The 968,612-nt window shown below is 42.9% G+C and overlaps 2 protein-coding genes and 1 pseudogene across 10 annotated transcripts; 1 reads left to right on the forward strand and 2 right to left on the reverse strand.

Moving 5' to 3' along the window:
• Window positions 1-54,960: 54,960 nt before the first annotated feature.
• HMBOX1 (homeobox containing 1) lies at window positions 54,961-489,759 on the reverse strand. Of its 6 annotated transcripts, none has more exons than XM_029596166.1 (11): window positions 489,518-489,759; window positions 363,376-363,524; window positions 334,128-334,287; window positions 307,906-308,382; window positions 262,472-262,557; window positions 237,292-237,402; window positions 168,004-168,157; window positions 110,651-110,733; window positions 83,263-83,358; window positions 65,382-65,470; window positions 54,961-58,223 (listed from the first exon to the last, which is right to left on the reverse strand). In XM_029596166.1, exons 3-11 carry the CDS (start codon window positions 334,268-334,270, stop codon window positions 58,086-58,088), a joined length of 1,377 nt encoding a protein of 458 aa, XP_029452026.1. In that variant the 5' UTR covers window positions 334,271-334,287; window positions 363,376-363,524; window positions 489,518-489,759; the 3' UTR covers window positions 54,961-58,085. The 6 variants fall into 6 exon arrangements, with proteins under 6 accessions (XP_029452026.1, XP_029452025.1, XP_029452022.1 ...); XM_029596165.1 differs by having other exon boundaries at window positions 54,962-58,223; window positions 65,382-65,473; XM_029596162.1 differs by having other exon boundaries at window positions 54,962-58,223; window positions 65,382-65,476.
• LOC115088455 lies at window positions 177,731-179,003 on the reverse strand (annotated as a pseudogene).
• INTS9 (integrator complex subunit 9) lies at window positions 486,901-909,990 on the forward strand. Of its 4 annotated transcripts, none has more exons than XM_029596158.1 (17): window positions 486,901-486,939; window positions 538,247-538,374; window positions 545,466-545,526; window positions 608,103-608,165; window positions 628,786-628,925; window positions 629,759-629,845; window positions 647,397-647,517; window positions 684,388-684,522; window positions 699,964-700,075; window positions 714,516-714,696; window positions 729,622-729,682; window positions 787,317-787,488; window positions 813,661-813,785; window positions 844,961-845,128; window positions 875,973-876,071; window positions 905,735-905,872; window positions 908,808-909,990. In XM_029596158.1, exons 1-17 carry the CDS (start codon window positions 486,916-486,918, stop codon window positions 908,982-908,984), a joined length of 1,992 nt encoding a protein of 663 aa, XP_029452018.1. In that variant the 5' UTR covers window positions 486,901-486,915; the 3' UTR covers window positions 908,985-909,990. The 4 variants fall into 4 exon arrangements, with proteins under 4 accessions (XP_029452018.1, XP_029452019.1, XP_029452020.1 ...); XM_029596159.1 differs by lacking the exon at window positions 486,901-486,939 and adding an exon at window positions 489,903-490,048; XM_029596160.1 differs by lacking the exon at window positions 486,901-486,939 and adding an exon at window positions 490,165-490,302.
• Window positions 909,991-968,612: the final 58,622 nt, after the last annotated feature.

Raw genomic sequence — 968,612 nt, forward strand, 5'->3', positions numbered from 1 at the left:
TTATGTGCTTAGTTAATATAAACGGTCACAATGTGTTGCGTCCGTCGCTGCTCGATGCCCTCACTCCGTCCTCCTTACCACTGTGGCGACTCCCTCTGGGCCTGATGGACGGGTTGCTGCCGCGGCTTCATCTTGCTGTCTTCCTCCGGCGTCCCCAGAGCGGCATGATGCTGTGGATCCGCCATGTTCCTGATGATGTAGGGCGCGCACGCCCCCCAAATGATGTAACAGCGAGGGCATGAACCTCGGGGGCGTCCCCCTGAACTGACGTCATCCGCTTCCAATATAAAAGGTCTCAGAAATTGCTAATGGATGGAGTTAGCAAGGGTTTTGCTACCCAAGCTACTCTGCCTCTTCGGACTTACCAGGGGTACCCCGCTCCTCGGGGGCCTCGCTCTCTTTTCTCTATTTCAGATTGCCGATGGGAACCGGTACTCGCTCCTCAAGGGCCCATGTTCCTGAACACTCTGAAGATTCTCTACTGCCTGGAAGCTATCACAGATACAGACAATTGTGAGTTACCATTGCTCTCTCAAAGCTTTCCCTGGAACCAGGTACTCGCTCCTCGAGGACCTAACCCTTTCCAGCTATTGAGCTTTCTAAAGACCTTATGTGAGATCTGTCATCCAGTTCTGGCTATGAACATAAGAACATGCCATACTGGGTCAGACCAAGGGTCCATCGAGCCCAGCATCCTGTTTCCAACAGTGGCCAATCCAGGCCATAAGAACCTGAACACAGCATACCTGTCTACTCACTATCTATAGTTTCTCTACAGCTCAGCAACCCTCGGATTACGGTTCCAGTACCTGAGGGACTTCAGCCCTGCTGGGCATAGCAGCTCACTACTGCCACCTCTGGTGGTTCTACTAACCTGTCTAATAAAAGAATTATCTGTGTCTGTCTCCATACTCAAGCCTAGCCGGTGGTCCCTCTCAGGATATCCTTCTGGGGGCGCAGTCATCTGCCATCGGCCCAAGGATTCACCTATCTACATTCCTCTACAGCTGAGTTTCCTCTCCAAGCACTCCGCTGGTAACAGATGGCTACTCCTTTCCTACCAGGAGTCTTCAGCAACAGATTCATTAAGAATTTGTTACTACTCCCTCCACAGGAGCTGAGCATATCACTTTACTACTTCTCCTTCCACAGGAGCAGATTCCTACAGATTGCCAACTCCGTACGGAAATTCATAACAGCTTGCTAACTCCTTCTCCTTCAGGAGCTAGTACACAACAGATTGCTGCTCCTAGCTCTAACACAGAGCTTTCCTAACAAGATTGCTAACTCCTCCCCTTCATAGGAGTTTAACCATAACAGATTGCTAGCTCCTCCCTCCAGGGGAGCTCGTACATAACAGATTGCTAACTCCTCCCCTCTCAGGAATCGAAGCATAAGAGATTGCTAACTCCCTAGCAGATCTCTAACACAATGGTGTTTCTTATATTAACTGTGCATATTGTCTTGTTAGCATATTTGTCACATGGACACTAGATGACATACCTAGGAAACAAAGGCTGACAAGTGGTGCTAAAACGTAATTTAATGGTAGAATTCAATGCAGAGACAAACAGCATGTCTGAATGCATAGAAAATGAACAAACTGATCATGTCCTATAAGATCCTGTGGCCAGAAACATCTGATAATGCACAATATCTAGCCCTAAGATACACTGTTTATTCACGCTTGTGGGTATCTTCATGGTAAAAAAAAAAAAAAAAGATGCTGGGTCATCACTGTGGCTTGTACTTGAAAATCAGAGTAGAACAAATTCAGTGAAGCATAAAAAAATTGACTAACAGGCAAGATTTCTTTCAGATATCGAGGATGAGCACTATCAGACCGTAACAAACTGTTACAATCTATAGGTTTTCTGAAAAGAGATGTCTTAAAGCCCTCTGATGTCTTGGTAATTAACAAGTCCAGAAAAGAAATGCTGTAAATTTTAAACTAGGATCTAATCGATTCAACCATGCAAGAAAAGCTTGGTACCCTTTCCATTAAAAAAAATAAAAAAATCTATGAAGCATTTCAAAATGATCAACTGTTTCATGAATGGATGGCTAAGTCTGGTGTGAGTCTTTTGATGTGCAGGTTGCATAGTGACTTACTGATACCCTATCACTCAAATATTTCACGATTTTATTTAAGCTGGGGTTTGAAATGTAAGTATAGTAGAAGTGCTATAGGGACTTTCTTTGTACCCTAGCTCTTCTTTCTATGTGAATAATACAATTATGAGATAGTGGTGGTTCACTGTTGCAGTGGTATCACTTGACAACTCCAAATACAAATAAATTATATTCAAATTCTGGTGTAACCTCAGTAATATCAATACAAGCTCTCCTGTGTCAGAAATGTTTTGAAGTAATACAAGACCCTGCAAAAAAGGCACTTAGATCCAACTCCCAAAACCTACAGCACCATCCCTACCTATGAAAAAGCAGCAATGCAAATATTATACCAAGCCCTAGAACACCAATACACCACCTATTAGGAAAACAGAACAAGCCAAACTGCTACAGATCCCTATACAGGAACTACATGGTAGCGCAATCCCTCAACTCAGTCACACATACAGAATACAAATAAACCATCACCTAATAAAGTATTATAAATTAGAGAAATATGCAGACAAAATTGAAAAGGAAACCTGAAACACCAGAGTCTGTAAGTAGTGAAATACTTAAGAAAAATCAGAAATGCATTTCCTCCTGTACTGAGCAAAATGCAAAGCTATAAGAAATGCGTTCCCAAAGTTGACATGTTCCGCTTTCTAAAAATAGACTTTTTTTTTTTTTTTTGCAACATTTTAATTTCTTATCTGGTTGTTCCCAGTCTGTTTCCACTTCCTTTTGTCAGTCTTCTCCTAAATCCTTTTCCAGGACCCCATTTCCATTTTCTGTTTCTTCTCTCTCCCTGTCTTCTTCCCTTTCTCCATTACATCTATCTCTGACATTGATCTTTCTGTTTCATATTTTTCTTCATTTCTTTTGTATGCTTCTATTCATTCTTAACTAGATTTACTCTTTCTCCCACTTCCAGTCCTCAAATTCCCTCTTTTTCACCTAACCAATCTGCTAGCTTTCCATATTCCATTCTCACCTCCCCAGTCCTCCTATTCCCCTCCCCCATCTCACTCATTCCCCCCTATTTCACCTCAGTGTTTCAACCACTATCTAACTTCCTGTTTCTACCCTCTGTACTCATCCCCCCTCTCTGGTTCTCATCTATCTTCCTCTACCTCTTGTCCTTCCCTGTCACTTATCTCCTCCCCTGTCTCTAGTTCCTTTTTTCTGTCTAAGAACATAAGAAATGCCATACTGGGTCAGACCAAGGGTCCATCAAGTCCAGTATCCTGTTTCCAGCAGTGGCCAATCCAAGTCACATGTACCTGGCAAGCACCCAAACATTAGATAAATCACAAGCTACTATTGCTTATTAATTACCGTAATAGCAGTTTATGGATTTAACCTCTAGGAACTTATCCAAACCTTTTTTAAACCCAGTTACACTAACTGCTGAAACCACATCCCCTGGCAATGAATTCCAGAGTTTAACTATGCACTGAGTGCAAAATAATTTTCTTTGATTTGTTTTAAATGAGCTACTTGCTAACTTCATGGAGTGCCCCCTAGTCTTTCTATTATCTGAGAGAATAAATAACTGATTTACATTAACATCTTCAAGTCCATTCATGATTTTGTAGAATTCTATCATGTCCTCCCTCAGTCGTCTCATCTCCAAACTGAACAGCCCTAACCTTTTTAGCCTTTCTTCATAGGGCAGCTGTTCCATGCTCCATATCATTTTGGTCGCCCTTCTCTGCACTTTTTCCAGTGCAGCTATATCCTTTTTGAGATGCAGTGAACCGAATTGCATACAGCATTCAATGTGCAGTCTCACCATGGAGCAATACAGAGGCATTATGACATCCTCAATTTTATTTTCCATTCCATTCCTAATAATTCCTAACATTCTGTTTGCTTTTTTGATCGCCACAGAACACTGGGCTGACGATTTCAATGTATTATCCACTATGACGCCTAGATCTCTTTCCTGGGTGGTAACTCCTATGATAGAATCTAACATTGTGTAACTACAGCAAAGGTTATTTTTCCCTATATGCATCACTTTGCTCTTATCCATGTTAAACTTCATTTGCCATTTGGAAGCCCAATCTTCCAGTCTTACAACGTCTTCCTGCAATTCATCACAATCTGCTTGAGATTTAACTACTCTGCATAATTTTATGTCATCCGCAAATTTGATCACCTCACTTGTCGTACCCTTTTCCAAAAGCACTGGTCCAAGTACAGATCCCTGAGGCACTCCACTGTTTACATTTTTCCACTGTGAAAATTAACCATTTAATCCTACTCTCTGTTTCCTGTCTTTTAACTAGCTTGCAATCTACAAAAGGATGTCGCCTCCTATCCCATGACTTTTTAGTTTTCTTAGAAGCCTCTCATGGGGGACTTTGTCGAATGCCTTCTGGAAATCCAAATATACCACATCTACTGGTTCATCTTTCTCCACATGTTTAGTCACCCCTTCAAAAAAATGTAGGAGATCTGTGAGGCAAGTCTTCCCTTGGGTAAATCCATGTTGGCTGTGTTCCTTCAAACCATGTCTATCTAAATATTTTGTGATTTTATTCTTGATAGCAGTTTCCATGATTTTTCCCAGCACTAAAGTCAGGCTCACCGGTCTATAGTTTCCGGGATCACCCCTGGACCCCTTTTTAAATATAGGGGTTACATTGGCAATCTTCAGGTACATCGGATAATTTTAATGATAGGTTACAAATTTTTACTAATAGTTCTGAAATGTCATTTTTTAGTTCTTTCAGAACCCTGGGGTGTATACCATTCAGTCCAGGTGATTTACTACTCTTCAGTTTGTCACTCAGGCCTACCACATCTTCCAGGTTCACCGTGATTTGGTTCAGATGATCAGAATCATCACTCATGAAAACCTTCTCCGGAATGGGTATCTCTCCAACAATTGCCTGGTTCAGATCTTATCTAAGTAACAGATTTTTTCAGGTACAGATGAAAAACGTAAGGTCAGAGAAAATAAGTCTACAAACAGGAGTACCACAGGGATCAGCTCTGTCCGCGACACTCTTTAATATTTACCTACTACTGCTGTGCCACCTACTGGCAGGCCTGGGAATCATACACTACATATATGCTGATGACATTCAATTAATTCTACCGTCGAAGATACAATCAAAAAAACATTAAACCTAGCAAACATGTACCTAGACATAATTAAACAACTACTAAACCAAATGGAACTAGTTATTAACATAAAAAACCTGAATTCCTACATTTAGAACAAAAAAACATTGAGACTATTCAAAGTCCAATTATACTAAAAAATAATCAGAAAGTTGAATTAGCGGAGAAAGTACAGAACCTTGGTGTAATAATTGACACAGAACTCAGCTTTAAACAACACATATCACTAAAAATAAATAAGGATATGCTAAACTTATGGTCCTTAGAAGGCTAAAACCTTTACTAACACCAACAAACTTTTGAACAGTTCTACAAGCACTAATATTCGCAAGTACTGATTACTGCAATGCACTGTTTTTGGGATTACCAAATACAACAATAAGACCTCTTCAAATTTATAGAACTCTGCCGCAAGAATACTTACTGGTAAAAGAAAAAGAGATCACATTACTGAAACACTAGCATAATTACACTGGCTACCCATAGAACAAAGGGTACAATATAAAACACTATGCACAATACACAAATTAATTAATGACGAAAAAGCTGAATGGCTGAACACAGCGCTGCATGTTCATGTTCCACAGAGAAATCTTAGATCGGCCAATAAAGCCCTCTTCTGTCCCTTCCATTAGGACAGCAAGGCTGACTCAAGTTAGAGAGCGGGCACTATCCTTAGCAGGACCATTACTATGGAACACCATGCCCCTCGAAATCAGATTACAGAGAAATTTCAAACTTTTTAAAAAAAGTTTAAAAACCTGGCTTTTCAAACAAGCGTTTTATAGAGAGAACAAAGAATTGGATAACTAAATAAAGCAGACAGCAGAACATCAACACACAGTCCGTAATTAAAAGTTGTGTATATTTTATTTTATTTTGTTATTTTATAACCTCAAAGTTAGTATTAGATAAAATACACAGTGAAAATACTATACATGTAAGTTAATCTATTACACGTATAAAAGGACATGATTTATGACATTTATCAAGTAATCTTTTATTTTGAAACTATGTAACCGAAACCTTATGGCACCTTGATAGAAAGTATTACACAACATTGATATTGCTTAACGTGCCTAGCTGTGAACCGTTGTGATGGTATATAACTTAACGACGGCTCAGAAAAGATTTTAAATAAATAAATACATAAATACTCTTCAGTAAACACTGAAGCAAAGAAATCGTTTAATCTTTCTGCGATGGCCTTATCTTCTCTAAGAGCCCCTTTAACCCCTTGATCATCCAATGGTCCAACCAACTCCTTTGCAGTCTTTCTGCTTCGGATATATTTTAAAAAGTTTTTATTGTGAGTTTTTGCCTCTATGGACAACTTATTTTCACATTTTCTCTTAGCCTGTCTTATCAATGTCTTACATTACCTTGCAAATGCTTATGCTTTATCGTATTTTCTTCTGTTGGATCCTTCTTCCAATTTTTGAAAGAAGATCTTTTGGCTAAAATAGCCTCTTTTACCTCACCTTTTAACCATGCCAGCAATTGTTTTGCCTTCCATCCACCTTTCTTACAGGCCAATACAGTAAAGTGCAGCCGTGGTTAACCTGCTTCTAACCCCCGGTTACCCTGCTTCTAACCCGCGTTAGCCCAACCTGCGATTCACTATCTCCTTTAACCCATCCTTACCGCCTCTTTAACACAATGGGTAACTGTTTCTGCCCGCGGCATGTATAAGAGATGTAAATGATCGGATTAGCTATTCCCTCCCATACAGTAACGCGTGCCCCGATTTTCGCTTTTTAAACCTGCACTTTTCCCGCGCGTTTAACCTGCTAACTTACCGCATACCCTTACCCCTGCATTAGAGGCAGGGGTAAGGGTAGGCGACAAACTTTCCCCCAGCCTCCGCTCACCTGCCCTGGCCGCGTCCATGGGTGACGGTCTCCGGGGCAGCCCCAGTCCTCTCAAATTGATGGGCCAATCCCCCCGAGCTCTCCGGAGCTGCAACCCAGCTCTGCCCCAGTCTTGCAAAAAAAAAGTTTCCTTTCTTCTTGCCGGCGGGCGCATTCTTCGAGGCGGGGGGAGTCGGCGGGTGCACATTTACCGAGGCAGAGGGAGCCGGCGGGCGTGCAATCGTCAAGGCGGCGGGAGCCAGTGGGCGTGCATTCTTCGAGGTGGTGGGAGCCGGCGGGCGCGCATTCGTCGAGGCGGCGGGAGCTGGCGGGCGCGCATTCTTCAAGGTGGTGGGAGCCGGCGGGCGTGCATTTAGCAAGGCGGAGGGAGCCGGCGGGCGCATATTCTACGAGGTGGCAGGAGCCGGCAGGCGCGCATTCACCGAGGCGGAGGGAGCCGGCGGGGGCGCATTCTTCAAGGCGGAGGGAGCCGGCGGGCGCGCATTCTTCGAGGTGGTGGGAGCCGGCGGGCGCGCATTCACAGAGGCGGAGGGAGCCGGTGGCGAAAGCGGCCTCAAACAGCCCCCGCCGGCGGTGAATGAATGCACGTTTGTGCAATTCGGGCGCTCAAGGCGTGATGTCATGAACGCCGACGTCACACGCCGTGACACCAAACGTCGTGACGTCACGCCTTGAGCGCCCGAATTGCACAGGCGTGCATTCATTCACCGCCGGTGGGGGCTGTTGGAGGCCACTTTCGCCGCCGGCTCCCTCCGCCTCAGTGAATGTGTGTCCGCCGGCTCCCGCCACCTCGAAGAATGCGGTAGCTCCTTACTGTATGCGGTAACTAACTAACTCCTTACTGAATGCGGTAACTAACGCGGTAGCTCCTTACTGTATCGGACCGTTAATGCATGGAATACATCTGGTCTGTGCTTCTAGGATGGTATTTTTTTTTAACAATCTCCACGCCTGCTGCATACTTTTTACCTTTGTAGTTGCACCTTTCAGTTTTTTTTCTATTTTTCTCATTTTATCAAAGTTTCCCTTTTGAAAGTTTAGTGCTAGAGCTGTGGATTTACATACTGTCCCTTTTCCAGTCATTAATTCAAATTTGATCATATTATGATCACTATTGCCAAGTGGCCCCGCCGCTGCTACCTCTCTCACTAAATCCTGTGCTCCACTGAGAATTAGATCTAAGATTTCTCCCTTACACAGCCTCCTATTCCCTCTTTCAACTCCTCCATTTTCACCTTCTCTCACCCCATTCAAAGATCTCTTCCTCTGTCTCCCACCCTCTCCACAGCCCCATGTCCAAATCACTTCCCAGATCTTTTAATCCTTCAGGCTATCCCCCACCTTTCTGCACACTGTCACATCCCACAGCCTAACACAACCCTACTCATAGTCTCAACTCAATCACCTAGTCCCTACTGTGTTCCTAATCTCTAAGACCCTGTGTAATCTTAGTTCCCACTCTCCCACCCAAGCCCCAAGTCCACACACACACACCTTGCATAATACCCAGCCAATCTCTGAGTCTGTGCTCTTATTCTCTCCCACCCAATCTGAGTCAACATCTGAGTCCCTGCTCTCTCCGATCACTATATCCCATTATCCACCCTCCTGCATCCTCTCCCCTTTCCCCTGTCTCTGCCCCCCACCTGCTTCCTTCCTCACTATCTATCTCCCCAACTTCTCCACTTCCCCAGCAACTGACCCTGCCTCTCTTCCTCCTTCCAGTATCTGCCCCTATTCTTCAAACCCCCACAGCATCTCTACTTGCCTCCCCATCTCCCCCACAGCATCTCTGCCTCTCCCCTCTCTCTACGTCATCTTATCCACTCCACTCTTCCAATGTCTTTTCCCCTCCTGGTGTATGCCATCTGCTTCCTGTCTCTCTGCCCTCCTTCAGACTAGTTAAGCAACCAGAGCCTTTCCTTTGCTCCCTACCACTCCACCACCTCATTCAAAGCTTCCAGCACTGCAAGCTTGTTAGCTATCTGTGGGCCAGAAAATCCTATTGCTGATCCTGCAAGATCAGCAACAGGAAGTGCTGGCCCACAAATATCAAACATGGCCGCAGTGCTGGCAGCAGCTGCAGCTTGAAGGAGGAGGTAGAGCCAAAGGGATAGACTGAAGCTTGAAGGAGGAGGTAGAGCCAAAGGGATAGATTCCTGCTGCTCCTCCTGCTTGGGGGATTTCTTTGGCTGGAGGAAACTGGGGTTCCTGCCAGCTATGCTCTTCTGCCCCATGGCTCCAGCTCCTCCTCCAAAAATGTGTGCTCTAGCTGGCATGGCAAGTATCTTTAAAAATGTTTGGGTGGGGGTTTAGGAGGTGCGTTTGCCATCCTTTATCACCCCATGTTAACATGTATCATTCGAAAGGGGGCTATTACTCCTATTGCTAGGGCTTTTTATATTTGTTTCATTGGCAGAATAAGAATGACCATTAAATACTGATGAAATAAATCTGCAGGAGCAACAGAGCACAGATTTGGAACATTAATCAACCTCAGGTTCTTACTTTTTAAGCTGATTTTCCAGATTATCTAATTATTGCTGCAAAGTCACACGATCCTTTCATAAAGAGAGACACATTTTCTGTAAACCAGAAATATTTTTTTGCACAGTTACCATCCTTTCCAGTGTCTGTTATTAGCTTATCCTTTATCTTTCCATAGCCTTCAAACTACCTCAATACAATGAAAAGGCTGGCAGTATTGCTCATTCACCCAATCATATGCTACTTCAATGGCTTGCTGCTCTTGGGCTTGAAGGGGTAGTTTTAACATGGTTCAAGTCTCTTCTGTCAAATCACCCCTATCATGGTAGTTAGGGATCCAAATTTTATGAGCCTAGACTACTGCTTTTTGGAATCTCCCAGGGCTCAGTTTTAGTGTCCATACTGTTCAATGTATATTTGCCCCAACCACACACACACAGCAGCAGTGATTCAAGATCCTGGCTATAGCTGCTTTCTATATATATATATATAGATGCCATCAAAGTTGCATCTTAGGTAGCGCCCCCCCAATTGCACTGAGGAATTAGGAAAATTTAATCAGTGTTTAAACCAGATTTCTCATAGGCTTCTTACCCATAAATTAAAGATGAACTTCCCAAAATTGAAAGCATTATTGGTAAACGGGAGGAACAATTCTCTCAAAGTCACTCAGCAAAAGGTAGATATCAATATTGTGCCTAGCGATGTAGTTACAACATTAGGAATTAGAAATGATTCAAGTCTGTCAAATCAAATGACCACTTTGTTTAAATCTTTTTAAGAATAATAAATACAAATAACTGTGTGCAATTGTTTCTGTTAAACAAAAATATAATGCCAACAAAAAGATTTTACATTAAATCCCAATCCTCTCCTCTGCCCGCCCATCCACCCAACCCTATTACAACCAACAAATATCTATTGTTTACATAATCCTATTAGGTGAAAGGGAGATAAGACCCTGGTTTAAATTGACAGTTAAACTGTATGCCTTTGGAGGCAAGGCAAATGACCACACTTTCTTGTGATAAATTGCAGGAGGACCTTGTGAGAATGGAAAATTGGGCATCCAAATGGCAGATGAAATTTATTGTGGATAAGTGCAAGTGATGCATATAGGGAAAAATAACCCATGTGTTACGAGCGCGCGCGGGCGCGGTCGTCTCGAGCTGGTGGTGAGCCCTTGGGCCACGGCGAAAGCTAGGGAGGAGCCCCAGCCACACCGTGGGAGGTGAGCTGGGCAGGCATGGTGAGCCAGGCGGGTACAGAAGCAGGGAGTCCGACCCTCAGCCAGACCTGCACGCCCATGGTAGCCAACACGGGGAAGTTGACTGATGAACGGTCCTCCGACTGTTCCCGGCCCTTTCGGACCTGCCGCAGGGAACGGCAATGGGCAGCAGGCCGGACAGAGGCGAGGGCAGACAGAGTCCTTTACACTGAAGACGTCAGACGGGGGCTGAAGCAGACATCCAAGACAGGCTGAAGCAAGACGTTGGAGACATCAGGGCAAAGGCTGAAGCAGACATTGTAGACAAGGCAGGTGCAGACATCGTAGACAAGACTGGAAGGAAACATGGCACTGTCCATCAGGGCGCCCTACTCAGCCCACCAGTGGGACTGAGTCGCGGACCACCCCGTCCCAGACGCGCCCTACACAGCCCAGGAAGGCTGGTTGCGGACCACGCTGAGGAAAGGAGGGTGCAGGGAAGACAAAGCGGAAGATCCAGGCGAGCAGGGACTCCGATGCTGGGATACTGACATCCGAAGCCCCTTCGGCTGGCAGGCAGGGAAGCTCCAGAGCCCGGGGGACGAATCCCTCCTGTTGGCCACTCCAGGGCCCAACAGGACAGAAGGCTCAGGAACCAGACGAGGACATAGGGCAGAACAACCGGAACTGGAACAGGACATCAGGAACACATCAAGGCAGACATCAGGAACACATCAGGTAGTGGATATCCGGACCGAGACAGGACAAGGAGCCATCAATACATGGAGGACCTGGATCGGCAAGGTTACAGGCGACTGTAATGCACAATCTGCAGGCCCGTTGCAAATGACAAGGAAGTCCTTATATACTGGAGGTTGTAGGCAACTCCCTAGTAGGAGCTTGCCAGGACTGCCCACCGCTGGCCCTATAAGTGGTGTAGAGAGCTGCGGGCCGGCCCCTAGGAGAAGGGTGTCGCCAAACAGGAAGTCCAAACACAGAGGCATGCAAGCCACAGGCAGGCCACAGGAACAGCTAGGCCTCTCAGGCCCTGGAGCAAGTCCCAGAGAAACACAGGCGAGGTCCTGGCTTCGGAGCGGCCTCCGGTGGAAGGTGAGAGACCACCTGTAGCGCAGCAACAGGGGGGATCGTAACACCATGCTATAGTTACACGATGTTAGGTTCCATATTAGGAGTTACCACCCAGGAAAGAGATCTAGGCGTCATGGTGGATAATACATTGAAATCGTCAGCTCAGTATACTGCGGCAGTCAAAAAAGCTAACATAATGTTAGGAATTATTAGGAAGGGAATGGTGAATAAAATGGAAAATGCCATAATGCCCTGTATTGCTCCATGGTGAGACCCCACCTTGAATACTGTGTACCATTCTGGTCGCCGCATTTCAAAAAAGATATAGTTGTGATGGAGAAGGTACAGAAAAAGGTGACCAAAATGATAAAGGGGATGGAACAACTCCCCTAGGAGGGAAAGACTAAAGAGGTTAGGACTGTTCATCTTGAAGAAAAGATGGCTGATGGGGGATATGATAGAGGTGTTTAAAATCATCACAGGTCTAGAACAGTTAAATGTGAATCGGTTACTTACTCTTTTGGATAATATTTATTTATTTATTTATTTATTTAACACTTTTCTATACCGACCTACATGAAAAATTTCATATCAGATCGGTTTACATGTAACAAAGGGTATAATTTTAAACAAGAACAATTCACTAGAAGCGGAAGTTACATATAACAAGGGTAGATAACTTGGGGGCTAGGCTAGTCAGAGGTAAAGGACAGTGTAACTGAAGAGAACTGGAAAAGGCAATGAAACAAAAGAAACGGCGGCTTAATTATAATGTCTAAACATGGCGGGGCGTTAGCCGGTAAAGCAGAGTCCTGTCCGGTTGACAATTAATGGCTTAGAAAGTTAGGGGAAGGCCTGGAGGCCTAATAGAAGGACTAGGGGGCACTCTGAAGTTAGCATGTAGCACATTTAAAACTAATCGGAGAAAGTTCTTTTTCACTCAATGCACAATTAAACTCTGGAATTTGTTGCCAGAGGATGTGTTTAGTGCAGTTAGTGTAGCTGGGTTTATAAAAGGTTTGGACAAGTTCTTGGACAAGTCCATTACCTGCTATTAATCAAGTTGACTTAGAAAATAGCCGCTGCTATTACTAGCATCAGTAGCATGGGATAGACTTAGGGGGTCATTTTTAAAAGCGATTGCACGTGAAAAGTCCCTTTTTGCATGCGATCACTAAATGGGAGCGGAGTCGGCCCCAGAAGAGGAGGAGTCAGGGAGGCACAGGGGCCGACTCTTCGAAGACGTCGCTGACTGCGAAAAGGTAAGGGCCCTTTTTGCTGTCAGTTTCACACCCAATAGCACCACCTTTTATGATGGCGCTACTGGGTGCGAAAGCCGGCAGCGATTGCACCTCGGAGATGCGATCGCTGCCGGCTTTCGCAGGCCCGCCCCCCACTTCACCACCCCGCCCCCATTATCGCTGGATTTACTAAGGTCTAGTTTTTGGGTACTTGCGAGGTACTTTTGGCCTAGATTGGCCACTGATGGAACAGGATGCTGGGCTTGATGGACCCTTGGTCTGACCCAGTATGGCAAGTTCTTATGTTCTTAACTTTTTCCTAAATGCAGATGACATACAATTCTACATCCCTTTCAACAAAATATTTGAAAAAACTGCATTGTCTGTCAACATACATGAAGGACAAACAACATAAACTTTCTCAACTGAAATTAACTCTAAACCCTAAAAAATCAGAAATTGCATGGTTAAAGAGAGATAACACAATAATTAAACCACCAACCCTACACCTAGAAAATATTAATATTACTCCCTCAGATCAAGTACGAGACCTGGGATTGCAGATCAATGAGAGCTTCACTATGAAAAATCACATAAGCAAACTAATCAAAACAAGATATGCCAAGCTGAGAATATTACATCTGTGAAACCCACTGCTAACAACACAGGCCTTCCTCACTGTCTTACAATCACTAATATTCTCGAACCTGGACCACCGCAACTCCCTATTAATAGGCCTACCACCAGGTCTTCTAAAACCACTACAGTTACTTCAAAATGCCTCTGCTAGACTCTTATTAGGAACAAGAAAATTCAAACGCATCACCCCCTCGCTAATAGCACTGCACTGGTTTTCCATGCAATCCAGAATTCATTATAAAGTATTAATGTTAATCTCTAATATCATCAACAATATTAACCCATGTTTAGTAGGAGTGACACTTCAACTCCACACACCACAGAGATCCCTAAGATCACAAAACAAAAGACTTCTAATAGTTCCTTCTTCTCGAAACCAACACCTAATGCAAATAAGAGACCATATGTTTTCCATAGCAGGCCCAAAGTTGTGGAACTCTCTACCAGAATCCCTACGTCGGATAACAGAAAAAGAGAGTTTCAAGAAAGAACTGAAAATGTAGCTCTTTAGAAAAGCATACAACGAAACATAAAAATACCATTATGCTGATAATATCAACGTCAATACTGAAGATAATGTTAGTGCATGCAAATCTATCTCATGCATATTCATTGTGAATATCCTGAAAACTATGTCTATGTGTAGCTCTTGAGGACTGGAGTTGGCCACCCCTGCCATAGAAACAAAAGCTGATAACTTTTTCAAGTGCACCAAAAGCAAAACGCCTGTGAGAGAGTCAGTTGGATCATTTGAGACAACAGAGTGTGGAAGGTTTAAGGCACAGCCCCACATATTCCTGCAGCAGCTCAGGTGTAGATTCAGCAGCAAAATTTTGAAAATTCTAAAGCATGCTGTCAAACATTTCCATTTTTTATTTTATATTATAAAAATAAAATAGTGTAACCCCTCTCTTGGTTTTGGAGCACCTCATTGAAGAGTAGAGATGTGCTTTGGATAAAAATTTCGTGTCTGGCTTCATTGCGGGGGCCCCCCACGAGAATTTCATTTTTCCCGTGGTTCGGGGGGTTTTGTTGGGGGGGGGGAACCTGATTTTCGGGTTAGTGCGCACTAACTCAAAAATGAATTTTTTCTGAAATTTCAGAAAAAAATTCAATCATTTTTTGGTTCTCCTGAACCATTCCGAATTAGGCAATTTCGTTGACATTGCCTGATTCGGGAAAAACGATTGCACATCCCTACTGAAGAGTCCCAGGGTCATAGCGTCACTCTACGATCTCAATCATCTCTCACACATTTGATTTGTAACCCTGGGGGGCCAGGATCACAGACTGGGAGGGAGAAGAATCCCTGGGGCCCTCTTGTGCTGTGGTGAGGAACTCAGGGTCTTGTACACTCACTCTCCTTGACACAGCTTGGTATTCACAGAAGTAGCACTCGCTGGCTAGAATCCCTCTCAATAAGGCAGCATGGAGGCAGAGATGGTGTTCAACAAAATTAAACTTTATTGAAGCTTAAAAAATAGGATCTAGGCCAGTATGGCAAAAATCATAAAGAGTATTATATAAATCATAACGAGAAAAACATCCTTCTCTTCCTTCTGGATCAGTGTCCATGAACCCTTCCCTGTAGAGGGGAGGGAGATTTTCTTCTTCTTCCATCATAAGCTGGTGGGGAAAATGGTCTCAAAAAATCCCCACTCTCTTTTCATGGACTGAAAAAAAAATTCCAAACTCTTAAAAAAAATACTGGTCTCCAAATCAGTCCTTAAGCTAATTGCAACCCACTATTAACTGGTCGTGGGACAACCACCAACTCGTCCAGCTGGCACCCACTTCTTTATAGTTGTAGGAAGTAACTAATCCAAAAACAAAGACTCCAAAATCATCTCACAAAAACTCTTAAATCCAAAACAGCCAACCCTCACCCCATCTGGTCAGTCCACCTGGGGTATGGCAAAAGACCTTTCGCACATGCTCACACATCCTTATCTGTGAGCCTAAAGCCCATCCCGTAAGAAGGATGGCTGAAACTAGGGGGTGGACCCCAAAATACAAGAAAAACCCTGGAGGTTTCCAACCTTGCTTGTGTCTGTATAATTCTTCTTTTTATTGAGTGAGGAAAAGAAATCTCAAATATTATTACAAGAAGGAGATGTTGGGGATAGGGAGAGGATAAAGGGAAGGTGAGAGAACCAGGGATGGGGAGAAGAAGGAAGGAGGAATGGGAGCTGAGGAAAAATGAGGACTGGGCATGGGGGGAGGAAGGGGAGAGACAACTGGGGAATGGGAGATGGAGGAATATCAGGAATCTTGACTGAGGGAAAAAAGCAGGGAGGATATGGGATTGAGGAAGGGGAGGAGGGAGTAGGACTGGAAGAGGTGTGGGGGTAGGTTCTAAGATACAGGGAAAAAGGTGAGGTAAGAAAGAAGGTTCCAGGATCTGGGGATAGAATTCGAGATCAAGGAAGAGAGGATCTGAATTGCAGTTAGAGGGGGTGGGTTAGAAAGGAGGAGGTAGATGTCCCTACCATGCTCTGATCTTGCTCCCCTTTGCATTCCCTCTTACCTCCCACCCATCTGGCATACATACATATACCCCTGTACCAATCCCTTCTCTCTTACACACAAACACTGGCCATTTTCTCCCTCTCTCTCTCTCTCTTACACACAGACATGGCCCCCAGCTGATCCTCTCTCATTCCCAGACTCTCTCTTCATCCAACCCCAGAGATGCCCCATGCATCACCTCCTAATCTCCCCAAAATGATCCTCCTTGGCTTTGTCTGCACCAGATCACCCCCTCCCCTCCTCTCCCTGAATAAGTCACTCTTTTTTGCTCTGCTCTGTCTGCTCTAGGCTTACCCCTCCACTCCAGTTCCTTGAATTCTGGTTGCAAGAGAGGGGCTGGATCAGGAAGTACAGCGCTGTTCTCTCCTGCATGAGATTCAACAAAATTAGAAGGCAGTAAATCTTCAACCAGCCTGCTGCCTCCAGATTTTTGCCACTGTAGCCACAGACCTAGAGTGCCTATTGACAAATCCAGGCCTGCAGGGATGTGGTCTCCAGAACTGGACACAATATTCCAGATGAATTCTCACTAATAACTTAAGTTACAACTCCCTTTCTCTCTGAAGATACCTTTCTCTATGCATAGTAGCATTCTACTGTCGCTCCCCACAGCATTGTTATATTATTTGGTTTCCTTGAGGTTGTCCAATATGATAGTCCGTACTTCAGCCCAATCACCTATTGCTCCCTTGAGTTTCTGAATTCCAGATGACTTCCTGTAATTATTGCAGGGGCATATCTGAATGACCCATAGCAAGCAAGAGTTCTCATATCATTGCTTATTTTTCCAAGAGATAAAAAGAAAACTATTGATTCTCAATGCTCCAAAAGAGTATTTGTTAGCCTTTGGCCAAAGACGTTCTTTTTGAAATTTTAAATTAAATGAAAATAGCATGATGATGTTCTGCTGCCCAACAAACACGATGAAAGCAACAGCCAATAAAATACTTTCATCACCTTGTTAAAAACCCTGTTTTGTAAAATATTCTCATGGAAGGTAATCTTGCCATCGGTGTTAACAATAGCAGATGGGCCACATTTTCTAGTTTTCCTTTTCATTCCTTCAAGAACCATGCTACAGGTATTTCATTGACAAATTTTAAATATCTCAGACGTAGTTCCTGTGAAATGTAAAAAATATATATATTTGGCCGCAGCATTTCCTGGTTCGGGTGAGAGCCCAGCTGATTGAAAGTGTTCTAATCTTGCCTACCAATCCTGGGGCAGTACTGAGGACGCCGCGACGTGGAGGAGGAGCCGGGTAGGCTAATAAAATCAAGCCTACGCCGGCGGGACACTGCCGCAGCATTTCCTGGTTCGGGTGAGAGCCCAGCTGATTGAAAGTGTTCTAATCTTGCCTACCAATCCTGGGGCAGTACTGAGGACGCCACGACGTGGAGGAGGAGCCGGGTAGGCTAATAAAATCAAGCCTACGCCGGCGGGACACTGCTGCAGCATTTCCTGGTTCGGGTGAGAGCCCAGCTGATTGAAAGTGTTCTAATCTTGCCTACCAATCCTGGGGCAGTACTGAGGACGCCGCGACGTGGAGGAGGAGCCGGGTAGACTAATAAAATCAAGCCTACGCCGGCGGGACACTGCCGCAGCATTTCCTGGTTCGGGTGAGAGCCCAGCTGATTGAAAGTGTTCTAATCTTGCCTACCAATCCTGGGGCAGTACTGAGGACGCCGCGACGTGGAGGAGGAGCCGGGTAGGCTAATAAAATCAAGCCTACGCCGGTGTGACGCCGCCGGCGCGACGTCTAAGCCACGCGCGTACAAGGTGCGCGCGACTTTGCCCGGCTTAGCCCGGTTTGGAGCGGTTTGGAGCCATAAATCTTGTCCGTGAAGCGGTCGGATTGAGAGCGAAAGGAACAAACAGTGAGTAAATTTGATGTTAACTTGGAGACATTGATAAGACTCTCTGCAATTTAGAATATTAATCCCTCATACAGCCATGCCTCATACCAAGAGGAAGGCGAGAATGAGAGAGACGTCCTCGGTAACAACGTCCGGTAATATGTTTCAGTCTACAATTACAGATTGTTTCCATAGCAATCCCACCCAAGCACCCGGAAGGGCCGCTAGTAGCCCAACTCAGGAGCAGGAGTTGGACAACGTGGCATTCGAGACATCTTTAACCCCGGGTGGCCCAGAGAAAAAAATCGGCCCCTCCTACTGCAGAAACCGAAGTGGACTTAAATGTTTCTTACCAGGATTCCTCCTTTCAGGAAGGACCAGTGAATATAACTGAGAACTCAAGGGTTATGATTGATCATAACTCAAAGGAAATTAAGGACACTTCGTTGGGTAATGCAGAAGGGAAAGGAGGGCTATTACAACAGATAGGAGAAAGTGATGTCCAACTATGTTTTGACAGTAGTGAAAAGGTTTCTCTTATTGCACCAAAAAAGTTCTCGATGGAGGAATTAGGAACTATGATGATTAAAATGCAAATATCTATTAATAAATTAGCAAACACAGTACAGGATGCCCTGAAACAAAATAACCAAGTGCAAGATAAAGTAGACCAATTGGAGAAATGTGTTAATACAATGGATAAAAAAGTGGGGGAAATTCAAAAGATTCAGGTAAATTTAATTAAGTCAGAAGAAGATCATGAAAATAAAATTGAGATGTTAGAAAATCAGTTGAAAAAGTATAACCTTAGATTATTGAACTTCCCAAAAAGTCACCTGATTACACCTTTGGATTTATTCCATAGTTACTTGAAAAATATCTTGAAATACTCAGAGGTAAACTTTCCTAAATTAAGTAAATTGTACTATTTACCACAAACAGAGGGAGGGGGCAATACAAATAATGGAGAAATCCTAGAGGAATTAAATTTAACTGAATTCCTGGAAAAATCCTTTGAGTCTAAAATCAGCTCTACTGCCATATTGTTAGTTCAATTTGTGTCACAAACAGATAGAGATGCAGTGTTAAAATTGCATTTTAAACATCAAAAATCCATTTTTTATGGGCAAGCTATAAGGATATTTCCGGACATCGCACGCTCCACCCAATTAAGACGGAAAAGGTTTATAGAAATGAGATCTGAAGTATTATCAAGGGGGGCACAGTTCCAATTAAGGTATCCTTGTAGATGTTTAATAAAGCATTTGAATAATAGATTCATCTTCACAAATCCTGAACAACTGCGAACATACTTGCACACACACCCTAAGGAAGCTGTGTAATAGGGGGAAAAAGAGATATATGGTGGGATAAATAACATCAAGTATATTTCTTAAGTTTTTTTTTTTCCTTAAAAATGCTCCTGATTTTTGTGTTTGAAACCCCTTTGTTCTCATGATTTCATTACCTATTGATTTCTTTTAAAGAGATAAATAAGGAAATTGTTCTTGGAATAATATACCTTGTATAATGATTATGTTATCATATATTTGTTTAAAAATGTGAAATTTCAATAAAAAAAAAAAAATATATATATATATATATATATATCTTTTTATGTATTTCTACTAAATAAGAATCCTCTTGCTACCCTCTAGGCCTGATTTTAAAGAGCATTTATGTGCTTAAAACTGGGTTTTACATGTGTAAGTGGGTTTGGCTTTTGAAAATTGCTACAATATATGCCATTGAATTTTCAATAGGTTTTGGTTTTGAAAATTGCTGTAATAGTATGTTGCATTTACATGCGCAACTCCTTTGAAAATTCACTTGGTATGCATAAAGTGGAAACTGAACATTTGTGAGTACACAGGAACGGTAGCTTTCAAAGGGGCACGTGGGGGTCACGTTGACGTATGTGTGTCGGTGCACGCCCAGGGACGCGGCAATTTTATAACATACGTGCATATGTTATAAAATAGCCTGGGTGCGCATATGCATGTTGCCCCATTTTGCAACTGGGCATGCACAGTCGTGCACATTGGGGTATAAAGCGCACGAGTGGGGGAATTTTATAACCGGCGCATGTCCACGCCATGACCAATTTCACCATTTTGTCTACCAGTTTGCCCAGTAGAGCTAGGTCCTGCAAACTCTCCTGGTTTAATAGTCTGCATCCTTCCCCAGTTACCCCAGACCCTTTAAACTCTTCAGGGATGGCTGTTTTTTTTTCTTTTTCCAACTTATACCTCCTCCACAATAGAAGTAAAGTTACATGGCACTAGACATGGGCGTGCATCCAAGTGTGTAAATATTTGCATGCACATCTCTTGGCTCTGCCACACCACGCCCCTTTTTGAATGGGAGTTGGATATTCGAGCCTCGGAAGATGCCCGTGCACATAGTCAGCTTTTAAAATCCGCTGGGCGCATACATGTCCTACATGGATGCCCATCTCCTGATTTCTGCGTCTGCTGACCTTTTAAAATTCACCTTACCGTTTGCTGTGGGTACTGACTCCGGGGAGTCTATTTGCTGGTCAGAGAGCACCAAATATGACTAACGAAAATTGCACTCCATGATTGACTCTCAACATTGCACACATTTTAATAAAGTGAATTTTGACAGCGCCTGTATACTTTATATTGGTCAAAATAACACAATATACAGGACTGTCTTTAAGAAATTAATTTAAAATGTAATACAGAAAAAAGCTATTACTTAAAGATGCAGAATTTTAAATTTTGAGCAGAATTTCTCTTGAAGTTCACTGTAAGAGTCTCCCTTCCACTCACTCTCTCTTCTCTCCTCACACTTTGCCCTCTCAGGCCCCAACTCCTGCACCTGCCAGTATCTCTCCCCTCCCCCTCTAGGCCCATCCCTCCCACTCTATCTCCATTCCCAGAGTCTGACCCCTCTCTCAGTACTGCCCCTCACACAGTCTCCCTCTGTCCCTCTCTCACACACACAGACTCCCTCTCTCTAGTGCACATACACCCCCCCTCATACAGGCTCTCACACACACACACATTTATTTTATCTATTTATTTATACCTTTTTATACCGACCTTCATGAAAAATATCATATCAAATCGGTTTACAAGGAACAGTGTGATAAAACCTTAACATAAACAAGTTGCAGGAAAATTACAATAAAACAGGGGTAATGGGGCTAAGGAGTAAAAGATGCTAGAAGCAGAAGGAGTAACTCAGTAACAATAACGGTGCAGTAACAGTGACTTTGAAGCTTGTCTAGTTACAGGACTAATATCCGTGACCTACATACACTCATTCAGACTCTCTCTCGCACACACATCCCCTCATACAAGGTCCCTCTCTCTCTTGCATACACACCCACACGGGCTCACTTTCTTTCTCACGCATACACCCTCACACAGGCTACCAATGTCTTGCTCTCTCTCTCACACCCCTTCACACAAACTCTCTGTCACATATACACAATCCCTTCACACAAGCTCCCTCGCTCACAAACAAATAAGCACCCTCACATTCACACAATCCCTTTTTCACACACACACACACACCAGCTCCCAATCTCTCACACATATACACACTTCTTCACAATCTTCTCACATAGGCTCCCTTTCTCTGGCACCCACACTCAGGCACCCTCACACATGCTCTCTCTCACCTCTCACCTGGTTCGCAGTCTTACACACACACACACACACACACACACCCTTCTACATGCACTCACTCTCACGGGGCGTGCTCCATTTTTGCCTTCATCTTCACTGCAAATGGAATGAGCTCTGCTTGCGGCATGCTGGGGCCTCCTCCATCTTCAGCAATTCTGTACAGAAAATGGCATTCTGCGCAGGGGGGATGTTCTGCATAAATTCTGTGCTCTGCATTAGTGCAAAATTTTCCCCAGGACTAGCCTTCCTTATAACTTGTACACTTGTTTAGTATCTGCTATAACAAGGCTTGTGCCATTTAAACACAAAAATATTCTCCTGTTTTGCAGGATTCCCTCTTTTTTGTTGTTTACATTCCTGATCTCTACCAGGAAAGTCTGCCCGTCAGAATAGGGTAGTCAGCTTTCCTTTAAAATAGTATCTCTTAGGATGCTTTAACCAGTTTTTTTGGGCATGTCTCTCCTAGCAGAGGTTTTCTGCCTTTCATTCAAAACTTCTTTGTATTTTACATTTTTAAAGCATTTTTGCTTTTTTTTTTTTTTAATTTATTTATAAACATTTTAAATACATCAAGGATTTTAAACAACTTGATTCATACAGTTTTCCATTACAGTATTTAACAGTACAATCCCATAATTTCCAAAATTCCATCAAGTATATCTCCTTAAAATTACACAATATCTATTATTATGGAATAATAGACAATTCTTTAACTCATATCACCTGTCCTTCAAGCCCACTATAATAGGAATCAAAAAAATAAACCAAATTCCTAATAATTAATTATGCAAGAATATCTTTTACCAACTATGTGGGATACTTCTTTTTTATAGGAGATCTTTCGTTTAACCCTCAAATAAAGAACACTATATTTAAGGTCCTGGAGTAGATGCGAATTTTAATTTAGATTTACTTTCAATAAATTGAACTAGTTGATTAGATTGAGTAAATATATAAGTTTGACCCTCAGCTTTTATGATACACTTACATGGGTACTTCAAAATGAAATACGGTACATACACATCTGTAGAACCAGTGTTTTTAATACCAAAAATTGTTTCCTACGTTTCTGTCATTGGTGTTAAATCAGGAAAAATCTGCACTCTACAACCCAAAAAATATTTTAATCTATTAGAGAAGTATTTTTTAAAAATCCAATCCCTATCGGATTCAAGCATAAATGATACAATTAATATTGCTGGTTCAGCTAGTTTATCCTCTGAAATTTCCAATATATCAGAAATATTTATATCATTCATGGATTTAGGTTGTCTTTGTTGTAATTCTTGAACCTGCATATTATTACTATTACTTTACTATTAAAGTTTTTTTTAATGGGGGTAAAAAGAATATTTTTTATATTATAGGCAAGGTTGGTTCTGATATAGACAAATTCTCCATCAGATACCTCCTCCACAATTGAATTGGAGTCATTGTGGGTACTTTCGGGAAATTTACACATCGAATATTTTTTGATCTAGTCTGATTTTCAAGCATTTCTATCTTTAATTGAAGTATCTGGTTCTCTTTTATCAAATCTGATTGCAGATCTCTAACCCTACCAGATTCTACTTTGATCTTAGTTAATTCATTCTTCATATCTCTATTATCCAATTCTAACATTTCAAGAGTCTTTTTGACATCATTAACCATTTTAACCATAATAGCCAGTTGAATTCCCATATTATCATTTACTTCATTAATTGCTTCCCATATATATTCCATTGAGAATGCTTGTGGTCTAACCAAAGATTTTAAATGAGAATACCCAACACCTTCTCGCATCTCACCAGGACTCTTATCTAATGTTCTATTGGGGGTTTGATCGGTTCCCAAAGTGTCTTTTTCAGCTGTAGGTTCTTCATGCTGTACTTCCTACCTCACAGCCGACCCCTTCGGTCAAACTCTCTTCCCCTGGATTCAGCATATACCTTACAGCGGGGTTTACCGGTGGAGTTCTTTCTCCTGGGGAGAGTTCAGGAGCACTTGAGGGCTCTTCTTCTCCCCTCTTGTTGCTCAGCGAACTCTCCATCCCCTTATCTATCCCACAACGAGCATGTGCATCCATTGGACCCACTGTAAAGGTTGGCTCAGATGCCTCTCAGGCCTGGCGCTCCCTAACCCTCCTTTTACGCACGGCTTTGTTTTGAAAATTTGTACCAACTAGTGATGATGGACTACCGAAAATAATAAGGTACCTATCTTTATTTTTTTATTTTAAATATAAGGTCTTGAGTGATATAATCCTCCTCAGTGCTCCCAGGATTAAGAGGAGCCCAAAACTTTGATCAACTAAGCACATAGGCAATAAGTGAAACTGTCTGGTATGCCTTACTCTGCACATAAAAGGAGGGCTAGGGAGCATTTTTGCCTTCTGATCAGATTTGCTAGTGAACTGGGGCTGATATCCTAGTGTCTTTCATTTGTTTCAAAACTGTGCATCTGTAATGCTTTACATCCTATTCCTTGTTTGACCAAGAGGCACTTGTGATCTATAATGCAGAAGAAATAGCTACAAGATGGAAAAAATGAAGATGCGAAATCATTAAAAAATGATATTTGGAAATTATTTTTGCACCAGTTCTAAAATGGGACAGGAGCAATGTTACACTCTGCAGTTTTTTTTCCAAGCAGCTTAAATTGAGAAAAATAGAAGCTTAGGGATGAATTTTAAGAGTTGCTCATTTTAAAAAGTCCTATATATGTGAGTATCTGGACTGAGCGCGAGCAGCTCATATTTTAAAACAGCCCAATTATGCACTTATATGTGCGTGCGTAAGCAACACAGCATGGGGAAAAAAGAGACAGGGTCGGGGTATGTCAGGGGCATTCCTGGGCAGGGTCAATATTTATGTGTATAAATCCATATTTTAAATCTGGTGGCCGCAGCATGCAGCAGGCTGTTAGTTGCATATATTTACTTCCACCCTTCATGAGGTGCAAGTCTGCATAAATCTCTTTGTAGGCCTAAAATGACTGGGTGAGAGGTCTGGGTAAACTAAGGGGAGTGCAAGGTAAAGAACCAGAGTAGACTGAATGACCTTGAGATAACCTGGACAAATTAGTAGAGATGAGCTTCGTTTTTTTCTACAGGGTTGTTTTTTGAGTCGGACTCTTCAGGGTAAAGTTCGTTTTTCCTCGGTTAGTTTTTTGGAAAAATGAACAAAAACCTAAATGGGGAAAAACGAAACAGGCCCAAAAAACGACGCGGGAAAATGAAGCTCAAAAAACCCACCCCAAGCATTAAAATTTACTATAATACATTAAATACAACCCCCCCCCCCCAACCATCCCGATCCCTCCCCAAGACTTACTAACATCTCTGTCATGCACCAAAATCTGGACATGCATGTACAAGTCAGGTTCACATGTACCCATCGAATTTTAGAAGCTGCCCAGATGTGCCCACTGAGCACACATCTGACTTGATTTTAAAAAGTAGCATGGTCTTTCCATTTCGGGGCCTGGCCAAGAGATGTGTGTTGTAAATTCTTGCCAATCCCGGCATGCACCCAGGTCCAATGTCACATAATTTTATTATGGTGTAACTTATAAAATAAAATAAATTATCCATTTCTGCAAAGTTTAAATGTTATGGGGTAACTGGGAGAGTGCAGGCTATCAAACCAGAGGGGTTTGGAGGACCTAGCTGTTAACTGGGCGAACTGGTGGATGAACTGGTAATCTGGCAATGGCATGGATGCACTTCCATTATAAAATACTCTTACACAGCAGAATCGAGATTTGCGTGCCTAGGCACGTGCTCACTTAAAGTTGGGTGCACATGTGTGCGTGGGCCAGGCTATTTTATAACAAGTGCAAGTTATAAAATGGCCGCATATCTGGGCGCGTGCTGATGTACTTGTGCCAAAGTGCGCCAATTTGAAAGTTACCATCCTTGATTTTAACCCATGTAGCCATTAGAAGTGAAGGAATCTATTGGTTTTCATATAAGGCATGAATCTACTTTGAGAGACCAGCCCGTGTCTCTTGCATAAAGGGGAGATGTGGGTCAGAAGATCTCAAATCAGTTATTGTGATTCATCAGTTTTTATCGTTTTTCTAGCATTTTTCATTTCAATGTGGCATATACATTCAGCTGTGAGATTTGGAATTAGCCCCAATATGATTTGCTCTGTCATCAGAGTGGGGATGATTTTGTTATTTTCATGGAGAGAAATATTTCATGCTTATGACTGTATGGGAGGCTGAGAAGAGAGAATTAACTAGTTGAGCATTGCTGACAATGGAGGAAAAGAAAATTGGGTTCAACTTAACAAAAAGGTTATTGGAGTACACACCAGTAGTGCTGTTGTATCCATTTCATTTGTGGTTCTTCTACAGAAAAACAGTCATGTCTGGGTAAAAGCGGCAGGAGTATCATAAAATTGTGTAAGTAGTAACATGAAATTTTATTTCTCCTAAAGTTTTAAAATTATTGTATTTTCCGGTCTATGTCGTTTTTTTTCAACGATTTCAGATTTATACACTGGTGCGACCTATCTATTGTCACATTCTCTCTCACGCACCAGTAACTGTGTCGCCATCTCAGAACGCCTACTTTAACATGCTGACTTCCCTGGCAATCTGATCTCTCCCTCACAGCATCGTCGTTATCACTCAACACTATTTCATAAGGCTTTGTAACAGCGCCAAAACAGGCAGTAAACTTGTCACTTCATCGGAGCACTTACTCCGCGCAAGAGCCAGTCAAATTCTCACAACCAGCAGTTTCCAGCTACCGGCTCCTCCTTCGAGAGACGATTAACACACAATGCTGTGGTGATGTTACAAGTGCACCTTTGTATAAGATGCCACTTATCTACCAATTTTTCATTACAAGAGCAGAATATAGAGGAGTGCGACCTATACACCAGAAAATAAGGTATTTTTCAATCTCTTATATGTTTACTGTACTACTTTTCTTTCTTTCCTTCTTTCTTTCAGTCTTCTTCCATGGGCAGTTTCACATGATATGAATATGCTCTAGTTAGCTCGTGGTAACAGCCCATGTTAATGACACGCAAATAAATATTACATTAATTTACTAATATTAAAGTTAGTATGTTAGGTTTTTGTGATAATGTCCTTCTAACTACACCTCAATGAGATGTAATTAAATATTTTTGTGTTAATGGGTCAGCGTTCACTCATGTTTAGTGCATGTTATTTTTCTATGTGCTAATAAATAATGACCTGTTTTGCATAGTTTCCCATCTTATTACCTCAGCACAGATTTTAGAATTAAAAATTCTTGCAAGCTAATTAGCATATGCTATAAGAACTCTTAGCGTACACAATCTAGTTCTGGTGTGTTAACAGTGCTGTTAATGCTTCTGAAAGCATCAAGACACTTTAGTACAGTGGCATTCACATCCAGCTTTTGAGGGTAGCCAATAGGTCAGGTTGAGAGAATTTTGCATATGTATGAGAGAATTTTGCATGTAATGGAGGCAGTGTGTATGAAAATCTATCTCATGCATATTCATTGTGGATATCTTGAAAACCAGGCCTGTCTGTGACTCTCAAGGATTGGAGTTGGCCTCTTTGTGTCTTTATCGTCGTACTCCAAACCGCTTTCCCTCTCTGTATGGGAGATCCAACCCTTAACTAATACAACAAAGCCATGAGACTGCATCCCTCAAGCAAAGAATCAACAGAGAAATTTGGAAAGAAAGAGGCCTAAACAATCTAATCGAATTTCCCAAAAAATCAACAATATAATAAATCCTATAAAAGAATTATGGCAAATCTGTCTTTGTTCAGTTATACATTTTTATTTTCTAATAGGTACAATACTAAAATAAACACAAATTAAAAAAAAAGTTTTATTAAAACAAAACTGTACAAAAAAGCAGTATACTACATTTTAATTACAGAACAGTCTACTGTCCAAAAGGCACTAATCCAGAATAGGAGATACAATGATACAGGACTCATTTTAACTATTTTTTTTAATCAATACAATAGAGCACTTGTTTCTCTGCCCAGTCACATATGGAAACAAGGACTTTGCTACAGTCATTACACATTGTTATAAATATGAGCCCTACATAGAAAGGTGCAGTAACACTCTCCCTGTGGCAGGACACAGTGAATCAGATTGAAAAGTAGCCATTAGTTAGATGGGGGGGACAGCTATTCTGAGCTAGCCCATGGAAGAACTTATTAGGTACTCATGGTTACAGGGGGAACCATTTATTTCTCCACCGGTCTACCTAGATTAGTTTTATGACATCATCTGAATCAAACTTGCTAACTTCAGAAAACAGGACTATCATCACTCTGAAACACAGAACAAAATGGTTATGAAATGAGTTAAATTAAGAATGAGCAAAACTGGATGCAATTTACTAGCTCTTAAAACATAGTTTCCCAGCAAAACATCAGTCCACCCATAAAGCAATGTTGACTTCTTCTAGCTAGTGTGTAGACAGTTTTCTTCTGAACCTTAATTTAATTGTTCTTCTTCCTGAAAACTAGTGCTAATAACAGACTGCAGCAAAGGTCACTGGCTAATCTGTTTAATATTCTTAAGTATAGTTTCTTAGTTGGTTTTAAAACTTTTCGTTTTATCTTGTCTGGTCTCGCAAGGAGCTGGCAGGCAATGAGATGTCATGCGTTTTGTGTGTCAGTAAATATTTTATGGATTAATAAATGACAAGCCCATTTTGAGTGAAAAAGAGAAAAAAACTAACAGTATAAATTAAAAGCGTGCAAGTCTATCAGGAGTTATAGGGAAATTATCAACCATAATGTAAAATGACATTTCTCTAAAATGAAATTACCTACATTTAACTTACATTTGGTCTACATTTAAGTAATCTATAGTTCACCAGGCCCTAGAAATGCAAGTCTTTTAAGGTTATGTGTAAACATTCTTGGATGGAGAAAAGATTAGTGCAGGAACATATAACAGACGCCTCACAGTTCTGTGTTTGCATCTTACTTCTGATCTGTGCCACACCTATCATTCTACTCCTGGGTCAAGCTAGAGCAGACATTAACAATGATGGCCTTTAATGTTGTGGATGCTCAGGACCATGTCGAGGCCAAGGAACTCATTTCACGTTCTGCAGAGCATGAATTCAGTCTGCTGGAATATAGGTCAGGCAAACAAAAGAGAATTTAACTACTGCAAAATCAATTGTGTTTTTTCATTTAATTAAACATCATTCTATTATTAAAAAATACAAAACAAAAAACAACTCAATTCACCCCATCTTCATCAGGCCTGAAAAATGATGATGTTAATGATGAGAAATTAAAAAAAACAAACAATAACGTAGTTAGCAGTTAAAACTAGCTAAATCTTTGTAGAGCCAGCTCTTTTTTTTTCTGATATAGTTCATTCTTGGAGACAGATTAATGTTACAAGTTTTGAAAACTCTTCAGGTTAATAATGATAGCTGTGGCTAAGTAAGGAGCATCGGTGTTGATCATTATCAGAACACCATGAAGACATCAGAGCACACAAATATACCACAAAAAGCAGGGACCTAGAGAAGGAGAGCTATAAAAACAGGGGCAATAAGATCATCATGAAAGCTGGACCCCTTTTATTTAAAACTAAGCATAAAATATACAAAACAGTATTGGGACAAAAAAAACGAAGGGCAACATGGCTAGGACCTAAAGAAGAATCAATAAAGTACGTAATAGTTAATTTGATATTTTGAGGAATCTGACTCTGCTGCTTTCAAACATGAATTTGTCTTTCACTAATCATTTCTGGAAAAGAAAGGCAAATTGCATATTAAAGAGGGACACTGTGAGTAAATCTTTTCCGAGGATTATACACTCTGCAGCTGAAATGTTTCGACTGGCATTTTTTTCACTTGCTGTACTGAACTTTAGTCCTATATTTTGCAATTAGTCTTTCCTTATTTACTATCTACATGGCCAGACCCAGAATGTTCCTCAGAATTAAAGCCACTGAATGTATTGTGGGCAAGGTAAAATGTTTGTGTGCCAACATGCAAAAGTGTGTTGTGGTTTTTTTTTTTTTAATCAAGAAAATTTTATTTGGTAAGAGAGGACCATATTTTTTTCTTTGTTTCTCAAATTTCTGTTGAAATTACAAAAACTGAAGCATGTTGTAAAATTCTGGCACTGAACTACTTCCAGGTCAATAATTACACAGAGTTTCCAAAGCCATCGGAGGTGAAATGAAATCATGTAATCTTCTACAAGCAAGATCGGGACATCTTGCTAAGTGGGTCACTTTCAAAGTTTTGCTGTGTAATCCCTGGAAGCTCATCTGTTCTCTATGTTGTAGAGCTGAGATGCATTGTGTCCCTAGCCTTCTCCATGCCATCTACATCAGACACCATACCTAACTGGCCTGGGGCTCATAATGAATATGTATGAGACAGATTTGCATACAACAGAGAACCTCTTCATGCAAATCACACTCATGCATAGTTGTGGTGGTTATTCTGAAAACCAAACCGGTAAAGTGTGCCTCTAGTACTGAGTTGAGAACTACTGATTGATGTAAAGTATCCTGAGCGTGTTCCTCCCATTACACCTACTTTAGACACCACAGCAAAACTAGGATTCACTGACAGGTGACACTCCTCATAGCTTTTATGCTAGAATGAGTCTCTGCAGTTTCACCTATGCTGCCAGACTAAATTCTTATCATTGAGAGATTCTACTCTTGTCCTGGTTCTCTCCCTCCCAAGGCAATAACATTTGCTCTGGCAGGGTAAAAGGAACTGCTAGTGAGAATGCCTAGACTGTAATGAAACCCAATGATGATGATGAGCAAAGTTTGGCATGATGGAGGAAAGGTTGTCTACCCATGTCTCCCTCCACGTCCTCTCCAATTCCCATATAGCTAGGAAGACACCCATGAATGGAGAAATGTATGGTGAACACGCCTTCATGTCTGGTGGTAAAAGGATCTGCAGACCCATATAAACTGTAGCCTGTGGATAGGGAGAGAGATACTGCAGCTTGAAGAACAGTGTCATATACATAGAAGACAAGAGACAAGTAGCTGGATCTTAACAAAAATAAGTAACAAAGAAATATGATTAAAAAAAATCTTTTCTCACGTCATTCTATACTACATCCTCCTTCTGCTTAGCAGAAAATTGTACGTACACAAAAATACAAATACACAGTTTTGTAGAACAGTCTGATTTTAATATATTTATATATATTTATATTTATACGAGTGGCAGGTTAGTTTATTATATAGAGCTTTTTGCACTTTTGGCTCATATGCAACAAGGCTTATAAATTCAGCTTTAGCTTTCATTCATGTTTTTTTTTTTTAATATATATATATATATTTTTATAGCTTTTTAACAATTGTTTTCGCATTTAAAAGCAACATCCGATTTGTGAAAAGAGGAATTGTGGTGGTTATGGGCAGGATTAGGTCAAGAGGTTCTTTTTCTTGAGAATATACATTCCAGTATGGTTGAGTGAGAGGAGATTCTGTACATTTTACTATGAGGATGCCATGTTTACCCCTTGAGGTAGACTGAATCCCTACGAAAAGACTGAGACACAGGTGCAGGTTCCACCAGGGGGTACATAGCATGATAGATGAGGGGGACCGAGTGGGAGCTGAAGGGCTGTCAAATTCCTTTTGCAGAATGTAGTTGCAGCCCAAATCGCATAAAACAGGCAGAAAGGAAGTATTTGGCATCCGACGGACACTATCGCTTTAGCTGCGACCCCCTTGCCGGTGATCGCAGCACAAGCGCTGGCCATTCAAGTCACTGAGAAAAAGTCCATCGTTTGTAGGTGTCATAAATGAACAGGGACCTTCATTTTCATTTTTTACTTTATTCATCCCATGAATTTATAATAATGAACAAAAATGGGAGAACAATCAGTGGGGAAAAATGACTAATCTTTTTCCACTGATTTTCTCCCATTGTTGTTTGTTGTAATAAATTCCTAGGGAAAATAAAAATAAAAACTGAAAATGAAGGTCACTATAAATGAAAGAGGCACATAGTTCTGAAATGAAAACTTGAGTGTCTTTAGCTTGCTTGCACTTAGCTTCTGTTTGCACATTCTAAACCAGATACATTAAAAAAGAAAATACGAGCTTTTTCTTGAAATCTTTACTTCATTTGCTAATTTAATAAATTCTAGACAGTTCAGATCTAATACCTACAAGTAAATATAAATGTAGTAGAAGGGGCAATGAAAACTGTATCTTCTCTGTACTGCACACTATTTCAAAAGTATATGTAGCAAACAGTCACACTTGTTCTCACTCAATTTCAAATGTTGCTTCTAAGTTTTGTAGAGATTCCTTAATCTGCTATTCTATAACTGCTTAATCCCCAGGGTGTCTGTTTATCTCCTTTTCATGCTGGGAAGAATTTTTTTCTAGATATTTTCACCCTAAGAGCATTCTGACACTGCTTTTTTGCCTGTAGACTGTCACATTTTCCAGCTACATGAAATTTTATGTTTTAAAAAATAAAATTTAAAAGATGGGATTTATGATTATAAATACTGGAGTCCATGAAAACATTGCAAGAGAAGACCCTGAGTTGTGTATGAATGTCCCTTTGTAGTCCTGTTTTTGAAGTTGGTGAATTAGGGAGTACTGCTGTGGTTTTTTTTTTCCTACTCAATGTGGATGACATCATCTGTGATGCTACTCTGACTATGGCTATGCGCACTGGAGCAGGGGATTTGCAAGGAAGATGTTTAAAGAATTTCAATACTAGTTTTAAAAGTACAGTTTGTAAATGATACTTTGTACATTGCCACTTGCTATATGAAACATTAATACGGTACATGGTGGGAATGCTGTTCTTTAACATTTATTGTTCATCATTTACTGAAAAACTGTAGCTTACGATAAAATCTGTTAAATAGAAAGGCTAACCTGCAATTTCTGTTTTATAATATGTGGTCAAAATCTTCACTTAGGTGCAGTGAAGTGTTTCACAAGTTCACATAACAAGGGTAAAGCACATCCTCCATATAGAATGCTTAAGTGACATCTGAAATTCTTTAATCAGCTTCCCTCAAAGCTGGCTGACTGGCCAGACTGTCACCGAGGAGGCCTGTGCACACTGGGTGTGACTGGTCTGAGCAGTGAGTTATATCACCAGTGCCACTCTGGTCAGTGTAACTGCACCATGAGAAAAGAGGAAGCCATTTAAGAGTTACCAAACTATGTACAAAGAGCTCATAGCACGGCTAATGATGAGCACTTTACAACTGCTATTGCAGGGCAGTACATAGGAAGTCAAGCTTTCCATCAATGTTTTGTTTTCATTAACTAAATCGATCCACAATAATATCACCTCATTAATTGAAAACATTTTTTTCATATATATATTAAACTTCACAGGTCATAAAAACAGTTCTCATGCCATCTTTATGCTATTTCTAAAAAGACAAAAAATTTTTTGGATGGAGTGGAACGTTTCATACTTTCTTATGTTTCCAATACCAATCCTCAGGTAATGGAAATTCAACTTTTAATCATCAATGATCCACCACCAACCTATTTGCATCTATATTTTATGCTTGCAAAAATCAAATAGCTGGGTCCACATTAAACTTATTGAAAAATAAAATCTCTCATTTAACTTTTTGTCTTCAAGGGATCAATCACTCATAATATATTCAAGCTGAATGGTAAAGCCATTCAGACTGGTCTGAAACGTGGCCCCATTGGGTGTTTGGTAACATTGGTGATTCACGTCGTTAATGGATAGATGAAATATCTCTTAAGTTGATTTCAGCGCTTTACCGTTCAGCTTGAATATATTATGAGTGAATGATTCCTTGAAGACAAAAAGTTAAATGGGAGATTTTTTTTCAGTAAGTTTAATGTGGACACAGTTATTTGATTTTTACATGCATAAAATATAGATACACAGAGGTTGGTGGTGGATTGTTGATGATTAAAAGTTGAATTTCCATTACCTGAGGATTGGTATTGGAAACATAAGAAAGTATGAAACGTTCCACTCCATCCAAAAAAAATTTGTCTTTTTAGAAATAGCATAAACATGGCATGAGAACTGTTTTTATGACCTGTGAAGTTTAATATATATATATATACATAAAATTTAATTAATGAGGTGATATTATTGTGGAACGATTTAGTACAGTGTGGATCCTTCAATAGGATTTGTGCGGTATTTTTTATTTTCATTAACAGCATTTTTTTTTTGCCCCTTCTTGTTTTTCATCATTGTATATATTAATACAGAAGCAAATCATTTGCTGTACATTCATCGTACTGGCAGTTATTCTTGCTAGTTTTTGTAGTCCAATAAAAAAACCCAACATGGACTACTGAAAAACAAAGCATGGCGATTTGGATTGTAAGGACCTCACTAGCTGCATACAGTTGTACTTTCTTGCTGTTTCATTTATTTTAGCTAGTAACCTGTTTAATGGATGTACTTATCTGAGCAAAAGCAGCTTTCTAAAGACAGAAACGTGAAATGTTCCGATAACATTGTAGGCCTGACTAAACAATTTGATCAACCAGCACTGCGTCATGTAGATAACGGAATTCTGAAACTACACACTAGGAATTCGACTCACCTGGAAAAAAGAGATGAGTAATGAAAACTATTTTTAAAGTTCATCGTTTAATTAAAATCACTAAAAATAAAGAGTCAATGTACAGAAGTTCCCATCTCTTTAGAAATCTAAAAGTCTCTTGCCCTGGTTTCGGTATTGCATGAGATTTCGGGTCTTCCATTAGTCATGCTAAAGGATGAGACCACTGAAGTTTATGGAAGTGAATGACATTGGGTGACCCTAAAACGAGTGTGTCCGCGTCCCCACTGAACCCAGGATGACTTGAGAGGTAGGAGGAGCCCTAGATTTAAGGTCAGAGATGCAGAAAGACCCACTCTCTTCTGCCTCACCCCCAGTTCAAAATAAGTAACAAATAAGGCCTTAATTGAACAGTTAGAGATTCCTAGCAACTCCCTCCAGAAAACATAACATTAGCTGTGTGTCCGAGGAAGAAAAACTGGAACTTTACTCTTTTATCTTGGAATGGGAAGAGAGGTCAAGTCTTTATTTTCAGCTCGCTTCACAGTTCCATTACTTGCTTAGGCACTTCTTTTTTTTATTGATATTAAAATATACAAATAAAATTAAATATTCCACCTTAGTTTTCATATCTGGGAATAACCAAGGGGGCCAATGGGGACAGAGCCAAGGCAATTTTTCAATGAAAATGTTTCTTCCAGTGGGCACAAATAGCTTACATTTGACTTCTGATTTTCCCTCTAAAGATGTATCACTGGGACATCTCTTTTTTTTTATTATACAAATCCTATGTTATCTTAAAAAAATAAAGCCTCTGAAACACAGCACAACAAAACAGCAACCTCAAAACACGGCTAACTCAAAGATTAGGCGCATAACCCTTCTCGTTCTAAATTAACAAATACAAAATGTTGCATGTGATCACATAAATTATGATGCTTTTATTTAACTCTCTCCTCCTCTTGTCTATTTTCAGAATTTGCTGACAGCGGAATTTAGGAGAGAATGGAGGCCTATTCCTTAAAGCAATCTCTAAAGCCAGAACTAGCTTCATTCACCTGCAAAATCAGAAAGCACCAGAAAATGACCCATGCTCTTTTGCAGGAATAAGGTTACCAACTATGTCATTGGAAGAGAGTAAGACAGTCCTGGATTTACCCTCATTGAATCTTTGGACTTGTAGTCTTGCTTTTCATTAAAAAAAGAAAGAAGTAAAAGAAATGAATATAGAATGGTACAAAACCAAGACTATCCCCAGCCTGTCAAAATGACATGGGGCCAAGCTGGCAATTCAATTCACAAATCACACCTATCGGAATAAATTAAAATTCTCAAAGAATACAATCCTTCATATGAAAGATACTGTAAAACATGCGCTTCATATACCAAGCAATGAAAAGCATAAATATTTAAAATCTAGAGTACTGTGAGATTATTCACTGAAAATAATTATTAGTACACCTAGACTTCCAGCATAATTTCTGTATGGTGCAAACAATGGGCCACAGTGACTACATACTGTATGGCCTTGAGCTCTGATGATGTAGAAAAGAGATGTACCTTCAGGTCAGAATGCTGAAAATGACATCTACATTCGGATACGATTAGAAGCTTAATGGGGGCTCAGACATCTACGTAGTGTTACATTCAGCTAGGGACCTTTGTTTTCAGTTTTTATTTTATTTTTTTTCCTGGGAATTTATCAATGTTTATTACAACAAGAACACAAATGGGAGAAATAAGTGGAAAAAATTATTTGTCATTTTTGTGGATGAATATAATTTTTGTTCTTGTTGCAATAAACACTGATATATTCCCAGGGGAGATAAAACCTGAAAACAAAGGTCCTTACATACAGCTTATTTCTGATGTGAAACCTGTAGAACTGTCAATTCATAGACCCTGATTTTAGGGATAAGTCTTATTCTCTAGCCAGCTGGATATCAGCAAGTAACATGCAATATTGTACACAGATTGGTCATTAGTTAGATATTCTGATATTCTATCTACTGAGATCTCCCCTCCCTACCCTGCTCACCAATATAGTTAGGCTACTGTTCAGTGGCTGGACAATCTGTATATGGTGGTCATATTTCCATAGCCTAGACACTGGTTAGCTTCCAAAGTAAGGTGCATTTATGAGGAACAATGTTTGAGTCTGATACGCCTTTGTATGAGACAAGTAACAAATACTGAAACAGTAATATCACCCCAATCAATGCAGCCCTAAACTAAGGCACAGCAGCCTAATAATCCCAGAATGCACCTCTCTCTTGGTAGCCAGAAGTCATTGCACTGATTATGATCTATACCATGAAAAGATTATAAACCTTCAAGCCTTTTCTTCAGAGTAATCATCTTCCTTTGAATGTGAAACTGATAATCTACTGTTCCCTTAACTGGTTTAATATGTGTTTCTCACCTCGCCAGACCTCTGCTCAGCTTCTCAGATCTCTACAGAGCTGGTCCCAAGGCATACAATGCTAACAGAGGCAATGTTTCTCCTGTCGCCTTACAGATGCTATCAGAAAGTCATTACAGGCAATTCTAAGGAAAAAGGAAATGAAAATATTCCTCTTGAGATGTATCATGTGGGTTTTTCCTTTATCACATTAGAGATGTGATTGGACAAAGAAAGTGTTCAATCACACTTGCTTGATTTGTACTTGTTTTCTCCAAATGTGTGGGTATTTGCAACCCCAAACTAATAATCTTGGCATGCACATGGAAAAATACTCAGTTTAGCTCAATGTTTTTAATACAGTTAAACATTCCATTTATGATCTATGGATTAACTAAATTTCACTCCACTGACGGGCTGACAACCATGTCTTTTCCCTTTTCCCTTTATACCTTTCAAAATAATAGATCACATCACATCTCTTCTTCCCCAAACCATTTTCTGCCAGCGATTGATGGCAAACTGATTGAATATAGATAGAAGGACTGGATTAGTCAGTCTCCAGTGGGCATTAGTTTACAGTAGAAACCCGCAGCCTGCAGAGGTTGCAAAGCTGGGTGCCAGCAAGGAGAGGATCTCATGGACAAAAGGGGCCAGATTTTCTTCTTCTGACAGAGAAAGTACCCTTAGCAGAGGATAGTCTTCATATAAGTGCCCAAGCATACCATTAGGTGCATTGGACTTCTCCCTTTACCTTTGCTCTGTGTTTCCCCCTCCATAATGAAAAAAGACAGGCATGACTACATATTGGGAAAACCACAGAAGTGACCATATCACATTAAGGAGCTCCATAATCCCTTTGAAAAATAAAGAAAAGAAAATGGGGGCTCTTCAGAATACCTATATAGTCTTTGGTAAAATAAAGGAAAAGTTTTATATTTTTTAATGTAGAAATTAGCACAAGCAAACAAGTTGGAGGTGATACCTTTTTATTGGACTAACAATACATCTGTCATTTGCTTCTGAGAGCTAGTTACAGATATATTGAGTTAGTTTAATAAAATGACATCACTTTCACCGAGTTTGTGGACCCCTTATTTCTCTGTATGCAAACAGACTAGCACAGTCTGTTTGGCTTGTGGCATCAAGTTTCTTTGTAACTTGCGTGGCAGGAAATGGTCTGGTACAGCACAAAGTCCTTTTTCCACTAGTAGCACTAGTACTTCAATGGCTTTGGTCTTAATAATTCTATGGAATTAGAATACAGAATGCATCAGCGCATCTGACCAATCATTTGGGATCAATGCCATAAAGTCAGTAGCTCACGAGAAAACCTCTCAGTGGCTGATAAAACAGGCCACAATAGCAAATTAAGAGCTAATTTAGATGTAAAAGGATGTTAAAATCATCATACCAGGCATAAACAGGGCACATGATATACTTACTGTACCTTAATGTAACTCGTCTTCACCTACCTATGAAAAAGCGCGAGCTAAATCCACAACAGTGAATTTTAAGACCTGCGTGCGGGAACACATGTGCCACAAGTTTGCTGGCTCACGCACATGGACGCGGTGATTTTTTAACCTATGCGCATATGTGCGTGCTTGTTATAAAATCAGCTATACGCATGTACATGTGCACACAAATGCCACTTCAATTGCGCAAGTGTGTGTGTGTGTGTGTGTGTGTGTGGTTTAGTAGATACGCCTCCCTGCCTGACACAATTACCTGTTTCCCCAGTTTGTTCCCAGTTTGACCCAGTAAAGGAGAGGACTTCCTAAACTCCCTAGCTAACTTGCCTCCTTTTACCCTCGACCCTTAAAACTCTGCTGTCTAGCCTAGTCTTTTTTGTTTTATGACTTAGTTTTTGGGTACTTGCCAGGTTCTTGTGGCCTGGATTGGCCACTGTTGGAAACAGGATGCTGGGCTTGATGGACCCTTGGTCTGACCCAGTTATGGCATGTTCTTATGTTCTCATGATAGGGATCCCGGTGCTCGCTGGTGTGCATAAATTCTTAATGCGCTAGTTTTGTTCATATTTCCTGGAACATCCATGCCCTGCCCTGCCCATATCACACCCACACTCTACCCCTTTTATGAAAAAAATGTTATTCGCATACCGGGAGATATGCGCGTGCCCCAGGCCTCTTAAAATCCACGCGACACATGCTGGGCTGATACACGTGTGTATCTCCTGGCTTTGGCGCACATAGGGTTTTTAAAATTCACCCTATAATGAATAAATACATACATACATAATGGCTGTCCTTTAGAGGCAGAGATCATTCATGCCAATTAATGGAATTATTTTATTTCGTTCTCATGTTCCCTAAGCAGTCTTCTTGCTCATCCCTACATGGTCTTAGCTGGGTGGCACAATAATCCTTAGTTAGCTCCCAAGGCTGGACGAGGAGGCTCCTTTAAGGGACCCCCTCAGCATTCCTGTTTAGCTGGCAGGGGCCACTATTTTTGGGGCAGCCACCTTCCCTCTCTCCCTGGGCCTGAGTAACTCTACCACCATGGTGTGTCCAGGTTCAACGTCTCCTATCAGGCAGGGAATCCAAACTGGGATCCCTTGCACTGCAGAGTGCAATGACCTGAGCCACAAGGCTGGCCAAAGGAAGAAATATATGAAATAGCCATTTCCGATAGTTCAGCTTTACCTAATGACATTCATAATCCACATATTAATAGATAAGAAGCCCTGACTCATACCTCTGAAGGTAAAACTCAGCCGCTTCTCAGACATTTTGTAACACAGTTCAATTCTGTGAAAGATTAAGTTCTATCAAAAATCTTTTACTTCTCTAAGGTTCACAGATTTTCCTTCTGCTGCTTTTTAATGTGTCCCAATTGACTATGCATCACCATCTGAGAAATAAAACAATTGTTCATTGTTTTCTTTTTCAGATTTTCTTTGTTGGTTTTCTCCTGCTGATGAGTGATGCAAGATTTGTGATTTGTACTGAATTTTATTTACTTTCATTTATACAGTCTTATATTTCGCTACCTCCAATCAATTGTTCAGTGCTTTTTGGAATGATATTATTATTAAGGATTACCTCATGTCAACAACATGACTTACCTGCAGAACTTGAAAACAATAAAAAGATGCATTATTAAAAAAAAAAAAAAAAAAATAGCTTGTATGCCCAATTAAATTTAAAATAAAAACTGGAATGGCTAAAATGAGAAAAGTCTTAAAATATTCATTAATCAAGAGTGGAGGGCTAGCCATAACTAATTTATGGTGTTTCCACTTATGAGTTATGGAAACCACTATCCTCCCTCCTAATAAGATCAGCGAGAAGAAAATCTTTACCTGGCCAACCATTATAGATTCTTAACACATATAATTCCTCACATTCTAACCTCATTCTCGTGTGACAGCAATAATCAAACAAAGTTTGCACAGGAAATTGCAATTGATAGTAAGTGGAATCTTTTTATTTTAATCACCAAGTAAATCTACCTTGTGCCTAATGGGTTTGGGGAAAATATGCAAAATAAACTCACAATCAGATTGAAAACAAGTGAACCCAATTTTTGGTGAGAGAACCTCTGACAGAACGTGTTCTAGTATTTATAGATGATACCTTTTCTCATCCTTGTACCATTCATGGTTAAGCATGGGGACTGTTGTAAAATACTGTGGTTCACTGGAAGGAGTTACCGTGGTGAAATAAAAAAAACTTATAATGCAACACTTGACCAAGTAAAGGTTTATGTGCACTTTGGTGTATACAGCAGATGTATTAGTGCATCTTTGCTCCTGTGCAATACTAAGCATAATATTAAGCAATAATTGCTAAGTATGTGCCTCCTGGACGTCACAAAGCTCTCCACCATACAAAGAAGAGAGCCCAGGGCAGTCTCTCTGTGGCTGCTTATACTTGCTTAGTTTACTGGTTACAATCACTTTATTTTCCTGCACATTCTGCCACTACTACATAATGAAAAGAGAATGCAAGGCTTGGGATATGTTTTTTCTGCAGTTGATATCTTGTGATAATGTAATGCATTAGAATAGATAATGATTACTATTGTCTAGTAATGTCTCCAGAAAGGTGTCCTGAATCTCATATTCCATGCACAATGTTAGCTAGGTGACCGGCTGGGTAGGAAGCACTTGGATTAGTAAGTCTAGCAGATAATGAGCTCCTCCTGTTTCCAAGGTGGCTTTTATCATCCATGGGACACTTTAAAATGTTCCTCCATTGACCTTCATTTTGAAAATATAGAACTTTTGGGTGATTAGTCTTTGACTTTCTAGTAATGACAGCTTATTTAATTCTAAATATCATGCTTTTTACATACTCCATTTCTGAGAGTAAAAACAGCATACAAAGCTCAGGACGTGTGCGCTTCTGAACAGATGCGATCTGATGTGTCTGATTTTCTTGGAGAGCAACTAGCATTGTGGGTAGGAAAGCAGTGGATGGATGTGATGTTAGGTAGGACTAGTCTCTCAGCCAAGAAGTTTCTTTGCAGTTTAGGAGTTCTTTTTGATTAAGTTATTTGCATGGAAAAACACATGTTCAACTTATCTACTATGGTCAATCAAGCAATTTGCACTTTTCTTGCTAAACTGGACTTAACCATGATATTTTATATTTTTTTGTTAAACAAAAATTATCATTTTTAAACCGTAATATCACAAAAAGGTCAATGTAGATGATAGTCCAGACAATGATTTTTTTCTCACCTCATTTAATATAATAGCATATTGGTGGGTCTCCCTGCTAAATGAATTCAGAAACTCCGATTTATTCAGAACATTGTTGCTAGGATTCTTTCTGAGAGTAATCATAGAGAACATGTCACTCTGATTTTGTTTAATCTACGCAGGTTCCCCATCCTCCCCTGAGGGCCGCAACCCAATCGGATTTCCACAATGAATATGCATGAGACCTATGTGCATGCACTGCCTCCACTGTATGCAAACAGATCTCATGCATATTCATTGTGGAAATCCCAAAAACCTGATTAGTTTGTGGTCCTCGAGGACTGAGTTTGGGGGCACCTGCTCTGGCGTATCCAGTTTGAAAAAACCCTGGTGCTAGCTTTTAAAGTTCTCCATTTACCATTTGAATGGTACACCCTACTATCAGTTTCATCTTGTACCATATTCTCCTTCCAGGCAGCTTTGGTCTTTATAGCTGCCTTTCTGACAGGTCCTTTTTTTGTGGAAAAACTGTCTGGTATCTATTCGATAGACAATGTACTTTGATTCTGAAAGCCGTTTTGATTTCCGCAGAGTCTAGGCACACTATTGATAATGGCCAGTTCCACAAAATTACCAAGAGCTGGCTATTCAGACAAGCTTTCAGCATATAGTCAGGTACTCTAGCCCTAAGCTTTCAGACTAGCCTTTTGCATTTGGGATAAAAGCTGTATCTGTTTAGGAGATCTAATGTTTTGGGTCTCTGTGTGTCTGTATAATTTGGATATAGTTATGTTGGCTGCTTTCAGCTTGTATTCTGCTATTCGGTTTAATGATGTTTTATTGTGTATGCCTAGTAGTTGACTGGCTCGTGTTTCATTTTAACATTATACCATGCTTAGTTCTGTTAAAGCATGGTATTTAATAAAATAAAATATGCTGTTACACTGCATAACTGCACCAGTTCTGGAAAGAACATACCGTGTATGTCATGCTCCATTTGCACTGGGCACTAAGTGTATAAAAAAATAATTCTCAGTCAGAAAACTGGAAACAAAAGGAGCTTAGGGCGATTGAGTGTCCTAGACAATTTTAAGCGCTTTGAAAAACATATTTCTTTAAACAAGCTTTTGCTTGATGTAAATTTAAGCTTGTTTTACCGATTTTAGAAGCTCTTATTAAGAATTAATTCATGAAGTTTTAGCTTGGATTTGATTTTACTTGTTCTTTTATTTTCTTTAATTATTTTCGATTTTAAATAGTCTGTCTAGTTATTACCTTTTCAGTTTGTTAATGCATATTAATGCTGTCATTTTAATAATGTATCTCATTGTGTATTTTGATTTTGTGAGCTGCTGTGGGCCCTGGTAATAGCAGCATACAAATGCAAATAAATAAAGTGGCAGTGGAACAGCAGGCACAGGTCTAACTTTTCCAAAGGTACATTCATCATCAGAGGGACAATACAAAGTGGTAGAACCACCAGAATGGCTGAACTAAGAGAAGTGATCTAACACGTGATAAACTTCCTTACAAAGTAAATGGTATAATCCCCTAAATTCATGCAAGTAATAAAGAGGTCATCAACTGACCATCTACAATTAGTAAACTCAAGGTCTGATATACTAAGGCTTTTCTCCCATTCTGTACCTATGGGAAAAATACTTAGTAAAAGATCGCCCTCAACTCAGAAACAGGGGACCGCCTGCTGCTACAAAAGCACCCTTGCTGAACACTAGTTTCACCATGTACTAACAATCTTTTTCCCATTTTGTGTTATGGGAAAAATGCTCATTACAAAATCCCCAAATTAGAACTGACATTTTTTCAAGCTGTAATTGACATGTAGTATAAGGCAACAGTATGTAATCATGCAATAAAAATCACTTACATTATATTTTCCATATTTAAGTATTTCATATTCGTTTTCATCATCTAACTTAGCTGCCATGATAAGACCACTTGATCAACTAGCATTGACATCAGTGCTACTCAAGGAAAAAGCAAGCATTGGAGGACCTGTGCTTGTCAAGGACAATTCTCCTGCTTGATAACTTGCTACATCAGCTAATTATATTTCAGAGAAGCCAGTCACTCAGAACAACCCTTGGTTTGATTGTGCATCACTATTCTACACAACCTTTAGAAATGGTTACAATTTGCAATGGTTAAGATCATAAGATGCCAGAGTTTCAGCAAGATTTAGATGCTGACAATGGAGCTCCAAGTAGTTCTCCTTTTCATTTATGCATTGTCCATGATTAAACACATATGATAGGAAGAGGAATTAAAGTGGCCTGCTAGCTAAGAACATGATGCTAGGGATAGTTGGAGAAAGAAAGCTGTTACACAATGTAAACCATGGAAAAACATGAGGCGCAGCATTTCTGTCCTGTTTTCTGTTTGGTGCACTTTTTGGGCTTTTTAAAACTAATTAAAGGTGAACAGAACATGCAGGTGCATATTGTTTCTAGATTGTTTCAAATAAAATTCATATTCCTGTTGGCATTACTTTGAGGGGGTAATTTTCTCAGGGTCTTCTGCAGGTTAAACAGTGTTTTTTGCTCAGAGCTGGCCTTTTAAAAAACTGCCCACCTGATATGCGGGTGAACTTGGGCACATATGACATTTTCACATGGAAGTTTACCTAGACTGTGTGGAGGTGTTCTTGGGGGCAGAACAGAGGACATGTGCACATAGGGCCAGATTTTCAAAGCCTATTTTAAAAAGGCCTGGTGATGCACATAAAGCCCCGGGATGCATCTAAGTCCTGGGACTTCGGGAAAGGGGCAGGGAGGGAATGGGGCAGGGCGGGGTGGAGCTAGAGGTCCCCGGCACAGCGGCCATTTGCCCCAAGGCAAGCGCAAATGGTAAGTTAAAGAAATGAGGGGGGTTAGAATAGGGCTAGGGGGTGGGAAGGTTAGGGGAAGGGGTAGGAATCTGCCAGATTCTGGATGCCAGGGTTATCAGGAGATGCCTGTACTATTTGGTGGACTGGAAAGGGTATGACAAAATGCCCAAAATGTCCATGCAAAAGAACTGGTGACCATATTTTACTAGCAACACCCAGAAAAGCCAAGATTGAGAGCCCCAGGAAGGGCTACTGGAAGGGAGGGGATATTGTGTCAGAGCCAGCAGGGATTGAAGCTTTGGCACCAAGGGTTCACGACCAGTGAATCTTGCATTGGAGCCACAGGGACTCTGAATCAGCAGGAATGCTTTAGTAAATATCAAGTGAAACAAAATTAGGGAGACCCATCTCCAGAGGTATATATGGCCCAAATAGACAGCTGTATATAAGGAACTCCAGCCTGCCACACCTTTGCTGGTCCAACAGTCAATACAGATTTTTCTCTGTATTAACCTGTTGTCTGGCCATGTGCCTGTATTCCAGATTTCTGGTACCAGGGATGTGAATCGTGTCCTCGATCGTCTTAACGATCGATTTCGGCTGGGAGGGGGAGGGAATCGTATTGTTGCCGTTTGGGGGGGTAAAATATCGTGAAAAATCGTTAAAAATCGTTAAAAATCGTTAAAAATCGAAAAATCGAAAAACCGGCACATTAAAACCCCCTAAAACCCACCCCCGACCCTTTAAATTAAATCCCCCACCCTCCCGAACCCCCCCCCAAATAACTTAAATAACCTGCGGGTCCAGCGGCGGTCCGGAACGGCAGCGGTCCGGAACGGGCTCCTGCTCCTGAATCTTGTCGTCTTCAGCCGGCGCCATTTTCCAAAATGGCGCCGAAAAATGGCGGCGGCCATAGACGAAAAAGATTGGACGGCAGGAGGTCCTTCCGGACCCCCGCTGGACTTTTGGCAAGTCTCGTGGGGGTCAGGAGGCCCCCCACAAGCTGGCCAAAAGTTCCTGGAGGTCCAGCGGGGGTCAGGGAGCGATTTCCCGCCGCGAATCGTTTTCGTACGGAAAATGGCGCCGGCAGGAGATCGACTGCAGGAGGTCGTTCAGCGAGGCGCCGGAACCCTCGCTGAACGACCTCCTGCAGTCGATCTCCTGCCGGCGCCATTTTCCGTACGAAAACGATTCGCGGCGGGAAATCGCTCCCTGACCCCCGCTGGACCTCCAGGAACTTTTGGCCAGCTTGTGGGGGGCCTCCTGACCCCCACGAGACTTGCCAAAAGTCCAGCGGGGGTCCGGAAGGACCTCCTGCCGTCCAATCTTTTTCGTCTATGGCCGCCGCCATTTTTCGGCGCCATTTTGGAAAATGGCGCCGGCTGAAGACGACAAGATTCAGGAGCAGGAGCCCGTTCCGGACCGCTGCCGTTCCGGACCGCCGCTGGACCCGCAGGTTATTTAAGTTATTGGGGGGGGGTTCGGGAGGGTGGGGGATTTAATTTAAAGGGTCGGGGGTGGGTTTTAGGGGGTTTTAGTGTGCCGGCTCACGATTCTAACGATTTATAACGATAAATCGTTAGAATCTGTATTGTATTGTGTTCCATAACGGTTTAAGACGATATTAAAATTATCGGACGATAATTTTAATCGTCCTAAAACGATTCACATCCCTATCTGGTACATGCTCCAGTTTTGGCCTTTGGCTACACTCCTGCTTTTGGCTTCAGTTTGGCCTTTGACTATGCTTCTGCTTCCTGCTCCGGTCCTGCTCTTCAGTCCATCTTGGTTTCTGCTTTAAATTGGAAGTCCTGGCAGCTGCCTGCACCCAAGGGCTCAACCAGTGGGTGCAGGCAGCTGTTTTAGGTACACCCACCCACCTAGCCTCCCAGGTATGCCCTGCCTAGCCATCTGGCCTTTCTCATCCCTAGTAGAGCAGGCCATGATACTTTTCCTTCAGTAGTCTCCATCAGTTTTCCTTCCACCAAGGTAAAGCTAACTGACCTGCAGTTTCCAACTTCTTCTCTTGTTTCCACTTTTATGATGAGGGTCCACATCCACTCCTCTCTAGTCCTGTGGAACCACATCCATCTCCAAAAATGTAATGTACAGGTCTTTCATTGGACGCAACCAAACCTCTCTGAACTCCTTTAGTATCCTAGAATGCATCCCATCCAGCTCCATGGTTTTGTCTACTTTCAGTTTTGCTAGTTGAACACAAATACTCATTTTAGTACATGGTGTCATTATCTATCCTGCTCTCGTATGTACCTTTGGAACTATCAGTGGTCCTTCTCTAACCTCTTTTTCAGTAAAAATTGAACAGAAATATTTATTTAGTATTTCTGCTTTTCCTCATCTTTCTCCATACATTGCATTTTATCATTTTTCAATCTTACAATACCGCCTCTGGCCTTCCTTCTTTTAGATATACCTGAAAAAGTCTTGTTGATTCGCTTTATTTCTTTTTTAATTCCATTTGCACTCTGGCATTCTGAACGTCTTTTCTTACTTCTTTCTGCTTTATCAGATATTCTTTCCTTTTGTGATCCTTTCCTTTGTACTTTTTGAATGCTAATGTTTTGCCCTTGTTTTTTCTGCTACCTCTATGGAAAACCATACCGGTTTTCTCTTTCACTTGCTTTTATTAACTTTCCTGATATAAAGATGTGTTATAGCTCCTTTTAGTTTAGCCCACTTTTCTTCCACTTCAACCACCTCCCTCCACCCTGCCAGTGCCTCCTTAAGGTACTTTTCTGTTGTTTAATGCATGGGGTCAGTACTTTTGAAATTCAGGACCTTTAGCTTTTTATGACTCTTCTCCACCTGCTTTGATGTATCAAACTATACCATCTAATAGTTACTGTTGTTAAGGTGGGCACCAACCCGGACATTAGAGACACTGTCTCCATTTGTAAGTACCAGATCCAATATCATCTTTATTTATTTATTTATTTAAAGTCTCTTCTATACCGATAGCCGTTCGCACATCGTATCGGTTTACATAAAACAAATAACTTATCTTCTTCCCTCATGGGTTCCATCATCATTTGTCTGAGGAGAACCTCTTAAACTGAGTCTAGGATCTCTCTAATCCTAACCAAGGAGCTGATTCACTAAGGGTCTTTACCCATAGACATAAAATGGAAGAAAAGTCTTAATGAATTTGGCCCCAAGTCTGCTGATGGGATAGTCCAATTCATAGCTGGCAGGTTAAAATCTCCAACCAACAGCAGTATCCCTTTTTTTCTACCTTTTGGATGTCTTCAGTCAGATCTCTTTCTAGGTCCTCCACCTGATGATAGGGCTTTAGTGATGCAGTTATATACTTATATAAGTAAATAGGTAGAATAAGACATTTTTCATAATACTGGAGAGTTCTTACATTGGTTGGCTAAGAAAATCTTGAAAACTATACCTATAACTCATTTCAAAGCATCTATGCAATTTTACATGTGTGGCTGCTTTACAATCTTTCATAAATGGTAATTTGGGATTGTATGTGTGAGAATTAAAGGGTAATAGTTAATTTAGTAATGAAACTGGTTCAATGCCCTCTGTTTTATAATTATGATGTCACAAGCATATGAGAATTAGTGAACAGCAATGTACAGAGAGACAGCAAAGTATGCTGAGCAATAATAGACAGAGAACAAATAACCAGTGAACAACGATATTAGAATCTCACAAATATCTTGAAAAAGGATCCTAATCATCTTTTATCTTCCTTCATTACATTTTTTAAATGACAGCTAGTCCCTCTGTGTCTTGTTCATACAAATATATAAGTAGTAGTAATGCTCATGCTATAGTTATAAAAGAAAATATTAAGTTCTTATTCTTGAATTTCTTCAAGCTGTCTCATTGCATACTCTCCCATACTTCTGAAAGCAGCCATGTTGGAAACTACATTCAACCAGTTTATATTGACTATTTCATCATAGACTACAAGAACCAATCAGATCCCATTCCATGTGAGGTGATTTGTAACATTGTTCTGATCATGGCTACCGCCAGTGATTTTGTAGAAGAGTCAGTTTAAAATAATGAATGAGCAGGATTTTTTTTTTTTTACAACTGACATATACTGTGTATACTTTCAAACAGTAAAAAGAAAGTATAGATTTGTAAATTATCATACACAGAATTTTAGTAAAATTATTTATCATTCTACACGAACATTAAAAAATACTTCCTTAAATGTTTTATTATTTATGTAATATGACATGTTCCATCATTCTAACTTTCAGTGTAGTAACACTGGTTCTGGTGTATTTATGTGGATAGCTGCACTAAAATAAATTACATATAAGATAGAGTTATTGCTTCCTCCATTCACAGTAAGAGCAACAAGTGCAGTTCTATGTAAACAAATTAAAATTGGCTGCTTCTTCAAATTGTGCAAAGGTTAACCTCTGCCCTCCACCCAAAACCCTTGCTTAGTCAATAAAAAGCCAATCCTTCATTGCTGGCTTTCCCAAATGCAGTTTCCTTGGCCCATAATGATGCAACTTGCAAATTCACACACACTTGAGCAATGTGAGAAGGATTCTGCATTAGTAATCTATGACAGGGAAGGCATTAACTTGAAACTGAAATCAATAAATGAAAGACAAAACCAAACTCTGCCTGTATACTGCATCTTCAATATCACAGAGCCAAAGATGGCACTTGTAAAGTCTCCAGGAAGCCCAGATACTATAATTTTCTGATTTTTTTGGGGGGGGGGGAGGGAAGAGAGAAGATCTGGTGCTGATGTAATTAGGATTAGTCATGAAACTAAAGCACTGAGATCTCAACCCTTGTGTAAATTTCCATTACATTCAGTTGCCTAAATGCCTCTCCTGCATCCATGGTTCACTGGGGTTAAGGAACATGGAAAGGGTAATGTAACGGAATGTATGTATAAACTAAAAGCAATGCAATTACGAGGTTAAAGCAAGCTCCAATCTGCTGATTTTAAACTGCATTTCTCTGGACTTTTCCTCACAGGTTCAGGTTCAAAGCATTTTTTAGAAGGGGACTGAAGGAATTTGCAGGGTGTAGGATTTTATAGTTAGGAGGCAGGGGCAAGGCACCAGAACAATGCTGGGAAGTGCGCAGGATGCTTGACCACTCATATGTTTACCGGGAGTTCATAGGGTCCCATGATATCTCTCAATCTCCTTATCAGTTCTCTCTCTGTCCTCTTTCACTTTCCTTCGCTGCCATTCGTTTTTCTCTTTCATTTCACCCTCTTTCACCAATTATTTTCTCTCACTCCTCCTACACTTCCAGTTGCTACCCATGCCACTGAATATCCCTGCAAAGTTAGCCAGATACGTTTATCTGGCAAACTTTGCTAGCCAGACAGTGGCTCAATGTGAACCTCTACGTTGATACCTGAGGCAATGGGTGGTGAGGTGACTTGCCCAAGGTCAGAGGGAGGAACAATTGGAGAAGTGGGATTTGGACCTTGGCTTCCCTGGTTCTCAGCCCACTATTCTAGCCATCAGGCCACTCCTCTTTTTTCTTTCTGCCAGCTTTGTCACTCATCCAAGTCCATAGTCTTTCTCCTTTTGTTCTCTTTCTGTTATGATTGTGACTCTAGTCTCTGATTATGGGCGCCTTATCTTTCCACATTTCTTTCTCCTAACTCCCATCATTCTCACCTGTTTGTATCCATCCCATTCACCCTCTCTGCCTTTCCTTCTGATTTCCTCTTCACCCTTATTACCTGCTCTTCTCTCTGGCAATCTCCAGTCTATACTAGACAGCTGATGGCAGAGCCAGAAAGTCAAAGTGATACTTAGTTCTTATCTTCTTCCTTCTCCCTTCCTGCTATTTTCTGTTATCAGATTAGTCCAAGACCTGGCTTTCTTTTATTCCCAAATAAGTTTGGAGAGTGGGGAAAACAAAAACTACAATGAGCAATTTTTCTCCCTCCTCCAAAAAGTATTTAGTACATTTTAGATGTGCTAAAACTTATCAATTACCCATATTATTTAAACAAAAGTTAGATATACAGTATATGAATTAAAAACTTGTAAAAGTAGCATAATTCAGTATCTAAACTGAAAGTACAATTTGTCTACCTTTGTTTTTCCTCATTTGGTCTCTCCTCTGCTTTCATCTTGTCTGACTTCTACCGACTCCATTTGCTGGTTCTCCTTTTCATCTTTCCTTATATATTTCTCCTTTCTCCATCTTTCATATCATCCCTCCATCTTCTGCCTGTCCATCATTCTTCCTCCACCTTCCTCTCTCAATCTTGAATTTTCTCATACTCTTTCATCTCTTTACTCCGTCTCCTCAGCACTTCATATTCCACTCTTCCACTGCTCATCCCCCCCACCCATCCTTCTTGCTGCTACTTCTCAGGATCTCACCTTCCATCTCTCCTCTCCATCACACTCTTCTTCCATCTTCACCACTCTTTCCCTTTTTTCCCTTCAAACCCCTTCACTGCCTTTTCTCTTCCCACTAGCACCTCCAGCTCCTTCCTCTTCCTTTCCCTTACAGTTTTTCAAGTCCCATTCTCCTCATTAAGCTGTGCCAGCAGGACAGGCAGAGTAACAGCAGTACAGTGCATATGGCAACTGCTGAAGCGCAGAGACAGAAAATGAGCATGTGCTCACAGTCCCTGCAGCTGTTCCTCTTCCTACTCCATGGTATGTGCTTGTCTTCTAAACACGAACGGCAGGATGAAATATGGGCGCACAGGGACGGTGGATGCGTGCTCACTCATTATTTCTCTCTGCCTCAGCAGCCTCCCCCTGCCTGCTCCTGCTCGTCTTCCTTTAGCTGTGCTGCTGCACTCTTTCTCTCTCTGTCCTGCTCCTATAGCCTATTGGGAAGAAAAGAGAGGTGAGAATGCAGATGCAGAATGGAGGGGGTCAGGAAATGATTGGAGGACTTAGCCCCTATCCAAAAGGGCACAGCTCTTTAAAAGTGGGGCATTTATGGATAAAGATTAAAAAAAAAAAAAAAAGAGTGCTATGCTAATGACCAAACACAACCTATAGTTTTCAATCAGAATGCTGCAAAAGCACAGAAAACAAGGGCTGCAACAGAGCTGAAGGACAAGACCCTCAGCAGGCGACTGAAAATAAGCCCAAGAAAAGTAAGTGCACACATAGGGATAGATTTTCAAATTCATCTGGCACCTAACTGACAGGCCGATACAGTAAAGCGCGGCCGCGATTACCCCATTTCTAACCCGCTTTGTACCCACAATTTGGCCGCGTAAGTCCAACCCGCGAGTCACTATCCCTTTTAACCCATCCTTACCGCTTCTTTAAATCAACGGGTAACCCTTTCCGCCCGCGGCATGTATATGATATGTAAACGATCGGATTAGCTATTCCCTCCCATACAATAACGTGCGCCCCGATTATCGCTTTTTTAACCTGCAGTTTTGCCGCATGTTTAACCTGCTAATTTACCGCCTACCCTTACCCCTGCATTAGTGTGGAGCGTCAGGCAAGCCGAGACGAAATTTCATGGGCAAACTTTCCCCCAGCCCCCACTCACCTGCCCTGGCTGCGTTCATGGGTGCCGATCTCCCGCACTGATACCTCCGGAGCAGCCCCAGTCCTCTCTCCCCTCCTCCCGGGGACAGCCGGCGGCGAGAGCAGCTTCAGCAGCCCGGGGCGGATCGGGCGCTCCCCATGGCTCCCAGGATTCCTATTCTCTAAAAGGTAATGAGCGCATGCCGTGACCTCAGATGTCGCACGCCATGTCCTGAGCGCCCGGCTGGACGTCCGAGGTCACAGTGTGCGCTCATTACCTTTTAGAGAATAGGAATCCTGGGAGCCACGGGGAGCGCCCAATCCGCCCCGGGCTGCTGAAGCCGCTCTCGCTGCCGGCTGTCCCTGGGAGGAGGGGAGAGAGGACTGGGGCTGCTCCGGAGCTGTCAGCATGGGAGATCGGCACCCATGGACGCGGCCAGGGCAGGTGAGCGGGGGCTGGGGGAAAGTTTGCCCGATTCACTTTGGTCTTGTCCCGGGGAGTGAGGGGGTCAGGCAGCCCTTCTCCTGTATCCACTTCCTGGTACCTGTCATTTCAAATGTCATTTGAAATGACAGGTACCAGCGCACCCAGGATACTGTATAGGCGCTGTATAGCGCCTATACAGTAAAATGGATTGCGCTTAATGGACGCTTCTTGGACTCACTTTGGACATGGCTTGCATTTGCATGCCATTTAAATACTGTATCGAGCGGTATGTCATCCGAACTGTGCGTGCGGCAAACGCGGGTACGCCCGGCACTGCTGCACTCTTTCTACCGCGTCCTTACTGTATCGGCCTGTCAGTAGGTAGTAGGCTGGAATGGCTCCTGTATAAAGCTATTGCTACAGAGCTGTTAAGTCTAGCTGCCTGTGTTTACTAGACCGCTAGGTTTAACCACTTAACTTCTAGTCGATTCTGGGCACGTGGTTAGGGCAAGGGTACTGATGTAGCTGGTAAGCCATTATTTTTAGTGCCAGCTGGCTATTTTTTGGTACTTGTGTGCTGACCAAATTGCGACTGAAAATTTTGCTCCAAGATAACAAATTGGGTCATTCATCAAAATGCATTAAGGCTTTAACGTATGCGATAATCATGTTACTGCATGGTGCAAATGCAAATTTTTTGAAGGGGCGGGACTGGGGAGGGGTTTGGGTGGGATTAATTAAAATAAGGGGCAATATCGCATGGTTTTAACGCTGGAAATAACTACACCTTTTTTCCTGGCATTAAGCTGTGCGATATGCCCGAAACGACCATAATGCAATTTGCATTAAAGATTGCAAATTGCATTTTGGCGCTTGGGAGGGGGGAGGGGGGGGAGAGAGAGAGCGCATCTCTGGGGAGGCCTTCACCAATATTCAATATTGTTCCAACAAGCTAGGGCAAGAGAACATAGTAGAAATCTCAACTTTGTGATACTTTCCTCAATCCAAATGACGTCAAGTCTTCACCAAGGTGTACTGTGCTGTTTGTACATCTCACTCTGCATGTAAAACTGGCCCCTAAACCCTAAAGCACCACCAGCACCTCACCTCGAGCTATTAGCTGGCCCTCCTATAGAGATATAAATAGTTGACTACTATGATGGCCTTATAAATAGGCTCTCTGGCTCAGTGCAGTAATTCTAAAATTACCATATATATGCCCCCTTTTTCTTACCACGGGTGTTATCCATGCGTTATCATTGTATCTTGATGAATCTAGGGGCAAACATAGCTGGCTGTCTTGGTCACTGAACGGTTCTTTGAAAAATCAACTCAATAGCAAGACCGTTGCTGTCAGTAGCCAAGGATCAGTCAGTGCACCCATCTACCTAGCTGTTCATGCCCATGGCGCGACCATCACCCTACTCAATTTCTGGTCATTACCCTTACCTCTCTCTTCAGCATGCTTCAGTCCTGTCATGGTTTTGTTTTACTATCACCACTGCTGGTAGACTATTCCATGCATTCACCACCCTCTCAGCAAGAAAGTATTTCCTTACATTTTTTCTAGATTTCCCTTGCTCCAGTGACCTTTTCTCCTGGAGTTTCTTTTGCTTTTTGTATCTTATGGAAATCTGCTATATACTTATGGGAAAAGGATGGAGTTCATTGCTTATCCTATCGAATGCACTTCAGCAGCTAGCTCTGCACGAATAATTAATGTGGACCCATACAGCATAAAGAGACCTATGTACCAAGACTCACGTAAACATTTTTCTAGGATGAGTGTGCTAAAAAATTTTGCAGTTAATTTACAGAGTTATGCAGGGTTTGCGCATGTAAAATGACCATATACATGCATAAGTAGCATAGATGTGCATATATACTATTTTATAAAGCTTGAGAGTACATGCATATTTGCAGTGCTGTGCATAAATGTGAATAAGGGTAATAAAAAGCCAGTCTGGGGGCATTCTAGGGTAGGGCTTATCAGCACGTGCGACAGTTGCTATTTTGTAAGCAGTATATGTGCACACATTGCCGAACTTGTCCGCACACTTTTACGCCCGATAATTGACTTGCGCAATTGAAATTGCACTTGCCTTTTAGTTGTAATTTTTGGCTGGGAGGTCTGGATGATTGTTGGGTTTTAGACCGAAGTGCTGAAGGGTCAAAATGAACTGGTGAAGGGCTGGGTGAACTGGCGGAGGTATTGACAAACTAGTGATTCTAAGTATGCGCGCAAGTATTTTCAGAAGCAGAGCTTGCGCATGCTTTCTAAAATACCTGCCTCCAGGTTTAATTCTGGATTATTATGGGTGCACTGTTATAATTATCGTGTGTGTAAAATATATATGCACAAGTTTATAAACAGGGAAGAACAAATGTGTGCGTTACAAATATCAGCGTATACTGAAGCTTACTTCCTTTCAAGGCAGAAATACATGGTAGTTATAAACTGTGCAGCTCCCACCACACATTTTATATAACACTAGCATAAATCTCTGCAGGCATGCTTGCGTGTGCAAATGGTGTATCACGGACAGTTTTGAAAGTTGGGCTCTTTATGTGCATATTAAAACAGCATTTAATGGGCAATAAATTTTGGACACGTGAAAAAATAGTATCCATAGCTTGTGAATACTATTAGGGCCTGATTTTAAAAAGCATTTACACGCTTAAAATTGGGTTTTACATGTGTAAATGCACTTTATGCATGTAAGTGGGTTTTTGTAAATTGTTACAATATATGTCATTGAACTGTCCATAGGATATTCACAAGGAAGTGCACTTTATGCACATTAATGGCTTTTTAAAATTGCTACGATAGTATGTTACGTTTATATGTGTAACTTCTTTTAAAATTACCTCCTTTGTGTGCATGCTACAAAAACTGTAGCTTCAATATGCTAATAGTGTTTGTGTGCTAAATAGCATGAGGCCGCAACAAAATAGGGAGTACATGCTAAACTGAGCAACGGAGCCCTCTTGCTCATGGCTCAGCCCTTTTGCTTTAAAGATTTATAAACTTAAGTCTGGCACATGGGGCTTGTTGTCAGTGCTGATGGCAGGAACAAGAGAAAATATGGATCCCAAAGAGGAGGCAAAAGGAGATTTCTAGGAAAGGAAAAACCAGACCACCCAAGCACACAACCTCTAATTTCTGCAGGCCAGCCATAGCACATCTATTACATTCCTGCCAGGGAGGAAAATCTGCTAATTTTGTATTGGAAGGAGATCATCATCTGATCATTCCGCTTCTATGAGCACTCTGTAGTGTCACACTGACAGCTGTTCAAGCTGAAGCCTCAGAATGCCTGTACTTGGCGTTGGACAGGATAACCACAGCAATGACAGAAATGGCCTTCTCCATATACCAGCAAAGAAAGTTCAGGTGAAGCTACTCTCTCCATCTTATATAGCGTCTGCTCTGTCAACACCGTGCAGGAGCAGCTATCTCAGAGGGCCATGGACCAGAGATGCTCACCCCCTTCTAGTTCCCATTCATTGCCTTCTATGAGGGACTTACAGCTCTAATTTCTGCATCCTCATCTCTGCTGCAGTACTGTCTACAGATTGTTTGTACCATTTGAGGCTATGCAAGACAGAGAATATATGCAGTGCAAAGTTTAGAACAATTATGGTGTCTGATTGGACTGTATGGGATGGGTCTTTATTTGCAAAAGTTACAACACTGTGCTCTACACACCATAGAGTGTACAACAATGCTTGGTAAACACTGGTGAACCTTGAGTTTGAAAATACATGTCCTTGTCTAAATAAATATGTATGTTGGTGTCTTCTCTCTGGCCTTCTCTTCTTTCTCTCTCTCTTTTACTCTTTCCCTCTTCTGTCTCTCACCATCCTCTACTCCACCCCTGACATAATATTTGCTCCTCTAACAGCCCTATGTCCTCCATCAGTAACTCCTAATGCATCCTGTTAGCTGAGCCCTTGAAATAGCATGCATGCTAAAAAGTTAATCCTTGGTCTGAGGCAGGTATTAACTTTTAAGCCTTCGTTGAAAATGTGCTAAATAGCACATAGAGGAGAGCACACACCCGCTAATGCCTCAAGTTTGTTTGACAATCCTTCATTCACATGTGCCTAAGTGCTAACTTTAGCACAGGCAAGCTAATGTCTATTTTGACCAGCTTAATGTGTACACTAAAGTCTTCACGTATAGCACACTATTTTGCATGCATGCTAAACAACCTTAGCAGCATGCTGAACTTTATTATATAGGCCCCTATGTCTGAAGAATGCCACATCATACTTGTTCTCATCAGTATACTATAGGATAATGTGATCACATGCTGACTCTATTATGGAACAAGCTTATTTGTTGCTTTTCTACTTAGAGGGGCCTAACTAACAGAAGTATTTGAACAAATGAGATTTAGCTTACTCCCATGAGGTTACTCCATGACTTAGAGGCCATATTGTCACAATGGACAGGTTGAAAATCACTTGTTTTTATACCCATTCAATTATTATACAGTCAAAATACATTTTAAGACTGAAGAAGATTCTTTCAGTAGCCGACATATCTGGATAACGTCTTCCTATTATCTGATGATGTCACAACTGCAAAAATCATCCATATTCTCTTACAGTTACTTTCTCATTACACAATTATACTAAAATATTCTTGCTTTACAAACTTCTAGTAACCATATGGATTCCAGCTCTAACATTGCTTGCAGTAGTACAGCAGTAAACCTCAGCATAGCTTGAAGAGGACAGAATTAAATGAATCCTCAAAACATACTTGCCCCATGCCTCTTGCAATGGATGCAGAGATCATCCTGTCTTATGTTAATCATTTGGTGCAATACTGGTACAGGAAATTATAAACTACTTACACTAGACAGAATTTACCTATGTCAGGAAGAATCCAGTCTGGATCCACTGATAACTTAATTCACTCATTCTCTTGTGACTTTAACATAGACTTTGCGGGCCCCCTGTATTTTAGTGTATTATGGTGGGGGCTCAGAGGAAGCAGAAATATGCAATATCTCTTCTATTGTAGCCATTTCATCAGTCCCTAGTGAGCAGGGACTATTAAGTGTGGCAAATCATGCATAGTGGTTTTTACAAAGCAGATATAGACCCTGCAACTCATACTTCATCTGACAGCTCCTACTGCTCAGACTAGGCGTCCATCATGGTCCCAGAGACAGAAAGCAATATATTAACCTCCAAGTTCCTCTTGTAGGAAGAAAGGATATTTCTGTTAGTGATCTTAATATTAGTCTAAATTTGAGAACTATTTCTGTCCTTAGATTCTCACCATACAGCACCCAGAATTAAAAGCATATCTAGTCACAAAGTGACCACGAGGCACAGCTTACTGAGACTGGAGATCAGAGTTATCAGGCAGGAAGTAAGCACCTTGGGGAAGGTCTAGTGTTCTTTCAACTCTCAGGTGACAACAGCAATATGGTGTCCATCAACCATGTGCCACTACCTCAGCTTGCATCCTTTTGAGTCTTGCAGAAGGAAAAGACATTGAAAGGGTGAATAGTGTTGTACATACTGTTTATGGATACACTGTCATTTTAATGGTGCCTGAGGCTTGTAATTGAGAGCTGTCTAAAATACCTGGAAGCACTTTTTTTTATTCTTGGAATGCGAAGATGGAGCAGCAAGATTTTCTCGCCACTGGAGCTGGAAAGGGGAGCTTGGCTGGCTGATAGGTGATTATTAATAGGATTTAATACTGAGAGAGTATATGCAAAGGCTGAGGGCACCATGCCATCTTCACAGAACACGACCCTAACAGCTAACTGACGTACAAGAAACTGCAAAGTTATACTGTAAGAGGAACACATATTAAGGACCAAGGAAAGTCTGCTAAGGTGCTACGTCTAAATCTAAGTTACTTCTTGATTGACACTTCCCCTTCATGTGCATCAGTCATCATCTAGAGCCTCTGTTTTGATCTCATTGGCTCCTTGCCGGGCCAGTGCCAAGATGGTGTGGTTGACGGCTGCCATTTCCACAGCTAGTGAGATAGGGTCTTGATGGTCACTATGACTAGTGCTGTCATCCTATGCATGCGGGAATAAAAAAAAAAAGAAATACTGTTAATTCATTGTTAAATGTACATTCAGTAACATAACTGTAGCTGTTCACAGGCAACAAACACATTGCATAGACACATTGGCTAATAACCTGGAAAAAATGTGTTGAGAAATGGGTAGAGTTGCAAAGCCAACCAATCACTCAGAATACACATATCTCTTCCAGATTCAAGAAGTTCATTAATGATAGGTAAGCAGGTCTTCATCTTTTTATCTCTAAGTTGAAAGTATAAGGTTGTGCTGCTTTAGACCTAAAGGGTTCGATATTCAGCCGTATCCAGATAACTTACAAGGGTTAAGTGGCATGGCCATGCTGTTGAATATCTGTGCACAAATTGCTACTTAGCCAGATAATTTATCTCCGGCTAAGTTAGACCAGCTCTATGACTGGTCTAATTTATCCAATTAACTTAACCAGATAAGAGAGAATATTGCTATTTATCCTGTTATGTTAACCCATTGCCCGCCCACTTTTTATGCAGCTAAAAAGTAGTCGAATAAGTCCCATTTATCTGGCTTTCAAGCACTGAACACGCTTTGAATTCTTCACCCTGAAAATGCAAATTTTTTCCATTAGAAATGTTTATAGTCCCAAGAGCTTTCTTCTCTTTATGATAACAGAGAAGAGATCGGAAACTACAGATTGGTTTGTTTTAACTTGATGGTTAGAAAAAGACTCTACTGAAGATAAAAATAGTGAAGTATCTAGAATCCAGCAGGTCAAAGAATAAAATGCAGCATGGATTACCAGAGGGAGATTATGTCAAACAAATCTGATTGATTTATTTGACTGGGTGACTAGAAAATTAGATCAAGGGCATGTGTAGGATGCTATATACCTGGATTTCAGCAAAACTTTGGATATTACCCAGTATAGCACTCATAAATAAACTGAGTAGCATAGGGCCCCAAGGTAACATAGTAAATAACGGCAGATAAAAACCAAAAAGGTCCATCCAATCTGCCCAGCAAGGTGGTGGACTGTATTAGAATCTGGTTAAATGATAGACAACAGAAGGTAATGGTAAAAAGAATTCACTCTGAGTAAAGAGAGCCACCACAAATTGTAAAGGACATGGAACTCTCCCTTATGAACAAGCCTAAACAGGTTAGGAGACTAGAGGGGTTTATAGAGATTTATAAAATTACGAGTAGGGTGTAACAGTAAATAGGGAATGGTTATTTACTTTTCAAACAGTATTAAGACTAGGGAGATACTCCTTGAAACTAACATAGCAGATTTAAACAAGTCAGAGAAAGCATATTTTTTTCACTCAATGCCCAATCAAGCTGTGGAATTTGTTGCTGGAGGATTTGGTCAAAGCAACTAGTGAGGAAAAATCCATAAAAAGCTATTAACCAGGTGACTCAGGGAAACCTTTTCTTAGTAGTAAGCAACAAGAAATTGGATTTACCTTTTGGGATTGGCCAGTGTTGGAGACAGGATACTGGACTCAATGGACCTTTGGTTTGACACAGCATGGTGGTACTTATGTACTAAATAGAGATGATGAGTAGTGTGCCACCAGAATCTTTCCTAAGGCTAGTTCTATTCAACACCTTTGTCAGTAATATCACATGAGGATTAGGAGGAAAATGCTGCCCTTTGCCAGATGAAACTAAGATTTGCCACCGAAGTAGTAAATTGCATGAAAAGTAATCTAAGAAAGCTCGAGGCGTGTTATAAAGCTTGGCAATTAAGATGCAGTGTAAAAACATGCATAGTCATACATTTGAGGTGCAGGAATCCAATGGAGCAGTATGTGATAGGGAGTGACAAGCTGATATGTACCGATTATGAGAAAGAACTTGGGATGATAGTGTTGCTTGAAACAGTGAAATAAGGCAGTGGTCAGTGCCAGAGGAAAGCTAGGGTACATAGAGAGAAGCATAACCAGCGGTAAAAAAAGAAGTGTCTGTACAGGTCATTGGTGGAACCACAACTAGAAGATTGTGTCCAATTCAGGTGACCATTCCTCTGAAAGGATATAGAGAAGTTGGAGGCGGTCCAGAAAAAGGCAACTAGTATGGCGTTAGGTCTGCAACAAAAGTCATATGACATGAAACTTAGCAATCAAAACATGTATTCCCTAGACTAGAGGAAAGGAGAAACAGGGAGCATATGATTGAGACATTAAAATACCTCAAAAGTATAAACAGTGACCTTTGTTTTCAGATTTTATTTTTTTCCCCGAGAATTTATCAGTGTTTTTTATAATGAATAAAAAAATGGAGAAAATCAGTTGAAAACATGACTCATGGTAAGAGGCTCCAGGGAGTAAACTAAGGAACAAAATCTGAAAAAATGTTTTCATAGAAAGAGTGGAAGATGCATGGAATGGGCTCCCAGAGGAGGTGAATGAGGCAAAAATAGTAACAGAATTCAAAAAAGCATGGGGTAAGCATAAAGATCCCATCATAGCAAAGATGATGGTAAAGAAGCACTGGAAAAACCCGCCCAGAGTGGAGGATACAATCCAAAAAGGCAGTGGTACGACTGTACTAAGTTTCCAAGAAGCACTGGGGTAACCTGCATGGAGTGGCAACTACAACCCCAAACAGCAGTGGTATGATCTTGTTAAGCTTCCAGAAAGGAATTTGGGTAGCCTATATAACGTGGTGATTATAATCCTAGCACAGTGTTTCCCAACCTTTCCACCATGGCTACAGTATAGGCGGTGCCACGAAAAGAGCCCGACAAAAAGGAGTCGAGGGGCAGCTGCAGCCTTCATTTTCTTTCCCTCCTGGTTGCAGGATGTCTTCCCACCAGCAGGCGAGGGTGATTGGAGAGCAGTATTTATCGGTTGCTATTGTCCATACAGTCTACCCAGCAAGGTATTTAGTGCTGTAACCGTTGCTCCATGCAGGTCACCGCCATATCTTTCTGTTTAGGGTAGTAACTGCCGCTCCATGCAGGTTACCAACATGCAGAAATGTTACACCTAAAGTTACCACAGGTTACACCGTTTCTTCATTTCTGTACTCTGTGCTTATCCAATGTCCTATTGAATTCTGCAACCGTTCTTGTTGTCTTTCACTATCTCTTCTGGGAGGGCATTCCATGCATCCACCACACTTTGTTAAAAAATATTTCCTAACTGGCCAGAAAACCAATGCGATACAAGGTTATATAAGAACCTGTGATTTCTTAGGAACTTCTCGGAAACACGGCCTACTTGGTGGGCATCTTTGGCTGAAAAACAAATTAAAGTTCAAAGAAGAAGTCTCTTAAGAAATATGACTTTAGTGAAGAAAGAAAGAAACAAGCAGGCTAAGGAGGTAATTTTCAAAGGAGTCACATATGTAAATGTAACATACTATCATAGTAATTTTCAAAAGCCATTTACTCAAGTAAAGTGCACTTACACAAGTAAATCCTATGGACAATTCAATGGCATATATTGTAGCAATTTTCAAAAAGCCTACTTACAAAGGTAGAGTGCATTTACATGTGTAAAACCCAATTTTAAGCACATAAATGCTTTTGAAAATCAGGCCCTAAGGGTCTAGCTGAATGTGAAGCAGCAAATTAGAAGGCCTGCTACAACTGATGTGCAGTGGTTGAAATAGCAACAAGAAAAAACAAGAAACCCTGAAAGTAGAGAAAATGCCTTACTAGAACACTAAGAAGGAAAAACATCTTAGTAAACTATTGTTGCAAAGGGCAAACTATAAATTTTTTTAAATAAATAAAGAAAAACTAGAAAAGCTGAGCAAAATTGTAGCATGGTACAAAAAAAAAATCATGAAAAAATAGTAAAGGTCCATAGAGATGCTTCTACTCAGATACAGATGAATTTTCAAAGGAGTTACATGCGTAAATGTAAACTTACTGTCATAGCAATTTTCAAAAGCCACATACACAAGTAAATATTATGGACATTCAATTGCATATATTATAGCAATTTTCAAAAGCCCACTTACACAGGCAAAGTGCATTTACATGTGTAAAACCCATTTTTAAGGGCGGAAATACTTTTGAAAATCAGGCCCATAATGTACAAAATTCAAATTATGTGATAGCTGGCTGTGATGTTTCTTCCCAAGCATCCTCAGAAGGATTCTGTGTAAAGCTCTTCAGACATTACTCTTACAACATGGGCCGGTGCTAGCTTTTTGCTGCCCTATGCGAATAATTACTGTGCTCTTCTCCCCTCATTCATTCATTGTCTTGTCCCAAACTCGCCAAAAAAAAAATAATCCCAGCTCCCTCCGGTGACACAAGCTTTAAAAACCTGCCCCCCCCCCCCCCCCCCCCAAAATCCATGGCTGGTGCAAGGGTATTAGGTGCCCTAGGCAAACCTTATAGCCTTCCACAACACCTCTCCCCCCAGTCCGCTCCACATGCATTTATAATAAAATTTTACATGAAAAATATCTAAGAACAGTAATCTGAGTTACATAGAAACATAGAAATGACGGCAGTGATAAAAATATCACTTACATTATATTTACCTGCACTTCTGAGACGCCAACCAGAAATCCCTGCCAAAACACACTTGGAACCCATATGATATGAGGTCTATTGTAAAGTGTGTTGTGTGTAGGCTTGACCCTCTGAAAGCCCTAAAACACTAATATACTACACCTATTAGGAAAATGCCTCACCTCAGTCACACATGCGGAATATAAACAAACCCTCACCAAATACAGAATAGAGCAACCATAAGCAGAAATAGAAATGTGCAGACAAAATCTGAACTGGAAACCACAAGAAGTCAGCAACAATGAAAAAACAGAACCATATCCATTCCTCAAATATCAAACAAAATCAAGAAATAAAATAAATACATAATCATAATAGTAAAAACATACTAATATTATTCAAAAACAACTGATGAACAAAAGATCAAATAATTAAAAACTCATATACAAGTTTTTTTTAAAAGTCCCAAACACCAGTAAAATATTTCAAAACAGCAGACACATCAAATAGCACCCGAAAAATAAAACTGAAAAGGTTTTTAAAAATTCTCGCTCTCCATACCTGGGAACTTTTGATTTCCAGTCACCCTGAGATTGTCATGGATTAGTGGAAGTAGGATGCAAAAACCTTTTCCTTTCTTTCTTATACAATAATCACAAAAACTAGAAGCAACCACCTCTCAAATTACTCACTAAATAAGCACAAAACGAGAGGGAAATAGAATCCAATCCAAATATCCACAAATAATAAAAAGAAACAATTTTTGTATTTGTACAATATACACACACACAAGCTTACATACACATATGTTCCCTCTTAGACAACCCCCCAGGCATCTCCAGCTCTTCTTTGGTTGAATCTGCCAGCAGCTTCTGGCACTCCTCTTCATTTCAACTGCCGGCAGGTTGGGATCCACCTGAAGCCCCATTCTCTCTCTCTCACACACACACACAAACTCACTCACTCACTCACATAACCGAGACAGCTCCCATTCTCTCCCTCTCTCACATACACACACCAAGAAACTCCCATTCTCTCTCATACACACAATCCAGACAAGCTCCCATTCACACCCTCACACCCCAGGCAGGCTCCCAATCTCTTACACACACACCCTGTCCAACCCAGGAAGGCTCCCATGCATACACACACACACACACACACACACACCCATCCCAGGCAGGTTCCTATTCACATAAAAAGACACACACACATCCCAGGCAGGTTCCCATTCACACACACACACACACACACACACACATATACACCCATCCCAGGCAGGCACCCATTAACACACACACACATGCATCCCAGACAGCCAGGCTCCCATTCACACACATGCACGCACACATGTAACCCAGGCAGGCCCCCATTCATACACCCACCCATCCTAGGCAGACTCCCATTTACATATCCACTCATCTCAGGCAGGTTCCCATTCACACACACATACACCCATCACAGGCAGCCTCCCATTCACTCACACATACATGCAACCTAGACAGTCAAGGTCCGCTGCTCTTGCTGCCAGCCTGTACTTTGGGGAAAGCAGTCATTCTGCAGCTCCTCCTACATGCTGGCCTCATGGTAATTCAACACTCGTGATGCTATCACTTTCTGTATTCTCATCTCACAATGGGGTCAGCACTTGATGAGGAATTGAAGGAAGGACTTCATCTTCTGCTCTGGCCTCCTGCTTCTTCCGCTGTCGGTGGGATGGGGTCTATCGGCAGCTGCATGGACTTCCTGCTTCTTCCACCACTGATAGGATGGAGTCCACCAGTGGCTGTACAGGCCTCCTGCTTCTTTTACCGCCAGTAGGATCAAGTCAGCCAGTGGTAGCATAGGCCTCTCCCTGCTCCCGACATTGCCCTCTCTGGGTGTGCAACCCTGTGCAATTGCACGGTTTGCACACCTGGTGGCATCTGGCCTGCTCATAACACACATGACACTGGTCAAAACACCCACATATGTACTTCTATTAAGGCCACTTGTGGTCGGAAAATCATTATGGTCAGCCTCCAGCATTTCCTCTTTCTATCTCATATCCTCTCCTATACACAAGATGAATAATACAGCAAACACCTCTGGCTGAGAACAGCATACATCTCCCTCAAGAGATGCTTCCATTGTGAATTTGTGGGTCCTCTTTCTTTTCCACAAGGCTGTGTGTACAGATGCCGCTGTAGAAACTTGCAGGATTAAAATGAAACACTTTTAAAACTAAGAAGGGTGAAGCAAGGAATGCTTTCTCTCATATTTGTTTCCAATTTTTCAAGTGAAATAGACTTAAAGCCACAGGTGTTGATTTCAAAAGTGCTTATCTAACTTTACTTAGTAAATAGGAAGACAGATTTGTTTTAGATGTGCAGGTGAAAACTTGAATGCAAACATCAAATCTGATCAATCGGCTCTGCTCCTCTATCCATGCATCCTAATTACAGATTGTTGTGTATGCAACTTTCAACATGACTAAACATGTAATTGCAAGTTTTTGAAAATATAGCCAAATATGTATAGTTATTTTAATGTCCTGGAGACAGACTCTAAATATACATAACTAGTATAAACATACTGTATATGCATATCCATGTGCAGTACCAAAACAGTTACTGGGATTCCCTTGATATGGTGGATTGTGGATCAAGTTATTACATGTGCTCCCATCATCGATCATATAGAGTAGCTCTGATGCTTACCTGTTCAGAGTAATCATTTCCATCAACATCATCACTATTAGAATGACCCCCTGGACTCTGTACATCTATTCCATGACTCTCCAGGATTGCTGCTTCTTCGAAAAAAGCAAAGAGGTCCCTAAATTATCTGATAGAGTAATGGAAAGGTTCCTAATCTGTACAAAAATCCATTGACAACAGGACAGTTTAAAAAAACTTCTGAATTGTACCTCACTTAAATTGTCTTATCTTTTGTTTTGAAATGTAGATACATCGCTAACATTTTCACTTTATTTACTTACAGCTCTCTGGATATTCAGTAATATTTGGATTCTGTGTTTGACAGTTGTCTACCTAGTGTTGGGTGCCGAATGCCATCTTATTATAGCATGTCAATTTTCCAATATTACATGACAGATACACATTAAGTCACTAGGCTCTCTGACTTAAGTAAAAAAACCAAAACAAAACAAAACTGAGAAACCTCAGTCTAGAACAAATGAGCAATTTGATTTGTTCAGAAATGGTGAGAATGCCATTGAAATGAACAGGGATGCTAATGGCTGCTATTTCAATAACAAATATTCAGGAAAAAGCCGCAACTTATGGAGAATGGCTTCATTCTAAGATGCATGTGCATGAATTTGTGGAGAAATGCTCCCTGTTCCACATGCAGGTCCCCAGAGGCAGGCAGAGCTCCGGAGTCTCAATGCGTGGATGAGATGATGGAGCAGGAAAGAAGGATTCAGTTTTGTAAGGAAATGGCCATTCTTTTAGGGAAGGAGGGAGACTTTTCGAAAAGGACGGGATCCACCTTAACCAGAGTGGAACCAGGCTGTTGGCGCTAACTTTTAAAAAGGAAACAGAGCAGCTTTTAAACTAGAACAAGGGAGAAAGCCGACAGTCACTCAGAGCGCATGGTTCAGAGGAAGGTATCTTCGAAGGATACTAATGAAACAGGGAGTTAGGGCATCCCAACAGAGAGATTCCAATAAAAGAAAAAGTTGTCTATGGTGCCTATAAGTAAACAATCACCTGAGCTAAAGGATTCCACATTATCCCTATCAACTGAAAAGCAGGTTGTTAATACAAACAAAAGACACAGTTTGAAATGTCTGTATGCCAATGCCAGAAGTCTAAGAAGTAAGATGTGAGAGTTAGAGTATATAGCAGTGAATGATGAGTTAGACATAATTGGCATCTCAAAGACTTGGTGGAAGGAGGATAACTAATAAGACAGTGCTATATCAGGGTACAAATTATATCGCAATGATAGGGAGTATCAACTTGGTGAGGGTGTAGCACTTTATGTCCGGGAGGGCATAGAGTTCAACAGGATAAAGATCATATAAGAGACTAAATGCACAGTAGAATTTATATGGGTAGAAATTCCATATGTGTTGGGTAAGAGTAAAGAGATAAGAGTATATTACTGTCCATCTGGCTAAAATGAGACAGACTGGCTAAGAGAAATCAGGAAAGCTAACTAATTTGGCAGATCAGTAATAATGGGAGATTTCAATTACCCCAATATTGACTAGGTAAATGTAACATCAGGATATGCTAGATACATAAAGTTCCTGGATGGAATAAATGACTGCTTTATGGAGCAATTGGTTCAGGAGCAGATGAGAGAGGGAGCTATTTTAGACTTAATTCTTAGTGGAACGCAGGATTTGGTGAGAAAGGTAATGGTGGTGGGGCCACTTTGTTGGAGCTTCCGTCGGCCTCGAGCTCGGGACACTCAAGGCTTGGCAACCGAGGGCTCTCCAGCATGGAACAAGGAGAATGTGTGCCCTTGCGGTGAAGACAGTCCAAGTCTGGGAATCAGGAACCTTGAATCCTCCGCCAACCTGCACGCCCATGAGACCACCAACGCAATGGTGGTCTCTGAATGGTTCTCCAACCATTCCAAGCCCTTTTGGACCTGAAACAGAGTGTAGCAGAGGCTGCAGGCTAGACAGAGGTCACGGTGGAAGGAGATCATAGGCATTGGAGCTTGGAGTGAAGACTGGAACTTGGAGTGAAGACTGGAGCTTGGAGTGAAGACTGGAGCTTGGGACGAAGACAGGAAACAAGAGGGATGAGCAAGACTCTCAGGCGCCATACACAGCTCGTGGGGCTGGTCACGGACCACACAGTCCCTTTCGCACCCTACACAGCCGGATGGCTGGTCGCAGACCATGAGGAGACTGGGACAGGCTCAGGAAGTCTCATAGTGCAGGTTAGTGGAAACCCCTCGGATCCTCCGGAGTCGGGACTTGGGAAAGAAGATAAAACCTTGGAGCTTGGAAATTCAGAGTAAAAGCAGGAAATCTCCGGAGGTACGGGTCCCACCACACCTGGAGCATTAGGACCGGGAACATGACGGAACTTGGGACATCAGGACATTGAGGAACATCAGGACATCATCAGGACATCAAGGAACATCAGGACATCATCAGGACATCAAGGAGAGCATCAACCTGATGCAGCAGGAAAGGATCCTGTAGCAAGGACCTGCTCTCCAGGTGATGCATTGTCCTTTCGCACCGAGGATATCTCCCCAAGGCCTACTGCCCAGGAGGGAAGGGTTAGGTCGGCTGTCATAGTTGGTGATTCAATTATTAGCAATGTAGACAGCTGGGTGGCTGGTGGGCATGAGGCTCGCCTGGTAACATGCCTACCTGGTGCGAAGGTGGCGGACTTCACGCGTCACCTAGATAGGATTTTAGACAGTGCTGGGGAGAAGCCGGCTGTCATGGTACATGTGGGCACCAACGACATAGGAAAATGTGGGAGGGAGGTTCTGGAAGCCAAATTTAGACTCTTAGGTAGAAAGCTTAAATCCAGAACCTCCAGGGTAGCATTCTCTGAAATGCTCCCTGTTCCATGCACAGGTCACCAGAGGCAGGCAGAGCTCTGGAGTCTCAATGCATGGATGAGATGATGGTGCAAAGAAGAGGGATTCTGTTTTGTTAGGAAATGGGGAACCTATTGGGGAAGGGGGGAGTCTCTTCCGAAGGGATGGGCTCCTCCTTAACCAGGGTGGAACCAGACTGCTGGTGCTAACTTTTAAAAAGGAGATAGAGCAGCTTTTAAACTAGAACAAAGGGGAAAGCTGACAGTCGCTCAGCAGGGCATGGTTCGGAGAGAGGTATCTTCAAAGGATACTAATGATGCATTAGAATTAGGGCATCCCAACAGTAACGTTCCAATTATAAGAAAAGTAGTCCAAGTGCCTATAACTAAAAACTCAGCTGAGCTAAAAAATTCTAACTTATCCCTATCAATTAAAAAGCAGAATGAAAATACAAACAAAAAACAAACTTTGAAATGTTTGTATGCTAACACCAGAAGTCTAAGAAGTAAAATGGGAGAATTAGAATGTATAGCAGTGAATGATGACATAGACTTAATTGACATCTCAGAGACATGATGGAAGGAGGACAACCAATGGGACAGTGCTATACCGGGGTACAAATTATATCGCAATGACAGAGAGGAGCACCCGGGAGGCGGTGTGGCGCTCTATGTCCAGGATGGCACAGAGTCCAACAGGATAAACATCCTGCATGAGACTAAATGCACAATTGAATCTTTATGGGTAGAAATCCCTTGTGTGTTGGGGAAGACTATAGTGATAGGAGTATACCTGGTCAAGATGGTGAGACTGATAGTGAAATGCTAAGAGAAATTAGGGAAGCTAAACAAATTGGTAGTGCGGTAATAATGGGAGACTTCAATTACCCCAATATTGACTGGGTAAACGTATCATTGGTACATGCTAGAGATATAAAGTTCCTGGATGGAATAAATGACATTTTTATGGAGCAATTGGTCCAGGAACCGACAAGAGAGGGAGCAATTTTAGAACTAATTCTCAGTGGAGGACAAGATTTGGTGAGAGAGGTAATGGTGGTGGGGCCGCTTGGCAATAGTGATCATAATATGATCAAATTTGAATTAATGACTGGAAGGGGGACAGTAAGCAAATCCACAGCTCTCGTGCTAAACTTTCAAAAGGGAAACTGATAAAATGAGAAAAATTGTAAGAAAAAAACTGAAAGGAGCAGCTACAAAGGTTAAAAGTGTGCAAGAGGCATGGTCATTGTTAAAAAATACCATCCTAGAAGTACAGTCCAGATGTATTCCACACATTAAAAAAGGTAGAAAGAAGGCAAAACGATTACCGGCATGGTTAAAAGGGGAGGTGAAAGAAGCTATTTTAGCTAAAAGATCTTCATTCAAAAATTGGAAGAAGGATCCAACAGAAGAAAATAGGATAATGCAAAAGCGTTGGCAAGTTAAATGTAAGACATTGATAAGACAGGCTAAGAGAGAATTTGAAAAGAAGTTGGCCGTAGAGGCAAAAATTCACAATAAAAATTTTTTAAAATATATCCGAAGCAGAAAGCCTGTGAGGGAGTCAGTTGGACCGTTAGATGATTGAGGGGTTAAAGGGGCACTTAGAGAAGATAAGGCCATCGTGGAAAGATTAAATGATTTCTTTGCTTCGGTGTTTACTAAAGAGTATGTTGGGGAGATACCCGTTCCGGGGAAGGTTTTCATGGGTAATGAGATGGACTGAACCAAATCACGGTGAACCTAGAAGATGTGGTAGGCCTGATTGATAAACTAAAGAGTAGTAAATCACCTGGACCGGATGGTGTATACACCCCAGGGTTCTAAAGGAACTCAAAAATGAAATTTCAGACCTATTAGTAAAAATTTGTAACCTATCATTAAAATCATCCATTGTACCCGAAGACTGGAGGATAGCTAATGTAATCCCAATATTTAAAAAGGGATCCAGGGGCGATCCGGGAAACTACAAACCAGTTAGCCTGACTTCAGTGCCAGGAAAAATAGTGGAAAGTGTTCTAAGCATCAAAATCACAGAACATATAGAAAAACATGGTTTAATGGAACATAGTCAGCATGGCTTTACCCAAGGCAAGTCTTGCCTCACAAATCTGCTTCACTTTTTTGAAGGAGTTAATAAACATGTGCATAAAGGTGAACCAGTAGATGTAGTGTACTTGGATTTTCAGAAGGCGTTTGTTAAAGTTCCTCATGAGAGGCTTCTAGGAAAAGTAAAAAGTCTTGGTATAGGTGGCGATGTCCCTTCGTGGATTACAAACTGGCTAAAAGACAGGAAACAGAAAGTAGGATTAAAAGGACAATTTTCTCAGTGGAAGGGAGTGGGCAGTGGAGTGCCTCAGGGATCTGTATTGGGACCCTTACTTTTCAATATATTTATAAATGATCTGGAAAGAAATACGACGAGTGAGGTAATAAAATTTGCAGATGATACAAAATTGTTCAGAGTAGTTAAATCACAAGCAGATTGTGATAAATTGCAGGAAGACCTTGTGAGACTGGAAAACTGGGCATCCAAATGGCAGATGAAATTTAATGTGGATAAGTGCAAGGTGATGCATATAGGGAAAAATAACCCATGCTATAGTTACACAATGTTAGGTTCCATATTAGGTGCTACTACCCAAGAAAGAGATCTTAAATCTAATTAATAAGACTGTTACAATGTTATATAAATTTCCATGTTTAATGGTATTATGATTACTATGTTATAAAAATAATTTTTCTGAGTTACCCGACATCAAAAAAGCAAATAAATAAATAAAATAAATCTAGGCGTCATAGTGGATAACACATTGAAATCGTCGGTTCAGTGTGCTGCAGCAGTCAAAAAAGAAAACAGAATGTTGGGAATTATTAGGAAGGGAATGGTGAATAAAACGGAAAATGTCATAATGCCTCTGTATCGCTCCATGGTGAGACCCCACCTTGAATTCTGTGTACAATTCTGGTCGCCGCATCTCAAAAAAGATATAATTGCGATGCAGAAGGTACAGAGAAGGGCGACCAAAATGATAAGGGGAATGGAACAGGTCCCCTATGAGGAAAGACTAAAGAGGTTAGGACTTTTCAGCTTGGAGAAGAGATGACTGAGGGGGGATATGATAGAGGTGTTCATGAGAGGTCTAGAACAGGTAGATCTGAATTGGTTATTTAGTCTTTCAGATAATAGAAAGACTAGGGGGCACTCCATGAAGTTAGCATGTGGCACATTTAAAACTAATCGGAGAAAGTTCTTCTTCACTCAATGCAAAATTAAACTCTGGAATTTGTTACCAGAAGATGTGGTTAATTCAGTTAGTTTAGCTGTATTTAAAAAAGGACTGGATAAGTTCTTGGAGAAGAAATCCATTACCTGCTATTAATTAAGTTGACTTAGAAAATAGCCATTGCTATTACTAGCAACAGCAACATGAAATAGGCTTAGTTTTTGGGTACTTGCCAGGTTCTTTTGGCTTGGATTGGCCACTGTTAGAAACAGGATGCTGGGCTTGATGGACCCTTGGTTTGTAAAGACGGTATAGAAATATTTTTAAATAAATAAATAAATAAATCAGGACATCAAGGAACATCAGGACAGAGACCAGGAAGATAAACGAAGATCCATGGAAGAATATCAAGATGCCAGGAAGGAGCTGAAAACAAGAGGTCCTTGGGAGGACTAGCCCAGGAGAACTAGCTCCTTGCCGAAGCAAGGACTGACTGATGGAGAAGCCCTTTTATAGGGCAGGAAGCAGGCAACTCCCTGGGAGGAGTTCAGATGGGCCACACCTGGCTGGCCCTTTAAATGAAGGAAGAAGCCACGGGCCTACCCCTTAGGAAGGAAGGGGCAGGACCTTGGACAGCAGCCATGCTTGCCGCTGCAACGCTGAGCCGGAGAGAGGAAGTTGGGCCTCAGGGCAAGCCCCAAAGAGGAAGCAGCGTCATCCAGGCCGCAAGAGGGCTCTGGGAGTGGTTCCTCTGCCGCAGGAAACATCACGGATGTGGCCTCCATGCCGCAGGAATAGATGGCAGCATCAGCGGCTCCCAGGCCACGAAGGAAGGCCTGGGAGCCGGCAAGATGGTAGCTGGGCTGCAAGGTCCCGGCGTCGGCGGCTCCTGCCACGGGCAGGAGAAGGCAGGCTGCCACCTTACTGGGCCACGGGACGGCAGTGACAACAGTGGTCCCGCCGGGGAGGTAAGAGGTGGCTCGTGGCTCCGGCCACAGGCCGCATCGCAACACACTTGACAACAGTGATCATAATTTGATCAAATTTGAACTAATGACTTGAAGGGGGACAATATGTTAATCTACAGTTCTAACACTAAATTTTCAAAAGGGAAATTGATAAAATGAGGAAAATAGTTAGAAAAAAACTGAAAGGTTCAGCTGCAAAGGTTAAAAGTGGACATTGTTTAAAAATACCATCTTAGAATTGCAGTACAGATGTAGTCCATGCATTAACAAAAGGTGGAAGGAAGGCCAAAATTTTACTGGCATGGTTAAAAGGTGTGGTGAAAGAGGCTATTTTAGCCAAAAAAAATAATCCTTCAAAAATTGGAAGACGGATCCATCTGAAGAAATAGGAAAAAGCATAAGCATTGTCAAGTTAAGTGTAAAACATTGATAAAGACAATTTAAGAGAGAATTTGAAATTAAGTTGGCCATAGAGGCAAAAGCTCATAATAAAAACTTTTAAAATATATTCATAGCAGGAAACCTGCGAGGGAGTCAGCTGGATCATTGGATGACTGAGGGGGTTAAAGGGGCTCTTAGAGAAAATAAGGCCATTGCAGAAAGATTAAATTAATTCTTTGCTTCTGTGTTTTCTAATGAGGATGTTGGGGAGATACCAGTTCTGGAGATGGTTTTCAAGGGTAATAAGTCAAATGAACTGACCCAAATCACGGTGAACCTGGAAGATGCAATAGGCCAGATTGACAAACTAAAGAATAGCAAATCACCTGGACCGGATGGTGATCACCCCAGTGTTCTGAAGGAACTAAAAAATGAAATTTCAGTCCTAAGTCCTATTAGTTAAAATTTGTAACCTATTATTAAAATAATCTATTGTACCTGAAGACTGGATGGTGACTAATGTAACCCCAATATTTAAAAAGGGCTCCAGGGGTGATCCAGGAAACTAGAGACTGATGAGCCTGACTTCAGTGCTGGGAAAAACAGTGGAAACGATTCTAAAGATCAAAATCACAGAGCATACAGAAAGACATGGTTTAATGGAATACAGTCAGCATGGATTTACCTAAGGGAAGTCTTGCCTCACAAATCTGCTTCATTTCTTTGAAGGGGTTAATAAACATGTGGATAAAGGTATACTGGTAGATATAGTATATCTGAATTTTCAGAAGGTGTTTGGCAAAGTCCCTCATTAGAGGCTTCTAAGAAAACGAAAAAGTCATAGTATAGGAGGCGATGTCCTTTCATGGATTACAAACTGGTTAAAAGACAGGAAACAGAGTAAGATTAAATGGTCAATTTTCTCAGTGGAAAAAGTAAACAGTGGAGTGCCTCAGGGATCTGTACTTGGACTGGTGCTTTTCAATATATTTATAAATGATCTGAAAAGGGATACAACAAGTGATATAATCAAATGTGCAGATGAAACAAAATTATTCAAAATAGTTAAATCACATGTGGATTGTGATAAATTGCAGGAGGACCTTACAAGACTGGAAGACTGGGCATCCAAATGGCAGATTAAATTTAATGTGGACAAGTGCCAGGTGATGCTATAGGGAAAAATAATCCATGCTGTAGTTACATGATAAGTTCTATATTAGGAGCTACCACCCAGGAAAAGATCTAGGCATTATAATGGATAATATATTGAAATCGTTGACTCAGTGTGCTGTGGCAGTCAAAAAAGCAAACAGAATGTAAGGAATTATTAGGAAGGGAATGGTGAATAAAACGTAAAATGTCATAATGCTCCATAGTAAGACCGCACCTTAAGTACTGTATAGAATTCTGGTTGCTGCAATGAAAAGTCTAATAAGAGGAGTTGATTTGTATAGTGAAGTCTCTGCTAGCTGCATATCAACTCCTTTTCATTGCTTATAAGGACTAAAATTCTTTAGTGATGTCAATTTTACAATGAATACCTCTGAATGTGTCTGTAACACAACCACCACCGTCTAACTTCAACCCATCTCCCGAAAACCCACCCTGATTCAAAGTGCCCCTCTACAGTGGTACCTATATATAGAGTGTCAGACTGACCCTATACAGAGGCATTCTCTCTCTCTCTCTCTCTCTCTTTAGGACTCCTGCACCTCATGAGGACTTGTAGCAAAGTTACAGAGGTAACATGTGTGCATCAGTCTTGGCCCTGCCCCTGGAACACCTATGCCCCGCCCCTTTTTCTGGATGCATGTATATGTGTCCTTTCCAGATTCTTTAAAATTCACATTGCTTGTGTGCGGTCCACATATGCACTTATGTGGCCTTTTTTGCATGAGCAACACTTAAAATCTACCTCTTAGGGAATAGCCACTGCTATTACTGGCATTAGTAGCCTGGGATCTACTTAATATGTGGGTTCTTGCCAGGTAATTGTAACCTGGATTGGTCACTGTTGGAAATAGGATGCTGGGCTTGATAGACTCTTGGTCTGACCCAGTAAGGCAACTTCATATGTTCTTATGAACTTAGGGGAAATGGAACATAAAATGCTGGGCTGGAAAAGAAAAAAAAGATAGTTGTAATAATGCGCAAAATTTTAAATTGCCTTGTAGTCTGACTGCCAGGTAATTTTCTTGCTCACATACTGTCAACTAGCTCACAATCACCAGAGGCAGAGATTGTTATTTATTTCAGCATTCATTTGGCACCCTAACCCAGGTGACTTACAAGAGCAAGTGGACCACACAAAAAATGTGCAGGCTTACAGCAATAAGTAGCAAAAAAAAAAGAAAGAGAGCTTATTCTGTAAATATTGGACAGCAATCTTGAAAAAATGTTAAGTTTAATTTTAAAGGTGAACAGTGAGGGGAAGATAAATATCTGGGGTAATTCGTTTGATATGTGTGGCTCGGGAACAGAATATGTTTGTTTGATACCTGGAGGATATCTGATTGACTCAGGGGATGGAGAGAATTATAGGAACAGAGGCAACGACAGGGGTAAAGCAGACAGACAGGAAGCAGCAAGGCCATGAACAGTTTTATGTGCAAGGACATGAATTTTGAAAAGACAGAAAAATCTGACTGGAAGCCAGTGCAGATCAGAGGAAAGGAGGTATACCTTGAGAGTGATATGGTAATTAGAAGCCATGACAGCTAAACCAGCCAGTAAGTTCTTATAGTAGTCTTGGCCAGTGGTATACAGGGTTTGTAATATGCACTTTGCTGTAATGTACCCTGATGTAGCATGCTATATAAATGCCATAAACAATTATGTACAATAAGAATCAAAATTAAGGGGGACCAGATTTTGCATATAAACTAATTATTGTTTTAGATGCTTTTTTATTTTTATTGAATATTTTTTGTAATTTTGCACTTTTTATAATTTTATGCTTCTTTTAAGTTTAATTTCTATTTATGTTTGTTTTTTTTATTTAGTTATGTAAACCGTTTTGATTAAACTCTGTTTGTAAAGACGGTATACAAACACTTTTAAATAAAATAAATATTCTTTAGCTGATAACAGAGTGAAGAACAATGTTTAACAATCTGAACAAAGAAAGGAAGGGTGGAGATCCTAGCTAGAAGACCAGTCCTGCAGATTCCCAGGTTACTTGTTCAAACCAAGCTACTCTAACATTGACACTAGATGTAGCTGTGGTTTTATCGGCTGATGCAATGTGACTTGAACCTTACATGTTCTGCAAAACATTTACATTATTACAAATCTTGGCGGTAAGTCATGGATGCAGAGGGCTGGGTGTTGAATTAAGTATGGAAACTTGTATGCTCACCTACCCAACATACTAGAACACCAATGAAAATTACGACAAAACTTGATTTGGATAAGCAGAGATATTCTATAAGCAGACAGGTTTCAGTGGCTGGCAGCTGGGATATTTGCTTAAAAGTATAGACTACAATGACTGGGCAAGACTGGATGGTTAATTGGTCTCTCTGCTGTCAACTCTTGCATATAAACTATGTACTATAAGAACATATGAAATGCCATACTGGGTCAGACCAGAGGTCCATCAAACCCAGCATCCTGTCTCTCACAGTGGCCAATCCAGATCACAAGTTCCCAGCAGGATCCCAAAGAACAGATCCAGTCCTTCTTGCTTATAACCAGGGATAAGAAGTGGATTTCCATGTTTGCATGGCTAATAATGGTTAACAGACTTTTCTTCTGGGAACTTGTCCAAGACCTGTTTGAACCCAGCTATGCTGCTTTCACCATATCCTCTGGTAACAAATTTCATATTTTAAATCAAAGATGACACCCAAGTTTCTAGTGGAATCCAAGAAATGGAGAGTTGTGGAATAGATAGAAATAAGACACAAGGGACAAGAGAGAGTACCATGATTTTTCACGAAGAATATAAATTCTGTTTTAGATACATTCAGGAAGAGAAAGTGTGAATGCATCCAGAATGATATAGCCAATGGGTGTGATGACAAGGAGGATGATGCATCAGAATGGAGATGAAGATTGTGTATCAGTGAAGCAAAAACATCCTTATGAGGCCACAGAGATGGAAAATAACAAAGGCCATAAGATAAAGCCTTGAGGGCCATTGAAAGTAAGAAGGGAATAGTCTGAATAAGAGTTGTTGAAAAGATAAGAGGAAGACCAATTCAGTGACAATTAAAAGACTTATTGAGGAAAATAGGATGATCCACCATGTTAAATGCCATAGAAAGGTTGAGAAGAATCAAAACAGAAGAAACAATGGTCAGGCATGATCTAAGGAGATTCCTAAGAGATGTAATAGCACAGATTCAGTTGAATGAAAAGGACAAAAGGCAGAATGAAAAGGATTGTATTCCACGGGAGAAGACAAAGTCCAAGAGAGGATGGTATAAAGCACATTTTAGGGCTTTAGAGCCTAGGGAAGTTGATAAATAGGGTACCAATGTGCAAACAAAGGAAGATCAAGAGAAGACATCATCAGTAAAGTATAAATAGAAACTGCTTTGAGGTTGGCAGAAAGACTCCAGAATAAAGACAGAATAAAAAGGAAGCATTACTTTGGTGATCTGCGGACTGCTCCTGTGGACTGCCGCATTCACCTCCCCGGCTGGGCCCTTCCTTCCTGCTCCCAACACGCTGCCGGTGCTCTGTATGGTGGGCTGCTGTGCTCTGATGCGGCGAGACACTGCCGACTCCTTGCGTGGTAGGATGACACCAACCCAGCTGACGCACACCTCCTCCTCAGGTATATACGCGCCAGACCTCATCCACTTTAAAGGGCCAGTGGCGGGAAAAACCCTGTTGCGCCAAATGATGACATCACATGCCAAGCCCAAAAAAGGGCTTGCTTGCTCTTTCCCAAACCACCTCAGCAACAGGTCCCATTACTCCTGAGTAGAGCATGTTGCTTCCAGCATGCCTGTCTTCATCCAGCTTGTCCCCAGTTTGTTTTCATTCTTCGTCAGCTTGTTTCCAGCCTTGCCTCTGTCTGTTTTTGTCCTTGCCTTCCTACCTATCCATTGTCTCCTCCCTCTGTCAGACCTTTGGCTTTACCATTACCTGGACCTTGGATACCACTGATCATTGCTTGCCTCTCACCATTGCCTAGACCTTTGATTCAAATGACTGCTGCCTGCCCCAGCCATTGCTTAGACCTCGCATATTCCTAACTACTGCCTGCCTACCCTAGCCGACCACGGACATACCCTTCTGCCGTCTGCAGAGACCCCCACCTAAATCCTGATGGCCCCAGCACCCAAAGGCTCAACCTGAGGGAAACGAGGGATGGTATAGGTGAAGATCCTGACGGGTCTCTGCCTCGTCTGGGTCCGCCTGCCGATGGAGGGAACCTGCAGGGCTCCTCCCTGCAAGTACAGTCAATCCTGCCTTGGCCCAAGGGTCCACAGCTACAACAGGAAGAAGGAGAACTAGATTAGTGAAGAGAATATACATGGAAAGGGAATCATTGAGTAATATAGTGGGTTTAGAAACTTAGAACAGCTTAGTTTATTCATTTTTGGAGGGTAAAGTTGGTTAGCTTTTGGCTAGGTGAATTATACCCACTAGAGGACTCAAGTTAGAATGTGGGTAGGTGAATTGTACTCAGTTGGAGAGTCAAGGGAACCCAAAGAAATGGAGGCATGAATATGAACAATGTTATTAAAAAACTAATGATGAAAGAAAGTAGAGAACAGAATACATGAGACTGGAGGAAGAGGATGTGGAGTAAGTTAAATGTTCAACAACTAGTGAGGATTAGAAATGGTCTGAAAGATAAGAGTAGAATGATAGTTATATTTATCAGCTGAGAGAGCAGAGAGGAAAGCGAAGTATTGACTGCTGAAGTTAATGAGATCAGCTGTATTGTGGGATTTCCTCCACTGCAACTTGACTTGCCACAGCAGATGGTATTGGGCAGGCAGGTAGCCAGAAAGATAAAGCTGAAGGAAAAACAACCAAAGTTTAGATGGTAATAAAGAACAGGACAAAGAAAAAAAGCCAGAAAGTGATGGGACCAGAGTAGAGGTATCACTATTGAATAAAAGGGGAAGGAACAGTTTGGAGAACAGATTTTGAGAATAACTTTTACTGAGATCATGTACTCTGTGATACAGCTAATGGCAGGGGAATAGAGGTACAAGGGGTGGCCAACACTGGTCCTTGAGAGTCACAAACAAGCCAGGTTTTCAAGCTATTCACAATGAATATGCATGAGATAGTTTTCCATACAATGGAGGCAGTGCATGCAAATCAATTTCATGCATACTCATTGTGGATAGCCTGAAAACCTGACCTGTTTATGGTTCTCAAGGACTGGAAGTGGCCACCCCTGGTTTAGCGGGATCAAGATTGTAAAGAAAATGAATTAGTGGTAAGGCAGTAGAGCAAAGCAGATAGAAGGGAAACAGAGCAAGATTAGAAGAAAACCAGATGAACCTCAATGTGGAGCAGAAGACAAGAAAGTACATAGAATGCTAGGAATTATAAGGAAATGAATGGAGAATAAAACAGAGAATATCACAATACCTCTATATCACTCCATGATGTGACCATACCTTGAGTATTGTGTGCAGTTCTGGCCACTGCATCTCAAAAAAGATATAGCAGAATTAGAAAAGGTAGAGAGAAGGAAGTCCAAAATGATAAAAGGGATGGAATGATTCACCTATGAGGAAAGGCTAAAGAGATTAGGGTTCTTCACTTGGAGAAGAGGCGGCTGAGGGAAGACATGATAGAGATCTATAAAATAATGAGTGGAGTGGAATGGGTAAATGCAAATTGGTTGTTTACTCTTTCAAAAAGTACAAAGACTAGGGGACATTCAATGAAGTTACTAGGTGATATATTTAAGACAAATAGGAGAAAATTATTTTTTATTCAATGCATTATTAAACTCTGGAATTCGTTGCCAGAATATGTGATGAAACCTGTTAGCGTAGCTGGATTTAAAAATGGTTTGTACAAGTTCCTAGAAGAAAAGTCCATAAACCATTATTAGGAGTTGTAGGAATCCATTGCTTATCCCTGGGATAAGCAGCATGGAATCTATCTACCCTTTGAGATCCTGCCAGAAATTTGTGTCCTGGATCGGCCACTGTTAGAAACAGGATACTGTGCTTGATAGACCTTTGGTTTGACTCAGAATGGCAAATCTTATGTTCTTAAGCTGATGTTTATGTTGTGGGAACGCGGGTAGTGGACCCATCTCTGGTGATTTCGTGTACACTTGGGCCACGATGCAGCCACAGAGGAGCTCCGGAAAGCGCCGAGGCAGGTGAAGAATATCCAAGTGTAGGCTGGTAGTGCTGGAACCTTGGCCACACCTGAACCTGTACGCAGCAGAGAGCCCCAAACAACGCAATGTTGGTCTCGAGAGTAGTCCTCCAACTACTCCAAGCCCTTTCGGACCTACCGCATGGAGCAGCACCTGCGACAGGGCGGACAGTGGTTGAAGGATGAAGACATCAAACGAAGACTTGAAGTGAGACAAGACTCTGGATACGTGGAGTGGAACAACACTCAGGATACATGGAGTGAGACGAGACTCTGGACACGTAGAGAGAGATGATTCTGGATATGTGGAGTGAAATGAGACTCTGATCACGTAGAGAAAGAAACTCAGGTAGGCAATGAGTTGCTTGAAGAGTACTGAGTCAGTACTGCACATCATGCGCCTTACACAACCTAGCTGGACTGATCCCGGACCACGCAGGTGGTTTGCCCTACACAGCCAGGTAGGCTGGCCGTGGACCACGCTAGTGGTTCCCCACACAAGTTGCTTGCAAAACGCTGAGTCGGTACTGCACATCACACACCCTACTCAGCCAATGAAGACAGGTCACGGACCATGTTAGTGGTTCCCCACACAGGAAGAAAAAAAAGATGAAGTGAAGACTAATGAAGCCTGAACCGAGTGTGCCCTGCACAGCCAATCAAGGCCAGACAGGGACTGCACGGAACGGAACGGGGAATAGAGTTCATTCATGGAGTATGAGCAAGTTGAAGACTCCAAGGATCCAGACAGGGCCCATGACTTGAGGGAACGCCTCGGCGAAGAAGATAAAAGCTGGAACCTCTTGGAGAGTTGCATTGCCATGAAGAAGGAAGGTCATCTGGAAAAAGGAGACATCTAGATGTGAAGACATCTGACAGACGAACATCAGGAACATCTGGAACACAGAAGCTGATGAGACAAGAGACCAGGAGAAGATGAAGACACAGTATCCCACATAGAACGAAGTGCCTTGAGAAGCTGGATTACAGAGAAGTCCTAAGGAGGACTGGCTGCTTGCAAAGGCAAGGTAGAAGAGAAGCCAGGCCCTTTTTATAGGGCTGAAGAGGAGACTCCCTCAATGACATCAGCGGTGCACCACTCCCTCGCTGTCTCTTTAAGAAGGGAGAAGAGGAGCAGCTTCGCCTTTTAGGAGAAGGGGCAGGACCTTGGACAGCATCCATGCTGCAACACTGTGAGGAAGCAGGAGGAAGAGCAGGAACTAGGTCTCAGGCAGGCCCCGAGATAGTAGGCGGCTTCCCTGCCGCAGAAGGTACCCCGAGCACAGGGCCAGGTGGGTGATAGAAAACTACAACAGAGAAGGTAAAGGTCAAGGAGATCTGTGGCACATGTTATTCAAGAATGAATAGGGAGAAGGAATTGGAAAATTGAAAGTGAAATAGAACCAAGCAATGGGAAAGAGGAGACCCACATTCACAACCCAATGAGTAGGGGTTGTAGAAAAACAGTGAAACAAAATGGAAAAGACTAAAGAAAAGACTGGCAGGAGTGGTGGTGGTTTGAGAAGGAATCCAGGATTCGATAACAGCCATCAATAAAAGGTAGTGAGAATTGACGACATCCATAGAAACATTCGTTTTTGAGATCTAAAATGCGATCCCTGAAATGGTGAACTTTATTTTTGGTTTTGAGTTACAGATGCTATTTAGTGATTAAAAATTGATAAAAATAAGCTTAATAAGGCATAATACTGCTTTAGGTTCGGTAGGCTATATGGTTTCCTCATTTGCTCTTTTTCTTAGATATTGTTTCATTTTTATCCTGAAAAATATTTTTAGAATAGGTGTGGGGGAAACTCCAGTCCTCAAGAGTTGCAAATTGCTCGAATTTTCAATATGTTCCCAATAAAAATGCAGAAAATAGATTTGCATACACAGTGCCTCAATTATATGCAAATCTATCTCATGCATATTTATTAAGGAGGTAATTTTTTAAAGGTTTTATGCATGTAATTGCACTTTACAAGTTCAATATTCAAAAGTCATTTAGACGGATAACTGAACTTATCCAAACTGAAAAGTTATTTGTCTAAATGGCTACCCTTATATATTCAAAGCTGTATGCAGCTAAATTCTTGATGCATAATGATTTATGTGGCTAGAATTTAGCTGCATACATCAGGGGCATTCCAGGGCTGGGCAGGAAGCGTATCTGGGCGGAGCAGAGTTAGCCGCATAAGTTAGGTACTTAACTCCGATATTTGGAGTTAGATGCTTAACTTAATGCGGCTAACTCTGGTCGTGCCGTAAAGCTGTCCTTACGTAGGCTGGATATAATTATCTGGCTAACTTTAAGTTATCCCCATTAAGTCAGAGAGCTATATCCGGCCACTTAACTAGCCGCTCCGTGGCTGAATATCAACCCCTACGTGTGTAAATGGACTTTGGCAAATTGCTACAATAAATGCCACTTTTACATGCATAACTCCATTGAAAATTCACTCCTTAGTTGTCCTGAAAACTCAACTGGTTTGCAGCCCTTGAGGACTGGAGGTTCCCCTTTCTTCTTTAAAGTATGCACCATTTATTCCTACTATACTCTATATTTTTGCAAATCACATTTCCTGAATACACTCTGAACATGTGCCAATATAATGCTTGCATGCTGTTCTAATAAGAATCACTGTAGTTTTACTGAGATTTACTTACATTCAAAATGTATCTAAAACTATTTCATAGTACTGCAGTTTTAAGATGTGGTGTACGAAATGCCTAGCTTGAATTAAAATCCAAGCATAGACCTCACTTTCAATTTTTTTCTGTAGCTTATTCACTGACAAAATGTTTTGGCCACAATAAGATCCAACATCCCATCAATGTCTGCTGAACATTATCATTTAAGTCCAGTACTTTCTGGAAATGCCAAAGAGAAATCAGGGTTAGAGTAAAAGGAATGAATGAGCCTTAAGGGATGCAGTCCTAGAAGTCTAATTCACACCCAGTGCTCAGGCAAGACAAGGATCAGTACTCACTGGAAGCAGGGGTGTGGGGCTTGAAACTGGGACTGAATCAAAATTCTTTTACAACATGTAGTTAGGTTTGCAACAACTGCATCCCTTCAATACTTCTTTAAAAACATAACATGGAACCAGGTCTTGTAGATGAATTTTCAGATAACATAACATGAAAACACATTTGCTGATACATTACCGATGTTAGCTCTTCTCTTGATCTCCTTTCTTCTGTTGGCAAACCAATTATACACTTTCAGAGAGGTAACTCGCTCAAGGTCAGACAGTTTTTTGCCTATGAAAATATTCAAGAAATCAAAAACAATGATTGTCTGCCATTTGCTGTTTTTTTTTTTAATTTTACTTAAGAGCATTAAACTTGCTTGAAATGCATGCATTTGAACCAAAGAAGTTTGAAGGAATATAATTAAAATATTCCCTACATCTGCCCACTCCTACGTCAACTTTCCAAGAACCTCCCAAATTGAATTGCATTTAAAATTATGCAGGAATGGCATACAAAGAGTATTCCAAAAGTTTCTTCTGTTTGAAAAAGTATCTTTACGAGATTTCATAGACAAGAAGAATTAACATACATACGTCCTAGACTAGAAATGAATACTGGCTAGCTAGCCTTGATAGCTACTTATATCAACCTACAAATTGCACTTGTAATTTTTCATTGTGCTCCTAAGAGGTATTTGATTAGACTGAAATTTCTTCTGACTGGCTGCAGGTTAGGAACATTAAACGCTCCCCACCCCAATTATTTATTTATTTATTTATTTATTTATTTATTTAAAGCTTTTTTTATACCGGCATTCATGATAAAATCACATCATACTGGTTTACAGGAAACAGGGGAGTGATAACATTGAACGAAAAACTGGTGTTTATAGGTAGATATAGAAAGTTACAATAAAACAAGGGAAATTTGAACTTGGGTAAGAAGAAGAGTAGCTGGAATAATTTAGGCAATAAGAATGAACAGAATAAATTAACTTATTTACAAAGTGTTACAATTATCATGGATTCCATTGTCTCTCTAACTGAATCCTCATTGCTGAAAATTGCTCTAGTTTGGATTCTAAAGTAGATTTTAAAAGTTTTATTTTTCTAAAGCATTGGTATTCCCCATGCCTGGAGCTATGTTTTGTTACCTGTAAACCGAGGTGATGTTCCCAACGTATCCCGGTATATAAAAATACTTAAATACATAATTACAATTATAGCCCTATCCTAAAAATCTATTGTTTTGAAATGAAAATGACTGGTCGCAAATTTGGAGTGCAGCTTACAGAATATTGATTTTTTTCATAAGAAAATGGAGTTTGTGAACAAGATACTTTGCTATACCCATATATGTCTTCTCCTGTTTTCTGGATTCTGGTCATCACAGCTAATAAATATGTGGTTACATGCATCAATCAGCTGTTTGAAAACTGCCCAAGTTCAATGCAGCAAAATGTATATGCCCTGCTTGACAATGACCCAGGAGACTGTCCTGGGTCATGTTTTGGTGAAGGAAGGAAAAGTACACATGTACATTGCATTTTCAAACAAAATTCTACCAGAACAGAAAGGTGTGAAGGCCACGCATAACTTTATAACCACTGTGGTATTAGAGGTTTGGGAACCTGTCTGCTTCTGTGCACCTTGTTCCCCCTTCCCCACACCTATTGGGACTGGCAATGCTACAGTCAGTTCTTGCTATTACCTCCTATACCTTCATAAGCTGATTAGTTCAGAAAAGACCATGTGCTTTATCCACAGAATTAGACTTTCATTTGTCAGACTTTGCAGGATTAGCATTTAGAAGAAAATAAACAGTACATTTCTTTAAAGTCCTTACTACTTAGCATCAGTTTATACTAAATAAAGTTCTGCATCATTAACAGATTGAAATGTGCCAGAAACCTTAGCCTACTTAGAGTGTTAATAAAGGTAACTAGCTGGCTAGCTCCACCCAACTTTAGGAGATTCCCTTCTGTTTACCTCTAAAGCAGTCTCTGACTGGAGTTCTCTAGGACTGTCTTGAGGGAAAGATCTTGCTTCCTTGGTCCTGGTATTGGTTGGACTTAAAAGGTGTCTCTCAGTTCTGGGGCTGTCTTTGGCTTCGCGGCAGGTGGAAAATATCAGGCAGGGCTTTCCTCTCTCCAGTCTCCCTGGACTCCCATGATCCTCTAACTCTTCGACACAGGGAGAGGCTGGGTTGATGCTTCTGTGTCATCAGATGTTGCCTGTCTTTTCTTGTTTGCCCTTTCTTATAACAATCAGCTGATGAATATGCAAAAGGTTCATGCATAATCATGCAGTGAGTGGATGGTGTCGTCTCTGCATTTCAGATCGCTGGCCTCCCCCTTTTCCAATAGGAGGGAGTCACTGCTCCTGCTGTGTGGTGACTCTGGACCGGGTCTAGTCACATCTTGACCAGCACGGTCTTGTCATGTCAGCAACCCTCTTCAATTGATTGCTGCCCCCAACTCTCCCATTGGGGGTCACTGCTCCTATCTCATGCTGTCCTTGGATAGGTTGTTTTTCTGCTCTGGGGGATTAAATTGTTTTTGAGTTTCTGACCTGGCTGTCCTGGGGCTGCTTACTTTTTATTTAGAAAGAAGCATATAGTCCTCAAATTGACAAGCTGATCTGTTAATTTGGGTAGCACTGCTGTTCAAGTCAAAGTTCTTATTTTGATTTTCTCTGCTGAGACAGTGTTTCCTTGTTGGAACATACATGTCAGCATCCATCTTTTAAAGTCTGTGTTCCTCTGAGGTCAGTATTCACAGAAAGTATAATTCATATTTTGTTGTATACAGTGTAGAACATCTGGTATCTCTCTTATACCACAGCAATTTTCAAAGCGAATGTACATATGTACTTTTACTTTAAAAACTGGCACAGAGCCTGAAGGTAAAAAGTATGAGCAGTCTTTGTTCCAGTGTGAATAGTATGAAAATTTCTCCCTTACAGGCAAATTTTAAAATGAGCGTGAATGTGTCCATACACACACGAATAGAGATACACTGGAATTTTAAATCATACATGCACTTGTGCGCATATGATTTACAATACACTTACCATACTTTAGTATACACATAATTTTAAGAGGTTACTTGAGCAAACCTACTTCACGTATCTTCCATAGGACTTTGCCCATTTTAATGCATGTACATAAACGAATTTTAAAGCAGGCTCGCGTGAGGGACATTCCCAGTTTTTCCAATTAGTTCCACCAGTTTGCCTAGTCAATATCAGGGTCTTCCAGACCCCCTCAGGTTCTTCATGCGCTCCAGTTGACCCATACCCTTCACCTTGTCCTGTAAGTCCTAAAATGCAATATCTACAGACTTCCTCTTCATCAGGAATAGCAGTAATATTATGTGGATAACAAGCCGCTGCATGCTGTGGCCTTCGGTTTTAAAATACGGAGTTACACATGCAACAGTTGGTCCTGCCCCAGAACACCCATGCTCCGCCCCTTTTCCGCCCCTTATATTTTGCATGCAAACAGATGTACATGCGAGTAAATTGTGGCTTTTAAAATCTGCGTTACTTATGCACAGCCCACACATGCATGTTTGTAGGCAGTTTTGCACAAGCAATGTTTTTAAAATTGACCTCTCTATGTTTTGACTGTTAGAATAGTAATAATTAAACATGTTTTTTTGACTTCAGCCACCAAGGTGAATCATTGAAGCATTTAGAATGTTTATGAACTCAACAGTCTTTCACTCTTTTTTTTTTTGACAGTTGAAATTTGTTGAATTATTATTAGGAGATAACCCTTATATTATTTTGTGTTATTAGATGGTTCTGGGTGTACCTATTTTTCACCCCTGTTTTTTTGTAACAATAGTAGCAAAGTCTAACAACCCCAGTTAAATTTGGAAATACATGCTTCCCGTTCTGCAAAGGCCATATTACCATTTTCCAAAATCTCTCCTGAAGTCACCCTCTGGATGCTTGTGTTTATCTTTTGGATATATCTGTGTAAGTAGCACATACTTCTGACGCCGAGGATAAAAGCGCGCCAAGGACCCGGAAGCGGACGTGCCCTCCTGCCTCCCGAACCACCAGAGGCTTAATCAAACCATTTTTACCTGTTTTTTTCTCTCCCGTTGCCTCCCTTGCTGTTTTTCTCTATTTTTACAGGTCCAGCAGTGCTCTCGCGGCCTCCCCGGCATCCGACCCGCGCTCCTCCCCCTCGGTGACGCAGCTGACATCACCGGGGGACGCCGAGGATAAAAGCGCACCAAGGACACGGCAGGCGGCACGCGCCAGTGGCGCACACCGAAGGGGCGCACCAAAGGGGCATGCCCTTTTGTAAGCCCCTTCGTACAGCCCCTCACACAGCCCACAAGATTCAAAAATGGACAAAAACCAACTTCCAACCAGCATCAGAACAATAACAACGAACTCAAATGATACATCAAACATCCAAACGTGCACAGGATACGGTAAATATGCAATTGACTCTAAAAGGCTGCAACACAATAAACTGCACAACAAAAAAGCAACTAGCAAGACAACCACAAGGAACCTAATTCCATTGAAAGATACATCCAGTACGAAATTTAAAAGCCTTATACTAATCTCATTTATGCTTGTGAACGCACAATCAGTGTCAAAAAAATTTCCCATCATCACAGATTTGATATATGACAATAAACCTAACTTCATAGCAATAACCGAGTCTTGGTTAAAAAAAACAGATACAGTGTTAAAGAATCAAATACCCAACAGAAACTATGAGGTTTTCTCAATCCCTAGAACTAATAAGAGAGGAGGGGGATTATTATTAATTATCGAAAAAGTATTTAAAACTAAGTTACTCTCAATAACAACACCAACAAATCATGAAATTGCCCTGTTTGACACTAACCAGTTTCAAATATGCCTAGTTTACTGCCCCCCCAGTCTCCTTGATCTTAACATCTCCCCATTAATAGAATTCTTCACAACCCATCTCAACTCCTCTAAGCCCACCATAATACTAGGGGATTTTAACCTCCACATGGATGCTCACCCTCTCTCCAGCACCTGCCAAACACTAATTGACGTAATGACTGCACTCTGTTTTACTCTCCTCACAGATAAACCAACTCACAAAGCTGGACATTCTTTAGATCTGACCTTCATTAACAGTAACCTCCTTGAAAACATTAAAACGGAATACACACAAATCCCTTGGTCAGACCACTTCCTTATTAATTCACAGATGAAGCACATAGGACCTATACAGAAACAGATCATGGACCCAGATAAATTTACATACCGCCCCCCGTTCAACACTGAAATACTTAAAGATAAATTAAATAAAGAATTAATGCACATAAATTGCTCAAATAGTCTAAACGCTACAACAGACTGGTTAAACAGAACAAACACATTAGCTAATGAATTAAACCCTCTAAAAACAGCCCACATTAAAGAACCAAAGCTGAATAACCCATGGTACAGTGAACAAATTAAAGTAGTAAAACGATCCCTTAGAAAAAAAGAAAAAGAATGGAAAAACCACAAAACAAATGATAACCTAACAAAATATCGAAAACAACTCGCATATTACAAAAAAACAATTTTAGACGCTAAAAATAAATACTATAGTTCAAAAATCGAAAAATTTGCAAATAACGCCAGAACCCTGTTTAACATAATGAAAAACCTAGCCAACGACAATACAAACAATCAACCAACCTTACAAGTAAACCAATGCAAATAAGTTGCCCAATTCTTTAGTGACAAAATTGTGAACCTAAAAAAAAAAAAATCCCCAATGCAACAAAACAAGAAATTAAGATGCCCACGAGAGAAATAAATAAATGGTCAGAATTTGAGAAGATATCACAACACGAAGTTGAAAAAATGATAAATCAAATTAACCCAGCTACCCACATAATCGATACCATACCTATTATAGAATTAAAAAAACTTGCCAGTACTGTTGCACCAACACTTTCAAACATCATAAACTTATCACTAAATGAAGGAGTAATGCCAGATCCATTGAAAGGAGCTATAATCAAACCTATCATTAAGAAAAAGAACCTTGACCCCCTTAATCTGAACAACTATAGACCTGTCTCCAACCTACCTTTTATTGCCAAGCTCTTTGAAAAAACAGTACAAAAACAATTGTCAAACCACCTTGAACTTAACAACATATTATAGCCAGCCCAACATGGATTCCGCAAACTCTACTACTAGCCCTATCTGATACTATCCTAAGAGGATTTGACACAGGAACACATTACATTCTGGTTCTATTAGATCTCTCCGCAGCCTTTGACACTGTAAATCACAAAATACTAATCACTCGACTGAAAGAAATTGGACTCAATAACAAAACTTTAAACTGGTTTGAATCATATCTAAACAACAGATACTTCCAAGCACAAATCAAAAATTCACTTTCAGACAAAATTAAACTAACAACAGGTGTCCCACAAGGATCAGCCCTGTCCGCAACACTCTTCAACATTTACCTACTGCCAATCTGTCATCTTCTAGCAGGACTAGGAATCACATATTACCTATATGCAGACGATATCCAACTACTGTTACCCATAGTTAACTCCATCGAGGAAACAATGCAACTAGCCAACATGTACCTTGAAATAATAAAACAGCTCCTAAATCAGATGGAATTAGTAATAAACATAGACAAAACTGAATACTTACACCTCGAACGAAAAAACACTCACCCAACACAAACTACAATCAAAATTAAAAATATGCAAGACGTGGAACTAGCAAGAAAAGTACGGAATCTTGGGGTTATAGTGGACCCTGAGCTATGCATGAAACAGCACATCTCTCAGAAAATAAAAGAAGGATATGGTAAACTAATGACTCTTAGAAGACTGAAACCCCTCTTAACACTAAACAACTTTCGCACAATCCTAAAGGCACTGATATTCGCAAGCACAGACTATTGTAATGCACTATTACTTGGGCTACCACAATCTACACTTAGGCCGCTGCAAATACTACAAAACTCCGCCGCAAGAATTTTAACTGGAAAAAAAAGAAGGGACCACATAACTGGAACACTCGCCGAACTACATTGGCTCCCAATAGAACAAAGAATACAATACAAAGTTCTATGTATAATCCATAAGCTAATACTTGAGGAAAAACCCGACTGGCTTAACACAGCTCTGCGCGTACACGTCCCTCACAGAAACCTAAGATCTGCAAATAAGGCTCTACTTACTGTCCCCTCAGTCAAAACAGCACGGCTCACTCAAGTTAGGGAAAGAGCACTGTCACTGGCTGGCCCCGTAATATGGAACACCATGCCCCTCGAATTAAGGCTCCAGAGAAATCTGAAAATCTTCAAATCTAACCTGAAAACCTGGCTCTATAAACAAGCCTTCGATAAAGACAAAGTGAAGGAGAAAAACAATTGATTAAGTTGGACGCACCGAACAAACTCATAGTAATGTTAATCTTATACCGTTGAGAAACTGTCATACCAAATTGATTAGCTCACTTAAACTTTTAGCTTATTGCACTATATTGTTACCGAACTATGTCGGCACATACTCAAGTTGTAATCTATACCACTCATAATTGTTATCGTGCCTATATGTAAACCGTTGTGATGGTTCTCCAACTTAACGACGGTATAGAAGAGTTTTTAAATAAATAAATAAAAATAAACATTACACTCCGATTTACTTAGATCTCAAATAGTCTAAATGGTTACCTAACCACTATGAAAGCTTTCAACTTTTAACAACTCAGAAATGAAATGAGAAAAGGCATACATTTAACAATTTTATGTATTCAAGTTGCAGGCTGAACAGTTATAATATATTTGGGCTAGTTCCTTAAATAATGATCAGGGATAGTATTCTCTGGCATGTAACAGCACCAGTAATAAACAAATACCTCACTGAAAGTTCATTTTATAATCTAATTTACAAGGAGGAGAAGGAAGAGAGGATAGGATTCATGACCACTGCACAACAGTGACACCTTTGTGTGGGATTCATGATGTACATGCACTGAGTTCTAAATGGAGCCACAGTAAACGCAAGAAGACACTTTTTCTGTACATCTAGATTGGATATAGTAACAATAGAAGTAATGTGCATCCTCTTGGTGACTCTTTTGCTCTGCTCTTGTATATTTTGATTTTCTTTTCCAATTGGTTTCAGTTCTATTGGTAAATGTGGATTTACGTGCGTAGAGGGGGTTATGTGCACTGGGCCTATTTTATAAAGGCCCGGCGATGCGCGTAAAGCCCTGGGATGCGTCTAAGTCCCGGGGCTTTAAAAAAGGGGCGGTCCGGGGTGGAGCCAGAGGCCTCCGGCACAACGGCCATTTGCTGCTGTGTCAGAGGATCGCGTGCTGGCAGGCTGCCGGTGCGCACAACTTGCGCCTGCCCGGAGGCAGGCACAAAAGGTAAGATAGAGGTCGGAGCGGCCTGAGAGGGAACAAGTGAAGTCTGAGGCCATCGGTGCGCGCAGGGTGCACAATTGTGCACCCCCTTATGCGTGCCGACCCCCAATTTTATAACATGGGCGCACCTGCACGCGCATGTTATAAAATTGGGTGTCCATGTGTGCGTGGACATGTACGCCCGCTGGCTTCTTTGAAAATCTACCCCTAAAGAATTAGATGTAAGTGAACCAATATAAAGGGACTCTTATTCATGAAGATTTATACTGAAACAAACCAGATTGTTAACCCTGAATAGAAAAATGGTCACCTTCAGAGGCTGAGAAACCAGGCACAAATTTGTGCTGCAGGGAGCATGATTGCCTGAGGTCCCAAGGGATCCCAAAAACTTAGTCCACACAAAACTTGATGTTTCAAACAAGAAAAAATAACTTATTAAAGAATCCACTTTTTAAGTTCAGCAGAAAGCCAAGAAATAAAGTGTGCAAACATTCCACAATTCAAGAAAAATAAAGTACAGCTTTTCAGACAATTCAGCAGATCAAAACTTGTTACCAACTTTCTCATGACATTTGAGTACAGTTATACTAAAGGTTTTTCTCTCTCAGGTTCCCACTAAGCCCTTTTTCCTTTCTTTAGGCCCAATGAACAGAAACATTTCCTCTTCAAACACTACTGACTAGAGATGTGAATCGGAACCGGAATTGGTTCGGATTCCGGTTCCAATTCACATGTGGTTTTTTTTTCATCGGGCCCGATCGCGGTTTTGTTTATCGGCTGCGCCCGAGCCGATAAACAAAAAACCCACCCCGACCCTTTAAAACTAATCCCTTTGCTTCCCCCACCCTCCCGCCCCCCAAAAACATTTTACAGGTACCTGGTGGTCCAGTGGGGGACCCGGGAGTGATCTCCCGCTCTCGGGCCGACGGCTGCCACTAATAAAAATGGCGCCGATGGCCTTTGCCCTTACCATGTGACAGGGCATCCGTGCCATTGGCCGGCCCCTGTCACATGGGGGGAGCACTGGATGGCCGGCGCCATTTTTAAAGATGGCGCCGGCCATCCAGTGCTCCCTCCCTGTTTTTGGGGGGGGTCGGGAGGGTGGGGGAAGCAAAGGGATTAGTTTTAAAGGGTCGGGGTGGGTTTAGGGGTTATTTTTGTGTGCCGTTTTTCCCGCCCTCCCCCAAAACGATAAGAGAACCCCCACGATCAATGGGATAATTCAGCCCCTGATTTCTGACGATTTTGAAAATATCGACAATATTTTCAATCGTCCGAAGCCCGATTCACATCCCTACTACTGACTTCAGACTTCCCTGGAACGGATCTCCTGGATTAAGAATTTCAGTCTTTCCAGACGGTCTTTAGCTCTTGTCAAAGAGAGTCACGTCTCTCTCCAGTGAATCGAATATCATCACACTCTAGCCCTAAACTTCTCAGAACCAGATTCAGGTCCTAACACTTCCGAAATTCTCTGAATAACTCCTGCTTGTGACTCATAAAGCCATCTTTATCTGTTAAACTTATAACCCATCCCCTTTGGGCAAAAGACCCGCCTTTCACTCACATCTCCCTCACACCCCCTCGCACTTCCTATTACTGTAAAATTCCCAATAATAAAGAATAGCACCATATTGAGAAAAATGACAGGCAGGGTTGACCTTAAGAGGGAGTGGGGCCCAGGGCAAATCAAATGCACTGGGGTTCTGGAACAGTGGCTGACAGGAAATTATAGTGTTAGGGATGGGGCTATCAGGGTAGTGAGGGGCCCCCATTGTGTGGGTCCAAGGAGTTTGCCTTTATTCACCCCCCCACTTAAAGACAGCCCTGCTAACAGGTGTTACAGTTGGAGGCCAAATCATTCACAATCATATAGTGACTAGTTACCTCTGCTTCACCAAAAACTAAACTTATAATCGACTAGTATCAATGCTAAAGGCACCCTTCTCACCAACACCATTTATCATCATTCAGAGATTTCAGTTTTACAAATGAAAACAAACAAAGAGCTGAGGTGCTTAATTGAGAATTGCAATTTTGGTGATTTTCTAAATGATATGCTGCGTTTATCTGGCTTGTGGGTTAAGGATGAGGCCCTGCAGCATCTGTTCCTAGCTGAGCCCAATTTGACTTTTGCCAGCATGCATGAAAAGACTTTAGCTATGCAGACTGTGTCATTATAACACCAAAGAAATCTGCATTGTAGCAACCAATGGCATGTTATACATTTCAATCAGGGAGAAGGTTGCCACCTACACAAACACAACAGCAAGGTAAACATCTATTTCAGATCCTATCTAGGGTGAGGAGACTGGCACAATCATTTCACATGAATATTCAAGGACCCAGAGGACCAGATGTACTACATTTTTGTATTGATGGGAAATATGCTCAGAATGGTCACTACTGCAAGAATACTGGCCATATTATGTGTGTCTGCAGTGGAAAGGCTAAACCTGAGAAGGAAAGAAACTCTGGTGAGATTTCTCAAGCTGTGACATCTAGAAAAACAGAGGCTGCATTAGACATGTAGGTAAAGAAAAAGCTGCTTACCTGTAATAGATGTTCTCTCAGGACAGCAGGATCCAGTTCTTACAGGTGGGTGATGTCATCTGAGGAGCCTAGGATGGTGCACTGATCACATTGCTTTTAGAATTTTCATCATGCTCTACTGAGATCCCCACCAGACCAAGTAAGTAGGGACCAAGGGAGGGATCCTGGTCCTGGCATTTTTCCAGGGGGGTGGGGGAGGGAGGCTTAGTTTTCATTTTTTGGCTGTTTTGGGGTTTGTTTGTTTTTTAATTTCTTGATTTTTTTTTTTCACACAAATCAAATAAATCAAGCAATCTACGAATGGAAATTCATGGGGAAAAAACCTCCCAAAAATGAATCGAATAACAAAAACACATTTTTTTTTCTCTGCACATCCCTAATGGATAATCCCTAGCCTCAGGTTACCTTTAACAAAAAGAGGTAAATACAGTAACCAAAACAGTGCCAATGAGCAAGATGTTTTGTGGCAACTGGCCTTTTTTGCATTTTTATTTAATTTTTTTTTTTTTTTAAGGACAACCTGGAATAATAAAATTAGGCCCTAAGGGAGATGAAGTAGAATTCTAAACCTCAAAAAGAACCTTCAGGACAAAGTCAGTGAATCCCAACAGCAATGGGATGTAAATGTGTGGACAGAACTCCACATTGCAGGCTTGCACATCTCTACAATGGAAGCTAATCTCAGGTGGGCTACTGACCGTGCCACAGCTCTAACACAATGTGCCTTGATATGCCCTTCTAGAGTCAAGCCTGCCTGTGAATACCAGAGAACATGCAATCTGCTATTCAGTTAGAAAATGTGCATTTAGTAATGGCAATGGTAGCTCTATTTGGGTGAAAAGAAACAAAAAAGCTGTGTGAGCTTACTATGAACTTTAGTCCATTACAAATGGATGGCCAAGGTTTTTTTGGAATCCAAACTATGCAGGACTTGTGCACCTTTGTGGACAAAAAAGGCATCAAGACATGGCATCAAGACATGACTTTTCAGGCAGGCCTACCTTGATGCCAGTCAAACCTAGACCTTCTCCCCCTACCACTCAGAATTCGTCCGCCCCCTTGTTCTCATGCTTTATGATTATGATTTTTTTCCTTTAACTGCTCATGTGGTATACCGTATCCGATGTACTCCGCCACCTTTGATGTAATTTAAAGATATTATGTAAATAATTTCCCTATGCTATTATGGTTGTTCCTATCTTCTTTTACTTCTGCCCTTTTACTCTTTATCCCTTTTCTCCTTCCCACTCCCTCTCCCCCCCTTTTTTCTCACCTGCTCCCACTCCCCGCTCCTCGTTCATAGTAATTCCTCCTTTCGTGAGTTAATTGTAAACCGGTGTGATGTGTCTCACGAACATCGGTATATTAAAAGTTCTTAAATAAATAAATAAACGTGATGTCAGAAAGAATTTTGGCAGGATGAAAGACTGGTTAAGATAAAAGTCAGATACTATCTTACGCAGGAACTTGGGCAGCATGCACAGAACAATCTCACTGTGGAAAATCTTTGTACAGGGTGAATAAGTGACTAGGGCCTGGAACTCACTCTGCGTGCTGAAGTGACCATCATCAAAAATACGATCTTTCAGGTGAGGAACTTCAACTCACATGATCCCAGTGATTCAAAGTGAGCTTTCATCAGCTAGGTCAATACCACTCTGAGTTCCCAAGACACAGCAGGAGGCTTGATGGAAGGCTTCAATAGATGCAAACCCTACATGAATATGACTACTAAAGGCTATATAATTTACTTTCTACATGGTGTGATAAGTGCCAGTTGCACTGAGGTGATCACTAATAGGATTAATCTTGAGACTGGACTCCGACATATGTAGAAGATATTAAAGCAGTTTTTGTATGGAACAGTAGAAAGGATCTATAGTCTTTGCCTTACACCAGAAGACAAACCTTCTCCACTTAAAATCATAAGGCCTTCTAGTGGAATCTTTCCTAGAAGCCAGGACAAAAGATACATCCTCAAGCAGATTCAAGGAGTAAAATGGAAAACTGCTTGTGTGGAAGCAGAGGAGAAGAAAAGGGGGCTCAGATGTCAGGAGGTGGAGAGATTAGGAGTCTGATGATATACTGTCCTGGTAGGATTTTTATTTGCTTGACAGTCAGGGGCCAATCAGTTTCTAGAAAGCTGGCAAAGGATGGGTTAATGTGCACAAGCAGTGTTCTGCAGTGTGAAGTCAGATTAGCTTAGAATTGTATTTTTAACTGTTTAAAATGCCATGTTATGCTAAGCCACAAAGACTCTAACTAGAAGCAAGTTGTAAAGTATGTACCTATGACTGGAAATAAAGCATGTGAACCAGTAAGCAAATATTCTACCTCGTCTCCGGTTGGGCAAGAGATCCTGTATTCCTTCCCCGAACAACTGACTCAGGAAGACCATCCTGGGACATACATCAACAATTAATTGTTGATGCTACTGATGCACAGACTATCATAAATTATTTGGGCTAATTCAGAGTTAAATAATTTCCGTTTGAAATCTGTTGCACCAGGAATTTTCTAGCACTTACTGGAAATTGCTTTCTGGAATTTCAGGTGTTGCACCATATTTCAGTGATGTCCTGATCATGGGACCTCTGAGGATATATTATCTGAGCACTTTAGAAAAGCTCTGACCTGTTATGAGGCATCCAGTACACGAAAACAAGGACAAATGTGAGATAGTAGCTACAAGTGTCACCTTCTTGGATTATTGCATTGATTAATCAGATATCCCCCCCAACAGAAGACACGTTAAAGGTGATCCATTATACTCCTGATCCAGTATCCAAACAGCAATTCCAGGAACTGATGAACTCACCGGCATACACAGGCTTTTGTGGATGTTAAGTAATTACTAACATCTGACTTCGTGCTTGTCTATTATGAAGAAGAAAGACCAGTAATACTTGCCTGAGATACATCATTCTGTTGTAACAGAGCTGTTCTCAGTCATGTTTTGCCAGATGGGAAGGAAGAACCTGTTGCTTATTACTCAAAAACCTTGCCATTTACTGAGTGGAGCTATATTCAAATTGAAAAAGATATTCTCACTTTCATTGCTGGAGTAAAACACAATTATATCTTTAGACATGTTTTTGACATTCATACTGAGCACAAGCGACTTCTGGATTGTTCTCTAAAAATTAAACCGCAGTCTCAGTCAAGTCACCTTGAATTCAGCAATGCAGTGTCAAACATACTTTCCTATATGCTAGGTAAGTCCACCACAAATGCTGATGCCTTATACTATTCCTCCTCCACTGGAAGTTTTAATATTGCAATCGTTTTCAGAATTGCCTCTTCAAGCTGACCAGATTGCAAAACTGACTGCCAAAACCCTACAATGAACCGTGTTCTGAATTCGAGTAGAGCAGATGGTCAGCTGGGAAACTGTTCAAAGAGTTCAGGTGATATGTAAACTATCAACATGAACTGTCTACTAAAAAAAGGGTGGCTTTGTTGGGAAAAACACTGGTTATTTTCTTAAAAAGTAATTTTAGCTACTGTATGTTACATATAGCGTATCCAGGAATTGTGTGAATTAAGCACTAGCCAGAAGTTATGTCTGGTGACCCAGAATTCCTACTAACAGAGAAACAATTGTAAATGAATGCAGTGTGTGCTGAACTACTCAACCCAACCCACTCAAGGCATTAACATTTCTATGGGTGGTTACCAAGGAGTCATGGTCCAGATTTCATATTGATTTTGCTGATCCATTTTAGGGGAAGAACTTGGACTTCTACTCAAAATGGCTTAAAGTGAACTTAGTCTCATCGTAAATATCTGTTGTAAGAATCACTGCTCCTTAACAGCTTTTTGCAACTCATAGGATACCGGATGTCATTGCTGTTGATAACGGAATTGCTTTTACCTCTGAAAAATGCAAAAGTTACTTAATTTGGGCTGTCACCACTGCTTCTCAACATCGTCAAGCAAATGGATAGGATGAAAGAGTGGAACAGATGGCCAAAGATGCCTTTAGAAGGATAAGCCAAGCTGTTTATAGGATGTCGTCTTAAGACTTGCTTTGACTGTCTTAATCCAGACCTATTTGAGGATTTACAGCAAAAGCAAGAAAAGGCTCTGGACTCTAACTTATCAGCATCATCATTCTTGTGATCTTGTACTTCTGAAAATCTCAATTTTGCAAGGAAATATGGAGCTGATTCAGAGTGGATTCCTGCTACAGTTACTAAGGTCATATGATCCATTTCCTATAGGGTGTGAATCAAATGTAAGACAATGTCAAATTCTACTGCTTACCAGCAGTGTTGTCCTTTACTAAAGATGGCAGCAGTGATCTCAACTACCCTGTTTGCCAACAGTAGGTATCAGAGACCTCCTTCAGACCCTGCCCCAGTAGAAACAGAGTAAGTAGGTATATTTAGGAAGGTTGCCACTCCCCAACTGGAGTAGATTTGAATCTGAATAAAAAGTTCTCTGCCCATGTGATGTGGGAGAAAGAGACAGGATTCCAGAAGCTGTAGTTCTCAGGGTATCCATTTCTCCACAGAGTGGTGCCATTGGGCCTTATCTGTCCACAGGAAAGTTTTGACGAGGAGCAGAGAGAAACTGTTCCTGTCCAAGGTAGGTGGCTGAGACCCAGGGATGGGGTAATGCCATGTCTCACTGGGAGGAAAGAGTCTAGGAGTCCAGGAGAAGGGAGAGCCTAGAATTCCAGTGTGTGAAGAAAAGAAGAGGTTCAGGGAGGAGAGGTAAAGGAAAATATCTTGCCCCTACCTGAGAGAGTACTGATGAAACCAACCCAGTTACTCCAAAAATCACCACACTGACCCCCATGTTATTTAAAAATAAAAAGTGTGTACTGGTATTAATGAACAAGTAAAAACAAAGTCCAAAAACTGGTACACCAATTATTAATGCAATATAAGTCCAAAATTCAGTACCAAACATAAAATCCACCCCTCTTTTACAGGTCAACTCCTTGAGACAAGGAATCTTCCTCCCCTGGGTCTGTACCCAGTATCTGTTTGGTAGAACAGAATAACCTCTTTCCTTCTACAGCTTCTGTCACTTAGTTGATCTTCTGGCTGAACTCTATTGTCTATTGTCAGACTTCTCCTCTGCCAGGTAGTCTACTTTTCCAAGAACTTCTCAAGGAGTTGACCTGTAAAAGAGGGGTGGATTTTATGTTTGGTACCGAATTTTGGACTTATATTGCATTAATAATTGGTGTACCAGTTTTTGGACTTTGTTTTTACTTGTTCATTAATACCAGTACACACTTTTTATTTTTAAATAACATGGGGGTCAGTGTGGTGATTTTTGGAGTAACTGGGTTGGTGAACAGAAGAGTCCCAGCATGAGAAAACCCCAAGGGCCTTGAAGACGGTAATCTTATCTCCGCTGAATGGGAACCCTGGGAAGTCATGGGGCTGTGCCTGGTCTATGAGCATCCTAGTAAGTCCCTAGTTCCTGAGAACTGACTGAAACAGGAGTTACACAAAGATGGACAAGCCTGGCATTGCCATGCTGAATAGTTACAAAGATATTCATCCACATTGCCTGACCAAGCCACACAGCAACCGGCACTGGGTGCAGCACAAGGAATGCACTGAAGGCACCAGCCCCCAAGAACAAGGAGGTAGGAGAGAGCTGCCAGCGCCAAGGACCCTGTCCTGCCCCTAGCCCGCCCATTACATGCCTACCAGCACACAAAAACCGTGGCAGTGACGCCAAAGGCGAAGGGAAGGAAGGCCCGACCGAGCTGCACAGAAACCGGCGCTAGTGGCTCCCCCCCCCGGAGCAAGAAGGTAGGAGAGAGCCGCTGGCACCGAGAAGCCTGTCCTACTCCTAGCCTGACCACTGCCCGCCTACTGGAATACAAAAACTGCAGCAGCAACGCTGAAGATGGAGAGAAAGAAGGCCAGACCGAGCCACACAGCAATAAGCACTGGGGGCAGCACAAGGGATGTGCTGAAGACGCCCCCTCCCCCACGGAACAAGGAGGTAGGAGAGAGCCACCGGCACTGAGGAGCCTCTCTCACCCCTAGTCTATCCACTGCCCGCCTACGGCACACAAAAACCGTGGCAGTCATGCTGAAGGCGCTTGTACCATGAGGCACGTGCACGAAGGAGCACAACAAAGGAGCTTGCCCCTTTGTGCGCCCCTTCATGCATGCCCGAAGTGCATAAATTAATTGATCCCTGGATTGCAAACTATAATCATGGAACAGACGTGTATAATTGAGCCCATACTAGGATGGGGCCTGAAAGGAGATCTAAGGAGTGCCACAAGTAAGAAGCAAAGAAGGATCACAAACTCAGTTTCTCCAATGATAAGTACCATTGCTTCCACTATTTCATCCTGATTATATTTACTCTACTTCTTTTAAATGCTCAGTCTATGTAAAAAAATATATCCCCTTGATTAATGACCTGCTAGAAGATTTACAGCCCACTATTTTCTACTTCTCTGTAACCTGGTTGACTGACAAAGATAATGTACTCCTAAACCATATTTTCCACCCTAATTACGAGATATTTCACTTTCCTAGACATTTATTTATTTATTTGGGCATTTTATATACTGGCGTTCCAAATGAAGATCACAACGGTTTACAATATCAGCATTCATATTTTTGGTCAACAATTATATACAGTGTGTTCACATTTACATTCTAAGTTAAAACCACAGTAAATATATAAACAAAAAGGTGGGGGTTTATTAATAATCTGTAAAAACAAAATTTAAGCTAGTACCCTGCAAAGTAGAGATAAATCCACTTTATGAAGTGGCAATTTTAAAATCCCCTCAGCTAAACTTAGGTCTGGTCTACCGTCCTCCAGGTTTACTTAAAAAAGACTGCTCACTGCTGATTGAATTATTCGCTAAAGTGTTTCCATCACCAGAATCTACATTAATTGTAGGAGACTTTAACCTCCAAGTAGACAAAACACTGAGAACTGTAGCTTGTGAAATACTTTTAGAAGAAATGGAAGCCCTGGGATGGTCACAATTTGTCTTGAAAGCCACTCAAAGCAGGACACACTCTAGACCTAATATTCGTAATACAAGTAATCGCCTAATCAATACTACACAAACGATAATGCTCTGGTCTCATCACCAATTAATAAAAGCAGAAATAGCCATCAAATCCATAATACAGAAAATAAGCATACTTCTACCTTCAGGAAAAAGAAAGAGATGGAAGTACTTGCTGAAGATATAGAAAATAAGCTCCATGAAATAAATCAAACCAACTCCACATCGGCATTTGACTCCTAGGATAAGATAGTCAATGACATAGCTGAAAACCTTAGCCCTGTCCAGATAAAAACTATTAACAAAGAAAGGAATAACTCTAAACATAAGAAGCTCTGGTACAATGATTAATTAAGAAGCACTACAAGCATCCTTAGAAAATTAGAGAAACGCCCATCTACTGAATCCCTAGGAAAATATAAATCTTTCCTAACAAAATAGTGTACACTAACCAATAAAGCACAAAAAAAAAAAAAAGAGTTCTACGCTAAACAGATTCACGGACTTACATTCAATTCTAAACTGCTCTTTGAGGTTATTAAACATTTAATTAAAGACCCGACATCCTCGATCTTGAGAAACTACAACCTCACAAACACCTCTTGCAATGAATATGCCACAGTATTCTTAGACAAAATCGATAAATTGAAAAAACAATCCCCTATCTGTTCTCCAACAAAAGCACCCGAAGACCCAAAGGGCATGGTTAAGTGGTCAATATTCAACAGAGTATCAACACTGGACATTTAGTCAAATCATTGCTAAAATTAAACCTGTGACTCATCAACGTGACCCAATTCTAGCCAATTCCTTGAAACAAGTATACCAAGTTATCACTCTAACAATCACCACCTTAATTAATCATTCACTATCAGAAGGAATCGTATCACATGGATTAAAACAAGTGGGAATAAAGTCAATCCTAAAAAATAAGACTGGTAGAATGGATAATTGGGACAACTATTATCCAATAGCCAACTTGCCGTTTCTAGCAAACGTTCTTGAGAAAGCAGTGTATCCAAACTTGTAAATCACCTCGAAGATCAAAATATTCTCTTCCAAAATCAATTTGGATTTAGGAATCATCATTCATCTGAGACATTACTCTTCTCATTAATGGACTCGGTTTTACGAGGGCTTCATGCTGATGAATCTTATTGTCTAATGCTAATTGACTTAACAGCCGCCTTTGATACGGTGGACCATAACTTGTTATGCCATCAGATGAGAAGCATTGGGATTGATGACAGAGTTCTCAGTTGATTCGCCTCATTTCTTTCTAACAGAACATTCCAAGTCAAACTGGGCAACCACATATCTGATACTTTCCAGCGTGAAAAAGGTGTCCCTTAAGGCTCAGCCCTCTCAGCAACACAACTCAACATTTACATGCTCCCACTGTGTAAATTACTGATGAATCTAGGTAGAACCTTCTTCTTGTATGCTGACGACATACAGTTTTGCATCTCTCTCTCCAGATCATTTGAAAATACAACTACGATACTCTCTACCTACATGAAAGCAATAGAACAAGAATTATTCCAACTTAAACGGACACTAAACCCTAAAACGACTGAAATCATTTGGCTGAGAAGAAACACATCGATAATTAAATCACCTGCCCTAGACCTGGGTAATCTTTTGAGGATTTCCGTACTGTATTAAAAACTCTAATCTTCTCAGATCTTGACTACTGTAACTTCTTACTACTAGGTCTTCCAGCAAATCACCTAAAACCACTACAGCTATTACAAAATGCTGCAGCAAGACTATTACTAGTATCTAGGAAATATGATTACATTACACTCTTGCTGATGTCACTGCACTGGTTGCCAATACAATCCAGAATCTACTATAAAGTACTAACAATAATATTCAACATCATTCATTCCAATAACACAGCTTATTAGGGAAGATATTACAATCTTACAATCCTCAGCGAACACTAAGATCTCAAAATAAAGGACTATTGATTATTCCCACAATATGGAGCACACATCTGACGCAAATTAGAGATTGTGTGTTTTCCACAGCAGGACCAAAGCTCTGGAATTCTTTGCTGAGACATTAGGATTTTACCAGATAGAAAGAGATTTAAATGTGAATTAAAAACATGGCTATTAAAAAATGCATCTAATTTAACTTAAAAACATCAGAACATTCAGAGCCAAAAAGACAAGAAGGACAAAAGATAATAATCGAATCATGAAGAATAAATATTCAAGAGAATGAAAGATTCTCATAACAACCCACTGACTAAGATGTGAAAACTATCATTTTAATTACCCGTTCACTTTGCCATATGTACAAGATCAATTGCTAATATGTACTAGAATATTTCACTTGATTTATATTAATGCCTGCCTGTGATTACCACTTCTATAACCAATCTTTGTTTGTTTGTTGATTATGAATGTCACTTTGTAAACTGTTATGATTTATACATGGAACAAAGGTATATAAAATTAGTGATGTGCAATCGTTTTTGCCGAATTGGACTATTTCAAAGAAATAGTCCAATTCGGCATGGGTCGGAGGATCCGAATCCTGAGACGGATTTTCCCCAAACTAAGATGGCGCGGGCTGTCCATTGCTCCTACCATGTGACAGGGGCCGAACAATGGCACGGTAGCCCCTGTCACATGGTAAGGGCAAAGGGCCACTGGCGCCATTTTGTTTACTGGCTGCCGACGGCCCGAGAGCGGGAGATCGTTCCCAGGACCCTCGCTGGACCACCATGGATTTTAGGCAAATTTTGGGTGGGGTCCGGAGGGTGGGGGGGTTGTAAATAACAAAATTTTAAGGGTTGGGTGTTTTGTTTTGTTTTTCGGCAACAATTGCCGAGGAAAAAAAAAAACGACCCAATGGAAAACAAAGTTTTCCACGGGTTGGCTGACCCGTAGCCCGACCCGGGATAAAAAAACGAAGCACATCTCTATATAAAATATCTAAATAAATAAATAAACTGAAGAAAACCTTCAGAGACAACTTATTGGGAGCCAACAACCTTTAATTCAATTATTCCTTCAGTTCCATGTGCCCAGGATTATGCTGAATCTCCTGCTGCAAAGGATCAGACTATCTTGATAAAGAGTCAGAATGAAACACTGGTGTAAGCACTTTTCTCTCCACCAAGCAGTGTAGAGTGACTACAGTACAGAAGAATGCCCCCAAGTGAATGACCCATTGCATCAGCAAAGGGGAAGGGTCTATAGGGGGCATTTAGGCCTTTCTTTCCAGCTGCTTAAGCTTCCAAGTTTTACCATCCCTGTTGAATGTAACTTTGATTCTTCTGTTTATGCACTTATTTAAATTATGTATTTTCTGTTACAATCCCCTTGTTCGATGTAAACCGACCTGATATGGTATTTAACCATGAAGGTCGGTATAGAAAAATACTAAATAAATAAATAAATTTAACAATTAAAGCAATGTGAATTCTTTTGGTGGCTCTCTTGCTGTACTTTTCAATATGGCAATACTTGCTGGTAATTTAACTATTTTCAGTTCTGTTGTTACAAGTGTGTGTAGCATGGACTGATTGTTGCTGATGAAATAAAGCGTTGTGAGATACCAATGTCTGCTTCTTGACAAAACACAATCTCAGCACAATACCCAACAACTTTCTCACTTAACAAGTAAAAACAGAGAAAATGAATACTTGAGAAATTATGGAGGTCAGTATACTGTCCTTATGGTTATACTTCAGATAACAGAGTCAAAACAAGGGGAACAATTATTTGTTATAAAGTAAGAGCAGCCAATATGAGAAACTTTCATATGAATACTTTAGTATTGTTTTGACTCTGTAATTAGCTTGTGGGGTAACCACTGACTCTCCTTTCTGTTTGGTGATGTTATACTTCAGATACTGAAGAGACGCATTACCGGCAAGCCGGCCAGCTGTATAAAACATCAACTTTCGGCCCCCGAAGATGGCATAGCCGAAACACGGATCCTGTGTCCGGCATTTTCCATCTAAGCCTCACATGATGAGCATGGCGTTTCTTCACATCACAGAAAGCTATGTTTAAAACAGTGATAACTCACTTGAATTTATGAAATTGCAATTGGGACTTTAAAATTATTGAGACTGCCTAATGTGCTTGAGATTTCTCTTTGGTATTTTGAACTCTTTCACTAAGCAATTTATCAAAAAACACTCAAGACCTATGATTATATTATTTGGCGCATGACTATCAATGCGAACTAGCATATTATATGCCCATGTATGAGGTCTATTTAATGAGAAAAACATTTTCTCACTATTGGTGTTCTTTATCTATCCCATAATTTTTGTGGTTGAACAGATATTTTTTATCACTCACATACTTCGGATAAGACATGAGCCCTCCAACTCCTGGATATAACTAATGTTTACTGCTGATATAATGGAACATTGGCATATTATCTTAAAATATAACTTCATCAATTTAGTAACTTCCATTTTTGTCTGTGAAATTAATTATAACCTTGGGTTTAAAGAGCTTTGGATAATAATCATATGAACCCAAATCTTTTTTATTCCCTCCTATTTTTTTCTGCTCTTTTTTGGGCTTTCAGCTTAAACAGAATTGGACCTAACTGAGTGGAAGCACCATGAACCTTCACTCACAGCTACCTGGGGTCTCTTCCATTCTGTTCCTTCCAAAGGGCTAGGAATGTTGCATGGGCCTTATGGCCTTTCTTTGTCAATATGTTTAATGTTTCTATATTAATGCTGAGAAGCAGTAACTGAATCTGGGAATGGAAAATGGATCTCCTGTATAACAGTGCACAGTTGTGCCTCAAATAACACTAATCTCAAAATTCAGATCACTTCAACTGGGATCTTGCCCACCAACAATTAGCACACATGTAATTGATAATTACTACCGTATTTATAAAACAGTGCCTACAAAAATCAATGATTTTTGACTATAACTCCAATAATGTTGTTGTAATGCTTTCTGTTTTATCTTTATGCATGAATATTATGTAGAAAATAGTATGTATGTTGTTGTCTGTATGTGTGGTAACAATTTACTATGAGACTCTCAATTTTACAAACTTGAAATTATCCAATTAGCCGAACATTTTTTTCTATCTCCTCAGCTGTTCTAAAAATCCTGAGAGCAAGTTTCAAAGCAATGGGCAAACAGTATTGCTCTTTCATAAATCGTTTTTCTTTTTAAAGCTTCCCTCTTTGTGTGGCTAAAAGTCCTCACATTGTCACATTTTCACATCTATGCACACACCTTTCAAGCAAACTTCTACTTGCACCAAAAGATCGTGCATACTTTGCAAGCACAGCAATTTTCAAAGTAATAATCCTTACATAATTTCTCTTTGGAAACTGGTACAAAGACTGGGTAAAAAATGTTTCCATATTTTGCACCAATGTGGATAGTTTGAATATTGCTTCCTATATGTTCAAGGAGAACCTCAATGAGTTACACAGTCTAGCAATATCATCTGTATTATTACTACCCGGTTACGTGGGTAAACTAAAGCACACAGAGAGAAAGCCAGAGACATTCTTTTGTTTAAAGCAGCCACCTATAATCAGTGTAGACCTGTGATTATTCAGTTTTAAAGCCCAGAATGGGTGACCCAGACTTTCAGCCTTTCAAGGCACATAAAATGACTACTAATTGTAACCTGATAATACTAATGTCTATAAAGTGGTTTGAAGAAGGTGATATATAAGAACAAAGAAGTCAATATTCCAAAGCCATTTAGACTGATATCTTACAAGGTATCCGTCTAAATGGCAAGTTTTGCCAATTTCAGCTGCGTATCTGGTTAAATTATAGCCGGATAAGTCATTATTGGGCTGTAATTTAGCCAGCTAAAAAAGAGGCGTTCCAGGGCATGACTAAGGGGGTCATTTATCAAAGTGCTATATGGCGTTTTCGCATGCAAAAAATGCCTTTAATGCATGCAAATGCACCATAACGCATGGTGCGATGCAAATGAGAAAAAGGGGAGGATATTGGGGTGCAAATGCCATTTTATATCTCGATGGGAGGCCCACCTAGTAATTCAAGGTGAGGTTTAGGTATTAGTGTAGGGGTTAGGGGCCACTTTGACATTCAAAGTGAGATGCATGAACAGAACAGTGCTCTCTTGTGAAGATTTGATGACCTTCAGAGTGAAGAAACTCCCCAAAGATGAGATTTGTTCAATGTTCTCTCCACCTAGCTTGTTGTTACCCAGGTAGAGAGTCCATCACAAGAGACCACTGTTCTGTTCGTACGTCTCACGTTGAATGTGAAAGTGGCCCCTAACTCCCTACACTAATACCTAAACCTACCTCGAGTTACTAGGTGGGCCTCCCATTGAGATATAACTACCTATTTAGTGTGATGGCATTATGGCTAGTCTCTCCTTTCTCTCCAGATCTAAGTTAGCCAACTTTGAGGAATTTCAGTTCTATCCTTAGCCATGCTAAGGAGACATTGAGAGACAAACAGCATGGGAGTTAAATGCTGTTTATTGACACATCTCAGCACTATTGCACAATTTCCTTCCAAAATTGCCTTATGCATGCAAAGCAGCTTATGCATAGGCAATCCTAAGTTAATAAAATAGCATGGCTGACTTAGAAAAAAGTCAGCCCCATTATTTTATTGTATTTGAGGGAGCTGTAGTTATTTTTCAAAGGGAGCATCGGACTCCATCACAGGTCCCCAGTGGTTACACAGGAAAATTAAAGGGCCTAAGGCCCAAAAATTCATACCCCCACAATCCTGCAAAAATCCTTGTGGGTGTCTTTGGAGAACCTCACTGCCTTCTGAAGCGCCCCAAAATAAAAAAAATAGAATGAGTCCAACCACACGGAAACGACCCATTCCCTTCCCTACCCTCTCCCCCTATATCAGGGGTCGGGAACCTATGGCTCGCGAGCCAGATGTGGCTCTTTTGATGGCTGCATCTGGCTTGCAGACAAATCTTTAATAAAAAAGTAAAAATCTAACAAAACCCCCCACCCTCCTGATGCCCCCCAAGACCTCCAAAATTAATTTTCTACAACCCTCCTGACCCCCCAAGACCTGCCAAAAGTCCCTGGTGGTCCAGCGGGGGTCCAGGAGCGGTCAGGAGCGATCTCCTGGACTTGGACTGTCGGCTTCCAGTAGTCAAAATGGCACCGACAGCCCTTTGCCCTCACTATGTCACTGGGGTCGACCAATGGCGGTGGTAGCACCTGTGACATAGTAAGGGCAAAGGGCCGTTGGCTGCCAGTAATCAAAATGGCGTCAACGGCCCTTTGCCCTTACTATGTCACAGGGGCTACCGCCACCATTGGTCGACCCCAGTGACATAGTGAGGGCAAAGGGCCGTCGGCGCCATTTTGACTACTGGCAGCTGACAGCCCAAGTCCAGGAGATCACTCCCGGACCGCTCCTGGACCCCCGCTGGACCACCAGGGACTTTTGGCAGGTCTGGGGGGGTCAGGAGGGTGGGGGGTTGTAGTAAATTAATTTTGGAGGTCTTGGGGGGCGTCAGGAGGGTGGGGGTTTTTGTTAGATTTTTACTTTTTTATTAAAGATTTGTCTGCGAGCCCTGGACCCCCACTGGACCACCAGGGACTTTTGGCAGGTCTTGGGGGGGTCAGGAGAGTAGGGGGTTGTAGTAAATTAATTTGGTAGGTCTTGGGGGGGTCAGGAGGGTGGGGGGTTGTAGTTAGTATTGCTCTCACGGAATTACATTTTAAAATATGTGGCATTCATGGCTCTCTCAGCCAAAAAGGTTCCCGGCCCCTGCCCTATATGATAAAAATGCTCCCTTAGTCAAACTACCTCCCCTCCTGGACTATCCTTCCCACCTCCAAATAAAGTTAAAACCCTGGTAGCCAGGGGGTGCACTAGGCTCCCAGTAAACCACAGTGACCTATTATTGAGATACGAGGGATCAGAAGTAGGGTCCAGAAACCTCCTCCCAGATCACCAGGGAATTTTTTTTTGGGTTGGGGAGGAGGGAAATCTTAGACACAAGGGATTTAACTTTATTTGGAAGAGGAAAGGGTTGGGCTGGGGTGACTATGGGGCATTTTTGTCATTTAAGGGGAGGGGGTGGGGAAGGGAGCGAGCCACTGCTGCACAGTTGGACTCTATTTTTCTATTTCGGGGGACAGTGCCACCTCAGAAGGTGATAGATGTTAAGCAGGGGTTTACAAAGACATCTGGGTGATTTTTATTTAGGACTGGGAGACTGCAAATTTTTGGACCTCGGGCCCTTTGAAGCCATGGTGGCCCTGGCCAAATTGGGCCACCATCGCATGGGAAGGTCCTGTACTATGGCATGATTTTTTTTGCTGCATGTTTGTGCCGCAATAAAAAAAAAATTGCACCATGGAACTGCCATGACAGTTTGTCGGGGAAGGGCCAAATGTCGCAGGGACCTCCTCCCCATGATATTTAGTCCCTCCAAAGAAAAAATATCAAGGCTTTGTAAATCTACCCCTAAGTTAGCTGGCTAATGTTAGGCCAACTTCAAAGCAGGTCTAAAGTTATCGGGGCTTCTAGGGCTGGATAATTTCTATTTATCCGGATATCGTCAAAAGATATACAGGTAAGTAGCACTGTTTTTTAAATTTAAAAAAAACAACAACATTTTAAAAGGGCTTGTGGTCCGATCCCCTCCTCTTCCTACAAAATTATATATGTCCTTTTCTCCAACCCAGTGCTCGAGGTTCAGATCCCTCTTCCCCTATTCTTTTTAAAAAATAAAAATTGAGTCGTCCCCCCCTCAATGATCCACCCACCCGCAGTCCCTATCTGTTGCTATGCCCTTCTGGACCATCTCTCCATACCGTATAATCCTCACCGGGAGAGAGGTATACAGTTACCAGCTCCTGGAGCTTCCAGCGCTAGAAAGGGTAGTTTATGCTTCCCGTGCAGCCTCTTGACAGAGCAGCGCTGGAAGTGCCGGGAGCAGGGAACTGTGTACCTCGATCTCGGCAGAGGATTATAAAGTATCAGGGGTGCCCAGGAGAAGAGAGACAGGAAGTGGGTTTCCACTTGTAAAGTAACTTGTGCAAGGAGATATGAACAGTCAATGCAGGACTCTGAACCCTGGAATTCAGGACTTGAAGTCCTCAGTTTTAAGCAGTTCATACCACCTTCCTGCTATGCAGTCAGTATTATACTGATTGAGCAACTTGTAATCAGATTACTTTTCCAGAAAGTAGTCCCCTAAGTAAATAATTGCATTATTTGTCAAATCGATTACATTTAAGCAATTTCCCTAATTTTTCTTTTTTAATCTAATACTGCTAAGCACCGTGGAACAGCGGGGGGTAATTATTTCACCTTAGGCTGTAGAAGAATATTTCACTACAACAATGTTTAAAGAAAAAACCCAAACAAACAAAAATCTCTATTACAAAACATCTTTAACTATGAACTCATTGTGTCTGATAATAGGTTAATGTATGTTATGGAAGGTATCTCTGATTGTATTACTGCTACCCCTCGTAACATTGGGTTAACTGAAATTTTCCCCTAATTTTACAATCCTGCAATTTTCTCACCCAAACTTACAAGAGGAAACACTCATACAATAAGAGATGTCTTCCACCAAGTGTAACAAATTACATTTTTACAAGCTGTGTCACTAGATTACGCTGTCTTACCTGGTTTTTGAATAACAGCATTGCAAGCATTTGCAATCTCTTCTCTCTTTGCCTCATCAGGATACTGATTCTCATTGAAATAACTGAAAAAAAAAGGGCATCCGAGAATCAGACATTTTATTGGAAGAAACACCCAACCTCAGCAACTTCCACTCAAATGTACTCTTCCTACAGTGCTAGGAAGAGAAGTCAGAGGTGCAGTAAATTTCGTTAATGAGTACCCCGGACAGTGTTCTGAAGCTTAAGAAATGCTGTGAAAGCAAACACATATATTTTGCTTTCAACATAAAAGTGTGGAATTTCTAAACCTTGCTTTCCCGTAAATTACCACTACATCTGAAAATATTTCTTCATCAAAAAGGTGGTGGATGCAAATCAATGGCACCAGTAGCCCCTGTCCCAAGATAGAGGCAAAGGGCGGCTGGAGCCATTTTGACTGATAGCAGCCACCTGCCCAGGAGCAGGAAGTCGGGCCCGGCACCCGCCCTCGCCAAACCACCAGGGCAATATTGGTGAATCTGTTGGGGGGGGGGGGGAGGGGGTCAGGAGAGTGAGCTAGGGTTTTCAGTTGGTGGGGAGGGGCTCAATATTGTACTAAAAGAGAAGGGTTGTGGTGGGTTTGGGGATTGTTTTTTTGTTTGGTTTTTTGGGCAGTTAAAAAACAGTAGGAAAAACAATGCAAAATATTGTATTTTTTCCTATCATTTTTTTTGAAAATCGAAATGAAAAAAATAGGAAATATCGTTTGTATTTCTTATTTTGTTTTAAACTAATGCTTACCCCTACACTCTGGTTTTGGTGGTAGTGCAGAACATTACAATGCTTGATGTAAGACGTGTGTGTGTGTGTGTGTGTGTGGGTGTGGGTATGGAGGGTGTGGTAGAAAAGGGAGGGAAAGATGTGTAGAGGGAGTAGCTGGGTGTTGGAATAAGAACAGAATCAAGTCTGCTCATCTACCCGGCATGGTAGGGAACCAAGGAGGAAAAATCCAAACAGACTGAAAAGGAGTGAAAGCCTACCAGCGGTTAGGCTTCTAGGGCTGACAATTAGGATACATGCTTGCAGTGCAGACATGAATAAGTGAGCAGACTGGATGGGTCTTTCTCTGTTGTCACATGCTGTTACTACTTATGCTGCTATGAGTTTGGTTTCAGAAGATGAGGAGCCATCAGACTACACTGCAGTGTCATCAAGGACAGTTAAACCTGCCTTTCTGCAGAAATAGACAAACACAAATGTACATATAAAGTGCCCACGGCAGGACTCATGGTGCTGAATACTTCTTCTACATATTTGTATTGTATAAATTCTGGGACGATAACTTTCAAATGGGTGCGTGGGCACACATGTACTTTGGCACACGCCCGGAGATGCAGCAATTGTATGCCATATGCATGTATGTTATAAAATTGCTGCGTCTCTGGACGTGTGCAGAAGTGCATGTATGTTATAAAATAGCCTAAGCTATTTTATAACATACATGCACTTCAGCACATAAACCTGTGCAAAGGAGGTTTGAGCTGCACAAATGGGGGAATTTTAGAACAGGCGTGCATCCATGATTTTGTATGCATTATAATATTTGTGAATCCATTCACAGCCGAGCCTACTAGTCTGAAGCCAATCTGTACAGTTTATAAACCATTATGTCTCTTGAAAGATGGACCCATGGATTGAATCATTCCCTAAGTGCTTTTCTGTTGCATGTTGAATAGCACTAAAACTGGTAAGTTCTATTTTTATTTTCTTCTGCCATATTCCTATGAAAAATCAGAAGTAGAGAAGAACCCCAGAAGTACTTCTGTTTCTAGCATCCTGTTCACACCATCTTCCCATGACACTGTTCACAGTGAGAAATAAGACAAACAGCTACCCTTGAGTTGGAACAAAAGAAACTTAAAGAAAGCCTAGGGGAAAATCCTACAGGGAAACTAGCATGAGAAATCACAACACCAAAATGAATTATGTTATCTTCCTAGCATCTTCAGACAAAGAATAGACATTTCACATTTCCAGCAAAAAAGAATGATCTCACTTTAAAAGAATGACAGAAGAGGATGAGAAATGAAAACAAAAAAATCATTTGGATGAGATGGAAATCCATAAATTGGTATAGGTAAAGAATGCCAGAAAATGCAATGAAATTTTAATATACAGCAAACATTTCCTGGTGGTCTCATTCTTTTTTATTTTTTAATTATCAAGACAACACAACAGTTGTAAAATTATAAAACATTACACAACAGTTGTAAAACATAATTGTATTTATTTATTTCAAAAATGTATATTCTTCTCTTATCCAAAATTAAGGGCAGATGACATTATAACATTTATAATAAAATGTGATAAAAAACAAGAACATTAAGAATAATTAACATCAAATCTCAAACATAAATATTAACAAAAATCATAAATACATAAAAAACATAAATGGCCAAATTTTAAAACAGCCACATGCATAAAAAATGAGGGTTATGCACATGGCCGGGTCCCTTTAAAAATGCGCGCAGCGCACACATGGCCCAGCCACGTGCGTAACCCCCGTTACGCAGAGAAGTGCTGGGCCCAGAGAAAGGGGTGGTCTGGGGAGGGGAGGGGATGGAGGCAGCTGGTACAGCGGCCATTTGCTGCTGTGCTGGGGAGCAATAAAAAATTGGGGTTAGACAGGATAGGGATGGGGGGCGAGGAGGAAAGGAGAGGGGAGGAGGAAGGTCAGTTAGGTGGGTTGAAAAGTTCCCTCCCAATCTTAATTGGAGCGGACTGGGAGGGAACTGGGAGAGGCCTGATCTCGTCACTGCGCAGAAGCTGCATAATTTCTCCCCCCCTTGTGCACGCTGGCCGCACATACGTACTCAGATTATAAAATCCAGCGCGCATGTGCGCGTGGCCCATAAGAAAATAAGAAATTGCCATGCTGGGTCAGATCAAGGGTCCATCAAGCACAGCATCCTGTTTCCAACAGAGGCCAAACCAGCCCACAAGAACCTGGCAATTACCCAAACACTAAGAAGATCCCATGCTACTGATGCAATTAATAGCAGTGGCTATTCCCTAAGTAAACTTGATTAATAGCCGTTAATGGACTTTTCCTCCAAGAACTTATCTAAACCTTTTTTGAACCCAGCTACACTAACTGCTCTAACCACATCCTCTGGCAACAAATTCCAGAGCTTTATTGTGCGTTGAGTGAAAAAGAATTTTCTCAGATTAGCCTTAAATGTTCTACTTCCTAACTTCATGGAATGCCCCCTAGTCCTTCTATTATTCGAAAGTGTAAATAACTGATTCACATCTACTAGTTCAAGACTTCTCATCATCTGAAAGACCTCTATCATATCCCCCCTCAGCTGTCTCTTCTCCAAGCTGATCAGCCCTAACCTCTTCAGCCTTTCCTCATAGGGGAGCCGATTCGTCCCCTTTATCATTTTGGTAGCCCTTCTCTGTACCTTCTCCATCGCAATTATATCTTTTTTGAGATGCGGCGACCAGAATTGTACACAGTATTCAAGGTGCGGTCTCACCATGGAGCGATACAGAGGCATTATGACATTTTCCGTTTTATTAACCATTCTCTTCCTAATAATTCCCAACATTCTGTTTGCTTTTTTGACTGCTGCAGCACACTGAGCCGACGATTTTATTATCCACTATGATGCCTAGATATTTTTCCTGGGTGGTAGCTCCTAATATGGAACCTAACATCGTGTAACTATAGCAAGGGTTATTTTTCCCTATATGCAACACCTTGCACTTATCCACATTAAATTTCATCTGCCTTTTGAATGCCCAATCTGCCAGTCTTGCAAGGTCCTCCTGTAATGTATTACAATCCGCTTGAGATTTAACTACACACGTTAGAAAATCGGCGCATCCATGTGTGCATGCCGGGAAGCGCGTGCACATGGACGCGCCTGCGCAGAATGGAAAATCTACCCCAAACTGCATAAAAATAGAGGTCCATATTCAGCTGCTATGTGGTTCAGCTAGTTAGCCAGTTAAACTTATCCAGCTAACTTATCCTAAATATTCAGCAGTATAGTGTTTAATCAGTTGGCAATACACAAAAGACATTGCCTCTTATCCCATTACTCTCATGGGGGATTTTATTTAATATTTAAAATCTTTATAGCCCACCGTTCCATAGTTTGGAGCCCTCTGAAAATCTAAATACACTACCATCACCGGCTCATCAAAAAACTGATGAGATCAGTGGTAAAATAATGACTTGTCATTGTTTGGGGTAAATAGCATTTTTATTGTTGTAATAAACACCTATAAATTCTTGGAAAGTATAAAATAAAAACTGAATACAAAGGTCCCTAATAATCACATATGTAATCAATATTAAGTAAAAAAAAAAAAAAAAGGAAATATTTACTATGCCATTCATGCACAATATCTTCCCCAAATTGATTTAAGCACGTCTCCTCCACAAATCAAATAAATCAGAGGTTCTTATCCCTTCAAATTAAAGTATCCAAGCAGAAAACTGCTGGAGACAAAGAAGGGTATAATTTAATGGGGCTAAAGAAGAAATGAATTTATGTGATATTTTGTGAAATTTGCACATCTTAGATCAAATGCTTAACATATGTGCTATAATAGGGTGCTTTCTACAAATTTGCTTAACCCTGGGAGAATTCAGGCAAGACCAGAACATAGCTGCGAGGCTATATTTTCTAGCAAAATAACTCAATACTGACCCAAGACAAGCTGAGAAAGCAACTCCCTCCCATGTCCTCACTATGGAAAGGGAGGTCACTCTGGATTTGCGGAGGCCTGACACTTTGGTGCAGTTGCAGTTGGTTTGTTCTGAACAAGACAGAAGCAATCGCTTCAGGGCCCTTAAGGAATAGGACTCATGGTCACTCAAAAGACCACTCCTCAACGCAAAAGTTTGTGTTGCAACAAATAGAAAGTCGGTATTTTTTTTAGATCAAAGTCCTGGATTTCATAAATACAGACGTTGTTAAAATGGGGAAGTCCCCTGAGGAGGAGCTATAAAAGAAAAAAAAAAAAAAGAAAGGTAGGTGAAAGGGTTTAGGGGGTGGGGAGGAGAGGGGAAGAGGGAGGAAGTATGGGTGGGGGGGTAGGGAAGTTCCCTCCCAGCTCACTCCTTAATTGGAGCGGACTGGGAGGGAACTCTGGGAGGCCTAATCGCATCGCTGCGCATAATCTTTCAAAATTGGGCCCCCACTGCTTGCTCCGCCCACACATATACACACGGCCATGGGATTTTATAACATGCGTGTGCCAGCGCACGCATTTTATAAAACTGGTGCATCCATGTGTGCACACTGGGAAGCACGCGCACATGGACCGCGTGCACCTTTTAAAATCTACCCCAAAGGCAACAAATTTGTATGTAAGAAAAGTAAAGGTAAGAGGAAAAGGAAACCGATATAGTTCTCTAAGGAGGTAGCTGAAAAAATAAAGGCAAAAAGATCAGCATTCAAAAACTACAAAGGAACTTAAGAGGAACACAGGAAAGGATATCTGGTGAAGTTGAAAGTGACAATGGAAGAAATCAGGATAGGAAACGTTCAAATGGAAAACCAAAAAGTTAAAGTGAGGTGAGAAAATGTTTTCAGATATATCACAGTAAAGAGGAAAGCCAGACGTAGTTGATTGTACAGCAGATTGGAGTAAAATTATATTAGCTTTGTGGATTGAGCATCTATTTTTATATGAGGAGCCTTTAGACCATATAAAGGACTTTGGGCCGGATTTTCAAAAGGTTACGCGCATAACTGGTCTTACGCACGCTGGGCCTATTTTCCAGGGCTGAAGTATGGTAAGTTTTACAACAACAACAAAAAAAAGAAAAAGGTAGGAGGGAAAGGGCGAAGGAGGTAGGGGAAGGGAAGGGAAGGTGGAGTGGGGGGTAGGGAAGTTCCCTCCTAGGCCGCTCCGATTTCGGAGCGGCCTAGGAGGAACGGAGGAAGGCAGCGCGGCTCAGTGCGGGCTCAGCACGCGCAAGGTGCACAATTGTGCACCCCCTTGCGCGTGCCGAGCCCCTATTTTATAACATGCACGCGCATGTTATAAAATCAGGCATACATGTGTGCACGCTGGGTAGTGCGCGCAGATGTATGCACGCACATACCTTTTAAAATCTACCCCTTTGTGTTTCATGTTTGTGCTTTGTAGTAATTTCTTTGAAGGGTTTTCCACATTCTGATGGATATTGTGTTTTCTCTGTCCTTTGATTTCATGAATTTTTGTATGTTTTTGTTTATATGATTAATACATTTATTAAAATTGAGAGTTATAGGTTGGAAGTATATTTAAGGTATGTATTTTGTATATGGGTCTGAAAACACATCACTTTGTTTTGGGATAAATTTATTTTGTAGACTAAAACTGAACTACACCGATCTATAACAGAGAAAAAATATAGGGGCCAAACTCGTGGGATTACCGTAGTTAAGAATAACAGCATATCTTCATCATCCAGAGATATCTTATGCAGAAGCATGTCAATATCCATTGCAAAGTTGGAATGATGTCCAAACCCCAGTTTACCTACTGATTCTGTTGTTGTCCTTATAAATCACTTTAGATTGGGCTTCTATAGAGGGAAATTTTTAAAGCTCTTTTAGTCAAATAAATTGGTCTATTTGAAAGTTGCCCTTCTTAGGCCAACTCCTCAGTCAACATGGATTTTCCCAAGGGAAGACGTGCCTAACAAATCTGCTTCATTTTTTTGAAGGGGTTAAGAAACATGTGGATAAAGGTGAACCGGTAGATGTAGTGTATTTGGATTTTCAGAAGGCATTTGACAAAGTCCCTCATGAGAGGCTTCAAAGAAAACTAAAAAGTCATGGGATAGGAGGCGATGCCCTTTTGTGGATTACAAACTGGTTAAAAGACAGGAAACAGAGAGAAGGATTAATTGGTCAATTTTCTCAGTGGAAAAGGGTAAACAGTGGAGTGCCTCAGGGATCTGTATTTGAACCGGTGCTTTTCAATATATATATAAATGATCTGGAAAGGAATACGACGAGTGAGGTTATCAAATTTGTGGATGATACAAAATTATTCAGAGTAGTTAAATCACAAGTGGATTGTGATACATTACAGGAGGACCTTGCAAGACTGGAAGATTGGGCATCCAAATGGCAGATGAAATTTAATGTGGACAAGTGCAAGGTGTTGCATATAGGGAAAAATAACCCTTGCTGTAATTACACAATGTTAGGTTCCATATTAGGAGCAACCACCCAGGAAAAAGATCTAGGCATCATAATGGATAATACTTTAAAATCATCGGTTCAGTGTGCTGCAGCAGTCAAAAAAGCAAACAGAATGTTAGGAATTATTAGGAAAGGAATGGTTAATAAAATGGAAAATGTCATAATGCCTCTATATCGCTTCATGGTGAGACCACACCTTGAATACTGTGTACAATTCTGGTCGCCGCATCTCAAAAAAGATATAGTTGCGATGGAGAAGATACAGAGAAGGGCAACCAAAATAATAAAGGGGATGGAACAGCTCCCCTATGAGGAAAGGCTGAAGAGGTTAGGGCTGTTCAGCTTGGAGAAGAGACGGCTGAGGGGGGATATGATAGAGGTCTTTAAGATCATGAGAGGTCTTGAACGAGTAGATGTGAATCGGTTATTTACACTTTCGGATAATAGAAGGACTAGGGGGCATTCCATGAAGTTTGCAAGTAACACATTTAAGACTAATAGGAGAAAATTCTTTTTCACTCAATACACAATAAAGCTCTGGAATTTGTTGCCAGAGGATGTGGTTAGTGCAGTTAGTGTAGCTGGGTTCAAAAAAGGGTTGGATAAGTTCTTGGAGAAGAAGTCCATTAACTGCTATTAATCAAGTTTACTTAGGGAATAGCCACTGCTATTAATTGAATCAGTTGCATGCGATCTTCTTGGTGTTTGGGTAATTGCCAGGTTCTTGTGGCCTGGTTTGGCCTCTGTTGGAAGCAGGATGCTGGGCTTGATGGACCCTTGGTCTGACCCAGCATGGCAATTTCTTATGTTCTTATGTATGGGCTAATAGACAGAAAAATCTGGGAATAACTAGTATACAATCGAAATGCAAGAATTAGCTAGTTATATTCAGAATCTTTGCTGCTAGAAATCAGTGTAATTACTTTGTATTAAATTTTAACTGTTAAAATTTATTTTGCCTTTATTAATCTTAATTCAATTTTTTTACTTTAGGTTAGGTTACAAAAAGGCACTCCTGGGGATATGTTTAGGGTGGTGGAACAAATATCGCATATACTTTGACAGTTTTAACTGTATGCACACAGTTTTGCCTCCAGTTGGCTGGGCACACAAACAGCATGTGTACAGTAGGCAGTCACTTTGCATGAACATACCTTAAGGTAGAACATTTTCAGAGAGAAGCTGCCCAAGTACTTTCCTTTTGAAAATTAGTTAGAAGCTACAGCCATTCAAACTGCACGTGCACACTTGCAACTATGCAGGATATTCAGAATTACCTTCTTAATATTTGCACTGCAGAATCTCGGATGCCAGAGACAACTACAATATTTATACACTTTTTGTGAATGTCATTCTGTCTCTTGACATTTAGCTCAGAGGCAATATAAAATACCGTGTACTACTGAAGACCCTTTTTCCATATGAAGTTTGCTTCAAATTATATTATTGTCAGTGGTGCTGTTTTTCACTTGAGTTTCTATTGGAGATTATAATAACCAATTTAAGTGACTATGTATGGCATTTCAAAAAATTATGAGTTTGTGTCATTCTGGCCCAAATCAGAAGGCAAACCAAGGGCACTGCACATTGTTCATAAAACAGGTACTTGCCAAATCAGCCGGCACAAGGTGCATTAAACACAGATTGTTCTTTCTCTTGCCCAGAAAATCTCTTAAGTATAAGTAGATAGCACTTGCCAATTTTCCTTTGATTATTGGTATAGCTCAGCTCTCTGTCTCTGGCTTGGTTTCACTATTGATTGCAGCTATTCAGACACTACGAAATAGCAAGGTTTCAGTATACCGTGTATTAAAAGGCAAGGCCAAACAGTAATACCATCCTCTGGGCATACACTCTTATATCTAAGTAATGGATAAGACTAATTTGGAAAGATATAAATGATATAAAGTAGTACTTAGTTGTTTTATTGCCTGCAGTCATATCCTTTCCCAAGTACTAGTCTGGCATCAGAAAAGGATGTTCCCATCTGTGAGGAGAACTGAAACCAGCATATCCAAGATCTAATAAATTGTATATGATCTTAAACTAAAATAGCATAGATTGTTAGACTGGATCTTTAGTTATCCTAAAATCTTCCATGCAGCAAACTTGAAACTAGAACAGAGGCAGGCAGCTCCAGTCATGGAGTGCCACAAACACCGTCTGGTTTGCAGGAGATCCACAATGAATATGCATGAGGCATATTTGCATATACTGCTTCCTTTGTATGCAAATTCATTGTGAATGTCCTGAAAACCAGACCTGTTTGTGGCAGACCAGGACCGGAGTTGCCTACTCCTGATCTAGCAGTTCGTTAATGTCTCTTGCTTTTTTCCAATAGGGGCTATGGAGTTTATTGAAGTGACACATTAAACCTCCCAGAGACCAAGGGTATGCAGTCTTTGTACTGGAATGCCAGTGCCTTTCTGTATTGTTTGCCATCCAGTTTCAAGACTGAACAGCTTAGCTGAACCCTTACCTGAACAGCTCAAGAGATGCCCAAACAATTCAAATTAATAGAGCCTCCAGAGGATTTTTAGCATATGATAAAGCACTTTAGCTTATCAACCAATCCAATCAGTCATCTGAACATTGCTAATTCTCTAAGTAAAACACACTGCTAAGGATAATAATTACAGCAGAACACTGGGGAAGCCATACAGACATTCTGACACCAGCTGACTCTCAAGAGAGATTACTGAAGTGTCAGCTGCCTATTTCACTCTGCCATCATTGAAAAGATCAAAAAATGACTGTAAGAAATCAGAAAATAATTGATTAAAAGTAAAATTATACATCACCATTTATCTTAACTTATACCCTTGCCGTGTCAATGAAACAGCAGCAGTGACAATAGCGAAGTCCCTTAATATAATAAATATATATTAACAGCAGCATATATAATATAATAAATATATATTAACAGCAGCAGTGACAATAGCGAAGTCCCTTAATAAACCTCTTCAGATGGTTCAAAACACGGCAGCTAGAATATTGACAAACACAAGGAGAAGAGATGACATATCCCCAATTCTCAAAGACCTACATTGGCTGCCAATTCACTATAGAATCATATATAAGGCCATCACCTTGATCTACAAAGCTATCCATCAACACTCTCCGCTTAACCTACAAATCCCATTCCGAAAACATACCTCCTCAAGACCCATCAGAGAGTCCTATAGAGAATCTCTACAGGTACCACATCCCAAAACCTCTCAGCATATAATTTTCACAGACAGAGCATTCTCCACAGCAGGACCACCTCTATGGAACTCCATTCCACCGGATCTGCGACAGGAACCCTGCCTTCCAACATTCAGGAAAAGACACAAAACGTGGCTATTTAAGAAAGCCTTCCCAGGCTATTTAAGAAAGCCTTCCCCAACTGAACCTTTAACTCACCATTAACCGACTCTTCAGACCTTACCTTAACATGATAAACTTTATCTTTGCTAAACTCCATTATTTATTTATTTTTAGCTTTTATATACCGATCTTCTTGCATTGGATACAAATCAAATTACAAATTACAAATCATTACTCAGTAAATACCATAAATTTGTTCTCTCTGTTAATGAACTATCGACTTTTCACTGCTCCCAGTTGTGTATTTCCCTGTTTTATTGTAACTGCAACGTTTTTCGTTCCGCACCGGTTAGTGTTCTTATTGTATCTTCTTTTTACACCTCCTTTGTTAATTGTAAACTGCATGATGTGATATCCTTCGCGAATGCCGGTATAGAAAAACACAAAATAAATAAATAAAATAAATAAATATTTTTTTTGGAGTATTTTATATAAAAAGGACTTTTGGCTATCAGAGGGATCCAACTTCTAGAGCAGTAATACTCAAGGCAGAGCCTGCAGTGTTCTGCAGCAGCTCAGGGCTAAATTCTGTGGAAAATGTTCATGTATGTGCATAAAATGTACATTATTTGATATGTAGAACTATTTTACAATTTAACAATTAAGAAATTTTCCATTATTTCTGATATGTCTCGATATTTCATGCTCTTTTGTTTTGTTTCATTCTTTTTCTCCATTCTAGTTTTTACCTCTTATATTTATATTTTATTTATTTTCCCTCTTTCTTCTGTCTTTTCTTTTCCTCTAAAGCTGGTTTGCCTGCCTCTATCCATTTACTATTCCTTTCTCTCTTCTTCCCAAACTCTGAAGTGGTGCATACACTAGAAACTCAGAAGACTTTACGGGACCAGGACTTGGCCTGGTTCACCTTAAATACCCAGATAGGGTATTTCCCAGAGGAGGGAGTGGTATTTCCCAGAGGAGGAGAATAAAAACCTAGACTCAGGAAGCAGGGCCAGTGCAAGAGTATTAGGCGCCGTAGGCAAGCCTTCTGCCTTGCCACCCCCCCCAGGCGCGTTGTTCCCCCCATCCCGTTGCGCCACCCTGCCCCCCGTTCTTGGCCCTGGCTCCTACCGCATTCACGCCCGCCGAGTGTATGCTTCTTTGGGCCGCGAGCAGGATGGGTACTGTTTGCGGCCTGCTGAATCTCTATTCCTCTGTCGCAAGTGGGATAGGCTCTGCTCGCGGCCCCACATGGCTGCTCTTTGGCGCCCCCTAAGTGTCAGTGCCCAAGGTAACCGCCTAGTTCGTCTAATAGGACACGCTGGCCCTGTCAGGAAGGCACAAAGGGCCCAGAAGGGGAGAAGGAAGCTCTAGGAACTATGCTAGAATCCTGTATGTTTGAATGCTTGAATTATGATGTAATACTGCTGAGGTAAGTAAGCTTTTTACTGTCTTTCTATTTATGTGAAGAATAAAAGTGCTTTTCTGTTGAACAATGGAGTCCAGCTGGTTTTCTACCCTCTGGCACCCCTCCATGAAGCCAAAAACTGCCCCACAATATCACAGATTCCCTTCTTCTTCTTCTCTAACTTATATGTTCCTCTCTTGCAGATATTACTCCCATCAGTCTTTCATTATTCTCTCTCCAAGTTCCACTCCCCACCTTTGCTCTCATGAAGACTCTCCACTCAATCCCTCATTCCTTCCACCCTTTATAATAATGTCACCCTCACCCCTTCAACCTCTTATCCTTCCTGCTTCTCCCAACCTTATCCCACCAAACTCTCATCTGGTTCTTTCCCTCCTCCCCTTCTCTCTTGCCTCCTTTTCCTTATTCCATCCCCATCCTCTCTTTCCCTTTCTCCCCTTCCTCCTCTTTTTACCCCCTTTCCCTCCCTCATCATCTTTCTCTCTCTTCTCCTTTTTCTCCTCATCCTCTCCAATGTTCTTTCTCTACCACCCTGCCCCCCCCCCCCCCAATCCTTTCTGTCTACTTCCATGCCAATCTTCTCCCTCAGCTGGCAGAACAATGCCACCCCTGCCTCCTCATGCCAGTCTAGCGATTCCAACTACAAACTACATAGTTTTCTAAATGATTCAAATTGTGAATCTGGCCCAGGCGGCAGAGGTAATATGAAGCATCACATTCCTCTTCCTATTGGAACAACAACGGGGGTGAGAAAGGGTGGATCAAGAGAGACTCTTAGCATGCACACTCTCAGTTCTGCAACTTGGCTCCTTCCTTCATGGCTTGGTGATTTCCTGCGATTCTGCAGGGATTATGAAATCCTGCAGCAAGAGTCAGATTACATTGCATTGCTGCAGAATTGAGAGAAACCAAGGCCTGTAAATTTAAGGCTGGAGAGACACATGCAAGGCTCAGTGCTCTCAGCATAACTTGTTTACATCACAGAATTTCTGAAATACCACAGAACAGAATGCAGCTAAAACCAATATTCTAAGGCAGAAAGACGAGAACAATTAAAGTGGCTCTTTGAGATGTAGCTAGTTACTAAAATGACTTACTGCATGACAAAACGGACTAGTTAATGATTTATTTAGCTTTGTAAGGTAAAATTTAGTTAAGGAATTATTAGCTTTGTAAGCATTACAATCTGAAATGTTTATTTCTGGTTGATCTCTACAGGTTCTCAATGGATACCATTATTTCTAATACAGGGGTGTCCAAGTCCAGACCTTGAGAGCCGCTTACCAGTCAGGTTTTCAGGAAAACTCAAATGAATATGCATGAGATAGAATTTGCATACAATTGGAAATATTCATGCAAATTTATCTCATGCATATTGTGATGGAACTTACATTCCATCTAGAGAAAGCAGAGAGAATTATACCTCCCAGAATGCAAAGGGAAGGGACAAGACTTCCTCTGACAGGCTCAGCTAGAACAGTAAGTGGGGAGGAGCTGAGGGATATGTGGACAGACAGACTAGGTGAAAGAAGTAGAAGCCGAGTATCTCGGGAGACACAAGAAGGGAAAAACATATGGCCAGGAACAAAAAACTGCCATGGGGGGATTGTGAGATGGGTCCTCTCTGGTGCTTAAAGCAGTTTAGTGAACTACAAAGAGAAGCTGATCGCAAGCCCAACTGTGATCTGCAAGTGGCAGCAGCATTAGGTTAGCATAGAGAGAATGCGCGAGTGCAAGCTCACAGGCCCTGCAGCAGCTCCAATCCTACAGAAACTCATGCAATGGCATGACTGCTGCAGGACCTGTGATTGCGTGTTGGCTTGCAGGTTCTACATAGCTTTCCACTACTAATGCTGCTGCTTCTGATACCTAAAGAGCTCTTCCATTTGAGGCTCTTGTGACCCCAGCTAAAGGATTTATGACACCATTTGGGATCCTGACCCAGTATGGGAAGTCCTGGCTTACAGCCTTGCATGACTCCCTTCCTCACATACAATTAAAAATGATGCAATTATAATAAATTTTATATCGAAATCAACATTCAAAGTACAGTCTTCTGAGGTAAAAAAAAATATGACTTACAGCATATATATTATATTTACACTCACTGTTATGGTGCCGGACAGAAAATCCTGCAAACAAGAAACATAGAACCCATATGATATTAGGCCTATTGTAATATGTGTTGGGTGTGGACTTGGCTAACAGAAAGCCATGAGTAAAGTGAATTAAAATTACAATATAGTAAACCTGCCATACCAAAACAGCACTAACTGCCAGCATGCAAACTGTAAAAACCCTACCTAAGACATTACAAATATTATACCAGGCCCTAAACACCAATACAACTATTAGGCAAACATAAGAAGTCAGGCTGCTATAGATCCCTAGGTAGAAACTAAAGGCTAGCAGAATACCTCATCTTGATCACACGTGTAGAACATAGACAAACCCTCACCAAATACAGAAAAAAGACACCATAAAATGTAAATAGAAACATGCAGCTGGAAACTGCAACAAGCCAGACTCTGCATATAGTACAAGAATGGAAAAACAGAAACATCACCACTTCTCACAAAAACAAACAATCAAACATCTCAACAGTAAAACCATATTTCAATATACTTCATAAAAATTTCAATATGGCTCATAAATATTTCAAAAGAGCTGATGAATAGAATAGCATCCAATAATTAATAACTCATTATCACACACCAATAATTCAAAACAGCAGACATATCAAATAAATATTTAAACAAATAGGGGTAAAAAATATCCCTGCTCTTTTGATTTCCTGTCATCCTTAGATTGTTATGGATTAGTGGAAAAAAGGAAGGGTATACAATTTATCCTCTCTCTCAAACACACACACACTCCTTCATACAAACCTTCCTTCTCTCTCTCTCTCACAACCAACTCATGCATGTTCACTCCCATGCACACTCCATCTTTTTCTGCGCTTACATACTCACAAGACCTCTCTTGCATGCTAACTCATTCACACATGCAAACAAATTCTGGCCCTCACACACACTCCTAGCTCTCCCACACTCACTAACTCGCTCTCCCACACACACACGCTCTCCCACACACACATGCTCTCTCCCCAAGACACAGACTCTCTCACTCATTGATGCTCTCTCCCTCACACAAAGGCTCTCTCACTTACTGGCACTCTCCCGCCCCCCCAGGCTGTCTCACATTCACAGGCTCTCCCCCTAAACACACACATGAGCTCTCTCACACTCACTGGCCTCTGCTTCAGCACACCAGAGCTATAGCAGGGCAAATGAGACTTATGAGCAAGTGAAAAAGTGAGTCCGCACCCTGAACACAAACATACAACACCACAAGCTGGGAGACTGTTAAATGCAAGGGGCTTTGTAAACCTACAATACTAAAACAGCATTAACTACCAGCACTCAACTAATAACAACCCTAGCTATGAAAGACAACACTGCAAAATATTACACTAGGTCCTTTAAGACCAATACACCTTCTATTAGGAAAACAGAAAAGCCAAGCTACTACAGATCCTTATACAGAAACAAGCTAGCAGAATCCTTCACCTTGGTCATACATGCAGAATACAGAGACTATCTCAAATACAGAATAAAGAGTGCAGACAAATTCTGAACTGGAAACCGCAATAAGCAAGACTCTGTATGGAGTGCAACAATGGAAAACGGATATATCACCATTCATCATAAAACAAACAAAATCAAGAAATATAAAACATCAATTATAATAGTAAAACTATACTAATAAAAAGAATAAATATGTCAAATAGCTGATGTATAAAACATCCAATAATTAAAAATATTTCAAAACAGCAGACACATCAAAGAACAACCAATAATTGAAATTAATACGCATTTTTAAAAAAACACGTTTTCCATATCTGGGAACTTGATTTTTTGATGCCCCGATATTGTCATGGATTAACATGAGGAGAGTAGGGAGTTGTTGAACACAAACTTTCTCCTCTCTCTCTCTCCCATGTTCAATATCATGTAAGCACATACTTGATCTTTGCCATGCTCAATCTCACACACATGCAAACACACACACACATACACTCCCTCTCTGCTGTGCTTAATCTCACACACTCATGCGTGCACTCTCTGCCCTCATTGTATTAACTGTCCCAACAAGACTCTTACAGGTAAAATTTTCAAAAGGAGTTTTGCATGTAAATGTAACATACTAGTGTAGCAATTTTCAAAAGCATTTACCAGCGTTTAGTGCATTTAGCATGGGTAAAACCTATTGACAATTCAATGGCATATATTAGAGGCAATTTTCAAAAGTCCACTTACATCGGTAAAGTGCATTTACAAGTGTAAAACCCAACTTAAGCATGTGAATGCTTTTGAAAATCAGGTGCTTAGTCTAATGACGTCTTTGTCACTTAAATGTTTTATGCAGTTAGGAGCAGATTTTAGTAGAAGCGCGCGGGCGTAGATTTGTTCGCACAACCCGGCACGAACAAATCTATGCCCGATTTTATAACATGCGCGCACAGCCGCCCGCATGTTATAAAATCCAGGGTCGGCACGTGCAAGGGGGTGCACAATTGTGCAACTTGTGTGCGCCGAGCCGCGCAGCCTTCCTCCGTTCCCTCCCACCTTCCCCTCCCTTCCCCTATCTAACCCACCCCCAGCCCTACCTAAATCCCCCCCACCTTTGTTTTATATTCTACGCCTGCCTCCAGGCAGGCATAGCTTGCACGCACTGGCTAAGTGCCGGCACAAGAACCCCCGGCACAGACGCTGTGCCGGAGGCCTCAGTCCCGCCACCGCCCCAGGACCACCCACGCCCTGCCCCTTTTTGCAAGACCCGGGACATACGCGTGTCACGGGGCTTGCGCGCGCCGCCGAGCCTATGCAAGATAGGCTCGGGGCAGGCAGGGGCAGGTTTTGGGGGGTTATGCGCGTAACTCTTTTAAAATCTGCCCCATATTGTATGAGCAATGCAACAGGTCTTTAGAGGGTGTTTCTGGGACAATGTTCCTAAATTAGTTAGCAAATATAAGCATGTTATACCAATTTTGAAAGTGTACTTAAGCTTGAAAATAATTCCTCCAGATCTACCCACACACATTTATACCTGCTAAAATATGTGCATAATCTTTTCTTAAAAATGTACACGTATACTTTCTGAAATCCAAAAGAATGTACAAAAAAATCCAAACCCCCTCCACAACCCAGGCCCCAGGAACTCCTCCCAGCCTCTACTTAGTCAAAGTGAACTTACACACTTACATGACATATGCAGATAAGTTTACCCACATATCAGGCAGGCAGTTTCTTAAAAGGTCATGTCTGCATGTAAAATGCTGTTTTGCACACAGAATTCCATTTGAAAGTTACCCTCCTTAAGAGTAAACCAGCCTACGGTAGCCAACTTGTGCCTATGAAAAGTGGGATATGTTGAAGCACTTCAATACTATGCTAGGCAAAATGATAATTAATTATTTGTTGTATATTGCTCTGTTCAAATTCTTGGACTTGAAAAATGAAGTATATAAATGAAAGCAAATCTCAACCAATTTTACCCCAATCTCAGGGTCCATATTAGTCAGGTTCCAGAAGGATCCGCTAGTTTTGGCTCCTGGCCTAGGACTGTTGCTGCGATTGCTGAGTGGAGTTGGGTGAGAGAAAAAAAAACACGGGTAGCTGTGAAGGAAGACAGCTTCATGGTGATCATCTCCAACAAAGGCTAATTCCGATTGAGCTGGAAGCTTGGCACCCCATATCTATTGGGACTGATGAGATTATAACATATCATGTGCTACTTAAACAGCATGTTGAAAGAGTTAGCTTCAGAGAACGCATTCCCTCCCCCACCCAAGCCTTCATCTTCAAATGAATGATCTATGTTCACTAGTATGACCATCAAAGATGAAACAGGAAGAAATTGCTGGGCCAAAAAATAATCCCAAGAAAGTCTGCTAGTACAATTTTGAAACAGGGTATGTTTTGTCCAAGGATTAAATTTCCAAAAACTTTAAGAAGGAAAAAAAACTAGAAATAAATATGCCTAAAAGTACAAAATTTAAAACCAGGCAAAAGTTTCATGGCTGTTTTTGCTTGTTAACTATGAGCCCGATATTCAGTGTTACTTATCAAATAAATAGCAATTTATCCAGCTCAGTGGCAGTCGCTATATAGACAGCTAAATGTATTCAGCTACATTCAGCGGCTGCCATTTAGCGGATAAGTCACTAATGGGCCGATACAGTAAAAATTGCGGGAGAGCGGGCAAGCGCCCGCTCTCCCGGCGCGCACAGGCCACTCTCCTGTACGCGCGATTCAGTAAGTTAATTTATTTAAATTAGGGCCTGCGGTAAAAAGAGGAGCTAGGGACACTAGCGCATCCCTAGCACCTCTTTTTGGACAGGAGCGGCGGCTGTCAGCGGGTTTGACAGCCGACGCTCAATTTTGCCGGAGGGTGCTTTTCTGTGCACTTCCCTGGCGCCGGCAGAACTTAGCACCTACCTTTGGGTAGGCGCTAATTTCTTAAAGTAAAATGTGCGGCTTGGCTGCACATTTTACTTACTGTATCGCATGGGAATGACTAATAGGGCCATCAACATGCATTTGCATGTTGCGGGCGCTATTAGTCTCGGGGGGGGGGGGGGGGGGGGGTTGGACGCACGTTTTCGACGTGCTATTACCCCTTACTGAATAAGAGGTAAAGCTAGAGCGTCGAAAACGCACGTCCAAATGCCGGTTAACTGCCAAATGCCGGTTAACTGTATCGGCCTGTACTGTAGTTAGCTCGATATCTAGTGGGTGGGCAGTGAGCGGCGCTACTTATCTGATTAACTTAGCCGGATAAGCAGAAATATTCATACTTAATATGCTAAGTAAACCGGATAAGTCAGACCTGCCATACAGCAGGTCTAACTTAGCTGGATATAATTTATTTTATTTTGAATATCTACCTCACTATAATTAAATATAATTATTTTCTGTTTCACTGTTTCATTTAAGTTTTATTTTCCAGTCAAACTGATATGCTAAGAATTATATGCCATCTTATGCCCTATTTATAGCTTCTGTAATTATTTACTGGATTGAAGTGCCACAAATACCAAAATAATATGAAGGATAATGATGTCAAGTGAAAAGGGGCCAAAAATAAGACTGAAGATTTTATTCCCTGATTTCTTGTATTGTTGTGATCTGTGAGTACAAATCAAACCCTGCCTACAGATGGATAGCCAGATTATGGGAGGAATTTGCAAATAAAGATTTGTTAGCTTAATCTCAAACATCAATTACACATAACTTTAGCTCAAACCCACTGAGAATGCAGTCGTTTGCTTACATTATCGCAGCAATTTTGAGTAGCCTGTACGTTCAAACTATGTTTTTTAGCATGCATACTTTGTAAGTACATTGTTAGCTCAGTTTTGTAGTTCATACTTTACTCCAGCAATTTTTATAGGCAGAGTAGGGGGGGGAAAGATTGCATGTGTACTTCTGAAAATGAAATGTGCATGTGCTGTTTTCCTCTCCTGACCTAAACACCCCCCGGGCAACGCTACCTTGCAATCCAGCTAAAAGTTCATGCACCGTGGGGGCAGCAAGATGGCAGACCAGTTCTGACACATTTTAGAGAATGTTTTGCCCATCTATATTACCTGCATTACTTCCACTGTTGACAATGGTGAAAAGAAAGGGGAAAACTAAGTTTTTCCTTGTGAAGCTGGGCTAGCATCAACTTTTGGAGCAATGGGACAGTTTGTCCTTTGTGGAACCTTGGCATATGAAGCCTCCAGTGCATTGCCATTGGGAGAAGGGGTAAGATTGGGTGAGTTGCCATCCTCCCAGGTGATGGATACTTCGTTGAGCCTGGAAGAAAGTAGAGTCCTATCCTGGCAGGCCACAAGGATAGCTGGAGAGGCATTAGGGTGGGCGCATATGGATGACATCAGTGTGGCCAGAGGAATGGGTGACCTGGATGGTTGAGAGGAGGTTCCCTCAGTTGGAAGCGATGGCATTCAAGGAATTTCCTCTTGTGTTCCTCTGAGTTGGGGTTTGGTTACAATGGATGGACAGCAGACTGGACCATCGAAAGATTTATCACAATTCAATCATCACTATGTTTTTCCTTGAAGAAGCTTAAGGTATTTATTCTTGAATATATATGGATGGCTATTGAAGGACTTGGTAGTATTTCATTTGGTCAAAAATCTTTTATTATTAAATCAAGATTTATCTATGGATGTGAAGATACAAGTACAGGAGGTGCAAATGGTACAATGACAAGAAAGACTGGAGGTATGGGAATCCATTATTACTAAACTTCAGTCTGATTATGAAATTAAGGATAATACTGTGGCCATAGTAAATTAGAAAATCTTGAGAATATTGCAAAGCGAAGGAATTTGCATCTGATCAACTTTCCTAAAGTAGAGAAAATGTCTCCAACTGAGATATTTAAGAAACGGATTTTGGAAGTACTAAAAATACCATCTAATGCTTTACCACGTATTTCTAAGGCATTTTATTTACCATCAGTCAAGTGTGAAACTAAATCAGAGGACAAACTAGAACTTTTCCCTAAGTTCTCCTTAGTCTTGATTCTGCCAGCCCCCGCCTCACCGTGCCACCCTCCCGATGCCCCCCTTGTGGTCCAGCGGAGGGCCCGTGAGCAATCTGCCGCTCCCAGAGCTTCAGCTTCCACTAAGCAAAATGGCGCCGGTAACCCCTGTCACATATTAGGGGGCTAAAGGCCACCGGCACCATTTTGGTTAGTGGCAGCCGAGGCCCCGGGAGCGACAGATCACTCCCGGGCCCCCACCTGGACCACCAGGTATTTTGTAAGTTTTCTTTTGTGGGGGGAGGAGGAGTCGGGGCTGTGGCTGGGGGCGGCGCAAGGCTGAAGGTGCCTAGGGCGCCCAATCCCCTTGCACCGGCCCTGGGTTTGAAGGGTCGTGGCTAATAGGATAAAGGGGGGGCTATCTATCTAGGGGGATTAAGAAGTCCTATCCTTTGTGCGGGTGAACTTGGAATGAACTGTGGAAACAGGTATTTGCGTTGGTGCACGTGCCTAGCAAAATCCCCCCACTAAAGTGGTAGAGACGGCATTTCCACACATAAGTGCGTGTTCATATAAAATTGTGCGTATATGTACACGTGTTCTGCTGATTTTACAACATATGTTCATATACGCACATATGGTATAAAATGTCCGTGTCCTTTGGCGCAAGTTGGCATATGCGTGTACTTGTACGCCCGTGTGGCTGTTTGAAAGTTATCATCTTTGCCTTTAGATCTCTAGTAAGGATGAGATGCCAAGTTTGTCAGGTCTGCGTTCCTTTTTCTTTTCTTTTTGATATATTTTTCTGATCTAGTTTCTGATCTATGGATGTGGGTTTATTCGCTTCATATATAGCGAATTTTGTTATATGGATGATACAGCACGAACAATTGTTGTAATTAACTTTTTGCTTTATTTTCTAAATTACATCTTTTTCTTTAACAAGTATATTCTTAGGTTCTATTTTTTGCAATTATAGATAAAAAGCTTTAAAAAACGTTCATTAGCTATGGTATTCTGCATATACTTTTAGCCAGGCTAAGGAGAGCAGACAGATAACTTTACTCGGGTATATGACTTTTAATATTGTCCTCCTCCTTGATTGTTTTACATTTTCTGTTTCATATTTACAGCTATAACAAAATGATCAACGGTTCAAAACAGTGGAAATGCTATCTCAATGCGATTATACTGAAGATGGACACAGCAGATGTCACTAATGAGAGTCATTCATAAAAACCATACTGGCATAATGTTAGGTTACATCAAATGTAGAAAAGTCAGAAATGCAAATTTTAATCTGCTTTCATAGTTAGGTTACTATTATCTAGCACAGCATATAATCCTGGGAAAATGCAACTATCCTGCTTCTTTAAATAACTAGTTTCCAGAAAAAAATCACAGATCTGAGCCAAAATGTAACAGCTATTTTCAATCTATTGCCCGAAACCTGATCCTAAAAACTAATATGTCTGGGTAGGAAATCCATGACGCAGTTGCATTAGAAGAACATTACAGAAAGCACACACAATTAACAAAACCGTTGCCTTCAAGCATCCCCAGCCAGCCCAGCACAGACACATACCCCATTGATGGTATTAGAGGCACATTTGTGCAAACATTCTGTACCTTCAACCCATGATCTAATTAATGCACATTCATTTCCAGGGAATGGCACCAAATTAAGAGCGATAATTTAATTCTCTGTTATAATATTTCATTCAGTAAACCTACAGATTTCCTCAAGGAATTCAGCGAGTTTGGGAAAATGCTCTTAGCTAACAGAGCATGGTGAGGTCATACAATGATTTGACATTCTGTGAACCAGGAATCTTGCTAGTGTGGGATCACTTGATTAAATTAAGCTGCACTTCATTGACAGGGTAACTGGCAGAGCAATTATTCTGTAAAGCACCGCATGCTACAGTATATATGCTGTGGGTTTTTAATGAGCCTTTTTATCCACAAAGTTATAGTGCAGGATGGGATACATCATGCTAAATCTGATCTAAAAATGGACAGTACTTGTATATTGAAAGTGTATGAATACAAGCCAATGTCATTAGTTTGATCTGATGTTCTCTAGACTGTTACTTCAGCCTCACTAATTCAGCATGCAATCAATTCCTTTGGATGACAGTTATGCATATTGTACGGAATACCAGATTACAAGTATAGAGAGTGATAGCTCTGAAAACTAAAGCTTTTGATATTTCCATGATGTTATCCAAACTTGCCTGAAGGAAGCCTAAGTGTCTACCCTCTTCCCCACTATACAACCAGGTAGTCATACATTTTCAGGAGTGCATCTAAATCTTCAATATTGCAGCTGAACTTAGAGTGACTTTTCAAATGTCATGGTACATCCAAACTTTTTGCTGAAAATGCAGATTTTAGTTCTGTAAGTAGAGGAATAGCCTAGAGGTTAGAATGAGGGGAGCCAGTATTCAAATACCTCTGACTCTCGCTGTGATCTTGGGCAAGTCACTTCACCTTCTATTGCCTCAGGTGCCATGAGCCTTCATTCACTGCTACCCCGGGATTTTTCCCTTATATTTAACAGACCCGCCCTCCCAGTGTTCTTAGTTTGGTCATTGAAGCACTGATCCTGAGGCTGGGAGCCATGCCCCAAGGCTTCTTTAGTAAACCCTTCATCATAGGCTCCAAATCCAGCTACCAAGTGTCACTTTTAGAAAAGACCAGGACTCCTTCCCCCCAGGGGCTGTGAATGCTGCCTCCTTAGCATTCCCAGCCCCTGCAAACCTGGGGTATGGAAGGCCTGATCTGGCAATCAAATCAGGTACTCTCAGGGGTGGATTTTAAAAGGGTTATGTGCGTAATATAAGCTCGTAACCCTTTTAAACCCCTCCTACGCGCACCGAGCCTATTTTGCATATGCTCGGATACGCACGCAAGCCCCGGGGCTTGAAAAAGGGGTGGGGCGTGGGCGGTTCAGGGTGGGGTGGAGCGTGGCCAGAGGCCTCCGAAGGCCTGCTAGGCCGGGGGATCGCGTGCTGGCACTCGGCCGGCCCCTTCAACCTACGCCTGCCCAGAGGCAGGCGCAACTTAAATAATAAAGGTAGGGGGGATTTAGGTAGGGCTGGGGGGCGGGTTAGATAGGGGAAGGGAGGTGAAGGTGGGGGGGGCGGGGCGGAAGGAAAGTTCCCTCCGAGGCCGCTCCGATTTTGGAGCGGCATTGGAGGGAACGGGGAAAGCCATCGGGGCTCCCCTAGGGTTCGGCGCGCGCAAGGTGCACAAGTGTGCACCCCCTTGTGCGTGCCGACCCTGGATTTTATAACATGCGTGCGGCTGCGTGCGCATGTTATAAAATCGGGTGTAGATTTGTGCGTGCCGGGTTGCGCGCACAAATCTATGCCTGCGCATAGGTTTGAAAATCTGGCCCTCAGTATGGCAGAATGCAGCACTGCCATTAAGCAACTGGGTTGATCCATGAGGCCAATTTTATTGTTTCCATTTTTTGGTATACCATGGTTGTCAATACATACAAGAATATCCAAATTCTCTCAGAGCATCCCTTTAATAACTACAAAATCTTGCCACGTTATGAAGACATTAGTATTGATAAACTAAGCAGACATCATCTGGAAATTACAGAGCAAACATGATATACAGGACTTTCTGGTATGGAAGGCCCGATCTGGCAATCAAATCAGGTACTCTCAGGGGTGGATTTTAAAAGGGTTATGTGTGTAATATAAGCTCGTAACCCTTTTAAACCCCTCCTGCGCGCACCAAGCCTATTTTGCATATGCTCGGATATGCACGCAAGCCCCGGGGCTTGAAAAAGGGGCAGGGCGTGGGCGGTCCAGAGGCCTCCGAAGGCCTGCTAGGCCGGGGGATCGCGCGCTGGCACTCGGCCGGCCCGCTCAAGCTATGCCTGCCTGGAGGCAGGCGCAACTTAAATAATAAAGGTAGGGGGGATTTAGGTAGGGCTGGGGGGCAGGTTAGATAGGGGAAGGGAGGTGAAGGTGGTGGGGGGGGGAGGAAAGTTCCCTCTGAGGCCGCTCCGATTTCGAAGCGGCCTCGGAGGGAACGGGGAAAGCCATCGGGGCTCCCCTAGGGTTTGGCGCGCGCAAGGTGCACAAGTGTGCACCCCTTGTGCGTGCCGACCCTGGATTTTATAACATGCGTGCGGCTACGTGCGCAGGTTATAAAACCAGGCGTAGATTTGTGTGTGCCAGGTTGCGCGCACAAATCTACGCCTGCGCATAGGTTCGAAAATCTGGCCCTCAGTATGGCAGAATGCAGCACTGCCATTAAGCAACTGGGTTGATCCAAGAGGCCAATTTTATTGTTTCCATTTTTTGGTATACCATGGTTGTCAATACATACAAGAATATCCAAATTCTCTCAGAACATCCCTTTGATAACTACAAAATCTTGCCACATTATGAAGACATTAGTATTGAAAAACTAAGCAGACATAACCTGGAAATTACAGAGCAAACATGATATACAGGACTTTCTGGTATGCATAGGCTGTGTGTTAACCGAGGGAACTGAACGGGTGGCAGACGTACTGTGTATCTGGAAAATGAAGTAACACAGGGAAAACTTGATTTGCATTAGAGAGGGCAATGGAAGTGATGCATTATTTTTTGGGTAGGAGGTAGCAGAAATGGGAGATTTCTAAGGTCTCTTAATATTTATTACTGCAATTTAACGATATATGTCTTCCAAAAGTTTTCATTTGAGAACCACTTCTAATGTATGAAATGGTTCACAATACCACAAAATAAAATCAACTGAAAAATCAGTGTGGTACCTTTCAAAGTTTTAAGGTTATAATTGTGACATAGGTTGAAAATCAAATGCAAAATAGAAGCCTTTTTGCCCTGCTTTATATATCAGATTTTTCTTGCTAAGTCACTGCAGTTGGGAGTTTATTCCACATCCCAATTGCAAGCATTACAGGACCTACTGAAGTTCCAGAGCATAGTTTGGGAATCCCTGCTCACTTTAATATATGCTTTCTTAACCAGGAAAACTGTCTCACCCTTGTATTCTTTATCTTCGTCTGTACATGTAAATCACCGAGTCTCCAATTTATTTTCTGCAAGAGAATGAATATAATCTTCTTCAGGATCTCCAAATGTTTAATTATTCACAGTCACTTCATCTTTGCTGGATAGACAAATCCAAACCTTGCTTTCAAATTTCTTAGTTGTTCGCTTCCCTTATCTTCCTTTTCTGTGCTGTGACTTTATTTAAATCCACGAGATTCAACATTTTCTTTTATTTCCTTATTGCAGGTACCTTGACTTTTTTCAGGATTTCCAATAACTGAATGTATCTCTAGATACAATTCACTATTGGTTGTGGGTATTTTTTGTTTCTGATATTATGGGAAAGCAGTCTATTCGCTCTTTCAGTCTCAAAGTCTTTCATAAGCTGAATTTCCAGAGGTTTTGGCAAAAATGTCACTAAACAGTTCACAAGAGGAGGAGTGGCCTAATGGTTAGAGCAATGGGCTGAGAATCCACTGACACTCCTTATGACTTTGGGCAAGTCACTTTGCTCTCCATTGCCTCAGGTATCAACTTAGATTGTTAAATCTTTTCTGGAGCAGGGTCCTACCTACTGCACTTGAATCAGAACTTGCTTTGTGCACAGCCTCTGGAAAGATAATAAAAAATCTATTCCTTCTAAATTCCTCAGATTGTTTCTCCAACTCCTATTATTTCCTATTCAGTTCAGCAATGACTTTGATCTTGCCTTGTGGCAGTGTCACAATATTTTTTTTAACAAGGAAATCCTTTCCTCCAATTCATCCACTCTCTTTTGAAAAAAAGAAAATTGGGCTGTAGGGGGAACTACTTCTGTTTTAATTTATTTTGTTGCATCATGATTCTGTGTCATTAATGCCTTTAGGGATTGGGGCTCCCTTCATTATTATGGTAAAAGAAATGTTAATTTCAGCTTCCTTGCCAGCAGCCATTTTCTGAGATGAAGGAAGTCCAGATTGGACCTTTTGACTCTGTCATACTGCAAAGACTCCATGTACATTGTCCAGTTTACTACTAGCAATGACAGTTATCTTTTAGGATAAGTATATGGAAGAGACAGCAATTTTATGTGCACTATTTGCTTATTTTTGGTTTGTTCCCCAGACAAGAGATCTTCCACATAGCCATTCAGCAGCAAGCTTGTGGGCAACAGGTGAGGGAAAAATAGAATAATGTCTGAGTATAAACAGTGTCCCACAAAAATCAACCCAATCGTACCACTGGTAAAACTATCAACATTTACTAGTTAACGCCAAGTATTGTATGTAGGCCTCTCACTCACAGGGTCTGCATAATGTAACAGACTCCTAATTAGGTACAAGGCCACCTTACTTTAATTATAATATTTTTGTTGGAATTTTTCATTTTTTTGCACATTAAAACTGCCCCATATCAGTTCTTCAATAATCTTCTTGATTTTCATATGCTATACTCCAAAAATACGGGAGAAACAATAGCTACTTATCTCGCCAATTTTGGTTAGTCACCCGACACGCGCGTGTTTCGAACCAACAGGTTCTGCTTCAGGGGAATTTTCTTCCGTATCCAGTCTCAGAGGCAAACTTCTGAGCTTCCATTCCGCGCATATGAGGCTTGCATCTCTCTTTTCTTGGCTCGATTACCACGAATTTTAAATATTGCCGCGGCTCACTTACGCCGCGTCCCTCTTTGAAAGGCACACCAACTCGAGTGATCCTATTATAGCCTAGACCGGAACCTGCGTCATCCCAACCAGTTTCCTTCCACGTCCGGTCTTCTCCTTTGGTTATTTACTTTTGAGATATGCAAACTATGCGAAAGTCACGGCTGTTAGCATTCAATATACCACGGAGTTAAAAGGCAAGTCACCATATTCTTTCTCATATTCTTTTTTTATTTTTTTATTTATTAATTAATGTTCGCTGCTATTGCTGTCTCGACCAAACGGCGTTCTCTATCACGTCCGCTACAGCGTCACTAGGCACTTAATCACATGATCTGCCTCCCATCCACTTCAGCGTCCCTAGCAACTTGATCATTTGATCTCCATCATGTCTGTTTCAACGTACACTGACAAACACTTCCAAACGTGTATTAACAAATTCTTCATCCATTCAAGCATCGTCCGAGGTTTGCTTTCTTTAGGGGGCAAAATATAAGAGACATGGTGGTCAAGTCCACTTTTACGTCTGTAAGTGTGCCCAAATTGTCAGGTGGTCACCATGAGTGCGGACACTGCGATATGTGTGCCCTGACAGTTACAGGTGACCAGTGGCAAGTACCAAATTCAGGAAAGGTTCTAAGATTGACCGGACTCACAAATTGTGAATCAGAGAAAGTCATTTATGTCATCCTCTGTCCATGCGATCTTCTGTATATTGGGCGGACCAAACGAAAGATCAGAACCAGGCTCATAGAGCACAGAAGCTGCATTAGGACTGAGAAGGTTACAGCACCTCTAGTACAACACTGCATTACCTGCCAACATAAGTTTACAGATCTGAAATGGCTGATTCTGGAACAAGTGCAGAGTGGCCCGCGTGGCGGTGACATTCAAATGCGTCTCAACATGCGGGAGCAGTTCTGGATCTATTGGCTGAACACAATGGACCCACAAGGTCTAAATGAAAAAATAAACTGGTATTCCTTGATCTAGAAATCCCCTGTGGATCTTGGGAGTTACGGTCAACTACAGTATCGGAGGTGACAATGATCACTGTCTCCCGATATGAAAGGTGGTGAGAGTTCGCCTGAGTACAGAGCGGAGCTTTTTCGAAGAAAGGGAACTCCGTGAGGAAACATTTAACTGAACAAAAATCTTTCCACGATGCTTGAATGGATGAAGAATTTGTTAATACACGTTTGGAAGTGTTTGTCAGTGTACGTTGAAACAGACATGATGGAGATCAAATGATCAAGTTGCTAGGGACGCTGAAGTGGATGGGAGGCAGATCATGTGATTAAGTGCCTAGTGACGCTGTAGCGGACGTGATAGAGAACGCCGTTTGGTCGAGACAGCAATAGCAGCGAACATTAATTAATAAATAAAAAAATAAAAAAAGAATATGAGAAAGAATATGGTGACTTGCCTTTTAACTCCGTGGTATATTGAATGCTAACAGCCGTGACTTTCGCATAGTTTGCATATCTCAAAAGTAAATAACCAAAGGAGAAGACCGGACGTGGAAGGAAAACTGGTTGGGATGACGCAGGTTCCGGTCTAGGCTATAATAGGATCACTCGAGTTGGTGTGCCTTTCAAAGAGGGACGCGGCGTAAGTGAGCCGCGGCAATATTTAAAATTCGTGGTAATCGAGCCAAGAAAAGAGAGATGCAAGCCTCATATGCGCGGAATGGAAGCTCAGAAGTTTGCCTCTGAGACTGGATACGGAAGAAAATTCCCCTGAAGCAGAACCTGTTGGTTCGAAACACGCGCGTGTCGGGTGACTAACCAAAATTGGCGAGATAAGTAGCTATTGTTTCTCCCGTATTTTTGGAGTATAGCATATGAAAATCAAGAAGATTATTGAAGAAACTGATATGGGGCAGTTTTTAATGTGCAAAAAAATGAAAAATTCCAACAAAAATATTATAATTAAAGTAAGGTGGCCTTGTACCTAATTAGGAGTCTGTTACATTATGCAGACCCTGTGAGTGAGAGGCCTACATACAATACTTGGCGTTAACTAGTAAATGTTGATAGTTTTACCAGTGGTACGATTGGGTTGATTTTTGTGGGACACATTGTAGGTACCCTGGAGTACAGTTGTGAACGGGTAGAAGGTTGTGATGAGTATAAACAGTGCCAGAGTAAATGTAAAACATTGATAAGGTTGGCCAGAAAGGACTTTGAGAAGAAGCTCACTAGGGAGGTGAGAAATAATAATAAACATTTTTTTTCAGTATATCAAAAGAGACCAGAGAGGAAGGCAGGCGGCTGTCTGGATGTCCAAGGGATTAATGGAATTATCAAAGATAAAGCTATAGTAGAAAAGCTGAATGATTTCTTTGTCTTGGTCTTAACCTGGGATGATGTTGGGGAGCTTCTCAAATCAGAGGCCTTCTTGAGGAATGATGCCTCTGAAGTGTTAAAAGACATTACTGTGGAGTGGGAAGAAGTAATAAGAATTATAGATAGACCAAACAGTAACAAAACTCCAAGGTTGGATGGAATCCACCCCAGAGTTTGAAAAGAACTAAAACTAGAAATTGCAGACACACTTACACAAATTTGAAATTTGTCACTAACAATGGCTGCTGTACCAGAGGACTGGAAAAGTGACCAATGTGACTCCAATTTTTAAGAAGAGCTCCAGGGGAGAACTAGGAAATTATAGACCTATAAGCCTGACATCACTACCAGGTAAGATATAGCGGCGACTCGAAAAGGCCCACAGAATTTCGGTGCTAGTCGTCTGGACGGGATTCGTAGCTGTAGATTTCTGGTGCTAAGCCAGACACGGTCTCCTGGAAGGAAGATGGGTGCTGGCTGACGATGCCTATCTGCCCACTTCTTAGCGGACAGGGCGGCCTTACGGATCTTTTCCTGGGTAGAGATCCACAAGGAACGAAGCTGGCAAGCAGAAAGTTGCACTGCCGGGAGTGCACTAGGTTCAGGCGTAGGTAAGGGCGGACGAAGTTGCTTCCCATAAACAACGAGGAACGGCGAACTTCCAGTAGCAGCATGCGTGTGATTATTATACAAGAACTCCGCCCACGGGAGTAGCTTGGCCCAATTATCTTGACGTTCGTTCACAAAGGCACGAAGGAAAGTCTTCAAAGTTCGATTGGTTCGTTCTGTTTGCCTATTACTTTGAGGATGGAACGCTGACGAAAGACTAAGTTGCACATTGAAGCGTTTGCATAAGGCTTTCCCAATAACAAGCTGTAAACTGGGATCCTCGATTGGAGACTATATCCTGCGGGAGACCATGAAGTCTAAAGATATGCGGGGCGAACAGGCCGGCCAGGTCAGGTGCAGAAGGTAGCTTAGGCAAAGGGACAAAATGCGCCATCTTGGAAAATCGGTCCACGGTTACCCAAATAACCGAATTACCTCCTGAAGCAGGAAAGTCCAAGATGAAATCGGTGGAGGTGTGTGTCCACGGCTCCACCGGGATGGGCAAAGGTTGCAACAGGCCCCTAGGCTTCCGATGGGCGGCTTTTGAACAGCACAATAGGGCATGAGCCCACAAAAGCTTGGACATCCTGTCTCACCGTTGGCCACCAGTAGAAACGGTTTAACAAATCTGAAGTCCCTTTCCACCCCGCATGACCCCCCGTGAGGGAGTCATGGGCCCAAGTGAGAACTGCTCTCCAAGAGCGACGTGGAACGACGGTCTTCCCCTGGGAGGACACTGAGGTTGCAGCTAGACTTATTTTCTCAGGGTCCAAGATATATTGGGGTGTATCAGGAGTCTCTTCAACCTCAGAAGAGTGCGAGAGTGCGTCAGCTCGAATGTTCTTCGAGCCGGGTTGGAGGTGTAACGTAAAGTCAAACCGGTCAAAAAACAGCGACCACCGGGCTTGTCCTGGATTCAGGCGTTGGGCTTGCTTAAAAAATGCTAGGTTCTTGTGATCGGTGTAAATCGTAACTGGATGGTTGGCTCCTTCCAACCACTGTCTCCATTCCTCCAGGGCAAGTTTCACGGCTAGCAACTCTTTGTCCCCAACACAGTAGTTGCTCTCTGCTGGGGAGAATTTCCTTGAGAAATATGAACAGGGCAACAGCTGTCCGGAATCAGAGTACTGACTCAGTACGGCCCCCACGGCCACATTGGAGGCATCAACTTCCACCACGAAGGGCCGGCTGGGATCTGGATGGCGAAGGCAAGTGTCCAACAAGAAGGCTTCTTTAAGGGCCTCAAAAGCTTGACAGGCAGAAGCAGGCCAATCCACCGCGTTAGCCCCCTTTCGGGTGAGGGCAGTTAACGGTGCCACAATACGAGAGTAATTGGGAATAAAGTGACGGTAGAAATTAGAAAAGCCGAGGAAGCGTTGCAACGCTTTAAGACCCCTTAGCCGGGGCCAATTCTTAATAGCTGCCACTTTCTCAGGATCCATTCGAAAGCCAGCTGCAGAGACTATGTAGCCTAGGAACGGCAGGGACATCTTCTCAAAGCTACATTTTTCCAGCTTCGCGTACAGACCATGCTCCCTAAGTATCTGAAGCACTTGTCGGACATGCTGACAGTGCAACGACAGATCCTGGGAGTAGATTAACACATCATCGAGGTAGACAATTACGCAGGTGTTCAGAAGGTCCCGCAACACCTCATTCATCAGGTGCTGGAATACCACCAGGGCATTACATAAGCCAAAAGTCATCACGAGTTACTCGTAATGCCCATCTCGGGTATTAAACGCGGTTTCCACTCATCTCCGGGACGGATTCTGACTAAATTGTATGCTCCTCGCAGGTCCACTTTGTGAAAATCTTCGCTCCTTGAAGCCGATCAAGGAGCTCCGGGATTAATGGGAGCGGATAGCGGTCTCGCTTGGTAATAGAGTTTAGGCCTCGATAGCCTATGCACGGCCTCAGTGAGCCGTCTTTCTTGCTGACAAAAAAGAAACCCGCCGCTGCGGGCGACTTGGACGGGCGGATAAAGCCCTTGGCCAGATTCTCCGCTATGTACTCGGACATGGCCCGAGTCTCAGGTATGGATAAGGGGTAAACTCTTCCTCGAGGGGGCATAGTACCCGGTAGTAAGTCTATAGCACAATCATACGGATGAGGCTGCAGAAGAATCTCTGCCTTGGTCTTGGAGAAAACATCCGTAAAATCTTCATAAGGTGCCGGAGGCACCACAGCAGAGTGCATCAAGGGAAGTATGGGAGTCTTAGGCACTTTCATACAATTAGCTAGGCAGAAAGGACTCCATTTGACAATCTGTAGTGTATCCCACTGAATCGTGGTCGAGTGTTTCTGTAACCACAGCAACCCTAGCACCACAGGGTGGACAGCCTTCTCCAACGCTAGGAAGGCTATCTCCTCCGAATGGATTGCCCCGGGTCAGACAGTAATGGGTGCTGTGGACATCTGGACAGGTCCTGGAAGAAGCGTCCCCCGGATAGAAGTAATTCATAATGGGACCACCCGTCTATGCGTAGGGATTCGCAACTGGGAGACTAGGTCCTGCAGGATGAAATTACCTCCGGCTCCGGAATCCAGGAACGCCATCGTCTCAAAGGAGCCTTCGGGATATTCCAAGGTAACAGGGACAGTACATTGAGGAGCTATAGTACAACCTAGGAGGAGCTCCTCCCGACCTCCTAGGCTGGCGTTTTCCGCACACTCCTGGCAGCGTGCCAAAAAGTGGCCCTTCTGGCCACAATACAGGCACAACCTCAATGAATGCTGACGTTGCCTTTCTTCAGCAGAGAGCGAGGCCCGTCCCAGCTGCATAGGTTTGCAGTTGGGAGCGTCTGGATGAGAACTCTTGGGCGAGGGTACAGGTTTCGGCCCACGAGCCGGACTATGGTGAGAGGAGCGTTGCTCCTTGGCCCATTGTTGTAGGCGGCGGTCAATGCGAGCAGCCATCTCGATCAAGGCGTTGAGGTCCTCCGGCAGATCTCAAGCAGCAATTTCATCCTTAATGCGTCCGGAGAGGCCTTCCAGGAAGATGGCCTTAAGACTACCATCTTGCCAACCTACTTCTTGGGCTAAAGTCTGAAACTCCATTGCATAAACTGCCAAGGAGTGAGCCCCCTGACGAAGCTGCAGCAGGTCAGACGTAGCCGTGGCTACTCGGGCGGGCTCATCAAAGGCCTGGCGAAAGTTTGTGATGAACAGTTGTAAGTTCGGTAGCGAAGAATCATTGTTTTCCCAGAGGGGAGAAGCCCCATCAAGCTTTCCCATCAAGCAGGGACAGGATATATGCCACTTTCACCGCATCTGAGGGGAACTGCCGAGGCAACAAGGAGAACCGTACAAAACATTGGTTCAAGAAGCCGCGGCAGGTCCTTAAATCTCCAGCGTAACGAGAGGGTGCGGGCAGCTGGGTCACTGACGAGTCCTGGGTCTCGAGTCCTGGTTCTGGGGTAGATGAGGCCCTGGCATCCAACTGGGCCGACAAATCCCCTACCGAACTGGTAAGGACCTCGAGGTACTGTTGTTGATACTGCAGCTGCTGGTCCAACCCCGGCTGGTCCAAGGGAACAGGTGCATCCGCCGAGTCCATGGCCTTGCAATCTGTTATGGGAGTCTCTGTTTAGTGGACCCTTGGGCCAACCTGCTGGAGACTGGGAAAGGTGGTCAATGTCTCTAGTGAATAGCAGGCCGGGAGGCAGATGTTCAGGCAGGACGTAGATGCTCTTCACCCTGGAAGCTGGTACTCCCCCGGGAGGAGCCCGTAGGAGCCCGACCGCTGGGACTTAGGCAGATTGTGGATCAGGACAGGTAACTGGAACCAGACTAAGACAGTAGCAATACTGTAAGTGGGTTCGGGTTCTGGAACCAGGCAGGAACAGTAGTAGGCAAGCTGGGACTGTAGCAAGCAGGCAGGGACCAGGCAGGTACTGTAGCAGGCAGGCAGGAACCAAGCAGGTACTGTAGCAGGCAGGCAAGAACCAGGCAGGTACTGTAGCAGGCAGGCAGGAACCAGGCAGGTACTGTAGCAGGTAGGCAGGAACCAGGCAGGTACTGTAGCAGGAACGGGGCGACGAAGCGAAGCGAGTCACTCCGGGGCACAGCGCAACAGGAAACCGGGAGGCTAACCCGTTGCAAGGCAAAGACTGGATGGCCGCGGCCGGCTTATCAAGGCCGCGGCGTCTGACGTCAGAAGTTGGGCGGAGTCACCACTGGCGGGAAACGGCCTAGAAAAGTGCCCAAGTGGCGCGCGCACCTAGGAGCGGGGCGTCCATGGGAGGGCTCGCAGCGGTGCAGCCCCAGCGGGGACGCCGCCAACAAGGCCGCAAACCAGGCCTCTGAAAGCGGGAGCAGGTCCGGGAAAAGGGCCTGGCTGCGGTGCTCGCGGCCAGAACCGCAACATTTATTTAGATTTTTTATATTCTGCTTTTTCACTTTTTCAGCACTTCATAGCAGATTACATTCAGGTACTCTAGGTATTCCCCTATCCCCAGAGGGCTTACAATCTAAATTTGTACCTGAGGCAATAGAGGGTAAAGTGCTTGCCCAAGGTCACAAGGAGCAACAGTGGGACTTGAGCTCTGGAATTTGTTGCCAGATGATGTGGTTAGTACAGTTAGTGTAGCTGGGTTCAAAAAAGGTTTGGATAAGTTCTTGGAAGAGAAGTCCATTAATTGCTATTAATCAAGTTGACTTAAAAGAATAGCTACTGCTATTATTGGCATCAGTAGCATGGGATCTACTTAGTGTTTGGTTATTTGCCAGGTGCTTATAGCCTGGATTGGCCACTGTTGGAAACAGGATGCTGGACTTGATGGACCCTTGGTCTAACCCAGTATGGTACTTTCTTATGTTCTTATGAGGTCTGGAAGATCTTGAGCCCAGCCAAAGCCTCCTACAATTCATATATCAAAGAAATGCTTTGAGTCCTTTAAAGAATTTTGAACACCTCAAAGCAAAAGAGGATTGCATTGACAGGATCTGACTGCCAGTGGATCTTTTTATAGACCTTGGGATTAGAGCTGAACAACTTTCTCAATCAGCTAAACTGGAGACTTTCCTGCTGGACCAAATAACCTGAAATAATATCCTTGAAGAGATATTTTTAGCCATGTTGTGGCTATCAGCCAAGTAGCAGTATTGGGCATCATGGCAGTTGGTTACAGATATCTTTAATCTGCAGGAGGTTTTGTGCTATAACATCTGAGAGAAAAATTAAAATGAGATTGAAAGAAATGTGAAAAAACCCCCCAATTAAAATATTGAAGAAGAAATAGAAAATAGTTGCTTGAAGTTGTTCATGCAGCTTGACTGAAAAGGCTAAGAAACTGGTGGAGCAGTTATCATGACTAAACTTTGACAAAGAAGAAAATGAGGAGGGTAATATTCAGTAGGCCGTCAGTGGACAAGTTATCCGGCTAAAGTTAGCTGGTTAACTGTGTTCCGTATGTACAGCAGGATAAATGTCCTGATGAATATATTTGTCTAAAATTATCGGGCTATGATCCAGGGTTTAAAAATGGGCCCAACAAGCAGGTACTGGGTGGGTGGGAGGGCTTCAGAGGCAGGATGGCCATGTGGTGGGGAGGGCGCGAGGAAGTTGTTCTTTGTTAAGTTTTTACCAAGGAGGGAAGAGATGAGGGCTGGTGGGCCCATTCACATAATATCTGTTTTATTTTTTTTCTTTTACAGTGGTATCAGGGGGTTCCTGGTTAGTGGGGGAGGTTGTATCATTTGTGGTGCTGGGGTGGGAATTGAGCCGGGAGGTCCATGATTACGTTTCCTTTTTTCTCAGAATTGCCACTTAAATGGAGATCCTTTGAAGATATCCGGTTAAGTGGCAGGTTATCTGGACAAACAAGGCTGGAAACTTTAGACTTCCTCCGATGTAGGTCTAAACTTATAAAGCTAACTGAGCCAGTTATAGTTGAAAATCAGCTAAGTTAGCCAAATAACTTTGCCACTGCCTGGAACAACCCTGGAACACCTCTTTTTTATCTGGCTAAATTATAGCTGGATAATCACTTATCCAGGTGTAATTTGGCCGGATAAGTGTCTGAATAACTCTAAACTTGTCATTTAGATGGATAACTTGTGAGTTATCCATCTAAATGGCTTTTTTATTATTGCCTCAACAATTTTAAATAAGGACAATGGTTTCACTGTACAAAATTACCAAACTCTGCATGACAAAGACAAAAGGCATAGTAACTGTGAAGATAAGAACTGTGGTTAAAGGAGGAGCTCCTTCTCCAATAAGTGGCAAAAGAGAAAATTGAGGATACATCCTAGACATGGAAAAATTTGTGAAAATTCTAGAACTAGGGAAAAGTTCTGATCAAGTATGCAATAATTCATGCAACCTACGAGTGTACTCTATTCAACATGCTTAACTTTGAATAAAGTAAATATTTTGAGAAATCTTTAATTATTTATTTAAAAGTCATTTGTTTACCGCCATTCCAAGAATCATGGCGGTTTACACATAGACATCATAAAACAACATAACACACAAACACACAACATAACACGCAAACACACAAACATCATTGCATTACATAACAACCTGACAAACCAGTGACCTCAGTACACATGGGACTATAGCAATATTCTATCTGTAAGCTGCTCTATCTTGTTAGTATATACTAAAAAAAAATGAAAAGTAATTCCCTTCTGAAAACATTTAGGGGCCATGCAATAAGCATTTTCCCCACAGACACAAAAAAAAATCCTAGTGATTTATGTGAAATGAAATGGTGGTCATAGTTCAACTCCTAGTAGATACATGTCTATCTCACTAAAACTGCAATTATAATTGGGATATTCTATTATCTTGGTTGGCAATCTCAACAAAAAAATAATAATAAAGAGACAGAGTGGAAAGAGAATTATCTTTAACAATCAACAGATAGTCTATTCAGGTGCTGTACCCTTGCTGTCTACATAGGACAAACATGTCAATCCCTAAGGAAAAGAAGAAATTGACATAAATCTGCTATTATATATGGTAATATTCAGAAACCAGTAGGAGACTAATTCAACCTTCCTTAATATTCTCTATATGACTTTAAGGTTGCTAAAACTCCTTCAAAGAAACTTAAAAGGGACATTTATTATTTTTATTTATTTTATTTTAAATCTTTTCTATTCCGTCGTTAAGGTGGGTACCATCACAACGGTTTACAGTAAGACACATAAAAATAATGATACTAAAATCTGTCAGTTTACACAGGTGCCATAAGGTTCGGTAACATAGTTTGTGATCAATGTTAATTGTTAGATGTGATAAATCATGTCCAGGTCTCACTATATCAGTTTTGAGTACAAAACTAGTTTTATAATTGTAACTTATCTTTTAGTGATGAGCTATCTATTAAAAACTACAAACTTAGTGATTACTGCAGTGTGTGTGGGTGTTCAATTGTTCGTAACTTGCACTACCCTGGTTTCTATTCTCCCTTCTCTTTTTGAAAAGCTTGCTTAAAGAGCCAGGTTTTTAAATTTTTTCTAAAGGCTTTGCTGTCTCTTTGTAATCTTAACTCCAAGGGCATGGAGTTCCATAGTATGGGTCCTGCCAAGGATAACACCCTTTCTCTTACTTGTGTTAGTCTTGCTGTTTTGACTGATGGAATAGTTAGGAGTGCTTTGTTGGCTGACCTTAGGTTTCTGTTAGGGATGTGTACGCGAAGGGCTGTGTTTAGCCAGTCTGCGTTTTCGCTATGTATTAATTTATGTATGGTGCAAAGTATGTGAAACTAATTGAAACTCATCAAAAAACCTAACACCATCACCCTAGGTCTGAACAGAGACAATGGATTCAAGGCACATTGGGGTGGATTTTCAAAGGGTTACGCGCGTAAACCCGAGAATCTGCTCCTGCGAGCACCGAGTCTATTTTGCATAGGCCTGGCAATGCGCACAAGCCCGGGGATGCGCGTATGTCCCGGGGCTTGAAAAAGGGGGCGGGGCAGGGTGGTCCAGGGGCTGGAGCCTCCAGGCACAGCGGCCATTTGCTGCTGTGCCCAGGATCGTGGGCCGGCCGTTGGCCGGGGCACACAACCTACGCCTGCCCGGAGACAGGCGCAACTCGGAGGGAATGGAGGAAGGCTGCGCGGCTCGGCGCGCACAAGTTGCAGAACTGTGCACCCCCTTGCACGCGCCGACCCTGAATTTTATAACATGCGCGTGCATGTTATAAAATCGGGCGTAGATTTGTGCGCGCCGGGTTGCACGTACAAATCTACGCCCGTGCGTAACTCTTAATATCCGGCCTATTATGAATATCTATGAACTTAACTGTTCTCAAATCATTCTTTTCAGTTTGCTGGACTATGATGCTATTAAAACTCTTTCCACACCCTGCCCTGCCTAACTCAGTGCTTTCTCTTTTTTCTGTATCCTTCCCCTCCCCTATCTTCATATATTTTATCCACCTCCTGTACTACTTTTCATGCATCTGAGGAAGTGGACTTTGTGCTACACCAGACTAGCATGGCTATCCCTCTGAAGATTTTTCCCACATGACTGATTAATGTGGAAGTCGGATACCACCACTGGAAAGAGTTTGAAATGTGTTCAGCACCATCCTGTTCTGATGCAATTTTGCATAAGGTAGAAAAGTAGCCAATACCAAAACTGCTATCTTTCAGGTCAGATACTTGACTTCACAAGAGTTGAAAGTCTTGAAGGAAGCTTTCATCAGCTAAGTGAAAACCACATTGAAGTCCCATGTTATTGCAGGGGGCTTAAAATGAAGGAAGCCCTGCATAACCTGATAACTAAGGCTGAGCAGAAATCAAGTTCAGTTTTACAAATCAATGGCATGTGTCAACTGTAAAATGTTGAACCTTAATGAAGTTGAATGTATTCAAGCAGTTTTTATGTGGGATAGAAGAGGGTCTAAAGATGCAGCCTCAACCAGAAGACAATCCTCCACATAACTTTCTGGTAGATTCCTTCCACAAAGTCAGAAACACTAGAGACAATTGCTTTGAAATCCTAAAGCTAGTAATTGCTACCCTCTCAACATCCAGGCTGTGAGAGCTAGACACTGAATGTTGAGATGAAATAACAAGCCTTGGTTGTATATAATGAGCTTGGGGAGGATCCTATCTCAATGAGTTCCTTGATAGACTTTTCCAGGAAGAAAGAGAACCATACATGTGTTGACCAATACAACAATATGAGAATCATATATCTTCAATCATTTTTTAGTTTTACTGAGGTCTTGGTTACCAAAAATATGGAAGAACATGCAGAAAATCTGTCTTTCAATGAAAGAGAGGATGTCTGTTACTGTCTTTAGTGTGGCTCTAAGCCTCACTGAGGTCGGAGAAAGCAGGATGTAGTCCTCACATATGGGTGACGTCACTGGATGGAGCCCTATCGCGGAAAACATTCTGTCAAAGTTTCTAGAAACTTTTAACTGGCATACTGAGTCCACTGAGCATGCCCAGCATGCCATGATTCCTCAAGCCACAGGGGTCTCCCTTCAGTCTCGTTTGTAGCAATAAGCTTTAGCCAAAAAATAAAATAATAAAACATTTCGGACCCAACTCCGCGGAGTGGCAGGTGGGTTTCATGAGGACTACATCTTGGTGTCCTGGGATACCACCTATTACAGGTAAGCAATTTTGCTTTATCCCAGGACAAGCAGGATGATAGTCCTCACATATGGGTGATTAGCAAGCCACAGGCTGAGTTATCTTTGTGTTGGACCAACAGCGAACAACTTGTGCAACGGGCACAACTGGTGTACTGTTGGAAAAATGAGGCAGCCTGAAATCACAGCAGGTTGGATGTGGAAAGAGTTAGGATTATACTGGAAACAAGTTATTTACGACAGATTGTCCAAAGGCTGAATCTTGTCGTCCTTCCTTGTCCAAGCAGTAATGGGCTGCAAATGTGTGAAGAGAGCTCCATGTTGCAGCCTTGCATATGTCAGTAATCGGTACGGAACAATAGTGTGTTACTGAGGTTGCCATTGCTCTGAGTGCGCCTTTACTCGTCCCTGGAGAGAAAGGCCTGCTTTTTCATAGCAGAAGTCTATACAATCTGCTAGCCAGTTAGAGAGTGTTTATTTGCCCACTGCCACACCTGATTTGTTTTTCTCAAAAGAAACAAAGAGCTGGGTGGATTTCCTATGGACTCTAGTGCGGTCTAGATAATACGCTAGCGCGTGTTTACAGTCCAAGGTCTGTAGAACTCTTTCACCTTGGTAAGAGTGAGGTCTTGGAAAAAATGTGGGCAAATGTATAGACTGATTCAAGTGAAAATCCGTAACCACCTTGGGAAGGAATTTAGGGTGAGTACGGAGTACCACTCGGTCATGTAGGAACCTGGTATAGGGTGAGTATGTTACAAGTGCTTGTAACTCACTAACTATTCTAGCAGATGTAATAGCCACTAGGAAGAGAACTTTCCATGTAAGCAATTTAACATCGCAGGAATCAGTGGGCTCAAAGGGAGAACGCATGAGCCTTGTTAGGACTATATTAAGGTCCCATGCTGTGACCGGTGGCCGTAATGAGGGTTTAAGCTGAATTAAACCTCTCAGAAATCTACTGACAAGGGGTTGCGGTGATATCGGTGCATCCCCTACTCCTTTATGGTAAGCTGAAATAGCACTCAAGTGCATCTTTATTGACGAAGTCTGGAGACCAGAGCCTGAAAGATGCCAGAGATAGTCTAATAAAGATGATGTGGGGCAGGAAAAGGGATCAATACTTTTCTGTGTGCACCACGTGGTGAATCTTTTCCATTTACAATGATAGGATTTTTGTGTGGAAGGCTTTCATGAAGCTACAAGCACTTGAGAGACATTAGTTGAAAGATTGAGTGGTTGCAGGATCAAGCTTTCAACATCCAGGCTGTGAGGGATAAGGTTTGAAGGTTTGAAGGTTGGGATGGCGCAACCTGCCCTGATCCTGAGTTATGAGAGTTGGAGCTGTGCCCAGGCGAATTGGTTCCTTGATCGAGAGGTTGAGGAATATGGAAAACCATACTTGTCGAGGGCAATATGGAGCTATGAGTATCACTGACCCTTTGTCCTGTTATAGCTTCACTAGAGTTTTGGTTATTAGCGGTATTGGGGGATACGCGTATAGAAGACCTGAATTCCAGGGACGAGCAAAGGCGTCCTTGGCTAACTATGATTTAGCTCGGATGCAAAGAGGTCCACTGCTGGTTGACCCCAACGTTGAAATATCCTGGACGCTACTAAAGGATCCAGGGATCACTCGTGAGGTTGGAACTGATGACTGAGGCGATCTGCAACTACGTTGTGAATGCCCGCCAGATAAGTGGCCCGGAGAAACATGGAATGTGTCAGGGCCTAGTCCCAAATTGTGCGGCTTCTTGGCAAAGGAGATAAGAACCCGTGCCTCCTTGTTTGTTCAGGTACCACATGGCAACTGTGTTGTCTGTTTGTATTAACACAGTCGTGTGTGAGAGGCAGTCCTTGAACACATAGAGAGCATAACGTATAGCTCGGAGCTCCAAGAAGTTGATTTGGAAAGTTGCTTCAAGTTTTGTCCAAGTACCTTGATTCTGAAGTCCTTCTGTATGTGCTCCCCAATCCAAGGTGGATGCATCTGTAGTTAAAGTTACTTGTGGAACTGGTTGCTGGAAAGGTAAGCCTTTGAGAAAATTGTTCATGTTTGACCACCAGAGGAGAGAAGAACGAAACTGGTGGGATATTTAAATTGGAGATGACAGTGGTTGAATGGCTTGGAGCCACTGAGATTTCAATGTCCATTGGGTTATTCTCATGGTTAATCTGGCCATAGGAGTGACATGAACTGTAGAAGCCATGTGGCCGAGCAGAGTAGGCTGTCACTGTTCGCTTTGTGCGCAGAGAGGTCGCTAAAGTGGACAGAGTCTCTGTGCCGTCTTTTGGAAGGAAGGCCCTGGATACAGTGGTGTTCAAGTCTGCTCCGATGAACTGCAGAAGGCGAGATGGTAGAAGATGGGATTTTTGGTAGTTTACTAGAAATCCCAATGAGTGAAGCAGATTGATTCTGCGTTTGAGTGAGTTGAGATCTCCTTGTCTTGATTGGCTTTTGATGAGCCAGTCGTCGAGATAAGGGAATACGCGTATGCTTTCCTTGTGTAGATGGGCCGCAGCCACTGCTAGGCACTTTGTGAATACTCGGGGTGCTGAGGCAAGTCCGAATGGCAGTACTTGGTACTGAAAGTGTTGAGGATCCACCAGGAAACGCAGGAACTTGCAATGAGGGGGAAATATTGGAATGTGAGTGTAAGCATCTTGAAGATCCAGAGAACAGAACCAATCTTCTGTTTACATAAGAACATAAGAAATTGCCATGCTGGGTCAGATCAAGGGTCCATCAAGCCCTGCATCCTGTTTCCAACAGAGGCCAAACCAGGCCACAAGAACCTGGCAATTACCCAAACACTAAGAAGATCCCAAGCTACTGATGCAATTAATAGCAGTGGCTATTGTTGCGATCCCCCCTGCTGCTGCGCTGCAGGAGGTCTCTTACCTTCCTCCAGAGGCCGCTCTGAAGCCTGGGCCTCGCCTGCGCATCATCCAGGACTTGCTCCAGGGCCTGAGAGGCCTAGCCGTGCCTGTGGCTTGCATGCCTCAGCGTTTGGACTTCCTGTTGGGCGACGCCCTTCCCTAGGGACTGGCCCGCAGCTCTCTACCCTAGTTATAGGACCAGTGGTGGGCGGTCCTGGCAAGCTCCTCCCAGGGAGTTGCCTTCTACCTCCAGTATTTAAGGACTTTCTGTTCACTGTGTCTTGGCCTTGGATCTGAGCATTACAGTCGCCTGTAACCTAGCCGATCCAGGTCCTCCATGTTTGATGGCGCCTTGTCCTGTCTCTGCTTGCTGTTCCTGATGTCCAGTGTCTCTGCCTTGATGTCTGTCTCTGACCCTGCCTAGATGTTTGTTCCTGTGCCTGCCAGCCGTAAGGGCTTCGGATGTGAGTTTCCCAGCATCGGAGTCCTGCTCGCCTGGGTCTTCCCCGCGCCCTCCTTCTCAGCGTGGTCCGCGACCAGCCTCTCAGGGCTGTGTAGGGCGCGTCTGGGACAGGGTGGTCCGCGACTCAGTCCCACGGGTGGGCTGAGTAGGGCGCCCTGATGGACAGTGCAATGTTCCCGTCCAGCCTTGTCTACAGTGTCTGCTTCAGCCCGTACCCTGATGTCTTCCTCTGCCAGCCGAGGGGGCTTCGGATGTGAGTATCCCAGCATCGGAGTTCCTACTCGCCTGGATCCTTCTAGTGTCTCGCTTCAGCCCTTGTCCTGATGTCTCCGTCTGCTTCAGCCTGCTTCTGCCCTGTCTGATGTTGTCTGTTTAAGGACTCTGTCTGCCCTCGCCTCTGTCCGGCCTGCTGCCCATTGTCGTTCCCTGCGGCAGGTCCGAAAGGGCCGGGAACAGTCGGAGGACCGTTCATTAGTCAACTTCCCCGTGTTGGCTACCATGGGCATGCAGGTCCGGCTGAGGGCCGGACTTCCTGCTTCTGTTCCTGCCTGCCTGGCTCACCATGTCTGCTCAGCTCACCTCCCACGGTGTGGCCTTGGGCTCCTCCTGGGGTCCTACCGTGGCCCAAGGGCTCACCACCCGCCCGAGACGACCGCGCCCGCGCGCGCTCGTAACAGAATCCAAGGCCATGAGCTCGGTGGGCTGTGCTCGTGATGGACTTGTCTAGTTCCAGGATTTTTTCTTTTGTCTGCTTTCGTCTCACGACCTGCTGGAGGCGCCAGCTGTTTGGGTTCCCACGACCTGCAGGAGGCGCCTGCGCCCAAACCATCGTTTCCTTGTTCCCAGGATGGAGTTCCACGACCTGCAGGAGGCGCCTGCGCTCCTCCTGATGTTGCTGTAGTTTCTGCCCGCCCTCCCCCCCTCTTGTTCTTGCTCTTGCTTCTGCTTGCTTTTGCCTGTTTCTGCTTGCTTCTGCCGTGGGTGTGCTCGTTTCTGCTGTGTGCCTGGGTGTGCTCGTTTCTGCTGTGTGCCTGGGTGTGCTCGTTTCTGCTGTGTGCCTGGGTGTGCTCATTTCTGCTGTGTGCCTGGGTGTGCTCGTGTGTGCGGCGTGCGTGCTCGTCTGTGCTGTGTGCTGCGTGGGTGCTTGTCTGTGCTGTTGGCCCTGTGTTGCTCGTCTGTGCTGTTGGCCCTGTGTTGCTCGTCTGTGCTGTTGGTCCTGTGTTGCTCGTTTGTGCTGTTTCCCGTTTGTTGTCTGTTTGCCCTGTGTTGCTCGTTTGTGCTGTTTTCCCTGTGTTGCTCGTTTGTGCTGTTTTCCCGCTTGTTGTTTCCTGCTTGTGGGTTCCCGTCCTCCTCGTTCCCGCGTTGTTTCCCCTGCTTCCTGTCTCTCGCCCTTCGCTCTTTCTCCCTTCGCTCTCTCGCTTTCCGCTCTTTCCCTCTCTGCTCTTTCGCTCCTGGGACCCTTCGCTCTCCGCTCCCTTGCTCTCTGCTCCTTCGCTCTCCGCTCCCTTGCTCTCTGCTCCTTCGCTCTCCGTTCCCTTGCTCTCTGCTCCTTCGCTCTCCGTTCCCTTGCTCTCTGCTCCTTCGCTCTCCGTTCCCTTGCTCGCTGCTCCTTCGCTCTCCGCTCCCTTGCTCGCTGCTCTCTCGCTCTCTGCTCCCTTGCTCTCCGCTCCCTCGCTCTCCGTTCCCTTGCTCCCTCTTTTGTTTTTGTGTGTGTCGGTCGCGCGGTCTCCGTTCGCTCGGTCGCTGCTCGCGCGGTCTCCGTTCGCTCGGTCGCTGCTCGCGCGGTCTCCGTTCGCTCGGTCGCTGCTCGCGCGGTCTCCGTTCGCTCGGTCGCTGCTCGCGCGGTCTCCGTTCGTTCGGTCACTGCTCCCGCGGTCTCCGTTCGTTCAGTCTCTTGTTCCCTCGGTCCCGTGTTCACGTCGTCTCTTGTTCCCTCGGTCTCGTGTTCGCGTGGTCCCGTGTTTCCTTGGGTTTGGTTGGTCTCTCGTCGTGTTGGTTGCTTGCTTGCTTGCTTGGGGTGTGTGGTTGTTTGGTTGCTTGTTTGCTTGGGGTGTGTGGTTGTTGTTTGGTTGCCTGCTTGCTTGGGGTGTGTGGTTGTTTGCTTTTCTTGCTTGGCTTTTGTTTTTGGTCCCTCTGTGAGGGGGGGGATTCTTTGAGGGGGGGGGGGTACTGTTGCGATCCCCCCTGCTGCTGCGCTGCAGGAGGTCTCTTACCTTCCTCCAGAGGCCGCTCTGAAGCCTGGGCCTCGCCTGCGCATCATCCAGGACTTGCTCCAGGGCCTGAGAGGCCTAGCCGTGCCTGTGGCTTGCATGCCTCAGCGTTTGGACTTCCTGTTGGGCGACGCCCTTCCCTAGGGGCTGGCCCGCAGCTCTCTACCCTAGTTATAGGACCAGCGGTGGGCGGTCCTGACAAGCTCCTCCCAGGGAGTTGCCTTCTACCTCCAGTATTTAAGGACTTTCTGTTCACTGTGTCTTGGCCTTGGATCTGAGCATTACAGTCGCCTGTAACCTAGCCGATCCAGGTCCTCCATGTTTGATGGCGCCTTGTCCTGTCTCTGCTTGCTGTTCCTGATATCCAGTGTCTCTGCCTTGATGTCTGTCTCTGACCCTGCCTAGATGTTTGTTCCTGTGCCTGCCAGCCGTAAGGGCTTCGGATGTGAGTTTCCCAGCATCGGAGTCCTGCTCGCCTGGGTCTTCCCCGCGCCCTCCTTCTCAGCGTGGTCCGCGACCAGCCTCTCAGGGCTGTGTAGGGCGCGTCTAGGACAGGGTGGTCCGCGACTCAGTCCCACGGGTGGGCTGAGTAGGGCGCCCTGATGGACAGTGCAATGTTCCCGTCCAGCCTTGTCTACAGTGTCTGCTTCAGCCCGTACCCTGATGTCTTCCTCTGCCAGCCGAGGGGGCTTCGGATGTGAGTATCCCAGCATCGGCGTTCCTACTCGCCTGGATCCTTCTAGTGTCTTGCTTCAGCCCTTGTCCTGATGTCTCCGTCTGCTTCAGCCTGCTTCTGCCCTGTCTGATGTTGTCTGTTTAAGGACTCTGTCTGCCCTCGCCTCTGTCCGGCCTGCTGCCCATCGCTGTTCCCTGCGGCAGGTCCGAAAGGGCCGGGAACAGTCGGAGGACCGTTCATTAGTCAACTTCCCCGTGTTGGCTACCATGGGCATGCAGGTCCGGCTGAGGGCCGGACTTCCTGCTTCTGTTCCTGCCTGCCTGGCTCACCATGCCTGCTCAGCTCACCTCCCACGGTGTGGCCTTGGGCTCCTCCTGGGGTCCTACCGTGGCCCAAGGGCTCACCACCCGCCCGAGACGACCGCGCCCGCGCGCGCTTGTAACAGCTATTCCCTAAGTAAACTTGATTAATAGCCGTTAATGGACTTCTCCTCCAAGAACTTATCCAATCCTTTTTTGAACCCAGTTACACTAACTGCACTAACCACATTCTCTGGCAACAAATTCCAGAGCTTTATTGTGCGTTGAGTGAAAAAGAATTTTCTCCGATTAGTCTTAAATGTGTTACTTGCTAACTTCATTGAATGCCCCCTAGTCCTTCTATTATTCGAAAGTGTAAATAACCGATTTACATCTACTCATTCAAGACCTCTCATGATCTTAAAGACCTCTATCATATTCCCCCTCAGCCGTCTCTTCTCCTGGTACTGTGAGAAATTCTAGATGGTAACCTTGAGATATAATGGATAGTACCCACTGATCTGAGGTGATGTGCAACCAATTGGGATGAAAAAAGGAAATCCAACCTCCCACTAGTAGATTTGGGGTTGGGCTGGTGGAGTGGCTGCTGTCCTCTGGCAGGTTTTCAAAATCCCAATGCAGGGCCTGTCTGAGGAGGAGGTTGAGGCCTAGAAGCCCTTGGCTGTCTAGATCGACCTCTCTGGGCTGGTCTTGATGCCCTACCACGGGGTGCTGGGGGATAGTATCTCCATGGTCTGTAGTAGGGTTTCCTGGTGTCTTTCCTGGCTGTTCGTCACGCAGAAGATGGTGTCTCTGCTGGAACAGAGGAGAGTTGGCATAGAGTCTCAGAATGTTCTTTCAGCTGTGTCAGAGCATCCTGCACTTTCTCTCCCAAAAGGATGTCTCCAGTACAAGGGAGATCTGCCAATTTCTCTTGAATTTCTGATCTGAGGTCAGAGGCCTTCAAGCCAGGCCTATCTTCAAGCACTAGTTCCCGTTGCAGCCATTCTGGACGATGTTTCGAAGCTGTCATAGATGTTATTAAAGAAATCCTGGTATTGTTGAGGAAGTGACTCAGACAATTCCTGTATTTGCTTCCATAAATTGTGCTGGTATTGAGTCATATATAACTGATATGATGCAATTCTGGAAACCAGCATGGATCCTTGGAACATTTTCCGGCCAAGAGTATCTAAGAATTTTTGTTTCTTTCCAGGAGGCCTAGACGAGTGTGGGTGGATTCTTTTTTACTTCTTTTGGGCTGACTCCACCACTACAGACTGGTGTGGAAGCTGAGGTTTCTGGAATCCTGGTATATGTTGAACCAGGTAAGTGGCATCAGTCCGCTTATTTACTGGTGGAATGGTACAAGGGTGTTCCCATAGTCTGTGCTGGAGATCCACAAGTACTTCATGCACAGGTATTGCAAGAACTTCCTTAGAAGGATCTACAAATTGTAAAACCTCTAGAGTTTTTTTCTCATGTCCTCTTCTGCCACCAGCTGGAAAGGGATGGTATCTGCCATCTCTTTTACAAAATTTAAAAAAGAAAGGTCCTCTGGAGGTGATTTTCTCCTCTCCACCAGAGGGGATAGATCCGATAAAATATCGTCCAATGAAGTATCGGTGTCTCCCTCATCCCCAGTGTCTGAGGAAGGACATCGTGGAGGAGTGGAGTGAGGATGGAATGGTGGCATTGAAGGCATTGACGGTATCGATGGAGGAATCGATGGAGAAAAAGGGAGTCTCGGATGTGAAATCCCTGACAGTCCTGGTATTGGCTCAGGAATTGGCAAACCCTTCGAGGCATCGTCTTCCCTGGGATTGGGAATTGGAGTCATTGAAATGGCACCAATAAGGGCATCGAGCTTGGCGAGTATCGGTGCAAATAGTGATAGGACCGGTGTCGGCATCGGTGCACGCATCGGTGCCTGTGATGGTAACGGTACCGGTGATGGTATTGGTGCCAGTATCGGTATCGATGGTTGAATATCTCGCAGAGCTTCTTTAACTGCCTGGCGGATGAAACCATCCAGTTCCTCCCTTATAGCTGGTGAGGTCAGAACAGCTATAGGGGGTGGCAGAGAAGGTGGAACCGGCTCTTCCACAGATCCCTGTGGTGGCACAGTACCTGGCACTGGTGTCGGTGGGGATCGCCTGGGAGTGATGGGCATCGAGGGTATTGATGACTCTTCTATTTCAGGTCTTTTCGGAGGCGGCTCGATGGGCATCAATGGTGCTCCAGGCATCGATCTGAGATTGGGGTTCGAAGCTCTCCAATGACAGTGCCGATGTTTTTCACGATGCTTGGTGCCTTTTTTCTCGAGCACTGAAGTGGATTTTATGGATGGCAGAGATGGAGTCAGAGATGATCGGTCACCACTTCCATTGGGACGACGTCTTGTTTTAAGTACTAACTTTTTAGCCGCTCCAGCAGGAGATGACTGTGTTGATGTTGACATCAATGGAAGTAACTGAAGATGGAAGAGATGTTCCATCTTCTCCAAATGGGCCCGTCTGCCTTTGGCCGTCATTTCGACACACTGTGGACATGTCGATATGTTGTGTCCCTTGCCCAAGCACAAAACACATTCGACATGCGGGTCCATAATGGACATGGTGCGAGGACAATTCAGGCATTTTTAAAACCCGGTTGCCATTTTGAAGGCTGGACAGCCATCGACGGCCTTCTGACTAGAAAAATGAGAAAAACGGTATCGACCAGAGAAAATGTGATTACTCACCGAACGGTGAGACCCTATGAAGGGGATAAATTTGAAAAACTTTTAAACTTTTTCCGCTGAGGAAAATAATGTGTGAAAACTATCACACAGGGCTCCTTCACCTCGAGGCTAATAGCAGCGCGGAAAAAAGAAGACTGAAGGGAGACCCCTGTGGCTCGAGGAAGCATGCTCAGTGGACTAAGTATGCCAGCCAAAAGTTTCTAGAAACTTTGACAGAACGTTTTCCGCGATAGGGCTCCGTCCAGTGACGTCATCAATATGTGAGGACTATCATCCTGCTTGTCCTGGGATAACACAGGAAATCTCTCAACCAAAATGGCATTTTTCCACTTCCATCAACTCCAGCACCTCCACCCACTGCTTGACAATTCAGCTTTCATTATGATTATTTGGGCCACTTATCTCTCACCTGTAACTCTCTGTATGCAGTAATCCCTAATACTCTATACCACCCCTTGCAGCTCATACAGAATGCTCCTGCTCATATGATAAAGGTCATATGATAAAGGTACACAAGTTTGATCAAAAAACCCCAGTCTTGAAAAGTCTGCATTGGTCACTAATACTATATTGCACTAAATCCAAGATCCTGACCTATAAATCCCTCAAAGACGTAACTCCAACCTGCCTCAGCAGCTCGATCACCCCCTATATACCTTCTTACTCACTCTGGTTACTGTCTCAAAGCTAACTTGTGATCCCCTCAGGGCTGGTGCTTCCATTAGGTGAACTTTGCGGTTGCCTAGAGTGCCACTTCTGTTGGTGTTGGGGTGGGTGGGGGGGGGGGGGGGGCAGCAAAATCATGGGAAAAAGTCCAAGGATGCCAGTGAAATCTATGCCACTGGCAGCCAAAGAGCATGGGAGGAGGCCTGGAGCTGCCAACAGAGTCTACCCATCAGTGGCCAGAAAGTGCAGGAGCCGAAGGCTTGTTTTTATAAGAAGATGATAGGAATTATAATGCTAAATTAATTGGTCGGATGGGCAGACTAGAAAGGCCGTATGGCCTTTTTCTGCCATCATGTTTCTATGTTTAATACTCTTGCATCAGCCCTGGATCCCCTTATCAAGAACTATGTGCCTCATGAATACCAGAAAGAGAACTTTTTCAGGCTCTGCCTCAACCCTATGGAACTCCCTCTCACATTAGGCTTGACTCTGACCTGCTGACCTTCAGAATATTGGTAAAACATGGTTGTTTGAGGCAACAAGTCCTACCCACTAACTCCGAACTCCTGCTAAAGCCAATACACAGTCACCTAGTCATTTGTACCATTATTGACCTGCTGAATATTTCCTGAGGGATCTTGAATTTAAATGCTAATGAACTATCTCTTGTATGCTCCATTGTATTTTACTTTTTCTTAACTGTCTGAACTATGCTGATACTTGTTTTTGAATGACCCATTGAATTTGACTTTAGCCTGTCTGTAACTCACTTTACATAAGAACATAAGAACATGCCATACTGGGTCAGACCAAGGGTCCATCAAGCCCAGCATCCTGTTTCCAACAGTGGCCAATCCAGGCCATAAGAACTTGGCAAGTACCCAAAAACAAAGTCTATTCCATGTTACCGTTGCTAGTAATAGCAGTGGCTATTTTCTAAGTCAACTCAATTAATAGCAGGTAATGGACTTCTCCAAGAATTTATCCAATCCTTTTTTAAACACAGCTATATTAACTGCACTAACCACATCCTCTGGCAACAAATTCCAGAGTTTAATTGTGCGTTGAGTGAAAAAGAACTTTCTCTGATTAGTTTTAAATGTCTTGGTGGAAAAGTGTGTTACAAATAAAACGATGATGATGATGATGATGATAAACTTTAGGAAGGACAAAATAATACTTAGGGAAACCATAATGAACACTTCTTTTTTTGAGGTATATGTTTAAGTCACTCAGGAATATGATGGGTCTGATTCCTCAGACTTTTGGGGAACCTGAAAGTACCTGGAATAAAGTTTCAGCCTTCTTTCCTATAGTATTTAATATGTATTAATTATTTGAAAGTTTTTTTATTCCACTTATAGAAGTCCTGTAGAACACGTTCGATTAGATGAGCCTGTAAGAGCGAGAACATTTCCAACCTCAATAGATTCTGCTGGCATGCAGGCCTTAATGTTCTTTTGGAGGACAAACTGAGATGGTTCCTCAAAAAGTATAATCTGGAGCTGTCTTTGACTATTTTGAGGACCCTGCTGTTTGAAGGTACCAGGGATAAATGGTTTGCAAATTAAAACTTAAACCTTCTCCCATAGTGTATGAGCTGGAAGACTGACCATTTCTTCTAGATCTAGTCAAAATCCTGCCCAGCATCCATGGAGAAGTTACTGTGAGTAGATCATTTCATGTGTCCATGAGTGTTCAGGTGCCAAATGCCTGTCTCTTTGAAGAATAAATTGACAGCCTCTGTGAATAATCAGTTCAGCTCTAAATATAACATCTCAAGAGACATGACGGAGGTTGATGTCACAGAAGTCTGGGCATCCACATAAGCCATGCAGAAGAACTCCTTGAAGTCCAAAGTTTTCCCTTGGAAAATTGGTGCCTAATAGGCTTGGAATATGAGGCAGGTTGATCTTACAGAAGCAGCAGTTTTGGAGCATGAGACATTTCTACAATATCCAAATTCTTAAAGTTATGTACCAATGGTGTACCGAGATGTCTTGAGACTTAATATTTACCCTTTTAACCTTGCATGTTGAATTCCTCAAGTCCTGTGAGAGTGACTCAAGAAGGGGTAGTGGAATTTATTTCTATCTGGGGTCTGTGTTTGGATCAAAGAATCAAAGTTGTTGAGGGCCACTTCATAATAACATAGTAAACAGTTGTAGAAACAACTATCCTTCCCACACAGTCTACCCAGTTATTCTGTCCACACTGCTACAGCTACATCCTAGCTGCCAATAACAGAGTATGGCCAACTGCACAATTTCTCCTTACCAGAACAGACTCTTTTGACTTCTCCTTTGTATTCCACCATCTTGGCTAGAACAGGATACAAGATCTCCACTTAGTTTCCTCCAGCACCCAACTTTCCCATGCCTAATTACAGTCTACACAGGTTAGAACTTCTCAGCTTGGAAAAGAAATGGCTGAGACGGGACACAATAGAAGTTTATAAAATCATACATGGGGTGGAACAGGTACATAAACAATGGTTATTTACCCTTTCAAATAATACTAAAGCAAGGGAAACTCCATAAAACTAAGAACCAGCAGATTTAAACAAAATTGTAGAAAGCACTTTTTCAATCAACTCACAATCAAGCTGTGGAATCTGTTGCCAGAAGATGTGATCAAGGCAACTAGCATAGTGGGGTTAAAAGAGGGTTGGACAAGTTCCTGGAGGAAAAGTCCATAAAACATTATTAGCCAGGTGGATTAGGGAAAGCCATTGCTATCCCTGGGAATAAGAAATAGACCTAATTTTAGGAATCTGCTTGGTACTGTGATCCAGACTGGCCACTGTTGGAGACATGATGTTGGGCTAAATGTATCCTGGTCTATCTTATGTTATTTATTTATTGCAAAAAATCAGACTGGAGAAAAGCTGCAATACACTCTCGCAAATATAGAGAAAAAACGATGTACTGCCAAAGTCTTTAGGGTTGTCCTTTAAACAAATCCATAATCAAAGTCTTAAAATCTATTAGAAGTCATAAGATCTATTCTTCAAAGAAATAGACATCCACACAAATGTCTTTCATAACCAGGAGTTTAGTAATATATAGAACAGTGTCAGCATACAGAACAGGAAGTCTCCCGACACAGTCCGTGTTTCATCATGTGGCTGCATGGGAAGGGACAGCACAAACACAAATATGAATTCTTCAAATTCCCATATATTCCATGGGACACAAAACTCCATACAATGGAAAATCAAACAATAAAATAATCTGTAATAATCTAAATAGCCAGCAGTACCAGTGTTGCCAGTGCCCAAATATCAGGCCTCCTAGGTCCCCTGCACAGCCTGCTAGACAGACCTGGTTACTTGAGTGCCTGTATCTGGTTATGACTTCTAGTTATAGAAACTGCAGCCTACCATATAGACAGACCCAGGTGCTAGTTTGATTCTACCACTACTACTGAGCCTCCTAGTCCCCTGCATTTGTGATAATAAACAAGCATGGGCGTAACTTGCTTGATGCAGCGGTTACTACATGTAACCAGCAAGCCTGATACTATACTTCTGATGCAACTCCAGCATTGCTCTCTGCTTCAACAGCACGGGGTGGAGGGAAATTGGACTCAAACAGTAAACAACAAGAGCCCTGACCTTGGCAGTCTGGGAAACTGATAAGTAATGGAGCTTGCTGGGCAGACTGGATAGGCCGTTTGGTCCTTTTCTGCCATCATTTCTATTTCAATGTTATAGTCTGCCAGAAAGACCCAGCTATGTGAGCATTTGCATTTCTGCTAGGATTTCTAGTCATTACAGAAAATATAGCCTGCCAGACAGACACAGCTACTAGTCGATTCTACCACTGCAACCTGCAGAAAAACCCAGCCAAGTAGTTTCCTATGTTTTCACTAGGACTTTTAATATTTCATATTAACTGTTTTGCCATACATTCTGGCAAACCCAACACTCATTGTTGAATCAGGAGTATATGGCATTATGAACCCTTAAACATGTGCCGCTAGGTCACGCTTTCTGCTGCCTCCACTTTTAGCAACTAAAGTTTCTCTGTGCTTATCACATGCCTCCTTTGTTGCAATGGGATGGAAGGAAGCACTAGGGGGTGCTCCCCATTGCGGGACAAGGTGTGTGTGCCCTTGCGGTGAGACGGGTCCTCGTCTGGGATGCAGTGGAAACCAAGCCCCTGCCGACCTGCGCAGCCTCAATGAGACCAACCATGCAAGGTTAGCCTCTGAGTAGTCCTCCGACCACTCCAAGCCCTTTCGGACCTTCCGCTGGGTAACAGCAGAGGCGGCAGGCCAGACATGAGGCAGAGGTGGTTGAGGACTTGAAATGTGGATGCTGATGAAGACAGATACAGATGAAGATCAGACTGGGCTCAGATGAAGATCAGACTCAGATGAAGTTCAGACTCAGACGAAGTGAGGATGAGACAAGTTAAAATCAGGATAAAACTCAAGATGGAGAAGACTCCGGATAAGGCTCTAACACCTACAGCCGTGGAGGAGGCTGTAGTGGCCAGACCGGCCCTCAGGCTATCCACTGGAGCACTGCCCGCTGGAGGCTAGGTGTAGCCGGAGTCCAGAACATCGAACAAATGATTAGAGACTAGCCTCCATGGCGAAGATCCAGGACATCTGGGACGGACTCTCCAGACCCTCAGTGAAGGGCAGCCAGGACGGACGAAGCGGATGTCCAGAAGACTCCAGACCCAGGAGGTGACGGAAAGGAACAAAGGGATTCTTGGCTCCGAAGATGGAGAAGACCCACCAGCGCCCTACACACCCCAGTGGGGGTGGTCGCGAACCACTGGGCTGCAGCGTACCCTACCAACCTAGCCGGGCTGGTCGCAGACCACACTAGGATGGATCAAGTGAAGCCTTAGACATCTAGACAGGACAGACATCAGGACATCAAGACTGGACCAAGGAACATCAGGACTAGGACAATGGAGACATCAGGACAGACGAGACATCAGCAGAGACCAAGACAGATGACGATAAGGAATCCCATGAAGATACAGGAAGCCAAGCAGGAGTAGAAGACGAGGAGTCCTGGAGAAGACCTGGCTCCTTGCGAAGCAACACTGGAATGCCAAGCAGGAGCAGAAGGCAGGAAGTCCTAGAGAGAACTTGCTCCTTGCGAAGGCGAAGTTGGAATGGCAACTGAGCCCTTAAGTAGGGCTGGACAGGAAAGACCCATGAGATGGGGCCAGAGGGACCACTCCCTCGCTGGCCCTTTAAAGCACTGAAGGAGGCGCGGCCCCATGCCTAAGGAGGAAGCAGGAAGAGGAAGTGCAGGACCACGGACAGCGGCCATGTTGACCACGCTGAGAAGAGGAGCCAGATTAGGCCGCAGGAAGGCTTGACGTGGGAGGCGACGTTCGAGCCATGAAGAGGCCTCTGGGAGCGGCTCCTGCCGCAGAGGTGGCGGATTCGGAGCGGCCTCCAGGCAGTGACCAGACCCAGGGACTTGGCGGCTCCCTGCTGCTATGGAGGAGGCTGAAAAGTGGCTCCTGCTGCAGAAGGGCCTGCACAAGTGGCTCCTGCTGTGAGGGACCACGTAGGCGGCCTCCGGGCCACCTGGAGAGATGGGGACCTCAGCGGCTGCGGTCTCCTGACTGCGGGAAACCCTGGCACGGCTCCTGCAGTGCCGGCAAGATGGCAGCAACCGGGCTGCGGAGGTAAGAGGCTGCCCATAGCTCCAGCTGTGGGCAGCATCATAACATCCTTAAACTCCATTTCTGTTTTAGCTGTCACCATCCACCTTGGGATGATGTTCCACACTTCCACCATCCTTTCCATGAAAAATATTTCCTGATGTTGCTCTTCAGTCTACTGCTTTGGAACCTCAAATCATGACTCCTTGTTCTAGAATTTCCTTTCCCTTGAAACAAGTTTGCTTCTTCCCACAAAACTTACTCACCGACATGACCAGAATCATCTCCCCAGGCCTTTATCTAGGCCAGTTTTAAACTGGACTTTTTTGCACTTGGCAGATATGCCCAGGACCTGTCCTGTTGAGCCTGAAACACTTGTGATAAAGATCTTGGCACAGACACTGTAAGTAGAAATGTCATGGATTTTGCTCATATTTTTATTGTATTCCTCATGGGATCCACAAAGTACACCATCTGGGAGCATTTTTTCACCTGTTGAAGGCACTGACTGCCTCTCAGTCATGGTTCAGAAAATAATCAACTTGAAATTGAAAGAAATATCCAGAGAGGAAAAAGGCTAAATCTGAAAAGAAACAATGAGACTGGGCTGCAAATATTGAATGCGAGTCAGCAGAAACAAAGCTGCAATTGTGTATCAAAAAAGAAGAACAAATTTAAAAGATCACAAATGACTTAAATAATGATTTTATTGAGAAAAACAATGAAAAGGAAAAACTCTAAAACAGCATCTAGCAAAATGCTGTTCTTCTCAGATCGCTGAAGAGCAGCACATCAAGTGGAGTAAAGCAAGACTCCCAAACATGCTCACAGCTTTTTTAGAAAGTTCTAGATGAGTCTGCCAATCAATGCATGCGACAAGACAATGTAACCCATCTGTGGATCATTATCTGCTTGCTATCAGAGAACTTAAGGTTCCAGTGATTTCCATCTTGCATGCTACAAAATTCACTAGAAAATATAAATAATAAACAAGAACTCTTTTAGTTCATCACATGTTCAGACAATGCATAGGTGGCTTTTGGAACTCATTGTCACAGGACACTGTGAAGGCAAATAGTATAACTGGATTTAAAAGTGGATTAGATAAAGTTTTATAAGATAGATCAATCATAGATTTAAAACAAAGATGTCATCCTGGATTATATATGGCCATAAACCATGAATGCTGGAAATGATGAGTATGACATGAGATAGCAACTCCACACATGCCCTATTTCTTACACACTTCCTGTAAATACCTGCTGCTTTCCCCTGCCAGGGACAAGATATTGGGTTAGATGGACCTTTGGTCTAACCCAGTAGTTAGAGCAGCTGGCTGAGAACCAGGGAAACCAGGCTTCAAATTCTGCTGATGCTTCTTATGATGTTGGGCACATCACTTCACTCTCCTCCCTTGCCTTAGGTATAAACTTAGGGCTTGATTTACTAAGGTTTTTCTCCCATTCTACATCTATATGAAAAAGATTTTGTAAATGAAGCCCTTAAATTATAAGCCCTCCAAGGACAGGAAAATGCTTACTGTAATGTGCCTTGACTCACCAATGAAACGATGTGCACTAAATCTAAAAAAGTAAATACTGCCAAGGTAAAAACCTTAAGACATTATTGGGGCAATTTTCAAACTGTCTGCGCTGGGACAAAGACTGCACTTATTTCATACTGATTCTCAAAGTGAAAGTGCATGCAGACTTTCACGGTGTAAATTGCCATAGATACCAAGTACTCGCCATTGCATGCACCTGCTTTTTGTGCAGGTGGCATTTTACTGGAAAAGTGCACGCAAAGATTTCAAAATGCAATCTTCGTACGGACTTTTCCTCCCCCAACCTAAATGCGCCCCTGGGGACATCCTTTTTGCTGAACCGAGGGTGGGCAATTTTCAACAGTCAATCTATACAGGTAAAATGCTTTTTACTCACGTAAAGTGCTTTGATAATTGTCCCCTGAGTTACAAAAAGCAGCGTTTAAACAATACCATCATTTTCTGGTGAGTAACACTTGTCCCTGATGCATAAAGTCTAATCAAAGTCACATCCACGTGCCTTTAGTGCATAACATTCAAAGAACTGTACCTTTCCATCACAGCAAGACACTCTTTTCTCCACGTGAACCGACTACCCCGCCGTAATCTAAACGTCCCTGAAGTAGCACTAACAGGAGGAGGAGTTTGTCTCCATTCTGAGTCTTCTACTGGTATGGGGGCAGGCCTCATACTCAGCGTAGCCCCTAAAAATAAAAACAAGAAACATTGTGTGACCAGATGGACTGAAACGTTTGCTCACTTCTGCTCTTCCAGCCTGCTAGAACGAAACAGAGCAAAGAATTGCACAAAGTCTGCAAGTGCCTTTGCTTGATAATTTCAAAAGCGTGAATCTTTTTCTTAAGATTGTAACTTCCTGCACGGCAAGAAGGGAAAAAAGTTCCACCCAAAAAAATTGTGCATGCCACATTTTCTGGAAAAGCTATTGTAGGACTTTTGCCCAAAAGTGCTAAATTTTAAACCTGTGGAAAAAAGGAAATGAGATTTTGATTAGGTATACGAGATGTGATTGTAGCATAGGCTAGTACAATAGTTAGGGCAGTCAAAAATATTTGATAAAAGGCAAGCTCTGTGATCCTTAAGCCAAGGGTTGTTTAGGATGTGTTAAATATTGAATTTTCATTAAAAAATTGTAATGGGTGTTATGCGATAGAGCAAAATAAAAGGGTTTGTTGCAGGTGGATTTCCTATTTTTCTCTAAGTGTAAAACAGTTGTTAAACTATCGCAGCAAGTTGTGTGACTGGGATAGTGCTCGGTCTGTACTTCTATCAGCCTGAACCAGGAGTAAACATTGTGGATTGATATTCAACAGTCATTTAGATGGCTAACTGAAAAGTTATCCATCTAAATGGCTACCCAGCTATATTCAAAGCCATATGCGGCTAAATTCTAGCCACATAATTACTTATGAGGGTAGAATTTAGCCACATAAGTCAGGGGCGTTCCAGGGGCAGAAGGGAGGCATTTACGGGTGGTGGCGAGTTATCCCCACTTAACTTATGGAGCTAACTCTGGTTCCACTGCAGGACTGTCCTAAAGTTGGCCAAATATACTTATCTGGTTAACTTTACAATAGCAGGGGATATTCAGCGGCATGCCGCGCTGTTGAATGTCCCTGTTAAATTAGCTGGACAACTATATCCAGCTAACTTAGGCCTGGATTCATCATGCTTCACAGAATGATTCTGATGAATCCTGCGAAAACGGGGGGGGGGGGGGGGGGCGGCTTGTGAAAGCCTACAGCTTTCGCACCACGGCGGTGCACCGGCTGCCAGCTTTCGAGCCGAATAGCAGCACCGTGAAAGGTGGTGCTATTCGGCGCGCTACTGCCAGCGATAATGTTAGTAACATTATCGCCGGCAGCAAAGACACCACCGACTCTGCCCCCTCCCCGCCCCACCTCCTCCCCTCCCTGCCTCCTCCCCTCCCCTCCTCCTAATTTGCATGATATTGCATGCGATAAGCCCTTAGAAAATAACCCCCTTAACTTGCTGCTCTGTGGCTGAATATCAGCCCCTTTGTGTTTGAGGGTTGCCAGAGGCAAATAAAGTTATGTATTTGGGAGAATAAATGTTTGTGAGTAAAATATAGGGCATTAATGGAACATCTATAGTAACTCTTCCATCTGTTTTGTAATTAACATTTTCTTTTTTTGTCAAAAATATCTCTTTTTATGAAAGTTACTATTCTGGATATTTTTTCAGATATTCACCCTCCAGAAGCCAAACATATTTTGGGTGAATTGAGTCCACACTGATTAGATTTAAGAAAATGGTTCTGGTAAGAAACAATAATACCATGAGCAATAAAAATTATTTGATTTTATGCAGTATCTTACACCTGAAGAGGATGCCAAATTGTTTTACAATCATTATTGAAACAGATACCATTACCATTAGAAAGGACACTTTTTCAATAGATGTCAGTGTTTCAATTCTGTATGACAGTTTCTGGATAAGAAAAAATGGGGTCGATAAAAAAATATTATCCAGCTAAAACCAGGGAAATAATGAGTTTTGGCCAAACACAGTGAGTATTTATTAAAGAGAGGAGATGGAAACTAGGGGCTAGATATCTAAAAGGCTTAGAGATATACACGTTGAACATATATAGTCATGTGAAATGGCTACACACCACAAAATTTAGCTCCTTGTTCCATTCTTAATTGGAACAGGTTAGCATAAAGAAGAAAGAAATCATGACTCTCGGTCTCAGGAAATAGCCAGAGGATATTCTGGCTCTATGCCTCCTGGAGCTGATGCAGTTACGTAGTTTAGAAATTAAATTAAATTTAAAAAAAAGTTAATACTTTGCAGATTTAGTCATACAGACTCAAAGATCCTGTATGAAAAACTGAAATGTGATTTAGGATTCCAAAGTAGCTTGAATAAATGTCCTTCCTAAGCTGGTAAGTCAACCTAGAACAACCTCTCTTTTGAACCAAGAGATGACGTGATCATTCCTAGTTTATATTTGAGTATTTCTAAGCCAGAATCAACTACAAATGTATAATGTGTTTCTATTACATAAAAGAGCTGTCCCTTATCAAGAGAAAAACCTTTTGAGCTTGGCATTCAGTTGATCACTTGCAATGAAAACTGCTGGTCAAATCAGGTTTTATGTTTACCATTGACTACATGACCACACTGCTGGCTGCTAATCACTTAGCTCGGGTAACCCATATGTTCTTTACTGATTCTATGTAGGATGTGTGTACATGTATGGACATAAAGAATCAAGATTTGCATGTAATATTCACATATGAGGCCACTACCAACTTTTGCAATTTCAAGTACAGGATACCCACAAAACTAATATCTTTAGATGTTGTAATAATTGTGCATTGCTTGTTTGTACAGTGACCCATTATTGACAGACTAGATTCTCAGACAGGCAGGCAGTTTGCTGTTGCAAGATTGTACTGGAATGTTGTACATTTGGTGTATTTAAGCTGTGCTCTACTACACCCTGAACACCTGTAGCAATATGGTCTGTTATAAAAATGTAAAATGTTTATTACATTATCTATGCTATACTAGCAATAGATATTACATTATCTATGCTGTACTATGCAATTTATTTGATGATATAAGATGCTTCAAGTCTCTTTTGAGAATAGGCAACATAAAAATGCAATTAATTAATATATACACACATACACACACTCTGAAATATTTCCAATATCACAGGAAGCAACTGCTTCAATCATTTACAGCGGAATTCAAAATATTGTGCAAACATTTATTTTTCTAAGAATGCATGTCTAATGACTCAATGGTGGACCTAAAAGGATTTGTTCTCCATAGTATTCCTTAAAGTGTCCTTTTTTTAAATTTAATTTTTTAAATGCAAACTTCAAGAAAAACCTGAAGGAAAACAAAGAATTACATAAAAGAAATTAAAAGAATATACCAATAACCAAACTCATCAGTAATCCAAAGAGGAAAAAATTAACAATTATAACCTGAATACAGTCCACAATAAATGGAGATGAATATTACAATCCAAGAAGATAATATAGATACAATGAATTATAACTGAGAGAAGCTATCATATTAATCCATATTCATCCAAGCACATCCAAGATGTTAATAAAGGCAAAGAAGCTCGAGATGAAGACTGGCCATGTTGTACTTATTTACTACTCAAAAAGAGAGTCAATTGGGATGGCTCAATAAAAATAAAAGTAACATCTTTGTATTTAACATAGCATTTACAAGGAAAATGAAAGAAACGCGTGCCTAATTGTAACACCCTAAGCCTCATCTGCAAGAACTGTTTTCATTTTCTCTAACTATGGCTACATCAGGAAAAATCATGACCTTAAGTTGAAGATGTTTTCATTTTGATGTCTAAAACAACAGCTTTCAACAACTAGTTTTGATCATGATTGAGTGCTAATGATACTATGCAGGTTTAGCTAACGCTTTAACCAATGCTTCCAACAAAGCAGTAATATCTAAACTATCCTCAGAAATTAAAGACATTTTGTGCTGGGGAACCTCAATCTCTTTCCTCTTATATAGAGGGAGATGATAATCCCTGGTGAAACCGACTGCTTCGGGACCTTCAACATCTCCAATATATCTCACTAGCCAACACCATAAGCGATTTAGGAAAATTTAGGCAGCAAAGATTATGGTTCCACACAGTTTTCAATATTCTCCAACTTGGATAACAAGTATATTCTTAAAAATGGACTCTTGCCTTGCTCCCATTTGATCCATGTATTTCAGAGGCCTCTTTGAAACTTTTAAGGACCTTCAATCTATTTCCCTTATCCAAATTTTTCTTTAGCACCGGGGCTCCTTGGGCAGTAACAATCTTGCCATGGCCCTCTATAGCATCCCATATTGTTTCAAGAGTAATCACAGGGAGTCTTACCTAACAGAAATTAGTTTGGAACTCCTGGGTAACTTTGGGGATAGATAAAGATACGTGCATACCAAAAAAAGTCTCCTCAGGTCCTACACCAGCCTCTCTCCTCTTCTTGTTTCATTCACTAGGGACCCTAGTGCTGTCTTCACTCATTGCCATAGCAAACGGCTCTCCTGTATTCCTTGCACATGAAGGTAACCCACTGACTTTATGTATTTATTCATGTGCTTTTAGTATGCTGTATTATTAATGTGCTATTAATAATACAGCATACTAAATAAAGTTAACTATAACCAAGTTAATCATATGTGTGAGAGACCACTCCAGTAACCCTCTGGAGGTTGGATCCACAGCTAGATCCTTGGAGTTGTTTTAAACTCTGGGCTTCATGAAACACTTGAATTAAGAGGCGACAATAGCACAATCCCTCTCCCCCACTGAACTCCTCAGCAACTCCCCTACACACAGCAATGATGGTTGAACCACGAAAGAGTCTACTGAGCCCATTGTCAATGGGGAGGTCAGGTTCACAGGGTGAGTCACTGGCCTTCCTTTCCTCTTACTGATCACCTTATAAAAGTTAAAGGCAAAAAGTGAAGAAAATGAGAAGAAAAAAGCAAAAGCCTTCAGGAGTTCAAATGCAATGCATACTGCTCACTTGCCATCTTGAAAATCCCCCAAGTTTCATAAAGAGAAATGATTAAGTTTGCTGAAGCAATTTCAACTGAACCCAGAAACTTGTAGGATTCAATTTCAGGTTATAAAAAGAACAGTAGTCCGCCTTCCAAATGACATGTCCAACACAATGTGCAAGAGATTAAAGTTCAAACTTCCTGCTAATTGGGCAAGGCTAGTTAATACTTGTTGCATAGATGATACACTGATGCACAGAGGGCCAGTAACTTTCAAACTGGTGCGCATGCGCACATTTGAACACATACGTCGGCCCACGCCAAGGAACGCGGCCATTTCATAATATGCGTGCATGTAATAAAATAGTCTGGCTGCAGGCACATGTGCACCAAATTTTAAGTGGGCGCAAGCATATGTGCCCAAATCTCACTTCTACCGCGTAAACTAGAGGATTTTCAAAGGGGCATGCGCTGACGTTATTCCCAGTTTTGCCAGTTCATCTCCAGTTTGCCCAGTTAAAGAGATAAGTCCTACAAACCCCCCCCTAGTTTAATAGTCTTCTCTCCCCCCAGTTAGTCCTAACCCTTAAAACCTCGCAGATCTGCCTAGTTTTCTTTAATTTTTAACTTACATGTCATCCATAGCAGAAGTAACGTTACATGGCAGGGGCCCTCGGCGCACACCCGGTTGAGTAAGTATTTGTATGCATATCTCAGGTTCATGCTCCGAAATGCCCATGCCCCACCCAGACCATGTGCACGCCCTGCCCTTTTCTAAAATCTTCGCAGATGAGTGTACTGCGGGAGATACGCACATATCTTGGCAGCGTTTAAAATCTGCTCAGTGCGCGTGAGCCTTGGCTTATTTGGACATCCCCTAATCACTGCATGTGCTGGGCTTTTAAAATTCACTTCTAAGATAGGACAGACTACTTACACATTTTGGGTCAACCGCAACTGTATAGACAATATGGGGTAGATTTTATAATTTTGCGCGAGCGCGTACTTTTGTTCGCTCACCAGGCACGAACAAACGTACGCTGGATTTTATAAGATACGCATGTAGCCGCGCGTGTCTTATAAAATCCGGGGTTGGTGCGCGCAAGGGGGTGCACATTTGTGCAACCTGCGCGCGCCGAGCCCAGCGCGCGCTGCCTGTTCCCTCCGAGGCCGCTCCGATTTCGGAGCGGCCTCGGAGGGAACTTTCCTTCGCCCTCCCCCCACCTTCCCCCCCCCTTACCTTTGTTGGCAGATTTACGCCTGCTGAAAGCAGACGTAAATCTGCGCGTGCCAGCGGGCTGCTGGCGTGCCATCACCTGACCCGAGAGCTGGTCCGGAGGCCTCGACCACGCCCCCGGGCCTGCCCCCGAAATGCCGCATCACGCCCCCGAAATGCTGCATCATTTTCGGAACGCCCCCGACACGCCCCTTTTACGAAGCCCCGGGACTTACGCGCGTCCTGGGGCTCTGCGCGTGCCGGCGGCCTATGCAAAATAGGCGCGCGAGGGCCCTGCGCTGTAAATCCAGCCGGATTTACATCTGGATGAAGGACGTCGGGATGCCAGGACATCTGGGACTCAGAACAGGCGGACCTCTGGACGTCAGGACATCGAGACATTGGAGCATCAGGGACATCTAAGAATAGACGAGGGATCCCGAGGCTTGTGGAAGGAAAGCCTGAGATTGGAACATACCACGAGGAAGGTAGACGACAGGGGAGACCTGGACGTTGAACGAAGACATCACAAAGAAGACATCACGAAGAGAGACGACTTGAAGAGGAAGTCTTCTGGACAGGAGCTTGAAGATAACCATGTTGGAACAGTGGAACTCCGAGGATGGAAGCTGGAACTCCGAAGAGGAACTCTCTGGAGTGTGTTGATCCATTGGAAGGCACTGAAGGAATGAAGCAGCGCCTTTTTATAGGGCAGGAGCAGGAAGAGCCCTGAAGACGTAATCTGGGAGGGCTGAAGATCAACTTTCTGCACTGTACCTTAAAATAGAAAGAAGAGCCGCATGGCCAGCTCCTAGAGGGAGCCCTGGGAGCACAGGGGGCAGAGCCAAAGTCTGCAGCAGCATCGGAGATGAAGAAGGAAGGCAGGAGGCGGCTCCTGCTGCTGAAGAGGAGCAGCGCTGGGGCTGGACCAGCCCCGAGGAAGAGGAGACGGCATTGGCGGCTCCCTGCCATGAAGAGGAGTCGGCGGCTGTACTCGGGCTGCAGTGGAGGGGAATCCTCGTGAGGGGTTTCCCCAAAGCGGAGGAGCTCCGGCGGCGGCACAGGCCACGAAGAGACGGAGATTCCAGGCAGGGGGGATTCCCCTGAAGACGGACATCGGAGGAGCGGCTCCAACCACGCAGGAGGCCCTGTAGCGCAGCAGGCAGGCCGTGAAGGAAGGAGGCAATGTGGCTCGGTAGCAGACCGGCCTGCAGAAGGAAAGGGAAGGCCCTGTCCGTGGGCTGGGGCGCAACAATCAAAATACTTAACCAGGGATATTAATGTGTTTAAAATTGCACTCCTGCATACTCACTATGGGGACTATTTTAATTGGCTTGCATTGTCTGCAATGTACACAGGGAAGAGGCATTGTAGAGGGTGGAGTCTGAGCAGGGTTGGTATTTATGCGCATACTTTTTTATTTTAAAAAGTATGCATATAAATTCTCTTGGCAAAACTAAGCATTCTATATTGTGTAATTATGTATGCTTAGTTTTGCCAGGATAATTTTCAATGCAGACTTGTGTGCGTAAGTCTGCTTTGAAAAGCGATGTAATTTATGTCAATATTTGCCAGCTAACTTATGGGAGATGTTACAGAATTGCCCCTTTTAGGACTAATTTAAGTTTTCCAACTATTTAAATTTATATGTTTATTCTGTTTAAATTGATGCTGTATTTCATTATAAAATGGGAAGAGAAAGTATGCACTTTCCTGCAATACAAATTTATGCATGTACTGAAATATATATGCAAGAAAAAGGGCCTTGGAATTACTGTGGATGTAAATGTTTTAAATAAATACAGATGAAAAAGAACCCTCTTTTAGACAGAAACTCGTGTAATAGTTAGCCACTACTGGCAAAATAATGCGGGGGTAATCTTTGATTAAAAGATGAACTCAAATGAACGACTATAAGATAAGTCAGTTTTTATTTGCACAAAAAAATTTGAAAAAATTCTTCATTTTCACTTTACACAATGTAGCCCATGATTAAATATAAGGCAATGAATGCATTATTTAGCTGGTAGCGCCTATTATGATTGGCTAAATGTCATATGAGTTTCTGTCTGAAAGAGTTTAACATCTGTATTACATTATTTTCCCTCACTTGTAGGACACAGCAATAATTATTGTTGGTGCTACTATTTAAATAAACACATACATTAAAGTCCTCAGCTAAGTATGAGATGGTGGTCAAAAAAGCAAATAGAATGTTTGGAATGATCTGAAAAGGAATGGAGAGTAAAATGGGAAATATCTTTATTTATTTAAAAATATTTATTGCCTGCCTCTCCATAGTTCTGTATTGATTATCTATGGTTTGAATGCACCTTGCATGCAGTTCTGGTCACTTCATATCAAAAAAGATATAGCGGAACTAGAATAGGTATAGAGGAGAGAGACAAAAATGATAAAGGGAATGGAACGGCTGCCCTATGATGAAAGGATACACAGGTTAGGGTTCTTCTGCTTGGAAAAGAAACAACTGAAAGGGGACATGATAGAAGTTAATAAAATCATGAGTGGGGTGGAATGGGTAAATAAAGGACATTTATTTATCCTTTCAAAAAGTACTAAAACAAGAGGACACTCCATGAAACTAACAACAAGAAGATTTAAAACAAATCGTAGACAGTACTTTTTCTACAGTCAAGCTGTGGAATCTGTTGCCAGAGAATGTGGTCAAGGCGACTAGCCTAGCGGGGTTTAAAAAAGATTTGCTTCAGTTCCGTTATTAGCCAGGTAGACTAAAGAAAGCTATTGGTATCCCTGGGAGTGAGTAACAGGAAATCAACCTATTTTATGGGAGCTGCCAGGTATTTATATTCCGCACTGGCCACTGTTGGAGATATGATGCTGGGTTCAATGGACCAGTGTGGCATTTCTTATATTCTCATTTATAAAATACTAGCATAAATCTCCAAGCACCCGTATGCGTGTGAACAGTTTTAAAAGTTGAGCTCACAAAATGTAGTCAGATGGGGGGGGGGGGGATGCTGAAATATTGGGTTTTGTCCAAGCAACTTGAAAAGTTATTTGAATAAAGTCTTTGAATATTAACCTCATTATTTTTTAAAGTTAGTCACACAAGCTCTACATATTCCTAAAACATATATCCTAATAATATAAAACTGAATGTATATGTATATTTATTTAGGAATGCCATTCTAAAACTATCATGGTTCCTTTTCTATAGACCTATTTATGTGGTAGAGATTTTCTGCTCAGAAAATGCAGTTCTTCACTAAAACTTTGCTTGCCAAGAAGCACTGCTCTTATTTTCCTTCCCCTCGCATGTTTACATGGTTTAAAGCTATAATCCCACATATTTGCTGCAGTGCTCAGTGGCAGACAGCCCAAATTTGCATTGCTGACAAGGGAAGAAGGGATCACTACAACAGACACCATTCTATCTGACTTTCCTACCACTGGCAGGATCAGACTGGGATTAAGTATCAGGCCTGGCATTTTTCCTTATACTCACTGAGTCTGTGATTTATAAAGTATTGATAGAGGAAGAGGAAATGTGTTAGTTTGCAACTGCAAAGTGTGGTTGATGGTAGAAAGAGACATTTATGGAAGGACCGGGTTGCAGGGCAGCCTGTGCATTGAGGGGTTGCTGAGGAATACAGATGCCTGCTGCATACTTATACTGAGGAGCTAACTGTATAGTTGGTAAAACTGCTGCAGCAGCAGCTGGGTGCTGTTCCATTGTCTGTGTGAATGTATTGGCAATATTTTGTGGGGCCTGGGAGGAAGTTGGTCTTATGGTTCAAAAGGTGGATGCTTTGTTTGCTGCTGGGCGGCTTGCCAAGGGCATATTCTGGAATGGATACCCTGAGTAGTCCAGCAGGGTCTTGGTTGGAGCTGAGTGAGCTACTTAGTGAGACAGTATGCTGCACAGTTCTAGTTCTGTGGGATAGCTGTCATGAAGTAACGAGAGGGTGTGCTAGTTAATGACGGTTGATCACAGGATTGGGTACAGCTCTCACACTTGCCATTCTCTGCATACACTGGTTTGAGAGATGCGGCTGGTGCTCCTCTTTGTGTTGAGCTGGAGATACATACAATGGCTTGGTGGCCACAATTGTAATGCTCATTTCCGTGATGGCTTTGGAGGTTTCATCAGGGGATGAGAAACATACAAATACAAATCCTATACTATGGGCCACTTTCCATCTTTGCCTTTGCACTTGTGACTGTATCACAGAGTGAAAACTCTTAACTGTTGCTCATTATGAATATCATCATCAAGATTTTTGACATGCAGGTATATACCCTGGTATTTGGTGCTGCTGTCTACTTCATTTGTTAAAAATGTATGCTTCAGCTCATCAAACATAAACCTGATTTCTGTTGAGTTCCTTTCCACTCATCTCATCTACAGCTTTTTCAGCATCTTCACATCAGTGAAAGCTGGCAAAGCCAAAGCCTTTGTCTGTCCACCTTTTTCATTCATAACTTTCACATTTAAGACAGGTCCATATTTGCCACAGACTTTCTTAAATCTTATCATCCATGTCTTCTTCAAAATTCTTTCTGTAAACACTGCTGAATTCTTTTGCCCAAGCTCCAAGTTCTGCTTCACGTTTTTTACATGATTTAAATCTATCAACAAATACTTTGTGGTCAATAAGAGGCATACCATTCATTTTCTCAATAGCTCATTTTGCAACTTCCTGAGTCTCATAATGAACAAAACCATAGCCCTTTGATCCATTTTCACCACACACCACCTTATAAGAAAAGATATTTCCTAAGGTAGAAAACCATAGGGGATAATATTCAGTCACTGGCTGCATTGCAAAATTAGCCAGATAAATTTATTTGGCTAAGTTTGGAGGGATATTCAGTGCTGAAATTGCACCATTCAATATAGTCAGCTATCTTAAAGATAGCCGGATAAGTTTATCCAGTTACCTTTATGCCTACTCTATGGAACAACCAGAGCGAGCTGAATAAGTTACCTGGCTACCTCTGAATCTATGAGTTAGCCGGTTAACTTAGCCGGCTAACTTCACCCCACCAGGTACGTGCCAAGAACACACCTATATAATCCAGCTAAATTTTAGATGAATAATAAGTTATCCAGCTAAATTTCAGCCAGATAAGTGGGGGAAATATTGAAAAGTCAGCATGTATCCTGATAGCTTGTGAGTTATCCTAACATACCTGAATGGAGAGAATGGGCCTAGCTGAGCTGAACTTCTCGTACAGCATGGCCTCAGTCATATCTGGGTGCTGATCCCCAACGTATAGTGACAAGATCAAGTAGCTGGGAGTGCTGGGGTTCATCTTCCACAGAAGTCTGGATGGCTCAGGCTTCATGGAGGAGGTAGGACATAGCTGTGCTGCGGGCTTGCACGCCTTGGTTGGCCAGAGATGGCAATAGCAGCAATCACAGCTTTTTTGATTCATTCAAGCCCTCATCCATGATGTTATCTCCACCCAGCTTTGATTCCCTGGGATTGACAGCTTTGTTACACTGACTTTTGCTGGGGTGATTTATTTATTTATTTATTTATTTATTTATTTATTTTCTGTTTTAATTTTTTTTTTTGTTAGTTTCCTGTCAGTAGAGATTTTTCCCTAATTAAAAGTTCAAAAACGGGAAGATCAAAATAAAGACTCTTTTATGAGGATTTTTTAAAAAGAATTTTGGAATTTTTAAATATTAAAAAAAAAAAAAAGTGTGCCAATGCCAGGCTTCAGAGCACACACTCACACATACAGCACTGACACTAATTGCCAGGGAATTAGGGGAACTTCTTTTCCTTTTTTTAATTACCAGTTTCCTCCTGCTTCTTTGTACTTGTGGCTCAATCATATCCTGGGCTGGAATCTGGTGCCATGAGCCTTCATTCACAACCATCTGGGAATTTTCCCCCTATTTTATGTCCCCTCTCAACACATGTAGTCTGTACCCACTCTTTCTAAAACCCTGCAATCATGGATCCTGTATCTAGCCGCTAGGAGTCACACTTAAGCAATGACTATGTTTTTCTACCCCCAGTGATATAAACGCCACCTCCACAGCATTCCCAGCAACGACCAACATGGGAAGTAGAAGACCCAACACAGGGATCAAATCAGGGACTTTTCATTGAGTTACCAGGCTGACCCACATCTCTCCTATCTGATTCAGCCATACCTATCTCCCTGTCTCTGACATCTTTTTTAATCTTATTCTCTCTGTTCTGTTATTCAGCTGTCTCTCTATTATGAACTCTTTACCTTTTTCTCTCCTATCATCTGTATTTCTCACCTCATCGTCCCCTTCATTTCAGCCTTCCCTCTCCCCTCTTTAACACCTTCTCTTCCTTCCGGACCTCCATATCCACCTCTGGAGTTCCATCTCTTTTAATCTGGGCTTCCTAAACCTGTTTCAGTGACTCCACAGCCAATCAGGTTTCCAGGATATCCACAATGAATATGCAGGAAATAAATGTGCGCACATCAGAGACCCAATATATGCAAATTTATCTCAAGCATATTCACTGTGGATATCCTGAAAACTCAACTGGATGCAACAGCTCTAGGACAGGTTTCGGAAGCTGTACTCTATAAAGAAACAGCATGGTATTATTTGGAATAGTAAAATCACAGAGGTTCCTATCCTCAAGGCTGTCTTCTATCTGTATAGCTTTCTAAAGCGGGGAGAAAAAGACCCTACTGGTTGATGATTTAAAAGAGATCCTAAATAATCAAAATACTAATAGCAAACTCAAGTTTCTAGCACACGTACGATTGTTCTAAAAATATGATTGTGGTATCAAGTTAAAGCACAGGACACAACTTTTCCCACTCTAGCTGTCTCTTACCTCCTTTCTTTTTTCCAACCCTCCTCTCCTCATTTTTTATCCCTTCCCCTTCCAAACTCTTACAACTATAGTCTTTCCCTTCCCCTCTCTCAATCTTCCATCCCTCCTCCTTCTCCTGCATGATCAAATCACTGACCCTTCCCCTTCAGACACTCTCTTCTTCCCCTGCACCAACAATCCTCAGACTCTATAGTGCTGACAACTGTTGGGGATGGAACAGAGAGAGGCGTGGGTGAGTGACAGCCAGCAATGTGTCTAAGGGTGAGCATAACAAATAAGTATTATGGTGACAAGAGTGGGTGTGGTGGAAGAGACCAGTGTGGCATCATAGTGGCCGGGAAGGGGGGATGGTGGCAATGGAAGAGAACACAGTACAGCAGCCAGAGCAGGGGTGGAAGAGAAAAAGAGGTGTGGTGGTACGCCGGGGATGGGAGACGCAGGAAATCAGTAAGGGAGGGTACACGGTTGTGGCTGAGTGGATGGAGACAGAATCTAGCAGCTTGGGGTAGACCGTCACTGTAGATGAGGCATCTAGCACTAGTAGACAGCAACAAGTCCCCTGGTTTCCTGGGATTCCATAAGCAGTGGCAAAGTCTTCTGCAACTGCCATGGCATTCAGGAAACTAAAAGCTTTGGCAGTATTCAGAAGCATCAGTAGTCCATCGTTGCTGAAAGTTATTACACAAGAGCTTGCCTTTAAAATCTCACTGACTAAAACACTGATTAGCTAAAAAGAAATTTAACCATTGGATCAAATAATCAACTGAATGGTGTAAATACATTAACTAACTGTGCTTGGGTTGCTATACTTAATCACTACAAACACATTCTTGTTAATTTTGAGCTGGGTAACCAAAGAAGAATGGAGGACCTGGTTGGAAAACAGAGCACCTATATTTTGGAGAGGGCAGACACAAAAATCAGTTTCAAAATAGAATGGAAAATACTTGTGCAAAATAGGAATTGGAGAATACACATTTTCACACCAGGCTCACTGCACTATAGTGCATTGGGCATATATCCATAGCAGCAATAACAGTGTCTTCCATAACAAAACAGGCCAGCTCATATTTGCTGGCCACTTGTATTCTTGCTCCTAACATAAGTGAGATGTCAACCTACTTTTCTATTTCAAGAGTAGCATAAAGAAAAGGAAAGCTTGATCGACATAGTGCCTGAGCCAGTTTTTAACCTGAAACTTGGGCTGCTATATGCACAGTTAACTTTAAAGGCTGATAAAGATGATCCTGCCCTTAAGTACATGCATGTATTTGACCTTTCTTCAGCACTTCCCACAGACTGATTTGGCTCTTAGTTCTATGTCTGCAGACCCTGTTATTGTGGTTTGTGCCCCTCACCTCAGCACCTGCTGCTTGGATATTCTTTCATTCATCAGTTGCTTGGTATCCACTGCCACCGAATGCTGTTATCACACAGTGGAATTCTGCACTGTGATTAAAAGGCAAGGGATAAATATTGCCACTTTTAAATGCTTCCCTTTTGTTTTTTTTTATGAGAAAGGTAAAGGGTATCAAAAGTCACTTTTACAAAGTACAGAAGCTAGAATTGTGCTAGGGGCCAACTGACCACATACAACCAATCTTAAATCAACTACACTGGCTCCTGGTCGAATACAAAACTCTTTGCTTTGTTCAGGTGTTTAAACAACATGGCTTCTTAGTAACTCTTCCAGTTTAGCTCTCCTACACTCCCACAAAAGAACTTCATTCCTCCCAAATGGCCCTACTTTCCCCTTCCCCTCTTGGCTTCCACCAGATTAACTTGCACCAGATTTTGCATATTCAGCTGATGTGCTCCAAAACTAAGGAACAAAATACCACTGTCTCTATGCCTTGAGATATTTTACCTTACCTTCAGGAAAAGAATTAAGGCTGGCCAGGGACAGAAGAGGCAGAGTAAATGATCTGAGGGAGTGGCATAAAATGGCTACCCTGCAGATCGCAGGCTAATTCTCTTTTTGCACTGGGTAACATTCTATCTCTGTGTGCTCAAACGTAAACTGTAGGTTATTCATAGTACCCACTGGAATTAGAATGGACAATGCTCTTCACATAGATCATGCTATCAGCTTCTTCACAGAGTTGTAGTGAATTACATGAGGAGGTCAATATTCAAAGCGTGCTCAGTGCTATTTAGCTGATTAAGTGTAACTTATGTGGTTAAGTAGCAGCTGCTGAATATGTGCCTATGTTCAGCGGCCTTCACTTAGCTGCACAAGTCACTTATACAGCTGAAAAGTTAGCCACATAACTTGTGGGCGTGTAGTGAGTGGAGCGGGGCGGAGCCACATAAGTTTTGCGGCTAAGTTAGAGGTGCCATAGAGCAGGTTTAAACGTAGCCGGGTATAACTTCTATGGCTAAGCACAGATATATACACATATATTCAGTGGCTTAGCCGTGCTGCTGAATACACCGTACCTTATAACTTAGCCAGATAAATTATTATCCGGCAAAGTGATTTAAATGGCCAGGTTTCAATATTGACTTTGAGATGTTTAAGTGCCAATTGAGTGTGCAAGTGGTTGGAACGCCACCAGGGCTCTTCGACCACGCAGGTCTAGATGTCAGGCTTTGATGATAGGCAGCAATAATGTCAGCACTTCAGTTCTGGCACCACGCTGGTATTCTTTTCCCTTCCATGACCAATCGGGAAATTTTGAAGCCATCTGCTCTGGGACAAAGATGGCATGTATATGCTTTCCTCCTGGGCTTTGCACCAATTCTCAAGCAAAAGAATGAGTGTATGTATGGTCACTTGCATTTGTTTTTTACTTGAAAATTATTTGTGAAGATCAGAAAATACAATTGAAATGCATACTCCCCCCTCCAAAACCTGCTTTTGGGAATGCCTTTTCTCACTGGGGCCAATGCAATACAGTGTGCTCAGCCGAGCGCATTCTATAACCCGCAGTCGGACGCGGGTTAAATAGGCGCTAATCCACCCCTAATGCAATAGGGGGATTAGCGCCTATTTAGCGCTATCTCATTCACTCCGCGTCCAACGTGGAGTAAATGAGATAGCGCTCATCACATGCAAATGCATGTGAATGAGGCTATTACTCATTCACTCCAATGCAAAAAAATAAATGTGCGTCTCAGACACACATTTATTGCTCAGCCAGGAGCAGGCGTTAATAGCTGAGCGCATTGAAAAAAGTTCAGCCGGCCGCATTGAAGATCGATGCCAATATGCTCGGCGTCGGTTTTCATAACCGGACAGGTGCCTTATGAAAACTGACCCCGATAAACTTGGTGTCAGTTTTCATAACCGGTGGACTGCAGTTAGGAAAACGATGCCAAGTTCATAACCGGCAGACTGCCGGTAACCGCGGGGTCGCATTAGCAAGGAGGCACTAAGGTTGCGCAAGCGACCCTAGTGCCTCCTTGCTAGCGCGACCCCCTAATTTGTTTATAGCATGAAGCTCTCCTTGCGGGCGCCATGCACACATTAAAAAAGTGGGTGCTGAAAAGTCAGCGCCCACTTTCCGAGTTTATTATAGCATCGGCCCCACTGTGGGTAAAAGTTCATGCATTTATAGATAATCATGTGGCCTTTTAAGCTATACTGAGGGCAATTTTCAGCCAGCTGGTTTATGTGGGTAAACGCTTTCCACTCATGGAAATCATGTTGAAAACGTTTTACCCATGGAAATGGGGTCTTTCATAATTGTCCAACCTATGTGTGGGTAACATTCAAGCATAGTTGCCCTAGGCATGTAATTTTGTCTACAGGGAGAGGAAACGTACTTGGAGATAGGGTTGGGAAAGGGCTTGCAAGTACGTGCATTCATTTACATTTTTTAAACTATGCACAGAATTGTACACTGACAAAATGTTCACACAGAAAAGGAAGCCGTGCTTTTCTCTTAGGCAATTTTGAAAGGGAAAGTTTGCTTTGAAAACTGGTGCAAAAGTCCACTAGTAAAATGTGCCAGGGTCTCTGCATTTCTGTGGACAGTCTGAACATTGCCATCTCTATGGTGTAATTGGAGGTACATCCCATTACTCAGACTAAAGGGTTCTTGTGGCCTGGTTTTTGCCTCTGTTGGAAACAGGATGCTGGGCTTGATGGACCCTTGGTCTGACCCAGCATGGCAATTTCTTATGTTCTTATGAAGGGAAAGAGAAAGCCGGTGTAGGCAGAACTTGGGGTGGGGGAGGGGATAACTACACCTCCCAGAGAGCCTCAGGGCTGAGGAAAAAGGAAGTTGTGCAAGACCAGGAACCAGGTGAGGGAGCTACCAGATATACAAAGCTGGTGGAGAAACCAAATGGAGGAGGGCAGAATGGAGAAAGAAGGAGGGGAAGTTGCTGGCATCTAACAGCAGAGAAAGTCCCCAACAAATTGCAGCGGGCGGCTTAGGAAAAGCTGAAATCCTTGATATTGAAATGTGAGTAAATCAGCTTTTGAGTTTCCTACAAAGAGGGAGGTGGAAATCTTTCCCAGATAAAGAGAAGTAACCGGATTGGGGGCAGGGCAGCCAGTTTTGAACTGTCATGCTGTGAGGTACTTGTGCTGAGGACGAAGCTGAGCTGCCATGCAGAGAGGTACTTGTGCTGAGGAAAAAACAGCCAGCACTGAACTTCCTTACATTAAATACTGGTTTTGGGGACAAGCCAGCCAGCACCAAACTCCTTTATATTGAAGTACTTGGGCTGGGGGCAAACTAGACGGCAGAGAATGGCTGTCTACAAGTTATAGTACTAGACGGGAGAACAAGAGCTAATCCAGACTCAGTTGTGCTTCTAGCCCTATTCCAGCTCTGCAGGTCATAGCATCCTGCAGAAGGAACTGGCCTGGGGAACTTCAAGCAGCAGAATTCTAACCGGGGGGAGCCACATAAATTTGAATGAAATTATGAACATATTTTATACCAGTTTTCAAAGGGAGACTATGTGCATCCTTTCCTTTGAAAAGTACTCCACCAAAACTACCTGTACACAATTGCACCTGCTAACTCGTATGCATTTTTTTGGAGAAAATTTCCAGAAATACTTTTGAAATGCAAAAGGATGTGTAAGAGCAAGCCTCTTCTTGATCTTGCCCCTGGGAATGCCTCTGCTCACTCAGGTTAAATCTATGCACAAATAGACTATACATATGAAAGTTTGCCTACATACTGGGCGGGCAGTTTTATAACAGGTCATTCCCATGGGTACAGTACCATTTTAACTTCCGAAATGCCTTTGAAAATTACCCCTTCTATGTGCAGAATCTCTTCTATGCCTCAACTCAATTTACTCACTCCAAGCTCTGCAGCACCTCAGCCCATCTGGAAAGAACATTAGGAGAACAGCAGATGTGCCTCACCATTACAGAGCCAACACAATAAACTGAGCCATGTGGTCCAGGTAATTCAGGATATTTCAACACTGCCTTTCTCCTCCCAGTTGGGGTGGAGAAGGGAAACTTGTGAGGCAGACAAAAATGGTGAAACAGAAGGCTGAGAAACAGAGGCGGAGGAGGAGGATGAAGAAAAGGGAAGATCCTTGGGGACTTCAGGTTATTCCTTGCAAAAGAATTCATACCATCGCATGACCTCACTGTGTCCGTATCTCACTAGCAGAGGTCTAGGTTGGAAACACATTGAAACAGAAGGATTTCTGTTTCCATTCCTAATAATGAGAAAATACCAAATAAGAAAATACTAATAAAGTGCTAACACTCATCTTCAGCATAATCAATGATAGTAAATCCTGCTTATTAGGCATAACTCTCCAACAATACACACCACAACGAACACTTAGATCACAAAACAAAGGACTATATAATCTGTTCCTTCACCATGGAACACTCATCTAGTGCAAATGAGAGATCGAATGTCCTCTATAGCGGGCCCCAAGTTATGGAACTCTCTACCTGAGGAGTTACACCTCACCACAGAAAGAAAGAGCCTCAAATGCGATCTGAAAACGTGGCTCTTCAAAAGAATATGATCTATTATAAAATGTACAATGGTAATTAATTACAAAAAAATGGACTGATGAACAATTGTCAGTTCATTAAGAAACTTAAAGAGTGTTATGACTTCTCACTGACTACCTCAAGAAGATTCCCTAAATGGAACTAATTTATCGTGAATTAATTAACAATATGGCTAACGTGTTTTGATGTTATGTTAACTTATAATGCAAATGTCACATATCTGATGCTGTGCGGACCTATAGTGTGAATGTCACATAACCTGATGTTATGTGGACCTTTTTAATGAGAATGTTGCTTTTGTAAACCGTTGTGATCTTATTTTGGAACGACTGTATATAAAATGCTTAAATAAATAAATAAATAAAATACTAGCAAAGACAAATAGGAGACTTTAATCCTATCAATAATATTTGCACTTAGAAAAGGGTAAATTCATAACAGCTTTCACAGGGTTGAAATTTGTGTGTACAAAGCACATGCAGACTTCAGCCCCGATTATCAAAGAAGACTTATGTGCAATTGTGCATAAGATCTGAAAATGCAATTGACACGCATACTTCCCTCTCCATCCCCAACCTAAAACCTGCCTTTGGGAATGCCTTCTCTCATTGGGGGCTGATGCAATAAATTTGCATAGAAAGCGGGCGCTGAACAGTCAGCGCCTGCATTCTTAATGTCCCCCAGGCGCCATCTAGGGGGGCGCCATGCAATATTTAAATTAGAGGGTCGCGAACCCAATCGGCGTCGGCAGTCCACCGGTTAGGAAAAACCGACGCCGAGTTTATTGGCGGTTTCCATTAATGCCGCACAGCCAGGGGGTTCAGGAAACAGATGCTTGTCATTCGAGCATCTGTTTCCTGCACCCGACTGCCAGTGTTTTTTTTTTCTATTCTTTAAATTTGTTTGTTTTTCCAGTTTTTTCTGTTTTTCTGTACTGGTTTAAGAAGCGCTAGATGTGCGCCCTAGACGCACATTTTTTTTTTTTGTGCATCTGGAGTGAATGCTAATAGCCTCAATCACATGCATTTGCATGTGATTAGCACTATTAGACCTACTCCATGTCGGACATGCGTTAAATAAGCGCTAATCCCCTTATTGCATTGGTGCTAATGAATCCCCTTATCCAACCTGCGTCTGACTGCTGGTTATACAGTGCGCTCAGCTGAGCATACTGTATTGCATCAGCCCCATTATGGGTAAAAGTTAATGCATTTATAGATAATCATGTGGCTTTCTTAGCTACACTGAGGGAAATTTCGTCAGATGATTTATTTGGGTAAAGGCTTTCCACTCATGGACATCACGTTGAAAACAATGTTTTTATCCATGGAAATGGTGTCATTCATAATTGCACAGGCCATTACATCTGTAGACAAGAGGTGTAGATGTCCATACGAACATTTATTGCAGACTTTCGAAAAATCAAAATGTGTATCTAAATGATTTTCCCACCCCATCCCAGGAAATCCTTTTTCTAGTATGTGTAAAGCGACATAAATTACCAGAATCACGTTGGATGCTCTACAAAGGATTACAGTGTTGGCAAGGTTGAACTTTGAAATATAAAAGTCAAAGATAGATGCATTATTAATAGTCACCCTTTACAGACTAATATTTGAAAAAGGTGGGTTCGGGGAGCCAGGCAGGAAGGGAGGGCTTTGGGTGGTAAAGTAGATTGATGTTGCTTATTATTGTAAAATTGCCATATGATGTGTCAGTAAAAATAGTCAATAAAAATATTATATAAAAAAAATACATATGAACTTGCTTTCGCATGTACTTTTACATGTTCAACCTCTGGAGTAATTTTCAAAAGCCCTTTTACATATGTGAATGCCCCCGACTTAAGTGTATAAGTTACCCCCAATACGTCTCAATGGTCTTAGGACCAAATTAAAATACATTTTATTATCATTATCAGGATGTCTTGAAATGTTTGTTATTCAAACAAGCATACAATGAAGAACAGATAATGTTAAGCTGTTTTATTTTGACTTTAGCTTATTTGCTGGTTTTAATCTGGTTTTTACTTATGTTATGTTTTGCCTGTGTGTAAGATTTTGTTATGTATGTTTTTATCTGTTGGAATGTTTATTTGTAAATATATGTTATGCATGGGGAGAATAATTTTAAATGAATTGCATAAGAGCCCATATTCACATGCTCTCGGGAAATTCATGCACATGAATTTTATGTCATGTGCACGCAAGAGTATGCATAATATAAAATAAGCGTAACTTTTACATACACGTTGCACGAGAATTGTTGTGTACATTTGCGCATGGTTTCCTGTTTGAGCACAAATTTGCACATAAACCATAAACATGCAACATATGACTTCTGATTCTTCCAGGGAGGGTTTATTCAGCCATATGGACACCAGTAAGGCAGTCCAACTTCATCACTATAGATGTCGCCCACCTGGCATCCCTGGTGGTGGAGCATGAGAGGGAGCTCTTGCTCATCCTTAGGCAGAGGAGGAACCTGAGGGTCATGAAGGTCTGCAGTGGGGCTTTAACCACTGGGCATCATACCCACATGGGGGTAAGTAGATAGCAGGTAGTAGGGGTGGGGGCTGGTTAGTGAGTGCATGGAGGATCACTGGGGGGGGGGGCCCTAATGGTATAGGGAAGGTGTGAGAGCAGGTTAGGGTGTGCATGAGGGGCTCTAGGGGTGTGACAATGTGGGTGGACGCTGGTTAGGTTGTGCACGGAGGATCAGTGGGGGCTCTAGTGGAGTAGGGATGGTGGTGGTGCAGGTTAGGGTGTGCAAGGGGGGCTCTAGGGGTATAACATTGTGGGAGGGGCTGTTAGGATATGCATGGAGGATCACGGGGGGGGGCTCTAGTGATGTGGGGATGGTGGTGGGGGCAGCTTAGGGTATGCATAGGGATCACTAGGGGACTCCAGGTGTGTGACAATCGGGTATGGCAGGTTAGGGTGTGTATGCAGGGCTCTAGGGGTGTGTCAATGTGGGTGGGAGCTGGTTAGGAAGTGCATGAGGGAGTCACAGGGGGGGGGGGGGGTTTAGGGGTATGGTGATGGGGACGGGGTAGGAAAGGGTGTGTATGGGAGTCCATTAGGTGGGCTCTAGATATGTGACGATGTTGGTGAGGGATGGTTAGGGTAGGCATGAGGGGTCACTAGGGGGGACTACAGAGGGAGTGGTGATGGGAGTAGTGATGGGAGTGGGGGTGGGGGCAGGAAAGGATGTGCATGAGAGCCAATAGGAAGGGTTCTAGTGATAGCAATAGGGAAGGGGCAGGTTAGGGTGTGCATGGGGGTCACTAGGTGGGTTCTAGGGGTGTGACAATGTGGGTGGGGCAGGTTAGGGTATGCATGAGGGGTCACTAGGGGGGCTCTAGGGAAAAACTCTAGTGATGGCAATGGGGTGGACAGGTTAGGGTGTGCATGTGGGTCACTAGATGGGCTCTAGGAGGTGTGGTGATGAGGTGGGGTCGAAAAGGGTGTACATGGGTCACTAGGAAGGGCTCTAACTGGAGTGGTGATTGGGTGGGGCAGATTAGGGTGTGCATGGGGGTTACTAGGGTTGTGGCGATGTGGGTGGGAGCTGGTTAGGGTGTGTATGGGGGTCACTAGGGAGGGCTCTAGGGGTGTGATTGGTTAGGGTGTGCGTGGGGGGTCACTAGGGGAAGCCACAGTGTGACCTGGGCAAGAGAAAATAGGTAGGTATGGATACAGTAACAGATGTACATTTTCAATAGCATGATCAATGTACATTTCTTGCCAATGTTATATAATGCAAGAGTGAAATCATAGGCAAGGATAACTGCTAATGACTTAAACCAACATTCAAAATTAAAGATGTAATTATGAGCTAGAACTTCTTCTTCTAATAACAGAGTAAATCTTAGTTCTTCTTTCCGAAGGGAGAGATTTGACCCTATCCTACGGTTCTTGTTATTTCCCAAATCTGTGTGCTCTTTGAAAAGGGATATTGCCACTGGCTGGACTGCCCAGCTTGCTCCCTCAAGAAAAAGGGTACATGGCAGAGCCTTCTCTTTTCAAGACTAGAACAATTTTTGTTGTAAAAACTGGAAAATCTAGAAGAATGGAAATCCACCAATGCCACTTTAATGAACATTCATATATAATTATTTCTTGAAGCAAGTGACTCAATAAGTTTGCATCATTCTACTGGCTTAATTTCATTCATAAATCTTCAAAAAAGGGGGTAATAATTTTTTTTGTGTTTTCTGAACCAGTTCATATTTTTATCTTTTTTATATGTAAATGTTATATTGGTTATAATTAGAGTCGTACTGATATATAAATCTTTCCATTTTTCTAAATTATATATATTGTGTTTTTGTTATGTGAGTTGTTGAAGTTTAACAGACGTTTGTCTTTTTTTTTTGTTTTTACTTTGGGTTTTTTCACACCATTTTATTTCTTTCTTTTCCACTATCTCAATGCCAAAACCACAACTTAACAGCTATTGCTGGAAGGGAGGGGTGCCCCCATTTTAATGACAGGTTACAAATTTTACCTAATAGGTCTGAAATTTCATTTTTGAGTTCCTTCAGAACCCTCAGATGCAACCCATCTGGTCCAGTTGACTTGCTACTCTTTAGTTTGTCAATCTGGCCTACTTCATCTTCCAGGTCCACAGTGATTTGGTTCAGTTCATCTGACTCATCACCCTTGAAAACCATCTCCAGAACCGGTATCTCCCCAACATCCTCATTAGTAAACACAGAAGCAAAGAATTCATTTAGTCTTTCTGCAATGGCCTTATCTTCCCTAAGAGCCCCTTTAACCCCTTGGTCATCTAACGGTCCAACCGACTCCCTCACAGGTTTCTTGCTATGGATATATTTTTTAAAGTTTTTATTATGACACCTTCAGTTCAAATTCTTTCTTAGCCTGCCTTATCAATGTTTTATACTTAACTTGATAATGCTTATGCTTTTTCCTATTTTCTTCAGATGGATCCTTCTTCAAATTTTTTTTTGTTAAAATAGCCTCTTTCACTTCACCTTTTAACCATGCTGGTAATCATTTTGCCTTCCTTCCACTTTTCTTAATGCATGGAATACATCTAGACTGTGCTTCTGGGGTAATTAAAATCTCCCATTATTATTGCAAGGCCAAATTGGTTAGCTTCCCTGATTTCTTTTAGCATTTCATCATCTGTCTGACCATTTTGGCCAGGTGGAAGGTAGTATACGCCTATCACTATATTCTTACTCAGCACACATGGGATTTCTAGATTCTGAGCATTTAGTCTCTTTTATGATCTTTATCCTGTTGGCCTCTATACCCTACCTAACTCACAAGGAGCAAACTACGATCCTAATTATGAACCTATCAATCACAAACAAAAGGAATCGGCTTCTACATCAAAATCTTTCACCATCCGAACCTTAAATTGTAGTTTCAAATTGTTAAGATGAAAAACGGGATCGCATCAGCAAGCCTTTTGACGACGTGCCTGGTGTTACCAAGCCGTCCGGTCTTATCTATCATTTGCGACCCGTTCGAGCGTTGGTAAAGAAATGACTGAAGGAGACTTGATTCCCGTATAACTTCTGTGAGATTATAACTTCTGTGAGATATATGACTCCTGAAGAAGCAGCTACGCTGCGAAACACGGCCGCTGTGGGTCACGGATATAATACCAATGAGACTCTATTCAGGGCTATTTGAGCACTTTGACAGATTTGAGAGATTTGAAGTAAGAACAGTTTCTAAACAGTTTCCATCAAACGGGTCGCAAATGATAGATAAGACCGGACGGCTTGGTAACACCAGGCACGTCGTCAAAAGGCTTGCTGATGCGATCCCGTTTTTCATCTTAACAATTTGAAACTACAATTTAAGGTTCGGATGGTGAAAGATTTTGATGTAGAAGCCGATTCCTTTTGTTTGTGATTGATGGCCTCTACACCCTCCCAGACATAAAGTGGTACTTCCTGTTGCTCTGAGATTACATAGGCAATGCTTAAAACTAAGCAGCCCTAGGAAAATGTTAACATGTATGGTCAAATGTTTATAACAGGCAAGGGGCTGTGCCACTTAATATACAAACTTTCTAATATTTAAGTAACTGAATATTAACGCATGTAACTTACAGCGACACTAGTTAATGAATGACTGGTGAGACATCAGCTAGATTAATATTTAATTATCTAATCCTATTCAATAATGCAACAACTGCTTATTTATGAATGATTTCCTATACAATACTACATGCAGTCATAGGAAAAACAACATAATAGGAAAATTGGTTCTTACCTGCTAATTTTCGTTCCTGTAATACCACAGATCAGTCCAGATCAGTGGGTTATGCACTCCCACCAGCAGATGGAGGCATAGAAAAAAACTTTGAGTCACTGCTATAAATACCACTAGTGCCACCTGCAGCTCCTCAGTATTGGTAGATCCCCAAGCAAAAAACCACTGGAACCAACTTCAAACTACTTAAACAACTATTCAGCCCCGAATAAGGCGAACATCAACAAACAGGAGGGTTGGATTCCCCTAAAGTAGGAAACCCAACCCCGGATCTTCGTTAATATTGGCAACAAAACTATTTCCTTCAGAATTCTTCAATACAGTAGTTAACTCAGAGGTCAGCCCATCTTTCGGCAGTCACGTCTGGGGGGGGCCTCTGGACTGATCTGTGGTATTACAGGAACGAAAATTAGCAGGTAAGAACCAATTTTCCTGTCCTGAACATACCCAGATCAGTCCAGACCAGTGGGATGTGCCAAAGCCACCCTACTGTGGGAGGGATCCCGAAAGACCCGCTCTTAGAACCCGTTCCCTGAAATTGGATTCCTCCGGTGCCCTTATGTCCAACCGGTAATGCTTGGAAAAGGTATGCAGAGAGGACCAGACTGCGGCTCTAGCAGCCAGATGTCCAAAATGGATTTCTTTATTGAAAGATAACACGAGTATGTAAAAAGTGCCCAACTCTGGCCGAGTTTCGCCCTCTTACAAAGGAGCTACATCAGGGGCTACAACATACAAATAACATTGTAAGAGGGCGAAACTCGGCCAGAGTTGGGCACTTTTTACATACTCATGTTACCTTTCAATAAAGAAATCCATTTTGGACATCTGGCTGCTAATCCTGTTCTGTTGCCCTCACGGCTTTGTTAGACAGCCTTCCTTGCTGTTTCTTCAGTCCCAGACTGCGGCTCTACAGATCTCTTGAGGAGAAACCAGCTGGCACTCCACCCAGGAGGCTGCCTGTGCCTGCGTGGAATGAGCTTTCAAACCATCCAGAACGGAGCGGCCATTGCTAATGTAAGCCAAACCTATGGTCTCTTTTAGCAACAGAGACAGAGTGGCCTTGGGTGCCTTGTCCCCCCGCTTAGGACCACCAAACAGGACAAACAAATGATCTGACTTCCGAAAAGGATTGGTGACCTTCAAATAACGCAGGAGGATTCAGCGAACATCCAATAAATGCAGGTCTCTATCCGTCGCCGAATCGTGAGACCAGTCCAGGAAGCCAGGGAGCTCTACCGACTGAGTAACATGAAACACCGACACCACCTTCAGCAGAAAGGGTGGCACCGTGCGCAAGGACACTCTATCCACCGAAATCCATAAAAACGGGTCCCGGCAGGACAGGGCCTGCAATTCCGAAATGCACCGCGCCGAATAGATCACCACTAAAAAGACCGTTTTCCGTGTCAGGTCCTTGACCGAAGCCTGCCCCACTGGCTCAAAGAGTGGTACACATAAAGCCCGCAGGACGAGGTTCAGGTTCCTCTCTGGGCACAGTTTCTGAACAGGCGGCCTCAAATGCTTTACCCCTTTGAGGAAGCGAACCACATCCGAGTGGCAAGCCAGGGATTTGCCGTCTATTCGTCCCCTGAAGCACCCCAGAGCTGAAACTTGAACCCAGATGGAGTTGTATGCTAGGCCCTTGGAAAGTCCCTGCTGCAGAAAAGCCAGAAAGTGGGGAACAGATGCCAACCCTGGCCCAACTCCTTGTTGCGGACACCAGGACTCAAACACCCTCCAAACTTGCACGTAAGCCATGGAAGTGGAAGGCCGCCTGGCCTGCAGCAAAGTGGCAATCTCTGCCTCTGAATACCCCTTCAGTCATAGGCATCGCCTCTCAAAAGCCAGGCTGCAAGAGAGAAGCGATCCTCCCAATCCGAAAAGATGGGTACCCGACTCAACAGATCCGGCAAATGCACCAGCCGCAAGGGACCATCCGTGGCTAGTAGTATCAGATCCGCGAACCAAGGGCACCAAGGCCACTCCGGAGCCACCAGCACCACCTGACCTGGGTGCTGTTTGTTACGACTGTCGCTGCCCGACATCTCCACTCCGCCCTCCTTACCTCTCTGGCGACTCCTCCTGCGGTTGACGGATGTTTGCCTGCCACGGCATCTGCCTGCTGTCCTCTCCGGCGTCCCCGGTCCGGCTTGGGCGCTGCCTCCTGCCATGCTGTCCAGTTGCCTTAGGGCGCGTGCGCCGCGCGGCCCTGCTTCAAGTAACTTCTTTGGCGCGAACCTCAGGGGCGTCCCCCTGTGATGACGTCACGCATCCCGGATACAAATAGCCTACGCGATTGCTAGCCGTCGAGTTAGCAAAGGTTTCCTAACGGATGGGATTTGCTCTCCGTACCTAGCTACTCTGCCTCCACATTGGACTACTCAATTTGGGGTACCCACTCCTTGGGGGCCTCTCTCTCTCCTCTCTTTCAGGTCGCTGTCTGGAACCGGTACTCGCTCCTCGAGGGCCCATGTTCCTGGACTCACTATCTGGACTTCTCTTCTGCCTGAAAGACACCGCTGCCTATACCATCTGTGAGTTACCATCTACTTCTCTCAGAGCTGTTCCTTGGAACCAGGTACTCGCTCCTCGAGGGCTTGCCTTTACTTCAGCTCCTGTGCTCCATACTGAGAGACCGCTGTGTGAGTACTATACCAATGAGGCTCTATTCCTGAACCCTGCATATATTGCCTGTACTCACGATCTCAGTTTCTTTTCACTACAGCACAGCCATTGTCGGATCTCTCTTCCAGAGCCTGAGGGACTACAAGTCCAGCCGGGCTACATTCCTACTCACTACCGCCACCTCTGGTGGTTCCTCAATACTGTTTAATAAAAGATCTAACTGTGTGTGTGTCCTAAAGCTGAGCCTGACCTGTGGCCCCTCACGGGACTTCCCAACGTGGGCGTGGTCAGCAGCCACAGAGTCCAGGGTTCCACCCAAAATCCTTACAAACAATAACACTGTTCCACTCGTCTGAGAACTCAACCTATGAGAAGCCATGGAGGGAAAGCGTACAATAGGATCCCCAAAAGCCATTTGGACACCAGTATGTCGAGACCCACGGACCCCAATTCCTTCCGTTGACTGAAAAATCGTGATGTCCTCTAGTTGAGTTGGGTCGCCATGAGGTCCAACTGGGGAGTTCCCCATTGGGCACAAATGAGGTTCCACGCCTCTCCGGACAGCTCCCACTCTCCTGGGTCCAGCTGTTCTCTGCTTAGAAAGTCCACTTGGACATTGTCGACACCTGCCACGTGCGAGGAAGCGATGCCCTCCAAATGGCGCTCGGCCCAGTTGAGGAGGAGATGGGCTTCCCAGGCTTCGGCTGGGCTCTTGGTTCCTCCCTGACGGTTGAGGTACGCCACTGTGGTGGCGTTGTCCAAAAACACGCAAACCTACCGCCCCTGTACCAGATCCAGGAAAACCCCCAAGGCCCTGCGGACTGCCCTAGTCTCCAGATGGTTGATGGACCAAAGGCGTTCCAATTCCAACCATATGCCTTGTGCCGCTCTGCCTACTGCATCCCAGCCTCGCAGGCTTGCGTCCGTGGAAACCACCACCCAGTCCGGGCTTTCGAGGGAGATTCCTTTCTGCAGAGGTCAGGGCAGGTGCACCTGATATTGCTCCGTCACTGGACTCCATCGGGACAGGAGAGCCCGCTGCAATGGTTTCCTGAGAGCAAAGGCCCATGGGACGAGCTCTAGCGTCGAAGCCATGGATCCCAGAACCTGCACATAGTCCCAGGCCATTGGAGTCCATGGCCCCCAAAAACTGGTCACCTGCTGTTATAGTTTGTGCCTTCAGTCCTCCGTTAAAAACACCCAGCCCAGGTGAGTGTCGAAGCGAGCCCCCAGATATTCCAGGACCTGGGAGGGAATCAAGTGACTCTTGGGAAGGTTGATCACCCAGCCCAACGACTGTAGCATGTGAGTCACATGAAGATCAGTCCGACTTTGCCCAGAGGAGCCAGTCGGCTAGGTACGGGTGCACCAACACCCCTGCCTGCCTGAGGGCTGCCGCCACGACTATCATAACCTTGGTGAAGGTGCGAGGTGCTGATGCTAGACCGAAGGGGAGCACACGAAACTAGAAATGCTGCCCCAGGATCGAGAACCGCAGATGATCGCTCCGAATTGGGATATGGCGGGAAGCCTCTGCTAGGTCCAGGGAGGTGAGGAACTCTCCCTTGCACACCGCCGCAATCACTGTGCGCAGGGTTTCCATATGAAAGCGCGGTACCTTCAGACTCCGGTTCACTTGCTGGAGATCCAGGAAGGGGCGAAAGGTTCCTTCTATCATTGGCACCACAAAGTACATGGAGTACCGACCGGCTCCCTGTTCTGCCCCTGGAACTGGAACAATGGCCTGCAGGCTTAACAGACAGCGTAGCATGTCCTCCACTGTGGCATGCTTGTTTCAGGAATAACAGCGCGACACCAGGAAGGCGTCCCTGGGAGGGTGTGAAAATTCTAAGGCGTAGCCTACGCAGATCACCCGGAGAACCCACTGGTCAGTCGTGATCCTTGCCCACTCCTCGTAAAACTGGGATAGCCATCTTCAAGGAGTGGGTGATCCTGATTTCATTGTGAAGATTTTCCACCCCCAGAGCCCTGGCCGGCACCTCCCCTTGCTGCTCAGTTGGCTCCCCAAAAGGACTGTTGTCACCCCGAGAAAGGTCTGGATCTATAGGAAGAGGAGGAACCCCCCTTCCCGACTTGAATCTCCTGGAGTCTCTAATCCGGCTCCTTGGGGCAAATGCTTTCCGGAAGGGCTTTCTATCTTCCAGGAGCTATTGCCTTTGGACTCTCCCAGCGACTTCACCAGCTGGTCCAGGTCTTTGTCAAACAGGAGCTTTCCCCTGAAGGGGAGATTGCACAAGCAAGCTTTAGAAGAAGAGTCAGCTGACCAATTCCGAAGCCACAGCAAGCGTCGGGCTGCCACCGCAGAGACCATGGAACACGCCGATGTTCGTACCAGGTCATACAGGGCATCTGCCGTGTATACCACCCCCACCTCCAGGCGAGCCGCCTGCGCCTGGGACATGATCCCCGTGGAGGCCAGGTCCTGTGGCTGCTGGATCCAACCCAGGCAAGTGTGCTGCATCATACTGGCACAGACTCCCACTCTGAGGCTCAAAGCCGAAACTTCAAAAAGGTGCTTCAGGAGGATCTCCAATTTGCAGTCCTGAGCATCCTTCAGAGCGGCCGACCCTGCCACTGGAATGGTAGTTTTCTTAGTAACTGCTGCTACTGCAGCGTCCACCTTGGGGTTCCGTAAGGGCTCCAAATGCTCTTCAGACAGCGGGTACAGCTTGGCCATGGCCCATCCCACCTTGAGACCGGCCTCTGGGACATCCCACTCCCTGCTGATAAGCTTCTGAATTTTCTTCGGAATTTGGAAAGCCGAGGGAGGTCCTCGCAGCCCATCCAGGACTGGGTTGACCCCTTCGCTGTCTGAATTCTCCTGTGACAGTTTGAACCCCAGGTCCTCCAGCACCTGGGGAATAAGGGGATGCAATTCCTCCTGCTTGAACAGCCGGACCACCTGAGGGTCATCACCTCTCCCCCCCCCCCCCCCCAGAAGCGTCCGGTAACAACGGATCGTCCCTGTCTGCATCTGGGTCCGGATCGGGGTCAGTGTTACCCTGGGGCATGGCTAAATCCCCCAACAGGGGTTCCCGTATCTCCACGGCTCCCTAGTGCCTGAGGGCCTGGAGAAGGTAGAACCTGTGACTTCAGACGCTTGGCAGAGCCTCCAGCGCTATCCTGAGACCTCTTCCTTGCAGGCTTCCTGGCCAGGAAGGCTTCATGCATTAGTAGCACAAACTCCAGGGAGAAACCTCCGGGTCCCACATCATCGCTACTGGAATCCGAAGTTGTATCCTTCGGGTCTCCCTGGCCCAGTTCTACCACTGATGGGGAAAGCGGGGGGGGGGGGGGGGGGGGGGGGGGGACGACGACGACGGGAGAACGGACTTCCTGAGCTTCATTCCCCTGGGTATCCATCGACCCCGCGGGTTTACCTTTCGTTCCCGATCGTCCCCCAGGCACGCGCTTAGGCTTTCTGGGCTTCTGGCCCTTGGCAGATGCCCCCCTCCCCCCTGCAGCATATGAGGCACAGAGAGAGTGAGCATCCAACTCTAAAACCAGGCCACAGGCCACAGGCCCTACAGACCTCCACCAGGGCACTTTCAGACATGGCAGTCCTTCCCCCAGCTCCCCTGGAGTCCCAGAAGGAAGAAAATCGGTTGGGCTGAGCACTCGCACGGGACCCGTGAAAAAACAAAATGGCGCCCATGCCAAAAACAGCCCAGGCTCAGTGCTCCGCGGAGGAGGAAGGAAGCAGTTGAAAATGACTGAAAACCTCAGATTTGAATGCCCAGGCCCTCAGGACGCCTGCCCTGAGGCCAAAAATGCCCAGGAGCTGCTTCCCCGACCCGAGGAGGCTCCCCCCCCCCCCCCCAGCTGAGCACTGCCTGAAATGGCAAGCCTCAGAGAAAAGCCCCTGCAGAGAAAAAAACTGAAGGCAAAAATCCTTTTTTTTTTAACTCTTTAAGTAACAAAAAAATTTCCCACAGGGGTACTTTCCTTTTGGAGGCACTGGAAGAGGGCTTCGGGGCGTGGAGGGAACCAGTCCCCTAGCTATCCAACTCCCCGGAATCCATGGGCTCTACAGCCCTGCTCCACCCAAAGGATGGCCCATGATCGGAACCTCACACCTTGGGGAGCCCTGCTAAAACTTAGTCCAGAGCTGCAGGATGCACGACCACCATCTGCTGGAGACAGAGAAATACTGAGGAGCTGCAGGTGGCACTAGTGGTATTTATAGCAGTGCCTCGAAGTTTTTTTTCTCTGCCTCCATCTGCTGGTGAGAGTGCATAACTCACTGGTCTGGACTGATCTGGGTATGTTCAGGAACCTGTTATTTCACCACTGTGGCATGACAGTTATGCTAAACTAGAAGTATTTCCTCTGAATATACAGTGAAATAAATTACTGTATAGTCCAAATCTTTAAAATGCCAGTGATACCATTTTAAAATGTGATGCACTAAAACATTATGAGCTCATATGTTGTGATGACTCATTTGCCCTAAGAGTCTGGTGTCAAATTGCCAGCAATTGTGCCTTAGGTTGTCTGATATGTCTTCTAGGCTTGAATCATAATGCAGCAAACACTGTGTGATATTCTGTCATTTTATAATAACTGGGGCAGCCTGGACACCCAGGGCTCCCATCCACCTCTTTTCCTCCCTTATCCAAACCATAACTACAACACAGAATGTAAAAATCGTCATATATATTGTAGTGCCAATCATTTTTTTGGGATTCACCATAATAATAACACAGAATGTAAATAACACTTTACATGCTGAGTTGGATGCAAATGGCTGCAACCATTTATTAGAAGCCCTAATAGGGAAATCTAATTGGAGTTCTGAGTCCTGCATGCCTACCTACACTTTCCCTTAGGGGCAGGTGCCAATAGCGACATTCTTGCTAGCCCGCGGGATTTAAATATTCTGCAGGCCGGCCCCCCACAGTGACGTCAACACATGGCCCCCACTCGATGAGTCTGATGGCCCGGCGTTGAGTCACTTCCAGATTAACTAATCACCCTCAGCGCCAGGCCAATCGGGCAAGGCCTCCTCGTTCCAACGTGATGCAGGACCAGCCACATTGATCCCCAGGAGCCCTCGCGCTGGCATGATGCCTGCTCCATGATGGACGCCATCCCAGACCATGCTGAGGTAAGTATGGGAATTAGGGGTGGGGTGGCCGTCTAGCTGGGTGCATGCTATTAGTAGCACCTGCGCATCCTTGCTGAGGGCCACCCATTAGTCATTTTATGGGCGTCCAATCAGTAATTCATATACTAATTGTCTGATCTTCTTTGTTTTCCTGTGAAGAGAAGTCAGGGGGAGATTAACCTATTCTGCAATCATTTATATTATAAAGCTTTGGGGACAATTCTACTTATTGGAGTACTAGAATGAGTGATGCACAGCCACCTCTTATTTTGTGTATAGTGTGTTCTTGTATAGAGGAACAGCAACTGGATCATTCTAGTCACAGGGAAAATTATTTCTTTCTACACAAATGTTTATTATTGGAGAGAATATTTTTCAAAGGCATTTATCCAATTAAATTGCCCGCCTCTGCCTAGCTAAAAGCAAAGGCTGCCTTCCACAGCATACAAACTTTTGTCTAGATTGAGGGGCAGCATTGCTAGGAATGGGGTGAGAGTCTATTAGGCAAACTGCATGTGTAGATTTGATTTTCAAATCTACAAGTGAAATTTTGCAGGAAATATTTGCCTGCACACAAGGCAGGTGCAAAGTGTATAGGTATTTTTGACTCAAAGCCCTTGTAGACAATTTTCAAAAATTCTCTTTTTGGGAGCAATTTTGAATAGCCCACCCAGCTACCTGGACCTTTTTGACAATTGTCTACAAGGTCCACGCAGCTGGGCGGGCTGTTGAAAACTGCTCCCAAAAAGAGAACTATAAAGTACTCACTCGCATCATTCAGGGTTATAGGAGCTTTATTATACAAAACTGTTTTATTGTCTGTAGCATAAAGGTTTCTGGGAAGCTTTAAGTTATTGATTAGTTCATCTTGCAGTCTTCTTATCTAAACTCATCCATAGTAACACCAAAGCTGCCAAGTCATCCAGTTTCTGAAGCAAGCCTTTAAGTCAGTCTTGGTTTTTTTTTTAACTTTCCCTCTTGATGCTGTTTCATAGCTGTAGTGTAATTTCAAAAGGAAGAAATAAGACTACATATACCACAATGCAATGGTTCCAAATTAAAAAACTCGCACTGGTGAAAAGCTTTCTGCCAGAAAACTGGGTCACATGGCAGCTTCTGTGAAGCAACGCTGCTAACCTGTAACAGGGGTGTTCTGAAAACAAGGGAACCACCAGTTACACAGATGATGTCCTCATTACCCGGCATGATCAGACCACTTTCCAGAGCTTTCTAAGAAATGTTTATAGAAACACAGGCATGTGTAGCAATTCCCACAGTCCCACATCCCTGCAGAGGGCCTCAGTTCAATTTTAAAGCTGAGAAAGCTCAACTCCCGAAGGGGACGATGGAGGAAGGGTGTGACTGTCGAATGATTCCCCTGTCTTCAGAGAACATCCGTTTCAGGTAAGCAACTTTCCTTTTTTGAAGACTAGCAAAAATCACCAGGAACAAAATGGGTCTCACTAGCTAAAGGTAGTCTTCAACAAAACAAAAGGGAAACAACTTCACCAGCAGGGCAATAAACTCTTTTTGGTGGGGTTAACTCCCTTTTGTTCTTTGCTGAATTATAAAAATGGGCCCTAGGGAAGTTGAGGTTAGGCTCTAACCCTCAGAGACTCTGGAGGATAGAGCTGTTGAGGACGGAGACTATACCTAGACTGTAATGAGATATAAATATGTACACTAAATTCAGTGTTGCAGCCATGAATATCTATTCTATTGCAGTCAGCCTTAGATGAACTACTGATGCAGTCATGGCCATGATGATATGGGCTTTGGCATGATCTTCTAAGGCCCCAATAGCTTGGGCAACTGAATGATATGCAATCTGATATCAAAGTAGATAAAGTAATCTTTGACACAGCTTGTTAAGGCAAAAAGAAAAAAAAAGCTGAGTGGACCTCTAAGGTCTTTAGTTCTTTCCAGATGTAAGGCAAAAGCTCTTTTACAATCCAAAATGTGCAAAGCTTGTTCACCTTTATTAGATCGTGGACTCAGAAAAAAGTTGGCATGACTATTGACTGACTAAGGTGAAAGTCCATAATGACAGTATAAGTGCCATGTTGGGTCAGACCAACGAATCATTGAGCCTAGCATCCTGTCTCTAACAGTGGCTAGTCTGGGCCACTTGGAAGTACCTGGCAGATCTTCCCTGTTGCTCATTTCCAGAAATAAAAGGTAGTGAATCTCAGATCTGTCTGGCTAGTAACTGTTAATGGACCTGTCTTCCAGAAACTTGCCCAAGCCTTTTTAAAACCCAGCTATACAATTGACCTTGGCCATATATTCCGAAACATATGTAACAACTTAATTGTGAGTTTACTGAAAAAATACTTAAATTTGTTTTTAATCTGCTACCGGTTAGTTTCACGAAGTGAGCCTGTGAAGGAGTAAACAGACAGCTCCCCCAGACGACCTTAAGGGATCGGGCACACCAGTCTTGCCCAGTCCTCCTTAAGATTAAGACCCACTGGGAATCCTGGGTGAAGGAAGGAGCCCTTCACCAGAGTATAAGACCTCAGGGCCTAGAAGGGTTAAGTGGGATCTGGGGAAGAAAGAAAGTCCCACTGTATGAGAAGCCCTGCTAAGTTTAAGGTTTGAGAGTGATAACTATTAAGACTTGCTAGCTTTATGTGTGGAACTTGCTTGAAGTCAAGGTGAGCTGTTTACAGTGATTGCTTTATTTTGCACTATTCTTTGTTATTTGTATGATACCTAAAGCCAACATGAGTTGCCTGCCTTGTTTTGTTTGACTGTGTACTGCACTTTCCTTTGTTTTCACTGTAAATAAACTGCACTTAAGGACAGCCAGAGTCTGCCTCCTGTTTTCCTCTGGCTGTACCCAAGCTGCTACTGCTCTAGTTACTACAGTCCCCTATTTCTACTACTATTTGAAAGGGTAAATAACTGTTCCCTATTAACTTGCTCCTTTCTATCATATCATCTCTTTTATTCAAGCCAAAGAGCCCTAACCTGTTTCCTTTTCTTTATAAGGAAGCCATTCCACCCTTTGTCATTTTTTTGCCCTTTTCTGTACCTTTTTTTAGTTCTGCATATATCTTTTCTGAGGTGAGGTACCAGAACTGCACACAATACTCAAGGTGTGGTTGCACTATAGATATACTCAGAGGAATTATAATATTTTCAATTTTATCCTCTATTCCTTGCCAAAATTCTAAATATTCTCTTTACTTTTTAACAACTGATGCACACTAAGCTAAGGATTTCAATGACTGCCCACAATGACTCCACAGTTTTTTTTTTTTCTGAGTGGTAGCTTCTCATATGGAATCTAGCATTGTGTTTATATAGTTGGGATTATTTTCCCTGAATGCATCACTTTGCACTTGTCTATATTTATCAGCCATTTAGATGCCAGTTTCCAGTCTTGCAATGTCCTCCTGCAATTCCTCACTGTCTGCTAATATTTTAAATACTTTGAAAAGTTGTGAATAATCACCTCACTTATTTCTCCCTCTTCCAGATCATTCATGAAGAAGTTAAACATCCTAGGTCCCAGTACAGATCCTTGAAGTACTCCATTATTTACCTCTCTCCATCGGAAAAACGCTCTATTTAGTTATATTTCTTGTTTCCTATCCTTTAATCAGTTGCCAATCCACATTAGGGTGTTCTATTCTATCCCATGTCTCTGAAACTTCCTGAGAAGTCTCTCCTGTGGGACTTTATTAAATGTCTTCTGGAAATCCAGATACACCATATTAACAGGCTCACCCTTACACATATACTTATTTATTCCTTAAAAGATTTCTAATAGCTTAGTAAAGCATGACTTCTCTTGTCTTAATCCATGCTGGCTCTTCCTCAAAAAGCTATGTTTATCCATATGCCTAATAACTATATTCTTAACAACAGCTTCTACCATTTTACCCAGCATCAATGTCAGGCTCACTGATCTGTAATTTCCTGGTTTACTCCTGGAACCATTAAAAAAAAAATGAAGTTGCATTTCCAAGGTCATATCTGGTCCTCAGGTACTTGGCAGATTTGAATGATAGGTTACATATTACCATAGCAGGTCTACATCTTTGTATTTGAGTTCCTTTAGAATTCTGTAGGCGAGTACCATCATGTCCTGGAGTTTTGCTACTATTTAGTTTGCCAATTTGCTCTAATACCTCTTCCAGATTAACAGTGATTTGTTTGTTTCTCTGAATCATCACTTACAAAGAATAGTTCCGGTGTCAATGTCTCCTTAATCTCTATAGTGAACACCAAAGCAAAAGATTAATTCGTTTTTCTGCTATGGTCTCTGTGAGTGCTGCTTTTACACCCAGTCATCTAATGGTCCAGCTGACTCCCTTAAAGGTTTCTTGTATATAATATGGTTGAAAAAAACTTTTATTATAATTTTTGCCTCTTTGGCAAGTCTCTTATCAAATTCTCTCTTAGCCTGCCTTATTACTGTTTTACATCTAATTTATCAGTGCTTGTGCTTTTTTCTATTTTTTAAAAGATGCTTTTTTGGATTGCTTTTTTTGCAGCACCATTTAGTCATGCTGGAAGACATTTGGATCTCTTTCACCATTTTTTAACTTATGAAATACAAGCCTCATATAACTTTATGCAGAAATTTAGTATATGTGCATAGTTCTAGCCTATCATGATAAAATTCAGCATACGGTAGATAGGTTACTATGGCCTGAATCTTACTGGCTCTGTGGACTGAAGTAACTGCCACCAAAAATCAATCTTGCAGGTCAGGTATTTTAACCCAAAAGAGGCTAGAGGTGCAAAAGAGACTTTCATCAGCTGTGTTAAACCATGTTGAGTTCCAAAAATACTGCGGGTTGGCTGATAGGAGGCTTGAAGGGAAGGGTTATACAGAAATAAATCTACTTTCTACATCTGATGGTGCACACCATTTGCACTGAGATGTACCCAAAAGACTTTGATTTGAGTCTAGACTCTGAGAAATGTACAGAGCTGGTGCTTCCATTAGGCAAAAAATAGGCAGCTGCCTACACTGCCAAGATTTTGGGGGTGGCAAAATCCTGCCACTGTGAGATCCAGTGGGGTGCTAAACCAGAACCATTACTGCTCAAGAAGGGAGTGTAGTCCTGGAGACCTTACTGTGGGGTAGGAGGGAGTATTGGGCTGAACTGCTGCCAATAGATAAATTGGTGGGGGGGGGGGGCGGGGAGTGTAAATAACCAAAGGTTTGCCTAGAGTGACAAATAGGTTTGCACTGACCCTGGAAATGTAAAAGATATTCAAGTAGTTTTTGTAGGGGGATAGGAAAAAGAATCTATGGCCTTGCTGCCACATCAGAGAGTAAACCTTCTCCACTTGCAATACTTTCACTTTCTAGGTCAGGGCTTTTCAGTTGGTGTACTGTGATAAAGTCTTTGACATGACTATCCCTCTCACGTGATTCACAGATCAGCTGTTTGAACCACATGGTGCTCCAGAGATCCACAAAGTCCTGTGTGATTTAAATTGCTGACTGTACTGTGAACTATGCTGGAGGGAGAGGTGCTTGCAGCAAGAATTAGGTTAAAAGTGCCAGATAATTGGTACCTCTCTCCTGCTAACTGGGGCTGGGCTACAGAGAAAGAAAGAGATAGATGCTTAGGTAGGCAAAATGAAAAGGTCTGAAGCTTTGGGGGTGAGGAAATAGCAGGGATTCTAGGGTTTGGGGGCACTGGAGACTTGGGAGAGCAGGGATTTGGGATTTGAATGGACAGTGGAAACTAAGTGTTTGGGTTGGGACTCAGGCTGGGAAAGGAGGGATGTATTAGATGGACTAGAAGGAATGAGTGAGCAGTGTGAGACAAGGTGCAGAAGTATGGGGAGAGGTTAAGAGGTATGAAGGATCCGAAGGGCTGTGGAGGGATGAGAGATTTAGGAATGTGACAGATCCATAATGGAAGTGGAAATGGGGGACTGAGGAGATGAAAAAGACAAAAGTAAGGGGCTGGAGGAAGAGGCTGGAGGCAGGGTAGAAGCAGAAAGAGACAGACAAAAGTAGAGCAGGGATCAGGAGGGGGTGATAGACAAAGGATAAATAAGGAGGAAAGAGTGAGATACAAAGTGGGAAATGAGAGCTGAGAATGAGATGAAAAGTAGGTAGATGAAAGATGAAAAGGAGTGTGAGCACTAGAGAGTGGGAGGTGGGAGGGGTAAAGCTAGCTATGAGTGAATAGAGAGATAACGAGGAGAGAAATACAGAAAAAAAAGATTAATATTTCCCTTTTAATCTATGGGAGAGGTGAAGAAGACAAAAGGGGAGAGAATAAATAGAAACAGAAAAGGAGATCCTTGAAAAAGATTTAGGAGAAAACTGACTAGAGGACAGTGGAAGAGATAAACAGAGACCATAACAATTCTAAAAAATAAAATCTCCAAAGTTGGAAAAAACGTACGTGGAGTTTAGTGATTAGAATATATCAACTCTGGGTATGTGCATCATTTTTATCTTTGTAAGTTTCTGTTTTTCCCTTGTTGCACTGCATACAGAGTCTGGCTTTTTGTGGTATCCAGTTCAGATTTTGTCTGCAAATTTCTATTTATAATGTAATGTTTCTTTATTCTGTATTTAGTGAGGTCAGCTTGTGTTCTGCATAAGTGATAGATGCTAGGTATTCTGCTAGCGTATATTTTCTGTATAGGGATCTATAGCAGCCTGGTTTGTTTTGTTTTCCTAATAAGAGGTAAATTGGTGTTTTAGGACATTTTTATTTATTTATTTTATTTATTTAGTAACTTTTATATACCGACGAACGTTGGGAACATCTCGTCGGTTTACATATAACAGAACTGAGCAACAGGCTTTACAATTTTTGCGTAATTAGATAATTAAATAAGGAACATTCAGAGCATACAAATAACAGATTAGATTATATAAGTAAAATTATAAAAGTGTGATACATGAAAGAGGTTATCTAAGTGTGATACATGAAAGAGGTTATCTAAAAGGGGGTGGGGAGGGGGAGATTCTGATATATAGGGGTGGGGAGGGGGAGATTCTGATATATAGGGGGGTATCCACAATTAAAGGAGGTATATATACATGTGATTGGGAACAAATTTTTTATATATAAGTTTTTTATATACAATATGTAGTCCTGATAAATTCACTTTATGGGGGGTGAGGGGGAAGAGGTAGTTTAGAGTAGAGGGAGGGGGTGAAAAGGAGGTGGAAAATAGGTGGGGGGAGAGGGAGGGGGAGAGGTTAGGAGTTGTAGGGGGTGGGGTTAGAGTGGTTGTGTGAATATAAGGGGTAGAAGTAATTGAGGAGCTAGGATTGGAGACCCAGGTCTGCGGGGGGGAGGGGGGTGAGAGTGAATGTGTGGACATAGTGTAATATTTATAGTGTGGCCTTTTCATAAGTAGGATTTTTACTGTTTGAGTGAGGGCAGTTAAGACTATTTTGGTATGGGAGGTTTACAATATTATAACTGCAATTCAATACATGGTTTTCCCAGGGTCAAACCCACACCCAATATACTTTACTCACAGGCCTAATAGCCTATGGATTCCAAGTGTCTCTTTTTATTTTTTTTTGCAGGGTTTCTGGTTGGCACTACAGCAATGCATGTAAATATATTGGGGTAGATTTTAAAAGGGTGTGTGCGGGCGTACATCTGCGCGCGCTACCCAGCATGCACACATGTACGTTCAATTTTATAACTTGCGTGTGCAAATTATAAAATCAGGCATCGGCACGTGCAAGGGGGTGCACAATTGTGCACTTTGTGTGCGCAGAGCCTGCGCCGAGCTGCGCTGCCTTCCCCGTTCCCTTCCCCTACCTCCCCCACCCTTTACCCCCTACCGTTTTCTTTTTTTTTCTTTTCATTCCAAAACTTACTTCAACCCTGGGGCTGAAGTAAGTTGCGTGCGCCAGCCAACTGCTGGTGCGCGATCCCTGGCATAGCGGCAAATGGGCGCTGTGCCTGGAGCCTCTGACCCTGCCCCTGCCTCCGGACCACCAAACCCCGGGACTTACACGTGTCCCGGGGCTTTACGCACGTCCCCCGGGCCTTTTGAAAATAGGCCCGGCGCACTTTACTCTTTGAAAATCCGGCCCATTATATATATTTTTATCCCAGAAAGTCCTTTCTCATGTAAAATCTGCTATTGTAAGTGCTTAATTGTAAATTGTGTGTGGGAAGGGTGCAACCAGGGAGAAGGTGGGTGGAAGGCTGTAAGGTTCTCCTAGGGTGCCTAATACCCATACACTGGCCTCTAGGGAAGAATAGAAGGTATGACTGGTTGGAAGATGACCGTGAAAGATGAAGGAGGTTTTGGGGGTGAGGAATTTCAAGAGAGGAAGAAAGTATGCAGCTGTTGAGGGGAAGGACAAGAGGCCAGACAGCTGGAGATGGTAAAAGGAGTAACTCAGTAAGGGGGAGATGGAGGACTGAGAAGGGGCAATCGAGGGGAGAGTTGGAGGAAGTGTAGGATTGGGACAGAGAACGGGAGGGAGAGAAGGGGGATGAAATCTAGATGAGTGAATAGAGAGGCAGAGTTAAAGAGAATGAAGAAAAGGGAAAGATCAATATTAGACAGAGGTGTAGGAGAGGAAATGAAGAAGTCAGGAGGAAAGTGATGAAACAGAAAATGAACAGGAGGCTAAGTAAAGGAGTTAGACCAAAAGGAGGAAAGCAGTATAAAGATATAAGGACCAAAGTAATTATAAAAATAAAAGTCCAGTCAGCAAGGGTAGAAAAAAGCATTTTATATTCAGTTCAGTGAATGGAATATGTCGACTTTGGGAATGTGCAGCTCAATTCCTGTTCCCTTGCTCAATATAGAACCACTTTAACTAAGTATAGAACAAAAATTAATACTGCCAAACGAGATTTTTATGCCACCAAAATCCATAAATTTCAATTTAATCCAAAGGTGCTTTTTTCTTATGTTTCTGAATTGATTAACACTCAGAGACACTCTAATGCCACAGGCAAGGGTAATGATAGAGCAAATGAATTCGCTAAGTACTTTCATGAAATTTTTTTAAAATGAATTAGTAATTTAGTCAGTCCAAACCCCTTACAAATCTCTCTTCCGATTAATCTGTATGCCAAATGGTCAGCCTTTGATACAGTATCTTCATTAGAAATTAGTAATCTATTAAAAAAGATGAATCCAGCAGCCCATCCATCTGATCCAATACCTATAAAATCATTCCAATTAGTTCCTGATATTATATCAGTCCCATTGGCCAAAATTATAAATTCATCTCTGGAGGAAGGGAGATTTCCTGATCAATTAAAATGTGCCGTTGTTAAACCTATTTTAAAAAATGCCCAATTAGATATGGATGATTTAGCAAACTATTGACCCATCTCTACACTTCCGTTCTTAGCTAAATTGATTGAGAAAGTGGTCAATAAACAATTGATGGAGCATTTAGAAACTAATCAGCTTTTATATCCAGCCCAATTCGGATTTCGGAAATTCTGCAATACAGAAATATTATTGTCTTCACTCACTGATATTGTATTGAGGGGTTTAGATAATGGGTGTTGGGTTTGGGGCATATTGTGGACTCTTGGTCGAAGTGGCAATGACTCCTCCCATGGGGAGGGGCCCCGTGGGGAACCACAACAATTGGCTAGACTCTTAGTAAGCAGACACTGAGGAAAGAAAGCTTTATTATACTGCTGTTGAACAGTTAAATCTTGCCCAAGGAACGGACAGTACTGTAGTCCAGCGATAACACAGTAAGCTCAGACAGTCTCTGTAGATGGTCCAGTAGTGTTCTGCAGCGCGGGATAAGCCGTGAACCTGAAGGGTGGAATGAGGAGAGTTGGAGCGTAGTGATACTCACAGAGTAGCAGTGCTGATAACTTCTTTTGGTAGTTCAAGAGGAAAGGGACCCGAGGTCCGAGGTGCAAGATACCCTGAGCAGACTAGGCCCTCGAGGAGCGAGTAACTAGGAGAGTCGAGGGTTCCTGAAAGAAAGCAGATAGGACCCCCGAGGAGCAGGTGTCCTTAAGGTTAGCAGATTAACCCTGGAGAGCGAGTAGAGCAAGAGGCCCCTGAAGAGCAGGTACCCAGAGCTTCCGTGGGAGCGAGATACCCTGGAGGGTAGTGAGAAATCCAAGCGAGCAGTTTAGAAGCGGTCAGAGTAGCAAAACCGAAGTCCTTGCTAACTCGTTGAATTGGAGAGGAGCGGAGGTTTAAAGACCTTCAGGAAGAAGCATGGCGGACGGGGACGCCCATGCTGGCTTGGAGACGCCGAATGTTTTGGCAGCCATCCTTCCAAGGCAGGAGGAAAAGGGTAGAAGAGAGGTGAGGCAGAGCGGTTGCAGCCGTCTGCGACCAACAGACGCAACAACAGGAAATGTTATTTTTTTATTTTGTTAGATATTTCTTCAGCGTTTGACACAATAAATCAAGAAACTATGTTAAAAAGACTAGAAGAAATTGGCATCGCTGATACCATTCTGGATTGGTTCAGATCTTATCTGTCAAATAGATCTTATAAAGTGAAATTAGATTGCATAGAATCAGAAATAGTTTCCCTCGATTCGGGAGTACCTCAAGGGTCATCATTGTCACCTACTCTTTTTAATATATATATGGCCCTTCTATGTAAGTTTCTTACAGGACTTGGCCTTGTACATTTCATATATGCTGATGTACAAATTCTGCTCCCAGTAGAAAGTTCGTTTGATTCCACCTTAAAAGAGTGGGAAGTTTATTTTGAATCTATTCAGCAATTGCTGAAGCATATGTTTTTATCACTGAACCAATCCAAAACTGAAATTTTAGTAATTTCTAACTTGAGTGCATTGCAGAAACGAAATTATTAAACACATCTCACAATATTAGTTATGAGGTAAGAGTCCTGGGTTTTGTTTTAGATATAGAATTTTACTTTAAGTAGTTTATTAGCAAAACTGTAAAGGATGGATTTTATAAACTACAGATTTAAAAAAAATTAGTCGTTATTGCACGGAAATGATTTTAGGACGGTTTTGCAAGCCCTGTTGTTTTCAAAATTAGATTATTGTAACGCCCTATTGCTGGGCCTTCCTGTTTCTACAATTCATCCGCTGCAGCTCTTGCAAAATGCCGCCGCTCGGCTTTTAACTGGAAGTAAGAAGCAGGATCATATTACGCCCATTTTAAAAGAACTTTATTGGCTTCAAATCTTCTATAGGATCCAGTTTAAATGTTTATCTTTAATCCATAAATCACTGTACGGAGAAAAAACAGAATGGTTAAACTCTGTTTTGCACATCCATACACCCCAACGCAATCTACACTTGGCAGGTAAAGCTTTATTAACTATACCATCCCCTAAAATGGCATGCTTAAATTCAGTCTGTGACCAAGCACCGTCATTGGCAGGTCCAAACATTTGGAATGGTTTACCAACAGATTTAAGACTAGAATCTCAACCTAACACATTTTAAGAAAAAACTGAAGACCTGGCTCTTTGAGCAGGCCTTTGCAAGCTGAAGTCAACCCCTCTTCCCTCCCCATTCTTTCCGGTAAAGTTTTAGATGTGTTTAATTAAATTTTACTGTAGTAACATATAGTTAAATTTATAGTTTCTAGTGATTATATGTTATTTGCTATAGTTTTAGGATTTTAGATATGTTGTATTTAAATTGTTTTATGCTGTTTATGTTTATTATAAGATGTAAACCGATATGATATTATTTGAATACCGGTATAAAAAATAAATAAATAAAATAAATATCATCTTTTATTTTGCACACTACATAAGGAAATGTATTTCTGTTTTTATTTCTCTGGTGCTGCATGGCATGCAGAGTCTCGCTTCTTGGGGTTTTCAATTCAGTTTTTGAATGAAGGCTTATGGCGCCAGGATCCGTGTACTGATTCTAATTGAGCTGGAAGCCCATAGGAGCAGGAGGAAACTGGTGGGTCAAAATAATAAAGAAAATGAAAGCCCCATTTAACAGAGTGTCCTGGTTTGTGGAGTCATGTGTTGTGTTCAGGTTGAGGGCCACCCTGTTTTGCTTGGCCATAGGTGCCAAATAGCCTGGCTACCACTCTAAAGAGAAGGGCAACAAAAAGGATAAAGGAGATGGTAAAGCTTCTTATGGAGAAAGGCTAAATGGATTTATGGCTCTTTAACTTAGAGAAGAGATGACTGAGAGAGTAAATGATTGAGATTTATAAAATCATGAGTAGGATGGAACTGGTAAATAGGGACCAGCTATTTACTTTTGCAAACACTAGGACTAGAGGACACTCCATGAAATTAACATCCAGCAAATTTAAAACAAATCGTAGGAATTCAACACACGATTAAGCTATAGAATCTGTTGCCGGAAGATGCGATAATGGCAATTAACATAGTGTGTTTAAAAAGAGGATTCGACAAGTTCTTGGAGGAAAACTCCATAATCAGTATTAGACAGGTAGACTTGGGAAAGTCAGCGCTTATCCCTGGTAGTGAAATATAAGAAATAGAGGGGATGTGACAAGTACTTGTGACCCGGACTGGTCACTGTGGGAGACAGAATGCTGGGCTCCAATGACCTTGTTATGTTCTTAACAGCACCAGGACGTATTCCATCCCACTGTCAAAACCTCCTCTAAAGACATCAAGAGTTGACAGCAAGAAAGCTTCAGTGCTAAAAAAAACCAAAAAAAAAAACACCAACCTCCTGAATTGATCAAGTATTCCATATTCAGCAGGGAAGTTGTTTAACTGCTTACCTTTCTTTAGTTGGTTACCTTTGCAAGAAAAGGCAGTGAGGAAATTGGTCTGTAGGTTTTTAGGTCCAATGGTTCCAAAGATGACTTTTTCAACATTGAGCGTACAGATGCCTGATTAAGCTCCAGAGGTAGACAACCCTTAAATAGTGAAAAATTCACTGTCTTAGCTAATGAGCACCAATCTAATTTCTGAGGATTTTTAAAACAGCTGTTGGGCAAAGATTCAAAGGACAGGAGGATGAATACATACTACCACTGATCTGGGAAAATCCCCTCAGAAACTAGTGCTAATTGATCCCATCATGGACTTTGCTCAGGGAGAGGATTTATGCCTTTGCTGCGATTGTTCCGGAATCTCAAACAAATCTTCTCAAATTTTTCTGAGAAATAATCAGCGACTTCCTCACAGCGTGATGACTCAGAGGCAATATTGCTCTTCCCAGAGTCGGTAATAAGCTGCCTTGTCAAATAAGAACATAAGAACATGCCATACTGGGTCAGACCAAGGGTCCATCAAGCCCAGCATCCTGTTCCCAACAGTGGCCAATCCAGGCCAAAAGAACCTGGCAAGTACCCAAAAACTAAGTCTATTCCATGTTACCCTTGCCAGTAATAGCGGTGGTTATTATTTAAGTCAACTTAATTAATAGCAGGTAATGGACTTCTCCTCCAAGAACTTATCCAATCCTTTTTTAACCATACTAGTTCTAGTGTGCACTAAGCACACTAGGACTATTTCCTGCTCTTTGAATTCTACATGTAAAATAGTCTAATTTTGCCTTGTTTGTCTTAGACCCATAGATCCTCAAAAGCATCTGGTATTTTTCAAATGAACACTGATCATGGAGTTTGCACCATACTCATTCAGCCTGCCACAACAGACACTTTATCTGAGTCAGAAAGGATGTGAACCAAGAGGCAGAATACAAACTGTGCAACCAAATTCTTTGCATTGATGCAAGTTCATCCACTATTTCCTAAACAGTCTGAGACTATAAACTTATTACAGATGTCAGATCAGATGGGTTAAAACTCTCTAAATTTGGGCCTAACTGGGGGGTGGGGGTGTCATTTACTAAACCACAATATTTTATCACAGGAGGAGCAAAATATTGTGAGGAGTCATTCCTATGATATTTCACACACACCCCCCCCCCTGCGAGAAAGAATATCGTAGGGAAAGTGCAAAAACATGTGACGGTGACTGCCTTTGCATGGGGCTGCTACCTGCTAAAAGGTCAAACAGTGGAACTAATCTGGCCCTGGGGCTGAAGTAAGTTGCGCATGCCGACCAACTATCAGCACGAGATCCCGGGCCCAGCAGCTGTGTGGAGGCCTCTGGCCCCACCCCTCCCCTAGCTTGATGGACTCTCTACCTGGGTAAGATCAAGCTAGGTTGAGAGAACATTGCATAAATCTCATCTTTGGGTGAGTTTCCTCACTCCGAAGTTCATCAAATCTTCACAAGAGAGCACTGTTCTGTTCATACGTCTCACTTTTGAATGTCAAAGTGGCCCCTAACCATAAGAACATAAGAAATTGCCATGCTGGGTCAGACCAAGAGTCCATCAAGCCCAGCATCCTGTTTCCAACAGAGGCCAAACCATGCCACAAGAATCTGGCAATTACCCAAACACTAAGAAGATCCCATGCCACTGATGCAATTAATAGCAGTGGCTATCCCTAAGCAAATTTGATTAATACCCGTTAATGAACTTCTCCTCCAAGAACTTATCCAAACCTTCTTTGAACCCAGCTACACTAAATGAACTAACCACATCCTATGGCAACAAATTCCAGAGCTTTATTGTGTGTTGAGTGAAAAAGAATTTTCTCCGATTAGTCTTAAATGTGCTACTTCCTAACTTCATGAAATGCCCCCTACTACTTCTATTATTCGAAAGTATAAATAACCGATTCACATCTACCCGTTCAAGACCTCTCATGATCTTAAAGACCTCTATCATATCCCCCCTCAGCTGTCTCTTCTCCAAGCTGAACAGCCCTCACCTCTTCAGCCTTTCCTCATAGGGGAGCTGTTCCATCCCCTTTATCATTTTGGTTGCCCTTCTCTTTACCTTCTCCATCGCAACTATATCTTTTTTGAAATGCGGCGACCAGAATTGTACACAGTATTCCAGGTGCGGTCTCACCATGGAGCGATATAGAGGCATTATGACATTTTCCGTTTTATTAACCATTCCCTTCCTAATAATTCCTAACATTCTGTTTGCTTTTTTGACTGCTGCAGTTCACTGAGCTGACGATTTTAAAGTATTATCCACTATGATGCCTAGATCTTTTTCCTGGATGGTAGCTCCTAATATGGAACCTAACATCGTGTAACTACAGCAAGGGTTATTTTTCCCTATATGCAACACCTTGCATTTGTCCACATTAAATTTCATCTGCCATTTGGATGCCCAATCTTCCAGTCTTGCAAGGTCCTCCTGTAATGTATCACAATCCGCTTGTGATTTAACTACTCTAAATAATTTTGTATCAACCGCAAATTTGATAACCTCACTCATCGTATTCCTTTCCAGATCATTTATATATATAATATATATACACTAATACCTAAACCTCACCTCGAGTTACTAGGTGGGCCTCCCATAGAGATATAACTACCTATCTAGTGTGAGGGCATGATGGATAGTCAGTATCTCTCTCTCTCTCTCCATCCAGTGGTTGTAGGAGGCCCCCAACAGCTATGCTGGCACTTATCGCAAAGTGCGAAAAAGTTATCGCAATTTAGGTATTAGCGCAAATTGCGATAAACTGCATATTACCATAAAACACACCTCTCTTCCTTTCGTATGCGATATTTTGTACATTTTGATAAATCCAGGCCTTAGATTGTAAGCCCTCTGGGGATAGGGAAATACCTATAGTACCTGAATGTAATCCACTTTGAAGCGCTGGAAAAAGTGTGAAAAATGGAATATAAAAAATCTAAAAAAAAAAAATAAATTATATATATACTGATGACATACAGCTAGGGTAGATGAGGTCTTGCCTTTGTTAAGATTCTGCAGGATTCCTGATACAATTAAAAGTTGGCTTTTTAACAATGGATTCTATTTAAATGTTCCAATCATGTGAGTGGGTAGGAAAACCCCAACAAAAGGAGTAATGACAGTTGGTTAGGATGGGATTTTGCTTCCATTATTTAACTAAATATGGAATTTGAATGTGATTACAGATTCACAGTTAACATTTATGTTTTATATTTGGCAGATAGTTAAAGTCTATTTATTTATTTGTCAGGATTTCTATACCGTCGTTTAGACAAGCCATCACAACGGTTTACAAAGTTTAATACATAAGTTAAGGCCTCATAGGTATTTCTTGGAACCTGATTTATTTAGGACACTCTGTCAGGCTTGGTGTTAAGTAATTTGGACTACTGTAGCAGTCTGTTGGTAGCTCTTCTGCAATATTACTTTGTGTCATACAGTTAGTTCAACATGCCATGGCAAGATTGATCAGTGATCTTAAGAAAACAGTCATTTCACCAATATTGCGTATGTTACACTGGCCACCAGTAATATGAAGGATATTGGCTATAATCCATAAATGATGCACTTAGGGAATGATTGTATTTTAGCTGATTAAGTTGCACTGGTATGAGTCGTCTCACACCTTATGGTCTTCAGGTACAAACTTATGGAATTGCCAGTAGTCAGTAGGAACAGATTGCAGGTTATATCTGCCTGGGTATTCTATTTTATTGGTCCTAAATTATGGAATGAGCTGCCACCAGATTTAACAGGCGAGAGGGATATAAAGCTGTTTAAGAAAGGGGTGATGTTTTATAGAATCTGCACTGGACACAGAATGAAAGATGCAGAATATAAGAATCTTTAACATAAGAATCAGCTTCAGGGCTCAGTGTACATAGTAGCCTGTATGGCCAAAGAGATATAAATCGTTTAACCTCACCAGAAAGCATCTTTTTGGGAAAGCTTGACATTGAGACTTTCTGTGTCCAGACAACACCCATGATGATTTAAAAATTTCAACAACCAGTCTTAGGAGTCCAGTTGAATTTATGATCTTGGCTGATTTCTATGACCAGACAGGTCGGATTATACAACACCAAGATAAGTGTTTATTTAACATTTTCCTTTCTCCCGGAAGAAGGCTTTTGCTGAAACATCATTGTAATTGAAGATTGAAGGGTGGCCAATGTGACGCCAATCTTTAAAAAGTGCACCAGGAATGATACAGGAAACTATAGACCAGTGAGACTGAATTCAGTGCCAGAAAAAAATCATAGAAACTATTCTAAAGAACAAAATCACAGAACAATCCAGTGAGGGTGCTGAGAGGAGAGGATCACCTTGCTGGTGGTTGAAAAGAATCAGTAAGTAGAGATGTGAATCGGAACCGGAATCGGTTCGGATTCCGATTCACATGTGGGTTTTTTTCCATCGGGCCCGATCGCGGTTTTGTTTATCGGCTGCACCCCAGCCGATAAACAAAAAACCCACCCCGACCCTTTAAAGCTAACCCCTTAGCTTCCCCCACCCTCCCGACCCCCCCCAAAAACTTTTTACAGGTACCTGGTGGTCCAGTGGGGGTCCTGGGAGCAATCTCCCGCTCTGGGCCATCCTCCCGCTCCTGGGCCGTCGGCTGCCACTAATCAAAATGGCGCCGATGGCCCTTTGCCCTTACCATGTGACAGGGTATCCATGCCATTGGCCGGATCCTGTCACATGGTAGGAGCACTGGATGGCTGGCACCATCTTGTGCTCCTACCATGTGACAGGGGCTGACCAATAGCACCGGTAGCCCCTGTGACATAGTAAGGGCAAAGGCTATCGGCGCCATTTTGAATACTGGCAGCCGACGGTCCGAGTGCAGGAGGGTCGCTCCCGGACCCCCGCTGGACTTTTGGCAAGTCTTGTGGGAGGTCAGGAGGGTCCCCCAAGACTTGCCAAAAGCCCCTGGTGGTCCAGCAGGGGTCCGGGAGCGACCTCCTGCACTCGGACCGTTGGCTGCCAGTATTCAAAATGGCGCCGATAGCCTTTGCCCTTACTATGTCACAGGGGCTACCGGTGCCATTGGTCAGCCCCTGTCACATGGTAGGAGCACAAGATGGCACCGGCCATCCAGTGCTCCTACCATGTGACAGGATCCGGCCAATGGCACGGATACCCTGTCACATGGTAAGGGCAAAGGGCCATCAGCGCCATTTTGATTAGCGGCAGCGATGGCCTGAGAGCGGGAGATCGCTCCCCGCACCCCCACTGGACCACCAGGTAATTTTAAAATGGTTTTGGGGGGTTCGGGAGGGTGGGGAAGCAAAGGGGTCATTTTTAAAGGGTTGGTAGGTTTTTTTTTTATCGGGCCATCGGCGCCATTTTATTAGTGGCAGCCAAAATGGCGCCGATGGCCCGAGAGCAGGAGATCGGTCCTGGGGCTTCCACTGGACCACCAGGTACTCGTAAAAAGTTTTGGGGGGGTTCGGGAGGATGGGGGAAGGTAAGGGTTTTAGTTTTAAGGGGTCGGGGTGGGTTTAGGGGTTGTTTTTGTGTGCTGGTTTTCCTGCGTTCCCCCCAAATAACTCCCGTTAGTGGACACTAACCCATTAACGATTTTTCATGATAAATCGGGGGAATTTCTATTGTATCGCGCACTCTAACGATTTTTGACGATTTAAAAAATATCGGACGATTTACGTCCCTATCAGTAAGTACTGCATGGGGAAATTTTAGAACTTAAAAGTATTGGGGAGAAGTAAACTATTAGGGGCGGATTTTAAGAGCCCTGCTCGCGTACATCCGCCCGGATTTACGCGAGCAGGGCCCTGCGAGCCGGTGCGCCTATTTTACATAGGCCTACTGGCGAGCGCAGAGCCCCGGGACTCGTGTAAGTCCCGGGGTTTTCCGAGGGGGGCATGTCGGAGGCGTGTCGGGGGGCGGGCACGATCCGCGGACGTAGCGTTTCGGGGGCGGGTCCGGGGGCGTGGTTACGGCCCGGAGCGGTCCGGGGGCGTGGCCACGCCCTCCGGACCCGCCCCCAGGTTGCGTCCCGGCGCGCTAGCGGCCCGCTGGCACGCGGGGATTTACGTCTCCCTCCGGGAGGCGTAAATCCCCCGACAAAGGTAAGGGGGGGTTTAGACAGGGCCGGGGGGGTGGGTTAGGTAGGGGAAGGGAGGGGAAGGTGAGGGGAGGGCAAAAGAAAGTTCCCTCCGAGGCCGCTCCGATTTCGGAGCGGCCTCGGAGGGAACAGAGGTAGGCTGCGTGGCTCAGCGCGCGCTGGCTATACGGAATCAGTAGCCTTGCGCGCGCCGATCCAGGATTTTAGCGGCTACGCGCGTATCTACTACAATCCAGCGTACTTTTGTTTGCGCCTGATGTGCCAACAAAAGTACGCCAAATTGCGCTGTTTGAAAATCTACCGGTTAGGGTATATTCTTTAATGTGTTTGTGTGTCTGTATTAAATACCAAGTCAGAAGGCAGGCAAAAAAACAGGAATTTTGTGTGTTTGTCTTTCCTTCCCACCCACCCCTAGCTCATCCTTTATTTATAGGCAGGTGACACTTTCACAGTAAAAAAAAAAAAAAAAAATGTATCAGCTTTTTAACTTAAATTCAGAAATCCCCACACCTTATCAAGAGTTTAATCATTAAGAACATAAGAAATTGCCATGCTGGGTCAGACCAAGGGTCCATCAAGCCCAGCATCCTGTTTCCAACAGAGGCCAAACCAGGCCACAAGAACCTGGCAATTACCCAAACACTAAGAAGATCCCATGCTACCTCTATCATATCCCCCCTCAGCCATCTCGTCTCCAAGCTGAACAGCCCTAACCTCTTCAGTCTTTCCTCATAGGGGAGCTGTTCCATTCCCTTTATCATTCTGGTTGCCCTTCTCTGTACCTTCTCCATCACAACTATATCTTTTTTGAGATGTGGCGACCAGAATTGTACACAGTATTCAAGGTGCGGTCTTGCCATGGAGCGATATAGAGGCATTATGACATTTTCCGTTTTATTAACCATTCCCTTCCTAATAATTCCTAACATTCTGTAGGTCACTACCAGATAAATAGTGAATATACTAAATTTAAAGGACCCTAATTGTACGCATTCCTAATACCATAGCAAACAAAACTTGATTAGGAACTGAACAAATTAAAGATGAAGGCAGCAGTCCAGCAGCAAGAGGGGGGGCCTCCCAGTCTTTTGCATCAAGTCTCACATGTATGATTTTTTAATCTGCCGGTGAGAAGTTGTATGTGTGCATCCGGTGCAAAGATCTCCTGTCTCTCAGAGAATGAGTCAGATCTCTAGAGGCTAGAGTGGCAGACCTGGAGGAGCTGAGGTAGACAGAGAGGAAGATAGATGAGACCATCAGGGACATAGTAGTCAAGTCTAAACTCCAGTCTGACAGCCCTGGTGTTGCCTTGGAGAAAGGTCTCCTGAGGACAGCATCAACCTGGTACAGCAGGAAATGATCCTGTAGCAATGACCTGCTCTCCAGGTGGTGCATTGTCCTCAGGAGAGAAGGGTTAGATCTGCTGTCATAGTTGATGATTTGATTATTAGGAATGTAGACAGTTGGGTGGCTGGTGGACATGAGGATCGGGTGGCGGACCTCACGTGTTACCTAGATAGGATTTATTTATTTATTTATTAGGTTTTTATACACCGACATTCGTACGAAACATCACGCCGGTTTACAATTAACAATTAAAGATGGAGAAATTACAATGAACAGGGAGGGGGGAAGGGGGAGAAGGCTAGAAAGAGAAGGAAGGAGAGGAAAGAGTGAAAGTAGAGAGCTACGAAGGAAAAATGAGAGGAACAATTAAATGGAAAGAAACTGAGCATAACCTTGAAATGTGACTACAAAAAAACATCACAGGATAAGTAAATGCAATCTTACACTATATACAATCTTATGAAGTAGCATTTAAGACATTGCTGGTGAAGTAGGATTTAAGACATTGCTGGTGAAGAGCCGGCTGTTGTGATACATGTGGGCCCCAACAACTTAGGAAAATGTGGGAGGGAGGTTCTGGAAGCCAAATCTTGGCTCTTAGGTAGAAAGCTGAAATCCAGAATCTCCAGGGTAGCATTCTCTAAATGCGCAAGTCCCCAGAAGCAGGCAGAGCTCCGGAGTCTCAATGCATGGATGAGACAATGGTGCAAGGAAGAGGGATTCAGTTTTGTAAGGAACTGGGGAACCTTTTGGGGAAGAAGGAGTCCTTTCCAAAGGGATGTGGTCCACCTTAACTAGGGTGGAACCAGGCTGCCGGCGCTAACCTTTAAAAAGGAGAGAGCATTTTTTAAACTAAATCAAAGGGGAAATCTGACAATCGCTCAGCAGCACATGGATCGGAGGGAGGTATTTTCAAAGGATACTAATGAAGCATTAGAGTTAGGATATCCCAACAGAGAGGTTCCAATAATAGGAAAAGTAGTCCAAGTGCCTATAATTAAAGACTCACCTAAACTAAAATATTCCAATTTATCCCTGTCAACTGAAAAGCAGAATGTTAATACAAAAAATTAACGCAATTTGAAATGTTTGTATGCTAATGATAGAAGTCTAAGAAGTAAGATGGGAATATTAGAATGTATAGCAGTTAAAAATGAGAGACTTAATTGGCATCTCAGAGATATGGTAGAAAGAGGATAACAATTGGATAGTGCTATACCAGGGTACAAATTATATCGCAATGATAGAGAGGAGCAACTTGGTGGCAGGGTGATGCTTTATGTCCAGGATGGCATAGAGTCCAACAGGATAAAGATCCTGCAAGAGACTAAATGCACAATCAAATCTTTATGGGTAGAAATCCCTTGTATTTTGGGGAAGAGTATAGCGATAGGAGTATACTACCATCCCCGTGGCCAAAATGATGAGACAGACAGTGAAATACTAAGAGAAATTAGGGAAGCTGACCAAATTGGTAGTGCAGTAATAATGGGAGATTTCAATTACCCCAGTATTGATTGGGTAAGTGAAACATCAGCACATGCTAGAGAAACAAATTTCCTGGATGGAATAAATGACAGTTTATGGAGCAATTGGTTCAGGACCAATGAGAGAGGGAGCAATTTCAGATATAATTCTTAGTGGCGCGCAGGGTATGGTGAGAGAGGTAACAGTGTTGGGGCCACTAGGCAATAGTGATCATAATATATCAAATTTAAATTAATGACTGGAAGGGGGATACTAAGTAAATCTATGGCTCTAGCACTAAACTTTCAAAAGGAAAACCTTGATAAAATGAGAAAAATAGTTAAAAAACCTGAAAGGTACAGCTACAAAGGTTAAGAGCATACAACAGGCATGGACATTGTTTAAAAAATACCATCTTAGAAGCACAATCCAGATGTATTCCATGCATTAAGAAAGGTGGAAGGAAGGTCAAAAGATTGCCAGCATGGCTAAAAAGTTAGGTGAAAGAGGCTATTTTAGCCAAAAGATCTTCATTCAAAAATTGGAAGAAGGATCGATCAGAAGAAAATAGGATTAAGCATTGGCAAGTTAAATGTAAGGACCCACAAAGCAGGACGGTAAGCGGTCTAGAAAAGCAACGAATGTGAAAAAACAAAACAAAACCGTATCACTGAATGGGAAAATTTTACTCTCTTTTTGAAGAGATCTTTAAAGGAATAGCCACTGGCTCATCCTACAAGTGATTAAACAAGATACAACCCTTAACCATAGAGTTGCTTGGATATGTATCCACAATTTACTCATAATCAAGAGCCCCTGACGCAGCCATAAAAGGCGAAACTTTGGCCAGAGTCGGGCTGATCATATCCAATTGAATAAAATTATTTTCCAAGGCTACGGTCTTGTGGTGTTTTTTCACATTCAAGTTAAATGTAAGACATTGATAAGACATGTTAAGAGAGAATTTGAAAAGAAGTTGGTCATAGAGGAAAAAACTAATAATAAAAGCTTTTAAAAATATATCCGAAGCAGAAAGCTTGCGAGGGAGTCAGTTGAACTGTTAGATGATCGAGAGGTTAAGGGGGCACTTAGGGAAGATAAGGCCATTGTGGAAAGACTAAACATATTCTTTGCTTCTGTGTTTACTGAAGAGTATGTTGGGAAGATACCCATTCCAAAAATGGTTTTCAAGGGTGACGATTCAGATGAACTGAACCAAATCACGGTGAACCTGGAAGATGTGGCATTCCAGATTGACAAATTGAAGAGTAGTAAAATCACCTGGACCAGATGGTATACAACCCAGGGTTCTCAAAGAACTAAAAAATGAAATTTCATACCTATTTCAAATAATTTGTAACCTATGATTAAAATCATCCATTGTACCTGAAGACTGGAAGGTAGCCAATGCTACCCTGATATTTAAAAAGGGCTCCAGAGGTGATCTGGGAAAATAAAGACCGGTAAACCTGACTTCAGTGCCAGAAAAATCAGGGAAACTGTTATAAAGAATAAAATCACAAAACATTTAGATAGACATGGTTTAATGGGACACTGCAAGCATGGATTTTCCCAAGGGAAGTCTTGCCTCACAAATCTCCCATATTTTTTTGAAGGGTGAATACACATTTGGACAAAGGTGAACCAGTAGATGTGGTGTATTTGGATTTTCAGAAGGCATTTGACAAAGTCCCGCATGAGAGGCTTCTAAGAAAACTAAAAAGTCATGGGATAGGAGGTGATGTTCTTTTGTGGATTGCAAGTTGGTTAAAAGACAGGAAACAGAGAATAGGATTAAATGGTCAGTTTTCACAGTGGAAAAAGGTAACAGTGGAGTGCCTCAGGGATCTGTACTTGGACCGGTGCTTTTTAATATATTTATAAATGATCTGGAAAGGGGTATAAACAAGTGAGGAGATCAAATCTTTCTAAATCTTGCCAACTCCTTCTAAATACATTATCTGCAATCGGCCTAAAACAAATAGTTAAAACATCAACTCAAAAATCAGGTCATACTTTAGACCTTATATTCATAAATAACATGATTGAAATCATAAAGCCTTCATCAACAACAAATCTCCCTTGGTCTGATCATAACCTCATTGAGACTAAATTTTGCTTAAACTCTTTACAACTTGAACATCTTAATCAAACTAAATATATTGAGTTTAACAAACTATGCTCCAGTGATGAACTAATTGAAATCATGCCTAAATATTTAAAATCCATAAATAAATCAGACATCAACTCTGCTGTTAACTCTTGGCTCTCTATTACTTCAGAAATAGCAAAAAACAAATGCCCAATTATCAAAAAAAATAATCAAACACCCAAACACAAATCACCATGGTACACTCAAGTACTTCAAAAAAATACTTAGATCGGCAGAAAAAAAATGAAGAAAAACCCTAACAAATCAATTAAAAGACAGATACAAAACTATTTTTTACATATATAAATCAGATATTAATAAAGCTAAAAAAGATTTCTATGCTGAAAAAATACACAAGTATCAATTCAATCCTAGAAAGCTTTTACATATTGTCACGATCACGCCCCTCCGCTCAGCACTGTGTGTGGGCTTTGCTGGGCTTCAGGAATCCCTCTCTGCTCATATACTACTGTCTGTCCACTCGCACAGCTCCTGCACCGCTGCTATGGACTCCTTCCAATCTCTAGTCAGAGTGCCAGGCCTAGTCCTGGCACTCCCAAACAGTACACAGAAAAAGGTCTTTATCACAAAAGGGTTTAATGTGATCCTGTAGCCTCACCGGCTGCAGTCCTGTAATAATGCCTAGTTGTCTTTTCAAGCCCCAAGCCTAACCACTTAGGTTCTCTTTAACAAGCCCAGAGTTAAACAGCTTTTAAAACCACAATTCCCTTCCAACCTTTCTCATACATCCATTTACCAACACAGGATTTACCATCCCCCAACCTCCTGGTTATTCCACCTCCATAGAGGAACAGCTGGAGCTTTCCTCTCCCCAGCTTACCTCCATCTCCTTCTCCCTGACTCTGAGGCGCCGGGCTTTTGTGGCCAGCTCCACCACGGCGGCATGCCCTCTTCCTCAGCTTCCATGGACTCTGCTGAGTCATAGGGATCAGTCCCTATTTCCTCCACCTGTTCCTGCTCCCTTTCCAGCCAGGGTTCAGGTGCTGGTTCAGGGAACCTGGGAAGTGTAGTCTTTCTCATCTTCACCTGGGCCCCCTGCTCTCTGGCTCTGGTATTACCTGCCGCCTTATGGTGTCTTGTCAGTTCCTGCTCTCGGCAGTGCTGCACTACATCACAATATATTAAAGAACTCACACAAAAAGGCAAACCTCCTTTGCCCAAAACTCAAAAACTTATCTCATGTGATGACTTTGCGACCTTTTTTAGAGAAAAAATACTCAACCTTACCACGAATATACCAAAAATTAAAGAAAATACCATATCCATTACAATCAAACCAAATTCAAATTGGTTTTTTTTTTATACTATAGCTTCCACTGAAGTTCAAAACATCATTCAAAAAATGAATCCGGCCTCTCACCCAATTGATGCTATCCCAACTAAACTACCGTATTTTTTGCTCCATAAGACGCACTTTTTTTCCCCCAAAAGTGGGGGGGAAATGTATGTGCGTCTTATGGAGCGAATATAAAAAAAACTAAAAATCTAACAACCGCCCCCCCCCCCCCCCAAGACCTGCCAAAAGTCCCTGGTGGTCCAGCGGGGGTCCAGGAGCGATCTCCTGGGCTTGGGCTGTTGGCTGCCAGTAAACAAAATGGCGCCGACGGCTCTTTGCCCTTACTATGTCACTGGGGCCGACCAATGGCAGCGGTAGCCCCTGTGACATAGTAAGGGCAAAGGGCCATCGGCTGCCAGTTCTCAAAATGGCACCGACGGCCCTTTGCCCATACTATGTCACAGGGGCTACCGCTGCCATTGGTTGGCCCCAGTGATATAGTAATGGCAAAGAGCCGTCGGCGCCATTTTGATTACTGGCAGCCGACAGCCCAAGCCTAGAAGATCGCTCCCGGACCGCTCCTGGACCCCCACTGGACCACCAGGGACTTTTGGCAGGTCTTGGGGGGGTCAGGAGGGTGGGGGGTTGTAGTAAATTAAGTTGGCAGGTCTTGGGGGGGGAGGTTTAGTTAATATAAAGGGTTGGGATGGTTTTGGGGTTTTTTGGGGGGGGGTTCCCAGAGAAAGATAAACGTTTTCTGATCTGGGGAGTGGACCAAAATGGCCCTCCCCAGACCTGAAAACAAAATGGGGAGAAAAAAAATGTTATGCACTCCCCTAATTTGCTCCATAATATGCACAGACGCTAGGGGACAGAGCCGGTTTAGCACAATTTTTTTTTTTTTAATTTTTCCCCTCTGAATCCTAGGTGCGTCTTATGGTCAGGTGCGTCTTATGGAGCGAAAAATACGGTACTTAAATTAGTCTCCAACATTATTGCTAAGCCAATTGCAGATATTATAAATCTTTCCCTAAATGAAGGCATTTTCCCTGACAAATTAAAATGTGCAGTGATTAAACCTACTCTCAAATCTCATCTTGACCAATCTAACATTGCCAACTTTACACCTATATCCAATCTCCCCTTCATAGCCAAAATATTAGAAAAATCTGTTAATCAGGAACTCAAAGAACTCCTTGAAAAACATAAAATACTTTTTCCAGCTCAGCATGGTTTCAGAAGTACTCTCAGCACAGAAACCCTATTAATATCTCTCTCTAATTTAATCCTAAAAGGATAGGACAATGAACCAAAATTCATCCTTATTCTCCTTGATATTTCTGCTGCCTTTGACTCTGTAAACCATAATATTCTTCTGAAAAGACTAGAGGAAATCAGTTTATGTGATACCACTATCAACTGGTTCACATCATACCTATGCAATAGATTGTACATAGTCAAAACTAATTACAAGGAATCCAAACTAATTCCTCTTCCACATGGAGTCCCTCAAGGTTCTTCATTATCTTCAACACTTTTTAATATATATTTACTCCCACTGTGTAAATTCTATCTGATCTTAAATTATCATATTACATTTATGCAGATGATGTTCAAATTATTCTCCTGATAAATAACAACATTCTAATACTCTTAACCTTTGGAGCACCCCTACCTCACTACAATCCAACATCTATTAATACAATTGGCCCTCACTCTTAATCACAATAAAACAAAAATTCTCTATATATGTAATAAATCCTCACCTTTAATTGACCTCCATCTTAATAACTATATAACTAACAAAAAAATTCTACTCAACGTAAGACATCTAGGAGTCAATTTAGACTTAGAACTATGTTTTAAGCAACATATAAATAATATCAAAAAAGAAGGCTTCTACAAGCTTCAAATATTAAAAAGGATTTAACCTCTCCTTCATCACCATGATTATCGCATTGTCTTGCAAACCCTTTTATTTTCTAAATTAGATTATTGTAATGCAGTTCTTCTTGGATTACCTGCTTCCACCATTGCACCGCTTCAACTCTTACAAAATGCTGCGGCAAAGTTACTCAGCAACCTCAAAAGATAAGCACATTACTCCAGTTCTAAAAGACCTACACTGGTTGCCAATATTTTATAGAATTCAATACAAGGCCTTATTTCTTATTCATCAAACTTTGTATAATAACAAGACAAATTAGATGGATACAACATTTTTCCTCCAAGTTTCAAAAAGAAATTTACGTTCCACAAACACTGGTCTCCTTGAAGCTCCCTCTCCAAAACTGTCCCGTCTCCCTTCAACAAGACAACGTGCCTTCTCAATAGCCGGACCATTCTTATGGAATACCCTTCCAACTGATCTGAGACTTCAATCATCCTCACAAACTTTTAAAAAGAATCTAAAATCATGGCTTTTTCAAAAAGCATTTATAACATGATAAGAAGAATTAACACCTAATTCTAACTTATCTCTCTTTTTATTTCTCCTTCTCTGTTTTATTATTTTGTTTTACTTTCTAGTACAATGTAACCTCTCTAATTTTAGTTATATGTAAACCAATGTGATGACTTTAGTTGAATGTTGGTATATAAAAAACAAATAAGAACATAAGAAAATGCCATACTGGGTCAGACCAAGGGTCCATCAAGCCCAGCATCCTGTTTCCAACAGTGGCCAATCCAGGCCGCAAGAACCTGGATTGGCAATACATTTGCAGATGACAAAAAATTATGCAGCATAGTTAAATCTCAAGCAGATAGTGAGGAATCTCAAGCAGATAGTGAGGAATTGTAATTCTTAACTAATTCGCTATTGATTTATATTATGTATTTGTTCTTAATAGTTCTTAAATGATTTATTTTATGTACACTTTAATTTCTTTTGTCTGTAAAGCCTGTTGCTAATTTATTGTTTAATGTAAACCGAGGTGATGTATTTTTTTACGTACCACGGTATATAAAAATCACTAAATAAAAAAAAAAAAAAAAATTGCAGGAGGACCTTGCAAGACTGGAAGATTGGGCTTCCAAATGGCAGATGAAATTTAATGTGGACAAGTGCAAAGTGATGCATATAGGGAAAAATAACCCTTGCTATAGTTACATAATGTTAGGTTCTATCTTAGGAGTTACTGCCCAGGAAAGAGATCTAGGTGTCATAGTAGATAATACATTGAAATAGCCCAGTTGCTGTGGCAATCAAAAAAGCAAACAATGTTAGGAATTAAGAAGGGACTGGAATATAAAAATGAGGATGTCATAATGCCTCTAATTGCTAGATGTTGAGACTACACCTTGAATAGTGTGTGCATTTCTGGTCACCGCATCTCAAGAAGTATATAGCTGCACTGGAGAAAGTGCAGAGAAGGGCGACCAAAATGATAAAGGGGATGGAACAGCTCCCCTATGAGGAAAAGCTAAAGAGGTTAGGGCTGTTCAGCTTCAAGAAGAGACGACTGAGGGGGGATATGATAGAAGTCTACAAAACCATGAAAGGACTTGAACAAGTTAACGTAAATCGGTAATTTACTCTGACAGATAATAGAAGGACCAGGGGGCACTCCACTCATTTAAAACAAATCAAAGAAAATTCTTTTTCACTCAGCGCATAGTTAAGTTCTGGAATTAATTGCCCGAGGATGTGGTTACAGCAGTTAATGTAACTGGATTTAAAAAGGTTTGGATAAATTCCTAGAGGATAAATCCATAAACTGCTATGTTGGTAATAAGCAATAGTAGTTTGTGATCTATCTAATGTTTGGGTACTTTCCAGGTACTAGTGATTTGAATTGGCCACTGTTAGAAACAGGATACTAGGCTTGATGGACCCTTGGTCTGACTAACAGGCCGATACAGTACAGTGCGCTCCGACGGAGCGCACTGTTAACCCTCGATTGGACGCGTGTTTTTGACGCGCTAGTATTACCCCTTATTCAGTAAGGGGCCGAAAACGCGCGTCCAATCCCCCGAACCTAATAGCACCCGCAACATGCAAATGCATGTTGATGGCCCTATTAGGTATTCCCGTGCAATTCAGAAAGGAAAATGTGCAGCCAAGCCGCACATTTTACTTTCAGAAATTAGCGCCTACCCAAAAGTAGGCGCTAATTTCTTCGGGCACCCTCCAACTTAATATCATGGCGATATTAAGTCGGAGGTCCCGAAAGTTACCAAAAGTAAAAAAAAAATAAAAATTTGAAGTCGGCCCGTGGCTCGAAAACCGGACGCTCAATTTTGCCGGCGTCCGGTTTTCAAACCCGTGGCTGTCAGCTGGCTCAAGAACCGATGCCGGCAAAATTGAGCGTCGACTGTCAAACCCGCTGACAGCTGCCGTCCCGGTCCAAAAGAAGGCGCTAGGGACGTGCTAGTGTCCCTAGCGCCTCCTTTTACCTGTTTTTACCGCTGGGCCTAATTTGCATACTGAATCGCACGCACAGGAGAGTGACCTGTGCGCGCACTGGGAGAGCAGGCCGCGGACTTTACTGTATCGGCCCGATAGTAAGGCATATCTTATGTTCATGATCTTGCCACTCATTGCTTCATCTCTTTGGTTCACAGATACCACCCTGCATTGTCTTTATGCTCTGCCTCTCGAAACCTCCTTGAGGTACCATCGTTGAAGCTGATTAAATTTTCTAAGTTAAGAAACAGGATAATCTGCATGTCCATATCAGTACTTTGGAATGAGTTGCCAGAGATGATCAGGATACAGACTGACCTGCATTGTTTAGGAAGCTTTTAAAGACTCATTTGTTTCTCCTTGCTTTTAACACTTAGCTCTTAGGCAGCCTGCAGCATTTTAACAGGCTGCTTATGTACTGGTATGCGCTATAAATGTTTTGCTTATTGTGTTGTAATATGTGGCACTTGCTTTTGTCTATGTTTTATACACGCTGTTCTTGTTGTTTCTTTAGGATTATTATGTGTGTTATGATGTAATCCACTGAGATTTTTGAATCGGCGGAATAGAAATGTTTTAAATAAATATAAATAAATAAATATTAGGATTACCACTCAGGAAAAGGATTTGGACATCATCAAGGACAGCTCAATGTGTGGTGGCAATCTAAAAAGCAAATCCTCAGGACAATGTGCGAAGGAGGACAAAAAAGCAAACAAAATGTTAGGAAATATTAGAAAAGGAACATAAAATAAAACTAAGAATGTCATAATACCTCTGTATCACTCCAAGGTGATACCTAGAGTACTGTGTGCAATTCTAGTCACCGCATCTCAAAAAAGATATAGTTGAACTGGCAAAGGTAAAGAGAATGGCAACCAAAATTATAAAAGGAATGGAATGGCTCCCCTATGAGGGAAGGCTACAGAGGTTAGGGCTGTTCAGATTGGAGAAGAGACGGCTGAGAAGGGATATAATAGAAGTGTTTAAAATCATGACTTTTCCCCCTTAGAAATATGAAACTCCAAGGGAGAAGACTCAGGAACAATGTCAGGAAATATTTCTTCATGGTGAGGGTAGTGGATGCATGGAATGTCCTCCAGAGGAGGTGGTGAAGACAAGAACAATGATGGGATATAAAAGGACGTGGGACAAACACAGGAGATCCCTACTGGTTAGAGAATGAAAATGAAGAAATGGGGTAACTTTTCTATTACACCTAAAGTTTTCATTTCTGTATGGAGACCATTTTGATCTTTAGCTGTCGTCATTCATTATGTTACTATGAGTGGAATAGAATGGGTAAATATGAATCAGTTATTTATTTCAAAAAATATAAAGTTAGTAAGTAGCATATTTAAAATTAAGCTCTGGAATTAATTGCTGGAGGATGTGGTAAACGCAGTTAATGTAGCTGAGTTTAAAAAAGATTTGGACAAGTTCTTGGAGATGAAGTCCATAAACTGTTATTAATCAGATAGAACTGGAAAAAGCCACTACTTATCACTGGGCATTAGCAGCAGGGGATCTATCTACTGTTTGGGATCCTACCAGGTACTTGTGACCTGGATTGACTGACCACTGTTGGAAACAGGTTTTGGGCTTGATGGACACTCAGGGGCAGATTTTCAAAGGGTTACACACGTAACCCCCAAAAAGCTGCCCCAAGCTGTCTCTGCACGCGTCGAGCCTAACTTGCTCGGCGCGCGCAAGCCCTGGGACAAGTGTATGTCCCGGGGCTTGCAAAAAGGGGCGGGGCATGGGCAGTCTGGGGGTGGGGGCGTGGCCTGAGCCTCCAGGCACAGTGGCCATTTGCCGCTGTGCCCGGGATCGCGGGCCGGCCATAGGCCAGCGAACTTAAGTCACGCCTGCCTAGAGGCAGGCGTAACTTCTTCAACAAAGGTAAGGGGGGGTTCTAGGTAGGGCTGGGGGGCGGGTTAGGTAGGGGAAGGGGGGGGAAGGTGCGGGGGGCAGAGGAAATGGAGGCAGGCTGCGCGGCTCGGTGCGCGCAAGTTGCACAATTGTGCACCTCCTTGCGCACGCCGACCCTGGATTTTATAACATGTGTGCGGCTGCGTGTGCATGTTATAAAATCTGGCGTAGATATGTTCGCGCTGGGTTGCGTGAACAAATCTGCGCCCACGCACGCAGGTTTTAAAATCTGCCCCTCAGTCTGACAGGGTATGGCAATTCTTATCATTGATGTTGGGGTTTTGATTAAGGCTTTTTTGGCCTAACTGATTATCTTTGTACATATTCTTTTTGACGTGTGTTGTACATATTGAATTGCTGTCACAAAAAAATGCTTTCTGGTGAGGTTAAATGATTGATATCTCTTGGGTAATACAGGCTGCTATGTATGCCAAGCCCCAAAGCTATTTCTTATATTTCTCACTTTTATGACTTAGATGTTTCTCTGTGTGGTGCTTTGCAAAGTGTTTAAAATTGAGATTTTGTTATCCTTATTTTATTTTGTTGTTAACTACACTTGTCTGCCAGTGTGTTTTCCAGGAACCGCTTTCTCCGTTGAACTGTTGCTTTGTTTAGATCAGGAAAAATCATGATTGTTTTCCTCTCAAACTTCAATGGTGCTCTCAGGCAAGCTCTTTGCAGGATTTCCAAGGTCTGAGGCTAGTGAAGCACTGTCAGAACAAAAGGCCTGGGAAACTTTGTATCTCTGGGCAGTGATGAAGGAGTGCGATGAGCTCTCTGAATTTTAAATGGTGCAGCAAGCTATAAGCTTAAAATTTTAATAAGAAAGATTGTGGAAAACCCACAGAATCAGTGCCCTCTGCACATTCCAGAGCCCCAAGGAGCCAAAGAGTATTCTTTCTGTTCCTGCTGTTTAAATCTTCAAATGTGTGCTCTAAAATTGCATTTTTTTAACCTGCCACTGTAAAGTAGAAATCTGCTTTGTGGCCGCCACTGCTTTATTTTCTAGCACTTCCATTTTCTGTTCTAAGACCAGTATCTTCTCTTTAACGCCCACGAGGTCTTGCTGAGTTGCTTACACTGTAGCAGTTTTTTTTTTCACCATCTCTTTAACCTGAAAAATCTCAGACAGCAAAGTATCTAGAGAGATATCACCATCCTTAGTGGCTGCCATCTTGATCAGAAAGGGAAGACCAGTCTGAGTATTTAGTTCCATGCTGCGGTGAGAAAGAGAAGTCCAACTTGAATGGTCATAGGTGTCTTGTGACAGTCCAATAGATTAAAAAATGTACAGTAAAAGCAGGAAATGTAAGGAGTTCATAAAAAGATTTCGCAAGCTGGTTTATGCTGCCATTTTGTCAGATGCTTACCAGCACCCCTCTGCCAGAATGTTTTCCAAGTCTACCAGATAAGTGGACCTTAGATTTGTCACCAGTGAGCTGTCCCAATCTCACATTGGCTGAGAAGCAGCATTTGTACATTTGAAAATACAATTTATGTGCACAATTTCCTAATACCACCCAAAACACACTCCTGAGAATGCTGCCTCTTAATCTGGCTAATAGCATGTGTGCTATGGAATCCAGTGCATACTTTTAGCCGGATTAAGGATGGGCAACTTTCAGACAACCTTTTTACTCATGTAAATATCTTTTGAACATTGTCCTCCATATAAGAAGAAGCCTCCAAGAACTTGTCCAAATCTTTTTTAAACCCAGCTACATTAACTGCTTTTACCACATCCTCCAGCAATTAATTCCAGACCATTGTAGTAATTGCCTTGGATAGAATGCAGAAGTCACCTCCATGCACAGCTGATGTGAGTGTTGGAACATAGTCTCCAAGATCCTCTGACTCATAGAAGCCATGCATCAAAGGAGTTCAAGTATTTCTTTGCCTTTACACAATTCTCGATGCTGTATCCCCTTGGCTTTGTGCTCAAGTAAGGTTGCCGTTGTCTCAGAAATCTCTTTCTGCTTTTGTGCTGAAGGGTTTGATGCCTCCTTCTACATTTCTGTGCCACTTATGGACAGACTGGCTCCATGGTGCATCTGCTTTGCTTCCAGTTCGGTGAACCCAATCTTCAATTCTTCAAGTCTTCTTCAGTTATTACTTATCTTGGATGACATCACTGTCCTTACCTTCTGGTGATGCTATGAGATGGACATCTTCTACCTGCATTTGGGGAAAACTTGAAGCCATTGGTCGTCTGATGAAATATGCTCCAAAAAAATTGATGGGGCACAATCAAAGGAGGACATTTTTACACAGGAGAGAACCCATTAAGAAAAAATTGCTATCAGGAGATCTGTGGGGGCAATGGTCTAAATTAGGCCTTCTGACAGAGATCAATGAATAAAATACTAAAGTGCCAATAAAAGCTGGCAAGGGAACTAGAAGGAATACAAATATGTTTTCTGAGGCACACTGTGAAGAAAATATGAACAGAAGTAAAAACAAAAATGATACCATTAATGGCTAAGATGGTAACATTCAAATGAACGTGCGTGTGCCCATATGCATGCCAATGTGGGAGCGAGCACACATACACTTACATTTTATATCTGCGCAGTTTATAAAATACGCCCCGGTGTGCATATGTGCTCCTAATTTTAAGCATTTACACGTTTTTTTTCCTTAGGAATTGTCAGCTTTTACATGCACAAGTGAGGTAATTTTATAACATGCGCACGTGAAGGAAATGACCAGTTTAATCAGTTTGCCCAATTTATCTCTAGGTCATGAAAACCTCCCTGGTTATTTAGCCTGCACTCCCCTCAGTTTACCCTAACCCTTCACCCAGTCAGGCTATAAAGAGAGTTATTCTTACATCTGAAAAATAGCAGAAGTAAATGGGCACAGATAACAGCTGGACATGCACCGCTTATTCAGATTATAAAATAGCAATTTATTTACGCACGTGTTAGTCCCGCTCCAAAATGCTCTTGCCCTGTCCCTATCCCACCCCTTTTTAAGCGTGCGATCTGTTCACGCATCAGCATTTGAGCGTGTATGTGCAAGGTTTATAAAACAGGATGGACACACATAAGCGCTGTTTTTGTGCCGCATGTGCTGATTTTGGCACATGCATCTCTTTTAAATTTCACCTTAAATTAGCAGGGGAATGCTGATCTGAGGGGGGTGGAAAAGTGTCTGTACTACCACATGGAAAAGGACTGCAGCATGCTGAGTGAATGTGAGAAATGCTGCATATGCCCAAGCATTTTTCCTAGAAAGCTCTGGAAAGAAGTCCGATCGGCACCAAGTAACAATGATGTCACTTATCTGTGTGACTGCTGATTCTGCTCATTTTCACCCAACTCTTGTACTAGAAGCTGCAGCACCTATGTGTTTGAAATTTCTGCACTAATGCCAGCAAATGTGATATGAGCTCAAAAAACATAATGAAAGGACACATTTAATTTTAAAGGGAAGGTCATGTTTCTGACAAGATAAGATAATAACAGCCTAATTCACCTTGCTGTTGTAACAACAATTTTTTTTTTCACATGCAGGATATAGTTGTTTGTTTATATCGAAAGTCACTTTATACAGTCTAAACAAACGGCTGGCTGGCAGCATGCCTGTTTAAGCTCCCACACATTTATGGGGCCAAATGTTAAAATGATCATGATTTTAGCCCATTATAAGCCCTTTTGGGGATAACAGGAGGGCAGTGAAAAACAAGCTAACAACTTTAACACCTACTGCAAAAATGTAGCCATCAGAAGTTTAAAAAATAATATATATATAGGGGGAGAGAGAGAGCGAGACAGACTTTTTCAGTGCTGCTTTAAGCCAAGCACTTGGTTTTGTAACTGCTTGCATGCTGCCCAAGTGCACTGAATCATGATTAATTATGATGCAGTGCTTCATGGCAGCATGGGAGCTTAAACAATATGTTGACAGGCAACAGTTTATGCCACTGTACTGGCAAAGAGCATACATCATTTGATTTTATTATGTACATTCGGTATCACTATAATTATTCATGTTGAAACTGTCAAAGTTCTTTCTTTCAAAACAATGTTTTAACTTTAAATATCTCAACTGTTTGAAGAGAACCACCTTCAACTCGGGCTATAACTATTTGTTATGGATGGCAACAGCATCAATGATATGCAATCAACATAAGTACTTTCCATGTTTCAAGATTTATGTCAGTCCTTAAATTCGATTGGCAAAGACACTTTTATTTGTTTAGTTTTTACTACTGATGATAGACCTGTCCTACATCAACATAAGCCCACTGAAATAGCAACATTTTACTTTTTTTCCTATAGCACGATGTTTATTTACAGTTCAAAGATAGCAACATGAGCAAACTTTTAGCTAAAAAACTTCCAATTACAAATGAAAGACAGACTGCAGTCTCAAAGGGTTGATAATAAAGTGAGGTATGATGAGTCATAAGACATCATCAATGGCTCTTGCCATGTTAATTGGATTGATTACAAAATCTAATATACAGTTTTGAAAATGGAAAGTAAATACAATGTATTTATCTAGTTTTCCATTTTTGCTTTACAAGAAATGCATGACTGTAGTAGCAGAAGCAGAGTAATATTCTCCTTCAAGGGCAAGGAAAGGAAGAGTAAGGACGGAGAAGCATCTTTCAAAGGTCTGGAAAAGGGGAACTTGGTAGAAGGGTTAGAAAAGAGAGAAGTCGGAGGTTAAATAGAAAAGACCAGAGAAGGGAAAAGAAAGGAGAACAGAAACTTTCTTCAAATGTAAACAATCAACAAAGTCTCCTCAACAAAGACTTCAACAAGGCCGTAATCACATCTTGGGTTTCTGTCAACTTTCTCAAACCAATAAACCTTCAGTTTGGTAGTTCATATGTTGCCACAGCTCTTGACTATGACTGCAGCCTGATCACAGCTATTAGGGATATATTATGCCTTAAATCATTAATTTAATTATTTTTACCAGGGTTTGTCTTCTCGAGCTGGTACCATCTGTAAAATGCTCTTTTCTTTTGCTCACTCAAGTCTGACCCCTGCTGCAACAGCCAATGGGAAATCCGGCTCTGACTGATACCTACAGGAAACAAAACAAGAGTTTGTAAAATCATGCACAGGAACTCTACTGAAAATTTTAAAAAAGACTAAGTAGTAGAAATGCCCAGTGCGCATAAATTCCGGTTTTTATGCACTTGGCCGGGCTTTGTGTGTGCCGGGTGAATTTTCCAAGAGGCCCAGCCATGCGCGAAAAGTGGAGTTGCTTATCTGTAACAGGTGTTCTCCCAGGACAGTAGGATGTTAATCCTTACATATGAGTGACATCATCAGATGGAGCCCTGTCACGGAACACTTTTGTCAAAGTTTCTAGAACTTTGACTGGCCCACTCAGCATGCCCAGCATGGCACTAACCCTGTAGCCCCCAGGGGTCCCCCTTCAGTCTCGTTTGTAGCAAAAGTATGAGCGAAAAATAAAATAAGAAAACATAAGCGAACCCAACTCTGTGGGGTGGTGGGTGGGTTTCGTGAGAACTGACATCCTGCTGTCCTGGGAGAACACCTGTTACAGATAAGCAACTCCGCTTTCTCCCAGGACAAGCAGGATGGTAATCCTCACATATGGGTGAATAGCGAGCTACAGGCTGCCTCAGAAGAATCCAGGCAAGCAGCACCCAATGTGTGCAACAAGCACAACTGGGGCGCTGTTAGCAACAATGAGGCAGACTGAATTTCACAACGGATCGTGGTAAATGAGTTGGGTTTGTTATACTGAGTATAAAATGTTAAGAACAGAGAGGCCAGAGGCAGAGTACTGTTGTTCGGCCTTGTACATGTAATAGTAGGTTGCGAAGGGTGGAGAGAACTCCACCCCGCAGGTGTGCAGATGTTGGCAGTCGGTAATGAACAGAAGAGTGTTACTGACTTTGCTATGGTAATGACAAAATGCCTTCATTCGTCTCTGAAGTGGAAGGTTTGCTTGCTGATGGCAAAATGTAACACATGGTGCAGAGTAATGAAGATGGGTTGCACATCCTGTACAAAGAGTTGGGTAAAGTTTTGATAGAATGCGGAGTGTGCATATAAATGTAAGTGCACTCCCATAGTCCAAGATATATAAAGTTGAGTACTCAAGTGAGTGTACCAACCTGGAAGCGTATGGATGGAGTTAGATGGAATCAGTTACCTTCGAGGAAGGAATGTAGGTGAGTGTGGAAAAAAACCATGTCATGGCATAACGTTGCGTAGAGTGAGTTGACACGAAAGGTCGTAACTCACCGATTCTGTGAATAAATAGAATGGTTACAAGGAACAATAAGGTTCTTTGTAAGTAATTTAGTCTGCAGGAACGTAGTGTAAGCATGATAGTTTAGTGCTATACCATGACTGTTGCATAGGAGGTGGATCCTTGGGCTGAGGTGGGGTTGATGCAACCCGTAGGAGAAGGCCTACGGGTCCCCACCGTCAGCAGGCGGAGTGGGCTGAAGCTGGAGGCCACTGGAGCTTCACCTATACCAGCCCATGTTCCCCTCGGGTTGAGCCTTTGGATGCCAGGGCCGGCAGGACTTAGGCGGGCCTCAAGGTTAAGTATAGGTAGTAGATGGTTCAGCCCAGAGGCAGCAGCCAGCAGATGGCATAGTCCTATCCTGGACAGGATATGGAAAAGGAACTCAAGCACCAAGGAACAAGAAGGAACTGAAGGTGCCTGAACAAAGAGAGGCTGAAGCCTTAATAGTCCGTGTCCCAGAGGATAGGGACAGAGGCGTCACTGTCAAGCTAGAATGGAAGCTGGCGGCATTTGGAAGGTGTAGCAAGCAACGTGGAACTCTGGACTCAAGAAGTCTGAGGTGAAGTCATTCGTAGCAATGGTCAAGGCACGGAGAAGGCAGGCGTGGTCAGACGTAGCAATGATCAAGGCACTGAGAAGGCAGGCGTGTTCAGACATAGCAATGGTCAATGCACGGAGAAGGCAGGCGTGGTTAGACGTAGCAATGATCAAGGCAAGGAGAAGGCAGGCGTAATCAGATGTAGCAATGATCAAGGCATGGAGAAGGCAGGCGTGGTCAGGCGTAGCAGTGGTCAAGGAAAGGAGAAGGCAGGCAAGGTCAGGCATAGCAGTGGTCAGGCTTGGAGAAGGCAGGCAAGGTCAGGCGTAGCAGTGGTCCGGCTTGGAGAAGGCAGGCAAGGTCAGACGTAGTGATGGTCAGAACCAGGAAGTCAATCAGCACACAGATGAGACGAACATGGAACAGGAACCAGGAACTTGGAAAAACAGGAACACGAAGCAATGCTCACGGAGAAGCAACGAGTACGAGGAAACCTGGAGGAGACCAAGGAGACCTGTTGCAAAGGCAACGCTTCAGTGCTGGGCCTGAGCATTTAAGCGCTGAGGAAACTAACATCAGCGGTTCCCGCCGCGGGCCCTTTAAAGGTTTCACTGGTGTGCATGTGCGCACCTAGGGAGAGGCGCAGTGCTACTGGCGGTGTCTCTCCACGAACTCCGTGGAGAGGCCCGACTGATGGAGGCATCCTGGCTGGAGGTCCCGGGAAGCGGAGCAGAGCCAGAGGTACTGGCGGAAGTCTGAGGTCAGGCTTGGCGGCCCACCGCCGCCAGCAATGAGGAACTGGAGCCCAAAGCTTGTATAGAGAAGTGAGAGGGCCGCACCGTGGGGCTGCTGCGGGCGGTGAGCGTAACAATGACCTGTGGCCATAGAAGAAGCTGAAGCTGAGATACACTTATTATAATCAACTCACCGAGGGTGGAACTATTATGGGGCATCCCTTATATTTATATATATTTTTTAAATATAGGAAAAAATAGCATTGAAGTGAATGCGAGTTCACGAGATGCTATAATAGCATAATAGGTGCTATGTGGACATGAAGGGTTTAAATTCCTCGGTGTGTAGCACATGGTAAACTCTTCCATTAAGAATTCATTATTGAAGGCTGCCTTGAAGCTACAAGGACTTGAGAGACGACAGTAGAGGGATGGAAAGTCAACTTGCTGTTGGCTAAATAGTCCATGATTATCATGGAGCTTTTGTCCTGGTGTAACTTCACGAGAGTCTTGCTATGAGTAGTGTTTGGGAGCATGCGTATAGCAGACCTATGTGTCAGGGAAAGATGAAGGCAACCATGGAAGGTTCTCTTCAGTCCCTGTGCAGGGAGCAGAAGCATCCATTCTGCAATTTAGGGTAGACGCAAGAACCGATGGTTAGTTGACGGTATCGGTGTGGAATTCTGCTTGCAACAATGGGATCTCAGTATCACTTGTTATACTGTGCATGCCAGAAGTGGTGCACAGCACAATGAAGTGCCATATGGTGCAGGCTCAAATATATGTAGTCTTCTGGCGAAACTGCGTTGTGCATTCACTCATTGGAATGGAACGTGGTGGTCTACGAGAATGAAGACATTGTGCTAGAGAGGTTGGACAGTGTGAGTGCACAATTGTTAGGGATACCTGTTTGGCTACTTGTGAAGCCTAGATCAGCTCTCTAAGAGGAGAGATGAGTAGGTGATATCGCATGGGATCATTGGTAGGTGATTAAAAATCCCAGAGAGTATAGGAGTCGTATAATGAGTTAACAGATTCAAAGTGCCATGGCTGGACTGGCTGTTATAGGATGGTTGTCCAGATATAAAACCTGGAATAGACTCTGAGGAGTAGTGGAGCAGCCACTACTGGCTAAGCTCTTTAGGAACAGTAGCGAGTACATGAATGGGCTCATATTTATGAAAGTCCAGAGAGTAGATCTGTTCTCAATGAATAGCATAGGAAGCCCGGTGCCTAAGGATATCAACATATACCTTTTATTTACAAGGAGATGTGTATAGGGCACTGAAGTGCAGAAGAAGTCGGCATCTGACTGTCTTTTTTTTTATTTTAATTTTGTAAATACGTGGAGCAGAACCTTTTCCCTTGCTGGCTCAGGGAACTGGTATATGGTTCTGAGACACCAAAGGTACAGTGCTCACTGCTTCACACTGAAAAGGTAGAATTTTTAGTTTCCTATGGAATTCAAGTGAGAAATGGAATTGCTCTCTGGAAGAATTTAGAATGTAGCCTAAGGAGCAGCCTGTGAAGCTGGCTGCACTCTAGTGTCCTTACTTGATGTGTAGTTCCCCTCTGAGCAGGTCTAGCTCCTCAAGTACGGGACGCAGGGGGATAATACCTGCGTGATCTGTAAAATTGTTTTCTGAAGTTCCCTCATGTTCCCCTACAGGCTTTGGAGGGAACATCTGGGGAAACAGAGGGCAATTGACGCAGGGTCTCATGATAGTCTTTTAATTGGGCCACTGCGACTTGAATCTTGTCCCTGAACAGGTTGTCTCCTGTACAGGGAAGATCTGCAAGTTTATCTTGTACTTCTGGGCATGGGTCTGAAGCTTTAAGCCAGGCCCAGCGTCTAGCACTGATGCCTGCTGCTGAGACTCTAGATGCTGTTTCAAATGAGTCATAAGCAGCTCTGATCTCGTGCTTGCCTGCTTCTAGTCCTTTCTGTAGGATGGAAGTTAGGGACTCTTGTTGTTGTTGTGGTAAAGTTTCAGCAATTTCTTGCACCTTTTTCCACAGATTTCTGTTGTATTGGGTCATATACAGTTGATATGCTGCTATTCGTGCTATCAACATTGACCCCTGAAAGACTCTGCGTCTCAATGCTTTCTAGTTCTTACCAGCTTTTTTCTGGGCCGACTCTACCACTACAGAGTGGTGGGGTAGATGACTTTTCTGAAAGCCTGGGGCTTATTGCACCAGGTACGTCGCATCAGCCTTCCTGTTGACTGGTGGTACAGTACCTGGGTGGTCCCAGAGTCGGTGTAAAAGATCCAGAAGTACTTCATGTACTGGTATCGCCATTATTTCCTTTGGAGGATCCACAAATTGCAGAACCTCCAACATTTGGTGGCGAGTATCTGCCTCTGTAACTAATGGAAAAGGAATAGTTTCTGAAATCTCCTTGACAAAACTGGCAAAGCAGAGGTCTTCTGGAGGAGTGAATGTCGTCTCTCTTCCGGGGGTGAGGGCTCTGAGAGCAATTCCTCGGAAGTATGTGAAGAGTCATCGGAGGATTCATCTTTCCAAGGATTATAGGGGGTTTCCCCTTCTCCTTGTAGATCTGCTGAAGGAGGAAGTACGTTGAATCCAAGAGGACGGGAAGACCTCGATGGATGGCAGAATGGCTTCGATGGAACCTGTGTTGGCATCGATGGAACCGATGTTGGCATGGATGGCATCGAAGAAAATGAGATACGTTTAGGCCTTGATATCCCCAATGGTCCTGGTGTGGGTTCCGGCATCGGTGGCTCCCTTGGAGGGATTTGGCTGGGAACCATCTCATCTTCCTCTGAGGAACCCAGTATAGGAATTGGGACCTGCGGACACCTTCATGGATGACTCAGTACCAACGTATCGGATGGCATAGGATGAGTTGATACAGCACCGATGAGCGTATCTAGGCGCTCGAAAAGTGGTGCAAACATCGAGGGCGCCAAGTCCAGTGTCTGTATGGGGGCTGGCACCGATGGCGAATGGAAGCCTCGAAGGGCTTTTAGCACTGCCTCTTGGACTATTTCGACAAATTCCCCTTTGAGGCTGGCATAGATTGCAATGTGCCTGGGGTTGGAGGCAGGCTAGGCATTACTGTTGCCTCCATAGGGGTCTGTGGAGGCTCAGTACCAAGCACCGATATTGGTGGGGAATGCCTCGGGGACCTAGGTCCAGAGGAGGATGGGAGCTCCTCTCCCTGGGTCTTCTTCGCAGGTGGTTCGATGGCCATCGGTGCCGCTTCGGGATCGGTGCCGGCACCGGTCAGAGACTAATGTCTGTGTCGGTGTTTTCCCTCGATGCTCGGTCTGGTCTTTCTCCGGCGCCGAGGATGATGAAGCCGATGTCCTCGAGGGCGTCAGTGACGGACGGTCACCCGCTCCGCGATGCTGTTGGCTATGCATTTCTGAAGCCTATGAAACCTTTATAGTCGGCAGCACCCGAGTTGGAGATGATGGAGCAGCGCGCTTTGAATCAAAGAGCTGCGCCATTTTCTCCAATCGAGCACGGCATCCCTTAGGGGTCATCTGTGCACAGCATGGGCACTGATGGACCTCGTGTGAGGACCCCAAGCACAAAACACAAATTTCTTGCGGGTCCAATATGGATATGGTCCTTGGACATTCGGGGCATTTTCTAAATCCCGTCACCACTACAAAAATTGGCGCGTATGCGGTCGATGGTGGTCAGGCACCAGAAGAAATGCCGCCGGGAATCGACCGCAAACAAGGGGAATACACTTACCGAGCGCCTGAGGGACGGATCGCAATGGGGGACCCCGGTGAGGACACTTATTCTGAAGATAAACTTCAAAAGTTCCGTGGAAAAGTTGTGAGAAAAGTTCTCACAGAGCTCCTAAACCGCGAGGCAACTGCTACGTGGAAAAAAAGAGAGTAAGGGGACACCTGGTGGTTACAGGGTTAGTGCCATGCTGGGCATGCTCAGTGGGCCAGTCAAAGTTCTAGAAACTTTGACAAAAGTGTTCCGTGACAAGGCTCCATCTGATGATGTCACCCATATGTGAGGACTACCATCCTGCTTGTCCTGGGAGAAAGGCTGGTACGCGCTCAAATGCTGGGCTTCTTGTAAGGGTCGGGTCAGCGCCATTGTTCGCTGTCCTGGCTGCTGGCATGCATAACTTACTTCAGCTTGGGAGCTGAAGTAAGTTATAAAAAAAAGAAGAAAAAAAAAAAAAGGTAAGGTTTAGGGGGAGAGGAGGAGAGGGGAAGGGAGGTTAGGTAGGGAAGTTCCCTCTCACTCTGCTCCTTAATTGGAATGGACTGGGAGGGAACTGAGGAAGGCCAGGATGCGTCCCCGCGTGGAAATTGCATAAATAACCCCCCTTGTGTGCGCTGCCTGCACATCTGTGCGTGGATTATAAAATCCGGCACACATGTGTTCGCGGCCCACGGATTTTATAACATGTGTGCACGCCGGGAAGCGCATGGACGTGCACACATAGGTTTAAAAATCTACCCCAATGTTTTTAGAGGCATGGAACAAACCATAAGACATACAGGGACATTAACTTTCAAACTGGTGCACAGGTGCACTTTGGCATTTATGCCAACACACTCCCAGATACGCGGCCATTTTATAACTTGTGCACATGTTATAAAATAGACTGGCCACGCGCACATGTGCACACAATTTTAAATGCACATGCGCCTAGGTGCGTAAACCAGGTTTCTACCACTCAAGTCAGGGTATTTTAAAACGGCATGTGTCCATGCCATGACCAGTTTGCCCAGCATTGAGCTACATCCTCCACACATCCCTGGTTTAATAGCCTACACTCCCCCGAGTTACCCCAGACCTTTTAAACCCCTATGAAATGGCTGTTTTTTTGTTTGTTTGTTTGTTTGTTTAACTTTATGGTTCTTTAATGATAATAATATATTGTACCTTTTAAAAATACAAAAATACAGTTTTTAAATTAAAGCGATTGCTGGATATCATATGAAGTTAACTGATAAACTATTAAATCTTAGGGCTTATAAGTTTATTTGTTCCTAGTAATAGCTGTATACTATCTGGTTGATTTTAAAAGCCCTATACGCACCAAAGCTGGGAGATATGGATGTGACTCGGCCCGGCGCTTGCTGCGTGGATTTTAAAAACTACACAAGTACGTGTGTATCTCCTGTAAGCGCACAAAAATTTTTTTCATAAAAGGGATGGGGCCTGGGCGTGGTCTGGGTGGGCCAAGTCTGTACCAAGAAGTCTGCGCGTTATGTCTTTACACGCAGAAGCATGTGCCAGGGACCCTACCTCGTAACTTTACCTCTGCTATGAACAGCGTGTAAGTTGTGAAATAAATAAAATTAGGATAGTCAGTGGGGTTTTAAGGGTTGGGGTTAATAGGGTTAAAGAAAGGCAAGTTAGCTAGAAAGTTTAAGAAGTCCTCTCATTTACTGGGGTGAACTGGGAACGAACTGGGGAAACAGTTAGGGGTGATTTTAAAAGAAGCGCGCACGGCCTATGTGCGCTTGTGTTACCCGGCGCGGGCACATATACGCCCGATTTTATAACATGCACATGCATGTTATAAAATCTGGGGTCGGCGCACGCAAGGGGATGCACAATTGTGCATCTTGTGCGTACTGAGCCGCGCTGCCTTCCTCCATTCCCTTCCCCCTAACCTGACCTTCCCACCCCTTCCCCTAAACTTCTCCTCCCCAGCCCTACTCTAATCCCCCCCAAAATGCTTATCTTACCTTTTGCGCCTGCCTCTGGGCAGACGCAAGTTGCACGCGCCGGCTGCCTGCCAGCACATGATTCTCCAACAGAGCAGCAATGGCCGCTCTGTCAGAGGCCTCTGGCCCCGCCCCCACCACGCCCACACCTCACCCCTTTTCGCAAGCCCCGGGACTTGCACGCATCCCGGGGCTTGACACGCGTCGCCGGGCCTTTTGAAAATAGACCAGGCGAGCGCAGGACCGGTTACGCGCGTAATCTTTAAAAATCAGGCCCTTAATTGAATCGGTGCGTGTATCTACTAAAATTCCCCATACACACGCATCAATATAAAGTTATGCACACATGTATGCGCGTATAGCCAATTTTATAACACGCACATATACGCGCGTATGTTATAAAATCGCTGCATCCATGTGCATAAGCCTCTGTGTTGCAAAATATCCGTTACCAGCACTTCTTTAACCTATACTATACTACACAATAAAAAGCATAGTTATCATGAAATAATTGTCCCCCTGTGAAGTGAAGATATGCAGCAAAGCTCTTGCCAGAATAATTAACTCAAGACAAACAGTAAACACACCCATGGAGTTGGCTCTCTCCTTGCTTTTATTTGAGAAAAGAAAAATAAATCAGTATTTTGGAGCAAATTGCCGAAGTTGGCAGCCTCAGACTAATAACTAGCAGTGGGAGCCGAGCACTGCCTAGTTTAAATTAGCCTAAGCTCTCAAAATCCAGCCAAGTTTTAATAAAATCAATCACATTTACGCGGCTGTTAGCAGTTCTGCTTATTTGCAAATAATGAAAAGGAAACAAAGAAACAGATAATTAAAAAAAGCACCTTAAAAAAAATGGACAGCCACTTTGATGAAAAGGCAGTTAGTTATGGAATGGGACGTACTGTGAACATCTTGCCTACTGACAGTGGCTTACCCTGAACATACTGCATCAGATGTATCAAGGCTCATGATCAACTGTTTGGAATAATCTAGTGCAAGAGCAAACTTTTGGCTGATAGATGAATTTCCCATCATGTACAGTCAACTGAACGTCCATACACTACCAACACAATACTGGGCTGTTGTTTGCAGAAAATATGGGGAGGGGGGGGCGGGTAGTAGAAACAAAAAGCCCTTATATGGAGGCCTGTAGAGGGCAACAGAACTCCATTCAAAGGCTTTACAGTGTATAAAGGCATCTGCTGCCTAAAAATCGTACCCACCATGCATTTCATCATGTTTCAAAAGTGCAGAGGGCAAGTAGCGATACCTATTCATGTCGCTAAAAAAATGCTCAGTACTGCTTTGAAAGTTTGCTTTAAGTTTAATTGTAGTTGCTTGGAGCAACTATATTCGAAACAAGTGTCACAAACTGCCTCACATAAAATGGTATCGACTGGTCCTTGCTGTATGCATCATGCCATTTATTACATTATAACCAATATGAAACCAATCAAATTTAGAATACATGAGGTCATTGGTGACACTGTTGTAAACAAGGCTACTCATAGGTAAGAAGGTCAAACTATTTAAAGAAAAGAAAACCTCATAAAAGTAATATTTTTTAAACCATTAGCGGGTGTCTATTACTACATCCCATGTGTATGTTCTCAAATACTGGAGAATACATAGTGAACAGTGGATTCTTTGTATGAGCCCAAACCCCATATTGTTCTTTTTCAGCACATGCCAGGAATAACTTGGCTTTCTTCTGATATGATTCCATGCTTTGGTCCATTCTGATAAAAGGATTAACATGCTCAGTGGTACAGCAGACAGACATTTGTATTTTGAATCACAGAAAACTATTTAGCAGGGTAGTTCATGGGTGCTATAATAATATTCTGTAATAAGATAACAGATGCAGTCAAATCAGCTGGGAATTAGGGAACTTTATTTTATTTTGAAATTTGTTCTATATTTTTATGAATTGTAGTTAAAGCAAATTTGCTTACCATAAACGGTGTTTTCCGTAGATAGCAGAGTGAATTAACCATGCTGATTGGGTGCGACGTCCTCTGGCGGCGTGCGGCTAGGAGCCTTCTTCTATAGTAGAGTTTTGTAGTCTGCTCACATGCGGATGTTGCCGGTGATTACCTCAGTCGTCACTGTCATTAGCCTTCAGTTGGTATCAAAGATCTTGGACTACGTCCGTCTAAAGCATCTAGAGACTGCCAGGGAGGTAGGCGGATTCACATGGCTAATTCACTCTGCTATCAATGGAAAACACTGTTTATGGTAAGCAAACTTGCTTTTTTCCGTCGATAAGCGAGTGAATTAGCCATGCTGATTGGGGAGTCTCAAGCTGAGGGTTGCTGCTTTCCATGAGGAAGATTTGTGCAGACTATCAAACCAGTACACCTGTTACCATTATATGCAACCCGGTCACCTAAGTGGCAGGCTCTAGTTTATTTCCTACTGTCATTAACACTGCTCTTCTCACTGAACTGTATGACTCAGAGACCTTGTCTAGACAATAATGAGATGTACAGATGTGAATTGAGAATCACATTGCAGCCCTACAGATGTCAGCTTTAGGTACGGCCTTTAGATGTGCCAGAAAGGCTGTGGTCGCTTTTATTTGGTGTGCTTTTACTTTCCCAGCCAGAGGCGTGGAAGTTGTGATATGGCAGTGATGATACAGTCCGTCAACCAATTCGCTAAGGTCCTTTTGGAAACTGCCACTCCCATCCTGATGGGGTTAAAGGAAATTAATAACTGCTGGGATTTCCTGTGGCCCTATGTTCTTGTAGTATGCAAGGGCCCACTTGCAATCTAATGTATATAGTCTTTCCCCTTTCATTTTTATGGTGTTTTGGGAAGTACATCAGTAGGGAGATGTATGCATTCAAATGAAAGGCTGATACCACCTTTTGGTATAAATTTTGGGTCTGGACATAACTCCTTGTCATGGAAGAATTGTAGATATGGTGAGAACTGGACCAGGGCCTGTAGCTCACTAGTTCATCTTGTTGATGTGATTGGTACCAGGAATAATACTTTCCAAGTTAGAAACTTCAGCCCCGATGTCGCTAGGGATTCGAAGGGGCTGGTCATGAGAACAGTCAGTACCACATTACTGTCCCACGGAATTGCGGTTTTTTGTACCATTGGACGCATGAGCAGGAGGCCCTTCATGAAGTGAGACACTAACGGGAGTGTAGAAATGGATTGTTCATGTACTTGATGGTGATAAGCAACAACTGCACTTAGATGCACTCTCTATAGACCTGCCTGGGACAGATGATAAAGGTAGTTGAGTAGGAGTTTCGAAAAGCATTTGAACTGGTCAATAGATTGCATATGACACCAATGGAGATAAAGGGACCACTTGAAGGAGTAATTGCGGCGAGGGAACAGTTTCCTTGAGGATAGGAGAACTTCTTGAATCAGGCTCGGAAGGTGCAATCATTCTAAGACTTGGTGCTCAATTTCCATGCTGTGAGGTGGAGTGATGAGAGTAGGGGGTGTAGTAGAATTCCTTCCTCTTATGTCATGAGGATCAGTTGGCATCCAGTGCCCCGGGCAGTTGCACTGACAGTTGTACTAGATATGAGTACCATGGTTGCCTCGGCCACACTGGAGCTATGAAGATCATCTCCACCTGGTCTTAGATGCACTTCTGCATTGTTCGTGTTAAGTGGAATTGGTGGGAATGCGTAGAGTAGACTGGTTGACCACGAGAAGAGAAATGCATCTAATGATTCTCTGTTCGGACTGGGAAGTAGAGAACAAAATCTTTCCAGTTTCGTATTGTACTGAGTCGCAAAGTAGTCTATATAAGGTACGCCCCAATGAACGAAGATGCTGTCGGCTATGGATTGGTTCAGGGCCCACTTGTGAGGGTGAAATACTCTGCTGAGTTTGTCTGCTTGTACATTCGCTATTCCAGACACATATGTAGCTTGTAATGAGATGGCTTGTTCTGTTGCCCCTTCTCATATCAGAGTTGCTTCCATGCAGAGGCTCAATGAACCGGATCCGCATGGCTTGTTTATGTAAAACATGGCTACTTGGTTGTCTGTGTGGACCATGACCATCTTCTCTGTCAGGATATGTTCAAATGCTACTAAGGCACTGTGAATTGCTCTGAGCTCCAGGAGATTGACCTGATATGAGGTTTCTATGGTTGATCACAACCCCTTTGTTTGATAGTGAAGGAGGTGCGCCTCCCAGCCTGTGGTGAAGGTTTCCGTGGTGAGAATTAGCTGGTGAGGAGGCGGTCACAGAGGTGCTCCCTCTGTTAGGGTTTTTGGTTTCAGCCACCACATTATGTCTCTTTTCATTGAAGTTGTGACTATTTTTTGACAGAGAGAACCCTTGAGTCCATTGCCTTTTTAGACCCCACTGCAGCCTACTCATATGCTGCAGGGTTACCACATGGAAAGCTGCTGCCATATGGCCTAACAGTTTTAACAGTATATGGATTGTTGTCCTGGTTTTGCTTTTTAGGTGTAATATCAGAAGTCGCAGGCGTTTGACTCTATCCTCGGGAAGAAACGCTCTCTCCCGAAAGGAGTCTATCCTTGCTCCTATAAATTGCAGGATTTGTGTTGGCTGGAGGACAGACTTCTCGTAATTGATGAGGAAACCTAGGTCTTCTCAAAGGTGCCTTTGAAGATCCGATGGACTGGGTGAAGCAATCAGCCAGCTGCCAGGTACGGGAAGATTCACAACCCCTTGTGATGAAGATGCGCCAAAGCCACTGCCAAATACTTTGGGGTAGATTTTCAGAGGGTTACGAGCGTACGTTATGCGCGTAACCCCTGAAAACCTACCCCAAACCCCCCCTGCGTGCGCCGAGCCTATCTTACATAGGCTTCTGGCAAGCGCAAAGCCCCGGGATGCGCGTAAGTCCCGGGGCTTTCCTGGGGGGGGGGCGTCGGGGAGCGTGACGTGGCCGGCGCGTCATTCAGGGGCGTTCCGGGGCATGGCCGTGGCCTCCAGACCAGTCCCCGGACCGGAACATGGCGAGCGGCAGCCGGCCCAGCGCATGCAAAGTTACGCCTGCCTCGAGCAGGCGTAACTTGTTTAACAAAGGTAGGGGGGTGTAGATAGGGCCGGGGGGGTGGGTTAGGTAGGGGAAGGCCAAAAGAAAGTTCTCTCCAAGGCCGCTCCGATTTCGGAGCGGCCTCGGAGGGAACAGAGGCAGGCTGCGCAGCTCGGCAGGTGCAGGCCACCGATTTTGGGCAGCCTTGCACGCGCTGACCCCGGATTTTAATGGCTACGTGCGTATCTATTGAAATCCCGCATACTCTTGTTCGCGCCTGGTACACGAACAAAAGTACGCGTGTGCACAAATTTATAAAATCTACCCCTTCGGGAAGACTCTCACGGCAGCAGAGAGTCCAAAGGAAAGTACCTTGTTGGTAATGTGCATGGTCTATTTGGAAGCATAGGTAGCACCAGCATGAGTGGTGGATTGGGATATAAGCATATGCATCCTTCAGACTGAGCGAGTACATCCAATCGCCCCGCTGTATGAAAGGCAAAATGGCCTTCAGCATTGTCATCTTGAATTTCTCCTTTTGTGTTTTGTTGCATGGATGGAGATCTAGTATCGGATGCAGATCTCCCGTGTGTTTGGGGATGAGGAAGTATTGGCAGTAGGACCCCTTGTTGTTGTGGGAAGGTGGAATGCTCTGAATCACTTTCTACGCCAATAACGTTTTTGCTTCCTGCTTCAAGAGGGGAATTTGTTCTAGGTGACTAGTTGAGGCAACTGAGGGGAGCCTTGAACTGTAAGTGGTAACCCTGTTGGATTATTTTTAAAATCCAACGGTTGGAAGTTATCTTGGTCCAAGCTGAAAGGTAGTTTGTGACTCTGCCCCCAACTAACGTTGGTGGTTCTGGCTCGGATATCTTCAAAAATCCTGCTGGTTTTTTGGGGTTTTCTGTTGGAGAGATTTTTGAGGCCTACAATCTCACTGACGTCTTCTTTGCACTGCTTACGGAGGTTGTGGGCCAGGTTGTTGGTAATTGGGAGTCCTATAATGGGTATACTGCCTGTAGGGCTTCCACTGGCAGATAGGTCTTTTGCAGTGTATAAACTGATGTTTATATGTGGTGGGCTGGTCCGCCTGTACAGTGAGGGACTGCACTGCCATGTTCTGTTCTTTGATTTGTCCTACTGTTTCATGGAGCTTGTCCCCAAACAGATTATCTCCCAAGCATGGGAGATCCACTAGTTTTTCATGTATGTCCTCCCTAATTGAGCTTGCTCACAACCAAGCTGTTCTACGAGCAGCTATTATGAATGCAGAGGTACTTTCAAAGGTTTCATAAACCGAGCAAAGGAGATGACGTATTCCTTCCTTTAGATCTTGTAGCGGTTGAGGTGTGATTTGCTCACTCGTGTCGGAGTGACAAAGGGTTTGAGCTGTTGCAAATATTCATACACATATTGTACCATATAAAACTGATGTTGTTGAATGCGTAAGGTAAGCATTGAACTCTGAAATACTTTCTTTGCAAAGTCATCTAGGATCTTATTATTTTCACCTGGGGGGGAATTCACATGAAGCTTTGACTGTTTTGCTCTCTTCATGGCCAGCTCAACCACTACCAAAGAACATAGGAAGTGAACTGGGCCACAACACTGAGATTTTTTTGAGGTGAAATTTTAAATCCAGCTTCCTGGCCACCAGCAGGTTAGAGTGAGGGAACTCCCACAATTTGAGGAGGGCTGAATCCAACACCAAGTGTGGTGGCAGGGCTGCCAGTTCAGAAAGGAGGTCTAAAACTTTTAAGATTCTGAAAACTTCTTTACAGGGGTGTGGGATTTTCTGGATCTCCACATTCAGCATAGTTCCCATTTTTTCCAAGAACTTTGAATACATGAGGTCCTCTAGGGGAGATGTATACTCCAGAGGGACCTCCGGTTTATCAGATGGGAGACCCGTAGAAGAGGTTTGAGACAATGGTGGAGATTGATAAACAAGGGAGGGAGTCTACTCTGTCCAGTTATTCTCCCCGGCTCCCTGGACTTTCCTCCCTTGGTTTATGGGAGTCCCATCTTTGTTCCTCTCTGTATCTCTCAGTTGGAGGTATCTGAAACACTGGAGGACTGGCATTCAGGTAGCAGGTTGAGAAGAAGCCTGACAGTATGGCTGAAATTTGTTGGATTGCTTCTGTGGAGCTAAGTCTCAGAGTAGGCTGCCTCACCAAATCAGATGGTGATGTAGGACACTGCTTTTTATGAGGCTGTGGGACTGATATGGCTTCCCGGTATATATCTGAGACTGGAGAATGAAGGGGCCTGATGTTCAAAGGCTCTTCAACAACCCTCATATTCCTGCAGTACAATGGCTCCTGAAGGTGGGGCTCTTCATGTTTCTGTTTGGACAATCAAGATAAGTCTGAGTAGACATGGGGGTCATGCTGAGAAGTCACTGATGAGACAATGGAAGGGGACTTCACCTGTGGGGACCATGGTCTGGGTGTGAACATCTGGAGGATAGGTCCAACATCCACTGGCAATCCTCTTGGGGACTCCCTAGGCTGTTCCCTAACTCCCCAATAGTCCCTGGACCTTTGATAGTTCCCGGATTGTTGAGCAGGCAACTGTAGTTCTTGGGTGGCCTGCGTGGAATCTCCTTTGAAGGCTTAAGAAACCTCAAGTGTATCATTTGTAGTAGCTTTGTCCTGCGTGGAGCCTCCATTTGGCTTGCATCTGTGCTGTGTAGCGTAGTCTGTGACTTCTCTTCATCATGAGGTGTGGGCGCACCTGCATTGTGCTTTTGTGCTCTATTTGCCTGCCTCTTTGCATCATGGGATAATGCCAATGCATCGTGGGACTACGCAGGTGCTTCGCGGGACAGTGCAGGTGCTTTGTGTTGGGGCGCATCATGCGTGGATGCATTGACCGCTCGATTAGTTGGCTTTGGCTTGGGGTGTCCCTTTTACTCCTGCGTCAGTTTGCTTTGTGTTGATGCCGCTGATCTGGACTTTGACGTTGTCTGTGTCAATGAAACACTGCCCTTAATTTTTTGGGGCCTGGCTTCGGACGCCTTCGGTTGTTTGTGTTTCTTCGAATGGCCCGATACTGTTGGGTCCTCTGATGAGGCCCTCTTCCAGACGTCCCTTTGCTGTGTCTTCGGGCCTGGTGATGACTGGGTTGAGTGCCTTGGGGAGGGCACATAGCTACCCGATGGTGAAGAACCCGCCTCTTCCCTCTTCTTTTTTCTGCCCTCTGCCTCTGGGCCTGAGGAGGCATGTGGCTACAAACCCTGTACACGGCCTGGTCGTGATCTGGGCCCAGACATAGAAAGCAATAATTATACCCATCCATCGCAGACATAATGTTCCCACGGGAGCAGTACTTGAATCCTGGGGTTTTTTTCAACATCCTTTTCTTTTTTGAAGTTTCAACTGCGGGGAGAAGATTCGTGTCTGCTTGAGACGCGGAAAAAACGCAACTGAAGGCTAACAACTGTGATGACTGAGGTAACTGCACAGGAACATTTGTGCATGGGCAGACCGCAAAGTTCTGCTATAGGAGAAGGTTCCGAGTCACGCACCGCCGGAGAACGTCGCACCCAATCAGCATGGCTAATTCACTTGCTTATCAATGGAAAAGACATAGGGGTAGATTTTAAAAGAAGCGCGATCAGCCTACTTTTGCTTGCGCATCAGACTCAAGCAAAAGTACGCTGGATTTTAGTAGATACGCGCGGAGCCGCGCGTATCCACTAAAATCCTGGATCGGCACGCGCAAGGCTATCGATTTTGTATAGCCTGCGCGCGCCGAGCCGCGCTGCCTCCCCCCGTTCCCTCCAAGGCCGCTCCGAAATCGGAGCGGCCTCGGAGGGAACTTTCCTTTGCCCTCCCCTCACCTTACCCTCCCTTCCCCTACCTAACCCACCCACCCGGCCCTGTCTATACCCCCCCCTTACCTTTGTCGGGGGATTTACGCCTCCCGGAGGGAGACGTAAATCCCCGCGCGCCAGCGGGCCTGCTGCGCACCGGGCCGCGACCTGGGGGCGGGTACGGAGGGCGCGGCCACGCCCCCGGGCCGTAGCCACGCCCCGTACCCGCCCCCAAAACGCTGCCGACACGCCCCCGCAACGCCGCGCGCTCCGGCCCCGCCCCCCGACACGCCCCCCTCCGAGAACCCCGGGACGTACGCGAGTCCCGGGGCTCTGCGCGCGCCGGGAGGCCTATGTAAAATAGGCTTCCCGGCGCGCAGGGCCCTGCTCGCGTAAATCCGCCCGGTTTTGGGCGGATTTACGCGAGCAGGGCTCTGAAAATCCGCCCCATAGATTTGAATTGTGTTTTCATATTGTATTTTTGGTGTATCACTTTTAGATGTATTGCTGTTTGACTTTATTCTCATGTTTTGTTAACTGCTTTGAATTGGACTATGTATAAGAAAGGCAGTATACAAATAAAACAGGAACTATTCTTGAAGGCAATTTTCAAAGGCAAGATGCTTTGTCTGAAAATTACACTCAAATGCGATTAAAATGCAGATTCCATTGCATGTGTTCCTGCGGGTATGTTTAGGTCCAGGAAGAAAAACCATTGGGTATATATTCCATTTTCAAAAGCAGATAAGGTATTTTGTCTCCTCCAACCCTCCCCCCACCACTTGCACAAAGAGCAGGTGCAAAGTAGGTGCTTTCAATGTGCATATTTTGCACTTTTTGATTTTCAAACAAAAACAACACGGGTAAGTTCTCTTTGAGAATCTACATGAAATGCACGTGTTAAAAGTGCCTTCCCAATTTATAAAAATATGGGCTACTTGAAAACTGCTCCCCTTGTGTAAGAACATCTTTACAAAAATGTGGGAGTGCCAGAATTATTGACATCAAGCCTGCAGGCAGAGACCATAAGAACATAAGAAAATGCCATACTGGGTCAGACCAAGGGTCCATCAAGCCCAGCATCCTGTTTCCAACAGTGGCCAATCCAGGCCATAAGAACCTGGCAAGTCCCCAAACACTAAGTCTATTCCATGTAACCATTGCTAATGGCAGTGGCTATTCTCTAAGTGAACTTAATAGCAGGTAAGGGACTTCTCCTCCAAGAACTTATCCAATCCTTTTTTAAACACAGCTATACTAACTGCACTAACCACCCTCATATAAAATAAGAGATATTATCAAGCGCATGCATTAACTTGTAGGAGGAGGGGAACATTCTTCACTTTAGAAGGTTTGGAATCACTGATGAAACTAAGCAAATCTATGCACATGCACAGTTTGTAGTTTTGCTATTTTAGGAATTACCACTTTGCAAAAAAAATGCTGCTTCTGAAAGGAAATCCATATTTTGTACCAAATTATTTGACGTAACTGGGGGGATGGGGAACTATATTTGAAAAAACATCATTATTTGCTCAGTTTCTAACTTGTTCTTTTCTTCCTAAGTATCTTCAGATACTATACTTAAAATGTGTGGACATCAGCCCCAAAATAGTAAAGAACCTCTTCCCCTCCCCACTGCAGAAAAGAAACCTCTGCAAATTGTTTATAGTCACTGGAAAAAAATATATTTTCAGTGCAGTTCTTAAATATAAACTAGAAATATGCTTTTCCAGATAATACTTTAATCTGAGACAAGGCTAAATAAATTGCTATTGTGCTGCAATTGTACTCCTGTATTATTAGTATAATCACAACAACATAGTAGATGACGGCACATAAAGACCAATTGGCCCACCCAATTTACCTGGTTGTTCCCATCTATCTTGTTCTATCTAAATATATATAGCCCAACTGATAGGAGTCCAAGCACGACCACCTGCAGGACATTGCTCCATGTCTTTGTTCTCTTCTGATGTGCAAAACCCTTGTTTCAAAACAGCCATATTACATTCTTTTTCCTACTGATAATACATCTATTTATGCACCCAAATGTACTATTAACTTTCCCTATTGCTTTATTACACTTATGGGCAACCTTCAGGACATCTGAAATGACTACTTTTAGGTCTCTTTCCTCTTTAACAGTTGCCAGTTCTTATTCTCCTAATATATAAGTGGTTAATAGATATTTATGCATAATATGTATGTTTACATTTTTTGTGCACTGAAGCACATCTTCAAAATCCTTGATGCTTTCACATTCCCTTTCATTTTGCCACCTCTACCAGTGAATTCACCCTGTATCATCTGCAAACAAGCATATTTCCAACCCCCAATTCTCTCAGCAATGTCCTTGATAAATTTATTGAAAAGGATTGGCTCTATCACCAAGCCCTGAGTTACCCCACTAGTCACTTTATCCTCATCAGAATGGACTCCAATGATTACCACACTCTAGAGGGTGATACCAAAGAGGATCACTCTTCTGGGTGTGATTGGAAGCATTTGGTGTTAGTATTTTGGTCCACATGGTGGATTTTTAGCTCTGTGGCAAGCTTTGGAATTTATTAATGGTAGGGATAGTTACTGAGAGTTTTGCCATGGCATATGTTAATTTTATTATATTATTGTGTTGGTTTGGGTACAAATGCAATATTTTCATGTTTATTATTACAGTTTGTATTGTAGTGCGGCCTGTCCCCACTCCTGATTGGGGATGGATCAGTTCATAATAGGAAATTTATGAGTGTTGATATTTATATATGGAGAGAATGTTATATTTTTTAGTTACTCTCTTACTGGGTCATTCATCAAACTGCAATGTGCCGGTATCGTGGCGGTACAATGCAAATTAGGGGAAGGGGAGGAGTATGGGTGGGGTTTGGGCGGAGTTATGTCCCACAGCGCTGAGGGAAATAACTACACCTTTTCCCTTGGCGCTATGGGTGCGAAACTGTGCGGTCCGGCCACAACCACAGCAGGTGAAAATGCACCACTGCAATGCGGTTGGCTGCACAATTTCGACACTCCTTTTTTTCGCATGGCTCATCATTCTGCTAGAATGATGAATCTAGGTCTATGTTAGAGTGGAGGATGTAGTCAACTCTATTAGAGATTTTGTAGGTGTTTTATTATGCTATTTGATGCATTTTTTTGTGCGATTGATTTATTATGTTATACTGATTATACTTTTTGAAACACTGTAAACCACTTTTGTCCACTTGTCGGGGAAGCATGCGGTATAAAAGCCTGAAATAGAAACAAAAAATAGAAACAGCATGGAAATAAACAACCTCAACATTTGGTAAACTGAAAAGGTATTGAGAGCATTTGAAACAGAGATTCATAGAATATGATAGCAAATAAGAATCGAAAGACTCGTCTAGTCTGCCTAGTTTCATTCTTGGCACAGTTCGTCAGGTCTGTGGATTTCCCCGCAACTCTTTGCAACTAAGGATCTTCTGTGTTTATTCCAGGCTTTCTTTGGATTAAAGCATTTTGTTACATTTGTATGTGTTGCCTTTTTGGCTGATATCTTTTGTCAATTACAAGTAACATCCCTGGGAGCCAAGATGGCAGCATGACCTGGACATGCTGAGGCTGCTCTTTTACTTTCTGTTACTTTGTTCATTTTTTCCTCAGAATAATGCCAACCAAAGGGAAGGGTAAAGAACGTGTTCTTTCCCTCCGAGATAGTGTGCTCTCTTAGACAACAGTCCATTACACCGTTCGTATCCAGGAGTTTTGGAGGACTGGAGATGTCAAGCGAGGGAGCGCCTGAATCACCTGGTGAAGGAATATCTTTGAGTTCCCTTGATCTCTGACCCCACCGTCTGAGCGACATGCTGATTCAAATGGGCTGTGTATGGCGTCTGAAGATGAGGTCATAAGCGTTCTTGCGCTGGGGAAAGGCCATGTCATGTTGGTGTTTAGTGGAATAACTGCTCCCCTGGAGGAGTTGAAGCATGACTCGAAGGGAGTAGTATCTCAGCCTTCGTCTTTTGAAACAACAATGAAGGTTTGTGCATTTCTTCTGCCCTTACATCTGCTTTGTTCCAGAGGGAAACTACTGTGACTCCTTTCATTTCTGTAGCCAGGACAATGTTAGATTCTTTGTTGGACTTACTGTATAGTCAAGGGAATCTAATAACTGATTGCTCCTTAAAAATTGCTCCTTTGTCTCAAAAGCTTGATGTTAATTTTCAGAATTGTGGGGAACAGTTAAATGAACATGGCAACAGAATTGTTCAATTGGAAAGTGAGGTTCAGAGCCTCTGGCCCCAAAATGCTACAATGATACAAAATCAGGGATCCCTTTCCAGGCATATCGAATATTTGGAAAATCATGAGAGGCATCTTAATTTGCGTTTGCTTAACTTTCCTAGGATGGTTGGTGAGTCTTTGACATTTAGAAAATACCTTATTGAAATTTTACACACACTGGAAGAGGCTATTCATGCACTTAATAAAGTGCATTTTCTTCAGACTACTCCGCGGCAGCCTTAGAACTCTCCTGCTTCTTTTGAAATGTTTAACTTGACAAATTTTCTTGAAAGTTCTTTTGTGTAAATTTCCGAGTATTTAGCCTTACTTGTTAGTTTTGTTTCAGAATTTAAGCAATGTTATGAAGCTATACTTTTGAAATATTGTTAATTTTCTAGGGCAGGCTGTGAGAATATTTTCTGATTTAGCCAGGGCCACCCAGGAAAGAAGGAAGGGTTTTCTTGGTATGAGATCAGAGGCTTTAGCACTGGGGGTTTCCTTTTTTATTAAGTTACCCCCACAAGTGTGTCATCAAGTACAATCGAGATTGCTATGGTTTTTTTTGCCCAGAACAGTTATGTTCTGTTTTTAGATTCCATGAATGTGACTACTGAATGCTAGCTTGAGGCATCTGGAGACTTATAGTAGTTTAATATGCAGGAATTATATCATGCTGTTCATGGTTTCTTTAAAATTTTTCTGGATTTCTCGTTATTTCTGTTGGCTCCCCTTGTTATTTTGGGAGGAGAGCATTTGTATTTTACTTTGTTATATATTAGATTTCATATTTTTGGTTTCTTTATTATACCTCTAAGCATATTTCTACAAAGTTTTATTTTGTAATTTTGTAATCTGTAAACTTAATATTAAATTGAAAAAAAAAAAAGGTAACATCTGCAAAGAATTCAATTCTCCATGAGCAACAAAGCTGCTAAAACTCTACATTAGGGATATGTATAAGGAAATTAGACACTGGTGAGCCTAGACTGTCAGCATACAGAGCCTCTGACTCGGCTCAGGAAGACTTTGTAGTTTGGAAATAATTTTGTTAACTTTGTATACAAGTTAACCAGCAAATATGTGCATAAGTTACAGCAATATTTAAAGCAGACATACACACAAGTCTTTTTTGAAAATTATGCCGGCAAAACTACATGCACACGCTTACACCTGCTGTTTGGTGCATGTAGTTTTAGTTTTGCTACTGGGTTTCCTTCTCCAAGTTCCCTGTCTGGGTAGTCTAGGACTTACTCAAGTCCTAGTTTTTCATTTTTAGATTATGAACTTTTGTGTTTTATGGTGCCTCATGCTGCTAAAGTTCAAATGAAACCTGAGGTTTGTTAAAAGGAACTAAAACAAACTTCTGAAACACTAGGAAAAAAACAAAAATATGAAAAGAAACTCATTCTTTGCTTTATTCCCTTGTGCTCGAGATTCTTACGATTATATTTAACTGTGTGTTGGTCTCACATTAAAGAAAATGATGTGAGTACAGTAGAAAAATATTCAAGATAGAAGTTCCATGAGTGAAGCAATTTAACTGTATGTACAGTTCATTTCCCTGCTAATCTCTAGCTATGGCTGTCTATGTAATAAGTTATAATTGCTTGAGGACTTTCCCTCCATATTATTAACTGGTACACTACACAAGGTATCGCCCCCAAAGGCAAAGCTTCTCTGTAACCAGCATACTTCATACAGTCATACAGACTGAAACACAGCATACAGGGATCAATTTCCAAAAAGAAGCCAGATGCTTAAAATTGATACCTTTGAAAAATGAATAGGACTGAATTCCTGAATTTAGGCTCCTAAAAGGTTGGCGGAGACAAGGGACGAAAGTTAGGCATCTAACTTATATGCCTAATTATAGAGAAATAAATATCAGTCCTCAATTTAGGGACCTCAGTATTAGATGCCCAAGGATTCAGTGAATATTCAGGCAGAAACATCACCAAACTTTAAATGGCTAAACATACAGTGCTTAGGTCAGGCGCTCAGCTTTCTTTGACTACTGGCCTCCAAACATGTAAGCTGTGAATGCAGTGTATGATTATCTTTTCCTGCTCAACCTTTGGCAGTTTTCAGGTCTTTCCAAGCATCTCCCATAAGCAGTCCAAAAAGCTGCAGTGACCCAGAATGGCCAAGAGAGTGGGCTGCAGTTTCATAAAGAGCTACTTTTTTTTGTCCCATAGTTTCCTACTGCTTTGTTTGGGTTTCCATTTTCAATCAGAACCAACCTCAACTAGGCCACAAACCATGACCCTTCATTCATAACTACCAAGAGTTTCTCCCCTATTTTATAACACCCACCTAGTACTGCCATTGCAGCTACAGTACCTGGCCCCACAGACTGCAATTTCCTTCAAAATCTGGTTTGTAAGCACTCTGAGATTGGCCACTAGGTGCTGCTATTGAGCAATGGCTGTGAGATCCCCCCTCCCCGGGCTATGAATGCTGCTTCTGCGGCATCCCCAATCCTGACTGGCTCTGAGGAGAAGAAGCTGGACTTGCAGCACTGCCATCGACTCACCCGGTCAGCCCTAAAATGCTATATCTAATGCTGCTCTCTGCTCAGTAATTGAATCTTCCCACACAAATACTATGGGCTTTCATGGGGTCTCCAGGTTCTAGAGCACCTCTTCAGTACTTCTACTCCCTGGAAAAGGAGCCTAAGTTGGGATTCACATTCAGCTCTCTAGTTTTGTAGTTCAGACTGTTAACCACTTGCCCTGCAAGTCTGCTTTTGCAATAGGCATTAATACCTATAAATGCACTTATATTCTGCTTTAGTGATCTCTGGTTGCTTAAATGTTTAGCAAGTTGTAGTGATGAAATAGTAGTGAAAGGTTTCCAGCATCTGAAAGCCATTTGGTGACCTAGGTGACAAGCAGGCACAATGGCTGCATTGCTAACCACCAACTCAACTAGCACTCATGTTAGCAGCCTCAGCAGAGACATCAAGGATTGACTGTGCCCTGCCACTCAGAGATGGACTCTCCAGAATGTGGCTCAAGTGCACTTGCATTGCTAATTTCCACAGAATACTTACTACTCATGTCATGAAACAGCAGACTCCAGTTCCTAGTGCTGTTACATGGTGCTGTTCACAAGCACTAATGCCACTGAGAAATATTTTTAAAAAAGGAAACAAATTAGCCTTTAAATATACTTTCTTCTTCTTCTCACCCATTTTTCTGTTAATTGCAGTCCTATTTTTTTCCTACTGCATGTCACATTTGGTGATTTTGAGCACAACCCTCACCCTAAAACCGTGGAGATGACCCGTAATTTGAAGCATATAGTTAAGATTCATACTAAAAATTACCAGGTCTAACTTTAAATTGCTGTGCTCCTCCATCTTCAGGGCTAGGGGTGATATTTAGCATGAGTCATTCAGCTTCTCCAACAAGCAAGGCTGCAGAGCACTATACATGGGTTAGTGGTAACCAGGGAAAGTTCAAATGGCAAGAATGTAAATTCAAGAACTGAATTAAATCCTGTTTTGTAAATAAAAGCAGTAAAAAGCCAGAACTTTGTTCTGGTTTCAGTGCCATGAATGAAAAAAAAATGCAGAAGCAGAGAAAAAAAATATGCTAGCACAAGCTAGAGGGGGAAAAAAACCCCCCTGATTCACCAGGGAAGTTCCATGATGTGCGGGACAATGGGTCTTAAATCAAAGGCATACATTATCATGACTAAGCTGATGGATCTGCACTGCAATGCAGAAAGGCAAGCAATATTCATTGAAACATCTGCACCGGCTCACAGAGACTAGGCAGCTCTCCCTAAACAAGGAAGAAGCCGGGAAAGAATGACTTCTCTTACCTGTTACCTGTGCAACAACTGCTTGGGAAATCCTCCGGTTTGCAAGGAACGCTTTTATTTCTTCTTTAATGACAGTGCTGTCCCTCCTACACAAAACAAAACAAAGGCAGACAAAAGGATGCTGAAACAGTTGACAGTATATTTTATTCACTTTACTTCTTTAAAATTTGTGATATGGGAGATATTGGCTCTAGCATTTTTTATTTTGAGTTTAAATATAGTTTATTTTATAGCGTTTAATTATCATAGTGAACACTATTATTTTTTTTCAATAGCAGGGATTGTGTAAAGTGCAGTCATGTTACAATGCAAGTGTTCCATTACCTACAATACCTGAATGAAATCTGCTTTCAAGAGCCAAAAAGTGGAATACAAAGAAATCAGTAATTAAATAAATAAGCTCTAAATTAGCCAAAGACAACTTAAACAAACATTTGTATTTATTTATTTCAAATTCTTATAAACGTAAAGTGAATTAATCATACTGAGCAGTGAACATAACAAATATAAAAACATAATAAAATATACATATATCTCCCCACTCTTCCCTATACTAGTATAGTGGAGGGTGTGAAAGGAGGCCTGTGGTCAGAGCACAGGATTGAACATCAAGAGGCTTCTGCAATCAAATCCCTGCTCTGTCACTAGCAGTTGGGGCATGTTTGTTTATTTCTCTGCATCCAGCTGTGACTATAATTAACACAACTTCAAGACACAGCAGGGAGAGCTATACCAGGCCAGGTTAACCTGTCCCAGGTAAACAGTGAGAGCACAGGCATGGAGGTGTTGTAACATTCAGATTAAGGCACTCCAGGTTGTGCTTTCTGCTATCCTACCCTGAAAAACGTAGGAGGAAGTTTTCATGAGAGAGAGGGAGATGTCAACCTTCCACTGCAATGCATTAGATGGAAAGGGATTTTCAAGAGGGAGATGGCAGACAAATGTTAATATTAGTGGCCCAAAAGGAGGATATCCCCTTCTTTAGAGGACAACTGGCAACACACTGCTCAAGATCAATGTTTCATAACTAGCGGTACCCGGCCACGCGTTGCAGTGGCAGAGTCAGGATCTTTACCCTCCCTCCCCCTTCCCCTTGCTCATTTACCTCAGTCACTCATCCTCCTCCCCCTTGGTCACTCACCCCCCCTTCCTTCCCCTGTCCCCACTCCAACTCTCTCCCCTCACACTCACCTCTCCCCTCATTCTCCCTCCCCTGACACTCACCTCCCCCCTCATTCTCCCTCCCCTCACTGTTACCTCCCCCCACCTACTGCCTACCCCACCTACTGCCTACCCTTCAGATCAGAAAACCTTTGTCTTTCTATTTCTGTGGGAACCCCCCCCCTCCCCAAAAAAACCCCCCAATCCCAACCCTTTAAATCAAATAATAACCCCCCACCCTCCTGCCCCCTCCCAAGACCTGGGAAATTAAAATTGTTGGTGCTACATGTGGTCTGTCCCTGGGCGTCTGTGCGCGTTATGTAGCCAAATAGGGGAGTGCCTAACCAAATTTGCACTTCCAAATTTGTTTTGTGGTCTGGGGAGGGCTATTTTGGTGCGTTCCCGAGATCGTGCAAGTTTAGTGTATGTATTTGTGTGTGAACCTCCCCCTTCCCCCAAAAAAGAACCGTATGAGAAAAGTTCTCTTAAACTAACCACCCCACACTCTTCTGCCCCTCCCCCAGAGTTGCTGAATGAATGAAACCTGCCCCCCCTCGTGACCCCTCCCCAAGATGTTCGCAATAAATTCATTACCAACCCACACCCTCCAGACCCCCCGAGACCTGATAAAAATGTCTGTCGGTGGAGCGGGCGTTCAGGAGCGGTCCAGGAGCGATGTATTGGCATTGGTCCGTCGGCTGCGAGCACTGAAACGGGTTCCGACGGCCCTTTGCCCTTACTATGTCAGTGGGGTGGAGCAATGGCAGTGGTAGGTCCTCTGACATAGTAAGGGCAAAGGTCTGCCAGCTGCCAGTCCTGAAAATGGCGCCGGGGGACCCTCGCCTTTACTATGTCACATGGGCTACTGCTGCCATTGGTGTCCCCGAGTGGCATAGTAAGGGGAAGGGCCATCGGCGCCATGTTGAGTGCTGGCAGCCGACGGCCGTAGTGCAGGAGATGTGTCCTGGACCGGTCCTGGCCCCCCGCTGCAGCCTCCCGGACTTCTGTCAGGTTTTGTGTGTGTTGTGAGGGCCTGGGAAGTAAATAAATTTGGCATGAGTGTGGGGGGTGTGAGGAGAGTGGTTTTGTGTGTGTTGGGAGGCTGTGGGAAGTAAATCAATTTGGCATGTGTGTGGGGGGCATGAGGCGGGTGGTGGGTGTATTTTATCTGTAAAGGAAATAGTTATCTTCCAGCGAAAAAAGTGGCGTGAATGTGTTAAAATGGAAGTGAACGTGGACCTGGACTGGCAAAATGATTAGTGTAGCGTGTGTTAGTGTAAGGTGTAACAGATGGCGCTTACATCCAGCAGATGTCGCTGTTCTCTCGAAAAAATGTTTAAACTTATTTTACCTGTCACATGTGTGACATATCTGTAATGAAAGTACAGAAGAACCTTAATGTATGCGAAATGAAGGTTGTGTCCAAATTTGAAAGCAATCGGTTCAGTGGTTTCTGAGATTAGCGATTTTGTCCAAACTATTTAACACTTTTATTTATATAGAAGATTGTTTCAGTCAACAGCCGTGACTTTCTTTGTCTCATGATGTATTGTGTTCTCTTTTCATTATGCCTAGACTTCTGTTGTGCTTCTCTTTTTATAACTGGTTAAAAAAAAAAGCACTATATAAATTTGCAATAAATATATATATTTTCCATGTGATTCTTTGTTCAAGTTCAGAGCTTTAGCAGTATTGGTCCTAGAGACAACAAAGATTCTTTGCAGGTTGTGAAAGCTTTTATTGGACCAACATAAGAACTAATTCGAGATGTTGCTATATATATGAGCTTCAGACACCTGAGTAAGGGACCTATGATTTTGAAAGCTCAAGCACTACAACAAAAAAGGATGAAACAATCTACAATGATCCCAGTCTGATGAAAGTGAAAGGATTTTCATTGCTCCCAACAGGATGCGCATGGTGACAATGTACTTACTTCCAAAGTAGAAAGTCCTGCAAGGACGTCCCTTTCCACTACATCCTCGCTTTCTCTCTTCATTCCTAACCAAACCAACAGCAGAGTTGGGTGATCTAGTCACCTCTTACTGGGGCTGGCAGAAGCATGAAGACTATGGTGTGCATCCAATTCTTAGTGGTGGGCTTGTGTCCCACTGTTCCCTCACATGATCCTCTCCCCCACCTGTGTACCTTCCTTTGGAACGCCACTTCACCCCTTGTGGATCTTCTCTTCCCCCGTCTTTTTTCCTGACATCTTTTCTCTTTAGCTCACAGAAGGAGAGCTGTGTTTTATACCACAACAGCCTCTTCTGCCGGTTGGGTTCATACTTATGGTTTGAACGCAGTGCTCTCAGGGCTCCACATGGTTCCAACCATGAGATCAAAGCCAGCAAAAAAGAAGGCAGGTGCTGCATGAAGCACCACTCACCTCCTGCTGACCAGGGAGGGATAGGAGGAAGACAATAGGAGATGGAAAAGAATGGAGGTTGGGAGGTGGGATAGAGGAATGGCATCAAAACGTGAGGGGAATGCCTTCAAGCCTTCTTATGTCCTACTTTTAAATGTTTCATGAACTACTTAGTGTGTCCTCTCTCTTAATTTGGGAACCTGTATCACATAGCATCTGTCACTTTAATCGCTGCTCAGTCTCTTTTTGTCTAAGAGCAAATGTAAGCTCTGAGCCATGCGCTTATGATGGTCTCTTTCTTGCCCTTTGGGTGAGATGAAAAACCTGAACAATATGCGGGGGGAAACACCCTACCACCCACTCCCATTGAGGACATGAAAATGTAATTACTGTGGCAAATGCAGGAGGATAAACCTATTAAAAAAATAATAAATCTGAGTGACTATAAAGCATTTTGATATATATATACACAGTGGCTTGCAAAAGTATTCAACCCCTTAAAAAGTAAGCAGATTTGTGTGGATTACAAATGACACTTACACAGATTGCTCCAGACACAGAGGTCCATATTCAGTAGGCCGGATAGTGGACAAGTTATCCGGCTAAAGTTAGCCGGATAACTTGTCCCACTGAATATACCAGCCTAAAGTTATCTGGGTACATATAGCCCAATAATAAAATTCCCTAACCGGCAATGTTTGAATATAGCCAATTAAGTTTCCATCTTATCCAGCCTTGTGTGGCTGGATAACTTTCTACTTAACCAGATATCACCACCAAGGAGCAATCCCTTCCCCTCACCCTGGTCACAACCTTTACCGGTTTCATAAAAAAATATTGTGATGGGAACCCTCCCCTGAACTTCTTCCCCCCAGCAAACACTAAACAGGTTCAACCCTCCCCATCTTAACCATATATCTTCAAAGATATCTGGTTAAGATGGGGAGGGTTGTGACCAGGGTGAGGGGAAGGGATTGCGCCTTGGTGGTGGTGCGGAGGGGTGCTAGGCCCGCCAGGGCAATTTATGTATGAGAGGTGGTGGTGGTTGGGGGGGGCGGGGGGGGGGAAGACTCACAATCTGGCCTTGGGCCCTTTGATTTCTTTTTTTTTCGGTGACGGTGACTGTTACTTAACTGGAAGCAGATTTTAAGTTATCCAGGTATCCTAGCCTAATGTACCCAATATTTGGCTAGGTTTTTGTACCTGAGGCAATGTAGGGTAAAGTGACTTGCCCAAGGTCACAAGGAGCGACAGCAGGACTCGAACTCTGGTCTCCTGGTTCATAGTCCACTGCTCTAACCACTAGGCTATTCCTCCTCCCCCCTTAATTATTGTATTTGTTTGTTTATTAATTTATATAGCAATACTTATATTCTGCAGCTCTAAACAATATTCACTGTGGATTACAAAAAAATATTCACAGTCTTCAATAAAACAAACAATAGTACAGGATCACAGCTCAAAAATTAAAAGATAATTCTTCAATTGTTTTCTAAAAAACTTCACCTCCGACATACTACGTACTTCCAAGGCATAGCATTCCAGAGTGCTGGAGCCACCTGATGCCCAACACTATTCGTGTTTTGAAAGCTTTCCTTCCTCAGGGGCTCAAGCGACAAAATATTGTAATGGGCCTATGTGTCTTGCTTATGATAGCCGACTTTTTTATCAATTTCATCAAACAACTACTGGAGCATTTCCCAACCAACCCAACCCTTCAATTTTAGTTAATTACAAACCCCTCCCCTCTTGCCCCCCCAAAAAACTTGCCTAAAGTCCCTGGTGGTCCAGTGGGGGTCTTGGTAGCGATCTCCCGCTCTCGGGACCCCCACTGGACCACCAGGGACTTTAGGCAAGTTTTGGGGGAGGGGGGGGGTTGTAATTAACTAAATTTGAAGGGTTGGGTGGGTTTTTTTTTTTTTTTTTTTTAAATAAATGTGCCCCTCCCCCCCCACGCTAACCCAAACAACAAATTTTCCCCGAAGTTCGGGGAAAATCCATCTCGGTATTTGGGTCCTCCAACCCATGCCGAATTGGACTATTTCTTTAAAATTTTCCAATTCGGCAAAAACGATTGCACATCCCTACTATATACGCATATATGCACGTATGTTATAATGTGGTCATGTCCTTTGGCGCGAGCCGGCAGTTTCAAAGTTACAGTCATAGCATTTTGAATTTTGGGCAAAAAGCTGCATTTAAGCTCTATTTTTGTCTCATCTGACCATAAAACCTTACCCCACATTTTAGCTGGGTCACTCCAGAAGTGCTTTCATGTGGTTTTTCTTCAGTAATGGCTTCTTTCTAGCCACCCTCCCATGCAGGCCAGTTGTATGCAGAGCTCTTGATATGGTTGACTGGGGCATCTCCATGCCAGACTCAGCCACTGAACTCTGTAGCTCCTCTCTGTCACTTCACTCACAAGTCTCCTTGCTCTATTGCTGAGTTTTGAGGGACGGCCTTGACTAGGCAACAACCAACAAGGACTAAATTGCACAGGCTGGGTAAACAAATAAGCGTGGGAGTAGCTTGCCTATTGCGGCGGTTACTACCCCTAACTAATTAAACTTGATACTTCACTTTGATGCAGATCCTGCACTGCTCTCTACATCAATGGCGGGGGTGGATGGAAATTAGAACCATAAAATTACCAATAAGGGCCCTGAAATCAGTGGTCAGAGTAACAGATAAGTATGAGAAAAATAAGTGTGAAAGCTTGCTGGGCAGACTGGAATGGCCGTTTGGTCTTCTTCTGCCGTCATTTCTATGTTTCTATGGGTGGTATTGATGCAGCTTCCATTTCTTCACAATTGATCCAGCACTGCTCACAGGGATATCCAAGCACTTGGATATTATTTTGTAGCCTTTTCCTATCTTGTGCATGTCTATAATTTAACCTTTAATTTCCTTAAAATGCTCTTTGGTCTTCATTTTCACATGTTTTCTTCAGATTCACAGTCTGACCAATGGTACTAGAATTAGGGGCTCTTTTATCCAGAAAAGCTGACCTTTTTAATGATTGACAGATAGAGGCCAATTGTAAGCCAGTTGTTGGGGGCAATATCTTTCTTCTGTGTAAACTTGGAGCTTCTACAGCACAGGGGTTGAATAGTTATGCAAGCAGCAGTTATCAGTTTTTATTTTATTTTACAAAAAATGCAGAGAAATAATGAATTGTGACTTTGAACATTTACTTTAAGAGTATACTGGTCTGCAATAAACATACTGTCTGGAACAATCTGTGTTAAGTGTAATTTGTAATCCACACAAATCTGCTGACACTTTAAGGGGTGAAAAAGTTTTGCAAACCACTGTATGTACATAATGTGTGCGAAGACTCTAAAATACTTTATATACATTTGCACTAGTGGGAGAGGAAGGGAGAAAAGAGATGGTACAAAAGAAACCCTCCGTATGATTTTATGAGATCACGTCTCAGCCTTTTGGCTAAGATCAAAGATAAAATCTGAGCCGTGAGCGAAGGACAGTCCCTTTTGGCCTTTTAACTGAGATTGAGAACCTGTAGAATATGCTCTGCTACTTGAGCCTGCTGGGGGATGGGGGAAAGGGCAGAAAGCCTGTTTGAACCCTGGCCAAACAGGGTGGATTAAAACTACCTGTAAAAAAAAATAAAATAAAATATGTATGTGTCATACTAAGAGCCAGAAATACCATAAAGCATCTTAGCAGCAGACACTTCTCTTAATGAGTCTCATATTTGATCAAAAGTGTCATGAGAGAGGATGGATGAGTTTTGTTCTATGAAGCTCGCAGAAGGTGTATGAGTACCATATGGCAGGTACAAAGTTTCATTACTGAAGGGATGAATAAATCTTTCATACGCATGTGATAAAACTGAAGCCATAAAATAAAGAGCCACAGAGAAAATAAAGCATAAGAGCAGGCTTGCAAGAATAGTAGGTGTGCATTGCATAGTTATCATTAACTTTCCCCCCACACACACACAGAAATCAAACGGCCGGAAGAAGCATTGCAATGCAAAACACCCCACAGGGGTAGGGCAGCCTGCACGCAGTCCCATGATAATTTAGACAATCAGAATAAAGAAAACATTTTCCCTTTAGCTAAAATTCTTACATAACTAATCATCTTTCATTTGTGTAAACAACAAATATGTAGAGGTCTATATTCAGTGGGCTGGTGGGCAGGAAAGGTACCCGGGTAACCTTACCGGATATTCAATGGCTCTTAACTAGATAAATCTGCTGCTAATGTTACTCAGGTAACTTTAGGGCAGCTATTTTTTTCAACCAGGCTTGCCCGGATAAACATAGCAGGGTGGTGCTGAATATCAGCATGCACTGGCTAAAATTCTGTCATGCCCTGGATTGCTCCCACATCCTCTTTTTATCCAGCTACATTATGGGCCTGATTTTAAAAAGCATTTACTAGAGTAAAACTGGGTTTTACTCCTTTTGGACATTACCCCCTATGTCAGGGGATAAAAAGTTACCCAGATAAAATTTAGCCAGTGAGTGGGGGAAATTTTCACATCTCAGGTTTGGTCTGGGTACCTTGACAAACCCTTTGAATATCATCCTCTTACTTTTCTTTTTAAAAATCCACTTCCTCATATCTCTTCTTGGATGACTGTATGGGGAAATCTAATCCCTAAGGATTATAGGAAGGCTTTTTCCCAAAACTGCTCATTAGCCAGAAGAAGTCAAGTCCAGGAGCACATGCTTGTCTTTTTTTAATCTTCTCTTCACCGGGTACCCAAACACTTTATCAGGTGCCCACTCCCACCCGCCCTATGAAATGCACACCCATGTTTCTGGTATTGTAGTGAACAGCACTGCTGTCAATTCACAACACAGCCCTTCTTTTATAAGGAGGTCATGCTCATGAAAATTTCTAGATTACACACTACTGGGAATTGGTTCAATTAGGACTTACCTCCTAATTGGCTTTCCTCAAGTCCTGACAGATTCTCCCTCCCACCAGCAGATGGGGGCAGAGTGTGAAAGCTTCCTCTCTGACATCACTACCATAAAGGCTGGCCCAGCAGAGGGGAAATCAGTAGTCTTTTGCCAAAGCGTGGCTTGTGGCTTGTATTCTTATATCCCCTCTTTTTTTATTTATTTAAGGAGACTTATCAGCTCGTTACCCGGCCTGCTCCTTTGTCTGTCTTGTCTGCCTCAGGGTAGCATTTTTTCTGGTTTTATAGGACGCTGGTTCCCTACTTTCTTCAGTAAGGGATCCAGGACATATCCAAAATGAAAGAAAATGGTAAGTGGAGAACAGCCTGCCTTCACATTCAGCTGTGCTCCCTTGTTCATTATATTTTTTATTTATTTGCTTTTATATATCGACATTCGTGGGTACATCATGCCAGTTTACAACATAACTGAAAGGTTACTTATCAAACTCTGTTCCTTTATTCACATGCCTGTTTATTCTTTTCTTTTGGGCGGGATCTAGACTGGTCTGTCAGGACTCGAGGAAAGCCAATTAGTAGGTAAGACCTAATTGAGCCTTCCTCTTTGTCCTTCCAGACCAGTAACCTATGGGATGTACCTAAGCTGTACTTACCCTGGGTGGAATCCCTAGTGCTGCTTCCAAGACCCCAATACTAAAACTAATTTCCTCACTTTCTTGAAGGTATAATCTATAGTGTTTTGTAAAAGTGTGGACAGATGACCACATGGCCACCCTGCAAATATCCCTAGGTGTAACTACTCTGTATTTTGCCAAAGACACGGCATGTGCTCTCGTGGAATGCGCCCTTAGCCCTTCTGGCACTAGTTTGGTTCTTCATTAATCCATCTCGCGATTGAGGCTTTCAACACTGCCTGGCATTTTCTGGATCCTGTGAACAAGATAAATTGTCTGACTTCCTAAAGTCATTGTTCACTTCCAGGTACTTTAAGAGGCACCTGCAAACATCTAAGAACCTCAAATCTTTGCATTACCCTACACATTCCGCTTTCCTAAATCCAGGAAGAAAGATGGGCTGATTGAGTTGAAATTCCGACACCACTTTGGGTAGAAAGGTGGGTACCGGTCTGATTGTCACTTTTTCCTTTGAAAAGGATAAGTACAGATCTCTGCAGGACAGTGCTTTCAATTCTGAGATTCTTCTGGCCAAACACAGGGCCACTAACATCACTGCCTTTAGTATTAGGTCTTTCAAGGAAACCTCCCTGATGGGCTGAAAAGGCGCTTCAGGTCCCTCGGCGGTACTACGACTTTCCGATGAGGTCTCACATGCTTTGATCCCCTGAGAAAGTGTACCATATACGTATTAGCAGCCTCCAATATTCCTCTGCATGGCCCTCTGAAACACACATTGAGGGTGTAACTTGCACCCTCAATGTGTTAGCCGTTAGCCCTTTGTCTAGTCCTTTCTATGGAAACAGCAGGATTAAAGCAATCTCTGCATTCATCAGGGCCAACCCTCTACTTTTACACCAGGCTTCAAAAACTGTCCAAATGTGACTATATGTGAAGGAGGTGGACTTCTTTCTGGCCTTTAGTAGGATCGCGATTACTTGGGCTGAGTACCCTCTTCTGTTAAGCCTTCTCTTTCAATAGCCAGGCCAGAAGAGAGAGTTTTCTTGAATTTGCCATTATTATTGGCCCCTACTTGAGGAGTGCTGCTATCCTTTTGAATGAGATCAGATTTGCCTTCTTCAATCTTATCAGATCTGCGTACCAGGGACGTCTTGGCCAGTCTGGCACTACCAGGACCATCCAGCCTGGGTGTTGAGAAATCTTTCTGACCACCTTGACTATCTTCGGCCAGGGGGAGAAAATGTATGACATCTGATTTGCTGGCCAGGGCTGGGATAAGTGCGTCCACTCCCCTGCATCCCTGTTCTTTTCTTTGGCTGAAGAACCAACTAGCCTTGGTATTCTTTTTTGTTGCCATTAAATCCCACTGTGGGGAGCCCCATGCACCCATTATGAGCACAAACGCCAGCTCCGACAGCTCCCATTCTCCAGGGTCTAGCTTCCGTCGACTGAGGAAATTTGCTTCAAATTGTCCACTCCTGCTATGTGCACTGCAAAGAGATCCAAGAAGTGCCTCTCTGCTATCTCCATGATGAGTTGTGCCTCTCTTGCTAGGGCTGTGCTCTTTGTGCCCTGCTGCTTGTTCACATAGGCCACTGCTGTGGCGTTGTCCGAGCAGACCTGGACCGCTTTTTTCCCTAACTGAGATTGAAAATGCCTAGGACCAATCTGATTGCTCTTAACTCTAATACATTTGTGGAACTTAGAACCATTTGGTGTGGCTAGGACCCCCGAGCAGTTTGGTCCTGAGTGCGTGTGCTCCCCACCTCTGACTCACGTCTGTGGTTACTTTTGCCCACTGTGGGGAATCCAGAGGGGCTCCTCCGGAAAGGTGGTTCGAGTCTAGCCACTACCTCAGACTCTGCCTGTTTTGATATGTCAGTGGCAGGCTTGTCATACTGCTGACTTTGTGGAGACCAGTCATACAATAGTGTACCTGAAAAGGGTGCATGTGCTCTCTCGCCCTTGGCACTACTCTGATTACCACTTCCATGGAGCCCAGGACTTGTGGATACATCCACCCACATGGGAGTGGGGCTTGTGACAGCACCTGCACTTGCTCCTGCAACTTCCCTATCCTTCTGTCTGTTAGATACACTCTCCGTAACTTGGTGTTAAAAAATACCCCTAAGTACACTAGTGTCTGAGACAACTGAAATTGCCTCTTTGCCCTCTTCATCATCCAGCCCAATTTCTCCAGGACATGAAATGTTCTTTCTGTGACCTGTTGGCCTTCCTGCACGGAGTCTGCTCTTATTAGCCAGTTGTCCAGCTAAGGGTGCACTTTGATCCCCTTCCTTCCTTAAAAAGGCTGCCACTACTACCATCACCTTTGTAAAGATCCTTGGTGCCATAACCAATCCAAAGGGGATTGCCCTGAACTGGTAATGTTGACATGCTGTCTCGAAGAGTAATTAACATTGGAAATCTCTCCTGATGGGAATGTGAAAATTATGCTTCTGACAGATCTAAGGCTGCCAGGAATTCCCCTGTCCTTACGGTCACCTTTACTGTAGCCATTGCATGTGGAAATGGGGAACTACCAAGGCCCTGTTTACTTGCTTTAGGTCCAGCATGAGCTGAAAGCTTCCTACCTTCTTTGGTACTAGGAATAAATGGAGTATACCTCCATGCCTTCATGACCGGGCAGGTACCGAGGATAATAGCTTGCGGCTGAACTAACCTGTCTAATGTCTGCATTATCGTGCCTCCCCTGCTTGCCTTGTATGGAGAGGAAACAAAGAAATCTTCTAAGGGGAAACTTAATTCTGAGGGATATCCTTTGCTTATTATGTCCAGGACCCACTGGTCCTTTGTTATTTTGACCCACTCCTGATAAAAGATCTGTAATGTGCCCTCATTATGTGGTTTGTTTTTTTAATTTTTAATTTTAAATTTTCAAAACTTATAACAAACGTTATGTGTATATACTGAGACATGATTATAAAGAATCACAATAATAGTAATATTCATTTTACACTGTAACAGAAAAATCCTCATACAATTCATATATCAGTATTATTACTTAAGAATAACTGAGAGGTCTTAGCAGATAATTGAGCGATACAAAGTATTTAAGAAGGTTTATAACATTCTTAATTAAAAAAAAAAAAAAAAAAAAGAAGAACATCAGAGTCGCAACAAAATCTCATAATTGCTCTCATCCATTTGCTACATTTGGGGGGTGACTATCCAGGAATGCCTGTAAAGCAGGAATCTCAGTAAAAATATACTTATGTTCTTTATACAATATTTCACATTTACATGGGTAGCGTAGGAAAAACTTAGCCTCCCTAGCTAGAGTTTCAGATTTTAATCTAAGAAATTCTTGTCTTCTTAATTCAGTCACCCTTGCCAGGTCAGGATACATCCAAATTTGTTGCCCATGGAATTTTTTTTCTCTATTTCGAAGAAATAAACGTAGTATCTCTTTCCGATGGGAAAATAAATTAAACAAATAAAGTTGCCCTTGTCGGAATCTCAGTTTCAATAGTGGTTTCTAATACTTCTGAGATATTCATGGATTGCTCTGGTGGAGTATCTCCTGTACGTGTTCTTTGTGTTATGTAATATATTTTTGCCAAAGCCGGAATTGATTGACTTGGGATTTTCAAAATATGTAATAAATACTCCTTAAACATTTCTCTAGGAGGCATAATTTTTAAATATGGAAAATTTAGTATCCTTAAGTTAGAGTATTTTAAACTATTCTCCATAAATTCCATTTTCCTCGAATTAGACATCTCTATATTAACTATATTTTTTGAGAAGATTCTATTTTTCCCAATCTTTCATTATGAACTACTAGTTTTTCATTATAATGGGAAACAGCTTTTTCTAAATCTAAAACTTTCTGTTGAGAGTCTGTACTAATATTCGTCAACTTTACAATTGCTGTCTCAAGGGATTTAATCGCCGCCCAGAGAATATCCATGGTTACTTCAGAAGTCTTTTCTGGTATAATAACATTCATTTCAGGCATATCCTCCCTTCCACCCCCTGTGGCTTGGTTCCCCATTCCCACTCCTACATTTATTACAGTTCTCAAAGGAGGAGATTTCTCTTCAAACAGAGAGTCCCCAAAAATATCTTTTGAAGAAATTGGTGGAGATGGGGTATTGGGAGTACCAGGGCTCAAAGAGATGACTTCAGCCTGTAGTACAGATTCTTGCTCTGGAACCGATTCTACTGCAGCCATATCCCCTGGAAATACATTCGTTGCTGCCACAAAAAAAGAAGATATCTGAGGTTGGGTTGGGCCGGGTAAAGGAGATGAAGACATAATCTCCCTCACCTGAGCCTTCCGCTTAAAGTTAGGCATAGAAAGTCAACTAATATTCTTCCTCCTTGTGTTCACTCTGTATTTCAAAACTAATACCTTTCAGATTGAAGGCAGAGAGCAGCTCAAAGAAAGATAACTTACAGCACTCTTCACTCACTAAAGTAAATCCAATTATCATCCAAGAATAACAAGTTTTAAGAGATAGTTCAGACAAAGCCAGCTCCCCTTTGGCGCGCGCAGCTTCGGCAGCATGCCAGCGTCGACTGCGAGCCGCAGGGGAGCCGGTTTTGAATCTACTGGTCCCTCCCCTCGATGACATCAGCGGCGCGACAGGAACAGGGGCGGTCCTCTCACCCATAGCGGTGGCACGGACACAGGGAAACTTGCAAAGCAGGTAAATATTTAGGGCTGGAATCCTCCTAACCCCGGACAGTTCTCGATCCTCACTCTTACCTCCCTCATTATGTGGTTTTGATGATAAGGGGGTCTTGGGGGTTCCCTTCCTTTGGAAATCTTCTATTCCCCCAAAGGGCTGAAATCTGCCTGGGATCCTGACTAGATGAGAGATCTGGCCTCTACCGCCCTTCTAGCTGTACACTCCCTAGGCCACTGTCTTCAGTTGCCTCCCCTTGCAAAGCCTCTAGGCTTTTCTTCCGGTAACCTATGAGGCCTCAATTCTCCCCAGTCTTTGACCACCTTCTCTAGGTCTTCTCCAAACAGGAGGCTCTCCTTAAAGAGTAGCTTTTCTAACCTGGTCCTGGATACTGAATCTGCCGCCCAATTCTTTAGCCATAAAAGTCGTCTAGCCATGACCTCTGTTGCTATTAACTTCGCTGAAACTCTAATAAGGTCATATACAGTAACTCCTACAAACTCCGCTGATTCCACTAGGGCCGGTCCCACCCTATCCTCCAAGGGTTCTGCATCTTTGAGACCCTGGATCTCTTGTTGAGACCAGATTAGAAGGGCCCTGGCTACATAACCTCCACAAATAGCTGCCTAGAAGGCCGGAGATGAAGCTCAAAACCTCTTTTTAATAACGTTTCCACTTTCCTGTCCTGAGGTCTTTCAGGGCTGCTCCATTTTGTACTGGTATAGTAGTTTGTTTGTTTTTTTGCTATTGCTAAGATCACTGCATCTACTCTAGGCAGACCTAAAAGCCTATCCTTATTCTGCTAATCTATTATTTATAGCTTTTAAGCCTAGACTCTGGGATCTCCCATTCTGCTGACAGCATATCCTGGATTGCTGAATAGATGGGAAAAGCTTTACAATGTTTCCTAATCCTTGTCAGAATGGGATTTCCCTTCATTCTAGCTTTGGGCATTTCCACTTTTCAGAGTTAGGACCTGACAATTTTTAATTAGGGCCCCCAGCTCATCTGCCCTAAACAAATGCACAGCTGAGTCCCTAGCCTCCGTTTCTTCCTCACCTAAAGTCTCTTCCTGGGAAGAGCCCCCGTCTTCCTCTTCAACCCCCTCCCCCCCAGGGGTTCTAACTCGGGTTTCCAATCTTCTCAGCCAGAAAGTGGCTTGGGCTTTTCACCTGAAGAAGTAGCCTTATTATTCTGCTTAAGTTTTATCTGGAGATGGGCTTGCTGCATAGCCAAGATGGAGTCCAAGGGAAACTCAGACTCCTCAAAGTTTTTGCTTATATATTTATTTGATTTATATTCCGCTTTTTTGGCACATCAAAATGGATTACATTCAGGCACTGCAGGCATCTCCCTATGCCCAGAGGGCCCAAAATCTAAGCCCGCACCTGAGGCAATGGAAGGCAAAGTGACCTGCCCAAAGTCACAAGGAGTGGCAGTGAAATTTGAACCCAAGTTTCCCTGGTTTGTAGCCCGCTGTTCTAACCACTAGGCTACTGCTTTTTGCCGTCACAACTGTGGCAGAAAGAGCCAGTGATGCTAGGGATCTGCTGGGCCCTACTCCTGGCGCACTTCCTCCCCTTGTCCATACCTGGGGTAGACAGCAATGGTGCGGGTCAGGCTGCTTCTCCACCTTTTTTTTTTTTTTATTTACAGTTAGGCGACTTCGTTGGGAAACCAGAAGACCAAAACAACCGTTTGCCATGGGGAAAGAAGACCAGACCTACAGAGACTGTCATCCCGGCCCAGGCTCCTAGGGAAAGCGACCTTAGGGAAGGCTGTTGCCCTAGGGCCTTTCTTACACTGCTGGACCAGCGACATCTGTGCTCTGTCCCATCTGCTGGAGGCAGAGACTACTGACTTCCCCTCTGCTGGGCCAGCCTTTATGGTAGTAATGTCAGAGGGGAAAGCTTTTGCACTCTGCCCCCATCTGCTGGTAGGAGGACAAACCCCACAGGCTACTAGTTTGGCCTTTAACTACTCCAAAGAATACAGAAAAGGCAGCAATAATCCATCGTTTCCCATGCTGTATTACCAATGTCTTCAGAAATTAGTGTGGCCCCCATGCCATTTAGGAGGCAATTTTGAGTAGCTGATGAAAAGTTTGACTTGGCGCTCTACTGGCAACAGCTGTGCCAAAGAAAAGACTGCAACTGGCTCAGTAGGATCAAAGAGACACAAAACAACATTCTTAAAAACCTAGCTAGGGCAAATGTTTTGGGGGAATTTTGGCAGAAAGTCAGGAAAAGGAGAGAAGAAATATTCTTCAGAAGCCCTGGGGGCCCACAGTTCTCAGGAGATAAGTTTGATGATCCTGGCAGACAAAAGCAAACTTCAGGGAGCCATGGGATTGCTGTTGCTATTGCTGTGAAAGGCTTTTGCCTTTCCAGAAAATTCTGGAAAAATTATTTCCATTCATTGTCAACAACAATCAAGTGACCCAGAGGTATGATTTGATGAATTGTTTGTCTTCAAAAATAGGAAAGAAATATTGAAAAAGAACAAAGAAATTATTCTCAAAAAAACCCCAAGAAATATTTTATATTATTAAATTAAATTTTCAAAAAAGATTTTTTAAACAATACAACACACATTGAAATATAAATAATAAGGGTAATTTTTTAACAGTCCACGCAAGTATGCTTTGAAAATGAACAGTGCCACATGTAACTTTGCATGGCATAGGCACGCACATTTACACCTGCTTTAGAAGAGGTATAAATACCACGTGAACATTTACGTGCATGCTTTCAAAAATGAAAAAGTGTGTATATGTAAATGATTTCCCCCTCCCCCAACTCCGCCTCTGGGAACGCCTCTTTGCAGTTCATGTACTTTTACATGTAAATCCCCCAGAGTAATTTTTATAAGGCCCTTTTATGCATGTAAATGTTTTGATAATTACCTCCAATCCATGCATTTGTATACATGATAATCCATATTCCTGACCAATATATACATTTCTCAGTACAGTATGTTCCCCCTTCTCTGCTCCTCCCCATCCAAACTCTTTCCAGCCTCTGCTAACCCACATACCTTTTATAATTTGTTAGGTTTTTTCATAAATTTAGATCTTTACCGAAAAGGTTTTATCTATAACATAGATGCAATATCTTATTCTACTAAACATTACTTGAAAGATTTTCAATATATTTTATGTATGGTTTATGTAAATGTATAGAAATATGCTGCAGAATCATGACAAAACCTCCCCTTCAGCTGCTACAATAAAATAGGAATGTCAATCTAACTATGGTATTCCCTGGGAACATTTGAGGTGTGATCACCTTGAGATTGCTGTTAATTAGCTGGGGTGGAGAAGGAGCGGGATGATATCTGGATGTGGAAATATTGCATATCTGTTTTCCCTATTCCACACTTTCTCTTTCTTCCCCTCACCCACTACTATCACTTTCTCCCTTCCAGGGGTAAAGCTAGCATTCTTCCCCTTTCTCTCTCCCTAAGCCCAGCATTCTTTTTGCCCCCACCCCCCTATAAGTCAGTTCCTTGATTTGTGCTCCCTCACAGTAGCCTCAGTTGAATGAGTTCCAAGTCCTGGAATCACAGCTGCATGAGTTGTGTCTATTGAAGCTCTTCCATTTTCTCCCCACATGCTGCCACAATGTGTACTCCAGGCTCACCTCTCTCCTCCTGCTCCCTGCAGGCATATTGAGGAAGGGGAGTATCAGGAGTTATAAACAAAGAAGCCCAGAGTATTTTTTAGTGTTTCCCTGGAGACTGGTAATTGATGCAAATTCCTTGTCTATGGGTAAAATCTAGTGAGTTCCCAGGTATGGGTATTCCTAATCTATCTATATGCTGTTTTTGAAAACTTCTTACTTTGTATAGTGTGGTATAGTAGGCCTCCAGCTACTCCCATTAGCCCTCATGGGTAGACATCCAAATTGGCTTCATCTCTCAATCCTTTGCCAAATTTAAATATTTCACCTGTAGAATTCTATAACGAAACATATTGACCTGTCTGATTTTGGGACCAGGACTACTGGACTGGCTCATTTGTTCTTTGATTCCAAAATAATCCTTAGGATTACTGGACTAGCCCATTTGTTCCTTGATTCCAAAATAATCATTAGGCCTGAACTTCTTTGTCAATCTTCAAATCCCTTGCCTCCAGAGCCTAATAGGGTCATTGCTGCACCTTCTTTCTAGGATGCGAATATGGGTGATCAGCCTGGTTCTTTCTGGTGATACTGAAAAGACATCTGAAAACTGCCTCACCAGCTGCCTGATTTCAGCTCTCTGGTTCTCTGCCAGTCCCTCTCCGATCCCCAATGGCTCATCCCTGTCCATGCTAGTCACCAAGAGGTTCTACTTTGTTTTCATTGGAAATCACAAGTAAAGCTTCCCTCTCCTTTCAGGGGTTGATTGGATTCACTTGGCACATGTGTTTCTTTCACTAGAGTCCAGCCTGACATTCTTGATAATCCATCACACTCGTACTGGGCCAGAAGTTTATTCTGGCTGGTTGGAAGAAGGACCAAGACCTGGTCACTTGATTGGAAATTATCTTAATCAAGTCTCCCTGTCATAGTAATGGGCCTGACATCCTTGGGCTTTCTTCAAATTCTTCTATGATTACTATGTGGCTACCTGAAATTTTCAGCATACTTAAGCACATACTTGATGGTGCTTGCCGGTGTTGTGTTCATTTCATACCACTGCTCTTTGACTACATCTGTGATCCACCTGAGGCAGTTCCCAAACACTAACTTAAACACAATTGGAGAGAAGCCCATTGAGGCCTAGGGCACCTCTCTTATGACAAATAGAAGAAGGGGCACAAAATTATCTGAGGTGCAGGGATAAACTTCCACAACATCCCCTTTTAATGTCTGGTTGAATTGTTCAGTCAAGCTATGAGGCTGGAGATAGTATATGGAAGTCCAGATGGACCAATTCTCCAAGGGTTGGCACAGCTCCTGCAGCAACCAGAACATGAAAATTGTCCCCTGGTTCATCTACATCTCTTGTGTAATAGTGCCTATAGGAATATTTTTAGCAACTCAGTTAACTGGAGCGTCCATGACAAACACAGGCACTGGTAGGCCTATTGCCAGGCTGACCAGCCAATGGGCAGTCTGCGAGAGGGAGAGAGTCCCCCCCTCCAAAGCTCCAGTTGGCCATAGGAGAGCCTAGAAGGAAAGTCTCCTCTGATTCTCCAATGACACAGCTAGTGTCCCCTATCTGATGATGCGCCAGCAAACTAGCAGCCATGCAATAGACTGCAGTTCATATTGCTGAGGTAGTGCAGCATCAGCATGGTGTTCTGTTGCTCTGTCCCCTGCCAAGGTGTGCTGGCCCTCTTGTCTGGTGCACTGGGAAGCGGTTTAGCTTACCTGCCTATTCCAATGGCTCTGGGCACCACCCATGGATACATAGTGGCATAGTCTATCATCACCAACAAATAACTGCAGCCAGTACCCATTTTATCTAAAGGCCTCACCAGGACAACCCCTACCCAGCTAAATGAGGACTCCACTATGGAGAGGGATGATACTAGGACTCCTCTAGATGGGGTGATACTCATGGCAATGGATATGATACAAGGGGGCCATCATGTGTCACATGGGGCATGTCAGGCAATAGTCTCTTGCTTAACAGTATATAACAAGACCAAAAGAACCTAGTCAGTAGTCAGGCTAGAGTACTGCCTCTACTAATAGGGCCCCCAAACATGGTATTGTGGATCATTTCCAATAGATCTTTCTGGTACTTCTGAGGGATGAGAAGCTGGCAGAAAACCTCTCCTATAAGAGGCCAGTTGGGTGACTGGTATAATAAATTATATTTTAACTTGAAAATACAGGTAAAAAAGGCTTTTAATCCTTGATTTCGGTTTTCTCACATCACACAGTTAAACAAATCATGCTAACATGGGGTCTTTGCACTGGGAAGCCCAGAAATTGCTCCTCAGAATTGGAAAAACTGGACCCTTGCATTTTACTTCCCTTCTGGCTAAGTGCCCCATCAAGTCTTCTCAACCAACCTACCTGTGAGGATTTCTTGTCCTTTTGGTGTAGACTGCCAAATCCAGGATCCAATTTTCCCAAGGGGGTTCCAGCTGAGTTGTTCCTTCTGACACCTGAGCTTAGATCATCACCAATAAAAACTCTTCCCCTATTATTCCTGAGAAATTGAGCCAATCTCTCTCTAAAACCACAGGGTAAAGGAGACCAAGGCAACATCCACAATTTGATATCACATGCAGCTCTTAATGTTATCAGCAGCTTTGCACTGAGTTACCTATTTACAACTCTGTGTATATACCTGATAAATACTGCCATTTTGATAGTTCAGTACTGAGACTCCATGAGGGAAAGACAAATAAGTATCTACCCTCAACTGGAGTTGACTAGTGCCAGAATCTCCATGCCTTGTCAGTTACCTGCACTACTATATCCTAAGCCATTTAGCATGGGGACTGCATCCTGCCACATCTGACAGGGGAGCAGTCCTTAAATGGACATTCCCATGTCCATTCCCCATTTGATCACAAGTGAAAAAAAGTATCTTGGAGGCCAGTAGTGGTTCACTGTCATGCAGAGTTTCCCTGATTTGATCCCTGAACTGGGTCTTCCACTCTCCAGGTCGGCTAAGGATGGAAATGAAACAGAGGCAGCATTCATAGCACTCCCCCTCCCCCACTCCCCGGAGAGCGACGTTGTGGTCATTGTTCAAAGGTGGTATCTAGTAGAAGGATTCAAGTTCAATGATTGCAGAATTCTAGAAGGAACCTTGATGCATATAGCCCCTAGCTGAAGACTGTTGCAGCAATGACAGGACTAACAAGAGTAGGTAGATGCTGCCCTAGAAACTTGATGTCTTGCTTTGTGCTTCTAGACAGCCAGTTTACCTTTTGTTCCAGCTCCAGATACTAGTTCTTTAACTTCCAAACATTTATTGAAACAATGAATAAAACAAATTACTCACTGAGATGAAAGGGAGTAAAGTGTAACTGCACAGGTTTCAGGAGCTATAACAGCTGTGAAGAGGTTTTCTGATGCTGTAGTTGAGTTTATATGAAGTCAAACTACAACTGATAGAAACTTGAATTCAACTGGTATGAGAGAATGAGTCACTAAGGAGATTTGTGAGCAAAGGAATTAATAGGAGCTGCAAGCTTGCCAAGAGTCTTTCCCTAATTGAAAAATTCCTATAGGAAAAACCTGTCCCAGGCTGCCTTGGGCCAAAGAACCAATAGAAAGGGAGGAAACACACAGAGAAAGGAAAGGCAGGACAGAACAAGACCAATTAGGAAGCTGAAAACATTCAAACAGTTGCTAACAATGACCAAGCAGGATAAAAGAATTTTATCCTAAGCCAAATAATATCACAACATAAAACAGGATGGCAGTATAACAAAGAAAACATATAAATACACTGAGGCTAATATTCAGTAGGCCGTTTAGATTTAGCCGGATACCTTGTCCTAAATATTGAGGGAGGGTAAACATCCTGCTGAATATACTTACTTAAAGTTATCCGGCCTCAGCCTCCCCCCCCCCCCGCCCCTTATACATAAATGGCCCCCAAAACAGCAATGATCCCTATCCCACCCTGCCACAACCTTTGTCTGGTTTCATACAAAAATCGGAACCCCAGATTTAACACCCCCCCATCAAAAAATACAGTGGTTCCCCACATACTCCACCCCCACCATCAAACAATAAACTGGCTCACCCTGGACTCCCTCTAGACACCCTCTGTCTGCCCCCCCCCCCCCACCCAGTTGCCAAAATTGATCCCTGCTGGGAGCAAGGGTCTTATTCACCCATTCCCGGCAACTCCAGCGTTGCTTCTCATCAACAGTGTTGGAAGCGTAAGAACTGCCATGCTAGGTCCATCAATTCCAGCATCCAGTCTCTGACAGTGGCCAATCTAGGTCAAAAGTACCTGAAAGAACCCATAAAGTAGATCTCTTTCTTCTTTTTTGCTCCCAGGGATAGTAATAACTTTCCTTAGTCTACCTGACTAATGCTGTTTTAGGGACTTTTTCTCCCTGAACCTGTCCAAGCCTTTTTTAAACCCCACTGTACTTGTCGCCTTGACCACGTCCACTGGCAAAGAATTCCATAGCTTGACTGTGTCCCAAGTGAACAAGTACTTTCTATGATTTGTTTGGAATCTGCTGCTTTCATGCGTAAGCCCTAGTTTTAGTATTATTTGAAAGAGTAAATTGTTCTTTTATTTATCCATTCCACCCCATTCATGACTTTATAAACTTCTATCATGTCCCCACTTAAGCTTCTCTTTTCCAAGCTGAGGAGTCCTGGCCTGCATATCCTCTCATCATAGGAGAGATGTTCCATCCCCTTTATCATTTTTGTCACTATCCTCTGCACCTTTTCTAGTTTCGCTATTTTGTTGAGATGGAGTGACTAGAACTGCACACAATACTCCAGATGAGGCCGCATCATGGTTCAATACAGAGGCAATATGATATTTTCCATCTTAAACTCCATTCCTGACCAGATCATTCCTAATATTCTGTTTGCTTTTTTGACCTCTGCTGCATACTGAGCCAAGGAATTCAACGCATTGTCCACAAGGTCTCCAAGGTCCTTTTCCTAGGTAGTGAATCACAATACAGAACCCATCATTTTCCTGTAGTTGGAAATATTTTTCCCTATGTACATCACTCTGCACTTTTCCACATTAAATTACATCTGCCATTCAGTTGCTCAGTCTCCTAGTCTCACAAGGTCCTTCTGCAGTTCCTTACAATCTGCTATCATTTATCAAATTTGAATAATTTTGTGTCATCTGCAAATCTGATTACTCCTCTGTCATTCCCTTTTACAGATCATTTATGAATATATGCCTTGGTCCATCACTGGGCTGGTAACAGATCCTTCGGCAGTGGGGTATGGCTGCTGTGTAATCCACAATGATTAAATCAGGGAACTGACTGGTCCCAATGTTTCTAATTTTTTTTTTGCTATAATGCCATCCTGTTTTTGCTTGTTTTCTTCTTTTATGTTTTTCAATTATTATATAGTATTATCTATTCTGATATATGTTCTAGCCCTTTTTGGTTTCAAAGTTATTTATGCTTTAGTTTTCTACATAAAGATTGTCTAATGTCATATTTTCTCCTTTAAGTGCTCATGAAAATTATTTCTTTATGCTCTTTTTTTTCATTCCTTGCTGTGTGTCTCTATATGCTACAATTCTTGGTTCTTATTGGCTTATGGTATTCTCTTTTGTGATTGGTGGCTGCAAACATGTGATAACTGGATGCATGTTTTGAAGGATTAAATGTCCCACTTTTACCTGGCATCCTCTAAAGACTGTATGTAAGTTCTCTTTTTATTCTATGTTGATATATTGATGTCGTACTCCCTTTTGTCCCTCCCTAGAGATTATGTTGTTATGCTATTATTTATTCAGTTTATTTTTGCTTTGTTACCAGATGGCTGTCACCTCTTTGAAACAGCATTTGCAAAACACGGCTTATGTTGTGGATAATGAACTTTTTCTTTTTACATGATTTAGAAGTGACTTGCCTTTATGGACTGTGATACATTCATTAAACTGATCTGAAATTATCTATGGCTTTTTGCCTCTATGTTTTTGGGACACTTTAATTTGATATCCCTTCTATTTGTGGACTATCCCTAGAGGGTTGGATTTTTGTTTCTCCACTATCTCTTTTCCAACTTATCTTTTGATATCTAACATGTTCAAGCTCTCTCAGGCAGCATCACTGGGATTGTAAGTATTAATGGGAGAGTAACAGGAAAAATGAACAAGAGTTGTGATTACCTGGCAATGATTCTGCTCAGAGGTTTAATGTTCTTGACAATTACAAACTGGGTTTGACTATTATGGTAATGGATTCACTCTGAAAAGGAAGGAAGGAGTTCAAATTTCGTATACGGAGGGGTGATAAACACTCAGTCTATAGTCTTTTCATTCTAGGGAAAGTGGCCATACTTACGTGGCGGGACAAGGAAACCACTAACCACTTTCACAAGACTGTATGTCACTGAGGTCTCATTAAGATACAAGGGATAGAGTGTTAATAGCACCATTCCAATGTGAAGTCCAACTACCTGCACCTCTGATATAATGCATCATACCATGAGAGCACGATTTTCAGGACAGCAATGGCTGGGCAACAGCTGGCCTCATAATTATGTTTTGTTCAGCCAGCTGTTCACCTTTAGTGGGGGCTGGGGATAGAGAGCGAAAATCTTTAAGACAGAATCTTATTTAGGATACAAGATCTGCCTTCTAGAAACATACACACAGAAGACCAGGAGCCTAAGCTATGCATCAAACTCAAGGCCCCCCCCTCCTTGGCAGCACACAGAACAAACTGCCAAGCCATCAAAATGTGCGTTACTGCTTATGTGTATGGAAACAGAAAATGGCAAAATCTACTTAAACACTAAAGAAAAACTGAATCAAAATATATTCTCCAACTCGGTTAACTAATCTCCAAATACACCATGGTCATCCTTATCTTCTATCGTTTACCTGTGTGAATTTTAATAACCTTTCCTTTCTCTTCCTTCTCAGCCAAGTTCTTATCACCCTGTTATATGTAACTGCCTTTTCAACACCATTGTTATAGTTATGTTTACTATGCACCCCTGTTTTATGTGAACCAGCACGATGTGACTGCTGTCTCGAATGCCGGTATATAAAAATCTGAAATAAATAAATAAATAAAATAAATATTGAGTGCAGAAATAGAATGGAAAAACCGTTTATGGGTACAGGATTTAAAAAACTCAACAAAACGTCCATTACATTATATATAGATTATCAAAAACCTGAACTCATTCAGAAATACATTTGCCCACAGACACAGAGAGGGTAAGTTTCAAACAGCTTACACAGGCTAAACTCTGTAGGTACTTTTTACCCGCAGACTTTAGCACGAATTTTCAAAAGTCAATTTATGCATAGAAATCCACTTTGAAAATTTGAAGGTGTGAATAGAACCAGTGCTGACCTGCTCCAGAGCAGGTGCATCTATGTGTGTAGATTTATCTGCATGCTTTCAAAAACATGCACATAAATCATATGCCCCAACTCCGCCCCGAAACATCTCTTTGTAATGGGCATAAAATTATATACAAACTAGCTTTTGCGCAAACATTCTCATGCACAGTCCCCCAGGTAATTTTTAAAGGCCATCTATGCAATAAAACCATGTAAATGGCTTTGAATATTGCTCCCAAAATGGTAAAATTGCTGTAGCACATCAGGTCCTGAGGGTTTTTAATTTTTCCCGCATACACATATATGTCTGCAGATATACACCAGAACCCCACCACCTATCTCCCAACATATATAAAAGGGTCAACAAAGTGATCTTCATAAGAACATTAGACATGCCAAAGTGGGTTACACCAAGGATCCATCAAGCCCAACATCCGGATCTCTAGGAAGGACCAAAGTATAAATTCATGCTTTGTTGCTCACTCTCAGGGCTAAGTGGTGGCTTTCCCCAAGTCTATCTGGCTAATAATTGTTTATGGATTTATTTTTTCCAGGCACTTGTTCAAACACATTTTAAACCCAGCTATGCAAGATGCCTTGACCACATCCTCCAGCAATAAACTACAAAGCTTATTTGTGCACTGAGTTAAAAAATACTTTCTCCAATTTGCTTTAAATCCATATTTGATACAGTCAACCACAATATATTAATAGAACGCCTGATTGATATTGGCATTTCTGGTACTGCACTCCACTGGTTTCAATCTTACCTGTGCGATAGACAATATAGTGTTCAAATTGGAAACTGCATATCTAAACCAACCAATCTTATACAAGGTGTACCACAAGGCTCCTCCCTTTCCTCTACACTTTTCAATATATACCTCCTCCCCCTCTGCCATCTCCTTTCAAAGCTAGGCCTTCCGCATTTTAGATATGCGGATGATGTTCAGATCCTCATACCTGTAATTGACACATTACACAAAGCTATTGAGACCTAGAAATCCGCTCTCGCTGACATCAGCACCCTGCTATCAAACAACTTCCTCGCACTCAACACTGCTAAAACAGAGCTCCTCCTTATCTCACCACACAACATTACCCCTACTCCCGCCTCTAACATCACATTTCCTCAACACGTACGTAGCCTTGGCATCACCCTTGATGGTCATTTTAACCTCAAAAAATTCATCAATGCTACATTAAAAGACTGTTTCTTCAAATTGCACACCTTAAAAAAACTTAAACCCCTACTACACCTTAATGACTTTTGCACAATATTCCAAGTCATCAACCTATCGAAAGTTGATTACTGTAATGCATTGCTCCTGGGTTTACCCAAAAGTGCAATCCAACCTCTTCAATTGCTCCAAAATGCTGCCGCTCGTATCCTCACTAATACCCACAAAAACTACCACATTACCCCCGTCCTCAAGCATTTGCATTGGCTACCCATTGCATCACAAATCATATACAAATCCCTCACTCTCATCCACAAATATATATATAGAAACATAGAAATGAAGGCAGAAGAAGACCAATCGGCCCATCCAGTCTGCCCAGCAAGCTTCACACTTCTTTCCTTTCATACTTATCTGTTTCTCTTGGCTCTTAGCAACCCTTGGTTCTATTTCCCTTTCACCCCCACCATTAATGCAGAGAGCAGTGATGGAGCTGCATCCAAGTGAAATATCAAGCTTGAATAGTTAGGGGTAGTAACCGACGCAACAAGCAAGCTACACCCATACTTATTTGTTTACCCAGACTATGTTATTCAGCCCTTATTGGTTGTTTTTCTTCTCCCCTGCCGTTGAAGCAGAGAGCTATGCTGGATATGCGTGAAGTATTAGTTTTTCTTCTCCCCTGCCGTTGAAGCAGAGAGCTATGCTGGATATGCGTGAAGTATCAGTTTTTCTTCTCCCTTGCTGTTGAAGCAGAGAGCTATGCTGGATAAGCGTGAACTATTAGTTTTACTTCTCCCCTGCCATTGAAGCAGAGAGCTATGCTGGATATGCATTGAAAATGAAGTATGCATTGAAAGCCACATTAACTAACAACAAATATTGAATAAGCCTAATAATTGGTAATACCTATAGCCTATGAACTCTCCGTTAATTTTACATACTCTTACCCACCCCTGGTTTGTTTTTTTTTTGTTTGTTTGTTTTTTAATTTGGAGATGGCAGCCCTCCATCCTTCCACTCCGTGAAGGTGGAACACTAACCACTAACCACTGGCCACTGGCATCCCGCTCCGTGAATGCCTCTGTGGCTACTGCCACTCCGTGCAGTGTTTTGCTGCCTCATCTTTATACACATCCTCTAGACCTGATGGATCCACAATGTTTATCCCACGCCCCTTTGAAGTCCTTCACAGTTTTGGACTTCACCACTTCCTCCGGAAGGGCATTCCAGGCATCCACCACTTTCTCCGTGAAGAAATACTTCCTGACATTGGTTCTTAGTCTTCCTCCCTGTAGCCTCAGCTCGTGACCTCTGGTTCTGCTGATTTTTTTCTGACGGAAAAGGTTTGTCGTTGTCTTTGGATCGTTAAAGTTTTTCAAGTATCTGAAGGTCTGACTCATATCACCCCTACTCCTCCTTTCCTCCAGGGTGTACATATTTAGATTCTTCAATCTCTCCTCGTATGACATCTGATGAAGACCCTCCACCTTTCTGGTCGCCCTTCTCTGGACCGCCTCCATCTTGTCTCTGTCTCTTTGTAGATACGGTCTCCAAAACTGAACACAGTACTCCAGGTGAGGCCTCACCAAGGACCTGTACAAGGGGATAATCACTTCCCTTTTCTTACTCGATATTCCTCTCTCTATGCAGCCCAGCATTCTTCTGGCTTTTGCTATCGCCTTGTCGCATTGTTTCGCAGACTTCATATCATTAGACACTATAACCCCTAGGTCTCTCTCCTGCTCCGTGCACATCAGTCTTCCCCCCCCCCCCCCCCCCCCACCATCGAATACAGTTCATTCGGATTTCCACTCCCCATATGCATGACTTTGCACTTCTTGGCATTGAATCTTGGCATTGAAGATATGGCAGCTGAGATTCAATGCCAAGAAGACAAGAGAAGAGCGACCAGAAAGGTGGAGGATCTTCATCGGATGTCATACGAGGAGAGATTGATTGTCTTCACAACCAAAATATGCACTGGTTTAGAGAACATCTCACTTTTCGTACCCCTGCCAGACCTACTAGAAACCAATATCTAGCAACTATACACACACCTTCACCCAAACTCACAAAGCTATGTTCCACAAAGACCATGCATTTTCCATAGCTGGTCCTGCCCTATGGAATAATCTACCATCTTCTCTCCGCCAAGAATCATGCCCAAATAAATTCAAGCAGAGCCTCAAGCAGGCTTACACCTGACTGTACACTTCCACCACATTTATCTCCAGGCAATGTTTACACCGCTCTTCACCCACCAATTCCCCAGCCTCGCCCCCTGCACCCCGCCCCCCTTAATGTATTGCTCTCTCCACATGAATACCATTACTTACCCCCTCCTTTTTTTCTATGCCTCTTTCTTCACCCCCTTACACTTGCTTCCCATGTTGTATTCGTCCTGCATAGACATCGCAACATTAATCTCCTTTGTAAGTGAATAGAAATTTGTATGTCAATTGTAACCTAATTTGTAATTCATCCTTGCTAAAATTTGATTCTTAATTGTATGTTTCCTGTAGCCTTCAGATACTTTATCCTCTTCATTGTAATCAATCCTCCAAGTTCACTTTCCAGTGTCTCCCCCCCCTCTATCTAGCTTTTATGCCCCACCCCCCAATTCTTTCAGTTACATCTGTGAGTTCCTTGTTCATTGTAAAGCCTGTTGCTGCTTTTTGTTTCTTGTTAACCGATGAGATGTTCACAATGACCACCGGTATATAAAAACAGTTAAGTTAAATAAATAAATATTCTTTCAGTCGTCTCTTCTTCAAGGTGAAGAGCCCTAACCTGTTTCGCCTTTCTTCATAAGGAAGCCATTCCAACCTATTTTTCATTTTTGTTGCTATTTTCTGTGCATTTACTAGTTCTGTTATATCATTTTTTAGATGGGACGACCAGCAATGAATGCAGTTCTCAAGATGAGGTCAACAATGCTACAGATCTATACAGAGGTATTATGATATTCTTAATTTTGTTCTACATTTTTTTCCATTTGGTGAACCTTTCTGAAGTACTAAACAGGAAAACAGTAATACATTTCTGCCAATAAAGGACAGTTGACAATCTAAGAAATGCTGTGCTGGGTCAGACCAATGGACCATCAAGCCCAGCATCTTGCCTCCAGCAGTGGCCAGGCCAGGTCGTTTGTAAGTACCCAGAAAATTCCAATATGAAAGTTTGTTTCATGTTGTTCTCAAGAATTAAGATGTAGAGAAACTGAAGGCTATCTGGCAAATAATTATTTATGTACCTGTTAACCACGCCTGATTTTATAACATGTGTGCGCAGCTGCACGCACGTTATAAAATCCGGGGTTGGCGCGCGCAAGGGGGTGCACACTTGTGTGCGCCCCCAGTGTTTTCAGTCAATGCACAATTAAGCTGTAGAACTTGTTGCCAGAGAATGTGGTTAACAGGTACATAAATAATTATTTGCCAGATAGCCTTCAGTTTCTCTACATCTTAATTCTTGAGAACAACATGAAACAAACTTTCATATTGGAATTTTCTGGGTACTTACAAACGACCTGGCCTGGCCACTGCTGGAGGCAAGATGCTGGGCTTGATGGGCTTCCTTATGAAGAAAGGCATGCACCGAGCCCTAGGGGAGCCCCAATGACTTTCCCTGTTCCCTCCGAAATCGGAGCAGCCTAACCCGCCCCCCAGCCCTACCTCAAACCCCTCCCCTAACCTTTGTTGTGCAAGTTGCGCCTGCCTCTGGGCAGATGTACGCTGCGCATGCTGGCAGACTGCCGGCGCACGAACCCCCTGGCCTAGAGGCCCTATGAAGGCCTCTGGCCATGCCCCCGCCCTGCCCCTTTTTTCTAGCCCCAGGACATATGCACATCCTGGGGCTTGTGCACGTCGCCGGGCTTATTCAAAATAGGCTCGGCGCGCGTAACCCGCCTGTGCGCGTAAATCCAGCTGGATTTACGCGCGTAGAGCTTTTAAAATCTGCCCCAACATGTGCAACAGGCACAACAACTGGGGTGCTGTTGGCAAGGATGAGGCTGCCTGAAATTCACAGCAGGTCAAGGTAGGACGAGTTGGGTTTCTATCATTATTTGTTAATTGGAACAGCAGTGAGTCACTCAGGACAACTAACTGTAGTGTAAATCTCCAAAGGGATTGTTTTGCACTAATTTACCTTAGAAGCACAATATATATTGCAAGAGAAGAGCTCAATAACCCACAATCCAGTGGGAGCACTGAGAGGAGAGGATAACCTTGCTGGTGGCTGAAAGGAATCAGTAAGTTTTTGCTTGGGACATTTTCTTTTTTAAAAATATTGGGGCAAAGTTAACTATTTGGGAATATTATTTAGTGTGTTTGTGCTTTTAATAGTCAGTAAGGCAGCGAATAAACAGAAGTTAGACTGTTTGTATTTTTAAATAGTCAGTCAGTAAGGTAGCTAGTAAGCAGTAGTTAGTGTGTTTATTTTTAATAGTCTGTAAGGCAGCTAGTAAGCAGAAGTTAAGAGTGTTTGTATATTAAAAACAAAAAAAACCTTGGAAAGGTGTTGAGGTAGTGTGATTTGGTTTGATTAGGTACCAACATTTATTAATCAAGAGAGCAGTGAGTCACTCTGGCTGACTAACTGAAGTTAGACTGTTTGTATAGTGAGACTGAGGGAGTCGAGGGCCCCTTGTCTGGACTGGTTTTTTATGAGCCAGTCATCCAGATATGGAAAGACATGTACGCCCTTGCAGCATAAATGTGCAGCCACTACTGCCAGGCAGTTCATGAACACTCGGGGCGCCGAGGCAAGGCCGAATGGCAGTACTCTATATTGATTATGCCTGTGACCTACCACAAATCGCAGGTACTTGTGATGAGGAGGGAAGATTGCAATATGGGCATATGTGTCCTGAAGGTCCAGAGAGCAGAGCCAAACCCTTTGATATAGCAGAGGTAGCATGGTGCCTAGGGACATCATCCTGAACCGTTCCTTGTAAAGAAAAGTGTTTAAGGCCGGAGGCCGCAGGTATTTTTTTGGAATTAGGAAATACCTGGAGTAGAATCCTTTCCCCTGCTGGGTCAAGGGAACCGGTTGTACGGCTATGGCATATAGAAGGTTTGAGAGTTCTGACTCGAGAAGTGTTGTGTGATCATCCCGGCTCCACGCTAGACTGAGTGGGGAGTCCGGGGGTATAATTTAAAAATTTAAATGGTAGCCATGGGTTATGATGGACAGTACCCACTGGTCCGTGGTAATTGGGTGCCAATTGGTTGCAAAGTAACAAAGGCGGCCTCCCACTGGGATCAAGGGGAGATGGCTGCTTCTCTCTGGAAAGGAGTCAAAATCCAGTAGCAGGACCAGCTTGTGGAGCTGACTGTGCTCTAGGTGTCCTCGCTTGGCGTGCATGTCCTCTCTGAGCTGGACGAGCTGGACGAGCACAGGACGCGGGAGGATACCTACGCGGTCTATAAAATTGATTCCTGGTGTCCCTGCGCATAGCCCTGTGGGCTACGGAGGGGTGCCTCTGAGGTGAAAGTTGACACAGGGTCTCATGATGGTCCTTTAACTGGGCTACTTCGTGTTTGATCTTATCCCCGAATAGGTATTCTCCCATAAAGGGGAGATCTACAAGTTTGTCCTGTACCTTCGGGAGTAAGTCTGAGGCCTTGAGCCAGGCCCAACACCTAGCACTAATGCCCGCTGCTAAGACTCTGGATGCTGTCTCAAAAGAGTCATAAGCAGCTCTGACCTTGTGTTTACCTGGTTCCAATCCTTTCTGTAGGATGGCGGTCAAGGTCTCTTGCTGTTTTTGAGGTAAGGTCTCTGCAAATTCCTGGACTTGTTATATCGGGGCATGTATAATTGATATGCTGCTATTCGCGCTATCAACATGGACCCTTGAAAGACTCTACGTCCTAACGGATCTAATACCTTCTGTTCCTTACCAGAAGGAGCAGAGGAGTGTGGACGGGATCTTTTAGCCTTCTTTTGGGATGATTCCACCACTAAAGAATGGTGGGGCAATTGGCTCTTTTGAAAGCCTGGGGCTTGTTGAACCAGGTACGTAGCATCTGTCTTTCTGTTGACTAGAGGTACAGTACCTGGATGGTCCTACAAGCGGTGTAAGAGGTCAAGCAGTACTTCATGTACTGATATCGCCATTACCTCTTGTTACGCCCGTCGGTCGCAGACAGCTGCGACCGCTGTTGCTCACCTCTTGCTTGACTAAACTGACTCCTCTGGGTCGACCTGCGGCCTCCGCCAGCTATCGCCAGCCTACACGCCCTGGTTCCCGGGCCCCCCTGGACAGCGTGGACGCTGCCAACCATCATTTTGCCCTTGGAGTCCCTTAGGCGCGCATGCATGCTACCTGGCCAGTCTTATGAATGTCATGGCGGGAACCTCAGGGGCATCCCCCTCGGATGATGTCATTCTTCAAGGACTCTTAAGCCAGCTGGCCCTGCCTACCTATGACTTGGCAATGAGTTACCCCATTGCTGAATCCGCTTCGCTCGCTACAGTCGCTTGTTCCAGCTCCTGCTTCCGTGGCGTGAGACATTCCGGGTACCCGCTCCTCGGGGGCCCTTCCTGTCTCTCGCTATCTGCTCCTCGGAGGGCCCTCCGCCTTGGACTTCTGCCTGCTCCATTCCCCGGGGCCTTCTCTGGAACTTCCACTCTGCTAAAGTGAGAACCCCGCCTCTGTGGACCATTGCTACTGAGGAAACTTCTTCAGTGTACCCTGCTCTGCGGACCATTGCTACTGAGGAACCCTCATCGGTGTACCCTGCTCTGTGGACCCTTGCTGTACCATCGCTACTGAGGACCCTCATCGGTGTACCCTGCTCTGTGGACCCTTGCCGTACCATTGCTACTGAGGACCCTCATCGGTGTACCCTGCTCTGCGGACCCTTGCTGTACCATCGTTACTGAGGACCCTCATCGGTGTACCCCGCTCTCCAGACCATTGCCGTATCATCACTACAGAGGACTTCTCCATGGGTATACCCCACTTCACAGACCCTGGGGCTCCTCAGCGCCTGTGTATCTTTTGCCACACTCCCCCCTCTGTGGGCAGTGTCACTCTACTTCTCTAATAAAGTTTCAAGGACTCTCAAGCTAGTACTAACGTCAGCTCCCTGCGCTGACGTTCTGTGACTCCACCACCTGGGGTCACTCTCCCTAGCTTCCTCTGCCTCTCATCTCTCTCTCTCCAGCACCTGTTGCTCTATGCACCTTACAGCCGAGACCTCGCCTCCCGACGGTGAGGCTCACGGGGCTCCTCCCCGTGGGCGGTACCATCTCTCACCTTGGCCCAGGGGCCCACATACCCACAAAATCCTAACACCTCTTTTGGAGCATCCACAAATTGTAAGACCTCCAGCATCTTGTGGTGAGCGTCTTCCTCTGTCACCAAAGGAAATGGGATAGTTCAAATATCTCCTTGACAAAGCTGGCAAAGGAGAGGTCTTCAGGAGGAGATTGACGCCTTTCTTCCGGGGGTGAAGGCTCTGAGAGCAATTCTTCCGATGAGGAATGGTCCAAGGATGCATCCTCCCATGGATCACAGGGAGTTTCTTCCTCACCTGCTGGTAATTCTCAGGAAGAAAGGATACCAGAGCCTAGCGTGCGAGAAGGCATCGATAGATATTGAGGTGGCATCGAGGGATGCGGCACTGGAATTGAAGGAGTCAGTGCTGGCCTCAAGGGCACCGAAGCGGATGAGGTATACTTAGGCACCGACAGCCCTGATGGCCCTGGAACGGGCTCCGGCATCAGTGGATCTCATGCCGGGATCAGGTAGGAAGTCCCTTCTTCCTCCGAGGAACCCGGTATGAGAATCGGGACCTGCGGAAGCCTCAATGGTCAATTTGGTGCCAGCATGTCCGATGGCACGGGTTGAGTCAGCAGGGCACCGATGAGGATGTCCAGGCGCTCGAGGAGCGGCGCGAACTTCGAGGGTGCCAGTTCTGGTGCCAGTATGGGGGCCGGCGCCGGTGGTGACTTAAAACCCTGAAGGGCATTGAGCACTGCCTCTTGGACCAATTTGTCCAATTCCTCCCTGAAGGCTGGCATTGTTAGCACTGCGCCTGGGGTTGGAGGCAGGCTAGGCGTTACTGGATGCTCCATAGCTATCTGTGGAGGCTCAGTACCCGGCACCGATATCGGTGGAGAACACCTAGGGGTCCCAGATCCAAAGGAGTATGGGGGCTTCTTTCCCTGGGCCCTCTTCGCAGCCGGCTCAGTGGGAATCGATGCCACTGTGGTGTCGGTGCCAGCACCAGGCGGGGATGCACGTCGGTGCTGGTGACGATGCTTCCCTTGGTGCTCGGTCTGGTCCTTCTCCAGCACTGAGGACGATGACGCCGATGCCTTCCAGGGTGTCGGTGATAGATGGTTACCCGCTCCGCGATGTCCTGGCGAGGCGTCTCCAAGGTCGATGGACCCTCTCCAGTTGGAGCTACTTGAGCTGGAGTCGATGGAGCAGAGCGTTTCGACGCAAACAAATGCTCCTTCTTGTCCAGTTGAGCGCGCTGGCCTTTGGGGGTCATTTGTGTGCATCTGGGGCATTGACGGACATTGTGCGAGGGGCCTAAGCACAAAACACAAACATTATGCGGGTCTGTTATGGACATGGTCCTCGGACATTCGGGGCATTTCCTAAACCCGGTCGCCATGCTGAAAAATGGCGAGCACGCAGTTGGTGACCGTCGGGCACCGAGGTGGTAAGCCGCTGGGATTTGACCACAAAGTACGGGAAAAACACTTACCGAGCGTCGGAGGGAAAGGAGTGTGATGGGGGACCCCGGTGAGGGATTTTTTAAGAAGTTAAACTTCAAATGTTTCTGTGAGGAAAGTTGTGAGAAATTTCTCACAGAGCTCCTAAACTGCGAGGTAACTGATGTGTGGAAAAAAAAGAGACTGAAGGGGAACCCTGGTGGCTACAGGGTTAGTGGCATGCTGGGCATGCTCAGTGTGCCAGTCAAAGTTCTAAAACCTTTGACAAAAGTATTCCGTGTCAGGGCTCAATCTGATGATGTCACCCATATGTGAGGACTACCATCCTGCTTGTCCTGGGAGAACTATAACTTTCCACCAGAAGTACCCCAATGCTAATTTTTAGCCAGGTAAGCTTAGGGAACACTATCTCTTACTTCCCGAAATTGAGACTGAACAACAAAGAATGCATCTCCCATTAGGATCTACTAGTACTTCTTCCAAATGATCTAAACTGGCCACTGTCGGAGATAGGATGCTGGGCTTGATGAATCACTAGTCTGACCCAGTATGGCATTTCTTGCGTTCTTATGTAGTGGTCTTAAACTACTTAAAACTACACTGGCTATGACAAAGTCAACTGCTAAGTTAAGAATAAGCTGAAATCCTACACTCCATTAGTTAGGAATAAAGTGAACAAAAATCAAATTCAAGGGTAAAATACACTATACTTTCACTTCCTGTGAACAAGCAGATCATTAATATGTGGTTGCAAGTTTGTGAGTTACCCAGTTCATTTTCAAAAGGCCCGGCGGTGCGCGTAAAGCCCCGGGACGAGTGTAAGTCCCGGGGCTTTACAAAAGTGGCGGGGTGGTCCGCGAGCGAGGCCAGAGGCCTCTCCATGGCTGCTGGGCCGGCACGCGCAACTTACTTCAGCCCCAGGACTGAAGTAAGTTTTAAACAAAAGAAAGCATCAAAGGTAGGGGGGGAAAGGGCGGGGGCTGTAGGGGAAGAGAAGGTGGGGTGGGGGTTAAGGAAGTTCCCTCCGAGGGAATAGGGGAAGGCAGCGGGGCTTGGATAGGGCTTGGTGCGCACCAAGTCCATATTTTATAACATGCGCACATGTAGGCTGCGCGCGTATGTTTTAAAATCCGGCCAGAGAGCCTAACTTTCAAAACTATTTGTGGTACTAGATTTACGCATGGAAGTGGATACACCGAGGTTTATCTTAGCATTCTTTTCCAATGCTCACATCTCTCTTCCCTTTTCAAGCTTGGGGATTTTTTAGTGGCGTTAGTTAGACCAACAGTTTAGATGAAGACATTCAATTTGTCCCATTTTCAAGCTTGAAAAGAGAAGAGGGATGTGAGCGTTGGAAAGAAGTACCCCCTGAGGCAGATGGACGATCGAAACATGATGTCGTTTTGGGGTTAGATCAGACTGTGAATGACAAGATAACTAGAGTTATTGTGTGAAGCTTACTTTGAAAAAGAAAAAGAAAGAAAATAGGACATATTGCTTTGAAAAAGTGGGACTTTGTGATAATTTAAATATAAAAGTTGATTTAAAAAATTGAAATAAAGAAAAGTGGACTTTCAGCTTTAAAGGGCTTTTACAATTTTATAAGCCCATTGAGTGTTGGTCCTACAAAAAATCTGGTAAGTAAAGAAGCTAATTTCACAAAGTGTGTTATATTGGAATCTGTTTTGAAATATATAACCAGCTGGCCAATTGTTCTACTTGATGAGTATTGGACTGTAAGGGTCTCTGGAATATGGTGTAGGGGGCTTTTTGCAGTGTAAATTTGAAAAGCCAATCTACAGATGTTATTTTCCATTCCCGCTTAAACACGCACTCCCCCCCCCCCAGGAACACCTTCCCTAAATGCGACTAAATGTCCATGCGAGGTGCATGGTTTTAGATGGAGGGCAATTTTCAGAAAGCCTGGCACGGGTACATCTTGATACTCAATTATTTCTTTAATGGGTGTTTTCATTGTTAATTAAGTCTGGGTACTACAAGTCAGGCCGTCTCAAATGAATGAGACCATTATTAGAATATGAGGACTTTTGTACAGTAGTCCAGACTTTAATTTTCTTGAAAACCGATTACTGCAATGCATTATTGATTGGATTGCCTGCTAGTATTTTGAGATCATTACAGCTGCTTCAAAATACAGCTGCTTACATTCTTACTGCTAGTAAACATTATGATCTTATTACACCCATATTAATATCCCTTCATTGGTAACCTATTCAATATAGCATCCAATATAAGATACTGGTTCTAATTTACAATATTACAGCTTGTAAAGGTACACTCTGGATTTGGGCCGCCCTACATTTACATGTACCTAAAAGAACCCTCAGATCCTTAAATAAAGGTTTATTAAGTGTACCCTTAATGCATTCTGCACATTTGACTGAGGGTCAAGAGAGAGCAGTTTCAGTCGCTGGCTTTAAACTGTGGAACTCTATGCCTGAGAATTTACGGATGTCTAAAGATTTAAAAACTTTTTAAAAAGATTTAAAAACCTGGCTGCTTAAGTTAGCTTTTGGCAACAAATAATGCATCGCTTCAAGACATGTTTTCAACATTCAACATGTATTTGATGCTAAATAGCATCTCTCTTTGTGTAAATCGCAGATATTAAAATATATATCATATAATCAATTTAAATTTGTAATTACAGAATGTGCATTTTGTATGTCATGCATACTATGAATGTTTTTAATTTGTAAACTGCTCAGATTTAAACTAGGAAGGACGGTATATAAATACCCACAAATAAATAAATAGATACATCGCTATTTACCCACATAAATAGCTTTGAAATTTGTCCTTTAACTGCACATTGGGAGCTTATGGGATTTCTTTCTTTGTAAACTTGTAGCTATAACCAGGCTAACTTCAGTAGGATTTATTGCTAAGGACATATTGGTAGGTTAGACAATAATATTTAATTAAGAAAACAATTACATTAAATACATATACTTGGAAATGTAACAGCAGAGTTGTAATTACTTTTCTAATTAAAAAAGAAACGTGAAATATCAAACCCATTTACAGAGCTGTGGAAGAAGTGTATTTGATTGGACATCTAAGTAAACCTGTCCAGCTGTCCTGTGATATGCTCTCAAAGTGGCTGAACTTCTTATTAAACTAAATGAAAATATCAGTTAATCAAATTGCTATGCACTTTCAGCAGCACAACTCATCCCATCAAAAAGCAGCCGACTCAATGAGATCAAACCAAATTTTCAGCCAATCTGAACTTAAAATATACACACAAACCTGCCCTAAGGAAAAAATGTAGGTGCTGTGGAACCATGATAAGGGTTTTCTGGCACACACATTACTGCTTACTGCTTTAAAATTGTTCCACACCTCTTAATAACAACTTGTTTGTTAGATCATTTTGAAAAATTTAAAAGTATTTAAAAGTATTTGTATGGCATCAGTGCCTCTGTTGTATTGGTTTCAGAATCTGATCTTACATGTTTTTTCTTTGTCCAAGATAAAATAGTCATGTATTCATGACCAGATCACATATAGCACTTTCTATTCCTTGAGCCTCTGTGACAACATCTGGGATTTTGTGTTTTAATTTAATTGCATTTTTGGCCCAGCAGTTTCCTCCTGTTCCTTTTGGGCTTCCAGCTAAATTACAGATTGCTTTTTTTTGGGTGATGTCAGTATTATATCCCCTAGGTTTATAACCTTCCCTAGTCCAGTCATTGCAGTGACAGTCCTTGGCCAAAAGCTGCAGACTGTGATTCACTCCAGAACCTGGTACACATGAACCCTAAGTTCAGCCAGCAGGTGTCAGCATTGAGCAATGGCTGGGACTTCCTACTCACCCCTACCAAGAGGTGTGACTGCTACTACCTTTGTAGCACCCCCAGCTGTCCCAGGAAATGAAAGCCAGGCCCAGAAATCAAAGCAGGATATTCCACATGGAATGCATGCAGGATATTTTTGAGAGAAAAATAAGAAAGCAGAATGAAATTCATGCCTATTTGGAAGTCAAGACAATGTAAAGCAGTGATGTTCCTTAAAAGTTTACACACTTCTGGGCCTGATTCATCACAGATTTTTTGCCACAGAATGCGTGCAAGGCCTTGATCACTGAGACCCTTCTTCCAAATGTAAACCTGGGGCATGCTATGCTGCAGCAAATTTTGGACACATCCTCCACCATGCACAGGCTGGGAGGGGAAAACAGCACGCATTCAGGACATTTTTACATGCACATATACTAGGTCACTGCCCTTGGCTGCCCGCACAGGCGCTTTCAGTACACAGACTTTGTGATTATTTTCAAAGCAAAACTATCCGGCTATCTTGACTATCAGCAAGAAAAATGCAAGCTAAAGGCATCCGAATGCTTTGCAACTATAAGGGCTGTTTAGAAATTGCCTCCTAAAAGGTGGAGGGTTCCTTTTTCATCAGGTGTCATTATGCAAAAGTTGTTTTTACCAGCAACAAAGTAAATAAAATAAAAAAGACACACACCACACCATCACAGTTTTCATCGTTTAAAAAAAAAAGTGTGTTTTATTTTTTCTTTTAGCTTGTTGTTTAGTTATGGAAAAAAGAAATTGTTTAAAATTCTGCTTTGTTTTTGAATATTAAATGAAGCAGATCAATTCAAAATGTGATTGGATCGCTTCTGGTATTTTGACAACAATTTCTTTCTTCTTTTTTTTTAAATAGAACGGGCCACCTGCAAAGCTTGATCACTCCACTTCTGCATCCACTTTTAGCATGCAGACATATTGTACGCCTACAGGAACAACACGTGCCAAAAACTGGCTTTATTTAGTGCATGCTAAGGGACACCATGTGGACAACGGCAGAGCATCTGTCCCGCACCAACAGCGGAGCTTCCTGTTTGAAGAGACAGCTCCTGGAAGGTGGGGGGTGCCTAGATATGAATCCCACCTCCACCATTAACACTGCTGCTGTGAGCAGGGACACAACCTCCCTGGGCTCAAAATTTAACACTGGAAGCTCCTCTTGGCAGCAGAGTGCAGCTGTCTCATTTGCCTTGTCAAATAAAAATATGAAACTGCATAAACAGCCCACTACAAATAATGCATCTGATTATAAAACTATGGATTAAGAATAGAAAAAGATAAAATAAATTTCAACAAAAACATTATTAAAGCATCATTAGGCATTGGTTCCCTTTCTTCTTCCAGGTCAGCATTTTGGCATCCAGTTAGGATTAGGTACAGATGCTTGCAAGGACTCTACACTAGAACCTATCACATTTCATTCAATGCTGGGTTCAAGGAATGCAATTTCAGTATTAGACACAGGGACGGTAACTTTTAAACAGGCACGTGGGCGCACATGTGCGTGCGTTTGCTGGCTCGCACCCTGGGACGCGGCTATTTAATAATATATGTGCACATATTATAAAATAGGCTGAGGGCATGCACATTTATTTATTTATTTTGAACTTTTTTATACCGACATTCATGTAAAAAATACATATCACATCGGTTTACAATGAAACAGATTATTGGAGAAAAACATTACATAGAACAGGGGTTACATGTTACATGTACATTGTTACATTACATGTAACAGGGGTTACATCGAACTGCACATATCCGTGCAATTTAAGTGGGTGCTTGCCTATGCATGCAAATGACACTTCTGCCAAGTAAGTGGGGAGATTTTAAAAGCCTTGTGCACCAACGCCATTGGCCATTTTCCCAGTTCATTTCCAGTTTGCCCAGTTAAGGGATAGGTCTTCCAAACCCCCCAGGTTTAATAGCTTCCCTTCTTCTCTGTTAGCTCTGATCCTTTAAACCCTGCTGACATGCCTAGATTTTTTTATTTTATTATTTACACGCCATCCATAGCAGAAGTAAAGTTAAACGGCACAGGACCTCAGTGTGCGCTTATGCGTGTAAGTATTTGTACACTGATTTTAATATGAAATCCAGGAATACCCATGCCCCGCCCAGACCGTATCCATGCCCACCCCTTTTTTTGGAAAAAAATATTGTGTGCACAGCGAGAGATACCTGCGTATCCAGGTGGCTTTTAAAATTTTTTTTTACCTTTTCCTTTATTCCAAAACCCATGGCCTACGTGAAATGTGTTAACACAATAGACTGGGTAAAGCCTATGCGTGTTTCTGAATGGGCATTTCCTGGTGGCAGTGCGGAATGAGTCACATTGCCTTTTAACTTTTCCAATACGCAAATAATGTTGGCCCTTTTGTATGAAATGCTAAAATGTGTGCTGGCTTCCTTTGCTTTGCTAACACGCTAGCAAAAATAATTGCTCAGTGATCAACAAACTAGTGCTGGGTAAGTCTGCTGAAAGGCACTCATCTCTACCATCATCATGCCATAATACAAAGTGCACGTGTTGACTGAAAAAAGGGACATTAGGAGCCAGAAAATCTGTATCTGCTAAGTAGACTGTCCAAGATGAGGTACTTCTGTACCCAGAATATCTCCATTCAGCCAGGAGGCTGGTATTCAAACATCATTAACTGCCTCAGTTAAGGTGCCTTTTCACTACTGATCATAAGCTCCTAAGTTTGGGGCTGAAAATAGGCAACCTTAAATGGAGGCTCCTAAATTTAGGCCAATTATTATTGTTTCCCCTAAATTAGGCACTCGGCACTTGAAAGCATCTCAGAGGGGTACATATTCAGTCACTGTCCGGATACCAAATTTAGCCCTGTAAACTTATCTGGTTAACTCTGGAGATGTAGTCAATAGTGCAGCTGCACTAGTGAATATAGTCGACTAACTTTATCTGGCTAAGTTTAGGCCAGGTCTTTGGCATGACCAGACTTAGCCGGATAAGTTATCCGGCTAAAACTTAATATCGGAGTTAGCCGGATAACTTATCTGGTTAACGTAACTCCTCCCCAAAATGCCCCTAAGTTATCCAGCTAAATTTAATAATAAGATATCCATGTAAAATTTAGCCAATAGTTGGATAACTAGTGAGTTATAGGGCTAAATGCTTTTGAATATGGATGTCTGAGTCCCTAACTTCATTTCCCCTACTTGGCTACACTCCTGAGCATGCGCACTTTTTGAGTACTAAATTTAGGGGCCAAGTAAAAATAGTACCCTAAACTTAGAAACCTCAGCAGGGGAGAATTTCTTTTAGGAAGATCTAGGCACCAAGGGCCGGATTTTAAGACGTACGCGCGGGTGTACATTTGTGCACTCAACCCGGCTCGCACAAATGTATGCCCAATTTCATAACATGCACACACGGCCGCGTGCATGTTATAAAATCCAGGGTCGGCACGCGCAAGGGGGTGAATACTAGTGCACCTTGCATGCGCCGAACCCTAGGGGAGCCCCGATGGCTTTCCCCTTTCCCTCCCCCCCCCCACCTTCCCCTCCTTCCCCTTCCTAACCTGCCCCCCAGCCCTACCTAAACCCCCCCTAACCTGTGTTTTACAAGTTGCGCCTGCCTCTGGGCAGGCGTAGGTTGTGCGCGCCGGCCAAGTGGCCCTACTGAGGCCTCTGGTCCTGCCCCCACACTGCCCATTCCCACCCCCTTTTTCAACCCCAGGGACATACACGCATCCCGGGGCTTTGCGCGTGTTGCTGGGCCTATGCAAAATAGGCTCGGCATGCGTAGGGCTTTTAAAATCTTTCCCCTAAAGTTAGACATCTTTATCTTTGCATACTGGCCTCAGTCTCCAAATAAGACGTTTAAATCAGCAGTCCTAATAAATCTTTTTATTTTTTTAAGATACTTCACTTGACATTTGAAACATCATAAAAATAGTGTTTAAATGTTTTTGAAACCCCTCCTATTTAGCCACCCCTATCATTAGAGATCTAGGAAAAATGATATTCTTGTTCCATGTTCACAACTTTCTCATCTCTTGTTACTTCATCACTCTGCAATCTTCGCCCACATATTGCCCCTGAATAGGTCCCTGGTTAGACCTCACTGGGAATATCGTGTACAATGCTGGAGATCGCACCTTCAAAAGGATATAAACTGGTTGGAGTCAGTGCTGTTGTGTCTGTCGGTTCCCGACGCCCTCTCTCCGCCCTCCTTACCTCTTTGGCACCTCCCTCTTCGTCCGCAGGAAAATTGGCTACCGCGGTGTCTTTCTGCCGAGGTCCTCCGGCGTCCCCAGCCTGACTAGACACTGCAACCCACCATGTTTCCTGGAGGCCTAGGGGCGTGCGCGTGGCGCGGCCCCGACTGAAGTACCGGTGATGGCGCGAACCTCGGGGGGGTGTCTCCCTAAGATGATGTCACCCGCGACGGATATATAAGGTTTTAGAATTTGCTAACAGATTGAGTTAGCAAGGGTTACTCTACCTAAGCTACTCTGCCTCCTCGGACTTACTAGGGGTACCCGCTCCTCGGGGCCTCGCTCTCTCCTTTGTTTTTCAGGTGACAGTCTGGAACCGGTACTCGCTCCTCGAGGGCCCTCGTTCCCAGACTTACTCGGTACTCTCTTCTGCCTGGAAGTCATCACTGCCAACTACATCAGTGAGTTACCATCACTCTCTCAAAGCTTTCCCTGGAACCAGGTACTCGCTCCTCGAGGGCCTATACATTCTAGCTCCTGGGCTTCTATGAGACATTGTATGAGTGTTTCTATCTGGTTCAGTACATGAACTCTGCATACCCTGCCTACTCACTATATTTCAGTTTCTCTACAGCTCAGCCTCCAGGGATTGTTGTTCCAGTATCTGAGGGACTACAGCCCAGCCGGGCTTACCAGCTCACTACTGTCACCTCTGCTGGTTCAGTATACTGTCCAATAAAAGAACTAGTGTGTGTCTGTCTCCATACTCTGAGCCTGACCGGTGGTCCCTCTCAGGATCTTCTCCCGGGGGTGTGGTCATCTGTCACTGGTCCAATGATCCACCCACAATTCTCCTAAATAACAACAGATTTCTAATCCCAAGCAGACAGTTAACTCCGAACTGAACAAGTGCAGAGGGTGGCTACTAAACTGGTCAGCAGTTTTCATTCTAAAGCATATGGTGGTAGACTTAAAGATAGAAATATGTATGCCCTAGCAAAAAGGTGGGATGGGGAGATATGATAGAGACATATAAATATCTCAAATGTTTCCATGCACAGAAGGCAAGCCTCTTTCAACAGAAAGGAGACTCTAGAAAAAGGGGTCATGGGATGAGGATGAAAGGGAATAGACTCAGGAGTAACTTAGAAAATATTTTTTTACAGAGAGGGTAGTAGATGAATGGAACAGCCTCCCAGTGGAGGTGCTGGAAACAAAAACAATATCTAAATTACAGAAAGCTTGGGATACATAGAGGGGATTCTCTGAGGGAGTGATGGAAATTGAAAAGCTAAATTAGTTGGGCGGATAGGCAGACTAGATAGGCCATATGGTCTTTTTCTGCCAACACATTCCTCTGTTTCTATTCCCAAAACAACATTTTTTTCTTCTCTCAGCAGTGGAGGGGTAGCCTAGTGGTTACACAGACATGCTGAGAACCAGGAAAGCCAGGATTCAAAATATGCTGATGTTCCTTATGACTTTGGGCAAGTCACTTCATCCTCTGTTGCCTCAGGTACAAACTTAAGGCCCTATTTACAAAGAGGTCAATATTCAGACTCAGTCCAGATAGCAAACTTAGCCGGATAAACTCATCCAGCTAACTTTGGAGGCATATTCAGTAGTGCAGCCTTGCAATTGAATATAGCCGAATATCATAAGTAGTTAGCCTGCTAACTATAGCTGGTTAACTTTAGGACAGCTCTTTGACCCAACCAGACTTAGCCAGCTAAGCTAGCCACCCGACTCTGAATATCGGAGTTAGCCGGTTAACTTAGCTGGCTAACTCAACTCCTCCCAGTTATGCCCCTGGAACACCCCCAACTTATCCAGCTAGATTCTAGCTGTCTAAATTATTAGCTGGCTAGAATTTAGCCAAATAAAGTCTGACAGGTAAGCCGTCTAAAATGGCTTTTGAATATTGACCTCTAAGCCTTTTTCCCTTAGACACAGAATGGGGGAAAAATTTTAGTAAATAAGTCCCTTAGATTGTAAGCCCTCTGGGAACAGTGAAATACACACTGTACCAGTCTTGAGCTAAAATTAAATAAGTAAATAAATAATTATTTTTGGCTCTCTCATCTTCCTCTCCCAGTTCTCAACATTGTTGAGCACCCTTCCCTTCTGATTCTCTTGCTCTCCTAGCATATTCTCCCTTGCTTTTCTCTCCTTGCCAGTTTCCCCTCCCAGTCCAACCTCCTCCTTTCTAGCTCCCCTCAAGTTAGAAGCTGTGAAGTGAAAGCAGCAGAGCAGGATGATACTGGCAGCAGAGGCAGAAAAATGGTTGTGCTCATGGTTTTTTAGATGACTCTGCCTTCTAGCAGATCTGACTCCGATAGAATGAGCACAGTGCTTTTATCATGTTGTATTGCTTGCATTTGTATTCTGGGGTGAACTGTGTAAAATGTTTTGCCTGCGGATAGAGCCCTGGTCCCTACTTATTGGTTTAGTTGCAGCAGTGCTGCTCCCCTTCATGGCCTTGCATCCTGCCAGCACTTCTCCTCCAGGTAGACCCAGAGACCCACACTTCAACCACAACCCTATCAGCAGTGCTCCCACTGTTGACTCCACCAGCATCATCTCCCATCCATGATCCCTAGAAGAGGAAATTAAGTGATTCCTCGCATCACTGTCCTCTGCTGTATAGAGAACCCAATTTTCCTGTACATAGCAGAAGCTACCAGCAAGGAGAAATGTTGTCTTGCTATTGATGCAATTTTGCACTGCAAAATTGAGCTTTGCCTTATTTGTTTGTGATGTGATGCTGGGAAAATAACTCTTATGCTGCGTCACATGATTTTCTGGACACATGAACTCACAAGCTGTTGCCCTTCACTAACCTCATCAATACTTCCACTTTGTCATCTACGTCCAGGTCCTCTTCCGATGCCTCAAAACTGTATGACCTCTGACCGATGCTGTTTGCGTGATAGCGAGTGGGTGACACCTTGCCATTAGATGTTGGCAACCTCTCATTACTCTCCCTCCCATTTTGATTGGTAGTGCAAGGCTGTGGGGAGGTGTCACAACTGTTGCTTGGCGAGGGGGACATGCCACAATGCTGGGTCTGTGTAGAAGCCGTAACAGTTGAGGACGTTGCAGGGACATTGTTGCTACTATTGCCATAGGAACTACCTCCATAGCTAGACCTTCTCCCAAACTTATCATTGTGCTCTTGATCAAGTCTGTCCAAGGTCTCCAAAGCATGGAGTATTTCATGTTTGGTCATTCCAGTACGTCGCAGGCGCTGGAGTAGGTCTATCTGTTCTATGGTAAATCTAGGTTCATCTGTATAGTGAGACATGGCTTCCAGGAAACTAAAAGATAAAAAAACAGAAGGTAGTTAGCAAGAAAGATAAAATGCTTCTTTTCAACATATGACATATGAAAGCAAAAAGACACAATAAGCTGTGCAAGCATGAAGCCAAGACATCCAAGAGAGCAAATATTCTAATTATATGTTCTTCAATTTTTTGGCATTCTGAAATAGCCAAAATAGAAAGGAACAGGTTTAACAATTATAATAATAGTATTTATTTATTTATTTATTTATTTATTTATTTATTTAAAAATGTTTCTATACTGCTTTTCCTAACAAGGTTTAGTGTAAACAGTGTACAAAAGATACAAAACATAAAAATAAGTAAAATAACATAATTACAAAATTACACAAATCTTGTAATAAATCCTTGTGTAGTGTCTTGGTTCAAAGCATCTTCAAAACACAGTAGAATTATTATTACCCAATTATAATTGTTACTCAGTTAGTCTACCTTGGAAGGAAGAATGGCCAAGTCAACCATGCTCAAGTTTGAACCTCTCAACTTCAAGTGCACCTAGATATTACAAGCATATCCCATTACCCACCCCATCCCCAGTCTCCTGTGGTTCAATGGTAAAAGCCACAAGATTAGCATGTCACCACAAAATAAACTAGCCCCTGTAAAATACACAAACCAGCTGGCTTCCCACCACAGAATCACTTAACTTGTCACTGATATTGTGCAGAACACAGCTGTTCCCTCCCTTCTGTGCTGCCAGCAGTAATGCTGTGTTGCAAACTGTCTGACTCTCTCTCATTCAGTCGGATTCCCAAAAGTGGAAAAGAAAACCAATCAGCACAGCTGGGAAGGACTTCAAAATAAGGGAGCAGCAACCCAAACTAAAAGACTCTCTAACCCTGAGCACATTGCTGGTATTACTGGCCAGAAAAGAGAACTGCAAACTGTCATTGGGTCTGCAGAAGAAGATTTGCAAAACTGAGTGTTGTTTTATACTTAATGGGGCAGATTTTCAAAGGGGTGCGCCCAGGGACTTTTGGCCAGCTTGGGGGGGCCTCCTGACATCGGGTGACAGGAACCAAAATGGCGCCGGCGCTACCTTTGCCCTGTCATATGGTAAGGGCAAAGGGCCACCGGCGCCATTTCTATTAACGCAGCCGTGGCCCGAGAGCGGGAGATCGCGCCGGGACCCCCCCCCCCACTGGACCCCAGGTAATTTAAAACATTTTGGGGGGGTTCGGGAGGGTGGGGGATTTGTTTTAAAGGGTCGGGGTGGGTTTTAGGGTTGTTTTGGTGTGCCGGTTTTCCCGCCCTCCCCCGATTTACGATTTTTAAACAAAAAAAACCATGACTATCAGATTTCCCTCCCCCCCCCAGCCAAAATCGATCGTTAAGACGATCGATCACACGATTCACATCCCTACTCAGTTTTACTCGTTTCAGTTCTTTGTTATAATACAAACTTGTATTGTGATAATTTTATAACATGCGCGCACATATGCACACTTGTTATAACATAGCCTAGGCATGCGTACCCGTGCGCCTAATTTTAAGCTTGTGCATGCCCAAGTCGGTTTACGGACGTACAAACATGCATCCAATCAAGGACCAGTTTCCCCAGTTCGTTCACCAGTTTGCCCAGTGTTTTGCTAGGTCCTCCTAACCCCCCTGGTTCTTTATTTTCCCCTCCCCCCCCCCCCCCCAGTTACCGGGACTTGTGTGTACCTGTTATCGCCTTATAAAATCAGGTGGACATGTGCAAGTGCCAGATGTGCGCCCATCCCCTGATTTTGGCACACATCCAGTTTTTAAAATTCACCTTAATATGTGGCCACACCATTGATCTATAGAGAAGCATCATGATATTCTCCATTTTATTCTCCATTCCTTTCTGAATAATTTCTAACATTCTATTTTCTTTTCTTTTTTTTTTTGAATGCTACCACATATTGAGCTGAGGATTTCAATGTATTGTTCCCAATAACTCCAAGATCCTTTTCCTGGGTGGTGACACCTAATATGGAGTTCAGCATTGCATATCTATAGTTAGGATTTTTTTCCCTACATGCATCACTTTGTACTTGTCCATGTTAAATTTCATCTGCCATTCAGATGCCCAGTCTCCTAGTGTCCTTCTGTGGTTACAGTCTGCTTGTGATTTAACAACTGAATAATTATGTATCTGCAAATTTGATCACCTCACTCATTACTCCCTTTATCAGATCATTTATGATCATGTTAAACAGAACATATCGCAGTACAGATCTCTGGGGCACTCCATTATTTACCTTTGTCCACTGGAAAAACTAATCATTCAGTCCTACTCTGTTTCCTGTCTTAACCAGTTACAAACTTACCATAGGAATATAGGACATCAGTTCCTACCCTATGACTTTTTATTTTCCTGAGGCTTTCTCATATATTGGATTTTGTCGAATGCCTTTTGAAATTTTCAGGCACACTATATCAACTGGTTCCACTCCAATTGGTCATGTCTATCCATATGGCCAGTAATTTTGACTTTAAGAATATCAGCTGGGGGGCGCTGTTCGCCACGAGACAAGATGGCTGCATAATTCTCGCGCTCCCGAGGCCACCCCACTTTTTCACCCGAAACTAGTGGCTTTATTCAACGCTACACGAACTAAAACGCTCTATCTGTACAGACGAAGGCTAACTGATGAACCCCCCAAAAAAAAAGCGAGCTGCAAAAGTTCTCTTTTACGAGGATGGCAGTGGACTCCAGGAAGGTAGGAGTCGAGCTCACTGAAAGCGAGACGGGAGAGGGAGACGGGGCGGACGATGATGCACCGATATTGTCCCCTCAACAACTTGTAGAGCCTACGCCCGCCACGGCAGATGTTCTCACCAAAAGCCAAATGCGGGAATGGTTCATGGACCTGCGATCGGAAATTAAAAATAATAAAAAAGAGCTACTGGCCTCATTTGCGGAGTTACGTGATGATTTCTTAACCCTGGGCCGCAGAGTCGACGAATTGGACGTTCGCATGGAAGGACAGGAGGCTCACCTTAAAGATTTAGTTATCGCTAAAAATGAAACCGACCTTGAGCTAGCTTCGATCGCCGACAAACTAGAAGATTTAGAAAATAGGTCTCGGCGCCACAATATTCGCCTGCAGGGGATTCCGGAAACAGCAGCATTCGAGAACAGCTTGACTACAGCTCAAGATTTTTGTGAATTTCTGCGAGGGCAGATTAGTGCCGAGCTCGACCTCAGTGCTCCGGGGGAGGCCGGCGCCATTTTAATTGAGCGCGCTCATAGGTCTCTGGGAGCCCGGAGAGATGGCAAGCCCAGAGACATAATCCTGAACTTTCAGAGCTACAAGCAAAAAGAATATATTCTCAGTATTGCTCGTAAGAAAAAAATTTGGGACTGGCAAAATCTATCGGTGTCGGTATATCAGGACCTCGCTACGAGCACGCTGCAGAAACGTTACGAGCTACGTGCGGTGACAATGGCACTACAACAAGCGAGTGTTAAATATCGGTGGAATTTCCCCTTTGCACTCACTTTTCAGAGAGAGGGAAAGACTTACCGCGTCAAATCGATCTCTGAGGCGGCGGCTGCATTGAAGGAAGCGGGTGTTCCGGCGGAGCTCCCTGAGCAGCCTAGAGAGCTTAAAAAAACGCGGTTCAGTAAGGCTCCACAATGGCAGAGAGTCGAACGACCCAGAAGGAAAGCGGTGCACAAGAGCGGCAAGGGGCCAGATAATCTCTCTGATCAAGGCTGAACCAAGAGAACAGGAGCTTTTTGAGAAGTTTAATCAAGTCTACGTTTATTTTCCGCCATTTATGGACAGATGGGGTCTGAGCGGAGTGGTGCGGTTTTTCACCACATGAGTGGTTTATGATTTCTGTTCTTATGAGGTGTTGAGTTGAGCAGTAATGCCAAATACTAGTTTGCAGATCTTTGGGTCTGAACTGAGTTTCGGGTTATCTTAATGTTTTGCCATAATTCTGTTTGAAATGGGGGTGGGGAGGGAGGGGGAAGAAATAGCTACTTGCTCACAGTGGCGAGTTCCCTCACTAGGGGATCCGCAGATCTTGATCTATGGATCATGCTGATATCCTGGGGACTTTTCTCCTTGCAGACTACACCATGCTTTGCTAATACGTCTATTCCCTTATTATTCTGTTATAGTGTCTGTATCCTTCACATTTTTTCCTCATTTAGGGGCAGTGATATCGCTATCGAGATAATGGAGCTCATGCATACTTGTTATCTAGCATCTTTTCTGCTTAGCCTATAACCATGTCTATTCGAATAGCCACGTTTAATGTTAAAGGTCTCAATATGTATAGAAAACGATATCTTTTGCAAAAGGACCTTAAGAGATTGAAAATTCATATTATATTTTTACAGGAAACACACATACGAAAAAGGCATGAGCGGTTGATTAATTTTAAGGATTTCCCTCATGTTTTTTTAGCGGCAGCAGGGAAGAATCATAAGTATACAGGCTCAGGTATCTTAATTTCCTCGGAGATCTTGTTTGATCAGATGGAACTTATTACTGATGTGGGGGGTAGATTTGTATTTCTTAAAATTAAGGTGGGCCATAATATCTATACTCTTATCTCCATGTATGCCCCAACAACCAATCCAGCCGATCTTTTGCCCACAATTCAAGGTCTGATCACTACACATGGTGAGGGGAATATTATTTGGGGAGGGGACTTTAATTTCACCCTATCACCAGATTTGGATAACTCACAAGTGCGTGGCTCTGGTCCTTCAGCTTCAAGTCAGAGGGCCAGAAATCTGCTGCGGGAAATAATGAAGGAGGACAGCCTGGTGGACCTATGGCGCCATAATAGCCCAAAATCTAGAACTTATACATATTATTCCAAACCACACAATTCCTATTCCCGAATAGATTTCTTCTTGGTAGACAAATGCTTAGTCACAAAGACTGACAAGTGTGAGGTGGAGCCCATCACATGGTCTGACCATGGGATGGTTTGGTTTGATCTGCATGTCTAAAGTGGATCGGGGGGGCAGTTTTTTTGGAGAATGAATGTCTCTCTGCTGAAGCAAAAACCGTTTGTTCAGCAGCTAACCCAGCAGCTAACTGAGTATTTTCAGCTGAATGTTAACTCAGACGTAACCAGGTGCAGCTTATGGGAATGCTCGAAGGCGGTAGCCAGAGGTATTTGCATAGCCAAGGCATCTGCTGATAAAAAGGTGAGGGAACACAAATTTCAGCAACTACAGGGGGACATTAGTCGCTTGGCGGAGCAACATTTTCAAACGCAATCACCCAAAGTGTATAAACAACTAAATGAGGCCCGGTACCAACTAGACACCTTGCATGACAAACAATTAGCTTTTAATTTAGAGAGGATGCATCAGACGTTTTACGAGGGTAGTAATAAAGCAGGCAAGCTACTAGCACGGCAAATGAAGGCCCGTGTGGCCCGAAGTATCATTACCAAGATAAAAAACAAAGAGGGTCAGATTACCAGAAATCCTACTGAAATTAGGCAATGCTTCACAGATTTCTATGCGGCACTGTACAGGAGTAGTCCTCACATTCAGAACGGGGAAATAACTACCTACCTGAATGACATCACTCTCCCAACACGGAGTTCTACGCAGCATCAGGCTCTGGATTCACCCGTAACTAGTGCAGAAATACAGTGGGTGATCAAATCTCTTAAAAACGGGAAATCCCCGGGGTTGGACGGGTTCCCGGGGGAATATTACAAATCACTGACGGATTGCTTGAGCCCACATCTTACAGATTTTTTAATCATCTGCGCGAAGGAGGCAACCTGCGGGTTCAATCCAATACAGCAGGCATAACAGTGCTACCTAAACCAGGTCGGGACCCCAGCGTGTGCGGATCTTATAGACCAATATCCCTAATTAATCAAGATTTGAAAATTTTGGCTAGACTTTTAGCCCTGAGGTTAAATAAATATCTCCCGGATCTCATTCATTCGGACCAGGTGGGATTTGTTCCCCACCGGATGGCAGCCGATAACGTGAGGAAAATATTAGACCTAATATGGTGGGCAAAGAAGGAGAAAATACCGGCAGCCCTGTTGTCCATTGATGCAGAAAAGGCTTTCGACATGGTCCATTGGCCTTTCTTATTCCAAACAATGTCGAAAATGAACTTCGGGCCTTTCTTTATGAATTGGGTGTCCCAGTTGTATAATGCCCCACAAGCAGCGGTTAAGGTCAATGGAGGGTATGGCGACAGGTTTGATATCCAGAGGGGTACACGTCAGGGATGTCCATTGTCGCCTCTACTTTTTGCTATTTTTCTAGAGCCTTTTGCCACCAGGATTCGGAGATCCCCTGATGTACTGGGAATCCCCTTGGGAGATAATGACTTTAAACTCTCACTTTTTGCTGACGACATAATGTTTACTCTGTCGTACCCAACGAGCTCTTTAAAAGCAGTGGAGTCTGAACTACTTCACTTTAGTGGGGTGTCAGGCTTTAAGGTTAATTTAGAAAAGTCGGAGCTGTTAAATATCAATCTAACCTCTGAAGACAGACAGCAAATAGCAGACAAGTTCTCTTTCCGCTGGGCAAAGAGGTCTTTGAAATATCTAGGAATTTATATCAATAATAAATTGGAGGACCTCTTTGCACTCAACTACACCCCTCTGACCAAGGCCGTAGACAGAGTCCTAGATAAATGGCACAAGGGAACTTACTCATGGTTGGGAAGGATAGCTATCATTAAAATGAATGTCCTGCCTCGATATTTGTACCTTTTCACTACATTGCCCATTTTGCTTTCTAACACGTACCTACGCAAGACACAACGGAAACTGTTCCAATTCATTTGGCACAAGAGGCCCCCTAGAGTGGCACGGCGAACTCTTTACCAGCCCAGAAAACAGGGTGGGCTAGGGGTACCAGATTTACATGCCTATTATGTAGCTGCCCAACTGAAGGCGGTCCTTGATATGCATAAGGTTATTCACGCTAAACAGTGGGTTCAAGCGGGCCAAGTTATGTTAGGCCAGATGCCCATGGCAGCCCTTCCCTGGCAACCAAGGACTACGTGGTATTCTGTTATTTGTATCCCTTGGTCTCTAGAAACCACATTGGCGGTTTGGGATCGACACAGAGGGAAGGTGGTAGGGAATCATCAATATTACTACCAATCGCACATAGCCCATAATCGGCATTTTGAGATTGGTCACCAATCAAAAATTTTTCAAATCTGGCGCCAACAGGGGATTTTTACTCTAGGCCATTTGTTTCAAGGAGGGGACATTATGTCAATGGCGCAATTTATGGATACTTATCATCTGCAGGCCACTAACTTTCTGCCTTATGCCCAAATTAGACACTTCCTGGTAGATTTACGTATTAAGCAGCGACTGCGACCCACTAGATCATTGTTTGAGAACATGTGCATTAAAGCTGACTATGTGTCTAAGGAGGTGTCTAAGATATACTCGTTACTCACGGCCGAGGAGGATTTCCTCCCTCCTCATTTAATCAAGTGGGAAAAGGACCTGGGCATCCAGATGTCCACTAAGCTCTGTAATCAGATATTTCACACTGCTAGTAAATGCTCTGTGTCCGCCCGTTTGCAGGAACACAGCTATAAAATGCTATATCGTTGGCAGCTAGACCCGGTGAAGTTACATGCCATTTACCACGCTGTGTCACCCTTATGTTGGAGACAGTGTGGAGACTCTGGCTCATATCTCCATATTTGGTGGGAATGTAAGTTGATAAGACCTCTTTGGCACGAGGTGAATCGGTGGATGTCTCAATTGTTTGACAGGTCGATTTTACTGACACCGCTAACTGCCTTATTGAGTGTGCCCATTGACTCTCTTCGCAGAGCACAACAACAATTGAGTATACATATATTGATAGCTACACGTACCTCTATTGCACAACATTGGAAGTCTAGTAGGGTGCCTACACTCGCTGAGATTTATGTGAAATTGCAGAAGCACAGAAGGTTGGATTATTTAACAGCCTTACAGCATGATCTCGTAGATAAACATTCCAAGGTGTGGAAACCCCTAAAGCCTCCAGCCAGCGCGTAGTAATGAGCAATTGCCCTTACTGGTGTATATACCTGAGCTTTTACTAGTGGGCGCGCTGCGTTGGATTGTATGAGTCTTGTATCGCTGTATTTGGCTACCTAATCGCACACAGTCCAGGTGCTTTAGTCCTATGTGTTATTTCCCAAGGGACACCTGATGAGTGGCTTTAATTGTCGGGATACTACCCGTTCCTGGTCTTGGCTCTACTATGGACCACCTTGCAGAATGCTTTCACGGCATCTGGACTTTCGGACATGCAAATGGATTCATAGGAGGGACTGTATTATTGAATAACTATGCATGTGGTATATTGTCTGAGGAGAAGGGGGGGGGGAGAGAACCCATACATCTAACAGCACTACGACATGTATGCATATACAATATTTCTGTATAACGTGAATCAGTATGATTTGGCTAGCACTTCTGTGGTATCTGCTGCTTAGTCTTGTACTGATGTTGACTGTTTCCTGTTAATGTCGGATGTTGTGTTCACTGAAAACTAATAAAGTTTAAATGAGAAAAAAAAAAAAAAAAAAAAGAATATCAGCTACCAGTTTTTAAGGCACACATATCAGATTTACCATCTATAATTTCCCAGATCAGAGCTATTTCTTAAAATTGGCGTTACATTGGCCACATTTTAGTCTTCAGATACTATTCTTAGTGGAATTCTGCAGAAAAAAATTAAAGTTTCTTCATACAATATTTAAAAATTCTGCAAACTTTGGGGGTAATTTTCTAAACCCTTATGGCGTGGGTTAGGGCCCTAACGCACGCGATAAGGCCATATCACATGCGAAAAGGGCCTTTTCACATGAGATATGATGCAAATTAGGGGGAGGAGAGGAGTCGGGGCGGGGAGGGGCAGAGTTGGCGATGTTTTCACTGCCGGCGATAATGTTACTAACATTATCGCCGGCAGTAGCGCGCCAAATAACTACACCTTTTATGGTGTTCCTATTCGGTGCGAAAGCCGGCAGTTGGCGCACCGCAGTGGTGCGAAGGCTGCAGGCTTTCGCAGGCCCCCCCTTCACCCCCCCCCCCCCCCCGTTTTCGCAGGATTCACTATTCTGCAAAATGGATTCACCATTCTGTGAAAGAATGGTGAATCCAGGCCTTTATTAGTTTAAATAATACAATCTAATAGGTAGATTTTAAAAGGGCCGCCTGTGTGCCCATAAACGTACGGATCTTGCCATGAGCAAAGATATGCGTTATTTTATAAAGTATATACATAGCTTTTAAAATATTTTTCATGCGTGTATGTCTGCAGCTTTTACAGACATATCTTACCCGCAAGAGAGCACCTCTTTATAAGACTCAGCCTGACACACAATATATGGACCATTGTAAGGGGGTACACTTTGATTCGGGGTGAATTTTCGGGAGGTGGTTTTATTTATTTATTTAAAAGGGGTTGAGGAAAAGGGGAGGTGGTGTTACAGAAACATTCAGGGGCATTCATTGTAAAATTGACATCATTAAAGAATTTTAGACCTTATAAGTGATGAAAAGGAGTTTATTTGTACAATGCAGCTAGCAAAGAGTGCAGTGTACAAATCAACTCCAGCCAGCTCCACCTGTAGGTCCCCACCGTTGGCAGGCAGCGCTGGCTAGAGCAGAGGCCCAATTGGAGCTTCACCAATACCAGCCTTCTTTCTCCTTAGGTTGACCCTCGGGTACTGGGGCCAGCTGGACTTAGGCGCAGGCCTCTGTGGAGGTGAAGATCCATTGCATAGGAGATGTTGCAGGCCAGCACAGAGAAGAAGCGGAGTTCGTATGAACAGTGGTTGGGACAGGCAGCAGGCAATGGAGACTGTGGTCAATGGCGGGCAGAGTTCACTCAGTGTCGCAGTTCAGGCAATGTTCTGGGCAGGCAGAGTTCGAGCAGAAACAGTAAACAAGCAGTGGACAGAGGCAGGTGGACGTCAAGTAGCATCGAAGTCCAATCCAAGTCAAGCCAGAAGTCCAATCCGAAGTCAAAGCCAGGTGTCCAATCCATGGAGGCAAAGAACGAAGAGGAGGAGAGAAGATGAGAAACCATAGGAGCAAGATGAGATGCTGAAGACAGATGAGGGGAAGAGTGACCACAAAGACAAGAACTCAGAAGACAAACCAGACTGCCAAGGAACTGGGGACAGGACACACAGTGGAGCAAGAACCAGGAATCAGGAAGAGAGGATCAGGAACCAGGAATCAGAAATGCAGAGGTAAAGCACTTCTCCAATGGATTCAACCTATTGCAGAGGCAATGGAGAAGCATTCAGGCAGGCTTTAAATACTGGCAGCTCTGTGGTGTCATCAGGTGGTGCCTCGTGGGAATTCCTTTCTTGGGCCCTTTAAATTTGCACAGGTCTGGCCTGCACGCACATAAGGGATTCCCTGGTGTGTGGTAGCGGTGGCCTGGCGGTAGCATTATCCTACCCATGCTGCAGCAGGATGGAGTGTCAAAGCCGGGGAGGGCAGCCGTGTCATTGAAGGAACGTCCCTAGAGGCCTAGGCTGTGGGTAAGAGCAGTGGTCCATGGGACAGATAAGTAGCTCTATTTGAAACGTATCTATCTATCTTACTTATCCGGATAAGTAGCGATTTTAAGACTTATCTGGCTAAATAGGGGCTTTGCTGCGACTTAGCCAGATAAATTGGAACTTGTCTGGATATATGATGCTACTTAGCTGGATAAATCTAAATTTATCCGGATAAGTAGCGTGAACTGCTAGACTCGTGTATTTTTATGTCTAACTTTAAAAATATACGTATGGAAATTTTACTTGCATAATTTACATGCATTTACTCCCATAAATCAGGTTTTATGTGTGTAAGTCAGGAGATTTTCTAAAGTACACAGCAATGAAATTACCAGTTTTACCAATTAGTCTAAGAGTTCACCCAGTGCATCTGCAGGTTATCGAGACATTCTGGGCTCTTCAGCCTCAACTCACCCCATTTCACCCAGACCCCCATCCAGTGAGTATTTCAGTTTTAAGATGTTTCCGATCACTTACTCCAGATACAGAGCAGGTGGAAATATACGCAAGTAAGCTGTCAAATCTACATGCGTAAATTGCTTATAAAATAGTAACTTACATGTGTAAATACTGGCCCTGCCCTGGAATGCCCCAGCCTGCTTTTTTTTTACACATGCAAATTTACTCACTGACTCTTATTTACATGTGTATTTTGAGGTTTATAAAATTGCATATACACAAATATATGCTATTTACACACATACATGCTGATCTTTATGCATACAACTTTTGAAAATTCATCTTTAATGTTTTACATAAAACTTGCCAGTCCTTAAGCTCTTTCCTATTTTCCTCAGCTTGATCAGCTTTCCATTTTCTGAAAGATGACCTTTTAGCTTTAACTGCTTCTTTCACCTTACCATTTTACCATGCTGGCAGTCATTTGTTTTTCGTTGACCTTTTTAATCTATGGAATATATTTTTTCTAGGCTTCCAGGATGGTATTTTAAAACATTGTCCATGCCTCATTCAAACTTTTAACCTTTGCAACTACTTCTTTTAGTTTTTTCTATTTTCCTCATTTTATTGTAGTCTCCCTTTTAAAAGTTCAATGCTTCTGTGATAGTTTTACCTTATGTACTCCCTCCAATGATTATTTCAAATATGACTGCATTATGATCACTATTGATAAGCGGCCCCACCAAAGTAACCCCTTCTGTATTTCATTGAGAACTAATTCTAAAATAGCTCCCGCTCTCATTAGTTTCATGACCAGTACCTCCATGTAGCGGACATTTATGGCACCATTTACTTCCTTAGTATGCCCTGATGAGACATTGACCCAATCAATACTAGTGTAATTAAAATCTCTCATTATTACCAAATTACCAATTATAAAAACATAACGTAAGGACATAAGATTTGCCATACTGGGTCAGATGACAGGTCCATCAACTCCAGTATCCTGTTTCCAACAGTGACCAATACAGGTCACAAGTACCTGGCACAATCCTGAACGTTTGATAGATTCCATGCTGCTTATCCCAAGGATAAACAGTGGATTTCTCCAAGTCCACCTTAATAATGGTTTATTAACTTTTCTTCCAGGAATTAGTCCAAACCTTTTCTAAACCCAGGTACATTAACAACTTTTACCACATCATACAGCAATAAATTCCATTGTTTAATTATACATTGCGTAAAAAAAATAAATGTCTCCTATTTGTCTTAAATGTATTACCTAGTAACTTCACTGCATGTCCCCTAGTCTTTGTACTTTTTGAAAGAGTACCACTGATTCGCATTTAACCATTCCACTCCACTCATTTTTTTTATAGACCTCTATTATATCTCCCCTCAGCTGTCTTTTCTCCAAGATGAACAGCCTTTCCTCATATGGGAATGATCATTCCATCCCCTTTATCATTTTGGTCACCCTTCTCTGTACCTTATCTAATTCCACTATATCTTTTTTGAGATGCGGTGACTAGAATTGCACATAATAGTCAAGGTGTGGTCTTATCATGGAGCGATACAGAGGCATTATGATACCCACTATTTTATTCTCCATTCCTTTCCTAATTATTTTTAGCATTCTATTTGCTTTCTTGGCCGCTGCAGCACACTGCAATTTTCAACATATCCATGATGATGCCTAGATACTTTTCTCAGATGGTGACTCCCAATGTGAAACCTTGTATTGTGCAGCAATAATTTGGGTTGCCTCTCCCTACATGCATCACGCTGCACTTGTCCACATTAAATGTCATCTGCCATTGGATGCCCAGTCTCCCAGTCTCACAAGGTTCTCTTATGATTTCTCATAATCCTCTTGTGATTTAACAACGTTGAATAATTTTGTATCATCAGCAAATTTGTTCAACTGACTTGTTCCCATCTCTAAGTCATTTATAAATGTATTTCAAAAGCAGTGATCCCAGTACAGATCCTTGAGATACTCCACTATTCTCCTTTCTCAATTGAGAAAATTGACCATTTAGCCCTTCTCTGTTTTCTATCTTTTAACCAGTTCTCAATCCACAATAGACCATTTCCTCCTATCTCGCTACTTTTTAATTTCCTCAAGAATTTCTCATGAGGGACTTTGTCAAACGCTTACTGAAAGTTCAGATACACTATGATGGTAACTTTGAAACAAGCATGCACATATACGGGCAAGAGCATACATATACTTGAATTTTATAGTCCGTGCAAGTGCACGCACATTATTTAAAATATGCCTAGTGCCACATGTGTGCTAATTTTAAGCAGTTACATGTGGAAAAGTTATTTGCATATTTTCCTTAAGACTTGTCAGCTGTTATACACGCAAGTGAGCAGAATTTTAAAACATTTACATGTGAACGACATTAGCAGTTTTACCAATTTGTATACCTGTTTGCTCAGTCTATTTCTATGTCATTCAGACCCCTCTGATTCTTCAGCCTGTACTCCCCCCCAGTTTACATAGACCCCTCACCCAGTCATTTTTTCACTTTTATGTTTACAATCACTTACACCTGATATTGAGCTTAAGTAAATGTACGCAGGTAAAAGACTGATGCATGTCACTAACAGGTTTGAAAATAGCAACTTATGCACATATATGTTGGCCCCTCCCCAGAATGCCCTTGCCCTGCCTCTGATCTGCTCCCTTTACTCATAGTCCCTTTGCTACATATATAAGTATCGGGTTTTAAAATATGGTTTACTCACGTGTTCTTTTACGCACATACATGGTCTGTTTTTTGTGCACATAGCTTTTTTAAATCTACTTCTATATCAACTGGCTCACCTTCATCCACATGCTTATTTATGCCTTAAAAAAATGTAGCAGATTGGTAAGGCAAGACTTCTCTTGGCTAAATCCATGTTGGTCATAGTTTAATGAGACAAAACCACATGTTCAGTAATTTTATTCTTTATAATAGTTTCAACCATTTTCCCCAGCACTGGCATCAGGCTCACTGGTCTACAGTTTCCTGGATCGCCCTGGACCCCTTTTTAAAAACTATTTTTATAAATTTTATTTGCCTTTTTAATTTCTGTTCGCATTTCACTATCTGATTCTTCATCCTGGCCACATGGATGGTAATATACACCCATGTACATGCCATCAAATTTTTAAGAAACAACTAAAAACTTGGCTCTTCCGACAAGCCTTCCCGGAATCTCAAGAACACTCGGGCACCGGTCAAAGGACATAAAAGTCTTCTATGGGACCCATGATCATTCTCACTTCCCTTAGGACCCGCTCACTACCCTTAGGACCCGCTTACGCCAGATTAAGACAATCAATATGTTACGAAAGATACCCTAGCAGATACTCTAGTTCATGTCACGCCCACTAACATAGTTCGCTGCTCCTTGTAGTTTTTTCTACTTTATTTTTACTTTATTTTATTTTATTGTTTACTTATTTGTTACGCCTATTAACGATGTTCAATGATTCATTTATCTCTATTTAATATTTAAGTTCTATAGTTCAGACACCTAGTTTAATGTAACGCCTCAACCGCGACTGTTTTTGTTATATTGGAAACCGATTTGATTTGATATTGTATCAAGAATGTCGGTATATAAAAATTCTAAATAAATAAATATCTATACGCTTCCCTATCAACACATACATTTCTATTCATAAAGAAGGTAATTTTCAAAAGATTTTATACATACAGATTGACTTTATGCATGTAAATGGGCTTTTGAAAACTGCTATGATATATGCTACTGTTACATGCATATCTCATTTGAAAATTCACTCCAAAGATTCTACAGGACTTTTATCCTGGATAACTCTATGCCATCCTTAACATATAGTGCCACCCCTACTAGATCTACCCTGTCTTGCTGATGTAATTTGTACCTTGCTATCATAGTATCCCATTGGTTACTTTACTTCATCCAGGTCTCTGACATACCTATTAGGTTTATATCCTCATTAACAGGGTCATTTATCAAATAGCATTATGGCGTTTTCGCATGCGTTAAGCACCTTTAACGCATGCGAAAACCCCTTAACGCTTATGAAAATGCCTTTTAACGCATGTGATAGCACCATAACGTATGGTGCGATGCAAATCAGAAAAAGAGGAGGAGTTAGGGGTGGGAGTGGGCTGGGTTCACTGTTTTGTGAAGCCCTATTGCACGGCTTTAACACCGATTTTAGCTATACCTTTTTCAGTAGCATTAAACTGTGCGATAGGTTGTGTTAAGGCTTTAATACATGTTACGATGTATTCTCAAATGCTGGTTTTAGTACTTTTGAAGCACAGCTATCGAGAGAGAGAGAGAGAGAGACAGACTAGCCATAATGCCCTCATACTAGATAGGTATTTATATCTCTATCTGAGGCCCACCTAGTAATGCAAGGTGAGGTTTAGGTATTAGTGTAGTGGTTAGGGGCCACTTTGACATTCAAAGTGAGATGTACGAACAGAACAGTGCTGTCTTGTGAAGATTTGATGACCTTCGGAGTGAGGAAACTCACTCAAAGATGAGATTTGTGCAGTGTTCTCTCAACCTAGCTTGATGGACTCTCTACCTGGGTAACATCAAGCTAGGTTGAGAGAACACTGCACAAATCTCATCTTTGAGTGAGTTTCCTCACTCCGAAGGTCATCAAATCTTCACAAGAGAGCACTGTTCTGTTCTTGCGTCTCAGTTTGAATGTCAAAGTGGCCCCTAACCACTACATTAGTACCTAAACCTCACCTCGAGTTACTAGGTGGGCCTCCCATAGAGATATAAATACCTATCTAGTGTGTGAGGGCATTATGACTAGTGTCTCTCTCTCTCTCCATGGGTATTAGCACAAATTGCAATAAACTGCCTATTACCATAAAACACACCTTTTCTATCACATGTGATATTTAGTGCATTTTGATAAATCCAGGCCTAAGTGCCTTATATTTTAATCCTCCAATCTTATTTTTAAGCTTCTGGCATTCTCATACATATGATTTTATTATATTTTTTATTGTTAACTTTATTACAACCTGTTTATTAGCAGTTGATACAGGTAATTTGAAATCCTTCATATTTGCTTATTTAATTTCTCCTGGACTACTTCAGCCTTTACTACACCCTCACAATTGTGATAATCTAACTTCCCTGTTATGCTAATATTCTTAGAAGATACCTCTTTTGAAACTATGCAGTCTTGAGCGAATGTCAGCATTCCCCCATGATCTAGATTAAAAGTTGATCTATTTCTTTTCTAAATGTTAGTGCCAGTAACAGAGTTTCTAATCCTTATTGATACACCCCTGTGGGATACCCTCACTCCATTTCCTAGGCTTTAAGGCTTCCTCACTCCCAAGGAGTGATGCATGAATATCCAATGCTTGAATCTTTCTCCTGCACATCTTTTCTCCTCTGGATTCTTTGAAAACCTGTATCTTAGCACCTGATAGGCAGCTCTCTTTTCTCCTTTCTACATTGCTGGATACCTCTGAACAAGCACCTGACACTCATTTCTCATTCCTCCTTGAAGAGTTATGTTCACACACACAACTCAGATAAGGATCTTCTTTCCCCCCACAGAAAGACAAACAGGGCAATGCAATACTGATACACTAAAAACGTGCGCCCAAACTGGATGCACTTTTTTTTTTTTAACAAACGCACAACCACCTCTCCTGGGTGCTTGATGTAATAGACAAATGAGCCAACGCTCTAAAAAGGATGCACTAGGGATAAACTGTACGTCCCCTAGTACATCCATGGCATTGAGTGCCCAGGAGACGTGGCTGTGCACAGGTTAGGAAACTGGATGCTCGATTTTATAAGCGTCCATTTTCCTAACCTGTGCACAGACACGGGTTAGGAAAACTGGACCTCATAAATTGCGCGTCTCTTTTCCTAACCTGACTGCTTTAAAGATCTTTTCTCTTTTTTTTTTTTTTTTTGCTGCTTCTGTGGTTCCTCCTGCTTAGTATCACAATAATATGAATTCGGAGGTACCACTGAACAGCACAGAAAATCAGTATTTTCTGCTTTTCTGTGCATGGCTTGGGACACCTCAAACATTAACGCCAGCTCCGGTGTTAATTTTTGAGTGTAAAAACATGTGCATCCAGCGTGCGGTAACTTTTTACATTGGGCATACTACAACTTCAACATGCATTTATATGTGATGAGTACTATTAGCTTTGCCTTGGCTTGGACGTGCTAATTCTGGTATTGCATCGGGATTAAGTTTAGCACGCCCAAAACACGTGTTCAGCGGCGCACTGACCCTTAGCACCCGATATCGCATTGGCCTGATAGGGTGAGAAGTTTACTCTTTTAGAGCAGGGATATTCCGTACCCACTACTGAATTCCTCAGAACAGCAAGGTATAGCAAAATATCAGAAGCACCACTGTGTGGCCCTCTATACTCACTAAAGAATTCTGAAGACACACCTGGGACAGAAAGTAGGCTGTCATACTTCCCCAAAGTCCTGAAGAAAGCTGAGACTGGACTTTCTTTCTTTCTGCTCTAAACTCTCTGACCAGTACAGGGGCATAGGGTGACTGCTGAAGTTGGTGGTGCATCAGAAACTTATCTACCGCCATGTGACCAACTCTCTGAGCTGCTTCCCCAGTCTGACATCATCAATAAAGACTAGGCTCAAAATGTCTCCTTTGATATGCTAACGTGTGCAACATTAAGCCGGCCTTTGATGTTGATGTCAAGCTGTGGGAGGTAGTTCAGAGCCCAGAGCAGGAGCAGAGCTTTACTTTATCAGTAACTGATGCCAGCAGTTAAGAACAGCTCATAGAAATCTGCTGCCTGAGCTGAGGGATAGGATAGGATGAGATGCCTGCCACCACCCCTGCTAAGGTACCCTAAAGGGATACACCCTCCAAGAGACAGTCCACAGCAACTCACCTCAGTAACAGCCACACAAACACCTTTCACTGCCAGAAATTTTTTAAAGTAACACCTGAGACTGGTATGGATTAGCGGAGAGGAGGTGGAGGGGAGCAGGGAACATAAAAACTTTCTCCTCACTTACATACACACACAAAACCCTTCTACCCTCTCTTCTTCTTACTCCTCTCTTCCACTTCCCTCTCAGTCACTCAGCCCTCCCCTTCCCTCTCAGTCATTCATCCCTCCCTGCCACTCACCCCTTCCTTCTCAGTGACTCAACCCCTCCTTCCCACTCACCACCATGCGGGGGAGGGCTGGGAACCCCTTTAGCACTGCTGCGCAGGGCCAATGCTAGCTTTTTTGCTGTCCTATGTGAACAATTACTGTGCTGGCCCCTTCTCATTCTGATTTTGTTTTTTTTTAATATTTAATTTGTATTCTTTTTCTAATCAGGGTCAGTGCAAGGGAATTACTCACTCTCCATATACCTGGGAACTTTTGACTTCCGGTCACCCTGAAATTTTCATGCATTAATGGGATAGGAAGGGAGGTGCACAAACTTTCTCCTCTCTCTCATACACACATGTTCATTCTCATGCTCACACAGACATATATAAATGCTCTTTCAAAATTCACACACACTCTCTCTCTCTCTCAGGCACACACACACACACACACATACACGCTGGCTCCCTTTCTCTCAGGCACACATACACATTCTGGCTCCTTTTCTCATAGGCACACACAGACACACTGGCTCCCTCTCTCTCAGGCATACACACACACACGAGCTCCTTTCTCAGGCACACATACACTCATGGGCTCCCTCTCTTTCAAGCACACACATATGCTGGCTCTTTCCCTCCCTTAGGCATGCATGCATCACACACACACACACACATGCTCACTGGCTCCCTCTGTCAGGCACGCATACACTCATTGTGTCATGCTATCTCAAGCCCACACACCCTCACACAGTTTCCTTCTCTCTCTTGTACACACACTGACATACCCTCACACAAGCTCCATCTCTCTCTTGCAAATGCACACTCACATAGCCTCCTTCTCTCTCTTACACACCCACACCACTTCACACCGGCTCCCTCTCTTATACACAAACATGCATCCTCACAAATTCCCTCTCTCACAAACACCCTCACTGAGGCTTCAAATCACAGACACACAATCACAGGGCATCCATCGTCTTTAGCCATGAGAGGGATGGACTTTGACCATGGCTACCAGGGCCTCAATTATTTTCAGCCGTGAGTGGGATGCGCCTCTTTCCACTTCAGCTGTGAGTGGGATGGGCTCTGCTCGTGGCCAATAGGGCCTTCAAAGTCTTCAGCTGCAAGCGGGATGGGCTCCGCTCATGGCCACCGAAGCCTCCATAATCTTCAGCTGAAAGCAGTCTGGGCTCCACTCGCGGCTCATCTGGCATCTCTAAATTCTGTGCATGGCACACCTTTTTCTAAAGTTGGTGGTGCCTGTGCACCACTGTGACTATGGATGCCTCGCCCCTGGCCCAGAATATTCTCAGGCTTTTCTGACCAAACCTAGGATGGCATTATTGTGGCCATTCCTAGAGGAGAATGCCATAGCAAATGGCTCAGTCCACTCACTGCCCTGACAATCTCAGTATATCCTCTGCTGTAGCCCTTTACATTTATAAGACAATATTAAGCATGTGATCCACCACCTCAGCAAGCACAGAGCAACAGAACATCCTCATGGCCTGCCTACATCCCAAACACTATCTACCACAAGTAATACCCCCTTATATTCGGACAAAACACCCTCTCAGTCCTCATACAAAACGTACTCCCACATGCAAGCACTCCCACTTCTTACCTCTAAGCCGAGCTAAACAAAACCAACAATTGAATAAGCAGTTCATAACTTTCATTGCTGTCTCTCCAACCCCTCCTTCCCCCTACACACACACACACACACACACACACACACACACACAGAATTCCTGCAAGAATTGTTTCAATCCCTAGGCCCAACACAGTGGATGGCAACAGCCTCATAGGAATATAGCAAAGATGGCAGATAAAGACCAAATGGTCCATCCAGCATGCTAGGCGAGTGGCTTGTGGTAGTAACTGCCACTCTGTGCAGGTTACCCCCATGCATTCTGTTAAGGGTAATAGCTGCTGTGATATGCAGATTGCTTCCATGCAGAAATGTTGCAGCTAAAGTTAACATAGGTTACCCCTTTTCTTCATTACCAATCTCAAGCCTTTAGGCATCAGCAGTGTTTATCCCATGCTCTTTTAAATTAATTTACTATTCACCATCTCTTTCGGGAGGGCATTCCAGGCATCCACCACCCTCTCCGTGAAGATAATATCATATTTATTTATTTATTTATTTATTTATTTATTTGTTGGTTTTTATATACCGCCGCTCATCAGAGATATCACGTCGGTGTACAGAGAACGAAAAAATACGCAAAAGAAATTGCTCATCCATACATTTTTGACCAAAAACATGAAATATACAGGGGATCCAAGAGCTTAGAATCCCCTATAAAATCATCTTTACCCCATTACAAAACATACATAGCCCATGACCTGTCTGTATTCCCAGTAATGGTCATGACACTTGCTTTATAACTGTTTAAGAAAACAAAGTCTGTCTACACATTTAAAAACAAACTGCAAAAACACAATTGTTTAAAAATATGTAAGACTACAAACTCTCAGAAAATACTAATGAGCTTAAAGAGGAGAAACAGAAATACTGCAAACAAAAGGAGCCCCCTTAACTTCCCAATCTGTTCTGAAAAACATATAGAAAGGAGACGTTGTTCTATCCTATTTTTCCCCCACCTTACCTCAACCGCCTCCTCATTGCAGATTTAACTTTTGCAGTGAATTGACAGCACTGCTGCTACAAGCTTTGGTCAAAATAATATTTAACATTTTTCTGCTGAAACAGAACTGATGGTTATTGAATATTCTTTGATTTATTGCTACACATAACCCTTATTTTGTTCTTGTGCACTTAGGACAATTACCAGAGAGTCTATTAGTCACACTGAAATAATATTTATTGGTACTAGTAATTTAGAATACAGTTTAGCATACGTAAGATTGATTATAGTGCAAACAAGCAAATACAGATAGAGTATCCTTTACTGCCTGATCCGGGAGCTGTAGCAGAACCTGGACAAACAGTCCTTACTTCTGCTGTCAGCATGTCACCATGCGGTGGAATTCGATGCCCGGGGAAGCAGGTTAGGTGGATGGTTAAGACCCAGTTATTTCAACAAGCTTTCTAATAGCTTATTATTTGTTCTGATTATTAGGTACTCTGTTATACACCAGGAAGGTAATTTTCAAAGCCATTTCCATGAATAAAACAGTGCTTTAACCACTGAAATAGGCATTTACAAAATTGCCCACCTGATATGCAGGTAGAATTATGCACACAGGGCCTATATATGAGCACACTTTTCCCCACAGCAACAAGAGGCATTCTTGTAAGCAGAGGCTGGTATTTGGAATTATGTGCATATGTCTGCATTTTCAAACGTATGCACCTATTTTTCCCCAAAGAACCTAGGCGTACACATTAGCAGCTGTAAATGATTGTGGGTAGTTTTGGAGGAATCATTTTGAAAGGGAAAGTATGCACCTGCTTCCTCCTTGCATACATTTTTCCACTTGCCCCACAACTGCCATTTACATGTCCAGTCTCCTCGTCTCACAAGGTCCTTCTAGAGTTCCTCACAATCCGCTGCTGTTTTAACGATGGAAAACAATTTTGAGTCATCTGCATATCTGGTCACCTCATTTGTTGTTCCTTTCTCCAAATCATTTATAAATATGCTAACTAGCACAGGCCTCAGTACAGATCCCCGAGTACCACAAATGACTTTTCTCTATTTGGAAAATTAACCGTTTAGTCTTCAGTATCCTGTCCTTTTATCCATTTACCAATCCACAGTTGGACACTGCCTCTGATCCCAGAACTTCCCAATTTCCTGAGGAGACTTTCAGAAGGGATTTTGTCAAATGCATTCTAAAAATCTAAATATGCTATATCAACCAGACCACCTTTGTCTGCATGTTTATTTATACCTTCAAAAAAAATCTAGTGAACGGGTAAGCCAAGACTTTCCTTTGCGAAAACCATGTTGACTCTCCCCCATTAAATCATGTCTATCGATGTGATCAATAACTTTGTTTTTAACAACTTCCAACATTTTTCTCATTGTATCTACTCTCTAGCTCTGCACCCAATATCTCCAAAAGCTATTTCTAGACTGTTGCTCCTGAGAGGCTCTCTCTTTAGGTCACACCCTGGATCTTTTATTTTAAAGATCTGATTCCCCTTCCTTTTGTAATTATAATAACTTGGTATGTACTAAGGTTCCATGATCAGATCACTTTTTAATAAGTCTTCAGACAGTTATGCCAATGCTTGAAGTCCCTGCCCACTTATCTTCAGTGAGAATGCTGAAACGGAAACAGTTTGAGATTGAGAAACTATGTGACACCTGGATCCCTGATTTTAAAACGAGTATTATGACTGATGCTGCTAGTGCGGTCTGTAACTGGGATCAGTTTTCTCACTGCTTTAAATACATTTGCTTCAGCCAGAGAATCGTGTTAGGGCATTATCGCGGGTATTAGGGCCCTAACGCCTGCGAATACGCTATAACGCCAGCGTTATTTTTTGCATCTCGCGATGTGAATGAATATTTTGAAAATCTATTCAAAGGGGAGGGGTTTATGAAAATGAGGGGTGTTTAACATTGCATGCAATAGTGTTACGCAAGTTATCGTATGTTTTAACGCCGGAAATAACTACATTTTTTTCCTGGCATTAAGCTGTGTGATATGTCCGAAACGGGAGAGGGGGAGGGAAGAGGGGAGAGGGGAAAGGAGTGGAGTGAAGTAGAGAAAGACAGAGCGCATCCGGGGTGGCACACATATTAGGCAACTATTTATACCACTGTAGGAAGATCAACTAGTAACTCGAGGTGAGGTTTTGGTGGTTTTCTAGGGTTTGAGGGCCAGTTTTACATGCATAGTCAGAGGAAAAAACAGCACAGCACACATCAGTGAAGATTTGATGTGATTTGGAGTGAGGAAAGGTACACACTAATTTCTTATGTTCTTACAAAGATGAGATTTCTACAATGTACTCTTGCCCTAGCTTGATAGCACCTAAGTAGAGAGTGCATCAAGCTAGGTCGAGAGTACAATGTACAAATCTCATCTTTGTGTTCCTTTCATCACTCCAAATCACATCAAATCTTCACTGATGCGTGCTGTGCAGTTCGTACATCTGACTAAGCATGTAAAACTGCCCCCCAAAACCTAGCCCACCACCAAAACCTCACCCCGAGTTACTAGTTGCCCCTCTTTCAGTGATAAAAATAGTCTACTTATATGAGAGCCTTATAAAGAGTCCCTGTCTCTCTCTCCCTAACTATGACCTTTTTTTTTTTTTTATCATGGGTGCTATTTTTTGCAATTTTATAGCAAAATGATGAATCTAGGCTTAACTTAGCTTGTAAATATATGAATAAGTTATACCAATATTCAAAGTGAGCTTATACATATAAGTTCATTTTGAAAATGATGGCACCAAATTTACCTGGATACAATTACACCTCTGATTGTGTGGGTAGACATTTTTCGAAAGAATTTACACGCATAAGGGTCGATTTTAAAAGGAGCCCGCATGCGGTTCCCTACGCACTCATGGATGCGCCGATTTTATAACGTGTGTGCAAGAAGCGGACTGGGAGGGAAATTTCATATCCCTAACCCTCCTTTTCCTACCTCTTGCCCTCTCCACCCCGACCCCTAAATCTATCCTGGATATCATTTTTTTTTGTTTTCAACTTACTTCATGCCTCGAGTTGATGTAAGTTGCGCGTGCCGGACAGCTGCCGGCGTGCGAGTCATCGGGACAGCGTAAAATGGCGCTGTCACGGCTCACCCCCTCCCCCACCCAGACCCCGCCCCCACCTGCCCTTTTGCAGGGCCCAGCACTTCGGCGCATAACAGGGATTACGAGTGTGGCTGGGCCTGTTTTTAAAAAAGGGCAAGATGCGCGCAAGGCCCAGCTATACGCATAACTCCTGTTTTTTATGTGTGTGGCCCTTTTAAAATCGGGCCGATACTTGCATAAATTTGCATTTTAAAAAGTAAGTGCAAACCCCAATCCTGTACCTGGGAACATTTCCATTCAGCCTGGGTAAACTTACATGCATAAATGACATAACCATATAAACATATCAGCATATCGGGAAGGCAATTTTACAATAGGCCATGTCCACAGTAAAAGTACTGTTTTACCTGCAAAATGCCTTTGAAAATTACCCTCCCCTATGGTTATGCATTAATGTCATTTTAATTGCTTTTTCCCCTAAAACATTCATTTATATACGGTATTTGCTTTGTTTCTCCATCTGTCTGTGTACATATTACCTCCTGAACCATTCAACCTACAGCAATCATATTTTCAGGATAGGTTTATCTCCATAAAAGCTATGCGCATAACTCCAAAGTAACTTATATCCATTAAAATTATCAATCTAGCCCACAACAGAAAAAAATGAATATTTAAAAAAGAAAAAAAAACTAAAGGAAAAATGAATCAGAGAATCAACCTTTGCATCCAACAGAATTTCTCAAATTGGTCTGTAAAATTGGAATTTCTGCATATTGAGGCTAAGAACTTCTTATTCATGAAAGCTCTTACATAATCTATATCAGTTTCATTCTGGACTGGGACTGCATCCTGAGGTAGAACTGAGACTACAGGTGTGCAAGGCCTGAGACTATTCAGCCCCTGTAGCCCTCCCACTCCCCAGATATTAAACAGCAGGCATTAGGTATGGGGCCCTCTGAGATTGAAAAGTGGGAATAGGGGAAACACTACACCTTCTGGCCTGGCACAGATTTGTCCCACTGGTGCTCCCAATGAACGTGACGTCATGTTAGAAAGATGGTGGAGACAAGGCTACAGCAGCAGCATAGGGCTCCCCCCTCCCCTCCCCCCCAAGTTGTAACTAGCACCCCTTAAGGATGGTCCTGCTCAGGGATGGTGTTAGGACTGGATTTAAAACAGCTTATAGCATGTTTTTCCATCGCAGTTTTGTTTAGTAAAAGAAAAGAAAATGCTCATAGAAATTGCTCTGCAATTCTTTTCTTATTCATTTGCTTGCTTCTGGTCATGGACAGAAACTTTAGTTTAACCTTTGCACTTCCAAAAGCAATATTTATCGCACAAACACAATTCACAGTCTAACTTATCAGTTTAAACAGAATTAGAAATCATGCCCGAAAAGTTTATTTAAGATTATTTTATACTTGGGAAACATTAATTTTAGTGAGAAAGTAAATCTCTATTGTTCTCCATTTTAATCCTATCCCTGCCAACTCTCCCAAATAAAGAGATGCTCTATTTCCCCCCACAAATGATATAGCTATGCCAATAAAAGCCTTAATCTTTTGGCTACATCCAGAGAATAATGTATTGAAATTTTACCATACCTAGTTTGGAAAATCAAATTTTATCTGCTACAATTTATTGTTCATTGTAAGCGAACGACACAGCCATATTTTACCCCAGAAGCCTAATCTTATTTCAGCTGCTATGGGTCGAAAAGTAGCTGGGAGGAAGATGCAGCCTAATTTACCAATGTTTTTTCATAGGCACAGAACGGGAGAAAACTTATGATAGCTCAGGCCTTATACCACTGAAATTATATTTAGTATGTCAGACAGAGATAAATGGGTACTCTAAATCTAAAACTGGCATATCTTTTGCCCATAATTAAAATCTCTTGTTCAAGAGCTTTCAGATGTTGGCATGCATGTTTTCATGTCATGCATTTTATGTGCTTACATCATGAAAACAGAAGACTTACAGAACTGAGCTATGGAGCAGGGCTCTGACACTCAGGTTTTGATGTTTCCCATTGTTATCAGTCACAGCCAATAGGACCTGTTCCAGATCAACAGCCAACGCCATGCCAAGGCAGCAATGCCATGAGGAGACTTTGAGGTCCATAAAAGCCGTAATTCCTCCTAAACATAGAAGTGAAAAAATATTTTTCCCCCGAAGGCTTAGGTGGGGTACAGGATATTTGAGTTTAATATAATTAATGTCATGGTTCTTGGTTAGTGCTCCATTTTAACATTTTTACTGCAAAGAGTGTTGGTCAACTTGTTTGATCAATGGAATCTTCCAGGTATATTTGCAATAACATTTTCAAACTACAATAACTCCTGTTTACTTCAATTATTTCTAGGCAAACTAAATGAGAATTTCAGGAATGGATAAGCCATTTTTCTCCAACAAAGTGTTCTTATTCATTAACCCTCTTAAACTGAAGAAAAGGTGTGGAATGAGAATAGTAGTAGTAATCCAATTCAAGGAGGTTTATATGAGAACTAAATTTTTGCAGGGGAACAACTGTCACTCATTCCTGAAGCCCTTATTTTGTCCCTTTTCAGAAAATGTAACTTGTGGCAAGATAAATTATTGCAATGATAGTATTTCATAGTCAAGTCACAGATGGCCATGACAAATATCTATGACCCATTCCCTACATTCTCAATAAATACAATTTCTAAATAATAAGCAATCCCAGCACAACTTATATTTTATGGAACTAGATTAAATTCTGTTTCTAGGGAAGGGTGGTATGACATTTCCTCAGAATTTCTTACTCATAGTCCCTCTGACCTGGAACATTATTGAGAAATGCTGAAATTCAAGGAGATTCATCAACTGAAAGCCTTTGCACAAAAATCTTGTATTACTTCCTAAAACTAACAATTGTCTCATTTCAAAAATATAGCTACAGGGTCTGGCCTGGTAGCGGAGTGGCAAATGCACACTGCCATGAAGAAGACCTGGGTTCAAGTCCTGCGTTATGAGGCATGTGGGGAGGAAGTCTCCATCATCACTCAATGCTGACATTTAGTGGCCAAACGTAGGAGTGACTTTTCAAAGGAGTTATATGCATAAAAGTAGCATATATCATAGCAATTTTTAAAAGCCTATTTATGCATGTAAATTCTATTGAAAATTACCTCCTTATGATCCACTGTGATCTGGTTCTGGAGGGAGCTGTGGTTTGAGGCCCATGGACAAGATTTGTTACTATGATATCTGAGCAGCGTTGGGTGGATGATTTAAAAAGAGGGGGAAAAAAATCAATGGGTAGTTGTGAATAAAGTCTCATGGCACCACAGTCCAATAGAGGCTATTTCAGATTGATCAAGAAGCCCAAAAGGATCAGGAAGAAACTGCTAGGCCAAAATTTGGATGGCTTATTGTTCAGTTGCATTTTTAATCAGAAAAAGCAGAGTAATAGATGTTCTCTGAGGACAGCAGGCTGTCTCAGTCCTTAGACATGGGTGATATTACAGAAAAAAGTCAAAATAGTCCTTAGACATGGGTGATATTACAGAAACTACAAAGTCAAAATAGGGAATAGAGAATCCAAATCTAACAACCTATCCAGAGACGTTCCCCAAGGCTCTTCACTCTCTTCCACACTCTTTAACATCTACCTTCTCCCCCACTGCCAATTCCTCTCCGATCTTGGTCTCACCCACTTCATTTATGCGGACAACGTCCAAATACTCATCCCCATCACTAATTCATTATCCAACTCTCTCAAAACCTGGGAAAATGCTTTCTCCGCAATCAATTATCTCCTTTCTAACCTCCACCTCGCACTCAATAACATCCAAGACTGAACTCCTCATCATCTTGCCCCAACATAACTCTACTACCATCTCCGATATAAATGCTCACCCCAACTCAACAGCCATATCGCAACATGTACGTGACCTCGGAGTCACCATAGACAGTCATCTAAACCTCAAAAAATTTATCAGCTCAATCCTGAAAGAGTGTTTTTTCAAACTAAACACTCTCAAAAAACTAAGACCCCTTTTATACTCTAATGATTTCCGCATGGTGCTTCAAGCCACTATATTCACCAAACTTGATTACTGCAACGCCCTACTATTAGGCCTCCGCAAGGCTTCCATCAAACCACTCCAAATGCTCCAAAACTCTGCAACTAGAATCCTTACCATCACTCGCAAGAGAGACCACATTACACCAATCCTCAGAGACCTCCACTGGCTCCCGATCTCCTTCAGAATAAATAAATAATAAATATTATCCGATGGAGCCTGGCACAGAAATTTGACTTCAAAGTTTCTAGAACTTTAGACTGTGCCTCACTGTGCCTCACTAAGCATGCCCATGCATGCTAACATACCACAGGTTCACAGGGGAGCCCCTTCAGTTTTGTAACTTAGCAATTTAAACTGAAGCCAACTCCAAGAGGAGACAGGCAGGTTTCGTGAGGATGGACATCTTGTTGTCCTTGGAGTATACCTGTTACAGGTAAGCAACTCTGCTTTCTCTGAAGACAAACAGGATGGCAGTGCTCACACATGGCTAACTCCTAGCTACAGACTACCCTGAATGAAAAAAGGGGAACAACAACAAGTGCCAATGGGAACAACAACATTTTTATTGGCAACAAGCCTTTTTTCCATTTTATACTCATCCTATGAGGGACAACCTGGAGAAAAAATAATAAGCCCTAGGAGGGACTGGCGTTGGGTTCTACACCTCAAACAAATTCCGCAGGACATACTGGTCAAACCTAGTAGCATGTTGGCCATCCTTATTGAAACAGTAGCAAGATGTGTATGTGTGGAGAGAACTCCATGTCGCAGTCTTGTAGATCTCCTCCATAGGGACTGATTGCAGGTGATCCATCAATGTTGCCACAGCTTGCACAGAGTAAGATTTGACATGGCCCACCAGATTTAGGTCTCCCTGGGCATAACAGAAGGAGAAGCAATCTGCTAGCCAATTAGATAAAATCTGCTTGGCAACAGCTATCCCCAATATTTGTGTTTCAAAGAAAAAAAACGCTAGGTGGACTTTCTATGGGCTTCGGTCTGCTCCAGGCAGAAGGCCAAGACTGTCTTGCAGTCTAAACTGTGTAGCTGTTGTTTATCTTGGTGGACATGTGGTCTGAGAAAGAATGTTGGAAGGATGATTGACTAGTTAAGATGGAATTCTGACAATACGTCATGCAAGAACTTATGATGGGTGCACAGGATCCTACCCTATTATGATGAAATCTGATACAAGGTTCTGGGAAAAGAACCTGTCTGTACTGACTTATTCAATATTTCCAGACCATCGGGGCTTTCACCACCCTGCCTCCTTAGTGAGAGAAACTGCCTTGGTTCCAGTATTACTTTCCCATTAGCTAATCTGTCATCAGGCATCCTTCCACTCAAGAAAGCATTGCTAGTCCATTTTTTGAAAAAAAGGGAATTAAGGTGCCCAGGGAAAGCATCTTGAACTTTTCTCTCTTGATGAACTTATTCAAGGCTGTTATGACTAGGATGGAATGGAGTCCCCTTGTTTTCTTTGGCATCAGGAAATACTTAAGAGTAAAATCCCTCTACCCCCACCTGTGGTTTAGAGGTTTGTATAACTGCTATTGAACCTCTTTCTTTAACTAACAGGCCGATACAGTACAGTGCGCTCCAACAGAGCGCACGGTTATCCTACTCTTGGACGCGCGTTTTCCCTTACCCCTTATTCAGTAAGGGGAGGAAAACGCGCATCCAACCCGCGGCACCTAATAGCGCCCTCAACAAGCAAATGCATGTTGATGGCCCTATTAGGTATGCGTGCGGGATACAGAAAGTAAAATGTGAAGCCAAGCCGCACATTTTACTTTCAGAAATTAGCGCCTACCAAAAGGTAGGCGCTAATTTCTTCTGGCACCAGGAAAGTGCACAGAAAAGCAGTAAAAACTGCTTTTCTGTGCACCCTCCGACTTAATATCATGGCAATATTAAGTCGGAGGTCCCAAAGAGTAAAAAAAAAAAAAAAAAAATTGAATTCGGCCCGCGGATGTCGGGCCGAAAACCGGACGCTCAATTTTGCCGGCGTCCGGTTTCCGAGCCCGTGGCTGTCAGCGGGCTCAAGAACCGACGCCGGCAAAATTGAGCGTCGGCTGTCAAACCCGCTGACAGCTGCCGCTCCGGGCTAAAAGGAGGCGCTAGGGATGTGCTAGTGTCCCTAGCGCCTCCTTTTGCCCATTTTTACCGCCGGGCCCAATTTAAATACAGAATTGCGCGCGCCGGCGAGTGGCCCGCTCTCCCGTGGACTTTACTGTATCGGCCTGTAAGTGAGGCTCTTTTTCCTTCTCCCTGGGAGTCCTACTCCCTAAAATCCTTGAACCCTAGACTAGGTTGGGGCTTCTCCTTTCTTGGTTATAAAGGATACCTCAACCTTATTTTGGTTGAGGTATCCTTTATAATCTGTTCTACTCGGGCTAGTCCTGAAGTGGTCCCAAAGTGCCTCAAATTGTGGGCAGTCCTGTCTTATTACCACTGGATATGGGGATTGAAGCAATATTCTGACCTCTATACAGGCCTGTCCTGCAGTTGTTGTCAGTACCACCTGATCAGTGGGGTACTGTTGTTGATCTCCATGTTCACATGCAAGGGTTGACTTTCTCTTATGGCTAGCTCCTATTTGTCTACTTGGTTCCTTGCTGCACCCCTGAATTTATTAAATCTTGGGTGGAGACTTCATTTAACTCAAGTGGGACCATGACATATGCCAGTCTCAGGTGTGGACCATCCACCAGGTTACAGCTTTACAGGTTCACAAAGATACTGACCCAAACCCGTTCCTCCATTTCATTCTTGAGGTGAGAGTTGCCCTTGCTAATATGCTTATTCATTTCACATTCAACTATGCTCACCTTCCCTTGGTTGATTGTAGTCTCTTTTGCTCTGCTCTGGTAGGGGACACTCCCATTCCAGATCTCCCAGTCATAGACATTCTTTATCTGTATGGTCTGTAGTCTTACAATAGGAACATTCCTGAAGTGCTTCTTTCACTTTGCCCTCATTGCTATTTCCCTGGTTCCTTGAACATTTTCGCTATCATAGGGGCAACAGTGTTTTCTATGTGCATTTCCCACACAGAGGGCCAAAAGGAAAAGGACCTGGGCAATCACCACTCACATGGAAAAGAACCTCCTTGATCCCTTCCTTTTCTCATTTCCGGAGTTGTCACTTCTTTAAAGGTTCTCTCTGTTTAATATACACTACAGCCTCTAAGGCTGGTATACCAGGCCAACATCTATGGCCTCACCTCCAAACTACCAACAGTCTTTGGCAAATGGCCTCACCTGCCACATATGATACAAATTGAGGAGCCTTATTGGCTTTCCTCTGAATTTCAAGGTGGGTTCTTACTGTCCAGAAGATAGTTCCTGAGTTCCTCTATTCTCTTTATCAGGATCAGATGTCTGGATGGGGTATCCCTCTATTCTTGGTCACACTCCAGGAAACCCTATTGCAGCTGGGCTTGATGGAAGGCATTAGCCAACTCTATGGCCAAGTCCAGAATAAACTTGTTTGTTTATTTATTTATTTATACTTACTTATATCTCACCGACGTCAATAGCTCTAGACAGCTTACAAAGTTACATACACAAAATAATAGATGCACAACAAAACAGAGTGATTACCACTCAAAGTCTGAATTACATTAAAAATGGGACCTTCTCAGTGTGTCAATTATAAGCATGGATGGATGTTAGCTCTCTATAAATTGTTCAAGCACAATTAAGTCTGCCACTTCTTGGCCTGATTTCATATTAGGCTGTAGCTATTTCCACTCAAGGTTCTTGAGATGACAGGAAAGATTCCTGGGGTTTTCTCCAAAGCGGAGGATCCCTTTCCAGAACAACAGTCAATATGTTTCTGGGTTACACCCAACCCTTTTGAGTATAGCTGCCTTGATGCATCCAGGTTTGCAGACTGATATGCCATTTGGCTGAGGCTGGTCAACAGGTTTCCCAGATATATGGGCTAGTCAGCCTCAGGCCATCCAACAAGTCAAGTGGTCCACTCAAAGTTCCCTAGAAAAGCTTCTGGATCTTCCAGTCCTAACTTTGGTATTATGGGAGTTATTGTGATATGCTGTTCGGCAATAACTTGAAAAGCTTCTATAAATGACATATGTTGCTTGGCTTCACCCTCCTGCTGTGCAATCAAGGTTGCTTTTAGGGGGCACAACATCTCTAGGAAGTACTATTTTTCTATCCCCTGGTGCTGTATAATGGTCTGAAATTGTAGATATTTATCTTTTTTAACATGTATTAATTGTTTGTCACAATGGCCTAAGCGATGTACATATTGTGACATACATATTTCAATGTATAAAACAGACAAACTTACTTCACAATAAATAAATACATGCAGCCAGCTCTCATATTATAAATAGGCTTGCCTGTACAAAACTCTGGCACACAGGGGCATTGCTGGAATCTGCTAGACATGCAGGACCGAAAAATAAGGGAAGCATAATCAAACTTGATGGTGGCAGCGGCATTGATGCCCAGTGAGCACTGACAAGATGCCAACTCGGTGCCAAGATGAGAACAGAAACTCTAAAAAAAAAAAAAAAAAAAACCACACAAAAACTAAGGAAATTACCGGGTTAGAAGAAAATTCCTCGGGGCCCTGCGATGAACAATCCTGTTTCAAAACACTGCAGCAGAGGCCGAAGCAGTACAATGAGGTAGATTTTTGTGGCAAATAAGATTTTTAGATAAATAAACCATTACCGGAGGCTCTGTGGAAAACGAGACTGAAGGGCCACATGGCCACGTAGTATATTAGCATGCCCATGCATGTTCAGTGAGACACACTCAAAGATCTAGACACTTTGAAGTCAAATTTCTGTGCCAGGCTTCATCGGATGTTGTCACCCATGTGTGAGGATTACCATCATGCTTGCCCTTAGAGAAAGAATGGCAAGCCCCAGTCCACGCACGTCATGGCTGTCTAGAATACAATGCCTTTTTTTTCTGAAAAGTTAGCACTATTTTCTGAAACTAGAGTAAATGAAGTATAATGAAATGTATAACACAGCTTTTTCATATAACTTTAAGCAGGTGCTTAAGCTGAGCTCCCAAGCAAAACCAGCTTGCTGGGCCTTCTGTGTTTGAATGGAATAAATGATAGCTTTATGGAGCAATTGGTTCAAGAACAGACGAGAGAGGGAGCAATTTTAGATCTAATTCTCAGTGGAGCACAGGATTTAGTGAGAGAGGTAAGGGTGGTGGGGCCGCTTGGCAATAGTGATCATAATATGATCAAATTTGAATTAATGACTGGAAGAGGAACAGTATGCAAATCCATGGCTCTCGTGCTAAACTTTCAAAAGGGAAACTTTGATAAAATGAGAAAAATTGTTAGGAAAAAACTGAAAGGAGCAGCTACAAAAGTAAAAAGTGTGCAAGAGGCGTGGTCATTGTTAAAAAATACCATTCTAGAAGCACAGTCTCGATGTATTCCACACACTAAGAAAGATGGAAAGAAGGCAAAACGATTACCAGCATGGTTAAAAGGGGAGGTGAAAGAAACTATTTTAGCCAAAAGATCTTCATTCAAAAATTGGAAGAAGGATCCAACAGAAGAAAATAGGATAATGCATAAACATTGGCAAGTTAAATGTAAGACATTGATAAGACAGGCTAAGAGAGAATTTGAAAAGAAGTTTGCCGTAGAGGTAAAAACTCACAGTAAAAACTTTTTAAAATATATCCAAAGCAGAAAGCCTGTGAGGGAGTCAGTTGGACCATTAGATGATCGAGGGGCTAAAGGGGCACTTAGAGAAGATAAGGCCTTCGCGGAAAGATTAAATGATTTCTTTGCTTCGGTGTTTACTGAAGAGGATGTTGGGGAGGTACCCGTACTGGAGAAGGTTTTCATAGGTAATGATTCAGATGGACTGAATCAAATCACGGTGAACCTAGAAGATGTGGTAGGCCTGATTGATAAACTGAAGAGTAGTAAATCACCTGGACCGGATGGTATACACCCCAGAGTTCTGAAGGTACTAAAAAATGAAATTTCAGACCTATTAGTAAAAATTTGTAACCTATCATTGTACCTGAAGACTAGAGGATAGCTAATGTAACCCCAATATTTAAAAAGGGCTCCAGGGGCGATCCGGGAAACTACAGACCGGTTAGCCTGACTTCAGTGCCAGGAAAATAGTGGAAAGTGTTCTAAACGTCAAAATCACAGAACATATAGAAAGACATGGTTTAATGGAACAAAGTCAGCATGGCTTTACCCAAGGCAAGTCTTGCCTCACAAAACTGCTTCACTTTTTTGAAGGAGTTAATAAACATGTGGATAAAGGTGAACCGGTAGATGTAGTATACTTGGATTTTCAGAAGGCATTTGACAAAGTTCCTAATGAGAGGCTTCTAGGAAAAGTAAAAGTCATGGGATAGGTGGCGATGGCCTTTCGTGGATTGCAAACTGGCTAAAAGACAGGAAACAGAGAGTAGGATTAAATGGACAATTTTCTCAGTGGAAGGGAGTGGGCAGTGGAGTGCCTCAGGGATCTGTATTGGGACCCTTACTTTTCAATATATTTATAAATGATCTGGAAAGAAATACGATGAGTGAGATAACCAAATTTGCAGATGATACAAAATTGTTCTGAGTAGTTAAATCACAAGCAGATTGTGATAAATTGCAGGAAGACCTTGTGAGACTGGAAAATTGGGCATCAAAATGGCAGATGAAATTTAATGTGGATAAGTGCAAGGAGATGCATATAGGGAAAAATAACCCATGCTATAGTTACACAATGTTAGGTTCCATATTAGGTGCTACCACCCAAGAAAGAGATTTAGGCATCATAGTGGATAACACATTGAAATTGTCGGTTCAGTGTGCTGCTGCAGTCAAAAAAGCAAACAGAATGTTCGGAATTATTAGAAAGGGAATGGTGAATAAAAAGGAAAATGACATAATGCCTCTGTATCGCTTCATGGTGAGACCGCACCTTGAATACTGTGTACAATTCTGGTCACCGCATCTCAAAAAAGATATAATTGCGAAGGAGAAGGTACAGAGAAGGGCTACCAAAATGATAAGGGGAATGGAACAGCTCCCCTATGAGGAAAGACTAAAGAGGTTAGAACTTTTTAGCTTGGAGAAGAGACGGCTGAGGGGGGATATGATAGAGGTGTTTAAAATCATGAGAGGTCTAGAACGGGTAGATGTGAATCGGTTATTTACTCTTTTGGATAATAGAAATACTAGGGGGCACTCCATGAAGTTAGCATGTGGCACATTTCAAACTAATCGGAGAAAGTTCTATTTTACTCAGCTCACAATTAAACTCTGGAATTTGTTGCCAGAGGATGTGGTTAGTGCAGTTAGTATAGCTGTGTTTAAAAAAGGATTGGATAAGTTCTTGGAGGAGAAGTCCAATACCTGCTATTAATTAAGCTGACTTAGAAAATAGCCACTGCTATTATTAGCAATGGTAACATGGAATAGACTTAGTTTTTGGGTACTTGCCGGGTTCTTGCCTGGATTGGCCACTGTTGGAAACAGGATGCTGGGTTTGATGGACCCTTGGTCTGACCCAGTTTGGCATGTTCTTATGTTCTTATGAAATGATTTTAGAAAAAAAGATCTGCTGGGTGAGGGGTTGTGAAAGGAGAGTCCTCAGTACCCCTTTTCCCCCACCTCCTTCAACAGAATGCACACTATCAGTTTCTTTCCAAACTTGACAGAGAAACACTGGCACTGACAGCCCAAATCTTACTTGGGCACATGTTGATTTCCTTTACACCTGCTGCTCAAGGCTGGGTCTGGGAGCCTCTTTGCCTCTTGTGTCAGATAAGTCTGGTGCTTCTTCTTCTCCTATACGGTAATGCTGAGTGGGACCAGGTTTGGTACTCTCACTGCTTTTTCTCATTTTCCCTTTTCTCTCTCCCCAGCTCACTATGTTCTATCTCTTTACTTTTTCTCACTTTCCCCTTCCCCTTTTTGCTCTCTAGTCTTCCTTATTCCCTCTGTTCACACTATCCCTTTTCCTTACTTTGATCTCCCCTTTCTCTTTCCACTATCCCTTCCTTTGTTCTCTGTATCCCTTCCACCCTTTTACTCCCCATTCTTCTCATGTAGTGTAGCACCAGCAGCACAGCACGAAAGAACATAAGAACATATTGGGTCAGAACAAGGGTCCATCAAGTCCAGTATCCTATTTCCAACAGTGGCCAAGCCAGGATCCCAAGAGGTAGATAGATTCTAAGCTTCTTAACCCAATAATAGGCAGTGGATTACTGCAACTCTATCTTAATAATTGTTAATGGACTTTTCCTCCAGGAAATTGTCCAAAACATTTTTAAAATGAAGCTATACTAATAGCTTTTACCACATCCTCTGACAACGAATTCCAGAGCTTAATTATGAGTTGAGTAAAAAAAAATATTTTCTCTTATAAGTAACTTCATTGTGTGTGTCCCCTGGTCTTTTGTATTTTTCGAAAGAGTAAGCAACTGATTAACATTTACTTGATCCATTCCACTCATTATTTTATAGACCTCTATCATATCTTCCCTCAGCCGTCTCTTCTCCAAGCTGAAGAGTCCTAACCTCTTTAGCCTTTCTTCATAGGGAAATTGTTCCATCCCCTTTATCATCTTGGTCACCCTTCTCTGTATCTTTTCTAATTCTGTTATATCTTTCTTGAGATGTGGTGACTAGAACGGAACAAAATACTCAAGATGAGGTCGCACTATGGTGCGATGCAGAGGCATTATGATATTCTCTGATTTTTTTCTCCATTTCTTTCCTAATAATCCCTAGCATTCTATTTGCTTTCTTGGCTGCTGCTGCACACTGAGCAGAAGATTTCAATGTATTGTCAACGATGACACCTAGATCCTTTTCCTGAGGGGTGACTCCTAACGTGGAACCTTGCATTTTGTAGCTATAATTCGGGTTACTCTTCCCTAAGTGCATCATTTTTTCTCTTCTTTACATTAAATTTTATTTGCCATTTGCATGTCCAGTCTCCTGGTTTTGCAGTGTCCTCTTGCAATTTCTCACAATGCTCTTATGATTTGACAAATTTGAATAATTGTGTGTCATCAGCAAATCTGATCACCTCATTTGTTGTTCCCATTTCCAGGTCATTTATAAATATATTAAAAGCATCAGTCCCAGAACAGATCCCTGGGGCACTCCACTATTCACCTTTTTTCCATTGGGAAAATTTACCATTTAGCCCTACTCTCTGTTTTCTATCTTTTAACCAGTTGGCAATCCAGAACAGGACACTGCCACCTATCCCATGATTTTCTAATTTCCTAAGAAGTCTCTCATGAGGGACTTTCTAAAATGCTTTCAGGAAATCCAGATACATTATATCAACTGGCTTACCTTTCAAGTCCAGATAAAAAACATATTATCAGAAAAATTTAAACTTGAAACAGGAGTACCTCAGGGTTCAGCACTGTCTGCTACACTCTTTAACATATATATGCTACCCTTATATCATCTGCTGGCAGGCCGGGATAATACATTACATTTACGCAGACGACATTCAATTAATTCTACCAATAGACGACACAATTGAGAAAACATTAAGTCTAGCTAACATGTACCTAGACATAATTAAACAACTACTAAACCAAATGGAACTGGTTATCAACATTGACAAAACTGAATTCCTTCACCTTGAGAGAAAACATACTGAAATCATTCAAACACCGATAACCCTAAGAAATAACCAAAAAATTGAGCTAACCGAAAAAGTAAGGAATCTGGGAGTAATAATGGACCCAGAAATCAACCTGAAGCAACATATATCTATAAAAGTAAGAGAAGGCTATGCAAAACTTATGGTCCTCAGAAGATTGAAACTATTACTCACACCTGCCCACTTCAGAACAGTATTGCAAACACTTATCTTTTCCAGCACTGACTACTACAATGCACTCTTACTAGGAGTCCCAAGCACATCGATAAGACCACTCCAGATACTTCAAAATACTGCAGCCAGAATACTGACGGGAAAAAAGAGGAGGGACCATATAACCAAAACTTTAGCAGACTTACATTGGTTACCTATCGAATACAGGATAAAATACAAGGCCTTATGCACCATACACAAACTAATATATGATAAAGAAGCAGACTGGCTAAACACAGCCTTACGAGTACATCTTCCACAAAAAAACCTCCGCTCAGCAAACAAAGCACTACTAACAATCCCTTCAGTAAAGTCAGCAAAATTAACCCAAGTGAGAGAAAGGGCTTTATCATTGGCTGGGCCCATACTATGGAACACGATGCCCCCTGAACTCAGATTACAGAATAATCTCAAAACTTTTAAGAAAAATTTAAAAACATGGCTCTTTAAAAAAGCCTTCACTAAAGAGTGTGGAGGGTAGAGAATGAAAGTACAGGGTAATGCAGATGAGAATGAATTTACTCAATCCTACATTTAAGAAGTAATATCTCAAAGAGATAGTAACTCAATAATATACCTGGACTTGACCAACATTACTCAAATAATGATTTTATTTATGAAATTGTAACCGAACTTTATTGGCATCTTTTAGAATGTATGATATCCTACATTTACTTACCTTAGTCTATGTGCCTATTTGTAAACCATTGCGATGGTATATAACTTAGCGACAGTATAGAAAAGTTTTTAAATAAATAAATAAAATAAAATATTTATTTCTCAAAAATATGTAGCACATTTTTGAGACGACTTCCCTTGGCTAAATCCAGGTTGGCTTCGTTCCATTAAACTATGCTTATCTATAGGTTCATGAATTTTGTTCCTTATTATAGTTTCTATCATTTTGCCTGGCTCAGACGTCAGACTTACTGGTCTGTAATTTCCTGAATCACCCCCTTGATCCCGTTTTAAAAATTGGCATTATAATTAGCAATCCTCCAGTCTTCAGATACCATAGATGATGTTATTTCCAATAGCAGGTCTGCAATTTCATTTCTCAGTTCTTCCAGCACTCTGGGATGTATACCATCTGGTCCAGGTGATTTGCTACTCTTTAGTTTGTCAATATCTTCCTCAGTGAATACTGACGCAAAGAATTAATTTAGTCTCACTGCTATGGATTTATCATCCCTAAGTGCTCCTTTTACCCCTTAATCATCTAATGGTCCAAATGACTCCCTCGCAGGCTTTTTACTTTGAATGTACCTGAAAAAATTATTATTATGAGTTTTTGCTTACACAGCAAGCTTCTTTTCAAATTCTTTCTTTGCCTTCCTTATCAATGCTCTGCAACTGACTTGCCAGTGCTTATGCTGTTCCCTGTTTTCTTCATTTGGATCCCTTTTTCTTTTCTTGAAAGATGTTCCTTTAGATATTATAGTCTCTTTCACCTCACCTTTCAACCATGCTGGTAGTTATTTAGCTTTCTTTCCACCTTTTCTAATGTATTGGATACATCTGTTCTGTGCTTCCAAGATGGTATTTTTGAATAACATCCATGCCTGAGCTAAACCCTTAATTTTTGCAGTTGCTCTTTTCAGTTTTTTCCTAACCATTTTCCTCATTTTATCATAGACACTTTTTTGAAAGTTAAATGCCGTCATAGTAGATTTCTTTTTTGTGCTCCCTCCAGTTAAGTCAAATTTTATAATGTTGTGATCATTTTGCCAAGTTGCTCCAACACTGTTACCTCTCACACCAAATCCTATGTTCCACTAAGGACTAGGTCTAAAATAGCTTTGCCTATTGTTGGTTCTTGTACCAGCTGCTCCATGAAGCAGTCATATCTTTCATCCAGGAACTTTACTTCTCTAGAATGTCCTGATGTAACATTCACCCAGTCTATACTGGGGTAAATGAAATCACCCATCATAACTGTGCTGCTGATTTTGTTAGCTTCCCTAATTCTTTTAGCATTTCGTTATCTGTTAGTTCATTCTGGCCAAGTGGACGATAATACATTCCCATTACTATTTTATTCCTTTTTCCACCTGGAAATTTTATCCATAAAGATTCAACATTGCATTTTGTTTCCTGCAGAACCTTTATTCTGCTTCACTCAATGCTCTCTTTAAAATATAGTGCCACCCCTTTATCAATTTGAGCCATCCTATTATCATTTAGATATAATTTGTACCCTGGTATCACAGTGTCTCATTGGTTATCCTTCTTCCACCAGGTCTCTGAAATGCCAATTATATCTACATCCAGTGCTATACACTCTAACTCTCCCATCTTATTTTTTAGACTTGTAGCATTTGTATAAATAATTTCAAAGTTTGTTTCTTGTTTGTGAAAGGACCAACAGCCTCTGCAGCACATGAATAGGGTCATTGCTACTGGGTTTGCAAACCATGCATTTGTATGGGGTAGCACACCCAGGAGGGCAGCAGCTACAATGGAAGGGGGCCCAGCAACCGGAGCAGCAAGAGGCCTATGCAGTCGCTGGTGGATCCCATCCCACTGGCAATGGAAGATTGCAGAGGCCCATGTGGCCGCCGGTGGACCCCATCCCACTGCTGTCGGAAGAATGGAAAGGCCCATATGACCACCAGTGGCAAAAGAAGGAAACGGGAGCTCATTATGTGGTACCTCCTTGTGTGCAGGCCGGCCCCATGGTACTCAACACTAGCGGTGCTAGCACTTTCTGTATGCTCATCTCACAATGCACAAGATGAGTATACAGAAAGTGCTAGCACCATGAGTGTTGAGTCCGTGGGGGTGGCCTGCACATGAGGAGGAGCTGCAGGAAGGATTCTTACAGCTTTGCAAAGAATCCTGCTCTCCCTCAAGGAATGAAGCACCGGGTGGCAGTATCAGCAGGAAGAGAGAACCGTGAACCCTGCCTGATAGAGGTTGTGTACGTGTGTGAATGGAAGCCTGCCTGGGGGGAATGGGTGTGTATGTGTTTGTGAATGGGAACCTACCCGGGGGGGGGGGGGGGGTTGTTTGTGTGTGTGTTTGTGTGAATGGGAACCTGCCTAGGATGAATAGTTGTACATTGGAGCCTGCTTGGGATAGTTGAGTGAGTTGGTTGGGAATGAAAGCATTCCTGTGATGGATGGATAGGTGGGTGGGTGGGTTAGTTGGTTGTTTGTCATTGGGAGCCTGCCTGGGATGGCGAATTGGGTTGGTCATGAATAACAGCCTGCCTGGGATGGATGGATAGGTTGGTGGGTAGATTAGTTGGTTGGTTATAAATGGGAACTTGCCTTGGATGGATGAGCGAATGGGAGCCTGCCTGAGGTGGGAGCATGGCTGGGTGTGAATGGGAGCCTGTCTGCGGGGGGGGGGGGATGGGTGTGAATGAGAGCCTGTCTTGGGAGGGGATTTGTGTAAAACTTTTGCCACCCCCACACTAATGCACAACAAGCTCAAAGTGACTGGAAATCAAAAACGTTTTCAGGTATGGGCAGCAGGGTATTTGTAAAAGCCTTTTACAGTATTTTTCCTTTCTTGTTTTAATTATTGGGTGTTTGATGTGTCTGCTATTTCAAAATATTTTATTGCTGTTTGGAAATTTTTAAAACTTTTTGTGTGAGTTCTTAATTATGGATGTTATTCTATTTATCATCTTTTTGGCAATATTCTTTTTATTTGTATGGTTTATTATGATTGATTTATACTTCTTGATTTCATTGTTTGATTTATGAGGACTGATGATGTTTCTGTTTTCCATTGCTTCAAAATATACAGAGTCTCGCTTGTTGGAGTTTCCAGTTCAGTTTCTGTCTACACATTTCTATTTATATTTTATGGTCCCCCTATTCTGTAATTGGTGAAGGTCTGTCTGTATTCTGTATGTGTAAGTGAGGTGAGGCATTCTGCTAGCATGTATAGTTTCTATGTAGGAATTTAGAGCAGACTGGTTTGTTCTGCTTTCCTAATAGAAGTTGTTTTAGGGCCTGGTGTAATATTTGCTTTTTCATAGATAGGGTTGTTCCTGTTTAAGACTTGCAGTAAATACTGTTTTGGTATGGGATTTTTACTATATTGTTGACATTCAGTTTACTGAAGGCTGGTCCAAGGGCCAAACCCACACCTAAGATGTGTTACGATAGGCCTAGAACAATATGGGTTCCAAGTGTCTTTTTTTGCAGGGTTTTCTGATTGGCACCACAGCAGTGCATGATTTTCTGTACAACAAACTGGTAGCAGCTATAAGGCCCAGCCAGCATCAATTGTATGTACTGGTAGGTGGGGAAGGAGCACTCTGAGATCTTTCCTTCACAAATTAGAAATTTTGGACCTGTGGAAGGGGTAAAATAGTTTGGGGAGTGTGTTAAGTTTCATAGTTTCAATTTCTGGAAGGAGCAAGGCTTTTTTTGGCAGTGAAAGAGAGCTTTGGACAAAGCATGTGTGTTGGTTATTGGGGAAAACAACAAACATTTTGTGTTAAAAAAACAGAATGGTGGGGGAAGGGAGGGCAGGGAAGCACATCAATTATTCGCACAGGGCAACAAAAATGCTAGCACCGACCCTGCACATGGACACAGGATAAGGTTGCAAGGGGTTTATTTTGAAATGTAAACAAATAGCTTGTGCCTTACAGCACTGCAGGTAATAGAAAGATATACTCCATGACAAAGGAAAAGGCTTGCATCTAATTCAAAAGGCACAGAACAGGTGATTCCTTCAGTGACAGTACAAACATAGTTTGAGTCAAGACTTTACAATACAATTCAGTAGAGATTTAACATTTCACATAAGCAAGAACTCAAGGTTGGTATGGCCACTGTGCCATCTAAATGCTGGGAAAACCTATGAGGAGTCCCAGCACTCCTTTTGAGTTCCCTAAGGACTAATCCGGATCCTCATGGGCAGAGCCCAATGGCAGGCTATCTTAAGGTGAATGTGCCTCTCTCTAAGCCAGAGTTTCCTAAACAGTGGGTCGGGACCCCAAATGGGGCCACAAAACCTTCATCTGAGGTCACAAGCCCCTCAAATGGCAGTGCTCTTCAGGGCCCAGAAACAGCAACATTAATAGTGGAAGGGAGCACAGGATCTGCAAACCAGCATGTAGACACAGGCCCTGCCCTTGCATGCATTTCTGTGGTAACAAGAAGCCCTGCATGAGGAGGGACCGGGGCAATGCAAAGCCTGTGAGTTTGAACTGGCTCATAGGCCCCTTGCCAAGGTTTATTACTAATGCTTAGGACCCGACAGGAGGAGAGGAAAAGGTTGAGTGTGCATGGGTCAGTGAAAATTGCCATGGTTCCTCTCACCTTACCCAGCACTGAAGTTATCCAAGAGAAAAATGTTGCCCCTTTCATCAACCTGCTCTCTCTTCTCACCAGTTTTTATTCACCTTTGGTCCAGGGCCCAATGAAAAATGCTGTTGGCCTTGGCTCAAGGGGATGTTTAGAGAAAGGGCTATTTGAGAGGGAGCAGATGCAGGAGGAGCTTGAGGGTTGGATTAGCTGATGAGGGATTTGCTATGGAGGCTGAGAGGAGGAAAGAGCTCGATGATGTAAGAAAGGGTCAGTTGCTGAGGCAGAGGTAGATTAAGGGGGGGTCTGCTGGAGGATAGGAGGTTAAGAGAGAAAGTCCTCTGGAGGGTGATGGTTGAAAGAGAGAGGATCATCTAAAGAGAATGGAGGTTGAGGGAGAGGATCAGCTGGAGTGTGGTGAAGTTGAGAATGATTATTAGAGAGGGACTACAGCCCAGCTAATTTGTTTTGGTCATCTTCTGGGGATCATATGAATTTTGAAGTGCTAAAATGGAGTCACATTGGTTAAAAGGTTGGGAAGCCCTGCTCTAAGCCTTCCCATAGCTCAGTACACAGCACACCGTCCCCGGTCCAAGACCAGAAAATACAACTTTTCCCCTGACAGAGCAGCCACAGGAGTAAGCAGTAAACGCTTTCCCTCATACTCTTGTTCCTGTCTTTTTCTGCACCCTATTGGTTAGTGCTTTTGTGCAGATGGCCAATATGCTGCAGGAACAGAAGTACAGGAGAAAAAAGCACTTCCTCCTGAAACTGCTTTCTTGGGCTGTGCGACTAATGCCATGACAATGTGAGCTTTATAGTAGCAGTGGGATCTGGAGAAGACAGGAACTCTCCCATTGAACTGGAGCAAGACCTACAAATCTGGAGACTTCCAGTCGGACCTGGAGTGTTCCAAGTTATCAGCAGTATATCAATGGAGAAGGCTGATCACACTGACCCTGGTTCAAACCCCAAAGTAGTTGGTTGAACTGTTTAGTTGGTATTTCTGTCATTACCCTTGACCTATAGCAAATATACTATACTCCCTGATACACCTGTTCAAGGGAGGCAAAGGACTGGACCCCTTCAACTTCATCTTTACAAGTTAAACACTTGAAAAGCAGTGAGATATGCAGCCCATTACATTACTGAACTTCTGAGGAAAAGCGTTTCTCTCTCCATGTTCACTAACTATAAGAATTATTAAATATGATGCCCCATGATTTCCTATCCACCGTATCCTGAAAAAAGATATAGTCACCTAGTTTCCTCCTAGTGGTCTGGATTCCTTTTTCTCTTTGTCCTATTTATTCTCTTTTTTTGTATTTTTATCCTTCTAATATCATAATTTAGTCTCATTTGTAATCTAATCTTTCCTCTGTCAATACTACCCTCTTCCTCTTTTTCTATTCTTGTAAATGTAATTTGCCTTGTCTTGCATGTTCTCCTCTGATTCTTTCAGCTTTTTTCTCCCCTCCCAAAATTCTTGCCCCTAGTCCTGTCTCTCTCATCATCTTTCTTCCACTTTATACATCTTTCCTTATTCTTCATTTCTCTGCTTCCTGGTTTGTTTGGTTTTTTTTTTTTTATTTCTTTCTTGTTCTTACCTTTCCCTAACCCTTACAAACAACCATGCCGCTCCAAATTCCCTCCCTGTGACCATACACCCCACTTCATTTCTTTCTCTTACCCTGCATCCTGCTTCTTTCCCAGCCAGGACTCTCAACAGGAAGGTTGGTAATCACATTTTACTATCTGGCATGAACTGTGCCCTCAGCTTTTTGGGGGATAGTCTGGGGCTGTAAGAGTGTGAAAGCAGCAGTACAAGGAACCTTGGCAACAAGAAAAAGCAGCATGGAGGTGAATGAAAGGCCTTGAGTATCTGCTCAAGAGTCAAACATTTCAGTCCAGACAAATTTTACTAAAATAACAGGCACTCAATGTCCCCCATTCTCCCTCTTTTGGCAATCGACCACTTAAAATGTACTTCATTTTTTCACATTTTAAGAAGTTTATTGCCAAAAGCAGATATACAAAAGCTGCCATGTACTTTTGAATGAGCAAATATTATCTCTGATTTTTTTCCAGAAATTCACCTTTTTTTTTTTTTTTGCATAATTATTGCAATTTTCAAAAGATGTGTGGAAATGCTCTTTTGAAAACCACTACTTTTACACACACAACTCCTTTGAAATTTCATTGAATTTTCAAAATGTTTTATGCATGTAAATGGGATTTTGAAAATTGCTGTTACTTTTACATGCATAAATGCTTTTTAAAATTACTTCCTTAAAGAACTGAAAATAGAAAACATATTTTGGAAACCTATCACAATTCAAATGATATCAAGCTTGCTGCACAGGAGGATAATGACTGAATCAGCAGGTAAATTACCCACCTACCCACTCCTCTGGTGATAATGATATCTCATATTTAAGATTTCCTTTCAAGTTCTGTACAGCAGGCCACTCCTCAACTTCTCTATAAATGATTTTGCAACAGAATTTTTTTACTAATCACATTACATAGTTTTTCCACATTTAGTCAGCATTAACTGTTTCTTTTCTTCCCCCTTTTCATCAAAAGTTTCTTGCTCTGCAAAATGTTTCAGGAGGGCTTGAAAAGTAATTTCCTTATTGCTAGAGTTACAGATTTATTCTAGAGATGCGTATAAATTTAAACAACCCTCTTTCATGACTGCATCTGGGGTGCTGTCATCCTTCATCCTGTTATTGTTTTTTGGGTTTTTTTCACAGTATGGGCTAACATTTTCTTCCCCCATTTTAGTAATATTATAAAACAGTCTGAGGACTGGAGGGGAGCAAATGTAATGCCAGTTTTCAAAAAGGGCTCCAAAGGTGACCCTAGTAACTACAGACCGGCGAGTCTGACATCAGGTAAAATGGTGGAAGCTAGTGCTAAGAACAAAATTACCTGTCAGCAGGTAATGGAAAGCGCCAGCACAGATTTAGCAAAAGGAACTTTTGCCTGACCCAGCATAGCATATCTATGTTTTTATGTAACCTGTACAGTAAGACCTGAATATCCATTGATTTCAATAAACCTACCAGCTCACCAGCACTATTTCCCTTAACTCTTACTGTGGCACACAAGTTTCTATGCTTACACATTTATAGATGCATTCGGAGCCGTCATTAGGCTATAGCAGAGCCTTAGTGAAGCAGGGTCTGCTGGTGTATTCTTTTTGCTCTTTCTCCCCCATCTGGTTCGCTCTCTTGCTTATAGTTGTTCTCTCTCCTGCTCTCTGCTTTTGGGCTTACTGTACAAATACTACAGTTATCAATAACAAGCCGATGGTACAGTGCGAGAGGCCACATGGATAGGCAGGAAGTACTTCTCTCCCATGTTGCTGGTCCAGTTTCCTCACACAGTCTACTGATTGGAGCACTCATACCATCAGCCAATAAGCAATGGGAGGAGGCAGGCGCAGAAGAAGCATAGGAGAGAAGATTTTTTTCTCTGCCTCTGCATAGGCACTCTCTGTCTTGCCAAGCTGGTGGCATTCAATGCTTCACTTCTCCTAAGAACATAAGACATAAGAACATAAGAAAATGCCATACTGGGTCAGACCAAGGGTCCATCAAGCCCAGCATCCTGTTTCCAACAGTGGCCAATCCAGGCCATAAGAACCTGGCAAGTACCCAAAAACTAAGTCTATTCCATGTAACCATTGCTAATGGCAGTGGCTATTCTCTAAGTGAACTTAATAGCAGGTAATGGACGGCTAGAGGTGGGTGAAACAGAAAATTTGATAGGTGAACAGAATCAAGCCAAGGAGTCTGGGGCATGTCTCTAACAGCCAAACATGAACTGATCCAAATTCATTAGTGCAGAAAATATAGCAGGTCATCCTTGCCAAAATTAAAATAAACCATTTTTCAATCTTTGTGTGTCTGTGACTTGATTTTTCATCTATTCCTGGGTGGTTCTTTTGCTTTTTTTCTATTCAAGTTCCATTTCTCTCACTTCATTCCTTTTCTTTTCCCGACTGTTCTAATTTTCCTATTTTACTTTGTGTTAGCTTTTTATTTGATGCTCTCTCTTGTTCCTTCACTTCTGTAGGACTCTATCCACTACCTGTTACTCCATCTTTTTACCTCTCTCACGTCCCTCTCTGCCCACTTTTCCTTTCTTCTCCTCTTTCCCCCACAAGCTGCTTCCTTTTCTCTCCTCTTATTCCCTCTCAAGCTTCCTTCCCACTACTCTCCCAAAGCACTAGCCTAAAGTCAGCTGTGACTATCTTCTAACTGTTGCTATCTTTCTTTTTTTAAATAAAGCTACTTAAACATGGGAAAACTCTAGAACGACGTAGTTAGTGCCATGCCCTTTGACCTGCAATGGATGACAACTGTACAATAAGGGGTAGATTTTATAAATTTGCGCAAGCGCGAACAAAAGTACGCTGGATTTTATAAGATACGCGCGTAGCCGTGCATATCTTATAAAATCCGGGGTCGACGCGCGCAAGGGGGCGCACATTTGTGCAACTTGCGCGTGCCGAGTCCGGCGCGCGTTGCCTGTTCCCTCCGAGGCCGCTCCGAAATCAGAGCAGCCTCGGAGGGAACTTTCCTTCGTCCTCCCCCCACCTTCCCCTCCCTTCCCCTCCCTTCCCCTACCTAACCCACCCCCCAAGCCCTATCTAAACCCCCACTACCTTTGTTGCCAGATTTACCCGGCTTTCAGCAGGCATAAATCTGTGAGCACCAGCGGGCTGCTTGCGCGCCATCATCCGACCCGGGGGCTGGTCCGGAGGCCTCGACCAAGCCCCCGGGCTGGCCCCTCAGTCCCGCCCTGAACCGCCCCCTGACCCCAGTCCCGCCCCCGGACACACCCCCTCCCCGCCCCTTTTACGAAGCCCCGGGACTTATGCGCGTCCCGAGGCTGTGTTCAGAGTAGTTAAATCACAAGCAGATTGTGATAAATTGCAGGAAGACCTTGTGAGACTGGAAAATTGGGCAACCAAATGGCAGATGAAATTTAATGTGGATAAGTGCAAGGTGATGCATATAGGGAAAAATAACCCATGCTATAATTACACAATGTTGGGTTCCATATTAGGTGCTACAACCCAAGAAAGAGATCTAGGCGTCATAGTGGAAAACACATTGAAATCGTCAGTTCAGTGTGCTGCGGCAGTCAAAAAAGCAAACAGAATGTTGGGGAATTATTAGAAAGGGAATGGTGAATAAAATGGAAAATGTCATAATGCCTCTGTATCGCTCCATGGTGAGACCGCACCTTGAATACTGTGTACAATTCTGGTCGCCACATCTCAAAAAAGATATAATTGCGATGGAGAAGGTACAGAGAAGGGCTACCAAAATGATAAGGGGAATGGAACAGCTCCCCTATGAGGAAAGACTAAAGAGGTTAGGACTTTTCAGCTTGGAGAAGAGACGGCTGAGGGGGGATATGATAGAGTTGTTTAAAATTATGAGAGGTCTAGAACGGGTAGATGTGAATCGGTTATTTACTCTTTCGGATAGTAGAAAGACTAGGGGGCACTCCATGTAGTTAGCATGGGGCACATTTAAAACTAATCAGAGAAAGTTCTTTTTTACTCAACGCACAATTAAACTCTGGAATTTGTTGCCAGAGGATGTGGTTAGTGCAGTTAGTATAGCGGTGTTTAAAAACGGATTGGATAAGTTCTTGGAGGAGAAGTCCATTACCTGCTATTAAGTTCACTTAGAGAATAGCCACTGCCGTTAGCAATGGTAACATGGAATAGACTTAGTTTTTGGGTACTTGCCAGGTTCTTATGGCCTGGAGTGGCCACTGTTGAAAACAGGATGCTGGGCTTGATGGACCCTTGGTCTGACCCAGTATGGCATTTTCTTATGTTCTAACCTTTCAGTAAGGGCTGGTACAATATTATGTTTTAGATAAGACCCTGATTGATTTTTAATGAGAAAGTGTCTTGTGCCTAAAAATCAGGGGTTGAGTGGGTGGGAAAGACAGACACTAGAATTAACTATCTCTGGCTTGCTTATTACTTCAGACACACACAAACTCTAAAGAATATATCCCTTAATTTCACCTTTCACCAAACTTTTATAAGCCCAAAAATTTCTGAAAACTATACTTACCAATCCTCTTAAACCACGGTTAAATTAATTTTCACTCAGTCAAAGGAAGGATTTGAGATTCGCGCGCCATATGGCGCGCGCTTCCGGTCCTCCTCTACTGCAAACCATGCGGGGCCTCTGGAAGCTGGGGTGTGGAAATCAATCCCTGGATCGCTTGCGATGACCTCTGGACTCTTCTCCCGGGGAATGCTGGGAGCAGTATGCAGCTGAGCCTTCCAGTCCTCCTCTACTGAAAACCGTGCGGGGCCTCTGGAAGCTGGGGTGTGGAAATCAATCCCTGGATCGCTTGCGGTGACCTCTGGACTCCTCTCCCGGGGGATGCAGGGAGCAGTATGCAGCTGAGCCTTCCGGTCCTCCTCTACTGCAAACCGTGCGGGGCCTCTGGAAGCTGGGGCGTGGAAGTCAATCCCTGAATCGCTTGCAGTGACCTCTGGACTCCTCTTCCGGGGGATGCTGGGAGCAGTATGCAGATGAGCCTTCCGGTCCTCCTCTACTGCAAACCGTGCGGGGCCTCTGGAAGCTGGGGCGTGGAAGTCAATCCCTGGATCGCTTGCAGTGACCTCTGGACTCATCTCCCGGGGGATGCTGGGAGCAGTATGCAGATGAGCCTTCCGGTCCTCCTCTACTGAAAACCGTGCGGGGCCTCTGGAAGCTGGGCGTGGAAATCAATCCCTGGATCGCTTGCGGTGACCTCTGGACTCCTCTCCCGGGGGATGCAGGGAGCAGTATGCAGCTGAGCCTTCCGGTCCTCCTCTACTGCAAACCGTGCGGGGCCTCTGGAAGCTGGGGCGTGGAAGTCAATCCCTGGATCGCTTGCAGTGACCTCTGGACTCCTCTCCCGGGGGATGCTGGGAGCAGTATGCAGATGAGCCTTCCGGTCCTCCTCTACTGCAAACCGTGTGGGGGCCTCTGGAAGCTGGGGCGTGGAAGTCAATCCCTGAATCGCTTGCGGTGACCTCTGGACTCCTCTCCCGGAGGATGCTGGGAGCAGTATGCAAATGAGCCTTCCGGTCCTCCTCTACTCACTTATATTTGTTTCTACATTTTATAATATGTAATATGTAATAGTAATCTATGCAATATAATCTGCAGTTCACCCTTTTGTTTCGCCCCTCCCATTACTGTTCAATGTTCAATTTTGTGCCCTGTTCATTGTTCTCTGTAAAGCGTGTTAGCTGCATTTTATGTTCTCTGTGAACCGATGAGATGTTCCCAACGTGCATCAGTATATAAAAGCCTTTAAATAAATAAATAAATAAAATAGGATAAAGCATAAGCGCTGGCAAGTTAAATGTAAGTCATGGATAAGACAGGCAAAGAATGAATTTGAAAAGATGTTGGCTGTAGAGGCAAAACCTCACAGTAAAAACTTAATATATCTGAAGCAGAAAGCCTGTGAGGACATCAGTTGGCCGTTGGATGATCGAGGGGTTAAAGGGGCACTTAGAGAAGATAAGGCCATCATGGAAAAATTAAATAATTTCTTTGCTTCAGTGTTTACTGAAGAGAATGTTGCGGAGATACCCATTCCGAAGAAGATTTTCATGGTTAATGATTCAGATGGACTGAACCAAATCACAGTGAACCTAGAAGATGTGGTAGGCCTGATTGACAAACTGAAGAGTAGTAAATCACCTGGACTGGATGGTATATACCCCAAGGTTCTGAAGGAACTCAAAAATGAAATTTCAGATCTATTAGTTAAAATTTGTAACCTATCATTAAAATCATTCACTGTACCTGAAGACTGGAGAGCGACTAATATAACCCCATTATTTAAAAAGGGCTCCAGGGGCAATCCGGGAAATTACAGACCAGTTAGCCTGACTTCAGTGCCAGGAAAAATAGTGGAAGGTGTTCTAAAGATCAAAATTACATAGTATATAGAAAGATATGTTTTAATGGAACGAAGTCAGCATGGCTTTACTCAAGGCAAGTCTTGCCTCACAAATCTTCTTCATTTTTTTTGAAGGGGTTAATAAACATGTTGATAAGGGTTAACTGGTAGATGCAGTGTATTTGGATTTTCAAAAGGCATTTGACAAAGTTCCTCATAAGAGGCTTCTAAGAAAAGAAAAAAGTCATGGGAAAGGTGGCGATGTCCTTTTGTGGATTACAAACTGGACAGGAAACAGAGATTAGGATTAAATGGGCAATTTTCTCAGTGGAAAAGGGTAAACAATGAAGTACCTCAAGGATCTGTATTAGGACCCGTGCTTTTCAATATATTTATAAATGATCTGGAAAGGAATACGAGTGAAGTAATCATATCTGCAGATGATACAAAATTATTCAGAGTAGTTTAATCACAAGCAGATTGTGATAAACTGCAGGAGGATCTTGTGAGACTGGAAAATTGGGAAGCCAAATGGCAGATGAAATTTAATCTGGATAAGTGCAAAGTGATGCATATAAGGAAATATAACCCATGCTATAGTTACACAATGTTAGGTTCCATATTAGGAGCTACCACCCAGGAAAGAGATCTAGGTGTCATAGTGGATAATACATTGAAATCATTGGCTCAGTGTGCTGTGGCAGTCAAAAAAGCAAACAGAATGTTAGGAATTATTAGGAAGGGAATGGTGAATAAAATGGAAAATGTCATAATGCCTCTGTATCAGTCCATGGTAAGACCGCACCTTGAAAACTTGTACAATTCTGGTCGCCGCATCTCAAAAAAGATATAGCTGCAATGGAGAAAGTACAGAGAAGGGTGACCAAAATGATAAAGGGGATGGAACAGCCCCCCTGTGAGGAAAGACTAAAAAAGTTAGGGCTGTTCAGCTTGGAGAAGAGACGGCTGAGGGTGGATATGATAGATGTCTTTAAAATCATGAGAGGACTAGAATGGGTAAATGTGACTCGGTTATTTATTCTTTTGGATAATAGAAGGACTAGAGGGCACTCCATGATGTTAGTTTGTAGTACATTTAAAACTAATTGGAGAAAGTTCTTTTTCACTCGACGCACAATTAAACTCTGGAATTTGTTGCCAGGGGATGTGGTTAGTGCAATTAGTTTAAGTGGTTTTAAAAAAGGTTGGGATAAGTTCTTGGAGGAAAAGTCCACAACCTGCTATTAATCAAGGTGACTTAGAAAATAGCCACTGCTATTACTAGCATCAGTAGCATGGTTTATACTTAGTTTTTGGGTACTTGCCAGGTACTTGTAGCCTGGATTCGCCACTGTTGGAAACAGGATGCTGGGTTTGATGGACCCTTGGTCTGACCCAGTATGTCAATTTCTTATGTTCTTATGATTAAGATGACTAGTATAGTGGGGTTTATAACAGGGTTGGATAAGTTCCTGGAGGAAAAGTCCATACAACATTAGTAGACTAAAAAGGCTATTGCTATCCCTGGAGTGAGCAACAGGAATTAGATCTACTTTATGCGATCTACCAGGTAGTTACGACTTGTATTGGCCACATCTTGGAGACAGTATGCTAGGCTTGGTGGACCTTTATCTGAGCCAGCATGGCAAGTCTTATGTTCAGAATCAGAGGGCATCTTCACAGAGGACATATGAGCATTTTCTTCTCTGTGTGTTTATATAGAACATGGCCACTTGGTTATGGATTAAGATTCTATATCCTGAGAACAGGTGAGAGAAAGCCCTTACTGCATAACAAACGGTACATAGGTTGAGAAGGGTGATTTGCAGATGGCTCTCTACTAGAGATCTACATCGCACCAGTGTATACTCCTCAATTCCTGGTGGAGGGATCGGTAGACAGGGTACTTGATGCGCTGGGATGTGGAATGAGAGAACTACATTTAGAACCTCTTGGTTCATTCACACTGAAGGATGTTAACTTGGGAGTTACAGATATTTGGTGGGCTAGTGGCTGAGAAAAAGGATCCCATTGATATCAGAGCGCCGACTGAAGACCCGCATGTGCAGAGAAGCCAGAGGAACCACATCCACTGCTGCAGCCATGGGGCTGAGAAGAAAGAGAACCAATCTTGCTAGCTCCCAGTCCTGCTGTAGTAGGGGCCTTACCAGGCCCAACAATACTCAGTTCTTTTAATAGGGAGCAACACTCTATCTTGAAACAAGTCTATCAATGCCCCTATAAATTAAATCTTTTGAAACAGGACCAGATTGCTTTTGTAAAAAATCACCAGAAACCCCAGGGACTGGAGAAGCTGGATGGTTATCATAAGGGACTCCATAGGGAAGGATCCATCACTAACCATTTGTCCAGGTAAGAGAAAACAGACTCTCTGCCAATGCTGATACAGCCATGGCTGCTAGACACTTCATGAATGCTCTCAGGGCAACAGAGAGATCAAAAAGGAGCACTTTGGACTGGTAGTGCACTTCCTTCTCCACAAACCTGAGGAACCTCCAATGACCAGGGTGACTGGATATTTGCGCATAAGTGTGTTTCAGATCCAGAGCGCACATTGAATCCCTCAGTTGAATGAAGGGAAGGATAGTCTTGAAACTACTCCAAGCCAAAACAGACTGGTACCATTCTCCATCTCTCCCCTTGCCCCCTCCTTGGTATGGCTTACTGTTAAATGAAGGCCTCCTCCTCTTCCTCTCTCCTCACCTGGACCTTAATCCCTTAGTCATCCCCTGTCTGGCACCAAGATCATGGTATGCTGTGATCCCAAGTGCTTCCAATGTTGCTCAAACAGCAATGTTGTAAGCATAAACTACTAGTACTGTTCTCAGAGATTCTTCTGATAGCTATGCTAGTACCGTACACGCTTCTAATGTTGCTGAGAAATATTGAAAGTGCTTCGAATCGCAGTGTACTGCAGTCCCGGTGCTAGACTGGGATTAACTATACAGCTGGATGGATGGAAGAATTAGGATTGGGAAGTGAGGAGAGGAGGGGTCCTTCATTTAAGAGTAAGCATTACTGGGGAGGGGTGAATGCCAGTGCCAACCCATGAAACTGATTTTCCAGTTTATCTGGCTAACTTTAGCCGGATAAATGATCTGTCCTATAGTTTTTTCAATATTGGCGTCGATGTTTACATAAAATATTATTTCTGTGCATAAACGTTGTCCTCAAATTATGCTCCTAAAAGTTATGTGCACTAAACAAGTTAGGAGCATAAGTTGATTCATAAAAGTTGTGTACGCAAAACATACATCATGTTTTATATACACAAAAACTGTCCAGGTTCAGTTCCATAGACTAACACTAGACACAGAAACTTTATTCCATTTCTGACTAGGAGTTAAATTTCCAGCATTAAGAAAATATGACTTAAGCACCTCTCTGCACTGGGGAGTAATAGCTAATGCCTTGATTAACTTGATTTGCATGGAGGAGTGCTAATCCATGTGCATATTTTACTTAGGGTTGCATGTACGTCTTTGTATATATGACTCCTTGCTACATTGGGACAGTACAATTCTATGCACAAAAATTTGCCCAGAACTGTACAGTGATGTGCACACAGCCTAGGGCACCTTATTGCACTGGGATCTTTATAAGGCTAATGAATGTGAAACTGTTCCTCAGGCAATGTGCTTAATTTTACTGTTTTATTTTTATAGCCTGGGATAAGGGGAAGGTTGAATGCTACTATCTGTTTTGCTTCTTGTTTTTTCGTGTACATGTTTAACAACTTGCAATACTTGTGAAAGGTGACACGTTGACAAGCTTGAAACTGACATCCTTTACTGGCACAATAGGTAGAGGATGTGTAGAAAAGTGAGCTTTCTCCAGTTCACTGCTAATCTGCCTCAACTTTGTTTTGGAGGGGTGAAAGGGGAAAACATGTAACATGCTCGTTCAGTCCTAGATCTCTCCACTGAGACTGCCAATTGGTGGCAGCTAGGACGCTAGGTTTAGCAATGTGAATACCTGGCTAATGGGAGTGGGCCTAAATCCGCGAATTGTTTCACACACACCAAGAGAGGCATCAGATGCCAGAAACAACAATCAGTCCTTACTGACCTGAGCCAGATTCACATTCGGAGAAGCAAAAGCTGTGTATCCCTGCGTCAAATCACTGAGCTGTTCCCCAAGCTGAAGTCATCCGATTCTGTCCAAAAATGGAATAAAAAACGGAAATTCCATGGCCAGACCACGGGTTTTCAGGTATGCTGAGGAAAAACAGGAAAAAAAGAAGACATATGGAAAAACCATTCTAAAACCAGGGGTTTGTTCAAATTATTGGGAAGCTTGAATAGTGTAGTGGATCACAACCATTTTCTGTTTGGACCCATTTAAAAGCTATGACAAGGCTCGACTTCAATCTTCTGGGTCACATTTAGATACAAACTTGTCAAACATTATACCAGAAGAGCAGAGCAGGTTAAACTTGTACATCATTCATGTTTTTCCAGAGAAGAACAATGGGGATATTAGCATACAGCCCTCTCAGAATATCTGTTCTACTTACAGTAATGCCATTTCAGGAACTGCTGTTAATCTTTGGCTCTTTCAACCTCAGAACAAAGGCCACACTAGCACACCCTGAAGACCACTGAACCAGCTGTAAATGCATTATTTATCAATACTCTGTAAAATCCATGACTAACCTAGTAAATTAGTAACTAAAAAAACAAACTTGGTAAACAGTTTTCCAGAAATGAAATAAAATTGTTGTAAAATTGTTTCCAAGATGCTGCTGCGTTTATTAGCACTATACAGAAATTATAGGTGACTCTTCCCATAGCTGCCACGCTCCATTGCTTTAAAGGACAATTCTGTATACAAAAGGAACATTTCATTTTTATGTTACTGCTTTGTATGTTTTGAATTCTTTAAAACAAACTGAGCTCCACCAATGGAAAGGGAATACAAGCTGGGAGTAGGGATGGCCCCACAGTTCAGGCTGTCGTGTTGTGCCCTGTGGAGTAGCAGCAGACACGAAAGTAGCCCTGGTTTCTGCTGGGGCCTACTGGAAATAGGCACTCAGGTCTACAGAGAGGGAAGCTGGCAGCTGAACTTAAAGAGCAGTACTGAGGGACTGCCTTAGAAGAGATCTCCCTCAAGCCCTTAGGGCTATTAAGGATTCCCAGTGCTTCCAGGGCAAGTCATCTGGGCTGGAGGATTTAGAAAGCATAAAAAGGGGAAAAACGGGTGTTCTCCAGGCAGTGTCTTTACTGCCTCCATTTTACCTGCTTGCTTTGGGTAGAATAGAAATGGGTATAGCAATTTCAGAGGGAATGTGTTTAGTAAGAATTTTTAAAAGCATTTACATGCAGAAAACATGGTTGTGTGGGCTTATGGGCTTTTCAGAATTGCTGGGGGGGAGGGGGGAGGGGCAGAGGGGTTGTGTGCATAAAAGTACATGTGTAAGCGATTTCATGTGTACTTTTACATGCACAGCATGGGGGGGGGAGTTGGGATGAGGGATAGCAGTTACATGCCTACTTTTGAAGTTCAAATGTACAGTATGTGCATAAATCTACCTGCACACATTTACCTCTGCTGAATAGCAGATATATATATATGTGAAGGTCTGCTGGATAGCAGATATATATACGTATAGGTCTGTGTAGTTTTGGATAAAACCTGTGCGTACTTTGTACATGTAAACTATCCCTCCGAGGACTGCTGAAAATTACACAGCCCAAGTGTAGGTAATTTTTAGAACTGCCTAATCTAAACTACAGGAAACATGTGGAAGCTTTGCTATTTTCTGCAGCTTTTTTGATAAGGATCACAGACTGCTATTTTTACTTAACTATGAGTTAGGACAAAGCAAGCTGCTGGAAGAGCCACTGTGGGGTAGGTAGGACAGAAAAATTAGGAGTACAGATGGTGGTATGTTCTGGCTTGGATGGTTATATGCTTGGTTGTATACCACTTTTATGGATGTATGGGGGTTGGTAAGATCAGGGGTAGCCCACTCCAGTCCTCAAGAGCCACAGATAATTCTGATTTCCAAAATGAATATGCATGAGAGAGATTTGCATACACTCCACTGCAAGCAAATCTCTCTCATGCATATTCATTGTGGATATCCTGAAAACCAGACCTGTTTGTGACTCTTGAGGACCAGCTTTGGCCGTGATTTCATACTTGGGTTCCCTGGATATACCATTTTTATGTTTTGGAATATAATTTGTTTTATATTATATATTCTTGCCCCAGTCCTCCAGGAAGTGGGGAGTTATAAATATAAATAAATCTAAGGGAATTTCAGGGCACTTTAGCATAACATAATTTCATGTAGGGATACAATTAGTTAATCCATTACCTTTTCGTTCTATTTTATATAGGGAGTATGTTATAGAAGAACCAAATGTGTTTTCGGTTTGCTGCTTTATCTACTCAATAGCCCATGTATTTGGGTAATCAGATCTGGGTTCACTCAGTCATGGTTCTGAGAAACAGAGTTGCCATTGCATACCATAGACTTGTGATCCTACCTTGACCTGTTTTAAACAACTTTGAGATGTCAAGTACCCTTGCCTGAGATGATTTTACTGGTTTGCTTTAAGCAGTTGTTCCTTCACATGAACTAGCTGGAACATAGTGTGTCATCTTAACCCTTGGTGCCAACACGGCAGCATGAAAACTGCTAAAAAAAATTTCAAAATAATACAAAAGTCCAATTTTATCATTTACATCGGGTGAGTGTTCTAGTGTGTCTGGTGCATGATGAGGAAAGCCATCTATTAAACTATCATAGAACGTAATCCCCAGGAATGTCAGCTGGCACCCTCATCCCTGCTAGCTGACAGGAAATATTTTAAAAACAGCAGCTCAACCTGCTTCCTGCTTCTATTTTAAGACATCTAAGTAGGCCAGGTGGTGCTGGCTACCTCCAACCAAGATCCTTAAATAACAGCAATACATAATTAATCTTCAATTGTCTATACTGATTTTCCATTTCCAGTTACAAGAAATGAAAAACAATCTAGTATAATGGATTCCTCTTGTATTCAGGCATCCATGCCCTCGGAGCATTAAAAATACACATGCACCCAAAATATAGGTATATAGTGGCATGTATTACCAATTATTTAAAAAGTGCTGGGCAGCTGAAGAAATGGCTGGGAAAAATATACGAGAAGCAGTAGCAGGTATACAGGGCAGAAAGAACTACTGAAACTGCTGCTGTTTTCCTGCATTAAACCAAAATATGGATACCAACTAAATATAACATAACACCTGATGCTTGCTCTTATGTAATTCAATAACTCCATTATATAGATCCTTTCTCAATTTTGACTCCCCATTATTTCATTTATTTTATTAAAGGTATTACTAGCTTAGCAAAAAAAGACACTGAGTTCCAGAAAATTCTTAATATATAACCAAATTGATACATATAACATGTAAACATTATTACCAACCTATGACAAGTTTCCATAATCTAAAACAGATTGAGGCTGACACAACATTAGTTATCCGGATAAGTAGCAATTTATCCGGCTAAGTGATGGCCGCTGAATATCCGATTACATTCAGCGGCCGCCACTTAGCTGGATAAGTCACTGGATACCCAATGGGTGGGCACTAGAAAGATTGGGGTGGCACTACTTATCTGGCTAATTTAGGGGGTCATTTTCTATCCCTATCGCACGCGAAAAGGGACTTTTCGCGTGTGATAGTTAGATAGGGGCAGCGCTGGGACCGGAAGAGGAGTAGTCGGGGCGGATGCCGCGGAAACTTCGCTGGTGGCGATAAGGTAAGACCCGTTATCGCCGCCAGGAGCGCGCCAAATAGCGCCACCTTTCATGCTGGCGCTATTGGGTGCCTGCCTTGTACTCCTGGGGGAATTCTGCGTAACTACAGGGCACAGAATTCCTCTCCTGCACAGAATTTTCTTTTTTTTGCAGAGAATTTTAAGATGCTCTGGAATTCTCCACATCTTTGTTTGCTTCATCTTCTTTTTTTTTTTTTTTTAATAATTGAAATGTTCTATTGAGGCACTGTTGAGGCAGCAGCAATAGAAAATGGAGTCACAATCCAAACTCAAAAACACAATCAAAAATGAAAAATATTTTAAGAGAAAGACTGGGAACATATCTGTGTGGTTGCTCAGGTGATGAAAGTCTGAGGGGCTCACAAGGCAGCATATGTGCCCCTCGCATGCTCAGCAAGACGTTACTGAGCTCTGAGAGCTGGAACCATGTCAGCGCCAATGGATAACGTAACCCATGCATTATGGCTGATTTGTTCCTGCTTGCTGACTGAGAAGTCCCGAGTACAGGACCCACGCACTACATACTCCAGGTTCAGCCCCACAGACTGACACTAATTCCAGACACTTTAATCCACCACTGACCAGGAGAAAAATTTCCAGCATAAAAAAAAACAAAACTTAAAAGCTTACACACCTCTCTGCACTGGGGAATAATAGCTAATGCCTTGATTAATATGAGATTTGCATGGAGGCAAGCTAATTTTTGGCCACAAATTTTACTCATGCACATTTGTTGTTCACTAAGCTCCATGCTACCTCGGGAGTACTTGTGCACAAAAATATGCACAAAACCATGCATTGACCTGTACGCACAGCCATATGCACCTTATTACAATGGCCTTTAAGTAATGAGGAAGTGAGAGTAAAGCTGGAGATCAAGTAAGATCTGTGATACTGCAACAGGAAGGGAAAAAGAAGCAGACTAGACAAGCCTCACAGTCTTTATCTGACATCATATTCGGTGTCTCAATGGACCACTCAGACATGCAGTGTCAAATCTCATTCACTGCTGGTGTGACCTGACTCAGTAACTTGCAGCTGGGCAATTAAATCCCCTGATCTACATCTTGCTGTATACATTTCCAGTACTCCTCTTCCAAAGCACTACTATTTTCTAGCATTCCTAAAATACTTCCTTGCCCAGTTCTTATCTTTTTTGATTGTATACCCAAATCTTTTTGCACTAGTCTGCAACATAAGCTGTATGTTTTTGGTTTTTTTTAGGACCATGTCCTCTGTTTTTAAAAATCTCTCTCCTAAAGTCTAAGCTTCATTTTTGTGTGGTGTATTCTTATTTTTCATCTATTAGTCTGAAACCTGCAAGGAGTCCTGATAAGGAACAACACGATAGCACCTTAATTTTCTTAAAAGTCATGACAGGAGTGTTTAGGCAGAAAGAGCTTTCACAAACCCGTAAATATCACTATCTTCTCAGAAAAGAGAAAAGAATAGAGCAGAATTAAAAATAAGGAACAATGATTTTGTTTAACTGCCAACTGCTTTAAATAATTATTTTATTGCCACTGTTACGAATTGTAGCTCGGTGCCATCTTGCAGAACAGTTCTATCATGTCTCCCTGGTACTAGGTGGACTGAGCACAGTAAATATGAAAGATTCACTGGCAGCTTTAAAGCAGTTTGACAGAAGAGACTGGGCTGGCTCGGTGCCATGAGGAAGTGCCCAGTCTGATCCCAGAGTCGAGTTGTCCGCTCCTTGAATCAGCTAGGGCTGGGAATGCTGCAAAGGCAGTATTCACACCCTCAGGGTGGCAGAGTCTCTAGCTATGTCAATGTTCAAAAACTCCTAGTGGACAGATTTAGGGGCCATGCGTGCAGGATTCTGGAGGGAGCTCTGGTACATGGACTTGCAAAGGGATATAGAACAGAGGGAAAAATCCCTGGGTAGTTGCAAGTTACAGTTTTATGGTGCCGAGATCCCAGCACTGATTCCACTTGAGATAGAGACTCAAAGGAGCAGGAGGAAACTACAGAATCAAATAAACTCAGTAAAGATTAAATTAAAAAAATGCAGATATTAAAAAATTACAATTATGTGAGCTGTTCTTTAAGCTAGAAGCAGCCCCAGGACACCTCAATGCTTTTGAAAAGCAGTGAGATACCAAAGTATCTCAGTACCAATCATGCATGCCCCTTCTCCAACTGACACATGCCATGCTTCCCATCTACCCAGGTCACTCTTTTAATTTGATTTAAAAGTACATCTTGTAAAGAAATAAGAACATGTTTCCAGAAATAGAACAAAAATGTTCACTTTCCACTCTTACACATAAAGAAGAAAAAAAGAAATCAGTATCAAGGGTCACTTTTTTTTTTTTTTGACCTGCTCAGTTGAGTAAGTTTCTGGAAGATCATGAGGTTCCTAGTTTAGCTGGGGCGCATCCTTAGAAGCGTTTGGATCTCATATTGTAATAGAACTCATGCCTATACAGTGCCTTGCAAAAAAAAAGTCTTCACTCCATTTCACTTTCTGCTGTCTAAAAAATACAAATCAAAATGCATTAAAGAAGGAGTTTGTTTCACTGATCTACACAGTATACTCTATTTTTATTTATTTATTTATAATACTTCTCTGCCTATATTAACAAAATGCTAAGTGGAGTACAAACATATAAAACAATAGCAGTAAAATAAAACATCATCATCATAAAACATCTTTAAAAATCAACCTTAAAAGCTTCTTTAAACAGGATCACTTAATTTTTTCGGAAGACCCTAAGGTTAGAAATAGCCAGAAGTGTTTTCCATAATATGGGTCCAATTGATGAAATAGATCTATTACAAATTTCATGTAAATGCATTATCATTATGTATCTCATGCAAGCATTTAGAGGCAGATCTCAGGTCCCTTGTCGTGGGGCTGATGTAATACTGTGCGCAGGTCCCTTGTCATGGGGCTGATGTAATTCTGTGCACAGCGGTTAGCGCTCAGTTTAACATGTGATTGGACGTGCATTTTGGATGTGCATCCATAACCCCCGATGCAAAATGGGGATAAGTGCATCCAAAACGTGTGTCCAAATTACCGCACAGCTAATAGTGCTCATCCTATGTAAATTCCATGTAGATGAGGCTATTAGCTAATCCCCACGATGCAAAAAATTTCCCACACGGCCAATGCGCACACTGCAACATGGCAGATTTTATGCCAGCCCCAAAGGTATGCCATGCTCAAGGGTGCATTTAAAAAAAAATGAAAAATCCTTTCTGTGATTCCTCCTAATAGTTTCATAGCAATACAAAGTAGGAGGATTCAATAAAGCGGATTTAGTTAAAAAAAAAAAAGTAAGTTTTTGGAAAAAAAAAATTTCTGGACATCCAATAGACACACACAGGCTACACGGTCCAGGCCTTGTATCTTGTGCGTGTCTATGCCGGAGAAAATGGATGCTCATAGATTGAGCATCTGTTTTCCCAACCTGCTTGACAGCGACCTCTCCTGTGCGCCTGATGCAGAGGAGCTGCTAGGGTCGCACACATTTTCCCTAGTGCCTCCTTCTTTGCGGACCCCTAATTTAAATATTGGATCCTGCGCCCAGGAGAGGTGGCTGGGCGTGTGTTAGGAAAACGGGCGCTCAACCCCTAGCGCCTGTTTTCTGCACACAGTTATTGCATTGGCCCCAATGACTGTACAGAAATATTACAAAATTAATTCCTGTAGGAATTCAACTCCACCCCACCCCCCACCAATGCACACAGAAAATATTAATTCCATAAGTATTCACACCCTTTGTCATTATCTTTGGTTCAAAAAATTGCCTTAACAAGGCCCATAATAAGTTAAACAGAGCCCACCTGTGTCCCTTCACAGTAACTGAGAAGATAAAGATATGAATACTCTTGTAAGAAGAATCAAGCTGCTTCTCTTGAATGAAGTTAATTTGTAGCAATGGTCAAAACACGCTGAACATGAAGCTGCCAATCCAGGATAACTTTATTAAAAAGTTACAGATTGTGGAAAGGCTATAAGAACAATTTAATGTGTTTGAATATATCCCTTGGGGCACTGTAAGATTTATCATTGTAAAGCAAAAACAATTTGGCACCACCAAGACCCTTACTCGATCAGGCCATGCTTCCAAAGTCAGTAGCCAAACAGCACTGCTGCAGAAGGTCACTATGGGGCTTAAGGTTACTTTAAAAGAACTACAGAGATTTCTGGTTGAGACTGGAGTAAATAAGCTTAACAATTTCAAAAGTATGCTGCAAACATGCCAGGTATGGAATGGTAGGGGTGTGCATTCGGTCCCTACGTATTGGCAATCCGCAACGGATGTGGCCATATTCGTTGTATTCATGGGGAAGCGAAACATATCGCGATTCCCTGTGAATACACGAATCTTCGCCAAATTATTTGGCCGCCTAAACAAACCCTCCACCCTCCTGACCCCCCCCCCCCAAGACTTACTCTCTGGTGGTTCAGCGGGGGATCTGGGAGCCATCCACTGCACTCACACCCTCGGTGCTGGTTTCAAAATGGCGCCAATAGCCTTTGACCTACTATGTCACAGGGTTTACCGGTGCCATTGGTCAGCCCCTGTCACATGGCCATCGGCGCCATCTTGTGCTCTTACCATGTGACAGGGACTGACCAATGGCACCGGTAGCCCCTGTGACATAGTATGGGCAAAGGCTATCGGCACCATTTTGATTACTGGCAGCCGACGGTCCGAGTGCAGGAGGTCACTCCCGGACCCCCGCTGGACCACCAGGGACTTTTGGCAAGTCTTGGGGGACCCTCCTGACCCCCACAAGACTTGCCAAAAGTCCAGCGGGGGTCCGGGAGTGACCTCCTGCACTCCGGCCGTCGGATGCATGCCGGATTTTAATGTCTGCATGCGCATGTGCGGGCAGGTGGCCTGCTCCACATGCGCGGGGGGGGGGGGGGGTGGATGTTAGAATAATATGCGTGGCGACACGAGTAGGGCCTCCCTAGTTCCAATAAAGGACTGGAAGGGAACTTTCTTACCTCTAACCCTCTCCTTCCTCCCTCTTCCCCTCTCCTCACCAACCTCTAAATTAACCCTACCTATCCCCATTTTTTTAATTTTTGTATTTACTGCTCCTCTGGAGCAGAAGTAAAGTCCGTGCGCTGGCCGACTGCCGGCGCGCGCTTCTTCGGGAGAGCATCTAATGGCGCTGTCCCAGTCCGCCGTCCTGCCCCGCCCAGACCCCATCACCGGCCTGTCCTTTTCAGCAGGTCCGGCACTTGTGCATGTATCGACAGTTACCCACGTGGCCAGGCCCATTCTAAAATGTGCGTGGCTCACGCAAGGCCCAGCTATGTGCGTAACCCCCGATTTTTACGCACGCGGGTCTTTTAAAATGTGGGCGATTATATCTGGAACAAGCCAATCAGCTCATATAATTCCAGTTCTCAAAGAGCTGCACTGGCTTCCCATGGCTCAGAGAGTAAAATTCAAGATCGTTGTGATAGTATTCAAATTGTTGAATACTGAAAATTCTTGTACTTTGGCCAAATCATTAAATTATTGTACCCCGAACCAAACATTGAGATTGCAAGATGCAAAATTATTAGGGGTACCACCACTGTGGGACTATAAACCTCAATCCACATGAGCTCATGCTTTTTCATTTGCAGCCCCCTTGTTATGGAATGCATTACCCAGACAGCGCAGATTATTCAGGATATAACATTTTTCAGGAAGTGAAGGCACAATATTTCAATGATGTTTTTAAGACTTAATGTATGTCTGTTTTATGGATATGTTTTGTATTTTTACTGTTTTGTTTCATGTCATTATGAATGTAATTATGTAATCCTTGCTGCTCATAATGTGGAGATAGCGATATATAAGAATTGCCAAATAAAAATAAATAAATATTTTGCCCTGTATTCACCTAGCAGTTTGCATCTTTGGGGTCCTCCCCCCTACCATATCCCCACCTTTTTGTGGGTGGTTGTTTAGGATTATAAATTTCCCCCTGAGCATGTGATCTTGGTCATTGTCTCTCCCCAAGAGGAATGATCAAGAGAAGTCTGTCTGCTCCCTGGTACAGGATGCCCAAGGAGAGTGGAGACATTTGGGTGTGGAAGAGTATTGGAGCTTTGGAAGATTTTCAAGTTTTGAACCAGTTTCCTGGAAGAAGGCAAACCCCCAGGATCTTGAAGGGCAGGGTTCTGGATCTTTTACCTTTGTGACCAGTCAACAGTAGAGGTCGGAGATTGTGGGGGTTTTTTGAGACTTTGACATTTTTGTAGAGACTCTTGGAATTCTTTATTTTGGAAAAATCTGTTTTTGAACAGGGGATTGCCACCTTTTCAGCCTTTGTTTCATGCTGGAACTTGACAGAGGTTATCCCAACCTCCAAGGGAAAGGATTTCTAGAGCTGGACACTAGTTCAGTTGGGAGAAGGATAACTAGGTGATTTACCAGGGACAAAGAGACTATTCCTTTTTTTTATTATGCTTTTTCGGATTCTGTTCCTAATTTTTTCCATTCTGGCCTGGATTCTTATTTTCAAACATTAAGCAAATGTTCTTTTAACACCATTCTGGGATTCCATGGTTATTTGCTACCTGAACCCCACCTGAGAATCCCATTGACCAGGTGAGTGTGATTTTGACGACTGTATCCACGACTGCACCAGGAGCTCAGGAAGGTTAATTCCCTTAACACCACACACACACACATTGGATGAACCCCAGTGACTCCAGGAGCTCTTGTGAAGCATGCGTGAAAAAAGGAGAGGCTCAGGACATAGAAGGACTGCCTGGGGAACAGTGCGACTCTATAAAATCACTGCACGCACCCCATGAAGGAGGGGGTTACAGGATGCTTTGCAGCAGTGGGCACAGATAGGCTTATGAAGCTTGAGGGAAACAACAGATGGGGCAAAGTACAGGCAGGTCCTGAAGAAAAATCTATTCCAGTCTGCCTTAGACCTGGGACTGGGGACAAGATTTACCTCTCTGCAGTACAATGATCCTAAGTACAAAGCAAAAGCAACAAGGAAGGGGCTTAAGAAGACAATGAACGACCTTGAATGGCCCAGGGAACACCCAGACCTGAATCCAAAAGAAAATGTGCAGCAAGGCTTGAAGACTGCAGTCCACAGTGGATCCCCAGCCATCTTGAAAGAGCTTGAGCTCTTCTGCCAAGAAGAATGGATAAAAATTGCATCATCCCACTGTGTAAAGTCGGTAAATCAGACAGTCATAGCTGTTATTGCTGCAAAAAGGGGCTTCCACCAAGTACTGTGCAATGACATATAATTATGTCATTTCGTTTACTTGAATTTGTTTACTCTAGTTTTCCCTTTGTTAAACTGTAAACCGATCCGATATGGTTATTTACTATGAAGGTCGGTATAAAAAACTGTTAAATAAAATAAATAAATAATTAAGACTTTTGGATTTTGTAATGTTAATAACTTCTGGAAAATTTCTTTCACAATGAAAATGTACAGTATGTTGTGTATATAAGTAAAAAGCTCCTACTGCAATGCATTTTGATATGTGTATTTTAGAAAGCATAATGTAAAAAACTTACAAGGGTGTGAAGACTTTTATAAGGCACTGTATGTACTGACTAATGCTCAGCCAGGTTTACTATTGTTGATTGCCTAAACAAAACTAGGTACCTGTTTTTTAATTTATTATTTCTCTTCCACTCTCCCCTCCCCCCACACCTCTTTATTTCTTTGTTTGGGAGTTGTATAACATGCCCAGGTGACTTTTGACAGTTTGAACCAGACCTGACTTTAGCGCACGGAATCTATAGACTTGTTCTGGTTTCCTGCCCAGAGGATCTGCAGCACTTCTAGAAACTCTCCTCCATCTTAATCCTCCCCATAAGCTTCTTCCTGTTTAGTCATTTTCCAAACTACAGGAAGAAGCCCATGGCTACAAGTAGGGAAATTCAGTGGCAGATCGTACCAAACTTTTAGAATACACACACACACACACACACACACATATATATATATATATATATATATATATATATATATTTCTAAAAGCTTGGTACGATTTGCCACTATATTATATATATAGTGGCAGATTTGCTTAGATAAATTCTCCAGTGGTAAAGACCATACTCCTCACTCAGATCTCATCCAATTTAAGGGAATGTGTGGCACTGCTGCTTTTTTCTTACTAAGATCTTTCTTTTTTAATTTCTGCAAAATTATTTTCTTATTTTAAAGTTAAATGATTAATCACTTCCTTTCAAAACCCTCCCATGGTACGTACATTGATTTTTGAGTGTTCCTTTAATTATGAAAGTTAATAGATCTGATTTTTAAAAAGGGCCATCAACTGTTCTAGTATATCTCCAATCTAGAATAAAGACAAAGCCAACTGCATAGAAAAAACTATTAACATGGTAGCTAAAAAGGGAATCATACTATAATGGTTAAAACTGCAGGCTCCAACTTTTGAAGTATGATTAGAGAAAATGCTAGAAATAGAAGATGTGTTGTACCTGTTGGTATAAGAAATAATGGAAATAGTTAAGGGTCATTGGATCGATGACCTCATTGTTCTTGTGGGTGGCTACTATCCTGTAATGTTATGGATTGTTTTTCTAATTTTGAGTATCTGTGTAAATGGTTGTTATTCCGGTGGCTCAATAAAAAGAATTAAAAAAAAAAAAAGAAATACAAGATATGGAGAGAACTACATAGAAACATAGAAATGACGGCAGAAGAAGACCAAACGGCCCATCCAGTCTGCCCAGAAAGCTTCACACTTTTTTTTTATTCTCATACTTATCTGTTTATCTTGGCTCTTAGTAACCTTTTGGTTCTATTTCCCTTCCACCCACACCATTAATGTAGAGAGCAGTATTGGAACTGCATCTAAGTAATTGTAACGAACCTGTTATTTGAACCCTGTACATAGCCTCTCCTATAGTGATTTTTATCCCCCTCTCCTAACGTAAGCTACCCCTAGTTGAAGTTTTCCAGTTAAAGTATTTGGTTTATTGATATATTCTTGTTGACTGTTCTTACTGTTCATTGTAAAGGCCATGCCTATTTTATACTTTGGTTATAAGTTATATGTAAACCGATGCGATGTGCAAACGGATGTCGGTATATAAAATCATTAAAAATAAATAAATAAATAAAATAAATAAGTGAAATATCTAGCTTAATTAGTTAGGGGTAGTAACCGCCGCAATAAGCAAGCTACACCCATGCTTATTTGTTTACCCAGACTATGTAATTCAGTCCTTGTTGGTTGTTCTCTTTATATAGATCCACTAATCTTCATTCCCCCTGCCGTTGAAGCAGAGAGCTATGCTGGATATGCGTGAAGTATCGGTTTTTCTCCCCTGCCGTGAAGCAGAGATCTATGCTGGATATGCGTGAAGTATCGGTCTTTCTCCCCTGCCGTTGAAGCAGAGAGCTATGCTGGATATGCGTGAAGTATCGGTCTTTCTCCCCTGCCTGGCCTATTTTGACTTCTGCTTAGCTACACTAAACCTGTGTGATGAATTTATGTGTTATGACTTTGATGGAAATTGTGAACCCTGAGCCAGAGCGTCCCAAATGCAGGTACTGGAACAGAAGATCCCAATATGGAGCGGATTTAACAACGCGAGAACTCCTTGCTAACGCGTCTTAGCAGTGGGCCGGTCAGCTTAAGTATACCAGCGGGTTCACGTCATCAGGAGGGGACGACCTCGAGGTTCCCACCATGATGTAAACAAAAGAAGGCCCTGCGCGTGCGCGCCTAGGTGATTCCGGAAGTAAGATGGCGGTTGGCAGCCTCCACGCCGTCCTGGGGACGCTGGGGAGGTCAGCGTTGGTTGGCGGAAGTCACCACTCTTCCAATGATTGACGGTGCAGGGAAAAAAAGAGGTGAGCATGAAAGGTCGCAGCTGTCTGCGACCAACGGGCACAACATTATGGAAGGTAATCATACACGCTAGAATCTCTGTACTCCACTGGGGAGGAATGTTTCTGTAAAAGTGTCATTGATTCATTGTAAAGTTGTCACATGAGCTCCAATACTCATAATCATTATTTATAACATAGAAACATAGAAATATAGAAACATAGAACATGACAGCAGATAAAGACCACACGGGTTATCCAATCTACCCCTCCACATCGCCTGCTTAATTTTATAGTCTTTTTTACTTTTGGATTTAATTCACATCTTTTCACTGATAGCTCAAGGCGAGTTACATTCAATCTACAGTAGGTATTTCCCTGTCCCCAGAGGACTTACAATCTAAGGGTCCTATTTACTGAGCATTCTCCCCATACAGACAAAATGGAAGAAAATCTTTAGTAAATAAGCCTCTAAGGGCCAGATTCATTAAGGCTTTTCTCCCATTTTGTGTCTATAGGAAAAACCCTTAGTGAATCAAGTACTAAGTTTGTACCTGAGGTAATGTAAGATTAAATGAAATGCCCAAGATCACAAGGATGAAAGTAGGATTTTAACCCTTACTTCCCTGGTTCTCAGCCTGCTACTCCAACCACTAGGCTACTTCTCCACTCCCTCAGAGATCCATGATTTCTGATACTGTCCTTATCTCCACCACATCCACAGTAAGTTTACTCCATGCATCTACCACCCTTTCTGTAAATAAATATTTGTTAGATTATTCCTGAGTCTATCCCCTTTCATCTTCATATCATAACCCCTCGTTCCAAAGCCAGTTGAGAGGACTGCCTTTTGTGCATGTATTCCTTGGTGGCATTTAAATGGCTCTTTCATATTTCCCTTTACTCTCCTTTCCTCCAAGATATACATGTTTAGATCTTTAAGTCTGTTCTCATATGTTTTATGATGAAGACCATTGACCATATTAGTAGTTGCCCTCTTGGCCACCTCTATTTGGTTTATATCCCTTTGAAAATATGGTCTCTAGAATTGTACACAGTACTCCAAATGAGGTCTCACCAGAGACATACATGGGCAATATCACCTTTTTAATACTGGTGATTCCTCTCCCTATGCATGCAAGCATTCTTCTGGCTTTTGACTTTGCCTTCTCTACCTGTTTGGCCACCTTAAAATCAACAAATATGATCACTCCTAGATCCCATGTCTATTTTGTGTACAGAACCTTAACCTACTGTACTGTTCCCTTGGGGTTTTGCAATTCAAATGCATAACCTTACAATTTTTATCATTAAATCTTAACTGCCAAACTGTAGACTATTCCTCAAGCTTCACAAGATTTCCACCGCAGGTTTTGCATACCTTCCAGAGCGTCTTCACTGTTGCAGATTTTGGTATCATCTATAACAAGGGAAACCCTTCCTGATAGTCCTTTGGTAATATTACTAAAGAAAACGAAGAGAAACAGATGAAGGACATATTCCTGAGGCACTTCATTGGTAACCACTCTTTCCTTGGAGTGAACTCAGTTTCTCACTACCCTTTGTCACCTCCCACTCAACTCATTTCTAACCCGGTCAGTCACTTTAAGGCCCATACCTAGGGTACTCAGTTTGTTCATAAGTTGTCTATGTGAAAATGTGTCAAAGACCTTGCTGAAATCCAATTACACTATACCTAGCACTGTCCCCTGATCTAACTCTCTGGTCACCCAGTCAAAGAAATTAATTAGATTCATCTGATAAAAGCTACCTGTGCCTTGGATCCTGTAATCCACTAGATTCCAGAAACAGCACTATCTTCTGTTTTAGCAGCAATTCTATTAATTTATTCACCACCAAGGTCACTTTATAGTTTTCAGGTTCCTTGTTTTCATTTTTGTGAAAAGCAACCATCTCTACCTGTCTCCAGTCCTTTGTAACCATTCCCAGCTCTAAAGAAGTGTTGAAAAGGTCATCCAGCAGAGCTGACAGAACCTCTCTAATAAATAATTATTGTTATTTATTTAATATACTGCACTTCCATTTTCAAAATCACCACTCTCGGATGTAGCCCATCATTTAAAAAAGGGGTTTCTCCCATTTACAGTCTATGGGAAAATACTTTTATAAGCCAGGTGCAGTGGGAGGAAACGAGACCTTCAGGTTAACAGTTTGGGCCAACTTTCCCATTTCCAGCTAATATCAGCTCAGTTTGTTGGTTTCAAGCATTTGAACATGTGCTGTTTATCGCACAAAGAAGATTAAATATAATGCTCAAGGACCTTAACTTTCAAACAGGCGTGCAGGTGTACATGTCCACGTGTTTGCTGGCACATGCACATGGATGTGGCTATTTTATAACATATACAAGTATGTGCGCGTATGTTATAAAACAGGCTGAGCGCGTGTGCATGTGCCCGCAAACCCTGCTTCCACAGCATAAGTTGGAGGATTTTAAAAGGGGTGTGCATCCACGCCATTGCTAGTTTCACCCAAGCAAGGGATAGCACTTCCAAACCACCCTATCTTAATAGCTTTTTTCCTGTTAACCCAGAACTTTAAAACCCTGCCTCATGCCTATATTTTTTTGTTTTATGACTTACATGCCATCTATAGCAGAAGTAAAGTTATGCGGAAGGAGACACCAGCGCGCTGGTTTCATTGAGAAATCCAGGAACACCCATGCCCCACTCCTTTTCTGGAACTTTTCATTTGTGTGCACAGCGGGAGAAATGTGCGCACCTGGGCAGCTTTTAAAATCCGCTCGGTGCACATCAGCCCAACATATTTGCATTTCTCCTGGTTATGGCACACGTCGGGCACTTAAATTCACCTTACAATGTCTTCTTTATGAAATTAGGATAGAAGGTTGGCTAATCACATCGTGACACACAGACACATAGAATAAATACAGAGCTTTACATTACAGTACAGCAGCTGACCATATAGAAAAGGGATTTTAACCAGTAGAGTGCGCAGCAACGAACTGAAGCCACACAGTACGCATGCACAAATAATCCAAGAGCACATGTTTTACATTGTGACATCTTAAAAAAAGCTTACACTATATACAACATCAACTTTACAGCACTATGGCAAAGCAGAAAGAGTAACTCATGAACTTTGCCCAGCTCACGTTATCCATTCAGGCCACTTGTCTGTTAATAGCAGAAAGAATGAGATACACCAGGCTCTCTTTCACATTCTAGGACCAATAGCAAGAAAACAACCTCCATGCAATTTAATATACATATGGAAATCATGGTCATAAATATAAGCTAAACAGTAATGAACAGTTCTTCCTCTGGCTTCTAATGCTGCAGTGGCAGTTTCCATTTACCAATGAATGAGCCTTCATAGCAATTTCTTTTTCAGATATTAAAAATCTCATTGTCTGAGTGCCAAGGACAAATGGATGCATGAGGCGCTGGAGCATCACTCTGCATGCGACTCATCTGACATCCTATTTTTTCTCATTCTAGTCCTGAGTTGCTAATATGCTCTTGGTAACCACTTCAGTTTTCCTTCATCTCTTGCTGTGTGTAATTAGATGTTTGGAGGTACAGCTCACCTCGGGCGTGAACTATTATTGGCTGCGAGGAGGAAGTTTCTGAGTAAGGCTAACAATTACTGAACTTGCTGTTTTTTTGGGCGAAAGAGCTGTTATTTAGAATGTACTGGACTTTTTCTGTTTGTTCATACAGACAGAAGCTTTAGAGAACAGGAACAATAATTTATGCCTGTCTGTAATGGCAATGCACATTGGCCTATTTTCACTTTTTCTAATTAAAGGCTAATAGCTTTTTTTTTTTTTTTACTGTGTTTGGAATCATAAAATAATAAATTTGAATTTATATATTCTGGTCAGGAATGTAAAATGCTTTACAATCACAGTAATCCACAACTTTATTATTACCCACAATCACAACTGGGTAAACTGAGGCGGGACAGACAACATGACTTTGCCCAAGGTCAAACACAGTCAGTGTCTAGATCAAGACTGAAACCAAAGCATATGTGATTTCTAGTTCTGAGTACTAGCCGTTGGCCTACTACTTCTACTTATTTTTAATGTAAAATAAGAGATATAAATGATACTGTTGCTTTATAATTAATGGATTGCGAGACAACAAAAGTGTTGCATTATGAACCATTCTATTATAATTTGCTTGCTGTAACTAACAGTGAGAATTATGTTGGAGACAAGTCTTCTATGTCTTATAACCAAGATTTGTTATAAGAGAGTTTGTTATAAAGAGGAATCACAGTCACTATGAAATAACTGCAGTGATCACTTGTAAAATTCAAAAACCTTAGAGCTATTTCTAGAGATGCTCCTTGACACTAGGTATTGCTATAGAAGAAGTACTGTGTCTTAAATATCTGATTGCATGATGGCTTCACCGTGAGTTATAATATGGCAGCAAGGGCAGGCACAGACTTTCCTGGGCCTCACGGCATATTTTATAATTAGGCCTTTAGGGGTGAATTTTCAAAGCCTTATGCAGGGTTTGTGTGTGTAAAATCAGCATATATGCTTGCAAGCAGCCTTTGTGCAGGCCAAGCAAATTGTCAGTAAGTCACAGGTATGCACATACTTCTGCTGCCACGTGGAAAAGTATACATAAAGAAAGAGGGTGTTCCAGGGCAGGATTAGACACGACACATGCACTCATATATTTTATGTGCATACATCATCAAACATGCATGCATGCTTTTACATCTGCTAATAAAGTTGTAGAAATTAACGGGGGATTTAAAAGAGGTTTGGGTAAGTTCCTGGAGGAAAAGTTCATAAAACATTATTAGCCAGGTAGATTAAGAAAGGCATTGGCTATCCCTGGGAGTGAGGAACAGGAAATAGATCTACTTTGTGCGATCTGCCAGGTACTTGTGACCTGGTCTAGTCGCTGTCAGACAGGATGCTGGGCTCGATGGAGCTTGGCCTGACCCAACATGGCATTTATGTTTTTGTGTACTGTATATATTTTTTTATGATATGTATGATAATTGAAATGAAGCACAGGTCTATGTGGCTATATCACACTGTGAGTTCGGAGCCTAGTTGAGCTGCTCTGACACTGCACCAACCCCTTGGTTATCTCTACCTTGAGTGTGTTGATTGGAGTCAGATTTTGTGTGTGCATGGAGGTGGAGGACTGGCTTGCGGACTTTAAGAGGGTAATTTTTGATAGTGTGCATAACTCAGCACATGCCTGCATAAGTAGGTATGCCCAAAGTTATGCCTAGATTTTACAAACTGTGCAGACAAAACTGTACATTCTTTAAAATATTTCATACATCACTGCCCAGAAAATATGCACACATGTTTCAGAATATGAAATTGTTTAATGCAGTGATCTGCATAGTTTCTACACCTATTTTATAAAAGTACATGCCTGCATTTTATTATTTATTTATTTATTTTATTTTTTTGTTTTTATATACCGAGGTTCCTGTATAATATACATATCACCCCGGTTTACAAGGAAATAAAACTAACGCCTCGCAGGACGAATTACATTGAAACAAATAACATTGAAACATATAACTTTGAAACAGATAACAGGTAAAGAAGAGGGGCATAACGGGGGATAGGGGAGATTACATAGAATGACATGTATTAGGCATGTCCAATTTAATTGTGATAAAATTGCCCAGAAACCTATGTACAGAAACCTATGTACAGGGGGGGATGGTGGTTCAAGGTCTATCCTTTGGAAGAATACAGGAGATGTATTCTTCCGACTCTTAGATGTTCGGGAATGCTTGTGCGAAAAGCCAAGTCTTTAGCTTCTTTTTAAACGTGATGTGGCAAGGTTCAAGACGAAGATCCGGTGGGAGCGAATTCCAGAGTGTGGGACCCGCTGTGGATAGTGCGCTTTTCCTCAGGGAGGTTTTCGCTGGCTGGGTTACAAGCATGTTCTTATACGCATTTCTCGTCGGTCTCTTGGAGATGTGTAGCTGGAGTTGAAAAGTTAAGTTGAGAGGAGAGATGTTATGTAGGGCCTTGTGTATCATCATGATGCTTTTAAAGTGAATCCTGTATTTAATCGGTAACCAATGAAGGTGCTGGAGGATGGGGGTGATATGATCCCTTTTTTTGGTGTTTGTGAGAATTCTTGCCGTAGCATTAAGGACCATCTGGAGTGGTTTGGTGGTGCTAGCGGGAAGGCCCAGAAGGAGTGAGTTGCAGTAGTCTAGTTTCGGGAGTATGATGGATTGTAGAACCAGGCGGAAGTCTCTGTAGAGTAGTAGTGGTTTTAATTTCTTTATTACTTGCAATTTAGAGAAGCATTCTTTTGTGGTGTTGTTAACGAATTTGTTGAAGCTGAGTCTGTTATCTAGGAGTACACCCAGGTCTCTTACTTGTGTTGAAGTAAGGTCTTTGGAGGTGGCAGGGGATTGGCTGGCTGGTAGGGTGATGGGTGGGATATAATTTTCAGGAGCTATAATGAGGATTTCAGTTTTGTTTGTGTTTAGAACCAGGTTGAGGCTGTCGAGTAGGTTGTTGATTTCTGAGAGACATTTATTCCAGTATGACATGGTTTTGTGTAGGGATTATGCGCATAATGGGCCAGATTTTAAAAAGGTTACGCGCGCCAGGCCTATTTTCAAATGGCCCGGCGACGCACGTAACGTTCCGGGACGCGTGTAAGTCTCGGGGCTTTACTAAAGGGGCAGTCCGGGGGCGGGGCATGGGTGGGGCCAGAGGCATCCGACAGAGTGGCCATGGTACGATAAGAATTTGGTGGGGGTTAGAGTAGGGCTAGGGGGGAGAAAGGTTAGGGGAAGGGGTGGGAAGTTTAGGTTAGGGGGAATGGAGGAAGGCAGCGAGGCTCGGTGCGCACAAGGTGCACAACTGTGCACCCCCTTGTGTGCGCCGATTCCTGATTTTATAACATGTGCACACCAAGGAGCGGGTACCAAGGGCGTCCTTAGCTGGAACAAGCTGACCCCGAAAGGTAAAACAGGAGCGTAGCAAGGTGTTACGGTCCCGGGCCGTGCCCCGGGACCTCCTCTTTCCTCGTGGACAGCCCGGGCCGCTGGAAGCCTCCTTCGGCCGTCTAGGTCCAACCTGGCTCCTGCTGCAGCTCTCCCTTCGCAAAGGAGACACTGCCGACTCGACGCGCTTGGCCCTACCCCCTAGGCACGCGCGGGAGCTCGAACTTTTAAAGAGGCCAGCGCAGGAAGAGGGAAGACAGCCCTCGGATGACGTCAGATGCTGCAGGGTATTTAAACCCTGCAGCTTGGCCTAAACTTCGCCTTGCAACAAGGTTCACTCTGTTAGAGTTTCTAGTTGCTGCACCTGGGATCCCTGATCGTCTTCAGCTTCAGACTTCTGGCTTCCGACCCTGCTTCGTCCACTGACTCCGGCTTCAGCTTCTGTCCCTGGCTTTGTCTTCGGCATCTGACTCCCGGCTTCCGACCTTGGCTCGTTCCTGGACTCCGGCTTCAGCCCTCTCCTCTTCCTCAGGTATCCTGTTCTTCACTCGCCTGGAGGTTTCGCCTAAGTCCCAGCGGCTCGGATCCTCATGGGCTCCTCCCGGGGGGGCCGCGGGCTTCCAAAGGTGAAGTCTCTTCAGACCTCCTGGGCTCAGCCGCTTCGCTGGACTACCTCTTCGGGCTTCTTTTCTGGTCCTCGGTCGCAGAGGATTGCACCTAAGTCCAGGAGGCCTGGATCCCTACAGGCTCCTCCTGGGGGGACCTCGGGCTTCCAGTGGTGAAGCCTTCTCAGGACAACCTCTTCAGCGCTGCCTCCCAGCTGCAACATCCACTGTGGGCTTCCCACAGTGCAATACCATCTGTCTCAGCCAGCCCAAGGGTCCACATTCCTAACACAAGGCTCCCGAGGAGCGGGTACCTGGGTCGTCCAAAGTAGAGTACAGAGTGAAGGCGTCTGTAACCTGAGCGAAATCAGCAGGAATGAATCCTTGCTAACTCGTAGCTGGAATGGAATTTGGAGTTTAAATACCCGGAGGTAGTGACATCATGCAGAGGGGATGCCCCCGAGGTTCCTGCCATGACATACGTAAAAGGAGGGCCAGCGCGCGCGTGTGTGCCCTAGGTGATCCCAGAAGGAAAATGGCAAACGCAATCGCCCTTGTTTGTCCGGGGACGCTGGAGCGGTCGGCGTGTGGAAGCAGAGGCAGCCATCTTGCCAACTGGAACGGAGAAAGGCAGAAAAGAGGCGAGACAGAGAAACCGCAGCAGTCTGCAGCTGACGGGCACAACAGTACCCCCCTTCTTAGGGCCCCTCCCAGAGGGTTTAGGCTTCCTAGGATGTGCTTGATGAAGGCGTCAAATCAAGTCTTTGTCAAGAACGTTGACAGTAGGTTCCCAGGAATTCTCTTCTGGTCCGTATCCTTCCCACGAGATTAAGTACTCCCGGTGTTTACCTCTCTTGCGCACGTCAAGGACATCGTGGACTAGATAAGCAATATCTTCTTCAGCATCTAGAGGTGCTGGCTCAGGAGTCTTGGTCAAGAATTCAGAAAGCATAAGTGGTTTCAAGAGTGCCACATGGAAGGCACTGTGAATCTTCATGGAGGAAGGTAATTTCAGTCTGTAAGTTAATGCTCCCAAGCGTCGGAGAATAGCAAAGGGTCTGACGTAATGTGACGCAAAGCATGCAGAGGGTAGTTTAAGGCGAAGGTACTTAGTGCTGAGCCAGACTTTGTCACCTGGGTGGAACTGAGGTGCCTCTCGGTGATGAGCATCATAGGTCTTTTTAGCTCTCTGCCCCACTTCAAGTAAGAGGTCCTTGGTCTGTCTCCAGAGTTGTTGCAGCTCTTTTGCCATGGTTTAAGCAGCTGGTGAAGCTACGGACAGAGGCAATGGTAGTGGAGGTAGCGGTTGATGACCATAGACAATCTGGAATGGAGTTGATCCAGTGGTGGAAGCAGGATGGGAGTTCAAGGCAAATTCAGCCCAGGGAAGTAAATCTGCCCAGTCGCTTTGCCTTGAGTTCACATAAGAACGTAGGAATTGTTTGAGTGTCCGATTCATTCTCTCGGTCTGGCCGTTGGATTGCGGGTGATAGGCCGAGGTAAGATCCAACGAGATGTCAAATTTCTGACACAGTGCCTTTCAGAATTTTGCAGTGAACTGCACACCCCTATCTGACAGGATGTGCCTTGGCATGCCGTGAAGGCGGAAGATGTGTTTCACGAACAACTTGGCTAGTTCCGCAGCTGACGGTAACCCTGGTAGTGCCACGAAGTGGGCCATCTTCGAGAAGCGATCGACAGTTACCCAAATCGTGTTATTCCTGTTGGAAGGTGGTAAGTCTACCACGAAGTTGGTTGTGATATGTGTCCAACGTTCTTCAGGCACTGGTAAGGATTGAAGGAGACCCCAGGGACATCCGGCCAGGGGTTTTTGCGCAGGTAGCACATGAGGCTACGTAAGCTTGTACATCTGCCTTCATCGGGGGCCAGCAATAGAAGCGCTGAAGCATGGCTAGCATGCGGGCTTGGCCAGGGTGACCGGCCAATCGAGAATCATGTGCCCACCTTAATAGCTTTTTCCTCATAACTCGAGCCACCACAGTCTTACCGGCTGGCACCACATGGGTGGTGGCCAAGACCACCTTCTCAGGGCTGATGATGTGGCGAGATTCGTCAGGCACATCTTCTGGTAGAAAGGAACGCAAGAGGGCATCTGCCTGGACATTCTTCTCTACAGGACGGTATTTGAGCAGAAAATCAAATCGGTTAAAGAACAATGACCACCTGGCTTGTTGATGATTAAATCGCTGTGCATGCCATAGATATTCCAGATTTTTGTGATCTGTATACACCGTTATTTGGTGTTGGGCCCCTTCCAACCATGGATGCCACTCCTCAAAGGCCAGTTTAATAGCTAACAGCTCTTTATCTCCAATTCCATAGTTTCTCTCGGCTGGAGAAAAACTTTGAGAGAAGAATGAGCATGGATGAAGGGTGTTGGTATTGCTGTTCTGGTTTAACTCGGCTCCCATGCCGACATCGGAGGAGTCGACTTCAACGATGAATGGGTGATAAGGATCGGGATGGCGAAAACAAGGTTTTTTTTAAGAAGGCCGCTTTGAGAGTCTGAAAGGCTGTCACAGCCTCAGGAGACCATTTAGAAGGGTTAGCACCTTTTCTAGTCATGGCAGTGAGTGGAGCAGTTAAGGTGGAGTAATGCTTGATAAATGTACGGTAGTAGTTTGTGAAGCCGAGAAAACAGCATAGTGCCTTTAATGCAGTGGGTTGAGGCCAGTCTTGGATGCTTTTGGTTTTTTGTGGGTCCATTTGAAACCCTTCTTTGGAAACAATATAACCAAGGAAAGGCACAGATTCTTGGTGAAAGGCATACTTCTCAAGCTTTGCGTAAAGGTGGTTGTCACGTAATCTTTGTAGTACCTTGACCACATCTGCCTGATGCATCTGAATGTCCCTAGAGAAGATTAAGATGTTATCTAAATATACCACCACGTAATAGTACAGCAGGTCTCGCAGAATTTCATTCATCATATTTTGAAATACCGCTGGTGCATTGCACAAGCCGAAAGGCATGACTAAGTATTCGAAATGTCCATCATGGGTATTAAAGGCGGTTTTCCATTCTTCCCCGTGACGGATTCTGACCAGGTTGAAGGCCCCTTTTAGATCTAGTTTGGTAAAGACTTTGGCCCCCTGGAGTCTGTCAAACAGCTCTGAAATCAGCGGTAAAGGGTAACGATCCTTGATGGAAATTTCATTGAGACCCCTGTAATCAAATCAAGGGTGAAGGGATCCATCCTTCTTGCCAACAAAAAAAAAAAATCCTGTACCAGCAGGTGACTTTGAGGGTCTGATAAACCTCTTTTGTAGGTTCTCTTGGATATAGGCCGACATGGCCTCAGTCTCAGATAATGAGAGGGGGGTACACCCTTCCCTTAGGAAGTTCTGAGTTAGGCTTCAATTTAATTGCACAGTCAAAGGTTCTATGTGGTGGTAGGATGTCTGCCGCTTGTTTGGAGAAGACGTCCTGAAACAATGCATATTGAGGCGGAAGACCAGGTAGAGATGGTATAGCAGACATACATGGTAAGGGTGTAACTTTCTTTAGGCATCGGTCAAGACAGCCAGAACCCCACTGCGAAAGTTCCATTGTAGTCCAGTTGAACTGAGGAGTGTGTTCTTGTAACCAGGGTAGGCCAAGTACAACGGGGTGAATGGCTTTGTCGAGGACCAAGAAGGAGATATTCTCAGAGTGGAGTGCCCCAGTGCGTAAGCATACAGGCTGTGTAACAAGAGAGACATCCCCAGGTAGAGTCTCGCAATGTTTTGACGATAGCAGCAAAGGAGTAGCTGTAGGCGTAGTAGGAATTCGTAGATGTTCCACAAGTCTTTTCAGAATAAAATTTCCGCCAGCACCGGAATCCACGAGTGCTAGTGTCTGGAACTCGAGACTTCCTGAGATGAGAGAGATGGGGAGAGATAGTGAGAAGAGGGTGTAGTTAGACCTAGGAAGCGTCCTCCAGTGGATCCTAGGTCTGCATGTTTCCCGGACAGATGGGGCAAGTCTGTACAGAATGGCCTGATTGCCCACAGTACATGCAGAGGCCCATACATTTATGGTAGCGTCTCTCTTTAGAGGTTAAGTGGCTGCGGCCTAGCTGCATTGGCTCATCCTCTTCACTGGGCACAGAAGGTTGGGTAGATGCCGTATGGACAGTTAAAGGGCGGATACCTCCAGAGGTATGTTTCTTGGAACTCTTCAATTCTTGAGTCCGGACACGGAGTCGGTGATCCACTCCTCCAGCTAGATCAATAAGGGCCTCTAGGGTATCTGGTAAATCACGAGCTGTGAGTTCATCCTTTATACAGGAGTTGAGACCCTCCAGAAATATGGCACGTGCGTAAGCATCCCAGGTCCCAGTGAAGTTCTGAGGATAATGTTTTAAATTCAATAACATAGTCCGGTAGGGGTCTATTCCCCTGTTGAAGGTGTAAAAGTGTACACCCTGTGATAGTCTGGCGTGCTGGGTCATTAAACACTAACTTGAAAAGGGTCAGAAACCCAGATAGGTCGCTCAAGACTGGGTCGTTGCATTCCCAGAGGTGTGAAGCCCAGGCCAGGGCTCTTCCTTCTAGTAAAAACAGAATGTACGTTGTCTTGGACACAGTGGAAGGAAAGTATTTAGATTGTAATGAAAAGTGCATGCAGCACTGGTTGAGGAAGCCCCTACACATCTGGGCATCACCAGAGAAGCGTGTAGGGGCAGCTAATGGCACAGTGGTTTGATCCTTACTCACTTGAGAAGAAGCATTCCTCTCTGGAACAGGATGAGTGCTCAGTCTGGCATTCAACTGATTGAAGGCGGTGGTTAATATCTCCAGGGACATCTGTTGTTCGTTGAGCTGCTGGGCCAGGCCAGGAATGGCCTGCAAGGCTGAGAGCTGAGCCGGGTCCATGGAGTTAGCAATCTGTTATGTTTTGGTGGTGTTGTGGGCCCTTGGTCGTAGCAAGAGATGGAACCTCCCACAGGGAGGAGCCCTGTGGGGACTTGTTGCAATAGGCTGGCTCTAATGGTACACACACAGAAGTCAAGAGAGTCTTTATTATACAGCCGATGATGGAAATAACCCAAGGAGCAGGCAGAGTGCCTCTGCACAGAGGAGGGTGGTCCCAGAAGGGTGGTCTCACTGATACTCCGCAGTGTGACCTGCGAAGATGAACACTCACCAAAAGACTGTAGATCCGATAGTGGTCCGCAGAGCGGGGTACGCCGTGAATACACACTGTAGATGGCAGGCCTGTAAGGTTAATCCGGTAGTGGTCCACAGAGCAGGGTACGCCGTGAATCCACACTGTAGAAGGGTGAGAGAGAGAGAGAAGCTGGAAAGCTGGGGTACTCACTCTGTAGAGATAGGCTGATGAAGATAGGGACCTCCGAGGAGCGGCGGCCCAGGACGAGGCAAGGCCCCAGAGGAGCGGGTACCAATGGCGTCCTTAGCTGGAACAAGCTAACCCCGAAGGGTAAAACAGGAACGTAGCAAGGCCCCCAAGGAGCGGGTACCTGAGTCGTCCAAAGTAGAGTACAGAGCGAAGGCGCCTGTAACCTGAGCAAAATCAGCAGGAACGAATCCTTGCTAACTTACAGCTGGAATGGAATTTGGAGTTTAAATACCCGGAGGTAGTGATGTCATGCGGAGGGGATGCCGCGAGGTTCCCGCCATGACGTACGTAAAAGGAGGGCCAGCGTGCGTGCCCTAGGTGATCCCAGAAGGAAAATGGCGAATGCAATCGCCCTTGTTGTTCCAGGGATGCCAGAGCGGTCGGCGTGTGGAAGCGGAGGCAGCCATCTTGCCAACTGGAATGGAAAAAGGCAGAAAAGAGGTGAGACAGAGTGGCCGCAGCAGTTTGCGGCCGACGGGCGCAACAAATACTTGTGCACGTACTTCCATCAGTTGACCTAGACCTCCACTGTCTGACCTAGGCTCTCCACCAGCTCACCCATACCCTCCACTACATGTGCCAGACCTTCCTGCCCAAAACCTGAAGACAAAAGAGAAGTCAGATCTATGCTAGTCGCCTTGATTATATCCTCTGGGAACAGATTCTACAGCTTGATAGTGTGTCGAGCAAAAAAGTACTTTCTATGATTTGTTTTAAATCTGCTGGTTGTTGAAGCATAAGATTTCTGGATGTCTAGACAGCAGCCTTGCTGGTTTTGGTGGCTGGCGGGATCATCATCAAGCTTGGTGCTAACACATGGCAGGGTAGTTGGGTGTGAGACTTGCAAGAACCAAAAGAGGAAAATGACAAAAATTGACTTGAATAAACTGCAATTTTTTTTAAAATAGATCTAACTTCTACAATTGAGAGCTTGACATATATCATTTGAATATGACAGAAATAGCCAGGCAGACTGGATGCAGTGCCAGCTCTAGGCTGTGTGGTAAATTTTAGGATTCCCAGCTTGAAATCCTTAGTTAGGTTATGCTAACTACCGTTATAAGGATTGAGACTGAGCTTTTAGGCCTAGCTAGAAACAGCAAAAGGCAGAAGTACTGAAAATGACATAGCTACAGCATACTAAGAATTATATATTTATATTTTCTTTAGTAGACAAGCATAACCATATATGGAGATATTTAGAGTTGTTTATTCCAAAAAGCTAACTGTAATAAGTTAGAAAAAAACATAAGCTTATGCATAGGAATTAGTGACATTGAATTAGGTATAAGTTCTTGGAATGTAATGAATATTGAAAAAATATTGTACATATTCATTTGTTGATTTGTCCAGTACTTGTTATTAATGTCTTAAGATCATTTATAAGATGTGAAATGTTACTGCGCAACTCAGAGCTCTCATATCTTTGGTTGCTGCTGGTGGCTCATTTTATCTGTGTGTGCATGATCAGATAATAAAATAAGGAAGTAAGCTAATTGCCTTCTCTTTCTTTAGTGATTACAAATTTTTCTTTAAAGCTTTTAAACTGGAATAGACAGAAGTGTACAAAGCCAGGACACCTGCTAAGTCCCACTAATTTTCCACAACAGGACCGCTGTATAAAAACTGAAATTGGCAATCCCTCTCCCCTTTGGTGGTGGCAGCTCCAGCAATGTGCTCCTCCTTTTGGTAGTGGCGGTGGCTTCAACACAGCATCCCCCTTTTTCTCTCTCCATCTCTCCCTATTTCCGTACCCTTTGCCCAGTGCCAATATCCCTCTAAATCCCCTCTCTCTTACCCCCACCTATATGATGTAGAAGGGTGACGAGGGGAAGGGGCGCCAGCATGGTGCTTGGTGCCATGTGTGGCCACACAGGTTGCACACCCTAAAAGCCAGCCCTGACTGGATGGGCCAATCAGTCCTTTTCATTTACTATCAGGCCGATACAGGCAGGTTAACAGTGCATTGGAGCGCACTGTTAACCTGCCCTTGGACGCGCGTTTTCCCTTACCCCTTATTCAGTAAGGGGAGGAAAACGCGCGTCCAACCCGCGGCACCTAATAGCGCCCTCAACTCTCAAATGCATGTTGATGGCCCTATTAGGTATGCCCGCGCGATACAGTAAGTAAAATGTGCAGCCAAGCCGCACATTTTACTTTAAGAAATTAGCGCCTACCCAAAGGTAGGCGCTAGTTTCTGCCGGCACCGGGAAAGTGTACAGAAAAGCAGTAAAAACTGCTTTTCTGTGCACCCTCCGACTTAATATCATGGCGATATTAAGTCGGAGGTCCCGAAGTGTAAAAAAAGTAAAAAAAATAAATAAATTTTTAAATGGGCCGGCGGCTGTCGGGCCGAAAACCAGACGCTCAGTTTTGCCGGCGTCCGGTTTCCGAGCCCGTGGCTATTAGCAGGCTCAAGAACCAACGCCGGCAAAATTGAGCGTCGGCTGTTAAACCCGCTGACAGCTGCCGCTCCTGGCTAAAAGGAGGCGCTAGGGACGCGCTAGTGTCCCTAGCGCTTCCTTTTGCCTGTTTCTACCGCACCACCTAATTTGCATACTGAATTGCGCGCACCGGCAAGTGGCCGGTGCGCGCACTGGGAGAGCGGGCGTTCATCCGCTCTCCTGCATCGGCCTGTTTGTTAGGATGAGGAAAAACATGATTAAATACTACTTTGTTAAGGCTGGTGGATGCCTGGAATGGCCTTCCAGCAGAGACAATGGAGGTCAGTACTATAATAGGATTTAAACATGCTTAGGAACAAATTTGAGAGGTTAACTAAAAATCATTTTTTGGGGGGCAGGAGGGGGGAAGGCTGGTGTTGGTTTGAGCACAGGAATTTTTATAATCATCTGCCAAAAGCAGCAAACCAGAAAGGAAGGCAACTAAGCAGACTGGGTGGGCCACTTGGTCCTCATCTTCCATCATCAATTGTGTTATTATGTCTCTTGTGTATCCACCTTCTTCTACCTCCCCATCTCTCACCTCTGTTGCCCCCTTCAAGCTTTTCATTTCTCCCTTTCAAAACGTCTCCATCCTAATTCTCAACCTCATTGCTGTCGCCTATCTGTCCATCTCCAAACTTTTTCCCATTTCCTCTCAGCCCTCCGTCAGCCTCTCATTCCCTCCTTTGCTACTCATCTCCATTCTTTCACCCATGCCATTCTGTTTCTTTCCTGTCTTGTCCCTAGTCTTGTTCTCTCTTTCTCCTGTCTCATTTACCAAAATCCTTTTGCCAAGGCCTATCTTGTTTGACTATCCTTTGTTGCCTTTGTACATATGTTCTCTGATTTGTTTCTCATTAGAAATTAAGAACATAAGATATGCCATTCTGGGTCAGACCAATGGTCCATCAAACCCAGCATCCTGTTTTCAACAGTGGACAAACCAAGTCACAAGTACCTAGCAAGTACCCAAAATATTAAATAGATCTCAAGCTACTATTGCTTATTATTGATTTATTAATTTTTCCTCTAGGAAATTATCCAAACCTTTTCTAAACCCAGTTACACTAGCTGCTGTAACCACCTACTCTGACAATGAATTCCAGAGCTTAACTATGTGCTAAGTGAAAAAGAATTTTCTTCGATTTGTTTTAAATGAGCTACTTGCTAACTTCATGGAATGCCCCCTAGTCCCTCTATTATCTGAAATACAATAATACAATAATATCCGATTTACAATAAACTGTTCAAGTCCTTTCATGATTTTGTAGGCCTCTATCATATCCCCCCTCAGTCAACTCTTCTCCAAACTGAACAGCTCTAAATTCTTTAGCCATTCCTCATAGGGGAGCTGTTCTATGCCCCTTATTTTGGTTGCCTTTCTCCAGTGCAACTATATCATTTTTGAGATGTGATGACCAGCAATGCATACAGTATTCAACGTGCGGTCTCACCATGGAGCGATACAGAGGCATTAAGACACCCAACGTTTTATTTGCCATTCCCTTCCAAATAATTCCTAACATTCTGTTTGCTCTTTTGACCGCCATGGCACACTGAGTCGATAATTTCAATGATTTATCTATTATGAAGCCTAGATCTCTTTCCTGGGTGGTAACTCCTACGATCAAACCTAACATTGTGTAACTACTGCAAGGGTTATTTTTCCCTATATGCATCACCTTGCACTTGGCAACATTATATTTTATCTGCCATTTGGAAAACCAATCTTCCAGTCTCAAAAATTCTTCCTGCAATTTATCACAATCCGCTTGAGGTCTAACTACTTTGCATAATTCTGTCTCATCTTCAAATTTGATCTCCTCACTTGTCGTACCCCATTCCAGATCATTTATAAAAATATTAAAAAGCACCAGTCCAAGTAGCACTAGCAGCCTGGTTCCACCCTGGTTAAGGTGGAGCCCATCCCTTCGGAAAAGACTCCCCCTTCCCCAAAAGGTTCCCCGGTTCTTTACAAAACCGAATCCCTCTTCCTTGCACCATTTTTTCATTCGTGCACTGAGACTCTGGAGCTCTGCCTATCTCTGGGGACCTGCGCGTGGAACAGAGAGCATTTCAGAGAATGCTACCCTGGAGGTTCTGGATTTCAGCTTGCTACCGAAGAGCCTAAATTTGGCTTCCAGATCCTCCCTCCCAGACTTCCTCTCCTCTCCTAATCCTTGCCTTCTCCTGCACTCTCCTCTTCTTCTTCTCCCTCCATGCCTTTTCCTACCGCTTATTCCCTTTCCATATCTTCTCGTGACCTTCTCTCTCAATCTCTCACCTCACCTACCATCCCTTTCCCTGCTCTCTCCTCATCCTACATTTCATCCCCTGCCCACTTCCTATCTGTCCTGGTTCCCCTTTATTCCTTTTCTAGCCCCTGTCCATTTTTCCTCTCTCACTCACTCATTCCAGTTCTTCTCCTGCAGGCTCCAATATCAGTTCTCCTGCTCAATCACTAGTTTAGGGAGGTCTCTGCTGGCAATGTGTGTAACTAATCCAGCTGGAGGGCCCTACCTGTCCATATCTCAACACTCCCCTTCTCCACCCTTGGGAGGACAGTGCTGGACTGTACATTGTGGCTCTTTTCCCATAGCCTATGATTTGCAGAGTTGATTTTCTCAGGTTCATACCCCATAGCAAACTGCGGTGTTTGCTATCCTGCAATGTCTACTACTGTATGTCCAATGTTTTTACATTAATACTTCTAAATGGAATAATAATACCAAAGTATGGAAAGTTCATTTAATCTATATCATTATTCATTTGATTTTCTTAACTAAAGTTAGAAAGATTTGTCCTAGCTTTTTAAATGATTTGAAAATTGTGAGGTCCTCCAGTGGTGATTTCCTCCTCTCTTCCAGTGGGGATGGGTCCGATAATATATATATATATAAGAATCAGTGTCACCCTCATCCCAGGTGTCAGATAAGGGACGCCGTGGAGGAGTGGAGTGAGGAATGAAAAGTAGCATCAAAAGCATCGATGGTTTCAACGGCGGCATCGATGGTGGAAGTGATGGAACTGATGGAGAAATGGGGAGCCTCGGATGCAAAATCCCCAACGGCCCTGGTATTGGCTCAGGCATCGGTGAGGTTCCCAAGGCATCATCTTCCCTGGGATTGGGAATCGGCGTCTTCATTCCCGATGGCAATGGTGGCATCGGGAGGGCACCGATGAGGGCATCGAGCTTAGTGAGTATCGGTGCGAAGAATGAGAGATCCGGCATCAGCATAGGTGCAGGTATTGATGCCGGTGATGGTATCGATATCGGTGGAGGCATTGGCATCGATGGCTGCTGGTCTCGCAGAGCGTCTTTTACTGCCTGGTGGATGAACCCGTCCAGTTCCTCCCCTATAGTTAGTGCGCACTAACCCGAAAATGAATTTTTTCCAAAATTTCAGGAAAAACTATTGCATATCCCTAATACATATTCATTGTGGATATCCTGAAAACCCGACTGGCTGTGGAATCCCCAGGACAGATTTGGGAAGCCCTGCTCTAAAAACAGGGTGCTTTTCTGTGACACTTTCAGCCTCTGCTAACATGAGCAGCGAGACACACACAGCTGCTCCATACACAGAAAGTATACATTGCTAACCATGGAGCCATTAAGCCAAACCTAGTACTCTTATTGAGAATTTCATCAAACTTGACACATTTAGCACTGGTGGAAACCCCACAGAATTATCCCTTAGTTCAGTACTTAGTGCTAGAATGTCCACAGCACTAACCCGAAAATTGGGGCCCCCGAAAGAAAAACCCCAAACTGTGGGAAAAATTAAATTCCCGTGGGGAGGGCTCCGAAACGAAGCCCGACATAATATACCAACCCGAAGGACATCTCTAATATGTATGAGATGAGTTTGCATATAATGGAGACTCAGTACATGCAAATTCATCTTATGCATATTCATTGTGGATATCCTGAAATCCCAACTAGCTGTGAGGTCCCTAGGACAGGTTTGGGAAGCCCTGTTTTAGATGATAAGTACAAGCAGCAGTGCAGATTGGCTGACTTAGAAACATGGCATACATAGCAAAAGTCTACCTGCCCTTTTCATCACTTGGATTTATGTAAACAATATAGTCAAAGAAGAATCAGGGAGCAAAGGGATGAAGGAAGAAATTACAAAAGAAGTTTAAATTTAATCTCAGAAGTACAAAACAACTTGATATTCAAGCACAATGTACCTGCATCTTAGATATTGACCCCCTTCAAACCTTTGGCAATGATGCAGCTTCCCTGGTTGGGATATCTTTATGGCACTGTACACACACGCACTGGCAGTAAAACTAACTTGCAATAAAAATAAATGTATCAACGCTAAAATTTTCACAATGAGTTTCTTTTCCTAGGCTCCCTCTTGACCTATGATAACTCAATGAGTCCCATTAGAAAGTAGGTCATAGAGCACATCAGCAAGGCACCACAAATACCGGGAAGTTGTTTCTGGCACACGTTACTCTAAAAATGCTGGCAGCAGTAACTTTCCTTTTCCTGCAAGTATTTTTTTTTTCCTGGGAAAAAGTACACAGTACTTCACAGTTTAAATGCACTACAACACAACTGGCATTCTGTTTGGTCAAGTTAAAATGCGCTTCATCTAATGCTTTTTCATCTAAATGTCTTGGTTCTTGGGCAGCTACCAACAGGGATCCTAAACACTACTACTATTCAGGGCTGGTCGATAATGGCTAAAGTGATGCCCCCCTCTCCCCAAGGAAAACTGGAAAGGAGAGGGGAGCAGCTAGCCATATCCATTTCAAGTCAAGCAATAAGTAAAATTAGGCATTCATGTAATACTAAATCATTTTAATTAGAGTGGTCTAGTACTTAGAGCAAAAGACTGAGAACCAGGAAAATCAGGTTTCAAATCCCACTTCCCCCACTGACACCCCTTGTGACTTTGGGCAAGTCACTTAGGGGCGGATTTTAAAACGAGCGCGAACAGCCTACTTTTGTTTGCGCTCCAGGCGCAAACAAAAGTAAGTTGGATTTTAGTAGATACGCGTGGAGCCGTGTGTATCCACTAAAATCCTGGATCGGCGCGCGCAAGGCTATGAATTTTGTATAGCCGGCGCGCGCCGAGCCGCGCAGCCTACCCCATTCCCTCCAAGGCCGCTCCGAAATCGGAGCGGCCTCGGAGGGAACTTTCCTTTGCCCTCCCCTCACCTTCCCCTCCCTTCCCCTACCTAACCCACCCGCCCGGCCCTGTCTAAACCCCCCCTTACCTTTGTCGGGGGATTTACGCCTCCCAGAGGGAGGCGTAAATCCCCGCGCGCCAGCGGGCCTCCTGCGCGCCGGGCCGCGACCTGGGGGCGGGTACGGAGGGCGTGGCCACGCCCCCGGGCCGTAGCCACGCCCCCGTACCCGCCCCCAAAATGCTGCCGACACGCCCCCGAAACGCCACGACGACCGGGCCCGCCCCCGACACGCCCCCCTCCGAGAACCCCGGGACTTACGCGAGTCCCGGGGCTCTGCGCGCGCCGGGAGGCCTATGTAAAATAGGCTTCCCGGCGCGCAGGGCCCTGCTCGCGTAAATCCGCCCGGTTTTGGATGGATTTACGCGAGCAGGGCTCTGAAAATCCGCCCCTTTATCTCTTGTTGCTTCAGATACCCACCTTAGATTGTAAGCTCTTTTGAGAAAGAATTTATTGTGTCTGAACTCTATAAAAAATATGCTCAAAGCCACCTTGAGCACTATTTAGAACGGAGGGCTAAAAATAAAAAAAATTAAATTAAATTAAATCTGGTTTGAAAAAAGATTTTTTCACTTACATTTAATATGATGGATGGACCTGCCTGTTCCTGATCGTCCATCTGGATTAAAAGATGAAGAACTGCTCCCATATCTGTCACTTTCACCCTTTCTCAAGTGCTCACACACACACCCAATTCCCCTTGCTCACTTTCTCTCTCTCCCCCTTGCTCATTCTTTCAAACTCCTTGGCTCCCCTTGCTAACCCCATACCAATTGCTCAATCTAAAACTCCGGCCCCCTTGCTCACCCCTTACTGATCGCTCTAACATGCCCCAGCAAATCCTTGTCTCCTTTCCAGATCCCCCCCTCTTCATTTACACACCCACAAACTCCTCTTGGTCACTTACTCACCATCAAACCTCCATTGCTAACTCCAACACCCCCAGCCTCTCTTTCTGTCTCTCATCCTTCCAGACTCCATGGTCACTCTCCCTCTTTCCCCATTCATTTCCCCTTGATATCTATCAACTTCTTCAGCAGGAGGAGACAGCGGCAATGCTTCTTACCTGTGACTGTCTGCTTTTTTTTCTGCTGGCTACACGTGATGTATGACCCTGAACAGGCTCCATATTCTAGTGCAGTAGTATTCACTTCCAGTCCTCCAGAGTTAGGTTTTCAGGATATCCCTAATGAATAGGCATGTGATAGATTTGCATTCATACTCCCTCAATTGAATACAAATCCATCTCATGCATATTTATTAGGGGTATGCTGAAGATCTGACCCCATTTGTGGTCCTCAAGGACTAGAAGTGAATACCTCTGATCTAGTGAGACCTATTGGCCCTGCACAGATCAAATTTCAAAATGAGCTAGCAGAAGAGGAAGCAGGCAGATAAGAAGTGCTGCCAGTTAGGGAGTAGGAGTGTGTAATTAGAATTGCTAACTGGCTCCAGATTCACCTAAAAGGGTTGATCCAGTTCTGGATTAACCCATTGCAAGCAGAGACTTGTTCTGATTTCCCTATTGCAAATGAAAAGTAAAACTACAAGTCTCTGCATACAATGGGGTAAACACTGGATTGGATCAGTCCTGCTGGACAAATCTGGATTCAGTTGGCAACTCTAGTCATTATAAAGTGGAAGCTTTGCCACATTGAAAGATCACATCTGGGATCTCAGAGAAAAGGCTGCTGGCAGCAGCCTGCAACCACCCGCAGATCTGCAACACAGCAGAGATTAAGGATGTGGGTGGGGCAGGCACCACCTCATGTACGGCATCCTGTATGGCAGCATAGGTCATACATACCAAGTAGTTGGCCCTGCTACTAGTGCTGCTACCACTCCTATTAATTAGAAAGCGCTACACGATCTATGCAGCACAGTATAGACATACATAAGAGCGCTTCATGGAGCTTACAATCTAGTCAAGACACAGACGAGATAAATAGAAGATGCAGAATGCAAAAAATGGGAGCAGTAGACAATTTTTGGAATAGTTTGCCTTGGAGCAAAAGGATAGGAGAGAGCTAGCATCAGAGCTGTAGCCAGGCAAGTTGGCACCTATGGCCAAAGTCCCTGGTTTCCTGCAGATTTTTCAAGATTCTGTGGCAAGAGTTAGCAAAATCTGTGGCAGATTTTTCAAAATTGTACAGCAATTCTGTAGAAAATGTGTGTAATTTTGCATATATTTATCCTTGATGAAATATCAAAGTTCAAAGACTGGTACATGGTGCTGCAATTAGCACTTTCTTCTTTAAAGTTTACCCAAGGCCTTGTTCACTTGGTTCCCTAAACTATAATGGCATTGGCTGTTTAGAATTGCTTTATAACCTACTTCTGTGATAGTTTGAGGACCTAGGTTACCATTCCTCCTCCTCTCTATCAAGTTTTCAGGTTTGGGAGGAAGATATCCAATTAAGCAAGAGGTCAGCAGAATGCAAATAAAAATTCAGATGCATTGAGTTTCTCTGTCTCTACCATAATCCCTGCAAAAGCAAGGAGAGCAACTGTACATACAGAAATACTTAACTTTCTTCAACTACAAAGCCAAGAGCCTCAAAAAAACCACACTCAAATGTTCTGCTCTTGTAATTATCTAATCTAAATATTTGCTCCATTTTATTCTATATTTTATAAATTCTGTGGTGTGAAACAGCAGCAGGGTGACTATCACCGCTGTAGAGCTACTGATAGGGTGAAGTGTTGCCCTTTTCTGAAATTTAGAGAACAAATTTAATTATATTTCAGAAACCAAGGGATCCATTTTCAGCCGCTTTGCGGCTTGGTTAGTTATCTGGATAACGTTACCTGGCTAACTAGCAGGGTATATTCAGTGGTGGAGTTGCACCACTGAATATACCTGGCTATTTTAAAGACAGCCAGATAAGTTTATCCAGCTATCTTTAGGACAGGTCTGTGGCCTGACCAGAGTTAGCCAGATAAGGTATCTGGCTAATGCTGAATATCGACGTTAGCCGGATAACTTATCTGGCTAACACTGTTCCACCCTGGAACACCCATTTATCTGGCTAAATTCTAGACAAATAACTAGTTATCCAGCCAGAATTTAGGCGGATAAGTGGCTGAATATGCCAGTTTTTCCATTTAGATGGATAACTTAAGATATCCGTCAAAATGGCTTTTGAATATGGCCATCCAAAAGTTTTAGCCACATTCTTTAATTAGTAAATTATTAATAGTTTTACCTCTTATGGCCATGCACATAGCTTGCATTAAATAATGTGGGTGCTCTGATGGTGATTTGGTGCATGTTTGTAACTGGCAGAGATGGGACTAAATATTTAATTGCCATTAGCGACACTATTTGGGATCAACAGTTTTCTTTTTTTCTGTCTTCTGTTGGATCTTCGATATTAATGGGGTTGTAGATTGGTGAAGTTCAACATAGCTGAAATTAGGGCCAGACCTATGGTCCAATGATAGTGATAACTACTATTATGCAGCTAATACAGGTTATCTGAGTCTTTGTTCCTCAGATCAGTCGGGGCTGGTTAATAAGAACTGGGAGAGAGGATGTTGTAAGCTCCAGGTGGGCAATGATAAATACCCATGACTCAGAGTTCTGCTGAACTGTTGCTTTAAACTATCTTCGTTAAGACTTTGTAAAGAACATATAACAGGTATAGAAACCAACCTTTAATCCAAAATACAACCCCCCCCCCCCCTTCCTTACTCTAGGTACTGAGTCAGTCAGAACTGACAATGTACAAATCAATAAAGTACAAATATATCATACTTGCACTTACTCACACCATCTAATATGAACCTTTTGTTGCAGGTGTAATGACCCTTTGGGATCATTACGATGAGGCCCTAGTCTTGAACCCTGTGAGCTATGATAGAAAAGGTAGTGGAAAGAGGGGGGGGGGGGTCTCCATTTCTGAACAGCTCCTCCACTGACTATGCTGGAATGTCCAGGCCCCCTGCTGCCTATAAAAGCAGGCTGCAGCAATTCTAGGTGTGGCATTTTGGTTAAGACTTAGAGAGAGTAGGAGTGATTTTCTTCAGTTGTTCCGCTGCTTGTGAACTGGGTTACACAGCTGGGCCAATTCTGGGCACTGGTGGGAAGGGGATCGGTGCCTGTCTGGTGCTGGTTCTACACTTTGATTGAGACTTTTGGATGTTTTTGACCATTTGAGTATTTCTTCTGTGAGAACCCTGGTTTTGAATAGTCTTCCGGCGAGGGAGGAAATTGGCAAGGCGACGGTGGAAATCTGCGAGAAGGGCGACGAAGGAGGAAATCTGCGAGGTGAGGGAGGAAATCTGTGGGAAGGAGGAATTCTGCGCAAATTCTGCATTCCGCAGTAGTGCAGAATTCCCCCAGGAGTAAGATATCATTTTGGACACTCAATCTGAGCCTCCAGAGTCTTGTGGCACTCATATCCTTTGAAGTAAATGGAGATCTGTTACCTCCCCCCAGGGCAACATCCTGAGAGTCACTCCAGCCATTTTGGGCCTTAGAGGATTAGTCCTCCCCTCCCCATTGGAAAAAGAACCTTGTCCCGGGGTCACTTGACTGTGTCAGAGTGGGAGAAAGTTAAAGGATTGGCCCCAGGACCCTCAATTGTCCCTGCCCTCCTGGCCCCTAAAATGGAGAGGGGGTTACACAAGTAATTAGTCAATCAATATAGGCACTCCAAATCTTAGAGAATTTCCTGACAAAAGTACTGGGCTTGGTAAACAGGGTTTGATACTCTAAACACAAAAGAGTAACCATCTCAGCTTTCCACATGGATATAGTATGAGATTCCCTGACTAACCACTTTAACATTATTCATCTTTTAGCAATCAAGCAAAATAATTTATAAACAAAAAAAAAACTATGTTTACTGCAGCGAGAGAGCTGAGAATACCAGACTTAAAGGCACAATAAGAAGAAAAAAGAATTTGGTGAAAAATCCTTAACTGTAGTTCTCTTACTAGTACATATTCTATAAGTAAGAGAACTACAAGTAAACATGGTATTCTCAGTGATATTTATACTAATATCTTTGCTCCAGGAATCAACCAAGGAGTGTAGTGTAGTGTAGGAATGGAGTGATAAATGACCCAGTAAGTTAGCTGTTTTATGGCTTTTTGAAAATTTACAGGCCGATTCAGTAAACTGTGCGGGAGAGCCGGCGCTCCGAGACGAGCACCCGCTCTCCCAATGCGCGCCCAGGTATTTACTTTGCTTATACAGATGCATAGGGATGGTAACTTTAAAATGAGAGCATGGGCGCCCATATACTGTAATTTTAAATTGTGCATGCAGTTGTGTGTGTATGATTTTAAATATGCCTACCACACATATGTGTGCTCCTAATTTAAAGCAGTTACTCAAGCAAATGTATTTTGCGTATCTTTCTTAGGACTTTGTTGACTTTAACATGCGCAGGCAAGCAGATTTTAAAACATGCTCACGTGAAGGACATTCCCAGTTTTACCAATTAGTCTTCTAGTCTGTCCAGTCTATCTCGAGGTCATCCAGAGCCCTCTGGTTCTTCCGCCTGCACTCCCCCCAGTTGACCCTGATTCTTCACCCAATCAGAGACTGATGCAGACTTACACCTCATCAAGAGCAGAAGTAAACATATGCAGCTAACAGGCTGCCACGTGCTGCGGCTGCTGGATTTAAAACACAGATTTACGAGTGTAAATTTTGGCCCCACACTGGAATACCCCTGACACACCCCAACTCCACCCTTTTTTTTTTTTTTAACTCATGCCCACACATATACATGCATAATTTGCTTTTAAAATACGAGTCACTTGCTCTCAGCCCACATGCTCACATATATGGGCCTTTTAACTTGAGCAATTCCTTTAAAATTCACCCCAAGCGTTGAAAGGGACCAGACATATACCTGTAAGCGTTAAACTGGAATGTCAACCTAATGAAACTTCTAAATCTGTAAATAAGTCATGTAGTCTTTGTTCGTAAAACCCATATGTGAAAAACAGAATTGAAGAAGTTGATTACACTTAAGAGCAATAAAATCTTGAAAAACAGTGAACTCCTTCTTCACTAACTTTTGACATACACTCTAATAACTCCCAGGAAGAAATTATGGATTCCCAAGCAAGTGTATGTAAAAGGAAACATTCCAGGGTAAATCAGTGATCTTATAGAAACACAGAGACATAGATTATGATGGCAGAAAAGGACCAAACAGTCCATCCAGTCTGCCCAGCAAGCCTATGGTAGCATTTGTCGCGCCATACATATAGGTCACCCCCATCTTTAGTTTCCCAAACCATCAAAGTTAGGGCCCTTGGTTGCTGTATGAGTCCAATTCCCCGTTAGCACATGCCGTTGAAGCGGAGAGCAATGTTGGAGTTGCATCAACAGTATCAGGCTATTGGTCAAGGGTAATAACAGCTGCATCAGCAAGTTACTTGTTTACTCAGACCGTAAAATTCAAAGTCCTTGTTGGCTGATGTCTGAAACTAACTCCCTTTTTCCTCTTTTCCCCCTGCCATTAAAGCAGAGAGCAATAATGCAGTTGCATCAACAGTATGAAGGCTTATTGATTTAGGGTAGTAACTGCCACACCAGCAAGTTACCCTCATGCGCTCTTTTCTTCATTTCCATCCTCTAGCCTTTAAGGATCCACAGTGTTTATCCCATGCCCTTTGAAATCTTTCACAGTTTTTGCCTTCACCACCTTCTCTAGAAGGACATTCCAGGCATCCACCACTGTCTCCATGAAGAAATATTTCCTGATTTTGGTTCTGAGTCATCCTCCCTGGAGTTTTATTACATGACCCCTAGTTCTACTGATTTCTTTCCAATGGAAAAGGTTTGTTGATTGTGCATCATAAAAACCTTTCAGGTATCTGAAGGTCTGAATTATATCCCCTCTGCACCTCCACTCCTCCAGGATATACATATTTAGATCCTTAAACCTCTCCTCATAAATCATTTGATGGAGACCCCCCGCCATTTTTGTCGCCCTTCTCTGGACTGCTTCTATTCTGTCTCTGTCTTTTTTGAAATACGGTCTCAAATACTTAACACAATACTCCAAGCGAGGCCTCACCAAGTACCCATACAAGGGGATTATCACCTCCTTTTTCTTACTGGTTACTCCTCTCTCTATGCATTCCAGCATTCTTCTGGCTTTAGCTATCACCTTGTCATATTGCTTCACCGTCTTTAGATCTCTAGCCATTATCACCCCAAGGTCCCTCTCTTGCTCCGTGCACAACAGCCCTCCCCCCCCCATCACATATGCTCTTTTGGATTACCACATTCCAGATGCATGACTCTGCACTTTTTGGCATTGAATCCCAGCTGCCACATCTTAGACCACTCTTCCAGCTTCCTTAAAGCATGTCTCATTCTCTCTACTCCTTCCGGCATGTCCACTCTGTTGCAGATCTTAGTAACATCCACAAATAGACAAACTTTACCTTCTACCCTTTTTGCAATGTGGCTCACAAAGATATTGAACAGGACTGGCCCAACACAAATCCTTATGGCCCTCTGCTTAACACTTCTCTCTTCAGAGTAGGTTCTGTTTACCATTACATTCTGTTTTTTGTCAACCAGTTTGTAATCAACTCCACCACCTTGGCGCTCACGCCTAAGCTTTTCATTTTATTCACAAGCCTCCTATGCAGGACCATATCAAAAGCTTTGCTGAAATCCAAGTAGATCACATCATCAAGGGCTCTTCCTCGATCCAATTCTTTAGTCACCCAATCAAAAAAATCAATTAGATTTGTCTGACAGGACCTTCCCCTGGTGAATCCATGCTGCCTGGGGTCCAGCAATTTTCCTGACTGTAGATAGTTCACTATTCTTTCCTTCAGCAAAGTCTCCATTAACTTTTCCACCACCAAGGTGAGGTTAACTGGCTTTTAGTTTCCAGCCTCCTCTCTGTTCCCACTCTTGTGAAGCAGGACCACCACCTCTCTTCTTCAATCTTGTGGCATCCAGAGATCTATTGACTAGGTCCTTCAGCGGACCCTCCAGTACATCCCTGATCTCCCTCATTATCCTGGGATGTACCTTATCTGGCTCCATGGCCTTGCCCACTTTCAGTTTTCCTAGCTCTTCCCATGCATTCTCTTCTGTAAATGGAGTTTCGTCTACTCCACTCTCATCCACAGTCTTGTTAACTAGCGACACTTCTTCTCCAGGGTCTTCTTTAGTGAAACCAAACTGAAGTATTTGTTTAATATTTCAGCCATTACTTTGACTCTCTCCTCATATTAATCATTGTCACATTTCAATTTCACTATACCACTTTTTCTTTCTCTGATGTATCTTAAAAATGTTTTGTCACTTCTCTTTACTTCTTTGGCAAATCTTTCTTCTGCCTGACATTTTGCTTTCTTGATTTCTTTCTTCGTCTCCCTGAGTTTCACCAGATATTCTTCCCTGTGTAACTCTTTTTGGGATCCTTTATATTTCTTGAATGCTGTTCTTTTTGCTTTCATTTTATCAGCCACCTCCTTTGAGAACCAGATCAGTTTCTTATTTCTCTTGCTTTTGTTTACTTTTCTAATGTATAGATTTGTTGCCTTTGTAATTGCTCTTTTTAGTTTGGTCCACTGTTGTTCCACCTCTCTCATTTTCTCCCAGTCTTTTAGTTCTATCTCCGGGTACATCCCCATTTTGACAAAGTCTGTATTTTTGAAATTCAAAACTGGGGTCTATATGTAATTTCTCTGTATCCTATTTGCGATATTCAAACCATACCGTTTGATGATCACTGGTGCTGAGGTGGGCACCCAATCCAACATTAGAGACATTATCCCCGTTAGTGAGCACTAAGTCGAATATAACTTCCTCCTTTGTGGGTTCCATTACCATATGTTTGAACAGAGCTACTTGCAGCGCATCCACTATCTCTCTACTTCTGGAAGTTTCCACAGAAGGAATTCTCCAGTCTACATCCAGCAGATTAAAATCTCCAACAATCAACACTTCTCCCTTCTTTCCTACCTTTTGGATGTCTTCGACCAGATCTCTGTCTAGTTCTTCAGTTTGAGTCAGAGGCCTATAAACCACTCCAGTAAAAATGGATGTACCATCATCTTTTTTTAGGATGGCCCATAATGCTTCTTCTCTACCCCACCTTCCTTGCAGTTCAGTTGCTTGGATATTGTTTTTGACGTAAAGAGTTACTTCTCCCCCTTTTCTGTCCTCTCTGTCCTTCCTTAACAAGTGATAGCCCGGTATGGCTGTATCCCAATCATGAGAATCCGTAACAGTAACAATGTTAAAGTCCGCCTCCACCATTAGGGCCCACAGGTCTGGGATTTTATTGCCCAAGCTACGAGCATTAGTAGTCATAGTTTTCCAATTTGTTTCCCTTGATTTGTTGCAATTCCTAGACACCTTTTCTGCTTTTTTGAGCCGATTGATTTTATTTTCTCCTCCGCTTTCTGTATTGCTTGGGGGTGACATGTTAATTTCGTTGGCCATCTCCTGCCACCCCCATTCTTTAGTTTAAATGTCTGTTAATACAGGATCTGATTTCTCACTTAGCATCCCCCTTCCTGCTACAGACAAATGTAGGCCATCCTTACCATATAGCTTTTTATTGCTCCATACACGACCCCAGCCTCCAATGTATCCAAAACCACTTTCTGTACACCAGGTTTTGAGCCAGGAATTGAAGTTATCTATATGAACAGGTAATACTTCCAAAAAGGCAATAGTCTTTGCAGTGTGTCTTATGTTTCCTAGATTTTGGAAATCTTTTTGTACTTCATGGATACCATTTCTATTGAGGTCATTGGTCCTCAGATGCATGATAACACCGATATCAAAATTCCTACTTTCCTCTTCAATGACTTGGACTATCTGGTTTGCATTTCTACTTGCTGAGAAACCTAGAAGGCATTTAACTGTTGTGTCACCATTAAAATGTGCTCCCAAATTGGTTCCTCTGATGATTGAGTTTTCCAGCAGAAACAGCTTTCTTTTATGACATCTGATTCTATTGAAGGGCCTCTAGGTGCATTGGGTAACTTCACTTTTAGAAATCCCTTCAAACTCTATTGCCCAGGTTTCTTCATTCTCCAATGGAGAAAACGCATTATGTAGGAGTAACAGGCCTTATTCTGCTAGTTCCCACTGTCATCCAATTGTTCCTGGGTTTTTGAATCTTGGATGTCTTACATCTCATGGGAGTGGGGGTTGATGCACAGGATTTTGTAAAGTTGGGGAAGTGGGTGTCTATTGGTCACAAGACTTGTTTTACCAAAGCTCACTGTAATCCATTTTTTCCTGGGTTTCTGAGGCCTCTGTGGGAGATGGGTAAGAGATACTGGATGGTTCAAGGAAGGGGAGGTTAATTGAAACCTGGAGAATGTCTCCCTTAGATGAATCAGCTCCATTTTAATTGCAGACAGTTGAAAGCAAAAGGAACAAAATTTGCTTCTCCAAATGATAGGTCTTGGGACATAAGCACCACAATTGTTGCATTGAATAAGAGACATTTTGTTAAATTATCACTAATTCCTTAAAATAATCTAGATAAGGTAAGGTAAAATTAAGGATCTAGCAAAGATTTCTAATAGTTATTTGAAGTATAAACTAAAAGTATTAGTGTTAATCGGTAAAGATTAATAGGTAGACCATGAATACCAATTTTTATAAGTAATATGATAGTTTAAGATATTATCTGAGCTGTAAGGAACTACTATGTAATGGGAGATGAGGAAAGTGAAACTAATTATCTAGGTATCCAGGAAATACTATATAAGAAAAGTAAACACAGGTGTGGGTGGGAATTAAACAGTTGAGGTGACTAAACGGTTAAACTAATTTAGACTTTTAATCTTAGCTGAAGCAGAACTCAGGTAAATGGTCAGTGTCTCAGCAGGTCAACATGTGCTTAGAAATTCTTTCTCTAACTAGATTTTGTTGTGCGCCCCATCCGCACCCGGCCCTGCTCACTTCGCTAGCTCCTCTGCAAGTCACGGGTTGGCCTCCCCAGCGGCAGTCGCAAGCTCCTCCAGGCCTCAGCATCCACTGCCCGGCCTCTTGTAGGGCCAGGACCTAGCTCTGCAGCGTGCCATGATTGAACATGATATAAGGAAGTCCCTGCCTGCACTTCTGTGCCTTGGCAATCGGGTCGGCACTGCATGTGTACTAGTTTGCCTCCGCGTTCACAGTCTTGTTCCAGCGTCCTACTGTTCCAGCATCCTACTGTTCCAGCCTTGTCCAGCGTCCTTCTGTTCCAGCGTCTGTCTGTCCTGTCTCCCCAGGTAGTACCCTCGGACTGTCTCTCTGGTACTGACCTCAGCCTTCTCCTTGACCATTCTGTTCGCTGCTTGGATCCTGACCTCTGCCTGCCTTGTGACCTTGTCTGACCCCTGGAACCTGACCCCTGTTTCGTTGACTACTCCTCGGACTGATCCTCGGATTCTGACCCCTGCTGCCATTGACCACGTCTCCTGATTTTGGCTCTGTCCCTTGCCTTGTCATTGCCTACGCTGTACTGGCCTTCCTTGCTTCTCCAGACCTACAGCCTAGTGTACCACCACACTCCCTTGCTGTTCATGGGCATGCCTCTCAACCACCTCTCCGGGAGACCCTGTGAGGCCCACCTAAGTCCAAGTGGCCCAGGTCCCTACAGGCTCCACCCGGGGGGACCACGGGCTTTCAGTGGTGAAGCTCATCCAAGCCTCTGTCTCTTTCTTTGCTCTGCCCCCTGGGGGTAGGTGCTTCCTGGTCCCTACTAGGGAGCCGTTCTCCACTGCTCCAGGACAAGGGTCCACCTCCAAGCACAACAGGTTGCCAAGGTCCTGGGCTCGGTGGAGTCTCCCACCTCCAGGGCCCTAACGGGTTTGGCCGCCACAGTCCAAGAACATCGCAGGGCTTTGGAATCACTAGCCTCTTCAGTGGAAGAGCTTTGTTCCCAGCTGTGAGATACTGCTCTGGCCAATCCTGTGGGCCTATCGGCCTCTATGCTACCCAAAGCATCGTTGGTGCTCCCTGTACCTCCTCGATACAACGGGGACTCACGCTCCTGTTGTGGCTTCCTCAATCAGTGCTTCATGCAATTCGCACTGCAACCCTCCTTGTTCCTGAAGGAAACCACTAAAGTGACCTTCATCACCGGGCTCCACCCGGGGGGACCGCGGGCTTTCAGTGGTGAAGCTCAACCAAGCCTCTGTCTCCTTCTGTGCTCCACCCGCTGGGGGCAGGTGCTTCCTGGTCCCTACCAGGGAGCCATTCTCCACTGCTCCAGGACAAGGGTCCACCTCCAAGCGCAACAGATTTTAGATACCTCCAGCTGTGCAATAGTTTCAAACCTTCCCCAAATATCTAGTTGATACTAGTTTTCTGGGTAACTCACTGAACTAACAGACTTGGACTTTAAAATACTAATTAGCAAATATATTTCTATCTAGAAAGCAAGTTTAAAATTCCAGCAACAACTAAGAGAATAGATAGCAGAGAAAAACAGTCTATTAGAGCTTTTTTGTTGTTGTTGTTTTTTATCTTAAATCAATCAGCCACACATACAGATTGCAACACAGCAGAAAACTACAATTTTTATTAAAAATAAAAGCACCAATCCAGCCACACACAAGAACAGTTTCAAACCAACAGTGAGAAAAGCAATATATCTTGGGGGAAAAAAAAGAAAAAAAGATTAATTTAGACTTTTAATCTTAGCTGAAGCAGAACTCAGGTAAAATGGTCAGACTCTTAGCCAGATCTACATGTGCTTAGAAATTTTGCCTCTAACTAGATTCTAGAATTCTTCCTAAGAAACCTCCAAGCATACTATGCTGCATTCACAGTCTGGGAGGAAGCTAAGTGATCCAGCAGATCCTCCCTTTATAATGGAGGACATATTTTAAATCCAAAGGAGCTGCCAAACTTTGTTCCATATTTAAAGCAGAATAGATCTTTTTATCCCGTAACCAGCCTCCTAAAGATCTCAGCAGACAGGCAGTGTTATATATTTTATAGTTTGGAAAGACAAAACCTTCTTCCTTCTTAGGTATCATCAATTTCTCTATTGTTAATATAGCTTTCTTACTTTGCCATAGAAAACAGGAGCATATTTTCAATACTACTCTAATAACCTTCAGTAGTATTAATGGGATTATTTGCATCATATAAAGTAACTTAGATAATAGGATCATGTATGTTTTTGTTCTCTGCATTTATTTACCATTTGAATTACTTCTTTGTTTTATCTACAATTTGGTTTTTTGTTCTCTGTATTTCCTCTTATCAGTTCATTGTAAGCCGGCATGATGTGCCTTACGAATATCGGCATAGAAAAGCCTTTTAAATAAATAAATAAAAATAGGATCATCTTAAGAATGATTCTTCCTGTCAAAGAGAGTGGGAATTGCGTCCAACTTTCTAATTTAGATTTAAATTCCTGCACAATGGATGGAATATTTAGTGCATTCCATTTACTAAGATCCCTATGTATCCACAAACCCAGATGTTTAAGTGAGTCACCCTCCCATTTTAAAAGGAAATTATTCCAGCTTCCCTTCTATTTGTGAGATCAAGTGTTTCAGATTTCTCCAAGTTTAACTTGTAGCTAGAAAAGCTATTATACACCTGAAAAATATCCAAAATCACTGGCACATTGGTTTTAGCATCCAGGACAAATAGAAGAATATCATTGGCAAAAAGCATTGCTTAACTAGATGGAAGGATCAAGCCATCTCCCATCTTCTTCATTGCCATGTCTAATCTCAACACTAAGGGTTCCAAGGTGAGAATAACATGATAGGGGACAACTCTGTCTAGTGCCTTTGGATAACTTAAAAGGTTCAGATAAAGTACTATTCACCCAAACTCTAGCCTCAGGGTTTGATTAAAGAATCTTAACATAGTCATAGATAGGGCCATAAAATCCTTATCTCTGCACCATTTCCATCAAAAAAGGCCAGGAAACCCTACTGGAGGTGGAAAGGAGGCTGGAAATAATGAGTTACGTCCTGGTTTAGGAAGACTACTATATTAGCAGTTTTCATAGCTGCAGGCATTTCATCTAGTTTTATCATTGCCTCATATACCACCTTAAGGCTCTCCAAATTAGAATATTTGAGAGACAATCAAGCCATCAGGTAACAGAGAATTAAAATTCTGAAGTTCTGAAATGACAACTGTAACATCCTGCAGTGATATGGAGCATTGAGATGTTCCAACTGTAGAGCCGATATCTGTGGGAGAGCTAAGTTGGATAAAAATTGTTCTCTCAAGTTAACATCCTCTTCCTCTGCAGAGTATAGTTTTGACAATATTCATGGACCAGAGCACTAATATCTTTGGAAGAGGTAAGGAGCCTCCACTTATCATTTTGCAATGCAGAGATAAAAGTAGAACCAGATCTCCCTTTAGCAAGGTTAGTTAAGATCTCCTTGACTTGTTTTCATATAAATAAAGTGAAACCAGCAAGAAGGTAGCTCTGTGATGTAATTTATCATTCAATAGAGACTGAGTAATCCAAAACTTCTCAGACATTATTTTAGCCTCAGGATGATCCATATCTTTTTTTATAGATATTTAACTGTTTGGATAAATCTATAAAAATCACAATTGAACTTCTTTTTCTTTGCAATGACATAACTAATAATTTTGCCTCTCAGTACTTTTGTCATGGTTACTGAGATCTGGGTACACCACTCCAGGAGCTGTGCAGGACTGCAAGGCAGGATACTGGGCTAGACTAAGGCTGGTCTTCTACCTAGCCAGCCCCCTCCCCAGAAGGTTGAGCCCTTGGATTCTTGGGGCCAGTAGTTCTTTGCTGCGGTGGACAGACTGGAGCAAAGCTGGACAGGCTGGAGCAAGGCTTGTCAGGCTGCAGCAGGGCTGGACAGTCTGGAGCAGGACTGGATCGGTTACTGGAGAAGGACACTGAGCTGGGATTAGGACTGAACACCAATACAGACAAGGCAAGGTGTTGAGCATGGACAGAGAGACACAGGCAAGGCAGGATACTGGACAGGAACTGGAACTAGATACAGGCTGGGGCAAGACAAGATACTGGCAAGACAGGTAATGAATACCAGCAAAAGGAGTGGGCTGGGCATGGCAAGACCAAACAGAGACAGGACTGGACAAGGACTAGGCAAGACAACACAGAACAAAGAAAATAGAAGCTTGAAAGCAGCAAGGCTGGAGGCCTGAAGGCCGCTAGGCAAAGGCCCAGAGGCCACTAAGCAAGGGAAGACCTAGACAGGCTGTAGAGCAAGGTTCAAAGAGACAGAAGGCCCACAGGCCACAAGGCAAGGTAAGGCCTAGATAGACTGCAAGGAAAGGAGCAAGGAACAAGAAGGCTCAGAGGCTACAAGGTAAGGTACAAGACTACAGTGGCCAAGTCAGAGAGCCAAGGGTGACGCCATGAAAAGGTAAAGTGATTGTGGCAAGGCAGGGTTAAATGGGGCTGGAACTTGGGTGTGGTGTGAGCAGCTGGATGGAGCTGTGCAAGGCTGGAGATGAAGCTTGCTGAGGATCCTGCAGAACAGGCTAAGTCAGGTGGTCAGTGAGGGAATGGCTCAGATAGCTGGAAGCAGAGCTCACTAGGGGACTCTGGAGGCGGGGACCTTTCATAGCTGACAGGACCAGAGCATGGTGAGGCTGCATGGCAGGCAAAACCATGACAACTACCTTAGCTGTTTCCAAAAAGTACTTGATTGCACTTATGTACCCCATTAGTGATTTCAAATTTGCTCTCTAAGAACTCCCCAAAATATCCTCCAGGAGGTACACACAACTCTCATAAGGCAACCTCTATGACACATGATACTGGGCAGTGGTCCAATATAATCAAAGATTCAATTACAGCATTCATATCATTAGGGAAAAGTGATTCAGATACTAATAAATAGTCAATTCTCAATTTAATATCATGAGATCGCATGATATGTGTAAAATCCTTTTCTCTTGGGTTTAAAACTTTTCAGATATCAACAAGATATAGAGTATTGCAAAGAAAGTGAACCCCTTTAGACTTACCGAAAGGTGGTGTTACACTAGCAGATTACTTATCTAGCCTGGGATCTATTACACAATGTAAATCCCTGCCTAATATTATTAGAGCTGGCCCCAGAACAAAATGTGAGCAGAGACAACAATAAAATAAGAATGATCGTATTGGTTTGGAGAATAAATAGAAGCAAAAATAACACACTTCCCAAACAATTTCCCCAACACTATGAAAATATACCTTTAGTGTCTTTAACACTTCATTCCATTTGAAATGCCATGACTTTTTGATGTTCCTTGAGCAGCAAAACTTGCGCTATCCAGTTCCTTTTTAACTTATTGACAGGCCGATTCAGAAAAACGTGTGGGAGGGCTGGCGAGCGCACACTCTCCTGGGCGTGCGATTCAGGAGGGTGGCCTATGCAAATTAGGGCCTAAGGTAAAAGGAGGAGCTAGGGACACTATCGCGTCCCTAGTGCCTCCTTCTTGACAGGAGCTGCGGCTGTCAGCGGGTTTGACAGCCGACGCTCAATTTTGCTGGCGTCGGTTCTCAAACCCGTTGACAGCCACAGGTTCGGAAAACGGATGCGGCAAAATTGAGCGCCCGTCTTCTGACCCGCGGGCTGCGGGCCGATTTTTAATTTTTACTTTTTTTTTTTTTTTTTACTTTTGGGGCCTCCGACTTAATATTGCTATGATATTAAGTCGGAGGGTGTACAGAAAAGCAGTTTTTTCTGCTTTTCTGTACACTTCCCAGGCGCCGGCAGAAATGGCTGCACATTTTACTTTCTGTATCGCGAGTGAATAACTAATAAGGCCATCAACATGCATTTGAATGTTGCGGGCGCTATTAGTTTCGGGGGGGTCGGACGCGCGTTTTCGATGCGCTATTATCCCTTACTGTATAAGGGGTAAAGCTAGCGTGTCGAAAACACGCGTCCAAACCTGGGCTAACAGTGCACTCCGGTGTACTGTATCGGCCTGTGTGTTCCTTATCTAACATATGAGTCTCCTGTAGAAATGCTAAATGACACCTAAGTCTATTCAGGTTTGACAGCACGTTCTCAAGTTTACTAGGAGTGCTCAAGCCCACAACATTCCAAGTTATACTCCTAATTGGGATCCCCATCCCTTACTTCAGGCAGATGGTATGCTAGAGCTAAGAAAACATTAAAAACAGGAGCCTCGTAATGTCCCTGAGCAAGCAGCAGGCCCAAAAATAAATAGTTCTCATGTGGCATATAACAAGAGTGAGTGTATACAGGAGCCCTATTCTGAACGCTGCACATAACTAATAGTCCCAAAATGTCATGCCAATCTCTCACACCCTCCTTAACTTTCCATCCCTCACCTCCCAACACCCCTCCCCCCCCAAGAAACAACCATGGAAAGCACAAAGTACTCAAATAAGTCTATGGCCCTTAAAAAAACCAGGGTCCGACTTGAGATGTGCCGAGATGTGCCATCCACCACAATCCTGAAAACCAAATTGATATACCATATCTAAAATTCAAAACAATGTAAAAATGCGATAAAGCACTGCAAAATTCAACAGCAAATAATTATCCCCACTAGACGTAAATTACATCTAGAGCAATTTTCTAAATCATCAATCTTTTCCTTTTTACCTTTCACTGTGGCCTCAAGCACAGCAACTCTGTCTTTCAACAGTTAGTTATCTTCAGTCATGCTAATATGGCTTTCAGCCGTTTCTAACTGCACCCAGACATCACCAGAGTTTTTAACATCTTGGATTTGTTCCAATACATGTTTGAGCTTGCCATTAAGTGCAGCCACTACAGCAACAGTTAGATCTGCCACCATCGACTCATCAGGTAAGCATGGGCTAAGGTCCTCCCTGGTGTTGGCCATCTTATTTTCAGTTTGCTTTGGCTTGTCTTTGTCTTTCTTTGCTGTTTTCACAGACATTTCTTTATGATTCCTAAGAATGAACTTGTCCATGCACTGTGGGGACACTTAAGACAGGGAAATCCGGAGGTTTAGATGTGAGCTGGAATCAAGATTTGCAACTTTTGGCGGCTGGCACCCAGAACTTGGTCTCATCATGTTCTACAGAGTTCATCACATCACGTGACCTCTTCAGTAAGCCCCTGCCTACCCAAGACCTCTTCCTTTTATTCTTCTAAACTATTTTTCCTAATGGAGTACTCACCTTTCTGGTTATTTTATTTACACCCTCTCTGTAATACAAAAGCCCAGAAGCCAGATAACCTATCAGATAAGTTATCTGGGATATTCAGTGGTATAAATATCCCACTGAATATCCTCGATTAAAGTTGTCCAGCTAACTGTAGTTGGATAACTTTAAACTTACCTGAATATTTTTTGAATATCTAGCCTCGTGTGGCCAGATAACTTTAGGCTTAACTGGCTACATTCAAAAGAACATAGCCGGTTAAATGGAACTACAGATTTAAAAAAAAAAAAAAAAAAAGAAGAGGTCACAGGCCTAATGGTCAGGCCCGGCGTTACCGGGTGTGCATACTGTGCAATTGCATATGGCGGCACACCCAGAGGGACAGCGGAAGAAGCAGCCAGTGAGGCCACTGGTGGACCTGTCCCACTGGCAGCCGAGAAGAGGAAGAGGCTCGTGGAAGTAGAGAAGGCCCTGAAAAGAAAAGAGGCCTGCGAGGCCACCAGTGGACCCCATCCCATCGGCGGCATGGAAGAGGCCTGTGAGGCCACCAGTGGATCCCATCTCACCGGTGGCCTGAAAGAGGATGAGAGGCCGCTGAAGAAAGAAGGAGCCTGTTTTCCTACTCCTTCTCAGTGCTGGCGTATACTGTTTAAAACACGTGTAGCTAGCATGTTTTTTATGCTGATCTCACGATGAACGACATCAGCATATAGGAAGTGCTAGGCTCGTGTGGTTTGATTAGTGCATGGGCCAGCACAAAGGAGAAGCAGCAGAATGCCTCCTGCTGTAATGTGTGTGTGTGAATGAATGAATGAATAAGAACCTTACTGGGGTACGGCGCATGTGAATGAGAGCCTCACCTGGGGAGAGTATACGAACAGGAGCCTGACTGGAGGGTTGTGTGTGTGTGTGAATAGGAACCTGTCTGGTGTTGGTGTTGATGAGTGTGTGTGTGTGTGTGTGTTTGTGTATGTGTATGTGAGTGTGTTAACCTATCTGGGGGAGTGTGTGTGTGTGTGTGTGTGTGTGTGTGTGTGTGTGTGAATGGGAGCCTGCCTGGGTGTAAGTGTGTGTGTGAAGAAAATTTGTGCTGCCTCACTAATCCGTGCCTTACTCAGAATGACTGGAAATAACTTTTCAGGTATGGAGAGTGGTGACTTTTCCATCCTTATTAATTTTACTTATTGGATGTCTGTGTCTTGCATTTTGAAATAATTCAGTGTTTGGGTGAGCTCTTAATTACTGGATGTTATTCTATTCCTTAGATCATTGGAAATTTTCTTTTTATAAGTATGGTTTTAATAATATGATTGATTTATATTCCTTGATTTTATTGTTTGATGAATGATTTATGAGGACTGGTGATGTTTCTGTTTCTCCATTGCTGCATTGCATAAACAGTCTGGCTTGTTGTGGTTTGTGGTTTCCAGTTCAGTTACTTTTTATAGTTTAGTTTATAGTCTCTTTATTCTGAATTTGGTGAGATGAGTCTGTGTTCTGCATGCTTAATTGAGGTGGAGTATTCTGTCTTTAAAAAAAAAAATAAAAACAAGGAGGGGGCAGCACAGTAATTGTACAGAGCAGCAAAAATACTAGCACCCACCCTGCTAATGGTCCTATCACTGCTCTATCCCCCACCCACTTGAGCTCCGAATTCTTGGCCATGCCAGGCCAAGCCTACAGTCTCTCTCCAACTCCTCTCCATTTCAACAAAGATAAATTTAACAAGCAAGTGCCAACCTATGCCCCTGCCATGCCCACTCCTGGGTCCCTCCATATTTTAACTAAATGGTGGCCTCCAGGGCCCCCCTCCTAACCTCCCTCTTCCAGGCCCCCCATCCCAACCCTCACTCTTTTACTCTCCTGGTACTTTACATTACAACCTTATATCAGTAAATTCTTCAGCCCGGATTGCAGAAGCAGCATGCCTTGACTCAGGCCCAGCACTTCTGCCATTGCTAGGGGAGCTACGCGGGAAGAAGGAGCAGGTGGTGATGGGGAAGGGCAGGGAAGGCGAGACTGGCACTAGCCCTTTAAATTGATCTTTGTTGAAATGGAAAGGATTTGGAAGGGAGCCTGCAGACTCAGCCCGGCAGGGCCGAGCATTTAGAGCTTAGGTGGGCAGGCATTGACAGGGCCACTAGACCTGCAACCTTTTTTTTATTTATTTATCTAAAACATTTTATATACCGGCATTCGTTGTGGACATCATGTCGGTTTACAGTCAACAAGTTAAGTTAGGAAAATTACATTTTAACAGGGAAGTTCAAACTGGGAGAGTGGGTAACGATAGGCAGCTAAGAAAAGACAGGGTAAACAAAACAAGGATCCTCGCGGTGAGGAGATGGAATATAACAAAACATAGTTCCTCAATTTGAGAACTATGTTTGTTTAAACCTGTAACTCCACTTAAACAGCTGTATTCTTTTGAATATAGTTAGTTAAGGGTAAAATTATCCAGGAGTACTGTTAGGATTTGTGGGTTCGTGGGCCCTGGGCCGAGGTGAGAGATGGTACCGCCCACAGGGAGGAGCCCCGTGAGCCTCATCTTCGGGAGGCGAGGTCTCAGCTGCTAGCTGTGCAGGACAGCAGATACTGGAGAGAGAGTAGAGAGAGAGGGGCACTGCCCGCGGAGCGGGAAGCGTAGCAAGAAGGTCACACAGACATGGAGGTGCCACAGGGTCTGTGGAGTGGGGTATACCCAGGAAAGAGATTTCCTCAATAGAGGAGATACGGTAGTGGTCCACAGAGTGGGGTACACCGATGAGGGTCCTCAGTAGAGATGATATGGCAATGACTGCAGAGCGGGGTACACCGGTGAGGGTTCCTCAGTAGAGATGATACGGTAGTGGTCCACAGGGCGGGGTACACCGATGAGGGTTCCTCAGTAGAGATGATACGGTAGTGGTCCGCAGAGCGGGGTACACCTATGAGGGTTCCTCAGTAGAGAGAATACGGTAGTGGTCCGCAAGCGAAGTACTCACAGTGGAAGTAGTGATAGTTCCAGAGGGAGCCCTGGGGAACGCGGTAGGCAGCAGTCCCAGGCGAAAGGCCCTCCGAAGAGCGGATAGCCAGAGATGAGGAAAGGGCCCCTCAGGAGCGGGTACCCGGGACATCTCACGTCGAGGAAGCAGGAGCTGGAATGGAAGGTCCTTAGTGAGCGAAGTAGATTCAGCAATGAGGGAACTCGTTGCCAAGTCTTAGGCAGGCAGGGCCAGCCGGCTTAAGAGTCCATGGAGAATGACATCATCCAAGGGGGGATGCCCCCGAGGTTCCCACCATGACATGCATAAAACTGACCCGGAAGCGCACGCATGCGCCTAAGGAGCTCCAAGGGTAAGATGGCGGTCGGCAGCATCCACGCCGTCCAGGGAGGTCCAGGAATAGGGGCGGGCAGGCCAGCGATAGCTGGCAGAGGCCGCCAGTCTTCCTAGAGGAGTCAGTGCAGTAAAACAAGAGATGAGCAACAGCGGTTGCAGCCGTCTGCGACCAACCGGCATAACAAGTACATTCCCAGATAACTTTAGACCTACAGGTCTTTAGTTAACTGAATATCTTATTTGGTTAACTCCAAATACTGGAGTTAAATAATTTGTTCGGCTAACTCAATCCCACCCTGGAATGTCCCCAACATGTCCCTTTCTTATTTGGCTAAATCTTAACCAGATAAACAAAGTGAATATTCCAAATATGCCATTTAGATGGATAACTTGTGAGTTACAGGATAAATGGCATTGAATATTGACCTCAGTGCGATTAGTAGCAATAGCCTTGCCCTAGTGGATAACAAGACTACAAACCATTTAGGAATATAGAATTTGATAAGGAACAATTAGTACAAGTACACAGAAGGCAGACTATAGCAGATGCAATTACTTGAATTTTCTGAGTACAGAATTGGCAGAACAGAAGAAAACAATTGACAAGTTGCATTATGGATTTCAGGAAAGCATATGATACTGTACCAAACATCAGATTGATTTGTAAAGTCTGAAAGCACAGTACTGCAAGAGGATATTGAAATGGATTCAAAACTGACTTGACAGATCAGAAGCACAGGGTACAATTCAAGCTACAGAAAGGTATGGAAGGAGGAATAACAGGTAGAATACAGAAGGTGTTTATGTTTCAGATGGGCTTCTGCTGCCTATCTAGTAATCAAATGTTCACCACAAGACATACAATACAAGCTCTACTTATTTCATTCAAAGTAACTGTTGATGGGTATGATATTAAAAGCAGTTGCTCTTGCTCATGCAACAGACCTGGAATTTAGGGAAAATGCAGAACATTATCAAAAGAAAAAATGATTGGGATGTACAGTATTATGGTTAGTAAGTCAAGAAGTGCATCATGCAGTTCACTGTGGAGGAGGAATATGTAGCAAGTCTCAATACCACATCACGGGTGCTAACAAAAACATGCCAAAGATTTTCTGGTGATCACTGATAATTTACTAAATCAATTGTATAATGGCGCACAGCAGTTAAAGGGCAGAGTGAAATACAATGTCAGGAAATATTTTATGCCTGGAATGCCTTCCCAGTGAAGGTGGCGGAGATAAAACCAATAACTGTATTCAAAAAAATGTGAGATAAATACAGAGGATCCCTACTGGCAACAGAATGGTAATGAAGTGCCGGGGTAACCTGCACAGAGCAGCAGTTACAACTCTAAAAGACACATGGGGGAAGGGGAATGGGTATTGGGTTCTATATGGGAATTTATATGTGCCTCTACCCAAAGTGGACAAATCCCTACTTGGCAGACTAGATGGGCCATTTTGGTCTTTATCTGCTTTCATTTACTAAGTTACTATGCCAGAATATAGTCCCATAGATCAAATATATAACAACACTGCACAAACATGAAATTGCATAGTGAAAGGAAACAAAAATGATTAAGAATTTCTGGTCAATTGCTTATACAACTGCTAGCATTCTTCTCACCCCATAGAAGCCATTTTTAAGCACAAGTAGCTACAGCAATCTAATGGTAAAACAGAATTAGCTGCATTTACTAATTGAGTATATAGTACAAGGCAAGCTTGGAGTGCCTAGTATTATCTATCTTGTCATACACCCAACTGTAGCATCTTACCTACTTCACGTATTTATAAAGAGTAATCATATTATCTCTTGGACTGCCATCTCTGAGGCAAACTCTGTTAGGTGCCCCAGTTTTCGCACATACAATAAACATCCTATTGCCCCATCATTAAAGCAGCTGTATCAAGTAGGGATGCACAATATTATACAGTTAAATGGTTAACCGATATGTATAATCTTACCATTTAGTCTTGAGCCTTACCATTTAAATGTTTAATAGATTTGCTCCCTTACAACAGCAGGAGCTGAGCACCAAAGCCCCCCGAGACAATGTGTGATAGGGACTGGTGCTATCTGCTGCATGGCCAAGCAGGGTTGAGGTGGGCTCTGGACTGGTTTTGGCACTTCCAGGCTCTGGCAGCAGGATCATCACAGTGTTGACGCAGCTCTTCCAGGCCAAGCAAAATTAAGTGGCAGCTGCTGCTGCTGCTTCCTTCCGCCTCACAGCTACTGCCTCGCTACTGCCAGGCTTGGGTGCCCATTCCACTTCGGCAGTGCATCTTCTAGTCTCCTACTTCCTTCTTGTTAATGGTTACATGGCTAACTGTTACAATTTCAACAGTTTACACAAACACTGTTTAAAACAATGCTTACATCCCTAGTATCAAGTAAATCCTTCAAAATACCAATTTGTCCATGTCTTGATACACTTGCTTCCTACTTTTATTCCTATTCCTAGGTCTCCTTTCTTTTTTCTAATGTTTTTAGGAATAAAAATGTATAATAATTTCTGTTATGGTCCCCTCTCCATCTATATACACTTCGGCTATTCATTTTTCATTCATGTTTTATGAGGACAATTTTCAATGTGATTTATGTGGATAAAAAGCATTTTTCCTGCATTGATTAGTTTCTGAAGACTGCCCTCCCTCAATGGGGTTAAAATGTATATGTTTGTTCACCAGTGCACATACTTTCAGCTGTATTCGGAGGAGGCATTCCCGGGTGCATTTAAGGTCAGGGGAGAAAAGGTATCCACATTTTCAAGCTTCTGCATGCACTTTTCCAGCAAAAATCTACCCCCCACAGAAAAAGCAGGTACCAGTGGCCATGCATAGTTTGTGCTCTCGGTGAGCTTCACTTCTGAAAATTGGTGCGAAGCCTGCCAGTAAAATATGAGTGCGGACACTTTGAAAATTTCCCGAGTGTATGTTTCACTATGCTACCTGCATGGGGATCTGATAAAATAAAGTTTGCATCAGGAAACCCTGCCAAAACAGGAGTACATTGAGAATGTGTGGAGAAAATCCCACTTCATCTCTTCAAATTAAATGCAGTCAGAGTTCTAGTACAGTGAGCTTTGACATCCTCCACTAGACCTAGGTCCTCTTGGGCATGAAAAAAGCACAAATCACTAACCAAGAGAAATAGAGGTCTTAGCTATGGTCATTACCAGTTGTTTGGTGTCAAGAAGAAAACTTGAGTAGACTATCTGAAGCTTTAGAGCCCTCCAGATTGAAGGCTGTGGATTATTTGAATCCAAAGAGTAAGAGATCGCCTTCACAGATTTTTGCATGACATTATTCAGTGACTAGAAATATGCATAGAAAAAAATTTACTTAGGAAAAACGTTGAAAAATGTGGTAAAGGCACCAGAGTCTGTGGCAGACCCCGTCTACCAAGTACAATCAACAAATATTTTTACCTTCCAGGTCAAATATTATCCTAACAAGAATGCAGAGGCTTGAAAGAGCACCTTGCTGGGATCACACAACGGAGGGGAAGGCTCAGTGGTGAGATTCAACTGAAGCCTGTCCAACATAAAGCATAACTAAGGCTGTACTTTGAAGGACTTTACTAGCACATGGTGGGACGAAAAAACAAATTACACCCAAGTGAAACTGAATTGCATCAATTTTCCAACTTACATGTGAAAATGCAGAAGGCATTTTAAACAGATTTCCGGGGAAACAGGGAAAAGGGACTAGAACTCTTGACAACCTTACGCCAAGATCTTTTCTTTCCCCAGCATGGCTTCCATCCTGAAATTCCTTCTGAATGCCAGAGGAATAGGAGATTTATTACCAGACAGATTCTGGGGCTGTAGGGATAGAGAAGCAGCCTCTAAAGCTGTTCAGCTAAACATTGGGCAATTCCTCAACCTTATTATAACCCTGATGAATGTTCGCTCAGGGAGTTTAACATAAGAACATAAGACATGCCATACTGGGTCACACCAAAGATCCATCAAGCCCAGCATCCTGTTTCCAACAGTGACCAGTCCAAGTCACAAGTACCTGACAAATACCCAAACATTAAATAGATCCCAAGCTACTATTCCTTATTGAATAACAGCAGTTTATGGACTTCTCCTTCTAGGAACTTATCCAAACCTTTTTTAAACCCAGTTACACTAACTGCCATAACCACATCCTTTGGCAATAAATTTCAGAGCTTAATTATGCACTGAGTGAATTTTCTCTAATTTGTTTTAAATGAGCTACTTGCTAACTTTATGGCATGCCCCCATTCCTTTTATTGTCTGAGAGAGTAAATAACCGATTTACGATTACCTGTTCAAGTCCTTTCATGATTTTGTAGACCTCTATCATATCTCCCTTCAGCCGTCTCTTCTTCAAGCTGAAAAGCCCTAATCTCTTTAGCCTTTCCTCATAGGGCAGCTGTTCCATACCCTTTATTATTTTGGGTGTCCTCTTCTGTACTTTCTCCAGTGCAACTATATCATTTTTGAGATGCGGCGACCAGAATTGGACACAGTATTCGAGGTGTGGTCTCACCATGAAGTGATACAGAGGCATTATGACCTCCACCGTTTTATTTGCTATTCCCTTATTAATAATTTTTAACATTCTGTTTATTTGACAGCCACAGCACACTGAGCTGAGGATTTCAATGTATGATGCCTAGTTCTTTTTCCTGGGTGATAACTCCTAAGATAGAACCTAACATTGTGTAACTCTAGCAAGGGTGATTTTTCCCTATATGCATCACTTTGCACCTGTCCACATTAAATTTTTATCTGCCATTTGGACACCCAGACTTCCAGCCTCATAGGGTCCTCCTGCAGTTTGTCACAATCTGCTTGAGATTTAACAACTCTGTATAATTATGTGCCATCTGAAAATTTGATCACCTCACTCGTCGTACCCCTTTTCAGATCATTTATAAATATATTAAAAAGCACTGGTCCAAGTACAGATCCCTGAGTCACTCCACTGTTTCTTTTTCTACTGTGAAAATAGACCATTTAATCCTGCTCTCTGTTTCTTGTCTTAACCAGTTTGCAATCCACAAAAGAACATCACCTTGACTTTTTAGTTTTCTTAGAAGATCTCATGAGGGACTTTGTTGAACGCCTTCTGAAAATCCAAATACACCACATCTACTGGTTCACCTTTGTCCACATAGTTATTCACCCCTTCAAAAAAATATAGGAGATTTGTGAGGCAAGACTTCCCTTGGGTAAATCCATGCTGGCTGTGTCCCATTAAATCATGTCTATCTAAATGTTCTGTGATTTTATTCTTTATAACAGTTTCCACGATTTTTCCCGGCACTGAGGTCAGGCTCACTGGTATATAGTTTCCCAGATCACCCCTGGAGCCCTTTTTAAATATCAGGGATAAATTGGCTATCTTCCAGGTACAATGGATGATTTTAATGATAGGTTACAAATTAATTGAAATAGGTCTGAAATTTCATTTTTGAGTTTTTTCAGAATTCTGGGGTGTATACCATCCAGTCCAGGTGATTTACTACTCTTCAGTTTATCAATCTGGCCTACTACATCTTGGTTCAGTTCATCTGAATCGTCACCCTTGAAAACCATCTCCGGAATGGGTATCTCCCCAAAATCCTCTTCAGTAAACACTGAAGCAAAGAATTCATTTAGTGTTTCCATGATGGCCTTATCTTCCCTAAGTGCCCCTTTAACGATCTATCATCTAATGGTCCAACCGACTCCCTCACAGGCTTTCTGCTTTGGATATATTTGTTAAAATTTTTGTGAGTTTTTGCCTCTATGGCCAACTTCTTTACATTTAACTTGCCAATGCTTATGCTTTATCTTATTTTTTTCTGATGGATCCTTCTTCCAGTTTTTAAATGAAAATCTTTTGGATAAATCTTCTTTCACCTCACTTTTTAACCATGCCAGCAATCGTTTGGCCTTCCTTCTACCTTTCTTAATGCATGGAATACATCTGGACTGGCCTTCTAAGATGGTATTTTTTAACAATGTCCACATCGGTTGCACACTCTTAACCTTTATAGCTGCACCTTTCAGGGTTTTTTTTTCTCATTATCCCAACGTTTCCCTTTTGAAAGTTTAGTACTACAGCCATGGATTTACTTACTGTTCTGCTTCCAGTCATTACTTCAAATTTGATCATATTATGATCACTAATGCCAAGCAGCCTCACCATCGTTACCTCTCTCACCAAATCATGTGCTCCACTAAGAATTAGATCTAAAATTGTTCCCTCTCTTGTCGGTTCCTGAACCAATTGTTCCATAAAATTGTCATTTATTTCATCCAGGAACTTTATCTATCTAGCATTATCTGATGTTATATTAACCTAGTCAATATTGGAGTAACTGAAATCTCCCATTATTACTGCACTACCAATTTGGTTAGCTTCCCTAATTCTCTTTTGGCCAGGTGGATGGTAGTATACTCTTATTGCTATACTCTTCCCCAACACACAAGGGATTTCTACCCATAAAGATTCAATTGTGCATTTAGTATCTTGCAGGATTTTTATCCTGTTGGACTCCTTGCCATCCAGGACATAGTTCCCAATAGAGAACTGTGAGGAACTTAGCTGTCTAGCTTCTTCTCAGTATTCATAATGCTGTGTAAACTGAGTAAACTGAATATCTAGTAAAACCTGAGACTCTAGTCTAGGGTAAGGATATAATGAGGCAGAAGTTCAGAAACCTCTCTGTTAAGAGATGGCAACAGTATTGTCACAAGATTTTGTACCTGTGGAAATCTGGACTTCACCCCTGCCCAGAGATCATTGAGGATTCTAGACCAGTAGGTCAGGCTCCTTGCCCACTTGGCATAGACTTTGAGCCTTACTGCTAAAGATAGGCTTGCTCTTCCATATAACACTGTCCTGTTAGATGAGGTAGAATTAATAACTGTATGGACAAGGAACACTTTGTTAGTCAAAATGAACTATTACAAACTTCAGGTTAATATTTATTGCTCTCCCTTGAGGAAGAACAGTGAAAATCCCTAAACCACTGTTTCCCAACACTTTTAAGCTCAAGGCAAACCTATATTAACAAAAATCAACAGCTTTTGACAAAGTGGATCACACCATTTTACTAAATCATCTGCAGAAAACTGGGATAGGTGATAGGGTTTTGAGATGGTTTTCCTCCTTCCTGAGAGAGAGAAGTTATAGGGTACAAGTAGCTGGTAAGAAGTCTAGACTGCTCAATCTCTCATCTGGAGTATCTCAGGGATTGGCCCTTTCGACCCTTTTCTTCAACATGTACTTGAAACCTATCTGTTACATGTTTTCTGAATTGGATGTTCGTTATCGAATTTATGCTGATGACATCCAATTTTATGTGCCTATTAAAGGCTGATATGCCGAGGCGTTGCAAAAAGTATCCTCTTGCCTGCTATATTTACAATCTTGGCTAACCAAGAATAGGTTAGTGATAATCATGGCGAAAAATGAGATCTTATATCTCTCCAGATTTCCGTCCGATAACATGTCTCAACATTTAACTATTGCTAACTTTAGCATATCGATTTCTCAGGAAGTTCGTATCCTGGGTGTCATGTTTGACACCAGACTGTCTTTCTGGCCAGAAATTAAACAGATTGTGTGATCTTACTATAAGGACTAAACCATGTTTATATAGGGCCGGATTTTCAAAGGGTTACGCACGCCAGGCCTATTTTCCAAAGGCCCAGCAATGAGTGTAAAGCCCTGGGATGTGTGTAAGTCCTGGGGCTTGCAAAAAGGGGCGGGGAGGGGGTGGGGTGATCCGGGGGCAGAGTGGGGTGGGGTCAGAGGCTCCCGGCACAGCGGCCATTTGCTGCTGTGCTGGGGATCATGTGCCGGCAGTTGGCCGGTGCACGCAACTTACTTCAGCCCCAGGGCTGAAATAAGTTTTGTAACAAAAGGAAAGAAAAGAAAAAGGTAAGGGGGAAAGGGTTGGAGAGGTAGGGGAAGGGAAAGTGGGGTGGGGGGTAGGGAAGTTCCTTCCGAGGCTGCTCTGATTTCGGAGCGGCCTGGGAGGGAATGGGGGAAGGCAGCGCAGCTCGGAACGCTGCGCTGCCTTCCCCCATTCCCTCCCAGGCCATTCCTGGGAGGGAATGGCCTGGGAGGGAATTCCCATTCCCATTCCCTCCCAGGCACATGATTCCCTGGGAAACAGTGGTTTAGGGATTCCTTGTGCGTGCCGATCCCCTATTGGGGATCGGCACGCACAAGGGGTGCCGATCCCCAATAGGGGAGGGAATGGCCTGGGAGGGAATTCCCTCCCAATAGGGGAGGGAATGGCCTGGGAGGGAATTCCCATTCCCATTCCCTCCCAGGCACATGATTCCCTGGGAAACAGTGGTTTAGGGATTCCTTGTGCGTGCCGATCCCCTATTTTATAACATGCGTGCATGTTATAAAATTGGGCGTGCATGTGTGCGCGCCGGGTAGCGTGCGCACATTTTAAATTCTATCCCATATAGTTTAGTCCTTATATAGTTTTTGGACTTTTGTTTCACAGTAAATTATATTTCTATAATCCTTTTGCTCATTTAGGGCCTCATTTTCTAAAGTATCTCAGGCCTGCGATATTTTAGGGAATGAGGGGTGGGGGGCTGAAACGGGGGGCGGGCCTGTGCTAGCCGGCAGCGATCGCACCGTCGTGGTGCGATCGCTGCTGGTTTCGCACCCAATAGCGCCATATAGAAGGTGTAGCTATTGGGCGCGAACTTGGACGCGAAAAGGGCCTTACCTTTTCGTCGTCCGCGGCGGGGGGCCGAAACGGGGCCCCGCCGCGGACGCCCCGGAGGAGGAGGAGTCAGGGCTCCGGTGACGCCCTGACTCCTCCTCCTCTTCCGGGACCGACTCCGCCCCCATTTTGGTATCGCAAGCGATAAGGAACTTTTCGAGTGTGAAACGTCCCTTATCACGTGCGAGCCACTTGGAAAATAAGGCCCTTAATTTTTAAAGTGTTACATAAACAGGACAGGTGAAATATTATGCAACCATAAATATATTTATTTATACAATTTATATACCATATAACCTGTCAAATAATAAAAGTGGCTTATAATAGTTAGAAAAAGATCCAAGTTTGAAAGTTTTATTCATAAATTGTAATCTACGCACTATCTATGCAACAGATATAGACATAAAGTGTAAAAACTTAAATATCATGGAAACAGTAGCCAATCAGTTGGTTTAATTGTCATATTTGAATTCAGCACATCAACATCAGTAAGTAATGAAACATTTTAGTGCTGAAGGTGACTACTTCTAAAAATGTGTGAACCAGTGTTCTCTAAGCACATGCATTTTATTGCCCATATCTTTTTAGGGCAATGCTTTGGATCTTAATCCTGAGGGGTAATCTTTATGTTTATGTATGAACACAAATCTAACATGCTCTTGTCCAGAAGCAGAAGTGCTAAAAAACATTTTTTTTTTAATGAAATTACTCCTGGAATAAGAGTTGTGGGCAGCAAAAAGTAAAGGCATTGAAGACATCATGGGGCAGACTCCCTGGGTAAGCTCTTCAGAACAAAAATTCAGGATCTTTTCCCTTCCCAGAAATGAGGCGAATGCTTATGTATTGAGCTGATAACTGCTTTCATTTTACATGCTTTTTATCCAATCATAAGCGCATACTTCATAACTTGCTTCTAGCTAGGGTCTTTGTTATTGAGTTACAGACTCTGTTCATGGTTTAGCACATCAGGGCATTTACAGAGGCAGTTAAAGATACAATTCTAGGCTAGTCCGACTCTTCACAGTGCAGAACTCAGCCCCTGCATTTTAACCTGTCGCTTACCAGCTTTTTAGCAGCTTTCTGCTGGACTATCAAGCGACCAGCGATTCTACTGGGGCAGTTCATTCTCTGGCTCAGGGGTATTGCTATGGGGAGGCATATCCTCGCAAACATGATTTGCCATCCCTTTGCTACTCCAGCCATGGCCAGCAACTCTAAGCCAGCTGGGCTGTGTGGTAGCTTGAGCAGTAGGCGGCTTAATAACAGCCAGAGAAAACAGGAGGCAGACTTTGGCTGTTCCTTAAGTGTACTTTATTTACAGTGAAAATAAACTCAAAACAAATATGGCAGCACATCTTCATTTCAGGAATCCAAAATAAACAATATAATTCAGGTATTGCACAATCCTTTAAACATAGCAGGTCCTTACATACAGTAGCGCTCTCTTTCCCTCTGCTTCCCAGGAACCGTCTAACCCTTTTTAGGCTCTGAGGTCTTATACTCTGGTGAAGGGCCCCTCCCTTTACTCAGGATTCTCTGCAGGTATCAACCTTAAGGAGGACTGAGTAAGACAGCTGCACCTGGCCCTTTAAGTTTTCTGTTCATTCCCTCACAGGCTGCTGCTTTGGGTCGGGTGCCTCCTTCCTCCTGCAGCCGTATAGTTGAAACATTTGCTTTTTGAACCATAGATCTCTTTACCCATAGAGCTCCATATAGTTCAAACATCAATTGTTTGAACTGCACGGAGTTCCACAGATACAGAACCTTATGATAGAATACGTGCTGGGAAATGAACAGTTACTTTGCCTGCATTTCACAAAAAGCTTTATGTTCTAAACTGGTAAACTGGGCCAAGAGAGAGAGGGGAGCTGTGAATCATTTAAATGTTATATTGTTCAATTCATTTGTTACCTAGAAAATAATAAATCCAAACAGACTTTTGTCCATGAAGTCATAGAGGAGGTAGTTTTTAAAATCATTGTGTTGCTTGTAGGTCTTGAATACTTTTTTACCAACAGGCCTCCAAGTAAATTTTCAAAGGGAAACTCTTTATGGAGTTTCTCTTGAAAATCTGGGAACGACCACTGCCATTCCATATCCATAGACAAATTGGTGCTATAGAGTATGCACTTCCCTGTCTCAGCCACAGATAAAAGTACCTGTGCTGTGAATCAGCACTGGTCCTTTTACTTACTGATGGGGGAGGCAATTTTCAACTAGCAATTTTTACCCAGTGTTTACCTGTTTAGTTACCTGGGTAAAATCATTTGAAAATTGTCTCTCTGTGACACTGTGTAGGCTGGTCTTGCAGAGTGAGGTTTTACCCTACATATAGCGGTGATATAGCACTGAGATTAATAATAATTTAAAAAAAAAAAAAGACATTTTCCTTCTAGTATACCATGTACATCACACAAATTCAATTTCCTGAAAGAATGCAGAGTTTATGAGAGCAGGAAAACAAAAGTGTGAAGCACATAAAAGAAACAATATATTGTATAAACAGGGAATGTGGTGGAGAAGCTTTACATATAGGGGTAGATTTTCAGAGCCCTGCTCGCCTAAATCCGCCCAAAACCGGGCGGATTTAGGCGAGCAGGGCCCTGCGCGCCGGGAAGCCTATTTTACATAGGCCTCCCGGCGCGCGCAGAGCCCCGGGACTCGCGTAAGTCCCGGGGTTCTCGGAGGGGGGCGTGTCGGGGGCGTGTCGGGGGGCGGGCCCGGTCGTCGCGGCGTTCCGGGGGCGTGTCGGCAGCGTTTTGGGGGCGGGTACGGGGCGTGGCTACGGCCCGGGGGCGTGGCCGCGCCCTCCGTACCCGCCCCCAGGTCGCGGCCCGGCGCGCAGCAGGCCCGCTGGCGCGCGGGGATTTACGTCTCCCTCCGGGAGGCGTAAATCCCCCGACAAAGGTAAGGGGGGGGTGTAGACAGGGCCGGGCGGGTGGGTTAGGGAGGGGAAGGGAGGGGAAGGTGAGGGGAGGGCAAAGGAAAGTTCCCTCCAAGGCCGCTCCGATTTCGGAGCGGCCTTGGAGGGAACGGGGGGAGGCAGCGCGGCTCGGCGCGCGCAGGCTATACAAAATCGATAGCCTTGCGCGCGCCGATCCAGGATTTTAGTGGATACGCGCGGCTCCGCGCGTATCTACTAAAATCCAGCGTACTTTTGCTTGAGTCTGATGCGCAAGCAAAAGTAGGCTGATCGCGCTTCTTTTAAAATCTACCCCTAAGGGGTAGATTTTCAGACGAGCGCGAACAGCCTACTTTTGTTTGCGCTCCAGGCGCAAACAAAAGTACGCTGGATTTTAGTAGATACGCGCGTAGTCGCGCGTATCGGCTAAAATCCTGGATCGGCGCGCGCAAGGCTATCGATTTCGTATAGCCTGCGCGCGCCGAGCCGCGCAGCCTACCCCCGTTCCCTCCTAGGCCGCTCCGAAATCGGAGCGGCCTAGAAGGGAAATTTCCTTTGCCCTCCCCTCACCTTCCCCTCCCTTCCCCTACCTAACCCACCCGCCCGGCCCTGTCTAAACCCCCATCCTACCTTTGTCGGGGGATTTACGCCTCCCGGAGGGAGGCGTAAATCCCCGCGCGCCAGCGGGCCTCCTGCGCGCCGGGCCGCGACCTGGGGGCGGGCACGGAGGGTGCGGCCACGCCCCCGGGCCGTAGCCACGCCCCCGTACCCGCCCCCAAAACGCTGCCGACACGCCCCCGCAACGCCGCGCGCTCCGGCCCCGCCCCCGACACGCCTCCCGACACGCCCACTCCGAAAACCCCGGGACTTACGCGAGTCCCGGGGTTCTGCGCGCGCCGGTGAGCCTATGTAAAATAGGCTCACCGGCGCGCAGGGCCCTGCTCGCGTAAATCCGCCCGGTTTTGGGCGGATTTACGCGAGCAGGGCTCTGAAAATCCGCCCCATAGTGCTATCTTTTCATCTCTGTGATACACTGGTGAATTTCAAACATCAGGTAAATGAAAGTGACAGATTTCTAGGTCATATTTCCACATTGTTGTGCATTTTTTTATTTTATGCATGTATATTTTTTGTTATACAGAAGTATGTTTGAGAAGTACTAGAAAATGACAAGTGATATTTTTCATTATTAAGAAGCATTACTGAGAGACTAGAAAATTACTTATTTATGTTACATATTGCTGTTTTGTATGTTTTATGGTACTTTGATATGTTGTTATAATACAAAAAAAGGTGCTAATTTCCTACTAATTATTTCTCAGTTCTTCTGTAGTGATATGGGAGTCAAGCCTGAAGTCTATACTGGAAGATATATAATTTTACCTCCCAGTGGATCTCAGATGTTTCCCTGGACAGTTCACCATACAAAAAAAAATATAGAACAGCACATAAACACCATCCACTCCAGACCCTCTGTAAAGAAACACAAACCCTGCAAAAAAGACACTCAGAACCCATGTTGCAAACTTGCCATAACAGCAGTAACTCCAAGGACTCACAAAACAACAACACTACCTTGGACAGTTCAGTTCTGCAAATTTACTATGGTACTAACACACCAGATGGCGGGGTGGAAGGGAAATAGAACAAAATGTCACTTACAAGGGACAAGGAAACAGATAAGTATGGGGGAGAAAAAAAGAAAAAAAGTGAAAGCTTGCTGGGCAGACTGGATGGACCGTTTGGTCTTCTTCTGCCATCATTTCTATGTTTCTATGTTTCATTTCTATATGTCATCAGTCAGGTAAAGGATCTTGAAGTCATTGTTAACATTATGTTGAAATCTTCAGCTCAGTGTGTAGCAGCAGTCAAAAATGGAGGGATGGAGTTAAATTGGGTGTCTCTATCTAAGCAATAGTGAGAAGTGAATGCATGGCCTAAACTCCATATCACAGCTTTACAAATCTCTTTTATAGAGACCTATTTCAGATGGGCCATGAATGCACAGAGAGAGGCATAACTAGTTGGAAAAAGGAGGTGATAATGCCCCTGTACAGATCCTTTGTAAGGTCTCACTTGGAGTACTGTGTTCAGTTCCGGAGACCATATCTAAAAAAAGACAGAGACAGGATGGAAGTGGTCCAGTGAATGGCAACCAAAATGGTGTTGGATCTGCATTGGAAGACTTATGAGATGAGACTGAAGGACCTAAATATGTATACCCTGGAGAAGAGGAGAGACAGAGGAGATATGATACTGACTTTTAAATACTTGAAGGGTATTAATGTTATACCAGAATCAAAGGGGTCATAATATAAAGCTCCATGGAGGTAGACTCAGGAACATCATCAGGAAATATTTCTTCATGGAAAGGGTAGTGGATGCATGGAATGCCCTCCTGGATGAGAAGACAAGAACAGTAATGGAATTCAAAAGAGCATGGGATAAACATAGAGGATCCCTAATGGCTAAAGGATTGAAAAGAAGAAAAGGTGTATCTGTGTTAACCTGCATAGGGTGGCAGTTACTGCACTTAATAACTTGCTAAGCAGACTGGCTGGACAACTTGGGATTTTTCTGCCATCATTTACAATGTTAGTATCAATGTTACTGTCCGGGGCTATTCATGAGGTTCAATGATCTGACTTAATCTGTCTTCTAGGACATTCTCCTTGCCTTTCAGGTGCGTGGCCCTCAGGACTATTCCATGAGAAATGGCCCAGTCCCACATTTGGACAGTTTCCTAGCACAGGAGGTATGAACCTCTTCTTTCCTGCTTGTTCACGTGGAACACTGCTACCTGACTGTCTGACTTGAGGACAATTTTGTTGGTCACCCAATCTCTGAAAGCCTTTAGAGTATATCGATATCACCCGGTCCCTGGTCTCTTGGGCAGACCAAGGGCCCTGGGTGTGAAGTGCCTCTACATGAGTGTCCCAACCTAAGTTGGATGCAGCCATTGTTAAGTCCATTTGCACTGGAGGAATTTGAAAGAAGATTCATTTGGCCAGATTTGACTGGATCAGCCACCAGGACAGAAGGTCCCTGAGTTTCTGGGCGATGCGAATCTTGCCTCGTAGATTCTGAGTGGCCTGGTTCCACTGTGATCTCAAGATTCACTGAGCTCATCTCATATGAAGATTACCAGGGGAGTGATGTACATAACTGATGTCATGAGGCCCAACAACTTCAACTTGTCCCATGCTGATGCCTGCTCTTTTTATCTCTTCCACTATGGACATCAACATGTTGATCTTTTCTTATGGAAGAAAAGCTTTTGACTGAGTCATATCTAGCAGAATTCCTATAAATTCCAATTTAGATGACGGGCTAATTTATAATGAATCCTAGCAACTCCACAGCTTAAATGGTTTTGCTCATTGATTCTACAGCACCTCCTTGAGATAAGCACTTGACCAGTCAATTATTCAGGGAATATGTGCACTTCCAATTTGCATAGATGCATAATCACCACCACAAAATATTTTGGGGTAGATTTTAAAAGGAGCGCGTGCACATGGATGTGTTGATTTCATAACATGCTCGCGTCGGCGAGTGCATGTTATAAAATCCATTGGCCGTGCTCATGTGCGCCGGATTTTAAAAATCGTGGACCTATTTGCAGGCAGCATGCATGAGGGGGTGAATTTTAGTAAATTACACAGGCGATGCAATCGGGCCTTCCCCAGTTCCCTCCCAGGCCACTCCAACCCTAACTATCCCCATTTTTTTTGTTTTTTTTACTTACTGCTCCATCAGAGCAGAAAACAAGTTATGCACGCTGGCCAGCTGCCGGAGTGGACTTCCCCGGAACAGCGGCTAATGGCTGTTGTCCCGGCCGGTGTCTGTCCCCCCGGCTTACCCCTTTTTCAGGGCCTGACACTTGTGCGCATATCGGGACTTGCGCGCGTGACCGGGCCCTTTTGAAAATGCGCATGGCGCACACAGGACCCAGCCACACATGTAAGTCCCAATTTTTATGCATGTGGCCCTTTGAAAATTTGACCGTTTGTGACACACATGGCACCGACCCAGGGGTGGTTCTAGAATGAGGCAGGATGAAGCAGTCACTTCAGGTGGCAAAATTTTGAATTGGCAAAAGTTTGAAGTGGCAAAAACTGTCCTTCAAAACTCTTCATCCATGGCTGCCTCACCTTGCCTTCAGGGTCATCAACATGCAGCTCTGCTGACAAGCCCGCAAAGTTCTCCGTTCCTGCGGGCAGCAAGAAAGAAAGAATGGCTATGCGGTAAGCTAGGCGAGAGGATCATGGGGTTTGTGTTGGTCGTTGCAGCTCCGTGCCTGTAAAGCAGCTACAACCAACACCAGGCCCCGCACAGTCTTTTAGCACAGTGCGGGAGCCTCCCTGGAGACTCTGCATTCACTATGCCATTTTTTTTTTTTACCAGCACAGTAGTGATGGCAGCAGTAATGGCAGCAGTGGCTTTATGCGCCTGTTGCCGCTGCTCTGCTCAGGCAACACACTCCTGGCTCGTTCCCTCACGTGCAGGGGCAGATGGGCCTACTGGGGCTTCGGGCATGCCCTGGTGGGCCGGTCAGCCCAATCACTTGGTTGGTGTTGGTCACAGCGGCCCCATGCCTGCGGAGTCGCTGTGCCTTACACAACCCCGTTGGAGCTCTTCTTTCTGCTCATGCTGCCTTTTCATTTTCAGCACAGAGGCAGCATGGGTCTGGACCTGCTCCCTGCACTCCTCCCTCTCGCAGTACCGTGGCGGTAGGAACTACTTTGCTGCTTCTTCTTGCAGGCTGCCTATGCCTTCTTCGCTGTTGTGGCTCAAGAAAAGAACTGCTCTGCTGTGAGCCACCAGTGGGACCGAAGTGCGGGAGCTGCTCAACTGGGGGCCACTGGCAGGCCCCGCAGCAGTTTTATGGGGTTTTTTCCAGCTCCCCAAGGCTTTCCTATTTTGGATTCACACCGCGACGGCAGCATTAAGGTGGGTACAAGGGCCTGCGCTTGCTTCTCTTCTTTCCTCCCACTTCCTTGCCTCGCTTGTTATTGAGTCTCCTCTGCCAAAGACAGGAATGCACCAACCTCCCGGGACTAACTCACCAGGGGCTGAGCACTTCCTGATGCTCCCAAGTGTGACTGCCTTCTGCTCAGCCTGCTACTAAAAAAAATTTACCAGCATCCTCTTGCCAATATCTGGGCCTTCCAGCCTGCCCCAACTGATAGGGATCACTACCTCCTGGAGTAACAACAGGGCGCCTACCCAGACCCTATTCTTTTGCAGCCCTGCCTGAATACCACCTGACCACCAATGTAAAACTAAGTCTTTTCTTTTTTTTTAACTTATTCATAGGCAGAGTGAGCGCAAGTCACTGAATATGTGTGCGCCTGTGTGTCACTGAGCATATGTAAGAGTGCGTTTGTGAGTCAGTGAGCACATGTGAATGTGTGTGTGAGTCAGTGGGCATGTGTGAGAGCATGTGTTTGTGAGGGCGCATAAGACAGAGTATGTATGAGAATGAACCTGTATTAGAGAGTTTGTGTATAAGAGAGAAAAGAGTTTGTGTGCACCCCTGATCCATGACTTTCTTCGGGCGATAGGAATCAAAAGTTCCCAGGAATAAAGAGTGTGGGATTTCTAATCCTTATTATTTTAAATTATTAGTTGATATTAAATGTGTCTGCTATTTTAAAATATTTTATTGGTTTCCAATTACTGGATGTTCTATTTGTCAACTGTTTTGAAATATTTATTCTTTTTTTTAGTATGGTTTTACTATTATGGTTGAAGTTTTATATTATTTTATTTTATTGTTTGATATTTTATGAGAAAAGATGGTGATTTGTTTTTTCTATTGTTGCACTGGCTTGTTGTAATTTCCAGTTCAGTTTTTGTCTGGACATTTTTGTTTATAACTTATAGTCTTTTTATTCTGCGTTTGAAGGTCTGTTTGGGTTTTGAATGTGTAATCGAGGTAAAGTATTCTGCTAGTATGTACTTTCTGTTTAGGGATCTATAACAGTCTGACTTGTTTTTTTTTGCCCAATACGTGTATTGGTGTTTTAGGGCCTGATGTAATATTTGCAGTGTTGCTTTTCATGGGTAGGATTGCAACTGTTTGAGCTCTGGTAGTTAGTGCTGTTTTGGTATGGGAAGTTTATGTATAGTAATTTGTAATTCAGTTTATTCATAGCTTTCTGAGGGCCAAGCTCACACCTAATGCATTTTACAATAGGCCTAATACCAAATGGGTTGCAAGTATCTTGCTTTTTTGCTCAATTTTTCCTGGAATATCTCTAGCACTCTATCTGGCATTCCTCTGGGAACCCTAACTCTTGCATCCCCTCTTCCCTAGCATTTCAAATCACCAAGAGGGCTAGACTCCAAAGGGGATAACCCCCTGCCCCCACTCTCTCTGTGATTTGACCTGCACCTCATCTGGGTGGGGGGGGGGGGCATTTTTTTCCCTCGCCTCAGGCAGCAGATTGCCTTGAGCCGCCCCTACACTGATGCCAGGGCAAAGGGCAGTATCAGATATTGGAGTTGGTGTTTCCCTACTACAAATTTGAGATATTTCCTGTGGATTGGAAATAGTTCCATGTGGCTGCAAGCATCCTTTAGCTCTAGGGAGCATAGTCAAACCTCTTTTTCTAGGAAAGGGATTGAGATGCCCAGGGAAAACATCTTGAACTTTTCTCTTACCAGAAATTTGCTTAAGGCCCTCAAATCTAGGACAGGAAGAGTAGCCCTGTTTTCTTTGGAACCTGTAAGTAACTTGAAATAAAATCCCTGCTTTCTTTCCACTGGTGAAACAGGTTTGACTGCATTGGCCTCCAAGAGGAAGGAGAATTCCTTCTGTAGCAGTTCTTGATGTTGAGTAACAGATCAAGTGCTTTCCAGTGGGTGATTTGGTGGGTTTTCCAAAAGATGTAATCTCTATCTATTTTGACTATGCTGAGAACTCAAATGTCCAAGGTTAATCTGGGTCAGTGTTTTACATAAAACCTCAGCCTTCCCCCAACAGGAAGGTTCTCTGGCACAGATACAGGGATCGTGGTTATGCCCTCCTTAATTCAGGCAAAACTCTGTCGGGATGCTGGCTGTTGCTTTGGAGTCCTCTGCTGTCTAGGATGAGAGCGAGGTCCCTGCTGTGGAGGAAGGCAAATAGACAGAGAATAACATATCCTCTGTGGATAGAAATGCCTCCTTGGCACTCCACTTGTACACCTCCTAGATAAGGAGGATGGATTTGGAGTGGTAGTTGAGAGGGTCTGAAGTATAGTGTAATAGTCTTTAATTTGAGCCATTGCTTCCTTGACTTTATCGGATAATAAAAGGACTACATGAAGTTAGCAAGTAGCACATTTAAGACTAATCGGAGAAAAGTCTTTTTCACTCAATGCACAGTTAAGTTCTGGAATTTGTTGCCAGAGGATGTGGTTAGTACAGTTAGTGTAGCTGGGTTTAAAAAAGGTTTGGATAAGTTCTTGGAAGAGAAGTCCATTAACTGCTATTAATCAAGTTGACTTAGGGAATGGCCTCTGCTATTACTGGCATCAGTAGCATGGGATCTTCTTGGTGTTTGGGTACTTACTTGGTACTTGTGGCCTAGTTTGGCCTCTGTTGGAAACAGAATTCTGGGTTTGATGGACCCTTGGTCTGATCCAGCTTGGCAATTTCTGATGTTCTTATCCCCAAAGAGATTCTTTCCATTGTAAGACATATCAGTGAGCCTATCCTGGATATCTTGTCTGAAGCCCTAAGCCATATGAGTCTGCAGGTGCCAATACCTGCTGCAGAGACTCTTGATACCATCTTGAAACCGTGGGTTTCCACACTGCATCCCTTTGTCCACTAGTGACTCCAGAGCATCATGCCTCTCATGAAGGAGATGCTCAGACATACCCTTCATGTCCTGCAGAAACTTTTGCATATATTGGCTCATGAAGAGCTGGTAGAAAGCTATGCAAGCATTGAGCATGGCTCTCTAATAAACGTTCCCCCAATAAAGCCAATGATATAAGATTCCTTCCCTAGGGGCACTGAAGAATGGGTTCTACACTTTGGGACTTTTTGAGAGTGGATTCCACTTCAACTCACTGATGAGGCAGCTCTGCTCCTTGAATCTGGGAGCCTTCTGGATGTGATCTAGTGCATCTCCCTTCCTACTGATGGGGTTTCTCTCACATTCTCATTTGCATCTCTGAAGGATCCGGTGGACAGGCAATGTTAAAATATCTTGGGGAGATCCACAAATCGGAAGATATAAGGCATCTTTGCCTTGGACTCTTCCTCCTTCTGCAAATAAATAGAATAGCATCTGTCATTCTTTTTACAAAGTCAGAAAAAAAAGAGACCTCATTTCCTATGAAGGGGAGACATGTTGACTTCTAATCAGAGAAGTCTTCAGATTCATAAGCAGATCCCAGGAATACTCAGTGTCTAAGCCAGAATGGTAAATTGGTGGCGTGGACTGAGTTTGCATCTGGCTAACAGACAAGGTTTCAGCAAGGAAAGCTCTTAACGTTTGGGATCTAGACCATGATAAAAACCTGTGTCTTGGAGAAGCTTCTTCACCTGATACACCAGAAATTAACATCGGTGTGGTGGTACCCAGATCGATGCCTCGCCAGATGCTCTTAAGAGTCTCCAGGAGATGCTGGACCTCAGTTTGGAAGACCACTGATGTTGTTGTTGCTAATGGCCCATAACCCCTACAGTAATACCTAAACCTCACCTCGAGTTACTAGGTGGGCCTCCTATAGTAACATAAATAGCTGCTTACTATGGTGCCACCCCCAGAAGCTCACTCTCTCTCTCTCCTTCTCCCCCCACTCTCCTCCCACCTCTCAGGCCCTTCCCCAGCCTAAAAATGCCCAAAACAGAATTTGCAAAAAAAATCGGCATACAAACTCACCCTTGACATAGCTAACGACCTATGTCCCCTCATTAGCCAAGACCTACACCCTACAATTGTTTCAGGAACCAATGAGAGAGGGAGCAATTTTAGATCTAATTCTCAGTGGAGCACAGGATTTGGTGAGAGAGCTAATGGTGGTGGGGCTACTTGGCAATAGTGATCATAATATGATCAAATTTGAATTAATGACTGGAAGGGGGGAAATAAGCAAAACCATGGCTCTCGTGCTAAACTTTCAAAAGGGAAACTTTGATAAAATGAGAAAAATTGTTAGAAAAAAACTGAAAGAAGCAGCTACAAAGGTAAAAAAATGTGAAAGAGGCGTGGTCAATTTTAAAAAATACTATCCTAGAAGCTCAGTCCAGATGTATTTATTCCACACATTAAAAAAGGTGGAAAGAAGGCAAAATGATTACTGGCATGGTTAAAAGGGGAGGTGAAAGAAGCTATTTTAGCCAAAAGATCTTCATTCAAAAATTGGAAGAAGGATCCAACAGAAGAAAATACGATAATGCATAAGCGTTGGCAAGTTAAATGTAAGACATTGATAAGACAGGCTAAGAGAGAATTTGAAAAGAAGTTGGCCGTAGAGGCAAAAACTTTAAAAAAATTATCCGAAGCAGAAAGCCTGTGAGGGAGTCAGTTGGACCGTTAGATGATCGAGGGGTTAAAGGGGCACTTAGAGATGATAAGACCATCGTGGAAAGATTAAATGATTTCTTTGCTTCGGTGTTTACTGAAGAGGATGTTGAGGAGGTACCTTCAACATCAACAGAGAAGGTTTTCATGGGTAATGATTCAGATGGACTGAACCAAATCACGGTGAACCTAGAAGATGTGGTATGCCTGATTGACAAACTGAAGAGTAGTAAATAACTGGATCGGATGAAATTTCAAACCTATTAGTACAAATTTGTAACCTATCATTAAAATCATCCATTGTACCTGAAGACTGGAGGATAGCTAATGTAACCTCAATATTTAAAAAGGGCTCCAGGGGTGATCCAGGAAACTACAGACCGGTTAGCCTGACTTCAGTGCCAGGAAAAATAGTGGAAAGTGTTCTAAACATCAAAATCACAGAACATATAGAAAGACATGGTTTAATGGAACAAAGTCAGCATGGCTTTACCCAAGGCAAGTCTTGCCTCGCTAATCTGCTTCACTTTTTTGAAGGAGGTAATAAACATGTGGATAAAGGTGAACCGGTAGATGTAGTGTTCTTGGATTTTCAGAAGGCATTTGACAAAGTTACTCATGAGAGGCTTCTAGGAAAAGTAAAAAGTCATGGGATAGGTGGCGATGTCCTTTCGTGGATTACAAACTGGTTAAAAGACAGGAAACAGAGAGTAGGATTAAATGGACAATTTTCTCAGTGGAAGGGAGTGGGCAGTGGAGTGCCTCAGGGATCTGTATTGAGACCCTTACTTTATAATATATTTATAAATGATCTGGAAAGAAATACGACGAGTGAGATAATCAAATTTGCAGATGATACAAAATTGTTCAGAGTAGTTAAATCACAAGCAGATTGTGATAAATTGCAGGAAGACCTTGTGAGACTGGAAAACTGGGCATCAAAATGGCAGATGAAATTTAATGTGGATAAGTGCAAGGTGATCTTTATGAAAAAGATTTTCTGACGGTTGTTCATGCGCTTATTTTTCCGCACATCGATTATTGTAATGGGCTTTATATTGGGCTACCAAAATGTCAAATTCAGTCTATTCAGCTTTTACTGAATTCCGCCGCTAGGTTGGTTTCTAATTTAAAATGTTCCGACAGAATATCACCAGTGCTTTGTAGCCTTAATTGGTTACCTGTTTGCGACCGGATTTCTTTCAAAATAGGTTTAATTGTCTTTAAACTTTGCAAGTCCAACTCGTCACATTGGTTTAATGCTTTATTGAGAATATATAAACCAGTCAGATGTCTGAGATCTTTGCAGTTAAACAATCTTGAAGTTCCTTCTATTCGTCAAGCTCGTTTGTTCAGTACTAGAGAGACTTCTTTTTCAATTGCGGCACCCTCTCAATGGAATTCAATCCCTATAGATTTGAGATCTATGGATGATGTTAAGAAATTTAAATCTTCTTATAAAGAATTTCTCCTTGCCCGTGCGTTTAAGTTGTAACGCAATGTATTGAATGTCATTTGCTTCTGTGTCGATGAGTATTGTATTGAAGTGAATATGTTTGACTTCATATTTAGATGTGACATTATTTTATTTTTGTTCTTTCATTATTGTGCTTAATTTATAATGTTTGTTCGATTTAGTCTTTGAGAAACTTTGTGATTTTATTATTATGTATGTAATTTTGTATATCGCTTAGCGATTAATACATTTTTTTAAATACAAAATACAAATAGGGAAAAATAACCCATGCTATAGTTACACAATGTTAGGTTCCATATTAGGTGCTACCACCCAAGAAAGAGATCTAGGCATCATAGTGGATAACACATTGAAATCATCTGTTCAGTGTGCTGCGGCAGTCAAAAAAGCAAACAGAATGTTGGGAATTATTAGAAAGGGAATGGTGAATAAAACAGAAAATGCCATAATGTCTCTGTATTGCTCCATGGTGAGACCGCACCTTGAATACTGTGTACAATTCTGGTCGCCGCATCTCAAAAAAGATATAATTGTGATGGAGAAGGTAGAGAGAAGGGCAACCAAAATGATAAGGGGAATGAAACAGCTCCCCGATGAGGAAAGACTAAAGAGGTTAGGACTTTTCAGCTTGGAGAAGAGATGGCTGAGGGGGGATATGATAGAGGTGTTTAAAATCATGAGAGGTCTAGAACGGGTTAATGTGAATCAGTTATTTGCTCTTTCAGATAATAGAAGGACTAAGGAGCTCTCCATGAAGTTAGCATGTGGCATATTTAAAACTAATTGGAGAAAGTTCTTTTTCACTCAACGCACAATTAAACTCTGGAATTTGTTGCCAGAGGATGTGGTTAGTGCAGTTAGTATAGCTGTGTTTAAAAAAGGATCGGATAAGTTCTTGGAGGAGAAGTCCATTACCTGCTATTAATTAAGTTGACTTAGAAAATAGCCACTGCTATTACTAGCAACAGTAACATGGAATAGACTTAGTTTTTGGGTACTTGCCAGGTTCTTAATGGCCTGGATTGACCACTGTTGGAAACAGGATGCTGAGCTTGATAGACCCTTGGTCTGACCCAGTATTATTAACAGGCACAATTTGGTTGGTTCATGTACTTTTATGTCACAAATGCCATTTTACAAACTAGCAGGCCGATACCGGCTCTCCCGCGCATTTTTCTGTATCGGCCTGCTAGTTTGTAAAATGGCGTTTGTGACATAATAGTACATGAACCAACCAAATTGTGCCTGTTAATAATATACAGGGAGATTCACTCGAAAGAGGCCCCAAATATTCTGTTGTAACTTCTGTTAGGATGAAGCAATCTGAACCAAAAAAAATATGCTACATACCTTGATGTATGTGTAATCTTTTACATTACATGCAATGCTGGAAGTGATCGCCGTTTTCCGCCAGACACATTTCGACGCAGCGCTCCATGTTCCTGAAAGTGTCTGGGAGCATATCGGGGGGAATAGCAGCAATTTCACATTGGACATTTTCCTTCAAATCTTCCACAGTGCGAGGCTTGTTCCGAAAGACTTTTCCTTTGAGCATACCCCAAAGGAAGAAGTCTGGTGGTGTCAGATTCAGTGACCGTGGTGGCCAAAGCCCCTTTGAACTTACCCTGTTGCTGAAAAAGGACTCAATTTCTGCTATGCTCTTTGCCGATGTGGGACACGTTGCTCCATCTCGCAAACGGAGGTTAAACATTACAACGGCTGTCTGGCACCTACCTCATTGCTCCGACGCTGGGGCATCCCGGCTTGTTCGAAGATCTATATACTGAGGAGCACATTGCATGTTGTTTCGTTCAGATTGCTTCATCCTAGTGAGAGTTATTATAGAATTTTCAGGGCCTCTTTCGAGTGAATCTCCCTGAGGCTGTTCTTCTGCAGGGGTAAGTGAGTTATCATAGAACAGTTTAAAGAATACTAAATACAATCACATGACAGTAACCATTTTAATTGATAGAGGGCAGTTGTTGCTGGTTGTATGCAATTTTGAAGCATTGCAAAGTGCTGAGGCATGGTTTTCTTTTAACAACTGAATGTGTACATTATACAGTCTTAGAGAGCTCTGGAATAAGGTACAAATATGGATCGAAGTTGTCATAAAGGCTGTGACAGCACCTATTGAAAGGATACATTTCCGGATCACACTTACTAAACTAATGGAATCTAGTTAAGCCATTTTTATTGTGCACAGCTTTAAAAAGTGTACACAGTATCTGAAAAAAACTGATGACTTAATACTATTACACTGTAAGAAGAAAATGCTCCCAATGTTTTTCACAGGCTAAAGAGATTTGAAATGAAATAATGACTGCTCTAAATAGATTTCCTATGGGAAATTTGGTTGGATTGTCAACTATTTAGAGGAGGTTCATTTCTTTGTTCCTTGTGTTGGGCCTGAATTGGCAGGTGTATAAATAACCAAAGGTTAGATAACTGACAGTTCCATCTGTCAATGCGAGGAGAAAAACTTCAAAGCTAGCTATAATTAGAAAACCTATGGAGAGAAACAGAATTGCTTTATATAGCCATTAAAATGAATGGCATACAGTTATATACGTTACATAAAACAAATACAGCTGCCATAAGAAAGAGGATATTACCTAATCTCATTATGAGGGCTATTTGCCAGAAGCCCGCCTAATTGCACATCATGCAGGCACTTTTAACGCGGGTGCTTGACATGTGTTTTGAAAGAGAATCTGCCTGGATTGTTTCTCTTTGAAAACGAACAAGTGCGAAGTGTGAGTACTACACATTTTCCCAAGGCCAAAAGCATGTGCACAGAGGAATCCTTCTGCTTACTTTTAGTCACATTTGAGAAAGGTGATTTTCAATCAGGTCATTTTACGCAGGAAAACACCATTACAGACTACTCTCTATTTTAAATAAATAGGTGGGAATTGTATTTCTGATGGTTCGCCAGGCTCCTTTTCTCCTCAGAATGTAATCCAAACACAGATTTTCCTTTCTTTCTTGATAGCAGATGGTATTTCGGTACCTGGTTGTTGCAATGATCCCTTCCCAGTGGATAAGGGAAAGTCACCCTCCAGAAAACTACTACAGCTGGATCCCTCCTGGCACCTACTCCAATCCTGAAAAGCCATTCACAAGAACTCATAAAAGTTTACCCAAAAAAAAGAGGAAGGAAATCTCTTCTGCCTTCTCCAGGAGATTGGAGAGCACACAAAATTGCAGCTTCTCATGCTTGGCCAGCAACTCCCCTTAGTGCCTCATGAAGACACCTATTTAAATTCTGGACCAAGAGCTATGCTGTAGATGACCCCTAACTATCACTAACAAAATGAATAAATATCTGGAAGTTTCTGCATTGTACTCTATGGTGAAGTATTGTAGGCCTTACATTTATTACAGGGGATCCATAACCATCCATGGCTTTAAAATCTACAAAATATTATGTACTGCAGTCTCTACAAGAAAGCATATATGCAGATGCCATCTCTACCATCACTGTATTTGATGAAGAAATGTCCTGGCTGTAAAGAGGTAACAAGCCCATGACTATGATTTCAAGGAAGCAGAACTCCATTTTTTCAATGCTAAGAGTGGGTTGATGGTTTAAATGTCTGAGAGCTAAGGCAAAACAGCATCAGAAATAGGGGCAGAATGACGATACCCTGTCTATCCCTACATGGCACATCATGGGGCAACTTCAACAAAAAAGCTCCTTAGAAGAGCACAACAAAACACTTTCACAGCAGAATAACATATACATTCTTTACATCTAAAAATCTCATCAGCTATGTTATAAGAACAATAAAGACTGTATACTTTCCAGAGAGTTTTTAGCTGAAATATTAGGGTACTACATGAGCTCTCTGAGATGCTGCACCTGTGCCAGCTTCCTTTGCATCCTCAGCTTCCTCCACTGTCCATTTCTTCTGCCTCCACCGTTGCCCTTCTGGCCAGGGAAGATGGTAATGGACACAGATGTTGTCAGTATAGAACACACAATGAATACTTTGCTAATTTAATTGGTAAAAGGACAAGGAAGCCTCTGGTGCAGTCTACCATGTCAAATCAGATTTTCAACAGCCAAAAGGGTCCTGGTGGAATGATGGGCACAGTTGTACTGCTTTTCAGAGACAGAGGAGGGATGTAGGAAGGGATGTAGGAAGGGATAGGCCAACTGGGGATAAGCCTTATCCCCTACAAGAACAGAGAGAATGTAGCAACACCATGAAATGCTAGAAGCTATGAACACATCACTAACAGCACAGAAAACTACAATACTTAGCAGAACCTTGATTTCTGAGCACACATATAAACAAAGAGCCATCTCTGCCCTAGTATATGGCCATCATGGCAATAGTTAGGAAATGTGGCCACCTCATCAGTGAGCAGTAAATGAGGATCAGCGCAGACCTGAATGTTCAAATGGTGGCAATGCTTAAAATTCCAAGTGGTGTCTTGACTCCTTGGAGAAACCAAACCCACATGACAGCAATTGATAGCCCTGATAAAAATAGTCTGGCATGTAGGCAAGCATGTCCTCCAGAAAAGAATTTAAACATCTGGCAACGGAGGACTAACTGATGCCAGTTGTCTTCTGCTACCCTTTGGAAGGAGCCAATAGAGAAAGAATGCAAAACAGTCATCCCTTTCACCTGAACAGAGATGTTGTGAAGATGGCAAATACAGGAGGCCACAAATCCATGAAACTTTTCACAAAACTAGATCAGTCCGAGTCTGCTCAACCACTCTTGCCTCAGTTAATTCATACATTTGCCTTGGGAAAAATATTCTACTGCATGAGGAGATTTCGCATTTCCTATAATGCACATAAAACATCAGATGCACTTTTAGAGCTACTGAGGTACACCTCCAATGCATATCCATCTTCGATCAAGTGGAAAAGGATATCACCAGCCTGTTTGTACTTCTTTTAATCAGGCTGCTGTTAACTGAGAGAAATCAGCATGGGATGTGGTTTGAGATCTTGGTATCATCTCTTTAATAGTAGTGATAAATGATTCAAACTGAATCTCTGTCCAATGGAACTGGACAGAAGGAAAGAAAAATGGGTGGCATGGGCGGAAAAGAAAAGAAAAATTACATTTTTTCCTGGTACAGGAAATAGTAAGAGCTATGTGGAATAAAAGAAGGCTGAACTTACAAGAGAACTTACAGTAAGCAAGAACAAACATATTCTGGGTAGAAGTCTTGATAAGTTGAATAACAGCCTTGTATCTAGATGGATGAATTACACTTTTTGGGTAGAACCCATAGTGGAGCAATCAAACAACTGAGAGCACTGGCAGGATCCGGGCCTCCTAGATTACCAGGGTCTTTGGTCCAAGTAAAGGGGGTGGAAGTGGGTGGGAGGCCCCACTAGACACCAGGGAATATGGTGTATGTTGGGGGGGGGGGGGGCTGGAGGGCTTACTACTATGAAGGATTGTTTTTGATATGGAGAGGAGTCTTTGGTTGAGACGGGGGTAATTTTGGATCAAAGGTGAGGGGTTGGGAAGGGGGGTCAGGGCATCGCCACAAAAGTAATTTTTAGATTTTTTAAACTTTTTTTAGGAAAAAGGGGATGGGCAGGGGTCTCACAATTCTCTGGCGAGGAGGGGAGGAGGGGTTTGGGCTGTATGACCCTTTAAGGAGCATTCTGGGGACATTAGGATGTGGGTTAGCATCTCAGTATCCCCGGAAGCCTTCAAATGCATTACAATAATGTGGCTGGCTTTTTCTGAGGCTGGCCACGTAATTGTATTTGCATTAGATTACTTATTTGTATTAGCTGCTTTGCAGGCATTAGTTAACTTTATGCATGCAAATGCCTGCAAAGCAGTTAATTTCAACAGGGGTGGATTTTTGGAGAAAAAAATGCATGATATTGCATACTGCTATGCTATGGGTATATTGCACGATAAACACTGTTTTACATGCATTATACCCTTATCATGGCTTAGTAAATCAAATTATTAAACTGTAAGCCTTGTGGGGCAGGTACTTACTAACTGTAGCTGAATATGTACTTTGTCTTGAGCTCAGGCTTGAAAGGCAACTAATTAAATCTAAAATCCAAATCCAATATACAGAATATATATTGTATATATAGGGACCTTCATTTTCAGTTTAAACCGATTTTCACCTTTAAATTCCCAGATTTTTCCAAGGTGAAAATCAGTTTAAATTGATTTTCACCCTAATTTTATGTGACTGTGAAGCCATGCTTTGGCCAATGCTTCAGTTCCAGCTCTTTCTTGGAGTATAAGAGCATGGTTTCACAGTCACCCAGCCCAGCACAGATGAGCAGCAGCAGCCCCTCCCCTTCCTTCCAGAAGCAGTTCCTGGCAGGATCCCTGCCTCTCTGGCTGAGCGCAGACTCAAATGGTCAGGGCAGGGCTGCACTGAAGACAGGGCTGGTGCAAGGGTATTGGGCGCCCTAGGCGACCCTTGCGCTGCTGACCCCCTGGTCATGCCCCCTCCCCGATCACGCCCCCCCTACCTGTTTCGGCGCCGACTGTGTGCTTCTCAGGGCGCCGAGCCATAGGGGGCACCGAAGAGCAAACACGTGGTGCTGCTCTCGGCAAAAAGAAATAGATACAGTCGGCGCCGAAACAGGTAGGGGGGAGGGCACGACACAGTCTCTATTTCTGTTTGCCGCGAGCGGGATAGTCACCGCTTGTGGCACCACGTGGCTGCACTTCGGTGCCCCCTACAGCTCGGCGCCCTAGACAACCACCGAAGTTCGCCTAATGGATGCACCGGCCCTGACTGCAGAGCACAAGGAACATGAGCATGGTGCAGAAATGGAAGGAGGAGGAGCCTGGAGTCACGTCAGCCAGTAAGAATGAATAATGTTTGGGGGGAGGGAGATTTTGTGAGGGAGAGAGAGAAGGGGGTTCTGTGAATGTGAGAGAAGGGGGGGGGGGGATTCTTGAGTGGGGAGAGGATGTTTTGGGAGGATTCTTGGAGGCGGGGGGGGAGGAGATTTAGGGAAAGAATTGAGACAAAGAGCTGAAGGAGAGTGGGAGAAAAAGGGGAAATGCTAGAGCAAGAGTAAAGGGATTAGGATCACCTGAAGAGTCAGTTGAGGGGAGGTTATATAGGCGGGTTGGGAGGGAATGGGACAATGGGAGATTTCCGTCCACCAAAATAAATTCCAAAATTCTCCTAGAAAAATGCTGAAAATGTTTTTTTACAATGATTTTCACCTGTTTTTTGTGATTGTCAAAATAAACACTGATAAATTCCAATCTCACAGTTTTTAAGAATTAGAAATTGTACAGAAATGAGTGAGTATAGAAGAGAATTTAAAGTTGTAACTTATAAATTGAGAGAGGTTATCCATTCAGATCCATACGAAGGGTAAACAAACAGGCATTGTACAGTAATCAGGAACTCTTATTGAAATAAAAATAAGAGCAGAGAGAGTAATGATGATACTTTTAATATGCATTTTATGCCTTTCTAATTCATTTTTCCATTTGTCTAAAATCTTAAAAAGGAATTGGAAATTTATGTTGCTTGTACCATGCTTTAAAGATAAACAGATTTGTTTTGCTTATTCTAGAGACAGGAATATTCATGAAAAACTTTGTCCTTCAATGCTACCTATAAATGAAAAGATTCAATTGACAATGGAAAGAAAAAAGTGATCAGTAATCTCTCAACCTAGCTTGATGGACCTTCGAAGTGAGGAAACTCAACCAAAGTTGAGATTTGTACAATGTTCTCTCAACCTAGCTTGATGGACTCTCTACCTGGGTAACATCAAGTTAGGTTGAGAGAACACTGTACAAATCTCATCTTTGGTTGAGTTTCCTCACGCCAAAGGACATCAAATCTTCACAAGAGTGTACTGTTCTGTTCGTACATCTCACTCTGAATGTCAAAGTGGCCCCTAACCCCTACACTAATACCTAAACCTCACCTCGAGTAACTAGGTGGGCCTCCTAGAGAGGTACTATGAGGGCCTTATAGCTAGTCTCCCCCCCCCCCCCCCCCCCCCCCCGTGGTTGTAGGTAGGAATTACAACAATTGTGGCACTTACTGCAAAGTGTGAAAAAGTTATCGCACTCTGCGGTAATAGCTATGCGAAGCGCTAAAATAGCTTATTTATCGCAAAGTGTACTATTACCATAAAACACGCCCTTCTTCCTATCGCATGCGATAGTTGATGAATCTAGCCCTATTTTAGCAATTTTCAGAAGGCCATTTATGTGCATAAAACCTATTGACAATTCAATGGCATATACTGTAGCAATTTTCAAAAGCTTACTTACATGCATAAAGTGCATTTATATGTGTAAAACCCAATTTTAAGTATTTAAATCCTATTGAAAATTACCCCCATATTGAACGCTCTCTGGCGAGCGTTATGCACGCAACTCTAGTCATAAAAAAATTACAGTTCTAACTTTAGCCAATTATATTAGTTGAGAGACTTACATAAATAGTCCCACTCAACATCCGAGACAAGTTACATACATATCTTTCCCTGGATAAATTTGCTGCTTGCTGCGTCTCTGAATATTGACCTCACTATTGTTTGTCACTGAGATGCCTGGCCTGTTGGGATCAAAAGAAATAAAAATCTATGGACTTTAGTGTATTTCAGATCAAAGGTGACAGTTTTCTTGTGATCCAATGAGTGACATACAGCCTCTTCCTTAGGCATATGCAGAGACAGAAGAAATATTGGAATGACGACTGACTAATTAAGTTGGAAATCCAACACTACTCTAAGCAGGAGCTTGGAAAATATGCAAAGCATCACCCCATTCTGATGGAATTTAGTGTGAGATTTATTTATTTTATTTATTTATAATTTTTATATACCGACATTCTTACATTAAAATGCAAATCATACCGGTTTATATAAAACAGAAAAAGCAGGAAAAAATATTTCCTGCTTTTTCTGTTTTATATAAAAAAAAGAGATGGACAAATCACTAAGGCCTGGAGCTCATATTCAGTGTGACCACTACTATAATGGTGACTTTCATGATAAAGTACTTAAGCTCACAAGTTTCAAGAGATTCAAACAGGGCTTTCAATAGCTGGGTTAAAATTATGTTGATGTCCCATGACATTGCAGGAGGCTTCAGGGGAGCCCCACATAAACCTTATAAATAGAGGCTAAACGGAAGTACAATTTGCTCCTTGCTCATTTGCACTAAGATGGAACCCAACTGAGTTGATTTTCAAACTAGATTTTGAGAAATGAAGAAGGTATGATGACATAGACTTAATTGGCATCTCAGAGACATGATGGAAGGAGGATAACCAATGGGACAATGCTATACCGGGGTACAAATTATATCGCAATGTCAGAGAGAAGCACCTGGGAGGCGGTGTGGCGCTTTATGTCTAGGATGGCATAGAGTCCAACAGGATAAACATCCTGCATGAGACAAAATGCAAAATTGAATCTTTATGGGGAGAAATTCCTTGTGTGTCGGGGAAGACTATAGTGATAAGAGTATACTACCGTCCACCTGGTCAAGATGGTGAGACGGACAGTGAAATGCTAAGAGAAATTAGGGAAGCTAACCAAATTGGTAGTGCGGTAATAATGGAAGACTTCAATTACCCCAATATTGACTGGGTAAATGTATCATCGGGACACGCTAGAGAGATAACATTCCTGGAAGGAATAAATGATAGCTTTATTTATTTATTTATTTAGCATTTTTATATACCGAGGTTCTGGTAACAAAGTTACTAATCACTTCGGTTTACATATAACATTGAACTGACTTAACAAGTGAGTCTTACAGAGAACAAGGAAAAGAGTAACTTGGAGAGAATTGAAAATAAATGACAACATTATAAGAACATCAGATCAAATAATAGCAATCTTATATATACTAGCGATTAGGATGAATCACTCATGTAACAAGTGGTTGAAAATTTGTAAAAGGGTTTGCAGATAATTTTAGTATTATTAATCGAAGTGGGATAAAAATGAAATTGCCCAGGGAGGTATGGTGTAATAAAGATCTACTCAGGCGTAGTAAAGTCCAAATCAGGCGTAGGCTTGTGTGAAAAGCCAGGTTTTAAGTCTTTTCTTGAATGTGATGGGGCATTGTTCGAGCCTGAGATCAGCAAGGAGAGAGTTCCATTGGTTAGGACCTGCTGTAGAAAAGGCTCTTTTGTTAGAAGATATTTTGAGTGGAGGGGTTATTAGAGAGCCTTTTTGCGCTGATCTCAACGGACGTGATGAATAATGTAGTTGCAATGGGATCCTGAGGTCAAGGTATGAGGTTTTGTAAATCGATTTATGAAGTTGAGAGGGTTTTGTAGAGGATTCGATATTTTATAGGGAGCCAGTGGAGATTCTTTAAAATTGGAGTTACGTGGTCCCTTTTTTTTTGCTTTAGTTAGAATCCTGGCAGTGGCATTTTGGAGCATTTGAAGAGGTTTAAGGGAGATAGCTGGGAGCCCAAGTAAAAGGGAGTTGCAGTAATCAAGTTTAGAAAATATGATTGCTTGCAAAACTGATCTGAAATCATGGGGGTGAAGTAAGGGTTTGATTCTTTTTTGAACTTGGAGTTTGAAGAAGCATTCTTTCGCGGTGTTACTAATGAAGCTTTTGAAATTCAGTTGGTTATCCATGGTGACTCCTAGGTTTCTGACCCGGGAAGAAAAAGGAGGTAGCGCTGGAGGATGAGAGTTGGAGAGTTGGTAGTTGCCATCTTGGGTAATTAGGAGGTATTCTGTTTTGTTGGCATTGAGAATTAGGCAGAGTTCAGCAAGGAGATTTGATATGGAGAGGAAGCATGAATTCCAGAAATGAAGGGTTTCTTGCAAAGATTTGGAAATTGGAATGAGAATTTGGACATCGTCCGCATATAGGTAGTGGGTTAGATTTAACTTCGAAAGTAGCTTACAGAGAGGGAGCAGGTAGATGTTGAATAAAGTCGGTGATAGGGAGGATCCTTGAGGGACGCCTAGAGTTGTGCTGATCGGTTGAGATTCATTATTGTTGATCTTAACTTTATAGAACCTGTCTTGTAGGAAGGATTTAAACCAGTTGAGTGCGGTGTTTTTTATACCAATCTCTGCTAGTCGGTCTAGGAGGATCTTGTGGTTAACAGTGTCAAATGCCGCTGAAAGATCGAGGAGGATCAGAAGGCACGGTTGTTTTTTCTCTAGGTTGAAAAGAATGTTGTCGGTTAGAGAAATTAGAAGGGATTCGGTGCTTCGGGATTTGCGGAAGCCAAATTGCGTTGTGGCGAGGATGTTGTTGTCTAAAAATTTGCAGAGTTGATGATTGACTATTTTTTCAAGGATTTTAGCTATAAAAGGGAGATTGGCTATTGGCCGAAAGTTGGCTAGATTATCCGGAGATAGATTGGGCTTTTTTAGAAGGGGTTTCAGGATGAGTTTGAGTGGGGTTTCAGGATGAGTTTGAGTGGGGTTGGCACTAAGCCCTGAGTTAGGGAGGCATTAATGATTTGAGTGATAGGTTTAACAATAGCTTTGGCACTAGCTATGAGCAGATTAGCAGGAATTGAATCAAGCGGATGGGATGCCGGTTTAAGTTTTTTTAGGATATTTTCAATCTCTAGAGAGGATGCTAGATCAAAGGCTTCCAGGCTTGAAGTCTGAGGAGGAGTTGAAGATGAGAGAAGATGTTGGAGGGGAGGATTTTTATGATCCTGAAGAGGATTCAGTAGATTGGATATTTTCTCCTTGAAGAAGATTGCAAGATCCTCTGCTTTGTTTGCAGATTTTTCATCCGGAATGACCGTTGTCGGAGGTTTAGTGAGGGATGAGACCAGTGAGAAGAGGGCTTTTGGGGCATAAATGAAGTGGTGGATTTTACGAGTGTAGAAATCTCTTTTTTTCTGTAGTATGGAAATCCTGTATTGGTGCATGCTAGATTTAAAGGCTGAATTGTTTGCAGAAGTAGGGTTTTTTCGCCAGATGAGTTCTTTGTTTCTAAGATCCCGCTTTAACTGTCTAAGTTCTGGGGTATACCAGGGCTTTTTCTTTTCTTTATTAGAGATAATAGTTTTGGAGATAAGAGGGCATGTCTGATCTGCAACTTTTTTGGTTATAGTTGACCAAGATGCAAGGGCTGAGTCAGCGTCCGATATGTTGATGTGTTTTAGTTCCTCAGATAGATGAGTGATGAGGGTTTCCTGGTTGCATAATTTTCTGAATTGAACCAATGTTTTCAGTGGGGTAGTAGTGCTTGGGAGGTGGATGGTTAAAGACGTGTTGATTAACTTGTGATCAGACCATGGGATTGGTAAGCAGACTGCTGGAGCCGAGAGGGATAAACCTTGATTAATGAAGATTAGGTCTAGGGTATGACCAGCTTTATGTGTAGGTTCGTTTATTAGTTGATGAAATCCCATGGAGTTGAGAGTGTTTATGAGAATTTCACAGTTGGAGGAACGAGGATTAGCATCTACGTGAAGGTTGAAATCTCCAAGTAGTATGGCAGGGGAGTCCGTATTGATGTGACTAGCAATACATTCTATTAAAGGAGAAGGGTCAGAATCAAGCCGTCCTGGAGGAGCATAGATGAGGCCTACTTGCAGGTGAGAGGATTTGAAGACAGCGAATTCAAGATTGGGAGAGGAGTTAGATGAAAGAAGGGATAATCCAAGAATTTTTTTAGATGCTAATAACAAACCGCCTCCTCTTTTTTTAGGTCTAGGAATGGAAAAGATGTCGAATGTTTGGAGAGGAAGTTGATTGATCAGGGCTGTATCCTCTGGTTTTAACCAAGATTCAGTGATGGCACATAGATCTGGTTTCTCTTCTTTGAGATAGTCGTAGAGTAGATGGGTTTTTTTGGTTAGGGATTGAGCGTTCAATAGGGTAACTGAGAATAAAGTAAGACCAAGGAGTTGGTTTAGCGGAGAGATCATGATTGGTAGGAGCCTTTTTTTGTCTAGATTGTAGGTCATAAGGTGTGACTTGTTTATTTGGTATATATCTCCTGCTTTTATATAAGATAGGAATAGTATTGAGTGTCATGTTTGATGAAAAAATAAGATGGGAGAGAAGAGAGGTGAGGCTTAAAAGAACAAGATGATGATGATGAGCAAGCAATTGGCAGATTGAGAGGTGAGGTGATTTAGTAGTAGGCTCCTGTGTAGAAAAAACAAGTGCTTCACTTGGGGTAGAAAAGGAGGGGCGTATAAAGATGTAGGCCTGTTTGATGCTGGAGAGCCCTGACATTTAAAGGCTCTTACCTGGTTGTTTAATGTAAATTCGTGGTGATACTTCCAGTGCTTTAGAAATGGTGCTTCTTTATATTGGGTTTTATGGAGCAATTGGTTCAGGAACAGACGAGAGAGGGAGCAATTTTAGATCTAATTCTCAGTGGAGCACAGGATTTGGTGAGAGAGGTAACGGTGGTGGGGCCGCTTGGCAATAGTGATCATAATATAATCAAATTTGAATGACTGGAAGAGGAACAGTATGCAAATCCACGGCTCTCGTGCTAAACTTTCAAAAGGGAACTTTGAGAAAATGAGAAAAATTGTTAGAAAAAAAACTGAAAGGAGCAGCTACAAAAGTAAAAAATGTGCAAGAGGCATGGTCATTGTTAAAAAATACCATTCTAGAAGCACAGTCCAGATGTATTCCACACATTAAGAAAGGTGGAAAGAAGGCAAAACGATTACCGGCATTGTTAAAAGAGGAGGTGAAAGAAGCTATATTAGCCATAAGATCTTCATTCAAAAATTGGAAGAAGGATCCAACAGAAAAAAATAGGATAATTCATAAATATTGGCAAGGTAAATGTAAGACATTGATAAGACAGGCTAAGAGAGAATTTGAAAAGAAGTTGGCCGTAGAGGCAAAAACTCACAGTAAAAACTTTTTAAAATATATCCAAAGCACAAAGCCTGTGAGGGAGTCAGTTGGACCGTTAGATGATCGAGGGGTTAAAGGGGCACTTAGAGAAGATAAGGACATCGCGGAAAGATTAAATGATTTCTTTGCTTCGGTGTTTGCTGAAGAAGATTTTGGGGAGATACCCGTATCAGAGAAGGTTTTTATGGGCAATGATTCAGATGGACTGAATCAAATCATGGTGAACCTAGAAGATGTGGTAGACCTGATTGACAAACTGAAGAGTAGTGAATCACCTGGATCAGATGGTATACACCCCAGAGTTCTGAAAGAACTAAAAAAATGAAATTTCAGACCTATTAGTAAAAATTTGTAACCTATCATTAAAATCATCCATTGTACCTGAAGACTGGAGGATAGCTAATGCAACCCCAATATTTAAAAAGGGCTCCAGGGCCGATCCGGGAAACTACAGACTGGTTAGCCTCACTTCAGTGCCAGGAAAAATAGTGGAAAGTGTTCTAAACATCAAAATCACATAACATATAGAAAGACATGGTTTAATGGAACAAAGTCAGCATGGCTTTACCTAAGGCAAGTCTTGCCTCACAAATCTGCTTCACTTTTTTGAAGGAGGTAATAAACATGTGGATAAAGGTGAACTGGTAGATGTAGTATACTTGGATTTTCAGAAGGCGTTTGACAAAGTTCCTCATGAGAGGCTTCTAGGAAAAGTAAAAAGTCATGGGATAGGTAGTGATGTCCTTTCATCGATTGCAAACTGGCTAAAAGACAGGAAACAGAGAGTAGGATAAAATGGACAATTTTCTCAGTGGAAGGGAGTGGGCAGTGGAGTGCCTCAGGGATCTGTATTGGGACCCTTACTTTTCAATATATTTATAAATGATCTGGAAAGAAATACGACGAGTGAGATATTCAAATTTGCGGATGATACAAAATTGTTTAGAGTAGTTAAATCACAAGCAGATTGTGATAAATTGCAGGAAGACCTTATAAGACTGGAAAATTGGGCATCGAAATGACAGATGAAATTTAATGTGGATAAGTGCAAGGTGATGCATATAGGGAAAAATATCCCATGCTATAGTTACACAATGTTAGGTTCCATATTAGGTGTTTCAACCCAAGAAAGAGATCTAGGCGTCATAGTGGATAACACATTGAAATCATCGGTTCAGTGTGCTGCGGCAGTCAAAAAAGCAAACAGAATGTTGGGAATTATTAGAAAGGGAATGGTGAATAAAATGGAAAATGTCATAATGCCTCTGTATCGCTCCATTGTGAGTCTGCACCTTGAGTACGGTGGACAATTCTGGTCACCGCATCTAAAAAAAGATATAATTGCGATGGAGAAGGTACAGAGAAGGGCTACAAAAATGATAAAGGGAATGGAACAGCTCCCCTATGAGGAAAGACTAAAGAGGTTAGGACTTTTCAGCTTGGAGAAGATACAGCTGAGGTTGGGATATGATAGAGGTATTTAAAATCATGAGAGGTCTAGAACAGGTAGATGTGAATCGGTTATTTACTCTTTCGGATAATAGAAAGACTAGGGGGCACTCCATGAAGTTAGCATGTGGCACATTTAAAACTAATCGGAGAAAGTTCTTTTTTACTCAATGCACAATTAAACTCTGGAATTTGTTGCCAGAGGATGTGGTTAGTGCAGTTAGCATAGCTGTGTTTAAAAATGATTGGATAAGTTCTTGGAGGAGAAGTCCATTACCTGCTATTAATTAAGTTGGCTTAAAAAATAGCCACTGCTATTACTAGCAACGGTAACATGGAATAGACTTAGTTTTTGGGTACTTGCCATGTTCTTATGGCCTGGATTGGCCACTGTTGGAAACAGGATGCTGGGCTTGATGGACCCTTGGTCTGACCCAGTAAGGCATGTTCTTATGTATTCAAGCAGTTCTTATGTGCACCAAAAGAATGGATCTAATAATTTGAATGCATATCAGATATGAAACTTCCTCCATTTGAAACCATATGATCTTCTGGTACATTCCCAGCTAGAAAGACTTCGACAACTCCTCAGAGAACCCAAGGCTATCAATTACTACCCTATTAAAATCCAGGGTGTGAGGGTTGGACTATAACTTGAATTGGAGAAACAAGCCTTGGTTGTGAGTTATTAGACTTGGAAAGGATCCTAGCCTGACATTTTCTACAATGGAATCTCCACAGGAGAGGGAACCACATCTGATTCAGCCAATAGAATACCATGGGTACCATAGATCCTTTGTCATTTTTGAGTTTTACATGAAAAACAAAAGCAAAACCCAGCAAACTTCACCAGCAACTGGCATCAAAATGTCAAATATAATGTAGTAAGCCATGCATTAAAACTGTGAGCTGAAATTCCGCACACAGTTTCTTAATGCATATGCTCAAAAAACTTGCAACTCCCAATACAGTAAGCTAATATTATGTTAATACACTGGGAATTTAAAAAATGCATTGGCTTGAAAATGTGCATAGAAACCCAAGTGAAAACATTTGCTCATTCTTTTGCATAAGCTGAGTGTACATTTTAACTCGGGAAAGGAAAGCGAGTTGTGCATAAATCATGTGGAGAGCCCAATTCTCTTTCTGCATATAAAACATGATTTGAGATGAATTTTCAAAACGTTTCCGCTTGTAAAATTGGAAGTTCCGCATGTAAGCGGTATGTACACGCCTAATTATCACTTATCCACAGAAGCAGATATAACGTATGCGCATGCTCCGCTTATGAGAATCCTTATTTGTGCGCATACTTGGAATCAGTTCCCCCAGACCTCCCATCCAAAAGCTACAGACAAAAAAAGACAAGTGCAATTTCAATTGTGCGAATCACTTAGCAGGTGTACATAATGTATGGCCACGTTCGGTAATTGTGCTTACAAAAGAGCAACATGGGTGCAAACGTTCAAACCCCACCTCAGAATGCTCCTGAGTTGCCCCCTTTCTTTCCTTTTACATTTATTCGCGACACCGCTGCTACACGCTTACTTCAGGCTTCTGCAGAATACCGTTTATTGCGTGCATGTGTAATATTATGTGTAGGAGGTAGGGATGGAATGTTCACCTTTCCCTGCCTTACAGACATGCGTGGGTACTGAAACATGCACACATACTTATAGGGCAGAGATATGAGCTCTTTCATTAACAATAAGCTCTCGACGTCTGGTTTAGAGGGTACTGCTGTAATTTTACATGTGCTGATTTGTATATGTATATTCATTCTAACTTATACAGGATTTGTGTGTAGAAAACCCAATTTGTGCGAAAAGCTTCATTTCTGCATAGAAAATCCTGTTTTCTGCTCATAAAACACGATTTTTGTGTGGGAAAACACGATCTTTCTGCAAAGCAAGCATTCTGTGCACAAATCCTGTTTCTGCATATACCGTAAAACACAATTTCTGTGTTTTTTGCACATGAATCCCAACTACAGGACCCCCATAGCAAGTACTCCAGGTTCAGCCACATAAATTAACATTGGCCATGGGAACTTTACTCCACCTCTGGCCAGGAGTTAAATTTTGAGCATTAAGAAAACCTGGGTAATGCCTACGCACCCCTCTGCATGACAGGTAATAGCTAATGCTGTCATTAACCTAGGATTTGCACAAAGGAGGGCTAATTTGTGTGTACATGTCAGCATGTGGCTGTGTGCACAAAACTCGTTAATCTGGGGTAAAGTTATGCACACAACAACGTGCATGCTATATGCACTCACTACCAAGTGCATATAGCCTAGCAAAAACTTATTATATAGAGACCATAAATAGGCTGGCAAAAAACAGTGTTAAGACAAATGAGATGGGGTAGCCCTAATTTAATCAAAAACAATGAAACCACAAGTAATTATCCAACAAATGATTTAAAAGATAGGGAATAATGGAGAGACATTGTTGCATCGAAGGTGACAAAGGCTGAAATCATATCCCTGAAAAATACTACTACTTTGAAATACAAAATCTTTCTTGAAAAACTTTACCCACACAGGTTTTGACACACTAGAACAGTGTTTATGTCAAGGCAAATTTTCTTTTATATATTCAAATATATTCAACTGTGACATTGTAAAAGCTGTTTATCTTCCTGCAGCATTTCATGTCAAGTGCAGTGAAGACACAGTGGGATGAAAACCTATGCTTCTATACTCATCACCTATATAATTAAAGGCAATGAAAGCAACTGAATGATGCGTATTGTTAGTTAATGGAATCATGTCAAGAAAACACCATCAATCAAAACATTTATTTAAACATATCCCACTTTTTCAAAGCAGTTCAAAGACATCTTAACAGTCTAAAACACTGAACCAAAAACTTGAAGTTATTTGCCCTGCTGTGAACTTGATCACCTCTGTAAATTTATTTCAGATTTTCAACTGCTGATTTAAAGTGATTGTAATCCACCTTGAGGCCAATTTTGGTAAAAGGTGGACTATCAAATGACTATAAATAAATAAACAAATCCTCATGATATCTCTAGAAAGCATGGAACATGGGGATATCAAAAATGAATAATAAATGGTAAACTTTGAACAAGTCCATAGGTCCTTTGCTAGAGAGGATACAACTGCTACAGCTCTTAGTGGACAATCTTAGCTTCCTGGGGTTCTGGGCTGTAGGCTGTAACCCCAACTTCTCCTCCCCTGGCTGGCTAAGCCTTTTGGTTCTCTTTTTTTAAAATCCCCAAGTGGCTGCTTTCTCAGATCCTGAGGTCTCCCTACCCTCTGAAGATGGAATCTCTTTGAGTTCTACGGCAGTCTTCCTCCAGCTTGCTAGAACCCTACCTCCAGTAATATATTCTGCAGTCCAGTGCTATGCTTGGTCTCCTGAATGCCTCTATCCCCCACCCCCACCCTTCCTCCTCCCAGCTAACTTCCTAATTCACTAGCCTTTTATCCTCTTCTTCCAAATTTTCTTCTGTAGCTTGGATGGAGGTTCCAGCCCCCCCCCCCCTCCAAACATCTAGGGCAGGAACACTGCCCCCCATGGCCCTTCTTGCTTTTTTTTTTCCCTTTCCAGCTTCATGGCAATGACTTTTCCCCTGGAGGCCTGACATAGATCCCCTCCCTCTCTGGCATTTATACCTCGCTGGCTGGGAATGAATACTTTGTCATAAAAAGCTATCATATGTAGCTCCTGTCCCAATGTCTTCTGATACATAGGGGCTCACGTAGGAGGTCATGGCTGCACCCATGCTCCTGGGTTTTCCCCATGTTGGGAGGAAAGGAATAGTCTTTCAGTGCTCTTAAAGGATTTTCTGGAGCTCCTCTGCAAACACAGTACAGTAATAAGGGACACTCTCCACGAAGTAGTTGATGTTCAAAATAAAATCTTTTACTGGTTAACTTGACTGCCGCTATAAAAAAATAAAAAAATCACAGTAAGCACACTTCTGATCAGTGCACACTGAATACTGAAAATAAAGTTGATTAGAAAATATAGTTTCAGTCATTAAAAAAAAACGGTTCTTCAGTCAGAGGCAGTAGGTATGCTCAGATTAGAGAATCTCCCTAGGCACGCCTCTGTATCTCTGAATATAGCTCCCCTGAATCCAAAAGCCTTGATCTGGATAAACGCCTTCTTACAAAGGCAAATGAGCCTCTGGCTGATTCCTTTTTTCAGACAACAATTCTTGGGACCTTTCTCCTTTTCCCTCTGACTCCCATAAAAGACAATCTTATTTATTTATTTATTTTATTTATTTAGATTTAATTGCCCAAACATTAAGCAATGTACAAAAATGAGGCATCATAATAAATTGAAAATAGGAGAATATAAAATTAATACACATAAGATTGAAAGTGAGGTAAACCTTAATCGATTTTCAGAAGTGTGTCTGTGAGGGGCTAACTAAACTTCAAGCAGATAAGATGATGGGCCCGGATAAGATACATCCAAGGTTACTAATGCCACTTAGAGATGTTCTGGCAGCACTGCTGACTGAACTTTTCAATGCTTCTTGAAAGTCGGGAATAGTTCCCGAGGACTGGAGATGAGCAGATATGGTTCCTATACATAAAAGTGGATGTAAGGAGGAGGCTGGGACCTAAAGAAGGGTTAGTTTGACCTCCGTGGTAGCAAATTAATGGAATTGCTGCTAAAACAGAGGATAATGCAATTTCTGGAATATAATGGATTGCATGATCCAAGGCAGCATGGTTTTACTAGAGGTAGATCTTGCCAGAGCATTTGATCAGTTTCTTTAATTGAGTGATCAGAAAGCTATATCAAAAGAGAGACCTAGATGTAGTAGACTTGGATTTTAGTAAGGTCTTTGACATGGATCTGCACAAACGGAAGATCTCTGGGGGAGGTCCCTCCATCCCTCCCTCGCGCGCGCCGCCGCTACCGCTCCTCGCCGCCGCCATGTTTTCAAAGAGCTGACGCTCTGCTCTGACCGACGTGTTCGCCCGCACATGCGCAGTAGAGCTGCTCTCTACTGCGCATTTGCAGCACGTCGGTCAAGCCTCATTTATCTAATAGATATGTGTTTGCTGACTCCTATACTTTTAGATTCTTTAGTAAATGTTTGAGATTTGTGTTCATGAAATTCATTCCGCACATGTTCACAACAAATTTCTTTTGACAAACTGACACTACCAACTTGATATCCCAGCCTTACTTTCCCATAATGTGGAATTAGGCATTTGAACACATTTCACTGATTCAATTTAAGTCATACCTAGAACATAGCCTCCTAACATTCTACGCCTTAAAACTGGGAAAGGTCAGATGCAGCTAAAAATACTTCATTACAGCTGCATAGTTTAAGACCCTGAGCAAACTTTTATTCTGTCAGTGCTGTATTTCTGTGTACTGCCATTTGCATTGCTTTACAAAAACAAACACACACACACACAAACCCTTGAAAGAAAATGGTTATAAGTTTTAGAGAACACACCAAATGGTTGCCCTTTAAATAATAGTTTCTACTTATCATGAGCTATGGGGTTGTGTTTCTTTCTGAAGTACTTCAGGTTGTAAATTTACCAACTTATGGATGCTTTTTATATGTAATATGTCCAGTTCTTTCTTGACCTATGGTATACCCATTTCCTCCTTCCACTGGAGACAGCAGAGGAAGTCAAGGTAGTCTACAACAAGTGTTGAAAAACAATTAGAAGCACCAGCTAAAAATTCGTAAGATGTATTTGTGTTTTGCTTTTTTTGCTTTACTATTTTGATCTTTATTAATTTGTCTACTTTTTTTTTTTTTTTTTTGCTTCTCTGCCGTTTTTACTTTTCTCTCTCTTTCCCTGTCCTCTCCCTTTACTTTCCATGGATCTTTCCACCCTCATTCCCTTACTGCTAGGCACTTTCTCCCAATCTCACCTCCCTCCAAGCTCCTTTCCCTCCCTCCAGTCTCCCTTCTTCATGGCCAAGTAATAGATCTCTGCTGGCAGCGGCCGCAGAATCTTCATTTCCACAGCTCAGGGCCTGTCAGCAGCAACCACTGCCAGGACTTCTTCTCCCTTATCTGTGCCCCAGCTGCGGTGGCTGCTCCTTTCCAGCAGCAGCCACCATAACTCCTGCTTTTTGGCCATTGGCATCTCTTCCGTTGTGTGCCAGGCCTTGAATTTTATGTGCCTGGGTGATCTGGCCTCTGAGATTTTTCCAGCCCTTTTTCACAACACAATATTTTGATGCAAGAGTGCTGGCTTATTTTCACGCTTTACAAGCTAGGCCAGGAGCTTAGTGCTTCACACCAAACCTTAACCCCAACCCAAGTCTAATTATAAAATAGAGCTAACTGCAAACTGTCTGAACAGAAGCTACAGTAGTCAAACATTAGCACTGGGACTCAGTTAAGGAAAGTCATGAAAAGGGCAACAAACACGTCCAAAAATCATTCACCTTCTCAACAGTGACAGCTTTATCCCTGACCAAGGCTCAGAAGCCATATGTGACTCTTCAACTTCCTCATGGTAGATATTTTACAGCATACCATTGTTAACAGCATAGAAACAAACTGAGCTGAGCTCATATTTATAAGGTTACAAATAAGTGTGGCTGGAAAAATATTAGAAAATACTAGGCCCAAGCAGGTAATTTTTAGAAGCAAGGGAGAGATGATAAATTCTGCATTGAGTGCTACAAAGAAATCTGATTTTAAGCAGCTAAATTATGCAAATAAACCTGAAAATGTATGCAACTATATCTGGAATCATAAAATGGTTACAACAGGTCATCTACTTGCTGAATCTGATCCCATGAGGGATTCTGCAATTGGGTGTAAAAGATTGCCAAATAGAATTACTGCAAGCCCTGAGCGTTGCACTCAGTACTAATGCAAGGAGATGCTATCATGTATCTCATATTTCTGTGACACAGAATTCTGTTTGGCTCAGTGCTCAAATTATGGATTTTTCATCCACCCTGGTATCCAGCAATTGAAAGCCCATACAATCTCCGAAGACATATGCCAGAGGTGGTTTAGGTTCATTTTATTTAATATCTCTTTCTAAAGTCACATTTCTGCTTTGAGAGAACATTTTTAGTTCCACTTTCATTACCAGACGCTTTGGCTTTTTGTGAGTGATGGATTCATATGAAGAAACTTGCCAAACTAGGGTCTCTTCTCTTATTTAAATACACAGAGCAAGTATCTCTATTGTGGACAGCCGGGAAACAGTTGTATGGAAGTTAGCAAGGAACTACAAAAATAGAGGGGATTGCTTAGGCGCAGCTAAAATTCTTTTGGCTGTCTGTGCACTAATATGTTTTTGGACAATGTTTAGTAGTCCTTTTTTTAAGATGACAAATTCCATAGCAACTGGAATCTTCTTGATTACAAAGAAAATAGAAAGGAAAAGTATTCTTTACAGGTTAATAGGCCTGTTAACTTTGCTGGAGCCATAAGACAATGTATGTTACCAAGCCAGCAACTTTCTGCATCTCATGCTGGCTGGAACTGGAAACTCTACAAGGTGGGAGATCCTAACTTGGGGAAGGGAAGAGTGAGGGGGCGTTGTCTCCCAGAGTTTCCACATAGTGATACCTACTGGTTAACTCGAGCACCAGATTGTGGAGGCTGGAAGATTGCTGCCTGAAATGTCCAGTTGTATATAGGGTAGGAGCATGGGCTGAAGGGCAGAATACCAGGTAGCTGGAAAGAACAGCTCATTTCACATCAGCTTGAGGCATCCCTTCTCTGTGTCATAATGGTGCTACTGGAGCAGAGTTTAATTAAGGTGAGTGTTCAGGAAGAAGGAACATAGCCAGCCTCTTTGTGGAATTCTCACTACAACATTTTCTGTTCTTGTAACTTCAATTGTGGTGAATTCTACAAATCCCTTTCAAAGTATTTGGCAGTCTTTTGATTAAGATTACAGCAGACAGGCATATAAAAGAGAAAAAAATAGGAAAGTACAGCTAAATGTTCTGCCTTGCTACAAGGTATTTTTTCATAGAATGAGAGATCTTTTAACACCTATTATATTTTGTTAGGTTGAAATAACAGAGTGTCATTTTCTCTGAAGTTGTCTACAACAGTGATGTTCGGCCTTCTACTATTAGGGATGTGCATTTGTTTAAAACAAATGCATAAAACATGAAAAATAAGGCCAATTCATTTCATTTGGGGGACCTCCAAAACGTATCAGGGGCCCCTGAATGAAACAAACCTTATTTGTTGCATTTGTTTTAAATGAATGCATCAGGCTTAGGCCCGAGGCTGGGGCTCCTCCCAAGGCTTAGGCTGAGGCTCATACCATGGGTCATGACCTAGGCACGAGTGCATTGGAATCTTGGCCTAGACCTAGACCTAGGCCCAAAGCTGGCACCTTGCCTAGGGCGTAGACAAAGGCTCAAATCAGGGGCCATGGCTTAGGCCCCAGCGCACCGCCAGGGTCTCAACCAAGCCCCCCCCCCCCCACCCAAACAAACTTACCTAATTCATTGGGTATCCGCGGAAGTGGCCAAGCCGGGTCCCAACACCTGGGCCTCAGCCTGGCCCGGAGGCCGGATCCAGGCTCGACGCTGCAGCCTGGCCCGGAGGCCGAATCCAGGTCCGATGCTGCAGCCTGGCCCGGAGGCCGAATCCAGGTCCGATGCTGCAGCCTGGCCCGGAGGCCGAATCCAGGTCCGATGCTGCAGCCTGGCCTGGAGGCCGAATCCAGGTCCGATGCTGCAGCCTGGCCTGGAGGCCGAATCCAGGTCCGATGCTGCAGCCTGGCCTGGAGGCCAAGTCCTGTTGCTGGGTCCTTCACCTGGACCCCGGACCCAAGCCTGACACCAGGGCCTGGCCAGGAGGCTAGTTCACGATGCCTGGCCCCGGCATCCGGGCTGGGCTGCGGCGTTTGGTCTGTGTCTGGGTCAAGGCCCAGGTATTGGGACCCAGCCAACAGGCCAGGCTATGACACTGTGCCTGGGTCCTGTTGAAGCCCCAGCATCGGGACCCGGTCTCTGGGCCAGGCTCTAGCATTGGGTCCAGGTTGACACCCCGGCTTCAACCCTTGGCCAATGGGCCAGACCATGGTGTCCAGTCTGTGCCCAAGCCAAGACCCAGGCATTGGGACCCCATCTCTGGTTCCCGGAGTCAGCCTGGTTCTAGTCAAGGCCCTGAGTCAGGACCCGGCCTCCAGTCCATTCTGTGGCATTGAGCCTGGGCCCAGGCTTGAGGACCCGGCCTCAGGCTTGGGTTTGTGTTGAGGCCCTGGTATTGGGACCAGGTCTCAGGGCGGGCTGCGGCGTCAGGCATGGGCTTGGATCACAGCAACCTACACAAGGCTGAGGCTTCAGCCTGGGCCTAGGCCAAGGCCAAGGCATTGGGAGGTGGCCTTTGGGCTAGGCCGCAGCATTGGGCCTGGGCCTGGATTTGTGCTCCAGCCTTGCGTAGGCTGAGGTCACAGCGATCTATCATGAGCTTGGCCTAGACAAGGCCAAGGGTTTGGCCTGGGCCTAGGCCTTGCCAGTGGATCCCCACTGGACTGGATATGTGGGGCTGGTGGGCCCTAGCATTTTTCCGGATGGATGGGAGGCCTTGGGAGGCCCCATTTTTGTTTTTTGGTCTTTATTTTTTTTAATTTTTTATTTTTTTTTCTCACACAAATGAAACAAATCAAACATTCCAAGAATTGAAATTCGTGGGGAAAAAAATGCCCGAAAACAAACGCAAAAATGAAAACAATTTTTTTCCCTGCACACCCCTAGCCACTATGCTGTTGGCTGTTAAAGAGCCATATTCAAATATCTACGTTGCAGGGCTGTAAATCTCTCAGCCTCCTGCATGCCAAAAATGTCAGTGCTGGTGCCCAGATCCCAAAGTGGGGCAGCTTGATAATCTACCAGCACTTTGCACCATTTTGGACTAGTAAGAAGGACGAGGAGGAGAAATGTCTTGCCAGCTGCCAAAGAAAAATTCTGTCCCTGACATGGGATTTTGTCTTCTCCAATACCTCTCCCACCAGGCTGCCACAAGAAGGAAGTACAGAGGATACAAGTTCTTCCACTCCCCCTTCCCCCCACGTATTTCCTGTTTGGAAAGAAGAGAAGCTGCAGATCTCAGGAACATTTGGTTTCACACTCTGCCCCTGCTGCTAGCTTCTTGATTTCTTTATTATGGGGTTGGATGGAGGAAAGATGGGAGGGAGGCGTTTGGAGGGATAGGTGGAAAAAGGTATACCTGAAGGACAAAGTGGTAAATAGGTGCACTATAGGGAAAGATGTGATGGAGGGAAGGAAGCACCTTGAGGAGCAATATTTGGGGCAGATGGAAGGAAAGGAGCACCAAGGGGCAAGATGGGAGAGAGGAAGGGCAATACCATGGAGAGAAACAGGTTGAGGATGACGAAGATGAGCACTGAGGGGAGGAGGGAGGAAAAGGAACAATGTAGGAAAAGGAACAATGTAGGGAAGAATGGAAGGTAGAGAAGCAGTAAAGAAGAAGAAAAAATTATAGGGGTAGGAGGGTGTCAGTTTGTGTTGGTCTGGCTCATAAATGATGAATTCTGGTTCTCAAGTTCCACAAGCAAGGCTGGTTTTCAGGATCTCCACAATATGTTTTATTTTGAGTTTTCATACACAAAGCAAACTTTAACATTTTTTGATACACTCATGGATTCAACACATTCATTTTAAAGATGTTTTCAAAGATGATTTTATCTTTGGGCTCTAACATTCTGTTGTAAAGAGGTTTATTTTCAAAAATAAAACTTTGCTGTAGCCTTAAATAAAATATACAAAGTTGATATTCAAAAGCCATTTAGCCATCTAAATGGCTAGCCGGTAATATTTAAATTTAGCTGCATAAGTTGGGTGTGTTCCAGGGGTGGGCAGGAGGCGTTTCCGGGCATGCCAGAGTTAGCTGTATAAGAAACATAGAAATGATGGCAGAAAAGTACCAAATGGTCCTTCCAGTCTGCCCAGTAAGCTTATGGTAGCATCTGCTGTTCCGTCTAGGTTACCCCATGCTTATCAGTTTCCCAGACCATAAAAGTCAGGGCCAACTGTTGCTGTTTAAATGCAATTCCTTGTTACCCCTATGCTTATCAGTTTCCCACATGGTAAAAGTCAGGGCCCTCATTGATTGCCATTGAATCCAATTCCCATTATGCCTTGCCATTGAAGCAGAGAGCAATGTTTGAGTTGCATCACAGTATTAGTCTTATTGGTTAAGGGTAATAACCGCTGCATCAGCAAGTTATCCCCATACTTGTTTCCCCAGATCATAAAAGTTGGGGCCCTCGTTGGTTGCTGAACGAATCCAATTCCCCTTTTCCCCCTGCCGTTGAAGCAGAGAGCAACGAAGGAATTGCATCAATAGTATCAGGGCTTATTGGTTAAGGGTAATAATAGCTGCACTATCAAGTTACTCTATGCACTCTTTTCTTCTCTTCCATCCTTTAGCATTTAGGGTTCCACAGTATTTATCCCATGCCCTTCTGAATTCTTTCACCATTTTGGTTTTCACCACCTCCTCTGGAAGGGCATTCCAGGCATTCACCACCTTCTCCGTGAAGAAATATTTTCTGATGCTGGCTCTGAGGCGTCCTCCCTGGAGTTTCATTTTCGCGACCTCTAGTTCTACTGAATTGTTAACAATAGAAAAAGTTTGATGTTTCCACATCATTAAAACCTTTTAGGTATCTTGAAGGTCTGTATCATATCTCCTCTGCACCTCACCTCTTCCAGGGTATACATATTCATATCCTTCAGTATTTCCTCATAGGTTTTCTAATACTGACCCCCACACCATTTTGGTAGCCCTTCTCTGGACTGCCTCCATCCTGTCTCTAACCCTTTTGAGATAAGGGCTCTAGAACTAAACACAGTACTCTAGGTGAGACCTCACCAAGAACTTCCAATTTCTTACTGGTTTTTCCTCTCTCTCTGTGCAGCCCAGCATTCTTCTAGCTTTAGCTATCACCTTGTCATATTGCTTTGCCATCTTCAGATAGCCAGAGACTATCACCCCAAGATCCCGCTCTTGGTCCCTGCACATCCCTCATACAGCTCTTTTGGATTACTGCTTTCCAGATGCATGACTCTGCAGTTCTTGGCATTGAATCCAAGCTGCCAAATCTTCAACACTCTTCCAGCTTTCATAAATTCTCTCTACTCCTTCAGGCATGTCCACTCTGCTGAGATCTTGGTATCATCCACAAATAGACAAACTTTACATTCTATCCCTTCTGCAATGGCACTCACGAAGATATTGAACAGAACCGGTCCCAATACCAATCCCTGTGGCACTCCACTTAACACGGCTGTCTCTTCAGAGTAGGTTCCATTTACCATTACATGCCATCTCCTATCAGTCAACCAGATTGTAATCTACTCCATCAACTTGGCACTCACTTTGAAGCTTCTCATTTTGTTCACAAGCCTCCTATGTAGGACGGTATCAAAAGCTTTGCTGAAATCCAAATAGATGACATTGAGTGCTCTTTCTCTATTCAATTCTCTAGTCACCCAATAAAAAAAATCTATCAGATTTGTCTGACAGGCCCTTCCTCTGGTGAATCCATGCTGTCTCAGGTCCAGCAACTTACCAGACTGTAGATAGGATAGTGAACTTTCTTTCAGCAGCGTCTCCATTAATTTTCCCACCACCGAGGTGAGGCTAATCAGCCAGTAGTTTACAGCCTCATCTATGCTACCACTCTTATGAAGCGGGACCACAACCGCTCTTCTCCAATCTTGCGGTACCTCTGCCATTTCCAGGGATCTATTGAACAGGTCATTTAGAAGACCCACCAGGACATCTCTGAGTTCTCATAGTTATCCTGGGATGGACCTCATCCAGTCCCATGGAGTTGTCACATTCAGTTATCTGGCTAACTTTAAGATAGGCGGGGATAATAAGTTGTGCAGCTCGCCTCCGAATATCCCCATTAAGTTAGCCGGATAGCTATATCCGGCTAATTTAAGTAGCCGGTCCATGACTGAATATCGACCTTTACATTTATAATATTCAATTGAAATTTAAAAATCAGATTTTTTTTTAAATGATTGATATTTATTACTCTGCACCACAGCCTATAAACTGTGGTTCTCAAACCTGTTCTTGTGATCCTAAAGCCAATCAAGTTTTCAGGATGTCCACAATGGAATATGCAAGCAATCTATTTGCATACATTGGAGACCCAGTCCTATACAAAATTTATCTCATGCATATTCAGTGTGGATATCCTGAAACTTCGTTTGGTTGTAGGGTCATGAGGACAGGTTTAAAAATATAAATACAAATTGAAAAATGATTTAAAACAGTTATTTAAATCAAAAATTTTCTTTGATGATTTAAATTATCTTGATTGGAACTAATCTATCCCACTAGATCCCTACTGCAGCTCTTTCAGGCGTGCAGTAAAGCTACAGGTTAATCATACCAAGCATATGTCAGGTGCTATAATAAGAAGTACATAATGGGAACTATCTTAATAAAGGGCTTTTTCCTGCAATATTGCAGTGCAGAGGGAGCTCCATGTTTAATGTAATCAAGGTTTTCACTGCAGCCATGTGGGAACAATTTCAGTCAATAAACAACTCTTGTAAAAATGGTCAAGTAACAGAAAAATCAGAGACCGATTCAGCAAGGAGCTTTCAAATCCACTGGCTGAGTTCCGAGCCTTTTGTTATTATGAATCTTTTTATGTAATGAAGACGTTCAAAGCTTTTTTACTCAGATTCCCACTTAAGGCCCTCTTTTCAGTGTGTGCTCCCAGAGGCATAAATATTGAGTCCTTCCATCTTCTAAAATGTTATGTACCTAAACTACAAAATGCAGCCAGAAACAGAAATATCACACATTGCAGAGATACTATTAAAATCCATAGCTATAATTTGATGGATCTGTGTGTAGATCACTCTGCCAGTCCCATTCCAAAAAGCGGATTTGTGCTGCCATTTTAGGACATTCAGTGACTGGTTTTGTTTCCCTGAGAGTTTAACTTTTGGTATCCCTTCAAAATCGGTGCCTTAACTTTGACTGAAGAAGAAAAACAATATAAATGATTTTCTCACAGGAGGCAAAGACAGCAATTGTCTGCGTGTTTCCCACAGAGAAACGCACATAAAGCACTTGGGAAAATTGTTCGGCCTCTGGGCCGGGAAAGGCATGCGCGGGATGTAACAAACCGCTGAGGAGAGGCAGGGTGGCCTCCACACACACAAATGCCTTTCTTCCCTGTCATTTTTGATGGGCCCTTACTCTAGTAAATAATATAAATACAGGAAAGTGAGTTACACCAAGCAGCTTTATCCCATGATTTTAATGAACTGCAATATCTTTGACTGATATATAGGACAACAAAGTCAGAAGAGACATAAAAGTTCCCTGATATCAGGTGCACACAATTCAGCTGTGATGTGCCTAAAGAGTTTCTTAAGTGTTGGCTGCATGTATCCCTTTTGCAGGATCCCTCTCTTTTAGAGATCTGTTGGCTTGCAAAAAGTGCCAAAATTGACAGCACTGAAACCGGAGTCCTTTTATTTCTCCACACAACAGGCAGAGCTGTGGTGAACACTTCATGTTCCCTGTACTTTGCCCCATCACTGTGTGTTTCAAGCCTCTCCTAAAAGGCAATCATCACTTCCTGGGCAGGAAGAAGGGAATTTGGTTTCCATGCCTCTTTGCTGAGATTGTCAACTATTGAAGGGTACCAACTTCTTTTTAAACTGTTCATATACTATAGCAGCCAAAACATATAGAGAAAGTACATATCGCAATGAGCAGCATAATAAAGTGTCAGGGCAAAGGACAAAAGCAAATTAAAACTACATAAGTTGTAATAATAATATGAAACTATGTGATCGCCTCAGTAACCCCACAGACATATTTACAAAGAGAAAAGTACCTGGTATGCTGGGTGCAAATTTCCCGGAAAAGGCAGTGAGAGGCTAGGGAGAGAGAGGAGAGCTGTGAAAGGCTACAAAGAAGAGAGGAAGAGAGAGGTGGACCTGCAGTGAAGAGGAAGAGGGATTGTGGGGAAGAAATAAGCAGGGGGAGAAGGATGGAGAAAATTGGACACATTCATTACTGTAGTAAGCAATGTTCCTCTTATTTATCTTGTCTGTGTGTCTTGACTAGCTTGTAAGCGCCAAGGAGAAGAAATGTATCTTATGTGTGTGTCTGTACATCATTGCGTATGTATGAGTGATTCTGTTTTAGAGTTTTTGAATAAAGTAATATAGAAACATAGGAAATGTAAGTAAATGAAGACCACTTGTCCATTCAGTCTGCACTTGCCTAATGTGAAGCCATAAACCCTACATGACCTCTAGCTTCCTCTCCCTTTGACATGCCACTATATATCTGTCCCAACAATTCTCTCACTGTTTTGGCTCCTACCACCTTCACTGGAAGTCTGTTTTAAGGTGTCCACCACACTCTTGGCTTATAAAGTATATTCATACATTCCTTTTAGCCTTCCTCCCTCCAGGTTCTGCTGAAAAATGCATCTCATTCTCCAGCAAAATGTTTCCATCATATCTCCCTTTTCCTTCCTTTTTTAGGTCCTAAGTCTCTCCATATAATGTAGGCCATGCATGATTTTGATGACCCTCTTTTCCATCACCTTTACTTTCTTAATGTTCTTTTGTAGTTGAGGACTGCCAAAACTGGACACAATACAGAAGCTGGGGGGTCTCAGAGATCTATACAGCTCTTAATGGTGAATTTTCTCTCTTTTTGCATTGAGTATGTCTTAGTCTTCCCCATGGTTTTGTCACATTGATTGAGGACCAGAAGGCAGCCTGGGAATAATCCCCAGGTGTCTTTCTTTTTTTGGTAACTGCTAGTTGGGGGTACAAAAAAATCCAATGGGATCAAAGCAACATCACCAAACTTTTGACTAGTCTTCCAAAGTTTGAAAGATATCTTTCATTTTATTTATTTGTTTGTTTTTTATATACCGATATTCAACTTTAAGTCATCACATCGGTTTACATATAACAAATTAAAAAAGAAAAGGTTACATTGTGATAAATAGTAGAGAGTAGATAGATAAAAAATAGAGGGAGAATTAATTAAAGAGGAGGGGAAATAAATAAAGTATGATTTGCAAACGTTAAATAGAGTGGTGATGATGACGATGATGATGATGATGATCCTTCTTATTATGATGGGTATGCTTTCTCAAAGAGCCATGTTTTTAAATTTTTTTTAAAGTTTGTGATGATGGCTCAATTCTTAGTTCAGTGGGGAGGGTGTTCCATAAAAGAGGCCCGGTCAACGAGAAAGCACATTCTCTTGTTGAGTTGAGGCGGGTTAATTTTGGGGAGATAGTTACAAGGAGTCCAGTATTAGTGGAGCGCAGATTTCTCTTTGGGAGTTTGAAATAAAGTATCGTATCCATCCATTTTGTCTCGTTGTTGTAAAGGCCTTGTGAATAAGAGATAAAGTTTTATACTGAATTCTATACGTAACTGGGAGCCAATGCAGTTCTTTAAGAACTGGGGTGATATGATCTGATCTTTTGCTATTGCTGATTGATCTTGCTGCAGCATTTTGGAGAAGTTGAAGAGGTTTGATTATGGAAGCGGGTAAGCCAATGAGAATTGCATTGCAATAATCTAGTTTGGAGAATAAGAGGGATTGTAAGGCTGTACGATCTATTCTCCCGTTTTGCCAGTGTTGTGCTGCAGATTTTCATGTCACACTGTCCCTTCTAGCCTTTTATACCTAATTAACAGGCCGATACAGTAAAGTGCGGCTGCGGTTACCCTGCTTCTAACCCGCGTTAGTCCTAACTGCGATTCACTATCCTTTTTAACCCACCCTTACCGCCTCTTTAAATCTATGGGTAACCCTTTCCGCCTGCGGCATGTATATGAGATGTAAACGATTGGATTAGCTATTCTCTCCCATACAGTAACGCGCACCCCAATTATCGCTTTTTAAACCTGCAGTTTTGCCGCGCATTTAACCTGCTAATTTACCGCCTACCCCTACCCCTGCATTAGTGTGGAGCGTCAGGCAAGCCGAGACGAAATTTCACGGGCCACGGAGCAGCCCCAGCCAGCCCCGCTTCACTGCCTGACCCCCTAACTCCCCGGGAAAAGACCAAAGTGAATCGGGCAAACTTTCCGCCAGCCACCGCTCACCTGCCCTGGCCGCGTCCATCTCCCGCGCTGACAGCTCCGGAGCAGCCCCAGTCCTCTCTCCCCTCCTCCCGGGGACAGCCGGCGGCGAGAGCGGCTTCAGCAGCCCAGGGCGGATCGGGCGCTCCCCATGGCTCCCTATTCTCTAAAACGTAATGAGTGCATGCCGTGACCTCGGACGTCGCACGCCATGACCTGAGCGCCCGGCTGGACATCCAAGGTCACGGCGTGCACTCATTACGTTTTAGAGAATAGGGAGCCATGGGGAGCGCCCGATCAGCCCTGGGCTGCTGAAGCCGCTCTCGCCACCAGCTGTCCCCGGGAGGAGGACTGGGGCTGCTCCGGAGCTGTCAGCGCGGGAGATGGACGCGGCCAGGGCAGGTAAGCGGGGGCTGGCGGAAAGTTTGGGGGGAGTTAGGGGGACAGTTAGGGGGTCAGTCAGCCCTTCTCCTGTATCCACTTCCTGGTACCTGTAATTTCAAATGTCATTTGAAATTACAGGTACCAGCGCACCCAGGATACTGTATAGGCGCTGTATAGAGCCTATACAGTAAAATGGATTGCGCTTCTGGACACGCGTTGGACGCAGCTTGCATTTGCATGCCATTTAAATACAGTATCGAGCGGTATGTGTTTCAAACCGTGCGTGCGGAAAATGTGGGTGCGCCTGGCACTAACGCACCCCTTTCTACCGCACCTTACTGTATCGGCCCGATAGCTTGCTTAGCAGTATTCTGTGTGGAACAGTGTCAAAAGCCTTACCTTATGAAAGGAATGTAAGGGTATGCACAGAAAAAAATGTTGGTTCGTTATTTTGATTCGGATGCCATTTTTTATTTATTTTTTTTTTATAATTCATATTTTATTAATTTTCATAAAGTAATCATACATCTTACTTCATCAGAAAAGAAAAGATATGGAGATTATCTAGTTTTCACATTAAACATACCCAATAAGAAATTACCAATTAGAACACTTTTCAGCGAGGTATAAATCTTTTCAAGTTAAGAAACAAAGGAACCAGGCCCTGATAAAGGGAGTATATAAAAGAAAAACCAATAAAGAACAAGAAAAACTGGCTTAACGGATATGGTGGATTACAATAAATGATTATTTTAGGGGATCTGTTGCACGGGATTGATGTTTAAATTCCTGGCATTTAAGAAGGATTTCAGATGTTCTGACACAGTGAAAACAAAACATTCATCTTTTCCTTGAATTATACACCTGCAAGGGTATTTTAATACAAACGTATAGCCTAAGGTTAATACTTGTGATCTCATATTAAGAAACTCCCTTCTCCTTGTTTGGGTGGCCCTAGCAAAATCTGAGAATATTTTAACAACTTGACCAAAGAAAGTAAAAGTTATATTTTGGAAATATTTTCTCATTACATCACTAATATCTCTCTCTGTCACAAAAGACATAAGTAGCGTTCCTCGGTCTAGAATCGCTACTGTTGAGCTTTCCAAAAATGCATCAAATTGTCGAGAGCTTCCATCTGGTTATCTCCGGTATTTCTTCTGGCTTTGGATATAAAATATACCTGGTTTACCAAAGGAAGTTTAGACTCTTCAAATTTTAAATTTTCCACGAAAAACTTTCTTAACATGCTATGGGTATCCTCTCCCAAAGCACAAGGGAAATTTAAGAATCTTAAATTGAGGTATCTAACATGATATTCCAGGAACTCCAGTCCTTTGGACTGGATTCCATAATCTTTTATTAATTTAAAGTTCATCGACAGGACTTGCGATGTATTTTGTTCCACACCTTTGACTCTGTTACTAAGATCCTTAAGCTGGCCTCTCAAGTTAAGGTTAAGAGACTGTATCTCTGATACCACCTTTACATATTTGTTTCCACAATCCTTTACTAGCCCTCTGAGGTAGCAACAAGATCCCATAAAGTGTCCAGGGTCACTTGCCAAGGGCAAGTGAAAAGACTCATCCCCTTCAGAAGGTCCCGTAACACCTCATTCATAAGGTGCTGGAACACTGCCAGAGCATTACATAAGCCGAAAGGCATAACAAGATACTTGTAATGCCCGTCTCTGGTATTAAAAGTGGTTTTCCACTCGTCTCCGGGACGAATTCTGACTAAGTTGTAAGCACCTCGTAAGTCCAACTTTGTGAAAATCTTTGCTCCCTGGAGCCTATCGAGGAGCTCCGGGATTAACGGGAGCGGGTAACGGTCTCACTTAGTAATGGAATTTAGGCCTGATTGTCTATACACGGTCTCAGCGAGCCGTCCTTCTTGCTGACAAAGAAGCCTGCCCCTGCAGGCGACTTGGACGGGCGAATGAACCCCTTGGCCAAATTCTCTGAAATATACTCGGACATGGCCCTGGTTTCAGGTAATGATAAGGGATACACCCTTCTTCGGGGGGGGCATAGTACCAGGTAACAGGTCTATAGCACAGTCGTACTGATGATGCTGCGGAAGGATCTCCGCCTTGGTCTTGGAAAATACGTCCGTAAAGTCCTCATAAGTTACCTTTTATCACAAACAGAGCACAGTGAGTGAATGGATGGTGCTTGCTGAGTGACTATGTACACTAAGAAAATAAGTTAAACTTAGTGCAAAGGTCACACACACACGAGAATCAGTACATTGTCACACAGACTCGTTTACATAGAGAAAACAGGAGGCTCCCTGCAATTCATTGCAGTATGCACTGCAAGAAACAGATAATCTCTCCATCTGTATTTTTCCTGCAGCCACTGGCACAGTGTCAGCTGTAGTGGTAGTCTTTTCCTGTTGGCACACTTTGTGACCTTCTTGCAGAAATCACAGTCTTTTTCCTGCTAGAAAGTAGCACCCCATACCACAGGTAGGCATGATGCTTTCTCCTATAAATTAACCTAAATAGTGTTTTTTTAAATAAGATTTTCTCGAACTCTAAAGTTTGAAACAAGGAGCTTCAGAACTCTGCCTTCTCTCTCTGACATCCAACAAAGGAATGACTGAGAACAATATGGTTACTGCTCAAAGTGCTTTTAGTTTCATTTTCACATAAAAAAAAGTAATGAAGTCATGACATGCAACTGTCAGCCAGGGCCAGATTTTGGGCACATGGCGCCCTCAGTGAAAAGCACCTCCCCCCCCCCCCCCCGACTGCAGTGAAATGGTGACCGCAATGGCTACCGGACCTCTCTCCAGTCTCAGCAGGTTAGGATCTGCTGCGTGTTGCGTCCGTTGGACTCAGATGGCTTCGTCCCACATACCTCACCTCAATATTTGCTTTCTCCACTAGCCTCGGGGAAATGGCGACCGCCGCGTCTGCTTGCCGCACTCCGGCATCCCCGGAACAGCTATGGCAAGGCTTTCCACCATGATTCACCTGAGGGCCTTCTAGGGTGTGCGCGCGTGCGCTATCCATGTCTTTATTCCAACATTGGCGCGAACCTCGGAGGCGTCCCCCTCGAGTGACGTCACAAGATCCAGGTATTTAGGCTGCCCAATTTTGTGTTAGCAAGGATTGGATTCGTCCGGTCTAAGCTGCTCTGCTGCTGCTGGAAGCTCTCTCTACCCTCCGGGGTTTTTACTAACTTGGGTACCCGCTCCTCGGGGGCCCTATGCTTCTTTCCAGGTGCCTATCCAATATCCAGGTACTCGCTCCTCGAGGGCCTAAGTTGTCTACCTTGGTGCCTGCTACCATTACTTCTACCTGCTGGGAACTCCACCATTACAGCTACAAGAGTGTGAGTAAACTAACATCTATCAGTCTGTCTCACCTACAGCTCCTCACTGAAGATCTGCATCGGAGCTCCCTATACCACCATTGAAGGGCAGGTCTCCACAGCGAGGACCCCAGACTGCTGCTGCCAGGAATCTACTCACTACTGCCCACCTCTGGTGAACTCAACTAGCTGTACAGTAAAAACTCTCTCTGTGTTTGTGCATCTGAGTCTAGCCTAGTACTACAGTTCCCCGTGGAGCTCCTCCCCATGGGAGTGGCCATCACTGCAACACCTAAGAATCCACCAAACACCTCAAAACCATAAAACTGCGGTCACACTGCCATGGGATGGGTGATGCTGGCGGTATCCAGGACACTCCCCAGCTCATGGCATCTCGGGTGATCGCCCAGCTCACTCACCCCAAAATCTAATCCTGGTGCCAGCTGGGATAGGCTAGTGTTGGAGTCATTCTTTTTGTTACTTTTGCTGAGGATGTATATAGAAGTTAGGCCGTATGGATTCAGAGTTTTCACCCAGACACAAATTAGTTTGAAGGCCACAGGCCAACCTCTGAGTGAACTCCTGTTTACTGTCTTGCACTGTGAAATGTTTATGAACAGGCAAGAGACTGTTTATTTAGCTATTCCACTAAATCTATGATGAGAAAACTAGCAATTAACTTACACTAAAGCCTGAGAGAGAAAGTGAAAGCCACACAGTTGTGCCTGAAATCTGATAAGAACTCAGAGAGAGAGAACGCCACTGCTTCCACAAGGTTTGTAGTGTATAAGGAGAGACAGAGAGAAAGAGAGGGAAGAGTGAGCCCTGGATGTGATGGTACAGGCTGATCCTTTGGAAATATAAGCTTTTTATATCTATGTAGCAATTGTTATTATCTACCATTACTTCTTCTGTGTAATCTGATTTTATTTGTTCTATCCTCCTATTGCTCAAATAAACTTACTTTCCTAAGTACCTGGATCAAAGTTTGTGTGTGGCTCTGGGAATAAGCCCCTGTATTCAAGCCCCAGGTATAATCCCAGTAACTGTGTGTGGCTATATAGGATAAGCCCCTCAGGTAGCCCCAGTGTACACCTCAGTGAGATAAGCGCCACGAGGTCAGAGCCCCCAGGAAGAATACCAGTGTGCACGGTCTGAACCCATAACAGCTGGTTGAAAAAGTGCTGCAATATGATTGTTCCTGCTTTCTTGGTGTCCCATCCCGAACTGGCTCCACTCTGTCTAGCTTGGAATAGAATACATACATTGCTTTCCTTCCCCAATAGGCTTTTAATGGGACCAAACAGAAGAAGTCAAAAAGAATTTAGATTTTTTTGGGGGACTGTGACCAGGCAACAGGAACCAAAAATTGATTCATTTTTTATGTTTTTCCATTCAGATCGAAAAGAATACACATTCCTACTGCACAGCTATCAAACGCTAGTCAAAAATGTATAAAACGTTATCATATACAAGTTGTCTTTGAAATTATAATTTGCCCTACTAGTTTTTATCTTACCCCACTGCCTGTTTTTCCCCATACAGACTTTTAGAAGGCACAGACCTTTTGTTCAAAGAGGCCTAAAATTCCACCTTTTTTTAAACAGTTTTTTAAAATTCTAAAACTGTTTTTTTCTGCTTATGGCCTTGTTGTTTTAACCCATTTCTATAATTATTAAGTTCCTGAAACCCCTTGTTGGTCATGTGTATGTGTCTTGACCAGTCTGTAAGCTCCATGGAACAGGACTGTCTCTTCTTTATATCTGTACAGTACTGTGTACATCTAGTAGCACTATATACATGTTTAATAGTAGGTGTAGTACCTATATGTGGAAATATGGGTCAACCAACAAGTTTAACTACTGTATCAATTGAAGTAAGTTACAAAGAAAAAAAATCTGTAGCATAATTATAAAATAAATGAATCTTTTTCCGCTCATCTTAAAACAGGTAGCTAGATCCAATATCCATTCTCCAGTGGCCAAAGCGAGGCCAGTGGCTCCAGATTTCTTATAAACTTGTAGCTTCTAAGGATTGCCAAGCCATCAGGAATAAAATTAACTAATTCATTTCAAAGCCAGTCTTAATTATTTTACCAATGGAGGTAAGCTTACAAACAGGAAAAAATACTACCTGTAAAACAGAATTTTTAGTCAAACCTTTAGACAGCACAATTATAAAAGTAATGAATATTTTTATTTCTTATCCTAAAAGAGGTAGGCTAGGTCCAATGTTGATTCTCCAGTGAACCAAAGAGACGTTCAAGTAGACAACAGGACACTACCACACTACTTAATTCAAAGCCTTACTGAAATCCAGAAAGGCCACACCTATTGAACCCATCCCTGTTTCTCTATTCTGGTCACCTCATCAAAGTATTTAATCAAGTTTGTTTAGCAAGGTCTGCTTGTGAAACCATGTTGCCTAGGATCCTGTAATCCATTGACTTCAAGGTACTGTCCTATTCTCTTTCTTTCTTTGAGTAGCATTTCTATTACTTTGTCAACTGTAGGTGTCAGACTAACAGTCCTGTAGTTTTCCATTACCTTTTCTTCCCATCCTTTTGAATCTGTACAAACTCCCTTATATCAGTGATAAATTAAACGTAGTCTATGAGGAGCTCAGTTAGTGCATCCTTGAGCACCTTCTGTTTCCAGGGCTGTATTCCATCAGGTCCAATTGCTTTATCTACTTTAATTCAGCCCTCACCTTGAATAGTAGCTCTTTAGCAGATGGACTGGTGTACAATGCACACACAGTCACGTCTGTCCTTAACTTAGGCACGCCATCCTCTGGCAAAAACATTTGTTCAAGATATCTGCTTTCTTCTAATTTTCTTCTTCACTAACTCTATTCTCTCCCTTTAATTGTTATTATTTCTCTTTTACTCTTCCTTGTTTTACTTATCTGTCTAAAAGAAAAAAAAAAAGCTGTAGCCTCTGGCTTTACTAACTGGGAAATACAAAGCCTGTGCCCATCTAATTGCTTCTCCTGCCTCCCTTTGTTTCTCCTGGTAATATTGCCTATCCTTTTCCATCTGTGTTTATATTTTCTAATGCTATTATTTGTTCTTACTTTTTTTGTCCTATTTCTTTGGTGAACCATAGTGCTCTCGGTTTTCTTTCCTTTGTTAACCTGCCTGGTACCAGGGTTGGAAGAATCCCAAGAGCCAGGTCACCTGGGTGCCTAAAGTTCAGAAAAGTAAAAAAATAAAAATAAAGGAAAAGATGTAAACATATAAAAAAAAATTTTTTAAATAGCCAAAAGGAGCAAAATAAGAAAAAAAAAAAAGCCAAGCAAAATAACAAGCAACATAGCAATAAAAAAAAAAAAAAAAAAAAAAAAAAAAAGAGTAGAACCTACTTTCCCCCAAACCCCAAAATAGTAAGGAAACATTTTTCCCTGGGTCCTAAAATATTTTGACTGGCATCTAAGTTTTCAAAATATATTTCTAGTCCTGCTTGGCACAAAAATTTATATTCAGTTCAAGATTCTTTCAGACTTCTCCATAGTTCGTCTCTTCCCTCTGAAACCATAATCATTTTTGGCTCCTTGTTTTAGTATTATTTGTTTCTGACTCAATCACTGAACTCAGGGTTGTCCCATACCAAAATGCCATTGACACAGTGTTCATTTATTATTGCTAAGCCCAGTGTTGCTTCTCATTGAGTGAACTTGTTGATATGGTCCTTGCAATGAGTCCAGTATCCCTTTACTTTTAATGAATCCTCCAGCTGTTATTTTCCAAGCCACAATCAATAAATTTAAGGACCTCGTTGACAACACCTCTCCATTTATTTACTTTTTTATTGAATATTTAAATTCTACCAATGTAAACAACATTTATAAAACATTAAAATACATAAAATATACAACAGCATATCCAGGTCTTCTTCCATCATACTAGTCTCTTATGGCAATGATTTTGTTATTTTTCTGTTTCCTGCTCCCTTTATTCCTATCTTTTCCTTCCTTTTATTCCATTAATTAGGCCCACCATTGCCATTTCTTCACTTCTATTATTATACAGTTAAGTTTTGAGCTTTTCTTTAGGATAAAATACCCTGTACAAATCTCTCTGTCCTGCCGACCTAGGACCTGCACTATTCGCACACCACTAGCTGACCCTTGCTCCTCACAGTCCTTGGTCTTAAAATTCCCATCCAGACTGGAAGAAAAATAACAGAAACACTGAAGGACATGACTGCTCACTACACTAACCAATTGGAATGGAATGACAGCCTAAGTCTTAGTGCTCACAACTTTCAAGTGAAGACCTAGATTTTATGTCTTGGTCAGTCTCTTACTACATGGGTGGGCTGTAGTTAGGAGGGCAGTGGAGGTAGAGGTCAGTCATTGTGGGAGGGATGAGCAAGTTTGGCACCGGAAGTAACTTTCCATCCTGCTCTTAGCTACCAGAAGATGCTGGAGTACTTGGCCTGGAAAGTATGTGGGAGAAAACAGTGGAAGTTGTGCATGAAGGCTCCCCGTTAAAAGACGGAAAGGAATAGGAGAAGAGCCATGAAAAGAAAAAAAAATGAGAGCATGCCTAATACTACTGCTCTACAGTTCCAGCATGTTGAAAGCTTTTCTAATTGTTTTTCCATATTGTACAGTGCAAGGTTACACTCTATGTAAGAAAGGTATGAAGGACAGCTTTGGTTTAGCCTTGTGGTAAATTTGTTTAACTAAGACTTAATTCATCCAACATCAACTGCACCTTTAAAAATAGAAACAAATCCCTGGACTTCCTGCCTCATTTCATTAAACCATCTAACCTTTGTGATAAATGAGATGTGTGCAGCATTTAAAAAATACATGATCCAAATCTAATGGGGCTCAGCGCGACACTATTTCTGGCAGTAAATTAAAGTTTGCAAGGCCTCAAGAGGGCCATTTACATTGGGGAATACAGCTTCAGATATAAATCCCTTCACTCTCAATATGTTTTATTCTGTTTCTTGACACTTTTACTAATTATCAAAGATACCTGTGCTTGAAACTGGTCTTCTCCTATGTTGCCCAAGTTCCTGACTTATGGAGAAATGACATTTTTATTCTATTAAAAAAAAATCTATTACCTGTGCATGCCACAGTTCGAGGCAGGTCACATAAAACATTCACACTCCGAGTTTAAACAAAAAGCAAACAATCAGAAATCCAAATCAAGATAAAGATGCACAACTGCACAAAGCCTTGACTCTGCTGAGGACTATATATCATGGCTGTGGACAGAAACCCAAAAGATCACAGGCCTATTCAGCAAAGCCAAATGCTTGGCTTGAAAAATAAGGTTTCTAATTGTTGCCTGCATGTCTGGGTGCACTCAATAGCCCGTAAATTTTCCGGTAGGGAGTTCCACAACAGCAGCCCAGCTACTGCAAAAGTTCTGGCCCGGGTTTCTGCCAGATGCACTCGCCACAGTGAGGGCATTGCCAGCAAGCACCGACCAACGGATATGGGCAGCAGAGGCATTTCCATGACACAGAGGATCGTGACTTGAGCGTGGGATGGTCAAGCCAAAGCCAAGCTTGAGGGAGAAGGAAAGACAGGAATTTTGAGCAAGAATACTAGCAAAGCAAACTGTTTTATCATTTCTAATGTTATTTCCACTTCTCCAGTGTTGTCCAAATGTAAAAAGCTCTTTCTAAACCAAGTCCTAAATTACATCAGCATTATCAAAGGGCAAGGAATATTTTCAGGTTCCTATTGAATAGCACTTTATGCCATTCTAACTTTTACAAGTTATTTAGTTGGATTTATTATAATAAGGCATTCACCGAAAGCAGGGTACAACACATGATCTTAATCAGTCAGATCTGAATAAGTTAAAATCCTTAAGATATACCTTAGCAGGTACTGCACCTCCCCCTCCCCCCAATCCCCACGTTTGCTAAATTAAGCTCAAATTGCTGTGCGATGGGAGTCATAAAACAGGGGACAGCTCAAGTCAGAAGGTGGCATCTGTCTGGAAAACAACCACCCATTTTTTTTTTTTAAATGAGGCAATGGGCCACCACTCTGTAATGTGCGGCTAGTGAAAACACTTTTGACAGAATTAACATGGAGATGTTGAATGTTAATTTCTTGGCAAGCACTGAGAATGAGTGGTTTCTTTCCCCCACCTTCTTTTACTGATGGGATTGGTATTACACACAAACTCTTATCACCTCTAACAGAATACCAATGTGCTTTATAAATATACACTTGAGAAGCATACATCTCTGGGATGGATGGATCTCTAGCGAATTTAAATAGATGCATTCTGCTCGACAGCTTCCCATGGGAGGAGAGGCAAGAAATGATGATGTTACTATTTCTAAATTACAGTCAGGTAACTAAGGGATGAGAAGATAAAGCAGTTTTGCTCAAGGTCATGCAAGGAGCAAGTGACCAAACTCATACACTTAACTACTAGACCACCCGTATCACGGGACGCCAGTTTGACCCACTACTGGCTTCCCACTGGGGAGGAGAGTGTTTGATTTCTCAGGTTATATGTTGTATAATGGTACAGGTCAACAACATGTCAATTATTAAACCACACACAAAGCACAAAGCTGTAAAATATAGCCACTTGGCTACAGCCCTAGTGTCTGGCATCGTAACAGAGCTAAGATCACAAATCTTGTAAAACGGAACTCAGCAAGAATATCTACTACAAAGATTTTAATACATATTAATAGCAGACATATCAGCTTGAAATGGAATTACTTTCAGTTCTTTCTGCATGTTTCACAGGCAGAGGGAGGGTCAGTCTTGTTTCCTGCCTCAAAACGCCACAGGAACCAGGCAACTGATAATGCAGATCCAGGTGTTACTGCTTAGAATAGGCTGTTTTCTGTTTTCTTTTTAATTCTGTGATTCAGGATTGAAATGGATATTCATGGCTGCTTCAGAATTCTTGGCATATTAAAAGACTCATGCAACAACTGGAGGGGGCAGCTCCTTACCAGACATGCAGTGTGACTCCAAATCTCGTCTAATATTTGCAAAGCTACCAGGGTTAATTTATTATAAATACACAAGCAGAGAGGAGAGGAGCATGTGGGGAAAACGGATCTATTTGCTTGCTCCATCTGAGTACTGTAATACAATTTAAGGTATTTTTTAAGGACAAACGTTCTATCAAAAGTTAATAATAAGTGTTAACAGGAACCATAAACTAGAGTCACCTGCTTAGACTGGAACATACTGAGTTATTTTCTGCAGCATAGTCAAGTGGTGTCAATATCAAATAATGTAAAACAAGAGCCTGCAGCAGATGATTCTGCACACATTTTTATAAACAGATGTTTTAAATGGGAAATTTAGTCCTTATGCCTTGTGTCAGGATTGGGGAAGGATGAAGGAGCTATTTGCCCCCACTCCATCTCCATATTATACAGATTCTCAATCTTAGCCCAAAGGCCAAGAAGGGACCGTCCTCAGCTCATGGCTCAAACTGCACTTGGATCCTAACCAAAACGTCTGATAAGTGATTTTGATAAACAAGTAGATGCAAATCCAGTAGTGTATTATATTATCTATAATTGTAAAGTCTATGACTGCATCTATAGGCATACGTGCATAAATGGAGATTTGATTTTTCTTTTTAAGTTCAGAAAACCCAATACTCCCAATGGGCATTTAGAAATGTTCCATTAATGAGAGCTTACTTCACTACAAATCATACCTTAGAAGAATTATTCCAAAGTCTGGAATGTATGTGTTTTAACTTTATTTTGTTTTATTTGCTTAATTCATACTTAGGTTTTTGAATGTTCTTCACCTTGAGTGGCTATAATGGAAAGACAATTATAAATCTAAAAGAAAGAACAAAACAAAAAGCAATGGCTGATCCAGCCATTTAGTTGGTAAGACAACATTCCATAATGTACACAAAATTATATTGCACAGTGCATGGCAGCAGATGCAGACTGCAGCACATTCTATACCCTATAGTAGGGCCTTTAATAGAATGCTCACCTGATCCTGAGCTCTAAGAAACAGATGAAGTCCTGAGAGCTTCAATAAACTTTGAATGAAGGGAGGAAATACCCAGGATTCCTTCACCTTTTCATTACAGCCAGTGCAAGTACTGATTCCTGGCTTTGTAAACTGCTCTCACTTTGAAAATAGGGAAAGGTGTTTGGGACATTACTTTTATTTTGTGCAGTGGAAATTTGACTATGTTTTTAAGAATTGATGAGAGAATTTCAGTCAGTCAAGCCACTTGCTTTCTGGCCATTGGCGAATGCTTTATAATTTGAGTTAAAAAAAAAAAAGACTAAAAGACCAGGTTAATCAACTGTCTTTCCCATACACACAAAACATTTACAAAAAGAAAACAAAAACTAGCCCTAGATATCATGAAATCCCAGCAAGGTTCAGCCCATTGGTATGTTCACCTGTCAGGTATTCTCTTTATTAAATAGGAAAAAATATGAATGGATTGGAGCAAAACAATCAACTGAAGATTTAATTTACAACCTGAAAATAACCCTTACTACAATTCTAGACCATTGGGGTCATGAAATAAAGGAGGGTGGCAGAAAAGCAAGTGGTTGGCATTCAGAACTAGGATTCTAGAAGACTCCAGTTCAAGTCTCAACTCTGCCACTCACTGGGTGATTTTCAACATAGCATTTACCCTCCCACACATCATTAGCTCTTTGGGAAAAGAACTTTTTGATGACACAATCTCACTTGTGCTGTAATATGTACATGGCCAGCATTGTAGAAATAATATCCCAGTAGTTATCTTTTTCTGTATTAGCTTGAGCTAAAATGCATTGGTAAAACAAACTATGCACTACAGTGGCAGCATTTTATTTAATGAAAAGACTGAGGTGGATCTATTTGATAGTCATAGATGCAAGAATAAGGTTCTATCAACAAAAAAGTAATCTTACACAAGAGGTTCACAGATCCAATGACTGCAGACTTTGACAACACAGCCATATATTTATCCCATCAGATTCGGTGAGGCTTAGTAATGCAACAGTCTTGATGGAGATCTGCTGCAAAGCAGAGGTTTAACCACACTGTGAAAATGAGTGTTTTTGCTTTGCAACATGGTCTGCAATGCTGGATGTCATTTGCATCAAGAAAAGCTTGTAATTCCTCCTGATTTCTAACAGCTTTCCAAACCCAGGGCACTGCCCTTTATCACAGCAGATCCTCACCATAACAATGATTGTTAAATAAAAAAAAGAAAAGCTTTCCAACCTTTCTGTCTAACCACAATCCAACCTGGGGGGGGGAAGCCTGATTAAAACGCATGCCAAGTTCAAAATACAGCAGATTTTCAGCTTGGTTTTATCTATGCCTGCACCATGGTTAGCACAAAAGCCACACAAAGGATATTTACCGGATGAAGTGTGCAGTTGTCCCACTCGTAAGTAATTGATTTTTCTGCTACTTTTGTGCATTGTAGCCTCTTCAGGCTTCCTGCGAGATGAAAATCTTTTCACTTGTCAGAGATGCATTTCCCCCTCCCCACAGATTAATATGCATGCCGCCTAAAAACCTTTATTGCTCACAAGTTTCAAGTTTCTGGTAATTCAATCATTTGCTATGTGAAGTTAATGTGTCCAGTATATGCTATGTCCTAGCCACCTAAAATGATCTAAACTTAACACAGAAGAGTTTATGTAATTATTGTAATGATAACAAAGTTTATTATTCCAGAGGATGAAACTTTTAAAATTTTCTAATTACAAATAAAAAAAAAACCCTCCAAAACCCCCCTCAGTATAAATAAGTAATTAATTTATAATTTAAAAAAAAGAAATCACCCAAATCAATGTAAATAAATAATCTACATGTTGCCTAATCTAGTTCTATAAATCCACACCCCTGTGGAGATGTCTCTGCTATATACCTAAAATATCATTGAATTTATTAACCAGAGGTCACATCTAAAGGAGGGATCTAGGAGTTCTCCCCTATTACAATACCTTTTATTTGGCTAACACAAATTACAAAGATTTCAGATTTTAACATGAACTTTCAGTCTTGTCTAATGGTCCTTACATTTGTTTGTTACATTAAACTCTGCAATTTTGACTCCTGAATCCTCCTACAATCTCCCTCATCCCCAATCTATAAGGCTCAGTGAAGTTGTCTCTTAGGAAAAGATCTTCTGGAAAGGATCGAGCATGGAGTTAAGCCAAGGGAAATGTGTTTATTTTAAATTCCAAATGGCCCTTTTCAATAGTAAAAGTGACAAAGTGCCTCTTCTCAATAATGACTGGTGATGGGCAAGCATAAAGCACTAGTATTTCACAGACACTCAACGACTAAAGCTTTTGGGAACACCCTTTTCTATCCTGACTCCGAGGGCTGCAAATATAATCACCTGACTCTATACTCTTAGTTATCCCTACAGAAATTATTTGCTTTTCTTCAAGCTTGGAACACCATAGCACAAAAATCATCATAAGATACTATTCCAACTAGATCTTTGTTCCATTGTATTTGTAGATACTGTATCAGCTGCCATCTCCATTTAATGTGATTTATTTTTACTAAACAGCATTGATGAAACTGGAGTAAAGGATACTGTGTATCACAGCACCGATTAACTTGATCTGTCTCAATCCTCTTCTGCCACAATCGTTATAATTCTATAAATCAGTGGATCCCTGAGTATAAATAAGCCTGGGATTTTTATATTTACAGACTTTGGGGGTAACTTTTTAATTGAAAGTATAGTCACTTCAAAAATAATTCTCAAGGGTATTTTGAAATGCTTCTAGTCACTTTACAGTGTTCGTAGAAACATACGTGTGAGATGTAAGCTACATACAGTTCCCAAAGTTTTTCAGTTCATACAAAGTTAAAAGATGGTTATTTCTTCAACTCGAAATTTAAATTGACAATATTTATATCAAACCGCCCAACGTAAACAGCAATATCAGAGGGTTAGCTCTTCAAAACGGATCATTATCTTGAATACTTCTATTTTTTTTTCAACTGTGTGGACAGAATTGGTAGTTTTCACTTCCAGTTCTAGTGGCTGAAAATCCAGTTTTAGCACAGGAAGTTTAATGAAATGTTTCATCCTGACATAAAAACGGTTTTATCCTTCTACCTCAATCCTCCAACAAGTTACAACAGGAACAGCAAGTCCAATTAGTATATTCTATTGATCAAATGGATTTCACTAAAAGTATGCAGCAAAAATAAACAACAACAACAAAAAAGGAACCTAATAATAAAGTAGCTTAGAATCTAGCCCTAGTCGTTGAGTTAAATTACACCCGCCTCATATTGATACTAGAGGAGGGAAAAAATAAAGTAAGGCAGGGCACACCCCCATGCTAAGCATGGCTTGCACCTTAAAGATAAATATACTTTACAAAATGCAGCTAATGTCCTGGCATTGACTACAGAACAAGAATAACCTTCTCAGTAAAATAAACATCACTTTAAAGAATAAGAAGAACTAATCTATTAATTATTTCCTATTGAATATTAAGGTAGATCAAAACAATTGTTTTTCCCTCCATCTAATAATGCCCGCAGAAAGGAGCTACTATAGTCATATCACGGTTCAGTCTAGGCTTTAATGATTTCTCGGCTCCTTCCCGTTCATGCCTGGTAAATAAAACAGACATCACTCCCTTCTTTTTCAGACACTTCGCACCAAATATATCCACCTCTGCTCAGCCCTGAGTTTTCTAGACACTTCACAGATTGGTGATCAGGACATATATCAAAAGCATTGCACTTTTCATATTAAAGAAATGTGCAACAGCAATTGGTTTAAAAAAAACAGAAGCACTTTCCTGGTTCTGTCTAGTAGAAAAATCTTATCTCGAAATCAATTTCGCAGACTCAGCACTTCATGATCTCACTTTAAAGACGTATGAAAGCGCCTCCCTTGAGGATTTATTCAAACTCCGGACCGCAACGAATACATAATGCAAAAAAAAGACCCACTTGAGTCTAAAAGATGAAGCAGCACTCACCTTTGAATCCTGGTTACTTCTCCACTTTATCATTTAACAACAGAAGTGAAACAAAAATAAAATATTCCCGAGATCTTTGTATTGTGGGTAAAAAAGATGGAAGTTAAAAGTAAGGGGAGGGCGAAACCGCCTGCCTCTCAATGTACCTCAATTTCTCTTTCTCAATCACATCAGACTGACTGTCTTTGTCTGTCTGACAACCGCCATGTTGACATCAACATCAAAGCTCCCACCTGCTGCTGTGAAACTCTGGGAGTTGTAGTTCCCTCTTCCCCAGGGTATCGGCGCCAACCACCGGAAGTGGCGACTAGTTCGGACTACGCTTCCCACAATGCCCAGAGGCAGGACGCGAGGACGGGACTACAACTCCCAGGAAAACGTTAGGGCCCACGGCCGCCGAACGTCGCCCCGACTCTAAGTAGGTCTAGGAAGACTACAATTCCCAGCGTGCTGAAAAGTGCCGTGTGCCGGCTTACGTGCGAGCGTGACGGGGGTTCGCTGCTTCTCTTTCCACAGCGAGTTATGAAGCTGGTGAGTGCTATTACGCTTGTGCCCGTTATTTCCGGTAGGAGGCGTCCCGGTCTCGCGGCATGATGTGGGACCCTAGTGGGATCTCTTCTGCAGTTTGGTTGTGGCGTTGGACGTTTGACGCTGCTGGGTTTCTCTTCTGGGCTTTGTGTGCTCCAGTCTCCGCGCATTGTAAACGGCTCGAGCTTTTCTGTTTCAGCCGGAAGACAGCAGGGTCAGGGCACCAGTTTGGTTCTAGGCCGTTGGAAACGAAATAAGTGAGCGTGGGTTGCAGACTCCTCACCTTCTTGCTGGCCGAGTGTTGTGGGTCTGCGTTTCCTAATCTGTTTTGTTCACTCGTGGCAACAGAGAAGTGGTAGATTCGCATTATATCGTATTTATAGGTAGATTAAAGGCCTTATTTACGAAATCTCTTTTTTTTTTCCCCCAATTTTTGTGACTGGGGAAATCACCCGGCCCCAAAACTTAGTTAAACCGCCCCTAAGGAATTTAATGCGCTTTGGGTACCGAACCCACCTACAGCTCAATACAGTAAAGTGCGGCGCGGTTACCCTGCTCCTAACCAGCTTTCTACTCACTTTTCAGCCGCTTTAGTCCAACCCGCGATACACTATCCCCTTTAATCCATCCTTGCCGCCTCTTTAAATCCCCGGGTAACCCCTTCCGCACGCGGCATGTATATCAGATGTAAACCATCGAATTAGCTATCCCCTCCCATACAGTAACGCGCGCCCCGACTATCGCTATTTTACCCTGCCGTTTTGCCGCGTGTTTAACCTGCTCATTTACCGCCTACCCTTACCCCTGCGTTAGAGGCAGGGGTAAGGGTAGACAGCAAACTTTCCCCCAAAAAGAAACCTAAAAACATAAAATCCCCTCCTCCCGAAGCAACTTGACATTTTATCAACTTACTTTTTGTTGCTTTCAGCCCCTTTAACCTTCTCTGCCGTGCTCCGGAGGGGGCAGCCAGCGGCGAAAGCGGCTTGCAGAGGCGTGGCACGGCTCCCCCCCCCCCCCCCAGGTCCCAGTCTCCCTGTGCTTTCATTGGCATGAGCGCCCAAATTGACGGGCGCTCATGCCAATGAAAGCACAGGGACGGGCGGGCGTGACGTCACGGAGGGGGGGGGGGCAGCCGACGGTGAAAGCGGCTTGCAGCGGTGTCCCCCCCGGTCCCGGTCCCGGTTCTCCTGTCTGTCGATGACAGCAGGCTGCCTCCAGCGCTCATGTCACCAGTGGCCACGAAATTAAAAGAAGAGCGTGGGTGCAGCCAAGGGGAAAAAAAAAAAAGATGTCACGCCCGCCCGTCCCTGTGCTTTCATTGGCTTGAGCGCCCAAATTGACGGCGCCGTCAATTTGGGCGCTCATGCCAATGAAAGCGCAGGGACGGCCGTGACATCACGCCCGCCCGTCCCTGCGCTTTCATTGGCTTGAGCGCCCGTCAATTTGGGCGCTCAAGCCAATAAAAGCACAGGGACGGGCGGGCGTGACATCTTTCCCCCCCCCCCCCCCCTTGGCTGCACCCGCGCTCTTCTTTTAATTTCTTGGCCACTGGTGACGTGAGCGCTGGAGGCAGCCTGCTGTCATCGAGAGCCAGGAGAACTGGGACCGGGGGGACACCGTTGCAAGCCGCTTTCGCTGCCAGCTGCCCCCCCTCCGGAGGATGGCAGAGAAGGCTGAAAGGGCTGAAAAACAACAAAAGGTAAGTTGGCACATGTCGAGCCGCTTCGGGAGGAGGGGATTTTAGGTGTTTAGGGTTAAAGTTGGGATCCACTTCCTGGTGCCTGTCATTTCAAATGTCATTTGAAATGACAGGTACCAGCGCACCCAGGATACTGTATAGGCGCTGTATTAAGCTCCAACGGAGCGCACTGTTAGCCTGCAATTGGACGCGTGTTTCCCTTACCCCTTATTCAGTAAGGGGAGGAAAACGCGGGTCCAACCCGCGGCACCTAATAGCGCATGTTGATGGCCCTATTAGGTATGCGCGCGCGATTCAGTAAATAAAATGTGCAGCCAAGCCGCACATTTTACTTTCAGAAATTAGCGCCGACCCAAAGGTCGGCGCTAATTTCTTCCGGCAGCGGGAAAGTGCACAGAAAAGCATAGTGATATTAAGTCGGAGGTCCTGAAGAGTAAAAAAAAAAGTAAAAAAAAATTTTTGAAGTCGGGCCAAAAACCGGACGCTCAATTTTGCCAGTTTCCGAGCCCGTGGCTGTCAGCGGGCTCGAGAACCGACGCCGTCAAAATTGAGCGTTGGCTGTCAAACCCGCTGACAGCCGCCGCTCCTGTATTGAGCGCACAGGAGAGTGCGCTCTCCCGCATTTTTTACTGTATCGGCCCGCAAGAGAGTAACTCTTAGTTGATTAAATGTAGGGTGTCCCCCATCAGGGCAGGAGATTCGACTCAGTCTCTACTCTTATGGGCGCGGCGGCAGGGAGAGAAAACAAATGTGGCGACTTTGGCTAACCAAAGAGCAACACTGGTTCTTCCAAATGACTAATGTCAAAGGAGACTTCCACCAGTGTTCAAAGCAAGCAGGGTTTATTGTGTTTCCTGGGCATGCTGTCTGTGGTGAGGGCTTCATAAAGAGCGGGATAAATGTAAGTGGCGTTTTGCAGTACAGACTAGCGTTAAGTTCAGACAAAAATTGTAGGTCAATTGATGGTTCTATGGAAGTGCTCAACTTTTTGATCTTTGAATCGTCTGAAGATGTGCCTGCTCTGTGTATAAAATGTGTATGTATATATATATTTTTAGCCCACCTTTCCAAATTTGTGAGGAGTAGCAAGCCGAGAACTAGGGGAGCCAGGGTTCAAATTCCTCTGACATTCTTTGTAACTTTGGGCAATTCACTTCACCCTCCATGGACTCAGGTACAAAATTGGGGGGGTCTGTTTATCAAATATTTTCTCCCATGTTGTGTCTATGGGTAAAATACTTAGTAAATTGGGCCCTAAGATTGTAAACCCGCTGGGAATAGGAATTTACCTACAGTACCTGAATGTAATCTGCTTTGAAGTGCCATGAATGGTGAAACATAAGTTTAAAACATTTATTAAACCAGGGTTGAAATCCTGCTGATGCTTCTTGTGACCTTGGTCAAGTCACTTCACCCTCCGTTGCTTTGGGAGAAAATTTAGGGCTTGACTTACCAAGCTTTTCTCCCTTTTTTTGTGTATGAGAAAAAGGTTATAAAATAAGGCCCCCCCCTCACAATGCAGTACTGACCACCGATGCGTCTTGCAAAGGTTGGGGAGCACATCTGGAATTTTTTGAAACACAAGGACTATGGTCATCACCGGAACAAACCTTACAGATAAACTTATTGGAAGTTAGAGCAATTTGAAACGCCCTGCAGACATTTCAAAAGCACCTGCGGGACCGCAGAGTTATGATCTACACGGACAACCAAGTGGCAATGTTTTACATAAACAAGCAAGGAGGGTCCGGTTCATGGTCCCTGTGCAGGGAAGCCCCCCTAATCTTCGAGCAAGCACATCGAAATTCGATATATTAACAGGCAACTTACCTGCTGGGAGTAGCCAATACAAGAGCGGACAGACTAAGTCGAATATTTCATCCACACGAATGGCCCCTCAATCAACAAGTAGCTCAAGGAATATTCCTGCAATGGGGGGGAAGTCCCGTCGATGGACCTCTTTGCTACAGAGACAAACGCTCAAGTTCCACGTTTCTGCTCGCTTTGGCCCAGTCAGAACAGAGTCACACAAGATGCTTTCCTAATTCCTTGGACGGAAAGCCTGATGTATGCCTTTCCTCCCATACCACTCATTACCAGGACAATTAAAAAATGCATAGTGGATGCGGCTCAACTAATATTAATAGCCCCAGCTTGGCCCAGGCAACCGTGGTACAGCTACCTCTTATGCCTCTCGATCAAAGACTCGACTCGACTACCAGATCAACCAGATCTTTTAGTTCAGGAGCAGGGAACGCTCCTACACCCACTACACTCGTCCCTCCGTTTGACAGCGTGGAGGTCGAACGATTCCTCTTGACTGAACAAAGCGTATCCACTACAGCCCAAAAGATCCTTCTGGAATCCAGGAAGCAATCAACTAGAGGAAATTACAGTTTCAAATGGACACGTTACTCTGCCTGGTGCACATCCAAGGGCATTCCACCATTGGACTGCTCACCAGAGATGCTCATGGATTACCTCCGTACATTATACACATCTGGACTGGCAACATCCTCCATAAGAGTTCACCTTAGTGCCATAACAGCATATCATAGACCATATAACAGTCATCCTATCTCCAATCACCCTTTGCTTTCTCGTTTCATCAAAGGGTTATCACATCTTCGTCCACCAATCTCTAAACCACCGGTTCCATGGAACCTGAACATAGTCTTGGAACATCTCATGCTCTCCCCATTCGAACCAATGGATTCGGCCCACATAAAGTACCTTACGTGGAAAGTAGTATTTCTTGTGGTAGTAACATCTGCATGACAAGCTAGCGAATTACAGGCCTTAGTTCACTATGCTCCATATTTTACAATTTTTTCACCACAAGGCAGTTCTGAGGACTCACCTAGCCTTTCTCCCAAAGGTGGTTTCACAGTTACACCTGAACCAGACGATAGAACTACCAACATTTTTCCCTAAGCCTCATTCTAATGATAAGGGAGCGCTTACTGCACACACTGGACTGCAAGCAAGCGTTGGCATACTACAAGGAAAGGACACACTCAGACTCCCATACTTCTCAACTATTTGTCTCGTTCAACCTGAATGCATCTGGACTGCCAGTTGCTAAACGAACCATCTCAAGCTGGATAGCGCGGTGTATCCAATTCTGCTATGAGAAACAGAAGTTACCTCTAACGTCTTTTCCCAATGCTCGCCAAGTCAGGGCAGTAGGTGCCTCAATAGCACATCTCAGAAATGTACAACCAATGGACATTTGCAAAGCAGCTATGTGGTCATCTCTTCATAGCGCACTACTGCCTGGACCAGCAGGCAGCCACTGATGCAAAGATAGGGCTAGCTGTCCTGCAGTCTCTATCAACTTAACCAAGTCAACTACCACGTTGGGTAGATCACACAAGAACAATGGACCTATATCAAAGTGCGTGATCGGGAGCTTGGGACTCCCATGACAGCATGGCTAATTCAACACTGCTATCAACAGGATAAAGCAAGTTTGCTTACCATAAACTGTGTTTCCATAGATAGGATGAATTAGCCATGTTGACTCTCCCTCCTCCTTAGTAGTCAACCTTATTTCTGCTCCGCCTAAGCTTAATTACAGACTGAGGAGAATCTGTTACTTTCCTGCGCGGGAACACACGCGCAGCCGCAGAGATCAAAAACTCTAACCTCTGCATAGTAAAGTTCCGCCTCCCGGGCCCTGAATGACAGTTCCCATGACAGCATGGCTAATTTATCCTGCTATCTACGGAAACACCGTTTATGGTAAACAAACTTGCTTTTACTGCCGAGGTATTTTTCCTGGCAGTATTTTACTATTGGGGAAACACTGCAGGATTCACAAAGCACCGGTGCCAATTACCTCTGCTTAGTTAGTCCCATAGTATTTTCACCTCCAAGAAAAATACTACGACTAAGAAAATGAGGCCCTAAGTCAGTACCCGAGGCAATGAAAGAGTGAATTGTCCAAGGTCACACGAAGGGTCAGTGGGAGAAGTGGGATTTAAACTCTGATTTTCCTGATTCTCAGCCCACTAAGCCACAGCCTTCAAGGGGAGGATGCAGCCATTGTTTAATGGTGACACCTTAGGGTACAAATGTACCAGGTTATAGAGGGACCATGGTTTGTGGCCCCTGGCTGAGCATTCTGCCACCGCTTCTTGAAGAATGCGAGCAGATCCTCTGGAGCAAGTTCCTCACTCCAGGAATGACCCTCATCTGGACAGTACAGTAATCCTCTACGCAAACTTGGAAAAAATCAGTAGAGTTGATCAAGGAGCCAGCAAAAGTCAAGTACTGGGATTTTTCGATGCATTTGCTGCAGTTAGCACCTATGACGCTTAAATCATCTGTGCAGCTTCGAAGCGCATTGGAGTACTTGATTGGTGGCTCCAAGGAAGAATATCGCATCAAAGAAGTGGACCCATGGGGCATCTAAAATTCGGCATACAATGATCGAAGGCCTGGGCTCATGCGCACCAGAGCACCTGATACATCTGAGTACCCAGTACGCTGCATCTATTCGTCACACGAGAGAAGAAATATTGATGCATTCCTAGGCTCCATCTCCATCAGAGCAAATTCAGAGTGTGCTGAAAATCTGCGCACACACACCCAAATCTGTGAAATTAATCATCCCTTTTCACCTTAAAACATGCCATACATGGAAAATCTGCAGAGAGAGGCCAAAAACAGTCAAAGCAAGATTGTCGAGAGATAAGACCCACAAGTTCTGATGACGGGCCAAACTTATCATTGCTATCCCCCTGTTCTACAACATCTAAGGGATCCAGGAAACAGCAACATCTTTACCCAAAACTACCAGTTAATCCTGAAGAACAGTATGATCAAGATATATTCAGAGCAGTTTTACCAACTTAAGTACGCAGCTCCTGTTGCAACCTTGTTTGAAACTGGTCTGACATTTCCACTACCTATAACTGTCTGTACATATTTTGGCTCATGCCCCATGCCCGGAACTCACATGTAAGCGGGAGTTGCGGGTGGAAGCCCTTCAGCGGTCTGGCTGGGTGTAGCTGTGGGAGCGCGTTGGAGCCTCCTGCCCAGCTCACTCCCCACCCCCAGCTATTTCCCTTGCTCTGTGTACATGGGCTCCAGTGTACTGATGATGCAGTCAGGGAAGGGGGAGTGGTTACAGTCAGATGACATTATGGCCCACTTAAAGGGCTGTGACCAAGGCCCAGTCATCCTCTTTTGTTCCTGGCCAGCCTGTGGGGCAGAAATATTTCAGTATTGTCAATGCAGAATGTCGATTGTATTGAGGTGTGGGATGGAGGTTTTTGCATGCATGCTGTTTGTTACTGTCAGTTGTACGAGTTGTACATAAATATAAGGTAGCCTCCATTAGTTGAACAATGCATGTTCTCCGTGGATGTTATATATGAGCAACACAGTTAGCAATGTAAAGCAATTGGCTGGTGGGGTGTGTTTGGACATGGTGCAGATGTGCATCACATTCCAGGTCAGCAGTGGACTGGTGCCTTGGACGGCACATGGTGAGGTATCCTTACACCTCAGGAGGCCCCCTTGCTTGGGGACAAGGTAGGGGGCCATGTTATGTGCTGCCTTGCTTGGTATTATGACGAAGGTGGTGGTGGAGCATGTTTTGGAAATTACCATATTGGTTCAGGTACAGGTTATTTAAGGGTGTGTGTGTGTGTATATGTGTATTCAATAAAGCTGCAGCCTTTTATATCCACTTGCTGTGCTTCGGTCATCACCATGTTGAATACTGTACCAATTTGTGATTTGTGCCAGAGTGTTATTAGATATGCAGGTGTCGTGGTTAATAAATTTGGGAGAGGAAGGGACTTAGCCAGGCCAACACTATAGTCATGGCTGCTGGAGTTACAGTCCCCCATTTAGTAAGTCAAGGGCAATGCTTCAAAAACCAGATCCTATTTGCTCACTTCTTAGACTACTATACAGCCAACCTCCATGCATGGAGCAGAAGACCATACTCATTTCAGAAGAGGATGCTCTACCACTGACTCCAGGCAAAAAGTCTCAACAGGCAATTGAACAGATCACTGATGGTGTGAAGTTTTTTTGCCTCTTTACTACCACAGACAGAACAGCCAACGTTCCCACTGGCCCCATTATACTGATGATGCCTCAGATAAGGCCAAGAATGCCACCTTTTCTGTCATCTGAACAAAGGAGATCCCCCTCAAATGAAGTACCTCCAGCAGCACCCTCAGGGAGGCAGTCCTCTTAGGTCACCACAATCTTCCTGGTCCAGCCATCAATCTCCAGGGGAGTCCCTCGGCAGCTCCATGGGGATTCCTTTAGACCCATCTCCGGGGCTACCTGATCATACATCTCCACCAGAAGATTTGTGATATTCCAGATTTGTGGAGAAGATGGGTTTGTCCCTGAAAATAGGCACAGAAGGATCCAGATCCAAGGGCAGAGGTCTTGGGCCTTCTAAAAATACTAGCTACATCTCCTGAACTTTCTGCCTTAATGCTGCGGTATTAGATATAGTACTCATGAAAATGTGGGAGATGCCATATTCCAGAATAATGGTTGCAAGAAAAATAGATCTTACATTCCAGATAAAGAAATCACCTGGTTATTCAATCAATCCAACTACTACATAACTGTTGTAGTGGAATCCACTATGAAAAGGCAAAGAAGACTCCCCTCCATTCTTATACCCATCCAGAAAATAATTACTGAAGTTTAGATTGCTTTGGCAGAAACGTTTTCCAAAGCACCATATTAACATTCCTCAGCATCAATTTTCTAATCTTAAAAACCTTTATTCATTCTGAAACAGATGAACAAATAACTCCCATGCTGCTCTGTGATTTATAAGAAGCTATCAGACGACATGTGATTGGTCTATGAATCTTTTGGCCCTACAGCATGCACATCTGCAGCACTGACAGGAGTCCATGGCATGGTCTAGGGCAAACAGAATTAGAAAAGACATGCATGAAAAATTGGCTGACCTCCCAAGTTTAGGTGTTAACCTCTTTTGGTGAAAGTTTTGTAAGGTAGTTTCCTAAATAAAGGAACCAAATGTGGTAGTTCAGTCTGTCAACATCTACAGAATACCACACTACTGGAAAATATCCTTTCTTATAAATGACCATACTTCCAAAAAAGGTCCTACAGATCATATCGCGAGTATCAGCTGCCACCTATACAATCCAGCTGGCAGTAGGCTCCAACAACACAGACCTGGGGTCGTCATGTGAACAATATCAACAAACCTCAGCAACAGCAGCTAGCTAAACCAGCTGTGAGTTTTGTTCAATCATGAATCTGTCACATATTAAAGTTGGGGGCAGAATCCAGTTACATTCAACAGTATGGACCCAAATAACCACAGATCAGTAGGTCAAGAAGATAGTACAACAAGGTTAACATTTCAATTTTTCAAGACGCGCGGTAATCCCACCCACAGCTATATCACCCAACAACACAACTCACCTACCTTTTCCTGCAGCAAGAAGTACAGAAACTTCATCAACGGAATTCAGTTCAAGAGGTACCATATTCACTTCATAACCAGGGTTTTTAATCCCAATACTTCTTAATCCCAAAGAAGGCGGGGAATTCTGGCTCATCCTAGATCTATGGAGTCTGTCAATATTTTTAAAGGGAGAAATTCAAAATGACTTCCCTCAGCACAGTCCTACCATTCATTCAACTCAACAATTGGATGTGCTCACTAGACTTCAAAGATGCTTATGCACACATCCCAATACCCACTTCTTGCTGGTACTACCTCTGTTTCAGCGTGGCAGAATGCCACTATCAATACAAGGTTCTTCCTTTTGGCCCCCGGAGTCTTTATGAAATATCTTTCTGTGGCAGTTGCACATCTATGCCATCAAGGGATTTGAATATTTCCTTATTGGGCTGGTTACTAGTAGCCCCAGCAAAGGATATTCTCCTATTGCATACTCATTTAATGATACATTGGCTTCAATCCCTGGGTTTTCTCATCAACTATGAGAAATCCATTCTATAGCCCATTCAACGACTTCAGTTTATGGAAGTTCAAATAGATACCACATTGACAAGAGTGGTCCTTTCCCCCAGACAGAATGTTGGTACTCTGCAAAATTGCAAATATATTACTAAAAATTGGTCAATGGCCCACTGCTTACTAGTGTTCTTAGGGCACCTAGCAGTAGCTATTCACGTGATTCCATAAACACACTTACACATGTGTTACTTTCAATAGGGACTCAGAAACCTTTGGAACTAGCAACTGTCTTGTCATTCCAGGATTCTTATAACCATAGAAATGAAACAGGAGATCCGTTGTTGGTTACAGCTAGAATTGTTACGGAACAGTCCCATACCAAGTAATATTAATAATATATGCCTCCACTTTAGGTAGGGGAGCTCACATTGGACACTACAAGATGCAAGGTGCTTAGTCATTCCAGGAACAATGACTTCAGACCAACTTACTAGAACTGAGGGCGATAAGCAATGCTCTGACAGCATTCCACACAGTCTGAGGGAAAAACAGTATCGTGATTCCTGTCAAGAAACCCTTCTTATTTGGCAATAGGCAATACAGAAGGGAGCAACACTATAAGCAACATACTTATCCGGTATAGCAAACACTGTGGCGGACAGACTCAGCAGTGTAGATTCCCTGGTTTCCCTTGATAAAAGTGTAAAAATAAATCAAATAGTCCATCTCATAGCGGTCAAACCACTTCCATTTATTTTAATATATGTGTACACGGAGACTTGCTGTCACAAAAAGGAAGCAATGACTGTCTGCGCAGCTACAGTTCAGCTCTAAATACACTTTCTCACTAATGCTTTTTTACATATAAGGTAAAGCATTGAGAATTATCCTATAAAGTCAGTTTCTATACTCATTAATTATTTCTCTTTATATATCTAGAAAAAGAGGAACTGCGTCATTGTGCTGATAAGCTAAGAAAAAGCGGAAGAGCAGTACTTTGCTTATTAATATTCATTAATCACAGGTGCAGCTAAACTTATGCAATCCTAATGGCCTTTTAAACAGTAAACTACTGGTTATAACTGGTTTTTCCTTATTTTCATGTGCTTGCCACATAGCCCCCTTTTCACATGTCCAGCCTTTAGCAGTTTCTGCATTATTTAATTATATATATATAAAAGAGGAACTTAAAGCCTTATTTCTAACTGCGTAGTTCTGGCCTTGTCAGCCTCAATGCATCAGTTCAATTGGGATCTTAACCATAGATTCCCTCTAGATCTGACAGCAGGATATTCCATCTACTTGAATGATTCCAACACAGTCCATAGTCAATCATTCAAACTCTGGAGACAGCCATGGATCAACCTCTTTGCAACAGAATGAAACACAGCTAAATCAATTCTGTTTCATCCATTCCAGCACTCTGTGCAAGGCTCCAGACACCTTCCTAATCCCAAGGGGGCATAGACCTCATATAAGCTTTTCCTCTGGTGATATGTATATTGAGGACAGTGCAGACGTTCATGTGAGAATAGACCAAGATGATCCTAATCATGGCTGAGACAACTGTAGTATGCTTATCTAGTATAAATCTCCATTAAAAACTCGTCTGACTGGGGGATGACCCTGCACGTCTAACCCTAGAAGCAGACTCATTATCCTGGATGCTGCTAGCTCTGAATCTAATAGCTTGGATATTGAATGCTTGGTCCTAGGACAGTGGTCTTTATCGGACCCTATACAGGATATCTTGCTTTCAGCACGAAAACCATCCATGAGATGCAGTTATTCTTTCTGGTGGAAACATGACTCACAATGGTGTACCTTGCATAGCCTAAAATCCCTTCAGTTGTGAACCTCAGCATTTACTATCTTATTTACATCATCTTTCCCAATCTGGATAGACAAGTACATCGGTATTAATAGACCTTAATGCCATTGCAACTTATCATTCCTGGAGAATGGTGCACTTATTTCCATGCATCCTTTAGTTTCTAGGTTTATGACTGGACTCCTACATCCACCATTTTGAAAACCACTGGTACCCTGGGATATCAACATAGTTCTCACTTCTTCTCTGATGAAAACTCCTTTTGAACCTCTGGAACCCACATCTCTGAAATACTTAACATGGAAAGTTCATTTCTAGTAACATTTAACCTCTATAAGAAGAGTTAGTGAGCTACAAGCTTTAGTTCATTATGCACTTTTTACATGCACTTCTTCCACAATAAGTTCTCAGGACACACCCAAAACTTTTACCAAAAGTGGTGTCTGCTTTTCAATCAATTGTGCTTCCAACTTTCTTCCCAAAGCCTCATGCTCATGATGGTAAGAATTGTAACACACTTTGGACTGCAAAAGAGCTCTGATGTTCTACAAACATAATATGCAAACTTGCAGGAAAGTGAGGGCGATGATGTCATGGAATGGGATGGCAGCTTGAGAGAAGAGTTCCAAACACCATGAGCCTTTAGTTAAGAAAATAGTCATCCATCCTATCTCAGTTGGGGAGATTTATAGTGCTTCATATCCCCCAAGAACATTCATTCATGTTTACCAAGAAAAAAGGGACAGATCTTAGTAAATATTCTTATCTAAAAACTAGAGAAGTCCTGGAAGGCCTGGGCAGCAGTGAGGAGCCTGTGATGGCGGACCACTCTGAAGATGACTCAGACTCTCAGAGCGGAGAGCAGGGGTCGCAGGTATCAGGGATGCCCACCCGAAATGAACTTCGACAATGGTTTAGTGAACTCCGGAGAGAGAGAAAATCAAATAAAAAGGAGCTGCTTGAGAAAATAGCGGAACTCCATGATGAATTGGGGAGATAGGCCACAGAGTGGACGAGTGTGATATTAAACTAGACTCCCATGCAGACAAGCTAGAGAAACTTAACACCCGCTGCGATGCCATGACTAAGACCGGCAAAGACCTACTTTTAAAACAAGAAGACCCGGAAAACAGAAATCGAAGGTGCAATCTGCGGTTTTGCGGAGTTCCCGAAACCGAGGCATACAGCAATTGTCAGGAAGTAGTCAAATCGCTCAGCAACTCTTTTCTGGCGCACGGTGGAGGGAGCGGAACAGAGGCCTCACTTCAAACAATAGAGCTTGAACGGGCGCACCGAACTCTGGGTACATGACAGGGAAATCAACCCTGGGATATCTTCGCCTGTTTTCTTCGCTGTGGGGATCGACTAATTTGCCTTCGGAAGGCAGCCTGCGGGGGAGACTGAACAAGCTTTGGATGGTTTACAGAGGAATGGCAAATGCAAACAAATTGAACCAGAGGTACTTGAAAATATGGCATCCGTTAGAGGATTGGCTTTCTAAGTGATTTTGCATATATATATTGGTATTTACTGCTATTGTTTAGAAGTCTACAGAACAGATTGATAGAGATGCTTCCTTTCACATGCTTGTCTTACTATATATTTTCTTATTATGATATCTTTCTTATTGTGATGTTGTTGTCTCTGTGTTCCACGAACAAAACACAAAAAAACAAATAATTAACGGGCTTGAAATGTGAGACACAGAATTATATGACGATGCGGAAAGAGGGGGGGAGGGGAATAAATAGTTTCGATGTTTTGATGTATATATTCACATAAGGAATGACAAATACAATTGTTATGTTAATTGGTTCATTATATCTGAACCCCTGATGCTGTTGGATATTGTCATACATTTAAAAACTTAATAAAGTATAAAAAAAACCCCCAAAAACTTTCAGGAAAGTGTCACAACTATTTTTCATATGATCCCAACGATTGGCTGCATCTGTAACTTAAATGAACACTATCAAATTGGATAACTAATTGCATCCAACATTGCTATATAGCAGCTAGGCTCGTTCTTACCAATCCAGTTAGAGCTCACGAGTGTTAGCAGCAGTGTCCTCTATTGTGCACCTCAGGGAGGTACCCATAAAGGTCATATATAAAGCAGCTACCTGATAATCAGTGCATACGTTCACGTCTCTCTATGCCTTGGCTACCACAGATGGTGCAGTGGGACAAAGAGTCTTATGCCATGCAGTTTCCAAATAGTCTGCTCTCCATAGTGGAGTCCAGGTTGCTATATCTGAAATTCAATGCTGCAACTCTCAGCTTGGCAGTTCCCAATGATTATGGCTAATTTAGCCCTGCTTATTGACAGAAAAAAAGCAAGCATGAGTACCATAAATGATGTTTTCCATAGATAGCAGAATGAATTAGCCATGAAATGCCCGCCTTCCTCCCTGGATAGACTTTCCTATTTTATTTTTTTTTTATTCAACAGCTTTTTATATATACAGTAACAACTATAACTGCTCGGAAATACCCTGCACCTCCCCCCTAGCCAACTAAGACTGAAATGACCAAACAGCTTGGAATTTCTACATCTTATTCCGCTTCAAGGCTTTTAGATTCTCTATTCAATAAATAAGTCTTTGGTATACCAAGAGCTTGCCTAGTGCATTCTTATCCTTCCAGTTTGCTGCCACTTCATATCTGGCTGCCTTTAAGATGTGAGTAATCAGTCTATCGGACCTCCTCGGCATCCAATCTACCATGTCTGAAAGCAAAAAAGATATAGGGTCTTTATCCATTTGAAAACCTGTAATGTCCAAAATCAAGCTATTATTTCCCAGTACAAAACAATTACTGGACATAGATACCACACATGCTCCGTTGCCCCCCCCCCCCCCCCCCCCATCTCCATAATTCCTCCAACAGTGATTTGTTGTATCAGGAAACATGGCATTCAAGTGTGTTGTAGTATAGTATCATCTCGAATATATTTTTAGGGTATTCTTCGCCCGATGCACAGAGATTGATGTTTTAGCCACTCGCCCCCTAATATCATTCCATATGTCATCAGAACATCCCAATTCTTTAACCCAGTCCTTCTCATGTTAAGGATATCTGGTGGATAATTCAACTGCGTATAGATTTTGGAAAGAAACCTCTTAACAGGTAATCCTTTTATACAATATGTTTCAAATATAGAAGCCCCTTCCTCTCCCACTTCTTCCCCACTATACTGGAAATATAGTTATGGACTTGTAGTTATGCATAAAAATCACCCCTTCCCAGATTATACTTTTCCCAACCCTGTGAAGAATCTGCCTCAACCAAACCGTGTTTCTCCCTTTTCTGAAACCTAGCGTTCTCTAGTTCCATCTGAAGATTCTCATTATGTCATGTCATAGCATCAGAGGTGAAAAATCCCCCCCCCCCCCCCCAAGAAAGCAGCTTCAGTTTTAGTGTTACTCACACCTCTGGTATTTGTTGAGTAAATGGATTACATACATCCATACTGTTGCAACCGTCCCTTCCCGACGGCTTCACTCCGCCTACCTTTCTTTCTTTGCACCTCCTCTCGCTGTGGATAGATGCCTGGCTGCCGCGGCGTCTGCCTGCCGTCCTCTCCGGTGTTCCCGGACCGGCTTGGGCGCTGCTTCCCGCCATGCTCCGCTGGTACCTTAGGGCGCGCGTGCCGCACGGCCCTCTTATTTCCTACTTGGCGCGAACCTCAGGGGTGTCCCCCTGTGATGACGTCACGCTGCTCGGATATTTAAAGCCTATGATGTTTGCTAGCCTTTGAGTTAGCAAGGGGAATCTTATGGATGGGATTTGCTCGCCGTACCCAGCTACTCTGCCTCTCCAATCTTCCATTGGACTCGTAACGCTAACAGGGTACTCGCTCCTCGGGAGTCTCACTTGCTTTTCAGGTCACTATCAGGAAACCGGTACTCGCTCCTCGAGGGCCCATGTTCCCTGACTCGCTGCCTGCTCCTTCCTTCTCTTCTGCCTGGAAGGATTCGCTATCTTCAACACCAGTGAGTACTACCATCTTTACCTCAGAGCTGTTCCCTGGAACCAGGTACTCGCTCCTCAAGGGTCTGCCTCCGTTCCAGCCCTAGTGCCATCTCCTACATGGAACCGCTGTGTGAGTACATTACTTTCAAGCCTCTCAGGGATCAGGTACTCGCTCCTCGAGGGCCTGCTCTCTAGGGAGGTTCTCCATACTGGGGCTCTGTGCATATTCCACTGTACTCATTCTCAGTTTTTTCCACTACAACACTGCTACCAGAGGAGTCGCTGTTCTGCGTCTGAGGGATACTAGCCCAGCCGGGCTACGTCTGCTGCTCACTACTGCCACGTCTGGTGGCTTCGCCACATTGTCTAATAAAAGATCAATCTCTGTGTTTGTGTGTCCTAAGCTGAGCCTGACCTGTGGCCCTCATGGGACTCCCCCCCCCCCCCCCCCCCCCCCCCCAATCAGTGTGGTCAGCTGCCACAGTGTCCAAGGGTCCATCCAAACCTCACTAATTATAACACATACTCAACTGCGAATCTTTCTTTCCTAAAGCAGAGCCTGCAGCGGCATTGTATGAAAATATTGTTCAATACAGACCCATTGCTTCAAAGCCCCCCTTTTTAAACCAGTCCAAACATGCCCTAACTTGTGCCACTTTATAGTAATTTTCTCCCTGTGGCACCCTTAAGCATTACATCACCTTAGGTATAAATAAGACACAACAAGACAAGCGGGGCCATTTCTGTTGGCATACAAATTCCATAAATTTTTCTTGGATCCTCTTCAATTCAGCTGGGGCTAAAGCAGTGGGGAGAATCTGAAATAGACAGGGCAACACATTCATTTTTAAAATGGCCAACAGACCTAACCAGGATAGATTTTTTTGCACCACTTATGTATATCCAACAATAATGCCCTAATTAAGGATGAGTAGTTCAACTGGGCTAAAGTGGAAACATTGTTCGTAATTTTTACTCCCGAGTATTTAACAAAATGGGGGAGCCCAATGAAAAGGGAAATTGCCTTTTAATCTTTCCACCATAGTTGAGGCAAGAGAAACATTTAATATTTCTGATTTACTCATATTTACTTTAAATCCAGAAACTGCCCCATATTGTCCAAGCTTCTGTACCAAGTTGGGAAGAGAAATGAAAGGGTTAGATAAAGTAAACAGCACATCATCTGCAAAGAAGGAAACTTTATAATCTACATCTCCAATTTTGATTCCCCTGATCTTTTAAGCTATGGGTTCCATCACTAAGGCAAAGAGAAATGGCAACAGCGGACAGCCCTGCCTAGTCCTTTGCCCCAAGATAACCATCGGAGTATCCCCCATTAACCTCACAGGCCTGAGGAGAATCATAAAGTTTGAGGACCCATTTATATAAATTTTTCCCCCAACTCAAATTTTTCCAATGCTCTATACATAAAAGTCCAGTTCTCCCTGTCAAAGGCTTTTTCCGTGTTGATGGCAAGGAGAAGAGCCTCCTACTTCAGTTCTCCTGAGGCCCGTATTAAGTTAAGAATGCTCCTAATATTATATGAGGTACTTCTCCCCATTATAAATCCAATGTGATCTTTGTGTATTAATAGTGACATAACACTAGCCAAGCTGTTAGCCAGTATTTTCGTAAGGAGGTTCACATTGATATTAAGCAATGAAATAGACCTGTAAGATCCACAGTTAGTACTATCCCTCCCCTCCTTCAAAATAACTGTAATGCTTGCTAAATGCATTGAGAGAGGTAGATGACCATCCCCAATTAAACTATTAAACATAGACCTTAAGGGCCCCACCAATAGACTTGAAAATCACTTATAAAATTGGGCGGTGTACCCGTCCAGTCCAGGTGACTTATCTTTAATTATTTAATGCCTCCCATTGTACTGGCAATAGACTCGGCAGATTAACTTCTGCCAGATAATTATCAATATTCTCAACCCGGACTCGACCCTCCTCCTGATAAAGATTTTGATAAGACACTTTAAACCTCTGTAAGATCTTACTAGGGTAACTATCATTTGCCCCTCCCTTGTCTTGAGCCCTACGATTTGGGACCAGGCCACCTTCTTCCTAGGTTTGAGTGCTAACAGCTGAGAAGCCTTGTTTCCATGCTCAAAATAAGTTTGTTTAACTTGGGTCATTTTGATAATCAGTTTTATCCAAGGACAGGGACTTTAGCTGACTCTGCACTTTAACTGAGCAAGGATCCACACTGAGCCCCCCTCTTTGTTACTTTTCCAATTCTGCAACAGTCTTCCTTAAACCCTCAGCCAGGGCATACCTTTTCTTTTTAGCTAAAGAGGCCCATATAACTAATCTATCTCATCACATACTTTAACCCGTCTCAGAAGATGGCCTCCGACACTTCCTCATTATCATTGCAGAATCTCATGTTCAGATTTACCACACAAATTCTCATCCCGCAGGAGTGAGTCATTCAACTGCCAATACCATTTTGATTGAAAAGGTGAAACATTTGAGAGGGTTAATCATATAGGAGCATGGTCTGACCACACTCTTGGCTCTATACCTGCTGCTACAAAATATATCTGCTGCTACAAAACATTTGAGAGGGATAATCATATAGGAGCATGGTCTGACCACACTCTTGGCTCTATACCTGCTGCTACAAAATATATCTGCTGCTACAAAATATATCTATTCGAGAGTAGGAATTGTTTGGCAAACAAAAAGTATAATCTTTAACTGAAGGATTATGATTTCTCCAACAGTCCACCATACCCAATGTCACTATAATCTGTACCAAGCTTTTCCTATGTGTTGTTTGCAGTTGTACTGGCGGCTTGGAATTATTCATCTAGGGGTGTATTGTGAGATTAAAATCCCCTCCCAGGATTCTAGGTTCTTTAGCAAAACCCCCCAAATATTCAGCCACACTCGCATAAAACTACTTTGCTCTTGATTCGGAGCATATACAGTGGCTAAGATTACCATAGTCCCATCTATAAGAACTTTAAAAAATAGGAATCTACCATCCTTACATTTTTGTGTTTCCATGATAGAGATATTAGCATCATGGAAAAATATTTCTACTCCTTTTTTCTTCTTATTCTCGCCCAAGGATGCCAAAATAATTAGTTGGTAGTCTCTGCTTATCCCTATTCCTAAAGTGTTTCTTGCACAAAGGCAATAGCCTTTTGGCGTTTCAGCTCTTTAACAAGCAACTGCCTCTTGGCACATATAGTCCTCGCGCATTCATAGGCATAAATCTCTTAGATGACATTGTTCCCCACTATTATCCCCTTCAGAAAATACAAATTTGTCTCCACCTACCATCCCCCTCTTTTCTTCGTTCTGTATAATATCCCAATGACCACTCCCTCCCCCTTCCCTTGCCCTCCTCTTACAAACCCCCCTCCCTCCTCTACTTAGAGAGCCAAGACCTCGTCCCCCACCTGCCAACCGGCAGTACCCTATGGAGGAACAACTTCACCTCTCAGATGAACAGCAAAAATGGAAAGTAAGAAACACTCATATCAGATAAATTAACTCCCTGAAAGTAACACACATACAGCTAACTATAATTTGCAGTGAGCCAAAATTCTGCATTTCAGCAGGAAATCTTAAGAGAGAAAATAACATATCAGAACCCAAACTTAAGTGCCCATTCTCAATTGGAACCTGGGTATAAAGCACCAAACTACTGGAAAAAGATTAAACAAAGATTATGAGATGCCACTCCATGTAACAAAATGCTCCTCGGACTCTCCAGAACTTCAGGTTTTAGATCCCTGTTTTCCAGAAGCAACTCTTCTCCGAGACAAGGCCTGCTTAGTTGAGGAAGAAATGCCTTTTCCTTTGTGAGGCTTCTTATTCGCCAGTCCGGAAGTATCCAGCCCTGCTTTCCGCATTGCTCTGTGGGCCGCCTCAACATTCTTCACTCTGTAGCAGGTCCCGCCAACCGTGAACAGGAGGCAAAATGGAAAGAGCCACCAATATCTCACATTCTCCTTCCAGAACTGAGATGTGATTTCCTGCATTTCTCCATGTTTCTTCAAAGTAGCGGGTTCCAGGTCACCAAACATAGCCGATTTATGTCCCATAAGTATCTTACAATATCTTGAGGAAGGTTCACCTTATGCAGGCCCAGCGTTCAATGTGCATGCTCAATTGCAGTATCGGCATCTATTTCCTCACCCTCCGTGTCCTTATTCAACAGTGCCTTGAAATTAGCTGCACCACAGATCGAGCTGCCTCATAGTCGCTGACTTTCGGGAGGCCATGGATGCGCAGATTATTGCACCAAGATCTATTCTTGAGGTCCTCCAGCTTATCCCAGATCTCCAACTGAATCTGAAACCAACTTCCTCGTGGTCTGCGCTTTACTTGCGTGCTTCCCCTGCATGCCGCTCGAATTGGATTGGAGGCTTTACAGCAGGACCCCTTGTTGCAGGCCCTTCACTTACACTCTCAAAGCTTTGCAGCATCCTTGGGAATTCAGAATATTGTCTAAAAAGTATCTTTAATCTTACATTTGCTACAGAGCTCAGAAGCTATACTGCCATCCCGGGCAATGACATCACTTCCTCCCGACTTTCCTATTCTATTAGCTATGAAACAAACTAAGGAGATTGAGGCAACGCCCACGTGGTAACTCCTGCACATGTTCAGTTAGAGCTCAAAGCTCTACTAATTTGGAGAGAGAGATCCGTTCAGTGCTGCTAGATGACCTCACCCACAGCAATTTATCTTGCTATCTATGGAAAATACTGTTTACAGTAAGAGAACTTGCTTTTCTCTAGTGCACTGCATACATCTTTTAGCACTGTAGAAATGAATAATTATAGTAGTAGTTGAGTTAGAAATCAGAAGTCAGATAAAAAAAAGTTGAAACACCAATGAAAACCAATTCTCATTTAGGGCTAGATTATGTAAAGCTTATATTCTATGAGAGGAAAGATTTTAGTAAATCAGTCCATTAATCCTGGATTTAGTTTTCCATAAATCTGGAGTAACAGATTTAATAGAATGGTTTATATTTAAAAACAATATTGGAGATATTAAAACTGTGAATCCACACACATTAATGAGAGCAATTTGGATAATTTAGCCAGCCTTTGATTACCTTGTCATCTCTTAACCCTCTCGTTGCAAACCAGCTTTCATCCTAACTTGATACCCATCATCATGGCTGCTAGCTGCCTTTGTCATTCTCAACATCTTCATATATATATGCATTGCATTTGAATGATTCTTAAATATTTTTTTTTGTGCTCTATGTTACTATTCCATGGTGCTCTGAAAAGCTATGAGTTATCAATTCACCATGCAGAATTTTTTTTTAGATGGCATACAGTAGAGTAGAAGTTCTCACAACAAATTATTTGGTGACCTTCCACCAGGAGGCATCATTGTCCCCTAAAGTGATGTCGGCTTGAACTGATTCAGTCTGTGGTGGCCATAAAATAATCTGTTAGTGACTGCATTTAAAAGTCTGCAGTAGAGTGATTAAACTTAGAGTGGATGACTGCATGTGGCTGTTTGTCATATGTTTCATTCTTGAAGTAGTTCGGGGCCAAGATAATAAAGGCGCTGACCTTAGTGCAGGTTTTAACCCGTGTTTTGATGCACATTTTCCTGCATTGTTTCACACAAAATTAACTCCCTTTAACAGGTTGGTTTTTTTGGCATTGAAAAAACTCACGCTATGATTAGCTCTTATAAATACAAATTGCAGGATAACGAGCTTATTAGCTATTACCTTTGCAATGCAGGAAGGCATGTTAGAAATGGTACTGCTTTTCATGCCTTTTTACCACAGGAAATTTAACTTCTGGGTCAGAATAGGAGTTGAACTTCCCACATTGCTTGTCAACCTGTGCAGCTGTGGCAGCAAATCAGTGAGGAGAGTCCTGAAATGGATTGATTTATTCCAGCAATAGCAGAGGGTAAAGACTGGGGGCTTTTGGGCGTAAGTGAAGCGGTTCATCTTTCTCTCTGGGCATAGCATAAGCTTGAGGTTCCAGCATTAGGGAAAGGTCACGTGGATCATAAACTTGCTTGTGTCTGACTGTTGCTTCACTCTGTCTTTTTTTATTCCTAGGTCTCTTACCCTGGCTTTTTGTGAATTTTTTTTTTTTTTTTTGTGTATGTGTTACTTTATGTTTTAGGATAAAATACATTCATCTTTTTATTCTGGCCACAGTTGTTTTAAAACCCCCTTCCTCTGAGTCCTGTCCCATCTTTATGTTCAGATGCATCTGAGTGATCTCTGTAATGATCGGGACAAGGAGCCCGCTTGCCTTACCAGCACCTGAGCATTTCTGCAAGGCTGGAACTCTGCCTCAGCATGACAAGCCACTTCCTAGCTCTTCTGGCAATTGCTTGTTCTACTGCCGATTTACAGTTGAACAGCATGCAAATGATCATTGAGTAAAGAGAGCGTGTTTTCCATTTAGTATGCTGTTTTACTCATGGGGTTTTCTACTGTGTAAGTAAAGTAAATATTCGATTCTGATTTTAGCGCAGTGTGAGGATGGCTGAGCAAAACTTTACTCTCTGGAGTCAGGAAACATGTTGACTTCAACTTTTCTTCTTGCAAACTTAACTTTTATGAATACTAACAGCAATTAAATGACAGTAGACTGCCTATCTTTGTAGTATACTTACAATACCTTTCAGTTAGATCAGAGATATTTCAGGAGCTGCCTTCTCCTGGAGCCGTTGGGACTTCCTGATCCCAGCTGGGCTCACAATCTTATTCATCTCTCAGCAGAGTTCTGCCCGCAGAGCTCTTTCCCTCTGTAGAATTTAAGGTGGACCAGGCTAAAGAGGGGAAATAGCTTCATGTCATCATATGCAGGCTTTATTGCATTGGCTTCTGGATTACAAAGGTTGTGCACCATTTTAACCTAGTACATTGCACATGTAGGGGGCAGACTTTTATTACATGTTTGCTTTTAAGTTGTGAAAATTAGGGCAAAGTTGGATATTAAGTAGGGTGTGCAGTATGTAGAGCAAATGGGCAAAACTAGATCGACTTAGATCTTTATGTGCATTGTTTCTTTGATATGGAGGGTCATGTTTTACTGCATTTATTCTTTTTCAAGGACTAGTTTTTTTCTTTTAACTCAAAATCCTAGTCTGACTCATGGAAGGTAATAATGTGGTTGCCAATTTAATTCAGTTGTTCTGACTCTTAAGATCTTTTGAGTTCAAACTACAACGCCCTCCTCTGAAATAAACTATATTGAATGGGGTGAAATGTTTGAATGAAGTATAAATATTAAAATTTTTTATAACCAGTAAAAGACTGCCTTTCCCTAACTAAAAACATCTTGCACACTAATTAATGTAGAATTTTGTGGGTCTTTTTTTAAAAGCAGAAAAGAAATAAAATGTCAGTTATAATGGATCAATTCCTACATCAGTGTGGGTGATGCCAATTAAAAAAAAAGTGTGGGGAAAGTGTTAGCTGTCTTAATATTTTATTTATAAAAATTTTAATTGACTATTTCCTTACAAGACCCAAGCGGTTTACAATAAAATACTGAATTCATTGATAGCTGCCTACCATTTGTTTTCTGTGATTTCAAACTAAGACTTTAAAATGTGTTCACAGTGGGAAAGGGATGGCAGTTATAAAATCATTTTATCCTCAATAGTATGCTAGTCACAGGTTACAAATGTTGGGAGATCTGAGAAAACATGTCTGACATGCAGAAAAATGGCAGTACATGCCAATACAAAATGTCTTATCTCTCCTCTCCATCCCTGCATCTCCTTTTGCTTGAGGGTTTTTGTGATCGTAGCTAAGAGCAGTGGTGTATGTGGCTTCATTCATGTTTAGCAGAGGATAGAAGGGATCTTTCTGTTGAGATCTGCTTGTGCTGGATACCTCCAAGTGAACTACTGGCCATTGTCAGAGACAGTAATCTGGGCTTAATGGAACATTGGTCTGACCTAGCATGACATGTCTTATGTTTTTATGAGTAAAAGATGACTCTCAGTAATTGTGAAAAAAGTCTTAAGCTAGTATGCTTCTTGTATGTTCCAAACTATTTATATTGATCCTTTGACTGGTAAAATAGTTGCCCACTTGATGGTAATATCAGCCAGTATTGAATTGCTGTGTGAGAGCACACTGCATCTAAAGATAGCCATAAGCAGTAATAGTAGTTCAGTTTTATAGCACTGATAGCGCACACTGTGCTGTACAAAGTAAACATTGATACATCAATACAAGGATACAACAATGAACACAAATTACACAGGTATAGTGGGTAAGGAGGAAGGGTTCCCTGTCCAAAAGAGGTCGTAATGTAAGTTGGGATACCTAAAAGAGATGAGGATAGGGAAGTTTTAGGAACAGTGTTCAAGCAGTGATGGGTTTTACTGAGACCTGTTACAAGTCTGTATTCAGGAGGGGCTTGAAGGAGGAAGAGAGGCAATTTTGCATGATGGAGCAAGTTTAAAGATTTGGGACGGCAAGGGAAAATGTTTTGGAGGGAAGAGAGAAGAAATATCTCTGCTGAGCACAAAGAAGGGGTTTACCTAGAAAGATTTGCTATACAGAAAGGATTGAATAGGGGTGCAGGATTTTGAAAGAGGAGAAAGTGAAGTTTAGTTTAGAAACAGGCAAATTTATGGAGAGTAAATTATTTTGCTGCTCCATTCTGAATTGATTATTTAAGGGAAGTCATGGCAGAGATAATTAGAAAGTGGATTAAGATTCTGATTATAGAGAGAGAGAAGGGAAAGCCTGTGTTGTGAAAGAAGCAGTAACAAAATTTGATAAAGTAGCAAATATAGGGCAGAATCAGTTGCCCAAGAGTGTAAAGACTTGAAGTTGGGGAAGACAGAATTTTTAATATAGCATTTTTAATCCAAAAAAGATTCTCGTTCCTTTTTACTGATTGGTACATTAGATGAATACTCATAGCATCTTTAGAATGGATGGACTGGTAGAGTTTTCAGGTGGTCAACCTGCATGAAAATTTCCAAACGTGAGAAGAGCAAAGGAACAGTTTTATTGGTATCTAATTCAGGGCTGGAAAAAAACCCCCAAACACCCATATTTCGGTGCCTGCTGCTAGCTTGGGCAGAAAAGGCAATGTGGCTAGGCTTGGGCCAGCTGCTACTGCTGCAACTAATATGGGTTTGGTCCAAGGAGAGCTTCTACCAATGCATTCATTTACCAGGCCTGGGCTGAGGAAAGTGGTTGTTGATGTGACTGGCCTGGGTGGAGAAGAAACTTAAGGAGCTGAAAGGAGAACACAAAGTGGGTGGAGCAGCCAGAGGGTGGGAAGGGGCTGGTGTGAGGAATCTTGAGGGAAGAGCATCTGGAGGGTAGGAAGAAAAGCAAAATAAGCTGGAGGAAGGGGAGGTTTAAGAGTCAAAAGTAGGAAAAATGCCAAATAAATTCAAAGCAAAACAAAAAATAGACAAAAAAATCAAAAAAGCACAAAAAATATCCCTGGTTTCTAAAGTGTTGTAATGCCTAAGTCTTCAAAATATGTCTACCCGTGATCTACTTTCAGTTGATAAAATGAGACAGAGAGGAAATGACATGCCCGGGATAGAAAATTTTGAACCTGTATCCCAACAGCTTTTGTGAATTGTTCAAAGTACTGGATTCAGTGTCTTGCTAATATTGCCAGGGGTAAGGAGTCTCTTATGGGATAGTTAGTAAGTCGTTCTAAGTCAGCATTTCTAAATACGGCCAGTACCAGAGACTTGGATTTTCTTGAAAATTTTGCATTAAATTTTTCTATACAATTTTTTTTCTCATTTGCATAACTTTTTTTTCTTGGAAAATATGCAGATTTTCTTGATGCCCTATATAGATTTGTGATTTTATTTGGCATATTCTTTGACATATATATCAAGATTTAAAAAATCTCACTATATCAGTTTCTCATATTGTATCTCAAAAATGTTTAGCAAAAAAGCTGAACTGAAATATTTGATTAGGAGGGGGAAAATAGACACTGTTTTGTTTAAATACCATACTAACACAAATTCAAAGCTTTATTTGGAAATAAATAATTTTTATTGTAATACTTAGAATACACAATTGAATGTATTTTATATTTACTATTTCATTGTGTAAATATAAGGAAAAAAGCCAAAGGCTCTGAAAACTGTTGACACTTATTTTAGTATACATAAAGAATTGTCATGATATGCCATATTTAGGCAATCATCTACTTCAATACAATTTCCTTGGTGCCCTGTCAGTCCAGTACGGGCATGTGGATACGTTTCTTCTACTAGCATATGGAGGCAGAAAATGAAACTTCTTACTGACGACCTCTTCTGTTCAGTCTGTTACAGATGAGGGAAGCTGTCAGTATTTTATTTATAACCTGCTTACACCAAAGGCCCTAAATAGTGTATAACTCATAAAATCATAAAAGCAAAATTACCAAATATCCCATGACATGCACATAACATCCAGCCTGAATGAAGGGAGGGAAGGTTAACTAAAAAGCTAAGTGAACTTAGAATGCCTGCTGAAGCAAAAATGTTTTCAACATGCTTTTGAAGATATAGTGCATTCTGTCAATCATAACTCAGCTGGAAGAGAGTTCCAAAGCGCGGGTGCTACCACCAAGAATGCACATTCTCTGGTGTTTACAAGATATGCATGATGAATGGAGGGAATTTATTTATTTTAAAAAAAATTATATTCTGCTGATCCATAAATCTCAGATTCCAATATCTATACAAATCAGTCGGAACACATACATTAAAAAATACATTAATCAAAGAATGTTACACAGAATTAAGGTTCTTATTGAATTACACTGTGTAACTGCCAACTAACCACCCAACTGAATGCTAATGAAAACATATGGGTTTTTGATAGCTTCCTGAAACGAAGCAAATTCTTCTCGGCCCTTATCACATCAGGTAGCTTATTCTATAAGAGAGGTGTGGCTGCACTGAATATTCTCTTCCAGTGTTGAGCAAGTTGTTAAAACATGGTGGGGGGGTAACTGAAGCAAATTTCCTAAGGAAGAGCATAACAAGAAAGAAACACATAACGGGGCAAGATCATACAAACTTTTGAACACTAAGCATAATACCTTGAATTGTATACACTGAGTCACTGGAAGCCAATAAGCTTTTCAAGTGAGGGGATAATGTGTTCTTGTGAAGAAATACCAATTACTAAGTGAGCCACATAATTTTGAACTAGCTATAAAGAACTGAGAGGAAAGTGGGAGACTAAAATAGTGTGTTGCAGTAGTCCAGAGGAGATAGCTTGAGGGCTTAGGTAATTAAACGAAAGTCTGCTAAACATAGGTATGGCTTAACTGAGTGTAATATCTGCAATTTATAATAAGAGGAGTGAATTAAGGTCTTGATTTGTGGTAACATCGAAAGTGATAAATCAGTATGAATCCCTAAATTACGTATTTGCATGAGAGTAGAGATAAGTTGACCTTCAAAAGAAAAGTTGGATGGGAAATCTGAAATTGCCGTGCAGTTTAAGAAGAGAATTTGATTAAGATGCGAGGTTGACTTGTTCATGGTGAGTCAATATTTTACTTCGGTCAGACAGTTGTTGAGCTTCTTGAAGGTCAACTGCAACATTTCACTGATAGGCATAAGGAATTATATATCATCTGCGTGCATTCTGAATACCACACCAAGGCTCCTAAGAACTGAGCATAGTGGAGTCAAATATTAAATAGTGGCAGATAGAGAAGAACCTTGAGGCATACTGGTTGTGAGTGGATGGATATTAAATGTAGCATCTCCAATAGCTAAATGGAATGAACGAGAAAAGAGGTATGAAGTGAACCAAGCAAGAATAGCAGCAGACAATCCCATAGACTCTAAATGTCCCAAAAGAATAGAGTGGTCAATGGTGTCAAATGCTGCGGAGATATCCAAGAAAACAACAAAGTACTTAGTGCCTGTGTCTTAGTGCCCTGCCAAATAATTTCAGAATAGGATAATAGAAGGTTTCTGTGTTGTGGCAAGGGTGGAACCCAAATTGACATTCATCTAGGAATTTATACTCAGTAATGTAATCTTGCAATTGATTGTGGACTATTTTTTCCAAGATCTTTGAAACTGATAGCAAAATTGAAATTGGGCGATAGTTTTTTATATCAGCAGGGTTCAATCTGGATTTTTAAGCAAAGTCCAAATCATTGCAGTTTTCAAGGCAGGTGATGTGTTTATTTATCTAGCAATCTTACCTCTAATATCAGAGCACAGCACTTTATTTAGAGCTGTGGAAGAAGTTTTGAACAAACAGTAGGAATCTTTCAGTGCATTCAAAATGGAAGATACTTCCGAGAAGTAGTGTGAGAAAAAATGTTCCAAGGGTGCTTGGCTAAACCTGAGACATAGGTTACCATAGATATGCCAACATTAACAGGCATTGATGAAGTTAAGGATGTTAATAGTCCCAGTTGTGAGGCCTGCAAGGATCAGGTAGGATTATAAAGGCAGAGCATTGCGTTAATCCATGGAAAAACGTGCATTTTATGAGCCAAAACAGTTTTATATTTGATCCTTCATCGTACAGAGGTCCAGTGAAGAGCAGCAAGAACAAGGAAAATATGATCCCTGATGCCTCTGCCTAAAATCAAATCAAATGAGCTGCAGCATTCTGTAACAACTGTAAAGCACCGGTTGTAGAGGCTGGAAGCCCCAGGTAAACTGAGTTGCAATAATCCAGCACTGAGAATATCATTGCTTGTACTACAGTATGGAAGTCTGAGGGTTGTAAAATATATTTGATTCTGTAAAAGCCTTAACTATGAAAGCCGGCTTTGACTATTGATTTGACTTTTGAGGCACCATTGACAGTTTAGAGTCAATACCCCAAGGCTTCTTGCAAAAAGAACAATGGACTCAGATGTGGAAGTTGAACTCTCTTTTGGTTCTGAATCCTCTAGAGCTCCTTCACTCCGTGGTGATTCTTTCTCAAACTGTTCGTCACCCTCTCATAGTAGACCACAGTCCACCCAAATAGAGCCACCTATACAGAAACGTAAGAAGTCTTCAACACCTCAGGATCGTCTTCTGGCAGCTATACCTCAAACGCCACTACCATCACATCCACAGACTCATCTAGCTTCTAAAGCTATGCTTCAAATTTCCCAGGCGCTAATACCTTTTTTCAGGATTTACAATCCGCTCATCCACGGCCTGCAAGTCCATCTTCAGAGCCAGCCTCACCGAATCCCGTTCAGCCACCTGCATCATCTCCGACCCCAGCACGTCCAGATAGCCCAACTTCACAGTGGTCAACGTCTTCGCCCAGTTCTTCCACTAGCTTGCCTTCTGACCCTCCAGAAGGTCTTCCAGAACCGTATTCCCCACCAGAAGACCTCACATACGCAAAGTTTATAGAGAAGGTGGGAAATCTATTAAATATAGAAACAGGAAAAATTCCAGATCAGAGGTTCTAGGCATTTTCAAAATTTTTGAAATGCCACAAGAACCCAAGGCTTTGCCTCCACATGACATTTTAAACTCTGTTCTGCACAAGATGTGGGAAAAGCCTTTCTCTACTGGGCCTGCGCCTCGAAAGACTGACTTAAAATATAGGATGCGCAATTCTGCTATTTACGATTCAGCACAATTGCCTCATAACTCTTATCGCAATAGTCCACTCTCTCAAAGGCGAAGCGATTGAAACTCCATGCTAACTCGCCACCTGGTAAAGACCATAAATCTATGGATGACTTTGGAAGAAAGGTTTATCATTCCACCATGCTCACCACAAAAATACAGCATTATCAATTCTATATAATTCAAAACTTGTTTGAGAATCTACAAAAATTACGTCCCCTCTGTCTGGCCTCTGACAACTCCTTGCCACAACCCTTCACAGACACTGAGGAAAGCCTGCAGCACTTGCTGAGATCGGTTTACGAGTCCTTTGAGTCCACCTCACGCTGCTCTGCAACAGCTATAGCAGTGCGTAGAATGTCTTGGTTAAGGGCTAGCTCCATTAGAGAGGATGTCCATGATAAGTTGGCCGATATTCCCTGCATGGGAGACAACTTATTTGGCGATAAATTTCAGAAACCATAGCACATCTCAAAGAACAAAATTCTGCGGTGCTTTCGCTTATGACACTAACAGAACCTCACATATCCTACAGAAAATATTTACCCTGCTTTTAGACGGAAGTCATACCTAAGGACATCTTTCAGGCCCTTCCACTATCCTCAACAACGATACCAACCTCAATCTCGTCAATCCCGTGGACGTTCTCGTCAACAACGTCCGCAAAAGCAGGGAGCTGCTGCTCCTCCAAAGCAGACACCGGCTTTTTGAACTGTCCCAAGCCACCCACCACTATTCATAGGTGGTCGCCTGCAACTTTTCTATAACAACTGGACAGCAGTTACTACAGATTGTTAGGTACTGAACATCATCAGAGAAGGTTATTGTCTAAATTTCATAACTCCTCCAAAAATTCCTCAGGTACCTCTCAGGGGACAAGAAGAAATAAAAAATCTGTGCATCCAGAAATCCATTCACAAACTGCCTCCATCAAAAAGAAGTCTAGGATTCTACTCCCATTATTTTCTCATTCCAAAAAAATCCGGCGACCTTCGTCCCATCTTAGATTTGCGAAACCTCAACAAACATATCCAAAAGGAAAAGTTCAAGATGACTTCTCTCAAGAAATATTACCTCTCCTGCAACCCAACGACTGGCTATGTTCCATAGACCTGAAGGATGCTTACTCCCATATACCCATGCACCCTTCTTCATGGTGATACCTTAGTTGCAGGGCTCTGAACGAGCACTACCAATACAAGGTCCTACCCTTTGGCTCTCTTCAGCCCCAAGAGTTTTCACGAAATGTTTAGTGGTGGCTCACCTCAGAAAATTATCGATCCAAATCTTTCCCTACCTGGACGATTGGCTCTTAGTGTATTTGGATCTAGCCACCCTTCGGGCTCACACGATCCAGACAACTTGTCTTCAGACATTGAGATTCCTGATAAATTACGAGAAGTCGAATCTACAGCCAACCCAAAGACTACAGTTCATTGGAGCTCTCATCAACACAATGGAAGAGAGAGCCTATCTTCCACAAGACAGAATTCATACTCTCTCCTCGTTGGTGCAGAAGCTACACAACCAGTCCCATGCTTCAGCACATCGGATCCTCCAACTACTAGGTCACATGGCAGCTGCGATTCATGTAGTTCCCTACAAGGCTACACATGCGAAGTCTACAATGGGACTTAAAGAATCAATGGTCGCAGTTCCTGCAACCCCTCTCTACCAAGATACAGATCACCAAACAAATGTGCATGGACATTCACTGGTGGATGTCTCCCACCAAACTATCTTCGGGAGTCCCTTTTCGGCTGCCTACGCATCAACTGACTCTCACGACAGATGCATCCAGAAAAGGTTGGGGAAGCCCATCTGTTGGACCTAAAAACCCAAGGTCGCTGGTCTCCTCAAAAGTCTACATACCAGATCAACCTCCCGGAACTTCACGCAATCTGGAGAGCACTACAAACCTTTTCTCCCCAAGTCCAAGGGAAAAGCCTCATGGTATATACGGGCAACCAAAGGCAGAAGTTAATTTCGGCCGGCACAGGGAAGTATACAGAAAAGCAGAAAAAACTGCTTTTTTGTACACCCTCTGACTTAATATCATAGCGATATTGGGTCGGAGGCCCCAAAAATAAAAAAAATAAATAAAAATCTGCCCTCAGTCCGCGGGTTGGAAGACGGATGCTCAATTTTGCCAGCATCCGTTTTCCGAACCCATGGCTGTCAGTGGGTTCGACAACCGATGCCGGTAAAGTTAGGCGTCAGCTGTCAAACCCCTGTGGCAGCCGCTGCTTCTGTCAATACGGAGGCGCTTTTTACCGTGGGCCCTAATTTGCAATACCTTTGCTTCCTGAATCGCGCGCCCAGGAGAGTGGCCCGTGCAGTTTACTGTATCGGCCCGTAAGTTAGATACTTTTCTTTGATTCGGCTCCAGCACGCTCTCTGCATCAATGGCAGGGGGAAGGAAATTGGAACCCAAGAGTAACAGATATGTATGAGAAAAATAAGTGTGAAAGCTTGCTGGGCAGACTGAATGGGCCATTTGGTCTTCTTCTGCCGTCATTTCTATGTTTCTAAGTCGTGATGTTCTATATAAACAAGGAAGGAGGGTCAGGTTCATGGACACTCTGTTAAGAAGCTCTTCGAATACTGATTTGGGCAACCGCAAATGGTGTAACGCTTCAAGCTATTTACCTCCCGGAAGTGGACAACATTATGACGGATTGCCTGAGCAGAATATTTCATCCACACAAATGGACCTTAAATCGGGAAGAAGCTCTAGCAATATTTCAATACTGGGGCTTCCCGACAATTGACCTCTTGGCCACACAGAGCAATCGTCAAACACAAACCTTTTGCTCCATTTCCCCAAGCACACTTCGCTACGCTCCAGATGCCTTCCTCATTCCTTGGACAGGGGGCCTGCTATACGCCTATCCCCCAATTCCGCTAATCTCCAGGACAATCCAGAAATGCATCCAAGACATAGCAGACTTGATCTTCATTGCTGCAGCATGGCCAAGACAACCATGGTATGCGTATCTCATGCGACTCTCCATATGTCCACCGATTCCGCTGGAACACCACCCATATCTCTTGACTCAGGAGGGGGGCACCCTTCTCCATCCGATGCACCAATCCCTCCATCTGACAGCATGGAGGTTAAAAGGCGAGTATTAAACCACTTAGGCCTTCCTTCACATCTAGAAGACATAATCGCCTCGAGGAAACCCTTGACTAGATGTAGCTATGCGGGAAAATGGCACCATTATGCAGAAAGGTGTAAGCCATGACAGTGGGATCCTTTCTCATCTACAGCGACCCAGCTACTGGAATACCTCCATCCGCTCTACACGTCCAGTCTAGCTTATGCTTCAGTTCGTGTGCATGTTAGCGCCATTGCAGCTTTTCACCACTGTCATAATGGCCTTCCAATTTCTAATCATCCTCTGGTCTCCAAGTTTATGCATGGCATGCTACATTTGAAGCCGCTGATGATGAAACCACCTGTACCATGGGACCTGAATGTGGTGCTGGATCAGCTCATGGTTTCCCCTTTTGAACCTTTAGATTCATGCCACATAAAGTACTTAACCTGGAAAACAGTATTTCTTGTAGCAATTACATCAGCACGGAGAGTAAGTGAACTTCAAGCTTGGTTCACTATTCTCCTTACTTAGAATTCTACCACAACAAGGTCACTCTCCGGCCTCACCCCTCTTTCCTTCCGAAAGTGGTTACGCCATTTCATTTAAATCAATTATACTACCAATATTTAAGCCAAAGCCGCATAATAATGACCGACCGAGACAAACTCCTTCACTCATTAGATTGTAAGAGAACTTTGGCTTATTACAAGCGGAGGACGCACTCTCTATCCAGACCATCTCAGTTATTCCTTTCCTTCAATCCAAACAACCCAGGTCAACCTGTTTCCAAAAGAACCATAGCGAGCTGGTTGGGCCATTGCATAGAATTCTGTTATGAAAAATACTCTGAAAAACTTACCAGCAAACCAAAAGCACACTAAATACGTGCCACAGCATCATCAGTGGCGCATTTACAAAAGGTACCACATTTGCAAAGCCGCAACTTTGTCTTCTCTTCATACCTTCACTTCACACTATTGTATTGACAAACAAACTTCTGCAGACGCTACACTAGGTATGGCAGTCTTGTCAACTCTTGCCTAGGACTGTCTACTCCATTACTTAGGACTGTCTACTCCATTGAGGGTTGTCGTCCCGAACTTCAAATATATATTGTATGGACACAACCTGGGAGCTTGGGACTCCCAGACAGCATGGCTAATTCAGCCCTGCTATCGATGGGAAAAAACAAGTTTGCTTACCGTAAACGGGGTTTCCATAGATAGGATGAATTAGCCATGCGATCCCTCCCGCCTCCCTAGGTAGTCCAGGCCTGTTAAACGCCTTTTTTGCCATACACCTCACTTGGTTACAAAGAGACTGAGGAGAGAAATGGATTCGCGCGGGAAGACGACCGCGCAGACGCACAGAATTAAAAACTCTTGTCACTATCTGAGAGAAACTCCATCTACTTCCGGTCGTGTCGACGCTCCCAGACAGCATGGCTAATTCATCCTGCTATCTACGGAAACACCGTTCGTTTACGGTAAGCAAACATTTCAGGGTTGCTACAGCTGCTTTGTTCAGGTTACCCCCAAGCCTTCTGTTTGTTTGTGTTTGCCTCTTTGTGCATGTTTACCCCAATGCACCATTAGCATCCTAGGGATCCTTTGTGTTTATCACAAGCCGTCTTGAATTCCAATACTGGTTTGTTTATTTTTTCCTCTTCCACCTTGACTGGGAGGCTGCTCAGTTTATTCATGAGCCTTTTATGCGGGACAGTATCAAAAGCTTTGCTGAAATCTAATTAAATCACATCCAGGCAAGCCATGATTTTGTGATGCGGTATTTGGTTTGCATAACAGTTTCTATGTAATTTTCTGTTAGTATGCTCTATTTTCAGGAAGAAAGCACTGCCCTGAAACATACAGTGGCTATAGAAAATCTGTCCCCACTTCCAAAATGTTCTCCGTTTTGTTGCATTATAGCCTAGAAATTAAATGCATTAAACAAATGTTTGTTCCATGTATTCACTCATCCCACCACACAATTGCCAAGTGAAAATTATATTCTGATAATGGAGACGGGCTAATCTGTGGCAGAAGCATATTGTGAGGCAACCAAAGTACACAAGCTGAGATCTCCTTGAAATTGAACTGGATGTTTCACCAAGTACAGCACAGTACACTGAGCCACTAGACTGGCTCCAGTATTATAATTTTAATTTATGTAGGCTGTTGTATTGCTCTTTTTGTATATGCTATTGAAATATTATATAGTAAATATGGGATAGAGTTGTCTTCGAAATGGAGCAGGTTAGAAAATAGAATAGCTGAGTAGTGCAATTAGATATTCTTCGTGTGTCATATCATCTGGGAAACATCTTGATAGCCAGAATTTTGTAATGTAACAGAATTATGATGGAAACTGCATTCAGCCAAATTAGCAAAGACTTGGCAAGAAAACAAAATTGCAAAACACTCTTTGTCATGGACTGGCTGGTACTGGTTCATAATATTTCATTCTTTACTGTGGGAATGGTCAATTCCATCACTCAAGAACTGCACACAGATTTGGTTTCAAGATAACTAACATATGCAAATTGGCTATATTCTTATTTAAATAAGAATACTAGCAATATTTTGCAAGTCATTCAGCCTGCAATTTAAAATGTTTTGTTCTGATTTTTATGTATTTCTAGGCGTGGAATTCATTGGTGAGCTAGCCACTCTCGCCATTCTGACTGAAAAACTGGAGTTATGGATGTGCTGATTCTATTCATATCAATATGCTTATGCTTACATCATTGTGCCACATTTTGAGTGCACATACAGACCAAATTGTTGAACAATGATGCATGCCAATAGTAAAAGATGCATACTGTTTAGTCCAGAACATTGTATAAAATACAAGAGAAAATGTATGGGCTCTTGATCATTTTTGATTCTTTAAATTTCCTGATTTTCTTTATTTATTTTTATTTAACATACTTCTGTTCCACCTATAGCAGAATTACTGTACTGGGTGAATTACCGTAAAACATTAATAAAATCAGGAAAAACATACAAAACATTTACCAGAGATGCAACAAAATAAAGCATGACTGTACAAATAAACAGTTAAACTTTCAATTATATAAAACAATACATAAACTCAAGCAAATGCTTCCTTAAAAAATTATGACTTCAGCTGTTTACAGAACATTACAACTAGATTGTTGAATTTTGGGAGCTTCTATTATGTTTCTGGTTAATGTTTAGTAAAATATATTTCAAAATAAAATAAAGATGATCTAGGAATAAAAGCCACATATAACACACAAGTTGATATCTTCAGAAATATAGGTACTATAAATAGCAACAGGGATTAGAGAACTACATTTCTCTATGTCTGATGTACCTATTTGTTTTTCTGGTACAGTGCCAGTGCATGCAGTGGCAAGGCATTTAAACTGTTTCGCTCTGGGTGACAGGAGAGCTTTACCCTTTGCCATTTCTTAAATAAAAAAAAAAAATAGCAAGGACTTTCCCACTGGCTTCTCAGCTTTAATTCCCAAGCCCATTTTATTGAATTAATACACAAAGAATCTTTCAAAGTTCCAGGGATTCAAATGCACACTTCTTGGGCCAGCTGAGAAGATGGTGAAGGCAGTGTTCACCGTTCTTAGAAGGTAGGAAATTCCAGCTATCATACAACAGTGATGTATATTGGCGCTCTCAGAGGCATACTTGTATTCTCCTCAGCAAACAGGCTATCACTGTGATGGCTGTGCTACATTGGAGGGAGTTAAAAATGGAGATATTTATTTATTTATCGAGTTTTATATACTGTCATTCGGATTTGTCATCATAAAGCCATCATAATAGTTTACAAAAATATGAAGGTTACAAGGTTAAGGGGGGATAAACAGGGTTTCAAAAGGTTCAAACTGTTGTTAAACATAGGATTATCATATGCTAGTTACTGTTCTGTTTTACGTTTCACTTCTTAGTTATAATCCATAGTTGTGATAAGTTAATTTATTCTTCAGGTTGGAGTGGAGGGTGATGATGTTGTGTTGTTCATTGGGTGAGTTGGTATGCTTTGTTGAACAACCATGTTTTTAGATCCTTCTTGAAGTTTTTAGGTTTTCTTGAGTTCTGAGTTCAGTTGGTAGGGAGTTCCAGAGTTTTGGGCTACCTAGAGATATTGCTCTCTTTTGGGTTGAGGTGAGTTGATTGGAACACATAGGTGGTGTTTTTAGAAGTCCCTTATTTGCTGATCTGAGGTTTCTGTTTGGGGTATGTAGTTTTATAGAGGAGCTTAAACAATTTTCTTGTTTTTCATATATAATTTTATGTAGGATGGAAAGTATTTTGTATTCAATCCTGAATCTTATTGGTAGCCAGTGCAGTGAAATGAGTGTTGAAGTGATGTGGTCGTGCTTTTTAGATCCAGTGAGGATTCTTGCAGCTGCGTTCTGTAGGAACTGGAGTGGGTGAATAGTGTTTAGAGGTAAGTTGAAAAGGAGTGAATTACAGTAATCTATGTTGGAGAAAATTAGTAATTGAAGGACTGATCTGAAGTCATTATTGGAAAGAAAAGGTTTTAAATGATGGAGTGTAAGTAGTTTATGATATCCGTCTTTGATTTTTGTTGTGATATGTGATATGTCAATTATTACTCCGAGGTTGCGAGCATGATTGATTGGAGATATAACCGTATTTTGGTTCATTAGGTTGAGTGGTGGTATTTGAGGAGAGTTGTTCCTTCTGTCTAATAAGATCATTTCAGTCTTGTCAAAGTTGAGGATGAGTTTTAAGTTGGTTAGTATTTCCTTTATATTGTTTAGGTAAGTTGCTGTTAATTTGTATGTTTCTTCTAATGATTTCTAGTGATATCAGCAGGTATCTACAAATGAAGAAGGCTCATGGCATCATAATTTTAAGAGGGGCTAGTTCTGAATGACTGGAAGCCCAAATGACCAGCAGGAAGTTGCCAATCCAAAAATGGTTGTTATAAGAAATCTACAACAATATCTGTAGGTCCTTTGCAATGAGCAAGCAGATGTTTTACTGAGTAAGACTCTCAGCTTTGACTTGGTACTTCTCACTTCATTTCTGTTCCTCTTATAGTCAAACTTGCATACCATAACTTTGTTAAACAGAATGATACTGGCAGCAGTTAGGTATGAATGTCCCAATATCACACTGCAAAATATGATAACAGATAAGGGCCATCCAGTTTACCCATCCACATCTTCTGTTCAGTTTTATAGTCCATTTCTCTCCCTCAGAGATCCTTATCTCGTGCATTCTTGATTTCGTATACTGTTCTTGTCTCCACCACCCACACAGGGAAGGTGTTCCATATGTCCACTACTCTTCTGTAAAGAAATATGTCCTTAGATTACTTTCACCTTTATACCTCAATCCCTTATTCCAGACCCTCCTTTCTGTTGTAAGAGGCCTGCCTCCTATGCATTTATTTCTTGGCTGTTTTTAAATGTCTCATATCTCCCCTTTATCTCCTATCCTCTAGATCTTTAAATCTGGCCCCATATGCTTTATAATGTTGACCATTTAAGTAGCCATCCTTTGAACCAACTCAGTTTGGTTTCTATCATTTTGAAGGTATGGCTTCCAGAACAATACACAACTTTTCCAAATGAGATCTCACCAGGAACTTACACAGAGGCAATATTACCACCTTTTTCCTGCTGATCATTCCTCTCAATGCACCCAAGCAAACCTTGCTTTTTATGATACAGTATTGGGTATTAATAGCAAACATTTGTGACTGTAACTTCTTTTGTTCTGTCCCTAAGTCACCTGCTGGCAGGAAGGAGAGTACAGTCTTCCTGCCACTAGATAGCAAGAGAGAAGAAAACTGCATATTCTTACATAAGAACATAAGACTTGCCATACTAGTTCAGACCAAAAATCCATCAAGCCCAGTATCCTGTTTGCAACAGTGGCCAATCCAGGTCACAGGTACCTGACAGGATCCCAAGGGATAGATAGATTTAAAGCTGCTTATCCCAAGAATAAGCAGTGGATTTCTGGAACTCTTCCTTAATAATGGTTAATGGCTTTTTCCTCCAGGAACTTGTCCAAACCTTATTTTGATTTAAAAAAAAAAAAATATATTAACCGGAAGATGTTACATACACATGGGATAACAATAGCAGATGCAATACAGCAAACAGCATACAATACAAGCGTTGCACAAGAATGTGTGGTTCAACAACCAATCCCATTGTAAACGTATTCCCGGGTTTTTCTTTTTTATCCCCTCCATCCAATCCTAGCCCTACCACCCCCTCCCTGCAGAACCAACTCCAAAACATCCTCATTCATACCTCAGGCATACCATATACAGACCCCCCTTTCCTCCACCTTTCCCATCCCCCCTCGGAACCTCAGTTAAGACCAGTGTTACTGAGCTCAGTTTGTAGAGCAAGAGGAAACAAGGCATAACATGCATTCCAACAAGCACTATATATTTTGGTCTGTTTTCGCTTGCCCAAGCGGAAGTCCATTTATTCCATCTGCAGTAGAGAGGCCATCCTGCCAAACCACGCATCAACGGAAGGTTGTGCCAAGGGATCAGTCCAGAGAGCCAATATGGAGCGACACGCCATCATAACCGCTAGGCGTTCAAACATTGCTCTGGAACGTTAACCAGGAACCCGAGCAAGACTGGTGGTGGGTCAGTAAAAGGCGTCCTGTATGAGAAATGACAATACCAGTACTTTCACTAATCACATCAAGAACTGACGTCCAAAAAAGCTCCACGCGTGGGCATGCCAACAACTGATGGTATAAAGTGCCCTCAGCAGTGCCACACAGGCTACATAGAGGAGACTTTGTAATCTTCATATGAAACCGGCGAACATCATCACAGTAAATGTTATGAAGAATTTTGAATTGGATCTCACATAGCCCCATGTCCGGCAGCAACTGGTAAAGAGCCGTGAAGCAGCTCTTCAGATAGTTCGGGGCCATTGGTGAGTCCAACAAGGCAGTCCAGCGGGTCAAAAGATGCTACAATCAGTTTGGTTGACCCAGCGATTGACCTAGTGTTTTCTAACCGGTAATCGTATTATTGAGGCAGGCAGTGTCAAAAACCTTGGTTGCAAACGTCATTTCCGCTATCAGGGCCTCTACAGGCCATTCAAAGGACTGGATATAATGACGGGCTTGCAGGTATACATAAATGTACTTATTAGGCAGTTGAAACGTGCGGGCCAGAGTAGCAAAATCCTGGATGACGTGTGAGTCCGGTTCTAACAAATGAAATATGTATACCACCCCTTTATCAGCCCAAGCCTGGAAGACAGCCCTGCTGTCCCGCCCCAGCACAAAACTTGCATTCCCCAGAAAGGCAAAAAAAGGGAAGCTATGCCCCGCAAGCCCCATTGTCTCCGCAACCAGCGCCAGGCTCGGATACAAGGTTGTAAGAATATTCTGGGGTATGTCATGGTACTCCGCAGCCCCGGACACAGCTGAATAATACTTAAAAGGGAGCTAGATTGAGACATCTTATTTAATATCCCTGGTGCACAATAGCAGTAGGTCTCCGTAATCCACTTACCCACATACTGCAACTGACATGCTACATTATAAAGTCATAAATCTGGCAAATTAAGCCCTCCCTTCTCCCGGGGGGCGCTCCAAGACAGCATAAGCCAACCGAGCCCTTTTCGCCCACCACAGGAACTTTTGTAAACTAGCACGCAATTGTCGGAGATCCCTGGCTTTCAACCAACAGGGAATCATGTGCAGCAGATAAAGAAGTCGGGGAACCAGCACCATTTTGATAAGGGCACTCCTACCATATAGGGAGAGTGGCAATGGGGTCCAGAGCTGCAGCTGCGCCCGAAGCTGAAGGAGACATGGGACAATATTCAGCTCGTAAAGCTATACCAGCTGTCGGGGTACCCAGACTCCCAAATACTTGATCTTGTCAGGGGCCCACTGAAAAGGAAAGGGGCCGACCCAAGAACCAAGCAGGTGAGCGTTTAGGGCCAAAGCCTCTGACTTTTCATAATTAATTTTCAGCCCTGCCACCAGGCGAAACTGATCAAAAAGGTGAATAATAGTAGGCACACTGGTACGAGGCCGTCCCACAAACAAGAGGATGTCATCCGCAAATAAAGCAGTCTTCAAAGGGTGGCCATCTACACTAATTCCAGTGAATCCCGGATCGCCGGATAGCCAGGGGTTCTAAGGCCAACACAAATAGCAATGGGGAAAGGGGACATCCCTGCCGGACTCAGCAGTATAAAGGAAAAGGGTCGGTAGACTCCCCGTTAAGCAGAATAGAAGCGCTAGGTTTATGATACAGAGCCTTCAACCAATGGAGATATGCCCCCGAAAAGCCGTAACGTTGCAGGGCCCAAAACATATATTCCCAGGATAAAGAATCAAAGGCCTTTTCTGCATCTAAACTCAAAACCAAAGCCTCCGCTGACGGCTGATAGCTTAAGACCGCCAGCAAACGTCGGACATTACAGACCTCCTGCCGCCCTTTGACAAACCCCATCTGATCTTTATGAATAAGGAGGGGCAAAATTCCATTTAACCGGGCCGCCAGGACAGCAGCCAAGATTTTTACATCTACATTTAGTAAGGAAATGGATCTATAAGAACCCACGTCCAGGGGATCTTTTCCTGGTTTTGGTAGGATGACAATGACAGACCAGTTGGATGCCTCAGCAAGGCGGTCAGTGAGCAAAAGATCAGCATAGTATTTCTGCAACGGAGACAGAACTGTGAATTTCAGTATCTTGTAGAATTCGGAACCTAGGCCATCTTGGCCCACTGCCTTCCTCAATTTAAGCTTGTGGATGACAGCGTGGATTTCCCCCTCAGTGATGGGGCTGTTCAAGGCACTATCCTGATCTACAGTTAGCGATGATCACGAGATCCCTTGAAAAAGGGACTCAGCGACATTGGCGTCCATAGGCTTAGAGCCATATAAAGACATATAATATTCCCTGAATCTACGTGCGATGTCTGTGGGTGTACTCAAATGGACCCCTTGGCTATTTCGAATCCCCGTTACGGTTGTCCGCTGTCCCCTAGGCCTAATAAGGTGTGCCATCAGTTTACCCGCCCTGTTCCCTTATTTATATAAGTGGTATTGATAATAGCGGAGTGATTTAAATGCCCTTTGGTGAAGTAAGGCATTGAGAGCAGCCCTAGCCCTATCAGCCACCGCTTTGGATTCCCCAGTCAAGGATGTCATGTGATGCTACTGAGCTTGTTTAAGAACAGCAGTTAACCTCAAAATTTCAGTGTTGCATTTTTTATTTGCTCTGGCACGTATGCTATTATTGCACCGCTCATCACGACCTTACCGGCCCACCACACAGTCGCTGCGTTCATATCTGGGGTCGTATTATGTTTTAAGTATTCCAGCCAGTGATTTTGCAAATAAGTATGGAATACTTTATCCAGGTATAAATCGGGTTGCTTGCGCCAGGAGAATGGAGGACAAACCCTGGAACCACATTGTATTATTACCATCAAAGGGGCATGATCAGAGATAGAAATAGTACCAATACTGGCCTCCGTCACCCTTGGGAAACAGCTGTCCGATACCAGCAAATAATCCAACCTGGAATAAGACTGGTGGGGGTTAGAAATAAACGTAAAGTCAGAGTCTCCGGGATGCAATACCCGTCAAATGTCCATTAATTGCAGTTCATCACATAAGAGATTGACGCCTTTACTCCTGTCCTGGTTTTGCACAGGCTTGGGGGGTCGAATGTCTAGCTGCTTATTCGCGACTATGCTAAAGTCCCCCCCCCAACTACCAAATGATAGTCAGGGAACTCAGCCAGCCAACTCACCAAGGAAGCAAAAAACAGAGGGGAATATACATTGGGAGCATAAATATTGCACAGTACCATTTTCTGATCATGCAATGTACCAACAACAATCACGTATCTCCCCTCTGGGTCCTGGTATGTTTGCGCCAGCTGGAATGGTAAATTTTTATGGATGAGAATGCCAACCCCACCCTGCCTCGAACTGAACGAGGAATAGTAGCAGTGACTCACCCAGTCCCTCTGTAATTTAGCGTGTTCCTTATCTGTAAGGTGCGTTTCCAGCAGGAATACCACCTGGGCCCGCATGCGCTTAAACATTTGTGAGTAACTTCTTTCACTTAATCGGGGAGTGGACCCCATCCACTTTCAGCAAGGCGATTTTAACCTGCGCCATACCATGAACCCAGAAGGACACATAAAAGGATGACAGTATTCCCGTTAGAATGTCCACGGCCCCCCAGCCTGGGCCTTAGAAAGCAGCTGTGCATATAATGAGACAACCAGAAAGAGATGACTTCCTGTAAACATAAAGAGGTTCCCCCTATACCCCCTTCCCCCCTAGCTTGCCACTCACTCACACTCACACACACAAACCACAGCCATACCCACACATACCCCACATACTCCAAATATATCCAAACCCAGAACTCCTTGCTCCTCAAGAGGCACAAAGTACCCAGCATCCCTACAGGGCACACTGGCTTTCCTCTGCCCCCTTCCCCCCCCCCCCCCCGTAGCATCTCTCCCATCCAGCCCCCCAACGCTAAACATATAACTTTAGATAGTTAGAACAGATTAAAGAGAACATGGGAAATTAAACACCCAACAAAGCCAGTCCCCGGACATCAGAAAAATAAAAAATGTAAATAACAGAGGCAATGTAGAGACAACATCTCGGCCCTCTAAAAGGGGCCAAAAACAAGTAGTTATATGTTCTGTTGGAAGGACAGAGAAAACTGAGGCACTGGCATATACAAACCCAGGACACCTCCGCCCTTCAATTAATAGTGCCTGGCTCTAGTGAAGATATAAAGGAATTGGCGTCGTCTTTTTTGCAGAAGAAGTGGACAGTACCATTGTGTTGAACTCGTAGCTTAGCAGGAAAAAGTAAAGCAAACAGTATCCCCCTTTTGTGTAACTCTGTGCAGGCAGGAGACAGGGCTTTTCGCTGTGCAGAGACAGCGGCTGAGAAATCATGGAACATCAGGATCTTGTGTCCCTGGTACTCCACTCCAGAGTGCTGTTGGAAGGCTCTCAGAAGCTGAATTTTGTGGGACCAATTTAAGATTCTGGCCATCACGGGCCGAGGTTTATTAGCATCAGTCCTAGGCGGCCCCATTCTGTGCACCCATTCGCAGCGCAAGCGACCAGAGGTCAGACGCAGACCCAAGTGATAAGGCAGCCAGGTTTCAATAAGATCATACAGTTCTTGGTTTGGTACAGATTCAGGAAGGCCGATGATTTTAAAATTGTTACGCCGGTTCCTATTCTCTTGATCATCTATCTGGTCTATCAACGAGGAATTTTGCACAGCTAACTCTTGTATTTGCCTTTCCACCACGTGCAGCCGGTCCTCCTGATCAGACAGTCTATGCTCCGCTTCATCCAGACTTTTAGCCTGCCCCTCCACAGCATTTTTAATTTCATCCATAGAAGACTGAATTTTTAGGAGCCTGGCATCTAAAACGTCAGCAACCTTAGCAGAGATTTTGATCAGGGCCTCCTCTGAAATCTCTGCCACCGGAGCTGTGTGGGTTGCGGCTGCCATCTAGGCCACACTATGCTGATGATTATGCCGAGAGATGCGCGTTGATTTTTGGTGTATTACTGATCCCGGAGCGCATGTTTTCGCTGCAGACCGCGGAGAATCTATAACCCCAAGCATCCTTTACAACCCCGGAGAATCAGGAGGGCAAATGAAGACAAAGGCAAAGAGGATGGTGCCCGATTCAATAGAGGAGGACTGGATCTGGCTCACTAACGCTGCAGGGCGAATCGCGCCTCTCCTTGGCTCCTTACCAGCCTCCGAGCAATCGTTTTCGCCGCAGACCATGGGGAATCTCTAGCCCCAAGCGTTCTCTACAACCCTGGTGAGTCAGATGGTTAGATGAAAACTAAGGCAGAGAGGATGGCGCTCGATTCAATAGAGGAGGGCCATATCTGGCTCACAAAGGCTGCGGGGCGAATTGCGCCTTTCCTGGGCTCCTTAGCCTCCGAGTGCTCATTTTCGCCGCAAACTATGGTGAAACTGGTGCCACAGATGTCCTCTTTATCCTTCCATCAAAAAAGGATTAGTTGAAAAATTTTTTAACGGGCGGATGATAGCCGATGGGGGGGGAAGGGGCCCGGAGCTCACAGCTTATTCTGCCGACCCCGGTGACATCCCGGAAGTCTCCTCAAAGCTTTTTTAAGTGCAGTTACACTTATAGCTTTCACCACATCTTCTGGCAAGGAATTCCAGAGCTTAATTATGCTTTGAATAAAAAAATATTTTCTCTGGAAGTCGTCCTCTTCCCTCCTGTGATAAGTCCACTCCTCCTGTGGTGGTATCCCTGCCAGTGGTCTAACTGTTGTCTCCTTTCATATTTTCATCTTCTCAACCTCACTTCTCTTGTTCTTATCCCTCCTTCCTTCTCCTCCTTCAGCTTTCCACTGTTTTCATCGTCCTAATACTCCTTCCACCTTGGCTTCTCACAACCTGCTTTTGCAGCTTCCCCTCTCCAACTTTGGCAGATTTTCTGAACATCTCTCATCTTATCTCCAATAAAAGTGTTGTGATGCTGCTGGTTCTACCTTGGAAAGTCTTATGCTGCTCAAGTGCCCATATTTTATATAACGAATAATATATGATAGGGTGTGCAATTATATCTGCTTGTAGTATGAGACATGAAGATGACATCCAAGTGTCTTTAGCACTTGACAAGTGCATATATATTTTTCCTACTACAAAACCTGTGGTATATTATTGCATTTAGAAAAATTAGAGCTGGAAAATTAAACTTTTCATAAAAATATATCATTTGGCTAGTATTAAACTAAATGGGGAAATATTTCCTAGAATTTAGTGGAAATGTTAAGTGTATTAAAATGTAATTAGTTCATTCATTAATGTCAATAAAACAGTTGTTTCAGGCCAGTCTAGTTGCTCAGTGCACTACTATGCGAATGGCCTAGGTTCAAATCCTGCTGTTGCTGCTTCTCAAGCCAGCCCAGGCCAGAGATGCTGCGGAGACAACATTCACAGCACCCAGGGAGAGGGAGTCATTGCCATCCTTTAACAGCACCCCACTGCTGCCTGACTGCATGGTTTACTTGTGCTGGATTCTGGAGGTAAGTGCTGACCATGTCGCTCAGCCAGACGACGGTCAGTACAATGACTGAGCTAAACAGAGAGAGTGAAAACCTTAGGTAGCTGGGAGTGGTGGCTCAAGGCATTTGAGCTCCAGTAGGAGACATTTCCAATTATTTTGGAAACCCTAAAAGAACTGGAAGAAGCTGTCATGCTAAAACAAACAAACCTACTGTAAAATAAAATTTTAAACAGTTATGCCAACATTTTGTATTAACAGCTAAAATTAATACATTTCCAGTGACCTACATGTTTCTTAGAGTACTGTGATGGGTTCAGACACCTAGACATTTTTTTTTCTTGTATAGCTAGCTCCCTCAGCTGCTTTTTCTCTTGTGAAAAGAGCCTTCAAACCTAAATTCCTGCTTCAAATATAAGATTTAAAGCCATATTGGATAGCTATTTGTTTAAATTAATGTATTCTGTCTGGATGGCATTTTCAATGTTGATCAAGTTAGCACTAATGTTACTGTACTTATTTATAACAGAAATATTTAATGAATATACACACTAAGTTGTCCTATCTTAGTGTGCTAAAGCTCAAAGTATTGTTAACAAATTCACAGACCCGGGGGGACACCATGTTAGAGACAGATTTGGATGAGGTAGCAATTGCCAAATCCTGGTGTAACAAAAATCAGGATTAAGATGTGATCATCTCAGAGTATAACCTCAGGGAAGGGAAGAAGAGTAGCTCTTTATATTGGAGATACAATAATAGCCAGTGAAATGAAAGGAGAAGCTGAACTATATGGGTTGCCCTGGAAAATTCTAAGATTTCTGTGTACATGGGAGTAAGTATATAGATGAGTAGCACAAGGAAAAGAGGTGACTTAGAAATCAGGATAACACAAAAGAGAAATGCTGTTGGTAGGCAACTTCAGTTTTTGGATGTGTACTGAGCTTACCTACTGCAGCATAGCTAGGGGTGGAGAAGTCATGGATGCCCTGCAAAGGCACTAAATGGGAGGCTACATTGGATTTAATACTAGCAAACAAGGACAGTGTCACTAGATTTTATGATATGCGATTTAGGAATAAAAAGAAAAAGATCTCATGGAAACGGAAATTTAGGTCTAGTGATCATTAAACCTTGCGGTTTAATTTTACTCGGAAAATATGAGATTGCACAGAAAACAAATTTCACTAATCCTTCAAATTTTAATTTAATAATGACAACTTTTATTATTTAACAGAATAAATAAAAAATGAAAAAAGCCACTACCCCATCAACATGTTTGTAAACAAAAAAAAAATCATAAAAATATATACAGCACAGGACAAAATATCCAAAATACCCCTCCCAAAAAAACTATTAAAAAGAGTACCAGCAGGGAAAATAGTTTTAAACAGTCCTTAATGAACTCCAGCTCTAGGATATGAAAGAGAGTAGCTTAAATGAATCAAAAACTCAATGTTGTGGTTGTATATTACAAATGCCGGAGTTCATCTTTCACTTCAAGAGATATGTTTGAAAAACAAATATCTTAAAAAAAAAAAAAAAAAAGTCACAGCATATCTTGAGAATTCAAGAGGACTCCAACACATTGGTAAATTAAAGATGTATACAAGTCCCTATATGGATCATGTTTCGTCTGGTCAAGAGTTGCCTCTGGGAGTGATGCAAGTGAAATAGCTGAAAATCATGCATAGAGAATGCAGTCAAGAAGTCTGGCCAGCATATTTTCTCTTTCTTCTTCCTATCGCCCTTTGACAAATGGCTAGGCTATAGTGAAATCTATAAGATACACTCTGCAGAGTGCACATTTTAACCCACAGTTGTGCACAAATTTTACTGTTGATGCAGCAAGGAGTTTTATGCACAACAATTTGCATATGGCTTAGTGCCCTCTCATGGAAGTTCTATGCTAATTAATTCATTAGGAATTATTCCCCCCCCCCCATATGCAGATAAGTGTGCTGGTTTAACTTATGTTTTCTTAATTCTGGGAACTTATCTCCTAGTTTGAGGTGAAGTAAAGTTTCCAGGCCTAATGTTAGTCTGTGGGTGAAAGCTGGCGTTCCAGGATTGGGACCTGTAGTTGGGATGTTAGGTGCAGGTACTATAGACAAGGATCACCAAAGCACACTTGCACATAGGAGAATACAGGGGTACTTTAAATGTATAAGGAAAACAGCCTATGGGGGTGAGTGGGTAAGGGGCAGGATGGGAAGGAGCTGGAATACTAGTTACAGCAGTTTAACAAGTTACTTCCTTCTCTGAAACCAACATAAAAAAATTAGAGCAGCTAAATAGCAATACCAAGAGATTAAAAACTAAACTCCAAACTAATTGCTAGCAGCTAGGGAATAAAACATATGGAAAAATATGAGAAATTAAAATAGGAAAAATTGCATTCGGTATTTTGGTGCATTTCACATCTTTTTCACATCAGAAACAAATATGTAGCTAAATCTAAGGTGGATGTCAAAACAACCTTTTCAGTGTGAGGACACTGCAGCAGGATTTCTGAAAGGAAAGTAGGAGAAGGAACACTCGCACCATTGCATGGTTTTTAGAAAAAAGATGCAGCTTCATGGCTTCTACCTTCCTTAAATAATTCCAACATTGTTACTGTTGTTATTAATCTTCAGTAACATCCAATGAGAGAAAATGCCTAAGAATCGTGTAGTTCTTGTTCTTGACAGGTCGTGAGCTCAGTAGCTCCTGATCCCTAGTTGTCGTCTTCAACCTAAATCAGCTTGTCCAGTTAAGCTGTGCAGAAGGAGTTGTACAATGCCAATCCTAATTATGTCAGTGAGAGCACTTGTCAAAGTAGAGCTGGGAGCATGCTTTCAGCCTCTGTAACTTTTGTCACCAAGCCAGCTGCATCCTCTCTCTTTTATTTCAGTGCTGTAAACAAAGTTTCCATCTCCTTTTGCTATTTGAAGTAGGATTTTAATATTTTATTAATACCATCTGAGCTCCTGTATTGTGCATGATATAACTGACTAATTATAACTGATTTCTTCTTTCAGTATTGCTTGTCGGGGCATCCAACACTGCCATGCAACGTTCTCAAGTTCAAATCCACCACCATCATGTTGGACTGTGGACTGGACATGACATCGGCCCTAAATTTCATTCCTCTGCCTTTGGTTCATAGGTATGCTTTGTTGAATTGCAAAATTATCTGTATTCTCTAATAATGCTGCATGGGCTGGCATTTAGTCAAAAGACAAGCTAAAAGAGCATGCTGTCTATACGATGAATCTGATAAACAAGAGGCAGGACATTTCAAGAACATACATACTGTATCTAAAGCTACAGCATTCATGTAGCTGTTATAAATTGGATTTACTCACTTAAACATTTTCTTTATCATTTCTTTGGCTCTTGTAACAGCTTGGCAGGGATAAGGTATCCTATTGATTTGCTTCTTAAGTCTACTGATAATATATTCCAGGCTTCATTAAAGCATTGTATCAAGTGCTCTTCAGGACACTGTGTACACATCTTCCATTCTTCTTGCCAACTCATTCAAGATGAGATAAATAGGTTACTGATCTCAACACAGAGATATTAACTCCAAAGCACACTATCTTGCTACCACTACTGGTTATCCTTCTTAGACCGAATTTTGCAGAATCTGATAGAGGATTTAGATTTTAAACCAATGTACTAATAAACATGGAACCTTTTTGCTCCAGTTAATGCTTGTTAATTTATATGGAGTTGAGTGAAAGTTAAATCAGTTTAATGTGTCTAAGCCACTCTGTGTCCTTAATACAAGGCAGTTAAATCAGTTCTCAAGACCATGAAATCCATTAATTTCATTCAATTCTGATACTCCAGGAGTTTTGCTTCCCTCACCTCCACCCCCCACTGTGCTCCCTTGGGAATTTGTCTCTGAAACAAGCTGCAGCAAGGAGGAATTAGAGGAAGGGAGAATATCCTCCAGAAAGTGAGGAATACTCTTTCATGGTGTGTCTTTCATAGAGAGAAGCTTTCTTTGTTTGAATTTATTCAAATTTATCGCTTAATCACAATAACCAACAATTTGAAGTGGATTACAATAAAAACAAAACATACCTAATGATTTAAAAATATACAAACAAAGACGACCAGAGAATGGATTGCCCAGTCACTTTGGGCATTTAATATTGTGGAGGAGAATAAGAGCAAGGATCCTAGCTCTGCAGAAGACCCTATTATGACCATTATTAGAAAGCCCTCTGGGTTCCTTCCTCTGCATAACACCATCAAGGATCATATTGATCTTGAGTGGGTGTCTCCAGAAGCTAATTTTAAAGGAGGCTGCTCCATGACTAAATTGTACCCTTTGGATCCTCAAGAGCGGGAGAAGTTCAAATATCCTAGGGTATGTTCTGTTATCAAACAAAGAGTTATTCCAGTGGAGGGGGAGGTATGTTGATCTTAAAATAGTCTGTCTTAAAGCAAGCCTTTGAGCATGGAAATTCAGATGGCAGCTTGCAGCAATATTGTATCAAGATCTAATTTGTGTTTATCTCAGCACCTTCAGGAGACTTCCACGGAGAGTGATAATGCACCCTTGGAAGTGGTGTCTCAGCTAGAGCTGGGGGCAATCTTTTTCGTGAATGTTTCCTTTGATTTGGAAAGGGCCTCTGCTACAAGTATGGTTTCCATTGTTGTAATTAGGACATTTCTGTGGCTGCAGCATTGGTCTGCAGGTTCTGTCTAAGACAAATTTGACAAAGCGTCTCTTCAAGGTAAATCTGTTTGGTGAAGATCTTGAGAAGATGACTAAGGCTTGGGGAGATTCAGAAGTGCCTAGGCTACCAGAAGATAAGCCTAGAGGTTCTTTGTGCTCCTTCCAGGCTCAGACTAGGTTTTAGGATTCCAGGAAGTACAAACAGGGGAAGTCATTAGGCATTCAGAAGGCTAGACATATGGTAGGTGTAATGGTTTACTAAGAGCTGCATTAGTCCCTGTACAAAAAAGCTATAAAGCAGGACCAGTTCAGGGCAAATGAGATAGGAAACTAAGATAGTTGCTCTTTGGGACTATATTTTTCGGCTTCCCCTGTACTTAGTCTCAGAGCATGAGTAGGAGAGAGAGAGAGCTGACTCAGGGTGAGTCAGCAGTTTTGCAGCAGACTAAGAGGTGTCATAAATGAGGGGATGCTCTGATTAGCAGTGGTTAAGGAGGCAGGAGGAGGAGACCAACAGGAGAAAGGCACAGCAGCACAAGGCAGCTTACTAATCTTGACCATGGATGAGAGTTCTGAGCATGAAGACCAAGAAACAGCCATAGCCTAAGCTAAGTCAAACTTTAAAGTTATTAAACACTTTTTTTTTTAATGGAGACTGGGAGAAACTGGGCTTAGGGATAGAAAGTAAGCTTGCCATAGGGTTTTCTGGCAAATCTGTCAGAAGAAAGGCAGAACAGAACTGAACTGTGTTAAGTATTACCTAGGAGTTTATAGGTCTGTTATGCCTTGAGGTAAAGCATATACTCTTGGTTTAGGGAACTAAACTGCAAGCAGAAAAGTAAAATAGCCAAGTGGTGCCTTGAAATCTGGCAAAAGCCAACTTCCTGTAATTGGAGGACAACTGTGTGATACATTTAAGTCACTGACATGAGTTTAGAGACTGTCTTGTACTCACTGTCTAGAAACTAGAAAGTTGTAACAGCTTGCTTTATCTGATTCCTTAAGCGTAGAATTTAAAACTCAGAGGAAAACAAAAGCTTTGTGCTATGGTTAATTGTATATCAAAAAACAAAAAAGTGATATAATCATTTATATTTAATAAGAAAATCAATAGTTTATTTTTACAAAAAATATAATAATTACAAGAAATACATAGAATAAAATAATCACATACAGTATAACATCTACCCAATACATATTTCTTAAAAAACATTCACACTTATCCATACATTTAAAACCATCAAACCCCAAAACATCAAATCTCTCCCAACATGTTTCACTGATCAAAGCTTCTTCAGGGGAGTTCACAATGTCATAGCATAAAGGGCAGGGTCAGTGTCTCCGTATGCTTTATACTCAAGGGAATATAACACCTTTCTGTATGACATTGTGAACTCCCCTGAAGAAGCTTTGAACAGCGAAACATATTGGGAGAGATTTGGTGTTTTGGGGTTTGATGGTTTTAAATGTATGGATGAGTGTGAATGTTTTTTAAGAAATACATATTGGGTGGATGTTATCCTGTATATGATTATTGTATTCTATGTATTTCTTGTAATTCTTGTAATATTTTTTGTAAAAATAAATTGATTTTCTTATTAAATATAAATGATTATATCACTTTTTGTTTTTTGATATATGGGATGTGTGATATATATTGTTAGATTGCCTTTGTATTGTATAAGCATAGCTATGGTTAATTGTATGGCAAGTGTGGTTGTAAATCTCTGTGCTATGGTTAATTGTATTACAAATGTGGCTATAAGGTTATGTGGTACAAATGGGATGTAAAGCTTAATGTTATGGTTAATTGTGTTGCAAGTGTGCATGTAAAGCTCCATATGCTGGAAATTGAGAGTTAACTGTAGAACAATCCCCTAGGACCTGCCAAAGAATAGAGTTGTTACTACTAATTAGGTAGCGACTTTGTTGCCTGATTTTAAAGAACTGCAGGGACTGGTGGTATGGTTTAGGAAGTTGCTTATAGACACTCTAAGTAGAACTGAAGGTTGTCAATTAAGAAACCTAAAGCTAGTATTTCCACTATTTGCTGTGTAGCTGGTCAGCACTGTTAAGCTAATTGAAGTTAAGCCAGGGGAATCCATGAAGAAAAGTATTTTGTTACTAACAACCTTTTTAGCAGCCTTTTAAACTTTGAGAACTAGTTATCACTGAATCAGTGAAAGCTAGACTAGTGAATGTTTAATTTGTATTGTTGTATTAACATTTCTTTAAGACTGAGGACGTGTTCAGTGCTGCTATTAAAACTAATGGGAACTAGGATTAATAATTTCTTAGAGGATGGTATTTGTTATTACATGCCTGAATCTCTGTCATAAATAAATGAGCTATATTCTCTTTCTTTTAAATATTCCAGAATATTGTTGGTTTATTGGAGAATTGTATCATTAAAGCTTTATTAATAATATGGTTGTCCATTCTATTTGTTGGACCTTTTGAGAAAGGGGAACTTAGCCTGGCTCTAGTGACTGCAAGCTTAGGCAAGCAGGGACAGATTGTTCTTAAGGATTTTGCCCAGAACTAGAAAAAAAGAAGTAGCCCATGCACTGACACCCTTCCTCCCTTTTTCTAACCCTCCTCACTTCCATGATAATTGTTTACTGCAAGTTTGCAGTGCTCAGTTAAAGCCAATGCAGTGCCCCCCCTCTGGCTAAGAAGTATCAACAGTAGGTTTCCATCTTTCGGGTGACTAAAAGAAACAAGGATGGAGCCCCTGGGATGCCAGGAACCTCCTGAAGTTGCCAATAAAATTTTGGGGACCCAGTCTCTGGTTCAGAGGATAGGAAGACATCTGTCAAGTTTCTGTATGAGTTGGGTCTAAATTATCTCTGATCAGTGGTTCTTAGAAATAATTCAGTATGTTTATGCTCTAGAATTTTTCCATTCTATTTGAGATGCTTTTATGGTTTCCAAAAAGAGAGGCGGTAAGATCACGCTTTATTGGCTTCTCCTCATAGAAGTGGTGGTTCCAGTTCTGAGACCCCAATGGGGTCAGGGCCGGTATTTAGTTTATTTTATAGTACCAAAAAAAGAAAGTTCCTTTAGCCCTGTTTTGGATTAGAAACAGATCAACAAATCCTTGAAGGTGTCGTATTTTCAGCTGGAAACTTTGTGGTTGGTCATGCTGGTGGTGAGAAGGGCAAATTCCTCACATCCTTGGACCTGAGTCCTGACCAAAGCATATCTTCATATTCCAATAAGGGGAAGGCCATCAGAAGTACTTTTGCTTTGCTGTGCTCAGAGGCCATTTTCAGTTTGACTCTTCCTTTCAGTTTAGCTACGGCACCAAGAACCTTTTTGAAAGTCATGGTGGTAGTGGCAGCAGTGCTGTGTCAAGAAGGAATTTGTTCATCATTATCTAGACCTTAATTGGTTGATTCAAATAAAGTCTGATCTTGAGAGCATATTGGCCACAAAGAAGGTACTCCAGTTCTTGCAGGAAATGGGTTGGGTGGTGAACGTTTCCAAGAACTGTTTAGTTCCCTTTCAATCCCTGGAGTATTTGGGGAGCCCTGTTCAACATGAAGGTTTGATATTGTCAGTCTAACAGGGTAGAAAATTCAGAAGCTGCAACAAGTACTTCTGTTACTAGAGTTCAGGATTCCAATATTGTAGAGCTATCTTCAGCTATTAGGTACCATGATGACGGTTTTTAATTTAGTTCCATGGATGAAAGCATATATGAGACCTCTGCAAAAAGCATTGTTGTCCAGGTGAGATCCTTAGTCACAGAATTACTTGGTGAGGCTTCCTGTTCTAGATCAAGTGAGGAACTGAGTCTATAGTGGTGGCTGAATGTCAAGAATCTGGAGAAAGGAGTAGATCTTGACACCATTCTGGGTGATGACAGATGCCAGCCTTTCAGAAGGGGGGGGGGGGGGGGGGTGCATTTTCTAGGTCACCTGGTTCAGGGAGTATGGTTGGAAAAAGAGGGCCAGGTAGTTGATCAATCATCAGGAGACCAGAGCAATTCACTAGATTCTACTATACTTTGCCCCTCTTAGAAACCAAGCAGAATGGATCTTATTGGCCAGTGCTATGGCAGTGGCACATTAACCATCAGGAAGGATCCAGGAATTCTCAGGTTTTGGAAGAAACAGAAACGTTGTTAGGCTGGGCAGAAAATAATATAAGGATGATTTCATCATTGAATATTGCTGAGGTAAAAAATATTCAAGCGGATTTTTTCAGTCACAATGTCATATATCCCAGAGAATGGAGCCTGTCCCAGGAGGCATTCAGTCAGATTGTACAAAGGTGGGGACAGCCTATGATGGATCCGAATGACGACCAGACAGAATGCAAAAGTATTACAGTTTTTCAGCCAAAGGATGGAAAGGGATTCTTCCAGGGTAGATATGATTCAATAGTGGCCATTGGAAGGGTTGCAATACATCTTCCCTGGTAGCGTCAGTCCTGGATATGAGTGCTGTATGGGGGAATGAAATATATCAAGGGTGGCCAACTCCAGTCTTCGAAAGCCACAAACAGGCCAGGTTTTCAGGATATCCACAATGAATATGCATAAGATAGATTTGTATACAATGATGGCAGTGCATGCAAATCTTTCTTATGCATATTCATTGTGAATATCCTGAAAACCTGGCATATTTGTGGCTCTCGAGGACCAGATTTGGCCACCTCTGAAATATGATTGTGAATGCTGGCTTTGATAGAAATTGAGGTCTGTGCTGAATTGCAGAAATCATCACTATTCTAAATTTTTTATATAAATATTTTTGTCACAGAACAATGAAAGAGAAAATTTGAGTAAACTAAATTACAGAAGACGTATATTACATTACAAGCCAAATATTTCAATTAATGAAAAATGTACCTGGCACTAGAGCCTGCGCTGTGAAAACACCAATTTTTACTACTCTTAGAATACCTAAATAGCTGGAAAATAAACAGTTAAATTTACAATTTATATACACCTAGAAATAGAAGCCCTAATTTATAATTTAAACTGAGACTAGCATTTCTATTAAGGTGACACTGCTGTTCTGCTGAGAGAGAGAGAGTCTATAGCTGTCAGTCAAATGCTGACAGTTTGTTAATGCTTATTTTATTTATTTATTTATTTATTTATTTAACAGTTTTATATACCGACCTTCATAGTAAATAACCATATCGGATCGGTTTACAATTAACAAGAATAAAAAACTGGGGTAACTATTCAAGTAAACGAAAGATAAACAGTAAGTAGGAATGAGTCAAAGTTACAATCAACAGGGAAGAGAACTTGGAAGCTTGCAACAAGCTGGAAAGAAGATAAGGCAGGATAAGATAAGGCATTTTGTTTTGGTATTCACAAGTTCCCCCTCCCCCCATTATGTTGCAGTATGAGATTCTAGTTATTAAATTATGAGATTGCTAATGAACACAGTTATACTGTGATAGGGGCTGGAGCATGGGAAACTTAAGCTTGCCCAGTCTTCACATTTTTTATATGAACATCCAAACTTCCTACCAGTAGGTGCCACTTGAGGGCTTGAGATGATGATGTCTTTATAGAAAACAATTTTTATGTCTCCTTTTAGCACCAGGCTGTCCAAACTCCCTAGCTGGGTCTCCAAAGATGGTAGTACATTCCTGGACAAGGTAAGCAGCAGAAATTCTTCTGCTATCTCAAGTTGTCTTAATTCAGAACCTCCTATTTGTTTTTTGTTGTTATATGTCTATCTTGACAAGGAGTAGGCACTGCCTATTCTATATTTTCTTACAGCACTGCCTGTATCTGATATGTACTATATAAATGATTAATAATACCAATTTGAATGCAATAATTTCCATGATCCCCTCCTCTGAAAGGATGACAGTCATAAGTTTCTGATATGTACTACTCTCCTGTCACTGTCCTTACTTCCTCCTCCCCAAAAAAATCACAAATTAAAAGAAACACTACATATGCAATTCTTTTAGTCTTAATTCTTCTTTTGGATTTACATATATTATTGATGACTGATTCCTAATGACTATATACTGTGGTGAGGCCCACTGTTTACCCAGGGAGGAAAACCTGGACTGGACTAACCCAGGCAGAACCAGAGGCAGATACAGGCAACAAAGGCCTCAGAGAGACAAGGGAAGACTACATTTCCTAGGCTTCTGGAGCCGAGGACAGACCAATAGGAAGAGAGAGAGGGGGGGGGGGGGGGGCTGGTCATACACCGGGAGGCGTAACCCTGGGGGAGGGGATGTGCACACACCTGAACCCGGAGGGAGGAGGAAATGGAGGATGAAGCTGAGGAATTTAAATCAGAGGCTAGCTCCATGAAGGGGGAAGAAGACATGGAGGTGGATTGCCCGGAGGCTGAAACCAAAACAGAAATGGAAATAGAGTGAGTGAGGTTACTCTGATTATTCTGTTGTTTGTTTGGAGGATTGGGAAGGCCATTGCCTGTAGCACAACAGTGGGGAGAAGGTGCATGTTGTGCTATTGCCTAGGAGGCCTGGAAAAGAGTCCTAGAGCAAAGTTTTTTTGCCTGTTTCTCCTTATGAACTGGATGAACTCATAATTTGGTTTTCTTGGAATGAGTGGAAAAGGCAGAATGTGACCCAGGACGGATAGTAAGGAAAACTGCCACTCTGTAGTCCTGGGAGTTGTCACTGAGGGGCTCTGGCATCTCAGGGTATAAATGCAAGAAGAGACACTGTTCCTCAACCAGCAGTGGCAGGAAGGTATAACCATTAACACAGTACTTTGCTAATGTTGTTATTGTTTGTGGACTTTCTATCCCCCGGAGCTGAGCACACGCGACACTATAGCAAGCAGGATTATTTATGTGGTCATACTCCTAGCTGCCATACCTGAGCAAGGAAGACCTGGTCAGTACGGCGAGCCCTGCAGAGAGGAACTACTTCTGAAAGTACAGTCTACTAATAGCCAAGTCTTAGGATCTTCTCTGGCTAACTACCTTGGGGCAATATTCATATTCATGATAGTAAAAATTAATAATTACAGTTGAGCTATCCCTCAAATTTGTTCATAAGAGGTAAATGTTAGACCTCCAAAACCACACACACACACACAAGTAGTAGTTCAGAAACACGGTAAGTAGTAATACTCAGCCTGTGACCTACAAATTGTATTGCTAATTCTCCCAGGACAAGCAGGATGGTAGTCCTCACATATGAGTGACATCACAGGATGGAGCCCTGTACAGAAAACTTTTCTGTCAAAGTTTCTACAAAGCTTTGACTGACACCGGCACACTGAGTGCACTGAGCATGCTCAGCCTGCAATTATCCCTGTGAGCCACAGGTATCTCCCTCAGTCTCTTTTTTCCGCTCTGCAGTAAGCATAACGTTAGGAGCTCTGAGAAATTCTAATACTTTTTCCTCACAGAAACATTTAAACTTTTACTTCACAAACACTTTTCCCTGCACGGGTCTCCCTTCCATATGTTATTCGACGCTCGGTGAGTACTATGCCCTGTTTTTTCGGGTCGGTTTCTGTCACCTCCCTGGCCCTGCTAACTGACTGCAGCCTTCCCTCTCTCTATGTTTCAGTTAGCCACACATAGCCTGCGAGTGTCCCTCTGTGACACTCTGCCTGGTTATTAGTGCTAGTGGGCAGGGACTTCCATGGTTTCCATTGCCGCCAGGGCCCCTGTCGATTCAGGTTCTTCGATTCCTCGGTACCCCTTGCGCAGTCGATGCCCCCATTGCTACCGTCTGTACCCCCTTCAGACCGTCCTGGATTCTTAGATGCCATCATTACCCCTCCCCCCGCGGTACTCTGATGCCATCGTCCCTGCATCATTTCTATCATTGCCATCCATGTTTTTCATCCATGGCACTGATTTTTCCTTGGGTTTCATCGGTACAATCATTGCCCGGATGGATGCCATCAACGTACACCTTGTCTCGTTGGTGCCATCCATGCCCGGGTCGATGCCACTGTCGCCCGGGGCACTTCCATCGATGCCGGGGTCAACGATGTCGGGGTCGATTCCATCGATGCCCGGGTCGATGGTCGACAATGGCTGGGTCGATGCGGTCATAGACTCCGTCGATGCCGGTATCATTTTTCCAATGCCAATGAAGTTTTTTTGATTATTCGATGCCACATAGTTGCCATAGATACCTACGCCGATGCCGTCAGTGCTCCGTCACTGTCATCATTGCTCTAGCCGAGTCATCGACGTTTTTTCATATATATTTTTGACGATACCCTCGAGGCCGCTTCGTCCGCCATCGACACCGTCAATACCGATATAGCACCGCCACGTAATGCCCTCACCTGAAAACAGTGCTCCATGCTTTGGGTTCTTATTAAAGCCCCGTATTAGCCTACGACACTATATAGTGTCAGGAGCAGTGCAGGCATGCTGACAGTCCGTCATCAGTCGCCATCCAAGACAGCGAGGGCATCCATCTCGGCGCTGGGGAAAGACCAGGCCAAGCACCGTGGCATGCATCGTCACCGACATGGTGACAGTCTGCCACCGATGCCATCCAGCACATTGGTGCTATCCTTCTCGATGCTGGACAATGCTCGGGTCGAGCAACATCACCACTGCCATCGACACTGTTCCGCATAGTATTGGCAGCCCTTGGTGCTCCAGAAACACCGGAACGAGTTGCGAAGAATTCTGCACTGGCATCACGAGATATCGAGCCGCTGCGATGAGGGCCGGGTTCACGAGCTGTTAATCGGCTCCCCTGTTCCCGAGGCATGCCCCACCGACATTGGTGGGGGATTGTGGCCCTCCACAAAATACTACCATGGTAGTGCCAGCCATGCTCAGCCTGTCTCCTCTATACCTGCGCCACCATACCAGGCATCAGAGTTGAGATGGGCGTCTACTCCCTTGATGACTTCTGGAATCTATGGAACCAGCAATCTTCACTGGCTCGTCCTTCGGCGATCCACGTCGGATGATATGTACCCGCTTCTGCGGCATTCCCATTGAGATGTGTACTTTAATTCGAGCCACATGTTTGAAAAGTTCTAGGTCATGTACCTTCCAAGAACCGTATTAGTGTCACATATCGCTGTGCCAGCTATGTCAGCCACAATACCAAGAGAACCTCTGTATCATTTCTTTGGGATTGCATCAGGGCATCCTCCCTTTTTCAGCAACGAGGCTCTGTACTGATTAATGCTCTGGCTTCTGGTTCCTGCTTCAGAACCAAAGTTCCAAGTGCATTCACTGATCTGCTAAACACGAGATCCAGCAAATACTGCCTCAAGTACATGTCCACATCGAGACGACAGGTCTCGATGTCTCGAGGTGGACATGTACTTGAGACATGCGGGTAAGACTTTACCACTCACACTCCCGTGGGAGCTTACATGATATCCAGATTACATCAGTCCCTCCAGTTGGACACCTCCTAGTCTCCAAACTGGCCGGATATCAGAGCGGCCAGTACACTCCCCCAGACGCTACAAAGCGCAGAGGGGGGGAAAGGGGGGGTTGGGGAGTTTTAATTACACTATTCTTTCTTTCAACAGAAAGTAGTTACTCTCCGCCCATCCTGGACCTCAGAAATATCAACTTTTTTCAGAAGGCACAGGTAAAATGGTATCTCTCGTTACCATGCTTCCATATCGCAATAAGTACATTACCGTTAATCTTTCTATGTCCGTCATGATGAGTCAACAATATTACAATCCCAAGCTCTGCCGGTTGCACCAGCTTTGGCAACTGGGGTATTCATTGAATCACTATCGGTGAATGCTGTTTCTCTACGGAGTGCAACATCATTCACACTTTTCCTTGCATGGACAACTGCATAACCACAGTCGGTCCACGCAAGGAGCTCTAACTTCTTCATGACTCACTATGCATTTACTAACTGGGATTACTGTCACTGCCATAAATCCCTTATACAACACTTCTGGACACCACAGTCATAATGACCTTCCTGTCCAGCATACGCGCAGACATTCTAATAAATTCTTACATGTCCCTGCGCGCATTTTTCATAACCTCAGCCCCTTAATTCTTCATTGTCGGGCCATGGGGTTTTTTCACCATGCACTTTCCTCATAGATCCAAAACTGCTATGGGTTAGATTCAGTGAAATTCCATTATCAGTGGGTCTAAGCTGTTCAACCGCTTTCGTTCCTCATCCATATTGCAGATCTAGAACCAAAACCTAGTCTGATTCTGCTCATGCTCACATTTACTCATGGTAGTAAAGTTTGACCTAAAAGCTTCTCAACCCAATATGTGTCTGCTCCACTCCAGACACAGTTCCACATGAACTTCCTGGAGCTTGTAGCCATGCGTTATACCCTTATGCCTTCCAATACTGAATCTGCAACAAATCTTTGTGCATATAGACAGACAACATAGGGACAATGTGTTTTTCCAACACAAGCACGCACAACCTCTTAGCTGCTCTGCAAGGAAGCTGCGCGGCTCTACCCTTGGCCCTTGCTCACTCTACATATCCTCAGGCCGCTTATCTAAGAGATTTACTGAACGCACTAGCAGACCTTCTCCATGTAGGTTTCCATCCTCTCGAATGGTCTCGGACTACATGTGTAGCGGGAAAGATCTTCTAACGCTGAGGTCATCTGAACTTGCCCTCTGTGTCCGAATCGAACCATATGGTGCACAGATTCTACTCCCTACACATGTTCCAATGCGTTCCCATAGATGACTTTCTTCCATCAAGGGCCTCTTAAATTTGTCTCTTCTGCTGCCTCTCATAGCGAGTACTCTTCTATGTTGAGCTGGGATGGGGTTCACTGTTCCTCAGACCCACATCCTGGCTGAGACCAGTATGCCTCCCATACTTCTCAATCTATCACACCAGTAACCAATTTGCCTTCTCACAAGTCAGTCTCAAATCGTAGACTCACTGATGTTCTCAGGTTCTGGTAGCGTCACAAAACTTTCCACACATAAATCCTACCATTCCACATGGCATGATTTACCACATGACACATACAAAAGGGTATTTCCCTTTTTCTTTTTCTACACCACTCTTTTCTCTTGCTCCCTCGGATTCTGCTCCCCAGACATCCTCCGCATAGGTACACCTCTGTTTCAATTGGTGTATCGTTTGGGAGTGGGGATACCCAATTAACGGTAAACCCCCTTCTGAGTCAGCTTACCATGGATTATCCACTGATCAAACCGCCTCTATTTTCATTAGTCACGGAATGGAACCTACATCTTATCCTTATGTCTCATACATTCTCCATTCGAGCCTTTCCATTCCTCTCATTTCACAGTTTAACATGGGAACTTCTTTCCCTCATAAATGTCATTTCTGCCAAAATACTCATCCGACCCTGCGTTCCTCCGTGACAGAGTGGTTTTTATGTATTCAACTTCCTATCTTTCTTAAGGTAGACGTTGCATCTCACCTTACTCAGACTATACTCTGCCCACTTTTCCCAACCCCTCTCTCTCACCAGAGAGAGAGGGTTTTTTCCACTTCTTGGACAGTAATGTGCACTTGCATTCTATCTAGATCGCACTACATTCCATAGGAATTCCACCTAACTCTTTCCTTCTGTGGCAAGAGTCAAGATGCGAGTTCCAGTGGGCAAACAGACCTATTCCTCCTAATTGATGGTCTGCATCTCTTTTTCCTACCAACAAGCAGGCATTTCACTACAACAATGTGTGTAACCACACTCTGTTGCATCCGTCCCAGCCTTAATAGCTTCCCCTTGGCCGCTGCTGCTTGTACATATTTATCAGGCTGCAACCTGGAGTTCTTTCCGTACCTTCGCAGCCCATTATTGCTTAGATACAACTAGCCGGCATGCTCCATGTTTGGCCAGTGCATCTACTCTTATTCTTTTTGGTTTAACTACCCAACATCCTTCCACCAACCCATTAAGGGTTTCAGGATGCCCTCCGTTCCAAATTCCACCCCCGTCATTGCGCCTTTCGCGCGTCTTGGGTGCATTTGATGCACTCTCGGGCATTCTCAGCTTGGTACTCACCCATACATAAGGACTACCATCCTGCTTGTCCTGTGAGAAAGCAAGTGTTGCTTACCTGTAGCAGGTGTTCTCACAGGACACCAGGATGGTAGTCCTCACAAAACCCACCTGCCACCCCGCGGAGTTGGGTCTGTATACGTTTTTACCTTTCTTTTAGTTTCGCTTGCGCTTTTAGCTATAAGACGAGACTGAGGGAGACACCTGTGGCTCACATGGATAATTGCAGGCTGAGCATGCTCAGTGCACTCAGTGTGCTAGTGTCAGTCAAAGCTTTGTAGAAACTTTGACAGAAAAGTTTTTCGTACAGGGCTCCATCCTGTGATGTCACCCATATGTGAGGACTAACATCCTGCTGTCCTGTGAGAACATCTGCTACAGGTAAGCAACACTTGCTGTCTTATGTTACTTAAAGAGTCTGAAAAATAATCTTAAAGTGCCTCTGAATATTCTGGAGCAGCCATATGATTGGTCCTTATTGTACCACATACCATGAAACAATCAGATCCCATTCTATGCAAAGTAATTTTTGATATTATTTTAAACATGGCTGCTCCCAGGTGTTGAGAAATGCTTGACGAAATTCAAAAAACATGGGCCTGATTCATTAAGCTTTTTCCTCAGAGACCCAGAATGAGAAAAAACTTAGTAAATCATGCCTATAATGACATCTAATTGTCATCCTTTGCTCTATTAAAAAGTTTACTCTTTGTATTTCAGAAGTATTCCATAGTACACAGAAGGCACACGCAGCTTTATTTTTAATTTGAGAGGATTCAGAGGGCTCCATAAATCACTCAGGTGCCTTCAATCCAAAATGAGAGCTGCAAATATGAAAATACCTAAAGAGTATGTTGAAAAATGAAAACAGAAGTTTTTAGTTTTTAGGAATTCTTTACAGAAATGTGCTGTAAGAATGCCTTATGTGCCTGACAAAAACTCAAGGGAGAGATATAGAATTGAAGGTCAAATTCTTCTAAGCATGAAAGAAAAGCCGGATCTGGGGTGATTATATCTGATGAACTTAAGGGAGCCTACAGATGGATAAAGCAACAGTGAAAGCCAGAAAGATGGTTGATTGCATAAGGAGAGGAATGGTTAGCAATAAAAGGAGGTGATATTGCCTCTGTATAGGTCCCTAAGAACATAAGAAATTGCCATGCTGGGTCAGACCAAGGGTCCATCAAGCCCAGCATCCTGTTTCCAACAGAGGCCAAACCACGCCACAAGAATCTGGCAATTACCCAAACACTAAGAAGATCCCATGCTACTGATGCAATTAATAGCAGTGGCTATTCCCTAAGTAAACTTGATTAATAGCCGTTAATGGACTTCTCCTCCAAGAACTTATCCAAACCTTTTTTGAACCCAGCTACACTAACTGCAGTAACCACATCCTCTGGCAACAAATTCCAGAGCTTTATTGTGCCTGGTGAGACATTTGGAATACTGTGTACAATTCTGAAGACCGCACCTTCAAAAGGATATAAACAGGATGGAGTCTGTCGAGAGGATGGCTGCTAAAATGGTCAGTGGTCTTCGTTGTATAGCTTATGGAGATAGACTTAAAGTTCTAAATATGTTCACCCTAGAGGAAAAGGAAGAAAGGGAGATATATGATTGAAATATTTAAATATCTCAAAGGTTTCCATGTAGAGGAGGCGAGCCTCTTTCAATGGAAAGGAAGCTGTAGAATGAGGGGTCATGGGATGAGGGTGAAAAGGGTTGGGTAGACTCGGGAGTAATCATAGGAAATATTTCTTTACAGCGAAGGTAGTGGATGTGTGGAACTGCCTCCCAATGGAGACAAAAACGGTATTTAAATTCAAGAAAGCATGGGATAAATACAGAGAATCTCTAAGGAAGTAATGGGAATTACAAAGCAAAATTAATGGGCAGATAGGCAGACTAGTTGAGCCATATGTTTTTTTTCTGTTGTCATGTTTTTTTTGTTTCATGTGCATGAGCGTGGACTGTTTACACTCATAAAATTCCTGGCTGCAGGAAATTCCTTGCATAAGATTCCACAGCCAGAAAAATTTGAGTGTCAAACATACGGGCCGATACAGTAAGGTTCGTTAGTGCCCGGCGCACCCGCGTTTGCCGCACGCACAGTTCGGATCACCTACCGCTCGATACTGTATTTAAATGGCATGCAAATGCAAGCCGTGTCCAACGCGCGTCCATGAAGCGCAATCCATTTTACTGTATAGGCGCTATACAGCGCCTATACATTATCCTGGGTGCGCTGGTACCTGTCATTTCAAATGACGTTTGAAAAGACAGGTACCAGGAAGTGGATGGTTCTCCTACAGACCCCGCTGCCTTGAGCACCCGGCGCCAGCAAGCCCCAGCAGCCAGCGATCGGAGGCAGGGAGCGCAACAAAGCACCCTCCTTCGGACGGACAAGAGAGACGAAATTTCAAAGTCCCAAACCAACCCAATCCAAGCCCCAGCAGAGAGAGACGAAATTTAGCCGCCCAGTCCCAAACCAACCCAATCCACAGAAAAAAAATGCTTCTCGCACTTAGCCGCCCAGTCCCAAACCAAACCAACCCAATCCAAGCCCCAGCAGAGAGAGACGAAATTTCACAGTCCCAAACTTTCCCCAGCCCCCACTCACCTGCCCTGGCCGCGGCCACGCAAGCCCCCAGCAGCAGCAGTAGAAGGGCGGCGAGAGAGAGCGGCTTCAGCAGCCCTGCCGGCTAAAGTGAATACGTGCACGCCTGTACGTCCAATATGGGCACTCAAGGCAGCGAAGGCGCATGTGCACACGCCGTGACCGGCTGGACGTCTGAGGTCACAGGGTGTGCGCATGCGCCTTCGCTGCCTTGAGCGTCCATATTGGACCTACAGCCCTGCACGTATTCACCTTCGCCAGCGGGGCTGCTGAAGCTGCTCTCTCTCGCCGCCCTTGTACTTCTACTGCTGCTGCTGGGGACTTGCGTGGCCGCTGCCCGGGCAGGTGAGCGGGGGCTGGGGGAAAGTTTGGGACTGTGAAATTTCGTCTCCCTCTGCTTGGGCTTGGATTGGGTTGGTTTGGTTTGGGACTGGGCGGGTAAATGCAAGAAGCATTTTTTTTCTGTGGATTGGGTTGGTTTGGGACTGGGCGGCTAAATTTCGTCTCTCTCTGCTGGGGCTTGGATTGGGTTGGTTTGGTTTGGGACTGGGCGGCTAAGTGCGAGAAGTATTTTTTTTCTGTGGGTTGGCTTGGGACTGGGTGGCTAAGTGCAAGAAAGCATTTTTTTTTCTGTGGATTGGGTTGGTTTGGGACTGGGCGGCTAAGTGCGAGAAGCATTTTTTTTCTGTGGATTGGGTTGGTTTGGGACTGGGCGGCTAAGTGCGAGAAGCATTTTTTTTCTGTGGATTGGGTTGGTTTGGGACTGGGCGGCTAAGTGCGAGAAGCATTTTTTTTCTGTGGATTGGGTTGGTTTGGGACTGGGCGGCTAAGTGCGAGAAGCATTTTTTTTCTGTGGATTGGGTTGGTTTGGGACTGGGCGGCTAAGTTCACCACACTAATGCAAGGGTCAGGGTAGGCGGTAAATTAGTAGGTTAAAGACGCGGCAAGATAGCAGGTTAAAAAGGCGATAATCGGGGCGCACTTTACTGTATGGGAGGGAATAGCTACTCAGATCGTTTACATACATATACATGTCGCGGGCGGAAAGGGATACGCGTCGAGTTAAAGAAGCGGTAAGGATCAGTAAAAACAGATAGTGAATCGCGGGTTAGACTTATGCGGCAAAATTGTGAGTACACAGCTGGTTAGAAACGGGGTAACTGCGGCCACGCTTTACTGTATCGACCTGTTAATGAGTAGGGAGTTTATATGCATAATTTACCGCAACCAGGAATTTTACACACATGAAAAATGAGACACACTTATCAGCAAGAGGAGCTGGAAGCAGAAGCATACAAAAACTCACATCTGTCTTCATCCCCAGTGACAGCTGGAGCACTCTCACACACATCCCATCAGCAGCTGCAGCACGGCACAACCCGCATGCATACTCTAGAAACACAGACCCGACCATTGAGACGTTCTCGTCCAACATAATATTTGCCTTGATGCAGATTTCGAAACGTTGCCAACGTCGGCGGCTTCCGCAAAGAAAATGGAAGCGGTTATAGCAGCTTCAATTTGAGGAGTTGGAGCGGCTTTCGGCCGAGAAGACCATCGGCAAAAAAATTTTCAAGATAAGTTTTTATCAGCCAATAAGACATTTGGTTTAAGTCACTAGAAATTGTTGGAACGTGGAAGTCGGGATACGAGAGGCTATTTTGCCCCTTTTGAACAGGTCACTGTCTGTACTCTGTCGGGCGGCACCATTGAATACTGCAGTTGTTTTTGAGCAGAAGAACAGAAGCCGGCAGGCTCTTAATTCAAGTTAAATACAAAAAATTCATTTCAACTACTACAGTTGTTTGGTTACAACATTAGAAGCCCGTCAGGCTCTGATTGATTTATAACATTGGAAATCAAGAGTTGTTCATCTGGAAAACTATTATTAGGCTCTGATGGAGTCACAATATTAGAAATTAAGAGTTATAAAGTCAAAAATTTCAAAAAAATATATTTTCAATAAATTCAGAATAAAATTGAGGTAGCAGACCAGTGATTGTACCAACTCGGCTTTGCAATCATTTAATCACTGTTTTGTTAACAGAATGATTGAGCCGGTGCTGAGGTCTACTCCTTTTCATTAAAAATTTCACTAAATTACATGGCTGTTTAAAAATTCATAAATTTTAAATAATCTCTTCCGTTTGAGATAGCAACTCCTAGAAGTAGGTAACTTTATGGGTGCCCACACACTAATAACTAGGTGAATTTTGTTGCTCAGAAAACATTCTACTGGTAAGCAACTTTGGCTTTCTCTGAGATCAAGCAAGATATAGTCCTTGCAAGTGGTGCGTCCCTAGCTACTGTCTGCTCCCTAATAAAAAAAAAAAAAAAAAAAGGGGGGGGGGGAATATAGCCAGAAGAAAACATTGTCAACAGGCAGAAATATATTTGTTGGCAGGGCCAGGGCTAGGGGCATTGGGGTCCATTGTCAGCAGGGCTGACTGCATGAGAACACAGGGCTCTCCCCCAGTGCCCATTGGATAGTGTTCCAAATCTCATCTAGTAAAGAACAGCTCTCTTTCTTGCTCCATACCCCTCCTTTCCCAGGCAGTATAAAAAGGAGAGGATTGGGGGAGGATGCTGAGCCTGGTTCAGACTGAGCACAGTCAAAAGCAAAGAACAGCCCTCTGCTCCATAATCCATCCTCTCTTCTCCTCTTGTGGCCCTCTTCCTCTCCTGCGTGCAGGGAACAGGAAGGGAGGAGGAGTGAAACTAGCATGGATAGCAGAACAATTTAGTTTTTTTTCTCTGCACGTTTGTTTTCTGATCTTTTATTCTGTGTTTGGAGAGGGTCTATGATCTGTTTGTGTGGCTGAGTTGAAATATGTTAGTGTGTAGGGTTGTGTGTAGGAATTTGTAGTAGTAATGTTTATTCTGTTTCCTTACTAGAAGGTACACTGGTATTTTAGGGCCCAGTGGAATATTTGCAAGGTTCCTTTTCATACAGGGTTAGTACTATTTGAGTTCTGGGACTTAGAAACATGATGGAAGAAAAAAACTATACAGCCTATCTTGTCTGCCCATCCACCCCAACTAATTCAGCTTTTAAATCACTACCATTCAGAGATAGCCCTATGTTTATCCTGTGCTTTCTTGAATTCAGTTACCGTTCTTATCTCCACCACTTCCACGGGGAGACTATTCCATGCATTCACTACCTTCTCTGTAAATAAATATGTTCTTAGATTACTCCTGAGTGTAACCCCTTTCACCTACATCCCATGATCCTTCATTCTAGAGCCTCCTTTCTGGTGAATGAGGTTAGCCCCCTCAACATGGAAACTTTTGAGGCATTTAAACATCTTTCATATCTCCCCTATTTTGCCTTTCCTTTAGGCTATGCATGTTCATATCTTTAATTCTGTCCCATATACTTTAGCACATAAGAGTAAGGCTTGCCATACTGGGTCAGATCAAGGGTCCATCAAGCCCAGTATCCTGTTTTCAACAGTGGCCAAGCCAGGTTACAAGTACCTGGCAGGGTCCCAAGGGGTAGATAGATTCCAAGCTGCTTATCCCAAGAATATGCGGTGGATTTTTGCAACTCTCCCTTAATAATTGTTAATGGACTTTTCCTCCAGGAACTTGTCCAAACCCTTTTTTTAATCGCAATTATACTAATAGCTTTCACCACATCCTCTGGCAACAGATTCCAGAGCTTAATTCTGTGTTGAGTAAAAAAAAAATATTTTCTCTTAGTTTTAAATGTATTACCCAATAACGTCATTGTGTGTTCCCTGGCCTTTGTAATTTTTGAAAGAATAAGCAACTGATTAACATTTACTCGTTCTATTCTACTCATTTTATAGACATCTACCATATCTCCCCTTAGCCATCTCTTCTTCAAGCTGAAGAATCCAAAACCTCTTTAGCCTTTCTTCATGGGAGGGGGGGGGGGGGATTGTTCCATCTCCTTTATCATCTTGGTCGCCCTTCTCTGTACCTTTTCTAATTCTGCTATATCATTCTTGAGTTGTGGTGACCAGAACTGAACACAATAATCAAGATGATGTCGCACCATGGTGCGATGCGGAGGCATTATGATATTCTCTTTTTTATTTTTCATTCCTTTCCTAATAATCTCTACCCCATTCTATTTGCTTTCTTAACTGCTGCTGCATACTGAGCAGAAGATTTCAATATATTTTCAACGATGACACCTAGATCCTTTTCCCGCATTTTGTAGCTATAATTTGGGTACTCTTCCATAAGTGCATGCATTTATCCATATTAAATTCCATTTGCCATTTCCTTGCCCAGACTCCCAGTTTTGCAATGCCCTCTTGCAATTTCTCACAATCCTCTTGTGATTTGACAACTTCGAATCATTTTTGTCATTGGAAAATTTGATCCCCTCACTTGTTGTTCCCATTTCCAGCTCATTTATAAATATATTAAAAAGACCACTGACTATTTTAGTAACCACTCTCTGAACTGACTCCAAGCATTTTATATCCTTTTGAAGGTGCAGTCTCCAGAATTATATACAGTATTCCAAACGAGGTCTCACCAGGGACCTATACAGGGGCAATATCACTTCATTTTTCTGCTGACTCTCTCTCTACACCCAAGCATATTTCTGTTTTTTGCCATTACCTTATCCACCTGTTTGGCCACCTTAAAATCATCGGATACAGTCACCCCCAGATCCTGCCATTCTTTTGTGCTTAGAATTATTTCACCTCCAAAACTGTACCTCTCCCATGGGATTTTGCAGCCTAAATGCATTACGCTGTACTTTTTAGCATTAAATCTTAGCTGCCAGATCTTAGATCATTTCTCCAGCTTTGCTAGATCCCTTCTCATGTTTTCCACATTATCCTGGCTGTCCAGCCTGTTATAGATTGTGGTATCATCGGCAAAAAGACAACCCTTTCCCGATGGTCCTTCTGTCATGTCGCTCACAAAAATGTTGAAAAGAACCGGTCCAAGGACCGATCCTTGTGGCTTAAGTTTTTGTATTTTTATCTTTTATGTTTTTATGTAAATTTAGGCATGTATTTTGTAAACCACCTAGAATTGTGGATAGGTGGGTGTAAAGAAATAAAATAAATAGTAACACCCCCTTCCTTGATGTGAGCTCCATTTACCATTACCCTTTGTCACCTCCCACTAAACCAGTTTCTAACACAGCCAGTTACTTTAGGGCTCATACAAAGTGTGTTCAATTTATTTATAAGTCCCCTAAGTGGAACTATGTCAAAGGCCTTACTAAAATCCAAGTACATTGATAGTGGGATAGCAGTAGAGGAAGATCCACCAGAGGGCACACTAAAAGTCCAATGGGAGAGATAATAAGAGAACCAAGATAGGATGGAGTCCCAAAATCCAAGTAAGGACAGTGTATCAAGGAGTAGATCAGGGCTTCCCAAACCTGTCCTGGGGCCCCACAGCTAGTCAGGTTTTCAGGATATGAACAATGAATATGCATGAGATAAATCTGTATACACTAAGTCTCTGTGGTATGCAAATGTATCTCATGCATATTCATTGTGGATATCCTGAAAACCCGACTGGCTGTGGGGTCCCCAGGACAGGTTTGGGAAGCCCTGGAGTAAATGGTGATCAACCGTGTCAAAAGCATCAGATGGATCAAGGAGGATAAGGATTGAGTAAAAGCTTCTGATTTTAGTCATAAAGAGGTCATTGGAGACTTTGGCAAAAGCTGTTTCTAAGGCTTGTAGAGGATGAAAACCAGACTGGAGTGGATTGAAAATGGCTTGAGATGAAAGTCAAGACACTAGAGGTGAACAGCATGTTCAAGTAATTCATTAGTAAAAAGGGAGGAGAGAGGTATTTTCCTAGATCCACTGCTACAAGAGGGATAGTTGTGTTGTCATGACCAAAGGAGAGAATGCTGTGCTAGAGAAGTCACTGAGAAGTCAAGGATAGAAGGGAAAACATAATTTTGAATTTCTGCCCCGGGCACAGAAAAATGGTCCCGCCACTGTTTGGTGGCAACAAGCTAATTTTTTTCTTTTTTTCAAGGAGGCAGCATAGAAATAAAGAGGCCTAGGAGTGATGGAGTTGGATTCTAAATCTGAAATGGACTCCACAAGACAGAATGACTTAAACATACTGTTGTACTGGGAGTCTTCATCTAAACAGTAATGCGATTTGAATGTGTGGACATCACAGCCTCACAAATCCCTTCCATGGAAGCTAATCTCAGATGGGCTACCGACACCACTGTGGCTCTATCACTATGAGCCTGACATTACAATCCAGAGTGAGACATGCCTGGGCATAACAGATAGAGATGCAATCTGCTATTTAAAGCTGGATTTTAAAAACCCTGCACGGGTGAAAACCGGAAGATATGCGTGTGGCTGGGCCCTGTGCAAGCCGTGGGGATTTTCAAATGCACGCATCTCCTGGTATGTGCAAAACAACAGGTTTGGAAAAAAGGGGCAGGCTGTGACAGCGCCATTAGGTACTGTCCCACTGAAGCGCACACCGGCAGCCGACCGGCCCACACAATCTGCTTCTGTTCTGGTGAGCAGATAAGTTGTAAAACAAAAAAAATAGGTTAGTTAGCGGGGTTTTAGGGTTTGGGGTTAGGGGATTTAGGAAGTTCCCTCCCAGTCCGCTCCTTTATTGGAGGGAACTGGGATTAGGGCCTATCACGTTGCCGTGCACATGTAGTAAAATTCCCCCCCCCCTTATGTGCACGTCAGTATTCCTGCGCACATGTGTGCGGGTAGCAAATTTTTTATCAAGCGTGCGTTGGCGCATGAATGTTATAAAATTGGCGCGTCCATGTGCGTGCACTGGAAACTGCATGCACAGTTAAAATTTTCCTTTTAGAAAGGGTGTGCTTGGCAATGCAATTCAAGGTTTGTTGGAGCCAAAGGAAACTGAAAAGCTGGGTGGACCTTCTAAGGTCTTTAGTCCACGCCTCATAGAAGACTCTGGCTCCTTTGCAATCAGAATTGTGCAAAGCTTGTTTACCTTTGTGAACATATGCCTGGTCAAAAATGTTGGTAGGACAATTAGCTGATTAAGTTGGATGTCTGACATGACCATAGGCAGGAATTTAAGATGTGTGTTAAGAATTACTCTATTATAAACTTTGTATAAGGTGGATAAGTCACTAGGGCCAGGAGCTCACTGACTCTTTACCAAAGTGACTGCCACCAAAAATATGACCTTCCAGGTCTGGTACCTCAGCTCATGGGAGTTTAGAAGCTCAAATGAAGCAAACATTAATTGGATAAGAGCCATGGTGAGGTCCTAAGACATAACAGGAGACTTGATGTGAGGCTTCACCTGAAGAAAGGCAAACAGGTTTCAAACAACTAAAGGCTATGCAGAGATGGCTTTACCTTCTACTCAGTCATGACACCAATTGTACTAAGGTGAAATTGGTGCAGGCTTTTAAAGAACTGAATGTTTGTATTGAAAAAAAACCCCCACAAAACCCCCCCAAAAAAGTAGCCAGAAGCTAGAAATAAGCTAGGAGCAGTGTATACCTAAGTAAAAAAGTTGAATAGTTCAGCTCAGTTACTCACCTTGGAAAGGTGTTGAGGTAGTGGATTGGGTTTGAATAGAGACCAACATTTGTTAATCAAGAGAGCAGTGAGTCACTCTGGCTGACTAACTGAAGTTAGACTGTTTGGATTTCCCAACCCTCCCACCCCTAGCTCATCCCTTAATTTATAGGCAGGTGCCACTTTCCCAAAAAAAAAAAAAGATCAACAAAAACTTTATTGAGAATTTGATCAGACCGTAGGCCACTACCAGACACATAGTGAATTCACTAATACATTTAAAGGACGTTAGACACATTCCTACTCCCATAGCAACCTAAAACTTAACTAGGAACTGATCAAAATTGAGATGAAGGCAGCAGCAAGAGGGGAGCTTCCCAGTCTTTTCCATAGAGTGTCACATGTATGATTTTTTACCCACTGGTGAGAAGTTGTACATGTGCATGCGATGCAAAGAGCTCCTGGCTCTCAGAGAACGAGTCCGATCTCTGGAGGCTAGAGTGGCAGACTTGGAGGAGCTGAGGCAGACAGAGAGGTATATAGATGAGACCTTCAGGGACATAGTAGTCAAGTCCCAACTTCAGACTGGCAGCCCTGGTGCTGCCTTTGAGGAAGAAGGTCTCATGATGGGAGAGCACCAACCAGGTGCAGCAGGAAAGGATCCTGTAGTAAGGACCTGCTCTCCAGGTGAAGCATTATCCTTTCGCACTGAGGATATCTCCCCAAGGCCTACTGCCCAGGAGGGAAGGTTTAGGTCGGCCGTCATAGTTGGTGATTCGATTATTAGGAATGTAGATAGCTGGGTGGCTGGTGGGCGTGAGGATCGCCTGGAAACATGCCTACCTGGTGCGAAGGTGGCGGACCTCACGCGTCACGTAGATAGGATTGTAGACAGTGCTGGGGAGGAGCCGGCTGTCATGGTACATGTGGGCACCAACGACATAGGAAAATGTGGGAGGGAGGTTCTGGAAGCCAAATTTAGGCTCTTAGGTAGAAAGCTTAAATCCAGAACCTCCAGGGTAGCATTCTCTGAAATGCTCCCTGTTCCACATGCAGGTCACCAGAGGCAGGCAGAGCTCCGGAGTCTCAATGCGTGGATGAGACGATGGTGCAAGGAAGAGGGATTCAGTTTTGTTAGGAACTGGGGAACCTTTTGGGGAAGGGGGAGTCTCTTCCGAAGGGATGGGCTCCACCTTAACCAGGGTGGAACCAGACTGCTGGCGCTAACCTTTAAAAAGGAGATAGAGCAGCTTTTAAACTAGAACAAAGGGGAAAGCCGATAGTCGCTCAGCAGCGCATGGTTCGGAGAGAGGTATCTTCAAAGGATACTAATGATGCATTAGAATTAGGGCATCCCGACAGTGAGGTTCTAATAATTAGAAAAATAGTCCAAGTGCCTGTAACTAAAAACTCACCTGAGCTAAAAATTTCTAACTTATCCCTATCAATTAAAAAGCAGAATGAAAATACAAACAAAAAACAAACTTTGAAATGTTTGTATGCTAATGCCATAAGTCTAAGATGGGTAAGATGGGAGAATTAGAATGTATAGCAGTGAATGATGACATAGACTTAATTGGCATCTCAGAGACATGATGGAAAGAGGATAACCAATGGGACAGTGCTATACCGGAGTACAAATTATATCGCAATGACAGAGAGGAGCACCCGGGAGGAGGTGTGGCGCTTTATGTCCGGGATGGCATAGAGTCCAACAGGATAAACATCCTGCATGAGACTAAATACAAAATTGAATCTTTATGGGTAGAAATCCCTTGTGTTTCAGGGAAGACTATAGTGATAGGGGTATACTACCGTCCACCTGGTCAAGATGGTGAGACGGGCAGTGAAATGCTAAGAGAAATTAGGGAAGCTAACCAAATTGGTAGTGCAGTAATAATGGGAGACTTCAATTACCCCAATATTGACTGGGTAAATGTATCATCGGGACACGCTAGAGAGATAACATTCCTGGATGGAATAAATGATAGCTTTATGGAGCAATTGGTTCAGGAACCAACGAGAGAGGGAGCAATTTTAGATCTAATTCTCAGTGGAGCACAGGACTTGGTGAGAGAGGTAACGGTGGTGGGGGCGCTTGGCAATAGTGATCATAATATGATCAAATTTGATTTAGTGACTGGAAGAGGAACAGTGTGCAAATCCAAGGCTCTCGTGCTAAACTTTCAAAAGGGAAACTTTGATAAAATGAGAAAAATTGTTAGAAAAAAACTGAAAGGAGCAGCTACAAAAGTAAAAAATGTCCAAGAGGCGTGGTCATTGTTAAAAAAAATACCATTCTAGAAGCACAGTCCAGATGTAATTCCACACATTAAGAAAGGTGGAAAGAAGAAAAACGATTACCGGCATGGTTAAATAGGGAGGCGAAAGAAGCTATTTTAGCCAAAAGATCTTCATTCAAAAATTGGAAGAAGGATCCAACAAAAGAAAATAGGATAAAGCATAAATGTTGGCAAGTTAAATGTAAGACATTGATAAGACAGGCTAAGAGAGAATTTGAAAAGAAGTTGGCTGTAGAGGCAAAAACTCACAGTAAAAACTTTTTAAAATATATCTGAAGCAGAAAGCCTGTGAGGGAGTCAGTTGGACCGTTAGATGATCGAGGGGTTAAAGGAGCACTTAGAGAAGATAAGGCCATCGCAGAAAGATTAAATGATTTCTTTTCTTCGGTGTTTACTGAAGAGGATGTTGGAGAGGTACCTGATATGGAGAAGGTTTTCATGGGTAATGATTCAGATGGACTGAATCAAATCACGGTCAACCTAGGAGATGTGGTAGGCCTGATTGACAAACTGAAGAGTAGTAAATCACCTGGACTGGATGGTATACACCCAGAGTTCTGAAGGAACTAAAAAATGAAAATTCAGACTTATTAGTAAAAATTTGTAACCTATCATTAAAATCATCCATTGTACCTGAAGACTGGAGGATAGCAAATGTAACCCCAATATTTAAAAAGGGCTCCAGGGGCATCCGGGAAACTACAGACCAGTTAGCCTGACTTCAGTGCCAGGAAAAAACAGTGGAAAGTGTTCTAAACATCAAAATCACAGAACATATAGAAAAACATGGTTTAATGAAACAAAGTCAGCATGGCTTTACCCAGGGCAAGTCTTGCCTCACAAATCTGCTTCACTTTTTTGAAGGAGTTAATAAACATGTGGATAAAGGTGAACCGATAGATGTAGTATACTTGGATTTTCAGAAGGCGTTTGACAAAGTTCCTCATGAGAGGCTTCTAGGAAAAGTAAAAAGTCATGGAATAGGTGGCGATGTCCTTTCGTGGATTGCAAACTGGCTAAAAGACAGGAAACAGAGAGTAGGATTAAATGGACAATTTTCTCAGTGGAAGGGAGTAGACAGTGGAGTGCCTCAGGGATCTGTATTGGGACCCTTACTTTTCAATATATTTATAAATGATCTGGAAAGAAATACGTCGAGTGAGATAATCAAATTTGCAGATGACACAAAATTGTTCAGAGTAGTTAAATCACAAGCAGATTGTGATAAATTGCAGGAAGACCTTGTGAGACTGGAAAATTGGGCATCCAAATGGCAGATGAAATTTAATGTGGATAAGTGCAAGGTGATGCATATAGGGAAAAATAACCCATGCTATAATTACACAATGTTGGGTTCCATATTAGGTGCTACAACCCAAGAAAGAGATCTAGGCGTCATAGTGGGTAACACATTGAAATCGTCGATTCAGTGTGCTGTGGCAGTCAAAAAAGCAAACAGAATGTTGGGAATTATTAGAAAGGGAATGGTGAATAAAATGGAAAATGTCATAATGCCTCTGTATCTGTCCATGTTGAGAGCACACCTTGAATACTGTGTACAATTCTGGTCGCCGCATCTCAAAAAAGATATAATTGCGATGGAGAAAGGTACAGAAGCGCTACCAAAATGATAAGGGGAATGGAACAGCTTCCCTATGAGGAAAAACTAAAGAGGTTAGGACTTTTCAGCTTGGAGAAGAGATGGCTGAGGGGGGATGTGATAAAGATGTTTAAAATCATGAGAGGTCTAGAACGGGTAGAGGTGAATCAGTTATTTAGTCTTTCAGATAGTAGAAAGACCAGGGGGCACTCCATGAAGTTAGCATGGGGCACATTTAAAACTAATCAGAGAAAGTTCTTTTTTACTCAACGCACAATTAAACTCTGGAATTTGTTGCCAGAGGATGTGGTTAGTGCAGTTAGTATAGCTGTGTTTATAAAAGGATTGGATAAATTCTTGGAGGAGAAGTCCATTACCTACTATTAAGTTCACTTAGAGAATAGCCACTGCCATTAGCAATGGTAACATGGAATAGACAGTTTTTGGCTACTTGCCAGGTTCTTATGGCCTGGATTGGCCACTGTTGGAAACAGGATGCTGGGCTTGATGGACCCTTGGTCTGACCCAGTATGGCATTTTCTTATGTTCTTAACTAAGTCTTCAGACCAGATTTTGAACAATGTAAAAGGTAATTGCAGTTTTTGTGTGGAGCAGAAGAAAGTTTCTAGGGTCCTTCCCTCAAACTACCTCCATTTAGAACATTAGATTTGCCATACTGGGTCAGACCAAAGGTCCATCAAGCCCAGTATCCTGTTTCCAACAGTGGACAATCCAAGTCACAAGTACCTGGCAGGATTCCAAAAGGGCAATAGATGCCTTGCTGCTTATCCTAGGGATAAGCAGTGGATTTCCCAAATCCACCTTAATAATGGAACTTTTCCTGTCGTGTAGCCAGATGGACTCAGAACGAATGGGTATAGTATGCTCGTGCTAGCAGTTGGAGACGGATCTGACGTCAGCACGGGTGTATATATACCCCCACAGGAAGCGTAGCAACTTAGTAATTTCCATCTCCAAAGCAGTTTAGAGAGCCTGCATGCTCGCTGAGCATGTTTTCCAAATCTATCTTTGCGGATCACAACCTGCTGCACAGTGGTGACGCGTTCCTGTTTGTCACAGGTCAGGAACAATGCTCCAGCAGCAGACATGGAGTCTGCTCTCTCGTTCCTCACGGATATCGCATCAGACCTAGTCCGGACAACAGCCAAGGGGATCTCATCCTCTGTAGCCGCCAGGAGGCAGCTCTGGATCCGGAAATGGTCAGCTGATGCTCCTTCGAAGTCACGCCTCACCAGATTGCCCTTCAAAGGCTCTTTCCTGTTCGGTAGCGATCTTGATAGACTGGCCAGCACATGGGGCGCCTCGCCAGTGCCTCGACTGCCGGAAGATCGGTTCAGAAGGAACCAGCGCGCCTTTCCAAGGCCTTCCAGAGGCAGGAGCTCACAGTGCTTCATTCCCTACAGGAGTCGCTACCTGGCGCCGCGTCCTCAGGCCAGGAATCAGTCCTTTCGGACCAAGCAGCGCAAGAGGGGAGCAGGCCTGGGCTCAGGTCCCGGCCGCGCCTCACAATGAGAATCCGCCGATTCATCTGGGGGACGGAGCCATAGGGGGCAGGTTAACCCTCTTCTACCCCTGATGGGTCGAGATCACGTCGGACCAGTGGGTCCTCGCCATTATCCGAGAGGGATATTATCTGGACTTTCATCATCTCCCTCCGGACAAGTTTGTGGAATCTTCATGTCCCATACACAAGAAGGCAGCATTGGAAGCTACCCTGGCGAGGCTCCTGTCCTTGAACGCTATCATCCCAGTACCTGCCTGGGAAGTGAATTCTGGACACTATTCCATTTATTTCATGGTACCCAAGAAAGGGGGCACCTTTCGGCCCGTACTGGACCTCAAGTCAGTCAATCGATACTTAAGGGTCCCGAGGTTTCGCATGGAAACTCTGCGCTCCGTCAAGACCGCAGTACAGCCAGGAGAATTCCTCACGGCCTTAGACTTGTCGGAAGCCTACCTGCATATCCCGATCCATCCGGATCATCAGCGCTACCTACGCTTCAAGGTTCTAGGCCGCCACTTCCAATTCCGGGCTCTGCCCTTCGGGTTGGCCACGTCACCACGGACCTTCACCAAGGTGGTCGTAGTGGTAGCGGCGGCACTCAGACGGGAAGGAATCCTGGTCCATCCCTACCTAGACGACTGGCTGATAAGGGCGAAATCGCGAGAGGAGAGCCATCGGACAACCGACAGAGTGATCGCCCTTCTGGAAAGCTTGGGCTGGGTAATCAACCTCAGCAAGAGTTGCCTACAGCCTTCCCAGTCGCTGGAATACCTGGGAGTACAGTTCGACACCCAGGCAGACACAGTCAGTCTCACTACCAAGAGAAGGTTAAAACTCCAGACGCGTATCCAGTACTTGATGGGAGCCAGTCGGCCCATAGCTTGGGATTATCTGCAGTTTCTCGGACTCATGGCGTCCACCCTGGAAGTGGTACCTTGGGCAAGGGCCCATATGAGACCTCTCCAACACTCCCTGCTCTCTCGCTGGAGCCCCCGTCTACGGAACTATTCCACGCACCTACCTCTGCCTGCCAGAGTAAGGACCCAGTTACGGTGGTGGTTGCAGTCCAACCACATGAGCAGGGGGTCGAAGATGTCCTCCCCCACGTGGACTCTGCTCACCACAGACGCCAGCCTGAGCGGCTGGGGTGCACACTTCGAAGGACTTACCGCACAAGGGCGGTGGAACAGAGAAGAGTCCGCGTGGAACCTCAAACCGTCTAGAGGCTCAGGCAGTCCGATTGGCATGCCTTCGATTTGCTCACAGACTGAAGAACAGAGCAGTCAGAGTGATGTCCGACAACGCCACCATGGTGGCATATATCAACCGTCAGGGCGGAACCAGAAGCCGACAAGTATCTCTGGAGATCGCCCCTCTGATGGCTTGGGCAGAGGCGAATCTTCAGGACATCTCCGCTGTCCACATTGCCGGGAAGGACAACACCACGGCAAACTTCCTCAGCAGAGAAAGCCTAAATCCGGGAGAGTGGCAGCTGTCACCCACAGCCTTCCAGATGATTGTAGATCACTGGGGGATTCCGGACATGGATTTACTGGCGGACAAGTCCAATGCTCAAGTACCCAGATACTTCAGCCGCAAGCGCGACCCGTTCTCACACGGAATCGATGCCCTGGTTCAGCCATGGCCTCCAGGGACTCTGCTATACGCCTTTCCTCCGTGGCCTCTGCTGGGCGCCATCATCCACAAGATTCAGAAACACCGCGGCCTAGTTCTTCTAGTGGCACCAGACTGGCCAAGAAGACCCTGGTACGCGGACATGAGAAGACTACTGGCAGGGGAGCCCCTTCCCCTGCCTTCTCTCCGGGACCTTCTACGTCAAGGTCCCATCTTCCACGAGGATCCAGCTCAATTCTCTCTTACGGTCTGGCCCTTGAGAGGGCTAGACTGAAGAAAAGAGGTTACTCGGAGCCCGTGATAGATACACTCCTCCGAGCACGAACGTTTTCCACTTCCCTCACCTACGTAAGGATCTGGAGAATATTTGAAGCATGGTGCGACACTCATGGCACCAATCCACATGCGACCACGATCCCTATTGTTCTGGATTTCCTGCAAGATGGGCTTCAGAAGGGTCTCTCCCTCAGCTCCATCAAAGTTCAGGTGGCTGCACTGTCTTGCTATGGTCCCAGGAGGGATGGCAAGACCATTGCCACGCATCCAGATGTGTCTCGCTTCCTGAAAGGAGTCAAGCACATTCGTCCGCCACTGAAGTGGCCAGTGGCTTTGTGGAACCTTAACCTTGTTTTGGTTTTCCTCGCGGGATCCACCTTCAGACCCCTTCGGGGCCTGTCTCTCCGTTCTCTAACCTTGAAGATGGTGTTCTTATTGGCGGTCTGTTCAGCACGCCGCGTCTCAGAGCTACAAGCACTGTCCTGCCGTGATCCCGTTCTCAGAATCACTCCAGAGGCTATTCATCTTCGCACGGTTCCCTCCTTTTTACCTAAAGTGGTCTCACAATTTCACCTTAACCAAACTATATCCTTGCCTACCACGGCGGGTTTCAAGAAATCTGAAGAAGGGCATTTGCTACGCCATCTTGACTTCGGCAGACTGCTGCCCAGATATCTGGAAATGACACAAGAAGTATGAAGGACGGACCATCTGTTCGTCCTGCACAGCGGGAAACGACAAGGGGAAGAGGCCTCTCGGCCCACCATCGCCCACTGGATTAAAGAAGTTATCAGAGCAGCTTACGTGGAGGCTGGGAAGTCTCTGCCTCTACAAGTCAAGGCTCATCTACCAGAGCACAAGCGGCATCTTGGGCAGAATCCAGGATGCTGTCGCCTGCGGAAATCTGTAAAGCGGCGACGTGGTCCTCCCTCCCTACCTTCTCCAGGTTCTACCGTCTGGATGTCCAGGCCAGGGAGGACACAGCATTTGCAAGGGCGGTCCTACATGGTCCTCAGGCAGCCTCCCGCCCAGGCTGGGAGTAAAGCTTTTGTACATCCCATTCGTTCTGAGTCCATCTGGCTACACGACAGGAAATGTTGAGATTACTTACCTGATAATCTTGTTTTCCTTAGTGTAGACAGATGGACTCAGCATCCCGCCCAGCTGCCTGTGTACATGGGTTTCACCGATTCAAGGTAAGCCATGTCATCTGTTTTCATAAGAGCGTACACTCTACCAGGTGTCAACGCCTTCCGGTTGGGAATGCTGGCGGTCTCCAGCTACTATCAATCGGTCAGGGGAATCCTGTTTCACTTTTCACTGAGCGCCAGTACACACATCCATAACAGCTTTTGCAAGGAAGATTACTAAGTTGTTACGCTTCCTGTGGGGGTATATATACACCCGTGCTGACGTCAGATCCGTCTCCAACTGCTAGCACGAGCATACTATACCCATTCGTTCTGAGTCCATCTGTCTACACTAAGGAAAACGAGATTATCAGGGAAGTAATCTCAACATTTCTAAACTTTTTTTAAAACCAGCTACAGTAACATTACATCTTCCAGCAATGAATGCCAGAATTTAATTATGCCCCGATTAAAATACATTTAAGACAAATAAGAGAAAATATATCACCTAGTAACTTTATTGACTGACCTCTAGTCTTCGTACTTTAAAACCATTTGATTTTCTTGTGGAATACTTTCTAGAGGCCAGAAGAATTCAAGATACATTTTCCTACTAATGGCTGGAACACACACACTCCCCCCAACGCATACACAAATCCCCTTTCTCTCCTTTGTAATTTCAAGGAAAAAATGTACTATTTGTTCCCACAATTAAGGCAGCCCATCCAAAAGAAACAAGATCACAGGCTTTTTATGTAATGAGTCTTATATTATGAAATGACTTACAGCACTCTTTGCAGGTAATTGATGATATTAACATTTTCAGGAAGCAGTTAAAAGCTGATTTGTTTACCCAAGCATTTAAACATCTACAAAGCAAGTAATGCATGAGATAATCATATGATGTTAGTTATTACTGTGAATTATGTTTAAATTTCCAATTATTTATTTTATTGCAATTTTTATTTTTGTTTGTTTTATTCCATTTATTAATGTATATTATGTTAAATTGTAATCCGCTTAGCATGAAAATCGATAGAGGTGGAATATAATTATTTTAAAATGTAATAAATAGCCACACGTGGCTTCTTCTCTGAAAATGTCCTGAAAGTTCCTAGTTGTAAATGATTGTGGATTTTTCTTAGAAATAAAGATAAACAGAGGTGGTAAGTGATACCTTTCTATTTAATTATCATTTTTGTGACTGGCTTTCAACAATTGTACTATATTTATCAAGTTAGTGCACACTTTTTTTTTTCTCTTGAAATTCAATGACTGAATGTGTATAATGCTCTTAACTTGTGGTCTAGTTTTCCATTTATTTGTTTTAAATTTTAAGGGGTAAAAGATGCTTTTGACTGCTCAAAACAAAGTCATAAATGGTTAATGGATACAAATGCAATATCTGAGTTAGAGAATACATTAATTGTAATAACCTTGTTTTTATAGTCAATTCACTTTCTTTTGACTCAGTTCATGTCATTTTTTTAATCTGCATAAGTACTCAATTGGAAGCTTTTTTGATTTAATCTTAGGTGATATATCAGGTGCAGAGGATAAAGATGGAACAATACCATTCCAAAAGTAATTTTTGGTAGACCTTTTCTTTTTAAATAAAAATATTTAACTGAACATTTATAGTTGCAAATATTTAGCAGAGCCATATGTATACACATTTCTGAAAGTTGCAATTTTTCTACTTTCCCAAATACTTTAAAAATGAGACATTACCCACCAAGCAATGTTCAAATTATTAAAACTTCATATAGCAAGTAATACCTGCCCTCTATCAATTACAACTGCATTTTAATAATAATAACTTTATATTGATATGCCCTTTTTCACAAATACTTTTGTGTGAGAGACTTTCATAAGGTATGTTTAAATCGTTTTATTTCATTTTCATCAAATTAGCATATAAACTCAGCAGTGGTGAACTTTTATTCATCACTAAGCATACAGTGAAAAATACACAAACACCAGACAAAAATATTATTTGCCCTCTTTCCCAATCTCTTCCCCAACCCAACCCCAAGCCATCCATCAAATGGTACCAAATCTAGGCTGACTTTCCCTCATGTGTATTCAATTTACTCTACAGATATATCATTCAGAATCATGCTTTGAGCTGTATGTCATATTGATTTCAAATACATATTCCATGTCCAAAGATTTTGTTTTAAACATATCATATTTAACTTCATACTTTTCTATATTGCAGAAATGAAAAATTGCATTTCATAATTATTATTGTAGGTGGTTCAGGAGCCGACCATTTCTGCAAAATTGCCTTTTTTACCAATAGAAATAGATTTCTGTATCATAGGCATATGTCTGTTGTGGAACGGCACTGCATATAAGTCATCAAATAAAACTGCCTCTACATCTAGAGGCACCTGTGTCCCTGTCACTGGAAAAATTAATCCTATGACCTTTCGCCAGAAAACTTGAATTTTGGGACATGTCCAAAATTGATGGCCAAGGTTATCTATGCTTGTGCCACATTTCTGACACAAATCTGATGTAGATAATATAAAGTTTTGGCTTGCCTCTGTGGTATGTAAAATCATATTAACAACTTATATTGGGTTTCTCTCAGATCCATATTGCTAATAATTTGCTTAAGTTTTTTTTAAAGCAGTTGGAATAATGATTGGGAGCAAGATCAATAGCTAACTCTGTTCGCCAGTGGTTCTGCTGGGAATGATACACCATTGGTTTACAAATATTTTTTTTCAAAAACTTATAGAACCTCGAAACCGATGTGAGGGATCCTCCTGATCAAACAAATCCAAGAGGAGCTGCCTGTTTTCCAACTTAAGTTACTGTATATTTAAGGAGCTTACTTGTAGTTGAGCGAAAAAATGCATTCCAAATTACAATTTTCTTGTAAATCTTGGAAAGTCGTATCCTGAACACTGTCCCCAAAAAGATGCCACACTGTGTGAAAGCCCAGTAAGGCCCATTTTGTAAAAACAGCTGAATGAATTCCCGGTTGGAAATTATTGCCTGCAATAGGGAGAAAATGAGAAATCCTTTAATTCAGTTTCAACTGAGTACAGACCCATCACCAAGCCTTCCTTAGTGGTTTAATCAATTCACTATGTCGTAACTGTCCTAAGAGTTGGGACATAGTACTCTGTAATAGATATTGGAGATCTAATGGAAAGACCAAATCTTGCTCCAACATTCGTAGCGTGTAATATGTAGTATTTATTATCCAATCTCCTATATGCCTAAGTAAACACGCCATATTGTACCAGCGCAAACTGGCCAAGCTCATTCCTCCTCCTTCCCATTTCCCCTTCAGAGAAGTCAAAGCTATCTGGAGTTTTTTGTTGTCTCCAAATGAAGAGATGAGTTAGAGACTTGATCTCCCGTATATTTTTGGTAGAAAGGAATATTGGCAAAGTTTGGTTTCATATAAAGCAATTATATGGCAAAATTATCATTTGGAATAAATTGATCCAGCCCACTAGTAATAACGGTAAATCCCTACATTTTAATAAGTTTCTTAGTATCATCTTATAATCTATTAAAATTAGCTGTATGCAACCTGGTGCTATCTTTACAGATATTAATACCCAAATATTTAATTGATTCATCCGCCCACTTCATTGGAAACTTTGGACCAAATAGCTGCTTCACAGTATCTTGCATTGGTAGGACCTCTGATTTATTCTGATTTAGAGACAAACCTGCTAGCAAGCATAGTTCATGAATTCCTGCACATCTTAGCTCACTGGGAGTCCTTTATTGTCTTTATGCTGATGACTTTCAGCTTTTTCTCTCATGTACTGTTGAAGGAGGTTTTACAATAATTACATTCAAAGATTGCATTTCTCAAATTGACAGTTGGTTAAGGTCTAATGGTTTGACCTTAAATATTGATAAAACAACTATTGTTATGGATTGAGTGTATACTTCATGAAAGTTTTATCCATGTGTGGTTTGTTCATTGTCAGCTTAAGATATAATTTGAATCATGCAGTTTAGGGGTAACCTTGGATTCAGGTTTAACTCTGAAAGCCTTTGTTAAAAAGAAATTAAAATCAGGTTTCTATACTTTTATGCCCTTTAAAAAAGTTGTTGCCCACTGACTCCTTCAGCCCCGTGTTGCAAGCAGTGTTCTATGGACATCTTGACATTTGTAATGGACATTTATGTGGTCTCCCTCAAAATTTGATTAGGGCCATTCAGTTACTTCAAAATGCTGCAGCACATTTGTTGACTTGTGTGCCTTTTAATGCATATGTAAATCCATTCCTGAAGGAGTTACATTGAAGGAGTTACTTATAACTTGACAAAGTTTAAAGTATTAGTTTAATTCAGAAGTTGCTGTATCGGGAGACCCCCTTGTTCTTTGGAAGACAAATTGCATAAATATGTCCCTGGGAGAACATTGCATTCATAGGGAGTAAATTTGCTTGCTGTTGCTTCATTAAAGGATTATAAACTCAGTTACTCAATTTGCAGAGCCAGTCCTCTTAAACAGCTTATCAGTTGAAATTCGTGGGAAAATAAATGTGAAGGTATTTCGAAAAAAAGTTAAAAGCTACCTTTTTTGTTGTCATTTTACCGATATGCATGTTTTTATGTTTTACTTCTGTTTGATATTTTATGGATGTTTTAAAGAATTTTAATCTGCTTTTATACAAGGGAGAAGTAGCAGGTTATAAAAAAAAAAAGTAAAATAAATAAATAAGAAACTCTGATCTGACTATAAGCTTGTTTCCTTAATGTTTTTGAGCTCTGTTTGAGATGTTTGTTTCTATGTATAGCAGTTAAGTGAGAAACAATCTACTTGCTGTAAACCCATTACATTGCATGATTTGTCACTAGTCCCTCTTCTCATTTAGACTTGTTTGTTTTTTCTTGGTGCATCTTGTTTTACCCACAAGTTTGCTGTAAAGCTGCCTCTTTGTGTCATCTGTTTTGAAATGTTGCAGTTGGAATATCATATCTGTCCTTTTTTTCTATGCTGACATCTCATTATAATAGAAAATTATAATAAGAGAATTCAAGTAATCAAGTATGAGGCTCTTTGAAGATGCTAAGGAAATGGTGAACATGGGCAATGATAATGAAAAACTACAAATTTAGAGACGTGAGAGATAAAAAATCAGTCTGAGATCAGACTTTAAATGAGAGCAGATCTGTTCATGTTTTAAAATGATAAAATATATTGGCTGTATTTCGAACACACAAAGTTAAATATTTTAGAAGGCAATTATAGAAACATAGAAACATAGAAATGACGGCAGAAGAAGACCAAACGGCCCATCCAGTCTGCCCAGCAAGCTTCACACATTTTTTCTCATACTTATCTGTTTCTCTTAGCTCTTTGGTTCTATTTCCCTTCCACCCCCACCATTAATGTAGAGAGCAGTGATGGAGCTGCATCCAAGTGAAATATCAAGCTTGATTAGTTAGGGGTAGTAGGGGAAGTAACATTCTCAGATGTTATCCATATAAAAGGGTGATTTTGAAAATTGCATTGTTCCACACAGCACCTACGTTTTCCTGCATGTTCATGGAAACATTTTGGGGACAGGATAGGCTTGGAGAGACAACGCATGTAATTTTGGTTAGAAAAAGCAGGTGCCACTTGGCAACAGTGATCATAACATGATCAAATTTAAACTAATAACTGGAAGGGGGACAATAAGTAAATCTGCAGCTCTAACACTAAATTTTAAAAAGGTAAACTTTGATAAAATGAGGAAAATAGAAAAAAACTGAAAGGTGCAGCTGCAAAGGTTAAAAGTGTTCAACAGGCTTGGACATTGTTTAAAAATATAATCCTAGAGGCGCAGTCCATATGTATTCCGCACATTAAGAAAGGTGGAAGGAAGGCAAAACGATTACCGTCATGGTTAAAAGGTGAGGTGAAAGAGGCTATTTTAGCCAAAAAAAAATCCTTCAAAAATTGGAAGAAGGATCCATCTGAAGAAAATAGGATAAAACATAAGCATTGTCAAGGTAAGTGTAAAACATTGATAAGACAGGCGAAGAGAGAATTTGAAATGAAGTTGGCCATAGAGACAAAAACTCATAATAAAAACCTTTTTAAATATATCCAAAGCAAGAAACCAGTGAGGGAGTCGGTTGGACCATTAGATGACAGAGGGGTTAAAGGGGCTCTTAGGGAAGATAAGGCCATTGCAGAAAGACTAAATGAATTACTTGCCTCCGTGTTTACTAATGAGGATGTTGGGGAGATACCAGTTCCAGAGATGGTTTTCAGGGGTGATGACTCAGACGAACTGAATGAAATCACTGTGAACCTGGAAGATGTAGTAGGCCAGATTGACAAACTAAAGAGTAGCAAATCACCTGGACCGAATGGTATGCATCCTAGGGTTCTGAAGGAACTCAAAAATGAAATTTCTGATCTATTAGTTAAAATTTGTAACCTATCATTAAAATCATCCGTTGTACCTGAAGACTGGAGGGTGGCCAATGTAACCCCAATATTTAAAAAAGGCTCCAGGGGCGATCCGGGTAACTATAGACCAGTGAGCCTGACTTCAGTGCCGGGAAAAATAGTGGAAACTATTCTCAAGATCAAAATCGTAGAGCATATAGAAAGACATGATTTAATGGGACACAGTCAACATGGATTTACCCAAGGGAAGTCTTGCCTAACAAATCTGCTTCATTTTTTTGAAGGGGTTAATAAACATGTGGATTAAAGTGAACCGGTAGATGTAGTGTATTTGGATTTTCAGAAGGCGTTTGACAAAGTCCCTCATGAGAGGCTTCTACGAAAACTAAAAAGTCATGGGAAGGGAGGCGATGTCCTTTCGTGGATTACAAACTGGTTAAAAGACAGGAAACAGAGAGTAGGATTAAATGGTCAATTTTCTCAGTGGAAAAGGGTAAACAGTGGAGTGCTTCAGGGATCTGTACTTGGACTGGTGCTTTTATTTATTTATTTATTTATTTATTTTATTTTTAACTTTTATATACCGACATTCCTGTATAAAATACAAATCACACCGGTTTACAATAAAACATAACTTCGCCTGTGAGCGTTACATAGAACAATCAACAAATTATACTAAAAAGCATACATTACCTTTTCAATATATATATATATGATCTGGAAAGGAATACGACGAGTGAGGTTATCAAATTTGCAGATGATACAAAATTATTCAGAGTAGTTAAATCACAAGCGGATTGTGATACATTACAGGAGGACCTTGCAAGACTGGAAGATTGGGCATCCAAATGGCAGATGAAATTTAATGTGGACAAGTGCAAGGTGTTGCATATAGGGAAAAATAACCCTTGCTGTAGTTACACGATGTTAGGTTCCATATTAGGAGCTACCACCCAGGAAAAAGATCTAGGCATCATAGTGGATAATACTTTAAAATTGTCGGCTCAGTGTGCTGCAGCAGTCAAAAAAGCAAATAGAATGTTAGGAATTATTAGGAAGGGAATGGTTAATAGAACAGAAAATGTCATAATGCCTCTGTATCGCTCCATGGTGAGACCACACTTAAATACTGTGTTCAATTCTGGTCGCCGCATCTCAAAAAAGATATAGTTGCGATGGAGAAGGTACAGAGAAGGGCAACCAAAATGATAAAGGGGATGGAACTGCTCCCCTATGAGGAAAGGCTGAAGAGGTTAGGGCTGTTCAACTTGGAGAAGAGACAGCTGAGGGGGGGATATGATAGAGGTCTTTAAGATCATGAGAGGTCTTGAACGAGTAGATGTGACTCGGTTATTTACACTTTCGAATAATAGAAGGACTAGGGGGCATTCCATGAAGTTAACAAGTAACACATTTAAGACTAATCGGAGAAAATTCTTTTTATTTATTTTTCACTCAACGCACAATAAAGCTCTGGAATTTGTTGCCAGAGGAGGTTAGTGCAATTAGTGTAGCTGGGTTCAAAAAAGGTTTGGATAAGTTCTTGGAGGAGAAGTCCATTAATGGCTATTAATCAATTATACTTAGGGAATAGCCACTGCTATTAATTGCATCAGTAGCATGGGTTCTTCTTAGTGTTTGGGTAATTGCCAGGTTCTTGTGGCCTGGTTTTGGCCTCTGTTGGAAACAGGATGCTGGGCTTGATGGACCCTTGGTCTGACCCAGCATGGCAATTTCTTATGTTCTTATGTTCTTAATCTCTGTGATTACTTTTTCCTTTGGTAATTTTCAAAGGGATCATACACTCATGCTTTCCCTTTGAGAACTGGTACAAAATCTGCAGGTAGACGTGCCCACGGAATTTGCAACTTCCTGCACAGTTTTGAAAATTGCCCTCTAAATGTGTGGTTGCGCTAGCAGATCAACAGCATGACCTGCAATCTGTCTTTTTTTTTTTTTTTTACTATGAAAAGTGCAATACAAAGCCAATAAAGAGAAATTTAAATAACAACCTGGGAGCAAAGCATGTAGAATTTTGATGGGTGATTTTTTTTTTAATCCGAGAACTTCAGGTTTTGGGACATGGGACAATTTTCAAAAGCTATTTATCTGTGAAAATGGCTACTTACATGGGATTAAAGGCTTTTAGAAAATTGAACACTCTGTATGCAGAATACTTACACAATGCTTACTTTTACCTGCATTCTCATAGAGGTGTTCCCGAGGCAGAGAGGGGCCAGAGGAGGCAACGACGTGTATGGTTTTCCATTTTCAAAACTGCATGCATTGTGTTTGCTGGAAAAAATCTCAACAGTAAAACAGGTGCAAAATTCTGTGGGTACTTTTTCCTTTGATAGTTTTCAAGTGCATGTACCCGCATACGTTTTCTTGAGCACTGGTGCGTAATCCACAGATAAAAGTACCTGCGAACTGTACACCTGCTTGCACAGTTTTGAATATTACTCCTTAATGAGAATGATCAATGAACTGATATCCACAAAGTAAGTTTGCAGATTATCAAAAATGAATATGAAAGCGGTATAAAAATATATGTATATTTTTCAGTGAACTTTGTATCAAATTTTTTTTTTATTTATTAACTTTATTTATCCATTTTCAATTACTAACAAAGTAAAAGATTTTAAGGCATGATACAGATTACTGAATTACAGAAAATAATTTCAATCCTACCTAATAAACGAAGGATGACCGACGTGCCGCAAATGCGCAGTAGAGACCAGCTCTACCGCGCATGTGCGGGCGAGCACGTCGGTCTGAGCCAAAAAAAATGGCGGCGTCCAGTGGCAGCGGCGGCGTCAGGAGGCAGCGGCGGCGTTGAGTGGCAGCAGCGGCGGCAGCGTCTGGTGGTAGCGGCGGCAGCGGCATCGGGAGGCAGCGGCGGCGGCGTTGAGTGGCAGCAGCGGCGGCGGCGTCCGGTGGTAGCAGCGGCGGCGTTGAGTGGCAGCAGCGGCGGCGGCGGGTGGCAGCGGCGGCGGGTGGCAGCGGCGGCGAGGGAGAGAGAGAGGGAGGGACTGACAGAGAGAGGGAGGGACTGAGTGAGAGGGAGGCAGTGGGACTGAGAGAGGGGGGGGAGAGAGAGGGAGGGAGTGGGACAGAGAGGGGGGGGAGGGAGTGGGACTGAGAGGGGGAGGGAGTGGGACTGAGAGGGAGTGGGACTGAGTGGGAGGGGGAGGGTGTGGGACTGAGTGTGAGAGGGAGGGAGGGAGTGAGACTGAGGGGGAGGGAGTGGGACTGAGGGAGAGTGAGTGGGACTGAGTGTGAGAGGGAGGGAGTGAGTGAGGAGAGGGAGGAGTGGGTGAGAGGGAGGGAGGTAGGGGGTGGTGAAGAGTGAGGGGAGAGAGAATGAGGGGGAGGTGAGAGACAGAGGGATGTAGCCCGTTTTAACGGGCTTAACGGCTTGTTAAGAAATATAAAAGAAAGAAATATAACATATATATATAACAAATATAAATTCAGTTTCTCAATAAAGAGGAAAATAGAACAAATCCACTTAAATATTTATCATACCCTTTCCTTTTTTAAACATTTATCCATATTCCATAGAAAAAAACCCTATCTATGAGTGGAGGCAAGGGAAAATTTTTTGAGAGAAATATAGGAAATATATGTATCCTGGCATAGCTTTAACATAGGACTAGCTGGTATAATTACTTTACAACAGCCCCCCATCAGCCGGGGAAGATGTGATAGGCCTATGGGCATCTATAAACTGACGAAGTTGATCGACCTGGAAAAAAATGAAACATTCTTCTCCTTTCCTTAAGGTGCATCTGCAGGGATATCGAAGCATAAAAGAATAGCCTAGGGAAATAACATCCTGCCTTAAAGTAAGGAATTCTCTCCTTCTGATTTGAGTGATTTGTGCTAAATCAGGATAGATACGTAGAGCCTGACCATAAAACATTAAGGGAAACTTTCGGAAGTAATTTTTCATAACTCCATTTAAATGTTGTACAGTTATGAAAGCCACTAATAGTGTGCTTCTATCCAAAACGTCAGTCTCGGAGTTTTCCAGGAAACTGGTCAGGTTCAACGGAATAGTTGGAGCAGCCGTAGACATTAAATTGGGAGGTCTGTTATTCATAAATTTGCAAAAGTTTATTGAAGGTAAATTAGCGTCTGTGTAACCCAAGCCTTCCCTAAATAATCTTTTCAAAGTGGTAAAAGGAAGCTCTCCAGCTATTTTGGGAAAATTCACTATACGCAAGTTTAGGTGCCTTATGTTATTTTCTAAGGCTTCTAATCGCCTAGAACAAGCCATTTGTTCTCTTATCACAGATGCATTTACACTTTGAAGAGACTGAATTTTCTTTTCAGCCTCAGTAACTTTATTTGTAGATTCTGTGGCTTAAGAACATAAGAACATAAGAAATTGCCATGCTGGGTCAGACCAAGGGTCCATCAAGCCCAGCATCCTGTTTCCAACAGAGGCCAAACCAGGCCACAAGAACCTGGCAATTACCCAAACACCTAGAAGATCCCATGCTACTGATGCAATTAATAGCAGTGACTATTCCCTAAGTAAACTTGATTAATAGCAGTTAATGGACTTCTCTTCCAAGAACTTATCCAAACCTTTTTTGAACCCAGCTACACTAACTGCACTAACCACATCCTCTGGCAACAAATTCCAGAGATTTATTGTGCGTTGAGTGAAAAAGAATTTTCTCCGATTAGTCTTAAATGTGCTACTTGCTAACTTCATGGAATGCCCCCTAGTCCTTCTATTATTCGAAAGTGTAAATAACCGAGTCACATCTACTCGTTCAAGACCTCTCATGATCTTAAAGACCTCTATGATATCCCCCCTCAGCCGTCTCTTCTCCAAGCTGAACAGCCCTAACATCTTCAGCCTTTCCTCATAGGGGAGCTGTTCCATCCCCTTTATCATTTTGGTTGCCCTTCTCTGTACCTTCTCCATTGCAACTATATCTTTTTTGAGATACGGCGACCAGAATTGTACACAGTATTCAAGGTGTGGTCTCACCATGGAGCGATATAGAGGCATTATGACATTTTCCGTTTTATTAACCATTCCCTTCCTAATAATTCCTAACATTTTATTTGCTTTTTTGACTGCTGCAGCACACTGAGCTGACGATTTCAATGTATTATCTACTATGACGCCTAGATCTCTTTCTTGGGTGGTAGCTCCTAATATGGAACCTAACATCGTGTAACTACAGCTAGGGTTATTTTTCCCTATATGCAACACCTTGCACTTGTCCACATTAAATTTCATCTGCCATTTGGATGCCCAATCTTCCAGTCTTGCAAGGTCCTCCTGTAATGTATCACAGTCTGCTTGTGATTTAACTACTCTGAATAATTTTGTATCATCTGCAAATTTGATAACGTCACTCATCGTATTCCTTTCCAGATCATTGATATATATATTGAAAAGCACCGGTCCAAGTACAGATCCCTGAGGCACTCCACTGTTTACCCTTTTCCACTGAGAAAATTGACCATTTAGTCCTACTCTCTGTTTCCTGTCTTTTAACCAGTTTGTAATCCACGAAAGGACATCACCTCCTATCCCATGACTTTTTTAGTTTTCGTAGAAGCCTCTCATGAGGGACTTTGTCAAACGCCTTCTGAAAATCCAAATACACTACATCTACCGGTTCACCTTTATCCACATGTTTATTAACCCCTTCAAAAAAATGAAGCAGGTTTGTTAGGCAAGACTTCCCTTGGGTAAATCCATGTTGACTGTGTCCCATTAAATCATGTCTTTCTATATGCTCTACAATTTTGATCTTGAGGATAGTTTCCACTATTTTTCCCGGCACTGAAGTTAGGCTCACTGGTCTATAGTTACCCGGATCACCCCTGGAGCCTTTTTTAAATATTGGGGTTACATTGGCCACCCTCCAGTCTTCAGGTACAATGGATGATTTTAATGATAGGTTACAAATTTTAACTAATAGGTCAGAAATTTCTTGAGTTTGTACTTCCAATATTCTCTGCTGAAAGTTATAATTCAAAGAATCCATTTTATTCTCAAGTCTCTTTATAGCTTGGCCTTGGCCTACCATCAAATCCCACAGTGACTCGAGCGTCACTGCCTCCGGTCTTGGTGTAAAAGTCAGGGACTCACCCTCAACGGCGAGCGGTATGATGGCCCGGGATCCATCTGGCAGCAGCCCTTCTCCTACTCCTCCAGGGTTTGCCACCATCTCTGGATTCCTGCAGGATGCCCCTCCAACCGGGACCTCGCCTTCTCGGATGGCTTCCCTCGCTCGCAGCGTTTGTTCCGATTCGCTCTCCACCCCCCCCCCCCCTCCCCGTCGCTCCGGCCGCGGCGTCAGCCTGCGACTGGGGAGAGATTCGGTCAGGGTCATGCTGCGTCGGAGGCGGCCTGGCGTCGGGGCTGAGGGACACCTCATCCGCAAGGGCTCCCTGCTCTCTCCCGCAGGGGCTCACACCGGATTCCCCGGCTCCCTCCTCTAACTCCAGCTGGCGCATAAACCGCACGATGTCAAGCTGCCCCGGCGGTGGTAAGGAATCAGGTGGATAAATCCTTATTCTTCCTTTTCTTTTGGATGGCATTTTTTATTAGGAAATCAAAAGATTCACGTTAGTACCGGAGCGATGCGTTCTGCGACCTGCCTATGCCGCCATCTTGCCTCCAGTCCGCCGAACTTTGTATCAAATTTGATTGTCAAATTTCCATAATCTAATGCCTTTTCCATAATCTAATGCCTTTCCATAATCTAATGCCTTTCCATAATCTAATGCCTTGTCAAATTTCCATAATTTAATGCCTCACAATGGGCTGCAAACATTTTTAGAAGGCAGCACACTTTGGTTTAATTACAAACTGGTGTATGATATGACAATCAGAAACTCTTTATTAACTAAACAAAAACCTAGTACTTTTCCCAAAATATTTAATGTAAAAATGCATCAAGGGCCAAAGTGTCACTCTGGTACTGCAGCTCTTCTTATATACAGTGTCCTGAACCTGACACAGGCCTGTTTTGGCGGACTCGCCCACCTTCATCAGGCGTAAATAATGTTCTTATACAGCCCTTCAAAAAACATTTTGAAACAATATATTGTGTGATCATTAGGAATATAAATAATTGGGTGGCTGGCAGGTATGAGGATCACTTACTTTTGCACCTGCCTGGTGCAAAAGTAATGGACCTCACACACTGCCTGAGAATCTGCAACATCTGCTAGTTACAGCGTCAGACAGTTGTTGGGTGACCCACCATTAAATAATGCATGGACAGAGTTTGATCTGACCACATTAAGAGGCCAATGCAATACAGTGCGCTCAGCATTAAGATTAGTGCATCCAAAATGCGTGTCCAACCCCCCCGCGAAACTAATAGTGCTCATTGCATGCAAATACATGTTGTTGAGGCTATTAGCTATTCTCCCTGGATAAAAAAAAAAATGTGTGCCCGACCCGCACATTTTTATGCTCAGAAATTAAGGGAGTGCTGGGGAAGAGCTGGCTGTCATAGACCATGTGGGTACCAATGACATAGGGAGGTGCTGGAGGCTGCTAGCTAGAAAACTAAAATCCAGAACCTTTTTGGTAACATTCTCAGAAATGGTTCCACTTTCATATTCAGGACCCCAGAAGCAAGCTGAGCTCCAGGGTCTCAATGTATAGATGGTGCAGGGAACAGGGTTTCAATTAGGAACTGGAGTATTTTTTTTGTGACAGTGGCCTATTTCAGCAGGATGGGCTCCACTTTAAACAAAATGGAACCCAGATGCTAGTCCTAACAATTAAAAAGGAGATAGTGCAGCTTTGAAGTTAGATTATGGAGGAAAGCTGCATGGCTTAGAGCAGGAGAAATCAGTGTATCCTGACAGTGAGGATAGGGAAAAGGCTGATTCCAAATTACTTGAATCAACTGATAGTAAGCGTGTTATGAAAAAGATTAAAAAATACATTGAAGTGTTTTTGGGGGTTTTTTTGGTTTTTTTTTTAGTACATTGAAGTATTTTCTTTTGTAAATGCTTAAAACCTAAAAATAAAAAAAATAAGATGTGAGAGAGTAAGTGGGGGAAAAGGGCAACCAATGTGACATGTTGACACCAGGATAAAAAAATTGAGAACAGATAGAATTATTGGTGGTGGTGTGGCATTGTATGTTACAGATTCAATAGAGTCAACTAGTAAACAGATTTTGCAGGAAACAAACTGCTTCCTGAAATCTCTATGGATGATGCATGACGGGGAGGAATATAGCACTGAGGGTTTACTACAGTCTACTTGACCAGCATGGTGAAACAGATTGTGAAATGCTCAGTGGGATTAGATGGGTTACCAAACATGCAAACACAATAATAGTGAGAGATTTCATTTACCACAGTATCGATTGGGTGGAAATCTCCTCAGGGTATGTCAGAGAGGTTAGTTTTCTAGATGCCAAAATGATTGCTTAATGGAGCAATTAGTGTGCTGCTTTAGATCTGTTTCTCAAAGAAATGCAGGATATGGTGCAAAGGGTAATAGTAATACTGGCCATAATACAGTCAAATTTGAGATCACTGGAGAGAGAATAAACTACTGTGATAACATATGATTTTAAAATGAGTAAACCAATTCTAAGGAATCCAGAAGGAGTAGTTACAAGGGTTAAAAGTCAGCATGAGGCAGTTTAAAAGTATCATATTGAAAGCCCAGATAAAATGCATTTCAGAAATTAAAAAAGGTCAAAAGAAGAACAAGCATCTACTACAATGGCTAAATGATGCTGTGAAAGAGGATATAAAAGCCAAAAAGACATCCTTTAAAAAAAAATAGAAGGGAGATTTGAATGAGGAAAATAGAAAGTCTCATAAGCACTAGCAAGTTAGATATAAAACACTAATAAAGCTGGCCAAGAGAGAATATGAGGAGAGACTTGCCAAAGACACAAAAATGAATAATAAAAGCTTTTTCAAGTACATTAAGAACAAGAAACTGTGAGGGAATCATTTGGGACATTAGATGACTAGGGGTAGAAGGAGCACTGAAGGAAATAACGTCAAAGCAGTAAATCAAAATGAATTCTTTGCTTCAGTCTTTACTGTGGAGGCTGTTGGGGGACATACTCTTTATAGGTGATTATTCAGAGGAACGGAAACAAATCAGTGTGAATCTTGAAGAGGTGCTAGAACAAATTGATAAATTAAATATAGCAAATCACCGGGACCTGCTGGTATTCATCCCAGGTTCTAAGGGAGCTTAAATGCAAAATTGCAAACCTGCTCCTGGTAATCTGTAATTTATCATTCTAATCTGCCTCTGCACTTGAGAACTGGAATTTAGCCAATGTAACGCCAATTTCCAAAAAGGGTTCTGGGGTGATCCAAGTGACTGACTACAAGCCAATGAGCCGGATATTAGTGCTGGGTAAAATGGAAGCTATTAAGAAAAAATTAACAAACCTTTGGATAACATGTTTGAATGGGGGAAGATCCTGCATGTATTTAGCAAAATGAGGTTGTGCTTTACTAATTTATTAGAATTCTTTGGAGATATGAATAAGCATGTGGACAAAAGTGAGCCAGTCAAACTCTAGAGTATTTGAATTTTCAAAAGGTATTTGATAAAGTCCCTCATGAGAGAGTCCTCAAAAACTAAAAAGTCCTGGGATAGGAGGTGATATCTTACTGTGAATAGGCAACTGGTTAAAAGATAGGAAATGGAGTCGGACTAAACAACTTTCCCAGTGGAAAGAAGTAAATGGAACAGGATAATTTGCCTGTAATTGTAGATGTTCCTAGATTGAAAATGAGTTTGAAAATTCAGTAGAGGTTGAGGAAAGAGGAAGGACAGGAGACTGCTATGATGAGTAATATTGTACTGTGGTTCCTCACGAGGCTCCTCCCCGTGGGAGTGGCCATCACCGCAGTACCCTAGAATCCACTCCAACACCTCATAACCATAACAGGCATTATTACCTCCTTTTTCTTACTGGCATTCTTCTGGCTTTAGCTAACACCTTGTCACATTGATTTGCTGTCTTCAGATTGCTAGACACTATCACCCCAAGATCCCTCTCTTGTGCCGTGCACAGCAGCCCTTCACCTCCCATCACATATATCTCTTTTGAATTACTGCACCCCAGATGCATGACTCTCAACTTCTTGGCATTTAATCCCAGGTTCCATATCTTTGATCACCATTCAAGCTTTTCCTTAAATCATGTCTCATTCTCTCTACTCCTTCTGGCATGTCCACTCTGTTGCAGATCTTAGTATCATCTGCAAATAGACAAACATTACCTTTTATTCTTTCTGCAATGTCGCTCACAAAGATATTGAATAGAACTGTCCCAACACTCCGCTTAACACTTTCCATTTACCATCACACGCTGTCTTCTATTTGTCAACCAGTTTGTAATTCACTCCAACACCTTGGCGCTCACTCCCAACCTTCTCATTTTATTCATAAGCTGCTTGTACGGAACCGTATCAAAAGCTTTGCTGAAATCCAAGAAGATAACATCGAGTGCTCTTCCTCAATCCAATTCTTTAGTCACCCAATTAAAAAAAAATCAATCAGATTTCTCTGACAGGACTTTCTCCTGATGAATCCATGCTGCCTCTCGGGTTGAGCAACCCACTGGATAGTAGATAGTTCACTATCCTTTCCTTCAGCAGGGTCTCCATTAATTTTCCCACCACTGAGGTAAGGTTAATCGGCCTGTAGTTTCCAGCCTCCTCTCTGCTCCCAGTCTTGGGAAGCAGGACCACCACCGCTCTTCTCCAATCTTGCAGCACCACTCCTATTTCCAGGGATCTATTGCACAGGTCCTTCAGCGGACCCGCCAGCACATCGGTGAGCTCTTTCAATATCCTGGGATGTACCTCATCTGGCCCTGTGGCCTTGTCCACTTTGTTTTCTTAGCTCTTCCCATATATTCTTTTCTGTAAATAGAGTTTTGTCTACTAGCATCTGACCTTTTATAGGGTCGTCTTTAGTGAACACCGAACTGAAGTAATTGTTTAATATTTCGGCCATTTCTTTGTCACGCTCCCCCCATTGATCTTTGTCTCCTTTTCATTTCACTATACCACTTCAGACCTTTCTCTGATATATCTGAAAAATGTTTTCTCACTTCTCCTTACCTCTTTGGCAATCCTTTCTTCCACCTGACATTTTGCTTTTTTGATTTCTTTCTTCGTCTCCCTCAGTCTCCCTCAGTCTCACCAGATATTCTTCCCAGTGTTCCTCTTTTGGCAAACCTTTGTATTTCTTGAATGCTGTTCTTTTTGCTTTTATTTTATCAGCCATCTCCTTTGAGAACCAGATTGGTTTCTTATTTCTCTTATTTTTGTTTACGTTTCTAAATTATAGATTGGTTGCTCTTGCAATTGCTCCTTTTATTTATTTATTTCTGTGTTTTTTATATACCGAAGTTTAGCTAGATGCCTTCACTCCGATGTACAGGTATAACAACATATTACAAGAGAACAATAATTGGTACGACAATATATGACTAACAATATAACTGGGAAGACATGATACATGATTTAACACTGTAACTGGTTCTATAGTATATATGTACATATTGTGTCCACGTTATCGAATAAACAGCAACATTGAACTATAGAGTATCGCCATCAGTAAATAGTTAACATTTTAAACTTCTAAACATGGGGTTGTTGTCTTTGGTAATGAAACAATCAGTAATTGGAAATCTCTGTTCATTATTGATTGGTGTGATCTTGATTGTATGTGTGTTTATCCAATCTCATCTTTGAAGGCTTGTTTGAAAAGCCATGTTTTGAGTTCTTTTTTAAAAGTTTTGGTGTTGTTTTGTGATCTTAGTTGTTTTGGCAGTGAATTCCATAGTTGAGGACCGGCTATGGAGATGGATCTGTTTCTAACATTTGAATGTTTGGTGGTTGAGAGTGGTGGTATTTCTAGTTGCATTTTGTTAGAGGCTCTTGTATTGCATTGGGATATGTGTTTCTTAATTAGGCAAGTTCCTTCACTGATTTGGATTATCCTGTGTAAGATGGTTAGGGTTTTGTGTTCGATTATTTTTTCTACAGGAAGCCAGTGCAGGCTGTTTAGTACAGGAGTGATGTGAACGGATTTTTTGTGACCGGTGAGGATTCTGGCTGAGGCATACTGCAGTAGCTGGAGTGGTCGGATTGAGGCTTTTGGAAGTCCTAACAAAAGGGAGTTGCAATAGTCAAGACTGGTGAATATAAGCGATTGTAGGACCGTTCTGAAATCGTGGTGGTATAGTAGTGGTTTTAGATATTTGAGGATTTGTAATTTGTGGAAGCCTTCTTTGATTTTGGTTGAGATGTGCTTTTTGAGGTTCAGTTCTGGATCTAGCCATATTCCGAGATCTTTTACGTTGTCATTTAATTGGATGTATGCGTTGTCAATTTTTATGGAGTGATTTTAGTTTGGCCCACTGTTCCACCTGTTTCATTTTCTCCCAGTCTTCTAGTTCTGTTTCCAGGTACTTCCCCATGCTGACAAAGGTCTGTATTTTTGAAATTCAAAACTCGGGTCTTCGTGTGACTTCTCTGTATCTTATTTATTTTATCAAACCATACCTTTTAATGATCACTGATGCTGAGGTGGGCACCCACCCGGACATTAGAGGCATTATCCCCATTAGTGAGCACTAGGTCGAGTATAACTCCCTCCCTCATGGGTTCTATTACCATTTGTTTGAAGAAAGCCCCTTGCAGGGCTTCCACTATCTCTCCACTTCTGGTACTTTCTGCTGAAGGGATTCTCCAGTCTATGTCCAGCAGGTTAAAATCTCCAACAATAAACACATCTCCATTCTTTCCCACCTTTTGCATGTCTTCGACCTTCCTTTTGAGTCGGATGTATCATCATCCTATATTAGGATGGCCCATAATGCTTCCTCTCTACTCCATATTGCTTGCAGTTCAATTGCTTGGATATTGTTTTTGATATAAGGAGCTGCTTCTCCTCCTTTTCTGTCCTCTCTGTCCTTCTTTAACAAGCTATAGCCCGGGATGGCCACATCCCAATCATGAGACTCCGTGAACCATGTCTCCGTAAAAGCAACAATGTCCATGTCCGTCTCCACCATTAGAGCCTGCAGGTCTGGGATTTTATTGACCAAACGATGGGCATTTTTAGTCTTAGCTTTCTACTTATTTTGCCTTGATTTGTTTTGCTTCTTAGACACCTGTTCTGTTTTTTTTTTTTAGCTGCTTGACTCTGTTTTCTCCTCCTCCATCTTTTATAGCTTTTATTGCTTGGGGGCGACATGTCCCTTTTATTGGCCGTCTCCTGCCACCCCCATTCTTTAGTTTAAATGCCTGGTAATATATGATCTGAATTTCTCAGCATCCTCTTTCCTTTCCATATAGTCTTTTACTGCTCCATACTCTGACCCCAGCCTCCAATGTATCCAGAACTACTTTCTGTACACCAGTTTTTGAGCCAGGAATTGAAATTGTGAATATGGCATAGCTTCTCATTACCCTTTCAATGAGCAGGTAATAATTCGAAAAGGCAATAAATAGTCTTTGCAGTGTGTCTTATCATTTTTCCTAGATTTTGCAAATCTTTTTGTACTTCGTGGATACCATTTCTGTTGAGGTTGTTGATCCCCAGATGGATGATAACACTGATATCAAAGTTTCTTCTTTCTTCTTCAATGACTTGGAGTATCTGGTTTGTATTTCTACTAGCTGAGGATCGAGGAAGGCATTTAACTGTTTTATGTCACCATCAAAATGTGCTCCCAAATTGGTTCCTTTTATGACTGAATCTCCCAGCAGAAGCAGTTTTCTTTTCTGGGCTTCTGGGTGCAATGGGTGACTTCACTTTTAGAAATCCCTTCAAAATCTATTGCTGAGGTTTCTTTGTTCTCCAATACGGAAAAAGCATTTTGTAGGGGTACCATTGGGGAGAGTGGGTGTCTCTTCTTCACAGGCCTTATTCTGCCAGAACCTACTGTTATCCAGTTGATCCTGGGTTTTTGAATTCTTGGATGCCTGACTTCTCTGTGGGAGTGGGGGTTGATGCTCAGGCTGCTGTAAAGTTGGGGAAGATGAGTGTCTGTCACATTTCGGCTCCTTGCCTCCCTCTGATACTCTATTGTATATAGTACTTTATCTTCGTTCTCCCTTTCTTTTTTTCCTACTCCCAGTTAAGGCTTCCTTGTTATAATGTAACTTTATGCTCCATTTAATATATCTCTTGTTGATTGGTTGGTTATAGTTACTGCTTAGTTCGATGTAAACCGAGTTGATTTGATTTGTATCAAGAAAGTCGGTATATAAAAGCCTTTAATAAATAAATAAATAAATAAATTTCTTGCTATAACAGAGCCCACTGTAAACCATTTTTTCCTATGTTTCTGTACCCTCTGTGGGAGATGTGCGAGAAATTTTGGATGGTTCAAGGACTGAGAGGTTAATTGAAACATGGACAATTCCTCCCTTAGATGAATCAGCTCCATTTTAATTGCATTCAGCTGAAGGCAAAAGGAGCACCCTTTTGTTCTCCAACTAAACAGTGGCTATAATTTAAAAGTTTTCTTATCCTATTTCAGACCCAGAAAGGCAGTTTAATTTACACACTTTTGGACTGCTTTTCTTCCCCCTATGGCGGCTCCTCCTTAATCAGGTCAACACCTGAGCTCTTCTCCCCATCACTTCCTGCCCTGCAGTTCAATTTATACTGCAGGGAGCTGTCAGTTTGCCCTCCCCCAACAGTTTGTCCTACTTTTAACTTTCCCTTAAGGGGCATCGTGAATGGGATGAACTTATTATTGCACCGTCCTAAATCAAAGAAGCAAAACTCTGCGTGTGGTATTGTTAGTAATTATTGTCCTGTATTTAACTTGCCATTTCTTTCAAACATTATTGAGAAAGTCCTTCTGTAGCTATAGGGTCATGTTAAAGCTGAAAGGGGACTTCATCTCAATTTGTTTTCTGGGATGTCCATAGAATGGAGACAGTTCTTTTGTATTTAACACATGATATTCATGTGCAGGCGGACAAGGATTTGTATTTGCTTATTGTGCTGTTAAATATTTCTGCAGTCTTTTACTGTATTGATCATAACCTTTTATTGAATTGTACGTGTGCTTTGGGATTGGTGGGAATAGCAGAGAAATACTATTTGACAAATCGTGGTTTTTTTTGCATGATTAGCAAAATGTATAAAGGAGGTTGAGAGATGGATGTATAGTGACAAATTGGCCCTCAGCCTCAAAAACAAAATTAGTGTGGGTTAGTTGAGATGCCATTCCTGAAAGTCTGCATGGGTTGTATTTGAGCAGTCAGGATTTTCCTTTCAGATTAAAGTAAGAGACTTAGGTTTTATCTTTGACTCATCCTATTCTCTATGGCCACAGTTCAACCTGTTCTAAAGTAGGTATTTTATAAGTCATGTTAGTGTAATGCCTCAAATGTTTAGCAAAGCTTGATTTTCATACCATCCTTCCAGCTCTTGTATCAAGTACTTTGAATTACTGCAAAGCACTGTATGTAGATTTAGCCAAGTATCACTTGCAGGCTTTGCAGTTAAACCAGAATGCTGCAGTACATTGATCACTGGCTGTCAATGGGGGGGAACACATTACCCCTTATTGAAATGAAATTTAATGTGGTCAAATGGAAAGTGATATACATAGAGAAAAATAGGATATGCACATGCTGGGTTCTGTATTAGACGCCATCACCCAAGAAAAGGATCTTTGTGGACAGTACGTTGAAATCCTCAGATCAAAGTGGTGATGGCAATCAAAAAAGCAAACAGAATGTTAGGAATTATTTGCAAAAAGAATGGAGAGCAAAACTGACAATATCATAATACCTTTGTATCAATCCATGGTGCCACCATAGCTTGAGTATTAAGTGCAGTTCTGATCACTTCATCTCAAAAAAGAGAGAGCAGACCTAGAAAAGGTACAGAGAAGGGTAACAAAAATGATAAAGGGGGGAACAGCTTATAAAGATTGAGATAAACAGATTAGGGCTCTTCAGAAGTGACTACTTAGAGGGGATATGATAGAGATTTATAAAATCATGAGTGGATAGAACAGGTAAATAGATGGTTATTTACTCTCAAGTAGTACTAGGACTAGGGGACACACATGAAACTAATTGGTAGCAGATTTAAAACAATGCTACAAGAAGGTTTTCTTTTCCCCACTCAACACACAATTATGCTGTGGGATTTGTTGCTATAGGATGTGGTCAAGCATCCAACATAGTTGAATTGAAAAGGGTTTGAAAACCGGAACCAAGATGGCTGCCACTCTGTGACACGAACTCACCTCTGCTCTGTGGCTCCTTGCTTAATTTCTTGAAATTCTTTTTCCCTTGTCGAGTATTTCTTGGTACTAGATGCCTCACACGAAAAGAAAAGCAAGGATTCGTGAAAATATTACCTCAATTCCTATTTCCTCGATGAGGCAGCCGCGAATCGATGATGCGTTCGCACTTGTACACCAGGACCCGGAAGGAGAGGCCGCTGGCGTTTGTATTGGAGAGCGGCCATTAGACGCACAGGCCGACGAAACATCTTTGAGCCCCCGGGCTCCAACAGCTCCAGCAAGGCCATTTCGAGCCCCAGGATCACCGGGGCAAGAACAGCTTAATCTGATGGAACAAAAATCAGCTCCAAGGACTTATGACTCCCCGAGAAGTGACGGAGGGAACCCGTCTGCTTCGTTGAGCTCCGGTGAGGGCTCCAGGGGAGGTAAAGAGGAAGCAACCCAGAAAGGAAATGGAGAGGCTGGACTCATAGAAGGGAGAGGTAAGGAGCCCAGAATTGAGGTGATTGTGGGGAAGCCGGTGGAGATTGCTGAAAAGTTAAACCTGGAAGAAATTTGGAAAGTTCTTAAAAGTATGAATAAGGCAATTTGTGAGTTGACTTCTGCAGTAAAGCAAAATATGGAAAAATCGGACGGTTTGGAAAAAAGAATTCAATCAGTAGAAAAAACGATAGATAAAGTTGAAATTGAGATAGCTGGAGTGAAAGAGGTTCAGTATAATTTTATTAAAACTGAAACTAGTATGGGAAAACGTATGGACTTCTTAGAGAATGAAATACGTCGAAACAATCTACGAATTTTGAATTTCCCCAGATCAAGATGGATGACGGCTAAGGACTTTTTTATAAGTTACCTTAAGAATATTTTGGGATATACCGAAGTAACTATTCCTGCATTTTCAAAAATGATGTACCTACCTGAAAAAAAGGAACAGAAGAGAGAAAATATTGAAGAGCCAGATAACCTATCTGAGATTCTGGAGAAATCATATGAGACAAAGATTGAGAATAGAGCGACTTTATTAATATCGTTTGTACAAACTACGGATAGAGATAACATACTGAAGAAGTTTTTTCGAAAACAAAATTTATTATTCTATGGCTATCAAATAAGAATTTTTCCGGACATAACTAGGAAAATGCAGGAAAAGAGGAAAGAGTTTTTGATAATGAAACAAGAAGTGATCACACGTGGAGCTAAATATTTTTTGAGGTTCCTGTGCAGATGCATTCTTTTACACCAAGATAACAGATATATCTTCACGGACCCAGCACAGCTCCATCAATATCTGGACTCCTAGACTCCCAGAACTATGAGGGTTGGATAGTTAGAGTGGGTACACAACACAGAGTTTTTCATGTGGAAGTTGTTTAATTATTTCCTGTAATCCGCTAAATATCTTTGGTTCTCCCATTGTTCTTATAATTGTGAGAAAAATTTATTTCCTCTTTCCTAATGATTAGGAGATTGTGTATATTGCATTGATTTCTTTCTTTATTTCAATATTCAATTTTCAATGTAAATTGTTGAAATATCAATAAACAAAAAATGAAAAAAAAAAGAAAAGGGTTTGAAAAAGTTCCAGAAAGAAAAGTCCGTAGACAGTTATTAGCCAGGTAAACTTGAGGAACATAGTAGCATAGTAATGATGGCAGAAAAGATCAAAATGGTCCATCCATTCTGCCCAGCAAGCTTCCCAAGGTAGTAACTGCTGCTCCTCGCGGGCTGCACCCGCGTTTCTGTTAAGGGTAGTATCTGCCGCTCTGTGCAGGTTACCCCCAAGCTTTTTCATTCATTCCAATCCTCTAGCCTTTAGGGATCCACAGTGTTTATCCCACGCCCCTTTGAAATCCTTCACAGTTTTAGTCTTCACCACTTCCTCAGGAAGAGCATTCCAGGCATCCATCACCCTCTCCGTGAAGAAATATTTCCTGACATTGGTTCTAAGTCTTCCTCCCTGGAGTTTCAAATCGTGACCCCTAGTTCTGCTAAATTGTTTCCAGTGGAAAAGGTTTGTTGTTGACCATGGATCATTAAAACCTTTCAAGTATCTGAAGGTTTGTATCTTATCACCCCTGCTCCTCCTGTCCTCCAGGATATACATATTCAGGTTCTTCAACCTCTCCTCAAAAGTCATTCGATGAAGACTACCCACCATTTTGGTCACTCTTCTCTGGACTGCCTCCATCCTGTCTCTGACCCCTTTGAGATATGGTCTCAAGAACTGACCACAGTACTCCAGGTGAGGCCTCACCAAGGACCTGAATTAGATATTCCTGAACTAGATATTCCTGAACTAGATATTCCTTTCTCGATGAAGCCTAGCATTCTTCTGGCTTTAGCTATTGCTGTGTCACATTGCTTCGTCGACTTCAGATCATTAGACACTATCACCCCAAGGTGTCCCTCCTGCTCATCAGCCCTTCACTCCACAATACATACAGCTCTTTTGGATTACTACACCCAAGATGCATGACTCTGCACTTCTTGGCATTGAATCCCAGCTGCCATATCTTCGACCACTCTTCCAGCTTCCTTAAATCCCGTCTCATTCTCTCTACTCCTTCCGGCGTGTATCATCTGCAAATAGACAAACTTTACCTTCTATCCCTTCCACAATGTCGCCCACAAAGATGTTGAACAGAACCGGTCCCAACACCGATCCCTGTGGTACTCCACTTAACACCATTCTCTCTTCAGATTAGTTTCCATTTACCATCACCCATTGTCTTCTATCCATCAACCAGTCAATGCCATCTCCTTGGAGCTGACTCCCAAGCTTCTCATTTTGTTTGAGTCTTCTATGTGGAACCGTATCAAAAGCTTTACTAAAATCCAAGTAAATTACATCGAGCGCTCTTCCCTGATCCAGTTCTCTAGTCACCCAATCAAAGAAATGAATTAGATTCGTCTTACAGGACCTTCTCCTGGTGAATCCATGCTGCCTCTGATCGAGCAACCCACTGAATTGTAGATAGTTCACTATCCTTTCCTTCAGCAGAGTCTTCATTAATTTTACCACCACCGAGGTGAGGCTAACCAGCCTGTAGGTTTCAGCCTCTTCTTTGCTCCCACTTTTGTGAAGCGGGACCACCACCGCTCTTCTCCAGTCACTAGGCACCACACCCTTTTCCAGGGATGTATTGAACAGATCATACAGCAGACCCACCAGCACATCTCTGAGTTCCCTCAATATTCTGGGATGAACCTCATCAAGCCCCATGGCTTTGTCCATGTTCAGTTTTCTTAGCTCCTCCCATACATTATCTTCCGTAAATGGAGTTTCATCTACTCTACCCCCTTCTATGGTTTTGAAAACAAATGACTGTCCTTCTCCAGGGTCTTCCTTAGTGAACACTGAACTGAAGTATTTGTTTAATATGTCCGCCATTTTTTCATCTCTCTCCACCCATTGATCCTTATCACCTTTCAATTTCACTATACCACTATGGACCTTTCTCTAATGTATCTGAAAAATGTTTTGTCTCCTTGGCAATCTTTTCCTCTGCCAGAGATTTTGCTTTCTTGATTACTTGTTTTTGTCTCCCCCAGTTTTGCCAGATAATCCTCCCTGTGTTCCACTTTTTGGGCTCCTTTATATTTCTTAAATGCTGTTTCTTTTGCTTTTATTACATCAGCCACCTCCTTTGTGAACCAGATTGGTTTCTTAGTTCTCTTACTTTTGTTTACTTTTCTAACATATAGATTTGTTGCTTTTGTAATTGCTCCTTTTAGTTTGGCCCACTGTTGTTCAACCTTTCCCATTTTCTCCCAGTCTTCAAGTTCTGCCTCCAGATATTTCCCCATTTTTTCAAAGTCTGTTTTCTTGAAGTTCAAAACTCGGGTCTTTGCGTGACTTCTCCGGGTCCTGTTTGCAATATCAAACCATAGTGTTTGATGATCACTGGTGCTGAGGTGGGCACCCACCTGGACATTAGAGACATTATTCCAGTTAGTGAGCAGTAGGTCAAGTATAACTCCCTCCCTCGTAGGTTCCATTACCATTTGTTTGAACAGAGCCCCTTGCAGGGTATCCACTATCTCTCTACTTCTGTTAGATTCTGAAGAAGGCATTCTCCAGTTCGTGTCCGGCAGATTAGTCACCAACAATCAACACTTCCCCCTTCTTTCCCACCTTTTTAATGTCTTTGATCAGATCTCTGTCTAGTTATTCCGTTTGAGTTGGAGGCCTGTACATCACTCCAGTAAAAATGAATAGGATTGGGCAACAAGATATTGATCTCCGTTTGGATCTGCTGGGTGCTTTTAGAGATCTGGCTTGGCCATTGACAAGATGCTGGGCTCTGTGGACCTTTGTTCTGATGCAGCATGACACTTCTTTTGTTAAGTATTTCTCTCAGAGGAGCATACTGATGGGCAGCAGAGATGCTGACCATGCTTGACTCTGTCAGGTAATAAGCATGTGATGCCTGCATGACAACTCTTTGGTCTCTAGATATGTCCATGGTTACTTTCATGTGTTCTGGCATAAATTCCTGTTCAGAGCAGTGACAACAGGAAGTGTGTAGTGTATGCTATGCTACAAGTCACCATACTAATGTGTATATGGATGTGATGTAGAATGTGGCACAGAGCTAGTAGGACTGGAATGTTTCAAAGTTAATACAGTCATCCCTTCCATTATAGCATGATTGCTAGAGTTGCAAGGTAGGTGATGCAGTGATATGGCCCTTGAGTATGGCAAATGAGGACCCAGTAACTTTACCATTACCAGCCTGTGTTGATGTATGTCAGTGAGTTGAAAAGGCTACGACAACAAAACAGGGATTGAAAAGTACATGGTGGAAAGGTAGGAAAAGTATCCTTGGCCAGGATCCTGTGAATATTGCCCCTGCATGGACAGGACAGTTATGAATGAATATATGACTAAGAATAAAGTATGTGTACATATTAATAGTATTTGTTACCATTGGAATACATGCTAGTCTTGCATGCCGGCAGTTCCACAGGAACTGCAGTTTGCTTGCTAAGGGACTTTTTTTGATATCCACTCACTGTCATATGTATGAATGCTGGAGTTTTCTATGTTAGCTCTTGTGGAACTGGAGCAAATAAGTGTTTCAGAGAGTATGGGAATGAAGCAGTGTGGAGATAGAAGTTTGAGCAGACGTTTTTGACTTCTTGTCCTTACTTTGAGCTGACATTATAGTCCAAGTATGCTTAATGCATTTTCTACATCTTTGTCTATAGAGGATTTATGTCACCAGGGTGACTTTGCATGTGCAAAAAAGGATAACAAAGGTCAAATATAATGTAATGAGACCAATAATGCATTTTGTGCCTCAGAACCAGATTGGCCCCAAATGCCTTGTTATATGCTCAATTCATCCTCTAGCTCTGTCTCTATTCAAGGAATGCATAGACTTTTTGTTTGTTTTTAATTATAATTTACTGATTGTCCAGAATACCTATTCACCTCAGTCTCTTTCTGGCCTCAAATCCTTTTTTGTTTAGAATTTTTGCTTATTTTATGTAACTTTAAATACTGTATTTCTAGGAAGAGATACATGTCTTATATCTGTTTGCTCTGGGACTATATTGATAATTGCTCATTACCTGTTTCTGAGGAAAATGTATTCTAATTAGATTCATGTTTATTTTTGTAAACATGAAATGCTGTTGCTTTCTATCATTTACAAGGTCACTTTATGCGTCATCAGCTGTTTATTTTCACACTTTGCTGCTGAAGTGTTGAAACGTATAGTTCTTAGCTGAGCAAATATAAACTATCATGCCTTACTTATTATATATCATCAGACCTGTTTAGTTTGTATTTGAAGTATCCAGATATTTGAGAATATATAGCAAGTAACGAGTAACCAGTTTTCTAATACTGTATTTACACATCTGATTTTCCAACAAGCAGTTCACTAAGTCACACATGGGTCACATGACTCCACTTGATGTCAAATAGATGAATTCTTCCAGAGCTTTCTTGAAAGGGAAAAAGCTTTCCAGTGCTCATGCTGCTGTGACCCATGGCTCCCTTCAGTTCATTAGATGCGTTCTTTCTACTGCTGTTGCCCAGCAGAGCTTGAAAAGCTTTTCTTTCTTTTTTCAGGCTCTTTTCCCTGAAACCACCTAGTTTGCTCTAGTTAGGTTTTTGGCACTTTTAAAGTTTTTATTTGTTCTTCTTTGATCTGCTGTAACAACCTATGCAATTTTTTTTCAGTACAGTCATGCTAGTGGGCCACTCACTGAATTTTCTTCTTTTTTTCAGGCAGTCTTTTATAAGAAAGATGAAAAGTGTCTTTGGTTAATTTTGCCTTGTTGATTTTCCTTCCTGTGTCAGAGAAAAAGACCAGCATTTTGTCCCGAGAGCAAATGGAAGATATCCATTGCTACAGCTGTCTGGAACAAGGCAATAACACCTCTAGCTGTGATATTTGCAAGAAGATGTAAGCCAGAGTAGTTGTTGTTGGTGAGCTAAACTCTAACTCTTCGAAGCTGGCATTGAAAGCTCTACCCAAGAACCATGGAGCAACACTAACCACTGATAGGTTGTGCCAGAGTCCCTCAACCTCTTTTGTTTTTGAGATAAATTGATGCTTCTCCTCAGGGAATTAGTTTCCCTTCAGCTCTGTAGACATCCTACTCAGGTTTTTAGCAATTTAGATTTATTTACTTATTTTTTTGTTAAGGCTGCTGTGCCCTAAACATTTTTATGTTCTCATTGAGACTCTACCAAGAAATCCCAATCCATTCCCCCTTTTTGTCAAAATTTTATTTGTTGATTTTTGTCTCTCTTATACTCACTCGGGGGGGAGAAGAGAGACAGGAGCTTGAAGAGGTCCTGTCCTGCAACTAGACATTGTCTATCAAGAACCTTCATTGTATTTGCATGCACTGCTTGGATGTGTAAAATACCCTTGTCTGTGATATCTGTTCAAAAATGTCAGTCAAAGGTATAAAGTAATGGAGTTTGACATTTCCACAAACAAATCAAAGTTTGCCACAGTGTCAGCACTGAGAGCATCTGGTATCAAAGGACCCAGGAGATGCACAAACTGCTGGCTGCCTTCAGCATCAGAGTGGCAACCTTCTTCTGAGTCAGGATCCTTGGACTACACCGAGAGCAGGAAACACTCATGCTCCTCCAACTCAGTGTTTGATAAGGGTTTCTTGACACTGCGTTTGAAGATGAAGAGAGAAAATATTGAGCAAAGGTTTCAGAGCATTAACATTGATCTCTATTAATACTAAGAATAGGGAAATAGCTATCAGTACCTGCCTGTCTAAGTGGCTGCATTCATAGGTGAGCTTCCCAAGAAGAGCCTTCTCGCAATAATAAACAGTCTCTGGAGGTCTTAGGTGTAACATGCAGGACAGACTTATTGATATGCCCTGCAGTGAAGAAAATCTCTCCAGAGATAACATCAAAGAAGTGGTGGATCTTAGGAAAAACTCTCTCTGCAGCCATCTCTGAGCCACTCACTGTCTATCACAAATAGTGGATCCACAAAAGTGGATCTTTGAAAAAGCAGATTTTTCCTCACAAAAAATGTTTTCTTTAGTCCTTTCACCCCCATCCTCAAAGCATCGTGATAGGAAAAGCTCAAAACTCCATTCGACAACTTGGTCTAAACCAGGGATGTTTTTTTTGATTGGATCCAGAGTACATAGCTAGAATTCCAATCTTGTTTCTGGAGGAACTTCCTATTAGAGAAAGGCTAAGGTTTGTATATATGCCATTGGCCTCTGATAACTTTGGACAACTTGGGTCTCCAAATTATCTGGAACAGCTACTGACTGCATTTATTGGAAACTCCACCAATTCAGCCTCCAAGAGGCTCATTTATTATCCCCTTGAATCAGGAACTGCTATTCATGGAGCTGTTCTCCTTGCGGACTACAGCAGTCAAGCCTGTACCACCACATGAAAGGAAATGAGAATTCTTCTCCCAAGTATTGATTCACAAGTGAACTGGAGAATTCAATCCCATTGTAGATCTAAGAGCCTTGAACAAATATCTCCTAAAGAAAAAGTTCAAGATAATTTCCCAAGGTAGCATAATTTCCCCTATAAACTAAGGAGACTAGTTATGCTTTCTGGATCTCAAGGATACATATCACTCACAGGAAGTATCTCAGATTTGTAGTAGAGGCAACACCACTTCTAGTACAGTGTTTTGCCATTTAGTCTAGCGTCAGCACCACACATTTATGAAAGTCTAGCAGTTGTTGCAGCATTTGTACATAGACTAGGAGTTCCTGTGTTTTGCATTTGGACAATTGACGTAAGAAGCACGTCAAGCAGAATAAATAAATCAATGCACATGTTCATTTGGGTGTTGGAGTTGCTAGGGTTTGTTATAAATTACAAGAAGTTCAATTTAATCCCTTCGGCTCAACTGGCATTCAGAGAGATTCTGCTGGATGCAACTCAGGTGTAAACATTTCTCCCTGTCAGTAGGAGCACCAAATAGTGTCCACAGTGAAGAAGTAATTCAGATTAGCAGAAGCTTAGGCCATGCTTAAGATGTGGGGCCACATGGCATCAACAGTTCTTAAACATCATGGCATCTTTCAATTATGAAACAAACTAGAGAGGCAAAAGAACACACTATATATACCTAAGAAGCAAAATGAAAGTGGTGGAAAAAATAAGCAAAGAAGTAAATTATACATTTGTCAAAATGAACTGTCTTTAACTATATATATGAACACATTTGAAAAATAATTAAAATGTGTACATTTAATTCCATGCTGTAGTAAACTAAATAAGAACTGGTTCAAAATAAAGTTAAAATTTAAGTCCTGACTTTTGGCATAAAGTGCCTGCTTCAAGAGTTATTTAAATTGATAAAACTGCAGTGAATTATCTCCCTGTCAAATTTCAAAGAACCAAACAATAAAACAGGATGATTCAGGATCTTGATAATTCTTGCAGTTCAGTTGTTTCTAGAAGATCTTGAGTGGTCAAAAAATATCCAGGGAAATATTCAAAACAGGCAGTGTGATTCCTCTGTGAAGACTTCCCAAGAATAGGCTTAATTGTAAATACCTCACAGTTGCCTGTGGTTTAGTCTAATAATAATGCACAGAATTCTCTATATTGAAATGAAGTAATGCATTTTAGAAACTGATGTCTCCACGAAGGTATGTGGATCTCCTAGCCCATGAGAAATCACACTGCTTATTTGGAATATCTCCTAGGATATATTTGGGCCACAATTGAATTGCGAAAGATACTGTATTTCCCATAGCCTCTCATGTTGTATTTCAAAAGTTTTTTCAAGAAAAAAAAAAGTTATACTCTTGTCTATAGTGAAGAGTTTTGGGGAGTGGGAATGGCTGTCTCTAATTTAAGCAAAGATCGGGTATTTCTGCTAGTGAAATGTTTTTTTGTAAATGCATGGCTGGATGGGTTCCTGGCTAACTGGAGTGCATGTTATGCTCTGGGTGCACTTCACATAATGGTGAGATTTAGAAAGACCACGTCTTGGCTGTTTGGCTAAGATAAAAATGTAGGGTTTGAATCTTGAGCTGAACATGGTCTCTTCTTAATTTTTTGGCTGAGTTGAAAATTTGTACAATAAGGGGTAGATTTTAATATGTGTGCACATGGTGCGCACATGTTATAAAATCGTGTGGCACACGCAGGGGGGGAACTTTTACAAACTCTGCGCGGTGATGCAATCCAGGCTTCCCCAGTTCCCTCCCAGTCTGCTCCAGTTAACCTAACCTTCCTTTCCCTTCCCCTCTCTTCCCCTTCCCCTAAACCTAACCTACTTGGCTGGAATTTCTTTATTTTAATACTTGCTGCTCCTCCAGAGCAGAAGTAATTTAAGGTGTGCGCTTCCCCGGGACAGAGGCTAATGGCCACTGTCCCGGTTGCCCTCTATCCTGCCCTGCTCAAAACACGCCTTCCCCCGGCCCCTTTTCAGGGCCTGGCACTTATTCGCGTACCGGGGTTTATGCATGTGGCCAAGCCCGTTTGAAAACTCTCCCGGCGTGCGTAAGGCCCAGCCAAGTGCAGGGGTTTTAAAATCAACCCTTAAATGGGGATAACTCCCAGCCACTGGGCATTTTTATTTATTTATTTATTTATTTAGACATTTTATATACCATCCCAAATAAAAATCATAATGGCTTACAAAAGTAACATTCATACTATAAACCAGCACAATAGGGGTAATATAAATCCATCCTTAAAAAAGCCCCCATCCATGACCTGCTCACGGACTCCAATCCTGATATCTGTGCTATCACTGAGTCCTGGCTAAAGGATACAGATCAAGTCTTCATTAACCAGCTCCCTCTACAGACCTACAACATCTTTTCCATCCCAAGGCCTAAAAAAAGAGGTGGAGTGCTTCTCTTGGCTGCCAGAAAACACCTCAACTTCAAACTCCAAACCACCCCCCCCCCCCCCAGATTAGAAATTGGGCTATTTAAATCCAACACTCTGCAGGTCTGCCTCATTTATGCCCCCCCCCCCCAGGCCTACTCGAACATGATCCTTCCCCCATCATCGAATTTATTGCAGACAATCTTAAGCTAGATACCCCTGCTGTTATACTCGGAGATTTCAATCTCCATGTGGATGTCCGCCCCGCCACACCTGCCTGCGAAATACTTCTTGACACCTTCAAGGCTTTGGGCTTCAGGCAGCTCATCAATGTGCCAACTCACAAAGCAGGTCATACCCTCGACCTCCTCTTCGTTAACTCCCACATAATAGCACCGAACAACCCTGTAGCCACCCCTATCCCTTGGTCTGACCACCTCCTCATCAATGCCCACCTCACTACTAATACCCCCCTCCGGCTTCACAAATTCATAGTAAGGCTATCTCTTTCCGTAAACCTTGTTCTTCAGAGGACCTTGCTCTAGCGTTTGACAAAGTTGCCAAGAACCTTGACCTTACCAATCCAGATGCTGCCTTATTCTCCTGGAACAATATCACCACCACCATAGCCGATGAAATCTGCCCCATAGTCCACAAAGAAATACCCCTTTCGCGAACTGAAAGAAAACCACTGTACACTACTGAACTAAAACAGGACCTAAGATCTAAAGAACGCATCTGGCATAAACAACCCTCCCCCACACATAAAGCAGCTTACAAACAGACACTGCACACTTACCGACAAGCCACCCTCCAAGCCAAACGAGATTTCTAATCAAAAATTCATGACTACCAATTCAACTCAAAAGCCCTATTCTCATATGTCGCACATCTCTCTAATTCTAACCCCCCCCCACCTCCCAAGAAGAAAATGCCAATAATAAATGCGAAGAATTAGCAAAGTATTTCCAGAACAAAATCGCCAACATTCTCCTTCGCTTCCCCACCAAACTTGCCCCCTCCTCTCCGCTCCCTAATAACAGAATTAATATCGGGTCCCTCTACCTCACAACAACCTTGGAGATTGAAACCATCTTGAAAAAGATGAAACCAGCTACTCATATCTCAGACACAATCCCCTCTACAAACCCTACTCTCTATCCCAACAGTCATAGCAAAACCTATAGCTGACATAATTAATTGCTCCCTTACATTTGGTAAAGTCCCAGACTCTCTTAAACTTGCTTTCGTCAAGCCCCTCCTTAAAAAACCTACCCTCGACCCCACTGACCCAGTAAACTACCTGCCTATCTCCAACCTGCCTTTCATCTCCAAAATCCTTGAAAAGGTAGTTAACACTCAACTTATTGACTTCCTCGAAGACCATTGCATCCTACACCCTTCACAATTTGGTTTCCGTAAAGGTCGCAATACTGAAACTCTCTTACTAGCAATTACAGACACCATCCTCAAAGGCATGGACCAAGGTAAATCATATCTACTCGCCCTCCTAGATATCTAGGCAGCCTTCGACACTGTCAACCACCAAATCCTCATTTCCCGTCTGGCAGAAATAGGTTTCTCCGACACAGCACTATCATGGTTTTCCTCCTATCTCACCTATAGAGAATACTTAGTAAAAATTGATGTCTGAATCCTCACACATTCCCCTCACACAAGGTGTACCCCAAGGATCCCTCCCTATCCTCCACCATATTCAATATTTATCTTTTGCCACTCTGCCACTTACTCTCTGACCTAGGCCTGAAGTTTTTCCTGTATGCTGATGATGTGCAAATCCTTATCCCTATTCAAAAAGCACTCAAGGAATCCCTGCAGTTCTGGGAATCTTGCCTTGTTTCTATCAACTCCCTATTATCCAACCTACACCTTGCACTAAACGCATCAAAACCAGAAATTCTCATCCTCTCTAAGCAACCGGTCCACACAGCACGTACCATCTCTCATAACACTACCTCAGCCCATACCCCACTGCACTCTGTAAGAGACCTAGGCGTCTCCCTAGATCAACACCTAAACTTTAAACCCCACATTAAGCCTCTTCTAAAGGGGGGCTTCTACAAACTCCATATACTTAAAAAAAAACGTAAGCCCCTCCTCCACTCCCAGGATTTCCGCTTAGTTCTCCAGACGACCATCCTATCTAAACTGGACTGTTGCAACTCCTTCCTCCTAGGCCTCCCGTCCTCCACCATTAAACCCCTACAAATCCTGCAGAACGCCATGGCGAGAATCATAACCAACACCCGAAAAAGGGACCACATCACCCCCATACTAAAGGATCTGCACTGGCTACCCATCCCCTTCCGCATTCAATACAAAACTCTTACCATCTTACACAATACGCTGCTGAAAAACAATCTCTCCTGGCTCGAGGAAATGCCACACTTCCACTCCTCCAACTGCCCCATCAGAACCTTCCTTGCGGGCACTCTCCACACCCCATCCCTCAAAACTGCACACCTTACCCTCACCAGAGAAAGAGCCTTCTCCATTGCTGGCCCTACCCTCTGGAATTCCCTTTCCACTGAACTCCGTCTTGAATCCTCCTTACACAATTTCAAAAAAGGTATCAAGACATGGCTCTTCAAGCAGGCCTACCTGGATGCCAACCAAACCTAGTCAGTGCCTCCCCCCTGCTGTGCAGAAATTGCCTTGCATCCTGTATCTATGTGTACAGCTAATCCAGTTATTTTGTGTACCCCTCCCATGATGTGATTTTAATAAGTTGTTATAATTACTCTCTACTCTCTCTTCTCACTTCATTCCTTTAGCTCTCCCTTCATCTTTTCTCGCTCCCTGCCCACTTCTTCTTCCCTTTTTCTTGCCTGCTCCCCTTGCCCCATCCTCGTTCGATGTAACTTTCCTTTCTATTAGTTAATTGTAAACCGGCGTGATGTGTTCTACGAATGTCGGTATATTAAAAGTTCACAAATAAATAAATAAAATAAATAATATATATTAACTAAAAGTCTATGACACAGTATAATGACCATTGCCAAAGCAGGAGGATTTTATATGTCTAATCATCCTTTTGTATTTCATATAGTTTTATAAAATAGACACTTGAGAGGTGCCATAACTTCACCCAAGTGGAATTGTCTGTATGAACTCATTCTTCCTTAATTTGCTGTTGGTTATTAAACTCTCTGAATTTCCACTACCCACAAACACCTGATACTAGAAGAGAGAAGGACCACAGAACAAAATCTGTTCTGGCCAATAGCAAAAATATTCACATGAATGTAGGCTAAGGTGGTAACTCCCTCTTAGTATTACTTGATCTTTCTTCCACCTTTGATACTGTTGATCACCATCTTCTTCTGATTCAATACTTAAGAAACATTGGCATTGAAGGCACTGCCCTCAAATAGTTTGAATCTTTTCTATGCTACAGAACACAGTCTGTCTCATGGTCCAACAAACAATCCATTACCAGAGATCTTACCTGTAGAGTACCTTAGGGCTTAGTCCTCTCCTCTGTCCTTTTTATCATTTACATTCATCCAATCTGTGACCTCATTCACTCTTTCAACACTGAATGCCTTTATTCTCTGATGATTTCCATCTCTGCATCAGAATGGGACTTGACCAAGCTGCATCCATTGCCAATCTCAACCCGATAGTTTAGTAAGCACAAACTTAAATTAAATCCTTCTAGACTGGAACTCTTTTATGGCTGAGCCATCAAGGCCATCCCCTTCGATCTCTACTTTCTGTGTGAGGTATCCCCTTACATTCTAAGGAGTCAGTATATAGCCTTAAGAATCCAACTTGATCATAACCTCACGATGGAATCTCACAACTCAAAGATGATGAAGACCTCCTTCATGTATCTGGACCAGACTCGCCAACTGTTCAACGACCTCACTACCATAATACATGCGTAAATCACTAATAAAGTTACTTACTTCAGTTCTCTATTCAGTGGCATTTCCAGCCTCCTGGAGGCTTCTCTTTCCCCTGCCCTGCCTCCCTTGCAACCTGATCGGCAAGAGAGTGGGGCCGGTGATCATGTTCTCTAGCCGCTCTTGCTGCCCTAGGCTTTTCTCCCTCCTATGTGGGTCAGATCAGCGAATTGACCAGTGTGGGAGGGATAGGAGTCCATGGCAGAAGGAGCAGAATAGAAGCGCTGAACTACTAATCCCACCCTCATGCTGGCTGGGCTGTAAACAGGACAGTGCCTCCCTCTCACCTGTGTGGCTCCAGTAGGCCATGGTAAATAGCTACAAGCAGTATTCTTTGGTCTCACACAGGTTGCGTTAGAGGAGAGGGGGTCATAGCAGCCATAACTCTTTATTTTGATCTGCTCTGGAGTAGTTGGAAGGACAGATCCAATGATATCACACCAAGAGTGGGGCTACCACAGTGGCAATTAGCCTCTTTACATACCCGCCCCCCACTTCCAAGGATGGCCCTGGCTGTTAATAAATAAATACTATTGTGTCCCCAGTCACATGTAGATCAGCACTGAGAGCTCACAAGGGTTCCAGGCATCACTTGGATCATTTTTTATAATGTGTAATTTAATTTGAGCATATTTGCTGTAATAGTAATGTGATCTATTATGATTTTCATAAAAACTAATTAATTGAAAGTAATTTGATGGATAAGAAACAAGCAAAAGATGCCTCAAGAATCAAAGTCAGTTTTTTAATATATTTTTTTCTTTTTTTTTAGGAACTAAAGGAATGTGCTGGTCATGTGTTTGTGGACTCTGTACCTGAATTTTGTTTACCCGAAGTAAGTTTTAGGAGAAAATTAATGTGATTTAGAGGTGTTTTCATATGGGAAGGACAAAGGAATGGCACCATACAGCCCCATATATCTGGTCTAAGGATTTTCTTCTCATACTCCCTGATCTCTTATCCAAGTACCAGGGACCACAGTGAGTCCTTGCATGCAAGAAGGCATAACTTTGACCTTTTCAGGTTTTATACAGGCATTGCTTCTACAGTAATTTCAGCTTTGATATGCCTGCTAAGCATTATGATTTATCAAACTATTGCTGAACCATCAGATCAACCTGTCTAAACTGTATAACTTTTGTTTTACTGTTACAAATGCAAAGTGAATTTGAAACCATTGGGGTGAAAGGTTCTGCAAATATCAACATTGTTTTCTTTAATTATAAATAGTGCCCCTTGTTATCTGCAACATCTCATTGGGAGATCCTTCAGTAAGGTTTAGAAATTTATGTGGCATGTTTTTTAAAATATTTGCAATACATTTATATGCATTTATTGACCATTTTCAGTTTTTGGAAAACATTTTCAAAAAGAAACTATTCAAATTTTACCAAGTGCACCTGGGTGACTTTTTTTTTCATTTCTTCCCTATTTCTATTTTAGCTCTTTCTACCTTTTTTTGCTTTCTTTTAATTTTATTCTTTTTCTTTCTTCATGTTCTTTACTTCCCCCGTCCTCCTCTATCTCATATCTTCCAAGATTCTTGTAGTATGCTGCAATTCTGATCCATCTAATTTCAACAGCCCTCAAGAATATCAGTTGCTTGCAAAATAAAAATGCTACTCTTCAATTGCAACTGTGGCCATCCCAACCATGTCCATAACAGAAGAAGCTTGTAGGAGGAAGGGGTAGGGCTGCTGTGGTGTGTGCTAACTCACGGTTTCACACTTAGTAGAACCTAGGTGCCAGATTTTCTATTTATTTTTTTTAACTTTTTATTTATGCAGTTTTAATATACAAAACATCAAAAGTCTTTGTACATACAATGTGGGGGAAAAGGTAAGCAGTTCCATGAAAAAAGAAACAATCAGAAATCACAATGTAACAAATACCATTAGATCAATTAGAGCATTCAAAAGCAAACATAAATAACAATATCAATATTATCTTCCCCAAACTAATAAGAAACATGGAAAGGAAGGAGGATGTAAGAAAGGGAATAAAAGAAGAAAACTAAAAAAAGCAAGGCAAATAGCAAGTAAGGGCCCCCAGCATGAATTACTAAAGGCTCAAATAACTAAGTATTCTGTGGAACAGGAGAAGAGGTTATCATTTTCCTAGCATTGAGTAAAGATTGTAGCTGCTCAGCAGCGGAGAAAAAAAAAGTATCAGATCAAAACTTAGCAAAGCATTTACATAGATAACGTAAAATGAAAGAGGCTCCTAAATCAAAGGTGTCTTTCTTGAGAGCTGGAAAACCTTTCCTCCTTAGCTGGGTAAATCTAGAAATATCGGGGAAAAATAAAGAGATTTTGTCCATGAAAAGGAAGATTTAAATTTCTAAAGTGTAAAGACATTACTTTGGAAAAATCCAATTCAGATACAAAGGAAACAAGCAGAGTGGCCCTATCTATTTCTTCCTGATCAGAGGTCTCAAGAAACTCAGTAAGATTCAAAGGAGGAAATTGATTCCCAGTTGGAGAATTTGCGGAAACAGGAGATGGCAAAAAAAGTTATTTTATTGATGGAAGGATATTCTTCATGTGGAATACCCAGAACTAAATTGAAATATCTTTTTAAGATAACCAACAGAAGTTCACCCAATATCTTAGGAAAGTTCAAAATTCTGAGTTTCATCCAGCAGGAAGAGTTTTCCAGCAGTTCGAGTCTACGCGAAATGGCACCCATATCCCGAATTAAAGTAGATTGGACAGCCTGAATTTTCACAATATCTTGTTGAACAGCAGCGAGTCGATGAGAATTATCTTGAATAGAACTTTCATGCTGAACAACCAGGGGATCCAATTTAGAAATGACCAAATCCACTTTAGATACAGAGGAAGAAAGAATCTTGGCAAAGTTCTCCAAAAGTTCTCAAAGTGAATCCAAAGTTATAACCACTGGCTTGGTGGGCATCTGAAGAAAATCCTGCAGCATAAGAGCTGCTGAAGAAGCAATTAAAGATGAAGAATATACCTGTCCTCTTAATAGACCAACATGATCAATGGAAGACTAAAGAGTGACAGATCCAAAAGCGGCAGTATTTTGAGAAGCCGACTGAGATGTAAAAATAGAAACAATGGCATCTTCGGCTCCCATCCGCACTGATTCCAGCAGAGAAACAGCTGGCGTGAGAACAGCATCCTCAGAAAGCGTGCGTCTAGAAGCCGGCGGTAGAGCCTGTTCTCGGGGGCTGAGGGAAACCTTGTCCCCTGGCAGCACCAATGCTCCCTCGCCGAGCGCTGTAACTGGGAACTCACCACCGAGGGTAGTCTGGGGTCCACAGTATACGCCAAGGTAAGTTATAGACTGCTGACCTGAGGGTAAGGGAGGGCTGGTGGGAAAGACTCGCACTTTCCCTTTCCTTTTCGGTGGCATAGTCTCAAAGGAAATAGAAAAGGAGCTTAGCAGTACAGTTTTTTGTGACTCGCACCCATCTTGTCCTCCCGAGGACCAGATTTTCACCTTAAAGCACCATCCCACATACTGCTGCTAGGATGCTAATCAGCTGGGTGGGAGGAAGAGGGAAAGCAAAAGTGAGAGGTATGCAAGTCACATTTTTCTTTAACTCTCAAGGGTTACATTTTATTTTCCAGTAATATCAACTGGGCTTCACCAAAACATGTCTCCTGCCTTTTTTCTGTCTCATCACATACTACTAATACTATTTATTTCTATTAGGGTACTAGATATACACAATGTATGCTTTTCTTCTTCTCTCCTCTACAGCCCAATGTGTGTGCCTCTCTCTTCTTTCCCTTTCAAGGCTTTCTCTCTGATATTACCCTCCTTCTCTGTTAAATTCTCTTTTGATCCTTGGTTTACTCTGTTTTTCCCTTCACCTCTCCACAGTTTTCTTTCTCTTGCACCTAGCCTGTCTCCTAGATGCTTTTTCCGGTCATCCTCTTCCCCTAAACTTATCTTAGACTCTGTTCAGAAGATTATCTTTTAACTTCCTCTTCTTTCTCATCACATCCTATCTTTAAGTATCTATCCCCTATGCTATCTTTCCCTCTTTTTGGAATTTCTCTTCCTTTTTCACCCTTCCCATCCATCCTGGCTTTTTCTCTGAAGACAAGCATCTTCACCAGTCACAAATCAATCACATGACCATGATTGGTGCTAATCAGAATTAACTTTCCAGATTTTTCCACATACATGGAACCCATGCTGAGGAGGCTCTGAAATTTTTTATTTCCTCTTTTTCCACTGGCCCAATTTAGATGTTTTTCCAGCAGGCTCTATAGCTACCTTATTGTTTACACTAAATTTTTTCTCCTGGCCTTCACCAAAAATTGTATTTTCTTCTCTTAACATCTTGATCGTTTTATTGATTCTTTCTTATCTTTTATTATCTTCGTCAAAATTTCTGCAAAATGGATCCCTCTTCTAAGTCTTTTAAGTAGGAAATGAGGTATTAGGCAGGCTTCTGGTATGTTTTTCTTTTGTTCTCCTGGATCTTTTTTTCTAAAGATTTTCTTCTTTTGATTTTGCTTCAGTGGTTTTTCTTAACATGTGAGAGAAACAAGCCAGCAGATTCAAATCATTTGTCAAGTGCTTATGAAAAATATCCATCACTAGCTATCAGTGACCATCGCAAAGTGCTACATCTGCCTTTGGAAGGACTGTGATAATGATAGCTATGAATTCTGCTCTAGGATGTTGCCTAGAGCAATTTGCTCCCAGAAGGACAAGCTCCAAGCCTATATTAATACTGGTCTTGAAAGGAAGCCAACCACAGTCATACTAGTACTGAAGCCTGGTTCCAAGGATAGATTAAAGTTGAGTCAAGTCTCCCTCTCCCTACAGGATTGTGAGCAAGGGCTCTAAAGGCTTAAGCTGAGAATCTGTTGCAACTGTTGCTACCCGACGGCTTCACTCCACCTACCTTTCTTTTTCGGCGACTCCTCCTGCTCCTTGTGGATGTCTGGCTGCTGCGGCATCTGCCCGCCATCCTCTCTGGTGTCCCCGGACCGGCTTGGGCGCTGCCTCCCACCATGCTCCTCAGGTACCTTAGGGCGTGTGCGCTGTGCGGCCCTCATTCTTATTTCCTCTTTGGCGCGAACCTCAGGGGCGTCCCCCTGTGATGACGTCACGCTGCCCGGATATTTAAGCCTACTGTTTGTTGCTAGCCGTTGAGTTAGCAAGGGATTTCTTACGGATGGGATTCGCTCTTCATACCCAGCTACTCTGCCTCTAACTTCTGTTGGATTCTTTGCTGCTAACGGGGTACCCGCTCCTCGGGGGCCTCTCTGCTTCTTTCAGGTCGCTATCAGGAACCGGTACTCGCTCCTCGAGGGCCCATGTTCCCTGACTCGCTGCCTGTGTCCATCTCCTCTTCTACTTGGAAGAATTCGCTACAGACAACATCTGTGAGTACTACTACCATCTACTCCTCAGAGCTGTTTCCCTGGAACCAGGTACTCGCTCCTCGAGGGCCTGCCTCCATTCCAGCGCCAGTGCCATCTCCTACGTGGAACTGCTGCGTGAGTACTTGCCAACGAGTCTCTGCTCCCAGGGATCTGGTATTCGCTCCTCGAGGGCCAGCTCTCCCTATCTCGGGGCTTCTCCATACTGGGGACTCTGTGAATGTCTTACTGTACTCATTCTCTCAGTTCTTTTCACTACAGCACTGCTACCGAAGGAACTGCTGTTCCAGCACCCTGAGGAATACTAGCCCAGCCGGGCTCCATCTTCTACTCACTACCGCCACCTCTGGTGGCTTCACAAACTGTCTAAATAAAGATATAATCTGTGTTGTGTGTGCAGAGCTGAGTCTGACCTGTGGCCCCTCACGGGACTTCCCCCCGCGTGGGCATGATCAGCTGCCACAGTGTCCAAGGGTCCACCCAAACCTTACAAAACATAACAGAATCAAAGGCTACAAGTGATGAACCTCAAGTAGAAGTATTGCATCTGTGTAGCTCCTTGATGCATGACTTAGTGCCTGGGTATGACAGATGTGCCACGTGCTCCAAAGTGAGCATTCCAGGAGGTTATCTCAGCTTTCTGCACTGAGGCACAATCTCCCCAGGGCCAATCCAAAGCTTTTGAGTTGACCTTTGACAGGGCCATTTGGGATGTACAGTTTCCTTCAAGGATTATTCTGCTGTATTGTTCAACATGGAGTTTGAGAGGAAACGTTTTGCTAATTCACGCTTGATGCACTATTGGCATGCCACTCTGTGACCCTAAAGAAATGTCTGGCACCCCAGCAGTTATCGTCTATCAGAGATGAGCGTTTCAGCACCTATATTGATTCAGATCCCTGAGCCTTTTTATAAAAGAGCCATGCCAAAGTTTGGGGTACTGACACAAGCAAAGAAAGCTGAGCAAATTGCTCCTGACTTTTGTCTTAGAAAGATATGATCTGAAGATCTGACCATCTATTTCCATCTGAGCACTCTCAACCTAACTTAATGTTTCCCAGGTAGAGCGTCCATCAAGCTAGGTTGAGAGAACATTGTACAAATCTCATCTTTGTGTGAGTTTCCTCACTCCAAAGGACATCAAATCTTCACAAGAGGGTACTATGCTGTTCGTACGTCTCACTCTGAATGTCAATGGCCCCTAACCCCTACACTACTACTTCAACCTCACCTTGAGTTACTAGGTGGGCCTCATATACAGGTATTAATACCTAAGTACTATAAGGGCCTTATAGCTAGTCTCTCTCTCACTCTCTCTCTCTTCCCATCCCCCCCCCCCCCCCCCCCCGTGTTTGTAGGTAGGAATTGCAACAATTGTGGTGTTATCGCACTCTGCAGTAATACCTATGCGAAGCCCTAAGATAGCGCACTTTGCGATAAACAGGCTATTACCATAAAACATACCCCTTTTCCTATCGCATGCGCTATTTACTGCATTTTGATAAATCTAGGCCTTAAATACTAGTTTCATGCAGTGTCCCTAATCCTAGTGTTATCTGAAAGAGTAAATGACCATTCATTATTTACCTGTTTCACCCCACTCATATTTTTATAAATTTCAATCATATCCCTTCTTAGTTGTCTCTTCTTCAAGCTAGAGTCCTGATCTCTTTAGCCTTTCTCCATAAAGGAGCTTGTCCATCCCCTTTATCATTTTTGTTACCTTTTTCTGTAATTTTTCTATGTCCTCTGTCTTATATGAGATGGGGCGACCAAAACTACATACAATACTCAAGGTGCTGTTGCACCATGAATCTATACAAAGGCATTATGACATTTTCAGCTTTGTTTTCTATTCCTTTCCAAATAATTCCTAAAATTCTATTTGCTGCCTCACACTGAGCCAAAGATTTCAAGGAATTTTACACCAGGACTCCAGGGTTGTTTTCCTGGGTGATAGTTCTTAACACGGAACCAGCATCATCATGTACCTGTAGCTGTATTTATTTTACCTACAAGCATTATTTTACATTGTCTGCATTAAATTGCATCTACCATTTAGATGCCCAGTTTCCTAGTCTCACAAGGGCCTTCTGCAGTTCCTCAGAGTCTGCTTCTGTGTTAATGACTCAAAACAATTTTGTGTCATCTGCAGATCTGGTCACCTTACTTATTGTTCCCTATTCCAGATCATTTATGAATATGCTAAATGGCCCAGGTCCCAGTACAGACCCTTAGGACATTTCACTAACTATCTTTCTCCATTTGGAATACTAATCCTTTAATCCTACCCACTGTTTCCTATCTTTTATCAAATTACCAGTCCACATTAGAACACTACCTCTTCCCATGACCTAGCAGTTTCCTGAGGAGTTTGTTGGGGAAATCTTATTTCTGTACAGCCCCTTAGTTGTCAGATTCAGGTAGGGGTTGCTTTAATTGAAGCCTACCATTGTGTCATGGAACATTTGCTTATTTCTAACTCACCTCCTGGAGGCCTTTTTTGACTTTTGAACTCAAGTACATGACCTTGAAAGGCTGCATGTTTGGTGGTCATTTCAGTCTGCAGTCAGTGAGCTCCAGGCCCTATAGACTTATCCATCTTATAGCAGATTTCTGTAATAGAGTGGTGCTTTGTTCACATTCCAAATTCCTGTCTAAGGTAGTGTTTGACTTTCACCTTAATCAGCCAATTGGTGTAGTAATGTATTGACAAACTAAATAATTTTCTATTGACTGCCTGGTAGGGTTGCCCTCAGATGTGCATGTCAAAGCACATCACATTAGGGCCAGGGCAACATCAGTTTCCAGTCTAAGGCCTACCTCTCTTTGGGGTTTCCAGGGTAGTGACATAAAACTCAGTTCACATGTTCACATCACATTATTGTGTGGATACAGCCTCCCATTGAGATGCTAGGTTTCAACTGTCCATTCTTGGTGGCCTCCCTAGGTTTTTGTGAATTAAGGATCATGGCATTTGATCCTAGCCTCAGTTTTGATTGAGCAGTAAACTCAATAGAGCAGGGAAAAGCTTTCATTTTGAACCTTTCTTCTACTCATCCCATTGTTTTCATCAATTGATGATTGTTGTCCAGTTCTCTACTTTTCTGGTTGAAAACCACACTTCGCTAGGGAGCTGCACTTGTGTGACTGGTGAACCTGCTTGGTCTTTAGAGAAAGCAAAGCTGCTTACCTGTAACAGGTGTTCTGTGAAGACAGCAGCTCACCAGTCACACAAACCCTCACTCCTCTCCTTGGTAGCTGTCTTCAACCATCTATAATTGTGGCTAAAATGGGAACTGAAAAACAAAACAAAACAAAAACCTGCAGTGTCGCCACAGAACAGGAAGTCCTACACATATAGTAAATATCTTTTAGTATTCATCAGAAACAATTTTGGAAAATTTGTTCTGCTCAGCTCTCTGCATATGACTGTCAGAGAATACTTGCTATAGATAAACAATGTTGTTTTCTCATTATTTCCTCTCATTTCCATAGTCTATCTCCTCCTCCTCATAGTCTCTTTACTCTCTTGGTCATGCTGCTTTCCCAATTCGAAGCTCCATGATGCCAATAGTGCCCAGAGGTCTTGTGGTGCACTAAGTGAACTGTTCAGGTCCTGCCGACATGGGGAAGATTTTTGTCAATAAACAGAGTTAGATGACAGAGTGTAGGTTGGCCTCAGGGTATGGAGGGAGGGAATGAGTTGTCTGCAAACTGGAGGCCTTGTTTATAATACAAAATAGTCAGTCACATGAAGGTACCTAAGCCATTACTGTGAACTGTATAATTTTTTTTAAAGAACTTCCAAATTATCCTGTTCTGGAATTCATTGACTTTTAATACCACTCCTTGAAGGTTTATTTTTAGAATGTTTATAGAATTTTAAAAAATCTGGCACAGTAGCAGTATTTTAGGTCTCAGCATGCCCCTCCTCTGAATTTCCTGATGCACATCTGCTAAGTAGATTTATAAAACAGATGTACATGTATTTTGACAATTAAAACATTTGATAATTATCAACTTGTAGGTGGCAATGTCAGTTTTTAGGCATTTGTTTACAAAGTAAAAATTAATACCTAATAGATCATGCTACTTGTCTTCAGCCCATGTTCAAGTACCGCTATAATGCCTGAGCAGTACAACCATTGTGGAACCTGATCCTGGTGCGATTGTACCTTTCACATATTCCTAAAGATGACACTGAGCATAGATATTGAATATAACCCATAAAAATTCCAGATACCAACTACAAAGCCAATCTGCTTTTATCAGGAGTAATTCCGGTGTATAGTGTTGATTGATTAAGCTTTGTAATTTTTATCTGTTTTGTGGTAACTTGGGCAATAGCGGCTTGGGAAACAGCCAGGAGGAATGAGGAGGCAGACTCTGGCTGTTTCCTTTATGTGCAATTTATTTACAGTGTAAAGCAAATCAAAACAAAAATGCCCCTCACCTTAAGTTCAGGTAGTATGCACATTAAACATAGGAGATTTTAGCATAGGCTGGCTTCTTCTTGCTCCCCAGTGCCTAATTAACTCTTCTAGGCCCTGAGTTCTTGTACACTGGTGAGGGGCTCCTCTCTTCACCCAGGATTCTTTGCGGGTCTGGATTTTAAGGAAGACCGGGCAAAACAACTGTCCCTGGTCCCTTAAGGTGGTCTGAGGGAGTTTCCTATGGAGTCCCTCACATACCCTCCTCCTCATTCAGGTGAGCATCTGCCTCTATCAGGGACACCTCTCAGAACAGGAAATCCACATTTGTGTTTTCCTGCATTATGTTGTATTTTGTAGTTGATGGACTGTAGGGCTGGGATCCATCTCAACACTCTCTCATTGAACTCCTTATTTCTAGTTATCCAATGGAGCAGTTGGTGGTCTTTTATGAGTGGGAATTGCTGTCCCAGCAGGTAGTAGTGCAAGGTCTCTAAGGCCCACTTAACTGCCAGGGCCTCCTTCTCGATTGTTGAATAACGCCTTTCCCGTGGCATCAGTTTCGGGTAAATGTATGCCATAGGATGTTCTTGGCCATCCCTCTCTTGGACTAAGACTGCTCCTAAGCTTACTTCTGAGGCATTGGTCTGCACCGTGAACATAAGAACGTGCCATACAGGGTCAGACCAAGGGTCCATCAAGCCCAGCATCCTGTTTCCAACAGACAGTAGTCTGAACTTATCAGGACCAGTTCAGAACATAACTCCTCTTTCAGAGCCTGGAAGGCCTTTTCTGCTTCAGCTGACCACTGGATTTTCTCCAGTGCTTTCTTCAACAGTCTTGTGAGAGGCTCTGCCTTCTTCAAATAATTGGGGATAAATCTTCTATAGTACCCGGTGATGCCTAGGAACGCTCTCACTTTTCGCTTTTGTTTGTGTGCTGGTGGCCAGGTGATTGCCTCGATCTTCCGAGCCTGCAGATGAATCTTGCCCATCCCCAGGGTGTAGCCAAGATATTGGACTTCTTGACCCCCTTGGAAACACTTCTTAGGGTTGACTGTCAGTCCTGCTTCGCTCAGACTGGTTAGCATGGCCTGGAGTTGGCTTAGGTATGTCTTCCAATCTGGGCTGTACATCATGATGTAATCCAAATAGGCAGCTGTGTACCCTTGATGTGGGTGGAGCAGGTGGTTGACCAAGCACTGAAACTTGCAGGGGTGCTATTGAGTTCAAAAGGGAGAACCGTGAACTAGAAAAGTACCCCGGGCATCAAGAGCACAGTCTTTTCCTTTGCAGCTGGCATGAGAAGCAACTGTCAATACCTTTTGTAAGGTCCAGGGTAGAGATGAACTGGGCTGATCTCAGATGCTCAGTCAGCTCATCCACTTGAGACATTGGATATATGTCAAGTTTTGAGACTTTGTTGACCTTTTTAAAGACAATGCAGAACCTTATGCTGCCATCTGGCTTCAGTAACAACACTTTGGGTGAGGACCAATCACTGTTAAACTTCTCTATAACTCCAAGCCATAGCATCTCCTTCACTTTGGTTTCAATGATGCGGCATCTGGCCTTGGGAATCTGATAGGGTCATTCCCATACAACAATTCGGGAGGTGTAATGATGTCATACTGTACCAGGTGTGTACAACCTGTTAGATTTGAGAAGATCTCCTTGATTTGCTTTACCAGCTGCTTTGTCAGCTGTCTGTAAGGAATCTGGGTTTGAACTACTTCAGGTCCTACTTCTGGACCAAACTCTTCTTATTGTCCCATTCCACACACCTGTGGAACCCACTTCTTCAGAAGGTTTACGTGGTAGATCTGAATTTTCTTTCATTTATCGGGCTGGGCTCTTTTGTAATAATGGAATTTGTGAAATATAAAAGCTTTTAAATAAATAAAATAATCCATGGGCCCTGTTTTCTCCAGACCTTAATAGGGACCTTGCCAACAGGCTAATAGCTTTCTTTCCGAGGAGGGGAGGAGGACATGGATGCAGTCCCCCAACTGGAATGCTCTTTGGACCGTGGGGTGATTATAAGCTCGGACTTGGGTACCCTGAGCCTTCTCTAGGCTTATGCGGTTTGCCTCCCCAGCTTTTTGTAGGCAATCCTGCCTTGGAGAAAAAGTCCATGAGGTTCTGCCCAGGGTTCCCTTCGTCTTCCCTGGTTTCCCCGAGCTATATCCAAAATTTCTCTTGGCCTCCTCCCATACAGTAGTTCAAAAGGGGAAAACCCATCCAGCTCTGGGGCACTTTGTGCATTGCAAACAGCTCATAGGGCAGCAAGGAGACCCAGTTCTTGCTGTCTTCATCCACAAATTTCCACAGCACTTGCTTGAGCATCTGGTTGAAGTGTTCAACAAGGCCATCAGTTTGTGGGTGATATATTGAAGTGCACAGTTGTTTCATTACCTTGGACACAAATAGAATTCCCTGATCTATCAGGATCTCCTTTGGCAGCCCAAGTTGTGAAAAAAATTCCATTAGGGCGGTCGCCACAGTCGGGATCTTCATGTTCCATAGCAGTATTGCCTCTGGATATCTTATGGCATAGTCCAGAATGACAAGGATGTACTTATTTCCTCAAGTAGATCTCTCTAATGGCCCCATAAGTCCATGCCCACCCTTTCCAAAGGGGTCTCAATTTTGGGCATTGGTATGAGAGGTGCTGCCCATACACCAGCAAGTTTTGAGAGTTTGCAGGTAGGACAAGACCGGCAATACAACTGGACCTATTATGCAGGCCTGGGCAATTGAATTGTGCCAATATTTTCTCTCTGGTCTTTTCCTCTCCTAGGTGAACCCCTAGAAGGTGGCTGTGAGCTAGTTGTGTAACCTTCTGGTGATATAATTTGGGAACTAGTTATTGTTATATCAATTCCACCTCCACTCTTACCTTTGCAATTCGGTAAAATAGGTCCTCTTTCATTACAAAATAAGGAAGAATAGGCTCTTTTAGTTGTGACCCAGGTACTGGCCTTCCATCCACCCTTTGTATATGCTCCTGGACTCACTTAAAGGACTCATCCTCCCTCTGGGCCCATCTGAATCTCCCCAAGTCACCCCCTTTATCCCACTCAAAGGAGCCAGGTAAGACATTCTGGATGGGTTGCTGTTCTTCCCCTGACTCCGACCCTTCCTCCCCAGCTGCCTCTAAATTAGCAGCATAACTGTATTTGTCCTGTCAACTTTGCCTCCAGGGCTTAGGAGACAGATTCTTTATGATACAGATCTGGATTATCCAAAGGAAAGAGTTCTGGAAACTCTAATTCTTCATTGCTGTGACTGGATGAACCTGTTGTGAGCTGGTTCCACAGGCTCTTAAAGTTTGGATGGTCCTGTCCTATCAACACTGGGTAGGATAGCTAGAGAAGCACTCCCACCTCAATTTTGTCTCGGCTGACTGGGGTCTTCTTTTGTACCTGACTTGTTGGATACTGCGTTTAATCCCTATGGATGCATACCAGGGTCACTTCTCTGTCATAGTTAATCTGGACCTGCTATTCTAGCTCTCTTCAGATGAGTGTTTTCGCACTCCACCAAAGCCTGGGCTAGAATGCCATCTAGCTCCACCACAATCAAAAGCAGAGATTACCTGGCAAGGGCCATCCACGAAATTACAAAAGTGTGGGTCCAGGTCAATAATGTCCATTTCCTGGCGTGTAGCCAGATGGACTCAGAACGAATGGGTATAGTATCCTCGTGCTAGCAGTTGGAGACGGATCTGACGTCAGCACGGGTGTATATATACCCCCACAGGAAGCTTTCCGTCTCCAAAGCAGTTTGGAGAGCCTGCACACTCGCTGAGTGTGTTTTCCAAATCTACTTTCTATTTTCTACATTCTACTTTCTTCAACTACACCATCGAGCCCTGCACTCCTGCGGTGATACCCTAAGGTCCCTCCCCCAGTAGAGTTTCCAGGGGTGATTTCCGTGATCCCCCAGAGGTTTAAGTCCTCGGTCCGGTGGCCGAATCGCGGCAGGGACGTAGCCCCCGGGCGAGGTTCGGGTGAGGCATACGAGGCGCCTCGGTCCCGGCGTGGACGAGGCAGCGGGTGCATATCCTCAAACGCGGCGGTGAAGGTACTTGCCCTCTCCCCCCGCAGCCGGAGACCGCCCGGGTTCCAGCCGGGAAGTGCCGAGGATCAGGTAAGGCGTACATCTCTTATTTCTGGTCTCCGAGGAACAGAGGATCAGCGGCGTGGCACGCCGTGGAGGGCGCCATTTTGTGGGCCTTGTTCAGGTATTGAGCGCCCGTAATAGGCGCAGCTCTATGACTAAGCGCATATTATATTCCTCATTGTGCGTATTTTGCCTTATTACTGAGAGCATATTGCATACCACTGAGCGTGTATTGCTAACCGCATATTGCTGAGAGCCTATTGAATGCCATTGAGCGTGTATTGCTAACCGCCTATTGCTGAGAGCATATTGCATATTATTGAGCGTGTATTGTTAGCCGCATAGGGCTGAGCGCCTGTGGTCTATATTACTGCCGCATATTATTCTTCAGCGCCTGTTCTATTAAGCGTATATAGCTGCCGCATATTATTATTGTTAAGCGCCTGTTGTATTCAGCGTATATAGCTGCCGCTTATTATTATTGAGCGCCTGGTGTATTAAGCGCATATTGCTGCCGCATATTAGTATTGTGCGCCTGTTGTATTCAGAGTATATTGCTGCCGCATATTATTAAGCGCCTGTTGGGCTAAGCGCCTATTGCTGCCGCATATTATTATTGTGCGCCTGTTGTATTCAGCGTATATTGCTGCCGCATATTATTAAGCGCCTGTTGGGCTAAGCGCCTATTGCTGCCGCATATTATTGAGCGCCTGTTGTATTGAGCGCATATTGCTGCCGCATATTGTTATTGTGCACCTGTTCTCTTAAGCGTATATTGTGGCCGCTTTTCATTCAGCGCATACTTTTCAATGGAACAGAACGCCTCAGCGTCTTCAGCGGGGGCGCCGCCTGCCTCCGGCATTAAAGCCCTCAGCCTCTGCTCTGCATGCCAGCTTCGAGCCACGCACAGTGAAGAGCTAGTCTCCCTATGTGCCCAATGTGAGGAGGCCGTGGGACCCTCGGGCCAGGACCAGTCTCAGCCACGATTTGCTGACAGTTCCCCAGGGGCTACCCCGGATTTAGCGGGCAGTCTCGACCAATCGGGAATCCCGGGGGATCTTGTACCCCGGCGATTAGAGGCTGCTTCAATTTCCTGGGTGGATCTCTTTAAGGGGATTCATGCCTTTGTACAGATGCAAATGGCTTCCCACCCAGGCCCTGCGGTTTTTGCTGTTCCTGTTGTTCCTGCTGTTCCTGCGGTTCCTGCGGTGGCTACGACTGTGGCGGCTGCTGCGGCTGCCGCTGCGGTGGCGGCTCCTGCGGATCCTGTTCCTGGACCCTCACGCCCTTATCGTGAGCGGCACCTCCCGCTGCTGGACAGTCCAGATCAGTCAGACCAGGAGGTTTCACCGGACGAGTCCAAACTCCCGGACGAGGGGGAACTTCCCCCAGGGATTGAGCCATATAGAACCATGAGGCGGTTCTTCCCTAAGGAGGATCTCTCCGACCTGGTGTCTCAGTGTCTGGCGGAGTTGGATATTACAGGTCCCAGCGCTATGGTACCCTCTGCGCAGAACCCCCTGCTGGAAGGTCTTCGTCCTACAGCCCGCCATTTTCCATTCTTGCAAGCAGCACAACAACTGATAGATTTAGAATGGGCGGCACCAGCGGCTTCCTTCAAAGGGGGCCGGGCCCTGATGGGCATGTACCCACTGGCACCGGCTATCCAGGACCTGCTGGCGTGCCCTCAGGTGGACGCCTTGATTAGCGCTGTGGTCAAGCGCACTACCATTCCAGTTGAAGGGGGGACGGCCCTCAAGGAGCCTCATGACCGGCGACTGGACGCCATTCTGAAACAGACCTTTGAGGTGGCAGCTCTCTCTTTGCGGATCGCAACCTGCTGCACAGTGGTGACGCGTGCCTGTTTGTCACAGGTCAGGAACAACGCTCCAGCAGCTGACATAGAGTCAGCTCTCTCGTTCCTCACGGATGCTGCATCAGATCTAGTCCGGACAACAGCCAAGGGGATCTCATCCTCCGTAGCCGCCAGGAGGCAGCTCTGGATCCGGAAATGGTCAGCTGATGCGCCTTCAAAGACACGCCTCACCAGATTGCCCTTTAAGGGCTCTTTCCTATTTGGCAGCGACCTTGATAAACTGGCCAGTACATGGGGTGCCTCTCTGGTGCCTAGTCTGCCGGAAGATCGGTTCAGAAGGAGCCAGCGCGCCTTTCCAAGGCCCTCTAGGGGTAGAAGCTCCCAGCGCTTCGTTCCCTACAGGAGTCGCTACCAGGCACCTCGTCCTCAGGCCCGGAATCAGTCCTTTCGGACCAAGCAGCGCAAGAGGGGAGCAGGCCCGGGCTCAGGTCCTGGCCACACCTCACAATGAGAATCCGCCGATCCATCTGGGGGCCGGAGCCATAGGGGGCAGGTTAACCCTCTTCTACCCCAAATGGGTCGAGATTACGTCTGACCAGTGGGTCCTCGCCATCTTCCGAGAGGGGTATTATCTGGACTTTCATCGCCTCCCTCCGGACAAGTTTGTGGAATCTTCATGTCCCATACACAAGAAGGCAGTATTGGAAGCTACCCTGGCGAGGCTCCTGTCCTTGAAAGCCATCATCCCAGTACCTGCCTGGGAAGTGAATTCTGGACACTATTCCATTTATTTCATGGTACCCAAGAAAGGGGGCACCTTTCGGCCTGTACTGGACCTCAAGTCAGTCAATCGATACTTAAGGGTCCCGAGGTTTCGCATGGAAACTCTGCGCTCCGTCAAGACCGCAGTACAGCCAGGAGAATTCCTCACGGCATTAGACTTGTCGGAAGCCTACCTGCATATCCCGATCCATCCGGATCATCAACGCTACCTACGCTTCAAGGTTCTGGGTCACCACTTCCAATTCCAGGCTCTGCCCTTCGGATTGGCCACGTCACCGCGGACCTTCACCAAAGTGGTTGTCGTGGTAGCAGCAGCCCTCAGGCGGGAAGGAATTCTGGTCCATCCCTACCTAGACGATTGGCTGATCAGGGCGAAATCACGAGAGGAGAGCCATCGGACAACCGACAGAGTGATCGCCCTTCTGGAAAGCTTGGGCTGGGTGATCAACCTCAGCAAGAGTTGCCTTCAGCCTTCCCAGTCACTGGAATACCTGGGAGTACAGTTCGACACCCAGGCAGACACAGTCAGTCTCACTACCAAGAGAAGGTTAAAACTCCAGACGCGTATCCAGTACTTGATGGGAACCAGTCGGCCCATAGCTTGGTATTATCTGCAGGTTCTCGGTCTCATGGCGTCCACCTTGGAAGTGGTACCTTGGGCAAGGGCCCATATGAGACCTCTACAACACTCCCTGCTCTCTCGCTGGAGTCCCTGTCTACGGAACTATTCCACGCACCTACCTCTGCCTGCCAGAGTACGGACCCAGTTATGGTGGTGGTTGCAGTCCAACCACATGAGCAGAGGTTCGAAGATGTCCTCCCCCACGTGGACTCTGCTCACCACAGATGCCAGCCTGAGCGGCTGGGGTGCACACTGCGAAGGACTTACCGCACAAGGGCGGTGGAACAGAGAAGAGTCCGCGTGGAACATCAACCGTCTAGAGGCTCGGGCAGTCCGATTGGCATGCCTTCGATTTGCTCACAGACTGAAGAACAGAGCAGTCAGAGTGATGTCCGACAACGCCACCACAGTGGCATACATCAACCGTCAGGGCGGAACCAGAAGTCGACAAGAATCTCTGGAGATCGCCCCACTGATGGTTTGGGCAGAGGCGACTCTTCAGGACATCTCCGCCGTTCACATTGCTGGGAAGGACAACACCACGGCAGACTTCCTCAGCAGAGAACGCCTAAATCCGGGAGAGTGGCAGCTGTCACCCACAGCCTTCCAGATGATTGTGGATCACTGGGGGATTCCGGACATGGATTTACTGGCGGACAAGTCCAATGCTCAAGTACCCAGATACTTCAGCCGCAAGCGCGATCCGTTCTCACACGGAATCGATGCCCTGGTGCAGCCATGGCTTCCAGGGACTCTGCTATCCGCCTTTCCTCCATGGCCTCTGCTGGGCGCCATCATCCACAAGATTCAGAAACACCCTGGCCTAGTTCTTCTAGTGGCACCAGACTGGCCAAGAAGACCCTGGTACGCGGACATGAGAAGACTACTGGCAGGGGAGCCCCTTCCCCTGCCTCCTCTCCGGGACCTTCTACGTCAAGGTCCCATCCTCCACGAGGATCCAGCTCAATTCTCTCTTATGGTCTGGCCATTGAGAGGGCTAGACTGAAGAAAAGAGGTTACTCGGAGCCCGTGATAGATACACTCCTCCGAGCTCGCAAGTTTTCCACATCCCTCACCTATGTAAGGATCTGGAGAGTATTTGAAGCATGGTGCGACACTCATGGCACCAATCCACATGCGACCACAATTCCTATTGTTCTGGATTTCCTGCAGGATGGGCTTCAGAAGGGTCTCTCCCTCAGTTCCATCAAAGTGCAGGTGGCTGCACTGTCTTGCTATGGTCCCAGGAGGGATGGCAAGACCATTGCCACGCATCCAGATGTGTCTCTCTTCCTGAAAGGAATTAAGCACATTCGTCCGCCACTGAAGTGGCCAGTGCCTTTGTGGAACCTCAACCTTGTTTTGGATTTCCTCGCGGGATCCACCTTCAGACCCCTTCGGGGCCTGTCTTTCCGTTCTCTAACCTTGAAGATGGTGTTCTTATTGGCGGTGTGTTCCGCACGCCGCATCTCGGAGCTACAAGCACTGTCCTGCCGTGATCCCTTTCTGAGAATCACTCCAGAGGCTATCCATCTTCGCACGGTTCCCTCCTTTTTACCTAAAGTGGTTTCACAGTTTCACCTTAATCAGACTATATCCTTGCCTACCACGGCAGGTTTGAAGAAATCTGAAGAAGGGTGTTTGCTACGCCATCTCGACATAGGCAGACTGCTGCCTAGATATCTGGAAGTGACACAAGAACTACGAAAGACGGACCATCTGTTCGTCCTGCACAGCGGGAAACGACAAGGGGAAGCGGCCTCTCGGCCCACCATCGCTTGCTGGATTAAAGAAGTTATCAGAGCAGCTTACGTGGAGGCCGGGAAGTCTCCTCCTCTACAGGTCAAGGCTCATTCTACCAGAGCACAAGCGGCATCCTGGGCGGAATCCAGGATGCTGTCACCTGCGGAAATATGTAAAGCGGCGACATGGTCCTCCCTCCATACCTTCTCCAGGTTCTACCGTCTGGATGTCCAGGCCAGGGAGGACTCAGCATTTGCGAGGGCGGTACTACATGGTCCTCAGGCAGCCTCCCGCCCAGGCTGGGAGTAAAACTTTTGTACATCCCATTCGTTCTGAGTCCATCTGGCTACACGCCAGGAAATGTTGAGATTACTTACCTGATAATCTCCTTTTCCTTAGTGAAGACAGATGGACTCAGCATCCGCCCAGCTCCCTGTGTACATGGGTTTCACCGATTCAAGGTAAGCCATGTCATCTGTTTCCATAAGAGCGTACACTCTACCAGGTGTCAACGCCTTCCGGTTGGGAATGCTGGCGGTCAGCTACTATCAATCGGTCAGGGGAATCCTGTTTCACTTTTTACTGAGCGTCAGTACACACATCCATAACAGCTTTTGCAAGGAAGATTACTAAGTTGCTACGCTTCCTGTGGGGGTATATATACACCCGTGCTGATGTCAGATCCGTCTCCAACTGCTAGCACGAGGATACTATACCAATTCGTTCTGAGTCCATCTGTCTACACTAAGGAAAAGGAGATTATCAGGTAAGTAATCTCAACATTGGTTGCTCTTCCCTGCAGGGATAGTCTTGTGCACAATGGCCTGTCTTACTAAAACATGGCGGTCCTGTGGGTTTTTGTGATTGAGATGAAAATCCAATCTATCTGACTCCACCTGTTGTCGGGGTCTCCTATCCTTAGAACTCTGGCATCGTCTACCTGGGTTGGGAGGTCTCCCTTGAGCCTGCTGTGATTCAGGGATGGATTGAGCTTGGTAGTAGGTCTCTGCCATCTCCATTGCCATCTCTAGTGTAAGATTCAAGTGCCTGCACACCCACTGCTGCATATGGGTTTTAAGCCATTTAGGAACTGTTCCAGCAAAACAGTTCCTAGATGGCTACCTTTATCCCGGGTTTTCCGGGATAAAGGTAGCCATCTAGGAACTGTTGGCTACCTTTATCCCGGGTTGGCTACCTTTATCCCGGGTTTTCCTTCCGGGTACAGCTATTTCCAAGCCACATCCTTAATTTGGTGGAAAAGTTTCTGCAGGTTCTCCTCTGGTTGAAGAACTCCTTGTTGAAAGTGCTGTCTGTAGGCTTCCGGGGTAAGTCACACCCTCTTTAGGATGATTGTTTTGACTTGGGCATATACAGTCCTTCCCTCCAGGTAGGCGGTAAAGAAGGCAGCTTGACTGATCCCTTTAAGGAAATTCCCCAGATAGGTAGTCCATGTATCTTCTGGCTATCCTGCCAAGCGAGTGGTCCATTCAGAGTTCTTCTGGAAACACTCAGGGTCTTCTCCTGGGGCCATCTTAAGTATGACTGTGACAAGGGAGGTAACCTAGCAGTCTGTATGACCTGTGCTAGTATTGTATTTTGCTACGTAACTTGTTCATATAGTGCTTGCTGCTCGACAATTTGAGTTGGTAGGGCATTCTGCAATTAATGCTGCCTTGCAGCCAGGACCTGGATCATGTGCTACATTTTCTGTGCTTCCTAAGCTGCCCCAAACTGGGTATATTTCTAGGGAAAAGAGAGGGGGGAAAACAACAACAAGAAAAACCCTTCTGTCCTATTCATCCCTGACTCAGTGTTTGAACCCTGACTGCACAGGCAGGCTACCCCCTTGGCCTGTTGTAGCTTCAACTTGGTGAGAGGAAGTGGGAGGCCCCAGGGGGAAAAAAACTCTTTGTAGGGTTTTTTTTCTTCTGCTCCTGCAGCTGTGGGCTCCTGCTTGTGCTTCCAGCTTAAGCAGGAGATCCCACCTCTGCCACCATATGTGGTAACTTGGACGATAGCAACTTTGGAAACAGCCAGGTGGATTACGGAGGCAGATTCTGGCTGTTTTATTTGCAATTTATTTACAGTGCAAAGCAAATCTAAACATAAATGCAGCTCTCATTAAGTTCAGGTAGTGTACACATCAAACATAGGAGGTTTTAGAGTAGGCTGGCTTCTTGCCTGCTCCCCAGGTCCCCTCTAACCTTTCTAAGCCCTGAGTTCTTGTACACTGGTGAGGAGCTTCTTCATTCACCCAGGATTTCTTGTGGGTCTGGATTTTAAGGAAGTCCGGGCGAGACAGTTATGCCCAGTCTCTTACGGTGATCTGAGGGAGTTTCCTATAGACTCCCTCACAGTATTGTTTAGTTTGTATATATGATCCTGTACAAAAATTATTTTTATCGGTATTGTTTGTATGTATGATTCCTGTACAGTGCTGATGGTATCTGATAGACAGATACAGTCTAGAAAAATGTAAAACTATGTAGAAATGCTTGTAAATTCCTTTTGAATCAGTTACAGGATTTGTGGTAATTTTTTTTGCTCTGTTTTGCCTGTTTCCAGACAGAGTTGATAGATCTGTCTACTGTAGATGTGATCCTCATATCTAACTACCACTGTATGATGGCTCTGCCTTACATCACAGAGCATACTGGATTCACTGGAACAGTGTATGCTACTGAACCAACCGTACAAATAGGCAGGTAAAAAAAAATATATAAAACTTCATTTTTTTTCCAATTGTTTGACATGTGTAGTTTAGAATTAGTTCCTTCTGGAACTGTCATAAAGACAATAGATAGTGACTGTCTGATGTCAGGTCATTGCTCGATGATGTCTGTTTCAGAAATGATGTATCCTGAGCATCACATTCCTTTGTCACTGCATAGCAACTAAGAAACATGGGTTTTAGCTTTTATAGAGCCATAAGGGTAGATGAAATGGATTTCAGTCATTCTGTATGTAGTCATTCTATAGAGCTCAGTTCTTATGACTGATCATAGAGCCATGCCTTAAAATTCCATATCATATTTTTGGACTTCAGGAGATAGCAACTGATGAGCTCTGGTCTGTGATTTTATATATTGTTGTGAAATTATGTTTAACAAAACATCTTGGAGCATATTTAACTGCTGTTACTTTCATTATGAAATACTATAAACTTTTTATAGGTGCTTTCTAGCCCTATTTAATTTGTGTGTGTTATGTAAATATTGGTTTCATTCTGTCATTTTTTGTATAAATTTCTGTAGTCTTTCCCTTGGAGCATTGAACCATAGGATTGTTGTTTTGCTTCTGCTTTCTTGAAAGCCTTTGATTCTTCATGAAGCATCACTCCAAAAAGAAAGATGCCTTTGACTGACCCTATATAACTTATATAAAAGATGCAGCACAGTTTAGGATTATTTAGATGTGGTTCGAATGTTCTGTGCATGACATTTCCATACAGGATAATGATAATCTGGAAGTATATCAGATAGTACAGAGTGACTGACTGATGCTCTGTGTGACTTATTTTTTTAACATCATTTCTTAGGCTTCTCATGGAAGAGCTGGTAAATTTCATTGAACGGGTACCAAAGGCTCAGTCTGCCTCCTTGTGGAAGAACAAAGAAGTGCAGAGGTAATCAACAGTGTAGCTGTAAAATAACTTGCATCAATGGACGTACCATATATCTAAATGTGCAATGCAACCATAAAATTCAGAAACGTAAAGTGCCTTGGAAATGTTTTCACACACTTGTATATTTTTCACATTCTCTTGCATAAAAAATACAAATCTGTACAGTTGATGTAATATTCGTTGCTCTGCTTGGTCTTCTGTGTCTTGTCATGTTAAATACATTTTAAAAAAAATGCATTAAGGTAGGAGTTTGTTTCCCTGGTCTACACAACATACTCTAAACTTTAATTGTGAAAAAACAATTAAGAAGTATTCCAAAAGTAATTAAAAATAAACAGTCTTATTTGCATAAGTAGTCATACCCCTTGCAGAAATAACAGCTATGAGTCATTTAAAGTGAATATACCAATTTTGCCCAGCAGTATGGTGCAGTTTTTGCCCATTCTTGGCAGAAGAGCACAAGCTCTTTCAAGATGACTGGGATTCGTCTGTGGACTGCAATCTTCCATTCTTAGAGATTTTCTGTTAGTCCAGGTCTGCGCTTTGACTTTCTTCTTGCTGAGCCACTCCATTGTTGCTTTTGCTTTGTGCTTAGGACCGTTGTCTTGCTGAAAGGTAAATGTTCTTCCCAGACCCAGGTCTATGGCAGACTGGAACAGGTTTTCCTACAGGACCTGTCTGTACTTTGCACCATCCATCTTTCTCTTGATCTTCACAAACCTCTCTGTTTCCTCTGCTGCAAGTCATCCCCACAAGATAATGCTGCCACACCATGCTTTCATGTAGGGATAATGCTAGCAGGGTGATGTGCTGTTTGTTTTATGCCACACATGTTGCTTAGAATTGAGACAAAAAAATAAACTTTGATCTCATCAGACCATAAAACCTTCTTCCATATGCATGCTATGTCCCCTTATTGTTTCTTTGCAAATGCTATGCAGCATATCATATGGCTGTTCTTCAGCAGTGACTTCCTTCTTGTCACCCTCCCTTACAAACCATGATTGTTGAACAGTCGACATTTTCCCCAGTCTCAGCTAGTCCCTTCTGTAGATCTTTTAAAGTAATTTAAGGCCTCACAGTGACCTTCTGTAGCAGTTTCCTTAACCCCCGGTATCTGACTTTGGAGGGATGGCCCGATTGTGGCAATGGTATTACCAAACTGTTTCCACTTAATGATGGACCTGATAATGCCCCAGTGGATATTCAAACATTTAAATTTTCCTATAACCTTCCTCCAATCTGTACCTTTGAATAATTTTATCCTAGGGTTCTTTCAGCAGCTCCTTGTTTTGACCCTTGCTTCATATTCACTTCATACAAAGATTCAGCTTGATTCTGCGTCCAGGAGTGTTAGAATCAGCTCAATTACTGTGATTGAACACACATGGGCTCTATTGAAATTATTAGGGGCATTGTTAAGTCAATTTTTTGAACCAGAGCTAATCTGGGTTTGCTATGACATAGGGTCTGAAGATTTATGCAATCAAATCTTTGTTTTTTTTAATCATAATTAGTTTTGGAATATTTCTATAATTTTTCTTTCATGATGAAAATGTAGAGTATGTTGTGTAAATCAGTGAATCAGATTCCTACTTTAATGCACTTTGTTTTTTAGACAGCAGAATGTGAAAAATGTACAGGGGTGTGAAAACTTTTGCAAGGCACTGTATGTGTGCTTACCTTAGAGACAGCAATACAGCACTCCTGCAGAAGAGAGGTGGAATTCTTTTTATTATAATTAATTTTATGAATAGCAGTATTATCTAATTAAATTTAGATAATTAAAGAATCAAAGTACTTTGTCCAACAGCAGAGTCTCTGTTGCTGATACTGAATTAGAAATTTATCCAGTCTTGCGCTGTATTCATCAGGACCACTTTTCCTAGCACAGCTATGTCAGTGACACAGTCAAATAAAACTTTAGGGACAGAAATAAAGCATAGAAGCTGCTACTTGTGACTGTAAAGGACTTTTCTAGCCTAACTTGCCACTCATTTAAATTGTCACTTGAGAACCATGCAATTGTGGTTGTTTTAATGTTGTGAATCAGTAATTTTCAAATTTCAGTGGCAGGCTGAAGCCAGTATTGTTCTCCCTTCTTTTAATTCATGATTACCCAAAAGAAATGAGGTATCTTTGTAAACTAGTAAATTTGCCTTTCATTGCAATATACTGAAATCAGGGTTGTTGAACTAACTGTATATAGGACATGGTCTTGGCAAGTATTTGGCTCAATGCTTTTTCCAATGTATTAAATTATGGGAGGGAAGTTCACCAGGCCAGCATAGAAAACAATAAATATTACTCTCTCCAACAAACTGATCAAGGAAGCTTGATCAATTTCTGTAAATCAATGGAAACTGATCAGAATTAGCATCTGATTTAACATCAGTCTAATATACCTAGGAATTTTTTTCTTTCTGTCAGATGTACTTCTGCCAGCTGCAATAAATCTTACTACTGTAGATTTATCTTGAAGACATTTAGTCATCACTCTTGTAGGTAGTGACAGTATTGTTCATTCTTTTCTGAAAAGATTGACCAATCCCTTTGTTTCTGCCTATTTAAGACTAGTTTCTTTATTATTTTTCCTTCAGCTTTCAGTAGGGAGCTGTCATAACTGGCTTCTAGTATTTTTCCTTATTTAATTTTCACATCGCCTTCAACATAAAACAAGTATTATAGAAGGATCCTTAGATTGCTGATTTGATTCCTATTCAAAGGAAGGATTTTTTGCTTTCTTTCATTCTGTTTTTGTGGATAAGAGATTTCTCAGTAAACTAAAATGTCATGGGATTGGAGATGTTGTCTCTGAGTGGATTGGTGACTGGTTAAAAGCCAGGAAACAAAGAGGTAGGACTAAATGGTCAGATTTCCCAGTGGAGATAGGTGAATTTGTCCTGGGACAGTGCTAATCAATTTATTCATAAGTTATCTAGAAAGTGAAATGATCAAATTCACAGATGACACAAAAATATTCAGGGTATTTAAAACTCAGGGAGATAGTGAGGAACTACAGAAGGACCTTGTGAGACTGGAGAAGTGGGCATCTAAATGGCAGGTGAAATTTAATATTGACAAGTGCAAAGCGATGCACATATGGAAAAATAACTTTAATTTTGGATATATGATCATGAGTTCTGCATTAGGAATAACCACCCAGAAAAAGGATCTAAGAGTTGTTGACAGTATGTTGAAATCAGCTCATTGTGCAGTGGTGGCCAAATATGCTAGCAGAATGCTAGGAATTATTTGGAAAGGAATGGAAAATGAAACAGAGAACATCTTAATGCTTCTCTGTTTATCAATGGTATGACCGCATCTTGAGTATTGTATGCAAATCTGGTCACCCCATCTCAAAAATGATACAGTGTATTTAGAAAAGTTACAAAGAAGAGCAACAAAAATGGTTAAGGAGTGGAACCGCTCACATATGAAGAAAGGCTAAATAGAATAGGGCTCTTCATCTTGGAGAAGAAATGATTGATGTCTAAAATAAATCATGAGTAGAGAAGAAAAGGTAAATAGAGAATGGACAGTTATTTACCCTTTCAAATAAAACTAGAACTAGGGACACTCCTTTAACCTAACAGGGATCATATATAAAACCAATTGCGAGTCCTCTGTACTTTTGAGGTATTTGATCTAGTTGAACCTGTATACATAACACTACCATCGTTACATAAATTATTAAAACACGTTGATACAACAATAGATTTTGTTTCTTTATTGAACAAATGGAACATAGATTTACAATTACAATTCACAGTTCAAAAATTCTCTCATTGCTTTACAACTATTAACTCCATTTCTAGCAACATAATGCTAAGAGAAATATGATATAAAATTCTTACAAGATGATATGTTTCACAGCATTATGTTAGGCCTTATTAGTAAAGTAATCCCAAACTGACCATTGTATAAAATGTAATGGAACTCAGAGTACTTTAGGTCATTCTTTTGGTCTTTCACATCTATTCAAAAATTTTGGACTGAAATATTCTGTTATATATCAGGTGCTAGCCTTGACTATACCATGTAAAGTTGAACTTATTTTATTCAAAGATTTCTCTGGTTTCTTTTTAAGAACAAATTTATAAAGTTATAGATAAGGAAATGTTTTCTGATCGTGAAAAAGATGATTTTGCAATATTGGAGGGACTCAACTTAGCTACCAACATTGGTGAAGCATTCTACGTAATGTAGCTCTAATGGTGAAGATGGGAACGAAGCAAGTTTCTATTAAGAAACATGAATTCTTACAAGTTTGGGCTCTATATTTGGACTCTCTAAGTAGCAAAGCAAGGAGCCTTTAAACAACTTTTCTGTGTCTTTATCGTAGTTTGGACATACCTGATTATTTATCCACTTTGGGCTTTGATTGTCAAGATGTTTTTCACGTAGATAATCAGGATGAATTAGCCATGCTGTCTGGGATGTCCTCCGGTCATCCCAGACAGGTGGCGGAGCTCTCAAAGTAAAGTTCTGAGTCTTGCTGTAGTGTGTGCCTGGTTGGCATCCTCCCCCCCCCCCCCCCCCCCCCCACCTTCCAGAGTCTCCTCAGCCTGACAGCATGTGGAGCTCTTGGTCTCCTCAAGCGTTTTTCTGTGAAGAGAATACTTAATTTAAAAAAAAAAAAGAGATTTATTCCACTTCAGGACCTCTGCCAGTAGTTAGGCTTAACTACTTTTCAGAAATCTGTCAAATTCTGACTAAAAATGCATCGTCCAGGCTTCAAGTTCTGCAGCTGCGGGGAGATTGTCAGTTACTGACAGGCATATCTCCTGCTATATTTGTCTAGGCCCTCAACATGACCAGGCTAACTGTGCTGATTGTGGACGGATGTCCCCCAGAGTACAGAGACAATGGGCAGCAAAAATCCTGGAACTAAGACAGGCTGCGTCGGGATCTTATGGCCCCCTCTGAAGAATCGGCAAGATCCTCCCCGGGACTGCCTCGGGCGTCAAAGGAGTCTGTGCGCCCATGGGCGGCTTCCGTCAGCCATTCTGCGTTGACTGCATCAGGCAAAACATTACCTTCGGTGCCGATGTATGGAGCGAGTGATGCATACATTGCATTGAAGAAGGCCTTTGCGTCAATGCATCGACCAGCATCGGCGCACCGATGCATCCGGCGCAAGCAAATCCAGCCATGCTTCAGGATCAAAGCATGCGCATACCACTTCGATGCATTGACACACTTCAGAGTCAACTCATCCCAAAAAGTCCCGGATGTCGTCTCCATCACTGCAAAAGGCTCATAAGCAGCCCAAGAAGCATATTTCTGGCCATAAGAGGCAAAAAGAACCATCTCCTTTTCTAACTGTAGACAAAGACCCTCTGTCTCCTCCTCCAGAGGCATCCTCATTCTCACTTCCATCTGATCAGGAGGAGCCATTGCTTAAAAGGCCTCGGAAGACTTCATCAGGAAGTGAAAGGCCCATTCTGCCACCACAACTTCCACCATGAGGAGCTCCACCAGCTGCACAACCTCAAGAGGAGTTGGCATCCCAGGCAATGTCATAAATATCCTTAATCTTGGCGCAGTTTTTAACAGTGGCAAATCAAGGAGGATGCAGACTAGAACCACCACAGGAGGCTCCAATGTCGCCTCCAGGAAGCCCCAGTCCTGGTCCGGCCCCAGTATCACCTTCTTCCCCCTCCAGCTAGCCAATCACCTTTATCATCCTCACCTGGCTCTTCCACAGGGTACCCATCAGACCCTCCAGAGGATCAACCAGAATCAGTTTCCCCTCCCGAAGACATCATGTATTCCATATTCCTTGAGAAAGTGGGTCAAACACTGAATATTGAAACTAGGAAATTGCCAGATCTAAGACCGGATGTTTTTGGCTTACTAAAGGTGTTTGAAACGCCGGCAGAATCAGTGGCACTCCCATCTCTTGAGGTGCTGGATGCAGTTATGAAGACAGCCTGGGAAACACCGCTTTCCGACTACTCAACTTCAAGGAAGTCTGAATTAAAATATCAATGCATCAGTCTTCCTGTTATGCCCATGTTCAATTGCCTCACGCCTCAGTCGTCATAGAGTCAGCGATGCAAAAGGCCTGTAAATCAAGGTTACACTCCAATGTGCCTCCAGGTCGTGACTACAAATACTTCGGCAAGCATGCATACCAATCAGGTATGCTTAATGCAAAAATCCAGCAGCATCAGTTTGTGATTATGCAGTATCTATTTGAATACTTATAGGCCTTGAAACCCAAGCTTCAGGAGGGATCTCCTGATCAACACCTCCCTGGTAAGTTCCATCACATGGAGGAGGGTTTTAAGACATCTGATCCGGACTGTGTGTGAAGGATTTGAGACATCTGCTAAATCCACAGCAAATGCCATCGCAGCATGAAGACTTGTATTGCTGAGGGCAAGCGCTGTCAGAGAAGATGTCCAGGAGAAATTAACAAACCTCCCATGTTTACCTGACAACTTATTCGGCGACCAGTTCCGGGGTAGTACAGTTGAAGGAGCAAAAATGAGCTGTACAATCACTAACTATTCCATCAGATTTTTCAGCCTCCAGAATGTATTATTTAACTTACTGGAAACCACAGTATCAGTGTCGACCCTTTAGGCCTTACCCACCTTCACGGCCTACGTACTACTCCTCTTCTCGCCCTCAGACTTCGCAATCACAGCTACTTAGACAGCGTCAGAGGACTCCCAAACAACCTAGGACCAAAACCCACCTAAACCATCACAAGGTTTTTAGGGAATCCCAGACCACTGCTACCATTTCCAGTTGGCGGCAGGTTAATCCACTTCTTACCTGCATGGGACGCCATCACAACCGACCTCTGGGTATTAAAGATACTAAAGGAAGGTTACTCCCTCAACTTCCAATCTTTTCCCCCCATGCCACACTTGTTACACACCAAGAAACAGGGCATATATTCCCCGTAAATGCACCTGGAGATCACCAACCTCCTACAGCAGGTCATACACGAACTGCCTGTCTCACACCATCACACAGGTTTTTATTCCCAATACCTCCTCATTCCAAAGAAATCAGGAGGATTCTGTCCTATCCTAGTTTTCAGCATGCTGAACAAGCACCTGATCATGGAAAAATTCAAAATGACGTCACTCAAATCCATTCTACCCTTTATTCAACCCAAAGACTGAATGTGTTCCATAGATCTCAAGGATACTTATTCCCACATACTGATGCACAAGGCCTCCTGGCGGTACCTTTGCTTCACGGCGATGGGACGCCATTTTGGCCTCTCCACGGCGCCCAGAGTTTTCACGAAATGCCTAACGATAGTAGTGGCTCACCTACGATGACAGGACATACAAATATTTCCCTATCTGGACGATTGACTTCTAGTAGCACCCAGCCCATCTCTTCTACAAACCAATCTCCTCAAGACCATTCAATGCTTGGATGGATTGGGACTACTAATCAATTACAAGAAATCAAATCTGCATCCCAAGCAAGCATTGCAATTCATTGGAGCCCATATTTTGTCCAAGCCTTCCCTCAAACATAACATCGCAACAGAGTTTTCATTTAGCTCAATAGACTAAATGTCCAACCCTGTAATTGCATATCCATTCATGTTTATTCTCCAGTTTTTTTTTTCTGTCCTTTATTTCCTGGCTATTCTAGCCTCCAAGTTCATTCCCCCTGTTATTTGTACCTGCGCTTCGGCCTTCTTGTTATATGGTTTTTTGTTAAGTTAACCCCCAAGTTTGATGTAAACCGGCCTGATATGAAGCTTGTCATGAAGTTCGGTATAGAAAAATGTTAAATAAATAAATAAATATTGACACTTTAAAGGACGAAGCCTCCCTTCCCGAAACACGAGCAATAATTTTATTTATTTAAAAACTCTTCTATCCCGTCGTTAAGTTAGATAACCATCACAACGGTTTACAAAAAGGCACTATAAAGAAAATTATAAGTGGTATAAATTACAAATTAAACATGTGCCATCATAGTACGGTAACATTATTTTAATACGATAAACTATGTGTTTAAGTTAAGCCTATATGTTGGTTAGGAAACTAAGCGGTTCAAATCTAACATTAATATGTATTTGTAGGTTAAAAATAACAACTGCTTGCTTGGTGTGTCTTTATCCGTCAACTGTTTTTCTCCTTCTCTTTGTCTTTATAAAAAGCTTGTTTAAAGAGCCAGGTTTTCAGGTTAGTTTTGAATATTTTCAAATTTCTCTGCAGCCTTATTTCGAGTGGCATGGTGTTCCATAGCACAGGACCAGCCAGTGACAGTGCTCTTTCCCTTACTTGAGTGAGGCGTGCTGATTTAACTGAGGGGACAGTTAGTAGAGCCTTATTAGCAGATCTCAGGTTTCTGTGCGGGACATGTACGCGCAGTGCTGTGAGAACTCATGCTCAAACCCTAAGACACTCGACCACTGCTCCTGCTCGACAAATATTAACACTTCTGGGGCATATGACGGCATCTATCTATGTAGTTCCCCACACACGTCTCCACATGTGGCGTCTCCAGTGGGGTTTGAAGATTCAATGGAATCAGTGGAATCTATTCTCCGACCACCTCTGCCCCTGTCTCTATCATGCTCAGCATGAAACAGGTCTTGGACTGGTGGCTGACACCAACAGCTCTAACAGTGGGAGCCCCACTGCAGCCTCCAGTTCATTATATCATACTCACCACAGATGCCTCAACAAAAGGATGGGGTGCTCATCTAACTCACCTTCAAACTCAAGGCCTCTGGTACACCTGGGAGAGTGCACAGCAAATAAATCTCCTAAAGCTATGGGCAATATGGAACGCTCTGCGAGACTTCCAACTCGCATTACAAGGAAAGACAGTCATGATCCACATGGACAATCAGGTGACCATGTTCTATATAAACAAAGAAGGAGGGTCTGGTTCTTGGTCCCTATGCAAGGAAGCAGTGACAATCTTGGAATGGGCAGCCAAGAATTCTATTGCCCTACAAGCAACCTACCTACCTGGCATAAACAACACCAGAGCAGACAAGCTAAGCAGAATTTTTCATCCCCATGAATGGGAACTTCATCAAAAAGTAGCAATAAAGCTCTTCCACACCTGGGGCTGGCCATGCATCAACCTCTTCACCACGGAATGCAACTGCAAAGTTCAGACCTTCTGCTCGATATATCCAAGCGCCCGGAGGCTAACGCAGGTTTTATTCCTCATAGACTGGTCAGACGGCCTACTATATGCCTTTCCACCGATACCATTGTTTTCTCACATGGTGCAGAAATGCATCATGGACAATGCGGATCTCATTCTGATAGCTTCAGCATGGCCCAGACAACCATAGTACGCATACCTAGTTCATCTATTAGTAGACACTCCAATTCCACTGGGAAGCAGCCCTAGCCTACTGACCCAAGAAGGGAGATCCCTTCTACATCCACTTCATTCCTCTCTGAGCCTCACAGCGTGGAGATTGAAAGGCTGTTATTTCAAAATCTAAACCTTCCGCCTCACCTGGAAAATATACTAATCTCCTCCAGGAAGCCTTCCACCAGATTAAATTACAGAAGAAAATGGTTGTGCTATGCCTCTTGGTGTTCAGACAGGAACATGAACCCATTCACCTGCCCTCCAAACGAACTACTCGCTTTTCTTCATCGCCTATATCAGAAAGGACTAGCTACCGCCTTGCTCAGAGTCTACCTGAGTGCAATAGCAGCATACCATTCTCAACACAAGGACATACCAATTTCTACTCACCCTCTCATCTCCAGATTTATGAAGGTTATCTTACGTCTGCGCCCACCAATACGTAAACCCCCCCTTATTTATTATTTATTTAAGTCTTTTCTATAGCGTCGTTAAGTAGCTTCCGTCACAACGGTTTACAGTAGGCACATAAATATAGTTATGCTGAGACATTAATTTACACAAGTGCCGTATCGTTTTGGTACATAGTTTTTTAAAATAACATAATTGAAATGTGATATAATATTGTTTGGAGTGTTTTTATTTTTTCGGAATTAAAGTAATACTAACTTATAAGTGTCACTTTATCTTATAGAAATGGGTGATAAAATAAAGTAATATAGAATAAAATACAGCTCCACACGTATTGATTGTGGTGGTGTGTGTTTGATTTTTCATTTGTTGCTACCTCGCACTTCCCCGGTTTCACTACTCTCCCCCTCTTTTTTGATACGCTTGCTTAAATAGCCAGGTTTTTAAGTGTTTTCGAAAAGATTTATTGTCACTTTGTAACCTTAACTCTAAAGGCATGGTGTTCCACAGAATGGGTCCTGCCAGAGACAAAGCTCTCTCTCTTACTTGGGTGAGTCTTACTGTTTTTATTGATGGAACTGTAAGGAGTGCTTTGTTAGCTGATCTTAGATTTCTGTTTGGTATGTGAACGCGGAGGGCAGTGTTAAGCCAATCTGCATTTTCGTTGTGTATTAATTTATGTATGGTGCAGAGTGTTTTGTATTGAATTCTTTGTTCGACTAGTAGCCAGTGTAACTCGGCTAGGGTTTCTGTGATGTGGTCTTTTTTACTTTTTCCGGTCAGAATTCTTGCTGCGGTGTTTTGTAGAATTTGTAGTGGTCTGAGTGATGTGTATGGTAGACCTAGTAGTAAGGCATTACAGTAGTCGGTGCTCGCAAAGATCAGTGCTTGTAGTACTGTACGAAAGTTTTTAGTTGTTAGTAGTGGTTTGAGTCGTCTGAGTACCATGAGTTTGGCATATCCTTCTCTCACTTTTAAGGATATATGTTGTTTTAGGCTTAATTCTGAGTCTATTATAACGCCTAGGTTCCGTATTTTTTCTGCTAGTTCTATTTTTTGATTGTTTTTGAGTGTGATTGTATTTTGAATGATTTCATTCTTTTTGCGTTCTAAGTGTAGGAACTCTGTTTTTTCAATGTTGATTACTAGCTCCATTTGGTTTAGTAGTTGTTTTATGATATCAAGGTACATATTGGCTAAGTTTAGTGTTTTTTTCCAGAGTTTCATCTATAGGTAGTATTAGCTGAATATCGTCAGCGTATATATAGTGTGTTATGCCTAGACCGGCTAGTAGGTGGCACAATGGTAATAGGTAGATGTTAAAAAAAGTAGCAGATAGAGCTGACCCCAGTGAGACCCCTGTTTGTAGGTGTATTTTCTCTGACATTACGTCTTTGATTTGAACTTGGAAATATCTGTTGGTTAGATAAGATCTAAACCATTTGATAGTTGTGTTACTTAACCCTATTTAGTCTATTTAAAAGAATTTCGTGATTTACAGTATCAAATGCTGCTGAGAGGTCCAGCATCACTAAGATATAATGTTTGCCGTTGTCGAATCCTCTCATGATGTTGTCTGTTAGTGCTAGCAGGAGTGTTTCTGTGCTATAGTGTTTTCTAAAGCCATGCTGTGATGGATACAAGATGTTATTATTATCGAAGTGTCCCGCTAGTTGCTTTTGTATAGTTTTTTCAATTAGTTTTGCAATTAGGGGTAGGTTTGATACTGGTCTGTAATTGCTCAGGTTAAATGTGTCGCTGTTTTTCTTCTTTAGAATTGGCTTTACAATTGCCCCTTTTAGACTTTCTGGCATGATTCCTTCCTCTAATGATAGGTTCACTATCTTTGTTAATGTTGGTGAAACTGTGTTGGCTATTTTCTTTATTTCAGTGGTTGGTATTGTGTCGAATGCGTGCGGGGCTGGGTTTAGTTTTTTTAACATCGATTTGATTTCCATTTCAGAAACCATCTCGAATGTTGTCCATTGTTCTACATCTTTTTTATTCATTTTGATTTCTTGTTTTGTTGTAGTAGGAATTTTTGTTTTTAAGTTTTTTATTTTGTCGTTGAAAAAGGTGGCTATCTCATTGCATCTTTTTACTGGTAGGTTTTGTGGAGGGTTAGATTTGTCATTAGTGACATCCCTTACCATGGGATTTAAACATTATACTGGAGCAACTTATGCTACCACCCTTTGAACATCTGGATACCTGCCACCCCAGATACCTGGCTTGGAAGGTACTTTTTCTGATAGCGCTTACATCAGCACGACATGTTGGCGAACTTCAAGCACTAGTCTACTACTCCCTGTATCTAGTGTTCTACCACGATAAAGTCACGTTGCGACCGCATCCGAACTTCCTACCCAAGGTTGTTTTATCTTTTCACCTTAATCAGTTGATAACTCTTCCAACCTATTACCCCAAGCCTCATACCAATGAGGCCAAGCATAAACTACACACGCTAGATTGCAAATTAACTCTGCACATCAAGAAAATCACTTTAATCTATATACACTTCTATTTCTCCTCCACCTCCAACTACCTTCTCTGTGCTTTCCAAATTGCTGCACTGTATACTTGGAATAGACATCCTGAGTTAGTGTGTTATGCTCCCTCTCTGACTTTATTCAATTCCAGTCTAAACCCACCTTTTTGAGATTGTGTTTGTCTTAACACCTGATTCTCCTGATCATAGCCTGATTTTAACCATTTTTTAATAAATGGTATTCTCAAAGTCTCTGCCCTGCATTTTTGTCTTGACTAGATTGTAAGCTTTTTGGAATATGGACTCTCTTATGTGCATTTGGACAGCATTGCATGTGTCTAGCAGCACTATAGAAATAAGTAGTAGTAGTAGTAATGATTTGGTGCCAAGAAGGAAGGCGAGAACTAGGAGAGAGAACCAAATGAATGTAGAGTTAATGGTGTTCTCCTGTTAACCTCCTTCCCCCATCAGATATAGAGATTACATTCTGCCCACTATTCAGTTCAGACATTTCTTGACCACTTTACAATTAAAGTTTCAATTTTATGATGTGCGGTCAGTATGTTGACCTCAACAGGAAGTGGAGAGGTCTGTCATGAAGCAAGCAATCACTGTCCTCTCACTTTCCCTGGAGTGCCTATCATCATTGCCTGGCTCTGTGGTCTTTATGCTGCTGTGGGCTTGATGCTGCAGTGGCATGGCTCCACTTTGATCCCTCCTCCCCCCTCACTCACTCTCCCTGAATCAATGACAGATGGGTACTTTCATAAGCGCTCTTGTCTTCAATCACCATGGTCCAGCACTTTCAAATTTGCTGTCACTGCGTTCAGCATTCTTTGCCAATCCCAAAACATCTTATTGTGGTGATTAGAGCTTGAGGGGTGGAGAGAGAGAACCCTGCCTCTGCCACTGCAGATTGAAATGACTCCCACTGCTGCCAGGTTCCCTCATGTCTTCCTCCCCATTAGACTAACTTTAGCTTGTATTATGTGTGGTCCCAGATAGGACCTCTTAAAAAAAAAAAAAAAAAAAAAAAAAGGGCAGCATTCCCAACTTTAAAGTAAAAAAAAGAGAGCTCTTGGTTTAAATTTCTAGCTAATAACTATAATACCTTGTTTGAAAAATAGGAAATTGGGTGTTGGTGCTGGAACCAGACTCCTTTTTATGGCAAAATTGGTTTTGAATTATAATGTTTCGACTTACAATGAGGTTTTCAGGAACCAATTTAGTCATAAGTCTGAGGACTACTAGTAATAATACATAATAGTTTTTTTCTTTCATCTTAGGAGTTTGCCACCATTGTTACACAAAGATGAATTTGGTACAGGTTTAATTTTGTCACCTACGCCTACTAAATGTAAACATTGCTAAAGCTCCTCATACCTTAAAAAAATTGTCATAAAAAATGCTTCAAAACAGGCTCCTTTCTACTGAATTTGAAAATAAATATGGTGTGATACCAGGTAAATTGCTCTCTGGTGCCTCCTACAATAATGTGGAAAAGAACTGCTGAGCAATCAGCCTGCTTTGTCAGCTTTTACATGTATGTGCATTTTTCAGATCAGGAACAGTTTGCCATTTTGTGGTGAAGCACTTCAAATATAGGAAGACATCTATTAAACTGTGACTGTATTCTTTTTTAATCATTTTGCTATAGTGCAAGGGTGGCCAGTTCCAGTTCTCGAAAACCACATACAGGCCAGGTTTTCAGTATATCCACAATGAATATGCATGAGATAGGTTTGCATACACTGCCTTCACTGTATGCACATCTGCACACCATCACGCACATGAAGGAGCACAACAAAGGAGCCCCTTTTTCACTTCCTCGTTTGCTCTTTTGTGCGTGATAAGGGCCGATAGGGCAAGAGATCCTGCTCAACTGTCTCTGGATATTCCAAGAACTGTGAGTTGTACTATTCCAGTAATTACTGATCAGGGAGATATGGTGATCTTGCAAGTATCAAACAACACTGCATGCCTCGTCAGCAATCTTGTTTGATCGACATTGCACGTGCTGTTAAATCTACTGCTTCTGTTTTTGTTGATGTTCAAGCTATTAAGAGAAAATTTCAGATAGCTTTTGATTTAATTCAGGTGGAACAACCAGATTTTTTTGTGTCATCAAGAGCTGGTTACTTGCCTCGGATGTCACCATCCTTAATCAGATATGTCCAGCCAACTATACTTGTTTTTCTCAGCCTAGAAAAAAGGGCAGAGTTGGGGGTTTGTTGATTTATATATAAGGAAAGTTGGAATACCAAATTTGAGAATTTAAGCAGGGATTCACCATATGAAAATTTGGTCCTTTACACCACTGGTTTTTCCATTTCGCTTACATATTGTCCCCCTAAATTATTGCAGGCTAATATATTCCCTTTCTTTGAACAGCTACTTTTAGTCAAAGTGAATTTAAATAATATGATTATACTACGGAACTTTACCACTTAATTCTGTTCCTGTACCAAGCTATTGTACTCTATTCTTGGATATTCTCTCTTCCTTAGGATGGTCTCAGTTGATTCATTCCTCTTCTCGTCGGCATGGTCACTCGCTTGATCTTATTTTTGTTAATGATTCTTGTAGACGACTAGCTTAGATTCAATGTCTGTTCAAGAAGTTCCATGGTCAGATCATTCTTTAATTAAATTTTCTGTTGCTTGGCCCAGCGCTCCTAAGTTTCTAGATTGCTTAAATCTCAGGTATGTCATGGCCATATTGATCTCAGTTTATTGATGGTATGCAGTCCTCTCAAGTTTCTTTTCTGCCTGATAATATAGATGACTTGATCTCCTGGTGGATAGACTCAGCTACTTCGGTGCTTGATTCCATTTCTCCTTTAAGATTTTTCACTAGCACTAATAAGAAATCGCAGCCATGGCTTACCCCTGCTCTCATTCTTTTAAAGAAGTCTCTTAGAGTGTACATTCTTGGCAGAAGTCTCCATCGTCAAATGGTGCAGCCAATTTCAGACTCCTCTTAACTGAATATCGATTAAAAATTTTGGAGGCCAAAAATAATTTTTATTCTGTAAAGATCAGACAATAGGTTACAATCCTAAGGCTTTATTTCAACTAGCAAAGAATCTTACGTGTACTCCAAAAGTTCCATCACATCCTGCTGATGTGTCATCTTTAGAAGCTTTCTTGAAATATTTTTCCCCTCAAAATTGAAAAACTTGTTTTTGCTAATGTCTCTTTATGGGCCCTAATGCTCCATTCTGTTCGATCTGGAAATCTTTCTCTGATGTCTCCAGATGGAGGTGGGTAAGATAATATCTTCAATGAACAATGCTTTTTGTCCATCCAGCAATTGTTCGACTGCTCTTTTTAAGATTGCTAAAAATGTCATTACTCCTTCATTCACAAAGACTTGGAGCCGAAGTATGCGCTCCAAATTATCAATATCAATCACCAAAGGACTTGCAGAAAATTTGAAAGGTCCAAACTTAAAGGTCGTGCATGAAAAAACAATTTTTCTTTTATTTCCATTGAGCAATGGAGTTGCCGATTTAAATAAAATAAAAATTGTTTTTTGATGCACGACCTTTAAGTTTGGACCTTTCAAATTTTCTGCATCTCCTTTGGTGATTGATATTACTCCTTCATTGACATTTATTGTCAATAAATCCTTTCAATCAGGGTGTTTTCCCAACAGTCTGAAAAAAGCAGTGGTTAGACTACTTTTGAAGAAATCTGGGTTAGATTCCTCTGACTTGATCAATTATAGGCCAATCTCCTCTCTGCCTTTTGTTTCTAAAATCATTGAGAGTCATATATTGGATCCTTATCAGTTTGGCTTTAGTTGTTCAATGAGTACTGAAATTTATTGTCCTTAATTGATACTATCAGAAGGGGTTTGGATAGTGGGCATCAATTTCTGCTTGTCTCGTTGGATATTTCCTCAGCTTTCGTTACTATTGATCATGTTATTCTCCAATACCATTTTCAAGAATGTAGCATCTCAAGAAATGTGCTGAATTGGTTTTCAGCATATCTCAGTAATCTTTCATAAAAGGTGAAACTTGGGAATGACCTATCACAATGGTCTATTTTGAAGTCCAGTGTACCTCAGGGCTCTGTCTTAATGGCAGTTTTGTTTAATATCTGTTTAGCCCCAATTACTAAATTATTAGCAAGTATTTGTGATGGGTAAAATATTTATGCTAGTTATCTGCAATTCTTCATCTGATTGCGTCTCTCATGGAATGAAACTTTGGAACATCTTCATATTTGTATATCTTCTATCAAACAATGGCTACACTAGAATAAATTGTCACTGAACATATCTAAAACTGAATTTTTATAGATTCAGAGACCATACTCGACATTTCATCAGGAATCAATTGTGATTGATGATTTGCATTTCTCGATTAATGCCCCGATCAAAAGCTTGGGGGTTTGGATTGACTCTTCTCTTTCCTTTCATCCTCAAATCAAAGCCACAATTAAATCTGAGGTTTTTTTAAGTTACGTGTTCTTTCAATGATAAAAGATGTGCTCCATAACTGTGATTTGCGGACTGTTGTTCAAGCATCTATTTTTCCTCTAATTGATTATTGCAATGGTCTTCATGTGGCTCTTCCTTTAAATTCATTGCATCCTTTGCAGCTTTTGCTAAATTCTACTGCACACCTTTATTTCTGGAATCAAACGATATGAACATATCACTCCCGTTCTCGGTGATTTGCACTGGTTACCAATGCAGCATCAAATTGCTTACAGAATTAGGATGATTGCATTTAAGTTAATTCAAGTACTTGTCCATGGTCTAATGCACTCCTAAAATTATATGAACCCTCTCGACAATTGAGATCCTCTCAGTGGGGCTGCTTAATGTGCCCTCAGCCAGAGCTTCTAACTTCACAGTTACAAGAGAATCCGCTTTTTTGGTAGTAGTGCCTACTCTTTGGAATACTTTACCAGTTGAAATCAGAATGTCTAACTGCATTAAGAAGTGTTGATTCCTTTTGAAAAACTTTGTTAAAACAGGCTTTTGGATAAAAGTATTGATATTGGTCATCCTGCAAAAAACAATATGCAACGAATTATGACTTTTTCAAGTATGTAAATATATTTTTGATAAGTTTTGTTCTATATTTCCATGATATTATCTGTGAATGTTTTATTTTGTTCATTACTTAGGCTGTCAGTGTTAGGTGATAACTAAATTTTAATAAATGAAATGAAAAGAAGGAGGAATAAAACTGTTGCTCTTAAGAATTCATAAGAATCCTAAGAGCAGAACACAGATGCTGATAGGATGCTCTACTCAAGAACAGAAGGAACATATTGGGATGCTTTTCTTATTGTTGTCTTTCCATAGGCTATTACCTGCCCCCTTGAAAGATGCAGTGGAAGTGTCAACATGGAGAAAATGCTACAGCATGCAAGAAGTGAACTCTGCCCTTAGTAAAATCCAGCTCGTGGGGTATTCTCAGAAAATTGTGAGTAGCAGTATCAGCACTACACTTTTTCAGTTGAACCAAAAGTGTTTTGACTAAGGTTTTACTGCCATGAATATATTATGTAAATTCTCACTGCTAACAGTATTTGTAAGTCATTTTAATATGCTAAAGTATTGTTATACTGCTAAAAGTCATTTTGACAAATATGCAGATTTCTAGTAGCTGCATTGGTCTTAGAGAACCTGTTATCAGATGATCAGAGAACATTCATTTATAGATAAACCCCAAAGTCTCATCTTCACAAGGTGGAATTTTTCTATTTGGAAACATTGAAACAGTAGCCAAAACACATGAAAGCACAGTAGTCAGGGACAGCCTTAGGCCAGGGCAAATTAATTTTTTTTATTTATTTGTGTGCTTTTATATACCGAAGTTTGGACAAGTCTTCACTCCAGTTTACAGATATAACATTGGTAACAGATATAGATTGTGCTTTAACAGTAATATAACGTTTAGCATTGATAACATTTTCTTTTTAACATTTTAAGTGCTAATGGGCCCTGTGCTTGATGGAGGGGATGAGCCAGTAAAACTTATAGCAAATAAGACTTTAATTTTGTGTAATGAAATATCAGATATTTTTTATTTATTTATATTCTTTTATATACCGAAGTATAGCTGAGTGCCTTCACCCCGGTTTACAGTGAAACAACTTCATACAGAGAACGAGATATAAAACTTCATACAGATAACGAGTTATAAAACTTCATACAGTGAACGAGTTATAGGTTGAGGATAAATACAGATGATAATAAATATAACATCTCGGCAAGAGGCAGAGTAGAACAAGTTATCAGTAGGCAATATATAACTTAAATAAATAGAAAAGGCTTGTTACAGAAATCAAGAAGTGGGATAAATTAAGATTTGTTATATCAGTCTGTGAATGATTGTCTAAACAACCATGTTTTTAGTTCTTTTTTGAAGGTTTTGGGGTCTCTGATAGAGCTTAGGTGTCCTGGGATAGAGTTCCATATTATCGGTCCTGCTATCGAGAAGGCTCTATCTCTATCATTTGTTATATTCACTTAAATATTGTATTATCGATGGAAGGAATAAATTAATTTTGGTATCCATTAACCTATATGATAGTATTTTATTTTGACATCTGGAAATGCTGTCAGGTCATACAAAAGAACATAAGATATGTCATACTGGGTCAGACCAAGGGTCCATCAAGCACAGTATTATTTCCAACAGTAGCTAACCCAAGTCACAAGTACCTGACAAGTACCCAAACTTTAACTAGATCCCATGCTACTAATGCTGGCAACAAGCCATGGCTATTCCCTATTGATTAATAGTTTATGGACGTCTTCAGGAATTTATCCAAACCTTTTTTAAATCCAGCTACAGTAGCTGCCTTAAACACCTCCTCTAGCAACAAATTCCAGAGCTTACTTGTGAGTTGAATGAAAAAGAATTTTGTCCAATTTGTTTTAAATGTGCTACTTGCTAACTTATCCCTATCAATTAAAAAGCAGAATGAAAATACAAACAAAAAACAAACTTTGAAATGTTTGTATGCTAATGCCAGAAGTCTAAGAAGTAAGATGGGAAAATTAGAATGTATAGCAGTGAATGATGACATAGACTTAATTGGCATCTCAGAGACATGGTGGAAAGAGGATAACCAATGGGACAGTGCTATACCGGGGTATAAATTATATCGCAATGACAGAGAGGAGCAGTCGGGAGGAGGTGTGGCGCTTTATGTCCGGGAAGGCATAGAGTCCAACAGGATAAACATCCTGCATGAGACTAAATACAAAATTGAATCTTTATGGGTAGAAATCCCTTGTGTGTCGGGGAAGACTATAGTGATAGGGGTATACTACCGTCCACCTGGTCAAGATGGTGAGACGGACAGTGAAATGCTAAGAGAAATTAGGGAAGCTAACCAAATTGGTAGTGCAGTAATAATGGGAGACTTCAATTACCCCAATATTGACTGGGTAAATGTATCATCGGGACATGCTAGAGAGATAACCTTCCTGGATGGAATAAATGATAGCTTTATGGAGCAATTGGTTCAGGAACCGACAAGAGAGGGAGCAAGTTTAGATCTAATTCTCAGTGGAGCACAGGACTTGGTGAGAGAGGTAACGGTGGTGGGGCCGCTTGGCAATAGTGATCATAATATCAAATTTGTTTTAATGACTGGAAGAGGAACAGTGTGAAAATCCAAGGCTCTCGTGCTAAACTTTCAAAAGGGAAACTTTGATAAAATGAGAAAAACTGAAAGGAGCAGCTACAAAAGTAAAAAATGTCCAAGAGGCGTGGTCATTGTTAAAAAATACCATTCTAGAAGCACAGTCCAGATGTATTCCACACATTAAGAAAGGTGGAAAGAAGGCAAAACGATTACCAGCATGGTTAAAAGGGGAGGTGAAAGAAGCTATTTTAGCCAAAAGATCTTCATTCAAAAATTGGAAGAAGGATCCAACAGAAGAAAATAGGATAAAGCATAAACATTGGCAAGTTAAATGTAAGACATTGATAAGACAGGCTAAGAGAGAATTTGAAAAGAAGTTGGCTGTAGAGGCAAAAAATCACAGTAAAAACTTTAAAAAATATATCTGAAGCAGAAAGCCTGTGAGGGAGTCAGTTGGACCGTTAGATGATCGAGGGGTTAAAGGGGCACTTAGAGAAGATAAGGCCATCACGGAAAGATTAAATGATTTCTTTGCTTCGGTGTTTACTGAAGAGGATGGTGGGGAGGTACCCATAGTGGAGAAGGTTTTCATGGGTAATGATTCAGATGGACTGAATCAAATCACGGTGAACCTAGAAGATGTGGTAGGCCTGATTAACAAACTGAAGAGTAGTAAATCACCCGGACCGGATGGTATACACCCCAGAGTTCTGAAGGAACTAAAAAATGAAATTTCAGACCTATTAGTAAAAATTTGTAACTTATCATTAAAATCATCCATTGTACCTGAAGACTGGAGGATAGCAAATGTAACCCCAATATTTAAAAAAGGCTCCAGGGGTGATCCAGGAAACTACAGACCGGTTAGCCTGACTTCAGTGCCAGGAAAAATAGTGGAAAGTATTCTAAACATCAAAATCACAGAACATATAGAAAGACATGGTTTAATGGAACAAAGTCAGCATGGCTTTACCCAGGGCCTGGGGCATGAGGGTACTCCTGTGGAGCATGTGGCTGGACAGCCTGAGGTTCAGTTTGCAATTGAACAAAGGCGTGAATCCCCTTGAAGAACTCCACCCATGAGATCGACGCTGGGTCATATCTGAGGGGCGCTGGTTCCTTCGGGGTCCCCGTCTGTGGGTAGGTCCCCCTGGCTAGGTCCGGGTTACCCCCTGAGGAGCTAGAACTCGGCCCTGGGTGGGACTGGCCCTGGACTGGGTCTCCCAGGTCCTCTTCGTACTGCATGCACAGGGTGTCGGCCTCCTCGCTTTGTGCGGCTCTGATGTGGCATGCTGGGCAGAGGCCTTGATCCTTTATCCCTGTTTCTGGAGGTGCCATGGCTGTCGGCGCGTAAACTCTTATGTGCTCCGGTGCGCTTAAGATGAGCATGTAGTTGTGCGCGCAGCTGTGCATTCAGCCGTAGATACGCGCCCGGCTCTGTGCGCGCAACTTATGCGCGTGTAAGTTTATGCGCACAAGTGCTTTGTGCGCCTAGCTCGATTGTGCGCTCTCGAACGGCGAACGGTGCAGTGAATAGGGCCAAGATGGCAACGGCGAGCACGCATGCAATATGGCGACCCCCCCTCAGAGGGTCTCCACGTGGGTAGACCCTTGGAAATAGCCGGGGCCTGGCCCTGCTGGGGCGGATCAACCCGGTGGCACTGGTCCCTGCTGGTGACCTGTGCTCCTCCTCGATCCTCGGAGACCGGATTCAAGCAGAAGATTTCTTCCTTACCTTGTCTTCGGCGCTTCCCGGTTTCGTCCTGGGCAGTCTCCGGCTGCGGGGGGAGAGGGCAAATACCTTCACTGCCGCGCTCGAGGGTGCACCCACTGCCTCTCAGCCGTGCCCGAGGATTGGGGGCTAGGTCCTCGCCGCGATTCGGCCGCCGGACCGAGGCTTACCTCCAAGGGACCACGGAAATCACCTCGGGAATCTCAACTGGGGGAGGGACCCGAGGGTATCACCGCAGGAGGGGGGGGCTCGTCTTCAGGTAGGTTTCTTCTTTAAATTTGGATTTTCTTCTTTGAATTTGGTTCTAACGCTGAGAGAGTGTGCAGATAGTCCCTAACTGCTATGGAGATGGAAAATACTGAAGAGCTGCACTTCCTGCAGGGGTATATGTACTAGGGGCTGATGTCAGATTGAAATCTGATCCGTCTCCAACTGCTAACAGGAGTACACTATACCAATTGGTCCTGAGTCCAACTGCTACACGCTAGGAAACCCATGCTGTAGATTCTATATTAAGAGTTACCAGCCAGGAAATAGATCTGAGCGTCATAGTTGATATTACATTGAAATTGTCGGCTCAATGTGCTTTGGTGGTCAAACAAGCAAACAAAATATTAGGAATTATTAGGAAGGGAATGGCAAATAAAACTGAAGATGTCATAATGCCTCTATCACTCCATGGTGAGACCGCACCTTGAATACTGTATGCAATTCTGTTCTCCGCAGTTCAAAAAAGATATAGTTACACTGGAGAACATACAGAGAAGGGCAACCAAAATGATAAATGGCATGGAACAGCTCCATTATGAGGAAAGGCAAAAGAGGTTAGGGTAGTTCAGCTTGGAGAAGAGATGACTGAGGGAGGATATGATGGAAGTCTACAAAATCATGAAAGGACTTAAACGGGTAAATGTGAATTGGTTAATTACTCTTTTGGATAGTATAAGGAATGGGGGGGAGGGGGGGACTCCATAAGAACATAAGAAAATGCCATACTGGGTCAGACCAAGGGTCCCTCAAGCCCAGCATCCTGTTTCTAACAGTGGCCAATCCAGGCCATAAGAACCTGGCAAGTACCCAAAAACTAAGTTTATTCCATGTTACCATTGCTAATGGTAGTGGCTATTCTCTAAGTGAACTTAATAGCAGGTAATGGACTTCTCCTCCAAGAACTTATCCAATTCTTTTTTAAACACAGCTATACTAACTGCACTAACCACGTCCTCTGGCAACAAATTCCAGAGTTTAATTGTGCATTGAGTAAAAAAGAACTTTCTCCGATTAGTTTTAAATGTACCCCATGCTAACTTCATGGAGTGCCCCCTAGTCTTTCTACTATCCGAAAGAGTAAATAACCAATTCACATCTACCCGTTCTAGACCTCTCATGATTTTAAACACCTCTATCATATCCCCCCTCAGTCGTCTCTTCTCCAAGCTGAAAAGTCCTAACCTCTTTAGTCTTTCCTCATAGGGGAGTTGTTCCATTCCTCTTATCATTTTGGTAGCCCTTCTCTGTACCTTCTCCATCACAATTATATCTTTTTTGAGATGCGGCAACCAGAATTGTACACAGTATTCAAGGTGAGGTCTCACCATGGAGCGATACAGAGGCATTATGACATTTTCCATTTTATTCACCATTCCCTTTCTAATAATTCCCAACATTCTGTTTGCTTTTTTGACTGCCGCAGCACACTGAACCGACGATTTCAATGTGTTATCCACTATGTCACCTAGATCTCTTTCTTGAGTTGTAGCACCTAATATGGAACCCAACATTGTGTAATTATAGCATGGGTTATTTTTCCCTATATGCATCACCTTGCACTTATCCACATTAATTTTCATCTGCCATTTGGATGCCCAATTTTCCAGTCTCACAAGGTCTTCCTGTAATTCATCACAATCTGCCTGTGATTTAACTACTCTGAACAATTTTGTGTCATCTGCAAATTTGATTATCTCACTCGTCGTATTTGATCATTTATAAATATATTGAAAAGTAAGGGTCCCAATTCAGATCGCTGAGGCACTCCACTGTCCACTCCCTTCCACTGAGAAAATTGCCCATTTAATCCTATTCTCTGTTTCCTGTCTTTTAGCCAGTTTGCAATCCACGAAAGGACATTGCCACCTATCCCATGACTTTTTACTTTTCCTAGAAGCCTCTCATGAGGAACTTGTCAAATGCCTTCTGAAAATCCAAGTATACTATATCTACCGGTTCACCTTTATCCACATGTTTATTAACTCCTTCAAAAAAGTGAAGCAGATTTGTGAGGCAAGACTTGCCCTGGGTAAAGCCATGCTGACTTTGTTCCATTAAACCATGTCTTTCTATATGTTCTGTGATTTTGATGTTTAGAACACTTTCCACTGAAGTCAGGCTAACCGGTCTGTAGTTTCTCGAATCGCCCCTGGAGCCCTTTTTAAATATTGGGGTTACATTTGCTATCCTCCAGTCTTCAGGTACAATGGATGATTTTAATGATAAGTTACAAATTTTTACTAATAGGTCTGAAATTTCATTTTTTAGTTCCTTCAGAACTCTGGGGTGTATACCATCCGGTCCGGGTGATTTACTACTCTTCAATTTGTTAATCAGACCTACCACATCTTCTAGGTTCACCGTGATTTGATTCAGTCCATCTGAATCATTACCCATGAAAACCTTCTCCATTACGGGTACCTCCCCAACATCCTCTTCAGTAAACACTGAACCAAAGAAATCATTTAATCTTTCCGCGATGGCCTTATCTTCTCTAAGTGCCCCTTTAACCCCTCGATCATCTAACGGTCCAACTGACTCCCTCACAGGCTTTCTGATTCGGATATATTTAAAAAACCTAAACCGAACCCCCTGCTGGAGGGTCTCCGACAGACTTCTCGCCATTTCCCTCTGTTACAAGCAGCACAGCAGCTGATTGACCTGGAATGGAATGCTCCGGAGTCCACATTCAAGGGGGGACAAGCTTTGGCAGCCCTGTACCCCCTGTACCCGGCAACCAAAGATCTTCTTGCATGCCCAAGAGTTGATGCCATGGTCTGCGCGGTCTCCAAGCGCACTACCATCCGGTGGAGGGAGGAGCTGCGCTCAAGGATGCACATGACCGGTGGCTGGAGTCCATCCTCAAACAGTCATTTGACGTAGCCGCTATGTCTCTACAAATTGCGGCCTGCTGCACCGTGGTGACACGTGCCTGCTTATCACAAACCAGGAACAACACCCCGGGAGAAGACATAGGACCAGCAGTATCATTCCTTGTGGACGCTGCCTCCGACCTAATGCGCACCGCTGCCAGAGGAGTGTGCTCTGCGGTGGCGGCCAGGAAGCAACTCTGGCTCCGAAGCTGGTCAGCCGATGCATCTTCCAAAACACGTCTCACGAGGATGCCCTTCAAAGGATCCCTCCTGTTCGGCAGCGAACTAGAGAAACTGGCCGACAAATGGGGTGAGTTCTCATTGCCGCTCCTACCGGAGGATAAGACGAAGAGAAACCAGCGACCCTTCCCCAGATCCTCCAGGGGCAGAGGTTCACAGCGCTTCAATCCTTACAGGAGCAACTATCAAGCCCCCCGCCCTACGGACAGGAACCAGTCCTTTCAGACCAAGCACATCAAGAGAAGAACCAGCTCGGGTACAGGCCCCAGCCGCACCCCACGATGAGATTCAGCAGACCCATCCAAGGGAAGAAGCCATAGGGGGCAGACTAGCCCTATTCTACCACAGATGGGTAGAGGTAACTTCGGACAAGTGGGTCCTAGCTATCATTCGGGAGGGGTACTACCTGGATTTTCTACGAATCCCTCCGGACAAGTTCGTGGAGTCCCCCTGCCACGACCTCTCCAAGAGGGCGGCAGTGGAAGCTACACTGTCCAGGCTACTGGCTCTCGAGGCCATAACCTCAGTGCCTCCACAAGAAATAAATACTGGGCATTATTCCATTTATTTTATCGTCCCCAAGAAAGAGGGAACATTCAGGCCCATCCTGGACCTCAAATCAGTCAACCGCACCTGAGGATTCCCCGCTTCCGCATGGAAACCCTTCGATCCGTAATAAGGCGATACAACCGGGAGAGTTTCTCACATCCCTGGATCTTTCGGAGGCCTACCTACACATCCCAATTCATCAGGAACACCAGCATTACCTACACTTCAAAGTCCTGAACATTCACTACCAGTTCCGGGCACTACCCTTTGGGTTAGCCACAGCCATACCCTTGGACGTTCACCAAGGTAATAGTAGTGGTGGCGGCAACACTGAGGAAGGAAGCAATCTTCGTTCACCCTTACCTGGATGACTGGCTGATCAGGGCAAAGTCACCGGAGGAAAGCCGCCAAGCAACCAGCAGAGTCATAACGCTACTGGAGAGCCTAGGATGGGTGGTGAACACAAACAAAAGCTCCCTACAGCCCTCACAGTCGCTAGAATACCTAGGAGTCCGATTCGACACCAAAGAGGACAAGGTCAGCCTGACCCCCACAAGGAGATCAAAATTGTGGAACTGGCTGCAAACCTTGCTGAACGATCCTTGTCCCACAGCATGGGATTACCTGCAAGTCCTCGAGCTGATGGCATCCACCCTGGAAGTTGTGCCATGGGTGCGAGCCTACATGAGACCCTTACAGCGCTCCCTCCTATCACGGTGGAGCCCACGGTCCCAGAACTACACCGTACGTCTATTACTCCCAGGCAGAGTTCGGACCCAACTATGGTGGTGGCTGCAGGCCAGCCACATGAGCCGGGGATCAAGACTATCCGCCCCAACCTGGACCCTACTCACCACAGATGCCAGTCTACGAGGATGGGGAGCACACTGTGAGGAGTTAACCACCCAAGGGCAGTGGAACGCAGAAGAGGCGGGATGGAACATCAACCGCCTAGAAACGCGGGCAGTCAGACTAGCCTGTCTGCAGTTCGCTCACAGACTCCGAAACAAAGCGGTCAGAGTAATATCTGACAACGCCACGACAGTGGCCTACATCAACCGGCAGGGGGAAACCAGGAGCCAACAGGTGTCACTAGAAATAGACCCCCTGATGGCGTGAGTGGAAGGAAACCTCCAGGAGATCTCCGCCGTCCACATCGCCGGGAAAGACAACATCACGGCAGACTTCCTCAGCAGGGAAAGTCTAGACCCAGGAGAATGGAGGCTGTCATCCGCAGCCTTCCAATTGATAGTGAATCGGTGGGGGACATCAGACATGGACCTTCTGGCAAACAGATCCAACGCCCAAGTATCCAGATACTTCAGCCGCAGGCGGGAACCGCAGTCCCAAGAGATTGATGCCCTGGTACAGACCTGGCCACAGGTCCTACTATACGCCTTCCTGCCGTGGCCCCTATTGGACGCGATCATTCACAAGATACAACTACACAAGGGACTAGTTCCGGTGGCTCCGGATTGGCCAAGAAGACCCTGGTACGCAGACATGAGAAGACTGCTGGCAGGGAACCCTCTACCCCTGCCCCCACACAAGGACCTGCTACAACAAGGTCCGATCCTCCACGAGGACCCAGCTCAATTCTCTCTTACGGTCTGGCCATTGAGAGGGCCCACCTGAGAAAGAGCGGATACTTGGGGGCGGTAATCGACACTCTCCTCTGAGCATGCAAGTTCTCCACATCGTTAACGTACATAAGGATCTGGAGAGTATTTGAAGCCTAGTGCGAAGACCACAACATCAAGCCACGCTCATTTAAAGTTCCCGTGATCCTGGAATTCTTACAGAATGGACTACAGAAGGGTCTGTCCCTCAACTCCATCAAGGTAGAAGTGGCCGCATTGTCATGCTATGGCTCCAAGAGCGAGGGCGGCAGCATAGCTTCTCACCCGGACGTGTCACGCTTCCTGAAAAGAGTCAAACACATTCGCCCACCACTAAAGTGGCTGGTACCTCTGTGGAATCTCAATCTCGTTTTGGACTTCCTAGCGGGAACCGCCTTCAGACCCCTTCGCCTGTTAACCTTAAGGACAGTGTTCTTGCTGGCAGTGTGTTCAGCCCACCGCATCTCGGAACTACAAGCACTATCCTGCCATGAGCCGTTCCTCATGCTCACCCCGGGGTCCATCCAACTATGCACGGTTCCCTCCTTCTTCCCCAAAGTGGTCTCACACTTCCACCTCAACCAGACCATCTCGCTACCAACGACGGATGGCTTGAAGAATTCGGAAGAAGCCCGTAGTCTATGTCACCTCAACATCGGCAGACTCCTATCCAGATACCTGGAAATGTCGGAACCCGTACGAAGAACGGACCACCTTTTCGTTCTTCACAGCGGAAAGAGACAAGGGGAAGCGGCCTTGCGGGCCACCATCGCCCGCTGGATCGAGGAAGTCATCAAGGCGGCCTATGTAGAAGCTGGCAAGCCACCACCTCTACAGGTCAAGGCCCATTCTACCAGAGCCCAGGCAGTATCCTGGGCAGAAACTAGAATGCTGTCACCTGCCGAGATCTGCAGGGCGGCTACATGGTCCTCCATCCATACTTTCTCCAGATTCTACCGTCTGGACGTTCAGGCTCGGGAGGACACTGCATTTGCAAGGGCAATACTAAGTGGGTCACGGGCAGCCTCCCACCTGGCTCGGGAGTAGCTTTTATACATCCCATTGGTCCTGAGTCCATCTGCTACACGCTAGGAAATGGAGAAATTACTTACCTGATAATTTCGTTTTCCTTAGTGTAGACAGATGGACTCAGCATCCCACCCTTGGCTGCCATTACGCATGGTCTTCAGATAATTCAAGGGTAAGCCGTGTTTTCATTTACCTAGGGCATCCACCCTGCCGGGTATCGACGCTTTCTGGTTGAGTACACTGGCGGGTCTCCAGCTATAGTCAATCAACCAGTTCAAGTTAATCAAGTTTGAACGTTTAACCAAGTTATGGAGTTATTCAAGTTAACCAAATTATTAAGTTAATCAGTCAGTCACACATATATCCACAATGCTTTTCGAGGAGAATACTGAAGAGCTGCACTTCCTGCAGGGGTATACCGTATTTTCCGGCGTATAAGACGAGTTTTTAACCCCAGAAAATCTTTTCAAAAGTTGGGGGTCGTCTTATACGCCGGATGTAGTCTTAAAGGGCGAATATTTGCTGGTGTATAGGATGGTGTAAAGCTCGCTGCGTAGGGCAACGGGAGCCATTTGTGGAGCGCTGACCTCTGTGCTGCGAGGACGGAGCAAGCAGCTTCAAATCTTCTCACCGCCACCCCTCCTTGTTGCGTTCTGCTCTGCAAGGGAAGGCAGCGTGCCTTCACTCGAGTCACTCCCTCCCCCCTACCGGACGCTGTAAAAAAGTTAAAAAAAGTTCATTCTCCGCTCCCTCGCTCCCCGATTGGCCGGTGCTGGGCAAAAGGGGCTTGCAAGGGAAGGCAGCGTGCCTTCGCTCAAGTCACTCCCTCCCCCCACCAGACGCTGTAAAAAAGTAAAAAAAGTTTATTCTCCGCTCCCTCGCTCCCCGATTGGCTGGTGCTGGGCAAAAGGGGCTTGCCGAAGCAAGCCCCTTTTGCCCAGTACCGGCCAATCGGGCAGCGTGCCTTCGCTCGAGTCACACTCTCCCCCACCGGACGCTCGCTGCCTAGGGCGACGGGAACCATTTGTGGAGCGCTGACCTCTGTGCTGCGAGGACGGAGCAAGCAGCTTCAGATCATCTCACCGCCACCCCTCCTTGTTTCGTTCTGCTCTGCAAGGGAAGGTAGCGTGCCTTCGCTCGAGTCACTCCCTCCCCCCACCGGACACTAAAAAAATTCATTCTGGCCGGTGCTGGGCAAAAGGGGCTTGCTTCGGCAAGCCCCTTTTGCCCAGCACCGGCCAATCGGGCAGCGCGCCTTCGCTCCTCGAGTCACTCCCTCCTGCTGTGAATGTTGGAATGCGTTGGAAGAGGGGTAGTCTTATACTGCGAGTATATTCCAAACTCTGTATTTTAACTGAAAAAGTTGGGGGGTCGTCTTATACGCCCAGTCGTCTTATACGCCGGAAAATACGGTATGTACTAGGGGCTGACGTCAGATTGAAATCTGATCCGTCTCCAACTGCTAACAGGAGTACACTATACCCATTGGTCCTAAGTCCATCTGTCTACACTAAGGAAAACGAAATTATCAGGTGAGTAATTTCTCCATTATTTTTCCCTATATGCATCACCTTGCACTTGTCCACATTAAATTGCATCTGCCATTTGGATGCCCAATTTTCCAATCTCATAAGGTCCTCCTGCAATTTATCACAATCTGCTTGTAATTTAACTACTCTGGATAATTTTGTGTCATCTGCAAATTTGATCATGTCACTCATCTTGCCTCTTTCCAGATCATTTATAAATATATTAAAAGTGCACCATTCCAAGTACAGATCCCTGAGGTTCTCACTCCACTGTTTACTTTTTTCCACTGTGAAAACAATCCATTTTATCCTGTCTTTTAACCAGTTTGCAATCCACAAAAGGACATCACCTCCTATCTCATGACATTTTAGTTTTCTTAGAAACCTCTCATGAGGGACTTTGTCAAACGCCTTTTGAAAATCCAAACACATCACATCTACCTATTCACCATCATCCACGTTTGTTCACCCCTTTAAAAAAAATGTAGCAGATTTGTGAGATAAGACTTCCTCTGGATAAATCTATCCTCGCTGTGCCCCATTAAATCATGTCTAAATATATGTTCTGTGATTTTGTTCATTATCATAATTTCCATGATTTTTCCAGGCACTGAAGTCAGGCTTACCGGTCTATAGTTTCGAGGATCACCTCTGGAGCCCTTTTTAAATATCAGGGTTACATTGGCCACCTTCCAGTCTTCAGGTACAACGGATGATTTTAATGATAGGTTACAGATTACTTGTAGTAGATCTGAAATTTAATTTTTTAGTTCTTTCAGAACCCTTTGATGTATACCATTTGGTCCATATGATTTGCTGCTCTTCATTTTGTCAATCCTTCCTACTACATCTTCCAGGTTCACCGTGATTTGGGCCAGTTCATCTGAATCGTAACCTTTGTAAACTGTCTCTGGAACAGATATCTCCACAACATCTTCATCAGTAAACACCAAAGCAAAGAATTAATTTAATTGTAAACCGTTAAGATGGCGAAACCGAATGACAGTATATAAAACTCGATAAATAAAATAAAAAAAAAAAATTAGTATTTCCGCAATGGCCTTATCTTCCCTAAGTGTCCCTTTAATGCCCTCGATCATCTAATGGGTCATCTGACTCCCTCGCAGACTTTCTGCTTTGGATATATTTAAAAATGTTTTTATTATGAGTTTTTGCCTCTATGGCCAACTTTTTTTCAAATTCTTTCTTAGCTCTTATCAGTATTTTACATGTAACTTTTCATTGCTTAGAATTTTTCCTATTATCCCAGGACAAGCAGGATGATAGTCCTCACATATGGGTGACATCAGTAATGGAGCCCTATACAGAAAAACTTCTGTCAACGTTTCATAAACTTTTGACTGGCAGCCAGAGTGCCCACTGAGCATGCCCAGCATGCCATGATATTCTCTGCCACAGGGGTCTCCCTTCAGTCTTCTTTTTTCCGTGGAGCTGTTAGCCTCACGGTTAATTTGGGGTCCTGTGGTGATTTTCTCCACACTTAGAAAATTCTTAAAAAATTATAAGAAAAACTTCTTGCCGCAAGGGTCTCCCTCATATTACCATCGCGGTAACTTTTTCTTCATTTTTCGTCGGTTCCGTGCCGGTTTTTTCGTGCCAAAGTCGTCGACGGCTGTCCAACTAAAATGGCTTCTGGCTTCAAAAAATGCCCAAATTGTTGCAGAAATATGTCCATAACGGACCCACACTACGAGTGTGTGCTCTGCCTCGGCGGGAACCATGATGTCCAAAACTGCCCACAATGCGCCGAGATGACATCGAAGGGACGTCGACTCCGGCTGGAGAAGATGGAGCAACTTTTTCAAATTCAATTGCTCCCATCAGCATCGACATCAGCGCAATCGTCTCCGGCGGGAGCGATTCACATAGTCGTTCTAAAAAAACGACTTCCTGGTGAGGCTGGAGATGCTTCCGTTCCCTCCCCCTCGACATCTTCGAAAGCATCGACATCGGGCAGCGACAAATCAAAGGTGAAGCATCAGCATCGTCACCGGAGGCCGCACGGCTCGGGCATCGACCCGATACCTGCCACACCATCGATGAAATCGGCTTCGCCATTTAAGAAACCTCGGCTGGATGTGGCGTCTCCGAGGCCTTCGACTCCACGGCGATCCCCACCGATATCAGTGCAGGGAACCGTACCTCCCCAGGACCTGGTGGAGATACCGGTATCGCCATCGCTGCCTCCCCCCATAGCTGCTCTGATTCCATCAGCTATGCGGGCGGAACTGGACGGGAACATCCGCCAGGCGGTCCGAGATGCACTCCTCGACGCCATGCCGATACCGGCTCCACCTCAGAGGCCAGCGCCATCGACACCAGCTCTTCCATCGAGGCCAGCGCCATCGACACCAGCTCTTCCATCGGCGCCAGTGCCGGTACCATCGGATATGCTACCCATTCCGATACCGCTGTCACCGTCGATTCCGTCACCGTCACAGATGAGGAGATGCTCTCAGAACCTTCACCTCCAGAAGACCGCAGAAAATCCCCTCCAGAGAACTTGTCATTCTCCAACTTTGTGAAAGAGATGGCAGAGACCATTCCATTCCAGCTCCAATCAGAATTAGATGCCAGGCAAAAAACACTAGAAGTGTTACAATTCATTGACCCGCCAAAGGAAATCTTAGCTGTACCTGTTCATGAGGTGCTCCAGGAACTGATGTACAGGCTATGGGAACATCCTGGCTCCATTCCTGCGGTAAATAAGAGATCAGATGCCACATACCCTGGTTCAGCCAATCCCAGGTTTCCAGAAGACTCAGCTACCTCACCAGTCTGTGGTAGTAGAGTCGGCGCAAAAGAAAGCAAAGAGAGTAAAAACACACTCTTCAACACCACCAGGGAAAGATAACAGGTTCCTTGACAATCTAGGCTGGAAAATGTTTCAGGGATTTATGCTGGTCTCTAGAATTGCTGCTTACCAGCTCTTCATGACTCAATACCAGCGTAATCTCTGGAAGCAAGCACAAGAGCTTACACAGACACTCCCTGAGCAATTCCAGGATCTTTTCTCCCAGCTCATACATAAAGGCCTGGAAACTGGCAAGCATGAGGTACGGGCAGCATATGATAGTTTTGAAACCGCATCTCGACTATCAGCCACAGGGATTACAGCTTGTCGTTGGGCATGGCTTAAGGCTTCCGACTTAAGACCGGAGGTGCAGGAGAGACTGGCCGATCTCCCTTGTCTCGGGGACAACCTTTTCGGAGACAAAGTGAAGGAAGCAGTTGCCGTTTTAAAAGAGCACATGGAGACTCTGAAACAGCTCTCTTTAATACCTCAAGAGTCCCAACCTTTTTCCAGAAGGCTGCCCAGGAGGGGGATACAAGACACCCATATTACCGTCAGAGGTGTTACTATCCTCCTCCGACCCGTACACCTCGCCCAGCTCAACGTACACAATCTCGACAACAAAGACAATCCAGACCTCAACCCCCTCCTCAGACTGCTTCTACGTCGGGGTTTTGAGATACTGTCAGAGAACAGAAGCCTTTCCTCCAATCCAGTCTCACTCTTACCAGTAGGAGGTCGAATTGCTTTCTTTCATCACAGCTGGACCTCCATAACCACAGACCACTGGGTACTCTCCATAACTCTTATACTCTTATAACTTATTATACTCTTATAACTTATTATACTCTCCATAACTTATTATACTCTCCATATTATATTATATTATATTATAACTATTATTATAATAATATATTATTATATTATATTATATTATATTATATTTATTTATTATATTTATTATATTATACTATAACTTATTATACTCTCCATAACTCTTATACTCTTATAACTTATTACTCTTATACTCTTATAACTCTTATACTCATAACTCCATAACATAACTCTGACTCTTCCAGGTTAAAGCACCTATTAAGCATTTAACCGTACACCCTACGGTAACACTTTATATTTCTCCTGCCTTATCTTCCTTCCAGCTTGTCGCAAGCTTCCAAGTTCTCTTTCCCTGTTGATTGTAACTTTGACTTATTCCCTCCTATTGTTTAGCTCTCGTTTACTTGAATTGTTACTCCAGTTATTCCCTGTTAAATGTAAACCGATCCGATATGGTTATTACTATGAAGGTCGGTATAAAAAACTGTTAAATAAATAAATAAAATAACATCTCAAGGGTACCGCTTGGATTTTCTCACTGTACCAAACGACACTCCTTCCATCTCGTCTTGGATAGTAAACAATCAGTCCACACTCCTAAAAACAGAATTATCCACCCTTCTGAGAGCCAGGGCCATAGAACCAGTTCCCTGGCCTCAACAGGGCAGAGGATTCTACTCCCAATATTTCCTCATTCCAAAGAAAACAGGAGGCCTACGTCCCATCCTAGATCTCAGAAATCTCAACAAGTTTCTGAAAAAAGAAAAATTCAGGATGGTATCATTGGGCACCATGTTACCTCTACTCCAAAAGAGAGATTGGCTCTGTTCTCTGGATCTTCAAGACGCATACGCTCACATTCCCATTTTTCCTCCTCATCGCAAACATCTGTGATTTCTAGTCGACGGCCAACATTTTCAATACCGGGTACTTCCATTCGGCCTCGCCGCAGCACCCAGAGTATTCACAAAGTGCCTAGCGGTGGCGGTGGCCCACCTTCACAAACAGGGAGTACATGTCTTTCCTTACCTCGACGATTGGCTCATCAAGAGTCAAACAAAAGAAGGAGCTCTCAATTCCCTCAAGCTCACAATCAACTTACTTCACTCCTTGGGTTTTCTCATCAATTACCAGAAATCCCATTTCACACCATCTCACCTATTACAATTCATCGGTGCAGATTTAAACACAGTCTTAGCAAAACCTTTTCTTCCAAGAGACCATGCGCAGACACTCGTTCTCCTGGCAAACTCTCTCCAGATTCAAACGCAGGTCACAGCTCATCAGTGCCTCACCCTCCTCGGTCACATGGCCTCTTCAGTTCATGTCACTCCAATGGCCAGACTGGCCATGCGACTAATGCAATGGTCTCTCAAAACACAGTGGATTCGGGGGGCACGCTGACATCACCGACGGGAATGGCCGCTTGAAGCGAGAGCTCCCCACGGCACTGTTTATATTCAGCCCGAATCCTTTACTTTTAGCTTGCAGCACCGCGACAAAACTTGATAAGCAGTTCCCTACAGGATCACGATGGCTTCCAAAAAGAAAAATATAGATTTAGCGCAATTCTCTTACGCTAAACCACATGGGAGCCCCGAGACGCCGGCGACAGAGCAGGCTGCAAACGAGACCCCGGACTCGGATTCTGACCACACGGCCCCTGCCTCCCTCTCTGACCTGATTACCCGAACGGAACTTTGGGAATGGTTCCTTGACCTGTGAAAAGATCTCAAACAGCATAAACAGGACCTTCTACACCCCATCACAGAGATCAGAGAAGAACTTGCAGCGGTCGGCCACCATGTGGACGACTTAGATGTAAGAGTTGAAAACCACGAGGTGGGTCTAAACAAAATGGCTGACGACACGGCACAAATGCAGGCAGACATGAAAGCCTTATTTGAAAAAGTGGAGGATCTTGAAAATAGATCCCAACGCATCAACATTCACATAAAGGGGGTCCTAGAAACCTTGGCGTATGAAGACTGCGCGGCTGTGGTCACCAAAATTTTCAATTTCTTACTGGCAGACCCCGAGAGGTTGGATGCTGACGCTGACTTAAACCATGCAGCAGCAACATTTCACATTGAAAGAGCACACAGGGTGCGTGGGCCGCGCAATTCGGAGAGGCCTCGAGATATTTTGACCTGCCTACAAATTTTTCAAGAAAAGACACTTGTATATATAATGCCTCTAGGAAGAAGAGAGAATGGATATGGGACGACAATAAGATCTTTATTTTTAATTATCTTGCGGCCACTACACTACGAAAGCGCTATGAACTGCGCCCTGTAACAACAATTCTACTAGAGAAAAACATACGATACAGGTGGAATTTTCCATTTGGCCTGACATTCACGGTAAATGGAACCTCACATCATGTTAAAGACCTGGCGGGTGCAAGGGAAGCTCTCCACAATGCTAATCTGCCATTACCGGACATCACCACAAGTCTCCCGCCGAAAACGAGCAAGGTTCTGAACACCCCCCACTGGCAGCGAGTAGGAAATAATCATAGGCTGGAACGCCAGAAGGGACTATCTCGCACCACTCAACTACCACCGGAGCACTAAAGATGGACCATTCAATACCTTCATTATTGCTCACCATAACTTTGTGATGTCAGCCGCAAAAATAATGTCACTGACCTGGGACTGAGAATACTTTATGGTATGCATATTGAAATGTCGGGGGTTAAGTGGCTCTCCCATTGGAGACTAAGACCCCTAAGTTGGGAGGTATCCTGGAGGGGGATACATTTGAGAGGGGGAAAGGGGGGTAGGGAAGTAGACCTATCCATGAGTACATAGTCAGGGAGCCAACAGACAATGGGTGTTTTTATTGTAAGATCAGTTGTCTCTATGAGACTGAGGGGAGGTATAAATATTGGTCCTACTGGGATAATCCATGGCTCTAAAAATTTGGTCCCTTAATGTGAAGGGCCTAAATTCTCATTTCAAGAGGCAGTCCCTTTACAGAGACCTAATGAATCAACAAGTAGATGTCGCATTCATCCAAGAAACTCATGTACATAAACGCCACGAGCACTTTTTACAGTTTAGAGGTTTCCCTACTTCTTTTTTAGCGGCCAGCACAAAAAATTCTAAATATGCCGGGGTTGGTATTTTTATATCTCAACGAGTGACATTTGTACTCAAAGCTCAGCTAGCAGATCCTTTAGGCCGCTTTCAATTTGTAACAATTCAAATTGGCACCAAAACCGTTACATTAGTCAATCTATATGCCCCGAACACGGGCCAGAACCTGTTCCTACAATCAGTAAATAAAAAATTGCTAAATTTTGCAGAGGGAGATCTTATATGGGGCGGGGATCATAATCTTGTGCGGAACCCTAGGTTAGACACTTCCAGCTATCGTAAAACAGAGGGATGGAAAGCTTCATCCGAATTACCCTATATCATGAATAAATGGAGTTTGGTTGACATTTGGAGGCAGCGTCACCCCACTGACAGGACATACACTTTTTACTCTAACCCTCACGACACCTACTGGAGGATTGATTACATTCTCCTCGACAAAAGTATACAAAACTTAGTCACTAACGTTGGCATAGATACTACCACTTGGTCAGACCATGCACCAGTATGGGTCACAGTTAACATATCTGATTCGGACCCAGGCTTCCGGTATTAGCAATTTAGAGAAGATCTCTTAAAAAACGTAGATCACCTACGCTTTATTCAACATGCCTTACAGGAATACTTTACACTGAACATGGGGTCCGTGTTTGCTGCCAGCTCCATATGGGAGTGTTCTAAATTAGTAATACGGGGACGTCTCATAGCGCTTTCAGCTGCCTTTCGTAAGCAAAGGGACAAACGGCGCAATGAATTACTTCATCTTATTACTTCCCTAACGCACCAACATTCTAGATATATGTCAGACACCACACTACAAGCACTAAAAGCTGCCCGATCCAAACTCAATATATTAGATGCGTCACAAATAGCCCATGCTTTAGATAGAACTAAGCAACGATTTTTTGAAGGCAATAACAAAGCGGGTTGGATCCTGGCGCGAAAACTGAAGCAACGATCGATGATGAACAACATTGCTAAAATTAAAGACAAGCAAGGGCTAATCCAAACTACTAGTCAAGATATAAGGCATTGTTTTACACAGTTTTATTCGACGCTTTATAGTAAAGGCATAACGATCACTAAAGAGGCTATAGAACAGTATCTGTTGCCATTCTCTTTACCCACCTTAACCGACCTTCAACAACAATTTCTAGATGCTCCAATTACTATGATAAAAGTTCAGACCGCAATCAAGGATTTAAAAGCGGGCAAATTGCCCGGGCTAGACGGGTTTACGGGAGGGTATTATAAAAAATGCCAAACACAGTTAGTGGGAACCACTGGTAGAGTTTTTTAATAGCTTGAAGGAGGACATTCATCTACCTATACATTCTAATGTTGCTGGAATTACTGTCATAGCGAAACCAGGCAGAGTCCAACACAATGTGGTTCATACAGTCCTATCTCTTTGTTAAACATTGATCTCAAACTCCTTGCTAAAGTGCTGGCAAATAGATTGAACTCTATACTCCTGAATCTGGTCCATAAAGATCAGGTGGGCTTCATCCCACAGAGAATGGCAGCAGACAACGTGAGAAAAGTCACTGACATTTTGTGGTGGGCTAAAAGAGAGGATGTACCGTTAGTTCTTTTAGCAGTAGACGCCGAAAAGGCCTTCGATCTTGTCCATTGGGACTTTCTGTTTGCCACTCTAGAAAAGATGAACTTTGGGTCTAGATTTTCGGGATGGGTCAGGTGTCTTTACCACAACCCGACAGCCAGAATTAAAGTTAATGGAGGTTAGGGGGACTCTTTCCCAGTACAAAGAGGGACACGACAGGGATGCCCTTTATCCCCCCTCCTCCTATTTGCTCTTTTTCTGGAACCATTCACCACTCAGATTCGTACCTCAACTCAAACAGAGGGTATTAAAATTGGATCTTCCAGCCTTAAATTATCCTTATTTGCAGACGATATTCTTTTAACCCTCACTAACCCACTTCGATCCCTTCAGGGGGTTACGGATGAAATTAAAGCTTTTAATCACGTCTCCGGCTTTAAAATTAATTTTGAATAAAACAGAACTACTGAACGTAGCTGCGGATGCATCAATAATCCAGGTGGTTCAACAGCAATATCCATTTAAAATCACACATACTTCTATTAAATACCTTGGGGTACACATTGGCCCTGATGTTCAGCAGTTATTTCGTCTTAACTATATACCCCTCTTGTAGTAGCGGTGAAGCGCGACTTGCAAAAATGGGACCGGGAGAGCTTTTCCTGGCTCGGCTGGGTAGCTATAGTGAAAATGAATGTCCTCCCCCGTTTCCTATACTTCTTCAACACACTGCCCATATTTATCAGCAGTGCCATACTGAAATCAAGGCAAAAAATACTCTTTGATTTCATCTGGCGCAGACGGCCTCCCCAGGTCACCAGAAAAGTCCTCTACCACCCAAGGAATAGGGGTGGTTTGGGGATGCCAAATTTAGAGCGGTTATTATGTAGCTGCCCAATTAACTGCTATTACTGATGTGCACCGGACTTTGTACATAAAGCAATGGGTGCAGTTTGAGGAGCATTTATTGGGAGGCGTCCCTTTGACGGTGATCATCTGGCAACCACGGGATACCTGGCCTGCCTTAGGGAAACAGACTTTGGCCTTAGACACCACGTTAAAGATCTGGGCCAAGTGGAAAAGCCAGCTCGTGGGGGTTAGAACTTATTTTCACTCCTCAGCATTGTATTATAATACCAATTTCCCTGCGGGGCAAAGCAACAGCACTTTTCACAATTGGCACCAGAGGGGTATTTATCGAGTGGAACATTTACTTAAAGGGGGCTCCCTTATGTCCTGGCCGGATATACAACTTGCATATCAGTTGCCTCACAAAGACTTTCTAGCCGGTTGCCAGATCATCCACTTCCTTCGGACACCCTCCATTTTAGCATCGCTCGCATTAGGTAAAACAATCCTAGAACATCTCTGTGAGGATGTGGATAGGAAGAAAGGGTTGATTTCTAAATTGTATGATTTATTACTGGGAAATGACAATCAGCCTTTTAATCATATACTGAAATGGGAACGTGATCTAAACATTGTTATAAGCCCTGATGAATGGACACTGATTTATGATTCAGCTCATCGCTGCTCAGTGTCGGCTGCTTTGCAGGAGAACTGTTACAAGCTTATAACCAGGTGGTACCTTACACCTCATGCTCTTCATCTCCGATACACTCACCTGAGTGATACCTGCTGGAGGGCATGCGGACAGTCAGGAACCTTCCTACATACGTGGTGGCATTGTACTAAAATTCAGCCTCTCTGGCAGCAGGTGTCACAGTGGTTAGAACAAATTCTAAATCTCCAAGGATCAACGAACCCTGGCTTTATGTTGCTTAACCATCCTCATATCCCCCTGAAGAATACATACAAGGCTTTATGTCACCAAGTCTTTATTGCAACAAGAATTGTTAAAGCCAGATATTGGAAACAAGCTTCTACGCCTTCGTTAGCGATGGTACAACAAGTACATTATCTCTGTAAGATGGCCGCCATCACCGCGGAACTGTGTGACTCTTCTTCAAAGTTCCGAGAGACGTGGACGCCAGCAATGGGAATCCGGACACACTGGAAAATAGTCAGTTTCTATTCAATTGTCACACTTCTGCATTCGGAGGACTGACTCGTACCTCATATAATAACTATCAGACACTATTAATAGGCAGCAGATCTTAACTTTGCGAATAAGTTTTCTACGCTAACCTTGTAAGTTTCTCTCTTGATACTGCATAGATTATGGATATTCTCATGGTGGTCTTGGGGGGGGAGGGGGGGAAGGTATGGTCATAGAGAAGCTACATGTTCTGTTCTTATGAGACTGTACTGGGTTCTTGTTGTCTATGAACCATCACTACTGTTACAGTATCTATATTATTGTTGTCTTCTCCGTTTTGGTAAACTCAATAAAAAATAAATTGAAAAAAAAACAAAACAAAACACAGTTGATTCAAGCCATTCAGCCACTGTCCTCTCAAATTCAGGTAACTCAGCAACTGCGTTCTTCCCTCCTCTGGTGGACGTCAATGAACAATTTGCTAAAAGGTCTACCTTTCCAGCAACCGATTTTGCAAGTAACACTAACTACAGATGCATCCACCTTGGGCTGGGGTGCGCACATAGGTCATCTGCAGACTCAAGGGATGTGGACAAAGCTCGAAGCCACATTTCAGATAAACTTCCTGGAGCTTCGAGCTATACGTTATGCGCTGCATGCGTTCAAGGACTGCCTTTCACACAAAACTGTTCTCATACAGACAGACAACACAGTATCTCCTGTTCTCATACAGACAGGCTCGTATCTCCTTTGCCAAGAAGCAGCACAGATTTGGGACGGCCCTAGCACATTCAATACTATTACGGGCCACTTATCTAGCAGGCATTCACAACATAGTAGCCGATCGCCTCAGTCGTCAGTTCCAACCACATGAGTGGTCCTTGGATCCAGCAATAGCAACCAAGATTTTTCAATGTTGGGGTCAACCAACAATAGATCTCTTTGCATCACATCTGAACTACAAAGTGAACAATTATTGCTCCCTGTTCAAGCAGAAACACAGCTTGCCCAGGGACGCCTTTGCTCGCCATTGGAACTCAGGCCTGCTATACGCGTATCCTCCGATACTGCTCATCACCAAGACACTAGTAAAACTACAACAGGACATGGGGTCCATGATACTCATAACCCCGTATTGGCCTCGACAGGTATGGTTTCCAACACTTCTAGACCTCTCGATCAGGGAACCAATTCGCCTGGTTGTAGCTCCCACACTCATAACTCAGGATCAGGGTCGATTATGCCATCCCAACCTCCAATCCCTGGCCCTGACAGCTTGGATGTTGAAAGCTTGATCTTACAACCACTTAATCTTTCAACCCATATCTCTCAAGTGCTTATAGCTTCACGTAAGCCTTCCACACGAAAGAACTACTCTTCCAAATGGAAAAGATTTACTTTGTGGTGCAAGCAAAACAATACTGATTCTTTTACTTGCCCCACTTCTTCTGTACTAGACTATTTATACTATCTTTCAGAATCTGGTCTCCAGACTTCATCTGTAAGAGTACACTTAAATGCAATTTCAGCTTACCATAACAAACTGGGAGATGCACCTATCTCTACACAACCTTTTGTCAGTAGGTTTATGAGAGGATTAACCCAACTTAAACCACCAGTTTGACCCCCAATCACATTATGGGACCTGAACGTGGTATTAACCAGACTCATGCATTCTCCATTCGAACCCATAGATACCTGTGACATTAAATTTCTCACATGGAAGTCTATCTTCCTCATAGCCATTACATCAGCTAGAAGGATTAGTGAGTTACAAGCACTTGTCACATATGAACCTTATACAAAGTTTCTACATGACAGGGTGGTGCTCCGTACACATCCAAAATTCCTCCCTAAAGTAGTTACGGAATTCCACTTGAACCAGTCCATAGTTTTACCCACATTCTTTCCAAGGCCTCACTCTCACCAAGGAGAACGGGCTTTGCACACTGTAAACGGACATTATCTTTCTACTTAAACCACACTGCAGTCCACAGGAAGTCCAATCAACTTTTTGTCTCTTATGACCCAAACAAACCAGGTAAAGCAGTGGGTAAACATACTCTGTCCAAGTAAAAGCACATTCAGTAAGAGCAATGTCAACTTCAGTGGCACACTATCGTTCGGTGCCAATACTTGACATATGTAAAGCAGCAACATGGAGTTCTCTTCATACCTTTGCAGCTCATTACTGTTTGGACAAAGAAGGACGACAGGATTCAGCCTATGGACAATCTGTCTTAAAGAACTTGTTTCCAGTTTAATCCCAACTCCTTCTACATCCAACCTGCTGTGATCTTTGGCTGCCTCATTTTTACCAACAATACTTCACTGTTGCTTCACTACAAAATGACTCCGCCTCTAGCTTGCTATTCACCCATATGTGAGGACTAGCATCCTGCTTGTCCTTGGATAAAGCAAAATTGCTTACCTTGTAATAGGTGTTATCCCAGGACAGCAGGATGTAGTCCTCATGAAACCCACCCGCCACCCCGCGGAGTTGGGTCCGATACGTTTTATTATTTTATTTTTGGCTAACGCTAATTGCTACAAAACAGACTTAAGGGAGACCCCTGTGGCTGAGAATATCATGGCATGCTGGGCATGCTCAGTGGGCACTCTGGCTGCCAGTCAAAAGTTTATGAAACTTTGACAGACGTTTTTCCGTATAGGGCTCCATTACCGATGTCACCCATATGTGAGGACTACATCCTGCTGTCCTGGGATAACACCTATTACAAGGTAAGCAATTTTGCTTTTTCTTCAGATGGATCATTCTTCCAATTTTTGAAGGCAGATCTTTGGCTAAAATAGCCTTTTTCACCTTACCTTTTAACCATACCGGCAATCATTTGGCCTTCTTTCCACCTTTTATAATGCATGGAATACATCTGGGCTGCACTTCTAAGATGGTTTTTTTTTTATCAATGTCCATGCCTGTTGTACACTCAACCTTTGTAACAGTAGCTTTCAGTTTTTTCTAACTTTTTCTCATTTTATCAAAGTTTCCCTTTTGAAAGTATAGTGCTAAAGCCGTGGATTTACTTATTGTCCCCCTTCCATTCATTAATTCAAATTTGATCATGTTATGATCATTACTGCGAAGGAAATGAGAATCTCACTAGCAGGAGAACCTTTTCAGGATCAGTCTTCACCCTCTGAAACTCTGTAGTGCTAGAAGTCATGCATGCACCAAACCTCCTCATCTTTAGGACCTGGCTATTTGTAGCTGCCTCAGCCCACAGCCAGATCCATGAAATCCCAACTGGATCCCAGATTCACAGACTTGGCCCCTGATGACTCATATAAACTAACTACATCATGCTCGCAAATTACCACCCCTCTTTCCAAATTACTGTCAGTATCAGTAAAACACAATGCAGGGACTATGCTTTTAACTGAAATTTAATGAAAGAAAAATGCAAGGATTAGAATATAATAGTTCCTTGTCTTACAGATTGCAGAAAAATAACCCAGAAACAATAAAAATGTGGTTTCCCTTACTGGGCAACAAAAAGGTGGGCTCCAACCAGTTAAATGTATTCCAGCGCAGCCCTGCTCTGACATAATCTCAGACATTTGGAAGATGTTGTGCCAGCAGTGAAATTCCTGTTGGCTAGGACCTAAAACATCTGAGAGAACAGGGTGGGTCTACCTACAACCAATGAATGCCTGGCTGGACACAACCCCGCCCACAATACATGGGAAGCTAACAATACTAGTGCTTCCCCCAGTTCTCCATGGGTAAATAGTTCTCTTCGCAAAGTTCCTGCCCACCATCTCCAAGGCCAGCAGTTTGTATCCCTGGCCACCTCACAGTCACCCCCACCTGTCCTGTATTCTGTTTTTATTTATTTAACAGATTTTCTATACCGACATTAAAATACACATCATGTCAGTTTACATTGTAACAGCAGGTAGAAAATACATAGAACGGGGAAGGGGGTGGATAAACCAGCAAAAACAAGAGTAGAGAGGGCTCTAACAGTGAGCCTGAGGCAATAGTTAAAAATAGTTAACAAAAAGGGGCGGGGTAAGGGGAGTTAATTACAAAGAGCTAGGGTGCGGGGAGGTATAAAATGGGTGACTATAAACAGGGGGGAAGGAAGGGGCAACTGTTTACGAGGGGGGCAAGGAGAGGAAAGGTTTTGTAACATACCAACATAACTACTTATTTGTAGAATCTCAAATTTCTGCTATACGCTACATATACTGTAAAACTTAAGTTCACTATATTTATACTTATATTGTATTATACTTGTGCTGAAATTGTATTGCTACTTATATTATCTGTAGTTTGCAAATTGTAACTTTCCAATTACTGATGTACCTGATACTTATTGTAGAGCGCAATTCTCTTGTAACATGCTTTGAACTCTTCTTCTGGAGAAGCATGATATAAATAAATGGTGATGATGAGATATGACAACATTTTCACACCAAGTAGATTAGTTTTAGGAATAATAGGGTTTACACCATTTTTTCTCAGGCCACTAAGAAACAGCACAGTCTAAACCTTAAAAATAACAGCCAGCAGTGGAGCATGGTTCTTTAGAATCTAAAGCCCCAGTCAGAAACAAGGTAAGAACAGAATAGAGTGGGCATAGGCCATTAGGGTCCAAACTGCAGGTGTAAGAAATGTCCTGTTTAAACTTGCAGAATCAGCATATGATCTGAAAATGAGCAGCAAAGCAATGCCACTTACAAAACACAAAACTGAAAACTTTGATATCCTGAATAAATAAATAAATCTTATATATCACTTACTAATGTCAGCAGAAAAGGACCAAATGGTTCATTCAGTTTACCCAGCAAACTTATGGTAGTATCTGCCACACCATGCAGGTTATACCTATACTTCTCTTAAGGGTAGTAACTGTAGTAACTTCGTACAATTATTTATTTATTTAAAATTTGTAGCACGCATGCTTCATAGTTCACAGCAGGTTACAATCATACCTACATAGTAAAAAAAATATATAATACAAATGAAACACAGAAGTGTAATCAAATACAGATGAGGACACAAAAGAGACTGCAGCTACACATACATACTATACAGGGGAGAGGAAGGCTGCACTGCGAATGCGTAATGAAAGAGGTAGATTTTCAGCTGCTTCTTAAACAGTTTGGGATATGAAGATAACCAATGGGATTCTGGCAAGGAATTCTATAAATCTGGACCAGCAATCAAAACAGCTCAATCACAGGTTTCATAAAAAGCCGCTATAAAGCTAGAATTGAAGAGGAAGAAATCGCAGCAGCTGCTGCTGCCATAGCCACATATAGAAAAGCCGAGTTAGATGCTAAGCTGGAAATGCTGTGTCACAAAGAAGGCCATCATTGCAGAAGCCCAAGTTAAGAGTCTTGAAGTAGCCGTGGGACAGGAAAGTGGAGAGAACCATACTGATCAGGTTCTTTCAAAGGATCCTGTTCAGCATAGAAGAGATTATGTCCTAGCACTTACTTCTGAGCATGGTGGCTTATCCTCACACCCACAGCCAGAAAAGATAACAGATGCTGAAACAATGCAGCCTCTCTGTGAATTAGACTCTAAACATATCGGAGATAAACTCAGTGTAGCATGGATGTTAATCGCCACCACAATGATCCACATGCTAGTACTCTTAGAGATGCACTTCAGCTATGATCCTTTTACACATTGCAAAGACACAGTCTGCTTCAGGTCTACACTTCAGAACCCTATAGACTGGGTTCGAGACATGGCTGAGAGTGTGTCACCAGCAAGAATATATGTCACACGTTCTCCACAGGAACCAAATGCACATGATCAACCTCACGCTATTTCAATGCCTGTAGCAGAGAATAAATCAGATGACATGTCATACAATAGCATCTTGCAAGCATTTCATCACCTGAAAACTGACGTGTCAGACAGGTCAGATCTGGCCAAATGCATGGCCCATCTTGAGTTTGTCAACAGAAGGCTCACTAAGTTTGACAATTGCCCTGAAAATTACAGAGCATGGAGATCTACATTCAAAAGCATCATCAAAGATCTGAATGTCACCATGGGTGAAGAAATGGACCTGTTAGTAAAATGGCTGGAGAGTGAGTCCTCAGAACATTGAAGAGGTTAAAGTCAGTGCACATAGATAATCCCTCAGCAGGTCCATCTATGATATGGCAAAGAACTGAACAATATTATGTCAGCAGTGAGATTATTGAAGATATTACCCTCAGAAGAATGGAGAATATTCCAAAACTCTCAGAGACAACCATAACCTCAAGAACTTGGAGGTTTGCTTCTAGAACAGGAAGTGATCAAGGCTGAGCCATATGTTTCAGACCTCAGTTTTCTGGACACTGCTTGAGGTGTGAAGTGAAGTATGCAAAAACTACCACACAGCCTACTGAAAAAGTAGGTTTCCCTAGGCTCTTGATATAACTTAGGGATTTGAGATAGAAGGCAGCATCAGATCATCACTTCCCACCCTGTTAGAACAGCAGGAGAGAAATTCCTATGCCAGACATAGTGTGGCACCATCTCCATCTGAGGCCTATAGCTAAACATCTCCTAGTTTTGGATCCTGATGCTCAAATTCTACTCCTCCAAACCTTATGGTAAGGGTAGTAATCAAACCCATAAAAAATACTGGTAGTAATATTTTTACTGGGTGAGGAGCCTTCTTGATAATTCAAACAATGCTGCTTGACTTGCTTTGCTTTTGGACTTGTCTATAGAAACAGTCCTATGCTTTTTCCCTTAGGTCTGCATATCAGTACCCTAGACCATAAAAGTCATGGCCTGTGTTGGTTGATGTCTGATGTTCAAATGAACGTAGAATGATAAAGCATTATTTGAATTATCATGGCAGGTCGGGCGCAAGCCGCGGGTCGGCTAAGGATGAGCCGACCATGGTGCTAAGGAAGAATCTAGCCTAGAAAAATAAAATTAAGAAAAAGATAAGAGGGGAACCCGTCGTAATGCTGCTTTTTAAATAGTGGAAAGCAAGTGTATGAAAATAAGCTCGATACCGAAATTAAAGCAAGTGACATCTTACAACAAAAATGAAAGAAATAAAGGGGAAATAAAAGCCGCAGGTCTGCTAGTGACTCTGATCCCGAAAAGCAATTAGAACTATTAACAAGAAAGTCCAAAGAGGTACTGAAACAAAAAATACCAGACATGATAATTATCTGATACCCAACAGGGGAAAGATAAAAACGGCTGAGGAGGTTACCTTTTAAATGGCAGATTTCATTGAAGAACAAAGAAAGCTAAAGGGAGATTTAGGGAAATGCTGACCCCGATGTAGAGTAAACAAGATGTGTTTATAAATCTGAACTGTTGGAAAAAGAGCATACATAAAATGTTAGAAAACCGGTGCAAACCCGGAACAGCAATCGTTGTAGAAACCGATACCTACAAAGGTCTGATTGACCATACACGAGGTAACAATGTAACAGGCAGGGCTGTACAGTGAGACTAAAAATAAAAGAGAAAATCACACCAGAGGGGTTGTCATGTGACTGGGGCTGGGCCAATCAGGGAAAGGGTACAGTAATAGGAGGTGGAAGGGAGGGGGAAGGAGGCAGGGGGAGGGGTGGAAGGGGGTTGGGGGTTGAGGAAGGAAAAGGAGGGATGATGAAGGGATACTACAAATGGGCAGCTGGGTGGGGTAGGGGGGCAGGAGGGTGAGCGGGGGGACAGGATGTTGGTTGGGGAGGGGAAAGGGGGTTGGAGTGGGAGTAGTGGGTAGGTGGGTATGGGGAAGGGGGGAGGAAGGGAGGGGAGAGGGGGGCCAGAGGGGGGGTTGGAGGGGGGAGGGGAAAAAACAGGAAGAGAGGGGGAAAAGGAGCTAAGAAAACTGAAAAACCTGAAAAAGCGCTGGAACAGAGAAGAAAAATGTGGGCATAGGAAGCAATTAGTAAAAATAAGACCATTCGATCTCACAGTTGAGACCCTGAGGTGTCAAAGAATCTAATTCGTAAATCCAGCATTGCTCTTTCTGGATAAGAGCCAATGAAATGTCTCTGCCACGTGTAGAGAGTAGGGACTGTTCAAGGACGAAGAATTTGAGGGCCGTAATATCATGGTTACAAGACTGCCAATGTTCAACTAAAGGTGCTTCAGAGCGACCAGATCTTAAACACAATCGGTGTCAATAATTCTGGCTCTCAACTGACGAGTGGTTTTACCTACATATATCAGCATACATGGGCACAAAATAGCGTAAATAACACCACTAGACGCGCTTGTGTTATGATGTTGAAGAATGTATTGTTTAGATGTAACCGGATGTGTAAAACATTGGATGTTTAGTGTATGTGAACAGGTGGAACAGTGTGCACATGGGGATTGTCCCTTAATAATATCATGTTGAGTAGAAACGTGATGACATGATTTTGGCTTGTGTTATGAAATACGAGAGGAACCGTATTTCATAACACAAGCCAAACTCTGAGGAGGGTATTACGATCAATGGTGTTTATGGTATAAAGAAGTAGTAAAAGCGGAATCTTGGACTCTGACAAGAATGTCCAAAAAATGGAATTTGGGTACGGTATAAATGAAAATCAAAATTCAGATGTGCGTTACAAGTATTGAGCCAATCAAAAAAATAGAATTGGACCTCAGTGCTAATCCAAATCAGAAAAATGTCGTTGATGTACCTAAGCCAAATAGGAAAGAACTGTTTAACAAGGGAACTGTAAATAAAGATGGATTTGAATTGAGAGACGTGTAAACAAGTGATTGAGGGGGCCATAGTGGCCCCATGGTAGTTCCTTTGATTTGTTGAAAAATTTCATCTAAGAACGGAAAGAAATGTTTTGTCAATGTTATACAAGTTAAGGAGACAAGGAATGAAGAGGGAATGCATTCATTGGGATCACGTGAAGATAAAATAGACTCTACGACTGTTACTGCTTCGTCTTGAGGAATGTTGGAATATAGAGAGGCAATGTCTAGAGTGACCAGCAGAAACGGTTCAGATGGAAAAGGGAGATTGCTTAATAAAGAAATGAAGTGGCCTGAATCACAAACATATGAGGGACAAAGGGGCTTAAAAAGAAATCAACAAATTTGGAAAGGGGTTCTAAAAGTGAATCTATTCCTGAGACGATTGGGTGGCCTGGTGGAGACTCAAAAGGTTTATGAATTTTTGGTAGGGTGTAAAATGTTGGGGTAACTGGGTGTTTTTCAATCAGGAAATCAGCTTCCTTACTGGTGAGAAAATGATGGTCAAGGCCATATTGAACAAGTTTTGAAATGACTGTACGTAACTGTGGAGTGGGATCTTCTAAAAGAGGCTGGTAGTAAGTGCAATCTGATAGTTGGCGTTTAATCTCAGCCTCATAATTGCTATGATTCTGTACCACTATACTACCACCTTTATCAGCCAATTTAATGACGATAGAAGGATCAGATGAAAGAGCAGTGATAGCTTCGCATTCAAGTTGTGATATAGTTCTGATTCTACTTGAAAAACCTTGTTCATGAACAGAAAGGTTGGGTATAACTAACTTCTCGAATGCAGTAATTAAGGGGTCAGGTGGGCCTGGATGGACCCAGTGAGATTTTCCAAGACATAATAGAGGTTATCAGACATCGAGGGGATAGTTGAAAAAAAGTTTAACTTTTAATAACCTCATAAACGGTGAAAGATGCCTACATTAAAGGAATCATACTGTATCGTTGGTACGAAGGAAAGCCCATTTTGTAACAATTGGAATTCAGATTGGGTTAAGGGTCTGGATGATAGGTTGTATACTGTGGAAGAAGGTGGTGTCATTGCATGGATCGAAGGAGCGTGTTTGCGATCAGGTGGTTCTGGGTGTTGGGTCTGGTGGCTTTTGGAGTGGGGGTGATTGGTTTTGGAAGAGGCGTTATGGAGGCGGAGGCTGGCATAAATCTAAAAAAGTAGAGGAAGAGAGGGAAGAAGAAGCATGACCAAAATCTAAAGGAGGGTGGGCAGACACTGGTGGATCTTGCGTGGCACATATTTCGTCTCCTGAAGAATCGGCAAAAGAAACCTTCTTTTTGGTGTATCGGGAGATAGAGGACATCCACAGGTAGACAAACCCCCATGAATAATCTGAGGCGTCCCTTTGAAATTTTTTAAATTTGTTGGGTTTAAGGTCTGACCTAAATTTTTCCAAGTTTCTTGTTTACAGACTTCCACATTATCCGGTCCCCCTGACGCAGCTCTGATGTGAAACACAGCCGTGTTGGGGTCCTTATATTCACACTGGGGTAGATTTTATAAAAGTAGTCCCGCGTGTACATTTGTTCGCGCACCAGGCGCAAACAAAAGTACGCCGGATTTTAATAGATACGCGCATATCTTTTAAAATCCGGGGTCGGCGCACGCAAGGCTGCCCAAAATCGGTAGCCTGCCTCCATTCCCGCTGAGGTCGCTCCGAAATTGGAGCGGCCTCGGAGGGAGCTTTCCTTCCACGCCCCCCTTCCCGCACCTTTCCCTCCCTTCCCCTAACTAACCTGACCCCCGGCCCTAACTAATTCCCCCCCCTACCTTTATCGCGAAAGTTATGCCTGCCCGAGGCAGGCGTAACGGTCCGGGGGCTGGTCCAGAGGCTGCAGCCACGCCCCTGGAACACCCCCAATAATGCGCTGGCCGTGACACGCCCCCCCCCCCAGGAAAGCCCTGGGACTTACGCGCGTCCCGGGGCTTTGCGCACGCTGGCAGCCTATGCAACATGGGCTCGGCACGCGCAGGGGGAGCTTGGGGCAGGTTTTCTGGGGGTGCGCGCATATCTTACGCGCGTACCCCTTTGAAAATCTGCCCCACTATGAACCATGATATTTTTGATCAATGTACACCATTGATGTGTCTGTTTCTACAATAAAAGTTCTTCCCACTGAGATGTATTGACCAGTGATTGATGTCTGCCACGCATTAGTTACGTCACATAAAAAATAAAATCACAGAACATATAGATAGTCATGATCTAATGGAACACAGCTAGCATGGATTTACCCAAGGGAAGTCTTGCTTCAAAAATCTGCTACATTTTTTGAAGGAGTAAATAAGCATATATAAAGGTGAAGTGGTAGATGTGGTGTATTTGGATTTTTATTAGGTGTTTGACAAAGTCCCTCATGAGAGGCTTCTAAGAATGCTAAAAAGTCATGGGATAGGAGGAGATATCCTCTTGTGGATTGCAAACTGGTTAAAAGACAGGAAACAGAGAGTACGATTAAATGATCTGTTTTCACAGTGAAAAAGGTATACAGTGGAGTACCTCAGGTATCTGTACTTGGACAGATACCCCAGGTATCTGTACTTGGACCAGTAGTTTTCAATATATTTGTAAATGATCTGGAAAGGGGTACAATGAGTGAGGTGATCAGATTTGCAGATGATACAAAATTATTCAGAATAGTTAAATCACAAGCGGATTGTGATAAATTGCAGGAGGACCCTGTGAGACTGAAGATTGGGTGACCAAAAGGTAGATGAAATTTAATGTGGACAAGTGCAAGATGATGCATATAGAAAAAAAATAACCCTCGCAATCGTTATACAATGTTAAGAGCTACCACCCAAAGAGAGATCTAGGTGTCCATAGTGGATTATACATTGAAATAGTCAGCTCAGTGTACTGTGGCAGTAAAAAAAAAAAAAGCAAACAATGTTAGAAATTATTAGGAAGGGAATGGCAAATAAAACAACGGATGTTCTAATGCCTCTGTAGCACTCCCTGGTGAGACTTGAATACTGTATGCATTTCTGGTCGCTGCATCTCAAAAAAGATATAGTTGCACTGGAGAAAGTACAGATAAGGGTGACCAAAATGATATAAGGCATGGAACGGCTTCTCTATGAGGAAAAGTAAAGAGGTTAGGGCTATTCAGAAGAGAGAGCTGAGAGGGGATATGATAATGGTCTACAAAATCATGAAAGAACTTGAATGGGTAAATGTGAATCGGTTATTTACTCTTTCAGATAATAGAAAGTATAGGGGGCACTCTATGAAGTTAGCAAGTAATACATTTAAAACAAAGAGAAAATTATTTTTCACTTAATACAAAATGAAGCTCTGGAATTCATTGCCAGATGATGTGGTTAAGGCAATTGTATAGATGGGTTTAAAAATGGTTTGGATAAGTTTCTGTAGGAGAAGTCTATAAGCTGCTATTAATCGATAAGGAATAGCCACTGCTTGTTACCAGCATTAGTACCTTGGGATCTGTTTAATGTTTGGGTACTTGCCAGATACTTGTGACTTGGATTGGCCCCTGTTGGAAACTGGGTACTGGGCTTGATGGACCTTTGGTCTGAGCCAGTAGAGCATATCTTATGTTCTAATGTTGCAGTTGTCACAAGCATCAAGTATTATTGGTTAAGGGAAATAATCCCCATGCCTTCTGTTAAGAGGAGTAATCCCCATGCCTTCTGTTATGAGTAGCTTAACTGTCACACTGAGCAGGTTATCCCCATGCACCCTTTTCTTCTTTTCTGTCCTCTAGCCTTTAGGGATCCATAGTATTTTTCCCAAGCCCCTTTGAATTCTTTGACTGTTTTTGTCTTCACCACCTGTAGCTTTTATTACAATCAATAAAGCTTTGCAGGACTTGGCTCTGAAATGGGATGTGGCAGTTATGCATGTCAATGGATTAATTACATTTCTGGGAAGCTGCAGAGAAACAAGATTATGCTATACTCTGGTTTCAGTAAAAATGCTTGCATCTGAACTTGGCATGAATTCAAACTTCAAAAAACCCAGATTTTCTAAAAAGAAGATGCTGATTGAGATGCAATGGAGAATCTGAAATGACTCTGGAATAAGCATGGCTAGATTTGTTTGGAGGGGTGGGGAGAACAAATAAATACCTCAACAGTATCCACATTTAGGAATTAACATCTGTTTTTATTTCACCTTTTTTTTTTTTTTTGCCCAGCAGTTTCATCCTACTCCTTTTGAGCTTCTGACTCGAGCAGAGCCTGCTTCTGTTGGGCTATGGTGCCATAAGCCTTCACTTAGCCCACTTATTTCAACAATCCTCAATCAGTGGCCACAAATCAGAGCTCCTTCCTGAAAATGAGGCCAGACCCCCAGCCACAAGGTGTCACCACTGTGTGATGACAGACTCCCCAGAAGCTGGGCCAGGAATTGAATCCATATTCTTTGTATGACAATATGTAGCACTGCCTCTAAGTTGGCAGTTCAGCCCTCTCTCATCTTTGTTTAACATGACTTTCAAATTACATGAAATAGTTAACATAAAGTAAGCATCTTTCCCATCCTCTATACCTACTCCTTTATTAGAGCACTGGGGTTCAGATAAAATATTTTTTTAATGGACAATAAAGTAGGTCACTTAAGTATTCCTTGGACATGACTGTCTGAGTGCACGTTTTTATCAGTTTGATCACAGAAAGTTTCCCTTCAGCACTGGTCATTCTAATAGGTGAGGTCAGGAGGAGACAGAGTGGAAGGGTTATATTAGGATACCCATTTTATTAAAGGTGAGTCGCAGTATAATAGCTAGCATTCAATACTTGGACACAACTGCACAGAAAATGTCCAGCTCAGCTCTTAGATACAATCAATCAATGCCATAAGGTTTCTTTTGCAGAACTCTATCCAAATCCATACAGAATCCACACAAGTCATCTGATGACATTTCCTAAAGTGGACTGTTATAAAAGAATCCAGAATTACTACTGGACAAGTCTTGCTGTTTAAAGCAATAAGCCATGGACAGTGCCCAAACTGAAAATTCTCATTCTTCGTACATGATAATGTATAATAATTTCCTTGTGTACATTCTTATTTTCTTTATTTTTATTTCATTATTTGCATTTGCTTTCTTAAACTTTAGAAACTAAAATATAACATCAGAATGGAGACTTGAACATTTTTTTCTATGAATTTAAACATTTAACTATACAACATTTTTGAACAATGCTTTTGAAAAAATAACCTTTTATATTTGAAAAGTGGTTGGGAAGGGCACAATTCCCATAATCTACGCATATGCTTGCCCCTGATGGTAGCATAATGAACTTTAAAATGCATTTATTATTTCCAAGCCCATGGTGCATGGATGAAGAAGTAAGCATGAGGACTCTGTGAGGAGAAATAGCAAGGCTCAGGCTGCTCACAGGGAGACTTGTTGAGTTTGGTATATTTTCATTTTGTAGATTATAGGATATTAACTTTTTCATACTTGTCATCTTGTGTTGATCCAGCATGAAATGACTCTGTTCCCCAATCACTACTCATAATTTCAGAATAGTTTGGTTGTGTCATAAATTTGCAGTTGGAAAATATATCTTAAATATACACACTTTCAATAGAATCATATCATATGCAGGTGTTTTTTGAAGCTTCTATTCATGAATCACACTTTATACAGATTTTTTTTGGTCCTTTATTATTATCCAAACCTAGAGGGACATCATATAGATGTGACATCAGCAATTCTTTTCATCAGTATTTACAGTAAGGAGGAAAAAGAATAGTTTAATTAAGAAAAGTGCTTTCAATTTATAAAACAAGATATAGAATATTATGTATTTTTTAAATCCTTTTTGTTTCTTTTTCAGGAACTATTTGGCGCTGTGCAGGTTACCCCTCTTAGTTCAGGCTACGCACTTGGCAGCTCCAATTGGATCATCCAATCACATTATGAGAAAGTTTCCTATGTGTCGGGGTCTTCCCTCTTAACTACACATCCACAGGTAGATCTCAAATATGTCCAGAACATGTCCACACAAACACCACTGTTTTTGACAGGAACTCAGTATTAACTTAAGGGACCTTATACAGTTATTACTGTGGAAACCATGTACATGACATGTTTGCTTCTATTTTATTTCTAAATCTTTATGGTGCCATTTCCTCTGCAGATTCCTAGCCCTTGCCAGTCCAAGAAACAGAAACAAGGCCGATATCGCTGATACAGCAGCACACAGTCATTGGCCTGGCACTCTGCACTAGGGGGCAGTACTGCAGTGATGTGACATATGGTATAAGGTAGCCATATAATACACTGGACTGACCCTGTTTTCTTGTGTCATGCGCCCATCATTGAAATATAGTCTAATCCACTAATGGGATGGCAAATAAATTTTAAATATCTAACAAACTGATAGTGTATGCTGGCTCAAAAAACCTCAAATATATAGCTACTAAGCAAAAACAGAACGTTGCAACTTGAGGTACTGCAAAAAAGCAGATGTGTTGTACTTTTACTTTTAATATGTAATTAACAAGACTTACCAGAGAGAGTGGTATCAGAAAGATGTCAGTGTGTTCGCAGTCTCATGAGCTCTTGCCCTTACAGGGCTACAGCCCCTCTCTTGACTTCACCACTTAATAATTACGTCATTTACCTACTCTCTGCAGGTTTGTCTAGTTTGTCAATTAAACTTATAGTCTTATAAAGTGCAAATATGCCTCCCTTAAAATCCCTAAAAACACCCGTATTTAACCATCTAACATGCCACAACCAATCATTAAAACATTGTGTGTTTCGATTTATGCTTATCTCTCAACAGTATTTCTACTATGTTTCTTCGCCGTGTTACTGCACTGCTTCAGATGAATCGCCCGACATTGGCCATGTTTCGGCGCGCTCTGGGCTTAATAAGGAAGTTGACTGGGCGGTCTTCTTGTAGTGGATAGGTTAGTTCCAGATTTGAGGCTAGAGTATAAAAACAGCTGATATCCGGTAGAGACGGAAGATTAACGCTTGAGCGCCATTTTTTGAAAGACAAAGTGGTAGGAAGAATCTGTGCCACACTGAATTGTAAGTAGCAATGCATTAGTAGAGTGAGATACGTATAGACATCGTTTTAAAGGTATTTATAGACTTATGTTTTCTGTAACAGAGTTTGTGAAGGAACGGTAGCCCCTGAAGCAGGCGCGAGGAGCGCGCCGAAACATGGCCAATGTCGCAGGCGCGAGGAGCGCGCCGAAACATGGCCAATGTCGGGCGATTCATCTGAAGCAGTGCAGTAACACGGCGAAGAAACATAGTAGAAATACTGTTGAGAGATAAGCATAAATCGAAACACACAATGTTTTAATGATTGGTTGTGGCATGTTAGATGGTTAAATACGGGTGTTTTTAGGGATTTTAAGGGAGGCATATTTGCACTTTATAAGACTATAAGTTTAATTGACAAACTAGACAAACCTGCAGAGAGTAGGTAAATGACGTAATTATTAAGTGGTGAAGTCAAGAGAGGGGCTGTAGCCCTGTAAGGGCAAGAGCTCATGAGACTGCGAACACACTGACATCTTTCTGATACCACTCTCTCTGGTAAGTCTTGTTAATTACATATTAAAAGTAAAAGTACAACACATCTGCTTTTTTGCAGTACCTCAAGTTGCAACGTTCTGTTTTTGCTTAGTAAATAAATTTTAAAAAAATGTAAATAATAAAATTCTCACTGTTCCCTTAAGGCTTAAGTGGTGGGTAAATTAAAGAAACAATGGGCACCTTAAAAGTGAATATATTCCTAGAACCCAGACAATTTGATTTCATAATACGAAGACATCTTGCCAAACCAAATTGAGTTCTTTGAGATAACCAGAGTAGTGGATCATAGAGTTTCCGTAGATATTGACTATTTGGACCTTTGACAAAGATCTACATAGAAGACTAGTAAACCTACAAGCCAATATGGAAGCAGGAGAAAAAAATTAATCATGTGAGAAGTTGGTTGAGCAATAAAACTCAGAGTAGAAATCAATTGTGAAGTTAAAGTGATCATTGTGGTGCTTCAGGACTCAGTGTAGAGGACGTTACATATAAACATCTTTATTAGCAAAATAGTGGAAGGACTTTAAGGAGAAATTGGTCATTTGCAGAAGATACCCAAATCTGGTACAAAGACAAACTGGAAAGGATGGAAAACCTGAAAGGTGAATTGAATAAACTGGATTAATGGTCAAAAATACAAAAAGTGTAAAATTACTCATTGAGAGTGCCAGAATCCATTAGCCACTTTATTAATTAGAAGGGCAAGAACTGGTAAATAAATAATTTAAAAAAAAAAAAAAAGGATCTAGAAAAAAACTACCTAAGCTAACCAGAAAGTTAAGTCAGTACAATAAAACAGTGGGAAAAAGTACTATATGCTTTTGGATGTATTAATTGAAGATATACTTTCTATTAATATTGTTGTGTGTGGCTTTTTTTTCACATTCTTCTTCAGCACTATTTGGGATCTCATTAATGTTACAGTGTCAACCGAGCCCTAGTCTAGATGTTTTCTTCTCTGGAAGTGCTAAACCAATTGCTTTTAGTACCTTTTTATGGCTAAAACTGTGACAGAATTCAAGCATGCTCAGACCAGATAGGAGGGCAGTGGTAGGAAGAAGGAGAGAGATAGGGTAAAGAAATGGAGGATTGCCCGAGTCTTGGTTTGAGTATGGAAACTCATAAACCTATCTACCCAGGATGGTAGACTGTCAAAAGAGGGAGATGACAAAGCTGACTGGCACAGAGTAGCAGCATGACACTGTCTGTCGTAAAGGGCTTTAGTTATGATTGGGGTGGAGAAGAGTGTTGGGCAGCAGGATGGCTTGGTTACACTGCTCAGTTAACAGATAAAAGGGTAACATAAGACCTGCAGGGAGATCTCCTTAGTGCAGGAGGTGGTGGTAAGGGCAAGGAAGCATGATTGCAGGGGTACCTAGGCAACCTAAATGCGCCACATATACTACTTTAGGGCTGGTTTTCAGTGGGATTTAGCTGGCTAACTAAGACGTTAGTTAGCTAGATTCAGTGGGGTGACAATTTTCACTGTGCTGAGCAGATTAAATATATAACTGCTTGGATTCAAGAGGCAACCAGATTTAACTACTGAAAATGTGGGTAGCCCCAGAGGTATTCCGGGGCTTTATGAAGTATCTAGCTGGTGATCCCATATTGCAGGCCTAAACCTAGCTGGCTACATTTTAATCGGCTGGATCTAGGATAATCTTCAAATGCAACCTAGCTGGCAAGAAGCTTAACTTAGCCACCTAAAATGTACCTCATGTTACTATGTTTAAAAAGAAGTAATTTCCCAATTATATTGTCATACTTCTTTTTTTTTTTTTTTTTTTTTTAATGTGTGGAGTCGGAGAGAAGGTTGCTGACAGTATCTTCCTCCTTTAGGCTTCCACTATTCACTACTACCCAGGGGCTTTTTTTCTCCCATTTCATATCCCCTTATCTCCTGACTCACTTAGCCTAGTCATCTCAGTGGCAGTCTGCTGCTAGGGGCCACGTACCAGGCCGCCTCCTGAAAGGTAGCAATTGTGGACCCTAAATATGGGCTATTAGGTATTAGCTGTTTAATGATGACTATGGCTCTTCCCTTCCCCAATCCCACTCACGGGGGCTATAAAAGCTGCCTCTTAAACATCCCCAGTCCTGGCTGACACAAAGAGCAGAAGAACAGAGCCTGGAATGGAACCCAGGTTATCCGCATAGCAGTGCACAGTAGTGCCACCAAGCCACTAAATGAGCTATCTTATTTTCAGTGGAAGAAAAATACTGTTTACAGCTCTGATGCTCTACCAGTCTAGGAAGCAAGTCTCCTCTGTGTGTTGTACAAAGTCATTTACAGTAATGTAGTCTCTTCACATCCATTAATTCTTCCAGGAAATAATTACACAGGTAAAGCATTATAACATTATGAAATGTTGCTTGGTGTCTTGAGTTGTAGCTGAAAAGTTGTTTACAATTGGTGTAATGATTATTGAGCATTTTTAAATACCAGTGTCAAAAATACTTTTCTTTAGTGAATTAGTGTTTGTGAAAATGAATCTTTCTTCTGAGAGAGAGAGAGAGAGGCTGGGGATAGTGCTAGAGAAGCAGCATTGCTGTCCACAGGTGCTTTTGTACTGAGGGAGTGGGAGGACAGCAGGACTGCTGCTAATTCTACTTTGTCCTTTTCAGTCAGGACTATGACCAGTGGAACACTACAAATGCAATAAAATTGCAGTTTTCTGACACAACTTTTTATTTTTATAATACTATTCCAGAAACGTTTTCTTGTTTGTTTACACTTTTGTAATATATTTCATTCAGATGCTTTATAGTATCTGTAGGTTTTTTGGTAGTAGTTTTGTTTTTTTTTTCACCTTGTTAGTTTTCCTTTATGATTAAAGCTTCCAGCCTAGAGCATGCCTTGATCCTGCTCATTGCCATTTACAGCTGAGAAAAAGAAAAGTTCTAATGCTGAGGCTCCATGAGCTTTCTTTCATACCATTAGAGTTTTTATTCCTTAATTTTTCCCTCTATTACTACTAATTGGTAATCTCTGTTCAGCGAGTATAATAGTCACTGCAATGGGTCACCATAGCAAAACTGCTAACTCCTCTTGTTTACTATACAGGCAACCTTCTTGGGTCTTTCAGATAATTTCAGAGGGCTGCAAGATATGCTGATTGGAATTCCTTCTAAATTGCTTAGTCAAGAAAGTACGGACTTTGTTTTTTGTTTTTTTGTTTTTGTTTTTATAAATTAAAGTTTTATTGAACCCAAATGAAAAAAGCAGAGACCAAAAAAATATACATCAAAACAACATCTGAAGCATATATAAACAATATGGGTTCCATTTTACCCATGCCCAATCCAACCCTGACCTATCCCCCCCCCCCCGCCCCCCCCCCCACCTTCCACATTCCCCAAATCCTCTACCATCAATAAAAACAGTTGCAAATCAGTCTTTAGAAAAAAATACCATCTCAATGCTGATGTGAGCTTGAGAGACCCCTGTATCAGGCCAGTCAAAAAAAGGTACCCATACTGCTATAAAATGTTCTAGTTTATCATTCTTAGTAGCTGTCAATTTGTTTATATAATATACCAACCAAATGCATTGTTGAAGGGAGCTCATATTGAATAGTGTGATATTTTTCCAAATAAAAACAATTTTGCTTCAATCAGCTAAAATTATTTGCTGGATTTAGTGACATCAGATTGGAGGGAACATTAAGATGAGAAAAACCCAACACACACACTTTTGGGCCCCATTCCAGCCATCTCAGTAACTTCACTAAGAAAATCCCCTACTCTTTTTCAGTACTTCTGAACACTGGAACATGTCTACTGCATGTGCTAGAACAGTGGTTCTCAACCTTTTTCCTGTCGTGACACATCTGATGGACAGAACTCAGCTAAACTATAAAAAAAAAAAAAAAAAGCCTTAGTATAACTTTTATTGTTGAGTGAACATGGGAAAGATAGAGTACTCTATCTGAACAGAAATAACGTAATGTTTTGTAAAAGCTGCATTCTCTATCCCTTGTGGGGCCACCAACCTTTTTTTCTTCTGCTGTCACTTTCAGTGCCAGCAGGGGGGAAATAGAATCAGTTATCACTGGCCTGAAAGAAAAAGAATTTCCATTTTTCACTGGGCTCCGGCAGGAATGGAGGACAAGAGCTGCGTCCTACTGGGCCCAATGGGTGAAGAAGTCAGCCTTGTGAACCGTACAGCCTTGTGCATCCTCCCTTCCCCATATAATTAAAAATTATGCATTTATAATAGATTTTATATGAAAAATTGTATTAAAAGTACAGTCTGAGGTAAAAAAAATTATCACTTACAATGCGTACATTATATTTACATGCACTATTGTGGTGCCAACCAGAAAACTCTGCAAAAAAGTAAAAAAAAAAAAGCATTTGGAAACCATAACGTATTAGGCCTATTACTATGTGTTCAGTGTGGGCTTAGCACTCAGAAAGTCATGAGTAAAAGAATTATAACAATACTGTATAGTAAAACCTCCATACAAAATCAGCACTGCCAGCATGCAAACAGTAACAGCCCTGCTTATGAAAAGATAGAAGTGCTAATATCACACCAGACCCTAAAATACCAATGCACCTCATACCAGGCTGCTTTAGATCCCCTACACAGAAACTACACGCTAGCAGAACATAAGAAATTTCCATACTGGGTCAGACCAAGGGTTCATCAAGCCCAGCATCCTGTTTCCAACAGTGGCCAATCCAGGCTACAAGTACCTCGCAAGTACCCATGCAGAATACAGAGAGACCCTCACCAAATATAGAATTAAAAAAAAAGCATACTGTAAGTATGAATAGAAATATATAGAAAAACATTGAACTGGAAACCACAATAGTACAACAAAGGAAAAACAGAATCACCATTCCTCATAAAAAAATATAAAATCAATAGTAATAAAATCGTACTAATAAAAAAGTACATATTTCATAACAGCTGAAGAATAGAATAACATCCAAAAATAAAAACTCATGAAAATGTTCCAAACACCAATAAAACATTTAAAAACAGCAGACACAAACATCCAATATTTAAACTAATAAAGATTAAAAAAAAATCCCCTGCTGTCCATACCTGGGAACTTTTGATTTCTTGGTGCTCTGAGATTGTCTTGGATTAGTAGGAGGAGCGGAGGGGGTTGTTGCTCTCTCTCTCATATATGCACATACTGTCTCCCTCACTCTCACATGTTCAGTCTCACACAATTACACAGCCTTTCTCTCACTCACTGTTGCTCAGTACTGCATGTGCACACACACAGGCTGTCTCTCGCACTCATGTGCTCAGTTACACAGGCACACACATACAGGCTGTCTCTTAAACTCTCATTCTCAATCTCACACAGGCACACATATACACTGGCTGTCCCTCACTCCCACATGCTCAGTCTCCCACAGGCACACACATATAAACTCTCTCTCACTTTTACATGTTCTGCCTCACACAGGAAAACACACCCATAGACTCTCACTCGCAGGCTATCTCTCATTTATGTGCTCAGTCTCACACAGGCACACAAATACACAGGCGATCTCTCACTCATGCTCATTCTCATCCTGGCACTCATACACCCACAGGCAGTCTCTTACTCTCAATACTCAGTCTCACACAGCTACAGCTCCTGAGTTGTAGCTAATTTTCAGGAAAATAATGCAGTTTGTGTTTTTTAAGACAAGCCACATTTTTATTTGCATTGAATTAGCTATTAATGAGCTGCTTTGCATGCATTTGCAAAGCAGCTCATTTAAATGTTGTTTGGCCAAAATTATTATGCAATATTACTGTGATAAGTGTTTTTCACATGATAAATGGTTATTGTGGCTTAGTAAATAATACCCCTAAGCCCCTTCCCTTCCTAAGCTTTGAAAACTTGCCCTTCCTACCCTGGCAAAAACTTCCTATTATACCTAATCAATGAAAATAAACATATGATTGTCTATGAGCCGCTTTCTGTAAGCTTTTCACACTTTGTAATAGTCACCACTGTGAAAGGATTCCATGGGAACCTAGGATGATGGAATTTCCAAGGTAAGCCTAAATAACACTTGAGTGGAATCCCTCTCAAAAAGTCCTGTTCTAATTTTACCCATTGTTTAGCTGTTCAAGAAAACCAATCCAATATTGGTCTCAATTGAGCAGCCAAATAATAGACTTTCAGGCCGATACAGTACAGTGCGCTCGGAGGGTTTTTACTGCTTTTCTGTTCACTTTCCAGGTGCCGGCAGAAATTAACGCCTACCTTTGGGTAGGCGCTAATTTCTGAAAGTAAAATGTACGGGAATAAAAACTGCTTTTCTGTACACCCTCCGACTTAATATCATGGCGATATTAAGTCGGAGGTCCCAAAGTAAAAAAAAAATAATTAAAAAGAAAAAGTAAAAAAAAATAATTAAAAATTAAAAAAAACTGGATGCTCAATTTTGCCAGCATCCGGTTTCCGAACCCGTGGCTGTAGGCGGGTTTGAGAACTGACGCCGGCAAAATTGAGCGTCTGCTGTCAAACTCGCTGACAGCCGCCATTCCTGTCAAAAAAGAGGCGCTAGGGACGCACTAGTGTCCCTAGCGCCTCTTTTTACCGCGGACCCTAATTTGAATATTTTGTTTTAGTGAATTGCACGCACAGGAGAGTAGCCTGTGCGGACTTTACTGTATCGGCCTGTTTGAGATTAGAAACTGCTAGTCTGCCCATATTCATAGGCTTATATACAACTGATCTAAACACTTGGGAAGGCCTATGCTTCCAAATAAAGTTAAACTATTTTTGCTGAATAGAATTTAGAAATGAATCAGGAAGGTTCTATAGGCAATATTTGAAACAAAAAAACAAACATATTTTTGGCAAAATAGACATTTTCACGATGGCAGTCTTTCCCAACCAGGACAATGTGATGATGCCACTTGCCCAGGTCTTGCAAAATTGAGATATCAAAGGTATATAATTTGACTGGAACAATTTATTCAAATGATTCTTGGCCCACCTAAAGGAAAACTTCTTTTTTAAAATTCATGTGACACAACTGGTACATCAACGTTCAGAATTTCCATCCTACATAGGTTAACTTTGAGCCCTGAAACCTGCCCAAAGTCCTTCAACTCCTTAAGTAACACAAGCATTGATAATCTCGGATTTTCTGTGTTCAACATAATTTCAGCAAAAAGAGAAATGTTATAATTTAGCTGCCCACAATTAAAACCTCTAATATCAGAACTACCTCGAATCTGTTCCATAAAACGTTCCATCATCAATGCAAACAAAAGAGGCGGGCAGTGAAAAATCTTGTCAAGCACCACTACCCAAAGGGAAAGTTTGAGTAACTCCCATTTATTTTGATATAGGCCTCGGGAGTTGAATACAATTTATGAACTCATTGAAAAACATTTGTCCCTAAACCCATCTTTACTAACATACTAAATATAAAATTCCAATGCAGTCGGTTGAAAGGTTTTTCAGCATCTATGGCAAGCAAAACAGTATCCCCTTGCTGACCCCCAGAAGCCCATACCAAATCCAGGAATCTCCTAATATTATCCGCAGCTTGCCGCCCCTGAATGAATCCAGACTGATCCTTATGCACGAAGTCAGCAGCAAATCTGGTGCCAAAATCTTTACATTCAAATTCATTAGAGATTGGTCATAAAATCCACAGACCATACTTTTCCCTCTTTAGGTGGTACTATAATATCCATTAAGTGCATCAAAGGAGACAGGGAATCTCCTCCCAAGAATGAGTTTCAGTGCAGCTAACACCCCCACAAAGTGACCCCCAAATCTCTCATAAATTTTAGGGCTGGATTTTCTAAGATCACACCGGTTTGTGAATCGTACAGTAACGGGGGACGGGCCTGCGAAAGCCGGCAGCGATCGCACCACAGTGGTGTTATCGCTGCCGGCTTTCGCACCCAATAGTGCCACCATGAAAGGTGGTGATATTGGGCACGCTACTGGTGGTGATAAGGGGTCTTACCTTTTCCCCACCAGCGAAGTTTCCGCGGCTGCTTCCCTGACTCCTCCTTTTCCAGTCCCGACGCCGCCCCAAGGGTTTTAAGTCAAGATCTTTGAATCACTACTTCTCTTATGCACTCCTTCCAGGAAATTAATATATTCCTGTGAATCAGCACAGATTTTTCCTTTTTCTTTCTAACTGCCCATGCTATAACGGCTTTAAAACATTCCAGACCATCTGAGGACTAATATCACCCATATTATTATACTGGAAATATTCCTGCATATCAGTCTTCAGAGTACCGCAAATTTCTTCATCTTTCAACAAACTAACATTCACCCTCCAAAATTATCTCCCCTTGTCCTGGTATCAATGCAATCAATCCAAATGGGAGCATGGTCTGACCATGTAATTATCCTAATATTAGCCCTCACCACACCCAAAACCAGAGATTTGTCTATGAGAAAAAAATCATTTCATGATTATGTCTAGTGAAGGTTAGAGAAGAAAGTATAATCATGGGTAGACTCATCCAGTACCTTCCAAATATCCACTCATCCCAAAACCGATATCAAATTTTTCAGTTTCACCCAATGCATCTTGGATGGCAATCCTACTCCTGAGGAATTATCTGAAGGGAGTGATATTGTCAGATTAAAAATCACCTCCTATTATAAAAACGCTAAATAAATAAAATAAATAAATATTATCACATGATCCTCCAGGTAATTCTCCAGCAGAGTAAGCAATACATCATAGAAAGCCGCTTGATCGCTATTGGGAGAATTAACATTGACAATCATATAGATCACCGAGTTAAGTTTCATCTTAATCAAAATATATCTGCCCCTCCCCCACATCCCTTTGAACCTCAAAAACTATTAATTGATTGTGAGGGTCCAGATATTCATTGGTTTTGAGACTGGAGTGAAGAACCATTCGAGGATGAAGACTTAGACGAAGACTGAGACTGGTCCTGATAGATAAACAAGAATTATTTGGCAGGAAAACAGCACCGTTCAGGATTAACATAGGAACAGGAAGTACAGTGAAGCGGAAATGCTGGCTCTTTCGACAAGGAGTTCGAAGTGAAGTGCCCGGGGACAAGGGTGAAATAATACAATGCTCTCGGCAGGATGGACCCTGTTGGTCAATCTGTAAGGAATTCCAGTCAATAAACAATTGATGGAGACTCAGCCAGGGGAGTTCAAGTTTAAGAGGGCTGGATGCTTTGGATAATACATAGAACTGTAGGTTCTCTTGAGATCCAATCTGCATCATAATGGGCAAGGAAGCTGTAGTCACATGACCAGGTAGGGGTTCTCCGTAAATGGATATAATAACACGGGGTGGTTAAGATTGTAGTAGGGCAACCACACTGATGTAGCAGTGACGCTTGGATAAAGGTTTTGGTCTGAACTGAGTGTTTTCTGTAGATGAGACACGCCGGTACCATTAGAAGTGGAGAGGAAGCAGGATGGTGCAAGGTTACCTTCCCAATGAGACTTTGCTCTATAGAGTTTTGCAGTCTCAGGGGAAACTGACGGATAAAATGATCTTATTTTTATTTATTTATTTATTTATTTATTTATGGGCTTTTAATATACCGACATTCGTAGAACACATCACGCTGGTTTACAATTAACTAAAAGAAAGGAAAGTTACATTGAACGAGGAACGAGGCGAGGGGAGCAGGCTGGAAAAGGGGAAGAGAGTGTGGGCAGGGAGCGGGTCAAGATTCAGGGAGAGATAAAAGGAACGAAGTTAAGAAGAGAGAGTGGAGAGTAACCATAATAACTTACTAAAATCACATCATGGGAAGAGTACCATAATATAACTGGATTAGTTGTACACATATATATATAAAATGCTAGACTTGACCAGGGACACAACTTTCTCATAGCTTTCCTAGACATCTCAGCTGCCTTTGATACGATAAGCCACAATCTCCTCATCGCCAGTCTCTCAAACATAGGTATCTCCAACACAGCCCTCCTCTGGTTCAAATCCTACCTAGCCAACAGACGCTTCTCCGTGAAACTGAGCAGCTCTGAGTCCTCTCTTTTCCCTCTCGCTCAAGGAGTACCCCAAGGCTCCTCTCTCTCCTCCACCCTCTTTAACATCTACCTCCTTCCGCTCTGTCATCTTCTCTCAGACCTTGGCCTCAAATTCTACATCTATGCTGATGATGTCCAGATCATCATACCCCTCCATAAAACCATCTCCACTACCCTAAGCTACTGGGAGGAATGCCTTACATCCATCAACTCCCTGCTCTCCTCCCTACAGCTTGCACTCAACGCCTCCAAAACCGAGCTCCTCCTCGTCCACAACCATCAAACCTTTAAGCTTCTACCCCCTAATGACCCTAAGACCCTCTCCCTTACTGCTCAGCCTGCTGTCCGAAACCTTGGTGTCCTAATCGACCCCCTCCTGAACCTAAAAACTCACATCAGCTCCGTCCTGAAAGGAAGTTTTTACAAACTTAACATTATCAAAAAGTTCAAGCCACTACTTCACACTCATGATCCTAAAACAGTTGTCCAAGCCACCATCTCATCCAAGCTGGACTACTGCAATGCCCTATACCTTGGACTCCCTCACTCTACCATCAAATCCCTTCAAATACTTCAAAATGCCACGGCGAGACTCCTCAGCAACACATGCAGAACAGACCATATCACCCCGGTCCTTAAGGACCTGCACTGGCTCCCCATCTCATTCCGTATCCTGTTCAAAACCCTTACCATTGTTCGCAAATCTATTCACAAGAGTGACTCCTCATGGCTCACCGAACCTCTCCAACTCTCCCAATCGACACGCCCTACCAGAGCAAACCTCGCCTGCACCTTGCAAGTCCCACCCCTCAAGAAGGCCCGCCTCTCCACAACCAGGGACCGGGCCCTATCTATCGCCCTTCCTGCCCAACTCCGCCTTAAGCCATGCCCCATGAAGTTCAGAAAAATGCTCAAAACATGGCTTTTCCACCAGGCCTTTCCGGACTAGCCCCCCCCCCCCCCACTATTCACCCCGACCCCCCCCCCTTCGATGTAAATATGTTTACCCACTTCTTCTATGTAAATATGTTCATACCCACCCCGAATCTTTATAAACATGTTATGATCTATATATCATTTTGTTGCAATCTTTGTAGATATGTTCATATCCCTCCACTCCCCCCCCTCTTTCTTTCCTAGCTTGTTATCTGGCTCCTCCTCATAGCCTCCTCCCTGTTTATTGTTCTCCTGTTACCCCCTTCCCTGTTTAATGTAATTTCTACCTTCGTTATGATGTAAACCGATATGATGTGTATTTTAATGTCGATATAAAAAAGCTGTTAAATAAATAAATAGATAGGCAAGTTCTATAAAGGCGGGGGGAGGCACTGTCCAGGTTTGGTTAGCATCCGGGTAGGCCTGCTTGAAGAGCCAAGTCTTGATACCTTTTTTGAATTTGTGCAAGGAAGGTTCAAGATGGAGATCAGTGGGGAGGGAATTCCAGAGGGTAGGGCCAGCGATGGAGAAGGCTCTTTCTCTGGTGAGGGTAAGGTGTGCAGTTTTAAGGGATGGGGTGTGAAGGGTGCCCGCAAGGGAGGTTCTGGTGGGGCGGTTAGAGGAACGGAAACGTGGCATTTCCTCGATCAAGGAGAGATTGTTTTTGTAAAGCGTGTTATGTAGGATGGTAAGTGTTTTGTATTGAATACGGAAGGGGATGGGTAGCCAGTGCAGATCCATCAGTCTGGGGGTCATGTGGTCCCTTTTATGAGTGTTGGTTATGATTCTCGCCATGGCTTTCTGCAGGATTTGTAGGGGTTTAATGGTGGAGAACAGGAGGCCTAGGAGAAGGGAGTTGCAGTAGTCCAGTTTAGATAGAATGGTAGTCTGCAGAACTATGCGGAAATCCTGGGCGTGGAGGAGGGGCTTAAGTTTTTTAAGGATGTTTGTAGAAGCCCCCCTTTAGAAGAGACTTAATGTGGGGTTTGAAATTTAGGTGTTGATTTAGGGCGACGCCTAGGTCTCTTACAGAGTGCAGTGGGGCATGTGCTAAGGCAATGCTATGAGAGGTGAAAAGTAATGTGTGGTCCAGTTGATTAGAGATGATGATGCGTTGGTATCCTTTGGTGATGCAGCTGGTGGAGGGGGCAGAGCTTTCTTCCTTGCTGCTACAGATGGCAAGCAGAGCCAGTAGAACAAGTACATAATATCTAACATGCTTAAGATTTGGAGAGCTGTGGAGAAGACCTTGGGGTTATCCTCATATTCTGTTTCTGCTTTTTCTCCTCTTAGGTGTAGCTCTTTGTTTGTCCATGCTTTTAACAAGACTTCGGCCGACTGGTTGAAAGAAGAGCTTACGTTTATGGGTCAGCTTTGGGAGGATGAGTATGTTAATTAGTCCACGAGTTCCTGGCAGGTTTGACTTTTCGACCCCTGCGTATTCTTTCCTTGTGGCTACTTACTTTGAAGACAGTTTTTCTGGTAACAATATGTTCGGCTCATCTGGTCTCTGAGCTGCAGGTTCTTTTCTGCCATGAGCCTTTTCTCCGAATGACTCTGGGTGCAGTTCAGCTTCATACTGTGCCATCCTTTTTGCACAAAATGGTTTCAGACTTTCATTTAAATCATCCCATTTCTCTGCCTGCCTTGGACAGGGAAAGAGATGTTCCTTGGACATCAAATGCCATCTACTGTGCTATTTGGAGGTGACTAAGACTGTTTGGAAGTCTGATCACCTGTTTTTGCTCCATAGTAGAGGTAGGCAGGGAACACCAGGGACGAGGGCAACGATTGCCCACTGGTTTAAGGAGGTCATTACAGCAGCCTATGTGGATGCTAAGGTTGCCATATTGAATCAGATTAGACTGCATTCCACGAGGGCTCAGGCGGTATCGTAGGCAGAGCTTCGTTTGTTGTCTCCTGCTGAAATTTGCTGAGCAGCAACATGGTCATCTTTGCACACCTTTTCCAAGAATTACCACTTGGATTTTAGGGCTAGGGAGGACACCGCTTTTGCTCGGGCTGTTATGGCTGGACCGCTGGCAGCCCTCCCACCCTTTTCGAGATTACCTTTTGTACATCCAACTTGTTGGGATTGACCTACCCGAAAATAAGGAAGGAGAAATTATTATTTACTTGATAATGTCCTTTCCTTTAGTGAGAGTAGATCAATCCCAGACCCACTTTCGGCTGCTGGATTTGGATTTTGTGGTTAGCCTTCTTAGGACGAGCTATGTGGCGAATGGTTCCTCCTCTTCATTGATAACTGGTAAGTGACTTCTCTAGCCCTTAGTTTGCGAGATGTGTTCCTTCTTTTGGTTGAGTTCAGTGTTCCTATTGGTTGAGAAACACAAATGGTTGCCTGTTTCTAATAATGTTCAAGTTTAATCAGGCTTGTCCACAGTTTGACTTTTCCAGAGAATACTGGTGAACTGATGGCGAGGCGGGACTATAAAGCTGTAACATCAGTTGTTTCTCTGTCTCCATCTTCTGGCAGAGGTGTACAACCCCACTCGTTGGGACTGACCTACCCTCACTCAAGGAAAGGAAATTATCAAGTAAGTAGTAATTTCTGAATTTACTATACTCTAGTACAAACTGAATTAAAGGAAGCAAGTCCTGCAGATGGAAAGCTGAAGGGTTTTGTTTTGGTGCCCCCCAAGCAGTGACTATGGTCTTTTACACTCACAGAACAGAACAAAATCTGTGGTTCCAGCTGTTTGGAGTTAATAAAGAAAAACATGGGAAATCTGATGATTTTTCCTGGCTTTACCCTTCTCCCCTATAATCCTTTAATTCCAGGGACAGTTCTTTTTTTCTTGACTCACTATTTGTTTTATTCAGTTTTTTGTCAGAATTATGGTAAATAAAATGATCATTCAGTGGTATAATTAACATTGCTGAGTAAATTCCTTATGATTGGGTTTCAGCCCATGGACCAGGCTGCTCTGAAGAACAGTGATGTCCTTATTTTGACTGGCCTCACTCAGATTCCTACTGCTAACCCAGATGGCATGGTGGGAGAATTCTGCAGTAATCTTGGTAAGTAGCAGTTGTATAAAATCCTTTCCTGTCAAAATTATTTAAATTTTGGTGGTGAATATTGTAAAATCTTTCAATGTTCAAATTCAATAGTATGTTTTGATGGGAAGTCAGGTCCCAAAAGGAATAGATTTAGTATAATAGTTATAAGTGTACATAAAGCATGTACTGTAATCCTGCACCCCTCTGGCTGCCTCCTATGTTTCTCAAGATTGGTAGGAAATGTATTTTTTAAAAATTATTTTGGATCCAATTTAATTATGACTTTAGGTGCACGTCTTAGAGAGTTCCAGTGTAAAATAAGCCTCTCCTTGGTTAAGGACAATGAGTAACTAAGGCTGGCCCGGTGGGTTAGCAGCAGCATTTTACACCACCTTGCAGCCTTGCAGATAACTTGGATTCAATTCCTATTTCAAGTCTTCTTGAATACTCAAAGACAGTATTCACGGCCCTTGGTAGGAAGGAGTCCAGCATTGCATAAAGGTGACACCTAGGGGACATAATTGCAAAGTTCTAGAAGGAGCTTTGTTGCTTGACCCCTAGCCAGGGACTGGCCCTGCAATGACAGCGCTAAGTGAGTTTAAAGGGGTTTTAAAAATAGGGAGAAAATCCCCTGATAGTTGGTAATTTAAAAACTCTTGGCTGTGGTGGAACTGGAAGCCCAAAGGAGTAGGAGAAAACTGCTAGGCAAAAAAAAAGACATAAGGTAATTTAGGGGATATTCCAGTTGCTCCAGCCAAAACAGAAACACACTGTTCCTGGTAACAAGATCAATTGTGAAAAATTCTCTAGAATGAATGAGAAGAAATGTGGTAAACTTCTAGGGGCGAGGAAAAACATTTTAAAACATTTTTAGCTATGTTCCTGAAAGGCATAGCCACTTTAAATCTCTGCACATAAAACTGTATAACCAATCTGTATATAAGCACATCTGTTCTTGTTTCTACGCATAGCATATAAAGCAACATTTCTGCCTAACCAACCAAAATGAGTTGGTTAGTTGCATTCAACAGGCAACCATTAACACACCCAGCTATTATCATGGGGGATTTTAACCTCCAAGTAGACGCGACTCCACTATCCCCTAACTGTGAAGCCATTCTAGCTTCCTTCAAGGCCATGGGGTTTAAGCAAATCATCAAAGGCCCCACCCACAAAGCAGGCCACACCTTAGATCTCATCTTCATAAACTCCTGCCTCACTCACACCTCTCCCCCCACCTGTACCCCAGTCCCTTGGTCAGACCACTTGATGATCACCACCGACCTCATGGTAAAAGAAAAACTGACACTTCCCCTCCCCAAGACCACCCTCCATTTTCGAAAACCCTGCTCTATGGATGACCTCAGTTCCCTCCTATCTAAAGAACTACACAACCTAGATTATTCAAATGCAGATTCAGCCATCTCCTCCTGGTTCAACATCACGAACTCTGTAGCCAACAAACTTTGCCCCTTAACAGCTAAAGAAATTAATCCCGCCCTCAAGAATAAAAAACCCTGGTTTTCGCCTGAACTAAGGAAACTAAAACAAGAGCTAAGACATAAAGAACATAAGTGGCGTAAAGACCCCTCCTCAGACTCGCTGACTGCCTACAAAACCTCCATGCACAGCTACAGGACTACCATACTACGTACAAAAAGAGACTTCCACGCCTGCAAAATACACAACTTTCACTTCGATGCGAAGGCCCTGTTCTCGTATGTTTCAGATCTTACAAAATCCACCCCCCCCCCCTCCATCCCCAATAACCAAGCCCAAACTAAATCTAACGAACTTGCAGCGTTCTTCCAGAATAAAATCTCCAACCTCTTAGCTCTTCTCACTTCCACTACCTCCCCCATACCCCCTTACACCTCCAACCTCAACCAGAGAGCCAATTTTGATTCCTTCGAAGTAAAGTACCCACCACCAGGACAAGAAGTCCCAGAGGGGTAAGGTGACTCAGATGTAATCCTGGAAGTTCTTCGTTGTCTGATGTCATTGTGACCTCAGAGTCCATTGGGCTTTCACATGTACAATAGTGCCAAAGGAGTGACACAGACAGTTGCGGCCATATGGCCCAACAACCTCAACATGTGCCTGGCTGATACCTGCTGATTCTGCTGCGATTGTCATCAGGGTGATGGCCCTTTTTTTCGTTTCAGCCTCCTCTAAAGGCAATGGTTGGGGTGGGTGGGAGTATATCCAAACTCTGAGATGATGGGGGGGTATTTAAGTACCTTGGCAGGGCCCTTTAATTTCATGCACAGAGACATCATGCACCACTGCAAAAAAGTAGCTACAACTCCTGCAATAATTCTGGCAAGCCTCATCATTGAATTTGTATCAAATTACCTATGGATGAACTGCCTTGCAAGCATTTGAAAATGTTATTCATGCAGGGCATGATAAGCAGATCATCTAATTTAGGGGGGTCGTTTTTAGGCCAAATATCACATAATATTGCAAATATTTCATGAGTATTGCACAATAAATGTAAACTGCATATCACATTTTAGCAGATATATTCCTAAGTTTTTTACCTTTGCCAATCGAGGGTGAAGTAACTTGCCCAAAGTCATAAGGAGTGGTGGTGTAATTTGAACCTTAGTTTCCCTGTTTCACAACCTGCTACTCTAACCACTATTTTTCCCGGCACTGAAGTCAGACTTCACTGGTCTATAGTTTCCCGAATCGCCCCTGGAGCCCATTTTAAATATTGCGGTAATATTGGCCACCCACCAATCTTCAGATTCAATGGATGATTTTAATGATAGGTTACACATTTTAACTAATAGATCTGAAATTTCATTTTTTAGTTCCTTCAGAACCCTAGGATGCATAGCATCCAGTCCAGGTGATTTGCTACTCTTTAGTTTGTCAATCTGGCCTACTTCATCTTCCACGTCCACAGTGATTTGGTTCAGTTCATCTGACTCATCAACCTTGAAAACCATCTCCAGAACTGGTATCTCCTCAACATCCTCATTATTAAACACAGAAGCAAAGAATTAATTTAGTCTTTCTGCAATGCCCTTATCTTCCCTAAGAGCCCATTTAAACCCTAGATCATCTAACGGCCCAACCAACTCCCTCACAGGTTTCTTGCCTCTGATATATTTTAAAAAGTTTTTATTATGAGCTTTTGCCTCTTCTGCCAGCTTCATTTCAAATTTTCTCTTCGCCTGTCTTATCAATGTTTTACACTTAACTTGACAATGTTTATGCTTTTTCCTATTTTCTTCAGATGGATCCTTCTTCCAATTAATGAAGGATGTTCTTTTGGCTACAATAGCCTCTTTCTCCTCACCTTTTAATCATGCTGGTAATCGTTTTGCCTTCCTTCCACCTTTCTTAATGCATGGAATACATCTGGACTGTGCATCTAAGATGGTATTTTTAAACAATGTCCATGCCTGTTGAACACTTTTAACCTTTGGAGCTGCACCTTTCAGTTTTTTTCTAACTATTTTCCTCATTTTATCAAAGCTTCCCTTTTGAAAATTTAGTGTTAGAGCTGTGGATTTATTTATTGTCCCCTTCCAGTTATTAGCTTAAATTTGATCATGTTATGATCACTATTGCCAAATGGCCCCACCATTTTATTTTTTTCTGGTTGTCCTTTCAAATAAGAAAAAGGGAGGTCTAACCCCTGAAAAATAGCTTTTCCTTGCAAACAGGCTGATTTAATAAAAGGTGCGGGAGATCCGGTTCTCCAAGTTGAGCGACCTGCTCTCCTGACGCGCGCCCAGGCACCTCTCCTCTGTTGTCGAACCCACTGACAGCCACTGGTTCGAAAAACAGATGCCGGCAAAATTGAGCATCCGTTTTCGAAACTGATGACCGGCAGGCAGTTTTTTGGGGGGGGTTTTGTGTATTTTTGATGCCTCCGACTTAATATCACTATGATATTTGTTGCATCGAGGTGGACCCTTGAGCTGAGGTGGGATTGACGCAACCCATAGGTGAGGACCTATGGGTCCCCACCGTCAGCAGTTGGAGTGGGCTGAAGCTAGAAGCCACTGAAGCTTCACCTATACTAGCCCTCGTTCCCCTCAGGTTGAGCCTTTGGGTGCCAGGGCCAGCAGGATTTAGGTGGGCCTCGAGGTTAGCGAGAGGTAAGTAGCTGTACAGCCCAGAGACAGCAATCGGTAGATGGCGTAGTTCTATCCTGGACTGGATTCGGTTCAAGAGCTTAGGGTCCAAAGGAACAATAGGGAACTGAAGGCACCCGAGCAAAGGGAGGCCTGAGCCTTGAAAGTCCACGTCCAGAGGATAGGCGAGGAGAGGTGTCACTGACAGGCTGGATTCGGAGCCGGCTGTGAATGGTAGTTGTGGCAAGCAATGAAGAACTCTGGACAAAGGAGAGTCTGTAGCGTAGTCGTACAAAGCGAGGGTCAGGGCACAGAGAAGGCAGGTATAGTCAGTCCAAGCAATAGTCACGATATGGAGCGGGCAAACGTAGTCAGGCAAGGCAGTGGTCAGCTTGCGGAGAAGGCAGGCATGGTCAGGCAATGCAATGGTCTGGGGCTGGAGAGAAGCGGAAGAGTAGTCAGGCATAGCGGAGGTCTGGGGCTGGAGAGAAGCTGAAGAGTAGTCGGGCATAGTGGAGGTCCGGGCTGAAGAATAGTCAGGTGTAACAGAGGTCCGGGGCTGGAGAAAAGCTGAAGAATAGTCAGGCATAGCAGAAGTCCGGGGCTTGAGAGAAGCTGAAGAGTAGTCAGGCATAGCGGAGGTCCGGGGCTGGAGAGAAGCTGAAGAATGGTCAGGCGTAGGTAGCGAAGGTCAAGTCCAAGGAGTCAATCCAACATATAGATGAACAGGAACCGGGAACCACAGGAAGACAGGAGCACACGATGAGATGATCCAAGGAATAGCAACGAGAACTCTTGAGTATGAGGAGACCTGTTGCAAAGGCAACACTATGGAGCGAGGCCTGAGCTTTTATAGGCTGAAGGGTCTGATGTCAGCATCTGGGTCCGCGGCCAGGTTCCCACCGCGGGCCCTTTAAAAGAATCACTGATGCGCATACGTGCACCTAGGAAGAGGTGCGTCGCTGGTGGCGGCGTCTCTCCGTGGGCCACGCGGAGAGGCCCGACGAGCAGGGACATCCTGGTCGGCAACATTGGGCAACGTGATAGGGCTGGAGGCACCGGAGGGAACCTGAAGTCGGAGCTGGCAGCCCACCGCCACCAGCGAAGAAAAGCCAGCAGCTGGAATCCATCTGAAGTGATGACAGGGCCACGCTGGCATGCATAACAATATTAAGTCAGAGGGTGTACAGAAAAGCAGCTTTTTCTGCTTTTCTGTACACTTTTCCTGGTGTTAATTTGTGAGAGTAAAATGTGCAGCGTGGCCGCACATTTTACTTTTCAGTATTCTGGGCGGAGGAGAAGTCCATTATCTGCTATTAAGTTCACTTAGAGAATAGCCACTGCCATTAGCAATGGTAACATGGAATAGACTTAGTTTTTGGGTACTTGCCAGTTCTTATGGCCTGGATTGGCCACTGTTGGAAACAGGATGCTGGGCTTGATGGACCCTTGGTCTGACCCAGTATGGCATTTTCTTATGTTCTTAACTAATAGGCTTATCAACATGCAGGTGCATGTGATGAACGCTGTTAGTTTGGGGGGAGTTGGTCACGCATTTTCCATATAAGGGGTAATAGGACTGCGTCAAAAACGCGCGTCCAAATGGGTGTTAAATGGTGTGCTCAGCCGAGCACACCGTACTGTGTCAGCCTGTATGTTGGGAAGGGTTTTGTTGTTATAGATAGTTTTCCCATTGTAAGGCTAACCCTTAGTTAGGGAATCCCTTATGTGTGATTACATGAACGGCTTGTCCTCAGAGAATACCTTTAATAGATGTTCTCTAAGAACAGTAGTTCATCAGTTACACATACGCATCCTCCTCCCTTTCTGGAGTTTAGCTCATTAGTTTGATAACAAGATTGAGAGACACTATGGACTTGTGGCTGCGCAGGGCTTACCACACATGCTTAGAAGCAATAGAAAGCTTTGGAAAAGGGGTCCATTTGACGCTGTCATGTATGACATCACCCACATGTGTGACTGGTGAACTGTTGTCCTCCGAGAACTCCTATTACAGGTAAGTAACCCTGTTTTATAACAAATTACAGTATCTTTTTAAAATGCCTAAAGACTAAACATTCCATCAGGCAGTTTCCAAACATTTTCTTTCTGAGCTTCAAGGTTCTCTACAGCAATGTTTCTCAAGTGCCAATCCATGACGGCATCTGTTTCAGTCCTCAGAGCAGAGGTGGTTGCAGGGGAAAAATGCTAAGAAAAAAGAAAAATGTCCCTTCTTTCTCTTTCCTTTCCCTCTCCCAGAAAACAATCGCCCTATCCTCCTGGCTTAAAAAAAAACATAATCCCAAGGTCTGATGCAGCAGCAAAATCTTAAGGAATACAGCCGGCGACTGTCAGCCTATGCTCTGCTGTCAGGTACAATGATGGTCCGCCCACCATAAGAGAGGGTGGCTAGCGGGAATGACGGCTACTACCTGGAGATAATACCCTTATTCAATAAACATACACACAGTTAATGTGACTCCAACATTGCTCTATGCTTCAACAGCAAGAGGAAATGTGGAAAAAAGGATTTGCATTCACAAAAAAGCGGGGAGTAGCTTGCTTGTTACGGCGGTTACTACCCCAAACCAAATAAGCCTGATACTTCACTTTCAATGCATATCCAGCGTAGCTTTCTGCTTCAACGGCAGGGGGGAATGAAGAAAAGTGGATTTATATTCAGACAACAACCAACAAGGACTGAATTGCACAGGCTGGGTAAACAAATAAGCGTGGGAGTAGCTTGCTTATTGCGGCAGTTACTACCCCTAGCCAGTTAGGCCATATACTTCACTTAGATGCTAACCAATTAAGCTAGAAGATTGGTCGCTGACTATGTTGGCATCTGGCTCCATATTCACCTGACCGGGTTGATCCCTCTTGGTTTTGCCCCTTGCATGCAGGGATTTGTAATTATTTTCCCTATTGCATTCCATAAGAAAAGTAAGACTACAAGTCCCTGCATGCAATCAGGTAAATCCAAGATTGGATCAAGTCTGTTGAGTGAATCTGGAGCTATTTGGCAAACCAAGCCGGGGGGGGGGGGGGGGTTAAGAGACTACTGATAGGTGCTTAGATTGGAGGGATGAAGAGTTGTTTTTTAATAAGAGCAATTAAAAAAAATGTAATTGGTTTACCTCACTCCACTCTCTCTTCAGTAATTTGGTGTACCCCACTCATCAGCCCTGCAGCTGGTCCATGTAATTTAAGGAAAGGAGCTAGCCAGGTCCTGGCATACAAAAGGTTGAGAAACATTGCCATACAGGCTGTTCATGAAATGGATAGATGTTTAATTTTCATATAGCATCTTCTGCATCAGCTTCTTTTCCAGCCACTAAATTTGTTTCCAGTTAGATGAACTGATCATCCTTAGTCATGCAGCACTATGGAGTGATTTTTGACAGGAATCTAACTACTTATATAATTTCTATATTCTGTTTTCCAAGTGTGAATTCAGTTGTAAGATGGTAAATTAGTGGAAGCCAGCATATTGGACACTAAATATAAAATAGCATTTTGGTTTAAGGATCCTTATGACATTACAGAATGCATTTCAGATAGGATAATAATTTTGTCATGTAAAGTATGGGAAAATTTTTAAATCATAAACTCAAAATTCATGTTTTAATATATAAAACCTTGAAAAATTGCATGTTTAAGCAACAACTACCTTTTATTCTCCATAAATTTTATTGGGAGCTGTGTCATTTAAAAATGAAAATTCGGAGGGTCACGTGATGTGGTAGCTGGGAAGACGTGTTGCTTCCGAGCTCCTGAGCCACCCAATATACCGCGTTTAATTTGCCCGTGAAAACTCGGTTCGAGGTGAGAGCTGGCTATCTGGGACTTTTCCTTATGTCCACACCGCGCTTACGGGGCAAGTTATTATCGCCGATGACTACTAAAACTGCACGAAAGGAAAGAGAGAAACCGCGGGTCCTGGACTCTAAAATGGCGGCTATGCCGGAGGGGGAGCCTTCCCCTCTTAATTTACCTCTCACACTAGCAGATATCAAGGACGCGATAAAGGAAGCGCTTGACGAAAAATGGGAACTACTTACGGCACAGTTGGGGGAGGTTCGAGACACCATTGCCGCCTTGCCCCCGCGGTTGGACCTGGTCGAGACTCGGGTCTCCGACATTGAAGACGCGGCAAAAGTTAGTGCGGACAAGATGGCTGAACAAGACAAAAAGCTCCAAGTTTTGCAGTCTAAAGTCGATGAGCTTGAGAATCGAGCCAGACGCGACAACTTGAGATTTTTGGGCTTCCCGGAGCAAATTGAAGAGCACTCCCTTCGTACCATCCTGGAGTCTTGGCTCCCGGAGGCTCTCCAGTTGCCACACTTGCAGGGCAAACTCGTGGTGGAAAGGGCGCACAGGCTAGGCGTTAAGGGCTCGGCGTCTGGGCGACCACGCTTGGTTATAGCAAAAATTTTAAATTTTGCTCATAAGGCCGAAATATGGCGAGCTTCCCGCGCGAAGTCGGATTTGCACTACCAGTCCAACCGTATACGTATTTTTCAAGATTTTTCGGCTGCAGTTTCGGAGGCAAGACGGAACTTCACGGCGATTTGTACCATGCTGCATAACCGCGGAATTAAGTTCGCACTGCTTTTTCCCGCCCGATTGAGGATTTGGCAAGCGGACCAAGTCCATACCTTCGAGACAGTACTGCAGGCTAAAGAATTTGTGGATCGCATGGTTTGCTGAACTACAACTGCCCGTTGAAATTTTGCCCTGGCTCACGGGCCTGGTTTGGGGGACCCGACAGTAGAGATGGCGGGTTTTCAGTGTGCATTCAGTGCTTAGACCCTCCAGCTTTCCTCCATAAGCCAGCACCGCGTAGCAGTTATGTCTCTGCTGATTTGAGAGGGTTTTTTTTTTTTATATTTTCTGGGACTGAAGCCAGTACGTGGCCCTTCTGTAGTTTTTTTTTTGGTTGTTCAAGCTTTGGCGACTGGACCTTTAACTTCTGCACCCGGACAGTTGTTATTTTGTGGGGCATCCGTAAAGGGAGTTTTTTTTTTTTTTTTTTTTTCTTTATTTTTTCTCCCTTCTTTATTTTCCCCGTGTTAATGGTCTTCAATTAACAGGGATGGTCGATATCGGATACCAGTATTTGTATTTGGAACTTTTCTAATGGGGGGTGCGTTGGGGGGGGGGGGGGGTTCTCTCTCCACGCCTTAACTCTTTTTCCAAGAAGGACCAGGGGGTATCCGGCAATGTATGCTTTTGTGTTGATTGTCGATGGACAGCTGGTTCCTCTCCCCTTTATTGCTCCTTAATTGGGACTATTGAGGTTGCATCCCACAGCGGGATATGACAAAAGATTTAGTGGGGGGCGGTTTAGTTCACAACATCCATCTTGGGGGAGTGATGTTTTTTTTTTATTTTACATTCCCGCGTTTAGGCCCTGGAATACCACTGACCCACACTGTGTGTCGTTGTGTCACTGACGGGGGGCAGATCTGCCATGATGGGGATTTTTTTTCTCTTGACCTTAGCTGATGTGGGTCTTGTATGTTATTGGGAGGTAGGGTGGGGGGGGCTTGTTTGCTATCGGGTTGGGAATACCCGTGTATTCAGATTGTACAGATTAGCCGGATGAGACCGGCAAACGGGCATAGAGGGCTCGTGTTGGGGGTGGGGTAGGGAGCACATCAGAACGTGTACTCAAATCTTCTCGGAGATAGTATGGGGTTGGTCCTAGCCATACTCCGAGGGAGGTTGGGGTGGAGGCATGGGGTAGGGGTGGGGGGTGGTATTGGAGGGGTGGGGGGGTGGGATATGGGGAGAAACCGGGGACGACGAGTGTCATTAAAGAACAGCAAATGGCAGTGTTTAGCGGAATGTCTGTTACATGTAATGGTCCACCCATGGGGGGATGGACGGAGGGGGGGTCTCAGCTGGGAGGACCTTCCCTTGGGCATGATTAGTTTATCTATGAGTGTTACTGTGGTACTGTCAAAGGATGAATAAACCAATCCGACTTGTGTCGTGGAATGTGAGTGGGATACACTCGCCAATTAAACGCACCAAAATACTTACGCAGTTGAAGAAAAAATCCACTCTAGTAGCTTATTTGCAGGAGACGCACTTGACCCAATCTGAGCATGCAAAATTGCGCAGGGACTGGGTGGGGGAGGTCCGTAGTGCTGCGGGGTCCACAAATTCCGCGGGGGTGGCTATTCTGTTTCACAAAAATTTCCCATTAACTATCACTAAGGAAATAGCGGACCCGCAAGGTCGCTATCTTATCTTGGTTACTGAACTTTATGGTCAGACTGTTGTCTTTTGCAATGTGTATGCCCCTAATCTATTTAATTTCAATTTCTACAGAGGCTTGTACACTCACCTTCTTCCATACCTTAATGCGGTATTACTTTTGGGAGGAGACTTCAATACTATACGGGACGGGGAGTTGGATGCCTCCACTTCCCGCAGGCCTGAGAGGTCCATGGGGCGAGGACCTAGTTTCCTTGAAAAGATGTTGCATTTATTAGACGCGTGGCGAGTTTTACACCCTCTGGAGAAGGACTTTACCCATTTGTCCCGGGCCCATGCTTCTTTCTCTAGGCTGGATTATTTCTTGGTGAGTGAGCATGCTTTTTCTCGTATTCAGGCCACGGGTATAGATAATATCATCATTTCGGATCACGCTCCAGTGTGGCTGGACTTGCAATTGCAGGGCAATCAGGCGACACTCGCTCATTGGCGCTATCCATACTTTTTAGTCCATGATAACAAATTTCAAGAATATTTGAAGACTAAATGGTCTGAATACGCAGTGCTGAATCGAGAGCATGCCGCTCAATCCTCTTTGTATTGGTCTACTGCGAAGGCGGTGCTTAGAGGAGACATTATTTCTTATGTCGCCCACCGCCGGAAGGTGATAGATAACCAGGTTTTGTTAGTTACCAGGCAATTGCGCAAAGCTCGCGTGTCCTTGGTTCAGCACGAAACTAGGGAGGCTCGCTTTGAGTTTCGTTCGTTGCAAACAGCCCTTAATTCTCTTCTCCACCAAAGAGCTCGAAAAAGCTACATTTACTATCAATATCAACTCTACCGGTATAGTGACAAAACGGGAAGAATGATGGCCAATTTGGTCAGGTCGGCACGCCCGAGCCGTTTTGTCCCTGCTTTGAAGATCTCTCCCACAGAGGTAGTTAGGGACACGAAGTCTATTCTACAGGGATTTCGTGCCTTCTATTCTAAGCTGTATACCTCTACTGATGGGGGGGGAGACGATGGAGAACGGTTTTGTTCGGGCCTGACGCTACCCCGTCTAACCTTGTTGCAGCGGGAGACCCTTAATCAACCCATTAGGGCACAAGAAGTGTTGCTGGCCATACAGCATCTGCGCGGTTTTAAAGCGCCAGGTCCCGACGGGTATACCGCGGAATTTTTCAAGGCGCTGGGGGACTTGATATCTGAACCCTTGGCGGCGTGTTTTTCTGAATTGATTTCCCGCGGTTCCTTTTTACCTCATGAAAACGTGGCGTTAATCACTTTGATACCGAAACCGGGGAAGGATCCTCTGTTACCAGAATCATACCGGCCGATATCACTGTTAAATTTAGACCATAAATTATTAGCAAAAATATTGGCTGATCGGTTAGCCCCAATTATCCCTACTTTGGTGGGGGATCACCAAGTCGGGTTTGTGCGTCAGCGTTATGCCCTAGCTAATATTCGCCGCGTGCTCACAGCTATGACAATGTGTCGCCACATGGGGGAACCTCATTTAGTTATTAGTTTCGACGCCGAAAAGGCGTTCGATCGCGTAGAATGGCGATATCTTTTCACCCTTTTGGAGGATTTGGGATTTTCCGGATTTTTTCTCCAAGCGGTGCGTTTATTGTACGCTGCCCCGAGCGCTGTTATCCTGTTAAATGGCACAAGCTCCGAACCTTTTGTGGTGACGCGTGGGACCAGGCAGGGGTGTCCATTGTCCCCTCTGTTGTTTATTCTACAATTAGAGCCACTTATGCTAGCGATTCACCAGAAAAAGGGGATACGGGGAGTTAGAATGGGTTCTCGGATATTTAAGGGAGTAGCCTTCGCGGACGACTTGCTCATGTTTGTTACTAACCCACAAGTTTCGGTTGCAGCCTTACTAACTTTGATAGGGTCTTTTGGTGCCTTTTCTGGTTTGAAACTGAATGAAGATAAATCCTCGGTGATGGCGTTCCCTTCTGATCTCCCGGCCAGATGGCAAGGTGACTTTGCGCTGCATTGGACTCAGGGCCCTCTCCGTTATTTGGGGGTGAATATTGCACCTGACCCGGACAAGATTTATCAGGCAAATGTCCCGGGGTTATTGCGCAGCACGGAAGACAGTTTGTCTGCCTGGAGAAATATACCATTATCTTTGAGCGGCAGAGTGAATCTCTTTAAAATGTGCATTTTGCCTAAATGGCTCTACTTCTTGCAGAATGTGCCCATTCTTTTAAAACGTGTGGACTTGCGGAACTTGGATAGTGTCCTGCGCAAGTTTCTGTGGCGGGGAGGGAAATCCCGGATCTCTTTGACTTGGTTGAAAGCTAAATGGGGTAGGGGGGGGTTGGGTGTCCCGGACATGGCCACATATAATTTAGCATGTAATATGCGGCTGGTGCGGGACTGGGTGTTGGATGTGGGTACTTTTACATCCCGGTACTCCGAGCGGGCGGTGATGGCACCTCTAACCCCAGCTTATGTGTTGCAAGCGGCAGCTGCCACTCTTCCTTCCTTTTTGTTAAGTTCCCCGTTAATGCGCCCGATTCGCCTAACCTGGCGGAGAATGGCTGCAAAAGTGCATATTTTACCATACTGTGCGTATCTCCTCCCGGTGTGTGGAAACGCTGAGTTTACCCCAGGATTCCAGTCCTCTGGCTTTCGGGCCTGGCAGGCCCGGGGTATCACGCATCTGGGACATTTGTTTACCATGGAGGGGAGGGTTTTCTCCTACAAGGAAATACGGGATACGTATGGGGTGGGCACTCACCACACGTTTTCTTACTTGCAAATCAGTCACTACTTGAGGTCCCTACCGGAGGAACATAAAAGTCTAGCCACCCTCCACGCTATAAAACAGATATTTCACTTGGAGAGCCGAGTGCCCCCGTCATTGTCCCGTTATTATGCACGGTTAAGGCAGGGAGCGGAGGGGGACATGTGTACTGTCTTGGCCTCCCGCTGGAATAAAGATGGTGATTTTGCTCTTACTCCAGTAATATTACAGAGGTGTTTCCGCCGTGTAGCCAGGATCTCACTTAACCAATACTATCGGGAGTTGCAATATAAATTTTTGAGCCGGGCATACGTGTCCCCTCATATAGCTTTTCATTTAAAACTTGCCTCCACCCCTGGTTGCGCCCGCTGTGGCCATAGTCTTGGTACTTTATCACATGCCTTTTGGACTTGCCCGCCGATACACCGATTCTGGCAACTCATGGCGGATTATCTGGCTGATTTGCTGGACGTAGCCTTTCCTGTTACTCCATTATGGTTGTTATTTGGCTGTATTTCACCAATTCGCATCAGAGATCCTGGCTCGCGGATGCTCCTGGCCAAAGCTTGTCTTGTAGGGAAAAGAATTATCCTATCTGGATGGCGGACGACGGATGACCCCTCCTTTTGGGCTTGGAGAAATAGCTTCCACTTGATGATGACTATGGAACATATGGCCTCTCGACACTCTCCCAGCGACAGGAAACGTTTCCTCTCCGTGTGGCAGCTGTATATCCAAACTCTCCCACATCGCATTCGCAGTCTTCTTCTCAATGCCTGATTGCGGAGAACTTGCTTGGTCTATATCCTGGTCTGTGGGGACCGTTATGTGTATTTGGACTTGATGCTATCAGATTACACTTGTCGGGGGGGTGGGGGGGGGGGGGAGGGGGGGACTTGGGGATTCTCCTTTATGAGTGGTAATTGCTGTATGTAGCCTGGGATGGGTGCAGAATCACCCCATCTCAGGAATGTTCATGATGTTATTGTTTAAAACCAATAAAAATCGTTTAAACATTAAAAATGAAAATTCAGCCAGTTGTAAGTAGGTACTTCACATTGATCAGTGTATACTCCACCTTGTTTTGTCCATTGTTGGAATCTTTCCTTTTCTAAATACATCTGCTTCCTGTTGCTCCAGTATTCTGTGGAATAAAGTTGTAAAATCTAGCATTAAAATACTGCTGCTTGCCAACTCTAGGACCTTGGGCTACTATCTTACTTGCTTCATTGGCACATCCCTTACCTCTTTCCTTCATTGCTTGTAATCTCTTGCTTTCCCTCTGATTTTTGGAATTTTACAGCTGATTGCAGCTATTCTATATTAACTGCTCTGGCATGGTATTGATTAATTTTTTCCCTTCTTCCTGCAGCTATGACTGTGCGGAATGGAGGAAACGTACTGGTTCCCTGTTACCCATCTGGAGTGATTTATGATCTCCTGGAGTGTCTCTATCAATATATTGACTCTGCAGGACTCTCCAATGTTCCGTTCTACTTCATATCTCCTGTTGCCAACAGCTCACTTGAATTCTCCCAGATCTTTGCTGAATGGTATGTTCTAGGTTTATAGTTAATTATGCATGGTACAATAGTATAAATTGTAGTGAGCTGCAATATTCACAATCAATTAGTATATTCTTCCCAGTGTTATGGTGTTTGTTTTTCTCAAAAGGTAAGTGTTTTCAGTCACATGCCACCTCAAGGAGATTCCTAAGCTTAGAGTTCAAGAGCCTAGACCAATGTGTTAAATCAACCATCTGTTCACATTAACCAGAAGTTCATGTTATATTGCAAATCACTGAGGAACGTCTGTTTTGCTGTCAGGTTAAGGACCTTTTATAAATATCAGCATGCTCCAGCTCAGAGCAATTTATTATTTTATTATTTATTTTATTTATTTAATTTCTTTTCCTATACCGATGCTCAAGACTAGGTCTTATCGTACCGGTTTACAATGTAACTGAGGGGAAACCAATTAACATCAAGGTAGAAAGCAATGCTAAGGTTTTATTTCAGAAGGCACTTAGCACAATATAACCATTCTCTGACTTATTTTCTGAATCTTAGGCAGCAAACTGCTCAGATTTCTCTATCAATATAAGTGCAACTCAGATGCTAGAACACTGTGCTGTTGTCAGCTGCCCTCTTAACTCCCATTGGCCAATCTGTTCCCCTGGGGCGTGGTTGTAGATCTATGCCTAAATCTGCAGGAGAGTCCTTCTGAATGGCTAGGCCTCTGATCAGCGGAACCCATCATTTCCTTTCGTGTAGCAGATGGATTCAAAACAAGTGGGTATAGCGTGCTCGTGCTAGCAGTTGGAGACGGATCTGACGTCAGCACGGGTACATATACCCCCACAGGAAGTGCAGCAACTCAGTAATTTCCGTCTCCAAAGCAGTTTGGAGCTTCCAACGCTCGCTGAGCGTTCATCCAAATTCTACTCGACTAAATTCTTGAAGACTTCCATTTGAAGATCGAGCCCCGCACTCCTGCGGTGATACCCTACGGTCCCTCCCCCAGTTGAGTTTCCCGAGGCGATTTCCGTGATCCCTCGGAGGTGAGAGCCTCGGTCCGGTGGCCGAATCGCGGCAGGGACCTAGCTCCCGGGTGAGAAGGGCTCGGGCGTGGCGTAGAGGTGGCCTCGGTCCCGACCCGTACGTGGTGAGGACTTAGCCCCCGAGTGAGAAGGGCTCGGGCGCGGCTTAGAGGCAGCGGGTGCACTTCCTCGAGCGTGGCGGTGAAGGTACTTACCCTCTCCCCCCACGGCCGGAGACCGCCCGGGTCACGACCGGGAAGCACCGAAGATCAGGTAAGGCGTACATCTTTCTTTGGTCTCCGGAGGACGAGGATCAGCGGGGGTCGGCCTCCGTGGCGGCCCGCCATTTGCCTGCCTGTTCACTTCCGTGTTACGCGCACATGGTTACGCGCACGTTGTTATGCGCACGCTGTTACACATACATCATTACGCGCAGCGTTTGGTTAGGCGCAGGCCGTAGAGCGCACATAGTTCCGCGCACGCTGTTACGCACACGTTGCTACACGCACAAAGTTGGGCGCACGTTACTAGCATTTACTACGCGCACACCGCTAGGTTAGGTGCTCGCTGACAGGTGCACATTCATAGGCGCACAGCTTTCGCGCATAGCGATACGATACGCAATGGAGCGTATGAGAGCCCAGATGCCCATGGAGCTGGCGCCTCCAGAATCAGGCATTAGAGCTCTAGGCCTCTGCTCAGCATGCCATCTCAGAGCTACACAGAGCGAGGAAGCAGATTCCCTATGTGCCCAATGTGAGGAGGCCTTGGGAGTTCCAGGGCAGGGCCGATCCCAGCCCCTACTGAGTGCCAGTTCCTCAGGGAACACCCCGGACCTAGCAGGTCGAAGCGAGCAGCCGGGGAATCCTAGAGACCTGGTGCCCCTGAGATCAGATCCTGCTTCCCTCTCCTGGGTAGAATTATTCAAGGGGATTCATGCCTTTGTCCAAATGCAGGCTACTCCTCGACCGGACCCATATGTACCTGCTGACCCGGCCCCTGGACCTTCGAGGCCTAGGCACGGCCACTCGCCACCCGGGAGCCCCATTTATAGGGATTCAGATTGCTCTGAGGAAGAAGGTGAGCTTCCCGAGCACAGTGAGCCTCCCTCGGAAACCGAGCCGTATCGAACCATGAGATGCTTCTTCATTAAGGAGGATCTCCCGGACCTGGTCTCTCAATGCCTGTCGGAGTTGGCTATCCCAGGCCAGGGCTCCCCAGGGGAACCCAGAATGAACCCCCTGCTAGAGGGCCTTCGTCAGACGACCCACCATTTTCCCCTCCTCCAAGCAGCACAGCAGTTAATCGATCTGGAGTGGAATGCGCCAGAGGCCTCATTCAAAGGGATCGGGCTTTATCCGGCATGTACTCCCTGGACCCGGCAACTAAGGAGCTGCTGGCGTGCCCTAGGGTAGACACCATAGTCTGCGCAATGGTGAAGCGCACGGCCATTCCAGTTGAGGGTGGGGCGGCCCTCAGGGATGCGCACGACCGGCGCCTGGATGCCATCCTGAGGCAAGCTTTTGAGGTGGCCGCTATGTCCCTACGAATTGCGACCTGCTGCACCGTAGTGATGCGTTCCTGTTTGTCACAAGCCAGGAACAACACCCCGGGGGAAGAGATGGAATCAGCTCTCTCATTCCTCACTGACGCTGCCTCTGACTTAATGCGTACGGCAGCCAAGGGAGTGTCCTCATCAGTGGCAGCCAGGAGACAGCTCTGGCTACGGAATTGTGCGGCCGACTCCTCTTTTAAGGCAAGCCTTACCAGAATGCCTTTTAAGGGTTCTCTTCTGTTCGGCAGCGACCTCCAGAACTGGGCTACCAAGTGGGGCGCCTCTCCATTGCCCCGTCTGCCAGGAGACAGGTCAAGAAGGACCCAGCGCCCTCTGCCTAGGCCATCCAGAGGTGGAGGATCTCAACGCTTCAACCCCTACAGGACTCGCTATCAAGCACCTCGTTCTCAGACCAGGAACCAGTCCTTTCGGACCAGGCACAACAGGAAGAGAACCAGATCGGGTTCCGGCCCCGGCCGCACCCCACAATGACAATCAGCCGACCCATCCGGGGGTAGCAGCCATAGGGGGCAGGCTATCCCTCTTCTACCGCAGGTGGGTCAAGATTACCTCGGACCAGTGGGTCCTCGCCATCATCCGAGAAGGGTATTACCTGGACTTTCTTCGGCTCCCGCCGGACAAGTTTGTGGAATCTCCTTGTTCCCCCCTCAAGAGGACGGCACTAGAAGTGACCTTGCGGAGGCTCCTGTCCCTAAAAGCCATAACCCCAGTGCCTGCAGGGGAGATCAATTCTGGGCATTATTCCATTTATTTCATAGTACCCAAGAAGGAGGGCACTTTCAGGCCCGTCCTGGACCTCAAGTCAGTCAACCGACACCTACGGGTCCCCAGCTTTCGCATGGAAACTCTGCGGTCTGTCAAAAATGCAGTACAGCCAGGGGAGTTCCTCACATCCCTAGATCTGTCGGAAGCCTACTTGCATATCCCAATCCATCAGGATCACCAGCGTTATTTGCACTTCAAAGTCCTGAACCAACACTTCCAGTTCAGAGCGTTGCCCTTTGGGTTAGCCACCGCGCCACGGAACTTCACCAAGGTCATCGTAGTAGTGGCGGTGTCCCTCAGGAAGGAGGGAATCCTAGTCCATCCCTACCTGGACGATTGGCTGATCAGGGTGAAGTCACCGGAGGAGAGCCACCAGGCAACCAACAGAGTTATAGCTCTTCTGGAAAGCCTAGGATGGGTAGTAAACTTGAACAAGAGTTCTCTACAGCCTTCTCAGTCGCTGAAATACCTAGGAGTCTGATTCGACACCCAGGAAGACAGGGTCAGTCTGACCACCAAGAGGAGAGCAAAGCTCCGGAATCGTCTGCAGGCCCTGCTGAGCGCCACCCGGCCCACAGCGTGGGATTACCTACAGGTCCTCAGCCTTATGGCATCTACTCTGGATGTGATACCATGGGCGCAGGCTCATATGAGACTATTACAACACGCCCTCCTATCTCGGTGGAGCCCACGATCACAGAACTACACCGTACACCTACCTCTATCGGCCAGACTGCGGACTCAGATACGGTGGTGGTTGCAGCCCGGCCACATGAGCCGGGGGTCAAGAATGTCCTCCCCAACCTGGACCCTGCTCACTACAGATGCCAGCCTGAACGGATGGGGAGCACACTGCGAAGAACTCACCGCCCAAGGGCGGTGGAACAGAGAAGAGTCGGGGTGGAACATCAACCGACTAGAGGCACGGGCAGTCAGGTTAGCATGCCTGCGATTTGCCCACAGACTCCGAAACAGAGCGGTCAGAGTGATGTCGGACAACGCCACCACAGTGGCCTACATCAACCGACAAGGCGGAACCAGAAGCCGACAGGTATCCCTAGAAATAGCCCCCCTGATGTCTGGGGCGGAAGTAAATCTACAGGACATCTCCGCCGTCCACATCGCCGGGAAGGACAATACCACGGCGGACTTCCTCAGCAGAGAAAGCCTAAACCCGGGGGAATGGCAGCTGTCACCCACAGCTTTTCAGATAATTGTAGATCAGTGGGGGACCCCGGGCATGGACCTCCTAGCGGACAGGTCCAACGCTCAAGTACCCAGATACTTCAGTCGCAGACGAGATCCTCTCTCCCACGGGATCGACGCTCTAGTCCAGCCATTGCTGCAGGGGATCCTGCTATAAACGCCTTTCCTCCTTGGCCCCCTGCTGGGCGCCATTATACACAAGATTCAGCGACTCAAAGGCCTAGTTCTTCTAGTGGCCCCGGACTGGCCAAGAAGACCCTGGTACGCAGACATGAGAAGACTGCTGGCAGGGAATCCACTACCCCTGCCTCCGCACAGGGACCTGCTGAGACAAGGTCCCATTCTCCACGAGGATCCAGCTCAATTCTCTCTTACGGTCTGGCCATTGAGAGGGCTAGACTGAAGAAAAGAGGATACTCTGGGCCGGTAATAGATACACTCTCCTCCGAGCACGCAAAGTTCTCCACATCGCTAACATATATAAGGATCTGGAGAGTATTTGAAGCCTGGTGCGACACTTCACCAGCACCAATCCACACGCCGCTAAAATCCCTATCATTTTGGATTTCTTGCAAGATGGACTCCAGGAGGGTCTGTCCCTCAGTTCCATCAAGGTTCAGCTGGCAGCACTATCCTGCTACGGTCCCCGGAGTGGCGGCAACAGAATGCTGTTGCCACAAACCAAGACGTTCACGTTTCCTGAAAGGAGTCAAACACATTCGCCCGCCACTGAAGTAGCCAGTGCCCCTGTGAACCTCAACCTCGTATTGGAATTTCTAGGCGGGACCCCGCCTTCAGACCCTTCGAGGCCTATCCCTACGTTTGTTAACCTTGAAGATAGTGTCTGCCCTGCTGGCCGTATGCTCAGCATGCCGCATCTTAGAGCTACAAGCACTGTCCTGCCGTGATCCGTTTCTCAAATCACTCCAGACGGCTATCCATCTTCGCACGGTGGTCCTTCCTTCTTTCCCAAAGTAGTCTCACAATTTCACCTCACCAAACCATATCCTTGCCAACCACGGACGGTTTGAAGAAGTCAGAAGACGGTCGAATGCGACGCCATCTCGACATCAAGCAGACTGCTGTCCAGATACCTGGAAATGTCAGCAGCAGTACGAAAGATGGACCACCTGTCGTCCTTCACAGCGGGAAAAAGCAAGGGAAGCGGCCTCACGGCCCACCATCGCCCACTGATCAAAGAAGTTATATCAAGGCGGCCTACGTAGAGGCAGGAAAACCCACCCGCCTCTACGGGTCAAGGCTCATTCTACCAGAGCGCAAGCGGCCTCTTGGGCAGAAACTAGGATGCTGTCCGCCTGCAGAGTATGTAAAGCGGCGACCTGGTCCTCCCTCCATACCTTCTCCAGATTCTATCTACGTCTGGACGTCCAGGCCAGGGAGGACACAGCATTTGCGAGGGCAATCCTAAACGGGTCCTCGGGCAGCCTCCACCCAGTCCGGGAGTAGCTTTTGTACATCCCACTTGTTTTGAGTCCATCTGCTACACGAAAGGAAATGTGGAGATTACTTACCTGATAATCTCGTTTTCCTTAGTGTATGCAAATGGACTCAGCATCCCGCCCGGCTGCCGGTATACATGAGGATTCACCGATTCACGGTAAGCCATGTTTTTCTTATATAGGGCATCCACCCTGCCGGGTGTCGACGCCTTCCGGTTGAGAACACTGGCAGTCTCCAGCTACTATCAATTGATCAGGGTAATCCTGTTCATTTCATTGATCGGTCAGTCACACATATATCCATAAAGCTTTTGCAAGGAAGATTACTGAGTTGCTGCACTTCCTGTGGGGGTATATGTACCCGTGCTGACGTCAGATCCGTCTCCAACTGCTAGCACGAGCACGCTATACCCACTTGTTTTGAGTCCATCTGCATACACTAAGGAAAATGAGATTATCAGGTAAGTAATCTCCACATTGTTCAGCACCAGGTCTTAAACACTCAACTTGGATAAACCCCACCTCAAACCCAGCCAGTGCTCCTTTTTGTCCTGAAATTCATTTGCTCATTTACAGGGTGATTCATCAAAATGCGTTATGGCTTTAACGTACGCGACAATGCCATAAACGCACGCGATAGTTATCAAAATGCGCAGCGTGAATGCAAATTTTACAAATTTATTCAAAGGGGTGGGATTAGACAGGGGTTTGAGCGGGATCAATTAAAATGAGGAACATTATCTCACTGTGTGATAGTGTAACACATGCTATCGTATATGTGTATCGCCGGAAATAGCTACACCTTTTTTCCTGGCATTAAGCTGTGCGATATGCCCAAAACAGCCGAAATGCAATTTGCGATAAATATCCCAAATTATGTTTCGGGCATTTTTGGCCATGGAGAGGGAGTGGAGTGAAGGAGAGAGAGAGCACCTCTGGGGGTGGCACACATAGTAGTCAACTATTTATACCACTATAGGAGAGTCAGCTAGTAACTCGAGGTGAGGATTTGGTGATGGTCTAGGGTTTTGGGGCCAGTTTTTCATGCAGAGTGAGACATACGAACAGCACAGTTGACCTCGATGAAGATTTGACATGATTTGGAGTGAGGAAAGTCACACAAAGAAGAGATTTCTTCAATGTTCTCTTGCCCTAGTTTGGACTCTCTACCAGGGTACTTTCAAGCTAGGGCGAAAGAACATTGAAGTAATCTCATCTTAGTCTGACTTTCCTCACTCCAAATCACATCAAATCTTCCCTGAGGTATAGAATTTGATTGAATGTAGGGTTTAGTCATTAAGTAAAACTTTGCACTAGATTACTTTTCCTGTGTTGTACATTGACAAAATCTCTAGCCTAAGTACATCCTTTTCCAGGAGTGTGCTGCCTGGGGATCTGCTCAATTTCTGAAAAGTCATTTGCATGTGCTCTTCTCCAGTTTTAATTGTGGCTTGGCTGCACCTTGCACATGGATTTTGTGCACTCTGCAAAAATTGTATTTTCTGTCTCTCACTTTGATACAAAAGATCCTGTCTCTCACTTTGATACAAAAGATCATGTCTATATCAGGCAGCATTTGGTGCCTCTCCATACCCAACATCTCTGTGATTGAATGCTGTAACTTTGTGTTAGCTATTGATGACTCTATATACTAGTACTACTTTGATGCTTTCATGATTCTTGATATCTTGTGTATTCTTCATTAGCACCCAGTACCTTGAGACTGTTTTGACTCCTTGCGAGTAGTTTGGTGCTTTAAGATAACCTCCATTCTGAAGCCCTTTGAAGGTATTTCTGTGCCTAAAGACTGCTTTATACCTCTATTCCATTTCAGTACATTGTTCCAGGAGAGTACTTTGGCTTTTGAGGAGTGCTTGATCTCTTGCTTCAGTATAGTGCCTCAAAGTACATTTCTGTACCTCATACATGCCTTTGTATAATGGTGCCTTAAAATTGCAGTGGCACCTTGAGTGAAGAGTATCTTATGTTTGCTTTGGTGCTTCTGTGCACTTTGATATGTTGTAGCATATTTATGCGTTAGTGCCTCAAAAATGTTTTCAAGACTGTTTAAGTGTTTGATGCCTACATACTTTAATACCTTTAGAAATGCTCTGTATATTTCTGATTTGTACTTAAAGATGGTCTGGTTATTTGTGCATGTTTGTGTTTGGCTTTTTGATGCATAACTAACTACATGTCACAACTCTGATCTTTGGGCTTTATTTTTCAAGGATGTTTCTCCATGATTTATTCTGGCAGTTTCTATCAAATTAATGTGATTCTGGCATTTTTTAAATCAGATATTCTTCAGCAATGTCATAACCTAGTTGCCATGAAGGACTGGGTGGCTCAACAGATTAGTTGCAGTTTTATGGAGTCTTTCACATTTTAGATGGCAAGTTCAAATCCAGCTCAGTTCAACAGGAACTTTAAACGGTGGCCTATGTGAAATGAGTTAGCCATAGCAGAAGTGGACACATTGTAGCTCCAGTATGAATCTGTGAATTCTGCTGCATGCTATATCACTGATTTGTGGCAAGGACACAAGGAGAGAGATAAATTCCATTGTTTATTTTGATTGTTTCCTTTTGGGAGCTATTTCACAGGGCTTTTTCATCTATATCTTTCTCAGGGCATTATTCCAACTCTATTCACTCTATTCTGTGATTGCAGTTTACCTTTTTTTTCCATTTTTACTTGTACAAGGTAATTCTTACTTTATGAAGAGCAGTGTTTCCCAAACCTGTCCTGGGGCCCCCCAGTCAGTCAGATTTTCAGGATATCCACAGTGAATATGCATGGCATAAAATTTGCATTCTATGGAGGTATGCATGCATATTCATTGTGGATATCCTGAAAATCTGACTGGCTGGGGGTCCCCCAGGACAGGTTTGGGAACTTCTGATGTAGAACATCCTGTCTCTTTATTTTGGAGATGATGTAATCGTTAAGTTTTAATCTTTGCATTTTTCTCAGATGTGTGCTATGTACCCTTTCTTTGATCATAGTTTGACTGAGCATTGCATTTCTATGGTTTGCTATATGTAGAATTATAGTTCCTCATTATTCTATGTATCCCCAATTTGTACCTGTCTTTGCTCTCCTCCCCCCCCCCCCCCAAAAAAAAATGACTGACTTGGATGACTTCAGTTTCTCTTGCCAGATGAAGGTTGGAAAGGAGATCTGCTTTGAGAACTAACCCGTCTGTGCTGCTCTTTCACCAGCGAGTGTTCCTTCTCTAACATCTTTCAATATGCAAGAGAGTCAGATTTGTGCTGTACAACATGCCCACAGCACAGCTACAAGATCAGCTCCTAGATCTGTCCTAGGGGAACTAGTAACCACTATGGTTTTCAGGATATCTGTAATGAATATTCTTTAGAGAGATTTACATACATTAGAGACTTAGTGTATGCAAATCTATCACATGCATATTAATTGTAGCTGTCCAGAAAACCAGAATGGTGACTGATGTGGTTCAAAGGTGAATGGGTTGGGAAATACTACCCTAGATTATATTGTGATATTCATTTGGTCATTTTCTTTTGTTTAGTTGTAAAATATTGCAGAGCTGTTAACCCTGTTCTCTAAAAATTCCTTCCTTTTTGGTAACTTTATCAGCTCAGTTGGAAAATCTCTCGTAAGATTAGTTTTTGTTTTTCAGTAACCGTATTCTAACTGAGCACACAACTCCCATATCCACCTGAATCCAGTTTTTCAGGATATCTTCTTGAGATTTTTTACATTCCTTGAGAAAAAAAAACATTTAAAGTTTCCTAATCACTACCAGAGTGAATTCTCCAAGAGTACTTACCTAGGAAAAAATATCAATAAATGTTTTTCTCTAATGGTAGTATTTTCATAAATTCTCACAGCCAGAGTAGAATACCCACTTCACCTTGGATTTAGTACCAGTGTCAAACAGGGAACTGATGGTCTGAGAAAACATATAGCAACATAGTAATGAAGGCAAAAAAGGACCAAATGGTCCATCCAGTCTGCTCAGCAGTCTTATGTTAATATCTGCTGCACCGTGCAGCTTACCCCATCTTTCTATTAAGGGTAGCAACTGGCATTCCATGCAGTTATTCCCAAGCCTTATTTCAAATATTTGGTTTGAAATAGAGACCCAATTTTTAGAGCTCTAAGCATGGCAAACTCTTTGTCGTGGTATGTGACAGGTTATGTGACCCACTGTGAATCCATGAAAAACTGAGAATAGCAGTTACATATAAGTAATTTACTCTTATGCTTTTCTTTGTTGTTTTCTCTCATATTTTATATATGTATATAATATTTTGTTTTAAACTTCTGATTATGCATGCTTTTTGTAGGGTGTACTGTTTTCTCTAACCCCCCTCAAATTGTATTTATTTCAGTGCTCCAAGTCTCACCCTGCTTGAGAAGAAGCAGCAGGAATAAGTCACTTGTCTAGTAATTCAACAAATCCTCTTTTCTACCCACAGACTGAGCTGTCTGTGACACTACCAAGGGTCCATCAGGCTGACTATATTGCTTATTTTTTGTCTTCCATTTGTTGTATTTGTATCTCTCATCAACCACACAAAGGCACACCTGGTCCTCAGCAGTAAAGAGCCAGACAAGAAGCTACTTCTGAAACTTAGCTGATTTATTATTACATATAATTGGATTTATATAATCAAATAGTATTCCAGCCTGCTTTGCTGTACATATAGCCAGATGAAGAGTAGATTGTCTGGCTACATATTTTTGAGACCTGGACCGTGTGACAGCTTCTAGAGTGTAGGAAAGAACAGTGTTATCACCTAATTACAGTTGAGTAAATTGAAGCATAAGGCAGGTTCATATCCAATTTCATACACAGCAGTGAAAGGACAGGGATTTATACATATTCTATGAGGACAAGCAATCCTCACACATGGTTGACATCATCAGATGGTGCCTGGTACAGAACTTTGACTTCAGAGCTTCTGGAAATTTTGAGAATGCACCACTGGGCATGTACAGCCGTAGCCATTTCCCTGCATCCCATGCAGGGCCGCTCAGTCTCATTTTATCCACAGAGCTTGCAGATCACGATTCTTTTCTCACCCTCACAGCTGCTGCAGTGAAAGTTTTAGAGCTGCAGGAGCTTTTTTTTTTTTTTTAATTTTGCTGGTCCATGTGGATTATTTTTACCCTCTAGTCCTCTACATAGGTTTTTTCGTCCATTTAAGTTTCTTATTTTTTGTCACCTGCATGGTGTGCCAGTTCCTGTGCCCCAGAGTGATACTGGTTGGGTTTTTTGCAGGCTTAAGTCATATTTATGTTTTCATTGATGCCTCAGAGGGCTTGTTGATAACTGCCCCCTGCATAGTTGGCTATGTATTTTTCAATCACAACACAAACAGCCCAATGTACTAGAAACCAAAAGTAGCAATACAAACAGAAACAGAGGTTTCCAGATCAATTATATGATTCATAAACGCCACATCTATAATGTATTATATTGACAATTTTAATATGTAGGACTACTACCGACTGGATCTGTTAATCAGTCAGACCCAACATAGGAGAAGTCACGTTGCTTTATTTAATAATTATTTTTAGTCTTTTATCATTTTTCAAAAAGTATTGCCATGGGAAATGAAGAAGCCACAACGGGCTTTCGTTTAATGCAAGAACTCGCACAAAAATGATAGCAGTACTTAGCTTTAGCAACAGAAATGTAAATAAAGCAACGTGACTTCTCCTATGTTGGGTCTGACTGATTAGCAGATCCAGTTGGTAGTAGTCCTACATATTTAAAATTGTCAATATAATACATTATAGATGTGGCGTTTATGAATCATATAATTGATTATATGGCGTTTATGAATCATATAATTGATCTGGCGTTTATGAATCATATAATTGATCTGGAAACCTCTGTTCTGTTTGTATGTATTTTTCAACCCATGATAGATGGGGACTTTGCCTGGGAACAGAGGAACAGACCATGATGTCTTGGTCTGCTTCCCCTGTGAGGCTATTACCCAAAGAAAGAGTTGTTCCCAGCCAGAGCTTGTAGAAGCTTTGGAAACTTAGTCCGTCCAATGGACATCAACATTGGAGTCATCAACATCAAAGCATTCAGGATGGCACCAAACACCGGCAGTGTATCAATTCTTCCTTGAAACAGGTTGGTGCATAATCCCAGGAGAGGAGTCATTCTGACATTGACCGTGAGTTCTCTTCCTGGGAATCGCACCAGTCTCCAAGGGTCTAGATGACTCATTCACCTTTGGAGCCCAGAAAAACGTGGCCTCCCCTCCTAACTCCCAGTCTGTGTTGGCACAAGCAGTTTTGAGGAGGAGCTCCAGGAGGCCCTGGGCATAGGAGCAATCAGCAATTGCTGATTCTTGACAACAGAGAACCAAGGCACCCATGTGTCTTTCAAGTGCATCAACTTGGGCTGAGCTTCAGGATTTGAAAGCAGAAGCTACCGCATTGCTCTGTGGTGGTCAAATACACCTTCAAAGAACCCAAGGGTATTAGTTCCCTGGGCTTTCTAAAGAGGAAACTAGTAATGATGGCATAGCCTACTATCAGTCCTTTGGATTGTCAGTAAATGCAAGACTTGATATACTCCAAGGGGTTATCAGAGTAGCTCCTTTGAAATGCCGTGATGCTTTAAAGTCAATAAGAAATGCGATGCTGGAGTGCTAAAATTGCATGATCTTTTTGATGACTGATTTTTTAAGTGCCAGATACTGGAAATCCCCTTTTTTGGTATTAGAATTGAGGTGGCTCAGTAATAAGGCCACTGTGTGCCCTTTCCATTGCTGCTCCAGTTCTACTATCCACAGCCAGGGGTTCACAAGTAGGGGTACAGTAGTGGAAGGAAACACTTCCCGTCACCCATCAGCTATAGTTGTAGCCCAGCTAGACACTGGCCCAGACATGGGGCTTGACTGTATTAGGGGAACATTGCTCAATGTCTGTTGTAGACACTCCTAGTTGAGGGGAGGCTGAATTTTTAAGTAAATTGTTGTCCCAGAGTATCCTCGGATGCTTGGGTTCTCAGAGCTGGTACTCCTCCAGATCGCCCACTGTGAAGCCTCTCAGTATCTAAAATGTTTGTCTTCCTTCTTAGAGGCCCATGGGGCCCAACCTAGTTGATCAGGGGTAAGAGAACGGGATTCTACTCTAAGTATTTTCCTGATCTTCAAGATCTGGAAGCTCAAGCCCATCTTAAATATGAGAGCATTATGCAAGTACTTAATAGGGAAAGCTTAATAGGGTTTCTTTCAGCACCTTGGTTCTTTTGGGGAAGAAGGGGCAGACATTGCTCCTTAAATGTAAGGGACTACAACCATGTAGAGATATTTCCAGTTTTCAGAGTGTGCCTTGGAATTAGTAGGAAAAAGTCCACTTCTAATATTGCATGCTGCCTTTTGACCTCATGTCAGTATTCCACGTGTTACAAATGCCTTGCATAGGTACTTGAGCATCTATGCAAATTGATTGGTGCAAGTCTTCCCCTACCTAGATGAATGGTTGATTGCTCAAAGGCACAGCTCAAGGAGGTGCCACAAAATTAACGAACAAATCCATGGACCTCAGGATATTGGTCCTTGCAAATCTCTCCTGCCTCCTCTTGGAGTTGGTTTCTCTTAGCTTTATCATGGGTCTGAGGAGCTCTGCATGGGATGCAGGGGAGCGACTGTTATCGCCCGCTCCCACAGAGGATGGAAAGAGGGTACCATGTCTGGGAAAGGATGTACTTTAGAGAGGCCAGGCAGTCCAGCGCTGATGTCTGCTGCCTGAAGAAGCCACCGTTCCCCACAGGTCGAGCCTTGGGTGCAAGTGGCTGTCAGGATTTCCCAGGAGGAAGCAGAAACCAGGAAAGAGCCAAGGACTAGGACCGGAATAGAGACCAGGACTGGAACAAGAATCAGGAGTAGGGCTGGAAACCTAGACCAGAGCTAAAGACTAGGAATAGAGCAGAAATACAGATACAACAGGAATCAGGAACATGCAAGAATCTTCTAGCCAACAAGATATCATGCAGTGAACTCTGAGGACTGCTGGACCAGCAAAAGTGTGTCAGGGTAGAGTTTCTTATATAAAGCCCTCAATTTGAAACACCTAATGCTGGTCTAATAGGGAGCCTCTGGAGGCAGGTCTCCCTAACTTTGCTTCGCTTAGTATTTTCTACAGGATTCTTGGTGAGTCAGAGTCCTGCGTCTCCACTGTAGGATTCCTTGGCCTCAAACACCTGGGGACTGCGAGTTCGAGCTCCACTGTCCCTGATGTTGGCTAGGGCTGTGCATGCCCAGTGGGGTATTTTCAAAGTTTCTAGAAGCTTTGAAATCAAAGTTTCTGCTGCTAGGTTCCATCTGATGATGTCACCATGTGTTCGGACTGACATTCTGCTGTTTATTGGAGAACTCATGTTACAAGTAAGTAACTTCAATCTCCATTTTAATGCTCCATCCACCAGCTCACTCCTTCCTAAAGTCATTACACTTCTTATGATGAAAGTGATATCCTGACAGGAGGATATTCCTCACCACCTAACTAAATCATTCATCATCCTGCTATTAAGCATCAGGAGCTCTGGTCATAAAGTGATTTGAAGTCTCACTGCATTAATAGCTGAGTTAGTTGAGAATAAATTCTAGTATTGAGCTAGTAATTGTTTAATGTATATTCTAATATGTAGAATCAGCTATGAAGACTGCTGGCAAATTGAATGATTTGCAGCTTCTTCTCCTTGATCATTTAGGCATATACTGTATCTGTGCTTTACTAATAATGAGATTCAAGGGTAGAGAACTGAGAGAGGATGCTACTGTTGAATTCCTAACTTGGTTTGCTTCCAGAGCCAAGATGATGTTTGTATGGAAAGCTTCAGCACTAGAGGGCAGCAAACACTGCAGAATGTCCTGCCTCCCTGCAGGTTTCTAACACTATTCTTCTTCAACAGGCTATGCCATAATAAACAAACAAAAGTGTATCTTCCAGAGCCACCTTTTCCCCATGCAGAGGTAAGAAAGCTATGCAGGTGACAGTGCTTTTTAATTGTCCCTGTGAGTTTGTATTTTCTATAATCCAGAAAACTAGCCCAGGAACTTTATCTGAATCTCTGACCCATTTAAATAACATCTACAAGTTTGGCATATTTTGTAAAAATACATTTTTTCTTTTAGTAAGTGTTTGTAGAGCAAGCAGAATTGCTCTTATTGTATACATTAACGTATATATACAACTTCGTGAAGCAGAAGTGGGAAGAGAAAGCAAGTGCAGACAGTCAGGGCCGGATAAAAGCCTAGGCTAAAGCAGTGGTTTCCAGGCGATCAGACTTTCCAAATATCTTTGAATTAAATTTTTTAAGTATTCACTCCTATGCATTGCATTGTTTTCATGCATTGTTAACATAACAGCTTTATGTCAATACCTTATCATCCTTTGTCCTGAACCCCCAAACGTTGCTCAGCCCTTCATAGCTTGGATTCCTAGTGAACCAACTGACACTCTGCTCAAGGGCTATAATAGTGAGAAAGCATTGTCAGCTTGAAAATGTTCTGTGCCACTGGAACTTGTTTGGCTCTCTCTTCTCTTTTTCTCAGTGCCCCCCTCAAACGTCCTCTGTTTTATTTGTAATAATGGGTTGATCTTAAGGATCCTTGAAGATTAGGAACTGAAAACATTGGATAAAATACAGAACATTCTTGTTCAAACTTCTCACCCACCTCTGCCAATGAATTGCAGTCATGGTCTGCATTCAGTCATAGGGTTTGCATACAATGCATGCCAATCCTCTGTCGGGACTTTTGTGGATTGGAGAAATTGGAAGTACATCTATCTTTTGAAGCATAGAAGCTATATATGAAGAAGTGATATTTAGAAAATGGCACCAGTTTGAAATATAGTAGTTACATGAGATTTTTACATGTTCAAGAGATTGGAAATGTATCTATCTTCTGAGATACAGTGGCTACATATGAGGATTCCGTGGCACCATTTTGGATGAAAACAGGATTATCCTTTATAGAGGCATAAGAACATGCCATGCTGGGTTTTTTTTTTAAATATTTTGAACATTTTAGTTTTTAATTTTTTCATTTTGGTAATATGTTGGGTTTATATGGATGACTTTGAGGGAATGCTTTAGTATTCAGGCTGTATATGATTATTTTTGTATGAGATTTCTGTGGGAGTATTGAAAATATTTCTGAATATATATTATGTGGATTTGTTATATGATTTTGATAGAGATTGGTCTGTGTTTAATGGTTTTATAAGTTGTAAGTATAATGATATGTATATTGAAATTATCAAGTGGTTTAAATTAAAAAAAAGTTTTGTTTTTTTTAATGTGCTAAAATTGATTTAAATTGACTATATACTTACCCCTAATATTTAACAGTTTATGAAATACTGATCTCACAGATTTGAATATATGACCATCATACTGCACAGGACAGTCATGGAAAATTTGTGTTTCTGAAATCCTTTCAGCGTGCTAGATTCACCAGCACATCGAGCCCAGTGCTGTTGGCACATTGAACCATAGAGCACTCAACACATCAAGCCTCAAAGCTACTGATGCTTCTTCCCTCAATGCCTCATGTATCAGAGAAAGTTATTGCAGCAATGCACTGGGCTAAGGTGCTTCCAACACAACTCATCACTAAGGAGGTAATTTTCAAAAGGATTTATGCTTGTGAAAAATCTTTTGAAAATTACTTCTATGCATTTAAGTCCTTAGAAAATTCATTCCATATAGCTGAATTCTCAAAAGGTTACGATATATGCTACTTTTAGACAGATTACTCCTTTGAAAATTCCTCCTAAATCACCATTCATATTGTTAGGGGCTTTTTAGGTGAGAAGGGGATATGCTTCACTTACCTTTGCTAATTTCTAGAGCAATATCTCCTTTGAAGTTAGTGGAACAAGGCCTGCATCTGGACACAGCAGATCACTCTTGCTCTTTGGTACCCTTAGTCTCTAACCCAACCCTTAGGACAAATGTTACAAAATCCAGAGAATATTCAAGAAGATTCCAGCCTAGTGTCTGAAGAGAAAGCTCTTCTTCAAATGCCTGGCCAGCCCTTAGACAGCTGGTGAATATTTTGTTACCCCCCCCTGGCGGCTGAGGACACAGAATTTCTCCTTTCTAAAATATCAGATTTACTCCTCCAAGAAGATGCCCCAGTAACACCTGATCAGATGGATATTCCATCAAAACCTTCTCGAGAGAATTCTAGTCCTTGGTATTTGCTTTCAGTGGAATCCAGCCAGTTGGAGGATGTCCATCAGGAATACACCTCTCCGAGCAACCAAGGACTTCTCAGTCATCTACATCATCATTGGGGTCCTGAATTAGTGATTCTTCCCCTCTAGAATCTGAGGAGGGTTTGACAGGACTACCCTCCTACCCACTACCTGAACCTCCAGATCACTTGTCTCCACCTGAAAACCTCCCTTACTCCAGATTTTTGGACAAGTTTGGTAAGGCGCTTGGAGTTAACTTTTCCATAAGGACAAGAATCCTCCTAGAGAAGTCATCAGTCTTCTCCAGATCCTTGATATGCCATCGGAGCTGGCATCTATTCCAATCCATGCTCTCTTGCAAGAGTTATAAACAAGATTGTGGGAGAATCTGATTTCCTGCGTTGCAGTAGCCAAAAAATTAGACTTCAAGTATAGAGTTCCAGGTTTTGAAATAGTCCAGCTGCCTCATCAATAGGTTATAGTGGAGTCTGCTGTAAAGAGAACAAAAAAAACCCAACAATTTTAAACACTTCACCAGGGAAAGACCTCAGGCTCATAAACAATTTTGGTAAAATGTGTTCCAGAGCTCCATGTTGAGTGCACATATTTCAGCTAACCTGTTTTATATTCTTCAATACTTCCACAGCCACTCCTAGATGTGGAAGATTGTATATACCATCTTATTCAATTGGTTTGAGGTTTTCACTACAAGGACCCGCTCCTCCTCCGTCAAAGCATGCTGAATTGCTTTGTTGAGAGCCAGCAGTGTACAAAATAAGTTACCGGGTGTCCCTTTTCTGGGAGGTCATCTCTTCAGAGACAAGCTTAGAGAAACTGTTGTTCAAATCAAGGAGCAACATGGGGCTCCAGTCACTTTCAACTGTCTCAGAGCAGCAGTCCACTTCACGGTGACACTATGCTTTTAAATGGTCCTACTTCTAGAGATGCCCCTTCTGGCAATTCCAGCAGTACAGAGTTCCACCTATGCTTCTGCAGCAGCAGCAACTTCCAGCTGGGAGTTGACAGCAAGAGCGACATCAACCAAAAGAGACACAACAGGTCCAGCCCAAACCTGGACCAAGTTTTTGACCAATCTCTAAACTCAGCACTCATACTACCCAGTAGGGAGAAGAATTTGTGTTTACCTGGAGGAATGGTGCAAGATTACCAAAGACTGCTAGGTTCTCAAGATTGTAGAATCTGGTTACTGCTTATGTTTCTCCCATCTTGCCATGCTCCCTCATTGTTCAGTCTTCAATCTGGATCTATCACACTCAGTGTAATTCCACCTGAAGATGGAGTCACTTCTCACTCAGTAGGTGATAGATTCACTCCTGCCCAGTCAACATGGCCAGGAATTCTACCAGGAGCTTGAGACTCATCCTGGATTTATGAGGCTTGAGAAAAAAATCTACTCTGGGGAAAATTCAAAATAACTTCCCCCATATGATTCGCTCCTTCATCCAGGCAGGGGAATGGATGTGTGCCTTGGATTGGAAGTATGCCTATGCTCACATAACCATCCATCCGTCCCACTGGCACTATCTCTGTTTTGTGGTGGCTTCCATGTATCAGTACCATGTATCAGTACCATGTATTCCCTTTCGGTGGCACCGAGAGTCTTTAGCAAGAGTCTAGCTGTAGTAGAATCACACCTCCATTTTCAGGGTATCTGTCTTCCCTTGCCTAGATGACTGACTAGTGACTGCAGCTTCCTGGGAGGGAGTGCTGACTTTCCTTTAGACATCAATTCATCAAGCATTAGGATTCCTAGTAAATTAAAAAAAATTGATCCTAATTCTGTCTCAGAATATCAAATTCATTGGGGCATAGGTAGATTCTTTGCAAGAGAGAATGTTTCCTCTGACAGATCGAGCAAACACTCTTAGATCCCTTATTCATCAATTGCCGCACATGGATCAGACAACAGCCAGGGAAGTACTGGTTATTCTGGGCCATATGGTGGTGGAAGTTCATATAGGATTACTAACTTGCCTCCACATACAACTCCTACATTGGGGCCTCTCCTCCCAATGGAACCAGTTAACTCGGCAGTGATGACCTCAGTGAATGTCTTGCAGGAAGTGAAGTAAGAGCTTTGCAGCTGACTAGACCCCCTACATTCTTCAAGAGGGGACACCATTTAGTCTACTTCCTCTTCAGGTGACATTAGTGATAGAGGCCTCACCAAAGGGTGGGAGCTCATATGTGTCCCTTCCTAACTCAAGGGAAATGGTGGTTAGCAGAAAGTTTCAGATAACTTCCTAGAACTTCAAGTGATTAGATACTCCATAACAACTTTCATATATCTCCTTAAGGGCAGAAGCATTCTCATTCAAACCGAAAATCAAACTGCCATGTTTTATGTGAACAAACAAAGAGGTGCAGAGTCATAGACTCTCTGCCAAAATGCAGTAAAGACATGGAAATGGGAATACAGTTATCAAGCTATTTTGCAAGCAGCCTACATTCTGGGAATTGTGAACATGTTAACAAACTGCCTCAGCATATTAGACTTCCAGTTGTCAATTTTCCTGTTCCATGGAATTTTAACATGGTTATAGCACAACTTAAGAAGCCTCCTTTTGAACCACTGGAGTTGGCTTCTCTCAGATTTCTCACATGGAATGTATCATTCTTTGTTGCTATCACATTAGCTAGAAGAGTTGCTGGACTGCAAGCTTTGGTTCATTACTCCATACATGCAATTCTTCCTCAACAGGATGGTACTTTGCACCCACCCAAATTTCCTACCAAAGGTGGTCTCAGCTTTCCATATTAATCAAGCCAATGTATTACCTACATTCTTTCCGAGGCCGCATGCACATGAAGGGGAAAAGGCCCTTCATTCCTTAGGTTGTAAAATAGCATTGGCTTGGTATTGGTAGAGAACTTGGCCAAATTCACAGCCTTGCAACTATTCATCTCCTTTGAGCTTAACTGTCTGGGCATAGCAGTTACCAAATGTACTTTGTCCAATTGGCTAGGAGACACTATTGCTCATTGTTATGCCCTAGCACGCCATCAGATTACAGACTCTATCAAGGCTCATCAAATGAGAGCCATGGCTGCATCAGTGGCTCCTCTCAAAATAGTTCCTATTGAAAACATGTGCAAAGCTGCAACTTGGTCATCAGTGCACGCCTTTATTTCCTATTACTGCCTTGAACTTTACCAAAAAATGACCTCACTGGGACGAGCAGTTTTGTGCAGCCTGTTCACCCAGAAGTCTACTCTCCACAGCGGGGATCCATGTTGTTTATTCAGTAAACACTGCTGCAACTCTCAGCTTGGTTAAATTCAGCCCTGCATATGGATGGAGAAAGAGGGTTTGCTTACTGTAAACTGTTCTCAGTAGATAGCAGGATGAATTAGCTATGCTAAATACCTGCCCCCCGCCCCCTCCCTGGAGAGTTTATTACTTAGCTAGACTTAGCACTAAAATCAACGGAGGAGTTCAGGAGGCAATGCCTGCATAAAAACCCCTGTACATGCTCGGTACTGCAAAGCTCTATGAGCTAAGAGAAACGGGTCCATTTGGCATTGACAGAAACCATCACCCAAACGTCATTGGTAATTCATCCTGCTGTCTACAAAGAACACCATTTACGGTAAGCAAACTTGCTTTTCTACTTTTACTATACTTGCAGCACATTGTCAACTTAAACATTCCTAAAGTCCAATTTCTCTTATTTACTGACAATTTTAACAGATAAGGTGATATGTCTTTTTGCAAAGTAAGTTATATTCCCTAGAGAAAGGGGGTAATTAATTTCAAAATTATAGAGAAAAAATTAACAATTTTGTTAGCAGATCAAACAGAAATCCTGCTTCTCTTTAAGCAAAAAAAAAAGAAAAAGACATCTGCAAATACAAAACATAAAAGCTAAGACTTATAATTTGAAGATTTTTATGAGTTTTGGAAATGACTGAAAGAAATAACTAGATTTGCTTAATATTCTGCAGCCTCTAATTCTGTATGTGGGGTGTCAAATGAAAGAATAACATGCTGTTCAACCACTGCATGTTTTAATTAGGCATTAATCTACTAGTGAACAGGGCTTTGACCTGCCAGAGCAATTGTATATTATATAATTGTTTTACTGGGTTGGTAGAAGTTCCTGAAAATGCTTTTATTCATTCTTTGAGTTGTCTTAGAGGCATCAAAGGAAGTGTTCATTTCTATGGGAGCTGCTATGGCTCCTAACTTCCAATCATGATTAATAGCTACAGTGACTAATCAAAATTAGGTTATTTATTCTCCCCCTCCATCCCCCCGCCCCCCCCCCCCCCCCCACCCATTACCAGTATATAACATTGTTTAATTGTACATATGAATGTGAGGGTATTTAATGACAAGTAATGTACACAGTGTCAAAACTTCAGTTGTTACTTCTTGAATTTCAAGTGGGGTAGAGAAATCTATTATACAATAAATGATTTGACCTGGATAAACAGAGAATTGGAGATATAATTGATGCAGCTTTCTGAAACAAACTATTCATGAACCAATTAGAGCATTTGGAACTCAGATATGCGTGTAAATGCCGCTGCGTGCACATCTCGGAAATTCTGAAAAAGGGGCATGGTAGGGGCAGAGAATGGTCAGGACATGGACATTTCAGGACTTTAACCTGAAATTTGTGTGCAAATATTTATGTGCACTGGCGCATGCCGGGGCCCCCTGACTGTAGCTTTACTTCTGCTATGGATGATGTATAAGTGATAAAACAACATATCTAGGAAGATCAATGGGGTTTTAAGGGTCAGGGTTAACAGAGGGGAAGGAAGGCTATTAAACCAAGGAGGTTTGGAAGACCTATTCCTTAACTGGGAAAACTGGCAATGGCGTCAGCAAGTGTCCCTTTTAAAATTCCCCCACATACATGGTAGAAGCGGCTTTTGTGCACACAGGTGCATGCCCACTTAAAATTGGGCGCACATGTGAAGGCAGCTAGACTATTGCAAAACATGCGTGTATATACGCACGTATGTTATAAAATAAGTGTCCCTGGGTGCGGGACGACAAACGCACGCAAATGTGTATCCACATACCACTTTTAAAGTTACTGTCTAAAACAGTGGTTCTCAACTGGTTTGTCACCAAGCATACGCAGGTGTGTCGCCACACTTCCCGGTCCCCCGCTGACCCAGCTGCTCCCCTTACCCGAGCAAAATAGGTCCTCCACCCGGGCTTAAAACGCTGATAGCCCAGGCGGAATGCAACAGGACAGCTGGGGTCAGCGGCACCGGCATGCTCTCTTCCCCCCCCCCCCCCCCCCGTGGCCCGGAAGAGAAAGTGGTGAGCAGTGGGTGCATGAATGGGAAGAAGAGACCATGCCAGTGTGGGCAGCGTTGGCCGAAGAAGAGAAGAGAGGTGCAGCCTGAGGAATGAGCAGCACAGCTCGGAGAAAAGCGAAGAACAAAGTCAATCTCCGTGGCCGATGGACTCCTTTCTCCACGAGGGCTGAAAGTGAAGGAGGTTGCTGCTGCCTCTAGGGTTGGAAGTGGAAGAGGCTGCTGTTGTCACTGGTTCGGTGGAGGGGAGGGAAGAGTGAGTGAATGAGCAAGCATATGTGCTTGAGGTGCTGTGTGTGAGAGTGAGACAGCATGTATGTGAATGATTGAGGCCTGTATATGTGAAAGAGAGTATGTGTGTGATTGAGAAACCTGTGTGTGAGAGATAGCATGAATGGAAGTGTATGACTGAGAACCTGTATGTGTAAGTTTGTGATTAAAAACCTGTTTGTGTGAAAGAGTATGCGTGTGTGATTGAGATCCTTTGTGTGTGAGAGAGATCATGCATATGTATGATTAAGAGCCTGTGTGTATAAGTAAGAGAGACCATGTGTGTCTTTGTGTGATTGAAAGCTGGTTTAGGTGAGGGAGCATGTGAGTATGTGATTGTGAGCCTGTGTGTAAATGAGAGAAAGAGAGAGCGCATGTGTGTAAGCATGTGAATGAGAGTCTCTGTGTGAGAGAAAGACAGCATGTATGTGTGATTGAAAGCCTGTATGTGTAAGCGTGAATAGATAAACAGCATGTGTGTAAATGTGTAATTAAGAGCCTATATAAGTGAGAGAGAAAAAGTATGTGTATATATGAGCGATTGAGAGCCAGTGTGAGGGAGAGAGAGGAGAAAGTTGCAAGCAAACCATCCCTCCTCCTTCTAATTCAAAACAATCTCAGGGCACCTGGATATCAAACGTTCTCAGGTATGCAGAGCAAAACAATTTTTGTATCCTTATTATTTTTCATTATTGGGCCTTTGTGTCTATTTTGAAATATTTTATTGGTATCTAGAAATTTTTGATATGAGTTTTTAATTATTGGATATTCCATTCATTAGCTGTTTCGAAATAATCTGTTCTTTTTGTTAGTATGGTTTTGCTGCTATTGATTTTATATTTTTTGATTTGTTTTATAAGGACTGGTGATGTTTCTGTTTTTCCTTTGTTACACTGCATACAGAGACCCTGGCTTGTTGCAGTTTCCAATTCAGTTTTTGTCTGCATGCTTCTAATTATGCGTTTTGGTCTCTTTATTGTTTGTTAGGTGAGGGTCAGCACATGTGATTCAGGTGAGGTTTTCTTCTGGCATGTAGTTTCTGTGTAGGTCTCTATAGTAGCCTAGCTTGTTCCGTTTTCCTAATAAGAGGTATACTGATGTCTTAAGGCCTGGTGTAATATTTTCAGTGTTGCCTTTTCTTAAGTAAGTGTTTACTGTTTGCGTACTGGAAATTGGTGCTGTTTTGGTGTGGGATGTTGACTATTTATGCAATTTCTGTTCATAAGAACATAAGAAAATGTCATACTGGGTCAGACCAAGGGTCCATCAAGCCCAGCATCCTGTTTCCAACAGTGGCCAATCCAGGCCATAAGAACCTGGCAAGTACCCAAAAACTAAGTCTATTCCATGTAACCATTGCTAATGGCAGTGGCTATTCTCTAAGTGAACTTAATAGCAGGTAATGGACTTCTCCTCCAAGAACTTATCCAATCCTTTTTTTAAACACAGCTATACTAACTGCACTAACCACATTCGCTGGCAACAAATTCCAGAGTTTAATTGTGCGTTGAGTAAAAAAGAACTTTCTCCGATTAGTTTTAAATGTGCCCCATGCTAACTTCATGGAGTGCCCCTAGTCTTTCTACTATCCGAAAGAGTAAATAACCAATTCACATCTACCCGTTCTAGACCTCTCATGATTTTAAACACCTCTATCATATCCCCCCTCAGTCGTCTCTTCTCCAAGCTGAAAAGTCCTAACCTCTTTAGTCTTTCCTCATAGGGGAGTTGTTCCATTCCCCTTATCATTTTCGTAGCCCTTCTCTGTACCTTCTCCATCGCAATTATATCTTTTTTGAGATGCGGCGACCAGAATTGTACACAGTATTCAAGGTGCGGTCTCACCATGGAGCGATACAGAGGCATTATGACATTTTCTGTTTTATTCACCATTCCTTTTCTAATAATTCCCAACATTCTGTTTGCTTTTTTGACTGCCGCAGCACACTGCACCGACGATTTCAGTGTGTTATCCACTATGACACCTAGATCTCTTTCTTGGGTTGTAGCACCTAATATGGAACCCAACATTGTGTAATTATAGCACGGGTTATTTTTCCCTATATGCATCACCTTGCACTTATCCACATTAAATTTCATCTGCCATTTGGATGCCCAATTTTCCAGTCTCACAAGGTCTTCCTGCAATTTATCACAATCTGCTTGTGATTTAACAACTCTGAACAATTTTGTGTCATCTGCAAATTTGATTATCTCACTCGTCGTATTTCTTTCCAAATCATTTATAAATATATTGAACAGTAAGGGTCCCAATACAGATCCCTGAGGCACTCCACTGTCCACTCCCTTCCACTGAGAAAATTGCTCATTTAATCCTACTCTCTGTTTCCTGTCTTTTAGCCAGTTTGCAATCCACGAAAGGACATCACCACCTATCCCATGACTTTTTACTTTTCCTAGAAGCCTCTCATGAGGAACTTTGTCAAACGCCTTCTGAAAATCCAAGTATACTATGTCTACCGGTTCACCCTTATCCACATGTTTATTAACTCCTTAAAAAAAGTGAAGCAGATTTGTGAGGCAAGACTTGCCCTGGGTAAAGCCATGCTGACTTTGTTCCATTAAACCATGTCTTTCTATATGTTCTGTGATTTTGATGTTTAGAACACTTTCCACTATTTTTCCTGGCACTGAAGTCAGGCTAACTGGTCTGTAGTTTCCCGGATCACCCCTTGAGCCCTTTTTAAATATTGGGGTTACATTTGCTATCCTCCAGTCTTCAGGTACAATGGATGATTTCAGTTCAGACAGTATATGTATCTTTCCCTTGTGTCATTCTTAACAATAAAAATAATCCTGGGCCTTTATTTTTTATTTCCACTGTGAATTGTAATGTGCAGTGTGTCACACATGTGAGCGTAGTCTGTCAGGTGTGTCATGATGGGAAAAAGGTTGAGAACAACTGGTCTAAAAGCATAAGATTTGCCATACTGGGTCCATCAGTCCCAGTATCCTGTTTCCAACAGTGGCCAATCCAGGTCACAAGTGCCTGGCAAGATCCCAAACATTAAATAGATACTATGCTGCTTTCACGCAGTGATAAGAAGTGGCTATTCCCTAAGTCTACTTAGCTAATATAAACATTTCCTTCAGGAACTTGTCCAAATCTTTTTTAAATCCAGCCACACTAATTGCCTTAACGACAACCTCCAGCAGTGAATTCTAGAGCTTAATTGTGTGTTGAGTGAAAAAGAAGTTTCACTGATTTGTTTTGAATATGCTACTTACTAACTTCATGGAGTGTCCCCTAATCTTTGTATTTTTTAAAGAGTACATTTACCCGTTCTATTCCATTCATGATTTTATCGACCTCTGTCATATCCCCACTCAGTCATCGCTTTTTCAAGCTGAACAGCCCTAATCTCTTTAGCCTTTCCTCATAAGGAAGCCGTTCTATCCCCTTTTTTATTTTGGTCACCCTTCTGTGTACCTTTTCTAGTGCAACTATATCTTTTTTGATATGTGGCGACAAGAACTCCACACAGTACTCCAGGTGCAGCCTCACCATGGAGCAATACAAAAGCATGATGTTCTCTGTTTTGTTCTCCATTTCTTTCCTAATATTGACCACCACTACACCCTGAGCCAAGGATTTCAAAGTATTGTCCACTATGACTACCAGATGCTCTTCCTGAATGGTAACTCCTAATATGGAACCCAACATCTTGTAACTACAGTGTACATCACTTTGCTTTTGTTCACATTAAATTTCAGCTGCCATTTAGATGCCCAATCTTCCAGTCTCGCAAGGTCCTCCTGCAATTTTTCACAATCCATTTGTAATTTAACAATTTAGAATAATTTTTGTCATTGGCAAATCTGATCACCTCACTCGTTATCCTTTCCACATCATTTATAAATATATTAAAAAGCACTGGTCCCAGTACAGATCCCTGAGGCACTCCACTGTTTACCCTTTATATTGGCAATAGAAAACAAATGGCATTCTTTACCTATAAATTATAAATTCTTGATAAAAAGGAATGAAGAGAAATAGCATGTACAGCTGGTACAAAACTAGAAAGAGCTCACGAATATGCATGAGAGAGATTTGCATGCACTATCATATTTGTAAATCTATCTCATGCATATTAATTGTGGATATACTGAAAACCTGACTGGGTTGCGAATCGTTGTTTATTTTATTTATTTATTTAACACTTTTATATACCGAGGTTCTAGTAACAAAGTTACTAATCACTTCGGTTTACATATAACATTGAAATGACTTAAACGTGAGTCTTACAGAGAACAAGGAAATGAAGAACTAGGATATAACTCATTTTAAACTCATTATGAAATAGATCATTTTAAATAACAGAAATCAAAAATACAAGAGATTATGATAAAACATGTAACACCTATTTGCAGGTGAGGAGATCAATCGTTGGCTAGAGAAAATTGTTATTGCATCTAGGATTATTAAGCAATGAGAGACATAATGAATTGAAAGGGTGGGTAGGAGTGAGTAAAGTCAAAGTCAGGCGTAGGCTTGGGTGAAAAGCCAGGTCTTGAGTCTTTTTTTTGAAGGTAATATGGCATTGTATAAGATATATATAACTTATAAGTTTTTGTATAAAATCACCAAAATCCATTCCTTTCTTTCTGGAAACGCTACCACAATTTATATTCACTCCATCATCAATTCCTGCTTGGCCTATTACAACCTATTCCTTACAAGTCTTCCCGTGAGCCATCTCTCTTCTCTACAATCTATCCAAAATTCAGCTGTGCAACTTATATTTTACCAGTATTGCTACACACACATAACTCCTTTTCACAAGTGACTGTTTTGCTTCCTGTCCATTTTTGTATACAGTTCAAGCTCCTCTTGCCTACAACAGCCTCACTCTGCAGCTTCTCTCTATTTGTCCTTGTATCTCTTCCTATACCCCTTGTGAAGTCCACTCATCAGGCAAGTCAATCTTATTTATGCCCTTCTCCGCCAACTTCCAGCTCTGTGCGTTCCACCTTGATGCACTGTATGCTTGGAGTAGTCTTCCTGAGTTAGTGCATTATGGTCCCTCTCTAGCTTTATTCAAATCCAGTCTAAAACCTATCTTTTTTAGGCTGCTTTTAAATTTTAATACCTGATTATCTTGTTCACAGCCTTATCGATTTTATCCATTTTCGTAATAAATGAAATTTCAAAGTTTCTTTTGCCCTGTTTGTTTGTTTGTCTTGATTAGATCTGCAAGCTTTACTAAGGGGGACTGTCTATTATGTGTTTTTGTGTAATGCTGCATAGTGTTAAGTAGTGCAGTAGACAATGGTTGTCATAATCTGTGGTTGAGCCAGGACAATAGCCTGGGATTCACCATTGTGCTATGCCTAGTTAGAGACCTCGTTTAGATTCATAATGCCTGCAGATAGTTTTTGTAACTGAGGTACTAGTAAGAAAGAAAAGCAAGGAGCCCTTTTACTGGGCTAATAACATGCAAGAACTTGCTTCAGCCAAGTGATTATCCAGATGCAGTTTATAAATTCTTACCTGTTCCAAGACAGCAAAAGAAGGAGGTGCTCAAATCCTAGGAAGAGAGAGAGCAGAGAGAAAATATGTATAAGATAAGGAGTTAAATAGTGATTTAAAAAAATATCTCTTTTCTTTATTTTCACTTTTTTAAATCTGAAAAATGCTTGACATTGAAATTGTAATGTCCAGTGTTGGCCACTGCTCTGCAGTATCTTTACAGCTAACTGGCACACAAGGCAGCCTAGAGTTCAAAGATCTGTATTCCAGAGGAATTTTTCTGGGAGTTCAATTATTAAGTTTACATTTTAATGAATACTACTTCTAATGCATTGTTGTTATCTTTCAGAAATACTGATTGTTGGCTCTTTGGTTATTCCATTTAAGAAAATTAAGTTAAAAAAATTGATTCATACAGCTTATTGTGTAAACATAATTAGAAAAGATGTCAAGCAACAAAGAAGAAAAGAACTGAATAATGTTTGCAAAATATATTTGTTGAAAATTATGCAGTGAAGAAAACTAGATTTGCCATTTGAAATACGTTTTATTAGTTCATCATAAGAATTAGCCAAAGATGATGATATACACAAGATTGAATCTGCATACAATATATTATCTGCACTTTTAAATTTGAATTCTCAAATCCAGTATTCAGCACACTTCTGATGTGTAACATTGGCATACAGTACTAGGATCACATTTAACTGAAAAATTCTGCATACATTTTATGATTTAGCAGTTAAAATACCTTAAGATTCCAGCATCTACATCTTTTAAGTATTCCTAAAAGGGAAATGTCAATCATAATGCATTCTTCACTTGCAGTTTCTGACCAGTGTAGTGATGTTCAGACTTCCTAATAGGACTAACAAGCTTGTGAGCAAATGTGAGACACTTAGTATTCTGACTGCTGACTGAGTCAGAATGAAACTCTACTTCTAGCTCAGCCCATAAACTAATATCTTGACATGCATTGGCCATTAGGGGTGCTGTTCATTAGATACATTAGTTACATTGTTATAGAGTACCTAAATTTTATAGAATACCTAAGTTAGAAGATCTTCTTTGTGCTCCTTAAGACATCCTTAGACATGGAAAGAAGGTTCACACTCATATATTTGAGAAACACTCCACAACCCAGCACAAATACACCTGTAGTATAGACTAACATAGTAACTTAGGACTGAAAAAGTGATGTAAGTAAGCCTAAGTAAGTAAACCCCCGTACCCAGTTAAGCTGCACCTTCGTTTAATTTTTAACTGTTCTGATGTATTCCTTGTTCACTGTAAAGGGCATGCCTAAATGATACCCAAGCTATCATAGTTCCAAGTTATATGTAAACCGATATGATGTGCAAACGGTTGTCGGTATCTACCTTATAAATGGCCTGTGACCGACGGCCCGCAAATGCGCAGTAGAGACCAGCTCTACCGCGCATGTGCGGGCGAGCACGTCGCTCTGAGGCAGCTTCAGAAAGAAAAAAAAATGGCGGCGTCGGCGGTACCGGCAGCGAGCGGCGGCGGTACCGGCAGCGGGCGGCGACGGCGGTAGCGACGGCGGTAGCGGCGACGGCGGTAGCGGGCGGTAGCGAGGGAGGGAGAAGAGAGAGAGAGGGAGGGACGGACTGAGTGGGAGGGAGGGACGGAGAGAGAGAGTGGGAGGGAGTGACTGAGTGAGAGGGAGGGAGTGGGACTGAGTGAGAGGGAGAGGGGGGACTGAGGGAGGGAGTGGGACTGGGAGAGAGAGGGAGGGAGTGGGACTGAGGGAGAGTGAGTGGGACTGAGTGAGAGGAAGGGGGGAGGGAGTGGGGACTGAGTGAGTGAGTGGGACTGAGTGAGTGAGAGGGAGGGAGAGAGGGGGGAGGGAGTGAGTGAGACTGAGTGGGAGGGAGGGACTGAGTGATAGGAGAGGGAGGGTGGGGAGGAGTGGGTGAGGGAGGGGGTGGTGAAGAGTGAGGGGAGAGAGAAAGAGGGGGAGGTGAGAGACAGAGGGATGTAGCCCGTTTTAACGGGCTTAACGGCTTGTATAAAATATTTAAAGAATAAATAAATAAACCTGGAGACTTGTTTCCAAATCTGAGTCTTGCACTTGGGATCAGCAGGGTAGCTATTGCAGAGGAGTCAGTGTTTGCAACCATTATGAGGAATGACTTTTACCATTCTTCCAGCAGTGCCCGCTGACTCAAGGCATAGGTGCCAGCCCTTTGGTTGCTTCAGTACCTCCAATATTTAGCAAACTCGATCACTGTGTCTAGGAATTTGTGATGAGTTTAGCACCTCTCAATCATTTTGTAAAGTTGGTTCCTGTGACCCAAGGTAAAATTATTTGAGCTCAATTATACATGATCCTAAATTCAGAAGTAAAATCCTGTTCTTAGCTTTTGGCTAGGGCAAAGACTAGTCATTGTATATGGTTCATGGTGGGGTTTTAATTTTAAGAGACAAAAAAGCCAAATGCGGCACATGATCATCCTGTGTTAAGTCTGTTGGAAGAAGGCATATAGTAGGTAGGTGGTTATAGTTCAGTAGTTTGAATAGAAATGACCTTCAAATATGAAAAATATGATTGTTCATCAGATCCAAGTCTGATCACATATTTCAGCAATCTGTAATTGATCCACTCTCAATGGAAGAGCTTTTGTAGGGTATAATTAGATGTGGTGGAGAAAGTTGTAAACTCCTGAATACAGATAAAATACCAGTGCACTGGAAACATACTTTAATATTCTCACACTTAGGTTCTCAAAGTGATACAGGAATAAAATGTAACACATTGAGATGTGCATGCTATGGGCATTCACTTTTCTCCCTTCCCCTCTTCTCCCTCTCCCCTGAATGACAGCAAACACTGACTTCGGGATTTAAGTCTTGCCTCACTGCTGCTACTGCACCTGCACTGATGTGGGGAGGGATGCTGCACCTATGAGTCTCTGAGTGGACTATTCCAAAATGAAATAGAGGATGTGGGGGAAGAGTCAGCAAGGCCTCTTAGATTTATTTATTTATTTATTTAACACTTTTTTATACCGACCTTCATAGTAAATAAACCATATCGGATCGGTTTACATAAAACAAGGGTATAACAGAAGCAATAAATAAAAGTAATTAACAAGAGAAGAGAATAAGATAAAGTTACATTTAACAAGGAGTAAAAACTTGGGAAGCTTAAAAGCTGGAAGGAAGTTAAATGCCAAAAAATAATTAAAGAAGCATAGTCCAAAAGGAATTTGGAATAAAGCAAGATGCTTTAATCAGTAAGTGCCAGAGTTCTTCGTTTGAATGGTTGTCAGAATGTCCCAAGTGTCTGCATATTTGTTGGTGAAAGAGCACCATATAGGAGTGGGGTGAGCGTGTCTCCTCGGACTCTGGCAGGAAAGGCAGACATTGGGGACTCTGCATCATCCACAGATATTTAAGCTGTGTATCTGGTAAAATAGCATGATTTTGCCCTTGGGTCTGCTGCTTCTCTCACACTGGTCAGCTCTTCCTGTCTTATGTGCAGTATGCATGGCCACTTCAGAACAAACAAATGGACCAACAGGAATACAGACAAATGGATGCACTTTCCCCAATAGGTGATCTCGCTAATGCAAAACATGCTTGAAAAAATGTAGCCCTATCACAGTGTGACCAGGTGCTCCTATACATTCTTGGACCATGTCTGATAAGGCCTTTGTTCAATCCCCTTAGAATTCAATCCCCTTAGAATTCAATCCCCTTAGAATTCAATCCCCTTAGAATTACGACAGGAACCATGTCTTCCAACCTTCAGGAAGAGACTTAAAACATGGCTGTTCATGAAAGCATTTCCGGACCCTTAATGATTCACTTCCATCAAATGCAGCAACACTGAGCATCTTCTATTAAACTGAAACAGACAATACCAACCAATCACTACAATGTTTTACTTCTTGTTAAACTTTTTATCTCTCCTCTAACTCTAATCCCAGTTAGAATAACCCCTGTTTTATTGTAACTTTTTCTTCTACGCACTTGTTATACTTTTGTAATGTATACTCTTACGTTTTAGCTATGTACGTTATAATGTATTGCTCACCCCTTGTTTTATGTAAACCGACATGATACGAACTGCCGTGAATGCCGGTATAGAAAAACACAAATAAATAAATAAATAAATAGTCTGTGAGACTCCTTAGAGGTCCCTAGTTTAGTTTTTATGTATCAGTCTGCAGGAGTAACACCTTCATGGTTGAACTCCCATATTACATGAAGAGCTTCAACTTTCCATCCAGTTCCTAGTCTGGGCAGTCTAGATTGCCTCTAGGCGGAAAATGTCTTCCTGTGCTTGGGAACTGCTGTTGATTATAGAGATAACTGCAAGACTTATGTTTGAATTGGGTAGAGTTCAGGAGTTTGGAATTACTTCTGTTACGGGCCGAAGGCTTGAGGGTCTTCGGATTCTGTTACGAGCGCGTCCTCCACGCTGCTGAGGAACCGAGGGATTGGAGGCCTTGGGTTCTGCTGCGGGCGCGAGAAGCGCGGTCGCCTCTAGAGCAGGTGGTGTGAGCCCTTAGGCCACAGCGAGACTCAGGGAGGAGCCCCAAGCCACACCGTGGGAGGTGAGCCATTGCAAGCATGGAGAGCTAGACGAGGCAAGGCTGAAGCAAGGACAAGGACGAGAGAACAAAGTCTGACCTTCAACCGGACCTGCACGCCCACGGCAACCAACAACGCAATGTTGATTGATGAACGGTCCTCCGACTGTTCCAAGCCCTTTTGGACCTGCCACTGGGTAACGGCAGTGGGCAGCAGGCCGGACAGAGGATGAGGGCAGACAGAGTCCTTGGAACATAGAAGACATCATAGACGAGGGCTGAAGCGAAGACATCATAGACGAGGGCTAGGAAGGAAGACATTGGCACTGTCCCTCAGGGCGCCCTATGCTGCCAGTACAACTGGTCAGGTCACGGACCACCCTGTCCTACACCCGCAGGAGCGGGACCAGCGCAGGAAAGGAAAAGTGCTGCACAAGCAGTCTGAAGAGGGTTGCTGCACTCCTGGCAGCCTAAAGCAGGTTGCTGCACTCCTGGCAGCCTAAAGCAAGTTGCTGCACTCCTGGCAGCCTAAAGCAGGTTGAAAACATCAGGGTCAGGATCAGGAACAAACATCTAGGAACATCTGGAACCAACATCAAGGAAACAGGCAGAGATACAGGACAGGGAGCCATCAAGACAAGCGAGACTACGGAGGACCTGGGTCAAGGAAGAGGCACAGACGACTATGAGACTCAATCCGAAGGCAAACAGGAACTGAAGTGAAAGTCCTTTTATGCTGCTGTATGCAGGCAACTCCCTGGGAGGAGTTCACCTGGACCACCACTCGCTGGCCCTATAACTGAGGAGGAGTGCCACGGGCCGGCCCCTAGGGAGAAGGGTGAGGCCGAACCAGGAAGTCCAAGCAGAGCCAAGCAAGCCACAGGCAAGGCCGCAAGAACAGCGAGGCCTCCCAGGCCCTGGAACAAGTCCTGGATAGTTCGCAGGCAAGGCCCTGGCTTCAGAGCGGCCTCCAGAGGAAAAGGTGAGATGCCTCCTTTAGCGCAGCAACAGGAGGGATCGTAACAACTTCAGGTTAGGGAGACAGGGATATTGGCCCCACTGCTGTACCATCCTAGTCAGTTCCGTGGATCTTGGAAAAGAATGTTGTACTAATTTTAGCTAGAAACAATGCTATCAGACTTGTGTATATAATTGCTGCTACTATCTTATTTGAGATGATGTATTTTTCATTCACTGTGAATTGCTTTTGGATTGGACTCTGTCTTTATCTTTGCTCCTATAAATAAACAGATCTTGTGAATAGAGACAACATATAGCCAGTCTCCAAAGTTTATAAGTAGAATAATAGTACCCAGAGAAATCATCTTGAATTTTTTTTTATTAAATTTTTTCCATTGATTACAACATATATTTATGATAAAAAAGAAATCAAATTCCCATGGTCTCCCCCGTCAAACCCTATTTTGTAAAGCATTCACATCAAAGATGGTCCACATCTATAACTTGTCTCCCTTCATCGTCCATTATATAGAGAGTATTTATCACGTAGAAGTAGAGTCCTGATGTTATGGATCCCAGATCTTATGAAAAGAAGAGCACTTAGACAATAACTTTAAAGACCACATCCTGAAGTCCGAATTTAAGAGCTCAGTCATTTCTGCTACCCAAAAATTTAAGTTAAGGATATACTTGGCGATCCATTTAGCAAGTATGCATTTTTTAGCAATACAGATTTCTTTTATGAGAAACATAGTTTCAAATTTGGAGCAGTCAATTTTGTCAGATACAACCCCCAATGATTACAAAGCTGACAAGACAGGAAACTGAGTCCCCAACATGTCAGACACAAATTTCAGATTTCTTAGTGTCCAGTCAGATGAATCCAGAACAAGTGAGTTATGCACCTCTACCAGCAGATGGAGACTGAGCAAACTGACATCACAGTATATACACCCCTGCAGTGACATCAACTTGCCAGTATTCTCTTTCTCCTACTTGGGATTGCTTCAATTTGAAAAAGGAGAAATAAGGAAAATAAATTTGCCCTGCTCTCCTGTGGTAATCCCAAATGGTCCCTCCTCCAGTTGAGAATTCCTGAGATGATTTCCGTGGTCCCTCAGATGAGTGCTTTGGTCCAGTAGCTGGTTTTTCAACCAGCGTGGACTTAGCTGTTAAGCAGCTGAAAGGCAGGAGGGGCAGGAAACCGAGCATGGTGGTGACGGCATATACCTTCTTCCCCCCCACAGCCGGAGACCATTTCTCTACTCAGCCAGGTAAGGCTAAGCTCAGGTAAGTTTAAAAAAATACAGTGACAGAGGAGGGTTTTTTGGTGTAGATCTTCCTCCTTCCCCGGTCTCCGTGCTCGGCGCGCGGTTCCGACGTTCGTCCCATTCCATGGGAGGTCAAGGAACATGGGCAGCCTGCTATGTTGAGCAGCCTCTGTAGGCTAGGCCCTGCTCTGAGGTTTTTTTCGCTGCGTAGTAGGCCTCAACAGCGTCTTATGCGCTTTCTGTAGGTTGCCCTCTATAGGATTGTTGTTTTGGTGTGTGTGTCTACCTATGCATCCAGGTTGTATGTGCAGTTTTTGGAAGCTTAGTTGGACCTAGTAGTCTGGACGTCCAAGTTAAGCAGCATCTTAGTGGCCATTGGGATGCCTAAGTATTGGATGCCTAGAATTTTTGGATGGACTCAAAAAACAGAAAGGAAGACTGTCTATGAAAGCCGTGAGGATTAAGAAAAAGAGATAGATCCATAGGTCCTTGATAAATATTTATTGATGAGGGAATTGCCCAGTAGATGCCCGACTCTAGGCCTGAGTTTTGCCTGTGAAGGGGCTGCTTCAGGGGCTACAGAATAAAAGCAATCAATGGAGCAATAATTAATAAAAAAGAAACTAACAAATACATATAGAATAACACATACAGAATAACATTAAAAATCCCACATCACAATAAATACATAAAACAGTGTAAAAAAATGAGGAAAAACAGACGATTGTATAAATCAAAATTATAAATTATAAATAAATTAAAAATAAATCAAACATATAAATGCAAAGTCGATTAAAACAGAGACATAATTAAACAGAGTCCATGGCAACACCTTAGTATATTGAAGTTATTTTACCTCTTCAAGCAAAAAATGTTAATTAACAATATTCATATTGAGCATCCAGTGCCTATCAAGAGAAAATATAAAAAACATAAAAATCTAAACCAGATAGAAAAGATCGGTATATAATTGAAAAAATAGTGTATTTTTATCTTACTTATTGCTAACGTTGTCATGAAAATCCAGATCAGTGAGAAATGGTCTGTTTATATTTATTATCAGCTCTTATAAGTCTAAAGGGTTGATTAATTGTTGCCGATTTATTAAAGATACTTTGAAGTGCAGAACTGTAAAAAAAAAAAAAAAAGAAAGTAAATAAAGGAGAAACCAAAGACATTCAAACAATAACCCAGCTTGAACATAAGGGGAATTTGTAAATTTATAAGGAAAATGTAAATCTGTATCACTATAATGTGCAAAAGATAATCGAAATGATAAAGGAGTTCAGCCCATACCCAAGGCAGTCGCATACTTAGGGACAAAAAATGGCGCAACAAAACTAAAAGAACAACGAAGGACCAAACCAGAAAAAATTATGTGCCGATGATAGAAATAAGGACGTCTATGCAAAAAAAACTTGTCAGTTGCTATAAAAATTGATTATACAATACAGACGATCCTCAAAGTATTTAAATGAGAATGCTTGGTACACTAAAGATACTGCTAATACATCGCACAAACAAGGATAACAAAAATATTTAGATATGCTGCTGTGCCGGGCTAAATGAACAGACTTAGATGAAAAGTGCTCTCCTGTTCTATATCGAAACCCATTTAAAGACTTGTTGGGCCATGCCTGTTCCAGTTAAAAAAAATTTAGGGGTAGATTTTAAAAGGGTTACGCGCATAAGGTATGCGCGTAAGCCTTTTAAAACGCCATTGCGCGTGCTGAGCCTATTTTGCATAAGCTCAGCGGCGTGCCCAAGCCCCGGGACACGTGTCGGGGGCATGTCGGGTGGGCGGTGCGATGTTCGGAGGTGTGTCGGGGGGGGCGTGTGACCGGCCCAGGGGTATTCCAGGGGCGCGGCTGAGGCCTCCGGAACAGCCCCTGGGTTGGGAGATGGCGCGCGTGAGTTACACCTGCCAGAGGCAGGCGTAACTTTATAATAACAGTAAGGGAGGGGTTTAGATAGGGCCGGGGAGGTGGGGAAGGGAGGGGAAGGTGCAGGGGGTGGAAGGAAAGTTCCCTCTGAGGCCGCTCCGATTTCGGAACGGACTCGGAGGGAACGGGTAGCGCGCGCGTAGCCGCGTGTATCTTATAAAATCCAGTGTACTTTTGTTTGCGCGCGCACTGTTTTTTAAAATGTACCCTATATTGCACAATGAGGAAAGTTTACACGCTGAAGTATAAACGAAAAAGGCAAACAATCATTACATAACTTAAAAAACTTAACTGAAAATGCCCAACTGTTAGAATGCTCGGCATCCGCCGTTGTTCATGTAAACATCAAAGAGTGTTTGCTCTTGGTGGTGTTTAAAAGGACCAAATTGGCGCGAAAAAAGACATCAATCAAACTGTAATGGGCATGGCTAGGGCATGTCTATCAAAAAAGCGTTTCAAAAAATGCCATGGGGATAGCACATAAATGTAAGCTGAGGATAAAAATTAATGTTAGTGGTAAAAAGAGGACTAAACACAACTGCCTAAAAAAATATTAAATTATAAAGGATAAAGAGAGTCTGGAAAAAATAATTAACAATTGGAAAAAATAAAACCTGATGTTAAAAAAAATAATAATCTTGGTGAAACTGATAAAAAAAAAATTACAAACTGTATAAATTAAAAACAAATGGTATCCATATAGCAAAAATAAAAAATATATAGAACAAACCATGTGGTGCCATTGTCTTATAAAAACACTGAATAATCTATTTCTAAATTTCATCCATATGGTGCCATGGTCTTAAAATCATATATGAATTTCTGTTCTAGCTATAGCAAAAGTCTGTCTAAGTCTCCTCCTCTCCAATGTAGTAAAAGTTGCTGCAGGACACAAAATTTATAATCATCAAATTTATGGTTTTCCTGAATAGAATGGTCAACCAGCGGTTTAGGTTCTATTTTTCTATTGATATTACTTCCGTGTTCAATTATTCTTTTATTAAATTGTCTAATCGTCTTACCGATATATATTTTATTACAAGGGCATATGGCGACATAAATGACCGCTTTACTTTTACAATTTGTAAACTGTTTCAATTTGAACTTCTTATCAGTGCCCGCTATAGTCAGACTGTCAGTTTTCAAGTTTACAATGCACACAGAACAATTGTTGCATGGACGGTGGCCTGGAGGTCTAATATCCTTTAATGGTTTTTGCGGTAAAGCAGATGGTGAAATATACTCTTTAATATTCTTGGCGCGTTTGTTAGCTATTAACAGATCTTTATCTTTAAAACCAGCTAGCAACTATATAACTGGCCAATGTCGTTTCAAAATTTTAATAATACTGTGTGACATTTGTGTGTATGTGAGTGGATAGATAATCTTTTCATTTTGTTTTTTTACTTTGGTTTTGAGGAGATCTTGTCTGTTTTGTTTAAATGCCTTCTTAAATCCATTTGTAACATGTTTAACAGGGTATTCCCTGTTTCATTTCAGTTGCCCTTAATTGAAATGTTTCATCATCTGCACATAGTCTCCTTAGTCTTAAAAATTGTGAATAAGGTAGATTATTTACTAGTGACCTGTTATGACAACTCTGATAATACATCAGCTTCTTCGAATTGGTGGGTTTCCTATAAATATCTGTATGGAATCTCCCATTCTTCAGAGATATTTGAATATCCAAAGAAAAAATTGATTCACTATTAAAATTCATCGTAAATTTTAAATTAGAATCTAATGTATTTAACCAATTTTAAAAAATGTGCAAATCATCTCGGCTGCTTTTTCATAATAAAAAGTTATCATCAATGTATCTTTTCCAAATCATAATAATTGTTTGAGTATGCGTGTCTGACAAGGAAATCTTTTTCGAATTGGGCCACATATAGATTTGCTATTGAAGGAGCCATTGCTGAGCCCATCACTACTCCTTTAATTTGCAGAAATATATTCTTGTTGAATTTTTAAAAATTGTTTTTTAGTGCTATCTCACAGTAAAAACTTTTTAAAATATATCCGAAGCAGAAAAGCCTGCAAGGGAGTCAGTTGGACCGTTAGATGATCGAGGGGTTAAAGGGGCACTTAGAGAAGATAAGGCCATCACGGAAAGATTAAATGATTTCTTTGCTTCGGTGTTTACTGAAGAGGATGTTGGGGAGATACCAGTTCCGAAGAAGGTTTTCATGGGTAATGATTCAGATGAACTGAACCAAATCTTGGTGAACCTAGAAGATGTGGTAGGGCCCGATTGACAAACTGAAGAGTAGCAAATCACCTGGACCGGATGGTATGCATCCTAGGGTCTTTTTTTTTTTTTTAATATAATTCTTTATCATTTCCAATTATATAATTCAAGAATTAACACTTGAATGGAAAAACATTATGACTTTCTCATCAATTACAGGAAAAAAAAATCAAAATCAGGAAAAATATTTTTGTCAGTAATGTATATAGCCCTCAATTGAGATCCAATCCATTACCTTGAGGAAAATTAAACATTATCTATAATACATAAAGGCTGGCAAACGGGTCCATTCAATTAACAGTTAAGCTACTGATTTTCAAACGACAGAAGATGATATGTCAGCCGGCCTAAACCTATCTGTTATAAAAGAGGAAAGCTGTGCAGGATTATAAAAAATGTATGATGCATTTTGATATTTTACTAAATATTTACACGGAAATTTTAGGAAATATGAAGCCCCCATTTCTAACACCTTAGGTTTTAGAATCAAAAATTGTTTCCTCTTTTTTTTGAGTCTCTTTTGCCAAGTCCGGAAAAAGTTGAACTTTCAGACCCAAAAAACTTTCAGATCTGTATTGAAAGAATCTTTTAAATATTCATTCTTTGTCTGTCTCCAAAAGAAATGACACAGTTAAGGTAGCTGGTGTAACCTGTTCACTGAGAGAACTTTCAATAATGTTTGTCACATCCATTTCGGGTTCTAATAATGAAGAGACCTGGCCTCCTTGTATTTCTTCTGTTCCCCAAAATTTCTTGGAAATTTTCCTTTATCTCTTTTTCAACCTTCATCATACAATTTTCCAACCCATTTAAAACTTCAGCGATAGGTTTTAGTTGACTAACCACATTTCTGTTTAACAAACATATAGAGGCAGATCTTTAAAAAGTATGCCGGATTTTATAAGATATGCACGTAGCCACACGTATCTTATAAAATCCGGGGTCGGCGAGCGCAAGGCTGCGCAAAATCGGCAGCCTGCGCGTGCCGAGCCGCGCAGCCTGCCTCCATTCCCTCCAAGGCCGCTCCAAAATCGGAGCGGCCTCGGAGGGAACTTTCCTTCCGCGTCCCCCCACCTTCCCCTACCTAACCCACCCCCCGGCCCTACCTAAATCCTCCTCCCTACCTTTGTTGGGCAAGTTACGAATGCTTGAAGCAGGCGTAACTTGCGCGAGCCGCCTCGCATCCCCCGGCATAGGCCGCAATGCCGGGGGACTCGGGACCGCCCTCCCGGCCCGCCCCCGAACCGTTGCCATGCCCCCGGACCTGTCCCCGGGCACGCCCCCTCCCGCCCCTTTTACGAAGCCCCGGGACTTACGTACATCCTGGGGCTTTGCCCGCGCCGGCGGCCTATGCAAAATAGGCGCACCGGCGCACGAATGCCCTGTGCATGTAAATCCGGGAGGATTTACGTGCGCAGGGCTTTTAAAATGTAGCCCATAGCGTCCCAGATTGTGTCCTAGGTAATTAAAGTAGGTCTCACCAGTTCAACGGCTTGCAGCTGTATCTCACGAAGAATGGGTCCACTTTGTTGTTGAGCTTTTGGCAATAAAATTTCTTCACCAGGTCCTTCTGTCTAGGAGGCCCAACATTGGGGCTCACTACCTCTTCTCAACCTCAGCGAAGCTGTTTAATTCCAAAGCGGCTGGCTCTCGAGGTAGGCTTGTCATTCTAGCCACGGCCGGATTGGCCTGGGACACACCGCTCCTCCAGGGACAAAGAAATTTGTGGCTGAGGGGAAGCTCCGAGTTCATCTTCCTCCTGGTTGCTCCCCAGCGAGCCCGCTCCCAGAGTCTCAGAGACCTGCCGCACATGCAAATCCATCGGACCTGTCACAGGTAATTGTGTTTCACGTTCTCTAGCTCTCCGCTTACGTGTAGAGTGTGGCATAATTCAGGCAATTTAGACCAGAGGAGCTGTTGCAAGTGTGTCTTACCAGCTCACAGCCATCTTGGATCTCGTTGCTAGGTCTTGATTTCTCAGGCATCCTAGTGTTCTGAAGGAACTAAAAAATGAAATTTCAAATTTATTAGTTAAAATTTGAAACCTATCATTAAAATCATCCATTGTACCTGAAGATTGGAGAGTGGCCAGTGTAACACCAATATTTAAAAAGGGCTCCAGGGGTGATCCGGGAAACTATAGACCAATGAGCCTGACTTCAGTGCCAGGAAAAATGGTAGAAACTATTCTAAAGATGAAAATCACAGAGCATATAGAAAGTGATGGTTTAATGGAACACAGTCAACATGGATTTACCAAAGGGAAGTCTTGCCTCACAAATCTGCTTCATTTTTTTGAAGGGGTTAATAAACATGTGAATAAAGGTGAATCTATAGATGAAGTGTATTTGGATTTTCAGAATGTGTTTGTCAAAGTCCCTCAAGAGAGGCTTCTAAGAAAACTAAAAAGTCATGGGTTAGGAGGCAATGTCCTTTCGTGGACTACAAACTGGTTAAAAGACAGGAAACAGAGAGTAGGATTAAATGATCAGTTTTCTCAGTGCAAAAGGGTGTAAACAGTAGAGTGCCTCAGGGATCTGTACGTGGACCGGTGCTTTTCAGTATATTTATAAATGATCTGGAAAGGAATACGATGAGTGAGGTCATCAAATTTGCAGATGATATAAAATTATTCAGAGTAGATAAATCACAAGCGGATTGTGATACATTGCAGGAGGACCTTGCGAGACTGGAAGATTGGGCATTCAAATGGTAGATGAAATTTAATGTGGACAAGTTCAAGGTGTTGCATACAGGAAAAAATAACCCTTGCTGTAGTTACACGATGTTAGATCCCATATTAGGAGCTACTACCCAAGAAAAAGATCTAGGCATCATTGTGGATAATACTTTGAAATCGTCTGCTCAGTGTGCTGCAGCAGTCAAAGCATACAATGTTGGGAATTATTAGGAAGGGAATGGTGAATACAACGGAAAAGGTCATAATGCCTCTGTATTGCTCCATGGTGAGACTGCACCTTGAATACTGTGTACAATTTTGGTCACCACATCTCAAAAAAGATATGGAGAAGGTACAGAGAAGGACAACCAAAATGATAAAGGGGATGAAACAACTCCCCTATGAGGAAAGGCTGAAGAGGTTAGGGCTGTTCAGCTTGGAGAAGAGATGACTGAGGGGGGGGGGGGGGGATATGATAGAGCTCTTTAAAATCATGAGAGGTCTTAAATGAGTAGATGTAAATCGGTTATTTACACTTTTGGATAATAGAAGGATTAGGAGGCACTCCATGAAGCTAGCAAGTAGCATATTTAAGACTAATCAAAGACAATTCTTCTTCACTCAACACATAATTAAGCTCTGGAATTTGTTGCCAGAAGATGTGGTTAGTGCAGTTAGTATATATTGGTTTAAAAAAGGTTTGGATAAGTTCTTGTAGGAGAAGACAATTAACTGCTATTAATCAAGTTGACTTACGGAATGGCCTCTACTATTACTGGCATCAGTAGCATGGGATCTTCTTAGTGTTTGGGTACTTGCCAGGTTCTTGTGGCCTGGTTTGGTCTCTCTTAGAAACTGGATGCTGGGCTTGATGGACCCTTGGTCTCACCCAGCATGGCAATTTCTTATGTTCTTATGTTCTTAAAATGATCCAAAAGCAAGAGGAAAAAAAGGTATGTTTTTAGGTCTGTCTTAAATTCTTTGTGAGATGTTATCTGCCTTAGATAATCTGGGATAGAACTCCAGACTGAAAAGGCATGCCTTCTCGTAATATCAAGCCTTGGAAGATGGACAGTAGGGACTTCAGGAGATTTTTATGTAAAGAGCGTAATTGCCTGTTGGGTTGGTAAATATAAAGTAATGAACAAAGCCAGGCAGAGGAATCATTATGTATTAAATTGTACATATTGGAGAGAGTCTTGTATTCTGTATCGGATAGGGATCTAGTGTAAAGAGTGTAAAATTGGAGTAATATGTTCTTTCCGAGAAGCACTAGTTAACATGCGTACTGTGGTATTTTGAATTAGCTGCAATGGATGGAGAGCGTTATCGGGGAGACCAAGGTAGAGGGCATTGCAGTAGAGTAAACCAGTAAAGATAAGAGACTGTAACACAGTACGAAAATCATCAGCAAATAGTAGAGGATGGAGTCGTTTTAACATGTGAAGTTTATAGAAAGAATTTTTGACAGTTGTGGAGATATGGATAAGCAGGAATCTAGAATTACTCCAAGATTTCAAGCTTTAGAAACCATAAGGATGGATACATCATCTAAGATCAGGTGTGGAGGGCTGCAAGCAAAAAGGAGTATTGTGGAAAGATTAAGAACCTCTATTTTGCATGTATTCAGTTTATGGCGATTATGAGACAACCAAGCATTAAGTGTTTTTATGTATAGACGTACAGTAGATAATGTAGTTGACCAACATGAGGAGTAGGATACAAAGAACTGAATGTCATCTGCATAAATTTTAAACTGAATATTTAGACTGTTGAGTAAGTGACATAGTAGTATAAGATATATGTTAAATAGAATGGTAGAGAGAGAACCACCTTGGGGAACATGCACTAATGGTTCTTAAGTGTGTAAAAATAGGGGGGAGAGCAGGCACCCCTGCCTAGTGCCTCTTATGAACTGTAAAGGGGCAGAAGAAGTATCATTTACCAAATACTAGCCATGAGAATATATACAGAATCCTGAGAATCCAAATTTGTCTGGAATTACCTGAAAACCAAGAGACCCTGTGGATAGCCTTTTCTGCATTAAATCCCACCAAGAGTAGATCTTTGAATTGGAATCTTGCACAGAGGTCTAGTAACACCAAGAACATGATCTTCTTCCCTTCACAAAACCTGCTTGTCCCCTTGATATAAAAGTAGAGAGTTCAGGAGTGAGTCTCCTTGCTAAAGGTTTTGCAAAAATGTTAATATCATGGTTTAATAGTGAAATAGGCCTATACGAAGATGTTAACTGAGAGTCTTTGGTCCAATTTAGGGAGTACTATGATATGTACTATTGTTGGAGACTGGAATTCTTCTCAAATTAACCATTGCATCAAATAATTCCTTAAGACTTGATAAGGCTATTAGATTCAATGCTTTATAAAATAAAGCAGTCACGCCATCTGGGTCTGGGGCTTTAAAATTTTTCATCTCTTTTATTACCATAGCAATCTCTGAAGTCCGAGTGCAGGCATTCAGTCTCTCCAGCTGTTGTGGAGGTAGAGCGGGTAATGAAACTTTTCCTAGAAATTCTTTCCATACCCCCCCATCTTCTGTTTCTGCCAAGTATAACTTTTTGCAGTATTCCTGAAAACGTTTACTAATATCTGAAGATGAAATAACCATTGCCCCAAACTGGTTTTTCAATTCCATCACAAATACTCTTTTGTTAGTAACCCTCATGAGATTAGCTAACAGCTTGTCCAGTTTGTTTCCATATAGAAACAACCTATACTTTAAAGAAAATAGTGATGTGGTTGCCCTCTAATGTAATTTATCAATTAACATTGTCTGGATTAACATAAATTATTTTTGAGCTTCTGGTGTGTTCTTCACATTCCACTACTGTTTATACATACTCAATTGCAGAGTTAAATCTATATTTCCTAGTGTGTAGACAGATGGATTCAGGACCAGTGAGTTATGATCCCCTGCCAGCAGATAGATATGGAGCAAGCTGACGTCACAGTATGTATATATACTCAGTATATATATTCCTGCAGTGACCCTAGCCTGCCAGTATTCTCCTTCTCCAGCCAGTTGGTGGATACACATCTCCCTTTCCAGCTCCTGAGCTTCATTGAGACCTTATGTGGGTTTTATCATCTAGTTCTGTTCATGAACCTTGTCTACTGTACCTACTCACTTTCTACAGTTTCTCAACGGCTCAGCCATCCTGGATCGTGGTTCCAGTGCCTGAGGGACTACAGCCCTGCCGGGCATATCAGCTCACTACTGCCACCTCTGGTGGTTTCCAAAACTTGTTTAATAAAAGAACTAATGTATATCTGTCTCCATACTCAAGCCTAGCCGGTGGTCCCTCTCGGGGTATCCTCCCGGGGGCATGGTCATCTGCCACTGGCCCAGGGATTCACCACTACTATCTCAGATTCATAATAGACTGTTAACGCCTCACGGAGAACCCTAACAGATTGCTATTCCCAGCATAGCGGAATATACAGAATCTGAGACACACTACAAGATAGCTGACTCCTCCTCCTTAGGAGCCATTCATTCAGATTGCTCCTCCCATCTAACAGCTTTCTTAACAGATTTACATCAGATTGCTACTCCTTAGCAGAATTCCAACAGATATATTACAGATTGCTAACTCCGCAGTCTAACTACAGCATATATAACACTAAGATTACAGGTTGGAATATAAATTCATAGAACTAAACCAATCCAGGGAGAGGTCATATGATATATTAATTTATGAATCATTGCCATCTTATATATCACATGCTATTGGACCAGGAGCCAATTCAATTAAAAGAGAACTGGGGTAACGTGATTTTTTATAATAGGCAGTTGCATTGTGAACAATCTGCATTGACCTCAAGTTTGAAGGGAGACCAGAGAATAGCAAATAGTATAACCCTGAAAGAAGTCAGGTACAGTACCAGAAGGTTGTAGGGTGGCCAGCGTAAAGCCATTTTCTTTTTTTTGAAAAAAAGGTTCCAAGGGGTGATAAATATAATGCAAACCAATGAGCCTGATGTCAGTGCTGGGGAAAATTGTGGAAACTACTCTAAAGAAGAAAATTGCTGAACATATAGATAGTCATAGTTTAATGGGGAAAGCCAATATAAATTTAGCCAAGAGAAAATTTGCCTCACAGTCTGTTTTTTTGAAGATGTGAATAAAAATGTGGAAAATGGTAAGCCAGTGGATAAAGTGTATCTGTATTTTCAGAAAGCGTTTGACAAAGTACCTAATGAGAGATACCTCATGAGGGATAGGAGGTAATGTTCTATTGTGGTTTGAGAACCAGTTAAAAAATAGGAAACCGTGTAGGCTAAATGGTCAGTTTTTTCAGAGGAGAACGGTGAATAGTGGAGTTCCCCAGGGATCTTACTGGGACTGCTGCTTTTTAATCTATTTATAAATGACCTAGAGATGGAAACAGCAAGTGAGGTGGTTAAATTTGCTGCTGATACAGTATTATTCAAAGTTTGTAAATCACAAGAGGATCGTAATTGCAAGAGGACCTTGTGATATTGGGAGACTGGGCATTCAGATGGCAGATGACATTTAATGTGGACAAGTGAAAAGTAATGCACTTAGGGAAGAGCAATCCAAATTATAGCTACACAATACAAGGTTCCACATCGGGAGTTACCATCCAGGAAAGTGAGCTAGGCATCATCATCATGAATGATATGTTGAAATCCCCTGCTCAATGTGTGGTGGTGATCAAGAAAGTAAATAGAATGCTAGGAATTATTAGGAAAGTAATGGAGATTAAAACAGTGAATATCATAATGCCTCTGTATCGCTCCATGGTGCGACCATATCTTGAATACTGTGTGCATTTCTGGTCCCCTCATCTAAAAAAAGATATAGCTGAATTAGAAAAGGTACAGAGAATGATAAAGATGATGGAACAATTCCTTTATGAGGAAAGTTCAAAAAGGTTGGAGAAGAAGTGGCTGAGGGGAGATATATATAGAAGCTTAATAAAATGAGTGGAATGGAATGGGTAAACACAAATAAGTTGTTTACTCTTTTAAAAAGTATAAAGAATGGGGGACATGCAATTTAAGACATATAGGAGAAAATTTTGTTTTACTCAATGTATAAATCTAGAATTTATTGCCAGAGGATGTGGTAAAAGCAGTTAGTGTAGCTAGGTTTAAAAAAGATTTGGATAAGTTCTTGGAGGAAAAGTGCATACACCATAAGCAGCATGAACTCTATCAACCTTTTGGGATCCTTCCAGGTTCTTGTGACCTGGATTGGTCACTGTTGGAAAAGGATATTGGGCTTGGTGGACCTTTGGTCTAACCCAGTATGGTGAATCTTATGTTCTTAGTCAATGACTGCAGAGGCTTTAGATAATGTAACAGGCACAACTTAAAGAGAGAATTTCTCACAACTGCTTTTATGTATGGATGCAATGATAAAGATGATTCCATTATTATATCCAAGTTTTGAACTTTTTGCATGATTGTAATCCACTACTTATTCTTGGGATAAACAGCTTTGAATCTATCTGTCCCTTAGGATCTTGCCAGGTACTTGTGACCTAGATTGGCCACTGTTAGAAACAAGATACTGGGCTTTTCGTCTGACCCAGTATGGCAAGTTTTATTTATTTGTTTGTTTAATGAGTTTTATATACCGTCACTGTTGAACAACCATGTTTTTAGCTCCTTTTTGAAGGTTTTTAGGTTTTCTTGAGTTCTGAGCTCAGTCGGTAGGGAGTTCCAAAGTTTTAGGCTACCAAGGGAGATTGCTCTTTTTTGGGTTGAAGTGAGTTGATTTGAGTGCATTGGTGGTGTTTTTAGGAGTCCTTTATTTGCTGATCTAAGGTTTCTGGTTGGGGTATATAGTTGTATGTAGGGGCTTAGCCAATTTTCTTGTTCTTCATATATAATTTTATGTAAGATGGATAGGACTTTGTATTCAATCCTGTATCTTATTGGTAGCCAATGAAGTGAAATAAGTGTTGGTGTGATGTGGTCATTCTTTTTTGATCCTGTGAGGATTCTTGCAGCTGCGTTCTGCAGGATCTGGAGTGGGTGAATGGTGTTTAGAGGTAAGTTGAGAAGAAGAGAGTTGCAGTAGTCTATGTTGGAGAAAATTAGTAATTGAAGGACTGATCTGAAGTCATTGTTGGAAAGAAAAGGTTTTGGATGACGGAATGTAAGTAGTTTATGATAACCGTCTTTGATTTTTGTTGATTATATGGTTTTGAATGAAAGTTCTCTGTCTATTATTACTCTGAGGTTGTGGGCATGGTTGATTAGATATATGATCGAATTTTGGTTCATGAGGTTGAGCGGTGGTATTTGAGGAGAGTTGATCTTTCTGTCTAATAATATTAATTCAGTCTTGTCAAAGTTGAGGATGAGTTTTAGGTTGGTTAGTATTTTCTTTATACTGTTTAGGTAATTGACTGTTAATTTGTATGTTTCTTCTAGTGATTTTTTATTGGGATTAATATTTGAATATCATCAGCATAGATGAAGTGTGTCAGATTCAGATTTGAAAGGAAGTGGCATAATGGGAGCAGATAAATGTTAAAGAGCGTTGCTGAAAGAGCGGATCCTTGGGAAACTCCAGTGTTTAGGTTGATTTTCTTTGAGAGTGAATCATTAAGTAGCACTTGGTAGGATCTTTGTGTCAGGTACGAGGAGAACCTTGAAGGGTTGTTTTGTTAGCTCCAATTTCAGATAGGCGGTTAATCAATATAGAGTGGTTTACTGTATCAAAGGCTGCTGATAGGTCGAGCAGGATTAGAAGGTAGCTTTGGCCTTTTTCAAAACCTTTGAGTATGAAGTCATTCATTGCAAGTAGTAGGGTTTCAGTGTTCAGTTGCTTTCTGAAGCCAAATTGAGCGGTTAGAAGGATGTTGTTTTCATCTAGAGGGTCAGTGAGCCGAGTGTGGACAACTTTCTCAATGATTTTGGCAATGAATGGGAGGTTTGATATGGGTCGGTAGTTCAGTGGGTTTTCTGGCTCTAGATTATTCTTTTTTAGAATGGGTTTGATGATTGTCGATTTTAGGCATTCTGGGTAGTTTCCTTCCATGAGGGAAAGGTTTACAATTTTAGTTAATGTCTTGGTTATTGGTGGTTTGAGATTTTTTATTGTTGTAATGGGTATGGCGTCAATAGGGTGTTTAGCTGGGTTCATTTTTTTAAAGATCATTTGGATTACTAAGGAAGATGCTGTTTCAAAGTTGGACCAGGTTTTTGTTTGAATGTTCAGTAATTATAGAAACATAGAAGTGACAGCAGAAGAAGACCAAATGGCCCATCCAGACTGCCCAGCAAGTTTTGCGCCTTTTTTCCCCTCATACTTATCTGTTACTCTTGGCTCTTAGTAACCTTTTGGTTCTATTTCCCTTCCACCCCCACCATTAATGTAGAGAGCAGTGTTGGAACTGCATCTAAGTGAAATATTTAGCTTAATTAGTTAGGGGTAGAAACCGCCGCTGTAAGCAAGCTACACCCATGTTTATTTGTTTACCCAGACTATGTAATTCAGTCCTTGTCGGTTGTTGTCTATATATAGGTTGTTCTTTCTGAGGATTTTGATTTTTTCATTAAAGAAGTCAGCGAAGTCATTGCTATTGATGTTTGGTGTTGAAAGTGATTGATCGTCATAAGATGATTTTGTTAGGCTTTTTACTATGTTGAAAAGCATCTTAGGGTTTTGTTGGTATTTGGTTATTTTTTTGGTGTAGAAGTCTTTTATGTTTTTTTTTATGTTTTCATGTTTTATGTTCCAAAACCCCTAAGGTGGTACATCTGGGGCATGGCAGCTAAGCATAATAGCAGCAAGCCCCCTAAGGTAGTGCATGCAGGGCATGGAAGGAAGGAATATTGGCAGCAAGACCCCTAAGGAGGTACATCAGGGGCATAGTAGATAAGCATAGTAGTAGCAAGACTTCTAAGATGATACATTCAGGGGCGTGGCAACAAAACCTCCAAGGTGCTTTCAGTTGTCTTCCCACTCACAAGGAAATTCTAGAAAGCTCATCAAAGGTATACTGATTTTCAAAAACATCAACTTTCTATCAAGTCTGGTGCCAGCCTGGGATGAGGGCTTACGATGTACCCTGATTGATGAACAGCAAAGACAATGCTGAGCCACAATGGCTACATTGGGTTAAACTGCAGATATGTGAGCCCAATAAACCAGTGCATCTGTGTTCATGTTCTCAATATGCTCTGTGAAATAGTGTATATCAGCAATATCTACTGGGGTCTCCTTTGCTGGGGTGGGCCAAGAGTCTCTCTTGACAGCTGCTTTAGCTATGGCCTATGTTAGAAGAGATGGTCTAGGTGGGCAATGTGGCTTTGACATATTGAGGTTGGGGGGGGAGTGCTAGCTGACAGGGTGTGCTGCTATGCCTGCAATACTTTCTGGGATGGCCACTCTTTCCTGCGCTACATCCCCACTATGCCTTTGCCTCTGGCACACTTGTTCACACCCTAGCTACCAGTATTTCCTTCATGTGTGTAAGACATTGGGACTGAAGGATGAGACTCCCTTTCACCCATGAATCACAAACTGTGGCAAGCATTTGTTTGTGTCAGATGTTTGTCTCTCTTGCACCTGCTGCTGTAATGAGTTCACAATCTGTAACACCTCTTTTTCTGTTCCTGTTACTATAAGGATGACCCCACCCAGAATGGCACTTCAGGAACTTAGATCCTTCATGGCATCTAAGTTCCAGAAGAGCTTCAGGATTTTTATTAGCTGCCTCCTAATTACCCAATCATGATACCCCAGAGGGTGATCCACAGCTATCTTGGTTTCTAGAGAGAGATCCTGAAGGAGTCTTCTGCTCCACTAACCACAACAGCATAATATAGTGGAATTCCAGTGGGTGCCAACATCTTGAATCAGATGATTATGATACATCCCAAATTCTTCCTGCTTCTCACGTAAAACTGCCCCCCCCCCCCACACACACACACACTTCATGCTTCAATGGAAATGCCCTGCTATTTTCCTGCACATCTATATTAAGACCTTCAGGAATAGATTCCTGTGGTCCTTAGGCCCCAGTTCCAGGGCATTGTTCCTTGCTAGGTGCAGCAAGTATGCAAAGCAGTGGATATCCTGAAAATCCCCATTGACTATTGTCCGTATATTTTTCCCACTGTCTGTCACAAAGATACCAGGGTGAAGACTCCTGCCTCTCTGGTTTAGCTGCCAATCCTCCAGAATCTTGCATATGGCTGATATAATATTGCACAAGATATGATGGCTATTCATCACCTGGGTGTGTACAGCCCACCTGTACCCTAATACTTGGTCCCTGTTGAACTGCTGCTTGCCTCACCTTGATCAGGTCCCACAAACTTGCAGTCATAGTGTTTGTGCTAGCCCAAATATCGCTGGTGAAATACAAGTTACTCCCATCTGTCTTAGCCAGCTGCGCCTATATGCTACTATGGCACTGGTTGCACAGGATGTGGATAACCTGCCTACTAAATGTAGTCCTGGAAGGCACTTTATAACACATGAAGCAGACACTTAAAGCCCACATTCTCCACTACCTACATAGGCTGCCATCCAGTGCAATCATTTCCCTGATGCTCCTCATAACTATTTTTGATACTGCCTGCCTTCTGCCCTGGGACAGTATAACAGAACACTAACCCATTTACTCTATTCTGTGTTGCTGCTATGAATGTATAGCCAAGAGCTACAGGTCTACCACCTGATTACTGGGAGGGACTATTGGATCAGCTTGGGGAAGAATCTTCCCCCTTTCAACCCCTTTCATTTGGCTTTTACTTTGACTGACAGGAGATGTCCCCCAAGCTAGTACTGCCACCCTCCCCTGATGCCAATGCTAGTGGGTTCTACTTCTGCAGATTATGCTGCACACCAGCATTTGTCAGATGCCTCATTTGCTTCCCTAAATTGATATCCTTACTGCAGTAAATACACTGATCAAGTGGCATATCCTCCTTCACTTTAAAGTGCCTCCAGATCAGGCATGTCTTCTGCGATGTCTTCTCTACATCCTTGGGTGCTGATGCAGGCACTGGAGTTGAAGTTGAGGGTGGACCCTGAGGAAAAATGCCAAGGGATTGCTAATGCTCTTTTCCTGCCTTTCCTGGAAGTTGCTCTCAACATAGTATCATCTATCTCCCCCATCACCACAATGGAGAACATAAGAACATGCCATACTGGGTCAGACCAAGGATACATCAAGCCCAGTATCCTGTTTCCAACAGTGGCCAATCCAGGCCATAAGAAACTGGCAAGTACCCAAAAACTAAGCCTATTCCACGTTACTGTTGCTAGTAATAGCAGTGGCTATTTTCTAAGTCAACTTAATTAATAGCAGGTAATGGACTTCTCCTCCAAGAACTTATCCAATCCTTTTTTAAACACAGCTACACTAACTGCACTAATCACATCCTCTGGCAACAAATTCCAGAGTTTAATTGTGTGTTGCGTGAAAAAGAACTTTCTCCGATTAGTTTTAAATGTGCCACATGCTAACTTCATGGAATGCCCCCTAGTCTTTCCATTATCTGAAAGAGTAAATAACTGATTCATATCTACCTGTTCTAGACCTCTCATGATCTTAAACACCTCTATCATATCCCCCCTCAGCCGTCTCTTCTCCAAGCTGAAAAGTCCTAACCTCTTTAGCCTTTCCTCATAGGGGAGCTGTTCCATTCCCCTTATTCCTACTAAATTTTCTTCAACAATTTGCGCTTAAATTTTTTTTGAATCAGAGAATCTCAGTCAAGATTATTCCTCAGAATCAGTTCATAAAAATACTGCCTTCACTGCTTCAGAGGCAGTAACCACAGAGAAGCCTGTTGGTTTTAGGCATTGCACTTCTGCTGCCTCTGCCTTGCTATTTGCAGCCTTGGATGGTTCTCCCTTTTTCCTCTGCTCCAAAACAAGAGGGAAATGATCACGCGGCAATGATACATGCTCTCCAAATTTCAGTTTCTTCGGCTTTAAACTGGCTTCCATGCTTGACAATCTGTGGCCAAAGAAGTCACCTTTCACTTTAGAGACTGGACTCCTTTTCTTGCTGCTACTAGGCCAGGCTGGCTCTGCAGCAAATTTTCTCCCCCTGCCATTCCCTCCTCTTCCTTTTCCTCTCAGTGGAATTTGAAGCTTACTGGGGGGTTTTGATATCTCAAAGGAATTTAATAATGATACTGTAGCACTAACAGTACCAGTCTATTATGTGGAAAAATGTCTGTCACATAGACATATAGGGGCAGATTTTCAAAGGGGTACGCGCATTAGATATGCACGTACCCCCTGAAAACCTGCCCCAAGCTCCCCCTGCATGCGCCGAGCCTATGTTGCATAGGCTGCCGGCGCGCACAAAGCCCCAGGAAGCGCGTAAGTCCCGAGGCTTTCCTGGGGGGCGTATCGGGGGCATGTCATGGCCGGCGCATCATCAGGGTGTTCCGGGGGCGGGGCCGCAAGCGTGTTTCCAGCTCGAGGGCGTGGCCGCAGCCTCCGGACCAGCCCCCGGACCGGAACATGGCGTGCCAGCAGCCGGCCCGGTGCGCACAAATAATGCCTGCCTTGGGCAGGCGTAACTTTTGAAATAAAGGTAGGGGAGAATTAGTTAGGGCCGGGGGGGTGAGTTAGGTAGGGGAAGGGAGAGGAAGGTGGGGGAGGCTGAAGGAAAGTTCCCTCTGAGGCCGCTCCAATTTCGGAGTGGCCTTGAAGAGAACAGAGGCAGGCTGCGCTGCTCGGCGCACGCAGGCTGCCGATTTTGCGCAGCCTTGAGCGCGCCGATCCCAGATTTTAAAAGATATGCGTGGCTATGTGCGTATCTATTAAAATCCGGCGTACTCTTGTTTGCGCCGGGTGCGCGAACAAAAGTACGTGCTCGCATACTTTTTAAAAATCTGACCCTTATGTGTGTGTGTGTGTGCCATGCACCACTGAGTGCTGATGACTGACTTCTTTCCACACACAAAAAACTGTTAAAAAGTACTAAAGTTAAACAGAACCAAGAATTTGAAGACAGGCAGCCTGGTAAGACTAAGACCCTTCTTCACTTCAGTCTTGCAGTGCTAACCTCACTGTGCTTCAGACAATTCAGAGATTTAAAAAAAAGAATTCACTAGCTATGTGCTTCAATTTCCAATAACACTCTCCTACCCTCCCCTAGTGAACACTGAAAGAAAGCATTGTCATTGCCTCTATCTTTCTATCATAGTGAGACCACTGCAGCAGGGAAGATCAGAAAAAAGTCCCTTTACTAGTGCCAAAGTTTACTTTTTAGAGCTTTTTTTTTTTATTTTTTTTTTTTTTTTAACTCTGAGAGCTTCTCAAAAATTCTTTACCAACTGCTAAAGAGGAAACAGATTTCTTAGAAATGCTCAGATCCTTTTCTGGGAGGACACTGGCATCATTTGATTCAAATAGCATCTATAGGCTAGCTTGAAAAGATGCTTCACTGTGATTTGTTCTCCATCTGATCTCCTTGCCAACTTGTCCTGCCTTGGCTCCCAGGAGAATGAGATATCACACAAGAAAAAGTTGGTTGCTATAGTTAGTTGCACTTGCTTGTTCTGTAATCACAGCACAACCATAGACTTGAATGAATAACACATTTTTGTTTACATTCGTGTGACCCCCTACCATTTGTTTTCGGGGTCCATGAAATAAAAATGGATTTGTTGCATTTTACCCATTCATTTCAAACCAGTGAAATCCCTAATTTCTATATATGAAAGGAAAGATGCAGATGACAGAAGTCAAAAGGACTATCAAATAGTACCCTATGTTCTCAGTTTATCTGAGGTTTTCTTAGATGGTCCAATACTTGAGGAAGTAGGAGGAACTTAAATGCAGTTATGATTGAGACTGAACTCAGTAGCTTAAATCCTTATACCTTATCTTACTGAACTCCTAAATTCTCTGTAGTCATCAGCCACATAACCAGCTGTCTGGCATAATGATTTGCAATTAACATTTTTACCCTATAATTATCACAGCAGAAGCACCAGTTATCTTTGGTGTCATAGTGCATGCTCATTTTCTCCTGAGCAATTACAGTGAAATCAATTATACAGTTTTCTCATAAAAATTCTTTCTACTTCTGGAATAGTTATGCAAATATGTGGTCACAAATTTCATATCTTCACCTTCTGTTCTTTTCACATTGGAAAAATATTTCAATAATAAATGTGAATGTTTTCTATTGCTTTCAAATGCAATGCTGGAGTTGACACCAAACACCTATGCACATACATTTACTTCAGTATTAGTTACTACCAGAGCAATAAGTAGTACAAAAGTTAAACTGACTTTTGGGCTGGATTAATTGCCCCAGTAACTTGCTTTCCAATCTCCTAATATGAATGCAAGCAGGCATGGATTCTAGAGTGAATAAGCATTCACTGTGTTAAAGAAATGTGGCAGACACTTCCACAGCTGAAACTGAATTACATTCAAAGTAAATCAATTTGTTGAAGGCATTTATTTCTAAGTGGCTAAAATTTCTTATAGATGTTTAAAACCATAATGATCATTTAAAATCCTACAAAACAGGTGTTTTCTTCTTAATTTTCCTCAACTTGTATGAATTTATTGTGTATTTTCCAGGTTGATTCTGCTTTAAGGTTCTGTTCACCTTTGCACATCGTTTTGTGCTCTAACATACAACAGGAATTGCTTTACATTCCCAAAACAGCTTCCAGGAAACAGTTACAGCATCATTAAAGGATCTGATTTGGGTTGGACTTTATATACTGCCTCCTTAAACTCATATCCAATGCAACACTTGAGCCCGCAGATTATAAAAGGTTATTCGCAACACTTAATTTAAGATGTTACATAAATGTCAACAAAAATACATAGAAATTTTTATCCCAGGACAAGCAGGATGATAGTCCTCACATATAGGGGTGAATCATCGATGGAGCCCTATTACAGAAAACTTCTGTCAAAGTTTCTAGAAACTTTTGACTGGCCCATTGAGCATGCCCAGCATGCCATGAATCTCAGCCACAGGGTTCTCCTTTCAGTCTCTTTTTTCCCACGTTGCTGTAAGCCTCGCATTGAGTTTTTCTCACTAATTTTCCTTATGGAAAAAGTATTATTTCTGTCATAAAACACCATATTCTGGTCTCCCTTTGACATCTCGTTCGGTGAGTACTAAGATATTTGGTATTTTTTGTCGGTTCCTGTTACCTCACTCGGTATCTGCAGGCCATAGACTATTGCCCAGCCTTGATTTCAACCATGGCCACCGGGTTTAAAATATGTCCAAGTTGCCCCCGATATCCATAACAGTTCCACATGACATCTGTGTACTTTGCCTGGTATCAGGACATGATGTCAGAGCATGTTCTACCTGTGCTCAAATGATGCCAAAGGGCAGGAGTGCCCGGCTAGACAAGATGCAGGAACTTTTCAAAAACACCACTCCATCGACGTCTTCATAGTCATCACCGAAGAAAATTCCTGCCTCCTCTGAAAAACATCGAGGAAAGAAAAGATCCAGTGAACATCTGTCTCTGTCTCCATCGGGAACGTCAATCGCATCGTTCTCAATATCGACTAAGGAGCATTGAGAGAAGCGACACCATCATCATCGTCCAACAGGAACACCGGTTACCACATGGCATCGATGGACATCGAGCCGATGACGAAGTGGGTCCAGGTACCAGAGCCGTCATGCCCCTCTGTACCTGAGACACTGAGGCGCTCTCCACTGGCATCGGTGTTAGAGTCTGTGCCCCCACATCCAAATGTGGAAGAGCCATTAGCACCAGTCTTTCCTTTCCCTGTGCCAGTGGACCCAGTCCCTGTTTCCAGGGAAGAAGTGACTTGAATGATTCAGCAGGCTGTCACCGAGGTTTTTCAAAGATTGCAACCTCCACCGACATCGACAACAGAACCACTAGTACTGGCTCCTCTGCTCAGCAGACTCGATGCCTTAATCGGTGCCTTCCCATAGCCTGCACCGCCACCGTCGATGGATCCTCCGATGATTCCATCCATGCCATCAATGCCAAAGGATCCTCCAATGCTTCCAGCTATACCTATACCAAGTTCATTGGAAGAAGATGAAAGGGACTCCGATCCCTTACCAGGTCCATCGGGTTTGCAAAAACTCCATAGGCCATGGATGCCTTCGATGCCGATTCCTGATCCAGCAAGTGATGTGCACCATTGGTTCCCATCGCGCTGTCGATGCCATTTGATCCTCCATCGATGCCAAAACATAGCAAACAAAAACTCAGCCACCTCCGCAGACTGGACCTGAATATGTTTTTTGAGCACATCTCCAGAGAGAAGAACTTTTTTCATCAATCCAAACATCGACTTTCCCGTTGGAAGCCAGCTCCGTACGTTATACACCATTGGAGCCTCATTACCACAGATCAATGGGTGTTAGCCATTGTGAACAGTGGATACTGTCTCAAATTCACCACGATACCCCCGGTTTCCCCACCCACTCCACTGTGGACGGCCAACATCGTAACATCTCAATCGGCTAGAACTCTCTTCCCTACTGGCTACCAGGGCTGTAGAACCTGTCCCCCGGTCTCAACAAGGCAGAGGGTTCTATTCCCGCTATTTCCTAATTCCAAAGAAAACAGGAGGTCTCTGCCCCATACTCAACAACTCAATCTAAAAAAACAGATCAACTCCATCCTCAAAGAAGGTTTCTTCAAGCTCAATATTCTGAAGAAAATCAGACCCCTCCTCCACTATCATGATTTCCGCACTGTCGTCCAAGCTACCCTCTCCTCAAAGCTTGACTATTGTAATGCCCTCCTCCTCGATCTGCCCTCCTCCTCGGTCTACCCTCCTCCACTACCAAACCCTTACAAATGTTCCAAAATGCTATCGCCAGGGTCATCACCAACTCGCGGAAAGCTGATCACATCACTCCCATACTCAAAGAACTCCACTGGCTCCCCATCGCATCCCGAATTCTCTTTAAAATCTTAACCATAGTACACAAATCCATCCACTCTTACAACTCTAACTGGCTTGATGAACCCTTTTGTCCCATACGCTCTGAACGACCCATTCGATCTGTCAACAAAGGCACCCTCTCTACTCCCCCTTTAAAAAAAAGCCTACCTCTCCTCTACTAGAGATCGCGCACTATCCATTGCAGGCCCCAAACAATGGAACACCCTCCCTACCACGCTCAGGCTGGAGCCATGTTACTCCAAGTTCAGAAAAAAACTTAAAACGTGGCTCTTCCGACAAGCCTACCCAGATTAATCTTCACTCCCCCCTACCAGCCCCTACCTAAATTGAACCCATTTGTATATAGACTCCTGTAAGTAACTTGTTTAAGCCTTTATTTATAGACCTGTAAATAGCCCGTTACAGTTTTAATGCTTTAATTTCAATGCCTTCTGCTCTATGTATATTCCTCCCTGTTTCCCCTCCCTGTTGATTGTAATTTCAGCCTATTAGTTACAATGTGAACCGGTATGATGTATGCATACTAATACCGGTATATAAAAGTTTCAAATAAATAAATAAATACTAGACCTCCGCAATCTCAACACATTTCTTCAAAACGAAAAGTTCCGGATGGTCTCCTTGGGAACCATCCTTCCCTTACTACTCCGAGGAGATTGGCTCTGTTCTTTGGATCTTTAAGATGACTACGCTCACATACCCATTTCCCCACAACATCACAAATACCTACAATTCGTAGTGGGAACACATTACCAATACCGAGTCCTACCATTCGGACTATCCTCTGCGCCTCGGGTGTTCACGAAATGTCTAGCAATAGCTGCTGCACATCTAAGAAAAAACAGCATTCATGGTTTTCCCTACCTAGACGATTGGCTAATCAGGAGTCCATCCAGATTGGATTCTCTGGCTGCCTTGGAAAACACCATAAGACTGTTGCATTCTCTGGGATTCCTGATCAACTATCCAAAATCCCATATGAACCCATCTCAACTCTTCACTTTTATCAGAGCAGACCTCGACACCACAGTCGCAAAAGCTTTTCTTCCAAGCGACCATGCAAGCAATCTAGCACATTTGGAAAACTCTCTAATCAGCTGCGAGTTTGCCTCTGCCCATCAATTTCTCACACTACTGGGCCACATGGCGTCTACAGTCCACGTTACCCCTATGGCAAAGTTAGCTATGAGAAGGACTCAATGGACTTTGAAATCTCAGTGGATCCAAGCTGTTCAGCCACTGTCATCCCTAATATGGGTCACCCACCAGTTACGTCTCTCGCTCTGCTGGTGGACAAACCAGCCTGCCTTACAAACTGGTCTACCATTCCAGCAACCAACTCCTCAAGTCACCTTGACCACGGATGCCTCCAACTTGGGATGGGGAGCTCATGTCAACAATCTTTAAACACAAGGTACGTGGACTCCGCTTGAAAAGAAGTGCCAAATCAACTTTTTGGAACTTCGAGCGATATGATATGCCCTTTATGCCTTCAAAGACTGCCTCTCACACAAGACTGTGCTGATGCAAACAGACAACACAGTAGCAATGTGGTACATAAACAAGGCGGCACAGGCTCTTATCTGCTATGTCAAGAAGCAGTGCAGATTTGGGCCTGGGCTCTCAAGCACTCCATGCATCTCAAGGCGACTTATCTGGCAGGCATACAAAACATCCTAGCGGACAATCTCAGTCGACGTTTCCATCCCCACGAATGGTCTCTGGATCCCTATGTAGCGAGCAAAATCTTTCATCGCTGGGATCGCCCAACCATAGACCTCTTTGTGTCCAAAATGAACCACAAAGTGGAAAGGTTCTGCTCCCTCCACAGCCATCGGCAAATGTTCCCAAGGGACGCCTTTGCTCGCCCCTGGAACACAGGACTTCTATATGCGTATCCTCCGATTCCGCTCATAGCCAAGACTCTCATGAAGCTACAACAGGACACAGGGTCAATGATCCTCATAGCCCTATATTGGCCCTGGCAAGTATGGTTTCCCATACTCCTCAACCTATCGATCAAAGAACCAATTCACCTGGGCACAGCACCCACTCTCATCACTCTGAACCAGGGTAGCTTACGACATCTCAACCTCTAAACCCTTACCCTAACAGCTTGGATGTTGAAAGCTTGATACTACAGCAACTCAATCTTTCAAGTCAAGTCTCTGAGGTTCTCGTAGCTTCATGAAAGCCCTCCACACGAAAATCTTACCATTCCAAGTGGACTAGATTTACCGAGTGGTGCACCCAAAAAGGTATTAACCTTTTCTCCTGCCCCACTCCTTCACTATTAGACTACCTATGGCACCTCTCAGATTCTGGTCTTCAGACTTCTTCTGTACATGTACACCTGAGTTCCATTGCGGCATACCACAAGGGAATAGGGGATGCCCCTATAACAGCGCAACCCCTAGTCAGTCGATTCTTGAGAGGCTTACTTCAACTTAAGCCTCCCATACAGCCACTGGTTACAGAATGGGCCCTTAATGTAGTACTTGCATGACTCATGCGATCTCCATTTGAGCCTTTCCATTCCTGTGATGTAAAATTTCTTACATGGAAAGTCCTTTTCCTAGTAGCCATTACATCTGCTAGGAGGGTCAGTGAGTTACAAGCACTTGTCACATACTCACCTTGTACTAGGTTCCTGCACAACCGAGTGGTCCTTTGCACTCACCCCAAATTCTTACCTAAGGTGGTAACTGATTTTCACCTTAACCAATCCATAGTTTTGCCCACTTTCTTCCCAAGGTCTCACTCTCACCAGGGTGAGAGAGTTTTGCACACCTTGGACTGTAAACTTGCATTTGCTGTTTAGCTAGACTGCACTACAGTCCATAGGAAATCCACCTAACTCTTTGTTTCTTTTGACAGAAACAGACCAGGAGTTGCAGTGGACAAACAAACTCCAACTGGCTAGCAGACTGTATCAAATTCTGCTATGAGAAAGCAGGCCTTTCAGTCCAGGGACGAGTAAAGGCGCACTCAGTTAGGGCCATGTCAACATCCATAGCACACTACCATTCAGTACCCATTGCAGACATCTGCAAAACTGCAACTTGGAGTTCGCTGCATACTTTTGCAGCTCATTACTGCTTGGATAAGGAAGGATGACAAGACTCTGCCTTTGGACAATCTGTCATGAAAAATCTATTTCCCGTATAATACCCAACTCCTTCCATAACCGTCTGCTGTGATTCAGCCTGCCTCATCTTAGTCAATGGCACCTCAGTTGTTGTGTCTTTTGCACAAGTTACATGCTATTGACCTATTACAGGATCAGTCAGCCTGTAGCTTGCTAATCACCCATATGTGAGGACTATCATCCTGCTTGTCCTGGGATAAAGCAGAGTTGCTTACCTGTAACAGGTGTTATCCCAGGACAGCAGGATGTAGTCCTCACGAAACCCACCCGCCACCCTGCAGAGTTGGGTCCGAAACGTTTTATTATTTTATTTTTTTGCTCGCACTTATTGCTACAAACGAGACTGAAGGGAGACCCCTGTGGCTGCAGGGACCATGGCATGCTCAGTGTGCCAGTCAAAAGTTTCTAGAAACTTTGACAGTTTTCCATAATAGGGCTCCATCGATGATATCATCCCTATATGTGAGAACTACATCCTGCTGTCCTGAGATAACAACTGTTACAGGTATGCAAGTCTGCTTTATTCAAGGTATTCATTTTACTGATTTTATGGATGATCATTCAGTTTTAGACCAAAATCAATTTGGATATAGAAAACACTTTAGTACTGAGGACTCTACTTTTGTATAATTTCGAGACTATTAGGAGAGGCTTCGATACAGGTACAAACTATATGACAATTGACATTCTGCAGAGGCCGATAAGTTAAATCATGACATCTTGCTGACATGACTGTCTAAGACTGGAATTGCTATTTCTCTTCTATCCTGGCTCCAATCCTGATAGGATAAACCCAACAGATTAGAATTAATTTGGATGTCTCCTCTTAGAATCTCATCAAGACAAGCATACCTCAATGCTCTGCCTTGCTTGTGGTGCTCTTTAACATCTATCCTTCCCCACTATGTAAGTTACTCACAGGTTTGGGTTATAGAAGATATGTCAGGGACCTTAAAGAAGGATGTCCATCATGACCTTGAGGCCTGCTGCTATGCGCACAGATTGAACCAAAAAATACAGGTCTAAGCAACATAAACATGAGGTCTGAAGCCATGTGAAACTGTGATTCATACAGAGAAGAGACTATGATTTTTTTCTCTGTATCAGACTGTTGTCATTACCTCCCAAATGAGAGGAGAACCTTGGACACCAGAATTGTGAAACATGTCCATGGTTAACACTTTGTATCCAGCTATGAATATTCTTTTAGCACCTGTTTTGCTAATGAATTCTGAACATAACCCACCAAGGAATATTCCTATGCCTCAAGTCTTAGATGACATTTGTATCCCACCAGTCCTAGATTTATGGGAGGTGGCAACATCCAGTCCAGATCAACTTTGGAACTTATAAAACTGAATATTCAATGAGGTCTGACTTGGAGAAAAGGAACTCTGAGTTACCCAGGCATTGGACGTTATTCGAAAGAGCCTTTGCTAAAGGCTTTTCCCCATGGATTCCCCAAAGCTCTGCCAAAAGAGCTTTGCTACAGAACTTTCCTGCTGTGAACCTGCAAGCTAAGACTTGAGTTTCATACTCGATACCTGCTCCGAGTAGTAGGAGTCTTGCCAAACAGTGCTTGAAAGAATTAAAGCTAAGAATTTATATGCCCTGTTTTGCTGTCACATATCTCATGGAGATGTCTGTGAGATCTTTTGGGTTCTATCGGTCATTCACCTGCATAGGGAGTTGCTGGATTAACCCATGACTTATCAGGTTCCTGACTTCTGCAGGAGGGTGCCCTGGACTGGATAAGGGTGAGAACACTGGCTTAATTACCTTCCAGTTGGATTATTTAGATTGGCATTGCATAAATATTAAGTGCAAAGTTGGATTTAGAGATAGCATTTATAAGTTATAGCTGGATACAAAGTTCTAAACATCAAAATCTCAGAACATATAGAAAGACATGGTTTAATGGAACAAAGTCAGCATGGCTTTACCCAGGGCAAGTCTTGCCTCACAAATCTGCTTCACTTTTTTTAAGGAGTTAATAAACATGTGGATAAAGGTGAACCGGTAGATGTAGTATACTTGGATTTTCAGAAGGCGTTTGACAAAGTTCCTCATGAGAGGCTTCTAGGAAAAGTAAAAAGTCATGGGATAGGTGGCGATGTCCTTTCGTTGATTGCAAGCTGGCTAAAAGACAGGAAACAGAGAGTAGGATTAAATGGACAATTTTCTCAGTGGAAGGGAGTGGGCAGTGGAGTGCCTCAGGGATCTGTATTGGGACCCTTACTTTTCAATATATTTATAAATGATCTGGAAAGAAATACGACGAGTGAGATAATTAAATTTGCAGATGATACAAAATTGTTCAGAGTAGTTAAATCACAAGCAGATTGTGATAAATTGCAGGAAGACCTTGTGAGACTGGAAAATTGGGCATCAAAATGCCAGATGAAATGTAATGTGGATAAGTGCAAGGTGATGCATATAGGGAAAAATAACCCGTGCTATAGTTACACAATGTTAGGTTCCATATTAGGTGCTACAAACCAAGAAAGAGATCTAAGCATCATAGTGGATAACACATTGAAATCGTCGGTTCAGTGTGCTGCGGCAGTCAAAAAAGCAAACAATGTTGGGAATTATTAGAAAGGGAATGGTGAATAAAACGGAAAATGTCATAATGCCTCTGTATCGCTCCATGGTGAGACCGCACCTTGAATACTGTGTACAATTCTGGTCGCCGCATCTCAAAAAAGATATAATTGCGATGGAGAAGGTACAGAGAAGGGCTACCAAAATGATAAGGGGAATGGAACAGCTTCCCTATGAGGAAAAACTAAAGAGGTTAGGACTTTTCAGCTTGGAGAAGAGATGGCTGAGGGGGGGATATGATAGAGGTGTTTAAAATTATGAGAGGTCTAGAACGGGTAGATGTGAATCGGTTATTTACTCTTTCGGATAATAGAAAGACTAGGGGGCACTCCATGAAGTTAGCATGTGGTACATTTAAAACTAATCGGAGAAAGTTCTTTTTTACTCAACGCACAATTAAACTCTGGAATTGGTTGCCAGAGGATGTGGTTAGTTCAGTTAGTATAGCTGTGTTTAAAAAAGGATTGGATAAGTTCTTGGAGGAGAAGTCCATTACCTGCTATTAAGTTGATTTAGAAAATAGCCACTGCTATTACTAGCAACGGTAACATAGAAGAGACTTAGTTTTTGGGTACTTGCTAGGTTCTTATGGCCTGGATTGGCCACTGTTGGAAACAGGATGCTGGGCTTGATGGACCCTTGGTCTGACCCAGTATGTTATGCTCTTCTGAGCAAAGCAGGCGGAAGGCAGCTTGAGTCGAATTAATTTGGTACTGAGCCATAACTTATCCCCAGGCTGAACTGGGGTGTTGCACGATGGTGAGCATCAAAGGCCTTCTTCGATTTCTGAGCAGCCTGCTTAAGCAGTTGTTGCGTCTTCTGCCACAGTTGATGCAATTCTTGGGCAGTGGCTTGCATTGCTGCTAGGGAGGCCACGGAGAGTGGGAGCAGAAGTGGAGGCAAAGCTTGGCGCCCATAGACTACCTGGAAGGGTGACGACCCAGTGGAAGTGGACAGATGAGAGTTTAAGGCGAACTCTGCACAGGGAAGGAGGTCGGCCCAGTTATCCTGCCACAAACTCAAATAGGCTCGCAAGAATTGCTTTAGAGTTCTATTGGTCCTCTCTGTTTGGCCATTGGCTTGAGGGTGGTAAGCCGAGGTGAAGTCTAAGGAAATATTAAACTTCTTGTAAAGAGATTTCCAGAAACGTGCGGTGAATTGAACCCCACGGTCCGAAAGAATATGCTTGGGAAGACCGTGGAGCCGGAACACAAGCCAAAAGAATAATTTGGCCAGCTGGGGCGCCATAGGGAGACCAGATAGAGCCACAAAATGCATCATCTTAGAGAAGCGATTGACCATGACCCATATAGTGTTGTTCCCTTTGGAGACAGGCAAATCCACAATAAAGTCTGTAGCGATATGAGTCTACGGTTCGCTTGGAATGGGAAGTGGCTGTAAGAGTCCCCAAGATTTTCCTGCAGGAGGCTTATGACGGGCACACGTGGGGCAGGATTCGACGTACTCTTGGTTATTCTTCCAAATGGAAGGCCACCAGTAGTATCACTGCAGAGTGGAGAGAGTCCTGGACTGACCTGGATGTCTGGAGGCCAAACAGTCGTGAGCCCATTGCAAAAGCTTTCTTCTTAGCGGGCGAGGGACCACAGTTTTCCCCGGAGGTAGTGGGAAGGCAGCAGACAGCATGACCTTAGCAGGGTCTATTACATGCCGAGGGAGATCAAGAACATCCTCTGCGATGAAAGACTTGGAAAGGGCGTCAGCTCGAGTATTCTTGTTGGCTGGGCGATAACGCAGAATTAAATTGAATCGCGTAAAGAAGGACCTGTGAATTTGGCGATGGTTTAAACGCTGGGCATGATGTAGATAGTTGAGATTTTTATGATCCGTGTATACGGTAAGCTGGTGTTGTGCGCCTTCGAGCCAGGGTTGCCATTCCTCGAAGGTCAGCTTGATGGCCAACAATTCTTTATCCCCAATGCCATAGTTACGTTCCGCTGGTGAGAAGCATCGGGAGAAAAAAGAACAGGGGTGCAGAGTATGAATAGGGGAGTATTGACTCAGTATGGCTCCTACTCCAACATCAGAGGCGTCGACCTCAACCACAAAACAGGTGCATAGGATCCGGATGGTGGAGACGAGGTTCCTTCAAGAAGGCAGACTTGAGGTCCTGAAAGGTGGTCATAGCTTCGGTCGACCACTGGGAGAGGTTGGCCCCCTTGCGAGTCATGGCCGTGAGTGGTGCGGTCAGCGTGGAATAATGATGGATAAAAGAGCGATAGTAATTGGCGAAGCCAAGGAATCTCTGCAGGGCCTTGTGGCCTGTGGGTTGAGGCCAATCACGGATGCTCTTTAGTTTTTGAGGATCCTTTCGAAACCCCTGACTGGACACCACATAACCCAGGAAAGGAACGGATTCTTGTTTGAAGGAGCATTTTTCAAGCTTAGCGAAAAGTTGGTTATCCTGCAGCTGCTGGAGGGCACGAGAGAAGTCCTTGCAGTGACTAGGCAGGTCTTGAGAGAAGACGAGAATATCGTCGAGGTATACAACCACACACTGGTACAGCATAATTATTTATTTATTTAATAGTTTTTATATACCAATATTTGTTTTCACATCACATCGGTTTACATTACAACAAGTGGAAATAGAAAGGAAGTTACATGTGATCTATTTTCTCAAAAGAGCAAGTTGATTGGTATAACAAGGCTGATGAGAAGGTAGGGGGAAGGAGGGAGGAGAATGCAGTAAGCGCGAACATGGAAGAGATAACTCAAATGCGTATCTCTGAATATCTCTGAAAACCTCGTTCAGAGATATGAAAACCTCACCAGGAAGAGGTTCCCCATGAATAGATGAGAATAATAAGGGCACTGGAGAGCAGATGGTGGGAATCCGTAGGTTTTCGGTGAGTTGCTTTAATATGAAGTTCCCACCAGCCCCAGAGTCCACCAGAGTCAAGGTGTGAAACTCCTGGTAGCCAATTTTGATGGACACGGGAACAGCCAGTGGAGGAGAGGGTGAAGTCAGGCTTAGGAGGAGTCCTCCAGCAGAACCTAGGCCTGGAAGTTTCCCGGACAGACTGGACATGAGGCAATGGCATGTCCGGGCTGGCCGCAGTACAGACAGAGGCTGGATTGCTGTTGATGATGTCATGCCTTAGGAGAAAGTCTACTCCTTCCCATCTGCATGGGTTCCTCCTCAGATGGTTTCTGTGGGGTGCAGACTCTTGGAGGGGAAGAAGGCCAGACTTTGGATGGGCCAGGTGCAGACTTCCAGATTGCTCTGGACTCAAGAGTGCGTTCTTGTAGCCGACGGTCGATATGCCCTGTGAGGTCAATCAAAGAGTCCAGAGATGAGGGCATTTCACGAGCCACCAACTTGTCTTTAATTTGAGGACTCAAGCTTTCAAGGAAGATGGAACGCAGACAGTTGGAGTCCCAGTGTAATTCTGAGGCGTGAGTTCAGAATTCAATAACATAGTCCGTTAGAGACCGAGAGCCTTGTTGGAGCTGAGATTCAATGCCAAGAAGTGCAAAGTCATGCATATGGGGAGTGGAAATCCGAATGAACTGTATTCGATGGGGGGGGAAAGGCTGATGTGCACGGAGCAGGAGAGGGACCTTGGGGTGATGGTGTCTAATGATCTGAAGTCGGCGAAACAATGCGACAAGGCGATAGCTAAAGCCAGAAGAATGCTGGGCTGCATAGAGAGAGGAATATCGAGTAAGAAAAGGGAAGTGATTATTCCCTTGTTCAGGTCCTTGGTGAGGCCTCACCTGGAGTACTGTGTTCAGTTCTGGAGACCGTACCTTCAAAAAGACAAAGACAAGATGGAGGCGGTACAGAGAAGGGCGACCAGGAAGGTGGAGGATCTTCATCGGATGACGTACGAGGAGAGATTGAAGAATCTAAATATGTACACCCTGGAGGAAAGGAGGAGCAGAGGTGATATGATACAGACTTTCAGATACTTGAAAGGTGTTAATGATCAAAAGACAACGACAAACCTTTTCCGAAGGAAAAAAATCAGCAGAACCAGGGGTCACGATTTGAAGCTCCAGGGAGGAAGATTCAGAACCAATGTCAGGAAGTATTTCTTCACGGAGAGGGTGGTGGATGCCTGGAATGCCCTTCCGGAGGATGTGGTGAAGACCAGAACTGTGAAGGACTTCAAAGGGGCGTGGGATAAACACTGTGGATCCATAAAGTCAAGAGGCTGCCAATGAAGAGTGGGTGACTCGCCAGAATGATGGCTACTGCCTGGAGTCAATACCCTTATTAAATAAACATACACAGGCTTACGGTGACTCCAACATCGCTCTAAGCTTCAACAGCAAGAGGAAATGTGGAAAAAAGGATTCACACTCACAAAGAGGGGAGTAGCTGGCTTGTTACGGCGGTTACTACCCCAAATCAAATAAGCCTGATACTTCACTTTCAATGCATATACAGCAAAGTTCTCTGATTCAACGGCAGGGGAGAAGAAAAACTGATACTTCACACATCCAGCAGAGCTCTCTGCTTCAGCGGCAGGGGAGAAGAAAAGAGGGTTCGCACTCACAAAGCGGGGAGTAGCTGGCTTGTTACGGCGGTTACTACCCCAAACCAAATGTGCCTGATACTTCACTTTCGATGCACATCCAGCATGGCTCTCTGCTTCAACGGCATGGGAGAAGACTTATACGTCACGCATATCCAGCATAGCTCCCTGCTTCAACGGCAGGGGAGAAGAAAAACAACCAATAAGGGCTAATAACATAGTCTGGGTAAAACAAATAAGCATGGGTGCAGCTTGCTTATTGCGGCGGCTACTACCCCTAACGAATCAAGCTAGATATTTCACTTGGATGCAGCTCCATCACTGCTCTCTACATTAAAGGTGGGGGTGGAAGGGAAATAGAACCAAGAGCTAAGAGAAACAGATAAGTATGAGAGAAAATATGTGTGAAGCTTGCTGGGCAGACTAGATGGGCCATTTGGTCTTCTTCTGCCGTCATTTCTATGTTTCTATGGAGATGAAGGAGAGACGACCCGGAGACGGCTCGATGGCCCGGGTCTTCGAAGACAGACCGAAACGGGGCCAGGAACCCTGGAAGGTCATGGAAGATTGGGTCTTCTCGCTCCCTGAGAGATGACACCCCAGCCAAAGCTTTACCATCCAAAAGGGCCAAGATGTATGTAGTCTTGGTGATCACCATCTGGGAAGTAAGCTGGTTGCAGACAGAAGTGCATATTGCACTGATTCAAGAAACTCCTACACAGGAGAGGGTTCCTGAAAAACATAGGGGTGCCGGCAAGGGTAAAGTCAGTTGAGGAGCCGGTGCAGAGGTGGAAGTATTGGGCTTGATAGACGTCGTAGTAGCTGTCACAGTAGCGTCTAGATGAGAGCTCAAATTGTCTATGGCAGCTGCCAGAGACTCCAAGAATTTCTGTTGTTCACTGATCCATTGTGCCAGACCAAGAATGGCCTGGAGGGCCGAGACCTCTGCCGGGTTCATGGACTTGGCAATCTATTATGGTTTGTGGGTTGGAGAACCCTTGGCCCGTGGTATGAGTTGTTACAACCTGTGGGGAGGAGCCCCACAGGCCCACACCAAAGGGAGGTGAGGTCAGGCACGGCAGGGAGTTCTGGTAAGACTGTGGAGGGATCCCGAGGAGTCAGGAGGGATTCCCCAGTTGACAGGTGGGCTGCCAATAATACCTTGACTGAGATCCCCGGAGGGGAAGGCGCCGGGCAGGCCGTAGAGTTGGGAGGCTTGATACTGGCGTGCAGGAGAAATAGCGGAGACACATCCCCGAGGGGCGGAGCTGCGGAGCAAAGGAGGTGTGGCTGTAGTGACGTAGGTTAACCCGTGGAGCAGGGAAGCCCGAGTCAGGTCTCCAATGATGACCTAGGTAGACCCTGAGGAGCGGGGGGCACCGGCAGTCTCTGTTGATATCGAAGCACAACCCTGAGGAGCTGGGAAGTGCAGGTAATCTTGTAGCATGTAGGCACGACCTCAAGGAGCGGGGAGGTGCAGACAGTCACTGTAAGCACAAGGACACTGTCCCGAGGAGCGGGAAGGTGCTGAGAGTCTCTTGAGAAGTAGAGGGATGCAGCCCCGAGGAGTGGGGAAGCGCTGACAGTTCAGACAGCACGTAGGCACAACCCTGTGGAGCAGAGAAGCACTAGAGTAACTCCCGAGTGGTAAGGGTGTTCAGGGGGCTGCCCCAAGGAGTGGGGAGCCTTGTAGAGTAGGACTTCAGGAAGTTCAGGGCCAGCCTGAGGCGTGGAGGAGGCCAGGAGACAAGGTCCCCATGAGAGTGCTACTGGCTCCCGAGGAGCGGGTACCAGACAGAGTCCAAGGTCCAACGGAGTCCAACAGTGTAGCCACCGGAACATGGAACAGGAGCTAGTAGAGACATATGGAACTTGTTGCCAAGTCGGCTAGCTGAGGGTGAAGGTGGAGCTTAATTACCTTGATCCGATGACATCATCAAGTAGGGATGCCCCCGAGGTTCCCACCGAAGAATCTTCAAAAGAGGGCCCAGTGACACGCACACCTAGGAAGGCCCTGAGATGACGTAGCTGGCGCCAGCGTCTCTGCCACCACGAAGAGCCATGGGGAACGCGGCGGTAGAGATTGGCCTGTGCCGCAAGCAAACCCGGGGAGGGCTGGAGAATGGTGCAGGATGTAAGTAAGCACAGTCGCCGCCATCTGCGTCCGGGCATATCAAAAGCTTAACCGGCATGGAGCAGCAATTACTACCCTTAAGAGAAACATGGGGGGTAACCTGCACGGAGCGGCAGTTGCTACCCTTAAGAGAAACATGGGGGTAACCTGCACGAAGCGGTAGTTACTACCTTGGGAAGCTTGCTGTGCAGTCTAGATGGACCATTTTGGTCTTTTTCTGCCGTCATTACTATGTTACTTTATGTTAGGTGTCATGGGACAAGTGCACAGAGCAAGTGCATGGCCTAAGGATTCCTTTGCTTAAGCGCCAATGCCAGGATAGAGGAATGAATGGCCCAATTTTACTCCCCTCCCCTCCCTATCAATTTGGTGAAGAAGCATGTAATTGTCTCTCGGTGCTCCCCACTTCAAACAGCAATGGCATGTGGCTGGGATGGAGGTGAGGTGGCCGATACAAAGTATAATGGTCTGTGCTTTTGATTGGACCCACCGCTTTGGTTTGTGGCTGATGGATATGCAGTTCTGCTGAAATCAATGGCCGGGCTTTGGTGCATGTTTATGGGACTCTGCTCTGTGACTGCTTGGGGGCTGCTGTCCTCTTCAAGTCTGCATAAACTTTCAAAATGACCCAGGTTCAATGGGGAGAGACAGCTGTTTTTCTCAGTGGTGAATCAGGGCCTGGGCCAGGGGGGAGTGCACATTAGGAGAGTTGGCTGGGCAGTACATGTCCTTGGAGATGCTCTGGGCCTCTGCCACAATATGATCCATCATGGTTTTGGGCAGAAGGAGATGTAAATGGAGGGAAGGTTGAAAGAATGGTGGCTGGAGCAGCTGGGAACTCCCTTAGCCTGAATGGAGGCTCACTGCGTCGGTTGATGTTCATGGAGCAGCTCTCCTTTTCCCTTCTCCTTTGCTATATTATGCACTTAGGGGTACATTTTAAAAGACAGCGCGCCCGCGTACTTTTGTTCGCACATCAGGCGCGAACAAAAGTACACTGGATTTTATAAGATACGCACGTAGCCACGCGTATCTTATAAAATCCGGAGTCGGCACGCGCAAGGGGGTGCACATTTGTGCAACTTGCGCGCGCTGTCCGTTCCCTCCGTGGCCGCTTCGAAATCGGAGCGGCCTCGGAGGGAACTTTCCTTCCACCCTTCCACCCCCCACTCGGCCAGGCTCCCGGGCCGCCCACACGCCCCCGAACACGCCCCAATCCTAAGCCACGCCCCCTGGCCACGCCCTCGACCGCCCCTTTTTGCAAGCCCGCGGGGCTTGCGCGTGCCACCGAGCCTATGCAAAATAGGCTCGGCACACGCAGAGGGGTTTTAAAAGGGTTACGCGCGTACCTTATGCACATAACCCTTTTAAAATCCGGCCCTTAGAGTGGGTGGTCAGGCTTTGGGGAGGGCTCGCGGGTCATGCTGCATTCTGAGAGCTGCGCTGGCATGTCCCTGGCTTGGCTTCCCAAGGCCGGAGGGGAGGCCCATAATTCGGCAGCCATACATGGAGAGGCACTTTCCTTGTCACCAGAGTTGACAATTGTTCTTTTACCTCCCACGTGGTAGGTATTTTAAGCATGTAAGTGGGCTTTTGAAAATTGCTACAATATATGCTATTAAATGTCAATAGGTTTTAATGACTAACTGAAATTAAATTCAAATAATCCATAAGCACTTTTCAGTGGAAAGGAAGCTCTAAAGAAGAAAGGGAGGCAGTTTGATAGAACAAGCTGCCAGTGGAGTTGGTGGTGGCTGAATTAGTAATAGAATTCAACATAGCATAAGTGGAGAACATCCATGGATGTGAGGAAGTACGAGTAAGGCCTAAGATTGGAAGACTGTGCAGTACTGCCTCAGAAATGGGCGAAGTAGATAAGCCTAGTGGTTCTTTAAATGCCATCACTTTCTGTTTCTGTATGCTGCAGGATCAAGTTGTGTTGGCACAGAGGCAAAAGTGAGGGTTTCAGTCTTTTAGGAGACTTTCCCTCCCGCCATGGTCATCTGTATCAACTACGCAAGTCATCTCAGGAAGGATAGTGTTTAAAATAAATTAAAGCATGCTATTTGGTCACCACAAACACTATGAATGAGGAGAAGATATGTTAGGATAATGGCATCATTATGTTGGGGTATTTTTTTATTTTATTTTTGTTTTATAAGTTACAGTATGTTTGTATTGTATTTGGATATGTTAGTTTTGAATATTTTATATATGTTTTATTGTAATCCACGTGGAGCATTTGGACATGAGCGCATGAGTGGACTATGACTTTTAAATAAGTAAATAAATGTTAGGGATTTTTTGGTATTTTTTTAATGTGTTGTTACACCAATAATGGAGGTAATGTGCCTGTTTGCTCCATTTTATTTCAGCTCATTCAAACTAACAAATTGAAGCACTATCCCAGTATCCATGGAGATTTCAGTAATGATTTCAAACAACCCTGTGTCGTGTTCACGGGACATCCTTCTCTTCGATTTGGAGATGTGGTACATTTTATGGAACTCTGGGGGAAATCTAGTCTCAATACTGTAATATTTACAGGTATGTTGCAATGTAAAATCTGTTTTGTACATACGGTATTTGTTTTTATTTATTTAAAATATTTTCAGTCCACCTAGCATAATGAAATCTTGCTAGGCAGATTACATATTCAACATAAAACAATCTTAAGACATACTAAACACAAAGCAAAGTTAAAAACCACATTTTTTACAAAAAGATTTTCAAACAGGAAAGGCTTCACTAAATAAAAATGCCTTAAGCATTTTCTGAAAAATGTTTAGATCATAAAGGGAGTAGAATTCCTCAAGTAAATCTTTCCAAAGTCTAGTCTCAGTAATGGATAGAGCTTGATTTCATGTCTTTTGGAGTCAAGCTTCTTGTACTATAGGTACTTCCAGAAGATGCTGACTGAAAAATATGCATACAGGACAGACAATATGACTCAAACAACTGTATTAAATAAACAGGGGAATTTGCTTGTAAAGATTTAAAAACTAAAATAAAAATCTTAAACTGTAAACTTTGTAAAACTGGTAACCAGTGCAGTTGCTACGGTTGAGGAGTAATATGTTCATGAGGTGATATCTTTGTCACTAACCAGGCTGACAAAGTTTGTAATAATTGCAAAACCCATGTTTGATTTTTAGGCAAGCTTATATAAAATGAATTACAATAGTCAATAGTAGTTAAAATTGAATGCTTGAACTATTGACCTAAAATCATTAAAATCCAGAAATGATTTTATATGCTGAAGCAATTTTAAATTAAAATAGCTTGAAGAAAGAACTATAAATAAATCCTAAATTCCTTACTTGTTCCACAAACAATATGAAATCCCCATTTACTGAAATAGCTGTTAAATGAGATGGATTTGTCCTTCTAGAAATCCAAAGGGCTTTAGATTTAAAGAGATTCAATGACAAAATAGCTGTAATATCCCCTGCTACTGAAAAATACAGTTGCACATCATTAGCATTCCATCTAAAAATACATTAAAAGAATCCAACAGAGAGCATAATGGTAAAAGATAAATATTAAAAAAAGCACAGGTGACAACCTTGAACCCTGTGGAACACCCACAACCACATTAACCAATTTGAAAAAGTGGAGCCAACCTTAACCTGCTGCTGATGAGAATCTAAAAATGATTCAAACCACTTGAGAACTTTATCCAGGATTCCTATCTTAATCCAGTTAACAATATTGAATATTGAAAAGAATCAAAGACCACAGAAATGTCTAAATAAATTATTACATCTCCTAAATCCACATTTTGTAATAATCATTAATAGATACCAAGGCTGTTTCTGTACTTTGGTCCTGCCTAAACCTGCATTGATTTACATGTAAAACCCCTCTGGAATCCAAGAAATCCTTCATCTGCTTGAAAACTATTTTTTCCCAATATCTTTTCCATAGAGATCAAATTAGAAATAGATCAGCCTTCTAATTTTAGTCTTCCATGCACTTCCCCATCTGATAATGATAAATTTACTAGCTTCACAAAATATTCAACAAATTCCTGTTTTAACATGGAGAAAATCCATGTCTGACAAGGATCCAATGCACAAAAGGAATTTTTAAATTCCCGCAGTATATTTTCTGTTTCTACATTGGAAGTGTATTCAAAAATTTCCCAGCTTGTCTGTAAAACAGAGATCTCTAGATCAACCCCTTCCATTTGATTTCCATGTCTCCCAGCCATAGAGAACTTGGCCTTATCTGAGTAAAAGTTAGCAAAATCTTGGGCTCTAAGCTCCATCTGAGGAATCTTTTGCTTTGGCAACTCTAATAACTTATTCACAATATTAAAGAGCGATTCAGAGATGACAGCAATCGAGAGAAATAGTAATTGTTTTGTCCAACTCTGAACAATAACCTGTGTTCCTTCCAAGCATCCTGAAAGGGACATTAGGTGTTCTGCGGTGGGAAGTTTATGCCATCTCCTCTCTGCGTTCTGAACTACTCTTTTCTTTATTTTAAGTTCAGAATTAAACCATGGAACCCTCCCATATTTATACTCTACTGGAGCAATTTTTTGTGACACTGATACCAAAGTTTCTATCAATGACGAGGTAAAGGATTTAGAGGAAATCTGATTAATTTGTATTACTTTTGTCCACCCCTCACAAAGTGTATCTTTATCAATTTTACTACAAACTTCCTTTTAGTAACTTTACTCTGACTGATATTTGTATATTTATTAAACCAACAATGAAATCAAACAATGAAAATGAAGGTCCCTACTTATATTTCATTTGCTTCTTTGACAGCCATATCACACATTGCTGAGGATTTCAAAGAATTATCCACAAAAACTCAGAGATCCTTTTCCTGGGTGGTGGTTTTTAATACATTACCCAGAATTATGCACCTGTAATTGGGATTTTTTAAATATGTTTCTCACAGGACAAGCAGGATGGTAGTCCTCACATATGGGTGCCATCATCAGGATGGAGCCCAATCACGGAAAACTTCTGTCAAAGTTTCCAGAACTTTGACTGGCCCCTACTGGGCATGCCCAGCATGGCACTAACCCTGCAGCCAGCAGAGGTCCCCCTTCAGTCTTCTTTTTTCTGCGCAGCAGTAGCCTCGCGGTTTAGGAGCTCTGAAGAGATTCCTGACAGGAATTTTCCTCACGGAGTTAATTAAAATTAGATTGCCCCACAGGGGTCCCTCCTCTAACTTTTCTCAGGCTGCGGTACTCCAGTAAGTTTTTCACCATTTTTCGTCGATTACTGTCGAGTTTGGCCCTCGCGGCCTACTGGCCGTCGACCGTACCGCGGCTCGATTTTTCTATGGCCGTGACGTCGGGGTTTCGTCGGTGCCCGGACTGCACTTGCACCATGTCTATCACAGACCCTCATGGAGTCTGTGTAATGTGTTTAGGTCGTGAGCATGATGTCCTGACTTGCACCAAATGTGCCCTCATGACACCAAAAGGTCGCAAAGCCAGAATGGAGAAGATGGGACTCCTCTTCCGTGCTCACACCCCGACGCCGTCCATCGCATCGACGTCATTGGAACCGGCACCGTCGAAGTCGCACCAGCATCGACAACCGTCCGGTGACCACCCGCCATCGACGTCTTCATGGCCATCGACTCCCGTTTCTCCCCCTCAAGATCGAGGGGATCGTAGGGAGAAACATCGCCATCGGCATCGTAAGTCTCAGACTGTCGAGGGAGCTAAATCATCAACCTCGCCACTGTCCGAGCCACCATTGAAGAAGCCCCGTCCAGGAACGGCACCGACCAACCTGCGACCGGAACATCGAGGCCACCCTCACCCGATCGGGGTTTGGGAGTCGTGATTCCGCCTGTAAAGGTGGTCCCTCCGACTGAGCCTCAGCCTCCCTCTTCCGTCACGGAGCCGGGGCTGATTGCCCCAGGTCTCCGGGAAGAACTGGACCAGCTGGTCCAGGAGGCCATCGACAAAGCGATGCAATGACTCCAGGTTCCTCCGGCACCGACACTGGCACCGAGAGTGGAACCGGTCACCGACCCGATTCCAGCAGCGCTGGCACAGCTGCTATCCCGGATGGAGGCGCTCATGACCGCCCTTCCACCGGTGATTCCCAGGTCTCTGATGGCTCCAGTGCGCTCCCCGATGACAGCTTCATTGGGAGGAGAAACACCGTTCCGCATTCCTCCTTCGGGGGTACTGCCTCAGCCATCGATGCCATGTCGTCCCTCGCCACCGATTCATTCATCGGGGGCGATACGCACATCGGCGCCATCGATGCCGGCACCGATGCCCCCCCAAGGCGTCCACGGTGCCCCCGGTGATTCCTTCGATTTTCTCGGAGCCTTCGGGTATCCAACCCCCTTCTTGTCCTACAGGTCAGCCTACTGATCCTTATGACACCTGGGGTGATGATACTTCCACAGACACCGATGACTTACCTTCACCTCCCTCTACTACTGAAAGTAGAAAGCGTTCTCCTCCGGAGGACCTTTCTTTCATTAATTTTGTGAAGGAAATGTCGGAATTGGTCCCTTTTCAGCTTCAGATGGAGCAAGATGATAGGCACCAGATGATGGAGCTTCTCCAGTTCCTGGATGCCCCTAAAGTGATCACTTCTATTCCCATTCATCAAGTTCTTCTTGACCTCCTCAAAAAGAACTGGGAAAATCCTAGATCCATTGCCCCAGTACACAGAAAGGCTGACACTACCTATCTAGTACAGTCAGCCCCTGGCTTTCAAAAATCTCAGCTTGACCACCACTCAGTTGTGGTAGAATCAGCTCAAAAGAAAGCAGAAAGGACGAAGCCTCACTCCTCTACCCCTCCTGTCAAGGAACACAAGTTCCTAGACAATATTGGTCGACGAGTGTTCCAAGGGGCCATGCTTATCTCCAGGATTGCTTCTTACCAGCTGTACATGACCCAATACAACAGGGTCATTTTCAAGCAAATACAGGACTTCTCTGAAACCCTGCCTGACCAATTCCAAGAACATCTTCAAATTCTTGTCAACAAGGGGTTTGAGGCAGGAAAGCATGAGATAAGAACAGCTTACGATATCTTCGACACCTCCACTAGAGTGTCTGCAACTGCCATTTCGGTAAGACGCTGGGCTTGGCTCAAGTCTTCTGACCTTCGCCCAGAAGTACAAGACAGGCTCTCTGACCTGCCTTGTATAGGAGATAATCTGTTCGGTGAACAGATTCACCAAATAGTGGCTGAATTAAAGGACCATCATGAGACCCTCAAACAGCTCTCATCGATACCTTCTGACTTCCCTTCTAGACAGCCCTTCAAGAAGGACTCTAAAAAGTCATTCTTCCACCCAAGGAAGTACTATCCTCCACCAACAAGGTCCCGGGTTACGAGGCCTTATAAAAAATCTCAGCCTCGCCAGCCCCGGAAGCAAAAGCCACAAGCAGCTCCCCAGCCGGGGCCTGCTTCAGGTTTTTGACTTTCCCTTGGAGAGCAGCAGCCTGATTCCTCTGCCAGGCATACCAGTGGGAGGTCGATTGTGCCACTTTCACAGCATGTGGCAATCAATCACAACCGACCAATGGGTGCTAGCAATCATTGCTCAGGGTTACCACCTGAACTTTCTTGCTCTTCCACCGGAATCACTACCTCTACAAGTGTGGAGAGAAACCGACCACTCTGTCCTTCTGGAGCAGGAAGTTTCCCTTCTTCTCCAGTTAAGGGCAATAGAACCTGTTCCTCTTTCACAAAATGGCCTAGGGTTCTATTCCTGGTACTTTTTGATCCCCCAAAAATCCGGGGGCTTCATCCAATTCTGGACCTACGTGCCCTCAACACGTACCTCCAGCGGGAAAAGTTCAAGATGGTAACCTTGGGCTCGCTTCTACCTCTTCTACAAAGAGGAGACTGGCTCTGCTCTCTGGACCTCCAAGACGCGTACACCCACATTGCGATAGCTCCAGCTCATCGCAAGTACCTCAGGTTTTCAGTAGGCCCAAGGCACTATCAATACTGGGTGCGTCCATTCGGCCTAGCATCAGCACCACGAGTCTTTACCAAATGTCTCATGGTTGTCGCTGCCTTTCTCAGGAATGAAGGTGTTCACGTCTACCCCTATCTAGACGACTGGTTAATTAGGACCCCAACCCAGCAAGCCGCTCGATCGTCCCTGGATTTGACCCTACACACTCTAATTTATTTATTTATTTATTTATTTATTAACTTTTATTTACCGACATTCGTGAAACACATCATGCCGGTTTACAAAAAACTCAAAGGAGGAAAGTTACAATATAACAATAACACAGTAAAACTGATAAATAGGTAAAACAATAGCGTAGTAGAGCAATAGGGGAGGGGAGTGGGAAAGGGAGGATACCGGGGAGTGGGAGAGGGGAGGCTAAGGGAAGGGCAAAGGCTGGACAGAAAGGAGTGAAAGAACACAAATAGCTGCAACTATATACAGTTGATGATAAGTACAGTCATACTCAAAATTGTAGAGCTAAGGAGGTAATGAGAGACATTTACTTAAAGTATTCACTTAAATATGAAATAAGAAGGGGGTTAGGATGATTTAAGGGCGGTATAGAAGGGAAAAGGGGTTAATAGGGTTAGCAAAAGGGTATTTGAGGGGCAGGGTGAGTAGGGCGGGAAGGGGTACAGAGGTTTAAATATACAAGGATCTCTTTACCTACGTAGAGATACGGAGGGGTAGAGGGAAGGTAATCACTGGGAATCACCAGGGAATGCGTTTTTAGAAGGTATAAAGGGAGTAGCGGGGAGGGGGAATGCTAAGGGTGGAGGGTCGTAAATTTCTCGTAAATTATGAGAAATCCTATTTAGTCCCATCTCAAACCTTGTCGTTCATTGGGGCAGACTTGGACACCTTACAGGCAAAAGCCTTTCTATCTCAGCAACGAGTGCAAACCCTCGTGTCCCTCGCTCATCAGTTGCAGTCTCAGTATACAGCAACAGCTCGGCAATTCCTTGTCCTTCTTGGACACATGGCGTCCTCAGTCCATCTCACACCAATGGCCCACCTGGCCATGAGAGTCATGCATTGGACTCTGAGGTCACAATGGATTCAACCATTGTCCACATCACCGACGCACTCCGTCTTTCTCTCGCCTGGTGGAAAGATCAGAACAATCTCCTCCAGGGACTGCCTTTTCACCTACCAGATCCTCAACTCATTCTCACCACCGACGCTTCCAACCTCGGGTGGGGAGCTCATGTGAACAATCTACAATCGCAAGGATTTTTGGTCTCCAGAGGAAGCCAAACACCAGATAAATTTCCTGGAGCTTCGAGCAATGCGATATGCTCTCAGAGCTTTTCAGGATTGCCTATCAAATCACGTCATCCTGATTCAGATGGACAACCAGGTGACCATGTGGTACATCAACAAGCAGGGTGGCACAGGCTCCTTCCTTCTGTGTCAGGAAGCTGCGCAGATTTGGGCGGAAGCGCTCTCCCACTCGATGTACCTCAGGGCCACCTATTTGCCAGGAGTGCACAATGTCTTGGCAGACAACCTGAGTCGTGTCTTCCAACTGCACGAGTGGTCTCTCAATCCCTCAGTAGCGACCTCTCTCTTCCAGCAATGGGGTCATCCCCAAATAGACCTCTTTGCGTCCCCTCAGAACCACAAAATGGACAATTACTGCTCCCTCATTCGGAGCGAGCGTGCTCAGCCCAGAGATGCATTCTCCCTCTTGTGGGCAGCCGGTTTGCTTTATGCATTCCCTCCACTTCCTCTTCTCTCAAAGATTCTCATGAAGCTCCATCAGGACAAGGGAACCATGATCCTGATAGCACCTCACTGGCCACGCCAAGTGTGGTTTCCCATACTCCAGGATCTCTCCATCCGCAGGCACATTGCCTTGGGAACGCACCCGCTCCTGATCACTCAGAACGACGGATGTCTACGCCATCCCAATCTTCAGGCCTTGTCCCTGATGGCATGGATGTTGAAAGGTTAATTCTTCAACCACTTAACCTTTCAGTTTTGGTTTCTCGTGTCCTGATTGCTTCACGAAAGCCTTCCACAAGAAAATCTTATTCCTATAAATGGAAAAGGTACACATCATGGTGCACCTCGCAGTCCCTTGATCCCTTTTCCTGTCCAATCCCAAGGTTTTTGGACTATCTCTGGTATTTATCGGAATCAGGTCTAAAGACCTCTTCCATCAGAATGCATGTCACTGCGGTAGCCGCCTTCCATAAAGGTATCGGGGATGTCCCTATATCGGTACAACCTCTCGTAACTCGTTTTCTGAAAGGCTTGCTCCATATCAAGCCACCTTTACGTCCTCCGGCCCCTTCTTGGGACCTTAATCTGGTTCTTGGGCGGCTCATGAAACCACCATTCGAACCCCTTCACTCCTGTGACCTAAAATATCTCACATGGAAAGTGATTTTCGTTTTGGCTATCACTTCAGCTCACAGGGTTAGTGAGTTACAGGCTCTAGTTACCTATCCGCCTTACACTAAACTCCTGCAGGACTGGGCGGTACTCCGCACTCACCCTAAGTTTTTGCCTAAGGTCGTTTCGGAGTTTCACATTAATCAATCCATCATACTACCTATCTTCTTTCCCAGGCCCCACTCCAACCCAGAGGAACAGGCTCTGCATACCCTCGACTGTAAACGGGCTCTAGCGTTCTACCTAGACTGTACAGTTGCCCACAGGAAGAGCACTCAGTTATTCGTCTCTTTCCATCCCAACAAATTAGGGCAACCTGTGGGTAAGCAGACTCTCTCCTCATGGTTGGCGGACTGCATATCTTTTTGCTATCAGCAAGCAGGCATTCCTTTCCAAGACCGTGTTAAAGCACACTCTGTGAGGGCCATGGCGACTTCAGTAGCACACCTACGATCGGTGCCGCTTCCTGACATTTGCAGGGCTGCCACCTGGAGCTCTCTCCACACTTTCGCAGCCCACTATTGCTTGGACAAAGCAGGAAAACAAGATTCCATCTTCGGCCAATCTGTCCTGCGTAACCTATTTCCAACGTGACGTACCAACACCCTTCCGCCTGCCCGGTGGGGTTCAGGATGCCCTCTACTAAATTCCACCCCAGTTGTGCCTGTTGCACGCCATTGGGTACATTTGGTGCATGTTCGGACATCCTCAGCTCGGTACTCACCCATATGTGAGGACTACCATCCTGCTTGTCCTGTGAGAAAGCAAATGTTGCTTACCTGTAACAGGTGTTCTCACAGGACAGCAGGATGTTAGTCCTCTTGAAACCCGCCTGCCGCCCCACGGTGTTGGGTTCGTAACGTTTTGTTATTTTATTTTTCGGCACTGCCTGTAGCTATCAAATAAGACTGAAGGGGGACCCCTGCTGGCTGCAGGGTTAGTGCCATGCTGGGCATGCCCAGTAGGGGCCAGTCAAAGTTCTGGAAACTTTGACAGAAGTTTTCCGTGATTGGGCTCCATCCTGATGATGTCACCCATATGTGAGGACTAACATCCTGCTGTCCTGTGAGAACACCTGTTACAGGTAAGCAACATTTGCTATTTCTTTGACTTGGCAACAATTAAATTTCATCTGCCATTTAGATGCTCAGTCTTACAAGGTCCTTATACAATTCCTAACAATCCGCTGCTGCTTTAACAGCTTTGAATAATTTTGTATATCTAGAATCACAACTGAATACTGTAAGGTATATATTAACAACCAAATAAAATAACCATACATAGAGGAAACTTCATCAAACGAATGGTCAAAACAGATAGGACCTCATATTTAAAATGGTTGCATTCTTTTAAATTTTACTAATAGTGGTTAAACTCAAGCGAACTTTGTTACACAAACTGTGCTGAGAAACCACATAGGCAATATGCATCCATGTATTACATAATCATGGGTCCTCTACGTTATCATTCTTCCTTGCCTTTTTGTATGAAAAATTGAAAGAAACTTTTTATCTGAAACTTATCTGAATTGCAATCTGATAAATTTCTGCCTGTGCCACAACTTAGCCTACCGTGTTTCGGAAGAACTCCTTCCTAAGGGGCTCGAAAGGGCAGTTTATTTCTATCTAAAATATAAAAAATACCTTCAAAAATTAATCTTGTACTCTTATCTAATGAAAATATATACGTGTATCGGTTGGATGAGGCAACAACAAACTTCAAACATTCCCCAGGCATTTCCTGGTTGGATTCGCCATTTTGTATACCCACATTTATACAAGCTGATTGGATCACTAAACGACCAATGAAAACTAAGGTACGTTTATCAGGACCAATGAATAACTAGACTGAATGAAAAAAAAAAATTTTAAACCAAAGAAAGCCATTCAACATTATCATTCATCCCTACGGGGAAACTAGATAATAACTTGTAAATCCATCATTGTTCTTTATAGTTCAAAATACCCTTGATGTCATCTGTTATTGCTACTACTTAACACTTCTATAGCACTACTTGGAAAATGCAGCACTGTACAAAATACATATGAGAGATTGTCCCTGCTCAATAGAGCTTACAGTCTAATCAAGGCAAACATAAAGAGCAAAAGACACTTGGGGAATTTAATTTATTAAAACAATGGTTAGAAATGAGTGCAGGTGAAGTCACCCTTCTGATAGCAGCTTGATCTGTGAGCTTCCAATCTGACAGCATTCAATTTCGGTTAACGTACCATCCATTGCCAACAGCAGCACAGTGGCAAAGTGCATTAGATACCAGGGATGGTGACATAAGAACATGTCATATTGGGTCAGACCAAGGGTCCATCAAGCCCAGCATCCTGTTACCAACAGTGGCCAATCCAGGTCATAAGAACCTGGCAAGTACCCAAAAACTAAGTCTATTCCATGTTACCGTTGCTAGTAATAGCAGTGGCTATTTTCTAAGTCAATTTAATTAATAGCAGGTAATGGACTTCTCCTCCAAGAACTTATCCAATCCTAAGAAGAAATTGTCAGATCTCAATTTTCTTATGCCAAAACAGTCATTGATACCGGCAGTGCGGCCGCCATAGAACCAGACCCGGGCAGAGAATTACCAGAAGTAGGTCTGAGTGACACTGATTTTACTATTGTGGAGATCAATGATATGCCTACTAGAGCTGAATTCCGCTGTTAGTTTTGTGACATACGAAAAGATATGAAAGCGATCAAAGCTGAAATTTTGGGCACAGTCACCAAGTTAAAAGAAGAAATGGTAGAGACTGGGAGATGAGTGCAGGTGTCTGAAATGAGACTCTATGCACATGCGGAGAAATTGGCTTGGCTGTCCTGTGCAGACCACGACCTGAGCAAGGAACAGTGGGTCCTATTAGATAAAATTGAGGGCTTGGAAAACCACTCTTGGAGATCTAATTTGCAGCTTGGGGCTGTGCCAGAGACCCCCATGAAGGTGGCCACGGACATTAGCAAGGCAATTTTGGCTGGAGTGGCTACCACCTCTAAAATGGAGGGGACAGTTATTGAGCTTAAATGTGCTCATTGTGCGCTAGGTCCATAGCCTGTTAACAGGCCATGCAATATCCTGATATGCTACCATAGATACTCAGTTAAAGAGAAGATCTTGAAACTGCCAGGCAATCAACAAATCTAGCATGGCAGGGTCACAGCATAGCAGTTTTTGCTGATCTGTCCCCAAACACATTGTGCATGAGGCAAGAAATGAAAGAAATCACCCAAGTGCTATAACAAGAACAAATATGTTACAGATAGCTTGTACCCATTTGGGCTGGCTTTCACCTTGAATGGAGTCTCGCTGCGTGTGAGAAATATGGCAGAAGCTGAGAGTATCCTGTGAGCTGCTGGAGTTTCGGTATCCAGCAGTATAGGAAGTATGGCTACTACCTCATCGACAATGAGGAAAGATCAGCCAAAATGGCAGCATGAAGGCAAGAGGGGCAGATGCCTATGCTGGCAGTTGGGAGAGATGGGGAGATCTACATTCTCCAGGGACATTAATACCTGAGCTGACATGGATTCCTGGTGAGGGCACTGAATATGTTTGTTCACGATTTTCTCTAGATTCTTGAATTTGATTCTTTTGGGGCCTGATGTTGGTTTTGCTGGCACCAAAGTCGATGGTTCTTTATAATTACAACAGTTATTGGGTATAATGAGAGAGAAGTTGATAAATTGAGAATGTATTGAGCTTGAATGTAATTTACTATAGTTTATATTATTCCTATGACATTGCAGTGTTTGTGGGCCTGGGGCCTTAGAGGGGGCTGTTACTTCTTCCATAAAGGGATGGATCTGTGAGTGGAGATAGGTAGATCATGATTGGTGGTGGGATGGAAGGGAAGGGAGAGTGGACTGGGGAAGGGAACTTTTTAACAAAGGGAGGAGGTAGGACAGGCTGTGGGGAATAGGGTCAAGATTTGGAAGGAAATTCTTGTTAGGAAGGGAGAAACTGGATAGAATAGGCATCTATTATCATTGGGGGGTCAGAGTTTGTGTAGTCAATATGTCGCATGTTAAAATTATCTCGATAAATGTTAAGGGTTTAAATAAACCCCAGAAAAGCAAACAGCTCTTCAGGGAGGCCTTATGTCTTCAAGTATCCATAGTGTTTGTTCAGGAGACATACCTAAAAAAATGGTATGAGAGCTTAATGGGCTCCCATCACTTCCTACATATATTTTTGGCTGTATATTCACAACAATGTAAATATGCAGGTGTGGGAATTTTATTTGCAAAACAATTTTCACTTTGAAATTATCTTGGTCTATGGTGATCCAGATTAGAGAATTATCTTGGGACAAATTAAGGTAGGAAATGAGAGATATACTTAGGGGTAGATTTTCAAACCGCGCGAATTGGCGTACTTTTGCTGGTGCATCAGGCGCAAGCAAAAGTACGTGGGATTTTAGTAGATACGCGCGTAGCCGCTAAAACCCTGGATCGGCGCGCACAAGGCTATCAATTTAACCCAAACACCCTATTCTCTTATGTTGCAGAACTCACAAAGCCTGCCTCTCACTCCTCCCATGAAGAAAATAAAGACAAATGCGAAGAACTAGCAAAATACTTCAAGAACAAAATCGCCAATGTTCTACGTTTCCCCACCGACCCACTCCCCCACCGACCCACTCCCCAACAACAACAAAGTCAACCTTGGAGCCATTGAACTTACCACTATGAAGGAAATCGAATCCATCCTAAAAAAGATGAGACCGGCTACCCATATCGCAGACACAATCCCATTGAAAACACTCCTCTCCATCCCCACAGCCATTGCAAAACCTTTAGCTGATATAATAAATTGCTCCCTCACATTCGGAACAGTCCCAGACCAGCTTAAACTTGCTGTCGTCCAGCCACTTCTAAAAAAAAACCCACTCTCGACCACACTGACCCTGCAAACTACAGGCCTATCTCCAACCTGCCTTTTCTATCCAAAATTCTTGAAAAAGTAGTCAATTCACAACTCACCGATTTCCTTGAAGACCACAATATCCTACACGCCCTCACAGTATGGTTTTCGTAAAGATCGTAATACTGAAAAGCTATTACTCGCAATAACCGTCCTCAAAGGCATGGACCATGGCCAATCATACCTACTGACACTCCTAGATATTTCAGCAGCCTTCGATTTCGGTTAACCACCAAATCCTTATCTCCCAACTTGCAGAGATAGGCATCTCCGACTCAGCCCTATCATGGTTCTCTTCATACCTCATCCATAGAGAGTACTTAGTAAAAATTGATAACTCTGAATCTTCGCACATGCCCCTCACTCAAGGTGTTCCCCAAGGATCTTCTCTATCCTCCACCCTCTTCAAAATATATCTACTGCCATTTGCTCTAAGCCTGAAATTCTTCCTGTATGCGGATGATGTACAAATACTTATCCCCATTCAGAAATCCCTCAAGGAAACATTGCAATTCTGGGAAATCTGCCTTGTGTCTATCAACTCCCTTCTCTCCAATCTCCACCTTGCGCGCAATGCCTCAAAAACAGAAATTCTCATCCTTTCTAATCAACCAGACCATACTTTCCACCAATCCACTCAAACACCACGCAAACTCATACTCCTCTGCTCTCTCTAACAGACCTAGGTGTCTCCCTAGACCAACACCTAAGTTTCAAACCCCACATTAAATCGCTTCTGAAAGGGGGCTTCTACAAACTCCACATTCTTAAAAAACTTAAACCCCTCCTCCACGCCCACGACTTCCGCACAGTTCTGCAGACGACCATTCTTTCAAAACTGTACTACTGCAACTCCCTCCTCTTAGGCCTCCCTGCTTCCACCATCAAACCCCTACAAATCTTGCAAAATGCCATGGCGAGAGTCATAAGCAATACCCAAAAAAGGGACCACATCACTCCCATTTTAAAAGATCTGCAGTGGCTCCCCATTTCTTTCCGTACTCTATACAAAACACTTACCATTCTACACAACACACTACACAAAAACAACTCTCCCTGGCTCGAAGAAATGCCACGCTTCCGTTCCTCTAACCGCCCTACCAGAACCTCCCTTGCAGGTACCCTTCACACCCCATCAATCAAAACTGCACGCCTTACTACCACCAGAGAAAGGGCTTTCACCATTGCTGGCCCCACCCTTTGGAACTCCCTTCCTGCTGATCTCCGTTTAGAACCATCCCTAAACCAGTTCAAAAAAGGAATCAAGACATGGCTGCTCAAGATGGCCTATCCTGACACTAATCAAACCCAGACAGTGATCTCTGTTGACCCACCCTAGCTCCTTATTTGTCCACCCTGACCCCCAGCACTCCCACCCCAGTACTACACTCCCAACCAACCCCTTGCAACTCGCCTCTTGTCTGTACATAATTTTATATTGCTTCGCCTTGATTGTTCATAAGTTTATACTGTTAACCCAGTTGTGACATGCTCTGTGAATTTGCTGTGACACTGTTTTTTCAATTTTGACTTTAGTAATTATTTGGTTATTCATCTCCCTCGCTTCTTCACTCTTTCCTCCCTCCCTCCCTTTCCCAAGTTCGCTTCCTTGGCCCCCCCCTCCCCTTCTTAGCTAGTCCTCTATCATCGTTCATTGTAATTTCCTCCTTCTCAGTTACTTGTAAACCGACATGATGTGTCCTACGAATGCCTGTATATAAAAGCTCATAAATAAATAAATACAGAAATTCCATAATACAATCAGTAACCAAAGGAAAAAGCTCATTGTGCTGGGTGACTGTCATCAGAGGCACTAATCTGGGAACTCTTAGCAAGGGAAAAACCTCCCAGGATCATCGGCCAGCAGAATGCTATTCAAATAGTCAAAGTGATCAAAGAAGAAAACAAAAACTCTAAACAGGATTACAGTGGGCTCTGGTAGAATTAGACCTGTGATGCGGAGACACACGCTGTATCAAGTGATACAAGTACAAAATGCCTTCTCTGTATTAGCTCTTTTTTCAATAACCGAACCTCTTGATTACCCTATATTTGATGAAGAAACTATACTTCTTTGTATAATTGCATATTCATATATATGGTTCCTGGACATACCCAGATCAGTCCAGACCAATGGGTTATATTCTCCTACCAGCAGATGGAAGCAGAGAACAAACTTCGAGGCCTGGCTATATAACTCTAGTGCCATCTGCAGCTCCTCAGTATTTCTCTGTCTCCAGCAGATGGTGGTCATGCATCCTGCAGCTCTGGACTGAGTTTTTTCAGGGCTCCCCGAGGTGTGAGATTCCGATCGCGGGCCATCCCTTGGGTGGATCAGGGTGAACGGGGGGTTGGATACCTCCGGCTGTAGAGTCCTTGGATTCTGGGGAGTTGGATAGCCAGGGGACTGGTTCCCTCCACTCCCCAAAGCCCTCTTCCAGCGCCTCCTAAAGGAAAGTATCCCTGTGGGGATTTTTTTGCTCTTACTTCCTGAGTTGAAAAAAAAAAAAATTTTCTTGCCTTCAGTTTTTTTTTCTCTGCAGGGGCTTTTCTCTGAGGCTTGCCGTTTTTAGGCAGTGCTCTACTGAGGGAGGAGGAGCATCCTAATTCCCGGAGCCTCCTTGGGTGGGGAAGTAGCTCCTGGGAATATTTTGGCCTCAGGGCAGGCATTCTGAGGGCCTGGGCAGTTCAATCGTGTGGGCCTGGGCTAGGCTGGGAGCCATTTTGTTTTTTTGTGCTAGACTCAGCCTGTCAGATTTCTTCCTTCTGGTAACCCAGTGGAGCTGGGAGAAGGACTGCCATGTCTGAAAGTGCCCTGGTGAAGGTTTGTAGGGCCTGTGGCCTGGTTTTAGAGTTGGATGCTCACTCTGTGCCTCATGTGCTGCGGGCAGGGGGGGGGTGCTCTTCTGCCATGGACCAGAAGCCCAGAAAGCCTAGGAATGTACCTGCAGGAAGAGCAGGATCGACTGCTATACCCCCGGTGTGTGAAGTTCATCTTAAGAACAGAATGTTGCTAGAGATTTGCAGTGAAGAATGTGACTACTACTACCACTTCTTCTACTATTACTACTACTACTTCTACTACTATTAGTTTCTACTTCAACAGGCAGTTGCTAAAATTAGTTAATGAGGCTGAAGGTGGACCAAAAGGCTTACAATTTAAAAGCAGCCCTAAATAATGTGGGTTTTTAGAAGGAATTTAAAAAGTGAACGAGGGAGCATGATGCACCAGCTCAGGAAGTCTATTCCAAACATATGATGCAGCTAGGTGGAAAGCATGGAGTCTGGAATTAACAGTAGAGGTGCAGGGCATAGATAGGAATGACTTGTGTGATGAGCAAAGTACATGAGGAGAGTTGTAGGGAGAAATAAGAGAGGAGAGGTAGTTAGGAGCTGCAGAGTGAAGGCACTTGTAGGTCAGTAAGAAGAGCTTGAACTGTATGCAGGAATGGCTAGGGAGCTAATGTAGTGATTTCAGAAGAGGATTTATATGGATGTAGCAACTTTGGCGAAAGATAAATCATGCAGCTAGAGAGAGATGGCTCGCTAGGAGACCTGTGAGAAGTAGGTTGCAATAGTCTAAGCAGAAGGAGCTGAGAGAGTGGATAAAGGTTCTGGTACTGAGTTTAGAAAGAAAGGAATGGATTTTGGTGATTATAGAGAGAGAATCAGCATGTTTTAACAGAGAAGGAAAGAGAGGAGTCAAAGATGACTCCTAGGTTACAGGCAGAGGGGACTGGGAGAATGACTATGTTATCCACAGAAATAGAGAGAGAAGGAAAGAGGGGAGTTGGGCTTGGGGGAAAGATAAAGAGCTAAGTCTTAGCCATGTTGAGTTTAAGATAGTGGTGGAACATCCAGACAGCAATGTCAGATAAGCAGTCTGAGACTTGATTTCTTTTGAAATTGCACTATAGAGAGATAGATCTCAGAGTCATCAGGGTTAAAATGGTATTGAAAGCCATGAGAGGAAATCAAAGTACCAAGGGAATTAATATACAGGTAGAAGAATAGAGGGTTCAGGACAGAACCCTGAGGAACACCAGTTGATAGTGGGATGGCAGTAGAGGAATATCTGTGATGGGGGATATATGTGTGATGGGAGAGGTAAGAAGTGAACCAAGACAGGACATAGTATCAAGGAATAGGTGGTTATTAATAGTGTCAAAAATCACAGATAGGTCAAGGAGGATAAGGATTGAGTAAAGGCCTTTGGCTTTAGATATAAATAAGTCATATGAGACTTTGGCAACAATTATTTCAGTTAAACATAGAGGGCAAAAACCAGACTGGAGTAGATCAAGTATGGCATGAGATGCAAGAAAGTCAAGACAGCGGCAGTGAACAGCACACTCAAGTAGTTTGGATGCAAAAGGGAGAAGGGAGATAGGATGATAGCTGACACGACAGGTAGGGTCCAGTGAGGGCTTTTTAAGGAGAGGTGTATGATCACATCATGTTTGAAGGCAGCAGGAAGAATAGCAGTGGAGGGTGATAGATTGAGGATGTGACAAATGAAAAAGGATGTCTGCAGTAGAGATAGAGCTGAGGACCTTGGCTGGAATAGAGTCAGAGGAGCAAGAAGTGAGTTTGCTGGAAGAGAGAAGATGGTCAGTTTCATCCACTGTGACTTGAGAATAGGAGGACAAATTGGTAGAAGCTAGGGGAAGGGTAGAGGAAAGAAGTGGGAAAAAGGGAATAAAGGTGACCTGATTGAGAACTGAAGACTAATTATGTGAATCTTGTCATGGAAGTAGTCTGCGATCATCTGTGCAGAGTGTAAGGGGGGGGGGGGGGGATAGGGAGGGAAGGGAATTTTGAGGAGGGAATTGAGTGTGGCAAAAAGTTGTGAGGGTTGGATCCAAGAGAGTTTGTCAGATGGACATAGTAGTCTTGTTGGCAAGCACAATAGCGGCCACAGGGTGAGCACCTTACCTTTCACCATTTAATTGTTATGTTGAGCTTGGATTCCTACCTGCCCTATAAGTTGTGAATGTTGTCATTGTCATAGAATCATTATACTGCTGATTCAGCATAATTCTTTATTCGGATATAATTTTTTAAGCACTGCTATAATAGTGGCATTGCTATTTTATGATTTCAGTATTCTAGTTGGATTAATCTGGTTCAATTATACCATATACAAATACATGCAGTTTTGTTTTGAATTTGATGCTTAGTTCAGATGTAAGGTAATTTCTTTCTTAATGCATGTGGTGAAAGACAATGTGTAAAATATAGTAATGTTTAATTTTTATTTATTTATTTAGAGCATTTATAAGTCTACTGCAAAAGCTCTAGGCAGTGTACAGGAACTAAAACATACATAATCACTATTTATTTATTTAAAATCACTTATTTTCCATGCCCTCCATGGACTGGGGTACATAGCAACATATATAATATAAAACAACTAAGGACATAAAATAAGATAACGACCCATACAAGACATACAAAAGTTGAGGTAGCCAGGGACTATCTTCACTTACAAGAACTTAAGGGGTTATTTTCTAAAGCGATAAGGCCTTTTCGCATGCAATATCATGCAAATTAGGGGGAGGGGAGGAGTCTGGGTGGGGAGGGGCAGAGTTGTCTGTGTCTTCGCTGCCGGCGATAATGTTACTAACGTTATCGTCGGCAGTAGTGCGCCAAATAGCACCACCTTTCACGGTGGTGCTATTTGGTGCGAAAGCCAGCAACCGGCACACCGCCATGGTATGAAGGCTGTGGGCTTTCGCAGGCCCGTCCCCCATTTTCGCAGGATTCATCATTCTGTGAAGAATGATGAATCCTGGCCTTAATGAGTAGTTAATCATTCAAAGATGCAAAGGCTGCAGTGAAAAAGGTTTTCAATGCCTTTTTGAACTCCTTAGGGCCTTGTATGTTACGAAGGTGAAGTGGAAGGGAATTCCAGAGGGTAGGACCAGCTGCTCTTTCGTGGGTTGTTGTAAGACATGCTTGTCTTGGAGATGGTATATTGAGGAGATATTGACATGAAAGATCAAAGTGTTCTTGTGCAGGTGTATAATCGTAGTGTTGTGTTAAACCATGGCAAAATAGTGTTTAGGAGATTAGGAATTATGACTGCTAATTTATATTGTATCCGCCAATAAACTAGGAGTCAGTATAGGGAGTGAAGTACTGGAGAAATGTATTCATGAATATTTGTGCCAGTTAAGAAAAGAGGTACGGAGTTTTAAACAATTTGTAAGGGCTTGATTTTATTTTGTGGAAGACCTATGCATAAAGAATTGCAGTAATCAAGAGATGTAAAACACAGTGATTGTAGAAATATCTTGAAATCTGAAAAATCGAGGAAGGGCTTGAGGTGACTGTGTAATTTGAGCTTAGAGAAAGAAGTTTGTACTGTAGTTTTAATTTTGGCTTGCATGGATAACACAGGATCAATCATAATGCCCAGGTTTCGCATTTTATTTGAGATATTCAAAGTCTGTTTGTTAAGGATGAGAGTAGATTGAGCCAGATATTTTGATGGACAGCCTAAGTTTTTTGCAATTTTAATGCGAGTTTATTGTGAGAAAGTCATGTTCTAATGCAATGGAGGCAAAGTGAGGTGAACTGCGATGTGGCAGTCAAAATAGATTTTAAAGGGAAATAAAACTGAATGTCATCAGCATATAATCTATATGATATTCCTAAAGTGGGTAGAAGACAGCACAGTGTAGATGGATAAATGTTGAATAATCATTAATAAAAACTAATAATCAAAGAATCTAATGGCTTCCTTTATTTGTATTTTATGTATGATAAAAAAATTAAAGAGAAGATTTTTTTCACTCAACACCAAAGCTCTGGAATTCATTGCTGGATAATGTGGTAAAAATAGCAAAGCTGGGTTTTCCTGAGAAAAAGTCCATAAACAGTTATTAATGAGGTAGACTTCGGGAAAGCCACAGCTTATCCCTCAGCGTCAAGAGCACAGAATTTATTTGCTATTTGGGATCCTGCCAATGACCTGGATTGGTGATTGTTGGAAACAGAATACTGGGCTTGATGGACATTTGGTCTGACATAGTATGGAATTTCTTATGTGTAATCCTCTCCATTTGTTAGACTGAATAAAGGGGCCACACAGTTCTCAGGATGCTATCACCGTCCTAGCCCTCTGATTCTCTGTGCCATTTCACCATGTCTATAGCTCCTGGGATGCTGGGGTTCACTGTTGGGGAAGAGGTATAGACCTCCGAGGCCCTTGGTACATCTTCAACAAACAGGATCCAAGCTAAGATTGACAAAATCATCAACATAAAGAGAAGAATAACAGCTATAAGGGCTGTCATTTCTTTGTCCATGATTTATACCAGATCTCCTCCTTTGGTTTGAATCTGTGTCCAATACGCCCTCCCCATAAAGGGTGAGAAACTTGCTTCTTCCACTAGTATTGAAAAGAAGGTAAAATAGAAAGAAAACCCATCTAGCAAGTTAGGTGACAAAATCTCTTCATAACCAGTTGAGGTTTATCCTCACTGTTAACTGGTCAGAGGGGTACAATTACTGAAACTCGAGCCCTGCCAGAAAGGGTGAGATAGCCCTCCTGTTGGGAACTGGTCAAAATGCAACAATCTCAGAAGAACATCTCAGTCTTCCACTGGAGAGCTGAGAGGCCTACTAAAAAAAAATCTACAAAAAATTCCTTCTCTCCAATCTCTAACCTAAGAGAATCTCTCAGGAGCATGCGCAGAGTATATATATAGATATACCTGCTGAGCCCATCTCAATGTTACTATGTTAAAGCTAGAGGGAGGATCCCCAAAATGCAAAAATCTCCATATGTCTAGAAAAGTTTAATAATGGTACAAAGTCATTGTTACATATATTAAAACCTTGAATATATTAGAGACCTTGCATGATGACTGACTAGCAAGGAGAGATTATCTGAACACAAGTAGCCTCAAAGGACTCACACATAGGTCATGCAATGTGTCATGTGAAGAACTTCCACCACATCTAAGTCCTTCATCAATGGGAGGCATCTAAATGCCAAAGCTTTGTATGTGTTAGCATTATTCCACTTCAAACCATTTTTTGAGCCCTTTGAAACACTCAATGTATGAGTGTGAAACAAATCCCTTTGCTTCATGTCAAAGCTACTGAGAACTGTTTTAACAGTACCTGACAACTGGCAGAACTCTATGCAGTTTTATAGGTCTACTTCCAGGCCCTCTGGGAAAGCTTCAAGCTGGATCATTGAGATAGGCCTGAAGCACTCTAGCTCACATCTTGATGACATTTTCTTAGGCACTGGTAACACTTCCGATGAGAAGTCATGATGGACATCATGTAGAAGTTTCTGAAACAATTCTTGAAACTGGCAGTTTGCTTTGTGTATATCTTCAGCTGAAAAATAACTGAATCAAGGTTTAAATAATAAATTATCTTCAGAAAGATAAGTTCACTGAAGCGGGGAAAAACTGAGCTCACTGCAGGCATAACTCAAGTCAATTGAACAAAACCAAAGGTGCACTGCAATCAATACGGAGCATGGCAAAATAATTAAAACAAAAAAACGTTGAAGAGCTGAAATGCCTAATTAGAGATAGCAAGGGCCTAATTTACTATTTTTTTTCTCTCATTCTTTGTGAAGAAAAAAGCCTAGTAAATCAGACCCTAAGTTATAAAAACAAAAACTGAGAAAAATGAATAAGTGCAGAGCAAAGCATAGATGAGCTCTCTTAAGACAGAAAAAAAAACCCTCAAAACTGATAGGCAATTGGTCTGGTGTCACCCAGCTCCATTCTCACATATGTTCTGAAGCTTTTTGTAGAAAACTCTCCATATGTTGTTCATCTGATGCATGCAATACCAGATACATGACTCAAATTTGTGATATGATTGAACTGCTGGGTTACCAGACAGAAAATATTGCAGCTAAGTAATTTTATCTTTTCAGCAGATGTTATAAAGAATTACATGTCAGCCTCACTATCATGAAGTGTTTTAATAAACACATACTGACTCTAGGGATGTGAATCGTTTTTTGACGATTTAAAATATCGTCCGATATATTTTAAATCGTCAAAAGTCGTTAGAGCCGCGATACAATAACAATTCCCCCGATTTATCGTCAAAAAATCGTAAATCGGGGGGAGGGGAAGGGGGAGGGCGGGAAAACCGGCACACTAAAACAACCCTAAAACCCACCCCGACCCTTTAAAATAAATCCCCCACCCTCCCGAACCCCCCCAAAATGCCTTAAATTACCTGGGGTCCAGAGGAAGGGTCCCGCTGTGGTCTTTTACTCTCGGACCTCCGGTGCATTGTAGAAATGGCGTCGGCGCTACGTTTGACCTGTCATATGACAGGGCAAAGGTAGCGCCGGCGCCATTTTGTTTTTTTGTCCTCCGACGGCAGGAGCGTAGGAGATCGCTCCCGGACCCCCGCTGGACCCCCAGGGACTTTTGGCCAGCTTGGGGGGGCCTCCTGACCCCCATAAGACTTGCCAAAAGTCCAGCGGGGGTCGGGGAACGACTTCCTGCACGCGAATCGTTTTTCCATACGGAAAAACGATTCGCGGTAGGAGATTGCTCCGGGACCCCCGCTGGACCCCCAGGGACTTTTGGCCAGCTTGGGGGGGCCTCCTGACCCCCAAAAGACTTGCCAAAAGTCCAGCGGGGGTCCGGAACGACCTCCTGCAGTCGAATTGTGTTGCCGTACGGCCGGCGCCATTTTGCGCAAAATGGCGCCGGCCGTACGGCAACACGATTCGACTGCAGGAGGTCGTTCCGGACCCCCGCTGGACTTTTGGCAAGTCTTTTGGGGGTCAGGAGGCCCCCCCAAGCTGGCCAAAAGTCCCTGGGGGTCCAGCGGGGGTCCGGGAGCGATCTCCTACGCTCCTGCCGTCGGGGGACAAAAAAACAAAATGGCGCCGGCGCTACCTTTGCCCTGGACAGGTCAAACGTAGCGCCGGCGCCATTTCTACAACGCACCGGAGGTCCAAGAGTAAAAGATCACAGCGGGACCCTTCCTCTGGACCCCAGGTAATTTAAGGCATTTTGGGGGGGTTCGGGAAGGTGGGGGATTTATTTTAAAGGGTCGGGGTGGGTTTTAGGGATGTTTTAGTGTGCTGGTTTTGGATTTACACGATTTACACGATATTTAAAAAACCCAAACTGCGACGATCCGATTCCCTCCCCCTCCCAGCCGAAATCGATCGTTAAGACGATCGATCACACGATTCACATCTCTAACTGACTCATTATTACATGATTGTTTTCAGCCTGTGGAAAGCTAAGACAGTGCACCTTTGGAGTGGTTTACAGGCCTCCAAACCAAAAGGAAGAGCTGGACAGAGACCTGATTGAAGACATCCTTAAGATAGGAAAGAAGGGAGAAGTGGTGATCGTTGGTGACTTTAATATGCCAGATGTAGACTGGAAAATCCCATCTGCAGAATCTAAAAATAGTAGAGCGATAGTGGATGCCATGCAAGTAACTTTGTTCAAACAAATGGTAATTGAACCCACTAGAGAAGGAACTATACTCGACTTAGTGCTCACTAATGGAGATAATGTCTCTGATGTCCAGGTGGGCGCCCACCTCAGCACCAGTGATCATCAAACGGTATGGTTTAATATCACTAAAAGAATATGGAAAAGAAGCACAAAGACCCGAGTTTTACAGTTCAAAAACACGGACTTTGAAGAAATGGGGAAGTACATAGAGTAAGAACTAAAAGGCTGGGAGAACGAGAGAGATATGGATCAGCAGTGGACCAATCTAAAAGGAGCAATTACCAAGGCAACTACTCTATATGTTAAAAATGTAAAGAAAAGCAAAAGAAAAATGAAACCTATCTGGTTCTCAAAGGAGGTGGCTGACAAAATTAAGGCTAAAAGAACAGCATTCAAGAAATATAAAAGATCCCAAAGGGATGAGCACAAAGAACAATATTTGAGTCAACTGAGGGAGACGAAGAAACTAATCAAGTCGGCAAAAAGTCAAGTGGAAGAGAGGATTGCCAAGGAGATAAAGAATGGTAACAAAACATTTTTCAGATACATCAGTGAAAAGAGAAAAGTTCAAAGTGGTATAGTGAAATTGAAAGGTGGAAATGATCAATGTGTGGAGAGAGACGAAGAAATGGCAGAAATATTAAACGAATACTTCAGTTCTGTGTTCACTAAAGAGGACCCTGGAGAAGGACCATCTCTACACAACAAGAAACTGGAAGGAAGTGGAATAGACGAAAACCCTTTTACAGTAGAAAATGTATGGGAAGAGCTAAAGAATCTGAAAGTGGACAAAGCCATGGGACCTGATGGGATTCATCCAAGGATACTGAAGGAGCTCAGAGATGTGCTGGCGGGTCCGCTGTGTGACCTGTTCAATAGATCCCTAGAAACGGGAGTGGTGCCGTGATTGGAGAAGAGCGGTGGTGGTCCCGCTTCACAAGAGTGGGAACAGAGAGGAGGCTGGTAACTACAGACCAGTTAGCCTCACTTCAGTGGTGGGAAAAGTAATGGAGTCACTGTTGAAAGAGAGAATAGTAAACTATCTACAGTCCGGAGAATTGCTGGACCAGAGGCAGCATGGATTCACCAGGGGAAGATCCTGTCAGACAAATCTGATTGACTTTTTTGACTGGGTAACCAAGGAATTGGATCAAGGAAGAGCGCTCGGTGTCATCTACTTAGATTTCAGCAAAGCTTTTGATACGGTTCCGCACAGGAGACTGGTGAATAAAACAAGAAGCTTAGGAGTGAGTGCCGAGTTGGTGACCTGGATTGCAAACTGGTTGACGGACAGAAGACAATGTGTGATGGTAAATGGAACTTTCTCTGAAGAGAGAGCGGTTTTAAGTGGTGTACCACAAGGATCGGTGTTGGGACCGGTCCTGTTCAATATCTTTGTGAGCGACATTGCGGACAGGATAGAAGGTAAGATTTGTCTTTTTACGGACGACACTAAGATCTGCAACAGAGTGGACACGCCGGAAGGAGTAGAGAGAATGAGACAGGATTTAAGGAAACTGGAAGAGTGGTCGAAGATATGGCAGCTGAGATTCAATGCCAAGAAGTGCAAAGTCATGCATATGGGGTGTGGAAATCCGAATGAACTGTATTCGATGGGGGGGGGGGGGGGGGGGGGGGAAGGCTGATGTGCACGAAGCAGGAGAGAGACCTAGGGGTTATAGTGTCTAATGATATGAAGTCTGCGAAACAATGCGACAAGGCGATAGCAAAAGCCAGAAGAATACTGGGCTGCATAGAGAGAGGAATATCGAGTAAGAAAAGGGAAGTGATTATCCCCTTGTACAGGTGCTTGGTGAGGCCTCACCTGGAGTACTGTGTTCAGTTCTGGAGACCGTATCTACAAAGAGACAGAGACAAGATGGAAGCGGTACAGAGAAGGGCGACCAGAAAGGTGGAGGGTCTTCATCGGATGTCATACGAGGAGAGATTGAAGAATCTAAATATGAACACCCTGGAGGAAAGGAGGAGCAGGGGTGATATGATTCAGACCTTCAGATACTTGAAAAACTTTATCGATCCAAAGACAACAACAAACCTTTTCCGTCAGAAAAAATCAGCAATGTCAGGAAGTATTTCTTCACGGAGAGAGTGGTGGATGTCTGGAATGCCCTTCCGGAGGAAGTGGTGAAGTCCAAAACTGTGAAGGATTTCAAAGGGACGTGGGATAAACACTGTGGATCCATCAGGTCTAGAGGACGTGTATAAAGAGGAGGCAGCAAAACACTGCACGGAGTGGCAGTAGCCACAGAGGCATTCACGGAGTGGGATGCCAGTGGTTGGTGTTCCACCTTCACGGAGCGGAAGGATGGAGGGCTGCCATCTCCAAATTTAAAAAAAAACAAAACAGGGGTGGGTAAGAGTATGTGAAATTAACGGAGAGTTCATAGGCTATAGGTATTACCAATTATTAGGCTTATTCAATATTTGTTGATATTTAATGTGGCTTTCAATGCGTACTTCACTTTCAATGCATATCCAGCATAGCTCTCTGCTTCAATGGCAGAGGAGAAGAAAAACTAATACTTCACGCATATCCAGCATAGCTCTCTGCTTCAACAGCAGGGGAGAAGAAAAACAACCAATAAGGGCTGAATAACATAGTCTGGGTAAACAAATAAGTATGGGTGTAGCTTGCTTGTTGCGGCGATTACTACCCCTAACTAATCAAGCTTAATATTTCACTTCGATGCAGCTCCATCACTGCTCTCTGCATTAATGGTGGGGGTGAAAGGGAAATAGAACCAAGGATTGCTAAGAGCCAAGAGAAACAGATAAGTATGAAAGGAAAGAAGTGTGAAGCTTGCTGGGCAGACTGGATGGGCCAATTGGTCGTCTTCTGCCGTCATTTCTATGTTTCTATGTTACATGCTTTATTTTTAGATGTCTAATAAATGGAGATAAAACACTGTATTTTTTTTCCCAGAACCTGACTTCTCCTATCTGGATGCACTGGCTCCTTACCAACCTCTGGCTATGAAATGTGTCTATTGCCCAATTGACACCAGACTAAATTTTATTCAAGTATCCAAACTACTAAAAGAAGTACAGGTAAAATAGATTGTCTTATGTACTAATGAAGATAATGTTTTACTTTACAGCATGCTTTTAATCCAAACAGGATCTTAATGCTTTTTACAAATTAAGAAACACATAATATGACAGCAGATAAAGGACTATAAGTTCCAGATAATCTATCCAATTTTCTTTCTCTTTCTTGTCTTTCTCTTTCTATCCAATTTTCTTTCTCTTTCTTGTCTTCTGCACCCTGCATTCTCACTTCACTCATTTCTTCTAGCAGCGATATTTCCCTCCACAATCCCAACTGTCATCCACTTTATTCCAAAAAGACAACATGCTACAAACCTTCCCTATACCGATTATCCCTCACTCACTCCCCATCAGAACTAATCCACTGCACAATCTTCACTCAAAGAGATCCCTGATTCCAATCATGATCTCCCCACTAACACAATTCCTAGGCTTATCTTTAATCACCTTAACCCTTCTCAACTCGCAGTCGCTCTCAAAAAAATCCCACATGCTCAACGACCTCCTCCAGGACACCCAACCGGACATCTGTGCCATTACCGAAACATGACTGAAAAACACAGATACTGCCATAATTAACCAACTACCAATACAACAATATTTATTTATTTATTTTATTTATTTAACATTTTTTATATACCGAGGTTCTAGTAACAATGTTATTAATCACTTCGGTTTACATATAACATTGGAATGACTTAACATGTGTGTCTTACATAGAACAGGAAAATGAACTTGGAGAAAATTGAAATAAATAACATTATAAAACAAATTAAATAACAGAAATCTTATAGACAGGCGATTAGAATGAATCAATCATGTATATAGTATTTGAAAAATTGACAAGAGGGATTTGAAAATTAATTCTAGAATTATTGAACAAAGTGGTATGATATGAAATTGTCCAGGAGGGAGGGAGTTGTGAAGACCAACTCAGTCGTAGGCTTGAGTAAAAAGCCAAGTTTTAAGTCTTTTTTTGAATGTGAGGGGGCATTGTTCAAGCCTATGACATGCATGACATATGACATGCATGACATATGCATGACATATTGTCATTGAATATGACATCTTCTCTATCCCCAGACCTAAAATAAGAGGGGGTGGAATAATGTTAATTGCAAAAAAAGAACTGCGACTATCCCAGCAAGCCTTCAAATCGACGACCAAACTAGAAATCGGATTATTCAAATCTGCCTTATCTACGCCCCCCCAGGGCTCCTAGAAGCCAACCCCTCTCCCCTAATCGAGATCATAGCTCAACACATCAACACCAACTCACCTGCTATTATTTTAGGAGACTTCAACATCCATGTTGACTCCCCCTCTCCATCATCCAATTGTGAAGCCCTTCTCTCCTCCCTCCAGGCTATGGGATTCAAACAAATTATAAACGATCCCATACACAAAGCAGGCCACACGCTTGACCTGATATTCACAAACGATACCATCTCGACCATCTCCCCACCTTCTTGCACCCCCATCCCCTGGTCAGATCACTCGTTGATATTTACAGAATTATCTATAAAACAAAATCAGACCCCCATTGCTACAAAATCCTCTATCCAGTTCAGGAAACCTTGTTCCATGGACACTCTCAACAACAGCCTTGCCAAAGACCTAATTAAACTCGACCTCTCTGATGCAGATACCGCTATTAACTCCTGGCAAACTATCATACACTCAGTAGCAAACATAATCTGCCCCTTATCTTCAAAAGTTATCAACCTGGCCCGCACAAACAAAAAACCCTGGTTCTCATCTGAATTAAGAAAACTCAAGCAAGACCTCCAACACAAAGAACAACGCTGGCGGAAAGATCCCTCCCTTACCTCACTGGCTTCTTACAAAACAGCAATGAACTACTATAGGACATCCATTACCCGCACCAAACGAGATTTCTACGCCAAAAAAATACACGGCTTCCTATACGACCCAAAAACTCTGTTCTCATATGTCGCAGCCCTTACCACCCCTATTCCCCCCACCTTCCCAGAAGAAGAAGCCCAAAATAAATCTACAGGGTTGGCAATCTTCTTTGACAACAAAATCAAAAAGCTACTTGCCCCACTGGCAACATCCAACACTGCATCAAATCCCTCGCAACCACCAAACCAAAATCCATCACCAACCATCCACAAACAGTCGCTAGATTCTCTTGAACCTACATCATCCCTGGAAATAGAATCGATAATCAAGAAAATGAAACCTTCTTCACACCCATTGGACCAAATACCGACCAAACTCCTTCTCACCATTCCTAACACCATTGCAAAACCTCTGGCTGACATCATAAATTGCTCCCTCAATCAAGGATCTGTCCCTGACTCTTTAAAAATCGCTTCGCTGAAACCCTTACTAAAAAAACCCAACCTGGACCCAGCCAACCCTGTAAATTTCCGCCCTATTGCAAACTTACCTTTTATAGCCAAGCTAATGGAAAAGCTTGTCAACACCCGACTCACAGACTACCTTGACTCTCACAATATTCTCTACCCTTCTCAATTCGGATTCAGGAAACGCCTAAACACCGAATCCCTCCTTCTTTCTTTAACGGACAACATCCTGATGGGCCTTGACAAGGGACAATCCTACCTTCTAGCCCTACTCGATATTTCCGCTGCATTTGACATGGTAAACCATTCTATCCTCATCAACCGTCTAATGGAAATAGGCATCTCCGGCTCTGCACTACTCTGGTTTAAATCCTTTCTGAACAACAGGCAATACAAAGTTAAAATAAATGACAAAGAATCCCACCCCATACCTTCAAAACAAGGAGTACCACAGGGTTCTTCACTTTCCCCTACCCTGTTCAGTATATATCTACTCCCTTTATGCCAGCTACTCAATAGCCTCAACCTCACCCATTTTATATACGCGGACGATGTGCAAATCATAATCCCTATCTCGGACCCCATCTCCTCTACTCTAAATTTTTGGAACAACTGCTTACACGCCATCAACCTCCTCCTCTCGAGTCTCAACCTGGTCCTTAATACGTCCAAAACGGAACTCCTGGTTATCTCCCCTAGCGACAACAACCCCTACACCAACAATGCAATTACTCCACTAGCAAGCCAGGTTAGAGACCTTGGGGCCACCCTTGACTCTAGAATGAATTTTAAAAATTTCATTAACGCTACAACCAAAGAATGCTTCTTTAAGCTACAGGTCCTGAAGCAGCTAAGACCGCTCTTACACTTCCAGGATTTCCGTTCAGTGCTTCAAGCCATACTGTTTTCAAAGATCGACTATTGTAACGCTCTACTACTCGGTCTCCCTGCCTCTTCTACTAAATCTCTTCAGATGCTGCAAAACGCAGCGGCCAGGATCCTTACAGTCACACGTCGTAAGGACCACATCACACCAATCCTAAAAATTCTACACTGGCTACCCATCCAATATAGAATACTCTTCAAGGCTCTCACCATCATCCACAAATCCATCTACCAACAATCCACACTTCAACTCACAATCCCTCTCGAACTACATTCCTCCACAAGGCCGATCAGAACTGCCTACAAAGGTTCGCTCAAGCCCCCTCCCAACAAATCCTCGGTCCACAATTCTATTCACAAGCGAGCACTCTCAACAGCGGGTCCGCTCCATTGGAATTCGCTTCCCCCAGATATATGCCAGGAACAATGCCATCTCTCCTTCAGAAAGAAACTGAAAACCTGGCTGTTCACACAAGCTTACCGTTAAAGGAACCTCTATCAACCAACATTGACTCTCACCCTCCGACCTCTTCCCTAACACCTCCCCCCCTCCCCCTCCAACCCCTGCCCTGACACCGCCCCTCCCCCTTGCTCACCTCCCCATTCTCTTCATTCCACAGGACTTATCAGATTTATAATCGCCGAGGATAAATCTATGTTTTTTGTCTCGTAACTCTACTGTTCTTCGTTGATTATTTTATCACTCTCCAGTTGTTATCTTTTATAATCTTTCCTGTCTTCCATCTTCCAGGTTTTCGCTCCCTGTTTAATGTAAATTTACCTTCTTCTTAAATTGTTAATTTGGTTTTCCCCCCTGTTCCATTGTAAACCGGTACGATAAGACCTTCGTCTTGAGTATCGGTATAGTAAAAGAATTTATATAAATATAATATATTTTTAGATTTCCAGCTTTCTTCTTCACTAGCTCATGCTTTCTTGAATTCTATTAATGTGTTGGCCTCCACCAGAATTGTACAAATACTAGAAATGTGGTCTCACCAGTAATTTGAACGTTGGTATTATTTCTTCCTTTTCTGTGGTTTTAGGAATGGCATCTGTTTTAAAAATCAATCCCTTTTATATTTAATATTTTTATATGATATGTGATAGTGCTAATTTGGATTTTCATGTTATAGCAGACATGGAAGTGTTTCAGTGATAGAAGTGCAGGAATTATTTTGATGCAGGAACTCAAGATCCCACATTTTAAATCTGATTTTGTAGTTCATTCCCAAGGAGATTTTAGTGTTTGCATTTTGCGAAAGCTCTTCCTTACCCTCTCCCATAATGTAAATAATTTTGAATGCTGTTGTGCTAACCCTAATCTGAACCCTACATAAAATTGCTTCAGTACAGGTATTTTGCAGTCCCCCCAGAAAAGAATTTTGTTTTCTAATGTAATTAGAGTATTAGACTCTAATCATAAAAACATTTATATCTGTTTCCATATAGAAAAGTTTATTTTCAGAACAGACCTTAGTTTCCTACCTATATCCTTTTCATCAGTGGGAACAGTGGCAGTGCTGAGCCTTCCTTTCACCAGGGGGAGCAGCAGCAATACTGGGCCTGCTTTCTGTGGCAGCAGCTCAGCCCTGGTCATTCATCTCCTGTCTTTTGACAAAGGCACTTCTGCACCTGCATCTGTGTCGGCCCTGCAAGGGTAGAAGAGGGAGAGTTGGGGCTGGGACTGATCACCATGGCCCAGCAAGAATATTGTCATGGCACATGGGTTGAGAAACTCTGATCTACAAAAATAGCTAGTTATAACATATTCTTCTCCTTGACACAGTATATCGACACATTGATCTGATTCTATTTGATGATAACCTTGTCATATGATGTAATGTTATATACCATGCATGACATGATTGTTTTAATCTATGCTTTACTTTTTTGATCTTACAAACTCTTGTTATCTTTTCCTCTTCATCAGTCCCTGGAGGTTGCTCCACGTATGTCTTCTAATTCTCCATGAAGATACACTGTTTTCAGATCAAATTATCGCTTAGTTACGTTTTCTTCATTTGCTAAATCCAGTAATCTGAGGAGTTATTTTTATTACCGGTGAATGTTTCTTGATAGTCTATTCCACATCATTGATCATAAATAACTGCTACTAGTCAGACTCTATGTGATCTACTTGGATTTCAGCAAAACGTTTGATGCAGTCCTGCATAAGAGGCTTATGAATAAAATGAGAAGCTTGGGAATGAGCACCAAGGTGGTGGCATTGTTTACAAACTGGCTGATGGATAGAAGATAGCATGTGATGGTAAATGGAACATACTCTGAAGAGAGAACAGTGTTAAGCGGTGTGGCACAAGGATCAGTGTTGGGACCGGTTCTGTTCAATCTTTTTGAGTGACATTACGGAAGGGATAGAAGGTAAAGTTTGTCTATTTGTGGATGATACTAAGATCTGCAACAGAATGGGCATACTGGAAGGATTAGAGCAAATGAGACGTGATTTAAGGAAGCTTGCACAGTGGTTGAAGATATAGCAGCTGGGATTCAATGCCAAGAAGGTGCAGAGTCATGAATCTGGGGTGCAGTAATCCAAAAGAGCTGTAAGTGATGGGGGGGTGCAAAGTTGTTGCGCATTGACCAAGAGAGGGACTTTGGGGTGACAGTGTCTAGTGATCTGTAGATGGTGAAGCAATGTGACAAGTCGATAGCTAAAGCCAGAAGAATGCTAGGCTGCATAGACAGAGGAATAACCAGTAAGAAAAAGGAGGTGATAATCCCCTTGTACAGGTCCTTGGTGAGCCCTCACCTGGAGTACTGTGTTCATTTCTGGAGACTATCTCAAAAGGAACAGAGAAAGGATGGAGACAGTCCAGAGAAGGGTGACCAAAATAGTGGGGAGTCTCCATCAAATGACTTATGAGGAGAGGTTGAAGGATCTAAATATGTATACCCTGAAGGAGAGGGAGGTGTAGGGGAGATGTGATACAGACCTTCAGATACCTGAAAAGTTTTAATGATGCACAATTGACAAACCTTTTCCATTTGAAAGAAATCAGTACTAATAGGGGTCATGAAATGAAACTCCAGGGAGGATGACTCAGAACAACATCAGGAAATATTTCTTCATGGGAGAGGGTGGTAAATGCCTGGAATGCCCTTCCGGAGGAGGTGGTGAAGACAAAAACAGTGAAAGAATTCAAAGGGGCATAACATAAACACTGTGGATCCCTAAAGGCTAGAGGATGGAAATGAAGAAAAAAATGCATGGGGGTAAATTGTTGGTGCAGCGGTTACTATCCTTAACTAATTAGCCTTTAATCTGTTGATACAACTCTGTCGTTGCTCTCTGCTTCAACGGTAGGGGGGGAAAAAAGAAAAGGGGAATTGGATGCAGACAGTAACCAACAAGAACCCTGACTTTTATGGTCTGTGGAAACAAATAAGCATGGGGGAAACTTGCTGTTGCGGCTAATACTACCCTTAACTAGTAAGCCTGATAGTTTTGCTACAACTCCAATATCACTCTCTGCTTCAAGGGCAAGAGATATCAAGGAATTGGACTCAGACTGCAATAAACAAGAGCCCTGTCTTCTATGGTCTGGGAAACTGATAAGTATGGGGTGACCTGTACATCGCAGCAGATACTACCATAAGCTTGCCGGGCAGACTGGATGGACTGTTTGGTCCTTTTCTGCCATCATTTCTATGTTTCTATGTATGTTTGTCACTACATAGCATCTTTAGGACTTAATTCTAACTTAAAATATCATTTTGATTTAATAACTTTTCTGTCCTCCTTTCATGGCACCAGCTACCAAGTTATCATGTTGTGAAATGAAGTTCTTCAGCAGTAGCCTCTGCCCATTTATCATTTTAGTCTGTCTTCAAAGCATCATCAGTATATAGTGGTTCTTTCACTTTATGATGCACACTTTTTTATAGTAAGACCTTACTTTTGGTTTAGGTACTAGTCTATTAGGGGGTTGTAAATTATGCATTGAATGATGAGGTTCCTGTTTGTCTGGTTTTTTCTGCTGTTCTTTTATTGAGACACCATGCGTTTTTGTTGTAGATGATCATATGATAAAACTTTTCACCATTGCGTCTCAATATTTCATCAATGTGATAATGTCCAATGTTCTCTTCATTTTGGGAAATAAGCGATTTGATCATCTTTTCTCAAAGATTCATGTCCATTTTCTAAAATTTCCGCTCCTTTTCTTGACTTAAGAAACTTTGGATATCGGTTTCGCAGAATCAGTTTCATTTGGGATCATACAAGCAGTATCCTTTCCTGTTTATCAAATAAGCAACAAAGATTATATGTTTGCTCTTAGCATCTAACTTCTTCAGAAATTGCTTGGGAATCCAGGAATATACAAGACATCCAAAAACTTAAAAATATCCTACAGATTGCCTCTTGCCTGTCTACTTTCTGGTGATTTTACTTTCAGTAACTACTTGTTACAGTGGGTTCTTACATAAGCAGCAGCACTTACTGCTTCCATCCAAAACTTGACTGCTTACCAAATCTTCCATCATTCATTTTGCTGTTTCTATTAGTTTTTGATTAGCATATTCTGCAATTTTATTTTGAATAATGAATATGGAACTATCATCTGATTATGAATTCCATATTCCTTCATGAAATTCTCAATCTCAACTGTAATAAATTCACATCCATTGACTGTACAGATTCATTTCAGCTTCTTGCCTGTTTGGCTTTCTGAGTATTGCACATACTCACTGAAAATATTTGAGACTTTGTGCTTAAGGAAATATGTTTACAGTAACTTCCAACTGCAATCATCTACAATGAAAAATAAATACTGGCTACCACCGTTAGAATCCACTGACATGAGTCCACATAAATCCATGTTTATTCACTCCAGTAGTATTTGCCTGGCTCCTTCGAAATTTTCTCAAATGATTTTCTTGAATATTTACCTTTGATGCAGTCTTCAAACATATCTAGAACTCCTGTCATCAAGTGGATACTTTTTGATTTTCCCACTTTTGTTCCTAGATTTTAGAGCATCATAATTCAAATGTGCCACAATTTGGCATAAATCACCTGTGCAATATTTACATGATCACTCACTGGAAATCTTGGTGTTCATTCAGTTCCACAGTCATTGATGCAGTAAACAAAAGTTATTTGTCATTTTTTACTTCACAACTATCTTTCAAAAATCACTTTCAATCCAAAATCTAATTTGGATATGAAATTGTTAGCTAATTCAGATACATATAATACAGCTTCAGCTATCAGACTTTCATAGTCATTGTCTCCATATGGCTTGAATTGAATACGTCTATTCTCACTGCTTTCTTGAATGTGCCATCTGCCATTGTTGCAGATATTTCCTATATTGCAATGTAGTTATTGAATAATTCACATTGTCAAGTTAAATGATTTGATAAACCAGAATCCACTAAAAATGGCTTTGTGGTCAATTGTCTCTTGATTTATAAGGTTTGTTTTTACATGGACCGCATATTGCTTCTTGGTTGATCCCATGGTAGTCTCATCATTAGTTGACACTGTGGCTATTTTTGCTCTCTGACTAATTTTTATTGGATCCCTTTCATTGCTTGGAAACTATTTAGTCCCTTTTGCATTTTGAGAATTATTTCCTTTGGGAGCAAAATGTTCAAATTTCTTCCAGCGATAGCATTCCTTTTCCTCTCTGTCATTTTCCCCAAAGTTTCTCCAAACATGTATACTATATATTGATTTTGTATTTGGGAGAATCTTTTTTCTGGCATTGGAATTTTTTTAGAAATGCATGGCGGACTCAGATATATTGCACACATCATATCTTCTGGCCATTCCATAGTAAACTTAAGGGAACCTTTGAATTGCTTGTCATATAACTTTTTATGCCTCAGTTGGATCTCCTAGCTTTTGGTGTTCTTTAGCTAATGATTCCACATGCTGCCTGTATGAAGTAGCAGACTGTTCCTTCTTCCATTTCCTATTTATTTCATTTTAAATAGGATGAAGATTATACTTGTACACTTATATGAAGTAGCCTCTAGTAGTGATAGAAGTTTCCAAGCCTTTGAATGTAATTTGTAAATACTATCTTTTCCAACTTGTTTATTGATTTTTTTGAAACAGTCACATGGAATAAAAATTCTCAGCAACATACAATGATCAAAATACAACCAAACTTCTTTTAAGTCAGAAATCTATAATACATAGTTTACTCAGTTTCTTTTCCATCCTACTAACTGAAGTGTAAATCTCTAAAGGAACTGCTTTGTACTAATTTACCTTAGAAACACAATATAAATTAGAAGGGAAGAGCTCAGTAACCCACATTCCAGTGGGAACACTGAGAGGAGAGGATCACCTTGCTGGTGGCTGAAAGGAATCAGTAAGTTTTTGCTTGGGACATTGTCTTTTTTAAAAGTATTGGGGCAAAGTTAACTATCTGGGAATATTATTTAGTGAGTTTGTGCCTTTAATAGTCAGGCAGTTAATAAACAAGTTAGACTGTTTGTATTTTTAAATAGTCAATAAGGTAGCTAATAAGCAGTAGGTAGTGTGTTTATTTTTAAAAGTCTGCAGAACTGAGTGTTTGTATTGAAAAAAAAAACCACAAAACCCCCCCCCCCCCCCCACAAAAAAAAAAGTAGCCAGAAGCTAGAAATAAGCTAGGAGCAGTGTATGACTAAGTAAAAAAGTTAAATAGTTCAGCTCAGTTACTCACCTTGGAAAGGTATTGAGGTAGTATGATTGGGTTTGAATAGGGACCAACATTTGTTAATCAAGAGAGCAGTGAGTCACTCTGGCTGACTAACTAAAGTTAGACTGTTTGGATTTCCCAACCCTTCCCACCCCTCGCCCACCCACCCTTAGCTCATCCCTTAATTTATAGGCAGGTGCCACTTTCACAAAAAAAAAAAAAATCAGCAAAAACTTTATTGAGAATTCGATCAGACCCCGGTAGGCCACTACCAGACACATAGTGAATTAACTAATATATTTAAAGGACATTGGACACATTCCTACTCCCATAGCAACCTAAAACGTAACTAGGAACTGATCAAAATTGAGATGAAGGCAGCAGTCCAGCAGCAAGAGGGGGGCTTCCCAGTCTTTTGCATAGAGTGTCACATGTATGATTTTTTACCCACCAGTGAGAAGTTGTACATGTACATGCGATGCAAAGAGCTCCTGGCTCTCAGAGAACGAGTCTGATCTCTGGAGGCTAGAGTGGCAGACCTGGAGGAGCTGAGGCAGACAGAGAGGTATATAGATGAGACCTTCAGGGACATAGTAGTCAAGTCCCAACTTCAGACTGGCAGCCCTGGTGCTGCCTTGAAGGAAGAAGGTCTCATGATGGGAGAGCACCAACCAGGTGCAGCAGGAAAGGATCCTGTAGCAAGGACCTGCTCTCCAGGTGATGCATTGTCCTTTTGCACTGAGAATATCTCCCCAAGGCCTACTGCCCAGGAGGGAAGGGTTAGGTCGGCCGTCATAGTTGGTGATTCGATTATTAGGAATGTAGATAGCTGGTTGGCTGGTGGGCATGAGGATCACCTGGTAACATGCCTACCTGGTGCGAAGGTGGCGGACATCACGCGTCACCTAGATAGGATTTTAGACAGTGCTGGGGAGGAGCCGGCTGTCGTGGTACATGTGGGCACCAACGACATAGGAAAATGTGGGAGGGAGGTTCTGGAAGCCAAATTTAGGCTCTTAGGTAGAAAGCTTAAATCCAGAACCTCCAGGGTAGCATTCTCTGAAATGCTCCTTGTTCCACGTGCAGGTCACCAGAGGCAGGCAGAGCTCTGGAGTCTCAATGCGTGGATGAGACGATGGTGCAAGGAAGAGGGATTTAGTTTTGTTAGGAACTGGGGAACCTTTTGGGGAAGGGGGAGTGTCTTCTGAAGGGATGGGCTCCACCTTAACCAGGGTGGAACCAGGCTGCTGGCGCTAACCTTTAAAAAGGAGATAGAGCAGCTTTTAAACTAGAACAAAGGGGAAAGCAGACAGTCGCTCGGCAGCGCATGGTTCGGAGAGAGGTATCTTGAAAGGATGCTAATGATGCATTAGAATTAGGGCATCCCAACAATGGGGTTCCAATAATTAGAAAAATAGTCCAAGTGCCTGTAACTAAAAACTCACCTGAGCTAAATAATTCTAACTTATCCCTATCAATTAAAAAGCAGAATGAAAATACAAACAAAAAACAAACTTTGAAATGTTTGTATGCTAATGCCAGAAGTCTAAGAAGTAAGATGGGAGAATTAGAATGTATAGCAGTGAATGATGACATAGACTTAATTGGCATCTCAGAGACATGGTGGAAAGAGGATAACCAATGGGACAGTGCTATACCGGGGTGCAAATTATATCGCAATGACAGAGCGGAGCACCCGGGAGGAGGTTTGGCGCTTTATGGCTGGGATGGCATAGAGTCCAACAGGATAAACATCCTGCATGAGACTAAATACAAAATTGAATCTTTATGGGTAGAAATCCCATAAAGGGGATTGGGGAAGATGTGTTGGGGAAGACTATAGTGATAGGGGTATACTACCGTCCACCTGGTCAAGATGGTGAGACGGACAGTGAAATGCTAAGAGAAATTAGGGAAGCTAACCAAATTGCTAGTGCGGTAATAATGGGAGACTTCAATTACCCCAATATTGACTGGGTAAATGTATCATCGGGATACGCTAGAGAGATAACGTTCGTGGATGGAATAAATGATAGCTTTATGGAGCAATTGGTTCAGGAACCGACGAGAGAGGGAGCAATTTTAGATCTAATACTCAGTGGAGCACAAGACTTGGTGAGAGAGGTAACGGTGGTGGGGCCGCTTGGCAGTAGTGATCATAATATGATCAAATTTGATTTAATGACTGGAAGAGGAACAGTGTGCAAAAACTTTCAAAAGAGAAACTTTGATAAAATGAGAAAAATTGTTAGAAAAAAACTGAAAGGAGCAGCTACAAAAGTAAAAAATGTCCAAGAGGCGTGGTCATTGTTAAAAAATACCAGTCTAGAAGCACAGTCTAGATCAGGGGTCAGGAACCTTTTTGGCTGAGAGAGCCATAAACGCCACATATTTTAAAATGTAATTCCATGAGAGCCATACAATATGTTTAAAACTAAATACAAGTAAATTTGTGCATTTTATGTAAGATCACACTTTTAAAGTACAATAAGTCTCTGAAAATATTACACCAGGCCTTAAGACACCAATACATCTCCTATTAGGAAAACGGACCAAGTCAGGTTGCTATAGAGTCCTACACAGAAACTACACGCCAGCAGAAAACCTCACCTGAATCACGTGCTGTCCCTCACCTAACATAGAATAAAGAGACCAAAACGCATAACAAGAAGCATGCAGAAAAAACTGAATTGGAAACTGCAACAAGCCAGAGTCTCTGTATGCAGTGTAACAAAGGAAAAAAGAAACACCACCCATCCTTATAATACAAATCAAGAAATATAAAATCATCAGCAGTAAAACTGTACTAACAAAAAGAACATATTTTGAAACAGCTGATGAGTGGAATATCCAATAATTAAAAACTCATATAAAACATTTCCAGATACCAACAAAATATTTCAAAATAGCAGACACAAAGACCCAGTAATGAAAAATAATAAGGATACAAAAATTTTTTTGCTCTGCATACCTGGGAACATTTGATATCCAGGTGTCCTGAGATTGTTCTGAATTAGCAGGAGGTGGGGTGGTTTGCTTGGAACTTTCTCATCTCTCAGTCACATACCAGCGCTCTCTCTCACACTGGCTCTCAATGACACACCTATACACACATGCTCTCAGTACTCACATATACATGTTTTTTCTCTCTCACTTATATAGGCTCTTAATTACACATTTACACACATGCTGTCTATCTTTTCACACTTACACACACACAGGCTTTCAATCACATAAATACATGCTGTCTTTTTCTCTCACACACAGACTCATTCACATGCTTACAAACATGTCCTCTCTTTCTCTCATTTACACACAGGCTCTCAATCACATACTCACATGCTCCCTCACCTAAATCAGCTCTCAATCACACACAGACGCACATGGTCTCTCTCTCTCATTTAAACACAGGCTCTCAATCACATACTCACATGCTCCATCACCTAAACCAGCTCTCAATCACACACAGACACACATGATCTCTCTCTTACTTATACACACAGGCTCTTTATCATACATACACATGATTTCTCTCACACACAAAGGATCTCAATCATACACACATATTCTTTCACACAAACAGGTTTTCAATCACAAACTTACACATACAGGTTCCCAATGGTAAACTTACATTCATGCTCTCTCTCTCTCACAGGCAGGCTCTCAATCACAGACATATACTCTCTTTCACATATACAGGCTCTCAATCACAGACATACTCTCTTTCACATGTACAGGCTCTCAATCATTCACATACATGCAATCGCTCACACACACACACACACACACACACAGGCCCCCTCCCCGCGGCCCGGAAGAGGAAGTGGAGAGAATCTGGTGCGTGCGCGGCAAGAAGAGACCACGCTAGTGCGCTTGGCATCGGTCCGAAGAAAAGAAGACTGCAGCGCGGCTCGGAGGAAAATGAAGAGCTTCAACCGCGGCCGATGGGACTCCGCCTCCGCGAGGGCTGAAAATGAAGAGGTTAGCGTTGGGAGAAGGCTGCTGCTGCCGCGGGTTCCCGGGGTGGGGGAGAGAGAGAGTGAATGAGCGAGCAAGCTCGCGGCAGCAGCAGCCTCCTCCCAACGCTAACCTCTTCATTTTCAGCCTTCGCGGAGGCGGAGTCCCATCGGCCGTGGTTGAACCTCTTCATTTTCCTCCGAGCCGCGCTGCAGTCTTCTTTTCTTCGGGCCAATGCCGAGCGCACTAGCGTGGCCTCTTCTTGCCGCGCACGCACCCGATACTCTCCACTTCCTCTTCCGGGCCGCGGGGGGGGGGGGGCGGGAAGGAGAGAGCACGCCAGTGCCGCTGACTCCAGCTGTCCTGCCGCGTTCCGCCCGGGCTGACAGCATTTTAAGCCCGGGCGGAGGAGGACCGGGGAGCAGCTGGGTCAGCAGGAAAGTGTGGCGACACTTGTCTGCGAGCCAGATGCAGCCCTCAAAAGAGCCATATCTGGCTCGCGAGCCATAGGTTCCCGACCCCTGGTCTAGATGTATTCCACACATTAAGAAAGGTGGAAAGAAGGCAAAACGATTACCGGCATGGTTAAAAGGGGAGGTGAAAGAAGCTATTTTAGCAAAAAGATCTTCATTCAAAAATTGGAAGAAGGATCCAACAGAAGAAAATAGGATAAAGCATAAAATTTGGCAAGTTAAATGTAAGACATTGAAAAGACAGACTAAGAGAGAATTTGAAAAGATGTTTTGGGTTTTTTTTGAGTACGCGGGATTTCAATAGATACTTGCGTATCCATTAAAATCCGGGATCGGCACGCGCAAGGCTGCCCAAAATCGGCAGCCTGCGTGCGCCGAGCCGCATAGCCTGCCTCCGTTCCCTCCCCCCACCTTCCCCTCCCTTCCCCTACCTAACCCACCCCACCCCCCCCCCCCGGCCCTATCTAAACCCCCCCCACACCTTTGTTGTACAAGTTATGCCTGCTCGAAGCAGACGTAACTTGCCCGCATTGGGCTGGCCGCCTGCGCGTCAGGGTCCTGTCCGGGGCTGATCCGGAGGCCGCGGCCACGCCCCTGATGACTCGCTGGCCGCGACACGCCCCCGACACGCACCCCAGGAAAGCCTCGGGACTTACGCTCGTCCCGGGGCTTGCGCGCGCCGCCGAGCCTACTCAACGTAGGCTCGGCGCGCGCAGGGGGAGTTTGGGTCAGGTTTTCAGGGGTACGCGCATATCTTACGCACATACCCCTTTGAAAATCTGGCCCTAACTGCACCAACTGCATCCCTTGGCAGCAAATTCCAGAGTTTAATTGAATGAAAAATAACTTTCTCCGATTAGTTTTAAATGTGCTACATGTTAACTTCATGGAGTGCTTCTGTGTTTACTAATGAGGATGTTGGGGAGATACCAGTTCTGAAGATAGGTTTTCAAGGGTAATGAGTCAGATGAACTGAACCAAATCACTGTGAACCTGGAAGATGTAGTAGGCCAGATTGACAAATTAAAGAGTAGCAAATCACCTGGACCGGATGGTATGCATTCCAGGGTTCTGAAGGAACTAAAAAATGAAATTTCAGACCTATTAGTAAAAATTTGTAACCTATCATTAAAATCATCCATTGTACCTGAAGACTGGAGGATAGCTAATGTAACCCCAATATTTAAAAAGGGCTCCAGGGGCGATCCGGGAAAGTACAGACCGGTTAGCCTGACTTCAGTGCCAGGAAAAATAGTGAAAAGTGTTCTAAGCATCAAAATCATAGACATGGTTTAATGCAACACAGTCAGCATGGATTTACCCAAGGCAAGTCTTGCCTCACAAATCTGCTTCATTTTTTGAAGGGGTTAATAAACATGTTAAAGGTGAACCGGTAGTTGTAGTGTATTTGGATTTTCAGAAGGCATTTCACAACTTCCCTCTTGATAAATTGCAGGAGGACATTGTGAGTCTGGAAGATTGGGCATTCAAATGGCAGATGAAATTTAATGTGGACAAGTTCAAGGTGTTGCATATAGGGAAAAATAACCCATGCGCTAGTTACATGATGTTAGGTTCCATATTAGGAGTTACCACCCAGGAAAAAGATGTAGGCATCATAAGAAAATGCCATACTGGGTCAGACCAAGGGTCCATCAAGCCCAGCATCCTGTTTCCAACAGTGGCCAATCCAGGCCATAAGAACCTGGCAAGTATCCAAAAACTAAGTCTATTCCATGTTACCGTTGCTAGTTGCTATTTTCTAAGTCAACAGTGGCTATTTTCTAAGTCAACTTAATTAATAGCAGGTAATGGACTTCTCCTGCAAGAATTTATCCAATCCTTTTTCAAACACAGCTATACTAATTGAACTAACCACTTCGTCTGGCAGCAAATTCCAGAGTTTAATTGTGCATTGAGTGAAGAAGAACTTTCTCCGATTAGTTTTAAATGTGCCACATGCTAACTTCATGGAGTGTCCCCTAGTCTTTCTATTATCTGAAAGACTAAATAACCGATTCACAGCTACCCGTTCTAGACCTCTCATGATTTTAAACACCTCAATCATATCCCCCCTCAGCCATCTCTTCTCCAAGCTGAAAAGTCAAAGTCCTAACCTCTTTAGTCTTTCCTCATAGGGGAGCTGTTCCATTCCCCTTATCATTTTGGTAGCCCTTCTCTGTACCTTCTCCATCGCAATTATATCTTTTTTGAGATGCGGCGACCAGAATTGTACACAGTTTTCAAGGTGGGGTCTCAACATGGAGCAATACAGAGGCATTATGACATTTTCCATTTTATTCACCATTCCCTTCCTAATAATTCCCAACATTCTGTTTGCTTTTTTGACTGCTGCAGCACACTGAACCGACTATTTCAATGTGTTATCCACTATGACGCCTAGATCTCTTTCTTGGGTGGTAGCACCTAATATGGAACCTAACATTGTGTAACTATAGCATGGGTTATTTTTCCCTATATGCATCACTTTGCCCTTATCCACATTAGATTTCATCTGCCATTTCGATGCCCAATTTTCCAGTCTCACAAGGTCTTCCTGCAATTTATCACAATCTGCTTGTGATTTAACTTCTCTGAACAATTTTGTATCATCTGCAAATTTGATTACCTCACTCGTCGTATTTCTTTCCAGATCATTTATAAATATATTGAAAAGTAAGGGTCCCAATACAGATCCCTGAGGCACTCCACTGCCCACTTCCTTCCACTGAGAAAATTGTCCATTTAATCCTACTCTCTGTTTCCTGTCTTTTAGCCAGTTTGTAATCCACGAAAGGACATCACCACCTATCCCATGACTTTTTACTTTTTTCCTCATGAGGAACTTTATCAAACGCCTTCTGAAAATCCAAGTACACTACATCTACTGGTTCACCTTTATCCACATGTTTATTAACTCCTTCAAAAAGTGAAGCAGATTTGTGAGGCAAGACTTGCCTTGAGTAAAGCCATGCTGACTTTGTTCCATTAAACCATGTCTTTCTATATGTTCTGTGATTTTGATGCTTAGAACACTTTCCACTATTTTTCCTGGCACTGAAGTCAGGCTAACCGGTCTGTAGTTTCCTGTATCACCCCTGGAGCCCTTTTTAAATATTGGGGTTACATTAGCTATCCTCCAGTCTTCAGGTACAATGGATGATTTTAATGATAGGTTACAAATTTTTACTAATAGGTCTGAAATTTCATTTTTTAGTTCCTTTAGAACCCTGGGGTATATATACCATCCGGTCCAGGTGATTTACAACTCTTCAGTTTATCAATCATGCCTACCACATCTTCTGGGTTCACCGTGATTTGGTTCAGTCCATCTGAATCATTACCCATGAAAACCTTCTCCGGAACGGGTATCTCCCCAACATACTCTTTAGTAAACATCGAAGCAAAGAAATCATTTAATCTTTCCGCGATGGCCTTATCTTCTCTAAGTGCCCCTTTTAACCCCTCGATCATCTAACGGTCCAACTGACTCCCTCACAGACTTTCTGCTTCGGATATATTTTAAAAAGTTCTTATTGTGAGTTTTTGCCTCTACGGCCAACTTCTTTTCAAATTTTCTCTTAGCCTATCTTATCAATGTCTTACATTTGACTTGCCAATGCTTATGCATTATCCTATTTTCTTCTGTTGGATCCTTCTTCCAATTTTTGAATGAAGATCTTTTGGCTAAAATAACTTCTTTCGCCTCTCCTTTTAGCCATGCCGATAATCGTTTTGCCTTCTTTCCACTTTTTTTAATGTGTGGAATACATCTGGACTGTGCTTCTAGAATGGTATTTTTTAACGGTGACCACGCCTCTTGCACACTTTTTATCTTTGTAGCTGCTCCTTTCAGTTTTTTTCTTACAATTTTTCTCATTTTATCAAAGTTTCCCTTTTGAAAGTTTAGTACGAGAGCTGTGGATTTGCTTACTTTCCCCCTTCCAGTCATTAATTCAAATTTGATCATATTATGATCACTATTGCCAAGCGGTCCCACCACCGTTACCTCTCTCACCAAATCCTGTCCTCCACTGAGAATTAGATCTAAAATTGCTCCCTCTCTTGTCGGTTCCTGGACCAATTGCTCCATAAAAATGTCATTTATTCCATCCAGGAACTTTATAATCTCTAGCATGTACCGATGATACATTTACCCAGTCAGTATTGGGTAATTGAAGTCTCCCATTTATTACCACACTACCAATTTGGTTAGCTTCCCTAATTTCTCTTAGCATTTCACTATCAGTCTCACCATCTTGACCAGGTGGACGGTAGTATACTCCTATCACTATAGTCTTCCCTGACGCACAAGGGATTTCTACCCATAAAGATTCAATTGTGCATTTAGTCTCATGCAGGATGTTTATCCTGTTGGACTCTATAGCATCCCGGACGTAAAGTGCCACACCGCCTCCCGAGTGCTCCTCTCTGTCATTGCGAAATAATTTGTACACCGGTTTAGCACTGTCCCATTGGTTGTCATCCTTCCACCATGTCTCTGAGATGCCAATTAATTCTATGTCATCATTCACTGCTATACATTCTAATTCTCCCATTTTACTTCTTAGACTTCTGGCATTAGCATGCAAACATTTCAAAGTTTGTTTTTTATTTGTATTTTAATTATTTTTTTTAATTGATAGGGATAAGTTAGAATTTTTTAGCTCAGGTGAGTTTTTAGTTACAGGCACTTGGACTACTTTTCTTATAATTGTAACCTAACTGTTGGGATGCTCTAATTCTAATGCATCATTAGTATCCTTTGACGATACTGATGATCTCCCCTCTTCATCACAAATATCTGCGATTTGTGGTGGGCCGCAGTCACTATCAATACAAGGTACTACCATTCGGCCTAGCCTCAGAGCCTCAAGTCTTTACGAAGTGTCTGGCAGTCGTGTCTGTGCAGTTACACAGTAGAGATGTATACGTTTTTCCATACCTGGATGACAGGCTCATAAAAAGCCAGACAAAACAAGGAGCCCTCGACTCTCTCGGTCTCACCATATGGCTTCTAAACTCATTGGGATTTCTAATAAATTACCCCAAATCCCAATTGACACCGTCTTATCTTCTCTCCTTTATAGGAGCAGACCTAGACACGACACTGTCCAGAGCATTCTTACCCAAGGACCATGCGATTACGCTGTCCAACCTTGCTAGCTTTATCCGCCGTCGAAAAAGATCCTCGGCTGGCCAGCTACTAAGATTGCTCGGCCACATGGCATCAACAGTCCATATCACCCTATGGTATGTCGTGTCATGAGAGTAACCTAATGGCTCTGAAATCCCAGTGGCAACAAGCTACTCAGCCGCTGTCGTCCATGGTACACATAACCAGCCAGCTTCGTCTGTCCCTTGCCTGGTGGACACACAAAGCCAACTTACAAATGGGTCTTCCTTTCCAACCACCGGCTCCTTAGGTGACCTTAACTATGGATGCCTCCAACCTGGGTTGGGGAGCCCACGTCCAAAGCCTTCAAACTCAAGGAACTTGGACAAAAGCCGAAGCAATCCATCAAATCAACTTTCTGGAGCTTCAAGCAATGCGGTGCACCCTTTATGCATTTCAGGATTACCTCGCCAACAAAGTTGTCCTGATTCAAACAGACAACCAAGTTGCAGTGTGGTACCTCAACAAACAAGGAGGCACGAGCTCTTATCTGCTTTGCCAGGAGGCGGCGCAGATTTGGGCCTTGGCCCTGTCGCATTCCATTCTTCTGCGAGCCACTTATCTAATGGGCAAACAGAATGTACTGGTGGACCACCTCAGCCGAAGTTTCCTACCCCACGAATGGTCTCTGGATCCCTCGGTTGCGAGCAGAATCTTCCACCGGTGAGGTCATCTGACCATCGACCTCTTTGTGTCCAGTCAGAACCACAAAGTGGAAAACTTCTGCTCCCTGCACAGGGACTGGCATGCATCAGCAGGGGATGCCTTCACCCATCCCTGGAACAAAGGCCTGCTTTATGCGTATCCTCTGATTCCGCTAATAAACAAGACTCTCGTGAAGCTACAACAGGACCGGGGCTTAATGATTCTCATAGCCTCGTACTGGCCACGCCAAATTTGGTTTCCCATAGTTCGAGACCTCTCTGTCCAGGACCCCATTCACCTGGGCACATCACCCAACTTCTTTACACAGAATCACTGCAAGTTATGCCACCCAAACCTCCAGGCCCTCTCCCTGACGGCGTGGATGTTGAAATGCTGATACTACAACCATTCAACCTTTCAAGTGACTTATCTCAAGTCCTTGTGGCTTCACTGAAGGCTTCCACGTGGAAGTCCTACCGCTCTAAATGGAAGAGATTTACCTTGTGGGGCACACAAAAGAGCTTGGATCATTTTTCTTGCCCCACATCGAGTCTGTTGGATTATCTCTGGCACCTCTCGGAATCTAGTCTCCAGACATCATCTATCAGAGTGCAACTAAGTGCCATCTCTGCTTACCATCAAGGAATTGTTGTGTTCGTGCCTCTTCTCGCCTTTGCTCCACCCTCTTTACCTTGGGAGCGACTCCCTTCGGCTCTGACGGACAGATGCAGCCGCGGCTTCTCCCTGCCTCCTGGTCCCGGTGTCCCCGGGCTGGCTTGACGCTATGGATCCGCCATTTTCCTGATGACGTAAGGGCGCGCGCGCACTCCAGACTTTGTACCAGCAAGGGCGCGAAACTCGGCAGTCCACGATACTTGCAACAACGATCCGAGTCAGCGAGGGGAATCCTTCTCCACTGCTCGGCCTTTTCAAACTTACCAGGAATAACTGCTCCACGGGGGCTCCACTCTCTCTTCTTGATTTCAGATTGCCAAGACGGGATCCGGTACTTGCTCCTCGAGGGCCTACGTCCCTGAATACTTAGAAGACTCCTCATTGCCTGGAAGTGATCGCAGACGAGAACACAGTGAGTTCTATTGTAGATAGGAATCGGTACTCGCTTCACGAGGGCCTACATTCCTATAGCTCTGAAGACTCCCTTCCGTCCAAGACGTTATCTCTGGTACAGGAGATCATGAGTTACATTGGCAAGATTGCAGATAGGAACCGGTACTCGCTCCACGAGGGCCCATTTTCCTAGAATCCTTTACAGACTCCCTTCTACTCTAGAAGCCATTTCATATACAGCTATTGTGAGTTCTTATTACAGACTGTTTATAGGAACCAGTGCTCGCCTACGGTTCCTGTTCCTGAATGTACTGAAGACTCTCTGTGGCATAGAGACCATTGCAGACATCTACTATTGTGAGTGAACCATCTTGTATCCAGTATACCTTGTCTACTCACTACTTCTAGTCTCTCTCTACAGCTCAGCAACCCAGAGATTATATTCCAGTATCAGAAGGACTTCAGCCCTGCCGGACACATTTACTCACTACTGCCACCACTGATGGTCCAGCTTCCAGCTTATTAAAGAACTATTTGTGTTTATTTCATATTCTAGCCTAGCTGGTGGTTCCTCTCAGGATCTCCTCCTGGGGGCACTGTCATCTGCCATCGGCCCAAGAATTCACCATTTCCTCCAAGTGGTCATTCTTTACACTACTGTCACTCTGTGGGAGCCAACCACTACCGACCACTAACACCGCTTATGGAAGTATTATATAGATAGCTACCTCCTCTTTCTATGGGGCTTACCAGCAGCCTATATATAACAGATTGCTACTCCGTAGCGGAGGCATGATAGATTGCCATCTCAGTAGCGAAGTACAATATACCTATTGTTAGCTCCTCTCCTCAGGAGAGTATCATTGAACAGATTGCCAACTCTTCTTCCCTGGGGAGTTGAGCCATAACAGATTGCTACCTCCTTCCCTTACAGGAGCATCTAATAGTTCGCTACCAAAGTATTAACTCCGCCCTCCTGGCAGGGTAAGCACTATGGATAGCTAACTCCTCCCCTCTGAAGGAGCAGATCATGACAGATTGCTTTTCTCCTGAAAGGGGGAGGAGTTAGTAGAACAGATTGCTAACTCCGCCCTCCTGGCGGGGTGAGCGATAACAGATTGCTAACTCCTCCCCTCTGGAGGAGGAGAGCGTAACAGGAATAGGGGATGCCCCGATAACAACTCAACCCCTGGTGAGTCACTTCATGAGAGGCTTAGTACAGGTTAAGCCTCCTTTATGGTCGTGACATGGGACCTCAATGTTGTACTTGCATGGCTCATGCACACTCCTTTTGAGCCCTTGCACTCCTGCGAACTCAGATATTTATTTATTTATTTATTTATTTATGTATTTGTGTGCTTTTTATATACAGTTGTTTGGATCTGGCTTTCACAACGGTTTACAATAGGGCCAACAATACATAAAACGTTATGCAGGTGAACTATTAATACATAGAAACGTTTAACAGTAATACATAGGGACTTTAACAAGAGACAAAACCAAATAACATTTAATAATTGTAAAGTATAACAGAATAATTGATTATAGTATGTGATCACTATAATGGGTTATAATTAGGAGGTAAAGGAAGATTATGAAGGATAGGGTTGGTTGTAGGTTCATGAGCTGGTCATGGGCTAAATGAAGATCGTTGATGTGGTAAGAGTGGTTTTTGCGTGATGTTGCAAATTGGTGAGTGAGTGGTGTGTTCGTATTTTTCTGGTGGGTGATGGCTGTGATCAAGTTTTTCTTATTCAGTGTCCTCTCTGTAGGCTTGTTGGAATAGCCTGTTTTGAGGTGTTTTCGGAAGACTTTTGAATCGCTCAGTAGTCGTATGTTTTCTGGGAGTTTATTCCAGAGGGAAGGGGCTGCTATTGAGAATGTTCTGTCACGGGTTGTAGTGAGTTTGGCTGCTATGACTGAGGGAATTTCTAGCAGTGCTTTGTTTGCAGATCTTGTGTTTCGTCGTGGAATGTGTGGGTGTATTACATCGTTTAGCCATTTGATTTCATTCGTATATATGGTTTTATGTAGCATGGTTAGCTTTCCATGTAAGATACCTTACATGGAAAGTTCTTTTCCTAGTAACCATCACATCTGCTCGCAGAGTGAATGAGTTACAGGCCCTTGTGACCTACTCACCCTACACAAAGTTCCTCCATGACCGGGTGGGTTCTCCGCACTCACCCTAAATTCCTTCCTAAGGTGGTAACTGATTTCCATTTAAATCAATCCATAGTCTTGCCCACTTTCTTTCCAAGGCCTCATGCTCACCCAGGTGAGCGAGCTCTCCACACCTTGGACTGTATGCATGCTCTTGCGTTTTACTTAGACCGCACTACAACCCACAGGACGTCCATCCAACTCTTTGTCTCTTTTGATAAGAACAAACTTGGGAATGCGGTGGGCATGCAAACACTGTCAAACTGGTTGGCAGACTGCATTGCATTCTGTTACCAGCAAGCAGGCCTTCCACTACAGGGACGAGTGAAGGCACACTCAGTCAGAGCAATGGCAACGTCAGTAGCATACTACCGTTCAGTACCGATTTCTGACATCTGCAAGGCTGCAACATGGAGCTCTCTCCACACCTTCACAGCTCACTTCTAGCTGGACAAGGCTGGATGATAGGATTCCATCTTTGGCCAATCTGTCCTAAGAAATGAGTTTCCAGTATAGGGAACCAACTCGTCATACCTTGATCCGCTGTGAATTTCAGGCTGTCTCATCCTTGCCAACAGCACCCAATTTGTTGTGCCTCTTGCACATGTTCGGTGTTGCTTGGTCTCATACGTATGACTCAGCCTGTAGCTTGCTATTCACCCATATGTGAGGACTACCATCCTGCTTGACCTGGGAGAAAGCAGAGTTGCTTACCTGTAACAGTTGTTCTCCCAGGACAGCAGGATGTTAGTCCTCACGAAACCAGCCCGCCACCTCGCAGAGTTGGGTTCGCTTACATTTTATTATTTTATTTTTCGCTCGTACTTTTGCTACAAACGAGACTGAAGGGGGACCCCTGCTGGCTGCAGAGTTGGTGGCATTCTGGGCATGCTCAGTGTGCCAGTCAAAGTTCTAGAAACTTTGACAAAAGTGTTCCGTGTCAGGGCTCCATCTGATGATGTCACCCATTCTGCTGCCCTAGGATAACACCTGATTCAGGTAAGGAACTCTGTTTTCCCTTCCCCCTTACCTCTCCCTCCCTTGTACCTATCTCTTCTTTTCCCCTCCAACAAAAAATAAATGCCCTCTAAAATAGGGCATGGGGTGCAATTCATATCTACGTATGCTACTTCCCCCTTCCCTTAAGAATAGACATAGGATCATGGTCCCAAGAGAGCCCAAACCGGGGTTCATACAAATAATCAGGTCATCTCCGGCATGGCCTGCTGTCTCCCTTGTTATTCACATCACCGTCAGCTAGTTTATTAATCATTCTGTTTTCAAAATGATCATTCTGCACTGCAGTCTACAGTTAGATGGGAAAGCCCTGTTGCAGTTCAAAACAGTTCTGTAGTAGCTAACCCAATACAGTCCAGCACAGTGACTTGAAAAACATAACCAATAGTTTCTATCCCCATCAATCACATTCAGAGCAACCCTTTTATTGCTCAGATTATTTATGAGCCTCTTGTGTGGGTCCAAGAGAAAAGCTTTATGGAAATCTAAGGAGATAATTTTCAAAAGGATTTACATGTATGAAAGGACTTTAGAAAATTGCTACTTTTATGAACATAACACCTTTGAAAATTCACTCTATGGGGCTAAATTTTCAAAAGGTTTTATGCACATAAGTGGGCTTCTGAAAATTGCTATGATATATGCTATTTTTATACACATACCTTCTTTGAAAAATTCACTCCTAAGTATTTTTTAATGATTCAGTCAAAGAAATGTATCAGATTTGTTTGACATGATTTTTCTCTGGTAAAATCTCACTGCCTTGAATCCTATAAATCAACAAATTCAAGATAATTCACTACCCTGCTCTTCAATTTTGAAATCTAATAGATCCAATATTGAGTCATTACTTCTGTCTAACTCTCAGGTCTATCCAGTAACGAGTGGTAGGAAGAACTGCGTTAGTGCCCGGCGCACCCGCGGTTGCCGCACGCACGGTGCAGCTCACCTACCGCTCGATCCTGTATGTAAATAGCTTGCAAATGCAAGCTGCGTCTAAGAAGCGACCGTGAAGCATTAGGCCCGCGCAACCCATTTTACTGTATAGAGCGCCTATACAGTATCCTGGGTGCGCGGGCCTAACGCTTCACGGCCTCGCTGGTATCTGTCATTTCAAATGTCATTTGAATTGACAGATACCAGGAAGTCGGGATTGCCAGTCTCCTCTCCCCTCCTCCCGAAGCAGGGCGCGAAAAGCAGCCTTGCTCCGGGAGGAGGGAAGAAGGGACTGGCAGTGTAAAGCGGCGAAGCGACTTACTTTTTGCAGCCCCTCCGGACATCGGACGACCTATCCTGACTCCAGCTGCTCGCGAAGATGGACGCCTGCACGGCCGCTGAAGACGTGACGTCACGACGTTTGGCGTCACGGCATGTGATGTCACATCTTCAGCGGCCGTGCAGGCGTCCATCTTCGCGAGCAGCTGGAGTCAGGAGAGGTCGTCCGATGTCCGGAGGGGCCTGCAAAAAGTAAGTCGCTTCGCCGCTTTACACTGCCAGTCCCTTCTTCCCTCATCCCGGAGCAAGGCTGCTTTTCGCACCCTGCTTCGGGAGGAGGGGAGAGGGGACTGGCACGGGGGAAGCCACAATGTCCGGAGGGGGCTGCAAAAAGTAAGTCGCTTAGCCGCTTCGTCGCTTTACACTGCCAGTCCCTTCTTCCCTCCTCCCGGAGCAAGGCTGCTTTTCGCACCCTGCTTCGGGAGGAGGGGAGAGGGGACTGGCACGGGGGAAGCCACGATGTCCGGAGGGGGCTGCAAAACGTAAGTCGCTTAACCGCTTTACACTGCCAGTCCCTTCTTCCCTCCTCCCGGAGCAAGGCTGCTTTTCGCACCCTGCTTCAGGAGGAGGGGAGAGGGGACTGGCACGGGGGAAGCCACGATGTCCGGAGGGGAGCTGCAAAAGTAAGTCGCCGAGCTTAGGATTGCCCGTCCTCTCCCCTCTCTCTCTTCAACTTTTTTTTTCGCTTTTTTTTTGCTTCGGGAGGAGGGGAGAGGACTGGGGCTGCCCCGGAGACCAGCATCCATGGACGCGGCCAGGGCAGGTGAGCGGGGGCTGGGGGAAAGCTTGCCGCCTACCCTTACCCCTGCCTCTAACGCAGGGGTAAGGGTAGGCGGTAAGTTAGCAGGTTAAACGCGCGGCAAAACGGTAGGGTAAAATAGCGATAGTCGGGGCGCGGGTTACTGGATGCTAGGGAATAGCTAATTCGCTCGTTTGCATGCAATATACATGCCGCGTGCGGAAGGGGTTGCCCGGGGATTTTAGGACGCGGTAAGGGTAGGTTAAAGGGGGTTGTGGATCGCAGGAAGGGCTAACACGGCCGGAAAGTGAGTAGAACGTGGGTTAAAAGCGGGGTAAACGCAGCCGCACTTTACTAGATAGACCTGTCTGTGAGCAGATTATCATAATTTACTAACAGCACCATTTCTATACTATAGAACTGTCTAAATCCATATTGACAACAGTTCAGAACACTATTTTCTTCCACAGAGGCCTGCATTTGAAGGAACATTGCCTTTTCAGTCAATTTGTCATGAATGGGGAACATTTGACAGTTTTCAAAATTTTCTGGTTTGATAGTGTACAAAGAAGGTTTCTTAAGAAGTGGTATATCTGCTATTATCCCGCCTGAGCCTGCCGCTAACGCACCCGTGCGATTGACACTGACCCACCGGGGTCAGGGTGCCTGGCCCTCGAGCAGCCCTACCCGAAAGAGAGCACGCTTCCCACTTGCGGCCTACCTGAAATGCCAGACTGTCACCTGCCTGCCGCAAGAGCCCACCCCCCGAATGACCTCATCACCAGAGTACCACCGACATCATCAACAAGGGATGACTTACCTCCTTTAAAAGTAGGCGCCATCCTCCGGCGTCGCGCACCTAAGGAGCACGACCAAGGAGCCTGCCTCTTGGCGCACCCCTTAGCGCCAACCCATACACACCACCCATATCCCTCTATCCACTTTCATATCCCCAGCACCCCTAGACAACTTGCAATACACCCCCCTTCTCCCTCTCTTCATCGTCCTACGCACATTTCACTCACCTTCAACAACAATCTTCCACAGCACACCACAAGTAAGTGACCTCTCTTAAGCCCCAGTCAATTGACTTTCTCCATTAATACCCTGCTCGCACCCGCAATTACCTCTCTTATAATTCCTCCCCCCACTTACAAACATACTGTCCTATACAATTCCTATCATCAAATACCACTATCTGAAACGCCTTATACCCCACCCCTCACACCACCACACCCAATACAACTATCTGCTATCTATCATGCTCACCCCTCTCACACAAATCATCAGCCTTACTGCATTCACCCTTTTCCTCTTTAATGCTCAGTCCATTGTCAAAAAAAACCCTATCCTCAACGATATTCTGCTAGATGACGAACCTGACATATGTGCCATAACGTAGACATGGCTCAAAGAAACCAACACAGTCTTACTGAATCAACTCCCAATGCAAGCTTACGACATTTTTCCCATCCCAAGACCCAAGAAAAAAGGAGTTTTCCTACTCGCCGCAAAAAAGGAACTAAAACTAATCCCACAAACCATTAGATCTACCCCCAAATTCGAAATCAGGCTTTTCAAATCCCACCAACTACAAATTTGCTTAGTATATACCCCCCCCCCCCCCAGGTCTCCTAGACTCAAATTCATCCCCCCTCATTGAATGCATAGCCAAAAACATCTCTATGAATACACCAGCCATTATCCTTGTGGAGTTCAACTTACATGTTGATACCATAACCCTCCCCGCCTCATATGAGGCCTTCCTGACATCACTCCAAGCGATGGGATTTAACCAAATAATAAACAGTCCCATACCCAGAGCAGGGCACACCTTAGATCTCATTTTTCACAAACAGTCTCATACGCTCAGATACTCTCTCATGCACCCCAGTTCCCTGGTCCGACCACGCCCTCATCAAAGCAAATTTTTCCATCAATAAAACAGCCAGCACTGAGACAAACACGAAACACAACACGATTCACCTTATCACAGCCATCACAAATGACCTTGATAAACTGGACCTAACCGACTCAGAATTGGCCTTCTCATCTTGGAACCACCTCACTAGAAATATTGCTGACAAACTCTGCCCATTACAGTCCAAGAAAATTAACCATTCGCTTAACCCCAAAAAACCATGGTACACTCCAGAATTAAAAACATTGAAACGTAACCTTAGAAAACTAGAAAGAAACTGGCGTAAAGATCCATCCGCTACTCAACTCACGAAATACAAACATGCCCTGCATATCTACTGGGAAAACATCCTGAAAACCAAGTGAGATTTCCACGCCCAACATATACACGACTTCCACTTCAACCCCAAAGCCCTATTCGACTACATTGCTGACCTAACCAAAAGCTCCCCCCCACTTGTGCCTGACAAAGAAGCCACAAATAAGTGCCAGGACCTAACCCAATACTTCCATGATAAAATAGCAAAAATCATGACACGATTTCCCGTAGCCTCCTTTTCAGCTTCACCTAAGACCCTCAAAACTACACATGCCTCCCTAGACTGCTTTGAAAACACCACCCCCTCTGAAATTGAATCAGGTCTTTAAAAAAATGAGACCATCTTCCCACCCTTATGACACTATCCCCACCAAACACTTCCTTGCTATCCCCAACACCATATCACAACCCTTAGCTCACATCATAAATCGATCTCTCACCCTGGGACATGTCCCCACATCACTAAAACAAGCCTTGGTCAAACCTTTTCTAAAAAAAACTATGCTAAACCCTAATGAACTGACAAATTACTGCCCAATCTCCAACCTACCATTTATATCAAAAGTTCTAGAAAAAATAGTTAACCTTCAGCAAACTGACTACTTAGAAAGTAATAACATTCTCCCCACCTCACAATATGGTTTCTGCAAGTTCTTCAACACAGAAACCATTCTCCTCTCACTCACCAACCAATTACTCAAAGGACTAGACAAGGGCCACTCATTCATTCTCGCACTACTAGACATATCCTCAGCTTTCGACACGATAAGCCACAAATTGCTACTGGACAGACTATCTGAAATTGGTATTTCAGGGATTCCCCTCCGATGGTTCACATCATACCTTAAAAACAGACAATATAAAGTCAGAATAGGAACCATGACTCCAATGCAATCAACCTTCTACAAGGAGTTCCCCAAGGCTCCTCACTATCATCCACCCTATTCAACATTTACCTTCTGCCCCCTACTCTCTGAACTTGGTCTCACACATTACATATATGCAGACAACATATACAGATCATCATTTCCATCAATGCCTCCCTACCCAATGCCAACACCCTTGATGAATATTGAATTGTGATGGATCATGACCTGAATTTGACTATGACCTTGTTCTTATGACATTATAGTTCACTTGTTGTTTGTTCCTATGCTTCTCTGCTCTCCTTATGGTTTTTTTGTACCCCTTACCCTTCCCCTGTTACTTGTAATTTCCGTTGCTTTTGTTCCATGTAAACCGAGGTGATGTTTCGACTAACATCGGTATAGAAGACTTTTAAATAAATAAATAAATACATCAAAACATGGGAGACCTCACTCTCTGCCATCAATAACCTCCTCTCCAGTCTCAGCCTCGCACTCAACACCACAAAAACTGAAATAATGATAACACCTCCTCACAATCCCATCATCTCTAATCAACACAACCCCCTCCCACCCTCAATTCCTTCCTCACAACACGTAAGAAATCTAGGCGTCATCATTGACAACCAACTCAACCTCAAAAAATTCATCAATAACACCTTGAAGGACTATTACTTCAAGATACAAACCCTAAAAAAAACTAAATCCCCTCCTACACTTCAACGATTTCCGGACTGTACTACAATCTGTAGTACAGTACTGCAATCTGTAGTACAGTACTACAATCTGTAGTACTGTACTACTCCGGAAGGAAGGAGGAATAGCCTAGTGGTTAGAACAGTGGGCTATGAACCAGGAGACCAGGGTTTGAGTCCCGCTGTCGCTCCTTGTGACCTTGGGCAAGTCACTTTACCCTCCATTGCCTCAGATACAAAACTTAGATTGTAAGCCCTCTGGGGATAGGGAAATACCTACAGTACCTGAATGTAAACTGATGTGATATCTCAGATCGAATGTTTGTATAGAAGAAAAAAAATCTACTGCAACTCCCTCCTCCTCGGCCTTCCCAAAAACTCCATCTCCCCCCTCCAAATGCTCTAGAACACAGTTGCACGCATCCTCACCAACACTTGCAGGAACGAACACATCACCCTTACTATGTCACAGGGGCTACCGCCGCCATTGGTCGACCCCAGTGACATAGTGAGGGCAAAGGGCCGTTGGCACCATTTTGACTACTAGCAGCCGACAGCCCAAGTCCAGGAGATCGCTCCCAGACCGCTCCTGGACCCCCGCTGGACCACCAGGGACTTTTGGCAGGTCTTGGGGGGTCAGGAGGGTGGGGGATTGTAGTAAATTAATTTTGGAGGTCTTGGGGGGCGTCAGGAGGGTGGGGTGTTTTGTTAGATTTTTACTTTTTTATTAAAGATTTGTCTGCGAGCCAGATGCAGCCATCAAAAGAGCCACATGTTCCTGACCCCTGCCTCAAACCATCAAACCAGGTCTTAGAAAAGTCAATTCTTAAACTGTGATTGTGAAAATTCTACAAAAATCACATTGATTGTTTTTGAAGACAGATCAAAATTTACTTTGTGATATTTTTAAATGGAAAAGAAAAAGTATTTGTACATATCACTGATTTTCTTTCCATCTTTTTCCTATCACCTTCTTTTATAGCCACTTCATGTTGTTTGTCCAGAACAATATACTCAGCCCCCACCTACCCAATCACATCGTACTGACTTGATGATAGACTGCCAGCCATCTGCCATGTCTTACCGTAGAGCTGAGGTGCTGACTCTTCCCTTCAAACGGCGATACGAGAAAATTGAAATCATGCCAGAAGTGAGTGACAAAAGTAGTAACATGCTGTGTACTTTTTGCTCTTAGAATACTCCAGATTTTTGCTCTTTCTGGGTGAATTATAGTATCACGTGATCAGAAGGTATAGGTATATACTGGGAAAGCTCTTACATGTAATGATGAGCTACTGTAAAATATTTGTTGTATTCAGAACTGTGCTATTTGGCTGTGAGTGGGGGTCTCAGGGGTGTGTAGTATCCATAGAACATTCTGAATAACTAAAAATAATTTTACAAATATATTCTAAAAGGGCAAAATAAATATTAAAATCAGATTCTTATGGATGTGGAAATAATTTGTTTAAAAGATTTAAATCTCATTCATATCCATATTTTGAAGTGGGGTACAGAATAAAATGCCCATAAAGTCTCATATCTCAATCATAAAATGTCTGTGAGAATCCTAACAGCTCAGTTAGTCACAAGCAACTACATGACTGTTCCTAGCTCAAAAAGTGTATAATCTTAAGTTAGACCACAGAAAGCTTCAGTGAATTGTTCAGTGCAAGGCAGTGATTGAAAGAGATGGAATTCAAGTATCTAAATGCAAAGATGCTAACAGAAATTGAGCAAAGGAGTCCACATGACCAAGCCCAGTAGGCCCAAGAAGCAGTGTTGTAAGAGGAAAAGAGATGAGGGGGAGGCATCACATGCAGGCTCAAAGAAACTAGGGGGCAGAGCACAGTGGGTGCAGTAATAAAAGAAAAATACAAATGGCTATCTGCCTCTGTTTGCAGAGAGTGGTCAAATTATGCAGGCCTGAAGCTTATGGCAATGTATAGCAGAGGATACTGACCGAAGGCTACAACGTAAGCACATTAGCAGAACAATGGAGCAGCAGAAAAAGTGACAGCCCGTATGGGATGCAGCGCCAAGAGTACATTTTTTTCTCCATCAACGAGCAGAATTAAATCAACCATAGCCAGTGGGTGATGTCATCTAATGCCACTAGCACAGACCCAGCTCTCTGAGCTTAGTTTGTTTATTCACGGGAGTTCTCAAGTGCGGCTGCTGTCTTGTGAGCCCCTTTAGTCTTTCTTCATCTGATCTACTGCATGGATAGATTCCCTCTCTCAATTAATGATTTTGTCAGTTTTCACTGTTTTTGAATTTGTGAGTTTTCTATTGTGATGCTCCCTCACTAAACACTCAAATAAACTTTTGAGTTCTGTCATTAAAAAAAAAAAACCCAAAATGGAGAAACTTAAATTGAAGAAACCATCTGTTTGCAGGTTCAAGCCTGCAAGTTTGGGCACTGTATATCCATCACAGATATCCATACCATCTGTAACCACTACCTGGAACCAGACCATGATGTGTCTTAATTGTCCTAGTTATGGTAGAATGTCCCTGTGGATGATTCAGACCCCTGCCTCGAAAGTGAAGAACCTGTGGAAGGCAGCATTGGTTAAGGCCTCAAAGCCTTGATGCAAGAGCAAGCAGAGTAGCGACTCTGTCTCCTGAAGTAAGGCCTCTTCAGATTCCTGGCATAAGAAAAAGCACTGGAGATCACACTAGAAGTCGCTTCCCCTTGTTTCCACAAATTTGTTGAGGAAAGCTGGCCCCAGTTGGCGCCACTACAGGTGAAAGTTCAAGCTTAGCATGGAAGCCTAAGGCACAAGATGAGATGCTGAGAAGAGTGCCTAAATGACACAAGGAATTCCTCTGGGGCTGTCTCCCTCTGTGTTGAAGACAGTGATGCCATTGGCACAGAGGTCTGTTGGAGTGGGCACCGACTCATTGCCAAGAAGGGCACTTTTGGTTTCCTCTCTGAGGAGCTATTTGGTACAAATAAGCTAACCTGCATCACCCTCTATGATGCAGGTTAGCTTATTCCTCCCATATTTTCTAACCTTTGTGTTATCCAAGGCACCTTTAGTGGCCTCGGCATAGAGCATGCCGGCACTAGCCATGGCAGTTGGTTTCCTCAACATGGAGTGCCTCAACACCAAGAGTAAAGCAGCCCTCAACGATGGCCTTAGCACAGAGAGAATCCTTGTGAGCACTGATGGTTCAGCCAGACTGCAACCAGTGGAGCAGAATATGTCATTGCCAATTGTGTCTGGGCCCAAGTGCCCAATCCACCAAACTCTTCTTTTGTAAACTCACCTACTGTAGATCTGAGTGAGAAAGAGCCTATCTAGATGTCAGAATGTTTCCCTGCCTACCCTAGTACTTAGGATAACTCTGCAAACAATGGTCTATTTGTCTGAGATGGTGAGTAATTTCTTTTCCTCCTTGCTTCCTGAAGACCAATGAGGAAGGATAGAACCTCTCCAGACCAGAATGGAGGAGTTTTCCTGCAAATTGGTGTTCAAGAGAGTACCCAAGAAACTTGAGTGTCCCTTGAGAAGCTTCACAGGCAGGTATGACTCCACTCAACACTATGACTCATTCCTCTGACCTCAGCATATTCCCTTCTAGAGATTTGGAGGAGAAAGGGTGGAATCAGCTCAGTTGGAGTACCTGATGACCCTTTTTCTGCCACTCTCCATTTCATCTGAGTCATGGAGGAGTGTATCACAATGGTTGGATGTGGAAGAGTCCTCAAGGTATTCCCCTTCTGACCCCTCTTCAGCTTTATCTAGGCATACCTCACCTCTCAAGGACTATAGTTACCCTTTGTTCCAGGAGAAAATAGTGAATACCTTGTCCATTAACTTCAGGAAGGAAGAGGATCCAAGAGCAGATGTGGATGAACTGAAGCAGCCCAAGAACAACAGAAACCGCTTTAGTCCTGGTTTCTCCAGCTGAAGGTTATAGCAGACCCCCATGTCTTGCTTGCCCGTGGCATGAAAGATCGACTTGAGGTACATAGTATAGGCCTGTCCAGAATTTAGTGTAGTCCAGTTTCCTCTGCAGTGGAATTAGTGTTGCAGTATGTAAAATGCTGTAGGTCGTATTCTCACACACCTACTGGGAATGATCAGATAGCCCTGGATTCTTTCAGGAAGAAGACTTTTCAGGAGTCAATGCTCAGTGCCAGGATTGTGGTCATCTAGCTTTTCATGGTACAGTACATGCATGACTGTGTACAACAGCTTAAATCTCTGAACTTAGGGGATCCTTGTAAGCAATAGCACAGAAATAGGAATTGTTATGCTGAGTTTCAGCATGCCTTGGCTGATGCTGAGGAATATAGCAAACTGCTGATCTGCTCTACTTATGAGGTCTTTGGCACCGTAGCCAGAACCTCAACAGTGTCTCTTGCAGCCAGGAGGTTCATCTAGCTCCAGGCGAGAGGGCTTCAGGAAGACATCCGTAGTGGTCTGGTGGATGCCTTGAGCACAAGGGAGAGCCTGTTTTGGGACAAGATGCAAGAGATGGTCATGCTGATTAAGGAATATCAGTCTACTCTACAGTTGCTACCATTGGAACCAGGACACCAGCCTAGCACATCCAGGTGCTAGCACTTCTCATACAAATGACCATTCTTTCAAAGTGGAGGCCCTTCTGCATTTCTAGAGGCAATGGGCCTTGTCTCCTCATCCTTAGCAGCTCCCTTTTAGAAGTCAGCAGAAGGAGAGGTAACAACCAAAGACTCAAAAACTGCAGCCAAAGCCTGGCGTGAGTTTTTTAATGCCCCTAATGTTTGCTTCCTCACCTCTTCTGATGTGGCCACATCACAAAGGACTAGTGGGTTCTGAGAATTGTAGAATATGGCTACTGCTTGTACTTCTCATGCCATCCCCTGAACTTTTGGCTGTTGAGATCCAAATCTGACCCACCCAATTGGCTGCAACATAAGGCCATTGGAGTTTGGCACAGGGTTCTACTCCTGGTGATATTTACTTTCCAAAAATTCAGGTGCGCTGAGACCCATTCTGTATCTGCAGAACTTGAACACGTTACTGGTTCAGGAAAGGTTAAAATTCATTTGCTTCTCATGATTCTTTTCATTCAGCCAAAGGACTGGCTGTATGCTCTGGACATGAAGGATGCATATACTCTCATCCCTATTCTCTCCACCCATAAAAGATTCCTCAGGTTTGTGTTGAAGAGTGTACACTATCAGTATACCCTCTACCATTGTGGTGCTCCCATTCAGCCTTTCTGCTGCCAGAAATGTGTTCACAAAGTACCTGGCAGTTGTAGCAGCATTAGTTTGTGTGTTCATGTGCCTGAATGATTGGTTAAGAACATAAGAACATGCCATACTGAGTCAGACCAAGGATCAATCAAGCCCATCATCCTGTTTCCAACAGTGGCCAATCCAAGCTATAAGTACCTGGCAAGTACCCAAAAACTAAGTCTATCCCATGGTACTGATGCTAGTAATAGCAGTGGCTATTTTCTACGTTAACTTGATTAATAACAGGTAATGGGCTTCTCCTCCAAGAACTTATCTTTATGTGTGCCGTCCGCAGCAGACCCCGCAGCACAGCCCCCTCACCTTTCCACAGGGACTCCAGCCTTTGGTTCCTCCTTGCTGGTGGCGATGGGCCACCAGCTCCGTCCTCTGGCCTCCCCCGGTGCCTCCGGCTCTGCCACAGTCCCTGGCATTCCTGGTCCTGCTGCCATTGCTCGTCGGGCCTCTCCACGTGGCCTGCAGAGAGATGCAACCACCTGCGCCGCGCCCCTCCCTGATCCTTAAGTAGGGACTGCAGCAGGAACCTGGCCGCAGCCCCGGATGATGACGTCAACCTATTCAAAGTATTTAAGCTCAGACTCCGCTCCCTAGCATTGCCTTTGCAACAGGTCTCCTCGCTGGTCGAGTACTTGTTGCTAGTAAGAGATTCGTCTCTTCCCTGCGTTCCTGTTCCTCGTTGTTCCTGGTTCCTGTTTCCTTGTTCCTGCCCAGCCTATGCTTCGGATTGATTACACGGACCTTGACTCTGCTTCGCTTGACTATGCTAAAGCCTATCTCCAGACCCAGACCTCTGCTTCGCCTGACTACGCTGCAGCCTATCTCTAGCCCCAGACCTCTGCTTCGCCTGATTACACTACACCTTATCTCCAAACCCTATCCTTTGCTTCGTCCGACTACGCTATTGACGATCTCCTTGATCAGTCCTCAGCTTTGCCTGACTACGCTCTTGACTATCTCCATGATCAGACCTCAGCCTTGCTTGCTACTGCTTCTGGGTCGCCGCCAGCCCTGACTCAAGCCTTCCATTGGATGCCTCTTCTGCCTATGCCCTGGACGTGGATTCATCAGGCTTCGGCCTACCGTTGCTCGAGCGCCCTCTGTCTGCCTTCGTTTCATTGGCGCCTGAGTTTCCAGGACATTATCCAATCCAGAGTAGGACTGTACCAACTCTCGCCTGCAGTCTCTAGGCTGAGCCAACTTCTCCTGCAACTACACAGAGGCCCACCTAAGTCCTGCCGGCCCTGGCACCAAAGGCTCAACCCGTAGGGAACGAGGGCTGGTATAGGTGAAGGTCCAGTGGCCTCTGCCTCTCAGCCCACTCCACCTGCCGACGGTGGGGACCCTTAGGTCCTTACCTACGGGTTGCGTCAACCCCACCTCAGCCCAAGGGTCCACCTCTGACACAACATTATCCAAACCTTTTTTAAACCCAGCTACACTAACTGCACTAACCACACCCCCTGGCAACAAATTCCAGAGTTTAATTGTACGTTGAGTGAAAAAGAACTTTCTCTGATTAATTTTAAATGTGCTACATGCTAACTTCATGGAGTGCCCCCTAGTCCTTCTACTATCCGAAAGAGTAAATAACTGTTTCACATTTACCTGTTCTGGACCTTCTCATGTAGCTAACTTCCCCAGGAAACATCAGGATAGTAATGCATGTTCTGATGCTGCTGGGGCTATTGCTTAAATGGGCTGAGGGTCCTGAGTAAGGCCCCCTTCCCCCTGAAAGTTGCCCAAAACCCTGAGGATTTAACCCCCACCACCTCTGCAATATAAAAGTCTGGCCTTCAGAGTCCAGGTCTCTGACCATAGCCCACCTTCTGGACCCCCCTTATTCACCATGTAAGCCCTGGTGGTCCAGTGGAAGCTGGGAGAGCCCCTAGGTTACAGGCCTGGCAGCAGTCATTTTTCAAAATGGGTGCCACCTAGCCTTTGTCCCTGTTACACGAGAGAGGTGCAAAGGCTGGGTGGTACAATTTTGAAAAATGGCTGCTGCCAGGCCTGAGGCCTAGGTAGAACTCTGGGCCTCCACTGGACCACTAAGGCTTTTATGGTGAGTAAAGGGGAGTACAGAGAGAGGACTAGAGAGGGGATTTCAGCTTCTGGGGACCAGATTTTTATATTGCAGGGAGGAGTGGAGCTAGGGAGCCAGAACCAGTCTTAACAATGTTTAAATTTGTATTTTTTATACAGCCACCTCCTACGGCGAATTGGTGGGTTGGGACAGAGAGTCTCTGGAGACCTCTGGAATTTTTGGCAACTTTTAAGGGGGCTTACTGCAGGCCGTTGGCTTATTTAAGCCATGGTGGCCCCACAGTCTAAGGGCCGCCATCACAAGAATTTTTTTGAGTTTTTATCACAGCTTTGTGACTCCTGCAGTATTTTGTCCTCGGGGAAGAATACTATGGCTTAGTGAATGAGCCCCATAGATTGTAAGCCTTTTGTGGATAAGGAGAAATACCTACAGTACCTGAATGTAATCCTCTTTAACTTTATCAACTCAAAAACTTAAGATGCAGACAAAAGCATAACAGCGAGATGGGGGCTATCCAGTCTTTTGCACAGAGTGCCACATGTATGATTATCTACCTGTTGGTAGGATGTTATATTTGTGCACCCATTGCAAAGAGCTCCTTGCTCTCAGAAAATGAGTCCGATCTCCGGAGGCCAAAGTGGAAAATATGAAGGAACTGAGACAGACAGACCTTAAGGGACATAGTAGATCAGTCCCAACTCTAGTAGCACTTGTGCTGCTTTGGAGGAGCAAGGTCACCAGACAGGAGGCCATCAACTTGGTGTGCCAGCAAGTGATTCTGGAGCTTGGAGATCTCCAAGTGATGCTTTATTCTCTCACACTGAGGATGTGTCTCCAGAGGTCACTGCCCAGGACAGAAGGGTTAGGATGGTCCTTGTAATGGGTGATTTGAACATTAGGAAAATAGATAGCTGGGTAGCTGATGGGTGTGAGGATAGCTTGGTAACTTGCCTACCTGGTACGAATGTAACAGACTTCACAAGCCGCTTAGATAAGATTTTAGAAGGTGCTGGGGAAAAGCTGGCTTCACTGTATATGTAAGTATCCGTGACATAGGAAGGAGCAGAATGGAGGTTTTGGAGGATAAATTTAGACTTTTAAGTAGGAAATTGAAATCCAGAACATCCAGAGTTGCATTCTGAGAAATGCTTCCCATTCCATATGCAGGAACCAAGAAGCAGGCCAAGCTCAAGAGTCTCAATGCGTTGATGAGATGATAGTGCAGGGAAGTGGGTTTTATTTATTTATTTTATTTTTTATTTTAAAACTTTTCTATACCATCGCTAAGTTAAATACCATTGCAACGGTTTACATGTAGGCACATATTTAATGTAGGTAAAAGTGTACTATAGTACATTCTAACAGGTGCCGTCAAAGGTTCAGTTACAATATATCATTAGACATAGTCATTTAGCGAAGTAGTTCATGACCAATTGTAGCAAGGTACTTATACCAGTAGTTTTGTCAAACATAGTATTATAGTTATGCTTTAATGTGGTGTAGAGTTCATAGACTAATCTACTGTACAGTCCTAAGGACTGTGTGTCGGTGCCTTTCTGTCTTTTCCTGAATAATTTCTCTCTATTCTCCTGTTACACTCCTGTCTCTTTGTAAAATGCTTGTTTAAAAAGCCATGTTTTTAAACTTTTCTTAAATGTCTTGAGATCACTTTGTAGTCTGATCTCTGGAGGCATTGTGTTCCAGATTATGGGTCCTGCTAGTGATAGGGCTCTTTCTCTCACTTTGGTTGGTCTTGCTGTTTTAACTGATGGAATGGTTAGGAGTGCTTTATTTGCTGATCGGAGGTTCCTGTGTGGAATGTGTACCCGTAATGCTGTGTTCAACCAGTCTGATTTCTCATCATAAATTAGTTTGTGAATGATACATAGGGTTTTGTATTTAATTCTGTGTTCAATTGGTAGCCAATGTAACTCTGCTAGGGTTTCAGTTATGTGGTCCCTCCTTCTTTTTCTGGTTAGTATTCTAGCTGCTGTGTTCTGAAGTATTTGCAGTGGTCTTAATGTTGTATTAGGTAGTCCTAACATAAGGGCATTGCAGTAATCCGTGCTGGAGAAAATTAGTGTCGGTAGTATTGTTCGGAAGTCGTTTTGAGTTAGTAGTGGTTTAAGTTTTCTGAGTACCATGAGTTTTGCATAACCTTCCTTTACTTTTAGTGTTATGCGTTGTTTCAGATTGATTTCAGGGTCTATTATTATTCCCAGGTTACGTACTTTCCCCGCTAGTTCAATTCTCTGGTTGTCTTTGAGTATTATTGAGGTTTGACTGATTTCAGTATGAAATTCTGTTTTATTAATATTAATTACAAGTTCCATTTGTGTCAGTAGTTGTTTTATAATGCTTAGGTACATGTTGGCTAGGTTTAATGTTTTCTCTAGAGTGTCCTCTATGGGTAGAATTAGTTGAATATCGTTGGCGTAGATGTAGTGTATAATTCCTAGCCCTGCAAGTAAGTGGCATAATGGCAGCATGTATATGTTAAAAAGGGTCGCAGATAGGGCTGATCCCTGTGGAACTCCTGTTTTGAAATTAATTTTTTCTGATAATGTGTTGTTGATCTGAACTTGGAAAAACCTATTTTTTAGATATGAACTGAACCATTTTAATGTTAGGCCATGTAATCCGATTTCTTCCAGTCTATTTAGTAATATTTTATGGTTTACTGTGTCAAAGGCTGCCGATAGGTCAAGCATTAGTAGAATATAGTGTTTACCACTATCAAAGCCTCTTAGAATGTTATCTGTTAGAGAGAGGAGCAGAGTCTCAGTGCTGTAGTGTTTTTGAAAACTGTGTTGAGCTGGATACAGTATGTTATTGTTATCCAGGTGTTCAGCTAGTTGTTTCTGTACCGTTTTTTTCAATTAGTTTAGCTATTAAAGGAAGATTTGATACTGGTCTGTAGTTGTTTAGGATAAGGGGATCACTGTTTTTTTTCTTTATTATTGGTTTTATTATTGCTCCTTTCAGTAATCTGGCATTGTTCCTTCTTCTAGGGATAGGTTTATAATTTTTAGGTTTGTTAGGAACTTTGGAACATTCTTGGGAAGGGGAAGCCTATTCTGAGGGGATGGGCTCCACCTTAACGAGAGTGGAACCAGGCTGCTGGTGCTAACTTAAAAAAAAAAAAAAAAGAGAGAAAGAGAGAGCAGCTTTTAAACTAGAACTTAAGGGAAAGCTGACAGTTGCTCAGCAGCGCATGGGTGGAGATGGAGACAGTGGCGTAGCTAAAGTCTATGGCACCGGGGGTGGATGCCTCCTTTGCCCCCCCCCCCCCCAAGGATTACTACATCCCCCCCAATGATCTCTGGTTCCCTTCTCCCTCACACAGGCTCTCCCTCTCTATTGCACACACACACACAACCCATCAAATAGGCTCGCTCTCTCTCACACACAGCCTTGCTCTCGCCCCCACACCCAGGTACGCATCCACACGCAAGCAGTCACCACACTCATACACACACTCGCACTCACTCACACACACACACTCACACTCTCTTTCTCTCTCTCTCTCTTGCCCTCATCTTCGGCCCCTGGCAGCTTCTGCTTCCTCTTCCTCTTTTTGGCCGCCAATGGCATGAGGGTCCATTAGCAATCATTGCATTCTTCTCTTCTTTGACCATCAGCGGGATGAGGTTTACTGGCAGCCCCCTCTTCCTCTTTTTGGCAGCCTGCCGAGTTATGGGGTAGGTGACAGCAATTTTCAAAAGCCCATTTAGAAGTGTAAAACCCAGTTTTAAGTTCATAAATCCTTTTGAAAATACCTCCTATATGTTAAGGACAGTATAGAGTCAAACAGGATAAAAGTTTTTCAAGAAAAAAACTACATTCTGGAATCCTTATGGGTAAAAATTCCAAAGTTACAAGGGAAGTGTATAGTAGAGTGCCTCCTTTGCCAAGATGAGGAAACAGACTGTAAAATGCTAACAGAGGTTAGTCTAGCTATTAAAATGGGCAACACAATAACAGGAGACTTCAGGTACCCAAGTATTGATTGGGTAACGGTCTCATCAGGACGTGTAAGGGAGGTAAAGTTCATGAATGCCAACAGCTGCTTCATGCAGCTATTGGTCATGGAACCAATGAGAGGGGGCAACTATATTATTACTAATTCTCAGTGTATCTTAAAATCTGGTGCAAGAGATGAAAATGGTGGATTTGCGTGGCAACAGTGGTCATAATGTAATAACATTTGGCAATCACTTGAGGGCAATACTAAGAGAAAACTACTGCAATAACATTTAACTGTAAAAAGAGAGACTATAATAGAATGAAGAAATTTGTTAGAAAAAAACTGAAAGAAGCAATCCACAAGGCTAAAAACTTGCAGGAGGCATGGACGCTGCTTAAAATTATCTTCCTCAAGGCCCAGACAAAATGTATTCCATGCATTAAAAAAGGCTGAGAGAAAATCAAACAGCTTTGTTTAATAGTGAGCTGAAAGAGGTAATTAAGGCAAAAAGGCATCATTCGAAAAAATAAAAAGCAGAGCCAAATGAGGAAAATAGGGACGAGCATGAGCACTGGCAAGTTAGATGTGAAAAAGTAATTAAGCAGGCTAAGAGAATAAAAACTTTTTCAAATACATTTGAAGCAAAAAGCCTGTGAGGGAGTCAGTTGGGCTGCAAGGTAACTGAGGGGTAAAGGAGTGGTCATGGAAGACAAGGAAATAGTAGAAAAACTGCTTCCACAGCAAGAGATAACATGGAATTGGACTCAGACTGCAATAAACAAGGGCCCTGACTTTTATGTTCTGGGAAAATGATAAGTATGGGGGTGACCTGTATGGCGCAGCAGATACTACAGTAAGCTTGCTGGGCAGACTACCGTCATTTCTATGTTTCTACTTAAATGAATCCTTTGCTTCTTTCTTTACTGAGGGAGGATGTCAGGGTCATACCCACACTGGAAACATTTTTTCATAGTGATGACTTTGAACGACTAAATGAAATCACTCTGAAATCTGAGGACATAACTCAAACAGAATTAGCCCTACTGTCTGGGACGTACTGTCTGGGACGTCCTCCCGATAGCCAGGTGGAGGAGCATCTGCATATGGTTTCCCATGCGGTTCCTGGCTTGCCTCAGTCCTTTTCTTTCGCGCTGCAGGTCGCTCGCAGAGCTCGCTCTCTCTCAAAAAAAAAAAAAGAAGAAAAACCTGAAAAATGCTGCAGCTGCCTGGCTTCAAATTCTGCCAGTGTGGCAAGATCATGTCCGCGACCGATGGCACCTTTGGTGTTACATCTGCCTCTATCTGGACCACGATCAGGCCGCCCTCAGGCACTGTGGCCACATGTCCCCTCAGGACAACGCCAATGGGCCACAAGGATCGCCAAGTTTAAAGAAGCGGCGTCGGGCTCTTATGCCCCCAACACCGGGTCCTCCCAGTCATCTCCTGGGCCTAGTCGGGACCGACAGGCCTCCAAACATAAAAAGGCCTCATCCGTAGGACCCTCGGGCGACCCAGGCCCCACCCCCCCAAGCGCACCCCTATCACCCTGACGCATGACCATTGGGGAATGCACCGCCACTGCCTCCATAACCGCCGGCACCAACCGGACACCACTACCACCAGTGAAAGTGTATCGAAGCATCGGATGCATGGCCACGCGTCAAAGCATGCCTCCACCAAACACAAAAAGGCCTCTCTGGTCAATGCACCGATGCAAAATGGCATCAGACCCAAAGCGACATACATTGCTGACATGCATCTCTGCCCAGAGCCCTGCGCTACTCACTCGTCCATGATCCTCCAGGAGTAGTGATCAGCGTGCAAAGGACCGGCTAGACGTGGCTCCCCTTCTGGACCCGCTGGACTCAGACGTGGGTCTTGCTTCGGAAGAGGGGTCCATGGGATCTTCTCAGTCTTCCCGTGCCTACTCAGATTTGTCCTCCATGTCTCAACACAGGCACTCTACACCACACCTGCAAGAACCATTGACAAAACGGGACAAAGGGCTCCCTACAAAAGATCAGATGGGGTCTCGTCACAGGGTCCAGACTTAGACATCTTCCTCATGGCCCCCCCCCCCCCCCCTCCAAGAAACTATCGCCCGTCTCCAAGGACACCTTAAGAACATAAGAAATTGCCATGCTGGGTCAGACAAAGGGTCCATCAAGCCCAGCATCCTTTTTCCAACAGAGGCCAAATCAAGCCACAAGAATCTGGCAATTACCCAAACACTAAGAAGATCCCATGTTACTAATGCAATTAATAACAGTGGCTATTCCCTAAGTAAACTTGATTAATAGCCGTTAATGAACTTCTCCTCCAAGAACTTATCCAAACCTTTTATGAACCCAGCTACATTAACTACACTAACCACATTCTCTGGCAACAAATTCCAGAGCTTTATTGTGTGTTGAGTGAAAAAGAATTTTCTCCGATTTATCTTAAATGTGCTTCTTGCTATCTTCATGGAATGCCCCCTAGTCCTTCTATTATTCGAAAGTGTAAATAACCAATTCACATCTATTCTTTCAAGACTTCTCATGATCTTAAACACCTCTATCATATACCACCTCAGCTGTCTCTTCTCCAAGCTGAACAGCCCTAATCTCTTCAGCCTTTCCTAATAGGGGAGCTGTTTCATCCCCTTCATCATTTTGGTTGCCCTTCTCTGTACCTTCTCCATCGCAACTATACCTTTTTTGAGATGCGGCGACCAGAATAGTACACAGTATTCAAGGTGTGGTCTCACCATGGAGCGATATAGAGGTATTATGACATTTTCTGTTTTATTAACCATTCCCTTCCTAATAATTCCTAAAATTCTGTTTGCTTTTTTGACTGCTGCAGCACTCTGAGCTGACGATTTTAAAGTATTATTCACTATGATGCCTAGATCTTTTTCCTGGGTGGTAGCTCCTAATATGGAACCTAACATCGTGTAACTACAGCAAGGGTTATTTTTCCCTATATGCAACACCTTGCACTTGTCCACATTAAATTTCATCTGCCATTTGGATGCCCAATCTTCCAGTCTTGCAAGGTCCTCCTGTAATGTATCACAATCCGCTTGTGATTTAACTACTCTGAATAATTTTGTATCATCCGTCGTATTCCTTTCCAGATCATTTATATATATATATTGAAATATATAAATCCAAGTACAGTTCCCTGAGGCACTCCTCTGTTTACCCTTTTCCACTGAGAAAATTGACCATTTAATCCTACTCTTTGTTTCCTGTCTTTTAACCAGTTTGTAATCCACGAAAGGACATCGCCTCCTATCCCATGACTTTTTACTTTTCTTAGAAGCCTCTCATGAGGGACTTTGTCAAACGCCTTTTGAAAATTCAAATACACTACATCTACCGGTTCACCTTTATCCACATGTTTATTAACCCCTCAAAAAAAATGAAGCAGATTTGTTAGGCAAGGCTTCCCGTGGGTAAATCCGTGTTGACTGTGTTGCATTAAATCATGTCTTTCTATATGCTCTACGATTTTGATCTTGAGAATAGTTTCCACTATTTTTCCCGGCACTGAAGTAAGGCTCACTGGTCTATAGTTACCCGGATCGCCCCTGGAGCCTTTTTTAAATATTGGGGTTACATTGTCCACCCTCCAGTCTTCAGGTACAATGGATGATTTTAATGATAGGTTACAAAATTTAACGAATAGATCAGAAATTTCATTTTTTAGTTCCTTCAGTACCCTAGGATGCATACTGTCCAGTCCAGGTGATTTGCTACTCTTAGTTTGTCAATCTGGCCTACTACATCTTCCAGGTTCACAGTGATTTCGTTCAGTTTGTCTGACTCATCACCCCTGAAAACCATCTCCGGAACTGGTATCTCTCCAACATCCTCATTAGTAAACACAGAAGCAAAGAATTCATTTAGTCTTTCTGCAATGGCCTTATCTTTCCTAAGAGCTCCTTTAACCCCTCAGTCATCTAATGGTCCAACCGACTCCCTCGCAGCTTTCTTGCTTCGGATATATTTTTTAAAGTTTTTATTATGAGTTTTTGCCTCTGTGGCCAACTTCATTTCAAATTCTCTTTTCGCCTGTCTTATCAAGGTTTTATACTTAACTTGACAATGCTTATGTTTTATCCTATTTTCTTCAGATGGATCCTTCTTCCAATTTTTGAAAGATGTTTTTTTGGCTAAAATAGCTTCTTTCACCTCATCTTTTAACCATGACGGTAATTGTTTTGCCTTCCTTCCACCTTTCTTAATGTGTGGAATACATATGGACTGTGCCTCTAGGATTGTATTTTTAAACAATATCCATGCCTGTTGAACACTTAACTTTTGCAGCTGCACCTTTCAGTTTTTTTTCTAACTATTTTCCTCATTTTATCAAAGTTACCCTTTTGAAAGTTTAGAGTTAGAGCTGCAGATTTACTTATTGTCCCCCTTCCAGTTATTAGTTTAAATTTGATCATGTTATGATCACTGATGCCAAGTGGCCCCACCACCGTTACCTCTGTCACCAAATCTAAAATAGCTCCCTCTCTTTTTGGTTCCTGAACCAATTGCTCCATGAAGCAGTCATTTATTACATCCAGAACTTTGTCTCTAGCAAGTCCTAATGTTACATTTACCCAGTCAATATTGGGGTAATTGAAATCTCCCATTATTATTGCACTACCAAATTGGTTAGCTTCCTTGATTTCTCTTAGCATTTCATCATCTGTCTGACCATTTTGTCCAGTTAGACGGTAGTATACTCTTATCACTATACTCTTACCCAACACACATGGGATTCCTACCCATATAGATTCTACTGAGCATTTAGTCTCTTGTATGATCTTTATCCTGTTGGACTCTATACCCTCCCAGACACACCCCCACCAAGTTGATCCTCCCTATCATTGCAGTATAATTTGTACCCTGGTTTAGCACTGTCCCATTTGTTATCCTCCTTCCATCAAGTCTCTGTATGCCAATTATGTCAATCTCATCATTTGCTGCTATACACTCTAACTCTCCCATCTTACTTCTTAGACTTCTGGCATTGGCATACAGACATTTCAAAGTGTGCTTTTTGTTTGTATTAACCTGCTTTTCAGTTGTTAGGGATAATTCGGAAATCATTAGCTTCGGTGAATTCGGAAATCATTGGCCTCCCAAGCAATGTCTCAGATTTCCATGATTCTGTCTCATTTCCTCTCAACGGTTGAACAGCAAACTGCGGACAAGCACTCCGGCAGGGCACGAGCCCCCTTCTCCTCTCGAGGCTCCATGTTCACCCGGACACGACAGTTTTAGCCCGGGGCCACATTCCATCAGTCCCCCTTCGCGGGGCTCACCGCCTAGGGATGTCTCTCCTCACCGATCTCCATCCACCTCTCTGGGCTCTTCAGCCGGCTTCCCTTCAGATCCCCCGGAGGAGCTGCCTGAACCGGTCTCCCCCCCAGGAAGATCTTTCTTATTCCAAATTCATAGAGAAAGTGGGAAACAGGCTTAACATAGAGACCAGGAAGGTGCCGGACCCCCGGGCGGAGGTCCTCAGCATACTAAAAATTTTCGAGTCGCCATCAGAGCCCACAGCTTTGACCTCGCATGCCATTTGGAATCAGTGATGACCAGAACGTGGGAGTCCCTCCTTCTCCAGACCACCGACATCATGCAAGACCGACCTCAAATTTCACATGAGACAGTCCCCCCTTCTATAGAGTGCTCAAACTTCCTCATGCATTAGTGGTTGTTGAGTCGGCCATGAAGAGGGCAAAGAAGACATGGCTGCACTCCAACAGCCCCCTGGGGAAGGACTGCAAGTACCTATATGATTTTGGATATGCCCGACTCAGGCCGAGTTTCGCCGTTTGAAAACGGCTGCCTCAGGGGCTACAACGTAAATAAATAAATATAATATATAAATATATAAAAACATAATAGTATAAATCCAAACATATTTTTTTAAAAAATATATATTAAATATGTTAAAATTGGTGACATATAAGAAGCGCATTAATTTACATAAAAATAAAACTTTGTAGACAGCTATCAAAACACTTATAATTTAAAAACTCACGGTTTGCATAACAAACCTCAATTAATAAAACTTGAAAGAACTTTTAGAAGAAAAACCAAAATTACCTGTATTCTCTCTGATTCACAATGAAATATCTGTATGTCGAAGGTCGCACAGTGAACTATGTGACCAACAGCATTATTGAATCTGTAATGGTTTAGAAAGGATGGCATAATTATCTAGGACATTGTTGTAGATATCTTATTACTAAGAGGCTGTGTAAAAAGTTGCAAAAAGCAATAGTTCATTTGCAGTGAATGAGTGTGTAAAAAATAGTATATTTTATAGATCGTTGATCGAATGATGATAAAAGGATTAATGCAAAATATGTGAATATAGATATTAAAATAAGAAGTGCTTGATTCAAATAAAAAAATTTTTTTTATTTTTTTTAATAAAATTTTTTGTGTCTGTGAGTGCATTGTTTAATAGTCAATAAATATTTATGTGTCAATTATGATAATGTAAATCCAAGAACAATTTTTGTATGTTACACTTATGAAGTATTGAATGTGTGAATGTGTAAATACATGTGAAAAGATAGAGTTGATGACCCGATCAAATAATAATGTAAAAGTATGCATCTAGCTGATAGTGAATTAATGCTGCAGCCTAACTTTCTTTAACATAATATTTTCTTTTTGATGTAATTTTTTATTACACTATAATTCTCCAAATACATTAATAGTTCTTTCATGTGCATTGATAATGAATTTTAATTTGATTCATTTTTGAGTTGACCGCCCACTTTTGACAGCTGCAATTTGGCGCGAAAATCAACCTTTGGTGTATACATAAATCACATAGACAGAGCAGTTTTAATGTTTGACTTTTCAAGTGGAGATTTCATCGTGCATACGCTCATGAGGTAATGTTTTATTGCAGTAATCGCTATTTTAGAAAGTTGCTTGTTGGATCGGCATGCTCTGAATGAGATCGCGGCATAAAAAAACTAGATTTTTAGATTCTACTAAGCAAGTTAGCTGTTGAACACATAAAAGAATCAAACTTGCCGATATTTATTCTGACTCGGCATCCAACGTTAAAATTTCAGCGTTCTGATTTCGCTAGGAAATTCTTGGGTTGAAATGGCATGTCTTTAAAGATACTTAGACTTTAAAATATATCAGCGCTCTTAGATAATCTAAGCGGCATGCGTTGTTATGAGCCTTCCTTTACAATTCTAATGATACATTCATATATTCATTATATCAACGCAGTCATAAGAATCTCCTACCTTATGCGACACTGTATCACATTTTATTAATTACATTTTTGTAATTGTAATTTAGATTCTACTAAGCAAGTTAGTTGTTGACACATAGAAGAATCAAACTTGCCGATATTTATTCTGACTCGGCAACCAACATTAAAATTTTAGCGCTCTGCTTTTGCCAGGAACCGGCATGTCTTTAAAGTAACTTAGATTTTAAAATATATCAGCGCTCTTAGATAATCTAGGCGGCTTGCGTTGCTATAAGCCTCCTTATTTTTTAACGATACATTCATACATTTACACTTTCATACATCCGTCATTATTTATTTCAACTCAGTCATAAGAATCTCCAACCTTATGCGACACCGTGTTACATTTCATCAATTACATTTTTGTTATAAGTGTTCACATTAAAAGACACATCAATTTGGGCTATCTAGAACACCTGTGTCACTGCAGCATTAATTCACTATCAGCTAGATGCATACTTTTACATTATTATTTGATCGGGTCATCAACTCTATCTTTTCACATGTATTTACACATTCACACATTCAATACTTCATAAGTGTAACATACAAAAATTGTTCTTGGATTTACATTATCATAATTGACACATAAATATTTATTGACTATTAAACAATGCACTCACAGACACAAAAAATTTTATTAAAAAAAAAAATAATTTTTTTTATTTGAATCAAGCACTTATTTTAATATCTATATTCACATATTTTGCATTAATCCTTTTATCATCATTCGATCAACGATCTATAAAATATACTATTTTTTACACACTCATTCACTGCAAATGAACTATTGCTTTTTGCAACTTTTTACACAGCCTCTTAGTAATAAGATATCTACAACAATGTCCTAGATAATTATGCCATCCTTTCTAAACCATTACAGATTCAATAATGCTGTTGGTCACATAGTTCACTGTGCGACCTTCGACATACAGACATTTCATTGTGAATCAGAGAGAATACAGGTAATTTTGGTTTTTCTTCTAAAAGTTCTTTCAAGTTTTATTAATTGAGGTTTGTTATGCAAACCGTGAGTTTTTAAATTATAAGTGTTTTGATAGCTGTCTACAAAGTTTTATTTTTATGTAAATTAATGCGCTTCTTATATGTCACCAATTTTAACATATTTAATATATATTTTTTAAAAAAATATGTTTGGATTTATACTATTATGTTTTTATATATTTATATATTATATTTATTTATTTACGTTGTAGCCCCTGAGGCAGGCGTTTTCAAACGGCGAAACTCGGCCTGAGTCGGGCATATCCAGTGTCTCCACTTCAATAAAGGAATTTACAAGACATTTGGCATCTATCCTCTTTGTTCATCCTGACGGCTTTTATAGATCGCCTTCCTTCGTGTTTTCTGGGGTCCTATATGATTTTGGCAAGTAGGCTTTTCAGTCCAGCATGCTTAACACAAAAAGTCAACAACATCAATTTTACATTACTCAGTATTTATATGAGTGTCTGCAATCGCTAAAACCTTTAGTCACAGAGGCTGTGTCGAACAACCGCCCACCAGACCAGTTCTATGATCTGGAGGAAGACCTCCAACACTTGACCTTACAATATACAAAGCCTTCAACAAATTCACCCGAGCCACAGTGAGCACCATTGAGGCCCGTCGATTAGCATGACTCCATGCCAGTGATATCAGAGAAGATGTGCACAAGAAGTTGGTGGACCTCCCATGTCTCCCCGACAACCTCTGTTGCGTGAAACGGTGGTGCAACTTAAAGAACAAAATGTGGCTGTCATGTCACTGATGGCTCCCTCGGATCCCGCATTCACAAAATGGTACTACCCCAGTTACTGAAAATCTTACTTTCAGAGGCGCTCTTACAGATCATTCCCGCTTTTCCGCCCGCAGCCTTACCTGCCAGCTAGGGTGCAACCACCTTAGCAGCTGCAGAACCACTTACGCCAGTGTCCCCCAGGGCAGCCACGTCCTCCCCCTGAGAGCAACACCCCCAAACCCCCTCAGGGTTTTTAGAGAATGCCGGGCCGCCTCTACCGCTACCAATTGGAGGGAGACTTTCCCATTTCCTCACCTCGTGGGAAGCGATCATGGGAAGCGATCACCTCCGACCGTTGGGTGCTCAAGATCATCAAAGAAGGCTACATCCTCAGCTTCAAGTCTGCACCATCTCTTCCCCACATGGTACGGCCAAAGCAGGTCGACTCACCAAGCAGCCACTCTCTGAAGGAAGAGGTCAACAAGCTGCTTCTTCAGCGTTCCATTTGCAGAGTCTCTGCCACTCAGCATCATTGGGGATTATACTCTCATTACTTTCTCATTCCCAAGAAATCGGGAGACCTATGTCCCATCCTGGACCTCTGGTCTCTCAACAAATTCCTGGTCAGAGAAAAATTCAAGATGACTTCCCTCAAATCCATCCTGCCCTTCCTATGGCCCAACAATTGGATGAGTTCACTTGACCTCAAGGATGCGTACTCCCATATTCCTATGTACCCTGTGCCTTGGTGGTACTTATGCTTCAAAGTCAATGGATGCCACTTCCAATACAAGCTGTTCCCCTTTGGCCTCTCATCAGCCCTGAGGGTCTTCACCAAGTGTCTACTAGTAGCTGTGACCTACCTACAGAAGCAGGGAATACAACTTTTTCCTTACCTCAATGACTGGTTGCCGGTGGCCCTGGATCCTCCCACCCTCTGCAGCTACTTATTGGTGACCATCCGCTGTCTGGAAAGCCTGGGCTTGCTCATCAATTATGAGAAATCCAATCTGCACCTGTCCTGGGCCTTGCAATTCATTGGAGCTTGCATCAACACTGAGTTGGACAGAGCATTCCTTCCAGAGGCCAGTTCTCTCACCCTTCTGATCCTGGCAACTCAGCTCTTGCGCACCACCAGCACCTCTGCCCGGCAGATCTTAACCATACTGGGCCACATGGCAGCCTCCATCGATGTAGTGTCACGCACCCACCTACACATTCGCCGCCTGCAGTGGGGCCTGACGTCACAGTGGCACCAACTCCGGCACCCCTTATCCCGGCTAGTAGTCTCATGCACAGCATGAAAACAGACTTCAGCTGGTGGCTGGGGCCCACAGTGCTCACCGCAGGAGCATCCCTCCGCCCACCGACCCATCACCTAGTCTCACCACCGATGCATCGAACAAGGGGTGAGGCACCCACCTAGCCCAATTTCAGACTCAAGGCCTCTGGTCCAGTTGGGAAAGGGTGAGGCAGATCAACTTCCTGGAGCTTCGAGCCATCAGAAATGCACTCTGCACATTCAAGACCTTCCTGAACGGAAAAACAGGTATGATCCGTACGGACAACCAAGTAGCAATGTTCTACATAAACAAAGAAGGAGGGTCCGGTTCCTGGACGATGTGCAAGGCAGCAGTGCAGATCTTGGAATGGGTGGAACGGCATTCCATCACGCTGCAGGCCACATATCTGCCGGGGATAGAGAACTCCAGAGCAGACGAGTTAAGCAGAATCTTCCACCCTCATGAATTGGAGCTTCGTCAGGATGTGGCAGAAAGAATCTTTCAAATTTGGAGTTTTCTTCGCGTCGATCTTTTTGCTACAGAGCACAACAGAAAAGTATTATTTATTTAGAGATTTTCTATATACCGCGGCACATTATGAACATCACCTCGGTTTACAATAAACCATAATTCAGCAACAAGCTTTACAATCAATTGACAATAGAACAAACATGTATCAAAAGAAATCAATGAAAAATAGTAGAAACATATAATACAATTGAGACAAGCCTAACATGGGAATTTATATAATGGGGTAAGTATAAATAACTAGGTACTTTCAAACATGAGTAGTAAGATGAGTAGTAGATTGAAATCTATTTGGAGTAGGGTAATGTATTGTCAGAGAAACATATAATTCATTTAATGTGGACTGTCCCGCTATGTTTAGCGGTCTGTGGAGCTCCGTGCATTACAAGCGGCTGCTCCTGCGGCTCCTTTACTCGCCAGTAAAGGAGCCGCAGGAGCAGCCGCTTGTAATGCACGGAGCTCCACAGCTCCGTGCATTACAAGCAGGACAGTCCACATTAAATGAATGAACATCGCCATTACAACTCTGCCATTATAGTATAATTTATCTTAGTTCCATAAGTCTCTCTTGAGTAATTTCAGCCCTTGAAGAAGGAGCCAGTCTCCGAAACATCTGGATGTCGGCTGCACAAGACCGACCATAGAACAGAAGATAAGTGACATTAATGGCTTTATTTCAGATATTATCAATGCAATCAATGCAATAATCTGGAAGTGGACTCATCAACATTAAGAGCTACTACTGAGGTACCTAATGATTTTGAAGCCTTGTTTTAGGCTCACAGACACGATAGCTGTATCACTCAACAGCATCGTATGAAGGTACACTCAGATTTCAAATTGACATCTATATAACAGGTCTTTGATTTATTTAGATTTAGCTACATGTTATATCGTTCAGGGTCTTAATATTAGTGCATATGCTGTCTCTCACATGTGCAATCATAAACACACACTCATATGCTCTCTCACATGCACAATCATACATTAGTTCTCTCACATGCGGAAACACACGCTCAGATGCTCTCTTACATGCTCAATCATACACATTCATATGTTCTCACACACTTAGCCATATACACACATGCTCAGTCATGCTCTCTGATATGTTCAATTATAAACACACACTCATTTACTCTCTCTTGTATCACTCACTTTTTCTTACATGCTCATAAACACATATGCTTTTTCACACTCACATGCTCAAATCATATATACACAAATGCTTGTTAGCTCTCGCCCATGCGCAATCATACACACTCTTATACTCACATGCTTAATCATATACACACTCATGCTCTGTCACATGTTCATAGAAACATAGAAATGACGGCAGGAGAAGACCAAACGGCCCATCCAGTCTGCCCAGCAAGCTTCACACATTTTTTTTCTCATACTTATCTGTTTCTCTTAGCTCTTTGGTTCTATTTCCCTTCCACCCCCACCATTAATGTAGAGAGCAGTGATGGAGCTGCATCCAAGTGAAATATCAAGCTTGATTAGTTAGGGGTAGTAGGGGTAGTAACCGCCGCAATAAGCAAGCTACACCCATGCCTATTTGTTTTACCCAGACTATGTTATTCAGCCCTTATTAGTTGTTTTTTCTTCTCCCCTGCTGTTGAAGCAGAGAGCTGTGCTGGATATGCGTGAAGTATCAGTTTTTCTTCTCCCCTGCCGTTGAAGCAGAGAGCTATGCTGGAAATGCGTGAAGTATTAGTTTTTCTTCTCCCCTGCGGTTGAAGCAGAGAGCTATGCTGGATATGCGTGAAGCATTAGTTTTTCTTCTCCCCTGCCGTTGAAGCAGAGAGCTATGCTGGATATGCATTGAAAGTGAAGTATCAGGCTTATTTGTTCAGTCATACACACACTCATGCTCTTACATGCTCAATCATACACACATACTCTCACATGTTCAATTATACACACAGTGTCCTATGTTCTCACATGCACAATCATACACCACACACACACATGTTTTTTATTTTCACCTCTGGAAGTAAAGGGGCAGCAGCAACAACAGCCTCCTCCAACCCTTAGGGCCTACCAGACTTCCTCTTTCTTCTAGCCTCCAGGTTTGCTGCTCCTGCTTCCGACTGTAGGGAGGGGGACTGGAGCATGAGAAGGGAAGTTAATGCTTCTTGTGCCCTGTGGGCTGTGCTGCTCCTCACTGTGGGGGTGAGGAGAGAAGAACCATGCTTCCTACAGTATTACGGACTGCTCTGTTCCTCACTGCTGGGGCAGGGGGAAGAGGAGAGGCTGATGAGGCCCTGCGGGTTGAGCTGTTTCTCATTGCTAGAGTTGGGAGAGGGAGAAGGAAGCTGATACTTTTCGCAGTTCCATGGACCGAGTTGATCTTCACTGCCAGGGCTTAGAGAGAGCGAAGAAGGCCAGTGCTTTTCGCAACCTCGCTGGCTAGTTTGCTTCTCATTGCCAGTACAGGGAGAGGGAGGAGGAGGCTAGTGGCTTTGCAGCCCCATGGGCCTCGCTGATCTTCACTGCCAGGGCAGGTAAAGACGCCAAAGTCTTTTGCAGCCCTGTAGGCCACTGTACTCGTTGCTGGTGCACGAGGAAGGAGGCGGCCAATGCTTCTCGCACAGTGGTGCCTCTGGTGTATTGCACCTATTGCCAAGGCCACATCAGCCATGGGCTATAGGGATCTGCTGGGTACTTGTGACCCAGCCTGGCCAATATCGGAGACAGAATCCTGGGCTTGATGAGTCTTGGTCTGACTCAGTATGGCACTTCATGTGTCCTTGTCATGAAAGGCAAGATATAAATAAGTAAATATATATATATATATATAGAGAGAGAGAGAGATAAATGTGTGTGTGTGTGTGTGTATATATATATATATATAAACCAGTTAGTCCAGAGCGCAGGTATTAAAATAGTGAGTGGTCATCATTCGAAAGCTTATGGGGATAGTTAAAGATCCAAACGTGTATACCCTGGAAGGAAAGGGGAGGATATGATAGAGGCATGTAAATACAAAATTCTCACCATAAAACACAACTTAATGTATAACCCCTCAGCAATCTGGCTTTGCTCCATGTTAAGAAATCATCATTTCCATGTTAAGAAACTCATCATTAGAAATAGAAAACATACTCAAAAAAATGAGACCAGCCCGACACCCCTCCAACACGTTGCCTACCAAAGCCCTGCTGTCTATTCCCAGCACCATAGCTAAACCCATTGCCGACATAATTAACTATTCACTCTCCTCCGGAGTCATTCCTGATCCTCTCAAACAAGCCACTGTCAAACCCTTACTTAAAAAGCATAGCCTCAACCCTGATGACCTCTCCAACTTCCGGCCCATCTCCAACCTCCCATGTCTATCGAAAGTACTCGAAAAAATTGTCAACATCCAACTCTCTGACCATCTGGAAAAGTATAACATCCTTTTCCCCTCCCAATTCGGATTTTGAAAATTCTATAATACAGAAACCCTCTTACTCTTACTTTCTGACTCCATTCTTAGAGGCTTCGACAAAGGTCTCTCACACTTACTAGCACTTCTTGACATCTCAGCAGCATTTGACACAGTGAACCACAACATACTCCTCATGCGCCTCAGTGAAATTGGCATTACTGGCACCCCATCTCTTTGGTTTAAATCCTACCTAACCAACAGACTCTACAAAATAAAAATTGACGATTGTGAATCGAAACCGATCAACCTCTCCCGAGGCATCCTGCAAGGTTCCTCTCTCTCCTCCACTCTGTTCAATATTTATCTACTTCCCCTCTGCAAACTTCTCTCTGACCTTCACCTCACCCACTTCATTTACATGGATGACGTACAAATACTCATCCCTATCACCGACTCCCTAGCCGCCACCATGAAAAGATGGGAAAATGCTCTCTCATCTATAAACTGCCTCCTCATCTCTCTCCACCTCACCCTTAACACTTCTAAAATGGAGCTTCTCATTATCTCTCCCCCCCACCCTCGCCCAGTACACCCCCTCCACAGGCACCTCCTTCTCCCTCCAAGCCCGAGATCTAGGTGTTACAATTGATAATCACCTCAACCTACAAAAATTCATTGGCACCACCATGAAAGTGCTTCTTTAAACTCAATACACTAAAAAAAAACCAAAAACTCAGACCCCTCCTCCACCTTAGTGACCTCCGTACTGTCCTGCAAGCCACGGTCATGTCCAAAATAGACTACTGTAACTCCCTCCTTCTTGGTCTACCTAAAGCCACTATTAAACCCCTACAACTCCTACAAAACGCAGCTGCGAGAATTCTCACAAATTCTCGCAAATGTGACCATATCACCCCTATACTCAAAGACCTGCAGTGGCTCCCCATTCAATAACGCATAACTTACGAGACTCTCACTATAATGCACAAATCTCTCCACAACGAAAACATGCACTGGATGAAAGATACTATCCGCCTCCTCGCCCCAACCAGACCTACTAGATCCTCTCACAAAGGTACCCTCCACACCCTCCCACCGAAACATATTCACCTCAAATCTACAAAAGAGTGGGCCTTCTCAATCGCCGGCTCCTATGCCTGGAACACCATGCCACCTGAACTCAGACTAGAGCAGAGTGCACATAAATTCAAATCAAAACTCAAAACATGGATCTTTAAACAAGCCTACCCTTAAATCCTCTTCTCAATATCCGCTCAATCGAATTCCTTCTTTCGACCTTTCCTTAATCCTCCAGAGTGTCCTATAGCCCTCTCCCCCCTCCTCTTCCTCCTTTCAACCATGATAGGTTCGCATGTCTATACCTCCGGTGCTGCCACCCAGCACCCAATTTCTGCGAAATTTTATAGCTCTGTTAACCTGTCCACACTTTGTACAAGACATTGGATATTTGCACTCCGGTATCACTTCTTAACGTTGGGACTCATGTACATAAGTTTGCTATTCCGATTTCAAGCCTTAAGCTATCGCTCCCACGTGCAACTACCTCTGCACTTCCCAGTTCTCTGTTATCCTGTTTTTTGTAACTGCTCTCTTCCTGCTTTGTTTTTACCCCTGTTACATATAAACCGGCATGATATCTCTGATGATGGTCGTTCAAGAAAAAACACAAATCAACCTAATAAATGAAGCTTGACCGACGTGCCGCAAATGTGCAGTAGAGAGCAGCTCTACTGCGCATGTGCAGGCGAGCACGTCGGTCACAGCAGAGCATCAGCTGCTTGAAAACATGGCGGCTGCAGCAAGGAGCTGTAGCGGCGACGGCATCGGTGAGGCGAGCTGTAGCGACGGTGGCATGGCGAGGGGCAGTAGAGGCGGCGGCGAGAAGCAGCGAACCCGGTGGTGAGGGAGGAGAGAGTGAGAGTGAGGGGAGGTGGGAGGGAGGGTGAGAGTGAGGGGAGGTGGGAGAGGGTGGGAGGGAGGGTGAGAGTGAGGGGAGGTGGGAGAGGGTGGGAGGGAGGGTGAGAGTGAGGGGAGAGGTGAGAGAGGGAGCGGTGGGAGGGAGCGTGAGTGGGGGTGGGAGGGAGGAGGGAGAGGTGGGAGGGTCAGAGTAGCCTGTTGTTACGGGCTGCGAGCGTCAGCTGGATATCAACATGGCGGCGACGAGGAGCGGCGGCCAGTAGCATCAGCGAGGAGCAGCGAACTCGGTGGGGAGGGAGGAGAGAGAGAGATTGGGGGGGAGGGAGGTGAGTGGTGGGAGAGAGGGGAGAGAGGTAGGGGGTGGGAGAGAGGGGAGAGGTGGGGAGGTGGGGAGGAGTGAGGGGAGTGGGAGAATGACGGGGGAGAATGAGGGGGAGGTGAGAGAGGGATGTGAGTAAGTGGAAGGGTAAGAAGTTGTGGAGCAGAGAAAAAGGGGAGTGGAGGAGGGCTGAGAGAGAGGGGATGGATTGAGAGAGGGTGGGGAGTGACTGAGGGAAGGGGAGGGAGGTGAGAGTGAGGGGAGGGAGGCAGTGGGAGACAGAGGGTGAGTAAGACTGAGTAGAGGGAAGGGGTGAGTGAACGAGGGGAAGGGGGAGTGAGGGAGAAAAAGTGTAGAAGGGTGCTGTGTTCGAAAATGGACTGAAAAAAAAATTTAATGTAGCCCGTTTTAACGGGCTTAACGGCTTGTAAATAATAAATAAGACTCTATAAACCAGCTCGCCAATTATGCTCAATGAACAAATGTAGACTTGAAATACCTACAATAAAGACGGCAAGATTAGACCTGACTCGCAAGCACACTTTTTCAGTAGCCGGTCCGGTTTTATGGAACTCCTTACCTGAAGACATCCGTCTCATGCCTAATAGCGAGGATTTTAAAAAGCTTTAAAAATCTACTTTTGCACAATCGCTTATAGCACATAGCCTATCTTTAATGTCTTTTTCTAGTATGGTTATTTTAAGTTTAATTTATTTCTCCATACTATTTTAACCTACATGATCTACTTATTACTTGATGTCTCCTATGTATACTTTATTTTATTTGCTTATTCTCTGTCTCCTATTTGTTGTATTATTAAAAAATTGTATGTATGTTTTTATTGTAAACCGCATAGATCAATTACTTAATTGTATTAGCAGTATATAAGAACTTTTAAATAAATAAAGAAATACTTCCAAGGAATAAATGCACAGGAAGCAGGCCTCTTTCAACAGAACATAGGCTGTGGAATATGGGATCATTAGATGAGGGTGAGAGGAGGTACACTTGGATGTAATGTAAGGAAATAATTTCTTTACAGAAAGGGTTGTGGATGCATGGAAGAGCCTGCTTATGGAGGTGATGTAGAAGAGGGCAGTATCAGAATTCAAGAAAACATGGGGCACGCACAGAGAATTTCTGAGGGAGAGGATGGTACTATAAAACTGAGCAGATGTGATTGAGCAGAATGGATGGCCCATATGGTTTTGTCTTTATCATGTTCTATATTTCTATGCCAGATGCAATTACACCAACTTACAAATTCAAATAAAAAATATTTGCATATTTAGTGAAGCCCTCTAGTATTAATCAAATTTTTGCTGTGCTTGAAGAATGACAGAACAAATGAATATGAGGTTGTTATAGTTTGATCGGTTTTATTGTATCTGTTAATTAAGAAGTCATTAATTTTATACCTTAGCCGAACAATAGGGAATCTTTTTGAGCTCTCAGGTGCTATAAAATACTACCCATTTAGAATTAGCAAATTGGTCTGTGCAGGCATCAGTGGGACCTCACTTTCAGCTGGAAGCTGTGCCTTCTGTTGTGTATAGAATTGACTTAAGCCTATTATGTGTATTTCATTGAATAGATGTTTTGATTAATTTTATCTGTACGCTTCTGTGGTACTTTTGCTTAGCAGACTTTTGCTTCACTGTTTGGACTACTAGCCATTCACTCAGTGTAGCAAATAGGGCGGATTTTAAAAAGGCCACGCGCATAAACTCCGGCCTTTACGCACGTGGCAGGGCCTAGTGGGCGCCGAGCCTATTTTCAAAAAGGCCCGGCTATGCTCATAAGTGCGGGCCTTCTTGAAAAGGGAAGGCCGGGGGGCATTTTCTGGGCAGGGCGGGGCTAGAAGCACCCAGTACAGCTGCTCCTTTGCAGGAGCAAAAGGTAAAATACAAAAATGTAGGGGTAGCTTGGATAGGGATAGGAGGCGGGCAGGATAGGGGAAGGGAGGTTAGGGTAGGGGGTTGGGAAGTTCCCTCCCAGTCTGCTCCTTAATTGGAGCAGACTGGGAGGGAACTGGGGAAGGCCCCAATGCATCGCCACACGTATTTGCAAAACTTTCCTCCTCCCCCCCTTCGCGCACTGACCTGAATTGTATAACATGCGCGTGTCCATGTGTGCTCGCTGGGTAGTGCACGTACATGGTCGCACGTGTGTATTTTTTGAAAATCTACCCCAGTGTTGTGTGCAACTTGAACTAATGTAGCCAATGGAATTTTTCTTGAAAAGACTGAAAGGTAACAATGTAAACAGAATCCATATTATGAACCCATAGTGGGAGCTGTTCAACCTTTCTTGGTTGGTTAGTGGGGTTGCTCTGTATATTATGCTTTATTATTATTAGTTTTATTGATTAATCATAGTTCTATAATATCAATGGTTTACAAAACTATAAACACTTAACTCACAATTCTAACAACAAATCAAAATACTAAATGTATAATACAATGGTAAATTACATATAATTAAATCAGTAAGTCCTAATAATAAAAACATAAATCCAATTAAAACAATTTTTTTTATACAAGAATAAAAAAATGAGGATTATAAAATTAACAAAATACAAGGCAAGTAAAAACTAAAAGTAAATTCCAGTCCCAGTGATTACCTTCAACCCGTACACACTCATACGCTGTCTCTCACATGCTCAATCAATGAGGATGAACTAAGGAGGATACATTGTAGATCTATGAGCTACCACAGGCATGGTTAAAAACAAACAAACAAACAAAAAACCCAAAGCAAAACCATGCTTTATGGCTTTTTCAAAGTTTCAGAAAGGTGTTTTTTTTGCCTAATACTCAATGAAAGACTATTCCATAAAGAAGGGGCAGTATAATTAAAGGCCATATGACGAGTCAGCTTTCATAATTAAAGGAGACAGAATCATGAGTAGATCTTGCTGTGATGACCCAAGGACTCAGACTAGTTTATAGGGCAATAGATTGTCTACCAAATACTGTGGGAAGCCCCTGTATAACTCTTACTTCACATGTGCTCTTGACACCTCTGACACTTAGAGTCCCTTCTATTTATTTCCGATTGGGAAACAGGCCAGTTTAATTCAATTGTAATCTCAGATTGGTCAGAACACATTATGATATTATCAAGCACTTGCAAAGCTGCACTTATTTTGAAATATAGCAACCTGCCATGCAAGGCAACTTTCTCTAGAAGGAATATATATGAAATCTCAGTAAAGACAGAGCACATTGTTAAAAAAAAGTATCCTGCTCTTGGTTAGTGCCTATAACCACAGCCCTCCATTTCCTGTAATAAAAGTTGGAAAATTGTCTGGCACCTATATAGCACAGTGGCATATATTTGCATATTAAATGTAAATTTCCCTGTATTTCTTGTTTATCTTGATAATTTCTGTTCTGTTTTATTTTGGTCTATATTTTTTGTTTGCTCCCTTCTTTCTCTAGGCCAGTGGTGGTGAACTCTAATCCTTGAGTGCCACAAACAGGCCAGGTTTTCAGAATATCCACAATGAATATGCATGAGATAGATTGTATGCAAATTGCCACTCTCCCCCTTTCCCTCTTCTTGCCTCCCTCCCCTTCCCATTCTTCCAGGCACGCTCTCCAAGGAACACTGATTCCTTAGCCCCAAGCTCCAGGCCCTGGGCCCCATTCCCAGCTTTGGTGGTGATGATGCCTCAGGCTCTGCCCCTGACATTGCTAGAGACTTGCTGGGTTTTACCCCCAACATCAGCAGTGTCTGCATGGACTGAGTGGGCCCGGCAGGTGGCTACCTCTGCTTTTCTCCCACAGATTTGGTAACTGGTCAGTGCCACAGGCCAGAGTTTGCCCATATATACTACAAGTCCTATGCTGATACGCTTGTATTTGGCCCTCCCGGGCCTAGAGCCTGCACTGCCTTCACACCTATCCTGATTCTTTAAAACTTTCAGTTGCTCACTTTTATTTTGTTTAATCTTTACAGCTGAGCTCCTTCACACTACTGGCCTTCAGGGCTGGTTTTGTTGATTATTTTTCATTTGTTATTCAATTACAAACTTCTGACCGGTAGAATTTTGTGTGCTCGAGGCATTCAGAAATGGGAGAGAAATACAAGGTGGGAGGATTGCTCAGTTGCTGCATGACTGAATTCATGTTTTTAGTTCAATAGGCCATGTTAAAAATACCTCACACTCATACTGCCAATTTAATGCACAGCTGATTCTGGGTAAATTGGAAGATTGTCACTAGCTGAAAATCATTCATTTTCTCCTTTTTAATTTAGCTTGCAGATTCCTTGGTGCCTTTGGAGATTAAACCTGGCATTTCCTTGGCAACTGTCTCTGCCATACTACACACTAAAGACAACAAGCATGTGCTGCAGGTACTGGACATTTCATGTGAAGGGGATGTGGTCATAATGGGCAAAAGGTTATTTCCAAAAATCAACTGTAATCAAATATAAGATATTTTTCTGTGGTTTTAACAGAAACTTAATTCATGATGGACATTAAGGTTTTCAGAGGCTTTTGCAATGCCTTATATTTGGGGTGGTGAGTCAAGGAAAAGCTAGAGAAATCTGATTTCTTACAAAATATTCCATGATTTAGTTATTTTTTTTATATACTTATATTCTGCCTTTCAGGTGCTTCAAAGTGGGTTACATGTAGGTACTGTGGGTATTTCCCTATCCGCAGAGGGCTTACAGTCAGAAGGAGATTTATCAAGCTGCAGTATTTTATAGGGGGGAGGTGGGTGTTCTTGTGATATTTTGACTCTCTACCTGACAAAATATCGCAGTGGTCTTGTCATGATTTGTTTTCATTTCAGGAGACATGAGTGACGGTGAAATAGGGCCTATGTGTATGATGGCCGCCCACCTCGGCCGGGGCTGCCATTTTGGTAAAGGGCCTCAGGCCCAAAATGTGCCCCCCCCCCCCCCCCCCAACAAATATAGAAATGGCCCCGGGGTTCTTAGTAGACCCCACCCATCCTAGGGTCACTTGTCAATGCAGCCCTGCATAAAAAAAAATGTGAAATTGTGCAGTAATGCCCCTTCTCACAGGGCAAGCAGGATGGTAGCCCTCACATATGGATGACATCACAGGATGGAGCCCAATCACTGAACACTTTTGTCAAAGTTTCTAGAACTTTGACTGGCACCTACTGGGCATGCCCAGGATTGCACTAACACTGCAACCAGCAGGGGTCCCCCTTCAGTCTTCTTTTTTCCACACAGCAGTAGCCACGCAGGTTAAGGAGCTTTATAGAGTTTCCTGACAGGAATTTTCCTCACGGAATTACTTGTTAGTTAATACCCCACAGGGGTCCCCCTATTGAACATTCTACATCCGCGGTGATCCGGTAAGTTTTTTTCCCCGGTTCTGGTCGAGTACCATCGAGTTTTACCCTCGCGGCCTGCTGGCCGTCAACCGCACTGCGGCTCAATTTTTTGGATGGCCGTGGCGTCAGTGCCCTGACTGTGCTCACACAATGTCCATCACAGACCCCCATAAAGTCTGTGTAATGTACCAAGGGTGTGAGCATGATGTCCTGACTTGCACCAAATGTGCCTTAATGACACCAAAAGGTCGCAAAGCCAGAATGGAGAAGATAGAACTTCTCTTTCGGTCTCAAACTTCGACTCCGTTCATAGCTTCGACGTCGTCCGAACCGGCACCATCCACGTCGCGCTAGTATCGGGCACCGGCCAGTGTCCGTCCAGCGTCGATGACTTCCCGGCCATTGACTACCTCTGTTCCCCCTCAGGACCGAGGGGATCGTCGAGAGAAACATCGGCATCGACATTGTAAGCCTCAGACCATCGACAAAGGCAAATCATCGACCTCGCCATCGTCTGAGCAGCCGCCGAAGAAACCCCATCCAGAAAAGGCATCAACCCTTTCTGAGTCTGGGTCACTGAGGCAACCCTCACCCGGATGGGTAATGCGAGCCGCGACTCCGCCTTTAACTGTGGTCCCTCCGGCTACACCTCTGCCTCCTTCTCCCCTTCCGGAACCGGGGCTGATTGCTCCAGGTCTCCATGAAGAGCTGGACCGAATGGTTCAGGAAGCCATCGGCAAGGCGATGCAAAGATTCCTGATTCCTCCAATGCAGAAGCCGTTGCCGATTCCCGAACCGACCACCGATCCCATTCCAGTAGCACTGGCACCACTACTCTCGAGGATGGAAGAGCTACTAGCCGCTTTTCCTCCAATGGATCCGGGGACACCGATGGTTCTGGTGCCCTCCCCAATTCCTCTGTCATCGGGAGGAGAAACACCGTTCCATCTTCCTCCATCAGGAGTCCTGCCGATGCCTCAACCATCGATGTCACCGATACCATTACTGCCATCGGTGCCGCCGATCCGTCCATCGATGCCCTCTGTGCCTTCATCGGTGCCTCCGTTGGCTCCCTCAATGCCTTCGGAGCCTAGACCGGGACCTTCGGGGATACCTTCATTCCATCCCTCTAAGGTTCCTGGAGGGGCTGCTGATGAACCTTATGATCCATGGACTGACGATTCGTCCCAGGATACAGAGGATTTACCATCACCACCCTCTCCTACCAAAAGCAGGAAACGTTCTCCTCCAGAGGACTTGTCCTTCATTAATTTTGTGAAGGAAATGTCTGAGTTAGTTCCCTTCCAACTGCAGACTGAACAGGACGATAGACACCAGATGATGGAGCTTCTACAATTTCTGGATGCTCCTAAAGAAATCACCTCTATCCCTATCCAATCTTCTGGATCTTCTGAAGAAGAATTGGGAACACCCTGGTCACACTAGTCTGGACCACATATTTGGTCCAGTCAGCTCCAAGGTTCCAAAAACCTCAATTGGATCACCAGTCCGTGGTTGAGTCTGCCCAAAAGAATGCCCAGCGCTCAAATCCTCATTCTTCCTTCCCTCCGGGCAAAGAGCAGAAATTCCTGGATGCCATTGGTTGGCGTGTCTGTCAGGGATCAATGCTTATCTCTCAGATCGCCTCTTACCAACTTTATATGACCCCGTACAACAGGGTCCTATTCAAGCAAATACAGGACTTTGCGGAGTCCCTGCCTCAGCAATTCCAGGAACAACTGCAAGCCCTGGTTCACAAAGGATTTGAAGCGGGAAAACATGAAATAAGGTCATCTTATGACATTTTTGACACAGCTTCCAGGGTATCTGCAGCTGCTATTTCGGCAAGAAGATGGGCCTGGCTTAAGTCTTCGGACCTATGTCCTGAAGTCCAGGACAGATTGTCCAGTTTGCCTTGCATTGGGGACAATCTGTTTGGTGAACAGATCCAAAAAATAGTGGCACAGCTCAAGGATCATCATGAGACTCTTTGCCAACTCTCTCTGTTGCCTTCTGAATATCCGGCCAAGCAAGCATTCAGAAAGGACTCCAAAAAGTCATTCTACCATCAAAGGAAGTCCTATCTACCACCGTCTAGAGGTCGCGCCACTAAGCCTTTCCAGAAGGCCTAGTCCCGACTACCTTGTAAGCCAAAACCACAGCAGCTCCTCAGCCAGGCCCTGCATCTGGTTTTTGACTCTTTCATAGAGAGCAGCAGCCAGCTTCCAGTACCGCATGTACCATGTGGGAGGTTGATTGTGCCACTTCCACAACATATGGCACACAATCACCTCAGACCAGTGGGTGCTTGCCATAATCTCTCAAGGTTATCACCTGAACTTTCTCTCCATCCCACCGGATTCCCCACCTCGGCTGACGTGGGGAACATCAGACTACTCACTACTCCTGGATCAGGAAATCTCCCTCCTCCTTTGATCCAGAGCAATCTAACTAGTGCCCTACACCCAACAGGGCCTCGGATTCTATTCCCGGTATTTTCTAATCCCCAAAAAGTCAGGTGGCATTCGTCCAATTCTGGACCTGCGTGCCCTCAACAAGTACCTCCAATGAGAAAAGCTCAAGATGGTAACTTTGGGTTCCCTCATTCCTCTTCTGCAAAGGGAAGACTGACTCTGCTCTCTAGACCTCCAGGATGCTTACACACACATTGCGATAACTCCGTCTCATTGCAGATTTCTGAGATTCCTGGTAGGCCCAAAGCACTATCAATACCGAGTGCTCCCATTCGACCTGGCATCTGCACCACGAGTTTTCACCAAGTGTCTCATAGTAGTAGCAGCCTTCCTCAGGACCCAAGGTGTCCACATCTACCCCTATCTCGACGATTGGTTGATCAGGGCTCCTACTCAGCAAGCTGCTCTGATGTCCCTATGTCTTACCTTACACACTATGATCTCTCTAGGATTTCTCATCAATTACACAAAATCCTGCTTCGTCCCATCTCAAACTTTGTCATTCATAGGAGCAGACTTGGCCACCTTCAAAGCAAAGGCATCTCTGCCTCGAGAACGAGCTCTCACTCTCACTTCTCTCGCACACCAGCTAAAGTCTCGACAACATTCAACTGCACGCCATTTCCTTATCTTACTGGGGCACATGGCGTCCTCAGTGCATGTTACCCCAATGGCTCGCTTGGCCATGAGAGTCATGCAGTGGACTCTAAGGTCACAATGGACTCAATCCACTCAACCACTATCAACCATTGTCCACATCACCAACCCACTTCGTCAGTCTCTAGCTTGGTGGAAAAATCAGTCCAATCTCCTCCAAGGCCTACCTTTCCAGACTCCAGATCCTAAAATAACAACCTCGGCTGGGGAGCACATGTTGCCAATTTGCAAACTCAAGGCACCTGGTCTCCAGAGGAAGCCAGACACCAAATAAATTTCCTGGAACTCTGAACAATCAGATATGCTCTCAGAGTGTTTTAGGATCGTCTTTCCAACCAGATCATCCTGATTCAGATGGACAACCAGGTGGCCATGTGGTACATCAACAAACAAGGGGGAACGGGCTCCTACCTCCTGTGTCAGGAAGCTGCTGCACAGATATGGGCGGAGGCCCTTTCCCATTCAGTGTACCTTAGGGCCACCTACTTGCCGGGAATGGACAATGTGTTGGCAGACAAGCTGAGTCGCACCTTTCAACCGCACAAGTGGTCCCTCGACCCCACAGTAGCGAAGTCCATATTCCAGCGTTGGGGTTACCCTCACATAGACCTCTTTGCGTCACCTCAAAACCGCAAATTAGAGAATGTTTGCTCTCTCACTCCCCCAACACTCACCACCAAGAGATGTGTTCTCTCTCTCATGGGCAACTGGTCTCCTATATGCATTCCCTCCACTTCTACTTCTCTCAAAGACTCTCGTGAAGTTACATCAAGACAAGGGAAGCATGATCCTGATAGCCCCTCACTGGCCACGCCAAGTGTGGGGAATGACCTGCTTCTGATCACTCAAAACGACGACGGGTGCCTTCGCCACCCCAGTCTTCAGGCCTTGTCCCTGACTGCCTGGATGTTGAAAGGCTAATTCTTCAGCCACTCAACCTTTCAGAGCCGGTTTCCTGTGTCTTGATTGCTTCACGAAAGCCTTCCACGAGAAAATCGTATTTTTACAAATGGAACAGGTTTAAGTCATGGTGTTCTTCTCTGTCCCTTGATCTTTTTACTTGTTCCACTACGAAGTTTCTAGACTATCTCTGGTACTTGTCAGAATCAGGTCTAAAAACTTCTTCCATTAGGATGTATGTCAGTGCGGTAGCTGCCTTCTAAAATGGTGTTGCGGGTGTTCCCATTTCAGTGCAACCCCTTGTCACACGTTTTCTGAAGGGCTTGCTCCACCTCAAACCTCCACTGCACCCTCCGGCCCCTTCTTGGGACCTCAACCTGGTTTTGGGTCGGCTCATGAAACCACCATTTGAGCCTCTCCACTCCTGTGAGCTTCGCTATCTCACATGGAAAGTGATTTTTCTTTTGGCAATCACATCCATCCGCAGAGTTAGTGAGTTACAGGCCCTAGTTATCTACCCACCTTACACTAACCTTCTGCACGACTGGGTAGTTCTCCGCACTCACCCTAGGTTTTTGCCTAAAGTAGTATCGGAGTTTCACATTACCATCATGCTTGGTCTCCCTTCATCACATACCAAACCATTACAAATGGTACAAAATGCCTCCGCCCGTATACTCACCAACACCAGGAGAAGAGAACACATAACACCCATCTTGATGGACCTCCATTGGCTGCCCATCCACTTCAGAATAATCTACAAGGCCATTCTCACCATTTTCAAAAACATCCATCAATTAGCCCCAATCGATCTCCATATTCCTCTCCGATTACACCATTCCACAAGACCGACAGGAGATGCTTACAAAGGATCACTTCAAGTACCTCCAGCCAAGACTACCAGACACATCACGCTTAGAGATCGGGCATTCTCCACAGCCGGTCCAACATTATGGAACTCCATTCCCCCCGATCTTAGAATGGAACCCAACATTTCAACATTCAAGAAAAGACTCAAAACGTGGCTGTTCACACAGGCCTTCCCTAACTCCAACTCCATCTAACTTCATCCAACTCCATCTAACTCCCTTCATGCAACAAGCTCCGCTAGCATTAGCGTTAATAGCCACCTTTCACAATGTTATTTATACTTGTATATAACTATCTGATCTTCATTTCCTCTCTCATTCCAAGTTATTGTTTTCCTTGTTATATGTAACTGCTTTTCTGCACTATTGTTTAAATGGTAAAGTTTATTATAATTTCACCCCTGTTTCTTGTGAACCAGCATGATGGGACCACCGTCTTGAATGTTGGTATATAAAAAACTTAAATAAATAAATAAATAATCAATCCATTATACTACTCACCTTCTTTCCCAGGCCCCATTCTAATGCAGGAGAACAGGCTCTGCATACCCTTGACTGTAAACGGGCTCTAGCATTTTATCTAGACCGTACAGCTACCCACAGGAAATCCACCCAACTGTTTGTTCCTTTCCATCCCAATCGAATGGGTCAACCTGTGGGTGAACAGACTCTTTCCTCCTGGTTAGCGGACTGCATATCCTTTTGTTATCAACAAGCAGGCATTCCACTTCAAGACCGTGTTAAAGCACACTCTGTCAGGGCCATGGCAACTTCAGTAGTGCACCTATGCTCGGTGCCCCTTCCTGATATTTGTAGGGCTGCTACCTGGAGTTCTCTCCATACCTTTACAGCCCACTATTGTCTTGACAAGGCTGGCAGACGAGATTCCATCTTTGGCCAGTATCTTGCGCAACCTTTTCGCAACTTGAGGTACCAACACCCTTCCACCTACCCGTTAGGGATCAGGATGTCCTCTGCCAATTTCCACCCCAGTGTTCTGCCTATTGGCATGTCTTTTGGGTTCATTTGGTGCATTTCTCGGACATCCTCAGCTCGGTACTCACCCATATGTGAGGACTACCATCCTGCTTGTCCTGTGAGAAAACAAATGTTGCTTACCTGTAACAGGTGTTCTTACAGGACAGCAGGATGTTAGTCCTCATGAAACCCGCCAGCCACCCCGCGGTGTTGGGTTCGTTACGGTTTTCTTATTTTATTTTTTGGCACTTACTATAGCTTTTAAACAAGACTGAAGGGGGACCCCTGCTGGTTGCAGGGTTAGTGCCATCCTGGGCAAGCCCAGTAGGTGCCAGTCAAAGCTCTAGAAACTTTGACAAAAGTGTTCTGTGATTGGGCTCCATCCTGTGATGTCACCCATATGTGAGGACTAACATCCTGCTGTCCTATGAGAACACTTGTTACAGGTAAGCAACATTTGCTATCCCTTACCCAAACCCCTCCCCTTTTCTGTAAAATCTCCCCCTTCCCCCTGCTCCCTCCCTTCCAAATAAATAAATTCCTGGTGGTCTAGGGCCCCACTGGCCCTCCCCCCCCCATGCCTTAAAATGAACGATTGGTGGTGCAGTAGGGGTTTAGAGTGCCCCCCAATCTCTGGGCCCAGTCAACACCATTTTTCCAAAATGCCACCAACTGGCCTTTGCCTCTACCACATGATGGTGCAAAGGCTGGTCAGCGTCATTTTGGATGCACCAGGCACTGGACACTTGTTACCAGTTGTGAGAGAGGGTTTCTAGAGTGGGAGAGTTCAGGGCGGGTTTAAGGGGGAGGGGTGGGAGGAGGGTTGACTTCTGGTGGTGACACAGGTTACATTTCAGTTTTGCAATTTCAAGGTTGGGGGGGAGGCTTTTCAGGCCTGTAGCCCTGCAGTGTTTGTGCCATATTTTGGAGGTGTTGAGCTTGGCCGGCAAGGGTCTCATTTCTTCAACTGGGTAGTCAATTAAGCTAACATAAGACATTGCCATACTGGGTCAGACCAAGGGTCCATCAAACCCAGAATCCTGTTTCCAACAGTGGCCAATCCAGGCTACATATACGCTACTGATGCTAGTAATAGCAGTGGCTATTTTCTAAGTCAACTTGATTAATAGCGGGTAATGGACTTCTCCAAGAACTTCTCCAAACCTTTTTTTAAACCCAGCTACTCTAACTGCACTAACCACATCCCCTGGCAACAAATTCCAGAGTTTAATTGTGCGTTGAGTGAGAGAGAATTTTTTTCGATTAGTCTTAAATGTGCTATTTGCTAACGTCATAGAGTGCCCCTTAGTCCTTCTATTATCCGAAAGAGTAAATAACCAATTCAGATTTACCTGTTCTAGACTCTCATGATTTTAAAGACCTATATCATATCCCCCTCAGCCGTCCGTTCTCCAAGCTGAACAGCCCTATTCTCTTTAGCCATTCCTCATAGGAGAGCTGTTCCATCCCCTTTATCATTTTGGTCGCCCTTCTCTCTACCTTCTCCGTCACAACTATATCTTTCTTGAGATGCGGCGACCAGAATAGTACATAGAATTCAAGGTGCGGTCTCACCATGGAATGATCCAGAGGCATTATGACATCCTCTGTTTTATTCACCATTCCCTTCGTAATAATTCCTAACATTTAGGGTCATTTATCAAAATGCTATAAGGGGTTTTCACATGTGTTAAGGGCTTATCGCATGCGAAAAGCTCCATTAATGCATGCAGCCCTTAACCATATCGTATGGTACGATGCAAATCCGAAAAAGAGGAGGACTTAGGGGTGGGAGTGGGCTGGGTTTACCATTTGATGGACTCTTTACCTGGGTAACATCAAGCTAGGTTGAGAGAACATTGCACAAATCTCATCTTTGAGTGACTTTCCTCACTCCGAGGGTCATCAAATCTTCACAAGAGAGCACTGTTCTGTTCGTACGTCTCACTTTGAATGTCAAAGTGGCCCCTAACCCCTACACTAATACCTAAACCTCACCTCGAGTTACTAGGTGGGCCTCCCATAGAGATAGGTATTTATATCTAGTGTTGGGGCATTTTGACTAGGCACTCTCTCTCTCCCTCTCCCTCTCAGTGGCTCTGATAGTAAACATGGTCCCCCCAGTGGTTGTATGTAGGAAATACCACACTTCTGGCACTTATCTCAAAGTGCGAAAAAGTTATCGCAGTTTGCGGTAACTTAGCTCTTCGCATAGGTATTAGCGCAAATTGCGATAAACTGCCTAGTACCATAAAACACGCCCCTTTTTCTAATGCATGCGGTATTTAGTGCATTTTGATAAATCCAGGCCATTGTTTGATTTTTTTTGACTGCCACAGCAAACTGAGCTGACAATTTCAAAGTATTATCCACTATGATGCCTAGATCTCTCTCCTGGGCGGTAGCTCCTAGTATGGAACCTAACATTGTATAAATGCAGCATGGGTTATTTTTTCCTATGTGCATTACCTTGCAATTATCTACATTAAATTTTATCTGCCATTTGGATGCCCAATTTTCCAGTTTCACAAGGTCCTCTTGCAATTTATAACAATCCATTTGTGATTTAACTACTCTGAATAATTTTGTATCATCTGCAAATTTGATTACCTCACTCGTCGTATTCCTTTCCAGATCATTTATAAATATATATGTAACTTTCGCATCTTGTTAAATGGTTGACTAAGTTATACCCCTTGTTACATGTAAACCGATTTGATATGAATTTATTCCTGAAAGTTGGTATAGAAAAGTGTTAAATAAATAAATATATGAAACGCACGGGTCCTAGTAATGATCCTTGAGGCACTCCACTGTATATCCTTTTCCACGAGAAAATTGTCCATTTAATCCTGCTCTTTGTTTCCTGTCTTTTAACCAGTTTGTAATCCACGAAAGGACATTGCCACCTATCCCATAGCTTTTTACTTTTCTCATTTATGTATTTATTTATTTATTTAATGAGTTTTATATTCCATCCTTTGGTTTTGCCATCACAACGGTTTACAAGTTTCAATCTGGTTAACATTCTTAAAAAAAAAAACATGGTACAAACATTGGAATAAAAGTCAGATAACAGTTACAGACAAGATCATAAAATTAGCATAATATATAATAAGAATAAAGATAAAGGTAGAATATACAAGTGATCATAACTAAGAGAAATAAAAATGGTCGGGCTCTGTATAAAAGGTGTTAAAGGGGGATGATACAGGATTGTCATAGTGTTTCTTGGTAGGCTTTGGTAAACAACCAGGTTTTCAATTCCTTCGTAAATATTTTCAAGCTGGGTTGTAGTCTTAATTCGGTTGGTAGTGTGTTCCATAGTTTGGGGCTGGCGAGAGAGATTGCGCGTTCACAAACTGAGATAAGTTGTGCGGACCGAAAGGAGGGAATTGTCAGGAGGCCTTAGTTGGCTGAGCGAAGGTTTCAGTGTGATACGTGAAGTCTGATAGTAGCGCCTAACCAGTCAGTCAGTTCCTCATATATTAATTTGTGTAGAATGTCAATATTTTGTAATCTATTCGGAATTTTATTGGAAGCCAGTGTAAGGATGTAAGAATTGGAGTTATATGTCCATATCGTTTTGTAAGATTATTGTTTTGTAAGATTGTTAAGATTCTGGCTGCCGTATTTTTTAAGATTTGAAGATGACGAATACTGGAGAGTGGTAATCCAAATAATAAGGAATTGCAATAGTCCAAATTGGAGAAAATGTGCAGTTGTAGTACTGTTCTGAAATCCTCTGGGGTTAAAAATGGTTTTAAATGTCTCAGTGTTAGTAACTTGTGGTATCCTTCCCTTATTTTTGTTGTGATATGGTTTTTGAAGGATAATTCACTGTCAATGATGACTCCTAAATTGTGTGCATGTGTGATCGGGGAAATTGCCGCCATTTGATTCTCAATTTTGAGGGGTGGTAGGGGTGATAATTCTTGAAAGAAAAACAAGCCTATTATTTCTGTCTTTTCGATGTTTATTATGAGTTTCATGTGGGTTAACAGTTTGAGGAACCTTTGTCAAATGCCTTCACAATGAATATGCATGAGACACATTTGCATACCATGGAGACTCAGTATATGCAAATGTATCTCATGCATATTCATTGTGGATATCCTGAAAACCCAACTGGCTGTGGGGTCCCCAGGACAGGTTTGGGAAGCCCTGTTCTAATGACTGCCCTCGCTGTTTCAATACTTCCCTCCCTCTCCCATGTCAAAAAACAAAACCAGCCCCAACCCATCAAAGCCTCCCCATGTCAAAAAACAAAACTAGCCCCAACCCAGCAAAGCCCTCAACCTCCCTCCCCATGTCAAAAAAACAAAACCAGCCCCAACTCATCAAAGCCTCCCACCCTCCCTCCCCCCATGTCAAAAAAAACAAAACCAGCCCCAACCCATCAAAGCCCACCACCCTCCCTCCCTCCCTCCCCCAAAACAAAACCAGGCCCAACCCATCACAGCCCACCACCCACCCTCCCGAACCCCCCAGACCCATCGAAGTCCCTGGTGATCTGGTGCAGTGCCCGGGAGCGATCTCCTGCTCCCAGGCTGTCAGCTGCCAGTAACTAAAATGGTGCCAGCATCTCTTTGCCCTTACCATGTGACAGGGACTACCAGTGCCTCTGGCCAGCTCCTGTCAAATGGTAGGGGTTGTCCATTGCTCCTACCATGTGATAGGAGTCGGCCAATGGCCCCCAGCCAGACCACCAGGGACTTCCATATACAAAAGTCCCAAATAATTCAGTTAAAGGAAATTTTGAGTCAAATAAAAACTTTATCAATCTCTCCAAATTATACTATTTAACTTTACAATTTAAAAAGTGCATCCCCATGTATTGTGACAAGAGAACAGTTCAATTTTTGTTGTTGCTTTAGATAAATTGATAGAATCTGTTCTCTGCCAAATATTTTGCCCTATAGAGTTTCCAGGCATAACAGTAAAGGGTAGATCCACATGCTGTAAAATGACTTTAAAAGAACAAAATTATAATTACAGTAAGCCACTATGTTATAGCTCACTTATCAGCACTTGGGTTAACGAAAGACTTCTTTGTCTAATGAACCTGTTTGCGCTGATACAGCAAACTCCCAAATAGTACTTGTAGACCTACAGGTTAGGACATTCAAGGAGTTTGATAAATGTCCATTTCAGAAATTATAAGGCAGTGACATAGCACTAGGGAGCACAATGCACCTTGACCCGAAAGGAGGGGGGGGGGGGCGCCCAGCCTGAAGGATCGAAAAAGGCAGAAAAGGTGATTCCTGACCCAGCCCTGCAGGGGAAGAAAAAATGCTCTTGCTCAGCAGCCCTGTGGAGCAAAGAAAAGAGGCAGCTAGCTGGTGGCAGACCCTCACAGGAGGAAGACCAGGAAATGGGCTCTGCCTCAGCTGTTCCTTGTGGAAGAGGAAGAGAAAGCTACCTCTTTTAATGTACGGCTATTTATGCTTGTATGTACCAATCACAACCTATTCACCCAAAACCACTGTATTCCAGTGTATATATGCTTGTATGTACTCCATGTGTTGGGCCGTGCTCTGTTGTTTTGCTGTTCATTTTCTGGTATATTGCACCTGTTTTTCGTTTCAAAAAAAAAGGAGGATATACTGAAGGAAAGCAGACAGGGCTGAGGGAGAACAGGGGAAGGAGGGATATTATTCAGTTTCACTGTAAACCGGCCTGATTTGCATTGTATGCAAGAATGTCGGTATATAAAAATTAAAAATAAATAAATAAATATTAGGGAGATCTGTGAGGACTAGATTAGATAGAATACAGAAGGGAGCTGGATGACTGTAGGCATGGTGGGGGAGGAAAGGAATACAAAACCTGGAGGACACAGAGTGCATATTCAAGTCTTTGTACCTGAAATGGTACAAAAGCCCAGTAGTCCTCCCCCTACTTGTACATACGTTAACTTCCCCTTACCCCTCCCCTCCATGTTCATAATACCTTTTTTAAACATCTTTCCACCCCCCCGTTCCGCCTGCCTGCCCCCCCCCTTTTTGCCAGCATTTATCATTTTATATAAATACATACCTTTTACCTTTGTATTTCAATTCTAAGTTACATTCTATCATTTGTTATACTATCATATCATTCTATATCAAATATTTGTCCGACGTTCCTCTAAAGGCGTTCAAATGTTACTTTTATACGTTCCATGTAAAGGTTGTGCCTTTTTCCTATGGCCTTCCGCTGTTTTTTTGTAAACCGGTACGTTGTGCAAAGGGTTATCGGTATATAAAAATGTTAAAATAAATAAATAAATGATTTGGGTTAGTTAAGAAACAAAATGGGGAAAAGAGAAGAGGAGGGGCAGACAAGTGGAGGGATAAAGCAAAATGTTATCAAATTTATTTTTGGTTTGGGTTATGCCTTTTTATGGGTAAATCCAAACTCAGGTTACAAAACACAATCATGTCCTATATTGCACTGGAGCAAAAATGCACTTTACACGTAAGATATATGCAACAAATGCGCAAATGAAACTTTACTTGGCCAAAGTTTAGCACTTATAATTCTTTTATTTCAACACGGTGACTCCTTTCAGTGAATACTGTGTTTCACTGAAAGGAGTCACCGTGTTGAAATAAAAGAATTATAAGTGCTAAACTTTGACCAAATAAAGTTTCATTTGCGCTTTTGTTGCATATAACAAAACACAATCATAAAATACAGTACATAATGCATAATCAAAATACAGAGCAAAGTGAAACAGAATAGCAATTCAATGCATAGGTAAAATACATATAAAAAAAATACATCCATTTAGATATAATCATGTGCAGATACAATAAATACATTAATAATCTAGCACTATGACCAAACCACCCCATTCTCTCTAGGAGATGACACAAAAAGGGGTTGAATTAGAACAACTTTGAAACTTATGAGCAGGAGCGCCAATCGACAAGACTTTACCCCTGGCTACTGAAAGAGAGAACTGAACAGGTGATGGAAGGAAGAAAGCTATACAAGTTAAATGGAAAGAAGTGAAAAAGGATAAAAGATGGATAGAAATATCAGTGGGGGCTTGAAAGGCTAATAGGGGGAGTGAGAGAGATTAGAAGGACTGGTAAGGGGAACTGAGCCCAGGCCTTCAATTACCTTGCTACATCACTGTTTTCTGGCTTTTTTGGCTAAATATTTGGTATGTGAAAATTTGCACTGTTTATTCCTCAAAATAGCTGTAAGAAATTCCCCTCTCAAATGTATAATATACAGAGGATATGCATTATCTACTGAGGATACACTGAAGAAGCTATAGTCATTTTTATTGTGGTCAGAAGCCGTTCTGTGTAAGTAATCCCATGTTTACATAGCACAAGCAGACTGTTACTTATTAAACAGAGGAATAAACCATTATCCTGAGCGAACCAGCCCAAGTGATATCTCATGGGAAGTCAATGCTTTGCCTTAAGTGTCTGACTGCATTTTTTGCTAGATTGTATTTGAATAGGAAAGCGGTTTTAACATAAATCTCTTTGTGTTTAGTTTATTGGCAGTGTGCCCAGTGATGATAAGAAGTAGACAGATTATTTATAAAATGATGACACAAATCACATTAGTGTCACTCCCTTTCTGCCTCTTGCCAGTGACAGCTGTGCCATTAACACATCATTCAGTAGTTCACTGACACTTTTGAATGCTTCAGGGGAGGAGGATAGAAAGGGATGCAGAATAAATATCGATGGGGCCAATCTAATGTGCTGCCGTGTGGGAAACATGAGTTTCATTTCCAGACTTTGCTTCTGCTCCCTGGGCCTGCCAGGATTTGGGGATGTTGCAGAGGTAGCATTCATATCCTCAAAGGGGATGGTGAGGAAGAACCAGACATTGATCAATCCATTGCTCACATTGAGCTAACTGTAAATGAAGGCTTGTTGTGGCCCTAAGAGGAGCCAGTTGCAATTGAGCTTATGGGGAAAGACTAAAGAGGTTAGGACTTTTCAGCTTGGAGAAGAGACGACTGAGGGGGGATATGATAGAGGTGTTTAAAATCATGAGAGGTCTAGAACGGGTAGATGTGAATCGGTTATTTACTCTTTCGGATAGTAGAAAGACTAGGGGGCACTCCATGAAGTTAGCATGGGGCACATTTAAAACTAATCGGAGAAAGTTCTTTTTTACTCAACGCACAATTAAACTCTGGAATTTGTTGCCAGAGGATGTGGTTAGTGCAGTTAGTATAGCTGTGTTTAAAAAAGGATTGGATAAGTTCTTGGAGGAGAAGTCCATTACCTGCTATTAAGTTCACTTAGAGAATAGCCACTGCCATTAGCAATGGTAACATGGAATAGACTTAGTTTTGGGGTACTTGCCAGGTTCTTATGGCCTGGATTGGCCACTGTTGGAAACAGGATGCTGGGCTTGATGGACCCTTGGTCTGACCCAGTATGGCATTTTCTTATGTTCTTATGAGCTGGAAGTCCAGAGGAGCAGGAGAGAGATGCCAGACTCAAACTAGAAGGACATGCATAACAGAACCAACCAGAACTAAAGAGTTTTTCTTTTGATTATTAGAGACTTTGTTTTGCTTTTGCTTAATTTATCCTACTGTATTGCATTCTCATGCTATGAAATATATTCAAATGTGCCTAATAAAAAAAAAAGTTAAGTAATAACTTAAATTGGTGATTTCCAAACTGGGTTGAAAAAATAAGTGATGCCGAACCAAGAAAACAAGAGTATACAGTAGGTTAGCCATAATACAGTGCATATTCTTATAATACAGCAAATATATTCTCATCTTGAATTGCAGTATCATTGAAACGCGATGGCAGAAAGTCCTATCCACATCAATTTCTCAGTTTTATAATTCTTACCAGTCCCTCAAAGATCCTCTATGTTTATCTCAGGCTTTCTTGAATTCAAATATTACCTTTGTTTCCACTACCTACATAGGGAGCCTGTTCCTTACATCCACAACCCTCTGTATAGGAATACTTCCTTAGATTGCTCCTCAGTTTACTACTTTTCATCCTCATTCCATGATCTTTCGTTCTAGAACCTCCTTTCCATTGAAAGAGGCCTGCCTCCTGTACATGAAAACCTTGGAAATATTTAAATGTTTCTCACAGGACAAGCAGGATGGTAGTCCTCATAAATGGGTGACATCACAGGATGGAGCCCCGTATGGAAAACGTTTCTGTCAAAGTTTCTACAAAGCTTTGACTGACCCTGGCACACTGAGTGCACTGAGCATGCTCAGCCTGCAATTATCCCTGCGAGCCACAGGTGTCTCCCTCTGTCTTCTTTTTTCCGCTCTGCAGTAAGCATAGCGGTTGGAGCTCTGTGAGGAATTTTTAACTTTTTTCCTCATGGAAACACTTAACTTTTTACTTCAAAAGACACTTTTCCCTGCACGGGTCTCCCTCCGCATACGTTTTTACGACGCTCGGTGAGTACTTTGATTTATTTTTTCGGTCAGTTCCTGTCACCTTCTGGCCTGCTAACTGACTGAGGCCTTCCCTTTCCTTATTTTTCAGTTAGCTACACATAGCCTGCGAGTGTCCCTCTGTGACACTCTGCTTGGTTATTAACGCTAATGGGACAGGGACTTCAAAGGTTTCTGTTGCTGCCAGGGCCCCTGTAGTTTTGGGTCCTTCATTCCCCGGTACCCTCGCGCAATCAATGCCCCATCGCTACCAAAGGTACCCCTCCTCAGACCGCCCTGGATTTTTAGGTGCCATCAGTACCCCTTCCCCCGTTGTACCCTGATGCCATTCTCCCTGCATCTTTTTCATCAGTGCTGCCAGGTTTTTTCCTCCTTCGCGCTGTTTTTTCCTTGGGCTCCTTCGGTGCCACCTTACCCGTGTGAATGCCCTCAATGCACATACTCGGGTCGATGCCACCGTTGCCCGGGACACTTCCATCGATGCCAGGGTCACTTCCTCGATGCCATCCCTTAAATTATGGATGCCATCGATGTCCACAGCCTTTTCATCGAGGTCCAGAGCCTTTCCATCAATGGGTATTGATGGGCATCCATGCCATATCGATTCCATCGGTGGGCATCGATGCCAAGTCGATTCCATCGATGGACATCGATGCCAGGGCCCATTCCATTGATGGATATCGATGCCAGATGGTTCCCATCGAGGGACATCGATGCCAGATGGTTCCCATCGAGGGACATCGATGCCCAGGTGTTTTCCATCAATGGGCATCGATGTCAGATCAATTCCATCGATGGGCATCCATGCCAGGTCGATTCCATTGATGGGCATCCATGCCTATACCTTTTCCATGGATGCCATCGATGCCAATGCCAATTCCATGGCTGGCATCGATGCCAAAATGGATTCCATTGATGTCAATGTCACTTCCATCCATGGAGTCCTTGCCAACATCGATTCCATCGGTGCCCGGGTCGGTGCCATCGACACCCCTATCCTTGGCGCCGATTCCACGCACACATTTGCTACCCGAATCGATACCGTCAACGTCCGTGGCCATACTGTCGATGCCTGTGGCTTTGCCACCGAGAATGTCTGCGCCCGCCCCATACATCGATGCCCTCGACCCCCACATCATTCCCATCGGTGTCTTCGACGTTCCATTCGATGCGGTCATCGACTCAGTCGATGCCGGTATCTCTTTTCGATAACGAGATGTTTTTCTCGACTATTCGATGCCACATCGTTCCCATAGATACCTATGCTGATGCTATCAGTGCTCTGCCACTGGCATCATTACTCTGGCCGAGTCCTCGATGTTTTTTCATATCCAGTTTTGACGATACCCTCGATACCGTCAATACCGACATAGCACCGCCACGTAATGCCCTCACCTGCACACAATGCTCCATGCTTTGGGTTCTTTTTCAAGCCCTGTATTAACAGAGCAGGCGTGCTGACAGTCCATCATAGATCGCCATCCAGGACAGCGAGGGTTTCCATTTCGGCGCTGGGGAAAGACCGGGCCAAGCACTGTGGCACCCATCGTCACCGACACAGGGATCGTCTGCTGCTGACGCCATCCAGCACATCGGTGCTTTCCTTCTCGAGGCTGGACAATGCTCGGGCAGAGCCACATCACCACTGCCATCAGCACTGTTCCGTACAGTTTTGGCAGTCCTTGGTGATCTAGAAACACCGGATCGAGGTCCAATGGATTCTGCATTGGCGTCACAACACATCGAGTCGCTGCGACAAGGGTGGGATCACGAGCTCGTTAATCGGCTCCCCTGTTCCCGGCATACCCCACCGTCATAGGTGCGGGATTGTGGCCCTCTGTTTTCAATAGCAGTCGAAATGCCACTCACGCCCAGCCCGTCTCCTCCGTACCTGTGCCACCATACCGAGTATCGGAGTTGAGGGGACGTTTATGTCCACGGGCTACCCCTTGAGGACTCTGGAGATCGGAGACAGCAACCTTCAGCGGCTCGTCCTGCGGCGATCCATGTCGGATGGTAAGTACCCGCTTCTGCGGCATTCCCATTGAGATGTGTTCTCTAATTCGGGCCACATTGTTCGAAAAGTTCTGGATCATGTGTCTTTCAAGAACTGTATTAGTGTCACATATGCTAGCTATGTCACACATGCTAGCTATGTCAGCCACAATACCAGGAGAACCCCTCTATCATTTCTTTGGGAGTGCGTCAGGGCTTCCTCCCTTTTCAGCAATGAGGCTCTGTACTGATTAATGCTCTGTCCTCTGGTTCCTGCTCAAAACCAAGGTTCAGGTGCATTCGCTGATCTGCTAATCATGAGCTTCAGCAAATATTGCCTCAAGAACAAGTCTACCTTAAAGCCGGACGTCAGGTCTCAGTGTCGCCTTGTACAGCACGCAGAAATGCGGGTACGACTTTACCACTCACTCTCCCGTGGGAGCTTATATGATATCCTGATTACTTCAGCCCCTCCACTGGGACACCCCTTGGTCTCCCATCTGGCCGGATATCAGAGCGGTCACCCCCACCATGTACCAAAGTTCCCGGTACACTCCCCCAGCTGCTACGAAGCACAGAGGAGGGAAGGGAGGGGAGTTGGGGAGTTTTAATTGGACTATTCTTTCTTTCCACAGAAAGTAGTCACTGTCCGCACATCCTGGACCTCAGAAGTACCAATTTTCTTAGAAGTCACAGGTACAATGGTAACTCTTGTTTCCATGCTTCCAGATTGCAGTAAGTACATTACTCTAATCTTTCCATGTGCTTTATGTTGAGTCAACAATATTACCAAACCCAAGCTCTGCCGCTGGCATCAGCTTCGGCAACAGGAGTATTACATTCAATCACTATTAGTGAATGCTGTTTCTCTGCGGAGTGCAACATCATTCACTCTTTTCCTTGTATGGACATCTGCACAACCATAGTCAGTCCATGCAAGGAGCTCTCACTTCTTCCTGACTCACTATACATTTCCTAACAGGGATTATTGTCACTGCCATAAATCCCTTATACAACACTTCTGGAAACCACAGTCATAAAGACCTTCCTGTCCAGCATACGCGCAGACATTCTAATAAATTCTTACATGTCCCTGCGTGCATTTTCCATTACCTCAGACCCTCAATTCCTCATTGTCGGGCCATGGGGTTTTTTCACTATGCACTTTCCTCATAGAAAACTGCTATGGGTTACATTCAGTGAAATTCCATTATTAGTGGGTCAAAGCTGTGCAACCGCTTTCATCCCTCATCCATATTCCAGATCTAGAACCACAACCTAGTCTGATTCTGCTCATGCTCGCATTTACTCAGGGTTGCAAAGTTTGGCCTAAAAGCTTCTCAACCCAATATGTGTCTATCCACTCCAGGCACAGTTTCTCTTAAACTTCCTGGAGCTTGTAGCCATGAGTTCTACCCTTATGCCTTCTAATACTGCCTCTGCAACAAATCTTTGTGCATACAGACAGACAGCATAGGGACAATGTGCTTTCCAACACACAAGCACGCATTACCTTAGCTGCCCTGCTGGGAAGCTGCACAGCTCTACCCTTGGCCCTTGCTCCCTTCATGCATCCTCGGGCCACTTATCTAAGAGATTTACTGAACGCACTAGCAGACCTTCTCCATGTAGGTTTCTATCCTCTCGAATGGTCTCGGACTACATGTGTAGAGGGCAAAAACTTTTAACACTAGGGTCAACCGAGCTTGCCCTCTGCGTCTGAATCGAACCATACGGTGCACAGATTCTACTCCCTACACATGTTTCCAATGTGTTCCCTTAGACGCCTTTCTTCCATCAAGGGCCTCTTAAATGTATCTCTTCTGCTGCCTTTCATAGCCAGCACTCTTCTAATATTGAATCGGGACATGGTTCACTATTCCTCTAATCCACGCCCTGACCAAGACCAGTATGCTTCACATACTTCTCATTCTATCACACCAGTAACCACTTACCTTCTCACCAGTCAGTCCCAAATCGTAGACTAACTGATGTTCTCAGGTTCTGGTAGCGTCACAAAACCTTCCACACATAAATCCTACCATTCAAAATGTCAGGATTTACCACATGACGCATACAAAAGGGTATTCCCCTTTCTTCTATACCACTCTTTCTCTTGCTCCCTCGGATTCTGCTCCCCAGACATCCTCCACATAGGTACACCTCTGTTCCAATTGGTTTATTGTTTGGGAGTGGGGATATCCGTTTTACGGTAAATCCCTTCTGAGTCAGCTTACCATGGATTATCCACTGATCAAGCCGCCTCTATTTTCACTAGTCACGGAATGGAACCTATATCTCATGCTTATAAGTCTCATACGTTCTCGTTTCGAGCCTTTCTATTCCTCTCATTTCATAGTTTGGCATGGGAAATTCTTCCCTCATAAATGTAATTTCTGCCAGCAGTGTCAATGAGTTACACTCTTGTAGTTACATACTCATCTGACCCTGCATTCCTCCGTCACCGAGTGGTTTTTACGTATTCAACTTTCTATCTTTTTTAAGGTAGACGTTGCATCTCACCTTATTCAGAATATATTCTGCCCATTTTTTCCAACTCCTCTCTCTCACCAGAGCGAGAGGGTTCTTTCCATTTCTTGGACAGAAAGGCTACGCTTGCATTCTATCTAGCTTGCACTACATTCCATAGGAATTCCACCTAACTCTTTCCTTCTGTGGAAAGAGTAAACCTGCAAGTTCCAGTTGGCAAACAGACCTTTTCCTCCTAATAGACGGTCTGTATCTCTTTTCCTACCAACCAGCAGGCATTTCACTCCAACACTGTGTGTAACCACACTCTGTTGCATCCGCCTCAGCCTTAATAGCTTCCCATCGGCCGCTGCTGCTTGTACACATATTATCAGGCTGCAACCTGGAGTTCTCTCCACACCTTCGCAGCCCATTATTGCTTACATACGGCTAGCCGGCATGCTCCATGTTTGGCCAGTCCATCTACTCCTGTTCCTTTTGGGTTAACTACCCAACATCCTTCCACCAACCCTTTAAGGGTTTCAGGATGCCCTCCATTCCAAACTCCACCCACATCATTGTGCCCTTCGCACATCTTGGGTGCATTTGGTGCACTCTCGCGCATCCTCAGCTCGGTACTCACCCATTTGTAAGGACTTACCATCCTGCTTGTCCTGTGAGAAAGCAAATGTTGCTTACCTGTAACAGGTGTTCTCACAGGACAGCAAGATGTTAGTCCTCACGAAACCCACCCACCACGCCGAGGAGTTGGGTCTCTATACGTTTTCACTTTTATTTTAGTTTCGCTTGCGCTTTTAGCTATAAGACAAGACTGAGGGAGACACCTGTGGCTCGCAGGGATAATTGCAGGCTGAGCATGCTCAGTGCACTCAGTGTGCCAGTGTCAGTCAAAGCTTTGTAGAAACTTTGACAGAAAAGTTTTTCGTACGGGGCTCCATCCTGTGATGTCACCCATTTGTGAAGACTAACATCCTGCTGTCCTGTGAGAACACCTGTTACAGGTAAGCAACATTTGCTTTCTATTATATCTCCCCAAACCCGCCTTTCATCTAAGATATAGATGTTTAAATCTTTGTCCATATATGCTTTAGAAGGAAGACCACTTATATAGGGCAATATCACCTCCTTTTTCTGCTGACCCTTCCCCTCTTTGGGCAGCCAAGCAACTTTCTGGCTTATACCCTCACCTTATCCACCTGTTTGGCTACCTTAAGATCATCAGACATGATTACCCCCAGATCCCACTCTTATGTGATTAGAAGAATTTCACCCCCCTACAATGTATGGCACTCTTTGGTTTTCGCAACCCAACTGTATGAATTTCTTTTTAACATTAAATCTGAACTGACAGACCCTAGACCATTCCTTGAGCTTTTCTAGATCCCTCTTTATGTCTTCTACATCTTCATCTTTCTGACTGTTTAAACTGTTGCAGATTTTGGTATCATCCGCAAAACGGCAAACCTTTTCCGGCAATTCTTCTGCAATGTCACTTATGAAAATGTTGAAAAGAATGAGTCCAAGGACCAATCCTTGCTGTACCTTTCCTTGGAATAAATTCCATGTACTATTACCCTTTGTCACCTTCCACTTAACCAAATTCTAACACAGTCAGTCACTTTAGGGTCCATACCAAGGGTGCTCAATTTATTTGTAAGTCACCTGTGTGGAATCATGTCAGAAGCCTTATTGAAATACAAGTACATTACATCTACTGCTCTCTTCTGATCCAACTCCCTGGTCACCTAATCAAAGAAATTAATCAGATTCATCTGAGACCCAACTTTGGAAAAATCATGCTGCCTTGGACTAGGAATGGGAAGAGAAGTAGACAGGAGCGGAAATGGAGAGGATGAGAAGGATCAGAAATCTGAGATGGGGAAAAGGAGGAGAAGGGAGAGCCTTAGATCAGTGCATTGTGGGTAGGTTCCAATATCTGAGGAGTAGGGGAAAGGAAGGAAGGGAGAGAGGTTCCAAGATCTGGGAGACAGAATCTGAGATGGAGGGAAGATCCAAATTATGGTGGGGGTAGGGAGGTGCCCCTACACTGCTTCGGTCCTGCTCCCCACCCCCTTTCATCCTCACCCAATCTGGCTTAAACATACACTCACCAAACACTGCCTCTGACCCTTGTTCCCCTCTATCTCACATATACATCACCTTTTGCAACCCCCTCACCCCATGATCCTTTTCTTATCCTCAATGCATACCTCTATCACTGTAACTGATCCCAGTAGGCAGGAGGAACAGATCAATGGTAGGGCAGAAGAGGAGGGGCTGGATTAGATAGCGCAGCTTTTCTTTGCTCTGTCCCTTCCAGTCTTACTCATTCCCCACCTATTGTCTGCCTGCAGCCTGGGAGAGGAAGAGATTGATCACAGAGTGAAGCTGCGCTTCTTTAATCTGCCCTTTTCCCTTGAGCCTAAACTCCTCTCCTCTTGTTCCCTGAAGCTGCCTGGAACAGAATGTAGAGAGCAGTGTTTTTTGGTGAGAAAGATTCAGCCAACTTTCCACCTCCAGATGTTTGCTGCCCTAGGCACAAGCCTAATATACCTATTGGCAAATCTAGGCCAGAACATTCCCTCATCACTTATTTCAGGTTTGTTCAATACACTTAGTTATTGCTGGTCTCAGCTACTCTGTTCTCCATTTGTCATACATCATCAAGGATTCCAGTCCCAGAATGCATACTGTTTTAATGTTTGTAACAATATCAATGCAAGGAGAATACAAAGATATGATATCAAACAAATGATTTAAAAATTGTGCTCAAGAAATAATAAACTTAAAAATTAACTAAAAAATGAAACCAACATCTGGCTCTTAACAATGTAAGGACCCTTCATGTACAGTGAAAAAGTATGTCCATAGTGTGCTCAACTATTGTTTTGATGTCAGGGCTCCATTTCCAGTCATCACATACAAAAAAACACTTGTATTCAACTGATTATTTTAAAGTAATATTTAATTTCCTAGCGTGTAGCAGATGGACTCAGGACCAATGGGTATAGTGTACTCGTGCTAGCAGTTGGAGACGGATCAGATTTCAATCTGACGTCAGCACCTAGTACATATACCCCTGCAGGAAGTGCAGCTGATCAGTATTTTCCGTCTCCAAAGCAGTTAGGAGCTATCTCACGCTCGCTGAGCGTTCTACCAAACAAATTTTAAAGAATCCTACCTGAAGACGAGCCCCACACTCCTGCGGTTATACCCTCGGGTCCCTCCCCCAGTCGAGTTTCCCGAGGTGATTTCCGTGGTCCCTCGGAGGTAAGAGCCTCGGTCCGGTGGCCGATTTGCGGCAGGGACTTCGCCCCCGAGTGAGAAGGGCTCGGGCGCGGCTTAGAGGCAGCCTCGGTCCGGAGCCGTTCGCGGCGAGGACTTAGCCCCCGAGCGAGACGAGTTCGGGCACGGCTTAGAGGCGGTGGGCGCACATCCTCGAGCGCGGCGGTGAAGGTAATCACCCTCTTCCCCCCGCAGCCGGAGACCGCCCGGGTCGCAACCGGGAAGCGCCGAGGACAAGGTAAGGTGTACATCCTTTACTTACTGGTCTGCAAGGATCGAGGATTAACAGGGTCTGCCCACGTGGAGACCCTCCAAGGAGGTCGCCATATTGCTTGCCTGCTCGCCGTCACCATCTTGTCCTTGTTCACCGCCCTCCGCCCACTCGAGCGCCCAAATAAAGCTAAGCGCTCAAGCAACGGGTGCGTATCTTAGGCGCCCGAAAATAGTTGGGCGCGTATCTTAGGCGCCCAAGGATCGGGCGCGTATCATAGGCGGCCAAGGTTTGGCGCGTATTATAGGCGCCCATAATTGGGCGCATATTATAGGCGCACATTAATAGGCGCACATCTTTAGGCACACGTTAGTAATCCTCCACGCTTAAGCCTCGCGCATACTACTAAGCGCACATCTACGGCTGGGAGCGCATCGGCGCACATTGATATCCACCGCAATGGATCGCATAAGAGCCCACGCGTCCGCAGAAGCGGCACCTCCAGAGTCAGGCATAATTGCTCTAGGCCTCTGCTCTGCATGCAACCTCAGAGCCGCACAGAGCGAGGAAGCAGACGCCCTATGCGCGCCCAATGTGAAGAGGCCATAGGAGCTCCAGCCCACGGCCAGGCTCATCCAAGATTAAGCGCTAGCTCCTCAGGAAACACCCCGGATCTAGCAGGCCCCAGTGAGACCATCCCTCAGACGGGGACCCCCAGAGACCTAAGGAAAAGGAAATTATCAGGTAAGTAATTTCTCCATTAATACATTATCCAAACATGCTTCTTGTAATAGAAGCCTCTTAAAAACATCACTGCATTAGTGAAAATCAAAATTTCAAATTGAAAACAATTAAATGTTGAAAAAAATATGCACAAGAGTCCATCATCACTGCCTTAACTTGTGCACTTTTCCACAATAACCATAAACAGTGTGAATAATAGAAAATTTCCTAGCGTGTAGCAGATGGGCTCAGGACCAATGGGTGTAGTGTGCTCCTGATAGCAGTTGGAGACAGATCAGATTTCAATCCGACATCAGTCCTAGTACATATACCCCTGCAGGAAGCCCTGCTCTTCAGTATTTTCCGTCTCCATGGCAGTTCGGGACTCTATACTCGCTTGCACAGCATTAGAGTATTCTAACCAAAGAAATCCAAAACAAAGAAGAAAACTTACCTCTACAGATGAGCCCTGCTCTCCTGTGGTGATACCTATGGGTCCCTCCCCCAGTCGAGATTCCTGAGGTGATTTCCGCAATCCCTCAGAGGTAGGCCTCTGTCCAGTAGCCAGACCCTGGCGTGGACTTAGCCCCCGGCATCGAGTGTGGCTGAGAGGCAGCAGGTGCAACTTCGAGCGTGGCGGTAAAGGTACTTTCCCTCTCCCCCCGCAGCCAGAGACCGCCCGGAACGAGACCGGGAAACGCCGAGACAAGGTAAGGTAGAAAATTCTTAAAAGTCTCAGAGGCTCGAATAGCCGCACAGATCGCCAGCCGGCGTCAGTGCTACCAGGTTGATCAGCCCTACCCGGGCTAGACCCCAGTCCGATATGAGGGTCCTCCCACATGGAGACCCTCCGAGGTGGTCGCCATATTGCTTGCTTGGTCACCATCGCCATTTTCATTTGATCGCCGCCCTGTCCTCCGATTCGATCTGTGCGCACAGAGGCGAGCCGTTCGCACAGCGATGCACACAAGGGCGCCGGGCGCACAGCCACACGCTCAACTGTGCCGGGCGCATAAGTAAACCCCGTGCGCACAGCAACACGCGCATCTTTTTGAACGCGCATCTGACCTACATGCACAACTTCGGGCACCCGGAGCACATATCTCAGCCTCCCGGCATATGCTTGAACGCACAAACTGGAGTTTTCTGCAGTCCTACACGCACAAACCATGGCACCACCGGACAAGAAGCTCAAGGCTCAGGGCCTCTGCCCAGCATGCCACATCAGAGCTGCGCAGCACAAGGAGACCACGGCTCTGTGTCTACAGTGCGAGGAGGCTCTGGGTGAACCAAGCCAAGGTCCTCTCCAGACGGCACTGGGATCCGGTTCCACCAACAGTACACCGGATCTGGCTACCCCCTCAAACTGGTCTCCCTGGGGACGCGGCGCCTCTCAATTTAGACCCAGCATCTTTTTCCTGGGTAGAATTCTTCAAAGGCCTACATACCTTTGTCTACATGCAATCGGTGCCTCCGATGACACAGCTACAGCCTGCCCAAGAGGATCTGAACATCCCGGGACCCTCTAAACCCAGAGAAGTGCCCCTCCCACCTCAAAGCCCCAACTTTGGGGACAAGGACACCTCGGACGAGGATCAAGACTCTCTGGAGGAAGGGGAAATCCCTCCAGGGACGGAACCTTACCGAACCATGAGGCGTTTCTTTGCTAAAGACGAACTATCAGACCTCGTGGCTCACAGCCTGAAAGAGCTTGCTATCCCAAGCATGAGTGCCACAGGGGAACCGAAGATGAACCCCCTCCTCAAGGGACTCCGTCAGGCCTCCCGCCATTTCCCTTTGCTGCAGGCCGTGCAACAGCTGTTTGACCTGGAATGGGAGGCTCCAGAGGCCACGTTCAAGGGGGGATGGACCCTGGCAGCCCTATACCCCCTGGACCCCGCCGCCAAAGACCTCCTGGCATTCCCCAAAGTAGATGCCATGGTCTGCGTGGTCTCAAAGTGCACTACCATCCCAGTTGAGGGAGCTGCACACGGTCCCATCCTTCCTCCCAAAAGTGGTTTCTCACTTCCATCTAAACCAAACCATCTTGCTGCCATCGCCAGACGAGCATAAGGACTCTGAAGAATCTCGCCGCCTTCGCCATCTTAACGTCAGCAGACTCCTACTCCGATATCTGGAAAGGTCGGAATCCGTACGAAAGACGGACCACCTCTTCGTCCTTCACAGCGGGAAGAAACAAGGGGAAGCAGCCTCATGGGCAACCGTTGCCCGCTGGATCAAAGAAGTTTATCAAGGCGGCCTACGTAGAGGCAGGCAAGCCTCCACCTCTACAAGTCAAGGCCCATTCCACTACAGAAACCAAAATGCTGTCACCTGCCAAGATCTGTCGGGCGGCAACATGGTCCTCCATTCATACCTTCTCTAGGTTCTACTGCCTGGATGTTCAGGCTCGGGAGGACACAGCATTCGAAGGGCATACTAAGTGGGCCACAGGCAGCCTCCCACCTGGTTCAGAAGTAGCTTTTGTACATCCCATTGGTCCTGAGTCCATCTGCTACATGCTAGGAAATGGAGAAATTACTTACCTGATCATTTCTTTTTCTTTAGTGTAGACAGATGGACTCAGCATCCCGCCCATGGCTGCCGACAATCACGGAAACCTTGGGTGACAATTCCCCGAGAGCAAGACAAACACGGGTAAGTCAAGCTTCCCTCTAACTAAGACACCCATACCTACCGGGTGTCGGCATTTCTCGGTTGAGTGCACTGGCAGTCTCCAGCTATATCCACATCAACCAGTTCCAGTTAATCAAGTTAATCAAGTTGTTCAGTCACACATATATCCACAATTGCTTTTCGAAGAGAATACTGAAGAGCAGGGCTTCCTGCAGTGGTATATGTACTAGGACTGACGTCAGATTGAAATCTGATCCGTCTCCAACTGCTATCAGAAGCACACTATACCCATTGGTCCTGAGTCCATCTGTCTACACTAAGTAAAATTAAATTATCAGGTAAATAATTTCTCCATTCATACTTATCAAATATTTCTGTATATCCTTATCTTGAAAGAGTCACTTCGACCCTACAGCTCCATGTTTTGCCATACTGGATTTTTCAAGGAGGTTCTGTAATATCCATGAACTCATTAATTGAAAACAATTTTGTGCTCAAAAAGCATTCTTGCACTGGGTGTAGTTCACATGGTAGCTAAAAAAAAAAAAAAATCTAAATTAAATTAGATATTCATAAAAGATTCTTTTAATGTAAATGAACATTTGTATCTACAAAAAGCCACTAGTATTGATGGTACCTGTATTTTTAAGTTCACAACTTCCCTGTGGTTGGATAGCTCTCTGCAGGATGCTAACCTCTGAATCAGCTGTTACTTAAAGGGTAGGTAATTACAAATCTATCCACCAAAAAGAGCTGGAAACATTTTCTTGATATTCAAACCAATTTTATGTAAAGAAAGATCATCATCAAAGAACTTAAAAAAAGACATTTTCACACAAGTGATTTCCATTCAACCTCCTGATTAAAGCCATCAGGCTCAACCTTGCACATTGGAAAATCCAGTGCTGTGCATGCCAGATAAGCGCTTGGGATATATCCCCCCACCCACCCCCGTAGCAATTGTACTGTTTCTAAAACAAAACAACGAAGATCTAAAATATGGTGGTGATGTGATCGCCAGAGTTGTATATGGAGTCTCACTGCAAGATTTCCATATACAATACTCCCCTATGCAAACCTTCACTTTGCATTTTCTTTGTCTATTATAAATGAAATTGCACGGACATAAAATGGCATAAATTACTTGTGCTGTATCGCACAGAGTCGAATTCTTCAGTAAAGTTGGATGTGAAAATTCACTCACTTCCAAACAATTCACATACAGTGCAGATACCACAGTTTCTATGCCCTGGTATGTCATTTATTCCTGTGCCAATAATAGGGCTGAATAAATGGGAAATGGTGCTTGCTTTTCCACAGCTAGGCTAGTTTTGCAGTGCTGAGATTAGCAGAATATGCTATAATATGGCCACAAAGTGAGCAAGAATGACATGAAAGTCATAAAAAGAATTTGTCATATCATTGTGTAGAGGAAACTCCTCTGCTGGGACTAGAACCAGGCAGCAGAAACCCTCCCTCTTTTGGTTAAGCCTTAGGTCAGAGCTCTGTTATCTTTATTTACCAGAAGTTTTTCTCAGCATGTCTGATTTTAACAAGTCATAGTGACTTGTTTTATCACATGGCTCCTTTAAATAAGAACCTTAGACAAATTAACTCACATTATTCAGTAGATAAACTGTTAACACTGAAATGAAATGAAAGAGCTTTTCATAATTTGTGATCCTTTTGCTTCCCCGCCTTGAAAGAGAGATTCAAGGCAGGGAAGACTAAGAAAATGTGAGGACAGGATGGGATAATTACATGAGATGAGTGTGATTTTTAGAAGAATGAGTCTTTGGGAAGATTTGTACAATGTAGTTTGAAACCATAGGGATAGGCTACCCTGGATTAGAGAAGTTGGAGGGCAGGGCTGAGGTCAAGAAGTGTGGGAGAGCTAATTAAAGAGATGTGGAAGGATGCAATCCATTAGGTCAAGGATTGGGATCAAGAGGATAATCTCATACCAAACTTTAGAGTTCAAACCATTTTATAAAGTAGAAATGTAGAGTGCGATTAACACTTTGGCTTCGTAGTGCTATTATTGAGCCTTTTACAATAAAAGATCATTTACTTTTTCCACATTAGCCTCCACCAAAACCCGTGCAGCCCCAAACAAGCAAGAAGAGAAAAAGAGCAAATGAAGACAGCCCTGAATGCCATCCTTTCAAACCACTACTCAGTGGCTCTATTCCTGTGGAGCAGTTTGTCCAAACACTGGAGAAGGTGAGCATGAGTCAGCTTCCAAAATGTGCCCGGCAGTCAAATGGCTGCTGGAAAAACGTGTGTGCCATCACGGAACACACTGGAACTGTCCCAGTGCATTTTATTTCTCTACTTATTGATCTAGAGAAAGATCAGTTGGTGCAGAAACTTAAGAATAGTATTAACTGTGTTATTGTATTTAAATCTGACCAAGCAAACGAGCTCTTCACCTGATGAAGGGGACATAGCTCTAGAAAACTAATCTCAAAGGCATTAAGTTAGTCCAATTAAAAAGGTATTACCTGTAATAACTTTCAAGCCACCACAGCATGTGCAGCTAACACTATATTAAGAATGCAATGCAATGTCGTTCAGCCAGTCACTGCCCTGCTTTTACTTAAATCATTTCTAGGTCACAGTATCAAGTTGATATTATCAACAGACTCCTGAAGCAAAAAACATTAACATTGATTAGAAACCATGTGACAGTCAATGACTTTGGAAACATTTGGAACAGCTAATCATCAATAACTAATATCACTATATAACACCTATCACGTATTTGTTGATCAGGTCTCTTGGAGCGATGGCCTCTATACCTCCAAACAATCGTTTGTCCCCCTACTGTCCATCCCCAATGAACTTCCATTGTTCTGTTAAGCCAGTTACGGACCAAATACTGTAGCTGGGGTTGAACCAGTTTTTAGGCTGTAACTAGACTACTGTCGGTCATAAATAAATGATCTTTGGCCATCCCCTTCACTATATTCAATAAAAGTGTGACACTGAGCTAACCCTGCCAAAGCAGTTACAGTACCTGCAGCCCAAAGTTTGGGAGTTAGCAAATCATGCTGTATCTTACTTTATTAAGGTGAGAATGTATATGCGAGACCTAAAAACAAACATGGAACTCTTTATTTAAATTTCTCAGAGAAAATGACTCCAATAAAATATCTCAGTTGACAATCACATTTGTTCCAAAATGTTTTTCTAATTCACAAGTTGGATAATATAGGGTCACATAATGAGAGAGGTTTTGTGCTATTTGCTGTTTTCATAACCATCTTTTATGTACTCATTCTCACACATACTGTTACCTAAATTCATTCTTTCTTTATTTTAAGAGTATTTATATCCAGACTCTTCCACTGTTAAAGGCGGGTATCAGTAAAGCATGCACAAAGTTACATAAATAATAAAAACAAAACAAAAACTAACAGTACATTGGCTATAAATTCTGTCACAATAATAATAGGCAACATAACGCTATCATCTAGTCAGTACATAACTGTGCCCAAAAATATTCTTAATACCAGAATACATATTGTAGGAACCATGGAGGTACTGAGATAATGATGATTTTTAAGGGAAGGAAAATACATGGGAAAACGGTTCCTTAAATACTCAAAATTAGAACAGCTTCCAAGATTGTGTCATACGATGTTTGTAAAACAATGGTTGATGGTATCAAATCCTTAATTACTCCTTAGTTAAACCACTGTAAAGATTACAGTAAGCTAAACTGCTGTCAATTAGTGCCTTATAACAATTCTAAATAAAAAATCATCTTAAAAGTAAAAATTAAAAAAGCAAAACAAACTACCATTATTTTTAAACTTTTTTTTGGAGAAAGGAAAAAGTAAAGAACTTTTTATATATGAATTTCCATTTTTTAAACGTTTTCTTTGTGAGGATATTCCTGTCTCTGTAATGATCTGATGTACTAACTTTCTACACATGGACACAAAATGGAGGAAACACTTTAGTACACTGGGCCCATAGTTTCACTACAAATATTCACATTGGTTGGTATTGGTGTCCATATTGATGGGCTGGCAAGTTTAGAAACATTAGCACTTAATGTTGGTGTATGGCCATGGAAACCAACACTGTCGCTATGAACATCTGCATTGAGGTGGGCACCCTCCTAAGTATAGAAGGCCAGGGAGTTTGATAACCTTTGCCGCTGTGGCTGAAAGATTGGAAAAGTCTTTTTTACATCATGGCTATACAGAGCTGCTTTAGTTCTGATAATGGTTTTCTTTGCAGTATCTTACTCCTATAAAGTCCCATTAATCAATGAGGGTACATTCTGAACCAATATTTGCAAATTAATTTGTTCCAGGCATCAATTCGCATTGCAAAAGCATGTCTGAACATCCATGTGTCCTGTTTTCCACATCAGTATTATAATATGGTTTTTACCTGGTGGGTTTTATTTTTTTTTAATTATTCTTACGCAGATGTAGATTTTCAAACTCCAGTGTCTCAAACTGGAACTTTGAAAATACTATTGGCGATTTGCTTTAATTAATCTTCAAAAAGCTACAACATTTGGTTTTAGCATTACTATTGAGCTACATTTTCTAACTTCTAAATCTGCAGGAAATTTGTATCAAATTGCAGATAATTGCAAAGTTTGACATTGACTTTGATGGCTATGATTCTGTTAGCCACAAACTTTCACACGTTGCCACAGATTACCAACAGTATAGCCAAGGGTAAAAACATTCTTGGGAATGAAGAATTAGACTGATTCTCCTTCATTGATCTCAGAAACCACAGAACCAATTATTTAAGTGTTTATTGATTTTATAACGATGTATATAAGGGAATCTCTCAGCTGCTTGAAACTGGTAAGTCCAGAGACCATTAGTTAAATTCAACCAAGGATATTCCTTGAAAATCAAAGGAAATGTTTTTTTACATACCCATTTATAAAGAGTGGAATGATATTTGAATAAACTGAGGTAACGTTAATAAAATTTTTAAAAAATACACTAGACATTTTTAGCTGTTAATAGGGTACAGGGAAGCATGGATAACAGAGGCAACAGTGGGATTGTAGAACATGGAAGATGACTGATGACAATGGGCAAAAGGTCCTGTCTTGCATCTTAAGGACATTTATTCCAGTTTTTTCTTCATGTTGTTACTGTGTCTTGTTTTTGTGTAGCATGGGTTCAGTGATGTGAAGATAGAGGACACCGCCAAAGGCCATATTGTTCTTCTCCAGGAGGCTGAAACCCTTATTCAGATTGAGGAGGACTCAACCCACATCATCTGCGATAATGACGAGACGCTGCGGGTAAAACTGCGGGACCTTGTTCTGAAATTCCTACAAAAGTTTTAATCTTTATTAGCAAAGGGAAAATTCTGCTGGATTACTTTTCTCATAGCTCACTACATATTGGCCTCTTGAGACTACAGAATCCAAGAGTACTAGCTACTGTTTAACAGCTTCCACAAGGCAATTCCCTGAGAGAGAATTTGTGATTTATTGCCAGCTGACATATTCAAGTTTCCTCAGAAGTAAATCAATCAATCAAGCAATAAGGCATGATGGAGTTTGTGCATCTGAGCCCTATATACACGCCTTTGGGGCATTGTTAAACATGAGGCTGATGGCTCTGTAACATCAACATCAGATGTGAAGAAAAAGCCTAGGAAAACAAACAGGATTCTGTAACACTTTTTATTCATCTACAATGTCAGAGTTTACAGCAACTCTGAAACAGATGCTGCAGTTTCTAGAATTACTGGCCTGCAAACCAATTCATTGCTGTTTGGACCACATAACAGCCTCCAGAAACTGGGCAGGAACAATGTTGCTATTAACTGGTTAGAGTCGAGTAGATTAAGGCAAAAAAGAAATAAAGTTAGTGATGTATTAAGAGGTTTTTCCCCCTTAAGGATGTGTGTGTGGGAGGGGGAAAGATTTATTACATTTGGCCCTTTATCATAGTTTCGTGCCCTTACCATACCAGCTTTCTCAACAAACAAACTCTGGAATGCTTTTATTTGTTACTTTTGTAATCTATTATAAAATGAATAAAATCAAGAAAAGGAGGCTGCCAGTATCCATGCTTCATATGGAGGATTTAAACAAGAGGATAAAATTGGCAGTTTTGAATAACCACTGCCCACCGTTATGAATTGACCTTTTTGCATATTTTTTTCAAGTCGTTTTACTCTGATTTGGGGATTCTGAATCCCCTTGGGAAGAGATATAAACTAAATCTTCTCTTTCTGCCCCAATCAAATTGGCAAATGTTCTTATGGTATAAAAAAAACAAACTTAAACCACTGCTTAACTTTTAAATTGAAATTTTAAAATTATTTGGCTTAAGAATGAAAAAGGGCAAGGTACAGAACAAAGCAAACAATGGTAAGTTAAAACAACATTTTCCATCGCCGCAGGACATGAAACAAAAATACAAGAATTATAGTGTCATAAAAATGATTTTGAATACTGTTGTAGTTTTCAAACATCTTTGTATTCCTTAAAAACGTTATAGAGAACACATTTTTCATGCAAAATCTCTATCAGGATGGAGCAATTCTCCCTCATTTCTGCCAGCAACATTGAAAACCTAAGAAATGAAGCCAGCATGAAATAAAGATCATACATATCTATTCCCTTCTATTTTACTTTAGGATACAGTTGTGATTTCAGCTATATTTCCTCTTGTGCTATACCTTGTCATAGAATTGAAAGCTTTCTTAAAAATAGCAAGATGAATTTTCATACCTGTACACGGTTCCCAACGCGTGCGCACAGACACGCCGATTTTATAACATGTGCTTACCGACACACGCATGTTATAAAATCCATACGCACCGTCACCATGTGCATGTTATAAAATGCACATGGTGTGACGGACTGGGCCAGGAGCCAACTGGGAGGGAACTTTCTACACCCTCTACCTACCCTGCCTGCCCTTTCCCCTCTCCTCCCAGACCTCTAAAACCCCTCTTAACAATGCTTTTTTCCTAATGGGTATGCATATCATGCAACTGCATGGGGCAGCCCACTTGGGGGATGGAAGCAGTGGACTGCAGAGTCTGTGTTGGTAAGTGCGGGGCCTACGGGCGTGATCAGTGTCTTTGTTTCAGTCATGGTGGTGGGCCCAGAAGAATGGGAGGATCAAAAGGATGCTGGGCTGTAGCCATCTTTTGAGAGGATTGCCTAGCACTAGGTCATGAGCAGTTCAGCAGATTAAAGCTGCTCCCACATAAACGGAACAATTGCAGACTTTAGCAGTATTTTTTCCTCTAGTACTGTGCTCTTACTGTCGCAGATCCCCCCCCCCCCCCCAACAGACAATAGAGAGACTGATAGGGGCAACATTGATGCATCAGCAAGACAATTTGGGTCCTCCAGCAACAAATGAGCAGAGCAAAGCAAGGCAAGGCAAAGTCTGGCTGCTTGGTACCGCTGGTGTCCATGGGGGGAGATGGGAGGGGCAAGGCAAAATAAATCTGGCTGCTGTCCATGGAGAGAGCAAGACTAGGCAAAGTCTGGATGCATGGTATTGCTGGTATCCACAGGGGGGGGGGGGGGGAAGGTAAGGCAGAGTGTGGGTGTCCATGGGCACTTTGTTAGTGCATGGATTCTGCAGTGCCCTGAACCACATGCTGTTCTCATGGGACCTACTTCCAGGACCACAGGAGCCATATGTTACGTGGTTCAGATCTCGAATTGGTCTGCAAAACCTGTGGCAGAACCAGAAGGAGGGGCAGCATCTAAAATGGAACTAGGAGGGGCAGCTTCCATAGCAGAGCCAGAAGGCAGTGTACCATCTGAGTCCATTCTGTGTGTATGTGTGAGAAAAAGAGAGGTAGAGAGTGTGAGTGAGAGAGATGGAGAGCACATATATCTCTACTGCTTTGGAATATTTTATTGATTGGGAAATTTTTAAACTTTTTAAAATAAGTTTTTATTATTGGATGTTCTCTTCATCAGCTTTTTTTCACTTATTAGTAGGGCTTTATTATTATGACTGATGTTTTATATTTCTTGTTTTTATTCGATGTTTTATGAGGAATAGTAATATTTCTGTTTTCTGTATTGCACTGCATAAAGAGTCTAGTTTGTTGCAGTTTCCAGTTCAGTTTTTGTATGTTTCTTTTTATACTTTATGGCCGCTATATTCTGTATTTGGCAAAGGTTGGTCTGTGTTCTACATGTGTGACCAAGGTGAGATTTTCTGCGAGCTTGCAGTTTCTATGCAGGGATCTATAGCAGCTTGGCTTGTTCAGTTTTCCTAACAGGATATGCACTGGTGTTTTAGAAATTGATACAATATTTCTAGTGTTGCCTTTTCAGAGATAGGGTTGTTGCTGTTCAAGTACTGATAGTGCTGTTTGATATGGGAAGTTTACTGTATTGTAATTGTAAGTCACTTTACTCATGGTTTTCTGAGGGTTAAGCCCATTTTGAAGTGCCTGAAAGGTGGAATATGCAATGAATAAGATAAATAAATCTAATATCATATGGGTTCCAAGTGTCTTTTTGGCAGGGTTTTCTGGTTACCTTAGACTGTACTTTTGAATTTGTTTTCATGTATAATCTGTTATACATGCATAATTTTTAATTCTGTTTGTGGAGAGGATTGCAAGGCTGTAAGGTTCATCTAACATAGTAATGACAGCACACAAAGAACTAATTGTCCATCCAATCTACCCAGCAAGCTGCTTATGGTTGTAATTGCCACTCCATGCAGGTTACCCCCATGCACCCTTTTCTTCATTTCCAACTTCTACTCTCTATGGATCTGCAGGGTTTATCATAATCCCTTTTGATTTCATTTACTGTTTTCATCCTCAGCACCTCTTCCACGAGGGCATTCCAGGCATCCTGATATTGGTTCTGAGGCATCCTCCTTAGATTTTTATTTCATGATCCCCTACTTCTATAGTTTCCTTTCCCACAGACAAGGTTTGAAGTGCATGCATCATTAAACCTTTTCAGGTATCCAAAGGTATTTATTATATCTCCCCTGCACCTCCTTTATTCCAGGGTATACATATTTAGAGCCTTCAGCCTCTCCTGAAAAGTTTTCTGATACAGATTCCACAACATTTTGGTCTCTTTTCTCTGAACTGCCTCCATTCTCTCTCTGTCCTTTTTGAGATATGGTCTCCAGACCTGAACACAGTACTCCAGATGAGGCCCCACCAAAGACTTATACAAGGGTATTATCACCTCCTTTTTCTTAATGGTTATTCCTCTATGCAGCCCTGCATTCTTCTGGCTTTAGCTATCACCTTGTCACCTTCTTTTTGCCATCTTTAGATCACTAGGTCCTTTCCTGGCCCAGGCTCATTAGTCTTTTGCCCCCCCCATCGCATATAGTTCTTTTGGATTATTGATTCCCAGATGCACAACTCTTCACTTCTTGGTATTAAATCCCAGCTACCAAATCTGACCACTCTTCAAGCTTTCTTAAATCACTTTTCATTCCCTCTACTCTTTTTGGCATGCCCATTCTGTTACAGATCTTAATATCATCCACAAATAGACAAACTTTACTTTCTATCCCTTCTGCAATGAAACTCATGGAGATATTGAACAGAACCAGTCCCAAAACCGATCCATGTGGTACTCCACTTAACACTGTTCTCTCTTCAGAGTAGGTTCCATTTACTATTACACGCTGTCTCCTGTCAGCCAGTGGTTTGTAAACAACTCTACCACCTTGTTGGCCACACCCAATCTTCTCATTTTAGTCATGAGCCTCCTGTGCATGACTGTATTGAAAGTTTTTCTGAAATCCAAGTAAATCACATCAGGCACTCTTCCTTGATCCAGTTCTCTAGTCACCCAGTCCTCAATCAGATTTGTTTGACAGGACCTTCCCCTAGTGAATCCTTGCTGCCTTGAGTTCAGCAACCCCCACCGGATTATAGATCACTATCTTTTCCTTCAGCAGAATTTCCATTAATTTTCCCACAACTGAGGTGAGGCTAAATGGCCTATAGTTTCTGGCTTCCTCGTCTACAACTGTTATTCTTTGATCTTGCAGCACCACGCCGTTTCCAGGAATCTATTGAACAGCTTTTTCATACTAAAAGCACATCTCTGAGCTTTTAGTATCCTGGGATGTTCCTCATCCTGCTTCCTGGCCTTCTCCAGTTTGTTTTCCTAGCTCTTCCCATACACACTCTTTTGTAAATGGGGCTGCATATACCACATTCCCATCCATGATCTTGTCAACCAGTTATCCTACATCTCTAGGGTTGTCTTTAGTGAACACCAAATTAAAGTATTTGTTTAATGTTTCTGCTAGTTCCTCTTCTTTCTCCACACATTACCCCTTGTTACCTTCCTCCTTTCTCTGATATAATCTGAAAAATGTTTTGTCACCTCACTTTACCTCTTTGGTAATCCTTTCTTCTGCTTGACTTTTTTTTTTTTTCCTGATTTCTTTCATTTCCATCAGGTATTTTTCCCTGTGTTCCTCTTTTTGGGATCCTTTGTATTTTTGAATGCTGTTCTTTTTGCCTTTATTCTTTCAACCACACCTCCTTTGAGAACCAGATAGATTTATTTTTCCTCTTACTTTTTATTTAGTTTTCTAACATATAGATTTGTTACCTTTATAGTAGATCCTTTTAATTTGGCCCATTGTTGTTCCACCTCACTCTACGTCCCTGTTTTGACAAAGACTGTATATTTAAAATTCAAAACTTGAATCTTTATGTGACTTCTCTCTGTCCTGGCTGTGATATCAAACCATACTATCTGATGATCACTGGTGTTAGGTAAGCACCTACCCCGATTATCACCTTTTGTGAGCAGAAGGTCGAGTATCACACTCTTTCTCATGGGTTCTATTACCATTAGTTTGAACATCTGAAATTCTCCCTTAGGATCCTCTTTCCTGTCACAGACAAATGTAGGTTTACACAAAGGGTATATAAATACAACTCTCTATAGTCTTGTCATAAAGTACACAAATCTTAGAGAGCCAAAATGTATATATGAAACATACAAAGTTTATTGGAAATCCCACCCATATATACCTACATAGACATTAAAACTAAGCTAGCACACTCACTCATTCATATCCACAAATTAAAAAATATGTCTTTTTGAGATACAAAAAAGTACAAATGTACATTGTTATTGCATATTGATTTTACAAATGCCCATGATTTATCATAGTTGATCAATTGCCTATATTATATATTGCCACAATTAAATGAAGTCATTTGTTCAATGTATCCTGTGTCCGACAAAAGAAGATCCAAGATCTCTTCGTTTCACCCCTGACCTTCGGGGCTTCCTCAGGGACTGATTTTATTCAATTCTTTTAAATATGCTTTCACATGCGTCGACATTAGCGGAATACTGTTACGTTAAGCGCATACCACGCAGGTTAAGAGTTAATAAGGAGCCTTCTCTTTTTGCAGATGATGATACTTTCATCCAGAAATGGAACTCGATTCTTAACAAATGTTCCCATGACTTGATGATTTTAATTATTGAAACTACTAAAGTCAAACTTGAGGAGTTAAAACAGGAAACTGATCTTGAATTAGTTAAGATGCAGGAGGCATTGTCAACTGAAACACTATCTAGTCAGATGAGTGATTTACAAAAACAATTGGATGAGTATCGTGAGGAAACCAAGAAAACAAAAATCAGCAAATTCTATAGAGATGAGAAGGATTACAACGGTGGTTATGTATACCACTGGATGCAGACTAATAGAAAACAGAAATATAGTAAAAGAAAGGGTGATTTTTCTTCCTCTGACGACTCTACCGATGATGATTCACAAAAAGAAAAAAATAAGGATAAGCGACAGGTAAGATTCGCAGAGGGAGAAAACACCAATATTGTCCATGATTCTCATCCACAGATCGAGTCTAATTTTTTAGAACAGCGAGCACGAGGCAACAGAGGGGCTCGGGGGTCCAGATTTCAGAAAACCAGAGGATACAACTCCAACTACAACCTACGTCGATAAGGGATAGTGGAGGTGATGCTCTTAATACGTCAGTATTTAATTTGTCTGATAAAGCTTTAACTAGACCGATGTTAGAGGTGTTGAATAAAGGTTTTTCCTTTATTCCTGCTTGTCGATATGATTCATTTCTCACGCGTATTGAACTCCAAAAATTTTTTAGGCGTCTCCACATCAAAGAATTTTTTATGGATGATATTAGACCAGGCGATAGGGAAGGTCTTTACAAACCATCTAAATGGATTCCTCCATCACCGCCTAGCCATTTGCTCCAAACTTTTCAAACCTTAGTACTTCGAGATTTGGATCAAATGGAACTTCAAAAAGATTATATTAAATATAATCTTTCTAAGGAACAGTGGCAAGCGATGATAGATTTGCGTAATGATGATTCTATACGCATCATGGCGGCTGATAAGGGCGGTGGAATTGTAATCATGAATTTAAGTGATTATAATACTGAGGTTTACCGACAACTATCAGATCTACAGGCCTATAAAAAATTGGATCAAAATCCTACCCCTAGGTTACACCAATATGTCAGTGATATTTTGGAAACAGCAAGTAATGATAAAATTATTACCAAAAAAGAACATCAGTTTTTACAGGTAACCTATCCTACCACAGCGTATCTGTATGTTTTACCAAAGATTCATAAAACATTGGTAAATCCGCCCGGGCGTCCAATTGTTGCAGGGATAGGAACGGTGTTGGAGCCTCTAGCACAAATGATTGACTACTATTTGCAACCGTTAGTTCGGAGTGTACCATCATACGTTAAAGATTCCACTGATTTTATGAACCAGTTGGTAACATTACCAGATATACAGTCTAATTGGATTCTACTCACAGCTGATATAACCTCGTTGTATACCAGCATTCCCCAGAGAGAAGCTCTACAAATTATTAAAGTGGAGCTAGCAAACCTTGATATTTCACAGCGGAGGTTGAATTTTCTTAATCTGATAGCAGAAATCGCTTTAACTCAGAATAGTTTCAGTTTTCAATCAGATCATTATTTGCAAATCCAGGGTATCCCGATGGGATCACCAATGGCTCCCAGTGTAGCGGGATTATATGTCTCCGGTTTTGAGAACCATTGTGTTTATAAATCCACTTTGTTCCAACATGTAATATGCTGGAAACGTTATATTGACGATCTATTTTTTATCTGGAGTGGTGATGAGGTACTGTTGGAGAGGTTTTTGAATTTATTGAACTCTTGGGACCAACATTTAAAGTTTACCTTTACTAAACATGATCGATCTGTGGTCTTTTTAGACATGCAGGTTTATGTCCATGATAATAGACTTGTCAATTCAGTGTACAGGAAAAGCACAGACAGGAATACACTGTTGCATTATCAAAGTTTTCATCCGAAACAACTTAAGGACAATATACCCATAGGTCAATTTCTGAGATATCGCCGATTATGTACCTCCACTGCAGAATTTAAGATCCAGGCGTCTTTGTTGCAGGAAAGATTTATTGCCAGAGGGTACTCGAAATCAGTTATAAAAAGAGCATATAAGCGTGCGTTGTATTCTAATAGGGACAATTTGTTGATCCATAATCCAAAAGAAACCTTAAATCGTATGATTTGCACGATTCCGTTTTCCTTGAAAAGTAATCAGATTAAAGAAATTATCTTGAACCATTGGCACCTTCTATCTTTTACACCGTGTTTTATTGAAAAGCCCATATTTGCCATTAAAAAACGACAGTCCTTACATGATAAACTTAAGAGTGGCAAGGGAATATGGGATCCATCTTTACCATACGGACAGGTGCCTTGCGGGTCGTGTTCCGTTTGTTCTTTGACGTTTCAATGTCAATCTTTTTGTCATCCTCATTTGCGATATCCATATCGGATCCCCAGGTTGTTTGATTGTAATACCAGTGGCGTTGTGTACGCTATTATTTGTCCCTGCAACTTAATTTATGTAGGGCAAACATCTCGTTCCATTCGCTGTCGTATTATTGAGCATCGGAGTCGCATCAAAGCCCTACGTGAGCATGCACCCCTTGTGAGTCATTGGGTTGAAAGTAATCACACTGTGGAAGAGATCCGGTTTTTTGTGATTAAGCAAGTGACTTTACAACATGGGGGAGACCTGTCTTTAACGTTAAGAAAAATTGAACAACAATTCATTTATAGCTGGCATACAATTGCCCCGGCAGGTCTAAATGGCCCCATAGAGTGGAATGCATTTTATTAATCAACGGGTTTCCATATGAGCCTTTGGCATATATTGGGAATAAATGATGGGGTTTCATTAAAAGATAATTGAATTGATTGTCTAAATGGTTAATGGTTCTTCTATATAAAGTTACTCATACATCGGCATTTCACATTTCAGCGGGTGGTGACGCGTTATCGTCACTTCCGGTTAGACGTGAGTATTGGACATTTTTGCAGTTGGTAAAGCGAGGAACTTGGCGACTAACGGTATGTGCTGTTATCTTTTCTAATGGGATTCCTGGGGTTTCCTTTTTGTTCTTTTTTCAGAATATGTTTCTTTGAGACTGCAAGTCGGCAGGTTCCCTAATAGACTTGTAAAGAAGTGAGAGTTGAAATATATTTTAACGATTAAGGGGAACGCCGTGTAATATGAACGCCTGGAAGATGTGTTTAGGACCTAGAAATGAACGCTGTGTGGCATGAGCCTGGAAGGAAGCCCGGAGGTGATACATATATGATAAGACTCTATATGCTTAGGTAGGTATGGCTTTGACTAGTTTTACCTGAGTTTTGACTCGGGTGTTCAGTATGGGGTAAGAATAAGAATAAAAATTGTGTGGTTTTTCAATTAGTTTGATTTAAATTTACGGGTAAAAAGAAAGGGAAAATGAGGTATTACAGTTGACAGGTGATGCTTTCATATGTGATAATGGGTTTAAGGAAATATGGTTAGAACTAGATTAATTGTGATGGTAATTGCAGAATGGGGAATATGGTTCAGTGTAATGTTGTGATAATGGTCCGCATGTGTTTTTCAGTGTGAAAGCATATTTAAAAGAATTGAATAAAATCAGTCCCTGAGGAAGCCCCGAAGGTCAGGGGTGAAACGAAGAGATCTTGGATCTTCTTTTGTCGGACACAGGATACATTGAACAAATGACTTCATTTAATTGTGGCAATATATAATATAGGCAATTGATCAACTATGATAAATCATGGGCATTTGTAAAATTAATATGCAATAACAATGTACATTTGTACTTTTTTGTGTCTCAAAAAGACATATTTTTTAATTTGTGGATATGAATGAGTGAGTGTGCTAGCTTAGTTTTAATGTCTATGTAGGTATATATGGGTGGGATTTCCAATAAACTTTGTATGTTTGATATATATATTTTGGCTCTCTAAGATTTGTGTACAGACAAATGTAGGCCATCCTGGAGGTGGTGGAGAAAAAGGACAAAGTGTGAAGGAAGATTACTTGCTGGGGCTGGCTGAGGGTGAGGAGAATGTTCCCGGCCCGAAACGAGATCTCAACGCTCCTATTTCCTGCTCCTGACGTCGTTCCCGTGCAACTGGTGGAAAGTATAAAAATTGAACCCCTTGCGGTGCTCAGTCTGAGGTGGTGGAGAGAAAGGACACGGTGTGAAGGAAGATTACCTGCTGGGGCTGGCTGAGGGTGAGGAGAATGTTCCCAGCCCGAAACGAGATCTCAACGCTCCTATTTCCTGTTCCTGACGTTGCTCCCGTGCGACTGGTGGAAAGTATAAAAATTGAACCCCTTGCGGCGCTCCACCCAAGCCACACACGCCTAAGTCCAAGACTTCTGCCGATTATAAAGATTTCTGAGAAAAAGGCAAAGGTAATTTATACCATTCTGAACAGTGAGTAAAAATAAGATTACTTTATATATTTTAAAGCTCTCCACCAAACCTCCGTCCAGGAAAGTTATTATTAACTTGTTTAAGAGATAGTAGTGAAATAAGTAATCCGAGATATTTTATAGCGAAATAAAACTATGCCACATACCAAACTTAAGGTGAAGGTTAGGGAATTGGCTACATCCTCTCCTGTACCTGAACCATTACAAATACAATCATGGATCTAGACTTTTTGCTCCTGCAACTGAATTAACTCCGGTTGTACAAGCCGCTGAAGTATTTGGAGCAAAGCGAGTTCCAACCTCCCAGGCTGAAATATTATTAAGTCCCGGAGCCTCATGTACTCCTCCACCTCCTCATTTAATACCAAGTGACTTTTTATGAATTATAAGGAGGAAGGTGAAAGGAGCCAGGCTACAATGGGGGAAATGGAAGCTGGATCTCTAAGTAACTGTTCTATACTTTCTGACAAGCCAACTGTAATTACGTTAGATTCCTTATGGCAGGCAATGAAAGCTTTGGCGTTGGCTATCCTTGATCTGACGAAGGCAACTAAGGAGTCAAATGTTTGTTTTCAGAAAATTGAGACCTCTATAATAAAATCTGAGGAACAAGTAGAACACATGGAGAAAAGGTTAATGAATTGTGAAAGTTGGCAACAAAGGTTCACGAGAGCAGAAATAATATATGATAAAAAAAACTAGAAGTTCTAGAAAATACCTTAAAATATCTGAACCTCAGGATTATACATTTCCCAAGACATGACTTAATAGCACCACAGGACATGTTAACGGAATATTTACAACAAATATTAAAAATGCCTCTACAGACAAATCCAGCGATCTCTAAAATTTATTATATTCCTCTAAAATCAAATACAGCTGTATCGACCAAACCAGAAGAGAATTCTATGAATCTGACTACAATTATTGAGGCTATTATAGATACAATAATAACAACCAGGGCTACTCTTTGTTTCTTTCGCTTTTGCTATGGACAGTGATGCAGTCTTTCGATTATTCATGAGAAATTGCTCAGCTTTATTTCGTGAAAATAAGGTCTGGATTTATCCAGACTTTTCCAGACAAACACAAGACAAGAGGAGGAAGTTCATAGCATTAAGAACTAAAGTTGAAAAGAGAGGGGGGAAAATGACTTTAAAGTTTCCGTTTAAACGTGAAGTGGTCTGACAAAATCAGAAATGTATATTTTTTGAAGTGTCACAATTGCAAAGTTTTCTAGCTTCTAACCGCAAGGAGATTGTAACCGAGGATCTCGAGGCAGAGAAAAAGTAAACAGTTGTATATCTCTTAATTTCAGATGTTGCCAGAGGGGATTTGTTCTCTCTGTTTTCCTCTTTAATCGTTCAAATTGATTAACTTTTTCCTGGATATTATAATTAACAATTAGGAATAACAGATAATATATGCTTATTTGTATTGAAATTACATTTATTACTTTACCTGTTTGTTTATTAATTACAATGTTATATGTGAAAATGCATAAATAAAAAATTAAAAAAAAATGTAGACCATCCTTTCCTTATAACCTTTTACTACTCCATACATAGCTCCAGCTTCCAATATATCCAAAACCACTTTCTTTATACCATGTTTGGAGCCATGAGTTGAAATTATCTATAAGGCATAGCCTTCCATGTGTTTAATATTCTTCACCTGGATTTTGGAAATCTTTCTGTACCACATGGATACCATTTCTAGTAAGATCATTGGCCCCCAGATGGATGATAACATTGATATCAGTCCCCTTACTTCTATAATTGCATTGATTACCTGGTTTGTATTTCTACTAGCTGAGGATCCTGGAAGGCATTTAACTGTTGTCCCCATCAAAATTATTTCCCAAATTAGTTCCTCTAATGATAGTCTTGCCCAGCAGAAGCAGCTTTGTTTTATGACATTTGATAATGTTAAAGGGTTTCTGGGAGCTTTAGGTGACTTAATCTCTTTCTATTGCTGGAGTTTCTTCATTTTCCAATGCAGAAAAGGCAGGGAGAGTGGGTGTTTTTTCATTACAAGCCTTATTCTTACAGAGCACACTATAATCCATTTATTCCTGGGTTTCTGAATCCTGGACGTCTGACTTCTCTGTGGAAGTGGGAAATGGATATCCAGGCTGCTCAACTGTTGGGGAAATTGGGTGTCTCAGAGATACAGGTCTTGTTCTATCACAGCCCACTGTAAACCATTTATTCCTGCGTTTCTGAATCATTTGTGGGAATTAGGGGAGATATGCTGGATGCTGCAAGGTAGGGGAGGTTTTTTGAAACCAGGACAGTACTTCACTCTGAGTCAGCTCCTTTTTCATTGCAGACAGCTGAAGACAAATTGGACAACCCTTAATTCCACAAATGGTAGGCCTTGGGACATAAGCACCACAATTATTGCACTGAATAAAAGACAGTCCATTAATAGTGGTTAATATACAAGTTGTTAGATTGGTACTTGGGAGGGAGGGAATAATCAACTCTTGTAGATACCAGCCCTTTCTTTCCCTTTAATAAACACAGTAACTTAAAGATTAGCAAGGATTCTTAAAATTCTATATCAGTGTGGAAAAGAGATTTCAAACCAAGCAAACACAGATAGTGCAGAAAATTGTTAGCAAGGAAAAGCACTCTATTTTATGGCTTTTTAAAAATAAAATTAAACTTCAGACTTATTTGAGCAACAAAGTCAGGTAGGTGTGTGTGTGTCTCAGTAGTGCAACCTGTGCATCTTATTTTGTTTCTAGCTAGATTAAGTATTTCTTAGTTGGTGACCCTCTGCAATGCATAATGAATCACCAGACCCAAAAGATACCAATCCTTTTTTTCTCTTTAGCACCTAATAGCATTGGCCCTGGGGTTGGGGGGGGGGCGGAGTGAGGGTATCAGTTTTTAAAGTTTGGATCGCTGGAGGGAACTGGATTTTGGTTGGTACGAGACAGAGAGTGAATGTAATTAGGAGTGGGGAGGCAGCACAGTAATTCACACAAGGCAGCAAATAAACTAGCACCAACCCTGAGTTTATTCTTTTCCGGGGGGGGGGGGGGGGCATGAGGGCTGGAGTTTTTGTTGCATTTTCATTACTTTCAAAATCTAAAACAGATGATACAACCATATTACAGAGATATAAGAGGACATTAAACATTTAGAGGAATAAATACCTTGAGTTCGCCATCCTAAAATGCCCAGTAGTTGTTCATTGTGCCATAGTCTTTTTACAGGTGCATGGAAAGTTAGGTAGTCTTAAAATACAAGGGAAAAGAGACCTGAAATATTTGTTTTATGGCTCCCAAAATTGTATATATTTATATATAATTATTTTATTGTCATACTTCCACCAGAATGTTTGCTTATATTCTACCTGGAAAGGTATGGCTGTCGAGGCAGGTTTAGTCTCAGTACATTTATGAGGTTGTTACCCTGTATGGACATGTCCATGTTTACCTCATAAAATGCTGCATATACTGTCCATCTGCTGTCAGTTCTACTTTACCAATGGAGCCTATGTTATTGAACTGATAAATCATTTTCTTAAAATGAAAGGAATAGAATCGGATCTCCTGTCATGGATCTGCATTTGGCAGAGTTTCCTGTTCTATTATTAACATTACGGTATGGTGATCTATTGAGGCAGAAAGCAGCAATCAAAATCCCAGTTGCTTGGTGTCTGTAATTGCTCTACAATAGCCCTTTAAAAATAGCATTATTGATTGCTTCTTTTAATGGTTTGATGTTATACTTCATTAAACATCTAGGATGCTAGATGACAGATCACATGACTTTTCAGCAGCCAAACAATCATTTTTCAATGATATAGCTTGCAGACTATTCTAATAACAGAGACAGGTTTCATATCTTTAGTATCCTTTCTTCCTACTATGTGATTGTAACTATTCCCAACTATAGCATGATACTATTGAAGTAGTGTTGATAGAAGCTTTGTTTATGTAGGAAAAACAAATTATAGAGTATGCAGTCCTGTATCGATGGACTAGTGCAGTGGTTCCTGCCCTGGGGTCCGTGACACCATCACAGGGGGATCTACCAGAAGGAAGGCAACCAAGTGCAACAACTAAGAGAGTAGACTAACTCACCTCTGAGGAGCTTTGCTCTAAGGCTTCTGCTGCATAATCCCACTGTCTGGTCCCTTGCCAAGGAGAGAAAGATTGCATCCTCAAGAAGCCCAAAATGGTGTAGAGAGAAGGCAGGGAAGAGTACAACTAATTGCCACCATAAAGAGCCTGAAGCTACACTGAGAGGAGGGAAAGCAAACAGCAATCAGCATCTTCAACAGCTACTGCTCCACCTGACCAGAGGTGGCAGCAAGCAGACTGATGACCCTGGGGAGCATTTCTGTCCACTCCTACACATGACTTTCCTGACAGCCTGATAGTGAGAGGAAAGAAAACACTGAGGGAGTAGTATGACCATAGTGGGGGTTGGAGGGAAAAGGCCAGACTGGGATCAGCACTCAGGAAGGAGTGAAGCAGAGTGGAGAGACCAAGAGGGAGATCATAGTAGAAAGAAATATCAACTGTGCTGATTGGATTGGCCATTTTTTGTTTTATATGCTGTTAGTTACTATGTTATGTTACTCTGAATGTCATTCTACAAGGTATACTGTTAAAATGCTGCGTAGATTTAGAAATTCTTATATACCGCCTTCTTGAGAAACTGTCCAAAGCGGCATACAATCTTGCCAACCACTGGCGTTAAAACATACAACAAAACCAAACACCAGACAAAACTAAAACTATTAACATAAAAAATACCCAAGCAATTTAGCAGCATCAAACCCAATTACTTTCCTCCCCCTTCTCTCCCCCGTCCACACGCTCCTTAGGCCAAACCATGAGGTATCAAACTGCCCCTGGAAATTGTCAACAACAGAAACAAGCTTAGAAACATCCACCAAAATATCCTTATTCATGATACAACAGCAACAGATAGCCCATATACCAATCTTAGCCATCTGGAAAAATCCAGGTCTTTATTTTCTTCTTGAAGGCCAAATAATTGGTTACCACCTGGATGTGCAGAGGGCAAACTATTCTATAACTTTGGTTTTGCCACAGAAAAAGCCCTAGTCTTATGACAAGCTAACTGCATCTCTCAAAGGTAGGAATCCTAAGTAAAACACCCTTACTTGACTGTAACACAGGTCCAGGCGTATACTAAACCAATTTATTTACCAAATATGATGGATCCGAGCTTTGTAAAGCATGAAAGATTAGCATCAAGAGTGCAAACTTAGCTCTGGCATCCACAAGACTCTTACTAGGGACAAGGAAATTCAAACACATCACCTCAAACCTCAGACTGGAAACATGCATCTCAACCTTCAAAAAAAGACTAAAGACATGGATATTCACACAAGCATTCCCGGACTCAAACTGATCCATCACTTCCACGCCAATCCTCATCTTCACATACACCATGACTAACTATCATGTTTGAATTTGTATATTATTTTACACTATTGTTTACATGTTTGAATTAATAACCTATCCTTTCTCTTCTCTCTCTGCCAAGTTCTATTCTCCCTGTTATATGTAACTGCCTTTTTCCGCACCATTGTTTTAGTTTTGTTTACGATGCACCCTTGTTTTTTATGTGAACCAGCATGATGGGACTGCGTTCTCGAATGCCGGTATATAAAAACCCGAAATAAATAAATAAAATAAATCACTCCCTCGCTGATTGCCCTGCACTGGCTTCCTGTACAATCCAGAATTCATTACAAAGCACTATCCCTAATTTTCAGTATCATCGACAATATTGATCCATGCTTATTAGGCATGACACTTCAACCCTACACACCAAAGAGAGACCTAAAATCACCAAACAAAGTACTTCTAATGGTAGCCTCCACTGGGAACACACACCTTATGCAAATAAGAGACCAAATATTTTCAATTGCAGGCCCCAAGCTGTGGAACTCTCTCCAGAGCCATTATGTCAAATAACAGAAAGAAAGAGTTTCAAGCGTGAACTGAAAACATGGCTCTTTAGAAGGGCATACGATTTATATATATATATATTTATTTTTTTTAATTTATATTCCGCTTTTCACACTTTTTTTTTTCAGTGCTTCAAAGTGGATTATATTCAGGTACTGAAGGTATTTCCCTATCCCCAGAGGGCTCACAGTCTAATTTTTGTACCTGAGGCAACGGAGGGTAAAGTGACTTGTCCAAGGTCACAAGGAGCAACCGCGGGACTTGAACACTAGTCTCCGGGTTCATAGCCCACTGCTCTAACCACTAGGCTACTCCTGTAAAATGACAATATGCTGATAATTGCAACAGTACCAGAGAGAATCCTAGTCAAACAAGTAATATATACTGAATGATATAAACGATATTGATAGTAGAATTAGAATTAGTATATACTGTTGTATTGACCTAGAAAAAGTATCAGTATGAACTAAACTATATAGTAGCTACTTTGATATCCTAGAATATGTATGACTATGAACTAGAATATGTACTTGCTGTGGTGTTGAATTAGAAGGTGAATGTTGACACAAAGTATATGAACGTAGACCATGAATACGAATGCTAATACTGTAAACCGTTGTGATCTTCTTTTGGAACAACGGTATATAAAATGCCTAAATAAATAAATAAATAAATTGGAAGCTAGTGTAACTGTGGAAACAAAGAGCCAGCACCTGCCCACCAGGGACTTCCCATAACTACCTTAGCTATGTTTTGTAACAGTTGTCAATTGTGAATGTATTTGAATGAAAGTCCCAAACTTAAGACATTACAATAATCCATCTGTGAAGTTACTAGCAGATACATCACTAATTTAAACACCTTCATATCTAGGAAAGGGCAGAGCAGAGGCATCTAACTAACTATAGACTATATAACATGTTCTACACATGACTGTTGCTATATGGGACTCCAGACCAACGGCAAAGTTAAGGCCTAGCCCCAGATATTTTATTTTCATATTAGACTCTATCTTTGTCCCCTCCACCAAAGGAAGAGGTTGCAATATTGCAGGGTCTACATTGCTTACTTTCAAAATTTGTTTTACAGCCATTGAGAACCAGCTTATTGGCCAAAAGCCAATCTGTAAAAGTAGCCAAACTATTCATTTTGACCAGTATTACATCAAGATTCTTCCCCAGTGGAACAAGTAGCTGGATATTATCTAAATAGATGTAATTTATAAATCCAGATAAGCATATAATCCTACCTAGAGAACTCAAAAAGTTATTTAAAAAGACAACAGGAGACATAAGGACTCATGTGGAACACCACAGCTAAGAGATTTTGGAGCTGAAAAGAAACCATTCATGCAAACAACCTTCTCTGTACCTGACAGGAACAAGGATATCCAGCTACTTTCCTTCCCCATCCACATCTTTATACCAGCATAGAATGGTCCATAAGTCAAAAGCTCTTAACCGGTCCGAACACATCATCAAGGCAGATTATACCCTTGGTCTCTCATCTGCAAAGCATCATGCAATATGGAAACCAACATACTGTAGCCAATCTGAAAACCAGATTGATGGCTGTCTAAGCCTGATAAACTCTCCAAAAACATTAACCTGAATCTCTCTGCTCTTTCAATTATCTTTGCCCACAAAGCTAAGTTTGATATTGGATGATAATTTATGCATAGAGCAGTGGCGTAGCCATGGGTGGGCAGCTACTCACCCAACTTAGACCCAGGCCCACCCAACTGGCACCGGAACTGCAAGGCTGTCGCGGGATCCCATCCCCACGACAGCGAACAAGAGAACCCACGCCTCGCGTGCCATCACTGCACACATGGGGAAGCGCTGCTGCGACCGTATGGCCAACTGATCTTCCTGTTTGGGGGGGGGGGGCGGAAGCGCCGTGCACAGCTTCCGCTTCCTCCCCCCAAAGCAGGAAGATCAGCTGGCCTCTCCTGTTGCCACCGGCCTCTTGCTATCTTCGGGCCATACGGCCTGCCGAACTTCCTGTTTGGGGGGGGGGAGCGGAAGCGCAGCACACAACTTCCGCTTCCTCCCCCTACCCCCCCAAGCAGGAAGATTGGCGGGCCATACGGCCCGACCCCGAAGATAGCACGAGGCCGGTGGCAGCAGGAGAGGCCAGCTGATCTTCCTGCTTTGGGGGGAGGAAGCGGAAGCTGTGTACGTGCTTGAATGTGTATGTGTGGATGAGAATGGGAGTCTGGGTGTGTGTGTGGGTGAGAATGGAAGCTTGAATATGTGTATATATGGGTGAGAATGGGAGTCTGGGTGTGTATGTGGGTGAGAATGGAAGCTTGAATATGTGTATATATGGGTGAGAATGGGAGTCTGGGTGTGTGTGTGGATGAAAATGGAAGCTTGAATATGTGTATATATGGGTGAGAATGGGAGCCTGGGTTTGTGTGGGTGGGTGAGAATGGAAGCTTGAATTTGTGGGTAAGAATGGGTGCTTGAATGTGTGTATGTGTGGGTGAGAATGGGACCTTAAATGTGTGAGAATGGGAGCTTGAATATGTGTATGTGTGGGGGAGACTGGGAGACTGGGAGCATGTGTTTGTGGGTGAGAATGGGAGTCTGGGTTTATGTGCATGGGTGAGAATGAGTGCCTGGATGTGCGTCTGTGTGTGCATAAGAATATAAGCCTGGGGAGGGGTGAGAAAGTGAGAACTTGTATGTGTGTCTGCAGAGAATGTGAGCTTGTGTTGGGGGGGGGGGGGAGAGCATTTGAGAGTGAGAGCGTGAGTGTGTGAGGGGGAGTCTGTGAGAGAAAGCGTGTATGTGTGTGTGTGTGTGTGTGTGGAAGGGAAGAAGACAGTAATAGAAGAAAGACACTGAAAAGGAATTAGGAAATGAGCGACAAGGGAAAAAATGGGAAAAAGAGACCAGGACCAACTGATTAGAAAAATACAAAGATCAGACAAAAGGTAAAAAAAAAAATAATTATTTTGAGATGTTAGCAATTTAAATATAAGCAACACAACCGCTCTCTCAAAATTTATGGACAGGTAGTAGCCATGTATAAAATCATGTTGTATTTACTATCGTTAATTTTAAATTGTAATCTTCATACATCGTTCTATGTAACATGTTGTTTCTGTATGTAAACCGGAGTGAAGGCAACTCTGCTATACCTCGGTATATAAAAAATGCTAAATAAATAAATAAATAAAAAATAAGGCTAAAGTACCACAAATCACCGTGAATTATGTTTGTATCATTAAGTAGACCTCATACTTAGGCGTAGATGTGAATGCTGTTCTGCATAACGTTTTACACCAGTAGTATAATCATGGGTCAGAAAATAATTTTATATGCTTAGTGAGTCCAAAGTGAAAAGAATTCAAAGTTGATGTAGCATGACATTTCCCATTGTATTCATTGTTGCAGAATTTCTTAACTCATCATAGTATTGACAACATTCAATTTCTTAAGATAATGTAGCAACTTAGCTTTTTTTGCATGTGAAGAAACGCCTGAGAGTTAAAGATGTTACAAGGCTCGAGGTACTACCCCGACACAGACCGTGTTTCGGCATCTGCCTTCATCAAGGAGCCAAATGTATGTGAGATGATTTTCGTGGCATTTTCACCAACATGGAAGTAATGCGTTTCCTCACATTCCTACATTATCTTAAGAAATTGAATGTTGTCATTACTATGATGCGTTAAGAAATTCTGCAACAATGAATACAGTGAGAAATGTCATGCTACATCAACTTTGAATTCTTTTCACTTTGGACTCACTAAGCATATAAAATTCATTTCTGACCCATGATTATACTACTGGTGTAAAACGTTATGCTGAATAGCATTCACATCTATGCCTATGTATGAGGTCTACTTAATGATACAAAAAAACGTAATTCACTGTGATTTGTTTTGTTGATAATCTGTTATACTTTAGCCTTATTACGAGCAATTTAAATATGTCATCTTTGGGAATGTGTATTTCTTATATTTTTGTATTTTGCTCTTTCTTAAGTATTCCACTGTTCAGAAATTTTAGTTTCTCAGGCTTTCTATTCTGGTTTTATCTGCATGTTTCTGTTTCTAATCTATAGTCTCTTATTTCTATATTAGGTAAGGGTCGGTTTCAGTTTTGCCTGTGTGTGACAGAAATGCAGTATTTCTGCTAGTGTATAGTTTCTCTGTAGTAGTAGTCCAGCTTGTTCTATTATTCCCGTAGGTGATGTATTAATGTTCTAGGGCCTTGTGTAGTATTTGCATTGCTGCTTTTTCATAAGGTTGCTGTTATTTGAGTCCTGAGAGTCAGTGCTGTGACTGTATGGCAAGGTTCTAGATGCCTCTTTCTTTGCAAGAGTTTGTGTTACTTCACAAAATAGCAGTGGAGGGTTATTTTTTGCTGAGGTGACACCAGAATTTAAATTTTTTTTTCATGTTAGTTGTAATGTGAATTGCCCTAGCTCTGTGCTGCACCTGTTCTGATGATTAATTATATTGTATTGTATTTATGAAGATTTCTGGTTTTCTGCAAAGATGGTTCATGAAAGAATACATTAATTTTTGTTTTATTACATGATTGGATCTGATTGTTTTCTATACTTGTGCATTTATAAACTGCAATAAATATAAAATAAATTCTGATTAATAAGGAAATTTTAATGCTGGTAAGTGCTAGAAATAATTGAGGTAAAGTATTTTAAAGTTTCATACATGATGCATAATGGCTGTTGCAAATTACTTAGAAAGCCATTCTAGGGTGCAGTATATGGCATTATTTATCAGTAAAAAAACAACTAGTAGACCTGCATGCTTACAGCCCACCCATGTTAACCTTATGCCCACCCAAAAAATCAATTATACGCCACTGTCAGAGAGTAGGATCAAGTGAGGTCTTTTTTTTAATATAGGAGTCATAATATGTTTTTAAATATCCTGGCATTTTTCCCTTCAGTAAGGACGCAGTCACAGTTTCCATCAGCTATACTAAAGTAGTATCCGTTAAGGTTTTTTTAATCAGCTTTGATGGTAAGAGTCCAAAGAGCCAGCCCTAAGTTTCCCAAAATGATTTTTAATTCGAAAGGAGAAAGGGGTGAAAAGCTCTCCATCACACTGGTACCATATTGCTCCACTGAAGAATTGGACCTGGCCCTTCCCACTAAGTTCCTAAGATATTAAGACTCTGTTATATAATCTGTGTATTTCTTCTTAATTGAGGCCCGATTTTATAACATGTGCGCGCTGCTGCGCGCATGTTATAAAATCCAGGGGCGGTGCACGCAAGGGGGTGCACAATTGTGCAACCTGCGCGAGCCGAGCAGCCTGCCTCCATTCCCTCAGAGGAGGCCCTAACTAAATCCCCTCCCCCCCACCTTTGTTCAGAAAATTACGCCTGCCTGAGGCAGGCATAATTTGCGCGCACCGGCCAACTGCCGGAGCGCCATTCCCCGGCCCAGGGGCTGGTTCGGAGGCCTCGGCCATGCCCCCAAATGCCACGCCACCCCCGACACGCCCCCAAGCAAAGCCCCGGGGCTTTGTGCGCGCCGGCGGTCTGTGCAACATAGGTGCGCTGGCGCGCAAGTCCGCTGCGTGCATAAATCCAGCTGGATTTACGCGCGCAGGGCTTTTAAAATCTGCCCCTATATGCTAAAGTTCTGTGTATAATATTATGGATCAACTATAGCACCAGCATATATAGGCGTTCCATGATCTTGTCAGATGAGACTGTAGTATAACCAAGAAGCTCTGTGAAGGGGCTAAACATAATTTACTATAACTGCTTACAAACTATAATCTAATCTTTAGACCAAAAGAAGTGTAAATTAAAGCCCTCCTGATAGTTATATGATGAAAAATCTCAGATTTTCAAAGTTTCTTTAAAAATGCTGGCCAGAAATAATCAGCAGGCCTACAGAATTCAGTTTCCCCTGTGTATGTGTGTGCTCTGAAGACTTAGTGAGAAGATGTAAGCAGAAAGCATAAAGCCATCTAGTAAATTTTAATTTTTGCAGTAAGAGAAATTAAAGCAGATTTTTAACAAGAGAGAAAAAAATGAAGAGAACAACTTGGGGAACTGGATTGCTGATGCTGAATATAAAATTGAGAATTATGAAATTATTACAATACTGCTTAGAAAAAACAGAACAGCAGACAAAAACCGGTGTTGGTGGACATAATAGACTATTTGGAGAACAAGATGAAAAGGAACAATATTTAAATCAAATGAGAACCTGAAAAAAAAACTGAAAATGGTGACATAAGATATGTGCAGTCCCTTGTAGCAGTGATCACAGCAACAATGAAAGTCCTCGGAGTAAAATTAAAATCGATTGAGCCCATATAATGAAAGGGCCAGTGGGTCCAAGGTTGGAAAAAGCCAGAGCCATTACTGTGTGCATATGCAATCTTGAAGTAAAATAAATCATTATGAAGAAACTGAAATCCAGCAGCTACTACTAGCATGAGAGACACAGACTTGAGATTTACAATAATATTTTAGCTCTAGCTTTAAACAAGGGCTAGGGAATAAGAAGTTTTGAAAATCTTTCAGTGAGAGAATATTAGATTCCACTGGGGTCATGCTTCTTATTCAGGCTGAGTGGAGAAATGGAGCAGGAGCACATTAAATACCCTTTCTGGCTCAGTTATCTTCCCTGGCAACAAAAAGAGCACTGTGCTAGTCCTGTAAATCAAACCGAGTATAACAAAAGGCACCTTCTTTTAGGTAATTTTCATGTGGCTCTATCACCACCATGAAGCAAAAATGTCGTGTAAATGATTATATAGATGTTACAAATTTTTGAGCGTTTTTAAGATGCCGCATCAGTAAGCCTGACGACATGTTCAACCATGAAGGGTAGAACCGTCCTGTCTTTTAATCAATTGCAGCTCTTAACGGCACCAAAGCCTGTAAAGTTGTTAAGAATAATAAACTTATAATCCGTCTGTCCCATCTAAAATGTCTCTTGACCCAACAGTGGCCGGTATTTCGCTACAAAGTATGTAGCTTCATCAGGGGCAAGTGTCATTTAATAGCGAAAAATCTGTAAATACAATAAAATTCTAAATTCAGACGTGAGATAAGAATTGTACTATGTAACTTAACTTGTAAGGATGAAGAGCCAACCTTCTTTTTTTCGGACGCCAAATCTCGCAACAGATCTTCATGGGAGCGGGACAGAGACCGCATACAACTGGTTGTCAAAGTTAAATAGCCCGCGGCTGGTCCACGTGATGACATCATGACATATCATTACCATGACGACCGTATGACAGGCAATGCTATGATTCCAAAGAGAAAATCTCACAGAAAAACTTGTAATTCTAAAGCAGCATTTAAGCCAGTGGGATGTATGTATTAAGCAAATGAATCCAGCATTGTTCTGCTTGTAGCAGGGCTGTATTAAAATCATCTCCTCGCCATGTTGGATGAAGCTGTTCGAGAACACATACTTTCAATGAATCAAACCCATGTGATTGTTCCAAGCAATGAGATACTAGTGGTGCTGTAAGTCGTTCTTTATTCAAACAAGACCGATGCTCTATCAACCGAGTTTTCAGAGATTGTCTTGTCTTCCCCACATACCAAAGATTACAAGGACATTGTATAAGGTAAATGACACCAGTAGATGTGCAATCTGTCATGTATTTTAAGGACAGAGTAAAATTTAATCTGGAGAAAAAAATAACAGATGTTTGGATCATTATATGAGATACTGAACAGGAGCCACATGCTTTGTGTGACCCTGTGGACATAAAACGCTGTCGTATGATAGAGTCAGAATGGACTAACTGGTCTTGTAAATTAGTCCCATGAGTATAGGTAAACCTTGGAATATCCTGTAATTCTGGATGAAGCCGGAGAATGTGCCAATTATTAAAAATAATATTTTTCATTTTATGAATCATTGAGGAAAAAGGGAATACCTTATACAATGTATTGTATTTACAGATTTTTCGCTATTAAATGACACTTGCCCCTGATGAAGCTACATACTTTGTAGCTAAACACCGGCCGCTGTCGGGTCAAGAGACATTTTAGATGGGCCAGATGGATTATAAGTTTATTATTCTTAACAACTTTATAGGCTTTGGTGCCGTTAAGAGCCGCAAATGATTAAAAGACCGGACGTTTCTACACTTCATGGTTGAACACGTCGTCAGGCTTGCTGATGCGGCATCTTAAAAACCCTCAAAAATTTGTAACAGAGGTACTCTGCTAATATTTATGTTTTCCTATTAGGAAGTGTATTGCTAATAAAAAAACATGGCTTATAGCATTTTTAAAATTCAGGTACAATAAGTTCCTTCTCTCAAGAGCTTACTATCATAGGACCAAATGTTATAAGTACTTGCCCTAAAATACCCAAAAAAATGAGTATCTGGGCCACTTGTAAGTGATGCATATTTTAAAAGCAGGAAGTTACGCGAGTGTGAGTAAAAAAAATAAATAAAGGCAGAGTTGGGGTGGAGCCATGGGTATTCTAGGATGGGGCCAACTGGTTACACATGTAACTCCGTATTTTACAATCAGAGGCTGCAGTTTGCAGAGGCTTGTCAGCCTTGTAATTGAACTGCTGCTCCTGATGAGGAGCAAGTCTGCAGATCTCATGTTTTTGGGCTTACATGACATGATGAGGGGGTCTGGATCAACTGGGGGACATACAGGATGAAGAACCAGAGGAGTCTGGATGACCCTGAGATTGACTGGGCAAACTGGTGGACTAATTTGAAAAACTGGGAATGTACCGCACACAAACATGATTAAAAATGCTCTTACATACGTGCGTTAAATCTGGCAAAGTCCTATAGAGGATAGGGGAAGTAGGTTTGCTTGAGTAACTTCTTAAAATTAGGAGTATTCTTAAGCATGGTAGGCAAATTTTAAAGCATATGTGCATAACATTACCTTTTCCCTATTGGGAAGAACAGTAATCCAGTTTTAGGGCCCGGTGTAATATTTGTATTGATGCCTTTTGTTGTTGCTATTTGAGTTCTGGGAGTTAGTGCTGTTTTGGTTAGGCAGATTTGCTATATAGTTCTGAGTGACTTTTTGCAGGATTTTGTGTTGCTTCAGAAAGTGTTTGATAATGGAGGGAGCTTGTATTACTGTTACTGATGTGACACCAGAATCTGAATTTCTTTTTGTATGGTAAGTAGTAAGGGAAACATCTTAGTTCACCCCAACCAGCCATTTCTGAGACTACATTCAGCTGATGCGGTAAGGATTTCTTTTAATTTATACATTTTACATATTTCTTGATTCCGTTTTTGTAGTTTACCCCCAAATTCACAGATGGCACATTCACCAGGCATATTCATCAGACATCAGAAACATATTTGAATTATGTATACTGTATAAAAGTTGTTTAAAGCTTGTTTAAAAGTTTTGAGACCATTTTCAAAAACTGTACATTTGGGTACAACGTCTTCAGCTACTTTTTACCCATAAGCTTTGCACCAGTTCTCAAACGGCAAGTACGAGCATGCTTTCCCTTTGTACTATGCATACTTCTAGGTGCTTTTAGGGTGGGCAATTTTTAAAAAGATCTTTCACCCAGGTAAGTCCATATTTGCCTGCAGAAATAGGACAGTTTCAAAAGCTATGTTAAATTGTGTTTTTACAGGATTGTGGTGGTGAAGTTGTCCTAATAAATTTATTTCTTACTCATGTCAGTTCGTGGTGAGTTACAAAACACACTCATAATTAAAAACAAAGACAATACATAAGAGTTGATTTTAATTATCAAAATCTCAGAGAGAGCGTGGCCTGTGTATCTGAAAGTTAAGTGGGGAGGAGGGTGGAGCAGAGACCAGGGAATGGAGCTCAGGTCCTCTATACGCAGTGCATGGAACTTGCCACTGAGCCACTAGATCAGCCCAAATTCACCCACCTTTAAAAAGTGGAAGGAGAGATAATTAAAATATTTTAGTCAGGTTTTTACGCAACCATAAATTAATTCAAAAGCCTTAAAGAATAATACAAATTTCAGAAAGAAGATTAGTATGCATTTCTGCAAGTTAAACAATGTTGAAGTAAGTCCAGGAAACTTCAAGGTACCCAGATAAACCCTGAATTTTACATTTCCCATTTTGCTGAATGAATACACTTAGCCAGGTAAGGCTGGTTGAAGAAGACACTGCCCTAAAGTTACGTGGATGATTTTAACTAGGGATATTTAGCAGGACACTTGCCTGGTATGTTACACTGAATATTCAGGAAAAGGTTCCCGCTTCCTAGCTTATATAATATCGACCTCTTTATTAATAGCAAATAAATTTAGGTAGGCATGTTAATAATAATAATAATAATAATAATAATAATAATAAAAAGAGGATTGACTTTGAACTACTGGTAAAAGCAGGACTTTAAGGGGTTTGGGTCTCTGATATATACATAATTCAACAGAACAATACTAATGTGGTCATCAATATACTACAGATTGGGAGGGAAATTGCAGAAACAATATTACAGTAGAACAGTGGGGAAAGCAGGTGAAAGAGAGCCATCAGACATGATGGCAGCTTGATCCAGTTGTTCCTTTTCATCCCTATACGCTTTTAAATTTTTCAAACTTAAAAATGCCTCAGAGGAAATACCTTAAAGTAAATGAAAACCATAGACCCACACTGTCTAATTTTGAGCATCTGAATTGTTTTCAGTGCTCTTTTTAGTGTGGGAAAATATTGCTGAAGCGGCCTGAGTCATGTACTAGGAGAGTCAGAGTAACGAGGCCTTATGTGATTTATAGGCCTTCCCCAGTGTTCTTAGACACAATGCAAGGACTAAATATGGTGCAACCTAAGCGCAGGAAGATGCAGCCCTGGGGCAGAGGTATTAAGGGGGAGGGGAAGCCCTACAGTAAAGGGGACCCTGCTGCCAGAGCTGGCTCATAAGCGAGTCTCCTGACAGGATAGAGAAGCAGGCAAGAAAAGCAATATGATCAATATTCCTCCCTTCCTTGCCTCTCATTTTCTTTGGCTTCAGGCAACAATGGGAGGAAAGAGGAAATGCTGTGAGTTTTTCCCTGCCTACCACAGCTGATTGAGTCATTTTGTTCACAAAAAAACAATCAGCTGTGGGACGTGGGAGGAGTCGTCTCATGCTAGTCAGGACTTCTTCCTACTCCTGGCATTGGTTTATAGCAAGGGGAAAACACTATGTGAGAGCACTGTGTTGAAGAGAGAAAGGGGATGGGGTGAAAACACAAAGAAGAGAGTGTGTGCTGTGCAATCATGCCAAGTATCACACATTAAGTGTGAGACTCTCAGCAGGAGGGGGTAATTCCACTCTTATACTATGAGCACCTCCTCTCAAGCATTTGGCCACTGGAAGCAGGCAAAATCATTAGTGTGATCCTTTTCCCATCAGTGACCAAAAAAAGGAGAGGACCAGGTGGAACTGAGGTGGACCCAATCCCACTGCAGCCCAAAGAGCAGCCTAACGAGGCCCTAAGAGAGGGGAGAGGCCCTGATGATGTAAGTGTGTGAGAGACAGTGAGAGTATGTGTGTGTGTGAGAGAGAGGGGAAATGTGAAAGCCTGTGTGTGTGTATATGAGAGGGAATGTGTTTCAGAGCATGGCTGTGTGTATGAGAGAGGAAGTAAGTGTCAGAGAATGAACATGTAGGTGTATGTTTGTGTGTGAGAGAGTGAGAGCCTATGTGTGTCTGTGTCTCGCATACACAATCAGGTTAACTTAAAAAAATGTGGGTGCACACGCAAAGACTCTGGAATATTAAATCGTGCTGGCATGTTATAAAAAATACCAACCACATAAGTATGCTCCTAATTTTAAGAGGTTACTCGAATACAGCATGTGTCTTCCATAGGACTTTGTCGGCTTTTACGCGTATATGTAGGCAGATTTTAAAACACATATGAGGGACAACCCAGTTTTTCCAATTAGTTTGCCCAGTTTATAGCGAGGTCTTCCAGACTCCTCTGGTTCTTCATTCCTCATGCCACCCCAGTTGATCCCAGGGCCTGTAAGCCAGATCTACTTAGAGCTGGTGATCTACAGACTTGCTCCTCATCATGAGCAGCAGTAAAGTTACGTGGATGACAAGCTAACCTACACAAATTCAAAACTGGAGACCGTGGTGTAACTGTTGGCCCTGCCTCAGAATGCAGTATATACGCGCAGACTTTGCGGCTTTTTAAAACTTTGCATTGCTTGAACAGAGCTCACAAACAAGTGTATGTGGGCATTTTTGCATGAGCAACACTTTTAAGATCTACCTCGTTTGCATGTGAGAGCCTGTGTACTGGTGTCTGTATGTGAGAGAGAAAGCGAGCCTGTCTGTGTGCGTGAGAGAGGATCTGCATGCATGTCTGTGACAGCCTGGAGGCGTGTGTATAGGAGTAAGAGAAAGTTTGTGTTTCTTTCCCTCACACCTCTGCTACCCATAAATCCATGGTAATCAGTCACAGGGTGACTGGAAAAAGTATTTTTGTTTACTGTAAGTGGTGATCTTTATAATCAGCAGAATGAATTAGCCATGACATGTGGATGATGTCATCTGATGGAGACCAACAAAACTCTTCTCTCTAGCTCAGTAAAGTTTTAACCTTAGTGAGCAGGCACAGGAGTTCCTGCACAGGCACTGGCTCATAAGCCTATTCAGTTCATTTGTAGCTTAACACCAGAAGGTAATCGACTCTCCAGGGAGATAGGTGGGTATAAGAAAATAGCTTATTCATCCTGTCTATGGAGAACACAGTTTACGGTAAGCAAACATGCTTTTCTCCATTGACAGGCAGGGCTGAATTAGCCATTACGTGGGGTATTCCCAGCTGAGAGTTGCCTAGGCAGAGATCTTGCTGAAAAAGCAATCAAACCCCCCTGTGGAAAATGGACTACTCACTGAACAGGTTGTGCAAAACTGCTTGCCCAAAGTTACTGTTGAGAGGTTATCTAGATAGTAATGGGAAGTGAAGGTATGCATAGATGATCAGGTTGCAACTTGTCAGATTTCTTCAATGAAAACAATTCTGAGATGAGCAACTGATGTAGCCAAGCCATGACTCTGACCTGATGTGCCTTGATGAAATCAGTTATCTGAAGTTCAACCAGCTAATAACATTGCAGTAGCCAGTTGGAAATGGTATACTTGGCAACTGCTAGTCCCAGCCTATTTGGATCATAGGATACAAACAGCTTGACAATGAGGTTGTATTCTCTTCAAGTAATAGGCCAAAGCCTTCTTACAATCCAATGTTTGAAGGGCTTTTTTCATCCTTATGAGCATAAGGCCTTGGGAAGAATGTAGATAAATTATAGACTGATTGATATGAAAAGCAGAAACCACTTAGGCAAGAACTTCAGATGGGTATGAAGTACCACTCTGTTGTTGAAAAACTGAAGGTATTGAGAATAAGAAACCAGTGCCTGAAGTTTGTTGACTCATCTAGCTGAAGCGATGGCTACCAGGAACACCATGTTCCATGTAAGGAATTTTAAGGATGACTTCTCCAGTGGCTCGAAAGGAAGCTTCATGAGTTGTGTCAAGACAGCAGGCTTTTAAATTGGTGGTTTAGTATGAAGCAAACCTTTCATAAATCTGGATACCAGCAGATGAATGGAGAGAGGTCTGCCATCCATTTGGATATGGCAGGCTGCAATAGCGCTGAGATGAACTCTCACAAATGAGGTACTGAGATCCAAAGAGGAGAGGTGCATTAAGAACTTGAGCAAGTCCTTTGGTTCATAAGTGAATGGATCCAGTGAACCAGCCTCACACCACAAGCTGAAGTGCCTCTATTTGAAACCATACACCCTTCTGGTGGATGCCTTCCTGGCTGAAATCAGCACATCTTCAGAGACCGAAAAAGAGGACCCTACTGTGCGCTCAACATCCATGCTATTAGGTTGAGGGTAAATAACTTTGAATCCAAATTCTTGTGTCAGCAATAATGGGTCCACTCCCAAAGGTGGTTGAGTTGGCAACTTGATGAGCTAGGAGAACCACAGTTTGCTGGGCCAGGCTGGAGCAATGAGGATGAGACAAACCCTGTCTTCAACTACCTTCTATATCATCTTTGCTAGCAGTGGAAGAGGCAAGGTTGTGTAGAGTAGCTATGTATTCCACAAGATCAGAAGAGTGTCCAAGGCTATTCAATGGTTTGGGTAGATGGAACAGAATTCCTCAATCTTCCTGTTCCCTACCATGGCAAACAGGCCAACTGCAGGAATGCCATAGAGGTCAAACAGGAAGCCCACCACTGATTAATTCAGAGATTACTTGTGAGGAAGGAAAACCTGGCTGAAGTAATCTGCTAGTGTGTTTGTGGCTCCAGGAAAGCAGGCTGCTTGTAAGAAGCTCTGAGGTGTACCCCTCACTGCCAAATTGATGCAGCTTCTTGGCAAAGGACCCAAGAGCCCATGCTTCCCTGCCTGTTGATGTAGAATATGGCTACTTGGTTGTCTTTCTGGATTAGAATCTTTTTTCCCATAGAGTGATACAGAGAAAACCCTGAGATTGTTTAGAATTGCCCTCAATTCCGTAAGTTGATGGGAAGGTACCATTCCATCCTGGACCATGTCCCTTGAGAACACAGTACCATGGTATACACTTCCAGCCTTTGGTAGACACATTGGTGCTTCCTGGCACAGTAAGAGTCAAAGCAGAAATCCCCTTCTCCAAGAATTCTGAATTTGTCCACTGTCCAAGAAAGGACATCTTAAACTGGGTTAGCGAGACAGGTTTTAAGAGTGTTGGACACCACTGTCGGCAGAAACCCCACTACAGAGACCTCATATAGAGACACATGAGAGGCACAATGTGTATTACAGTGGCCATGTGGCCCAAAACCACTAGGATGGCATGGGCTGTAGCTTGTAAACGAAGTGGCAAGTTTGAGGCCAGCTCTTGTAGGCTGAGAGCCCTGTCAGCTGGCAGAAATGTACTCTCTTGCAGGGAGTCTATCCAAACTCTGATGAATTTGATCTGCTGGGTTGGAATTAGAGTGGACTTAATGAGAAATCCTAAGGACTGGAGGAGATCAATAGTTCTGTCCTTAGCCTGGAGATTTCGACCCAACACACCATGAAATGCCCCCTCCGAAAAACATATCTATTTCTCCAACCAGACAAATCAACAGATGAAACAACACCACAACCACTCCCCCACACACATAACCACCAAAACCACCCACTACACCATTTCAAACAAAGATGGCCTCAACTCACAACAAGAGCTCTCCTGAAAGACACCGATATCTCATCAATATCCCCAGCAAGAAATCGATAAAAAACATGTTATATCTTACATTCTTCCTAATAAACGCGCAAGCCCTAACTAGAAAATTCATGCTTCTGTCAGATATCATACAAGAAAAAAACCCTGACTTCATCGCTGTCACCGAAACCTGGTTTAAAAATACTGACCACGTTATCACAAACCAACTAAATAACAATGAATACGACCTATTTTCAATTCCCCGGAAATCCCGCAGAGGAGAATTACTATTAATCATAAAAAAACACTTCATGATGAAACCTAACCCACACACAACCCCACAACAATATGAAGTATCCATCTTCGACTCAGAAAACCTGCAAATTTGCATAGTATACTGCCCCCCCCCCAAACTCCTAAACAACGACATATCCCCCCTCCTAGAATTCCTCATAACAAACATCAGCACGAAGAAACCAACAATTATTCTAGGAGATTTCAACCTCCACATGGACTGCAGCCCCCGATCACAAAACTGCCAAATCTTGCTAGATGTACTATCTACTCTAAATCTTACACAACAGGTGAACAACCCAACTCACAAAGCAGGTCACACCCTGGATCTGATATTCACAAACGATTTCTTCTCAAACACATCAATATCATATACACCTGTCCCATGGTCCGACCACTACCTCCTGAACTGCAAGACCCAAGCAAACTTTATCAACACGACTAAAACAAATGAAACATACTACTTCAACTACCGACCATCCTTCCAACCTGACATCCTCCAACAAGAACTCGGAAAACAACTAACAAATCTGGACCTGTCCAACATAAATAATGCCACCAAATCATGGTTCAAACTCACAGTGGAAACTGTCAACAAAATAAACCCTGAAAGAACAAAACAGATAAACAATAGAGAGAAAACAAACCCCTGGTTCAACTCCCAACTAAGAGAATTAAAATCCACCTTAAGGAAAAAAGAAAAAGAATGGCGAAAAAATAACTGCCCACTGACATTGGAAAGGTATCGCACACTATAGAACGGAAAATGTCATAATGCCTCTATATCGGTCCATGGTGAGACCGCACCTTGAATACTGTGTACAAGTCTGATTGCCGCATCTCAAAAAAGATATAGTTGTGATGGAGAAGGTACAGAGAAGGGCAACCAAAATGATAAAGGGGATGGAACAGCTCCCCTATGAGGAAAGGCTGAAGAGGTTAGGGCTGTTCAGCTTGGAGAAGAGACAGCTGAGGGGGATATGATAGAGGTCTTTAAGATCATGAGAGGTCTTGAATGAGTAGATGTGACTCGGTTATTTACACTTTCGAATAAAAGAAGGACTAGGGGGCATTCCATGAAGTTAGCAAGTAGCACATTTAAGACTAATTGGAGAAAATTATTTTTCACTCAACGCATAATAAAGCTCTGGAATTTGTTGCCAGAGGATGTGTTTAGTGCAGTTAGTGTAGCTGGGTTCAAAAAAGGTTTGGATAAGTTCTTGGAGGAGAAGTCCATTAATGGCTATTAATCAATTTTACTTAGGGAATAGCCACTGCTATTAATTGCATCAGTAGCATGGGATCTTCTTAGTGTTTGGGTAATTGCCAGGTTCTTGTGGCCTGGTTTGGCCTCTGTTGGAAACAGGATGCTGGGTTTGATGGACCCTTGGTCTGACCCAGCATGGCAATTTCTTATGTTCTTATATAAAAAAAATGATTAACAACACTAAGCGAGATTACTATAGCAAAAAAATCAAAAACTTCACTAACAACTCCAAATCCCTCTACAACATATTGAACAACCTAATATCTGAAAACAACAATAACCACACATCACAAACCAAAAACATAAGCCAAGAACTTGCTCTCTTCTGCAAAATAACAGGAAACATAAACAATTCCACCATCATGGATGACCAGATTACCTTCAAAAACATAATACCCTGGTCCAACTTCAACCCCATATCGACCACCGAAACAGAGAAACTCTTAAGAAAACTTAACCTAGCCCACCACGATCTGGACAAAATTCCAACTCATGCCCTAAAGGAAATAGCACAAAACATTGCCCCAGCCATCACGGCCATCATAAATAAATCTCTTGAAGAAGGTGAACTACCAGATATATTAAAAATCGCAACTATTAAACCAATAATAAAAAAAAAGAACCTCAATCCAGATGATCTGAACCACTACCGCCCAATATCAAACTTACCACTCCTAGCCAAAATGATAGAGAAAGCTGCTCTGAAACAACTCAATGAGCACCTCAAAACCAACAACATCTTACACCCTGCTCAACACCGTTTCAGAAAAAACCACAGCACAGAAACCTTGCTATTCAACCTATCAAACACAATAATAAGAGGCTTTGACAACAATCAAAGATATATCCTCATACTACTCGACCTCTCAGTCGCATTTGACACAGTAGACCATAGAAGCCTAATAAACAGACTGAAATCGGTCTATCAGGCAAAACTCTCAGCTGGTTCACATCCTTCCTTAAAAACAGATATTTCAAAGTTAACAATAACAATCACACCTCAGATGCCATACCTCTTGAAACCAGAGTGCCACAAGGCTCGGCACTCTCCGCCACGCTCTTTAATAGATACCTACTTCCCCTCTGCCAACTGCTCTCAAGTCTCGGTGTAACATACTATATGTACGCCGATGACATACAATTAATCATTCCAATAACAACCACCATTGAAGACACAATGAAACTCTTGGCTTCCTACCTATACACCATAAGAAACATGCTAAACCACATGAAACTATGTCTAAACATGGATAAAACTGAATGTATTCTGCTAGTGAGAAAAAACTCAGGATTGAACTCAAATCACTCCATAAAAATCGACAACACAGACATCAAATTAAAAGACAATGTGAGGGATCTCGGAATATGGCTAGACCCAGAACTTAACTTCAAAAAGCACATCTCAACCAAAATCAAAGAACGCTTCCACAAACTACAAATCTTCAAACAATTAAAACCCCTACTGAACCACCACGATTTCAGAACCATTCTACAATCACTTATATTCACCAGCTTCAACTGTTGCAATTCTCTACTGATAGGACTTCCCAAAGCCTCTATCCGACCACTCCAGCTATTGCAGAATGCTTCAGCCAGAATCCTCACCGGTCACACAAAATCTGATCACATCACCCCTGTGTTAATCAGTCTACACTGGCTACCTGTAGAAAAGAGAATCAAATTCAAAACCCTATCCATCTTACACAGTACAATTTACAACAGTGAAGGAACATACCTCAACAACATTATTAAAAACACGTATCCCAACGCAATACAAGAACCACTAGCAAATTACTACTAGACATACCACCAATATCAACCTCCAAACACGCCAAATTCAGAAAAAAAGCCATTTCCTTAGCCGGACCTCAACTCTGGAACTCACTACCCAAACAACTACGATCACAAAACAACACCAAAACATTTTAAAATAAGAACTCAAAACATGGCTTTTCATACAAGCCTTCAAAGACGGAATTGGCTAAACACAAAAACAATTAAGACCACGTCATAAAACCACGGACAGACAATCTCGATTACGGACAGTATGTTATATTAGCAATGACGTTAACCCACTGTGTAGATTTATAAAAAATAAAAATATATATATATAGTCGTACCAGCTATATTGTTATTCCTGTGACTGTTATACTTTATTCTGATCACAACAGTTATATTGATATATTTTGTTTCACCAGTTACATTGTTATATCTGTGGTTACTCATATTGTAATATGTTGTTTTACATGTAAACCAGAGTGAAGGCCTCTAGCTAAACTTCGGTATATAAAAAAAGTACAAATAAATAAACAAACTAATTCTCAGGATGGACCCATAAGAAGCCAGTTGTCTAAGTACGAAAATATGGAAATCCCTTGTCTGTGGAAGAACGCCGCCACCATCACCACCACTAGATACTTTGTGAAGACCTTCAGGATAGATGAAAGGCCAAAAAGAAGGACATTGTACTGATATTGGGATATGTCCACCATGAAATGAAGATTCTTCAATGTGTCTGATGAGGATGTAAGCATGCTTCAGGTCCAGGGCGCACCATCCAATCTCCCTGCTGAATGAAGGGGAGAATGGTGTGGAGTGCATTCAATTTGATTTTTCCCATAGAATGCTTTCAATCAGTTTTCATAAATCCAAGATGACGTAATATATCGCTGACCTCTTACGGATAATAAAATATCTGGACTAAAACCCCTAGCCATGCTCCTGCAGTGGAACCATGTCTATTGCCCAGTGGTGGAGCAGCAATTTCAGGTATAGTTGAACTGCATGAGATTGGAGACTAACAACAGGAGTGGAGACTAACAATAGGACAAATACTGAGTGCAGGAAAAAAGCATGCAGTAACCAAACACCACAATTCGGAGGTCCCAATGTTCCTTGGTGATGGACTTCCAATTAGCCAGAAACTGTTGAATCCTGCCTACTATTGGGGAATCCAGGCCTCGGGACTGTGTGATTATCAAAAATTGGGGCTAGCTTTGGTTCAACCTGCATCTGCTGCTTCAGCTGTCATTGTCCCTGATGTCGCCTCTCACTGGGAACTATTTTAGAAGAGCCAGAACAGCCAACAGTGTTAGAAAGGTCACATGTACAAAAAAAAAAGCACCGAGATACAGATGGCTGATCTGTTGTCTCTATAGAGATTGAATTGCTGCATGTTTCTTAATTTGCACCACCAAATTTTGGACCTTGTCACCAAAACGAGGGCCCACACATGGTACATCAGCAAGCTTTTCATGGACTTATTTCCAGAGGCTGCTGGCCCGGAGCGAACCATGCAGTGGGCCACAACAGTGGCAACTGATAAAAACACTGCAGTATCAAAAGCCTCATACATAGAGTGAATGAGGTGGTGTTGACATTCCTTCATGTCTAGGAAACCTAGGGAGTTAAAATAGAGGCGGGTAGTCTTAGCCCGTTTCAGGGCTGATTCAACCACCACTGGTTGGTGGGGAGTTATATGACTCCAAATCCCGGGGACTGTTGGAATCTGTATTTGAGGTCAAATTTCCTGGCAGTTTGTATGCAAGTTAGAGAAGCTTCCCATATTTTGAGTTGAAGGTACCAAGGGATCTTGTGGCTAGAAATCACCACCACAAATGTTTCTAGGATCTTCAAAAGGCCAAAGACTGCGTCCTGGGGTTAATGTCTTGTTGTACAGAGACCCCCAATGCTTTGCCCATTTTGAGAAGGAATTTGGTATGAGGTCCTCAGGTGGGAGAAGGAGTGTTTGGGAGTGAGAGGGGTCAGATAGTATCCCAGTCAAGGCTTCCTCCTCAGGATCGGAAGTAGGGTGGATGCTGACCTAGAACCCTTATGATGATGAGAAGGGTTCTAGGTCATCCTGCAAGGTAGGACCTGCCCCACTGCCAATGGTGGAGAGTGGTGCATCTGGAGCAAGAATACTGGGAGGTCCAGCCTGAATGATTTCTGCGGGTGAGACTCTGTTTGCAGTGTCGACAACTGGGATAGGAGTGGATGTAAATGCCCTCCTTAGAGTTCTCCATCAGTGAGGTGAAGAAGTTTCTTACCAGCTCTGTTACTTAGTCATTGGATTTTAGTGTTCTCTAGTCTGGTGTTAGGAAGGAAATGTCCTATTCCAAAACCAAGATTGGTTCATTAACTTTAGATTTCCCCAAAGGACTCCAGATAGATTGGCTGCCACTGACCTGGTAGAAGTGAGGGGACAGATTAAAGCATATCAGTATCCAATGTATTGATCCTGGTCCCAGGAGGCTGAAGAGTGTCCCCTTGGAGCTTAGAAGGCCTGGGATCTAGAAAAAATAGGGATGAAGGTGACATTGGGATCTTCCTGGCCAGGAAGGGAATTGAATAGAAACAGCCTTGTGTAGAACTCTGATCACCAGAACCAACTGGAGCATAGACAGGTGAAGGAGAGGAGTAAGATGTGCTTATGATGTCATTACTAGGAGTCTGAGCAGTGCCAAGAGCTTCGATGTTGCTGGCCTTGCCAATGGCATCTTGCATAACAGTGCCGGTTGCCTTGTCTGCGCTAACAGCACCAGTTGCACCAGTCTTGATGGCGCCAGATGTCTGATCTTGGGCACCAAATATGCCAGTGGTGCTGAGTGGCCCTTGTAACCAGTTTGCTTGGCAGATTTCTCTAAAGTGGAATGTCTTTTTTTTTTCTTATAGGAGACCAGAAGACCCTGGAGTGATGAGGTTTGGGAAAGTGGCATGGAACTAGAGTGCTCTGTACCCCATGCTTTTTTGATTTGCTCGACCCAATGCCCCTGAAGATACCAAGAGTCCCAGGGGAAAAAAAATGTAGGATTCATTGCTGGAACAGAGGAGTGGTGCCTATGTCCAAGGGCCTGGCAATATTTAGCCATTTTATACATGCAGTTTATCTGTGCCCTTGATGACATCCTGTCACAGTGGCAGAGTCATGGTCGAGGTCAAGGCAGTGGTAGCAGAAAACATGCCTATCAGAGATGGACATGATTCGGCTGCAGGTACAGACCCAAAATCCACTAGGGGCAGTGCTGTTGCCTGGCAGCCTGAACTTGCAAGTATACACTTCTTTGTGTAAGTAGCAATGAAAAGTGCTATTGTGAGAGCTGCAGGGGGTAGTGAGGCAATAAGAAGCAAAATAAACACACAGAAAAAGAAAAATTCCTAAATTGAGAGAGAGGGGGGTAACCATCTGTCCAGCTATGTGTACAAAAGAGACTGGAGAGGTCCACAAGGCAAGGCTTGTGTGGGAACTCCTGCACATGCTCAGTAGTTTAAAACTCTACTGAGCTAGAGAGAAGAGTTCATTCGGCACTGTTGGATGACGTCACCCGTGTGTCCTGGCTAATTCTGCCATGGTTGTTGAGGAAAATAAAAAAATTTCCAAGGTATGGAAAACATGGGATTATTACTCCTTGTTAGTTTTAATTATGGGCTCCTGTTTGATGTGTCTCTGGTTTGAAACATTGTATTGGTGTTTTGGTATTTAAAAACTAATAATTTTTAAAAATTATTAGATATTCTTCCATGCATCTGTTTTGAAATATTTATTCATTTGATTAGTATAGTTTTACTATTATGATTGATATTTTATATTTCTTGATTTTTTTGCGTGATGCTTTGTTCAGTTTTTGTCTACAGGTTTCTCTTTATAATTTATGATTACTTTATTCTGCATTTAGTGAGGGCCTATTTGTGTTCTGTATATGTGACTGAAATGAGGTATTCTGCTAGTATGTAGGTATGCATAGCAGCCTGGTGTGTTCTATTTTCCTAATAGGAGGTATATTGGTGTTTTAAAATTTCATAGATAGGGTTGTTACTGTTTGAGAGCTGGCAGTTAGTGCTGTTTTGGTATGGGAGGTTTACTACATTGTTCACCACACATCCAACATGTGTTACAATAGGCCTAATGCTATACAGGTTCCATGTGATCGTTTTGCATTTTTGCAGGATTTTTTGGTTGGCACCAGCAGTGCATGTAAATATAATATATATGTTATTTCAAGTGATATTTTTACCTCAGAAGACTATACTTTGAATGTTATTTTTCATGTAAAATCTGTTATAAATAATTTGTAATTGTGTGGGGCGGGAGAGTTTAAGGTTGTAAGTTTTGCCTTGGATGCCTAATACCCTTGCACATCCTAAGTTAAGAGCCATACACAAAGAGCGCAGATGTAAAAAAAAAAAAAAAAAAAGGAAGCCATAGTGGCACCTGGAGCCCAAGACAGGAGACTTAGAGGAGGTCAGTAATAAATTCCCCATATTTATTTATTTATTTTTAGATTTTTATATACCTATATATACATATGGCTGGGCATAGCAGTCCCTGATTGTGTTTAATGTCCCCTGATAGGGAAAATACTGCCTGCCTCCCATGATATAGATTGGAGCCCACCGAGGGTCCAAGAGAGCCCAGATTTATATCCTAGACACACCACCTGAAATATCTCTCTCTTTGGCCTACAGTCTCACTTATTGGGGCAGTAAATCTTACTCCGTGGAAGGGACCACCCTTGGCATCTCTATAAAATGGAGGTTGTAGCAGCCATTTCATAAGCTTAGAGAAAAGACAGTGTGCTGCACAGAGCTCTGGATTGCAAACAAATAACTAACTTGCAAGGTCCATGAATAGACAGTCCTTGCAAAGTAAAACACAAAGGAATACAAATATATAGCTCATTCCAATCTGCAACAATGAACTAACTTTAATGCATCACAAATAACATACTCACAAGATCTGCAACAACTGATTTTACTATAAATTTGACTCCAGAACAAAAAACACTGGATTTCCCCATGTATAAGGAACTTTCTAGACAGGGCATGGCTCAAACTGGCCATTCAGATCATGCATTCTTGGAACATTTGAAGGTGTGTGTGGTAAGATAAACTGTTTACTGTTTTACTTTTGATTTCATAGCAAAAGCTTGTCGTAATAAAGTGAGAAAAAAAACCCAACTTATATTTTGTGATTATTGTGCTGCTGGTAAGTTATTTTAAGGGGCCTATTTACAAAATGCTTTCTCCCATTTAGTGTTTGGAAACTGATTTGTAAATAGCTAGTCCTGGTAAAGACTCACAATCACCTCTCACCCTAACACATTAACCAGCCCAAAGTCAAAGATCTAGTTAAGTTGGGAGGGAAACCCCTCTATCTTCCATAATGCTAATCATCTTAGTATCATCTCCCAGCCTCCTAATCGACAAAGTCCATCTCTCTGGCTCCTTAATTGTACAATGTTCTTGTCTCCTGAACCCAGCCCCAAAGAACCTTAAGTCCCCTCACAAACCACTCCATCCCCTGCTGGCTGAATGAGTGCCTCTTCCCTCCTCTTCATGTGATGCTGAAATGATGACACGGGACCCCACTGCACATTTTGGCCTGCACCTGTGCAATGTGAAGTCAAAGCATGAAGCAGCATTGTAGGTTGACATGTTAGCATTGAACTATGATGCTGGCCCCAAATGTTTCATACTTAACCTCTATCCATAGAGAACAATGGACTGCATTCGTTTCAGTAGTAGAGATGGTCTGTTGGGTTTATGACTTTAGGCCTTAATTCTGTCAGCAGTGACATCTAGAAATATAAAGGGTGAGACATGCAGTGAATGCATGCCTTTCTTCCAGTCATTTGTCTATGTGTTTTCCTTAGCACTGAGTTGAGCTGTTGCCTGCTTGTGCTCCCTGGTGCAGAAAGTAGTGGAGGCAACATTTTCGCACACATGCAGTAATAACAAAACTCTACTCTTGGTTTAAGATTTTGCTTCTTTTTGGAAGAACCCCTGGGAGGAATCATGGTGTCAGTACCAGAGAGAAACAGCCTGCCTATGGAAGCCTCATCATTTATCTCAGTATCTGAATTGAATAAGTGACTGATCTGCTATTGATGAACTGTGCTGGAGTTTGCTAGGAATGAATTTGGTGTGATAAGGAATTTGTTGTGCTGCTTAAAAATTACTTTTGCTACTGATTGAATTCCTAGGAAGTAATTTTCAAAAGGATGTAACAGACAGACAAACTGTGCTTTTGAAAATTGCTACTTTTACAGGGGTAACTTGAAAATTTGCTCCATATCGCTGAATTGTCAAAAGGTTTTACACATGTAAATGTATTTTTGAAAATTGCCAGGATAGTTGATGCTTTTATACATGCAACTCCTTTGAAAATTACCTCCATAGAATGGAAGCCTGTAGACATTGAACTTGTTAAACACCCTATTTGTGTTTAACTACATTTTGCATTATTGGAACCACCAACTGCGTGCATGGTCTAAGCTCCATATTCTGGTGTTTGGGTTTGCCTAAGGTGGAAGTGCCTCTGGACTGTCATTTCTAAGAGAACATCATCATTGTGCTGTACAGAGATGGACATGGATATTGAGTCAGCCAAGGCAGGAGGGGGTGGTTACTGCATGCACCTATCAGTTAACTGCTAGAATACCCACCCTGTTGTTCAAAAACAATTACACTTTTTTTTTTTTTGGCAAACTTACCTGCTAAAAATATTGCACCTTTACTACTTATGCCCCTAAATGTTTATAAGGTCTGCAACTATCCAGCAGAGCTTCAGTATAACCCTCTTTTATTTATAAATATAATCTGCCTTGCTGTGGGACATCCAAAGTAAAGTAGAGACCAAAAAAAAATGCTACAAAATTTTAAAGCAATAAAACAGCAATACAAATAAATCCATAGTAACATACAAATCTAAAAAAAAATAAAATTTCTCTTAAAAGCCAAAACTCACAAAATCTAACCAACACTTGTCTACAAACTATATGCACAAAAAAAAATCACAAATGATTAAAGTTAAAATTAGCATGGGTGTTTCCACTTGGACAGGTTTTATTGTACATAGAAAAAGTTAATGGAGGGATAAGACAATAGATTTTTCTAGTAATGATTCACTGCGAGACGGTGATTTTTATTTTGAAAATATTTTATATTCTGATAAACTAAGAAAGCTTTCATTGATTTTTGACTTTTTTCCAAGAGAGATGACATATTCCACATTGGCAATATGGAAATGTCACACAAAAATCATTGCATCTGTCAGTTTGCAGAATTTGCAGTAACAAACTTTCTTAATTTACCACATATGAATAGATAAAAGGTGTTAGTGATTTTTTAAATTATTAACTTTTGTCTTAAATCAGTTTATCTTTTCTGTATTGGGAGAAGCAACAGATATACTACATTTGCTGAAGAAGAGTTAATTTTTGTATTTTGGGGGGGGGGGGTGTTAAGGAACAAGAATAAAATTGGAATAAGTGATGCTCAAGACTAAAATAAAGTGACTTTTGTATGCTTTTCTTTGGAGTCCATTTAAACACACTAACACTCCTTTAAGTTTCAGAAGCTTTCAAACAATAGATATAGTTATGAATCTGGAGTCAAGGAAAGTGCTAGTCTCAAAAGCACAGGTTATAATTTGCAGAGAAAATTGCAAAGCTGTGTGGCTCTAATATGTGCTTATCTTTCTGAGAAACTTGTCACCTCTTCCATCCACCAACTCTTAACTAAAAAACTGTACCCACATCCTCAGCCTTGGGAGATAAAAATAGAGACCCTGATTTCATTGATAGAATGGTAAACCATGACATTTACTGCTGGGAAAATTCTGCACAAAAAAACGTTTTTTGTAAAAGAATTAAAAAAAAAAATTCTGCATATATTATTTGTCAAACTAACAATATAATCACTGAGTAATTTCAAATACAATACAGAAACGTTATTATTCAAAGAAACAGATTTCTGATATTTTGGGTAGAATTCTTCCAGTACTAGCATAAAAATATCTTCATAAGGCCTCTGTTTCACGCTTGACCTCTTCAGTTTTCTATCCCTACCACCCCTAGGCACTGTTGGTGCTGTCACCCCCCCCCTCCTCCCCATAAGGTCAGACAACAGCGAGCAGAACGTCTAATGCTCCGCCCCACAATTTCCTGCAGCAGCTCGGTGCCAGACTATGGCAAAAACTAGACATTTCTGAAGCACACTGACAAATGTTTCCATCCGTTTTATTATGTTATAAAAATACATTTTTCAACCTTGCCTGTGTCTGTGTAATGTATTTTTATTGCATGAGGAAAAGAGATCACAAGCAGTAGTAGAGAGAGGAAACAATGGAGGGAGAGGGGCAGGATGGGGAGGAAAGGGAGGACCATGAGGAATGGAGAGTGGAGGAATGAGAAGACGGGGAATGGGGAAGAGAAGTATGAAAAGGAAAGAGGATGGGAGGAAAGGGAGAGAGGACTGAGGATGGAGATAAGAACATATAAGAACATAAGATTGAGGAAGGGGGAAAGATCAAATATCTAGGATGGGAGAAGAAGGAAAGGGAGGAAGGATCTGGGATGTAGGAGGTGTTGGGGATTGGGTTTCAGGATCTAGGGAGAAGGGAGAGATAGGAAGGAATCAATCTTCCAAGATTTGGGGAAAAGAATCTGAAGTCAGGGAAGAAAGGATCTAAATTGCACTAGTGTGGGCGGAGGTGGAGATAGATGTCCCTGTTCTACTTCGGTCCTGCTCCCTCTTGTTTCCCCTCAATTTATTATGTACACATTCAGCTGGTACCAATCCCTTCCCATTCTCACCCACAAAGACCGTGCCCGTCCCCCATTCCTTTCTCTCTCACACATATCCCCCAGCCTCTTCCTCACTCCCAAATGATCCCCATTTAACCTTTTCTAACATCCCCAAAATGATCCCCTCTCCCATCCCATTTTCTATGGACTGACTGGGAGGGGAGGATCAGGAAATGGAGGGCTGTTCTTTGTCGTTTGAGATTCAGCACGGATGGAAAGCAGTAACTCTTCAGCCAGCCTGCTGCCCCCAGATTATTTACAACCCTAGGCACTAGGCTAGTGGGCCTATTGACAAATTCAGGCCTAACCTACCCCATCTTTGTCTTGAAAATCCCAGCTCTCTCCTCGCCACCCAGGTTTGATTGCCCCCATCCCCCAGCTCTTTTCTTCTTCCCCAAACTTGACCCACTCCAGTTCTCTCCCTCTTCCCCTTCTACTTGCCCCTAGATAGAATCTTCTAGCCCACCATTCTCTCCCCGCCCCCCCCTGCAGAGTCAATCCCTACCACACTCTCCCCCCCCCCCCCCCCAGCTCTCTTACTGACTCAATCTTTGTTCTTTTCCTGCCTCATCCCCTATTCAATCCCCAGCTCAGGCTCAAACCTTTTCCCCCAGCTCTGACACTCCCCCATCCCAAGGCTCAACACCCAGTTCTCTCTTTGCAGTGAACACCCTCTCACAACCAGGCTCAATCCCCCAGCAGTCTCTCAAGCTCAGTCCTGTAGCTCTCTCTCGCCCCTTGCCAGTCTTTACCACCCCAGTTATCTCTCTCCCCCCTCCAGCTCTCTACCACCCCCGGTCTTAATCCTTCTAATTCTGTATCTTCCTGCCTCCAGTCTAAAACACCACTGCTCTTTTCTCCATTTTAACCCACATGGGACGATGCAGCTGCTGCTGTCTTCACCTAGCCTGCCCAGGCTGAGGCTTCCTCTTTCACACTGGACTGAACCTTGTTGTTATGGCCACTGCCTCCTCTCTCTTCTGGCCCATGTAGTCTTTTGCTATTAATTGCCACATGACACTTTTTTTTCACTTGCAGAATATACAATTATGTGTGGGAAAGGAATTCTGTGTCTAAAGATTCCAGGGATCCCTACTAGGAATAAGTGTAGGAGAAAACCATTTTTGTTTTGGAAGGAAACAATAATTGTAGTGTGGGTACAGACCTCCCCCATGTGGAAAAACTATGGTGTATTCCTCTGCTACATAAAGCCAGACCACCCTCTTATGGTATAGATTTGAATTTATTTTTCCAAAGGCAGCATGGCTTGGCTGTCTTCTGTTATTTGACGCTTAACGTCTCTAAGGCGGCTTTTATTTTGAATATGGGAGTTTCTCTCCACTCTCCTGCTATATCCCATTTATATTTTTATGAAGATTGAGTGCTTAGGGCCCATTAGGTAGGTATTCAGTTTTTTTCTTTGTTACTTTATCATCAAAGGGGTAGATTTTAAAAAACTACGCCCCTGCGTACTTTTGTTCACGCAACTGGCGCAAACAAAAGTATGCCGGATTTTAATAGATATGTGCGTATTTTTTTAAATCCGGGATTGGCGCGTGCAAGGCTGCCCAAAATTGGCAGCCTGCGCGCGCCGAGCCGCGGAGCCTGCCTCCATTCCCTCCGAGGCCGCTCCGAATACAGGTATAGAACCATAAGTCTTTGCCCTCCCTTCTAGTCAACCATCAAAATGACATAACCTCTTCTAGCTAGATGTATGGACTATGGTTCTCTCCAGCACCTGGCATAAGGGTGCTCCTGAGCCAGGAAGGAGTCACTGATATAGAGTAGCTGGACTCTCTCCTTGGGGGCTGTGAATGCTGTCTCCAGAATATCCCTAGCAGTGGGGCTGATGCACACTAGGAATGATGCAGTAATGTGTGTTCAGCAGAGCGCAGTTTTACTCTCAGTTGTTACTGCTGATGGAGCAAAGAGTTTTAAGTAGAATGTGCATGTAAAACTGTGGGTCCTGCTTAGTGCCCCTTGCATGGAAGCCCCATGCAAATGAAGACATTAAATATTATCCCCAGTGCAGAAAGATGCCCTGGCTTAACTCAGGTTTTCTTAGCACTGGAAACTTTACTCCTTGACAGAGGAGTACAGTTTCCGGCACTTGTATCAGTCTGGGGGTAGAAGCTGAAATTCTAACACTAGGTTCTGAAATCAGGATTTATGTGCAGAAAACAAGCTTTGTGCACATCAAAAATGCTTTCTGCGTGAAAGCATTTTTAAAATTTTATCCTTATTAATTTTATAACAAATGTTCAAGGAAAAACCTTGCACAGATATTTTAGGAAGGACTCCAAGAAATAGATCCACAAAAAAGGAAGTAAAAGGTAGGATTACACATGTGTCCCATAGTCACCCATTCGTGACAGATTTGCAGCCAACAAGTATACCCCCCCCACTCAAGCAGGTCATTAAGTAAATCATTAAAAACCAGGATTACAGTGGGCTCTGGTAGAATTGGACCAGTTACTAGGAGACACACACAGTATCAAATGCAACAAGAACAAAAAGCCTTCCCTATATTAAAAACTGAAGTCCTAGAGAAAAACATTGAAGTGTTACCAGAAAAGAGAGAAAACCAATGCATGCAGAATTTCAAGATACATAACCAAAAGAAAAAGCAAATTGAGATGGATAACTCTGGCATCAGTGGCACAACTGCAAAAGGAAAGAGTGAAGTGAATAACAAATCTCAACTAAAGTCTCATAAGGAGTACAGGAAAAGCAATAATCTTAAAGAGAGTACCTGGAAAGCTATGACCACAAATGCTCATAGTTTGGGAAATAAAATACCAGATCTGCAGGCCCTAATGATAGAGGCAGAAGTGGACATTGTTGCTATCACAGAGACATGGTTCACAGAATCTCATGATTGGGATACGGCAATACCAGGCTATAACTTGTTAAGGAAGGACAGAGTGGATAGAAAAGGGGGAGGTGTGGCTCTTTATGTCAGAAACAATATCCAAGCATCTGAGCTACAAGGAAGTTGGGGCAAGGAAGAAGCACTATGGGTAGACCTAAAAACAGATGATGGAGCATCAATTTATATTGGAGTGGTTTACAGGCCCCCGAACCAAAAGGAAGAGCTGGACAGAGACCTGGTTGAAGACATCCATAAGATAGGTAAGAAGGGAGAAGTGGTGATCGTGGGTGACTTTAATATGCCAGATGTAGACTGGAAAATCCCATCTGCAGAATCTAAAAATAGTAGAGCAATAGTGGATGCCATGCAAGTAGCTTTGTTCAAACAAATGGTATTAGAACCCACGAGAGAAGGAAATATACTCGACTTAGTGCTCACTAATGCAGATAATGTCTCTGATGTCGAGGTGGGCACCCACCTCAGCACCAGTGATCATCAAACAATATGGTTTAATATCACTAAAAGAATAGGGAAAAGAACCACAAAGACCCGAGTTTTACAATTCAAAAACACAGACTTTGAGGAAATGGGGAAGTACCTAGAGGAAGAACTAAATGGATGGGAGAATGAGAGAGATGTGGATCAGCAGTGGATCAATCTAAAAGGAGCAATCACCAAGGCAACTACTCTTTATGTTAGAAATGTAAAGAAAAGCAAAAGGAAAATGAAACCTATCTGGTTCTCAAACGAGGTGGCTGACAAAATTAAAGCTAAAAGAACAGCATTCAAAAAATATAAAAGATCCCAAAGGGAGGAGCACAAAGAAGAATATTTGATTCAACTGAGGGAGACGAAGAAATTAATCAAGTTGGCAAAAAGTCAAGCGGAAGAGAGGATTGCCAAGGAGATAAAAAATGGTGACAAAACATTTTTCAGATACATCAGCGAAAAGAGAAAAGTCCATAGTGGTATAGTGAAATTGAAAGGTGGAAATGATCAATGTGTGGAGAGAGACGAAGAAATGGCAGAAATATTAAATGAATACTTCAGCTCTGTATTCACTAAAGAAGACCCTGGAGAAGGACCATTTCTACACAAGAAGCTGGAGGGTAGTGGAATAGATGAAAATCATTTTACAGTAGAAAATGTATGGGAAGAGCTAAAGAATCTGAAAGTGGACAAAGCCATGGGGCCTGATGGGATTCATCCAAGGATTCTGAGGGAGCTCAGAGATGTGCTGGCGGGTCCGCTGTGTGACCTGTTCAATAGATCCCTAGAAACGGGAGTGGTGCCGAGTGATTGGAGAAGAGCGGTGGTGGTCCCGCTTCACAAGAGTGGGAACAGAGAAGAGGCTGGTAACTACAGACCGGTTAGCCTCACTTCGGTGGTGGGAAAAGTAATGGAGTCACTGTTGAAAGAGAGAATAGTGAAATATCTACAGTCCGGAGAATTGATGGACCAGAGGCAGCATGGATTCACCAGGGGAAGATCCTGTCAGACAAATCTGATTGACTTTTTCGACTGGGTAACCAAGGAATTGGATCAAGGAAGAGCGCTAGATGTCATCTACTTGGATTTCAGCAAAGCTTTTGATACGGTTCCGCACAGGAGACTGGTGAATAAAACAAAAAGCTTGGGAGTGAGTGCCGAAGTGGTGACCTGGATTGCAAACTGGTTGACGGACAGAAGACAATGCGTGATGGTAAATGGAACTTTCTCTGAAGAGAGAGCGGTTTTAAGTGGTGTACCGCAAGGATCGGTGTTGGGACCGGTCCTGTTCAATATCTTTGTGAGCGACATTGCGGACGGGATAGAAGGTAAGGTTTGTCTTTTTGCGGACGACACTAAGATCTGCAACAGAGTGGACACGCCGGAAGGAGTGGAGAGAATGAGACGGGATTTAAGGAAGCTGGAAGAGTGGTCGAAGATATGGCAGCTGAAATTCAATGCCAAGAAGTGCAAAGTCATGCATTTGGGGAGTGGAAATCCGAATGAACTGTATTCGATGGGGGGGGGAAAGGCTGATGTGCACGGAGCAGGAGAGAGACCTTGGGGTGATAGTGTCTAATGATATGAAGTCGGCGAAACAATGCGACAAGGCGATTGCAAAAGCCAGAAGAATGCTGGGATGCATAGAGAGAGGAATATCGAGTAAGAAAAGGGAAGTGATAATCCCCTTGTACAGGTCCTTGGTGAGGCCTCACCTGGAGTACTGTGTTCAGTTCTGGAGACCGTATCTACAAAGAGACAAGGACAAGTTGGAGGCGGTACAGAGAAGGGCGACCAGGAAGGTGGAGGGTCTTCATCGGTTGACATACGAGGAGAGATTGAAGAATCTAAATATGTACACCCTGGAGGAAAGGAGGAGCAGGGGTGATATGATTCAAACTTTCAGATACTTGAAAAACTTTAACGATCCAAAGACAATGACAAACCTTTTCCAACAGAAAAAAATCAGCAGAACCAGAGGTCACGAGCTGAGGCTCCAAGGAGGAAGACTAAGAACCAATGTCAGGAAGAATTTCTTCACGGAGAGAGTGGTGGATGCCTGGAATGCCCTTCCGGAGGAAGTGGTGAAGTCCAAAACTGTGAAGCACTTCAAAGGGGCATGGGATAAATATTGTGGATCCATCAGGTCCAGAGGACGCATATAAAGAGCAGGTAGTAAAATACTGCACGGAGCGGCAGTAGCCACAGAGGCATTCACGGAGCGGGATGCCAGTGGCCAGTGGTAGGTGTCCACCTTCATGGAGCGGAAGGATGTAGGGCTGTCATCTCCCAATTAAATAAAAAACAAAAACAAAAAACAAAACAGGGATGGGATCCATCAGGTCTAGAGGACACATATAAAGAGCAGGTAGTAAAATACTGCACGGAGCGGCAGTAGCCACAGAGGCATTCACGGAGCGGGATGCCAGTGGCCAGTAGTAGGTGTCCATATAAAGAGCAGGTAGTAAAATACTGCACAGAGCGGCAGTAGCCACAGAGGCATTCACGGAGCGGGATGCCAGTGGCCAGTGGTAGGTGTCCACCTTCACGGAGCGGAAGGATGGAGGGCTGTCATCTCCCAATTAAATAAATAATAAAAAAACCCAGGGATGGGATCCATCAGTTCTAGAGGACGCATATAAAGAGCAGGTAGTAAAACACTGCATGGAGCGGCAGTAGCCACAGAGGCATTAACGGAGCGGGATGCCAGTGGCCGGTGGTAGGTGTCCACCTTCACAGAGTAGAAGGATGAAGGGCATCCATCTCCCAATTAAAAAAAGAAAAGAAAAAAAGAAAAAAAAACAGGGATGGGTTCATGGGCTTATAGGTATTACCAATTATTAGGCTTTTCAATATTTGATGATAGTTAATGTGACTTTCAAGGCATTCTTCACTTTCGGTGCATGTCCGGCATGACTCCTTGCTTCAATGACAGGGGAAAAGAAAAACTGATACTTCACACATTTCCAGCATTGCCCTCTGCTTCATGGCAGAGAGCTATGCTGCCGCTTACCCAACTAATCAAACTTAATATTTCACTTGGAAGCAGCTCCAGCACTGCTCTCTACATTAATGGTGGGGGTGAAAAGGGAATTAGAACATAAGGTTACTAAGAGCCAAGAGAAACAGTTAAGTATGAGAACAAATGTGTGAAGCTTGCTGGGCAGACTGGATGGACCGGTTGGTCTTCTTCTGCCGTCATTTCTATGTTTCTATGTTTCTATATACCTAAGCAACCACAAATATAAATTTCCACCAATTGTGGAAACCCAATACCACAATTCCAGATAAACACTGTGCGCATTTTACAATGGGCCCAGCCACACGCGTAAAGCCCGGTATACGCTGAAGTGCCACGTCTCTCCAAAGGGGTGGGTGCGAGCCAGGACAGCAGCACTCGACGCTGTCCCGGGGGAGTGTGCACTGGCAGCCGGCCAAGGTGCGCAGATTAATTCTGCTCCAGAGGAGCAGAAAGTACTGAAATAAAAAATTTGGGGTTAGGTTTAGGGGGTGGGGAGGAGAGGGGAAGAGGGAGGAAGGTTAGGTGGGGGAGGTCCAATTGTGTCACCACACTTATTTAGCGACAATTCCCCTCCCCCTTGCGGGCACTGCCCGCACATGTGTGTGTGGATTTTAAAATCCAGCACGCAGCCATCGATTTTATAACATGCATGTGCCAGCGCGCATGTTATAAAATTGGCACGGTCATGTGCGTGCGCTGGGCACCATGCGCACATGGTTGGCCGCGCACAGCTTTTAAAAGTGACCCCCAAATGAATAAGGTAAATAAGAAAGCACATTGAACAACAGAATTATCAGTGAAGGATTTTAGAGAAATGGGAACAACCCGATTATCCAAGGCTGGAGTCCAGATTATAACTTTATCACTAAGAGAGTTTTAACTGAGTAGGTTCAAAAAAATATATATGAAATATATTTGACCAAGCACTTGTATGGAAATTTGAGGGGGAAAAAAGGAAGCACCAAGTTGAAATACTCAAGATCTCATCAAAAGAAAGTGTTTCCTCTTCCTCTGAGTTATCTTCTCGACATCGGGAAAAATCGTAATCCAGTGATGAAGGAAATAGGAACCAGTCTGAGTCCAAGGCAAATGGAACAATAAGGAGTGAATTTTAAAAGCCCTATGGGGTAGATTTTCAGACCGCGCCAATAGGCGTACTTTTGCTGGTGCATCAGGCGTAAGCAAAAGTACGCGGGATTTTAGTAGATATGCACGTAGCCGCTAAAATCCTGGACCGGCGCGCGCAAGGCTATCGATTCTGTATAGCTGGCGCGCGCCGAGCTGCGCAGCCTACCCCCGTTCCCTCCGAGGCCGCTCCGAAATCAGAGCGGCCTCGGAGGGAATCCTCTAACGCCCTCCCCTCACCTTCCCCTCCCTTCCTCTACCTAACCCACCCGCCCGGCCCTGTCTAAACCCCCTCCTTACCTTTGTCGGGGGATTTACGCCTCCCAGAGGGAGGCGTAAATCCCCGTGCGCCGGGATGCGACCTGGAGGCGGGTCCGGAGGGTGCAACCACGCCCCCGGAACACCCCAAGCCATAACCACGCCCCCGGGCCCGCCCCCAAAACGCTGCCGACACGCCCCCAAAATGCCGCGCCCCTCAGGCCCGCCCGACACGCCCCCAACACACCCCCCTCGGAAAACCCCGGGACTTACGCGAGTCCCGGGGTCTGCGCGCGCCGAAAGGGCCCTGCTCGCCTAAATCCGCCCGGATTTAGGTGAGCAGGGCTCTGAAAATCCGCCCCTATGTGCGCTAAAGCTGAGAGTTATGTGCAGAAGTCAGGCCAGCACATGAGAACGCACTTAGGAACGTCTCCCGATAGGCGCATACATTTTTTTTTTTTTTTACAAAATAGGGCAGGGTCTGGGTGGGGTATGTGCCTTCCTAGATTTCATCTGCCATTTGGAAGCCTGATTTTCCAGTCTCACAAGGTCTTCCTGCAATTTATCACAATCTGCTTGTGATTTAACTACTCTGAACAATTTTGTCTCATCTGCAAATTTGATTATCTCACTCTTCGTATTTCTTTCCAGATCATTTATAAATATATTGAAAAGTAAGGGTCCCAATACAGGTCCCTGAGGCACTCCACTGTCCACTCCCTTCCACTGAGAAAATTGTCCATTTAATCCTACTCTCTGTTTCCTGTCTTTTTTACTTAGGTATACACTGCTCCTAGCTTATTTCTAGCTTCTGGCTATTTTTTTTTGGGGGGGGGGGGGGGGGGTTGTGGGGTTTTTTTTCAATACAAACACTCAGTTTGTATTAAATACAAACACTCAGTTCTTTAAAAGTCTGCAGAACACTCAGTTCTGGAGACTTTTAAAAATAAACACACTACCTACTGCTTACTAGCTACCTTATTGACTATTTAAAAATACAAACAGTCTAACTTGTTTATTCCCTGCCTTTCTGACTATTAAAGGCACAAACACACAAGCACACTAAATAATATTCCCAGATAGTTAACTTTGCCCCAATACTTTAAAAAAAGACAATGTCCCAAGAAAAAACTTACTGATTCCTTTCAGGCACCAGCAAGGTGATCCTCTCCTCTCAGTGTTCCCACTGGAATGTGGGTTACTGAGCTCTTCCCTTCTAATTTATAATGTGCTTCTAAGGTAAATTAGTACAAAACAGTTCCTTTAGAGATTTACACTTCAGTTAGTTTTCCTGAGTGACTCACTGCTCTCTTGATTAACAAATGTTGGTCCCTATTCAAACCCAATCACACTACCTCAACACCTTTCCAAGGTGAGTAACTGAGCTGAACTATTCAACTTTTTTACTTATGTATACACTGCTCCTAGCTTATTTCTAGCTTCTGGCTACTTTTTGGGGGGGGGGTTTGTGGGGGGTTTTTCAATACAAACATGGGCTCAAGTTAAATATGGGCTCTCCCCCAAAGTCTCAATCTTTCTGCTGCTTCAGGGAAACGGTAACAACTTCTCCTCTGGGCTGAATCAGGCAGTTTTTCACAAATGGGAGACAGCTGGTCTTAAAAACATTGGTCAAATGCTAATGGACTCTCGTCAGAGGGTGATCACTTTTCAGGCGTTGCAAGAAAAATATGCTTTAGACAATGATTTCTACACCTTTTTACAGGTATGTCACTATGTTGACGCCCTGTTGGGAGGCAATCCCATGATCCTGTCAGCGGGGAAATTTGAAGGGATGATTTTTAAAATTCCATTAAGTCTGGTCTCATTTGCAGTTTGTACAGTGGGTTGATGGAATACTGGTCGGTTAATCCCCTCACTCCCATCACCTCAAAATGGGCCAGGGACTTGGCTGTGGTACTAGAAGATGACATTAGATTCTCCTTGGTGGGGTTGGGGAAACTAAACAATTCAAGGTGATTCACAGACTTTATTTTTCTCCAGTATGGGCATATAAATCGGGTATTACACAATGCCCAACTTGTTTAAACTGTGGGGGTGGCAGAGGGCACCTTTTTTCATTGTTTCTGGTCCTGTGCGATCATCCAGAAATTTTGGGAAAACTTATTTCAACATAAATCCTTGTGGGTGGGTAGGGTGGTGCCCTTGGACACGTCCCTAGGTCTTTTAGACATCTATGATGAATATGAAATTGCTGAGAAAGATTTATTACTGTTTATTCACAAAGCCTGATGATTAAAAAGTGTATTTTGATACATTGGCTAACTCTTGATAGCCCTTCATTAATAGAGTGGCGCATTCAGATGCATAATTTAGTTCTTGTGGAGAAATTGTCTGTCCTCAAGAAAAATTGCAATAGACAAATTATTTCTACAAACCTGGAAGCTTTATTTAGACTGTATCATGTTGAATCCGCAGTTGTATTGTTGTTAATACGCTAAAGATACAATAACAGTCAAGTCTAGGTTTAGTGTGGGCTGGGGCGGGGGGGGGGGGGGGGTGTTGAGGGGTATGGGTGTCCTCTTTTTTATGGAAAACACATCCTTGGTCTATTTGCTATATTACCATGTTATTTTAGCATTGCTGTATATTGTTTTTTGAATTGGGGATGACTTCTCCCTTGGTTGGATTTGTCAGATGTATGTGTTTTCTGTATTCAATAAACAGATTAAAAAAAAAATAGTTGCAAAGTAGTAGAATAAAATAGTGTATTTAAAACTAAAGATATTGGGGTAGCCCTGGCAGTATGAATGGACACAGAGGAGTTTCCAAGAGGCTAACCAAAGTGCTGTGTGACATCAACCCGTGCCCCTGTGGCATTTCACCTGGGGGAACCCTGGCTGTGTGAATGGACACAGAGTGAGAAGCTTCTGAGAGGCAAACATCAACACGCCATGTCACGTTATCAACTGGTGCAACAGAGCTCTATAAAACCACGTAGCCACCAGCATGCTGAAAAATAGTAGCATGCCTTCTCAGATGGGTATTACTGCCTGATAAGGAAGAGAAGGAAAGGAGCCCTGCTTGTGACGCCAGCTAACAGAATTCCTCCTGCCTCGATTCGTCATACAAGGTTAAACTCTTTATTATTCCAGTGCACTGCATGTCTCAGGGATTGAGGAGCTTGAAGTCCCTTCTTCCATTCCCTCTGAGTTCGACTCTCTTTCAGCCCTGATTCTATGCCTCTACCCTCTCTGGGAGGAGAAAGCATTTCAGTTCTGGATGGACAGGATCTGATACATGACATGGTTAGGAGTCTCAGTGTCCATGCTAGGCCAGGTTCTGTAGTTGAAATTAATCTTGTACCTGAGACCATCTCCATGGGGACTGCTCCTGCAGTACTGGAGGTTTAATTGGCTATTCCCACCTTAGTCAAATCCTTTCCTGTTACTCTGGAGACTCTGCAGTCAGCTGTAATTAACCTGGAGAAATCATTGGGCCGGATTTTAAAAGGGTTACGCGCATAAGGTATGTGCGTAACCCTTTTAAAACCCCCCTGCACGCGCCAAGCCTATTTTGCATAGGCTCGACGGCGCACGCAAGCTCCGGGATGCGCGTAAGTCCCGGGGCTTCGCAAGGGGGCATGTCGGGTAGGCGGCGTGAACTTCGGGGCATTCCAGGCGGCGTGGCTCCGGCCCGGGGGCCGGAGCCACGCCGCCTGGTCCAAAGGCCTCAACCACGCCCCGGCCCGGGGGCGTGGTTGAGGCCTTTGGACCAGCCCCTGGGTTGGGTGATGGCGCGCCAGCAGCCCGCTGGCGCACGCAGTTACGCCTGCCTCTGGCAGGTGTAACTTTAACAAAGGTAGGGGGAAGGTTTAGATAGGGCCGGGGTGGGTGTAAAAGGAAAGTTCCCTCCGAGGCCACTCCGATTTCGGAGCAGCCTCGAATGGAACGGGCAGCACGCGCAGGGCTCGGCGCGTGCAAGGTGCACAAACGTGCACCCCCTTTTTGCGCGCCAACCCCGGATTTTATAAGATATGCACGGCTACGCGCATCTCTTATAAAATCTGGCGTACTTTTGTTCGCGCCTGGTGCGCGAACAAAAGTACGTGCGCGTGTAGATTTATAAAATCTACCCCATTGTCTATCAGAATCAATAAAGCTATGTCTTCATTTAAGCTATTACATCTTCAAGTCATCAGCCACTGTAAAATTCCTCAAGAATTTCAGATGAAGATAGGGGTAAAGAATGGACAAATTGTTAATTTACAAAATTCCTCCCTTGCCTTAATCAGGGATAACGAAATTCTTCACCATAAAATAATTATCTTAGAAGGTTAAACTTGCATTTTGTGAATTTTCCTTTTGTGTTCTCAAATACCTTTTAAAGATATGTTAAATAGATTTCACCTTGAGATTTTGAAAGTATTTGATAAGAAGAGATTCTGACACTTGTTTCCAGCCCCACCTGTCGGTGCTAATTTATTTCCTTCCCATGAAACTCATGTAAATGATTCTCCCAGCGCAACTTTGTTACCTACAACTTCAGAGTCTCATTGTGATTGGACTCTAAAGTTATTTTTCCATCTTAAATAGAAAAATTTCTGGGGGAAAAATAGAATTTTTTCCTGATGTAACTAAAATGACAGTCTAGATGTAAATTCTCTCAAAAAAGATCTAGCTCCGGGTGCTAGTTTCAAATTGAGATTCCCCTGTATCACATTATGCTGGCAGATTTATTTATTTAAACATTTTTATTGCCCACCCCTCCTAAAAGTTCAGGGCGAGGTTCAATAAAACATACACAGTAGTTAGAAAAACAAATATACACAAAATAAAATAAAAATACTTTCTAATTACACATTTTGTATACTGGATACTAAGTTTATTTTTTAAGATCCTGATTAGTAAGAAAGATTTCTTCAGGATAAAGTTCCAGGTCCACAGAATGGGTTTATTGGAACTATATCATTGAATTTAGCTGGACTTTTTTTTGTTTGTTTGTTTATTGTTCTTCTGAACTGCTCCTCCAATTGTGGTCTGTACATAGATAATTCACAGTAAATATTTTTTTCTTGTTTGCGTAGCTTATGGTTGTAGTAGTATTACTGTGATTATCTTGATGTTATATCATTTAAAAACTGCAATGGTAACTTTCAGACTGGCACACGGGTGCACACTGATGCAGGTACACCAGTGCAAATCCCAGGGACATGGCAATTTTATAATTTGCATGTTATAAAATACAGTAGGCATGCACCCATGTGTGCCCAATTTTAAATGGTGCATAAATGCCGCATCTACTGTGTAAGTAAGGGAATTTTAAAAGGTGGGAGGGGTGAATCCATGCTATTGCCAGTTTCACCAGTTTGTCCAGTTATGAGCTAGGTCCTTCAAACTTCCTGGTTTAATAGCCTACACTCCCCCTCCAGATACCCCAGATCCTTTAAATTCCTCTGAAAGTTTTTTTTGACTTACATATCCTCTATAGCAGAAGTAAATATACACAGCAGGGGACGTGAGTGCATGCCCAGTCCATACATAGATATACACACATCTCTTGGCCCTGCCACGCCCCTTTCTGAAACTCAGTGAGATGTATGCACATCTCCAGGTTTTGAAAATAGGGTGGGTGCTTGTAAACCCAATTTATGCGTGCATCCCCTAATTGATGTGCACACCAGGCTTTTAAAATTCACCATAAAAGATCTTAAATAGGACATCAATGATGTTGAACCCCAAAATCTTAGGTGTGATTCCTAGCACTCATTTTTTCAGGCTCTGGACTTTAGACAGAAATACAGATTATGACAGCAGATAAGAACCATAGAGCTCATTTATTCTGCCCAATTACTTAGGGTTTAATTCACCCAAAATATCTTTGGCCAGAAGGAAGCAAATCAGGATTAGAGGATTTTAAATGCTATAAACTTAAATATTAATTTCAAGAAAAATAAATATTCAGTAATCCCCCAAGTACAATATGTAGATCACTTAGAAATAGGGTCCACCATTGACAACGCTCTCTAGTCCACCCATAGACCTGCTTTCAGGGATAGACTCCCACATACATTCCTTTTTATGTGCTTATATCATAGACATTGATTCCTGCTTCATGTATAAGTAACTCCACCTTGAACTCATTTTTGGAGAGGTAATCTATAAATCCAAGATAAATAAAAACTCCCAACTTGGATGGGTGCCATCATCAGATAGTCTCAGTTATTTCAATTGGGATCTTCTTTGATCTTTTTAATTCCTCTCTCTGATTTCTCCTATTACTTTTTTTTTATACCTTCCTTTTCTCTTACCCTAATCTGAAAAATCTCTCTGATATATATCCAAATACCTGAAATTTTAAATGTTTCCTCTCAACTTTGACTTGTTTGTTTTGCTTTAAAGGATGCTCTCCTTTGAATATTCACCCCTCGTTTCTCATGCTTATGCTTTTTCAGTCTTGTGTTATCAGTTTTTTAACAATATTTTAGTAGGTTTGTATACAATTGTCCCAAAAATCTGTACCTTTATTCCTTTACCTCATTTTGCTGCTCCTTCCTTTTATCATCACACACCTTCAGCTCTTACAGCTACACTAAATTTAAACCTCTCTCTCACCACCCTTTGCACAACCATCTGTCTATTAAGATACTTCTTTTCCTACTTAAAACTCAATCTCCTTTTAACCCTTTCCTTACCCATATTCCATTTCATTTCTACCTGGATAAAAATATCTTACCTTAAACTGTTCTTACTTTTATAGTCTTCCCCACCTCTTGCAAACTATCACACATCTACAGCTATTACTGTTATAGCTATCCCGAACACTGCCAGGACTCAGTCATGTCCTTACTTACAAAGGGGTTTCGTTAACAAGTTTGAAACACGTGAATAGCATTGCTATGTTACCATACATCCAATATACATTGTCAACTTTCAAACCTCAAGTATTCTGTTCATGCATGCCTTCAAGTAACTGTTAAAGATGAACCCTGCATTTTAATGACGAGAGGAGGAGAAGGAGAGAAAAGGAGCACTTATTCCATTAGCCTTTAGTCGCAGCTGGAATCTGTGCCTTTCAGTTATTATTTGACTCAATTTTGTTGGGTATGTGAATGGAGTATAAAAAATAGCACACATTTTTTCCAAATATGTACACACAAATAAGCTTATCTGTCTCAGAGGCAGTTTTACAATGAAATTCAATTAAAAGAAAGGGTGACAGCAGAAAAGATAGTTTACTCAATCTTCTTAGTCACAGAAGTGCACAGTAGATAATACTTTTAATTTTGCTGACAGTATTGTTCATTTGTTTCAATTTTCTTTCACTTGTCTGATAAAATCTAGTTCTCATTTCTGTACTTACTCTGTTTCAGAAAAAGCAGGGAATATAAAACTTACCAACATTGCGAGTCAGCCATGGTCATAGAAACATAGAAATGATGGCAGAAGATGACCAAACGGCCCATCCAGTCCACCCAGCAAGCTTTCACACTTTTTTTTTCTCATACTTATCTGTTACTCTTGGCCCTTATTAGTAACTTTTTGGTTCTAGTTACCTTCCAACCCCACCATTGATGTAGAGAGCAGTGCTGGAGCTGCATCTAAGTGAAGTATCTAGCTTAATTGGTTAGGGGTAGTAACTGCTGCAATAAGCAAGCTACTCCCATGCTTATTTGTTTACCCAGCCTGTGCAATTCATTCCTTGTTGGTTGTTGTCTGAATATAAATCCTCTTTTCTTTATTCCCCCCTGCTGTTGAAGCAGTGAGCTGCGCTGGATATGTATTCCAAGTGAAGTATCAGGCTTAATTGATTCAGGGTAGTAACAGCCATAACAAGCAAGCTACACCCATGCTTATTTGTTTACCCAGACTATGTAATTCAGTCCTTGTTGGTTGTTGCGGAAGGATGAAGGGCTGCTATCTCCAAAAAAATAAATAAATAAATAAATAAATAAACAATAACAGGGGTGGGTAAGAGTATGGGGCAAGGGTGTGGCCTGCTTGTTACAGCAGTTGCTACCCCTAATTGAGCTGGATGTCACTTGGATGCAGATACGGCGCTGCTCTCTAAATTGGTGGTGGGGTGGAGGGGAATTAGGGCTGGAGGGTACTGGAAGCCAATAGTAACAGGTGGGAGAGAGAAAAAGGGAAATAAAAATGGATAAAGTGTG

Source organism: Rhinatrema bivittatum, chromosome 3 (genome assembly GCF_901001135.1).
Source record: "Rhinatrema bivittatum chromosome 3, aRhiBiv1.1, whole genome shotgun sequence".
Taxonomy (NCBI): Eukaryota; Metazoa; Chordata; class Amphibia; order Gymnophiona; family Rhinatrematidae; genus Rhinatrema; species Rhinatrema bivittatum.

Coding starts and splice junctions, on each gene's coding strand:
- HMBOX1 (XM_029596162.1), bottom strand. CDS start 334,270: ATGGACCTCAAAGTCTCCTCATGGCATTGCTGCCTTGGCATGGCGTTG. Junction 308,383..334,127: donor CTGCTCCATAGCTCAGTTCT/GTAAGTCTTCTG, acceptor TTTATCTTTTAG/TTTCCTGGAAGCCATGTCTC. Junction 83,359..110,650: donor TGCTGTTATTCAAAAACCAG/GTAAGACAGCGT, acceptor ATATTTTCATAG/GCAAAAAACTGTCTGACCTT.
- INTS9 (XM_029596158.1), top strand. CDS start 486,916: ATGAAGTGTGCAGTTGTCCCACTC. Junction 538,375..545,465: donor CCTCTGCCTTTGGTTCATAG/GTATGCTTTGTT, acceptor GTCTCCTTTTAG/CACCAGGCTGTCCAAACTCC. Junction 787,489..813,660: donor CAATACTGTAATATTTACAG/GTATGTTGCAAT, acceptor TTTTTTTCCCAG/AACCTGACTTCTCCTATCTG.